Source organism: Bos indicus, chromosome 4 (genome assembly GCF_029378745.1).
Source record: "Bos indicus isolate NIAB-ARS_2022 breed Sahiwal x Tharparkar chromosome 4, NIAB-ARS_B.indTharparkar_mat_pri_1.0, whole genome shotgun sequence".
NCBI lineage: Eukaryota > Metazoa > Chordata > Mammalia > Artiodactyla > Bovidae > Bos > Bos indicus.
Window position 1 is genome coordinate 63,257,712 of NC_091763.1, and position 1,153,433 is coordinate 64,411,144.

Sequence of the window (1,153,433 nt, forward strand, 5' to 3'; positions counted from 1 at the left end):
CTCCACCACCGCGGCTCGTTCCCTGATGCCCCAGCTTTGGGAAGGAGTGATAAACCCAGCGCCTGGGACGGGGTGGGGGTGCGGGCAACTTTTCACTCTGCTTTGCCTTCCTTTGGCTGGGGCACGACGGCCGACCGTCCCTGAGAGGACAGAGGGGCGAGGGGCCTTCGAGATCACTGCTCAGTGCTGCTGTGTCTGTGCGTCGTGACTCTGGGGAAGACGGAATTTGAAACGACACGCAAGGTCGATTAATACACGCACAGAGGCGAACTCTTTTCGCCGTTAAAAAAGAGGAACAGTGGTTCCATGACTCCTCCCATCCAACCTCGGGCGAACCGGGGCAGGGAGGTGCTGTTTAACTAATCATTCATTCACCCGAAAAAGAGGGAGGGACCCGCGCGGCGGCTAATCTCTGGCAGGGACCGCCGCGGCGTTCTCGGGAGCTTGGAGTTGTCGCTTCAGCAGCCCTGGGTGTCAAAGAGTCCGACCCTACCTACCGCCCAGGGATGATCCCGGCCAGATCACGGCCTCCCTCTCGAGCCGTGGCCCACTCTGCCCAAAGGAGGATACGCAATGGAGGAGAGAGTTTTTGTAACCAAATGGGAATTAGGGGACGCTTGGCAAGTATTGGGACCTGATGATCAGCTGTCTTCCGCGCTCACGTGGGTCCCCGGCTTCCTCTCCCTAAGAATGGAAATGGGGGCCCCTCACGCGGGTCCTCCTGGTGTGTCGGCCGGGGCGGATCCGAAAGGCAATCACGGACTAGCCAAGCACGTTTCTCAGCAGGACGCATCTAACAATTTCTGGGCAACGTGGGGATTGTCTGTAGTCACAGAAACTATACCTTTGCAAATATATTCGTCTGTTTGCCGACACATTTTGTACAGTTTCCTCTTAAGCTCTACCCCCTTTGGAGCGGGGGGAATGGGGCTGTTTATTTGTTTTTATTTTTTCGAGTCGTTGGAGGCTTCACTTAAGGCTGCAGTGCCCACATCCAGGCACGCCGGGGAGCCTATAGGAGCGTTGCTGTTAAACGGAAAAAATAAGAGAGGGTAAAGCTGTCATTAGCCTAACACGCTCCATTTCCCTCTCAAAACAGATTTTTAGTGTAAAACTCAAATTAAAAGAGAAGAAAGATGACGTGTGGTTGCTTTTTTCCCCAAAAATAACCACCATGGCCAGGCAGCTCCTTGAAAATCAGCGTTTAGTGTATTTACTAACGATAAAGAGAACATGCAAAAAAAAAAGAAAAGAAAAAAGAAATCTCTAAACCTAGTCTGATCTCCTATATACTTTTTGATCTATAGTGACCAATCAAAAAATAAAAGAAAAACTTTTATGACTACAGATAAGTACAGTCAGTTGAAACTCTACCCTATAAAGATTCTCTTTGCACGGGGCTTTTATATAAACTTGTTAAGCATAACTTAATGAAGGAATAATGGGTAGGCTGAGAGACCTTTCATTGCCCTAGATTTCAGCAGTAGACCTGGATAAATTCACCTTAGAGGATTGCAGAACTTTTGAAGAGTGCCTTCCCTGACATCCTCAAGGGTTTGCAGAACAAAAGTCTTTATGGTGGAATCTGTGGCATTTCTCAAACTAGGTGCTTTGGGGTATACTGGAACTTCCCCTATAGGTTCAAATGCAAAAACCACCTGGAAAGCATTTTCATCTGCCTGGAAGTTTACCAATGGGAAAGATGTACAGAAGCCTGTCCCTTCTTCCTGTTTGTTTATCAGCTGCCACCAGTGATTTCCCTGATGCCTTCTGGATAAGTGGGCTCTACTTCTAGAAGAGCATCCTTCTCCCCAAAGGGCTTATCAGTCCTCCACTGCTGCTGCCACCATCCCTTCAACTGACAGTCTGTCAGCTGCCAGTGGCCTCTGTCTACACAAACACGAGATATTCTGGGGTCAAAAAAAAAAAAAGAAACAAGTATGCAAGAAAAAGCATATGGATCTGCCTTTACCTTTAAAGTTAAGGGCCCCCCACCTTGTGTTCAGTCAGGTCCGACTCTTTTTGACCCTGTGGACTATAAGCCACCAGGCTCCTCTGTCCCTGGGGTTTTCCAGGCAAGAACACAGGATCAGGTTGCCATTTCCTTTTCTAGGGGATCTTCCTGATCCAGGGATTGAATCGGCATCTCTTGCAACTTCTGCCTTAGCAGGCAGATGCCATACCGTTGGGTCACCTGGGAAGCCAATAATGTTAAGGGTGATACCATCCAAACCCCCAAAAGCTCTTGACTGAAATCAAATGGAGAGCAAATCTGTCTTTGGCTCTGTTGGTGACATTTTTCAGTGTAAGAGGGGTAATGGATCCCAAAGATCATTCATTACCTATGGATAATAAGGACCTGTTCCACTATCAGCCAGAAAAGGCTCTATCTCATCTTCTTTAAAATAAAAAATATAACCTAATCAGACTAAAAGGGAACCAGGCCTGTGGTAGGAGAAATTCTCTTCATCTCCCGGTAAAACAATGATGTTGAATCTGCACTGAAAAACCCAACTAAATATACCAGTTAATAACAGTATATTCAAAGTTACTTCAAGAGAAATTACAGCAACCCAGTTTCCTAAAAATAAATAGACCTTTCAAAAGCAGCAGGGTAAAGGAATTGTGATATTATCCACTAGGGAGGGCCGAAAGTATTCCATAACGGTGTGAGTTTTGTTCTGTGATAGGCACCAGGCATGGCATTTTAGACTTGAGGATAAGGGATGATGTTGCCTTGGAGCTTATAGTGTAGGAGGTGAGATAAAGCATGTTTATGAATGAATGCAGCAATGGGAGAAAATTATTGCAAATGAAGCAACTGACAAAGGATTAATCTCCAAAATATACAAACAGCTCCTGCAGCTGAATATTAGGAAAACAAACAATCCTATCAGAAAGAAGGCAGAAGACCTAAACAGACATTTCTCCAAAGAAGATATACAGATGACCAATAAACGCATGAAAAGATGCTCAATGTCCCTCATTATTAGAGAAATGTGAATCAAAACTGCAATGAGGTATCACCACACACTGGTCAGAATGGCCATCATCAAAAAGTCTACCAACAATAAATGCTGGAGAGGATATGGAGAAAAGGGAACCCTCTTGCACTGTTGTGGGAATGTAAATTGATACAGCCACTAAAGAACAGTACAGAGATTCCTTAAAAGCCTAGGAATAAAACTACCATAATGACCTGGCAATCCTACTACTGGGAAAATACCCTAAAAAAACCATAATTCAAAAGGACACGTGTATCCCAATGTTCATTGCAGCACTATTTACAATTACCAGGGGCATGAACGTTTAAAGAAAGAAGAGACTTAGCTTCATGGAGGAGGTGGCACAGGAGCTGAGACTTGAAAAGCAGAAGCTTCAGTAGATAGAAAGACCATCCAGGAGCTGCAGAGTAACAGCAGGGAGACAGGAGATTCATAAAGAGAATGGGGAACAGTCATAATTGGCTCTGTCAGCTGAGCAGAGCTCTGGGAAAGCTTGATCATGAGAGATGTATGAGCAGCGCTTGGATCCATCTGAGATGAGCAACAGGATGTTCACCATGGAGTAAGTGCCTACCTCTTAGAAACAATCAGACTACATTTCTTTAGAATGCAAAGTATTTCTGCAGATGTATTCATCAATCTGCACATGTATTCATTATTAATCTCATACTGGAGAGCACCATTTCCACCTCCATCTGTTCGAAAGGGTTTGGGTGATGGAATAAGTAATACATCATGAATCAGTTTCTTAATATCAATGGCTATATGATTCTTCTTGGGATGAAAGTAGAAATGATGCTTTTGACATTTTTTTTAAGCACTAGATATCTTAGAGATCATATTAACCAACTTCCTGCCTTTTCCCTTTGAGAATGAGAATTCTGAAGACTAAGAGGAAAATGGCTTGCCCTAAGTCACACAGCTAGTTAATGGCATAGTCCATTTAAACAGAGTTCCTCTGGCTTCCTGATCATGATGCTTCCCATTACAAGTGTTCTGCCTTCTTGAGTCAGAAGAAAATAGGAAAGGACCACTGGATTAAATGTGATACAAATTAAGTTATAGAGTTGGCACAGTTGGTACTCATACGTCTATTGAACTGAACTGCTACCACTGATACAAGTTGGAAGACCAAGTGAAACAGACCAAAGCTTCACTCACTGGTTGAAAGATGATTTTATTCTTAGGTCACCAGGCTAAAATGTTAAACTGTGCTGTCTTCTGGGCTTTGCTGCTGGTTTTCTGTTTCTGGTCCTTCAGACAGGAGAGGGTACCATTGACCCTGATGAGAAATCCTCTAGATTCTGCCAGATAGGTCTAAATAATGTCATTCCAAAGTCAGAGGCTCTGAAGTTGCTTTTTTGTGGAGGTGAGGGAAGTGGGGGCAATGACAAAAGCATCATTCTAGTGATATAGGCCTATTTTATTCAAATGATTTTTATTAAAATTGAATCAAGTCACTAACCTGATCTTTTCCTTACTAATCATTTTCTCTACTGTTTTCCTTGGTGGAGCAGACAGTAAAGAATTGGCCTGCAATTCAGGAGACCTGGGTTCGATCCCTAGGTCAGGAAGAAGGGAATAGCTATCCACTTCAGTATTCTTAGCTGGAGAATCCCATGGTTGGAGGAGCCTAGCAGGAAGTATAGTTCATGAGGTTATAAAGAGTTGGACAAAACTGATCAACAAATACACACACACACACATGCAATCATTTTCTCTTTTGTTTGTAACCTCAAGGCTCTTTTCATAAGACTGTACTCACTGAAGAGTTTATTCATTTTTAAAGCAGGGCATTTTAATAAAGATGGTGGGACCAGACATTTTTAGACACAGTTGCATTGGAATAATAAATTTTTTTTTTCATTTTTATTTAATATTGTAATAAATCCCCTTCACGTCCCTGACCCTCACCCACCTTGATCTCACTCCAATTCCTGCCTCAAGGATGATGGTACATCACGAGAGATGGGGTGAGTTTTGCCTGTTTCACATAGTGCTTGTTCATTTAAATACCCATGAGCCAAAACAGCCACAGCGGAGTGCCATAAATTCTCCAGTTCTACAATTAAAAGCAATGATTTTTCAAAGATGCTTTTTAATTTTCATCAGCATCTAAATTACTTAATAAAGAAATTATTTTTATATTGGAAGCTATAAAAATCAGATACCAATTTCACCCCACTGCTGCTGCTGCTGCTAAGTCGCATCAGTCGTGTCCGACTCTGTGCGACCCCATAGACGGCAGCCCGCCAGGCTCCGCCATCCCTGGGATTCTTCACGCAAGAACACTGGAGTGGGTTGCCATTTCCTTCTCCAATGCATGAAAGTGAAAAGTGAAAGTGAAGTCGCTCATTCTTGTCTGACTCTTCGAGACCCCATGGACTGCAGCCCACCAGGCTCCTCTGTCCATGGGATTTTCCAGGCAAGAGTACTGGAGTGGGGTGCCATTGCCTTCTCCATTTCACCCCACTAGGTAGGCACAAATGTTTGCTCATTAACAGAGAATGCTCCTTGAGAATGGATTCTCATCTCTATATTTCATCTGGGAAGTAACTCCCCAAACCAAATTAACCTCATCACCATCTTCATTGGCACTAAAGCTGTAGCCTTATAGGTCTATCTGAAGTAGGGGATAGTTGAAGGAATCTCACACAAGCCCAAGGCACCAGAATATTAAGCTAACGCCTTAAGCCTATTGCTCTAGGTTTTACCATCTCTACTACAAGACTTTAAATGGATCTCGTTTGAAGTAGATAAAAATAAAGCCATGAAACTCACCACTATCTCTGAATTATTATTCAAGATTATTTACAGACTCAGAGAGAAACTGTTCAACATTACCTAACTAAGGATGTATATCCCAAGGTGCTAGTTAACATGTGTGGAGACTCCGGGCAGAGAATCCTGGCTGTCCCCCAATGTCCCCGTTCTTTCTCAGTACTGAGCCCCTAATTTGTGTAGTGTGTATGACTTATCAGCAATAAACACCATTTTCCCAGCTTCTCTGAGATAGGAGTGATCCCATGACTAACTGGCAGGCAAAGGAATGGAAATGGAAAATATCTTTAAAGTAGAGATGTATACCTCCTTCTTCCCTTTCCCCTTCTGATGGCTGGAATAGAAACAGAAATAATGCTGCTGGAGCAGCAACCACATTGTTCCAGGAAAAGACCTTAGGAGGAAACCTTTAGGGACATGGTAGAGCTAGAAGAGAGAAGGTTAGACTCTGATACCATGAAATGCAGTACGAACCCTGAGCTGACTACCTCTGACTTTCAGTGCCTGTCTTGTTTCAGCCCTTGGTGTTTTTTTTCCCCTTGTTATTTTCAACTAAATATAAAATCTTCTGAAATAATTAGGCTCAAAGACAAAATGTCCAACAAAAAACTAAATATGTTAATTAATTAGTTAATACTTGTGTTGAATCACTTTCAGAAAAATGAGTAAATTTAGGATTTCAATCACCTGTGTAGTCCCTGTTTATACTTGCCTTATCAGTTTTAGGAAATTTGGGGAAACTTATACTATTTTTTCTTTGAAAAAGCAATCTTAAAGTATTTGTACACTCATGTTCATAGCTGTGTTAGTCACAATAGCCAAAAGGCAGAAGTATCTCAATTGTTCATTAATTGATACATGGATAAGCAAAATGTGGTGTTACATACAGTGGAATATTACTTACACTTAGAAAGGAAGGAAATGCTGACACAGGCTACAACATAGTTAAATCTTGAGGACATTATGCTAAGTGAAATAAGTCAGTTGCGAAAGATAGATACCATACAGTCTACTTTATATGAGGTTCCTAGAGTAGTAAAATTTATAAAGACAGAAAGAGTGGCAGTTGTCAGGTGGCTGGGGGATGGGGGGAATGGAGAGTTATTGTTTAATGGTATAGTTTTAGTTTTGCAAGATGAAGAGAATTTTGGAGATAGGTTGCACACCAATGTGAATGTACTTAACACTAATGAACTGTATCCTTAAAGATGATCAAGATGATAAATGTTATACATATATTATGACAATTTTTAATGATTAAAAAAAAAAACTTTTACATTTTCTTCATCATTACCAAATTAACATAACTTTGGCCCCCAAAGTAGGAAATACAGATTAGCAAAGAAAGAAAAAATTATGCTGTTTGATAACCTTATTACAGTGCCTGGCTCCGCACTAAGCAGTTTACATAGATTACCTCATTCATTTCACCCAACAAGTTTCTGAGCCCAGTGCTGTCTTTATTAGCCTCATTTCATATCTGAGTAAAATTAAGTACAAAAGATTAAGTAAATTGTTCACAATAGGGGGTTGGTTGAACTAGAATCAAGGTCCAGGTTGTCTGACTCTGGAAATTATGTTTCTGTGGGTTATGCTGTTGTGAATATTTTTGTCTCTAATTATTCTTTGGCAGCATCATTTTAAATGATTATATAATATTCTATTTTATGAAAGTGTCACAATTTTCTTCAACAGTCTCTCATCTAAATTGTTCCCTGATTTTACTACTCTAAGAGATGCTTTAGTGAACATACTTTTACTATTCATTTTCATTTCCTGGAGGATAAATTTATTAATTGGCAGACCAAAGATATATGCATTAAAGCTTATGAATCATAATTTTATACATTTTAATCAAAGATTATTTTCCATTTTAGCCTTAAAATTTTTATACACCAGTCTGAAATACTTGCTCAAAAAGAAAGCCAGCTGTTAGGAGCTCTAAGCTAGTTCTGAGAATGATCTTAATAAAGTTTTGTAGATGCAGGAGATATACAATTAATTTAAGGCTTGTTAGAAATGAAGCACATTCCACTGACTTTCTAGACTTCTTTGATTATGAGGTGTAAATATTTATTTAGGGAAATCTTAAAGCAAACAATAGTGACTTATTTGACTGCTATGAGCCTCACGCATAATATCAACTGCCTGTGAGCCGGAAGATAATAATCAGTTCCCTCCAGGCTTTCCCGGAATCTCTTCCTATATTCAGTTTCTTTCAACTTGAATTCTCAGTGGCTTTTCTTTCCCTAAGCCATAGTTTCTAGTACCTCCCATCGGAAAGATAGTAATCATATTAATGAACAACCTCAGTGTCTCCCAGAAGGCAGCAAAATTAAAGATTCAAGTGCCCAAGATTTAACTCATCAAAACTTTCCCTTCAACTCTAGCTTAATTTATAGTAGTTTGCTACCAGTGAGATTAGTTATTGGTCATTGCAGAATGAACAAAGCTAATTTCACTAATGTGGGTAGCATTCAAAGGGAATTCTTTGAAACTAATCCAATCACCTAATATGTAGTCCTAGTTCTGCCACTCGACATTCTAATCATTGAGGCCAATTAATTAACTTTGTGAGGCTTGGTTTCCCCCATCTAATAAGAGAGTGAAATAGCATCACCTCTGCCTGCTTATCAGGGTTGGATATGAAATCATTTCATAAAGTGCTGCATAGAAAGGTAACTGAAAACTAGAGATTTTAGATATGGAAAGGCTGTCAGAAAACATCTAATTCTACTCTCTCAAACAAATATACGAATTCTTCATCTGGAGTTCAAATAAAGTAACTTGTCCAAAGTTGTGATGGGTGGAATTTTTTTCCTGAAAAGCAAGCACCTTCTTTGGGAAATATTCCTCAAAATATATGGTTTAACTAAACTTTAAAATAATGATAACCCCCTCCCCCACAAATCCCACCCACCCACAAACACACATACTTCCAGCAAACAGGAAGATCGTGTGGTCAAGACTGGACCAATTGTAATCTCTATCTCTCTGACCACATTTTTTTTGGTCCAGGGTTGAAAAAAATGACCCCAGCTCTTCTCTTGGATTTTTCAAACTTAAATTGCAGGAACAGTACCTTTTCCTCTCTGCCCGAAGCCTGCAACACGGTTGCCCTGAGCAGAAGCTGGTCACCACAGATATTATTGGCAATAATTAGAGTACATAGTTAATTCACCAATACCTAGGTAATACAGCATCTTCTATAAGCAATGTCTCAACCTAAAGAACTAAAACTAAAAGAAAATTTGGGGCATTAGAGTGGGAACTGCAAAGGAGGAAAGAACTAGCTTTGCTGAAGCCCTGAGTTCACGGGAAGTAGATAGCAGCAGCCTGTTTCCCTACCCTGGAGCCCACTCTTATCTTCACAATCCCGTGTCAGTCTTTGCTATGTTAGCCTAGCAATCAATCTTAAGGCCTACATGTCAGTAAATGCACATTTTTGACAAATTCCAATGTACCTACTTTGTTCCCATCAAAGTTTCCATACTTTCTTTCATTTTCTTCTTATTAAAGTTGCCATAATTTCTACTACTCTAATATGAGACATTCTATTCTTTCAGGCATATAAGGCAATCATTTACATTTAACTATCTAAGTATATATATTTTATTTGTGTAAATAGGAAGGCATGGGGGGAGAACTCAATGCCTTTCTTGCATATTTTAATTGATGTCGGGGAAAAAAATCAATTTCAAACAGAAGATCTCATTTCATTGCATTTCTCATCCCCAATGAGGTGTATGATTGAAATGATTGCTGGACATTAGCTATTGCAATACTAACAGATGCCGTTCGATGCACCCTAGACAAAACAAAGAAGTAAATGACACTCTATTTATGGGTCACTTTATTCTTTACTGCTATAAATAGCTTGTCCTTTGAGCATTATCATAGGTGTTTACTCTGTATCACATGTGAGTGTGTTACTTTTTGCCCTTCAACATCTGGAAATTCTGATAAGCATAAGCATAAATGGACCTCCAGATTTGAGAGACAGGAGGAGGTGCTCCTTGGTTTTTCAGTGGGTCTCTGGGCCCACTCCCTGCTCTATACATCCATACAGTCAATTCCGTAGATGGCAAAAGAGTCACACTGGAAAACCTAAGTAAGTGGAAAGCTTAATTTTAACAAGTTTAACAAGTTTTTTTCTTATGTTAGTATCATCATTACTCTCCCTTAGAGTTTGGAAAATAATTCCTGTAGTGCTTAAATTTCTCTTTGGTTGAAGATGAAATCTCTTTAAGTCAGAGAGTTTCTAAAGATAAATACCTTATAATCCAGCCTGGGTAAAGGAATAGAACATTCTGGTAAGTTCATTGTTCTAGTTGAGAAAGTATTTTATTTTATTTTTGATAAAGCATTTTAGATGAAACAGTTTACTGATTCTCAAAGCACTAAGAAACAATAAAATATAAGCAATGCGCAAGTAAGTAAAATTTCATTTGGTTAGTCAAAAAGCTCGTTGGCCAACCTAACATTTTGATGATTCAAAAGAAGATCTTTAAGATCTTCAAATTCCTTTGAAACTCAAAGTGTGCTTGCTGAACCAGCAGCCTCCACATCACCTAGGAGCTTGTTAGAGATGCACAACCTGAGACCCCCATTCCAGGTCCACTGAGTCAGAATCTGCATTTCAACAAGGTCCCCAGGGGACTGGCATGCACAATACAGTCTGAGAAACACTGTAATGCCACTGGATAGTCAATTTAAACATGACTTTGGTAGTGTACAAAGAGCATAAATGTGCTCAAATGTCGGTTCATTACTAGAAAAATTGAGTTGGTAAGACAAGGCAGGACACTTTGTTCTGTAGTTTAGTCCACATTATAAATTCATTCAGGTTGGCTCAGATAAATAGACATAATTTACAAATGGACAAAGATTTAAGTTGTGGTGATAAAGTCCTTACTTACGCGAGAATTTCTGCTCTAGCATCTTCATTTGAAGAGTTCTGGTTTTCAAATCTCAAGGTGAGCACCATTTGCCATGTGCAAACAGAAACTTTTGTGACTGTTGATCCTGTTTGTTCAACTCAGTTGTGTGCGCTTTTATACTTGGGAAAGATGCAAAAATAATTTGTCAGCTAGCGTGGTTATAACACATATGGACTTTGGAATGGGAGTGGCACAGGTCATAATCAATTTTGTATGGGATTCCTTAACCTGCCTTGAAAGTGGCATAATACTAGTGATGCCATCTTTTGTTTGGATCAAGTGCAATTTCACGTGCCAAGCCACTAACCAGTGCCTGACACGTGGTGCTACATCAAAGTGACATTTCTACATTTCCATGTGGGAAGCTCTCTCTGATTTTATCTTTTATATCCCCCCCTTGGGGAAATAGTATTTAGAAATATCTCCTAGAATTTTTATGTCTAGGGCTAAAATCATTTAAAACCTGTAGGAGAGAGGAGCTAATGAAGGCTAATGAGGTTACCCTTCCGGCGCACAATCAGCTCCCTGCCGCCCAGGAGCCTTCGGGGCTGCGCGCCCTGCCTCTCAGGCCCTGTAGGTGGCAGCACTGAGGCTACCGGCGAGCGCACCCCTGGATGCTGCATTTACGGTGGCCGCCGCGACCCTGAGTGAGGTTAAGCCCCCGTCATCTGTTCGAAAGGACAAGGAGTTTGCTCCCACGCATGTAGAAACTGTTCCTCCCAGTACCTGTCAGAGTTTCCTTTTCCCTTCCAGCCTAACTTCTCTGCATGCATTTACATTTGTAAGGTTTCTCTTTTACGGGGGAGTCTGAACTTAAACTCAGAAAACTGGCCTTTCAGGACCTTGCTGTCTGACCAATTCCTTTTGATTCACACCTAAATGTTTTCCAATGGCTTTTTGAGACTTGCTTCTTCCTCTTCCTGGCCACTCCTGTCCCATCTCCGCCTAGGTTTTGCAAATAATAATGCTTGTAAAACACATATAGGAAATGCTTTGCACAGCCTGTTAAGTACCTTTCCTCACTGAGTCCTTAAAACTAGTCGGTGCCTGACGCACACCCCAAGTCAGGCTGTAAACCAGCATTCAGACCCAGGCAGCCTGGTTCTCAAATGGGTGCTTGTAACACCACACTGAGCTGCCTCTTAAGAGAAGACCCTAAAAGAAATTTTCAAAGCCATTAGATAATTGCCTGCAAATTGAAAAGATCTCAGGAAAGAAATGTCTGTACTCTTGGAGAGCTCCCCAAATACAGATAATAACTCTTCTGGCCCACAAATAGGCAAGTTAATGGGCTCAGTAATGGCCTAATTTAGGCTTTCACCAAGGCAGTAGGAAGATGAGAGGGGTCAGACCTGGCAGCAAAACAGGGAGTCCCATTTAGAAATGCACGTGGAAAGAAGAGTTTCCTCTCTCCGGTCTTGAGAAAAGCCACACCCAGTTCATTTAATGTCAGGTCCTCACCTTTAGGGTTGGCTTTATGTCACCTCTCATTATTCTGTTTTCCCAAGGGAGAGCTAAAGCAGAGGTGGTATGTGCTCAGTCGTGTCTGATCTTTGCGACCCCATGGATCGTAACCCACCAGGCTTCCCTCTGCCCATGGGAGTGTCAGGCGAGTGTATGCTCCTCGGTTCTGTCTCTTCACAACAAAGGTCTGGAGTGATGGACATTAAAGCCCTCGGCGAATCACAGCTCTCGGGTCTTGGACAGATCGTGTTATAGCGCTCAGGTCTCGAACGGACCATGTTATAGCTCTCAGACAAATCAGTGTTACAACTCCGTATTACAGCTCTATTTTATTTATATAATAACAGGAAAATCCATCCTCGAGGCGTGAGGGCACGTCCACCGAAAGACGCGAAGAGAAGAGCGCCCCCGCGAGTGGGGGTTGGGGGGAGAGCGAAAGACCCCCAGCCCTTTGGCTCCTCTTTTTATATGTTGTCTTTTTCCCCCGCTGTGCCCGCCCTACGTAAATTGGGCTAGCCAGGAGTGCTGTTTGTTCTACCTGAGGTCCTCACGCGGCGCTCGGACCTTCCTTTGTTCTATTTTCACGGGCTTTTCTCTTCCTTATCTTTTAGCCACCGACATTCTGGACTCCTTTTCCCTATTCTAACTACCTAACAGTAGGATCCTCCAGGCAAGAATACTGGAGTGGGTTGCCATTTCCTCTTCCAGGGGATCTTCCTGACCCAGGGATTGCACCGGCATCTCCTGTGTCTCCTCTATTGGCAGGCATAACTTTACCACTATGCCACCAGGGAAGACCCAGAGACAGTGGAGTTAAATACTTTCTTTTGTGTCTTTGGAATCCAACAGACCTGAGTTAAAATTTTTCTTTCTATACTTACTTTAGGACTTTAACTTAGCCAATGATAAACCTCACTTCCTTGTCTGTAAGATGGATCTCTTGATAGCACCTGCCTCAGAGTGACACAAAACATTCCAGGCAGAGCTGTTTGCACTTACTAAGTACCTGGCACTCAGGAAGGGCTTCACCTGAGTTTTTGCAGTAACACTCCCAAATTGCTTCCATTTCCATCTTCTATCTGGTCTAGTCAGAGAGATACACTCCCTCAACGCCTGCTAGATTCATTGCCCTGAACTGAGCAACAGGATGTCATTCCTCTTCTCACCAACCCTCACCAGCTTCCACAGCTCAGCAAAGAGCATTGGAAATTTCCCCAGACCTCTGGCTAGTACTGCTGGTGTCCTCCTTACACCCAGGGCTTCAGCTGTGCTCAAATGCGGGCTGCACCCCATGCCCACTCCCATCATTTTCTGCTTCTCACACTTGCTGTTTCCTCTGGCTAGTCCTGAGCTGTCTAGTACTGTAGCCACTGGCCATATGTGCCTACTTAATATTCATTAAAGTTAAATTTAAAATTCTCTCCTCAATCTCACCAGTCACACTCCAAGTGCTCAGGAGCCCATCTCAGACAGCACAGATTAGAGTACATTTCCATCATTGCAGTGGGTTTAATGAGGCCCGCCGGCCTAGAGGGCGTCTCTAAATCCTAACCATCCTTAGGGACTAGCCCAAATGTCACTGACGCCACAAAGCCACTTCTGAGCCTCCCCAGCTGCAAGTTATCTCTCCCAAAGCAGCAGAGACCCTGCTAGCCATGACTCACCGGGCCGCCTGGTTCCCACTGAGACATCCAGTGTCCCTGGCCACATGTCACTTCAAGCGGCTCTTTGGTTTCTGAGCCACGTGTGGTAGACAGCGAGGCACGGAGGCTGGAAGCTCCAGGGAACTGGAAATATTATCTTATTGGTCTTACAAGAGTTTGGCTCCCAGTTTGGGGTACATTACAAACATTATCTTACTTGACGCCCTTCAACTTTAATGAGTAGATATGATTGTCCCTATGTTACAGATGAGAAAACTGAAATACACTCTGCTTAGGTAACTCGTCCAAGGTCACCTATCAGGAATTAATCAAACCACATGCAGAATCCAGAGCTTGTGACTCAGTGTTGGAGCTTGTTCCATACATAAACTGCCTGCCCTCAAGCCTTCATTGCTTTCAAGCTGAATTGAATGATTTCAGGCAGAACTGGGGGAGGGAGATGAGAGGGATGAATGTCCCTGAACAAAGGGCAAGAGTATTATGAGTAGACCTGCCTTTCATTCCTATAAACCTGTTATCTCATTGTCTTCTGGTTTTCTTACCTCTCTAAGGTCCCAGAAAAGAAAGATTAAGTCATATTGTGAGTGCGAGCGTGTGTGTGTGTGTGTGTGTGTGTGTGTGTGTGTGTAGTCTTAGGAGGAAACAGGGTACAGGAAAAGAAGTTAGGTGTAGAATATAGTGAAAAGACAAAATGAAAACCTTTCAATATCTCTTCATTGATGTCTGAAACCATTTTGCAGTGTTAGATCAAACCATAAGGAATTGCTACATTGATAAGCAAAAAATGGTTGAATATTGGCAATTTCTTATATTCAGCTGAATAAATTTTATAATTATTGATTATTTTATCAATCTTGCTATCAATTATTTTATCAATTTTCATCAATTAGAAACAATGGCTATTTAGGGGCCCAGCCTTGAATTTAGCACAATCCAAGGATGAATGCTTTCACATGCCCATCAGACACCTGGGACCCAGAAATGATACCCTCTGCCTGAAACCCTCATCGAACTTGTAAACAGGGAAGCCAGGCCACACACTCAAGCCAACTCCATGGAGGCTGTAAATGATCTGAGTAGAGATATAAAATCCCCTCCTAAGAGGCTGCCCCCAGGTAGCTCCCTGGAGAGGACATTAACATATCTAAGGAAAGAATGTGAAGACCTAAAGAGAAGGAGTGGGGCTTAGAAAAGGAGAATCTCACCACTAGCCAGAAATGTGGGGACACAGCTTTGTTGGGGCTGACTGCCTTGCAGAGATATCTCCCCTGGTTGAGATAAAGAAACCAGGCTAACTGCCATGAAGATAGCACAACTCAGCTTCCTTGCAACTTTCCTTGTTGATTTTTCTGCAGAAGGAATGCCTTGCACTCTGCTAGCCATCCCTGGAAATGCAACAGTTTCATTAGGTTTACACAGAAATAAGGTGATTCACGCTCCAGGCTCCCATTTCTGGAGCAAGCTGCATCCTTCTCTAGACAATATCTGAATCAGAATCCTCAAAGTCAAAGTCGGTTGTACTTGCGCAAGAACCTGGTGTAGAACCAGAAAGTTAAATTATGAGAATATTCACTTAAAGGGGGAGAAACCTATAATTCCAAATGTGTTTGGCTGAATTCTTTAGTCTGTTCCAGAGTCAAGTACGGAGAAGGCAATGGCACCCCACTCCAGTACTCTTGCCTGGAAAATCCCATGGACGGAGGAGCCTGGTAGGCTGCAGTCCATGGGGTCGCTAGGAGTCCGACACAACTGAGCGACTTCACTTTCACTTTTCACTTTCATGCATTGGAGAAGGAAATGGCAACCCACTCCAGTGTTCTTGCCTAGAGAATCCCAGGGACTGCGGAGCCTGGTGGGCTGCCATCTATGGGGTTGCACAGAGTCGGACACGACTGAAGCGACTTAGCAGTAGCAGTAGCAGTAGAGTCAAGTACCTCGGGACATTTCACTTCCTGTGAAACTGAAGTCCACAGTTGAATGGACACATTTAAACAATCACACCACAAGCCAAACTACTTTGAAATGTTAACAGCCCTATCAAACACAAAAATGGAAGTGAAGAAAATTTACCCTTATAAATATGAGTGGTCACGTGTCCTCCTATACAAATGGGTTACTTCTGACCCACAAAAAAAAGTTCACTTTAAGATTTAAATGTACACAGAAATTTTTAAATAGTGTATGATATTTATTTTAGTTATCTTTAAGAAAAGACTTTGAAGTCTTGTAAGAAAGATCTCCATAAATTCAAATGCATTTGTTTAGTGATAAATTGTCCTTGAAATGGTGAACTAATGTTTCTGCTCATTTCATTTAATATTTTTTAATCCTTTGTGGCCAAATCATCTCATCTTTAGAACTATCTAAAAATCTAGAGATAGCCTTAGGTCCATTTTAAAATTTAAGATGTCAAGATGGACCTGTAATGAAAATATGCAAAAGATTTCATTCTTCCCCCCCAGAAAATGTTTAAATAAAACAGCTGAGTGGCTTGCATTTCTTACAATTCCTGATTCCAAAAAACAAAACGAACAAACAAACAAAAAAACCCTGAAAATGCAATATTTAAAGTCTGGTTAATATTCAAAAATATCGTTTGAATAACACAATCCTCCTTTGAATAACACAGTCCTCCTTTGAAAGATGGAGAAAATAAAACCAAGGACAGGAGCTGACCGGCCAGCAATGCCTCAGTGGATTCTAGCAGGGATCACTGTCATTAGCTAAAATTACCTGATGGCATCTGGAGTCCTGGGGCCTGGCCTCCACCCCCGACTGTGTCTTAATTCCATTTTCACTCTCTCTCAGGTGTCTCTCAGGCTGGACCACATCTGCAAACCATTAAGCCAGAGATTGGTGCTGCTGGTCAGGCAGTGGATAAGAGTGATGATGGACCAGAAATGACCTTATCTCTTTTAGAAGCAGCAATCCCTCTTTACCTGGCTCCAGGATGTTCCCAGTCTCACCATCCAGCGCTGTCTTCAGATTTTATAATCTATTTTAACCTATTCAAAGGATAAGGAGAGTATTTTGGGTATCTTTTAATCTTACTGCTCTAAAACTGAGGCTGTCATATAGTTAGTTTAGTCGCTCAGTCGTGACTAATTCTTCACAACCCCATGCACTGCTGCATGCCAGGCTTCCCTGTCCATCACCCATCCCCGAAGCATGCTCAAACTCATGTCCATCGAGTCAGTGATGCCATCCAACCATCTTATCCTCTGTCGCCCCCTTCTCCTCCTGCCTTCAATCTTTCCCAGCATCAGGATCTCTTCCAATGAGTCAGTTCTTCATAACAGGTGGCCAAAGTATTGGAGCTTCCGCATCAGTCCTTCCAATTAATATTCAGGACTGATTTCCTTTAGGATTGACTGGATGGATCTCTTTGCAGTCCAAGGGACTCTCAAGAGCCTTCTCCAACACCACAGTTCAAAAGCGTCAGTTCTTCAGTGCTCAGCTTTCTTTATAGTCCAACTCTCACATCCATACATGGCCACTGGAAAAACCATAGCTTTGACTAAACGGACTTTTGTGGGCAAAGTAATGTCTCTGTTTTTCAGTACGCTGTCTGGGTTGGTCATAGCTTTTCTTTCAAGGAGCAAGCGGCTTTTAATTTCATTGCTGCAGTCACCATATGCTGTGATTTTGGAGCCCAGGAAAATATAAGTCTGTCACTGTTTCCATTGTTTCCCCACCTATTTCCAATGAAGTGATGGGACCAGATGCCATGATCTTAGTTTTCTGAATGTTGAGTTTTAAGCCAACTTTGTCACCCTCCTCTTTCACTTTCATCAAGAGGCTTTTTAGTTCTTCACTTTCTGCCTTAAGGGTGGTGTCATCTGCATATATGAAGTTATTGCTATTTCTCCCAGAAATCTTGATTCCAGCTTGTGCTTCATCCAGCCTGGCATTTTGCATGATATACTTTGCATATAAGTTAAATAAGCAGGGTGACAATATATAACCTTTGTGTACTCCTTTCCTGATTTGGAACCAGTCTGTTGTTCCATGTCCAATTCTAACTGTTGCTTCTTGAACTGCATACAGATTTCTCAGGAGGCAGGTCACGTGGTCTGGTATTCCCATCTCTTGAAGAATTTTCCAGTTTGTTGTGATCTACACAGTCAAAGGCTTTGGCACAGTCAATAAAGTAGAAGTAGATGTTTTTCTGGAACTCTCTTGCTTTTTCGATCATCCAGTGGATGTTGGCAATTTGATCTCTGGTTCCTCTCCCTTTTCTAAGTCCAACTTGACCATCTGGAAGTTCAGTTCATGTACTTGAAGCCTGGCTTGGAGAATTTTGAGCATTACTTTGCTAGTGTGCGAGATGAGTGCAATTTATGCGGTAGTTTGAGCATTCTTTGGCATTGCCTTTCTTTGGGATTGGGATGAAAACTGACCTTTTCCAGTCCCGTGGCCACTACTGAGTTTTCCAAATTTGCTGGCATATTGAGTGCAGCACTTTCACAGCATCTTCTAGGATTTGAAATAACTCCACTGGAATTCCATCACCTCCATTAGCTTTGTTCGTAGTGATGCTTCCTAAGGCCATTTGACTTCGCATTCCAGGATGTCTGGCTTTAGGTGAGTGATCACACCATCGTGGTTATCTGGGTCATGAAGGCTGTCACATAATCCAATACAAAACAAAAGTGGATTATTCTGAAGCCTGAATATCAGTGGACTTCAGGCAGAATGGATACTCTTAACTATTCCAGCTTCATGGCTATTTAAAGAGATATTAGGTGACTAAAGTTCACTAAGTAAACAAACTTTCTAAGGGTCTGTTTTCATTGGATGCAAAAAAACATATACAGATGTAAAAAAATGAGTAGGACCAGCATTACATGGGTGCAATCCATGCAGTGACACAGATCCCTGAGCTCAGAAGGGCCCACTCTCAGTTCAGTGCTTTGCTATCTCAGTCTTGAAATTCTTAATCATTTTGAATAAGAGGCCACTCTGTATGTTCATTTTGCACCAGGCTCTGAAAATTATATATCTGTTGCTGAAAATGAGAGTCCATACTTGATTCTTGGGGGCCATTTGAATCAACAATCAGAACAATGTCTAGGTCCTATTATTCTGGCATTCTCTAACTTCAGCTGGATTCTAACTTCAGTCTTTCATCAAACCCAAACACAGTGCACAGTGACAATGTTCTCAAACAAAATTATTAATGCTGTAGTAGATGCACATAGTCATCCTCATTAAAATAAAATATTAACCAGCACCAAGTAAGTTGTTTCTGTGGTCCATGGTCAATTCAGCCTCATACTTGAGGGTCTACTATGTAACAGCTGCTGTTTGGGGCACTGGAGATAGCAGTCAACCAAAGAGCAATCTCTCCTTTCAGCTGGCGGAGATCCTAGTTAGGAGAAATAGACCATAAGTATACATAAATAAGCCAATTATCGGAACTCCCCTGGTGGTTCAATGATTAAGACTCTGCTCCCATTGCAGGGGGCCCAGGTTCCATCCCTGCTCAGGGAACTAACTAGATCCTGCAAATTAAAAAAAAAAAAATCAATTGTATGTTAGAAGGTCATCAACTGTAATAAAAAACAAGTCAGAAAGGAGGCACTGGGGATGTTTTAAATAGGATGGTTAGGGAAGACCTCAATGAGAAGAGGACATTTGAATCGAGGTTGGAAGGAGATAAAGGCACAAGTCACGCATTCTCTGGCCCAGAAACAAAATGCAGAGGTTCTAGGGTAGATGTGTGCTGTTTGAGGAATAGCAAAAAAGAAAAGAAAAAGGAGAGAGGGGGAGAAAGAAGAGGAAAAGATGAAGGCAAAGAGGTAATAGGAGTCCGGTCTTGCACGGACTCGCAGGTCACTGTAAAAGACTTTACTCTGAGTAAGAAAGGAAGCTATTGAAGCTTTTGGAGCCTGGGAGTAACACAAGATTGAACAGGATTGTTCTGGCTGCTGTGTGGAGGGGGAAAAGGCATCAATCTGGGATGAAACCAGGAGACCAGATAGGAGTGTGTTGCAATCATGCAAATGGAGGAGATCATAGCTTGGACCAAGTGATAAGCAGTGGAGGTGATGAGAAGTGGCTAGATTTTGGCTTTAGTAGGAAAACAGAGTTGGTAGGATTTGCTGAAGAGGAACCACAAACAATAACTACAAGAAAAATAACGATATCTTAGACCTTAGAATTTTTCAACTAGCCTAACTAGCCAACTTGACAATCAATATTATCTCAATCCAGCTTCACGGCAACCTTGGGTGAGAATTAGTATCTCTATCCTCCAGATAAGGAAACTGGAACTCAGAGGATTTAGATAACTTGATAAGGTCACTAGCCAGTAAGTAGAGAAGACATCGATCTATTTAGCTCTAAAAATTTCCCATTATGCCATGCTGGATGTATGCTAGATTCCACAGTCAACTAAGAAAATAAATAAATAAATAAAAGAGAGCATGAAAAATCTTATTTGGACTCTGAACTTTATTCTCTGTTTCCTGGTTGAAAGGGTAGCTAATTGTGAGTTGTAGTGGGGGTACCATAATGAACTTTATTCTGGGAAAATGAGAGCTCTCCTACCAAGCATTAATTTAAGAGAAATGAGCTCATCTTGTTCTTTGAAGAATTTTAACAACCACGGAATTATGCCAGTGGGGTAGAACCTCAGCTTCATAGATACCTGCTAAGGCAACTCCATACCAACCACTTTCACAAAAGTCCATAGCTGCTCCCAGGGTGTGGTGAATGGAGTAATGGCAGAAATGGCTGAGTTGATGGGAAGCTTTTGCCCTGGGGGCTCAGTGGACTGAAAAGTATCTGCTATCCAAATGGAGATGCACAGAGGAGGGAGTAAAGAGCTGTCAGCTAGAAGTGAAGGATGGAGAGGGGCTGAGAGCAAGGCCTGAGAGCCTGGCTAGGAGAGGCAGTTGCAAAGCAGCTGGCTCATGTTCGCCCTTCTAATCACCCTCATCAAAGGATGAGATCAGCCTGTGCAATCTTCAGAGGACAGCCACTACTAGTATCCACAGAATTCAATGAAAAGTAAGAGGTTGGCATGGGAGGCAAGGAAAGGAACATGGGCTTCCCCTAAAAATAAATGAAGTGACTTGATGTTCTGGTTACTATTGCTGGGCAACAATTCACTCCATGACTTTGGGTCATAAACGACTTGATTGTGCTCTTGGAGTCCACCTGTATTGTGATGGGGTGCAGTCATAGTTTATCTTTGCCCCATGATAACTGGAGCCTGGACTGGGAAGATAAAAAGATGGGGTGGGCATGGGGGCTGGAGGTGACTTTATGGCTGTTGTTGGGACCTCACTTGGGGCTTTTGACCAGAACACACGATCTAGGGTCCCTCAGCCTGTGGGAACCAAAGTTCTCACATTTCTCAGGGTTCCAAAGATGAGCGTCCCAACAACAACAAAAAAAGGTGGCAGCTGTGTCGCCTTTCTGAGCTGGCCTCAAAACTCTTGCAGTCACTTTTACTGCATTTTATTAGCTATTAGCAAATCAGAAGCCCATGTAGGCTCAAAGGATGGGTATGTAGACATTCCCCTCCTGATGGGATGAGTATCAAAGAATTTGTGTGCTTGTTTAAAACCACCTCAAAGGAGCTTAAAATATCCCAGTTTGGGGGGAGCCTGCACTTATCTCAAGATCTGGGGGTGGGGGGGAATGAGAGGTCACTATGACCTCTAGGCGGCTCCAACCTCCAACAGGAAGTGCTTTCATCTGTTCTCTGCTCCTTTTCCTCTTGTTGCTGTTCAGCCACTACGTGAACGTGAACGTGAAGTCGCTCAGTTGTGTCCGACTCTTTGCGACCCCATGGACTGTAGCCTACCAGGCTCCTCTGTCCATGGGATTTTCCAGGCAATAGTACTAGAGTGGATTGCCATTTCCTTCTCCAAGGGATCTTCCCAACCCAGGGATCGAACCCGGGTCTCCCGCATCGTAGACAGACGCTTTACTGTCTGAGCCACCAGGGAAGTCTTTGCAACCTCATGGACTGCAGCATGCCAGCCTGCTCTGTCCTTTACTATCTCCCAGAGTTTACTCAAACTCATGTCCATTGATTTGGTGATACTATCCAACCATCTTATCCTCTGTCGCCCCGTTCTTCTCTTTCCCTCAATCTTTCCCAGCATCATGGTCTTTTCTAGTGAGTCAGCTCTTTGCTTCAGGTGGTCAAAGTACTGGAGCTTCAGCTTCAACATCAGTCTTTCCAATGAATATTCAGGATTGATTTCCTTTAGGGTTAGACTGGTTTGATATCCTTGCTTTCCAACAGACTCTCAAGAGTCTTCTCCTTTTTCTACTCATCCTCAATCAAGTGGATTCTACCCTATCTCACTCAGCATCTTGGGGAAGACATTTTCCTAATGGTTCATCAGAGTCTAGAAGTTCATTCTCATTGTCACTTGCTCCTTTATGCAGATATGTGTTCCTCCTTCCTTATTGATTAAATTAATCTAGTGAACTAATAATTCAATATGTAGGATTCCAGATGGCCTGAGTTCTGACTCCACAAGTCCTTTGTCATCTTACTTTGGTCAGGTGGCGTGACCACTCTGAGTCTGTTTCCTCATCTACAAAATGGAAGCTTTATAAGGATTAAAAATATTGACACCTGTTAGAGAAAAGCCATTCAAGAAATGCAAAAATCAGGTCCTGATTTTAAACTGTTCAGGGGTAACTCTTTTTTATTTTTTAAAAATAAATTTCCTACTGCTTATGCTTAGTTCATGGCTGGGCCCCAGATGAATCATATTCCCATCCGAACCATGGATCTATTACCCTCAGTTTTGCCGTATGTGTACAGTGGATAACAGATAGATGGATAGTTAGATAATATGGTTCTCAAGGGTACTTGGGCGTTTTAAATCAAATAACACATATTAAACAGCACCACCTTGATGGTGCTTAAGACTAGGCCCCTAATGAAGGCTAATTCCCTCTTATCCCCCTCTTTTCTTCTTTAGTACCAGGGTTCCTCAATTAAGGGGACAGAGTTCACTCTGCAGAACTTTCTCTCCAACTCCATCTCTGGGCTTTTCCCATCAATACCCACTGCCAATTTCCCAGTCTCCCACCCTGAAAATTCAAATACCTGAACCTGTTGTGAGAAGATGTGGCTTAGAGATAGCACAATCTATGGAGCCTTGACAGGAAAGGCTGTGGGATTGCCCAGGTTAGGCTGAGGGCAGTCCTGGATCACAGTGGGCTGCCTTGCCTCGGGGCCTGGGTAAATGCTTGAGCCAGGCCTGACTCCAGCCCCCTGGTGGGGAGGCTGACACCTGCCGGCTGGAGGGAAAACCCCTCTCACCATAGTAGGTCTGTTACTCAGTTCCCAGCCTTTGTACTGAAGGAGCTAGAGGGGTGATTTGCTAAAACCCTGGGTTTTCTCATTCAGGACTAAACTGAGCGTAGCGTGACAGTGGCTGCCGGGTGTGACTTCCTCCCAAGAGAAGAAAAAGCTTAAAAAAAAAAAAAGTCTTCCCACAAATGGGGCAGGCCTTAAGTGATCCCAGCCTTGCCTGTAGTATCATTGCCCAAATACCCATCACAGCCACAAACATGTTCCCTGGCAACCTAGCAGAAACTATTCCCCCAAGTAACTGTCAGTTTTCCTTCCTTTTTTTTAATGGAAGAAGTTATTTATCAGTGAAAGGAATCTGAGTGTTTACATTCCATAGACCAAGAGAGGAGACGAAGCCCCTGGGAAAAGGCTAGCCAGAAAGCTGAATGAGCTGCATCATTCCTGTTTCATCCTCTGACTTCTTTGAAGGGTTGAGGGTGTCATCTTTTTGCTCACATTACCCCGTGTCTACATTGTTTCATTGACTTATGCCTTCAACTAGCATTTAATGGGCATCGGTTCTATGTGGCCTGTCCTGGAAACATAAAGATAAACAGGATCGAGTCTTTGAGATGCTTCATATATGTTATGGTGGGAGGTGGTGGGATGGCCAGACACATGAGAGCACGTAAATGTCATCGAGTAGCCAGGTGTTGCAGTAGGGCCCAACAGTGCAGCCACACAGGTGGACTAGCAGCTTCGGGTGATGAGTGAGTGATGGGTGAGTGGGCGCTGGCTGTGCGGGAAGAAGCAGGAAAGGACTCGAGAAGGGGCAGCATGCATAAAGGCATGACGCAACAGGACTCCCTGCAAGAGGTCATTGGGTGCAAGAAGGACTCAGCCGGAAATGTAGCGAGCTTGCTGGCTAGGCTGGGACTTGCCATGCTACAGAATCTGGGCTTTTCTCCAGCTCTCTGGAGAGCTGCTCTTCCAGAATAGAACAGCTGGCAGGCAACTTTCTGAAGGTCACGCTCCGGGAATCAGACCTGTTACTGTCTCAGTTTCCCCCATTTGCAAAACACAAAATGACTGAGTCTCTAAGCCCTTGCGTAGCCTGGATGAGCTACACAACGAGCGTCATGTGGCTTCCAACTTTCATCTGCTTTATTGGTTCAAAAGTGAAAACACTCATTTATTTTTATGGGACACATGGGCTTGGTGATTTTTTTTATTATTAAAAATGAAATTCTTGAAAAAAATTCAGAAGTTTGGTTTCACAGCTTCCTACAATATTGAGTTTGGACTGTGTTTCTCAGGCAAAGCCAAAGACTGATCTATGCTGAATAACAGTGAACCACATGGGTTTCTTTGGAGACAAAAATGAATGTGTGCATTATTCTCCCCACTCCTTCTCTACATGTTCCCGCAAAAGACTTGTGATCGTTTTGTTTCTCTATGGTTCAAGGAGTTGACATCCAAGTAATAAGCTGGCTAGCTGGCTGACTAAGTAAGGCTTAGAGCTGGTTGTTTCAATTTGTGACCACCAGGATGTCCAGTTGACAAGTGAAAAAAATACTGCTTAGGAAGAGAGGAAACTGTCTCACTCCTCCTGCCTAATTCTTCTCACTTTTCAGCCTCCAATCCCAAAGAATTGGGACCTGATGTTTTTTGCGAAGCTAGACTCATGGCTGAAATTATTCTCATGTTGCGGGTGATGGATAGGAGGGGAGGTGTGGATGCTATAGTGAGGTCAGCCCAAAGTGGTAGGACGAAGAGTGGGCTTTGGAAAGAAATGAACTTGGTTGAGGAGTTGGAAAACATAGGCAATGAGTCTTAAAAGGGGATCCAAGAAGCCCTTGCCCCAGCACTGTTGCAGGAAGGGGGACCCCTTCCAAGGCCCGAAACTGGGCTCTTGTCTAACACTCGGAAATGAATTGTCCAAGGAGACACATCTGCTGACAAAGCAAGAGATTTTATTGGGAAAGGGCACCCGGGTGGAGAGCAGTAGGGTAAGAGAACCCAGGAGAACAGCTCTGCCACATGGCTCACAGTCTCCAGTTTTATGATGATGGGATTAGTTTCCAGGTGGTCTTTGGCCAATCATTCTAATTCAGAGTCTTTCCTGGTGGTGCATGCATCGCTCAGCCAAGATGGATGCTAGTGAGAGAGATTCTGGGAAGTGGATGGACACGCAGTGTCTCCTTTCGACCTTTCCCGAACTCTTCCGGTTGGTGGTGGCTTATTAGTTCCATATTCCTTATTAGGATCTCCTGTCATAAAACAATTCATGCAAATAGTTACTATGGTGCCTGGCCAGGGTGGGGAGTTTCAATCAGTGTGCTTCCCCTAACAGAACCACCTGTACAGCTGGCTTTATGGAGTTTCCTACTACCTGACCTCAGAGTTACTGAAAGGACTCTTGGTTTGAAGCAGAGCAATCTGCATTTTTGACAAGGATCTCAGCTGAAATTAGAGAATTACTATGAGGGGGAGTAAGTGTTCTGAGTCTGGAGTCAAAAAGAAAATGATTCCAGCCCAAGCAGTGCTACTCACTAATGTGTCACCCTGGGAAGCCTCAACTGTCCCTACCTACATGACAGAAACAATAACAGGACCTATCTGTATCAGTAGGGTATGGTCAGCTGCAATGAACAGAATTCCCAGTAGTGTCTTGAATAATGAAAGTATTTGATTCTCTCACATAACCAGAAATCTGGAGAGGAGTCCCAGAGGGTCTGTTTCTGTACCTTTGCCTCCAAGCTCCAATATGGCAAGATGGTGGCAAAAACGCCACCAATGGAGCTTCCACGCTAAGGTCACAAGAAGAAGGAAAGAGCAACTCTAATGGCTCTCCCCAGAGGAGATTCTGTCCCGTCATCTTGGGAGACTTCCCCTTACAAGTCATTGATCTGAACAGACCACCTCCTCTGCAAAGGGGGCTGAGGTTAGCATCCCCAAGCAAATGGAAACTGAAATCCATGACAGGCTTTCTGAAGGGTTACCTGGAAAAGGGTGACTTTCCCTGACACCTGGACATCTTTACTGCCTGCATAAACTTGGCTGTGTGAGCAGGAACAAAAAAGGCATACATAGCTGAGAACAGGTGTGTGTTTCCTCTTCACCAAGAACCTGTAGGGAATCCTTTTAGAGTTTTGGTGTGTTTTTGTTTTTGTTTTTTTCCCCTACATATCCTTTTGTGCCACTCAGTTATAGCCACTAAATGGTCCTACATGTCCTGGCCCAGGACCTTGACTTCCTCTCCCATTTATATTAGATTGTTAGACTGCCTAATACTTTTGTGCTTGGATAAAAGAGGTGAAGACAAACACACAATCAGGAGAACTCAGGAGTGAAAGAATACGTCTGTTCTGCTGTAACTGCACAGAGCAACCTCCCTCAACCTGAGTCAGTGATTGGCTACCCTCGTTCTAAAGAGTTTCCTGGTTGGAGTTAACAAGAATGAAAATCAAAACAGTCCGCATTCGGGGCCTCACCCCATCCCGTCTCCACCCAGGGAAGGGCTGGGAGCCAGGGTGTTCAGTAGGAGATCAAGGTAATGGTCTACTGGATAAGTAGGGAGGGGACCGTGGGCAGCTCTCTTGGGAGCCCTGAGGCTGGCACTCGGAGATAACCAGTCTAGACTGCCTGCCAGTGCCTGGGAGACAGCCACTCCCCAAGGGCAGCCCTGCAAAGTCACCAGCCCCTTCCCTGTGGCTTCCCAGCTGCTGCCACCATGGAGTTGTCAGGAAATTGTGATAATTCTTTTTATTGATTGTCTCTATTGATTTTGTCTATGGTGAAAATATACTGCAGACACATTAAGTAGCTATTATAGGTGAATTGTCTTTTAATGAATTGTACCAACAGACAGGATTTTACATTTAGCCCTAATTGGGACTTGGACTTCTTCTCAGGCCCTGAATGATGACAGAGGGGGTAGAGTCTATTACAGAAACCAGGCTGGCATTTGACTGTGGAGACTTTCCTGGATCCTGCTAGGGAGTACCAAAACCTGCCCAGAGGGAAGGGCTGAAAAAAGTCTTGTTAAGAGATGAACCAGATCATCAACAAAATCACTCAAGAATCAGTCCTGTGACTCAAAAGCACGCAATTTTAGCCGTTTATCCAAACTTTAAATATTAGTCTCTGAATTTCAAAACTCCAACAAAAAAAAAGACGGGGGCATCACTTTGGATGGACTCCCTGTTCTTATCCCACATCTTCAAACAAGATTGTTGCTTTTAAGAGGCAAGAAGAAAGCAAGACTTCATGCTTTGTCAGAGTGTGCTTCTTCCTCCTTTATGTGGTTTTTTGAGGCTTGTTCTCTAAAAAAAAAAAGTGTCTGTGTATGTGTATTCATGGGTGCATGCCTGCATTTTGGCAAAACTGTATTCACAGGAATGCTTGGAAGCTTAAATCTAATATGCTAAGCATTAGCCAGCAGCAAAAATTTCCATCTCTGTTATCACAGCCCCCAAAGAGGGCTTGAATTGGAAGAGTCACCTTGCAGTGGTGCTAGCAGATACTTAAATGATACTCTATGACCAGAAGCACAATTTTGACTGTTGTTATTGTACAATATCATGGGCAAAATTCACAGTACAAATACTATTTCTGTTTGAGAAAATACTTCTTTAGGCCAGACTCTTCAAGATTGTAATTTCCACAATTTGGCAGAAAAGGCAGTATTTTTGATAGAAATGAATTATGACTACAGGCAGTGATTACAGAGGCCAATGTCCCAGTTGTACTTGAGTTTTGGTTTTAAGGAGAACAATCACTTAAGGCTGATCACATGATAAAACTGCACTTTCCTTACTCAATATACGGGAAATAGAGTAGCCCTTCCAATCCTCACTGGCCAATGCCCTAGAGTCCTTTTGGTGCGGATTCAAATGAGGGTTCCTCTCCAACTCAGCAGAACCCAGGCTGTTGCTCAGTTAACACACACTAAGCACTGATGATCAGTCAGGCTCTAAGCTCTGGCCCTCAGCTATTCTGACTTTCAGCAGAGGTTCTGTCCCACAGCTGTTTTGCCTTTTGGTTATAAGATGGCAAGAAGGAAATGGCAACCCACTTCCAATATTCTTGCCTGGAGAATTTCATGGACACAGCAGCCTGGAGAATTATAACCCATGGAGTTGTAAAGAGTCTTGGACATGACTCAGTGACTAACACTTATGTACAAGATGGCTGCCTATAGCAGTGAGTGTTCATACAATTCCTAATTCACAATCAGCAGGAGAAAGAAAAAATGCCATTTTTTCCCCCAACATGGGATGCAAATCATTCCTGCCTATATGACTAGGTCAACTCATTCTTGTGCCCTCTCTTAAACAAATGCAGATGCCAAGGAGGAGCCATGGTCTCATTGGTTTACACTGCTCAGGACACTTCTCTTGAACTGGAGACAATGTGGGTGTCAAATGTGTACCCACAGGCTTTTAATTTAGGGTGGTGACTGAGTGATGACACAAAGAGGATAACACCATTGAAAGATTTTCGTTACTTCACGTTTCCCAAGAGAAGGGGGCACACCATGCCTTCTGCAGTGGAAGCTCAGAGTCCTAATCACTGGACCACCGGGGAATTCCCTAGAGTCTTTCAAATGGTTATCGAGCACTCTCTTCAATCAGGAACTAGCCCTATTTAGGGTATAGAACAAAATTAATACAAATATTTATCACCTTGAAGCCCATGTTGAAATCTTTAAGTCCCATATGATCACAACATTTTTGTTTAACTTATCAGATAGGACTTAAATTTGTTTGGAGGGAAGGCAGAACAGATTAAGGTAGAAATAAATAGATCTAAACTTTAGAAGGTTTCCCTGGTGGCTCAGAGATAAAGAATCTGCCAGCAATTCAGGAGACCCGGGTTCAGTTCCTGGGTCAGGAAGATCCTCTGCAGAAGGCAATGGCTACTCACTGCAGTATTCTCGCCTGGAGAATCCCACAGACAGAGAAGCCTGGAGGGCTACAGTCCGTGGGGTTGCAAAGAGCAACTAAGCTACTAACACTTTCACTTTCAAGCTTTAGAAAGTTGGGATGTTTTGGGATTATAAAATGTTTAAACCAACAACTAGATTCAACACAAAGATACCATGTATCTATTGAGGTTGCTAAAGATGTATCTGGAACAAGACAGTTGATATTGAGGTCATTCTTTCTAAGAAAATAGCAAAAATATTTTTGTCTATCTTGAGTCGAGGGAAAAGGAAAAACTGCAGAATTACTTCTGATGAAAATAATCTACTTTCTCCCTCTCTTTGGTATTGAAAAACATAAACTGTATATTTTGATAAAAAAGAAAATATACGTATTTGTGATGTAATTTTTTAAGCCTGACATGAAATAGACAACTCGTGCTGTGAGACTTAGTTAATGCAATGACATTTTTTTCATGTAGACAAGCTTTCAAACAAACTTTCTACCAGCCTGTTTTGTAAAGAATGGTGGAAGAAAAGATTATAGACTCTCCACTGCTGGACCAGATTAGGTTTCTTGGAAACATAGGATATGCTTTTATCCATTGCTCTATTCAAATATGCTTTGGATAGAAAATCATTCTTGGGGTACACAAACCACAGAAGGCTTTTGGATAGAACACAACCTCCAAAAATTAAGTGATTCCAATCTTGCAGAGTTTCGATTGGATTCATGTCCCTATAAAAGCCATTTTTCTTCTGTTTGGTAATTGCAAGGTCAAAAAGAAATTGGACAGATTATAAAGTTTTAAACAGTATCTTCAGGCAACCAAACCTACAAAATGTCAGCTGATGAAGGCAATGTACAGCTCACTCAGTGTTATTGGTAAAATCATTTTATTTCAACAGCAACAACAAACTTGTAAAATGGTTCCAATGAAAAGCAAAAAACAAACAAACAACATTCAATTCCATCAGTTTTTGGAAGGAGAACATTACTGCCACATATCCAGCCATAAGATGAAGATTTCTATTTGTTTTTGATATAATTGATAGCATCTTGGTCAATGTCAGATTGACTATTGAATAAAATCCATGTCAGTCTATCTCACAAAAAGACATTTTCTTCTGATAACCTTATGAAGTCAAGGCATTCCCTGGCCTTGAAGCTTGTTCCAGTGAGAAACAATAAGATCCTTATGCAGCTATTCATTCTGAGGTATAAATAACCAGAATCCCAGATAAGAAATTTATATTTACAGCCTAACTTTATTATTTTTCAATTGTTGTTTTTCTCCTTAAACAGGTCAGCTGACTGTGGATTGCTGGAAATCCCTGCACATTTTATCACGCCTGGGTCAGCAATATATTCTTGGCTTCAGGAACATTGATGTTGAAAATTGAACATCTGGTCTTCCCTTTCCATTCCCCCCCACCCCACCCCTCCCACCATTTCTCTCCCAAGTAATCAGCATTTCCTTCTTTGTCTCTCTGGCTTGAATAGCATTTAAAGCTTGAATTTGGTGTATGTTATATTTGTTTGTTTCTGGAGCCAATTTTATTCTGTTTCCAGTTCTGAAAAGTTCCTAGCAATGCCATTTCCTGTGGTTCTTGTTTATAAACCACTTAAAAGTGAGGGCAAATGTTATTCTGATGAGTTGGATTAATTGGTCACTAGTTAAAGGAATTATATCTCTGCCCAAAGTTAGAATCCTATTTCTTTCCTCCTGTCTATCTGATATTTTTAAAACAAAAACTCTCCCATAATGATGTTCTAGACCTGGAGTTTTGAGAACCCTGGAGCAGAAAGTGATGTGTATATGATAGGTGTGTACCTTTTTACTTGTCTTGAATCAATTTTTCAAAATGATCTCTAAACCTAATACAGATGACCTTTGAAAATCATAGTGGACCTACATGGGTCCACTTATACAAGGATTTTTTTCCATGAGTAATTTCTTCAGCACTACACAATCTACAGCTGGTTGAATCCATGGATGTGAAACCACATATCTGGATAGAGGAATCATGTATATGTTGACTGCTGGCTATAAATTATACTAACATTTTCGATTAGGCATAGAGTCAGTTCCCTTAGCCCCTACTTTGTTCCAAAGGTCAAATGTATTTTACAAGCTTCATTTCTAAAATGAGAAAGTTTGTCAAATAAGCACCCAAATTTCCTCCCAAGACCACTGCTGGTTTTCAGATGGGGTGAAGGATACTGCTGAACAGGAACTTGTTAGATGGACACATCCGGGTGACCCTGTAACTTTCCCCAACACTTATGAAACGTGAGGCATGTGCTGACTGCAGAGCACACCATGATTACTTGAATTCCATCTGGATCCCTCCTCTGCCAAATCTGTTCTTTGAAAAAACAGGTCATTCTTCTTATTATTATTATAATGTAAGATTCTTTAATAATTCTTGCCTCTCCAGTTGAAGACACCTTTGGAAAAAAAAAAAAAAGTGTATATTTTTTTTCCTGATTCTCTAGCAATTTTTGCTGTAGTTGTTGAAAAATACCACACACTATCTGGAGTCTTTGAGGTACAAGGCAACTAAATGTATGATTGAAGAGTACACTTCCTGCAGACTTTTCTAGGGTCACTGAGATGTGAGCAGACCCCAACAGAATTCATTACTGCTGTTCCATTTTAAAGCAGGGCAGGGAATAGAAATAATCCCTTTTAAGAGATGTTGTAGATTTTTGAGGGCACAAGGGCATGTATCTGGGACCCAGCATCCCCATGTGGTTTTCAGCTTCTAAAATTTTTCTCATGTGTTTTAAGTGTTTAGGATAAATTTGAGGGACTCCACATCTCCACCCAAGGTGTTAACACTCAGATTAAGATCACACTTATACACCTTTTTAAAATTCATGAGCAATTAAATGATGCACTAACAAGAAAAGTGACTTTATAGTACCAATGGGGGAAAAAAGTCAATGTGATAATGCAATATAAAAATGTGACTTCTTTTTATACATTTCTAAGCTAACTTTTAGAACAAAATATGTCTTTTTTCAAGGCAAGGCCCTTGGAACCTCTTGGTGAATATATATTGAATGCTTTCTTTTTCCTGTGATACAGCAAGAAGTTCATCCAAATAGAACCATGCCTCTACTACATAAATCATTGAGAAGATCTGGTAACTTTCCATGTGATTCAGTTAAATCCTTTAAATCCCACAGGAGAATTTACTTGCTTTTGGCATATTTCACCATATTAGGAGGAAAACTAGTCTCTAGGGACATGGTGGTTAATGAGAATGGGCCAAAAGCAGATGTCCTAAACTCAGTTTTGTTAGCTGAGGCATTTTCAGATGGTGTTTCTCTTGGTTCCTGGAGAAGTTTCTTTTCTAAGTCCTCAGTGTCTCCCAGGTTCCCCACAATGTCTTTAAGAGGGCAGAACCTTTCCTTCTCTAATTAAAAATAAGACAAATACAGGAAAAATTAACATGTTGAACTAAATCCATTGACACTGAGCTGCAAATCCAACCATACCTAATACCAGAATCAATGGTTTTGCAGGCAGCAGGAAGAAATGAAGGGAAATGAAGAGCAGGACACTTGCTGGGAAGTGGAGGGGCTGTGGGAGGCAAACTAAGTTTTTCCACTTCTGGATTTTGCTCAGTCTCTATATGTGTGTATAGTCTCTGAGCTGAGGTGGAAATCCACCTTCTGGAGGCAGTTGGTATTATATGGGTAATGCAAACCTCCAAGTGAATTTTTTTTTTTTTAATTTTGTTTTATTTTTATTTTTTTTTAATTTTATTTTATTTTTAAACTTTACATAATTGTATTAGTTTTGCCAAATATCGAAATGAATCCGCCACAGGTATACATGTGTTCCCCATCCTGAACCCTCCTCCCTCCTCCCTCCCCATACCATCCCTCTGGGTCGTGCCAGTGCACTAGCCCCAAGCATCCAGTATCATGCATCGAACCTGGACTGGCAACTCGTTTCTTACATGATATTTTACATGTTTCAATGTCATTCTCCCAAATCTTCCCACCCTCTCCCTCTCCCACAGAGTCCAAAAGACTGTTCTATACATCAGTGTCTCTTTTGCTGTCTCATACACAGGGTTATTGTTACCATCTTTCTAAATTCCATATATATGCGTTAGTATACTGTATTTATGTTTTTCCTTCTGGCTTACTTCACTCTGTATAATAGGCTCCAGTTTCATCCACCTCATTAGAACTGATTCAAATGTATTCTTTTTAATGGCTGAGTAATACTCCATTGTGTATATGTACCACTGCTTTCTTATCCATTCATCTACTGATGGACATCTAGGTTGCTTCCATGTCCTGGCTATTATAAACAGTGCTGCGATGAACATTGGGGTACATGTGTCTCTTTCCCTTCTGGTTTCCTCAATGTGTATGCCCAGCAGTGGGATTGCTGGCTCATAAGGCAGTTCTATTTCCAGTTTTTTAAGGAATCTCCACACTGTTCTCCATAGTGGCTGTACTAGTTTGCATTCCCACCAACAGTGTAAGAGGGTTCCCTTTTCTCCACACCCTCTCCAGCATTTATTATTTGTAGACTTTTGGATCGCAGCCATTCTGACTGGTGTGAGATGGTACCTCATAGTGGTTTTGATTTGCATTTCTCTGATAATGAGTGATGTTGAGCATCTTTTCATGTTTGTTAGCCATCTGTATGTCTTCTTTGGAGAAATGTCTATTTAGTTCTTTGGCCCATTTTTCGATTGGGTCGTTTATTTTTCTGGAGTTGAGCTGGAGGAGTTGCTGTATATTTTTGAGATTAGTTGTTTGTCAGTTGCTTCATTTGCTATTATTTTCTCCCATTCTGAAGGCTGTCTTTTCACCTTGCTGATAGTTTCCTTTGATGTGCAGAAGCTTTTAAGGTTAATTAGGTCCCATTTGTTTATTTTTGCTTTTATTTCCAATATTCTGGGAGGTGGGTCATAGAGGATCCTGCTGTGATGTATGTCGGAGAGTGTTTTGCCTATGTTCTCCTCTAGGAGTTTTATAGTTTCTGGTCTTACGTTTAGATCTTTAATCCATTTTGAGTTTATTTTTGTGTATGGTGTTAGAAAGTGTTCTAGTTTCATTCTTTTACAAGTGGTTGACCAGATTTCCCAGCACCACTTGTTAAAGAGATTGTCTCTAATCCATTGTGTATTCTTGCCTCCTTTGTCAAAGATAAGGTGTCCATATGTGCGTGGATTTATCTCTGGGCTTTCTATTTTGTTCCATTGATCAATATTTCTGTCTTTGTGCCAGTACCATACTGTCTTGATAACTGTGGCTTTGTAGTAGAGCCTGAAGTCAGGTAGGTTGATTCCTCCAGTTCCATTCTTCTTTCTCAAGATCGCTTTGGCTATTCGAGGTTTTTTGTATTTCCATACAAATTGTGAAATGATTTGTTCTAGCTCTGTGAAGAATACTGTTGGTAGCTTGATAGGGATTGCGTTGAATCTATAAATTGCTTTGGGTAGTATACTCATTTTCACTATATTGATTCTTCCAATCCATGAACATGGTATATTTCTCCATCTATTAGTGTCCTCTTTGATTTCTTTCACCAGTGTTTTATAGTTTTCTATATATAGGTCTTTAGTTTCTTTAGGTAGATATATTCCTAAGTATTTTATTCTTTTCATTGCAATGGTGAATGGAATTGTTTCCTTAATTTCTCTTTCTGTTTTCTCATTAGTAGTGTATAGGAATGCAAGGGATTTCTGTGTGTTGATTTTATATCCTGCAACTTTGCTATAATCATTGATTATTTCTAGTAATTTTCTGGTGGAATCTTTAGGGTTTTCTATGTAGAGGATCATGTCATCTGCAAATAGTGAGAGTTTTACTTCTTCTTTTCCAATTTGGATTCCTTTGATTTCTTTTTCTGCTCTGATTGCTGTGGCCAAAACTTCCAAAACTATGTTGAATAGTAATGGTGAAAGTGGGCACCCTTGTCTTGTTCCTGACTTTAGAGGAAATGCTTTCAATTTTTCACCATTGAGGATAATGTTTGCTGTGGGTTTGTCATATATAGCTTTTATTATGTTGAGGTATGTTCCTTCTATTCCTGCTTTCTGGAGAGTTTTTATCATAAATGGATGTTGAATTTTGTCAAAGGCTTTCTCTGCATCTATTGAGATAATCATATGGTTTTTGTTTTTCAATTTGTTAATGTGTTGTATAACATTGATTGATTTGCAGATATTGAAGAATCCTTGCCTCCCTGGGATAAAGCCCACTTGATCATGGTGTATGATCTTTTTAATGTGTTGTTGGATTCTGATTGCTAGAATTTTGTTAAGGATTTTTGCATCTATGTTCATCAGTGATATTGGCCTGTAGTTTTCTTTTTGTGTGGGATCTTTGTCAGGTTTTGGTATTAGGGTGATGGTGGCCTCATAGAATGAGTTTGGAAGTTTACCTTCCTCTGCAATTTTCTGTAAGAGTTTGAGCAGGATAGGTGTTAGCTCTTCTCTAAATTTTTGGTAGAATTCAGCTGTGAAGCCGTCTGGACCGGGGCTTTTGTTTGCTGGAAGATTTTTGATTACAGTTTCAATTTCCATGCTTGTGATGGGTCTGTTAAGATTTTCTATTTCTTCCTGGTCGAGTTTTGGAAAGTTGTACTTTTCTAAGAATTTGTCCCTTTCTTCCACGTTGTCCATTTTATTAGCATATAATTGTTGATAATAGTCTCTTATGATCCTTTGTATTTCTGTGTTGTCTGTTGTGATCTCTCCATTTTCGTTTCTAATTTTGTCGATTTGATTTTTCTCCCTTTGTTTCTTGATGAGTCTGGCTAATGGTTTGTCAATTTTATTTATCCTTTCAAAGAACCAGCTTTTGGTTTTGTTGATTTTTGCTATGGTCTCTTTTGTTTCTTTTGCATTTATTTCTGCTCTAATTTTTAAGATTTCTTTCCTTCTACTAACCCTGGGCTTCTTCATTTCTTCCTTTTCTAGTTGCTTTAGGTGTAGAGTTAGGTTATTTATTTGACTTTTTTCTTGTTTCTTGAGGTGTGCCTGTATTGCTATGAACTTTCCCCTTAGGACTGCTTTTACCGTGTCCCACAGGTTTTGGGTTGTTTGTTTTCATTTTCATTCGTTTCTATGCAAATTTTGATTTCTTCTGTGATTTGTTGGTTATTCAGCAGCGTGTTGTTCAGTCTCCATATGTTGGAATTTTTAATAGTTTTTCTCCTGTAATTGAGATCTAATCTTACTGCATTGTGGTCAGAAAAAATGCTTGGAATGATTTCTATTTTTTTGAATTTACCAAGGCTAGCTTTATGGCCCAGGATGTGATCTATCCTGGAGAAGGTTCCATGTGCGCTTGAGAAAAAGGTGAAATTCATTGTTTTGGGATGAAATGTCCTATAGATATCAATTAGGTCTAACTGGTCTATTGTATCATTTAAAGTTTGTGTTTCCTTGTTAATTTTCTGTTTAGTTGATCTATCCATAGGTGTGAGTGGGGTATTAAAGTCTCCCACTATTATTGTGTTATTGTTAATGTCTCCTTTCATACTTGTTAGCATTTGTCTTACGTACTGTGGTGCTCCCGTGTTGGGTGCATATATATTTATAATTGTTATATCTTCTTCTTGGATTGATCCTTTGATCATTATGTAGTGACCTTCTTTGTCTCTTTTCACATCCTTTGTTTTAAAGTCTATTTTATCTGATATGAGTATTGCTACTCCTGCTTTCTTTTGGTCCCTATTTGCATGGAAAATCTTTTTCCAGCCCTTCACTTTCAGTCTGTATGTGTCCCCTGTTTTGAGGTGGGTCTCTTGTAGACAACATATGTAGGGGTCTTGTTTTTGTATCCATTCAGCCAGCTTTGTCTTTTGGTTGGGGCATTCAACCCATTTACGTTTAAGGTAATTACTGATAAGTATGATCCCGTTGCCATTTACTTTATTGTTTTGGGTTCAAGTTTATACACTGTTTTTGTGTTTCCTGTCTGGAGAATATCCTTTAGTATTTGTTGGAGAGCTGGTTTGGTGGTGCTGAATTCTCTCAGCTTTTGCTTGTCTGAAAAGCTTTTGATTTCTCCTTCATACTTGAATGAGATCCTTGCTGGGTACAATAATCTGGGCTGTAGGTTATTTTCTTTCATCATTTTAAGTATGTCTTGGCATTCCCTCCTGGCTTGAAGAGTTTCTCTTGAAAGATCAGCTGTTATCCTTATGGGAATTCCCTTGTGTGTTATTTGTTGTTTTTCCCTTGCTGCTTTTAATATTTGTTCTTTGTGTTTGATCTTTGTTAATTTGATTAATATGTGTCTTGGGGTGTTTCGCCTTGGGTTTATCCTGTTTGGGACTCTCTGGGTTTCTTGGACTTGGGTGATTATTTCCTTCCCCATTTTAGGGAAGTTTTCAACTATTATCTCCTCAAGTATTTTCTCATGGTCTTTCTTTTTGTCTTCTTCTTCTGGAACCCCTATGATTCGAATGTTGTAGTATTTAATATTGTCCTGGAGGTCTCTGAGATTGTCCTCATTTCTTTTAATTCGTTTTTCTTTTCTCCTCTCTGATTCATTTATTTCTACCATTCTATCTTCTAATTCACTAATCCTATCTTCTGCCTCTGTTATTCTACTATTTGTTGCCTCCAGAGTGTTTTTAATTTCATTTATTGCATTATTCATTATATATTGACTCTTTTTTATTTCTTCTAGGTCCTTGTTAAACCTTTCTTGCATCTTCTCAATCCTTGTCTCCAGGCTATTTATCTGTGATTCCATTTTAGTTTCAAGATTTTGGATCAATTTCACTATCATTATTCGGAATTCTTTATCAGGTAGATTCCCTATCTCTTCCTCTTTTGTTTGGTTTGGTGGGCATTTATCCTGTTCCTTTATCTGCTGAGTATTCCTCTGTCTCTTCATCTTGTTTAAATTGCTGAGTTTGGGGTGTCCTTTCTGTATTCTGGCAGTTTGTGGAGTTCTCTTTATTGTGGCGTTTCCTCACTGTGTGTGGGTTTGTACAGGTGGCTTGTCAAGGTTTCCTGGTTAGGGAAGCTTGTGTCGGTGTTCTGGTGAGTGGAGCTGTATTTCTTCTCTCTCCTTTCGAAGAGTTGGGTTGCTTTTCTGGGTGCCTGATGTCCTCTGCCGGCATTCAGAAGTTGTTTTGTGGAATTTACTTGATGTTTAAATGCTCTTTTGATGAATTTGTGGGGGAGAAAGTGTTCTCCCCATCCTATTCCTCCGCCATCTTGGCTCCTGCCCTCCAAGTGAATTTTAAGCCAGAAGACTTTCCCATTCTCTATTTTTTTTTTTTCATCTACCATGCCCAGGAGAGAGGTGTCCTGGGCCCTAAAAAGACTGCAGTGTGTTCAGAGGTGATAAGATCATAACACACGTTCTGTTTAAGAGATTCTTCTCTCCAGTAGATGGAAATAAAATGCAAGGGGGAAGAGGAGACAAAATCAGACCTGAATACCATCTATTACAGAGCACAGTGATGCCACAATGAAAGGAAGCTTCTCTTCTGAAAGACTTCACTACTCCAATCAATCATTCAAGAGATGGTGTAAATATTTCTCAGTTCCATAAATTAGAGGGTAACTTTTAGAAATCTTACTGGGGTTCTCTGCTGAAATATATAGCAAAGTCTAGTTTCTCCCAAGATCAGACTGGTCATTAATCATCCCCACCTCAGGGGAGTTTGATGAATCTGTATCTTCAGACTGGAGAAGGGAGGACATGGAGTGAGGAAGGGAACAAAAAGGGAAGTTGTCAGTGTGGCCTCTAACTCTAGAGTCATTAGTGTTCTTAGTAGTTCCTGGTGAGTTCCTCCCCACTTTTGTGCCAATATCTGCTATAGAAAACTTTGCAGAGCAGAGGTACCAGATTTGTAGCATTTCTACAAATACGCTTGCTTTGAAATGCAATAGACTGCTCTGCTATCCATGAGGAGGAAAAGAACTACATTCAGTCTAACCTAAAAGGAGCATGGATCAGTGAGGTGTTTTCTGTACCTAACCTAGCCCCCAATAAGGTTCTCACCGGGGCTTTGTTGTTTGTTGTTGTTATTTTAGTTGTTAAGTCATATCTTACTCTTTGTGGCCCCATGCACTGTAGCCCAGGAGAAGGCAATGGCACCCCACTCCAGTGTGCTTGCCTGGAGAATCCCATGGATGGAGGAGCCTGGTAGGCTGCAGTCCATGGGGTTGCTAAGAGTTGGACACAACTGAGCAACTTCACTTTGACTTTCCACTTTCATGCATTGGAGAAGGAAATGGAAACCCACTCCAGTGTTCTTGCCTGGAGAATCCCATGGATGGAGAAGCCTGGTAGGCTGCAGTCTATGTGGTCGCAGAGTCGGACACAACTGAAGCAACTTAGCAGCAGCAACAGCAGCAGCACTGTAGCCCACCAGGCTCCTCTGTCCATGGAATTTCCCAGGTAAGAGTACAGCAGTGGGTTGCCATTTCCTTCTTCAGGGGATCTTCCCAACCCAGGGACTGAATTCACATCTCCTGCATTGCAGGTGAATTCATTACCACTGAGTCACTGAGGAAGACCTCACTGGGGCTTATTCTTCCTTGTAATGAAAAATAGACTGTGCCTTAAAGTCTGTATGTGAAGTTTCAAGTAAAATACAAGATGCTGTTTGTTGAGGAGGAGAGAAGGAAAGGTATAACAGAGGGATGAGAGTATGTATCAAGTAACGTCAATAGATGGACTGTCAACTTTTCAATTGAGTGTAGCTTGGTGAAATACTTCAAGCCTGCAGCTGTGACCTGAGCTCCAGGCTCCAAACTTCAACAGAAGGGCTTTCCAAAGTCAGCACTTAAACTAGCCGCTCCCACCCCCACGCCAGCCCCAGATGTCACAAGAACTGGATTAATCTAAGGTCTTTCAAGCCTCTCGCTTAGCATATGTATTTAAATGCTGGAACTCCAAGCCAAAATTCCCTAGTGGACCACCTTATCCCTCATTAATTAGAAAAATAAACAGTTTTGTAGTAATGGTGAAGGGCCCCTTTCACAGAAATGTCTTTGATATTAAGGCTGCTTTGAGGGTACATGTCCCTATGCCTCCTGTGAATTTTAACACCAGACAAACTCAAGGACCCCACAATAGAGAAGGGCAACCAACAGTCAAGCCCAGAGGATTTTTGTAAAGGCAATGCATGGGTAGTTGTAGTCACCCTGACTCGAGTTTCAGGGACTGGACTAAGGGGTGGCAAGGGCCTTGAGGAGTAACAGCTCGTGCATTCAACACCAGAAGGCAGAACTCAGCACAATGACGATGGTGTGACTCACACACACATACACACACACCCCCACACACTCACACACACCAGGCTGCTGATGCTTCTCGAGAGGGGTCATTACAGCTTATGACACTCTTAACTGTTGCTGATCCTCTGGACGGAGCCCATGGAACGTTATTTCTCCATTTACTTACCTGTTTCCATCATGGTAGTTGGAAAGAAGAGTTTGTCACTATTTCCTTTATTTTTATTTAGGTTGGGGAGGAGAGGAAGCAAGGAAATGTCTATATATTCTTGTTTTCAGTTGTCTGGTTTTAAATAAGCTTGACACCCTGTCTTACTGTGACTTTCTTCTCTGTGCAGAATTTCTATCAAGGGAGTCAAGAACACATATCCTCAGGATGAAAAGAAACAGCCTTGTGTGTGGTAGAATAAGAAATGCGATTATATAGCCTTAACATCTGGGTAGGCTAACTTGCCAACAAGCCCACACCAGTAAACTGGGAACACGTGCTAGTTAAAATTGCATGTGCTTGAGTCAGTTGGCCTTGGGTTCAGATCCTGACTTCTGCCACTTAGGCAGATAACTGGCTTTAGTCAGCATCTCCCAGAAGCAGTGAGCCAAAAATTCAAGTTCAAGTGACTTATCAACAAAGAACTCTCAGGTTCTTTTTTTCAAGGTCACTCTGTATGTGGGATCTTAGTTCCCCAACTAGGAATCAGAACCACGCCCCCTGCATTGGGAGCTCAGAGTCTTAACCACTGGACTACCAGGGACATCTCCAAAAAATGGTAAATTTTGAGAATCAGAGTAGGGAAGAAGAAGCTAAGCAAGGGTCTAATTTCAGTTGAAGACCAGCCTCTGCCTGATCCCTGGAAATCTCTGAAGTATGAATTGTACCCTAGAGTTTATCCAGAGTTAAAAGAAGCTAGGCTTTTGTACCTGAACCTCAGTTAGTCATCAGCTCATGGGTGGAGGTTCGGGAGTAAACTCCTGAGCATTTGGGGAGGGCTTGCACCTATGGTGGCCCATAGATGATCCTCTGAAGAATTCTGTAGCTACAAGTTATTAACACTCCAACACACCAAACTTAGGGATGGATGCACAGCACTGGTGAAGACCAGAAAGGATCTTAGTGAGGATGCCAAGATCAAGTAAGGGTATGGTAATTGTGAGCACATTTCTTAATTTCTTAACCTGTTTCCTTCTATGTAAAGTGGAGAGACTAGTACTAGCCTCAGAGAATTGTGATAATAAAACAGAAATATCACATGTAAAATGCACAGAACCTGATACAGAGTAAATGATCAATTAAATACACTCAGTCTTCCATATCTGCGGGTTCTATATCCATGGATTCAACCAATCACACATGGAAACTATCCAGGAAAAAAGAACTCCAGAAAGTCCCAAAAAGCAAAACTGGAATTTGCCCCATGCTGACAACTATTTACATAGCATTTGCATTGTATTAGGTATTATACATAATCTAGTGAGTAAAAGTCTATGGGAGGATGTGCGTGAACTATAAGGAAATATTAAACCTTTTATATAAAGGATTTGAGCATTCACAAATTTTGGTATCCATGGCGTTTCCTGGAACTGATTCCCTGGATACCAAAGGATGACTATACGACACATTATATTTTCTGACTGAACTACCAACTCCAAGAACAGGATAGCATCTCCTTCATTATTCTGTCTCCCTATCTCCCTAGACAAGCACCTTGCATATAATGAAAGTGGAAGTCATTCAGTCGTGTCTGACTCTTTTCGACCCCATGGACTGTAGAGTCCATGGAATTCTCCAGGCCAAAACACTGGAGTGGTTAGCCTTTCCCCTCCTCCAGGGAATCTTCCCAACCCAGGGATCGAACCCAAGTCTCCAACATTGCAGGCAGATTCTTTACCAGCTGAGCCACAAGGAAGGCCCAAGAATACTGGAGAGGATAGCGTTTCCCTTCTCTAGCGGATCTTCTCAACCCAGAAACTGAACCAGGGTCTCCTGTATTGCAGGCGATTTCTCTACCAACTGAGCTATCAGGGAAACCCTTGCACATAGGAGACACTCCATAAATATTTGTACAGCTTCACGGTAAGAACAGCATCACAGGGATGCATGAGACTTTGAAAAGAGAGAAAACAATGTTCAATTGGGATTGGACAATGACATGAGAATTCAAAATTCAATATCTGACAATAGAAGCAGAGACCCCATGGGAAGAGGGATAAGTCCATGAAAGTGATAAATGAGACTTACTAAAAATACTTTTACTGGCAAAAATCAAAATCACTGTTCTCCAAATTTAGAGATAGATTCAGAGTCGAGAGGGGAGTTGCTTTCAGTAACCTGCAGGTCTCAAACCAGTAATTTGACTTCTTGGGAGCTTAAAAGAGGATTGTCTAGGCCAGCAATTCTCAAATTATTTGGTTGCAGGACCTCTCTACATTCTTAAAAATTATTGAGGACACCAAGAGCTTTAGTGTGTAATAAAATTATGTCTCTGGGTTGGTCTACACTGGAGAGAAGTTCTTACCTTCCTCAAATATTCTTCTGTATTTTTTGACTATCTCTGTCTACCAGAATGTAACCTCCACAAAGGCAGGAATTTTTGTCTGTTTTGTTCACCATTCAGTCTCTGAATTTGATGTCCTAAAGCTAGAACATTGTCTATAACAATGCTTGGTGCATAGTAGGCACTCAAGAAATGTTTCTTGAATGAATGATTAAATGAATCGAGAAAGATAGGATATTCACTTTTTACTCGAACATTGTGGAGTGTTTCATATTTCTCACTCCTCCACCCTCCAACCCTTAGGTCCCAGCATGCTAGGCAGGCTCCAAAATTATATTTTGATCCTTCAGGACTTCCCGACTCAAGCCCTCGACACAGCTTTGGTGTTTGGTATCCTGGAGATGAAACAGCAGTAGCAGTAGCCTTTGTGTTTCCAGGGCTCTGTCACTCAGAGACATCACACAACTGCCCACAAAAATGCCATCTTGCGAAACTGTTAAGGAGAATGGGGAAAATATTATTTTCATCACTGTACAAATGAAAATGATCAGACATAAACAGAGAGATGCTGCTCTGGGAAATAGCCGTCAACCATCAAGAGAAAGTGACGTTGTTTACTTAATATTCCCCATATACTCCATCTTTAGCAGGATTTGCTAATTTTTTCTTATAAATAACTTCTGAATGAACATTTTAGGATATAACTCTTTTATATTTTGTTTATGTCTTTATGGAACATACTTAAAAGTGTAAGTACTGAATCACTCCGTAAATTTTATTCTTGATCATTTTCATCTAGTTCCATTTCCTGAGCTCAATTATTCAGATTTAAATTTCGAAAGATGTTTTCATTCTTCCATCAATAGTTCAACTTCAGACTATTTTATTTGAATATTTATACTGTATTAATTACTTTTGGTGAATTTTTGTAGCTTTCAATGTTATGAACAAGGGTGACTTTTTAGGCAGTTAATTGTTTAACACTTTATATTTTATATATTATCTTTAGTAACATATATAATGAACTGAGTAACAGTTTGACAGTTTGAATTTATTTCTTAGCTAAACTATAATAAAATTGTAAGCAATTCTCAGGTATTGGAAGCTTGCTCTATTATGAAAATACTCTCATTGTGCTCAAAATCTTCTTTTCAACTTTGATGAATTTCAATAGGCTCTGTGGTGTGGTCAGCACATCCTTGGGTCAAAATGGTAGGGGTGAAAGCACTGAGGACAACATGTCCTTCTTTGGATCAAAAAAAAAATCCTAATGCAAAATGTTAAATTTCAGTTAGGCATTGAAGGATAATTAAGATTTACTGCCAGAAGGAAAAAAATGCAGATTTTTCCCACGCAGCTGCTTTGCTCTGTCTTTCTGACTCCACCATCTAACCAGGTGGACAGTATGAGCTCACCCTTCCAGCTTATTTTAACTCATGTTTATGAATTTCTTATCCAAATTCTGCCAACACTGATGAATCATCTTCTCATGAAATCTTTCTCAGTTGAAAATCATTCTTTGGCTCACATGTCATTAAATCACTTTACTTCTTTGGTCAAATTCTATACCACACATTCAGACTTTTAAAAATATTTTTTCCATTTTCATTTTTGTTCTACTGAATTTTTTTGAATCAGATTGTATTCCTGTACATTTTAAGATTTTTGTGCAACACATTTTTAACTGAGATACCATTATATACTGGGCTATGCTGCATACGCTGGAATATATAGTAAATAAGACAGATCCTAATTCCTGCACAGGGAACTTAATATTGAATCATTAATCAGGATTTCTTGTTGTCTAGAAATAGACAACAAGGAAGAGGAGTTTGGAGGAGTAACCTCTGCATTTGTGAGCTTTCTTTTTGAGGCCACTCTTTCTACCAAGTTCAACTTTCTGGGACCAACTTTGCAGGTTTCATTTTTAAGAAGACTTGGTTCTTCTTTCTTTCTTTTTTTTTTTTTTTAAATCTGTATCTTGCCATGTGTAATTTTAGCTGTTGACAGTTTTATTTCATGTTGATTATTTCAACCAAGTCTAGTTTTTGTCTTGAGCCAATTCTTGCAGTATCCAACGTGACTGATAGGGGATGACCCATTAGGCGGGTTTTCATTTTTAAGAAGTTTTACCACTCGCATCTTTAGCCATTGTCAGTTTTATTTTGTGTAGATTATTTCAGCCAAGCCAAAAATTTGCTCAGCAACCTAGTAAAAATGCCCTTTGGGTGAAATTTGTGTGATCAAAACTGCAGAGTATTAAAAAATAATCCTTGACTGAAATGGATCACGTGATTCAAGACTTTCTATTTTGAAAGAAACAGCATGAGAAAAATCTGAGAAGTCCTGGTTGTTTGGAATAGCACTACTTACTTCTTTCATGTGTATTCAAATTACCTGGGACCTTGAGAAAATGAAGATTCTGATTCAATAGAGTCTAGGGCACAACCTGAGGCTTGACTTGTCTAACAAGCTTCCAGAGTGATGCTGATACTACTAACCGTGGGCTGAGTTTGTTGTTGTTTAGTCGCCCAGTTGTGTCCGACTCTTTTGTGACTCCATGGACTGGAATTTTCCAGGCAGGAATACTGGAGTGGGTTGCCATTTCCTTCTTCAGGGGATCTTCCTGACCCAGGAAAATCCAACCCAGGTCTCCTGCATTGCAGGTGGATTCTTTACCACTGAGCCACCAAGGAGTGGTTTGTGGCAGGGAACTGGGTTCAAGCCTCTTGCTGTCCTCTAAACATGATCAAGTTACTTAACCTTTGAGTCTGGTTTTATTCACTTGTAAAATGGCATGACAACACAGTTATCTATCTAAGAGGTTTTTGGTTAGAATTAAATAAGATGATTTATGTAAAATGCTTAGCACAGGGGGTCACACTTAGTAAATAATAAATGGCAATCATTATTAACTAACGAGTAAAAGCACACTGCAGTTTCTGAGAACTTAATGGTAAGTGGCCTGGCTGATCAAAATGTGGTCCATGGACTGGCAACATCTGGGAGCTTGATAGACATGGGGAATCTCAAACCTGCTAAATAAGAATCTGCATTTTAATAAGAACCCTGGAGATTCATGTATCTTTTTTAGTTGGAGAAGCACTGGCACTGAATCGAAAGAAAAGAGATGAGTCTAGGAAGGCATCCTAAGAACTGTCCAGTGCCTTAAGTTCCCACTGGGAACTTTGAAACTTTTTTGGAGAGCTGTGGGGTGGCAAATATCCACCCATCCCATCCCACTTCCTTGCCACAGACCTGCTCTGGGGACAGGCATAATTAATCAATCAGGCACCTTCCAGCTGAGCCCTGGTTCATGTCAGGATCCCTATCTACACAATGCCCTGGGCAAGGCCCTGTTGATGGATCTGATGTGACAGAAATGAGAAATTGCCACCACTACAAAAGACCATTTGAAGCCATCAAAGAATTTTAAAAGGGGGAGGGGGGAATGAGATAGCACATGTCAGGACTTAAAAGAATGCCTAGGATACCTGGAAAACACTCAACGAAAACAGGTCAATATTTTTTACCTAGCCGAGCAATCTGCCAACATTTTCTCCAGACAGTGAGTAAATTAGAAAACTTCGAAGAACATTCACATGTTTAGGTGTTACTTTTATTGTAACATGATAGGGAAAGTAGATATAATTTTTTTTCATATGACAAAATGAAAGCAACCCCTGTTTTCTGTCTATTTTTTGTTTATTTCCATAAAGAATGATACCATAAACACTTGGAGGGGATTGTGGTCTGTATTTCCGGGCCTCTGGGCACTCAGGTCACTCCAGCTGGCTGAAAAGGCCCAAGCAGAGTAGAATCGCCTTTCAAGGTCTGCCTTTGAACAAGTGAGGATGAGAACATTCTCTTCTGTGAATGGCATGAGTTGTACCTTTTACCACATCACACTAGAGTTGACTGCATTTATAGAAATACTGTCAACAGGAGTAGGAGCCCGTGGCAAGTCCAGGGGTGGTGGCAGGAAGCCATCATGGACCAGTAAATGCCAACTGTCCCCATGAAGCACAGTCCACTCTACATATCAGCAATCCTCAGACAGGCTAAAATTGGGTAGGATTAGCACAGAATCCAAGGCCCAGATTTGAAGAGGGTTGCTTTGCACTAGATGACCCGAGAGAACTTTTCCAGCTCTAGAATCAACCCTTTGGACACAACTGAACTCTTGGCTACATTTTCTGGACACTGCGCTGCTCCAGGATACCCTGAGCTCCTGGAGCCAGCCCTGGCTTTGAAACTCATGTGCTGGTTCTTCCAAGAGCTCAGCTCTCCCTGAGAGCTCACTCAGTGATTCAGAGACCAAGCTGTTCTCACAAGCCCAAGAACCAAAGTCTGTTGAGATTTAAAGCTCTCTCTTTTTAAAAATATGTTATATTTACTGCTTTTTATTTTTGGTCAAACCCAGGACTCCATGTGTGGTAGAAAAACACTCACGCCTTCATACCCTCCCTGGTGTCATGTATGCAGTTGCACTGCCATCTGATTCTAGAAAATTAATATTCAAATGGTAGTAACAATAGTGCTATATAGTGAAATACAGTATGATGTGTATGTTTTTGACTGGCTTCTTCTTGGCAGGGCAACCCAAAAGAGAGAGAAAGAAGGGGAATCAGAGTTCATGTGGGGTTGCGACAGGAAGACCCTTTATACCACAGTGTAAGCTGTTTCCAGTGGGGAGCTCTCCTGACATCTTTTTGAATACCCAGCTTACCCAGGCTCATCATTAATTCGCTTTCAAAGTGTGATATCAACAGACTCTGCATAAAAACATCTCTCAAAGAATGAACGCTTTGGTTCTACTAGATTGCTTTGAAACAGCAGCTTTTAAAAACATGATTAAAAGTTTCCATTGAAGTTTATTATCAATGAATAAGGTTTTGTACTTATGAATATGAGGCCTTCTACAGAAGAAGATTTCAAAATCCTTTCCAAGTGAGGCCTGGGACAAATATAACCACTTCCCTTTAGGAGTAGATACACGAGGGCTGGTCTATGTGGTGAAATAGGGGCCATAACTTAAAATGTAAAGTGTTTTAACCTTTATGAAAGGTTTTAAAAGAAAAAGAAAAAATGGTGCTCACCACCTTCCAGTTGGCTTGTGGTATTAACCATGTCTTTTATTTTCTTTATGTGGATGCTCTGAGCTCTGGGGCCTTGCTGACTGTGGAAAGACTGCCCTTCCCAGAGTCAGCTAATTCCTAAAGATGAACGACTCACTCGGGAACACACTTCTCAAGATACACACCAACAACTCTAGAGCTCATATCCCAGCCACCTCCTTTATCAGACTCTCACACTCCAGGCCATTGACCACCTGTACCAATCACCCCAGGACAGGGTCCAGACAGTAAGGGAGAGTCCTGTGCCCTTGAGTCCACTGAAACCATTCAAACTGGCCAATCTCAAGCCCGCTTACTCTGCCTTGCCTGTACCTCCCTGCGGAAACCAGTTTTCTCTCTCTCCTTCTGTCTTCTAACCAAACCTGGTGCCTTTTCACGTGCTACCCCCCACACACCTGCCCTTGGTGTGCATACCCTCCTCTTGGGAACTTGTAAGTAACAAGCCATGTTTTCTTTTTCAGCACCACCCAGGATATGGGATCTTACTTCCCCAACCAGGGATTGAACCCAAGGCCCCTGCATTGCAAGCACAAAGTCTCAACCACTAGACTGCCAGGGAAGACCATAAACCATCTTTTAATGACAATCATCTCTGGACCTGTTGACCTTAGTTCAGTTCAGTTGCTCAGTCATGTCCGACTCTTTGTGACCCCATGGACTGCAGCATGCCAGGCTTCCCTGACCATCACTAACTCCCAGAGCGTACTCAAACTCATGTCCATTGAGTCGGTGATGCCATCCAATCATCTCATCCTCTGTCATCCCCTTCTCCTCCCACCTTCAATCTTTCCCAGCATCAGAATCTTTTCTAGTGAGTCAGTTCTTTGCATCAGGTGGCCAAAGTATTGGAGTTTCAGCTTCAGCATCAGTTCTTCCAGTGAATATTCAGGACTGATTTCCTTTAGGATGGGATGGTTGGATCTCCTTGCAGTCCAAGGGACTCTCAAGAGTTCAAAAGCATCAATTCAAAAGCACAGTTCAAAAGCATCAGTTCTTCGATGCTCAGCTTTCTTTTTAGTCCAACTCTCACTTCTGTACATGACTACTGAAAAAATAATAGCTTTCACTAGACTGACCTTTGTCAGCAAGATAATGTCTCTGCTTTTTAATATGCTGTCTAGGTGTCATAACTTTTCTTCCAAAGAGCAAGCGTCTTTTAATTTAATGGCTGCAGTCACCATCTGCCGTGATTTTGGAGCTCCCCAAAAATGAAGTCTGTCACTATTTCCATTGTTTCCCCATCTATTTGCCATGAAGTGATGGGACCAGATGCCATGATCTTCGTTTTCTGAATTTTGAGTTTTAAGCCAACATTTCACTCTCCTCTTGCACTCTCAAGAGGCTCTTTAGTTCTTCTTCACTTTCTGCCATAAGGGTGGTGTCATCTGCATATCTGAGGTTATTGATATTTCTCCCGACAATCTTGATTCCAGCTTGTGCTTCTTCCAGTCCAGCATTTCTCATGATGTACTCTGCATATGAGTTAAATAAGCAGGGTGACAATATACAGCCTTGACGTACTCCTTTCCCTATTTGGAACCAGTCTGTTATTCCATGTCCAGTTCTAACTGTTGCTTCTTGACCCGCATACAGATTTCTCAAGAGGCAGGTCAAGTGGTCTGGTATTCCCATCTCTTGAAGAATTTTCCACAGTTTGTTGTGATTCACACAGTCAAAGGCTTTGGCACAGTCGATAAAGCAGAAGCAGATGTTTTTCTGGAACTTTCTTGCTTTTACGATGATCCAACGGATGTTGGCAATTTGATCTCTGGTTCCTCTGCCTTTTCTAAAACCAGCTTGAACATCTGTAAGTTCACGGTTCATGTATTGCTGAAGCCTGGCTTGGAGAATTTCAAGCATTACTGTACTAGTGTGTGAGATGAGTGCAATTGTGCGGTGGTTTGAGCATTCTTTGGCATTGCCTTTCTTTGGGATTGGAATGAAAACTGACCTTTTTTAGTCCTGTGGCCACTGTTGGGTTTTCCAGATTTGCTGGCATATTAAGTGTAGCAGTTTCACAGCATCATCTTTTAGGATCTGAAATAGCTCAACTGGAATTTCATCACCTCCACTAGCTTTGTTCGTAGTGATGCTTTCTAAGGCCCACTTGACTTCACAGTCCAGGATGTCTGGCTCTAGGTGAGGGATCACACCATCTTGATTATGTGGGTTGTGAAGATCTTTTTTGTGTGTAGTTCTTTTGTGTATTCTTGCCACCTCTGTTGACCTTGCTATACTTCAAATTTCCTATGAATATACTTTATACCAATTTTGAAACACTCGTTTACATAGCCTTGACAGTCTCGGGCATCATCTCTGCCACCAGGTGAGAACTGCATAGCTCCAGTTTCTTTGCTCCCTGATTCTTCCAGACGGCTCCTCTAATCTTCCAGGCTCCTCCACAACTGCACTGATGCCCCATCTGCCACCCTTACTCCCCTGCAATGACAGATGGTCTCAGAGCTGCTGCCATCACTAGGCAGCACTTGGAAGTTCCAACAACTTCACCTTCAACTCTTCCCAGGGCTCCCCTTCCCTGATTTGAGGACCAACCTCTGAGACTGCTCACTTCTGTTACTACTTCCAAAAATGTGGAGTTCTTTCATTTTATCCTTAGAGGGTATCACAAAGATGTTTTTATGTCTCTTCTTCCAGAAATTCCTCTGTGGCCTCTGAAATGATATCCTTTCTACAGATATTGAGGGTTCTTGGCTTGGTAAAGAAAAGATTTCCATCCCTGCTGCCCCAAACAACTCATTTCAGTGGGGCTTTATTTCCTGGAGCAAGAGACCTCTGCCCCCACTGCCTCCCCCCTACCCCTAGTGGGAGAACAGAGAGATCTATTCCCTCCCTGGACCTGCCACATGCATGTCCTCCCTCAGGAGGATTTGGTAATGATTTTCCACAGTTTTTCATGCTCAGTTATGAAGTGAGAGTGTTAGTCGCTCAGTTGTGCCAAACTCTTTGTGAGCCCACGAACTGTAGCCTGCCAGGCTCCCCTATCCATGGAATTCTCCAGGCAAGAATACTGGAGTGGGTTGCCATTTCCTCCCTCAGGAGATCTTCCCAACCCAGGGATCGAACCCAGGTCTCCTGCATTACATGTGGATTCTTTACCATCTGAGCCCCCAAGGAAGGCCAAGGTAAATGTTTTCAAAAGATCCACAGGGCCCAAAATTCTTCTCCCACTGGACTTGAGATATGCAGAGAGATGCTGGGCTTCAAACCACACCCTCCCGCAGCTGCCTGCACCTGCCCCCCACAAAACGAAGGAAAAAATGTTTTCTAATTTTCTAGTGCCAGTTCTGTCTGAGATGACTTCCACATTTAGATTCTCCTTTTTCTATTTTCCCAACCATACTCACAATGAGTGAGTGATAGTCACTCAGTCATGTCCAACTCTTTGTGACCCCATGGACTGTACCCTGCCAGGCTCCTTTGTCCATGGAATTCTCCAGGCAAGAATACTAGAGTGGGTTGCCATATCCTTCTCCAATATACCCAATATGGTTTCCTATTTCTCTAGAATACTCTACCTGAAATAGAAGCACTGTTCAAATCATGATAAACAATCGTATTTGATCATGTGGAAAGGAGAAATCAAAGAGAGGAATAATTACTCATTGTTTCACTCATTGCTGTGGGGTTTTGGACTGAACTGGGGTTTAAGTTGGGAGAACAATGTATCTAGTTTGGGGATTTGGCATTTCTGGGAAATAATGCCCCACCTCTTTCTCCACATGCACCCTCAGGACCAGTAACCTTAGAAAATGGATGCTTTCAATCCCCTGAGGCAGATGTTCTCAGTGCTCTCCCCATGGCCCAAATAACTGCCTCCCAGGGAAACACACCTGTGTTTCTCTGTTGGAAGGCCTATGCTGGTGCTTGGTTGGCCAAAAGTGCAAGGAAATCCTGTCCCCTGTGAAGAGACCTAAACAAAACACTAATGGCTATTGGTGTGTAAATAGCCCAGCTCTCTTATCTCTCAGTGGAGATAATTTCCACCCCAGGATGTGCCCCCGTGCTGGCTCCCAGGGACCCATAGCAGGACTAATCTTCAGCTACCCACAGTGTGAGCTTGCTTGATAATCAACTCTTCCCTGGGCTGCCTTCTTTTCCCTGTCTCACTTTCCCAACTCTCTTACCTGTGTTTTTTCTGGGATCATCTCTGTTAGAGTCTTGGTCTTAGCATCTGCTTCTGCAGAATCCCAGACTAATAGCATTTGTTGAAGACATCAATCCCTTTGCTCTAGTTCTCCTTTTTCAGACTAAGCTGTGAACTTGCACGGAATCCTTCATGTAAGGTGTAGCTACTGTACATATCACAGTGCACTAAGCCCTTGCCTGCTGCCTCTGCCTACAAAGCCAGGCTCAGTCATACTGCCAGTCTTTCCATATACTAAACAGCAATGAGGTATAATGGCGAAAAGCCGAGGCTCCTGAGTCAGAGTGCCTGGGAAACTAACACACACTTATAATATATATTATATGTACAAGTGTGCATTAGTGCACAGGCAGACAAAACAATGCCTGATCTCATGGAACAATAGAACATAATTGTTAATCAAAGAAGACAGGCATTAAACACATATTTGAAATAAGGAGTAGTGAGGATTATGATCGGTGAAGAACAGAGAATATGTGAGAACATATAAGCTATTAACTCCACTGGAGATATAAATAACTCAAAATTGCATACCTAGTAAGTGTTAGGGCTTCCTTTGTGGCTCAGCTGGTAAAGAATCCACCTGCAATGCAGGAGACCTTAGTTCCATCCCTAGGTTGGGAAGATCCCCTGGAGAAGGGAAAGGCTAACCACTCCAGTATTCTGGCCTGGAGAATTCCATGGATTGTATGTCCATGGGATCACAAAGAGTCAGACACAACTGAGTGACTTTTACTTCATTTTAGGGGCTTCCCTAGTGGCTCAGTGGTAAAAGAATCTGCCTGCAATGCAGGAGACCCGGGTTCAATCCCTGGATTGGGAAGATCCCCTGGAGAAGGAAATGGCAACCCACTCTAGTATTCTTGCCTGGAGAAGCCCATGGATGAGGAGTCTGGCAGGCTACAACCAGGGGTCTGTACCCATGGGGTCGCAAAGAGTCAGACATGACTGAGCGGCTAACACACACACACAACATGTGTTAAGATGTGGACCTATCTTTTTGGTGAGCACCACTCACTCTACTGCCATATACAGACATAAAATATATAATGAATGCATGTATAATGTATTCATTATACACACACACACACACACACACACACATATATACATGTATATCCCCTCCATGTGTAGCACAGAGCTGTTCACATAACAGATGCTCAATAATAGTTGCTGAAGAAGCAAACAGATAAACAGAACAGGATCTCTGCTTTCTAAGAGTTACTGAAACTAGAGGCAAAGATAGAGTTACAAAAAGGCAAAGAGTTACATAAAGGCTTTTAGGACAAATGTAAATCCTTCTAGAAGTTCTACCCTGTTCAGGTCACTGCCCCCTGGGGAAAATACAATAGCGCTTTCACTTTCTAATCAGCCAGATCACCTCCAGAATATTATAGCATTTGTAAGAATCTCTCATTCACCAACATTTTCTCTCAAGAAATCCTAGCTCTCTACTGTTTATAACTTTTCATTATGAAACAGAGAAAGAAAGAGTTGCGGGGGCGGGGGGGGGGGTGGGAACCCTACTGTTTCCTTTTCCTCAATATCTACTATTTCTCCGGGGCTCTTTTGCCAAAAATGGCACTTCAGAAGATATAAGAGGGAACAAGAGCTGATTATTGCCAAGATAACCACAGAGAATACCACCCATCTAGGCCACACACTCTCTAGAACGCAGGCAGAAAATTTGCTTTTCATTTCTCTCTATTTGATAAAGATAGATCTACAAAGATATGATCCAGTGTCTGTGGATCAGTTCATTATTTGGAAATGTCACTTGGATGGTGGCCACCCTGTCAGAGTGGCTGGGTCATCCGAGGGTCACAGAGAGGTGTAGCTCTTTCTCCTGCGTCACAGTTCGGAGGAAGGGCAGGGGCACAGAGAGGGGATGCCTGTGCTGGAGCCCTGCGGCAGGCCACCTCCCCCCCTCACCTCCCGTCACAGGCAACTCCAGATGGTAACCATTTCACCTTTTCCCAGTTAGGTTTGGAACTGAACCCGTGTCAGCATCTCTTCCCCGCCCCCACTGCTCTGTAATGGGATTGCCCAGGGTCAGCTCCTGCCACTGACTTTTCTCTATGGTCCTCCCAAGCCCTAACTGTGATGCCCAAGCTTTTAGTCAAGGAGCCGTGGACACCCTGTGCTGGTACAGAGCAATCGGATGCCACAGGAAGAAGACGGTGTAGCCTGCTTTTTGTCCTTCAAAATTGTTTTTCTGACTACAAGAATTGAGAATGTAAAATAAAAGTGTCCAAAAAAATATAAAAGCAAAATAAAGTCACTCATTATCCTACTATTCAGAAAAACAACAACAACAACAAAGATACTCTTACTATCTGATGTCACTTTTCCAGTCTTCTCTTCCCCAGGCTTTTAAAAATTGCAAGATATACGGTATGTGTTTTCTTTTGTTCTATCTTTACCCCTGCAAAATTGGGATCATATAACCACTAGATCACAGTAAATGCTCTAAAAAACCTTCCCCAGTTTATGAAGGGGTTTTAATTGCTGCAGCAAAAGTGATATGTTAGACAAGGAAGGTGAAAACTCAGTCTAATGTGGGCTAGGACAGTGCAGATGGCAGAGAAAACAGGTACATCCTGGCTTCTGAGCCCAGCAAACCTGGCATATCCCACGGGGGCCCTCAGCTTACTAGCCCTGTGACATACCAAGTTGCACAAGCCCTCTAACCCACAGCTTCCTACCTAGTGTATTTGCAATGATTAGTTCCTGTCTAACAAATATGTAAAAGCACAAATAATGTTAGTACCCTCCTCTTTCTAAGTGACAATGTGGTTCCCAAAGAGACTTCTATCCCTTCCTCTGGGTAAACATTTTATTCTTAAGAAATTAAGGTCAGTTCATAGGATAATAACTAATGATAGTCTACTCAGGTTGTCATCACAAAATACCACATACCGGTGGCTTAAACAACAGAAATTAATTTCTTTCACTTCTAGAGGCTGGGAGCCCAAGACCAAGTGGCCAGTTGGTTTGGTTTTTGGTGAGGGCTCTCATCCTGGCCACATTCTCTCTGTATCTTCACATGGCAGGGAGAGAGAGAAAGAGTGAACTCTCTGATGTCTCTTCTTGTAATGACACTGGCCCTATCACATCTGGGCCCCACCTTTATGGCCTCATTTAACCAAAGTTGCTTACTTATTGGGCTTTCCCTGCAATACAGGAGACCCCGGTTTGATTTCTGGAACAGGAAGATCCACTGGAGAAGAGAAAGGCTACCCTCTCCAGTATTCTTGGGCTTCCCTTGTGGCTCAGCTGGTAAAGAATCTGCCTGCAATGTGGGAGACCTGGTTAGATCCCTAGGTTGGGAAGATCCCCTGGAGAAGAGAAAGGCTACCCACTCCAGTGTTCTGCCCTGGAGAATTCCGTGGACTGTATGATCCAGGGGGTCATAAAGAGTTGGACACAGCTGAGCTGACTGTGGCTCAGATCATGAACTCCTTATTGCCAAATTCAGAATTAAATTGAAGAAAGTAGGGAAAACCACTAGACCATTCAGGTATAACCTAAATCAAATCCCTTATGATTGTACAGTAGAAGTGACAAATAGATTCAAATGGTTAGATCTGATAGACAAAGTGTCTGAAGAACTACGGACAGAGGTTCTTGACATTGTACAGGAGGCAGTGATCAAGACCATCCCCAAAAAAAGAAATGCAAAAAGGCAAAATGGTTGTCTGAGGAGGCCTTAAAAGTAGCTGAGAAAAGAAGAGAAGCAAAAGGCAAAGAAGAAAAGGAAACATATACCCATTTGAATGCAGAGTTCCAAAGAATAGCAAAGAGATAAGAAAGCCTTCCTCAGTCATGGGTGCAAAGAAATAGAGGAAAACAATAGAATGGGAAAGACTAGAGATATCTTTAAGAACTTTAGAGATACCAAGGGAACTTTTCATGCAAAGATGGGCTTGATAAAGGACAGAAATGGTGTGGACCTACCAGAAGCAGAAGATATTAAGAAGAGGGGTGGCAAGAATACACAGAAGAACTGTACAAAAAAGGTCTTCACACCCCAGATAATCACAATGATGTGATCACTCACCTAAAGCCAGACATCCTGAAATGTGAATTCAAGTGGGCCTTAGGAAGCATCACTATGAACAAAGCTAGTGGAGGTGATGAAATTCCAGTTGAGCTATTTCAGATCCTAAAAGATGATGCTGTGAAAGTGCTACACTCAATATGCCAGCAAATTTGGAAAACTCAGCAGTGGCTACAGGATGGGAAAAGGTCAGTTTTCATCCCAATCCCAAAGAAAGGCAATACCAAAGAATGCTCAAACTACTGCACAATTGCACTCATCTCACATTCTAGCAAAGTAATACTCAAAATTCTCCAAGCCAGGCTTCAACAGTACGTGAACCATGAACTTCCAGATGTTCAAGCTGGATTTAGAAAAGGCAGAGGAACCAGAGATCAAATTGCCAACATCCGCTGGATCATTAAAAAAGCAAGAGAGTTCCAGAAAAACATCTATTTCTGCTTTACTGACTATGTCAAAGCCTTGACTGTGTGGATCACAACAAACTGGAAAATTCTTCAAGAGATGGGAATACCAGACCACCTGATCTGCCTCCTGAGAAATCTGTATGCAGGTCAGGAAGCAACAGTTAGAACTGGACATGGAACAACAGACTGGTTCCAAATAGGGAAAGGAGTATGTCAAGGCTGTATATTGTCACCCTGCTTATTTAACTCATATGCAGAGTACATCATGAGAAATGCTGGACTGAATGAAGCACAAGCTGGAATCAAGATTGCTGGGAGAAATATCAATAACTTCAGATATGCAGATGGCATCACACTTACGGCAGAAAGTGAAAAAGAACTAAAGAGCCTCTTGATGAGAGTGAAAGAGGAGAGTGAAAAAGATGGCTTAAAACTCACCATTCAGAAAACTAAGATCACGGCATCTGGTTCCATCACTTCATGGCAAATAGATGGAGAAACAGTGGAAACAGTGAGAGACTTTATTTTGGGGGGCTCCAAAATCATGGCAGGTGGTGACTGAAGCCATGAAATTAAAAGACACTTGCTCTTTGGAAGAAAAGTTATGACCAACCTAGACAGCATATTAAAAATCAGAGACATTACTTTGCTGACAAAGGTCCATCTAGTGAAAGCTATGGTTTTTTCAGTATCATGTACAGAAGTGAGAGTTGGACTATAAAGAAAGCTGAGCACCGAAGAACTGAAGCTTTTGAACTGTGGTGTTGGAGACGACTCTTGAGAGTCCCTTGGACTGCAAGGAGAACCAAACACTCCATCCTAAAGGAAATCAGTCCTGAATATTCATTGGAAGATCTGATACTGAAGCTGAAACTTCAATACTTTGGCTCCCTAATGCGAAGAACTGACTCACTGGAAAAGACCCTGATGCTGGGAAAGATTGAAGGTGGGAGGAGAAGGGGCCAACAGAGGATGAGATGGTTAGATGGCATCACCAACTCAATGGACATGAGTTTGAGTAAACTCAGGGAATTGATGATGTACAGGGACGCCTGGAGTGCTTTAGTTCATGGGGTTACAAAGTGTTGGATATGACTGAGCAACTGAACGGAACTGAACTGAACTGAGCGACTTTCACTGCCACTTCCACTGGTGGCTCAAATGGTAGAGAATCTGCCTGCAATGCAGGAGACCTAAGGTTCGATCCCTAAGTTGGGAAGATCCCCTGGAGATAGGAATGGCTACCCAGTATTCTTGCCTGGAAACTTCCATGGACAGAGGAGTCTGGTGGACTACAGTCTATGGGGTTATAAAGAGTCTGATGGGACTGAGTAACTAACACACACACTTATTTATAGGGCTTATTTCCAAATACATTTATTTTGGGGTTTAGACCTTCAACATTTGAATTTAGTGGGTAGGGGAGGTAGAGTGAGGTTTATAACACTGATTAATAATAATAACAAAACGATAGTTCACTTTGGTTGAGAAAAGCCATAGGATGCTTTTGGCCTGCAGTTAAGTTGAACAAATAAGAAAAAAAAGAAAACAGGGCAAGATGAGGCCTTTTCACTGTGATGAGAGAAGCTCAGTGAATCTACTCCCTCGGGAAGACCAGCATTTTCTTCAGGCATTTATCAATGCCTAAGGAAAGCATAGTTGCTTTCTATAGGCTCCAAGAGGAAGTCTTCGGTATAAGCTCAGTGTTTTGGAGCCTTGTAGTATAAGCAGAGGTGCTTTCCCGGTGACTCAGTGGTAATGAATCCACCTGCCAAGGAGGGAGACTCAGGTTTAATCTCTGGATTGGGAATATCCCCTGGAGAAGGAAATGGCAACTCTCTGCAGTATTTTTGCCTGGGAAATCCCATGGACAGAGGAGCCTGGAGGGCTACAGTCCATGGGATTGTACAAAAGTATTCGGATATGACATAGTGACTAAATAACAGTAACAACATTATAAGGAGAGGCTCCTAGTTTCAGGATTCTTCCTTTAGATGAAGAAGAGATAAAAAGCCTATTGACTTCTTTTTAGAAAGTTAAGGAAACTTTTCTCTCCACCTCCACTCCCTGTTTTGAAGTAATTTCCTCATTTTTTCTGTAGCTGGCTGGTCAGCGATGCTGCTGAGGACAGGAATTCATTCTAACTCCAGAATGATACATCTTGACTCATCCATTCCTTCCTCCCACTCTTCCCTACAGCCATGTAAACACTGGTTTGACCCCTTGCCCTCAGTCTCCAGAAATTCAAACCGATGGTTGACCAAATGTAATCGTACCTACGGACTGTGAGGGAAGCTTTGCTTCCAGAATCCCATCACCATTTCCTCTTCATTTTCTGCACAAAGAACCCAGGTTTGTTTAATTCATGAGAAATGCCTATCTTTTGAAGTGCAGAAGCGCCTCCAGTGGTGGGAACTGCGCTGTGATTTCCCAGTGGTTCCCGACTTCCAGTTTTTGCACACAAGTGTAATGCATTCTGGGGACTTCTCAGAGAGCTGCCAACTGAGTACACACTGTCATAAAAGAGAGGGCATTTTAAATTATGGAGAAGACAGTGCTAAGATAAATGAGAGTCTTTCTCATGAAAAACCTTTGGCAGCCTTAAATTGGCATACAGTAAAGTACCACACTGGTCTCTCTATCATTTTGCTATAGGTTATAAAATATTACCAAGATGGCGCCAGTCCATAGACTAGGCTTCTTGAAATCTTAGGCCTTTTACTCTGCTCTTCCTATTTTCACATTGCAGAGCTGGTTGTACTCTTTTTTTGTTTATTTTGGCCCCATGGCATGTGGGATCTTAGTTCCCTGATCAGAGATTGAACCTGTATTGGAAGCACGGAGTCTTAACCACTGGAATGAATGAATTCCAGCCACACAAGCTGGCTCTATTCTGCTCTGCAGTTATCTTCTCATTTTGCCTTTTTGTCTCTTTTGCCCCAAAATTTTGTTGGCTAACCCCATGGAATCAATAGGTGGTCAACTCCAGACAGACTGAAGTTGAAGGGCTGTTAGGTCTGGTGTGGGACACCTATTCCTGCTTCTTTGTAATCCAACCTCCAGCCCTGCAAGCCTCTGGTCTGAAATGACGTACATAGAATACATTGATTCACCCACATTTCCAAGTGACCAGAGACACTAAGCTCTTTGAGGACAAGAACTAGTCATCTTTTATCTTTATATCCTCTGGCTTAGCACTGTCTGGCCCAGTGTAGGACCTCAATACTTTCCTGTTGAATTTCTATATATTGCATGATTATTCATTCTTCTCCTTGATTATTACTGTCTTTTCTTGCTGAATTCCTGGACCTAGTTCAGCCAAGGAGACTTGAAATGAATTGTGATTGAGACCCATCTCATCACCATTATACATTGCCATATTTTATTCTCAGAAACAATATAATCCAAAGGTGACAGATGGAATAAGAGGCAGTCAAGCACAGTTAAAAGCCCAAATGCTATGACCACTGTTTCTCCCTTTGCTGAGAACTTTCCCTCCTACTCTCTTCTGCAATGGACCAAATCATGTGACACGAATACATCCTCATGGTAACCTCCATCTGTGGACGGACTTGTACCATACAAGTAGTGGTCATTTTGTAAACTTAAATATCTTGGCACTTTATACTAATTTTTCAGTCTTAACTAGGCTCTATTTAGAGCTTAATCAGCAAAATGAAAATGAAATCATTAAAAGGTCAGTAGGGTCAGTGCAGTTTCACACTAATTGCCGAAAACTTTTGTCTCTTTCAAGGTGGAGAATTTTAGAAAAGAGAGAAAATATAGGAGCCTCTGGATTCCAGGGGTCTTTCTAACTAACATTCCCACTGACTCACATCCTGAAACAAGATCAACCTCTTCACCTCCTTCAACCAAATCACTGAGTTGATACAGTCCAGGAGGGTTTATGAATTGTTGTTTTAAGAGAGAGCTGAAAGAAAAAAAGATTAACCACTTCATCTAATTCCACTATCAACAATGTAATTCCTAAATAGTAATGCCAGAAGTCCAACTCTCACTAACTAAAGCAGAAATTAGAGATTTTTGGAAGGAAATAAGGAGAATTCTTAAGGCCAAAGGGGTGCTGAAGGACAAGATTTGGGCAATGGCAGGACGCGAGGGAACATAGCTGAGACATGCTACTTCCAGACTTTGGACACAGTGGGGCTGCCCCTGCCTCTGACACTAGGTAAAAGCCTGTAGCCTCCCCAACCAGAGCAATCACCCCAATGTCTCCCTCATCTCACCTTAACACTGACAGTGTGCATAGTGCCTTGTGTGTGTGAGTGTAAAGGAGAAAGAATAAGAACAAACACATCCATTCAAGTGGAATTTTACAGCAAATATATAAGCAGACCATTATCATGTGCTGTCATTCTGCCCCAAGCAAGCTTTACCTCTCAGATTTCACACTGTTTTTTGTCATTGTTCAAGACAGAGAGATAGGGCTCAGATTTCATTTAAACACCAGCAGTGGGACATCATCTCTAAGCACACCAATAGAGTAATGAGACCATGGCCCTCTTGGCCACCACTGAGCTCTTCTCAAACCTGTACTAAGCAGATCCAAGAGAGAACCTGAGCCCTTTTCCCAGATGGGCCCCTCTGTTACGATCCTTAATAATCAGATATTGGGACAAGGCTGGCTGGAATCAGTGACTGGGCACCTCACTGGGCCCATCACAGCAGCAATGTTTCCCAACCAGTGTTGATATGCCCTTTCCTGGACATAGATGGCATCCTTGCAGCAGCAGGCATGAGAGAATCACTCAGGTAATCTGAATGAGAATGTGTAAAAACAAGTTCAAACATGAACAAGGTTCCAGGCCTTCAAGGTCAATGATGGACCCCAAATGGAGAGTTATAAAGGCGAAAGAATGGCTGCTATGACAGTGAACAATTGCTAACTTAGGTCCTACTCTTTGAGACCCCATGGATCGTAGCCGCCAGGCTCCTCTGTCTATGGGATCTCCCAGGCAGGAATACTGGACTGGGTTGTCATTTCCTCCCCCAAGGCATCTTCCTGACCCAGGGAATAGAACACACATCTTCTACATCTCCTGCACTGGCAAGCAGATTCTTTACCACTGAGTCACCTGGAAGCCCTGGGACAGTGGATAGAGAAGAGGGAGTAAATTCAGGTGAATACAGCATAGCAGAGAAGCACTGGGTGCAGAAAAGTAAAAGATTTGGAATCAGAACTTTTCTCCTTGCCTTGCGGCTCAGGCTGAGACCTCTGTGTTTCAAAATGAGAGAGGGTGATGCTTGTTCCTACTTGGCTGCCCTTGTCTAGCATGACCTTGGCAGTAGTCTCGCCTGACGCTTATGTCTGGACAACCTAATGTCACTGACAAATTGGATCTCAGTGACACAGACCTGCTTGGCAAAGAGACCATCCGCGCTTCTAAACTTTATCCATTGGGAGGTTGTGTAGGAAAACAAAAGCGAGTCTTTTGGCGTGCTAAAACCATCTGACACATTTCCCAGATTTTGAAGGTCAATTCAGCTGAAATCTGAGTATCTAAGATTTGAGGTGTTGAGTTAAAACAGCCTGGATATATACAAGATGACTCATATGCCAGCCGAATCAACTATCAACCCTGTGATTTTTCGACTAGATAATCCAAATGGTTTCTGAAAACTTGTAAAGGAATGGCTTCTGTTTTAAAACCTTTGGGCTGCCGAGTAATGTTACATTGGAAAAGAGCCTCTTAGGTTGCCAAACACCAAGTTCATCTCAAGACTCAATTTCTTAACAGTTTTTCCTCCTTCAGAAGGTGAACAGTCCTAAATGATTTTGTTTTAAATGTCACTTTATTTTATTTGAGGGTTATCCTAATTTATTAGCCTTGCATAATTCCTTTTATAAAGGGCAAAGTGCTGTGACTACACAAAGGAAGCATTAGAGCCCCTTTGACTATCAGGCCATAACTTGAGATGCAATTAGAAAACTGCAAGCAAAAGAAATGAAAGAGACACAGATGAAAAGTACTGGCCAGAGAAAGGCTCCCTATTTGTGTTTTGTTTTGTTTGTTTGTTTCTTCTTTTTTTGGCCATACCACTTGGCTGTAGAATCTTAGTTCTTGACCAGGGATAGAATCTGTGCCCCCTGCAGTGGAAGCATGGAGTCTTAACCACTGGACCACCAGGGAAGTCCCAAGGCTCCCTAGAATTGATTTTGGAGTGTTTTCCGCTGTGCTATCTGCAATTGCTCAGGAAATGGGATTTCCATCCTTCCTTTGAAATGCTTAGCCGCCCAATGGATCCAATGTTTAAATTCTTCACTGCTGGAATTTTCCTGAGCAAGTTTTATCCACATTCATCTAGGAATCTATGCTAGATTAATGCAAATTTTTACCTCCTTATTATCTGCTTGTTCTTGATATCTGAGTGTGTAGATATCACACTCAGTGAGCTAAGTTGGGTTCTTATGTGTTCGTAGGGCCTTTTTTCCTTTTTTAAGAACATGTCTTTCAGTTTTTAATTACATATTTCATCATTTGTTTAACATATATCTCTGCCCTTGGACTGAAAGCTCTCTGACTGCAGGAAACCTATCCATTTTGTTCACCACTTACATAAGTTCTCTAGCACTCCTGTAACAAAGTGCCACAGACTGGGTGGCTTAAGCAACAAGAATTTATTGTCTCAGAGTTCTGAGGCTGCTGCTGCTGTTAAGTCGCTTCACTCGTGTCCGACTCTGTGCGACCCCATAGATGGCAGCCCAGCAGGCTCTCCCATCCCTGGGATTCTCCAGGCAAGAACACTGGAGTGGGTTGCCATTTCCTTCTCCAATGCATGAAAGTGAAAAGTGAAAGTGAAGTCGCTCAGTCGTGTCCGACTTCTAGCGACCCCATGGACTGCAGCCTACCAGGCTCCTCCATCCATGGGATTTTCCAGGCAAGAGTACTGGAGTGGGGTGCCATTGCCTTCTCCGAGTTCTGAGGCTAGAAATCCCAAATCAAGGTGTTGGCAAGTTTGGTTCCTTCAGAGGGCTGAGAGGGAAACATCTGTCCTAGGCCTCTTGCCTGGGCTGATCAGTGACCATTTTTATGTTCACATGAGGTTCTCCCTGCTTCTTTATGTCATCTTCCCTCTGTGTGTCTCCCTGTGTCCAAATTTTCCCTTATAAAGACCAGTTACACTGGGTTAGAATCCATTCTAATAACCTCCCCTTCAGTTCATTACCTCTAGAAGGATGGCTGCGTTCTAAGGTACTGGAGGTTATTTCCGATGTGGGGTCGTGAAAGACAGTGACTTGCATCTTGTGTGCCCTCTTTTGCTTTCTCACTTGTTGCTCTGGTGAAATTCAGTGGCCATGACGTGCATGGCCCTTTGGAGACACCTGCATGGCCAGGATTAGGAGTGGCCCTTGTTCAAAAGCCATTGAGGAGTTGAGGCCCTCAGTTCATCAGCCACACCAGTGAGCTTGGAAGTGGGTCATGCTCCAGTCAAACCTTAGAAGCAGGGCAGCCATGGCTGCCACCTTGATTGCAACTTTGTGAGAGATCCTGAGCTAAGAGGATCCAGCTAAGAGGTGCCTGGATTCCTGACTTACAGAAATTGTAAGATAATAATGTCATTATGGGTAAATATAAAATGAGATAATTAATATACCTGGCACATGTATTTTGCTATTAGGTAGATTGGCAGAAAGTGAAGAGGAACTAAAAAGTCTCTTGATGAAAGTGAAAGAGGAGAATGAAAAAGTTGGCTTAAAGCTCAACATTCAGAAAATGAAGATCATAGCATCTGGTCCCGTCACTTCATGGGAAATAGATGGGGAGACAGTGGAAACAGCATCAGACTTTATTTTTGGGGGCTCCAAAATCACTGCAGATGGTGACTGTAGCCATGAAATTAAAAGACGCTTACTCCTTGGAAGGAAAGTTATGACCAACCTAGACAGCATATTAAAAAGCAGAGATATTACTTTGCCAAAAAAGGTCTGTCTAGTCAAGGCTATGTATGGATGTGAGAGTTGGACTGTGAAGAAAGCCGAGCGCCAAAGAATTGATGCTTTTGAACTGTGGTGTTGGAGAAGATTCTTGAGAGTCCCTTGGACTTCAAGGAGATCCAACCAGTCCATCCTAAAGGAGATCAGTCCTGGGTGTTCATTGGAAGGACTGATGCTAAAGCTGAAACTCCAATATTTTGGCCACCTGATGCGAAGAGTTGACTCATTGGAAAAGACCCTGCTGCTGGGAGGGATTGGGGGCAGGAGGAGAGGGGGATGACAGAGGATGAGATGGCTGGATTGTATCACCAACTAGATGGATATGAGTTTGAATAGACTCTGAGAATTGGTGATGGACAGTGAGGCCTGGCGTGCTGTGATTCATGGGATCACAAAGAGTCAGACACGACTGAGCGACTGAACTGAACTGATTACTTGAATTGAAATTTCACAGGATAATTTCTTTCACAATTTATTTTCACAGCAACTAACTTACAGAAGTGTGGTGTTGAAAAAGAAAATCTGTTCCTCTGAATTTAGCAGTCTAAAACCTTATCCTCATTTACTCCCACCTCTGTTAGTATACCAATCATTCTGTTTGCTTACAATGTAATGTCTTCTTGGGTTTATCTGCTCAAAGGATAACCTACTGTTTGCTAAGAATTCAGTAATCTTTGTCATTTTTCCAAGCCTTAGAATTAAAGGTCAAGACAATGTCAGATCCACTAATTATTCCACCTTATGTTCTGATAGCATAATCTCTGATAGGTCGAATCATATGACATTGTCCATATTCAATTTTTTCTGACATACAAAGATGGTCATTTTATGTGGTTCAACTTAACACTTCTCTGATACTGCTTACTGCTCTGTGTTGTCTTTCTTTTTCATATGCCAGTCACCTTTAGATGCTAGCAGCTGTATATAGGTAACAGTGATTTTGTTCATGCTTGAGCCCTGACATGTTGTCCAGTGGCTGACATATGACAGACATCAATAAATATCATCAGAAGTGAATTGTTGGTTGATTTACATTGTCTTACAAAGTAATAATTTATCAGTTCAATATATACATTTTCAAAGAATCTATGTATCAGGACTGAGTGAGGTACCAGAGTTATAGAAATAAATCTGTATTCATGACCCTGAACTGTGTAGTGTCTAACAGATAAATAAACAGAAAATTACAATTTAATATGGAAAGAGCTTAAATATAAGTATTAATAATAATAAAAATCACAAACAGAGCTAATTATACTTATAGTAGAAAAATTTCCTAATGAAGGTATATTCAGAGCTAGCAGAGAAGTGAACAATAGCATATGTTCTGGACTCAGCCAGGCATGGATTTCTAAGACCCAGGATCTTAAGAATATGACTGTATTTAGTTACCTTTGTTGCATAACAAACTATCAAAACCTTAGTGCCTTAAAACAACAAATATTTATTATCTCACTGTTTCTGTGGATCAAGAATCTGAACATAACTTAGAAGGGTCTTTTGTTTCAGGGTCTCTCACAAAGCTGCAGTTCAGTTATTAGGCAGGGCAGTGGTTTCATCTGAAAGATCATCTGGGAAAGAATTTGCTTCCAAGCTCAGTTACATAGTTGCTGAGGATTCAGTTCCTTTTGAATTACTGGACTGAGTGTCAATTTCTAGTTGGATTTTTTGGTTGGAGGTTCTGCCAGTCCCTGGCCAACTGAACATTCCCAACATGGCAACTTAATTTATCAAAACCTGTGAGGAAGAGAATCTGCTAACAAGACAGAAGTTAAACATCTTTATAATAGCAGAATTGACATCTCATTATTTGTGCCATATTCTATTGGTTAGAAGTATGTCACTAGACCAGGCCATATTCAAGTGGTATGAATATCAGGAAGTGGAGACCATTGTGGGCCATTTGGGAATCAACCCACTATAGTGACTTAACCTCTCTAAGCCTCAGTCTATAATGTGAGAATTAAGAGTAGTTCTAATTTCATCAAGGGCTTGCCTGGTGGCTCAGATGGTAAAGAATATTCTACAATGCAGGAGATCCAGGTTTGATCCCTGGGCTGGGGAGATCCCCTGGAGAAGGGAATGGCTACCTACTGCAGTATTCTTGCCTGGAGAATTTCAAGGACAGAGGAGCCTGGGAGGCTACAGTCCATGGGATCACAGAGTTGGACACAACTGAGTAACTAATACTCATACATACACTAACTTCATACAGTTGTTCTGGGAATTATGCAAGATGATGTATATAAAGTGCTTGGGCTAGGTAAGTATCTAACAAATGTGACCTTTATTATGATCAGTTTTATTCTGAAGGCTTAACAGTCTTCCATCCAGAAAAGGGGACAAGGATATTCCTGGCAGAGGGAAGAACACGGATAAAGACATAGGAGGGGGGTTGGGACTTAGTGTATTCAAAGAAAAAAGAGAAGTTCATATGTTGGAGGGTAGGCTGTATAGGGGCTGAGGAGAGCAGGAAAGGAGGCAGGGTGCCCTGGAATATACTGGAGATATTGCTTGGTCATTAGAGATGTCAGGAGGCTGAAACTTGCATCATTTAAAAAATATCACTTAGAGCTTACTTACAAAACAGAAACATACTCACAGACTAAGAGAATAAACTTATGGTTGCACGGACACAGGCAGGCAGAGAGTGTCAAGGATAGTGGGAAGGTGTAGTTAGGGAGTTTGGGATTGACTTGTACACACTGCTTTATTTAAAATGGATAACCAACAAGGACCTACTAGATAGCACAGTGAACTCTGCTCACTGTTACATGGCAGCCTGGTGGGAGATTTTGGGGGAGAATGGATGCATGTGTGTGTGTGGCTGAGTCCCTTCACTGTTCACCTGAAACTATTACAACATTGTTCATTGGCTGTAGCCCAATACAAGATAAAAAGTTTTTATAATATAAACCAGATATAAACCAAAATGTATCAGTGATTATGTACATCTAATATTTTTCCTATACATCTATTATTTACCAAAATTATTTCATTAATTCACTTCATTTCCTGCCTTTTAAACTTAATATTATACTTGAAAAATATTATTCTCTATGTCTCTAAAAAGTTTTCAAAAATGATTTTTATGTCTGCAGACCATATATGTCATAATTTATTTAACCATTTTCTTCTTTTGGAAATTTTGTTATCTTCAAAGCTTTCATTCTTAGAATGATGTGATGAAAACCCTTGTATATATACCGTTATATATGTTACTGTTTATGTCCTTTTTTAGGATAAATTATTAAAAGAAGCATTACTGAACCACAGTATACAAATAATTTTATTTAAAAATCCGTTACCATTTATATTCTTGCTGGCAATGTAGGAGTATGTCCATTTCTCAACCTCTCACCAACACTGGGTTCTATCTTTTTAAAAAATGTCTACTCGATAATATACTGCTCAAGGTTAAACAGCCAACTAAACAGAGTGGACACAGCTGCAAGTCACATTGTTTCTCTTAAAGCAATACCTCCCTGTAAAATCTTCAACTTCTATTCAAAAGCAAAAATATTCTATCGAATAAATATGTATTGACCATCTCCTTGTGTAAACAAAGTCTTTAATTTTCAGTTCTTTCAGTCAATATCAGCTTAATGAAGTTTCTTGACTCACATACATAAGAAGTAAGACTTTGCCATGTGCCTGGGAGGTTCAACATTATAACCGCAAACAGCAAAAAGAAAAGTCACAGCTACATGTTTTGGTGCAAAGCTACCGTTTGTCAGACACTGCTATCAATTAGTGTTTCTGAGAGTTCTAGAAGTGTGCACTGTCCCCAGGAGGAGGGACATATGGAAAGTTCCTCTGGAGTGTCAATTTTGAAATGAATTCCAATTCCAAGGTCACCACTCCAGCTAGATTCTTCTCCCAGGATGGTAATTCCACAGAAATTCCCATAGTCTGTATACAACTGCCACTCATGGAGTGTGAGAAATTGAGATGAAAATAAATCTCCGTCTTTGAGGTCTAGTAACTTCGAAAAAAATGAACTTTAGCAGGTGGTTTTGACATCTTCAAGATCCTGGCTTTAAGGTGACCCACAAAAGGAAAAATTCACTTGAATTAAATTGTTTCAGAAATAAGAAATCCCCTTACTCCCACCCCCAACTGGGGCAGTTAAGTGACTCTCTGGCAAGGTTTCCTTTGGAAACCCAGAGCACATTCTGTGCTAATTGTTCCTGGCCAAGAGGTAAGAGATGATTGGGAGGGGTTGGCCTTTAGGCTGAATCTCATTGCCTTCTTCTCAGAGATCCATCATTTCATTTTTCTTATATGCTCCAAACTTTGGATTCTCCCTTAAGAAGAAAAGATGGAGATCGGGTCAGATTTCCTGCCTAGAAGCTCAGAGGCAAGGGTTTTTCCTCTTACACAGGCCATCCGATACACTGGCAGATATGAAATCTATTCCTGCCCCAGTATCCGAAATCCCAGAATCCTCTCTCCTTACACTTGCACTCCCGGAACAGTCAGATTTCCCACACATCTCACCCCACTGCATGAGAGTTCATGTGTGTGTGTGAGAGAGAGAGTGTGCACACAGACACATAAAGACATGTGCATATATACAGACACGCAGAACTGCTCAGCAGTTCCTTTTTCCATGCCTTTTGCATAGGAACTTCTTGTTTAGTTTTCCTGAAATTTGGTTCATTTTTCATTCTTATTTCTTCTAGTTTTTTAGCATCATTTTAATGGGGCAACTAAGGCAATTCAACAGATGCCTCACCGTCCCTTTGGTTTGTGTATTGTACCCTTCAAAAATGAAGAAAATTCACATTACTCAATGTCCACCCATGATATAAATAAATGTTTTATATGTAGCAAAGGCAAGCTCCAAGTTAAATTAGCCCATTTAAAAACTTTACAGAAGATATTTTGATTTTCTTATATTCCTGAGAGAGAGATTAAGGAAATAAAAATCTCCACCCTTCTACCAAGTAGAAAAAAAATAGCACTTTTGGGCACAATTTGGGTTCAGAGAAAGGGTGAAAAAATGTAAGTAAACAAACATGTCGCCATATATTTTCATATCCCCCCTTGTTGCTAGAAGGATTTATCACAGAGGAGAAGAAAACACACCAAAACTGTGGCAATTTTCACCTCAATTCACTGGAGGCAAAAGGAAAAACCTAAGCCTTCATATGGGTTTGGGTTATTGGGACTTTATCTCAACCATTCCCCAAGATTATGAGTAGAAGTTTAAGGAAATTTAAGAAAGAAAGCAACCAAGTTAAGACTATGTATGCTAAAGCTAATTTATTTTTGGCTTGGGATTCACTATAGCACAAAACAACTTCCTCTTGAGTCCCCCAAGGTTTGCCCGTGAGGGAGCCCATGTTCCACTCTGGGAAAGAAGGAACATGTACTCTTCAGCATGTTTTTCACATCATGAAACAGGCAGACTTTAGAGCAGGAACCTCAAACAGCCAGCAAAACTAAGTGAGGCTGTGAGTCAAGCAGAGTCCTGAGTCAATAGCAGAGAGGCTGGTCCTGCCAGTAGGTGTTACTTTAGCCATTAATCCGGGGCTCTCCATGGATGGAGGATGGTCCCCTCCTGCCAAGAAACACACAACAAAACTCCAAACCAAACTGAAATCTGCCAGTCTGCAAGTCTCCTCTGAAGGCAGAGTTGGGCCCCTAAGACAGGATGCAGAGCTTGCCTGAGAGGGCTGACAGCAGCCCTGCCCAACCGGGATAGAACAGAGAGCCTTCTGGTCGCCATTGCAGGCCACTTCACTTCATCATTCAAAGTGGCTTTTGGCATTGGGATTAGTATGATTTAATGCAATCACAACAATAACCATCCTCACCTACTGTCTGAGGCCATGAGAGCCCATCCAGCACTGTTGATTAGCTTTGGCTTCATTCACCATGATTAAGTTCTTTCAAGCAAGCTTTTCCTGTCCTCTCCTGGTTTTACTTCTCTCCAAAGGAGCTTTACACTCTAGCTTGAGGATCCAAATTCCCCTAGTTTCCCTACATGAAGCATGTGCTTTATGAATTCAAAGGCATCAGGAGCAAGCGGAAACTTCCTTACTGACTGGCAGAGATTTCCGTGTTGAAAATGGGTCTGAGGGTCTGATTCCAGGACAGATTTGTTACTTTCTTATAGTTCTTGGGCCTACCGTTACAGCAAAAGGACCTCCTGGCCAGCAGGGGGCGATGCAATTTGTCCCTGTTAGGACAACTGCCTTGTGGATTGTTGGTAAGTTGCTTTCTGGTTTTTGGACTCAGATTTATAACTCTGACTTCATCTTCCCTGACTCTCTTTATCTTTTTTTCTTGTGGTTAGAGACAAAAAGTGAAAGTGTCCTCAGAAATCATTTAATTCAAGATTAGACAAGATTTTTCTATAAAGGGTCAAAACAGTGAGTATTTTATGCTTTGCAGTCTTATAGTCTTTTTTGTAACTATTCAGTTCTGGTATTGTAGCTGAAAAACCAGAACGTGTAAACAACGGGTGTGGCTGTGTTCTAAGAAAGCTGTATTTACAAAAACTAGCAGTAATCAGGACCCCCTGGAGACTTGGACTCCTTATCAATTAATGTCTTCATTTTCTTTTTTTTTTCTTTTTTCTTACTCCTAAAAAACAGAATCCCAGCAAGATCTACTGATTTGCACAAGCTCACGTGTGCTTAGTCACTCGGTCATGTCCAACTCTTTGCGACCCCATGGACTTGAGCCTGCCAGGCTCCTCTGTCCATGGGGATTCTCCCGGCAAGAATACTGGAGTGGGTTGCCATGCCTTTGTACAGGGGATCTTCCCAACTCAGGGATTGAACCCAGGTCTCCCACATTGCAGGTGGATTCTTTGCCAACTAAACCACCAGGAAAGCCAGTACAAGCTCATATGGATAGTTAACTACAAGGTGGAGGAAGACTCAAGGTTTCTGGATCCCCTTTTCAGAACTCTTTGTTCTCTGCACTACTTCCTGTAGTGAGAGCTTATTCAAAAGGTCCAAAACTATCTCTTAGCTGTGACTGGTTAAGATCAATCAAACATGCAGTGGCTAAAAGGCACTTTATTACTTATCAACACAAAAGTGTGAAAATATAATGCTATAAATACTCACTTCCTGGATTCGGGCCTCTGGAATTTGGGTTTGTTCAGCCTCTGACTTCACATTTGAAAAACCAAGATCATGGCATCCAGTCCCATCATTTCATGGCAAATAGATGGGGAAACAATGGAAACAGTGACACATTATTTTTTTAGGCTCCAAAATGACTGCAGATGGTGACTGAAGCCATGAAATTAAAAGATGCTTGCTCCTTGAAAGAAAAGCTATGACCAACATAGACAGCATATTAACAAGCAGAGATATTACTTTGCCAACAAAGGTCCATCTCGTCAAAGCTATGGTTTTTCCAGTAGTCATGTATGGATGTGAGAGTTGAATTATAAAGAAAGCTGAGTGCCAAAGAATTTATGCCTTTGAACTGTGGTGTTGGAGAAGACTCTTGAGAGTCCCTTGGACTGAAAGGAGATCCAACCAGTCCATCCTAAAGGAGATCAGTGCTGAGTGTTCATTGAAAGGACTGATGTTGAAGCTGAAACTCCAACAATTTGGCCACCTGATGCAAAGAACTGACTCATTGGAAAAGATCCTGATGCTGGGAAATATTGAAGGCGGGAGGAGAAGGGGACGACAGAAGATGAGATGGCTGGATGGCATCACTGACTCGATGGACATGAGTTTGAATAAACTTAGGGAGTTGGTGATGGACAGGGAAGCCTGGCATGATGCAGTCCATGGGGTCGCAAAGAGTCAGACACGACTGAGCAACTGAACTGGATTGAGCAACTGAACTGAACTGAACTGTCTTCACAGTTGGAGAAAAAGCTGTTCTGGGTCTAATTCCTGTACAGATCTGTTCCCTTTCTTGTAGTCCATGAACCCACAGTCCATTTAACTGTGATCATCAGTTCCTCATTTATTCCTTCAAATTTTATCCCTGGTCTCAAGAGGACAATGTAAGAGAGGATGGGATAAATCCAACTCCCCGTCACTGGAAAACAATAGAAAGAACATGCTGCCCTTTCAAATAGCTTTGAAAATAAATTAATTTGCCCCATTGGTGGATGAGTACCATTGTTTGGCATTGATAAAATGCTGTTTGGGAGGTACCATGATGAAGCAGAAAGAATTTCTTGTCAAATTTCCATGTTAAGTTGCATGTGTTGAACTACTTAACCTCTCAGTGACTCAGTTTCCAGAGGTGGACAGCAGGAAGAATGAGATTTTTCCCTAAAAAGGGCTCTTGTTCAGATTATGCATAGGACAATGAGGTGATTTATTGTCTGAACCAGGACGCCTCTGAAAGTGAGACGTTTTCCAGTTCAAAACAGCAACCCACTCCAGTACTCTTGCCTAGAAAATCCCATGGACGGAAGAGCTTGGTGCAGGCTACTGACCCTGTCGCAAAGGGTCGGGCACGACTGAGTGACTTCACTTTCACTTTTCACTTTCACCCTAAACCGGTAGGTAAAATCTCAGATTTGGTATATGGCCACCTGAGCTATACAATATAGTGAAAGGTGAAAGTGTTAGTCCCTCAGTCAGGTCCCACTCTTTGCGACCCCGAGGACTATAACCCACCAGGCTCCTCTGTCCATGGGATTCTCCAGCCAAGAATACTGGAGTGGGTAGTCATGCCCTCCTCCAGGGGATCTTCCCAACCCAGGGATCAAACCCAGGTCTCCTCCATAGGTGCCTGACAAATCTTCGTTTTCTTTCTCTTCCTTTTTCTTAAGGATTCAAGCAAATCTGCATTAATATCCTTCTCTTCCAGTGGTCATGTATGGATGTGAGAGTTGGACTATAAAGAAAGCTGAGTGCAGAAGAATCGATCCTTTTGAACTGTGGTGTTGGAGAAGACTCTTGAGAGTTCCCTTGGACTGCAAGGCGATCCAACCAGTCCATCCTAAAGGAGATCAGTTCTGGGTGTTCATTGGAAGGACTGATGTTGAAGCTGAAACTCCAATACTTTGGCCGCCTGATGTGAAGAGTTGACTCATTTGAAAAGACTCTGATGCTGGGAAAGATTGAGGGCAGGAGGAGAAGGGGATGACAGAGGATGAGATGATTGGAAGGCATCACCAACTCAATGGACATGGGTTTGGGTGGACTCCAGGAGTTGGTGATGGACAGGGAGCCCTGGCGTGCTGCAGTTCATGGGGTCATAAAGAGTCAGACACGACTGAGCGACTGAACTGAACTGAACTGAACTTCCATTTGTAAATGTGATGTAAAACACTCTGAATGGGTAAGGAAGCCCCCATTTAGCAGCTCTATAGAGCACTTCCCCTCTGCCACCCCTTTCATAAGACTGTAGAAAACCCCTCTGAGTGTAGAAAAAACACTCTGCCTTGTGTGTTCCACTGCCCTTCCAACCTCCCTGTGACACCAACAGGGCCCGAAGAGGGCAAAAGGAGATGGCATTCACTATTCTGCCAAAAGCACAGATGGTCATTTAAAACAACAGCATTCCTATTTGGGAAGAAGGAACCCTGTGCCATGAATACGACACTTATGAAAGCACGAGAACTGAATGCTTGGATGTGGCAGAGGGCCGTGTGGGGGTTTCTGATCGGTTCCACCCATGTACACTGCATGAACTCACTTAGAAATAATAAAGCCTCTGTGCTCTCTCAGTCTCGTATTTGTCTTAAACTCAGGCCCACCAAATTGTGCCAAATTATGTGTTGTTCAACTTGCGCTGCCCGGAGAACACTAAGCTCATTTTGTGAGTTAACTGTGCTGTATTTATAAGATTTCAGCATTACAACCAGGAGTTATCGACAGAGAAAGGGAAATAAACAGATAATTTTTTAAAAGTTGAAACTACAGCCATTTTCTCCTTCAAGCTTGAACCAAGGTTAAATTCGTTTGGGTCCCCGGGTGACATTTACACACATGTGTACTCATGGGCAGCCTCACAGTGTACAGGGCTCTGTGTATGAGAACATGTAAATAAAGAGGATTAAGATAAACAGCATGCATTGCGTTTCTGAATTTTGCATCTATTTTAAGACAGGATATTTTGGATGAACTTCTCTTTCACTTTATAGAGTATCTTTTTTTTAATATGAAAATTTGATTTATTCATTTCTATTTCAAGCTAGCTATTTTTCCAGGCTAATAATAATATGATTATACTAATAAAATTCTTTTGAAATGTTACATTTCCAATATTTTTTAAACGTTTTTTTCCCCTTCTCCCTCTGCTCTCCATCCCTTCCACAGTCAGGCATTATGATTAGGAGTTTGGAGGGCAGGTTCAAATTTTGGCTCTCCTCTTCCTACAATATGACATTAATCAAGTTATTTGACCCCTCTAAGCCTCGATTTTCTCATCCAAAAATGGGACTAATGAGAATTCTTACATAACAGAATTTCTGTAAAGATTAAATACATGCAAATTACTTAGCAGTTTGGCCAGCACACAGGCATTGGCTCGGGTAATTTCCTGGCAGTCCAGGAAGCAGAGGGCACAGGTTCAATCCCTGGTCAGGGAACTAAGATTCCACATGGGGCCCTCCAAAAAAAGGTTGGCTCTTACTCCAACTTCCAATAATTCAGTATAGGTACTTCCTCCTCTGAGAATCGCCTCCCACTCGCTTCTGTGGTAACTGGGGATCTGGGCCTCCTGGCTGTACCCCTTGATTCCTGCATTCTGGTCACCTGTCTGGTTTCCTTAGCACTTCTCTCATCCTACCTGCCAACAATCTGTCCTAAGAACACCTATCAAACATCATCCTCATTCACATCAGAAGCTCCCTATTTCTAGGGGGATAAGCTCCAAACTCCCAAAATGTGACAATTTGGGTCCAACACAGTCTGCTCCAATCTCCTTTTCCAGTCTTATCCGAACTCCAAATATGAACCACTAATTACGTTCCTACCCCCACAGGGACCACACCCTTCTCTCCTGCACGCCTTTCCTTTTCTGAGGGCCATCTTATCCCCTGCTCTGTAAAGTCTTGTCTGCCTTCTGCATCCTCACTGACTCACCCTGACGGTAAGTCTGCTCCACTCCTTGTTGCCAGAGCTCATTGGCACATAGTCATAAACTGTCCTTGACAGCTCAGCAGACTTTCAGGGAGCAAAGAATACATATTTTAGATTGTTATAGATTTCTGCCTCTTCCACATAGGAGGTGCTCAGTAAAACAAACAAACAAACAATGAATGAATAAATAAATTAAAAGAAAAGAAAATATAGAATATAAGAGGTCAGCATTTTACAATCTAAAAATCGCACAGTATGATAAAGACCAAAGGCCCTAGTTTATAATGACTTTAATAGACTTTCCTACCCTAGAAATGTGTAACATGCTATCACTTGTAAAATTGATGTTGAGAGATACGGTGGACATTCCTTTGGGCCACTTTTATGAATGACTATTCCAGAGAATTGGCCAAATCAAAAATAAATGCAAAAGAAATTATATATAACAGTTATATTAATCCTGGGCTTCCCTGGTAGCTCAGACAGTAAAGCATCTGCCTACAATGCAGGAAACCTGGGTTCGATCCCTGGGTCAGGAAGATCCCCTGGAGAAGGAAAGGGCAACCCACTCCAGTATTCATGCCTGGAAAATCCCACGGGCTGAGGAGCCTGGTGGGCTACAGTCTGTGGGGTCACAAAGAGTCGGACAAGACTGAGCAACTTCACTTCACTTCACTTATATCAATCCCACCTCAGGGGCAAAATCCCATGAGATTGTTTATCCCTAACTTTTACTAAAGTTTCAGGGAACAAATTCCTTTAAATGATTATCTATATACACCAACCCATCAAATGCAATGTCAGAGATTCAAACAGATCTTTATTTTCTAAATACATGTAATGTACCTCACAGTTCCCTTTAAGCCTATATTTGCCACAAAGGCAGAGAATTTGCTCAGTACACGGAGAAACTTGATAATGTCTCAACATTGCCCAAATATCCAAGACATATGCTACCCATCAGACCTGAAAAATATATAAATGCATCTGTTTTTACTCAGAGCCCGCTTTTACATCTTTATGAAGTGAGCAAAACCGAAAAGTCACAAGGAATAAAAAGATGGTTGTAACATACACAGTACTAATCGCTTAATCCTCTCTCTAGTGCCCAGGCTGTCAGGGCCAAGGACGATAATGCTGACGCTAATACGTGCTGTCTGCAGGAGCTGTCACTGCCGCCTGCGTCCCTGCGTTCTATTTGTCAATACCAGAGGGATTACAGAGAGACAAACTACATAACTGAGCAAAGCTCATGTCCAACATGGATCCAGTTTCCTTGTTTGTCAGTGAGTGCTGATGGATCCAGGAGGACGGTGATGACACCAGCTGAGCTCTCAGCAAGCAGATGCCGTGGAATTTCTGTTCCAACACAAAGTAACAGGCAGAAGAGGCCAGGGAGAGCAATTCAGTGAGCCGATCTCTGAAACAGCGGGGCTCACTTAACTCACACTTCACCAGAAAAGTGCCAGTTCAGCTGAAATTCCGTAGGAGAAAGTGTTGGCTTTTAAATTACCTGGGTGCTTGAGAACCAAAAATCAAAGACCACCTCCATGGCTATGTGAACAGAGCAATCACATCCCTTGTGTAGACTCCCTCAGCTCTGCAAGAAAAGCAGTAGGAAGACCAACTGCTCAGGGATATGGTGAAACTAAGAGAAGAAAAAGAACTGAGTGCCCTGTGTGAGTCCTGCAGCTCCCAGAGATGTCTTGCAAGGTGAGGAAGCAGAAGCACATATGGGGGCCCTGAACTGTTTGAAGAATCACACAACTCTTTTTCTGCGTTGGCTGGGGGATGTCCAGCTTAGGTGTGTGGCCAAGCTCATGCTGCAGTGTTAAGTCACTTCAGTCGTGTCCAACTCTTTGAGACCCTATGGACTGTAGCCTGCCAGGTTCCTCTGTCCATGGGATTCTCCAGGCAAGAATACTGGAGTGGGTTGCCATTTCTTCCTCCAGTGGCCAAGCTTAGTTCATCTTATTTAAAGACCATCGTCTAAAACAAAGTTCTGCTCCACTACACCTTTCCCCAAACCTCAATTCCAATCCAGCTGGCATTTGAAGAGAAAGTGGATTAGGTCAAGGAGCCACCCTTCATTAGAGCAAAGGTTGATCATGTTTAGAAGAAAAACAAGGAGGCAACAAAAGGGAAAATTCCCCTCACTTATTCGCGTTATGACTGTAGCTGCTTCACCTGCACCTCCCTGGCCTCACCTGGAAAGTGGGCTCATCACGTCCACCACCCCAGTCTAGCACCGGGGCTGAAGGACACGATTTGTGTAAAATGCACCTGGCGCTGTTTCTAGAATTTTACAGCCACTCAAAAATGTGTCATTAGTATCTTCTTTCTGAACACAAAAAGTTCCAAAACACGGAACGGTTAGGGACAGTTTCTAATTCAATGGGGCCAGAGTGGCTAGTCTCAGACTCCACTAGACCTTGGAGTATAAGAAGGAGGTGGTCAATAACACGAGAAGAAATATTCTATCAATATCTTCACAGCCGGCTCTGACCAATAGTGGCTTGAGATTGCAAGGACCCGGGAAGCCATAGCCATAGTTCTTTGTGCCTTGATAGATAAGGTTGAATTGGGGGTTCTCAGCTTATCGCAGCAAGTGCCCAGTCAGATTTTCTAGGCTCTTTATTTTTCCCTTACATAATGGAAAAACGGGTGCTGGGAGGGATAGGCTGAGGGCAAATTCAGCTGTGGAAAGGGACAGATAGACTGGGGAGATTTCGTGAACACATGAACAAGATTGAGGCTTCCATTTCCTCAAGATTTGCTTTCTATCACTCTGCCCCATTTTCAATGGGATGGAAAACACCAGCTTCTTACTAAACGCAGTGCATGTGTTCCACATCTCTGAGGACCATTCCAGGCAGGGAGATGGTAAAAGGTAGAGCCTGGGGCAAGCCCTCATGCCTGAGAGTACCAGGAATAACAAGCCAGACACTCAGACTTCAGTGCCTCTGTGTCCCTGCCTAATGGTCTCTGAAAACTGTGTGCCTTAGCCCTGGATGAGGTTAAAGACACAGCATCATGTAAAGAGAGACTGTGAGAGGCCAGCACCCAGAAATTAGATAAGTCTTAGATGGTCTATGCTCCCCTCTAGGGTTCCCGTGAAAACCTGTGCCGGACACAGATGCTGAACCGATGGTGTGTTATTCTTATTACCTTTCATAATTCTGTGCTTCATCTCTTACTACTCTTTTCTGGCTCCACACAATCCAGAGCCACACTGGTCTCCTTTGATATTTCTTCCAAATGAGCACATGGTCCAACCTCAGGACGTTTGTACTGACTGTTTTCTCTGTTCAGAACACTCTTCCACAGAAAACCACCTGGCTTGTTCCTCACTCATGCAGGTCTCTGCTCACATGTCAGCTTACTGGAGAGAGGCTTTCCTGACCACTGCCTCTCAAGTAGCACCACGGGGCACTCCCACATCCCACCATCACCGTCATTCCTTACATTTCATCCCATTTAATTTCCCTTCCCAGCACTTACTGCCCCTGATATGCTACACATTCATTTGTGTTTCATTTATTGCCTGTCTCTCTCTCTGATATATAAGTTCTATGAGAACAGAGGCTTTGCTGTTTTGTTTATCGCTGTAGCCCTAATTACTACATTGCACTTGGTACTTAGTAAGTGCTCAATAAATATCTGCTGAATAAATAAAAGAACAGTATTCCTCATACTACAGGATACAGAGCTGTAGGGGACCTCATAAATTATCTGGTTTCCTTCTTTTCTTTTATAGATAAGGAGATTGAGTCTACAAATAACTAGCCTGGGATCCCATAGCTAGTAAACAGAACAACATAGGAGGCTGGAGCAGTGATCAGCATGGTAAAGCAAATTAATCTAGTGTAGAGAAAAAGTGGATCGGGCCAAAAAGCAAAAGGGAGACATAGAAAGCTTGAAAGAGCAAGGGGAGGAGGGAGATGGCAGGGGGGAGGGAGAGAGGAAGGAAGGAGGGAAATCACATGTTTTACTGGCTGAAAAAGTGAGTCTAGAATCCAAGGATGTTTTAGATGGCACTAAATTAATACTGAATATCCTTAAAGCACTTCGCAAATCACATCTTTTGCAATCAGACAGACAACATTTAGGAATGACCCCTGAGATGTTCAGCTCTCCATTCATCGCTGTGGTGTGGTGGGGATATTCTAACTGCTGAGGTTTATCTGAAGAACAATTATTGTTTTGGTTCAAATCTCCCACCTGCAGACTGAACACTAGACTGAGAAGAGGGGGAAGAAAGAGATATGCATTGAACTAGGCACTCTGCCAGGGGCTTTCAAGTATCTCAGTCAATTTTCATAGCATCCCTATGGCCACTTTACAAATGAGGAAACTACATTTCCAAGGGTTGAGTGAACAGCTCAAAACCTCACACCTGATCAGTGGCAAAGCAGGACACTAACTAAGGTCACTCCATTTGGCTCTTTTCTCTAGTTTCTACAGAATTTCAGGAAAGAAAACTTCCCCATGTGTGCTCTCACCTAGCATTTTTAAAGTCACCCTAAGGCAAGGCGCAATGGGTGTTTAGTCCCCAGAGTATCTCTGGGCTCATCAGTTTTCACAGACGGATCTGATTCCACCACCCAAGCACTGGACTGCTAAATCATTCCGATTTGGCAATGCAGAACATGTGTGTTGGCTTTGGGGAGAAATCCATCAGTATCCCCCAGAGCCACCCCTAAATAAACATGCAGTCTAAGTAAAAATAGTGTGCTTGTTATGTCAGTGCGGCTTTGGAACTCCCAGCCTGGCACTGGGGTGATCCACTGCTCCAATGGCTGAGGCCTGAGGAGCATCTAGGGGTGTGGGATTTTTAGTCCCCAAAATGAGGACATTCTTGCCAAGCTGGACACGTTCTCTACCCAGCACCCCCAGTTCCAACCAGTCTTTCTCCCTTAACCCTTCACCCCATGAAGAAATTCTGAGGCCACTGTTGTCTTTATATAACCTCAAACTGTCTTCTGCCCACTGCCCAATTTTTGATCGAAACTCCCTTGAGAAAAATGTGCCTTATAGAAGATACATGAAAATATATGCATCTTTTCCATTTTTATTTTAGATTTTAAAATCCTGGATTTGTTGGCACTCCAGAAATACATACCAATGAATCACATTCATTCTTTTTTTTTTTTTCTCCCTTGGCCATGCCATGTGGCAAGTGGGATTTTAGGTCCCTGACCAGGGATCAAACCCATGCCCCCTGCATTGGAAGCACAGAGTCTTAACTACTGGACTGACAGAGAAGCCTCATGAACTACATTCTTTTAACCTCTTTGCAGAATTCCTTTCAGAGGACTGTGCTTTGGCATTTTGCCTCTATTGTAATATTGAATTTAAGAATTCTTTTCCTGGGTCCAAAATCACTGTGGATGATGAGTGCAGCCATGAAATTAAAAGATGCTTGCTCCTTGGAAGAAAAGCTATGACAAACCTAGACAGCGTATTAAAAGGCAGACATTACTTTGCCAACAAAGGTCCATCTAGTCAAAGCTATTTTTCCAGTAGTCAGGCACAGATATGAGAGTTGGACCCTAAAGAAGGCTGAGAGCTGAAGAATTGATGCTTTTGAACTGTGGTGCTGGAGAAGACTCTTGAGAACCCCTTGGACAGCAAGGAGATCAAACCAGTGAGTCCTAAAGGAAATCAGTCCTGAATATTAATTGAAAGGACTGATGCTGAAGCTGAAGCTCCAATACTTTGGCCACCTGATATGAAGAGCCAACTCATTTGAAAAGACCCTGGTGCTGGGAAAGATTGAGGGCAGGAGGAGAAGGGGGCAACAGAGGATAAGATGGTTGAATGGCATCACTAACTCAATGGACATGAGTTGAGCAAACTCTGGGAGATAGTGATGGACAGGGAAGCCTGGTGTGCTGCAGTCCATGGGGTCACAAAGAGTCAGACACAACTGAGCAACTGAACGACAGCAATTGAATGTAATGGAGGGAGGGGAGTGTTGAGGACTATAGTCACTTTATCATCCAGTGCCATCCTCAGTCTTCTAGAGAAATTTATTACCTCTCTAAGTGCCAGGGAAATCTCTCTGCCCCGAGAAACTATATTTTCCATAGTTTTTCTTTATGAGAATTAATATTAAATACTCGATCTTATTTCTCTTTTTCCTTTGACCAGCAGGAAATTCAGAGCCAAATTTTTCTGCTCAGTATTAAAAATTGTGTAGGACTCTTGTCTGTATATTCATATTTTAACTTCCTGTATTTTCCAGCACTTAATTTTTTGTATAAAGCAATGAAGTGATAAATGAGAATGTGATCATTCACAGTTTCTTTTTACAATAACCCAGCAAAGTGAATATTATTGGGGGAATTTAAAGTTCATGTTGGAATCTTTCAGACAAAGGAAAACTTTGGTTCAGCATTGGAATGAGAATTTAAGACAAGAGACAGCTGAACAAACACAGCAAGGATTGGTTGAAAAATTTCTAATTTATTCCAACATTTGTCAACACCTTCTAAATGCTACCTAGGAAGACAGAGAATGCCTAGCTGAAAATTTCATTGTTCTTGTCCCTAATTCACTTTCTTTGCATGATCTCAGGTGGAGTGGGAAAGAGCTTGGTTCCTCCTAACCCATGGGTGACAAATAACCAGCCTTAGGCCACCTGAAAGAAAGAAAGTGAAGTTGCTCAGTCGTGTCCATCTCTTTGTGACCCTGTGGACTGTAGCCCACCAGGCTCCTCTGTCCATGGGATTCTCCAGGCAAAAATACTGGAGTGAGTTGCCATTTCCTTCTCCAGGGGACCTTCCCAAAACCCAGGGATCAAACCCAGGTCTCCCACATTGCAGGCAGATGCTTTAACCTCTGCACCACTAGGGAAGCCCTAGGCCATCTGGCTCTATGTTCTTAAGTCATCTTAGGGGCAGCCTGGTGCATAGCAACTAATAGGTTTGGAGTGGAATCTCAGCCCCAGTGTGATCTCGAGTTTGTCATCTAAACAATTTGCATCCCCATTTTACCATGATAAAGTAGGAATAATAATATCCACATAAGAAAGATATTATGAAGACTAATATTAATATCCACATTAGAAAAATATTATGAAGACTCCAATACTTGGGCCATCTGATGCAAAGAGCTGACTGATTGGAAAAGACCCTAATGCTGGGAAAGATTGAAAGCAAAAGGAGAAAGGAGTGGCAGAGGATGAGATGGTTAGATAGCATCACCGACTCGATGGACATGAATTTAAGCAATCTCCAGGAGTGAGTGGAGAACAGAGAAGCCTAGAGTGCTCCAGTCCATGTTGTTGCAGAGAGCTGGACTCAACTTAGCAGCTGAACAACAACCACATAAGACTAACTGAAATCATGCATATAAAAGCATCACCCCCCATCCCCACTCCCACCAGCAGCACAGTGACTGGTATGTAGTGAGAGCCTCCCCCACAACCTCCCAATAAAGGTCTGAGCTGTTACTACAGAAAAGTTAAGCCTCAGACTGACAGAGATCACACTGTCCCTGGCAGTGACTGGAGATTTTATCATAAACCTCTGGCAGCGTTGCCTAATATAACTTTGGCCACTTCTGCTCATTTGTTAAAGGATACTCCACAGGCCCAAAGCAGAGGCCCCACATTAAAGCAGTGGTTATAGTGGGTCACTGGGGTTCTTTCTCCCCAGGCAACAATGAAGCTGAATTAACAAGCATTCACCAGGGCAAACCATAGGCGAGGAACATTAGAACTCTGCAAAAATAGTAAATTTTTAAAGAGACGCACTACTACACAGGCCAAAATTTAGGGCGTCTTGCTTGCTTCTTGCACATACTGAGCTGGCTGGAGCCAATACAGGAAAGCAAAAGTGTGCCGAGAAACCCTGGAGTGCCCACCCCTGGGATCCCTGAGGGTTAACCTTTGAGAAGTCGCAGATCCCTCTCCAGTTTTTGTTAGCCAAGGACACATTGCCTCACCTCTGCTCAATTCCTCCCTGTCTCCACTCAGTATCTCAGCCTGACTAAATTAGATATTCTGTGAGCTTCCCCCTCCTCACTGTCTCCAAATTCAAGGGCTACAATGGTCCAAATAAACATAACTGATTACAAATTTGACCCCAGTCTTTGGGTCAAAAGTTCAACCACCAGAAACAGAGAGACCAGTGGGGTCGAGACTCCCAAATCTCCACCAGAGATGCTTTTGAAATGCTCCATGGACTGAAGGTTCCCAGAGGGCAGGGACAGTGACAGTGAACAGAAAGACAGAGCACCTCCTGATAAGTTCTGCTCCAGGTGTGACTTGAATATGTGGAGTATTCAAAGCACAAATTCTCAGAGCTGACTCTTAGAGGTCATCTGGGTCAACCTCTGTCTGATGTAGGAATCCCCTGTAGATGTATGAATCTCTATTCATCAACAAACATGAACCCACCCGAGGCAGCCCATACCCCAGTCCCCCACCCCAAGAACAATTAGAGTATATAAACTGGTCTTCATTCTTACCCAATTTCTCTTTCATCTTGAAACTTCTTATGTATTAATGAGCACCAGCTGTGATGTCAGGCATTGGGCAAAGGGGTGCAGTGGAGCGCTGAGTAGCTAGAGACGTGTCCCTGTCATCGAGGAGCTTATAGTCTGATTGTGGAGACATGCGTGAATCACACATAACTGATGAGTGTGGTCAAAGCACTCAGAAGAAAGAGAAAGGATAGTTCTATGACATGGTACGAGGAGAAGGGGTACAGACAAGGGGGCAGGGAGAGGGTAGCTGGAAATCCTCCTCAGAAATCATGGAAAGCTGAGACCTCATGGATGAATAGGAGTTAACTCTTGAATGGGGGTAGGGACATTCCACAAAGATCCTTTGTGGCAGGAAGGATCATGGTATACTCAAGAAACCAAAAGAAAGCCAACATGACTCCAACACAAGGCAAGTGGGCAGGAGCCAGTAGGCCATGCAAAGGATTTTGTCTTTATTCTCAAAGCAGTGGGAGCAGCTGAAGGAGTGTGTGTGTATGTTAGACCCAATACACACACATTCTCCTCAGATTCCTGCCTCAACCCCTTCCCAGACCTCTGACTGCTTACTCATGGAGAGCCTTGGATGACAACCATGGGAGCTGCCGCTCTCCCCCACTGCACCCCCATCACCACTCAGATGCTATTCAGACTAAAGGACTATAGGCTGCCTGGAGTGTGTTCTTCATATGCAGACCAGAGTAGTGAAAGAAGCCGCACCCATTGCCCCAAACGCCAACAAACTGCTCCCATAAAAGTAAGAGAGAGAAAAGGAAAAGATACAGAGAAACACAGAAGAGTAGAGTAGAGAAGGCTGAGCGAAGACTCCTGTGAAGATGGCAGGGATTGAAGTGATGCATCTGCAAGTCAAGGATCACCTGGAACCACCAGAAGTTGAAAGAGACAAGGAAGGCTCCTCTCTGGGAGCCTATAGAGGGAGGACAATGTGCTGAAACCTAGAGTTTGGACTTCTGGCTTCCAGATCTGTGAGAGAATAAATCTCTGCTGTTTCAGGCTACCACATTTGGAATAATGTGTTTTGGCAGCTCTAGGAAACTAATACAGATTTTGCTGCCTGGAAAGGAGATGGTGGCTGTAACAAGTACCTAAAAGTGTGGAGAATGACTATGTTGCCTTGAAGAGATGGTAGAACCATGGACTTTAAAGGTGATTCTGTTGAGAGCTCAAAAAAAAGGTGAAGGGCATGGAAGAGAAAGCTTCTATCATCTTAGAGAAAACATATATCATCTTAAATAGAATCTTGTAAGAAATGTGAATGTTCAAGGTACTTCTGGTGAGAAACATGCTTTTAAAACCTGGAGAAAAAGCAATCCATGTTGTAAAGTGTGGAAAAAACTTGGCTGAACTGAGCTCTTCCATTGGATAGAAGGCAGAACTTGTAAGCCATGAGGTTGGATATTTAGCTGAGGGACTTTTCAAGGGAAATGTGGAAGATGCAGCCTGGTCTCTTCTTGATGCTCTTATAAAATGTGAGAAGAAAGATAAACTGCTGAAGGAACTGCTAGGATAAAAGGAGCCAGTGCTTAGTAATTTGAGAGGTTCTTGGCCCACCCAGATTGCAAAGGATGCTAAAATTAAAAAACTAATACAAGTGTGCTCACTTACTGACAATACATCAAACTGATACTTACAAATTATATGTTTTTATGTATGTCTGTTGTACTTAAAAGTTTGTTTATAGCAATGTAAGCTTACTGCTGAAAAATTAGAAAATAAATAGGCAAAAATAAGAAAATAAAAATGCTATCCATATTTCCAATACCTGAAAACAACCTATCAACATTCTCTTTTATAGGCATCTAAATTTTCTTCTACATATTTTTATATTTCTACATACATTTTCACCGAAACAGGACCTTATCACCTATTCTAATCCTTTGGTTATTTTTATCTCTTAGGTATTTATTGATGGATAACTTGCCAATAAATATACCGCTAGAAGATCATTCTCAAGGATTAAGAATTTGGTAAGGGCTTTACGGGTTTGCAAAAGTTCCACAGTAGCATATTTTATCTTTCAATTAAATTTGAATTTTTTTTTAGAAAATTGCTTAGGAATACAAAAGTTAATAAAGTAAAACAGGAAATGTCCTAGTCCTCAGAGGTAACATTTAAATCTTCATTTCTTTGATTACAAGCAAGATTAAAGATGTTTTCACATGTACTGAGCATTTTTGTTTCTTCACTGTGAATTGCCTCTGTATAGCCTTTGCCCCTTTGCTTCTATTCATGTTTATTTTTTTCTGAGAGACTTGTAATGATGCCTTACATATTGAAGATATTAATCTCCTGTTTGTCTTATACGTTACAAATATTTTTCTCAGTCTTACCATTTGCTTTTCATTTTGTTTATAACTTTTATGCATAATTTCACATTTATATAGTTACATATCTAAATTTTTTATGGCTTCTGCCCTAGGGTTGTGCCTGAAAAGACCTCCCACATATCCAGATTATAGAACTAGTTAACTAAGATTTCTTCTGTTGATTTTATGGTATGTTTTACTTTTTGACTTTTTTATCTTCCCAAAATTTATTTCAGCCTATGGTGAGAAGGAAAGGATTAACTTAATTTTTTAAATAAAAATTATTCTCACATCACTCCTTGGATAATCCATCACTTCACATTATTTTCGAGTGCTGGAGATTTGTCTTCATGTACTAAAAATAGATGTATCATTGCATTTGGGGCTGTCTATTCTAGTCCATTGTTTTCTCTATTTGTTACAGGCTCTGCATGTTTATTTAAATGTAATTTTATATTACAATTTATTATCAGTGTAAGGTTCCCCTCCAATTTCTTCTTTTAAATTTATTTTTGCTATTTATGTGTCTCTCTTCCTTCAGATAAACTTAACACAAATAAACATACTTGCATTTCAACCGCAACTCTATTAAATGTGTAGACCAATTTGGGTAAGAACTGCCATCTTTTCCTTAATAGACAATATTCAGGAAAGAAAGGCAGGACATATGGGGAAACAGTAAGAAATATAACTGTGTTCTTGAAGAAAAGTATTCATGTAGAATCTTTCTGTAGAAGCAGAAAGACAGAAACGCTGGTTGTGGTCAGACTGTATTTAGATTTTTCTTAGAAGCAGCAGAAAGCACTTTTAAGGAAAAGTAAATCTCACAAACAGGTATCCCTTAAAGAAACTGGAGAGACACAGGATGCCAGAGGCTGAATGGGGGCTCCTGCAATGGTTTGAAGGTGAAAGGAATAGAAAGATTACAGAATCAGAACCTGATACTGCTTCCAAAGTGCACAAGAGAAGAGCTTCTTATGATGCTGCTGAGGTATCAGTCTCCTCTGAAAGAAAGAAGCTGCTGCCAGCAACAGAAACCAGGAGGTCAGGAGTAGCTCCCAAAAGGTAAAGGAGATGCTCGGTTCCAATTTAAACAGGCTGAGATGAAGAGATGGCTTGACTTCTAGCTGGAAATGTTCTGAAGGAGGCTATAGATCTGGAACTTTCTGAAAAAGGATTGCAGAAAACATCCAGCCTGGTGCACAGTGGACCCTCGTAAACGTGTGACTCGCACTAAGGGATAGGGGCGACAGACTGAGAGCTGAAAATCATGTTATGAAAGAGTAAAGATTCAAAAGTGTCCCTAAACTTTGTTGAATACTATACATACAGGACAGAGAGAAAACTAGAGTCAGAAAAGTCAGCAGTTAAAAACAACCAACCTATCAACCAATCAGTGGGCAGAATGGCTGGGATTTTGAGTAAACATTGCTGAGTATCACAGATCTATAAATGACAATTCAAAGTGAACACAAAGGCACACCCCCAAGATAATGCACGGGAATCTTTAGAGACCCTTAACACATTTTAAAATCACCTTCTTATTTGATCCTTACAACGATCCTGATGTGAGGAAATGTCAGAATGCTCACACCAGCAAGGAGTGGTTCTAATTCAAATAAAATTTGCCTAGTCCAATTGGGACATATCACTTGTATTTACAGATTCAATCCTATACAGTCAGCAAGAAAAAAAGATTAATTTAAGTAGTGTTGTCACATGGAGGAAAAGGCTAGTCATTGGATATGTGAAGAGCTTACTGGCGTTTGTAAAGAATCCATTGCCTCATGGTTTAACATTGTTGTAGCAGGTTGTATGCATACAGTTATATACACAGAACATAGTGAGCAATTTAAAAGATTTTCAAGGATAGTTTTGACTCCATGTGATTTTCATGGTTGGCAATGACTTTCAGATTTTAATCTTCTCATGACGTGCGACTTTAACTTGGTCCTTTCACATATTTTTATCATGTTACATTATTATACTCACGTTGCTATGAGCCTATTATCTGAGCTAAACCCTGCAAGATATCAGGTGGAAACCTCACACAGATCACTTTGATAGAAACAGTGTTCAGTGCTGCTGAGACTCACACTCAGGTCTGTTGCTCACAGACCTTTTTCATCACTACTAGAGGGAGAATCGGAGAAGGCAGTGGCACCCCACTCCAGTACCCTTGCCTGGAAAATCCCATGGGTGGAGGAGCCTGATAGGCTGCAGTCCATGGGGTCGCTAAGAGTTGGACACGACTGAGCGACTTCACGTTCACTTTTCACTTTCATGCATTGGAGAAGGAAACGGCAACCCACTCCAGTGTTCTTGCCTGGAGAATCCCAGGGACGGGGGAGCCTGGTGGGCTGCCATCTATGGGGTTGCACAGAGTCGGACATGACTGAAGTGACTTAGCAGCAGCAGCAGCAGAGGAGAATAATATAGTGGCTAAAATAATAAACTCTGGAGTCAAACTCTCTGTGCTCATGTTTTAGCTACATCACTTTCCATCTGGGTGACCTTGGGCAAAATACTTGATCTCTGTGAGCCTTAATGGTCCCATCAGTAAAAAGAGGTGAAGAACAATATATCCCATGAGACTATATTTAGGTAATTGTCATTGAGTTTGATGTATGTGAAAAGTTGAGAACATTGCCTGCTCTCTTATAGGTCCTTATTAAATAAATACTAGCTGTGAACTTTAATTAGTATGCCACAGACTTTTCCAGCTTGTTAAATGGTTAGATAATTAATAAACATATGCTGTTAGTAAGACTCAGAGTTCTTTTGATTAATTCAATATTTTTCTTCTACTATTTTACACTTGCTCAAACAGGTATACTCAAAGGAACAAGCTGTGTCCAGTTTGGATAATAATATTATTTGGCAAAGAACAACGACTGCCAATTCAATTTATTTTACTTTCATTCTGTGGGGCTTGTTAGTTATATTTATATACAACTTATCTTGCATATGACTGATATGTTGACATGTTACGATCATAACATGTCAACATAAAAGATTTTCACACCACTAAAGATTTTTCTAGAGTCCCTCAGAAGAGTGAAGATCCTCTGCAACCAGTCAGTGACACAGGTCTTCTTACTCTAAGGAATCCTGTCACCACAACTTCCAAGTCTGAAGAATGAAACCCCTAATGAGAACCATTCATTGGGAGCCTATGGTGTGTTGTACCATGCCAACCTCCTTATAGATATCATGTCTAGAATAAATCTTCTCATTCCTGCTTTCCAGAGCAGAAAACTGGGGCTTAGGGAGGCCGCATAACTTAGCGAAGACCAACTTACTAGTATGGCATAAAATAAGATTTCAAGTCTTGGTCTAACACTAAAGCTCTTATTCTCCCCTACTTCAATCATGCTGCTCCAGCTGATGATAATAGGAATTAAAGGAGAAATTAAGTGGTTGAGATTTATAGATGATGAACCACTGTAAAAGCCACTGTTGTGAACTTTTAAAGAGGGAAATCAGCCAGTTGAACATTGGTTAAGGAAATGCTTTTACAATGAAGACTTTTCCCCCTTATTTTTCATGTTGTCCCACAACAAGAGAACAAAGGGTCAGTCCAAGTTCATGGCAGGTACAGTTAGAGAAAAAAAGAAAGGAAAAATATGTTCTGCCCACCCCCACCCCCACCCCCCACCCCCACCTCCAGCATGGAGCCTCTCTATGGAATTCCGTATCTGCTGAGTCAAATTTCAGAGTTGTGGTGTTTAAAGACGTTTGTGTTGATTTAATGCTCCAAAACAATACTGGCTGTTGACTAGGCGAAGATGAGAGTAACGAAATCACATACTTCAGGACTTCGACTGATTTCTACAGAGGCCAAAAGGTAGTTTTCTTCTCTTTTACTTTGCCATCTGCTGCAGACCCAAGGATCCAGAGGCCCTCCCACTGTCTTCTGGAGCTGCAGGGTTCCAGCCTGACCAGAATGTGTCTGAAACCCCATCTAACTGAGGCAAAAAGTCTCAGTCCCCACAGAGGTAGCTAATCCAGTCATTGAAGGGTTACCCAGTCCAAATCCCCAGCCACAAAATGAAAACAGAGCAGGGTCTTTGTTTATTGATCTGCCTAGGACCCTCTGACTGGCAAAGGAAGAAAAAAAATAACCCGGCACAAAATAAATGTTCGATTTCTCTTATGTAAACAAGATGGAAACCAACTTGGCTGTCCAAAGCAATTCTTTGCATGTAAAGCAAAAAATAGCTCCCTTGAGGAGGAAGGAACTCAAGCCCCATTCAATTGCCCCTCCCCTCTACTCTTTCCCTGGCCATTTTCAGTAACCACTGCCTTTCTGCCAGTGAACGTCTATTCAGGGTCCCTGTGCAGGGGTCACTGCAGGCAATGAGCTCACCCCCACTCCATCACCCCATCCAAAATGTTTTCTGATCTCAATAAAGGCTATGGACTCTATGCTGAAAGTCAGTATTATTGAAAATTATCTCCATAAAAACGAAATACTTTTATCCAAAAATCTCAGTCTTCTATTTGTTTCTGCAGGGCTCTGAACAGTCCCAAACTGCTCTTATGTGGGTTTAGAAGTGGACTAAAGGGAGACCTTTTAAAAAATCCAAATTCTTCTTTGTCAAATACCCAGATGGTAGATGACAATTTGGATGCAAATCCCTTAAAGAAGGGTCTCAAAAACTTAGTTCACCTTTTGGGACCAAGAAAGTTAATCCTAAATCCTTGTTCGATCTTTATTCATGCCAAACTTTTAGTGACTTAAGCAAAACATTTACCACGTTGGATCACATGGCTCAGCTTCATTAGCCAGTATATCTATGGATAGCAGTGTTTTACAGAAAATAAGAATCTGGCTGAACCTTCACTCAAAACTCAACACCAACACAAATGAAGACATTCAGATTTCAGAAGACCCAGTTTCCTGTGGGGAAAAAAAGGGCTTCTCTCATTTTCATACAGGTCCCATTTTCTTAGTGCACTCAAAATGAAGCCTGGATACATCTCTGAAAAACCTAGTCCCCTTACAACCCAGAGATACCAAGCCAATCGGCATCAGGCATTTGGGGGAGAGAGTATTTGTAATGTTTCCAAAGCTCCAAGTGTTAGGGAGGTATTTGGATTCAAAGTTCCCATAATGATTGGAATACTCAGTAAATGTGAAGAAGATAGAAAAATGGATCTCACACCTGACTTGCTGATACTTCTCCATCTGGGAACCCAGATCTTAGGAGGGAGGTCCTGAGAACATAAGGATGCCCAGTGATGAATGATACTGGTATAAGAATGGTTTTCCTGGATTTACTCAACAAACCTATGGAACATCCTCCCACTAGAACACTTGGAGTAGTCATGAGAACTATGGTGGTTTGATACCATTCTTCTTCCCTCCTGATCACTTGGTAAAGAATGTTCCAGGAACTGAGTGGCCTGCTTATAAAAGATGACAGGGGACAGAGGCATTCCTCTCCTACCTAATTCTGCCCTTTCCCAGACATCCTGGTGATCAGGGAAATCTCTTGAGTGTGGAAAGAGGCAGATATAAGGAAGAAATAAGCAAATCTTATAGATTCACATGAAAATTCCTGGTACTCCACCCCTACAGCTCTCCCAGGCATGAGTGAACTTGTGGTAACTCAAGGTTTCTATCCAGCAATGAGATTAACCTCATAAAATAAGCAAGAAGAGCTATCATCGGAAACGTGTGCTGCTTACTTACTTGTTCACCCAGGGATCTATTTATAACCTGCCTTGCTCCACAAAGAATTTGAGGTAGAATGACTTCATTCTCAAAGGCCCAGATAAAACTCTTTATAGTGGCTATTATCATGACTCAAAAAGAGGATTCAAAAAACACAGGACAAAATTGAGAAAGCAATCACCACCAACATGTCAACAGGCCCCACCTAGCTGCCCACTCTCTGGGTAGAAAACACTCTGATGGTTAAGACTATTCTGTTTGGGGATTTTTGGCCTGGTACAAACTGTATCAGACTGATACTCCTTTTCATTCACTGTAATGTCTTCTTTAACCCCTGGTAGCAAACTACCCACAAGGCAAATTCATTCAAAGTTTACCCAAGCTATGGTACTAAAAGCATAAGAGAATGGAATTATTATTAAGGGACATAGGGCATCCACCTATTTTCTTTTGGAAAAAAATGTAATTTCTAAGGCAATTCTTAAGAGAGGTCAATTTAGATTAGAAATCTAAATTTTAGACTTTTTTAAAAAATAGACTTTATTATTTAGAGCAGTTTCCGGTTCACAGCGAAACTGAGCAGAAATACAGACATTTCCCATGTACTCCCTGCCTCCACACAAACAAACCTATTCTATTACCAATGTCGCCACCAGAGTGGTACATTTGTTCAGTTGATGAACACCCATTGACACACTATAATCACCCAAAGTCCATAGCTTACCTTGGGGTAAGCTTACCTTACTCTTGGTATACATTGTATGGGTTTTGGCAAATGTATAATGACACATATTCACCATTAAAGTAAGTATTAGGCAGAATAATTTCACTGCCTGAAGAATTCTCTGTGTTCCAACTATTCATTCCTCTCTCCTCACTGACCCCTGGCAACCACTGATCTTTTCACTGTCTTCACAATTTTGCCTTTTCGAGAATGTCATATATTTGGGACCATACAGTATGCATATAGCCTTTTTATAACTGGCTTTTTTCACTTAATAATATGTATTTAAGATTCTTCCTTATCTTTTCATAGCTTGCTAGCTCATTTCTTTTTAGCAATGAATAATATTCTATTATATGGATGTACCTCTTTTTATTATAAATTCGCCCACTAAAAGACATCTTGGTTGTTTTCAAGTTTGGGTGATTATGAATAAACCTGTTATAAACATCCATATGCAAGTTTTTGTGTGGGCATAAAATGTCAGTTCATTTGGGTAGATGCCAAGGCAGGCAATTGCTAGATTGTGTGGTTAAGAGTGTGTTCTGTTTTGTAAAAAATGTCAAACTGTCTTCCAAAGTGCCTGTACCATTTGTATTCCCGTCAGCAGTGAATGAGAGTTCCTGTTGCTCCCCGTTCTCACCACCATGGGGTGTTGTCAGTGTTTTGGGTTTTGTCCATTCTGATCGGTGTATGGTGGTATCTCACTGTTTCAGACTGTTTTTCAGTATACAATACATTTTTTCACTTCAAAGGCATCCACTGATGCGAACTCAATTAACCAAGGAAAACTGATCTTTAGTGAAAGTGGATACCCTCTAGGCTGAGGAACAGCACTAGACATTCCTTATTCCTATTTCACAGACAAGAAAACAGAAGTTCAGAGATGCTGGTTAATTTCCCAGGTCACAGGAAAAGAGGCAAGGCCAGAATTTGTATCTACATCTAGCTTTCTCCAAAGCCTTTCTTACTGTGTACCCATACCCATCAAAGCAGAAGGGAAAGTGAACTCATTTATGGAGCGCGCACATGGGGAATGCCAAGCCTTATGCATTCACAACTTTAAATACATTCTTTAATTTAATCCTCACAAAACTAAAAATGGCATTCCTGTCCTGTACAGCAGAGAAAGAAGGTGAGACTCAGAAGATTCTCCCTGTGCTAGGCATTAATCATTTGATTGTTAGATTCCACGAGAGGATAAAAGGTGAGGTTCCATGGAAGGGGCTGGGGTGCTGAGACTGTGGGATGGGGGCCCTCAGTGGGGGACTCTTAAAAGAGATAATTTATCAATTAGTCTGGAAAGATTTCGATATATCAATCTGTATAACCACGACAGTCAATGCCAACTCTGAGAGGGCCTAGGAGAGCTTTTTGATGGATTGGACATGGAGAGGGTGGTGGGAAGAAAAGAGAGGGATATGAATCATAGGTGCTTGCTTTGGCACTTGGGTAGTGATGCCATTTCTTGAGACAGGAAAGATGGCAGAAGAAGCAATTTGAGGGAGGAAATCAGAGTTCCGGGAGGATGGACTCAGTTAAGGGAAGGGTACCAGTTATCCTCAGAACTAAGCAGGGATGCCACGATGCCAAGAAGAATAAAACATCCTTCCTGGTCTCATAGCTCCAACACTGTAGTCACGCATACCTCCCTAGGAGCTACAGTACAAGACAACATGAGCAGTGGCTGAGAGGTAGAATTTGAAATGTAAATCTTAGTTTTCTATATTATTGATCAAACCAATGCTGTATCACAAACCTTAAAACTGAAATCCAACCTCAAGTCTAGTCTCCAGTTACAGAAGGAGAAAGAGTACAGAGAAAGTCCCAGAGAGGCCAAGCAAAAACAGCCTTCCACACACGAGCATCTTGTTTGCTTGGTATGGCCTCAAATTGCAGGAGAGTCATTCGTCATTAGCCATCTCTTCCGGGAGCTTTTCTTAGTTTGTGGTAGAAGGGAGGCAACATAGTGTAGTGTTTTGTGTCCTAGGTTTCTGGCTCTGTTGCAAACTTGATGAGTGGCTGTGGAATGTCACTAAGATATGGAATGTCACTAAAATGTGAATCTATGAATATCTGCAGTTTTAAAGGAATATAAAGAAAAAGGGCTTCCCTGGTTGCTCAGATGGTAAAGAATTTGCCTGCAATGTGGGAGACCTGGGTTTGATCCCTAGATTGGGAAGATCCCCTGGAGGAGGGCATGGCAACCCACTCCAGTATTCTTGCCTGGAGAATCCCCATGGTCAGAGGAGTCTGGCAGGTTACAGCCCATGGGATTGCAAAGATTCGGACATGACTGAGCAAGCAACTAAGCACAAAGAATAAGAACATGCCACTCCATGCTACAAGATTACAACATCCCCAAACTGCAGTATAGGGGGTCATACTGAACCTGGATGTCACACAGAAAGGGGTCATCCCCCCATTTAGGAATAGTCTAAAAATTCCCTAGGGCATGTTCTAAAGAATCACTGAGGCACCCTATAGAAGGCTATGCACTCAGTCCCTAAATGAGCCCAGAAAGTTTGTCTGCAAATCCATATGCATTCATGGATTGGCAAATAGCTATTGGCCAAAAGCTCTGCCAACTATTGACTGTGTAGGAAACATGGGTTTTGCAGAGAATTTAGAGTTAGTGACTTATTCGGGGGCAAAGAATAGCTATGGAGGTGCTGAGGAGAGAGTGAATTTTAATGATAACAGAACTCTCCTGGATGGCTGTCAGCAGGGAAAGACATACTCTCCTCTAATTCTCTTTCCAACCCCCAGGCAGGGAGAGGCTGGACCCCTACTTAGTACACAAGGAGAATGGAGTTCAGAAACTTGCCAGAGGTCAAACACAAGCAGAAGAGCCAAAATGAAGGCCAAGCTGTCCAACCCCCGGGTCCCGGCGCATTCTTCCTGCCCCACATTGCCCAAGGCGAGTCATGTTCGCCAAAATGACTTTTCCTCAAGGATCAAATTCACTTGTCCTCAGAGAACTTTGCCGTAAAGGGGAGGCTGTCTTAGGTGATCTCCAAGGACCCTGTGAGCTCTAGCACTGCCAGAGGCTTTCTTGTGATATTTTTAAGCCAAGATGAGACTGGTTTCGCAAAACAGCTTAGAGGAGAAAACTGCCTTTATAAGCGCCACCTCGGATATAACTCTAATTTAACTGCCTTGACTTTCCCATTTTGAAAAATGGATCTGTACCAAGCTCACCACTTGCTCTCCAAATACACTGCACGTTCCTGAGAGACACATTTATAGCTGAGCAAAAAATGAAGGTTGATGACAGTGCCGTGAGAAAAAGCAGGGAATAAAACTCCTTTGCCAAATTTAACAAGGTTATCACTCTTCTTTGAAAATACTCTTTTAAAAATGCTGATCACCATGTACTCAGAGAAATGCAATCCACTGTGAGGATAAGGAATGGGTTGGGTAACTCACAATCTGTCTTTTTCCCTCCTTTGAAGTGTGAGAGCTAAAGTCTCACCAGCTCCCCACCGTCTTGCACACCCCACCCCCAGGCAGGGTGGTGCCAGGAGTATTCATGGTAAAAATCTAAATTCAGTGTTGAGGCACCAGGCAACACACTCAATTTGAAGAAGAATGATGGCTAAGATACAGTCCTCGCCCAAAGAGTTCCCATTCTTTTCTCTTCTTGCCTGAAGATCTTTGCCTCTGTGTCCACCAAAACACACATGACTGATGACATTCCTATCACTGGCACATTAAGATAAAGGATCACAATGCTCAGTTATAACCTACTCAAATTCTGGAGATGGATCTTCATGACTTTCCTTCTCATATCTAACACTGAAATATTATAAAGAAAGCAAAGCCAGCATATTTAAGTCACAGTAAGTGATCAAGCAATGATGATCTTGGCTTTCTTTAACTCATGATAAAGAATGAACAAGTTTGCAAATGTTTGTACTTTACTATGAGATACAAGTGATTTGCAACCACCTGCTAAGGTATTGACGCAGCAGTACCTTGAACACAACATAAGGCTGAGAGCCCATGTCATGTGGGAACTGAAGCTCAAGTTCAAGTTGCTGCCTCCTGCCTTGCACAGGTTCTACACCATATGACTCCAGCGGGCACCAGTCACATAGCAGGTGATATGAAAGATGCCCACCCTCCTCCCCACAGCCCCACCCCAGAGTTGTGTAATGAGATGAGACTGCTCAGATTGGACTTTGGAACCAGGATGGAAGTTCCTAGAAACCCGCTTTGACCAGGTTAAACTTCCACCCCATGACCTTCCCTCTAGCCAAACTAGGTAGATTGTTTTCTACAAGAAAGTCCCTTAGCCTGACTTCTGACTTTGTAGTGAAGGAGAGAAAAGCAGGAATCCTGGTTTGCAGTCTAATCAGCCTTTAGGAAGACTTGGTTTCTTATGATCCTGGGCGCTTTCATATAGAGGATAATCCATCCCTAAGAAAAGGAGAACTAAACATAAGAAGGCATGTCTCTATCCTCTTGCTTTCTGTTGCCAAAGGAAAACAGTTCTCAAAACCTAGGACCAATCACATGAAAACGACCCAATAGCAGCATGCTTGCAGAATGCCTGGCAGGTGTGGAACCATGGGAGCTACTCTAAGGTGGGTCAGTGCCAGAGGCCCATCTTAGGGACAGGAAGCAGTGCCACATCTGCTCCAGTGACAGTGGTTGATGTGGGCAATAGTAGCTCTGATAGGTAGAGAGGGGTACAGGATGTCCTGACTTTGTCAGGGGCTCTCCTGTTCGTTAAACCTCCTTTAAAGTTATTGTGTTAAAAGAGTTTATGAGTGGGCTAAATTGGACTATCTGATGAGAGGGCTTCCCTCTTCCCCCAGTAAATGAACAGATGTTCTGGGCCTCCTCCCTAATATATCCTCATCAAAGTTTCCATTAGATAGGCCGTTAGAAATAAGTGCTTTTCATACACCAAGAAAACTTCCCAGTCGTCATGGCAGCTTCCATATCCTCCAACAAGCTGCTCCGAAGTTATTTCAAGATGGCAGTAGCAGAAAGATGGATTGGCTCTGTCAACAGGGAGTCCTAAAGTCCTGCCATTCACTGAGCAGAGAAACGTGTGCCTGCCATGGGCGGCTGATAAGGGAAGTGGACACAGGATAAACTTCAGCCCAGACAGCTGACAAAGCTCAAATGCAGCCTTTGGAAAAACAGTAACTACTGGGCCTCTGCTTCGGGAAGCAAAGACTGTGGGCTTTGTTCGATTCTCGGGCTATTAGCATCAGCAGGAGGCTTACAGTTCTGAATGGTTGCCGCCTGCTGCAGAGACAACGGAACCCATAAGTATATCTTATAAAACAGTTTCCTGTAGGAAATCTAAATGCTAAAATGTTCTTTCACCTCCAACACCCCAACTCTCTGCCCCTCGTTCCTACCACCTAAACCTCTCCATTCTGATTCATTTTCAGGAACAGAACATCGTTTGTAAGTGATGGACTTCCCAGTGTGTATTTCCAAGCTGGAAAACCACTAAACTTATTGGAGGGCTTAGTATGTGCTTCATGAGAATAGTGAGAGTTTTACACGCATGATGTTGTTGAATCTTCAGAACACTCCAGTGTGATAAGCACACCATTTTATAGATGACAAAATTGAGGTTCAATGAGGTGAAAAGCATACAGTAGTAGGTGGCGGCTTTGGGATCTGACCTCCAGTCAGACAGGTCTGGTTCTCAGGCAGAGCCCTCTTTTAATCAGTGCACTACTTTTCTCTATCCCTTCTTAGTTTATGGAAAGAGGTCACATTGAGAGAAGTTTCAGGGCTGGCAAAGGCTTGGGAATCCCTCACCCAGATTACAGGTTTGGAGAAGCACAAGTTGATCATGCTCCAATGTGATAAAATAATAAGAATGACTCCTTCTCAGAATCCCTGATGTCTGAGCTTGTCCCCCTCCAAACACTGTCCACTTTGCTCATTGTTATCTTTTTGTGGTTAATCAAGCCATATCTTACTTATCTCTGGCTCCTGTAAAGATTCCCTGAAGCCCTCCCTGACTAGACAGGCCTCCCAGGGTTCTTTCTCTTCACCATTAGTCAATATTTCCTAATGTTGAGCCTCTTCCAGGAAGACGGGGGAAGCAGTTCCAAATGCAAGTTATTAGTTCATGTATGGAGCTTTGACACAGTGTTCTGGTCACTTACAAAGTCAAACACACAGCTGGTTCAAGGGCAGCTTCTCATCATTTTCCATCACTGAAAAAAGTTAAGTCTCAGTAACTAATTGCTCTCAAACAGCTAGTCCCTTAACATCTGTGGGGATAACTAGGCAGACCCTTGCTAGGTCTCTGCACCTAGGAGCTTTTTTGCCTTTTTTTAATGCAGTTCATGGGGTTCTTACAGCAAGTATACTGGAGTGGTTTGCCATTCTCTCCTCAAGTGGATCACGTTTTGTCAGAACTCTCCACTCTGACCTGTCAGTCTTGGGTGGCCTTGCATGGCATGACTCATAGCTTCACTGAGTTATGCAATCCCCTACATTCAATGTACATGAACTCAGGCAAACTCTGGGAGATGGTGAGGGACCCGGAAGCCTGGAATTCTGCGTCCATGCGGTCAAGGAGAGTCGGACACGATTTGGCGACTGAACAACAACAGGAGCTCACCTAATCAAGGCAATGTGCACATTGCTGAGTGCTGTTTTCTAAAAAGCTCTGACGGTCTGTTAGGACCAATCATCCAACTACACAGAGATGTACAAATTAAACACGTATGCCTGCACCATTTCTTTAACAAACATTCCCCTCATTGCAATACAAGGTCCAGAGCCAGAATACAAAACTGCACTGAAAACTTAATGAAAACAGCTGTGAATTGGTTTTAAGTACATTTCTCAAGTGGCCTTTTTTTTTTTCCCAAGGGGCATAAAAACACTGTATTTTTATTAATGGTTTTCTATTGATATCCCTGGGATTTAAATGCTTTACTTCTGTTTGCATTCATTCAACAAATGTTACATTGAACACCCAGCTACCATGCATTTGCAAGATAATAGGGATGCCAGACTGAACTGGCTGAAGATTGTTGAGGAGTTCACTGCCCCATGGGGATGACACATATTGTATCATGAAGAATTAGCTAGGTGATGCTGCAGGAACATACATCTCCAACATCTTGCTGCCCCAAATTAGCAAAGGTTCTTCCTCATGTTATATGTGTATTGTGGGTCAGGAGTCTGGGTTGATGGAGTAGTTACTATCTCTAACATTGCCAGTCACCACACTAGAAGAAAAGAGATGTCTGAAGATTCTTGCACTGGTAATTAAATGTTTCAGTCTAGAAATAACACTCATCCCTTCCACTCCCAATTCATTATCCAGAACTAGTCGTTTATCTTACCCAATCACAAAAAAAATCAGAAAGGTTTTCTATATATAGGTCTTTGGTTTCTTTAGGTAGACATATTCCTAAGTATTTTATTCTTTCCGTTGCAATGGTGAATGGAATTGTTTCCTTAATTTCTCTTTCAGTTTTCTCATTATTAGTGTATAGGAATGCAAGGGATTTCTGTGTGTTGATTTTATATCCTGCAACTTTACTATAATCATTGATTAGTTCTAGTAATTTTCTGGTGGAGTCTTTAGGGTTTTCTATGTAAAGGATCATGTCATCTGCAAACAGTGAGAGTTTTACTTCTTCTTTTCCATTTTGGATTCCTTTTATTTCTTTTTCTGCTCTGATTGCTGTGGCCAAAACTTCCAAAACTATGTTGAATAGTAATGGTGAATGTGGGCACCCTTGTCTTGTTCCTGACTTTAGAGGAAATGCTTTCAATTTTTCACCATTGAGGATAATGTTTGCTGTGGGTTTGTCATATATAGCTTTTATTATGTTGAGGTATGTTCCTTCTATTCCTGCTTTCTGGAGAGTTTTTATCATCAATGGATGTTGAATTTTGTCTAAGGCTTTCTCTGCATCTATTGAGATAATCATATGGTTTTTATTTTTCAATTTGTTAATGTGGTGTATAACATTGATTGATTTGCAGATATTGAAGAATCCTTGCATCCCTGGGATAAAGCCCACTTGGTCATGGTGTATGATCTTTTTAATGTGTTGTTGGATTCTGATTGCTAGAATTTTGTTAAGGATTTTTGCATCTATGTTCATCAGTGATATTGGCCTGTAGTTTTCTTTTTTTGTGGGATCTTTGTCAGGTTTTGGTATTAGGGTGATGGTGGCCTCATAGAATGAGTTTGGAAGTTTAAGAGGACACTAATAGATGGAGAAATATACCATGTTCATGGATTGGAAGAATCAATATAGTGAAAATGAGTATACTACCCAAAGCAATTTATAGATTCAATGCAATCCCTATCAAGCTACCAACGGTATTCTTCACAGAGCTAGAACAAATAATTTCACAATTTGTATGGAAATACAAAAAACCTCGAATAGCCAAAGCTATCTTGAGAAAGAAGAATGGAACTGGAGGAATCAACCTGCCTGACTTCAGGCTCTATTACAAAGCCACAGTTATCAAGACAGTATGGTACTGGCACAAAGACAGAAATATTGATCAATGGAACAAAATAGAAAGCCCAGAGATAAATCCACGCACATATGGACACCTTATCTTTGACAAAGGAGGCAAGAATATACAATGGATTAAAGACAACCTCTTTAACAAGTGGTGCTGGGAAAACTGGTCAACCACTTGTAAAAGAATGAAACTAGAACACTTTCTAACATCATACACAAAAATAAACTCAAAATGGATTAAAGATCTCAATGTAAGACCAGAAACTATAAAACTCCTAGAGGAGAACATAGGCAAAACACTCTCTGACATACATCACAGCAGGATCCTCTATGACCCACCTCCCAGAATATTGGAAATAAAAGCAAAAATAAACAAATGGGACCTAATTAAACTTAAAAGCTTCTGCACAACAAAGGAAACTATTAGCAAGGTGAAAAGGCAGCCTTCAGAATGGGAGAAAATAATAGCAAATGAAGCAACTGACAAACAACTAATCTCAAAAATATACAAGCAACTCCTACAGCTCAACTCCAGAAAAATAAATGACCCAATCAAAAAATGGGCCAAAGAACTAAATAGACATTTCTCCAAAGAAGACATACAGAGGGCTAACAAACACATGAAAAGATGCTCAACATCACTCATTATCAGAGAAATGCAAATCAAAACCACTATGAGGTACCATTTCACGCCAGTCAGAATGGCTGCAATCCATAAGTCTACAAGCAATAAATGCTGGAGAGGGTGTGGAGAGAAGGGAACTCTCTTGCACTGATGGTGGGAATGCAAACTAGTACAGCCACTATGGAGAACAGTGTGGAGATTCCTTAAAAAACTGGAAATAGAACTGCCTTATGAGCCAGCAATCCCACTGCTGGGCATACACACTGAGTAAACCAGAAGGGAAAGAGACACGTGTACCCCAATGTTCATCGCAGCACTGTTTATAATAGCCAGGACATGGAAACAACCTAGATGCCCATCAGCAGATGAATGGATAAGAAAGCTGTGGTACATATACACAATGGAGTATTACTCAGCCATTAAAAAGAATACATTTGAATCAGTTCTAATGAGATGGATGAAACTGGAACCTATTATACAGAGTGAAGTAAGCCAGAAGGAAAAACACCAATACAGTATACTAATGCATATATATGGAATTTAGAAAGATGGAAACAATAACCCTGTGTACGAGACAGCACAAGAGACACCGATGTATGGATCAGTCTTATGGACTCTGTGGGAGAGGGAGAGGGTGGGGAGATTTGGGAAAATAGCATTGAAACATGTATAATATCATGTATGAAACGAGTCGCCAGTCCAGGTTCGATGCACGGTACTGGATGCTTGGGGCTGGTGCACTGGGACGACCCAGAGGGAGAGGAGGGGAGGGAGGAGGGTGGAGGGTTCAGGATGGGGAACACGGGTATACCTGTGGTGGATTCATTTCGATATTTGGCAAAACTAATACAATATTGTAAAGTTTAAAAATAAAATAAAATTTGAAATTGTTAAAAAAAAAAAAATCAGAAAGGGCCATTCCCTCTTACAACTAGATTGGGAAAGATCCAGCAACACATGATAGATAGCCCTAAGAAATCCCACGCACATTTTGGTAAGTAATCGTGATACAATGTGAAAAGTGCTATAATAGAGAAATGAAACAAAAAAGAGGGATTAATTGCTAACATACTTCATGGTGTAATTACAAAAGATACCCATAGGAGGGGGTATTTGAGTTTAGTCTTAGAGGATAAAAAGGCTTCGTTGTGGGGGCAAAGGTATGACCATTCTAGGAGAAAGAGCACTGCAAAGGCAGGGATGAGAAAATACCTTCCATTTGAAGGAAGTGGAAGGAAATTCAGTGTGTCTGAAGCACCAAATTCAGGAGGGGTAGAAAGAAGAGGGGCCAACTGTGGGACACATTTGCCTTTCTTGAGTGTTTGGCTTCATCCTGCCAACAATAGGAGATAACAGGGATTGTTGGGCTTCCTAGATGGTGCTAGTGGTAAAGAACCCTCCTCCCAATGCAGCAGACATGAGAGAGATGGGTTCGAGCCCTGGGTCAGGAAGATCCCCTGGAGGAGGGCATGGCAACCCACTCCAGTATTCTTGCCTGGGGAATTGCCATGGACGGAGGAGCCTGGTGGGTTATAGTCCATGGGTTCAGAAGGAGTCAGACAAAACTGAAGTGACTTAGCACACACATCCTACAGAGGAGAGTTAGACAGTGGATTGTGGGAAATGTTTGCTTGTTTTTAGGAAGATAACACAGAGGAAGCATGGATGAAGACCTGAAATGCAGAGGAAAGCTGATTAGGGAGTTGGCACTGTCTTCCAGGTGAGATAGTGAGCCAAGCCACAGGCACTGCCAGTGGAGTCTGAAATGTGAGGCATTTCTGAGGAAGAGCTGATAAATCCTATTGTTGTTATCATTAATAAACATTAATGGTCTTAGTTAACAGGGGGCTGATGACAAGGGAATCCTTCAAGACCACATCAGGGCTGTCAGTTTAGGATATGGGGAAACACTACACTGTTCACCAAGCTGCAGCATTGCAGCTGGAGGACGAAGCAGTTGAGGCAGCAAGATTTGAACATGTTGGATTTGAGATGCCCGTGGAGATGCAGGTGGGGATGTCCCTGGGAATACAGCGCCCAGGAGTCTGAATTTTTTTAGAACTTGGGATAAATGTAATTTATGATTAGTGCATGGAGCTGGCAGCTGAGCCATGTTAATACTTGCAGTGCCTCACAGAGAAAACTGAAGGAATAAATGCAAATATACAGGAACATTCTGAAGTAAACTTTGTTAGCCACCACATTAAAACTGGGGTTCAATCCCTGGGTCACCCTTGGAGAAGGGAATGGCAACCCACTATAGTATTCTTGCCAGGGAATCCCACGGACAGAGGAGCCTGGTGAGCTATACAGTCCATGGACATGACTGAGAGCCTAACACTTTCACATATATATAATACAGATATGCAGATATATAATATATATATATATATCTTTATATATCCGTATAATGAAAACTCATGGGAAAAGAATTTGGAAATATCTCATCCACCCAAATGCTCAGAGAAAACTACTTCCAAAATTTCAGTTAATATCTGCCCTCATTGAAGCACAAAGTTGTTGCCTATGGAAATGTTGATAATTTAGAACAAACATGTATATATTTCAGTCAGAACTGATTGGATGTTTAACCTGAGGAAAGAATTTTGAAACTGAACTATTAATGACAATTATGAGTAATCAATGCTGTTTTTCAAAGTGACTAATCAAGTTTTCAGGGTTTCTGCAAATTTGCATGGCCATCCATAGAACTTTCTCTTATGCTGGGGTTTTTCCTTTAATTTTTAATTAAATTGGCCAAAATCAGCAATCAAGGTTTCCATATTACTATGTAATGTATAGGGTAGCAGAGTACACTGGGCTCCCACCAGCTCCAAAAAAAGATCACTTAGAAGACTGGAGGGAGAAATCTGAACTCTCACTGTCAACGTTCCAAGAGATAAACAGAGCATTATAAGTCGTTTTGAGGCAACATGATCAGGGTTTTTAAATAAATCATATTAATATGTGGATAAAACAAGCATTATTCTCTTCCCTCAAAATTTACTAGAGCATTTGTTTTTGCCAAGTAGGAAGGTGACTGTTGGGCTGTGTGCCTGGGGACACATGGAAGACTTTCTGGTCTTGCCTGTCACATGCACGCAGGGGTCACACCATTTTCTAAGTAGCTAATTTTGGCTCCTGGGATCAATCCACTTTTGACAGGCAAGCTCAGGTGGTTTCTGGTAACAAGCTATAACAAAGAAAAGAACATTTCTTCTGGGATGAAGACCACTCAAGAATTGGTAAAAATCCACACATTTCTAGGAAGTGAAAGTGAAGAACATACAGCTTAGGGCTTCCCTGGTGGCTCAGTGGTAAAAATCTGCCTGCCAATGCAGGAGTCACAGGTTCAATGCCTGGTCCTGGAAGATCCCACAAGCCACAGAGCAACTAGGCTTCTGTGTCACAACTATTGAGTCTGTGCTCTAGAACCAGTTCAGTTCAGTCAGTCAATCGTGTCCGACGCTTTGTGACCCCATGGACTGCAGCACGCCAGGCTTCACTGTCTCTTGTCAGCAGTCAAGTGCTGACCCATACCTCCACAGGAGAGACTCAAACACAGTTCTGGCTCAGTCTCTGTAGGGTCTCTGGGCTCTAGAGCCAGGGAGCTGCAATATCTGAAGCCCATTGGACCTAGGGCCAGTGCTCTGCAATGAGAGTGTACTCTACTCACCACAACTAGAGAAAAGCCCATGCAGCAACAAAGACCCAGCACAGTCATAAATTTAAAAAAAAAATTTTTTTTTTTTTTAAAGAACAAACAGGTTAGATTCTCGAGGCTTGTTTTAACTTTGATTTTTTTCTAAGGCCACGTGACACTTGTGCTTGTCTTTTTCACATGCAGCCCTACACAGTCGAGTCTGTCTTTTTGCATTTCAAAAACTAAACATATTTTCTCCTTCTGTGCTAATCTATGTTCTGAAACAGTGGATTTTAAATGTTTGTGCCTGACTCACATTAAGAAGGGCTTCCCTTGTGGCTCAGCTGGTAAAGAATCAGTCTGCAATACAGGAGACCTGGGTTCAATCCCTGGGCTGGGAAGATCCCCTGAAGAAGGGAAAGGCTACCCACTCCAGTATTCTGGCCTGGAGAATTCCATGGACCGTATAGTCCATGGAATCACAGAGTCAACATGACTTTCACTTTCACTTCACATTAAGAAACGCGGGCAAATATCACTGAAAGCAAAGATTCACAAAACAACATTTGTCCTTAAATGTGTGACCCAGGCTGATTTTTTCCAAGTCTGTTCTGTTTCTATTCTAAATCATTCATGACCCACTAAGTGAATTTGACCCACATTTTGGGAAATACTGTTGTGGAACATCCCTCCCCAAAAGATACATTTAAATGTACATTGAAAAAAAGCAAATAGCTTCAGTAATGAATGATGCTCTCAGCAGGCACATAGAAATACTGAGTTTGTGAGGAATCTGTTCAGAGCTGACTGTCTCCAGTCTCACATGGAAGTTGATCAGATTCTACTGGGCCTCAACTCTGTGGAACTGTCCGCAAAGTTTGACTCAATTTTCATCACCAGCATGTTAACCAAGTTTGGTCTTTACCAGGTGGCGCTAGTGGTAAACTATCTGCCTGCCAATGCAGGAGACATAAGAGACCCGGATTTGATACTTGGATCAGGAAGATCCCCTGGAAGAGGAAATGGCAACTCACTCCAGTGTTCTTGCCTGGAGAATCCCACGGACAGAGGAGCCTGGCAGGATACAGTCTGTGGGGTTTCAAAGAGTTGGACATGACTGAAGCGACTAAACACACAGCGCATTCTCAAACAAAGTCCCATCCTTTTCTGACTTAACTTTCAGCTAACAGATACTTGACTTCACTGATTCTAGACCAGTGCTACTCACCTGAACTTTTTATGTCTATGGAAAAGTTTTATACCTGTCCTGCCCAAATTGGTGGCTACTTGCAACAGATGGCTAGCGGGCACTCAGGACGTGACTAATGCAACTGAGGAACTGAATTTTAAATTTTAATTTCAATTATTTAAATGTAAATAACCAAGTATATTGATAGTAACAACCATATTAAATAGTGCTCACTCTAGCTAAACTCTCAAAATATGTTTCCATTTCTTCATTATACAGTTTCCCCTCTTACCGCATGCTTCCCAGGGGGCTAGTGGTAAAGAATCTGCTGGTACAGGAGACACAGGTGTCACAGTTTTGATCCCTGGGTTGGAAAGATACCCTGGAGTGGGAAATGGCAACCCACTCCAGTATTCTAGCTTGAAAAATTCTACAGGCAGAGAAGCCTGGCGGGCTACTGTCCTGGGTCAAAAAGATCCCCTGGAGTAGGAAATGGAAACTCACTCCAGTATTTTTGCCTAAAAAATTCCACAGACAGAGGAGCCTGGTGGGCTACAGTCCATGGGGTCACAAAGAGTCTGACACGACCGTGGGCACATGCACACTCTGCACCTCATTGCTTATGGTTCATCGCCTTGCATCACATTGATAACGTACTCTTTACGTTACACTGTCTGGCTCATTCTTGGTCCTTTAAAGTCATATTTGTAGACAAAAGATTCGATCCACACACAACATTTTCCTGCCAGTTTCCATTTAAAAAATGAATTTCTCTTTTATTTTTGTCATAGCTTCATTTTCCCACAACCTTCAACATCCTATCCATTTTCAAAAGCTTAAAAGAGAAAACGCAAACCTAAAAACTAAACACAGACTCCGTAGGCATGCTATGGACTGATGAACAAGATGTGATTGAGGCTGAATAAGCAATCCCAAACGTCATTTGGTGGTGGTGGGTGGAGTGAACTTGCTTAGTTCTGGACTGTACCTTTTTCTTTTTTTTTTGCATCTATTCTTGAGAAATGTGTGTATTTTGTATTTGAAATTGCAGACTGTGTTAGTAGAGATTACTATTTAAATGGGGTAATATGTTGGGGAATAAAATAATATTTTTTTCAAAAGACACTTTTTGCTTCCCAGGGAGCTTTGGACTGAGGTAGATCAACATAGGTAGATGTCACTTCGCCATGAGGCACACTCATAATGAGATGACACTGTGAGGCAGGAGCAATATTATTTAAGAGAGTATTAGAGAAGAAAGAGTTCAGAGTTGGGAAGGGAGGTATGGAGGGCTTCATAGCAAAGATACCTTGTAGGCTATGTCATAAATTGACACTTAAAAAGATTTGGGGACAGGGAAGAACATTCCAGGCTGGAAAACAGTAAAGGGAGAATTATAGAGCTTGAGGGTATGGCATGTTTGAAGAAAGCTAACTTACATAGAGTGTCAAAGTCTGATGTATCTAATCAGTCTGTATTTTAAGAAGATGCATTCATCAATAAATATTTACTTTGGACAGCAAGATAAAAATGGTTAGAGGAAAATAATACTGGAGAGGGAGATAAGCTTCTGGTGTGTGTGTTAAGTTGCTTCAGTCATGTCCAACTCTTTGTGACCCCATGGACTGTAGCCTGCCAGATTCCTCTGTTCATGGGTTTTCCAGGCAAGAATACTCGAGTGGGTTGCCATGCTCTCTTCCAGAGGATCTTCCAGACCCAGGGACTGAACCCACGTCTCTTATGTCTCCTGCATTGGTAGGCAGGTTATTTACCAGTAGCGCCACCTGGGAAGATGAGATAATCCAAGTAAAAGACAACCACCCTCTAAACAAGGAGGTGGCAAGCTATGTCCCTTGGGCTAAATCAGATCAGAAATCTGTTTTTGTAAATAAAGTTTTACTGAAACACAGTCATGCCTACCTTCTCATTCACCTATTATCCATGGCTGTGTTCATGCTATAAGAGCAGAGTTGAATAGTTACAACAAAGACAGTGACTCAGAAAGCCTAAAATATTTACTATCTGCTCCTTTCAAGACAAAGCTTGCCAGTCTGTGATCTAAACGTGGGTGGAGAGGGTGGCATTCTCATCAAGGAAATGATGGCAGTGACATTCACAGGATGCAGAGACACATGACATACTGGGATTGATTTACAAGGAAACCTTGACTCAAGGTGTCTTTAGGGTCTCTACCCTGGGAGACATGAAAGAAAGCAATTTCATTAACTGAGATAGAGATGAGAAAAAGTTGGGTTAGGAAAAGAGAAAAGGAGTTCCAAGTTAGGTGTGTTGTATTTGAAGCCCCTGTGGCTACCCCCACCACTGGGAAGGTGAATGTACCCATCTTTGGAGCCAAGGAAAGAGGCCGTGCATGGCTGAAGATGCAGAGTTGGAAGCTACGCACCTAAAGTCAAGAGGTGATAAGAAGACAGCCCAGAGAGAAAGGAAAGGAAAGAAACAGGAGCAAGACGAAATCCCTGGGGAAATACTTCTATTTAAGCAGCAGACAGAGAAAAAGGAACCAGTAAAGAATTCAACAGAAGGGTAGGAAAAATACCCCAGCATTACAGAACTAACGAGAGGCAAAAACATATAGGAGAGAGGCTGGTCAGCAAAGTTGTCCAAAGTTGTCCTAAGGATGAGACAGAACAAGAATGTTACAGAGGAGGTGACTGAACACATCAGAACAGTATTGTTGGTATTTAGGGACAGAATCCAAGGAATGAACAGAAGGAGAACAAATTGTGACAGCAAAAGAAGACTAATCCTTTGAGAGCCTTAGCTATTGAGGAAAGATGAAGACCGGCTGGATGCTGGAAGGAGAAACAGGTCTAAGGAGGGTTTTCTTGAGGAGAGGAGAGTTTTGGGTAAGCTTATTTTACACAAATGTCAATAGATTCTGGCATGAGGACATTTCCCAGACTTTGGACAGTTTACATCTTGCTGAGATGCATTTGTTTGCTTCCTTTGGAACTTACATCATTGCTATGGTCTGAAGAGTTGATGCTTCTGGAACCCAAGCATAAGCTAAATGAAATCTTCCTTCTAACTCAGGCTAAAATCTACTTAAGTTGTCTAAAATGAACCAAAATGTTTTTAAGATCTTCATATATAGATCTTCAGGTCAAGAACTTCACATCATTTGAATTTCAAAGATGGAAAAAGCCACAGTAGAATCTGCTAAGTTGAGAGATGGTATCTAGAAACTTTGGCCTCCCCAGTTGGAACATTCCTTTCTCCTGAGCCCAGAAGATTTGCCTCCAGACTCATTTTTCTGGGGCCCAGGGTTCCAGCCCTCAGGAATGTACCTCTTCTCTGGCATTGCTTTGAGCCATCAATTTAACATTTGATTACAGATAAGCAGTAACTTAGAGGGAGGAGAACAGAAGCTAAAATCTTCCAGCTTTGGAACCCTAAGTCCTGGGTTGAAACCAGTAGTTGATGAGCAAAACAGACCCCAGAAGATATCTGGCAATGTCTGGAGAAGTTTTTGTAGTCATAATTGGAAATGGGGTGCTACTAGCATCTAGCGGGTAGAGGTCAGGGATGCTGCTAGACTTCCTATGACGTACAGGGCACTCCTCCCGCAACAAGGAATTATCCTGCCCAAACTGTTAAAAGTTCTATCCAGTGTGCCCTGAGTCAGCTGTTCTATTTCAAAAATTGTCATATATTAATTCATACTAAAACAAAAAGGCAACTTCCCAGGGACACTAACGGTAAAGAAAATGGTTGCCAATGGAGGAGACAGAAGAGACTTGTGTTCGATCCCTGGGTCGGGAAGATCCCTTGGAAGAGGGCACAGCAACCCACCCCAGTATTCTTGCCTGGAGAATTCCATAGACAGAGGAGTCTGGCGGGCCGCAGTCCATAAGGTCACAAAGAGTCAGACATGACTAGAGCGATAGCACGCACGATTCACAAAATAAAAAGACTGATATTGTATTAACGTGTCGTTTATGCTGGTGGGGGTAGGTGACCTTTACAGGTGTAGGTAGTTTTGTCTGTTTAGCCAAAATTCACCCCGTTTCCTTTTTCCCAACAAACTACCCATTCCCAGCAACAAAGAGTAGTCAATATAAGGCATTCCAGGTTTTAAGAGTGGGCATGTAAACTAGATTGGCTCAATCAAACTAAAGGAATGAGGGATTGGTGCTAATTAATGCATAAAAATGACTGTCTAGGAAAAAATACAGTCTACATACAGCTGTCTGAGGAGGCCTTACAAATAGCTGTGAAAAGAAGGGAAGCAAAAAGCAAAGGAGAAAAGGAAAGATATACCCATTTGAATTCAGAGTTCCAAAGAATAGCAAGGAGAGATAAGAAAGTCTTCCTCAGTGATCAATGCAAAGAAATAGAGGAAAACAATAGAATGGGAAAGACTAGAGATCTCGTCAAGATAATTAGAGATACAAGGGAACATTTCATGCAAAGATGGGCTCAATAAAGGACAGAAATTGTAGGGACCTAACAGAAGCAGAAGATATTAAGAAGAGGTGGCAAGAATACACAGAAGAACTGTACAAAAAAGAGCTTCATGACCCAGATAATCACGATGGTGTGATCACTGACCTAGAGCCAGACATCCTGGAATGTGAAGTCAAGTGGGCCTTAGGAAGCATCACTATGAACAAAGCTAGTAGAGGTGATGGAATTCCAGTTGAGCTATTTCAAATCCTGGAAGATGATGCTGTGAAAGTGCTGCACTCAATATGCCAGCAAATTTGGAAAACTCAGCAGTGGCCACGGGACTGGAAAAGGTCAGTTTTCATTCCAATCCCAAAGAAAGGCAATGCCAAAGAATGCTCAAACTACCCCACAATCGCACTCATCTCAGTTCAGTTCAGTTCAGTTCAGTCACTCAGTCGTGTCCGATTCTTTGCAACCCCATGAATCACAGCATGCCAGGCCTCCCTGTCCATCACCAACTCCCAGAGTTTACCCACACTCATGTCCATCAAGTCAGTGATGCCACCCATCCATCTCATCCTCTGTCATCCCCTTCTCCTCCTGCTCACCGTCCCTCCCAGTATCAGGGTCTTTTCCAATGAGTCAACTCTTCGCATGAGGTGGCCAAAGTATTGGAGTTTCAGCTTCAGCATCAGTCTTTCCAATGAACACCCAGGACTCATCTCCTTTAGGATGGACTGGTTGGATCTCCTTGCAGTCCAAGGGACTCTCAAGAGTCTTTTCCAACACCACAGTTCAAAAGCATCAATTCTTTGGCACTCAGCTTTCTTCACAGTTCAAGTCTCACATCCATACATGACCACTGAAAAAACCATAGCCTTGACCAGATGGACCTTTGTTGGCAAAGAATTGTCTCTGGTTTTAAATATGCTATCTAGGTTGTTCATAACTTTCTGTCCAAGGAGTAAGTGTCTTTTAATTTCATGGCTGCAATCACTATCTGCAGTGATTTGGGAGCCCCCCCCCCCAAAAAAAAGTCAGACTTTATTTCACACCTATTTGAAATAGGTCACTGTTTCCTGATCTATTTCCCATGAAGTGATGGGACCAGATGCCATGATCATAGTTTTCTGAATGTTGAGCTTTAAGCCAACTTTTTCACTCTCCACTCTCACTTTCATCAAGAGGCTTTTTAGTTCCTCTTCACTTTCTGCCATAAGGGTGGTGTCATCTGTATATCTGAGGTTATTGATATTTCTCCCAGCAATCTTGATTCTAGCTTGTGCTTCTTCCAGCCCAGTGTTTCTCATGATGTACTCTGCATATAAGTTGAATAAGCAGGGTGACAATACACAGCCTTGAAGTACTCCTTTTCCTATTTGGAACCAGTCTGTTTTTCCATGTCCAGTTCTAACTGTTGTTTCCTGACCTTCATACAGGTTTCTCCAGAGGCAGGTCAGGTGGTCTGGTATTCCCATCTCTTGAAGAATTTTCCACAGTTTATTGTGATCCACACAGTCAAAGGCTTTTGCATTGACAAGAAAGCAGAAATAGATGTTTTTCTGGAACTCTCTTGCTTTTTCGATGATCCAGCAGATGTTGCCAATTTGACCTCTGGTTCCTCTGCCTTTTCTAAAACCAGCTTGAACATCTGGAAGTTCACGGTTCATGTATTGCTAAAACCTGGCTTGGAGAATTTTGAGGATTACTTTACTAGAGTGTGAGATGAGTGCAATTGGGCAGTAGTTTGAGCATTCTTTGGCATTGCCTTTCTTTGGGATTGGAATGAAAACTGACCTTTTCCAGTCCCGTGGCCACTGCTGAGTTTTACAAATTTGCTGGCATATTGAGTGCAGCACTTTCACAGCATCATCTTCCAGGATTTGAAATAGCTCAACTGGAATTCCATCACCTCCCCTAGCTTTGTTCGTAGTGATGCTTTCTAAGGCCCACTTGACTTCACATTCCAGGATGTCAGGCTCTAGGTGAGTGATCACACCATCATAATTATCTGGGTCATGAAGATCTTTTTTGTACAGTTCTTCTGCTTCTGTTAGGTCCCTACCATTTCTGTCCTTTATTGAGCCCATCTTTGCATGAAATGTTCCCTTGGTATCTCTAATTTTCTTGAAGAGATCTCTAGTCTTTCCCATTCTATTGTTTTCCTCTATTTCTTTGCATTGGTCATTGAGGAAGACTTTCTTATCTCTCCTTGCTATTCTTTGGAACTCTGAATTCAGATGCTCATATCTTTCCTTTTCTCCTTTGCTTTTCGCTTCTCTTCTTTTCACAGCTATTTGTAAGGCCTCCCCAGACAGCCATTTTGCTTTTTTGCATTTCTTTTCCATGGGGATGGTCTTGATCCCTGTCTCCTGTACAATGTCACGAACCTCCGTCCATAGTTCATCAGGCACTCTACCTATCAGATCTAGTCCCTTAAATTTATTTCTCACTTCCACTGTATAATCATAAAGAATTTGATTTAGGTCATACCTGAATAGTCTAGTGGTTTTCCCTATTTTCTTCAATTTAAGTCTGAATTTGGCAATAAGGAGTTCATGATCTGAGCCACAGTCAGCTCCCGGTCTTATTTTTGCTGACTGTATAGAGCTTCTCCATCTTTGGCTGCAAAGAATATAATCAATCTGATTTCAGTGTTGACCCTCAGGTGATGTCCAGTATAGAGTCTTCTCTTGTGTTGTTGGAAGAGGGTGTTTGCTATGACCAGTGTGTTGTCTTGGCAAAACTCTATTAGCCTTTGCCCTGCTTCATTCTGTATTCCAAGGCCAAATTTGCCTGTTACTCCAGGTGTTTCCTGACTTCCTACTTTTGCATTACAGTCCCCTATAATGAAAAGGACATCTTTTTTGGGTGTTAGTTCTAAAAGGTCTTGTAGGTTTTCATAAAACCGTTCAACTTCAGCTTCTTCAGCGTTACTGGTTGGGGCATAGTCTTGGATTACTATGGTATTGAATGGTTTGCCTTGGAAACTAACAGAGATGATTCTGTCATTTTTGAGATTGCATCCAAGTACTGCATTTTGGACTCTCTTGTTGACCATGATGGCTACTCCATTTCTCCTAAGGGATTCCTGCCCGCAGTAGTAGATGTAATGGTCATCTGAGTTAAATTCACCCATTCCAGTCCATTTTAGTTCGCGGATTCCTAGAATGTCGACATTCACTCTTGCCATCTCCTGTTTCTCTACTTCCAATTTGCCTTGATTCATGGACCTGACAATCCAGGTTCCTGTGCAATATTGCTCTTTACAGCATCGGACCTTGCTTCTATCATCAGTCACATTCACAACTGGGTATTGTTTTTGCTTTGGCTCCATCCCTTCATTCTTTCTGGAGTTATTTCTCCACTGATCTCCAGCAGCATATTGGGCACCTACCGACCTGGGGAGTTCCTCTTTCAGTATCCTATCATTTTGCCTTTTCATACTGTTCATGGGGTTCTCAATGCAAGAATACTGAAGTGGTTTGCCATTCCCTTCTCCAGTGGACCACATTCTGTCAGACCTCTCCACCATGACCCACCCGTCTTGGGTGGCCCGACACGGCATGGCTTAGTTTCATTGAGTTAGACAAGGCTTTGGTCCGTGTGATTAGATTGACTAGTTTTCTGTGATTATGGTTTGTGTGTCTGCCCTCTGATGCCTATGTAGGCATACATTTATTATAAATCTTTACTAATCTAATGGATGTTTAGAACCCAAAATACAAATACAATAACACAAAAAAATGTTCTTCATTGTAAATTCCACACTATAAATTGATTTTCACAGAATTTTCTTACTCGCTTTTGCCATTCTTACATCTCTAACCAATCAATGGTTGTAATTGACAGATAAGTTTTAATGCTGGCATGAATGCTGGCTGCTTTTGCTTCCGTTACAAGTAAAACAATGAAAGCACATGATCAGAATTTCAGTCATCTTTCAATGATGTGACTTCTTTGCTGAATCAGATATAACTGGAAAAATATCTCCTCAAATTTCTGCACTATTCACAACCCAAGTGGTTTAGAATAACACTTTAAAAAATTTAATCTGCATTATTCGCATTTCTCCATCACTTTCTGTAGTCTGTGTGTGTGTGTGTGTGTGTGTGTGTTTGTGCTTAGTCACCTAGTCTTGTCTGACTCTTTGCAACCCTATGGATTGTAGCTTGCCAGGCTCCTCTGTCCATGGAATGCTCCAGGCAGGAATACTGGAGTGGGTTACCATTTCCTCCTCCAGGGGCTCTTCCCGAGCCAGGGATCACACCTGTGTCTCCTGCATTGGCAGGCAGATTCTTTACCACTGAGCCACCAGGGAAGCCCTAGACAAACAAAAAATAGTATCTCATAACCTGTTTATTGCACCTGCCCATTTCTAGGCTGTGAATACTGTCATCATGGCCGATTTCAGGTCACCAGCACAGAGCTGGGGAGGGCAGTGCAGTAGCTCTCACTGTAGAGTATACCATCATCCACATGTGATGGATGTAAATCATGCCAGGGGCACAGATGAGAGTAAAATTAGTAAAATAAGAGGGAGTGATGAATTTTGAATATTTACTATCTTTGTTTTTAATCAAGTCTATTTTGTTTTAGGTTTGTATAATTTAATTTTTAACAACAGTTATGTTTAACAACCAGTTGCAAAATTTCTGAAAATTTGACAATCAGATCTCAGGAGCCAGGAGAAGCCAATTCTAGCACACCAAAGATTGGAGAAGAGGTTTTCACTTTCTCTCCTGAAGTGTGTGAGTAAGTAAGCATGTCGGTAGGGTTTCCGCTGATGACTATTGTAGCCAGGAGAAGAAGATCCAGCCTTTGTCTGAGGCCACTGTAAAACAGACAAAATGGAGAGACAAAAAAAACCTGAGTCATCAATGTGATCACTCAGTGCTCAAACCGTGCCCAGAACCCACTCTACCACTGATCTGCTCACGGAAAATACTCTTGCCCCTACTGTGCAGGCCAGCTTGTAGAAGAGTTTTATGATGTGTGTAGCCAAAAGCATTCCAAGCCAATATTGTTTTTTGTTTTTTCTTAGGAAACAATGGCTTAATGAAAGAAGTCATCTCTGATCATAGAAGCTTGGCCTTTAAAATGGGAAGAGTATTTTAGAACCTTTCAGAAGTCAAGAAAGAGACTTGGCTTATTTTGTCTGTACTCTTTATTTCTTTTCCTGCCATCCTGCCTATGCCAGACTTCCTTCAAATCTCAATTCACTCAGCTCTGTGTCTTTGAAGACTTCTCTAAATTTTTTCCCTTTCATTTCCCAAAATAAAGTGGATTCTTTCCCTCAATGCCTTTGGTGTAGATAAATTGCATATCATACTGCATTTTTTTAACATTTGTCAGACCCCCAGCTTCTCAGAGGTCAGGTTATTATACTGTTTTGTTTTTGTTTTGTTTTTTGTTTCCCTGTATTTCCAGTCCCAAAACATAGCAAGTCCTCAATAAAGTTGTTAAGGACTGAATTGTGTTCCCTCAAAGTTCATATGGATCTTCCCTTGTAACTCAGTTGGTACAGAATCTGCCTGCAATGCAGGAGACCCAGGTTCGATTCTTTGGTGGGGAAGATCCCCTGGAGAAGGAAATGGCAACCCACTCCAGTATTCTTGCCTGGAGAATCCCATGAACAGAGGAGCCTGGCAGGCTATAGGCCATGGTGTTGCAAGAGTTGGACACAACTTAGTGACTAAACCACCAAAGTTCATATGCTGAAGCCTTAGGTTCCCATGTGACTATATTTGGAGATAAAGTCTTTGCAGAGTTAATTAAGGTTAAATGAGGTGGTAAGGGTGGGGTCATAATCCAATTGAACTGATGGTCTTACAGGAAGAGGAAGAGACATCAGGGACATATGCACAGAGAAAAAGCCCAAGGACCCAGAGAGAAGGTGGCCATCTGCAAGCCAAAGGGAGAGACTTCAGGAGAAATCAAAGTAGCTGGTACCTTCATCTTGAACTTCCAGCCTCCAGAACTGCAAGTAAATACATTTTTCTTGCTCAAAGCTTCCAGTCTACAATTTTTTGTTATGGCAGCAATACAAAATGTGGGTTGACAATGTATATGTCCTTTAATAAAGATGGTTCACACAGATCCGTGAATCTACTGCTGTTAAGCACTTATCTGCTTTCACTACCCCAAGAATATGGACTTCCCAGTAGCTCAGTAGTAAACAATCTGCCTACCAGCAGAGGGAGGTGAAGGAGTTCAATCCCTGGGCCAGGAAGATCTCCTGGAGGAGGAAAGGGCAACCTAATCTAGTATTCTTGCCTGGAAAATCCCATGGACAGAGGAGATTGGCAGGCTGTAGTCCGTGGGGCCATAAAGAGCACTCAAGCACCCCAAGAATATGATTTCATCAAAACTATGGCAGAGTAATTTAATTTTATTTTGGTTAAGAAAAGAGAGAGAAATACAGCATATCTCTCTGCCACAGAAATTATAAAAAAGATATTTTCTCCATTAAGTCCTTCCATATCCCTAATTTCTGATTTGTTCTCTTGCAGGTTTGTTTTGATTGGAGAATGATGAACCCAGTGAAGACCTGGGAAATACATACAAAAGGGAAATAGGACCAAATAAAGGGGTTGCTTTCATCTCCATGAAAGCAAAGCTGTTTTTGTTGATACATATGGAAAAAATCAGGCCCGATTATAGATTGTGATTTGGCACCAAGGTTGCAGCCTCACCACAGGCCTTTTCTTTCTTTCCACAGATATACCATTACAGTCCACTGAGCCCCAAGCCCTCCATCACTGGCAGGACTATTCCTCGGAGAAATGGACCTCGCCAGAGGTATCTCCATCATTGCTGTGATGGGTTTCAGTGAAAAAGGGTTTCCTGTCTGTTGACTCTAAGCAAGAAGATGCCTGCTTGGTCAGGGCAACACCCAGTTAGGCTCCTAGTGGAAAGAGTCAGACAATGCATCGCACGAATGGGTGTGGACATTCCTTATTGCCCCCTCTAGCCTCAGCCCCTCTTCAAAACCAGACCTTTCCTGGTATTTCATATGGATTTTAGGCTGATGATGATCAATCTTCTTTTCTAATCTACTTATAGGGATATTCCGAATGCTTAAAGTAGAGAATATCAGGGTGCTTGAAGACCTGATTCTAACCTGCTCTCTACTAACTTACCAAATGACCTTGGGCAGGCTCCTACCCCACTAAGAACCTCAGTCTTATCATCTGTGAAACAGAGGTTGGACTCAAGGATCTCCAAAGCCTTTCCCAGATGAAACCATCTCCTGTGCTTTCACCATGGTAGCAAACAGCCACACACATTCTGTTCAAATTAATGAAATGAAATTTAAAATGTAGTTTCTCAATATCACTAGTCACATTTCAAGGGTTTTTATAGCCATATGGGGCCAGTGGCTACCATATTGAACAGCATCCATAAAAAGTATTTCCATTATTCAGAAAGACCATTGGACAGCCTGGCTTTAACACTTTCATTTTACCAAAACTGTAGATAATTTCACAAAACAGTCTGATAGTTCAATAGCACTTTTGTGTGTCTATTGTATATTTCAATACACCATGACATTTAACCGCACAACATGGGTAAGAAAGGTGTTGTTATGTCTACTCTATCAGACAAGGACACTACTCAAAGATGAAATGCCTTGCTCTAGGGTCATGCTGCTAATGACCAAATGTATTTTCCAAATTTGAAACTCTCTCTACACATGGCACTAAGTCACAAGGAAAAGACATGCATGGCCTCACCAAGCCCATTCCAACCCATGGCAGCAAAGAACTAAGGCCCACTTATTAAGAGCTGATCTAGAAACCCTGTGCCTTAGTTTAGATTTTAACTCAGCATGTGTTCGCTGTGTGACCATGGACACGTTACTTAATGTCTCTGGGCTCCTTTCCCCTCATCTGTCAAATGGGAATGACAAGAGTCACTGCTTATAAGAATCACACCAGCAGATGCAAATAAAGTGCTGAGCTCACAGAGTCAGCCAGTTGCTCTCTAGAAGTTAACTACTGTTAATTTTATCCTTCCTCCAGACCTTTGCATTTCCTCTGTCCCAGCAGTCCCACTGACAATCCTTGCAGACTTACTGCCCTTGTCTAAGGAAGATGCTACTTTTTCCACCTGGACAACAACTTCTTTTTGGAAACCTACTGAGTAATTTGGCCTCATAACCTCCTGAGGCCATGAGCTCTCCGGATTAATTACAAGTGTTCAGGAAGAACTCTCTCCTCGGAGGGATTGGATTAACCTGCCTGGGCAGTGTGCCACAAGCAAATAGCTTTCCCCTCTATAATTTTTCCAAGCCTTTTCAGTGCCAGGAGCCCACTGTGCGCCTGCCTTGGAGAAAGGCCTGGCCACAGTAGGTGCCGCTAGTTCATGGGGGGGCAGTGGGGGGTCCTTCAGATTTGTGCAGGGTTTTCTTCCCTGCCTCAGGGTCCAGCAGTCTGACCACACAGCTGGTTCTGCCCAGACTGTTATCCCCTGGAAGAGGTACTGCAGACATATGTGTACCCCATGATGGCTTTTCCTTCCCCATCCCCCCACAGTGGAGAGTCTCAACAATATTTACATCGATGGAGCTGCAGAGCATGGGGGGCCAGTTTACAGAGCCCAGTTCCACCAGACAGGGGGTGGAGGTGAACAGGGCACAGGCCCGGCTGCAAAGGTGTTTCCCCATCCTGCCCACCCTCTCCTGGGGCCACCCCAGGACTGAGGAAGCGAGGAAGGATCTTATAGTCATGCTTCATTTCTCCAGGAGCCGGGAATGGAGTTGTGGGGAGTCTCTAGATGTCTCTTGGGGCAGAAAAATGAAGTGCTTTGGCTCCTAGCTTTGGCCATGGGGCACATCGGCACACAGGCGTGGTGTGAACATTAACAGAGTCCAGTGGTAGAACCAGTCTGCTGGCTGCCCTGGGGTACCAGAGCCATAGGCGCCCCATGGAGAAGGGGCATTTGTCACGCACACATTCATTTGTTCATTCATTCAACAATACTCCTGAGAACTTAGTCTTGGGATGATTCTGAGGTAAGTGAAAGCCAGTTCCTCTTGCAGAACCTCGGAGATCAAAGTGGGCATGGAGAAGATAAGAGAGAAATTGGGTGTCAGTATAACAACTGAGACACAAGCAAAGGGTGGCACAGGGGCCCAAGGGTTCTTCAGGAGGTGGTGGCGTGTAAGCTGGGTCTCAGCGGCTCAGTGAGAATTCAGAGGTGCTGGAGTGGGAAATAGGGTGTTGGGGGGAGATCTTGGCCATTCACATGTGACTATTGTACAGACTTATTCCGAGAGATGCTGAAAGCCTCTGGAGGGTGACAGGACCTGAACATGCATTTTCCTGGAATCACTCTGGCTGTTCTGTTGATAAGATTGTTAGGGGTGAGGAATGGATGAAAGCAAGGAGACCAGTCTGGGGGGCTCTTACAACATTCAAATGACAGCTGTTAACCCAAGATCCTAGCAGTGCCTGGTGTATGTGGTACATGTCTTATGCATGAAGGAAGGATACAAACAGTCATTATAACATCCACTCGTGGTATTTTTTAGCCGCCTGGCCAAACCAAACCTTCTCTCTTCTTCAGCAGCAGCCAGGGTTCTGAAGACTGCTTTCCAATGATAGTTACCATCTCTACCTCTTATTCCTTCCTCTAATTTTCCTCCTGTTGTTTTTGTTGTTTAGTGGCTCAGTCGTGTCCGACTCTTTAACCACTATGCTCATTAGGTTTCCCTTCATAGTATCCTCTCTGGATCTAAGTGCTTTGCAGAGTGCCTGCTCTATCTTTAGGGTAGTAGAAATCCCCTTCTCATGGAATCAAGGGGATCCTGCTTTTGACAATAATACTGGCTCAAGCTAAACCTGCTCCTATGGCTCAGCAATAAAGAATCTGCCTTCAATGTAGGAGATGCAGATTTGGTCCCTGGGTCAGGAAAATCCTCTGGAGAAAGAAATGGCAACCCACTCCTGTATTCTTGCCTGGAGAATCCCATAGACAGAAGAGCCTGGAGAGCTACAGTCCACAGGGTCGCAGAAGAGTCAGACGCAACTTAGGGACAAAACAACAACGAAGCAAAACTTGAGCACAGGGAACCCTAAAATTCCTATCGGCCCAGACGTTGCTTGGAGGATTCATTCCAAGTGATCTGGGATGACAGATATCTAAACGCCACGTGAGTACAATAGATGCTATTCTTCCCAGAGTTCTTAGGAGAGACCCTGGCTGTCTTACAGAAGACTCTCTCTTGTTTCGTTTCTTTCCCTTCCACAGTGAGCAGAGTCCTTCAAAGGAAGCATTTAGAGGAAAATGTCTCCACAGGAATGATCCCTTTCTTTGAAAACATAATCACGCTCAAGAATGACAGCAATGTAAATCGCCAGCATCATTAGGCAGAATCTCAATGAATTAAAATTGCTTACATCAGGGTAAGATTAGGTCAGTTGTCTTGACGGGAGCCTGAGTGCTGCTGGGGTTTGGACTTCCAGCCTTTCAAAAGCAAATATTGTTAGAGCTCCACGGATGCCTCAGCAGCACCGATAGTCACCCCCTAATAAGACCATCCTTGTCTGGGATGGAACAAATTACTCTGTTATTCAGTCTCTGAAACCCCTTCATTATGCATCCCACAAAGACAAATAAATCTGGACACGTTGATAGGATCGATCCTCCCAAAAGTCTAGGTTTGTCACATAAGCAGGGGCTACCTCTGCTTATAAAACACATGGAGGTAAACGGGATGCCCCCAAAGTCCAAGTTGAGAAAAGTTGCAGTCAAATCACCAAGCAAACCCCGGAAGGTCTGAATGTCCAAGGGGGTGAAAGAGGGTTATGAAAAGCAAAATAGAGCCTTTATGTCTCAAGCCTAGGGGCAGCCTGAGATATTCTGATGCCTGAAACAAATAACAGGAAAAATATGTCAGATGTGTGGTCGCAGCATAAATCATGAACAAAAACATAATCTAAAGGCTCCAGAGGGGCAGGAGGAGCAATCGCTTGAGTACAAACTTTGATAACTATGAATACGATTTTTGCTGCCCAGAGGCAGGCAGTGTAACCAAGTTTATTTTAGGATGTCAAGAGTGACTTGCCCTGGGAAGCTATGATGTGTTCCTTGCCCCGCCCCCGCAACCCCCCACATAAAAATAGCAAGTAAAACTTCTCTTAAAGAAATTGGAAGTTGATTTTTTTCTGGGAGTAGAACTCACTCCAGACCTCAGCTGACTATGAGAGTAAGAAGAGCACTGGCTTTGAGGACTAAACGTTAGTGCGAGTCCCCCAGGTGTGTGTGAACCTTGCATCCCATTTCCTGTTCCACCTTCACCATTCATACATGAGCCTTTGGATTTATCTGATTTATGTTTCATGATCTGGGCCCTCATTTGTGCAATCTATTCTAATGCACTGAAGGAACACCTGGTGGATAAAGGCATAATCCCTAAAGCTCAGGTTCTAAGGTCAGACTGCCTGGGTTCAAATCCCATCCCCATCATTTATTTGTTGGATAATCTCAGACAGGGTGAAGATTAAATTAGGTCATCCAAGTAAGTCACTTAGCTATCATGAAATATTTGCAGAATTGAATGAAGCATGGACTAGAGATGAGACAGCAAGGGAAGAGCAAGGGTCTGTATCAGGCAAGGAGAGTAAGCCTTAAACCCCTCGTCTATGCACAATCAAGAGCTGACCGAATAAAAACAACAGCAACTGTCCTATAGTAATCCATTTTCATTTGGGGAAGAATATTTTAATATTTTAAAAAGTAACAAGAGAAAACAGTTTAAGGTTACACCCAGTGATCCAGGGGGGCTTCCAAAGAACCTGGCTGCCAATGCAGGAGACGTAAGAGACTTGGGTTCGATCCTTGGGTCAGAAAGAGCCCCTGGAAGAGAGCTGGCAACACACTCCAGTATTCTTTCCTGGAGAATCCCATGAACAGAGGAGCCTGGTGAGCTACAGTTCAGGGGACCGCAAAGAGTTAGACACGACTGAGCGCCTTAGCACAGCACAACACACAGCACCAGTGATCCAGAGGGCCAGTTATCACAGCCGCCAAGATAGAGACAGATGACCCAAAGTGGCCTGGTGAGAATACAGAAAAGTCTAGGAAAGGTGTATGCACAGCCACTGAATGTGGTCATTCTCTGCTATGTAGCAAGGAGCCCTCGAGGTCCATCATGAGGGCTTTAAAATAAAGAACACAGGAGCCCACCTTCTTAGGAAATAAGAGGCTCAGAATGGAAAGGAAAAAGCCAGTGATTCACTTTCACATGTGACATGACACTCAAATATTGTTTGATCATAACAGCACAAAGAAATACCCCATTTTACAGTTAAGGAGATTGAAGCAGAGAGAGGTGCCCAAAGTCATGCCACCAGCCAAGTGGAAAAGCTGGAACTACACCCAAGTTTGTCTAGTGCACCCAAAGATCAGGGGTCACTAGCTGCACACATTTGGAGAACGATATCAATTAATCCTCTAGGCCTATTAACAAGCCAGTCTTTCATTAGTGACAGATGGCAGCCATGGTGAAGTGATCTTTATTCCGTCACCAGGTCCTCCCTCTACCCCCACAACGCAGTTATCCTCAGGCATGTTTCTGCAAGGCAATTTAAGGTTTCAGTGTCCCATAATGTCAGGCTGCCAAGCAGGAAAGGAAAGCCAGTTTTAACAATGCATCTCATTTTTCACCTAATTAGTACCAACACACTTAGGGATGTTAAGGGTAAAGTCTGACTTGTCAGCTGCTGGCAAATACAGACCCATCAGTGTAAATCTCATCCCAGATGGGGGCCCGGGTATTTCCCCAGTTGAAGGTTGTTGTTCTTGGCTGGGTGATTGATAAAACACGGTCCCTTCTCTTCGGTGCCTCTGGTTCTGGGGGAAGTCTGGCGCTGCCTGGAGCAAGGCTGACCTCCCTTCCAGAGTAAGGGTTTCTTGTGATTCTTTACACCTAGGAATCGTGGCTCTGAGCGAGTGAGGCGACAGGGCCACCCTTTCTTTTGCCTGGGAATAGAAACTGCACTATGTCAACTGTCCCCCACTATGGATTCTCCCTCCTCTCTATTTACAAAATGAAAACAGATGAATTCAATCAAATGTAAGCCCCCCGAATTATGGCTTCCTTTATACCTTGTGGTAAAGGAGTTTATACATAATTGGCACATGATTTTCTCCAGTGGTTTCAAGTTGTTCCCAGTTGTAAAAAGGAACCTTTCAGTTTGGGAACGAGATGGTTTTGTTTCAAACCAATCCATCATGCACTCCAAAGTCAGAGGGTGGGTTGGCTAAGTGAAACCAGGAAAGCAGCAGGCAGGTCATGCCCTGCACTACTTTAATTGGGTAAATGGAGGCAGGCAGTGGGTCAGGGAGAAGAGAAGCACAAGCCTCCTTTGAGCAGTTGTGGCCCCACTCCCCAGGAGACCCTCTGTCACAGTGGGGTTAGAAAGCCACTGGCTCCCATGGATTTACCACTGAGGTCTCTGTTATTAGACCCTGAGATATAAAGGTAAGTCCTCTCCTTGTTCAGGTCAAGGTCAGCCAACACTCCCGCCTTCACCTTTTACAAACTGCAGATCAAAAACACCTTCGGCCTGCAAAAATCAATTCATATAATTGGCTGGCACCAAAAAGCAAGAGTCACCATTCAGTTATGTTTATGCAAATCTTTAATGAAAGTCAACATAGAAAACAAGGAAAGACCACTTCACCATTGGCTTTAAAAACCTGGGCTTGGAGCCTGAGAGATTTTCCCTAATTATTGCGAACAAAGTTGACAGGTTAATATGCTTTCAAGGCTTCATCCAAATGGGGCACCCAGATAATGATCCTATTACATTAAGGTAAACAAGAGTGCAATTGTGCTCACCCCAAGATCAGGAGCCATCTTAAAGGCTCTTTCATATTCCTTTTCCAGTTTAGCAAGCCCGAAAGGGAAACATCCACCATCATTAGAGAGGATTGCTTACATGTTGTGGAAATCCAAATCTGATCCCATCACTTGCTCCCTTTGAACCTCACAATGTCTTCCCATAGATTCCAGAGTGGCTCTCATTTCTTAAATAGCAGATGAGATCTTCTGCAGATGGCCTGACCACCACGCATCTCAGCAGCCCCAGCTCTTACCCATTCACCATCTGTCTCCCAGTTTGTTCCAGCTACTGCTGAAAGGAGCAACTGGTCCTTACACAGATCACGGTCCTCATGCTCTAGACTGCTGGTGCCGTTCCCTCCACATGAACTGCCCTTTACGTTGTAGACACTAGACTAAATCCCACTCCATCTTTAAGACCCAGGCTCTCCGTCATGCTCTCCCCCTCCTTGCCCCTCCTTCCCTTCTCCAATACAGTCCCTCATTCCTCTGTGTTCCCGTTACATTTGGCAGCTCCCTGCCATCACTTGATGTCATATTACAGCATCATTATGTATGCGTGTGCCTGCCTCCTATGCCAACTTGGGATGAGATGAGAGTGAAGTACACAAGAGTACAGAAGCCTGAGAGCGAGCCTCTTATCTATGCACTGAGGCCAGAGAGAGCGCCCACACCGAAGGTGAAAAGCAAGGCAAATGGAAAAATGACAAGCAAAGAGCTTGTCAAAGATTCGCATGGTCGCCTGCTGTGGATACAGATTCAGGCTTGCTTGTTAACTCTCTTTTCAGAGCAAAAAGGTCATACAACCATACCTCGGTGGCCAAATAAAAGAAATCCTCTTTCTGGATTCAAATGAAGCACATGTGCTGAGGGAGTTTCAGGCAGATATGGGAGAATATCAGGCTAGCAGAGGCAGGGATATGGGTGTTCCCCAGAACAATTAATGCCACCAAGTGCTCCCTCAAAAAGCATTTGAGGGGCAGATGATGTCATGTGGTTCTTAATATTATGATCCCTTTTTGGGAAAAAAAGGCAGGTCACAAATCCTGCATCAGATCAGATCAGATCAGTCGCTCAGTCGTGTCTGACTCTTTGCGACCCCCTGAATCGCAGCATGCCAGGCCTCCCTGTCCATCACCAGCTCCCAGAGTTCACTCAAACTCACGTCCATCAAGTCAATAATGCCATCCAGCCATCTCATCCTCTGTCATCCCCTTCTCCTCCTGCCCCCAATCCCTCCCAGCATCAGAGTCTTTTCCAATGAGTCAACTCTTCACATGAGGTGGCCAAAGTACTGGAGTTTCAGCTTTAGCATCAGTCCTTCCAAAGAAATCCCAGGGCTGATCTCCTTCAGAATGGACTGGTTGGATCTCCTTGCAGTCCAAGGGACTCTCAAGAGTCTTCTCCAACACCACAGTTCAAAAGCATCAATTCTTCGGCACTCAGCCTTCTTCACAGCCCAACTCTCACATCCATACATGACCACAGGAAAAACCATAGCCTTGACTAGACGAACCTGTGTTGGCAAAGTAATGTCTCTGCTTTTGAATATGCTATCTAGGTTGGTCATAACTTTCCTTCCAAGGAATAAGCGTCTTTTAATTTCATAGCTGCAGTCACCATCTGTAGTGATTTTGGAGCCCAGGAAAATAAAGTCTGGCACTTTTCCCAATGTTTCCCCATCTATTTCCCATGAAGTGATGGGACCTGATGCCATGATCTTCGTTTTCTGAATGTTGAGCTTTAAACCAACTTTCTCACTCTCCACTTTCACTTTCATCAAGAGGCTTTTTAGTTCCTCTTCACTTTCTGCCATAAGGGTGGTGTCATCTGCATATCTGAGGTTATTGATATTTCTCCCGGCAATCTTGATTCCAGCTTGTGTTTCTTCCAGTCCAGCATTTCTCATGATGTACTCTGCATAGAAGTTAAATAAACAGGGTGACAATATACAGCCTTGACGTACTCCTTTTCCTATTTGGAACCAGCCTGTTGTTCCATGTCCAGTTCTAACTGTTGCTTCCTGACCTGCATACAAATTTCTCAAGAGGCAGATCAGGTGGTCTGGTATTCATATCTCTTTCAGAATTTCCCACAGTTTATTGTGATCCACATAGTCAAAGGCTTTGGCATAGTCAATAAAGCAGAAATAGATGTTTTTCTGGAACTCTCTTGCTTTTTCTATGATCCAGCAGATGTTGGCAATTTGATCTCTGGTTCCTCTGCCTTTTCTAAAACCAGCTTGAACATCTGGAAGTTCATGGTTCACATATTGCTGAAGCCTGGCTTGGAGAATTTTGAGCATTACTTTACTAGTGTGTGAGATGAGTGCGATTGTGCGATAGTTTGAGCATTCTTTGGCATTGCCTTTCTTTGGGGTTGGAATGAAAACTGACCTTTTCCAGTCCTGTGGCCACTGCTTAGTGGTATATTATAAAGCTCTGAAAAGTCCTGCAGTTTTAAAAACATAAATGTCTTTGATCTAACACTCTCCAAATGCATTTGGTCATGGCCCACCCCTGCACATATCTGTTTCAACACATTACCCATGGTATTCCCATTTGAAGTACACCTTCAGTTCAGTCCAGTCATTCAGTCATCTCCGACTCATTGCAACCCCATGGACTGCAGCATGCCAGGCTTCCCTGTCCATCACAAACTCCCAGAGCCTACTCAAACTAATGTCCATTGCGCCGGTGATGCCATCCAACCATCTCATCCACTGTCATCCTCTACTCCTCCTGTTTTCAATCTTTCCCAGAATTAGGGTCTTTTAAAATGAGTCGGTTCTTCACAGAAGGTGGCCAAAGTATTGGAGTTTCAGCTTCAGCATCAGTGCTTCCAATGAATATTCAGGACTGATTCCCTTTAGGTTGGACTGGTTGGATCTCCTTGCTGTCCAAGGGACTCTGAAGAGTCTTCTCCAGCACCACAGTTCAAAAGCATCAATTCTTCAGCGCTCAGCTTTCTTTATAGTCCAACTCTCACATTCATACATGACTGCTGGAAAAACCATAGCTTTGACTAGATGGACATTTCTTGGCAAAGTAATGTCTCTGCTTTTTATTATGCTGTCTAGGTTGGTCATAACTTTTCTTTCAAGGAGCAAGCGTCTTTTAATTTCATGGCTGCAGTCACCATCTGCCGTGATTTTGGAGCCCCTCCAAATAAAGTCTGTCACTGTTTCCACTGTTTCCAAATGGATTTGCCATGAAGTGATGGGACCGGATGCCATGATCTTAGTTTTCTGAATGTTGAGTGTTAAGCCAACTTTTTCACTCTTCTCTTTCACTTTCATCAAGAGACTCTTTAGTTCCTCTTCGCTTTCTGCCTTAAGGGTGGTGTCATCTGCACATCTGAGGTTATTGATATTTCCCCCAGCAATCTTGATTCCAGCTTGTGCTTCATCCAGTCCAACATTTCTCATTATATACTCTGCATAAAAAGTTAAATAAATAGGGTAACAATATACAGCCTTGACGTACTCCTTTCCCAATTTGGAACCAGTCTGTTGTTCCATGTCACACAGTTCTAACCTGCATACAGATTTCTCAGGAGGCAGGTCAGGTGGTCTGGTATTCTCATCTCTTTCAGAATTTTCCACAGTTTGTTGTGATCCACACAGTCAAAGGTTTTGGCATAATCAATAAAGCAGAAGTAGGTGTTTTTCTGGAACTCTCTTTTCTGATGATCCAGTGGATGTTGGTAATCTGATCTCTGGTTCCTCTGCGTTTTCTAAATCTAGCTTGAACATCTGGAAGTTCACAATTCATGTACTATTGAAGCCTGGCTTGGAGAATTTTGAGCATTGTTTTACTAGTATATGAGATGAGTGAAACTGTGTGATAGTTTGAATATTCTTTGGCATTGCCTTTCTTGGGATTGGAATGAAAACCGACCTTTTCCAATCCTGTGGCCACTGCCGAGTTTTCCAAATTTGCTGACATACTGAATGCAGCATTTTCACAGCATCATCTTTCAGGATTTGAAATAGCTCAACTGGAATTCCATCACCTCCACTAATTTTTTTTGTAGTGATGCTTCCTAAGGCCTGCTTGATTTCTCATTCCAGAATGTCTGGCTCTAGGTGAGTGATCACACCATCATGATTATCTGGGTCATGAAGATCTTTTTTGTGTACTTCTTCTGTGTATTATTGTACATAGAAATATACCTTTAGGAAATGTTAGTTTAATGGAAGTGTGTACAAGCTATAGAATCAAGCAAATTCAGGTTGAATATGTGCTCCATCATGTTCTAATTGGAAAAGACCTTGATGCTGGAAAAGATTGAGAGCAAGAGGAGAAGGGGGCAACAGAGGATGAGATTGTTGAATGGCATCACCTACTCAATGGACATGTGTTTGAGCAATCTTCCGGAGATATGAAGGGCAGGGAAGCCTGACATGCTGACCACATGCTTCATGTGGTCACAAAGAGTAAGACATGACTGAGTGTCAGAACAACAACTATCTCCTAGCAATGTGGGAAACTCATTTGAATTCTCAGAGCCTGAGTTTCCTCACCTCTGCAAAGATGGACATACTATCAACCTTATAGGTTGTTGTGAGAATTAAAATCTACCTGAAGTAAACCACCTGGCAAAGTACTTAACAGTCACTAACTCACTTTCTTCCCCAGAACTGACTAATTTTTATCCTAGGACTCTGTCAATATGGTCTTAAAATCTTTAGCAACAAATAAAATGCCAGTTGCATGGTTACTTGATTTCTGAAACATCAAACTAACACACACCAAGCTTTACTGATTTTTTTTTTCACTAAGTCAACCTAAAACAACACCTCCTGTAGGCACACCAGCAGACCCTCCTGTTCGAACTGACTAATCACCATTTCCAAATAATGACTCCTTTTGTGCCATGGATATCAGAAGACCATGACACAGACAATAAAGCTGAATGTTCTGGCGCCTGGGAGACACTCAGTTATAAATTAGCCCCCCAACTAGAGGACCAGGGCCACCAGGGTACCATTCAGAACACACAGCAGACACAACCTTCTTTTTGTTTCTCTTCCTTTGAATAAAAATGTGTCTGATGCTTCACCTACAATGAAAATATTCTACAAGTTGTAAAAAACAAAAGTAATAACACACTTCATAGGCATGCATATCCGTGAGATAATTGTGCTTCTCAGTTCGTTGCTGTCACCCGCCTCCTAACCCGGGTGTTATAATGTATGCCTTGTTGTGTGGTAGCTCCCCAAAATATTATTCGTAGGAGGTTTATAATAACAAAGCATTACCATAATAAATACTGGCTACAAGAGTCTTCTATCAAAAAGAAGCCTGCTAATCTTGCTCACATTTCCCTCCCCTTGATTCAAGATTAAATTTCACTTTTTTAATCAAAGATTCTAAATCCCAAGAACTCTAAACCTTGAAATTGATACTCTTTTTTGAAGGAAAAATTAAATCAGAACTGTCAGTAGGAGCAATCAAAATGGCATGAAGTAAATCAGATGACGTGTGTGTAAGAGGTTTTCTTTAGTTCAGCTGTCAAGAAAACACTGAAGTGTCTTATCTCCCCAAAAGCCCCAAAGCCAGTGTCCCAGGCCAGGCAAGCAAAAATTGTTTTAAGAAAAAATAAAAGCACAAAAGACTTCTTAAGAAATTCACATTTAAAATGTTACTTAAACACACGGTTTGGACCAGTAAGAAACAAGGAATCCAGGATGGTGGTAGGCAAATTAAAGAAGAAATTATTTACACTAAAGATCAAATCCTGTTTAAACTCTAAAGAGACAGAGATTGTTTAATTATTCTACTATATTACCCAATCAAATATTCCTCCAAGTAAGTAGATGAGGATTTAGACCTTAGAAATTTAATTATAATTTATAATTTTGTTGGAGGAGCCTTTGTTACAATACGATTTGACCTTCAGCTTTCTTTGATTGAAAAGAGAGACTTCTTTTAAAACATCCCCTTATAATGAAGTATTGATAACTGCTCTTGAAGGGTCATTGTTGGGATGTCTCCTAGATCATTTAAAATGGATATGAGATAGAGTTAAATCTGTAGTTAAGCCATCTAGGAGATACTGATTATTAAAGTTGCCACGATCTGGAAGTTAACTGGAGCCCCATTTGCCTTAAACCTTACAAAAAAAATATTCAGAAGAAGTTTGCAGGCACATTCGTCTTTGCAAGTACTATATTGTGACCAACATAGAATGAATGGCCTCGATTCTTCGCCATCTCTTGCCTGGCCATGTCATGGACAAGGTGCAGTTCCGCACCTGCATCAGGAAAGGTTCAGTCAGAAAAGCAAAATCATGAGGCAAATACTGGACTTATTTTAGAATTAGAATAAGGGATCCGTAGGGATCTTGGGAGTGGGTGAAGCAGTCCATGGAAGGATGATGTGCTTGCATCAGGTGCTAGGCCTGAGGTCTAGCAGGCCCAGTTCTTGAGCTGTGTGCAAAGTGGGAAAGACCAGTGGCCAGGTGGAGCCTACAAGGATGAGCTAGTGTTCACATGGGTGTCTCATTGCCTCCAAGACCCCAGTGTTCATGCAGACCTGCAGAAGGCTGGAACATTTCTCGCTCCATGGAGCTGCCTACAAACCCAACCCATGAGTCAGAGAGGCTGAAGGTGATCTGGAGGGAGTTAAAGGAGCATGGGCTGGCATATTTCTTTACAAGGTGAGCCAGCAGGTCCACAGCAGTGATCTGCCACTGTCATAGACACACCATGGCTTCAATTCTACCTTCTAAATCTTCTGAATATTTTTCTTGTGGCCAAGCCTCCTCTAGGACCTTCCAGGGAAGGGCATTCTCAGAAGCACAACCCCAACTTAACGAAGCCACCACATGCCCACTGTCTCTGACTTCAGCTATATAACTTGTCTTGGCCAGTGCACATGCCTCAAAGGGACAGCAAACCAGTTCAATGTCCAGAATTTAAGAGACCTTAAATGGAATCTGACTGCTTGTACCATCTTGGGCTGAACTGAAGAGACAGCAGAGTGAGCTCAGTGTTTCCCTAGTAGTCACAGCCCAAAGCAAAGGCCCCACCCAGCCAGTGAGATGAGCTGAACCAAAGCCAAACTGCAGATGTGTGAGCAACAGCAAATGGCTGTTGAGGCCCCTGCTTCCCCAAAGGCCCCTACTTCCCCAAAGGGGAAGTAATTGATACAGACCTACCTTCACTTGAATGATTAAGGACCTCTTCTCCTACCCATCACTCTCATGATCCTGAACTCCTGCAATGTACCCGTCCCCTGCAGCCCACAAGCATGAGGTGTATCACCCATGAGGTGATAGAGTCTGAACCACTCTAATAGGTATCTAATCCACTCACTTAATTTCAAGACACTTCCCTTTTCAGAACAGCTGGAGTGTGTGTGCATAAATTCAACATTAAGTCCCAACAATGGCCACAACAGTACAAAACTTTGAGGAATACAGTTAAAGAAATGCACACATCCTGTGTGGAGACAAACCTAAAATCAGATCAAGGGACGTGAATAAACACAGAGAGACATGATGTTCCTACATGGGAAGAATAAGTATTGTCAAGAGGTCAGTGCACCACATTTAATTATGAATGTCACGCAATTGCATTTAAAATCCCAGTGTGGTTTTTGGATGAGGGAAGCTTGGTAACATCATAAAGGGAAAGAGATGCATGGGAATAGATGAGAAATAGTTTTCTGAGGTAACTGAAGCACACTTAGAGCCTGGAGGTGAAGGCGTTCCTGTTGCAGTTCAGTTCAGTTCCTCAGTCGTGTCTGACTCTTTGTGATCCCATGGAAGCACACCAAGCTTTCCTATCCATCACCAGCTCCAGAAGCTTATTCAAACTCAGGTCCATCAAACTGGTGACGCCCTCCAACCTTCTCATCCTCTGTCGTCCCCTTCTTCTCCTGCCTTCAGTCTTTCCCAGCATTAGGATCTTTTCCAATGAGTCAGTTCTTCACATCAGGTGGATGTGAACCTGATGTGCTGGAGTTTCAGCTTCAGCATCAGTCCTTCCAATGAATATTCAGGACTGATTTCCTTTAGGATGGACTGGTTGGATCTCCTTGCAGTCCAAGGGATTCTCAAGAGTCTTCTCCAACACCACAGTTCAAAAGAATCAATTCTCTGGTGCTCAGCTTTCTTTAGTTCAACTCTCACATCCATACATGACTACTGGAAAAACCATAATTTTGACTAGATGGACTTTTGTTGGCAAAGTAATATCTCTGCTTTTTAATATGCTGTCTGGGCTGGTCATGGCTTTTCCTCCATGGAGCAAGTGTCTTTTAATTTCATGGCAGCAGTGATAATCTGCAGTGATTTTGGAGCCCCCCAAAATAAAGTCTGTCACTGTTTCCGCTGTTTTCAAATCTATTTGCCATGAAGTGATGGGACCAGATGCCATGATCTTAGTTTTCTGAATGTTGAGTTTTTTTTTTTTTTTTTTCTTGATGAAACTTTAATGAACATTTTATGATGAAAATATGGTGTTTTTTTCCCATTCTTTTATGATATTTGTGCCAAAATTTACTTGATAGAGTTTGTAAGTGGGCAAGCACTGAAATTATGTGAATGTACAAACAGAATACATTGGATAGCTCATAATTTTGTTGTATAGAGCATGCCATCTTTGTTCCATAATTGTAAAATATTTTAATTTATAGATTTATAAGTAGTACTTAAGTGACATAATCATTTAATTATTTCATTTTAAAATTATTTTCTGATTTTCTGAATGTTGAGTTTTAAGCCAACTTTTTCACTCTGCTCTTTCACTTTCATCAGGAGGCTCTTTAGTTCTTCTTCACTTTCTGCCATAAGGGTGGTGTCATCTGCATATCTGAGGTTATTGATATTTCTCCCAGCAATCTTGATTCCAGCTTGTGCTTCATCCAGCCCAGCATTTTGCACGATGTGCTCTGCATATAAGTTAAATAAATAGGGTGACAATACACAGCCTTGATGTGCTCCTTTCCCAGTTTGGAACCAGGCTGTTGTTCCATGTCCAGTTCTAACTGTTGCTTCTTCACCCGCATACAGATTTCTCAGGAGGCAGGTCAGGTGGTTTTGTATTCCCATCTCTTGAAGAATTTTCCACAATTTGTTGTGATCCACACAGTCAAAGGCTTTGGCACAGTCAATAAAGCAGAAGTAGATGTTTTTCTGGAACTCTCTTTCTTTTTTGATGATCCAGTGGGTTTTGGCAATCTGATCTCTGGTTCCTCTGCCTTTTCTAAATCCAGCTTGAACATCTGGAAGTTCACGCTTCACGTACTGTTGAAGCCTGGCTTGGAGAATTTTGAGCACTACTTTGCTAGCGTGTGAGATGAGTACAATTGTGAGATAGTTTGAGCATTCTTTGGCATTGTCTTTCTTTGGAATTGGAATGAAAACTGACCTTTTCCAGTCCTGTGGTTACTGCTGAACTTTCCAAATGTGCTGGCATATTGAGTGCAGCATTTTCACAGCATCATCTTTTAGGATTTGAAATAGTTCAACTGGAATTCCATCACCTCCACTAGTTTTGTTTGTAGTGATGTTTCCTAAAGCCCACATAACTTCATGTTCCAGGATGTCTGGCTGTAGGTGAGTGGTCATAGCATACTGATTATCTGGGTCATGAGATCTTTTTTGTACAGTTCTTCTGTGTATTCTTGCCGCCTCTTCTTAATATCTTCTGCTTCTCTTAGGTCCATACCATTTCTGTCCTTTATTGTGCCCATCTTTGCATGAAATGTTCCCTTGGTAGCTCTAATTTTCTTGAAGCTCTAATTTTCTAATTTTTCCCATTCTATTGCTTTCCTCTTATTTGTTTGTATTGATCACTAAGGAAGGCTTTCTTATCTCTCTTTGCTATTCTTTGGAACTCTGCATTCAGATGTGTATATCTTTCCTTTTCTCCTTTGCCTTTAGCTTGTCTTCTTTTCTCAGCTATTTGTAAGTCCTCCTCAGACAACCATTTTGTCTTTTTGCATTTCTTCTCTGGGGATGGTGTTGATCACTGACTCCTGTAACATGTCACAAAACTCTGTCCATAGTTCTTCAGGCACTGATGCCACAAATCTTTACCTGGAAGATCTGCACTTCTGCTGCAAGAACAGGCCGAGGAACTCAATATAGAGAATCAATAGAAGCTGATGAGATAAACATGTACCTACCCACATACACATAAAAGTCTTTGTGTGTTTGTATGTGAGTGAATTTGTTTTAATTTATTTTTTAAGGGTATCTTTCCATTCTTTGAGCCACTTCAAATGTCTGGAAGTTGGGAGTTGTCTCTGGGAAAGAGAGAGCAAAAAGGAGGCAACCTGAGGCTTTTGAAGACACCCCCAGCCCCTGGCAGCACAGAAGCTGTCAGCTGCTTGGTCGTGACTTAGACTCAAAACACACTGCTGCCCAGGACAAGGCTGTGAGAGTGATGTGAAAAGTCTCCAGTCTTGTAGAGGATCTGAGAAGGACAGCACAAAGGTTGGTTACTTTGGTCTTGAAGAAACAGGCTTCACTGGCACTCAAGGCCTTCTGGTTTTAACCACAAAAGCTTTGAGTATCAAGGAAATCACTTGCCAGCCGTCAGGATTCAACTGTGGGTTTTCCTGACTGCTGGGCTATTTCTTACACAAGAAACATCAGCTACAGCCTTTTGAGTCAGATGCTTTACCAAGACTTGGGGAGAGAGCTCATGCAAGAAGTAACTTTTAGCCAACAAACAGTCCTGGCCGCTTCAGTGAGCCAGGGCACTGGGGATGCCAGAGAGCCATCTAACAGGAATTCTGCTCCCAAGAGGGTTGCCGCTGAGGATGTGGGCTGGAGACGGAGTTAGGTCCGGGGATAACCAGCACAGAGTTGAATGTGGTGAATCAAGGGGTTTAACCAAGAAACACAGAGAACTCAAGAATAGAAAGTCCTGGGTTTAAATCCCTCTTCTACAGACCGTACCACTCTGAGAAAGTCACGAGGTGACTCAGAAGCTCTACTCGTCTATAGAAGGAGGGTAATCATGGTTCCTACTTGACCGATCCTGGTGGGATGAAATAAGACAATTATACAGAGCCCTTAACAGAGAGCCTTGTAGAACTTCATTCATGCTTTGTGTATAAACGAATGATGAAAGCAGTGTTACAAGTGTGGACTGTGGACACATTCAATAGGCAGCAGAGGGTGGGGCCAGGGAAATTTACTGAGGCTGAGGCATTGGGTTAAGCTTCTCATAGGAAGTAATGTTTGGGCTGGAGTTTCAAGAATGAATGATTTCAACAGCTAAGGAGGAAGGGGGTGTTTTCCAGGATGAAGAAAGAGCTCTTGCAAAAGGGTGGAGATACAAACAGGGGATGGGAGAAACTATGGATGTGGAAGAGGCAGGTGAGGCCACAGGGTCAGGTGGGCACAGATTTGGGGGTGCCCTGAGTGCCTTGGTGAAGCTGAGGGGCTTCATCACATAGACAGTGATGCAAAGTTGTGAACTAGGGGCAATGCCTTGTCAAATAACAATCCATTTCTTATGCCACCTTTCCCTTCTAAACTTAAAACCTTCTAAAATGAAACAAAAACAATTGAGGAACGACTGAGAAGCAGATGGCCCCAGAATCCCATCACCCATTTCCCTGAAGATCCTGTGCAGTGTATTACAATGTACCCCATGGAACTTAATCTTCCCACCATACCCTGGCCAGGCAAGCCTGGTTGCCAGGCTGTTCCATTTTCCCAAAGCCCCTTCAGGTATAAGAAAATATTTTTCCACTGGGAGTCTACTAAATGTCATGTCTAATTTAATCTTAAATACATTTCCACAGAAAAAAGAGTCAAATGAGGAAACCTCTCCTAACATTCCTGATTTCTTGTTTCTCTAGCCCTTCACCCACATCTCCGTTCCATCTTTTTTTTTGCAAGGGAAGTAGAAGTGAACAGGGCATTTGAGGAGGGGGGACTCTGCCACTTACTAATTTGTTTTCCATCCTCAGCCCTAAATTTCTTTTTCTCTGACTTGCACTGAGACAGGACAGGTGGAATGATGACAAAGGGAGACTAACTTACTTATCTTAAAAGCACAAATTGCCCCCAGTCATCTGAATGCCACTTACACCCGAGCAAGCACCTCTGCTTCTCCTTAAACATTTTGGTTTTCTTGGGTACTCATTTAAGTTTTAATGGGGTAACAGGAGGTGAGAAAGTCAGGGAGAAATTTAACTTTGCTGTCAATCTAAATTCCTTCTGACCTCTACCTCTGTTTTCTTCCCTGGTCTTCCTTATGGAGGAAACTGAAATGATTCCAGTCAGAGTCAGATAGTGGGAAGAACCCTGGTTCTTCCCAGAAACCCAGGCTCCCCATCAGTTTACCACCACATTCCCTTGTGGAGCTGAACACCTGACACTCACGTTCCTAATCTGTAGGGTAAGGAAATTGAAAGGATTCTCACCAAGATCCCTTTCCATTTTCACTGCAATGGTTTCATGGTTCCAACTCAAATTCACCTTTTATTTCTCAATCATACTCAGTTTGATTTCAAATTACTTACTGCAACCTCCTGTGTTGTATGTGCTAGCATGATGCTACTCAAAATGTGGTTGTGGACCCAGGCCAATCTGCAGACATTTACTGATCTGGGGTGAGATAAGCAGGCGAGTTGAGAATAGGTATTAGAAATTTTCTGGCACTTGCCATGGCCACACCATCCAAACATGTGACCAGTGGCCTTATTTGGTTGTGCTTGCCTACAGCTGGATGAGTTGTGAACTGTGTCCTAAGCTGTGTGCAATAGAACCAGGTGTAAAATGGAATGGAAAGAAGAAAGAAACGAATGCTCCAATGGTGATCAAGACCAGCATCACCCTTCATAAATCATATTGATGGTTTGCATCCTGGATATGATGTGATGAGAGTGGTACTTTACCTCTGTGGGCTTCCTCTCAGTAGCCCACAACCCCAGTCTTATCATGAGAGAAATATCAGATAAATTCCAATACTGGGACATTTTATGAAGTATTTGACCAATATTTCCCAAAACTGTCAAGGTAATCAAAAGCAAGGCAAGTCTGAAAACTGCCATAACCAAGTAGAGCTAAGGAGACACTATCTGGTGTCCTAAAAGGTATGTGGGAACAGATAAAGGAGATTCAGTAAAATACAAGAAAACCTAAATAACTATGGACTTTAGTTAGCATGTTTTTTTTTTTAAAGAAAAAAGAACAAATTGGTCCTTACAGCTGATCACTTAGAAGAATTGTTTTTACCATATATAGTCTGTTTAATCCTCACAAAAGCCGTGGAAATGTCAGAGAGTAGAAAGTACAGTTGCCACTTTGTGGATTTTTATGGATGAGAAAATCCACTTAGTGACACATAGTAAATTATGAAAGAGTAACATTTGAGTCCACTTCCTTTGACTTCTCTTCTCTTTTACTTTTACCTACTTGCTTTTCTAAGTGAAAGTGTTAGTCACTCAGTCATGTCCGACTCTTTGCAACCCCATGAACTGTAGCCTGCCAGTTCTCTGCCCATGGGATTCTCCAGTCAAGAATGCTGGAGTGGGTAGCCATTTCCATCTTCAGGGGATCTTTCCAATCCAGGCAATCCAACCCAGTTTTCCTGCATTGCAGGCAGATTCTTTACCATCTGAGCCACTAGGTAGATAAGTAGAACGTTTCCTAAGTAGATAGACATTCATCCAAATTTAAGCTGCTTTCCTAATTAAAACTACGCTTAATGTAAAAAAAAAAAAATTGTAAAGTACATAGAAGAATAAACAGATTCCTTTTTAAAAAGCACCATTAATTTCCTAATCAGAGCAAATATTTGTTAATCTTCAGATTTCCATTCTTTTCCCCTGAGCACTTACTCCTTCTAAGGGAGGAGAGTGAGTACTGAATCCAGAGAGGGAGAGAGTGCATGTGAAGAGCCCCAACAAGAGATCAGGAGGTGGGACCTCCAGCAGAGGATGCAGCCAACCTGCTAGAAAAGGGCGGAGGAGAAAAGGAGACGCCTACACGAGCGGCAGAACAGAGCGAGCTTGATCTGGACCAGAGTAGCCATGACTGTTACTACACAGGTAAGAGGCACTTGCTGAGTGAGATGAAGGAACTGAAAATGTAGGGGAGAGACGGCTTGACAGACACGCAAGCTCTGGAGGGGTGTGAGAAATGGGCCAAGGGCCATAGGACGATTCCAGTGCTGGAGCCAAGAAACAACTAGATTCCTCATAATCAAAATGAAACAAAGAGGGGGAATGAAAAATGCAGTGCTCTTGGAGGCATGAAGGACACAACTTGTATCAAATGACCTCATGTTTTTGTTTTGTTTTGTTTGTAGCAAACTAGGATTGAGGTCTCCTTCTATGGAGGAGGGGACAGAAAAGTAGTTAGAATTTGGGGTTAGATACACTAAGCTTGAAACATCTGCTGTAGGGATTAAGCCAGAGAATTCATAAGACATTAAATAAGAGCAGTTTCTAGCACAATTTAGGCCAGGGATGTGTCATTTCTCAGCTGCATCTGTGGAACAATGGCCGTACTTGAGCAAATTGTGTAAACTTGGCATTGGTGCACCTTCGACCTCATGACAGCAAACCTGAAAGGAAGCCCCACAGTCACTAGTGAGTTCTCCCAAGCCTGTCACCAGCTGCTTCATCTGCAAAGGATTGGACTCGACATTCCCCACACACAGCGCCGTGACTCAGCTCAAGCCGCACTAGCAACCATCATTAGCCAGGAATGTGACGTGCCTGCCACCTAAGCATGCTGTGATATTCCAATAAGCAATCTGAGGTCATGAAGAAAAGCAGAACCCAAAACACAAAGAAAAGCTATTGTGAGAATGAAGTAGAGTCGAATCCACAGGTTCCACACCCGCAGTTTCAACCAATCATAGATCAAAAATTTGGGGTGAAAAAATTCCAGAAAGTCCCTTAAAAGCAAAGCTTGAATTTTCTGCATGCCTGCAGCTATGTACATAGCATTTACATTGTATGATATTATAAGTAATCTAGGAATGATTTAAAGTATAGACAGGTCTGTTTGTTATATACAAATACTCTGCCATTTCATACGGGGAACTTGAGCAATTGCAGATTCTGGTACCCACTGGAATCCTGGAATCAATCCCATGTGAATATCCAGATAGAGCAGGCCCTGGGGTGCTGTGGATGTATCCTGAGGAGTTAGGAGGAAGGAATCTTCTGCTAATTGTTAGAATGGTATACCTTCTCCCTTCTTTGGAAATGAGCCCCAGCTTTCTTGGGGACCACAACACTCCTAGCTAAAAGAATTGTATTTGCAAGACTCCTTTGCAGATGAAATGGCATGTGACATAGTTTCCAGTTAAATTATATAAGCTAAAGTTGTCGAATAGAGTTTCCAGAAAATCTCCTTAAAATGTGGGCATGGGAATAGAAGAAGGAAGAGCTCAGACTCAGAAGCCTCCTGCCCACTCACTCTTTGTCTGCCCTCTTCATTCTGCCTGGAACTTGGAAAACGTGCCAGGGAAGATGGGAGCCACTGCGGTCTGTGGGGCAGAGAGCCAAGAGATCACTGAAGACCTGGATCCTGGCATCCCTGAGCTGCCTGCAGACTTACTGCTATCTAAGAAACATGGGGGCCTTTGTTCCTCTCAGTCAAATACAATCCCTAATCCGTACAATAGGCAACATTTCATTTTAATCAATAATCGAGAAGGTGTGTCAGAAACTTGCTTGTACTAGAGTTTCATGTAGCAAATGCCTCTTAAAAGAACCAGGCCATCCTTCAGGGGCTGGGAAATCCTTTCATAGAACTGAGCATTTTGTTTTGGGGGTGTCTGTCTTGGCTGTAAAGCGAGCTGACCTACATGCACAACATACAATAAGCATGAAGCAGCCCAACTGGTTTTATTAGTTTTCCTTGGTCTTTGGTCTAAAAAGGTTTCTTGCTGAGTTGATTTCACCCCCGATAACTTCCTTCGCACTCCAGTTCCTAATCGAAAAAGGCCCACATCAGGGGTAGAGAAACAGAGACCGATCCTTTCCCACCCCTCTCCTGGGACTCCTTAGCTCTTTACTGCACCGCTGGGCTGGCTTAGCAAAAGCAATTTGATGTCCAGAATTTCCTGGCAGCCTTCCACGAGTCTGTCTGCCTCATCAGAAAACTCCAATCAGTAAGTCTGTGGGCTAAAAGGAGTCTGATCTCACTGGTGGTGTTGCCACACTTTGTTCTTTTTATGATATGTTTTGTATTCACAATGGTTTTGTTCTTTTTTAGTCCTGAAAGCTGACATGAGTTTGGAAAGTGAAACGTGTTTCCCTGAATTCTGGCCCATGCTCCCTCAGGTGAATCTCTCCAAGTCAGTAACCTTAAGGTAAATCTCAGAGGAAGGCTTTTTGTATTCAATTCCAAGAGCTACCATTCCTAAAGCCTTGATTTTCAAATTGCTAGTTGCGATGTAACTTTTCTAAACTAAACCAAATGGGGAGGACCAGTACATAAAACCGATAAAAGCAAAGTTGCTCTGATGGAAGGGAAGGTGGGGTGAGGGGAAGGAAGAGGCGTATGAGGGGGAGGCAGCTGAGAGCCCCTCCATATTAACCATAACCTTTCCCCTACGGGAACCCCTGGGGGATCCTCCAAAGAACCCTAGAATCGCAAAGAACACAGTTTGAAAACCATTTTGCAAATGAATCTAAAGTGTCAGGAAGATGTCCCATCGTTGTCTTTAAGCTAAAGACAACTGGAATCCAGGATATTGGGGATTTGTGATGAAAAGAGTATTTAAAACCTGCCCTCAATCTTCAAATTCTATCGATCATTTTCAAGGCTCTTGCGTTTTGTTTGGGTTTGTTTTCAACAGGCTTGTAAAGGTTGTTGATGTGCCAAACCTGAACAGCCTTGGATCATTACTACAGCTCCCCAGCATTTTCCAAGTAGTAAAGAAATAAGCCTGCTAGGTAGGAAAATGACCATATTACATGACCAACAAGGAATGATTCAGAATTAGGGGCTGAATTAGGGCACACATTCTTTGGGGTGTGGTGCTGAGGCATAAAAAGTAGGTATTCCCTCTTCTGCAATGCCAGATTATATTTCTTTTATTGTTCTGGGGTTTTGCTTTGCTTTTCTCCAATATCTGCCTTCAATCTCAAAATGGAAACTTTCCCCCCATCTCTTTAAAGTTTTGTGGTTGTTTAGTCACTAAGTCATGTCTGACTCGGGACTCCATGGACAGTAGACCACCAGACTCCTCTGGCCATGGGATTTTCCAGGTATGAATACTGGAGTGGGTTGCTTCTTCAGGGGATCTTCTCAACCCAGGACTTGAACTTGAATCTCCTCCATTGCAGACAGGTTCTTGCCACCTGGGAAGCCCATCTTGTGTGTTTAACTTTCCTCAATATACTATAAACATTCACAAGCAGATACACCTAAAAAGGGCAAAAGCCCATTTCCAATAGGAACTCAGTTTCCTTACCAGCAAAATGGGAAGATTAAATCTCCGTATTACCTACCAGATGAAGTAAGGCCACAGGCAAGCATTTATCACAGTGCCCAACACATCCTAGAAATTCAATTTAAGATGTCATTTTTCTTTTGTCCTTCCTTCTAATTGCCTTCCATGGCAACATGAGAGGGTATGGGTGAAAATGTTCTGAATAATTTAGAAAACTCAGAGTCAGTGAGTGATTAGCACTCACAGGCTCAAAACTGCTGCTAAAGCTCTGTGTTGAATCACTGTGGAGCCTCTGAGCCCAGAAAGCTGAAGCTCCTTCCGTCTTCACCCTCACCAGCACTTGCTTGCTCTTTCTTTGGTTTGTGTGTCTTTGACTCACCCCTTGGGCCTGTGAGAGGGGAACTTCAACACCTGCAGTGACAAATCTGGGTTCTGCTCTAACAATAAAGTCTTCCATTTCATTCTGGAAAATATGGTTTCTTTATAAGGGTGTCCTTTGACCAACAACAGAGTTAAATGTTAGAATGAGGAAAACATCTCCCATTTCCTGCTCTGATTTGGACCCATTTTTGACAGAGCAGTGGAGACCATGACTCCAAGTGACATCACATTCAGAGTATGGTGAAGAAGTCATTTCTACTCGGGAACTCATCCTGCCATCATGAAATTTCACCACAGAGCTGTCTTTAAATTACCCTGATGGTTAGAAACTATATTGCATTCAGATTTCAGTTTTAAAAGACGTGTGGGTGTGGGTATGAGTGTATGCGTGCATGCTAAGTCACTCTCTGATGTCCAGCTCTCTGAGACCCCATTGACTATAGCCTGTTCAAGGGATTCTCCAGGCAAGAATACTGGAGCAGGTTGCCATGCCCTCCTTGACAGGATCTTCCCGTCCCAGGATGGACCCCGCATCTCTTACAACTCCTGCACTAGCAGGTGGGCTCTTTACCACTAGCACCACCTGGGAAGCCCATGAAGGCACACATGTGTGTATGTACTTATGTGAATTCACCAAGATTTTGATGGCATTTGGTGGAAGAAAGCGCCAGCTGCTGTCTGCCTTCCAACTCTTATCTCATCTTTCAATGTTTCTGACAAAGTTTCTCATGTGCCTGTTGCCCAAAACTAGAGGTAGCAGTGGGAATAGAATTCATGTATTTTGATTCTAGACACTTGACACTACTTTAATTCATGAAATAGCCCTTCAGGTCAAGTACCATTATGTCCATTTTAAGGTGAAGACACAGGTCAAATACTGCAAAATTCAACATTCGGATTAAGCTCCCAAAGAGTACAACTGTGTTTTGCTTATTTTTCTATTCAGACCTCAGTTTCTGACATGTCATGGGGACTCTCTCAGAAAGGTTGAGCTCACTATGGAGGCAAGGATGATGACTAAGAAGAGAAACTCAGGCCAAGTGTGAGATGTTGGTGAAAGAACCCAGGCTAAAGAGGGGGAGAAGTCTTTTCTATGGGCATTGTCTGGATTTCCTCAATAATAGATTATGGGGTTGCAATGAAAAGTCAGTTTCAGAGTAGGAGAGAAACACACATTCTGCCAGTTGCAAGCTATATCATTTTGCCATTTCTTGAATAATCTCTTTGAGTTTTCATGTTCCATCTGAAACAGAGGTGTCAGTATTTATCTCAGACAGTCATGAGTACTGGATGAGAGTATTACATGAGACAAGTGTGGTTCTTCCTGTATGCCCAGATCTTGGCAAACAGTGAATGCTTCATAAATATTTGTTTCTTCCCTCCATTTCCTCCTACTCCAAAGCAGTCCTAGACTCTCTTTAGAAGGTGACAGGTTGTATTAGGTATCACCACAACTTCCAACATTCACAATCTCAGCATCTTTATGAATTAGAACAGTGTCTAAAAATGATGATATTTTAAAAATTCAAAATAATGAAACAAGAATATGATACAGTAGAATTACTGTCTTCATTTCATGTTTTCCCCACCCCCATAATTGAAACCATTTTCAAGTTTTATTTAGTATAAAATTAATTTCACATTTCATCAAGGAACTCATGTGGATCCCAGGGTGATTCAGATTTTCCGATGCAGAAATTCATAGCATTCATTACTGGTATTTTTCAAGACAAAAGAGTATATGCCAGAGGAAACCATTTCAGTCCTGCTGTACGAGAGAAATTTAAAAACCTTTAACGTGTTACTTCCAAATTCAAGCCTAACATGAATGTTTTGTAAGAAAGCTATTTTTTAAAAAAAGTCTACGTGAGTTACTAAGGCCCAACTTTCTCATTTCCCAAATAAAAAATACAACTTGATTTACTTTAGAAATAAACTGGTTCCCTCTTGAACTGAACTCATAATGACACTCGGCTCACTTGTTAGGGGAAAATGTACGTCGTGTAAACATGTGTGGGTGAAGCTCTGGCCACAGGAATCCAGGCAAGCTGGCCTCCTGCACCTTCCTGCTGTCACAGGCTCCCTGGGCAATCCCAGGGATGTTGTCCAGAGGTCCTCGTGATACACATGGCATCAGCTCTAGGACCCCTCTAGGCTGGATTCTGTCCCAGGCAAAGAATAGTGGAGGCTGGGCTCTGGGACACCAGACCTATGTGTGTTAGGAAGAATTTCCTGCTTTTAGGGCTTCCCAGGTGGCACAGTGGTCAAGACTCTGCCTGCCAATGCAGGAGACACAAGAGTCCCGAGTTGGATCCCTGGGTGGGAAAGATCCCCTCGAGAAGAAAATTGAAACCTGCTCCAGTATTCGTGCCTGGGAAATCCCGTGGACAGAGGAGCCTGGAGGGCTACACTTCACAGAGTCACAGAAGAGTGACTAAGCACTCACACACGTCCTGCTTTTAGTCACCAGAACATAATCCAGGATCAGAATAAACAGCCAAATAGGGGCAGTGGCCAGGGAAAGGTGAGTCGGTACTTTCTGGATGCCTCCTGGACTCCCCAGTCCGGACCCCGAGATCCCTCACCTGCCGGTCCTGGAATCCACCCGTCTTCTTCCCAGGCCCTGTTCCTGGAACTCCCCTTGGCACTCGCCAGGGCGCAATCAGCCCTCTGTTCCCCAGCACTGGGGAGATCTAACTTTTTGTTCCACAGCTTAACACTCTTAGTTCCTGGTCCCTATTTTATTTTTTTTTCAATTGAGGTAAAATTCATTTAACATAAAACCTACCATTTTTTTTAAATTTTATTTTATTTTTAAACTTTACATAATTGTATTAGTTTTGCCAAATATCAAAATGAATCCGCCACAGGTACAATCCAGAGGCTTTTAGTAAATTTGCAGTGTTGTACAATCATCACTACTGATTAATTCCAGAACATGTTTATTAACCCCCAAAGAAATCCTGAACCCATGAAACAGTCATTCCACATTCTCTCCTGCCCCAGCCTCTGGCAACCACTAACCTGTGCTGTCCCTGTGGATCCAGATAAGTTCAGTTCAGTTCAATCACTCAGTCATGTCCAACTTTTTGCGATCCCATGGACTGCAGCACGCCAGGCTTCCCTGTCCATCACCAACTCCCGGGGCTTGCTCAAACTCATGTCCATCGAGTTGGTGATGCCATCAACCATCTCATTCTCTGTCATCCCCTTCTCCTCCTGCCTCCAATCTTTCCCAGCATCAGGGTCTTTTCCAATAAGTCAGTTCTTTGCATCAGGTGGCCAAAGTATTGGAGCTTCAGCTTCAGCATCAGTCCTTGCAAAGAACACCCAGGACTGATCTCCTTTAGAATGGACTGGTTGGATCTCCTTGTAGTCCAAAGGACCCTCAAGAGTCTTCTCCAACACCACAGTTCCCCCCATAAGTAGCACTCTGCCATTGGCCAAAACCATGAGAAATGAAGATTAAAATATGACCCAAGCCTTTAAAAGATATCTGAGTGTCTTCAGCAAAATGGTAAATTGCTCTCAGAATAGATTTAATATATGCTGTTATTAATATTTGATTCCCTAAACTCTGGGACACTGCAGTGAACCTGGGCTCCTGATCAATAGATCAGATGTATGCATGGACAACTACATGTGTTTTCTAAGTATGTCCCTGTGTATGTACATGTATGTTACTGCACATGTATATTCTGTTTAGACAGAAAGGCAACCTCCCATGGTCTCTGTACTAAAAGGCTTTGCTACTATCAAATGAAGGGAAACACATGATGCTAGCTTCCAGGGAGAAAGAAGGGCTCTTGATTATAGCCAGGCTTGGTAGGAAAAATAGCACCACCTGATTCTGGCCAAGTCACCCTTGCCCATGAGTCTCATAGAATCTGTCCTCCTCTGGATGTTATGGAAGTTCAGGAGGGGAGTTGTCATGCATTGATCTGTCCAATATCTCCAAGTCCTATAAGTCTTGTCGAATTACTTTCAAAGGTCAGCTCTACTTGTTAAGATTCTTAAGGTGTCTGTTTCATTTAAATCAAGTTTTGTTTTTGTACATGTGTGTTTTTTAAGGGAGAATGGAATCTCCTGAGAGAATAATTCCATGTAAATTTGAAACATGTGCAGGCATTCAGTAGGTCAGCTCAGTAAAGATGTGTTATTGTATCTCACGTTTATAGGAATTTTATTCACAGATAAGGCCACATATGCATTGTATGATTCTCTGGTGCCTAGGTTAACAGGTTCAAGAATCTGCCTGCCATGCAGGAGACCCGGATTCAATCCCTGGTTTGGGAAGATCCTCTGGAGATGGGAATGGCTACCCGCTCCAGTATTCTCGCCTGGAGAATTCCACAGACAGAAGAGCAGGGCAGGCTCTCTAGAGTGGGTTGGTCAAGAATCGGACATGACTGAGTGACTAACACTTCACTTCCCATACTGATATTGTTTAGATACAAAAAACAAAACAAAGTAAAACATTTTGGTGGTCCTTCAGAGAGGGATATGGAAGAAAATTATATTATAGCTCAAAGAGCTAGAGCTCTTTAAGTGGGTACACTTATGAAATATCTCAATGTGGCAACATATTTGTTATCAAAAAAGTGGAAGAGATACAAAGTCTGTGTGGACCACACTGCTTTTCAGTACCTTGACCTGTTTTGCTTTATCTAAGAATGAGAGGTTTAGAGACAAGGTTCACACAGCTAATATGATTTTCTGCATTTAAAGTTAAACATATGAACTGTATTTTAGAGTTTTCCCTGATGGTCCAGTGGTTAAGAATCCTCCTGCCAATGCAGGAGACATGCGTTCAATCCCTGGTCCAGGAAGATCTCACAGGCCACTGAGCAACTAAGCCCATGTGTCACAACCACTCAAGCCTGCATGCCCAAGAGCCCATGCTCTGCGACAAGAGAAACCACTGCAATGAGAACCCCTTGCACTGCAAAGAAGAGCCCCCACTCGCCACAGCTACAGAAAACCCGAGCACAGCAGTGAAGATCCAAAAATAAGTAAACAAAAAATATTAAAAATCAACTCTATTTTTATTTATATTAAATAAATTTTATTCATATTTAAATAAATTAATGTTTAAATAAATATATTCATATTTAAATAAATTGTTTACATTTAAATATATTATCTAATTTATTTTAATTAGATAAAGTATGATCTAATTTATTTTAAATTAATTTTAATTAATTAATAAAATTAATTAAATTAAAATTTTAATTAATAAATAAAATTAATTAATTTTAATTAGATAAATTATTATCTAATTTATTTTTCTGGGCTCCAAAATCACTACAGATGGTGACTGCAGCCATGAAATTAAAAGACGCTTACTCCTTGGAAGGAAAGTTATGACCAACCTAGATAGCATATTCAAAAGCAGAGACATTATTTTGCCAACAAAGGTTCATCTAGTCAAGGCTATGGTTTCTCCTGTGGTCATGTACGGATGTGAGAGTTGGACTGTGAAGAAGGCTGAGCGCCGAAGAATTGATGATTTTGAACTGTGGTGTTAGAGAAGACTCTTGAGAGTCCCTTGGACTGCAAGGAGATCCAACCTGTCCATTCTGAAGGAGATCAGCCCTGGGATTTCTTTGGAAGGACTGATGCTAAAGCTGAAACTCCAGTCCTTTGGCCACCTCATGAGAAGAGTTGACTCATTGGAAAAGACTCTGATGCTGGGAGGGATTGGGGGCAAGAGGAGAAGGGGACCACAGAGGATGAGATGGCTGGATGGCATCACTGACTCGATGGACGTGAGTCTGAGTGAACTCCGGGAGTTGGTGATGGACAGGGAGGCCTGGAGTGCTGCGATTCATGGGGTCGCAAAGAGTTGGACACGACTGAGCGACTGATCTGATCTGATGTTATCTAATATATTTATATTAAATAAACTTATTTTATTTATATTTTAGAAAACTGTATTTTATATGCTGTTTATAATTACTGCTTCCTCTTCTGTTTCCAAAAATTGCTAAATCACCTATGTCAGTATAATGAGAGAAAGAAGTGGGAATAAGAAGGAAAAGAAAACTAACCTTTATTGACTCTCTTGTCCTCCCTATAAGTTTTAAACTATTTGGTCTTGTTTTTTCCTTACAACTACCACGTGGAGCAGGTAAGATTATCTCCATTTTACAGATGAGAAAACTGAGATTTGGAGAGATTGGGTGACCCATTTGAGCACACAGAGCAACTAAGCACTAGAGCTAGAATTTGAAGTCAGGCTGACCTGACTTGAAGAATCACATGAGGCTGTTGGTATTAGGCTGTGCTGTGTTTGGTTGCTCAGTCATGTCTGACTCTTCGCAACCCCATGGTCTGTAGCCTGCCAGGCTCCTTTGTCCATGGGGATTCTCCAGGCAAGAATATAGGCAAAAATACCTGGGAAGCCCTGGTATTAGCCTAAAAGTTCCCAAACACAGAGTGAGAAACCCATTGGAAGGATTGGACCTTCTTGCTTCTACTCCAAACTCGGCCACATTCTTGGTAATGTTATGAGAGAACCAAGAATTCTCTGGGCTTCACTTTCCCCACTGGTGATTTGGAAAAACACTGCCTGCCCATTCTGCCACTTAGGGATGTCATGAACATCAAATAGTTGAGACTATTTGACTAACATCAAATAGGTAAGACTTTGAAATATAAGTGTTTTCTAATATGATTTAGTGATCTATGTATCTCCCCAAAGTGGGATAAACAGGACAATCCTTTGGAGTGTGAGGAGAAATCAATCATTCAAACTTTCATTTATATTTAATTTTACTTTAAAAGAAGAAAAAATAGACATATTAATAATAGTAGCTGTAGACAGTTTATCAATAAATTCTCAGATATTAGGAATGAATGTTCAAAAGATGTTTACTGATTAGGTGCATGATCAAAATGTTTGAAGACCACAAATCTTTACAACAAAAATAATTTCGTTTGATCACATATACATATATACTTAAATAATATATTTAGATTACTTGCTTTTGAACTTTATAAGAAGAGTATAATATTATAAAAAGTCATTTGGGACTAGTTTTCATTTAACACTATATTGAATGAAATCCATATTGCTGGGGTGGTTGTAAGTCACTCCGCTTCACTGATGGGTAATATTCCATTGTGTGATTATATCATACTTTCTCTATCTATTTCCTTAGGGATAGGGATTTGGATTATTCATAGTTCTTTGCTACTAAGAACAACACTTCTTTGAACACTCTTATACGTGTCTCTTGGGGCTCTCATATACAAATTTCCTTTAGGAATATAACAAAAAGTAAAAATCTGGGCTTGCCAGTGAAAGTTCAATTTAACAGAATAAAACTAAATTATTTGCCAAAATAGTTGCACCAATGGGTCACTTTCTTAACCAATTGACTCATCTTTCTTATATGGGAAATCTGACTAAAATGACTGTCTTTCAGGGACCTATGCTGCTGCTGCTGCTAAGTCACTTCAGTCATGTCTGACTCTGTGCGACCCCATAGACGGCAGCCCGCCAGGCTCCCCCATCCCTGGGATTCTCCAGGCAAGAACACTGGAGTGGGTTGCCATTTCCTTCTCTAATGCATGAAAGTGGAAAGTGAAAGTGAAGTCGCTCAGTCATGTCTGACTCTTAGCGACCCCATGGACTGCAGCCCACCAGGCTTCTCCATCCATGGGATTTTCCAGGCAAGAGTACTGGAGTGGGGTGCCACTGCCTTCTCCGAGGTTGCTAAAGAAGAAAGTACTGAACACCCTTCCTAGAAAACAAAAGACTGTCAATAAATTAGCACTTAAATCTCTCCCAGTTACCTTAAGTGCATGCCTCAGGCAGACCTTTTGCATCTATAAAATGAAGCAACAGGATGGGAGGAGCTCCAAGGCCTTGGCAGCTCTGACGCATTGTGCGGTAGTGAAATAAATGCTGGGCTAGTAGCCTCTCACTGCAGGTTCCAGAGGCTTAAGTTCACAACAGGATACACTTTCTCACCACCCTAGTATTTCTCCTCTAATCTTTGGAGCACATGCTCCTTGGAATTCCTGCAAAATTGGATGACAGTTGGCAGGTTCTTGATGCTATATAATGGTTGAAATTACAATGGGAAGGGAATAACACAAATGATGAAATCGTACTTAAAGTGTGTTAGTCGCTCAGTTGTGTCCTCTCTTTGCAACCCCATGGACTGTGTCCCACCAGATTCCTCTGTCCATGGGGTTTTCCAGGCAAGAATATGGGAGTGGCTTGCCATTCCCTTTTCAAGGGATCTTCCTGACCTAGGGATTGAACCTGGTTCTCCTGCATTGAGGATGGATTCTTTGCTGTCTGAGCCACCAGGGAAGCCCAAATCGTACTTAGAATGAAACCTAGACTCTCTACCAAGGCCATGCCTGACCCATCCTTGCTGACTCCTACCTTGTTCCTCCAAAGCAGTTCACCTCTTTGTTCTCCAGGCCATGTCCCGTTGGTCTTGTTCAGTTCCCAGAACAGTAATGCCTGCCTCAGGTGATGTTGCTGCACAGGCCATTCTTTCTGCTTAAAAGGCTGACCCCTTACTCTTCCATGGCTGGCTCTTTCACATGCTTTAGCTCTCTGTTCAAGTTGCCTGTTCAAAAAGCATTCTCTGTCCTACCTGGGACACAGTTTCACTCTTACTCCAAATATCAGTCTCTGCATTTGGAATCTTTTTAACATTTGACTAAATTTATGGTGATTATATATACTTATCTGTCTACTTTTATTTTGAGTCTGTCTTTCCCACTAAAATGTTAGCTCTGTCAGGGCAGAGACCGTCTGCCATTCTTGTGTTGTGCAGCCTCTAACAGTGTGCAAAATGTTTGTTGAATGAATGGATATATCGAGGGCCCACTAGGCATCAGGTTTTATGTAAGCCTCTCTACACAAGCAACTATGTTCATCCTCTCAACAGCCCTGTGACACAGCTATTGCTAACCCTTTCTAGAGAGTAAAGGAACAGGCTTATAAAGGCCAAGTAACGTCTCCAAAGGCTCACATCTACAGAGTAACAGAGCTGGGATTTGAACACAGATCTGACTTCAAAGTCTGTGCACATTCTACTAAATCATGAAAACCATAGGCAAAGGTATTTAAGGAATCCAGCTGATGCTGGATGCCCTTTTCTAATGACCAGCCTAGAGTTTCCCTGGGGATTTCTCACTTTCTATGCTAAATCTCAGAGCTGTTGTTTTATAGTATTGCACAACACACTGGTGGAAAGTATCACCTGACTTCTTTATCTGTTAACCAAATATAAGAATAGCTATTTGGCCAAACTTATGCTATTGTTCCTCATCTATCACACTACAGCATTACTTATCAATGGAAAAGCATGTTCCCGAAATGTCACAGCAGGACTTTTAAAGCTAAGTAGACCCATAAATCATTCTTCTAAAATCAACAAAGCTGACCTCTTCCTTAACACTCAGTTTTTTAATCTGTAAATTATTTAGGTTGCACGATTTCTTTTTACCAAAGCTCAAATAATAATAAAAAAACATATTTTTGTTTCTTTGTATATTTCCATAAATGCTTAGAAAATAGCACTCTTCAGAAACATAGGTCACATTTATATTTTCAATAAATGGATTAAAAGAATAGGTTTCCTAGGACCACTAGATGTACTATGCTCCCACTCAAGGGACCCAAATGCCAAAGGAAAATTGTTAGAATATAAGTAACTTCCAAATTTTCAGGTAATAGTGACACAGTTGGAAAAGACTAAAGAACCATACAACTCTCTGCCAACCACAGGCCTCATTTCTCTTAAAATTTAATTAAAGATTGTGTTGCCCAGAAACTCTTGTCTTTACTAGTCCCAATTTGTGCTGTCCAATCCCATTCTCAACACTTACACACGACACACGTTATCATATTAGTAACTCCTGATTTAGTTGCTTCATTGTGTTTTTGTTCCAAAAATTTGCTGCATGAATAAAAGTTAGTCTTGTAATCTTTAGATGGCAGCCATTTCAAAGACAGAGACAATACCTTCTAAGTCTTTCGTACACCTGTGTGTGCATGCATTCATAATTCTATCCCTCCATCCACACAGCAGATCCCTCAGAGCAATTTTTAGGCTTTAGAAATAGTGCTAGGCCATAGAAAGGAATGCATCTGAGTCATTTCTAGTGAGGTGGATGAACCTAGAGCCTATTATACAGACTGAAATGAGTCAGAAAGAGAAAAACGAACATTGTATACGAACGTATATATACACGGAGTCTAGAAAGATGGAACCAATGAACCTATTTGCAGGGCAGCAATGGAGACGTAGACATAGAGAACAGACTTATGGACATGGGACGGGGAGTGGGCAGGAAGGAGAGGACGGGGCAAACGGAGAGCGTTGCATGGTAACCTATACACTACCATATGTAGTAGACAGCCAATGGGGATTTGCTGTATGACTCAGGGAAATCAAACCAGGGCTCTGTAACAACCTAGGGACATGGGGAGGGGTGAGAGGTGGGAGGGAGGTTCAAGAAGGAGAGGACATACGTGTACCTATGACTGGTTCATATTGAGGTATGGGAGAAACTAACGCAATATTGTAAAACAATTATCCTTCAATTAAAAATAATTTTTTAAAAAAGAAAAACAAATCTTGCTAGGGCCACCTGGGGAGAGAAAATGGAAGCACGTACATGCAATCTGACCTCAGTCAAAATGAAGAGGTGCTGACTCAATATGTACAGAAAAAAATACAGCAAAATGTTGACACCGGTTGTATAATTAAGGTGAAGAGTTCCTTCACCGATTTTTCTATATTTTCAATAAGAATATGTGTTTATTTTGTATCAGGGAAAAGCTATTTTAAACAAATCTAATCAGCAGTCAACCTTACAAAACAAAGAGGCAGATAGAAATGTAGTGAACAAGCCTAAGTCAGATAGGACTCAGGTTTAAATTTGAGTTGGGACTTTGCCCCTTACCAACTGTGCGAACTTTTCAAAGCTTGGTGTCTTTGTCTATAAACTGAAAATTAAAATATCTTCTTCAGTGAGTGGTTCTGAGGATTATATGAGATAATGTGACTGAAAATGCTTTACAGGGCTGTAAAAGGCATTAAGTAATGAAAGGTATTATTAATTATGTTGTGAATTGGGTCTAATTTCAATTGGCCAGTGCTGGAAGTCAGGCCTATTGCAGACACCACTAAGCATATTATGGGATTAGGAGGCTCAAGGCCAATTATTCACAACAGTGGTTTAAATGTTTGGTTCTGCCTGTCCTATGGCTATCACAATTTGCTCCAGATGAGTGAATGTAAAAAAGTCTTACCAATCCAAATGCCCTTCCTACTTGCAATGAAGACCCATGCACTGGGGACCACAGAGAGAGTGGGTTAACAGATCACTTGGGTTCATGCTTCTTTCATCTTCTTCTTGGATGGGATAACATTGCAAAGACCTATTCTGACTTTTTTTTCACAAGTCAGGGAAACTATAGGAAACAAGTTGATTTCTTTCTCCTATTCAAGAAAGAAAAAGAGCAGTGGAGTTCTGTCTAGATCTAAGACGGCAAATTTTGGTTGAAAGGAGAACAAGTTGCATTTCTACTCTAAACAAGTCTCAGCTCCTTAATATCTTGTATTCTCCCTCTTCCAAAACTCTATTAGTAGTTCTGAAATTTACTGTGTCTTCTACAAAGCTCTGAGGGGAATATTCACTTCACAAGTCACTTACCTAAGGATGGAAATCAAATCCCTTACAGCATCACTAATGCATTTCCCCTCATTCTAATTTCTCAGCACCACACAATAGAGAAAGTGATTTTCTGAAGTAATCTGACAAAGGCTTGATAAAGTCATGACTGGCCTAAGAACTACAAAGTAAATCACTAGACATAAGGCACTCCCATCTCCTTTGAACCTCAAGTTTTCAAGCGTTTTCTCTGTCTCTCTCTCTCTCTGTCATTAACTGGAAAGATTACAGCTGTTGGAGTCAAATTTACCTTGGGTTCAAGTCCTGGTGACCCCACTTACAAGGTTCATGGGCTTCGGTAAGTCAGTTGATCTCTTCATGCCGTAAGAATACCTAACTTGCAAAACTATTATGAGGATTAACAAAATGAGATGATTGTAAAGCATCAAGCACAATGCCTTGCACACAATCAAGCTCAATAAATACTAATTTCTGGGAAGCCTGGAGTGCTGCAGTCCATGGGGTTGCAAAGAGTTGGCTACAACCTAGCAACTGAACAATAACAACAACAACAAATACTAATTTCTATCTCTCCCTCTTTTGCCTACTTCGTGCTGGTTTGAGTGCAGCATATGTCTTGATTGTACATTCATCACAAATTCCTGGACCTCAAGCACATCAGATGTTCCAAGTATTCAGAGGTAATAAACTGGAGGAAACCCCCAGGGCTGTGAGAAGCCTGACTTCCCAACTCCTGAAGCAGACCACCTACTGCTGCCTGAAGCAGCCACCCCGTGAGGGGAACAGCTGCCAGACACAGGGACAGGGGACAGAGGCCTCCATCTGCACCTCCACCCTCTTGCCTCTGTGCACAGAGGGCAGCCGCAGTCCTGCAGGAGACGTCAGGAGGAGATTTCAGTGTTTCAGATGACAGATCAGTCTGTGCTCTCTGACCCAGATTAGACCAGACTCAGAACCAGCCCATCCGCCTATGTCACCAGCAAATGATTTTAATTCACTCCCGGGAGACTGCAGGGACTGCTTGGACCAATAGTGCATGTAATCTGGCTGAGCTCTGCAGTGAGCACTCATAAGGCTGTGGGTTTCACATGTTCCACTAATATTTCACAGGCCTGTCAGCCTCAGCTTGTCCACGGGAGCCAGGCTATGCATTCAGCACGCTGTGTCCCCGGACAGTTGTGAGAGAGAGAGGCAAGGGGGGGATAGGACATGACCCTCCCCCTCCCCCCCAGACAAGAAGAAGAAAAGAAAACACACTTAGGACCTAACACAGCGGTTCTCAGAGCATGGTCCCCAGGCCAGCAGCGGCGGCGGCAGCAGCACAGAGAGCCTGTTACAAAGGCAAATTCTCAAGTCCTGCCCTGGTCCCGCTGAATCAGAACCTCTGGGGGTAGGGTCCAGCAATTCATGTTTTCACCAAACCTCCTGTAAACCTGGAGCAGGTTATAGTTTGATAACCACTTACCCAGCTAACCAATGTACAGGTAGACTAAAAGTCTAAATTCACAGAGAAAAGCAAGAATCCAGGAGGGTGCAATTATGATAAAGGAGAAAACCTCTGGGTTTGATCAGGAGGCTTTCATTTGAATTTCACCTCCCATGATTGCTCATTGTGTGATCTTGGGCAAGTTGCTTAACTTTTCTGAACTTCAGTTTCCCTGTGTGCGAAATGAAGGTAATTAGATCTCACCTGCAGAGCTGAGGGATAAGATACTCCCTGTGGCTGGCCTAGGAGCTGTAAGCTTGTTCTTTTCTCTACTACACCATACAGCTTCCCTTGCTGCCTTCAGAACAGGATTTCTCAACCTTGGTACCATTAATATTTGAGTATGATTGTTCTTTGTTGTGGAGGGCTCTCCTGTGCATTGTAGAATCTTCAGTAGCATCCCTGGTCTCCATCTACTAGTTGCTGGTAGCTGCCCCCAATTTTGACCAAAAAAAAATGTCTCCAGGCACTTCCAAGTGTTGTCTGCAGGGCCAAATTGCCACTGGTTGAGGACCATTGCATTAGAGTGTTGGGATACAGCATAAGTGAAAAGCAAGAGTATTGTGTTCAGTTAGACCTAAGATCTATATGCCAGTTTGCCTGCCAACTAGCTATCTGACTTCAGGTAAGTTTAGTAATCTGTCTGAGCTTTGGTTTCCTCACCTGCAGAATGGCAGTTAGAACATCCACTTCATACGGGGTGGGGAGGGGGGTGGTGGTGGACAAGATTGAAAAGTTATCAAATACAAGATTCTCAACAAATTTGCAACTCACAGGGAGAATCTGCCTGTGCTTTTGACTTGACTACTATAGGGCAGAGATGAACTTTTAATGACTCTTCCTAAATTACAAGGGAAGAGCAGCCAGGGTCATGAAATAAAATGAAGGCAAGATAAGTTCAAAAAGAAGGGCCAAGTCTTCACCCTGTTGAGCTTGGTATGACAAGATACCTCTCTTCCAGAAAAGAAAGAACAGGCAAGTCTTTGACAGGTCACATGACAGCCCATTTCCCCAAGTTCTCATTCTGAAGTTCAGCCCCAAGTCAGTATTGGAGCATCATATGCTTGCCATTCCCATCAGCATAGCACAATGAGAGGTAGTGAAGAAAAGGAGTGATAAGAACCTGGGGTCTGATTCACACAGACCTGAGTTCAAATCCTAGGTCTGCACATACTGGTTCTATAAGCTTGGCCAAGCTCTATACAGGCAGCAAAAACAAGAACAGGAGCTGACTGTGGCTCAGATCATGAACTCCTTCTTGCAAAATTCAGACTTAAATTGAAGAAAGTAGGGAAAACCACTAGACCATTTAGGTATGACCTAAATCAAATCCCTTTTGATTATACAGTGGAAGTGACAAATAGATTCAAGGGATTAGATCTGATAGACAGAGTACTTGAAGAACTATGAATGGAAGTTTGTGACATTGTACAGGAGGCAGTGATTAAGACCGACCCCAAGAAAAAGAAATGAAGAAAGGCAAAATGGTTGTCTGAGGAGGCCTTACAAATAGCTGAGAAAAGAAGAGAAAGACAAAGGAGTAAAGGAAAGATACACCATTTGAATGAGTTCCAGTGAATAGCAAGGAGAGATAAGAAAGCCTTCCTCGGTGATCTATGCAAAGAAATAGAGGAAAACAATAGAATGGGAAAGGCTAGAGAACTCATCAAGAAAATTAGATACCAAGGGAAATTTTCATGCAAAAATGGGCACAATAAAGGACAGAAATGGTATGGACCTAACAGAAGCAGAAGATATTAAGAAGAGGGGGCAAGAATACATAGAAGAACTATATTAAAAAAAGATCTTCATGACCCAGATAATCATAATGGTGTGATCACTCATCTAGAGCCAGACATCCCGGAATGTGAAGTCAAGTGGGCCTTAGAAAGCATCACGATGAACAAAGCTAGGGGAGGTGATGGAATTCCAGTTGAGCTATTTCAAATCCTAAAAGATAATGCTGTGAAAGTGGTGCACTCAATATGCCAGCAAATTTGGAAAACTCAGCAGTGGCCACAGGACTGGAAAAGGTCAATTTTCATCCCAATCCCAAAGAAAGGCAATACCAAAGAATGCTCAAACTATTGCACAATTGTACTCAACTCACACACTAGCAAAGTAATGCTCGAAATTCTCCAAGCCAGGCTTCAACATTATATGAACCATGATGTTTAAGCTGGATTTAGAAAAGGCAGAGGCACCAGAGATCAAATTGCCAACATCTGTTGGATCATTGAAAAAGCAAGAGAATTCCAGAAAAATATCCACTTCTGCTTTATTGATTGTGCCAAAGCCTTTGACTGTGTGGATCACAACAAACCGTGAAAAATTCTAAAAGAGATGGGAATACCAGACCACCTTACCTGCCTCCTGAGAAATCTGTATGCAGGTCAAGAAGCCACAGTTATAATTGGACATGGAAGAACAGCCTGGTTCCAAATTGGGAAAGGAGTACATCAAGGTTTTACATTGTTACCCTGCTTATTTAACTTATATGCAGAGTCTATCACACAAAATGCTGGGCTGGATGAAGCACGAGTTGGAATCAAGATTGCTGGGAGAAATATCAATAACTTCAGATACGCAGGTGACACCACCCTTATGGCAGATAGTGAAGAAGAACTAAAGAACCTCTTGATGAAAGTGAAAGAGGAGAGTGAAAAAGTTGGCTTAAAACTCAGCATTCAGAAAACTAAGATCATGGCATCCAGTCTCATCACTTCATGGCAAATAGATGGGGAAACAATGGAAACAGTGAGAGACTTTATTTTTGGGGGGTTCCAAAATCACTGCAGATGGTGACTGCAGCCATGAAATTAAGACACTTGCTTCTTGGAAGAAAAGCCATGACCAACCTAGACAGCATATTAAAAAGCAGACATTACTTTGCCAACAAAGGTTCATCTAGTCAAAGCTATGATTTTTCCAGGAGTCATGTATGGATGTGAGAGGTGGACTACAAAGAAGGCTGAGTGCCGAAGAATTGATGCTTTTGAACTGTGGTGTTGGAGAAGACTCTTGAGAGTCCCTTGGACTGCTAGGAGATCCAACCAGTCAATATTAAATGAAATCAGTCATGAATACTCATTGGAAGGACTGATGCTAAAGCTGAAACTCCAATACTTTGACCACCTCATGCGAAGAATTGACTCCTTGGAAAAGATCGTGATACTGAGAGAGATTGAAGGCAGGAGGAGAAGGGGATGACAGAGGATGAGACGGTTGGATGGCATCACCAACTCTATGGACACGAGTCAGCAAGCTCCAGGAGTTGGTGATGGACAGGAAAGCCTGGCGTGCTGCAGTCTACGGGATTGCAAAGAGTTGGACACGAATGAGTGACTGAACTGAACGGAACCTCAATTTCCTTATCATTAAAGTGAGGAGACAAAAAGTAACCATCAGCTGGGGGCTTAGCCAAAAGGTATATGAGTTCTTGTGTGTGTAACATTTAGTACAGTGCTTGAAAATTATCATAGCATTATTGTATCAGAAGCACAGGAACCATGAACTTTGCAATGTCATTTCACTGGCTAGGCTCAGGACAAGCATGCATGATAAAGCTGAAAACAATGATCACAACAATGATACATTTTAGAACCTTGAAAACCTGGTTCTGCATTTCAATTTCCATCATTCAGTCCTTTAAAATCATTCTGAATCTAGTAGCTGTCCATACAGAAGGGTTGTAGCTTTCACCTAGCTCTGAAAGTTTAAGTACCACAGCTTTAAAGGAACACTTTCCTTAATACCTGTAGACTTGCATGTTTGTGTGTGTGTGTGTGTACAGAGTGAACAAGAACATGAGAAAAAGAGTCTTCGCAAACTCGATATCCATCAGTTGGAATCTCTCACTTCTAAGATAGGGAACCTGTCTCCATAGTTCATCATTTGGGGACCACTGACAGCAGTGTAGCTGGGGCATTACCTACATGACCCATTTTATCCTCGCAACCACCTATTAAGGTAACTATTACTATCTCCTCATTTTAAAGATGCAGAGGGAATTCGCTGGTGGTTCAGTGGCTAGAACTTGGAGCTTTCATTGCCAGGGACTGAGGTTCAATCCCTGGTTGGGGAACTAAGATCCTGCAAACCAAGTAATATAACCAAATCAAAAAAAAGTAAAATTGAGGCTTATGGGACTGATCATATCTCTATTATAATCAGCAGACACACAACTGGTCTAAATCTTTCTTCCTAATCCTTAGAGAGATTTTACAACCAGGCTTTGTCATCTAATCTTTGTCATCATCTAACGCTTTCCACAGGCAGAAGAATTATCTTCCCCTGCATTAAGCTCAAGTTGCTCTGAGACCTAATTTAGGGAGGTGAGTGAAACTGGACTGAAGCCAGGGTCATGGGCTAGATTTATGGTCTCCTCCAAACATCTTTACATCCAGGCCAGATACAGCCCCAGGGAAAGAAAGTCAGAGAGGTACAATGCAGTGTTCTTAATTTCTGCAGCAGGATGGAACTTCCAAGCTAGATTATGCCTGAACAGCAGCTGGTAAACACCTGTCTGAATCTCAGTCATATCTGGTACCATTCTGAGGAGTTGATGTCCTCCTTTTCTTTACGAGGTTACAAAATTTCACTGGTTCACACACTCTTCATTTTCTGAATCCCAGTTGATCACAAATTTGATGCCTCTGAAATCTGTCCGTTTATTTTGGGTCTGCAGTGACTGAGCCATCAACAGCCTCTGGACTTCTTAGGTGGTTCTTCAGACATAGTTGCACTTCGCTGTCCTCCTAAACTCTTTAAAGTTTAGACACTGAGGACAGTAAACCAGGTTCTGAAAAAAAAATCCCACTGTGGGCTCCTTCCTCTGCGGCTTCTTGCAACCCTCTTAGTAGTCTTGTTGAACGACTCTTACTAGGTTGGTAATCTCATTGTCCTGATTAAATAATGGCAAGTGATAATTTTTAAAGGTCTCTTCTAATTTATTTTGATGATGTTTACACTTAAGTCCCTTCCAGTTCCTTTTTTTTCACAAAGATTTTTTCAAAAAATCTCCTCTCCAATCTGCTCTGGTGTCAGTCCATCTGAAACCACTTGGAACATGTTGTTAGGAAGATGCTTAGTCGAGAACACCATTGGGGGAGGAGGGTCATGTGCTTAGGAGACTGTTAGGATCAGCTTGATCAGCTTATAAAGCAAAAACAGTCTGGGAATCACTTTTACCATAGAACTTTCACTTCTTTTAGGTTTAGTCCAAAAGGAAGATCCTTCCTTCTGTCATTGGAAGAATCCAAATAATAAGCGTGGTTTGTAACTAAATTCGTGAAGTTTGATTCCTAAGACATGTGTGACATTGGCTCTTGAGTCCCAGTGCTCACTCAGTGAAGTCGCTCACTCGTGTCCGACTCTTTGCGACCTTGTGGACTGAAGCCTACCAGGCTCCTCCGTCCATGAGATTTTCCAGGCAAGAGTACTGGAGTGGGTTGCCATTTCCTTCTCCAGGGGATCTTCCTGACCCAGGGATTGAACCTGGGTCCCCTGCATTATAGGCAGACTCTTTTATACCATCTGAGGCATCAGGGAAGCCCAGTGCTCACTAGGCAGTGGGAAATAATGCAGAGGGATTGAGGGAAGCGGCTTATATTAATCCCAAATCTAGTAAAACTCCATTTCATGCTGGAACAAATTTGTCTCCAAGGTTTTGAGCAACATTTGGTCTTACCATCTTCCCCTCTTTCTGAAGCATCTAGACGGCTGGATTCCAGGCTAACTGGGAATGAAACAAAAGCTGAAATCTTACTGCCAGAAAACCTGTTTATTTTTATTTGAAGGACTTAAAAATCATATCTGAGAGGAAGTGTGGTCTAACTGTTAAAATTGTAGGGGATCCCTATTGTCCTGAGTTCTAGTCTCTTTTACTACTAGCAACTAATCCTATAAGAACTTTGGTGATTTAATTTAAACTAAAGGTATCCTTGTTTTCCTGGACCCTAGAATCAAAGATGTTAATTGTGTACAATAAGCATCTGAAATAGAGAATTTTATCCTGAGCAAGAGCTAGAATTTATGATCAAATTTGGCCAACAAAGAGAATCAACAGGTATTACTTTTAGGGAGCCAGCACCACCATTGTGTATTTGCAAAATTTCTACCTGGCACCCAGGAATTAATGATAAAAGTCTTCAAAGGCAATAATGAGAATTAGCGCACAATGTCCATCACTTCGAAAAGCCCATTAGAATTTGTATGTTTGTGCTGGTTAAGACCACAAAGGGGCTTCTCCAATGGCTCAGCAGGAAAGAATCTGCCTGCAATGCAGAAGCCACAGGAGACACAGGTTTAATCCCTGGGTTGGGAAAATCTCCTGGAGGAGGAAATGACAACCCACCCCAGTATTCTTGCCTGGGGAATCCCATGGACAGAAGAGCCTTGCGGGTTATAGTCCGTAGGTTTGCAGAGTCAGACACAACTGAGCGTGCGCACAGGAAGACCATATAAGCACACTATCTAAAACACTAACTCTCTTTGAATTTAGCTAGAGAAACATAACACACCTGGTAACTCTTGGCATATTCTGAGCAGAAGCTCTGATAGGCAGTCTTTAATGAATGAAAATCCAAAAATGAATTTCTATTATTAATTGAAGTTTGTTTGCTAGACCAAAGTGTTTAAAATATGGGGTCTATGAATTTAAAAAAGGATAAAAAAAAAGGGTACTTGGTGGAGATGCTTGTTCATTGGACCACTGAGTGGTTGGTTTGTCTTGAGGAGGATTGGCAAAGTAGGCCAAGAACTAAGTGAGTGTATAAAGGAAACAGAGTAGCCAGCAAGCAATCCACAATAAATTAAGGGTAATAGATTATAGCACTAGCTAATGTTTGGAGGAGTTTTTGTTGTAATATTAATTATTTGGGCAAACTCGGGGAGATGGTAAGGGACAGGGAGGCCTGGTGTGTTGCAGTCTATGGGGTTGCAAAGAGTCGGACCTGACTTGGTGACTGAACAACAACAAAGGCTTCCTTCACTTACCACTTTTTCTACAACTCAACTACAGGGTGGGAAATAATTTTTCTCTAAATAGTATTTCAGGGTGTGATACACTAGGTATTTCCTGCGCATCTTTAGGTGTGTTCTACTTCCAAGAATATGAGCCTCTGAAATGCTGATTGCTTACAACTTCATAGTTTCCATAGTAGCATTTGGAAGGCATTCTTTTTATGTAAATTTCTTCCCAATAAGACATGAACAATACCTTGCTACCAAGTTATGAGCATTAGTCTATTTGATGCAGGATGTATGTACAGGACATACATTACGACTCAACACAAATTTCACACAGGCACAATTTTACCAAAAGATACACTACATCCCCTAGTAGCCCAGGGAGTTCAGTTCAGTTCAGTCCCTCAGTTGTGTCCAACTCTTTGCGACCCCATGGACTGCAGCATGCTAGGCTTCCCATCTTTCACCAACTCCCGGAGCTTGCTCAGACTCAAGTCCATTGAGTCAGTGATGCCATCCAACCATCTCATCCTCTATCATCCCCTTCTCCTGCCTTCAGTCTCTCCCAGCCTCAGGGTCTTTTCCAAGGAGTCAGTTCTTCGCATAAGGTGGTCAAAGTATTGGAGCTTCAGCTTTAGCATCAGTCCTTCCAATGAATATTCAGGACTGATTTCCTTTAGGATTGAGTTCTTGGATCTCCCTGCAGTCCCAGGGACTCTCAAGAGTCTTCTCCAACACCACAGTTCAAAAGCATCAATTCTTCAGCACTCAGCCTTCTTTATAGTCCAACTCTTACATCCATACATGACTACTGGAAAAACCATAGCTTTGACTAGACAGACCTTTGTTGGCAAAGTAATGTCTCTGCTTCTGAATATGCTGTCTAGGTTGGTCATAGCTTTTCTTCCAAGAAGCAACCGTCTTTTAATTTCATGGCTGCAGTCACCATCTGCAGTGATTTTTGAGCCCCCCCAAAATAGTCTCTCACTGTTTCCATTGTTTCCCCATCTATTTGCCATGAATTGATGGGGCCAGATGCCATGATTGTAGTTTTCTGAATGTTGAGTTTTAAGCCAACTTTTTCACTTTCCTCTTTCACTTTCATCAAAAAGCTCTTTAGTTCTTCTTCACTTTCTGCCATAAGGGTGGTGTCATCTGAATATCTGAGGTTATTGGTATTTCTCCTGGCAATCTTGATTCCAGCTTGTGCTTCATCTAGCGTGGCATTTCGCATGATGCACTCTGCATATAAGTTAAAACTAAGCAGGGTGACAATACACAGCCTTGACGTACTCTTTTCCTGATTTGGAACCGGTCCATTGTTCCATGTCCAGTTCTAACTGTTGCTTCTTGACCTGATTTCTCATACAGATTTCTCAGGAGGCAGGTAAGGAGGTCTGGTATTCCCATCTCTTGAAGCCCAAGGAGAAGGCCAGCATATGCTCAGCTCAGTCTGTGGATGACTGTTCTCTCTGCAGCATACATGACAGACAGAGGTAATCAATCATAGATACTTTCTCAGTAAGCATCTTTCTCAACTCAGCATTCCAGGCACTACTGCTGCTGCTACTAAGTCGCTTCAGTCCTGTCCAACTCTGTGCGACCCCATAGACTGGCAGCCCACCAGACTCCTCCGTCCCTGGGATTCTCCAGGCAAGAACACTGGAGTGGATTGCCATTTCCTTCTCCAATGCATGAAAGTGAAAAGTGAAAACGAAGTCACTCAGTTGTGTCCGACTTGTAGCGATCCCATGGACTGCAGCCTACCAGGCTCCTCCACCCATGGGATTTTCCAGGCAAGAGTACTGGAGTGGGTGCCATTGCCTTCTCTGCCAGGCACTACTACTAATTGACCAAATCTGGCATAAATTCTATTGGCCTATCCATCCTTAGAACAAAGAGGACACATGAATTTAAGCTATCACTCTTGGGAGATAACTTAAATTTATCTCCCAAGGTAAGGCATAGGAGGAAGAGCATTTCAAATCCCAGCTCTGTCCCTCAATGGGTTCTCTGTGTTTGGGCAAGTTACTTTGCCTCTCTGGGTCTTGGTTTTGTTCTTTCTTCATCGTGAAGTTACTCAGTCGTGTCCGACTCTTCATGACCCCATGGACTGTAGCCCACCAGGCTCCTCCATCCATGGAATTTTCTAGGCAAGAGTACTGGAGTGGGTTGCCATTTTCTTCTCCAGAGGATCTTCCCAACCCAGGGATTGAACCTGGGTCTCCCCCCAGCAAGGGTAGGTTGTTCTTTCTTAAACAAGGATTATATCATCCACCAACAGGATTACCATAAGGATTAAATGAGAGAACATTCCCAAGCTTGGCAGCACAGCACTTGAAATTTTATGTTTGTTTAACAAATGCAAATTCCTTCTCCTGTGAGTATAATCAGAGAAGGATTCTGCATATTCCCTAGAACTCCAAATCCTCCCTTAGTAGCCCCTGTTGGTCTGCATAGCTTTGGTCCTTGAGTCCTTGAGTGTGAAGCTCATGAGAAGAGGCATACATTGTGAATTTGGGGGTAGGTTAAACACTTCCCAGGTGGTGCTAGTGGTAACAAACCTGCCTGCCAATGCAAGAGATGTAAGAGACGTGGGTTCAAACCCTGGGTTGGGAAGATCCCTGGAGGAGGGCCTTGCGATCCACTCTATTATTCTCGCCTGGAGAATCCCATGGACAGAGGAGCCTGGTGGGCCACATTCACAAAGAGTCAGATCTGACTGAAGTGGCTTAGCATGCATGCATGCACAAAGAACTAAATACAGACAGAAAGCCCAAACATTAAGCTTCATAGATCAGCTTTGACCTTATACAATCAACAAGTGTTAACTGTCCTACTGTACCCAACTCAGGCATGAAACAGACAGTTAAACCTATGAACCCAGGGACATATGCTGCTAAAGCAAAGGGAAGAAAGGCCATCAGGAGGCAGAACTGAGCAGATTTGTCATCCTCCAGGCCATTTCTGGCCCCAACTTTTGTTCCAGGTCCTGTGACAGAGAATTCTTTGCCTCAGCAATTTCATTTTACTATGTAATCTTTTTCTGTTTCCTTCCTCTGCAACAGAGCTTGTCCCCAGGTCTCCGTGACCTGATTCTCAGTGTAGATACTAACTTTTGCTGAATCCGTGAGTGTAGAAGGAAAAACCAAAGAATCAACAAAGAGAGACAGCTACTACCTTGAACTATTTCCAAAGAGCAACCCTGCTGTTTTTGACAGGCAGACAGGAGCTGTGAATGTAATTACAACCAATGCTGAGATTAAACTCATGAATGATTTGGCTTGAACTCTTGAAAGAGATCAAAATTGTGTAGCATAGCAGTGTTTACAGGTTTATAGATCTGCCTGGGCCATCTGACGCCCTTGACCATGATTTATTATTACAGGACAGAGATTATCTCAGACTGGGCTGGAAATGGATCTTGGCTGAGTTATTTACTCACCGGATGCAATGTGTGAGAGTTGATGGCCTTGTTTCTCAATTTGTCAGTTGTAAAGGGAGTCCCCAAGGCTCAATTTCAGGCCCGGTATTGTTTACATAGCCCAGCAATAATACATCACATGTGGCAAAATATTACAAATTCATTTTTATGCTGATGATATGGCTCATGCATAAAAGCGGCTAATGTGCTTCTCTTTTTCGTTGAAATTGCAGCTAAGTTTCTAAAGGCACAAAGGGCCTTTTGTGTTTTGAACCATAAAGAAGAGAAAGTATATGACAGTTTTTAGAAGGACTAATGAAGGGTTTGATCTGCCTCGGCTGCCATCTGTGAGTCCCATTATAGCAGTTACGGTCATTATAATACCATACCCTCTGAAGGCATCTGTCAGGATTTTTAACACTACTATTATTATTATTATCATCATGATTATTATCATTATTATTATTATTATTTTGGAAGCTATGGAAAATGGCTTTCCATTTTGCTGTTTGCATTTAGGTGATGGGAAAAAAATTGTATGAACGATGATTTCCATCTGGTACTTTATTCAAATGGCCTGTACCAACCATATGGAGATGACACATTAGCATGTATACTACGTAACAAGGGATACACTGCATTTAAAACAGTCTCCATGTAAATCAACTCATTACGAGTCACAGTAAGTTGCCTGCACTTTGTCTCTGAAGAATCTTCAGCAGGAAAAACATGAGCATATTTTAAGGAACACACAGATGTGCCCCAAAGAGCCAAAAGCTGTATTTAGTTTTTGGACTTAGAGTCTGAGAATGCAAACCTTGGGTATCTTTCTCAAGAAAAGAACAGTGCCTTGTAAACAAGATTTCATGCTATGTAATACTAACAAATCAGAAAAGCAAACAAATAAAATGGCAACCTCCTCAGGAATTTGGCATGTTTTAAATGAATATTTACAGAAAGGAAAAGGAGAAAGCCATTTCATACCTCTTCTTTAGATACATTCTAGCTCTAAAGCCTGACTTTTTCTGACACCAAAAGACAGCAAGTAGCTGCCTGGCCATGGGTAATTTGGATTTAATTGTGTTTGCTTAAACCATGCATTCCACTCCCAAACCATAAAAATGATTCCTAGAAATCTCAGACTCAAAAACTCAAGAGTCCACGTCCTGTTTGCCTTCCAAAGAAAATTCTCAGGAATTTATTGCAACTTGCGTGTTTACCTTTGGCATCTTTCTAACGTGCTCCCCGTATTCAGCAGCACCTTATTTTGAAGATGCAAGCACAAGCACCACCAAGTAGTGTTATCACAGCCAAGTGTAAGAGGAGGTGAATCAAGAAAGCAGAAATGGGGACTTCCCTGGTGGTCCAGTGGTTAAGACTGTGCTCCCGTGCAGAGGGCCCAGGGTCCAATCCCTGCTCAAAGGATCCTACAGGCACTAAGATGAAGCACGGCCAATAAATAAATATTTCTTTAAAAACCATGGATAACTTATGAAGTAAAGATTATATTTTTTAAAAGCAGAAATGGATTCACAAGGGCTTTACTCTCATTTGCATACTACATGAGGAGTTTGCATCCATCCATTTTTTTGTTTATTAGCAAGCATTTAGTGAGCACCTACTCTGTGCTAAGAAGAAAAAAACAAAGCAGTGAAAGCATAGACTTGGAATATAAGGGGCCTGAGTTCAATAAATGGCTCCTGCAGCTTTTAAAATGGGTGACCTTGGGCAAACTATTTAGCCCCTGTAAGTCTGGCACAAAGCAGGAAGTCAATAAAGGTTTGTCAAAAAAAGTAAACAACTAAATGTTGCTTCTTAGTCTGTAAAATGTGGCTATCAGCCACTTACCTAGCAAGGCTGTGGATTATCTGATGAGAAAATGGTTGGATATTGCGTTATTAGAGTATTTATTTCATAATAGTCAGTGGTCCCCACCATTGGCTCCATCGGGAAGGCAGACAAGCAAATCTACAATTATTCTGCAGTGGTGTTGAAGACCAAACCAAACTGGAGATGGGAGGGAGCATAATGGTGAGATTCAGAAAAGGCTTCTCAGGGGAAATAACTCTTGAACTATTTCATAAAACAGGAAAAACCTACCCAGGCAACAGAAGGGAAGAATGGCATTCCAAGCAAAGGGATTGGAAAGCATGGAGGCAAAGAGGTGTGAGGACATCACACACCGAGATTGGGTGGTTCAACTTCCAGGCCTGAAGACCTGGACTGTGAGGACTCCTGCTGGGTCTCAAAGGCTAAACTGAGGAGCCTGAAATGTGCCCTGAGGGCTGGGAGCTATAAGGAACATGCAAGAGCACTGTAGGGTCTTAAATTCAAACTGAATATCAATGATGGAGGCTGCAATATTGTGATTTATAACAAGGAATATATATATGTGGCTTCCTCCTCATTTCTGATACAGAACTTCTAAAACCATTGAAATTTCCTAAGTGATGAGAGCATTAAAGGTGGCTTTTGGTATGTTAATTAGGTGACTTTTAGACCACACAAAGGATGAGAGCTGGTTGTCAGGAGAACCAATTGAGTGATTGTACATTTAGTCATGTTCGACTCTTTATAATCCCATGAACTGTGGCCCAACAAGCTCCTCTGTCCCTGAGACAGATTTCCCAGGCAGGAATAATAGAGTGGGCTCCCATTTCCTACTCCAGGGGATCTTCCTGACCCAGTGATCAAACCTGCATCTCTTGCATCTCCTGCAATGGCAGGTGGATTCTTTACCACTGCACCACCTGAAAAGCCCAATCAAGTGATTAGAGGGTTGGAACTTTCAGTCCCACCCCCACTTACCTTCAGAGAGGGAAGAGGGGCTGGAAGTTGAATGGACAATCACCAATGGTCACTATTTAATCAATCATGCCTATGTAATGGAGCCTTCGGGCGGGGGGGGGGAATGACCTAGAGCAGAGGGTTCAGTGTCGGTGCACACGTGGAAATGTAAGGATAGTGGTGCTCTCAGAGAGGGAGTGGACGTTCCATCAGCTCAGCTCAGTTCAGTTGCTCAGTCATGTCCGACTCTTTGCAACCTCATGAATCTCAGCTCGCCAGGCCTCCCTGTCCATCACCAACTCCCAGAGTCCACCAAAACCCATGTCCATTGTGTCGGTGATGCCATCCAACCATCTCATCCTCTGTTGTCCCCTTCTCCTCCTGCCCTCAATCCTTCCCAGTATCAGGGTCTTTTCAAATGAGTCAGCACTCTGCATCAGGTGGCCAAAGTATTGGAGTTTCAGCTTCAACATCAGTCCCTCCAATGAACACCCAGGACTGATCTCCTTTAGGATGGACTGGTTGGATCTCCTTGCAGTCTAAGGGACTCTCAAGAGTCTTCTCCAATACCACAGTTCAAAAGCATCAATTCTTCAGCGCTCAGCTTTCTTTCTAGTCCAACTCTCATATCCATACATGACCACTGGAAAAACCATAGCCTTGACTAGATGGACCTATCTGGACAAAGTAATGTCTTTGCTTTTTAATACACTATCTAGGTTGGTCATAACTTTCCTTCCAAGGAGTAAGCATCTTTTAATTTCATGGCTGCAATCACAATCCGCAGTGATTTTGGAGCCCAGAAAAATAAAATCAGCCACTGTTTCCACTGTTTCCCCATCTGTTTGCCATGAAGTGATGAGACCGGATGGCATGATCTTAGTTTTCTGAATGTTGAGCTGTAAGCCAACTTTTTCACTCTCCTCTTTCACTTTCATCAAGAGGCTCTTTAGTTCTTTTCTTTCTGCCATAAGGGTGGTGTTATTTGCATATCTGAGGTTATTGATATTTCTCTCGCAAATCTTGATTCCAGCTTGTGCTTCCTCCAGCCCAGCATTTCTCATGATGTACTACTCTGCATATAAGTTAAATAAGCAAGGTGACAATATACAGCCTTGATGTACTCCTTTTCCTATTTGGAACTAGTCTGTTGTCCCATGTCCAGTTCTAATTGTTGCTTCCTGACCTGCATACAGGTTTCTCAAGAGGCCGGTCAGGCGGTCTGGTATTCCCATCTCTTTCAGAATTTCCCACAGTTTATTGTGATCTACACAGTCAAAGGCTTTGGCATAGTCAATAAAGCAGAAATAGATGTTTTTCTGGAACTCTCTTTGCTTTTTCAATGATCCAGTGGAGGGTTGGCAATTTGATCTCTGGTTTCTCTGCCTTTTCTAAATCCAGCTTGAACATCTGGAAGTTCACAGTTCACATATTGCTGAAGCCTGGCTTGGATAATTTTGAGCAATACTTTACTAGCGTATGAGATGAGTGCAATTGTGAGGTAGTTTGAGCATTTTTGGCATTGCCTTTCTTTGGGTTTGGAATGAAAACTGACTTTTTCCAGTCCTGTGGCCACTGCTGAGTTTTCCAAATGTGCTGGCATATTGAGTGCAGCACTTTCACAACATCATCTTTTAGGATTTGAAATAGCTCAACTGGGATTCCATCACCTCCACTAGCTTTGTTTGTAGTGATGCTTCCTCAGGCCCACCTGACTTCAAGCTCCATACCCTTTCCCATATGCCTTGCCCTGTGCATCTCTTCCATTTGGCTGTTCCTAAGTCATATCCTTTTATAATAAGCTAGTAATCTAGTGACTAAAATGTTACTCTGAGTTCTGTGAGCCACTGTAGCAAACTGATTAAACCGAAGGTAGCTGATCATTGGAAGCTTTATCTATAGCCTGTTGGTCGGAAGTACAGATGACAACCTGGACTTGCTATTGTCATTTGAATGGGAAGGTAAGGATGGTGGGGGCGGTCTCTGTGGATTGAAGTCCAGTCTCTGGAATCCGATACTATCTCTAGGTATAGATACTATCAGAATCAAGGTGAATTGTAGGACACCCAGCTGTTGTTGAAGATTTGTTTGCTTGGATGTCTGGGAACCCTGCCCCCACCATGTTAGAACTGAGTACAGAATCTTCAGAAGCAGAGAAACCACCTATGTCATTCCACTGGGCAGTGAGAGGTTCTGGTGGCTCACACAGAAGCCACTGGAAAACTTAGAGGAGCCACCAGCAAACCCATTACCCCCAAGCACTCAACTCTGAAGAACTGCTGAAGTCTTAAGAGTTTTCATATTTTTAGCCTAGTCTTTTTATTTATTTACTTATTTTCAGCCATGCCATAGAGCAAGTGGTATCCTAGTTCCCCAACCAGGAACTTAACCCAAGCTCCTTACAATGGAAGTGTAGTCTTAACCACTGGACCACCAGGCAAGTTCCAGCCTAGTCTTTTCAGTCCTGAATTCTTGCACTTAATTCCTAATCCCATCTACTTTTTATACTTCAAGCTTTTCATCTCATGAGCCTTTTATCTTAGCATCTTCTTCTCTTCTGTTTTTAACCTTTTACCTCATTAGCTTCAAGCCTTTTAACCTTAAATATTACCCATTTTATCTCATGTTCCTTATCTTACAAATATTTAAATTGATTTTAACTAATACTCTATTTCTTTTCCTTTACTTTTTTCCTTCTCATCTTGCTGGAAATGTTTTAGTTTTATTCTCCTTGTAACTTTTTAGTTTCCTCTTATTTTAAAATAGTTACTTCATCCCTTTCTTTCTTATTTTCCTCTTCCTCCTCCTCTTTTTTACCTTTCTCTTTTTCTTTTTGATTTTATTCGGTTTGTGTTTTTAATGTCCAGGAAGACAAATGCTGATAGAAAAGGAAACGTGGCAAGAGGCTGCCCCAGACTCTCCACTATGAGGCTGAAGTTGAGGAAGGGTTAGAATGGAACCAAGGCTTAAAGAGAATTTAGAAAGAATGGAGTCACCATGATGAGGGAAGGGAGTACGTGCTCTCCAGGGAAATGAAGGAGGTTTGCTGCACTCCATTCAGATCCCAATAAGCATAGTTATCCCAAAATATATGATGTTATAAAGTTACCCAGTTGTGCAAATTTCCTCTGGTGATTTTTCAGATGCCAGGAGAAGGTGGATGTTATGTTAATCCAGGGTTGGAACTGCATGAATTCCATTCTGGAAAAAGACAGATGCATAAGAACTTACTGCATGTGCAAGAGAGTTGTTTTATGAAATCTGGACTGAACAACAAGGACATAAAAGTAAGAGGCAGATAATGGATGATGACAAATTATGTGTATGGGTCAAAAGACTGGAGGTCTCAATTCTAAGGACAAATGATCAGAAGGGAATGTTGAATGAAGAACTGGACAGAACAGAGGATAAACTAGAGAGTGAGATGGTTGATTTCTGTGGAGAAGCTCCTGGAGATGGCCACAACCCAGGTGTGACCATGGGAGGAAGCAGCTGCAGTTGGATTGAAGAGAAAAAGATGCTACTGTCACAGGACCGGAAGAACACTGGATGGGCTACCGCCTTGTTAGCCATCTGTTAGGTGACCATATATATTAACCTAGGTAGAACATTCTACCACAATTTACTGTAACGAGTGTGGCATTGAATAACACTGGGAGAGGCACTTTGGGAGAGACTGTGCACATCTCTTACCCAAAAGGCATAGTGTGATATATATAATTTGCCCTTCTGCTCTCTACCGTCATTCAAAAGAAGGATCTGAATGAGTAAAAAAGATTGTCTCCCACCTCCATTTTAAAAAGGGAGTTTCATTTCCTGGTGTAGGAAATTTAGAAAATAAAGACAACAAAAAAGAAACAGAGAAAATGGGAAAAAATGTGTATACTCAAAAGGAGTATCACTCTAAATATCACCCTAAGAAGAAAGTGAAATCGCTCAGTCGTATCCGACTCTTTGCGACCCCATGGACTGTAGCCCACCAGGCTCCTCCCTCCATGGGATTCTCCAGGCAAGAGTACTGGAGTGGGGTGCCATTTCTTTTTCCAGGGGATCTTCCCAACCCAGGGATTGAACCCGGGTCTCCTGCATTGCAGGCAGACACTTTAACCTCTGAGCCACCAGGGAAGCCTAAGAAGAAAATCCCTATTTATACTTTGGGGTGTGTGTGAGTACATGTGTGAGTGGTTGTTTTTTTCTTTTCTTTTAAGAAAATGAGATTATACTGTACATTCTATAAGGTAATATACTTATCTCATTTACTTAATTACAAATATGTTTCCATGTTAAGAAAAATCATCTGACAAGATTTGTTTTAAAATATTTTTCTTCTATATGATTTTTTTTTTTCTTTTTGGCTGTGTTAGGTCTTTGTTGCTGCATGGGTTTTCTCTAGTTGCAGTGAACTACTCTCCAGTTACAATGCTCGGACTTATTGCTGTGGCTCCTCTCGTCGCAGAGCTCATGCTTGAGGCACACAGGCTCTAGTAGTTGCAGTGAGTGGGCGCCATAGTTGTGGCTCGAGGGCTTAGTTGCCCCGAGGACCAGGAATTGAACCTGTGTCCTCTGCATTGGGAAGTGATTTCTTAACCACTAGACCAGCAGGGAAGTCCTTCAATATGATTTTTAATGCCCTTCCTGGTGGCTCAGACAGTAAAGCATCTGCCTACAATGCGGGAGACCTGGGCTCAACCCCTGGGTCAGGAGAAGGAAATGGCAATTCACTCCAGTATTCTTGCCTGGAATATTCAATGGAACCTGGTAGGCTACAGTCCATGGGGTCGCAAAGGGTCAGACATGACTGAGCAATTTCCCTTTCTTTCACTTCATCTTATAAGTGAGCTCCAATTTATTTAATCTTCTAGTCCATCATATTTAGAAATTCGAAACAATACAGCGACAAACATCTTTGTAGTGACATCTTTGGGCACACCCATGATTATTTCCTTCAGTGAATTTCTTAGAAAGAGCCTTCCTCGAGGCTACTAGTAATATAAAAAGTACCAGTTTCTACATAGTCTCACAGGCATGAGGCATTATTGTTCTTTTGAGTTCTTTATGACCTTTGCCAATGTGATAGCTGGAAAGTGGCTTTGCATTGTGCATTTTCTGGTTTCCCAGTGATGTAGAACATCTTCTCAGACTATGCATTTCTGGCCCCCCTTCATCCTTTCCTTCCCAAGCCGCTTTTCCCAGCCTAAAACTTGGAATATTGCTCTGAACATACATGGAAGTACACCATAAAAAAAAAGTTCCATAACACATGTGTTTGTACTCATGCTAAGAATGTTGTGAAGGGTTTGGATCATTATGAAACAATGTCTTTTTTAGGACCCATTTTAGTACCAGGAATAGCTATGCTTCCTCTTGAATATACAATTTATTTTTATCTTACTGATACTGGAGAATGTGCAATCAATTTGGTTGTCTTTTTTTTTTTTCTTTTTTGCATTGGAAGCTGGAAAGTTCTGAGATATTTCCTTCCATGCAATGCCTATTTGTCTACCAATTTCACTCTTGGTTCCATCTTATCTTTCCAACTTTCCTTTTCCCTTTGTCATATTTTCTTCAAATATTTCACAATGGACTGTATCTTGCTTAGCAGGTATTTATGCCATGCTACAGGAGATCAGTTGAGAAATAACTCCAGAAAGAATGAAGGGATGGAGCCAAAGCAAAAACAATACCCAGCTGTGGATGTGACTGGTAATAGAAGCAAGGTCCGATGCTGTAAAGAGCAATATTGCACAGGAACCTGGAATGTCAGGTCCATGAATCAAGGCAAATTGGAAGTGGTCAAACAAGAGATGGCAAGAGTGAATGTCGACATTCTAGGAATCTGCGAACTGAAATGGACTGGAATGGGTGAATTTAACTCAGGTGACCATTATATCTACTACTGCGGGCAGGAATCCCTCAGAAGAAATGGAGTAGCCATCATGGTCAACAAAAGAGTCCAAAATGCAGTACTTGGATGCAATCTCAAAAACGACAGAATGATCTCTGTTCGTTTCCAAGGCAAACCATTCAATACCACAGTAATCCAAGTCTATGCTCCAACCAGTAACGCTGAAGAAGCTGAAGTTGAACGGTTCTATGAAGACCTACAAGATCTTTTAGAACTAACACCCAAAAAAGATGTCCTTTTCATTATAGAGTACTGGAATGCAAAAGTAGGAAGTCAAGAAACACCTGGAGTAACAGGCAAAGTTGGCCTTGGAATACGGAATGAAGCAGGGCAAAGACTAATAGAGTTTTGCCAAGAAATGCACTGGTCATAGCAAACACCCTCTTCCAACAACACAAGAGAAGACTCTACACATGGACATCACCAGATGGTCAGCACTGAAATCAGATTGATTATATTCTTTGCAGCCAAAGATGGAGAAGCATCTTTGAATTGTCACCCTGCTTATTTAACTTATATGCAGAGTACAGTCAACAGAAACAAGACCAGGAGCTGACTGTGGCTCAGATCATGAACTCCTTATTACCAAATTCAGACTTAAATTGAAGAAACTAGGGAAAACCACTAGACCATTCAGGTGTGACCTAAATCAAATCCCTTATGACTATACAGTGGAAGTGAGAAATAGATTTAAGGGACTAGATCTGATAGAGTGCCTGATGAACTATGGACTGAGGCTCATGACATTGTACAGGAGACAGGGATCAAGACCATCCCCATGGAAAAGAAATGCAAAAAAGCAAAATGGCTGTCTGGGGAGGCCTTACAAATAGCTGTGAAAAGAAGAGAAGCAAAAAGCAAAGGAAAAAAGGAAAGATATAAGCATCTGAATTCAGAGTTCCAAAGAATAGCAAGGAGAGATAAGAAAGCCTTCCTCAGCGATCAATGCAAAGAAATAGAGGAAAACAACAGAATGGGAAAGACTAGAGATCTCTTCAAGAAAATTAGAAATACCAAAGGAACACTTCATGCAAAGATGAGCTTGATAAAGGACAGAAATGGTATGGACCTAACAGAAGTAGAAGATATTAAGAAGAGGTGGCAAGAATACACAAAAAAACTGTACAAAAAAGATATTCATGACCCAGATAATCATGATGGTGTGATCACTCACCTAGAGCCAGACATCCCAGAATGTGAAGTCAAGTGGGCCTTAGAAAGCATCTCTACGAACAAAGCTAATGGAGGTGATGGAATTCCTGTTGAGCTATTTCAAATCCTGGAAGATGATGCTGTGAAAGTGCTGCACTCAATATGCCAGCAAATTCGGAAAACTCAGCAGTGGCCACAGGACTGAAAAAGGTCAGTTTTCATTCCAACCCCAAAGAAAGGCAATGCCAAAGAATGCTCAAACTACCGCACAATTGCACTCATCTCACACCCTAGTAAAGTAATGCTCAAAATTCTCCAAGCCAGGCTTCAGCAATATGTGAATGGTGAACTTCCTGATGTTCAAGCTGCTTTTAGAAAAGGCAGAGGAACCAGAGATCAAATTGCCAACATCTGCTGGATCATGGAAAAAGCAAGAGAGTTCCAGAAAAACATCTATTTCTGCTTTATTGACTATGCAAAAGACTTTGACTGTGTGGATCACAATAGACTGTGGAAAATTATAAAAGAGATGGGAATACCAGACCACCTGACCTACCTTTTGAGAAATCTGTATGCAGGTCAGGAAGCAACAGTTAGAACTGGACATGGAACAACAGACTGGTTCCAAATAGGAAAAGGAGTACGTCAAGGCTGTATATTGTCACCCTGCTTATTTAACTTATATGCAGAGTACATCATGAGAAACACTGGGCTGGATGAAGTACAAGCTGGAATCAAGATTGCTGGGAGAAATATCAATAACCTCAGATATGCAGATGACACCACCCTTGTGGCAGAGAGTGAAGAACTACAAAGCCTCTTGATGAAAGTGAAAGTGGAGAGTGAAAAAGTTGGCTTAAAGCTCAACATTCAGAAAATGAAGATCATGGCATCCGGTCCCATCACTTCGTGGGAAATAGATGGGGAAACAGTGGAAACAGCGTCAGACTTTATTTTGGGGGCTCCAAAATCACTGCAGATGGTGACTGCAGCCGTGAAATTAAAAGACGCTTACTCCTTGGAAGGAAAGTTATGACCAACCTAGACAGCATATTCAAAAGCAGAGACTATTTTGCCCACAAAGATCCGTCTAGTCAAGGCTATGGTTTTTCCTGTGGTCGTGTATGGATGTGAGAGTTGGACTGTGAAGAAGGCTGAGGGCCAAAGAATTGATGCTTTTGAACTGTGGTGTTGGAGAAGACTCTCGAGAGTCCCTTGGACTGCAAGGAGATCCAACCAGTCCATTCTGAAGGAGATCAACCCTGGGATTTCTTTGGAAGGAATGATGCTAAAGCTGAAACTCCAGTACTTTGGCCACCTCATGCGAAGAGTTGACTCATTGGAAAAGACTCTGATGCTGGGAGGGATTAGGGGCAGGAGAAGAAGGGACGACAGAGGATGAGATGGCTGGATGGCATCACTGACTCAATGGACGTGAGTCTGAGTGAACTCTGGGAGTTGGTGATGGACCGGGGGGCCTGGTGTGCTGCAATTCATGGGGTCTCAGAGTCGGACACGAGTAAGCGACTGAACTGAACTTAACTGATGCCATGCAGGGTATAGATAAATAAAAAATATTGCAACCTATGTGTTGATTGTGGCTCACCCCAGTTGGTGCCAACCAGTGCCTTAGCAGTCACCGATACTAAGCTAGCAGTCTATACTTCCCAGGACTTTTCACATCAAAGTGGACATTGAAAATAACACTCTTGCCATGATTCACTGCAGTGAGTGGAGGAGATGCTCAGAGGCCAAGGATGTACTGAGGATTCTATCCCCAGTCTGTCCCATTCCTCAAGGTGTGAGAAGATCATTGTCTCAGGATACTTGCAGTCCATTGGCACACAGGTTGAGAGTCACTGGGCTAGAGGGGGAAAATACCTTACAAAAGTAAAGCTAAGAAAAGTAAGATAAAAGTCTTCTCAGGCTATTAACTACTTCAGAACAAATGCTTTCATTTCCCTTCCAAGAAATGTCTTTTTTAAAGATATTCTACAAATAAAATAAGCAATTTCCCGGTACAGAAGCGGCATGCATAACTACTACTCTGACATTCTTCCTGGAATTTGTGCTTGTCTGTGCCCTTCTTCCTTCTTCCCCAACTCCCCCGCACTGCTTCTTTAACAGCATTCAGTTCCTTTCTCAGAGCCCCAAGGTGGTATTCTTTATTCATGGAGATCATGGATTCTTTGGTTCTTCATCCCATAGGTAGCTCTTGAATATTTCTTTCTCTTTGTGTCAGGCTTCACAAAATCTTGCCTCCCTTGATTTATTCTCAATAGCATCCACTACCTTCTCCATCTCTTGGGTCTCTTCCTTCTGCTCTCCTACCAAGATTAGCATCAGAATAGGATTCAGATACACAAACTGAAAATCCCATGGATGGAGAAGCTGGAGGGCTGCAGTTCATGGGGTCGCAAAGAGCTGGACATGACTGGGCAACTAACACTTTCGCTTTCACCCAAACTGAAGATTTTTTTTTTCTCTCACAGAGACAGAGATGAATTAGATGTTCACCAGGTATGTGTCATTTTTCTAGGCCCACATCTAAGCTGCCTTTCATAGCACATGTGTATCTAGGTGGGGCACAGGACTGACCTCAGCCATGGAACATGAGCAGAATTGACCCAGCAAGTCAGGAGCATGTCTTCTTTTCTTTCTCTCTTCTCTCACTTACAGCTGGATCACATCAGAGGACCTCAGAGTTCCATTCTGAAGATGGCAAAGCCACAGAGCGAGAGGAGTATGGATCCCCGAATGACTGCATGGAGTAGAGCCCCCATTAACTGCTTTAGACTGTATAATTTAAGATCACTGAGATTTAAGGAGTTGCTTTGTTTCGTTTTTAGCAGTTAGCATATGTTAATTAATGCATCCATTTTTCTTGCTATTTATAAAGAAAAAAATAACCTTTCCTAAGTTTGTCAAAACATTATTAATCACTGGGGGATTACATATATTTTTTAAGGAAGGAAAGGTTTTGAAATTATAAAATTCTTAGAACAATGCTTCCCAAAGAGTATTTTGTAGAACAATAGTTTTACAGGAAGCATATAGTAATGTACTTGAAAAGTAAAGTACGGGAAAAAGAGAATCCTATGACTTAATAAAATTAGGAAGTGCAGAATGAAAAGCTGGCCTCCTTGTTGCAGAACTTCTCAGAGCCTTTAATACAAAGCTGTGTATATGATTCTCCACAAGGGGGCTCTGTTGAACAGGTTTGTCTCATCCTCAGAGATTGAAGATCAAATCGGAACAAAACAAGAGCTTGCTTCTTTCAAATGTGAGATTTGTACTTCTGAGTTCATTTTGATGCAGAAATTCTATTCCACTGGAACTCTGTTGTAGTCTAGCGTTCCTTCCCAAACAGACATTCTAATGACCTTTTCCTCTTCAAGAAGAGGAGTCAATCCAGGGTTAACCGTTCCATCATCTACCTCATTCAGTTCAGTTCCGTCACTCAGTCTTGTGAGTCGTCACTCTTTGCGACCCCATGGACTGCACCACACCAGGCCTCCCTGTCCATCACCAACTCACGGCGTCCACCCAGACCCATGTCCATTGAGTCAGTGATGCCATCCAACCATCTCATCCTCTGTCGTCCCCTTCTCCTCCTGCCCTCAATCTTTCCCAGCACCAGGGTCTTTTCCAATGAGTCAGTTCTTCGCATCAGGTGGCCAAAGTATTGGAGTTTCAGCTTCAGCATCAGTCCTTCCAATGAATATTGAGGAATGATTTCCTCAGTTTACTTCATTACAGTGCATCGATCCCACCAGAGTTTTTGGCAGTGCCACCTCCCCCCGTCCAGCCCCTTCCCAAAGTAACAGGCGCTTCCTGCTTCTGAGTTCCTGCTACTTGGAAGAATGATGGCCTCTTTCTTTGAAGATGAGAGAAAAGACAGTCTGTGATTGTTCAACAGCTACTGCAGTTGAATAGTTGTTCCAGTACAACTACAAAGAAGGATGCTGAGAGGCATACCATGTGTGGCATGAGGAGAAAGAGTGAGAAAGGACAATGGGATGGAGAAAACTAAACCAGCAAGGCAAACATTTGGAGTGTGTGTTAATGATAGCCCAGAGAAGGCAAGATAGATTGTTGTCCAGATTCCATGTGAGCACCTTGACAGCCAATTGCCTACAAGCCTCTTGGCAAATAGAGCTCAGATTTGCCTAGATTTCTGAAGGAGAGACGGTCTGCACTTGCTTTGAATCCCATCCAACTGAATGCTGTAATGCTATAGTCTTCAAGCCTCAACACCAACTCCAAACTGTATCATCTGCCTCTGCCTAGAATCGTTAGATTCCAATCACAGAGCACAGATTTCAGCAAACAGGACTGCTTGTGAGACACTTTCAGGACCCCACTAAATATGCATTCCGGGTTTTAGTCTTATTTGGGAGACCACTAACACCAACACCAGGAGAGCTCCAGACCAGAAGGATCCAATGTCAACCTCAGAAAGGAAGAAAAATAAGGCCTGGCCACAAGCCTGCAATGACCCTCATATCTGTGGCACGCTGATGGAGTGACAAACACCAGCTGACAGGGTAGAAGTCATCTGGCACCCAGGACCCTGGGCTGCTCCTTCCCAAGTACTCAAGTCCTTGTCTCTCCTCCTAGCTCAGATCTCTTGGCTCTGACAACCAGACTTTATACCTACCCAGAGCCCAGACACAGCATCAGAGTTAAATGTCCAGGCTGAAACTACCTCTTGCTTCTCTTGGAGGCCTAAGCCCTTGCGTTAATCTCATTAGAGTCAGATCAGTTCTTGGTATCAGCACCAAGGCATAAGCCCAGCAAACTGAGCTGGAGCTGCTCCCAGGGTTCTGCATACAGATGCGGGAGCCATGTCTTCTTCACTTGAGTTTCCCACAGCATCAGACATACTGGAGCTCAATAAATACTGTCAAATGGAAGAAATATACACAATAATGCACTTATCTACCCAAGTTGCTGACGGTTTCTCCTGTTAGTCTTTTGTTTCCCCATGGTATCTCTTAGATGAGATAATTGTTTGCCAGCATCCTGATCTCAGGGTGTTTTTAAAAGAGTAATTGCCAGGTCCCTCATTAGAGTCAGAGGGAAGAGCCCATGAATCTGCATTCTGAAAACTTTGCCTGAGAAATGCTTCTGCACATAGTCTGAAGAATGTTGCTCCAGGGTGTGTGTTGGGGGAGGGGGGTCTATTTCCAACAGTCTCCCCTCCCATCAAGAAGACCTGCCTCCACAGACTCACTTCTTATTCTCCATCAGCCCTCTCCTCCCCACTTCTGCCAGGCCATCAGGGCTTCTTGTGCATTCTTCCCCATAATCCTCCCTCCACTGCCTAATCCAGGACAGGCCTCCACCACACAGACTCTAAGCACATGTCCTGCTCTTCTGTCTGTGCTTCACCACCAGCTCTGTTAAACCCACTGCCTGAGCATGTCCTCCTTCTCCACATCCCACTTACTCTTTAACCCCCCACCATCAGACTTCTGCCTACGCCACTCAACTGAATCAACTCTGCAGCGTTTGTCATGAAAATGATGATATATTACACCCAAAGGGTACTTTGCAGCTAATAAAATACTTTCACACATACTTTGTCATTTGGATTTCATGACCCTGTGAGAAAAGCATGTAATATTTCAGAGATTCCCAAACCGCAGTCTAGATTAACATATCACCTTCCCAATTTTTGCCATATCTATTTTTCCCTGTGTTTTTATGTGCTTACTCTTTTTCTGAAAATAACTCACATAGTTTAACTTACATTCATTTGAAAGGAAAATGTATGTAATTTTCATATATGGAGAATCTATATCATTTGTCTTACATAAGAGAAACTGGTGTAAAGAAATCTAGTGAAGAAAAAATAATATTATCACATTTAAAGTGAAAGGATGATACCACTGATATATAGAATCTAAAAAACAGGTACAAATGAACTTATTTACAAAACAGAAGTAGAGTCACAAATGTAGAAAACAAACTTATGGTTACCAGGGGATAAGGAGCAGGGAAGGATAAATTGGGAGGCTGGGATTAACACGTACGCACTACTATATATAAAATAGGTAACTGATAAGAACCTACTCTATAGCACAAGAAACCCTACTCAATACTCTGTAATGGCCTATATGGAAAAAATCTTTAAAAGAAGAGTGGATATATGTATAATTGATTCATTTTCCTATATGGCTGAAACTAACACAACAAGGTAAATCAACTGCACTCCAATAAAAGGAATTTTTTAGTTAAAAAAAAATAAAAAAGACTTTTGAGAAAGACTTTTGGCCTGTGGGCTTTATAGTTGAGGGGAGACTCTGAGCCCCTGGAGAAAATCAGTTCTCTGGTTTTTCCACTGTTCTTCCCAGACAGTGGGAAGGTTCAGCCCTACTGAGCTTCCTCTCCATCTTTCTGGGTTCACAGAGGCCTGGCTTATTCACAAGCAGTCAATATCAACCTCTTCCACTCCCCACATGCCAGACCTTTCCCAAGACCTAAGCCCAGACAGTGGTCCCTAACCAGCGTCCAGCACGTGGGGCGGAGGTGCCACAGCTGTCCTCCCATAAGGATCTCAGCAGAGCCCAGGGTCTCATTCAGCCAATTGCCCACATATTTCTGCCACAGGACATAGAAGAGGCAAAGAACTGGTGTGGAGCCCTTCCTCAGGTGGCCATGTTTCCAGCATTCCCTCTGTTATTCCAGCTAGAATCTATTGCCTGCTAAAGCTTAGTTAGAGGCCAAAGTCCATTCACACTTCGTTTAAAAATGGAACCATCACATCCGTTAGTATGGTTATTTATCAAAAAAGAAGAAGAAAAAAGAAAAGAGCAAGTGTTGGGGTGGAGGTGGGGATACTGAAACTCTTATGCACTGCTGTTGAGAACTGGGATACCCACTGGGGAAAGCAGTATGTTGGTTCCACAGAAAATTAAATACAGAATTTCCATTTGATCCAGGAATGTCATTACTGGGTATACATACAAAAGAATTGAAAGTAGGGTCTTAAAGAGATATTTGTAGGCCATGTTCATAGCAGCATTACCCACAACAAACCAAAAGTCCATCAACAGATGATTGGAGCATTATTTAGCCTTAATAAGGAATGCAAGTCAGACACATGCTACAACGTTATGAATAGTAAAATAAGCTAGTCACAAAAAGAAAAATATTGTATGATTCCACTTGTTTAAGATACCTAGAGTAGACAAATTCATAAAGACAGAATGTACAGGGTGATGACCAGGGCCAAGGTGGAGGGACAAGCAGGGAGTTACTATTTAATGAATATAGAGTTTCAGCAAAGATGATGGAAAAGTTCTGGAGATGGGTGATGGCCTTGGTTGCATAAAAATGTGAATGTATTTAATGTCACTTGCACTTTACACTAAAAAATGGTTAAAATGTGAATTTTATGTTATACATATTTTAACCACAATTTCTAAAAATGAAACCAGCAATTACTTATTTGAAATGTGTTAAAGAGTTTCCCAGGTAGCACAGTGGTTAAAAAAAAAAAAAAATCCTCCTGTCAGTGCAGGAGATGCAAGAGATAAGGGCTCAATCCCTGGGTCAGAAAGATCCCCTAGAGTAGGAAAGAGCAGCCCACTCCACCATAGGTTGCTACTCCACCATCGGTTTCCCTGGTAGCTCAGCTGACAAAGAATATGCCTGCAATGCAGGAGACCCTGGTTCAATTGCTGGGTCAGGAAGATCCCCTGGAGAAGGGATAGGCTACCCACTCTAGTATTCTTGGGCTATCCTGGTGGCCCAGCTGGTAAAGAATCCGCCTACAATGTGGGAGACCTGGGTTTAATCCCTAGGTTGGGAAGATTCCCTGGAGAAGGGAATGGCTACCAACTCCAGTTTTCTGGCCTGGAGAATGCCATGGATTGTATAGTCCATGAGGTCGCAAAGAGTCAGACACAACTGAGTGATTTTCACGCTCTTTCTTTCCACCATTCTTGCCTGGGAAACCCCATGGACAGAGGAGCCTGGTGGGCTACAGTTAATCCATGGGGTCACAAAGAGTTGGACATGACTGAGCATGCACACACACACACACACACACACAAATACACACCCACACACAGTCCTCCAAGCACCAAACTGAGACTTTCACTTGACCAGGTTAGGAATGAAATTGAACTGGACAACAAAAATGGGTAGGAGGAGAACAAAAAGAGTTAGTGTCTTGGATACCAAAGAGGAAAAGGGAGTGGGCTGCAAAGAAGTTTGGGTTAATGAGACTGACACTAAATCAGAATCAGAATAGCTCATATGAAGCCATTTACTGTGTGATTTCACACAGATAACTTTCTCACCATGTGATTCAATATCATTGAAGATGACATTCTAGCATCTCCAAATCCACCAGTAATATGTTTACCAAGAATTGAGAAAACACTCTAACATCTTACATACCCATTACACGGATGAGGACACTGAGTCTCAGACTCAATGGAGATAACAAGTGAATCTTCCAAAGTCGCACAGTTGTTGGTATTGTTTAGTCGCTAAGTCATGTCGACTCTTGGTGACGCCATGGACTGCAGCACCAGTCTTCCAGGTCCTTCACTGTCTCCTGGAGTTTGCTCAACTCATGTCCATGGAGTTGGTGATGCCACTCATGCCACTGAGTCGGTGAAATCACACAGTAAATGGCTTCCTGTGCGCTGTTCTGATTCTGATTTAGTGTCAATCTCATTAACCCAAACTTCTCTGCAGCCCACTCCCTTTTCCTCTTCTTTGGTATCCAAGACACTAACTCTTTTTGTTCTCCTCCTACCCATTTTTCTTTTATATTTTTTGTGATTAAAAAATACAGAGACTTTATTTTTCAGAGCAGTTCTGGGTTTATAGAAAAATTAAGCAGGAAGTACAGAAAATTTCCCTATACCTCCCTTCCTCCTCAGTTTCCCCTAAGATTAAGATTTTGAATTAGCGTGGTATTTTTGGTATCATCTGTGAGCTAATTTTGATATAATATTATTAACTAAAGTCCATAGTTTACATTGAGTTCACTCTTTGTCTCCTACATTCTGTTGGTTTTGAAAACTGCATCCACTATTACAGAATCAAACAGAATAATTTTGCTGTCCTAAATGCCCCTGTTTTTTCTCTTTTCTTGACCCAAGTTGGGAGATTCCCTGCAGTTCCAATCCTGATCTGTTTCTCTTCTTGCTCTATTCTCCCCTTTAGGGAGTCATTTCCATCCTCACATCTTCAGGGACCACTTCAAGCATTCTTACAACTCTCCAAGTTAAATTCCTGCTGGCCCGTTGCACACCTCCACTTGGATGTTGAAAGCCCGTCTGCTGTGTGCTCTGCACGCCAGCCCCTGACCACCCATTTCTCTTAATGACACACCATCCCCCTAGTCACCTCATCACCCTGGAATCAACTTTGACTCTTCCCTCATTATCCTTTGAGGAAGATGCACTTAAAGGAGTGGGGAGGGCACCCAGTGACAGGTTGGAGTCACGTTCACGATGAGCTTAGACTCTCTGGCTGCAGGAATCTGTCTTCGAGTCCTCTGACCCATGCAAGGTGAATGGCAAAAATAATGACCTGGCAAGCCAGCAGCCATTTCCACAGAAGTGCTTCTTTGTAGTCAACTTAGCAAAGACCTCTCCCTCTTTTTTCACATCAAACAGGTCTTCCCCTCTCCACCCCAGCTGCCTTTGATGTCTGTCTTCTCTGACCCAGATCTTGGCTCTAGTGAGAAAGAAAGTCAGGATGAGACCAGACTTACTGATCACCAATAGAATGATTGAACTTATTCTTTGAGGTCAAAAGCTCAAAGAATTCATTAAAGGTTTCTTTTAAATATAAGCCCAGTGGTTTAATAAAAATGTACCACACAAAGTTAGGTATAATCTGATGTTTTCCTTTATTAAGTTCAGTGAAAAGTTGAGGAGAAGCCCATGTCAGTAAGGAAAATTCAGTGTGATGTTTATAGTAATAGTAGTCCTAGAAGTTTAGAAGAAGACAAAGGAATGTGTTAGGATTGTGTCCAGGTGCATGAAACAAGAAACTGACAACAGGGATGTAACCAAACTGGGTCATTTTTCTTAAGTATAAGAAGTGAAGAGTTAAGCACTCTAGTCAGGAATAGAAGCTCCATGAAGCTGTCAGGGTCTAAGCGCCTTTCATCATTGCCCCCTGCCATTCCTCATATGTGATGTTCATCATGGTGCTTGCACATCCAGACATCGCATGTGAGTTTCAGGCAGGAAAAACAGGTAAAGGTAAAAGCGTGTGCCAAGTGAGACTCTCCCTTAACCAGGAAAATAAGAGCTTTCTCTTACATCTTATTGGCTAGAATGGTATCACAGGGCCACCATAGGCCCAGTGAGCTTGGGAATTCATGTTTATAAAGGTGGGCACACTGCTGCACTGAACAAAATTTGACATCAACAAGCAAGGAAGATTTGGGAAAAGCCAGTCACCAAGTCTGTTGGGGGACATCAGCTCAATGAGGAGGTCCAGGTGTTGAGGAACGGAGGCATCCTGCTGACAAGCAGCACTTACGTGTCTGCCATGTGAGTGAGCCATCCTCCAGCCCCAGTCCAACCTTCAGATAACTACAGCCCAGCTGTAAACTGACTGCCTCCTCACAAGAGACCTGAAGCCAGAATCACCCAGCTCAGCCATTCCTAATCCCTAACCCTCGTAAATGGCATGAAATCATAAATAATCATTATTGTTTTACATGAGTTTTGGGGCAATTTGTTATGCTGCAATGTGTAATTGATATGGAAAATAAGTAAGAAGAGATGGAATATGGATTAGGCAACTAGCTATGCCTCTCACAAAGAGGGAATAATTAACTTTGTTTCAAATTTGGAGGGCAGATAAATCTTTACAGAGGAAGTAATACCTTGTAAATTGTATAGAAATAAATAGTTTACCAGGCAGGGAAGGAAGGCAGAGGAGAACCCCTTTCAGGTAGAGAGGATACATGTACTGCTCCCTGATCCAACTCCTTCCTGTTTAAATGTGGAAATGGGAGCTGGAGGGGATACAACCACTTCCCCCTTGCTTCCATCTATTGCTGCAATGGAGGTAGAGGAGGGGGTCAGGGAGATAACCATGAAAAAAGTAGGAGGTACACGCAAGAGCTGGATCACAAGTAGTCTTGAAATTTCTCTTAGAAATCTTGTTTATTTTCTCATTGGCAATGGGGAGCCATTGAAGGTTTTTAGGAGGGAAATACTCATGATCAGATTATATCTGAAAAAGATGGCCCTGGCAATGATGGGGAACACAAACTAGACATGGCCTTCCTAGAACATCTAAAGAAGATTAAGTTTGACAGTTAGATGCACAATATTTGGCAACCATATGGCTTTTGGTACTTCAAATTTTGCAGATTGTTGACTATTTCCATGAGGTTTAAAAACAACAGAAAATTTCTTATATCCAAAATACAAGTGGTAGACAATGCATGGACTCTTGAGTTTAGGCCTGGGCCTGAATTATATCCTGCTACTTAGTGGGATGTACTTAATACTCTTCTGTTGATAATCCCATTTTACCTGTAAAACTGATGAGTGAGACACATTGGTCTGAGTCATTCTTCTCACAGGTGGGAAAACTGAAACAAAGATGATTTATGGTTTATGGCAGAGTTAGGGTTTGGATCTGGGCATCTGGGTTGTCAGTCCAATGGTATTCCACTCTGCAACAACACACAACTGAGCGATTACACTGTCACTTCTTTTTGGTGGGGAAATATCAGTGAAAGACCAAATGAATAATCAGAATAAAAGCAAAGGATTATTCCCACAAAAATGACCTTCAGTCTTCTCTCCTCTGCTTCCAATTTACAAATCTCCATTCCATCTTATTTTTATTCCTTGCTCATATTCATCACGTGCCATAAGGTAGCTGATAGAAGACCATACTTTTCCGTGAATGATTTCATTTCCCCTTATAACTGTTCAGTGAGTAAGAAGAAAACAGCGCTTGGTTTTGCCACATATGTTACAGGTACAGTATTTTAATTCAGAAGAAATTGAGGATCTACCAATTTGTGCTGGTTTGGGGGTATTTAAAGACGAGTAAGCCTTAATAAAAGCCTAGTACTTACTGGGGAAATCAAACTTTGAACAAATAATATCAAGTCCAGAGGGTAAGCCCTGCACTAGAGGAATAAACAACTTGCCCTGAGCACAAGGAAACTTTCAGTCTATTTCAGAGTTACAGTAAGGAAGGTGAATGGATTGCAGATTTATGAGGGCACTCAAGTTAGGTTTTGAAGGATAAGTAGAAGCTCACCAGAAACATGGGATTTGAGCCAAGAAGAGGTGGTGTGAGTCATGCCAAGAAGCATTTAAAGTATCTTGGTGCTGCAAGAGGGGAGGGCACAGAGGCAGGGAGTGGCAAGAGATGAGGCTGGGGAAAAAAATAAAAGACAGAGAGATAGATCTTGATACCTCACTGGGAAGTTTAGGCTTGATTTTGAAGAGAACCTGGGGTGTCTATAAACATTATGTTCAGCTATAGACTTTTTTTTCCCCCTTTAGCTATAAACTTTTGGAAGAGGCACCTACCATGGGCTCCTCTTTTGGCCCCTTGGCTTGTCTTACAGTACCATGGCTGGCTCGCATGGGGAATATAAGGTATCCGTTTTATTGGGACTGAGTCTGTCCCTTCTGTGAGCCCACTGGAGTCACAAATGAGAATTACTATGAGTAATTACAGGCTTGAGAGACACTTCATCTGAGCCAAATGCATTTGGTCACAAGGGTGATTTATCAGGATAGTAAACCCACTGCCAAGATAAGGGAGAAGTCTCCTGATTTACTCTCACCAGCAGAATAGGAACGTCACTGCAACTTACACCATAGCTGTCCCCACTCCCTGACCACTTTATTGCCTCCCCACCATCACGCAGGACTACTGGGAAGCAGAACTTCACTCTTCAGACCGCAGTACCAGGAACACAGCACCAACCGTCAGAAAGGCTTTGGGGTCCATGGAAGTTGTCCTGAGTTCCCACCCCATCCAGTCCCCCAATCCCCACCCCAGCTCCAGTAATGTGATTTCCAGCTCTCACGGTGGCCTCATCAAGGGGCCAACCCGGACACTCCATAGACACCGGGCGCCACTGGGACTAGACATTATTTATCACCTGCAGCTTACAGGGTAGCAGGGGCCAGAGGGAGACTCAGACAACTCCACACCTCCCATGGTTCACAGAACACTGTGCCCAAGTATTATTCTGCACCAGGCATTTACTGCCCTTCTCAGCAGCCCCCTGGATTCCAGCTTTGGGGCATTGACACGCCCTGGGGGAAGAAGCCTTTGCCACCCTGTCACCCTATCTAGTTCTCTCAAGTGACACCGGACCCAGCCGTGGAGCGCACCAATCCAACTGGCAACAGTCACCTCGCTACCTGCCAGACACATAAGGATCTCGGGGCCAGGACCTCAGGCTGTTTTGTAACATAAGCGCTTTCCACCCAGGATACATAAGTCAAGGAGGGTCTGATTGTGGACTCCAAATAGTGCCTATCTCAGTGTTATTGTAGCCTCCCATTCTTCCTCCTGATTGCTCCACTCAACATAATCTACTGCATTCAGCGATAAACCTGCTGGCACTCAATTTATAGGCAAACAATTCCCGTCTCTTTTCAGCCACTTATCTTTTCCAGCAGTCAAAGAAAAACTATATATAGTGTCTCTCTGGCGTCTAATCTTCTTCTTCTTTTTTTTTTTTTTTGACACAAGGGAGACATCAAGGTTTTATGTTGGGTAAAAGAGCAGAGTCTAGCTTCTCCCTGGAACACAACAAATAGCTGTGTAGCAGGGCCAGGCGGGCTGGTGAGGCATGACCGGTGTGGAAAGGAAAGGCCAGAGAAGATGATCAAGCCTGGAAACATGGCCCTGGTGTGGCCTGTCAGCAAAGAGCCTCCACGCAGACTCAGATGTGGTAAAAGCAGAATCAGTGTTAGAAAATATAATAGCAACGGTGCCAGTTAACAAGACTAGCCTTTTACAAAAACACTCGCTTCTACACAGAGTGTGGTGTCATGGAAATGCCATGGAAAGTCTAGGCAGTATTTTATTTATCAAGTACTTTCTAAACATCTGACTCTATCCCCATAACAACTCTGTAAGGCTGGTAGAAATGAGAATTAGTCTTATTTTTAGATGAGAAAATAGATATAGTAAATTTACTTGCTAAAGGTCCTAGCACAGTAAGCAGTAAAGAGAGGGATAAATGCAGAGATTTCTGATGTCTAACCCACTGCTTTTCTCATTCATTCCACTGGAGATTTAACCCCCCTCAGGCTAACTCACTTACATCCACACTCAGTTACACACACACACACACACACACGCCTACTCAAGCAGGAAGAAACCTGCAAATGTGGTCAAAACCTCTCTCTACGGCAACATTTATAATATTCTCGATTACTGCTAAGAAAATATTCTTAGCACTTCAGAAGGAAAGAGAAAACTAATCAGAATTCAGCAAAAAGAAACTTTCATTTAATTGACTATTTTTACCCTCTGCTTTTGGAGAAAAACAAAATTCTCTGAAAGCAAGCAGATAAATGGGGATTTACGAAGGCTCTGCTCCAGATCCCTTGCTCGATTCCCAAACCGGTGTCTCTAGTCCTCAATCCTAGCAGTACAAAATGCATATCCCATTTGCCACCTTTCACCTACTGACGCAAAAGAGAGATGTGGTTCAGGCAAAATAGCACCAAGAATTACAACTGAAAGGGGTTTGACTTATAACAAATAAGAACCAGGTCTCCAATTTCCCAAATGTTCCTGGTAATCAAGACTTTTTTTTTTCCTACAGAACTTTAAGAGGCTTTTAAAACACTTCTCAGTCAAAAATGCAAACTCATTCACTACAAAAAAAAAAAAAAAAAAATCACCTGCGCCTTGTTGTTCAGTTGCTAAATTGTGTCCAACTCTCTACAGCCCCATGGACTGCAGCACACCAGGCTTTCCTGTCCTTCACCATCTCCCAGAGCTTGCTCAAACTCATGTCCATTGAGTTGGTCATGCCATCCAACCATCTCATCCTCTGTTTCCCCCTTCTCCTGCCCCTAATGTTTCTCAGCATCAAACACCTACCTATTAGTTTTATGAGTTTTTAGAGACTAGACTCAGTCTTTATCCCAAATTCCAGATCAAATTCTTCTACCAGAAACCCTATGATAATACAAAGTTTCTTCCCCTCCTCTAGTCCCAGCCCTACATGTTTCTAATCTGACTTCTTCAATAGCAGCACTTCTTGAGCAAGGATTGTGCTGGGAAGCCTGTGTGATTAGGTTCAGGGTGAGGGGGGTTCAGGCAAACCCCTGGGGTTAGGGTCCAGACATGTGAGGTGGTCAGATGGTGGGCAGAGCTACACAGGAATAAAGAAAGCTATTTTTATCTAAAAACAGGAAAAGAGAACTGAAAAATAAAACAGACAAAAGGTCTTCATGGAAAAGAGAAGCTGAGAGGCGAATCTGGCCCTTGAAGCAGAGGACACAGGCCCTGCTCTGTCCTTGAGGAGTTCATGGTCCAATGGACCAGACTATGGAGGCAGCAAATGCTGCACACACGAACAAAGAACTGTATACAGGCCCAAGGGGGTTGTGAGTGAGTCTATCTGATAATGCAGTTCAGGCAAGGTTTCATACTGAAGGTGATACCAGAGAGGGACTTGAAGGATTTTTCTAGATAGAGAAGGGTTGGGGAAATACAGCTTCAGCAAAAAGAGATTATAGCGGGTTGAATGGTGCCTTCCCCAAAGTACCCCCACAGCCTAGCACCTGTGAATGTGGCCAGATTTGGAAAAGATGTAAGTGAGTTAAGGATCTCCAGGTGAGATCATCCTGGGTAATCTGGTGGTGATTTAGTCACTACTGCTGCTGCTGCTGCTAAGTCACTTCAGTCGTGTCCGACTCTTGCCTGGGATTCTCCAGGCAAGAACACTGAAGTGGGTTGCCATTTCCTTCTCCAATGCATGAAAGTGAAAAGTGAAAGTGAAGTCACTCAGTCATGTCCGACTCTTCTCGACCCCATGGACTGCAGCCCACCAGGCTCCTCCATCCATGGGATTTTCCAGGCAGGAGTACTGGAGTGGGGTGTCATTGCCTTCTCCGATTTAGTCACTAAGTTGTGTCCAATTCTTGTGACTTACAGACTGTAGTCCACTAGGCTTCTCTGTCCATAGGATTCTCCAGGAAAGAATACTGGAATGGGTTGCCATTTCTTTCTCCAGGAGATCTTTTCCACCCAGGAATCAAACCCGGGTCTCCTGCATCGAAGGCAGATTATTTACCAGCTGAGCTATGAAAGATAGTGGTAATCTGGGTCGGTCCTAAATCCCATGACAAGTGCCACACAGAGGAGAGACTCGTAGAGGAAAGAGGAGAAGACTGGTTGAAGACAGAGGAGAGATGGAGTCATATAGCCACAACCAAAGAACACCTAGGAACCCCAGAACCTGGAAGAGGCAAGGGAGGACTCTCCCTGACAGTCTCTGGGCAGTAGAGGCTTGCTGATGCTTTGATTTTGAACTTCTGGCTTCTAGAACCATCAGAGAATAAATTTCTGCTATTTTTTAGGGCACCTAAAGTTGTACCAAGTTGGGGTACAGTTCCTTAGTATCCGTGGAGAATTGGTTCTTGGACCCCTCGTGGTTACCAAAATCTATGAATGCTCAAGTTCCTTATATAAACTGGTGTAGTATTTGCATATGGCCCATTCACATCCTCTCACAGATTTTAAATCATCCCTAGATTACTTGTAATACCGAATACATTGTAAATGCTATGTAAATGGTTATAAATACAAAGTAAAGGCTATGTGAATAGTTGCCCGTGCCCAGCAAATTCAACTTTTACTCTCTTCTTGAGTATTTTTTTTTTCTGAATATATTCAATCCAGGGTCGGTTGAATCCATAGCTGTGGAACCCCTTGGATAGCAGATACAGTGCTGCTGCTGCTGCTACTAAGTTGCTTCAGTAGTGTCTGACTCTGTGCGACCCCATAGACGGCAGCCCATCAGGCTCCCCTGTCCCTGGGATTCTCCAGGCAAGAGCACTGGAGTGGGTTGCCATCTCCCTCTCCAATGCATGAAAGTGAAAAATGAAAGTGAAGTCGCTCAGTCGTGCCCGACTCTTAGCGACCTCATGGACTGCAGCCTACCAGGCTCCTCCGCCCATGGGATTTTCCAGGCAAGAGTACTGGAGTGGGGTACCGCTGTATCTGCCTTCTCCTACAGATACAGTGGGAGGACTGTAATTCATAGCAGCGGCCCCAGGAAACAAACACCGGGGGTGAGAGGAAGGCCTGCTTGCCCCAAGGTTCATTCTCCTCCCTTAACCTGCTCTCTACAGCTGGGGGCTGCCCCCACAGGCTGTTTCCCCGACCCCTGTGGTTTCCTGCGGGGCTCAACTCATGGGATGAACATGGCAGAGACCAAGTGTGGGAGGAAAGGTGGGTGCAGCCTGGACTTTTCTTCCCTCCTTTCTCAGCCTTGAGAGCATCCTCAGCAGCAACCCCAGTATCCTCCATGGCTCCCATGCCCACCAAATAGAGTCACTGTAATTCCACGTTCCTCTGAGTGATCCCAGCCCCTATTTGAACCAAAAGTCACAATAATTTCTAGAAAAAATAACTCTGGTACAACGAGAGCACAGACCATTTTGGGGGGAGGGGGATAAGAATCTGGAGCAGTTGGCTGATGCCAGGTTGGGAGGCTTTAAAAAGTGAAAGTCGCTCAGTCATGTCCGACTCTTTGTGGCCCCAAGGACTATACAGTCCATGGAATTCTCCAGGCCCGAATACTGGAGTGCGTAGCCATTCCCTTCTCCAGGGGATCTTCCCAGCCCAGGGATCAAACCCAGGTCTCCCACACTGTGGGCGGATTCTTTATCAGCTGAGCCATCAGGGAAGGCTTTTGGTCTCCCGCAGGGAACCAAAACCTCAACGGAAGTCAGAAGCTCTCATCTCTCACCTGACACCCACTAGCACCTGGCTTGGTCACCAAGAAAGCTCCAGACATTTCTTGTCAGGGGACTGTATTGGTTAGCTAGGGTTGCCATAACAAAGCACCACAGACTGGGTGGCTTAAACAACAGATATTTATCTTCTCACAGTTCTGGAGGCTGGATATTCAAGATCAAGGTACTGGCAGGGTTGTTTCTTCTAAGGCCTCTGTCCTTAGCTTGCGGATAGCTGTCAACTCCCAGTATCTTCATGTGGTCTTCCCTCTGTGCTTTTCTATGTCTGAATTATCTCTTATCATAAGGATACTAGTTATATTGAATTAGCGACTACCCTGATGATCTCATTTTAATTTAATTACTTCTTTAAAAACCTTATCTGTTCGATGCACGATACTGGATGCTTGGGGCTGGTGCCCTGGGACGACCCAGAGGGAGGGTATGGGGAGGAGGGAGGAGGGTTCAGGATGGGGAACACAGGTATACCTGTGGCAGATTCATTTCGATATTTGGCAAAACTAATACAATATTGTAAAGTTTAAAAATAAAATAAAATTAAAAACAAAACAAAACAAAAAACCTTATCTTTAAATTCTGAGGTACTGAGGATTCAGAGTTCAATATATGAATTTGTGGGGAGCACAAGTCAACCCATGAAGGGACTGAAGAATACAGGGCAGTCTGAAAGGTAGTGAGAATTAGGGCATGCCCGCAGGGAATCTGATGTGACCAGCAGAGGTTCACGATGAAACAAAGTTGCAGGTGGACTCAGGGGTACAGTGGTAGAAATCATACAGTGATGATGGGTGGGAGACCTGTCCAGCAGAAGAGGCCAAAGCAAGGAAAAAAGGAAGAAAATAGAAAACGCTGTGTGGGAGTTGACCAGATGGACAACTAGACTAGCTTCTGAGAATATGTGAGAAATTTACCAAAGACTTGCAGAAGGCTCAAATGGAGGATCTTGTGGCTAATAAGGGCAAAAGCTGGCAAAGGAAAAGTTTACCCTATTTTTTCTTCTTCTGCCATTTTTTTTTCCCTATGATGTTGATGTCTTTTTAAAAATTTATTTATTTGTTATTTATTTGGTTGTGTTGGGTCTTAGTTGCAGCAGGCAGGCTCTCTAGTTGTAGTTTGCTACCTCTGGAGTGCACAGGCTCAGTAGTTTTGGAACATGGGCTAAGTTGCTCCTCGACACGTGGGCTCTCAGTTCCCTGACATGAGTCCATGTCCCCTGCATTGCAAGGTGGGTTCTTAACCACTGGACCACCAGGGAAGTCCCAAAGAGTTTACATTATTAATGTGACTCTGCTTGTACCCACTGCTTGATGAAAGTTATACAGTAGAAGTTTACATTTTAGAAAGCATTAAGTTCTTCCTTCAGCCCCACTGTACCACCACAACACAAGCACCCACAGATGGTGTCTGATCTCCTTTATGCAGCATCCCTGTAGAGATTAAAAACAAGAGACCAGGGCCTGCAAACGGGGATGGCAAGGAAAAGCAAAAAGCAGACAGAGGCCGCGGGACCTTGACTGCAGCTCGGTTCCACCCACACAGCTCAGGCCGTGTGCTGGCCACATGCAGACATGCTGCGGCTCTAGGACCGTAAGCCTATGTCCAAGGGAGCCGTATACACGTGCTTTTGCAGATGAGATGCAATTTATTAATATGAGACTCTGCGGGGTGCAGGGCAATAAATTGTAATTCGTGAAATTTATAAACTGAGATAGCAGTAGTGAGGGTCCTGTGAATTGTAATTCTCCCCACCTGACAAATGAACTGCTTTGGGCAGCGACAGCTTCTGCAGGGTGAGAGAAATAAATCAACTGAACTGTGGTAAGAAAGCAAACAGTTTTATTGGTCTACGGATCTTGAGAAATGTTGATTAAGTCAGATCTGGAAGCCCCCACGGTTGTTTTACAAGCTGCTTTATCCTGGAGACCCCCCAGGCCTCCCCATATTACCACAATCTCCCAGGAAAAATGGGAAGTGAGTTATGCTGTGTTTGGGGTGGAAACAAAAATATATATCTTTACGGTCCTGGGAAAAAAGGTAAGCCTGACCATTCAAGGAGGCTTCTGTGTTCCCAAGGTCTATATTAGAGAAAAACCTTATGAGAGGTTTTCCACAACATTGATAACCTCACAGTCTCCAGAGAGCAGAGGACTGAAAATACCTTCAGGAACTCATGGTTTGAGAATATATTTAGAATAAGTAGGATTCATCAGAGGTTAGCTTTTGAATTCATAAAGTATGGGTTTACTCGGCAAGAGTAGAAAAAAAGAACACTGAGCAATGTTTAAACCGCAGACACTAGAGCAAACTGCTTTTAATTATATTTGTGTCCTAGGAGAACCCACTTGCTCTCAAATAACTAACACGCTAATGAGCCTCTGGTCTGTTCATGAAGGAGGACCCTACGGATTTCATTCTAGAAGATGGTTTCATTTCAGTAAATGAGCATATTTATTCTACACGGTAGCCTCCAGATTCAAAATGTCATGTATTCACGACTTGTCTTCTCTTTAGTTGATCTGAATTGCCAGATGGGAATTATTTTAATTCAGAAGTTTATTTGCAAGAAACAGCAAGAAGGAGGTAGCGACTCTGGAGAAGGGGAAAGAGGGAAAACTAACATTGGTTAGCCGTCCACATGCCAGGCAGTATGCCCAGAGCCTCACCACCTTTGAAAACTGATATCATCTCCTTCTAGAGAGAAGGCTGAGGGATTCCCTGGCGGTCCAGTGGTTGGGACCCTGCCCTTCCACTGCCGAGGGCTCAGGTTCAATCCCGGGTTGGGGAACTAAGATCCTGCAGGCTGAAGGAAAAAAAAAAAAACAAACGAGAAAGAGAGAAGGCTGAGACTCAGAGAGGTCTGTTTGAAGGAGGAAACAGACAGAACAGGCTCCATCCTGAAAGCAGGACTCCATCTTGGGCCGGACTGTGGACTTTGAGCTATATGCCCAGTATCTATGGAAACGACATACCAACTGGAAAACCAGCCCCCCCCCCGCCCCCCCGCAGATGTAAGAGCCCCAGGGCTTGTACCTAGACTCTCTGTTGCCTAAAAGAATACCCTAATTATCTGTGTAACCGAATAGAATCATAAATTCTATTATGCTTATTGGGATATGACCACAGGCCTATTGATAATTGTCCACTGTTAACTACCTAGGCTTAAGGCATATGAATCACGGGTTAACTTTGTATCTTTCTTTTCCTTTGTTCAGTCTAGTTTCAGGGAATTTGGGGAGGTGGGTTTGGGCATGTACACTTAGGGTATATAAGGTTTTCAGAAAACCTGGTCAGGGTCCTTGGCTAAGAGGAGACTCTGCCTTGGGCCAGCCGGTGTAATAAACTGCACTCCACTATCTGCATTGTCCTTCTGAGTGAGTTTGTTTCCCAGAACGTGTGGCTACAACATGTTAACTGGCCAAAGTCACAAAGCAACAATTTTAAAAGGCAGGAACAAACTGACAACTAAGTCCATGCCCTTTCCTTTCAAAACTGAGAGGCTTGGAATCTTCCAGTTGAGCTCTCTCCATGTCACCCAGCCTCTCTTTCTGCCTGCAGATGCAGGCCTAACTGGGTCCCACACCCACATCACTGCCTCGCTTATTCTCAGCCATCTCTATGGAAGCAATAATCACCTCCCCCCTGGGATCGGAGGCACAGGAAACCCAGTCTGTCCAGCCCATTGGGCAGGGCTGGCATGCTTGGACAGAGAGGGGAGGTGTTACAGGCAGTCCTCCTCACCCCCCGGGGAAGCAGAAACCAAGGGGCTCTGGGAATCTCCAGTTTCAGGAGCTGGCTGCCCTGAAATTGAGGTAAGCAGGTCACAGCGGTGTTGTGGGGCAGACCCCAACAATTTGTTGCAGCCACAGGAAACTTCCGAAATGGCTTTCACAGCAGCTCTGGCTCCACCAGCTTCGTGTTTGTGTGGCTGCAGGGCACCAGCCAGCTCCCTGGGGTTGGGCATATGATCAGCCACGGCGATGAAATCTGACTTCAAAAGCACAGATCCGGGGGATGGCCACTTCTGGAGCACACATCTCCTACCTAACGTTGTACAATGTCTGGGCTGCCCACCACGTGATGGATAGATCAGGCGATGGAGGTCTGTCTCGGGGGTGTTGTTTTTCTGGTCAAAACACCCATCTTGGACTCTTCTCCTTGTTTCTGTCCTCTCTGCCACAACTGAATTACGGCCACGGACTCCTTGGTGGGTGTTCTTTAACCATTTCCGCAGGCTGACAACTAAAAAAGATGCACAACGTGAGAGTTGTGAATTAAGCTTTATTTGGGGGAAACGAGGACTGCAACCTGGGAGACAGCATCTCAGGTAACTCAGAAACTGCTGCAAAGAGGCAGGGGGCAGGTTTGGGTCTATGTGATTTCGGTAAATCAGGGGATACATGCAATCAAGCACATATTTTTCCAAAAGTTTTCTTCTAGCCTTGTGACCTCTGCTAGTCACGAGGAATAGCCGTCACCATGAAGGTGAGCTCCTTCAGGGAGTGTTGAAGGTCAGCAGCTGCAGCAGCACGTGATCTAATCTGTGTAGAGGTAGACGGCAAGTGCTCATGGAAAGTGTCAACATGTGGTTGACAGGCTTATTCCAAAACACATTTTCCATCCTAAGCTGCAAAATCTTCCTTGCTTCTTCTTAGCCTAAAACAAAGATATAAATTTGTATTGAAGGAGGAAACAGAACAGGCTCCATCTTGAAAGCAGGACTCCATCTTGGGCCGGACTGTGGACTTTGAGCTATATGCCCAGTATCTATGGAAACGACATACCAACTGGAAAACCAGGGCCCCTGGATGGAAGAGCCCCAGGGCTCGTACCTAGACTTTCTGTTGCCTAAAAGAATACCCTAATTATCTGTGTAACCGAATAGAATCATAAATTCTATTATGCTTATTGGGATATGACCACAGGCCTATTGATAATTGTCCACTGTTAACTACCTAGGCTTAAGGCATATGAATCACGGGTTAACTTTGTATCTTTCTTTTCCTTTGTTCAGTCTAGTTTCAGGGAATTTGGGGAGGTGGGTTTGGGCATGTACACTTAGGGTATATAAGGTTTTCAGAAAACCTGGTCAGGGTCCTTGGCTAAGAGGAGACTCTGCCTTGGGCCCCGCGGTGTAATAAGCTGCACTCCACTATCTGCATTGTCCTCCTGAGTGAGTTTCCCGGAATGCGTGGCTACAACAGTATCTTCTAGCCTTGAATAAAGATACAAATTTGGCCTTTCCTGGAGGTGCAGTGGGTAGGAATCCACCTGCCAGTGCAGGGATTCGATCCCTGGTCTGGGAGGATTCCACATGCCATGGAGCAGCTAAGCCCACAAGCCACAACTACTGAGCCCACGTACTGCAACTGCTGAGCCTGTGTGCCTGGAGCCTGTGCTTCGTAATAAAAGAAGCCATCACAATGAGAAGCCCATGCACTGCAAGGAAAAGCAGCCGCTGCTCGCTGCATTTAGAGAAAGCCTGCACGTAGCAATGAAGACCAAGTGCAACCAAAAATAGATAAATTTTTTAAAAAGATACAAATCTTTTGGGGTTCATGTTCAAATGTAGATTATGATGCATAGGTTTGAGGTGGGCCCTGGGATTCTGCATTTCTAACAAGTCTCAGATGGGTGTTGCTGATCCTAGGACCACACTCTGAATGGCAAAGATCAGTAGGCTATGTCCCGGATTTCTAAAGCTGGGCTGCCCCTCACCCCCAGACTACCTTTCTAACCTCCTCAGTCCACCTCCTCCCCTCCCTATTCTGCTTCAGGCAGACATTATTCAGCCCTCAAGGACACCCACTCCCACCTGCACCCCTACCAGGATTATCTGCCTGTCTTTCCCTTACCAGCAGTGCCTGCCTCCTCTTTGCTGCTCAAATCTTTCTTCCTTGCAAGTCCTAGCCTTCCCATAAAGATCATTGTCTTCCTAACAGGAAGAGCTGCATTCCAAAGTTGTGGCACACAAGGGAGCCAATTTGGCACTCTCAAGAAGTGTCAAACCCAGGGACTGTTGGAGAGAGAAGGATCTGGATCACCTCCCCCCAGATGGAGCACACCCAGAAAGCTGCATGGGCTGGCCCATCACTCTCCAACTTAAAGCCTGCTCCAAGGTGGTCAATATCTATTCTTGACTATTTAGAGACCAGAGTGCCTTGAACACTGAATACCTGTGTTTCAAAGAGCCTGGCTGACACAGCTAGCATCGAAATTTCCTACTTCCCATAGGTGAGGCCAAATACTTCAAGAAACAAATGAAAGCGGGTTAGATACTTTCTATAAAAAATACTTTGTACAGTCTGATGTTAACTTGGGAAAGGACTAAAGAGTACAAACTCTTGGCCATTCTTTGTTTCAATTTCAATATTCAAAAGCCCCTATCCTAACAAAGCCCCCCAAGAAAAGCTATCTCAGGCTCTCCTTAATTTTCCTTTTTTGCTTCCAAACACTGAAACTCCAGCCAAGATTTTCTGGTTATGGAACCTCTTCCGATCCTGATATCTCACTGGCTGCAGAAATCATTGGGAACTGGAATGAAATTTTCCATCTTATCTGCCCTCTGTTGTTTTGCAGGAGGGTGTGGCGTTATCAGTTTGTAGTGGGTGTGGGGGAGGTTTAGCCTTGAGACTGGTGGGCCCTCTCTTCCCCAGATTTGCTGTCAGTTGTTTTGAGGGAAGTGGGTAAGCGGATCTTAGAATCCCTGGATGTGACGAGATAACATTGACTATAGGCAATTCTATGTACTGATAAAAATAATATATAGTTTTCAAATAGTCCCATAGTGAGTCACTTCTAAATAGTCAGAAATACATTTCCTGCCATTCTTCTTTGAAATTTGAATTAATAGTTTTATAAAATTACTCCCCTCACGAAGGGAGTCCTATTGAATGCTCATAGAATTAGCATCATGCTCTTAAACTTGCCATAACCTAAGGCTTTGGGAACCACCAGATATGAATCAAAGTCCAAAGTGTATTCTCTCATAAGAAATGTATTCTACTCCTAGCCTGACTTCCTGAAAGTAGCAAAGAATAGCGTAAGGGCAAGAGTTAGACAAAAATCTGTCGGCAGGTTTCCAGAATGCCAGACCACTGGCAAAAGGCAAACTTCCCAAGTCATGGATGGATGGTGCAGCTGAAGTCTAATAAACACCATGAGCTAAAGAACCTGGGGGATCTTGAAGAAACTGCCAAGATAAGTTGTTCTGTTGAGCCACTCAGCTCTGTAAACTTGGACAAGTCTTTTAAACCATCTAAATTTCAGTTTTCTTATCTGGAAAGTGGGACTAATGACTGCCCTGTGTACCTTGCAAAGTGGTTGCAACAGCCAAATCAGATCATCCCCCAGCAAGCACCTTCTCAGTGTACAAAGAGATCGATGCCCTATCATCAGCAGACAGTACCTCCTGTTGCTTCTGGAGCTTCACAAAGCAGCTCTCTTCTGTTGCTGCCCTTCCAGGCCTCCTCCCTACACTGGTTACTCTGCACGGGGAGAAGTGGGAGGAAGGGAAGCAACAGGTATTTCAGAAGAACCAGAATCTTATCCAGTTTCACATGTGATTCTCTAAATCTCTCTCCTGCATTTTCCTCATTAAGTCCCTCAATTCTCCAATCCTATCTCCTTCCCCAACTCAGTAACACAGTTGGTTAATTCTAGTTAACCTAATAAGCTACCTTCTCCTTAGCCCCAGAAAGCAGAAGCCATCATTGAGTTCCTAAAGGCTCTCTGCAGGGAGCTTACTGGTTGTCTTCTCTAGAAGATGGAAAGGGAGGCAGTGCTATTAGTGAAGGAAATCTGGAAAGAATCCTGATGCCTCCTCCAGGGACTGGAGTGGGAAGCCTCAGGGAGAAAACAGAGCCATGGCAAAGTTCTCCCAAGAGATGGTGAAGCCTCCAGCCTCCAAGGTTGATAAGGGCCTGACAAATGAACACAAGAGTGGTCATCCATATGGACAGGAGACCAGGAGGCTCCACCTGAATGCTCTGGGTGGATGTTCACAGAAACTGGGAGGAAGAGGGTGTTCCAGGAAGGCCTGAGTCTGACTTTCCCCCATCCTGGCAGGATGGCTACAATAGCATATCAAATTTAATTTAAAGTAATAAAAGAAATGTGACATTTCTTATGCCTGCTCATGTGGCATAGAATTCACACGCCTGTTGTTCTTTCTGGGACATTCTGGCAGGTAACTCTGCTTTCTTTGGATGCTCCAGAGTTTCGGGGAAATGGTTCTAAAGATCAACACAAGCTCTTTCTGAAGTTACCTTCCGCTCCCACCCCCGGTGAGAATTTACCCAGGGAAATACCAACCCAGCAAGTATTTCCTTCACAACCGGCAACTCCAACCCTGAGTGGCCTACGCTCCCTTCACTCACGAATGCTTCTAAACCAATCTTTAGTGGAAAAGAACATCTTCTCTTTCTTACATCCCAAAGTTACAAATAATCAACACATCAAAAAGTGAATACAAAACATCATGACCAGCAAGCAGTGTCCACGATTCCCAGGTGAGAATGATTGTTGAACTGCAGTACTGACTGTGCTCACAACCTTGGAAAATAGAGATGTCATTGACTTATTTCACCCCGAGGAAACCGAGGCCAAGAGATGTTAACTAACTGGCTAAAAGTTTCAAGCTATTAAGTGTCAGAGCTAGGGTTAGAACCCAGCTCTGTATTCTACTATTCCTCTGGACTACTTATCCCAATTATCTGGGGGTTCTTTAGCAACATGCTTCTTCTTCTCAGTAAGTGTGTGTGTGTGTGTGTGTATGTGTGATGAAGGGCTCAGCTGCTGAATGTAGAATAGAGAGCACAGATTTTTAAATAGAACCATTGCCATATTTGTTTAAGTCTGGAAGGAGAAACTCAGTTCCAGTAGGCGTCTGTTGAGCTTGGGTTGAAATGTGCCCATTGCTGATTTAATGTGATAATCAGGGGCGGGGGCCCTGCTGACAGACTATGATGTATTGGCTGTTGTTCTGCACTTTGATGTTCTTTGGAATTTGTCAAAACTTCACTTCAGCACTTTAAAAAGTGCCATGGCGTCATCTGTCCCACTCTCTGACTGCAGAAGCAAATGGCAGGGGAGTGGTGGCCGCTGGAGTGAAGGTCAGCGCCAGGTCAGAAAGTGACAGACCTCTCCTGCTGCTCCCCCACTTCACACCCAGGGGACTCCTAACTCTGGGGGATAAACATCTTTGCTGTCTCTGACTGAAGGGGGCCCACAGATCCTTCCCAACTCAGCTCAGTCACGGGGCATCTGGAGACAGAAATTGCTTTCCACACCCTAAGTCCTGGGGGATCAAGCTGCAGGCAAGCAAGGAGGGCGGGGAATGCAGGGGGCATGGCAGCTGAGCTCTCTACCTCCAGGTGGCTCCGTCTCAGGGCTGGGTGGCTGGCAGTGCCCAGGGTCACAGCCTCCGCCGTGGTCATGGCAAAGACAGCGGCCAGCAGCAGGGCGTGCTGATGCTCAGGCCCCCATGGCCAGATGAGTCACCCCCTCGGCTTGCCAGCTGGACAGTGCCGTCTCTTTCCCAAGGCTGGTCTGGGCAGCAGAGAGATTTTGGATCACCGCTGGCAGCCAGCACCGGGGCTCTGCAGAGCCATCTTGAGAGCAGCTGATCTGAAGGGTCACCTTGTCCTAGAGGGAAGGAATGGCCGGGTTTGGTTGCACCAGCTTTCCTGTTGGAAAAGGAGAGATTGGTTTGCCTATAAAATCCCTGTTGGGTTTTTCTGTTGGGGTGCTTCATCAACCTGAAGGGATGGGATCTATCAAATGGAGTCCCAGGGAGTCCTGGTGCTGTGACACTGGGGTCATTGTTTTCATATTCCTGTACAAGATGACATCACCTCTATTGAGAAGCCAGCCTCTGAGAGAATCAAGAAAAAGCCATAGAGTCCTTCATTTTATTTTAGCTCTCCAAACCTTAGTTTCCAGATCTGTAACATCTGTAATGTGCTAGCCTGGGGAGTTCTTTGAGAGCTAAATGTGATTATGTACATTAAAATATTTAAGCAGAGTGCCTGGCGCAGAGTAGGGGTTCAGTAAATGTTCATTTGTTTCTTCCTTCCTTGCCCCCTTGGTTTCCTGGATCCATTGTCATATCCTCCCCAATGGCCAGATGAAAAGACCATTTTGTAATCACTAAAGCTTAGGAAAGATGAAGTGACACTGTCAACCGTAACAAAGTTAGGGACTCAGCCTGAGAGCAGGGTTCCGCTCAGCCTGTTGTTGGAAGCCACGTTCTAATCCTCCAAGCTGGGGTAGAAAAGAGTGCTGAGTGCCTGTGGATGGCATCTAGCTGGCGAGGGTGACAGTTGTTACAACTTGTGGAGGCAAAGATTTAAAATATGAGGCGTGGACCGCCCAGACATGGGTCTGCGGGGGAGAGGGCCTCCAGCCCAGAGAAGCCGTTAATTTCCCTTCCATTTCAGATGGAAGGGAAAGTGTCCTTGCCAACCTCAGGGACCCTGAGAGAGCCACTTCTCACTGCAGACCAGCAATTTCTGACAGGTGAGTGGCCTTAAGGGTCACTTGGGATTAACAACTGGGAAGCAGTTCCAGAAAGGAGCCACAGACATTGAGACAGTTTGGCTCCTTGTGCTGAGAAGGTGACGTCAGCCATGCAGATAAATTCCGAAGACTCTATCACCACCACCACCCTCCTCAACAATGTTTCACCAGCTTGTAAAATGTTCCCAAGCTCTTTCCATACTGACAACTTCTGGGGGCTATCCAGGGCATCCTGGAAAATTACAGCAAGAGGGTATCTTTCCAGTTCTTTACCCAGATCCCGATTTTTTTTTTTTTTTTAGATTTAGTCTCCTTTCTGTTCTATCAATTATTGTTAAATGGGAAAGCTTGTTTCAGTACTAAATGTTGAAGGCTGTGCAGAACAGATTGGAAAAATCACCATACTTTAGGTTCTGATCAGAAAATATGCCAGAATTGGATGATGACCACAGCATTGAAATCATTACAGTTTTCCTCTCTGAGCTCTCACTAAGTCATTTCTCAGGACCTGCTTATGGGTACTTGTGTATCCATTCTATAGATCAAGAAACTGAGGTAAAGACAGACTAGATATAATCTGCTGAAGGACATTCAGCAAAAACCTGTCAGATCAATCAAAAGTATGATGCCTTGCTCTCAGACCTCTTCACTTTCATTCTTCTGGAAAACAAAGTGAGTTTCAGGAGATCAAACAATGGTGGGCACAGAAGGGCCTAAATAGAGCAGGAGTTCCCAAGCTCCCTGTGTCCTTCCAGAGGCTCTATGAGAGAAAAGAGATTTCCATGGGCTAGAGAAAGGGGGTCATATGGGAGCCAATGAAGTCCAAGCAAACATTTGCCACCAGCCCACATCACTGAATGAAGAAGGCAATATACTCTTACAAAGAGCACTCTAAAGCTACATAAAACATCTTCCCATTTGTCACTGACAACAGAACTATGAGTACAGTCTTTTTCTTGCCATTTTCCAGTCAAGGAAACAGAAGTCTGGAGAAGTGTACCTTGCCCAATGTCATACAGCTAATGAGGAGTGAAATCAGACCACCCAGCAACCCAACTTTTCTGAAGCCAAGTCCAATGCTGTACTTGGACTTGTCCAGTGACTGCTGTACAAGCCAAGTCTGTACCCTATATTTCCAAAGCTCTTACACAGAAGAGTTAACCAGAGTTCGTATCACTGGTCACCAAAGAAAACACTTATCAGAAAAGATGTTATGACTGGAACTACTGACACGAGACTCAAATGGCAGAGGGGTTTTAGGGCAGGCATCACAAGTCCCAAAAGCCTTTCTTTGCCCAGAGAAGCTCTTAGGCTAGGTGTCTTTCAATAGTAGGGTATCATGGTCACTCAGCATAGGCCAGGGTGACCACTAAGACCTTAGACCATGGAGCCTTGTGGGGAAGCCCCGGAATGTCCCAGGCCTCCTGAAATCCTAGGATCTGATCCAAGGACTGGAGAGTGTCAGATCTGGGCCTTGTGCTCCCCCAGGACCATGTCAGAGACCCAGCCCCCTGCTCTCTGTTCTGCCCTGTGTGCACAGAGCCGGGCCTCAGGAGGTGAAGTGGAGACAAGACAACATCCCCAGGTGTCAACTCCAGCCTAGGCACAGACCCGGGGAGCCCAGTCCACAGTGAAATGGCTTGCCCTGGCCAACACAGTCATAAGCAGAGACGATCACAGTCCAGGCTAAAAAGGCGGAAAACCAGTAGGCAAGGAAAGAGTTTTGTCATCCAAGGACAATAAAGTTTATGTATTCCCAGATGTGGGTCCTCCCACTTAATCAAAGCAGAGGCCCATTCCAGTGAAAAGAGCTTTTCTCCAGCAAAATGGGAAGGCAGTTTCTTTGGGGCTAAATTTAGACTTCACCCACAGGGGAAGAGCTCCAGTTCTTCAGGGCTGCTGACAGAACAGGCCAACGGTTCAGTGTCCCAGCTGGCCACAGCCAGCTCCAGAGCCAAGCCAACATGGGTCTAAAGTGTTCCTGGGCTTGGAGTGTGGGCTGTGCTGTCCCCAGGGCTGGGCTCTGCCCCAGGCTCAATCACAGCTTGGAGGATGTATGCTCTGGGCGCTCTGAGCTGGGGGGGTTGGGGTGGGGGTGTCAGGTCTCTTCATTTGCTCTGCCAGGGGTAGCTGCTCAGTGCTCACTACTCCAAAGACCGGGGCTCAGAGGTCCAGAAGTGCTGCAGGGCCAGGCTTACGCCCTCTGACTTCTCTTAAAGGTGTCTTGGAGATCCAACTTTGAGAGGGAAAGGTTTAGCAAAATGACCAAATTAGTATACACAGTGGTGTGGTTCCCAAGAAGGAAGACTAAATCACGCATGTCGCATAAGGCTTCATGGGGAAGTGGTTGGGATTTTTCTCCTACAACAGGACCTCTTCCCTGCCTCTTAAGCCCGCACTGTCCTCTCCCTGACTTGGCACTTTTCCTCAGTGACCCATAAGAAAGTTGTAGCAGAATACTGAGAGGCATGCCTTATCTTAGGGAAAAGTTAGTGTGGCCCCAACCAAAGGAAATCAAACAAGCTCCATTCACTTCTCTCCTCAGCCAATAACAGGCAAGAGGGAAGAAGACTCAAGATCTGGCTTCCCATCCTGAACTCTTAGGACATGTATGCCAGCTCATCCCACTGTGCTCACCAATTCACAACTGTCAAATCCAATCACAGCTTATACCAGGCAGGGCTGGGACACCGAGAGGGAGGGTGACAACAATTAAAATTGATTGCGTCTTTCTCATCCAGCATCCTTGTAGACACAAACCAAGCTTTGCTTAAGAAGTGAAACAAGATGAGAAATTCTGAAATGTATCCCATAGCACATAGACACAGCTTCAACACCACCTCCCTAGAGGGCTCCCACAGACAGAGCCAATCACCATTTCCTAGGGTGTGCTCATGACCATGCACTCTTAGCTCAGTTACACCACTTGCTCCTCTGTGGGTCTTTAATGGTTTGCATCGGATTCCCCCAGAGACTGGGAAGTTTCTTGATCCTACTTCATTTTGAATCTCTGAAAGTCAAAGTCGCTCACTCTTGTCTGACTCTTTCGACCCCATGGACTATTCTCCAGGCCAGAATAATAGAGTGAGTAGCCTTTCACTTCTCCAGGGGATCTTCCCAATCCAGGGATCAAACCCAGGTCTTCCACATTGCAGGCAGATTCTTTACCAGCTGAGCCACAAGGGAAGCCCAAGAATACTGGAGTGGGTAGCCTAACCCTTCTCCAGAGGATCTTCCCAACCATGGAATCGAACTGGGGTCTCCTACATTGCAAGTGGATTCTTTACCAACTGAGCTACTAAGGAAGCCCTTTGAATCTCTAGTTCCTGGCAAATAGTAGGCCTTCCTCTGGTATTTGATGAATGAATGGATGAATGATACTCAAATTTATAAACCATCTTGTTTAAATATCTTGGTGCCTTCCTCAATAAAAGGGGCTGGTATGATATGAAAGTTAATAGATGTCCAATAAAAAGAAGAGGCATCCCAGGATTGCCTGTAATTCCACTCAATGATGGGAAAAGCATGTTCCTCCCCAGAGTGAACAAGCAAGCATCTGCTAATGTTTGATTATCCTCTCTGCTCTCATTAACTGGAAGCAACTGGGCTGCCTTGTGTATCTTTCTCTCTCTCCCTCTCTGCTTAGCTGGAGGTGATTGCAGTGGCTTGTTCTAGTGTGGTTCCCCCAGCTGCAGGCTAAAACAGAATATCAAAGACCCCACCGTGCTCATTATGTGCAGTGAAGCCCCCAGTGACTTCCCAGCCTCTCTGTCCCTGACCCACTGACATGATAGCTGATCAACATCATAGGAAGGAGTTCCTAGACCCTACCAGGTAGACTCAGGAGATCAGTTCTTTGGTGGAGAACCGTCTCTACCAATCTTAGTATGAAATACATATAGTGACAGCCCAGCACACAGAAAGTGTAGGTGGGAGAATTCCCACCTGAGGAGTGGGAGAATTCTCAGATAACCTGTAGCAATTATCCTATCATATAAGAGGAATGCCAAGGATATAAATACTCAAAAGAGAAGCATGCTTATGTCATCAGTCCTAAACCACTATTTGTTTTGCATTTTAGTCAGCCAATCAGAAAAGAAGGGAGAGAATGCAAATCCTGTTTTTTTTTAAAATAAGTTTCAAGGCCATCAGACATTTTCAGAAGTTTAGGTTAGAAGGCAATATACCAAACAAGAATATCTGAAAATTTTTGAATGTAAAGATTACTAGGTGAGACACATGTGTTTCTGTTAAATAAGTATTAATGATCATAAATTGCCATGATTGTACTTCAACTTCATATTTAAAGACATTGGACTTGGCTGGTAGGAACTGTTGCCCTCTACTGGATGGAATGTCACAAGAACACCATGATTTCATATTTGCAGTTGCCTGGATGTTTTCATCCCCTCAAGGATGCAGAGGGTCCTGATGGTGGTGATGGTGAAATGAAGATGGAGGAGGGGGAGTGGGAGAGAAGGAGGACTATGTCATAATAACTATGAGAAGAGGAAGAACCCCTTAGATTCACATAGCACTTTAGTGTCTTACAACGTGCACAAAATTGTCTTACTTGAACTTCACAATTATCCTGTGAAGACGATATATAGTGTTGCAAATGACAAGACTTTGGCAGAGAAGTTACATTATTTATCTACAGATTTAGAGCCAGAAACGGAGAAGGCAATGGCATGGATGGAGGAGCCTGGTAGGCTGCAGTCCATGGGGTTGCTAAGAGTCGGACATGACTGAGCGACTTCACTTTCACTTTTTACTTTCATGCATTGGAGAAGGAAATGGCAACCCACTCCAGTGTTCTTGCCTGGAGAATCCCAGGGACGGGGGAGCCTGGTGGGCTGCCATCTATGGGGTCACACAGAGTCGGACACGATTGAAGCGACTTAGCGGCAGCAGAGCCAGAAAGGGGCAGAATTGAAATTCCTACCCAGGCTTTCTAAATTCAAGCTCTGGAATGGTTTTCCTTTATTTTCTGTATTTGGTGGACTTTACTTAAATTTGCTTAAGTCCAGTCTCAGGATTTTTTCAAAAGTCTCTTTTCTGTATTAAAGACACAATTCATTCACACATTTATTCAAAACCATTTATTGTACACCTGCTCTACACCTGGCCCCCAAGCTGTAAACTGGGGGATAGCAGAAAACAAAGCAAGGTCTAGCTCTCACAGACAGAGAAGGCAATGGCAACCCACTCCAGTGCTCTTGCCTGGAAAATCCCACGGACGGAGGAGCCTGGTAGGCTGCAGTCCATGGGGTTGCAAAGAGTCAGACACGACTGAGCGCCTTCACTTTCACCTTTCACTTTCATGCTTTGGAGAAGGAAATGGCAACCCACTCCAGTGTTCTTGCCTGAAGAATCCCAGGGACGGGGGAACCAGGTGGGCTGCCGTCTATGGGGTTGCACAGAGTCGGACACGACTGAAGTGACTTAGCAGCAGCAGCAGCAGCAGCAGCTCTCAAAGAAGGGGTAGTCAGCAGACAGGGGAACAAATCAATAAAGATCATAATGTCAGAGAGATAAATGGTTAGAAGGCTGTGAAACAAGTTGAAAATGTACAAAGTCCCCATGATGGGAATCCATATAGCAGATGGCAGTTTTTGGTAGCTGCAGAGGACCAACTTGGTTTCCCAAACAAAAGTCTGAAAATCACTGGTAGATATCAGAAGGATGGCCTGGGAATAGTCATTTGCCTAGACAACTCCTTTAAGAAACTCATCAAGAATGCAGATGGGAAAGAAGTCCCCTAGAAATATGTGTTTTTTTAATTAAAAAAGATGAAGACAGCTCATTTGTAAAATATCCATATGACTGTTACATATTTAGCTTATTCCACAGTTACATCACTTAAACACTTTGATTTATACTATCCAGAACCTGGAACCAGTCTAATGTCCCACAACAGACAAATAATAATACAAACTGTGGTACATCCATACCACGGAATACTATTCAGCAATAAAGAGGAACTGGTTATTGATCCAGGCAACAACTTGAATAGATCTCAAGAGCACTATGTGAAGTGGAAAAAAATCCAGTCTTAAAAGGTTATACTCATTCTGTGAGTCCACTGATGCAATTTTTGAATCATTTCTTTTTTTTTTTTAATAAACATATTTGGTTTTTTTTAATTTTATTTTATTTTTAAACTTTACATAATTGTATTAGTTTTGCCAAATATCAAAATGAATCCATCACAGGTATACATGTGCTCCTATCCCGTGGATAAAAAAGAGGAGAGGGTGGCTACAAAGGGGATACTTTATGGGACAGAACAGTTCTGGAACTCGATATGGTGATGGCTATATAAATCTGTACGCATGATACGATGTCACAAAATTGTACAGAAACATACCAAGAATGAGTGCATGTTAAAACTGGTGAAATATGATAAGATCTGTAATTTAGTTGATGGTTTTGAGTCAGTCAGTTTCCTTGCTTCAGGGAATGCCCTAGTGGTCTAGTGGTTAGGACTCCACGTTTCCACTGCAGGGAACATGGTTTTAATCCCTGGCTGGGGAACTAAGAGCCACATGCTGCATAGTGTGTCCAAAAAAGAAAAAAAAATCTCCTTGCTTCATAATATTTGTTATATAAGAAGGCATCATTGGGGAAACCTGAGTGATGATACATGGGTCTACTCTCTCTTTTATTACAATTTATTGAGTCTATAACTAATTCAAAATAAAAAGTGTAAAAAGGAAAAAAGATGAAGACGGCATCCTTGGAATTGCTAAGTTGTCTCACCATTTAATGAGGCTCTGCTATTAACCTTAAAGAGAGGTATCCTGGGGTCCCTGAGCTTTGGAGTGTGGGTAAACAATTGTATGAGGTACAAATAATCTGACAATGGCAAGTATCATATGAGAAGAAAGAAATCAGGACCCACAATGAATACTGAGTTTTCAGATCAAAGAGAACATTCTGCAAGGAAGACTCCATTAACACAAGACTAGTCAGCCCTGTGCAGTAGAGAAAGGGGACTGAGGGCAGGGGAAGCACTGGGCTGGGTTACATCCTCCACCCTCGGTCTACTGCTTCAATACTGATCCTCTGTGGTGCCTGAGCCAGAGCTGAGGCGGCAGCCAGAGCGCCAGAGCCCCCACTCACAGTAGTGAGGACTCTGGTGCTGGCATCTGTGCCACATAAGGGGCTGTGGTGGCTCATGTGGCATCTGTTCTCAGGACTGGCCTCACAGCACAAAGAGCCTGGAGAGGGCATGGTCTTGGGCACTTTGCAGTCACTTAGGAGAACACTTGGTGGAGGGGGCTGGCACAGCTTCCTGGTCTGCTGGCAGGACATTTTGGTGGGAATTTAGTCAATGCTGAAAGATATATATTTTTATTTTAAATGGAAGGGTTGGGTTAGATGGCTTTTAGGACTATTCCAGCCCTAATATTCTGCATTTCCATGAGTCACCGAGGCTAATCTACTCACTGTGATTCAGCATTTACTTGTGCTCTTTGCTCTCAGCTTCCTGGCAGCCAAATTGAAATCACCTAATTTTTGTGCCAAGTACTTGACACTCATCATGGACAGCTTGTATTATTGCCAATAGTTTTAAGTATCTTGTCTCAACTAAATTACAAGTTCTCCCTGAAATGATAACTGACTATTATTTGTAACCATTGGTGTCTTTCACACAGCAGATAGAATTGTGGTGTTTAATTAAATATAATTCAATAACTAAAAAAGAATTCAGTTGAAAATGTTGATAGATTTGACCACTTGACTATATAAAAAGTTTAAAGTTTACAGAGTAAAAATTACTACAAATCGAAAGATTATTAGCAAATTGGGCAACATATTTGTAAAATATACAGAAGATAAAGATCAGGTAACTCACAGGACAAAAACCATAAATGGCTAATAAGTATAAGGAAAGATGCTATCTCACTACTCATCAAAGACATGAAAATTAAAAGTATGAGATGATGACTTTTTGTTGTGATTAGCAAAAATTTAAATGCATCAGAACATAAAATGTTAGTGATGATCTGGGGAGACAGACATTCTCATACCCTGCTGCTGAAACTATAAATGATGCTGGTGGAGATGGAACAAAATTTGTTAGGAGATAATGAAGGTCCTAAAAATGTGCCAAATAGTTTGTCCATTAGGAATTTGTCTTAAAAAATAATAATTTGGAAACAAGGAGACATACACAAGGATAGTCATTGCAGAACTGCTTGTAAATTTGAAAACAAACTAATTGTCCATTGAAGAATGTTTGGATAAATAGTAGTGTTTTTATTCTATATACTATTATACTAGTTAAAATTAATGGACTAGAGCTACATGGATCTATTTCTAAAGTACATGGTTGATTCCAAGGAAATGTACATTATAATACCATTTGGTAAATTTTTAAAACAGAAAGCAGCACTATTTTTTCTGTTACACATTAGCCATTGAAATATAGCAAAAGTATTTTAAAAACCCAGAAAAGATCCTCATCAACTTTAAACTTGTATTTGAGAGACAGGGGTGAGACTGGAAAGAAATACAAATGAGGCTTCAATTGTTTCTATGATTTTTTAAAAGAAAAAGATAGATTAAATGCAAAAATGCGCCTAAGGCAAGTATCACTGTATCTGGCTTAATAAGGAGAAATATCAACTACCTTAATTACTAAACCATACTGTGGCTAAGTATAAGCAGGACTTAGAAGAATTTGATTTAATGGAAGAAAATACAGAGTGAAAAACAAGGCTCAAGTTTGAGCACAAGTATAAAGGGGACCAGGTGTCGAGATGCTGCTGGTCAGGAGTGGTGTTGGGTGTACAACATCCATTGTCTCACCTGGTCTTCACAGCAACCTTTGACATGATTTCACTGGGCTCAGTTCAGCTCAGTTCAGTCACTCAGTCACGTCTGAATCTTTGTGACCCTGTGGACTGCAGCACGCCAGGCTTCCCTGTCCATCACCAACTCCTGGAGCTTACTCAAATTCACGTCCATTGAGTTGGTGATGCCATCCAACCACCTCATCCTCTGTTGTCCCCTTCTCCTCCTGCCTTCAATCTTTCCCAGCATCAGGGCCCATTCACTGACTGGGAAACTGAAGCTAAACCAGACCACACAATTAGGACAAACCATATTTCTGCCAGTGGAAGACTCAGGCTATGAATCCCTGCTGGTTTGATGCAAATCCCTTCTTCTGTACTTTGGAGTACACGGAATCCAGAAATGAATAAAGTTTCTACACAGATGCTGGAAGGGTTTGTAAAGAAAGGCAGGGCATCATGAGGGGCCTTACCACATCTGGCAATGGGTTTGCCATCAAATTTCCTGCTTGCTTTTTCTCAGAAGCTGTCCCAGGGCTGGGCACTGGGTCATAAACCGACATAAAAAGAACTCAAAAAGAGTTCTTCGCTGACAAATCTGAAGGCTGCCAAGATGGGACACTAAGTGGGTAGGATACTGACTAGCAGATTCCAGCACCCACAACATGATCAGCAGGATTTCCAGCAAAGTGCTCAGGCCTAGAGGACAAAGGGTTCCCTGGGTTTTGGCCCTTTGCTGAGTCCATAGAAGAGCACAAATAATATGGAGATAAGAATCACTTGGCAGAAAGAAACAAAGTCAGGGACTTGGGACTTTTTCAGGGACACATGATTTGCAAAAAGTTTTTATTTTTCCTTTCTGTTAAAACTGCTAAGACTTGAAATGTGAGTTTTGGGAAAGCGAGAGATGGTGGTGTTGTTATTGCAGATAATAGAGTTTCTTAGCCAGAAACTGCCAGAGAAACATGTGAAGGACCACTGGAATGGAGCAAGGTGGTGATTATAACAGGAATAGCTGCATACCTGAGCTATGAAGTAAAAAACCTGAGAGGAAAAGTTGGCTAACACCAAAAAGAAATCCCCTTAGGAAGAGATAACCAGACTTTAGGATGAGGCCTTGGAAAAACTGACCTCAGGACAAGAAAGGATGACCTAGGAATAGGACTGAGGAGGCCTTTAGCTGACCAACATCCCAGATAAGCAGGACTTGGGGAGGCTTGGGACAATGATGTTGGAAAGAGGGAGAAGAAGAATGAAGAAGTAAGAAGGAGCCTGGTAATTTGGCAAAAGCTAGAATCTGCCTAGAAATTAACGCTGCTAAGAATTTCTCCAGAGCTAGGACAATCTACAAATTTCCAAGAACATGGATAGCTGCGCATGCCTACTCCCCCCAGCTTAGTCCCTCAACCCCATCCTGCCAAAACTGCAAGTTCTAATCCTTGGAACCAGTGAATGTTACCTCAAACGGTGGCTGGGGAGGAGTTGGGGGAGGACTTTGCAGTTGTGATTAAGGATCTTCAGACTGGGAGACTATCCTGGATTATCCAGATGGTTCCTAAATATCATTGCATGTACTTTTATAAGAAGGGAGCAGAGAAAGATCTGACCATAGAAGAGAAGGCCACATAACTACAGAAGTAGAGACTGGAATGGTGTGTGGCCACAATCCAAGGAATGCCAGCAGACACTAGAAGAGGAAAGGAAAAAGCTAGAGCTCCCCTATGATACCTTGATATCAGGCCCGTGATACTGATTTTGGAACTCTGGCCTCCAGACCAGTGAAAGAATAAATTTCTGTTGTTTTGAGTCACTGAATTTGTGGTAATTTGTTACAGCAGCCATAGGAAATGAACATAATAACTGACATTCAATTTTGAGAAATTTGTTTTGCTGTTTTTGATAAATAATTCCCTCTACATTGTTAAATGGCCATTTCAGCTTCGCTTATAACAGTAAAAAGTTGGAAAGAGCCTAGAATGTCCATAAACAAAGTATGATAGTTTGTTGAGTAGAGTACTACAAAACTATTAAAAATGAAATGGCAGAAGTATATTAACTGACACAGCTTTATGTTTGTAATACCCTTACCATTAGGATTTTTTTTAAGTTATATACTAATCTTTTTAGACTTAAATTTTGATACATTGGGAATTTATCCTGATATTTGGCATGAGGTTCAGATATAAATTTATCTCTTTCCACTTGGCTATGATTTTATGATTTGTTCCAGTACCACTTATTATAGTACAGGCTTCCTCCACTGATTTCCCACATATTAAACTTCCATGTACTAAGGTTTATGTTTGGATTTCTTGGTCTGTTCCATTGATCTGTCTGCTTACTCATGAACAATACCACATTGTTGCTATTACTGAGCAGTTATAGTATCATTTAATATCTAATATGACAATCTTCTCTGATGCTCTGGTTTTTCCAGAATTTTTCTGCTTTTCTTTCTTGATTAAGAATTATTTCAACTTTTTAAAAGTCCCATGGGTTACTTTTTGTTGTGACCATGTTAAATTTATAATTAGTGAAAAGTGACATCTTTATAATATTGTCTTCCTATCCAAGAATTGATGCCTCAATTTGTTCAAGCGTGTTTATGTGTGTGTGTGTGTGGTGTCCATGTGCACACATGTATGGTAAATGCTTTTTAGAAATGATTTTAAAATTTTCTTCATAGAGTTTTCATTATCCTTATGAAGTTTGTTCCTAAAAATTAAAAATGAGGATATACAACTGTATCTATTTGCAGAAGATATTGTAAATCTGTAGAACTCAAGAGCAGCACTTGAAAGTTTGCTGAAAATGAGAAAATTCAGTAAAATATCAGGGCACAAAGTTAGTAAACGGGAATAAAATATTTTCATAAAAAACAATAATTAGTTAGAAAGCATAATGGGAAAATATTCCATGTTTAATGGTAACAAAATTAGAAACCTCTACATAGCAAAAAGTACTGATAGAAAAGTCAAAAGTAACAAACTGGAAAAATATTGCACCTTACATAATAAAGCAAGGGTTAATAGCCTCATAAATGTATGAGGCATTTGAAAAGAGCTTTTGTAAATACATAGGAAAAAGATCAACATGCCAATGAAGTTACCAAATGATTCAATCTTACAGTTCAGGAAAAACATTAGGTATGGCTCTTGAACATACGACCAGACACTCTCATTCACATTAAAAGACAACCAACTTATATGTGGAATCTAAAAATGGGTACAAATGAACTTATTTACAAAACAGATGTAAAAAGCAAATAAGTGATTATGAGGGGGTTGGGGGGAGGGATAAATTGGGATATTGAGATTGACATACACACTGTTATATATAAAATAGACAACTAATAAGAACCTGCTATATAGCACAGGGAACTCTACTCAATACTCTGTAATGGCCTATATGGGAAAAGACCCTAAAAAAAAAGTGGATGGGGAATTCCCTGGAGGTCAAGTGGTTAAGACTTAGCTCTTTCTCTGCCATAGGCCCTGGTTCAATCCCTGGTCAGGGGAACTAAGATTCCACAAGCTGTATGGCTAAAAAAAGGGAATGCTGGAACACCTTTACTTTCCTGGTGGCTCAGAGAGCAAAGAATCTGCTTGCAATGCAGGAGACCCAGGTTCTATTCCTGTGTGGGAAGATCCCATGGAGAAGGGCATGGCAATACACTCCAGTATTCCATGGACAGAGAAGCCTGGCAGGCTACAGTCCGTGGGATCACAAAGAGTCAGACGTGACTGAGCAACTATATGTATATGCAAAATCAATTCACTTTGCTATACACCTGAAACTAACGTCACACTGTAAATCAATGATATTTCAATAAAAATTTTTAAAGCCAAAATACCATGGCTTAAACATATATTGGTGCAAAGTAAAAGTTTGATTACATGCTCTTTGTAGGGTGGCCTGGGGGGAGCAGTAGTCTCATATATTGCTGGTGGACGTAACAGTTTATACAATATCTAAGAGAAATCTGAGACTCTTGCATCAAACAGGAAAATGCTCTGACACTCCACCTGCAGAAACATAAGCTACATTTCCGGGACTGACAGCCAAATGCAGCCTCTGACACCATCTCTGCTTACAGCAAGTTCCACAAAGTCTCACCGGATGGACAGTTTTCACACAACGAAGGACAGAAGCTACAACACGCCCAACAAAATTACAGTTGCTGACATTGGCCAGAATGTTCCTCACAGCAGCTTCTCTTTCCTTGGGATCTCACGCCTCTCAACACACTCAGCTATCTGATTTCACAATACACCCCCAAGTCTTCCAACAGTGAGAAACCAGTAATGAGATGGGTACTCCCATCACAGATGGCTCTAAGATGGGATATGAATTAAAGTCACTCTTCCCTTTATCTAATTCAGACCCTTCTATTAATCTTACTTGGCTTCCCTGGTGGCTCAGTGGCCAAGAACTCGTCTGCCAATGCAGGAAACTCGGGTTTGATCCCTGAGTGGGGAAGATCCCCTGGAGGAGGGAAAAGCAACCCATTCCAGTATTCTTGTTTGAGAAATCCCATGGACAGAGGAGATTTGGCGGGCTACATTCCATGGGGTCACAAAAGAGTCAGACAGACATGATTTAGCAACTAAACAACAGCAACAAATTAATCTTATGCAGAAATGACTGTCTAAATTATTCAACATTTCATTTAACAACCTGCCCTTCACTTCAAATGTCTGTCACATTTCTAGAGAAGGCCTTGGTTCAAAATTGCCCTTCTTCCTTATATTTACTAAGTTGTGTACACCCTCTTCCTTGCCTTTTCATAGCTCTGTATTCTGAGGGACACATGAAAAGTGACATAAACTTTCTTTGCCCCAAATGGTCATGATCCTAACACAACATATTCCATTTCTATCTCATTCTTCATTTGCCCCTGCATCAGTGCAGCGCTTCCTCTCCTCTTGCTCTGCTATTGGAATAAGACAGAACCAGATGTCGGGTCCTGAGCTGGCAGGAAAGACAGCACTCAAAGGGTTAACTCCTTTCTCCCACAGAGTGAAGCGTTTTTGCTGATCCAGTGTGAGATGAGTTGGACCAAATTCAATTTAGCTGCAGTCAACAGGAAAGTAGGAAGGAAAATAGGATTTAACAAACAAAGCATTAAAAAAAAAAAAAAAAAGATTCCACAGCAGGAAATAATTATTTGGGCAATTGTTCACTTTGTGAAGAGGCTGGCCTGTATGAATATCCATCAGGATGCAGCGCTGTGTCCGGGGGTTTCTCCGCAGCACCCTGTCTGGTCTAATTAGTTACAAAAGGGGTTCTATGGGCTGAAGAAATTTGCAATTGTGTTGTGTTTCAGGGGAACGAACACATATGTCATTGAAGTGGAGTCTGGCACCGGCTTATACTGGTGAAGCCTCGAGTGGTTGGCCAGAATGGAATCAATACGAAAGGAAGCTCTAAATGCCAACAGAAGTGGTTTACAAAAATAATTCACTGACCGTTCCATCTGCCTCGGATTAAGCACGTTAAACGGTTCAGTTCAAGTTAACGTTGCTAACATATAGATACATATAAATAAACAAAACCACATATTTTTATCAAATATTTGCATTTGAAAACCTTCACTAATGCACACAGAACCCGGATTGAGGGTTCATCTAACCCTACACTTTTCCCCTTAGAACATTTACATTAAAAATATTTAATCTGAAGGAAAACTCAGATTGTCCCCACAGAGAAGAGTAAACTCCCTTTGGAAAGGAAAGTGAAAATATTATTTTCAGAATAAAAACCTTTCAATCTGTAAAAGGAGTTTTACAGCTTAGCCTCAGGAGAGTCAGCCAAAGGTTCAGTTGACAGGGAAACAGAGCGGGTCTTGGGGAACCGAGGCCTAGAGGATTGGTTTATTCACTGTCCCAACAATGGGTGCTAGAATGAAATCAATACTTTCTTGGTATTGATTTGCATTAATTTGCATGTAAAATCCATTGACTGTATATTAAAATTACATCGATTAGAAGTCTAAGATGGTGACAAATCATAGTTAAATAGCAAACATATCAACATGTATTGAATACTTACTAAATCATTTTCATGTAATTGCTACAACCACCCTGTCAGGTAGGTATTAAATGACTAACCCTGTTTAACAGATGTAGAAACTGAAGCACAGAGTGGTTAAGAAACTTTCCCAAGGTCACAAAGCCAGTAGGCACAGGAAGCCTGCACTGGGATCCAGACAGTCTGACTCTGGATCATCCTCTACTCTCCCATATACATAAAAAAGTCAGGAGAGGGGCCAGACAGAAACCTGGAGCAGGTCCCCAGAGCAAGATGCTAGGAACAAAAGATTGGATTCAGCTACTCCCCTGCAGGCCTTCACGTCCCCCTGACACTCCACACCCCACCCATCACAGGGCTGTGGCCCTTGTTCCTTGTTTTCCACTGCCCGACCTGCCTAGACTGGGATCCCCTGTCCTTCACCTGTGCTAAGGAGGGTATGACGGGATAACCTGAACATTCCATCAAGAGATGGAAGCTGGCTCCTCCTGGGGAACAAATTCCTGGGCCCTGCTAACAGATGGCTCTGCAGACTGTCAAACTCAAGTCCTGCAAATGTGTGTGTCCTCCTGGGTCAATCGGCTTTAGTGCTTTGGTGTCCCTGTAGGGTCACATGACCCATGGTTTCCAGGCAATCTGGTAGGAGCAGAAAGTGGACCAGCAGGGCAAAGTCCTGGTGACTTGTGAGCTCATGAAGTTCTGACCGTGATCACCGTTTTCCCAGCTCACGTCATTTCAATCTAGCATAACATCCATGATTACGGATGATGAAACTAAACCTCAGGCTGTGTAAGTGGCTTCACTCAACTTTGCACAGGCAGGAAATGGCAAAGCGAGGATTTGAGCTGGACCCTAATTCCAGAGTCCTTTTTTTTTGTCCCTCAGTGTCAGTTGGCAGCTCTGCCACCAGCCTCAAAGCCCGCTTTGTGTGAACTGGTCAAAGGTGTCCTTGCTCAAGACACGTTGCAGCCAAATGCCAGAAAATTGTCTTAATCATTGTAAAAATCTATGTGATGAAAGGCATCGTCGTTGGGGGTAGTCCTGACCCCGAGGACAGGAACCCCTGCTCCCCAGCATGCTCTCTGATGGGCTGACAGCATCCTCCTTCACCCTCCCTGTAAGCTGTCACCTCCCTACATGGGCACGGACATGTCCTCCTTCAAGGTCGAGCAGGCGGGGCACTCAGGCAGCTCCTGTTCAGGCTGAGCGAGACCATGGAGAGTTTCCAGCACTCAAGGTAACGGGAAATGTTAAGCAAAGTAGGTGAAAAGCCTGGTCTAACATTTCCATTTACCTCCTTTGTCTGTCTGAATAAGTGTCATTAATTCAAACCATTTAAAAATGAGGCTTGATGATGTGTGAGAGCGGAAGCCCTGGAGCACCGGGCCACTGCTCACCACATCCTCGCTGACGCTATCTCTGGCCTGGAGCGATCAATTGAACTCCCGCAAATGTGCTGTGAATATTGCAATTCAGCCGACCACTAATGACCCTGTGTCTGAGGCTGCTCTTCCCACACACACTCCCCTGGCCTGACTTCCCACCCTCCCCCAGTACCCCTCCTTTTCAAAGCCCCCCCCCACTCCTACTTCGAGACCACGCAAGGCCCACTTCAAAGGAGGAAAAGATGGATAAGCATGGTTTTCTCTCTAGGAAATACCCCGCACATCTAATGCTTTTTGTATAGATGGAGGCATTCTGACAGCCTCAATAATACTGTAAAAGTGCTGCAGCTAGGAGGAAAACCCAGCCCTTTCCAAAAGCAAGGGAAAAGTCTGAATACTTAGTAACATACAATTTTCATATTTTGGTTGATAACATGCCATGGAATCAGAGTATTTTCCATTTCCTCTTTGCTCTTTTTCCAGTGATTTCAAAAGCCTTTATCAAATCTATCAAAACCTAAATATGGTAAAATTAGGTGACTTTTTCTAAAAAATACGAAAGAATAGTATATGTATCCAAATAAGTCTCACTGTCTTCAAAGCAGATTCCTACATGAGACTTGGACTTATTTCAGTGATCGCCTTCTTCCCCAGCATACACACACACACACACACACAATCAGTTATCTGTCTGTGTGAGAAATTCTTTCACAATTGAGTTTAGAGCTTAGCACATCATTTTGAATATCCTTTATAGTATGCATAGCATGATTTGTGGGAAAAGTCCAAGATGTTGAGTGCAATGTCTGAGGTCTTTAAAAAATAATCAAGCTGCAAATCAGGTGCTCTGAGAAGACCTAGAGGGGTAAGATGGGGTGGGAGGTGGAAGGGAGGTTCAAGAGAGAGGAGTTGTATGTATGCCTATGGCTGATTCATGATGATGTATGGCAGAAACCAGCATAATATTGTAAGCAATTATCCTCTCATTAAAATTTTTTAAAAAAGAAATTTAAAAAAAAAATGAATCAAGCTGGACCATAGTGTTTCAGGGTTAAACTGAGATTCTACCAGAACAAAAAAAAGTTGATTTTTATCACATAGCTTATAAGTGGGCTCTGCAGGCCACTTCAGGGCAGCCACAGCCAACCTGTTCTGCACAGAGTGAAGCATCACCAGCTAAACGGACTCTGGGAACGTCATGGAACCTCAGGCAACCTGTTTCCTAGCCAGCAGGACAGGGAAATTAAAAGCTGTCCCATCTGCCTCACAGGGCATCCCGAAGACCATTTGATGAAGAAATATTTCTTCAGAAATCATCTGTATTCTAGTCCAATATCCTAAACACATCAAAGCAAAGCTGTTCCAGTTTGAGGGCAGAGGAGGGGACCACAGCCCTGCCTGTTGAACCTCTAGTACTCAAATCCTCCCCACCCTTCAGCAATCCAATTCTCGACGAGTCTTTGTAAACTATAAAGCCCAGGATAAACATGAGTCTCTTCTCCCCAGTTTGCTCTAACACCCTCAAGGACTGTCTGTCATCTGCAGATATTTACGGTCATGGCTAAAATAATAATCATGTCAAAACATTCATCTACAGGTTCATGATCCTGGCCCTGACCTCTAGTAACTTCCTGTCCACAAAGAGGTTTCCTGTTCTCTTTAATAATCGCTACTGTGATCGGCAGAATTCTAAGACATCCTCCAAGATTCTCACCCATGGGCATTTAATCCAACTTTAACCTAAGATAGGTTAGTGTTGGATTAAATCTTGTGAAAGGATTCTGCAGAAGAAATTAGGTTACTAATCTGCCAACTTTAAATAAGGGACAGTGTCCTGGATTCTCCAAGTGAAACTGATATAAACACAGGGGCCCCAAAGAGCAGAAGATGAAGGTGGAAGAGTGAGTCAGATAGATGCGGAGGAAAAGGGAGACAGAGGAAACGGAAGGAAAGACCAGAGAGCTCTGACACTTGAGAAGGACTCCAACTACCACTGCTGGCTTTGAAGACAGAGGAAGGGAGCCATGAGCCAAGGAATACAGGTGGCCTCTAGAAGCTGAGAATAACCATGGCCAATAGCCAGAAATGAAACCAGGACCTCAGTCCTACAAACCAATGGAAGTGATATCTGCCATAAATCATAATGAACCTGGAAGCAGATTCTCCCCCAGAGCCTCAGGTAAGGAGCATCGCCCTGCCATTCCTTGATTCTAACTTGATGAGACCCTTGTCAGACTTCCACAGAACTACTACCTGCAGAAATGCAAGATAATAAAAGGGTTGCTGGAAATACCCTTGGATTGAAAGTAAATAAATTTTAAGCTGGTTAAATTGGTGGTAATTCATTATGGCAGAAATAGAAGCCTAATAAAACTACCCACAATGTTTTTTGTTGTTTTTCTGAAAACTGCAGCCTTCTAGAGAAACAGAATTATTCTTGGTATCTGAAGACCTTGTTTCAGTCAAGTTCATTTGGGAAACATACAAAGACTCATGTGCTGGGCAGAAGAGAGGGGCATGGGGCCAACAAGGACGGAGAAGACATCCCCAGCAGCTGGACCAGTTATGGTCTGTTATTTGGAAACAGCCATGGGGAAATGGGGGAAGAAAATGGCAAACCACTCCAGTAGTCTTGCCTGGGAAATCCCATGGACAGAGGAGCCTGGTGAGCTATAGTCCCTGGGGTTGTTAAAGGCAGGACAAGACTTAGTGACTGAACAGCAACAACAATGGGGAAATAATGTGACTCTAGCAATGGTGTTCAATTTTGGCTGCTCAGCAGAATTGCTTAGGGTGCACCTCAGAACAATTATATTAAAAGCTCAGGAAAGGGAAGGTCAGTGTATTTTACCCACACCCCCTGCCTTCCCCCTACCTTCCCCAACCCCACCCACGCCCACCCCCACCCCCACCCCCCACCCCCTGCAGCCCCAGATGATTCCATTGAAAGCCAAGTTTAGGAACCACTGTGGTCTGTAGACTGGCTAGATGTGAGGGCAGAAGAAACTCTGACCAGCTAGGGAAAGATTTCTCCTGCTGGTAGAATTCATAGGAAATACTCAAGAACATAAACTCATATTCAGGTGTTGGTAGGCTGTCCTGTTGGAGTTTATCTTCATCGTCAACATGGGCTGCTCAACAGAGGAAAGTGCAGAAGAAGGTGTCTTGAAAATTTTCATATCCCCCAGAATTTAGCAATATACATAGTTGGTGCTCAAATTGTTTATCCATGATCCTATCTTTTCAGTGTTTCTCAGTTCCACCTAGAGGAAAATGGACACATTGCAAAGCTTCCTAATGTAATTGTTAAGTACATTCATTAAGGAACCAGGCCTTCTGCTCACTTTTGCCAGAAGCAGCCTTTAGAAGGATATAGAAGGTTACATGGTTGTTCTCAGAAGAGAGAGGAAGGTAGAGGCAGGAAAAACTGCCTGTCACAAGGCTTTTCTTTAAGTCCAAGGAATAGACACCAATGTGGGTGTGATCCTTGTAGAAAGTTTCTTTGCCATGAATAACAAGTCTGAAGCCATGATGGAATTGACATCTACAACTCGGGTCGATGGCTGATTTTCCTGAGTTTGTAAATTTCCAGAGAGGGCTTTAGATTTTTCCAATTATTTTGTGCATTCTCAGTACTTGGTCATCAGGACAAGGTGAAAGGGAGGGAGGTTGATCTTTTTGTTAACACACTCTGTTGAATAAGGCCTGTAGGATGAATTTGCTGCCTAAAGTGTGATTCGCTGAGACACTAGATGGGATCAGTGTGATCACCTTACAGAATGTTTCCCACAAGAATTACATCCTTTGGCTGTCTCTCCTACACCTGAGTTGGTACAAAGAGCTGGCATTCGGCATTTCCTGCCTGAGATTTTCCCACACCACAAACATGCAAGGTTTCTCTCATGTATGGATTCATTTGAGGTCAGTTTATGGCTGAAGCTTTGCCCTCCAGTGGCCCTGAGGATCTCCCAGTCTCCTGAGCTCGTGTGCTAATCACATTTTGAGACAATCTGGAAACGAAAGTTATTATTTCAAGTGTCCTTCTACTTTGTATGTGTGAATTTGTTTTCATTTGGCCAATGGCCTAGACAAATACCATTAGCATCTTGAGCACGGGTTGGCACAACAAACTTTTCCGTAAGATGTTTTTTGAACACACAAATATTACTTTGTCAGAGACTATAAATGCCACTCCTCTCTGGCCTGGGGACTGAGAGCTAAAGTTTCTCAGCTGTTGCTACTGCTGCTGCTGTGAGCTGCTCCTTCACAGCCCCGCAAGCAATCACTTCTAATCGCCAGTAAGCTTGAAGGGAAATACTGAGCTGGGGGACGAACGTCTGGGGAGGGGATTCTGAATAAAAAATTGTGCAACTAAAAGTTTTTTATAGTTAATGCAGCTCTTTCCCACTGCAAAAGGCTACCTTTAAAAGCTGCTATTTCCTTTGCATTAACTAAAAATGGACACATCTGTTGAAAGAAAGGCAGGGGGCTGAGAAGACAATAGCTATTATGATAGGCAAAGTGTGTGTGTGTGTGCATGTGTATGTGTGTGTGTGGACGTGTGTATGCATAAGCACACGAGCCACTAAAGAAAGTGCAGAGAGGCGAGATTGTTGGAAAGATCGCCATGGAACTGCTGTCGGTTATTATTTATACGGCATCATAAATGTACGGCCGTCAAAGCCAACAAGCCATCTCACTTAACTGCTACCTAAGTGCTGGCGGAGCGAGACCTCAGAAGAATGACTCTCCTATTTAATATTTAACCAGATGCTTCCATTTTTGAAAATATAGTTTGCTCCTTGTGGAGGAAGGAGGGGAGCTGACTTACAACTTCTGTGATGTATGAGCTATTGTTGGGAGTAATAGAAAGCCAGTTTTTTTCTTTCCTAACTTCACTGTCCATATTTCCATGAAGTTGGCAAAAAGCATTTTCTACAAGTTTGAATGACTACCTGTATTATTATATTCATTAACATCCTGGCAAAATAAGCCAAGGCTTAGTTACTCTGATCCTGTAATGAAGATGTGAGAAACCAAGGCAGAAGGGAGTGATGCAGTTGGCCCCAAGTTGTGCCAGCCAAGGGAAGGGATGAACCTGAGCCTGACTTCGTTCAGGGTTTGAATTCTGTGGTCTAATGGAAAGGCCATGTTACCTGGACTGCTGAAGTTCCTGAAAAATTACCCAGACTACCAAATGGATGCAGGACGGCCAGTTCTACTCAGCACACAGCAATGTGCCAGATGAGGGCGTCCTTTTAGCTCCTGCAACTACCCGCAGACTTTCCACCTTTCTTCTTTGAGTCTCCCTCTCTTTGGGGGAATATCCCTCAAGGATGTCCTTCTCAGGTACATCTCTTGCTTATCCATCATCTCCTATCTTTGTCCTTCATCTCTGGGCCTCCCCTGAATCCCTGGAATGTCTCTCAGATATCAGAGCCACTACTACCCGTGAAAGGGACTGAATGCTTGAGTATCCCATGGACTCATCCAGAAATGGACTCAGATAGCTGTCATTTCATCAGCAAAACAGCCAGTTGGCATATACTCTATAGGTGCCCGGAGCCTCTGGAGTCCACCTGCGGACACACCCTTCCCCCTCTTCAGCCTCATGAAGAATTTACTCTCTCCTTGCTTCTGACCAAGCGCCTGCTGAGTCTCTGAATTGCTCTGAGCTCCTGTCCACAATGAGAGGATGCATGGAAGTGGCCAGCCCCAGGAAAAGCCCACTGTTATTCCAGCACTGTTATTGTAACAGCTCAACTGTCAAGCTTTTTCTCTCATGTCTCTCACACATCATTTCCTCCTGTGCCCATACATTTTAAATGGAAAATGTTAAGAACAATAAGACAGGCTAAGAACAAGAGAGCAGTATCCCCAAGAAGGAAGACTGCCTGCTCATGCTGCTCTTGGTTTACTTTAATCTCACCTTTGGGCCCCTTTAATACATCCCACACCCCTGAAGGGAGAATAAGAGCAACAGATGAGGCTTGAACAATGAAGCATTTCTCTGCTCTGTTTCCCACCTCCCCCACCACACTGCTCCAGACCCCCTAGACTCAAGAAGGACTCCCACACCTCATGAAATTTCAGGTAATGTTGAGGGGGTTGTCAGAATGACTTCACTGGCCCATACAGACAGCATCTACATGGGCTTCTGAGGAGAACAGAATGGGACACAGAGCAGCCCCGTGTGCTGGGGACAGTATCAGAGGGTCCCATTATCTGCCAGAGGGATGTGAAATTGGAACAACTCCAGCCGAGAAGGCAGCAAGCCACACCATTTACATGAAATACACGGTGTTGGGCCCGCCACAGAGCTGACTGGCTTTGATCTTGGTGAACTTTTGAATCATGTGTGACTAAAGAATTCTTTACAAAGAATTATTTCAGCTTTCTGAGTTAATGAAAAGCCAGCCCGTACAATTTATGGAAGCAAAAGACCAAGCATTAGAGGAAGGGAAAAAAAAGTCATAAAAAAAATCCCCAGGAGCCTTTAATGTGACAGTCCTCATGGTCTGTGCGGATCTCTAACTCCACATTTTTCTGTCAGATTTATTGGGTTTTATTGGAATTCATTCTTCTCAGTCCTGGGGTTTGTGGAGGTAATCTTCAGGAGAAAAATGTGTCTGAGGCAAAATGAACCAGATTGATGAGACAAAATCAAGGGAGTAAAACCCCTAATTACTGGGCAAGATCAACTCTATGTAGGCTACATTGCAAAACCAGCATCGCATACACACCACCCTGGTCCCAAGAGGAAGTTACAGGAGTCTCCGCTACCCAGGATCGATGGATAGCAAGTAGCAAAATGCCACAAAATCAACCTGCCTCTTACACTGTGTGAAACGGTTCTGCTTCCTAACCTACTTCACGGTCAACAAAGTATTCTCAGGGGAAGAGAAATCTGGGAAGCGGGGAGTGGGGGGGGGGAAGCGGGGGGTGGGGGGGGGGAAGTGACCACTTACAAGCAGAGTGCATGTCTCTTCTGAAATGGATAGCGTCTGTGAGCATTGGCTGGGAACTGGCGGCAGAGCCATCGTCCAGAGAGTAAATCACAGGATATGTACAAAGAGAGAAATTAGAGCAAAAAGGGTAAGATGTGAGTCATCTCAGATGTGGGAAACCACTTCTCTCCCAAGGCTGGGCATCGTTCACTTTCATTTATCCTTCTCCCAAGATTTTTCTTTCAAGAAGAGATTAAAGACAGCCGTGATCTCTGAGAGGTTTTCATTATTTATGCTGCGATAATAATAAATCTAATCCCTTTTGCTAGTTATCTCTCCCAATAAAAAAAGTTTTCTCTGTAAGCCATCATCTGGATGGCGAGAGGGTAGTGCTTGGGGTAATTTCTCTACTACAGGGAGGCAGCCTAGTGCAGAGGTTAAAAGCTTGGTCCCAGCCTTATGTTTCTTCCCAGCCAAACTCTCTCCCTTCTTAGCTGAGACTTTGCACTTATTCTGTAAGCCTCAGTTTCCTCATGGGAGTAATGATGCTGTCTGTCTCCTTGGGGTTTTATAAAGACCAGATGAGACAATCATAATAAACACTTTCTGGTACACAGCAAACCCTCAGTAAATATTAAATGACATCCTAAAACTAGGTGCCTTGAAAAATAGGTTATAGGTTAAGTCTTTTGTGCTTAATTTTAAGAAACTTTCAAATTTGAGAAGAAATATCTACTTAAAAAACAGAGCTGGAATATAAATAACATCCATTTATTATTCTAGTTCAGCATTCAATTTAACAAATTCCCAATAACTATTTTTTGTATGCGGGCATCATGCCAGATGATTTGATGTATATTGAGTGAAAAAAAGTGAAAATCTGTCGCTAAGTCATGTCTGACTCTTTTGAGACCCTATGGACTGTACCCTGCTAGGCTCCTCTGTCCATGGGTTTTTCCAGGCAAGAATACTGGAGTGGCTTATCATTGCCTCCTCCAGTGATGTATATTATCTAATTTTAATTCTCAGAATAAACATATGGTGGAGATCACTATTTTATAATTTTGAACATTATGCAGTGAGGTTATACAATCAGTTCACAATTTCAGAGGTAGGAAGTAAGAGCTTGAATTTAAACTCAGATTTTCTTATTCCAAGTCCAGTACTCTTTTTAGACACCATATTTCTTCCCTACTTGCTTCCTACTAGGTCATTTTCAAAATTCAAATGATTATTTCATGCATAGACTTTATTAATGCTAATAGCTTGCCACATTGTAAAATTAAAAGTGTGATCATATTATAATCTGTCACTTAGACAAACACCCATGCCTTTTGCAAATCAGGGAAAGTAAATTATGTACCTCTTGGGCAACTAGTAATAACTAGGCATGGAGTTAAAGAATACTGATCATTAAGTGTTGAAATTTAGAGGAAAACAAATTAGAAATTTGAACTGAAGTGTACAGAATACTACAAATCTTAAAGAAAATAAAGTAAAGAAAGAGTTTGGATTTGGGTTTTTTTTTTTTTTTTTTTTGGTCATTTGACAAGGAAGAAAATCCACAAAAATACCTTCTCTCTTTAAAAATATTCCATCAATAACTTGTGAATTCTTTCACTGCTGGTTAAAAGTAAATATTATTAAAGTGCCCTGAGGGCTGTTACTTTCTCTTTTTCTTCCCTGTCCAACATTCCACAAAATAAAAGAAAGATAATCTGTGAGTTCTTACCCTCCTCCAATACCATTTTTAAAATACAAAAGTCCTCTTGCTGGGCCATATTTAATTCACAACCCACGCTTGGCATCTCTGAGAGAAAGACTTAAGTTCCCTTCTCGCAGCACATGGGAAAGTGTGCTGACAGGCAAAGGCAACGTGACCCATATAGGGTCAATAGACCCATATTCCCTCTACTTGAAGCCATGATGCCAGAGTTTGGTGGGTTTCTTGGTTGACTAGGGCTGCCATAACAGTACCACAGACTGGGTGGCTTAACCAACAGAAGTGTATTGTCTCACAGTTTGGAAGTCTAAAAGTCCAGGATTGTGACAAGGTTGATTTATTCTGATGGCTGTGAGGGAAGGGTGTATTCCAGACCTCTCTCCTTGGCTTGTTGATGGCTATCTCCTCCCTGTATCTTTTCATATCACCTTTCCCCATGAGTGTTTATGTCCAAGTTCCCCTTTTCATAAGGCTAGCAGTTATATTGGATCAGGAACACACCCTACTCCAGGACCACCTCATCTTAATTATATCTGCTGTGAATTTTTGCATGGGAACAACTGACTCTAGTCACTGAAAGGATGAGTTGAGTATTAGCCAAGTAACATCATGCCCAAATAAAATAAAATGTGAGAATGTCAAAATGCAATAAAAAAAAAATAAATTGCACCTATTTCCTGGAAAAAAAAAAAAGAGTCATTCTACAAATGCAGGTGGTACTGTCTCCATAATCTCCTTACAAATTATTTCTCCTGGGCAAATAGACTCTCAACCAGTGTAGTCATGAGCTCTAAAATGACACCTGACACTTGAAATACCTAACTTGATTTCAGTTCAGTTCAGTCACTCAGACATGTCCAACTCTGCAACCCTGTGGACTGCAGCACACCAGGCTTCCCTGTCCATCACCAACTCCCAGAGCCTACTCAAACTCATGTCCATTGAGTCAGTATTGCCATCCAACCATCTCATCCTCTGTTGTCCCCTTTTCCTCCTGCCTTCAATCTTTCCCGGTATCAGGGTTTTTACCAATGAGTCGGTACTTTGCATCAGGTGGCCGAAGTATTGGAGCTTCAGCTTCAGCATCAGTCCTTCCAATGAATATTCAGGACTGATTCCCTTTAGGATTGACTGGTTTGATCTCCTTGCAGTCCAAGGGACTCTCAAGAGTCTTCTCCCACACCACAGTTCAAAAGCATCAATTCTTCTCACTCAGCTTTCTTTATAGTCCAACTCTCACATCCATACATGACTACTGGAAAAACAGACAGATCTTTGTTGGTAAAGTAATGTCTCTGTTTTTTAATATGCTGTCTAGGTTGGTCATAGCTTTTCTTCCAAGGAGCAAGTGTCTTTTAATTTCGTGGCTGTAGTCACCATCTGTAATGATTTTGGAACCCCCCAAAATAAAGTCTCTGTTTCCATTGTTTCCCCATCTATTTGCCATAAAGTGATGGGACCAGATGCCATGATCTTAGTTTTCTGAATGTTGAATTTTAAGCCAACATTTTTCACTCTCCTCTTTCACTCTCATCAAGAGGCTCTTTAGTTCTTCTTCATTTTCTGCCATGAGAGTGGTGTCATCTGAATATCTGAGGTTATTGGTATTTCTCCCAGCAATCTTGATTCCAGCTTGTGCTTCATCCAGCCCAGTGTTTTGAGTGATGCACTCAGCATATAAGTTAAATAAGCAGGGTGACAATATACAGCCTTGATGTACTCCTTTCCCGATTTGGAACCAATCTGTTGTTCCATGTCCAGTTTTAATTGTTGCCTCTTGATCTGCATACAGATTTCTCAGGAGGCAACTAACTTGATTTAGTTTGTATCTAACACCTTGAACTAGGACTGGGAATGGGAAACCAGTAAATTAATATTCAGACCCATTATTAAGTCTCAGTCACAATCCATTACTTAGAAAGACAGACAAATGTTTCTCACTGGGAAGTATGTTTTGGGGCTTATTCTATGTAATTCCTTCACATTTCAGAGTATCAGAGTCAGTTCCAGTGTGGTCTTCTCTGGATACTTTTCTTGGAAACCTCCCTCTGTGCTTCACTATCAAGATGAATTATCTTCTCTCCCCTGGTCTCCCCAGCACCCTGTGTTACTCCAGCATGGTTATTGCTGGATTACTGATGTGTCTCCTTCAAGAGACTGTGAAATCCTTGAGGAAAGAGACCATGATTAATCCCTATGGTCACAACACAGAGTATGGTAAACATTTGCTAAATGAAAGGAGTTCAGTAAGTGTTTGCTGAATTATGATTGGATAAACATGGACCATCAAGGATCTCTGAACACCTGACTGTCCATACTGACTAGAGAAGGATGGCCTTTCCTCACTGTTTCTGAAGACAGCACAGAGGGAACAATCAGAAAAAGGGTCTGGAGCTGCCCTGAGAATGCCGCTCACCCTGGGACTGGTGCTGGTTGTTCACACCAGCCCCTTGCTGGGACATGCATATGTAACATCAGAGACACAAACCACAGCTGACTCCTTTGTGAAGATGGAAAGATTATTTTAAATAATTTTGAATTTATTTTAATTGAATGTATTAAGATTTAATCTTTGTCTTCCTTTATCTTGAGCTATCTTTGCTGAATCTCTGGCCAAAGCTGATATGTAATTTATGTATATGTATTTAATATGTATTATTACATATTGTTTTATTTACATAGTATTTACATATTTAATATGTATTAAATATAAATAATAATTTAATGTGTATTAAATATGTAATATACAAAGTAATAAGTGTGTATATATATCTTTTTTTGCACTAGTTTACTTTTATGAGAATTTCTCTGGCACTTGACCCCTGTTTCATTTGGACACATTTGGTCTCTCCCCAAAGGACTGTATCTGCTGGCATCTGAAAACCTTAGAAATGTGTTTACACTAAAACACTCTTGAAATTGAATCTTCAATATGACCCAAGTCTAAAGGGACTGTTATTTTTTTTTTAATGCAACTCTATTTCTCTAAATTTGCTTTTGTGAAACAAAATTCTCTCGCAAGCTGGAGGCAACGAGCAAACTTGAGTTAACTCCTTATCAACAAAAAACGGTGCCAAAAGGGGAAAAGTTAACTTCATGTGGGTTACTATCTCTGAACTGGCTCAGCATGTGACCAAACTTCTGGCAGCCCCAAGTTAACTGTATTCCAAAATGCTATCTTCAAATGTCTTCTCAAGCTACCTTTGCATTCAAATTCAAGCACTCAATGGATGGAAGTCCAGAGAGGGCTTCCCGGACCCCAGGATGATGTCCTCTGCTTGAGTCCACATTAGTATTAGTTTGACAACATTCTTTAGTATGAGAAAGAAAACACATTGACTTTCTTGTTCAGTGGCATTTTCATTAGAACTCCAAGAACTTGTATGTATGCATGGCTGAATCCCTTTGCTACACACCTGAAACTATCACAACGTTGTTAATCAGTTATACTCCAACAGAACATAAATTTTTTTTTTAAAGAGTAGGGGGACTGTCTGGCTTAAGATCTTAATTACCTGTGTTTGCTGGTGGAGAGATAAATAAAACTTATCTATAGTAATGGAATTCATTTGATAAATATGCATGCCACCAATTTCCCAGCCTCCATCTAAAACAAGCCATGTCCTTTGTTGTCAACTGCAGGAATACACACTTATAAGTAGTTGGTTCAAAAAAAGAAGAACTCCAAGCACTTAAGAAAAAAAGGATTCCCTTCACCTTTCATCTTCCTGGTTCTATATGTGCAGTGTTCTGGGCTATGCTATCTAGTCTTGTCCTTTTCATTATAGGGGACTGGAATGCCAAAGTAGGAAGTCAAGAAACACGTGGAGTAACAGACAAATTTGGCCTTGGAATACGCAATGAAGTAGGGCAAAGACTAATAGAGTTTTGCCAAGAAAATACACTGGTCATGACAAACACCCTCTTTCAACAACACAAGAGAAGACTCTATACATGAACATCACCAGATGGTCAACACCGAAATCAGATCGATTATATTCTTTGCAGCCAAAGATGGAGAAGCTCTATACAGTCAGCAAAAACAAGACCAGGAGCTGACTGTGGCTCAGACCATGAACTCCTTATTGCCAAATTCAGACTGAAATTGAAGAAAGTAGGGAAAACCACTAGACCATTCAGGTATGACCTAAATCAAATGCCTTATGATTATACAGCAGAAGTGAGAAATAGATTTAAGGGCCTAGATCTGATAGATAGAGTGCCTGATGAGCTATGGAATGAGGTTCGTGACATTGTACAGGAGACAGGGATCAAGACCATCCCCATGGAAAAGAAAATGCAAAAAAGCAAAATGGCTGTCTGGGGAGGCCTTACAAATAGCTGTGAAAAGAAGAGAAGTGAAAAGCAAAGGAGAAAAGGAAAGATATAAGCATCTGAATGCAGAGTTCCAAAGAATAGCAAGAAGAGATAAGAAAGCCTTCCTCAGCGATCAATGCAAAGAAATAGAGGAAAACAACAGAATGGGAAAGATTAGAGATCTCTTCAAGAAAATCAGAGATACCAAAGGAACATTTCATGCAAAGATGGGCTCAATAAAAGACAGAAATGGTATGGACCTAACAGAAGCAGAGGATATTAAGAAGAGATGGCAAGAATACACAGAAGAACTGTACAAAAAAGATCTTCACAACCCAGATAATCACAATGGTGTGATCACTCACCTAGAGCCAGACATCCTGGAATGTGAAGTCAAGTGGGCCTTAGAAACCATCACTACGAACAAAGCTAGTGGAGGTGATGGAATTCCAGTTGAGCTATTCCAAATCCTGAAAGATGATGCTGTGAAAGTGCTGCACTCAATATGCCAGCAAATTTGGAAAACTCAGCAGTGGCCACAGGACTGGAAAAGGTCAGTTTTCATTCCAATCCCAAAGAAAGGCAATCCTAGAATGCTCAAACTACCACACAATTGCACTCATCTCACACGCTAGTAAAGTAATGCTCAAAATTCTCCAAGCCAGGCTTCAGCAATATGTGAATGGTGAACTTCCTGATGTTCAAGCTGGTTTTAGAAAAGGCAGAGGAACCAGAGATCAAATTGCCAACATCTGCTGGATCATCGAGAAAGCAAGAGAGTTCCAGAAAAACATCTATTTCTGCTTTATTGACTATGCCAAAGCCTTTGACTGTGTGGATCACAATAAACTGTGGGAAATTCTGAAAGAGATGGGAATACCAGACCACCTGACCTGCCTCTTGAGAAATTTGTATGCAGGTCAGGAAGCAACAGTTAGAACTGGACATGGAACAACAGACTGGTTCCAAATAGGAAAAGGAGTACGTCAAGGCTGTACTTAAATAACCCTGCTTATTTAACTTATATGCAGAATACATCATGAGAAACGCTGGACTGGAAGAAACACAAGCTGGAATCAAGATTGCCAGGAGAAATATCAATAACCTCAGATATGCAGATGACACCACCCTTATGGCAGAAAGTGTAGAGGAACTAAAAAGCCTCTTGATGAAAGTGAAAGTGGAGAGTGAAAAGTTGGCTTAAAGCTCAACATTCAGAAAACGAAGATCACGGCATCTGGTCCCATCACTTCATGGGAAATAGATGGGGAAACAGTGGAAACAGTGTCAGACTTTATTTTTCTGGGCTCCAAAATCACTGAAGATGGTGACTGCAGCCATGAAATTAAAAGACGCTTACTCCTTGGAAGGAAAGTTATGACCAACCTAGATAGCATATTCAAAAGCAGAGACATTACTTTGCCAACAAAGGTCCGTCTAGTCAAGGCTATAGTTTTTCCTGTGGTCATGTATGGATGTGAGAGTTGGACTGTGAAGAAGGCTGAGCACTGAAGAACTGATGCTTTTGAACAGTGGTGTTGGAGAAGACTCTTGAGAGTCCCTTGGACTGCAAGGAGATCCAACCAGTCCATTCTGAAGGAGACCAGCCCTGGGCTTTCTTTGGAAGGAATGATGCTAAAGCTGAAACTCCAGTCCTTTGGCCACCTCATGCGAAGAGTTGACTCATTGGAAAAGACTCTGATGCTGGGAGGGATTGGGGGCAGGAGGAGAAGGGGACGACAGAGGATGAGATGGCTGGATGGCATCACTGACTCGATGGACGTGAGTCTGAGTGAACTCTGGGAGTTGGTGATGGACAGGGAGGCCTGGCGTGCTGCAGTTCATGGGGTCGCAAAGAGTCGGACACGACTGAGCGACTGATCTGATCTGATCTAGTCTTCACCATGAAGAAAAAAAGAGAGCTCTTTTATATATAAGATATTTTACAACACACTAGTCCACTGAAGTACATATAAACCCTTCTCTTGCTCCATGGAAAACAGTGTCAAGAGGAGATGTGCAACCAGAAGTTGGGGATCTGAACCCCTTTATACCACCCACTCCTCCCCATCCTTCTGCTGAACCCTGATCACCTATCCTAAGTCTTACTCACACTGTTATGAACTCTACAGACCATCTTACTGAACCAGGCTCTGTCCATGGAGGAGATGACCTATTCTTTTATTTCCACTTTCTAAAGAAAATAGTTTATATGTGAGAGGGAGCTATTTAGTGGTGAGAACATAACATAAAACATGCTTCCTCTATAGGTCATGTGGAAGATGACTCATGTTTCTTTATACATTGAAATCTGGAGATGGATGACTGTCGGAGGAACTTTCTCATGACTGAATAGCTAGAACATGTAATGAAGTTATGGGCTTCCCCAGTGGCTCAGCGGTAAAGAATCCGCCTGCAGTACGGGAGACACAGATTTGATTCCTGGGTGGGGAAGATCCCCTGGAGGAGGGCATGGCAACTGACTCCATTATTGTTGCCTGGAGAACCTCATGGACAGAGGAGCCTGGAGAGCTATAGTCCACTGGGTCACAAAGAGTTGGACACGACTGTAGCGATTGAGCACACACGCACGTGATAAAGTTATGGCTGCATGAAGCCAACACCACATAATGGATGGAAACTGCAAAATCTTTCAGGGACTTTCCTTACCTGCTGGATATTTAAACCTCATCCTATCTTTCAGCATTCTGCAGTCCTATCCATCACAACCAAATCCTTTGCTCCTCTACTGCTCCATTCCACTAAGCTTCGTGCTGTGGGTTTCCTCTTCTTCACGCGGTTGCTCCAATTCCCAACTCCTGCTTCCCCTCAGTTTGCCGTTAATCATTGCAGTTTGTCCTCTCCTTTGAACATTTGGTGAATTATGTGTCACAGTCTTGTCAGAGCCACCTCCTCAGACTCTGTTTTATTCCCACCCCCCGTTCTCTCTCTCAAACTTCTCTCATACTGGAAAGATCGACTTACATTCCTTTTCCCTTTTTTAACACTTTCTGTTGGACCCAGAGACCTTATCACCATCACTCTTAATTCCTTTGATACATTACATCTGAAGCCAGTTGTGTTGAATGTACTCATAGGTTTCCTCCTCTAACTTTTTCCCCTTCCAATTCCCAGCTTTAAATTTCTCCCAAGTAAGTACTTTCTTGGTGGGCTCTTTTTTTTTTTTTTTAATCTGTCCAGACCTTTCATAGTTAGGTAAACTGCTGAAAATGTATTGGGTCTAATGAAACTGTGTTGAATGTCAGTAAGCGGCATTATCAGCTCTACTTGGCCTCCTGGACTGTGGGCAGTGATCAGAGAGCTGGTCAGAGTCCAGAAGTGAGAGGCTTTTTGGGGAACCACCATCCTCATTCTCAGCTCTGAACTTGGTGTGGGCCAGCCTCCAAAGGGGGCTGGAAATCACAGGGGGCAAAAAGACAAGCTATCTTCAGAAAATTAGCTGATGTCAGTTTAGAACCTTCTAAATCCAGAGGTTTAAAAGTGACCCAATTCTTATAATGAATTAATTAATAAGTACTGATGCCTTCACCTATCACGCAAGACAAAACCATCCAAAGCCATCCTAGCCCTTGAGAGGACAGGGAACAGGTCTTATCCATCTTTGCATCCCTAGAAGAGACTAGACATATGTGCACAAAAAGAAAGTGGCTGAATGAAGATATGCATCTGTGGTTGCAAATAATAAGGCCTTTAATTCTTGGTTTCTGGATAGACTCGATTTTTATCAATTTTCTATTAATTTCAAGAACCAGGGCAGAACTCCAGGTATAAGTTTTCTACTGCCACTGTAACAAATTACTAGAAACTAAGTGGCTTCAAACAATTCAGTGTACTATCTTACAGCTCTAGAGATCAGAAATACAAAATCTGATAGAAGGGCTAAAATCAAGGTGTCAGTCTGGCTACATTCCTTCTGGAGGTTCTAGGGGAGAATCTATTTCCCTGCCTTTTCTAGCCCAGTGAAATGGATTTTTTACTTCTGATCTCCAGAACTGTAAGAGGCTGTTCACATCCCTTAGTTCATTACCCTGTCCTCCTTCTCCAAAGCACATCATTCCAACCTCAGTTCCCCACCTTCTATCTCTCTCTTTTAAGAATTCTTGTTACTACATTTAGTCCACCATTCAGAACACAGAAAGTACATAAGAAAGCTCTGTTGAATGAAAGACAAATATATACATGCCTTACTTTACTCAGTAGAAATGTTCCTAAGAAATTAAATGTACACCAAAGTGCTTAGGAATTTCTCATATTCATAATCCTCTACTAAACCCACTGGGTAGGAATGCTACTTAAATTGACTCTGTGGAAAGTCTTTTTTTTTTTTTTTTTTAATACAGCACAGAATTCTGCTTTACTACCAAAAAAAAAAAAATCACCTCCAGATCAGCTGCTACTTCTGATGAAATGAATTTGAGGAGATATTTTCATGGCCTATGTTTAAATTTTTATTTGGATGGGATGTTTGGGGTAAAATAAAATCTAAAAACAACTACCAGAATATTTATAAATAAATTTCCCCTCTTTTAAAATGGGGAACTGGGACTAACACATTGTTTAATGTCTCCTATGGATATAAACTATCAAATGAAGAATAGTTAAAATTGTACATAGGCACTTAACGAGAATTAAAACATTATGCTTAAGTCTTCGCATTCAAAAAATAGTAATAAATAAAGAACCTCTTAGGGATTTTTTTTATCACATGAGGAAAGCTCTCTCTCAACTTTAAGAAGTTCTGTAATCTTATTAAAGGAAACATAAACGCTGACCCCTCAGTCATGTTTAGAAAAAGTAATTCCATATGTTGATTAAATTAGAAAGGGTAATTATGTCAGAGGCCAAACATGCAGAAAATAAAGACAAACTTTAAGGTAAAGCAACCTCGTGATCACCCTCTTTCACCTTGAGATTAATCTTTGACCATGAGAGGAGATTCTGGAGCAAGCAAAGTAGGTGACTTAGGTGGCTATGAAGGGATTCAGATTTTGGATCTGCTGCTTAAAGAAAATTAAAACAACAGTGGGGAACTGCAACAAAATCCTTTTAATCATTGTCCTGGCATTGCACTAGCGCTGGCTATTAAACCTCCAGTTTTCCTGGGCTATTTGGCTGATGTCTCTGTTTCCACTTTTCTACCTTTAACTTCTGAGGAGTACTTTAGCAAGAGAAAAGCAATTTAATTTAGGGTCCTTCGTCTAGATTTGCTATAAGAAGAGTTCAGTTGCAGGCTGACATTGGGAGTATTCTGGATGTCTTTTGGCCTCTTGAGATTTACCAAGCATCTTTCAGTGAGGAATCAGTAGGCTGAGTCCAAAGCATGTCGCAAGAGTATTACGTTACTATCTCATTGCTTACTGAGTGAGATTCAGCATAATCTTTCTCAATATAGAGCTTGTCTTTCTGACAGACTGTGTAAGGAGGAGATTTAACAGGAACAAAAGAAAGAACACCTTGAAGATCAGCCTCACCAATCCCCTGACTCCAGAACACCTCACGCAGGCTGGCAGCCACGTGCACCACACAGCAGCCATGATACCTAATTAGGCTGCCGCTACAGGAGCTATTTGTACGTGTCTGTCAGAGGACTACGCTGGCGAAAACCACTGCAGGCCACCATATTCACAAGTATGCCTTCTCCTGGCCAAAAACATGCACTGTGATATAATCTTCTTAGAGTGTCTATTGTTTGAGACGAGCAAAGAATGTTAGGTTTTGTGTGTGGTGGCTTTGTGGCAAGACTAGCTTACAGAACTAGAAACACATCTGAGGAGATTTTTTTCTTTAATGTTGAAGACCAGCCTGGTTAACCCTTTACTATCCATTAAAATCTCTCACTGATTTCAAGCCCCAGGTCTCTCTGTCATTTTTAGCATTAACATCTTTTAGTAGATTTTCTTATCAAGTATACATTTTTTCTATACAGTATATGTATAAATAATGTCCAAAATATAAAGCAGTCAGGAAAACACATGTGAAAACATGCAGTTATTATAAACACTCACTTCTTAGGCCAGAATCCAGGCCCTCAAATTCAATAGCAACTCGGACCTCAGAGCTGTGGTCACACACTTTCCTGACATGTAAACTAGCAGTCCCATCCTGGGAGATTTTCAGATTCAAAACAGCAGCATGATGAACTGGGCCTAGCTTTTGAAGTTCAGCATCATTATACTATTATACTTACTTTCCTCTGTACCACTTGCTCCCAGAAATCACCCTTTTCTAAAACTGAATTTTATTGTATATTGTCTCATCAACAAGAAGCATAAACCATGCCTAACACAAGTATCCCTTCAAGGTACTAGTACATTCACTCCATGAGGGCAAGAATCATATCTTTGTGGAAACACTCAACACTAAACTCAGTGCCTGACAGATGTCAGGTCTGCACTAGTAGTTAATAAATGAGTACATCCTACCAACTTAAGTCAACCTTGAAATGTTTCTCGGCGTTTCAATATCTAGAGTTTATGCATGAGAGAGTCACAGGTCCCACAAGATTTGACTGTGAATCTGGCAGCAATATCACTTCTTGCAACTCCAGCTTGATTTCCCTTTTCTTAAGGAAGGACCTAGGCTTTGTGTGTCTTTGTTAATGCCTCTGGGGCTTAGTACTAGCTGCAACCAATTCTTGTGTTGGCTGGAAGGCACTATTTCACTTCCAAAGGTTATGACCAATGAATAAATTATGAATTTTGTTACATTTATCTTAGGTTGAGACATTTATCTCTGCACAGAATGTTGGGTAGAAAGAAATGTTGAAAACAAGATCAATAAGTGCAAATATTTAGAATTGTTTTTAACTCTTTTCACTTCACAAATGGGCTGTTGCTTCTCTGTTTTACTCCAAAGTAATAAATAACATTTCTCTAAAATATGCAGTAAAATAGTCTTTGGGGCCATTTCCATTGCTGCTTCTTTCCTTTACTCTCAACTGGTAAATTCTTTGCTACAAGAAAAAAAAAGGACCTCTGTTAGTCATTTTGATAACCTTGTGTTTGAGGGCTGATTTAAAATTTTCATGGTTACAGGTAGAAATGAAGACAATTGCAACTCTTATTTGGACAGTCTGAAAAGATTTTCATGTTCATTGTTGTCTTAGAAAAAAGAACCATAGACTTTACTATTTCTCAAAGAAATAGAGTATATGACTTTCTTTTATAATTCATCCAGAAATCTTTCCTACTATAGACTTAACACTTGAACTTCAAATAACTGATACAATTCTGTCACTATTTACACTTTTACACTGTGATGATACTGTCTTTTAAAAGAAGGCAGAGCTTAGATCTTCCCAACAATGTTCTATTTTCCAGGGTAGTCAGCTCTTCCCTGGAGTTGGTCCTATTCCTGGGTCACAACCCAGGAATTAGTCACTATTGAATAATAAAAAAAATAAATAAGACACAAGAATACATCTATACTACAGCTTTATCATAGTGTATTTTGTGTATTTCTTCCATGATTAACCCGTTCCCACCACCCAAAGTGGATTGAGCACTCATCAAAGAACAGGTTAAGTCCCACTCATAGTTTTTATTCCCAAAATCTAATAGACAATCAGAACAATAATAAGAGGCCCCTGAAAGGTATCTAATGAAAAATGAGCAAATGAATAAACTAAAAATTGATTCAATTAATGCTAAAGTTTTTTCTGAAACTCTTTTAAACTACCTTCAGAACCATTTTTGCAAGGCATCCAAGAAAACGATTTTTACTACTTTATAGTGATACCATACCTCACATATAAATTAAAATGATATTTCACGCTCTATTCACACAACATGGTTGTGAGGTTTACACAATGGAAGTCATTCTTAAAAGGATGAAATTAATTGAGAATATCCAACAGATCAGTCTTCAGGGTCTGAACGTAGCACTGGCACCAGAGCCCACTTTCCCAAGAGACTGACCATGATGGAGGCCACATTTTTCTCTATTATTTTGATCATTATTTAACAGATACACTTCATGGGAGAAAATGTTTACTGCTATTCTGAAATAAACTAAGCTCAGCAGTGACCTGAATGGTCTAGTGGTTTTCCCTACTTTCTTCAATTTCAGTCTGAATTTGGCAATAAGGAGTTCATGATCTGGGCCACAGTCAGCTCCTGGTCTTGTTTTTGCTGACTGTATAGAGCTTCTCCATCTTTGGCTGCAAAGAATATAATCAATCTGATTTCCGTGTTGACCATCTGGTGATGTCCATGTGTAGAGTCTTCTCTTTTGTTGTTGGAATATCCTCAGATATGCAGATGACACCACCCTTTATGGCAGAAAGTGAAGAGGAACTTAAAAGCCTCTTGATGAAAGTGAAAGTGGAGAGTGAAAAAGTTGGCTTAAAGCTCAACATTCAGAAAACGAAGATCATGGCATCTGGTCCCATCTCTTCATGGGAAATAGTTGGGGAAACAGTGGAAACAATGTTAGACTTTATTTTTCTGGGCTCCAAAATCACTGTAGATGGTGACTGCAGCCATGAAATTAAAACACGCTTACTCCTTGGAAGGAAAGTTATGACCAACCTAGATAGCATATTCAAAAGCAGAGACATTACTTTGCCAACAAAGGTCCGTCTAGTCAAGGCTATAGTTTTTCCTGTGGTCATGTATGGATGTGAGAGTTGGACTGTGAAGAAGGCTGAGCACCGAAGAATTGATGCTTTTGAACTGTGGTGTTGGAGAAGACTCTTGAGAGTCCCTTGGACTGCAAGGAGATCCAACCAGTCCATTCTGAAGGAGATCAGCCCTGGGATTTCTTTGGAAGGAATGATGCTAAAGCTGAAACTCCAGTCCTTTGGCCACCTCATGCAAAGAGTTGACTCACTGGAAAAGACTCTGATGCTGGGAGGGATTGGGGGCAGGAGGAGAAGGGGACGACAGAGGATGAGATGGCTGGATGGCATCACTGACTCGATGGACGTGAGTCTGAGTGAACTCTGGGAGTTGGTGATGGACAGGGAGGCCTGGCGTGCTGCAGTTCATGGGGTTGCAAAGAGTCGGACACGACTGAGGGACTGAACTGAACTGAACAGCAGTGACCAAGCCACACTGTGCTTCCCATGGAAAACATAAGCAAATCCAGAAGCACTAATAAAGCAACTTATATATTGTCCATGTCAACTTATCTCTGATTCTAAGAAAGAAGATTGAGAACTTATGGGTGATCTATCCATCCCCTTTTGTGAATGATCTAATTAGAAAAACCCATGTTAACCTCAACAACAGAGTTTTAATATTGAACTAGAATTCTGGATATGCCTTAGATGTGGGAGTTATGTCTCAATTCCATCACAGCCCTTGGCAGAAATAGCTTTACAGGGAATTCAGGAACAGGTTAACCTAGCTCACTGTTAAGAAAAGTCTCCTTTGTGGTACCATTGTGACCACAAGAATTTTCATAGAACATGACAGCTGTTTTGTTAGAGAGTTATACAGAGAGTTCATAGAGAAGTACAGCACAGTGTAACCTAATAGACCACATTAGTGTATATTTTATGTGCATAATATATACACGCATATTAGATTATAGTCTAATCTAATATACTAATGGCAAAGGTCAAACTGAACTCCTAAAAGGGAGAAATGGCTTCCTAACAAAATCTATATAAAATTAGCCGTAGATGACAAAGTACGAGCTCACTAACACACACACACACACGCACACACATCCATTCTATAGTCATTATACCTGACATAGATATCTCTACATCTTGACTTCAAGATTTGAGAACCCCTTAAATTTTAATAAGGCCACATTCAGGAGCTAAAGAGAGGGAGATGACTAATATTTCTGGAGGGTCAGAGTCTTTGTAAAGCAATTCAACACTGAATCATTTTCCCTTTTCCATACAATATTGATTCTCATCTCTATAATCCTTGCTTACACTGTCTCCATAACACTGAATATTTCTTTACTTCATCTTCACCTTGTTAACTCTTACTCTTCTCTTAAGATCTGCCTCTCAAGTCTCAGATACCACCCTGTCAGGAATGACAAACCCCTGACATGCTCCCAACGCCCAGGACAGGGTGAGTTGCTCGTCATCTGTCCTTCCACAATGCATCCCTGTACCCCAGCACCTCCATTCTCTACCCTAATAAGCATTCTTGTGTAACCTCCCCTGCTAAACTGTTATCAAGGATTTTTGGATTAGGTGTCTTTGCATCACCAAGCATAATGCTTGGCACATAAAAGGAGTTTCAGAAATATTTGTTAAAAAATGAATGAACCAACTTCTAAATTCAATTAATATTAGCAATAATGCTGGTATTAATTTCCCCAGCTTATGGGAGAATACACTGAATTTGTAAAATTGCTTAACTTGTTCAAGTTCACATAGTTCACAAAGAACAGTCAAGATTCACATTTTGAAATAATGAGAAAGACAATTATTTTTGCCTTGCACCAGATTAAGAGATTGGAAACAAAGATAAAGAGTGTTAAACTTTTAAAAAATTTTATCATAAGCATCAAGGGGAACTAATCTTTTTGCTTGTTGGTTTTGTTTTGTTTTGGGTTTTTTTTCATGCTTTTTATTTTGTATTGGGGTATAGCAAATTAACGATCAAAGCTGTGAGAGTTTCAGGTGAACAGTGAAGGGACTCAGCCATACACACACATGCATCCATTCTCCCACAAAATCTCCCATCCAGGCTGCCTTGTAACATTGAGCAGAGTTCCCTGTGCTGCAGAGTAGGTCCTTGTTGGTTATCCATTTTAAATATGGCCATGTATACATGTCATGAGACACTAATCTTAGAGAGACCCACACGGGGAAGGGCCCATTGACAAGGAGGCCCTTGTTTACCACATCACCAGTTTTCCTTCCAGAAATACCTGATGTCTTTGGCAAACTAGATGTTGATCATCTAATGCAACTAAGTTCAGTTCAGTTCAGTCGCTCAGTCGTGTCCAACTATTTGTGACCCCCAGGACTGCAGCACACCAGGCTTCCCTGTCCATCACCAGCTCCCAGAGCTTACCCAGACTTATGTCCATAGTCAGTGATGCCGTCCAACCATCTCACCCTCTGTCGTCCCCTTCTCATCCTACCTTCAATCTTTCCCAACATCAGGGTCTTTTCTAATGAGTCACTTCTTCACATCAGGTGGCCAAAGTATTGGAGCTTCAGCTTCAACATCAGTCCTTCCAATGACTATTCAGGACTGATTTCCTTTAGGATTGACTGGTTCGATCTCCTTGCAGTCCAAGGGACTCTCAAGAGTCTTCTCCCACACCACAGTTCAAAAGCATGAATACTTTGACACTCAGCCTTCTGTATAGTCCAACTCTCACATCCATATATGACTACTGGAAAAACTATAGCTTTGACTAGATGGAAATTTCTTGGCTAAGTAATGTCTCTGCTTTTTAATATGCTGTCTAGGTTGGCCATAACTTTTCTTCCAAAGCTGCAGTCACCATCTGCAGTGATTTTGGAGCCCCCCCAAAAAGTCTTTAACTATTTGCATTGTTTCCCCATCTATTTGCCATGAAGTGATGGGACCAGATGCCATGATCTTAGTTTTCTGAATATTGAGTTTTAATCCAATTTTTTCACTCTCCTCTTTCACTTTCATCTAGTGACTCTTTAGCTCTTCTTCCCTTTCTGCCCTAAGGGTGGTGTCATCTGCATATCTGAGGTTATTGGTATTTCTCCTGGCAATCTTGATTCCAGCTTCTGCTTCATCCAGCCCAATGTTTCGCTCAACTGGAATTCCATCACCTCCACTAGCTTTGTTCATAGTGATGCTTCCTAAGGCCCACTTGACTTCTCATTCCAGGATGTCTGGTTCTAGGTGAGTGATCACACCATCGTGGTTATCTGGGTCACGAAGCTCTTTCTTGTATAGTTCTTCTGTGTATTCTTGCCACCTCTTCTTAATATCTTCTGCTTCTGTCAGGTCCCTACCATTTCTGTCCTTTATCAAGCCCATCTTTGCATGAAATGTTCCCTTGGTATCTCTAATTTTCTTGAAGAGATCTCTATTCATTCCCATTCTGTTGTTTTCCTCTATTTCTTTGCACTGATCACTGAGGAAGACTTTCGTTCTCTCCTTGCTATTCTTTGGAACTCTGCATTCAAACGGGTATATCTTTCCTTTTTCTCTTTTGCCTTCCCTGTACCTTCTTTTCTCAGCTATTTGTAGGTCCTCCTCAGACAACCATTTTGCCTTTTTGCATTTCTTTTTCTTGGAGATGGTCTTGATCACTGCCTCCTGTACAATGTCATGAACCTCCATCCATAGCTCTTCAGGCACTCTATGAGATCTAATCCCTTGAATCTATTTGTCACTTCCACTGTATAATCATAAGGGTTTGATTTAGGTCATACTTGAATGGTCTAGCAGTTTTCCCCACTTTCTTCAATTTATGTCTGAATTTAGCAATAAAGAGTTCATGACCTGAGCATAGTCAGCTCCCAGTCTTGTTTTTGTTGACTGTATGGAGCTTCTCCTTTTTTGGCTTTAAAAAATATAATCAATCTGATTTTGGTATTGACTATCTGGTGATGTCCATGTGTAGAGTCTTCTCTTGTGTTGTTGGAAGAGGGTGTTTGCTATGACCAGTGTGTTCTCTTGGCAAAACTCTGTTGGCTTTTGACCTGCTTCATTTTGTACTCTAAGGCCAAATTTGCCTGTTACTCCAGGTATCTCTTGACTTCCTACTTTTACAATCCAGTCCCCTATGATGAAAAGGATGTCTTTTTTGGGTGTCAGTTCTAGAAGGTCTTGTAAGTCCTCATAGAACTGTTCAACTTCAGCTTCTTCAGCATTCCTGGTAGGATTATTGTGATATTGAATGGTTTGCCCTGAAACAGGCAGAGATCATTCTGTCATTTTTGAGCTTGCATCCAAGCACTGCATTTCAGACTCTTTTGTTGACTACGATGGATACTCCATTTCTTCCAAAGGATTCTTGCCCACAGTTGTAGATATAATGGTCATCTGACTTAAATTCACCCATTCTAGTCCATTTTAGTTCACTGATTCCTAGAATGTCAATATTCACTCTTGCCATCTCATTTGACCACTTCCAATTTGCCTTGATTCATGGACCTAACATTCCAGGTTCCTATGCAATATTGCTCTTTACAGCATCGGACTTCCATCACCAGTCACATTCACAACTGGGTGTTGTTTTTGCTTTGGCTCCATCCCTTCATTCTTTCTGGAGTTATTTCTCCACAGATCTCCAGTAGCATATTGGGCACCTACCAACCTGGGGAGTTCCTCTTTCAGTGTCCTATCTTTTTGCCTTTTCTTACTGTTCATGGAGTTCTCGAGGCAAGAATACTGAAGTGGTTTGCCAGAATCAAAAGTTGGAAATTCCATATAAACCAAACTTAATTATTGTAAAAGAAAGAAAGAGGATTTGTTTGGCTTCTTTATCATCCACTTACTAATTTGTACTTGGAGCAACAGAGAGCAGTGTTCCATTTCTACTATATTCTGATGTAAAAGTTAACACCAGAGTCATCACATTTTAAGATGATACAGTAAAAGAACATCCCTATCTCCTTATCCTCGCAAAAATTATCCCTGAACAGTAAACAGAATGAGAAACAGAAACAGAAATTCTGTCTTCAGTAGTATTAGGAGACATCTATCAACTTATACTGCAATGCATAAACAGAGAAAGAAGACGGACCCAATAGGGTGCCAGAGGATCAGAATAAGTGCCTTGGAATGGTGCTCTTGATGAGAAGCAAGCCAAGTCACATTGAAGCCTTTGAAATGCTTAGACATTCAAAACACCATGAAGACAGCAGAGGGATTGCTGAAAACAGGGGGTTATTTAAAGTTTATTTTAGAGTCTTTCCAGGTTCCATCCTTATCTGCTGAAACCCTTTTCCCAAGCAGAAATAAGATGGTATGATCTCTAGAGAAATTGTATTAGAGGAGCTCCTGAAACAAGGAATCAAACTAAAAAGAATGATTAAGTGAAAGTCTGAACGCTGAATAATGATATCCCCAGGCTCCCTTTCCCACCCACCTCTGAATGCCAGCAGCCAAGTTTAAAATATTTACAAAAGAAATTGAAAGATTCTTCTGAGTTACTATTCCACTGAAAAGATCTATAGATATTGACATTTGAATTTGAGGTTGGCTAGCCACTAGACTGCACTCAAATAGGCATCACACATAGACACTTCCAATCAGCTTTTTAATAATCCATATTTTACCCATGAAATGACATCCAAGTTAATTTTTTAAATTCACATTTTTAGTAATTTATTTTTATTTCATCTCTTATTTCTAGGGTCATGCACTTTCATGAATGACTAAATAAATTTGAAATATAAGGAATTTCAGAAGCATAGGAAATATTAGAATACATTAAAAGTTGTTAAACCATCCTAGAAGTCACAAGACAAGGATTTATAAACAAATGTTCTCTTTACAATGCCTTTAAAGTGCATTAAAAGTTGCACATAACCAATATTTGAACAACCAGAGGCAGAAAATATCAATATTCAATCAGATAGTTATTTTGACATATTAGTTGGCAAGGGAATAATCTGTTTCTGTTGCCTTTATTATTGTCAGGTTACCGATGAGGAGGCTGAGAATGGGAGAAGCTATGTAACTTATCAAATGTCACACAGCTAGTAAGGGCAGAACTGATATAAAGCCAAGCCTGTTGACTTGCTGTTCCTTGAATGGGCTTTCTTTCCTGGTCCTGTGTTTTTTCCTGCTTAATACTCTTAACATCTGATTCCAAAGCACTTGTAAAGTGAAAGTTAAAGGGAAAAATCTCATGTTTAGGTATTTCACTTAAAACTTTAAGTTTTAAAAGTAGCTTGATGTGAGAGGAAATTGAAATCAGTGGTTAAAATGAGACTGAGATTCAAGATGAATTTCACATATATTTCATATACTCATCAAGAAAGGACTATTCTGGGAAATACAAACCCCCAAAGACAGTGGATCCTGAACACTGCCTTTCTCCACAGCAAAGACCAGGCACAAAGAGAGGAGGTGGCATCTGGGGCAAATGTCTTTTTGCTCATACAAAGCTTCCAGTGGGAAGAGGGGTTTCTTTGCCAAAAACCCCCAGGCTGCAACCATGTTTCTTAGACCCTCTTCTTGATTTGTCAACTCAGGAAGATGTTTGAAAGCAGGCGATGCATTTTAATGGGAACCAGTACATTTCCCTAATCTTCTAGCCATCTAAAGGATGCATATACTAAATACAGTACATATTGAGGGTAATGACACACGTTGCCAGAGAGGAAGCCTCTGCCTAAAATAGCTAAGCTGGCTATAAACAGAGAAATAAAAACCGAAATGTTTATAAACAAAACAAGTTAGATTCATGGCTTAATTTCTTTACATCTTTTAAAACACTTTTTAAAAATATTAAATATATAAGTCTGCTTATAATGTTAGTAAACAAAGCTTACTTGAAAATTCACTACTATTTGGTTAGTCAAAACTTTTTTTTTCTTTTTTTTTTTCTGGATTCATCATTTGGAAACATTTGAAAGTAGAAGAGGGTGTAAGAGAGTGACTGAGTGCCACTCTCATCATATAAACTATCTCCTTCAATCTTCACAACAATCTCATGAACAGGAAGGGTATTATTCTAGCCATCTGATGGGGGTAGACAAGGCTCAGAGAAATTAAGTAATTTGCTTGTACTCACACAGATAGTAAGTGTCTGCACAAAGTTTGAGGCTGGGCCTGCTATTCCAAAGCCCCCATTCTACCCTGTGTGTGCCTGGTGCTGACTTTCAAGGAGGGAGAGATTCTTAAACACTTTATTAAGATTTCTGAAAAATTATTAACTCCAGGGGAAACTCATGTTGAAAGCAATGAATGAAGAGTAAAGGTCACTTCTCTCTGTGAATGCCGCAATCTCACCAAACACATCAGTCTTCCCTTGAGCTGACCCCACTAAGTAGAAGGAAACCTAGGAACCAAGCCGACCTCCCCAACTGGAAATCCATCTCAAGAATATTGATTGGAAACTGTATTACCCTTTGGGCAGCTTCTTAAATGTTAAACAAACATGGTCATGTCCCACAAATCACCCTTCCTGTCCACTGCACAGAAGATAATACTCTGAGTGTAGACTTTCTTGTAGCTTCACTTTGCCTGATTCTGGAAGCTTCTCTCTCCCAGTCCTAATTCTCAGCAGTAAAATGGAGGGCCATGAGGAGAGGGGTCATAGCTGGAGTTTAGGAATTGCCTGATGGTTTCCCTTTCCTCATTTGCTGTGCATTTCAAAACAGGCAGACTTGGGGCACACATTGATTCAGATATCTGTGTCAAAGAATAGGTTTGGAGAAAAAGCAGTTTCTTGTTTAATCTGTGGGCAATTTGTGGGAGCCATTCTTAAAGAGCACAAAGCAACCTGAAAGGGACACATTCTAACAACACAGAAAGAGTAAAAGATAGACAGAAAGGCCAAGGGACAGGAATGATTATGGCATCTCATGAGATAGCACTGTTCTTACCTGTCAAGTCACAGACCTATAATGAAAAGTGGCAGAAATTGTCACGGGGATGTTGTGAGCTTGAGAGCAGAGAGCTAGCTTGTCCCTTTTCTCCTGTTTTTGAATGGAGGGAGTACTTCTTGTCCTGCTGTTTTCAGTTGGCCAGAACCTATAGAAGATGTTCCCTACCACTGATAATTCCCATCCTCACTGGTGTGATACTCTTACTGTTTAGTTGCTAAGTTGTGTTCGACTCTTTTGTGGCCTCATGGACTCTAGCCCCCCTGGCCCCTCTTTCCTTGGGATTTCCCGGCCAAGAGTACTGGAGTGGGTTGCCATTTCCTTCTCCAGGGGTCTTCCTGTCCCCGGGATCAAACCCACATCTCCTGCTGGGCAAGTGGATTCTTTTTACCACTGAGCCACCAGGGAAGCCCTTTGGTACTCTTGGGAGAGCCCCCTTTTAGAACTTGAGGGTATTAACTGGATCAGTCCTTCAAGCCCTCCTAACCTTGGGGAATATCTTAGTCATTTGGCTAGACAGTAGTTCTATTACATTTTAGAGAGAAAAGAGTCTCGTGTATTAAAAGTGCACATTTATGTGCTGGTCCACTTTGTGAAATCAATCAGATTTAGTTCTGAAACATTACTCAAAGACAGTTAACTTCGACAAGAAGAACATACTGAATATGATATTCCAGGATCAAGAAAGAATGCTTATTTTTTCCTCAAATGAATTATATATTAACATGATTATGCAAATGTTTGTATGCAGCATCTTTTTTGCTTTATCATTTTTGTCTTCCAGAAAACCATATATCACTGTTACTTACAAAATCAATATGTCCTGATATTGTAACACAAATTCATAAATAATTTTAAAATTTACACATTTGTCAAAGATAAAGAGATTCTTACTAAATTCCTTAGAGACTCTTGATTTAAAGTACTGTCTTGTAAAGTACTCTTACAAGAGACTAGTTTAAGGTGCTATACTTTAAGAGAGTACTCTACGTATTGTAAGGTGATAGTGCACAAGCCATAATTCAAATTTTTGATTCAGAAAATTATATAAAAATGCCAGTCAGCTCACTCTCAGCAGCTATGGGACCGTGAGTTGCCAAAAAGGCAAAATGCTAAGATTACCCTGGTGTGAACCAAGAGGTTCTCCAGAAGGCCAACCCCAGAGACCAAAGACTGGACTGCAGTCCTTGACTTGAGTCCATCTTGCCTGGCATGGATTTCCATATTGAAGGTCAGGCATGAGGCTTAGTTCAGAGGCAACAGATACATGAAAGAGACCATGCTTTGCTCTGTCAATCCTTCAGAGTGGGGTTCACAGGAAGCCACTTCCAGGCAAAAAAAGGTCATAGTTGGAAAGAGCTTATTCACATAAAGATGTTGATTCTTGCAAAGCCATGAATCTATAGGAAAACAGCCAGCCCCTTACTTGTGTGTATCACATAGCCTTTCATTCAGCTGACCTGGGGCTCCCAGCCAAGAAATAGACACCCTGTTTATATGTTTATTAATGATTATTTATGTAATGAAGAAAACTTTATTACACTGGAAGACTATCTCCTCTTCCTCTTTGTCTTAGTCTATTTGGCCTGCCATAACAAGATACCATGGGCTTCTCAGATGGCTCAGTGGGTAAAGAACACACCTGCCAAAGCAGGAGTTGTAAGAGATTCGGTTTCAATCTCTGGGTCAGGGAAGTCCCCTAGAGGAGGGCCTGGCAACCCACTCCAGAATTCCTGCCCGGAGAATCTCATGGACAGAGGAGACTCACAGGCTATAGTCCATAGAGTTGCAAAGAGTCGGATACAAATGAAGCAACTTAACACAAGCAAACAGCAAAATACTACATACTAGATGACTTAGAAACAACAGAAATTTATGTCTCACAGTTCTGGAGGTTGGAAGTCCAAGATCACAGCACTGGCAGATTCAGTGCTTGGTGAGGGCTTCCTGGTTTATGGATGACACCCTCCAGTCTTGACCTTACATGGTGGAAAGGGCCAGGGGGCTTTCTTGGGCCTCTTTTATAAGACACAATTCTGGAACTCTCATGACATAATCACTTCCCTTCCACCACCTTGAAGGTTAGATTTTAACAAATGAATTGGGAGAGGAAGGGGAGTAAAAATATCCAAACCATAGTACTCTTCTCTTCTCTAACTAACAATCCATAGAAAGAGGACCAAAGAGAATGTATCAGTCAAGTGATACCCAACAGGCTGGCCTTGTTTCCCTTCACACACTGTTTTTGTCAGAGTTAATATCTGTATACATTATAAAATATACCAAGAAAATAAATAACTAAACATAATTATAGTTAATCCAAAATAGGTTAAATGAAGGTAGGGGAATGAAACACACCTTTTGAATTTTGTCTCTGGATCAAACAAGGATTCATAAAGGAAGAGATTTCTAAATGCTTGCTTCTTTTGCCACATCTTGGGGTATAAAGAGATATCTCTCAGGCTTCTAAGGCTCAGGAAGCCACAGATATTCTCGTCTCCCTTGCTCTCAGGAACAACCACTTGCTCCTGGAAAACCTCAGAGACATTTTTTTCTAGACTCTGAGGTGTCCTTGGAAATCAAAAGTTTGGGATAGTTACAGCAGTGAGGCATCCCTACAGTAAAGAGATTTCCCAGGGAGACCCACTGAGGAAGAGCATGGGAGGAGATTTTCTTGATGTCTTGGGAATGATGAGGCCAAATGAAGGCATTTGGCCTGAGTAGGATTTGAGTGCTCCAGCAAAGGATCACCACCACCAAAAGTTCCTTTTGCCCTAGGCTCCTACAGGGGCTCTGCATGGCACAGGCCAACTTATTTGATGGTTATTTAAATTTTTGATATTTTGTTCCTCATGGAATTTTGTATTCATTTTTTAAAAATGCTGCAGCCAAATATCATTTATCCAAAAGAAACACTTATCTTGATGACTGAGTTTTATGACACCTCCTTCTATTTTGTACTAAGGCAAGTGCCTCATTCATCTGGTCCTGCTCCTGTAATCCATCACAGAAAGTTTGCTGACTCCTGGCTAGAACGTAGAGGAGACAAACTGGATTCTTTCTATTAAGAAATACAATCAGCAGCCATTAAGAATAACTTGAAGGAAAGGCAAAGAAAAATGAAAGAATAGTGTGTGTGTGTGGAGGGGGGGGCTTGTCATCAGCACAATATCATGATTAAGCCTGTCAGCTGAGCCAAATGGAAGGTGCAACTAACAAGTCCCCTCCCCCTCTGTGCTGCTGCCATAGCTTGCTTCTCATCAGCCTTCACTGGCAAAGCAACAGGTGAAGTGCTGCACATGAATAGGCACTCATGGGAGCTTGAAGAGCTGCGGTGTAGTCGGGTGTGGCGCTATTGGATACAACCACAGTTAGCTCATTCTCAAGCAAGCCCAGTGTGCTGACCGTACCAGAACACCAGAAGGCCTGTCCCATTCTGTTGGACACCATGAGCCTCTGCAACGCTAGATGCAGAGACCTGCCTCTTCCATCTGCTTGCCACATGGTTGTTGTTTAGCAGTTAAGTTGTGTCTGACTCTTTTCTGACCCCAGGGTCTGTGGCCTGCCAGGCTTCTCTATCCATGTAATTTTCCAGGCAAGAATACTGGAGTGGATTGCCATTTCCTTCTCCAGGGGATCTTCCCGGCCCAGGTATCAAACCCACATCTCCTGCTTGGCAGGTGGATTCTTTTACTGCTGAACAACTTGGGAAGTCCCATTACTGGCAATAAATCATTGTGAATGAATGAACCGATTGAGTGGATGGGTGAATGAATAAAAGATTAAATAGCACACACTCTGTAGAAAGAGACCCTGGGCACAAATCCCACCACATATGACCTTCGAGAATTTTCTGAAGTTCAGTTTCCTCATCTGTAAAATGGAGATGAGCATGATAACTATTTCACAGGGTTTAAGGGAGGATCAAATGATAAAATGTTCCTAAAAGTGTTTCATAAACTCTAAGAATGTAATTTAACAAAAGATTGTATCGGTTTAAGTGATACTGAGAAAAATGTTGAATGTTCTGGAGGGTATTTTTGGAGAAGGAGAAACTCTTTGGAGCCAAAATAAAAACAGTGAGGGAAGGTCATGAATGATTAAGGGAGGTGAGTGTCTGCTACTGTCTATGGAAAATAGAAATCAAAACATAATTCCCTGAAAACAGAAAAATGAAGCTTTCAAGTATTGAAAAAACTCATGGCAACAGACCACAGTCATCATTCCTGCATAATGTGAATATGTTTCAGATTATAGATCTAGTTTACTCAGGGCATAGTCAGAATCCCCCAAAGCCATCATTTTCTATTTTGAATGCTTTTCCAAATATGTAATATTCAAAATAAATGGTTAGATGCCACACACACAAGAAAAGGAGAGTGCTCATGTTTTTAATAGCTTGTGAAATGCAGCCATGAGCCTGCTGGTTGGGGTTGAAAGGAAGTAGCCCATAAACAACTCCACCAAGCGTGTCAGAGCATGTTTGAGCTAAGTTTCACACAAAGGAAATTCCTCCACAGTTCCAAGTGCCCGGGTCCCTCAGACAAGATCACATGCTGCTGCAAGAGACACGGGCCCTTCAAGAAAGCCACAGTGACACCTCACAGGCCTAGTCTCAGGACCGAGAAATGTGAGGTTTAGGATCTGTAAGAAATGCGGGACGTATTTATTGCTCATCTCTAAAATCACTTGATAAAATCTTTTCTAACAATCTTATAAAATTAGAGTTTGAAAGAAAGCTTACTGGGAAGGGGGATAATTTCAATTTAATTTTACCCTGGGCCAATTAAATGTGTAAAGGAAAAGAGAAAAAGATAATCTTTGGGGGAGAGGCAGGGGTATAATTCTTTTAGATTCTATCTTCTAGTACATAGAATTACTTCTCAAAACAGTTAGAGTCTACTCAAATAAGCTATTAGTCAGATTGAATGAAATATATTCAAATAGGGAGAGAACCAAAACCTGAGATTTGGGTTCCGCTTTAATCCACTCAGTCATTTGCCATCTGAGTCCCTCTATATCTCTTCATCTGAGCCACTGCCTCAGATAATCGGGAACCGTGCTTTCATCTTCTAGAATGACTCAACTGGCTTAATATTAACTTATGGCTCTTCTCTACCCTCATAGGTGAGTGGGAACTCCTTGACCCACCATCTGGCTGCAGTTTATTGACCCAGAGGGACCCAAGCAAGGGGAAGTCAGTCCCTGTAAAATCTGGATCAGATCTAAGAGATAGTCCTTTTCTGCCACCTGCACACTTGAACAGCAAAGACTACTCTGTAAGAAAGAGATGAGAACCCAGGAGAAGCCAGGAATGCAGGCACTCGGGTTCCCAGGGTTCTCCTTGCAGAACCCCTTCCCGAAGCCCAGCTGCTTCCCAGTTTGGGAGGTTCATGATGGACCCCCATCATATTTGTAAAATGCCTGGTTCACCACCACATACTGCTGTTATTACTTCTGTTAAAGAGCAATTCATCCAAGCAGACAGAAAAATATGGGCCACTCATAGACGTTTCAGGCTCACTGTTTTACCTATCAACAATAGCTCTGCTGAGTCTGAGAGAAGCAACAAGCTGCTCCAGTTGTGAGAGAAGAAAGCAGACTCAGTAGAGATTAGGGAGAGCTTAAAAAGCCACCTGGCAGGGCATTCACAACCCTACCAACTACTCCAAACAGACAGGTGTTAAAATGTTTTGTACTTTTTCACAGTTCTCTTTCCTGATTTCTACCTCCAGGTAACTAGGAAGCTCATTCATATCCTGAAGCCAAATACTTTCACGTAAATGTTCAGAAATACTCCACTTACTTCACGGTGCTGAAATTTTAACTATCTGAAAAATGTATTTTTCAATTTGCCCATCCCTACTCCTCACACCTTCATTTCTAACACCAAACAAAAGCTCCCAGGCACTCCTTTTTCTCACTGACACTGACAGAGAAAGTCATTTAGCAAAGTGAATATTTATTTAAGTGACGGCGTTGATTTAAAGCTAGTGATAAATTTGTGGATCTTGCTCTAAAGACTGTTATTCTTGGTAATGTAATTGTCATGGATCGTAACTACAAGACAAAGGACAGCTTCAGTCATCCTGCTTGTTGCAAGAGGATGGAATGTCAAGTGATGTTTTGACTAGGGAGCATTTCCTGGAGAACAGAGAACAATAGACCCTTCTCAATACGGGATTAAATACATATGAAAACATGTCTTGAAATTTGGTGGAAGCATGGAACTAGTAAGGAATCACAGGACTTTTTCTTCCTTCCTTCTTTCCTTCCTTCTTCCCTTCCTTCCTTTCTCTCTCTCTTTCTTTCTTTCATAGCAGAAAACTGCATTCAGTTACTAATTAACAATCAGTGTCACCCCACAGCTGCCTGGTGTAGCTCTGCTCTTCTGTTTGATCCATAACCCTACCACACTTTCCTCCCTCTGTGTTTTTGCATGTGCTCTTTCCCCTCTCTGAAATCTTTTTTCATTTACTTTACCAAACCTGCAATGAGGGAGACTTGGGTTCGATCCCTTGCTGGTAGAGAGTCCCTGGAGAAAGGAATGGCTTTCACTCCAGAACTCTAGCCTGGAGAATTCCACAGATTGTATAGTCCATGGGGTTGAAAAGAGTCAGACAGGACTGAGTGACTTCCAGTTTCACTTTACCAAAACTTAGCTAATTATTCTTCATTCCTTAAGAGTCAGCTCAGTTCTCACTTTTTAGAAAGTTTACCCCAGAGTTCTAAATGGAGTGGAGATCCATGCTCAGTGTTTGCAAGCCTGCACCTCACAATTCCCAGGCTGGTCAGAGTAAACATTGTCCTAGAAGCATGAACTCCTTAATGCAGGGTCCATGACACATTCACCTTGAGCACAACGGGTGCTCAAGTAGGTATTATTGAATGAATGATTGAATCCGTTCACAAATCAGTGGATAGCCTTTATGCCCCAAAGAAATTAAGACAGTATTTCTTGTAACTTGCACAAACTGCGAAATTTCTGCCACTCCAGCCCAGTGGAAAATACCCAGTGGATTTATGCAGGCCAGAGCAATTACAGTGAAATTTCAGTTTTACTTTTGGAAAGCAGTTTGTTTTAGAAACAATCTGAGATAACAGATCATATTTTGTGCCTTCTCCTATTGTTTAATTCCCAAACCATTTTCAGAAAAATAGGATGTTACTTGTTTCAGATCACTTATTTCTGATCACAAGTCCCCACCCCATCAGAATGCCTAGTCCTTAATTGCTAGGCACTAAAGACAATTACAATACAATATCCCTTGGCTCTCATAGAAACATGATGTCAGATGGATACTAAGCCATAAGAACAAAGAGGAAAAATTGTAAACCATCATCATGCAGGTTTTATTTCTATCTTGTGTCAGACACAATGGGGAAAGGGAAAAGAATCCCACTATTCATAGGATACCTTTGTGTTCACTGGCTTATTTTGCAAGAACCCACCCTAAAGCTTCTTGCCTAAGAAGCTCGGATCACACAGACTGATAAAATACAGAGAGATGGCATGCTATCAAAACAGAGATAGATTTGAAAGTATTTAAACATTGTGAAAATCACCCAGACTAGCCCAAAGTGGCAATTCTGTAGTCCTTTGGCAATATGGCAGGAAGGAACTTTAGAAATTAGACTGCTGCTGCTGCTGCTAAGTTGCTTCAGTCGTGTCCGACTCTGTGCAACCCCATAGACGGCAGCCCACGAGGCTCCCCCGTCCCTGGGATTCTCCAGGCAAGAACACTGGAGTGGGTTGCCATTTCCTTCTCCAATGCATGAAAGTTAAAAGGGAAAATGAAGTCGCTCAGTCACGTCCGACTCTTTGCGACCCCATGGACTGCAGCCTACCAGGCTCCTCCGTCCATGGGATTTCCCAGGCAAGAGTACTGGAGTGGGGTGCCATTGCCTTCTCCAAGAAATTAGACTACTGGTTCTTTTTAGCAACAGTCCTACTGATGAATCTTGGAGTTCAGGCTCGTGAGAAAGGCATCCTCTCTCCACAGTGCAGGAGACCATCCAGGTAGGTGTCTGAGCCTCCACAGTAGGAAGGAACTCCTCCGAACCATTCCTCACTAACACAACCTCCTGAACAGACCAAATGCTTTCTCAAAGGCAGGTTTTTCAGAGTCTTTCTATAGGCCATTCCTTAACATTCTAATCACATCTGAAAGAGCCAGCCTTGTATTTAAACACAAAAGCTAGTTATCAAACTGTGTGCTCAGCACTGCACAAAGTACAGTGCAATTTCACAAAACCCTTCAAGTATCCTAGTGCTGTTATTTCCATTTTACAGACGGGGAAACTGAGCCTCAGAGAGATTGGTTAATTTGATTATTTGTGAAGTTAGGATGTAGTTGACCCATATTGGACTCAGGCTGTCTAACTTCCAGGCACATTTTCTTATTCACTACAATCAGATGATTGGTTTCCATGGTCTCCACACTCAATCTATCAGAACACAGAAAAAGCCAGTTCAATCCCTGCATGAAAACTGTTTGAAGACTGTTTCTTTGGCACTTCTTTCAAGGCTGAATAATCATAGTCCTTTAATGTTTCTTAATTCAGTTGATTTTCAAGTTCTCATCATCATCATCTCTAGTGTCATCAGAACTACCATTTACTAAACCTATACTAAGTGCCAGGTCATACATATATATATTTTATTACAAAAAGCCTGAGCTGCAAGATTATCTACATTCTGTGAACGCACAAAGGAAATGCTCAGTGAACTCACTTGCCCAAAATGTGTTTCCAGTAAGCTGCAAAGCCAGGATTCTAATGTGATTGCGCAACCCAATAGACCTGCTCTCCCTGCAGTCCCTTGCTCTAGCCCCACTGCTGGGGTTTTTCACTTCTCCAAGCTCTTCCCAGCCCTTCTCTAGTCACAGTAACTGGCACTGGACCCTCAGAGCATGATGGAAAGGGAGTTTCCATCATCGGGAAAGTTTATGTGCCATCATCGGGCCTCAAATACTAGCCCTCATTGCCGACACAATGCTGAGTCTTCTTTGCCTACTGCACCTTTTCTCTCCTTTCTACATCTGAAACACTGGGGGACAGTGTGGAAGGGGAATTACTTGATCTAACACAGCTGGTCAAAGTCTTTCTGTTTGATAGTAAAAGTGAGAAAAAAAATGGAAGTTATATGGCTGCCATTCAGTATGGTACCAGAACCTAAACATGACAAAATTAGAATATGTGAATTCTACATAATGCTAGGAATAGTGGCTTTAAAATACAAAAGTTATTATGTAGGTATTTTATCCATTATGAAGAATTTTGGGGACTATGAAACAAGATAAAATGAAGTACTTGGTCTTTAAAGGATTCAAAGATAAAATTTTACTGAGTATCATAATGGAGAAATCCGGCATTTTACATCTTAGTAAAAACTGGTACCAAGATTCTTTTTCCAAATTCAAGGTAAACCAAGAAAGAAAGAAATTTTTTATTTTCAAACTTAAAATATCTCCAATATTATAAACATTTATGTCATAGTAAAGGTGTATACCATCATACATTAAAAAGTTTGATTAAATAAATAAAATTTTAAAAAGAAAGGAACTGGACAGGAAGTGACTGTAGAATAGCCAGTCTTTTATAATGCTGTAGGAAATTTCCAAAACCCTTCCTGATTTAAAGTGTTTGAAAGGCTACTTAAGAGAACACTTTCTCCCCCAGAAATTCAACAAAAGAACATTCAAACGCCGAGTAAATTCCACAAAACAACTTCTGGATGCCAGCAGAGGACATCAGGCACCCAGAAAAGCAACCCAAGTCTTCGAAAGGAGAGAGAAGAAATACAGCTCCACTCACCAGAACACCGACACAAGCTTCCCTAACCAAGAAACCTTGACAAGCCACCTGTACAAACCGACACAGAGCGAGGAAACGCCACAATAAAGAGAACTCCACAAACTGCCAGAATACAGAAAGGACATCCCAAACTCAGCAATTTAAACAAGATGAAGAGACAGAGGAATACCCAGCAGACAAAGGAACAAGATAAAAGCCCACCAAACCAAACAAAAGAGGAAGAGATAGGGAATCTACCTGATAAAGAATTCCAAATAATGATAGTGAAATTGATCCAAAATCTTGAAATCAAAATGGAATCACAGATAAATAGCTTGGAGACAAAGATTGAGAAGATGCAAGAAAGGTTTAACAAGGACCTAGAAGACATAAAAGAGAGTCAATATAAAATGAATAATGCAATAAATGAAATTAAAAACACTCTGGAGGCAACAAATAGTAGAATAACAGAGGCAGAAGATAGGATTAGTGAATTAGAAGATAGAATGGTAGAAATAAATGAATCAGAGAGGAGAAAAGAAAAACGAATTAAAAGAAATGAGGACAATCTCAGAGACCTCCAGGACAATATTAAACACTACAACATTCGAATCATAGGGGTCCCAGAAGAAGAAGACAAAAAGAAAGACCATGAGAAAATACTTGAGGAGATAATAGTTGAAAACTTCCCTAAAATGGGGAAGGAAATAATCATCCAAGTCCAAGAAACCCAGAGAGTCCCAAACAGGATAAACCCAAGGCGAAACACCCCAAGACACATATTAATCAAATTAACAAAGATCAAACACAAAGAACAAATATTAAAAGCAGCAAGGGAAAAACAACAAATAACACACAAGGGAATTCCCATTAGGATAACAGCTGATCTTTCAATAGAAACTCTTCAAGCCAGGAGGGAATGGCAAGACATACTTAAAGCAATGAAAGAAAATAACCTACAGCCCAGATTATTGTACCCAGCAAGGATCTCATTCAAATATGAAGGAGAAATCAAAAGCTTCTCAGACAAGCAAAAGCTGAGAGAATTCAGCACCACCAAACCAGCTCTCCAACAAATACTAAAGGATATTCTCTAGACAGGAAACACAAAAACAGTGTATAAACTCGAACCCAAAACAATAAAGTAAATGGCAACGGGATCATACTTATCAGTAATTACCTTAAATGTAAATGGGTTGAATGCTCCAACCAAAAGACAAAGACTGGCTGAATGGATACAAAAACAAGACCCCTACATATGTTGTCTACAAGAGACCCACCTCAAAACAGGGGACACATACAGACTGAAAGTGAAGGGCTGGAAAAAGATTTTCCATGCAAATAGGGACCAAAAGAAAGCAGGAGTAGCAATACTTATATCAGATAAAATAGACTTTAAAACAAAGGCTGTGAAAAGAGACAAAGATGTTCACTACCTAATGATCAAAGGATCAATCCAAGAAGAAGATATAACAATTATAAATATATATGCACCCAACACGGGAGTGCCGCAATATGTAAGACAAATGCTAACAAGTATGAAAGGAGAAATTAACAGTAACACAATAATAGTGGGAGACTTTAATACCCCACTCACACTTATGGATAGATCAACTAAACAGAAAATTAACAAGGAAACACAAACGTTAAACGATACAATAGATCAGTTAGACCTAATTGATATCTATAGGACATTTCATCCCAAAACAATGAATTTCACCTTTTTCTCAAGTGCACATGGAACCTTCTCCAGGATAGATCACATCCTGGGCCATAAATCTAGCCTTGATAAATTCAAAAAAATAGAAATCATTCCAAGCATCTTTTCTGACCACAATGCAGTAAGATTAGATCTCAATTACAGGAGAAAAACTATTAAAAATTCCAACATATGGAGTCTGAACAACACGCTGCTGAATAACCAACAAATCACAGAAGAAATCAAAAAAGAAATCAAAATTTGCATAGAAACGAATGAAAATGAAAACACAACAACTCAAAACCTGTGGGACACTTTAAAAGCAGTCCTAAGGGGAAAGTTCATAGCAATACAGGCATAACTAAAGAAACAAGAAAAAAGTCAAATAAATAACCTAACCCTACACCTAAATCAACTAGAAAAGGAAGAAATGAAGAACCCCAGGGTTAGTAGAAGGAAAGAAATCTTAAAAATTAGGGCAGAAATAAATGCAAAAGAAACAAAAGAGACCATAGCAAAAATCAACAAAGCCAAAAGCTGGTTCTTTGAAAGGATAAATAAAATTGACAAACCATTAGCCAGACTCATCAAGAAACAAAGGGAGAAAAATCAAATCAATAAAATTAGAAATGAAAATGGAGAGATCACAACAGACAACACAGAAATACAAAGGATCATAAGAAACTACTATCAACAATTATATGCCAATAAAATGGACAACGTGGAAGAAAGGGACAAATTCTTAGAAAAGTACAACTTTCCAAAACTGGACCAGGAAGAAATAGAAAATCTTAACAGACCCATCACAAGCACGGAAATTGAAACTGTAATCAAAAATCTTCCAGCAAACAAAAGCCCCGGTCCAGACGGCTTCACAGCTGAATTCTACCAAAAATTTAGAGAAGAGCTAACACCTATCCTGCTCAAACTCTTCCAGAAAATTGCAGACGAAGGTAAACTTCCAAACTCATTCATGAGGCCACCATCACCCTAATACCAAAACCTGACAAAGATCCCACAAAAAAAGAAAACTACAGGCTAATATCACTGATGAACATAGATGCAAAAATCCTTAACAAAATTCTAGCAATCAGAATCCAACAACACATTAAAAAGATCATACACCATGACCAAGTGCGCTTTATCCCAGGGATGCAAGGATTCTTCAATATCCACAAATCAATCAATGTTATACACCACATTAACAAATTGAAAAACAAAAACCATATGATTATCTCAATAGATGCAGAGAAAGCCTTAGACAAAATTCAACATCCATTTATGATAAGAACTCTCCAGAAAGCAGGAATAGAAGGAACATACCTCAACATAATAAAAGCTATATATGACAAACCCACAGCAAACATTATCCTCAATGGTGAAAATTGAAAGCATTTCCTCTAAAGTCAGGAACAAGACAAGGGTGCCCACTTTCACCATTACTATTCAACATAGTTTTGGAAGTTCTGGCCACAGCAATCAGAGCAGAAAAAGAAATAAAAGGAATCCAAATTGGAAAAGAAGAAGTAAAACTCTCACTGTTTGCAGATGACATGATCCTTTACATAGAAAACCCTAAAGACTCCACCAGAAAATTACTAGAACTAATCAATGATTATAGTAAAGTTGCAGGATATAAAATCAACACACAGAAATCCCTTGCATTCCTATACACTAATAATGAGAAAACTGAAAGAGAAATTAAGGAAACAATTCCATTCACCATTGCAACGGAAAGAATAAAATACTTAGGAATATATCTACCTAAAGAAACTAAAGACCTATATATAGAAAACTATAAAACACTGGTGAAAGAAATAAAAGAGGACATTAATAGATGGAGAAATATACCATGTTCATGGATTGGAAGAATCAATATAGTGAAAATGAGTATACTACCCAAAGCAGTTTATAGATTCAATGCAATCCCTATCAAGCTACCAACGGTATTCTTCACAGAGATAGAACAAATAATTTCACAATTTGTATGGAAATACAAAAAACCTCGAATAGCCAAAGCTATCTTGAGAAAGAAGAATGGAACTGGAGGAATCAACCAGCTGACTTCAGGCTCTATTACAAAGCCACAGTTATCAAGACAGTATGGTACTGGCACAAAGACAGAAATATTGATCAATGGAACAAAATAGAAAGCCCAGAGATAAATCCAAGCACATATGGACACCTTATCTTTGACAAAGGAGGCAAGAATATACAATGGATTAAAGACAATCTCTTTAACAAGTGGTGCTGGGAAAACTGGTCAACCACTTGTAAAGGAATGAAACTAGAACACTTTCTAACACCTTACACAAAAATAAACTCAAAATGGATTAAAGATCTAAACGTAAGACCAGAAACTATAAAACTCCTAGAGGAGAACATAGGCAAAACACTCTCCGACATACATCACAGCAGGATCCTCTATGACCCACCTCCCAGAATATTGGAAATAAAAGCAAAAATAAACAAATGGGACCTAATTAAACTTAAAAGCTTCTGCACAACAAAGGAAACTATTAGCAAGGTGAAAAGACAGCCTTCAGAATGGGAGAAAATAATAGTAAATGAAGCAACGGACAAACAACTAATCTCAAAAATATACAAGCAACTCCTACAGCTCAACTCCAGAAAAATAAATGACCCAATCAAAAAATGGGCCAAAGAACTAAATAGACATTTCTCCAAAGAAGACATACAGATGGCTAACAAACACATGAAAAGATGCTCAACATCACTCATTATCAGAGACATGCAAATCAAAACCACTATGAGGTACCATTTCACGCCAGTCAGAATGGCTGCAATCCAAAAGTCTACAAGCAATAAATGCTGGAGAGGGTGTGGAGAAAAGGGAACCCTCTTACACTGTTGGTGGGAATGCAAACTAGTACAGCCACTATGGAGAACAGTGTGGAGATTCCTTAAAAAACTGGAAATAGAACTGCCTTATGATCCAGCAATCCCACTGCTGGGCATACACACTGAGGAAACCAGAAGGGAAAGAGACACGTGTACCCCAATGTTCATCGCAGCACTGTTTATAATAGCCAGGACATGGAAGCAACCTAGATGCCCATCAGCAGATGAATGGATAAGAAAGCTGTGGTACATATACACAATGGAGTATTACTCAGCCATTAAAAAGAATACATTTGAATCAGTTCTAATGAGATGGATGAAACTGGAACCTATTATACAGAGTGAAGTAAGCCAGAAAGAAAAACACCAATACAGTATACTAATGCATATATATGGAATTTAGAAAGATGGTAACAATAACCCTGTGTACGAGACGGCAAAAGAGACACCGATGTATAGATCAGTCTTATGGACTCTGTGGGAGAGGGAGAGGGTGGGGAGATTTGGGAGAATAGCATTGAAAGATGTATAATATCATGTATGAAACGAGTCGCCAGTCCAGGTTCGATGCACGGTACTGGATGCTTGGGGTTGGTGCACTGGGACGACCCAGAGGGAGGGTAGGGGAGGGGGGAGGGAGGAGGGAGGAGGGTTCAGGATGGGGAACGCGGGTATACCTGTGGCGGATTCATTTCGGTATTTGGCAAAACTAATACAATATTGTAAAGTTTAAAAATAAAATAAAATTAAAAAAAAAAGAAAAGAAAGGCTACTTAAAACTTTTTCTTCCTTAGTTTCCAGGAGACCCTCTGGGACAATGTGGTGGAGTTAAGTGGTCTTGGGCTCAGTGTCACTTTCAAAGTTCCACTTGGAAGGGCAGTAGGGACAATGAGCTAGCTGGAAGGGGTGGCAGTGTGAGAAGAGGCTATCTTAAATTGGATTTATTTAGCATGCTCAATTTTATTCATTACATGCAATTTCTCCAAAATTATCAACATATTATTATTCAGTTAATTTTTAGTGGTGGCTTGTTGACAGTGATTAGAAGTTAATGAAGCCCTTGAAGCCACTGCTTGGCACCACCTTCTTTATTCAAGAAAAATAACATTTCTGAGGGTCTATTCCTAAATCTATAAAATAGAAGTTAAAACAGCCACCATGTAGAATTTGGGAACCCAGTAATATACAGAGTTGATATACAATACATATTCAACTAATGGTAGCTGCACATTAAAATTGAATTGAATTAAAACTACTAACCACGTCTCTTTCTCCTTCACAGAGCTGCTACAAAAAAATATCCTCTCTAATACATAAGAAAGTGCTTGGACTTCTCCAACAGGAAAGTTCTATGCTGGTTTGGAAGACAGATGACACTTTACACTTACCAAATAGTTATACCCCAGTGAGGGCCAAAAGGGATCTGAAGTGGCTCACAATTAAAAACCAAATTATGAGAGATCTAAGGAGCCATTAAAGGTGAAAACAAGATGCTAGTAAAAGAAAGGAGCCATAACACAAAGACTAGAGCAGGGCTTTTCATGCTGTATAGGACCTGCCTGGGGATTTTCTCACAATGCGAGTTCTGCCTCACTAGGTCCTCAGGAGTAGAGCCCAAGATACTGCATTTTTAACAAATTCCCCAAGAACCATGCAGCTAGCCCATGGACCACACTTTAGTTAGCAGGGTTGAAGGGAGCTAACAAAAGAGCAAAAAACTATCACCCAGGTAAACGGTAAAAGTTTAAAGTAAAAGAGCAAAAAACTATCATCCAGGTAAAAGGCAGCGTAGGTTCTAATACAGAGATGCATTCTAATAACTTTTTAATTAGCAGAAACTTCTGAGGATATTAGTGTGTGTCAGACAGCTTTCCCCTCTGAAGAAATGTTTCTACTTCGTTGCCTCCCCCTCCCCACCTCCTTCAAGGCTTTCTAGACCTGACACTGTGAGCAGGAAATCTGATGTACCCGATGAGCCTCTTTCTAAATGATTTCAAGGAAGGAGAAGCAGGCTGCACAGATACTGGAAATGCATGATGTAACCTCTTACATTCAGAGAAAGGGCTGTCCCTAATTCAAGCCATATTTCGCCTAGTGAAGCAGACATATTTGAAATTGGAAGACATCCAAAGAAAATATGGAATTCAATATATTTCTGCAAGCCCTGGCCTTTGCCTTCTTGTGGCCCAATTACCTACCTGTGCCTGGCATGCCCCTTCCTCTTTTCTCATGCTGGATACCTCCCAACTCTAATTCCAACTTGAGCTCTCAAGTGAGGCATCTGTGGGTGAGAAATCTATAAAGCACTTAAAGGTTGCTGAGAGCTTCCCAGGAGTCAGGCCATGTGCTAAAAGCTGTAATAGATTATCTTATTTAACCCACGATGAGGACTTTACAGATGAGGATATTCATAAAGATGGAGTGTGTTACAAGGTCACACATCTATTAGATACATAAGAGGGATTCAAATTGACATCTCCGAATCTCAGGATTTCTCAGCCTTCACACTATTGACATTTTGGAGCAGGTTAATTCTTTGGCATTGGAGGGTTATCCCATGCTTGTCTGATATTTACCCATCCCTGGTCTCTGCCCATTAGATGCCATTCTCACTCTAGTTATGACAATCAAAAATGTCTCCAGACGTTACCAAATGTCCCCTGAGAGGCAAAATTGCCCCTGGTTGAGACAGTTTCATGTCAAAGCCTGAGCACCTGATAAACAAGATAGGTATTATTTTCAACACTTTGCGAAGATCAGCCCTGTTAGGGGCTGAGTTGTGTCTCCCCAAAATGTATACGTTAAAACCCTGACCCTGGTACCTCTGAATGTAACTCTCTTTGGAGATAGGGCCTTTAAAGAGGTGATTAAGTTATACTAAGGCTGTTAGGGTAAGCCCTAATCCAGTCTGACTGATGTCACCATAAGGAGAGGACATTTGCACATACAAAGAGACGCCAAGATTCCATGCACAGAGGAAAGGCCATGTGAAGACCTAGAAAAAAGGCGGCAATCCACAAGGCAAGAAGAGAGGCCTCAGGGACACCAATCCTACCAACATCTCGACCTGGGGTTCAGAACTGTGAGACAATAAATGTCTATGGTGTAAGCCTCCCAGGCTGTGGTACTTTGGTACAGCAGTCCTAGCAAACTAACACAAGCACCAAAGAGCCACACTGAGCTTTCTTCCTTTCCTTTCCCATTTTGTTTAGAATACATCTTGGAAGGTTTCAAAATCAATCCCAAGCTTAGCAAAATGAAAGGTTAACTCATGGCTACACTGTTTATAATCCATGGTTCTTTCACAGGCATAGGGACAGCACTGCTGGAAAAATATTTTTGAATACTTAAATTGTCACAGCAATTTTCTTTAGATGTTTTATGACTGCTTGCCTTTCACACCCTAGCACTCCCTCTTGTTGTGCCCTTATCTTTATAGACCTTTAATGAGAATATATTTTCTAGAAACTATGAGTGGAATGGTACTATGGTAGAGTTCCAGGATAGCCAGGATACTTGTGATGTCAATCCCCAGTCCCAGCTCACGTAGACATTACAATGATGCATAGTTTCTTGTTAAGACAAGCATGCCTCAGAATCCTTCTTAACACTAGGCTCCAGATAAGACAAATGGAAGATCAGAAGTGGCAGGAAAGATGAAACCTTATGCTATCCTAGATGTAGAACAGTGTTATCAACTCTGGTAACACACTGGACTCTTCTGGAAAGATTTAAAAATATATATGTGATCAGTCTCTAACCCCCAATTCTGAGAAATTGGTCTGAGATAGAGTTCTGTGACTGTAATGTATCACCAACATTAAGGCCACTGGCTCTCGGCATAGAACAGAGTATGCAAACTTGATCATACTGGCTATAGGGCTATGCACAAAGTCCTCAATTTCTTGGGGCTTTAGTTTTCTCACCTGTAAAATGCTCATCACAAGTATCGCCTTGCCTATCTTATAGGTCACTATGATCTAACTAGATACATTGAAAATCACATAGAAAGTATGGTATTATAAATTTTAAGTGTTGACATCAGCCCTGCTGGTTCTGATCACCTCTCCACACCCACCAATCAACTGTGCATCCTCAGGTGAGTCACTTTATCTCTGTAGTCAGATCCACATGAAATGAAGCAGTGTCTACTGTTACCTTCGGGCCCAACATTCCATGTTCTTGGCAGGACAGTTTAATGCAATTGAGATCTGATTTTCTCATTAAACTAGAATGTTGAGGGCTTAGATCCTTCCTCTTAACCATCAAGAGGGCCTTAGGAATAAAATTTAAATTACACTGTGGCCTGGAAAGTAACTTGATAATTTGGACTCAAGAACCTTAAATACCCATTTTTAGACCAGTTATTCTAAGCCTGGGAATACATTTTAAAGAAAGAATAGAAATATAGTCAAAGATTATATGAAAGGATGTTTGCTACAGCATTATTTATAGAAATGGGAACACTGGGGTGTGTCTGTATGGATATAATATCTAACAAGAAAAAATGCTTCTGAACACCATGATAGTCATAGGATAGAATATCATATAGTCAGGAAAAAAACATTAATTTTTGAAAAAATACTTAGCAATAGGGAAAGTATGATAAGTAAAATAAATAAAAATAAACCAATGAAGCCAGAGAAAGAGAAAGATAGAAAACTTTATAATATACCAATTAAATACACACACACACACACAAACACATACACACCAGGGAATGATTAGAAGGAAGAACACCAAACATTAATCAGTCATAACAATTGTGGTGGTTTCCAGAATATTTTTCTTTGTATTTTCTAAATTTTCTCCCGTGTACATTGGTTGCTTTTATCATCAGAAAAGGAAAACCATTCTTTCAACACGCTACTGTGGGTTCAGATACAATAAAAACATTACCTACGGGAAAACATTTGGTGAAGAAACGTATAAAAAGCATCAACATCTCCCCAGCCAAGAAACCTACATTGTCCACTAGAAGCAGGTTCTATGAAAATCGATGGGACATCAGTCAGGACATCAGGTGAAAATTAAAGCTGCTGTTAGCTTCTGTCTCCAGTCGATCATTATTCAAGCAGAAAAGTGGCAATGTCTCACACCTCATGCTTATGGGGCTTTTCCCATCTGCAAAACTAACATTCTATCTTTGGAGGACACAGTGTCAATAGTAAGTTGTGATGTTAAAGTACTTTTAAACTATCAATAGCCAAACTAACAGAGTTAATTCGATCAATCGTGCCAGAGGAAAGACAAAATTGTCTTTCTGTTCTCTCTGTAGAAAAGTATAACAAAATATGTCATACAAAGAGATGGCCAAAGAATACACAGATCAAAGACAAAGAAAAAAGTGTTTCAAGGTCAGAGATCCAGAGTCAATTAATTTTTTAAATTATGTTATTATTCTAGATGTTGTAATACTTTTGACAATTACCAACTTTTTAATTTTTAATTTGAGATTTTCTCCTTCTAATATATATATATATATTTTAATATTTTAATCAAATATACATATATTACAGTCAGACTATATTCCATGAGGGAATATTTATTACCATGCTGCATTTACAGTAGATGAATTAATTTGAAAAGCATCCTGTTTCATTTTCTCTTTCTTAATAAATAAATTAATGAAATAAATTAGTTTTCAAGTTGATCAATGTTTGAGCCCCCTGTTTTCTAATTTTATTATATTTTTAACTCATAATTCTGTATTTTTTCTTCTAGGGTTCCCAAATCGCAAGCTTCAGGCCTGACCACCAGCATACTAGCCAGGCCCTGGGTATACATCCTTTCAGGTCATACTACACCCACTGATGAAATGGACCCTGCTATTATCCCTTTTACAATTAATCTAATCAATTGGCTCACATACCTTTCTCTAAAACATATTAAAGACTTGGGACTTAATTTAGAAATTCTCATAAGTCCACATCACAGAAGAAATCTCTGCCATCTTTTATTACTGGAGTCCTTTATTACTGGCCCAAATTACACTAGCTAGAGTCCAAGTGGACTGAAGTTAAATTGAAGTTAACATGAATTCAAATTGCTGCATGTTGTTTCTAGGGTGACAGAGAGCAGCCACCTGCAGTAGGCAGAGGAACTCCAGAGACAGCAGCTAACAAGACTGAGCATCTACCCAAGTGGCTATGAACTAATCAACTCCATTAAAGTGTCTTCTGTATTTCACACGTGAAAGATATGTAAATTATATAGTGAATAGGGAAAAATAAATATTCAATACATTTTGTTTACTATCCACAAATTGCACAGAATAAAGATCAATGGGCGTTATTTGTAACATTGGGTCATTTACACTGATAATACGTGTTTTGGTGTTCTGAGGAGGAATATTTTTAGTCGTATAGGCTATGTGGAAGATTTGGAGATCTTTACATTTCCCAGAAAGTTCCATGAAGACTGTGTGACAGTGTTTTACACAGTGCCTGAAGCATATAGGTGCTCAACAAATATTTGTTGAATGAACGAGAATCTATGAACTCTTCCCTGTTTCCTGGAAGTGAGAGAGGGAAGGATATGAATAAATCTAAAAAGTCATTTTCTTTGTGCAGTGGCTCCTGCTTAACAGAGGAAACTCATTCTTAAGACTACAGAAATGAGTGGATTCTTCAAAATGAAACAGGGATGAATCCTAGGGAATTAATTCAGACACATCTTAGTAGCACCAACAGAGTCCAAGATGAAACTTATCAGAACCAAAGGCAGATAAAAGCTAGAAATCTCCCACAGGGGGCTATTTATTTATCTTAAAGACTAAATTTAGCACAAATCTCTCTCATATCAAAGACCAGGCAACCCAAAGTTCTAGCCTCCAGAGGATGTAATTGACTATAAAATATTTTCAGATTCCATGCCTGCATTTCTACATATCTGACTGTTCAGACTATTAGCCATAAAAGTATAGTATGTATCCTAAAACATGTGACTTACAAAAGTTGCTTCAATCTCAACACTGATTTTTATTACATACTGGGACCACTTCCTTTTTTCTCTTTTGAAAATGTACACATCTAACAGCATATTCCACAGGAAAAAGTTTTCTACATCATCTTTATAGAAACACATGTTAAAATGAGTTCTAAGAACCATTCCAAAATTCTTTCCTCACCAATGACAGGTTATGTATGTATTAAACCTGAATCAATATACAACATTGTTATATTCTCTTCCTTTTGCCTTTTATAGATTTTTATTTAGATGTTCATCCTCATCTGTTTGTAAACAATCATGCATAGGACTGAAAGCTTGGTATTTGATCTCACTCTTTGGCATTCACTGGACTTTATGGTCTAACTTCACGCCTCTGATCCTTTATATTTCTTCCTGTCTATTTACCAATGGACAACCAGAGTAAGTTAACTGTCACATAAAGTGTAATGATTTTTCTATTAGTCAAATTCCCCATTTTATGGTCTAGTTGTAACAGATGTATAGAATATTATTTCTTTCAAAAATAATTTTCAAGATCACATAGGTGATAGCAACCTAGTTTTCCAAGCTAATTCAACTGGAAACCACACCACTCGGAGGAAGATGCAAAAAATTCAAATGATTCAAAATAGCAGTAGGCTTCAGTTATATCTTAACAACTTTCACAACAAACCCCAGTGTCTGTTTTGGCAAAGGATATCTCATAACTTTATTGAGAAAAATAAGTTTCAGATGCCAAAACATGTTTTAGCAAACATGTTTGCTTAGACTTGTGGTTTATTGCTTTGCGATTTAAAATAATAGCAATAATAATAATAATAAATCTGGAATAAAACTGTTAAAATTCAAACTCAAATTCTTCTATCTAGCTGCATATGGATGTTTACAGCAGCTTTCTTCATAACTGCCAAAACTTGGAGGCAGCCAACATGCCCTTTAGTGGATGAACAGATAAGTAAACTACGGTATATCCAGATATTGGAATACTATTCAGCAATAAAAAGAAATGAACTGCAAAGTCATGAACATACTTGGAGGAAACTTAACTGCAAATTACTGCATGAAAGAAGCCAATCTGAAAGGCTACATACAGTAGTAAGATTTTAATTAAATGATATTCTGGAAATGGCAAAACCATCGACAATAAAAAAAAAAAAAAAAGATGAGTGGTTGCCAAGGGCAAATGAGTATGGAGGAATGAATGGATTGAGCACAAAGGATTTTTAGGGCAATGAAAACACTCTGTATGATACTGTAACAGTGGATATAACTCATTATACATTTGTCCAAACCCACTGAATGTAAACATCAAGAGTTAAGCCTAAGGTAAGCTATGGACTTGAGGTGATTATCATGTGTTGGATGTAGGTTCATCATTTGTAACAAATACTCCCCTCTGGTGGGTGATTCTGATAATGAGGGAGGCTAAGCATTTGTGGGGGCAGGGTATACAGGAAATCTCTCTATCTTTCATTCAGTCTTGTTCTGATACTAAAACTACTCTAAAAAATATCTTTTAAAAAATATATTGCACCTTCTGAGGAGTGAGCCTGTTCCCCTCATTGGAGGTTTTCAAGCAGGACGGAGGATCTCACTGTCAGAAGTGTGAACAGGACCCAGACAGGGATTGGATGTTTAGACTAGATCATTTCCAAGGATCTTAAAAACATCAAGGAATATTATATACAGCCAAAATAATTTAAGTCAAAACACCACCAATAAAACAAAATGGAGGAAACCCTAAAGGCAAACATTTTTAAAATATAATTAGGAAATTTAACAGCTAGTCTGGCTAATAACCCCTGGAGAAGGAAATGGCAGCCCACTCCAGTACTCTTGCCTGGAAATTCCCATGGATGGAGAAGCCTGGTAGGCTACTGTCCATGGTGGGGTTGCAAAGAGTGGGACACGACTGAGTGACTTCACTTTCACTGGCTAGGAAAGTCATATTAAGGTAGGCAATCAAAGGATGCCAGTCCCAGTCCCACATCAATACTCTGTCATGCTACCCCTCACAAGAGGAAATGATGCCTGCTGATAGTTACACTGCTTCATGCTGTTTCTAGGGAGTTGAGCAAACTGGACTTTATATTGCAGAGTCCCCCAGTGAAATGTAACAGGCCCAAAGGACTGGAAGTACAAGTTAGGAGAGGGACCAGTACCTGACTGGCCCACGACAAATGAGCGCATGACTTTGACCCCAAGTGCCAATGGAACTAACACTTAACACATAGGACTCCCTTGATGTTCTCTGGAGTGAGATAAAATTGGGGAGGAAATAAAACCTGAGGCTAAGTTCATCACACTCTCTCATCACAGACCACATCTAACGCTAATACAGCCTTCCTGAGTAAGCATCAGATAACAAATGACCACACCTATCTTCTGAGACCTAGAGAGGGGAAACGACCAGCCATGTCAATCTGCAGCAGAGCTGGAAGGGGGATATAAGGCTCTACACTTGCAACAGAATCTTCCAGAGAGCCTTCCCATCTCCTCCCACCTTGAAATAACTAATTCTACTTCTTACACCGTCAAGCGATTGTGATTTACACTTTTCACTAAAACTCTGCTTGCCTTCAACAGCAGCTCTCCACTAGCACCAAGTTCTGTTTTATCCAGCCAATCCCCAACCTCATCACACTTTAAAGCAAGTGCCGAATGAAGAAGATAATGATGTTAATTGAGTCTTCTCATTTCTTCCCATAAAAGTTATGAAGTTGCTTGATGAAGTTAATTTATTATAGAGTAACTGTGGGGTGGGGTGGGTGGCCTGCTGCTCCATTTCAGTTCCTGGGTCTTCTGCTGATGAGGCCTTTGAACTCCTGCCCACACCGAGCCCATGAATCAGTGTCATTTACCATGTGCATTTAGATAATTGAAATAATAAAGATGAAATGAATACAAAGGATCTCCTATATCATGGATAGTAGCTCCTTTTTGTCAGTGCACCAAGAGTGAAGCAAATTAGACCACCTATGTTCTTGCTTCATGAGAAAGATCTAATCATTTTGCCCCATCTTTCCATATTACCTAGTCTCATTTTCTTTCTCAAAAAGTGCTAATATATGCATAAAACTACATATATGAGCTTCTAATCAAAAGTATAATTTTGAACAGAAAAGATATGGGAATTTATACTAATGCCAACACATAGGAAGAAAGCTGAACACAAATATTTATATTTTTGTTCTTTATCATGGTTATAAAAAGCTTAAGCATACCAAAATTTGAAGTTTAAAAACTCAGCTTACTATAAACTTTGAAATACTATGCTGAAAAAGAATAAAAGTGATCATATTTAAAGCCACTTAACCTACTATAATGTCAGGGGAAAATGTCATTCTTAAAAATTAAATACCCCTAAAGTAAACAGAGTCAGGAAGACAGTGTCATCATGAGAGGACTTCATTAATCTTGAATATTATTTTGGATGTCCAAGCCTGGTATGAAATCCCAGTTATTATGATAAATCATGCTTCATCTCCCTTACTAGAAACTAACACAAATTTAAAAGTGACAAAATACATACAACTCAAAAGGATTCTTCTAGATTCATTTCCAATTTCAATGTTGGTTTTTTTTATCTAGGATTGAACTTCAAAATGCTAACCAAATCATCCATGACCTCAAGTCAGAAAGAAAGTGATGTATAAAAAGAGCACATACTCTTGACAAAAAAATGCCAAAAAGAAAATTGAAGGAAATCTCTATACAAATAAACTCTTAACTAATAAATGCATGGTGTTTTCAATTCACTTTGTCTCTCGCTTTATATGTCATGAGATGATACCTTGACAGTGGTCTAAGCTCCAAGTGTGAATCTCTTGGCAAATATCTAGGCACTGTTTCCATTCTTTCTTATGACAGCCCTCTTTGTTATCCTGTGCCACCTCATCCTTCAAAAGCTCATGCTCCCTAAAGATAATTCTTCCTCGGAACCCAAAACAGTAGCAGGTATACACGTGACACATGACAAATATTTGTGAATTAATTAGCCAACACTCCCATATCTCCGGGTGTCTCCTCCACCTAGCCTTATAACCCAGTGGAGAAAGTAAATTTCCCCAGAGCCCCTGGATCTTTCTGCTCAAACCATCTATTGATGGATATTTCCTTGGCTTGGCTTTCAAATGGGTATTTCTCCACCTAGGAGTGCTCTCTGGAACCTTTTCTGTAAGTGACCAGGTTAAATCCACAATCAAGGAGAAGAAATAAGCAAGTACACAAATCCTAAGCTTTCATTTCTCTCTCCCACCAAATACATTCAAACAAAATCAAAACCCTCCAGCACCCACTGGAATACTTTTTATTTCTTTTTTTTTTTTTTTTTGCACTCCTTAAAATGTAGGTATTTGTACTTCATGAAGGCGTGAATTCCAGCCTTTTATATTAGGGAGTTTTATTAGAAAATCTGAGGTGTTAGAGAGTTAAAACATACCAGAGCCAAGCTTCAGGGATCAGAAGACCCCTCTGTCTCTGGGACATCAATAATGAACGTTATACAGTTTTGAGAAAGTAATGGTTATTGATACCTATTTGCCAACCCAAGCATGGACCACTCAGCAAAAGGAATTCACAATTGAATTCAGTTCCAAAATATTGAGCATCTATGCAGTGCCAGACACTATGCCAGACACCGGGGAGTCAGATATGATAGAGACATTGTCCAGAGGAGAGATATAAACAGATAGTTGTAATGGGACAGAGAGGTTTACCTTTTGTGATACTCAGTTCTTCATTCATCAGACTCCATTACCAAGAGTGACTGCCCTTTTCTTCCAAATGTGTTTAAAAGATTAATTATAAATAGTGACCAAGCTCTGAAATTCCTAGAGGAAGTCACTTTACTTTAAACACTGTCCAGATAAGAATTTGTGGGAGGCACTGCCAGGTAATCTCTGGGAAACACCAAAAGCAGAAAGGGCCCTTGCCTTCCTCCCTGTTTGAGAATCAGGGGCAAAATGTGATGCAGGGTCCCAGAAACTGGGGACAAACCAGCAGAGAGAAGAGGGAAGAGCATGGAGTCAGGTGGAGAGGGCTGGTGTCTACTCCACAGGTTCCATCAGGACCAAGGGAGTCAGACACTGCTGAGAACCAGCGGGGCTGCCCCCAGACCTCACAGGCACAAAATCACCTCCTGGCACGGCTTAAGCAGAGCAGCTGAGTCAGGAAGCAGGTGCAGGACCAAGGGGAGGCCTTGTCAACAGAGAGGGCCCACTCATCACTGACCAATCTGGGAAAGATTTGGTGACATCTTTATCTGCTGCAGACATCAGGGAAAGAAGTCAGCAAAACACACAGAGACATGGCCATCTGCCGATGTCAGCAGCCACAGTGCAACTGGGGCCAGGGAGGGATGGGGTCCCTCAAGTAGATCCAGGCACCATTTTGATGTAAACCAGGGACCAGACCATGGGGGAACCAGCCCATGAGAGCAAATGAGGCCTCCAGTTGACACACCCAACCACTCTAAAGACAGCAGGAGCTGGGGGATGGAAATTAGAGAGGAAATTAGAGCAATCATCCCCAAAGACAGATTTTAGAGACATTCTTTAAATTATTGATTGGGTCTAAGGACTTCCCTGGTGGCTCAGATGGTAAAGAATTCCCCTGCAATGCAGGAGACCAGGGTTCAATCCCTGGGTCAGGAAGATCCCTTGGAGAAGGTGATTCTTCTCCCCTTGCCTGGAGAATTCCATAGACAGTGGAGCCTGGCGGGCTACAGTCCATGCGCTTGCAAAGAATCAGACACAACTGAGCGACTAACACTTTCACTTTCAAGGATGTCCCTTAGAAGGGTGGAAGGTCTTACAGAGTACAAATAGTTCTAGAAAAAGAAGTTGTATTCTCTTTCGTGTATCTGAGTTGTAATGGACATCCCCACTGACATACAGTGGTGGTGAGAGTAGGCCAGGATCAGAGAATAAATGAAACAAAGGTACAGAGTTGGAAATATGAACAATACATTTAGGATTAAAAAGATTTTCAACTTGACGGCAGAAGAGGGTTCTAAAAGAACCTGAAATGTTATGGCAGTGTGGAGTCTTACAATTCCCTGGATATGGAATTTAACTTTATTTTGCTGACTTCAAGTCTGATTTCACTAAGCTGCAGCTTTTTTGCTGAAAAAAAAAAATCTAAATTTCAAATATGTCAGCATTTACCTTCAATGTTCTAGTCTGAAGATCTTTTTCTTTTATCAAGGAATGCGCTAATAATTTTATTCCCAATGGAGGGAAGAGACATCCTCAGGGTAAAATAAATCTTGTAGGCAAGAGGAGCTGAATTCATTATATGCATGTTCACATAAAGAATGAGCAAAATGAGCAAAATAATAAAAAGAGACACACAGTAAAATTGTACCACACCAAGGGATTGCATGGTTTTACTTTCCACCAGTCTGTAAACTGTCTGAAAGAAACAAAAAAACAAAAAAGGCATGTCTGGGTTGAATTTCAGCACATTGCATGATGAATTAATTACCTCCAATTTCAAAACTAGCCTTTTTGGAGTTTGCTTTCAGTTTGGGAGATTTATGACTGAATTATTTTTACACTGAATTAGCAGAGTTTTTCCTTTTTTATTATCTTTGATACAAAAACAGCCACATCCTTCCCCATCATGCAGCACAGAGGTCCTCATGACTTCATCAGGAAACATGGCCATCATCAGAAAGTCTCTTCTGTCCATCTACCCCCTACAAGGGTCCATAAGAATGTTCCCTTCCTCCCTACTTGGAAGTCTTCAGCAAAGAAGGGTGAGGCTGGACAGCAACCCACTTCAGCTTTGGGTGGTATAACCTGATGAACCAGAAAAATCTGCCACAGGCACCAAACGACTGAGGAATAGACTCATTGTCAAGGTCTCTCCCTCCATGATAGCCTACATGCCTGTGCTCAGAGGGGAAGTGAATTCTGACCTCCTGGACCACAGGCATCTGTGACTCGCATGCTACCTTATCCCAAATTTCACTAATTGAAGTTGGAATTTTGTTTGGCCTTTGGATTGGCTTTTATTTGTACAGTGCTTCCACCACCCAATTCCATGGGCCTCAAGATACTGAAGGGTTTGGACATGCGGGATTATACGCAGCTCCTCAACCATGCCCCATAGTTTCATGTCTTTTTCCTCTGAAATATCCTCATCCACTTATTCCCTGGTGAACTCCTACACATTCTTCAAGACCCAACTCAAACATCACTGCTAAAGTCTTCTCTTAACTCCCCCAGGGAGGGGTGACTGTACCCAGCCCGATTGCAGTTTAAATCACTCTTCATTGCAGCCATCTGTTAAGAAACTGGTCATTATCTCCATCACTTCTAGGGACTCTACGAACCTTGAGGATAAACAGCAGATTATAAGACAATGCATGGCAACTAGTAGGTGTTCAATAAAGCTTAATCAACCAAGATGGATCCTCATAATGGGCTGAGACCACTGATTTAAACTCTGTTTCAAAAGACTGAAGTTGTTTCAAAGGATTTGCTTCGCAATGAGCTTTGTTGCGTTTAAGATTGAGGTGAGTGGCAAGGGAGTTGGTGGAATGCCCATGTGAAATTCAAATTGATGCTTATTAAATGATAGTTACTAGTGAATGACTAATGAAAGGAGAGAATATTAATCAAATAAAACATTACAGTCAGTAGAATAAATAGAATTTCCAAAAATTGGCTTGTTAACAGTGTCTTTTCTGCCACAGAAATCTATAGGAGGAACAAATGCAGCCACATCTTTCCCTATCAGATAGCAGTAAGGTCCTCGTGACTTCTTCAGGAAAGGTGGCTGTCATCAGAAGTCCCTGTCCATCCACCCCCTATGAAGGTCACTATACGCAGAAAAATGAGGCAGAGAGGCAGAGTCTAATTAGCTCAGAGTGGTCTGAGTGAAACAGCAGTCCTCAGAGTGTGGGTCAGATCCCCAGGCCTGAGAATCATCCACAGGGAATGAGAATCTCTGGGAATGTGGCCTAGGAATCTGTTTTATACACATTTCATGGTGGTTCCTCTGCACAACAGTCTGAAAACCTATGCATGAGGAGAGAGTGATCCCTTTATTGGGAATTTCAACCTTGAACTCTTTTCAAATGTAATTTTTGGTGGAGAAAGTATGAACTTTAAAAAAAAATGATGTTGGAAAATTGCAGCTCTGCATAGGAAAAAACAAAACAAAACATGTATTTTGATCTCCACCTTCAATAACAAATCAAAATGTTTTTAGATCCACATATAAAATGTAAAACAATAATTCTTCTGGAAGAAGATATAGGAGAACAGCTCCACAGGAAAAAATTTCCTAACAAGTCAACAGAAGTATTCATTTTCCTTTAAGAAAAAATACACAAACTGAAATACATTAAAATTAAGAACTGATGTTATCAAAAGATACTAGTAAAAAAGTAGAACCCAAGCTACAGAATGGATGAAGATACTTGCAATACAGATATTTAAAAAACTGACCAAGCCAATGTTGGTAAGGGTGTGGAGCAATCAGTGCCCTTACACACCACTTAAGGGAGTGAAAATTGGTACAATCACTTTGGAAAATTCTTTGCTAATATCTACCAAAGCCAATCAAATGCTTCCCAGGTGACTTAAGTTACAAAGAATCCGCCTGCCGACCCAGGAGATGTGGATTTGATACCTAGGCTGGGAAGATCCCCTGGAGGAGAAAATGGCACCCACTCCAGTATTCTTGCCTGGAAAATCCCATGGACAGTGGAGCCTGGTGGGCTAAGTCCATGGGGTTGCAAAGAGTCGGACACAACTTAGTAACTGAGCACACACACATACACACACACCAAAGCGAAGAATGTGGTCACATACTTTACGAGCCAAGAATTCTTCTAAGTACAAATCTAAGATAGGTACACACGTACATTCATCCAAAGACATCTGAAAGAATGTTAAGTGGCATTGCATTCAAATAAAAGGAAGCTATTCAACGCTGTCCAATAGTAGAATGGGTAAATAGTGGTATATTTCTATAATAAAAGCCACAGAATAAAATTTTACAGTAAAAAAGAACTGAAGAATCATTGCATAGATGAATCCTGCTAATACTATGCTGAGAACAAGAAGCCAAACCTACAGAGTACATTTTGTGTGACGTGATCTATGTGAAGTTCAATATCAAGCAAAACAAATCTATGATGATGGCTAAAAAGAGAGAGAGATGACCAGTAAAAACAGAGAGATGACCAGTAAAAACAGAGAGATGACCAGCAGGGCTGGAGGGAATGAAAGGGGCATGAGAGACAGTTAATGTTCTAGCTCTCAGTTTGGATGACAATTACACAGGTGTAAGGCAATGGCACCCCACTCCAGTACTCTTGCCTGGAAAATCCCATGGATGGAGGAACCTGGATGGCTGCAGTCCATGGGGTCGCTAAGAATCGACACGACTGAGCGACTTCACTTTCACTTTTCACTTTCATGCATTGGAGAAGGACATGGCAACCCACTTCAGTGTTCTTGCCTGGAGAATCCCAGGGACGGGGGAGCCTGGTGGGCTGCCGTCTAGGGGTCACACAGAGTCGGACACGACTGAAGTGACTTAGCAATTCACCATGTTGAATTCGTCAACTTAAACACTTATGATTTGTAGACTTTTTTTGCTTTGTATGTTTACCTCCCTAAAAAGCATACTTAAAAAATAAAATTTCTCCAACAAGCCCCTCTACCTGAATATATACTTTGGCCTTGGCATTTCACAGCCTTGTTCACTCTTCCCTCCAGCAGCATCACTAAGCTGGACGTCACCCATAAAGCCACTCTTCGGTATAATGGATTTCTGCATTTTTATATGGCGCCTTTCCTCTGCAGAGATCAAAGGGCTTCTGCATAATAAAAGATAGCATATCAAATGCAGCATATCAGGCACAGTTAGGTCTGAGAGCATAAAGGGGAAATATTGAACTCAGGGACACATAATCTAGGAACCTTGTAGACGTAACATAAGTCATAAAAACTGTATGTAAAAACAATCATAAACATTGACTATTAAGAATTCAGTTGTGTGAAATAAAAGGCCTGTTGCTCTTGAGGCTCTTGACATGGGGAGGACAGAATGCAGCCCAGGCATTCAATTTAAGATTTAGACTCCTAGGCACCACACTGCAAGACTTCTCTGGAGTCAACTTGGCACCTCACTGCAGTAAAGCAGAACAACTAAATAAGCTCTCTGCACTGCTGGTTCAAAGAGCTTTCAAAAGCACTTTAAGACATAAAGCCACTAGCCCTGACAACTAATTAAATGGGCCTTTTTCATGTTTGCGAAATAAATATTCTATTGATGTATCTCTCTGAGGCATATAGAATTATATACACTGCTTCTGTGTTTTACAATGACATTCATCAAATGTGTTTTCCTCAAACTTCAATTCTTAAAATCTCCAAGGGAAAAGGTTCACAGCAAGGAATTTCTGACTGACCTGAGGCTACTCTCTAAACCTGGATGGGCTTATACTCAGCCTAGGCCAGTGACCTCAGGACATATTTCCACTAGCCTAACGAATGACATCTTTGGCTTTATGAATTGTGGAACAGCTACTCAGACTTCTCTCTGTAATCTCTCCACATGCAGAGACAGGAAAAGGAAAGTAGATGGCCTTCAATAATTTAGGTCATCGTGATAACACACATGGATAACTCCAATACAGGGAGTCAGATAAACGAAAGCAGTGTTTTAACTTCATGTATATATCCCTTGAGAGGGATGACAATAGTCAAAGATAATGAAGAGGAGGAGGAGGAAACTGGCCATAGTTGTCAAGCACTCTAAATGGATAACCTCACTAAATTATCACAACAATCCTATAATTTAATAGGTAGTGTATTATCTCCATTTTACAGATACAAAAATGGGGATGAAAAAAAAAAAGGTTAAGTAACTTGCCTAAGGTCACACTATACAATAAGTGATGAAACCAAGACTTAAATCCAAGAGGATGTGATTCCAAAGTCTGTTCTCTCTAGCACTAGAGTTTATGGAATTAGGCAGAAAGGGTAATAAGGCATTCGCTGGTAAGATTTTGTGTTGAAAGAGTGCTTTGTCATCTATAGGGGCTTGTGTTTTCTAGGCACTGCTCTGGAAGAAGTTGCTCCTGTAACCAGTGATGAGCTCCAAAGAGAGAAGGACCTGTTCCCTTAAGTAGAAATGGATCACAAGTCTCATGTTGTTGCAGGGACTGTTAAGATGTGTGCCAGGAACCAGGCACCCCTTGGAAACATACTTTGACACAATTCACACAAGTTTAAAATGTTACAACTACCCGCCCATCATTAGATTTTGCAGATTTCTGACTTGTCCTCATTTTCAGGCTTTTAGCCTAACAACATTCACAAAGGACTCCTGGAGGGTGAATTCATGTTCCTTGGAAGCCCTATGGAATAATTCAGATTTCCTCTATAGGCAGTAGCAATGATTCATTCATAATGAGACTGTTGCTAACTTGTTCAATAGGAGATCAGTCTTTGGGGAAAAAAACAACAGCTAGGAGATTTTCATCTGAATAGGAGGTCACTTTAAAATTCAATTTAGTGACACCCTTGTGGGTTTTCCCTGGCACCTAGAATATATGGACTAATAATTGGGAACAGCTGCTTGTCTTGACTGGAACCACTCTACTTTAATAGCTCCAAGATTACACCCTTGGCCTCTGCTTCTTTATATACTTTGGAAATAAACTACTGTGGATGCCCAAATGTATTCAGACAATGGAAGAAATGATTTATGGAGACTGACCACATCTAGAGCTGCAAGCCTCATTCATTTCTCTGGTTTAATCATCACCACCCATGCAAAGAAGAGGGAGCAAAATAACAAGGTCACATGGTTACTTAGCCCCAGGAGTCACCCTGAATAAAAGTTACCCTCATATTAAAGCACTTTTTCATGACCTTCACTCTAAGACACAGTTGTTGCATTTGACTCTTCCAAAACCCTAACTTAATTATCAAGTTTCTTCAACCTGACATTCTCAGAGCATTTATTTCTGGTGTGCCCCTCAAGTGAAGTCCTAAACAGTTAATGAAATTCCTGTAGAATATGAGATTTATATATTTTAACTGGACATTTTAAAGGACACCAATTTTCTTCCCATTTGGGTAGATTTTATCCAGTTTTATTTTTCTTCTGAATCTTTGATTCCACAAAGATTTATTACATGCTTATTCTGGGCCAAGTGCTCATCCCTCAAAATGGCCTGAGCTAAAATTTATTCATGCCAAGCACACTTGTAACCTTCCTTTTCCAATGTAAACATCCAACAATAGAAAAGTAATAAAATACAGCATGACATATCCACTTGGCAAAATATGATGGGCTTATTCACAAACAAGATAGCATCTATAAGATTATAACAGAAATTGGAGAAATTAAAATGATATTGTTAAGTTAAAAAGAAGCAAAATTGAATGATGACATTCCATGATAACAACTACGTAAAATTATGCACAGACAAAAGATGGAGAGGGGAAAATCCAAAGGAAATAAACATTCTATATTCTGAATCTCTCCATAAATATTCCAGAAAATCATACACATTAACAAAATGAGTAGGTCAAATCAACCAGAACCCATGCTTATAGCATATCTATGAGACACAGAATACTACAAACTTCAAATTTTGTCTGAATAGGTAAATAAATGACCGAATTCAGAAGAGACCGTTTAGAAAACAGGAAAGGAAAGCAGACCTAGGTGTGGAAAAATGGATACAATAACTCACAGAGTGTGTCTTCCACTAAATAGGAATGAGATGTAGTAGGTGTAAGAAGTGGTAGATTAGAGCATTGATTATTGACAAATCAAAAGGAAGGAGCTTGAAAGTCTTCAAGAACACAGGTAGAAATCTTGGGAAAGTACCAGTTCTGGAAAAGGGGTAACTTGGAAAGGATAGCTTTAAGATACATGGTGGTGAAGAAAAACAATCAAGAACTGGAAATTACAAGTACTTCAAAAACTAGAGGATCACAAAATTAAAAGATGTACCACCACCACCACCAATGCCTCTGAAAAGGGGGCAGTTATTGCTTTTTTTTTTTTTTTAAGAAACTGTACTCCACAAACAAAAGAGGAAGCTCTTGAAGTAAGAAATCTCATATATGAACCAAACTTTCACCTCTTCATCTCCCTATCTCCACACTTTTATCTACAGGTGGCAGTTATTCTGGTCCAAGAAAATAAAGCATCTCAAAATGAAGAGTAAACAGCATAATATCCATATAAAGTGATTGTAAGAAGAAAACAGAATATAAAAATCAAAACCTTTCAGCTCATGAATATTCTTCCTCCCAAAACAATAACAAAGCAGAACAACAACCTAACCTGAGTTAAATATACTTCAACAAGTGTTTGAAGCCTGATTCAGAAAATTTTAAACTCAAACCATAAGTGGACAAAAATCTAACAAGACTGACCCAAAATGGTTAACTTCAAGACATATCTTAGTAAAAGTTCTTTTTTTCTTAGTAAGACTTTTAAAGAAGAAGAAAACGAAAATCATCTGGGCCTCCAAGCGAAATGACCAAGTCACTCACAAAGGAAATAAATCAGTTTGGCATCAAATTTCTCAATAGTAATAGTACAAAATAAGACAACAGTGGGTCAGCAGCTTTATGAGATTTGAGGAAAGAAGAAACAAACCAAGGTGAAATGCATAAAACATAAGGATGTAAAAGACAAACAAAACAGTAATATATGTAGATGTAATGTATATTTTTGATCTCTATACATGGAACATTTACAAAAATTGATTAGTGTCAGTTCACAAAGAAAGCTTCAATAAATTCAACAAAAGAGAAATAACAGAAACATATATTACAGTGCCATAAAATATAAACTAATAACAAATTTGTTAAAACAAAATGGCCTTTAATTTGGAAATTTAAAATCTTTTATTGTTTGTTTTTAATTTTTTCATTTATTTTAATTGAGATTATTTAACATACAACACTGTAAGTGTAAGGTATACAATATATTGATTTTTTGCTGTTGATTTTCTGTCTGGATGAACTATGCATTGTTGACAGTCCCCTTTGTTGTTCAGTCTCTCAGTCATGTCCAACTCTTTGTGACCCCATGGACTGCAGCATACAGACTTCCCTGTCCTTCACTGTCTCCCACAGTCTGCTCTAACTCACGTCCATGGAGTCGGTGATGCCATCCAACCATCTCATCCTGTCACCCCCTTCTCCTCCTGCCCTCATCTTTCCCAGCATTGGGGTCCTTTCCAATGAGTCGCCTCTTCATATCAGGTAGCCAAAGTGTTGGAGTGCCCTACAATTATTGTATTGCTGTCTATTTCACCCTTCATATCGTTAGTATTTGCATAATATATTTAGGTGCACTAATGTTGAGTATTTATTTATGAGTTTTACACATTCTTGACCAATTGATCCCTTTATCACTATACAATGATCTTTTTTTTTCTCTTGCTACTATTTTTGGCTCAAATTCTACTTCATCTGATTTAAGTATAGCTCACTTCAGTTCAGTCACTCAGTCATGTCTGACCTTTTGCGACCCCATGGACTGAAGCATGCCAGCCTTCCCTGTCCATCATCAACTCCCGGAGCTTGCTCAAACTCATATCCATCAAGTCGGTGATGCCATCCAACCATCTCATCCTCTCTCGTCCCCTTCTCCTCCCACCTTCAATCTTTCTCAGCATCAGGGTCTTTTCCAATGAGTCAGTTCTTTGCATCAGGGGGCCAAAGTTTTGGAGTTTCAGCTTCAGCATCAGTCCTTCCAATGAATATTCAGGATTGATTTCCTTTAGGACTGACAAGTTTGATCTCCTTGTAGTCCAAGTGACTCTCAAAAGTATAGCTCAGGAGTTGGTGATAGATTAAGTATAGCTACTACAGTTTATTTTGGTTTCCATTTGCATGGGATATCTTTTTCCATCCTTTACTTTGAGCATATGTGTCCTTAAATATGAAATAGGATATATGTTAATATAATTGACCATATTACTAGAGCTAAGCATAAATTTTATAAGCTCTTTTTAGAAGCAGAAAAAGTATTTGAAAAAATTCAAAGAGCTCCCATTCCTGATGAAAATATCCTATTTAATAAGATTTGATCTTCTAACCTAATTATGTATATATGTATATATATATATATATACACATACAAACATATATACACACTCAAATCACATATATATGTGTATTGTGCATACCAATTTATAATACATACATACACATACTTGGGTTTAGAAGACAATATCTCATGGGAAACATTAGAGGCATACCCACCAATGTGAAGAACAACTATCATCATACTGGAGGTATTCACTAATGCAATGAAAAATAGAAGACAATTATACAAGAGAAAACAATGAGATGAGAAAATCAGCACTCAAGAATTAGAAAAGATGTAAAACTATTTTCAGATGATAGCGAGATGTATCTTCAATGGCTAACTTAACCACTCAGATCAGATCAGATCAGATCAGTCGCTCAGTCGTGTCCGACTCTTTGCAACCCCATGAATCGCAGCATGCCAGGCCTCCCTGTCCATCACCAACTCCCGGAGTTCACACAGACTCACGTCCATCAAGTCAGTGATGCCATCCAGCCATCTCATCCTCTGTCGTCCCCTTTCCTCTTCCTTTTCTAAAACCAGCTTGAACATCAGGAAGTTCACGCTTCACATATTGCTGAAGCCTGGCTTGGAGAATTTTGAGAGTCCATAAAAGACCACTAGAGAGTCAATAAAATAATATGCCATTAAATTAATATATAAAAATTGATAGTATACATTGCTCCCCCCCACAAGACATAATAGAGTAGAAAAACCTCATGCATGACATTAACAACAAAAAATAATATACCTTGGAATAAACTTTTTTAAAATATGCAAAAGCTATATGAAAAAAATTTTTAAACACTCAAAATTATTCTTGAGAAAATGGTACAACATCGCATGCCAGAAAGAAGTGTTTAAAACCTGCAGGGACATGGATAGGACTCATGGGCTCATTAAAGGGACTATAACTGGCTAAATTTGAGGGCATTGAAACAACTAGCAATGATAATGTTAAAATATTCAGTAAAAGAACTCAAACAATCCATGGTGAAATTAAGGAAGGAGGCGGGCGGGGGTGGGGAGAAGGGGGCAGCGATGAGAAGGGAATGGAAAAATTCTTTACAGAGGAATGCTTGGCTAATCAATGTAGAAGGGATAATAGAACCTTTAAAATCATAATTTTTCAACCATTATCATAACAATTCAGGCAAATATCATGGATGATAAAATCATTGAGGAAATCTTTAGGAGGGGAACAGAACATCCACACGACATCAAAATATTACCCCAAAGAATATTTATTAATCACAAAGGGAAAGAATATTTTATAATGAAGGAATCTGGCAAACAACTTCCTCACCAAGTTATCCAATTTAGCATCATCAGTAATGTGATCAACTGACATTTGACTTCTAGCTGATACGGTGAAGAGGAAGTCACTTCACTCAGATGATATTTTTGCCTAAAATGTTTAATCTGAATTGAATCATTAGGAAACAATCAGACAGAAACAATCAGACAAATTGAAATTGAGGATCATTTTATAAAATGACCAACCTAGACAATTGAAACAATGCCAATAGAATTTTTTTTTTTTTAAATGGAGCAGAAAGACTATTCCAGATTAAAGGAGATTGGATGATGCAAAACAAAATATAGTACATGGTTTTTAATCCTGTCATGTATTAAAATACCTCTATAAAGTTATTAGAATGATTTGGAAAATTTGGATATAATTATATATTAGATTATATATAATTATTTAAATTGAAGAAAGTAGGGAAAACCACTAGACCATTCAGGTATGACCTAAATCAAATCTCTTATAATTATACAGTGGAGGTGAGAAATAGATTTAAGGGACTAGATCGGATATAGAGTACCTGATGAACTATGGATGGAGGTTCATGACATTGTACAGGAGACAGGGATCAAGACCATCCCCATGGAAAAGAAATGAAAAAAAGCAAAATGGCTGTCTGGGGAGGCCTTACAAATAGCTGTGAATAGAAGAGAAGCGAAAAGCAAAGGAGCAAAGGAAAGATATAAGCATCTGAATGCAGAGTTCCAAAAATAGCAAGAAGAGATAAGAAAGCCTTCCTCAGCGATCAATGCAAAGAAATAGAGGAAAACAACAGAATGGGAAAGACTAGAGATCTCTTCAAGAAAATTAGAGATACCAAGGGAACATTTCATGCAAAGATGGGCTTGATAAAGGACAGAAATGGTATGGACCTAACAGAAGCAGAAGATGTTAAGAAGAGGTGGCAAGAATATACAGAACAACTGTACAAAAAAGGTCTTCACGACTCAGATAATCACAATGGTGTGATCACTCACCTAGAGCCAGACATCCTGGAATGTGAAGTCAAGTGGGCCTTAGAAAGCATCACTACAAACAAAGCTAGTGGAGGTGATGGAATTCCAGTTGAGCTATTTCAAATTCTAAAAGATGATGCTGAGAAAGTGCTGTGCTCAATATGCCAGCAAATCTGGAAAACTCAGCAGTGGCCACAGGACTGGTCAGTTTTCATTCCAATCCCAAAGAAAGGCAATGCCCAAAAATGCTCAAACTACCACACAATTGCACTCATCTCACACGCTAGTAAAGTAATGTTCAAAATTCTCCAAGCCAGGCTTCAGCAATACATTAACTGTGAACTTCCTGATGTTCAAGTTGTTTTTAGAAAAGGCAGAGGAACCAGAGATCAAATTGCCAACATCCGCTGGATCACGGGAAAAGCAAGAGAGTTCCAGAAAAACATCTATTTCTGCTTTATTGACTATGCCAAAGCCTTTGACTGTGTGGATCACAATAAACTGTGGGAAATTCTGAAAGAGATGGGAATACCAGCCCACCCGACCGGCCTCTTGAGAAACCTATATGCAGGTCAGGAAGCAACAGTTAGAACTGGACATGGAACGACAGACTGATTCCAAATAGGAAAAGGAGTATGTCAAGGCTGTATATTGTCACCCTGCTTCTTTAACTTCTATGCAGAGTACATCATGAGAAATGCTGGGCTAGAGGAAGCACAAGCTGGAATCAAGATTGCCGGAAGAAATATCAATAACCTCAGATATGCAGATGACACCACCCTTATGGCAGAAAGTGAAGAGGAACTAAAAACCTCTTGATGAAAGTGAAAGAGGAGAGTGAAAAAGTTGACTTAAAGCTCAACATTCAGAAAATGAAGATCATGGCATCCAGTCCCATCACTTCATGGCAAAGAGATGGGGAAACAGTGGAAACAGTGTCAGACTTTATTTTTGGGGGCTCCAAAATCACTGTAGATGCTGACTGCAGCCATGAAATTAAAAGACACTTACTCCTTGGAAGGAAAGTTATGACCAACCTAGACAGCATATTGAAAAGCAGAGACATTACTTTGCCAACAAAGTTCCGTCTAGTCAAGGCTATGATTTTTCCAGTGGTCATGCATGGATGTGAGAGTTGGACTGTGAAGAAGACTGAGCACCGAAGAATTGATGCTTTTGAACTGTGGTGTTGGAGAAGACTCTTGAGAGTCCCTTGGACTGCAAGCAGATCCAACCAGTCCATTCTAAAGGAGATCAGTTCTGCGTGTTCTTTGGAAGGACTGATGCTAAAGCTGAAATTCCAATACTTTGGCCACCTCATGCAAAGAGTTTACTCTTTGGAAAAGACTCTGATGCTGGGAGGAATTGGGGGCAGGAGGAGAAGGGGATGACAGAGGATGAGATGGCTGGATGGCATCACCAACTCGATGGACATTTGTTTGAGTGAACTCCAGGAGTTGGTGATGGACAGGGAGGCCTGGCGTGCTGCAATTCGTGCGGTCGCAAAGAGTCGGACATGACTGAGTAACTGAACTGAACTGATATATTAGATATTACTTATCAATATTTAATTTTATAAGTGTGGAAATGGTATTGGACATTAGGATGAAGAATGTCTTTATTTTTCAGTGATCTGATAAAGTATTTAGGGGTGAATATGATGCTTAACAACTTTGGAATAGTCCAGAGAAATAAAAAAAAACAGTGTCAAAATGTTAACAATAAGTGAATCTGGGAAAAGGAAATAAAAATGTTCAGTGTAGTACTCTTTCAGCTTTCTTGTAGGTTTGAAATCTTTAAAAATTATAAAAAGACATTTATAAAAGAAAAAAACAGACAAAATTATTCAGTGGGATCAGAAGATAAACCAGGCTAGCAATTTCTTGAGTGGGAGGGATGGAGTAGTGAATGTTAAAGGGCACTTTCAGGGGAGATTTCTGTGAGAATGACAATGTTTTCTTTCTCGACATGGACCATGGTCACACAAGGATGTTCACCTTTTGAAACTCTCAGAGCTGTGTGTGTGGGCTAAGTCACTTCAGTCATATCCAAATCTTTGTGACCCCCAAGGACTGTAGCCTGCCAGGCTCCTCTGTCCATGGGATTCTCCAGGCAAGAATACTGGAGTGGGTTGCCAGGCCCTCCTTCAGGGGATCTTCCCAACCCTGTGTCTCTTATGTCTCCAGCATTGGCAGGCAGGTTTTTTACCACTAACCCCACCTGGGAAGCCCCTTAGAGCTATAAATATACAATTTAATTTTTCTGTGAGTCACACTTTAATAAAAAGTGTTTTTTCCTCTAGAGCAAGTCACTAGGCTAAAGAGATTTAGTTACCTTAGTTGCTTTCTTTTCTATATTTTTTTCAAAATTTCAGTTAAATAATTTTTATCATTCAAATGGTTATAGTTGATAGAAATACTCAGTAAACAGTTTATTATAGGAATAAAAAACAGTTTTGTTTGAGCTAAACTGAGGGCAATAGCCCATAAGACATAGATTTGGGAAGCTCTTGAATTGTATTCCTCTGGATTACAAAAGTGGCTGCGTGGGCGCAGGAGGGCCTACAGGAGCTATCCCACGTTGAAGGTCAGGAAGGGCGGCAGTGAGGAGATACCCCTCGTCCAAGGTAAGGAGCAGCGGCTGCGCTTTGCTGGAGCAGCCGTGAAGAGATACCCCACGTCCAAGGTAAGAGAAACCCAAGTAAGACGATAGGTGTTGCAAGAGGGCGTCAGAGGGCAGACACACTGAAACTATACTCACAGAAAACTAGTCAATCTAATCACACTAGGACCCCAGCCTTGTCTAACTCAATGAAACCAAGCCATGCCCATGGGGCAACCCAAGATGGGCGGGTCATGGTGGAGAGATCTGACAGAATGTGGTCCACTGGAGAAGGGAATGGCAAACCACTTCAGTATTCTTGCCTTGAGAACCCCAAAAACAGTATGAAAAGGCAAAATGATAGGATACTGAGAGAGGAACTCCCCAGGTCAGTAGATGCCCAATATGCTACCGGAGATCAGTGGAGAAATAACTCCAGAAAGAATGAAGGGATGGAACCAAAGCAAAAAGAATACCCAGCTGTGGATGTGACTGGTGATAGAAGCAAGGTCTGATGCTGTAAAGAGCAATATTGCATAGGAACCTGGAATGTCAGGTCCATGAATCAAGGCAAATTGGAAGTGGTCAAACAAGAGATGGCAAGAGTGAATGTCGACATTCTAGGAAACAGCGAACTGAAATGGACTGGAATGGGTGAATTTAACTCAGATGACCACTATATCTACTACTGCAGGCAGGAATCCTCAGAAGAAATGAAGTAGCCATCATGGTCAACAAGAGTCCAAAATGCAGTACTTGGATGCAATCTCAAAAACGACAGAATGATCTCTGTTCGTTTCCAAGCAAACCATTCAATATCACAGTAATCCAAGTCTATGCCCCAACCAGTAACACTGGATAAGCTGAAGTTGAATGGTTCTATGAAGACCTACAAGACCTTTTACAACTAACACCCAAAAAAGATGTCCTTTTCATTATAGGGGACTGGAATGCCAAAGTAGGAAGTCAGGAAACACCTGGAGTAACAGGCAAATTTGGCCTTGGAATACGCAATGAAGCAGGGCAAAGACTAATAGAGTTTTGCCAAGAAAATGCACTGGTCATAACAAACACCCTCTTCCAACAACACAAGAGAAGACTCTATACATGGACATCACCAGATGGTCAACACCGAAATCAGATTGATTCTATTCTTTGCAGCCAAAGATGGAGAAGCTCTATACAGTCAGCAAAAACAAGACCAGGAGCTGACTGTAGCTCAGACCATGAACTCCTTATTGCCAAATTCAGACTTAAATTGAAGAAAGTAGGGAAAACCACTAGACCATTCAGGTATGACCTAAATCAAATCCCTTACGATTATGCAGTGGAAGTGAGAAATAGATTTAAGGGCCTAGATCTGATAAATAGAGTGGCTGATGAACTATGGACTGAGGTTCATGACATTGTACAGGAGACAGGGATCAAGACCATCCCCATGGAAAAGAAATGAAAAAAAGCAAAATGGCTGTCTGAGGAGGCCTTACAAATAGCTGTGAAAAGAAGAGAAGCGAAAAGCAAAGGAGCAAAGGAAAGATATAAGCATCTGAATGCAGAGTTCCAAAAATAGCAAGAAGAGATAAGAAAGCCTTCTTCAGCAATCAATGCAAAGAAATAGAGGAAAACAACAGAATGGGAAAGACTAGAGATCTCTTCAAGGAAATTAGAGATACCAAGGGAACATTTTATGCAAAGATGGGCTTGATAACGGACAGAAATGGTAGGGACCTAACAGAAGCAGAAGATATTAAGAAGAGATGGCAAGAATACACAGAAGAACTGTACAAAAAAGATCTTTACGACCCAGATAATCGCGATGGTGTGATCACTGACCTAGAGCCAGACATCCTGGAATGTGAAGTCAAGTGGGCCTTAGAAAGCATCACTACGAACAAAGCTAGTGGAGGTGATGGAATTCCAGTTGAGCTATTCCAAATCCTGAAAGATGATGCTGTGAAAGTGCTGCGCTCAATATGCCAGCAAATTTGGAAAATTCAGCAGTGGCCACAGGACTGGAAAAGGTCTGTTATCATTCCAATCCCAAAGAAAGGCAATGCCCCAAAATGCTCAAACTACCGCACAATTGCACTCATCTCACATGCTAGTAAAGTAATGCTCAAAATTCTCCAAGCCAGGCTTCAGCAATATGTGAACTGTGAACTTCCTGATGTTCAAGTTGCTTTTAGAAAAGGCAGAGGAACAAGAGATCAAATTGCCAACATCCACTGGATCATGGAAAAAGCAAGAGAGTTCCAGAAAAACATCTATTTCTGCCTTATTGACTATGCCAAAGCCTTTGACTGTGTGAATCACAATAACCTGTGGAAAATTCTGAAAGAGATGGGAATACCAGACCACCTGACCGGCCTCTTGAGAAACCTATATGCAGGTCAGGAAGCAACAGTTAGAACTGGACATAGAACAACAGACTGGTTCCAAATAGGAAAAGGAGTACGTCAAGGCTGTATATTGTCACCCTGCTTATTTAACTTATACGCAGAGTACATCATGAGAAACGCTGGGCTGGAAGAAGCACAAGCTGGAGTCAAGATTTCCAGGAGAAATATCAATAACCTCAGATATGCAGATGACACCACCCTTATGGCAGAAAGTGAAGAGGAACTAAAAACCTCTTGATGAAAGTGAAAGAGGAGAGTGAAAAAGTTGGCTTAAAGCTCAACATTCCGAAAACGAAGATCATGGCATCCGGTCCCATCACTTCATGGCAAAGAGATGGGGAAACAGTGGAAACAGTGTCAGACTTTATTTTTCTGGGCTCCAAAATCACTGTAGATGCTGACTGCAGCCATAAAATTAAAAGATGCTTACTCCTTGGAAGGAAAGTTATGACCAACCTAGACAGCATATTCAAAAGCAGAGACATTACTTTGCCAACAAAGGTTCATCTAGTCAAGGCTATGGTTTTTCCTGTGGTCATGTATGGATGTGAGAGTTGGACAGTGAAGAAGGCTGAGCGCCGAAGAATTGATGCTTTTGAACTGTGGTGTTGGAGAAGACTCTTGAGAGTCCCTTGGACTGCAAGGAGATCCAACCAGTCCATTCTGAAGGAGATCAGTTCTGGGTGTTCTTTGGAAGGAATGATGCTAAAGCTGAAACTCCAGTACTTTGGCCACCTCATGCGAAGAGTTGACTCATTGGAAACAACTCTGATGCTGGGAGGGATGGGGGCAAGAGGAGAAGGGGACGACAGAGGATGAGATGGCTGGATGACATCACTGACTTGATGGATGTGAGTCTGGGTGAACTCCCGGAGTTGGTGATGGACAGGGAGGCCTGGTGTGCTGCAATTCATGGGGTCACAAAGTGTCGGACATGACTGAGCAACTGAACTGAACTGGACTACAAAATGGGAGAGGCTTGTATAGGTAAAATCCACAAAGTTACATTAGTTGTCAAGAATTAGGTTTGGAGCTGGCAAGAAGAAAGGATTTGTTGAGGTTCAAACTGGTTGCATAGTTACCATAAGTTTGTAGTCGGTAGCTGCTAGCAGATAGTGTTTTGAGAACAAGTTGGTGGTATTCTTGAGTTTGGTATAGCTCAGAAAATTCAAGTTCTTTAAACATATGAACACCAAGTGAGGAAATGGGGGGTTGGCGGTGGGAAGAATTGGGAGATTGGGATTGATACATATATATATGACTATAGATACATACAGTCAGTCAGTCAGTCAGTGAAAGTCGCTCAGTCGTGTCTGACTCTCTGCCACCCCATGGACTATATAGTCCTTGGAATTCTCTAGGCCAGAATACTGGAATGGGTAGCCTTTCCCTTCTCCAAGTGATTTTCATGACCCAGGAATCCAATTGGGGTCTCCTGCATTGCAGGCAGATTCTTTACCAACTGAGCTATCAGGGAAACCCTGATATATACACTACTGTGTATAAAATAGATAACTAATAGGAACCTACTGTAACTCTACCCAATGCTCTGTGGTGACATAAATGGGAAAGAAATCCCCAAAAGAGGGCTTCCCAGGTGGCGCTTGTGGTAAAGTGCCTGCCAATGCAAGAGATGCTGGAGACACTGATTTGACCCCTGGTTCAGGAAGATACCCTGAAATAGGGCATGGCAACCCATGCCAGTATTCTCGCCTGGAGAATCCTATGGGCAAAGGAGCCTGGCGGGCTATGGTCCATAGGGTGGCAAAGAGTCAGACATGACTGAAGCAACTTCCACACATATACATGTACACATACAGCTGATTCACTTTGCTGCATAGTAGAAACTAACACAACATTGTAAAGCAACCATACTCCAAATTAATATTTTTTTTTTTAAAAAAGGAAGAGAATTCAAGTTCTTAGTGATGCAGGAACATGTCTGAAACCACATTCGCAATGGCCACCAGCTCCATCTTGGATGCTTGAATCACTGTTACTCCATTTTTAGTTTTAAATGCTTTTCTTTAATTGTTAGAGCAGATGCATGTTTGACAGGCCATATGACAGGTTGTTCTAGTTTAGCATAAAGCTCCATCCAAATCATGCATAAGCCAGAATGACTTCCCCACACCTCAATATGAAAACATTTCTTCCATCATTATAAATATTTTTTTAAGTTTAAGTCTTCCTCTTCCTTTTTAGGGATACATAAATGTGAATAATCTAAGGTATAATATCCAAGTACTCTCATTCAGGAATGGGTTGACCCATACACTTTTTAAATGGAAATCCACCACATTTGTATGTATACCTTGTGTCTCAGACCATTAGGGTTGCTATATAACAGAATACCAAAGATTGGGTAGTTTATAAACAATAAACATTTTTTTTCCTCTGGAGCCCAAGATCAAAGGGCTAGTAGATTCAGTGACTGATGAACCCCATTTGTGATGAATAGAGGACATTATCTAGCTATAACCTCACAGAATGGAAGGAGCAAGAGAACTTTCTCAGCCTTCTTTTATAAGGGCATTAATCACATTTATGAAGCTCCACCTTGTCCCCTCCCAAATGCCCCATCTCCTAATACCATAACATTGGGGGTTAGGTTTTCAACATACGAATTTAGGAGGACACACATATTCAATCTAGAGCCCTTGTGACCAGTAGAAGAAGCTTGGCTTTTAAACATTTCCCTTTGGAGATAAATGACCATTATTTCAAGGTGGTTAAACAATGGCTTCTTGAAAGATTATTTAGAACATCTGACTGAAGTGATTATTACATGTGAACATTTTCTTTTTTACAAGTTCTCTGTTATGTTTTCAGATTGCTGCTGCTGCTGCTAAGTTGCTTCAGTCGTGTCCGACTCTGTGAGACCCCATAGACGGCAGCCCACCAGGCTCCGCCGTCCCTGGGATTCTCCAGGCAAGAACACTGGAGTGGGTTGCCATTTCCTTCTCCAATGCATGAAAGTGAAAAGTGAAAGTGAAGTTGCTCAGTCGTGTCTGACTATTCGCGACCCCATGGACTGCAGCCTACCAGGCCCCTCCTCCGTCCATGGGATTTTCCAGGCAAGAGTACTGGAGTGGGGTGCCATTGCCTTCTCCGATGTTTTCAGGTTAGTGGCGAGCCATACTTTTTGGAATCTACAAAGAACAATTAGGCTAACACTGGCATCCAGACCTACAATGCTCTGTTCTAAACTTGGGTAAAATTAGTTACAATATTTATATGTAACTAAATAAGCATAGCGAATATATTCTTATCCTTATGTTCATCCATTTCAGAACAAACGTTTTAATACTACACTGCAAATTTTGTGATCCACATTTTTAGGTATCTGTAGGATAAAGGTGAAAAAGTGAATAAAAGCAGTATTTCTTTCTAAGCAGGTACTTGTCTAGAGAAGTGTCAGTTTTTTAAGGGGAAGAAATATCAGCTATTTTTTCTTTTAAGGTTGTGACCTACACTCTGACTTAACTAATTTGATAGGGGAAAGAAAATAGTCCAAATGCTTCTAAAACAGATTGGAGAGCCAAAAGTGGTCAGCGTCTTTGTATCTAAGAAAGATGAACAAGACCTAAATAGGTCATTTTTAATGTCCTCTAGGGGTCCCTGTACATTTTTACTTCTCTGCATGCATTTTTGTACAATTATAAACTTACCTATTTTTCAAAAGCTTATTAAATTAAAAGCATTTTAATCTTTGGAGAATGAAACAAAACAAAACAAAACAAAAAACTATTAAGAGGATAATTCGTTTCTTAATGGATGCAATTTAAAACCTTGGCAGTCTCTCTTCATGTAAACATTCCTCTTCTCTGAGCTCAGCCGGTCTGGGGGTGAAGCAGAGGGATACACACAGATTCCAAAGAGAAAGCAGGTCTTTTCTAATGGAGGCCACATCAACATAGCCCTTGCTAAACAAAGTCTCAAAGGATTCCATTTCAGGACAGCACTAACCCTGGGAGCAGTCTTAGTCTAAATTCTTTCATGTGCAGGAGCCCCAAACCATTTCAAACAAGTCACTGTTACCCGTTGGCTTCCGATTCTCATAATGGTGGAGAAAAGTGAGAGAACAGTGGTGAGAACATGAGCGTGGAACCTTCCAAAATTCACCTGATGAAGGATACCAGCTGGAACAATTGCTGTCAGTCTTTGGCTCTGCCTATCTGAAGGAGACGCAGCACACACACAAGCTAAGACTTCATCTCTGGGATACTCTTACCTCCAAGAGAGCAAGGCAGAGGAATATTAAGCACCACCTCCCTATTTCAGTAAAACATTGTTTCCCTTAAAAGAACACAGTGTTTGTCTTCCTGTGGAAACTGGTAGAAATTATCAACCAAACATGAGGAGGGAAAGAAAACTTGAAAAGTGACTGTGCATTCCATGCTGCTGGTTAACATGGAACCAAAGACATCTCAGAGTTAGCACTTACAACCTAAAATTTAAAATATCCATAGAAGGAAACAAATTTCTTCTTGTCCATAAAGTTCTAAGATTGAAAAAAAAAAGTCTTTTTCTGTGTAAGGTGAGTTTTTGACAGTTCTTGATAGAAATGGGGAAACCTTCTTATAATGTTCCAGGCATTTGTCCTTCAGATATTGGAGCTATTAAGTCCCAACGCATGTGAACCTTCTACAGGTCGAATCATCTCACTCCTCTGTCATTTCCTCACATGTATTGCATTTCATCATGAAAAGATGTATTCCTCAATGTATCAAGCACATGTACATAATGCATCCATAAATTTCAAGGTCCTTGTTCACATGCCGTACAAAACTAATTCAAATAAATGGACAACCTATTTAGGAGTCAGAATGACAGTTACCCTTGGGGGTGGGTGACTTGGAACAGAGCATAGAAGTGTTGATACTGTTTTGTTTTTTGATCTGGGAACTGGTTACATGAGTGCATTCTCTTTGATAATTTATTGAGCCATGCTGTTAAGATTTTCTGCATTCTTCTGTAAATGTGTTACTACAGTAATGAACTGTTAATAAAATGTTTGCAAAAACCCAACAAAACAAGCCATGTCACCTACTGTCTAGTAGCTTACCAGCCACAGATGCCTCATGTATCTGATGGAACTCTTCTCACCTGTCTTTCAGGGTTGTTGTGAAAAGAATTAAGATAATGTTAGGAGAAAGTTTTGTAAATTATGAGATAAAATATAAATGTGAGACTTGGTGCTGTTCTTGTTGATGATGAGATTCTCAAACAAAGGGCTATATTCACAGTTTTGCAGGAGCAGCGTATGCCCATGTAATATATTTACTGTATATGTCAACAAAAACAGAAGGAATACATGATTTACACATTGTTACACCACAGTTGGAACTCCTATTACTCAACCCTCTAGCCCACAGTCCCAAGATAGATTATTTTGCAACTAATTACTTGCAGATGTGAAATCATTTCAAGTGTTATGAAAATAGCAGAATAGATCCAGGAAAGGACAGCACTGGAGATGGAGAGGACAACAGAACAAAATCATTGTTATTCTCGGCTCGTGGCCTTATTTTGTGGTGCTCAGTTCTGTCTCCTTCTGGTATTCTACCAGGGAGGAAGTCAAAAAGGTATCTATCTCATTAAAAACAAATCCAGATTGTGTTTTCTTTTTTAATTATTCACATTCTCGATACCAGAAACTGAAAATATGACTTTCACCTTTCCATTGTTTTCAAATACTTTTTAGTGTCAGCCAGTTGCAAAGACAACAAATTCTTCAAGAAAAGTGAGACAGAAGGGGCATTAAGTTACTTCAAACTGGCAAGAATCAGAAAGAAGAAAAATGCAGCTGTACATGGGTAGAGAGGAACTCAGATGGAAGGAGCTAGTGACGTGGAGTTTTGTCTCTTTCCATCTCTCTTTCCACAAAATATTTAGCCAGTGTTAGCTACCACCAGAACTGGATGGTTTCATTCTAGCTTTATGCAATCGTTAAAAAAGAAATTTCTTCTAAATTTTGAGTGAAGGACACATTCCTCTTAAATGGGAGAAGAATAAAGATAGGAGGAAAATGTTTGCTTGAGACGCAACAGGACCAAGCTCTCCCTGCAGAAGCAAATTGATCTGACAACAGAAACCCATGTAGAGGCCTAATGGGGGTAGGGGGGTTAAAACTTAGTGAGGAGAGAAATCCATGGGTCTCGAATCTCCTTAATTCATGTATTAGTTGGCTGATACACATCTTCAAGTAAACATTTAAAATTGCATGGCTGGATGCTATAAATTTCTGAGCTACCTGAGCACATCTATCTGTTGCTTTAATATATTCCAAAAAACTTCACTTATAAATAAATTATTAGATATTTCAAAAATAGAAAAGAATAGCCATTTACCTATAATGGATGAAGTAAGTAACCCCAGATGCAAGAAGATAAAACCAGTAACTACAAAGTTCAGAAGGAAAAATTATTTTGAACTGGAATTCTATTGAAATATTATTCACATTGAGAATTTATCAATCAAGAATCCTTTCTGTTAGGATCATTAGAAAATACAAATCATTAATACAAATCCAAGACACAAATCCAAGAAAAGAGGAAAATATGGGATGCGAGGAAAAGCAATAAATAAAGAAATTAGAAAAACTCGTAAGTAAACCTAAAAATGTACTAATAAGACTTCAGGCATTTGTCAGGAAATTATGCCTAAATATTAATGGAGGCATAATGTTAAAAACACTTTTTTCTTTCTCCTGGGTCATTCCCATTTGCAATAAAAATCTCTACTGTCAGTTCTTCCAAATCTAAAAGAAAATCTTGCTTTAGAACAATCCACATTGGTGAAAGTGATTGTTTTTAGAATCAGAGTGATACTCATAGTTCTTCTCTTTTGTATTTGCTTAAAATTTTCCATAATAGAAAAATTATAAATTTCCTCCTATTGAGAGAGACACAGACTGGACATTTTTTTTTTTTAATCTATGTCAATGTTTAAAAGAGATGCATTTTAAACAAAATTATCCAGAAGCATTAAAAATAAAGAGGTGGACACAGACATCACTAATAATAATCATGGCCAACCCACTGAGCCTATATTCCACCTCACACTCTTTCTGAACACAGTTCTCCAAGTAGTCTTCATTATCTGTCAAGGATCTTCATTTAAGATGAAACCTATTTTTCTACCCTGCTCCAAATCAATGGAAGCATATGCAAACTCCTGTCCCTGATACACACTCTACACGAACACTGCCCTTGACCAGAGCTCTAGCACGGATGTCACCCTTGGCCTGGCTTCTCTGTAGCTGACTATCTTCCCCAGGGTCCCTCCCCATTGCAAAGTTTTCCCCTCCCCCAACCCAATAAATACAGAGCACAGAGGTAAAGACAACATTTTGGGCGTCTGTAAAATAATCTTGCAGCCCTTTTGGATACCCACGGTGACCCTAATTTGGGTCATAACCCAAAGTTGAGACCCAATAATCAGCATTTAATTTCTGACAAATTTCCAATTGTCTGCATGTTGACTCGAACTCAGTCTGGAATGATCTAAAATTAGATTACATTGTCTTTGCTCTTTCAAAAATAAAGTGACTTTATCATAGCTGCCACTACTTTGAGAATTTTTAGACCAAAAGAAGTATACACAGACCAATAATCTTTACAATGAATTTAATTTCCTATTTAATTCCTCAATGTCACTCAGTGCAGTGGATACTTCAAAAAAAAAAAAAAAAAAAACCCCTCACAGACTCTCCTGTGTTTGGATACTTAACTGTGACTTTAAGAAATTCACCTCAGGGAGGAACACCTTGGAGTCAGTCAAAGCACACAGAATTTTTCTAAAGAGAAGCTACAGATTAAATGCAAACTGATTAAAACACAAGGAAGGTTATTAGAAGGGCACTGGGGATAGCTCACAGATAGCAAGAACCTAAGAAAAGCTGAAGCTATATGGACCAAGCTAGTTCTGGGTGCTTGGGGAGCCACAGCCAGGGCCTGGTTCTGTCTTGTGTTGCTCCAGCCCTTATTTTGGGTTGGCTCAGCCCTGGTCTTCTCTTTGGCGGACAGGCTTTCTCCACATAGCTGGACAAAGCCCTGGTGCTTCTAACTTCACTAACAGAAGACAGAAGGCCCTTCCCTAGACACAATTATCTTGGGGAGGGACTCTGATTGGCTTAGCTTGACTTCAGGACCCCAACATCCACCATCAGCTGGAGACACTGGCCAAGCACGGGTAAGGTGCTCTGAGAGTCCAGGTGGGTCCTCTGCCCACCCCTTGTGTCCAGACACTGGGTCTGTGACCAGAGAGGGATGGAAGGGGAGTAAAGGCAATCAGGAGCATTGAAAAGTCATAGCCACCACAAGCCAGTACAACATCCCTCACATGTATTGCGGCATCTAATTCTGAGCACAGGATTCAGTGGAGGGAAAGAGAAGGACACTGGGTATCTGATGCCTTAGAGGAATCAAAAAAGTGGGGAGGGACAAACGATGAGGCCAAAGACACCAAAGGAGAATGTCGCCCACTCACACACTTCCCCAGAGTCAGCTCTGCCCCCTAGATCTGTCAGTGGAGAAGCGTGGCCATCGCATACACCTGTGCCTCTGTTCTAGTGTGACCTGGGAGCGTGTGAGGAGTCCACCATGCCACATCCAACGTGACACTCAGGACTGCAGAACCCTTTCTTGGTCGTCACTTAGACACACTATGGAGCCAGATCATCCTGCCTTTACCTGACAGATTTTGAATCCTGACCATGACCTGCCTCACCTTTTATTTGCAACCTACACTCTGAGCACACAGACCATGAGCTTATGCATTATTAATCAGTGTCTCTCAAATCAAGCCTAGTAGGGTTTCTTGAGCTATTTCTTACAAACACGCACTCAACCTGTTCTGCTTGACACACCCAGGGCTAGATAGACACTCCTAGGGTAACAGCACCAAGAGAAGATACTGCCCATGGAGGGAGCATCTGACAGGTGTCAGGGGGAAAGTCTGGAATCACTCTTTCATGATTCCTAATATGTCAGGAAGTATGCAGTGTTTTATACCAATGATTCAATTTAATCCTCATGACAACCACGTAAGCAGGTATTATCATTTCTGTTTCACAGATAAATAAGTGAGATATTATCTTCCTTTCACAGATAAAGAAAGAGGCTCAGAGAGGTAAACAGTGCGATTGCTGACTGTGATCCAAATGCCAAGCTGCTCCTTGGTGGACTCCAGGCAAAGCCTCTCTAAACTCAGCCATTGCCTCCCCTTCCTCACACATTATATGACAAAAGTTTGTTGGGTCTTGTCCTCCTTTTCAGCAGAGCACTTTAGCCCAGACCAAGCCCTGCATGCACTCATCTCCTGACAGAAACTCAGGCACTTCTGGGCAAGGCAGGGGCTGGAGTGCAGGGAGTCTGCAGGCTTTAACTCCTGAGCCTCCACAGGGGAGGGGCCTGGTGAAGGAGGTGTTTGTGCCACTTCTAAGGTGGGGTGGCCGATGCCTGGGACCAGGGGAAGGCTGTGAGGTGCCTGTCTGTGTTGATTCCCAAAACAGACCTTTGGACTCAACTCTGAATCATGAAGAGAAGTGGCACCAGGGGAAGCAGCTGTTTTCCCAAGTTCAGGAAGGACTCTGAGAGATGAGGTTGGCAGAGGGTGGAGGGGGTGGATAGGAATACAGCTCTGATGCCCAAGTGACAAACTCCAGATCACATGGTGGAAAGGTAGTCTACCGGCAAGAAGTCTCTTTTTTACTGACCTCAAAACCACATTTCCCAAGGTAATTATTTGAACATACTTTTTACTAGAGGAAAAGAAATCATTTTTCCTCAGAACAACACTGCAGTTAAACTTGTAAATTGTATACAAGTCTTCCTTATTACTCCATGAGGAAGCTATTCCAAAGATCTTGGGAAAACCCATAAAAATAACACAATAAGTATATTTTGGCAATTACCTGGTGAAGAGCTCCTCTCTTATCCTTATCACAGTATTTTTTGAAACTGATTTTTTCAAAACCTTAACTTTACCAGCTTTGTAAGGCAAAACAATTGTTCAGATTGCTCATGAGTTCCCAGCTTTCAAAATCTGTCAACTGAGTAATAGAATTTTTCCTGACACACATTTGCAAACTGTGTCCCCCAAAATATATCTGTCACTTTCCCTAGAAAAAAAAAGATAATCGAGTGATTTTTTTTGTTGTTTGCTTTTCACAAGATTTTTAAGTCTTTTTAAAAACAAACTTAAAGTACACAAAACTGTTTTCTAGTAAAATCAGTGATTACATTTGCATTCTGCCTTAATGGGAGGACAAAAAAAAAGGTCAATCAAATCAGAGGTAACAGGTGAAGAGAAAGGAATTTCATGTTAGGACAATGCTTCAATAAACAGCATGCAAGTTGTTCTTTCAGGGTTTAAGTATTAGGACAAGTGGCTTCCCCCATGCAAAACATCTTAATTCACAGGCCTTGTTTGGTTTGCTTAATCCAACTTTGAGCCACCTGATTGGGTCACACAATGCTTTAGAAGGGGTTAGGCTGCCCACTGACCACTCACCCAATTGAAAGTTTTCAATGATCCCTGTAACAAACCAAAGGAATTCTTTCTTAATGCTAAAATGAAAACATTGCCTCAATAGCCTCCAGGCATCCTTCTCTTTCAAAGTCACCCCAAAAGACCACGGATCAGTTCAATGCTTTTATTGACATCGTCTTTGCACTGTGGTTTTGTCTTTTTTTGAGCAAGAATACTTGAGTGTATATGTTAAAGCCAATGCACAAAAGAGCCTAAGTAATTATTTTTTTTTATTGTCCTGGTCCATGAGGAATGGGAGAGGCAGTGCTGTGGCCTAGCCTTAAGGATTTGTTGTTGCTGTTTAGTCGCCAAGTCGTGTCCAACTCTTTGCAACCCCATGAACTGCAGCATGCCAGGAAGCCCTGTCCTTCACCATCTTCCTGAGTTTGCTCAAACTCATGTCCGTTGAGTTAGTCATGCCATCCAACCACCTCATCGTCTGTTGCTCTGCTCCATTCTCCTCTTGCCCCCAATCTTTCCCAGCATCAGTCTTTTCCAATGAGTCAGCTTTTCGCATCGTGGTAAAAGTATGGGAGCTTCAGCTTCAGCATCAGTCATTCCAATGAATATTCAGGGTTGACTTCCTTTCGGATTGACTGGTTTGATCTCCTTGCTGTCCAAGGGACTCTCAACAGTCTTCTCCAGCACCACAATTCAAAAGCATCAATTCTTCAGTGTTCCGCCTTATTTATAGTCCAACTCTTACATTCATAATGACTACTGCAAAAATCATAGCTTTAACTATATGGACCTTTGTCGGCAAAGTGATGTCTGTGCTTTTTAATATGCTATCTAGGTTTGTCACAACTTTTCTTCCAAGAAGCAAGCGTCTTTTAATTTTGTGGCTGTAGTCACTATCTGCAGTCACTATCTGCAGTGATTTAGGGGGCCAAGAAAATAAAGTCTCTCACTGTTTCCATTGTTTCCCTATTTGCCATGAAGTGATGGGACGAGATGCCATGGCCTTAGTTTTTAAGTTTTAAGCCAGCCTTTTCACCTCTTTCACCTTCAAGAGGCTTTTTAGTTCCTCTTCACTTTCTGCCATTAAAGTGGTATCATCTGCATATTATATCTGCATATAATGGCCTTAAGAATGGGCAGTAGTAATTCTGAAGCCCAATGCCTAGGCCAAAGGGGGTCATTCTGAGACAGGAAAACAAAGGCACAAGCAGATCCAGAGGAAGAACAGGGCTGAGAGACACACAGAGCCAGAATAAATGAGTAAGCCCTGGGGAGCAGGGTAGGGAGCAGTCACTCCAGAGGAAGGATTCACTCACTCACAGGATGGAAAGGATGGAGGGTGCAAGGGAGGGAGGGCTCACTGGGAGGAATTCTGCATCTGTGGGCACAGTACCAGAGGCTCTGGGGTTGATATCTAACTCCAACATTTACAATGAGAAAAGAATGTCCAAAGAAGCTTTCCATTCACATTATGATTCTGAAACAAATGGAAATCAGCTTTCATTCTCTTCTCCAGGGCAGAACCATGAATAGTGAATATTCCTGAGTTGCTTCTCGGAGCAGCTGCTGAACAACAGGGTTAAAAATCACCCAGAAGAGGACAATTTGGTGAGTGCCGAGGAACACCGGCAACAGGACAGACTCAACCCTTCAAAAGGACAGTAACAGAAATACTAAAAAAAAAAAAAAATTTAAAAATCCAGTTTCTTATTTGAACATGTACCCCACCCCCCTTCTCTTTCTGTCTTGTTTCATTACAATCCTGGCATACCAATCTGGCCAGCAAACAATTTCTTCTCTACAGTTTCCAGCCTAATTTGTAGGCAAATCTCTCCTTTCCCTCAACGTGAAACACAATACCTTTCAGTGATGAGAGGGAATTTGTTCCATTTATGCCCCAATTAACGGCTGTGATTCCCCATCCAGGTTTCCCTGTTGCTCACTGGAATACTCCCAAGAGGCAACAGTCTCTCCCTCCGGGATCCCTTTAATAAGACCCATCACTGGAACTCGAGGCTGGGAAACCTGATGAGAACTGGGGTGGCACCCCTAGTTGTGGAGTAAGTCATGGTTGAGTTCCTCTGTACAAACCACATGCTTCCACATTGTATCCAGTGTTTCCTTACCATCTGAAATTACATCAAGCTGGGATTTGGTTTGAATTAAAAAGAAGGGATCTTATTGAGGGAAGAGGCCCTTGAACTGGTGCTGGAAGAATTGGGGCCACCCGCCGGGAAAGCCTCTGAAAATTGCACTCATACAGCCAAGTTGCCTCTCTCCATGCTCAGCAAGCAAAGACTCCCAGTCATGCTCACACTCTCCAACTCTACCCACCCCTCCATGACAGATGCCTAATTTGTGTCGGAGCCTGTGAGAGGAGCCGAGGATGCAAAGGTCAGCAGGCCATGGTTCCAGAGGGAGGACAGGTCCCTCCTCAGAGAGGGCAGGGTCATCAGAGGCTTCCCAGAGGAGGGGATGCTTGAGCTGAGCCCAAGAGATACAGGTGATGGGAGAAGAGTATCTGTCTGCCTCTAATGAGTCCAGCCTCACTGTGTTTTCTCCCTCTCTGTGCACCAGCCACATCCAGCTTCTCTTTCTTCCAGCCCACAGCTCCTGCTATACTCGCTCCTCCTCCGGTGCTCGGCCTTCACCCAGGTAAATTTCCGCTCTTCTCTGTCAGAGCCACAGTCACTTCCTCAGAGAAGCATTCCTGACTTTCCAACCAGATGAAGACCCAGTATCTTACAAGGGTCGCAGCACCACATCCTTCACCTCTGCCTCTCCCATCAGAGTGGTCATTTAATTGCTGCCTGTAAGATTCTTTGATTGGTCTGTTTCCTCTACTTGATTGTAACTCCATAAGGACAAGGACAGGGTTTCTGTCTGGCTTCATATTGGACCCCCACAACTAAGCAGCATGCCTATTAACATCTGTGGGGTGAATGACTGAATGATGGAAAGGATGAATAAATCAGTGAGCACAGAAGACGTGGAACCCAACAGCCAGGAAGCGAGTCCTGTGTGGACAGAGGAAAGGGATTGTGTGGTGGGAAGGGGAGGTCAAAGGGAACACTGTGAAGAAAGCAGGGTCCTCCAAAAATGTGAACTTCAATCTGATACTGAAAGCTGTAAGGATCCCCTGAAAAAGGGGAGGGGAGTGGCAGCCTGAAAAACCCAACACACAAAGATCCAAAGCTTAAGCTTTGGGGGCCTTAGAGAACTAGAGAGGAGAGAGAGTTTGGTCTCGAACTGACACAGGGGTGGGAAAGACTGTGGTTTAGTAATCCAATTGAGTTTGCTCAACAGGCAGCAAATGCAATTTGCTGTCAACCATAATTACATACAAATTTTATTTTTTACCCCACAAACTTCCCCAGAAGAATCAATTATACTTTGATTTAAAAAAAAAAAAAACAAAAACAGTATTTCAATGCTTCAAAGTTCTCTTACCTACCTTCTCACCTTATTTATCCTTTGTTCTATTTCAATTTGAATGAGATCCTCCACATATGCACAAATTAAATGGATTAGCTGTTGTTACACTGCTTGAAGCAGTTTTCACATAGATCTGTTTTGCTTTGCTTATGTCTCAACCATACCATCGCTGTGTGTTTTAATCATTATTTGGCAAGGAGTTTTCAGATGTAATTAAAAGCAGCTAATCACACCAAAAATTTAAATGGAAAGGTTTATAAACCTGCAGCACATTACCAAAAAAATGTAAATAATATCAATGTGAGAACTGCGCTAGGTTTCACAAAAGAGAACACGAACTTGGGTGAAAGCTCTTGAAATATAAACTGTTGACCAGAGAAAGCCCAAATCTGAAATTAGCTTTTTAAAGTCTTCTAAATATTTACTCAGCAATAAAATACAGAGGAGTTTTAGAGGAACTCAGAGGTAACCACAGTAGCAAGTTTAATTGTTGAAGTTTAATTTGCTGCTAATGTAAGAAAGATTGTATTTATGTAAGGGAGACTCAACTGAATATGTGGTTTCATAGAAATGCAATTTTAACATTGAATAAGTATATGTCAGTGTGATGGCTTACCCTGTGAGGTTTAAGTATAATACCTTGTTTCTGATAAAGCTGAATGACTGTGTTTTAAAATATGTGAAAAGGAAAGAAGCAAAGCAGTATTGTTTGAGCTCCTACTGTGTGGCAAGCATCATACCAAAAGCTTCATGTATTTTCACCCAGCCTACTTAGCAAGCACTGCAATGGGCTGAGCAAGGGGTTTTTCATTCTTTTTAAGTTTGCTAAGAATTGAAGTTCAGGAAGAGCACCAAACTGCCTGAGGTCACACAGCAAGTAAGAGGCAGAGCCAGGAAAAACTAACAAAGGAAACAAAGATGAATTCTGAAATCATCTCCTAAATGAGAGCTGACACATGAGCATTTTAGCAAAAACCAACAAGGACCCGTACACAGGATTTAAGAGTCATCATGTAAATGACATTCTATGGCACGAGAGACTATCCCTAATTAACACAACATACACATTCTCTTTGTTGTGTCTTTGAGGTCAACACTGAATTTGCTCCTTGTGCACAGACTCCATTCAACAGGTTGCAGGAAAGAAATAACTCAGTTCAACTGGAGTCCACCCCCTCCCCTCTTGTGGACCCCTGCTCCACCTCCACCACTGACAGAGCTGGGAGGCCTCTCCTGCTTGCTCCTGGCACTCTGGGCCCACCAATGCCAGCACCTATCATTGCAGGGCAAGAAAGAACAGTTTCTTTTAATTTCATTTTCCAAGTGTTTGTCGCTAGCATATAGAAATAGTAGTGATTTTTATATTTATATTCCTGTATTGTAACTGCGAATTCATTTATTCTAAGCAGCTTTTAAAAAAGATTATATTGTCTGTGAATAAAACACTTTTATTTATTCCTTTCCAATTTCTATGCCCATCACCACCTTTTTTTTTTTTTTTTGCCTTACTGCATGATAGGACCTTCAGTAAGATGTCAAATAGAAACGATGAAAACAGACACATTTTCACCTAATTTCCAGTCTTAAAAAGAAACTAGTTCAGTCTTTCACCATTCAGTATGATGTTAACATAAATGCTTTTTACCATCTTAAGGAAATTCCTTTCTACTCTTAGTTTGACATTTTTTACCAATAATCAGTTCAGTTCAGTTCAGTTCAGTCACTCAGTTGTGTCTGACTCTTTGCGACCTCATGAACTGCAGCACACCAGGCCTCCCTGTCCATCACCAACTCCCGGAGTCCACCCAAACCCATGTCCATTGAGTTGGTGATGCCATCCAACCATCTCGTCCTCTGTCATCCCCTTCTCCTCCTGCCCTCAATCTTTCCCAGCACTAGGGTATTTTCCAATGAGTCAGCTCTCTGCATCAGGTGGCCAAGTATTGGAGTTTCAGCTTCAACATCAGTCCTTTCAATGAACACCCTGGACTGATCTCCTTTAGGATGGACTGGTTGGATCTCCTTGCAGTCCAAGGGACTCTCAAGAGTCTTCTCCAACACCACAGTTCAAAAGCATCAAGTCCTCTGCACTCAGCTTTCTTTATAGTCCAACTCTCACATCCATACATGACCACAGGAAAAACCATAGCCTTGACTAGACGGACCTTTGTGGGCAAAGTAATGTCTCTGCTTTTGAATATGCTATCTAGGTTGATCATAACTTTCCTTCCAAGGAGTAAGCGTCTTTTAATTTCATGGCTGCAATCACCATGTGCAGTGATTTTGGAGCCCAGAAAAATAAAGTCAGCCACTGTTTCCACTGTTTCCCCATCTATTTGCCATGAAGTGATGGGACCAGATGCCATAATCTTAGTTTTCTGAATGTTGAGCTTTAAGCCAACTTTTTCACTCTCCTCTTTCACTTTCATCAAGAGGCTCTTTAGTTCTTCACTTTCTGCCATAAGGGTGGTGTCATCTGCATATCTGAGGTTATTGATATTTCTCCCGGCAATCTTGATACCAGCTTGTGCTTCTTTCAGCCCAGTGTTTCTCAGGATGTACTCAGCATATAAGTTAAATAAGCAGGGTGACAATACACAGCCTTGATGTACTCCTTTTCCTATTTGGAACTAGTCTGTTGTTCCATGTCCAGTTCTAATTGTTGCTTCCTGATCTGCATACAGATTTCTCAAGAGGCCGGTCAGGTGGTCTGGTATTTCCGTCTCTTTCAGAATTTTCCACAGTTTATTGTTGTGATCCACACAGTCAACGGCTTTGGCATAGTCAATAAAGCAGAAATAGATGTTTTTCTGGAACTCTCTTGCTTTTTCCATGATCCAGCGGATGTTGGCAATTTGATCCTTGGTTCCTCTGCCTTTGCTAAATCCAGCTTGAACATCTGGAAGTTCACGGTTCATGTATTGCTGAAGCCTGGCTTGGAGAATTTTAAGCATCACTTTACTAGCGTGTGAGATGAGTGCAATTGTGCAACAGTTTGAGCATTTTTTGGCATTGCCCTTCCTTGGGATTGGAATGAAAACTGAACTTTTCCAGTCCTGTGGCCACTGCTGAGTTTTCCAAATTTGCTGGCATATTGAGTGCAACACTTTCACAGCATCATCTTTCAGGATTTGAAATAGCTCAACAGGAATTCCATCACCTCCACTAGCTTTGTTTGTAGTGATGCTTTCTAAGGCCCACTTGACTTCACATTCCAGGATGTCTGGCTCTAGGTGAGTGATCACACCATCATGATTATCTTGGTTGTGAAGATCTTTTTTGTATAGTTCTTCTGTGTATTCTTGCCACCTCTTCTTAATATCTTCTGCTTCTGTTTGGTCCCTACCATTTCTGTCCTTTATCAAGCCCATCTTTGCATGAAATATTCCCTGGTATCGCTAATTTTCTTGAAGAGATCTCTAGTCTTTCCCATTCTGTTGTTTTCCTCTATTTCTTTGCATTGATCGCTGAGGAAGGCTTTCTTATCTCTTCTTGCTATTCTTTGGAACTCTGCATTCAGATGCTTTTATCTTTCCTTTTCTCCTTTGCTTTTTGCTTCCCTTCTTTTCACAGCTATTTGTAAGGCCTCCTCTGACAGCCATTTTGCTTTTTTGCATTTTTTTTTCTTCGGGATGGTCTTGATTCCTGTCTCCTGTATAATATCATGATCCTCTGTCCATAGTTCATCAGGCATTCTGTCTATCAGATCTAGTCCCTTAAATCCATTTCTCACTTCCACTGTATAGTCATAAGGGATTTGATTTAGGTCATACCAGAATGGTCTAGTGGTTTTCTCCACTTTCTTCAAATTCAGTCTGAATTTGGCAATAAGGTGTTCATGATCTGAGCCTCAGTCAGCTCCCAGTCTTGTTTTTGCTGACTGTATAGAGCTTCTCCATCTTTGGCTGCAAAGAATATAATCAATCTGATTTCAGTGCCGACCATCTGGTGATGTCCATTTGTAGGATCTTCTCTTTTGCTGTTGGAAGAGGGTGTTTGCTATGACCAGTGTGTTCTCTTGGCAGAACTGTATTAGCCTTTGCCCTGCTTCATTCTGTACTCCAAGGCCAAATTTGCCTGTTACTCCAGGTGTTTCTTGACTTCCTACTTTTGCATTCCAGGTCGCTATAATAAAAAGGACATATTTTTTGGGTATTAGTTCTAGAAGGTTTTGTAGATCTTCACAGAACTGTTCAACCTCAGCCTCTTTCGCGTTACTGATCGGGGCTTAGACTTGGATTACCGTGATATTGAATAGCTTGCCTTGGAAACAGAGATCATTTGCCATTTTTGAGACTGCATCCAAGTACTGCATTTCAGACCCTTTTGTTGACTATGATGGATACTCCATTTCTTCTAAGGGATTCCTGCCCACAGTAGTAGATATAATGGTCATCTGAGTTAAATTCACCCATTCCAGTCCATCTTAGTTCACTGATTCCTAGAATGTCGATGTTCACTCTTGTCATCTCCTGTTTGACCACTTCTAATTTGCCTTGATTCATGGACCTAACATTCCAGGTTCCTATGCAATATTGTCTTTACAACATTGAACCTTGCTTCCATCACCAGTCCAATCCACAACTGGGTGTTGTTTTTTCTTTGGCTCCATTCCTTCCTTCTTTCTGGAGTTATTTCTCCACTGATCTCCAGTAACATATTGGGCACCCACCGACCTGGGGAGTTCCTCTTTCAGTGACCTATCTTTTTGACTTTTCATACTGTTCATGGGGTTGTCAACGCAAGAATATTTAAGTGGTTTGCCATTCCCTTCTCCAGTGGACCACATTCTGTCAGACCTCTCCACCATGACCTGTCTGTCTTGGGTGGCCCCACACGGCATGGCTTAGTTTCACTGAGTTAGACAAGGCTGTGGTCCATGTAATCAGTACCAATAATAGGTACTGAATTTTATCAAATGCTACTGCTGCATTATTGAGATAATCATATTGTTCTCATGTATCTGCTAATATGGTGAATTGCCTTGATTTATTTTAAAATGTTAAAATTTTGTATTTTGCATAAGCCCACTTGCTTATGTATATTCTATTTTTTATATATTATTGGTTTCTATTTGGTGATATCTTGGTTAAGATTTTGCATCTATATTCTTGAGGGATGTTGCTCTCTAGGGATACTGAACTTTTTTCTTTCCTGTTCCTTTTTTTTCTCTTTAATTAATGTTTTTGTCCAGTTTAGCATAAGGATAATGCTGGCTTCAAAAACAGTAAGTTGGAAATGATTCTCTCTCCACCTGTGTTTTCTTAAAGTGTTTGTGTAAGATTAATATTATCTCTCCATTAAATGTTTAATAGAATTCACCAGTGAATTCACCATCCAAGAAGGTTTTTCTTTTTTCCTCAGGTTTTGTTGAGGTATAATTAAAATACAACTCTGTAAAATTTAATGTGTGTAGACTAATGGTTTGACTTACATCCATCATGAAATGATGACTACAAGGAGTTTGGTGTACATCCATTATCTCATATAGACACAAAATAAAAAATACCTTTTCTTGTAGTGAGAACTCAGGATTTACTCTCTAACAACTTTCATATATAACAGCAATGTTAATTATATCAACCACATTGTACATTACATATATAGTACTTATTTCTCTTGTAACTGGAAGTTTGTAACTTTGACCTTCTTCATCACCACACAAAGACATTAGATTGCTGTTGACTATATTCACCACACTAGACATTTTACCACTTGATTCATTTATTTTGTAACTGCAAGTTTGCACCCCTTAATTTCCCTCAGTCATTTCACTCATCCCCTTAACCCCTCTCCCCTCTGGCAAACACTTATTGGTTCCCTATATCTGTGACTCTGCTTCTGTTTCGTTATGTTTGTTCATTTGCTTTGCTTTTGTTCATCTGGTTTTTTCTTTTAAGTACCACATATAAGTAAAATCACATGGTATTTGTCATTCTCTGTCTGACTTATTTCACTTAGCGTAACACCCTCTATGTTTTTACAAGTGAAAATATTTCATTCTTTTTTATGGCTTAGTAATATTTCATCATACCCCCCTACCCCAGCTTTATCCATTCATCATGGGCACTTAGGTTGCTTCTATATCTTGGCTATTGAAAATAAGGCTGCAATGAACATAGGGATGCACATATCTTTTTGAATTAATGTATTTGTTTTCCTTGGAAAAATACTTGTAAGTGGAATTGCTGGATATGGTACTTTTATTTTTAATTTTTTGAAGAATGTCAATAGTTCTGAAGAATTTCAAGTGTAAACCATTTTACATTCCCACCATGTGAGCATGAGGATTCATTCCCATTTCTTCAAATCCTTGCCAGCACTTATTTGTTGTCATTTGATAACAGCCATTCTGACATGAGTGATATCTCATTTTTGTTTTGATCTGCATTTCTTTGATGATTAGTGATACTGAGCATCTTTTCATGTGTCTGTTGACCAACAGTGTGTCTTCTATGGAAAAATGTCTATGCAGGTGCTGTCCATTTTTCATTCAAGTTGTTTGCTGGTTTTTCTTTTTTTGGATGCTGAGTTGTATATTTGTATATTTTGTATATTGTATATTTCAGATACTAATTCCTTATCAGATATATAGTTTGCAAACATCTTCTCTTTCAGTAGGCAGCCTTTTTGTTTTGTGAAAAACCTTTTTAGCATGGTATAGTTCTACTTGTTTACTTTTGCTTTTGCTGCTCTTGCCTGAGGAACCATATCCAAAAAAGTACTGCTAAGACAAATGTCAAAGGGTACTGCCTATGTTTTCTTCCAGGAGTTTTATCATTTTGGGTTTTACATTTAAGTCTTTAATTCATTTTGATTTTATTTTTTAATATGGTTCAAGACAATTGTACAGTTTAATTCTTTTGCATATAGCTGTCTAGTTTTCTCAATACCATTTATTGAAGAGGCCGTCTTAACCCATTGTATACTCATCTCCTCTGCTATAGGCCAATTGACCATATAAGTGTGAGATCATTTCTGGGTTCTCTGCTGCTGCTGCTGCTGCTGCTAAGTTGCTTCAGTCGTGTCCGACTCTGTGTGACCCCATAGACGGCAGCCCACCAGGCTCCCCTGTCCCTGGGATTCTCCAGGCAAGAACACTGGCATGGGTTGCCATTTCCTTCTCCAACGCGTGAAAGTGAAAAGTGAAAGTGAAGTCGCTTAGTCGTGTCCGACTCTTAGCGACCCCATGGACTGCAGCCTACTAGGCTCCTCCGTCCATGGGATTTTCCAGGCAAGAGTGCTGGTCTGGGTTCTCTATTCTGTTCCAATTATCTGTGTTTTTATTTTTGTGCCATAAACCATAAATCAAAACCATACTGTTTTGATTACTGTAGCTCTGTAGTATAGTTTGAAACCAGGGCATGTGATTTCTTCACCTTTGTTCTTCTTTCTCAAGATTGCTTTGCCTATTTGGAGTCTTTTGCATTTCCACACAAATTTTAGAATTCTTTATTCTAATTTTGTGAAAAATGTCATTGGTATTCTAATAGGGATTGCATGGAATATGTAGATTACTGTGTATAGAATGGTCATTTTAATAATATTAATTCTTCCAATCCATGGGCATGTTATAACTATTTGTGTCATCTTAAATTTTTTCCATCAGTACCTCACAGTTTTCTGAGTAGATTTTGGGAAGGTTTTTAATTATGAGTTCAATTTTTTAAGATATTAGGCCATCTGGATTTTATAATTTTTCTTGTATCATTTTTGGCAATTTGTAATTTTTAATGAATTTATTAATTCATTTGTTTTACATTAATTGACATAGGTTGTTCATCACATATCCTTATTATCCCTTTAGTGTCTGTAGGAGTTGTAGTCACATCCTCTCTTTCATTCCTGATATTTACATTGGCTGCTTTTAAGATTTCTTCTTTATCACTGGTTTTCAGCAAAGTAATTAAGATATGCCTTGATAGGATCTTCTAAATCTTTTGCTTGGCATTCTTTGAGCTTCTTGGATTTGTAGGCTTATAGTTTTCATCAAAATTGGTAAATTTTCACCTATTATTTCTTCAAATATTGTTTTCTCATTCCCCATCCTCCAACCAGAACTTCTTTGACAGGCTCAAATTTACATATTTCTAAAGTTTCTGATATTCTCACATAGGTCATGGAGGCTCTGTTTATTTAATTTTCAGACTTTTTTCTCTCTGAGATTTGGTCTGGATGGTATCTACTGCTAGGTTTTCAAGTTGTTTAATTTACAGTTTATTTACAGTCAATTTACAGTTAACCCTACCCATTGTATTTTCTATCTTATATATTGTGTTTTTATCTAGAAGTTCCATTTGATTTTTTAAAAATATCTTCTCTTTCTCTCATTTTATTTGTTAAGGGTTAGTGGTATAAAAGATATATTCACAATCCCAATCATGGGAAGATGGTTTCTAAACTCAACATAGTAATTTGAATAGTAGCTGTGTAGCGGAAATTGTCCATATATAGCAGAAAGTGAACAGGAACAAAAGAGCCTCTTGAAAGTGAAAGAGGAGAGTGAAAAAGCTGGCTTAAAACTCAACATTCAAAACACTAATGCCATGGCATCCAGTTCCATCACTTCATGGCAAATAGATGGGGAAACAGTGGAAACAATGAGAGCCTTTATTTTCTTGGGCTCTAAAATCACTGCAGATGGTGACTGAAGCCATGAAGTTAAAAGATGCTTGTACCTTGGAAGAAAAGTTATGACCAACCTAGACAGCATATTAAAAAACAGAGACACTACTTTGCCAACAGAGGTCCATCTAGTCAAAGCTATGGTTTTTTTCCAATAGCCATGTATGGATGTGAGAGTTGGACCATAAAGAAAGCTGAGTGCCAAAGAATCGATGCTTTCAAATTGTGGTGTTGGAGAAGACTCTTGAGAGTCCCTTGGACTGCAAGGAGATCAAACCAGTCAATCCTAACGGAAATCAGTCCTGAATATTCATTGGAAGGACTGATGCTGAAACTCCAATACTTTGGCCACCTGATGGGAAGAACTGACTCATTGAAAAACACCCTGATGCTGGGCAAGATTGAAGGCAGAAGGAAAGGGGGACGACAGAGGATGAGATGGTTGGATGGCATCACCAACTTGATGGACATGAGTTTGAGCAAGCTCTGGGAGTTGGTGATGGGCAGGGAAGCCTGGCATGTCGTAGTCTATGAGGTTGCAGAGAGTTGGACACCACTGAGTGACTGAACTGGAGTGGAAATTGAGGAGCCACCTTATGTATGTTTGAAAGGAGCCTGATCTCTGTATCAGTAAAGGCACAGTGCCAATGCAAATAATAAAATGAAAAAAAATCCAGAAAGTCACTAGGTATAACAGATAAAAGATAGACTTTAGAGTCAGATAGACCTAGACTTATACTATTAATTCTGCCATTTGTAATCCTTAACAGTTTCCTTATCTGAATAATAGAAATAATCACTTCTTAATATGGTTGTTAAGATTAAATGCTATAATACGTAACAAATTCAGTGCCTGTCATATATCAGGAACTCAATAAAAGCTCATTCTTATTGTTTTATTATTATTCATAAACCCATACAAATAATTTTCATCACAAGAAAAATTTTATTCTTCTTGTTTTACATTTAAACCATTTGTCTACATTTTGAACTCATAGAATAGGACCCTGTTACTATACTTTGTGCTGCTTCAGGTGATAATCAAACTTTAAAAACTGACCAAAAAACCCAAAACATCTCTCAGAGAGTATTTGGACACTTGTCACTTGCATGGATTGCTGGGAAAACCCCCTTTCAAAAAGCAGGCACTTCAACACATACGTCAAGAGTGCTGGCTAAGGACTACAATTAGAACACTGCACATTTCTTAAACCAAGATGGTTTCTATTTCCAATGTTTTAATTATTGACATAGGATCTGTACCAGACCAGATGTGTCTTCTGCTGGGTAATCTTGGAGCGAGATTTCTCTATAATCAGGGTGACCAGACATCTCAGTTTGCCTAGAACTGTTCCTATTTATACCTGTGACTCAGAATAATTATTAATAATGCTCCCTTTCATTCCCAAAAGTGTTTGGATAGTTAATTACACAGTCACTCTATCTATAATTATCTTTTAACAACAATATTCAGCAACTCATTTGTTAGATGCCATAAGTACTACTGTGCTCCTGTTACTCTTAAAGCTGACCATGTGTTAATACCTATATTAACAACTGGGATGTGAGAAATACCACCTGGTAAAGCAAATTATTTTACTCCAAGCTCATTGTGAATTTAGAGAAAACACATTGCAAATCCATTTGAAAATGAAAGAGGAGAAATAGATCTTAGCAGTACTGCCAAAGAGAATGTTTATAGGATAAGGAAATACAGAAGGGTTTCTTAGATTGGAAAGTTAATATTTCCAAAACTTTTGCCCACTATTAATCCCCAACTGCTAATGTGGCTATTGTAAGGTACTTCTAAAGGGTTGAAGGTGGATGAGTGGCAGTTTATGGGTGGGGAAGTAATCAAAATGTAAATGGAGATAGACAGATATATATAATTAGAAAACAATTATTCAATATAGTATTATATATAATTTTACATTCTAAGAATAAAAATACCCACTGTTTTCTTAAATCAAAGCAAGTAAGGTTTAACTAAAACCTCTACTGGCAAGGCAAAGAGATTTGCAAATTGGGCTGAATTTTATCAGATTCTTGAGGGAGGGGATACATGGTTTTTTTTGTTTTCAATTTTTTATAGTGAAATAAATAACCAAGAGTCTATAAAAACTATAAATTAAAATTTTTAAATAATAAAATGAATAAAAGATGTGCCCACTATCTAGTTTAGGAAAACAGACCTTCTGATGTCCCTTCCCAGTTGTATCTTCTCCCTCTTCCACCTCCAAAAGGTAACTTCAATTTTAAAACTTTGTGAATCTCTTTTGCCACCTAGATCTATGTGAGTGAGTGAGTGAAGTTGCTCAGTCATGTCCAGCTCTTTGCAATCCCATGGACTGTAGCTTACCAGGCTCCTCCATCCATGAAATTTTCCAGGCAAGAGTATTGGAGTGGGTTGCCGTTTCCTTCTCCAGGGCATCTTCCTCACCCAAGGATTGAACCCAGGTCTCCCGCACTGCAGGCAAAGCTTTACCATCTGAGCCACCAGGGAAGCCAACCTAAATCTATAGTTCCATGCCAGGGTCCAGCCCCGGCTGATCCAGGGTATTTGAAGCGGGGACGGCGTCAGCAAGGATCAGGATACAATAGTTTCAATTAGATATTAATTAGAGATGTAAAGAGTAATAGAATGAGGATAGTTCAGTAGGAAAATTCAGTGGAGAAAAGAGGCTGGGTAGCTTGGTTTACGCGGGAGACCAATAAAACTTCAAGACAAGAAGTTTGCACCACTTACGCAGGCCGCAAGCGTCCTTCCGTTCTCCCGAAGGAGGGGAGACACTGAGGCCTCCCTGGTCGGATCTTAGAAGCCCAGGCATAATTAGTAAGCATGGCGGGTTCCGCGCTCCAGATGGAGACTCAGCCAGAGTGAGAGAGAGAGCGACATGGGGAGACCAGTATTTCGAGAAACTGATCCCAATTCTTTATTTTCCATGGTCTACTTTTATACACTGAGATGTTATGCAAAAGTCACGTGGAGTCAGCAGTCCTGACTTTTATCAAAGTCAGGTGCTTCATACAAATGTATACAGAGGTCTTAGGGGTGTTACATCATCTTCTGGCCAGGGGGCCTGCTGATAATTTATGACTCTCTCCTTGTGACAGCGGTCAGTCAACCAGGACACTTATTTCTCCAGGGGTGATTATTCTTAAAACAGACGCCACCCAAATAAAGTTACATTCCTATAGGGTGAGGGTATAGTGGGTTTTAGTTAAGGAAAGAATTTACTTAGCCTAAGGTCTAACATGATTAGTATCAAAGGTTAATACTTATTTCTTCTATATATTCATTAATGTGTGTAAGGGCAGGGGATATGGAGACTTAGCAACAAACATTGGCTCAACAAATGAAAAACCCTTCACCAATACAATTTCTAATCAGCCCACTATACTTATAGTTTTCTAAGGAACCTGTTTTTAGAAGGTTTAAAGCATCTCGTGCCTCTCATGGTTGGGAGGCTGTGAGGAATCACCTGTGGCTGGACGAGCCTGTCAGGCAGGCCAGAGAACTTTCAGAGGAGTTTGTAGGTTAAAACACTCTTGTCACGCCCAGGAGTTTTTATTAACTGGAGCTCTAGGTTAACTCCTTCTCCGAAAGAGGTGGTGGGGGACAGCCCCCCATAAAGTCAGAGGTGTAGGTGGGAGCACAAAGTAGTAAAGCAGGCAGGCTCTGGTTATGGGGGTAGATGCCCCCAGGATTTCCAGGGGGACTCCTGAGGCTCGATCCCGCCTTTGCGTATGTCAGCCTCCTTCCTCATGACCTTTGCCACGGGCGGAGTACCTCACTCTGGCCCCCAACAGTTCCGCAAATAATACGTTGCTAGGTGTTGCCTGATGTTTGAACATCAACAGAATCATAATGCATACATTCTATGGTTTGCTTCTGTTGCTCAAAAAATAATTGCTTTTGAGATTCATCCTTGTCAATCCTGTTAGCTTTAATTAGCTTCTTATTGCTATATCATAATTCATCATAAGATTATATTAAAATTGGTCAAAGCAATTGTTGGTGAATATTTGGATAGATTGGGAATTTTTGCTTAGGAATAATACTCTGTGTGCATTCTTATAAATTTCTTTTGGGCATGAGTGTAAGAATTTCTCTAGAGTACACATCTTAGAATGTAATTCCTGGTTACAGGTCATATGTAACTTTGTTAAGAAATGTCAAATTTGACTAAAATCACTGAGCCAACTAAATGATACCCTCCCTCCAATAGATGTGGATGCTTGTTGTTCTGTATCTTTTCCAATAATTATTCTTCATAGATTTTTTTCATTTTTTCCAATCTGGTAGATGCAAAATCATGTTATGGTGGTGTTCAGTTGTTCAGTTGTGTCCAACTCTTTGCGACACCATGGACTATAGCATGCCAGGCTTCCGTGTCCTTCACCATCACCTGGAGCTTGCTCAAACTTGCATGCATTGAGTAGGTGATGCCATCCAACCATCTTGCCCTCTGCTGTCCCCATCTCCTCCTGCCCTCAATCTTTCCCAGCATCAGGGTCTTTTCAAATGAGTCAGCTTTTCGCATCAACTGGCCAAAGTATTGGAGTTTCAGCTTCAGCATCAGTCCTTCCAATGAACACCCAGGACTGATCTCCTTTAGGATGGACTGGTTGGATCTCCTTGCAGTCCAAGGGACTCAAGAGTCTTGTCCAACACCACAGTTCAAAAGCATGAATTCTTCAGTGCTCAGCCTTCTTTGTGGTCCAACTGTTATATCCGTACATGACTACTAGAAAAACCATAGCTTTGAGTATATGGACCTTTTTCAGCAAAGTAATGTCTCTGCTTTAGGTTAGGGTTGGGTTAGCATTAAAGCTATATTTCATTTTTAATTTGCATTTCCTCGATTACTAATGAAACTGTGATTTTAAAATTTCATTTTTAGCATATTATTTACCGTATATGAGATGTCCATTCATGTTTTTGCTTGTATTTGTATTAAGATGTCTCCTATTTATTGATTTGTAAGAGGGGCCTTGTATGTTTTGGACACTAACATTTCACTGGTTATATGCATTGGAAATATTTTCTCCTATTTTGTGATGATTTTTCACTTTCTTTATGATGTCCTTTGATGACCATAAATCCTTAATTTTAAGGCAGTGAAAGTTAACAATAGCTTTCTTTATGACTATGACTTTTTAAATTAAGAAATCTGGGATCATAAAGACATTTTTCTACATGTTTTTCCAACATGTTAATAGTTTTTTCCTTTCACATTTAAGTATTCAATCCAACTGAAATTGATTTTTCTGTATGTTGATATATAAGTTATACTTCAATACATTCATTTTTTCCCCTAATACAGTTATATAATTGCTTCAACAGCGTTTATTGAAAAGCCCATTCTTTACTGTTATGCAATACTTTCTCTGTCATATTTGGATCTTTCTATTTTGGGGCACACTATATTTTGTTACATTGGCCTATTAGTATATCTCTGCATTAACTACATACTGCCTTAAAACTTTATGATTAGATTTGACATAGTAGAACAAGTTCTTCACTATTGACTGTTTTGAGGTCTTTACTCTTCCATGAAAATTTCAGAATTAGATTGTCACAGTCCATGAAAAGCTCTGTTGGGAATATTTTATTGGAATAGCATTAAAATATATGATTTTTAAAATTAATTTGAGTTTTATTACTAAAGAACATATTCTCTTCCTCCACTAAGTTTTATGAATTTCTACAAAAGAGGCTTATGTATATTTTATGAGATTTTTTCCCCCTCAGTATTTTATATTTTTATTGTTATTTAATTACTATCTTTATTGTTAAATTTTAATTTCTTAACTTCCAATTGCCATTGCAGAGACACAGAATTCACTTATTCACGTTTGCAATTTGGTCTGATGCCAAGCAAACTAGTTAATTCTTAACAATTAAAATAGTATACTTGTAATTTATATGTAATTTAGGTGGAGCCCTTTCTATACAATCATCATAGTTGCAAATAATAACAGTGTTGTATCATTCTTTCCACACTCCATATACCTTTTAAATCTTTTTCTACTGCTGCCTGGTACCTCCTGTAAGAAAATGGGAGTGGTTTCTCTTGAGGGTGAGGTCCGAGGAGGTCCCAACTTTCATTCCCTCATAGAAACAACATTTTAATAACTACTCATGAATGAAAATAGCTCTGAGAGAGCTCCAGAATGTGATTAAGAACAACTCAGTGTAGCACAATCACTGAGGACGGTTGCAAAGAAAACTGTAAGAAGCAATTTATCTGCATCAACCATTCCCCTGAGGGATCCTGTGGACCACGATTCCTCTTCTTGGGATAAAAAGAAAGGAGGAGGATCCCAGCAGCTTTGCCACTGAGGACACAGCAGCTCTTGTCATGGCCACAGACACCCATAGCTTTTGCCAGTCAGGATCCCTGCAGTCTTTTCATGGCTCGATAGCTCATTTCTTTTTAGTGATGAATACCATTCTGTTTTACTAGATGTATCACAGTATATTCATCCATTAACTAACTGAAGGACACATTACTTCTATGTTTTGGCAATTATGAATAAAGCTGCTATAAACATTCATATGCAGGTTTTTTATGTGGACACAGTTTTCGACTCATTTGGGTAAACACTAAGGAGAATGATCACTGAGTTGTATGGTAAGAATATGTTTAAATTTATTTAAAAACTTCTAAATTGTCTTCCAAGCTGGCTGTACCATTTTTCATTCCCATCGGCAATGAATGACTATTCCTGTTGTTCCAACACCCTCATCAGTGTTTGTTGTTGTCAGTATTGTAGATTTTGGCCATTCTAAGAGGAGCGTTGGGGTATCTTTTTGTTGTTTTAATTTTCAATTCCCTAATGACATATGTTGAGCAGATTTTCACATGCTTTACTTACCATTTATATAGTAATATTTTCTTTGGTCAAGTTATTTGTTATTTTGTCCATTTTTCAAAATCCAGTTGTTTTTTTTTTCTTGCTGTTGAGTTTTAACATTTCTTGGTACATTTTGGGTAACAGTTCTTCAACCTTGAAGACAAGTCTGTGGCTTGCTTTCTCATTCTCTTGATAGTGTCTTTCACACAGCAGAAGCTTCTAATTCTAATATGGTTCTGCTTATTAATTACTCCTTTCATGAATAATATTTCTGGTTTTATATTTAAAAAGTCATTGCTATTCATAAGGTTACCTAGATTTTCTCCTATGTTATCTTCTAGGAACTTCATAATTTTGTATTTCACTTTTATATCCATGGGCCTCTCTGAGTTAATTTTGTGAGGTATAAGGTTGGTTTCTAGATTGATTGATTTATTTTTTGCATATGTATGCCCAGTGGATCTAGCACCATAGATTGCTCAACCAAAGATAAGGGAGAGATGACCTGAACCAAAGCCACTGGAGGAATCAATTATAGACACAAATGAAGAGAGGGACTAAAATCAAGGACAAAGGCAACCAAATCACGAGAGGTGATGAAACTGGAGGACAGTCTGAGGAAAAGTACATCAATTTATGAGGATGGAAAAGGAAGCACAGATCCAGATGGAATTGGCTTCAGAAGTAGAGAATGTGAAGTATGTGTGTGGTGCATATGTATATCTGTATGTGTGCATGTGTATGCACACATGCCAGCTCATTTTAAGGAAAATTGAAAGACTTCTCAACTCTCATCCTTGTCCCTCTCATGTGTTGTTTAATGTTTTCTTTCAGAATTGTTAATAGTTTTATTTTTTCCCCATTTTCATGAACTGCTGAGTGTGAAAGATGAGGTTTACACACCCTCATTTTCTCCAAGGAGTGAGTAACTACTAAATTTTATCCCCAAAGAAATAGTAAAATATAAACTTTATTTCCTTACTTATGACTAGAGACCTACAGAGATTTCCTAATTTTCATTCTCAAATAATAAGACGACAGTTCACCTAAATGTAGGCAGATAACATTAAAGTATTCAATGACTACTATAGTCCTGCTGCTGCTGCTGCTGCTGTCGCTTCAGTCGTGTCTGACTCTGTGCGACCCCATAGACGGCAGCCCAACAGGCTCCCCCATTCCTGGGATTCTCCAGGCAAGAACACTGGAGTGGGTTGCCATTTCCTTCTCAATGCGTGAAAGTGAAAAGTGAAAGTGAAGTCGCTGTCATGTCCGACTCAGCGACCCCATGGACTGCAGCCCACCAGGCTCCTCCATCCACGGGATTTTCCAGGCAAGAGTACTGGAGTGGGGTGCCATTGCCTTCTACTATAGCCCTAAACTTTACTAAATGGCAAGTGACGGGAGTCTGGGCTTAATCAGTACTCTGTCCTAAGTGAGAAGATAAAGTTTCTAGATTTTTTTGTTTACATAAAAGGATTTGGTACCAACTGTTCCCTGTATTCAAATGATCTTAATGTTCTAGAGATGTCTGGCACATAGGAATGAGAGTTTACAGGTGAAACCATGAACTTGTCTCTCTGGAACAGGTAGCAGGTAGAACAAATATTGATTGCTATGGCCAGTTAAACAGAATATAAATTAGTAGCACTTTAGATCTCACACTAACTAATCTGATGATCCTGGGGCCAATGAATGGGCTATCGCCTTCTTAAATTTGATAGTGAGTTGGGGATGTATTTATGTGGCTTGCAGTTAACTCTGAGTATGGCTAAAATCTCTCTAAGTGTTCTGCTGAGGAGATTCCAGGAATTTCGCTACCACCCACTGTTTCTCCCCACCCAGTGTCATGAGAGGAAGGTACAGAACAAAAGCTTTAGCACTAGACAAGTATATTCTGTGGTGCCTTGTACAGAAAGTGTAAGTGTGGTGGAGACAAAATACAGTTTGAAACATACAAAATCTGATGTTCTGAATATCAGACATCTAAAGGATAAAGATTCCAGTTTGACACCAAGTTGAAACGGAAGTTCTTGCCTGTCACAAATATTTGATAATTCAAAGTATACAATTACAAACCCATCATACAATAATATTCTTTGTCATATAACTCCTATATAAAATCAAAAAAACTTCTGCTATCAATAGGAAAATCATAACAGAAACACTAAAGTCATACCAAGATTAGTTCATTAAGATGAGATGATAAATTTTGAATAGAAGTAATAAATAGGCTCTTGGAGTGCTTAATAATATAGCTAGTCAAGAAGAGTGGATTATATGAAGACATTTGAAAAATATTTAGATATCTTCCTATCATCACATAAAATACTGATGGTGGTGAAGATAACTTCAGGGAGGACACTGATGACAAACCAGCTAATGAGAGTTGTCAACTTCATGGCTATTTAAAATTTATCACTGAACAATAAAAAGTGAAATGCTCTGAAATATTACACTGCAGATATTAAGGACGATTGATGAAGGTTTCCCTAAACATGATAATAATCTAAACACCTACTTATTACTACTAATAAGTTGTAAAGCAGAAAGAAATACTAGCAAATTATTACTAACTTTTTAAAAACATTTAATCTTTTCATGTGTTTGTTAGCTATCTGTATGTATTCTTTGGAGAAATGTCTGTTTAGTTCTTTGGCCCATTTTTTGATTCAGTTCAGTTCAGTCACTCAGTCATGTCTGACTCTTTGCGACCCCATGAGCTGCGGCATTCCAGGCCTCCTTGTCCAACACCAACTCCCAGAGCCCACCCAAACTCATGTCCATTGAGTCAGTGATGCCATCCAACTCTCTCATCCTCTGTCGTCCCCTTCTCCTCCTGCCCTCAATCTTACCCAGCATCAGGGTCTTTTCCAATGAGTCAGCTCTTCACATCAGGTGGCCAAAGTATTAGAGTTTCAGCTTCTATATCAAACATTCCAATGAACACCCAGGACTGATATCCTTTAGGATGGACTGGTTGGATGTCCTTGCAGTCCAAGGGACTCTCAAGAGTCTTCTCCAACACCACAGTTCAAAAGCATCAATTCTTCAGCACTCAGCTTTATTTTTTGATTGGGTCAATTATTTTTTTGGAATTTAGCTGCAGGAGCTGCTTGTATATTTTTTAGATTAACGCTTTGTCAGTTGCTTCATTTGCTATTATTTTCTCCCATTCTGAAGGCTGTCTTCCACCTTGCTTACAGTTTCCTTCATTGTGCAAAAGCTTTTAAGTTTAATTAGGTCCCATTTGTTTATTTTTGCTTTTATTTCCTTTACTCTGGGAGGTGGGTCATAGAGGCTCCTGCTGTGATTTATGTCAGAGAGTGTTTTGCCTATGTTTTCCTCTAGGAGTTTTATAGTTTCTGGTCTTACCTTTAGATCTTTAATCCATTTTGAGTTTATTTTTGTGTATGGTGTTAGAAAGTGTTCTAGTTTCATTCTTTTACAAGTGGTTGACCAGTTTTCCCAGCACCACTTGTTAAAGAGATTGTCTTTTCTCCATTGTATATTCTTGACTCCTTTGTCAAAGATAAGGTATCCATAGGTGTGTGGATTTATCTCTGGACTTTCTATTTTGTCCATTGATTTATATTTCTGTCTTTGTGCTAGTACCATAATGTCTTAATGACTGTAGCTTTGTAGTATAGTCTGAAGTAAAATAGCTTGATTCCTCCAGTTCGATCCTTCTTCATCAAGATTGTCTTGGCTATTTGAGGTTTTTTCTATTTCCATAAAAACTGTGAAATTATTTGTTCTAGTTCTCTGAAAAATACCATTGGTAGGTTGATAGGGATTGCACCGAATCTATAGATTGCTTTGGGTAGTATACTCATTTTCACTATATTGGTTCTTCCGATCCATGAACATGGTATATTTCTCCATCTATTTGTGTCATCTTTGATTTCTTTCACCAGTGTTTTATAGTTTTCTATATAAAGGTCTTTTGTTTCTTTAGGTAGATTTATTCCTAAGTATTTTATTCTTTTCATCTCAACAGTGAATGGAATTGTTTCCTTATTTTCTCTTTCTTTCTATTTTCTCATTGTTAGGGTATAGGAATACAAGGGATTTTTCTGTGTTAATTTTATATCCTGTAACTTTACTATATTCATTGATTAGCTCTAGTAATTTTCCGGATGCAGTCTTTAGGGCTTTCTGTGTAGAGGATCATTTCTTCTGCAAACATTGAGTTTTACTTCTTCTCCAATCTGGATTCCTTTTATTTCTTTTTCTTTTCTGATTGCTGTGGCTAAAACTTCCAAAACTATGTTGAATAGTCGTGGTGTGAGTGGGCACCCTTGTCTTATTCCTGACTTTCAGGAAATGCTTTCAACTTTTTACCATTGAGGATAATGTTTGCTGTAGGTTTATCAAAATGGGCCAAAGAACTGAACAGATATTTCTCCAAAGAAGACATACAGATGGCTAACAAACACATGAAAAGATGCTCAACATCACTTATTATCAGAGAAATGCAGATTAAAACTGCAATGAGGTACCATTTCACAGCAGTCAGAATGGCTGCTATCAAATGTCTACAAACAATAAATGCTGGAAGGGGTGTGGAGAAAAGGGAAACCTCTTATACTGTTAGAGGGACTGCAAACTAGTATAGCCACTATGGAGAACAGTGTGGTGATTCCTTAAAATACTGGAAATAGAACTCCCATATGACCCAGCAATCCCACTGCTGGGCATACACACTGAGGAAACCAGAATTGAAAGAGACATGTGTACCCCAATGTTCATCACAGCACAGTTTACAATAGATAGGACATGGAAGCAACCTAGATGTGCATCAGCAGACGAATGGATAAGAAAGCTGTGGTACATATACACAATGGAATATTACTCAGCCATTAAAAAGAATGCACTTGAATCAGTTCTAATGAGGTGGATGAAACTGGAACCTAAACACAGAGTGAAGTAAGTCAGAAAGAGAAATACCAATACAGTATACTAACGCATACATAAGGAATTTAGAAAGATGGTAATGATGACCCTATATGAAAGACAGCAAAAGAGACACAGATGTAAAGAACAGAATTTTGGACTCTGTGGGAGAGGGAGGGGGGATGATTTGAGAGAATATCATTGAAACATATATATTAGCACATGTGAAATAGATCGCCAGTCCAGGTCCGATGCATGAGACAGGGTGCTCAGGGCCAGTGCACTGGCATGACCCAGGGGGATAGGATGGGGAGGGAGGAGGGAGGGGTTTCAGGATGGGGGACACATGTACACCCATGGCTGATTCATGTCAATGTATGGCAAAAACCACTACAATATTGTAAAGTAATTAGCCTCCAATTAAATTTTAAAAATTTGATCAATAATGCCAGAGGAAAACTGAATTATCTTTCAATTAATTCTATAGAAAATGAAATTATAAAATTGTTGATAATGGAAGAGATGAGTAAAGAATATGTGGCAAAAAATATGCAGAAATATTAAAAAGCACTATCAAGCAATTAATACAGAAATACGTTATTTTTATGGATTTTGTGATATTTGTGGCAATGACTGGCTTTTTACAAACACGTAATACATTGCTATTCTTTTCTGACTCTAACTAAATATACACTTTTGCACCAAATGTTGTACTAAAATTTTTTATTCTTTTTCTTTAAAGGTGCTCTAAAAGTGTTGAAGCTTCAAATGCTCACACAACCTGAACTCTATTCAAATCAATGTCACATAACCACTCATGGGGAAAAAAAAATGAGCTATTAAATTCTCCAGAATCATACCTCTGTTTAAAGCCAAATTTAAGTAGATACAGTGGGAAAGTCATATTGGCCTCTTCTTAACACAATCTGTAAAAATAAATTAGGAAGGTAAGATTATAGCCAGTATTCTAAATCATTGATTTCTCCATTTCTCTCTGACTGGTTGACTTCTTTTAAGTTCACTGGATTTATTGATACAACAAATATTTACCAAATAGCCAAAAGAGTCCAAGAACTTTTGTGCCCAAGGAGTGTGCACACCAATTCTAGCAGGAAAGGAAAATCCGACTTGTGAAATACAGTCAGCAAGTCATCATTAGAGAGGCACAGAGTTTAGGACTTCTCGTGAGGGAAATGTGACCACCAGCAATGGTGATTAGGAAAGTCTTGAGAGGTGCCAATATGATTTATTCATCTCCCACCCCATTGCAGAAGTAATTTAAAGAACTTATAAGGTCCTATCAGTACAACAAAACAGAAAACATTTAAAAGTGGAGTGAAATAAAAAGACAAAAAAGGAGAATGTAATAAGGAGGCAAGAGACGGGATGAAAGGCTGCAGTTCACAGTGCCCTCTCCACATGTCCCAAGAGGGCCTCAAATGTGGCTCCTGGCTTCCAGGTAAGAGGGTAACTTATTTAGACTAAGCCATGAATGAAGGGTTGGGATCTAGGTTGAATATAATTAAAATGAAATGATGGCAAACCTGAGAATTAAGGGTGTTGCAACTTTTTTTCCACATCAGCTCAAACAGAGATCCTCTCTCTAGCCCAGAGATTAAGTCCTGGGGGACCTGATCATTCTAACAGGCATCTTACTCTAATTAGGCCTTGGCAGTTGTGCTGTACTATAAGTTATACCTTTTGAAGTCTAAATCAACAAAACTCTAAACACATGTGATGTCCGCATAGCTTCCATAATTTAGCTACAAAAATAGAAAAATAACCCCAGCTAATTCAATGCTGTATACACGGAAAGGCTATAGAAAGGGCAGCATCTTATACAATCTAAATAGTCTTGTGCTGCTCTTTCAGAACCCTCTTAATATTGCTTTCATATTTAACTGACACATTCACTTTTTTGTATCAGAACATGTTAAGGACATAAAGAGAAACCGTAATTTTTAATACAATTCTATGTTCATACCACTGTTATAAATTGTAATAATCACACTATTTTGATGAAAATACATTACACTTTGGGCTTTTCAGAACTACTAGAGCTCCCTATTCAAGTAGATTATTCTGTAAAACTCATGCTATTAATATACCAAATGCTAATTAGCAAGAGTGAATGAATGAAGCAGGGCATTAACAGAATGAAGAAGGGAAAGGCTAATAGAGTTTTGCCCAGAGAACGCACTGGTCATAGCAAACACCCTCTTCCAACAACACAAGAGAAGACTCTACACATGGACATCACCAGATGGTCAACATCAAAATCAGACTGATTATATTCTTTGCAGCCAAAGATGAAGAAGCTCTATACAGTCAGCAAAAATAAAACCGAGAGCTGACTGTGGCCCAGATCATGAACCACTTATTGCCAGATTCAGACTTAAATTAAAGAGAGTAGGGAAAACCACTAGACCATTCAGGTATAACCTAAATCAAATCCCTTATGATTATACAGTGGAAGTGAGAAATAGATTTAAGGGACTAGATCTGATAGACAGTGCCTGATGAACTATGGCTGAAAGTTCGTGACATTGTACAGGAGACGGGGAGCAAGATCATCCCCAAGAAAAAGAAATGCAAAAAAGCAAAATGGCTGTCTGAGGAGGCCTTACAAATAGCTGTGAAAAGAAGAGAAGTGAAAAGCAAAGGAGAAAAGGAAAGATATACCCATTTGAATGCAGAGTTCCAAAGAATAGCAAGGAGAGATAAGAAAGCCTTCCTCAGCAATCAATGCAAAGAAATAGAGGAAAACAACAGAATGGGAAAGACTAGAGATCTCTTCAAGAAAACTAGAGATACCAAGGGAACATTTCATGCAAAGATGGGCTCAATAAAGGACAGAAATGGTAGGGACCTAACAGAAGCAGAAGATATTAAGAAGAGGTGGCAAGAATACACAGAAGAACTGTACAAAAAAGATCTTCATGACCCAGGTAATCACAATGGTGTGATCACTCACCTAGAGCCAGACATCCTGGAATGTGAAGTCAAGTGGGCCTTAGGAACCATCACTACAAACAAAGCTAGTGGGGGTGATGGAATTCCAGTTGAGCTATTTCAAATTCTAAAAGATGATGCTGTAAAAGTGTTGCACTCAATATGCCAGCAAATTTGGAAAACTCAGCAGTGGCCACAGGACTGGAAAGGTCAGTTTTCATTCCAATCCCAAAGAAAGGCAATGCCAAAGAATGCTCAAACTACTGCACAATTGCACTCATCTCACTCATTTACTCATTGAGTAAAGTAATGCTCAAAATTTTCCAAGCCAGGCGTCAACAATTCGTGAGCTGGGAACTTCCAGATGTTCAAGCTGGTTTTAGAAAAGGCAGAGGAACTAGAGATCAAATTGCCAACATCCGCTGGATCATCGAAAAAGCAAAAGAGTTCCAGAAAAACATCCTTTTCTGCTCTCAGAAGCAACAGTTAGAACTGGACATGGAACAACAGACTGGTTCCAAATAGGTAAAGGAGTACGTCAAGGCTGTATATTGTCACCCTGCTTATTTAACTTACATGCAGAGTACATCATGAGAAATGCTGGCCTGGAAGAAGCACAAGCTGGGATCAAGACTGCCATATCAATAACCTCAGATACGCAGATGACACCACCCTTATGGCAGAAAGTGAAGAAGAACTAAAGAGCCTCTTGATGAAAGTGAAAGAGGAGAGTGAAAAAGTTGGCTTAAAGCTCAACATTCAGAAAACAAAGATCATGGCATCTGGTTCCATCACTTCATGGCAAATAGATGGGGAAACAGTAGCTGACTTTATATTTGGGGGCTCCAAAATCACTGCAGATGGTGATTGCAGCCGTGAAATTAAAAGACGCTTGTTCCTTGGAAGAAAAGTTATGACCAAGCTAGAGAGCATATTAAAAAGCAGAGACATTACTTTGCAACAAAGGCCCATCTAGTCAAGGCTATGGTTTTCCCAATAGTCATGTATGAATGTGAAAATTGGACTATAAACAAAGTTGAGCACTGAAGAATTGATGCTTTGAACTGTGGTGTTGGAGAAGACTCTTGAGAGTCCCTTGGACAGAAAGGAGATCCAACCAGTCCATCCTAAAGGAAATCAGTCCTGAATATTCATTGGAAGGACTTCTGTTGAAGCTGAAACTCCAATACTTTGGCCACCCGATGGGAAGAACTGACTCATTTGAAAAGACCCTGACATTGGGCAAGATTGAAGGCGGGAGGAGAAGGGGACGACAGAGGATGAGATGGTTGGATGGCATCACCGACTACTCAATGGACAAGAGTTTGAGTAAACTCCGGGAGTTGGTGATGCACAGGGGGGCCTGGCGTGCTGCAGTCCATGGTGTCACAAAGAGTTGGACATGACTGAGTGACTGAACTGAACTGAATTAGCAAGAGTACACAGCTAATTTTTATTTACACCACTAAAACCTATTTATTCCTCGTGGCTCAGATGGTAAAGCATCTGTCTACAGTGCGGGAGACCTGTGTTCAGTCCCTGGGTTGGGAAGATCCCCTGGAGAAGGAAACGGCAATCCACTCCAGTACTATTGCCTGGAAAATCCCATGGACAGAGGAGCCTGGTAGGCTACAGTCCATAGAGTCGCAAAGAGTCGGACACGACTGAGTGACTTCACTTTCATTTTCATTTATTTATATCAATAAAACAGGTGGGATCTGCTCTACTACAAGAGCAATACATATTCATCAAAAAACACTCTGAAAATACAGATCAGTGAAAGGAAGAAAATAAAAGATCCTCATGTGTAACCAAGGCTGAAAGCCACCAGTTTGGGTCTCTCTCCCAGCAACCTTGCTTTCACAGGCTCCGTGACGATTGTAGATACACTTTCAATCTCTGAACAGAAGGCCATGGACAGTTGGCACACAGAGGACACTGCTGCTGTGGCAGATTACTACTGGCAATCCTGTGTTTATACAATGCTTTTTATGGGGCTAAATACTCTTCACATGCATTTTGTTTTGATTCTTTGCTCATCTTGACCTACATTTTTATGTGATAAGCTGTGTACCTTGTGACACAGACTACCAACCAGTCAGAGACAGATATTTTAAAAAACACAGCAGTCTCTTGGCTTAGCCACTTGTAGGCTAAAGAATTTTTTTGTTAATTAATGGAATTACAGGAAAACCATTCATAATACATTCTGATGTCCTTCAATTGGAGGGAACTCCTGCATTCCAGGTGTACCTGACCTGTGAAAATACCACGCCAGTCCAATGAGATGCTGGGGAAATAAAAAGCTTAGAGAATTTGAGGACTGAAGTACAGACTTTATCACTGATTCACATCTCTTGCCTCTGTACACAGAGATGTAAGTGGGCCCTGTGTGCCCAATCTGAGCCCAATCTGTGTTCACATGGGATGGAGACAGTTTGACCACGTCTAGAGGGCATGGTATGGCCAAGGCTATTTACAAAGTGCTGCAGAAAGTTTCAGAATGTCACTCATCTTAAAGGGGAGCCCATGGCAGAGGAGGGGAAGGATCAGAGGGGAGTGGGCTTTTGAAAGCTGTGGGGTATCTACCACGTGAGTCATTCTCCACAGGGTGAAGGAAGGAACTGTGTAAAACTTAGGAGGTACTTCATGTAAAACCCTTTGAGATATGAGAGCAGAAGAGAACATAGGTTTGTGGCTCATACAACCCAGTGCACCAGTGTGGAGGACATGATTGAAGCTTGTCATAGCATAGAACATAACAGCCTGAGCATGACCTCAGACTGGTACAGAGAAGAAGCAAGAAAGGGCATTAGACAGACTACCCAGGCTGGACACCAAAGGCAGAAACTACAAAGGAAGGAAGGGGTTAATAGATTTGGTTACTTAAAATTTAGAAAATTTCTATGTAAAAAACCATGTAGAAACAAAATTAAAAGACAAGTGAAAAAATTGAGAACAATGCTTATATCATAATTAGCCAAGATTTCCCTGGTGGCTCAGATAGTAAGGAATCTGCCTGCAATGCAGGAGACCCAGGTTCAATCCCTGGGTCAGGAAGATCCCCTGGAGAAGGGAATGGCAACCCACTCCAGTATTCTCACCTGGAGAATTCCATGGACAGAGGAGCCTGACAGGCCACAGTCCATGGGCTTGCAAAGAGTCAGATACAACTGAGCAACTAACACTTTCTTTTCACTTCAATCAACCAAATATTAACATCATTTTCACATAAAGACTATGATAAATCAATAAGGCAATAATTATCACCACCACCAAAAAAGGAAAAGATGAATAGGAACAGGGAATTCACCAATGGAGGAATACAAATGGCAAATATGTAAGAACACTAGAAATGTGCAAGAACGCTAGAAATCAAAGAAATGCATCTGTCTTGGACTAAAAGCTTTCAGTTTTAAAACATACATCTCACCAACAAGCTATACATCTGGGTGTGTATTTAGGTTTTTGGAAGCAGTCTGGATTCAAATCCTAGTTCTGCTACATACTAACTGTGGGATACTGGATAAATTATTTAGCTTCTATAAACCTCAGTACTCTCATTTGTAAAACAGAGATAGCAGCATTCCCTACATCACAGTAATGTGAAGAGTGAATGAAATTGTACATATAAATTACCTAGTACATGGTAAGAATTTAATAAATGTTTGCTATTTTATTAATGCATGCATGCATGCTAACTCACGTCAGTCATATCCAACTCTTTGCAGTCCTATGGACTGCAGCCCGCCAGTCTCCTCTGTCCATATGATTCACCAGGCAAGAATACCGCAGTACGTTGCCATGACCTCCTCCAGGGGATTTTCCCAACCCAGGGATCGAACGAACCTGTGTCTCTTACGTCTCCTGCATTGGCAGTGGGTTCTTTACCACTAGCACCATCTGGGAAGCCCAATTTATTAGTACTTATCCTCATAAATTGGGTAATAATGAAAGCATTGGGCTAAGAAACCTATTATCATCTTCCTTCTTCCAGCTTTTTTAGCTATTCCTAGATTATACACACACACACACACACACATAAGAAATACATAATGGACAATTGTTATTAATGACTGAAGTACTGGTATCAAAATAATGGGAATAGTTAAGAATTATTTGGGTCTTGATTTTCTAAAAGCCACTCTAAAAGAAAACACAATTTGTGGCTCCATTATTTTTCTGCGAGCAGAAACATTTTATGTGTGTTTTAAATCATGAGGCTAAAATCAGGGGTAAAAGGTAGATAGATAGATATACACACACACACACACACACACACATAACTTAAATTCAGGAAATTCTTTAATAAAAGATACTTTTAAGTCAATAATTAAATTATTTTTATCATTTTAGAACTTATATTTTAAATTTGATAATGTTTAAAAGGTTAATTAAGGATGGACATCTTAGAATATAATGCTCAGTGAAATACGTCAGAGGAAGACAAATACTAATATCATTTACATGTGGAATCTAAAAAAATAATACAAATGTATCTATATATAAAGCAGAAACATACTCACAGGCATAGAAGACAAACTTATGGTTACCAAAGGGGAAGGGGAACAAATGAGGAATATGGAATTAACAGATATAAACTATTAAACATAAAATAGATAAGCAACAAGGATTTATAGCACAGGGGAATATATACCCAATATCTTGTAAGAACCTAAAATGGAATTAATCCGCAAAACTCCCAAATCACTATGCTATATACCTGAAACTAACAAGTATTGTAAGCTAACTATGCTTTAATGTTTTGAAGTTTAATTAGTAACTTCTTTCCTTTCTGCAGCTAGTAAAATGCAAATAGTAATAAATTAGATATTTTTAAAATATTTATATAATGTATTGCTTATAGAGTTCTGTATTAAAGTGATCTAAATAAAAAAATAAAATTATTTGGTCAAGTTATTTTGTTAATAGGCTTAAGATACTGATAACAATTTCTAGGAAAATATCTTACAAATTTACTTCTGAACATAAAAACTCCCAGTATAATATGTAATTGTAGCAACAAAAGTCACCTTAAATTCCCCAAACACAGATAGGGAGTCTTTTGAATTTACATTGGTAGTCACTTCCTCATGGCATAGAGCAACAGCGGCAGCCATAAATAAAAGGAAAACAATGGAGGAGAAACATGAAAGAGAAATCATTGCATTCACGTATATTTAAAGTAACCTTTACAAATCAAACAATGCTTCAGTTTTAAAATATCACAGGAAATAAAGGGAGAGATTCAAATGTGAATGGAAGAACTGGGGGGCACAGAGGAAGGGGAAGACTGATTAAGGCTGATGAACAAGGAAACAAGAGAAAAAGTGAGTTAAAGAAAGGCAGATAGGACACTACAAACGGGACATGACTCACAAAAAAGGAAAGAAAAACAGAGATGAGCTAATGGACACACGCACTTCATGGGAAAAATGTCCATGGGAATCGAATATCAAAAAAAAAAAAAAAAAACATAACTCAGAAACACTCTTTAAAGAAGTAATACACTTCTTGTCTAACCTTTCTTCAACGAAGCTGTTAAAGATGATTGGAAGAGCTGTGGTTTTCCATCTTTAGGCTTACACAGAGCCGAGGACACCTTTTATTGGTCCCCACAGGCTGAATTACATTAACCGAATGGTTGATTCTGGCCCAAAGGCTAGAAGTTGCCCACTGACACACTTCACAATGAAAACTATTTAATCTTCTGCTGCATCTCCTAAAAAATAGAATGCTATAAATAATAAATAATATATCCTTTGCAATTTTTTGACATTTCATATATAGAAAAACCATGAGCCAATTTTTCCCTTGTACTGACTGAGGTATTCCAAAACTGGCACAGACATTTATTTGTTTAAATAAATTAGTCTTGCAACTGTAATTTTAACTTGAGATTGACAAACTCTTTTATTTCTTGCATATGAAAACCTTACATTTTAATTATAATAGAGTGTGAATCCTTTTATAACCTGGATTTTTTAAAAGGTATTACCCATTTGGGTAATGAAAAGACGATGTTAATGTACTAGCTTCCTTGAGGAGCCTTGTGGGCTACAGCCCATGGGGTTGCGAAGAGTTGGACACAACTGAGTGACTAACACTTTTCCTTGAAAATATTTTAAACATTTTCATACAATACTATAAAACACATCTCTTCCTACTTTTAGCCTAGTTGTAGTTCCTTTCATTTATAAAACAACCATATTCAAGTCTTACTGTGGAGTAGTAACTTTTTTTTGCGTGCATGGTCAGTCACTCAGTTGTGTCTGACTCTTTGTGACCCCACTGACTGTAGCCCACCAGTCTCCTCTGTCCATGGGATTTTCCAGGCAAGAATACTAGAGTGGGTTGCCATTTCCTCCTCCAGAGGATCTTCCCCACCCAGGGATTGAACCCACATGTCCTGTGTCTCCTGCATTGGCAGGTGGATTCTTTACCACTGAGCCACCTGGGAAGCCCAGCAACATTTTTAGGTCCATTCAACTTCTTCCCGTTAAATAAAGATATCAACTATGTAACCCTCTGATTATAAATAAAATCCAAGATATTGTCTGACAATGAGATGTTTATTAAACTCGATACATTTACTATACAAGAATTCTGTGGAAAAACCTGCGGTATCAAATAGGATCTAGGTCTCTGCATTATAAAGTCTGTCCCCAGAAGATATCCTCTCACTATATCCTGCGGCTGAAATCATACAGATGACCAAAAAACAGCAACATCCTTTCCTGGTAAGACAACTTCAGCTGCCTTGCCCATATCAGTACAAGTCCTCCTAGAAAAGTGAGAAGTCCTGATCCCCATCTCTACACATCGTTATCTCCTGGCAGGTAAGCTGGATGAAGCACTGGGCCAGGCCTTCCTCTGTGCTTGGCATGAGGTCCACACAGGATCAACCTTCGCAAGGCCATCTTCCCCTCAACCAGACAACTCTACTTCAACTATTCTGTGACTCCTTGGAGGGGTGAAACTTCTGGGGAAATGAAAGAGAGAAAGAGAGAGAAAAGATCTGAATATTGAAAGGAATATTCAAATTCAGCTGCACCAATGTCAAGGGGAAGGATAAAAAGTTAGAAAACAAGGAATTTTGCAAAATGCTTTTCGGTATGACAAAACAAAACCTGACCAGAGTATCACTGTTCTGACATATTTGTGAGGGCCACCCATTCTCTTACCAGGTACAGGAGTCTCCACCATGAGGTGTTTGTGGTTGGTAAACAGTTCAGAGGAGTCTTGATCTATTGATCTTCCCTCTAGGTCTGATTCTGGGATTGTAGCACAGCCACCTAGTTGAAAAATACAAATAATATTTTAAAGAACAGAAAAATCAATCTTTCCAGACATCAACAACAGCTGAAGAACGTACCAGTGGTGAAGATAATAAATGATGAGACAACAATCTTCAGGAGCGGAGCAAAAAAATAATAATAATCTTCAATATATTTCTTTTGGAGAAAATGCTGGAAATGAGTTATTGCCCTCAAAGACACACTGTTGATCACTCAGCAACAACAGCAATGGTGTTGTCTTCAAATTTATCCTTTTTAAATTCAGAATGGACAAAATCTATAGTATATGTGATACTCATACTATAATGGTAATTATATTAATAGCATGAAATTCCCTTTGGAATCAGAGCATCAGAAACTATAAAAGAAACAAACCACATCAACCATGAGGAAAAGAAACCTTCCTTGAACAAAGAGAATGGACGCTAGTGTTCTGAGATGGTGACCATGGTGGTATTTCTCTGGTGTTTGATTCTATTCCTGAATCCCAACACCTTCTAGCACAGACACACTTTATTATTCAACAGCAGAACCATGAATTGCATTTAGAAGCTTTCAATTCCAAGTCAATTCCAAGGTGACTTGAGGATGAACTGGCATGGCTGCACTTTTAAAATATTAAGTATAAGTTATTTGATTTTATCCACCAAAATCTTGTATGGAAAACTCATGTGAGAACTTCCTGACTATATCTGCAACTTGATTTGACTAATTTGCCATCATTTTTCTGGAAATGTACTGACATGCTATATACTGTACATGTTTTTTCCCAAAGCCATTCTTCTTGTAAATGAAGTGTGATTTTTATTTCTTTTTCTGAGGCTTCTCATACACTGAGTCCAAAGCCTCCATATTCAAGTTTTGCTTCATGCATGAGGGGGTTTATAAAGCGAGGCTACCAGCAGCACTGATGTGTAAACCACATCATTCAAGTGAGAGGGAAGTGGCCAGACCCCAGGTCTGAAGAAAAATACACCTTATCATCTATCCCTCTGTATCAGCTCTGAAAAAAGAAATCGATGTTGAGGGAAACTTGAGAGACAAGGATTTCCACACTCATAAAATAAGAATTAGAGGTCGCCTCAGAGCCTCCCCAAACAGGAAATGTTAGAATTATCCATCAATGCAATGGAACTCACCCAGCTATATCTGAAAATAGCTAGGGCCCTATCCAGGAGGAGGACCAGGTTTATTTTTAATCTCTTTCCAAAACTTATAGATCATAGTGACAATAACTATCATTACTACATGCTTTCTCAGTGATAACTCTGCCTGTATTATCTTGTTTAGTTCCTACAAACCACACCACGAAACAGATAATATTATTCTCCTTTTACAGATAGGAAAACGGAGGTCTCATGAGATGAGTACATCATTTCCTGGAAATGTTCTAACATGTTGTACACTGTACTTATTTTTCTTCCCAAAGCTATTCTTGATAAGTCTTTGCCAAGGTCACACAGCTCCTAAGGAGTAAGACAGAGCTCACACCCAAGCCTGACAACTCCCAAAGCCTGTGTTATCTAAGCATTACTATATGGCTCCCAGTTGCAGCATCAGTCAGAGATACCTGGTGGGAAGGTCTTGGGTGGCAGCAGGTTTTATCTCGCCTGCTGCGAGGAGTACTGCTTAGAGTATTGTGAGGACAGGGACAGGCTCCGAGCCACTATGGGACTATGGAGAAGCCCAAGAGATAGCACCCTTCTTCTCATGGACCCTCATCTAACTGAGAAAAAAGGAACAGGGTATTTGGCGCTGGGGAAGGGGCACCTCTGTAAGATTAATGACAGGAAGAACAGAGAAAAGGGAGTAGCGGTGGGGATTTGGTCATTAAGCATATCCAACTCTTGCGACCCCATGGACTATAGCCTGCCAGGCTCCTTTGTCCATGGGATTTTCCAGGCAAGAATACTGGAGTGGGTTGCCATCTCCTTCTCCAAAAAAGGAGGGAGTGCTCCCTGCAAAACAGAACACCAACCCTCCAAAATAGGCCAAAGAATGGCTTTCTAGACTCATAAATCAGATTAAGTCATTTCTCCATCCCCAAGGCAGAGGGAAGAAGCAGGATGATGACAAGAACGTTGTACTGATGCAGCTAACCTTTGCATACAAGAAAACTCTGAGAGTGGAGAAGTGTCTCCTGCCAACAGATGGGGGAGAGTGCCGTGATCAGAGAGCAGTGCTGCATGTGTGCAGAGGCGATCTCCACTGATTAATCGGTGTCTACCATTTATTCCAGCTGACTCAATATTGGAGCAAGTGAGAAGGCACAAGGGAAAAGTCAGTTGCTTTAGACTATCCTGTAGATTCTACATTACATGAATTACAACACATGTAATCTCTTGTCCTTGGCACAAAAGTTTTGCCTTGTCCACAGTACAGAGAGATGACGAATCTTTCAAATCCCACTGCAGGGCTGACTAGTCACATGCCCTAGAAATGCCACCCTCTTTTCTTCAGATATCTCCGTGTGGCCAGACTGACCAACTATGTGCCTGAGTTTCTGCCACTTCAAGCTTGGAAGGAACAGTAGCATGGGAGCTCTGGCATTCTGACCAATGGGAAATGGGGAAAGGGAGGGAGCCTGGTGGAGAACTCCCCTACTACTTCTCCCAGGGTTGACTCTGAATTCTTATTCCTTTTTTGCCAACCTCCAGAAAAATGCTGTGTGCTGAGTGGCATCTTCCTGGCTCTTTGAGAAAAGTGGTCAGGCAGGCAGGAGGCACCACAAAGTGGTGTACATTGTTCCTTGACCAACTTCCCTTTCTCCTCATCCTCCCTTCCCTGAATTGGCCAAATAAAATGCTACTTTAATTTCTGTCTCAGGTCTGTTTTCTTGCAAAAATCACTGGCATGGGAAGTAGTATTAAAAAGCAGGCCTTCAAGATGAAAATTTGAAGTTAGATCACCCATCTATCTGTATGAAATAGGGGCTCCATGGCTGGGGGTAAACAGACTGGGAATAACAAGCAGTTTGCCAGTCTGTGGTCTAATCCAAGGATCACAGAAAGCTACTCTTCATACAACATCCTAAATTGTGTTATGCAATTACTTAAGCTTTCATCCATGTTTAACTGGGATGATGTACCTTTAGAGGTCAAGATTAGGAGATCAAGTAGCTGTAGCATGGCAATATTTATAAGGGTTACAGAGTAGGGTGGCTGCTTCTGATAACTACATACCTTGCAAAAAGAAAATGGCTAGTTCAGTTAGCAGGCAGCAGAAGGCAGATCCAGCAAGTCAGAAGGCCTCTTTAGCCTTACTGGTTTAAGCCAGATCACTGGGCCAGCAGCACCAGATATGCTGGGGAGCTTATCATAAATGCAACCTCAGGCCCCATCCACACCTACTGAACTAGAATCTGCTAAGAAGGGCAGATGGGTATATCTGATGAGATTTTTGTTAGGAAAAAGTATTTGTTAAAAATTCCAGAGTAGCCAGTAAAAAGAGAGAAATAAAATATGAAATCTCCAAACTAACGGAGACCTTCTGAAGCCCATCTTGGAAGTGGAGACTGGGTTCCACTGATGTTAGATAAAGGACCCTCGGCTTAGATGCCATCACATCAGAGGAGAAGGGGAAGAAAAACCACAGCCGAATGAAATTATCCAAACACACATTGTGTGGTGTGCGTCACAGAGGACCCACGGGCAAAAGCAGGGAAATGCAGGGACTTCCAGATCTGGAAATCATAGTGCTGGGACTTACTGTGTGCTGGGCACTTGGCCGTGAATTCTCAACGCATTAGCTCCCTCAATCCTCAAACAACTCTGTAAGGAAGGGGTCCATGTGGCCACCTCTGAAGTTGACTACTCTATTTACTCATGCTACTTGATCTGCTGAGTTCTATTTGACAGATACTTGATTCTAACCCAGATGAATCCTGGTGGCCCAGCTTACCTGCCTCACTACCCTGTAACTCAAGTAGCCTGAACAGGAGGTTTGCTGAATAGCACATATTTTTAGGCTCTGTGGGCCATCTGGTCTCTGGTCTTAGTTTTGCCATTGTAGGGCAAAAGCATCCAAGGACAAAATGAAAACATGAATGAGCATTAGCTATGTTGGGAGGGATTGGGGGCAGGAGGAGAAGGGGACGACAGAGGATGAGATGGCTGGATGGCATCACTGACTCGATGGACATGAGCCTGAGTGAACTCCGGGAGTTGGTGATGGACAGGGAGGCCTGGCGTGCTGCGATTCATGGGGTTGCAAAGAGTCGGACACGACTGAGCGACTGATCTGATCTGATCTGATGTTCCAATAAAACTTCATTGATTAAAGCAGGCAATAGGGCAGATCTGGCCCACTGGCTGTAAGTAGTTTGCCAATCCCTGGCCTAATTCAAGCTACTCTTCATACAGCATCCTATTCTAAATGTTCCTAGAGGCATTTAACACAGTCAGATCATCTGACAATATTGCTATAACAATAGTAACAAGGAGGAGGAGGAGTAATAGTAGCAGTTTTTTAAAAGAATACTGCTTTCCCTACTGTTAAAATGCTCTTTTTGTTTGGGCAGGGATAAGTTTATCTTTAATGAACTTTATTTTTAGAACAGTTTTCAGTTCAGTTCAGTTGCTCAGTCGTGTCCGACTCTTTGCGACCCCATGAACTGCAGCACGCCAGGCCTCCCTGTCCATCACCAACTCCCGGAGTTCACTCAGACTCACGTCCATCGGTCAGTGATGTCATCCAGCCATCTCATCCTCTGTTGTCCCCTTCTCCTCCTGCCCCCAATCCCTCCCAGCATCAGGGTCTTTTCCAATGAGTCAACTCTTCACATGAGGAAGCCACAGTATTGGAGTTTCAGCTTTAGCATCAGTCCTTTCAATGAACACCCAGGACTGATCTACTTTAGGATGGACTGGTTGGATCTCCTTGTAGTCCAAGCGACTCTCAAGAGTCTTCTCCAACACCACAGTTTAAAAGCATCAGTTCTTCGGCGCTCAGCTTTCTTCACAGTCCAACTCTCACATCCATACATGACCACAGGAAAAACCATAGCCTTGACTAGACGGACCTTTGTTGGCAAAATAATGTCTCTGCATTTCAATATACTGTCTAGGTTGGTCATAACTTTCCTTCCAAGGGCTAAGCGTCTTTGAATTTCATGACTGCAGTCACCATCTGCAGTGATTTTGGAGCCCAAAAAAATAAAGTCTGCACTGTTTCCACTGTTTCCCCATCTATTTCCCATGAAGTGATGAGACCAGATGCCATGATCTTAGTTTTCTGAATGTTGAGCTTTAAGCCAACTTTTTCACTCTCCACTTTCACTTTCATCAAGAGGCTTTTTAGTTCCTCTTCCCTTTCTGCCATAAGGGTGGTGTCAACTGCATATCTGGTTATTGATATTTCTCCCAGCAATCTTGATTCCAGCTTGTGCTTCCTCCAGCCCAGCATTTCTCATGATGTATTCTGCATAGAAGTTAAATAAGCAGGGTGACAATATACAGCCTTGACGTACTCCTTTTCCTATTTGGAACCAGTCTGTTGTTCCATGTCCAGTTCTAACTATTGCTTCCTGACCTGCATATAGGTTTCTCAAGAGGCAGGTCAGGTGGTCTGGTGTTCCCATCTCTTTCAGAATTTTCCACAGTTTACTGTGATCCACAGAGTCAAAGGCTTTGGCATAGTCAACAAAGCAGAAATAGATGTTTTTCTGGAACTCTCTTGCTTTTTCGATGATCCAGTGGATGTTGGCAATTTGATCTTTGGTTCCTCTGCCTTTGCTAAATCCAGCTTGAACATCTGGAAGTTCGCAGTTCACGAATTGTTGACGGCTGGCTTGGAAAATTTTGAGCATTACTTTACTAGCGTGTGAGATGAGTGCAATTGTGCAATAGTTTGAATATTCTTTGGCACTGCCTTTCTTTGGGATTGGAATGAAAACTGACCTTTTCCAGTCCTGTGGCCACTGCTGAGTTTTCCAAATTTGCTGGCATATTGAGTGCAGCACTTTCACAGCATCATCTTTCAGGATTTGGAATAGCTCAACTGGAATTCCATCACCTCCACTAGCTTTGTTTGTAGTGATGCTTTCTAAGGCCCACTTGACTTCACATTCCAGGATGTCTGGCTCTAGGTCAGTGATCACACCATCCTGATTATCTGGGTTGTGAAGATCTTTTTTTGTACAGTTCTTCTGTGTATTCTTGCCACCTCTTCTTAATATCTTCTGCTTCTGTTAGGCCCATACCATTTCTGTCCTTTATCGAGCCCATCTTTGCATGAAATGTTCCCTTGGTATCTCTAATTGTCTTGAAGAGATCTCTAGTCTTTCCCATTCTGTTGTTTTCCTCTATTTCTTTGCATTGATCGCTGAGGAAGGCTTTCTTATCTCTTCTTGCTATTCTTCGGAACTCTGCATTCAGATGCTTTTATCTTTCCTTTTCTCCTTTGCTTTTCGCTTCTCTTCTTTTCACAGCTGTTTGTAAGGCCTCCTCAAACAGCCATTTTGCTTTTTTGCATTTCTTTTCCATGGGGATGGTCTTGATCCCTGTCTCCTGTACAATGTCACAAACCTCCGTCCATAGTTCATCAGGTCCTCTATCAGATCTAGGCCCTTAAATCTATTTCTCACTTCCACTGTATGATCATAAGGGATTTTATTTAGGTCATACCTGAATGGTCTAGTGGTTTTTCCTAGTTTCTTCAATTTCAGTCTGAATTTGGCAATAAGGAGTTCATGGTCTGAGCCCGGTCTTGTTTTGCTGACTGTATAGAGCTTCTCCATCTTTGGCTGCAAAGAATATAATCAATCTGATTTCGGTGTTGACCATCTGGTAATGTCCATGTGTAGAGTCTTCTCTTGTGTTGTTGGAAGAGAGTGTTTGTTATGACCAGTTTGTTCTCTTGGCAAAACTCTATTATCCTTTGCCCTCCTTCATTCTGTATTCCAAGGCCAAATTTGCCTGTTACTCCAGGTGTTTCTTGACTTCCTACTTTGGCATTCCAGTCCCCTATAATGAAAAGGACATCTTTTTTGGGTGTTAGTTCTAAAAGATCTTGTAGGTCTTCATAGAACCGTTCAACTTCAACTTCTTCAGCATTACTGGTTGGGGCATAGGCTTGGATTACCATGATATTGAATGGTTTGCCTTGGAAATGAACAGAGATCATTCTGTCGTTTTTGAGATTGCATCCAAGTACTGCATTTCGGACTCTTTCGTTTTAGAACAGTTTTAGATGTATTAAAAAAAATGGCAAATAATACAAAGAATTCCTGTATATTCTCTACACAGTTTCTCCTGTTGTTAACATCCTGCATCAGTATGGTACATTTGTTATGATCAATGAACCAATATGGGTACATTTAGTTAAAATATATAGTCTATTCAGATTTCCTTCATTTTTATTTAACATCTTTTCTGTCTCGGGATCTCATCTAGGAAACCCCATGGCATTAGTTTTCCTCTCTCCTTTGACTCTTCTTCATGGTGACAGCTTCTCAGACTTTCCTTACTTTTGATGGCCTTGAAGTTTTGACAAGTATCGGGTCAGGTATATTGCAGAATGCCCTTCTATTGGAAACTTTTTAATGTTTTTCTCATGATTAGATTGGGGAGAAGAAAAGACAGTTTCTTTTCCTAAATTCTTAGAGTTCCCCATATTTGGGGATTGTTTCCAGTTGTTCATCTTTTCCTCTATTAAAACACCAGGTGGCCAGTTGAATGGTGGGGACAGTGAAGGGGATGGGCGGCCAACAGCGAGTCTTGACTTAGACTGTAAAGTTCCCAGGAGTGGGTCAGGCTGGGGCTGGCTGTCAGACCCAGGCAGGTTACCAGTTGTCCCATCTGCAAGGAGAGGGTCTTAATGAGGCCTTTTGTGTGGATTACGTGATACTGTATACACTGAACACAGTGCTCAGCACAACGTACCTTTTACCATTTCTGTCATCTATGAATTTTTTTGGCATAGATGCACTTTCCACACCATTTCTGAGGAATGAAAGAACTTCAACTTTTAATGCAACCACCTTCATTTAAAAACAGAGGCTCAGAGAGGGTAGTGGATGCCCCTTATATTCTAGGGCTTGTGCCTGGTTCTCCTGCTTGCTAAACCATTACTGCTTTCTCAAAACCACTTTTTTTTTCCCCCCAGAAAGATCTCAGTGGATTTGCCTGTAAGTTGGCTGTCCTGACCAGTACTTCCTTTTAATGATACAGAAACCCCAGAAAGTTGGCAAGCTGTTCTTTGGGTGTATTTTAGGACTTTGTAGATTTATATTCTTGCGACAGAGATCTCTGCAATCAACTGAGTATATGGGTGCAAATATTCTATTCCTTCAGGGAGGAAAAACATTTTTCTTCTTTTATCTTCCCATGTTTAAAAGGAATCAAACAAGCAGACACTTTGAGAATCACAAATGACCACAGACACCCTGCTCTGATTTGCCAGCCAAAGAATCTTCTGTTCATATGCCTGAAATGCCACTAAAACTTAAAACAGCAAAAACCTCAAAAATATATACCAATGACATTTTTCTTTTAATCAAGATTTACTTGATGGATAAAGTGTTTTTGAGGTTAACATTCAGATTCCATTTCAAAGGATTTTAATTCCTGTGAAGTGTGGGGAATAGATACTTTGAAAAGAATATTTCACTATCTTAAACATGAAAAGCTTCCCTAAGAAACTATTTTAATTAATTTTTTAATAAAAAATTTTTTAAAATTAATTTAATTGGGGATAATTACTTAACAATATTGTGGTGGTTTTTGCCACACATCGACATGAATCAGCCACAGGTACACATATGTCCCCCATCTTGAGCCCCCCGCCACCTCTGGGTTGTCCCAGAGCACTGGCTTTGAGTGCTCTGCTTCATGCATCGAACTTGCACTGGTCATCTATTTTACATGTGGTAATATACATGTTTCAATGCTATTCTCTCAAATCAGAAACTATGAGTATTAAAAAACTCTCTGAAAATGTGTCCATTTGAAAAAGTTTTACTCTTTATCCTTCCTCAATCTCTGTCTCTCTGTGTAAATGTGCACACACATCCACATGTAGGGCATATAGACAAGCATAAGAGTTTTCCTGATAATTCTCTTTTACTTTGTTCATTTTTATATTTTCTTAAAATATAGTTTTTGCGAGGGGTTCTCGTGTGGCTCAGTAATAAGGAATCTGCCTGCCAATGCAGGAGACAGGGATCCAGTCCCTGATTCAGGAAGACACCACATGCTGCAGAGTAGCCAAGCCCCTGCACCACAACTGCTGATCCTGTGCGCTAGAGCCTGGGAGCCACAGCTGCTGAGCCCAGGTCCGCAACTGCCAAAGCCCACCTAGAGTCCATGCTCTACAACAAGAGAAGCCACTGCAACGAGAAGCCCACACAGCATAACTGTAGAATAGTCCTCACGCTCCACAACTAGAGAAAAGCCTGTGCAGCAACAAAGATGCAGCACAATCAAAAATAACAAAAATGAATAAATAGATAAAATTATATATTAAATATAAATGCATATATATATATATATAAGCTATAGGAAGTCAAAAATCCTATAGCATGTTTGTGAACCAATTTTAACTGAGTATTTACAAATTTTTTGACAAAATGGAACAATGGAAGGAAGAGGAGTGGGTAAAAGAGGGAAGGAGATAGAGGATGAAAAGGAAAAGTGGGGAGGGGAGGATGAATTAGCAACATAGTCCATATTTCTGTGTGTACACTTCTACAGAAGATATTTGGGGTGACTTACTGAAGGTATAGATAATAAAATATTAAAGAATAAAAAACATAATAGCAGAAAAATGTGATGCAGAGTAGGAGGTATATGGCTAGGAAGAATTGTATATAAAATACAGATAAAGACTTATACAAGGGCTGGCATGCAGATAAAAAGCCAAAAGCTCTGGAGTAGAAGTGGGGCTGCACTTCGCCTGATTAATTCTCCACTGACCTCCCTTCCTCCACACTGGACTTCAAATCAAAGGGCCCAATCTATCTCGTACTTGGACTTAACATTTCCTTAAAAGCACACTATAATTGGTAAAGCTATGCTTGCTGGAATTTTTTTGACTGATGGTATGGGTGTGTGTAGGGGGTGTGTGTGTGTGTGCACATGCGCCTATTCTGTGCTTAAGGGCCACTTTATTTTTAAACTCTTGTCTGTTTATATCTTTTCTTTTCTTTAGGATTTTCAGTCTTTTCTCTTTCTCTCAATTTTTTTTTTTAATTTTTGGCTACACCCCACAGCATGCGGGACCATAGTTCCCCAACCAGGGATCAAACCTGTGCCCCCTGCAATGGAAGGTAGTTAAGGGCCATTTTAGACAGCCAAGATTTCTGTGAAATTGGGTTTACAGAGGTACTTACTAAGCAAATACTACAGAAAAACACACTTATAGGAGATTGTTAAAAACACAACAGCCAGAGACCTTGTCCAAGTCCATCTTGGAAATAAAGCCCTCAAGAATCTAATACAGCTGAATGAATATAGCGTGACAAGTCAGACTGATATAATACGATGCTGCTGCTTCCCTGAAGGAGGAACTGGAGAGTATTAGTTGATATCTTTCTCATCTTCATTTCCATGAGATCCATTTTTTGGTTGTAACGCGGAGACACCCCACCCTTAATCTGGTGCAATTTTACAAGTTCAAAACTCAGAAAAACAGAAGAAAAAAAATATCTTTCAATAAAGTCTTAGGTTTCCGGTTCTAATATATGATATTTGTTTTTCTGTGTTTCTTTTTGTATCACAAATCTATTTTGTAACTTTTCTTTCTCTATATGTTTCCAGATGACATGCTGACTGCATAGATGGTAGCTTATCTACTACTTAACACAGATAATAATGGTAACCACAGAGAGGCAGGTGAAGGTCATTGTAATATGTGTCCAACATGATCTCTATAGAATGCTTGAGAGTTCAGTTCCTGAGAGTTCAGTTCCACCGCCTAATAATAAACTTTGATCTCCCCACACCCAGTAAGAACTTCAAATGTGTTCAAGAGTATGCACACACCTATGTTTTAAAATAGTTCCATTTCACATCTCACAAGACCAGGTTTATTTTAAGGGGTCTAGCACGTGTCTCAGCAAGTTCTAAAATTGCCATAATGGCTGAATATTAAGTCCCTTGGGGTATAAGGGCTTCAGTCAGAGAATCTAGATTTAACAGAGTAGGGTCCTCCTGGCATTAAGATGTTTCCACAACTTGAATAATAATAGGTGTCCAGGTATGTTTTTAGCTGGACCACCACTTAGAATGTAGGTCCACTCAGTACAAAGGATTAAGAAAGACAGGAACATAGCAATTTTCATCCACTGATAATTATGTAAATAGAATGTACCAAGCAGAGAAAAGTCCTATTTACAAAAAAATCAAGCACAGTCCATAAATCCTACAGACTGGAATGGATCCAGGTTAAGAATTTCTCCAGATGTCACTCTGTAAACAGGGCTTCATAAAGTGAATTCCCCAATTAATGGTTGGTAAAAGTAAGCTCTATAGTGTGTTAGTGCATTATGAACCTCTATAATATGTAGGTGAATTGTCTGGCCCTATAGATCATTAGTCAGATATGATACAATAGAATTCAGGAGAAAGAAGTGGAATAAGCACAGTTTCTTCTGATATAGAGAGAAGGTCCCCTAAAATTACTGCTCAGGAACTCAGAGCTTTGTTCACTGAAGGAAATGAGAACTCTCCGATTTATTTGCATTACATCTGTTTTTCTAACACATTTAGTTCTTAACCTGGAGTACTTGGAAAGACACACACCCAGTAAGAACATAAACATGGAACTTAAAAAAAAAAGGACTACTCACTATTTTGTTAAAGTCTCCAATCACAATGTTTTCCCACATGTTAACAAGGCCATTAAATCCTCCAAACAGGAACACAAAAGTATTACCCAGCCATTGTGAGAAGGTGGGGAAGAAGAGAAAGTTAATAATTGCTTTCCCTTGCCAGTTGATCAATGTCTAGAGCACTCTGCAAGGAAATGCAAGAGCCATTGTCTTTCAGCTAGATCTTTTCTGTACTGATAAGTATAGCACTTTTTTGTTCTAAAAGAAGGTGATTGTGGTTTTTAATTTCCATTTTGTTTCTAAATCCTAAAGCAATCCAATGTACAACTGGAAAGAGACATAATTTTAAGACATTTCCATTTCAAATACTTTCCTCTCCTAACTCCCTCTTCAGAGACCAACTCTTTCTCAGAAGTACACAGGCACAAATAAAACATTATAGCTACAGTTGAGAAAGAAAGGAAGCCAATAGATCTGCAATAATAATTTCTTTTAAAAAAAATGAAACAGTAAGAGTATAACTCTACTTTGCCTGGACACTACATAATAAGAGAGCCAGTGTTCTTCACAGCTTTCCTCTTGCATCAAGTGGCTATTAATTCCCCAGTGATCCTGGCAACGTTTCTTCAACTTGAATTTCTTTCCACAACCCAATTAAAAGCCATAATCTTGACTAAACTGTGTTGTTTTTAAAAATGACAGAGACTAGATGGATGGAGATTTTGAAACCAAGAGTTCAGCTGGGTCACTTAAGTTATAAACAGGTTTAGGGAAAAGGGTGACGAATACAGTGGCTCTGGAGAGTGCCTGTTTCATCATACTCTCTCACAAATGAGGACCCTGAACAAGTATTCATGCCTGGAGAATCCCATGGACAGAGGAGCCTAGCAGGCTACAGTCCATAGGGTCACAAAGAGTTGGACACCACTAAAGCGACTTAGCACGCAGGCACAAACAAGTACTCAGGGTTCATTCCAAAACAACTCTTTTATCTAATGATAAATGTCTACAATAGCCCATTAAACAAGGTCATATTTTGTAGAGAAGGAAAATGTACACAAGATGATAAACCATCCCTTTGATCATGGGAAGGGATATCCGAGACGGGACATGGCAAGTATCATCAAATCTTAAGAAAAGTCACATAAGTCTGGACCTCAGTTTCCTTTTTTTCTAAAATGCAGAAAATAACAGCATTCACTTTATGAGAGATGAAGATTAATTTGGTCGATGCGTGTAATACAGTTATCACAGAGCCTGGCACAGAATAAGCCCCAAGTAAATGCTGGGCTATTATTTTCAGTACTAACCTCCAACATACGTTAGTCATTACGTTACAGCCAATTACACATGAAACTACAAGCCATGAGCATGGTATGAATTTATATCTGATGCTCGCAAACATGCTCAGGTGAAAACAGAAATGGGGAACGGAGACCAGCAGTGGAATGTTTCTATTAGTAGCTGGATCCAATGGTCAAAGCTGAAATTGTCAAAGAGGCACTAAAATAACTCACTTGAAAAACAGTGCACACATTCTTTTTAAGATGAAATCACCAATAATCTACTATCCTAGATAACCACTCTTCTGAGATTACAATAGGAATTTTAAAAGGGCTCAAATGGTGATGATGATCAGGGGTGGACAATCACATTCATTGTTTTCTATTTACCAGCAGGGCCATTACTACTGAGAAACGCAAACCCACAAGATAACATGACATAAATGGATGAAACATTAAGATAAAAGGGTAAAACAGTGGTAGGTTTGCTTTCTCATGGGAAATTGAAATGGCCAGCAGATGAACCTTAAAATAGGAAGTCTGCTGACCTAGTGTTACTAAACATAGGAGACAGCCAAGGAACAGAGGAATAAAGCAATGTATTTAAATGTATGCCTTGAAGGAAGCAAACACCAATTACTTTTATATGATTTTAATTCTCCCGTGAATACTTTACGGGTGTTGGCAAGTCCTTCTGGAAAAGGAAGGGATTATTAATGAGGATTCAGTGGCAGTGCTCACCAGGTTCTAAGAAATAATACTTAATAAAGAGTCATTTACTTCATACTTCATCTCTAGAGCTAAAGAATTTTTAAGAATCCATTAAAAACTAGTATAGTATTATGCTCACATACATGGTCCTTTCTACTTTAATTTCAAGATGGTTCTATAGTCTGTGTGATAAACAAATAAGCTTCCCACAGGAAAATAAACACAGAGGAAAATAGCTGATTTTTTTTTCTTTTGTAAAGAGTGTATGTTTAATATATATTTGTGATTTGGAAAGTTATTCATGAAGCTTGAAGAAATATATGGGAAATATGGTCTTTAAAAAAGTTATTTTTGAAGAATGCTCTCTACATCATTTGAAGATTATGCACTGCTAACAGTTCACTAATGTCTAGTAAATCTGGGAAATGCCCAATCAACTCCTATATTCTATCTTGTTTCTCAGAAAAACTTAGTCCAGCAACTCTAAAAAACTGTCATATTGTGTAAAATGGAATCTCTGTAGCTAATATCTTTCTCTTAAAATTCTCCAATTGCCTTAAGAGCATGGACTTTGGGGCTAGACTGTCAGAATTTTAATCCCAGCTTCACCATTATTTATTTTCTTTTAACTGTTTACCTAATCTTTCTATGCCTCAATTTCCTTATTTGCAAAATGCAGATGATAACTGTACCTAGCTCATAGGGTAATTGGAAAGATTAAATGAGTTATGGAGGGGATAGCTGTTCCCTTCTCCAGGGGATCTTCCCAACCCAGGGATCAAACCCATGTATCCCACATTGCAGGCAGATTCTTTATCAGCTGAGCCACAAGGGAAGCCCGTTAATTTAATGTGAAGCATGTCAAATAGCACCTGGTTCATAGTAAGTGATACATAAGTGTTGTAATAGTAAATATTACAATTATTCTGATCATCTTTGCCTTATATTGTCAAAATTCCCTCACCTAAAAGCCTGAGGTTCTCATGTAAGCTGAAGGGAAGGAAGGTGGTGAATTTTCAGAAGCAGAGAGAAGCAGTTACATATGCTTGAACTCCAGGAATGCAAACTGTCCTGTTAACTAGTCAAGGAAAACCTTAACTGTTGTCTTAGCTGGCAAAAATCAGTATCCATTAGGAATTAACAGCTTGTTAAAGAAAGTACAAAGACTGGGGTCTAGATAAATTATAAAAGATGACAATAAACATCAAATCAGGAATAATGTACTGCATCGTGACCCCCACTTCCTGCATCTTCTTCCATTTCTTTGCTCCTCTTGACAGCAAAACTTCTCCAAAGAATTGCCTGTATTTGATGTTTTAAATTCTTTTCCTTTCTCTTATACATCCATCTCAGTCTAGACCTGGCCTCTATCACTCCACAAAAGGTGCTTTTTTCAAGATCGCTAATGTGGTCATGTATGGATGTGAGACTTGGACTGTGAAGAAGGCTGAGCGCTGAACAACTGATGCTTTTGAACTGTGGTGTTGGAGAAGACTCTTGAGAGTCCCTTGGACTGCAAGGAGATCCAACCAGTCCATTCTGAAGGAGATCAGCCCTGGGATTTCTTTGGAAGGAATGATGCTAAAGCTGAAACTCCAAACTTTGGCCACCTCATGGGAAGAGTTGACTCATTGGAAAAGACCCTGATGCTGGGAGGGATTGGGGGCAGGAGGAGAAGGGGACGACAGAGGATGAGATGGCTGGATGGCATCACTGACTTGATGGACGTGAGTCTGAGTGAACTCCGGGAGTTGGTGATGGACAGGGAGGCCTGACGTGCTGCAATTCATGGGGTCACAAACAGTCGGACACAACTGAGCAACTGAACTGAACTGAACTGAATGACCTTCACACTGCTAAATCTACAATTTTCAGCCCTTAGCTTAGTTGACCTATTAGCATTTGACACAGCCTATGGTTCTACCATCTTTTAAAACTCCTTTCATCTGGCTTCCAGGATGCCACATTCTACTGATTTTTCTCTGTCCTCACTCTATGCTCCTTCTCAGCATCCTTTGCTGGGTCCTCCTCTTCTCCCAAACTCCTAAAAGTCCCAACACTTCTAGCACTCAGTCTTTGACTCTCCTCTCTTTTCTAAAATCACTCCCTTGGTGACCTTACCCAGTCTCATGGCTTTAAAGAACATTTGCAGGCTGACAACTCCTAATTTTATAACTCCAGCCCAGATTTCTCTCCTGAACTTCAGACTTGTATATCCAATTACTTAGTCAATATCTCCACTTGAACATCTTATAGCATATCAAACTCAACATGTACCAAACAGTATTCCTGATCTTCCCCCACAAACCTGTTCCACCCCATAGCCTTTCTCATTTCAACTTTATCCTTCCAGTTGGTGCTGCATGCATGCTTAGTCATGTCTGACTCTTTGCAACCCTACGGACTGCAGTCCATCAGCCTCCTCTATCCATGGGATTTCCCAGGCAAGAATACTGGAGTGGGTTGTCATTTCCTACTCCAGGGGATCTTCTTGACCCAGGGATCAAACCCAGGTCTCCCGTGTCTCCTGCACTGGCAGGCAGATTTTTTACCATTGTACCACCCAGGAAGCCCAAAGTTCAAGCCAAAACTCTTAGGGTCATTCTGGATTCTCTTCTTCCTTTCACACACCATGGCCACTCTGTTAGAAATTCTGTTGTCTTTACATTTAAAATATATCAAGAATCAGATCACTTTTCACCACCTTCACCACTACGATCACTGTGGAGCAATCCACCATCACCTCTTACTTGAACCATTGCTGAATTACTGACCTGTGTAAACTTCAAGCTGATTGCCCATTTCTACCTTTGACCACCCCTGTCCCACAATCTATTCACAATACAGCAGGCAGGCATTCTTTTAAAACAGAAGATTATATTATTCCCTGGTAGCTCAATGGTTAAGAATCCAGCTGCAATGCAGGAGACCCCTGTTTGATTTCTGGATCAGGAAGATCCACTGGAGAAGGGACAGGCTACTCACTCCAGTATTCTTGGGCTTCTCTGGTAGCTCAAACAATAAAGAATCCGCCTGCAATGTGAGAGACATGGATTCAATCCCTGGGTTGGGAAGATCCCCTAGAGAAGGGAATGGCCACCCACTCCAGTATTCTGGCCTGGAGAATTCCACGGACAGAGAAATCTGGCAGCCTACAGCCCCGTGGTCGCAAAGAGTCAGACACAACTGAGTGAATTTCACTTCACTTTCTTAAAAATGGTCCTCCTCACTTTAAAAAACAAAAGTTTTTTAAAGGTTGTGCATGATCTGACCCCTCTAACTGCATCTCTTACCACCTAGTCTCACTACTGGCTTTCTTGTTGTCCTGGGAACATGCTAGGCTTGCTCCCCTTACCTGGAACAGCTCTTTCTCTCTGATCTGTGCATGGATAAATCCCTCACCTCTTTAAATCTCTGTTCAAAAGTTGCCTTTTTAACAAAGCCTACCCTGACAACCCAATTTAAAATTATAACCTTGTAACCGCCACCTTTCTGACATTTCTTTTTCCATAGTACTTATCACCTTTAAACACTAACGCTTGTTATTTTCTAACATACTCCATAGTTCACATCTTTATCATATTTATTGTTTATCATCTCCCCTGCTAGAATAAGAGCTCCAAAATTGTGGGGATCTTTATTTTGTTTGCTGCTGTATCCCCAGCCCTAGAATAGTTCCTGGCACACAGGAAGCACACAATAATTACTGGTTGCCTTGAGTGAATGAATGTGGGCTAAGGGATTAGGAAGAAGCAATGGAAACCAAAATTCATTCAATTTTTTTTTTTTAACATATTACTCTCTACCTTTTCCACTGGGAGACTGGAAAATAATTACAGCAGAGCAAAATATAGTATCTCTTATGCCTATTCCCCAGCACACCTGGTTGCTCTGTGGATCAAAAAAGGTTCTCAAAAAGTTCCTTGTGTTAGGTAATACACATCTTTAAGAAATGAATCTTCCTGGATGATAACACATGGAGAATCTATGAGACTGAGTAGGTGCAACAATAAAATGTTCAGCCCAGAAAAGAAATAAGATCCCAATAGTAATTTCTGTAGAAGCTAAAGTTAAAAACAAGTAACAGAGCACTTGTAATTCTAGTTCTTGATAATAGTCATTTGTGGATGAAGGAACTGCAAAGGAAGGTACAAAGACATCTGTCTGCTTGGAAAATTTCTCAAAAATGAATGAAAAAGGATCTATCTTATTTCCACTGGGGCATCAAGTTATGGCCTGGAACAGTTTATTTTTCCCAGGCTACTTCAAATCAAAACGTGTTTTTAAAAGCAAGCCCAATGAAGGATTAGATAAACAACTGGACAATGTTTTCTACACTCTGGTAACATAAACATTTCGAATTCCTCCCTAACTCTTGACTAGCATAAATCTCTAATTCCAGAGAAAGTGAAATATCCTCAAAGTTAAACATTATTTTGAATTATTCACATTTACCTCCATTTCCATCTTATACTTTCTTGGCAATAAAAAGCCAGGTTATGTCCAAACTATGGTAGAACGACTCTCTTCCAATAGTAAAACAACTTGGACTAACCCCAGCTCTGCTTTCTTTGAAGATGGAATACAGCAGCCCCTCCCAACAGTTTCTCTTCTTTCTTACCTCTACACATCCTGCACTGCCTTACCCTTTTCCAAACCAAATCTTTAAAAAAAAAGGGGGGGGGCACAGAGGGACGATGTGAAGCTGTCTATAACTGAGCTATGAAAATCATTTTAAAATGGATGTCAAACACAAAACAGGCAAGCTGAAAGAGCTGGTAAGGCAAGCTGTCTCTGGCTGAGGAAGGGAGACACGGAGGAAGAGAGAAGTTCTCTGGAAATGCCATGGAGGACAAAAGGAAAGGGAGAGAACAGAGGAAAGCAAAGGTGCAAAAACGAAGACGCAGAGGGAATGAGGATAACCAACCCGTGGTATAATCCACGTGTCAGAAGACAGGAATAGAAGGGGGTGGCGAGGGGAGAAGAGAAAATACTAGCCTGATAGAACTGTTCTGTCTGCAACGTGTTCCAGTCTATGAAACAATCTCACTTGACCTTGGTTGGCCCTAACAACTCTGAGTTGTAAGTAGGTAAAAATCCGCATCCTCAGAGTCCAGGAAAACTGCCCATTCAGCTTCTGGGCTTAATATTAAAATTATTACTTAATACTTTAGCAATTACTAAAGTAAATACTTAAGTAATTACTAATAATTACTTAAAATTATTACTTAATAATTTTAAATCTCTATTTCCTCGTTGGCAAAATGGAAATAACACCTTCCAAACAAATGATTGTGAGGAGTAAATGAGATATTATATAAAGCATCAGAGACAAAGCCATGCTTGATAATTGATAGTAACAAAAATAAATGATAAGAAGATTGACTACCTAAGGTCAAATAATCAGCCAAATATCCTGTTAGGAGTAGAACCTGGGGCTTCCATGCTGTAAGCATTTTCCGCCAAAACACACGGTGGTAAAGAACAAGACAGAAAGCAAAACTTGAGGGGGCTTTTTAAGAAATACAGATGTACAAGGTGGAAATGTGCAGTACAAGCAATGCAGACGATGGAAGATCCAGCCTATGGATTCTGAGGGGTGAGAACTGGACGCAATTTTTATAAAAGAATAGGAAAGGACGATCATAGTACATGAAGGGACAGGATAAGGAACTGACTTATGATAGTTGAATAATTACATTAGTACCATTTAAAAGTACTTTTTATGTGCTAACCATAGTACTTTACATGTTTGCTTATTACACAGCTGCCTAAAATGGTAGTTAGCAGTGTCTCATTTCACAGGTGATAAACTAGACTCTAAAAAGTTCAAGTGATTTGCTCCAAGTCACGCACACAGTGAATGAAAGAATCTTCTTCGTGCTGACTCCAGAATCTAGTCTTAAGCCATTCCAGAAGCTTATTTCTCACCTATAGAAATAAAAGACACATAGCAATGGAATTGTGAATTACTGCTTAAAGAATAAGAGTTTTAGATCATCCTATTTAGTAAAAAAAAAAACAGGATCATTGTGTGTACCTCATACTCTCAACATCTGATCCTTCCTAATCTCATGCTTAAAAGAAAAATGAAAGGGTTTGGGGAAATGACTGAGGTTTTATCTCAGTAAAAAAGAAATCAGCCTAGAAGTAATTAAAAGAACCACCAGTAAAGACAGATGTCTAAAAAGATCCTTAGACTGTTTAAAAACAATTCAAAATTGATTAATGTGTTTCTATAGAATATCATTACTAAGGAGAGGAAGTGACTCAATAAAGTAGATGGATTTACAACTAGAAAGAAGTAACATAGTAAAGCAGAAGATAATGCCTTTTCCAACAACATTCAGGAAAGACATAGCAGTCTTCTAAAAGTTCGGAAATTTCAAATGAGTTCATAGAGGAAATGTTTAAAGTAGAAGGATCCTGGACAGTGGTAGAACATTTAACATTAACACAAAGATCACTTTTCCAAAGTTAGCAAGACTGTGCTCAGAAAACCTCACAAAGTCCTGAGTGCAAATTCACACAGCAAAAACCTCAAAGGAAAACTCATGCATGTAAATATATGCGAAAATTCAAATGAAGACATTCGCAAATCAGTACTATATATTTTAAAGCAATAATAAAGAAAAACTTACACCAGGAATGCAAAAGAATTCAATTAATGTTAATTCCTCAAAACATACTATCAAAAAGAAATCTCAACAGAGAGTAATAATATTTATCATTCACTTCTGATCCCCAAAATCCCAGAGTCAGGCTCTAGCTCTCAACCCTATTACAGGTCCCCTCTATATTCTCTATGAGAGCATATCACACATGGTTTGACATATTTATTTGTGTATCTCCTACGCCAGACTCATGATTTTATCTTACTCTGGTTTGTATCTCCCACGATTAAACATGATCACTAGAACACTTGCTTTCTGTACATGTGTATTCAATAAGTACAAAATACAGTTACATAGCATCACTGACTCAATGGACATGAATATGAGCAAACTCTGGGAGAGGCTGAAAGATAGGGAAGCCTGGCATGCTGGAGTCCCTGGGACTGCAGAGTCAGACACAACTTAGTGACTGAACAACATGCATAAGAAAATTAGAGAAACTGAATATCAAGGATTAAAGGAAAGAAACCTATATAGAGAGGGAACCAAGGACCAAAGATACATAAATGGAAAAATGGATGGATAGAGATTATCTATCTATATGTCTATGTATTCAACTATCAAGTGTGGGCTGATGCCACACTACCAACCTGAAGACCAAACCAAAAACAAAAAGAGGGAGAGGAGGCAGAGGAACAAAAAGTCAACACTGAGCATCTGTTACTTGTCAGACACTGTGCCGGATGTTTTTGCATCCATATATGTCACTTAAATAGCCAAAATGGATATTTCCTTAATGGAGGGTCTAAACAAATAATCAGAATGTTCTGCAAAGGGTGGGAAGAAAAAATGTCCGGAGAATAACAAAAAAGAGAGAAATATAAAATGAAAAAAATAAGAGTATATCAAAGTAGTAAAAAATTGATGGACTGTATAGTCCATGGGGGTTGCAAAGAGTCAGACATGACTGAGCAACTTTCACTCACTCACTCACTCAAAAAATTGATAGTAAATATTACTGGATATTGTGTGTGTCTTTAAATTCATGTGAGCAAAAACCAAACTGAAACAGTATATGCTACGTATATTATGTGCTTTTATTTTCTAAAAACACTGTAAGGATAAAATGGGATCATATAAATGATTTTGGAAAGGTTAGAATATCACTTAAACATTAGTGACTGTCATCATTCTGGAGCCAGTAAAGGTTTTTGCCCCCAGAGTCCAAGATAAACCCTCCTGGCAGGTGATACTTCTCCTAACTTTCATGAAAACAAAACCAGTCATTTATCAGCTGGGTCCTCTTTGTTACTACTGAGGTCTGTTCAGGTAAGGAGATCTAGCAAAAGTCTCTGAGTAAGGTACAACAATTGGTTCTTTATTTGATGTCTATTTGTCAGGCAAAGATACAGTTAGACAGACCATAAAACAATCTTCTGTTTTTACAGGAACAAGGCAAAGCTAAGGTAAAGTGGCTTTTTATGTACAAGAAAATGGCCTTAATGTGCCCAGGCCATAATGTTTATAAAAATAAATATTTGAGACATACAGTGAACTTCCATTCTGACAATGAGAAGAAATTCTCTTACAATCATTTAATTCTACCAGCAAAATTAGTTATTTTTGAAACTATTGTGCTTTACAGTCTTTCCCCTCAAATACAAGTATAAAATATCTTGACCCAAAATGGTCATTTTAGAATTAAAGAAATGGTCCTTCTCATAGACACAGCTTTCAATAAATGGTAGATAAACATTTTCTTTGAAGGCCATGGTCCATGACTAGCTGTTGCTATAAAACCAGTTGGAATGGCTATTTGTCAATACTAAAAAAAAAAAAAAAAAAAACCAATAAAAACCTTTACTTTTCCCAAAGATTCTATCCTGAAAGATATGGGTAATAATGTGCAGGGTGTGTGTGTGTGTGTGTGAAACCTCTAACCTTCCAAGTTACTGAATCATGGGTCTCAGTTATATTCATGGAAAACCTCAGCCTATAAAACTGAAAAAGTCCAAAATTATCTTAGCATCCTGGTTGAATCCATTTCCCTATATGTTTGAATTGGAATGATTTCTGTTGTACCCCCCTTTCAGCTATTTCTAGAAGAGATAAATTAATAACCCTCATCTGCCAATTTTATGTAAAAAATTTCCCCTCAATGAAATTATCCTTTAACAATGTTCCAGGACACTCTCTGTTTCAGTTCTTATGGGATTTGTCTATGTTTTCTCTGGTCTCTTATGAGCAGCATATGGGTATCCATCACTTATAAAAGAAAAACAAAGTCTCATCCGGAAACAGAATGAATAGCAATCACTTTAAATTAAAAAAAAAAAGCAGTCTTATGTCTAGATTACTATCCAACTGCAGTTCCACCTACTTCTATGAGCTTACTTCTGAAGTGCCTTACAATTGTGTTATGTGGGTGCTAAATACACACATTAAAAATTTTTCAATTTCGCAAATACCATATGATATCCTTATATGTGGGATCTGAAAAATACAACAAACTAGTAAATATAATAAATAAGAAGCAGACTCACAGATACAGAGAACAAACTAGTGGTTACCAGTGAGGAGAGGGGAGAAGGAAGGGCCATCTAGGGGTAAGGGATTAAGAGGTACAAACTCTTATGCACAAAATAAGCTACAAGGATATACTGTACAGCACAGTGAAGACAGCCAATATTTTAAAATAACTGTAAATGGTTGTTGTTCAGTTGCCTAGTCATGTCTGACTCTTTGTGACCCCATGGACTGTAGCCCTCCAGGCTCCTCTGTCCATGGGATTCTCCAGGCAAGAATACTGGAGTGGGTTTCCATTTCCTTCCCCAGGGGATCTTCCCAACCCAGAGATCAAAGTGATCTTCTGCATTGCAGGCGTATTCTTTACTGACTGAGCCACCAGGGAAGGTAAATGGAGTATAACCCTTAAAAACTTGATTCACTATATTGTATATCTGTAACTCATGTAATATTGTACATCAACAATCTTTCAATTTTAAAAATTGACAATTTTTTCCACTGTCTCTGCTAGGCAATGCCATGTAATTGGCTTTCTGTTCTCAAGTGATCATCCAGTAGACCTGTCATTAACTGACCACATTATCTGGATGAACTGAGCTTCATAAAGAAAACCATCGGCCGCGCTAATAAGAGCTCAGTGCTGCAGCCTAGAATCATGGGGCTTCAATTCCTGCTCCACAGTTGTATGATCTTAGACAAGGAACCTAATCAATGGAAGCCTCTGTTTGTCATCTAAAAAGTGGGGGAATAACAGCCTATAAAACCTTGGGATTTTTGAAAAGATTAAATGAGACAATCCACATAACAATATGCCAGGCATACAGCTATAGGCAGTAAACTTTACTGATTCCTATTTATCATTAGTTTCAGATAGATGATAACTAAATAAAACCATTTTACTTAATTGTTGCATTTTTGGTGTCCCAATTTTGAGTACTGACACACAAAGGAATGTTCTTCATTAAGAATACACCAGCTATGAGACAGAACACTACAGACTAACCTTTTTGGTTGTTGTTCTGTCCCTAAAGAATACAATTCATCCAGTTGAACACAAACTGCTTGGTTTTCAAATTTTAAACAAACATTTGCTTTAGACTTAGAGTGAAGAGGTTGAGGGAATTGGGTAATTCTCTAATCTGTCTCAAAAAAGCTTGGCTGACATTTTATTATATTTTTTTAAACCACCATCCAGAGTACTGGGCAGCTCACTAACACTCTATTGAGAAAGGATTCTGAAGTCTGTTTGTTGTCCAGGTCATCTCGTAATTTAACTTCTCTTCACCCAATCATTAAAATGTCAGGTAATATCCCAGCCACCGTTGAAACTCTTTTATGTTTGAGGCTCAAATTGATGGAAAACAAATCTCAACGCCTCAGGACAAGGCTGGGGCCAAACCTTCCAAAGAGTGTAATAAATACATTCAAGCTCTTAACAATTTAGAAAATAAATTTCTCTTGCATGACACAAATAAATAAGACCAGTTTGAGACGGTGAATAGCTTGGTGATTTGGCCATGGTAGGAGCAAGACAAACACACTGTCCTGTGTTCCATCTCCGAGAGAACAGGGTCTTTTGTGCTGGCTCCTTTTCAGCTCATAATGAAGTGTTTCAGAGGATGAAGTAGTTAGTCTTTGGAGGCCCCTGAAGGACAGGATGAGTTCCAAGCTAAATACTGAAAAGGATGGTCCCTCGCAAATTTCCCACTTTTATTTTAGGGATTTTAAATACGAATACCCAACCATAAGGTTTTCAAGCTGTTAGAACTTAGGGCCAAAGAGTGAGCTTGAGCCTTCTCAACACGGAGAATCAGCTCTGCACACTGGTGGGAAAGTAAGAGCCTGCGAAACGCGACAGCCTAAAGCCAGGCTGAACTCGCTCCTTTGAACACGGAGGATTTTCATGTTCTGGTACTTTTAATGCATTCATCCTTCAGGCTTTACTCCAATGCTTCATACTAGATCTTGCATATGCTTCTTCTTTGCTAAGTATATTCTGAATCCAGATGGTAGACTATACCATTTCCCTTTGTCCCAGCTGTAGGAAATATGAAAGCTTATATTCTGATATGGAAGAGATTTTTAACAGCTCATGAATCTCAGAACACGGCTGTGATGAGTTCTTCCTAAAAGGTAATGCAACATAAAAACAGAAATTCCTACCCGAAACCCCTGTAATATTTTGTTGCAGGCTGCAGCACAAGAGACTGTACACGGTAAGTAGTAATACACTCTACTTCCTACGTGATTTCTGGTTTGTCTTCTAGTACTTGCCAAAACCAGGCTACAATTTTTTAACAGAGTTTGCCACACACAAATAAATAAACACTCAGAGAAGTGTAAAACTGGTCTTAAAGGGCCAGCACAAGCAGATGAGTGACTTCTTGTGAAAGAAGGAAGCAATCCCTGACGTTGTCTTGCTCCACACCAGGCCACAACTGAACAACTATTGTTATTGCTGGGATCTGGACGACATCTTGTTTGGAAGCTTTCTGAAATTTACTTGATGAGAGGTTGAGATGACTTTATGGACATGAGTTTGAGCAAACTCTGGGAGATGGTGAAGGACGAGGAAGCCTGGTGTGCTGCAGTCCGTGGGGTTGCAAAGAGTTGGACACCGACTGGGCATCTGAACAACAATCTTTCTTACTTAGGTTTTAAAAAAAATTTTACTCTAAATTTCACCAAAATTTTCCACTAATTTGAAACATACTTGTAAAATATATCAATACCAAGTGTTTTTATATAAATGCGACAATACCTAGTATTTCTGTGCTATTTGAGGGGTAGGGCCTGGTAGGGAAGAATGAGCACCAAAGCCAGGAGGCCATCTCCGCCCAACTCTGCAATCTTGGGAAGACTGCTGGAAATCTCCAAGCCTTAGTTTTCTCTGTGGAACGGTGGTAATAGCTTCCCTTCGTATTTCAGGGCTGATGTGAAAATCAAACATGGTAACTTATGTGAAAGCATCATAATGATACAAAATTACTACAAATAATGCCAATTAAAAAGTGATAGGGGAAAGATAGGTCAGAATCAAGCTTTTAGCCTTCTTAGAAAGGGGACATTTCTCTAAGGCTTTCAACATACTGAGGAACTGTTTCTTGTAAGATGATGGAATCCAGGCATGATTCCTTCCTTCTAAAAAGTTGAAAGGAACTCTGAGCCAACAGAGAGCATGTAGCATCAATTCTTCTCTGTCCTCCTCTACTTGGGAGAGGTTGGAATATCTATTTTTTTAATCATTTCATTTTTATAAAAAAGACAAATATTTACCAGCCTGAAGTCCTGGAGTTCAGAGTGGTTAATCATCCTAAAGCCAGCCCTGTTCAAGTCAGATAAGGTTACACAACAGGAGAAGCCAGATAAGCACCCTGCTTTTGAACAGAGATCGTTTCTTGTTAACGAAGAGTAGGAAACAAATGTTAAGCTGCAGCTTCAAGAAATGGGGTTTAAAGCCTGCACATTTTAAATTTGAAAATATCAATTAACTTACCATATGAAAAGAAAAACAATGGCTTTAAAATGCCCTTTCAAATTTTCTTTTTAAATAGTCTTTCCCGTACAAAACAAGCATATGACCCAAAGGGGTAAGAGGAGTGCGATGAATAAGGAGATTGGGATTGACAGACATACACTGCTATGAATAAAACAGATAACTAATGAGAACCTACTGTATAGCACAAGGAATACTACTCAAACTCTGTGATGACCTAAATGGAAGAGAAAATCCAAAAAAAAGAGGGAGTATATGTATACATGGGCTTCCCACGGGACACTGTTGTAAAGAACCTGCCTGCCATTGCAGTAGACTTAAAAGACATGGGTTCAATCCCTAGGTCAGAAAGAAACCCTGGGAATGGTAACCCACTCCCAGTATTCTTGCTTGGAGAATTCCATGGACAGAGGAGCCTGGTAAGCTACAGTCCATAGGATCTCAAAGAGTTGGACACGACTGAAGTGAGTTAGCACGCAGGCCCACATAGGTATACATATCGCTGATTCACTTTGATGTACAGCAGAAACTAACACAGCAATGTAAAGCAACTATACTCCTATAAAAATTAATTTCAAAAATTAATAATCTTTCTACCTCCTCCAAAATATAACCTCTCCTAAAACTATGTATTTTCTATGACTCTCAGTCCAGTAGATACACTTATTTTTCCTATACCAGAAATTACTAGGATTATCTGTGTGGTCCCAGAGGATCCCTGGTTCTGTCACTAAAGATGATAGGAAAAGAATAAAAGATACCAGGCAAATATTTTCCTGCCTCAGCTGCCAGGATCTTATCATACAATTAGTAGAGTGGACTTCTGGACAGGTATGAGAACTTGAATGAGTTCTTTCAGTTCCCTGGTTCTTGTTTTCTTCTCTGAAATATTCATTTGGTGACTAAAGGAATAAATGCTTTAATATTTGTAATGTGCTTACAAAAGTGTCTGGCACACAGTAAGCCCTACAAAGGTATGTGCTGCATACCACAGTCACAGGGCTGATAAGAAGCAAGAGGCAAAGACTGCAGCAAAAACTGGAACTTAAGGTTAAAGTCAAAGTAAGCTCTTTAGCTTCTTATAATCACTGTTTGAGTTTTAAAATAATAAAACTATGTAACTGTAGAAGAAAATATAAAATATAATAACTTCCTCTATAACCTGAGATTGGAGGAAATTTTCCTAATTATGACTGAAATTCCAAAAGCAATATGCCAAAAAATAATAAAAATTAAATGATCATTTCAAAGATATATAAAGGTACATTTAACACTAAACATCTATTCATAATTTAAAAAAACTTTTACGGCTTCCCTGGTGGCTCAGTGGTATAGAATCTGCCTGCCAATACAGGAGACATGGGTTCAATCCCTGAGACAGGAAGATCCCACATGCCATTGAGAAACTAAACCCAAGTACCATAACTTCTAAGCCTGTGCTCCAGAGCCCTGGAGCCGCAACTGCTGAGCCCACATGCCACAAGTACTGAAGCCCACACTCCCTAGCTCCATGACAAGAGGAGCCACCTCAGTGAGAAGCCCACGCACCACAAGTAGAGAGTAGGCTCTGCTCTCTACAACTAGAGAAAAGCCCACACAGCAGTGAGGACCCAGCACAGTCAAAAATAAATAAATGAATAAAAATCTAAAAATTAGTTACCCTCAATTAGATTTTTAAAAAGAAAACATATAAGCATAAAAACAACTTTTAGCAAACTAGAAATAGAAGGAACTTTCCTTAATCTGATCAGAAGAATATTTTCTCTTCTCTTTCTATATTTTTTCCTATTCTTTTAGTTTTCCTAAAAATTATAGTATATTATTTTTGCTGTTTAGTTGCTATGTCTGACTCTTTGTAACCCCAAGGACTGCAGCATACCAGGCTTCCCTGTCCTTCACTATCTCCCAGAGTATGCTCAAATTCATGTGATAGAGTCAAATTTGTAAAAGTCAAAAATTAAATGTATTTGTTTTTTTTAAAGTGTATTTGTTTATAAGTGGAGATGCTAGCCCTTATTTAGAAAATTTTTCTTTTAATAATTTTACACTTACAAAAAAGGTTGAAAAAATAGTACAAGTTCCCATATACCCTTTACCTATACAACATCTTACAGAATCAGACTTCAGTTCAGTTCAGTTGCTCAGTCATGTCTGACTCTTTGCAACCCCATGGACCACGCATGCCAGGCCTCCCTGTCCATCACCAACTCCCGGAATTTACTCAAATTCATCTCAATTAAGTCGGTGATACCATCCAACTATCTTATCCTCTGTTGTCCCCTTCTCCTCCTGCCTTCAATCTTTCCCAGCATCAGGGTCTTTTCCAATGAGTCGGTTCTTCGCATTAGATGGCCAAAGTACTGGAGTTTCAGTTTTAGCATCAGTCCAATGAACACTCAGGACTGATCTCCTTTAGAAAGGACTGGTTGGATCTCCTTGCAGTCCAAGGGATTCTCAAGAGTCTTCTCCAACACCACAGTTCAAAAGCATCAATTCTTCGGTGCTCAGCTTTCTTTATAGTCCAACTCTCACATCCATACATGACTACTGGAAAAACCATACCTTTGACTAGATGGACATTTCTTGGCAAAGTAATGTCTCTGCTTTTTAACATGCTATCTAGGTTGGCCATAACTTTCCTTCCAAGGAGTAAGCGTCTTTTAATTTCATGGCTGCAGTCACCATCTGTAGTGATTTTGGAGTCCCCCAAAATAAAATCAGCCACTGTTTCCACTGTTTCCCCATATATTTCCCATGAAGTGATGGGACCAGATGCCATGATCTTAGTTTTCTGAATGTTGAGCTTTAAGCCAACTTTTTCACTCTCCTCTTTCACTTTCATCAAGAGGCTCTTTAGTTCTTCTTCACTCTCTGCCATAAGAGTGGTATCATCTGCATATCTGGGGTTTCTGGTATTTCTCCCAGCAATCTTGATTCCAGCTTGTGCTTCCTCCAGCCCAGTATTTCTCATGATGTACTCTGCATATAAGATAAATAAGCAGAGTGACAATATATAGCCTTGACCTACTCCTTTTCCTACTTGGAACCAGTCTATCGTTCCATGTCCAGTTCTAACTGTTGCTTCCTGACCTGCATATGGATTTCTCAAGAGGCAGGTCAGGTGGTCTGGTATTCACATCTCTTTCAGAATTTTCCACATTTGTTGTGATCCACACAGCCAAAGGCTTTGGCATAGTTAATAAAGCAGAAATAGATGTTTTTCTGGAACTCTCTTGCTTTTTCAATGATCTAGCAGATGTTGGCAATTTGATCTATGGTTTCTCTGCCTTTTCTAAATCCAACTTGAACATCTGGAAGTTCACTGTTCATGTATTGCTGAAGCCTGGCTTCGAGAATTTTGAGCATTACTTTACTAGCGTGTGAGATGAGTGCAATTGTGTGGTAGATGGAGCATTCTTTGGCATTGCCTTTCTTTGGGGTTGGAATGAAAACTGACCTTTTCCAGTCCTGTGGCCACTGCTGAGTTTTCCAAATTTGCTGACATATTGAGTGCACCACTTTCACAGCATCATCTCTTGGGATTTGAAATAGCTCAACTGAAATTTAATCACCTCCACTAGATTTGTTTGTAGTGATGCTTCCTAAGGCCCACTTGACTTCACATTCCAGGATGTCTGGCTCTAAGTGAGTGATCACACCATCATGATTATCTGGGTACAGTTCTTCTGTGTATTCTTGCCACCTCTTCTTAATATCCTCTGCTTCTGTTAGGTCCATACCATTTCTGTCCTTTATTGAGCCCATCTTTGCATAAAATCTTGGTATCTCTAATTGTCTCGAAGAGCTCTCTAGTCTTTCCCATCCTGTTGTCTTCCTCTGTTCCTTTGCACTGATCCCTGAGGAAGGCTTACCAGAAAATTGACATTGTTATACTACTACTAGCTAGTTAACGTACAGATGTTATTCAAATTTCAGCAGTTTTTCCGCCAATGGCCCTTTTCTGTCTCAAAATTCAATCTGGAATTCCAGATTACACTAAATCTCCTCAGTCTCCCATAATCTGGGAGAGTTCCCCAGTCTTTCACAACCTTGACACTTAAGCCATATTGATGAGTTATCTTCTGGAAAGGTTTTCAATTTGGGTCTGTCTGATGTTTTCTCATGCTTATATTGAGAATATGTGTTTTTGTTCAGAATAACAGAGATGCAATCCTTTTGCCTTTTTCAGTGCCTCCTATTGGGGGTACATGATGTTACAGGTCTTACTGTAAGTGACGTGAACTGTGAGCATTTGGTTAAGGTGGTGTCTACCAGCTTTTGCTGCTGTAAGTAGTATTTTCCTCTCTCTATTTAATAAACACATTGGGTGAGACTATGCAAATATCCTGTTTCTCCTCAAACTTTCTCCCACTGATGTTAGCATCCACTGGTGGATCTCACCTGAGATAACTGTTATATTGGTGTCTGTCGAATGATGTTTTGTTCTTCCTTCACTCCTTCTACATTTATTAAATGGAAGTGTACTATAAGGAAGAGTCGTCACTCCTTCTCCTCTTACTGATTCAATTATTTTATATCAATGAGTTCATGGTCATTTAGTTTATTCTGTGGGTTATAATCCAATACTATCATTGTTGCTCAAAATTATCATTTTGTTGCTCAAAATTATTCCAGCTTTGGCTGTTGGGATCTGCTTAAGGCTGGCTTCTCTGCCTTTTGACTTGATTTCGGGTTTTCTGGCATAATAAGATGCTTCAGGCTCATCTCGTGTTTTCTCGCCTCTGGTCTGAAATCAAGTACTTCCCCAAGGAGCATTGGTTCCTTTTTTGGTTGTTGATCAAGTTTTAACATTTCCAATTTTTTTGTCTAGTAGATGAAAGAGCTATTACTGTTTATTTTTAATGTAAAAATCCCTTGCATTTTTATGTCCTCTGAATCTTGAGTAAAGCTTTTCCACACTGAGTGCAATGTTTATGATAAAGTAAGACAAGTGGAAAAAAAAAAGAAAAAGGTGTTAGTCACTCAGTCGTGTCTAACTCTTTGCGACTCCATGGACTATAGCCCACCAGGTTCCTCTGTCCATAGGATTCTCCAGGCAAGAATACTGGAGTGGGTAGCCATTTATTTGGTGGTGCAATGGGAAAGAATTCTCCTGCCAGTGCAGGAGAGGCAAGAGATGCAGGTTCAATCCCTTCATTGGGAAGATCCCCTAGAGTAGGAAATGGCAACCCACTCCAGTATTCTTGCCTGGAAAATTCCTCAGACAGAGGAGCCTGGTGGGCTACCGCCCATGGGGTCACAAAGAGTTGGACACAATTGGGCGCTTGAGCATGCAAACACATGCACTACCTATATAATCAGCCTTGTTCCTTTTACTAAAGATGGTAACCAAAACTTGGGCACTAGGAATGCTTACTGCTGCTAGCATCTCTTTGTTTCTAGGCCTTATCAGCAGACAGAGCAAGGGAACACTATGCATACTCACCAAGTGCAACACACGCACATCTATTTTACTTTTGCATCCATGCCTCTGTATATACATCTAGACAGATATATAGTAAAAACTGTGAGTTCATACAACCACCTGTGCTTTCAGTCCAATACTACAGGGCTCCCCTCCTATAATTCTAAACATAAAGCAGCTTCAGAACTGACAACCCCCATCTGTATAAGAAACACTAACTTGATAACTGTATTTGCCGTTAGCTTCACAATATCCAGTCAAAATACTGTTTTCCAGCATTACCCAGGTTAGCGCTTTTCTTTAACACCCTCTTCAGTGTGGATATGTTACTAATTCACTACAGAGTTAGAATCACCTGCTATATTTTGTATTACATTTCGGGTTCCCCCTACATCCTGGTTTTATTTATCTGTTTTCAGAGAGGAAGTACGCAAAACATTACTGTGGTTCCAAACAGTCAAGGCAATATACAAAGGTGATCTTAGAAAAAAAACTGTTCCCTCCTCACCTCTGCTATCATGTTCCTAGGTCCCCACTTCTTTCCACCATTTACTCCCTCCAGGTAACTAATCTCTCTAGCTCCTGGCTCACCATTCCTCTATTTGTTTCATACAAATGAACAGACATGTATATTATCTTATATATCTTTCTTCTTACCTTAAGGAATGATTTACAATGATACTATTCTGTATTTTACTTTTTTACTTAACAGTATATAATGTTCTATATGTTTTGAAGTTCTCATTTGAAATTAGAAGACATTCTGAAACTGAGGGAAATATGCGACACATGATGACACTGGCAAAACCACCATGAAAACAGTAAGGAGAAGTCACAATAATTCATTTACACAATCAAGAAATACTTTTCAAGCATACACTATATTCCAAGAACCATAAGTTTCAACATCTTTAACCTTAAGGAATTTACAGCCTAGAGGGGAAAGCTGAGAGTAAAACAACAATTCTAACACACTGGAGTAAGTGCTATGATAGGGATATGTTATAAGGGCATGTAGGAAAAACACAAAGTGTTTATTTGGTGAATGGGAGGAAGGAAGTGGATATGTCAGAGCTTCTGGAGGAAATATTATGCAAACCAAAATGCGAAGGTAAATGGGGAACTGGCTGGGCAAAAGTACTAAGGTAGGAAGAGGCAGGAACTGCAAACATGAAGGCTTGTCCAAATGTTTAGAGTAAAAAAACTCAGCTTGTTCAGGTCATGGAATGGGAGACAAGGCTAGAAAAGCAGGCAGTGCTGAGCGCATGAGGTGAGGAAGAGCCTGTTACCATGGTGAGGAATCTGGACTTAATCCTAGAAACAATGGGAGCCACAGAAGTTAAGATCTAAGCCAAGGGGTTTCCGTATACATAGAGTGAAATGCAGACAATGTATTGAAGAAGACAGAGTAGGGGAAATGAGAACAGGCTGCTGCAACAATACAAAGGTAGCTACAGTAGTGACCTGGTGGCAGTGGAAATAGAATTGGTTTGAGATGAAATTTTATGAGTTAAATGGAGTCTCGCTGGGGCAACTAAATTGGTGGCAGTATTAATGCTGAGACATGAAATATTGGGTTGGCCAAAAAGGTCATTCAGATTTTTCTGTAATGTCTTTTGGAAAAATCTGAACGACCTTTTGGGCCTACTTGATACAAAGAGAAGGCTAGAGTAGGGTGAGATATGGCATATGATGACTTTACTTTCTGAAAATGTTGAGTTTACAGTGCATATGTCACACTTAAGTGAAGAAGGCCAATGAATGTTTGGATGTATGGACCTAGAGCTTGGGAGAATGTGGCCAGGACACAAATCTGGAAGTCATCAGCATATGGAAAGTAACTAATGACAGAAATTAAAATCAGCCAGGCAGTAATAAGAGAGCCAAGCACAGAACCTGAAGGAATATCAACTTTTCAGGTTAAATAGAAGAAGAGGGGGCCACAAAAGAGGCTGAGAAGGAACAGTCACTGAGATGAGACAACCAGCAGAGAGTAGTAGTGCCTCATGTAGTTATTTTTCTTGTGTTCTTAAATCGTAGCTGTTTATACTCTTAACATGAAGGATCTAATATTTGTTCTTGCAATTTTCTTTGGAAAAATGTATCTCTAATTTGTCAAGTGCACATTCTTCTTCAGTGAAATTTTAAGCCAATTTAGAATCTTTCATTTGAAAGTTTTGTCTTCATATTAAAAACATATGTATTTTATAACCTTTGGCAAAAAATACACTGTATACACACAGTAACGACTCACTAATTCACTTTGTTTTAAAAAAATGACTGATAATAACCAGAGCTATCAAAACAGCAAACAAGTATTTAAATTTGAAAGACACTAATTCTTTTCTCTCTACCTTCCAAATCATAGATACTATTTCAAAACAAAACAACAGAGTACCTCTTCTTAAATTTTTAGGTGAGGAAGTCCTTATTAGAAATTCTTGGCCCTCTTTATTACATGGGAACTTTAAGGCTCATGTTACTCTCAAAATTTACTCTCTAGCAGGAAAGAACTTACAATTCTGACCGTAAGTTATTTCCTGAAAGACCTTTATATATTAAGGATGTGTAATACATACACAGAGATACACATACATATATATTGCAATATAAGCTCTCTCAAAATTAGCAAAAGTACAGATATCTTTTTCAAGAAACATTCCTGACATTACTGCTTAGCATTTTGTCATCACCAACCTAATATTATTTATTGCTATTTAGTCACTAAGTCATGTTGGACTCTTTTGCAACTCCATGGAGTGTATACCAATATCTAAACAATAATGAGAACCAATCTTTCTCATCAGTATATATCAATATTGTGTCTATATAGACATACATGAATGGGTAAAGGATATAGTAAAGTCTGTGACCCATAGGCAGAAATCAACAGAATCCACATCTAAAGGAAACAGACATTTGGAGATAAAACTGGCCCAGATGTTATCAGCAGACCATACTCCCTATGCTTATTTCCAATAATACATAAAGTGATACAAATAAGATCTTGGGACATAGTCCCTTCCACTTACCACCTTGTGCCTGTATAAACAAACACTTTGTAGCTGCTGTCTAAGAAGTGTTCTGATTTATTTATAGCTATATTTTAGAGTCATACTTACAACAGATACTTCATCTGGAGACCTGATAGCCTTAATGCTTTGTATTGATCTGGGCTCTGCTTTCGACCCTAACTGGATACGTGTTGCTATGCAAGTCTCCAAGTCAGCCCCAAGGATGGGCTGTTAAAAGTTCAATAATTACACGCATGTCTTTCTCCTTCACTGGCAAGAGAATATCCAGAATATTCAATATTTAGTCCAGCTGGACTAAATATAGAAATTCAAAACAGTCTCTTCTCTCTTCATGTATCATGGAAAAAACAAACAAAAAAGAAAGGGGATCAAGAGAAAGAACAGAAGAAAATAAACTGTTGAATAGCATCATTTTGTTGACTGTGATGGACTGAGGACAGAGGAAGTCATTAAGTGGTACTTATGCACTTTTAGACAGCTTACCAAGGTCTTAGTCAATAAATAGGTACTAGCTTATTTCTCTTTAAACCATATTTTCCTGAAACTCTACTAAGCAACTTATATGACAAGACCAGGCTTCCTCTTACCAAGTAGGCAAACGTGTGCATGTGTACTCAGTCACTTCAGTTGTGTCCAACTCTTTATGACCCTACGGACTGTAGCCCACTGGGCTCCTTTGTCCTTGGGATTCTCTAGGCAAGAAGACTGGAGTGGGTTGCCATGCCCTCCTCAAGAGGATCTTCCCAACCCAGGGATCCAACCCACATCTCCTGCATCTCCTGCATTGCACACAGATTGTTTACTGCTGTGCCACTGGGAAAGCCCATAGGCAAACACAGTGGGTCAGAAATGACTCAAAGTTAGAGACCCCAGAAAGCAGGATAAGTGGTAAAAATAGGTAGTTCTACATCAAACTATCTCAAATACTATAGGGAGGGCAGACGGCAAGAGGAATTACTGAGCATCTATTCTGAATGAGATACTAGGTTAAGGTACTTTATGCATGTTATCTTTGTTGATATTTCAGTATGTTTGTAAATTAAGCATTATAGTCATTATAGTCTAGTATCAAAATGATACTAGAAATGGTACTGGAATGGATACATGTATATGTACATGTATCCAGCTGAGTCCCTTCCTGTTCACCTGAAAGTACCACAACATTGTTAACTGGCTATACCACAATACAAAATAAAAAGTTTAAAGTTACAAAAAAAAGGAAAGAAATGACACTAGAGCAAATGATATACAGTTACTAGGTAGAATCTGCGGAGAAGGCAATGGCACCCCACTCCAGTACTCTTGCCTGGAAAATCCCATGGATGGAGGAGCCTGGTAGGCCGTAGTCCATGGGGTCGCGAAGAGTCGGACAGGACTGAGCGACTTCCCTTTCACTTTTCACTTTCCTGCATTGGAGAAGGAAATGGCAACCCGCTCCAGTGTTCTTGCCTGGAGAATCCCAGGGACGGGGCAGCCTTGTGGGCTGCTGTCTATGGGGTCGCACAACTGAAGTGACTTAGCAGCAGCAGCAGCAGCAGGTAGAATCTGGATTTGAAAGAGTTCTTCTCATACCAGCCCTTAAGCTGTTTTCACTTTCCCATGTAGCCTCACCCATCACTCGATGCAAATATTTCCTTCTGATGTTATAGCTACACTGTAGTCTGCAGCCAGAGATTCTTAAGCATGAGTTCCAAAAAATCAATACAAATCATTCTTTACCTCAAAAAGAGAGATTATCTCCCAGCAATGAGTTCAGTTTTTGGAGAAACAGGCTGGATCTGCTTTCAATCTCAAATGCCTGGTAAGGCAACATAGAAATATTTGTGAGATTGTTATTCTCATCATATTATGAGCACACATTACATTTTTACCTCTTTTCCAGAATAAATTGATCAGGGCTTTAAAGTCACAGCCAAGAATTTCTTTATGTAATCTTCCATGGAAGTTTTTAGCACATCTGACGCAAAAAGGAATAAATCATTTTCCATCATCATCATCATAATAAAAGAAAAAATCACCATGAGCAGAGCATTTCCCATGGGCCAGGTCCCATGCTATCTTACATGCATTATGTAATCAGTCCTCACAATGCTACCATTGTATCACTTAAGGAGACAAAGTCTCAGAAGGATTAATTACTTGTTCAAAGTCACATGGCAAGTAAGTGGTTGACTAGAACACAAATTCTTGTCAGCCTGTCTCCACCTTGATTGTCCAAAAACATATCCCCTCCAACTAATTATATGTTGCCTACCTTATATTAAAATGCCTTCCAATATTAAAATGTAAGAGGTATTATAAGTGAGAGTTACAAATATGATGATACACGAGCAGAAAGTAGATAGTGTAAGAACAGAACCATAGTTGGTAAATTACATTATAGTAATGTTGTTTTAGTCGCTGAGTCACGTCGGATTCTTTTGTGACTCCATGGACAAGTCAGCAAGGCTCCTCTGACAATGGGATTTTCCAGGCAAGAATGCTGGAGTGGATTACCATGCCTTCCTCCAGGGGATCTTCCTGACCCAGGGATCGAACCCATGTCTCCTACCCTGGCAGGTGAATTCTTTTTCACTGAGTCACCTGGGAAGCCCCATAGTAATTTTAATAAAAATGCAAGTAAAAGAAATCTCTCCCCTCCACTCTATCCCTCCCTCCTTTCTTTCCCTCCCCTCCTCATTTCCCAATAAAACAGAGAGGAGACAACAGAATACTTTCCTGATCTTTAAAGTAAAACAGTAATATAATGAAATGCATTCTTAAATTAATGAATTCCAGGCAAGATTCTTTTAATCTTTCAAAGCTAAAATGAATAAAGCATAAGTTCCAGGAAGAATTTGGCCTTACTGGTAACAGCATACTGAGGTCTGAAGTTGTAGGCTAGTTTCTTTCTCAGACACTCAATCATGCAAAAGGACCCACCATAAACAGCGCTTCTTCGAAGCACTTACTTTGCAACTCATGACTTCACTTTACCAATGATGCAGGTTGGCACAGATATCATGTAGCACTCCTACTCAGGCATTCCTTCCCTTCACCATCCTTTACAGTATGCACTGTGGCTAAACTGACCCGTACGTGCAACTCAATAGGCATGGAAGATTGAGTTATTCACATGAGAATCAATTTTACATTAAAATAAAAAGTTTCTTTTAAAGAGTCGGGTAAGAGGCCAAAAATACACACCATTTCTTTGAAGCAAAAGCACCTTTCTAAGACAGAGGGTTGTTGTAAAATAGGCCCTAAAAATGTTATCAAAATTCAATTTTCTAATTACTGTCTTGATTTCAAATCAGAATAATGTCAGAACTGGCTCAAACAGAATGATTTTTTGTTTTCCACGTAGACTTTACTTCCTGTGTTTGTGGGAACTGTAAATTCTTTTAAAAGCAGTCTCTTAGGATGACAGTCATAGGATGACAATAAATTAAAAGCAAACAACTACTACTAATCCTAACAATAAATCTATTTTTAGATTTTAGGTTCCAGTGGTCTTTACCTGGGTTTAAAATTGAAGTAAAATATATAGATGCCATAAATCTGGGAGCTTAAATCTAAGTATCAATATATATCCTTGCAAATGATTTTATTATTGACCTGAACTTGTCATTTTGACCCTAGAGATGACATAACACACCTGAAGTACTGTTTTGACAGTGTTTCTGATTTACACATCGAAGGCCCATTGCAGTTGCCTCAGTTCAGTTCAGTTCAGTTGCTCAGTCGTGTCCAACTCTTTGCGACCCCATGAATCACAGCACGCCAGGCCTCCCTGTCTATCACCAACTCCCAGAGTTCACTCAGACTCACGTCCATCAAGTCAGTAATGTCATCCAGCCATCTCATCCTCTGGCGTCCCCTTCTCCTCCTGCCCCCAATCCCTCCCAGCATCAGAGTCTTTTCCAATGAGTCAACTCTTCACATGAGGAGGCCAAAGTATTGGAGTTTCAGCTTTAGCATCAGTCCTTCCAAAGAACACCCAGGGCTGATCTCCTTTAGAATGGACTGGTTGGATCTCCTTGCAGTCCAAGGGATTCTCAAGAGTCTTCTCCAACACCACAGTTCAAAAGCATCAATTCTTCAGTGCTCAGCTTTCTTCACAGTCCAACTCTCATATCCATACATGACCACTGGAAAAACCATAGCCTTGACTAGACGGACCTTTGTTGGTAAAGTAATGTCTCTGCTTTTCAATATGCTATCTAGGTTGGTCATAACTTTCCTTCCAAGGAGTAAGCGTCTTTTAATTTCATGGCTGCAGTCACCATCTGCAGTGATTTTGGAGCCCCCAAAAATAAAGTCTGACACTGTTTCCACTATTTCCCCATCTATTTCCCATCTATTTTCTCCTTTCTCATTTCCATTGCTCCTATCACTAAGTTTTCAAGACATAAGGCTTTTTAAGTTTGTGTGGTGAGCCGTTTCAAGTTTAGTTTAGAATACAGGACTGTGACTTATAAAAGGGACACACTTGCTTTAATGGAAGCCAATTAACTTAATTTGAGGGGAAGATGGCATTCTCTCCTGTCTGTAGACTGAAACTTTGGTCAACTGGTATCTTTTCAGAGAAGCAGGAGAAAGGAACATTTCATTTCCTTCTGGGTAGTTGCAGTTAATTCTAAATAGTCCTAGGTAACAGACATGTACATTGAAAAAGAACTCTGTCCTTAATGAAGCTTCCAGAAGTGATTACTAATAACGTTTAAAATCCTCTACTGAGTACTACAGAGACTTAATATTCAGTCCACCTGCCATGAATACCAATTTCTCCCTTTGATTTTTAGGATAAATTTAAGGGCCAATTAGATTCTCATTGAAATACCCTGTATGGCACTGCTACATAGAAGACAGAGTATTATTAATATAATCTTCAATTAATAGAAGGAAACATAATACTGCTTATATGCCTATTTTGAGTTTGAAGTTACTTTGAAGTTACAGTAATTTCAATGACATTTTTTATTTATAGTGAAGGACTATTCCTGAAGGATCAGACTATGTAGAATTGCAAAGTTGTCAAATTAATAATACCCATGTCTCCTCAAATCATAGGCAGTGGATAGTAACATGTCATGAGGAATCACTGAATTAACAGCATAGACATCAACAGAAATTCTTATCATGTTTATATTACAAATTTGAGTCACTTCTTATTCTGGAATTTTATAGTTGTTTATTTTTTACTAAGAGATCTTAACTATGATATTTCCCTGTTGAAGGATCACAAATTAAAGCATTTTTTTTTCTTTTTTTATATTTATTTATTTTTTTAATTTAATTTTATTTTTAAACTTTACATAATTGTATTAGTTTTGCCAAATATCAAAATGAATCTGCCTTCACTTGATCACATCACTTGTTTTCTTCTTGCTCCGCTTCCTCTTCTCTCTTGTATTGTTGTTTAACTTCATCTTCAGCCACACCTATTATTATCTCCTTTCTAATTTTCATGGAGAAGTTCCTATTTTTAGGAGGAAGACAGTTGTATTTTTAATTTTTCAGCTAATCTTCCTTTTCATATTACTTCCAAGTTCTTATCTCAGATTCCAAAAAAAGATTAATGTTCCATGAACACTGGAAATTTGTAGCTTCTGTCAATGCTACTGCCTCTAGGATCTGAGAAAGGCAAAAGAAAATGAGAATACTGTCCCCTTCCCTCCATCCCTGAGCTATCCTGGCACAGCAGTGAGTAGATCTGGGACTCTAAAACACTGTAGTTGTGGCCACATGAAATGTATACATGAAGAAGCAAGAAATAAGACAAGAAAATCATTTCACTCTTAAATATGTAAATTGGTGTCTTGCTGTAGCTCACTGTTTGCTGAACTCAGGATAGGCAAACCGAGAGCAGGGAAGCTAGAAGAAAACTCAGAAGAGCCGTAGGAACTACAGATGTGTTTATTCTCTACAGGCTGGTACAGCAGCTACAGCAGCAACAGATATGCTGTATTTTCTCCTCGCGTGGTTGACCCAGTGAACGCAGCCATAATGCAGCCGCAAGGGCTTTTCAGGTGGTGCTCATATATGCGCACCGCACAAAGCAGTCTAAGCGAGTACCTTGTGACACACATCCACAGTGCTTTAAGTGATCTCAGCTGTTACATAACCATGTATTTACGAAACGTGGGCCAAGAGAGCCTGACCATGCCATTGTGGCTAATTTGCTCTTTCCCTACAATTGGGGAGGGAGGGTACTGGTCAGCTGTAGCAGATCGCTTGCAGAGATGAAGAATCCCATAACTGTGAGGCTCTTTACAAGTGTGTCCATTGATTCTTTTTCAATGTGTTAAGTGGCTTACTAAGGTTATACAGATTGGTAGACTGAAAAAATAAGCTGCAGGATTAAAATGACAGAACTGAAATGTATGGTCCCTGATACTTGCTGCAATAAGAACAATGAAAGTTTTCAAAGGAAGAGTCTCCAAGAAAGGCAAGAGAAGAAAAAGGCAAGACTGGGTCCATTTAGCATTAGAAAGAGCTGCCTGGAGGAAGTCAGACATCTTCAATTACAAATAGGGGGGGTGGGTGCTGGTGAGTTATTTTTTATTTCCACTGAAGTCAGGACAAAAGGAAATGAGTTTAAATTACAACAGGCGGGATTAAAGTTAGACATTAAGGAAAAAAACCTTCCTGATGAGAAGACTGGTGAGATAATGGAACACATAATTGAGAGGGCTGTGGAAGCCTATCCCTGGAGATGCTTAAGAATAAACATCTATCTTTTTAGGGAGATTTTAGAAACACAATGGCCTGGAGTATTAGAACGGAGACTTTTAGATTTATCTCTCAGCCCTACAATATTATTGCTTTATTTAATGAGACAGACTGTTCAGTGGTACATGCCCTGAAACTACAATGAATGGGAGGAGGGGAGGGAAGCAGGGAGCAGCGCTCTTATTTTGACTTTGCTTGGATAAAAGCAGTCTCAGAGCACCTGAATCAAAGCCTATACCCAGGTGTGGCTAATCTCATAATAGTTAATGAATGAGTCTCATAAGGATTTCCAGAGTTACAGCAAGTTTGGACCATGCTCCTTCATTAAGTAATGGGACTGTAAAAATGTCTTCTTTTAGAAAAGGAAGCAGTCAAATCATTTGTAATGTGATAAGGAGATTGAAGTAAGTCTGGTTATCTTGTTACTATCAAGAATAATCCCACATGATACCTAGACCAGTTTGGAGAACAGCCAGTTGTTCTACATTTCAGGGTCAGGAAAGAGATATAACCTATACAGAAATTCATCCAGTGCCAAGAGCCTACCATATGCAAACTCTATGCTAACAAATAGGGGTACCAAGGGCACAATACACATCCTCTACACTCAAGGAGCCCACAGCAGGGTTGCATTGCTATGCTATGCTATGCTAAGTCACTTCAGTCGTGTCCAACTCTGTGCGACCCCATAGACGGCAGCCTACCAGGCTCCCCAATCCCTGGGATTCTCCAGGCAAGAGCACTGGAGTGGGCTGCCATTTCCTTCTCCAATGCATGAAAGTGAAAAGTGAAAGCGAGCTGCTCAGTTGTGTCCAACACTTAGCGACCCCATGGACTGCAGCCTAACAGGCTCCTTCGTTCATGGGATTTTCCAAGGAAGAGTACTGGAGTGGGGTGCCATTGCCTTCTCCGTGGTTGCATTAGGGTATACCAATCTCTATAATACAATGCAATCCCATATAGGGTGCAATGGTCAAACGGGGATAGAACTATGACTCAGGGAGAGAGTGTATTCGGAGTGGGGGAAAGGCAGGAATGGTCTCAGACAATATCCGAACCGTAAAAGTTCACATGAGTCAGCCAGCTGGAATATACAAGATGGGAATCCTAGGCAGAGGACTTGTGTGCCTGAGGACAAGGGAAAAATATGCTTCCTTCTAGGAGTCTGTGGATAGCTCAGAATGGTAGCTGCCTAATTGGCAAGTACAAGCAAAAGGGCTGGAGACACAGAAGCCAGATCACAGTGGGACTCAGGAGTCATGGCAGATAACCGGCAGTTTACTGTGAAGGCAATCAGGACTTCAACTCAGGAGGGACATCATCACATCATATGCATCTGCATGGGTTGAACAAGATATGTAAATTCAACTAGCAGCATATTGGGCTGAGATTTTTCAGGACCTAGATAACGGTTGGTCAGGTGAGCATTCAACTGCCAGGCTGGTTAATCGCCTATGTCCAAGACACAGTATTATTTTTATTGGGTAAGCTGCCATCTAAAGTATCAGTCAGGCAAGCCTGCTGGTTCATCCTTCCTCTATGCCCAACAGCTAAATGATGATGTCGTAACACTATGGGCAATTCTTGGCATTTACTTCTTAAAAAAAAAAAAAAACAAAAACTAAAAACGCATAGTTGGCTAACTCCATTCTTAAAGAGCAGCTTATATCACTTGTACTCTCCTGACACCAGAAATTCAAAAAGAAAATGTCAAGAGTTACGGAGTTCTATTTTATCATCATCAAATATCCTGCGGCTTTAGAGCAATTATCATTGCGCTTTACCCATCAGCTACGCAATGTTTATTCCTGGTTTTCTACGGACACAAACATGTTTAGGAAATCAACTACAAAGATAAGTGTGGCCATTGGGGACAATTCTCGTGCTAACGATCATTTTCACCAAAAGCAGGGAGCAGGGTTATGAATCATCTGTGACCACTTATGCTTAAGCTGAATACATTAAAATTTAATGGTTTCGACACAAGAAGCCAGTCATAAGTCTGCACATCAAGGCACTAATGTGTCGGGCCTAATTGTACTTAGATGAAGTGAGTCAGGAATGCATGGCAGCCAACCATATTTTGCTGTAAAATGAAAATTATGAATCTCTAATCACAAGTGAGGATTCCTTTTATAATTCATTATTCATGGTTTAATTCACTTTAAATTATTCATTTTCTCAAATGTTATTGCTATGGCCTTTTAAACTTTTCTACTCCTCCACTTTCAAGTGATAAATGCCTGAGAACTGAGTGGTCTCAGGCCTTTGAATATAATAAAGTACTGCTTCAACATGCTGCTGGCTGTGCTCAAAACCACTCCAGACCGTGAATGCACATTGACTATTCAAGTTTAGGACTGCCACCTTTCATCTGGTCTAAGAGATAACAGGTTCATAAAAAATGTCCTATTTCAAGATTTGTCATTTCTAGTAAACCCTAAGCTTTGAAACAAGGCCTCCTCTATGATCTGGCCCCTACTCAGTTTACCAACCCCGTCCACTGTCATCCTCCCCAGTCACCTTGGCCTTCTTTCCTACTTGCTTTGCATTTCCTATTCCCTCTCTCTGGGACATCGACTGCTTCTCCCACTCTCACTCCCAAGCCCACCAAAGGCATCTTCATACAGATGGCTCCTTCCCATCTCACTGCAGATAACCTCTCTTTAGGAAGGGCTCCCCAATCCCTCCTCCCCCTGCTGGTTACTCTTTACCACACTACTTGCCTTCATATTATTCGTTATAGCTTGTAATTATCTTTTTATGTGTTTGTGTATTGCCTTCCTTCCCCACTGGGATGGTTGGTTTATTAGGGCAGAGCCTTCATCTATTTTGCTCACTTCTGTACACCTAGACTTCTGTATGATAATAAGCACATAATAAGTACTCAATAATGGTTTATATAATAAACACAATTTTAATTCCAAGAGATGATGATTAAAGTATATTTTAACCTGAAACCACCTCTTCAATTAAAGAGGTACAATTTATCCCCAATTCTCTTCACATCCTTCTATGAGCTGACCATGAGGCATCAAAGGCTCTGCCCAAGCAATCAGCAGAGTCACAGGAAGTAGAACTTGGGACAGTTTCTGGTGAAGCATTGTATCACAGACACACAGAGAAGGATACTGAGATCCTAACAGTTAGAGGTCAAGAAAAAGAAACTGAGGTTCAGAGAGGTTGAGAGAAAAACCATCTGTCTGTATTTCAGCATCCTGTATTCCGTGGAGAATTCCAAGCATCCGAGTCAACAGGAAGATCTTCAAAAAGAAAAAAGCCTGGAAGCAACTTGGAGCACTATCAACTTGGATCAACTCCTTAGAAATGCTACAAAACCATGTGTAGCTTAGTTTCAGATTGAAACCTTCTCATGGATAGAGAAAGAAGACAGACACTCTTTGCCCAGGATCACCCCTCATCAGCTGTCATGGTCCACCATAACACCGCTTTCCTTGTTAAGAGTCTCCTCTGGAAAAAATAACAACCATTAACCAGATCATTTTATGCACAGGAGTTAAATACAAAAGGAAAGGAACTAAATAGGTCAGGTTAATCAACAGTAAGTCTGTGAGTTACTGAAATATATTTTCACAATAAAAATCAAAGTCTGACTGGCACCTTTGTGCATTTTATGCTTTCTCAAATTAAGTGATGTTTCTGGCTAGCACACAATGTGTTACTACAATAAGGAAACCTTAGATTCAGACATTAAATATGAATTCATGATGATGGCCTTTTAAGTAATTCAAAAACCTATTCAAATGGAAACTGAGTGTATAATTATTAATACTAGACATTCTTGGCAAAGACAAGTAGAAAAAGTAAAAGATCTTCAGATAAGCAGTCCACTTAAGAATCTTGGGATTATTGAGAGATGACTTTATAAGCATTGAAGACAAGGTTATCAAGGTTTTTCCTTAGTAATAATAAGTTTTTTCATGACACTTTTTTGAAATATTTTTACTGGCATTTGTAGGAGACCTGAAGCCAGGAAGAAGAAAGGTAACTGGTCTTGTTATGAAATCCATGCCTAAAATGATAAAGGCTCAGAAAAGGGGATTAAGTAAATATTTGCTAAATAACTGATGAGCCAAATAAATAGAGAAATATTAAAGATTAACTTTCAACTCCCAGTCGCACATATAACCCTTTAGATTAGGCTGATTTTCTTTCAGACAGTCTTGTACTTCTCATGGCTTGCCCTTCTCATTACTTATTAAAACAAGATTTTGAAATGTCTACTGAAGTCATTCAAAAATTGCTCTTTTGGACCTTAGGTGGCTAATGTAACAATATAATTTACAGAGGATACATTATGTTGGACCTTACACCGATTCTGGGATGTTCCCAGATGCCCACCAAGAACTCCAGCAAACTGACACCTCTAAAGTCACTTTCCTGGCATCCTGAGACAAGCTTAGTGCCAGGTCTTCCAATATGAGTAGCTCATATGTCATCCCATTATGCCACCTAGCCCCAGACAGCACACCTTTAAAATAGATTTATTTAGGCTATAAACTTACCGGACAGTGCCTCTGTCTTCAAATATATTACACTGAAACAGCTGGGAAAATAAAATCCCAACTTTCCAATGCTGAAATCACTGAGGCCAATTTGAAGTATGAAGGGGCTATCAAATTCTATAACCGATGCAAATTTAGATGATGTTTTGTAATGTATTAAAGAAATAATGCACAAAAAGCAAAATATAAGACTGGCAAAACTCAAGGGTTCACTATCTTTGTGTTTTAGTCACAGTTCAGTAATACTACTCAACACAGTAAGCAGTAGAGGTTTCACAAATTTAATTCAAAAATAGTTCCAGATAGGGAACATATTCCACTAAACATCAGAGTATATCATTCACTTAATGTCAGTAAACTCACTCATTCCTGCTGCCCTGGAAGACATTCTTTATCTAATGAACCTTTGAGATTATTAAATAACCCATAAGAAATTAGTCTATATCTCAAGAAAATCCCCTAGTGACATTGGGAATAAAAATAAACAATACTACATAATGTTATAGCCTGCCGAGTGTTATCAGCTTGTATAAACAAAAATAGTAACCATGTATTTTGTGTCCACATTGAGTTTATGCTCTAGGTAAGAATGATATACAGCACATAGAGAACCAGAGAGTATAACAAAAAGTGCCAATGTGAAGTACTGACAGTAAGTACAGGGTTGAAACATACGCAATTGCAAACATTATTTTATCTATAGGAATTAGAATAATTAACTAAGGATAGAATATTCTGGGAAGGCTTCCTACAGAAAAAGTGGACATGAGATAAGCACTCAAATTAACTTGGATATAACTGAACTCATGACCTGTTTCTATCAAGCTTCATCCTCTTCCAAAGATGCCTTCTCAATGAATGGAGCACCAGCCAACTGCAACGAGCAATACAGGACCCCTCCCCAACATTTCTCTTTTCCAATTAACCCTTCTGTTCAGTTCAGTTCAGTAGATCAGTCGTGTCTGACTCCTTGCGACCCGATGGACTGCAGCATGCCAGGCCTCCCTGTCCATCACCAACTCCCAGAGTTTACCCAAACTCATGTCCACTGAGTTGATGATGCCATCCAACCATCTTATCCTCTGTCATCCCTTCTCCTGCTCTCAATCTTTCCCAGTGTCAGGGTCTTTTCAAACGAGTCAGCTCTTCGCATCAAGTGGCTAAAGTATTGGAGTTTCAGCTTCAACATCAGTCCTTCCAACACCCAGGACTGATCTCCTTTAGGATGGACTGGTTGGATCTCCTAGCAGTCCAAGGGATTCTCAAGAGTCTTCTCCAATACCACAGTTCAAAAGCATCAATTCTTTGGTGCTCAGCTTTCTTTATAGTCCAACTCTCACATCCATACATGACCACTGGAAAAACCATAACCTTGACCAGACAGACCTTTGTTGGCAAAGTAATGTCTCTGCTTTTCAATATGCTATCTAGGTTGGCCATAACTTTCCTTCCAAGGAGTAAATGTCTTTTAATTTCATGGCTGCAATCACCATCTGCAGTGATTGTGGAGCCCCCAAAAATAAAGTCTGGCACTGTTTCTATTGTTTCGCCATCTATTTGCCATGAAGTGATGGGACCAGATGCCGTGATCTTAGTTTTCTGAATGTTGAGCTTTAAGCCAACTTTTTTACTCTCCTCTTTCACTTTCACTCAACTTTCACTCAACTGGAATTCCATTACCTCCACTAGCTTTGTTCATATTGATGCCTCCTAAGGCCAACTTGACTTCACATTCCAAGATGTCTGGCTCTAGGTAGTGATCACACCATCATGATTATCTGGGTCATGAAGACTTATGTCCTATCAGTTAACAAATCTGCTCATTTTCTCTTCTGAATAAGTTCTAATGGCTATCTCTCTTCATGATTTCACTGCTACTGTCAAGTCTGAGCCTCTATAATCTCTTGCCTCATAGTATTTATCTCACTTTGTAACTGGATATCTGTATGACTGGGCTTTTCCAGCCTTTTCCAGAGGCTCTTTAGTTCTTCTTCACTTTGTGCCATAAGAGTGGTGTCATCTGCATATCTAGGGTTACTGGTATTTCTCCCAGCAATCTTGATTCCAGCTTGTGCTTCATCTAGTCCAGCGTTGCTCATGACGTACTCTGCATATAAGTTAAATAAACAGGGTGGCAATATACAGACTTGACGTACTCCTTTTCCTATTTGGAACTAGTCTGTTGTTCCATGTCCAGTTCTAACTGTTGCTTCCTGATCTGCATACAGGTTTCTCAAGAAGCAGGTCAGGTGGTCTGGTATTCCCATCTCTTGAAGAATTTTCCACAGTTTATCGTAATCCACACGGTCAGAGGCTTTGGCATAGTCAATAAAGCAGAAGTAGATGTTTTTCTGGAACTCCCTTGCCTTTTTGATGATCCAGCGGATGTTGGCAATTTGATTTCTGGTTCCTCTGCCTTGTCTAAATCTAGCTTGAACATCTGAAAGTTCACAGTTCATGTATTGCTGAAGCCTGGCTTGGAGAATGTTGAGCATTACTTTCTTTACTAGAGTGTGAGCTAAGTGCGATTGTGTGGTAGTTTGAGCATTCTTTGGCATTGCCTTTCTTTGGGATTGGAATGAAAACTGACCTTTTCCAGTCCTGTGGCCACTGCTGAGTTTTCCAAATTTGCTGGCATGTTGAGTGCACCACTTTCACAGCATCATCTTTTAGGATTTGAAATAACTCAACTAGAATTCCATCACCTCCACTAGCTTTGTTCATATCGATCCTTCTAAGGCCCACTTGAGTTCACATTCCAGGATGTCTGCCTCTAGGTGAGTGATCACACCATCGTGATTATCTGGGTCACGAAGACTTATGTCCAATCAATGAACAAATCTGTTCTTTTTCTCTTCTGAAGAAGTTCTCATGGCTATCTCTCTTCATGATTTCACTGCTACTTTCCAACTCTGAGCCTCTATAATCTCTTGCCTCATAGTATTTATCTCACTTTGTAACTGGATATCTGTATGACTGGGTTTCCTTGATGGCTAGATGGTAAAGAATCTTCCTGCAACGCAGGAGACCTGGATTCAGTCCCTGGGTTGGGTAGATCCCCTAGAGAAGGAAATGGCAACCCACTCCAGTATTCTTGCCTGGAGAATTCCAGGGACAGAGGAGCCTGGTGGGCTACAGCCCATGGGGTCTCAAAGAGTTGGACATGACTGAGTGACTAACACTCACTTTCACATCTGTATGATTATTTCATTAATTAACAAAATAGACTACATGATATACAAAATGTACTAGAACCTCAGGTAGAAATCAGTCAGCTCCCACCTCTGCCCTCATCTTGCTCCATCTTAGCAGCATGTGACAATGCTGACTTTGGAAATTCTCCCTTCTTGGCTTCCATGTGGCTCCTTTCTCACAGTTTTCCTTTTACTCATTCCTTGGCTACTTCTCTTCAATTTCCAGTGTTGGTTCCTGCCCTTCTTCCTGACCTCCAGATGCTGGAAGGCCTCAGGGTTTAGATGAGGCCTCCCTTCTCTTTTCTCTCCCCATATGAGTGAGCCGGTCCAGCTTCAAAGACTGTGACACAGGGGCTGCCATCTCCCGACAGTCTCCCTTGAGCACCAGCCCACTCAGTATTTACAGCTGGGTGCCCACTAGGCTTCACAAATGGAATAGGTCCAAGACTGAGTCTTTTACTCTGTCCTTCCTATCATCCACGTTCACACACACACACTGTTCTTCCTCCAGATTCCCTCATTTCACCAACAATACTACTTTCTAACTTGTTAGTAAAGCAGACGTTCCAGAAGTCATCTCTGCTTCCTTGTCTGACCCCTTACATGCAATCCATCACCATGTTCTACATATTCCAGACTCTGAAATAGGTCATTGTGACAACCCCCGTCATTATCACCTCTCGCCTACGTGTCTACAACAGTCTCTCTAGCTCTCCCTCTGTTTCCATTCCACCTGTTTTCCAAATCATTCTGGACACAGTAGCCATAGTAATTCTTGAAAACATAGATCAGATCACATAATTTCCCTGCTTAAAACCATTTGATGGCTTCCCACTACTCACATGTGTGTATGTGTGTGTGTGCACATGCCTGCATGCTCAGTAGCATTTGAGTCTTTGGGACCCTATGGACTATAGCCCACCAGGTTCCTCTGTCCATAGAATTTTCCAAGCAAGAATACTGGAATGGGTTGCCATTTCCTTCTCCAATGGATCTTCCTGACGCAGGGATCAAACCTGCGTCTCTTGCATCTCCTGCACTGGCAGGTGGGTTCTTTAACAATAGTGCCACTTGGGAAGCCCACTATGCATAAGGTAACACATAAATTCCTGACCATGGAATGTAAGGAAGTTCAGCAAGGAAGACAGAACATGATGTGGCTCTCCCTTCCTCATTAAGATCAAGCCATCAACTATATTTTGAATACACCAAGACCCTTCTAGCCTCCAGCCCTTTAAATTCTTTTTTCTTCAGTTTTATTAGGTATAATTAACAAAGATGTAAGAGATTTAAAGTTTACATGTGATTATTTGATATATGATATGGTGGGAGAGTATTCCCCTTGATGATTTAATTAACACATTCATTAGCTCAGATACTTACATATGTGCCTGTCTGTGTATGAATATGAACTACTCTCAGCAAATCCAGGCTTTTGAATCCTATTCTTTGAGCTTGGAATGCTACTCCCCTAGATCCTCATTTCTCATCTTCCACATCACAGAAGCCTCCCCCAATCACCCTGTATAAAGTAGCCCCCACCTGCGCAACTCTTTCAACTCCCTATTTGTTATACTGTACATAATTCAACCTGCAGTTCTCCTATTTAGCCTTACAAACTGTTTATTATCTGACTCCTATGCCAGAAGTAAGCTCCCATGAAGGTGGAAACCTCTCTTCTTGATCAGCATATTCCAATGCCCAGTACAGTGCCTGGAACATGACAAAGTATTTTTTTTAATTTTTGTTAAAAGACAAAAAAACAGTCCTATCTTCATGAAGAAAACTCCTTTCCCCCCTTGAAAAATTTTACACATGCTCATTATGCTGCTAATATTGTTCCCTACACCAAAGATGAATTATTTACAGATACTGCTATTAGCTTTATCCCAAATTTATATATAAGTGACCACAGTATCGGAGAAGGCAATGGCAACCCACTCCAGTACTCCTGCCTGGCAAATCCCATGAACGGAGGAGCCTAGTAGGCTGCAGTCCATGGGGTCGCTAGGAGTCGGACACAACTGAGCGACTTCACTTTCACTTTTCACTTTCATGCACTGGAGAAGGAAATGGCAACCCACTCCAGTGTTCTTGCCTGGAGAATCCCAGGGATGGGGGAGCCTGGTGGGCTGCTGTCTACGGGGTCGCACAGAGTCGGACATGACTGAAGCGACTTAGCAGCAGCAGCAGCAGACCACAGTATAATTGGTATAATTTGTAAGTCTGGAGGGGAAGAAAAAGAATAGAGTCGATGTAATATAGCAGAGGAAAACTGGGCAAAGTTTAGAAATGAGAAAGTAACACCAGAAAGTAAAGGTGGACTGTTTACCACGGCGCCTGTAGCAACTAGAACAGTGCCTCAAACATACTACACACTCAACAGAAATTTCACTTTGGGGTCTCAATCTGGCTTTATCCATGACATGTTTTTAAAATGGAAATGGTGTATGAAGTTTATAATTTATAAATTTATAAAGTGTAAAAATTATCAATGATTTTCCATGAGATAACATGTCAAGTTTTAAAATTTAGCAGCCTTATATTTTATCTAATTTTGAAAGGAAAGATTTTTTTATCTCTTAAAAAAATAAAAACAGGTAACAATATTAGGTAACTTGTCTCCTATATATGACTAAATGTCCCATTGACAAAGTATGCTGTATCAAACTTTATTTTTTCATTAGTTCAGTTCAGTTCAGTTCGGTCACTCAGTCATGTCCAACTCTTTGCAACCCCATGGGCTGCAGCACACCAGGCTTCCCTGTCCATCACCAACTCCCAGAGCTGACTCAAACTCATGTCCATTGAGTCAGTGATGCCATCCAACCATTTCATCCTGTCCTCCCCTTCTCCTCCCACCTTCAATCTTTCCCAGCATTAGGGTCTTTACCAATGAGTCAGTTCTTCCCATTAGATGGCCAAAGTATTGGAGTTTCAGTTCAGCATCAGTCCTTCCAATGAATATTCAGGACTGATTTCTTTTAGGACGGACTGGTTGGATCTCCTTGCAGTCCAAGGGATTCTCAAGAGTCTTTCTCCAACACCACAGTGCAAAAGTATCAATTCTTCGGTGCTCAGCTTTCTTTATAGTCCAACTCTCATATCCATACATAACTACGGGAAAAACCATAGCTTTGACTAGATGGACCTTTGTTGGTAAAGTAATGTCTCTGCTTTTCAATATGCCGTCTAGCTTGGTTATAACTTTTCTTCCAGGGAGCAAGTGTCTTTTAATTTCATGGCTGCAATCACCATCTGCAGTGATTTTGGAGCCCAGAAAAATAAAATGTGACACTGTTTCCACTGTTTCCCCATCTATTTGCCATGAAGTGATGGGACCAGATGCCATGACCTTAGTTTTCGGAATGTTGAGCTTTAAGCCAACTTTTTCACTCTCCTCTTTCACTTTCATCAAGAGGCTCTTTAGTTCTTCTTCACTTTCTGCCATAAGGGTGGTGTCATCTGCATATCTGAGGTTATTGATATTTCTCCCAGCAATCTTGATTCCAGCTTGTGCTTCCTCCAGCCCAGTGTTTCTCATGATGTACTCTGCATATAAGTTAAATAAGCAGGGTGACAATACACAGCCTTGATGTACTCCTTTCCCTATTTGGAACCAGTCTGTTGTTCCATGTCCAGTTCTAACGGTAGCTTCCTGACTTACATACAGATTTCTCAAGAGGCAGCTCAGGTGGTCTGGTATTCCCATCTCTTGAAGAATTTTCCACAGTTTATTGTGATCCACACAGACAAAGCCTTTAGCGTAGTCAATAAAACAGAAGTAGGTGGTTTTCTGGAATGCTCTTGCTGTTTTGATGACCCAACTGATGTTGGCAATTTGATCTCTGGTTCCTCTGCCTTTTCTAAATCCAGCTTGAACATCTGGAAGTTCACGGTTCATGTAATGATGAAGACTGACTTGGAGAATTTTGAGCATTACTTTGCTAGCATGTGAGATGAGTGCAATTGTGCAATAGTTTGGGCATTCTTGGCATTGACTTTCTTTGGGATTGGAATGAAAACTGACCTTTTCCAGTCCTGTGGTCACTGCTGAGTTTTCCAAATTTGCTCGCATACTGAGTGAAACCCACCAAACTTCACACATGAACCCTTGGTATCTGCCATTCCATTGGCTTATAACTAGTAAGCTGGAGCCCTGCATGCCTTGCCATACTACTCACTGCTGCTACTGCTACTGCTAAGTCACTTCAGTCGTCTCTGACTCTGTGCAACTCTATAGGCAGCAGCCCACCAGGCTCCGCCGTCCCTGGGATTCTCCAGGCAAGAAAACTGGAGTAAGGTGCCATTGCCTTCTCTGTTACTACTCACTAGTACAATGTATGTATTTACTTCTTGTTTTATGGGGTTTAAACTTGATTCTTGTTTTATGGGCTTTAAAGCCATAAATATCTTAGAACAAAAGCCAAAAATATCTTAAAACAACCAATATGCAAATACTTATACTAAATAAAAATCTTCCTATCAGTATTAGAATAATTCACAGCTTCTGAAGCTGGAGATTGATATCATATTTTTCAGGAACATTTTACACATGACATGGAGTATTGCTCAGAAAGCAGATTTGAGAGAAATACAAAAATTCTAACCAAAATATATTTATTTTTAAATAAAAAATAAAATTTTTTAATAAAAAAATTTTAAATAAAAATTTTAATAAAATAAATAAATAAAATTTTAAAATAAAAATCAAACATTTTAAAAACAAAAAGCTACCTTTTAAAAAGCATAGAGTTGTGCTCGCTTCGGCAGCACATATACTAAAATTGGAACAATACAGAGAAGATTAGCATGGCCCCTGCACAAGGATGACATGCAAATTCGTGAAGCATTCCATATTTTTTTCACAGCAGGGTCCTCTATAACCCACCTCCCAGAATATTGGAAATAAAAGCAAAAATAAACAAATGGGACCTAATTAAAATTAAAAGCTTCTGCACAACAAAGGAAACTATAAGCAAGGTGAAAAGGCAGCCTTCAGAACGGGAGAAAATAATAGCAAATGAAGCAACTGACAAACAACTAATCTCAAAAATATACAAGCAACTCCTGCAGCTCAATTCCAGAAAAATAAACGACCCAATCAAAAAATGGGCCAAAGACCTAAATAGACATTTCTCCAAAGAAGACATACAGATGGCTAACAAACACATGAAAAGATGTTCAACATCACTCATCATCAGAGAAATGCAAATCAAAACCATAATGAGGTACCATTTCACGCCAGTCAGAATGGCTGCGATCCAAAAGTCTACAAGCAATAAAAGCTGGAGACGGTGTGGAGAAAAGGGAACCCTCTTACACTGTTGGTGGGAATGAAAACTAGTACAGCCACTATGGAGAACAGTGTGGAGATTCCTTAAAAAACTGGAAATAGAACTGCCTTATGATCCAGCAATCCCACTGCTGGGCATACACACTGAGGAAACCAGAATTGAAAGAGACACCTGTACCCCAATGTTCATCGCAGCACTGTTTATAATAGCCAGGACATGGAAGCAACCTAGATGTCCATCCGCAGATGAATGGATAAGAAAGCTGTGGTACATATACACAATGGAGTATTACTCAGCCATTAAAAAGAATACATTTTAAATAGTTCTAATCAGGTGGATGAAACTGGAGCCTATTATACAGAGTGAAGTAAGCCAGAAAGAAAAACACCAATACAGTGTACTAACGCATATATATGGAATTTAGAAAGATGGTAACGATAACCCTGTATGAGAGACAGCAAAAGAGACACAGATGTATAGAACAGTCTTTTGGACTCTGTGGGAGAGGGAGAGGATGGGATGATTTGGGAGAATGGCATTGAAACATGTATAATATCATATGTGAAACGAATCGCCAGTCCAGGTTTGATGCATGATACAGGATGCTTGGGGCTGGTGCACTGGGATGACCCAGAGGGATGGTATGGGGAGGGAGGTGGGAGGGGGGTTCAGGATGGGGAACACGTGTACACCCGTGGTGGATTCATGTTGATGTATGGCAAAACCAATACAATATTGTAAAGTAATTAGTCTCCAATTGAGGTGGATGAAACTGGAACCTATTATACAGAGTGAAGTAAGCCAGAAAGAAAAACACCAATACAGTATACTAACACATATATATGGAATTTAGAAAGATGGTAACAATAACCCTGTGTATGAGACAGCAAAAGAGACACTGATGTATAGATCAGTCTTGTGGACTCTGTCGGAGAGGGAGAGGGTGGGGAGATTTGGGAGAATGGCATTGAAACATGTGTGATGTCATGTATGAGACAAGTCGCCAGTCCAGGTTTGATGCACGATGCTGGATGCTTGGGGCTGGTGCACTGGGACGGCCCAGAGGGAGGGTATGGGGAGGGAGGAGGGAGGAGGGTTCAGGATGGGGAGCACAGGTATACCTGTGGTGGATTCATTTCGATGTTGGGCAAAACTAATACAATATTGTAAAATTTAAAAATAAAATAAAATTTAAAAAAAATCCCTCTTCCTTGGAAACATAAACAATTGCTATTTTTGCAATTGGAGAGGATATTACACTGGATCCTCTCAAGGAGAAGATACTACACTGTCTAAACATGATTATTAAGGGGCTTTAAAAAAATAAATAAAATAATAATAATAAAAAGCATAGAGTTGAGACATATTGTACAGAGAAATACAACTAAAGGTGTTTTACTTTCAGAATCAGGTGATATACTCTAAGAGCCACTAAGATATAAGAGAATAGTGTTTCATTTTCATTTTTAATTGTTTAGGAAATATCACACTACACATAAATCAGAAGGGTCTAATTATTCCAATAATTTATTTGAATAAACAAACACACTAAAAATGTTTTTCTTTCAAAGTTTAATGTGAAAAGTGTGTTTTAAAGGCTGGGAACACATAACCTGACTTCATTCAACAGTTCTAACTGCAAGAACATCATCGTTCCTTGTAAGGGCTGAGTAGTGTCAGAAGCAGAATGTCATTCTCAGTTTAGGCCAAGTATTTTGGCCAGAAATATAAATGGGAATGGGCCACCTTGCTGGATCTGCCCCACCTATCTGTGGGTATTCTCATTATTTTAAATGAAAAAAATGTGATATAAAATAAGTTTCAGTGACTGCCTCACACAAGTAACTGATTGACGAGTTGATTCTAAGCATTGAAATACTTTATCCAGGTACCCTAAAATCTAAAGGAGAATTTAAAAAAATACATGCAATTTTAATAATCCTGAATTTCTACTGAAAGCAGAGAAGTTATTGTTGAAGAGCAAATTCCTCAGAGAGAGAACAGGTCCTGGGAGTAACAGTTGAAGGAAAGACAATAGGATATGTGTTTACTCCAATTTGGAGGTGAACTAGTAAAATCTTACTATTGAAGACAGACTCACTGAGGTAGCAGAAGTTCAGGTAGGGGTAAAAGTTGAGAGGAAGAAAACTAGAAAAGATTTTTTACAAGTTGAATCAGTAGAAATCCCTTCAAATCATCAGCTGCTGGAACAAATACAAATTTTTTATCCTCACATTTGAATATAAAATAGTCCCATATGTCAATTAAATATGGGAGAAAAGTTTTATTTTTTTATATCAATACAAAGCCTCAGAGATAAGTACCTTCCAAGGGATGCTCCAGTGTTACGGAAATACTCCTTCTTTTGGTCAACCTACATAATTTTTAATGATACTGAAAATTACACAGTTAGGGTTTCCATTATAATATCTCATATGAGATTACTCCAAATAAAAGACAGCTCACATTTACAGCTGGATGAGGATAAAAATGTACATATTAAAGATCTGTTCATATGACATGACTGAAGAAATAAAATAGTGATGTACTTTAAGAGTTATTTAATTCAACCCCCTACTTTTAGGCAGAGTTTTTCCCAAATTGTCTTCAGACTGTTGACTATCTGTATTAGTTTAAACATCTGCAGGGAAGGAAATTCCTCAAACTCCCCTGGTATTCTACTCCTGTTTTAACAGCCCTACTTCCAAGAAACTGGGCTTTGGTCATCACATTGTAATTAGTTACCAGCCGGCTTATCTATCAGCAAGTATTTGTTAAGTACACACAGGGAGAACGTTATTCTATTAGGTCTTTGATGGTAGACCTTCCCCTATAGTTGCTCCTAATTGCTTCTCCTGTCAAATACAGCTCTAATCCTGGATTCAAATATTCTTCCATTAACCCTTCTTCATTCCATTATGGACTCCCTATTACAATGGATGACCCAGGAATTGAACCCAGGTCTCCTGCATTGCAGGCAGATCCTTTACCATCTGGGTCACCAGGGAAGCCTCATAATTATTAATAGGAGCAACCCTATTAAAAACTGCATGCTTTCTTTACTTCTAACAATACAGTTTGATTTTCAAAACAATTTTGAAGCAAAATGCTGTTTCAAAACAAGGTGGTGCTATCTCAGTATTTCAATGAGAAAATCTAGAGGAAGAAGTAGCTGCACAGTTGCTAAATGGCTGAACTTGTCCCTCCCACAGCAGCCACTGCAAATCAACCTTAATTTACTGCCTCAGCATTCACCCCCTTCTTGCTCTTTTGCAGGTTACTATAAAACTTTACTTCTCCAAAGCTCATGTGGCTGGACTTCATGAAATGTTCTTTTTTAAAAATCTCCCTATAATTTCCAATTTATATCTGGCTTCTCATTTGTTTCCCTTCTCAAATACTCTTTTCAGTTTAGCTGTATTTTAGATTGTTCCTCTGCTTCCTCAAACCTCCCCATTGAACGTGAATGTTGGATTTTTAGCCCTTTCATCTTACCACCACTCCCCAACCTTCAAACATCTTAAAATATATTTTCTAAAGAGAAGAAAAGGAAAAGAAATAAAAACCTTGATAATAGCCTACTTCTTGCATTTGCCTTCTTATACTGTTTCTTCCAGTTACAGACGGATGTTTCCTTGACCTTCTGTCCTAAATAGTACTGATACCATTTCTGCTGGAAATTCTTTGAAATTCACCTCCTCCATGTAGAATGCACTTCTTATCTGGCTCTGCAAATAAATCCCAAATCCAGTGTTCCCTGCCTCTGCCTTCACTACCATAGAGTTTCTCCAATGACAGAGTTTCAGTGATGTCTTCTAAGCTGAGGATACTAAAATCTACTTTTAAGCTTTAAGCTTTCCCTTCAACTCAAATCCCTCAGATCCAGCTATTAACATATCTCTTTTCTTGGATGCATCTTAGTCATCTCAAGCTCACTGTATTTGAAATGAAGCATATTATTCATAACAAAATCACAAACTTAATGATTTCCATCAATGCAATTAAAAAACTTGATGAAACTTCTATATTCTTCCCTATTTTTCATATTCCTCTCTCTCCTGTATACAACTATCAGATTAGTATGTCTAAAACACAGGGAGTTATTTTTGCTTTGTTTTTTAAACCACTTTTCAAAATGGAATAGAACACCGTCCTTTATAAATCACTTATATCTTAATCTATAACAGTTTCCTTCACCATTTGCTCAACCTCTTTTATCTAGCTTTTCAAGTTCTATATCAATTGATGCTTACTGATCTATCAAACTAAATTTCCAACCTGAAATTTAAGCAGTTTACTTAAAGACCCATATCTCCTTGCTTAAATTAACAACTCTATCTATAGTTTCTGCAACTGTCCTTTCTAAATATCTAAAATTCACACCTACTTTAAGATTTAGCTTCTTTATAAACAGCTCCACTGATTCATTCTAAAAACATAAGGTAGACCAAAGTTAGTTTCCTATTTTTGATACTAGACTACAGTCTGTGAAATGTCACCACTGGGGAAAGCTGGATGAAGAGTACCTGGGATTCTATGGAGAATTTTTGCATCTTCCTATGCTATGCTATGTTAAGTCACTTCAGTTGTGTCCGACTCTGTGCGACCCCATAGACGGCAGCCCACCAGACTCCCCCGTCCCTGGGATTCTCCAGGCAAGAACACTGGAGTGGGTTGCCATTGCATCTTCCTATGAGTCTGTAATTATTTCAAAATAAGAAGTTTAAAAAATAAATGATGGGCATCAACTATATATATACTAGGCATAAGTAGGATACTATATTCACACACACAAAAAAGAATAAAATATAAGTCCTTCATGCACTTAGCTATTATCTGGAGGCATTATGGACTGACTTGTGTCCTCCCCAAAATTCATAGGTTGAAGCCCTAGCCAGCCCCCCAATGTGGCTGTACTTGGAAATAGGGTCTTTAAAGAGGTAATTAAGGTTAAATGAGGTCATGAGAGTAAGGCTACTAGCGTCCTTGTAAGAGGAAGAAGACACACCAGGAGTGTGCACACAGAGAAGAAGGCCACGTGCAGGCACAGATGCACAAAGCAGACTGGAAAAGACAAGCCCAGGCGGGTCAGGAACAGTTTCTGATAGCAAAAGAGAAGTTAAGAAATGAGAATGTTCTAAGAAGGGAATGGTCTTATTGAAAAAGCCTTCAGAGCAGACTGAGGCTTATAGGCAAAGTGTTCACCTAATTTAGTAATTATGAAGTCACTTGTGAAAAGGGTAGAAAATTGCTCAGAGATCAATAATTTGCAGGATTTGGCTTATTTTCAGAGATGAGATGTAGAGGTAGGAAGGAAGCAGAATCCACAAACAAGCTGCACAAAGTCCTGAAGAACCTGTATCTGTTTATCACAACTGAAATATAAACAAGCCCCATAAACACAGGTCATCGCCCTTGAATACTGTAAAAGTCGTTAATTTTCCTGATTTACGAAATTGACCATTTTTTCCTTACTACCATTTCTGATACTACAGTCATTTTACTGTTGGCATTTTTACCACAGTCTCTTTTTATAAAAGTTATATATGTTATTTGTAGGAAAATGTACACCTTATATGGAAGAGAACTAGTAGGAGGATGCTCAGACACCACCCGTGACTGCACCATCCAGGGTAGTTATCCTTAACACACACCTCAGTTCACATGCTTCTGGACCAGATCTTAAGAAGTAGATAGCTGAAACTCTGTCTTTTGCTATCTGCCTTTGCTGACTTCACTTAGAAAGGCCTATCTTGCCTCCATATCTATGTATCTACCTCTATTTTGTTCTGTTCGGGCAGTTTCATTTTTTTTACATTTAAATCTCCTACCCATCTGAAATGTATTGTGGCACATGTTATGGCCTAGGGAATCTACTTTTCCTCCAAATGGTCGGTCTGCTCCCAGCGACATTTTTCAATTAATTCACCGAGTCCTTTCTGCATTGCTTTGAAATGCCACATCAGCACATGAGATCAGAATTTAGGCTAGCACATTCTAAATTCTTACATAGTTGGGGGGAGGGGGATTCTCCTATGTTCTAATTATCTTAATTGTAGTAATAAAAAACAAAAGCATAATACAAAGATAGTCACTCAAAAACTGGCCACTTATAAAACTAGTCTCTACTCAAGTTTCTTTCCACATTCAACACTATATGAATCCCCACCTGCCATCAACTTCTTATATTGGTTCATCTTTCAGTGACTGTTGGAAATTGTTACAAATACAGCATAAATGGGTTGCAGAGGGAAATTACAAATCTTGCAGATGATGCAAAATGCAATGCAAATTAGGTGTTATTAGAGAACCACTTGTACCACATGCATGGACAGTACCCAGGGAAAATCTGGCAATTGGTCCAGTTAACAATGAAGTGAAGAAAACTGGTTAGAATAATGACGAGATAAATATTTCTGAAGAAAATCGTTTGCATAAAAATGATAGGCCCCTAGGAAAATGGATAACTCGTTGGAATGTGTTTTCTTAAAAATGGCCTTCTTTGTAAAGGTGCTGCTGCTGCAAAGTCACTTCAGTTGTGTCCGACTCTGTGCGACCCCATAGACGGCAGCCCACCAGGCTCCCCTGTCCCTGGGATTCTCCAGGCAAGAACACTGGAGTGGGTTGCCATTTCCTTCTCCAATGTGTGAAAGTGAAAAATGAAAGTGAAGTCGCTCAGTCGTGTCCGACTCTTAGCGACCCCATGGACTGCAGCCCACCAGGCGCCTCCGTCCATGGGATTTTCCAGGCAAGAGTACTAGAGTGGGGTGCTATTGCCTTCTCCTGTAAAGGTGCTAGTTAGGTCAAATTTGAGTGTCCGTCATCATACCAGAAACAGAACAAAACAAACACCTCACGAAATTCCTTCATAGCTGTCTCTGCTGCTGCTGCTGCTAAGTCGCTTCAGTCGTGTCCAACTCTGTGCGACCCCAGAGACGACAGCCCACCAGGCTCCCCCGTCCCTGGGATTCTCCAGGCAAGAACACTGGAGTGGGTTGCCATTTCCTCCTCCAGTGCATGAAAGTGAAAAGTGAAAGTGAAGTGGCTCAGTCGTGTCTGACTATTCTCGACCCCATGGACTGCAGCCCACCAGGCTCCTCCGTCCATGGGATTTTCCAGGCAAGAGTACTGGAGTGGGGTGCCATTGCCTTCTCCAATAGCTGTCTCTAAGAACTGCTATAACATAACAGACATCACATAAATTTTGGCAAATATATGATAAACTTACTGTTGATTTTAATTTTACTATTTTTCAAACAAATCTTTTGTTTTCCCAATGACAACAATGAAATGGCTCCAGTTTCAGGTGGTCTTTTCCTGATTCCAATTAGTCTCGAACCTTCCATAATCAATCTAGCAATGTAAGGTAAACCTCAGCCCTAAGCACCTGCAAGGATGAAGCAAACATGCATGAGAAAGTCAGCTAGACCACTAAAGGCATTCACATCCAGATTTTTGTAAAAACACTACCCTGGTGGCCACATGGAACTCTTGTTCTAAGGGTAGAATTCATATCACTGAGATTAAGAAAAATACATGTAATTAAAGTGCAATATTCCCCAGCATAAAGATGTGAGTAGTAGAGGTAAGAAGAGAAATATAAGTTTGAAGGTTCTGTAATAAAAAGAATATCCAGTAAAGGTTAGGTTATATGCTGATGGAGAATCTGAAGGTTGATAAAGGCAAGCAGGAGAAATGTGAGGCAACAAAGTCCTTAAGGTAATCCCCAGTGTGGAAGATTTTCAAATTCTGGGCGCCAGGGAGGATGTTGTCATCATGGCCTTTACTGCACCAAAGAAAGGGCACATACAAGGTGCCAGGCTCATAAAGTCAGGAGGCTAGAAAAGACCAAGGGTTTTTTATTCTGAGATGTTTATTCATCTGCCATTTAATAGGGAACATGGTAAAATTACACACACTCCTGCCTTTTAACACCAACCACTAAGTCACTTCATCTTTCTAGGGCCTTCGTTACCCCAGCTGTTAGGTGAAAGAGGCAAACCAGATGATTTCTGAGTTCCCGCCCAACCATTCAAAAGAAGATAGTGTCTGTGAAAAATGTGTGTGTGTCCATGTGTTCGGTCATCCACTCTTTTCTAGTATGCCACTTAACCTTCATATATTCTGAGACAACTACGACAGCCAAACGAATATCATAAATTGCGTAATTACTGGTTTGAAGCAGAAATAACTCACAGTACTTCTTATTATGTCTGTAATAATGGTACCAAGTCACCTACCAAGATAATAAAAATTAAGAACATAGCAAATACAAGGTAAACCTTTATTATATCCCTCATAGCAAAGAAAAGAGATTGTGTCAAACAGTTTCTGCCCTTTTCTTCCTACAGTGCGACACCAATTTAAGTGAAAAGAGGGCCAGATTGAGAACAGTTTACCCAGAAGGAGGCTCTGGCTAGAAATCTATTTGTACTGTTGTGGTTTGTGTGGTCTAGTGGGAAGCACAATGGGCTAGAAGATTTCGAATCTAGACTAACCCTTCCGGTAACCATGTGACTCTGGGCAAGATATTTAGCTTTCCCGAACTCCATTGCTATTTGTAAAACAGCAATAATTGCACATGTTTCTTCTACCTCAAAAACATACCAAGTGCAGAAATTAGTGTGTGAAAAATTTGAGCTCCAAGGAGGAAAAGTATTATAGTCAATAATGAAGCATGGTAATCACAAAGAGAACTGATTTAACAATTTTTTAAAAGTCACTATCATGATTGGATCACAGCAGGTGGGAGGGAGAGTCACTCAACTAAAGCCAAACACTATTAAGTGAAAGCAAGCAATTGTGAGCACGACAAACATGCACAGCTTCAGTCACCCCAACGGGATGAGCTCAGTTAGACTGCGGTGACAGGCACACACCTGGCTTACAGACTCCTGGTTTGCAAACAAACACATTTTCTACTTTCCTTCATTCTGTTCCTACCTTCCCTCTCTTCCTCCTTTCCTCACCGTCTTCCTTCCAACAGTTAGAAATTTTACATCAAGGGTTTCTATGGACACAGCCCTGAAGTCGCCTCCAAATCTAGTTATTTAAACAAATGACTATAGTTCTATATTCAATAAATGTGGCATCCTAACAGTGGACAGCAATGGGTGAATAGAGGCCAAAGGACTAGTTAGGTGGATGTTAACAAGGGCAAGATGAAGAAGACCTAAATTCAGATAAACTATTTTATCTGAAGGCAATATAGAAGGCAATTCTATTCTGAAACACCATATTAGAAATATGGTTTTGGAATAAAAGGTTCTGTCTGTGTATAATTAAGGTAAAATATTTCAAATCATAGACTATAGAATGCTATGGTCCCATGCCAGTCATTCTCTTCACCCAAATTTAGAAGATGAATTATACATACATCTACACAATGGCAGTAATTATAGTTTGAGTTTCTGAGTGTATCTCTGTTCCGAGAATTGTGCTAGGTACTTTATAAACATATAAGGCCCTGGAAACAAGGAAGGCACTGTTATACCCACTTCGAAAGGAGAGACTAGACTCTGAAAAGTTAAGTAACATATTCAAGTCATATGAGCAGTAAGGCATAAAGACAGGACCCAAACACTGGTCTGTCTGCCTCCAGAGCCTGTGCTTATTAGATTATGCTATGCTGTCTCCATGTTTATCTTTTTAAAGTTTTCACTTGCATTCCTTTTTACTTCTAGGAATGCTGGTTGAGGGGGAAAGGAAACAAGAGGAAGAGCATCAGCATAGGGAGGTAGGTGTACAAAAGGCATATAAAGAAGAAGATGAAAAAAATCCACGTCGCTTCCCATACTATGGTCCCTGCTTGAGGAGGAAATAGTTGCTATAGCTGCTTCATTTAATAAATTCATTTACTCTGTGCTCCTTGCTGCTGCCATAAAGAGAGACACTAAGAAGATGGAAGCAGGACTTGGGAGCTGCTGCCTCCTAAGGACCAAAATGCAGAGTCCTTGACAGCTCAGCCCCTCTGACGGTGGGAATACTGACCTGGATGCCCATGGCCATTACTGACTGCCCAGGTAGGGGCAACCTGGATCTCTCAACCTGGCACACAGTGGCCTCAGCCCTGAAGCCTGCTCATATTGCCTGATCTCCAGTTTTTTCTTTGTCTCTTCCCCCCTATTCTGGTGACCACAATCCAAACAAACGGCAGCAGGGATGGGACTCATCTGGATTATATTAGCCGCTTGTATTATGCTATTTACATTTATGAAATATGGTATCGCGAGATCACATTTAGTAAAATTTTCCTTAAAAATGGTTTTATTCTCTAATCCACTTTTTATTGGTTAGTAGCAAAACAAAGTGGATCATATATTTAAAAGCAGGGGGAAGAAAAAAGACATACCATTCTAGAAATGTTTAACAAGCAAATACCCCAAGATTATTTATCCAAGTGATTACCCTGGGATATCTGAAGGGAAACGTGCAAGCAATTTTCTTGGCTATCATCACTTTGCTATGAAATGTAACCCCCTAAAACAGCCACAATAAAAGGCGCACCCCTTTAATTTGGCCAAAGTCTTAATACAATTGTGTTTGGGGAGCATGAATGGAGTTCTTACCTGGCATGACCATGGTCTGCGGAGCTGCTGCATCAGTACTTAGGCAGAGACGTCCACCTTTGGCTAATCGATCACAAAGCAAGGTGATGTGCTTCTTCAGTTGGCTTGTGTCTTTGGGTATGCCCAGCTGGCTGTTGAGGTTCAAAGCCTGTTCCTTGGAACTCTTCGATAGGCAGGTCTTTAAGAGGTGAGAAAGAGCAGCATCCACCGTTTCTTCCCAGCCCTGGATGCAAAAGCCAATTTGGAATTTATGCAAAGATGACAAATGAGCAAAGTAAGCACTTTACCATTAACCAGGTTATAAGATTATGAGTGTTTAGGTCCCAGTGCTGGGAACTTGTTAAGAGCTTGGTGTCTGGTAGTCTAGACCAGTCTGGTTTTAAATTCTAGCTCTGTCTGCTGTTTGAGCATGTTACTAAATTCCCCTTAGCCTCATCCTTATGTACAAATGAGGCTACTAATAATCTGTACCTCCAAGGGTTCAGTTCAGTTCAGTTCAGTTCATTCACTCAGTCACGTCCAACTCTTTGCAACCCCATGAATCACAGCACGCCAGGCTTCCCTGTCCATCACCAACTCCCAGAGTTCACTCAGACTCACATCCATCGAGTCAGTGATGCCATCCATCCATCTCATCCTCTGTCGTCCCCTTCTCCTCCGGCCCCCAATCCCTCCCAGCATCAGAGTCTTTTCCAATCAGTCAACTCTTCGCATCAGGTGGCCAAAGTACTGGAGTTTCAGCTTTAGCATCATTCCTTCCAAGGAACACCCAGGGCTGATCTCCTTTAGAATGGACTGGTTGGATCTCCTTGCAGTCCAAGGGACTCTCAAGAGTCTTCTCCAACACCACAGTTCAAAAGCATCTATTCTTGGGAGTGATTAAATGAGATGGTACACGAGTAGCTTTTAGCCCCGCACCACACATGGTAATCATCATTATCTCAGGTATTGCTATGTTTGATGATCCAGAGGCAAAGCCTAGGATTATAATTCATTTTGCTGCTGAAGGAGAACCAGCCAAGACAGGAAGAGACTGGGGGAAACTGGAAGGGAGAGAAAACCCTGGTGTGTCTCTCAGGATTGGTTCCATAGTCTTGAAGCTGCAGGCAGAAACTAGAGGAGCTTTGTCAAGAGGGACTTTGGGAGGTACAAGCCTATCCAGTCCCACTTCCCTGTTAAGGTGACAAAAAGTGACACAGAATGAGGCAGTGAGCCGTTTATCCATTTTGGCTGGTGACAGTGTGGCTGTGATACAGTGAAGACTGTGAGGAGGGCAGGGCCACCTCAGTACCCTACAGGCTGGAATTCTAGGGCTATCAATGGCAGACAGGGACTGCGGTGCCATCACGAAGGACTGGCACAAGGAGGCACCACAGTCAGGTGGGTTCAGATAACGACAAGTGAGGAGCCTTGAACAGATAACAACAGGTAAGGAGGCTTGAAGGAGAAAAGCAGCTTATGCTCTCCCATTGGACATGCCCAGAGATAACTGGGTGTGATTTTCAGGGGTTCCAGAGGTCCTAAGCATCAAAAATGAGTGAAATCTGGGTATTACTACCAATGATTGCATTTGTATCCAGTGGCCAGTGAGACCTAGGGCACCACAGACTTGACAAAGTGAAATTACAAAGGATGACAGTGAATGACTACCCTCATAGAATTCTGCAGAATAGTCCAAGGCCTCACCTAAGGGATGGGAAACCTGAGACTCAGAGAGGAGTCCCTGGATGAATTGACTGTTGGTAAATCACTGCAGATGGTGACTGCAGCCATGAAATTAAAAGACGCTTACTCCTTGGAAGGAAAGTTATGACCAACCTAGATAGCATATTGAAAAGCAGAGACATTACTTTACCAACAAAGGTCCGTCTAGTCAAGGCTATGGTTTTTCCAGTGGTCATGTATGGATGTGAGAGTTGGACTGTGAAGAAGGCTGAGCGCTGAAGAATTGATGCTTTTGAACTGTGGTGCTGGAGAAGACTCTTGAGAGCCCCTTGAGTTGCAAGAAGACCCAACCAGTCCATTCTAAAGGAGATCAGTCCTGGGTGTTCTTTGGAAGGAATGATGCTAAAGCTGTAACTTTCAAGTAGACAACCTCTCTGTTAGGCAGATAGTTGGCAAATCTCATTTGTTTTTTCCTCATATGTGTTTGGTATTGATTTTTGGGCTCCATAGACTCTAGGAGACGCAGTCTGGGCTCTGTTAAGTTTAAATTGAAGGGGGAGGGAAACCCCCTCATCTCCCTGTGGCTGAATAAGGTAGACATAACGTAACACTTTAGCAACTCTCCAAAGGAATCTCCTTTGACCACAACCCTCTCATAACACTGAGGTACAAAACCAATTTTGTAAATCCTTGCATGGAAAAAACTAACTGAATCACATTATCACTATCACATCCTTAAGAGAGTCACAACATTATTTGTATATAATGTATGTTTGTTGGAGAGAAAGAGTAAGAGATTAAAATTTCATGTGAAATCTTAAATTCTGACTTTGAGGGGATATGATCTTGCAGATCTTTCAGGGTGGAACTATTCTGATGTGAACTCCTGCTGTTATAATGGGATGAAAAAACATCAGTGGTCTGATAGTTGTTACAAATTTCAAAGTGTATGTAAAAACTCTGTGAGGATTAAAATATATCTTTGCACACCTGAAAAAAAAAAAAAAAAGGCTGAAACTCCAATACTTTGACCACCTGATGCGAAGAGTTGACTCATTGGAAAAGACTCTGATGCTGGGAGGGATTGAGGGCAGGAGGAGAAGGGGACGACAGAGGATGAGATGGCTGGATGGCATCACCGACTCGATGGACAAGAGTTTGGGTGAACTCTGGGAGTTGGTGATGGACAGGGTGGTCTGGCGTGCTGCAATTCATGGGGTCGCAAAGAGTTGGACACAGCTGAGTGACTGAACTGAACTGCTCCATCCTCAACTTTATCAGCTAAGCCACCTTTCAAACATGCAAATTGGAATACATGATTCCTAAACTTCAACTCCTAAAGCCAAATGCTCAGTTTAGCACACAAAGCACTTTCTGCTCCACCTCCTGCTCCATTTTATTCTCTCCCTGTCCACCTGCACCCACACTCTCACCTTGGCCTCTCCAAAAGCTTGATCCTCCTGTTGCAATGCCTAATCACCATTCTTTCTTGCCAACTCCTACTTACAACTCAGCTCAGGCACTGCCATCTAAACATCACATGTGTGGGCCCTCTCTGGGACTCTGAGACCAGACTCACCCAGTTCATCACCCTGGGAGCACTCCTCACCCTATGCCGTGGCCACTGTCAGCATTCTGGTTTCTCCAGTGCCTGGAGATGTCCGCACCCCTAGCACTATGCTTGGTCAAGAAATGTGTCTGCTGGACAGAGACAGAGAGAGATAGTGAGAGATGGTGAACTAGGATCGCAGATTTGGGAGGACTCTGGAGATCTTTAGTCCAGTCTCATGGGATGCTTCCTGCTGAATAAAACAGAAACCATGTGCCTAGGTATGGCTGTCCCCAAGATACAAAATTATCACTTTTTGAGACAGTTTACTCCTTTAAGGGACACGTGAAACCAGCAGAAAGTTATTGCTAAAGCTGAGCTAAAATCTGCCCCATTGGCCCTTATTCTACCCTCCAGAGCCATGCAGGATAAATCTAACCTCTCTTCTACATGACAACCCTTTATATCTAAGAAGACAGCAATTCACTACCCTCTCTTCCAGAATAAACATCCCCAGTTCCTCCAGCTCTTCCTTATATAAACATGGTTTCAAGTTTTCTCTCCATCCTGACCACTTGTCTTTGAATGAGCTCCAATTTTAAACACTTAAACATTTATACAGCTAACTAGGGAACCCCAAACTGACCCTAAGACAGCAGGCAGGGGATGGGGATTCAGGGTTGGTAGAGTCACGCCCCACCCCACTGTTTACTGGGAATTCTCCCTGCCAACCAGGCCTCCGGTTGCCTCTGCTTTCTTGGCAGCCACACCACACTCTTGATTCATACAAGCAAACACAATTAAGCCCCAGGCCTTTCTCACACTCACCACATATCTTCCTTTTAGGCTTAAGCAGTTCGTTCTTTAGACCAAAGTGCAGAATCTCTATATATCCACTAAAGAACTTCCCATTGATTGCCAACATAAGGATTTTTCACTCTATTGATCCATTATAGATGCCACCAGGCAAATAAGGAAACACATTAATTATTTTTAAATGAGATGTCAAAGGCTATAACAAAAACTTCCTACTCCAAACCACTAAAGAATAATAAAACACCAGTTGCTACAAAGAAATCTCTATACAACTATCAAAATCTAAATCAGATCAATATTTAAAATTGAATTTGTATTCCAATAATAATGGGGATGAAAATTAAGACAAAATAGTAACCCAAATGTCATTGTAGAGGACACATTTCCAAGTTGTTTTTGATACCATCAATGATGACCTCTGGAGTATAAGAAGGAAAGATCCTTTGTATATAATTTGGCATTTATGTACTCTGTGGTCATTTCAGCATTAAAACAGTTCCTACTATTTTATAGACTATTCATCTAAGCTAACTATTATTTTCATAAGTAGGTTATAGTAGCATATTAGATAATTTAAGTAGATATAGCATTTAGTTAATACAGAAGTACTACAGAATTTCCTTTTCTACTGCCAACTTGCAGATCAAGTCAAAAACCATGTCATGGTTAGGTATTTGGCATGGATATTTCTTTAATATAATGAGGCATGATGCCAAAACTTCAAAAAGATTGCTACTGAAATACAGGGTTATTATTTGGAGAGCTCAAATTGCTACATAAACTCAAATATAATAATAAAAAGGAATGTTTATGAGACAAAAGAAGAGCTTTAAAAATGCAATGTGATAATATACTGATCAAACACATAGCCTACTTACCTGATAAAACGTGAAACAAAACCATGTGGAAATCTAGAATCTCAAGGACAAAAAGTTTAAAGGTAAGCTGTTTTAACCACCTTTTTGGTGTTTGAGTCCATCACCTTTATTTAGATCCTTTAAATTGATAAGTCCAATATTCAGTTTTAATGTCTAAACACACACACAAACATACACACACACAACCCACATGCACACACCTGATCTTTATCCTCTAACGTTGAGCATCAGTTGTACTAATAACTGAACACCAATTGATGTTCACCAATTGCTCTCTCCTAATTGTGAGAGTGAAGGAAAATCTTAATTTTAGTGCTTAAAATAGCACTAAAAATGTCTGGAAGGGATGAAACTACTAAGCAAGCGCTCTTCAGTAATAAGTGATATGATTTTAGTTCTCAAATCCACAGCCTAACTCTTAAATCCCAGTTTACCTATGTGCGGCTTTTGGGAAACAATAGTAGGTGGGAAGTTAAATAAAGATATAAATGTGTGAATAAATCAATCAATAAATGTAAATGTACATGCTATTCTGTTTTATCTTCTCCACAGCCCTTGTCAGCATTACAAATTAATTTATTTACTGGGCTTTTTTGTGTTTACTGTATCTGGTCTACAAGTGATCACTGGTGTTTTCCTTTGCTCCCAAGCTCTAGACTCTATCCCATGTGGTAACTTGACTTTTGTCTGAGTCCTTCTACCTGAGCCCCTATGTTGGGAGCCTGCTTGAAAGGCCCCTCCTTAATGGACTGGGCTGCCTTGCTCCTGCCAAATCCCTCCCAAGGAACGAAACCTATGGCTGTAGCCCTGCTGCTTGAGTGCAGTGCCAAGTTGCCTGCTGCACGCATCCCCCAGACTGAGAGGCTGCTCACTCAGCCTTCTGCTTTTGTGTTCCACCTGCCTGTGTGGAGGCTCCTGTATGCCATGCTGGCCCAACATGCCTCTCGGTACCAGTGGGATGTCTCATGTCTATGGTCTCTGCTATCCTCTTCCTGACTGAAGACAACTGAGCTCTGACTTTTATGATCCAGAGACCAGACAGCCATGGCTGAGTTTCTGACGTCTCTGCCCTACCTGTCCTGCTAGTCTCCACTGGTCATGGTGCCTAAATACCAGTGTAAGCAAGTGGCTTTTCAGAAAGAATAAGAAGCAGAAAGTTTGACCAAGTTTGTAAAGTGTATTTCCCAGGGTATCAACAAAAGTAAGCAAAAAAGAGAAAAACCTAAAAGATTTTCTCATGCCACCTACAAATTAAAACAACTAAGTTGAAGATAACTGCCCCTCAGCTTCTGGGTTTTGACTTAACTCATTCACTTCAACTGCCTCTTCACTTTGATAAATCACTTAATCTCTGTAGGCTGTGTGTGTGTGTGTGTGTGTGTGTGTGTGTGTGTGTGTGTGTACGCATGCGCATGTGCTCAATCACTCCATCGGGTCTGACTCTCTGTGACTCCATGGACTGTAGCCCGCCAGGATCCTCTGACCATGGGACTTTACAGGCAAAAATACTGGAGCTGCCATTCCTATTTTAGGGGATCTTTCTGACCCAGGGATCGAACCCACATCTTCTATGTCTCCTGCATTGGCCGGGGGATTCTTTACCACTAGCACCACCTGGGAAGCCCAGGGTATATCCAAAGTCTCCATAAAACAGGAATAACACTATTTGCCACGCCAATCTTACATGAATGATAAGGCACTCAAAAATCTTACGCAGAAGATACTGTGGAATAAGCATATATATGCAATCCTACTTTTCTAAAAAATCAGAAAATACAAACACACCATTGGAACCCAACGTACAAAGTAACATCTTTAAACTTTTATTCAAACAAATTATAAACTTCTGCAAAAGTATGTTTATAATAGAAACACTACCACATCCGCAACTATAGTAGTATAGGGAAAAACCACAAAATGCCATGGTAGCATTTATTACCAAATGTGCACATAGTTAACTCTAAGTGAGAGAGGAAAGATTTAAAAAAGAGAGAGAGATCTGTGTAAATGAACAAATGGAGATTGTGTAGCCACAGCTAGGGTTCAGTTGAGAAGAGAACATTCTTAGAAACAGCCTGTCTTACACATTACACATTTGAAGGTAAAATGATGATTACATCATATTTATTTATCTGAAAAAAAAAACTGTATCAAAGAGAAATAGATTTCATCTTGAATAGATGTAAAGAATTCACAGTAAGTCTTTGGTATTTATGACTGATCTACAGAGCTTTACGGTTACTATTACTTTGTATTGTATTCTATCATGTTATATTTAGCCAAGGTAAGCTAAAAACAATGATGTGAAATGTTATTGTAAAGCTAGGTACAAATTTAGTTCTTTAGTTGTAAATTATATATTTGTAAGATATAAGAATTTTTCAGGATTGATCTCGGTTCAGATTATTTCTAAAGAATAGATTTTATTCAGCAAATCTCTCTTCATGCAAAGGAGGGCTTGAAATATTGAGCTATATACCTCTGAGAAGTAAAACAGCTCTTTGAAATTGAAACAAAATAAAATTAAATTAAAAAAAATGAAACCAAGCTGGATGGCCTATGTAGCAGTTTAAGCTTTTTAAACCCATCACTAATAAAATGAAACCCGATGGCGACTGCAGCCATGAAATTAAAAGACACTTACTCCTTGGAAGAAAAGTTATGACCAACCTAGATAGCATATTGAAAAACAGAGACATTACTTTGCCAACAAAGGTCCGACTAGTCAAGGCTGTGGTTTTTCCAGTAGTCATGTATGGATGCAAGAGTTGGACTGTGAAGAAAGCTGAGTGCTGAAGAATTGATGCTTCTGAACTGTGGTGTTGGAGAAGACTCTTGAGAGTCCCTTGGACTGCAAGGAGATCCAACCAGTCCATTCTAAAGGAGATCAGCCCTGGGTGTTCTTTGGAAGGACTGATGTTGAAGCTGAAACTCCAGTCCTTTGGCCACCTCATGCGAAGAGTTGACTCAATGGAAAAGACTCTGATGCTGGGAGGGATTGGGGGCAGGAGGAAAAGGGGACGACAGAGGATGAGATGGCTGGATGGCATCACTGACTCGATGGACGTGAGTTTGAATGAACTCCAGGAGATGGTGATGGACAGGGAGGCCTGGTGTGCTGCGATTCATGGGGTCGCAAAGAGTCAGACATGACTGAGCAACTGAACTGAAGTGAACTGAACCGAACTCTCCAACATCATCCTTTCTTACCGAACTCTCCAACATCATCCTTTCTTATCTTAAACTGCAATGACTTATTGGACTTAATGGAGTTCTCCAGTTCTTTGTGATGCTTCAAAAGCTGTAGAAATCTACTTCAGATTTTAACCAAAAGTAGAACAAGCTGCCAGGCTTATCAACATAATATTATGAAAAATAAAACACACTGCTTCCTATCAGGTGAAAATCTAAAACCTTTTTGACAAACAGAAGCTTAGCAAACTTCATGCAGTTTAGCAGCAATACAGGCAGAAAGCACAAGGTTGCTTCAAATCAACCTACTCTGATCCTTTTTTTTTTTAAGTTACATTTTGCTAAGAAATCTGCATTTGACCTATACTCTCATGCTGATCCTGAAGCTTTAGACAGGAAAAGGAACACAAAGTAGATTACCTGAATTATCATGAAACTTGATCCTGGATAGCCATATTCAATTTTAAAACAAAACATTAATGATGCTTCACCTAGACAAACATCTTGACTAAGGATTCAAGTTTGCTTCAGGCAAAAGTTTCCAGTCACAGGTACTATTCAGAAATAACTTACAAAAATATTAAGACTGAAAAATAAAATTGATAATGAATATTCAGGGGGAACCTGCTTCTCATGATGGTAAATTAGATCATGTTGGCCAATTATCCCACTGAGAATAACTAGAAAAAAATATATACAAAAAATCACCTCTTTGAAGGTATAGGAAAGCTAACAAGATAGTAGTTACCAGGTCAAGATCAAGGGGAAAAGGGAGGCCCAGGAAAGTGACTCATGAATTTGTGGCTGCTTTTCCCTCTGACATTAGTTACCTGGCCTAACATGTAGCACTGGGTCCTTCAATTATTCACTGCTTTAGGCGAGGACTTATGCTTGCTTATGTATTTCCTTGTAGGAGGCAGCAAGGGTCATGAAAGTTAGAAGTCTGAAGACCTAGGCTAAATTTTGACACCTTTCCTTATAAGCTGTATGTCTCTGGCAAAGTTATTTTAGGCCTCAGCATCTCAGTTTTGTCATCGGTTAAAAAAATCAGAAAAGTAATTTCCTTTGCCAGGTACATTTAGACTTAATGAGACGTGTTTATTAATCATGGGGAGGCTTCCCAAGTGGTGCTAGTGGTAAAGAACCCATGTGCCAAAGAAGGAGACACAAGAGATGTGGTTCAATTCCTGGGTTGGGAAAATCCCCTTAAGTAGGAAATAGCAACCCACTCCAGTATTCTTGCCTGAAAAATTCCAAGGACAGAGGAGCTATAGTTCATGGGGCCACAGAGAATCAGACACGATTGAGTGAATAAGCACTGGCACCATTTATCAATTGTAGTTACTTAATTATTTAATTCCATATTATTATTCTTACTTCTGGAAATACTCTCTGAAAGTTGATCTTTGGAGGGTTGGTTCTTGTGAATAATAATGACACTAGAAATAATAACAACAAAAGTAACAACTGTTTAGGATCTCTTATGTACTAGAAAGTATGCTAAGAAATTTATAAACATTATTTGTACTAATAAATATTTATCCCATGAAGTTGGTGCTGTAACTTCCAACTAAGGTGCTAGATGTAAAGTAGTTTAAAGTAAAAAAGTTTATCATAAATAACACAGTTACTGAAAGTAAGAGCTGTAATGGGATCCAACTGCATGGCTCTAAATCCCATGCTCTTGGCCACTCGGCAAGAACTTTTTTCCCATTTCATCATGTGTGTCTCTCAGTCTATTGTCATCAAGTTACTTTAGGCAGAAAATATATGAGGTCTTCACCTAGAAAATTTATGGTCACAAAATTTATATCAGCTTCTTTATTCAAATAAATAATCTGTGTATAATTAAATGAGATTTTACTGCATAATCAAAAAGCACTATGATTTGTGTCAGTTTCTATGAGTTAAACTTTTAGAAGAGTCTACCAAAGTCTACCTCTTAGCTGCCTGGACTACTATAACTGACATGAAGGAACTGCCCTGGGACACCACATCCCCTGAAAACATAACAATGGTCAAACTTGACTTCAATGAGTCTGAGTTATCGATGCTCAATTCAGGGACTCATTATCGAGAATACTTGGAGAAGACATTTCTATTTTGGAATCAAAAGACACATGAGGTCATAGACTCCCCAAATATCCCTATATCTGACAAAGTCCAAGAAGAATCTTATTTAAGTTAGGACAAGAGAAGAACCATGTGAATAAACTGAAGGGGTCAACTTCTCCCTAATACACTATATTCTTAAAAATCTCAACGAATAAGAAATAACCAAACTCGAAAAAAGTCCCAAAATACATGAAACCACTGATTTAAGTGTAAAGCATTTTTCTCTAGAATTCTTTTCTTTTTGTTTTTCTTTCTTCCCTTTAATTAGTTTGATTTTTAGGACCACCCCACCCAGAAGCTTCACTATTTTAAGATTTGCTTACCTACTTCTTTCTTGGTCAAAGCCACCGGTGGATCTGAGATAGCTATAGGAAAGTCCACCTACTAGGATTCTATTTCTATTTTCTTTCAAATAGAATTCAAATTTGAAGAAAAAAGTGTGGACAATGGGATCTGAAGTGATTGACTGTATACCATTCAATGTTTGTGTCATTTTTCACAGCAATCAAGCTAAAGTAACAGTAACATAGGGGGCTTCCCAGGTGGCTCAGTGGTGAAAGTATTCACCTGCCAATGCAGGGGATGCAGGTTCCATCCCTGGGTTGGAAAGATCTCCTGGAGGAGGAAACTGTAACCCACTCCAGTATTCTTGCCTGGAGAATCCCAGGGACGGTGGGCTGGTTGCAAAGAGTCAGACATGACTGAGCTTGAGCGACTGATGACACAAAATAGTAACATAGCAGCACAGACCTCAAATAGCAATTATTTATGAGATGGTATGCTTATCCCTAATTCAGTTCAGTTCAGTTCAGTTGCTCAGTCGTGTCCGACTCTTTGCGACCCCATGAATCGCAGCACGCCAGACCTCCCTGTCCATCACCAACTCCGGAGTTCACTCAGACTCACGTCCATCGAGTCAGTGATGCCATCCAGCCATCTCATCCTCTGTCGTCCCCTTCTCCTCCTGCCCTAATCGTCCCAGCATCAGAGTCTTTTCCAATCAGTCAACTCTTCGCATGAGGTGGCCAAAGGACTGGAGTTTCAGCTTTAGCATCATTCCTTCCAAGAAAGCCCAGGGCTGATCTCCTTCAGAATGGACTGGTTGGATCTCCTTGCAGTCCAAGGGACTCTCAAGAGTTTTCTCCAACACCACAGTTCAAAAGCATCAATTCTTTGGCGCTCAGCCTTCTTCACAGTCCAACCTAATTTCAAATGTTTCGTCCATTTAATACAGCACTAGTTTAATCCATATAACCATTTATCTATTTTAAAATATTTATTTACAGCCCACTGATACATAAGACATTATACCAAACATTATGAAGTTTAAAAAAAAGGCAAATCAGATATGGATCCTACCCTCAAGTGACAATTAAGAATGTATAAAAAAATATAATGATGCAGAAAATGAAATGTATTTAGAGAGAGGTATAGATAATGTGCTTTAGGAATGCTTTTGTTTTAGCCCCCTTCCTAGAATGATATCAAGAATTATCTGTCAGCAATAAAATTTAAGACAGGAAGATCTCTGTCTACATCATGAGATACCGTCCTGTCAGTTTTGTGCAAAAATCAATATCGTTGAGTTCATATTAGTGCTATGTGAAGCAAACAAGTAGACTAAATTTGTCAGCATTTTCTAGTATAAAATGCAGAGTGGGTACACATAATGCAAAATAAAAATTACTATTATCCTTGTTAAAGTAGTCATATTGAAGAATAAAACTTCAGTATGATCACCTGGTCAAAAGCTCCCCCCACTGAACCAGGTTTCACTTTTGTGAGGCTCCTTAGTTTGGGTTCAAATCTCGCCTCTGCTTTTTTCCAGCTATATGACCTTGGGCATATTTCCTCATCTATAAATTGAAAGTAATAGTCATGAAGCAAGGATGTGGGTGCCAGTAGGATATCGGACAGCTGATCCAAAAGGTGTCAGTGGGAAGTGAGAGGGAGAAGGTGGAGAAGGCAATAAACTGCTGGCTGTGAACAGGTACAGCCTTAGGTAGCTAGTGCAGTCCTCCTGGACTACTCTGGGAGGTGGTGTGGAGCATACCTCGGACTTTCCCAGCTGGAGGGATGAGGGAGCTGGGGTATTAATCTACCAACCCTATTAGTCACTGACCAAGCACGGTGGCTCCACAGGCTCTGCCAAACAGGGAGATTCCTCAGTCAGAAAAACTGCAGGTGCCCAGCAGGTAGAAGCTTTCAGGAACAGCAGAAGGTAAAGAGATATGGATGGAGTATGAACCGCATCTGTTACAGCCCCCTACTTCAAAGGGACGGAGTGAGGATTAAATGTGGTAATGTAGGTAGAGTCCTTGGCCAATGCATAGAACATAATAATGCTCAATAAAAGTTCACTTTCTTACATTTTTTTTTAAGTTGAGGAGGCAGGCCTATCTCTCTTCTGTGTGTGTATGATTGTATACGTGTTATGTATTTAATTCCTCTCCTTTTTTCCTCTACAAAACAGGGATGTCTTAATTAGGGAAGTTTATTGGATTTATTTCTAAAGTTGTTAAAAATTATATAAAGATGTTTATGACTTTGAATTTAGAGCCAATGGGTTAGAAAACAACTAACCACTGCAGCTGACCACTGTCATTAAACCACAGAAATTAGATTACATAGGAAAGTGGAAAGTTTCACCATTTTAAATGCAGAAAGTGAAGCATATTCCTGCTAACAACATCAGTGATTTCATCCACATAGTCTCATTCACTGTGATGGGAGAGACCAGTGTTTCTGCAGTCGTCATAAATGACAGATCACTGAAATAAAAACTTACCTCATAATCATTCTGCCAGAATAAGAAGGAGAGCAACCTTGATTAGTCAACCCTCATTACTTCTCAGTTTCTTTGTGGCTTTCTTTTCAGAAAGCAACAACTGGTAAGATTTTTCCTATTTATATGGAATGCACTGCTGGTCAAGGGTATCAGCTCCAAGACGGAACACCAGGGCATTGCCCTTTTCTATAACTTCCTGTCCCCAGTTCAAACCATTCACAAATTCCCAGTTAGCAAAAAATAACTCTAAATCTTTTACTCTGTGCTTACAATTATGTTCTATCAATTCTAGGGCATTGTTTTCATATTTGAATATCTCCGAAACAGACTGTGTCAAACTCAGTGGCATCTGACAACTGCTGGCTTCCAGGCACCAGTCCAGGTATTGCTGCTGGTGCCTGGGCATGCACATTCTTTGTCTTAGTAACTTTTCCTACCATGTCACTTCAATTGATGGATGTTTAATGGTCATACTTCCCTGCCAAACTGATTACCTTTTAAAATATCAAGATTATACCACGATTCATCATTAAACAAAAAAGCTGTGTGCACATAAAGGCATGGAAACAGAATAGTTGGAAGTATAAATTTGAAATTAGTGAAGTGAATATTCATGACAGAAGAATGACAGCAATTCCAGATGTTCTTGCAAAGCAAAAGCTACTCGCCTTTCAGGATATAAAATAAGAAGATAAAGAAGCTAGAGCCTATTATACAGAGTGAAGTCAGAAAGAGAAGAACAAATATTGTCTATTAACACATACATATAGCTAGAAAAATGGTACTGATAAACCTATTTGCAAGGAAGTAACAGAGACACAGGTATAGAGAACAGAATTCTGGACACAGAAGAAGAAGGAAAGAGTGGGACGAATTGAGAGAGTAGCATTGACAATATGTGCACCACCATGTATAAAATAGACAGTTAGTGGGAAGATTCTGTATAACACAGAGAGCTCAGCTCAGTGCTCCGTGACAACCTAGAGGGGTGGGATGGGAGACGGGCTGGGAAGGAGGTTCAAGAGGGAGGGGATATATGTATACTTATAGCTGATTCACGTTGCTGTACGGCAGAAACCAACACCACATTGTAAAGCAATTATCCTCCAATTAAAAATGAATTTAAAAGAAACCAAGAAGATACAGACAGGAGAAATGTATTATGTACTATCCTATGCCAAACAATACAACTAAAGTAAGAGAAATTGCCAAATCCCTGGGATAGATGTGGTCTGCTTAATGAATGTGTCACACAAGACTCTTGCTGGAGCAGTAAACATCAATTTGCCTAAAATTTATTGGTAACTATGGATAGAAGCTGCTTCAGTTCAGTTCAGTCGCTCAGTTGTTTCCGACTCTTTGCAACCCCATGAATCACAGCACTCCAGGCCTCCCTGTCCATTACCAACTCTCAGAGTTCACTCAGACTCACGTCCATTGAGTCAGTGATGCCATCCAGCCATCTCATCCTCTGTCGTCCCCTTCTCCTCCTGCCCCCAATCCCTCCCAGCATCAGTCTTTTCCAATGAGTCAACTCTTTGCATGAGGTGGCCAAAGTATTGGAGTTTCAGCTTTAGCATCGGTCCTTGCAAAGAACACCCAGGGCTGGTCTCCTTTAGAATGGACAGGTTGGATCTCCTTGCAGTCCAAGGGACTCTCAAGAGTCTTCTCCAACACCACAGTTCAAAAGCATCAATTCTTCAGTGCTCAGCTTTCTTCACAGTCCAACTCTCACATCCATACATGACTACTGGAAAAACCATAGCCTTGACTAGATGGAGCTTTGTTGGCAAAGTAATGTCTCTGCTTTTGAATATGCTATCTAGGTTGGTCATAACTTTCCTTCCAAGGAGTAAGCGTCTTTTAATTTCATGGCTGCAGTCACCATCTGCAGTGATTTTGGAGCCCAAAAAAATAAAGTCTGACACTGTTTCCACTGTTTCCCCATCTATTTCCCATGAAGTGATGGGACCAGATGCCTTAATTTGCACCAAAACGTGATTCAACTGAAGGAAAAAAAAAATGAAGCTTTGAGCTTAGTCCAAAAAGAAAATTTTTAGAATGAATATCAAAGGCTCAGAAAAAAATCAGGAAGGTAAGAGTGGCATACTCTTAAAGATACACAAAATGCTGTTCATGCACACAGGACAGTGCTATGTGCAAAAACACAGAGAGCATGACCTGTTGTTGAAAGGTGACTTAAGCGTATCAATCTTTGAATGTGAAGAAGTTTCAGGAATACCTTAACTAATTTATATTGCTTTCCTCTTATTCAGGCTCAAGAGTAAGATGTGGTAGAACATATGTCTGCATGTGTGCATGCTAACTCGCTTCAGTCATGTCCGACTCTGTACGACCCTATGGACTGGAGTCCTCCAGGCTCCTCTGTCCACGGGATTCTCCAGACATGAGTGGGTGGCCATGCCCTCCTCCAGGGGATCTTCCTGACTGAGGAATTGAACCCATGTCTCCTAAGTCTCCTGCATTGGCAGGTGGGTTCTTTACCACTAACGCCACCTGGGAAGCCCAAAACATATGTCTAAGTAAGTCTAAAAGCTCTTTCAATAATTACCTAAAAAACTAAGTGATAAAAAATACTATGTCATAGTTTATTTGGCTTTGTTTTTTTCTAAGTGACCCATAAAATAATACTGTCACTAACAATGGATGGCATCCTATTGTTGAAATAGTAGTAACAAGAGCTACTAATTCCTGGAGATTGTACATGCCCAGAACTACATTTGGCACTTTATATACATTTCCTCAATTAGTCCTCCTATGAATCTTAAGAGGTTTATAAAGGGTGTCCTAACGGCACCCCACTCCAGTACTCTTGCCTGGAAAATCCCATGGATGGAGGAGCCTGGTGGGCTGCAGTCCATGGGGTTGCGAAGAGTCCGACACGACTGAGCGAATTCACTTTCACTTTTCACCTTCAAGCATTGGAGAAGGAAATGGCAACCCACTCCAGTGTTCTTGCCTGGAGAATCCCAGGGACAGGGGAGCCTACTGGGCTGCTGTCTATGGGGTCACAGAGTCGGACACGACTGAAGTGACGCAGCAGCAGCAGCAGCAGCAGCAGCAACACCTGTTCACCTTTGACAAGTAATTTGCAAATGAGTTCATATGCATAATATTTTTTAAAATATGGTTTAGCACCTTCTGTGGTAGCATTAATCATAGCAGTAATAGTAGTAGCAGTAATGGTGCTGCTGATGGTGGTGGTAGTATTAATAGCAATATTCTGGTCTTCCAGTTGACATAGATAACTAAACATCAAAACCCTGAATCTAAAAATCATAGTGAAGACACCCAAAGGAGGCTCAGTATATGGTCTAGCTCATTGAGAAAAACAAGCAATGCAACTTGCTTACTCTGTGTAAGAAACATTATTTTGAGAGGTATTATTGAAGAAGAAATTCTTATTATATACATATTTTTATTCAATGTGTTTTTGAATTTTTACTGTGTTTCAGTAATGCATGAATAGTAAGGCCATAGCCAACCCTAATAAAGGCCAGATTATGCAGTAAAGAAAATACACAGTAGAAAAAAGGACATACCTAAAACACAGAAAAGAAATTTCACGTGTTAACAGCTCTTCAGATACTGGCACGGCCCTTCTCCCAACCTAACTGTGTGAAAGGCAGTGAGTCTCTGGTTCCAAGCACCTCAAAACTGGCAGATTCCTCACTCATCACAAACTGGGTTTTCCATCAAACTCTGGGCACACCTTCATGAGAAAGGCATTGGAGAGCCAAGTTCACTCACTTTCTTAATGTCATGTTCTCTGTACCATTTGCTTACTGGTTCAGTATGTTATTCTTTGGTTGCTAAATCACGTCCAACTCTTTTGTGACCCCATAGACTGTAGTCCACTAGGCTCCTCTGTCTGTAGGGTTTTCCAGGCATGAATACTGGAGTGGGTTGCCATTTCCTTCTCCAGGAGATCTTCCTGACCCAGGGATTGAACCCATGGCTCCTGTTGCATCTCCTGCATTTGAAGGAGGATTCTTTACTGCTGAGCTACCAAGGAAGCCCTGTTCAGCGGGAACATAAAGTAAAAAGTAAGGTGAAATCAAATCTAGATAGCCACTCTCATCTCCCTTCCAAGCAGAATCAGTCTTTGAGATCTGGTCCATTCACCAATGTACAAATAAGGAAATCAGTGCTTAGAGAGCTCCATAATTTATTTAATACCTAGGGATACCCAGTTAATTAAGTATTTGCTCTAAAAGGGATGTGAACCTCAGTATGACATAATATTCTATTCAATTGATATACCACAGTTTTTATTTTCTAACTATTAGCATTTAGGTTGTTTTGGTATTTCACAATTATAAATGCAAACATTATGTCAGCAAATAGATTTTCCCTTACTACTTTCAGTGCATTAACTTAGATTACTGGTGCCCAAATGTTGGATTAGTTTTATGCCCCACATTTTCCTAGAGGACTCTCTGGAAAGAAATATCAGAAATAGCTGGGTGTGTCTATTCCACTATATGTCTGTTAGTAGTATTTATTACCAAATTTGGCTAAATTAATACATGTGAAGTATATTTATCTAACAGTTGTTTATACCTAGATATATTCAACACTGGTGAAATTGAAAAATTTTATGTTCCTTCAATTAAAAAAGAAAAATTTTATGTTAACTGATTTGAATTAAAGGATATGTCAATAAATATATGTGTAAATATTTATGTGTGGTGGTCTCGTTCAATCTACCCATATCTTTTACCATCTTTACAGGAAAGCTGTTTTTTCTTACAGAACCCCCCCAAATTTGAGGTTGCTTGCAAAGAAAGGGGGTAGTACAAAATGGAAATAGATTGCTTCCTTAAAAAAAAAAAAAAACTTTTAAAAAGCTACACAGTTGTTGGAGGACAACACGTAATTGTGTAAAACATTATGAAAGTAAATGAGGTATCAATCCCCGGATACTTATATCCAACTATATGATTAATTTAAGCTTTAATTCTGTGAGGAAACAAAAGAATCTGTCCTTATATTCATTAGAATACAAGACAAGCATACAGACAGTTTTAGAGCATATAGTGAGAGCTAAACTATGTCATACCCCCAAGGGAAATTCACAAGAGAATGAAAGCCAGAATAAATAGGGAGGAAACAAAAATTGATCTGCCTCTTAAAGAGAGTGGATAGAAGGGTAAAGAAAGGACAGTATTTTAGGTGAAGAAAGAAAGCTCTATTAGCCCTGGCTTGATGGAAAGAAGTTGTGTAGCCATGGAAAGTCAGTGTTCCCAGAACGAAGTGGGGAAGCTGAGGAGTTGCAGAAAAAGAGTTTTAGAAAGAAGATAAAGTGGAGCCAAGTGACGGAAAATCCTGAATATCTGGCACTGGAATCCAAACACAACCAGGGGCAAAGAGAGCCATGGAAAGTATGTAAGCAGATGTGTGACAGAAGAGCACGGGGCTGAGTCTTGCAGAGATGTGTAGGGCACACCAACGCAGAAACAGGGAAGAAAGGCTACTTCAAATGCCACTGCAGAAAGCCAGGTAGAATGACAAGGATGCAAGCCAAGGGGCGGTCCTCAGAAACATTTCCAAAAGAACAACAACAGTCACAACAGGGTGACTGACTAAACCCAGAGGTGCAGCTCTACGTGTGGTCACAGCACAGTGGGAACACCCGTTTTAGAGGAAAGAGTCACCAGTTTTCATGGGTACATTTCTAAAAGAATGCAATGTCCCAGAAATGGCAAAATCATCTCTTTGTAATTAGTACACTCAAGTTGGGTAGAGTAAAGGTTTTTTCTGTTTGTTTGTTTGTTTGTTTTGAGTATTTTAAGGGCTTCCCAGGTGGCACAGTGGTAAAGAATCTGCCTGCCAATGCAGGAGATGCAAGAGACGCAGGTTCGATCCCCAGGTTGGGAAGATCCTCTGGAGTAGGAAATGGCAACCCACTCCAGTATTCTCACCTGGAAAATTTCATGGACAGAGGAGCCTGGTGGGCTACAGTCCATGGGTCACGAAGAGTCAGACATGACTGAGCACACACACACACACACACACACACATGTATTTAAAGTAAATTAAACTAATGTGACTACACTTCCAGCAGGAATCAAATTGGTAAGCATTGTGAGGATGGTGATGATCATTACTGTCCTCATTGTGGCAGCAGGATTTTTACTTAAGTATTTATATTTAAATATTGTATTTAAAATGAGGGCTTCCCTCATAGTTCAGTTAGTAAAGAATATGACTGCAATGCAGAAGACCCTGGTTCAGTTCCTGGGTCAGGAAAATCCACTGGAGAAGGAATAGGCTACCCATTCCAGTATTCTGGGGCTTCCCTTGTGGCTCAGTTGGTTAAAAATCCACCTGCAATGCAGGAGAACTGGGTTGGGAAGATCTCCTGGAGAAGGAAAAGGCTACCCACTCCAGTATTCTGGCCTGGAGAATTCCATGGACTATATAGTCCATGGGGTTGCAAAGAGTCAGACACGACTGAGCCACTTTCACTTTCATATTTAATTCACACCTTATTTCACAAAGGATTTGAGGTGGCATACAGTGAAAGTAAAGCTTCAAATAATTTTTTGTTCACTTGCTTGGTCTCCTTATTCTTAAATGCGTGAATAATGTTAAATGTGTCCATGAAAGCATTGTTTCATATTTGATATACACAAGGAAAGATTAAAAAATTATACATCATCATTTGTAAATGTATTCTCCTTGGCTCCTAATCTGATGTATTTCAACTATTTCAATTTTTAAAACAGCAAGCAGGTCATCAGAAAAGCTCTAAGATACATTATATTCAACTCTAGGGATGTCAAATATTCCATTACATAACATCAGTTGCATCTAACTAGTAACAAGGCAGAGTATGCAGCCATTATGAACACAAAACTAATACTTTCATGTTTATCTTGCTGGCTAAGATCATGGGAATTAGCAAAATATTTACTTTCTGCACTATGTTCCCATAGACAGTTACACTTGTGATGATACTTGAGCAGTCATAAAGGCCGGCTTGATACTGACACCAGACTTCCTCATTTTGTTTGCCTTTTAAGAAGGGGTCATTAATAATAGTAATGATTAGCCATCACAGTCATCACTCAATCCAGACAGGAGGCACAATGGCCCTTACATCAAATCTGACCTGTGACGTAGAAGTCTTCAGGCCTTGTAAGTAAGTCTTGATAAGTCCCTCTGCACAATAGGATTTCCTATTATAAACATCTGTTTTCTCACACGAACCATGTTGAAAATGTTAAAAATAAGTTTCTCTTTCCATATCAGTTTGTACCAGGAATAATCAATCAAAAAGTAAGGCTGAAGGTCCAAATCTCCTTCCTTGACTGATGTAAATTTCCATCTTAACTTTTCCCAGGGGATTTCAAACATCAGTACTAGGGAAGGTAACTATTAAGCCCTAAAGAACACAATAAAGCTTTTCTTTTTCAAATAGTAGATAACTACTACAGATATTAAAAGCACTTGGAAAGAAAAGAAAAAGTCAGGAAAGATGCTATGCAACATGCCAATATTTCCTCCACTTTTAGGTGTGTGCACAATCAGGTCCCCAAACCAGTGCTCTGTTGCTCTTTTCATTAGAGCTTCTTCTGGAATCAGGTGGAACACAGGAACATTTAGAGTAGAAGTATGAGACAGCCATCTGGAAATGTGCTGCTCCTTGTTTTCCTGCCATCTGCTCGACTTCATCTTACAAAATCTTAGTCATCTAAGCTGTTTACTAGGAAAATGAGAAGCAGATTTATACAGAGATTAGGAAGGGCAAAAAGGATTCATCCACATACCAACTCCAAGTGATAGTAACTACCTGTGTGTATATTCAGTTACTCAGTCGTGTCTGACACTTTGCAACCCTTAGGACTGTAGCCTGCCAGGTTCCTCTGTCTATAGGGTTTTTCAGGCAAGAATACTGGAATGAATTGCCGTGTTCTCCTCCACAGGATCTTCCAGACTCAGGGATCGAACCTGTGTCTCCTGCATTACAGGCAGATTTTCTGCTGGCTGCACCATTGGGAAAGATCATTACCTAGAATGCTGTGTTTAAAAAATTCTGAATCCAGGTGTCAACTCAACAGGAAAGAGTTCATGATGATTATAACATCCACCAAGGCCATATGAAGGGGGTGTAGCAGCCCTTGTAGCAGATGCTTGCCTCTTCATTGTGCAAATGCACACATCTCCTCAGATGAGTTTCTTGTTCCTAGGAGAATATCTGGAGAATGTAATGGCACCCCACTCCAGTACTCTTGCCTGGAAAATCCCATGGGCGGAGGAGCCTAGTAGGCTGCAGTCCATGGGGTCGCTAGGAGTTGAACACAACTGAGCGACTTCACTTTCACTTTTCACTTTCATGCACTGGAGAAGGAAATGGCAACCCACTCCAGTGTTCTTGCCTGGAGAATCCCAGGGACAGGGGAGCCTGGTGAGCTGTGGTCTATGGGGTCGCACAGAGTCGGACACGACTGAAGCGCCTTAGCAGCAGCAGGAGACTATCTGGTTATTGTGCATATGATCAGGCTGATCCCATAACACCAGAAATAAGGGCTGCTAATGCAAACACCATGGCATAACTATATGTCAGTGGTCTACCCTGCTTTCACCAATTTTTTAAAATGTGCTGAAGTTCTTAACTCAACCGACCCTTTCTCTCTTAATTTCTCTCTTAATGACTGATAGTGCCAAGCAACAGAAACCTCTGCCATGATGGAGATGTTCTATATCTACACTCTCCAGTGCGATAGCCACTCACCACATGTGGCTACTGAGCAACTGAAATACAGCTAGTGTGACCGAGAAACTGAAGTTTTAATTTTATTTCATTATAATTTACTCAAGTTTCAACTTATTTTTTTAATTTTTTACTTTTAACTTTACCATATTGTATTGGTTTTGCCATATATCAACATGAATCTGCCAAAGGTATACACGTGTTCCCCATCTGAACCCTCCTCCCTCCTCCCTCCCCGTACAATCCCTCTGGGTTGTCCCAGTGCACCAGCCCCAAGCATCCAGTATCGTGAATCGAACCTGGACTGGTGACTCGTTTCATATATGATATTATACATGTTTCAATGCCATTCTCCCAAATCATCCCATCCTCTCCCTCTCCCACAGAGTCCAAAAGACTGTTCTATACATCAGTGTCTCTTTTGCTGTCTCGTATACAGGGTTATTGTCACCATCTTTCTAAATTCCATATATATGCGTTAGTATACTGTATTGGTGTTTTTCTTTCTGGCTTACTTCACTCTGTATAATAGGCTCCAGTTTCATCCACCTCATTAGGACTGATTCAAATGTATTCTTTTTAATGGCTGAGTAATACTCCATTGTATATATGTACCACAGCTTTCTTATCCATTTGTCTGCTGATGGACATCTAGGTTGCTTCCATGTCCTGGCTACTATAAACAGTGCTGTGATGAACACTGGGGTACACGTGTCTCTTTCAATTCTGGTTTCCTCAGTGTGTATGCCCAGCAGTGGGATTGCTGGATCATATGGCAGTTCTATTTCCAGTTTTTTAAGGAATCTCCACACTGTTCTCCATAGTGGCTATACTAGTTTGCATTCCCACCAACAGTGTAAGAGGTTTCTCTTTTCTTCACACCCTCTCCAGCATTTATTGCTTGTAGACTTTTGGATCGCAGCCATTCTGACTGGCGTGAAATGGTACCTCATAGTGGTTTGATTTGCATTTCTCTGATAATGAGTGATGTTGAGTATCTTTTCATGTGTTTGTTAGCCATCTGTATGTCTTCTTTGGAGAAATGTCTATTTAGTTCTTTGGCCCGTTTTTTGATTGGGTCATTTATTTTTCTGGAATTGAGCTGCAGGAGTTGCTTGTATATTTTTGAGATTAGTTGTTTGTCTGTTGCTTCATTTGCTATTATTTTCTCCCATTCTGAAGGCTGTCTTTTCACCTTGCTTATAGTTTCCTTTGTTGTGCAGAAGCTTTTAATTAGGTCCCATTTGTTTATTTTTGCTTTTATTTCCAATATTCTGGGAGGTGGGTCATAAAGGATCCTGCTGTGATGTATGTCTGAGAGTGTTTTGCCTATGTTCTCCTCTAGGAGTTTTATAGTTTCTGGTCTTACGTTTAGATCTTTAATCCATTTTGAGTTTATTTTTGTGTATAGTGTTAGAAAGTGTTCTAGTTTCATTCTTTTACAAGTGGTTGGCCAGTTTTCCCAGCACCACTTGTTAAAGAGATTGTCTTTAATCCATTGTATGTTCTTGCCTCCTTTGTCAAAGATAAGGTGTCCAAAGATAAGGCGTGGATTTATCTCTGGGCTTTCTATTTTGTTCCATTGATCTATATTTCTGTCTTTGTGCCAGTACCATACTGTCTTGATGACTGTAGCTTTGTAGTAGAGCCTGAAGTCAGGCAGGTTGATTCCTCCAGTTCCATTCTTCTTTCTCAAGATTGCTTTGGTTATTCAAGGTTTTTTGTATTTCCATACAAATTGTGAAATTATTTGTTCTAGCTCTGTGAAGAATACCGTTGGTAGCTTGATAGGGATTGCATTGAATCTATAAATTGCTTTGGGTAGTATACTCATTTTCACTATATTGATTCTTCCAACCCATGAACATGGTATATTTCTCCATCTATTAGTGTCCTCTTTGATTTCTTTCACCAGTGTTTTATAGTTTTCTATATATAGGTCGTTAGTTTCTTTAGGTAGATATATTCCTAAGTATTTTATTCTTTTCGTTGCAATGGTGAATGGAATTGTTTCCTTAATTTCTCTATTTTCTCATTATTAGTGTATAGGAATGCAAAGGATCTCTGTGTGTTGATTTAATATCCTGCAACTTTTCTATATTCATTGATTAGTTCTAGTAATTTTCTGGTGGAGTCTTTAGGGTTTTCTATGTAGAGGATCATGTCATCTGCAAACAGTGAGAGTTTTACTTCTTCTTTTCCAATTTGGATTCCTTTTATTTCTTTTTCTGCTCTGATTGCTGTGGCCAAAACTTCCAAAACTATGTTGAATAGTAATGGTGAAAGTGGGCACCCTTGTCTTGTTCCTGACTTTAGGGGAAATTAAATTTCAATTTAAATAGCTACGTATGATAGGTGGCTATCATGTTAGATAGCCGATGGCTGCACAGGGCTAGAATATGCTTCCTTGTAATGCTGAAGTAAATCCACAAAGGATGGGTACTAAGTCTATTTGGTTTCTTGAGGCAAGCTCAGGCCTAGGACAGCACCTGAAACACAGCAGGTCTCAGTAACTATTCACTGAATGAATAAATGGATAATAAGTGGACTGGATATAAGATTGGTTTAATCCTGAGGTATGTGCAGTTTTTCAGCTTTTGGCTTTTAAGCAGCATCATGGGAGGGAAATGTGTATTATATCACAATTAAACACTCTCTTAGACTCAAAGCAATAACACATTGACCTAAATAGAGATTGTATTTTCCATAGAGTTTCAAGTAGATAGAGGGTCAGTAGATGATTTAAATTTAATTTGAGAATTCAAATATTCTGAAATATCTTCAGAAAAGTAAGAAAATAAATCATGTTAGAATTTCCCTAATAGGTATTCTGATAGAACATTATTTTAGGCAAAACTTCTCCACCATCACAGGATGGCAGAAGGGATAATACCATGTTATCCAATTCACAGATGGAACTGAGTTTAAGAGCTCTTTTTGGAGATACCAAATAGAACATTTACTGTTTTGGTTTTTTTTTTTTTTTTTAAGAGGGAGTATCCCTACAAAAACACATTTGGCATATATAACTTTCAGCACCTTAAAAAATCATGTATAATAGTCTGCAACACCAGCATTTATTTGCCCCCCCAAAAGTATTGAGAAGTGGAAAAAATGGAAAAGTATTCAAAAAGAGACAGATCAGAGAAAACAAAGATTAATTCTTTTCCAAAAGGGATGGCATTTTTTAATACTGATAATATAGTGCAAAGAACATTATTTTTCATTAGAAGGAATGATTCTAAATATTTTTGCTTTGTGAATCTGAGGCTATTAAGATGAAAATATTCCAGAGTTGACTATGGAATATAGCCTGCCTTGTGACACATGCCATCTAAATGACAATACAACAAACCAATATGCAGTGCTATCTGAACTGTAAATAAAACATCTTCTGAGCACTTTCTCCTACCTGTCACATACTGTGGGGACATCTGACCTTGAACTGAGAGGCTCTTCTGAAAATGTTGCCCACATGTCTAAAGTTCTCCCCCTCATACATGTACCCTGCCCTCCAACCTCAACCAAACCGTCTAAATTGCATTCAGATTTTTGTGGTATCATAATAACTTCAATATGGGATATATTTTCAACATTCTGGTCAGAGACTCCTTTCTTCCCCACCTCACCCTCCTTCCAAGTTATTTCAGGTTTGCATATTTCATTTTCACATCTCAGCGGGATACCCATCACATAACATTTATTTGTGAGGTCTAAAGGCATAACATGGAGGATTGTGAACTAGCATGTCAAAACCACATACGGCATGCGTACATCTTAAAGAATGAAAAAGGATTCCTTTTTTTCTCATGATATGTAAGCTGTCTCAACAGTATAAGTCCAAAGTGAATACCACAACCTAATTAAAGATGAAGAACATAACAAGCAGTACTAAAGTGTCTTTTTTCATTTATTCTTCTCCAAGTTATGTTTTTATCAAATGTCTTGTCTCATTAATGACTTCAACAGACATAACAAGTATACACACTTAATCTCACCAAATTCAGAAGAAAGTTGAAGTAATGTTTTGGGAGGTATGACAGTAGAAAATAAGAGACAGGGTAGAAAGTGGCTTTGAGAAGTCCATTCACCTGCCTATGAGCATACTTACATACTCCAAATAAATGCTGTGTTTTAAAATCTCTAGAGTCAGAAATACTACAGTCTCTCTCAAGACTCAAGTCCTACATTTGAGAATGTTTATTTCTCAGGAATTCTTCCTGGCCTAAGAGCCAGCTTCAGGAACATGCAAGCTGTATAACTGCATAGGGCCTCACATTCAGTTTAATGTTTTGTTGCCACCATCTTGAAATTCTTAATAGTTTTATCTTTGAATTTGTGTTTTGTAAGTGAAGTCTGATGCGACAATGAAGTGCGTGTGAGAAGGGAGGATGTGTGTAATATGCATGCCTCCTTCCTCCTTTGCTCACTTCACATGCAGCCCTGTAGCTCAAAATCCCCATGGCCCCAGCATGAGTGGGAGTTCACGGAGACTCGAGCTAAGCAGGAGGAAGGCCTGTTCCATCTAGGCTGATTAAATGAAGGAACTGACGGCCCTGAGAGGCTTTTCATTTGAACCAGAACTTGCATGGAATGAAAAAAGAGGCAATAGATGCAAAGAAACAGGAAGGACTAAGGAAACCCACTAGACTCCTGTTACTTCCCTATATTATTGAATCACTTACACTGAAACTGATAACACAGAAGGAAAGGGCAGTAGAGTGACAAAGAGCTCCTTTTCCTTCAGTCCTGCCTTACTCAACAGGAAGCTGAAGGTAGGGAACCTTGGAAGATGTGCATAGGTTAAGGAGGGAAATAAAGAAGCTTAAGTTTTATGCAGTGATTCTATGGTTCTATAAAAGTGAAATACACATGCATGCAAAAGCCACAAAATACAAATTGTATAATTATGGTGATTCTTTAAATTTTTCTTTGTTTAGGACAACATAAGTAATTAACAAGCAAAAAATACCATGAGGAGAGAATACAGAAACTAAAAAAAAAAAAAAACACGTTTTTAGTAACTGTTTAAACAGCACTTTAGCTTTTTCCCCTACTTTCTTGAACAATGGATCTGCATTTTCATTTTACACTTAGCCCTGTACATTATGCAGCTGGCCCTGCCCTGCTTCAGATTCAGTCTACTGCATCTGTTCTGCCAAGTCACTCTTGTTAGTTTCACCCTCATCTCCATTCATTCACCTAACAAATATCGACTGCACTATGGTCCAGCATTGTGCCAGGCACTAAGAACAGAAAAAATAAGTAAGATATAATTCCTTCCCTCAAGTGTAGTTGAGGAGACAAATTACCATGAAAGGGTAGTAATATCTACCTTGCCTGGCTTTAGTGAGTACTATAAATAATACACTTAAAGTAGACAAACCACTTCCAATGATAATGAGCACTCTATCCAACTATCTCATTTAATTCTTATCACAACTTACTGGGTCAGGTAACATAGTTGTTTCTATCTTAAAGCTATAGAAGCAGAGATTTAGATCAGTTAAGAAACTTGACCAGAAGGACTGTGCTGTTAAGTGGTAGAACCAGGATCTGAAGTCACTCAAGTCTTTTTGACGACTATATCTGAGTTTGTAAGTGACAGTGAGGGCTTTTCTGGTGGCTAAGTGGTAAAGAATCCACCTGCCAACGTAGGAAATACAGATTTAATCCCTGGTCCAGGAAGATCCCATATGCCGAGGAACAACTAAGCCTGTACGCTCCAACTACTGAGCCTGTGTTCTAGGAACCATAACATGAGCCCACACTGTGCAACTACTGATTCATATAGGCTGTAGAGCCTGTGCTTTGCAACAAGAGAAGCCACCACATTGAGAAGCCCGCACGCTGCAACCAGAGAGTAGCCCCTGCTCCCCACAACTGGAGAAAGGGCCATGCAGCAACAGAGACCCAGCACAGCCAAAAATTAATAAATAAATATTTTTAAAGTGATAGCTATTATTTTATTAATATAATGCTAACCATTCTATTTTTAACTTTCTATTACTACAGTGTCTATTTCTAGCTCCTCAAAGGCGTATATTAGATGTAATTTTATCAACCTAAAAAAATGGGAACGCTAATTTTTTTCTAATTTATTTTTACTACTTTGTTTAGAATATAAAATGTAACTTGATTTTTTTTTTTTCACGCTGACAATCTTTTGACCCAACTGGAGAAAATCAGACTCAACTGACAAAGCTTGAGATTTTCAAAATCATATTCATGACTTTGCTACAATACAGTACATAAGTTAAAAACATGTCTTTGGAAGCAGAGAGACTTCAATACAAACTCTACTATCCTCTAGCATCAGAAAGCCTAAATTTTCTAAAAATTTAGAGAGCCTAAATTTTCCTGTATGTAAAAGGGCAATGAAAACAATACCTTAACTATATTGTAGGTCCATGTTTAAGATTAAATGAGATAATCCTTGTAAAATACTTAAAAGAAAATGTGCGACCAAAATTTTAGTGTTAGTACTATTATCTTTAGTACCATGTTTTCACATGAGTTTAAAAATGGATATGAAATGACTTTTTTCTTGAAATGGTTTCCTCCATTTCAAAATACAAAAAAATAAGTTCATGGGTCTCTAATTTCCAAGAAGTATGTTATTTCATTGTAAATAAAAGCATGAAATAATGGCATCTGGCGGTCATGTACCTCAATGGTTCAAGGCAACTAAGATATTCTATTTATATTATCCTTCACCAAAAACTCCAAATACATGTGCCAATTTTTCCCCTTTTTGTTCTAAACTGCCTATTCACAGGCTCAAGAATAAGAGAGTTTATAAATTACATATAAAGAACTAGGTATTTAAGAAAAGAACTTTATAAATGTAACAAAGTATCCCTGTCATTCAGCAAGGCTATCTCAGTTCTCTCTAACCCTTAAAGTGACACTCACATTTAAGAACATTGAGCAAATTAAAATGGCTGAGCTGTTTTCTCTGGCGGAAAAGGAAAGGATTAGCTAATCTGAAGGTTTACTGCCATCACTCTGGCGGTCAAATGACTATTTCCCTGGCTCCTAAGTGACTGAAGAACATTAAAAAAAAAAAAAAAAAATAGACTGGATACCACATAAAAATGGACCATATACCTATTTTTTAAACAGCTCTAGAAAAAAAAAGGCCTTTATTTGACATTTTTATTATGGTTTGAGGAAAAGGAAAACAGGATTTGGATAAAAAGAAAACAAAACAAAACCAAGCTTTCCTTTGATACCTTAAAAAACACGATAGGCATGTGATCTCCTTCTAAAAACCACAATCTTTCCAATAGTGCTGGCTGTTACCACTGCAGGCCTGTGGGTCCTTACCAGTTCCTGAGTGTCCTGCTGCAGTGGCAGAAATGCCGCTTCCAGAATAGCAATCTGGTCTGCACTGAGCTTCTGCCACAGCCCGATCAGCAGAATCACCAAATGGGTGGCACTTTTCAGCCTGGTGAATGACTGGAACAGATTGTCTTGGTTTTCCTCTACTGCATCTGCTAGAGCGATTACCTGCAGAAATTACAAACTTCAGTTAGGGATAATTTCACAATTCTTGAGCCCTCAACAAATTACCTTTGGCACACTCTTATTTTTCTTTAAAACAACTTGATGAACTTTGTCTTCCACAAACACAAGGATGTTGAGTAATAAAAGTTATCATTCATGTTTCGCTTCCTTCTTTAAAAAAAGTACCCAAAGTAATTCCAAATCCATATGGCCAAGAGATGAAAATATCCATGAAATCATCTTAATGGGGACATTGTTCAGTGTCTACCTCAACATCAATTCACTTTCTACAGTGTATGATAATAGTACATGATAATATAAGAAGCCTCTAATACAGTTATTACTGTGTTTATTACTAGTGACTGAGACTGATCAATTTAAAAAATTCTTATCAGAGTAGCTGCATTTACCTTGGGATTTAAAATAATAACTTCATTTTACCCTTTTCAGAAAGTAACTGTCTTCCTCTATTACTTTTTATATGTTACATGGTGTTAGAATAGCCAATATTTCTTGATTATATTTAAAAAGTAGACAATTTTCAAACATTTGACCAGTCAAGCAATGTCATTTTTAACACAAATGTCAGGTACCAGCCCACAGGGACCTGAAAGAAAAAAAAAAATAGTGTTCGGGGTGTGTTAGCTTTACAATGCCAAATCTACTTAGGATAAAATTGGCAGGAGTGGATAGAATTGGCTTTTTTTTTCTTCTTCATCCTCTTGAATAATCCTGTGGAAAAAAGAACTAAAGTAACAATTGGATAGAACACTGAAGACTGCCCATTGGTGTTTTATTTTATTTTAATGTCTTGGTGAATTTTGTGCTCATTAAAAGAAATGAACTGACTGGCCCAGAGGCTCAAGTTGTCTGACAGCCCCCATAACAGGAATAGCAAAAGCCAAGGTAATTGTAAGCTCCTTTCTACAAGTCCCCATCAGCTCAAGGGACTAGAGCTCAGATGAGTTTCAGAAGTCTAATGTAGATGACCCATTTGGTGATATTTCATGGCTTACTGACACTGGCCCAAAGGGCCTATTTAAAAAAAAAAAAAAAAATCATCATTCAGACAAACACAGTCTGCAGCTGTGTGGTCTCCCAAATTCCATGTAGGAGAAAGGCTAGAGGGGGACAGTCCTTAGAGCATCTGTGAGGCACTGGAAAAGAGATGTAGGTTAGAGAAAGACAAAGCACCCCGAAGGCCCTTGCTTGACAAAGCCAGACAAACCAGGATTCTTTGCTACTTGGCTGAGGGCTTGTAGGAGTTAGGAAAGGCAGTCACACATCACATTCAGCTCTCTAGAGAGCCCTGGGAGTTTGGACCAAGGTCAGCACTAACAATAAAGCACACTGCTTACTGGGTGCCTACTACTGTGCTACTTTTCATTGCCTTTTGAAAGTACATGATATTCTATAACCCATGAGGATCTTATAATTTGTTGGACAGAAAACATACATACACAACCAATTAGTGGAAAGCATTCCAGCAATAACGTCCTAATTGTGCAGAACAGAAAGTAAGTGCGAAAAAAGCTAGCTAAGGGACAGATTACTGTGGGCTAGAGTTAATATCCCTGGGGCCTCTTTAATTCAAACGAGGCTTGGAACTCATCCCTTCCCCATTACTTCAAGAAGTCCCTGCAAAGAGATGCAGAGGCCACTTTCCTTAAACCAAAACACCTGGAGTCATCTGCTTCCCCCACCTTCACCAGGATTACAATGAACTTTTGTCAGAGTCTAATTTCTTTTTCTTCTTGTGAATGGCACTAATGAAGCTTCATTGTGGGCACCATCATATCAATATTAGGATACAGATGCTTTCTGTCAATAAGTCCAAATCACACAAAGATCAAGGTGATAAACACCTCCTGAGTGCCAGGCATATGCAAGAATCTGCAGGAAGTGCTGCAGGGAATTCAATGGCAACATATAGAACTCCATCTTCAAAGAGTTTATAATGGAGAAAGGAAATTAAAACAGGTCAAGGAGGCAAACATTGACAACATAGGGAAGGCCCAGTAGACTATTAAGGAGGAGAATGCCACTAATGTTATGATTATTACATTAACAACAATCCCTCCAATTAATTTAACATGAGCTGTATGCCAAGCAACCTGCTCTGTGCCACACAGGTATCAGTGCCTTCAATCCTCACGTCTCCACTGAGACTTAGTTGGCAAGATCTCCATTTTATGGATGAGGCCCCTGAAGCTCGGCAGATGTAAGGAATGTGCCCAATACTGTACAAAGGATGTGCCTACTGCGCCTGTGCTTAGAAGGGCTCCATGCTTGGTTTAAGTCCCTGCTGTCTCTGTCTTAAAATTCTTAAACATTTTATTTTTGAATTTGTGCTTTGTAAGTGAAGTCCATAGGATAATGGAGCATGCACATGATCAGAGGAGATATGCTCATTGACTCAGAGAGTTAAATGCTGTTATATTTGCATTTTAAACTGCCATCGCACAATATAATGATTCCTCGTAAAATTCATGCTAACAATTTAAAATTTTAATTTTTTCTTACTTGGAATGACATTAAATAGAAACTCAAAACACCACCAGAAGGTGTGAGAGACCACTGAAGAAAGGAAAGATCTTTATATCTTAGTAGCTATTTTAACAGCACTTTCTTCTGCCATTTAACAAGGGCCCTGCATTTTCATTTTGCACTGAGAAGTGCAATTTAAGTAGTCAGTTTGACCATCATGTAGTAATGAGAGACTTGCATTCAAAGTTGGAGACTCTCAAGTCTGCATGAGATCTGAAGCACCTTATAGGTTCAGAGAAGTGCCTAACTACCAGCGAATGTGGAGGGCCTTGGGAAGCAAAAGACAGGAGAAGAATTAGGCACCAACTGGACTGGGCTCAGCCAGCCCTATAGGTTCGGGAGAAAGGACTGATTATTCAATTTTCAGGAATTTTGTGAGCCAGGTGTTAAACATGGCCATTACTAAAAATTAAATTATAGAAACTTTAGTAAGTTACAGGAAAACAAAAGTAATAGTCAAAATGCATTACTTTCTAATTATTTTACTATTATCTAGGCCCTTGAGATTATTTATGTCGACTGCATTTGTATGTTGGATACACTCAGCAATGGCAGGGGGTGGGGATTAATGCCCATTTCTTTCCCACTCCATATTCAGTGACCTCACTCTAGAAGCTTGAAATCAGCCTTGGTGGAAGTATTTACAACATGCAAATCAACAAATGTTATAAAGTTAGGCTTCCCACCCACCCTGCTCCTCGCAGACAGCCAGTTGTTAAATAGTTACTGGCATACCACTGAGAAGACGTGCCTGAAATTTGTCCTCAAGAACAGATATTGGATAAAAGTAAAGGAAACAAACTGAGCAAATGCATTAAAACACAAATGTAGAGGCTGCTTGTTTAGCAAGGAACAAATATTCCAGTTTGGGAAGAGCATTTGATGAGATAAAAAAGATCATCTGGGCAACCGTCGCAGAGGAAGCAAAATATCAAGGAGAAGAGTGTGCAGGTACTGGGAAGCCACACAGTATTCTGAGTATGGGCATTATCTCATGAGACAGTGCACCAAGTAGCCACTGGATCGCAGCACACATTTAGGGCATTTGCTGGGACTTAAGTGAGGCTTTTATGCACGTTCCTTACTATCAAGGGAAATTCTTACTAAGTGTAACAGCATGTCAGTTCGTGGACCCACCCAACTTGCTAAACACAGCTGTGGTGGAAGAATGACTTCTCAGTGAGACAGCAGCCCAAGCCACAGGATCTTTCCTGAGCAAGACCCAAAATACATCAATCCCAGAGAAGCATCGTTTCTCTACATTTCAGTCTCACTGGATATATTTCTGTGCCATTGTGGAAAGAGTCTGCTATCCCCAAATGGTCACAGAAATTGGAAAGAGATGGGATAAACAATTCCTTATGTAAATTACCCCCAAGGAAAATCTTCCTGACCTGCTGGCCAGCATGAAATACTAAACAGATCTCCATGTTCTCAATTTAGTCTTACACGTAACAGCCAAGTTTACTTTGTGCTCCACAAGAGCCAAATGAATTTAGCAGAATTAACGTAGTAAAAGGGGATGGAAAAACTAGACCTACCAAGATTTAGATCTGTCTGACCAGGGCCTAGAGGATCTTGCAGCTCACCTGGAACTGAGAAATGAGGCCAACCAGCTGCTGGGGCTTACATTTGAGGGAGAGTGATTTTTCAGGACCCATCACTGGCTGTACAAGATGTGTGCTCCCTGGTGTTCAACAGAACTACAGAAAGGAAGGGGTTTAGGAAACAATGAACGCTAATGATTTCAAGCACAATGTGTTGATGGCCTTTGTTTTGCTTTTTCAAATTGACGGATTCCAAATAAAATGGAGACCCCAAAGGACATCTCTGTCCAACTGCCATATCAGTTGATGCCAAAGTAATGAGGCAGAGGTCCAGGGAGCTGCTTGCAGGAAAACGCTCAACTCATAAAGTGAGTGTGAAATTAATCCCAAATACTTTTAGCTGCCAAGATAGGCTCTAAAATTGGTTACAGGAAAGCAGCAGCAGCAACAGCAGAGTAGACATGAATCATACTATGTGAACACAGACTTGTCCAATTTCTTCACCTAAACTTACCATCAAATCTGCCTCCAAATCTCATGTGTGGCATATAGAACCCCGTTACACTGCTATTTAGCTGTCATTTACTGAACCTCAACTGTGGGTCAGGCACCAGGCTAGTGCTGTTATACTCAGGTTATCATTTGGTCCTCATAACTACCCTCTGAGATCATAATCACTGATCCCATCCCAGATGAGGAAACAGAAGCTTAGAGCTCTGATGAACTTAATATTGAGAGGAGCACACTGCCTGTGGTCATGAACCAGGGCAGGAAAGGCAGGGATATTAATCCTATCTTTGGATTCCCCATTGGATGACCTTTTTTCTGCACTGGTATGCAAATGTATACAGTTGGCTCCACAAAATAATCCAGTGGGTTCTTATTCCGATAATCAAATAAAGACATGAGGAAACACACTACTAATCCATCGCAGCAGTAACAGTATATGTGGGATCCCCAGGTAGCACTAGTGGTAAAGAATTCACTTGCCAATGCAGGAGACACAGGTTCAATCCCTGGGTCAGGAAGATGCCCTGGAGAAGGGCATGGCAATGCACTCCAGTATTCTTGCCTGGAGAATCCCATGGACAGAGGAGCCTGGCAGGCTATAGTTCATAGGGTTGCAAAGAATCAGACACAACTGAAGTGATTTAGCATACACACATGTACTTTAGTTAGGATTTCCCATTATTGGGGCTTTTAACATAGGTTGCAATTTCCAGGTTGCCTTCTGCCCAAAGTTATAGTATAAAGGAAATCAGTTCACACAGTGTAAAGGATGGGAAGTTAACACGGTACGTTTTTTTCTCTTAACAAAGGGAATTTAATCATATTCCATATAACTCAAAAATTATGAAGACTTTAGAAAACAGCTATTTTCTAGGCCTGTTCCTTTAGGGAAGTTATTTTTAAAGAGGAATGATGGATTGATTTTCTATAAATCATATAGTACAATGTTTTCAGTAGTCTGAGCAAGTCGATGGTATGTAATAATAATTGTCAACATTGAGTGAGGGTCTTCAGGAGCCAGGCACTGTGCTAAATCTCTTTCCAGGGACTCTCTCATTTCACTCTCAGAACAATTCTGTAAGGTAGATACCAGTACTGCATGTGTGTGTGCTAAGTTTCTGCAGTCATGTCTGACTGTGTGACCCTATGGACTTGTAGCATGCCAGTCTCCTCTGTCCATGGGATTCTCCAGTCAAGAATACTGGAATGGGTTGCCATGCCCTCCTGCAGGGAATCTTCCTGACTCAGGGATCGAACTTGTCCCTCTTAAGTCTGCTGGATTGGCAGGCAGGTGGTTTTTTTTTTTTTTTTTTACCACTAGCACTACCTATCCTCATTTAAAAAACTAAGGAGACAGAATTACAAAAAAGGTCAAGCAGTTATTAAGTGAGGGAGCCAGAATTCACACCCAAGCAATCTGACCCAACAAACGTCACCAAGTAACACTGCCTACGTTCACTTTCTGCCTGCACGTCAGTTGCATCATAGGCAATATGTGGAAGAAATTCTATCAGAAGTTTCCCAATGGGAGGTTTCAGCTTCGCTGGCCCTTCAATAACCTCTATGAATTAAGATAGGCTTATTTTAATAAGAGGTCGGCATGGATGAACGAGTTAGGAAAATGGAGTTCCTATGATATGGATGAGTTTATACATCCCCCAGGGCAGAATGCAATAGGTTGTGCTGGAATAGGCAATGGCCTGGGAGCCAAGAAGACAGAGCTTCTAGTCCTGGCTTCCCTACTAAACAGCTTAGGTCAGTGTTCAACGTACTTCCCTTTCTGGGGCTCTAGTTTCATCACTTTTAAAACGGAGGGGTGGGAAATATGATCTCTCACACCCATCATAGCTGTGTAAGATGCAAAAACTTTTAAATTACTTTTGGATAATTTATTTTGAACTATCCATGCTTCTGCCCCATTTATCGATTCACTTCTTCCCCTCTATTTGTACACATTCTGAGCTTCTCATTGAATAGTTATTGATTTGCAGCTTTTATCTATAAAATTGAGTAGGAAATGGCAACCCACTCCAGGATTCTTGACTGGAAAACTATATGGACAGAGGAGCCTGGCCATGGGATTGCAAAAGTTGGACATGACTGAGCAAAGTACACACACATCTATAAAATATCAGCAAGAATATTTTTCTTCGACTAATTCATAGGATTATGAGAATTAAATGAGAGAAGTAAAAAGATGAGCAATACTGAGCATTGGCAAGGATGTGGAGAAACAGGAACCCTCATATCTTACTAGTGGCAATATGATACAGTCACCCTGGAAAGCAATTGGCAGTTCCTCAAAAATTAAACACTGAGTTACTCTATGACCTAGCAATGCCACTTTTAGGTTTATGCCCAAGAGAGCTGAAAATATATGTCCACTAAAAAAACTTGTTCACAAATATTTGTAGAAGCATTATTTATAAGAGCCCAAAGAAAGAAGCAAACCAAATGTCCATCAACTGATAAGTAAATACATTAAATGTGGCATATCAGTATAATGGACTATTATTCAGGCATAAAAAGAAAAGGAGTATTTACACATGCTACTATATGGATAGGAAATGGCAACCCACTCCAGTACTCTTGCCTAGAAAATCCCATGGACAGAGGAGCGTGGTAGGCTACAGTCCATGGGGGTCGCAAAAAGTTGGACAGGACTGAGTGACTTCACTTCACTTCACTATATGGATAAATCTTAAAAATATGCTGAGTTTAAAAAGCCAGTCTTTTTTGTGTGTGACGATCTTACACTATTTATGTTGTATTATTCCACTTATATGAAATGTCCAGAATGAGCAAATCTATAAACATAGTCAGCAGGTTGTTCATTGCTTAGGGCTGGAGGGTGGGAGGTGGACAGGAGGAAATGGCAAGTAACTGCTAATTGGTGAGGAGTTTCTTTTAGGGAGGATGAAAATGTTCTAAATAGACTGTGGTGACAGCTGTATAATCCCTTGAATATGCTAAAAATCATTAAGTTACCCACTTTAACTGGGCAAAGTGTATATATGTAAACTATATCTCAATAAACCTATTAAAAATGAGTTAAAAGTACTGTAAAGGCATAATTCATAAAAGGTATAAATTAACAAAAATAAAGGCATTTATTTAAGAAACAATTTTAATACATTAATGGATATAGTTTAATATATAAAGGATATATATTAATATATTTGATATATTAATGTTATATTAACATAACAATTTTGATGTATTAATGCAACTAGGGCTTAACAATATTCTAGATGACAGATGATCATATGAATTTGGAGTCTATTAGAATTAAGCCTGAATGCTGGTAATGCTTCAGTCAGTTCAGTTCAGTCGCTCAGTCGTGTCCAACTCTTTGCGACCCCATGAATCACAGCACGCCAGGCCTCCCTGTCCATCACCAACTCCCAGAGTTCACTCAGACTCACTTCCATCGAGTCAGTGATGTCATCCAGCCATCTCATCCTCTGTCGTCTCCTTCTCCTCCTGCCCTAATCGTCCCAGCATCAGAGTCTTTTCCAATGAGTCAACTCTTCGCATGAGGTGGCCAAAGGACTGGAGTTTCAGCTTTAGCATCATTCCTTCCAAAGAAAGCCCAGGGCTGATCTCCTTCAGAATGGACTGGTTGGATCTCCTTGCAGTCCAAGGGACTCTCAAAAGTCTTCTCCAACACCACAGTTCAAAAGCATCAATTGTTCAGCACTCAGCTTTCTTCACAGTCCAACTTTCACATCCATACATGACCACTGGAAAAACCATAGCCTTGACTAGATGGACCTTTGTTGGCAAAGTAATGTCTCTGCTTTTCAATATGCTGTCTAGCTTGGTCATAACTTTTCTTCCAAGGAGTAAGCGTCTTTTAATTTCATGGCTGCAGTCACCATCTGCAGTGATTTTGGAGCCTAAAAAAAAATAAAGTCTGACACTGTTTCCACTGTTTCCCCATCTATTTCCCATGAAGTGATGGGACCAGATGCAATGATCTTCGTTCTCTGAAAGCTGAGTTTTAAGCCAACTTTTTCACTCTCCACTTTCACTTTAATCAAGAGGCTTTTTAGTTCCCCTTCCCTTTCTGCCCTAAGTGTGGTGTCATCTGCATATCTGAGGTTACTGATATTTCTCCCAGCAATCTTGATTCTAGGTTATGCTTCTTCCAGCCCAGCAGTTTCTCATGATGCATATAAGTTAAATAAGCAGGGTGACAATATACAGCCTTGACGTACTCCTTTTCCTATTTGGAACCAGTCTGTTGTTCCATGTCCAGTTCTAACTGTTGCTTCCTGACCTGCATACAGATTTCTCAAGAGCCAGGTCAGGTGGTCTGGTATTCCCATCTCTTTCAGAATTTTCCGCAGTTTATTGTGATCCATACAGTCAAAGGCTTTGGCATAGTCAATAAAGCAGAAATAGATGTTTTTCTGGAACTCTCTTGCTTTTTCCATGATCCAGCGGATGTTGGCAATTTGATCTCTGGTTCCTCTGCCTTTTCTAAAACCAGCTTGAACAACTGGAAGCTCATGGTTCACATATTGCTGAAGCCTGGCTTGGAGAATTTTGAGAATTACTTTACTAGCATGTGAGATGAGAGCAATTGTGTGGTAGTTTGAGCATTCTTTGGCATTGCCTTTCTTTGGGATTGGAATGAAAACTGACCTTTTCCAGTCCTGTGGCCACTGCTGAGTTTTCCAAATTGGCTGGCATATTGAGTGCAGCACTTTCACAGCATCATCTTTTAGGATTTGAAATATCTCAACTGGAATTCCATCATCTCCACTAGCTTTGTTTGTAGTGATGCTTTCTAAGACCCACTTGACTTCACATTCCAGGATGTCCGGCTCTAGATGAGTAATCACACCATCGTGATTATCTGGGTCGTGAAGATCTTTTTTGTATAGTTCTTCTGTGTATTCTTGCCACCTCTTCTTAATATCTTCTGCTTCTGTTAGGTCCATACCATTTCTGTCCTTTATCAAGCCCATCTTTGTATGAAATGTTCCTTTGGTATCTCTGATTTTCTTGAAAAGATCTCTAGTCTTTCCCATTCTTTTGTTTTCCTCTATTTCTTTACATTGATCACTGAGGAAGGCTTTCTTATCTCTTCTTGCTATTTTTGGAACTCTGCATTCAGATGCTTATATCTTTCCTTTTCTCCTTTACTTTTCACTTCTCTTCTTTTCACAGCTATTTGTAAGGCCTCCTCAGACAGCCATTTTGCTTTTTTGCATTTCTTTTCCATGGGGATGGTCTTGATCCCTGTCTCCTGTACAATGTCACGAATCTCAGTCCATAGTTCATCAGGCACTCTATCTATCAGATCTAGGCCCTTAAATCTATTTCTCACTTCCACTGTATAATCATAAGGGATTTGATTTAGGTCATACCTAAATGGTCTAGTGGTTTTCCCTACTTTCTTCAATTTCAGTCTGAATTTGGCAATAAGGAGTTCATGATCTGAGCCACAGTCAGCTCCTGGTCTTGTTTTTGTTGACTGCATACAGCTTCTCCATCTTTGGCTGCAAAGAATATAATCAATCTGATTTTGTGTTGACCATCTGGTGATGTCCATTTGGTAATGCTTAATGGTAAGCATTTGGTAATGCTTACTTACTAGCTATACAACCTCAGGCTAGTTACTGTAACTCTCTCAGACTTAGTTTGCTCACCTATAAAATAACACTCCTGGTTACTATTTCTTAACATTTCATACCGTTAAGGGCTTCTCTCAGTTTAATAACACCTGGTAAATTCTACTTTTACTGTTAGATTAACAATGACATTGAGAAAGGAAGAACTTTCTCCTGGTACTTGAGGCCCACTCCCAACTACCGCCACCTAAAGTGATGGGCGATAGTTGGTCACTCTGCAGTGTTCCCTTGGCCCGCTCTGTGTGGTCACTCAACGGGACAGTGCTCATTCTGTGGCCAAGTTTAATCAAGTTTCAAAATAAAACGTCATAAGACCCTGTTTCAATACATTACTACTAGCTATGTAAGTTACATGTATTAGATTCCCTTTTTGATTTCCAGAGCAATTCTATTAAAATACACACACACAGACACTCAACTTTGCCTGATATGACTTGTTCTCTAGAAATCCTCTGAGGCTTGTTAATCAGAGAGCTAAACATTGCTTGATTTTCCTTTGTATCTTACTGAAAATGCTAGAAATTTGGTGATTTGAATAAAATGTTTATTTAGTTACACTATGAGAAGGCAAAGAGAAAACAAAACTTAGATTTGGCCCAGAAAATTCCAGTATAAAAAAGAGCAAATGATAAATCTCCAACTTGCCTTCAATTTTCCAATACTCAGTACACAGTGGGTGTCCTGTAAATGCTGGTTGAACTTATGAACCTCAAAATCAGTCCACCTAAAAATCCAGCACAACTAGGAGCCATACTAAACTACCTCTTAAATCCTAGACACACTCAATCAGACACTGTCAGGCTCCCAATTTGAACAGAACTCAAGTGACATCACATGGAAACAACAGACCTACCTTAATATATCTGTCATCTACTTAAAAAAAAAATCTCTCCAGTTCACCTTAGCCACAGCTGCCTAACACCAAGCTACAGACAGCTCTAATGACTGGTGAAATGAATTTATTCCTCACATGGCTGCCCTTTGGTTAGAAAGACATTCTAAATCTAGGAGAGACTTGGAAGCAGGCAAGAAATAGGGCATGCTTCCTACTCAACTGTTACTCATGGTGGCATTTGCTGTGGACTCCAACATGGCAGAGGCAATAAGGAAGAAGAAAAAGTTTACCAGGTCTAAACTTATACTTTGGCTGAAAAGATCCAATTTGTATCCAAAAAGAATTATCCTTTTACCAAAAACAATGAAATAAGGTTCAAACTGAAGAGACGATCTAAGCGCACTACAGTAGTGTATGTGCTAAACCTTGAACTAGATAAAAGAGAACTCTGGGTTTTTACTTTAGAGGCATAGCAAGAATCTAATGCTTAGCTACTTTTGCTACTATGTTATTTTGTATAAATAGGATGGGGGACTGGATTACATTCTATTGTACCTCACATGAAATAAAAACCTAAGTTTTCCCTATAACATGCATTTAGCTGAAACTTCTAAACCACGTCCAGGATTAGAATACATTTATAACCATGCTACCATTTTGGATAGCTATTAAAACAACGGAGAAAGTGTATCCATTCAGTACAAAAACTTCAGTTGCACAAGTTATTTATCTTAATAAAAAGAGGCCTGTTAATTGCCTACATCACCTATGCTTTGGAACAGCAAGCTACGATCTTTGTGACTCTTTGAAGCCATGATGGTTTTTCTGGTTTAGGATTATAATGTTCCTTGACACCAATCTACACTTGCAAATGCCTTGAGAATTCATATAAAACTGGTTTTAGAAAAGCAAATTATTCCTGAGAAATTTCTTTATACTACGTACTGTAGAACCACTCCTCCCCCACCCCTCTTTTTTTCTTTTTTAATGATCTGCCCAGAAGAATATAAAAGGTAGACCGTGCTAGAATATAGACTTTGGCTGGGACTTTTAAAATACATACCATTGATACATAAAAATGTTAAATAAAAGAGACAATAAATCATTTATAAGTGACATAGAGACAAATTTTGCTATTTCTGCAAAGCTTTTTTAGCGAATAGACATGTAACTTAATCAGCTGAAGGGAAACTAATTCTAATGCTTGGCTAATATAATGCTAAAACTAGAACTGATCTCAAACTTGATTACCATTTGTACCACCCCCCTCCACACCAGCTGACCAAATTTTTACCCCTTTCCATAAAATTATCTACTTATAGCCAAGTGAAACCTCAATTTTAAAAATAATAATTAATGAACTCAAGTTGTAAAAAGAATGAATGCTCTCCAGACCACTCATTGAACAGATCCCTGTTAAAGCTGGAATCTATGGCTGGCAATGTCAGAGCTCATTTTAGAAACTCTGAAGAATGCCACAGCTATCACTGTCCAAAAACAACATCCATGAGGTCTGATCTGAATAGTTCCTAAGTTTAGCATGTTTCAGGCCACATTCTTACATGCGGACATGTCAGTAATTATGTAGCCACCCACACAGCCTTGAGTACTATCTCCCATGAGGGGAAATGATGGATAGATGAACAGTTGGCAGGTGTTGTAAGAGCATTCCTTAGGAAATGCTAGGACACATTAGTAAGTGTGATCGATTAAGACATGCTGATGATCCACCCAAAGGCAAAAAGAAAGACTGGAGACCCCAACAGTGCCAATGATGCTATTGATCATTTCCTTGGTTCCAGAATTTGAGAAGTGAACACAACATGTTCACAATACAGTGAAACTATTGAGTTTTTTCTATGAATCTTCTTTTAAAACATCTGCTTTTTCAAAGAGTCTATCTCTTTGGAATACTTGTGGATTTAAATTATTTTTGCTTTTTTTGAGATAAAATACACAGTTTTACCACTACTATCTGGTAGTACTTTAACAAGACTCACAGATGTCTAGATGGCTCAAACAACATGGAAATAAGACCAAAGGCAATGAAAGGAGCTGCCTGGTTTCATAAGAAGTGAAACGAAGGTAAACTGCGGGCATGACTACAATCATAGGCTATGGGGACATTAGAATTGCAAGTGGCCTTGCTGAAGATAACGTTGTCCCTGACATCTACTGTTCTGTAAACTCCTTCAGATCAGAGACTAGTTTATGGTTTGCTGTACCCTTCCCAAAAGTGTGTCTCTGGTTCACAGCAGGCACTCAATGCACGTTGGTTGTACTGGAGTCAATTAAATGTCCAATATCTCAGTCACACAAGAGTGTCCATTAAGATGGCAATCTACAGGAATACTATCTTGGCAATGAAAGTCCATCCCTATGTAGGGGAAAAACAAAACAAAACTTACCATTTAAAAAAAGTTTTTACAGGCTTTGTTATTTACTGGGTCTGCCACAGGTAATAAATAACTAGGCTCTGACTTCATACCTTCTACACATTAGTATTAATGTTATATTACAATAAATTACTAAATTCGTTCAAGTCTTTACTGCTCAATTTATGTGGTAAGTGTTATAAAGTCTGTAATTTAACTTTAAAATACAGCATCATAGACAAGGTCATGGGATGTGAGCATGTGAATCAGCTTAAGCTACACTCTAGAGCAGAGTTTCTCAACCTCCTCATTAATGATATTTGGGCCAGATGATTCTTTGATACAGGGAGAGTAGCATCCATGGACTCTACACATTAGATGTCAATAGCACGCTTCCTCTAGCTGTAACAAGCAAATATGTCTCCAGACATTGCCAAATGTCTCTTTGGTAGCAAAATCACCCTGACTGAGAACTGTGGCTCAAGAGTCTGGATTTGGGCTCAAAATAATCATCTCAATCAGAAGCAAAGCCCACAAGTCAGAGGGGTCTACCATAAACACTTGGGTTACTGGTGTCTCTAGAAACACTGCAGACTTTTTAATTACCATAAATGAATGTCAGAAATGAGTTTTGATTAGTGCAATCAAAGGTTTGATAATCAGTATTATGGATGCTAAATTAGATACATTGACAAAATGAATAGTATTTAAGATTAGTAAATTAGCTGAATATTTTTACACTCATACTCTTCTTTCAGATAAGGCAATGGCAACCCACTCCAGTCCTCTTGCCTGGAAAATCCCATGGATGGAGGAGCCTGGTAGGCTGCAGTCATCGAGGTTGCTACGAGTCGGACACGACTGAGCGACTTCACTTTCACTTTTCACTTTCATGCACTGGAGAAGGAAATGGCAACACACTCCAGTGTTCTTGCCTGGAGAATCCCAAGGACTGGGGAGCCTGGTGGGCTGCCGTCTATGGGGTCGTACAGAGTCGGACACGACTGAAGCAACTTAGCAGCAGCAGCAGCAGCATACTCTTCTTTGCATGAACAGAATATAGGAATCCAGGAAGACCCTGAAGGGATATGGTCCAAAGTCTTGAGCCTAAACGATCCTGTGTCTTGCCTTTGAAGCAGAAGATTTCTAGCTGTCTGATGCCCATTGTGAGGATAAATGGATAAACGGATCCTGCTTTGGATTACTGTCTTATCTGCCTCAAGTGAACCTTTCCAGGAAGGTGATATTCTACTATCTAAAAGATACAAAGATGAGCCTTCCCCACGCCTGCAGAATGAATGAGTTATTCCATGCATTTAAAAGTTTATTTAATAAATATATTCATATGTGGTAAAATTGTATATGAGCTTACTTTCACTATAACGAGGAAGAAAGATTGTAGGGAAATAGCTCATTCTTGTTCATCTCAAGTATTTTGATGGCGATAATTACTACTGAAAAGAATTTAAGAGTTGTGCATGACCAAATTGGCAAAGGTAGTGTGCAGTGTCAAGTCTGTGCTAAGTGATGGGGATATATAGTATATGACTTAAGAGCTGCCTGCAAAGAACTAACAGTCCAGCAATAAAAATAAATATATTAATAAAAACAATAGCTGCTGCTTACTGTGTGTTCAGTATGTTCCAGGCACAATCCTGAGAACTCTATGTATATTATTACTTTATTAAACCTTTCAATAACTCCTCTAGGAAATTATTATCTTTGACTGATGAAGGAAACAAGGTTCAGAGAAGTTAAATAATTTGTTCAAAGTCACAGAGCAGTTCCTATATTCAAACCAGGACTGTTTAAAACTTCCAAAGCCCAAGTATTTCTCAGCATATCACATCCTTAGACATGCACACGTGCACACACACACACCATTCTATGCTAGATGTGTATGAGTTGCTCAGTCGTTTTCAACTCTGTGATGTCATGGACTGTAGCCTGCCACCAGGGATGATTATCAGGTTAATAAGAGAAAAATCTATAAATGAGCTCCCCTCACCAAGAGAGATGACTTTCTGAGGGTGAAGAGCCCACAGAGTCCTTTGTCCTTCTTTTAAACGAATCCACATTTGAATGTTTGAATGTCTTTGGCTCAGAAAAGCACTCATGATTCCTGAACATCACTCCTTACTGTCTTCCATCTACATCTGTTACCTGCCTAGCCCTGTACTCATTTGAGTTTGTGATCCCTGCAATAATCATGAACTTTAAAAAACACATAAACACTACAACAGGAATGGCAAAGTAGAAGTCAGCTGCACTACAAATGACCGAATGGAGGCTCTGGTCCTGGCCCATCCCTCACCATACTTTGACCCTAAGAGCGCCCCTTAGTCTCTTTACACTTCAGTTCTCTCCTCTGTGAAAAAGGGGCACTTGCTGTAGAGAACAAATGAGACATAACATAAATGTGTTTGTCCTGACACCTAGCACACAGTAAGCACTCAACAGAGCTGAAGTAGCAATATTAGTATTATTCGGTGTTCCCTGACTAAACATCTGAACAACATTATTTTTTTTATTAAAACAAAACAAATAGATGTACCTCTAAGTCCAACACATACTTTTTGTTTCTTCTAAGTAGCTGAAATAGACTATACAAGGAAGATATTATCTGCCAAGACAGGTATGGGTTACAAGCTGGTTTTAAAACATAACTCACTTTCTAGTTTATTTAACTAAACCAAACAAGTGTCAGAGTTTAAGTCAGAGTCCCTCAAGTAGAATCCATTTACCGGTAATTTGAACCCATTTTCAGAGAATAACAAAAGAAAAAGATTATCATCACACCAGTAACTGATTCACACAGACACTTTTTGTCTAAATTTTTGGAATTAATATCCAAAAATGTGAAAATGAGATGATTATAGGTTAAATAACAGATACCACACCAAGTCATCCAGCCAAGAAACTTTTAATCTGGGGATAGAATGCCATCTTGGCACTTTAGAGGCATGCATGAGTGATGGGAGAGGGAGAGATTACAGTTTCGCTTGGGAACCCTAGGGAAATAGCTCTTTGTTTCAGTTCTCTATTGTTCTATCCAACAGCCATCATTTTAAGTCTACTAAGGACACCAAAGAAAAGTTAGGTTTAGCAATCTTTAGAAAAATTATGATTTGATGATTAAAAATAATTTTATAAAAGATTATATACATTATTGGGAAACTTCTCACCATCAAACTTCTAGGATGATAGAAATCCATTCTGGGAGGAATCTGAGAATGAGAAGTTGACCAGTCACATTTTATTTTACCTATATGCAGATAGTTAGATTATTTATCTGGTTTTATGACAGTTTTTGCTTGAACAGAGATAGGAACAGTAGCAAGGTCTTGGTCATCAACACTACTTTGATCAGGTAGTAAATAATCAAGTTTTCCTTCTACTTACTGAAAAAGCAAATCTCAAAGTCAATTTCAGCAACGAAGAGTTAGAGTCAGATTCTTTTTAAAAAAAGAGGGGTGTGGGTTGGGGCCAAAGCGCTAAACTGGTCTTACACTAGCTGACTCTTCTCTCAGTCAAATTTAATTCCTTTCAAGAAGGGAAATCTTATCTAGGAATATCCACAAGGTCTTCCATGATGTTCTAGACCAAAGGTTTTTCAATAGTTTATTGTTATGGGAATTTTGGTTGTATTGATTGTATTGATCTAAAGATGTTTATCCTGAATGTTATAAGGTATCTCAGATACACTTAGCACTCACATATATTATCAATCAGTAGTAATGTTCTGTGAAAAACCAAGCAAACTCCATTCCAAAATATGAAACTACTTATCTAGAGGTCCGATAAATTCCTTTCCTTTAACGAGAAATAAACCCTAAAATTAATAAGACCTATAGTAGAAGAATTTAGCAATTATAGAATCAAAATTGTGGCCTAGATCATAAGACCACAAAGTTCATCTTTTTGGCCAGCCAACAGTGATTTATTTACATGTCTCCATATCCTAGATTATATGTTCTTCAAGAACAAAGACTACATTCTTATTTAAAGTTCATGACGCTGTAAATATTCAATATATTCATCTGAATTCAACTGAATCGAATCTGAAAAGGCCTTCAAAATCATCTAGTTTAAGCCCCTTATTTTATATATTATATATAAAGTGTTAAGGCCAGAGAGGTTCAGTGAGTTGACTAAAACCACACAGAAGGTCAGGATTACAACCAGGGCACATTCATATCTTGCTTTTAAGGATTTTATCTACACTGTCTCATTAACTATTCACAACAGTCTCCCAAGTAAAGCAGAGCAAGCACCTACAAAAATGCAAAATGCCAAGGTCACATGGCAGGTTTAAAAGTGTATTAAACTCAGAACTCTAAGCCTTAGCTTTTATTCTGAAGGCATAGAGGATTTAAAACATGCCACTATTAACCTGCAAGGAACAAGTTAGGAAGGGGAAGTGAATTTGGTCCAAGCACTCAAGAATATGGGATGGCACAAAAGGGAGAAATATAGATGCTGCATAACCAGAAATTGATTCAAAGGCCACAGGTGGAGGAAGGAGGAAATGTTGAAGTTGGTAGTGGTAGGTCTCGCCATAAAACAGAATTATAGTCTGGCTTTGTTTGGATTTTCTATTTTCTCAGAAATTTAGTCATTTTCCTCATAGTCACAATTTCATAATTTGTACTGTTGATTTCATGTATAGTTTACAATCTATCACATCTCTGATATTAATGATTATTTTCCCTGTGATCACCAGCAGTGATATTGGGACATCAAGGGGAGATGTTATCCTTATAGGAGAACCTGAGCTTCAACCCTAACCCTTTCTCAGGTTGGGCATAAGGTGTCTCCTAATATGAATTGAGAACAAACCAATTCATAAAAGGCAGACACCAAGACACAACATCTGGCTATTCTGGCCAGAGTTACTGGGATGAAGGGGATAAAACTGTGGGCATGGGATAAAAAAGAAAAGGAAATGGCCCAGACCACTTCTTTTAGCAGCAAAAATCTGTCTAAAGATTGCTTGATGTGGAAGAAAGAAGACAGGCCTTTGACTTAACAGTTTGGATCCCAGTTTTGCTGTTTAGTTCAAGGAAGTCATTCTATTTTTCTCGGCAATTCTCATTTTCCTAATGTAAAAGTAGCAAAGTAATAGTAACTTTCCTCACAGAGTTATTATAGGGGCCAATTAAAATAATGTATGTACAAGTTTTTAGTAAACAATGAGATGAAATATAAATATTACCCATCATTATACTAGAAGAATAAGGAACTTAACATCTCAAAATGTAGTTAATTAATATTCTCCAAACTAAGGCCTACTATTCAACTAATTTACAAGGAATGAATATAAAATCAGTAGCTTATCTGCGGAAAAAATAGCATCTGGAACAGATTACTGTTTAAGAAATGCAGATACCAATGAATTACAGTGAATCCTTGGCATCTGGCCTTAAAGAATATTATTTAAGAGTAAAGATTTGCCAGATTATACAGGAGTAGAGAAGACATTCAGTAGTCACAAGGTGAGGATCAAAGGATTTTCAATACCAAAAAATTGTATAAAAGGTATATTTTCTTTCTATAACACTGGTATTAAATTTTAATATCTAAAATAAAATATAGTCATTCATTTGGGACATTCAAATGATGGAGACACAGGCTAAGAAACTACCCAACAAATCACAAACTCAATTTGTATTCAAAAAAGACATTACTGGCTAAGATAATGAATCATGTTTCCTTGGTTGGTGAGAGTCCCTGTGAGTATCAGCCCCAACCTCAAGAAGCTGGAGAAAAGTAGAGAGAAAAAAAAGGCTTTTCCTGAGAATTCCTTTTTGCATAAATGGCTACCACAGCTACCTCTGAAGAGGCAATGAGCTTGCTGTACAATGAGGGAAATTACTGGGGGGAAAAAACTAGAATATTTTTCAGTATCTATCCAAACAACAATAACAATAAGAAGAAGTTGGTTTCTAAATTGGGTGAGGGAAGAATGGAATCTTTGTTTCACAAACTTCATAATTCTGGAACAAACCTATGCCTTAAAATCTACTCATTCAAAAGTTAGGCAAGGATCCTTAAATATATAAAAACATGAAATCACGCAACATTGGAGGAGTTTATTCACTTTAAAGAAATGATTCTTAACAGAATCCTTTTTATGTTCAGCAACTCTCTAAGTGCACTAAAAACAGAATCTGACTTAAACAAGTTTCATTTCTTCACAGGTTTTTCTCAGGAGCACCTCATGACGCAGCTGACTGGGAGATTTTCTGATGGCGGCTCTCTCAATTCAGCACTTCCTTTCCCAGGTGCCCTCTCTGAGGCTGCCCCGACACATCTATTCAAGAGGAGATCATTTATAGCCCACTTGAACATTATGAATTTGAGGAGCTGTGACAGTACCTTTAAGGTTGCTCCTGATTGTAAGCTAAAAAATGATTTAGCCTAGATGATTTAGACTGAGAGAAAAAAATATTCTGTCCCAGACTCAACTTTGGCAGAGAGTCTTGAACTGCAAGGTTAAATTATGTCCCTAAATCTTGGAAAAGACAGAGATCACTTTGGTTGTTCCCCTGCCATACCCATACCCCTCCCCAAAAGAGCATAAAAAAGATTAATTTCTAAAGTTAGGAAACCAGGCTTCAACCCACCGTTGTGTGGTCATAAGAATTACATGAGTCATCAGGCACTGGATTCAGTCAATGAATGAATCCATCTTTTTTCCAATGGCTATCTCCACTGCAGCAAAGAACTGGCAAAACTCAACAGTTTGGGTAAAATGAGTCAATGGCCTTCTTAAGGTTCAGACCTGATCAACTATTTAATTTTGGATAGGAATGTATTCAACTACTTTGACTAAATCTTCCCCCTCGTATCAAGGTTGCTCTCCCCTATATTGCATCATATCCACTTTATAAAGACTAAGGAGAAAAATTCCTCTCAGATCTCAGTATTAGGAAAGTCAAACTGCTATTGAAAAATCAACCAGTAACAAAACTAAATAAGCAATCAACAAACAAGAAAAAGGTGTCCTATGTTTCTTTAAGACATTAAGAATCTTTTAAATGGTTGTGATCCCAACTTTCTATTATTTAGAAATAAATCAACTCTGTGATCCATGTATAGCAATGAAAGAATATTTTTTATATATCTCAATGCAAACTCTTTGAGACTTGCTGAGAAATCTAATTTGATGTAACTTACTCCTCTATATATTTTTCTGAGTACTAACTGGGCTGATTCAACTGATTAACAATAACTTCTCACTAAATTTAAGTGATTTGTGCCAGGCAATAAAAATAGTCTCAATTCAGTTAAATCAACCCTAGCAAATATTTAAGTCTCAGTCCAACAAGTCTTATTTCAGAGTTTTTTCCTCCATCTTAATATTAATGCCAGTAATATTGATCATTTACTATGTGTCTGACACTTTGCCGCAAAAAGAAGGTTCTTCTCTTAGAAAATCTGAAGGTGACACTCAGCAAAAAGCTTACGCTGAGATCAAATTAGCATCTATTAAATTAAAGGAAATAATCACACAGTACTGAATTCAGTGGTAAACTTCAAAGTGTTTCCTAGGAATGATGTTGATGGGCTTAATAAATGAAGACTGGAGTTCTTAGTAAAGACTCACTAAAGGGTTGTGAAAAAAAGCAGTGAAAGTCTTAGTCAGTCAGTCAGTCATGTCCAACTCTTTGTGACCCCATGGACTGTAGCCTGCCAGGCTCCTCTGTCCATGGAATTCTCCAGGCAGGAACCAGGAACCTTCTCCAGAAGGTTCCCTTCTCCAGGGAACCTTCCCAACCCAAGGATCAAACCCAAGTCTCCCACACTGCAGGTAGATTCTTTACCATCTGAGCCACCGGGGAAGCCCAGGCAAGAATATTGGAGTGGATAGTCGTTCCCTTCTCCAGGGGATCTTCCCAACCCAGGGATGAAACCAGGGTCCCCTGAATTGCAGGCAAATTCTTTACCATTTGAGCCACCAGGGAAGCCCACACTAAAGGTTGGAGAACCTAAATTAATCCTGTCAAAGAAAACTGGAGGTTACTCCAGGTAAGATATATGTGCCAATGAAGGCATAGAGGTGACTCTTTTCATAGGCCAATGACACCATGTTTTCATAGACTAATGAAGACAGCCATGTTAAAAAAGCAAAAGGTAAAAGAAAGAAATTTCTAGAAAATTCAATTAATTCAATTATAGAAGGACATAATGAATCAAATCAGATTTGCGTTTGCTGACTCCAAAGGTCAAAATGGGTGCCCAGTTTTTCTATCTTGGGCCAGATCAACAGAGAATGCAACTACTTCTCTTTATAGAATGTAAGGATTTTTCTGCTCAAGGTCAAAGACCAAATTATTTTAAGACAAGTTATCAAACATTTCAGTCTATGTTTAAGCTACTCCTCAGATGAAAATATAGGTGTTTATTCTGTATTTAGAATTCATGACTAACTCAAGCTACAAGATTAAAATGTGTAACTTCCCCTTTCCTTGATTTCAATACAGAATCTGGCTTACTAAATCCACCTTTGATCAAATGACCAAATTGTGTCCATGCTTAGTCCTGTCTGACTCTTTGCGACCCTTTGGACTTTGGACTGTAGCACACCAGGATCCTCTGTCCATGGGATTACCTGGGCAAGATACTGGAGTGGATTGCTATTTCCTTCTCCAGGGGATCTTCCTGACCCAGGGATCAAACCCACATCTCTTGTGTTTCCTGCATTACAGGGGGATTCTTTACCAATTGAGCCATCAGGGAAGTTCCAATCCACATTTAAATAGGGATAAATAGCATGCTTTTATCCAAAGGAAATGAATAAATGCCATTTCCATTCCAGAACAATCTAGAAACGAAATGGTAAAGTGTGTATGGCCCAAACAACAAGAGGGTCTTAACCTCTGAAAGCCACAGAAGCACTAATGCTTTAAATCCCAACATTTCTGCCAAAGTCTATAGAATCTGGAAAGATACAGGTTTAATACCATGTAATTTCAACTGAACTGGAAATAGTGTGGTTTCTAGCATAGTTTCAGTAGACAAATTTAAGACTGACTAAGTCTTAAATTGAAAGAAACATTTTCTAAAATTAGTAATTAGAGGAGGGAAAAGACCAGTATAATTAGAAGCTCTAAAACTTACAGCTAAACATAATATTATTTCCAGGATATCCCTTTTTGTCTCAATTATACAATTATATTTGCTATTTTGAGTCATCCTTCATGGCATCTCATCTATGTTATCAGTTACACTTTAAAAATAGGCCACCATGGCTTTGGGAAACAGAGCCCCTTTTTATCTGGATTTTTAAAAAAAAGAAGAAAGCTACAACCCAAAGACCAGTCATAATGGGGTACATAAGCATCACTAATAGACTTTTTCTACCATCCAAGGCAACACAGAAGTCAACAGACAGGAAGAAGAACCCCCATCCCCACCCCACTGGCCACTCAGTAAGTATTGGAAGTTTCTCCGTTTCCCTAACTCTTAATTTTTCAGTCTTTAAAATGAGGACAAATGATACATGTTCATTCTCTACAAGAAAATATGAGAATTGAGAAGACATTTGTTTTTTCAAGAATGCTGAATTCTGTGATAGAAAAATCACAGCCTACTGCCAGCCTCTGCTTACTCCAACCTTTTCACCTGATCCAATTCACTATTAGCTACTACTCCAGATGCTGCTTCACATATTTACATAATAATTCAAGGTATTGATATTAATAAGTCAAAATTCCAATGAACAGTGTCCCAACCTGCAGGGTACATATCCCTCCCAACTTTGCTATTAACAATGCCAAAAGGCTCAAAACCTCAACATCATATTTAACTCACATCTCCTCCTTGATCTACTTTATTAAGACCCCCAAGTACTTTAAATTTTCCCTTCAAAACATCTCCCCATATTTATTTTCTCCTTCTATTCCAATCATCAATATCCTCCTCAAATCACCTCTAGATTACTGAAACAGACCTCCACTAGATTGAAAAGGGGGGGTGGTTCACTCAGATTATGCTACCTTGAGAGAGCCATTACTAATATTTTGAGAAATATCTTTTTAGACAATTCTTTCTGAGACTAGCTACACATGTATAGATATGTACACAAGTTTACAAGAATGGGTTAATATTTTAGATGTTTGCTTAATTAAATCAACATTATATAACAAATATCATACTATATAATTTAATTTTTAAATATCAATTTCTGTACTTGTATTTGCTAACTGATCTATTCCTACCTCATTTTATAGAAAAAGTAATACATGTTGAAATTATAAGTCTTGCCCTGGCTATGGAGTAATTTAATATTAACAATATTCAAATTCTTCCCAATCTTGCCAGTGTTTATCTTACTTAACCCCAGCTTTGTTACTCTCCTATATTAGCCTCTCCATCACAAATAATTTGGCCCATTTATCATCTTCCAGATTCCTTGAGGATCTCCACTACCATACATAAACTTCTACCCATCCTTCTTATGTCCCCTCAAACATGTGTACTTCCCTCACAACTAAACACAAGTCTCACCTTCATTTATACATTCACTATCCATTCATTCAACATATATTTACTCTGCATCTATTATGTCCCAGTACTAAAGATAAGAGTTGAACCATGCACACATCAGTCCTGTCCCTAAGCAACAGCCAGGAAAGACAACTAACCACATAATAACACAAAATGTGATAAACATTAGGCCAACATACATGACAGAGAACTTTGTGGTACCCATCAGAAAACCCTCCTCTGTGAAGCTTTGACAAGACATCCCAGTCCATGATGTCTCCTTCCAGATCAGAATTCCTCAGCCACTTATTTATTCCCTATGCTATTTTGCTTTGAAACTTAGTTTATGCTCTTTTATACTGTAATTTAGCTCTGGGGTACAAAGGTCTTTCTCCATGTAAACAGTTAAGTTCCTTACAATTAAAGAACTTGCTTACCCTTCTTTTGTGTTCCTAGAAATTAGTACAGAGCCTTGAACAAAATAAGTAATAATGTATTGCTATTATTATTGTTTTTATTATTATGTTACTGCTGCTAACACTGAGAGATAAGTCTTGGCTGCGACTAGTAACTGCCTGCTTCCAATAAGAATTTAGAAGAATTTTTATCATTTACAGCTATTCCTCGTATTTCTGAGTTATGATAGAGTTTATAGTTTAGACACTTTCCTCTCTACTGAGCAAAACAGTGCTCTGACTCCCGCTGAGTTGAGCCATGTAGGGCTAAACATCAACAGACTTGGCACCCAATATGTGATATGTGTAACTGAATCATATTGCTGTATACCCGAAACTAACATGACATTGATAATCAACTATGCTTCAATAAAAACAATTTTTTTAAGATATAAATGTTGCTATATTGTACAACCATATCCTGAACCTAGTCTGACTGGTTTGCTTGATAATATTGATTTCGGAAATGTCAATTATTAGTAAATGGACAGTAAAGTATTATTATTGACCAAGAATAAATTATGTTTGGGGAAACCATATTTAAATAGCTCCCAAAAAACACCAACATCAACTTTGCTTCTTTTGCCTGTTTTGAAGAACAATCTACTTTTGACTGTTTTACAGACTTGTCAAGATTGTCTAAGTGAAAGTTTACAAATAGTTACAAAAGCAAAATATGTACTTCTAATGAATCATGCTCTAATTTATGTAGAATAAAAAGAAAATAAACAATAATCCTGGAATCATCTCCCAAGTAAAAAAATTACAAATAAATTGGTAACAAATCTTTCTGATTGTTCTGACTAAATAAAAGCTCCCAAGAAGAATACTTTTTATTCAAAGCAAAATTATACTTCATATGCTTTTTGTGTTTCCCTTGGTAAACATTTGAAATTCATACTTTCTCAGTTAAACACACAGTTCTAACGCTACTGCATCTTGCATCAGTTTCTATATTTTATGTACTGCTGCTGCTACTGCTAAGTTGCTTCAGTCGTGTCCGACTCTGTGCAACCCCATAGACGGCAGCCCACCAGGCTCCCCTGTCCCTGGGATTCTCCAGGCAAGAACACTGGAGTGGGTTGCCATTTCCTTCTCCAATGCATGAAAGTGAAAAGTGAAAGTGAAGTTGCTCGGTCGTGTCCAACTCTTAGATATTTCTATAAGAAATATTTATAAGAAGATATTTCTATAAGAAGTGTAAATATAGATATTTCTATAAGAAGCATAAGAGTTATTATGACCATGCCAATCTGACCATCAGAAAACTGCAGTGGCTTCCAACGGCTTCCCAAATGAATAATAAAACTATAAAAGCTGACATTTTCCTAAAAACTTTTCATTTAGCCTAGAGGTTTGTAACTTGGTCCCAAGAATGGGTTTCATGGGTTGGTAAATATCCTGAAACTGAAAGTAACATTTTAGATGTTTTTATGTACTTTTCTGGAGGAAAAAGTTCAAAGCTTTCAGAGTCCCATTGGAGTCTCTGACCTCAAAAAAGGTTCACAAGTATCGTAATGTTAATATTCCACTTTCATCACCTCCATCATATTTAATGGCCCACATCCATTATTATTTCACAGATCTGGAATTTCTAGCAGAGTCAAGTAAACCTACCTGCTGCCTCAAAGCAAGAGACATATGATTTCCTTCACTTAAAGTGCGCTAACACTCACAAAGCTCTCTTTGAGATTCTCTCCTCTACCATTCCTCAACCAGGTCTCACGGACAAAATTCACCCTGATGGATCTGCTACCAATCTTCAGCTGTTGACAGATGGCTCAGCTAACTAACTGGTTAAGGACAACAAGCCAGTCTGCTTGAACTAACATGGGCAAATGTGTTCAGAGGAATTTTTCTATGCTATACTCTCCAGGCAAACATGTTATACAGAATTTCCATATAAGTGTTAAAATAAAACAAATAACTTGAATGATAAAAACTGCAAGCATCTAAAGCTAGACTAACAGAGTATTTTAAGGCAGATTGGGTCTTAAAGAGATGGGAATACCAGACCACCTGACCTGCCTCCTGAGAAATATGTATGCAGGTCAAGAAGCAACAGTTAGAACTGGACATGGAACAACAGACTGGTTCCAAATAGGAAAAGGAGTACATCAAGGCTGTATATTGTCACCCTGCTGCCCATTTAACTTATATGCAGAGTACATCATGAGAAATGCTCGGCTGCATAAAGCACAATCTGCAATCAAAATTGCCGGGAGAAATATCAATAACCTCAGATATGCAGATGACACCACCCTTATGGCAGAAAGCGAAAAAGAATTAAAGAGCCTGTTGATGAAAGTGAAAGAGGAGAGTGAAAAAGTTGGCTTAAAGCTCAACATTCAGAAAACTGAGGTCATGGCATCTGGTCCCATCACTTCATGGCAAATAGAGGGGAAACAATGGAAACGGAGACAGACTTTATTTTGGGGGGCTCCATAATCACTGTAGATGGTGACTGCAACCATGACATTAAAAGACGCTGGCTCCTTGAAAGAAAAGCTATGACCAACCTAGACAGCATATTAAAAAAGCAGAGACATTACTTTGCCAACAAAGGTCCATCTAGTCAAAGCTATGGTTTTTCCAGTGGTCATGTATGGATGTGAGAGTTGGACTATAAAGAAAGCTGAGTGCCAAAGAATTGATGCTTTTGAACTGTGGTGTTGGAGAAGACTCTTGAGAGTCCCTTGGACAGCAAGGAGATCCAACCAGTCCATCCTAAGAGAAATCAGTCCTGATTATTCATTGGAAGGACTGATGCTGAAGCTAAAACTCCAATACTTAGGCCACCTGATGGGAAGAACTGACTCATTTGAAAAGATCCTGATGCTGGGAAAGATTGAAGATGGAAGGAAAAGGGGATGACAGAGGATGAGATGGTTGGATGGCATCACCGACTCAATGGACATGAGTTTGAGTAAGCTCTGGGAGTCGGTGATGGACAGGGAAGCCTGGGTGCTTCAGTCCATGGGGTTGCAAAGAGTCAGACGTGACTGAGCGACTAAACTGAACTAAACTGGGTCCTACATCATACTTTATGTCACATCTGCATTTAGTTTCCAGTTCTTACGGGATAATCTTTAGTTACAGAATGAGTCCCAATAATAATTTCCTTAAATTTTCACAATAGCAATTAACGTTAAAATTCATAAATAAGATGTGCAATTGTGAATGAAGGAGGGAAGTCCTCCTTTTCTGTTATCATGCACTTCAGTTTAACTTTGGGGCAAGTAACTTGACAAATCTAACAGGCAACTCAACTGTTTAAAGGAACTAAGCAGAATGTAAGTGACAAATAAAACAAATTTTCACAAACACCACATTTCTAGCTTCTTGTATCTCTTATGAGAAATTCAGGGCTAATGAACAAATAAATAGTAGTGTAACATACAGAAAAGTCAAACCAGTGAATTAGAAGAACTTTTTAACAAGTGTTCTAATAAGTCATGCTTTATATATCCTGGATTTTTCTTTTTCACATCTCTCAGAAGACTTGAGCTTCCCTGGTAGCTCAACTGGTAAACAATCCACCTGCAATGCAGAAGACCCCGGTTCAATTCCTGGGTCAGGAAGATCCCCTGAAGAAGGGATAGGCTAACCACTCCAGTATTCTTGGGCTTCCCTGGTGGCTCAAATCTGCCTGAAATGGGGAAAAGACCTGGGTTCGATCCCTGGGTTGGGAAGATCCCCTGGAGGAGGATATGGCAATCCACTCCAGTATTCTTGCCTGGAGAAACCCATGGACAGAGAAGACTGGCAGGCTGCAGTCCATGGGGTCACAAAGAGTTGGACATGACCGAGCAACTAAGCACAGCAAAGCACATAAGATTTCTCGCTTCTTCCAGAAAACAAATAAAAACAAAACACAACACATTCTGTAAGTTTTAATTGATACTCTCTCTTCATCCCTGACATTAGCTCTTATGTTTGCACAACTTGTGATGACCATACAAACTTTAATGAATTAGCTAAGGGTCTTCTAGAAGCCCACTGCTTGCATTCCATGATTAAAATGCTCATGGTCAATGACATATCTATGGCGAACAAACTAATGTTGTATTTGCTTATTCACAAAGCTTTAGGACATTGTGTGAATAATAGACTGCCATGGGCTGATTAAACCCATGCAATCAGGAGAATCTTTCTTATCTTATTCTTCTTAAAATTGAAGTCCTGACATTCATAAAAGCTTTTTAAAGTAGTAATCTCTATTATGGACCTAGTGATTAACATACTGAGTGAAGTAAGACAGAGAAATACAAATATCATATGATATTGCTAATATGTGTAATCTTAAAAAATGGTACAAATGAACTTATTTATGAAACAAAAATAGAGTCACAATGCAGAAAACAAACTTATGGTTATCAGGGGAAATTGGGGGGGTATAGGGATAAATTGGGAGATTGGGATTGCTATATACATATTACTTTATATAAAACAGATAATTAATCAAAGACCTACTGTATAGCACAGGGAACTCTACTCAGTACTTTGTAATGACCTATATGGAAAAAGAATCTCAAAAAAGAGTGGATATATGTATATTTCCAACTGATTCACTTTGCTATACACCTGAAACTAACACAATAATGTACTTCAATTCTATGCCAACATAATATATTTTTAAAAATTGAACTTCTGACATTAACAAAAGCTTTTTTAAGTAATAATGTTTATTATGAGATATTAAGGTGTGGGTATGTATATTAACTTATATATGCTTTAAAACAGTCAGGCTTATGGTAGGCAAATTAGGAGGAAAAAGGAAGTATTTCAGGGAGCAAACATTTAAATGGACTTTTCTCTTTGATACACACTTTCATCCTTATTCCATGTAGAAACTTATTTTTAAAGCTGAAGTTTTTCTCCACAGGGACAGGCTGACTCAATCAGTTATGGTTAGAGTAAGTATAACAACAATAGTGATGAAGATGGCTAATATTTATTGGGTGTTTATTATATGCCAAGTACTTCTCAAAGTGTTTTTGGTGTATTACTCAATCCTCTCAATAGTCCCTTTGAGACTTAATATGTCCCATTATCATCACCAATTCATGGTCAGGAAAACTGATGTCCTAAGAAGTTAGATCATCTACTTAAAGACACAACGATAGGGGTGTGGGCTACTTGAACCTGGGTAGTTCACCTTCGGAAGTAGTGTTCTTTGTCTCTAGGCTATAATGGGCCCCCAAGTGAGCTTAACTTCCTTCTCTGTTTTATTTAAGGATCTGACACTAACAGCTATCAAGATTATACATTAGCATATGGGTTATTATTGACAATTCTAATAGATACTTTATTTGTATGAAAATCTTATGTAGAGATGCAAACTTCTTAGGTTTGTTTGATAAGATAGTTGGGGCTGGGCTTTGTATCAGAATGAGTTTAATGAGGAAAACAGAAATCACATATTCAAGGATTTTGATATAGGGTTTAATAGGTATGGAACAACTTAGAACAAGGCAAGCGTGGGTGGTGAGTTAACCTAGAGAAGAGCAGCAATAGGAATTTCCTACCATCTACTTCACAGGTTGGAGGGATAATGGAAAGAAACAGAAATATCAGAGCCCAGGGATTCAGGATCACCAATGGCAGGTTTGTTCAGCAAGAGCTGGAGCCTTGGAGGAAATGCAATCCACAAATGAGATGCTGCTCAAAGCAGATGCTGCTGCTACTAAGTGGCTTCCGTCGTGTCCAACTCTGTGCGACCCCAGAGATGGCAGCCCACCAGGCTCCTCTGTTCTGGGATTCTCCAGGCAAGAATACTGGAGTGGGTTGCCATTTCCTTCTCCAATGAATGAAAGTGAAAAGTGAAAGTGAAGTCGCTCAGTTGTGTCCGACTCTTCAAGACCCCATGGACTGTAGCCTACCAGGCTCCTCCGTCCATGGGATTTTTCAGGCAAGAATACTGGACTGGGTTGCCACTGCCTTCTCCCAAAGCAGATGAGGCAGGAGAAAAACACTGACCTTGAAATTCATGCTTTCTTTAAGTCTCTTACCAATGCAATGCCTCCCAGCTGAGGTGGATCCTGACAGATGTAATCCACAACCGACTATGATACAGAGCAGAGCTAGAAAAGGGTGGCTCAGTAACCACACAGGTTTCTACTGTGTTTGTTACATACACAAATAGTCAAAGTTCTAGCCCAAACACTACCCAACAATAAAGACTTCCTAAGCAAAAGTCCCATAAGTTCACCAAAAACAGATATTTCACATTCTAACTATTAAAAATATCAATAGAAAATTATCTGTTAATGACCTTTTGGGACTTCCCAGGTGGCTCAAGTGGTAAAGAATCCACCTGCCAAGGCAGGAGCCGCAGGACATGTGGTTCAATCCCTAGATTGGGAAGACCCCCTGGAGGAGGAAATGGCTACCTACTCCAATATTCCTACCTAGAAAATTCCACGGACAGAGGAGCCCCGAGGTCTATAGTCCATGGGGTCGCAGAGTCAGACACGACTGAGCGTGCACGCATGACCTTTCAAAAAGGGGAACAACATTTTAGAAGTATGATATTAGCTCTTTCATGAACTTTGCATGAGAAAATCCTGTAAGAACCAGATTTAGATGTCACCTTTAACTAAGGCTTTACTTCATGGAATGTTTTACTCATTATTTGTCCATCCCTCTGTATTCACTGCCAGATTTTCTGTAAAATTCCTTTAATTCAGCAAACAGATACAATGCTCAAGATAAAAAATCTTAGAAAATGGGTATTCTTGTTCCATTTTCTGGTCTATTTTGGTCAGTGAGGCTGTTTCCTCAGGAGCTCTGATATGATCAACAGTAGAGACTATTGGCTCCCTATCCAACAGAATCATTTTTCTCCTTTCTTCCTCACAGAATAGTGACACTCTTCAGAATGCTACAAGAAAAAGGGAATCTACTCCCAGAGCCAGGCTAGAGATCTGAATAGTCTAAGTCTAAGAGGAAGGGAGAATCAGAGATTTTGCCCCCTAGGGAACATCTGGCCGTGTTTCAGACACTTTAGACCATTGTACTAGAGGAGGAGCAGGGAGGCTATTGGCATCTAGTGAGTAGAGGCCAGGGGTGGTGTGCACTACAATGGACAAGACAGTTCCCACACACAGGACAAAATAGAAACCCAGGGCTATTATTGAAACAGCTTCAACTTGATCTTGAACAAGTATCACCTGGGAACTTGTCAGAAATGCACAGTCTCTGGCTCTAAGCCACATCTGCTAAATCAGAAACTCTGGGTGTGGGACCTTGTAGTTTCACAAGTTCCCAGTTGATTCTGATACATATTAATGTTTTGGAGCCACTGCTTTCAGGCTCCAGGAAATGGCCATCTACCTGCCACCACTTTCGTATATTAAGTTTTATTGAAACATAGCCACACCCACTCATTTACTTTTTTGCCTATTGTTGCTACAATAACAGAGTAGAATAATTGTGACAGAGACCAGATGAGCTAGCTGCAAAACTCTTTACAAAAAAAGTTTCCCAACCCCTGAAGCCAGTTGTGGTAATTTCATTGTTCTCCCTAGTTACTGGCCTAGGAATGGGCTGCTCAGGAAGGCATAAGATCATTAGGATGCGAGAAGAAGATTGCTAAAATAACAGCAGGAACATTAGGGAAAGCGTACTTTATCTCTGAGGAGGAGAGACAGAAAGGGATGTCCTCTTATTTCCTCTGGATATGATACTGTCTGGATGTAATAGCTAGAACTACAGCTATGACATCGAGACAATATAGCCATCTTGCAAACAAGAAGAAAGCCAGGCTTGGGCAAGAACAATACTCCAAAGATAGGGGAAATAAGAGAAGGGAAGAACCTAATTTCTGTATGTGAAAATTTTTTTCCATGATGAGGATGTAGTTCATGAGTAATGGCAATAAAACTGGTGAGGAGGAAAAAAAAGATTGAACCCAAATAACCACAGGAGTTTTAATTACCTCAAGTCTATATTTTAGCATATGTATGCTTGGGTCCATGATAATTATAAATTCTAAAGTAAAACACTCTGATTTGAAGCAAATTGAATTTTTACCCCAACAATAGGGAAACGTATTTCCTTTTTCCACTGCAACCAAAGCAATTTAAACTAGCAGGCCACATTTGCAGAAATATAATCTAAGGTTTACCACAGGCAGCACACAGCACAAACTCATTCCACTTGCAATCATTTTCTTTAAAAAATCAACAGCAACTAAAGAGACCAAACTTGGATTTTAGTCAACTCGAATTTGTGATGCACCAAATCCAAATGGAGATTTATAATCTTCAAAGAGTAAGGAATCTCATTTTCCACAGAATATACTGTAGCCCAGCACAAATTTACATGATAAATAATGCACCTGGCATCGTGTTAGGTTCTAGAGACACAAAAGCAAGTAAGATGTGATCCCTGCCTTCCAGTAGCTTTCCATTGGTGGGGAAAATGATAAATATACACAGAGAATTATAAGACAAGGAATCATAGAACAGAAGTTTGAAGTCTCATGGAAACACAGAGGAGGAGGAATTACTCTAATCAGAATCAAAGTCATGAGTGAGAAAATATCATGGAAACTCGAATTTAGCACACACAAAGATTTTAGAAGCTGCTATTTGGAAAACCAGTATTTTTAAATGTTGCAAGCAGAACAACATAAAGCTTGTATCATAAATTAATTTGAATATAATTATTTAAGACACATTACTGGTGGCTCAGATGGTAAAGCATCTGCCTACAATGCAGGAGACCAGGGTTCAATCCCTGGGTTGGGAAGATCTCCTGGAAAAGGAAATGGCAACCCAATCCAGTATTCTTGCCTAGAAAATCCTATGGATGGAGGAGCCCAGTAGGCTACAGTCCAGGGGGTCTCAAAGAGTCGGACAGGACTGAGCGAGTTCGCTTTCACTTTCAGTGTGCAAGCAATATTTTTATTTCAAAACACTTATTTTTCCTAAAAGGCCAACATAAACCTGGTACGGGAGGACATCCTCTTTCAAGAGCTGGAGCTCAACAGGACCAACCAGGTTCACATGAGGGCAGGAGGAGAAGAGGGTGATGGAGGATGAGATGGCTGGATGCCATCACTGACTCAGTGGACATGCATTTGCGCAAACTCCAGGAGACAGTGAAGAACAGGGAAGCTTGGTGTGCTGTAGTCCAGGGGTTGCAAAAAGTTGGACATAGAGACTGAAAAACTACTGGAGCCTGGGGTTAGGAAGAGTCCAAAACACTGTGGAACCAGGAAGTAGATCAATGCCCAATCAAGTCACATGAAGAAGAGATCTGGGATGAATCATTTCATTACAAATCTGCCCAAGTGAAAAGGCAATTTGTTATGTGGCTATGATCACTGACACTATTGACAATGTTTATCATGTGATAAAGTGTCAGTCTCTTAGTCATGTCTGCTGACTCTTTTTGACCCCATGGCCTGTAGCCTGCCAGGTTCCTCTGACCATGGGATTCTTTAGGCAAGAATACTGGAGTAGGTTGCTGTAAGTTCCACAAAAAAATAAAGTTTGTATGTCAACCTGAAGAGAAAAACTATGGTGATTAAGAAGATGGGGCTACATGGCTGATTCATGTGAATGTATGGCAAAAACCATCACAATATTGTAAAGTAATTAGCCTCCAATTAAAATAAATAATTTTTTTTAAAAAGAAGAGGATGGGGCTAATGCTACTGTATGCTAGGACCCAAGGAGTCATAGAATAAAAAGAGGCCATTTGGCCCAAATAGCTCACACAATTAACTATGCCTTTAACTTCAACTATAAACTCTGCTGGTCAATGCATCCTGCAATTATCTCTTTGCTAAGGAACTTCTTAAGCAGTTAACTCATGCCAGACCTCCTAGGGACAGTCTGCCCATAAATACTAGCCAGCCTCCATGCTATTTAACATAATGCTCTCATCTTATTAGATCTGAGAGGTCACCCAGCTTCAAGCTTACTTAATACATTTGGCCCACTTACTAGAATTAGATCCAGAATCTTCTCTGAGGGTTATTTTCTCAAGTATTGCATAAGAAATCAGTGCTACATTTTTTTCTGGAAAGTGATCCTCTTTATGAATTTTGCTTTGCTGTTATCCACTCTAAATATCAAAAAATAAATAAAATCCTCCATGATCAAGGTCTAGGCCTTCATCCAAGATTCTCATCTGCTCCTCATCTATTTCTTTTCTTTCAAAATTTAATAAGCTCACCTGGACATCTTCACAGTGTTTTATTAATAGCTATGCCTATTGCCTCTGAAGGAATAAAAATACCATACTCTGTACGAGTCATTATTTATCACTGAGAAATCACTCCTACACCTCTTGCTTACTTCACTAATTCTCAGCCGGTGCCTACAGAGATGAGATGAATAAGTGTCTCTCTGGAAGTTCCTCCACGAGCCAAAAGGCCATAGAGAGAAAACGGGGTTTTGTCCTAAGAAATGACGAGAACAATCCCTGGGCATAGATGATTTTAGGAACTTGTGGTCGGGGCAATTCAGCAAGATGGAAGTCCTCCGCCTGAGCCACCATTACCAGTCTGCTCTACCAGCTGTGCAAAACCCTGGGTTCCCATAAAACCAACCTCGCTGACCCAGGGGCAGCTACTGGTTTTGAAAATTCCACTTTAACTGGAAATTTTCTAAAACAGTTCTGTAGCTCTGGTTTGCTGAAAACCAACACTTATAAATTTGGTGAGAAAGCCCTCTTGCCCCAGCTGCCTCCAATTTCCTGTCCCTGGGCACAGTCTTCAGCTTGGCTGTTGGGCTCTACAGGGATAGCACTCCCACTGCCTCTGGCAGTGTGGTGTAGTGGAAAGCAGAGTGGATGCACATAAGAAGACTTGGGTTCAGTGTGGTTTCTGTTACTAATAAGAATGCCCTTAAATTTCTTGGACATTGATTTCTGCATCACTAAGCTCCCTTTTAGCTCCAGTCAGAGCAGTCAATAAGCACCTATTACAGGCAAGATGTGCAACAAGGGATATAAGTCACAAACTCCATCCTCTTAGAGTTCATACAGAACAATTCTTTAATTCTATATACAGCCAACTTGCCATCTTTTATGCTAAAAAAGAATACTGCTGATAAATCCAAAAATCAATTCCAACATCTCATTTTGGCCAACTCTTTTGCAACTTCTTCTTCTTCAACTTCTGTACAAGCAAATAGGTGACAGTTTTAGATTAAGTGAAAGGTTATCACTTCATCTTTCTTCCCTTGTCTCACTGTCCATTTAAAAATCAAATACGAGGAGAATGAAACAGGAGAAACAGGAAGCTTGGGTAAGTCAACAATTAGATAATTAGCCACTGGAACAACAAAAAGTTGCCTGTATTGATGCTGAAGGGAGACATACTTCTTTAGTGATAGCAGCTAACAGTCTCAGATTCTTCCACATGTGAGGATGTCATATTGAAAACTGATGGTTAATGATTAATGCTAAGGATGACAACCGATACCATATGTGGCATGATGACACTATAGAATCTTCTAAGAACCACCATCATCTATTTCTCAGCTATTCCTGTCCATCTCCTCTTTTGAAAAGCTGACTCAAAATTCAACATCTCCTGAGCCCAGAGTATCCCCCCTCAAAGAAAAGTTTCATTCTGTATGTCCATTTAGCTGCCTAGATATTCAGAGGAACACAGTGGTCCAAGGATTTTCTTGCATTCTTCAAATGTTGCTTGTTAATTTGTATGTGATCTCTCTTCCACAATAGCATGGTTAATGCTTCAGCAGTAGTATCTTATCATAGCCCGGTATGAGTATGCACTCACTGCTATTTTCTTCCTCCTTTGTCTTTCCATCTTCCAAGGCCTGTTATGCTAAGATAGAGATCCAGTACCACTTTGAAAAGAGGTTCTTCATCACTGATCATTGGCATCATACATATCCACAGAGGGGAAAGCTCGTTATTTCCATGGAAAACTAGAAATGATCTACAGGAGCATAATAAATAAATAACAAAGGGGAAGAAATGGAATTTATATTAGGAGTTCAGGGAGAGAGCCTGAACATCACTAGGAAAGGAGTATCTTTTAGAAGGTTTGGATATTATTTTTTTTAAGAGGTTCTAATTTTTCACTGTAAAAATAATTCATTGAGTGACCTGTAGCAAATCATTTATCTGAGAAAAATTATGCTGGTATTCACTGTTTACAAAAATTTAATAAGGTAATGCTAAAATAAATATGAAATTCTTGGATAGAAATCTTGTAATTCTATATTGTTACAAAAGGGCAACATAATACCACAGTTAATATCACAGTTCAGTTTAGCAAAATAAGCATTTCCTGAGGGTGCTATGGCTCCTGGCATTGTGCTAGGTAGACCCTCAATTCCAATAATGAATAAGATGTGGCCTCTACCCTCAAGAAGCTTACATTCTAGTTCCAAGCTCAACAAAGTCTCTCTCAAAACTAATCCAATGTAACACAGGGACATTTGCTAGTTATAGCAACTAAAACAAAGGTTCCCTAAAAGTGCTCACAAATATATACTCCTGAGAAAATGAAGATATTATTCTAAGAAAATCAAGGCAACATAGGCAGTTGGTTAGTTCAAGGGCACAAAATGAGGAAAACTGGAAGCACAGTCAAACCCTACGGTGCTTTGGGTAATAAACCAGGGTTCCATGTTTTCTGGAACCACAAAGGTCTAAGCAGCCTGTCTTTATTCCTGTTTAACAGCTGGGAAAGTTGTGGGGTAAGGTATCTGATCCAAAAAAGTTATTCTTTTGGCTTTTCTTAGTTATATAAAAATAAAAGTGGTTTCAAACAGACTTTTCATTTTTTCTTAGTTCATTTAACCCTCCAGATATTTTCCTATTTTGTCCATTACTTCATTTTGCATCTTAGCTGAGAAAACATCTTCCCTCTCTTACTAATTTCTTTACTATTTCCCATTTAATTTAGTAATGATATTCCTCCTGTCTATAAAGAGATAGGTTTGCGATACACTACATATCAAAGTTATTTAGCCAAATAAGGTTGATGTTGGTTGGAATGCAGCTTTAAAATACAGTCCAAGATCTTGTTATCCAAAAACATGCAGGGATGTCGGCACACACTGACTCCATTGACCACTCCACAGCTCTGTACCAAATATAAGATAGACTGCCTTTGTCTAAAAATCCATAAACTGTAACTCAGATTGTTTTTTCTTCCCTAGCCAAGAAGAGAAATCTGTACTCAGATAGTTTTGAAAACAGTGCATTTACCAATCCCTCTGTTTTGTCTCAGATTCCACCAATGAATCACTAGAAGGGTTGGTGATCAGTCTGATACTACTTACCAGCGCACAGTTAGTTTACTCCTTTGGTTATTAGTACAACCTCCAAAAGAATGGTTTCTAAATTTAGATCAGAATTTAAGAATTCAAGCATTTATCACTATATGGTGGGGGCAGCCTTCTTAGTGAATAGTTTTCAAAAAGTACTGAAAGATATCTAGGCTTGAAACAACTTGAGTCAACTCACTATGTCCATACTGTCCCTATTAATGCTGAGAGTCTTTTTTCCCCTGCTCTATCTAGCTATTTGTGTCCATTCCTTGACCTCCCTCTTTTTGTCTTCTTCTTCCCAATATATTCTATAACATCAGAGTGAAAAAACACACTTATCTTTCTGTAGCTACATTTTCCCCTAAAAATGAATAATCACTTGAACATTTGGATAACAGACTATTATGTCTGAAGTCTGATCAATTATCAGCAAAGTAATGGACAAAATCTTTTCCAAGGTGACCATGTATTCTTTAGTGGGATTTAGACATCTCAATGACGTAATTACACATTTAGATTTCAGCCTCAGGACTGATTTGCTTCCTCCCTCCCATTAACAGAAGCTGTCACATTTTCTCTTTTCAACCCTGTTATACCTAGGTACACTGACGATGCAGAATCTATTACAATTTCTGCACATTAAAAGATCCATAACATTTATTATCTTTGAGCACAAAAAGTATCTATTTATTCATTGCTGATTCTGGTTTCCAATGTAATTTCGATCACCTAAGGATGACACGATGTTATATGCAATGTGTGTTTGTTCTTTGTTTGCATATTTCCAAAAGAACTCCCAAAATCACAGTTCAGCTTAAGCAGATTAAACTCAACATCTCCTGGACTTCATTCTGTTGATTGAATTACCCTCCATTGCTAAAATAATGGAATATAGAGCAGATTTCCTGTTAGCTGGGCCTAAATTTAGGATCTATAAGAGATGAGTAGATTTGGAAAGAGTATAGCTTTGGGGATTAAACATGGTGAGTCTAGTCTAGGACAGAATTTTCAATGTGATCCAAAAATTTAGAGAACTATAACAGTGGTTCAGAATGGCAGAAAGGGCTATAGCGTCATTATGTCACAGCTATTGCTCTGCATCAATATAAGTCAGAAACCTCAAAATGGCTAAAAGTTATATTAAATTCCTACAGACATAACATTGGAATAATTTGATGCAAATTAGATGCAAAAGGCTGATAATGGATTCTTTCACCCATGTGGCCTATAATAAGTTCAAAGAAACGAGTAAGATGTTTTCAGCCAGTATAATAAATGATCAATATATTAACAAAAATGAAGACAAAAGATATGAATTCTGAATGAAGAATTTGGCATTTGAATCACTACTCCAACAAGATGCTTTTATTTATGTAGGAAAATTCCATTATAAACCTTAAGTTAAGACAGAAGATTAACACATTATATCGAGTATAAGTAGGTATAAGTCTCTAACTGTTTCCATTGTTTCCCCATTTCTTTGCCATGAAGTGATGGGACCAGATGCCATGATCTCAGTTTTCTGAATGTTGAGCTTTAAGCCAACTTTTTCACTCTCCTCTTTCACTTTCATCAAGAGGCTCTTTAGTTCTTTGCTTTCTGCCATAAGGGTGGTGCCATCTGCATATCTGAGGTTATTGATATTTCTCCCACAAATCTTGATTCCAGCTTGTGCTTCTTCCAGCCCAGCATTTCTCATGATGTACTCTGCATGTAAGTTAAATAAGCAGGGTGACAATACACAGCCTTGATGTACTCCTTTCCTGATTTGGAACCAGTCTGTTGTTCCATGACCAGTTCTAACTGTTGCTTCCTGACCTGCATACAGATTTCTCAGGAGGCCTGGTCAGGTGGTCTGCTATTTCCATCTCTTTAAGAATTTTCCACAGTTTGTTGTGATCCAGTCAAAGGCTTTGGAATAGTCAATAAAGCAGAAGTAGATGTTTTTCTGGAATTCTCTTGCTTTTTCAGTGATCTTGATCTCTAGTTCCTCTGCCAATTCTAAATCCAGCTTAAAATCTGGAAGTTCACAGTTCATATACCATTGAAGCCTAGCTTGGAGAATTTTGAGCATTACTTTGCTAGCATGTGAGATGAGTACAATTGTGTGATAGTTTGAGCTTTCTTCGGCATTGCCTTTCTTTGGGATTGGAATGAAAACTAACCTTTTCCAGTCCTGTGGCCACTGCTGAGTTTTCCAAATTTGCTGGCATATTGAGTGTAGCATTTTCCCAGCATCATCTCTTAGGATTTGAAATAGCTCAACTGGAATTCCATCACCTCCATTAGCTTTGTTCGTAGTGATGCTTCCTAAGGCTCACTTGACTTCACATTCCAGGATGTCTGGCTCTAGGTGAGTGATCACACCATTGTGGTTATCTGGGTTGTAAAGATCTTTTTTGTACAGTTCTGTGTATTCTTGCCACCTCTTCTTAATATCTTCTGCTTCTGTTAGGTCCATACCATTTCTGTCCTTTATTGAGCCCATCTTTCCATGAATGTTCCCTTGGTATCTCTAATTTTCATGAAGAGATCTCTAGTCTTTCCCATTCTATTGTTTTCCTCTATTTCTTTGCATTGATCACTGAGGAAGGCTTTCTTATCTCTCTTTGCTATTATTTGGAACTCTGCATTCAAATGGGTATATCTTTCCTATTCTCCTTTGCCTTTCGTGTCTCTTCTTTTCACAGCTATTTGTAAGCCCTCCTCAGATAACCATTTTGCCTTTTTTGCATTTCTTTTTCTTAGGGTCTTGATCACTGCCTCCTGTAAAATGTCATGAACATCTGACCATAGCTCTTCAGGCTCTCTCTTTATCAGATCTAATCCCTTGAATCTATTTGTCCCCTCTACTGTATAATCATAAGGGATTTGATTTAGGTCATACCTGAATGGTCTACTGATTTTCCCTACTTTCTTCAATTTAAGTCTAAATTTGGCAATAAGGAGTTCATAATCTGAGCCATAGTCAGCTCCCTGTCTTGTTTTTGCTGACTCTATAGAGCTTCTCCATCTTTGGCTGCAAAGAATATAATCAATCTGATTTCAGTATTGACCATCTGGTGATGTCCATGTGTAGAGTCTTCTCTTGTGTTGTTGGAAGAGGGTGTTTGCTATGACCAGTGCATTATCTTGGCAAAAATCTATTAGCCTTTGCCCTGCTTCATTCTGTACTCCAAGGCCAAATTTGCCTGTTACTGTATGTATGTCTTGACTCCCTACTTTTGCATTCCAGTATCCTATAATGAAAAGGACATCTTTTGGGGGTGTTAGTTCTAGAAGGTCTTGTAGATCTTCATAGAACCGTTCAATTTCAGCTTCTTCAGCATTACGGGTTGGTGCATAAAGTTGGATTACTTGGATTACATAGACTTGGTTTGCCTTGGAAACAAACAGAGCTCTCTGTCGTTTTTAAGACTGCATCCAAGTACTGCATTTCAGACTCTTTTGTTGACTATGAGGGCTACTCCATTTCTTCTAAGGGATTCCTGCCCACAGTAGTAGATATAATGGTCATCTTAGTTAAATTCACCCATTCCAGTCCATTTTAGTTCACTGATTCCTAAAATGTAGAAGTTCACTCTTGCCATTTCCTGTTTGACCACTTCCAATTTGCCTTGATTCATGGACTTAACATTTCAGGTTCCCATGCAATATTGCTCTTTACAGCATCAGACTTTACTTCTATCACCAGTCACATCCACAACTGGGGGTTGTTTTTTCTTTGGCTCCGTCTCTTCATTCTTTCTGGAGTTACTTCTCCACTGATCTCCAGTAGCATACTGGAGGCCAACTTGGAGACTAGGGGAGAAGGGTCAGCTTGGAGAGCACAGGAGTCCTGCACATTTACCCCAGACCTTGCCATGCACATCACTTCCCTTTGACTGTTCTCTTTATTACAAAGATAAGAGCAATTCCAGGGGCTAAGCCTTGTAACACAAAGTCAGAAAGCTGTTAAAGTCTCTGATGTCAAGGAGAGGTGGTACCCTTTAGTCCATGAGCCATGAAATTGGAGTCAGATATCCTAAAGTCAAATCCCAGCTCAGCTGCCCCAGCAAGACACTAGGCGCTGGGGCAGCAGCTGTGCGGCACTAGAGCAACTTTTAGGAGATATCCCTCATCCAAGGGCAAAGGAGAAGCCCCAGCCAGATGGTAGGAGGGGCGTAATCACATTTAGAATCAAACCCCATACCTGCCAGAGATGCTCAGAGGGCTCAAACAAACCTTGGGCACACTAGGACCCAGAGACCCCACAGAGACTGAGCCAGAAATGTGTTTGAGTATCTCCTGCAGGGTACAGGTCAGCAGTGGACTGCTGCAGGGGCAGGGGCTCTGGGTGCAGTAGACTTGGGTGCGGCATAAGCCCTCTTGGACAAGGTTGCCATTAACCCCACCATAGAGCCACCAGAACTTACACAGGACTGGGGAAACAGACTCATGGAGGGCACAAACAAAACCTTGTGCACACCAGGACCCAGGAGAAAGGAGAGGTGATCCCACAAGAGACTGACCTAGATTTGCCCATGAGTGTCCAGGAGTCTCTGAAAGAGGCATGGGGCAGTGGTGGCCTGCTGTAGGGTTGGGGGCACTGAGTACAGCAGTGTGTGCATGGGACCTTTTGAAGGAGGTTCCCATTATCTTCATTACCTCCAACATAGTTTGGCCTCAGGTCAAGTAACAGGAAGGGAACACAGCCCTGCCCATCAACAGAAAACTGGATTATTAAGATCTACTGAGCATGGCCCTGCCCATCAGAACAAAACCCAGCTTCCCCATCAGTCAGTCTCTCCCATCAGGAAGCTTCTATAAGCCTCTTATCCTCCTCCATCAGAGGGCAGACAGACTGAAAACCACAATCACAGAAAACTAACCAATCTGATCACATGGACCACAGCCTTCTCTAACTCAATGAAACTATGAGCAATGCCATGGAGGGCCACCTAAGACAGGTAGGTCATGGTGAAGAGTTCTGACAAAGGTTGGCCCACTGGAGAGGGAATGGCAAACCCCTTCAGTATTCTTGCCTTGAGAACCCCATGAACAGTATGAAAAGGAAAAAGACAGGACACTGAAAGATAAACTCCCTAGGCTGACAGGTGCCCAATACGCTACTGGAGATCAGTGGAGAAATAACTCCAGAAAGAATGAAGAGACAGAGCCAAAGCAAAGTTGAAGAGAGCAGAACTATTCATACTTGTTTTTGCCACACAGATTTAGCCTTTCTAGTACCAAAAGTATTATCTCTGAAGCAAAATTACAGGCAATATTCACAGATCTCCATCTCTCCATAGAGATGCCACCAAATAACTAAGAAACCAAAGCTCTAGCTATTATGGAAGAGCCATCTTTTGTCAGTTCTAAGGGAACAACATAATTAAAAACTATAAATTCTGACCAACTGACACATACCATCAGTAGCAGCTGGGATTGGCAAGGAAAGCAATAGTCTGAATAAATTTCCTAGCCTCAGTTTCTTCACTTGTAAAATACATTCATAATAGCTATGTAACAGGCTCATTATAAGAACTAAATAAAATTAAATAAGAACTGGTGAATATGCTTTATAATATTAACTATTATTAAATATATAAAAAGTGAGAATGAAAACACCAGCACTCCACGTTCAAAATCTATCAGAACAATCTGAAAGATATTAATATATCTTTATTTCAATGTGGAAAAAAATGATAAAACAGATGTATTATACTGTTTTATTATACTGATTATTATACTTTTATAATCAGATCATCTAAATGGAGACCTTTAAAATTTCTGGGGGAAAAATGAACTTCAAGGAAACTATTCCTCCCTATCCTGACCCCCTCCCCCACCAAAAAAAAAAAAACAAAACCCACCACCTCTATAGAATTATAAAGAAGTTTTTTTGAAATAAAGAAATATGTATTACATATTTATTATTCCCATTCCATCTGTGATTAAAGAAACATATTCCCATTTTACAGAAGAGGAAACTGAGTCAAAGAATAAGTGAAAAGCAGCAAATAAAGCTCAGTCTTCCAAATTTATTCCTCTTTTCTTTTTACATTACCCTAGGCTATCTAAGGAGATCCAACCAGTCCATTCTAAAGGAGATCAGCCCTGGGTGTTCTTTGGAAGGAATGATGCTAAAGCTGAAACTCCAGTACTTTGGCCACCTCATGCGAAGAGTTGACTCATTGGAAAAGACTCTGATGCTGGGAGGGATTGGGGGCAGGAGGAAAAGGGGACGACAGAGGATGAGATGGCTGGATGGCATCACCGACTCAATGGACATGAGTTTGAGTGAACTCTGGGAGATGGTGATGGACAGGGAGGCCTGGTGTGCTGCGATTCATGGGGTCGAAAAGAGTCGGACATGACTGAGCGACTGAACTGAACTGAACTGAGGCTATCTAAAGAATAGTCCCCTCATTTTCATGAGGCTCATTTTTTTATCTTGACCTAGTTTTTCTGATAATGATGTCTGTGGTTCAGTGAACAATGCTGAAGTCATGTTTTCAATTATTTTAGGTTTATAAGCAATTCTATCAGCCAAAGCAGATAACCCCATTTATAGACTGAGTCCCATAAGACATTATACAAGTTTGGATGTATCATATATAGAATATAATTTTTATTTAAAAAACATAGAACTGTCATTTAAAAGCATGAAGCATATTTATTTTTTTTCATGAAGCATATTTAAACATCAGCACATGTAAAAATACTTGAGAATATTATACCAGAAGATTTGTCAACATATTGAACAACAAGCAATTTAAAAATAAAGGTTTTCACATACCCACATTAAATAAAAATGTCAACTCATAGAATTTCAGAGAGGGCTGGGTCTATAGGGTGGTATAATTTTTAAGTTTGATCTCTCCAAAAGTGAACTGAACATCTTTGTATTTATATAATATTTGATGGGTCTCATTCTATAATTTAGGCTCTTCTGGTTTAGCTAACAGAATAGCTTAAAAAAATACTTGAAAACCATTATTTTATTTTTGTTTATATCTGGTTGCAATAGCCCCATTTTACCAGCTGAAGCTTGTTCCAGCATCAAAGAATTTGATTAACTTTACTTCAAATAAAAATAAAAGATTAAGAGCAATGGTGAGAGCACATCCCAGAAACACTTTGTAAACTCGGTCTAGAGTCGCAGAATTTTTAGAACTGGAAAGGATCATTATAACAAGCAAATACTTTGGAACCCATTTTGCCCACTGCTCTGAACAACACAACCATTTTTTTCTTTCACAAGTTCCCTAACTGAAACTGGATCTACTACAAGCATAGACAGTTAATCTAGAAATTCCCTTTGCTATTTCACTTCTAAATATACAATGTCAGCACTACTGGTCGAAAATTGAAAATCTAAGCCTTTGCACATCTGTGTTTTGGTCTATATGACTCTAAGCAACCAGTTTAGTTTGGTTTTGTTAATTAATTGATAGACTGTTGGGTCAAAAAACATAGTCTCAGTCCTCACAAGGGAAGCACTGGGCACACCAGTCCCTTTATGAAATCTTGGCAAACTACAAATCCAGCAAACTACAAATCCATTACTCCTTATGCAGGTCTTCAAGATCTCCAGGCCTGGGGTTGGCCCAGGCCTTCTATTTTGTTCATCACACATAAGCATACACCCTTCTATCTCCCATTTGTGCTTGTCTTGTCCTTGTAGCTCTAAATCCCCAAAAGGTTTAAATGCAAGATGGGTTTGTAGTTGATCTAGTCAATCAGACTTTAAGTGTTCCTAATTTTAAAACTATTTTTTAGAAAGTGGACAGAGCATGGGCTTCACGGGTGCTTTGTGAACCCAATCCAGAGAGTAATTCCATTGTGCAAGAAGAGCTGCCATTTCAGGCATGTCCTTTCACTTTTCCCCTGGGTAACCTCATTCTGACTTGTTCCAAGTAATATCTTCATTTGTGTGGAAAAGGTTTTAAAGAACTCACTCAGAATTTTAAAATGTTTTTCCATAAGTATATGCTTAAGCACAGATTTTCTTCTGATGTTTAGTTAAAGACAAGAAGAACTCAGCATCACTTTCCTGTCACTGCCAGAAATAATGTAAACAGTATTCTAAGCTTTCACAATTTCAAATTGAACTACTCCAATTTTCCAAGTCAATATACTGTAATAACTTTTACTGTCATCCCACAGTGTTTTCAGATAAGGGTAGCCATAGGAGATATTTCTGTTACCCAATAATTGCAGCAACCTGGAATTAAATTTACTATGTGCCATCTCCCAGTGCCCTATGAGAAACTACATATATTATTTCATTTCCTACAATGACATTCTCTTTCTTGTCAAAAAACTTTACATATTTCCATAATCAAGGAAATGACTGCAAGAAAAGATTTGATTGACTTCAAATGTAAATGTAAAATACCTCTTGGATATAAAAGCCACAATTATGGATATAAATTTGAAATATTTTATTTATTTAATAGAATAAAAGCATTTCTCAATAAGAGAAGCAAACAAATAACCAAGTATTAATCCCAATAAAATGCTCCTGTGTAATCAAACTAGAGTTAACATTTTAAACTTAGATTGACTTTTATTAGCTAACAATTAACCCAGTGTATGTACCCCGAGGAACAACCTCATGTTTGAATACCACAAAAACACCAAATAGAGAAATAAAATTAAAATGACCTTTGATATAGGAAGAATTAACTTCAGAAAACTTCCCTTCATCAGCATGTAGAAAACATTTATGTTATACATTAGAGTCCATTTGCTCATTCATTCAATAAATATTTATTATGTGGAAGAGACAGTGTTAGGTGCTGGCAGTATTCCCATGAACCAGACAGACACACTTCCTGCATTCCTGAAGTCTCTTGTCTGGAGAATTTACCATCAGCTCAATTCAGCAAGTATTTATCAAGCATCTGTAATAAACCAGTATTGTTCTGACTCATTTAAGGATATGAGAGAGCTAACATAGGATCTGTGGCTCCCTTTCTGTGTCTTTGAAAATAAAAAGCTCTTACAAATGAAGTGCTTAGAAAACAATATAAACTATTAGTTGCCAATTATAAAGACGATGGAATGCAAACACTATTTCTGAATCCACTTGGTAAAAAGCATGTACTATATGAGGTTATAAGAGTCCAAAGCAAAAGAATATCTTTTTAGCAAATCTTTAAAATTCTAGCATACATTGCAACAAAGAAAAACCTTAGTATTTTATTTCATGGATATATCTTAAAATGCTAATCTTTTTTTTTCCCTATTCAGAGTAAACAAAACATTTACTGTCTTCTTAAATATATAAAAGGTCATTGAACACCCAGTATAATTCTTGCTTGTTTTTGTTTTTATCAAGTCATATGGAAAGCAGATTCTGTGTCTGAACAATTAAATTGGCTTACACTAAGCTCAGGGGAGAACAACCTAATTGTCTTAGAACAGAAGACAAGAAATTAAAAGTCTTGAATCTTTTTCTGAGAGTCTTACAAACTCTCCTGAGAGGAACATGGGAATTATCCAAAGATTTTTTTAAGTAGCTTTGGAAAAAGCAGTGGATATGTTAAAGAATAATTTACTTTTTAATAACAAAATCAAAGCACTGAAGAGAGTATGCTTCCAAATAGTGTATTTTGATTTAGATAACAGACAAAAAGTTAAAAATATTTTTAAAAAAATCATTCCACTGCTGTGGAAAACAGTCTGATGGTTCCTCAAAAGTTAAACATAGAATTACCATATGACCCCATAATCCCACTCCTAGATAAATGCACCAAAGAACTGAAAAGAGGTACTGAAACAAGTACATATACATATATGTTCACAGGAACACTATTCAGAATAGCTAAAAGGTTAAAACAACCTTAGTGCTCATTAACAAATGAATGCATAAACAAACTGACATATCTATACAATAGAATATTACTCATAAAAAGGTACAAAGTACTAGCACACGCTACAATGTGGATGAACACCCAAAATATTATGCTAAGTGAAAGAAGCCAGACACAAAATGTCACATATTGTACGATCACTTTTATATGAAATATCCAGAGTAGATAAATCCATAGAGACAGAACTCAGATTAGCAGTTACCAGGAGCGATGAGGAAGGTAAAGTAGGAGAAATGCCTTAATGGGTATGGAGTGACAGAAATCCGGAGGCATTAGACAGCAATGATGGTTAAACCACTCTGAACATACTAAAATTCCAATGAATTGTTCACCTTAAAATGGTTAATTTTATATTATGTGAATTTCATTTCAAATCATTCTTTAATAATACGACATCAACAAAGCTTCTGATAACACTGAGGAAAATATTATTTGAAAAAATACAGATACTGACAACTCAAGGTTTAAAAGTGATCCCAAACAAACTCTGAATGTAAAACAATTTTTCAAATACCTTGAACAATTTATGTGGTTTTTCTTTATATGCATACTTAAGTGTGATAAGTTATAAAACTTGTGTTTAAATAAATCTCTCTAAATGAATTGCCTGGTGGTTCAGACGGTAAAGAATCTCTTTCAATACAGAAGATCCAGGTTCAATCCCTGGGTTGGGAAGAACCCCTGGAGGAGGGAATGGCTACCCACTCCAATATTTTTGCCTGGAGAATCCCACAGACAGAGGAGCCCAATCTTGAAAATTCACTGGAAGGACTGATGCTGAAACTGAAATTCCAATAGTTTGGCCACCTAATGTGAAGAGCCAACTCATTGGAAAAGACCCTGATGCTGAGAAAGATTGAAGACAAAAGGAGAAGAGGGCAGCAAAGGATGAGATGGTTGGGTGGCATCACTGACTCAATGGACATGAGTTTGAGCAAACTCTGGGAGATAGTGAAGGACAGGGAAGCCTGGTGTGCTGCATTCCATGGGATTGTGAAGAGTAGGACACGGCTTGGCAACTGAACAACAACAAAAATCTCAGAGTTCTCTCAATACATATGAAATAAACATTTAAGTAATAATAATTTTTTTTAAATTCCATTGCTCTGTTTTACCTGTATGTGAAATGTTTTCAAAGTCAGTGATGACATGTAAAGAGAAAACTTTGACAAGTTATGTAGATCAATATGAGTATAGAAAACAGCTTTTTTAAATAAGCAAAGCAGTTAAAGGTAAAGCCAGGAAATTTTGGAAACCATCTTCAGTTCAGTTCAGTTCAGTCCGTCATGTCCAACTCTTTGCAATCCCATGAATTGCAGCACACCAGGCCTCCCTGTCCATCACCAACTCCCGGAGTTCCCTCAAACTCATGTCCATCAAGTCGGTGATGCCATCCAGCCATCTCATCCTCTGTTGTCCCCTTCTCCTCCTGCCCCCAATCCCTCCCAGCATCAGAGTCTTTTCCAATGAGTCAACTCTTCGCATGAGGTGGCCAAAGTACTGGAGTTTCAGCTTTAGCATCATTCCTTCCAAAGAAATCCTAGGACTGATCTCCTTTAGTATGCACTAGTTGGATCTCCTTGTAGTCCAAGGGACTCTCAAGAGTCTTCTCCAACACCACAGTTCAAAAGCATCATTCTTCGGCGCTCAGCTTTCCTCACAGTCCAACTCTCACATCCATACGTGACTACTGGAAAAACCATAGCCTTGACTAGACTGACCTTTGTTGGCAAAGTAATGTCTCTGCTTTTGAATATGATATCTAGGTTGGTCATAACTCTCTGGCAAGTTATATAGATCAATAAGAGTATAGAAAACAGCTTTTTTAAATAAGCAAAGCAGTTAAAAGTAAAGCCAGAAAATTTTGGAAATCATCTTAGGAGTATTTGAACCTTAAATTTCTACAAAGATATGAACACTGACTAATGAAAGAATAAAGACTATCAAATAAATTTAACTTAATCATAATAGAACTCTTCTACCAAGGTTTACCATTAGGCATATTATCACACACTTCAGAACAAATTGTATGTAGACAGGGCAGGACCAAACACCTTCTAGCTGTAAGAGCCTATGAAATAAAACTATATGTGGGAAGCGTTCAATAACAAAGTTGACTTAAAGCAAGAGTAGTCTCAAATGTCATCATTATGTTATAAAAGGAGAGACACATTTTACAAATCACATTATTAGAGGTTTTTATAAAAATGTCATTTCAAATTTCAATATTTTCTGAGTAATCTGAATGTTCTACATAAGTTCAAACATCAAAAGTTTTTTTTTTAGAAAAGTATTTTTTAAAGTACACTCATGTATATGGTCGAGACCAAGGCTGAAAAATTGACTCCATGAATAAAACAAGTTTATAGAGTTTAAAACCCCAGAACCAGTGAGCACACTTAACACTTAGACTTGATTTTCTAATACTACTATTAATACTCTCCAACAAAAGAACATGGGCTCCTTGGAGGGAAAACTGATTCTAGGTTAGGGTAGGAAATATACAAGATGAGCTTAGAACATCTTGCAGTGTCAGGAAGGAATGCAGTGCTGGGAAAAGAAAAAAAAACAAACAGCTCAATGCCTTCACTACCTGGACTGAGATATTTTTTAATATTTGCTTGCAAAAACTGGCTATGAATTTACAGAGATAGGCCAGTTCTTTCATCTAGAGCAGCGCTTCTCATCGTCAGCTCTATTGACATCGTTGGTCCGTGCTTCTATGGTGGATGGTCCTGCACACTGAAGGAAGCTTAGCAGCATCCCTGGCCTCTATGCACCAGATGACGACAGCACTTTCTCCCCATGTGACAATAAAAAATGTGCCCAATGTCTTGGGGGTGAGGATGGGAAAAGAATCAAAATTCCCTCCCTTCATTGAGAACCATGCTGTAGAGAAACTTTCAAAATGATGAACTAAACAACACTTGATGATTAAACAAACTGATCAAATAATGCTGTGAGATTCTGGCTAGTTTTTAAGAGCCAATATAGTAAGAGGAAGAGGGATCTTGCAAGGAAAAGAGTTTGTTTTTTCTTCTTTAACATTTCTCCTCTTCTTTCCCCCTCAGCAATCAGCAATAAGGCCTTTTTAACGACTATTATCCTTATCCCCTAACTTCATTTCCACTGCTGCTAAAAAGCTCATGGTAAAAAAGAAAAAAAGCCCCAAATGCTTGACACACTTCACAAAAGCTGTCTTTCAAAGACACTGGGTTGAAGAGCATTTTAATTAAGAACAGGGACAACAGCCTTTCAGTGCAACGCAGAAACACCAAATAAGGAGGGTGCTACAGTTTCTGGAATCCCATCTCTTCGGCTGCCAGAGAAAGTGCACCGAACTCACAGCACTAAGAGAATTCCCATAATATATTCAGGGTGTGAAATTGAGAAATGTTCACCTATTCCAGTGAACCACTCTTCCATAACATTTGCAAAGAAGTGCAAGTATACTCCCCTTGGGCAAACACCTGTTTATGAACAAGAACATGTCATTAACAGAGGCCAGTTTCTTTTACACCCTGTGCCAAATTCAGTGTAACTCATTTGGCTTCTGTCAGAATTGGATTTCTAATCCTGTGTTCTAGACAATTAGCTACAAGCCTCAGCTTCTTGTTACTTAGTCTAGCCTACAAGAACAGAAGGATTTTTCACAAAGATAAATGGGTGCAGGATAGTTAATTTGAATACTTTCTCCAAAATGGTAAGCTAATTCTAGAAATTCTTAAGCTGAACTAGAACCTTAAGGGCAAATCTAAGTATACACTGATGTGAGGTATTCCCAAGGAAGAAACTTATGAATCAAATGAATAAACAGGTGCACTGACATAATGTTCTGAAAGCTAAGTTTTCAAAAGGCAAAAGAAATTTATCTTTCATTTTTTCTCTCATTCAGAAAATCAACTTTACAGATGTGTCCCGTTCACCCATTCTTCAGCTGAGTTTTACATTCCTTCTTAGATAAAGAGTGACATAAACAGTTTAGCCAAAACCGGAAATTTTCTATAACAAATACGATTCAGAAAAATAAAAAGCACAGATCCATCCAGGCCAGACAACTGCCCCTTTTACAGAGTGCACCTGGAAGCCCATTTAAATTATTTTGCGCTGAGCTCAGGGGAGACCTAGCTAACTGTCTTAGAGCAAAAGACAAGAAATTAAAAGCTTTGAATTTTCTGATTCTGTGACTTGTATGTTATTTTTGACAACTTACTTAACCTCTTTGGACTTTTATTGATCTATAAATGGCAACTATTTGGCAAAATGATTGGGTAATTTATGGAAGGGATACTTTAAGAGCATTGGCTAAAAGTTGTCAAATAAAACAAACTGTATTTTTAAACTCTAAATCGAGATATTAGGGTCTTCAAATAATACTCTTTTCAGAGGTATTTTCACCTGGGTTTTTCCACAGATAAATCTTCCACATTTCCAGACAAACTGATTTTGAGCTTGAAATTATCAGCTTGCTAAAAAAAAAAATGTAAAAGATTTTCCTAAGACACATATTTTCTGTATATTCCATGAAACATTTTAAGTATAAAATTACATCTTATTCCATCAAGAACTAAGTTTCAGAAAACATCCGATCTCATAATATATGGAAATGAGTATCACAGCATCTTTCATTGATTAACTATAGTAGAAGGGCTTATTAAAATAGTAACATTAGCCAAGATTCATGAATTCTTAGTCTTTGGTCAAGAGAAAGCCTTAAAATCTTATCCTCAGGGCAAGCCAGAAAAAAGCCCTGAAATCTGCCTTTCCACCCATTTCTCAAAGTGCATCAATAAGACTAGTTTTATGGAGATAAAAACTCCTCTGAGCAAGCATGGCTAATTTATTTCATTTCTGACTTTCTTCTTGTACCTTAGGAAAATATGTGACCTCTTGCCAATGACTCTCAGAATTACAAAGCTAATTGCTTTTGTGACTCATTAATCAGTGTGTTCCATGGGTTTTCCAGAAAGATGACCCTCTGTGTAAACAACTTCTGAAGAGGCCCACAGAAGCCAGAGAAGAAAAGGATAAATCCTAATCTGTCTCCCAAAAGACTAGCTTTAAAATAGTTCTGGAGTGTACGTAGGGCTCCCTCTTAGGAGCTAACACGCACACATTCTCCCACCATGCACCATGGAAACCAAGTCTCAGTCCTACTTATGTCTCCCTGCTAATTAACAGTGTGACTTGTCTGTACAGCTCAATGTCATAAAAACAAACCCAATCAAAAGGTGGGCAGAAGACCTAAACAGACATTTCTCCAAAGAAGACATACAGATGGCTAATAAACACATGAAAAGACTCTCAACATTACTCACTATTAGAGAAATGCAAATCAAAACTAGAATGAGGTATTATCTCACACCAGTCAGAATGGCCATCATCAAAAAGCCAACAATAAATGCTGGAGAGGGTGTGGAGAAAAGGATACCCTGTTACACTGTTGGTGGGAATGCAAATTGATACAATCACTAAGGAGAACAGTATGAAAGTGAAAGTGATAGTCACTTAGTTGTGTCTGACTCTGCAACCCCATGGACTGAGCCTTTCAGGCTCCTCTGTCCGGGGAATTTCCCAAGCAAGAATACTAGAGTGGGTAGCCATTTCCTTCTCCAGGGGATCTTCCAAACCCAGGGATTGAATCCAGGTCTCCTGCATTGCAGGCAGATTCTTCACCATCTGAGCCACCAGGAACAGTATGGAAATTCCTTTAAAAACTAGGAATAAAACTACCATACAACCTAGCAATCCCATTACTGGGCATACACCAAATTAAGCAACTGCTTATCACTAATGGCTCTGCTAAAACAGAATAAAAGATTTTTCTTACAGTCCCTTGTGAATCTCGCCTGATGTTAACCGGAGCCCCATTCAGATACTGCCTTTTTTTGAAAATGTCAACATCCAGTTACTACACCACACGGAGGGGTTTTTTCACCACTGAAAGTTTTCTATCGTTTTTTAATTTGAACGTCATGGGAATCTATTAATTATCATTACAGGGATGATTCTGCTGAAATAAAGTCTCGGAAAATCAAGAGTAACTTTATCAGACTGCCTTGGGTAGAAGTGGGACAAGAAGGAAATACTTTGAAGTAGAAAAAAAGAAGGGGGCTAATTTATCAAAAATTTCTTTCTGCTTCAGTAAATTGACTTTCTTTGAGTTTGAACAAATCATCGGGTCAGCAGTAGATTTTACCTGGAAAATTTTACCTAAAAAATTACGGAGGGCAGTAGCAGTCTTGAACCTCTACCTTATTTCATCAGGAACAGAAGTTTCCTGGCGGTCGAGGCTGTGCTGCTGTGTATTTTTATGTTCCTTCCCATTATACCCATCAACAGCGTTCTACCCAAAGGCGCCACATCCTTATACCTTCCCATGATACCCATCAACAGCGTTCTACCCAAAGGCACCACATCCTTAGACCTTCCCATTATACCCATCAACAGCGTTCTACCCAAAGGCGCCACATCCTTAGACCTTCCCATTATACCCATCAACAGCGTTCTACCCAAAGGCGCCACATCCTTAGACCTTCCCATTATACCCATCAACAGCATTATACCCAAAGGCACCACATCCTTAGACCAGGAAGATGAGCCTTTACCCTGGGTCCTGAGTTTTGAAAGGTCAGGACGGGGCTTTCTTTTCTATGCGTGTGCCTGCGTGCTAAGTTGCTTCAGTCACGTCCGACTCTGGGAGTCTGTGAACTGGAGCCCTCCCCGTTTCTCTGTCCATGGGATTCTCTAGGCAACAATACTGGAGCGGGTTGTCATGCCCTCCTCCAGAGGATCTTCCTGACCCAGGGATCAAACCCTCATCTCTTACGTCTCCTGCATTGGCAGGTGGGTTCTTTACCACTAGTGCCACCTGGGAAGCCCTTCCTTCCTATACTTCTCTCCAAAGGTACAACAAGACCAAGGGTATGTATCAACCAAGAGTCATGCGTTCCTTCTTCTGGACATTTTCTGATTAGCTCAGAATTCTCTGTGCACACTTCCCTAAGCTCACCTCTAAGGCTTCTTTCCCAAATCCTTCCCCAGGACTGACTCTATAGCAGGGGACACATGCCCACACACCTAGGCCCAAAAAGACAAGGGGTGGCCCTCGGCATGGGAAAGAAACAGCATTGACTGTGGGCTGGCATGTCAACACTCTTCAGTGCAGGAGAGAAGCAGGGAGGCTATGGACACAGCACGCCTAGGGCCTACTCTCCTTATGTAACCATGTTCTAGGGCAGAACTCTGAAGTATCCAAGAATTCAAATTCAAGCATGACTTCCCAGGTCATTATAAAAGGAAATTTGTCAAGGTAGAAGAAACTGGCTTGATTTGTAACTTGTAAAAAGTTTTGACATAGGATATGTGAGCCTTCATTTGTATTCTTCCCTCAGGCCCTACAAATGTTAGCCTGGGGCCTACAGCTAGTAACTGATAGAGCTGAAACTTGGGAACAAGTCCTGTGTGAATCTAGAAAGAACACTGTGTTATCCTCAATACCTCTTACTCAAGAGTGTAGCAACTGTTGTGATTTCGGTGGTCCAACTCCAGTTCTAGAGGTAAATGATTTGTCTAAACCAATCATGATAATTCCATCCCTCTTGGCAACGACAGATTCAGGCACCTGGACTAAGCCATTCAATATTTAACATTCCTCCAGCATCAGAGATTGCTTCCAAAATGAGTAGATGCTCCCATGTGGGCCAGAGAGACATAAGGAAAAGTCTGCTGGATGCTTCCTGAGTAACTCAAGCCTCCAGATGCCACGTGTCCAGCACTACTGTGGACATCTCACCATTACCAGCCTGGAGATGAGACTGAAACACAGAGGAAGGCAAAACCACTGAGTCACACCGAGCAACAGAATGGACGCCACTGGACAGACAACCCTGAATCCTCTGGACTTTCAGTTATATGGGCCCATACATTGCCCTGTTGGCTAAGCCAGTCTGCGCTGGGTTGCAATTACAGCCAAAAGCGTCCCTAAACCCCTAACTGGTAGACCTCAAAGCTCATGCTCTTAACCACTATACAATACTGCCTCCAAGGCAGAACAAGGACGAAGGGGTCACAGGCAACCCTGACTGTCAGTGAAGAGCCAAAAGGCTCTGAAGTCCTGCTTAAGTCCAGAGTAACGTGCTTTTCGGTCCAGGCTGGTACTGTCAGCCTAGCAAGGGTCACTTCACCCTTCTTCCCTCTGGCTTAGCTGTTCTGTGAGTGGTGTCAAGGGTATAAATCCTCCAGAATACTACACCATCTGAAAAGCATGTCCTGCTAATGGCACCTCCATTCTTACTCCAGAAATACTGAGATCTAGCTGGATTTCCAGTACTTTCCATGTTCATATGGAACATCAGGGATTTTTACATAGACTAAGGGCTGCAGAGCCATCAGTAAAAAAAAAAAAAGAAGAAGAAGAAAGACACTATTTTGAACAAAAACCTTTCTAAATTGTGTTCCAACCCCACTGCCTTCTTAAATGGAATGCACTTCATATAATTTAATCTTTTCCTGATGACTCAAAGAAATCCCTATTATGAATATCAACTGCTATATTCAGCTGTACATTTATTCAGCTGGAACAAATTATGGAGAGGTGGAAAGCTCTTTTGATCCTATACTACATGACTATAACTACTGCACAATTGTTTCTCTCATATCTAATTTTATAGTGTCTGTCTTCTTTCTTCAAACCACACAATCAGTTGTTACTTCCCAAGCTGCTGGAGTATCTTCCTACAATAACCCTCTCACCTGCATAATTTACTCTGTCTACATGAAACAGTAAACCTGTATTGTTTTAAATAATATTTAGCATAAATATCATCTGTTGAGTGCGTAGTATGTTCCATGAATTATATTCAGCGTTTGTGCCCTTTATCTTATTGAATACACAATCAACCTTATAAGGAAGATACTACCCCCACTAGACAAATCAGAACACTGAGGCACCAGTGAGCTGGATAAATTTTCTAAGGTTAGACATTGATGAAGGGCAAAGTTTGAAATGAGGATGAACAGGGCTTTGCTATAAGTAAAGGACAGGGACTTTGTGAACATTATTTTGATTATTCAAAGGACTATGCTTCTTGGTGAGGGAAAATGAAGCTAAATTTCAGAAAGACAGACTGTTATTGTAGAAGGAGAAAACTGGGAAATAAACTCAATTCTAATAACCCACTCCAGTATTCTTGCATGGAGAATCCCATGGTCTGAGGAACCTGGTGGGCTACAGTCTACGGGGTCACAAAGAGTTGGGCACGACTGAGTGACTAAAGAACGACGAGAAAGAGGTGCTGGCCAAATACAACATAATTTCTTTGCTTAATTCCTATGATACAAAGGAGCAGGCATAACAAATACAGTTGAATGGGTTTGCTCAATTCATCTTAAATATATTTTATCTCAGACCATATAGAGAGAAATATGTCCTGAAAAATGTCTGCACTCTAACACAGACACTTGCTATGCCCTCCAGTGATATAAAATCTTTCTAATTAAACCATAGGGATTTTTCAAAAATAGTAAACTTCTTAAAAACAGTAAAACTTGCAGCCATTCTAACTCCTCACTATTGGCTTCCTGTCATTGAGGCCTTTCTCCACCCAGCCCCCAGTGCCTCTCCAGGCTCTAGACCCTATAACTGTTACAGCCAGTCTACTGTGTAACTTAGCTATTTACTGATGAAGCGTGCTGAGTTTCAAAAAGTAAAATTATACATTCTGGAAAACCAATCTGCCCATAAGCTTTAAACGGTCTAAAACCAGCACTATTCTGTTAGTGATCTATTTGCTGTGGGTGGGGATTCACGTACCCCTCCATTACTGCTACCTTCCAGAAACTCCAGGCAATATTATGGTCCTCCTCAATCAGTCATTCAGGACTGATACCCTTTGCTAAAGTAGTGGCAGAACCCAGTTGTACAGCATACTCAACCAACTTCAAATACAAAGAGTTAAGATACAGGATTCCTTCCTTTTCTCCTTCCCTTCCTTCTCTCAGGCACCCAATGAATAGTTATTGAAAAGCAGTAGAAATCTGGTACCAGACTACTAGAATTCTGCTTGGCCAGTTGAAATGTGTAACCTTGAGTTGGACAGTTAAATTCTTTGGATGTTAGTTAATCTATAAATGGGGATAATAATAAAGCCTAACCCATTCTTCTTTGAAAGAAAAGGAGTTAATACATGTAAAACACTTCAAATAGACTGATACAAACTAAACGTTCTGAATGTACACTACTTTTCTTCTTCTGGAGCAGGCCCTATGCTACCAGATACTAGAGAGAGAGCACTGAGTGAGACTGGTATGTGTTCCACCCCACAGGGCTTTTGGACTTGCTCATTTGGCATCAGTTCTGATACGACATGATCAAACTTCGATTCCTACATTTTAGAAGGAAGAAAATAACTCTGTGCAATATCTGTTTTGGCTTAGCATAACAATCAGCACCATCATATAAAATCATTTCAACTATACTGAGTGCTTGCCATATGCCAGGCGGCACTAGTGGTAAAGACCCTGCCTGCTAATGCAGGAGACACAAGAGGCACAGGTTCGATCCCCGTGTCGGGCAGGCTACAGTCCATGGGGGTGCAAAGAGTCAGACATGACTGAGTGACTGATCGACTGATCATGATCACGATGAGGCCAATTACCTTACAAGTTTACCTCATTTAATCCCTACAACAATATCACAAGATAGAAACTATCATTCTCATTTTGCAGCTCAAAAATCAAGGAACAAGGAGATTAAATAGCTCCCCAAATACAAAACCAGGTCAGTCTGACTCTAGAGTCATGGTTCTGAGCCCTGACCCTTTGTTGCCCTCATAAGAGCAAAGCAGAGACTGTATACCAGAGCCCTTAAAGTGGAAAACTGCCAAGACGAAAAGAAGGCAGTCAGATTGCATCTCACTATGAAAAGTCAACCCCTGTCCAAGAAAACGTGTATCAGAACCAGAAAATCTAGGAAACAAAGAAGAGAGAGAGGCCTGAGCTGGGGAAGAATCTGCAGGTCTGAGCAGAGCTGAAGTCAGGACATTTGGGGGCCAAAGAAACAGTCTGGCACTGGCACACACACCAATCAGAGCAAGGCCTTGCTTTCCCATATGGCAGGCAACGTTGCAGCTATCATGGCCAACAGGGCAGAAATCTGGCAGCCAGGAATCCGCATGATGGAACATCAAAGAAAGCAGGAGGCCTTCCACTTCCATCTCACTGGTCAGATCTGTGGAACATGTCACTCTGAACTGAAAGAGAGCCTAGAAACTGGAGAGTTTTTTAACTAGGTACCAATAAAACTTTGCCAACCCACTTCTTTCCTCAACCCCCACATAAAGAACTTACAAGTTCCACTAGTAAGAAAAGGGTGCTAGACACCATGCAGACAACCTAAGGTCCCTGAATAACATATACCCATCTTTCCTTCATTAAAATCAGCTATGATTTTCTCATTTTTTTGAAATTTCCAAAAAGAATGTATCTACCGTATCTAGGGCAAAAGTTACTGTATCTAGAGAAATATCAGTAACCTTAGATATGCAGATGATACCATCCTTATGGCCGAAAGCAAAGAGAAACTAAAGAGCCTTTTGACTAAAGTGAAAGAGGAGAGTGAAAAAGCTTGCTTAAAACTCAACATCCGAAAAACAAAGATCATGGCATCTGGTCCTATCACTTCATGGCAAATAGATGGGGAAACAATGAAAACAGTGAGAGACCTTTTTTTTCTGGGCTCCAAAATCACTGCAGATACTGACTGCAGCCATAAAATTAAAAAGACACTTGCTCCTTGAAAGAAAAGCTATGACCAACCTAGACAGAATATTAACAAGCAGAGACATTACTTTGCCAACAAAGGTCCGCCTAGTCAAAGCTATAGTTTTACCAGTATTCATATATGGATGTGAGGGGTGGACTACAAAGAAAGCTGAATGCCAAAGAATCCATGCCTTTGAACTGTGGTGTGGAAGAAGACTCTTGAGTTCCTTGAACTGCAAGGAGATCCAACCAGTCCATCCTAAAGGAAATCAGTCCTGAATATTCATTAGAAGGACTGATGCTGAAGCTAATACTTTGGCCACCTGATGCAAAGAACTGACTCATTAGAAAAGACCTTGATGCTGGGCAAGATTGAAGGCAGGAGGACAAGGAGATAAAAAGGGATGAGATGGTTGGATGGCATCACCGACTCAATGGACATAAGTTTGAGCAAGCTCTGGGAGTTGGTCATGGACTGGGAAGCCTGGTGTGCTGCAGTCCATGGGGTTGCAAAGAGTCAGACACAACTCAGAAACTGAACTGAACTGAGGACAAAAGTTATCCAAAGTCAGCAGTGGTTTAAAACTCATAGAAATTCTCTAATAGACACATGACTCACAGTAACCATTTCAGACTGGCTGCTAAACATTCCACCAGCATCAACAAAAATATTGTCAGATCAAGGGTACAATTATGTAAAACAGCACTAAATATTTGTTGCTGTTTAGTTGCTAGGTCATGTCCAACTCTTTTGTGACCCTCCTCCCTGCCCCTGGATTATAGCCCACCAGGATCCTCTGTCTATGGGATTTCCCAGGCAAGAATACAAGATTGGGTTGCCATTTCCTTCTCCAGGGGATCTTTTCAGCCCAGGTATCGAACCTGTGTCTCCTGCATTGGTAGTCAGTTTCTCTACTACAGAGCCACCAAGAAGGCCCCAAACCTTAAATATATCTGGTAGCAAGTTCAGGAAAATACTTATAGGGAAGTCTTTTGGGAAACAATTAGATGACTAACCTAATGAGCATTTAAATCAGATCTAAATTTTCTAGAGGCAAATTTTAGAAAATGCAGGATAATACTCAAAGACAACTCAAGCCATGACTACTAGAAATTTAGTTTATTTGTAATTATTATTTACTAAGCATTGAATATGCTAATTGTAATGAGGTTGAAACACCATGCCTGACTTGACTACCTTCCCTTTGTGAAGGTCCACTATGACTGCTTCCCTGCAGCTTTAGTAACTAATTGTGGATCTCAGGCCTCTCTCATCATATCAGCCTGTGACCATCTGGCCTAGAAGTGAAGGGAGAAAAGTGCCAACTAGGAATAAAGTGGAATGTCCTGGTTTGTCTCTTTTTGCACATCTTTAGCAATCTTTGTTTTGCCTTTTCTTTCTCCATGATAATGTGTAAGAAACACAATCCTAAAAATACTTGCATGGTTTGGGGATGGATGCTTCTAAGGTGTGATCCTGGTCTTTGATAATCTGCCATGCTTCTTTACTTATCTTATAAATTCATTGGATTCTTCACTGCTTATGCTTGGCTTTCTTTCTTTCTTTTTCCCAAACTAGTAAGCAATCTTCCCCTGAGAGCAGGGTTTGCCACCTTTGGCCTAATGTAGGGTGAAATGAGTCTCAAAGTCTACTCAGACTAAATCTGTTCTCCACATGTTTGGGCCTTGTCTGGATGCCAGCTGGAAGACTTCTGCTGTGCTCAACACCAGATCCTATCTGGGGATCGCTGGGCTTCACACCAGGGGAATGGAAAGGCAAGCAGTCCAAGTCGTCTCACTGGTATTCCTCACCACTCACTCCAATAGCAGGGAGGAAATGGCTGATCCTGGAAAATGTGGGATCATCTCTTTGATGGGATAAGAGAAATACAAGAAAGGAGAGGGCAGGGATTAAGCCACTTTCTCATTTAAACATTTTCTGCCTTTTCTTGGCCAGACACCTCATTTCTACATCAAATAAATGAAGACCTTAATATTCCTTTAGATAGGGTGTTTATCAAAGATGGTGCTACTGAACAGGTACTTGGTACGTGACATTTGCCTGGTTTTAGATCTGATATCTTCCCCCAGCAGTAAACAATCCACCTGGAATGCAGGAGACGTAGGAGAAACAAGTTTGGCCCTCAGGTTGTGAAGATCCCCTGGAGGAGGGCATGGCAACCTACTCCAGTATTCTTGCGGGAACATTCCACAGACAGAGGAGTCTGGTGGGCTACAGTCCATAGAGTTGCAAAGAGCTGGACACAACTGAAGCAACTGAGAACAAGCATGTGATCTGATATAATCATAGTTACGACACCCAACACTGTAAGAGAATTTTGAGCCCTTTCAAGAAGACAGCTTTAATACTTAATTTCATTATTGATTATTAAAACAAGTTAATGAAATATTAATAGTTTAGTTCAGTCATTCACTCATGTCTCACTACTTGTGACCCCATGGACTACAGCATGCCAGGCTTCCCCGTCCATCACCAACTCCTGGAGCTTGCTCAAATTCATGTCCACCGAGTCAGTGATGCCATCCAACCATCTCATCCTCTGTCATGCCCTTCTCCTGCTGCCTTCAATCTTCCCCAGCATCACGGTCTTTTCTAATGAGTCAGTTCTTTGCATCAGGTGGCACATGTTAATATAATATTCAATATCAAGATATTAACCAACTGGCAATACTGTGGATTCAGAATTGTACCCTAATGGCAGACATAGGAAGACAGGAACTTTTGGTTCACATAAATTTTTTTTCTTGTTCACAAGGATTCAATTTTTAGGGCCTCCAGTATTCCCCTATAAAGTACTGTGATTCGTCTCTATCATATGATGAATTGCTGTTATTGTTGTTGCTGCTGTCAAGCAACTACATCCTAGGGACTTTCCAGGTGGCTCAGTGGTAAAGAATCCGCCTGCCAATCAATGCAGGAGGTGCAAGTTTGATCCATGGGTCAAGAAGATCCCTTGGAGAAGGAAATGGCAACCCACTTCTGTTTTTTTGCCCAGAAAACCCCATGGACAGAGGAGCCTGGCAGGCTACAGTTCATGGGGTTGCAAAATAGTCAGACTTGACTTAGCAACTAAACAACAGTAATGACAAACTATCCTAAAAGACCCACTCTCACACTGAATACATTTAACTTTGAGGTGGTAGGTCCTAGGTATTGTTTGAAAGAATAATGATACAGTTAAACATTATCTGATTCAAAATATATTAACACCCCTTATATGGGTAAAAATAGATTCACCAAATGATGAGCAATTTGGTAAACAGGGAGCATTCATTATATGATAACAACTTATGTTTTTGATGCCTTAGCTTCTCAACCTGGTCAGTTCAGTTCAGTTCAGTTGCTCAATCGTGTCTGACTCTTTGTGACCCCATGGATGCAGAATGCCACACTTCCTTGTCCATCACCAACTCCCAGAGTTTACTCAAACTCCTGTACATTGAGTCGGTTGGTGATGCCATCCAACCATCTCATCCTCTGTCGTCCCCTTCTCCTCCTGTCTTCAATCTTTCCCAGCATCAGGGTCATTTCAGATGAGTCAGCTCTTCACATTAGGTGGCCAAAGTATTGGAGCTTCAGCTTCAACATCAGTCCTTCCAATGAATATTCAGGATTGATTTCCTTTAAGATGGACTTATTGGATCTCCTTGCAGTCCAAGGGACTCTCAGCAGTCTTCTCCAAAACCACAGTTCAAAAGCATCAATTCTTCGGCGCTCAGCTTTCTTTATAGTTCAACTCTCACATCCATACATGACCACTGGAAAAACCATAGCCTTAACTAGGCAGACCTTTGTTGGCAAAGTAATGTCACTGCTAGTAATATGCTCTCTAGCTTGGTCATAACTTTTCTTCCAAGGAGCAAGCATCTTTTAATTTCATGGCTGCAGTCACCAACTGCAGTGATTTTGGAGCCCCAGAAAATAAAGTCTGACACTAATTCCACTCTTTCCCCATCTATTTGCCATGAAGTGATGGGACCAGATGCCATGACCTTAGTTTTCTGAATGTTGAGCTTTAAACCAACTTTCTCACTCTCCTCTTATACTTTCATTAAGAGGCTCTTCAGTTCTTATTCACTTTCTGCCATAAGGGTGGTGTCATCTGCATATCTGAGGTTATTGACATTTCTCCCGCAAATCTTGATTCCAGCTTGTGCTTCATCCAGCCCAGCATTTCTCATGATGCATTCTACATATAAGTTAAATAAAGCAGGGTGACAATACACAGCCTTGACGTACTCCTTTCCCGATTAGGAACCACTCTGCTGTTCCATTACCAATTCTAACTGTTGCTTCCTGACCTGCATACAGGTTTCTCAGGAGGCACGTCAGGTGGTCTGATATTCCCATCTTTTTCAGAATTTTCCACAGTTTATTGTGATCCACACAGTCAAAGGCTTTGGCATAGTCAATAAAGCAGAAATAGATGTTTTTTTTTGAACTCTCTTGCTTTTTTGAGGATCCAGCAGATGTTGGCAATTTGATCTCTTGTCCTCTGCCTTTTCTAAAACCAGCTTGAACATCTGGAAGTTCATGGTTCATGTATTGCTGAAGCCTGGCTTGGAGAATTTTAAGCATTTCTTTACTAGCGTGTGAGATGAGTGCAATTGTGCGGTAGTTTGAGCATTCTCTGGTATTGCCTTTCTTTGAGATTGGAATGAAAATGGATCATTTTCAGTCCTGTGGCCACTGCTGAGTTTTCCAAATTTGTTGGCATATTGAGTGTAGCACTTTCACAGCATCATCTCTTGGGATCTGAAATAGCTCAACTGGAATTCCGTCACCTCCACTAGCTTTGTTCGTAGTGATGCTTCCTAAGGCGCACTTGACTTCTCATTCCCGGATGTTTAGCTCTAGGTGAGTGATCACACTATCGTGATTCTTTAGGTCATGAAAATCATTTTTGCATAGTTCTGTGTATTCTTGCCACCTCTTCTTAATATCTTCTGCTTCTGTTAGGGCCATACCATTTCTGTCCTTTATTGAGTCCATCTTCAATGAAATGTTCCCTTGGTATCTTTAATTTTCTTGAAGAGATCTCTAGTCTTTCCATTCTATTGTTTTCCTCTATATCTTCGCATTGATCACTGAGGAAGGCTTTCTTATCTCTCCCTGCTATTCTTTGGAACTCTGCATTCAAATAAGTATATCTTTCCTTTTCTCCTTTGTTTTTTGCTTCGCTTCTTTTCACAGCTATTTGTAAGGCCTCCTTAACCTGGTCACAGAGGCCTTATTACAAAACTTAACTATGTATCAACATGTAAGTAGTTTACTAATTAAACACTTACATTGGTCCATAAGCATTTCTGATGTAAATGCAATACTTGTGTTTCTGCAAAACTTCCCACCCCGCAAAACTGCTTACTGAAAATAACAAGACTGTGGTGGGCAGGGGGAGGTGGGTGGGCAGAAGTGGAGGATTATGGGCACACCACTCAAAAGAGTGACAGAAAAACATCTATTTCTGCTTTATTGACTATGCCAAAGCCTTTGACTGTGTCAATTACCACAAACTGTGGAAAATTCTGAAAAAGATGGGTATATCAGACCACCTGATCTGCCTCTTGAGAAATCTGTATGCAGGTCAGGAAATGCTCAAACTACTGCACAACTGCACTCATCTCACATGCTAGTAAAGTAATGCTCAAAATTCTCCAAGCCAGGCTTCAGCAATACATGAACCATGAACTTCCAGATGTTCAAGCTGGTTTTAGAAAAGGCAGAGGAACCAGAGATCAAATTGCCAACATCTGCTGGATCATGGAAAAAGGAAGAGAGTTCACAGAAAAACATCTATTTCTGCTTTATTGACTATGCCAAAGCTTTTGACTGTGAAGATCACAATAAACTGTGGAAAATTCTTCAAGAGATGGGAAAACCAGACCACCTGACCTGCCTCTTGAGAAACTTATATGCAGGTCAGGAAGCAACAGTTAGAACTGGACGTGGAACAACAGACTGGTTCCAAATAGGAAAATCAGTATGTCAAGGCTGTATATTGTCACCCTGCTTATTTGACTTATATGCAGAGTTCATCATGAGAAACGCTGGGCTGGAAGAAGCACAAGCTGGAATCAAGATTGCCAGGAGAAATATCAATAACCTCAGATATGCAGATGACACCACCCTTATGGCAGAAAGTGAAGAGGAACTCAAAAGCCTCTTGATGAAAGTGAAAGAGGAGAGTGAAAAAGTTGGCTTAAAGCTTCAGAAAACGAAGATCATGGCATCTGGTCCCATCACTTCATGGCAAATAGATGGGGAAAGAGTGGAAACAGTGTCAGACTTTATTTTTTTTTAGGCTCCAAAATCACTGCAGATGGTGACTGCAGCCATGAAATTAAAAGATGCTTACTCCTTGGAAGAAAAGTTATGACCAAGCTGGACAGCATATTATAAAGCAGAGACATTACTTTGCCAACTATGGTCCATCTCATCAAGGCTATGGTTTTTCCAGTAGTCATGCATGGATGTGAGAGTTGGTATATAAGGAAAGCTGAGCACCAAAGCATTGATGGTTTTGAACTATGGTGTTGGAGAAGACTCTTGAGAGTCCCTTGGACTGCAAGGAGATCCAACCAGTCCATCCTAAAGAATATCAGTCCTGAATAAGCTTTGGAAGGACTGATGTTGAAGCTGAAACTCCAATAATTTGGCCACCTAATGTGAAGAGCTGACTCATTTGAAAAGACCCTGATGCTGGGAAAGACTGAAGGTGGGAGTTAAGGGGACAAGAGAGGATGAGATGGTTGGATGGCATCACCAACTCAATGGACATGAGTTTGAGTAAACTCGTGAGTTGGTGATGGACAGGGAGGTTCTGGCATGCTGCACTCCATGAGGTCGCAAAGAGTCAGACACGACTGAGTGACTAAACTGAACTGATGGTGGGTGGGGGATTGGGGGGTGGGTGGGAGGAGGTGGACAATTATGGGCAGACCACTCAACAGTTATACAAGTTCTATAATCAGAATACTATCTAAAATAATAATAGTGTTAATAGTAATAGCATATTCAATCTCTACTGGTATTTGCATTCAGCAATTGGTTAGTCAATGCTTTACAGCCTTAAAACCCAGGCTCATGCTTCCTCCTACAGAATGTAGATCTTTACATGATTCATTTCCAATAGAGAGCAGATTCACCAAAATTCAAAATGACCTAGGGGACCTGCCCTAGCATACAGCCTTGCTCCTCTTCTTCCCTTCCTTCTTTCCACTCACTTACCCCCAACGCATACACAATTTATTTAAACACAGGAAAAGATGCACTCTATACTCTCAGCTTCCCCACATAACTAAAAACTGTGGGAAATGCAGCAGTTCTTAAAGCAACTAAGCCAGCCACTATCTTCCCTAAAGCAAGAGTCTTCTACAAGATTTTCAACTTATATCTTAAAAGTCTTCATGTACGGAAAAGGCTTTCTCTTTAGTTGTTAGGAGATTTTAAAATATGTGTAGTCTTTAGTTGAATGTTGTAGGAGAATAGATTGATCTGGGCATCTACTCTTCACAAGTTACAGACTCCACGCACAGAGTAGAATTCTTTTAAAAAAAAAGGCAGTTAGCTTGACCTCCCATCATGGGATGTTCTGGGCTCTTACTTAAGATCACTAAGCCGCGACCCTGGCATAAATCCAAGCCAGCACTCATTTAATACACGTGTTCTTGGAGCCAAGACATCTGTGTGTTATAATGACATGCAAGTTACAAAGGAGTGTTTATATTTCACTTTAGTATAATGCGAACACTTAGCTGTCACAAATCAGCTTTCTATAATGACTAGTCCTTACCTAAAGGATTTATTATATTTCCAATTAAAGTCCTTAGCAGTATACAACAAATTTATGAGACCTGATTAAGCTGTTTATTACTGCAACTCCAGAAGTGCTATGAAGATAAGACAGCAGCTAAACATGTTGAAAAATTTGATAAACTTTTAAAAATCTTCATCATATAAAATAACTATCATATATTAATCAAACCACTTTCAAACAATTTATTTCACTTTTATCCCCTTGAATAATAGAGTCATTGTAGTCTAAAACTGACAATGAAAAAAAAATTAGGGGCAGAAAAAAATGATCCTCCTGCTATCAGAAGCTATCGAGGGGCAGACTGGTTTGGATTTGGGGAGGCACCTCCCCAAGCCCCCATCCAAAGGCAGCAACAGCAGTGGCCATCTCTATTTCAGTGGTCCCAGTGAAATGCAGATACGCAAGGTTACATCCTGATCCAATGCATTGCACCATGATATTACCCTTCAAAAGGACCAGCTGAAATTCTGGCCAGGGTTGCCTTAGGGGGAAAGAAGAGGAGAGTTAATTATCTTTCAAACCGGAGGAGGTAATGCAAAAGGTCACTTCAGAGGTCAGAAGACCAACACAAACAGCTCATCAATTTAAACACCTTCTCTAATTTTTTAACTGCTTCTACTTTTGGTGAGCACAGTTTGAACTCTTTGTTTTGGTAACTCATAAACCTCTGCTGATGACTTCTTTTCTCAGGCATTTACTTTGTTGCCCTAACCTAGCCTCTAGTGAAATCACTTTTAAAAAGTTAAAATGCATGTTCCTATAGAAGAAGTCTGATGTTTTCTGTACCCCATTATGGCTTGATTAAGAGGTCAGTGCTTGCTAACAGGACTATAAGAAAATGTCTCCAAAGTGAACTCCTTAAAGGTCAAAATGAAGAATCAACAGCTATTTTCAACATTTTTAAAATGATATAACATGCACATTTATGTATAATATGGGCTTCCAAAGTTGAGTAAAATATTGTCTCTTTGTAGCAATAAAGATTATTTCATACTGACCAAAAAATGTTTATATGTCATTCTATGTAGTACTAATAAAAATATATAAAAATGACTTAATATTCTTAAGAGATATTATGTAAAGCATGGAGCCCAAAGGTAAGGATAATATGTATGTATGCACACGTACTCAGTCATGTCCAACTCTCTGCAACCCATGCACTGAAGCCAGCCAGGCTCCTCTCCCCATGGAATTTTCCAGGCAATAATACTGGAATGGGTTGCCATTTCCTTCTCCAGGATAATCCATGGGATCCCAGAATGGAAGTGAGGGGCATGGAAGACAGGATGTCTGGATTTAAGAGAAATCAGTGACAAAACTAGTCCTCCACTAGCTGAGACTCAAAATATGCAGAGATGAAATTTTCCACTTTTCTTTTTATGAACCAGCAGATAAAATGGCAAGGAACTCTCATTTCCCATCTCCATCTTTTTATGAAACCAAAATCAAATAATTCTGGTGAACAGTTAGAGACTGAAAGGTTTGGTTATTAAGGCATTTGGCTGAAGACAAAGTCCAGTATTACCAAAACCATACTCCAATTCATAAATTCTTGATAATACTGCCAGTTCTTCCACAAAGTGGTCATAATGTTTCACAGAAATGAGTATACGATCTACCCATTTACCCATATACAAGGTGTGACAATATAATAACGAGACCCATTTCATAAGCCAGTCATGAAAACCAATTCCATTAATTTTTCATACATGACATATAAGATGCCAAAAACACTTTATGTTTCCAACAGACTTCCTTAGTTTTCAAAGCTATTTCTTAGGAAAATTTTCTTTTTATTTCTGCCTATATTTACATAGTGTGAAAACTGGACAAGGACCAATTCAGGTGAAAGCAATTTATAACTCTAACCAGACCTAGGTTAACTATAGAAATCTGATAAACATCAAGCTAACCAGACAAATAGAAGTGATCACACCATCTTTAATGCCTACCTTCTTTGGGGGACAATAACCCTCAAATTTGGTGTATATACACTGGAGCTTCCCATCATTGCTGCTGATTTGTGCAGTGCTGATTACCTTTTCCTTCCCACCCAAGAGAAAGCAATAATTGTTGAGATAAAAGTGGACTCATTTTGCTTTGAATCAACTGTAAATCTTTAGCTTGTAATTTTAAAAAAGTTTTCTATAATTATTAACTTTCACCCCTTCTAAATCCACCACAAATTTACTAATTTGGCAAAATGTTTCCAAATTACATCAAATACATGCCACTGATACTTTCTGAAAAATACATTTCAGTTTTTAAAAATTTGTATTTGTATTCTATGTACATACAGCTTACACAACACAAACCACACTGTTCTTTTTCCAAGTTTTATATTACAGCCTGAATTATGCAGACTGCTGTCATCTTGATCTCCTTCTTGTTCTTTGACAAATATAATACAATAATTAGTATCAAGGGCTTTTAGAACAACAGTTCATGGATTCAATTGTCAAACTGACTGAAAGTGAAATATTCTTAGAGGCATATGCCAGGGATGGTTGAAAACATTCCTATAATTAATGGGCAATTTTAATGGGCTAAGGTGAGATAACAATTAAAGGAATGCCTTTAGCAGATCTTAAACTTTCTAAGCTCTGCAAAAAATGAGTTGAAGTCCTCATAATGGATTCTTAGGAAACAAAACAAAACAAAATGTAATGAAATTAAACAAAATTCACTAAAGCGCACATTCAATTCAGTTCAGTTCGGTTCAGTCGCTCAGTCGTGTCCAACTTTTTATGACCCCATGAACTGCAGCACGCCAGGCCTCCTTGTCTATCACCAACTCCCGGAGTCTACCCAAACCCATGTCCCCATTGAGTCAGTGATGTCATCCAATGATCTCATCCTCTGTCATCCCCTTCTCCTCCTGCCCTCAATCCCTCCCAGCATCAGGGTCCTTTCAAATAAGTCAGCTCTTTGCATCAGGTGGCCAAAGTATTGGAGTTTCAGCAGGACTGATCTCCTTTAGGATGGACTGGTTGGATCTTCTTGCAGTCCAAGGGACTCTCAAGAGTCTTCTCCAACACCACAGTTCAAAAGCATCAATTCTTTGGAGCTCAGCTTTCTTTACAGTCTAACTCTCACATCCATACAGGACCAATGGAAAAACCATAGTCTTGACTAGACGGACCTTTGTTGGCAAAGTAATGTCTCTGCTTTTGAATATGCTGTCTAGGTTAGTCATAACTTTCCTTCCAAGGAGTAAGCATCTTTTAATTTCATGGCTGCAGTCACCATCTGCAGTGATTTTGTAGCCCCCCAAAATAAAGTCTGACACTGTTTCCACTGTTTCCCTATCTATGTGCCATGAAGTGATGGGACCAGATGCCATGATCTTCGTTTTCTGAATGTTGAGCTTTAAGCCAACATTTTCACTCTCCTCTTTCACTTTCATCAAGACGTTCTTTAGTTCTTCTTCACTTTCTGCCGTAAGTGGTGTCATCTGCATATCTGAGGTTATTGATATTTCTCCCGGCAATCTTGATTCCAGCTTGTGCTTCTTCCATCCCAGCGTTTCTCATGATGTACTCTGCATATAAGTTAAATAAACAGGGTGACAATATACAGCCTTGACATACTCCTTTTCCTATTTGGAACCAGTCTGTTGTTCCATGTCCAGTTCTAACTGTTGCTTCCTGACCTGCATATAGGGTTCTCAAGAGGCAGATCAGGTGGTCTGGTATTCCCATCTCTCGAAGAATTTTCCACAGGTTATTGTGATCCACACAGTCAAAGGCTTTGGCATAGTCAATAAAGCAGAAATAGATGTTTTTCTGGAACGCTCTTCCTTTTTCCATGATCCAGCAGATGTTGGCAATTTGATCTCTGGTTCCTCTGCCTTTTCTAAAACCAGCTTGAACATCTGGAAGTTCATGGTTCATGTATTGCTGAAGCCTGGCTTGGAGAATTTTGAGCATTACTTTACTAGCGTGTGAGATGAGTGCAATTGTGTGGTAGTTTGAGCATTCTTTAGAATTGCCTTTCTTTGGGATTGCAATGAAAACTGACCTTTTGCAGTCTTGTGGCCACTGCTGAGTTTTCCAAATTTGCTGGCATTACTGAGTGCAACACTTTGACAGCATCATCTTTTAGGATTTGAAATAGTCAACAGGAATTCCATCACCTCCACTAGCTTTGTTCGTAGTGATGCTTTCTAAGGCCCACTTGACTTCACATTACAGGATGTCTGGCTCTAGGTGAGTGATCACACCATTGTGATTATCTGGGTCGTGAAGATCTTTTTTGTACAGTTTTTCTGTAAATTCTTGCTGACTCTTCTTAGTATCTTCTGCTTCTGTTGCTGCTGCTGCTGCTGCTAAGTCACTTCAGTCATGTCCAACTCTTCGCAACCCCATGGACTGCAGCCTACCAGGCTCCTCTGCCCATGGGATTTTCCAGTCAAGAGTATTGGAGTGGGTTGCCATTGCCTTCTCCTTCTGCTTCTGTTAGATCTCTACCATTTCTGTCCTTTATTGAGCCCATCTTTGCATGAAATGTTCCCTTGGTATATCTAATCTTCTTGAAGAGATCTCTAGTCTTTCCCATTCTATTGTTTTCCTCTATTTCTTTGCATTGATCACTGAAGAAGACTTTCTTATCTCTCCTTGCTATTCTTTGGAACTCTGTATTCAAATGAGTATATCTTTCCTTTTCTCAGTTGCTTTTCACTTTCCTTCTTTTCACAGCTATTCATAAGGCCTCCTCAGACAGCCATTTTGCTTTTTTGCATTTCTTTTTCTTGGGGATTGTCTTGATTCCTGAATCCTGTACAATGTCATGTACCTCCATCCATAGTTCATCAGGCACTCTGTCTATCAGATCTAGTCCCTTAAATCTATTTCTCACTTCTACTGTATAGTCATAAGGGATTTGATTTAGGTCATACATTAGTTCCAATTCAAAGGGAGAATAACCATGTGAATACTAACCTCCTGGGATAATAGTGCTCTTAGATATATATATAAATGCAAAAAAATGTGGATGTTCAAGCATCAGGCTTTACTAACAAGAATACTCAAGATCTCAAAAAAATTGAAAGAAATATATATAATATTTTATGTAGTAATAATCCAAAATATTAAATGAATAATTATTGTTTCCACAGCTGCTGCTGCTGCTGAGTCACTTCAGTCATGTCCAACTCTGTGTGACTCCATAGACAGCAGCTCACCAGGCTCCTCCGTCCCTGGGATTCTCCAGGCAAGAACACTGGAGTGGGTTGCCATTTCCTTCTCCAATGCATGAAAGTGAAAAGTGAAAGTGAAGTCGCTCAGTCGTGTCCGACTTCTAGCGACCCCATGGACTGTAGCCTACCAGGCTCCTCCATTCATAGGATTTTCCAGGCAAGAGTACTGGAGTGGGGTGCCATTGCCTTCACTATGCCAAAGACTTTGACTGTGTGGATCACAACAAACTGGAAAATTCTGAAAGAGATGGGAATAGCAGACCACTTTACCTGCCTCCTGAGAAATTTGTATGCAGGTCAAGAAGCAATAGTTTGAACTGGGCATGGAACAACAGACTGGTTCCAAATCAGGAAAGGAGTACATCAAGGCTGTGTATTGTCACCCTGCTTATTTAACTTACATGCAGAGTATAATCATGTAAAATGCCAGGCTAGATGTAGCACAAGCTGGAACCAAGATTTCCAGAAGAAATATCAATAACCTCAGATATGCAGATGATGCCACACTTATGGCAGAAAGCGAAGAAAAACTAAAGAGGCTCTTGATGAAAGTTAAACAGGAGAATTTAAAAGTTGGCTTAAAACTCAACATTCAGAAAAGTAAGATCATGGCATCTGGTCCCATTACTTCATGACAAGTAGATGGGGAAACAATGGAAACAGTGAGAGACTTTATTTTGGGGGGCACCAAAATCACTGCAGATGGCAACTGCAGCCATGAAATTAAAAGACGCTTACTCCTTGGAAGAAAAGCTATGACCAACCTAGACAATGTATTAAAAAGCAGAGGCATTACTTTGCCAACAAAGGTCCATCTAGTCAAAGCTATGGTTTTTCCAGTAGTCACATATGGATGTGAGAGCTGGACTATAAAGAAAGGTGAGTGCCGAAGAACTGATGCTTTTGAACTGTGGTGTTGGAGAAGACTCTTGAGAGTCCCTTGAACTGCAAGAAGATCCAACCAGTCCATCCTAAAGGAAATCAGTCCTGAATAGTCATTGGAAGGACTGATGCTGAAGCTGAAACTCCAGTACTTTGGCCACTTGATGCAAAGAACTGACTCATTGGAAAAGACCCTGATGCTGGGAAAGATTGAAGGCAGAGGAGAAGGGGATGACCAAGGATGAGACTGCTGAATGGCATCACTGACTCAATGGACACGAGTCTGAGTAAGCTCTGGGAGTTGGTGATGGTAGGGACCTGGCATGCTGCAGTCCATGAGGTCACAAAGAGTTGGACATGACTCAGCAACTGAAGGACTGACTGATTATTTCCACAAGCTGTTACTGGGATTGTCATTTTATGAAAAGAAACATTAAAGCATTGCTACTCCATCCTAAATTCCTTGAAAATCAATCTGCTATCCTACCTCAGTTTGTACCCTGCTCCATCTGAGCCCTTGTGCATATGAGTTTCCAGGACCTGAAAAGCCTTTCCCTTCTTTCTGGCCATCTACATCTCATCCTTTCCTCAAAACAAAGCTCAAGAATCCACCAGTTAGGGGCATTCCTGGATTAACTTCAACCCCAACACTCCTTGGTGGTTCTTTAATTTCGTTTTCTATTAAAATTAGATGTTTTATATACCTATATTATGATTATAGGTACAACATCTGATTTTAATCTGTATCCACTTGATTATTGCTTTCATATCTTGTAATTTTTCCATTTAAACACTTTTCTGTTTTTATTATTGTTACAGCATAATTATATTCAAAAATACACAAATTTTAAGTGTTGAGTTCAATGAGTTTTAACAAATGTTTACATCTGTATAACCAACACACTACTCAAGATATAGAACATTTCCATCACCCTAGAACTAAAAAGTTCCCTCATCCCCTTTTCCAGTTAATCCCGTTCCCTCCATAAAACCAACCATTCTGATTTCTGTTCCTATGGATCACATCCATTTACTGAATTATAAGTTATGTCACTGTCATACTGGTATATGGCATTTCATAGTTCCTTTGATGCTGCATATATATTTTTACTGTTCAAATTTCATGTATGTCTCTGGCTCCCAAATTTTCATCCTTTAGAGTCAAGACTGTCTATTGATCTCCTGGTCTATCACACTGCTTATTTGAATAAAAGAGAAACTAACACAGAAGGTCACACTTCTTAATTAGGTAGCACAGGGAGCCTGGTCTTTGAGAACTATTCTAAACTACATAAAAATTAAGTCCTCAAATCTTAATCCTATATTTCCATGGCAAGTAATACTGTCTCAGTCATGGCAAGTAATACTGTCTCAGTCAATCTTCAACAGTCTTTCAAAGTAGGTAGGGGTCAGTGGAATTCTCAATTTATAGATAAGGAGAAGATTAAAATAGTAATTGATTTGCTCAAAATCATCCTACAGATTAACTGGTGGCACCACCATTAGAACCTTTTTCTCATCCCACTAACTCAGGCAGTATATATACAAAGAAAGGGCCAACTTAAGTTCAAAATTCAATCACCTTGTTTATTCTTTGAAAATTCATATGTTGCTCACTTTTCTCAATCTCCAGCATAGTATTGAGTACTAGTAAATCCCAAAGATATTGACATTATTAACACAGCCCCAAAAAAGGCCAAAAGACTGTTAAGCATCATTAAGAAGAACATTGATGGCATTAATATCTTCTATTTGTAAGGTACTATACAATTTGCAATACAGTTTAAAATCAATCAGACTACAAAACTATGTAAGTTTAATTATTTGTATCCCTCAATGATAGAAATTGTGGCTTAGAGATTCTAAGAGTCTTTTCCAAGATTTGGTTCAGTCAGTTCAGCTGCTCAGTCATGTCCTACTCTTTGTAACCCCATGGACTGCAGCACGCCAGGCTTCCTTATCCATCACCAACTCCCGGAGCCTACTCAAACTCATGTCCATCGAGTTGGTGATGCCATCTAACCATCTCATCCTCTCTTGTCCCCTTCTCCTCCCGCCTTCAATCTTTCCCAGCATCAGGGTCTTTTCCAATGAGTCAGCTCTTCACATCAGGTGGCCAAAGTATTGGAGTTTCAGCTTCATCATCAGTCCTTTCAGTGACTATTCAGGACTGATTTCCTTTAGGATGGACTGGTTGGATCTCCTTGCAGTCCAAAGGACTCTCAAGAGTCTTCTCCCACACCACAGTTCAAAAGCATCAATTCTTCAGCGCTCAGCTTTCTTTATAGTCCAGCTCTCACATCCATACATGACTACTGGAAAAACCATAGCTTTGACTAGATGGACCTTTTTAGGCAAAATCTCTGCTTTTTAATATGCTGTCTAGGTTGGTCATAGCCTTTCTTCCAAGGAGCAAGCATCTTTTAATTTCATGGTTGCAGTCACCATCTGCAGTGATTTTGGAGGCCCCAAAATAAAGTCTCGCACTGTTTCCATTGTTTCCCCATCTATTTGCCATGAAGTGATGGGACCAGATGCCACGATCTTAGTTTTCTGAATGTTGAGCTTTAAGCCAACTTTTTCACTCTCCTTTTTCACTTTCATCAAGAGGCTCTTTAGTTCTTCTTTGCTTTCTGTCATTTCTAAGTTTATGTGGCTAGAAAACTGCCATTTTAAAATTCTAATTCTTTTGCATCATACTACCAAAAACATTTTCTGATTTCATATTAAATTTCCCTGGTAAACCATGTAGTGTACTAGACAAGCATCTCCTGCAAAACTCTGACTGCTAAGGTTGACCTAATCTGTTTTGCCCACCTTGCAGCCAGTTCCCTGTGTCCTATTTTAGATATCAGAGATGACTAGAGAGGGAGGTGTTCCCTTAAGAATCAATAAGAAGGAAGGAAAATGGTGTGGGTACTGCCTCACAGAGACAGAAATGTTTCAGTCTGGAATAATGAAGGCTGGGAAGGAGAATTAGAAATCAATGAAATCATGGTCAGCACAGGAAAAATAATAGTATTTTTCCCCAATAATATTGTAAAGGGCATTCTTTGAAACTCAGATAAGTTTGATATAAGCAAAACAGTAAGAGCTCACACAGTCACTCAAAAACCAAAACACTCCACTCCAGAGCACTCCAAGACAATGTTTTTACAAGAAATGAATGTATTTTTAATGAAACAAAAACATGTATGGCAGAGCAATATAGTGGTGGTAAGAAAAGGTGAAACTGATCTTTACAGCTAGCCCAGGGAAGACAACTAGGACCATGCCTAGCATGTCTCTCAAACCTGGCTGGCCCCAGGCTTTGTGAAAATGAAAGTGTTAGTTGCTCAGTCATTCTGACTTTTAAGTCCCATGGGCTGTAGCCAACCAGGTTCCTCTGGCCATGGAATTCTCCAGGCAAGAATACTGCAGTGGCTAGCCATTCTCTTCTTCAAGGGATCTTCGCAATCCAGGGATCAAACCCGGGTCTCCTGCATTGCAGGCATATTCTTTACTGTCTGAGCCACCAGGGATGACCCATGAAGTTTGCTCAACAATGTAGGGATTTTGGCTATTTGTAAATCAGCTCAAAGCTTGAAAGCTCTGTATTCATTCTTGGTAGCCTATCTACCAAAGCACCAGCAGAGCACTCCAAACTCTATAAGCACCCACCACATTTACAAATTAAGGTCAAAAGGGTCTTATTCACAAGCTTTAATCATCATAATTCAATGAACTGAATTACCCAACTAAAGTAGAGAATAGTAGTCAATTAGAAAATTTACTTCCTTTGGGAATGAATATCCTGTAATAATATCTGATTCCTAACTCATTCTCTAGGTTCATCTATAATAACCTTCCTGTTTTCTCATTCCATCCACACCTCTGTCTTAGACCCGCAGAAATAACAAATTGTTTATAGGTCTCTAACTACAAAAATGCTATTTCATAACCCCACACCTTTCCTATACTAGACCACTTTTCAAAAACCAGCTTGAAAAGAGAAAGTGAAGTCACTCAGTCATGTCCGACTCTTTGTGACCCATGGACTGTAGCCTACCAGGCTCCTCCATCCATGGGATTTTCCAGGCAAGAGTACTGGAGTGGGTTGCCATTTCCTTCCCCAGGAGATCTTCCCGACCAAGGGATTGAACCCAGGTCTCCCACATTGTAGGCAGATGCTTTACCATCTGAGCCACCAGGGAAGTCCAGCTTAAAGGGCACCTATTCCAAACAGCCCCTCCTTGATCTTCCCTCAGAAAATTAATTCTCTACTGTTCTCTTTCTCCCTTTCCTTTTAGTATGAAACAGCTAAAATATACACAGTGGTATAGGAAATAATATAGTAAACACTCAGCATTTAAAAGTCTTATATGACCCTATACTGTCATTGATTTTAAGAAATTAAACATTTTAGACACAAAATCCTTCTAGGCCTTGTTCCCATCATATTACCCTCTCTCTTCCATTAGAAGTAACCAGTACCCTGAATACAATGTTTGTATACTTCTACTATATCAGTTCAGTTCAGTTCAGTCGCTCAGCTGTGTCCGACTCTTTGCGACCCCATGGAACGCAGCACAACAGGCCTCCTTGTCCATCACCAACTCTCAGAGTTTACCCAAACTCATGTCTTCTACTATATATATGTATACCTAAACAATATATTCTGAATGTTTTTAAACTCTGACATCACACCACAGGCATTCCTCTATGTTAATTTCTCTCACCACTGTACTTTTGAAATTGTTTTAAATGCTGACATATGCAGTTAATTCATTTTAAGTGCTCTCCAAATGTTGTACCAATTTGTACTCCTACTACCAGTAGCATATGGTAAGTTCTCATGGCTCCATGTACTTGCCAATACTTCATCCGAACAGACATTTTAATTTTGTTTTCAGTTTGAAATGTGTGAAATGGAATTGCACTGTGGTTTTAGTTTACATTTCTTTGATTACTACCAAGGCCAAGCAATCCTTTTAGATACTTTTTGGCTGTTTACATTTCCTCTTTGGGAATGTTCCTCACATATCCACTGCCCATTTTCCAGAGGGCTTCTTTTTCTTATTTATATGTAGTCTTCTGGAGAAAGAAATGGCAACCCACTCCAGTATTCTTGCCTGGAGAATCCCATGGACAGAGGAGCCTGGCAAACTATGGTCCATGGGGTCACAAGAGTCTGACATGACTGAGCGATTACATAGTCTTTGTTGGTAGAATGAACTAAAACATTTTGTCTCAGTTTCATTTATCGTTTCTTTTGTTGTACAAAAGTTTTCTATTTTAACATTGTCAAATTTATCCATCTTCTAAGGATAGTTGTGCTTTTTATAGCTTCTTTAGGAAATTCTTACCTGTCCTGAGGTTATAAAGATATGCTTCTCTATTCTCTTGTAAAAGACATATCGTTCACATTTAGGTATTTAATTCACTTAGAATTTATTTTTGTTATTGGTATGAGTATGAGGTGAGGATCCAATTATATTATTTATATATATAATATAATAATATATAATTATATTAATTATATATAATAATATATAATATATAATATAATATATATAATATATAAATTATATTAAATTTAAAATATATAAATCTACAAATTATATAATATATAATATATATTTTATATATTATATAATATATATATATATGGTATTTTAAAGACCAAACCACATAAAACTTTTACTGTGGCCCTTATCACAAGGTATTACAAAGTACTTTTCGTAATTTTGGTTTTTTGCCAGTGGATTCAAATTGCTAAAGGAGAGAGCCCATGTCTTTTTCATTTCTGTATTTTAGAACTTAATATCATTCCTAACAAAAATGAAGAATATATTATTTGTTAAAGTGCAAAAGCTGTTTCCAAAGATATACTAAAAATACATGAACACCATTATCTAAGAAGCTCTTACTTCTTGTGCTTAGTGATAGTCCTCAATATAATTCAATGTTTCTAACTAAGGAATTAATGTGAAATTTAAAAGAATTTTCCTAAAGAAACTGAAGTAAGTCTTACTGATATCACTCTAATGTTTTTCTGAAATTCAGTGATGAAAACTATAGTTTGACAAACATTCATGAATATCCATTAAAAATGCCCTGGAGCCCTGATCCAGTTCTTGGCTTTGTTCAATGAATACTTTAAAACCTCTGTTTGGAAGAAGAGTAGTATAGGAGCTGAGAGGTCAACCGCATGGCCTTTCCCAACAGGGCAATCCTTGCTCTGACTTTAAAGAACGCATTGCCAAGCCAAGTTTCAATTTACCCTAACTCAATTTATAACAGAGAGGACAGTGAATTGGGTGGTTTCTAATTATCCTTCTAGAAGAATTAAATATCTCAGATGGGCCTGAAGCTGACAAAACTGTGATAGAAAGAGAGATGGATTGCAGAAGGCTGATCCAACTGGCATTTTAAAGCAATGGGATGTTTCATTTATTTAATTTCTGATATTTTGTTGTTATTGGTGTTGGTGGCTGTTTACAAAGACTGTATGCTTTCACTCTTATTTGGACTCTAGAAAACAAAACAAATGAACAAATATAGCAAAAAGAAATAAATTCACAGATACAGAGAACAAACTAGTGGTTGCCAGAACTGAGGAGGATAAGGGAAGGGGCAAAATAGGTGAAGGGGATTAACAGGTACAACTATCAGTTTCATAAAGTAAATAAGTCATAGGGATGTACCCAGCACAGGGAATATAATCAATAGTTTTATATAACTTTGAATGATATGTAATCTATAAAAATATTGTAGCACTATGTTGTATATCTAAAACTAATATTATGAACCAATTATACTTCAAATTTTTAAATAATAATTCCTGGCATTTTGAATCATCTATCAAAATTTCCTCATTCATGTACAAATATCACCATTGAAATTCATGTTTAATAAATCACATCACAGTTCTAAGTCAAGTAACACAAAAATAATCTTGGACTGCTAATGCTTTATAACTTGAGCGTTTTATGTAATATTTCATGTTTAAGTCATTTCAAGATCATTTGACCTCTAGGACATTTTTTCAGTAGTCATGTATGGATGTGAGAGTTGGACCATAAAGAAAGCCAATGCTTTTCAACTGTGGTGTGGGAGAAGACTCTTAAGAGTCCCTTGGACTGCAAGGAAATCCAACAAGTCCATCCTAAAGGAAATCAGTCCTGAATAGTCATTGGAAGGACTGCTACTAAAGCTGAAGCTCCAGTACTCTGGCCACCCGATGTGAAGAACTGACTCATTGGAAAAGACCCTGATGCTGTAAAAGATAGAAGGCAGGAGGAGAAAGGGATGACAGAGGATGAGATGGTTGGTTGGCATCACTGACTTGATGGACATGAATTTGAGCAAGATCCAGGAGTTGGTGATAGACAGGGAAGCCTGGCATGCTGCAGTCCATGGGATCACAGATCAGACACAATAATGGATGATTTCCATTATCCATGGAAAATGGATATTTTACATTATCATTTGGAAAATATTTATCTAGCACTTATTTACAATGGGGACAATTTTAATGGGGACACTTAGGGATACCACTGAAGAAAAAGGCCCCCTCCCCTCAAACATCACAATACTGTTAACAAAACAGATATGTTATCAAGTGATTGCAATACAATGTCACAAATGCTATAGTCAAGGTAGATCTAAAAAGCTATAATGGCCAATAGTAGTTAACAGTGGATTGGAATATTAAATGAATAGACCTTAAATAAGCCCTTTGGTTTGGGCTTAAAAAAAAAACAGTATTTTTACTCATTATTTCCAGTATTGGAAGTGTGAGATTATAAATTATGTGATTACAAGTGTCGATTATACAAGCTTTAAGAAAATAACTTTCTGAGTAATGATCATCTGAACAATCAGTAATAATAACAAAGAAAAAAATTTAACCAGTGAGCATATTCCTTCAAATACACTATAACATCCTTATTTCATAAATGCAAAAATATGATCTAAGTGCACATCCAGTCAGAGCAGTGGCCACACATTTTTATTATAGGGTTCCCACATCTCTAAGACTCAGGAAAGAGTTAAATAGCAAAAAGACAGTAGATGATGGCAAACCAATGATTCTTGCTTAAATCAAACAGTCCCAAATTGTAGTTGCTCTAGCCTCTGTGTAGCAACTGCTTGGAACTTAGGGGGCTGACTAGTCTTGAAACTCAATTTGCATGGCACTTTCCATAAAAAACTGTAAATGTTTTATTTCTCCATAACAAAGAATTGGAGAAGGCTACTGGAGGTCATGGGAGGGCTACACCACCTGTCAAGTGAACGCATTGGCCTCCACCTCTGGCCCCTAAAAATGCCCTGATAACTTGGCACAGAACCCTCGCTTCCATGTGATGAGCGGCCAAATCATACTAATAATTGAACACTTAGGTTTCTATATATCAGAACACAAGGGACCAAACACTCAGCATCACAAGAGAACACACTAAATCCTCTTGGAACCAATTTAATGATTTTCATGGAAAATATATCTCCATGATGATATGCACTGCTATTTTGTGAATAACATATTCATAATTATGATTCCCACAAACTGGACATATTAGTACCAACAGAGTGGCAAACACAGAAAGTTGTCAACCCACACACTAAGTTTGGCATTTAATTCAATATCTATTGATGAATCTCTATTGAATAAAAAGGGAAAAAAAGATTTTTGAAAGTATTATTCTTCCGAGTGTTACTTGCTGAATGCTTAATGGCTTAGTGTCTTTTTTTTTCCTTTTAATTTTATCAGGGTATAGTTGACTTACAATGTTGTGTTAGAGCAAAGTGAGTCTATTAAACATATACATATATCCACTCTTTTTTAGATTCTTTTCCCATAGAAGTTTCTGTGCTATACAGTAGGTCCTTATTGGTTATCTATTTTATATATAGTAGGTGTGTATGTGTTAATGCCAATCTTCCAATTTTACCCTTCCCCCTCCCTTACTTCCTGGTAACCATAAGTTTGTTTTCTACATACGTAATTCTATTTCTGTTTTGTAGGTAGGTTCATTTGTAGCCTTTTTTTGGATTCCACATGTAAGTGACACTGTACAGTATTTGTCTTTCTCTGTCTGATGTATTTGTTCAGTATGACAATCTCTAGGTCTATCCATGGTTTAATACCTTTCAACAGAGTCCTTAGTCTAGACTTAACCGTCCACATATGTTACATAAAAGGACATGAAAAGCAAAAACTTCTATTAAAGATCTCCTATAAATGGGGCATTTCACTCATTATTCCCTTAAATATTCGAGGTAATGCCATCCCTCATTAATAGATGAGAAAAACTGGGGCTTAGAAAGTATCTAGAACTTGACAAGCATCATACAGCTAGTAAATGTTACAGAAAAAAAATTTAAGTTATTCCAAGTATCTTGATAATTCTAGTGCTTTCTTCCCTTCACCATCCGTAAGAAGTCTACTAATATAGGACCTAAAGAGAGATATTCAAGCAGAAAGAGAAGTAAAAATGACCTTCCCAAAATGCAGTATTTGAATTATGCCCATGCATTGCAATTACTTTTTATCAGAAACAGTGTTCCCACCAGCTTGGGCAGAGGAATGCAAATCATTATTCATTTCACATAGTCTTTACAGAGGATGTGAGATTTCCTAATATTCTTCAAAATGTCCTGTGCTAGAAGTCTGAAAGTAGTAACAGAGTTACAACATTCTCATTAAAATATTTCCTTTGAACTTAGCGTTTTCTAGATACTTTATATGGTCAAAGCCACTTTTAATTTTAAATTCATACTGAATTATGTCATGACCATCACTGTACATTCTAAATTCCCATTACTTAAGACTGAATAAATTAATGAGCAGATACATTACTTCAAATGTAACCTGTTTTGATAGATTACCTAGACTTTCTACCAATTTAGACATATTTATAAATAAAAGACTAGATCACTAAATGGTTCTAGGAACTAGGTAAAAGCATGGGTAAAACACAATAAAAATTCAGTTATTATTCATGAAGCAACAGACAGTAGCTCTCACTTTTCCACAGCAGAACTACTGTTACCTATCTGAATGCTCTGACCCATGCCTTAATTCTGTTCATACATTTAACTACAGAATCTAACAACTTAAGTCATCAAAAATTACATGCTAAGGAAAGGCAGTCCACCAGGCAGCTTATAGCATTAGGAAGCTATCCGTTGAGTTGTTTTGATTATTTTAGCAATATACTGATATAATAATAATGTCCTAAGGTGTCTACTAAAGTGAATATGTTACTGAAAAGACAAAGCTATAAAATATTACACCAAAAATGATTTTAGCAATATAAATTAAAATAGAAAGATTATATTTTTTGATCAGAAGATAATGGTTCAGTGTTTGGGGAAGTTGTTTGGCAATATGTAACAAGAGCTCTTTAAATGTTTATATTCTTTGACCCAATAATTTCACATCTAGAAATCTATTCTAAGGAAATAATCAGAGATATGACCAAAGATTTATGAGCAATGATGTGCAGTACTACTTATAAAAAAAAATGTGGAAAACTATGAATGCTTGAAAATTAATAATATTTGAAAATAATATGATTATAAATGCATCAAAAATTAAGTATTCCTGAATATTTATTACATATAATACTAAAGGAAAAGTCAGTATTCAAAACTTTATATACAACATAAACCTAACTTTTATTTGTGTGTTTTCTGCTTTTGATTTTTTGTTTGTCTCCTTTTGGCTGTACCATGTAGCATGTGAGATCTTAGTTCTCCGACCAGGAATCGAACCCATGCCCCTACAATGGAAGTGCAGAGTCTTAGCCACAGGACCACCAAAGAAGTCCAATATGAACTTAAAAAAAAAAAGAAAAGTAGAAGGCAAGGCACTTGATCAAGGTGCCTAGTCACCTTAAGGTGACTAGGGTGATCAAATTATAGATGACTATTTTCCTTCTTAATGTTCCCAAATCTTCCACATTTGGTACAATAATTACTTGTAAGCTAAAAAATTATTTTAGAAGGCACATTTACAACAGCCTCATCTTAGCTTCTTATATCACTCTAATTGGCACCAACAAAATAAAATGGTCTACTATATAAAAGAAGTCTCTTCTATGAATATGAAGCAAATGCAAAATTGGACAAGCTGATCCAGAGAGCTCTTGACATAATTGTATCTCTTTAGACTGAATACTAATGCTGATAGCACTAATGGAATGAAACCAGATGGCATGAATAATACATTACTACAATCAATGCTACAGTGTTACAAGATAATGGAAAATAAATACTCAGTAAAAACAGAAGAAATTTCAAATGCAAGTACTGTATAACAATCCATCTAATATCTCTGCTGGATTAGGTTATAAGAGAATTGATGCGACTCTGCCAAAGGAATGCAAAATCGATAACAACTGTTGCTATCTCACTGCCAAATTGTGTTCTACCAATGATGTATCAGAAGAAAGACATTACACAGATGACTGTCACTGAAGGTAAATTATTGATTAACATACATGTGTTTTCATGTAACTATTACTACCCATCAATAAAAAACTTGTCTTGATGCTAGGAAATGCAAAATTTTAATTGTCTATCTCTGTAATTAGTGTAATATTATATGCTATGTGTTGTTTTTTTTTTAAAAGAACAGGAATAAAACAGAAAAGTATTAACTGTAGCACACATTATCCACATTCCTAAGACAAGGATCTTCTAACATGTAGCACTGCAAGAAATGATCCCCAGTTTTCAGTCTCCTTGCTTAAGTGGCTAGGTGATTGATGAAACAAGCTTCAAGGAATCCATAAACCCTCTCTTATTCACATGCATGTCAGTTCCTCTTCAGCTGAATTATAGTATGGGTCAGTGCCTTAAGAGAGTGAAGGAAAGAGGATACTAGCAGCTAAATGGCTCCTTAAGTCTAAAATCCTATAGGGAAACTCGTAGAGCATAATATTCCACATGTCATACAAATGGGGGGAAATCTCTTGGAAAAAAATGATTTTTAGGTTTATCATAAAAATTTGCTTAGATATTAACTCTCCTACAGACCTAATTTTTGAATTATATCATTTTTACTTCAAGTCATCCTCTATTCTGAATAATAAACAAATTTTATTTTCCAAGAGCACTTTTCTGCTAAAACAAGACAGAAATAAAACAAAGCTAACTTAGTTTAATACTTTAGCATAATGGCCATAAAGAACGCCTTGAATCTGAGGATATCAGCTATTTTTTCATGGAAGCTTCTAGGTTTATCATAAAAGAAACTAAGATTTATAAAAACACAATCATAATGGAATTACACAGCAAAATAAAGGATTTTTAGAATAAGAAAAAAATCCTGACACAACTGTTGGACAAACTGGAATGAGTTTCTTGGGAATATTATAAAATATTTTTCTTTGGTTATCTTTACAAGAACAAATATAAGGAGCTTCCTGATTGACACACTAACCAGCACACAGTACTTGCTTGCTCTTTTCTCTATTTCCACATTAATTCTCTTGAGAGCACACAAAAATGCCCAGTTACATACCAGTGCAAAGCAAAAATATCTGTCAACAATCGACCAGCAGCAGGAGTAATTTCTACTAACCACGTGATTGGCTCTGAACAGGAAAACCAGGTTAGGCAGAGAGAGTTGGATCTTCAAAAACTATTTCCACCAAAATTCAGATCTCTCTCTTGCCTATGTGGGTTTAGCTATGCAAAACTCTAAAGACCACCATGGTCTGACCAGCTTATAAATAACAACTAAATATTAGGAAAACTGTATGCTGTTAAATGTTGTTATTTGGCAAGTAAAATTACTCTCCGAGACAGCTACTGGACAACTGTGTCAAAAAAAAAAAATTTAAATTATAGAGTATTTGTAAAAATATAAAAATAATAATGGCAAGCACCCATTGGTCAACAGTCTACCATCCAGGTACTATGCTATGAACTCTAGATAAAACTTAACTACTCTACTCTTTTTAGTAAACCTGAAAGTAAGTATTAATAGTCTCATTTTACAGTAGCATAACATGAGTCTCAAGATTATTAAATAAGTGGCAGGGTCCTAATAAAGGTCTAGCTGCCTCCTAAGTCTTTGATATTTTCACCAAGCCACATGGCATCAGCACTACACTGAAACGTGTGTGTTGGCAAAGCTGTACTCAACGACAAATTCATAGCCTTAAATGCTTTCAGTTTTCTAAACAAATTAAAATAAACAATGCAAGCTTTCAAGTAAGAAGTTTGAAAAAGGAACAAAGAAGTTTGAAAAGGAACAGAGTAGGCAGGAGAAGGGGGATTAAGATATTCAAAGCACAATGAAATTAGAATAAGTTCGATAAATAAATAATAGAAACTGTTCTGGTTGAATTTTTTAAAATCCCAAGGCAAAACTACTCAAAAAAAAGTGGAGAGGTGATGATAACACAAAATTAAGAGAGAAAAAAAATAGAGATACAATGACAAATAAGGGTAGCATTTTAGGAAAAAAGAGGAGGAATACACACATACCAATGGAGTCCAAAAGATTCCCTGGTGGCTCAGATGGAAGATCCACCCTTAATGCAGGAAACCCAGGTTCAGTACCTGGATCAGGAAGATTCCCCTGGAGAAGGGAATGGCTACCCACTCCAGCATTCTTGCCTAGGAAATTCCATGGACAGATGGAGCCTGGCGGGCTATAGTCCACGGGGTCACATAGAGTCAGACACAACTGATTGACCCTTTCACTTTCTCTTTCAATGGATTCCAAAATACACTTCTAATGTTCTAAGGAAAGTTAATAGATGCTCCACCAAAAATGAAAAGGCATTTGGCATCTAAATGTAGGAAATGCGAGGCTAAACAACGTGATCAAGTTATTTCTAGTATTTCTCTTAGTCTTTAACATGCTAAAGTATATACGGTTAATCTCCAAAAGATTTGATAGTGGGATCATTCCACACAATACTCTTTCAAAAAATACTCCAGTATAGACACACAAAATGTAAATATTTACAAAGCTAATCTAACACTGATATAAAAAAATCGAACGAGTAGTGCCATAGAGAAAAGTCAATTGAAAACCACTGTAATACCCTGTAGAGGGTAATTAAACAATTGTGTATAAGCCACCATAAGAAAATTACCGCAATTATTATAGATCTGTATAAATACTATTCTCCCTTTGTTTTAACTCCCACTGCAAATGATGTCAAGAAAAGCAAAGTTGAAGTGTTTTATCCTTTGTGAGTTGACACTGGGAGGACAAGATAGTGTTGCAATTTTCCATGCTCAGCTGGGTTTCATTTAGATGAGGAATGTGGACCCTATAAAGCCAAGTCAATCACGTTCCTCAGTTTGTGGGGGTGGAGGAAAAAAGAGGAACATACTTCTCTCCTGTTTTGTTTTAAAAATGTCATAAATATTCCTCCTACTAATTTCTGGAGACCCATAAAACACTGAGGTGTGAGAAAAGGATGTGCAGTAATCCATTTTATCTATACTGGAACTGTCAATAAGGGTGGGTCTACCTTGGCAATAAAACTCTTTTAAAAGCACACTAAAATACTTAAAACTATTTGAATTCAACATATTGACTCAATGGGAGTTAATGCCATAGAATCACAACTGTCAAAAATCAGTAGTTCAAATATGACCGTCTATCCTGGAACTTAGCTTGAGTGTTTTATTTGCACATGACTGAGTGACTGCACACCTGCTTTTCCATGACAGTATGAGCTTATTCCTATTGTCCTGGTGCAATTATTAATATTGCCCCTCTTTCCTCTCCAAAATGTCTAGTTTGGATTTTAACTATTCACCTTAAGCTCAAGTCATACAGTGCAGTTGTTTTCATAAAACCTTTAATCAAGGATTGAGGGGATGACCTGATATTGAAGTCATAAATGCATATCTGCATTCAGATCACTGCTCTGCTAATCACATGACCTAGGATATTTTCCTCTCTGGTCTTTCATTCCTTAGAATAAAATATGATAATAATAGTAACTATTTCAGGGTCATTCTGAGAATTAAGTAAGAAAATATCCTATACTATATGCTATTATATAGTATAATATACTATTAGCATAGTAGCTAGAGTTTAAGAAGGTTTCTATAAATGCTAGCTATGAATATTACAACAACCACCTCAGAGCCCTAAGTTTTTTCTTGAATATAATAATAGCAAAATTCTTAGTAACATGGACTATTGCATTAAAAATAAACACATGGAAAGTGCCTAGCAGAGTGCCAAGTATACAATACCTAGTCAATAAATGTGTATTTCTTAGATCTAAAAGATTTTCTCAAATCTAAAAGCTGCATTACTAGTGATCCACCACCACTTTGTATTTTATTTTATAAATAGAGATTCTACACCTGGAAAAATAAAGCACAAAAAAGAACAGTAGCAAAATATAATTTATGTCTAGAAAATACAACCTAAAATGAAAACAATAGGAACTGAGATTGTCTCAGAGGAGCAAAATTGCAAGGAGATTCAATATTCCAGAATGTTTGGAAGGTCCTTGCACTTCGGAGACATATGTTGCTGAATCTTTCCTTTTTTTTCCATTCTTTATAGCTTTCCCCCAGCATTCCATCCCATCCCACCCTAGTGTACTCAGCCAGAAGTAGACTCATTTGCCTCCAAGGACATATGTCAGCATTTCCTAACTGTCAAGAATTGTGAAGGGTCTAAGATTTTACCCTACTTGCAAGCTAACAAGTTAATCAGTCATAGTTTTATGGATGCTTGCAGAAGATTCAAAAAGCAAAGAATTTTATTACTTATAGCAATCACAAGAGCCAGAATTCAGCATTTGTCCTAGTTCCCGGAGCCCTAATTCCCATCATGCAAAAAGATCGAAGGCAACATCTACATAAGTTGTGGGTTGGGTTACAGAAAAAGAACCAAGCGCTTAGGGAAACCAAATATTTTATAATGGGCAGCAATTTTGCCTGGAAGAGATGACGATCTTTACTACACTAGACAAAACACACACAAGCACACACACCTGTGCTTCACTCTAGATGGAGATATTATCTCTATCTTCCAAGACTATTCCCTGTAAAGATGTAAAAATATATTCTTAAAAAGGCAGTGCAGAGCAAAGACAGCCAATGCCCCAGTGCACCATAAGACGTGCACAAGTACAATGCAGCATACAGAACTGTCTCCGACACCAAGCAGGCCCTCGTGGAATGCGTCCCCCTTCTCCCACACACACTGTTCTGTGCTTACCTAAATTAGGAAAATATTCAACACTTTTTTTTTAAAGTTTCTTTAGAGCAGAACTTCTCAGAGCCTTTAATAACCCAGTGTGGCTTAGTGAACTCCCAACAGGAGGATACAGAATGCAGTGTTTTAAAACCCATTTTTCACAAAACACCTATTAATATCTCCCAAAGGAATATTCTTTGGATCACAGTTTGGGAAATCTGGGGAGAGTTTATACCACGTGCCCAATATCATCATTCTCTCTTATACAAGGTTAGCTAATATTTTCCCTTTTATTTCCGAAAATCCCAAATCCACAGGGAAGTGTTTACATAAAGAAATGCCTTTCAAAAGAATTAAATGATTGAAAGCAAAAAAAGTTGCAGAGGCCCTCTGTGCAAAAGAATTCTTAAAAATAATTAGGACAATGTAGGCAAAGTACTTAACACTAGCTGGCACACAGTAAGTGCTCAAAAAATAGCAGCTATTAGAAGTATTGGCCATCTCTATCATGGTACATTTACAGAACCCTCTTTGTTATAACACACTGAATTCCTATTATAAGTAAGCTGGTGTGGCTGTAGTAACATCGGGTCATGACTAGCGATTTTTCCCTTCTAATTCTACCGTACACTTTCCTACATGCAATGTTTCCATTCTCCTCATGCCAATATTTTACTCCACAAACTGGACCTTATAATCCTCTAGGTTTATTTAAGTCTAAATTTGATAAATGTTACTCAAAGCCAGTCTTCCTTTTTGCTTTCTTTTAAGGTTAAAAAAAAAAAAATAGATCCTCGTTTGTTGAGAACTGATTCAAAGTTTCTGTGTTTGTACTTTCTTTAGTTTTTTTCTCTCTTAACAGGGCTTCCACCAAAAGGCCAAGCTGGATCTTATGAACAAGTGGCAAAAGACACTGCTTTAGTTTATGAAGCTCAGCACCAAAATAGAACACGGAGAGGCCTGCTTGGTTTTTCAAAGCAAAGGCGATGTCAAAGTTAGCTTGACTAGGTCCCAAAGGAGGTTTTTTAACTCCCTGCTTCTTCTATCAATAGTTCCTCTCATGACAGAATCTCCTTTTTTTTCTGAGCCTTTTGAGGAGAGAAGACCATTTCCCCAAGACACCCATCACCTGACCAAACCATCTTTCAAAAATGTGCATGGTTGAATTGTCATCATGCTTTGGATTAATTAATGATAAACCACTAGATAAAGGTCTAGGAAGACTTAACAGCTGGATCTAAAACCAGTCTCTAAGTTTAGACATGGGGTAAGGAAGGGAGGAGAACTTCTCCAATTATACCAAAATGGTAGATAACAAAATGACATGCAAATCAAAATAATCCAGGGCTCTCCTCTGCATTCACAGTATGTTAGAATGTCCTTACATAGGTGCTCTTTCTCCTTGTTGCTCAAGCTCTCGTCTGTAAACTACACATAATTTTCACAGCTTAGACAGTAATGAACACATACTATATTAATTGTATACCAAATAAATTATAAGCAATTTTTAAAAATTTTATCCTAACATTCTGATGAATATCCACTTGTACATCTGTTACTCTCGGAGTGAGCAAATCTCCAAGTCAAGTCATTAAAAGGAACTCCAATTACTCTGGCTTCATAATCTTTCTTGAATAGCTGCTAAGCAGGAAAGTACATTTCCATTTCCAAAATTCAAAAAACAAATCTTGTACTTCGATAGTGTGAAGAAGAAACTCCCAAGTAACAAACTTCATGAAAATGGTAGTCTACATATTAAAATTTCTTACAAAGTTGTATTAAAATCTCTGCTTAAATCTTACTACATGTACTATTTGTAGATATTTTAAATACCTGTTTCCAACAATTCAAACTTTTAAAAAGGTTAATTCTGAAGAATTCTCTTACTAGTGTAGTTCTCACAAGTTACAAGGGAGAAAAGTTGCCAGGCATTTTCCTGGACTTTGCATCAGAATCACCAGGGAACCTTAAAAAAAAAAAAAATCCTTCTCCCGTGAAATTCAGTGAATCTAGGGTGGGGAATCTGTACTATTAAATGTTCCCCTTTAGATTCAACCTAAGGCAAATTTTATAACTACTAAAGGATAGAGGTTGTACATTTCAAGCAACATCTGGCTGGCAGCAGAAAACTGCTTTGGAAAAGGGGTGGGTTCTCTCTTTTATAAGAATAGAGAGCAGACTTTTCCCTATTCTTTTGAAATGATAAGCCAAGAAGTTTTCTTCTGCTCCTCCGTAAATCACCTTGCTATATAACCACTTGTTCTTCAAGCACGGAGTCAAAAGATAGAATTTTAAAAATAATATATAAACATGGTGTATGTTCATATGTGTATTTCTTTAACTACAAGGTGATAAGACAATATCATCAGGTAAAGTCAAGCACTTCCCAGGTGGTGCTGGTGATAAAGAACCCACCTGCCAATGCAGGAGACAAAAGAGATGCAGTTCCATCCCTGGGTCAGAAAGATGCCCTGGAGGAGGAAATGGCAACCCACTCCAGTATTCTTGGCTGAAGAAGCCCTGTGGACAGAGGAGCCTGGTGGTCTACAGTCCCTGGGATTGCAAAGAGTCAGACACGAAAGAAGCGACTTAACACAAAGTCAAGTCAGAGAAAGACTGTGCAGTTGTAAGCAAAAAATGCTACTTGGTAACTGAAAAGTCAAAGAATGTATTCTAAGTTTTGTAAATTTTACTTAACTTTCTATTTTATTTGCTCTCATTCAAAAAGGAATAAAGAAAATGAAAGAAAGTGAAGTTGCTCAGTCATGTCCGACTCTTTGAGACTCCATGGACTGTAGCCTACCAGGCTCCTCCATCCATGGAATTTTCCAGGCAAGAATACTGGACTGGGTTGCCTTTTCCTTCTCTAGGAGATCTTCCCGACCCAGGGTTTGAACCTGGGTCTCCCACATTGTAGGTAGACGCTTTACCGTCTGAGCCACCAGAGAAGCAGTCCTTTGAGGTTTTCCAACAGAGAAAACACGTTATTGTTCAGACATGTAGTTTAAACCAAGCTGTGACTGCCCTCTGGTGGCCGCTTACCCCCATCACAGATTTTTAGGGAGGCTTACAGAGGTTTGTTGTTATTGTTTTTAATTTTTACTGGAGTATAGAATCCACCTGTAATGCAGGAGACACAGGAGATATGAGTTCGATTCCTGGGTTGGGAAGATTCCCTAGAGGATGGTAGAGTAACCCACTCCGGTATTCTCGCCTGTAGAATCGCATGGACAGAGGAGGCTGCTGGGCTACACTCCATGGCGTTGTAAAGAGTAGGACACAGCTGAAGCGACCGAGCATGCACATTTACAATGTCGTGTTAGCTTCTGCTGTACAGCAAAAGTGAATCTGGCATACATATACATATATAAACTCTTTCTCCAGACTCTTTTCCCATATAGGCCATTCCAGAGAATTAAACTTTGTTCCCTGTGCTATACAATAGGTCTTTATTAGTTATCTATTTTATATATAGTAGTGTGTGTATGAGTGTGTATATGTCATTCCCAAGCTTCCACTCTATGCCTTCCTCCTCCCTTACTCCCTGATAACATGTTTGTTTTCTAATCTGTAACTCTACCTCTGTTTTGTAGATAAGTTCATTTTGTACCTTTGTTTAGATTCCACATATAAGTGACATCACAGTATTTGTCCTTCTCTCTCTGACTTACTTTACTCAGTATGAGAATCTCTAGGTCCATCCATGTTGCTGCAAATCGCATGATTTCATTCTTTTTAGGGGCTGAGTAATATTTCATTGTATAAATATACCACACCTTCTTTATCCATTCCTCTGTTGATGGACATTTAGACTGCTTCCATGTGCTGGCTACTGTAAGTAATGCTGCAATGAATACAGAGGTGATGTATCTTCAAATTATGGTTATCTGCAGATATATGCCCAGGAGTAGAATTGCTGGATCACATGGTAGCTCTATTTTTAGTTTTTTAAGGGCTTTTCATACTGTTCTCCATAGTGGCTTACATTTAGCGAGGCTTACATCTTAAAAGACAACTTCAAGTTTCACCATTAAAGTAAAATAGAAACTAAAGTTAGTTTCTAAATGTCCTGATATACTCATTCTTATAAATATCTCTATCCCTTTAATTTATCTCCTGGGACATCTACAATTTTTGAAGTTTACTTTGAACTTTGATGCTAAAACAATACAAGATATTTTTATGTTTTATTATCTATGATTGTATATCCTTTACATACCATAAAAAAGACCCCCTCAATCTTAGCTCCTATTAACTTCCAGAGGCAAGGTGTGCCCAACCAAGGGCCCTGACTCTTCATGCCTGCTGCAATGGGTCCCTACAGGCCCGGGACTGCTCCTGCCCCCAGCAGCAGAGACAGGCGTTCTCCGCTAAGTCCTTGGCCTCTCAGCAAGTGGTCTGGCTATAGTTGCCTACTTTGTTGATCTTCTTGCTTCTGAATCAACAAGTGTCCAGATCCCAGGCACTCATGACGACCACTGCCCCAGCCTGTTGAGGAAGTGGTACTCATTTCAGATGGGAGGGTCCTTGACCTGAATCACTTCAAGTCCTCTGAGTCAGCATTCCTTCAGGAACATTTATATGCCAGACACAATTCCAATGGGTGTGTTCATATGCCAACTAAATAGTATTTATCATTTACAGTAAAAAAAAAACTTGGTACCTCTTTTTCTTTGTGGAAAGCCAAGTATAATTTTTTATTCTTCTTTTTTTATTATCGTGTTGTGAACACAAGGTATTATTATTGTTGTTATTAAGTAGGACAATCAAAATTAACAGAATTTTTGGTAGACAGAAAGCAAGAAAAGTTGACCTTCTATTTTCCTACGTAAGCAATATTTTTTAAATTATCAAATTTAAAGTATTATCACTAAGTAATCACATTCTGGTAAAAAATATCACTCTGTCTAAAAGTGGGTTAGAAGTTAAATAGAGAAGTTTCTTAAAGTAAATCACCAACAGAAAGAAAAATCAGCTAATCTGCGATGGTAAATATTTATTCCTTGTGGCACACATCAAATATACAGTGGTTTGCAGCAGAATAATATTTATTCACAAAGTGAAATGAATGACTTACATGTTGCTGTGAAACAGTGTGCCACATTTTTTCAAAAGGTGAAAACATACCATACAACTGTTATTGAAACTAGCTGCTAGAGTAACTTGTTAAAATGCTGTAATAGCTATAATTACATACATTGACATGGAACATATGAATGATTTATTTTTACATGGAAAAAAGCACTTTCCAAACAGTATGTACCTTATGATCCCATCTTAAAATATTTCTATCTTTTTCTTTATGTTTATTCACAATAGAAAGCATTCACAAAGCTGGAAGGATATGTACTAAATTAAATTTAAAATATTTTTTTCTTTCTGGGCAATGGGATTAGGGTACTTTTTATTTTTATTTCCTTCTTTTTAGTTATCTATATTTTCTGACAAAGAACTCTCGTATGTAGTACTTGTGGCTTTTTTAAAAGTTATATTTAAAAGACAAGAAAGTAAAAAATAGACCACACTAACTTTTGTGTTATCCTGGGCTATCACCATGTCCCTTCCTCAAGAAAGATCAGCACTGCTGAGTAAATTAAAGAAAATTTTACTTGCTTGAGGCCTACTCCAAAGGATGGGGGACAGGAACACTATTCTAGGATCTCTACAATTTCTTTTCATCATTTTTTGAATTTTAAATTCCTCTATGTCTCCACATTCCAGACTGACTAAGGAAAGACAAGAGTATATTTTGCAACAACTGGCTTTTGCTGCACTCTGCTGGAACATTCTCTGATGTTCTGCACAAAGTGATCAATAAAGAATGCTTCAGTCTTTGCCACATCTGGTTAAAATGTTCTCAGGAAGATTTACACATTTTTATGGATAAATGAGCATATTCTTTAACTAATAAAAGAGAGGGATATAGTTTACAAACATACACACCATGGATCACCATGTTCACATATTAATAAATGACTATACATAGTTATTATGGATGTTAGAGGTAATATTTTTAAATGTTTATTTTGTACCCCCCTGAGAGACAGATCTGTTCTTACCTCTTCTAAGCAAATTCAGAGATCTATCTTCAATCTTTTAAATTCCCTGGATGTACCTAACAGGACTCACATTTTATAGAATCATTACATTAAAAAAAAAAAAAAGACCAAATTAAGCAGTTTTGCAGATTGTTGGAAAATAGTCAAATGACTTACACCTGCTTTAAGTACCAACCCCTCAGTCTTTACTCTTTTACCCCTTCCCCCAAAGCACACCTGCAGTCAACATATAGACTCTTTCAGTCAACATGAAGCTCTTTCGGTGAAGAGTAAATCAATTTGTGTTGGCCCAAGACTCCACAAAAGAGTGTCTAGAGAGGCCCTCGGTAACACAGATGCAATGGAAAAGAATTGTGGCCGGCTTGTTTCAACAATCTTCCAAGGGCAGGGAGGAAAAACTTTCACCTTAGCCCTATCTTGGGAGTTGCAAACACAGATGTTGGCAAGAATCCCAGCATACACAAAATACTTCTCAATTTTTACTAATACCTGCTAAAATTATGTTTTGGCCTCTTTGCCTGGAAAGAAAAGTCTGGAATAACCCCATCTTTTGACTTCATAATCTGTATAAATCTCTTGAAGAGAGTTCACAGAGAAAGTTTGTATGGAACATTTCTTCTGGAAAAAAAAAAAAAGCAGTGGCCTCCACAGGGTCACCTTCCTCTCTGTGGACTCCTCTACTGCACTACCAAATTAGAGTGAGGAAATTCAGGAGTCCATGGCCACAGAACAAAGTGTGGAGTGCCTCAGCTTGGACCCCTGCTTAACCTCCCAACAGTATCCTCAGAAGCCGAGCGTGTACTAGTGTCCCTGTGTGTGCAGTAGTAGGCTCAGACCTCAAGGCCAAAACAGCCAGTCTCATTTTGCAAAATGACCTGCTATGTAACAACTGTATTGCACAGCAAACACCACCAGCCTGGCCAAGGGAAAGGAGCCCACATTGACTAGGTACTTAGAAGAGCCAGGCCCTAAATCAGCCCTTCCAATCCATTACCTCAGGAAATTCACTCAATGTTCCTGAAATGCCCCCATTTTACAGAAGAGGAAACCGAGGCTCAGAGAGCAAGCTTCAACAATCTGCCTGTAGTCACACAGGAGGTTAATAATGAAGTCAGGGTTGAAACCTGTATCTGTCTCTGACCCCAAAATCTATTTTAAGTCCAGTGAACTATCTCAGAGACCTCAGTTCTTTCCCCATCTTAGTTGGAGGATTCTGGGCAAGTCAATGAATCTTTGGGGCTTCTTTTTATTCTTTTGTGAAATGAGGTAACTGAACCCAATTTCTAAAATTCTATGATACTCCAAAAATCCATTATTCTTCAGACTAGCTCATATCTTTCTCTGCTAGTCCACCACCACACCTCACCTTTTTTTTTTTTTTCTTTTTGTTTTCTGATGTGACATAAAGATATAAATTCTCACGGCTAAAAAAATCCAAGGTAGTCTTAAGAGCTTCATAAGTCAGACACTCTCTACTGCTGAGTATAGTTGGCAATTGTCACTAACGTTCTCTCTAAATCTGGTTGTGTTTAACGGCGAATGTGTGTGCTCAGCTGCTCAGTCATGTCCAACTCTTTGTAAATCCATGGACTGTAACTGGCGAGGCTCCTCTGTCTGTGGAATTCTCCATGCAAGAATACTGGAGTGGGTTGCCATTCCCTTCTCCAGGGGATCTTCTGGACCTAGGGATTGAATCCAGGCCTCCTGCATTGCAGGTGGATTCTTTACCATCGGAGCCACCAGGGAAGACCAAGCCCATGTATACTGGCTATCAAATAAAAGTAGGCCAAATAAAGAGTCAAGAGCTATTAAAATATTTAGCATGGTTTCAGGAAATTTCAATCCTTAAAATTATTTTTCACTTATTCACTATAAGTTAGAAAGAAAATTACCTAACACCTTTGAGTCAAATAATTAAGTTTATTTTTGCCATACCACCATTAGGATCTGGTTTCACTTTTTTGCTACATTGTAACCTCTAAGCATATTTATACAAGGGGACAATGAATTAAAATGGAAAGTTATTACATTTTAAAAGTAAATGCTTTAATATTTTAAATGGAAATAGGTTCTCCATTTCCATCAATTGTTTAATCAATTGGCCTTACCCAAGCATAGTTATCTCAAAAAGAACGCAAGTAATGCTTTTTAAAGTCTATCTTCCTCAATAAAATGTACATTTTATTTCCTTACTGATGTGCAATTTTAATTAAAACTCCAAGTCCACATTTTGCTTTTTAAATGATAGATATTTTCATTAACTAACAAAATAGTTAACCCATTGCCACAATCCTCCTGAAATGTGTGTGATGAAGAAGAATTAAGGTAGCAAGGGCAAAAGGTTACCTAAGACTTTACTATGGTGTGAGCTTAAATTATAGGCTTTAAACAAGATGTAAGGACCAATGCACATGAAAAAAAAAAGTGCAATTTTAATGGAATGCAGAACAAATTAACTTTTTAACATGTAATAATACCCAATTGCATAATGGGATTTTGTTAAGTGCTCAGGGAGCAGAAAATAAAAGTAACACTGCAAGGTATGCTTGTTAACCACTTTAAGCTAAAGCCATCATTGGCCTACTAAATGCTGTAGTAAATGGACACATTGTGACATGAAAGACTGGATACTGCCATCTGACTGGCATGTTTTGTGTGTCGTTTCTTTTTAAAGGCAGGAGAACGATCAAAACCCTTTAAGGAATTTTGTTAGCAATTTCTCAGAATCTCTTAACCACACTTCCCTAGGCTGGGACAGGCTTCTTTGCAAAGTTACCTTCTCTCCTATTAAGTCAACCAGGAAGGTGGCTACAAGATGCTCTAAACCCAGCTCTCTCCACAGGGGCAGAGCCACCACAACATTCCAGTCCGGACCAAGGGAGCTTGCAGTTCAATCTGAGCCTCTTGCTTGTAAAGCAAAAACTACAGGGCACAGGGCCAGCTTTTGTTTTCATCCAATTAACTGACCAAAAATGGTTTATACTGTGAAGAGACCCTCATGACCTAGCCCCAGAGCTTGACAACAGAGAAATGAATACACACCCAAGTTTAAGAATTACACTGCAAGAAATCATCATGCCACACTGACCACACAGTCTATCTCTCCAGGGAGAGGGTCAATGACGGGATCAGTTTTTACTCCTCATTATTAGGGCTGAAAATATATTCATCGTCCTTCTGCTGGTCACATTTGTAATCAAAACCTGCTTAAGCATACAGAGAGCCAATAGCATGTAACTCTCAAGAAGACTAAGAGCTAATCATAAATTTCCTCCAAAGATGTCAGGGGCTATATTCATTAATTCACTCTATATACTCTGAGGCACCTATCATATGCCAGGCAATATACTTGATAGTGAACAAGATAGATATGGTCCCTGTCCATATCTGTAGTCCCTGTCCTATGCCCACAGGACCTAAAACCTAGTAGCTGCACACACTGCCACAGATAGTCTCAAATCAGGCTTCAGCTTTGGTAAATAGCAAAGTGCCCAAACTCAGAATGTGAACAAGACAGGTCAGTAGAAAAACCTTTTCCATCTCTCATTATATGCTCTCTTTTTTTGTGCTGAAATGCTTTGGTGAAGTTTCTAAAAACCTGGCTGAATGAAAGACTGGCCGGCCACTGGAAAGAGAAAATGGTACCAAGATACCAAGATTTCATTATCTAAAGGCTGAAAGTCAAATATCACTCTGATAAGCCAAAAAAAATCTCCTTCATATATTCAGGCATATATTAAAACATTCTTAACTTCATGTCTCTAACAAACTCTGCTAAACAGTTATGGAAACTTTTGCCTTAGAGCCCAAATAAAACCTCAGAATCCTTATCAATTCAGCATTTTAGGCAGCTATCACCATGGAATTGGCATAGGAGATGAAAATTATTTGCTAGTGCAATCTTAGATTAAAAGAATTTCAACACCCAATGGAAAGGTGGACTAGATGACTAAGGTCTGTTGCAATGCCATGAATCTAAGAATATGAAATTCTAAAACTGGGATGTATCCAACTAAAATTAATTACAACATTCCTAAAATGTGTTTATTAGTAGGGAATTTAAACCCACAGAAGGAATTTCCCCAGTGAGATAATACTATAAATTGTGTTTATTTCACAAACCAGTCCTCAAAAGATTCTTCTAGCCCATCACGTGCCAAAATGGAACTGAACCAGTATACACTTGAAATTAAAAATGAGTACAAAATAACAGACCTATGGGTGGCAGGGAGGGGAGGGGGAGGTTAGTATACTATTCTCAATAAAGTTTAAAAGTTTTGTGGACTGGACCCAGGATCTAACAACTACAGAAACTGTCAAAACGTGGTGTCTGTTACAGCTGTTGGGGTGCATGTCTCACCTCCCACACTAGACTAGAAACTCAAGGACAGCAACCATTTCTAACATTTTTTGAGTCCCTCCCCAACTCCCCTGCCCAGTGTCCCTAATAAATATTAAGCAACTGTAGACAAATGACAGATTTGCTTCAAAGGAAACCTAGAAGCACCAAGGAAGCAAACGCCCCTGCTCTTTTCTATTCAGATAAAAGGAAAAGGGATAATGGGGTGTCGGTGTGGTTTTTTTGTTTGGGGAGTATTTTTTGTTTGTTTTTTCTCACTAAAAGGATATAATTGGCCACCTCCTCCACTGTCTCTGACTGATTTGAAATGGCCATTTACACCTATTAAATGCTAATAAGGTATGAGTTTGGGTACACAGAAAACCCCACCAGACTGTAAGCTCCATGACAGTGGAAAACATGACTATCTTGTGAACTCCTGAGGTCTTGATGACTAGAAAGGTGACTTTGTACACATCAAGCATTCAAGTGACATTCGCTGAGTAAAGGAATGACTATAATGTTCAGGCAATATCTTTTAACAGGCACCTGGGATCTGTACTAATCTGTATAGTGTTTTCAACCCTAAAGTATATATAATTTCTCAGTCTACCATCCATTTTTCCAATTTTTACAAATGTAGGCAAAAAAAAAAAAATTCCTTTTCAAGTTTATAACATGAAAAAAAAAGTCAGCACAAACTTGATGATAAATGGTAACAGACCCTCTGTTTCAGTGTCAGGAAACTGTAACACCACTGGCGAAGGTTACCAAGCATGAAGAGAACAGCCAGACGGGCATCACGGGCAAGCGCAAGCCAGTGTGGCTAGGACTTCTGATTTTTCAAGAGAAATCAAAAGTCAATTTTTTATATGTAAAGTTTCATGGCTTTTAATTTTGGCAACTAATAAATATGTCAATGAAAAACACTATGTGAGCCAATTTTAATGTCTGATCAAGGAGACAAGTATGATTTATTCCTAAGTTGTTCCTTCCGAAACGCAACAGAGAGAGAGGAAAGTGAGAGCGAGCACTCTGCTTCCTTGGGAGTTTTCAAGCAAAACTACAAAGGCTGTAAATCAGGGATGCAATGAGCAGGAGGCTAAACAGGCAGCTCCAAATGCCCCCTCTAACTTGGAAAAACCTGAATAACTAGGGCAATGCTTTCAACCTTTCAAAAAATTGAAACCCTAAGTGAAGCCCAATACCTAGAAAATAAAAGATAAAACTGAGGTAATCTGGAATGAAGGCTGACCTCTCACCCTTTATCTTGATTGCCCACTGAGATGTTAGGGTCCCACGGAAACCATTTCGGAAAACAAGTGACTGTGGTGGTGGGCTTCTTGGGGTAAGAGGAAGGGAGACAAAGTTTAAGGCTAAATCTGGGACCGGGAAAGACTTAGAGTTAGAATTTGAAGTAAAAATATGTTCTGTAAAATGTTCCATTAAAAAGTGCTATGGGTAAGCGCCAAGAGCAGGAGGAAATCTAGTCGTAATACAAACTGAGAACCATAGTTACTCCCATATTCTCTGAGTTCAGAAAGCACATGTAATAGAAGATATCACCATGAGGCCCAGACACAAGCTAGATGAAACCACTGAGAAACTGAGAATTGGCTGGGAGTTCTGTACTTTAATCTCCACATCCAACATCAGACATGAAAGAAGAATCAGCACATTCTAAATGTTAACAGAGATCAGGACCAAGCCCTCACAATACCACAAACTCAAACTAAAATTAAAAGACACCATTTTCATCTATAAAATTGGCAAAAATTCTTTTTGTTTTTTTTTCATGTTATTTCCCAATGTTGACAGAGATGCTGAGAAGTAAATTTTCTTATGTGCTGCTGAACAGAGAGTAAACTGATAACAGCATTTCTGAAAGAAAGTGTATATTAGAAGCTTTTACAAATACACATGAACCTTGGCCCAGCAATTCCACAGGCAGAAATTTATCCTCAGGAAATGACCATGAATACATCAAATTTTACCCTCAAAGGTATTCACTGCAGCATTATTTATAGAAAAAAGGTCATCAAAGCAACCAAATAATCCAACACTAGAAAACTGGTTAAATGAAATTCTGACATATCCACATTATGTAGCATCGAATAAGATGTTATAATAATATTTATAATGACAAGAAAAATAAATGGCCACCTGATGCCAAAAGCCGACTCATTAGAAAAGACCCTGATGCTGGGAAAGACTGAAAGCAGGTGAAGAAGGGGATGACAGAGGACGAGATGATTGGACGGCATCACTGACTCAATAGACACGGGTTTGAGCAAGTTTTGGTAGATGGTGAAGGACAGACAGAGAAGCCTGGTGTGCTGCAGTCCAAGGGGTTGCAAAGATTCGTACACGACTAAGAGACTGAACAACAACAACAAATGACATGAAAAATAATCCAAAGATGAAATTGAGGTGAAAAAAATAGGACTACAAACATATCTTGTATATAATGACCCCAATTTTTTAAATTATACACACACATATACATACAAAGAGAAAGAAGAATACAGAGAATTACGAGCATTTTTCATTTTCATTTTTGTATGTTGCATTTGCTTGAATTTTATGAATTTTCTATATTGATAATATTAAATGTATTTTTTTTAAAAATTTTTAAGCACACAAAATGAAAGTATTTGATTGTTCTGAAAGAATCTTTTGTAAAAATTTTCTTTTTCCATATAATTTGAACTCATTTCACTATATAATCCACTCAGAAGTCAATCATTGTTTACCACCTTTTATAGTCATTTCCCCTTTTTTCTCCTGTATATTTGTAGGTCTGAAGCAGTCAAAGAAATTGCTACTAATTTATCTAAATCCCCAAATAAAATAAGACTGCAGAGGCACTCACATGCTGCCTCCTTCTCAGTCTACACTTTTTTGGAAGCTGAGTTTTTGTTTGGTTTGGTTTTTTAATTCATCATAAGCAAGGGGTCAATGGCTGACCCCTACCTTTAGCTATTCATGCTAAAGTATTCCACAGTTGCTTCCATATACAACTCTTTCCATATACAGCTGGGCTGGGTGGTCTTCTAAGACAGGACAACATGGACACATTCTTTTGGCAATTCCCTGTAAGGCACTCTGCAAACAATGATGTTAATATACAGTCCAGTGAAGGTGTTGTCAGGGAATGATTTAAAAATCACCCCTGTACTTTCTCGGAGCAGGCAATGGCACCCCACTCCAGTACTCTTGCCTGGAGAATCCCATGGATGGAGGAGCCTGGTAGGCTGCAGCCCATGGGGTCGCGAAGAGTCGGACACAACTGAGCGACTTCACTTTCACTTTTCACTTTCATGCACTGGAGAAGGAAATGGCAACCCATGCCAGCGTTCTTGCCTGGAGAATCCCAGGGACAGGGGGAGCCTGGTGGGCTGCCGTCTATGGGGTCGCACAGAGTCGGACACGACTGAAGCGACTTAGCAGCTTGTACTTTCTCTGCTTCTGGTGGCACTGTCAACTCATAAAATTAACAATGATCTGGTCATTTCACTAAAAGTCCTTAAAAGTTCCTATTCTTGACCTGGTAATTACTATTGTGGACATCTATCTTAAAAAAAGAAACTTTTATTAAGAAACAAAGTGATGTTCAATACAAAATATTAAACTCAACCAAAGTCTTAATAAGATCATGGTTAAGTAAATCATCATTCATGGTTCCATACAGTTTCCACTTTGACAAACCTGAAAGTTATAATGGCTGAGAACAGAAGCGAGCCTATAAGGTTTCTCAGGGATTCAAGAATTGTAAGAATACCTGGTTTTTCACACACTTACTATTGAAACATATTTTAGCTGGACCAGTACTTGATTGGACCATTTAACTCATAACCTAATGTTGATTGTAAGGAGTCAGAAAAACTAACTCAGCAAAAAATGAATTGATTCTTTTTCTAGGTCCCAATAATTACCTAACATTCCACATTCAGTGTAGTTCAGTTCAGTTCAGTCTCGAAGTCATGTCCGACTCTTTGAGACCCCATGAATCGCACACGCCAGGCCTCCCTGTCCATCACCATCTCCCGGAGTTCACTCAGACTCACGTCCATCAAGTAGGTGATGCCATCCAGCCATCTCATCCTCTATCATCCCCTTCTCCTCCTGCCCCCAATCCCTCCCAGAATCACAGTTTTTTCCAACGAGTCAACTCTTCGCATGAGGTGGCCAAAGTATTGGAGTTTCAGCTTTAGCATCATTCCTTCCAAAGAACACCCAGGGCTGATCTCCTTTAGGATGGACTGGATCTCCTTACAGTCCAAGGGACTCGCAAGTCTTCTCCAACACCACAGTTCAAAAGCATCAATTCTTCAGCGCTCAGCTTTCTTCCCAATCCAACTCTCACATCCATACATGCTCACTGGAAAAACCATAGCCTTGACTAGATGGACCTTTGTTGGCAAAGTAATGTCTCTGCTTTTGAATATGCTATCTAGGTTGGTCATAACTTCCCTTCCAAGGAGTAAGCATCTTTTAATTTCATGGCTGCAGTCACCATCTGCAGTGATTTTGTAGCCCCCCAAAATAAAGTCTGACACTGTTTCCACTCTTTCCCCATCTATTTGCCATGAAGTGATGGGACCAGATGCCATGATCTTCGTTTTCTGAATGTTGAGCTTTAAGCCAACTTTTTCACTCTCCTCTTTCACTTTCATCAAGAGGCTTTTTAGTACCTCTTCACTTTCTGCCATCAGGGTGGTGTCATCTGCATATCTGAGGTTATTGATATTTCTCCCAGCAATCTTGATTCCAGCTTGTGCTTCTTCCAGCCCAGCGTTTCTCATGATATTGCACAGAAGTTAAATAAGCAGGGTGACGATATACAGCCTTGACATACTCCTTTTCCTATTTGGAACCAGTCTGTTGTTCCATGTCCAATTCTAACTGTTGCTTCCTGACCTGCATATAGGGTTCTCAAGAGGCAGGTCAGGTGGTCTGGTATTCCCATCTCTCGAAGAATTTTCCACAGTTTATTGTGATCCACACATTCCACATTGAATAATATCAAAGATTTCAGTCACCAGCTTTCAGAATTTTATGGAAGAAAAATTTTTTTTAAAAAAAGAAAAACAAAATTCAAGGAGAGTATTATCAAACAAGAAACCAAATTTTGGACAGATAAAGTACCTCATCTGAACCTATGATGCAGGCTCATGAAAAAATATGTTTAAAAGAGAACTGTAAACCTAACTGGGATATAAATATAATTTACCTCAAATGATATACAGCATAAATCTTTCAGACACTTGCAAGTTAACACTAGAAAGATGATGGAACCTGTTCTTATTTCAAGATGATAATTGCTTCTTAAGCACAAAGGGATCATAAAAATGCCATAGTGACAAAACAGAGAGTCCCGAAACAACTCAATAGTTAACACAATCATAGCAAAGGAGGATTAATAGCATTGCCTGTAGTACCTGCAATGCTGTTCAACTCCAGGAGTGGGAATGATAAACGTAGGTCTAAAATATACAAGTTATAAAGTGCATATGTGTGCTCAGTCACTCAGGCGTGTCTGACTCTTTTTGTGAGTCCATGGACTGTAACCTACCAGACTCCTCTGCCTATGGGGATTCTCCAGGCAAGAACACTAGAGTGGGTTGCCATGCCTTTCTCCAGGGGATCTGCTCAACCCCAGGATCAATCCCAGGTCTCCCACATTGCAGGCAGATTCTGTACCAATGGAGCCACCAGGGAAACCCTAAGTGCATATCTTTTTAGCTAAATAATATTCTGGACCGAGAAAAATTATTGGCAGAGACAGAGGCATGTCTTCAGAAGCTCTGTGAAGAAAGGCAAACTGCCCTGGAGGCAGGACCATTAAATTCACCACATATGTACTGAGTACCTACTACATGCCATCCTAGGGTCTGTGTTAGGTAATGGGGTATAGTATTGAACAATGTTCGGTCTGGCCATTCATTCTACTCTGAAGACAAACTAAAAACAGACAGAAAATTTCCTTCAGCTGAAAGGTACAGTAATCATCTGCTAGAATAAAAACTACAGGGAAGCATGGCTTTAAATTTATTCTAAATAAGATGGGTCACAGAACAAAAAACACATTAGAATAATGTTAGAATAGAATATTGTTGAGCTGTATAGCTCCTATTAATCTTAATATCTATTAAGATAATTTCATCATTTTCATAATATACTTTAATTAAAAGCTATGTATAATGCATCTGCTCATATTTTACTTGAGGCACCATTTAACTTTTCAAATATTAAAGTGAATTAATCATCTTCAATGGCAAAAGACTAGACCAAGAGGCAATATTAGTCTATCTCTATAATTATCATCAATATAAATATATCATGCCCCTCATGGTTATATGATGTTGATGTGATTAGGCACTCAGTCGTGCCCACTCTTGCAACTCCATGGACTTTAGCTTGCCAAACTCCTCTGTCCATGGGATTTCTCAGGCAAGAATACTGAAGTGGGTTGCCATTTCCTTCTCCAGGGGATCTTCCCAACTCAGGGATCGAACCCAGGTCACCTGAATTGCAGGTGGATTCTTTACCAGCTAAGTCACTGGGGAAGCCCAAAACTGAGCAGAAATACACACACAGAGACAGAAGCATGCTCAGTTGTGACTGACTCTTTGCAACCCTATGGACTGTAGCCTGCCAGGCTCCTCTGTCTGTGGGATTCTCCAGGCAAGATTACTAGAGTGGGTTGCTATGCCCTCCTCGAGGGGATCTTCCCGACCCAAGGATCAAACTCCTGTCTCCTGTGTCTCCTGCATTGTAGGCAGATTCCTTACCTGTTGAGCCACCAAGGAAGCCCTCATAATAAACCATATCATAAACACCTTTATACAACTCTTTCAATCACAAACAAACCTGTAAATAGTAGTTGTTCAATAACTATTGACACAATAATCCCTTAAACTGAATCTCTTAATCTCTGAATTTTAATGGTCAAATAGGCTACACTTTCTAAGAAATTTTTAACTACTTATAAATACTTTGACACAACACAGTAAACATTTATATATCGAATAATGCTTCTGAGAATCAAGAATCACCAGAAAACACATTTCCTAGGCTGAATCTAAAGGAGCTAACTTGAGCACACATCTAAGAAGAGCACACATGAAAAGCAGTAAGAAACACACCACTTTGTGTTATTTCTTGACATCTGATCAAAATCTAAGTTTAATTTTAAATGTATAGTGAAAAAGAATAAATTGTTTTATTTCAAGAAGACAGTTTCACTAAGTTGAAAAACTAGTTTCCATGGAACACAAGATTTCATGTCATTAGTGAACCGAACAATAAGATTTGTGGACAAGCAGCAGTGTTGAAACCTTGTCAAGAAATATATTAAATATTAAAAAACTATGTCAACCCTGTTCTGTTCATGACTAAACTTGATGACTAAACTTGATACAATCAAGAAAAATTAGTTTCGGATGTGGGATACTTCAGGGATTTAAAGCAGTTTGTTAAATAGGAAGCTAAATCCAATTACTTCTCTGAAGATTTGGCATCTTCAACCAAAAACCAATATTCCAATTAACATTAGACAAATATCCAAGCTTATCCACATGTTCCAGGCATCCTTTCTGGCTAACAAGTAGGCTGCATTTCTGTATTTAATTATTCCCTTATGTATACATAGGGCCTTCATTATACTAGAGGTATATAAAGCAGATTTTTTTAAAAAAAGGAAAAATTTAAATTCTTCTGTGGTCTGCTGATACATGTGCACAATCTAAATTTAACTTCTTATATAATTTTATCTTCTTTCCTAAATTAAAAACATGCCAACACAAGTCTTTTTTAAAATATGTGATGTTTCAAACTACCTAAATGATACTGTCAGAGGCAATCTCTAAATCACTTCACTCTACCCAAAAGTTACAAACAAAAAACAGTTTCATCACCAAACAAAAAACAGTTTCATCACCAAATATTGCCTTTAGCTTGCCTGGAGTTTAAAAGCAATTCAGATATTCTAAGCCAGATTATTTATCTACATGGATCCATTAACTTCAAGGGAAATATTCTAAGCATGGGTGGCTTCAAAAAGAAAAGATTTAATTAATTTCAAATCAGTAGAAGCTCTTCATAAGTGGAAGAAGAAATTCCCAAAAGTGAGAAACTTGGTTAGCACGGCATATATATCAATCACTCTAGGATGTTTTAACTTAATCTATCTTGTATCAAATAAATAAATGTCAAGTTTTATATTAACGATACGTTACTCAACATGGCATCTTTTTATATGGCTAGGACTATTTAGGGCAATTGATATGTATTTATCCAGAAACACAACATCATTCTGGAAATAGAGGTGCATCACATGGTGTCTAACTTTAGAAATTGCTTTCATTTTATTTTTGAAGCGGGAAAATCTTTGTAACAAACTAAAAGAATGTATGTATGCATATAGAAACACGGGAAGGCATGTACATTCAGTACAGTATAAGCTACCTAGATGTCAATTCTCCAGTAATGTCATCCATCCAAAGCAGTAAGAATTATAAGCAGGTGGAGAAAGTATGGGGAGAACACACCTGAACTCTTAAAATGGATTCATAAATAAAGCTCATGCCCTAAAACAAATTCACGTAAACCATGGACAAGAACTTTAGGCCCTGTTTAGTACTCATTACTACTACTACTACTACTACTACTACTACTACGTCCCTTCAGTCGTGTCTGACTCTGTGCGACCCCATAGATGGCAGCCCACCAGGCTCCCCCATCCCTGGGATTCTCCAGGCAAGAACACTGGAGTGAGTTGCCATTTCCTTCTCCAATGCAGGAAAGTGAAAAGTGAAAGTACAGTTGCTCAGTCGTGTCCAACTCTTAGCGACCCCATGGACTGCAGCCTACCAGGCTCCTCCATCCATGGGATTTTCCAGACAAGAGTACTGGAGTGGGTTGCCATTGCCTTCTCTGATTAGTACTCACTAGTCTTAACTATGTGTCAAACAAACAAACTTGGTGATCTGTTTGCCAAATTCCAATCCCAAAAAAGAAAATGCCAAAGAATGCTCAAACTACTGCACAATTGCACTCATCTCACACGCTAGTAAAGTAATGCTCAATATTCTCCAAGCCAGGCTTCTGCAATATGTGAACCATGAATTTCCAGATGTTCAAGCTGGTTGTAGAAAAGGCAGAGGAACCAGAGATCAAATTGCCAACATCCACTGGATCATCAAAAAAGCAAGAGAGTTCCAGAAAAACATCTATTTCTGCTTTATTGACTATGCCAAAGCCTTTGACTGTGTGGATCACAATAAACTGTGGAAAATTCTGAAAGAGATGGGAATACCAGACCTGCCTCTTGAGAAACCTATATTCAGGTCAGGAAGCAACTCCAGGCAAGAACGCTTGAGTGGGTTGCCATTTCCTTCTCCAATGCACGAAAGTGAAAAGTGAAAGGGAAGTCACTCAGTCGTGTCTGACTCTTCGAGACCCCATAGACCGCAGCCTACCAGGCTCCTCCATCCATGGGATTTGCCAGGCAAGAGTACTGGAGTGGGTTGCCATTGCCTTCTCGAACAATGGACCAGTTTTTCGTAAAGGCATTAACCCAAGAAACGCAAAGAGAAAAAAAAAATGTTCTGAGAAAAAAAAAATCTGAACTTAAAAAAGCAACTCAATTTCAGTTTGCAAATCCAAAATTAAGACAGACAAAATATTTTCATCATTATGAGAAAAATGAGTTTCTGTGAAATGACATAAATGCTAATGCTCAACTTGAACATGCTTTTAGACTCATAATTAACAATTTGACCAACATCAGCACAAAACCAAAGGAAATTTTTCTACAAGTGTAAGCTTAATCATGAAACAAAGATCAAGACTGTCAGATAAAGCAATTAACGTTTTCTGAGTTTTAAATTCTTATTTTAACAAAGATAACTTTTAAATATTAAATTTTGTGACTTGAAAAAAAAAAAGAACTGGACATGGAACAACAGACTGGTTCCAAATAGGAAAAGGAGTACATCAAGGCTGTATATTGTCACCCTGCTTATTTAACCTCTATGCAGAGTACATCATGAGAAATGCTGGGCTGGAAGAAGCACAGGCTGGAATCAAGATTGCCGGGAGAAATATCAATAACCCGAGATATGCAGATGACACCACCCTTATGGCAGAAAGTGAAGAGGAACTAAAAAGCCTCTTGATGAAAGTGAAAGTGGAGAGTGAAAAAGTTGGCTTAAAGCTCAACATTCAGAAAACGAAGATCATGGCATCTGGTTCCATCACTTCATGGCAAAGAGATGGGGAAACAGTGGCAGACTTTATTTTGGGGGGCTACAAAATCACTGCAGATGGTGATTGCAGCCATGAAATTAAAAGACACTTACTCCTTGGAAGGAGAGTTATGACCAACCTAGATAGAGTATTCAAAAGCAAAGACATTACTTTGCCAACAAAGGTCCATCTAGTCAAGGCTATGGTTTTTCCAGTGGTCACGTATGGATGTGAGAGTTGGACTGTGAAGAAAGCTGAGTGCCGAAGAATTGATGCTTTTGAACTGTGGTGTTGGAGAAGACTCTTGAGAGTCCTTTGGACTGAAAGGAGATCCAACCAGTCCATCCTAAAGGAGATCAGCCCTGGGTGTTCTTTGGAAGGAATGATGCTACAGCTGAAACTCCAATACTTTGGCCACCTCATGCTAAGAGTTGACTCATTGGAAAAGACCCTGATGCTGGGAGGGGTTGGGGCAGAAGGAGAAGGGGACGACAGAGGATGAGATGGCTGGATGGCATCACCAACTCGATGGACATGAGTTTGGGTGAACTCCAGGAGTTGGTGATGGACAGGGAGGCCTGGCGTGCTACAATTCACAGGGTCAAAAAGAGTCAGACATGACTGAGCGACTTAACTGAACTGAACTGAAACCTCTAGAGTCAGTAAATTAGGAGTCAACAGGGCTATTACAATCAGGAAAACAAAGAAACAGAAAATGGTACCTGAAAATCTGATAGAAAGCAAGTCAAATTATATGTATTTTAAAAGTAGACAAAAGAATTTTAAATAGCACTTTTGTCTAGACTGTTCACTGGAGGAACAAACAGTACTTAATAGAACTTAAGTGTTGGAGGACCACCAGGCTCGGTCCTCAGATCTGTTTTCTGCTCTATCCTCAGGGCTCAAACAACAAACAAGTGGTGTGTGCAATCAATACATCAACAAGTAGAAACTACCTCCGGTTAATTTTTATCAGTCCTTTCCTCACAGTTCTAACATATAGTTTTATACATAAGTAAACATCAGAAAGTTCCATAAGAGAAATCATATAGACCATGAGTAGTCAGCTCAAGGAGATTGCTAAGAGAAATGAGAGAGGTGACTGACCAGGGTGAGACAGGATTTTATGCAAATAAGCTTTGAGCCATGAATCTCAAGTGACAGCATGAACAGAGACAATGTTCTGATGTTGGTTTCCCGAAGAAAAGGAATGACTGTAACCAGGGACTTGTAGGCATAGGAGATAAATCAGTTGAGATGATCAGTACTGGAATTCATGCCCTAAAGAGCCCAAGGAACATGAAAATAAATTGAAGATTAATCCTTGCAAAGTGAGAGGAAGCATTCTGTCTGTAGCTAATGCAGACTGAAATAGAGCCCACTTAGACTATCTGCCTTTATAACTAAGTAAAGAAGCCTCTCTTCTTTAACATCTACAAGTCTATCTGGCAAACATTCATGCAGTACTCGTCCCAGTAGGTCACTGTTTTGTGCACTGGTAGGTAAGTAAAAAAACTATACCAGTCATCCAAGAGCTCATAGATCATCAGGAGAAAAGAAGCAAAAACTCAAGCAATTATGGTGTCAGGCAGAAAAATGTAAGTAGATGTTACATCAGAGGATTAATCGTAGTGTTCCTGAAGTTTAAAGGAAGGAGAGACCACAGATAACTGGAAGTGGCAGGAAGAAATAAAGGAATGCTTTAAAAAAGAAGATATACTTTGTAGGAAGCTTCCAAGAAAGAAAATGGATCAAAAAAAGGTAAGGTTCAGGTAGTGAGAATAGGATAAGCACAGGCAAAATGGAAGAAATGCATAGGGTAAGTCTGATCAAAAGAGAATAGCCTAATAAGCAAATGAAAAAATGCCCAAATCACAAGTCATTAGGAAGAATGCAAATTAAAATCATAATGAGATACCCACTGGATGCCTGTAGTTTAAAAAAAGAATAAAAAGTGTTGGTGACCATGTGGAAAAAGTTGAACCCTCATACACTGCTGGTAGGAATATAAAATGATACAACACAATCCTGAGGAAAACGGTTTGTGAATCTCATCGAAAGAAACATAAATTTACCATATGACCCTGCAATTCTACTCCTAATAATCTACCAAAAGAAAACATGTGTTCACATAAAGACATATACATGAATGTTCACAGTAGCATTATTTACATTGTTGGTCAAACTGAAAACAATCCAAATATCTATCAACTGATAAAAAACAAATTGTGCTATATCCAAATAATGGAATACTATTCAGCAATAAAAAGGAACAAGCTCCAACAACATACTACTATATGGATGAACCTCAAAAGCAGATGTTGTTAAAACAAAACAAAACAAAATTTTATATATATATATATATATATATCCAAAAGACTATGTTATTCTGTTTATGTGAAATATCCAGAAAAGGTCAACTTAAACAGACAGTAATTTCCTGGCATTAAGGTTGGGAAAGGGGATTAAGTGTTAATGGGCACAAGGGAGCTTTTAGTTATAGGGATAATGTTCTAAAATTGGGTTGTGGTAAGGGAGAGCTGCACAACTGTATACATTTACTAAAAATTATCAAATGGTATACATACGACCGGTGAATTTTATATTATGCAAACTATACATCAATAGAGCTTTTGTTTAAAAGGTTATGCTAGCTTGACTGGCATGTAGGTTTTGCAGAAGTAGGAGTTAAGACAGGAAGGCCTTGAGTTCCACTCTTCAGAGACCTTTGAGTGTCAGAGTAAGAAGTCTCAACTTGATTGGATAGACAACAGTGATGCCCTAAAGGTCTTAGAATGAGATAGGACAAAAACAAAAAAAGAAAAACTATAGATAATTACATTTAGAAGATCAGTCTTGTCTAATGTGTCAGACAGGTAATCAACATATTAGACTATAAGTACCAGGACCTTGTGGTTTCCTTGAGTGTCCTTGAGTCCATGGCCTCAACTTAGCAAGAGCCAATTCTCTTACACATCTTTACCTTGAATCATGACAGTAAGATAAAAGACGGAGGAAGATGGCCCTGTGAAAATCTGTCACTTCCATGGGAAAAACATCTCCAAGAATATGCCTTCTGAGCCTGTCTTTCCAACTGGAAAACCAATTGAACAAGAATATTAACTACTGTCAAGAAGCCAGTCTTAGATGGGGATAAACGGAGGCAGAGAACTAATACTTGGGTGGGAAAAGTGGTTTGATTCTCCTGAAATCTATTATCCTGCTATAAGAGATTTGGAAATCATATAAAAGGAAATTTAAAAACAACAATATGAGTTGATCCATCAGGTAAAATAATGATGATAAAAGCCGGCCGATTTTACTGTACAATATTTTATTAATGATTCCCAGGTAAAGTGATAATAAATTTAAATCCATTTAAAGTCCAATGTTCAAAATTCATCCCTTTTAATTAGCTGAAACTGCTTTTACCTATTCCTGGTGGGCTGCCGTCTATGGGGTCGCACAGAGTCGGACATGACTGAAGTGACTTAGCAGCAGCAGCTTTTACCTATTATTACCTTGCTCCTAGACATACAGTTATGTCTCTATCTTTTATATTTTGGCTGTGCTGGGTCTTGGTTGCTCTGCAGGCTTTCCTCTAGTTGCGGCAAGCAGGGGCTACTCTCTAGCTGTGGTGAGCAGGCTTCTCTTGTTGCAGAGCACAGGCTCTAGGGCACACAGGTTTCAGTAGCTGTGGCACGTGGGCTCTAGCACAGGCTCAATAGCTGTGGCACACAGGCTTAGTTGCTCCATGGCATGTGTGAGCTTCCCAAATCAGGAATGGAACCTAAGTCTCCTGCATTAGCAGGCAGATACTTTACCACTGAACCATTAGGGAAGCCCAGTCTCTTAGCTTTTTAAAAATATAACACCTCAGTTTATCCTTGGTTACATTTCAGATTTTCAGAGAATTATTAGACCTCTAATTATTAATATACAGAGAAATATATCATTCTGATATCATTCTGATTAATATATCAGAAATTTATTTAATTAAAAATGATTTAATTATTCAGAATGATTTAATTATTCAGTTGTTCATAGACATTCTTACAAAGGCCATACATGATCTTCCTTTTGCTAAGTGCATAAAATAATCTCTCCAGGAAACTGTATTTGTTTTCCTTTATTTAAAGAGAAAGGCAAGGAAGAGAAGAAGGTGGAGAGGAGGAGGGGTTGTAAAGATTGTGATCATTGTCAATTCACAATTCAAACCATTCAGAACTCCATTTAGAGAAAACTAATACAAAAGGAATAATTGTGCTAAATGGGATTAAACAGGAAGAGAGAGAACATAAATGAAAGAAAACCTCATACAATTACAGATAATTGGAGGGCACTTATATATTTTTCTCTCATCACTGACACAAAAAGATAAGATTTTCATTTCCTTATAATGGAGCCATTAATTGTTTTATTGTAATATTAGAAACATCTTGTTTCTAAGTGTATGTCAAAGGACTAATTTTTTTTTCAAAAGATCAAACCACAAATAGAATGAAATTTCAGCACGAGAGAGTACCCCTGATAACTTTTAGTTTGAAATGCAGATGAATATCACATTTCTGAATCTGGTAAGTTTGCCAAAATAAAACCCTAATACTGAATTTATAATCTAGGGAGATGTTTAAACCAACACTAGCAGGCAGAAAACTCCAATACTGATTGAATAACATGAAGATAAAGAAGTATGCATTCAATTTATTTTTAAAAAATGCATATGCCCCAGGGAAGTAAAGCATACCAGACTGATACTAGAAGCAGAATGTTTTTTATACGCTAATAGGTCTGTTCTCCCCTTGGTTTATGTACAATCCCCATTAATGTCAATTAGCATTATATACCTAAATCCAGGGAAGCGTAGCTCTAATTTATAATAATACTTTGCACTTACGTATTTTTTTGAAAACTAATTCAGTCTCACAAAGCCCTGCAGCTTAAATCACTAGCATTAGCATCCACCAAACGACTGGCTAACAACCACATCCCAGTCTAAGGGTTGGCACTAGATGACCCAAAAAGGTCCCGTTTGCTTCTGAAAGTCTGTACTGATAGAAACGTAAAGATTCGAAGTCCCTTGTCCTAATCATTATACAGCACAATAAATATTTATTGAGAATTTTACTAGAAGATAAGCCCCATGCTGGATGCTGCTCAAAAAGGTCCTAAGGAAGTCCAAAGATGAAAGTGAAGAAGCGAAGGCTTAGAGAGGTTGTGACACACCCAAAGTCAAAGAGTCAGAGAGAGCTGGAACTGGGACCCAAATCTATTGACACAAAATTTGACACTTTTTTTTTTAAAAACAATACCTGAAGTCATGGTTTATGTAAACAAAGTGTCCTGGCAGTTCCTGGTAGTCTTAGTGTTTCCCACTACCTAATATTCACATCGTGTGAGTGAAAATCAATGGTCAACAATAGTCTTATCAAGAACAAGAATTTAGAGGGACTAAAGGAAGAAAAAAATCAAGAAAAGAGACATTATAAGAAACAATATAAAACTGAGTTGACAATTATCTGTAGCTAGAACTGCAATTTTCACTAAGGTAGTCATTAGCCACATGCGGATATTCAGCACTTGAAATGTGCTGCAAGGGTAAAATAACCATGTTTTAAAGACTTACTGTGAAAAAATATTAAATATCATTAATAATTTTTATTTGCTTATGATGAAATTATAGTATTTTAGATTGTTGCTGTTTGCTGTTCAGTCACTCAGTCATGTCCAACTCTTTCTGACCCTATGGACGGCAGCACACCAGGCTTCCCTGCCCTTTACCATCTCCAAGAACTTGCTCAAACTCATACTTTAGGTTCAGTTCAGTTCAGTCGCTCAGTCGTGTCCGACTCTTTGCGAGCCCATGAATCGCAGCACGCCAGGCCTCCCTGTCCATCACCAACTCCCGGAGTTCACTCAGACTCACGTCCATCGAGTCAGTGATGCCATCCAGCCATCTCATCCTCTGCCGTCCCCTTCTCCTCCTGCCCCCAATCCCTCCCAGCATCAGGGTCAACTCTTCGCATGAGGAGGCCAAAGTATTGGAGTTTCAGCTTCAGCATCAGTCCTTCCAATGAACACCCAGGGCTGGTGTTCAGAAATGAACTGGTTGGATCTCCTTGCAGTCCAAGGGACTCTCAAGAGTCTTCTCCAACACCACAGTTCAAAAGCATCAATTCTTCGGTGCTCAGCCTTCTTCACAGTCCAACTTTCACATCCATACTTTAGGTATGCAGGGTTAAATAAAACACATTATCAAAATTAAGTTTACTTGTTTCATTTTGCTTTTTTAATGTAGCTACTGCTGTTGTTGTTTAGTCACTCAGTCATGTCTGACTCTTTGTGACCCCATAGACTGCAACACAACAGGCTTCCTTGTCCTTCACTATCTCCCGGAGATTGCTCAAACTCATGTCCATTGAGTCAGTGATGCCATCCAACCATCTCATCCTCTGTCGCCCCTTTCTTCTCCTGCCCTCAATCTTTCCCAGCATCAAGGTCTTTTCCAATCAGGTAACTTAAAGTTTTGGAGCTTCAGCTTCAGCATCAGTCCTTCCAATGAATATAGCCACGCACATATATTGAATACATCAGTGATGTACTTAAAAGAAACACACTTTGGAGAGTACATTCCAGATTGCACTCTGACCTGAATGAGGAAAAATTGGCATCATTTTTGAAAGAGCTCTGTAAGGTTCTCCAGTTTAGCTGAGGAACTGGTGAGGTTACAGTCAGAGCAAGATAATGCCCATCCTTACTCATATATTCACTCAAGTATACCATCCAAGTATCTAATTGTTTTCTTTTAAGTGAATAGGAATAAACTAACTCATATATGTCAAGATAACTCAAAAGTTCTACACATGAGGAGACTAGAGAAATAAACTTATAAGGTATATACAGGAGAGAGAAAATACTTTCCTCAGAAAACCAATGAAGACCAGGAGTTTCTCACATCTAATTTTTCAAAAAGTTATTATTTTATGAATTGTGGTAAAACAGAACATAAAATTTACCATCTTAACTATTTTAAGTGTACAGTTCAGTAGTATTAAGTACATTCACATATGGTGAAAAACAATTGTGCTTGTCAAATTATGATTATAATAATATTTTAAATATCTTAAATGTTATTTAAGAATTTAAAGTCATATATAACAAATGTATATCATTTTCAATTTTTTATCCTCCTTCCAAATCTTTCAATACTCATCTATCATAGCTACATCTATTTGTAAGTTATTACATATCAATCTTCCCAGGTGGCTCAGCAGTAAAAAAACAATCCACCTGCCAATTCAAGAGATACAGGAGACACAGATTCAATCCCTGGGTCAGGAAGAGCCCCTGGAGAAAGAAATGGCAACCCACTCCAGTATTCTTGCCTGGAGAATCTCATGCGCAGAGAAGCCTGGTGGGCTATATATATAGTCCATGGGGTCATAAAGAGTCAGACACAACTGAGCAGCAGCAGCATAAACTAGTCTGCTTTTTTCAATTTTTTAAAATGTTTCACATTATTGCAGTTCTTAAAATAATGAGACAAAATAATGATAAGAAAAAGAAAGTGAAAGTGAAGTCACTCAGTCGTGTCCGACTCTTTGCAACCCCGTGGACGGTAGGTAGCCCACCAGGCTCCTCCGTCCATGGGATTCTCCAGGCAAGAATACTGGAGTGGGTTGCCATTTCCTTCTCCAGGGGATCTTCCCGACCCAGGGATCAAACCCAGGTCTCCCACATTGCCGGCAGACGCTTTAACCTCTGAGCCACCCGGGAAGCCCATGACACATCAAATGAGAGTACTACAATTATCTGATCATTTTCCAACTACAGAAAGCTGATTTACCATTTCTTACAAAAAATGATTAATACCATAAATGAGCAACTTGATGAATGTCTTTTTTCTTTGCAAACTACTTTCTTAAACATCCAAGGATAGAACTATGAAGTGAAAATATGCAAACTCTCTCTTTTTACTAACATCTCATCCTTTTAATTTTTTTTCAAACTTACCTCTCCCAATCATCCCAAATATATGGTTACATGTTTCTCTGCTCCCTTTATCATCTGTTTATTCTATCTCCTTGGAAAGAGAAAGAACTTCTTAGCTTCTAAGTAGTTATAAGGAAAAAAATGCAGCCACATCATCAAATCCCTGATACTTTCTTCTCAGTCTATCAGTGTACTGTTTTTTACTTGCCAATGCAAAGAGGCAAATAGGCCTCTGAATGGTTTCATCACATATTCCTTTGTGTTATCAGCCAAAATCATGCTCATTTAAAATCACAGACCAAAGTGCTCTTAGATTTCTGCGTGACTTTAAATGATTTTTTATATATCTATACCACACAAATAAACAGAATGGAAGGAAGTTTTAAGCATAGAAAAAGTAACAAATAGCAAATTAGAAACCACAGGATCTCTGTTTAAAATTGTGTCTAATACAGCCTCAGTTTTGCAGAACAGAAAAATCAGCCAAGTACCTTTCTAGAACGTTAATGGCTATCAGTCATTACATTACATATATGTCATGTGACACAAGTAAACTTTTAGATTAGTAAACACTTTTCCTCTGTTACAACAGAGGGTTAGTGTTCAAGTGGAGGAAAAAAAATTCTTAGTACAGATAAAAGCATTAAAACACAAGTTAAACTATAGGGTAAGTCTAAATTTCCCCTATTTCAATTCAACCATTCAGTCCTGCTTTGACAAACAAATACACATGAAAATTTTACAACATCAAAGAGAACTTATTTTCCAAAGCTCTTCTGCCAAATGCAATAAGTACTGGTATTTGATGGCAAAGAAACTGAACTTCAGCATTAGTTACATTAACAAACTCACCTCTTCCTCTGATACACAAGTGTCAGATGTAATACACACTTTGGGGAGCTCTCCAGAAGATTTTGTGACTTTCTGATCGGTACATATAAAATGAATATTGAATGATCATGAATATATACATATACACACCATGAATATGTACAAATATGCACAAATATGCACAAATCTCCTTTTTCGTCAGCCTGACTATAGATTTGCTAAAGAAAACCTATGATGTCTATGTCTCACCTGGAAATAATAGAAGCAAGGACTTTGGAATAGACGATTTAATATCTGTGTAACACTGAGCAAGTGGTTTAACCCTGCTTTAAGTCTCAAATTCTTCAACCATAAAATGGAAATAAGAATGCCACCCACATAAGATGATTATGTTACATGAAATAATAAGCGAAATGTACCTCAGACTCAATAGATCCTCATTAAACACGAATTTCCCATCTTTCCCATACTTTCTTTCTTAGGTCCTCCAAAAATATATTCAGGTGATTGAGAAAGCAGTATTATAATTATCCAAATGAGGAAATACAGGTTTCTGACTGTTGAAAAAAAGAAACTCTTGACATAGTTACTTTCTTTCAACATTATGAAAGTTGAAATAAAGGTGAAAGTTCTTTGACAAAGTCAAGACTTTTCTTCCAAAATTCTAGAATAAGGTATAGAAATTGTGGTGAGCAACTGGAAAAGCCTCATTCATTGGAAACCAGATCCTTCCCATGTAAGAATCACAAGATGCTTTTCCAGAGTGAACATGCTAGTCCTCTCTCCTTGCCTCAGCAGTAGGATGACCTCAGGAAAGAGGTCGGTAGATGCCCCAGTGAAGTCTGATGTGATGGTAGGTAGACACTATACAGGACAGGCATGCTACTAAAATTATAATGTGGTGATGTGGTTTGGGGGTTCCTATTCAATCAAAGATACAAGATATAAGAAATAACTTGCAGTTAAAAATGGGAGAAGAGTTGTTGGCTAAACTCTTTGTACATCAAAATTCATAACTATTCGTGGTGCATCTTGAAGCCAGTGACCCACAGGCTGCCACCCACAACATGCTTAGACACAACTAATTGCAAGATGATAACCTTAAATGCAATAACCCTTGTCACTTCACTGTCAGCTAACCAAGAGGCCAGTCCCAGAAGAAAACCTTTGAGCTATTCAGAGGAGCCCACTACATCCCTTCCTGTTCGTCTTTAAGGAAACTTACAAGTGATTTTGGGGTAGTGGTAATAAAAACAGTATGTCTTTGAATTACACTCTACATTTGAACTCCCAATTGTCTCATTCTCATTAGAAATCCCAACAGGGCTACAACAACCTGCACTATTTGAGGGACCCAGAGCAAAATCAAAATATGGGGCCTCATGTTCAAAAAGTCTTAAGAATTTCAAGATGGCTACCACAGAGCATTCAAACCAAACACAGGGTTCTGTGACTGCACAGATAAAGCCCACCTTGGACAGGACTATGGCGGTGACTGACAGGAGACTAAATAACAGATTCCATCCCCAAAACAGCTGACTATAACTTAGCACATAGGCAAGTATTTGGGCACTAGCCTGAAAATAGCACAGATGTTCTGTTTTCTTAAATCTAACTAATTGCAGGAGAAATTATCTTTAGAATCCATAGACCACACTGATGATGAATTAATGAAATTTTAGTAACCAAAAAAAATATAGGTTTCAAAGTACAAAATATAGAAAAACCTAAGTTCAAAGGCTAGGAAAGTTGCAAAAATTAGCTTTTAAAACATTTTGCTAATTTGTGCTGTGCTTAGTCATTCAGTCATGTCCGACTCTTTGCAACACCCTGGACTGCAGCCCATCGGTTCCTCTGTCCATGCAGATTCTCTAGGCAAGAATACTGGAGTGGGTTGCCATGCCCGCCTCCAGGGGATCTTCCCAACCCAGGGACTGAACCCAGGTCTCCCACATTGCAGGCGGATTCTTTACCGTCTGAGCCACCATTACTATATGCTAATTTGGGGTAGATTGTGAAAATGCCCACAATCCTTTACTCCTTCAATAAAGAAGAAGAGTTTATTTTCCCAGCCCTTTGATCTGGGTTGGTCAAAACCAATGGGAATTAGAGACATAGCACAGGCAGAGACTTGAAGTGTATTTGTATATTGGGACCTGTAGCCACCAGGTGAACAAGCACAGGCCAGCCTGCCACACAGGAGATACATGTGGCACAATCACTCCATGTAACTGTGAGCCAAATGCCAAATATGTAAGTACATCTAGTCTCCAGCTGACCAACTAGCTAACCAGAGACACATGAGTGAATTCAAACAAGAACAGCTAACCATGGCCCAGGTCAGCAGAACTGCTCAGCTGATTTGAAGACTCATGAGCAATAATGAATTGTTGTTGTTTGAAACCACTAAGGTTTGGAATAGTTCGCTATACAGTAAAATTGTTAAATGTTACAAATAGTATTTCAGCTCAGTAAGAAAAAAAAAAGGATTATACAATAAGCAGGGGCCGAGACAACTAGTTCACCATTTTGATGAGAAGATCAGATTCCCAGTAAATTGCATAATACATTCCAGATGGATTAAAAAAGTATAAATAACGAATGATAGCATAAAAATGTTAAAATAAATTCTTAGTTGATATTTATGTACTCTTGGCACAGGAAGACTTTCCTAGACAGTGATGTCTGAAGGAAAAAGAGGAATAGATTTTACTATGCAAAGATTTTGTAAATTTTACTTGTCTAAAAAATAAAAGGCAAATGCCAAATTGGTAAAATTTTACATGTGAAGAGAGATTACATTTCTTACATACACAAAGTATTTTTTACGCATAACAAAAAGCTGCACTAGTTGATAAACTATTGACCAAAAGGGTTTACACATGTAAATCACAATAGAAGAAAGGTAAATGGCTGGTTAACATTTTTTAAATGTTCAACCTCACTGATAAGCAAAGAAAGATTAAGATAACAGTAAAATTATCTTACCAGGTTAAGAACTGTAATTATCAAAAACAATAATACCTAGAAAACAGACATTATTTTATAAACTGCCAGCAGAATTATAATTCAGTACATTTTTGCTAAGCAATATGTATGTGCACGTGTGTGTGTGTGTGTGTGTGTGTGATGTGTGTTTGTTTGTGAGTGAGAAATATTTTTTGACTGAGAAATTTTCCTTCTAAGAATACATCCAGATGAAACAACCTGGGATGCGGAGAAGACAGTCGCTTGACCTCATGATCCTACACCCCAAGTCATTAGAAGACTAGAGACTGTCTTCAGTTCAGTCTTCACTGTGTAGGCTAGTAATACCAAGAGTTTCTTCCCAAGTGGCGCTAATGGTAAAGAACCTGCCTGCCAATGCAGGAGACCTAAGAGACGTGGGTTTGAATCCTTGGTCAGGAAGATCCCCCGGAGGAAGAAATGCAACCCACTTCAGTATTCTTGCCTGGAGAATCCCACGGACAGAGGAACCTGGCAGGCTACAGCCCACAGGGTTGCAGAGTCAGGCATGACTGAAGCGACTGAGCATGCACACACCCAAGAGCTTCTGCTAAACACCAAGGGCACAGAAGTCATACTGCCTGCCCGCCCTGGCCTTACCCACTCTATACCTGGCAAACTGACATTTGGTTCCTAAATAACAAGAGCTACCATTACTGAATGAAGAGATAGTAAGCCAAACTTTGACCTCAGAACCTGTACAACTATACCATCACTGACTCTATTACATGAATAAATATATTAATACCATATCAATTATTTCACACTACAGCCAACTCAGCAACATACAATCATTCATTTATGAAGGGATTTGGGCTTCACCCTCAGTTTGTCTTAAAAAATTTATTGGAATTCATAGCAGCTCCTGGACATCTAGCACTCTTAAGACCTAAGCAGAAAAAAATAAATCCCAGAACTTAGAATGTAGAAAAGACAAAGAAAGTCTTGCTATATATAAAATATGGAAAGCATTAAATCAAGGATCTTCATCAAACCCCTTTAAAGATCCCTCTGCCATTGTGTCCACAAAATGATACAGCACCATTAAAGACAACATTCTTCAGCTCCAAGTGCAGATGTGGCAGGAAGCCTAAGAATGAGATAGATCATCAAAGATATATGAAGAAGAAGAAGGAGGGGAAAAAAGAAGGAAAATGAAGAACAAACCAAAACAAAAAGTATACCTAAGAGAGAAAAACAAGTCTGGAACAGAAACAGCATTAGTGCTTACTGACCTGAGTCACGTAATTGCTTCAGCACAGAAGAAATTTGCAATCTGTATTTGTAGAACAATTTACCAAGCATTTCTACATCCACTATGGAATAGAATCTTTGTAATAAGACAGTGAGTATGTGTTCCTTTTTATGGAAAGAAACTGAAGTTCTGGGAAGGTAAGGAAATTGCCAAAAGCCACACAGCTAATAAGTGACAGAACTGGGGTCTTTGGTCTTGAAGCCCCATGTTCTTGCCAAAAATCTACTATTGCTGCAGACTGTCCCTCCAATTGCTACTGATTTTCAAATAACCATGAAAATTTCAAGAAGCAAATATATTATCAATACATTTAGTGATGTTCACATAATAAGCTATTTTTCTTCTTTTTGTTGTTGCTGTTGCTGTTATTGTTTAGTCACTAAGTCATGTTTGACTCTTTGTGACCCTATGGACTGTAGCCCACCAGGCTCCTCTGTCCATGGGATTTCTCAGGCAAGAATACTGGAGTGCAATGCCATTTCCTTCTCCATGGTTCTTCCCTTTAGAAAAGCTAACTATGAAAACAATATCTGATTCATTCTTCCAAAAACAGCAGAATGTGGTAGAGAAGCAGTGTTGGGGAGGGTGTTTTGTCAATAAAATGCAACATGAAGAAGTCTTGTGCGATAGAGCTGCTTGGTATCTTGAATACACAAGACGGTGGATACACAGACCTACATAAAACTGTATAGAACTTAACACATCCACAAATAAGTACAGGTAAAATTGTGGAAATTTGAATAAAAATCTACAGATTTTATCAATGTCAATAATCTGGTTCTAATATTATACTATAGTTTTACAAAATGATACCACTGGAAGAAAGTGGGTAAACGATACATGAAATTTAGCTGTATTTTTTTATAGTTTCTTTTTAAATTATTTATTTATTGACTGTGCTGGGTCTTCAGTGCTGCTTGCAGGTTACCTCTAATTGCCGCCAGCAGGAGTTACTCTTTGTTGTGGTGCGGAGGCTTTACATTGCAGTGGCTTCTCTTAACTGCGGAGCATGGACTCTAGAGCATGCAGGCTTCCGTAATCACAGCAATCAGGCTCAGTGGTTGTGGCTCATGGGCTTAGCTGCTCTGAGGCATGTGGGATCTTCCCGGACCAGGGATCGAACCTGTGTCCCCTGCACTGGCAGGCAGATTCTTATCCACTAGCGAAGTCCCTAGCTGTACTTTTTGTTATAACTGCATGGGAATATACAACTATCTCAACAAAAAATTCAATCAAAAAAATCAACAGACTATGTATATCATCAACACTGATTTTGAAATGGATCACTGATATTGTATAGAAGATATAATGTAAGAAGACATAATGTAGTTAATCAAAGCTGACTTCTTTATAGTAGAACTGGAAGAGACCTTATCCATGAAATTTCAATTTTAAAAATTATTATTTCAAGCCTGAGATGATAATTTTGAATAGTTTTTAAAGATGTAATACCTTAAGAGTAAGACTCAGATAACCCTAGTTATGCAAATGATAAACCATTGGTAGAAGAAAGACTCAAAGAGGAAGAAAAAAGACTTTTTGAGCTCGAACAAAGGGCCATTAAAGAATTCCATCTCATGGCCAACTGGCACGTGAAAAGATGCTCAACATTGCTAATTAATAGAGAATGCAAATCAAAACTACAATAAGGCACCATCTCACACCATCAGAATGGCAGTACTAAAGAAGTCTACAAACGACAAATGCTATAGAGGGTATAAAGAAAAAGGAACCCTCCTACACTGTTGGTGGTAATGTAAGTTGGTGCAGCAACTATGAAAAACAGTTAAGGAGGTTTCTCAACAGCTAAAAATAGAGTTCCCATGTGATCCAGAAATCCTATTCCTAGGCATATATCCAGGCAAAACTATAATTCAAAAAGATACACATACCCCTATATTCACAGTATGATTCACAATAGCCAAGACATGAAAACAATCTAAATGGTCAAACAGATGAATAAAGATATGGTACACATACACAATGGAATATTACGCAGCCATAAAAAAGAATGAAATAATGTTATACAGCACCATGGATGGACCTGGAGATGATCATACTAAGTAAGACAAAAGAGAAAGATAAATATCATGTGATATCACTTATATGTGGAATCTAAAATATGACACAAGTGAATTTATCTACAAAATAGACTCACAGACATAAAGAACAGACTTGTGATTGATAAGGGGGAGGATAACTGGGGAAGGAAGGGATTGGGAGTTTGAGACTAGCAGACACAAACTACTGCATGCTGCTGCTGCTGCTGCTAAGTCGCGTCAGTCGTGTCCGACTCTGTGCGACCCCACAGACGGCAGCCCACCAGGCTCCTCTGTCCCTGGGATTCTCCAGGCAAGAACACTGGAGTGGGTTGCCACTTCCTTCTCCAATGCATGAAAGTGAAAAGTGAAAGTGAAGTCGCTCAGTCGTGTCCGACTCTTAGCGGCCCCATTGACTATAGCCTACCAGGCTCCTCCGTCCATGGGATTTCCCAGGCAAGAGTACTGGAGTGGAGTGCCATTGCCTTCTCCGAAACTATTGTATATAGAATGGATAAACAAGGTCCTACTATACAGCACAGGGAAGTGGCCTGTGATAAACCATAATGGAGAACAATATGAAAAAGAATGTGTGTGTGTGTGTGTATCTGAATCACTTTATTGTACAGCATAAACTAGAACAACATTGTAAATCAACTCTACATCAATTTTAAAAACAGAATTCTATCTTAAAACATCAGCTGACAAAAACTGGATGTATGATCCAATTACTCTGTAAGACAATTTGAGAATTATGACAATTATGGGATATACCAAGAATTGTCCAAAAAACATACTAACCATAATAGCTACTATCTATGAAGCATATACTATATGCCTGGCATTATGCTGGCTGCTTCAAAGAAATGACAGAAAATCCTCACAAAAACTCTGAAAAGTAAAATATGGATGGACCTATTCTAATTTACTCAAAGTCACATAAGTAGACAGTGACAGAGCTTGACTAAATTCTGACTCTAAAGCTTGTATGCTGTTCACTGTTTCATAATATACAGGAAAGAAACACCTAACCTTGGTAGTCTGGTATGTGACTCTAGGGTGAGGGAAAAAATTATATCTAGTAGTAGAAAACTACCACTGATATTATACTTACCTGCTTGTAAGTTCCATCCAGCAAGGTGTCCAGGTGTTGGAGGGGCGCAGGTGTTTTATCTTTGAACCTTGTTAACAGCCGACGTTGAATGGCCCGAAATTGTACAGCTCTTTCAGACAAGAGTTCTTCTAATTTTTCACCATTTATCCGCAACTACAATGAAGAATTTCTTTAATTCAGGCTAAATGTGCACAACAAAAATGTTTCTAAAGTAGGGATACTGGCGACTCCAATAAAAATTTGAAAAGGGTAAAGAGGAAGAGTTTAGAGAATTAAAACAGTATGATATTTGATTCATGAATACATAAATGATACAGTGAAATAGGCTGGATAGAAATTTAGTAAAAATGGCCCACTTACCAAGGGATAAAGACAGATTATTTAATAAACATTTTGTGAAAACTGATTAAATATACAAGGGAAAAAAAGAATAATAATTTCTAATCTCTCCCCTAGCATTTATAGCAAAACCAACTGCAGAGGAATCAAAAGTTTAAATAAAACAAAAGTACTAGAAAATTGTATTTTTAAAATAATTTTGGCATGAGACAGATCTTTATAAGTCAAAAGCCAAAAGTCACACATATACAAACACACACACACACCTGATAAATTACTAACTTAAAAAAAAAAAAAAAAGTTCTATGTGATTGCCATAATATCTAGAAAGCATCTATAAACCGATAAAAAAAAAAAAGTGACCACAACCCAAACGAATAAGTAAGAAAAAGAGCACCAATCCATTAGAAAAGTAGGCAAGATCACAGAGAAGTTAATACAAATAGTTCTCAAACATAACAGCCTTTGACCTAGCAATCACACTTCCAGGAATTTTTCCAAGAGGTGTGCTTGCAAAAAGTAATGTACATGCAAAGATATTCATTACAGAATTTGTTCTGTTCCAATTACAGTAAGATAATGTTAATAATCAAACTGCTATCAATAGAGGAAAAAGGTATGTAGGTACAGATAAGCAATGCTAGCCAAAGATGCATTCAAAGAAGCAAAGTAAAAAAATACAGAATGTCATGCCTGTATTTTTTTCTAAAAATTTGTACAGTAACATAGTTGTGACTACATAGAACAATTCTAGAAAGATCACAAGAAACTGGACACCAAAAGTTGCATCCAAAGAGACTGAATAATGGGAGGATGAGAATCAGAAATGACTCTTTTCCATATAACTCTTTAATAATTTTTGAATTTAATATTATTAAAATAAAGAAAACTGATCAAAGTCATAGGGAACACTCCATGAAACCAGAACATGTGAACTGCTACTTTAACTTTACAACAGTCATAATACTTCTGAAGTATCATATTTAGTATGTTCAGAAATCAAACATAGTTTACATTTCTGATATCAAACCAAACTCCCCTCTTTTTCAATGCATGTGTGGAGAAAACACACACAACTGGGGAAAAAACTTGGAATTTTTAAAAATTTATTTATTTTAATTGGAGGCTAATTACTTTACAATATTGTAGTGGGTTTTGCCATACATTGACATAAATCAGCCATGGGTGTACATGTGTTCCCCATCCTGAACCCCCCTCCCACCTCCCTCCCCATCCCATCCCTCTGGGTCATCCCAGTGCACCAGCCCTGAGCACCCTGTCTCATGCACTGAACCTTGACAGGTGATCTGTTTCACATATGATAATATACATGTTTCAATGCTATTCTCTCAAATCATCCCACCCTCGCCTTCTCCCACAGAGTCCAGAAAACTGTTCTACACATCTGTGTCTCTTTTGCTGTCTCGCATATAAGGTCATCATTAACATCTTTCTAAATTCCATATATATGCATTAGTATACTGTATTGGTGTTTTTCTTTCTGACTTACTTCACTCTGTATAATAGGTTCCAGTTTCATCCACCTCATTAGAACTGATTCAAATGTATTCTTTTTAATGGCTGAGTAATACTCCACTGTGTGTATGTACCACTGCTTTCTTATCCATTCATCTGCTGATGGACATCTAGGTTGCTTCCATGTCCTGGCTATTATAAACAGTGCTGCGATGAACATTGGGGTACATGTGTCTCTTTCACTCCTGGTTTCCTCAGTGTGTATGCCCAGCAGTGGGATTGCTTGGTCATAAGGCAGTTCTATTTCTAGTTTTTTAAGGAATCTCCACACTGTTCTCCATAGTGGCTGTACTAGTTTGCATTCTCACCAACAATGTAAGAGGGGTTCCCTTTTCTCCACATCCTCTCCAGCATTTATTGTTTTTAGACTTTTGGATCACAGCCATTCTGATTGGCATGAGATGGTACCTCATTGTGGTTTTGATTTGCATTTCTCTGATAATGAGTGATGGTGAGCATCTTTTCATGTGTTTGTTAGCCATCTGTATGTCTTCTTTGGAGAAATTTCTGTTTAGTTCTTTGGCCCATTTTTTGATTGGGTCATTTATTTTTCTGGAATTGAGCTTCAGGAGCTACTTGTATATTTTTGAGATTAGTTGTTTGTCAGTTGCTTCATTTGCTATTATTTTCTCCCATTCTGAAGGCTGTCTTTTCACCTTGCTTATAGTTTCCTTCATTGTGCAAAAGGTTTTAAGTTTAATTAGGTCCCATTTGTTTATTTTTGCTTTTATTGCCATTACTCTGGGAGGTGGGTCATAGAGGATCCTGCTGTGATTTATGTTGGAGAGTGTTTTGCCTATGTTCTTCTCTAGGAGTTTTACGTTTAGATCTTTAATCTGGTCTTACGTTTAGATCTTTAATCCATTTGAGTTTATTTTTGTGTATGGTGTTAGAAAGTGTTCTAGTTTCATTCTTTTATGAGTGATTGACCAGTTTTCCCAGCACCACTTGTTAAAAAGATTGTCTGTTCTCCACTGTATATTCTTGCTTCCTTTGTCAAACATAAGGTGTCCGCAGGTGCGTGGATTTATCTCTGGGCCTTCTATTTTGTTCCATTGATCTATATTTCTGTCTTTGTGCCAGTACCATACTGTCTTGATGACAGCAGCTTTGTAGTAGAGCCTGAAGTCAGGCAGGTTGATTCCTCCAGTTCCATTCTTCTTTCTCAAGACTGCTTTGGCTATTCAAGGTTTTTTGTATTTCCATACAAGTTGTGAAATTATTTGTTCTAGTTCTGTGAAAAATACCGTTGGTAGCTTGATAGGGATTGCATTGAATCTATAGATTGCTTTGGGTAGTATACTCATTTTTACTATATTGATTCTTCCGATCCATGAACATGGTATATTTCTCCATCTATTTTGTCATCTTTGATTTCTTTCACCAGTGTTTTATAGTTTTATATATATAGGTCTTTTGTTTCTTTAGGTAGATTTATTCTTAAGTATTTTATTCTTTTCATTGCAATGGTGAATGGAATTGTTTCCTTAATTTCTGTTTCTGTTTTCTCATTGTTAGTGTATAAAAATGCAAGGGATTTCTGTGTGTTAATTTTATATCCTGCAACTTTACTATAATCATTGATTAGCTCTAGTAATTTTCTGATGGAGTCTATAGGATTTTCTATGTAGAGGATCATGTCATCTGCAAACAGTGAGAGAAAATCTTGGAATTTTATTACCCTCCTTTAACCCGAGTTTCAGCACTTAAGAAGCACTTAAGTAGCAACATCAAAGAATATTCTTTTGAAGGGAAAAAAAATTCATTACCAAAATTTAAAGTGATATAACAACTAATTTTTTAAGAAGAATATTGCAAAAGTTATCAATAGTTCAGTTCAGTTCAGTTCAATCGCTCAGTTGTGTCCAACTCTTTGCGACCCCATGAACTGCAGCATGCCAGACTTCCCTGTCCATGACCAACTCCCAGAGTTTATCCAAACTCATGTCCATCAAGTCAGTGATGCCATCCAGCCATCTCATCCTCTGTTTTCCCCTTCTCCTCCTGCCCCCAATCCCTCCCAGCATCAGAGTCTTTTCCAGTGAGTCAACTCTTCGCATGAGGAGGCCAAAGTATTGGAGTTTCAGCTTCAGAATCAGTCCTTCCAATGAACACCCTGGACTGATCTCCTTTAGGATGGACCGGTTGGATCTTCTTGCAGTCCAAGGGACTCTCAAGAGTCTTCTCCAACACCAAAGTTCAAAAGCATCAATTCTTCGGCACTCAGCTTTCTTCACAGTCCAACTCTCACATCCATACATGACCACTGGAAAAACCATAGCCTTGACTAGATGGACTTTTGTTGGCAAAGTAATGTCTCTGCTTTTGAATATGCTATCTAGGTTGGTCATAACTTTCCTTCCAAGGAGTAAGCGTCTTTTAATTTCATGGCTGCAGTCACCATCTGCAGTGATTTTGCAGCCCAAAAAAAGAAAGTCAGCCACTGTTTCCACTGTTTCCCCATCTATTTCCCATGAAGTGATAGGACAAGATGCCATGATCTTAGTTTTCTGAATGTTGAGCTTTAAGCCAACTTTTTCACTCTCTACTTTCACTTTCATCAAGAGGCTTTTTAGTTCCTCTTCACTTTCTGCCATAAGGGTGGTGTCATCTGCATATCTGAGGTTATTGATATTTCTCCCGGCAATCTTGATTCCAGCTTGTGTTTCTTCCAGCCCAGCATTTCTCATGATATACTCTGCACAGAGGTTAAATAAGCAGGGTGACAATATACAGCCTTGACGTACTCCTTTTCTTATTTGGAACCAGTCTGTTGTTCCATGTCCAGTTCTAACTGTTGCTTCCTGACCTGCATATAGGTCTCTCAAGAGGCAGGTCAGGTGGTCTGGTATTCCCGTCTCTTTCAGAGTTTTCCACAGTTTATTATGATCCACACAGTCAAAGGCTTTGGCATAGTCAATAAAGCAGAAATAGATGTTTTCCTGGAACTCTCTTGCTTTTTCAATGATCCAGCAGAAAGAAAGACAATGCCAAAGCAATGCCAAAGAATGCTCAAACTACCACACAATTGCACTCATCTCACATGCTAGTAAAGTAATGCTCAAAATTCTCCAAGCCAGGCTTCAGCAATATATGAACCGTGAACTTCCAGATGTTCAAGCTGGTTTTAGAAAAGGCAGAGGAATCAGAGATCAAAGTTATCAATACTTCACTTTTAATTGTATGACTTCCTGCTATAATATTTTATTTCCTCAATTCATGAAATAAAAAATATATCTTCAGTATTGAGACATCAGCCAGGTGTCTGCATGTGTAACAAAATAGCAGTGATTGAAATGTTTTCACATATCAGAATTTCGACACTTAACAATTATGTATGTATCTTAGTGCCAAGTAATGTTCTAGGCACTAGGAATTACAACAATGAATAAAACAGACAAAAATTCTGTTTTCATGGAGCTTATGCTAAAGGACACTTGGAGTCCAAAAGCCACCTTTATTTAAAGTTGAAAGTTGTATTTAAAAAAAAAAAAAAAAGGTAGAGAGTGGGGCCAGAGAGTAAAGGAAGTATAAGCATGCACTTTTTAACTTGTTTAACAAGTAAAAGTGTATATAGTTGAACATATTCCCTAAGTCCCTCCCCAGAAATGTCCGTGATGTAGAAACTGCAAGGATTAACTAGCCAGCAAATATACAGACAGGAGGGATGTGGACTATATGTCAAATATAGTCAATTAGAAACTAATGTTTTTGATTTTAAATGTTACAAATATTTAATCAGTATAGTCTTTCTACGAACTCTCTTCTGTAAGTCACTGAACCTCAGTTTCGCATAGTTAGGCAGGAATTTCTTCAGATATATCCTAGAGAATTGCAAAGGTTCTCAATACTTAGAGTATCTAAATATTATTTCCCAAACTATTGACTTTTGGTGCCACAATTTGGTCAAAGTATACTATCCTATACAATATTATCAGCATAGGTGACAGAAAACCCAAATTAATTTATTTGATAATGTTGTATTATCTGCAATTGGACTGTATTCACTGAAAATTTCCCTTTATGTTGACACTGTATTCAAAGAAGTCTTTATTTATAGGTTAAAGTCAACTGTCTTAGAATGTTCAAGGAACTGAATATTAAGTAGAATGTTCAAGTGACTGACAATTTACATATTCTCTCTCTCTTCCTCTCTCTCTACAATACACACATACACGCTTGCACACACACACGTTTACAGAGATGCAAAAACCTATGGATTCCTTAAAAAGTAGCCACTCTAGGAAACCAATGCTTCCTAAATAATTTTCAATATCTTTCTGAAATTCCTCTGGGTAATTCCCTACAGGATCTACTTACAGGCAAATAAGTAAGTAAAGCTTGGTGAATTCTTTTTTTAAACACATGGGACTTAAAACAATGACTGTCATTGTTTAACTGTTTTCACAAAAACATTAATCTTGACTATTTCCAAATATCAAATCAGTTTTCAAAGGATAAAGATTTGACACTCTGAAGATACTCAAGAAAATCTAACACAGGCTCTGAAGATAATTCCAAAGAAGAAGTGCAAACATATCCAGGCAACAAGGTCACTGGCAAATCTCACTGATCTAGACATTTAATCCTTCAGCATTTACCAAGCACCCATTCTGCCAGATACTCGAGAATATTTTATGTGATTAACCCTTATTCAGATGCAGAAGTTCTGGTGTGCTTGTTAAAAATGAAAAGGAAAAATCACTTTACTTTATAATCACACCTCATTTATGGCCTGCTAGAATTAGTTAGCCAAATGGCTGCCGATAAGCTCAAATAGTTTTAGCACTGGGTTATTGGGGTCAAAGGTTAAACCCCCATGTGGGAGACTTAAACCAGCTCTGTTCTGAGGCCAGACCACATGCTTAGCTCCAGGCAGCCACTCTGTAAAAGTCTGCAATTGATCACAAATTGGGCAAGAGGGCAGGAAAAGATTCACAACCCCACCACCCACATAAGAATAACAACTTGGCGTACTGCCTAATGGCATGTATACTAGAATTCTTACCTCTACAGGATCCCCTTCTCTTTCATACACTGAAAAACTACAGATGATATGGGTTATGATCATACACACCTCAAAATGATGATCAATCAACTCAAAATATTCTTCAAGGGGCACCGATCCAGAAAAAGAACATGTGAAATCCTTGATTCCCTGTTTTTCAAAATATTCTTGAAGGCGGATGATAAGCTCATTTGTTATAAGCCAAAGATCCTCAAATTGTTCACTCTGAATGCGGTATCGTTCTAAAGAGAAAAGCAATTAAGCAAAAGGCTTATTAACACAATTACTAGCTGAAATAATGTATTGCTGTTGTTCAGTCGCTGAGTTGTGTCTGACTCTGTGCGATCCCGTGGACTGCAGCACACCAAACTCCCCAGTCCTTCGCTACTTCCCAGAGTTTGCTCAAATTCATGCCATCAAGTCAGTGATGCCATGAATTATCACTAAATCCGACATGAACACCAAAATGAAAAGGACAAAGATTTCATTTTGGGAATATAGATATAATTTCTACTGGCTTAATAAAAATAATTTTATGACCTTATTGTGATTTTCTGCATCAATAACTTAACATTTTCAAATTTCACTCCGAAGGTATGTGATCACAGTGCCAAGCTGCAGAGTATGGTCCTTTCAACTATTTATCTTATGATAGGTTTCAGTATAGTAAAAACACACAATTTGGATCCTTCCAAAAAAAAACTTTACTCAAAAAGTAAGAAAACAAAGAAAGAAAACAAAAAAGGTAAGAAAACAGCCATTGCAAAAGTATACCTGGTATCATTATATGTTTCAGAAAATTGATATGAAATAAAATTTATTCTACAGCAAGCCCCACATCCTGGCCACAGCAGCCAGTTTAAACCCCTGTTATCATAATCAAAGCTTTCTATTTTTCTAGTAGTTCTTTCATTTGAAGAAAGATTTTGCAGTAAGACCCTTCCCCAAATATAAATCTTGGTTCCCTCCATTCCGAGAAACCACAGCTCATAGCCAAATTCTTGCCTCCTACCCTGATGATGCTGATGATGACAACAAAGATGACAGTGATGATGACAGCAGTGACAATAACTACATCTATGATAAGAGCAACTATTATATGTTGAGTACCAACTATGCATCGAGCACTAAAATTGTAACAACTCATTCTACAAAAAAAGAAAACCAGGCACAGAGAATCTCAGAGACTTGCCAAAGGTCACAAAGTAAATTAAATGTCAGAGCTAGAATTTATGATAAATATCATTCTTTCCAATTGTCTAAACTCTACCTATCCTTTAGGATTTGGCTTCAATCTCAACTACCCCAAGAAAACTTTATTTCTCTACCATCGATAGTAGCCTTGGGCTGCCCTGGTGACTCAGATGGTAAAGAATCTGCCTGCAATGCAGGAGACCAGGGTTCAACCTTTGAGACAGGAAGATTGCCTGGAAAAAGGAATGGCTACCCATTCTAGTATTCTTACCTAGAGAATTCCATGGACAGAGGAGCCTGGTGGGCTACAGTTGCAATGAGTTGGACATGACTGACTGACTAACATGTAGCAGCCTTATATGTACCAGGCACTATCTAAAGCACTTCACATTCACTCTCTTGCTTAAATCTCAATCACCCAATAGGGAAAATACTGTTATCCCCATTTTACAGAAGAATAAATCTATTAATCTATTAATCCAAAGATTATCTATCAGTCTTAACCACTTCACAATATTGCCTGTCTCTGAATTTATACAGAGAATGTCTACAGTTTACTGTTTACTTAACTGTGTACAACCATGTATTCTTATTTAACTTTCCATATAATCATATTTGGTCTCTTCAAAGAGACCATACACTTTTTGAGATCAAAGTCACCTATTCTATTGAACATCTATTATGTTTCATAAAGAAATAAATCTTGGGAGTATAAAAATTAACTCAGTCTTTTTGCTTAAAGAACCTAAGGTACTATGATACACGCATGTAAAATAGTTATTTATACTTCCCATGGTACTATAAATATATTACAACTTTAAATTGGTTTTTAACTTTGTCATCCTCAACCAGAATCCAAGAACATATCTGCTCTCATTCCCCAAGTCGACTCTTTTTAATTACATAAGGAATAAAATAAACTGAGTATTCCTGCCACAGAACATGCAGTCTATTCTCTGCTGTCATATCATTTGACATGATATGACATGAACCTTCATGTCATGAACCTTCCCCACACTCCCTTCACTCTAGTCTTATTCTGGATGTTGGCTTCTGCCCATGGTGCTGATCAGATGTCTTCTCATTTCTCCCCATCAAAGACAGTAGGGCCAAGGTCAGATATGACAACCTTTACCTTTCTTGGTAATTTTCACTGAAGGTTTAATGTTTTAGAAGAAAACTAGAGTACAATTATGGAGGGGTGTGAGTAGACACGTAGAAGGGAGAATGCTAATGACAAAGTATGCTAGTATTAGAATCCTCTAAATCTGGGGTCTTACCTAAGTCAAGCTTGGCATCCAACACAGAAAACCCAGACTGATATTTATTCATTCTTCTATTCATTTGTAGAAGTCAGTTCAAGATGCTGGAGATAAAATCATGAATAAAGCAAGAGCCTCTGCCTTCAAGAAGTTCACTATAGATCTTGAAAGACGGAGTGATGGGGGAAGAATGAACAAGGTTTCCACCATCACTGACTCAGGGGACTCAGGGATACCTTGCCACAGAAATATCAGAGCTTTCCCCAAGGGATATACAACTATTTTCAAGTATATGAAGGACTATTAAATAGCAGAAGAATTAGGCAATAACAAGGGAGCAGCAGCAAAGGGAAGAAGGCACAATAAGAACTGTTTAATAATTATAGGTATTAATAGACTTGGCTGCCCTGGGAAGTGTTTAAGGCTCTGAGCTCCTTGGTGATTGGTGCTTTCTTAAAAGTCTCCTTGGGAGTTGTAGAACTCAGTGAGGAAGAAGATAGGCCTCTGAAGTTACAGACCAATCTGTCCCTCCCTGCATCCTAAGACACATATTGGGCAGCTCAGTGCTGCCTCCAGGTCTCAGCCATTTGTCCCTCTTAGGTAGAAAGGTAGCTTCTGGCTCAGGGCCGGCTCAGGACCTTGTCTTTCTCTATGTCTTCCCATCTTGGGTCAAGTGTCTGCTCCAGCCCAGAGCCCCCATCCAGGCCTGGGGAATTCCCTTGGCCTTCTAGAAGACAACACTGAGCTGAGCCAGTTACATCTCCTTTTACAGCTTTGTGATCTCCACAAACACAAACTTTATATTCTGCTGCACACTCTTTGCTGGACGTAGCAGATGTAGGTGATGAAGTTCCATGCTGCAGGGATGCAGGCCTGAGAGAAGAGACGGTGAAATGTAGTCATGACTATTGGAGCAACAGAGGTGAATATGATAGCAGGAGTGGGCGCATACGCTGGCACTGCCACACTTGACTGTGGCTACCCTCCCTGTGAGCAGCATCTGCAAAGCCACAGACTGGATGGTGAGTGAGTTGTCCTCCAGAGTGGCCTGTGCCAACACCAGGAGAGGTGTGTCCATTCGACTGTAATTTTTTGATACAAATGTGTCACAACTTAAAAATCTTAAAAGAAATGCACTAAACATTTCTATCAAAGGTTAGTTTTATTAGTTAAATTATATTTAAAAGTAAAACATTTTATTAGCATTTACAGCTGGAGGAAATGTGGAGAGGACTCTTAGCTAAATGCCAACAAGTACCTCCAAGTTCAGCTGTCCTGGGGCTGAAATGATGATGGGGAAAGACAGATCCAATTGACACCTATCCTGATGCCTCCTAGGAACTGCTGGATTCAGTTCCCATTCACAGCTTACAGTGGGCATGGGTGTTTCATTAAGGAGAGCAGGGGATGTTGTGAGCAAGCCAAGAAAGGCAGTGGGCCCAAAAGCTTCCCCAGGAGAGACAAAGTATCTTATTTCTGCTGCCCACAGCTGGAGCTCCTTCCTCACTCTTGGAAGACAACAAACCCCTAATCTGACAAAATGAAATGCAGGCAAGTCTAAACATTTCTCTTTATCTTTCATCAAGATTTGAATTATCTGAACAGAGGCTGATGAACTCTCTAGGAGACACAGCTCAATCCCCCATACTGGGCAAAGACTTCCACTTTCTAAAGTAACAGAGAAAAGTCTTGGACAGTAGATTCAAAAGGCAAGGGACAAATGAAAGAAATGAAACACAATTCCCTTTACAAAGTAGCCATAAAGCAAGACAATCTTTATCTTGATAGTCTTAAAAAGATTCTAAGTAACTCTGCACCTACTCATTCAATTCAAAAGGTATTAAGCAGTGAGTACTGGGGAAACAATGGGGAACAACACATACTGGTCCTGGCCTTCATCCTAGTGAGAAGGGTAGAAAATAAGCAAATAAATAACAAATAATTACAAGTTATGAAAGGACTATGATGCGGATAAAAAGGGTGCTATGATAAAGACTAATGGTAAAACAGTCTTTTTATTATTTCATAAAACACAGCAGCTAAATAATACTAGCCGCTAAAATTTACCTAGCACTTACAGTGTACCAGGAAATTGCTTCATGCTTTTTAGGAATTATCTCATTTGATTCTTATATAGTATAATTGCACTATTTTACTTCCATTTCTGTAGATGGGAAAAACAGGCACAGCAATTTTTTCAAAGTCATTCAAATGAAAGCTAAACCAGAGCAGGGATTTAAATTATTAATCTAATTCTAGACTTCATACTCCTAATCATTTTGTGCATAAAGCTTGGAGCTTAAGATGGAAAGAACAGCCCAGGTAGAGGGAATGGCAAGTTCAAAGACTTTATGGGAGAAAAAGTCAGAGATGTACCAAGAACTGAGAGAAGGTCATAGTAAGGAAAAGTGCCCAAAGATGAAGTTCAGGCCAGGCCAGAACATACAGGGAGACCTATAAGGGTTAGTAAAAGTTTTGATATTATTATCAACACAAAAGATTTTAAGCTGGAGAGAGGCATGATAAAATTTGTAATTGTTTGTTTCTTTGTTTTTATTATAAAAGCTGCCAGGTAGAAAAGGAATTGAAAAGGGATAAAAATAGACTCATAGTTAAGGACATTATAACCATGATCCAACATAGTGGTGCCATATATAAGCAATTAAGGGTATCACATTATGAAGGAAATCTCCAGTTGCTCAGCTCTTATCCCTAAGCAAAACTTAAAATGTAGTAAATTTTTAAATCTATGACTTTAGTACAAATAAATCATCCAACCATCAATTTCTTCATCCACACAAAGGGGAAAATAAAGCATAGCTCACAAGGCCAGTATGAAGATCAACTATAACGTTATATGGAAAAGATTTACACAAGTGTAATTTATCTTTGTATTATTATTTTTTTGGCCGCAATACACGTAAGATCTTAGTTTCCCACCAGGGATAAAACCCACACCCCTTGCACTGGAAGTGCAGAGTCTTAACCATTGAATCACCAGAAAAGTACCTATATTTTAAAATTTAGATCAAGAAAAATTAGATATTCAAAATATACTGGTTGAAAAAATTAAAATTTTGATACAAAAAGTATAGAATAAAACAAGTTAAAAAATCTACAGCTCACTGGAAAACTTAAATATAAATAAAATTCTCTATTTCATTTGCTAGCAATGGCAACCCACTCCAGTGTTCTTGCCAGGAGAATCCCAGGGACGGGGAAGCCTGGTGGGCTGCCATCTATGGGGTCGCACAGAGTCGGACACGACTGAAGCGACTTAGCAGCAGCAGCAGCAGAACACCTGTGTAACCCCAAAATGCATATGTTTAGTCCTGATATCCACTGTGATGATATCTGGAGATGGGGCCTTGGGGAGGAGATTATGTCATGGGGAAGGAGTCCTCATGAATGGGATTAGCACTGTTATAAAAAAGAGACCTCAGCATCACTCTTACCCCTTCTGCCACACGACACACTGCAAAGCCAGACATCTGTGAACCAGGAAGCAGGTCCTCACCAGAAACCAAACCTACGAGTGCCCTGATCTTGGACTTCCTAGCCTCCAAAACTATTAGAAATAAAATTCTGTTATGTAAAAGCCACCCAGTCTATGGACTAAGATAGTACCCAAATGGACTAAGATAGTACTCTGCTGTGAATACATGAATATCATTAAACAAGAAAAATGTAAAATTCATAATAATAAACATTTAAATAGGTCTGATATTTTCTGTAACTTTCAAATTCGGGCTTTAATTATTTTCTTATTCATCAGCATATACAGGGGGAAAAAATGTGTCAAAATGTTAAAAATTACCATGAGGCTGGGGGATTTAAAAATATAAACATGGTATCTGCAAGTTGAATTTTTTCAGATTACCAAAAATCAACAAGAATCAAAGAGTCAAAGATTTATAAGGCATTATTTTGACTATTAAGCATTTTCTTGGTACTAGTACTCCAAGATATTTAACATTGCCCAGGAGATTTTTCCAGAGTATACATTTCATGGAAAGGAGAAATGAAAATTTCTATTTACAATATAGCATGAAAGAAAAGAGTTGTATTCTAAAATACATCCTTACAATATTGGTAATTAAATAGCTTCCAAAATGAACATTCAATTAATTTTTTTATCTCTTTTCCTTTGCATCTTGCAACAGCAGCTCAGTGGAAATAACTATTTCAGCTTCCAAATGAAATAAATTTAAAGGATTGGAATCCAGTCAATTGCCATTTCACCCTACTACAAATGGAGAAAATAATATATTTAACTAAGCAGGGCACAAAAATGCATAACGTCAGTCTCAATTCATGTCAGAACATCTGAAGTTCATCAATATAAATAATGTTTGCATTCACATCATAAACAAAGCATCAATATAGTTTATGCTATCCTGGAAATTTTAAAATGTGAAATGGAAAAGCAGATGAATGCTTTTTAAATCAAAAGTTGGAAGAAATAATATAAATAATATCAGTAGATATTAGTGTAATATTCTAAATATACAACCTCTTCAATATTAATACAAACTGTGGATGGTTTCTCTAAATTTAATTTTCAAAAGGCTTTTTTCTAAGTGTATTTATATAATATTCCCATTGTCCCTCAATAATACTGCTAAGAAATTCTAAGATAAATAGTAATACAATATTATACTGATGAATCACTGTACACATTAAAGCAATGACAGCAGCAGGAGGTGCATATCAGGTGAGTTTAGATTTTCTCATGACCTGCGTGTGTGCTAAGTTGCTTCAGTCATGTCTGACTCTCTGAGACCTTATGACCTTTATCCCTCCAGGCTTCTCTGTCCATGGGATTCTCCAGGCAAGAATACTGTAGTGGGTTGCCATGCCCACCTCCAGGGAATCTTCCTGACACAGGGATCGAACCTTGTCTCAGGCATCTCCTGCATTGGCAGGAAGGCTCTTTAGCACTAGTGCCATCTGGGGAGGCTTTATCATAACACTTGTCCTTAAATTTGGAGGCTTCATTAAAGGACTATCACAGAGTACCTACTCCGTGAAGTTTCAGATGCTTTTGAACTGTAGTATTGGAGAAGACTCTTGAGAGTCCCTTGGACTGCAAGGAGATCAAACCAGTCAACCCTAAAGGAAATCAATCCTGAATATTCATTAGAAGCACTGATGCTGAAGCTGAAGCTCCAACACTTTGGCCACCTAACGCAAAGAGCCAACTCATTGGAAAAGACTCTGATGCTGCGAAAGATTGATGGCAGGAGGAGAAGGGGATGACAGAGGACGGGATGGTTAGCTGGCATCACCGACTCAACAGACATGAGTTTGAGCAAGCCCCGGGAGATGGTGAAGGATAGGGAAGCCTGGGGTGCTGCAACCCATGGGGTCACAAAGAGTCGGACACGACTAAGCAACCGAACAATGCCAACAATAAAAATCCCACACTTTATCAAACATCTGAAGATAATTTCTCTTCTTTCTGGAATGCCCTCCACCTAAAAATCTCCTATTCATTCCAAAAGATCCTTCACAAATAAAATCACTTATGGAACCTCATTCTTTTGGAATCCAGCAGCAGCTAAAGTGTGCTTCTATAAGCACATCAGGTGTTGTATAATCAATTCACTACCTGTTTGTTTCTCCAATTAGTCCAGGAGCGCCACAAGAGTCATGAGATGTATTAGATATAAAGACCTCTGCTGAGTGAAAAATGAGCAAAGGTGCACAGTCCAGCCAGATGGAGTAGAGCAAAACTCTCACTTTCTTTCTTCTGAAGATATTTTGTTTAACACAGTTCAACATTATATATGCTTTCTTTTGACAGATGCAAAAAGAAAGCCTTTTTCAAGGCTCAACCCTTATTCACATACATGACTACAATCCTTTCATTATATCTGAAAGCAAAATAATCAAAATGGAAAAGCAAAGGACTTTTAAACTTGACCTGATTCAATTCAGTAACTCTTTCTAGCATGTTACACTCTTTCAGGATATTGAAATATTTAGCATTATTAGTTATCCTTTCCATATTCCAAAGGCCTACCTGAGGCAACATAAATTTGCTATTTGCAATTGCTTAGTGCTACTCATGACACTAAGAAGATATATTTACTCAGCTTTCATTGCTAATTACCAGTTTAACAGGGTATAGAAGTCTAAGTTGAAAATCATTTCTCTCAGATCTTAAGGAAAAATTTTCCATCATCCTCTAGGTTTCAAATTGGGAAAGGAGTACATGAAGGCTGTATATTGTCACCCTGTCAGACGCTTATTTAACTTACATGCAAAGTATATCATGCGAAAAGACAGGCTAGATGAGCCAAAGGCTGGAATCAAGATTGCCGGGATAAATATCAATAACCTCAGATACGCAGATGACACCACCCTTGCGGCAGAAAGTGAAGAGAAACTAAAGAGCCTCTTGATGAAAGTGAAAGAGGAGAGTAAAAAAGTTGGCTTGAAACTCAACATTCAAAAAAACTAAGGTCATGGCATCCTATCCCAGCACTTTATGGCAAATAGATGGGGATACAATGGAAAAAGTGAGAGACTTTATTTTCTTGGGCTCTAAAATCACTGCAGATTGTGACAGCAGCCATGAAATTAAAAGACACTTGTTCCTTGGAAGAAAAGCTATGACCAACCTAGACAGACAGCATATTAAAAAGCAGACACATTACTTTTCTAACAAAGGTCCATCTAGTCAAAGCTATGGTTGTTCCAGTAGTCATGTATGGATGTGAGAACTGGACCATAAAGAAAGCTGAGCACCAAAAAATTGATGTTTTTGAACTGCTGTGTTGGAGAAGACTCTTGAGAGTCCCTTGGACTGCAAGGAGATCAAACCAGTCAATCTTAAAGGAAATCAGTCTTGAATATTCATCAAAAGGACTGATGCTGAAGCTGAAGCTCCAATACTTTGTCCACCTGATGCAAAGAACTGACTTATTGGAAAAGACCCTGATGCTGAGAAAAACTGAAGGTGGGAGGAGGAGGAGACGAGAGAGGATGAGATGGTTGGATGGCATCACCGACTCGATGGACATGAGTTTGAGCAAGCTCTTGGAGTTGGTGATGGACAGGGAAGCCTGGTGTGCTGCAGCCCACGGGGTCGCAAAGAGTCAAACAAGACTAAGTGACTGAATTGAACTAAAATAGTATCTAATAATTTTGATGAAAAGTTAAATGGCTTCTTGATTAATTTACCTTGAGTTTTTATTTTTTCCTTTCTAATCTTTGGAGATATGCCCCTGATCCTTAGTGCTCTAAAATTTCACAATAATATGTTTATATGTATTTCTTTTTCTCATTCATTGTGCTAACATCAAACAGGCTCCTCCAATATCCACAACTGAGACATTTCATTTCCTAGAAATCTTTGTCTCCATTGGTTGTCTCTCCATCTTTACAACCCACTCCCCAAACATCACACCTTGTTTGATGAGCCTGTCATCAGAATCTGCAGTCTCTCTGAACTCTGACATCAACACCTCACTCGTTCTCTAACCACCAGCGTTTGTGCTTCTGGTTTACTTGCTCTATAATTTCCACTACTTCTTGAACCTAATCAAGATATGTGGTCTATTGAACTTGTTAATTTTTCACCATGTATCACTTTTCTCTGCTCTTTATTTCTCTCAGCTTAGATTTGGTAGTTCATTATTATAACCATTCTCATAAAAATATTTTATCTGCAATTCTGTTTCAAAATCCAAACCCTGACTTTAGTTGCTTGGATAACAAGAAACAAATCACTGCTGGGCAAAATTGTCTAAGGATGACTGGATTCACTTTAAAATTCAGGATCTCAGACTCTAATGGGAACTCATCATTGCTTATATTTCACAAGTTTGCTTTCTTATTCTCCCAGACACCAATGTCACACTTTTTTTTTTTTCAAATTTAGAGATCAGCAAAGCTCCCCTATCTTTTCATCAACAAATCTATAAAGTCTTCCTAGACCTACATCCTGTCACAGTAAACTTTCAACTCTCCTCACCCTCCAAGTTCTGTATCCCATCCCCTCTCTCCTTCTAAAGGACTTCATTGCTTTCTGATGCCCTTCTACTTCCTGATCATCAGCCTCTCCCACTAACTCATTTCAATTGATATTTAAACATGTTCTGAAAGTGAAAAGTCAAAGTGTTAGTTACTCAGTCGTGTCTGACTCTTTGTGACTCCATGGACGGTAGCCCACCAGGTTCTTCTTTCCATGGAGTTATCCAGGCAAGAATACTAACATGCTCTAATATTGCTTATTTCAAAACAAAACCCCACAACTCCTTTCAGCTATGTTTTACTTCGGAATTACTGAGTTTAATTGTCCAATTCTTACTGAAAATGCTAGTTACTAAAAACGTGTAGTGCTACTAATAGATACTCTAAATTTAACCTTGGACTAAGCTGCAGCTTAGACTGCACTGCTTTGGACTCAATATAGAATTACATTTAGTAAGCTGAGTTTTATCATTATTTTTAAAGCTCTATGAAATTTGTTATTCAAAGTAAATTACATAACAATTATAACTACAAAAATAAGCTATAGAGACATTATTGAAGAAGCTATTTTTGTGATATTCAGAAGAGAAATTTCATCCTGGACTCAGTATCAGGCTATGCATCTCCTAAACAACTGATTCGATTTGATCTTTAGAGCATTCTGAAAATTGGAACTAAAATGCTTTCCTTTTATTTCTAAGCTGCTAGTATCATATCAATTGTATGTTAGTCTTATTCTTCAATCTTCAGTAATTTTAAAACATATTTTAAACACTTTAAGAAACAAGTGGAACAAGGCAACGTACAAATAGATATAGTAAAGAAAAAGATAAAAGTAGATACATAAGAAAGATCAAGAAAAGCATCGAGACAAAAGGAACAGGAAGGAAGAGAGAGAGTAAGGTGGTAGTGTTTGCTGTGGGAAGTAATAAATAACAGTGTGCATCTTGATCTTAAGAAAGTGGCATGGCAGGAATATATAATTATAGACAACAGCATATTTCTTCTGAAATATCACTGTACTGAATCAGTCTAAATAACTGACTTCCATGTGGAAATATTTTATAATTCTGATTATAAAAATATTTCTCATAAAATGTGACCCATTTGTTATTTTTAACAACTTTATAGAAGTATCATTGATATATAAAAAATACACATGTTTGATATTTACAATTTGATGAATTTGGCCTCATGCATACGTGTAAAGCTATTACTATCTTCAAGGTAATGTACATATCCATTACCAGTGTTATTTTCAATTTAGGTCTGTGGAAATCATTTTCAGTTTCGCTACTGTATTCTTCCTAAATATTTTTATCTTTAAAGCTTTGCAGTTTATTTTTCAGAATTCATACAATAAACTCTAATTACATTGAATCTTTACTCTACTTTCTGAAGTAAAAACCCTATTCAGCTCCACAGAGAATGCGGCTGCATACCTGAGACAATGAGTTGCATGCGCTTGTCTGCTCTGGCTGATCTATGCCAAATTAAACTAAAATTACCACAGAGTACACTTCAAGATCAGCTGATTATCAAGCAGGTTTTAAAATGCACATAAAATACTATCCAAGATCTAGTGACAACTATATATGATACATGTAGCATTTGACTGATTGATAGAGAAAAAATACTAAGTTCTCTCCATTTGTTGAGTTTTTCTATCCATCCAGATTTTGAGATGAAAGACTGCATGCCTTTCATAAAAAAGAAAAATGTCAAACACATATTGGATACAAATTACTTCATTCCTTCTTTGGGGATGAACACTCTTACAGAGCAGTACGGAGCACCAACATCTGCCTCAACCCCAGAAAATTGTACTTTCTTCATATCTTTCGCCTTTCATCTCCCAAGGGCTTTCTCTAGGTAGAATTCTGGGCATCACTGAAGCCAAAAAAACCATCAGAGAATTGTAATGGCTACTTTTCAGGTTTCAGTTTGCAGTTCATTTGGTTCTTTATTTAAATAGTCCAATTCCATTATGTAGTCTGTCTGCCCACACTGTGGCTTTGTCAAGGCATTCATAGTCATATATTAAGAAAACATGAATAAATCAATTATAGACATGGACATTTGGTGAAATTTAGGTAATGATAAAGTAATTATAAGCAAAAACAATGTTCTAAGAGTTATTTCATCTGAAAAGGAATAAATACAATGCATTAGGATATAAATATCCCCATTTGCACAAAGAATATGCCTTTTTAAAATAGTCTCAGTTGCAGATTCATCATACAGCATCATCAACTGGAATCAAACAGATGTGTACAATTTCCCAAAGAAATGTTGGCAACAGCTTTTTTAGTTTAACCAAAGAGAACAGTTTAATCAAAAGAAATGTAAGAAAATGATTCCATTATCTAACTGAAGACTAAAACTAATCAAAACAAATTGATGCCAATGTAAAGAAGACGACAATCATAACCAATCACAAAAAAGACCATGAAAAGTATAGCATTCTCTCATTCTTCTCAGAACTGTCTTTGATTTGTGTGTCTTATTCTTTCATTTTTAGTTGTTTCCAAGTCTATTTCACTAGTCACCAACCTACACATTCCAGAAGGTGCTATGACAGAGACATCATTATAGTTTCTAAAATAAGAATGTGTATATGTTCCTGCTGTTGACATCTTTATTTTTCAAAAACAGTATATCCTCATTTTACTATATTTTCTAATTATAAAAAAAAAAATTAAAACTGCAAATGCATAAAGTAGAAAGTGAAAATTCATTGTACAAATGGCAGACAAACTGGAGTGTACTCAGCCAGACTTTATATATATATGAATGAATGAATACATATATATATATATATATGTATTCATTTCCCCTGATATCCTTAGTGTACCTAAAATTTGTTTAAAACTTCCTCTCTTAATAATTTATTTCCAAGAAAAGGTATAAAACCCAGTGAGCTTAGTAGCTTCCTTATCTACATACACAGAAATCAGTTGTACATTGAGTAGTTTCAACAATTATTCTCATATGAAGCAAACAAATCAATAAAGCAAATATTTATCTGAAATTCAAACTTGATTGTACAATTAGCACTTTTCATTCTATTGAGATTAATCTCAACAAAAGTTATTCACTTTCATCTTTGCCAATGTCCAAAAGGAGGCTATAAGAATATGTACACACAAAAAATTTAACTCCAATTTCTAGTAACTCCTACAATCTAGTTTACCATACACCTATCTCAGAAACATTTTTCAGTTCTTTAAATTCCTCTCTCAAACCCTCCTCATCCCCCAAACCAAAGTTATGTATCTCTAATAAAACAGGACCCTATCTTCATGACTAATATAATGGCTCTTAGTTTTCAATATCTAACATCACCTTTATAGAAATCCTTGATGTGGCAATGATCTGTAATGTAGTGTTCTTAATAGAAGTTTTCAAAAGCAATAATATCATGGCTTTACTTACGAGAGGTTTTGGAAGCAAGAAGCGTAACTTGGGACCCTCCTAAGAAGCGAAAACCCATTACATTCACCTGATCGTCTTCTGACTGCTTGGCAAAGCCTACAAAGAAAAGAAAAAACATCACCTTACAAAGACACAAGGCAAACACTTAATATTTAAAATAGGAAGCTTAGTTGATGATGAGTACTTTTTACGGCACTAGTGAAGTCTGAAGTCCGTGTGTGGACTATATTAACTTCCACAGTTGCTTCCAATTGTTAAAATTTCTACCTCATAAGAACATGCTAAAATCATTTCATTTCCTTTCTTCTACTAGTTCATTCTAGGTCTGAGGCAGGAAATGCACAAGACGAACCTAGAATATCTGTCACACCAGAAAAAAGCTATCAGGGACTAGAGAGCTATATGAAAAGGACGTAAGAGCCATCTTAAAGAGACTACCACTGGCCAGAGATGAAAATATTTGAGTATCAAAAAAGATAATAATTGCAATGGAGTAAAACACATCAAATATATTTAAAAGCATGTGTTGATATTTACACTAAAAACAAAAGAGAAAAGCCAAATGCTCACTACTGAAGAATTCTAGAGAATCAACTGAGCATTTTAAAAATCACTAACAAAAAAAAAAAATAAAAATCACTAACAAAGGCAAGGAATCAAGTACTTACCCTAATGACCCTACTGAACTGTACCACATAAGCAATGGTAAATAAGGCAAACATTCTTTGTACGTAAATACACCAGCTAAAAAATTGAAGAAAGCCTGAAAGCCATCATTTTTCAACTTCCAATGAATGAATGGATCTGAGTATTGACTATCAGTAGCTATTACAATCACACAAAAAAGAGACAAACATATTATTTACCCACTGCTGAAAGTATATACCACCATTCATGAAGTACTGTGGCCAAAATGATCAGTCCTGGAAAACAGGGGCCAAATTTACCCTCCCATCACAAACAATTGAAAAATGGGTATAAAATAACCAAACCATTTTTCAAGACATTAGAAATTAGCAAATGAACAACAGTCATCTCTGACAAACAAGAAACAAAACGAGTCCTATGTTTGCCCCGGTTTACCACCTAGAGAAAATTTCCAAGCCGCAACACGTGGAAGGGGAGCCCAAGAGCAACACAGCGTTCTTTCTGAGTTGAGGTGATAAGAGTTGAAAACCTGGAAAGGCCAAAGTGGCAGAAGTTCTCAAGACAGAGAGAGGATTAGCACTACAGCGAAAAAACTCCAGAAATCTGCAGAGTCCTCTTTGAGTATGCAACAGAATACTAATCCATTTAAAACCAATGATCTCAATAATCACATTAAAAATAAATGGTCTAAACACCCCAATTAAAAGACAGATAATATTGGATTGCATTAAAAAAAGCCAAGACTCAATTATATGCTACCTATAAGAAGTCCACTTTAAACATAAAGATGTAAACAACTTAAAGGTGAAAGAGGGAACATATATATACCATTGTAACCCTAGGCAAAAGAAAGTTGGAATAGCTATATTCACATTATAAAAGTAGATTTTAGAGCAAAGAATATTAACAAAGACAGAGGTTATTTCATAATAATCAAGACAACATTATAATCCTAAACTTTTATGTGTCTAAAACAGAACTTTAAAATATATGAAGCAAAAATTTCAGATATGCAAAAAAAGAGAGAGAGAGAGAGAAATAAACAAATTGTAATTGAAGACTTCAATACTCTACTCTAAATAATTGACACATGTAAACCGAAAATCAGTAAGGATATAGAAGATTAAAAACACTATCAGAAAACTTGTCTTAACTGACATTTCATAAGATCCCACCCTACAATAGCAGAAAACCATTATTTTCAAATGCTCGTAGAATATTCACAAAAACTGTCCTAGTTTGGAGGCGCTAAATAAGTCTCAATGAATTTAAAAGAATTCAAGTCATACAAAGTATGTTCTCCTACCACAGTGAAGTTGAATTCCAAATGAATAACAAAAGTTCTATGGAAAATCCCCAAAAGTTTCAAAACTATAGACCATACTTCTAAATAACCCCAGGGTCAAAAAAAGAAACAAAAGGAGAAATTTTAAAGTATTTTATATAGAATGAAAATTAAAAATATAATATTTGATAATTGTAGGATGCAGCTAAAGCAATAGTTAGAAGAAATTTTATAGCATTAACCAACTACATTAAAAAGAATGGTCTCTGCTTTCACCTTAAAGAACTAGAAAAAAGGAAATTAAACCCAAAGCAAGCAGAAGAAAATCAGAGAAATTAAAAAGAACAGAAAACAAAAAATAAAAGTATGAAATAAATGAAACCAAAAGCTGGTTTTTCAGAAAGAGATAAAATCGATACACCTCTAGTCAACAGATCAGGAGAAAAAAAAGAGAAAAAACACAAATTACCAGTATGAGTAATGAGTGAGTTGTCTTCACTCCAGATTCTACAAATGTTAAAAGGATAAGAAAATATTATCAACAACCTTATGCCAATAAATTCAACAACTCAGATGAAATGCACATATTTTCTGAAAGAAAGAAACCAGCAAAGTATACTCAATAAAAAATAAGTAACATGAACAGTCCTATATCTTTTGAAGAAACTGAATTTGTAATTTAAAAGCTTTCCCATACACAAAACTCTAGGTCTGGAAAACTTCCCTGGTGAATTCTTCCAAATATTTAAGCAATAAATAAAACCAATTCAGCACACTTTTCAAAAAAAAATTGAAGAGAGGTAAATATTTCCCAATTCATTCCATTAACTCCACATTAATAACTCATAAGGAAGCAAAATTACATATCAATATCCTTTATAAATACAAATGTAAAAATTATAAACTAAAGTTTAACAAATTAATCCAACAGCCTATTGAAAGAAAACTACATCATGATCAAATGTGGCTTATCTCAAGAATGCACAGTTGGGCTACTATTCAAAAATTAATCAATGTAATCCACCTATTAACAGACTAAAGAAAAAAATGACATAAAATATTTCAAATGATATCAAAAAAGCATTGAAAAACTTAAATATCTACTCCTGATGAAACTCACAGCAACCCTGGTATAAAAGAGAACTTCCTCAAGCTGGTAAAAAGTGAAAGTGTAGTCGCTCAGTCATGTCCAACTCTTTGCGACCCCATGGACTGTACCTGCCAGGCTCCTCTATCCATGGGATTTTCCAGGCAAGATTACTGGAGTGGATTGCCATTTCCTTCTCCAGGGGATCTTCCCAACCCAGGGATCGAACCCGGGTCTCCTGCATTGCAGGCAGACTCTTTACCGTCTGAGCCACAAGGGGGCTTAAGCTGGTAAAGGAGAACTACAAAATATTTACAGCTATTAATAGAACATATTTAATGCTTAAAGACCAAATGTTTGCTCTCACAATTTCTACTCAACATCATCCCAGAGGTTCTAGCCCAGGTTAAAAAAAAAAAAAAAAGGCAAGCAAACAGTAAACTGAATCTCCAGATTGGAAAGCAAGAATAAAAGTGTTTTCACTTGCAGATGACATGATCCTCTATAGAGAAAATCTGATTGAATCTTTGTTTTAAAAAAAAGGTTTAACAAAACAATACATGGTTTAACAGTGTAGCATGATACAAGATCAATATACAAAAACCAACTGTATTTCTATGTACTAGGAAGGAACAATTTGAAATTGAAATAAAATACAATTTGCAAATGCATAAAAATATATTAAATACTTAAGGATAAATCTGCTTAAGATTTGTAAGATAGGTACATTGAAAACAAAAACTCTTAGTGAGAAATATAAAATAAGCCCTAAATAACTGAAGGTCTCTATTTTCATCTTAAGAAACTAGGATAACTGGACCAAATTTTACCATGTTCAATATTGTTCAGATATTGTTTCTCTCCAAACTGATCTAAAGAATTAAGGCAATTCCAATTCTAAGCAAAATCCCAAGGCATTTTTTTAATTGATAAGCTGATTCTAAGATTCATGTGAAAATGTAACTGATCAAAGTTTCAAAGACAACTTTGGAAAAAAAATTAAGTTGGATAAATTATATTACCTGATTTCTAGACTTATAAATAGTAATTAAGACACTATTTTATGTGTGCTAAGTTGCTTCAGTTGTGTCCAACTTTTTGTGGCCCTATGGACTGTAGCCTACCAGGATCCTCCATCCATGAGATTCTCCAGGCAAGAATATTGGAGTGGGTTGCCCTGCCCTCTTCCAGGGGATCTTCCTGACCCAGGGATTGAACTAGGCCTCGTCTCTTACATCTCCTACATAGCGCCACCTACGAAGCCCCGAGACACTATTTGGTATATAGAAATAATGATGGACAAAGATAGATAAATGGAACAAAATGAGCAGAAATATATATATACATTCCAATTATTTATATAGTCTTATGATGTATAGTCAGAGGATTTTCAACAACTTTTCAAAGACTATTCAGTGCAAGACGATAGGCTTTTCAAAAGTAGTACTGGCACATTAGATATTTACATGCAAAAACAGGAATTTTATCCCTATCTCACACCATACACACATATCAACTCAAAATAAATAATATCCCTAAATGCAAAACATGAAACTAGAAAACTTGTAGAAAAAACATATGAGAAAAAATTTGTAACCTTGAGTTGGGCAAAAATTTTTTAGATATAACATTAAAATCATGATCCATAAAAGAAAAAAAACTGATAGGTTGGGCTTTAGCAAAATTAAGAATTTCTGCTCTTCCAAAGACATTGTTAAAAGAATGAAAATATACACCACAGACTGGGAGGAAATATTTGCAAATCACATAATCTGATAAGGGAGACCAAAAAAGAGTACATACTGAGTATTTCCATTTTACAAAATTTTAGAAAATACAAACTTATCTATAGTGACAGAAAGAAAACAAGTGTTGCCTGGGGGTGGAGGGGAAAGGCTAACAAAGCAGAACAAAGAAACTCTTTGGGGTGATGGATACTTTCAGCATCATGATTGTAGGGATGGTTTCAAAGGTATACGTAAACACCAAAACTTACCGATGTGTACATGTACATAAGTTATACTCTAATAAAGTTGTTTTTTATAAAAGAAAAAAAATACACTGAAACTGTTTGTGAATTAAAGAAGGTATTAAAATGTACCAGAAGAAAGATAAGCAAATATTTTATAATCTTAAAATAAAGATCATTTTAAGCACAACATGAAAATTTGAAACTAAAAAAAAAAAATGAAATGAAACTTTAAAATAAATTTTACAACCTAAAAAACTTTATATGTTAAAAGAGTACAAGTAATTAATAAAAATTACAAAATTTCTATGCTAACAAATAATTTAGAAATGCAAATTTTAAAAAGAGATGCCACTTTTCACATACCCATGTCAAAAATTTTAAGATTTAAATCCAGCTGCTACTCAGTACAAACCCCGATGTTGAGTGTGTGACTTCATATAATTATTCTGGAAGTAACTTTGGTATTTGAATACAGTTTTCAAAAGTGCATATCCTTTAACTCAGCCATTTATCCTCAAAAAATTCCTCCAAAGAAAAACATAGAAGTACAAAAAAGCTATGTACATGGTACCTCCAAACAACAGAAAGTGAAAGATGCTCAGTCGTTTCTGACTCTATGTGACCCTATAGACTGTAGCCCACCAGGCTCCTCTGTCCATGGAATTCTCCAGGCAAGAATCCTGGAGTAGTTTGCCCTGCCCTTCTCCAGGGGATCTTCTCAACTCAGGGATTGAACCCACGTCACCTGCATTGCAGGCAGATTCTTTACCATCTGAACCACCAGGGAAACAATAGAATATTACGTTGATATTAAAATACAAATTTATTCACAAAGATAGCCATATATTTGAGTACCATAAAAGACTGCTACAATAGCATGCTATTTGGTATAACATTTAAGTAAAATTTTTCTGTAAAATTTCTGGTATCATGACGTACACTGAATGTCAGCTAACTTAACATCTATTCCCAACTCCTTTTTCTTAGCCCATCTACATTAGTTCTCAGCTCCCTTTACTGTAGAAGAGACCATGTGACAATATTATGGCTACTAAGCCATAAGTAGAAATCTCCTATGAACTTTATGGAAACATGCCTTTCTGATAAAAGTTATTACCATAGTCATCTCTTTCCTCTACTTCCTGCCTTGTAGTTAGATGACTTAAGCTAAAGCACTCTAATGGCAGAAAGTGAGGAGGGAAAACAGAGCCTCTTGATGAGAGTGAAAAGAGAGTGAAAAAGCTGACTTAAAACTCAGCATTCAAAAAACTAAGATCATGGCATCCAGTCCCATCGCTTCATGGCAGATAGAAGGGGAAAAAGTGGAAGCAGTGACAGATTTGATTTTCTTGGGCTCCAAAATCACTGTGGAAAGTTACTGCAGCCATGAAATTAAAAGACACTTGCTCCCTGGAAGGAAAGTTATGACAAACCTAGACAGCATATTAAAAAGGAAAGACATCACTTTGCCAACAAAGGTTGGTATAGTCAAAGCTATGGTTTTCCCAGTAGGCATGTACGGATGTGAGTGAAAGTGGAAGTGAAGTCACTCAGTCATGTCTGACTCTTTGTAGCCCCATGGACTGTAGCCTACCACACTCCTCCATCCGTGGGATTTTCCAGCAAGAGTACTGGAGTGAGTTGCCACTTTGAGAGATGGACCATAAAGAAAGGTTGAGCGCCTAAAAATTGATGCTTTTGAATTGTGATGCTAGAGAGGACTCTTGAGAGTCCCCTGGACAGCAAAGAGATCAAACCAGTCAATCCTAAAGGAAATCAACCTTGAATATTCATTGGAAAGACTGATGCTGAAGCTAAGCTCCAACACTTTGCCCACCTGATCCGAAGAGCCAACTCATTGGAAAAGACCCTGATGCTGGGAAAGATTGAAGACAAGAGCAGCAGAGGTTGAGACAGTTAGATAGCATCACTGACTCAATGGGCATGAATTTGAAAAACTCCAGGAGATAATGAAGGACAGGGAAGCCTGACTTGCTGCAATCCATGAGGTTGCAAAGAATTGGACGTGACTTAGCAACTGAACAACAAATCCAAAGCAGCTATCTTATTGCCATGGAAGAAGCCAACATACTAGAGAATGCACATTTCAAAGAGAAAACAAAACTGGGTCTTTGACAATATTCACAAACCATCAGACCAGCTTTCATACCCACTTCTGGACCTCTTTAATCGAGATCAAGAAATTTATATTATCTTGCTTAAATCACACTTAGCCAAAATCACCCAATTATTTATATATATGTATGTATGTAAATATTTTCTGTATAGCCATTAAGCATATTAAAGGTTTTTTTATAATTAGAATATTCTCTACTAGCCAGGATTTGGGGCCCTAGATACCTCCATTCAAACACTGTTGATAAAGTTAACTAGTATGGCCCTTCAGAAAGTCAATTTCACATTATGTTTCAAAAGCTTTAAAAATATCACCCTTTGTTGGACTCTGTAATTCTGCTTTTAGATATTCATCAAAGAAATAATAATAAATTAAGAGAATCACTGATGTAATATATTTATAGTATTAATAAACTGAAAACAACATAAATGTTGAAAACTATAATGCTGGGCAAATGATTTTACAGACAGATTTATGATAGACTAGCATATAATTATTAAAAATCATAAAATAAAAATCTAATTACATAGAAAGGTGTTTCATAACAATATGCAAAGTAATATTCTTTGGTGGGATGAAATGCTTAGAGAAAATATTTTTTAAAAGAGTAGGGAAATGTAATGAAATATAAGTAGAAACTGCTCGGTTGTAGAATTATCAGTAACTTTTGTTTTTTTCTTCTTGGTTATCCATTGCTAAATTTCAGAAATCTTGTGTAACCAGAAAAATTAAAGCTATTTTAAATATACAAAAAAGTGCTGAAATAAACAAATAGGAAGAGATGTAGACTAAAAGTTGTTTTATTCCTTCTCTATGAAGAGCATTCATTTATTTCCATTAGAAAATAAATTTGCAATAGCAACTTTAATATTAACATATAAAAGTCACATATAGCAAGAATGAATATATTATAGAAAGTAAAAAAGTAGCAAGAGTATTTATGTTAAATAATTACAGGATTCCAGTATGTTTAATATGAATACAAATCTGGAAATTCAAAAGAGAACACACTGTATTCATAAACTGAATCTTAGGGGAAATTTTTAAAAATTTGTCATTGAGTCCCATTGTTAAAATGAATAAAATGCAAATATATGCTGATGAACCTACGATACATCAAAACAACTAAGTCCAGAATCAGGACAGAAATGAATGAGTTATTTAAGCTTTCCTTAGTACTTCTACCCAACCAGAGCTTACACAGATTCCTTCTCTGGTCAAAAGCATGCATTCTTATTTAATCTCTATTGGTTTCAGCCATCTACAGTAAAGATTGACCACTCAGAAGCCAGACTTAAACATTTTTCAAAGATATTAATAAATTTAGCATGCAGCATATACAACTTATATTGTCAGGATAGGAGACCAAGGAACTAGTATGTTTGTATAAGATGCTACAAAAGCAGTGACTCTTCCCTTTTTATAATCCAAATTTGTTACAAGAAAATTGACTAGGAGAGAGAGAAGGGAAGGGAATAAGAAACCAAAAGGCACAAAACTACTTGTTAACTACAGACACACAAGCACACACACACATGCTCATTCACTCAAATTCATTTAAACTAAAGAATAGATTAAGTGTAATAAAGAGCATCTTGGAGATTTTCATAGAGTTATATATAAATAAAGCTTTTTAAAAAGACTTCAAATTAATGAAAAGTAAATGTTAATCACTTTAAGTAGTTAATAACACAAAAGTTGACTTACCATAAATTTCTAAACCTTGTGGGAAATACTTTGTATTCTAAATCCTATCCACTAATGCAAGGGTGAAGATGCATCTTACAGTCAACAGTGCTGAATTTTAATGATGGATTTAAAAGGGTTGATTTAATTCCCAGGTATTTTTTTAATTCCACCTCATCACCGAGAAAGTTAATAGATATGACACATTAGAAACCCTGGCAACTACAGATGTTTGATCCAATCAGTGTTTCTCTCTTTTCTAACTTACTCAAAAAAGAAAAACCAACACCTGGAGAAAGTCACAGATTCCCAATTACCCCAAATGTTCACTGTGATATTCAAGCTTTATACATGAAACCCCTTCTAAAACATCAGAGGCAGAGAATGAACACTGTCCCTTTCAACTGCTGAAGACAGCGGAATCACAAACACCTACTTAAGAGATTACTTTTCAGAGGCATAAGAATATACTTTTAAAAGGTACATCTCTAAAAACCTACAATGAAGATGAATAATAAATATTTATATGCTTAGAAAAGGATATATTCAAAAACCTACAGTAAAGATGAATAATAAATATTTACATTCCAAGCCAAAAAATCCCACGGTCTAAAAAGAAACATTTGATGTTTTCATTTCTGTATTCTGAAGCAAAATAATGATTATAATAATTCCAATCAAACTTAAAAGGTACACTTTATTACCTTGTTGATATAAGCCATTCGCCTTTGAACAGGCAAACAAGAGGAAAAAACCCTTGAGGTATTTTTATATTCTGACTTAACAATTATCTGATAATTACCCTATCATTACCTGTTGATGAAGGATTCCATTCTAAATTCTTAACATTTCTGATGTTACAGGCATGTTACTTCAAAAGTCCTACCTGGAAAGAGACTGAGAAGGCTGACTGGAGATTTGTTGGTATCAATAGTTAGTTTGTGGCTTGCAGTTTTTGAAGGCTGGCCTGGTAAGCAGACTAATTTCAGGGGAAGTCTAAACTTACATTGGCTAACTCGAGGAATGCCTGAAATTAAAAAGAGAGAAATATATACTCATAAATTTGACAAATAAGAAAAAAACTGTATTACTTCCCTAATTGTACTACATGGTAGCAACATATCTTAGTTTAAATGTTTGCTACCTGACCATTTCATCTAGCACAACTGAAATAACTGGAAAGCATTATCATAATTTATGTATTTACATTATTATCCAAAGGTACAAGGCAAAAATAAAATCTTAAAAAGGAGCATAAGTATAAGCTCTGCCTTTAATAATAATATCATTTTTAAAAATTCACAGTTGAATGTTATATAAAACATTATATGCAGTTATATTCAATTACTAAACTGTCTTTAAGACTGTCAAAGCTCTAGTCCTAATCCAAGACTATCAGCTAAAATGAGCAAAGAATATGAAGTTTATATCAGGAATACTCTGTATGACCATATCTAATCATTTCTCTATCTCCCCAATCTTTTAATCTTTAGCTTTTTTATTTACTAAATATTCAAAGTACAATTAACAATTTGCAATAAATTATGAGCATGAAAGCAGAATTTGTCCTACTGAAGTTCTAATAAACTTCATGTCATTTTACATATCAAATTAAGAATATTACTTTCATACAAATAAAATTTTCCCAATTCATTTAACTTCACATATCACTTTTAAACAGTATTCTGAAAGGTTTACACAGTCACTCAATTCTCAAATTTTTTCAGAAAGTATAGAGGCATATTGAAATAGGCAATTTCATGAATAAATAACAATGAAGATTTTTATATAAGAATTTAAAGTTTTAAAAGCCATTCCTTTTAATATTTTTATAAAAAATGAAACTGAAACCAAAGCAAACTAGGCTCAGCTTAAAAATAGGAAAGCAGAAGAAGGAAATTTTGGAGACATGATCCCAAGGTAGGATTCCTAGAATTAGCAATACATTCTGTTAATGCCAATTGGAGTTGTGTGGTTTATTCTACAACCAAGCTGGGAGTATGCTTTTCAGTACTACTTATTCACAAGGACAGTGAGATATCATCAAAAATGGCAAACATACTGATATATGAGGTCAATTAAATACTTTTTCAGAGCATGTGGAGCATATTTGTCATTCTCTTCAATATAATCTATTATCCATCAAATTTTACATAGCTCATTTTTTGCTCATAATGAACAGATGTTAAATTCACTTCTCCTGGAATCCTAGATGCAAATTATAACTGGTGTCTCTTCAGAAAAGTCCCAGGGTATTATTTCCTGACATTTTGTGAGGTTTTAGAGGCATATGTATTTGTACTTAACAGTGATGAAATGTTTTGACTCAAAATATTATGGTAACATGATCTAAGCTACTGCTCAAACCACAACTATCAATATCACCATAAAAAAATATCACAAAGTATTATTCTTTCCAACTTCATATATTCCATACATCCCCAAATTATGAAAATATACCTACTAATATGCTTCCTCTACAATATATAAATTACAGCCTCAATTAATAGATGCAATCTGGAAAGAACCAGGAAACTGAAGCCTATTTCCATTTCCTTCATTTTAAATGAATAGAATAACGGGGGAAAAATACACTTCATCTCTGACAATTCTGTACATGCACAAAGAGAAGCTATCATCTATGTACTTTCAACCAAGTCTGAGCTAATTGTTCAAATAAAATTTAGCTGTAAACACTCTTTTAAAATTATACTGCTAAAACTGTGGCTCAGCTTCACTTGGACCAGGTACTGACTGAATTTGTGGTAAAACAAAATTAATCATGATCAACGCTAGCTTTACATTACTTATATATATTTGAAGATTATTGCCCTAAATCTCCAAGAACCCAGAGCTAAAAAAACTAGTGGTATATACATGTTTTCAGAAATTGAAACAAATGGATTGCAAGCACTAATAAACCCAAAAAGGGTAATACATTGTAACTCAATTCACAGTTCAGTTAAGTCAGTTAATGACAATATCACACACTAGGGCAATGGTCAGCAGTTGCTAAGATTTGTAGAACCTCTCCAGAATTTCTTTTCTCTCCAAGAATTGTAAACCTGTTTCATAGGACATTTGGAAAACATTATTTTGAAAAATGATGACACATACTTAATAAAATGATTATGGCTATTTTTTAAATGATGGCAGCTTGAGAAGTTTTACCATTAGGGAAGAAAAAAAGAATATGAAATCCTTTAGAAATAAGTTTAAGGAAACCAAATCTTTAAAAATAAAAATTACAAAGCCAGTATTTTAGAATACTTCCCATCAAATTAAAACCTAAACATTTCAAAATATAATGTCTAGTATTTAAACATGGGGTTTATCAGAGGCACATTTCTACTGAGGTTTACATTTTCTTAAGAAACTTGAAATGTAAAATAGCCTACCAATTAATCTTCAGGCTATAATTGTACCTAAACCTGAAGCCAGAGATGTGTAGAGGTATGTGTGAGGGTATGCATATGTGTATCTATAATAAGGAAAGAAAAAAATTATATGTATTTGAAGACTTTCCAAAGTTGCTAGTAGGGTAGCTTTCAGCTTAGTTGAAAGAGCCTCAGTTCAGTTCAGTCGCTCAGTCGTGTCTGACTCTTTGCGACCCCATGAATCGCAGCACGCCAGGCTTCCCTGTCCATCACCCACTCCCGGAGTTCACTCAGACTCACGTCCATCAAGTCAGTGATGCCATCCAGCCATCTCATCCTCTGTCGTCCCCTTCTCCTCCTGCCCCCAATCCCTCCCAGCATCAGAGTCTTTTCCAATGAGTCAACTCTTCGCATGAGGTGGCCAAAGTACTGAAAGAGCCTAACTTGCCCTAATTGTCTACCATCAGCAATATTTTGTTGGCAAAATAGGCTATTTGGCTTATTCAACTCTCTGAGTATAATGCTGAGAGAGAAGAAAATTTGGTCATTTGTAATACGCAAATATTGGCCTACTCAGTCATCAGACTGACTTTGTTCTACAGTTTTTTAACAAATATAATCACCTCTCCTTCAAACACTTCCCCTGCTAGCTTACTAGAGGAAATGGACAGTCACAATTACTATGGTGCGATTAATCACAAAATTATTTAACACTTACAGACAAAATTCACATCAAAATCACTCCTGACAGAACAGTTTTTCCAGAAAGAGAATTCTAATTACCCCTGGCACACCCAAGAGACCAGTATCACTGTCAAGAGGGAAGCCAAAATGTGCCTTAAAAAAAAAGGAAAAAGAACTATATACCAGAGTAGAATAACTATATATTACACATCTATATAATGCCTTTAGAACTCTTTCCAGGGGCCTGCTAGAGTCATTTCGTATTGAAAACAAGGGGCCCGAAGCAGTAGCAAAGTCTGGTAGCCAGAACTTCCTTGATCCCTTCCTGTTATGTCTGGCTACGTACTGTGCTCCATCTGCAGTCATGTTTTACACTGCCCATGTCATGTAACTCTAATGCAGAAATAATGGAGACTAACTCTTATGGGACAACATAAAACCTCATTTGCTTCTCTTTTTCCACATGTAAAAGCAGGACTGCTTATCTGCAATACAGTCTGAACAGATCAGGTCAATAAAATGGAACAGTCTTTGAAATGTGAAGCTTTGTGTATAAGTAAGATCTAAGTGGCAACATATTATTTTTTTGCATACTAGGTGAAGCTGAATATTTCAACTCTACTCCTGAAGCTTAATTAAAATTTTTAAATATAGCATAAGAGATTATTCAAACTGCCTTTAGCTTTGCACTGAAATACTAAAATTTCCATATATTGTGATTTTTTTCTCATAGTTTGATCTGAATTTATAGCAAAAGGGAATAAATTACTTTCAATAATAACCTTTACAGATTTTTTTTTAACTCAAAACAAATAATTTAAATAATAATACAGAATTTTCTAAAAGTTATTGCAAAATCTTATCAGTTACATGCAATCTTGCAAAGTAAAATGTAAATATTCATTATTAATATTTTTAATAACCCAAACTCTAATTTGACAAGTACACTTTATGTAAGCTAAAAGCTTATTTCTGTTAAAATATTTCTCATATAAATATATTTTCATCTTCCAGACACTATGCAATTCAGGTCGTTGGTACCACCACAACTACATGAGTAATTAAGGCCATGGCAGCCCACTCCAGTACTCCTGCCTGGAAAGTCCTATGGACAGAGGAGCCTAGTAGGCTGCAGTCCATGGGGTCACGAAGGTCGGACACGACTGCGCGACTTCACTTTCACTTTTCACTTTCATGCATTGGAGAAGGAAATGGCACCCCACTCCAGTATTCTTGCCTGGAGAATCCCATGGACAGAGGAGCCTGCTGGGCTGCTGTCTATGGGGTCACACCGAGTCGGACACGACTGAAGCGACTTAGCAGCAGCAGCAGCAGCAAGGCCATTAAGTATTTTATTTATCTAATATTACCAATTAATATTATCAAATATTAATCTTAAAATGACTAATAAACTAAGACATACCATCCCATTAAGTCTGTGTCTAGAAAGAAAAATAATCAAAGTAGAAGATACTTTTAGAGTGCCTCCCATATAATCAGAATACTGCACAATTCAGGGACTTGAACCCTGCTCTCAAAGAGCTCAGAAATCTACTAGGGAGACCTAAGGAACAAAGAAATTCATATTATGATAAGTATTATAGCAAAGTCGTAAACAAAGGATTTGGAGAAGACAAAAAGTGACAACACTGACCCAGGCAAGTTCAAGGGGTCAGATTCTTGATAATATTTCCCTACAAATTCTAAACAAAACAAGGAATAGGCCCACAGACTGAGTACACATGGCATTCTGATCAGAGAAAGAGGTGAATCTTTGGGGGTATACAGAATCAGACAATTTAGAATTCAGAATTGTTTTCCTTACTCTTTTTAAGTAAACTAAGATAACAGAGCATACAGGCAAATCACGAGTAACTTACAGACATAAGTAGTCAATGACAGCTTAGGTTTTGTTCAAAAAGTCATGAAGTTTCATTGTTTCTCATGACTCTGAAACAACTAATAATGAATGACAAGTATCTATTACGGAAATATCTATTGTCTTCTCCATAGCCAAATTAAGGCACTGAATCACCCTAAAGAGGTTGCTAGAGTCAAAACAGCAGTCCATAAAAAGAATTCATTCAAAGGATAATACCACAATTCAATTACTAATCAAATTTCACTTCTGAAATTCATTTTGTTCTAAATTATCTTTTCACTTACCATCAGGATTTCGCTCTATCCATCAGAGGCAATGCAAAAAGGGATAGGGGAGAAAGAATACAACAAATTATGTCATAAAATTACAGCACAAATTTAATGCTCATCTGCTTAAAATATAAATTAAAACTTTAAAGATTCATACAAACGACATAAATGGCCCTCCAATAAATATAAGCCAATTCACAGTTGAAGAATATAATATGAATAGCTGGAATCTAATAATATATTTGTTCTTCCACTCTCACAAGTCCATGAGAGGGTGTTATTCTAGTATAAATGTGGCAAAAAGAGGTAAAGATATATGATCTAACCAAAAACAAACCATATTCAATATGTAAATAACATCAAGAGCATTACATGAATTTTGGGGGAAGAAAATGAGCTAAAGGCAAATACATATAATTAATATTTCCAGTTAGCCTTGCTTATATTATGACTTTAATTAGTAGATATTATTATGGAACAATGTCTTTTTTTCCAGCTTGTCTTGGTATTCTTTTACTTTTATAGACTTGTTTTTACTTTAATTTCTAATTAGCTTTCAGCCAATTATTATCTATGCTCTTTGTTTTAGTAATAATTTATAATCTTTCAAAATCCATCTATACAAAAGCATAATAGCTAAAAATGGTATGTGCAACCATAAGCTCACCAAATGATCTAATAACTTTATAGCGTAGTTTTAAGCTTTTGTCTACTTGCTAGGTATTCCATTTATTTATTTTAAATTTATTTTCAACTACTTTTCCTTAAAGATAAATGAAATAATTAGTTGAATTAAGGCATCAACAATTTCTACAACTATATTTTCAAGGAGTAACAAAGATAAAAAGTATAATAAGCTTTACAGTATTATAAAGATAATAAGTATAATGGAGATGTCCAATTAATGATAAATTATCTAGAGATTTTAGCCAACATGTCCTATTTTTTATTTCACAACTCACTGAACATTTCAATGTTCTTTTCAGAAATATCCAACTAAAATGTCCATCATTTCTTGATCCCTTACCGAAGTCTTGTATTTCTTTCTGAAGCCAGCTTTCTCAAAGCTGCTTAAACATAAAATATTTACACTACCTCATATTTTGAAAATATAGGTAAAAGGTTAAAGTGGTCACTTTTGGCTAAAAATGATTTTTTATAATTTAAAATAAAATTATTTACAAAGATGAAACAGATTTTGAAAACATGTACTAAAGTTATTAAAAAAAAAAAACACCTCCAAGTATAGAGTTGTCAATGCAAAAACCAGAAAATTCACTGAGACAAAATAAGAACTACAATTTTAAAAACATTGCCAAGGTGCCTCATTAGCACAGTAGGTAGGGTGACAATTACATAAAAATATTGCTAAGTAACCAAAGTGGATATCAACAGAAAAAATATGAATATGGCATCTCTAAGGCTTTTTACACTAAGACAACTGTACAGAAATGCTTAAAAGCACAAATGCAACATTGCTGAATGTTATACTACATTTAAACTTTTTTTAAAAAAGCAATGACTATAATTTATCAACCAACTAATTGTCAAACTGTTACTATGAAAAAATACATTTAAACTTTTTTTTAAAAAGCAATGACTATAATTTATCAACCAACTAATTGTCAAACTGTTACTATGAAAAATTCACTATACAAAAACACAAATAAACTGTAAAATTGAATCCAACTTGAAATTTACAACAACTGGATCTCTACTGGTCTAAAGAGAACTTTTTGATCTATTAGTTTCTTGAAATAATACAGATCCTGTTCTTAAGTATTTTAACATGTAAGATACTAAAGAGTTTTATTTAATCACTAAAGCAGTGTCTGAAACTCTAAAGACTGCCTTAATATTAGAGTAACCTATATGGCGATTTTTACTAATTCAGACTAGGCTTTTCTGTTTAGCTCAAATATGTGAAGTCTGACTAGATAAATTCTTCTAGTGAGAATAAAAAACATAATATTCACTATTAATTGAAAGATATAATCAAACATTACATATAGAAATCAGCTGAATAGACATCACTAATTATTCATAACACATGAAAGTAACTTGGACAGATATTTTTTATTTAACACTATGTAATAATATTTTTTCTTTTAATAATATTTACAATGTGTTTTCCCACCTTAAACACTTAAACATTTAACCCACAACTCCAATAATTTAAAAGAAGTGATTATTAGGCTTATAAATATGTGAACTATATGTTTACCTGTTGGTCTGGAATAAGAAACAACAGCATTTCCTTCCAATTCAGGTGGTGAATAACTTCCTTTGAGATAAACGGAAAAGCCTACAGTTCTAGTCATCTCTGGTGCTATAAGTAATGTAAAAATAATATGTTACATAATTTTAGGCAATTATTATTAACAACAACTGAAATTAGATATACACTGCATGCCAGCTACTGTCTTAAGCATTTTACATAACACTTACATAGATTAATTCATTTAATCCTCACAACAACCCTACATGGTGGTCACTATTATTATCCCCATTTTTGGTGCATGAGGAAAATGGTGACAGAGACTAAAAAGCTTGCCCAAGGTCATATAGTTAAGACAGAGGTAGGAATTGACTCCAGAACAAGGGCATCCACCATTCCACACCACTGCCTCTCTTTACTCAGACAAACAGGCAGGATGAACAAAAAAAAAGGTACACAAAGGGAAAGAGAATTTGGGAGTGGGAAATAGTGCTTTATCATGGCTAGAACACAGACTGCAGGAGAAAATGAAAGGGGGAACTGGATATGCATGTAACTAAAACTGTAGCAACTTAGCAGATTGTACATAGCCTTCCATATTCATGTACTTGACCTCCAACATGTATTAGAGAGGTATAAAAAGTTTTCAACTGGAAAACATTAATTATCCAGAATGTTTTAGAAAGACAACTTGGAAGTACTGTGAAAATTTTGCAGATAAAGATGCCACCTACAAGTTTACCTCAACCACTAACCACTCATTCACTGATTCAATGAGTACTTATTGAGTTTCCACTATCTGCCAGGCACTCAGGTAAAGGTTAGTTATATAAAGAAAAAAAAAGAGATGGTCCTGATTTTTATGGGTAAAACATAGGGTTCCCATCTAAACAGTGGCATAAAGAAAAACAGAAAAAGAGTTGAAAGACAATTCAGAAGTCATTTTATCAGAACTAATGACAACTTGGATGTAAGTGGTAAGACAGACTCTATACAAATAAATCTTACAGAGTTGTCATTTATTACCTGTCTACTATTTTAAGCATTATTACAAATATCATACATAGATTCATTTTCTAATTAAATCTAATCAATTTTCTGATTAAATTCAAATTAAAATAGTTCTGCAAGACAGATACCATTATCCCCTTTCTGAAGATTAAAAAAAAACTGAGGTTCCATCTAATTACCAAAGCAGTTTGCCCACGGTTACACTGAGTGAGTGTTAGAAAGTGAAAGTGAAAGTCACTCAGTCGTGTCCGACTGTTCACAACCCTATGGACTATATAGTTCATGGAATTCTCTAGACCAGAATATTGGAGTGGGTAGCCTTTCCCTTCTCCAGGGGATCTTGTGCATCCAGGGATCAAACCCAGGTCTCCCACATTGCAGACAGGATTCTTTACCAGCTGAGCAACAAGGGAAGCCCTTGAGTGTCAGAGCCAAAATTCAAATTCAGGCCACACTCCAAAGCCAATAAATATTCTTTCTAGTGACTCAACAAATAGCTCACTAGAGAAGCACCATTAAAAAATTCTTCCAAAATATAGTAATTAAGTACAATTGCAGGTCCATTTAGTTAAGAAAATTGCTTGAAAATCTGTAATTACTATGGTTCAACAGCCATTCATTGAATGTCCCTGACTGATGTTCAGAGAGGAAATACAAGCAAAACAACACATTGATTTCAGGAAAATACCTGATATATTCAGATAAGAAATATAGCCATGAAATACATCTACTAATAAAAAAATTAATTAAAAAAACCTCACACCATGATAGACTTTCAGCCAAAAGAAAACACTTACCCATAAATTCAAAGGTGAACTGATCACCAGTTAGTACTAAAGGTGGTTGCACATAGATTGATAATTTGATCTTCTGCAATGCCACTCGATTCTTCAGTGTGACCTGAGAAAACAAAAATTGCTATTAACAGAAAATTACATTTTTTCCAAATTGATAGAATACTACAACTACTTTAAAAATAACAAATAATTAGAGAAATGCCATCTAAGAAAAAAATGAGCTATCACAAAACATAATGTGTAACATAAGTAGTAGATTAAAAAGTTCTACCCAGTTAGAAACTGGGCAAAGGAATCGAACAGACTTTTTCTCAAGAAGATATACAAATAGCCAACAAGCATATGAAAGAATGCTCAAAATCGCTGTATGAAATACAAAGTAAAACCACACTGGAATACTACTGTACATCCACTAAAATGCTATAATCAAAAAGGTAAAAACAGGTGTTACCAAGAATGTGGAGAAACAAGAACCTGCATAAATTGCTGATGGAAATGTAAAATGGTATAGCTAATCAAGAAAAAAGTCTGATAGTTTCTTTTAAAATTAAACATAAATTTATCACTTAACCTCATAATTCCTTATTAAGAGAAATAAAACAAATGTCCACCCAAAATCTTGTACACATGTATTCGCAGTATTATTCACAACAACCAAAATTAGAAACAACCCAAGTGTCCATAAACTGATGAAGTGACAAACAAAATATGGAATATCCATGCAATGAAATATTATTCAGTAATAAAACTAATACAGTACTGATACATGCTACAACATGGGTATATTACATTATTAATATGTTAAATGAAAGAAGCCAGTCACAAAAAGACCACATTATTATTTGATGCAATTTATACGAAATATCCAGAGAGGGCAAATCTACAGAGACAGAAAACAGATTAGCAGTTCCTTGGGGATGGTAGTAGGATTGAAGGTGGGGGTGTGGAGAGAAAAGAAAGCAACAGCTAAGGAATACGGGGTTTATACTGGGGGGGACAAAAATGTTCAAAAATTAAATTGTGGTGATGATTCTGTGCATGCATGCATGCTAAGTCACTTCAGTCGTGTATGACTCGTTGCGACCCTATGGACCTATAATTGCATAGCATGTGAATTATAACTGAATAAAACTATTAAAAATGTTCTATCAATAGCAGACCCAAAAAATCTTCCCTCATATCTGGTGAATAATTACATCATAAAATATTGTATGTGTTAATTCTTCTTTACAGATGTGGCATCATGAATTATTAATTTTATCTAGTATCAGTGTATCACCTTTTTCAGAAGTTAATTGCTCTCTAAAGATTTCCTTACTAGGTAGCTATTTACTAGTTTAAATACATATGTAGTTTAAATACTACATTTTCTTCGATGGCTTAGCAGCAAAAATAGCTGACATAACTACTCTAGAAAACATCAAAGAATGACAATATTGACTAATTGACTACATTTCTAAGCTGGCTGTATTTCCAAACTGGTGCTCTTGGTTGATGATGCTAAGAAAACCCTCCCATTCCAATTAGAATTAATAGATAAGAATTCTGGGGTAATAGACTGCCTCAGAAATAGGGTGAGTATGGGTTGAGAAGGCCAGAACTTCTCTTACTCCTCCTTAAGAGAAACATTAGCAGAATTCATCAGGACCAAAGATCTTTGCTGGGCCACAGTGCTAACGGAATCAAAGAAAAAGCTTAAAGATCTGGCTTCCATTGGGAACATTCTATCTTTGGATTTGTATCCTAAAAATCCCAGCCTCTTTGAATCATCTCCTTTGGATAAGTTTATCCACATGGTAAGCCAGATTTATTACAGTCACTAGCCGGGTAGCGTTGCTAGACCAATTAAGTCACAATCTCAGGGGGCAGACCTGGGCATTGGTATTTTTCTTAACAGTTCCCCAGGTAAGACCTATGTACAACCAGGATTGAGAAGCTCTCTCCTACACGGCTTTTTTGCCTTGGAACAATTCAGTCTTGCCTCTATAGTATACAAGACAGATTCATTTCACTACTAATTAGCATAATGCAAGGGCATGGCTTCCCTGGTGGCTCAGTGATAAAGATTTGCCTACCAATCCAGGCGACCTGGGTTCGATCACTAGGTTGGAAGGATCCCCTGGAGAAGAAAATGGCAACCCACTCCAGTATTCTTGCCTAGGAAATCCCATGGACAGAGGATCCTGGCAGGCACAGTCCAGGGGGTCACAAAACAGCTGGACATGATTTAGTGACTGGGCACAAGCAAGGGCATACTTAATTTTTAAGAAAAGACATTTTTAATTTTCTCTTAGGTAAAAGGCATGTATCAACTATACCTTAATTATATACATATACACACACACATATATATACAAATTACAGATACAAAAATAATATACAAGTATAACTGGCCTACAAACACTATACATATACAATTAGATTCAAGTAAATGTATTAATTTTATCTGATGTGTATATTCTGTACCATTTAAAAATAAACATAAAATTTTTGACTTGCAAAGTAAAAATTTTAAAGGACAATAATTGATGAAAATAAATACAATAAATACACCAAATGAACGATGAACCCTCAGATTTTCACTTTATGAGCCCTGGGTATGGGGGGAAATCTGCGTAACAGTACACAGTAACAGCGTAGATCACAAGTCCCTTGAAAGTCTATGATCCAACAGATTAGGTTAGTACCTCTAATTCCCATGAAGTTATGAAATGGTCAAAGAGACCAGAAAATTTGACTGAGAAAGGAGAGTTCGGTCCACACATTTTGCCCATTTCTGGTCAGTCCCCGAAGGAGACGTTGGGTGCCTCTTGGCATTGCCAGGTCGGTATAAACACCTGACAGGTTTCTGTCATAAGCTGTTTATGAGGTCACCCTGGAACCGCAGAGCAGGGCTCCACACTTGGTCCGCACAGGGCATGTCATTCATTCACACAAGCACACTATAGAGTTAGTAAAGTACAGCAGAAAACATGTTTACTAGGAGAACAAATTTATTATAAAATTCATAATACCTTTTTAGTAAAACCCTAATGGTAATTACAGGAAGAACTATGCAAGTACTGCAGACAACATTCTTTCTAATGGCTATTCCTTTAAATAAATAGAATATAATTTAAATATTTTATTAATAATAATCCTTCCCTAGTGGCTCAGATAGTAAACAATCTGACTGCAATGCAGGAGACCCAGGTACCATCCCTGCATCAGGAAGATCCCTTGGAGAAGGGAATGGCTACCCACTCCAGTATTCTTGCCTAGAGAACTCCATGGACAGAGGAGCCTGGAAGGCTACAGTTAATGGTATCGCAAAAAGGCTACAGTCTAAGGTATCATGACTGAGCAACTAAAACCTACATACTGGACTGTCAGTTCAGTTCCGTCACTCAGTCGTGTTTGACTCTGTGACCCCATGGACTGCAGCACGCCAGGCCCCCCTGTCTATCACCAACTCCTAGAGTTTACTCAAACTCTTGTCCATTGACTCAATGATGCCATCCAACCATCTCATCCTCTGTCGTCCCCTTCTCCTCCCACCTTCAATCTTTTCCAGCATCAGGGTCTTTTCAAATGAGTCAGTTCTTCGCATCAGGTGGCCAAATACTGGAGTTTCATTCAGCTTCAGCATCAGACCTTCCAGTGAATATTCAGGACTGATTTCCTTTAAGATGGACTTTAAGATGGTTGTATCTCTTTGCAGTACAAGGGACTCTCAAAAGTCTTCTCCAACACCACAGTTCAAAAGCATCAGTTCTTCGGTGCTCAGCTTTCTTTATGGTCCAACTCTCACATCCATACATGACTACTGGAAAAACCATAGCTTTGACTAGACGGACCTTTGTTGGCAAAGTAATGTCTCTGCTTTTTAATAAGCTGTCTAGGTTGGTCATAGCTTTTCTTCCAAAAAGCAAGTGTCTTTTAATTTCATGGCTGCAGTCACCAACTGCAGTGATTTTGGAGCCCCCAAAAATAAAGTCTGACATTGTTTCCACTATTTCCTCATCTATTTGCCCTGAAGTGATGGGACCAGGTGCCATGATCTTAGTTTTCTGAATGTTGAGCTTTAAGCCAACTTTTTCACTCTCCTCTTTCACTTTCATCAAGAGGCTCTTTAGCTCTTCTTCACTTTGTGCCATAAGGGTGGTGTCATCTGCATATCTGAAGTTACTGATATTTCTCCTGGCAATCTTGATTCCAGATTGTGCTTCATCCAGCCCAGTGTTTCTCATGATGTACTCTGCATCTAAGTTAAATAAGTAGGGTGACAATATACAGCCTCAACGTACTCCTTTTCCTATTTGGAACCAGTCTGTTGTTCCATATCCAGTTCTAACTGTTGCTTCTTGACCTGCATACAGATTTCTCAGGAGGCAGGTCAGGTGGTCTGGTATTCCTATCTCTAAGAATTTTCCACTGTTTGTTGTGATCCCCTTAGGCAAAGGCTTTCGCATAGTCAATAAAGCAGATGTTTTTCTAGAACTCTCTTGCTTTTCTAATGATCCAACGGATGTTGGCAATTTGATCTCTGGTTCCTCTGCCTTTTCTAAATCCAGCTTGAACATCTAGAAATTCACGGTTCATATACCGTTGAAGCCTGGCTTGGAGAATTTTGAGCATTACTTTGCTAGAATGTGAGATTATTGCAATTGTGCAGTAGTTTCAGCATTCTTTGGCATTCCCTTTCTTTGGGATTGGAATGAAAACTGAACTTTTCTAGTCCTGTGGCCACTGCTGAGTTTTCCAAATTTGCTGGCATATTGAGTGCAGCACTTTCATAGCATCATCTTTTACGATTTGAAATAGCTCACTGGAATTCCATTACCTCCACTAGCTTCGTTCTTAGTGATGCTTCCTAAGGCCCACTTGACTTTGCATTCCAGGATGTCTGGCTCTAGGTGACTGATCACACCATCGTGATTATCTGGGTCATGAAGATCTTTTTTTGTATACTTCTTTTGTGTATTCTTGCCACCTCTTCTTAGTATCTTCTGCTTCTGTTAGGTCCATACCATTTCTGTCCTTTATTGAGCCCATCTTTGCATGAAAAGTTCCCTTGGTATCTCTAATTATCTTGAAGAGAGCTCTAGTCTTTCCCATTCTATGGCTTTCCTCTATTTCTTTGCAATGATCACTGAGGAAGGCTTTCTTATCTCTCCTTGCTATTCTTTGGAACTGTGCAATCATATGGGGGTATATCTTTCCTTTTCTCCTTTACCTTTTGCTTCTCTTCTTTTCACAGCTGTTTGTAAGGCCTCCTCAGACAACCATTTTGCCATATTTGTCTGTACATATATCTTAAATAAAATTAATGATAATAACCATTAGCAGCTTTCTATATGCATGTAAACATCCTAATAAATTATTTGTGTGTATTATCTCATTTACCCATTAAAACATTGGAAACAGGTACTATCTATCACTATATCCCATTTTACATAAGAGAAAGATGTGGCTTAGAGAAGCTAGATAATTTGACCACGGCAACTCTGATTATAAGTGGAAGAACACCATTTAACTTCTGTCTGTCAGAGTCCAGAGCCCATGCTCTTAATTAGCTGTGCTTAAGAATCAAAATAACTGCAAATGAAAAAGTTCCCCATTTTACATTTTAAAAATAGAGGTTCAGAGAAACTCAAAAACACGTCTAAGACCATCGAGCCAGTATATACAAGTGAGCAGAAAAGAATGACCAAGAATGACCAAGAAGGTCTCACGAGAGCTTAGTTTTAAAAATGAAAATGAAAAATCCTTAAAGTAGTAATAAGCCACTTTTAAAGCAGCAGACATTCTGACTCTGCTAGGCATAACAATGCATACTTAGACAACAATCATACAATTTACATTGTTACAAGTGTTTGCATTTAGTTTAGATGGAAGATGGATGGTGATAACTCTTATACACAGATTTATTGAATCCCAACAATGGACTAGGCACTTTCAAATATGAATCAAGATGATGTGTGACAAAAATAACCACAGTAACAAAGAAGAGTTGTGTTTGAGCCAAAATAAAAAAAGTTAAAGACTTGGCTAGATCATAAACCTCACATTTTAAGAGAAAAATAATTATAGAATATTAAGGGGAAAATATGAAACATGAATATGAACGTTTTCCATGCTATTTTCCATTTCTAACAAAATAAAATATGATCCTTAGGAAATATAATACCAAATTTTTATCCTAGATATATAAACATGACTCCAAAGGCCAGGTATTAACAACCACTCTGCCTTGGTTGCCTGGAACAGATGGTCACGCATCATGCACACATACTCAAGGTAGCCACATCTTCATTCACTTGGAACGGATGGAAAAATTTTCTCAATTAACAGGATTTATTATGACGGAAACTTGTATGGTTATATATTTTGGCTGCTGTTGTAATTTAAGGCTATAAGGAGAGATTTATAACAGAAATTTGTATAGGAACTGTCAGGCAGAAACAGGAAGTCACGGTGTCCGCCGTGAAAGTCAAGCTGATTTTGTGTAACTCTAGAGTATCGCATTCTTTCTTATTCTTTTATCATGGCAGTAAGGAAGAGAGTGTAACTTAGTCATTCTCAAATGCAGTTAAATTCCCATAATGAAGGAGAAATTTCCAGTAGTGTCACACCATCATTTGAAGGTAGCTGTTATACAGGAAAGCCTAAGAACTGCATGGGAGGGAAAGATGTATTTATTTATAGCAATTATAGTAGGTGGGGGGAAAATTACCATGAGCAATGTTATCTGGTTTAGGTACAAGATTTCTTTTTGAAATTTACAACATGCTCCTGAATTATTATATGTATGTGTCAGAATAATATCAGTAGATAGATATAAAAGGGATTTCCCTACACAAAAGTCTACAGATCATTCCTGGAACACTGCAGGATTGTTGTTTTTTATCTTAAATGTTTGATTTCTTGCCACCAAAGCTTTTCCAGACTCAGAAGTATTAATGAGATAGAGCCTTTGATTGGATAGGGGGAAGGGAGACTGGGAAAAGACCACCCTTGTTTCCAGTGGCAAGAATCCAAAAAAATTAGCTTAGGAAACAGTTATAAGATTGGGCTCCCTTCAGCTTCTACCAAAGATCCCCACACTTGGGCCACCCGCTGGGTCCAGTGTAAGCGAACACAATTGGTAAAGCCTGGTGCCCTGTCAAGCTCCTCCAAGGACAGCAACCCATAATCTAAGAAAATATAAAGTCCCGTCCAAGTTTTGACTTAGCGAGTCGCCAAGATCCACAACTTTCCCTGGCTCCAACGTCTGGGCAGTGATAAATATTTTCAGCTTAATAATGTGCTGACTGATTACCACACTGTAATCTAAATGCCTTAAGAGGGTTCTACATTTGAGTCCTAGTTCTAAAATTCTACAATGGCAGGACTAAAAATCTTAACCAAAACCACATCGTTCACATTGTATTTTGGGGGCACTATCAATTTGTCACTACTCTGTGGCTTCTTCGTTTAGTATTTTCCTACTATAAATACATCCATTTAAAGCTAATATTATGGCAGAGAGATGGCTGGGAATTCTTTGCAAACACACACATAGAAGAAAGATATTATTAATATTCATATGATTCCCCTATATATATATAATACTGAAATGAACTGCTCAGTCTACTATGAATGTGATGACACAATTCCTTTAGTATATTTAAATATTGTTTCTAAAAAATAACCCCAAATCATACTACACATTTAAGGTAGGAATAAGTCATAACAATGTTTTATTATATACATACTGCTATAAATACTAATTTTATATTTGTAGGAAATGATAAAGGTTATCTATTTACTTCCCAAAGCTAAGGAAAACTTAAAAATATCAAGTGTTTGGGTTTTCCTTTTTTTTACTTTTTTAACCAAGAAATCTTTTTTTTTAATTTAATAAATTTAATGTGTCATATTGTGCGTATTTAAGGTGTACAGCACATTGTGTGCTATGCTGTGCTAAGTCACTCCAGTCATGTCCGACAATTTGTGACCCTATGGATCATAGCTGTTATTCTGATACATTTATACACTTGCCAGTATGATTGCCAATCCAGTGAAATTTGTCATATTACATAACTATAGTACAATATTATTATCTATATTCATTACACTGTGCATCAGATATTTATAGTTTATTTACTACTCATTACAAGTGTACTCCTGTATTCCCTTCAAATCATCACTCTTAACCCTACCCAAACTCCTGATAAGCAACCCCATGGACTGCAGTCCACGGGATTACCCCAGCAAGAATACTAGAATGGGTTGCCATTTCTGCCTCCAGGGGATCTTCCAAGGCCAAGGATCGAACCCACATCTCCTGCAGCTTCTGCATTGGCAGGCAGATTCTTTACCACTGAGCCACCTGGGAAGCCTCAAGCCCATTTCACCCTGTGTTTTTACAGGCTTAACTTTTTCAGAGGCCCACATATAAGTGATATTGTATAGTACTTGTCTTTGTCTGTGCATTTTATCTTATGTGGCACCATGTGCTCAAGATCCACCCATGTTGTTGCAAATGGAAGGATAGTCTCCCTTCTCATATGTGAATAATATTCTAGGGTGTAAATGTACCATATCTTTTTTTTATCCATTCAACCATTGATGGGCATTTGGGTTGTTTCCATATCTTGGCTATTTTGTGAATAAAACTGCCATAAGCATGAGAGTGTATATATCGCATGGGAAATACTGTTTACATTTCCTTTGATTTATACCCAAAAGTGGAGTTGCTAGATCATACAGAAGATTTTTTTTTTAATTTTTTAAGGAAACTCCAAATGATCTCCATACTGGTTGGATCGATTTATGTTCCCACCAACAAAATTTAAGGGCTCCCTTCTCACCACATCCTCATCCTCCTGTTGTCTCTTGTCTTCTTGATGATAGCCATTCTAAGTTGTGAAGTGACATCTCTTGTGATTTTGATGTGCATTTCCCTGATAATCAGTGATGCTAAGCATCTTTTCATGTGTCTCTGTTGGCCATTTTGATGTCCTCTTTGGAAAAATGTGCATTAGCTCTTCTGCCCACCAGTGTTTCTTTTGTATTTCCATATGCTACTTCTAGGGTGACAACAGTGACGGATGTGATGAAATGCATGACACTGCTCGCACATTAGAGCCTAGAATTATGGCACAAACCTTCACTGTGACTGAAGGGACAAGGTCAGCTCCCACTTCAACATCAGTAGCTTGCTGCAAACACAGAATTGAAAATTAAAGGGAGGAAAGGATTGCTTAAGTACTATACATCAGTAAGTAAACACAGTGGGTTTGATATATACTTCCCACCACCAAAAAAAAAAGGCAAAAAGGATTTATCACTCTGATGACAGACTAAAAGAATCACTGTGGCTTTTTTGGATGGCTTCATTTGGAAAGTCATGAACTAATATTAAAAAACACACCCATCAAAAAAGGGAAGAAAAGTTCACGTACTTTATTATCAAACTACTGCCAAATTTCCTTAAAAATGGAAACTAATCCTATTAATTCATTCTTTATATTATATAAAACAAGACCTCTATATATTTTCTATATAAACAGTGTGCCATTCTTTTAGGTCCTTGAGTTTTTAACTTGCCAAAGGGATGCTTTATTCTAATTAATAATATGTATCTAAGGCATGTAATTAATGATATAAAGATTGAGTGGCCTTACATCTAGAAAATAAAACAAAAGTAGCAGTTTTTTTGTTTTTTTTTTTTACTAGTACATATCATAAATTCTTTCACTCTTTGAGAATCAGCCTGGGTTACCTGGTCCTCTCTCTTAAAGAATTCAGAATATAATAGAGCAAATATTTCCTTAGAATTTATAACTATTTTTTAGAGCAGTAGATTGAGAGGAAAATACGGTCACTATATGACAGAATAAGATCAAAGGGTAACATATTTTCTAATAATACCCACATGGATTCCTAAGGGAACAGTTATGATCATAAAGTCTCTGTCCAACCAATGAATAAATCCATTGTACTTTAAATTAGCCTACTTGGTATTATTTTACTGAGAAAAATTAAGCCTCTTCTTAGCAGTGGGGATCGGTATGATGTCATGCTCATCAGCATAATTAAGAGTAAGGATATTCATATCCTATATATGATTCTATAGGAAACTGTATATGAACTCTGATTCAACTTCTCAATCAAGAAGAGAGGATAGCGATATTTGTCTCTTCTATAAAAGACACGAGTCTAGCACAAATTACATTATGTTTTGGATGTGTGCTTTCACAGTAATGACTGAAAATAAAATATTAAGCCAGGGTTTTTGCTCTAGTATTACCTAAAATCCAGGAAATGTTTTACATTTAGCTGTCGGCAAATCTAGAAAAGAAACCAATATCTCCCGTTTCTTGCTCTTTTCCATCCATGCCTAAACACCTTGATATTTCAAGGACAAAAGTCCTTTGGAAACATGAAATTATAGCCAGAGAGAAATAGCTATATGAAGACAATATGGCACCAAAGCCGCATAAATCACTGGACTGATGTTTTCCAATGAAATGAATATGATACTCTCAAGAATCCTTTCCTTTCTTAAAAAGGAAAAAATTGTGAGATGGGGGAAATGGAGCTGGAAAGAGATACCTAATTAGGAGGAAAAAGCACTTCAGGTTACCAGTAGGGAAATACATATTAAAATACAGTGCTATTACATAAAGCCTTTACTCACAAAGATCAAAAGTTGCTAAAGAACAGAAAGGGAATTCCTCATTTCAAATAGCCTATGTCTAAGAGAAAAACCTAGAAAAAAATTATATAAGTTGCCCAAAGGAAAAAAAAGAATCATTTCCAAGGCAAGAAAATGTGTGTACATTTGTCAGCTAACTAAGCAGAAATGTTCCACTCAGACTACACCCTTCAGGTAGAGTGAGAAATGGTGTGCTGAATATCCAATGTTTAGAACAGTACCTCTACTATGTGACTCAACTGGGTGAATGTTTCTTTCATATATAGTCCTACTTTTTTTTTTTTAAGAATATCCAACTTACTATACTAAGGCAATGTTAATGCAATTTTTATCACAACTTGGGTTGGCTGTTTGTACTAAGATTATTCTTCAAAAAGCCATGGAATTACTTACTATATTGTGTTCTGATACCTAAACATCAAAGTCATTTCCTAAGCAAAGTTATATGACATAGATCTCATATACTGTAAAACGAGTGAATTTGATCACTTGCCTAAATTGATCGACTTTGGTACAGACATAGATAAACTAGATAGATTTTTGGCCCGACTTCAGGCAGTGAGAGAAAACCAACCATAATCTAATAAGTACTTAAAGAAGACTAAACAAAGAGTTAGAGTAATGTAAACCAAGGACAGTCCCCCTTTCTGGTTTTTCAGCTTTGTTATTCTCTGATGCTTTTGAACTGTGGTGTTGGAGAACTCTTGAGAGTCCCTTGGACTGCAAGGAGATCCAACCAGTCCATCCTAAAGGAGATCAGTCCTAGGTGTTCACTGGAAGAACTGATGCTAAAGCTGAAACTCCAATACTTTGGCCACCTTATACGAAGAGTTGACTCATTGGAAAAGCCTCTGATGCTGGAAGGGATTGGGGACAGGAAGAGAAGGGGACGACAGAGGATGAGATGGCTGGATGGCATCACCGACTCGACGGACATGAGTTTGAGCGAACTCCAGGAGTTGGTGATGGACAGGGAGGCCTGGCAAGCTGTGATTCATGGGGTGGCAAAGAGTCGGACATGACTGAGTGACTGAACTGATTCATTTATAGAGCAAATATATATTGAACACCCATTATGTGACTGGCATTAAGGAAATGGCAGTCAATTTTCCTAGGTGGTGCAGTCGTAAAGAATCTGCCTGCCAATGCAGGAGAAACAAGAGATATTGGTTTGAACCCTGGTTAGGAAAATCCCCTGGAGAAGGAAATGGCAACCCACTCCAGTATTCTTGCCTGGAAAATTCCCTGGACAGAGGTGCCTAGCAGTCTACAGTCCATAGGATTACAAAGAGTCAGACTCAGCAATTGAGCACACATGAGACAACTGGAACAGTGATGGCTGTGGTAGGGCTGATGATCATGATTATTATAATGATTTGTTAGTTAATTATTATAATTCAACGAAGTGGATTCTACTACTATTACCATTTTACAGATAAGAAAATTGAGACAAAAAATTAAATACCTTGCTCTGGGTCACACAAATAGAAATGAGAGAAAAAATAATTCCTGGCCCAACTCTTTATTCTTAAACTACTCTCCCGCCACAGCCACTATAATAAAGACTATAAATTATCAAACTCTGAGTCATGCCTCTCATAAACATTATCTCATTGAACTTTCAACGAAAATGTAGTGGGCTCAGTATTATTCATCTGGAGTAGGATTATCTCAATACTCCAGTACTGAAAAAGTTTGAAAAAAAAAGTAATGGTGAGAACCTCTTTGACAAACCCCCTTCCTTTCCCCTTTTTTAAGATAGAAATCTGCCTAAGAAACTTGTTATCACACTGAGATGCTAGAAATGTTTTTTTCTAGAAAGTAACAAGGCCTAAAACTTGCTATCTTCCCTGAAGTTTCTATCTGGAGGCTCAGATTTTAAACCAATACAATCTGATTCCAATATATCAGAGTCCACCACTATCACAAACCCTCTTAAAGTCTGCAAATATACCTACAGATACTGAATCAAAGTTAGGAGAAACCATTGCAGAGACTTTCAGGTCATCTTCTCTCTCAGTCAGGGGCCAAACATCTGTAATTTTAAGAGAGGAAAAAAAAAGATATTTAATCAAAAAGTAAAAATTGGTATATAAAGTTGTTTTAAGATTTATCTATACCTTATATCAAAAGACAATCCCATAAATGTATTCACAAGTTGAAAAAAAATGATGCAATACAGAATGAAAAGCTTTCCCCTCTATGTTACTATAAAGAAAAACTATCTTTTTTCCCAAAGATATGAGCTAAGATGTTACCCAGCATCCCCTGATGCTGGAAGGGATTGGGGGCAGGAGGAGAAGGGGACAACAGAGGATGAGATGGCTGGATGGCATCACCAACTCGATGGACATGAGTTTGAGTGAACTCCGGGAGTTGGTGATGGACAGGGAGGCCTGGCATGCTGTGATTCATGGGGTCACAAAGAGTCTGACTGACCTATGTTAGGAATTTCAATTCCCTCTCCTTAGCTACTGTTAGAAGCCCAAAAGAGTATAACCCATGAGGGTAAATTGGCTATAACTGCCGAGAGAAATATCAACAACCTCAGATAGGCAGATGATACCTCCCTAATGGCAGAATGCGAAGAGGAACTAAAGAGCCTCTTGATGAAGGTGAAAGAGGAAGAGTGGAAAAACTGGCTTAAAACTCAACATTCAAAAAATTAAGATCGTGACATCTTAAGATCGTTTGCCATCACTTTGTGAGGAAATGGCAACCCACTCCAGTATTCTTGCCTGGAGAATTCCATGGACAGAGGAGCCTGGCAGGCTACAGTCTATGCAGTCGCAAAGAGTCGGACCCAACTAAGCAACTAACACGCACACACACATACATGGCAAACAGATGATGAAACAATGGAAACAAGGGCAGATTTTATTTTCTTGGGCTCCAAAATCACTGTGGATAGTGACCACAGCCATGAAATTAAAAGATGCTTGTTCCTTGGAAGAAAAGCTATGACAAACCTAGACAGCATATTAAAAAGCAGAGACATCACTTTGCCAACAAAGGTCCATAAACTCAAAGTTACGGTTTTTCCAATAGTCATATATGGATGTGATAGTTGGACCATGTTTTTGAATTATGGTGCTGGAGAAGACTCTTGAGGGTCCCTTGGACAGAAAGGAGATCAAACCAGTCAATCCTAAAGGAAATCAACCCTGAATATTCATTGGAAGGACTGACGTCAAAACTGAAGCTCCAATACTTTGGCCACTGGATACAAAGAGACGACTCATTGGAAAAGACCCTGATGCTGGGAAAGATTGAAGGCAGGAGGAAAAGTGGGTGAATGAGATGGTTGGATGGCACCATCAACTCAATGAACATGAGTTTCAGCAAACTCTGCAAGATAGTGAAGGACAGGGAAGTCTGGCCTGCTGCAGTCTGTGGGGTTGCAAAGAGTTGGACACAATTTAGCAACTAAACAACAACAACAGCAACAAATCAAAATGTAAAACTCACATACCCTGTGACCTAACAATTCTACTTTCAAACATTTACCCAATACTCATGTCCAAGGGGTTTCTCTGTTGCTGATAATTATCAAAAACAAAACAGCCTAAATCTTAGTTATAGTTCTATTAATAGGGAAATAGTTAACTAAGTTATGGTATTATCAATACTGTGCAATGGTCCAAAACCCAAAACTGTTAAGTAAGAGTGCTATCCATCTTTATATACCGACAAGGAAAGAACTCCAAGATATGCTATTGATCTAAAAAAGCAAGATGTAGTACAGTGTCTCTAATACACACATATTTGTGTAAAAACAATTATATAAACAGAAAACTTTCTTACAGAATACACAAAACTATCAATAAAGGTTACATTGAAACACTCTAGTAGAAGTAAGACCTGGGTTTTATGCTTTCAGTACTGTTTGAATTGTTTTTACCATGTTCATTTTATTTTCAACTTAAAATTTCACAATTTCACAATTTCACAATTTATAGTACATAATGAGATATTATTAACAAGCCATAGAGACCCTAAGTAAACAAGAAACATAAATAATACATATGCACAAACATACGTGTATATATACATACATAGGGCTTCCCTGGTGGCTTAGCTGGTAAAGAGTCCACCTGGAATGCGGGAGACCTGAGTTTGATCCCTGGGTTGGGAAGATCTCCCGGAGAAGGGAACAGCTGCCCACTCCAGTATTTTAGTATCCTGGGCTTGAAGAATGCCATGGACTGTGTAGTCCATGGGGTCGCAGCGTCAGACACAACTGAGTGACTTTCACTTAATACATAATAATAGTGTGCAGATTATTGGCTGCCCCCCTAACGTCCATTCTTCCCTTCTCCTCCTCCTTTGTGGTAGACCCCTAGTTCTGCTGATTCACTTCCATCTAATTCACTTCCATCGAATTTCCCTAATTCACTTCCATCTTAATCACTGGATTGGTCAAATCCAAGCATGGTGATTTCATTCCCCTGACCTTTTGTTATTTCAGGCCTGAGCATGGAACCTAATCCTGGCAGATGTGAGGTGAGAACTGGTGGGAGTTGGGGTGCTGGTATGTGGTTCTGGGAAAGTTATTCCTCCCTAATAAATGGGGAGACTTCGGAGAAATATCTGTCTCCTTCCCTGGAAATCATATTTGTACCTGTTGCCTGAAACTGCTGAAATAACCTTGTGACCCTGAGAGGGAACATCCCCCAAACCCTGAGGATGGCTGACTGAAAATATAGAAAGCATTTGGATGATGTCACATGAATCCGCTGTCTCACAAAGAGAAGAACTGCCTACAACCGCCACCAGAAATTCTCACCAAAATGGCAAGATTTGGAATAGGAATTTCCACAACTTAGAGCACAAAAGGTTGCTCATTGCCCACCCAGTAATGAATCTTTGGTTCTTCTTTACTAAAAAAAGAGTCCAATTTTATCCTAAGCTTGGAGCCTAATCCTCCGCTCAACCAAATTGTTCAACCAAAACGCTAAATTTCCCAGCTTGGAGTGGCCAGTGAGATATAAGCAGAAGTTGTTCAGGGTGTGGCTTCCAGGAAAGATCCTTAGTGGGCTGACTCAGCTGCAGATGTGAGGCAAGAGTTCCAGAAGCCATCCTGAACCAACAGAAGGCCCGGGTGAGAAGGACTCAAAAGTCCCTCACGGCAGTGGAACTGCCAAGCCAACCCTGGACTGCTCATTACTGGACTTCTTTTCCATGAGAAAGAAGTAAACCTCTGCCTTGTTTAAGCCACTTTATTTGAGTATTCTGTTATAGACAGCCAGACATAAGTCTGAACAGCACAATTTCCAACAAGGTTACCAAGCACGAATGTTTCTACCATTCAATGGTAGAAGCAACTTAAGTTATCCTAGACATACTTCAAATAGGTGCAGACTTTCAGTTATATGCCTATATCTCACTGCTCTCTTTTCCTTCCTGAAGACATGCTGTGTGGGAGTCTATGTCAATACTGTACTCATTCCTTCATACTTATCCCAAAGAAAGAACATATCAACTATCTAAATAAATCATAAGGAAACTCTATTTTTGAAAGTGTCTACTAACAGATGTTGTTGACTACTGGTAACAGAAATGCAATGCAGGATTCTAACTAATGAGTTGAATATGAAAAGCTTCAAAATCCATGAGCCATACAGAAATTATTACTATTGATATTATTTCATGCTTATAACATACACTCCTCATATAACTTACACACATAAAATCAGCTTCAAAAACACTTTTATTATGGTAGATAATATACACCATGTGTACAACAAAAGGTATTCTTTAAATTGGCTTTATATTTTGCTGCAATTCTTGCTTTGAAGAAAAAAAAAAAACAACTTTAAGTGCTGAACATAACCCACAAGACTGAAAAGAACATTTTTTTTGCAAGTTAAAGTCACTCTACTATAATGAGGTCATCAAAAAGTTCAGAGTCTTAACTTCTCATAATCTGCTATAGTGAAATGATTTGGTGCTTTTATATAATTATAGGTATTTTAATGAACAAATATACCACAATTTTATAAGTGCAAAAAACAGTAAATTCTTTCCATATTCTAGGAATAAACTATGTTAAAAGTCTCTCCTTTTTTTTTTTTTTAAAGAGTCTCTATTTCATTTTTATGAATAAAATCAAATGATGGTGGCAAAGAAGGGGCAGAGAACTTCAAATATTAACTTTGAGGTTATGTAAATAACAAACTTTGCACTCAAGTCTGTGGGTTCATCCCTAGCTTAATTAGCAGTTATTTCAATATACAAAGAAGAATGAGGGTAATGACAAGTAAAATAGCCTATCCCTGGGTGAAAAGACTGGAGTACTCAAGGGCATCATTTTGGCCACCAAAAAGTAACTAAGCTAGAAGGGACTTTTCTCAGAAATGTTTTACATAATCAAGTGTTAATCAAAATGTCATTAGCACATTGTTTATAGAAATGCCACAATCTCAAGACATAAAACTTGGAGTGAAAAGTTACATTAAATTTAATGAACTCTGCAAATTTCATGTTTCATACACACACGACACACACACACACATATATATATGTGACTCTTCCCAAATTATATTTTTAAATGACAAGATGAGACTTATATTTCATTAATCCCAAAACACTAGTATCAAAAATGGGAAACGTGTATATTGCAATATGACACACCCAATATAAACTATTCTCTATTTGACCAGAGAGTGCCAACAACAAATGGGTTTTTAAATACTTGGAGATACTTAAAAGACCCAAGTTTCATTTGTTTACTTTCAAAACTTTCTAAGAGAAAGTGTAAAACCAAAACAAAACAATTTTATTTTAATATTCACGTTTTGAAATATATTATCTAAATTCCTCTGAATCTCTCTTGGTAATATAGACTCAAAAATACATAACTCTAGGAAAGTGATTGGACCAGGATTAAGATTGGCTCTGTTGTTTTGGTTGGCTTTTTATGCTCTGCTTCTTTTATTATTCCTACTTGTTTTAACATTTCTTTTATGTGAAAATAGTCCATATTTTTTCTCATTAAAAAAAATACTTTTACCTGACCCTGAGAAGAGAACTTAAAGTAATGCTTTTCACATGTCCAACTCAAACTGCAGGATTGGTGTTTTGTTTCTCCTTTTAATTTATAATAAAATTATACCCTTGTGAAGCCCAAAGTAAGATAATATTGAGTTATACAAAACTCAGGAACTGAAAATATCATCAGCCTCTGAGTCACTAGAAATCAGCATACCACAGGCTATACTCCATTTGGATGGCTAATTAACTACAAACATAAATTATCTCACTGGGCTGCAAATGACTACATTTTTAGTAATAAAGTGGTAACTCATGTACTGCTCTGGTTTCCTTTAAAAGAAGCAACTAAAAATTTTTCAGGGATATTAGAAGTTAATAAATGATCACTCTAAACTTCAATGTTCTTCTAAAGGCCTAAGATCACTACCTGAAGAAATATATGATCCTTTCTTAGAGTTTAAAGAAAAAAACTAGATAGCACTGTCTGTGAAACACACTAACAAAAGTATTACCTTAAACAGGACATATTTTTCAGAAGCTGTAATGTACAAATTAAGCACAAAGACTAGTATGTTAAAGAGCAATGCTGTTTTTACAGAAATGACTTTAATTAAGCCTGGGGGATAAAATCAACAGGTACAAAATACTATCTATATACAAAATAATATAAATTTTACAATGAATACTATAATAGAAAGCTGAAAATGAGATACCTTGTGATTTGTTAACATTTTTGATGACTTTCTGAAGTTCTTTCAACTCCATATCAAGTTCATCATAGTTTAGTTCTCTAGATTCAACTTTTGGAGCTTGGAACAAAGAAGGATCTGTCCCCAGGTATGAACACTGCAAATGACCATCATCACTCAGAGTGACTATCACTCCCTTTAAATCACTTTAAAAAAAAAAAAGGAAGAGAAAAGGAGACATAATTAAAAATGTTTAATGGATTTAGACGTGACCAACTACATTTTCATTCAATTCAGCTTCAACATACCATTAAGAAAATGGAGGAGGCCGTGAAAAGAAATGTGGGCCCTTCTCTTTTCCTTTTGTTTCTCTCTACCCTTGGGACGTATGCTCCCCCTCCCTCCCCAGGTCACTCACCATGGCTTCCTTCACGTGCTCTCCTCAAGGAGCTCTCTGGTCTGTTCTCTCTCCCTTCACTTTTAGATAGAAGTCTCCCTTTCTCTCACTTACTAGCTCTTTCCCCATCACTCTTATCATCCTGATTATCTCTTTTCCTCCCCACCCTTTCACTCTTTCTTTCTCTCTTAAAGTCTCCCTTATCTCTGTTATTCTCTAGAAACAGCCATAATATATAAATTATCGATAACTTAAGCATAAATGTTTAATAATAAAAGTTGTATGTTTTCCTGAACTTACTATAGAAGTAGATGAAATGATACTATTTGCTTCCTCCCCATCCTGGGCAGAGGGAAAGAAACTCAATATTGTCATGAGCCATTTTGAACTGATATATAATGACTTTGTTTGTTGTGTTTTCTGGCTTTTGATTTTTACAAAAGTTTTCCAACCCTGTTATAAAACTTATTAATCAAAAACAACAGAAAACTTGAGAGACACAATAACTTGAAAAAAAAATGTGGTTATTCATCTGAAGAAAAGGAGTTAGGATACATATAAGGGTCTAGGACTCATTCAGAACAAATAAGAATTTTTTAATTCTTTTGGTCATGAAAAAATGTAGCTCATTAAACTAAAAGTTCAGCTTGACTAAGAGTAAACACTGTCATTGCTCAATCCATCCCATAAGGTGGCCACCAGCAACTTTACCATCTGCTTTAAACGCAATATTCCTACAAAATCTTTCTCCAGGACTTATACATAATTCTGTACTGTGACCTCATAATAATAAGAATAATAAATAGATTGGTATTTATAATAATAATAATAAATAGATTGGTAATAGTAATAAAAAAATAGATTGGTATCTCTGATTCAACAGATTAAAAAACTAGCTAAAAACTAAAAGGATACTTAGGTTCTAGCTCTACCTCTGCCCAGTGTAGTTGTGCCAACTTGGTCAAGTCTTCCTAAATGCTCTTATTTCTGAAATGAGAAGGTGAAAGTAGGTGATCCTCAAAGGTCTTTAAGTCGAACAAACTTGTTCTGCCAATCTAGCTCAGAAAATAAATACTCCCAAATAAAATTATTTTCCTAAAATAAAATGTTTTCACCCCTACAGAACCTCTGGACCTGACCTTTTCTTTTCAGGCAACTGAAGCCACCTAGTGGCCACAGAAATCTCAACTTCCAGCTCAGACAAACTCATTTCAAGAGGGCAAACCTCTGTCCCTATTGAGTTCGTCTGTCCCCAATCTACTCAGACCTACTAAAGTTTGGAAACGCAATAAGTCCTAAGGAAACACTAGGAAACTAAAAGGCAGAGGTTCTCAGACAATGTGGTAATCATCAACTCTTTGAGTCCAGAAGGGTTATATCCATTTCATCTTCACCCTTTGAGTGGTCCATTATAAAGGAACCCTAGCATGAGCCAATGTAAGTATACCTTACTATCCAAATTTACTTGGTCTTTGAACTGGATAGCTTATTAGAGAATCAGTTACATCCCACTGTTTTAGATGGCAAAAAGCAATAATTTAAACCCAGGGATTTATCTAAAAATTTATCTGAACCTATTAAGTTTCTGAGTTCAGACACAGTTTGATACTGGTATATACACATATTTTCTTCAGTGTCTCAAAAAGAAAAAATTCCTTACTGATGTTTTGAGGTGTTCAAAAGGAAAAGAGAGGAGCCAGGATCTTTCCTTACTGGAAGAGCTTACCAAGGGTCTCCAGAATGCCTTCACACTAAATTATAAAACTTAAGCAATTTACTTTTTTCTTATCAATGGCATTAGAGCCATTACATACAATTTGGATCAAATAACAAAAATTTAGAAAAGCTGAATTCATTTAATATTGCATGTTTTATTCCATAGGAATACTAATACAAGCTCTAAAAACTTTAGAATAAATGAGTGAAATTTCTGTCTATGATGGGACAGACAGTTTGACACAGGCCTATAGTACTACTTAATATATAAGTAATGTCATCACTCGTTATGTTAAACACAAATGAAAATTTTTAGTATACATATATATCATTTCTAAAGTTAAGCCAAACTTAAGTATAAAGCCCAAATTAAATAGAAAAACAAGATTTTTTTTAATATCTTGATTTTTTTACATAAAAAAATCAAGATTTTTAAAAAATCTTTCTACTTAAAAAATATCTTCTTACACAATATTTATTGTCCATGTGACAATGTGTAAAGTGTTTTGAGTGATACAATTTTATGCTGGAAGATATCATCAAGTAAACCAAGTATTGTGTACCCCATTACTTACACATTTAAAGTAGAGTTAACACTGCCAAATTAAGTCTCAGGATTATTACTGGTCCTTGAAATACATCAGCTAAACCAAGGAACCAGAATAATGTATTTTATGAGGACTCAAGGTCAGAGATGTTATATTACTAGGACATAATAATTTTGTGATTTTAGCAATGGAGCATGAAATTAAACAATAGAGCTAGCTCAGGAATCTGAAAGTAATTGTTTCATCATTCAGTAAACAGATCCTGGCCCTAACAATACATTCAAACAAAATTCCAGATGGATTTTAAAAGTTAAATTTAAAAATATGAAACTACAAAAATATTTATCTGCCCTTGAGATGGAAAGAACTTTGCTGTGAAAAAGCAATAGAGGAAACTACAAAGCAAAGGATCTCTAAATTAAACCACAAAAAAGTTTTAAACTTGTTATATGCTTTAAAAATAACATCATGGTAAAAAGAACAAAAGACAAACAAACTGGGGGAAACCTTGGCAACCAACGTAAAATATATGATTTAAGTTGAACTGTATGAAGTTGTGGATATTCACTGTTTTTGACCTATAAAATTTTTTTTATATATTTCATCTAACATGTAAAGAACTCTTACAAATCAATGAAAATATGAGTACATCCCCAAAGAAAAAGATCAAAGGGAATATACAATTCACTTGAATCAGCTACTTAAAAGTTGAGTAATCTATGGAATTAAAACCTTCATCTAGTTCTTTTTCTGACAAGGCCAAGCTATAAAATTAAAAATCTGAAAGTACTTGAAATACTCAAAAAAATAAAAATGAACACTTTCTTTTACTAATATGATAAAAACAAATGAATAATAGCTTTAAAAACAAATGAAGAGAACATGCATTGAATCAAATGGTTTCTTGTCCAGCTGCACCTTGTGCAAAATAGAAATATTTCAAGCTTTCAAATCTTCAGCGTGGTTTTTATTATGAGATATAGATATCACAGAAATCTTTAAAACCTAAATACTACTTATTGTACTCAATTTTTACTCTGCCTCAATACAGAGCACGTGATTTAAAGGCAGTTCCCTTACCCATAGCAGGCAGACTCAGTGGAGGCAGTGCTTCCTTAGCCCCAACAGGCTAGACTTGATCACTTGATCATATTTTGAGTCACTTTGTAATCATTTGTTTAAGATACATTTATTAAGCATCTGCTATACCAGAGTTACAAAGGCAAATAAGATATGGTGCTGACTCCATAAAAAAAAAAATTCTGGTCTAATTGCAAAGGAAAAACCTATTTAAAAAAATAGCAATTGCAACAGAACATGTCAGATGCTATATGAAGAGTGCAGTATAATGACCATACATGTAACAGCAGAGCAAGTCTTCACTGGGCAAAGGATGCAGAATCTAGATCCTGAGTTATAAGTAGATTCTCAGAGATTCAAAAAGGAAAAAGTGAACAGACTAAAGGCAGAGGACTCTGGCCTTGGTGAACTCTTTCTATCCCATGACTTTAAATACCCTTTTTGTGCCAGCTCCATTTATATCTCCAAACAGACATCTCACCCGAAGTCGAACTGTGTACATCCAGTGGCGTACTTGGTATCTCCACTTGGAAGGCGAATAGACATCTAAAGCTGGACATGGCTACAACTGAGTTCCTGATTTTGGCTGCTTCCCTCCAATTTAAATGTTATTCCTTAAGCCTTTCATCTTTCCAAGAAAAGGAAATGTATTACACAAGCAGTGAAACTAAGAAGCTCAAAGTGGTTAGATTGAAGAAAATTAAGAGGGATATAGAAATTACATGGGCTTCCTAGGTAGCTCAGTGATAATCTGCCTGCCAAACCAGGAGACACAGGTCCCATCACTGGGTCGGGAAGATCCCCTAGAGAAGGGAGTGGCAATCCACTCCAGTATTCTTGCCTGGGAAATCCCATAGACAGAGGAGCCTGGCAGGCTACAGTCCATCCTGTCACAAAGACTCAGACACGACTTAGTGACTAAACAATAACAACAGAATTACATAGAGTAAAATCTTACAGGCTCTTATAAACTCTGTTTAAAATTGTGAATTTTATACTTAAAAAATAAGAAATTACAAAAGGTTTTAAAGTAGAAGAGAGAGAAGCAGCAAGATCTGATTTATCTTTGACAAAGATCTATTCTAATTGCTTGTGGAGAGACCGCGGGGGTGGGAGGCGGGGGCTGAGGTGGGGGGTTAATACAGGAAGGACAGGCAAGGACAATGAGAATGAAGAAAGGGAAAGATAAAAACATATTTAGAAATCACATTATCTCACTTAATCACCCCAGTAACCTTATGAAGAGAGGTTTCATATGCCTTCACTTTACAAAAAAAAAGAAGAAGAATGAAACCCTGGAAAAACAGAAAATAATAGAGACTGGTTACCAGGAGATAATAAGCACAGCTGCAAAAAGCTGCAGAATTTCTGGCATCAGATATGAAATTTCCATTTCTATATAGCTGCCCTCAGAAGGCAACAAATGACACTTCATACAAAATGATTTTTTAGAGTGGATTATATATTCAGCAAATATTAAATGCTAAGAAACAAAATGATTTGACATTTAACTGAGCTGTACTTTAAATGAAATACAGAAGAGCTTTTATTCAAACAAAATGCCTAAGTATTCAAGAATCAAATATGGCAAATAAAAAACTAAAAGAGACAAATTCTCCAAGGTCATGTGAATGATATTTGTTTTAATCTACAAAATTAAATACAAAATGATTACAGTTAGATCCTCACATTGAGATTGGTGCAAAAGTAATTGCTATTTCAGACCGTGAATTTTAAATCATTATAACTAGGCTCAAATATATCTTTATTAATCAAAATAGGAATCATTATCATCACACATTTTTGCCAATGAGAAATGTTTGTTTATTCCTGTAGCATACAAATCTATGCTTTGGTAAAAATAGAAATATAAACCAATGGAACAAGATAGAAAGCCCTGAAATAAACCCATGCACCTATGGATACCTTATTTTTGACAAAGGAGACAAGAATACGCAATGGGGCAAAGACAGCCTCTTTGACAAGTGGTGATGGGAAAACTGGACAGCTACATGTAAAAGAATGAAATCAGAACAATTCATAACCATACACAAAGATAAACTCAAAATGGATTGAAGACCTAAATGTAAGACCAGAAACTATAAAACTCTTAGAGGAAAGCATAGACAGAACAGCCTATGACATAAATCAAACTGATATCCTCTATGACCCACCTCCTAGAGTAATAGAAATAAACACAAAAGTAAACAAGTGGGACCTGATTAAACTTAAAACTTGTGCACAGCAAGGGAAACTATAAGCAAGGTAAAAAGACAACCCTCAGAATGGGAGAAAATAATAGCAAAGAAACAACTGACAAAGGATTAATTTCCAAAGCAGCTCATACAAGTCAATGCCAGAAAAACAACCAACCCAATCAAAAAGTGGGATAAAGACCTAAACAGACATTTCTCCAAAGAAGACATACATGGCTAACAAACACATGAAAAGATGCTCAACATCGCTTGTTATTAGAGAACTGCAAATCAAAACTACAATGAGATATATCCTCAAACCAGTCAGAACAGCCATCATCAAAAAGTCTACAACAATAAATGCTGGGGAGGGTGTGGAGAAAAAGGAACACTCTTGCACTGTTGGTGAGAATGTAAATTGATACAGCCACTATGGAAGACAGTATGGAGATTCCTTAAAAAAAAAAAATAGGGATAAAACCACCATGTGACCCAACAATCCCACTCCTAGGCAAATACCCTAAGGAAACCAAAATTGAAGAAAAACACATGTACCCCAACGTTCACTGCAGCACTATTTACAATAGCTAGAACACAGAAGCAACCTAGATGTCCATCAACAGATGAATAAAGAAGCTGTGGTATATATACAATGGAATAATACTCAGCTATAAAAAGGAATGACTTTGAATCAATTCTAATGAGACGGATGAACCTAGAACCTATTATACAGAGTGAAGTAAGTCAGAAAGAGAAAGATAAATGTAATATCCTAACACATATATATGGAATCTAGAAAGATGGTACCAAAGAATTTATTTGTATGACCACATTACTTTGCCAACAGAGGTCCATCTACTCAAGGCTATGGTTTTTCCAGTAGTCATGTATGGATGTGAGAGTTGGACTATAAAGAACGCTGAGCACCAAAGAACTGATGCTTTTGAACTGTGGTGTTGGAGAAGACTCTTGAGAGTCCCTTGGACTGCAAGGAGATCCAACCAGTCCATCCTAAAGGAGATCAGTCCTGGATGTTCTTTGGAAGGATTGATGTTGAAGCTGAAACTCCAATACTTTGGCCACCTGATGTGGAGAGCTGACTCATTTGAAAAGACCCTGATGCTGGGAAAGATTGAGGGCAGGAGGAGAAGGGGACGACGGAGGATGAGATGGTTGGATGGCATCACCGACACAATGGACATGGGTTTGGGTGGACTCCGGGAGTTGGTGATGGACAGGGAGGCCTAGCCTGCTGCGGTTCATGGGGTCGCAAAGAGGCGGACATGACTGAGCGACTGAACTGAACTGAACTAAACTGACTAGATGGACCTTTGTTGGCAAAGTAATGTCTCTGCTTTTTAATATGCTGTCTAGCCTGGTGGGCTGCTGTCTATGGGGTCACACAGAGTCGGACACAACTGAAGCAACTTAGCAGCAGCAGCAGCTTGGCCATAACTTTCCTTCCAAGGAGTAAGCGTCTTTTAATTCATGCCTGCAGTCACCATCTACAGTGATTTTGGAACTCAGAAAAATAAAGTCAGCCACTTTTTCCACTGTTTCCCCATATATTTGCCATGAAGTGATGGGACCGGATGCCGTGATCTTAGTTTTCTGAATGTTGAGCTTGAAGCCAACTTTTTCACTCTCCTCTTTCACTTTCATCAAGAGGCTCTTTAGTTCTTCTTCACTTTCTGCCATAAGGGTGGTATCTTCTGCATATCTGAGGTTACTGATATTTCTCCCGGCAGTCTTGATTCCAGCTTGCGCTTCCTCCAGCCTAGCATTTTTCATGATGTACTCTGCATCTAAGTTAAATAAGTAGGGTGACAATATACAGCCTTGACGTACTCCTTTTCCTATTTGGAACCAGTCTGTTCTTCCATGTCCAGTTCTAACTGTTGCTTCCTGACCTGCATATAGGTTTCTCAAGAGGCAGGTCAGGTAGTCTGGTATTCCCATCTCTTTCAGAATTTTCCACAGTTTATTGTGATCCACACAGTCAAAGGCTTTGGCATAGTCAATAAAGCAGAAACAGATGTTTTTCTGGAACTCTTTTGCTTTTTCGATGATCCAGCGGATGTTGGCAATTTGATCTCTAGTTCCTCTGCCTTTTCTAAAACCAGCTTACATTATCATACGTAAAATAGATATCCAGTGGGAATTTGCTGTATGTCTCAGGGAACTCAAACAGAGGCTCTATATCAACTTAGAGGGCTGGGATGGGGAGGGAGATGGGAGGGAGGTTCTAGGTGGGCTGGACATAGGTATACCTATGGCTGATTCATGCTGAGGTTTGACAGAAAACAACAAAATTCTGTAAAGCAATTATCCTTCAATTAAAAATAAATTAATTTTTTTTAAATCTATTCTTCAGGATTCAAAAAACAGTTGGAAAGCAGTTTTTGCTGGTTGTGGAAGTGTTATTCCTGCAAAAAGTTGTCAAGGTGCTTGAAGAAGTGGTACTCAGTTGGTGAGAGATCAGGTGAATATGGCAGATGAGGAAAAACTTCATAGCCTAATTCATTCAACTTTTGAAGCACTGGTTGTGGGATGTGCAGTCAGTATAGACACAGATGTTTAGGCACTCCACGATGTGTCATGGAGAACAATTGAGCCCTTCTCTGTTGATCAATGACAGCTGCAAGCACTGCAGTTTTCACTGAATCTTGATTGGCTGAGCATACTTCTCAGCTGTAATGGTTTTGCCAGGATTCAGAAAGTTATAGTGAATCAGACACCCCCAAACAGTGACCACAACTATTTTTCCTACAACTTTGGCTTTGGGAACTGCTTTGGAGCTTCTTCTTTGTCCAATCACTGAGCTGGTCATATCTGGTTATCATATAAAATCCACTTTTCATTGCATGTCACAATCTAATTGAGAAATAGTTTGCTGTTGCATAGAATAAGACAACACTTCAAAACGATGATTTTTTTGATTTGCAGTCAGCACAAGAGGTACCAATTTACTGAGCTCTTCACCTTCCCAATTTGCTTCAAATGCCAAATGACCAGAGAATGGTCAACACTGAGTTCTTCGGCAACTTCTCCTATAGTTATAAAAGGATGAGTTTCGGTGATCCTCAGTTGACCATTGTCAACTTCCAATGGTCAGCCAATGAACTCATCATCTTCAAGGCTCTTGTCTCTTTTGAAAAACTTATTGAACCACCACTGCACTGTATGTTCATTAGCAATTCCTGGGCCAAATATGTTGTTGATGTTGCAAGTTGTCTTTGCTACTTTATGATCCATTTTAAACTTGAATAAGAAAATCGTTTGAATTTGCTTTTTGTCTAACACCATTTCCATAGTCGAAATTACATATAAAATAAAACAGCATGCAGTAGTTCACTAGCAAGAAACATAAAGGAAGAAAAGTGCATTAAAATGATGTATAACAAAACCACATTTATTTAAGAATGTATTCCAATATCAAATGGCAAATTTTGACAATGCAAAACCGCAATTACTTTTGCACCAACCTAACAGCTGACAAAACCATTTGAAATTTAATAGTAAAAGCATATTTGATAGCCATTTAGGAGCTGGTATTGTCAGCAGGTTCCAACTCTGAAGAATAAGATGAAATTTTAAATATCTTTGGATGAGAATTATCAACTGTAAACTATCTAAGTTATAAAGTAGATTCATAGGTATCTACAGAATCTAACAGGGATGTGGCTTTCTGGTTAGTTCTTATGAAGACATTATGCCTTAAACAAAAGAGAAATAATTTTTATGCTAGAAATACTTCATATTATAATTGCTCTTATGGTTAAGCCAATTTTGGATTCTTTCATACCTTTGCCAAAATACTACTAAAACAGAAAACAAGAAGTAAGAAGGAGCATGCTATTCTTCTAGTCTTTTTACTATTTACCTCTCATTTCCAGAATTAATTCACATGTGATGTGTAAGCAAGGAAATGATGTCAGCAGAACTGTGAAGTTGATTCATACTGTTTTTCCTATCACCTGAATGTTTGAACTTCCAAGCAGTAGCAAAGAAATAAAGTACATGGCTATACACAATGCAGCATCATTCCACTATTCTTCGTGGCTCGGTCTGCAAATATGTCCTGGATTGAAAGTGCTTCTTACATGGTTCTCATGATCAGTGTGTATTTTGCTCTTGTTTTGTCTCAACCCTTTCTTCAGATTATCATCATCTTTCTATTTTAAAGTAAAGTCCTATTTTAATATGATTGTTATTTGGGTTTGGTTTTTTTTTATTTGGTAGGTTTGATTAGATTTTGTTACTTTCTGGTGCTCTAATTACAGCTGTATAAATTTTAAATGATCTGCCCCATGACAATTTATTTTTTATTTGTTTTTTAATGACATATAGTTGATTTACAATGTTGTGCCAATCCCTGAGGTACACCAAAGTAATTCAGTTTTTCACATATATACATTATGTTTTAATATTATTTTTCATTATGGCTTATCCCAGGAGATTGGATATACTTCCCTATGCTATACAGTAAGACCTGACTGCTTATCCATTCTAAATGTGGAAATTTATTTTTATAGCCTCCTTATTGTTAACTTGTAATTTATTACATTATAACATACATAATTGTAATATTGGAGCCTTTGGGATTTGGAGAACAGGTGTGAAGAAATTCTAGTAAGAAGAAAATGAGAGAAGAAGAGGGAGAAAATTTAGACTATGTATGAGAAAGAACAAGCAGCCTGGATACAACATTCAGTGGATTAAATAAAGAGGAAAGAAACTCTTGCGAATAAAGCCATCTAAAGATCTTAAACTTTAATCCATATAATTACAGAACCAGTGAAGGCTTTTCAGCTAGTGAGTGACATCAGCAAAAATATGGTTTTAAAAGATGTATTCTAAAAGATGTTTAAAATAATTCTTACCAAAATGATCCATAAAGTAATGTAATCCAAATGAAAATCCCAGAAAGTTTTTTATTTCTTTTTTTTTGTAGAAACTGACAAGCTGATTTCCACATTTCTATAAAAATGCCAAAAAGACTAGAATGGCAAAACAATAATGAAAAAAGAACAGAGATGGAAGGTTTTCATAATTTGACTTCAAGACACACTATAAATCTAGAGTAATCAAGACGATGCAGTACTGACATGAGGATAAATAGATCAATGGAACAAAAAGGAGACTCCAGAAACAAACCTACACTCATGCAGTCAACTGATTTTCAACAAAGATGCCAAAGGCATTTAATGGGGAAAGGAAAGTCTTTTTAATAAATGGTGTTTGAAGAACTGACTATCCATATGGAAACAATAAAACTCACAGTATACAGAGAAATTAATTTGAGATGGATCACTGAACCAAACATAAGAGTTAAACCTATAAGCTTTAAAAAAAAAAAAAAGTATACGCTTTTTAAAGAAAATATAGAACAATATCTTCATGACCTGGAATAGACAAAAGATTTCTTAGGATGTAGATAGTAAAAATCATAAAAGAAAAATGACAAGTTAGATTTCATATTCAAAGCTTCTTATCAAAAACACATAAAGAACTATTAAAATAAATGAAAACACACACATACAACAAACTCAACTGGGAAAAACCTCCACAGCCACTTTACAAAGTATAAAACTTGTCAACAAACTAAGAAAAATGCTCAATATTATTAGTCATTAGAGAAATGAAAATTAAAATCACTATTAGAAGACTTCCCAGGAGCCAACTCATTGGAAAACACCCTGATACTGAGAAAGACTGAGGACAAGAAGAGAAGGGAGCAACAGAGGACGAGACGGTTGGGTGGCATCATCGACTCAATGGACATGAGTTTGAGCAAACTCCAGGAGACAGTGTAGGACAGGGACGCATGGCATGCTGCAGTCCATGGGGTCGCAAAGAGTCGGACACGACTGAGAGACTGAGCAACAACAAATGCCACATTAACACTGATAACTGCTGAAGCTGGGCACTGGATACAAGGCAGTTCACAATACCGTCCACTTACTTTGTATATATTTAAGCATTTCCATAACAGAAAAGTTGGAGGGTTTAAAAAGAAGCAAATAAAATGCATACATAGATACACAAATATGTATAAAATGATACCAGCAACACTAAATACTTGTAGTGATAATGAATGCAATCTACCTTGACATGACCTGGGACCTGCCTCATACTTTAGCACCCATTCCCACCCTTATTCAACTTTCTCTTCCATCCTGCCCATTTCTCTTATCAGTGTGGTAGATTGCAAATAGGGCCCAAATTTTCTCTGCTATATATCCACAGCTCTTGCAATGTGACTGTATAGCTTCTTTCATCAAGGATTGCAGTCTAGTCCCTCACCTCTTCAATCTGGACTAGACCTGTCTCTTGCTTAGGCTAAGAGAATAATGAGAGCCTCTTGGATTGATGGGCTAGAAACCCAATTATGTGTGTCCTTAAAAAAGACAAAAAAAAGAAAAGTGACAGAGAAACAAAGAAAGAGATCAGGAAAAGACAGACGTGGAGAGACATTGGCATAATGTATCTACAAACCAGGGAACAGCAAGAATTGCCAGACAGAGCTGGGAGAGAAGCATAGAATACATTCTCCCTCAGGGCCTTTAAAAGGAAATATTCACTCACACCTTGATTTGGACTTCTGTCCATGGAAACTGTTAAATAATACATTTATATTTTTTTCTATTGTATATTGTCACCCTGCTTATTTAACTTACATACAGAGAACATCATGCAAAATGTTAGGCTGGATGAATCATAAACTAGAATCAAGATTGGCAGAAGAAATATCAATGACCTCAGATATGCAGATGATACCACTTTAATGGCAGAAAGTGAACAGGATCTAAAGAGCCTTTTGACGAAGGTCAAAGAGGAGAGTGAAAAAGTTGGCTTAAAGCTCAACGTTCAAAAAACTAAGATCATGGCATCCTATCACTTCATGGCAAATAGATGGGGAAAATGTAGAAACAATGTCAGATTTCATTTTCCTGGGCTCCAAAATCACTGCAGATGGTGACTGCAGCCATGAAATTAAAAGACGCTTACTCCATTGGTAGCTTGATAGGGACTGCATTGAATCTATAGATTGCTTTGGGTAGTATACTCATTTTCATTATATTGATTCTTCCGATCCATGAACATGGTATATTTCTCCATCTATTTGTGTCATCTTTGATTTCTTTTACCAGTGTTTTATACTTTTCTATATATAGGTCTTTTGGTTTTTAAGGTAGATTTATTCCCAAGTATTTTATTCTTTTTGTTGCAATGGTGAATGGAATTGTTTCCTTAATTTCTCTTTCTGTTTTCTCATTGTTAGTGTATAGGAATGCAAGGGATTTCTATGTGTTAATTTTATATCCTGCAACTTTACAGGATATAAAATTAACACATAGAAATCCCTTGCATTCCTATACACTAACAATGAGAAAACAGAAAGAGAAATTAAGGAAACAATTCCATTCACCATTGCAACAAAAAGAATAAAATACTTTACAATATTCATTGATTAGCTCTAGTAATTTTTCAGAGAACTAGAATAATTTCACAATTTGTATGGAAATACAAAAAAAAAAAAAAAAAAAAAAACCTCAAATGCCAAAGCAATCTTGAGAAAGAAGAATGGAACTGGAGGAATCAACCTATCTGGCTTCAAACTATACTACAAAGCTACAGTCATCAAGACAGGAAGGTACTGGCACAAAGACAGAAATATAGATTAATGGAACAAAATAGAAAGCCCAGAGACAAATCCACGCACCTATGGACACCTTATCTTTGACAAAGGAGGCAAGAATATACAATGCAAAACAGACAATCTCTTTAACAAGTGGTGCTGGGAAAATTTGTCAACCACTTGTAAAACAAGGAAACTAGAACACTTTCTAACACCATACACAAAAATAAACTCAAAATGGATTAAAGATCTAAATGTAAGACCAGAAACTATAAAACTCCTAAAAGAAAAGCACAGGCAAAACACTCTCTGACATAAATCATAGCAGGATACTCTATGACCCACCTCCCAGAGTAATGGAAATAAAAGCAAAAATAAACAAATGGGACCTAATTAAACATAAAAGCTTTTGCACAACAAAAGAAACTATAAGCCGGGTGAAAAGACAGTCTTCAGAATGGGAGAAAATAATAGCAAATGAAGCAACTGACAAAGAATTAATCTCAAAAATATACAAGCAGCTCCTGCAGCTCAATTCCAGAACAATAGACGACCCAATCAAAAAATGGGCCAAAGAACTAAACAAACATTTCTCCAAAGACATCCAGATGGCTAACAAACACATGAAAAGATACTCACCATCACTCATTATCAGAGAAATGCAAATCAAAACCACAATGAGGTACCATTTCACAATGGTCAGAATGGCTGCTATCAAAAAGTCTACAAAAAATAAATGCTGGAGTGGGTGTAGAGAAAAGAGAACCCTCTTACACTATTGGTGGGAATGCAAACTAGTGCAGCCACTATGGAGAACAGTCTAGAGATTCCTTTAAAAACTGGAAAAAGAACTGCCATATGACCTAGCAATCCCACTGCTGGGCATATACACCAAGGAAACCAGAATTGAAAGAGACATATGTACCCCGATGTTCATCACAGCACTGTTTACAACAGCTAGGACATGGAAGCAACCTAGATGTCCATCGGCAGATGAATGGATAAGAAAGCTGTGCTACATATACACAATGGAATATTACTCAGCTATTAAAAAATGTATTTGAATCAGTTCTAATGAGGTGAATGAAACTGGAGCCTATTATATAGAGTGAAGTAAGTCAGAAAAAAAAACACCAATACAGTATATTAACACATATATATGGAATTTAGAAAGATGGTAATGATGCAAGACAGCAAATGAGACACAGATGTAAAGAACAGGCTTTTGGACTCCTGTGGGGAAAGGCAAGGGTGGGATGATTTGAGAGAACAGCACTGAAACATGTATATTACCATATGTGAAATAGATCGCTAGTCCAGGTTTGCTGCATGAGACAGGGTGCTCAGGGCCAGTGCACTGGGATAATCCTGAGGGAGGGGATGGGGAGGGAGGTGGGAGGGGGGTTCAGGATGGGGAACACATGTATACCCATGGCTGACTCATGTCAATGTGTGGCAAAAACCACTACAATGTTGTACAGTAATTAGCCTCCAATTAAAATAAATTGATTTTTTTAAGAAAAAAAATATTAAAAACAATAAAATAAATAACAACAAAACAAAAAACAAAAAAAGACACACCTGCTCCTTGGACAAATAGCTATGACAAACCTAGACAGTGTATTTAAAAGCAGATACATTACTTTGCTGACAAAAGTCCGCATAGTCAATGCTACAGTTTTTCCAGTAGTCATGTATAGATGTAACTACTACTACTACTACTAAGTCGCTTCAGTCGTGTCCGACTCTGTGCGACACCACAGACCGGCAGCCCAACAGGCTCCCCCGTCCCTGGGACTCTCCAGGCAAGAACACTGGAGTGGGTTGCCATTTCCTTCTCCAATGCATGAAAGTGAAAAGTGAAAGTGAAGTCGCTCAGTCGTGTCCGACACTCAGCAACCCAATGGACATAGCCGACTAGGCTCCTCCATCCATGGGATTTTCCAGGCAAGAGTACTGGAGTGGGGTGCCATTGCCTTCTCCAATAGATATGACAGTTGGACTGTAAAGAAGGCTGAGTGCCAAAGAATTCATGCTTTCAAACTGTGGTGTTGGAGAAGACTCTTGAGAGTCCCTGAGACAGCAGGAGATCAAACCAGTCAATCCTAAAGGAAATCAACCCTGAATATTCATTGGAAGAACTGGTGCTGAAGCTGAAGCTCCAATACTTTGGCCACCTGATGCAAACAGCTGAATCATTTGAAAAGACCTTGATGCTGGGAAAGATTGAAGGCAGGAGAAGGGGAAGACAGAGGATGAGATGGTCGGGTGGCGTCACTGACTCAATAGACATGTTCAGTTCATTTCAGTCGCTCAGTAACATCAGACTCTTTGCAACCCCATGAACCACAGCACGACAGGCCTCCCTGTCCATCACCAACTCCCAGAGTTCACCCAAACTCATGTCCATTGAGTCTGTGATGCCATCCAACAATCTCATCCTCTGTTGTCCGCTTCTCCTCCTGCCCTCCATATTTCTCAGAATCAGGGTCTTTTTAAATGAGTCAGCTCTTCACATCAGGTGGCCAAAGTATTGGAGTTTCAGCTTCAACATCAGTCCTTCCAATGAACACCCAGGATTGACCTCCTTTAGAATGGACTGGTTGGATCTCCTTGCAGTCCAAGGGACTCTCAGAGTCTTCTCCAATATACCACAGTTCAAAAGCATCAATTCTTCAGCACTCAGCTTTCTTTATAGTCCAACTGTCACATCCATACATGACTACTGGAAAAACCACAGCCTTGATAAGATGGATCTTTGCTGACAAAGTAATGTCTCTGCTTTTTAATATGCTATCTAGGTTGGTCATAACTTTCCTTACAAGGAGTATGCATCTTTTAATTTCATGGCTGCAATCACCATCTGCAGTGATTTTGGAGCCCAAAAAAATAGTCAGCCACTGTTTCCCCATCTGTTTGCCACAAAGTGATGGGATCGGATGCCATGATCTTACTTTTCTGAATGTTGAGCTTTAAGCCAACTTTTTCACTTTCATCAAGAGGCTCTTTAGTTCTTCTTCACTTTCTGCCATAAGTTTGAGCAAATTCTGAGAGGTGGTAAAAGACAGGGAAGCCTGGTGTGCTGCAGTTCATTGAGTTGCAGAGTCAGACACAACTTAGCAACTGAATAACAACAAAATTGTATTTAAATACCAAGTTTGTTGGAATTTGTTACAGTATCCCCAGCTAAGCAATACACAAGTACCAAGCAGAAAAATCATCCAGCTAAATCCAGCTCAAAACTGAAAATGTTGTTGTTCAGTCAGTCATATTCAACTCTGTGACCCCATGCACTGCAGCACACCAGGCTCCCCTGGTGTGCTTCGCTATCTTCCAGAGTTTGTTCAAACTCATGCCCATTGAGTCAGTGATGCCATCCAACCATCTCATCCTCTGTCGTCCCCTTCTCCTCCTGCCTTCAATCTTCTCCAGCACCAGAGTCTTTCCCAAGGAGTTAGTTCTTCACATCAGGTGGCCAAAGTACTGAAGCTTCTGCTTCAGTATCAATCCTTCCAATGAACATTTAGGATTGATTTCCTTTAAGATTGACTGGTTTGATCTCCTTGCAGTCCAAGGGACTCTCAAGAGTCTCTCTCTCTCCAGAAACACAGAAAGCATCAATTCTTTGGCACTTAGTCTTCTTTATGATCCAACTCTCACATCCCATACATGTCTACTGGAAAAACCATGGCTTTGACTATACAGGCCTTTGTCAGCATAGTGATGTTTCTACTTTTTAATATGCTGTCTAGGTTCATCATAGTTTTTCTTCCAAGGAGCAAGCGTCTTTTAATTTTGTGGCTCCAGTCACCATCTGCAGTGATTTTGGAGCCCAAGAAAATAAAGTTTGTCACTGTTTCCATTGTTTCCCCATCTATTTTCCATGAAGTGATGGAATCAGATGCCATGATCTTTGTTTTTTGAATGTTGAATTTCAGGCCAGCTTTTTTACTCTCCTCTTTCACTTTCATCAAGAGGCTCTTTAGTTCCTCTTCACTCTCTGCCATTAGGTTGGTGTCATCTGCATATCTGAAGCTACTGATATTTCTCCCAGCAATCTTGATTCCAGCTTGTGCTTCATCCAATCTGGCATTTCTCATGATGTACTCTTCATGTAAGGTAAATAAGCAGGGTGACAATATACAGTCTTGATGTACTCCTTTTTGAATTTTGAAGCAGTCCATTGTTTCATGTCCAGTTCCAACTGTTGCTTCTTGACCTGCATTCAGGTTTCTCAGGAGGCAGTTAAAGTGGTCTGGTATTTCCATGTCTTTAAGCTACTAAATTGTGAGAGGATTTGCTACATAGCAAAGCTAATTGACACAATCAACCTTGGAAATACTCATTCTTTTTTTTAAAAGTATCTCTTCCAAAGCCAATCTTATCACCTTCATAAAAACTGACTACCTTATTATACCTGATAAATGATATTTCTATAAAAGCACTACAAGATGTTATAGCATTACTTTAAATTTTTTCCTGATTGTCACCTTTGACCACATTGTTAACTCCCTAATGGCAAGCATTATATAACATTGAATTTGTAACCCTCAATGCCAGACACAATGACTTCATCTATATGAAATTTTCAAAAAGAATTCAAAATTCACCTATACTACTACTACTACGTCACTTCAGTGGTGTCCGACTCTGTGCGACCCCATAGACAGCAGCCCACCAGGCTCCCCCATCCCTGGGATTCTCCAGGCAAGAACACTGGAGTGGGTTGCCATTTCCTTCTCCAATGAATGAAAGTGCAAAGTAAAAGTAAAATCGCTCAGTTGTGTCTGACTCCTAGCGACCCCATGGACTGCAGCACACCGGGCTCCTCCATCCATGGGATTTTCCAGGCAAGAGTATTGGAGTGGGGTGCCATTGCCTTTTCCTTCACTTATAGTACTCAGTTATAAGCAAATACAAAAACATTACAACATTTCAATGTACCAATCAATAATTATAGATTAACAAGTAAATGTAGAAGACCTCTGTAATGTCCATAATACTTTAAATGGAACCCTTGAGATCAATATAAGACAAAACCAACTTTATCTATAATTATCTAATATCCCTTCATTATTCCTTCTAATCATCAAAAAATAAGGCAATGCCAAAAGGGGTGTGAAGATAGAGTACGCATGTGGTAGCTCTAACCTGGCACTGAGTCTTGAACATATGAATGCCAAGAAAACTAGTATGCAAATATATTCTTTCCCAAGGAAAAGAAGGTTTTCTAAAGTAAAAGTTCAAGGCGATGAATCTTTCCATAAATAAAACTAGATGTTGGAGTCTTTCCCTGATGTATGAAAGAAGACATGATCTGGTGCCATAATTTTCTAATGTACTAAGCCTTTACTGGAATTAAGTCAGGCCTTAAGGAAACCACCTGTGTATTTTTAGCTCTTATGTGTTGAGGAGTTACTTTTGCAAGTTTTAAAAATAATTAGGCCTTGTTTGTCCCTCTCTGTATGACCATCTCTCAGGCAAAGCTTCATATCAATACATTTGACATACACAGTTCATACTGAATACAAAATCTGGGAGCTAAAGGAATCAACCCTAGAACCTAAGTTTCCTCGTTCACATACAGGATTTTTTCTTTTTTTTTTTTTTTTTTTTTGCCGATCTTTCCATACTGACGTCCCACAAATGGAACATTTAAAACAATTTTGTGTAACTTGAGGTTTGTGTAAATGGTTTTCAGTTATTATTGCTATCCATAATTAGCCTCAATAATCAAGAGCTAGATTATTTAATAGAAGAGACATGGTAATTAGAATACCCAAGAAAGGACAAGTAAAATGGGGGAGCCAAGGCCAGAGTCCACAGACATCATAATAGAAATAACTCTGCAAAGAGAAGTTGTCACATCAAACTGCAGAAATTACAAAGGTTGTAGTTGGGTAGAATGAACAAAATACCTTTTTGCAGTAAAGAAATTTCTAAGCATCAAAAACTCAGACATGAGCCTGTTCTTTCAAACCTAACTCTTACTAGACTTGCTAGAAAGTCAACACAAGACTGCTAAATCTGGTTAATTATGTTCACAAGACTAAAAAGGTAAATTACTAACCAGGAAAAAAAAAGACTTGACTTCTAGAAGGGCCTATTTTGCACTGGGGAAGCAAAATATGTTTATAAGGACACGACTCAACTCTAACTCCTTCATTATTGAAAAATAAGTATGTATTTAGAACTTGCTGTATCTATACATCATTCTAGATGTTATAGACAGATGGTCAGGTTACACTGGTCATTATCCTCAAAGAATGTAAAGTACTGTGGCAATTACAGATATGCAAATCAAACAAGAATGTATGAAATGTACGAGGCATGCACTAATGGGTGATGGACAAAGTGAAAGAACATCAAAATCAGACCGTGACCAGAGAGAGTGCTTTCTAAAAGAGAAAATACAAGCAGAAATTGGATAAGAAAAGAAACAGGGCAATCCAATAAAATTCTCCTTAAAGAGCATGCACACATGTGTGCATATATGCACATACACACACACATGCCCTGCACAGGGTACAGGACATTCAGTAAGTGTTTTAACTAAAGCCAGCACCAAACAGATATTCAACAAATATCTATTTCAGTCTCAATGTAGCAGTGATGGTTCTCAAGGTGAAAATACCAGTGAAGAAATGACAAAGAAATCTCTGTTCTCTAGGAGCTCACATGCTGGTAAAGAGAGGAAAAGTAATGAACAAAAGAAATGACTATATAATAAGTTCAAAGATGACAGGTGCCGCAGAGAAAAAATAAGAAGGTAAAGTAAGACTCAAATTGGACCTAGGGAAAGGCATGATTTGTATAGGCTAGGGAGGGCATTCCAGAACAGTGGAACAGCATAAGTTGTCACCTGTCTCTATCAGTCAGAAAGTGTATTTCTCCCCAAGAGTATTCATGTGGAAAAGTGGTTCATGATAAAAATTAAAGATGATAAAAATTCAATAACTTTGAAAGAAATGCAAGAAGGCAAAGTGGTTATCTGAGGAGGCCTTACAAATAGCTGAGAAAAGAAGAGAAGCAAAAGGTAAAGGAGAAAGCGAAAAATATACCCAATTGAATGCAGACTTCCAGAACAGCAAGGAGAGATAAGAAAGCCTTCTTAAGTGAACAATGCAAACAAATAGAGGAAAAGAATAGAATAGGAAAGACTGGAGATGTCTTCAAGAAAATTGGAGATACCAAGGGAACATTTCATGCAAAGATGGGCACCATAAAGGAAAGAAACAGCAAGGAACTAACTGATGAAAGCAGAAGAGATTAAGAAGAGGTGACAAGAATGCACAGAACTGTACAAAAAGGTCTTAATGACCCACCTAACCATGATGATGTGGTCACTCACCTAGAGCCAGACATCCTGGAGTGTGAAGTCAAGTGGGCCTTAGGAAGCATTACTATGAAAAAAAGTAGCAGAGATGATAGAATTCCAACTGAGCTATTTCAACTTCCAAAATATGATGCTGTAAAAGTGCTGCACTCAATATGCCAGCAAATTTGGAAAACTCAGCAGTGGCCACAGGATTAGAAAAGGTCAGTTTTCATTCCAATCCCAAAGGCAATGCCAAAGAATGTTCAAACTATGTACAACTGTACTCATTTCACATACTAGCAAGGTAGTGCTCAAAATCCTTCAAGCTAAGCCTTAGCAGTATGTGAACTGAGAACTTCCAGATATACAAGCTGGATTTAGAAAAGGCAAAGGCACCAGATATCAAATTGCAAACATTCGTTGGGTCATGGAGAAAGCAAGGGGATTCCAGGAAAACATCTATTTCTGCTTCATTGACTATGCTAAAGCCTTTGTCTGTGTGGATCACAACAAACTCTGAAAAATTCTCAAAGAGATGAGAATACCAGACATTTTCTGCCTCCTGAGAAACCTGTATGCAGATCAAGAAGCAACAGTTAGAACCGAACACGAAACAATGAACTGGCTCAAATTGAGAAAGGAGTACGTCAAGGCTGTATATTGTCACTCTGCTTATTTAACTTATATGCAGAGTACATCACACAAAATGACAGGCTGGATGAATCACAAGCTGGAATCAAGATCGCCAGGAGAAATATCAGTAACCTCAGATATGCAGATGATACCACTCTAATGGCAGAAAATGAAGAGGAACTAAAGAGGAAGGTGAAAGAGGAGAGTGAAAAAGCTGACCTAGAACTCAACATTCAAAAAACTAAGATCAGGCATATGGTCCTGTCACTTCATGGCAAACAGAGGGAGAAAAAATGGAAACAGTGAACAATTTCATTTTCTTGGGCTTCAAAATTAGTATAGATGGTGACTGCAGCCATGAAATTAAAACACTTGCTCCTTGGAAGAAAAGCTATGACAAACCTAGACAGCGTATTAAAAACCAAGAGACATCAGGTTGCCAACAAAGTAGACAAAGCTATAGTTTTTCCAGTAGTCATGTAAAGATGTGAGAGATGAACCATAAAGAAGGTTGAGCACCAAAGAATTGATGCTTTCAAATTATGGTGCTTGAGAGTCCTGTGGACAGCAAGGAGATCAAACCAGTTAATCCTAAAGGAAATCAACCTTGAATATTCACTGGAAGAACTGATGCTGAAGCTGAGGCTCCAATACTGTGGCCACCTGATGGGAAGAGATGACTCACTGGAAAAGACCCTGATGCTGTCAAAGATTGAGGGCAGGAAGAGAAAGTGACAACAGAGGATGAGATAGTTGGATGGCATCACAGACTCAATGAACATGAGTTTGAGCAAACTCTGGGAGATAATGAAGGACAAGGAAGCCTGGTGTGCTACAGTGCATGGGGTTGCAGTGTCAGACACAACTTAGCGACTGAATAACAACTAACACTACTCACATCTCTCTTCTTCCCACTCTCCATTAACTCTGAATTTGTTCAATTAGCTATTATCTCTGTGCTCACAACTGCCAATCTCACTCCTAGCCTGTAATCTCAAATATATGTGGCCAAATCACTTCTGAGTATTTTCACTTCAATTACATTAACTTGAACATGTATCAGTCTTTTAAGTTTAAAAAGAACTTTTGCACACATTTATTTCCACCTACGAACATCAACACCTTAACTTTAATACACTGATAACTAAACTTTTCTTTCTCATAAACCTGGTCCCTTTCCAACCTCTCCATCTCTTTCAATATCACTACAATCAGACCTTTGCTGCTGCTGTTGCTGCTAAGTCGCTTCAGTCGTGTCCGACTCTGTGCGACCCCATAGACCGGCAGCCCAACAGGCTCCACCGTCCCTGGGATTCTCCAGGCAAGAATACTGGAGTGGGTTGCCATTTCCTTCTCCAATGCATGAAAGTGAAAAGTGAAAGTGAAGTCGCTCAGTTGTGTCCGACTCTTAGCGACCCCATGGACTGCAGCCCACCAGGCTCCTCCATCCATGAGATTTTCCAGGCAAGAGTACTGGAGTGGGGTGCCACTGCCTTCTCAGAATCAGACCTTTAGTGAACAACAAAATCTTATGGTTAGACACCTTAGCAGAAGCATCCAGTTAAAGCAAAGAATTCTGAAAACTCACTGATGTGTATTTTCTAACCTACTTTACTCCTGCCTGAAAGTTTAGACTAATCTTGACAAATCAACTTCTAAATTTCCTTTTAGAATTCCCTTTAGGCAATTTAACCTTAATTCTGGCCTCACTTTCTTCTCAAGGGAGAATGGAGCATTCTGTGATGAGCTGCATCCTCCAACTCCAGTCCTTCCTAACTTGATTCCATGTTTCCCCACAGATGCTACATGTGGTCCTTGTGGTCTTTGTGAAGCATACAGTTAGCTAGTTGCCTAAGCTGCTGAGAACACCCAACCAACAGCATTCTGTCACTTTATCTTTTACCAGTCAGAAGACATTCATTCACTTGTACATCTTCAGTTCCCACCCTGCTAGACATATTATATACTCCAATGAACACATGTACTTCATTACCACCTGGCTTCTGACTTTTCTTTTCCTTCAGTGATTAAGGCCATTCTGCAGATCTGTTAACAATATCTAGCAATTGGTTTGTTTTACAACTTCATTTTGGTAGAATATAAAGTGATGTTATTCCAACAAAATGTAATTTGAATAGTATCAAATGTTTCATTACAACACAAATCTGTCTCCTTTTTATAGGCCTACAGAACTAATTTATTTGCAATGATACTTAACTATAAACAAATTATCTAAGTCTATTAGAACTTAGTCCAACCTAGTAACATCTTTAACTTATCAAAGTAAAATACTCTTCAATGACAATCAGGCCTTACAATCAAGGAATCACTAGTAACAAATATAGCAAAACTGGAGTATGTAAGGCAAAGACTATACTTCTAAACTGATAGCCAAATTTTAAGCACATTTAGTACTAGTAAGAAATTTTAAAATTCTAGATGGCCCATAATAAGCCATCAATTGTAACAGATCACACAAGTTATATGCCCTCTAAGTGGGAAATGAGAATTTTTTTTTTTTTTATGGTTACTAATTCTTCTGCCACTACTATTACGATTACACACTATAAATTCCATTAGGGTTCAAATGACTTCAGAGTTTTGCCATCACTTTAAAATCCAATAAATACAGACTGCAAGAAGAAAAATCCTAATTTTTTTACTGCCTCTGCACAGCTAAATGATACTTTAAAAGTAAATATAGGTTACAAGTTAAAAGTTGAAAAATGTACTATTTTGTGGTCACCATTGAATTGCTTTATCATTCTTTGCTTTGTCAATTGTTTTATATTCTTCCTCTTTTTAATTATATGGTTTATGGACATTTCTTAAATTTAGTAGCTTTAGGAGAAGTCTTCTTACAGATACTACACTCTAACAATGTCCCTGTAAATATCATTATTTCATTGAACTATGCACAGAATTTGTTATTTCAATTACTTGCCAAAATATTTTATTCTGTGCTATTTCTATTATATATCATGCTGGGGTCATGGGAATACTGAACTTAAAGGGGTATTTCAATGCTTAAAATATGAAACAAATTATTCTGGTATCTAAAATAACCTAACTGTGAAAATAACTCCTACACACATGTTAATAATTTGCAAAAGCTATCTCTTATTGGATTCTAGGTAATAACAACAACATATGCTTTTCATACATCTACTCTTACAAAACAAATTTTTCATAACATAACCTTTCAAGAAATCAGAATGCTTCAGATACTTCCCATTTTGCAATATCAATCCAATAACTCAAATATCCGCTTCACAGGACTTAGTACACAAATTTTTTAAGATTACTATCCCCCAAAAAAGGATTTTATCATTTTCACTCCAATACAGTTTAATGATTATAAAAAGACTCTTACATTTTAGATCATAAAGTTTCATGTTTTCCTTTTTATACATTTTATTGTCCTGAGTAACAAGATTGACAATGGGAGATTTTGCTGATGCTAGTATGATATGATGGAGAAGGCAATGGCACCCCACTCCAGTACTCTTGCCTGGAAAATCCCATGGATGGAGGAGCCTGGTAGGCTACAGTCCATGGGGTCGCTAAGAGTCGGACACGACTGAGCGACTTCACTTTCACTTTTCACTTTCATGCATTGGAGAAGGAAATGGCAACCCACTCCAGTGTTCTTGCCTGGAGAATCCCAGGGACGGGGGAGCCTGGTGGGCTGCCGTCTATGGGGTCGCATAGAGTCGGACACGACTGAAGTGACTTAGTGTAGCGTAGTAAGATATGAATTTAGTGTATGGAAAGAAAAATGCTTCAGTAGCATGATGGCCTTCACTATAGACTGACAATTCATCGGATAAAATAATTTTTCTTTTACAATAAAAACTTTCTACTATTTTCAAAACCCTTCACTTTGTATAATACTTCTGAATTGACATAAGTCTATTCTTTCCTTCTCTTCTACATTCCTGGCATTAGATAAGGGAAAGAGCGAACCTTGTTAGAGTCTCTTTGACCTTTTCTGACTTCCTGCCCTATCATCATTCTTCTGTTAAGAAGCAAGGTTAACACACATACACACACACACACACACACTCACAAATGGTACCCTGGGTGAGATAATGGATGTGTTAATTAGCTTGTGGTAAACATTTCACAATGCAAACATGCATCAAACCATTACATTGTACACTTTAAATACATATAATTTTATTTGTCAATTATACCTCAGTAAAGCTGAAAAAAGAAGGAATGTTAAGAAGAAATATGTAAATGTACTTAAAAGAGAACCTGTTAACTTATCCACATCAGCCTGCATTAGCTACTGGGTTTTTACTTATTTATTTAAAAATAACAATTAATTAACACTCCAACCTTTTGGGTCCTCTTGAAATAAGTGCTTTGGAAAGAAGCATGTTGTGAATAAATCAATAACCTTAAGCCAATCATAGTAAAATTTCTGAAAATCAAAGTGAAAAAAATCTTAAAAACAACTAAAAAGGGACAGACTACCTTCAAAGAAGTAATAGAACAACATACCTAGTGTCTCAATAGCAACTGTATAAGTCAGATGACTATATATTTTAATATATTTTTAATTTTTTATGTATAATATTTTAATATATAATAGATAATCAGATGACTGATATTTTTAAATATTAGAAAGAAAATAACTGTTAATCTAGAATTTTTTTTTAATTTTATTTTATTTTTAAACTTTACAATATTGTATTGGTTTTGCCAAATATTGAAATGAATCTGCCACAGGTATACATGTGTTCCCCATCCTGAACCCTCCTCCCTCCTCCATCCCCAATCTAGAATTCTATACCCAGCAAAAATACCCTTCAAAATAAACATAAAGAAATCATTTCAATTCAGACAAAACAAGTCAAAAAACTTCCCAGCAGACCCATATTAAAAGAAATAGTAAAGGAAGTTCTTTAGGCAGAAGGAAGATGATCTCAGATAAACGCTTAAAGATTTAGGGGGAAAAAAAAAAAAAGAAGACCAGTAAAAAAGGTAAAAATCATCTAAGAAACGAGTTGCCAGTCCAGGTTCGATGCACGATACTGGATGCTTGGGGCTAGTGCACTGGGACAACCCAGAGGGATGGTATGGGGAGGGAGGAGGGAAGAGGGTTCAGGATGGGGAACACATGTATACCTGTGGCAGATTCATTTTGATATTTGGCAAAACTAATACAATTATGTAAAGTTTAAAAATAAAATAAAATTTAAAAAAAGAAAGAAAGAAAAAAAAAAAAGGTAAAATATACATATGTGTGTGTACAGTAAGTCACTTCAGTCGTGTTCAACTCTTTGTGACCCCTTCACCTACCCTCAACAGCACTGGCTGGTTTTGGCAACTCCAGTAGACCAAGCATTCTAGGCCTATTTCAGATGTAAGGGATTCTTCAGAATCAGACAATTTTTAAAAATATGTGACCCCATGGACTATAAGCCAGCCAGGCTCCTTCTGTCCATGGGTTTCTCCAGGCATGAGGACTGGAGGGGGTTGCCATATCCTCCTCCAAGGGATCTTCCCAACCCAGGGATCAAACCCACATCTCTTGCAGCTCCTGCATTGGCAGGCAGGTTCATTTACCACTAGCACCAACTGTTTGAAGCCCCAAAACTAATACACATACACACACACATATATATATACACACAAATATATGCAATTAAATGTCCAAAATTTATTACTATTTCATGAACCCTTATTGTATCTACCTAGAACAGTTGTTGTTCAGTTGCTAAGTCATGTCTCTTTGCAACCCCAACAGGTTCCTCTTGCCCATAGGGTCACAAAGAGTTGTAACACCTAGAACAGTATTGATATTGCTATTCATATTTTAAAGAAGAAGAAAATAGCTAAGACATATCCAAAGTTAATTTGTTTAAAATCCTAAAGGTAACTTTGGCAAGGAAAGAATCTTTGTCTAGATTCCCCATAACAAAGCAAGCTGTTTCAGAAATCTATAATTAAGAAGACAAAATAATACATTAAAATTGAGAATAAGTAGGTCTAATAATTAGAGCTAAGTAGAAAATGTTGGCCTCACTAATGCTTTGACATTGAGAAACTATGTTCTTGGTAGTGCACCTGTGAACAACTAGATATTTTCTCTTTGTGCTGGAAGATTTTCGTCTGTTTCTAATCTCCTGTAAGCCAGAAGAAGCTAACTACTGCATCAAAGGGTCCCTTTTCCTGTGGCTTCCAGTTGAGTTTGGCCAATGAAGATCACTGGCAAGAAAGTGGAGAGAGGAGGAAAATGTGATCAAGGTATTTATTTCCTCAGCTCTGTCCTTGCTAGGTCACCAAAGTTGGTTGTGTCCCTCAACCTAAGACCACTGGGGCTGTCAGATGACCTTCTCCTACAACTAAAGCCACACCCTTCAAGATCCAGTAACCAATTCCTTGGGGTTTCCCTTGTGGCTCAGCTGGTAAAGAATCCACCTGCAATTCAGGAGACCTGGCTTCAATCCCTGGGTTCTCTTGTTACTTCATATATAGAGAGGATAATAGTTCCCACTGTTGCTAGCCTCACTATCCCTTCATCATCCCTTATTATTATCTCTTACTCTTGTTTGTAACTCCTCTCTCAAATGCCCCATTTGATTGTGCATTTATTTGCTTCTGGGCTTCCCTCACAGCTCAGCTGGTAAAGAATCCGCCTGCAATACAGGAGACCCTGGTTCGATTCCTGGATCAGGAAGATCCGCTGGAGAAGAGATAGCTACCCACCCCAGTATTCTTGGGCTTCCCCGGTGGCTCAGCTGTTAAAGAATCTGCCTGCAATGCGGGAGACCTGGGTTCTATCTCTGGGTTGGGAAGATCCCCTGAAGAACAGAAAGGCTACCCACTCCAGTATTCTGGCCTGGAGAATGCCATGGACTATAGTCCATGGGGTCGCAAAAGAGTCAGACATGACTGAGTGACTTTCACTTCACTTTAGTTGCTTCCAAGACCCTGATCTATATAACTGCAGGTCAATATATTACATGGAAAGTAGACAAAAGAGAACAAATACTAAGAGCTCAGGCTCTTTACAGTCAGAAACAATGAAAATTGGATCCCTGCTCCAAAACTGTGTGGTTTTGGATAGTATGCTAACATCTCTAATCCTCTCTTACCTCATCTGTGAAATTAAAAAGTAATCCTAGTACTTGCTTCAAAAATAGTTGTTTGGTGTGAATTATTTAACGTAAAGAGCTTAACCCAAGTGCCTGGTACAAAGTAAGGGCTTAATACATGTTAAAAGAATATATGCTAAAAGAGCATTATTATTATTGATTATTACTGCTTAACATGTATGGTAGAAAATTGACCATATGACTACAAATTCTAGAATAAATTATTCATCTCAATCCAGCTTATTTTGGTTACTTTTTAATACATCAAGTTTCATACCAGAAAGCCATGTCAAAGAGGCAAACTGTACCTTTTACAACATTCCAGTTTGCCTACTCCAAGATTAAAATGCAACTAGTATGTATATGTTTTCTGTCTATGTAAATAAGCATCTGTATATTTTAGAAGTGAGCATTAACACAATAAGTGGTTCTGCTCCAGTTCAACATTACTGGGGAAAAAATAGTGGGATAAATCAGCTTAGTCTTACTTTAGCTGGCTCAAAACTTAAAGTAAATTCTAACTGGGTCAAGTGAAAGCAAATCATTTAAGTACATCATAACTTACATAACAAGGGATATATTAGATAGAAATTGAATGCTTGCTTCTGATCAGAAATGCCAAAGAATAATAGCAATAATTAGGAACTAAAACCAAGAACAGATCAAAGGGAAGATAAAGACCATCAAAATATAGCAATATAGCATCCGTCAATTTTAACAGATTGGCAAGTGTCCGTATGCATGCATCTGTGAGTAAAAAGACCAAATGCAGCCAGTAATACTAAAGCTGGGTGCATGATAGCTAGATTGATTGCATGTCTTCTGGAAAACAACTGCAGCTGGTGCCTGCAGGGTCTGCATAATAACAATATATTTGGCAGCACTAAAGAGATAACCATCTTCCAAATTTTCTCTAAGGATCAACAACAATAAAAGACCGATGACTGCTATTTAAACCACAAAATGAAATTTTTTTTCCAAGTTGATTATGGTACAGGTTCAATAGGTTAAAAGAAAAAGAAAAGTATGACTTCTTCCTTTGTACTGTGTCAAGGTACAAGTTCAAGGTGGATTCCATGTACATTCCAGTTCAAGTTCTTGATCTTGGAAACCATAGTGAGTTGCCTTCCTGAATTAAATTCCTCTAAGAAACACAATTTCCAAATCCCTCCAATTTGAACTGTTTGAACTTGATGCAACCCAGCAAATGGAGGAGGCTAAAAAAGCTCTGTACACATGTGGACACTAAATGATGTTGCTGACTAAGTGACCTGTTACATAATATGTACCAGGAAATATCTAACTGTTTTGCCTAACTTTCCTATCTTGGATCCAATCTTTTAAGAGAGATATAATTCAGAGACAATGGATATATTTCTGCAAGGAATTTAATTCAATAACTAGAGAGTTATGTGTGCTTTCCCGATGGCTCAGCAGGTAAAGAATCTGCCTGCAATGCTGGAGATACAGGAGATGTGGGTTGATTCCCTGGGTCAGGAAGATGCCCTGGAGAAGAAAAAGGGCAACCCAGTTCAGTATTCTTGCCTGAAAAATCCCATGGACAGAGGAGCCTGGCCGGCTACAGTCCAAAGGGTCACAAAGAGTTAGACATGACTGAGCGACTAAGCACAGCGCCCGCACACACACAGAGTTATAGGCTCTCTAATGAAAATAATCGTCAAGTGAGAAAATTGGCAAGTGCACCAAGTCTAATAACAGTGTTGGCTAAAACATATATAGTAGTGCTATTAGTACTTGTATTAACTTATCCATTTCTCGTAACAACTCCATGTGGTAGGTATTTAAATTCTCTGTGCCCCATTCTACAGAAAGGGGATCTGAGGCACAAAGAATTTAGATATCTTGCTCAAGGTCTCAGGGTTAGTGAGTAAGTGAGTAAACTTCCTCCACTTTAACCATCGTGATATCTTAACAGTAAAAATACAGCTTTTAAAAATATTCCTGAACCATGATATTACTGAACTGATTAAGGTTCTTCTAAATCTCTATTCAGGAGAAGGCAATGGCACCCCACTCCAGTACTTTTGCCTAGAAAATCCCATGGACGGAGGAGCCTGGTAGGCTGCAGCCCATGGGGTCGCTACAGTCGGACACAACTGAGAGACTTCACTTTCACTTTTCACTTTCATACATTGGAGAAGGAAATGGCAACCCACTCCAGTGTTCTTGCCTGGAGAATCCCAGGGACGGGAAGTCTGGTGGGCTGCCATCTATGGGGTCGCACAGAGTCGGACACGACTGAAGCAACGCAGCAGCAAATCTCTATTCTCTCCTCTCTCTTCTATTTATTCTCAAATTAACTATTCAAAGCTAAATTTTCAAACAAATAAGAGAACTGAACATATCTCTCCTAAAAAAGAAAAAGCCATCTTAAGATTTCTAAACAATCAAATTTCAGAAGACTCGCTATGGTAAAAATGTAGAGGACTGAAAAACTGAATTTGATAACTATTTATAAGGTATCCAATTATTCAACAAGTTTTCAATAACATGATGGTGCTTGGATCTAACAAAATTGATTCTTCCCTATGATTGATGTTTAAAGAGAAGCATCCTAGAGATAGAGAACAAGAGTATGGATACCAAGCAGAGAAGGGAATGAACTTGGAGATTGGGATTGACACATAGACACTACTATGTATAAAATACATAACTAATGAGAACCTACTATATGTCGTAGGGAACTCTACTCAATACTCTCTACATGGGATACTACCTACATGCGAAGGAAATCCAAAAAGATGGGATATATGAATACATATATTTGATTCACTTTGCTGTGCAGCAGAAACTAACAAACATTGTAAAGCAACTACACTCCAATAAAACTATTTAAAAACATTTTAAATACAGAAATAATAATAGCATCCTCTCACAGTTTTGAATGCACCATTCTAACACCTCAACTCAGAACTTACCAAATATATTATCAAATGTATGTTTTTAACTGGTTCTACTTTTAACACAACATAATCAACAGAACTCCAGGAGTCAGCTGCACTGACTGCACTGCACCACAGTATGGTGAAACACCTTTTGTTAAACGCTTTATTTTTTTAAAAAGGTAGAAAGCATGTGCCTAAGAAAGGATCTATTCCTTCTTGCTCCTCTGCTTCTTAGTTCCTCTATCATTTACAGACTGCTATATCTGATGCCAGAATCACCTAAGTGTAATTGGCAAAATGCATCTACTAGCTTTAGATTCTGAAATTCCTAAGCCAAGTCACCTACAGCTAAAGACAAATCAACAGTTACAATCACTTAGAGAAACACTTCTTTATATTCTTTATTCATATAGATACATTTTGTTCTTTGCAAGTACAGAGTTTACCTTATGTTCTAAAGCAGTTTTTATGTTTTCAGAACAGTGATATTCTTTATAGTGATCATTTCACTCTAAAACAAAGTTGATACCTACTCAGTACATTCATAAGAGCAAGGATTCATAGGAGAAAAATCAATCATCTGAGATATCCACTGAATTCTGAAATAATTCACAACAGGTCATCTCTGGAGCCATAAGTTTTTCATTTCTACATGTTCTTTTACTCTGGCTTGTTTTCTAAGGCTTACATCCCAGAAAATCAGAATGTTTTCCCTTTCATGTCAACAATGACTCTTTTTAAAGGTCTTTTCTATATCAGGGCTGAAATATACTTCCACTGAAATGTTCTTTTTACTCTGCAACTCTTGAAGATAACCAGGCACAGAAAGACACAAACTTTCCTTTGAAGAGTAAATGTTACTGGCACTTGGTCTTTTTTTCTTCCCTGTTGTTTGTAACAGGAGTATTAAGTTCTAAGATTCAAGATACACTATTGAATTCTATCTGGTTTCCTATCCTAAACAAACCACAATTGGAGGTACCAAATTAATTCTGAGCAAATTTGCTTCAGGGCACCTGCAGGGTCCATGGACCTTTAATCTTCAAATACCAAGAGTGTTTATTCACCCCTGTTGGAAAGAAATACAGGTTTGGGAAGTCAAAGGTTAGTCAATGGAGGAGAAAAATGGGGTAGACTCTCTCAAGACGACGGAAGAAAATAGTGAACCTGGCAAGTGTTTTCCCTGGCAAGCTGAGAGAACTGCCAAGTTTGGGTCAGAGGTCTAATTTAAGTAGGAGTTCCATCTTGCTCTTTTTAGATTACCACAATCTCAACAAAGCAAGTGATCATTCCAACTTAAAGATTTACCAAATTACAAACCCAAAATGAAAGCACACTAAATAATTTAATTTATGAATAATACTTGCTTTAAATTAACTGGGTGTCAAGCTTGTTTATAATATTTAATAAAACCTTATCAAATGTCATCCATTCACAAATTAAAATCTGATGATACAGCATTTTATATGATATGTAATGGTTTCCATAATTCTATAACTTAAAGTACCAATCAATTCCAAGCCACATTCAGAAAGGTATCATCAACAGTCACTATTTATAATATCTTCTGGGCTATTTGGTCAACAGTATGGTTTAAACACTTATAGGTGTGGTGATTAAATCACACTGCAAAGTATTTTCAGAAATTTTTTTTCTTGATTTCCCTGCCAACTACATGTTTTAAATACTCATATATTTTCTTCAAAGTCAGTGTTTTCTGAAATAAAAAGTCTAGACTGCCTTTTTTAATTTGGAGGTGGTAGAGAAAAATAAAGACATTCAAAAAGATAAGGAAAAAATAGAAATGGACTTAAGAATTAAAAGCAGAACTGAAGTTTAAAATTTAGCTATCACATACAATGTTGACTCTTATAAAATATATATATATATATCTTAATTTTGCTCACATTATTGCATCAATTAAAAATTTAACTATATAGCCTGTAATCTTTAAGTTACTACTATAGAAATGCTTTTTGATCATTTTCCATTTCAAACCTAAAATTAACAAAAAGTTCGTATGAATAACAACTGTTAAAAATCAATGGCAATTCACCTCTCTCTCTCTTTCTCTAGTTTTATTAATTAGGGAAAAACCTCTCTGAATTTCTGCCTCTTTGATTTCATTTTATATCCAACATCACCTAAGTACAAATCCCAACACTACTTGCTTTAAAAATAGATTATATAATATCTCTATATATCCTTTAATCTACAATCATATTTCAAAAATTCAATATGCTCACTCAGGAGGTTATAAAAATTTTTTAATCTACTAAATAAAAGACTAAGTAAAAGGTTATATTGGCCTCATTCTAACAATAGACATATTAAATTATTTCTAACTCCACCAAGCTCTACTTAGGAAAGGAGCATCTATTTGAAAAAGTCTTAGATGAAATAAATGTATCAAGAAAAATCATTTTAAATGAATCACAGGGTATCACAGAATAGCTTTCCTTTTTTATTGTGTCATTTACATGGATGAACACTAAAAGCAACCATTTGAACTTCTAGATGAATTGGTAATTACCTCGAAAATCACATTTTGCTTCATGAATATAAATTCATTTTTAATGTTTATCATGTTCAGACTTCTTAAAATACAAGCATGACTAAGATAACATAAAAGCTTCTAAATGTGATTTATTTAGTAAGGACATAACTCTAAGGTATCACATTAAAGTTGCCACTTAAAGCTCGGGTATCCAGCAGCTAAAAGGGTCAGCTGCATTACTGAAAGTGAGAGGGCAGATGCTGCCTATTAATAATGCCACTGCCTTAAATCAACAGCAGCCTACAGCCAAGGCCTCCTTCACCCTCCCCTCTTCAGAAAGCCACCCACAACCTGCCAACTGTGAAGGGGAGGAAAGATAAATACATAAATACGTACATACATACACACACGCATACGTACATACACATAAGAAAGTGTTTTGTGTGTGGGAGGAGAGGGCGTTGCTGCTGATGACAACAGTAAACATCTCCAAATGGAAAGATATTTAGAATTAGTCTTATTGCTACTAGCTGGTCAGATCAAAGTTAAACAGCATCGTATAATACAGAACAAATCATTCATCTGTAGAAGCTTCTTAGGAAATATACATGAAACTAAGATTCACAGTCTGATGTTTCTGTGCTTTTAGTTCAGAGATTCCAGGTCATTGGAGAGAAAGGGAGAAAACAGCCTTAAGATCTCTCCCCCAACAAACATTTAGGCAACGTAATACGTGCTCCACTGAGAAATGAAGTAGCGTTAAAATGTTGATATTTTAAACGGGCACATTAAAGCAACACATAAGATTGTGTTCAATCTCTTCATATAGGAAAAAGCTTAAGTCCCCCAGAAGCAGACGGTGATGAAATAAACAGGTATACAACAAAGACTAAAAGAAGATATTGGGTGAATTAACTATATTACTCATTCAGTAATTACAGAAATTAAAAGTATATGAATCACAAAGACCCAGTGGTCTACAGACATAGGTTTTTAATCTGCTGGTTAAACAAAATACAATATTATTTAAACACACAGAAAAGAGAAAATGGAAAACAAACCATAGATAATACGCTGCACTTAGTCTCATCTATTCTACAAGGCAGTTAATTTTATTATAAATTTTCTTAACACTGATTCTAGATGATATTATGTGACCTCAAGAAACAATATTTCAATAGAAACAATAGAAGTCTGCATTATAAGGTACGAATTGTTCATTGTCTAAGTAGAAATATACTCTGACCTACATTGATTTCTTTCTCCTGTGAGTCCTTTGCTTATCTATTTCATCACTGTATGAAAAACGTCAAAAGGTGCAAATTTCCTGTTTTTAGATAAATATTACAGATGCAATGTACAACATGACAAATATAATTAACACTGCTGTATGTTTTATATGAAAGTTGTTAAGATGGTAAATCCTAAGAGTTCTCATAACAAGCAAAAAAATTTTCTACTTCTTTCATTTTGAATGCATATAAGATGATGAATGTTCACTAAACTTATTGTGATAATCAATTCATGACAGATATAAGTCAAATCATTATGCTATACGCCTTAAACTTATATAGTGCTCTACGTCAATTATAGCTCTATAAAACTGGAAAAGTTAAAAACTCCACAAATATTTATAATGAGTGAATTTAATTGCATGTAAATTATACCTCAATAGAGTTGATTTTTATAAAGAAAAAAAAAACCTGAGGTTTCTCACAAAGAGCATCAGAATAATTTCTAATTATCAAAAAATTGTTGCTGCTATAACCCACTGTATTTTCACTCATATTATTTCAAGTGGCATTCCTGATACATATGTATAAGTTTGATAAGAATATAAAATACTTCCATACAAATTATGTAAGTCAAAGAAATTCTGACATAATCCATTAGAAGATAATTAAATATACTTTCTATGAAGTGGTATGAGACATCTTGTACATAACATACTTGAATTCATGACTGCTGACATAAAGTCAGTGCCAATAGAAACATAATTCTTTTAAAATTTCTTTTCTAAAACCTAAAACAACAGTACAGGCATACTCATTAGCATAATAAATAACTGTGCATATAAAGGAGTCAAACTGTAATCATGCTCTTCATGAAATAAGGATCTAAGACTCTTCATGAGGTTTTCATCTATGTTTGACCTGAATAAACAAATAAATATTCCATAAACAAATTCCCATCGTCCATAAAAGAGAAGACAGGATTACTGAGACTACATTAAATTTCCACAAAATTGAAAATGCTTTTTTCAGGCCATTAGTAGGTTACAACTAATTGGTCAAAAATAATTTTTTAAGTAGCCAAACTAAATTCCCACAGGCAAAGTGTTCAGGCTGTGAAGCAGTGTAACTTTGACCCTTCTAACTGAGTCACTTGTTTTCAATTTCTTCATTTATCCCCTCAGTCAGTCAGTCAGTCAGTCATTAAACCAAAATTCATTGAATACCAATTCACTTCCAGGCTTGAAGAAATTGAATAGGGTGGTCCCTATGTGAAAAGACAAAATGCTCATTCTTTTTTTTTTCAGCTTTGCTGCTGCTGCTGCTATGTTGCTTCAGTCGTGTCCGACTCTGTGCAACCCCATAGACGGCAACCCACCAGGCTCCTGTCCCTGGAATTCTCCAGGCAAGAACACTGGAGTGGGCTGCCATTTCCTTCTCCAATGCATGAAAGTGAAAAGTGAAAGTGAACTCCCTTAGTCGTGTCCTACTCTTCGCGATCCCTTATTGAGGTACAATTGGCAAGTAAAATTGTATATGTTTAAAGACGCTGGGCTGGAAGAAGCACAAGCTGGAATCAAGATTGCCAGGAGAGATGTCAATAACCTCAGATATGCAGATGACACCACCCTTATGGCAGAAAGTGAAGAGAAACTGAAGAGCCTCTTGATGAAAATGATAGAGGAGAGTGAGAGAGTTGGCTTAAAGCTCAACATTCAGAAAACTAAGATCATGGCATCCGGTCCCATCACTTCATGGGAAATAGATCGGAAAACAGTGGAAACAGTGTCAGACTATTTTTGGGGCTCCAAAATCACTGCAGATGGAGATTCCAGCCATGAAATTAAAAGACGCTTACTCCTTGGAAGGAAAGTTATGACCAACCTAGACAGCATATTCAAAAGCAGAGACATTATTTTGCCAACAAAGGTCCATCTAGTCAAGGCTATGGTTTTTCCAGTGGTCATGTATGGATGTGAGAGTTGGACTGTGAAGAAAGCTGAGTGCTGAAGAATTGATGCTTTTGAACTGTGGTGTTGGAGAAGACTCTTGAGAGTCCCTTGGACTGCAAGGAGATCCAACCAGTCCATTCTAAAGGAGATCAGCCCTGGGTGTTCTTTGGAAGGAATGATGCTAAAGCTGAAACTCCAGTACTTTGGCCACCTCATGCGAAGAGCTGACTCATTGGAAGAGACCCTGATGCTGGGAGGGATTGGGGGCAGGAGGGGAGAGGACTACAGAGGATGAGATGGCTGGATGGCATCACCGACTTGATGGACATGAGTTTGAGTGAACTCCGGGAGTTGGTGATGGACAGGGAGGCCTGGTGTGCTGCGATTCATGGGATCGCAAATAGTAGGACACGACTGAGCGACTGAACTGAACTGAAAGTATACAATGTGATGATTTGATTGAAATACATACACTTTGTGACATGATTATCATAATCAGACTAACACATACATCACCTTACATGGTTGCCAGTTTGTGTGTGTGTTCGTGTGTGTGTGTGTGTGTTAAGAATGCTTAAGGTTTACTGTCTCAGCAAATTTCAAGTATACAACATAGTATTATTAACTACGGTCATCATGCTGTATATCAGATCCCTAGAGCTTATTAATCTTTTAACTGAAGCCTTGTACTGTTTGACCAGAATCTCTTAATCCCCTCACCCCTAACAACCAGTCACAATCTGAGGTGCTCATTCTATAAGCTAACTTCCTGGAGAAAAATCTCAGCTGGAGAAGGTAGTATCCCCAGACTTGAAACTAAAATGTCTTCAAAGACTACATATAATAGGACCACAGTCCTGACCCCAAAAAGAGCCTAGATTGGGGAACTAAGATCTAGTACAATTCACACCTGAACACGAATGACTTGTTTCTGTGATACATGGCATTCTGAATGAATTTCACCTAATACTGCTGTTCAGTTTAGCTTGTTTTTAAAAGACCAAACATTGTAGACACTGGGCTTCTAGAAAGTAGTGAATTTCACTATATATTTGAGTACTAGCTGGGAGATTCAAACTGCTTAAAGATGAGATTTGCCAAAACTCAAAGTACTATATTAATTCATTTTCATATTGCTAATGGTAAAGAATACAAAAGCTGGATTCCCTGAGCTCAAATGTAACATAATCTTGGAAGACTTTTTCAAATAAACACGAATTTTTTAAAAATATATACAAGCTGGAAGAAAGATACATACTGGTGGGGAATAATGCAAGAGAGAGAACAGAGTCTCCCTAAAAGCAATACATAAGAAAAAGTTAAAAAAATAAAAAGCAACACATAACTATTGCTTGACTTTCTAAAGTATTTTTAAATTATAGCACATAAAAATGGGCAAAAGTAACCAAGACAAGAATTATATTCTAGCAAACACAAATTGTTTGATAAAAGTGCCAAAAAAACAACAATAAAATTTATGAGATCTGCCTCTAGGCAGACACCAATAAATAAAAATAATTTTATAATATTTTATGTTATTTAAAGAGAAATTTATTTTGCTTAGCTATTTTAAATTTGTTAAACTACAAAAATTATATATTTGCTGAACTGAAACTGGCACAAATAACTATTACTATAACTGTTAATATTTTCTTTAAAGTAATTTTTGTGTAGAAAATAGTAATATACATTTTCATTCCTGGCAAAGACATAATAGTCTGGGGGAAAAAGAAATAAATACATAGGTTTAGTGAATCATGTACACTATATCCCTTACTCACAAAGTAACTTATTTCAATTATATATAATGAAATCCCTATACTTAATTCTAAGTCATGAAATGGTAAAGAATCCGCCTTCCAATGCAAGGAGACACAGGAGACGCAGGTTCAATCCCTGGGTCAGGAAGATCCCCTGGAGCAGGAAATGGCAAACCCATTTCAGTATTCTTGCCTGGGAAACCCATGGACAGAGAAGACTGGAGGGCTACAATCCATAAGGTCACAAACAGCTGGACACGACTGAGCATGCACAGACACACGCATCCCAAATAAGGGAAATCTATTCTGGCACCCCACTCCAGGATTCTTGCCTGGAAAACTGTCAAACAGAGGAGCCCGGCGGGCTACAGTCCACAGGGTCACAAAGAGGCAGACACGACAGAATGCCTGAGCACACGTGCACACACACACACACGCTCTAATCTTAGAGTACATCATTTCTGGGCATTACTTCTATTAATAGCATACAGCTATGCCACACACACCAAAAACTAAAAAAATAAAACAGCATATCTTTCAACAAACTGTAACTTTGATTATTGTAATCTTCTTTCCACAAAACTACACAATAAGTTCTAATTTTTGCCATTTTTATATGGTGATGCTTTAATGGTTGCGGTAGCTGCAGTGATGTCAGTTATACTAAAGAACAACGGATGGGCTGGATGGAAGAACAAAGCTCTTCCTACCATCTGGAAGCCTGAAAACATTGAAAAAGCAGCAAGATAACTTTTTTATCTCCATCCATCCATTACTCCCAAAGTGATTATGTTTTAGTTTTTCATATATTTCTGCTAAACTTTGAATACTGTTACCACAGAAACTGTTCCTACTGCTTGATCACTCACACATCAGTTCCATGCTGCATTCACACAATATGGGCATTGCTGACACTTTGCAAAGTAGATAATTTTTTTTTAACTACAGATCTTGACAGATGTTATATATGTTTTTTTCTATCATTAACAAAGTTTTTTAAAAAGGAAGGAAATGTAGATCCTTTATACTCCTAAAAGTTAAAAGTTAACAGAAAATTCATTGCTAAAGGTGAACTATTGTATGGTCCAAATCAGAATAACTTTCTTTTCAATATAAATTTTTAAATATTCAATTAATATGAACGGTATCCACTTATTTGAAATATGAAAGTAACAAGATGGGATACAAAGAGGAGAGAAATTTGCTGTTGGAAATAAATATAAATGAGAAATAGAAGGTAGAATTTTTTTCATGGTATCTTGACCATTGAAAGCTAGTAATTTCTAATTTACAAACCATAACTTTTAAATAAAAAGAAAAAAAGGCCAATTTTCTACAATACTGTTCTTCTTAATTAAAACACTTAATAATTTACCTTTCATTTTTTATTCATTCAAAAATATTATGTTTATATCCAAACTATTCTGGTTTAAATGAAAGAGCCTTGGGAGCAACATTATTTTTCCAAAGAACTGAAGTTGATTTTTAGAATACCTGAGGCTTTCTAAAAGCTGTTTAAAAAACATATCCCGATTCTTCCACCCCTCAGTCCCACAGTTCAAAAGTAATCACTTTTATTTTAGGCTTCTACCTTCTGGTTTTTCAAATGTTTACCATTTTAATTTCAAACAATATACTTTCAGTACATTGAATACTGGATAGCAGTAATCTGAAAGGGAAACAATTGTTTTGGAGAAAAGAAAGGCATGAGAGATTTTAGTAGAAACAAAAAGAGTTGGGACTTCTAGTAGCATGATAGACTACATACTCTAAAGGACCCTAGCACTTTCTGCTTTTCTATTAATGTTAGAACATTAACCCATATTGGAGAAGGAAATGGCAACCCACTCCAGTATCCTTGCCTGGAGAATCCCAGCAACAGAGGAGCCTGGTGGGCTGCCATCTATGGGGTCACACAGAGTCAGACACGACTGAAGTGACTTAGCTGCATTAACCCAAACATGCTATAATTAGTGGTTTATATGTTTGATTATGAACTCGGCATAGATTGATCTTTCGTGCTTCAGTTTTATCACTTATAAAATAGAAATAGTAATAATATTAGTAACAATGACAATCCTTAGAAGAATTAAATAAATTACTATGTATAAGACATTTAGAACACCGCCTGGTGCACGGTGAGTGAAATGCAAGTGCAAGTTACTCACTCCGTCGTGTCCGACTCTTTGTGACCCCATGGACTGTAACCCACCAGGCTTCTTGGTCCATGGAATTCTCCAGGCAAGAATACTGGAGTGGTTTGCCATTTCCTCCTCCAAAGTGAAATAAATATCAGCTATTATTGTCATATAGACTATTGGAACAGTGTTACGGTAAAAGAACACATTAACAATTGGACAATCAACGTATGCTCTAAAACATCTTATAATACATCATATATACTTTCTACAAATATTAAAATATTCTCACTCTAAAAACCCGGTGTACGAGACAGCAAAAGAGACACTGATGTATAGAACAGTCTTATGGACTCTGTGGGAGAGGGAGAGGGTGGGGAGATTTGGGAGAATGACATTGAAACATGTAAAATATCATGTAAGAAATGAGTTGCCAGTCCAGGTTCGATGCACGATACTGGATGCTTGGGGCTAGTGCACTGGGATGACCCAGAGGGATGGTATGGGGAGGGAGGAGGGAGGACGGTTCAGGATGGGGAACACATGTATACCTGTGGTGGATTCATTTTGATATTTGGCAAAACTAATACAATTATGTAAAGTTTAAAAAAAAATTTAAAAAATAAAATAAAAAATAAAAACATTTGAAAATTTAAGATGACTTTTTGATAAACTACAAGGGGAAAACTGTACAATAAATCTTTCTTTCTGCACTAAGCAAAGTTTCCACATAGCCAAGGCTTATCAAGATTTAAACATAAGTTCTAATTAGAACATAGGTGCTCCATTAATGAATTAGTATTCAATAACGGCACCTGTCATCTTCTACTTAATTAAAGCAAAACACTTTAACATTTAATTAGTACAGTTTTCTTTACGGTTTTAAATCTTACACACTCAAAATAAATTACATCAACACCTGAATCTTTCTTTTGCAGTATATCAATAAAGCAGGTAGTAACTGTTTCTATTTTACACCTATTTTAAATAGTAAACTGCATTTCAGTGAACAAAAGGTAGTAGACTTTATCTACAGGCAGGAAAACCAGTGAATACAGATCACCAATTGTAGAATATGTGGTAACACTCTATCTATTCAGCGACAGATTCCATGGGTCATGAAAGCCAGATAATTGAGAGTTAAAGTCCTATTTTTGCAGGTGAGATTTCACTCACTTACCAGTTCCAACTTAAAATTATATACAGGACTTAAATGATAACATGATTACTTGACTATATTATTTTTTCAGCCCCATTTTTTTTTGTAATTTCTAGTATCTTGAGATGAAATAATGCAACATCACTCTTCCCAATCTGTATTTTAAAGATGTAGGGAGTTAGTGAAGACTTGTAAACGATTAAGCATTTTATAACTTTCAAATGAGTTACTAATGTAGTTCTCTTTAGAATTTAAGATCCTAATGATGCTATGATGCCAGCACACAACAGGCAATAAATATGCATTGATGTATTCTCCTTTCAGATAACAAGTGATTCTAATCTTAAGGCATCCGGTTTTAGCTTATACAGTTAAGATTTATATATTTACAAATACTGTTTTTCATCTTGGCAATATCCTAGATATGCACTCCAATGCTAGTTCAGAAATACAGACCATGTACTGGTTAACAAGTTAAAAGAACGAAGTCCTAAAAGTTCCAAAGTTCTTAGCAGCAGCATATAATCTAATATACCCCCCAAAATCACTTTCTTTCCCTTTAATATTCCCCAGGAAGTAACTTATTTTCCTCTGGGACTATATTCCTCTAGGAAATACAAATAATTTTTAATAATTTAGAAACAAATTTAAAACCTCATTTTATCTTTGAAACAAGAGTATGTGAAGTGAGGAGAGAAAACATAAAATTATGTATTTTCCAGAAAGATGAAAGCAAAGTCACCAACTGATACAAATGATCTCCAAGACCAAAGGGTCACGAAGCTATGCGTTTAATGAAAGATAAAACTTACCCTAACGAGTGAAAAGCATAACACTTTCCTGCTGCTACCACTCTACTGCACAACTGACCCCTCTGCCAGCCCCCTCATCCACTATGAAACTAACTCTCATATCAGTATAGGATAGAAATCAGAAACTAAACACAAAGCTCTTCCACATAGATCATTTTCTTTGAGCGCTTCCTTTTAAGACAAGTTCACAGCCTCTATGACAGTAAGTCCAAAAAACTTTTCAGTGGAAATACATAATAATAAGAGGAATTCTACCATTAAAACATTTAATTTATAAAACAGAAAAGAATAAACCTAACTGGCATTCTGAGTGCAAATCCTTACCTTGGCTGTACAGTGTTTCTAAAGCCTCTGGAAGGCAAATTAGACAGACACTATGGAATGTACCAAAGTCAAATAATCTGCAACTGTAATTCCTATTAAACTTTTCATGAGAAAGGAAGATGCTGTGTTTTACATTACTACATACAAAAACCAAATGATAATGAAAACATGAGACCACAAATGGAAGATTTCTAACTTTCATAAGAAAAGTTTTTCTTAGGATTATAGCCCCAACTGATAAATAACAATAAATATATGACTTTTTAATTTACTTATATGATTACTGCAAGTCGTTTCAATGTGAATAAAATACTTATCGAAGGAGCAACACTACAGTTATAAAGCAACATAAAAAATGACAGGTCATAGGTCAACCATGGCTTAGCTACATGACTATAAGGACTTCACAAGCACAATTCTTATTCAATTGACATAAAATCCAATCAATATAAAACCTAGAAATCACCTCATTAAAGACCTTGACCATACACAATGGAAATACTGTATATGCATACAAGTAATGATGACCATCGAAAGTAATGCAATTCACTTTACCCCCAAAATGCTTCAATAGAATTGACATAATTTGTCCACATCGTGGTTACTGAGGTATCAACCATAAGCAGTAGAAAAAAAATACCAAATATGATAAATTCTGATCTCCCTTCTCTTCTTTCCCCCATATCTCCTTATATTAAGTTATAGTCAATTGTGTTACACTTGGGCTTCCCAGGTAGCTCAGTGATAAAGAATTCGCCCTACAATGCAGGAAACGCAGGTTCCATCCCTGGGTGAGGAAGATCCCCTAGAGAAGGAAATGGCAACCCACTCCAGTATTCTTGCCTGGGAAATCTCATGAACAGAGGAGGCTGGTGGGCTCATGGGTTACAGCCCACGGAGTCGCAAAGAGTAGGACACGACTGAGCAACTCACAGCACAGCAGGTCCATGCATGCTCAGTCACTAAGTCATGTCTACTCTTTGCGACTCCATGGGCTGTAGCCCACCAGGCTCCTCTGTTCACAGGACTTCCCAGGCAAGAATACTGAAGTGGGTTGCCATTTCCTTCTCCAGGGGATCTTCCCCACCTAGGGATGAAACCTGCGTCTCCTGCATTGTATGATGAATTCTTTACCACTGAGCTACCTGGGAAGACAGCTGGCAGGTCCATCAGGTCCCATATTGAAACTTCTCTTTTCAGATAGGGGTTCTCTTGCTCTATTTATAACATAATATGCTATATAATATTAATATTTCTGGATAGCAACCAAATGATAAGCTTATGCCACTCAAGTCACAACAAGTTTCTTTAACACTGATTTATCACTATTAACACAGAAAAGATATTTTTTACTTCTCAAATAAAGTGAAAAGACAAAACAAAACAAAAATTAAACAAGCAAATAAAAAAACAGAGGAAGGAACTAGACTTTCCAGGATAAAATAATAATGAAAACACTGAAAATCAGTAAGCTTCATCACAGTAAAATGAGCTAAGTCAAGCTTAATTTAATTACAGTAACAAAAACACCAGTTTTAATCAAATAAAAAAATTTTTCAGTCACCAAAAGAATATACATTCTGACTTATAGTGAGGAAAATGGAAGGTTAGGAAAACAATCAAATTAATGACAAAACCCACTATGTTAAACTTTAAAAGGGTATTCAAATTCCCTTTAGTTGATCTAGAATTTAGCTATAATGAACACTGCAGGAAATAAAACCAAATATGAACCAGTCAGAAAGGACAGTGAGATAACTAATTACTAAAGACAGTGATATATTCTGTGTAAAATTAAGAGCTCAGCCACCTTTCAAGGACTATATCTTTCTTAAAAGGTTCCCATTTTATTTTTTTTAATTTTATTTTATTTTTAAACTTTACAATATTGTATTAGTTTTGCCAAATATCAAAATGAATCCGCCACAGGTATACCTGTGTTCCCCATCCTGAACCCTCCTCCCTCCTCCCTCCCCATACCCTCCCTCTGGGTCATCCCATTTTATTTTAAAATTTTTTCCCAAAAATCTCACTATACTGCTCAATCTCTAGATTGAACAGAAATTATTTTTAAAAAGTAAATGGTAGTCAGAACTGAAAAAAAAGCCAATTTCTCCAAAAAAAAAAAAAAAAACCCACCTAAATTCAGTACTATTCAAATCTAATTTCCAATTAGATTTTTTCCTGCAATTTAATAATATGACTCTAAGGCTCCTCTGAAATGTTCAATTCAATATCGCAACAGTCCTCAAGCAACTGCTCCAATAGCTAACTAAAGAGCCATACAAGAACTGAAAGAAACACACAGACACAAAATCATTGGGAAAATGAAGAAAGGGAGAAGAAAGTATAGAAAACAATCCTGAAAATTGTAAATTTAGAACCTAAAAGAAATTTAAACTAATTATCAAGTAGATAAAGCCAAAAGTACAGCTTTAGCTTATGCCACACCCCAGCTTCATTTCATAGAGATCAGCTGAACAAAGGTAGGAGGATGTTTTATCCTTCTTCCTTTAGCTCAATAGCTACCTTAATCTAGTTCAGAAACCCAGGTTCCATAAAACTTGGCTGACATCTTTTACTACTCAAACTTGACCCATTATGGAAGCAAGGTATTTTATCCCATCAGAACCTTTCCCACTTCTGCCACTGCCCTTGGCCTCTCTACACTACATCTAGACAGAGGTAACAATTTCTATAAAACAAGTAAGGGATAGAAATTGATAGTAGCATATTATATGCTCAGCAAGAGAACCCCAAAATAAACACTAACATGTTTCAAAGTAAGACATACCTGGTACAAGTGTGTGCATACTTGTTACTCTGTCATGTCTAACTCTTTGAGACCCCAAAGACTGTAGCCCACCAGGCTGCCCTGTCCATGGTATTTCCCAGGCAAGAATACTGGAATGGGTTGCTATTTTTCCAGGGGATTGCATCTCCTGCACTGACAGGGGGATTCTTTGTATTGAGCCACCTGGGAAGCCCTCCCAGTACAAGTCCATCATGGGAGTTGTAGCCTGCCAGGCACTACACTGGTTTATAACATCAATGATGCAGGAGGTGGGAGGCATGTCAGAAGGGAAGAAGACAGCACTTCAGCAGACTTAAAAAATCTTCAATAGTAGACATTAAAAAGAGTAAAACCAGTGCTGTGGAAGCATTGATACACAGCACAAAATTCAGACAATCTCCCAGAAAACAGGAAGAAAAATGACAAAATAAAAATTATGAGGAAGAACATAGCTGATATAAGGAACAGAAAATAAATAGTCAAACAAAAGACATTCATTTCCCTGAAGTATGGACTATATCAAATAAAACTGAATGAATAATCAGAACGCACAATAGAAGGAAGCTTTCTTCAGCAATCAAAGAAATAGTCTAAACTGATTAAATCCACCACATTCCCAACTAAATCAAAGAAAATGGTATAACACAAGTATATAGTGACAAATGTGGCACTTGCTGAAAAAAAAACGAAAAACATTCTTCAAGCAAGCAGACACAAAGAATTAGCTACTTACAATAGAACAAAAATCAAGTTTTCCATAATTCTCCCCCCAGAAACTATAAACATCAACTGATTTTTTTAAAAATGCTGCTACTGTTAATGCTAAGTCACTTCAGTCGTGTCTGACTCTGTGTGACCCCATAGACAGCAGCCCACCAGGCTCTGCTGTCCCTGGGATTCTCCAGGCAAGAACACTGGAGTGGGTTGCCATTTCCTTCTCCAATGCATGAACGTGAAAAGTGAAAGTGAAGTTGCTCAGTCATGTCCGACTCTGAGCGACCCCATGGACTGCAGCCTACCAGGCTCCTCCGTCCATGGGATTTTCCAGGCAAAAGTACTGGAGTGGGGTGCCATTGCCAGCCAAAGACAGATAGCAAAACTCCTCAAAACTTACCAAAAACAGTAGAAAGTATGACAATAACAAGAAATGACCCCATTTAAAAAAGGGGGTGAGGGGAAATTGAGCAAGGAATTCACTACAATCATAATCAACAAATGTTGAGGACAAATATCTTATTTAATTTTTATTGAAGTATAGTTGACATAATGTCTAGGTATATAGCAAAGTGATCTAGTAATACATATGCTGCTGCTAAGTCGCTTCAGTTGTGTCCAACTCTGTGCGACCCCATAGACGGCAGCCCACCAGGCTCCCACATCCCTGGGATTCTCCAGGCAAGAACACTGGAGTGGGTTGCCATTTCCTTTTCCAGTGCATGAAAGTGAAAACTGAAAGTGAAGTCACTCAGTTCTGTCTGACCCTCAGTGACCCCATGGACTGCAGCCCACCAGGCTCCTCCATCCATTTGATTTTCCAGGCAAGAGTACTGGAGTGGGGTGCCATGCCTTCTCCATGATGTTTAATAGGTGCTAACAAATGTTAGTTCCCGATGGTAAGTTTGGAACAACTTTGGTGGAACAGCTGTTAGTTTTATTTTTGGTTTTCTTACTGGTACCTTTCAATACCTTTCAATAATGCTTAAGTTTTATCTCTCTCTTTCTGTTGTTTGTTTGCTTGTTTGGGGTTTTTTTTTGGGGGGGGGAGCGGGTCACATTGCATGCCTTGCAGGATCTCAGTTCCCAGATCAAATCCAGGCCCACAACAGTGAAAGTGCTAAGTCCTAACCACTGGAATGCCAGGGAATTCCAGATAATGTTTGAGTCTTAAATAGTGTACACAGTTTTATACTTTTTACAAAAATCATAGGTTTTTTTTTTTTTTTTTTTCACAAAAGTTATTTTTAAAAAATTAAAAGAGTAACATCAATAAAGTATGAGGGGAAATGTGATGAAAATTTTTTACCATACAATATAACACCTTCTACCATTTTGGGGAACATTAAATCATCCTGTTGAGAGATGAAGCAAAATTAATAAGTCAAAAAAACTATAATTCATGAAATAAAAAGATTCACAATCTTTAACATAGAAAAAATATATTAAAGTCATTATATTGTCTAAATAAAAAGTGAAAACAACTTCAAAACATTCTTGAAAAAACTGTTAGAATAATTTAACAATAATAATTTATAGCTGATAAAAATAAAGAGATATGTATGTGTATGTAATATCTAATATATGGAAGAATCCAAGTGCAAAGAAACCACAACTCACATACAAGAAATGGAAACCAAAGAAAACAGAGAATATCACAGATGAAAAATGACAAAATACATCAAATGTAGGAATTTTATTTTTTTTTAATTTTATTTTATTTTTAAACTTTACATAATTGTATTAGTTTTGCCAAATATCAAAATGAATCCACCACAGGTATACATGTGTTCCCCATCCTGAACCCTCCTCCCTCCTCCCTCCCCATACCATCCCTCTGGGTCGTCCCAGTGCACTAGCCCCAAGCATCCAGTATCGTGCATCGAACCTGGACTGGCAACTCGTTTCTTACATGATATTTTACATGTTTCAATGTCATTCTCCCAAATCTTCCCACCCTCTCCCTCTCCCACAGAGTCCATAAGACTGTTCTATACATCAGTGTCTCTTTTGTTGTCTCGTATACAGGGTTATCGTTACCATCTTTCTAAATTCCATATATATGCGTTAGTATACTGTATTTATGTTTTTCCTTCCGGCTTACTTCACTCTGTATAATAGGCTCCAGTTTCATCCATCTCATTAGAACTGATTCAAATGTATTCTTTTTAATGGCTGAGTAATACTCCATTGTGTATATGTACCACAGCTTTCTTATCCATTCATCTGCTGATGGACATCTAGGTTGCTTCCATGTCCTGGCTATTATAAACAGTGCTGCGATGAACATTGGGGTACACGTGTTTCTTTCCCTTCTGGTTTCCTCAGTGTGTATGCCCAGCAGTGGGAATGCTGGATCATAAGGCAGTTCTATTTCCAGTTTTTTAAGGAATCTCCACACTGTTCTCCATAGTGGCTGTACTAGTTTGCATTCCCACCAACAGTGTAAAAGGGTTCCCTTTTCTCCACACCCTCTCCAGCATTTATTATTTGTAGACTTTTGGATCGCAGCCATTCTGACTGGTGTGAAATGGTACCTCATAGTGGTTTTGATTTGCATTTCTCTGATAATGAGTGATGTTGACCCAAAGCAATTTATAGATTCAACGCAATCCCTATCAAGCTACCAACAGTATTCTTCACAGAGCTAGAACAAATAATTTCACAATTTGTATGGAAATACAAAAAACCTTGAATAGCCAAAGCGATCTTGAGAAAGAAGAATGGAACTGGAGGAATCAACCTACCTGACTTCAGGCTCTACTACAAAGCCACAGTTATCAAGACAGTATGGTACTGGCACAAAGACAGAAATATTGATCAATGGAACAAAATAGAAAGCCCAGAGATAAATCCACGCACATATGGACACCTTATCTTTGACAAAGGAGGCAAGAATATACAATGGATTAAAGACAATCTCTTTAACAAGTGGTGCTGAGAAATCTGGTCAACCACTTGTAAAAGAATGAAACTAGAACACTTTCTAACACCATACACAAAAATAAACTCAAAATGGATTAAAGATCTAAATGTAAGACCAGAAACTATAAAACTCCTAGAGGAGAACATAGGCAAAACACTCTCTGACATACATCACAGCAGGATCCTCTATGACCCACCTCCCAGAATATTGGAAATAAAAGCAAAAATAAATGGGACCTAATTAACCTTAAAAGCTTCTGCACATCAAAGGAAACTATTAGCAAGGTGAAAAGACAGCCTTCAGAATGGGAGAAAATAATAGCAAATGAAGCAACGGACAAACAACTAATCTCAAAAATATACAAGCAACTCCTACAGCTCAACTCCAGAAAAATAAACGACCCAATCAAAAAATGGGCCAAAGAACTAAATAGACATTTCTCCAAAGAAGACATACAGAGGGCTAACAAACACATGAAAAAATGTAGGAATTTTAAATGGATTAAAAGACAACAGCCTTCAGAATGGCTTGAAAAATCCAATCAAATTCTGTTTATAAGAATTACACCTGAAATAAAGTTACAGGTTAAAAAACCATAGACAATAGCATGCCAGTAATTAATAACAAAGTGAACTTAAAGCAAACAAAACAAAACAAATTTTCTTTTAGTGAAAGCACATACACCAAAAAAGATCACTTTATATGGGCAAAATGTTTTAAACTAACCAAAAAATAAAATAAATATCACAAACATAAGCTGAATACATAAAACTACAATATATAAGTCAAAAATATTTAGATAGTCAACAAAAATTGACAGAAAAATATAGTAATGTAAGGCAAACATTCCACTCCTGAGCTAAAACAGATTAATAGAGGAAAATATCAATAAGATTGCACAGGCTCTGAAAGTCACAATATATGCTCCATCCTACTTCCATGAATATTTACAAATATTATGTGGAATATTAAGCCACAAAGGAAATCGTTAAAAATATAACATAGCAAAAAGTGTATATATAAGCCAACATTCTTTCTACAAACCACAAAGGGGGGAAAAAAAGACAAATTAACTGCAAATGTTGGACTAAAAATTGAAAGAAAAAGTCTCTTTGAAATTTAAAATCTCTAATAAATGTCTTCAAAGAAAACAATATCCTATCTATGAGTCTCAATTTTTTTCATATTTAAAAGGGGTTTTAAACGAAAAACCCTTATAAGGTCTTTCTAGCCAGCCCTTACCCTGACATACACAAACCACAATGACTTTTATGTATCTACCAAGCATATACCATATGTTCAGCTTTCTGACTGATTATTCAATGTGATATGCAAAAGCAGAACAAGTCCCTACATTAAAACAGTGTATGATCAAATTAAGGAGTAAGGAAAAGGAAAGAGGAGTCACCAACATACTATGAATATTCCAGAAATTCAAAGAAGGAGATCAGAGTAGGAAGAAAAGGCTTATTTATGTGACTTGTTAGGAATCAAAGAAGAAATGTGAAAATCCAGAAAAGAAATGGGAAAAACATTCTGGTTAATAAATCTATATCAATGAAGGCTAAAGAATAAAACGTTAAATACTGATAGTTATAAAAAGTTACTATAATGAAATACAGTCTAAGAAGAAAAACACAGTACTAGACCAAATTGTTTATACTACAAAATGAGTTGTAACAAGATTTTAAAGCACAATGGCTGTGGCTGCCAGCTAAAGTCTGGAAAGACTCCCATCACTTTGAATGTCCATTCAAATAGACTTCCACTTTTAGATACATTTCATATCTCTGGAGAGAATAACATTACCGATAAACAATGATCTTTATTTGCCATTTGGGAAACTGACCATAGCAGAGGTAAGATACTTGGCCAGGCTTCCACAGCTACTTCATGCAATGAGAGGAAAATAGTAACAGCTAAGAATTTAAAGAAGATAATTTTAGTTATCACATTCGGGCTCTTCTGATTCTGTACACTATATTTATTTCACATTCCTAGAGTATAACACACAAAAATTAAAAGAATTAGACTAAAAAATTCTAATCAAGAGTGCCATTTATCCTGAAAAGTAGGAAACCCAGACAGATTTAAAGTTGGTTTATAATAAACAAGGTAGAGAGGACTAAGACTGCCAAGTAGGAGGGAGTGGGAGGAAATAAAGAATCGTAGTTTCTGAAGAAAATGCTGTTATTACATATAATTGCACCAACTTGATCCAAATCCAATATTTCTTATTCATTGAAAAGAAACATATTAAAATAGCAGCAATTTCCTTTACAAATAAACACATTCAGCCAAGGAAGCTTCTCCTAAAAAAGTTTAACCCTCAAGGTAATAAAAAGCAGAAACAAAGTTATTTAAGTGTTCTAGCTTCAAATAATAACTTCTAAATACAGATATGCTATAGTTAAGTCAGTAACAATTTTTTTTAACTCTGCTAAAAATTACAATGAAATTCTTTCAAACAGTCTAACCCTATACTTTTACATTAAAGTCCATAAAAGTAAGAAAAATCTTCCAATGAATAATTAGAAATTATTACTGTGTATTAACTGGAAATCATGAATGGTAATAGTTGCACTTAATTATTTATAATTATGATCTTTAAAAAGCTATGAGAAACAGGAAGTTTCACTTACAAACACCTAAATTTAGGTCTGACAGACAAATTTTGAATATAAGCATCTTGCAGCACACAGTATATAAAAATTTGATTCCTCCCTCAAGATATTTTCGGTTATTATATGACCCTTGACTTGTAAGTTGCAACAGGACCAGAAACTATAAATTAACCATAAATATCCATGGAGAAACCATATCTCTGAGTTTCTGTGTGAGTATGGTAACTCTTAAAATAGGCACATCCCTTGTAAATACAAGTTACAAGTAAAATGTAAGTATTTCAGCTAAAGATGTTATCTCTATAAGGTCTTTCTACCCATTACTCTCCCATGGCCCACATACACACAAAAACCACAAGGAGTCTGTAGTATTTAAAGATACTGGCTCCTAGGGGCGTTGAGACTCTAAGCCAGGAAGGGTCACACACCCACCAGTGTGAATCTGTGTTCTTGCACCTGAGCCGTCACTTGGGGGCCAAACAGAACAGCTCTTGAGTGGATACATGAACTGCTGCAAGAATTATCTCCCAGGAGAGAAATACTTGATACTGCCCTGCTGGCAAGATATTTTTCCTGCTCTAAATCCTTGTAAGTAAAACTGATATAAAATGTCTGGTGAATCTGAGTGTTTGGTTGAACTTAAAAGACCATCTGGTAGACTTTGAAAAATCTAACCTCAAGATTTTAAATTTTTCTTCAGACACAAAAGAACTGTAATTTGGGTTAAGTGCACAGTATTTTCTCATAAAATATGAGAAGCAATTTCTTTTTAAAATATTCAATGTTTTCAAAACATTGTTTTCATTTTTCCAATATGTAAGCTTCAGATTAACCATTAATATAAATATAAAGGCCTTTCATAGAGCCTCCACAGTAATATTCTACATTCAGCCTCTTAAATTGGGGGGGATTAGTCACACTGATCAAATACTATGAGCATCACTGACAAATTCTCCATATGGTTTTTAAACATTCAATAAAATTACCTAAATAAGCAGAACTGAATAGATCTGGGAATCCATGAAGCTTTATAGAGAGTTGGTTTTTATACATTTATCGAGATTTTTAATTCTAAACATAATCTGAGATGCTAAAGAGTTTGTCAAGATCTTGCCTCATATACTGACAAACTATTGCTATTTTTCATAGATTTTGTAGAGTTCATATTAAGACACGAATTTTGTCTTTTATTTTAAATGCAAAAAAGTGAAAGTAAAAGTGAAGTCGTTCAGTCGTGTCCAACTCTTTGCAACCCCATGGACTGTAGCCCACCAGCTTCCTCTGTCCATGAGATTTCCCAGGCAAAAATACTATAGTGGGTTGCCATTTCCTTCTCCAGAGGATCTTCCCGAACCAGGGATCGAACCCAGGTCTCCCGTGTTGTAGGCAGACACTTTACCATCTGGGCCACCAGGGAAGCCTAAGGCCCCCATTTAAAACTTAAGCTGTCTGGCTTCCTCCTGGCACCATCAGGAGAAACTGCTGCCCTAACATCTAACCCTGCCCCCTACATGCAGCAGGACTGTACCCAGATTTCCATCCCATTACTAAAGTTCATCCCTTTATGTCTCAGTGGCTTTTTCTTTTAAAGGATCTTTACTAAAAAATAAACTTAACTCAGCACTCTGTTATGACCTAGAGGGCTGGGATGGGGTGGGGGTTGGGGGACGGAGGTTCTGGGGGGAGGGGATATATATGTAGACATACAGCTGGTTCACTTCGTTGTACAACAGAAACTAACACAACGCTGTAAAGCAATTATACTCCAATTTAAAAAAGTGAAAAAAAATCGACACTGTCTTAAACACATAATCATTAGCAATTCCGCACCATTTGACACAGTAAGTTCTGAAACAAGCCTTGAAGTGCAACATCCTCACAGTCTAATAATAAGTGATCTCTAAATGGGATTCATTAAATGCTTAAAGAAATCCTCTTCTATTTTAAAGAAATTATCTATCAGGTAAACTATTTTCTTGAAATCTTAAATTTATAAAAAATACCTTGCTAGAGATGATTAAAGGTGCTAATTAAAGCTTTTTTATATTCTCCTTTTCTAATAAAGACTTTCCTGGTGGCTCAGACAGTAAAGCGTCTGCCTACAATGCAGGAGACCTGGGTTCGATCCCTGGGTTGGGAAGATCCTCTGGAGAAGGAAATGGCAACCCACTCCAGTACTCTTACCTGGAAAATCCCATGGATGGAGGAGCATGGTAGGCTACAGTCCAAGGGGTCTCAAAGAGTCAGACATGACTGATTGAATTCACTTTCACTTTCTTTCTAATAAAATTTATATTTTAAATTATCTTCATTGTTGACATTCAACATCACTTGCCATTTTTTAGTAAAATCATTTGCCATTGTTTCATAAAACTTCTAGTGAATTCCTTGATTAAGATACTCTTTAAATTAAACCACTTACTGTAAACAGCCCACTCTTACTGCTACAGGAACATGGGGAAGTTGAGTGGCCCATTTCAGTGTCACATCTTGATAAATATGCAACATATTATTATGGTTTCCAATCAAAGTATTTATTGTTCCTTCAGAAACTATGGATGGAAGATAGAAAAAGAACAGTAAGAAAAAAATCATTTTCAACAGTTTTTACATTCCTTTTAGAGGATTTATGATACAAATTAATTGTAATATCTTGACTTAATGCATAAAGATTTTAAATAATAAAACATTGTTTTTCAATTTCAAGGTACCAGTACCAAAAAAAATTTTAATCATTTATAAATATATAAAAACTATATATATAACTAGAGAAACTATAACTAGAGTGGCCAACATTTTTGCACTTTATCTAAAAAGGATGAACTTGATTAAAATATTTAACATATTTAAGCTATTGATTTACTAGACATTCACTACAGACAAGTTATTCTATGAGTCATTACTATGCTCGTTTCTCCTTGTAAAAGAGTCTGATGTTCTCTTGGAAGCATTTGAATAGCCACATCTTGGAAAGCATTATTATATACCTGAGGCCAATTCTACAAGTCATTTTGTACAAAGTAAAATGACTGACAAAACCAAATGTGTGCTTTATATCAAACCTCTATTCAAACTTTAAAAGCTAAAATTTCCATTACATGTTCAGTATAAAACTATTTTCCTAGTTCTTTAAAATATATGTTAGTGACTTGGGCTTTTTCTGGTGTATATAACACAGTAATGACATATGGAAAAGATAAAAGAAAATCTTTCTACACACCTGAGCAATATGGGAGAAAACAACTTGGGCTATAATCAAGTTTCTTCATAAATTGGATTTGTCCATTATCCTTAAGGCAAAAAAAGTTTCTCTCACCAAGAACAAAAACAGAAGATGCTGACTGAATGAAAGACACAATACATATATCAATGGCTTGCTCTCCAATATTTAGAGTCCAATCTACCTGCAAAGGAAAACTTATGATCAACTGGGTTGCTAAAAGTATAACATTTCATTCATTTTGATATTAATACAATTAAGAAATGCTTTACAAAAAAGCAGGCATAAAGATTAATCCTCATTCATTTTTTTCTATTTCCATATTTCTGATATTTTGTAGACTCTAGTATTTTGCCCCTTTCACCATGTGATATAACAAACTGTGGAAAGTTCTTAAAGATATGGGAATACCAGACCACTTGACCTGCCTCCCGAGAAATCTGTATGCAGATCAAGAAGCAACAGTTAGAAGCGGACACAGAACAATAGACTGGTTCCAAATCAGGAAAAGAGTACATCAAGGCTGTATATTGTCACTCTGCTTATTTAACTTATATGCAGAGTACATCATACGAAATGCCAGGCTGGATGAAGCACAACATGGAATCAGGATTGCCACGAGAAATATCAATATATGCAGATGACACCATCCTTATGGCAGAAAGCAAAGAACTAAAGAGCCTGTTGATGAAAGTGAAAGAGGAGAGTGAAAAAGTTGGCTTAAAACTCAACATTCAGAAAACTAAGATCATGGCATCCGGTCCTATCACTTCATGGCAAATAGATGGGAAAACAATGGAAACAGTGATAGACATTATTTTGGGGGGCTCCAGAATCACTGCAGATGGTGACTGCAGCCATGAAATTAAAAGATGCTTGCTACTTGGAAGAAAAGCTATGACCACCATAGATAGCATATTAAGAAGCAGAGACATTACTTTGCCCACCAAGGTCCATCTGGTCAAGGCTATAGTTTTTCCAGTGGTCAAGTATGGATGTGAGAGTTGGACTATAAAGAAAACTGAGCACCGAAGAATTGATGCTTTTGAACAGTGGCACCACAGTTCAAGACTGTGATGACTGTGAAGACTCTTGAGAGTACCTTGGACTGCAAGGAGATCTAACCAGTCCATCCTAAAGGAAATCAGTCCTTAATATTCATTGGAAGGACCGATGCTGAAGCTGAAACTCCAATACTTTGACCACCTGACACTAAGAGCCGACTCATTGGAAAAAACGCTGATGCTGGGAAAGATTGAAGGCAGGAGGAGAAGGGGATGACAGAAGATAAGATGGTTGGATGGCATCACTGACTCTATGGACATGAGTTTGAGTAAGCTCTGAGAGTTGATGATGGACAGGAAAGCCTGGTGTGCTGCAGTCCATGGGATCACAAATAGTTCGATACGACTGAGCAACTTAACTGAGCTGAACTAAACCATGTGGTATTAACTATTCAGCAATTCAAACACTCATATAAGTATAATCAAGGAAGTGAAGATCTGTATGTTGAAAACTATAAAACATTGACAAAATAAATTGAAGAGTAAAAATAAAAAGATATGCCATATTCATGGATTAGAAGAATATCCTTAAAATGTCCATACTACTCAAAGTGATCTACAAATGCAAATCCCTATCAAAATTACAAAGGCATTTTTCACAGAAACAGAAAAAATGTGCAAAATCCATGTGAACTTACAAGACACAAAATAGCCAAAACAATCTTGAGCAAAAAGAACAAAGCTGGAAGCATCATATTACCTGACTTCAAAATACACTACAAAACTATTCTAATCAAAACAGCATGGAACTGTCATTAAAAAAAAAAAAAAAAAAAACATCTAGACCAATGGAACAGAACAGGGAGCTGAGAAATAAAACTCTGCGTTTATAGTCAACTCGTTCAACAATGGTACCAAGAACATACAATGCAGAATAGGGCAGTATCTTCAAAAAATGGTGTTGGTAAACTTGATATCCACATGCAGAGGAATGGAAATGAACCCGTATCTCACACTATATACAAAAACCAATTCAAAATAGATTAAAGACTTAAATATAAGAACTAAAGCTGTAAAATCATTAGAAGAAACACAGGGAAAAGCTCAATGACTTTTCAGATATGACCTCAAAAGTAGAGGTCATATCTGATAGATAAAATAGACAAAGGGGATTTCACCAAACTAAAAAGCTTCTACAGGGGGAAAAAAAAAAAGAGAGAGAAAGCTTATTATGGGATTATATGAAATCATATATGTGAACATTACATCTACTATGGAAAACAATATGGAGATTCCTCAAAAAATTAAAAACAGAACTACCATGATCCAGCAATCCCACTTCTGGGTATGTATCCAAAGGAAGTGAAAACAGAATATTGAGGAGATATCTGCCATCCCATGTTCATTGTAGCATGATTTGCAATAGCCAAAACATGAAATCAACCTAACTTCCAATGATGGATGAATGGTTAAAGAAAACTTGATACAGGAAGGGCTGATGCTGAGGCTGAAACTCCAACACTTTGGCCACCTGGCACGAAGAGCTGACTCATTTGAAAAGACCCTGATGCTAGGAAAGATTGAAGGCAGGAGGAGAGGGGGTGACGGAGATGACTGGATGGCATCACTGACTCAATGGACATGAGTTTGAGCAAGTTCCAGGAGTTGGTGATGGACAGGGAAGCCTGGCGTGCTGCAGCCCATGGGATCACGAAGAGTCAGACACAACTGAGTGACTGAACTGAATTGAAAATGAAAAAAGTCCTGCCATTTACAATAACATGGATGAACCTGGAGGACATTAGGCTAAGTGAAATAAGTCAAGCTCAGAAAAATGAATACTGCATGGCCTCGCTTGTCTGTGGAATCTAAAAAAGTCCAAATAATAGAAGCAGAGAGTAGAATTTGGGGCTTCCATGGCCTGGGGTATGGGAAACATGAGGATATACTGGTCAAGGGGTACAAAGTTTCAGTTATGCAGGATGAATTAGTTCTGAAGATCTAACGTACATGTAGTTATAATACTGTATTGTATACTCCAAATTTGTTGAGAGATCTTAATGATCCTACCACAAATACACAAACACACACACATATATATATGTATATACACATGAGGAGACAAATAAGTTAATTTGCTTAGTTCTGGCAATCATTTTGCAATTTATACCTATTTCAAAACATCTCACAGTACACAGTAGGTTTACATAATTTTATTTGTCAATTATACTTCAATAACGCTACAGAGAAAAAAGGCAGGTAGAGAAGAGGGTGAAAGAATATTGTATGTAAAATGAGCTGCTTGTATAAAGGTCCTGTCAGGAAGCGGAGGGTCCATGGCTTATTGAAAAAAAATACACATAAAGAATATATGTGCTCCACTGAAATTTTTCCATAAGAAAGCTGTTGCATTTATTTTTCAAATCAAATTTAAAAACCAGCAAAACCTATAGTCAAACTGCTATAAGTATGTTTTTATATAGAAACAATTTTGAAAATATCAATATGCATATATAGAGCAGTTGTCAAGCTACTCTAGTAGTATAGACAGGATCCTCTATACATAAGAGCTCCTCCAGGGTATCTTCATCTCTCAGAACATGGTCAATGTTTAATGTTTCTTAAAATAATGAAGGAATGAATGTAAAATGGACATATAAAGAAAAAATCAGTCCCCAATCAATTATTGTTTCTAAATAAAAGAAAACATACAGGAGCAAAGACATACTATTTTGAAAAGCTTTGGATGATAGGCATATATTGTAAACAGCAGTGACAGTGAGATGAATGTACAAAAGCATCTGGACAAAGAGGAGGTAAGATTACCCTCAAAGTTAGGCTTTGAAGCAAGAATCAAGAATCAACAAATGAAAGGGTGGAAAGTCACATTAAAGATACATATAAATTTCATGCCATCCAAAAAATGATTTAGGTATTAATCAATCTACTTTAGGATTAAAGTATCTGAAAGAAGGTATGAAATCTAAATGGGACTAGTCAAAGAGGCAAATATCATCAGCGTGTATATAAGAAGAATCTGGAATAGAGGGATATCACAGGGCATATCGGCATTTATGCACATTTATGCATCAGATTATCTTCATCTAAACTAGGATTCAACACCAAATCATTTGACAACAACAAAAAAAATTTTTTTTAGACAAATCATTCAGGCTTTCCTGGTAGTTCAGTGATAAAAGAATCCACCTATCAATGAAGGAGACACAGGTTTGATCCCTGGACCAGGAAGATCCCACATACTAAGGAGCAACTAAGTTTGTGCGCCACAACTATTGAGCCTGTGTTCTAGAGCCCCAGAACTCTAACTACTGCGCCTACGTGATGCACTGAAGCCCATGCATCCTAGAGCCCAGGCTCCACAGCAAGAGAAGCCACCGCAATGAGAAGCCCTCCCACCGCAACTAAACAGTAGCCCCCACTCGCTGCAACTAGAGGAAAGCCTGCACAGCAAGGAAGACCCAGCACAGCCAAAAATAAAAACGTATTTTTTTAAAAACATAAATTATTCAATTATCACTTAGTTCAAGTGTAGTTCACCTATGCAGAGATTCCTCTGAAAAAAGGACATGACATCAAGTCCTAAGGTAGTTACATTTCTCATTACAATTTAATAGACTTGCATTCTAGCATTATTTGTCAGCACTTGTAACTCAGGCTGATGTGTCCCTGACTCTGAGAGATGACAATTCATTCAGAATGGATAAGCAGAGTTTCTGAGGCCACAGGCTGCGATCCAGCCACTAAACACTTTCAGTTCACTAGGTACGGAGTGCCACTCTTTGCAAACTTCCCTTAAGAAATATACCACATTCTAAATTAATGAGTCTCAAAATGCACAGTAGTTTACTAAGAACAATTATTTTAAAATCCTTCCACTTCCAGCCATGATACAGTAACAGGAAAAAAATTCTACTGTCCCGCCTGAAACAACCACAACATGGACAAAATGTTTGAAACAACCATTTGTGAGGCATCGGATATCAGAAAAAAAGGGACAGCAATCCCTTGAAAACAGAAAACAAATGAGGTGAGTGGAATAACTGCCCCAGCCATGAGAGAGTTTTTAGGCCATGGGACAGGGAGAAGAAACCCAGGCAAAGCCCACAAGGCCCCCTGGGTTGAGGAGATGAGTGCTAACAGTTGAGAGAAACCAAGGCAGCTGGAGTTCCCAAGACAGCATGCTCAAAAAGAGAGAGCAACACAAGGACAGGACTCTGAGACCTCTTAAGAATTCTCTCAGATATTCAGTTGAGTACTTATCAGCACATTTATGTAGAAAATTACTCAAAGCCAGGGAAAGAACCACCCAAAAGGATTAGCGGTAACAGCGCCCAGCATTTACACAGGGCCTGGAATACTGCCTGTGCTCACAAGCCAGACTGGAACACCTCATAATTCACAGGGCGTTGGAAAGAACATTCAGAAGGGCAGTACCTCAGGAGGGGGTACAAGTAGCTCCAGAATGAGCACTGCTCTGGTCCCAACTAACAAGACTTAAAAGCAAGACCAAAAAGGATCAGACTGTTTCCAAGTAACTTAACTGTCTTCCAGGCCGAAGCTCAAAAAGATTTATAGAAATACAAAAGTATGTAGCTTGGAACAAAGTAAAACTGACTATATCCTGCTGCTGCTGCTAAGTCACTTCAGTCGTGCCCGACTCTGTGCAACCCCATAGACGGCAGCCCACCAGGCTCCCCCATCCCTGGGATACTCCAGGCAAGAACACTGGAGTGGGTTGCCATTTCCTTCTCCAATGCATGAAAGTGAAAAGTGAAAGTGAAGTCACTCAGTCGTGTCCAACTCTTCGCGACCCCATGGACTGCAGCCTACCAGGCTCCTCCATCCAATATCCTGGCATCTAATAAAAACTTAGACAGCAGCATAGAGACAGAACTCAAATCTGTTAAGAATCTTCTCAAATAAGCTGAGTACATATCAGCACATTCATGCAGAAAATTACTCAAAGCCAGGGAAAGAACCACCCAAAATGTGGTTTTTAGTAGTTTTAGTTTTTCTTTTTAATTATCAAGCATGTAAAGAAACAGGAAAATGTGATCCATAATGTAGAGATAAATAAACTGTATTACATACAGTTTATAATAATATACAGTTTATAATACTTATGTTAAATAAATTGTATCTATTTAATTTTAAAAGTATACAAGGAAGATATTTTTTAAAACACCTAAATTGAACTTGTAGAGATAGAAACTATACTAGACAGGAATTAATACCAGATTAGACATTACAGAAAAAATATTAGTGACCTTGAAAACACAGTAGTAGAGGTTATCCAAAATGAAATAGAAAAGAGAATTTTTTAACACAAAGAGCAAATCTGTGACCTGTAGGGTAACTTCAAGTAGCCTAAATGTATGTGTAACTGAGTGAGGAGGAGAAAAGATGGAGAACAGAAAAATATCTTTGAAGAATAGCTAACAATTTTTCTAAATTTCATGAAAACTATAAATTTACAAGTACACTAAGTTCACAAATCTATAAGCATCAAAAAAAGGAATGAAAGAAAACTATACAAAACACATTATAATCTAACTGCTCAAAAGAAGTGATACGAAAAAAAATCTGAAAAACACATGGAGGAAAAAGATATTGTGTACCAAGGAACCAAGATAAGATGAAAGATTTCTTATGGGAACAATGCAAGCTAGAAGATGGACGAGATCTCTGCTCCTAGAGGAGGAAGTCAAGATGGCAGAGTTGGAAGATGTAGAACCCACTTGCTGCATCAAACACAACAGACATACTTCCATATGTGGAACAATTCTCAGCAAAAAATAACTGGACACTGGCAGAGAGACTCCTGTACAAGCAAGGCTGAGAGAGAGATCCACATGTAATGAGGCAGCAAGGGAAGAGAAACCATCACCTGTACCCAAGGGAGAGGACTCAGAGGAGAAGAGAGATTTCACAGGCACAGATCCTCCCTGGGGAGTGAGCAGTTGGAGCTACATATTAGGCACCCCAGTCCTGGGGTCCTCCACAAAGAAGACGAGCCTCTTGGCTGGTTGGAGGGCTGGTAGGACTAACAGGAAGGCTGGGGAAAGCCTTCTGTTCCCGAAGGAGTGTGCACATGCTTGTTCACTCCTGAAACAGGGCAGAAAGTGCAGATCAGAACTTTGTGAGTAGTTGACTGGCTTTTCTCAACTGCCCATGAACAAACTGAATGTTCCAGCCCCACTTACGTCATACTGCAGCTCCACACTGGAGTGAGAGCCAACATGACCAAGGAAAGAACCCAGCCATGAGACACAAAGGCAGCTAAGACCCAAAGCAACGTCTAAGCAGGGAGGGGACAGTCATTATTGGTGCATATGCACAGGCAGCAGCACATCAGTCTCTTCAATAAGCAGTTCTGGGAATACTGGGCAGCTATATGTGAAAGAATGAGATTACAACATTTCATCACACCTTACACAAAAATAAACTCAGAATGGATTAAATATCTAAATACAAGTCCAAAAACCATAAAACTCAAACATTTTTTCTTCAAACTACTTTTCAAAGTTACCAAATTTTACTTGTGCACAAACTTAATCTTTGCAGGCTGTGAAAAATTTTCATCTTTTACTCATATTTCATCATGCATCTATACGAGTAGCAACTTTTTTGTCTATTAAAGGAATTTTTTAATTTTTGTTAGTTTTTAATCAATTCAGTTCAAAGTGACCCCATCTGGACATTTATAATCCTAGTGGCACAATTCTATAATCTGGTACATTGTGACCATGACTAGGCATGTGTCTCCATTGCTCAATAACAGCCAACTAAATTCTCTGATCACTGACATAACCTTAACACAGAAAATGGTTGAAATATACTTTTTTAATTTTTCTTCCCAGGAATTATTATTCTGAACTAACATCTGTGATCAGATATAACATTTCTAAAATTTTTATATATTTTAAAAGGCCTTACAACTAGTCTTTTTCCAGACCCATGTTTTTGTTGTTCAGTCTCTTGTCTTTTATCTGCATCCGTTGCAAAAGCAAGTACTTGGTATCTGTTTAAAAGATATGGAATAACTGTAAGTGACTTTATAGTTAAAATGTGTAAATTATTTTAAAAGCACATGATCTCAATATAATTAAATTTTTAAATATACATAATCTACAAATCTTATGTATCACATTCTCCTTGATTTTAAACATTGTAAAATTTAGTGAATTAACTTAGAAATGAATTCTACTGAATGACGACGAATTTGTACTGTGGCATAAGACTACGTAAAACTGTAATGACAAAGAAATTGTAAGCATATGTCCCAAAATTCAATATTGGGGAAAAGGCTCTGCCAAATGTCAAAGTATCTCCCATTAGAATTTTATGTGATAAATAACAATACTCAATAAAGATCCAGTACCAAAACCCAAAATAGAAAAAAATACAAATAATGCAAAACAACCAGATGAGTTATTGCAACCATACCCAAAAAAGTGGCAGTAGAAATTATTAATATCTGTAGACACCAGAGGGTCTGAGTTTAATTCCCAGCTGAACCATTAACTAGTTGAGAAAATTTTTGAAAATTAATCACTCTATGCCTTAATCTTTCTTATCTATAAAATGGGAATAATAATAATCTTAAGCATTATTAGAAGAATTTAAAAAATAATTTAAATGTCTGGTACTGTATCTGATATGGTTTCCCTGGTAGCTCAGCTGGTAAAGAATCCACTTGCAATGCAGGAGACCCCAGTTTGATTCCTGGGTCAGGAAGTTCCCTGGAGAAGGGATAGGCTACCACTCCAGGATTCTTGGGCTTCCCTGGTAGCTCAGACGGCAAAGAAGCTGACTGCATTTGGGAGACCTGGGTTCGACCCCTGGGTTGGGAAGATTCCCTAGAGAAGGACATAGCAACCCACTCCAGTATTCTTGCCTGGAGAATCCCCATGGACAGAGGAGCCTGGTGGGCTACAGTTCATGGGGTCACAAAGACTTGGACATGACTGAGCAACTAAGCACGGCACAATTTCTGATATACACTAGATACCCAGTTTTTGACTGACAGGTTGACAAATAGACAGATACAGATTTCTATGTACACAGAGATAAATCACCTAGTAATTTATCTTGTATGTAATAAGTTCTCAATAATGGATATTATGGACATTAGGACTTTCTATCAGTATTTTATTTCAACAGCAACATTTAATACAACATTGTAAATCAATTATAATAAAATAAAATAAATTTTTAAAAAATTGTAACATTTAGCTCAGAGCATCCTTCAAATCAACTGATAAATATCATTCAATTTACAAATTATTAATTTGGACAATAAAGTTTAAATTCCCTAATTTCCATTAATTTATGGTGTACTTTTAGAGTAATAATCCTACTCAAAATGAAGAAATTTTAGGCTCATAGATCCCTTTCCACTTTCTATAGTTAAGAGGAAAATTAGTAAAGAGATATATTCTGATAGCTCCTATTGTCTAAGAGGAAGATGTCTGATAGTGTAAACATCAGGGACCTTAATGAAGAAAGGCAATGTAGAATATCTAAATAAGCACTAAAATGTACACTAGTATTTCGATGTTATATACCAACTCGTATTCTATTTCAGTCAGCAATATTTCATTTGTAAAAAGCCTCCAATTTTCAGTGAATGAAGAATGACTATGAATTATGATAGATTTTACAGTACATTCATGAAAACCGGTCTTCCAGTTAATAAGAAAGCTTAATGCATATAAAGTTCATTCATTCAATAAACATATAGTAGGGATCTCACACAAGCCTTAACAAGAGGGAAAACTACTACATGACCTATATTCACCAGGACCTTCCAAAGTAGTTGAGGAGATTCATATATAATACAAACAAATAAGTGTAACTCAGAGTACACTGTGCTGACTGGTATGTACATAAGTACCAAAGGAATATGATGGCAGAAACAGGTAACATGGTTCTGTTAGGGGAAGCACACTGACTGAAACCGCCCACCCTGGCCAGGCACCATAGTAACCATTTGCATGAGTTGTTTTATGACAGGACGTCCTGATAAGGACCATGGAACTAATAAGCCACTACCAACCAGAAGAGTTCAGGAATGGTCAAAAGGAGACACCACATGTCCAACCACCTCCCAGAATCCCTCTCTCTGGCATGCATTTTGGTTGAACAAGGCGTGCACCACTTAGGAAGGACTCTGAGTCAGAAAGATTGGCTAGGAAGCTAATCCCATCACCATAAAACCCAAGACTTCGAGACATGTGGCAGAGCTGTTCTCCTGGGTTCCCTTACCCTACTGCTCTCCACTTGGGTGCCCTTTCCCAATAAAATCTCATGCTTTGTCAGCACATGTGTCTCCCCGGACAATTCATTTCCAAGTGTTAGACAAGAGCCCAGTTTCGGGGCCTGGAAGGGGTGCCCCCTCCTGCAACAGGTGGAGGAAATATGTATGTTCTTGGTATCAGTTAAGGAGGAGAAAGCTAGGTTTTGAAGAACGAGTGAAAACTCACCATGCTGTTAAAGACTAAGAAACATTATGGCAAAGCAAACAACACATGCAAAGGCATGCAGCAGTAAAAGAGACATCAAAGGCCATGGCAGGAGCTTAGGAGAGACGCCTGGCAGAGAGGAATAAGTCATAGGAAATGAGACCAAAAAAAAACGGTAGCAGGCTAAAGATCTCAACCTTGTAAAACCATGCTAAAAAATTCCATAGGCAGTTGCAGCAAATACCATCTGAGAATGACCTTCAATATCCCTAGGTCTTCAAAACTGCCAAATAATTACACCTCACGCTCTGACCAAATAGGATTCCTTTAGTCTTCCTGGTTCATGATAACAGAAATAGTGTGCACTGGTGAGGAAAACATCAGTCCAGAGCTGGTCCTAATGGACCAGCTCTAATGGACCAGTCCTAATGGATCTAACCTCAGGCAATAATTAACATAGGCAGTTCATTTCCTGCAGACACCAACCTACCAGAGGATATTATGGATATTAATGAGGGTGTTGCAAAAACCCAAAGCTTTTGAGCTGTTTGAAGCTTCTTATATAACTGTAGAGAGTTATTATTTCATCTGAGGCATAAGTGAACCCCTAAAGTGGTCTCATTAACATCAAAACAACATGCAGAGGCACAGCAGAATTCACTTCTGATTTCTAAATCCAGAACAGTTCTCTTCCTGTAAGACAGCTCAGAAGAGGATTTTATTACTAAACATAACTGGCAATAAATTTAGATGATGACAAACTTCCAATAGCATTTATTTTACAATTCTTTCTTAAGTTTGCTTAACTGGGATCAATAATGTACATGGAAATCTATTTCCAAAACTGAACAATTCCAAGCAGACTTGGAAATTCTGAAATAAAACACTTGGATATTTTTTCTTATCACTCAAGTGTTCAGTGCTATAAGCTAAAGAATAAAATTCCCTTATTAAAAGTGCTGAAAGAACAATCAGGTCCAATGTAAAAAAAATTTCATGAAAGACTGTCATACATATTTTTCAGAACAGAAAGGCACTAATCACAGATCCAGCAAGTCCAGGTGAACCATGGTATTTTTTGAACCAATAGTCACAAATGCTTAACAGGTCCCATAGAGCACCAATGACAAACTCAACCATATAATTTAGTGCTCTTCTGTATCACATCATAAAAACAGCAGCAAGTAACTAAAAGATGGATTGAGGTGTCACAGAAATACAAAAGTAAACCCTCCAAAATCATTTATTTTCAAATGAAAAATAGCTGTCACCTGAAAGCGTGCCAGGAGATTTGGGAACTTTGATAATTTTACCTGTAGAATTCTACCAGAATTGGAAGCTCTGGATACAAAGCATTACTATGTTCATTCCAACTATAGCTAAAACATTCTAGACTGTGCTAGTGAGAATCATTTTCACTGAAAGATTCCAGTAACAAAATAGAAGGTTTTCTCATAAACTTTTCATTCCTTCATTCATTAACATTTCATTAACATAATGTTAACATAACATTAACATTTCATTCCTTCATTCATTAACAAGTAGATCTTGTTAAACATCTACTTTAAAAGAATAGACATCAGAAAGGCCCATCAAAGTCTAGATTAGAGATAACAAAAACAGAAATCCAACTGGAAAGATAAAGACCTGAATGTCAATCAGAATGCGAAGCAAGAGCTGAGTAAGAGGGGAAAAAAGTAGATAGATCATGATTTATTGCCTAAATCTGACAAGGAAAGAAAGAGAAAAATAAAAGACGGTCCAAGTTGGCAAAAACATGGCCAAGGGAATGGCCATAGGCCCCTTCTCTACCAAAAAAAAAAAAAAAAAAGCAGGTCTCTCACTTTCAAAGAAAAACAACATTCAAAGTATGTCCCTGAATTAGAAGCACCTGGAGCATGTATTTGTAATGATTTCTGGATCTTTTTCCCAAACCTACTAAATCAAGATCTACAGGGTTGGGGCTTGAGAATCAGCAAACATACATTTTATAAAAGGAGGCCCAGATGATTCTTATGTACACTAAAGTTTGAGACTCATAGCCTTCTCCAGTTCCTCTCTGAACATAACTGATCTGTATTCAAATTAATTATCAATATCAAAAATGAAGATGAGTTATGTCTTAAAAGCCTTTTATATTGACTGATTATATTTTTAACTGATTATAGATTTAACGAAGCCTCCAAAGACCAAAACTACAGTTTTCATGCTTTCTCCCATCCTAAATTACACCTGTGATTATCATTTAAAACTGTGATTATCATTTAACCTATTATACTTGAAAGTGTATATAAATACAATATACCACTTAATATTATAAACCCTCTTGATTGTCATTTCATAATAATCACAAATCCCATGCATTTTACCATTATAAAAGATTCACATAATAAATAAAGTGTGCACTTTTTAGTTCTATATGAAGATCAATTTAATAGATCAGTATGCTGGAGAATCACTACAGTTAAAACAGAATGAGTTTTTGTGAGATTAAACCTTCACATTAAAGAAACCTACACATTGCTTCCTCAACTAATCATTCCTGGAGCTATTACCAAATTAATTCCTATTCACATATTTCAAAGAGTAAGTCATGGGACATTCAAATCTTTATATCGTGATCCCAGTGTAACACCCCAGTATCACACTATTTGGCAAGAACTAGGGTAGAAAGCTGAAAACCAGATCTCCTCAATATTGCTTAAGTTTTGGTAGGATTGAATGAATTATACAGATTTTTTTTCAGTGTCTCAAAACAATTATAATATTTTATTTATTACCAGTAGAAATGCCACAACTTATTCATCTCCTTTGGACAAGAGCCATAGGCATTGTAGAAGGAATATGACATAATGATACACTACCTCCACCAGTTAACTTCTGCTTAGTCACAAATATTTGCTTATTTTCAGCGTTTTAAATCCTTGTTGCCTTAACAATAATTCTCAAAGCGTAGATGGTCACTTATCAAGGGAAAACTATGTTAACTTGCAATATACACAATAATAAAACTTGAAGCAAAAATTTACAGCTGTTGCCTGATGAATTTATATCCTTCCTTCCTGCCTTGGGAAAAATCATGTGGCCAAAAACAATACTGAAAGGCTATAATGAAGTGCTGCCTAGATGTTTAAAGTTCTAAATGCTGCCATCAGTAAGATAACAACAATAAAGTTAGTGAAGATATTATAATTCTCCAAGACTATTTCTTTTCCCAGAACGGATATCTACATTTTTTTCCTATTCTCTCTTCCAACAAAAAGCATAGCCTCCAAAACTCAAAGCCATAATTCTTATTGAAATTTAGCTGGTAGAAAAAAAAGCGTCTCAAACACAATTCACCAAAATCGATAAAAATTTCTAGAGAAAAGGGTCATTTTCATACTTCACTTCTGTGAACTGTTCTTTTAAAAACACTCATAATAACACTTGTATTTCTTCCCAGTATTCTTCTCATGTCACATACATTCTTTTTTTTGTTATAAAATCATTCTATATATGTATTTGTATCTGGGTTTTTTTTCATTCACACTGTGTTTATTATTTATAATTCAGGGAACAATCGCAATAATTATTGAGCATTTTCTATGGGGTGGCACTAGTGGTAAAGAATCCATTTCCCAATGCAGGAGACGGAAGAGATGCAGGTTCCATCTCTGGGTTAGGAAGAACCCCTAGGGAAGAAAATGGCAACCCGCTCCAGTAACCTTGCCTGGAAAATTCCATGGACAGAAAAGCCTGGTGGGCAACAGTCCATAGGGTTGCACAGAGTGGGACACCGCTGAGTGCGCATGCACGCGCGTGCACACACACAGCATATACACACACCCCATGGTAACGTAACATACACTTAATCCTTCTTAATCCATTGAAATAGATGTTGCTATCTCCTTTACATTCAGGATAAGGCCACTGTCTTACACAGCTGTGAGTCGCAAAATCAGGACTTCAATCCACGTGTGCCTCTCTCCAAATCCTTCCTCTCAATCTCTGCACCATACTGCCTTGCAAATATTTTATATGTAAATTATATCCACTAACTCACCACAATTACATTATACCAACAAAATCACTCTCCTTTTTACTTGCAATACTCAAGCTCTTTGTGGAAAAGAATTTATCAGCAGCATCAGTTCAGTTCAGTTCAGTTGCTCAGTCATGTCTGACTCTTTGTGACCCCATGAATCGCAGCACGCCAGGCCTCCCTGTCCTCACCAACTCCCGGAGTTCACTCAAACTCATGTCCATTGAGTCAGTGATGCCATCTAACCATCTCATCCTCTGTTGTCAGCAGCATACGCACACACACAAAAAATCATGATTCCAAAGATTCAGGATCCATACTCACTTGTAACTTTCCACTTGATGGCAGGAAGAAACAGTAATGAAGGAATCTGTACGGGAACTGTAAGCAAGAGGGCCAGGTAGAAGAGAACCAGGGAGAAACCTCCCAAAAGCATAGCTTTCCTGCTCAAACACCATCAGCATCCCATCCACAGACTGGATACAAATTAAATCACGACCTAAAGAAAAATTAAAGGAAATTAAATGACATATTTGTTTTATAAATACAATGATTTTATCGCTGTTCAACACAAATTTAATTTTTCCCCCCAGGGGCAAAATGAGCAGCTTAAATCTTAGAATGCAAACCAATGAAGCTATAAGATTATTGTATTTCACTGTATACACATTTCCCAGTTTCTTCACTATTCATGTCTATAGTTTTAAATATATTTGTTTTCATTTACATGAGCTAAAATTTCTAGCTCAAGATAATCCCTGAGAACAGTCATTACTCTGCAAGATATTATTTTTTCCAAAATCAGAACTATAAACTTTTCTGCACCAGTCTATTTCTCATCTTCATAGTATGTCAGCCCATATTTTCACAAGACTTAAACATCAGTCAAACACAGCACACCAAATCCACAGACATGTATTAAGCACCAATTTTATACAAATCAGCGTTGAGCACTGTTGGGAGAGAAAACAATTAATACTTAATAATACTAATCATCGATTGTCATAAACTATCAACTGATTTTGAAGTGTTTTCTACTATTAATCAGTAAGTATTAGTCTATAGTGGAGAAGGAAATGGCAACCCACTCCAGTACTCTTGCCTGGAGAATCCCATGGGCAGAGGAGCTTGGTGGGTTGCTGTCCATAGGGTTGCACAGAGTCAGACACGACTGAAGCGACTTAGCATGTATGCATGCCTTGGAGAAGGAAATGGCAACCCACTCCAGTATTCTGGCCTGGAGAATCCCAGGGACGGGGGAGCCTGGTGGGCTGCCATCTACGGGGTCACACAGAGTCAGACATGACTGAAGTGACTTAGCAGCAGCAGCAGCATTAGTCTATAACTTCCTCAGTTATGTTCAACTCTTTGCAACCCCATGGACTAAACAATGTAGTCCATGGAATTCTCCAGGCCAGAATACTGGAGTGGGTAGCCATTCCCTTCTCCAGGTGATCTTCACAACCCAGGGAAGGAATTTAGGTCTTCCAACTCACAGGCCGATTCTTTACCAGCTGATCCACCAGGGAAGCCCCCAAACTATAAACAGATTATGAAGTGTTTTCTACCATTAGTCTGTAAAAATATTAACTACAAGGTTCACCATTCTTCAAATACACTGAGAAGATGACAGTGACGATGATTTCTACAGTACAGTCTCTATCCAGTCAGGAAAAACAAGACCAGGAGCTGACTGGATCAGATCATGAACTCCTCATTGTCAAATTCAGACTTAAACTGAAGAAAGTAGGGAAACCCACTAGACTACTCAGGCAAGACCTAAATCAAATCCCTTACGATTATACAATGGAATTGACAAATGGATTCAAGGGATTAGATCCGATAGACAGAGTGCCTGAAGAACTATGGACGGAGGTTCGTGACATTGTACAGGAGGCAGGAATCAAGACCATCTCCAAGAAAAAGACACGCAAAAAAGCAAAATGGCTGTCTGGGGAGGCCTTACCAATAGCTGTGAAAAGAAGAGAAGCAAAAAGCAAAGGAGCAAAGGAAAGATATAAACATCTGAATACAGAGCTCCAAAGAATAGCAAGAAGAGATAAGAAAGCCTTCCTAGGTGATCAATGCAGAAATAGAGGGAAACAACAGAATGGGAAAGACTAGAGATCTCTTCAAGAAAATTAGAGCTACCAAGGGGACATTTCATGCAAAGATCAGCTCGATAAAGGACAGAAATGGTATGGATCTAACAGAAGCAGAAGATATTAAGAAAAGGTGGCAAGAAAACACAGAAGAACTGTACAAAAAAGATCTTCACAACCCAGATAATCACAATGGTGTGATCACTGACCTAGAGCCAGACATTCTGGAATGTGAAGTCAAGTGGGCCTTAGAAAGCATCACTACGAACAAAGTTAGTGGAGGTGATGGAATTCCAGTTGAGCTATTTCAAATCCTAAAAGATAATGCTGTGAAAGTGCTGCACTCAATATGCCGGCAAATTTGGAAAACTCAGCAGTGGCCACAGGACTGGAAAAGGTCAGTTTTCATTCCAATCCCAAAGAAAGGCAATGCCAAAGAATGCTCAAACTACCACACAATTGCACTCATCTCGCATACCAGTAAAGTAATGCTCAAAATTCTCCAAGCCAGGCTTCAGCAATACGTGAACCGTGAACTTCCTGATGTTCAAGCTGGTTTTAGAAAAGGCAGAGGAACCAGAGATCAAATTGCCAACATCCGCTGGATCGTGGAAAAAGCAAGAGAGTTCCAGAAAAACATCTATTTCTGCTTTATTGACTATACCAAAGCCTTTGACTGTGTGGATCACAATAAACTGTGGAAAACTCTGAAAGAGATGGGAATACCAGACCACCTGACCTGCCTCTTGAGAAACCGGTATGCAAGTCAGAAAGCAACAGTTAGAACTGGACATGGAACAACAGACTGGTTCCAAATAGGAAAAGGAGTACGTCAAGGCTGTATATTGTCACCCTGCTTATTTAACTTCTATGCAGAGTACATCATGAGAAATGCTGGGCTGGAAGAAGCACACAAGCTAGAATCAAGATTGCCGGGAAAAATATCAATAACCTCAGATATGCAGATGATACCACCCTTATGGCAGAAAGTGAAGAGGAACTCAAAAGCCTCTTGATGAAAGTGAAAGTGGAGATTGAAAAAGTTGGCTTAAAGCTCAACATTCAGAAAACAAAGATCATGGCGTCCGGTCCCATCACTTCATGGGAAATAGATGCGGAAACAATGTCAGACTTTATTTTTCTGGGCTCCAAAATCACTGCAGATGGTGACTGCAGTCATGAAATTAAAAGATGCTTACTCCTTGGAAGGAAAGTTATGACCAACCTAGATAGCATATTCAAAAGCAGAGACATTACTCTGCCAACAAAGGTCCGTCTAGTCAAAGCTATGGTTTTTCCTGTGGTCATGTATGGATGTGAGACTTGGACTGTGAAGAAGGCTGAGTGCTGAAGAATTGATGCTTTTGAACTGTGGTGTTGGAGAAGACTCTTGAGAGTCCCTTGGACTGCAAGGAGATCCAACCAGTCCATTCTGAAGGAGATCAGCCCTGGGATTTCTTTGGAAGGAATGATGCTGAAGCTGAAACTCCAATATTTTGGCCACCTCATGCGAAGAGTTGACTCACTGGAAAAGAGACTCTGATGTTGTTAGGGATTGGGGGCAGGAGGAGAAGGGGACGACAGAGGATGAGATGACTGGATGGTGAGTCTGAGTGAACTCCGAGATTTGGTGATGGACAGGGAGGCCTGGCGTGCTGCGATTCATGGGGTCGCGAAGAGTCGGACACGACTGAGCGACTGAACTGAACTGAACTGAACTGAAGGAAACATCTCATACAAAGATGGGCACAATAAAGGACAGAAATAGTATGTCTAACATATGTATAGAAACCTAACAGAAGCAGAATATATTAAGAAGAGGTGGCAAGAATACACAGAAGAGCTATACAATAAAGATCTTCACAACCCAGATAACCATGATCCCTTACCTCAGGCCAGACATGCTGGAATGTGAAATCAAGTGGGCCTCAGGAAGCATCACTATGAACAAAGCTAGTGGAGGTGATGGAATTCCAGTTGAGATATTTCAAATCCTAAAAGATGATGCTGTCAAAGTGCTGCACTCAATATGCCAGCAAATTTGGAAAACTCAACAGTGGCCACAGAATTGGAAAACGTCAGTTTTCATTCCAATCCCAAAGAAAGGCAATGCCAAAGAATGCTCAAACTACCTCACAATTTTACTCATCTCACACACTAGCAAAGTAATGTTCAAAATTCTCCAAGCCAGGCTTCAACAATACATGAACCATGAAATTCCAGATGTTCAAGCTGGATTTAGAAAAGGCAGAGGATTCAGAGATTAAATTGCCAACATCTGTTGAATCATGGAAAAAGCAAGAGAGTTCCAGAAGAACATCTACTTCTGCTTTATTGACTACGCCAAAGCCTTTGACAGTGTGGATCAGAATAAACTATAGAAAATTCTGAAAGAGATGGGAATATCAGACCACCTGACCTGCCTCCTGAGAAATCTGTATGAAGGTCAAGAAGCAACATTTAAACCCATACATGGAACAACAGATTGGTTCCAAATTGGGACAGGAGTATGTCAAGGCTGTATATTGTCACCCTGCTTATTTAACTTATATGCAGAGTACATCATACAAAATGCCGAGCTGGATGAAGCACAAGCTGGAATCAAGATTGCCAGGAGAAATATCAGTAACCTCAGATATGCAGATGACACCACCTTTACAGGAGAAAGCAAAGAAGAATTAAACAGTCTCTTAACGAAAGCAAAAAAGGAGAGTGAAAAAGTTGGCTTAAAACTCAACATTCAGAAAACTAAGATCATGGCATCTGGTCCCATCACTTCATGGCAAATAGATGGGGAAACAATGGAAAAAGTGACAGACTTTATTTTCTTAGGCTCCAAAATCACTGCAGATGGTGACTGCAGCCATGAAATTAAAAGACACTTGCTCCTTGGAAGAAAAGCTATGACCGACCTAGACAGCACATTAAAAAGCAGAGACATTACTTTGCCAACAAAGGTCCGTCTGGTCAAGGCTATGTTTTTTCCAGTAGTCATGTATGGATGTGACAGTTGGACTATAAAGAAAGCTGAGCACCGAAGAATTGATGCTTTGGAACTGTGGTGTTGGAGAAGACTCTTGAGAATCCCTTGGACTGCAAGGAGTCCAAGGACTCTTTTCCATCCTAAAGGAGATCAGTCCTGAATATTCATTGGAAGGACTGATGCTGAAGCTGAAACTCCAATACTTTGGCCACCTGTTGCGAAGAACTGACTCATTGGAAAAGACCCTGATGCTGGGAAAGATTGAAGGCAGGGGGCAAAGGGAACAACAGAGGATAATATGGTTGGATGGCATCACTGACTCGATGAACATGAGTTTGAGCAAGTTCTTGGAGCTGGTGATGGACAGGGAAGCCTGGCATGCTGCAGTTCATGGGGTCACAAAGAATCGAACACAACTGAGAGACTGAATTGATAGTATCTCTAATCTGAGAAAGATCCAGTGACTCTAACTTCTCACCTGCTAGTGTGATTACTATATACTCTTGTCTCAATATCACAAAGGGAAGAATTCTGTCAAAGGAAAATCAAGTTGCACTAATGGAATAAACAAAAGGTCAGTTTTCTAATTAATTAGTCATCTCGAACTCATACTTACTGTGTACAGTAAGTCCTATAGTAACTATTTCATATTACCTTGATATCAGGGTCAATACTGGAGAAGGGCATGGCAACCCATTGCACTATTCTTGCCTGAAGAATTCCATGGACAGAGCAGCCTGGCGGGCTACAGTCCATAGGGTTGCAAAGAGTCGGACACGACTGAGCGACTAAACAGGGTCAATATAGTATATATACCTAAATGTTGAAGTTTAAAGAACACTTTACTCAAAAACAAATGAAATTGTATAGAAATTGATGGCGATCTTATTACTGTATCTGATTATGGAAACAAGGGCAATTTTTAAAAAGAAAAACGTGTTGCCAAAGGAGTGTTTTTAAAAGAAAACACACCGTGATTTTGGGTGCTTATTACTGCAACATACTCCACCCTCTCTTGATTGATTCAATAAATTTAACCATTTTTAAATAATCTGAGAAACGTTTCAGGTTGAATATTGTCTTAGCATATGTTCACTAAACACACATCTGATTCACTCTGGCATCTCTAAAGAAAAAGAGATTGTTCCTGTTAATGCTGTTTTGAAGAGTATTCCCTCAATGCTCAAATTCTTTTATAATGCATAGTAGGTTTTTTAGTCACTGTTTTAAGTTTTTTTATCTATTCTTTATCTACTAATTATATTAAAGCTTTCAAACCATAAGGTATGAGATTGTATGGGTGCTCTGTGTACTTGAATTACCTCTAGACACACAGCCATCCAGACAGAATCAAAGCCTATATCTCCAGGCCTGTATAACAGATATATCATATGATTACTTTCTTGCCAGTGAGACAGGAGCAAGTTGATATGTGCACCATCCAGACATATCCTTAAAAGGAATGAGTATACACTCTTTTCCTCTCTTCCCAGCATGATGATAGGGCTGGAACAGCTATCCTGGCCTCAGAGATAGACGCCACATATTGAAAGCAAAAGAGCTGCCTATCAGTCCTGGACCACTTTATCTCCAAGTGATCAAATTTGACAGAAATCTTCCTTGATTAAGCTGGGTCTTTATTAAAGCAACCAAATTTGTATTTTAAATAACATAGAACTTATCTGAGCATAAAGACCCACCCAGCTTTGCTGACTCTTAAAATTTAATTTCACTTGATTAGACCCTGGTACCAAAACACAACCAGATATAGAAGACATTGGGACAAGTGGGGAAATTGGAATGTGAATGCATGTTAGGTAATAGTAGGAATTACTGTTAATTTTCTTAAGTGTGATCATGGTATGATTACATGAGAGAATGTTCTCATTAAATATGTGTTTCAACAGTTATGAGTGAAGTGGCACAAGATCTGTAATTTGACTTCAAATCATTCACAAAAAAATTGTGTATACATGTATATGTTAAACATTTACAACTGTTGACTCTAAATGGTGTTAATACGGAGACTCATGTTATTCTGATATTTAAATTTTTCACAATAAAAATGTAAATAAAGTGTTCAAATATATATCTTTTGTATACAAATGTACTTTTTTTAACCATCAAGGAGAATAGTGAGCACTGGCAAGTTGAGCAGGACCTAGGAGGAGGGCAATACATTTAATCTTAGGAAGTCAAGAATCAGAGACAGAAGAAATCCAATCAATGAAAAACATTGTTGCATTGATCTATGGGGGAGGATACTACTGTAACCAAATATAGTCTCTGTATTATTAAAGAATGTGAGGTCAAGATATGTATACTTCCAGGTAAAAGTACCAGTAAAATTTAAGTTCATTTCAATATGTTGAATGTCACTGAACCAAAGCCTCCCAAAGACCTCAAAGAAGTGCTCCTCAAATTGTGGCCCCCAGACCACCAGCATCAGGATTGTCTATGGAAATTCTTAGAAATGCAAATCCTAGAGTCCCACTCTAAATCTATGGAATCAGAAACTCTGGTCTAAGGGCCCAAGAAGTCTAGGTTTTAATAAGCCCCTAGAGGTTGTTTCAGTATTCCCTAGTAGCTTAGTAGTAAAGAATCCACCTGTCAATGCAGGAGACATGGGTTCAATCCCTGGGTCAGGAAGATGCCCAGGAGAAGGAAACAGCAACCCATTCCAGTATTCTTGCCTGGACAATCCCAATGACAGAAGAGCCTGGCAGGCTACAGTCCATGGGGTCCAAAAAGTGTCGGACACAACTTAGTGACTAAGCAACGACAACAAGAGGTTATTTGATGCATGATCAAGTTTGAGAACCACTGTTTTCACAGGTTACAACAGACCTAGAGCTTGAAGAAAACTTGAGCCCCAGACAAAACTTGGCTCTTTAGCATGATATATGAAGTCTTTTTTGCAGAAACTCTAGCAATACAGAGGAAAGTACTATACTGTCATGTCCCCGTGGGCTGCCTCTATAGTCAGATAATCTGAGTTTAGTCCAGCTCAGCCAATTATTAGCTGTTACTTTGGGCTCAAATTCCTTATCTACAAGTTGATGCACCTACCTAGTACCCAGTATTTATCTACAAGATGATTAACCTACCTAGTTAGGTGTTATGAGAATTAAATTAAGCAATGTATGAAAATCAGAAGATCCAGGAGGGGTTAAATACTGCATCACATTATTATTTTTATAATTTTTCTCTAAGTTTCACACTACATGCTGTATTAATATTTAAATACTTGCTGTCTCCCACGCACATCATGTTGGTGCACACTTCCTTGCTTTTGCTTATATTATTACCTTTCCAAAAAAAAAAAAACTCTCACAATTGTCTTCCGCTGGAATAGTGAATATATACTGGACGCATCCTGGTCATCCATTCCCCTCTCCTCCCATCTTTAGCCACAAAGCTTGAATGAGACTGACTTCATTCTAAACTTGAGGATAGGTAGGCTCTGACTTATGTAAACTAATTAGGATCCCACTAGTTACAGTGATTGGTTAAAGGATGGTTATAATTTACAGCCAATGCAAGAAACTAAATCCCTAAACTGAGATGAAACTAAAGAAAACCCTACTCTTCCCCCCAGGGAGTCACATGTGAGGCGAATAAGGTCTGGAATCACAGGAGCCATTTGACTTTTACAAGGGTGCGGTTAAGAGATCAGCTCTTAACTGTTTGAGCTAGCGCATCAAGTCTCACTTGGAGCCAAACCTTTTCATGAACTTTACAGGTAATACATTCTCATGAATATTGAAGCTGAGTTGGGTCTCTGTCCCTGAGCCAAGTGGATCAAACCATTTGTCCTCTGAGAGACATCACAGGCTGAAGCTCGTGTCTTCCCAGAAACCTTCTCTTTCCCTTCAATTACCCTCCAACTGTGATCCCAGAGAGTCCCACCCTTACCTTCATCTCACAACTAGTGACTGACCGAAATGATCTATTTTTGTGTCTCTCATTAACTCTAGGTTAAACTCAAAGGCAGGAAGGTAAACCTTACTCATCTTTGTAAACCCAACAATTAGAAAATGCCTGCCACATAGGAGATACATTAATAAACATCTGTTGAGCTGAAGTAAGCTAGGCAGAATAATTTATTCATCTGCAGCTCAGATTGGCTGAGACTCTATTCTATGTGCTTCACATACTGCATTTTAAGTACATGAAAAATGCTTTATTTATTACAATCCTGGCCACTGGCGTTCAGAAAAATGTAGGGATCAATCCAAAACATTACTCAAAAATAAATAAATAATTCCTTCAAATCACTGTTTTGGAAGTCACTTCAGAAAACATACCAAAGGCTCCCCTTACAGATAATGGGAAAAGAAAGAACGGCCTATAGAAGCCATGAAAGTTCTGTAGTTCTAATACAGCAGCCAACAGGAAGCCTTCATAAAAGTGATGGGATTTCAGGACCTATTTAAATGACCTAGCCATGAACCATACAGCCTTTACCACATGCTCAGTGCTATATTAGGAGCTGTAAGAAACATGGAACAGCAAATTACTCCTGCCATTTATTGAGCACCTGTTATGTTCCTGCCTTTGTGCTAAACATTTACCCAGCACACAGCTACATGCTTTACTAACAACAGTCTCATTTTACACGTGAGAAGACTGAAAACCACAGAGCTTAAATAATTCGTCTAATGCCAAAGAATTAAAAAATGACAATATTCAAACCAGAATCTGACTCCATTATAGCACACTAGATCCATTTTTTAAAATAATGTATGCTGCTGCTAAGTTGCTTCAGTCGTGTCCGACTCTGTGCGACCCCATAGACGGCAGCCCACCAGGCTCCCCCGTCCCTGGGATTCTCCAGGCAAGAACACTGGAGTAGGTTGCCATTTCCTTCTCCAAATGTATGCTAACAAATACAGTCTAAATGATGTGAAACAGAGTAAGTACTATAGAAAACCAAAGCACTTCATTATGGTGAGTTTCCTGTGAAAGGTTTTGTGATAGAGGCTGGATGTAGCATACCTCTGGACTGAGAATGCCTAGACTGAGAAGGACAGGCAGAATGAAAAGGAATCAAAGGGAAAAGCAGAGGAAATTTCTGCAAGAGAAAAGAGAACATATTAGGAAAAGATACAGAGGCAGCTAGATTTGATATAATGAAATGGATCAAGTTTTACCAATAGGGCACGAAATGTAAAAGCAACAGATTGAAAAGATGACAATATCTAAGTGATGCTTCCTCAAAAAGCACCATTAAACAATACGGGGGAAATATCTTTTAAAGTTGAAATAACTAGGAAGGTTTGGAGATTTCATCAGAATTTAAAATCTGATGTTTATCTCATTAATCTTAACCATGATGAGAGAAAAATAAGCATTGTGATTTGAAATGCTAATTGCAAGATCTAGGGACAAACTGACAAAAAGACCAAGCAAAATCATTGTGAAAGAATTTTGGAAATCAGTTATTTTTCATTTCCAAAGACAAAGAAAAAATTCTGTGACTGTGGGGATGGGTGAGTGAAAGCAAGAAAGTTCCATTATGGCAACTTCATGAAATGAATATTTATTAAAAAGTGTATCCCATTTCCTGGTGATAAAATATCATCCAGTCAAAGCTTTAACATGATGCATAAACTGGTAATCAATTATATGTTGATTGCCTGCTAGTTTAACTGTTATAATTTTACTAAATTATAGCCCATTCACTAAAATGGTCTGTAGCCCTGTGTGTGTGCATGTGTGTGTACGTGTGTGTGTGTGTGTGTGTGTGTCTATGTGTGCGTGCACCTATCTCAGTTCCTTCCACCATGCATGACCCAGAGCATTTTCCATCATTCATTATTATAGCAACAAGGGGCCCATAGAGGGTAGTTCTGAATACCATTTCCTCCCTTTTTCTGCTGTCTTTTTCTTCCTGTGGAATCTATGTAGCAGAGTAAGGGCAGAGGCATACATGAAGGGAGACTACCATTACTCAGCATGCTACATGCTTTCTGAATCTCTCTATGCTCATATTTCTTTTACACACTGAGGAAAAATACAAGTGAAGAAATGCAAACGTGACCTGTGGCCAAGCGTATATTGCAGTTCAGCATGCAGCTGTCAAAAAGACTTGGTCCTTCTCCAAGTCTGAAAAACACATGAAAAACAGCTGTATAGGTAGTCCAAAAGGCAGACAGGAAACATCAAGAGACTGATGCATACGAACAGAAGAGTCCAAGAGTCTGTGGAACTTCCGCTTGCTTGCCTTATGCATGCATGGAAAAAGGTTTTGTTGTTGTTACAGAAAAACTGAAACGCTAACTTATTAATCTTTATGCAAACTTAACTCAAAAATGATACAGCATGTTTGCTGTGAGCAAGGATGGAAAAATGTTCAAAGTAGGATTTCAACAGATACTGACTTAAAAACAAATGGTAGGTGGATTGCTACAGCCTGCAAGATTGTAAACTTTCCATTAAATATCATTTCTTAAAGCCCTAAGAAAAGAGGGGAAATCAAATAGGATACATGTGTTGAGCTAAATGGCTAACATTTTTTAAGTATGTACCAGGGAAAAATTATACAAATTCTCAACTATTATTCAAGTGTTACCCCAATAAATAACTTCATGAGAGTAATTACTTTAGGACTCAAAAAAATAAAAATTGGGACTACATACTAACTCTTTCTACGAACTTGCCTTTTGACATTTTAATGCGTCTCTTTTTAATAGGAACTTTAATACGCTTACAAAGACCACTAGTGTGTGTTCCACCAAGTTATTTATCACAATTTCCACCCCCCCAACTGTGAACAAGGTTAATAACATATTATAAAGAAATTACAACCATTCATTAAATTAGCATTACATGTGACAGATTCAATATGAATGCAATGTCAGAGTTTAAAAGGAGGTCCTAAACATTATATTATCACTTGCATCCACAAAATATTGGGTGAATTACATTGTCAGATGCAATGATCATGAAAGGTTTGATAATACTCTCCAGAATTCACATTCATTCAACAAATTCCACAAACATTCACTGAACCTAGCATGTGCTAGGAGAGACAGTTGCTACTCTCAGAACATGGGAGTTATAACAATGTGAGAACAGAGGTATACTAAAATAATTTAAAAGATGATGTACGGAAGTATGATTAACAGTATCTGGAAAAATTAAGAAAAGCTTCAGAACAGAAATAACACTTGGGTTTTGCAGGCTAAGAAAGAGTTTGCCAGACATTCAGGAAAGCAAAAGCAGAGAGCACACCATTCAAAGTCTTGGATTACAGGATTAAAAGAGAGCCATGTTTAAAGAGGAATAAGATCAGTAAACACTGAGGAAGGGTGTTGAGTGGTGGGAGACACTGCTGATGAAGATGGCAGGCATTCTCATCAGAACTGATGGCAAAGCCACAGCTGAAGCCCAGATTTGCTGCAAACTTATTTCAGCCCTGAAAGCTCTAGCAGGTTTCCTCGTCTGCAAAGCAGGTGTATAGGAGAAGATTGTATGATGCCATAGTCAGGACAAAATACAAAAAAAACATACTGGCTGGTACCTGGTAAGCTCTCAGTAAATGGTAAGTAATTAATGTTACTGGATTACTAGTCTCTTTCAGGCCAAATTATGTGAATAATTTAAAATTATAAGGAAAAAAATCCTTCAGACCAAAAAGGATAAAATTTAATGTGGGAAGAAGCATACACCAAATCAGAACTTCACCCTTTCTGCCAAAGCAAAGGGTTTTTTAAGACTTCAAGAACTATGGAAAATCTCTCAAAACCTAGGTCTGTGTGCGTTTCTGTCTATCCAACATGGTTTTCTATTTTAAGCTTACTTTCCTCAAAACGGCAATTTCTCTAATATGGTCACTACTGAAATCTCTAAAGAAGTACATTATGAGTGTGTCTGAAAGCCCTCTCTGTCAATGAGCTGCCCCTGCCTCTGTTCCCTCCCCCAACACACACATACCCAGATTCTTCCCCAAACCCCACCCTGCCTCTCTTTTATTGATGTTTTTTGCAGGATGACATAAGAAAGACAAGATAGATGATATCATACAGCAGAGCCCATTATTTATTAGCATTCCTTTCTTCTCTCTCATCCAAAAGGAAAATTCTTAAACAGTGAGGGTTGGGGATCTATTTTTTTTAATAACTGGTTTGAAAGTGAGATAAATTTCTCAAGGTAATAACTAGCCATGATAAGAAATCCAGAAAACTCTTGCCCCAAAAATATTCTAAAAAGAAAACAATTTAAGTATTTTGTATAAATACTTCTTTATTTGCAAATATTATCAGTCCCATAAAGAAATAACTCCAAAAGCTAAATATTTGCTTTTTGTATATTATTAACTCTCAATCCTAAAATCATCAGTGTATTAAAAGTCTACATCCCTGAATTCATTATAGCCAATTAAATTAGGTTGTGAAAAAAATAATGCCAGGAGATTCTTAGCTGAGGTTCAACTTCATCTAAACTCATACAATTTAAAAGGCAAATCAAAATGAATTGGGGATACTGACAACAAGGACTTTAAATTTCCTGAACTGTCAATTCTTATCACAAGGTTCGATGTGTTTGGTCTATTAAATGTCCTTGGACTCTCCTAAAAGAAGCAGTTAAAATACCATTTCCTGAATTAAAGGCATAAAAACAAATACACCAAAGTAATCATCTTAATATACAGATGCAATCATGTTGTCAACCAACTCAAAAAATTCAAAAGTACACCAGCATCTTCAGAAATAAGTAGAAATTAATAAGTAGGATATCCAAAGAACTCTTCAATGTATCTGCTCAATGAACTCTAACTACTCCCTCTCATCCAATCCCGACCACCAAAGACTTCAGGTAACATGGGGTTCTCAGGTAACATAAGCTTGTCCAAAGGTCCTTATGTGTTTGTTACTGTAAGTCCAATGCACCTCAGGCACCATTCCCCCATCTTAACCTCACAAAATCCTTCTAGATGTCCTCCATCCCCAGGATCCAACTCCACCACTTTGAAGCTTTCTCCAATCCCCTTCAGGCATAAATAATCCATTCTCCCTCTTTTCTTTCTGAGTACATTCTGCATCACTGCCTGTTAGTACTGACAAAATTTTTCCTGGTGATACAGCTAAATTTGGCATATCTCTCTCCCCTCTTCAACTTCCATAAGTGAATAATAAAAGCCTTGAAGGTAAGTCAATTTTGTTTTCACTGTCTAGCTCACAGTATTGAGTATAGGCCCTTATAAGTTGGTACTCCAAAAACACCTGTTCACGTCTAGTGAATCCTCGTGAAAGTAGAAAACCATGTCAAACTGCAGAACTAGATACAGGATGCTAATGATCATCAAGTAGCCCAAGATATTTGACAATATTATCATAGTCACATGAAAGCCCCATGAAATCTGGCATTATGCTTTATTCCCCACCCTTTCTACCCCAAATAGTCCCCAGGACATGCTGCTAAGTCGCTTCAGTCGTGTCCGACTCTGTGCAACCCCACAGATGGCAGCCCACCAGGCTCCCCCGGCCCTGAGATCCTCCAGGCAAGAATACTGGAGTGGGTTGCCATTTCCTTCTCCAATGCATGAAAGTGAAAAAATAAAGTGAAGTCCCTCAGTCATGTCCGACTCCTAGCGACCCCATGGACTGCAGCCCACCAGGCCCCTCCGTCCATGGGATTTTCCAGGCAAGAGTACTGGAGTGGGTTGCCATTGCCTTCTCCGCACCAGGACATAGCAGAACTCAATAAACATTTGTTGAATGAATGAATAGCAGCAAAGTAAATGTGGTATGAAAAAGGCCCTGAAATTATTAGTTTTAACACATGACACTTAAGAAACTAAATTCTGAATTATTTCAAGGCTTAATATTATGTCAAAAGACAAAGTACTTACTATATGCACATTAAAGACACTAGGAAATACTAAGCAGAGGGGGAAAAGATTAAGGATAACACTGCTTTTAAGAAAGATAAAAGCCTAATGGAAAGACATAGGAGATACAGGTCGGGTTGGGGAGGACAGCAAAAGGAAAATATATGCATGGGAAGGGAAATCACTTAACCATAAAGAATAAACTGTGGCAGCCCAAAGAGGATACAAAAGAAAAAGAATGATCTTTAAATCTATCAGTATTTTATAAAACTCTAACTTCAAAACCATACACAGATTAAGCCTAAAAGCTTTAGTAATTATTAGAGCACTGAATAAAGTCTTTCTCTGGGTAATATGAAACAAACAATTATCACCATAGGAAAAGTACCCCAAAAAAGGGTACTAAACAGGATGCATGCTTGCTCAGTCATTCAGTTATGGCTGACTCTTTGTGACCTTGTGGACTGTAGCCCACCAGTCTCCTCTGTCCATAGGATTTCCCAGGCAAAAATATTAGAGCAGGTTGCCATTTCCTTTTTCAAGGAATCTTTCCAACCCAAGGATCAAACTCACATCTCCTGCATTACAAGCAGATTCTTTACCACTGAGCCACCTGGGCTGCTGCTGCTGCTTAGTCACTCAGTCATATCCAACATTTTGCAACCCATGGACTGTAGCCTACCAGGCTCCTCTGTCCATGGGGATTCTCCAGGCAAGAATACTGGAGTGGGTTGCCATGCCCTCCTCCAGGGGATCTTCCTGACCCAGAGATCGAACCCAGGTCTCCTGAGTTGCAGGTAGATTCTTTACCATCTGAGCTACCTGGGAAGCCCCATTAAATAGGATACTCTCAAGTATTTCTTGTTCTTAGATCAAGATGGTATATCATAAAAGAACAAATTGAGTAAACATGGGAAAAGTAACAAATAGAGTACAAAGTAGAGGAAAATACATAGTGGAAAGAGCAATGATTTTGAATCAAAAAGACCACATGGTCATGTTCTAAACCCTGCTCTGACACATTCTAGATATGTAACTTTGGCTACTTTAATTTCTGTTTCTTCACATGCAAAATAAACCTTATCACAGTCTCTATACCCCACTGGGTTGCTGTAAAGACTAAAGAAGGGAACTTACGCAAACTACCCAGTTTAGGACCTGGAACATGGTAGGAATGTAAGCCAGTCTTAATTCCAAATTTAGCACACTTAAAAAAAAATAAACCAACTATCCCTAGTACCTACACTTATATCTTGAACATCAGATACAGTAGTTTAGTCATTAAGTCTCTCTCCTTAAGTGTAAAAGGGAAGTAAACATCTCAGGGAAAAGTTAGAACCAAAAGTAACCAGGATGTTGGAAATGGTTCAGGTCAGAAGTTCCAATCTTTATTTGTTAAAGTCCTTGCTAAAGCAGTGATCCCAGGCTCTTGAACCTCACTAATGTATAATAGAAACTACTGGGGAAGATCATAGGTTGTAAACTGCCTGATAAGGAGATTTTTTTTTTTTAAATAAAGACTATCATCACCAGCATTATCTATATAGACAATGTAAAATAAATAAGTACGAAGTAGAAAATGTCATTACTAAGCACAGCCCTTTAATTGAACAAATTTTAGATTTATGAAAAATTTACTGTATTATTTAATTTTTCTTCATTACCCTAAGACCATTTAAAACTTTAATGGGGCATAGCATTTGAGAGCCATTACCTTATCCCAGCAGGAACCACTTTTAAAGAACTCCCCATATTAGCACTTATATACCACTAGTAATTAAAAAAAAAAACTCGGAAAACAAGCACAAAAAGTTTTTGCTTTATAAGAAGAAAGGAAAAACTGGTTTAAAACCTATTGAGACCTAGGTTAGATAAGGAAACAAGCATTTTTCATAATATGTTGGTTCTTTACAAACTTACCACTATCGGGTTTCTGGAATCAAAAAGTGAGGCAAAGGCTCCCTCTGCTGACAAATAGACAAAGAATCTAATCCTATCAAACAGCAATCAACTTTTCAAAAATTTTGCCACTAACTGGATATCACATGATAGATAAAACTAGTCTATCAAAGACTAGTTTTACTTTATATCCTAAAACACTGAAATATATCTCCATCTGACACAAATGTGAAAGACATGTATAACTAGGCAACACTCCATATGTATTTCAAAAGATCTTTCTACACTGGCTTTCAATTTTCTTGCTGTCTACTCTATGCTCTAAGGGTTATCTGAGCTTGAATGTCATACAAAGAGGAAATTAAAGAAGCTAAAGAACTGAGGTGGGTTTCAAGAGATTGCATTGAACAAAAGTAACAATTTCTGAATGCAGTGACAACCTTCTCTCATAGAAATTTCATGAGATTAAGTAAATCAAAGAATTCAAAATTAACAATAGCAGGTTACAAGCACTGGCCCATATACTATTAACATACCCATCTCTAGCAACTATTCTGTAACTTGGGAAGATCAAGAACTATCATTCTTATTCGACTGCAGAGAGACCTAAGGCTCAGGAAGGTTCAATGGTTTGTTAAGGACACACAACCAGTAAGCAGCCAAGCCAGATTTAAGCCTAATTCTTAGTCTGCTTCTCTGACTGAAAACTACGCATAAAATAGATACTCTAATGACAATCTCCAAATTCTTTTCTGATTTCAAATTTAACACAGCTGTACATCACAAATACATTCAGGGTGCTTATAAATGGGGCTTCCCAGGTGGCGCAGAGGTAAAGAATCTGCCTGCCAATGCAGGAGACTCGGGTTCAATCCCTGAGTCAGGAAGATCCCCTGGAGTAAGAAATGGCAACCCGCTAGAGTATTCTTGCCTGGAAAATTCCATGGACAGAGGAGCCTGGCAGGCTACAGTCCACGAGGTCACAAAGAGTCAGACACAACTGAGCACACACACATGCACATGCTGATAAATAACATCAGATTTAAATACAGATTTCACTTGTTAAAGATTTCACTTTGAAAAAAAAAAAAAAAGATTTCACTTTGGCAGACAAAACTTAATATAGCCTCTTGGTGAATTCCTCACTGTAATTCATTTACTCTTGTCTTATTTCTAAAAGGATTGCTTGAAGAGGCAAATAAAACTAAAGAAATTATAAAAGTAGATGAGAACAGTAGATAAAACCCTCATTCTCCCAATAAAATTACAGAGTAAAATGTTTATTAAAAGCAGTATTTTTGAGTATATCAATATGCTGCCTCCCCTTAAAAATGGTAAATAAAATTCAGGAGCCAAACACTAAGTGAAAGTGAGAACTACAAAGGTAAACAGAGCCCCTGGGGCATTCTCCTAAACCATATACCCTCAGCATCAGTTTTCATAGTCTCAAAATGTCAGATGGTAAAGAAGAAAAACAGCGGGGCCCACTCTATGTAGGAAATCCAGTTGAGCCTGTGTATTATCTTTCTCCCCCTAGTATAAAGCTAAGACCACAAAGGGCTTTACTCTTACAGTAAGGAGAACTTAGAAATAGCATCACCCCACCCACCTGACCCCCGCCCCCCCCCCCCCCACACACACAACATACATGCCCAAGAGAAAGCAAAATGCATGTCTCAAAACTTGGAACAAGATGAAGGAGAACATTCTCTCCTAAGAATTCACAAACCCCAAGCTGATCTTAATGTGGGTTTTCAGACCAAATTCACTCTATTGATTTGCCCAAGAAGCCTCAATCTGTGGTCAGTATAAAGTGATCCTGGGTGAGAAGTACCACCAAGCCGCTGACAAAAGAAAACTCAAATCTTTGAAGGAACACACCAATCATTCCCATGGATAGAGTTCCAAGAATATGACTTCACAGGCAAAAATCCCAACGCACAAGGAACAGGAGGCAATATGAGCAAGAGACAGCAAAATACTAGAAAGCAGCATCGGAACTGCAAAGACTTCATCCACTGAAATTATCAATAAAGAATAAAATTACTGCACTCAGCACAGCGAAAAATAATAAAATTATCAAAAAAACAAAAAGAGAGAGAGAGAGACATGAACAATAACCTAAGATGGTCTAATGTATCTAACTGGATTTTCATTATGAGACAATGAAGAGAATTTGAAAGAGGCAATATTCAAAGAAATAACAGCTGAAGATTTTCCAGAATTGTTGAAAAGCATCAATCCTAAGATCTAGGTTTAAGCCAAATAAATTGAAAATAGGATAAGTGAAATAAATCTTCCCTTAGATGCCTGACAGAGAAACTGCAGAACACCAAAGAGAAAAGAAATGTCTTAAAAGCAATAGAGAAAAGACTGATAAACTAGCAAAAGAATAACAGCTAGACTAAGAGATGACTTTTTAACATCAATGTTTCCCAGAACAGAGCAGAATATTATCTTTTGTGGAGCAGGAAAAATAACTGTCAACAAAACATTGAATTCCCAGACTTCCTCCCATCTCCTCCAAAAATAATAATAATAATGTTATTACAAAGATTCCATTCACAATAACCAAGGCAATTAAATTCCTAACACACTAAGTCAACTTTCAGATCTTAACTTCCTTAGGAAGGCCAAATTAAGTAAGGCCGAACTAAACAATATATGCCTGAAATATACCCTCATCATCATGGCATCTTTTCCTTCAAAGCACTTGTGCTTCTATACCTACTTCTATGATTATCAACTTAATGTATGTCTCCCTCTCCAAACTTAACAAGGTCACAGACCTCTACTGTTGTTGTTGTTCAGTTGCTAAGTTGTGTTCAGCTCTTTGTGACCCCCCATAGACTGTAGCCCACTAGGCTCCTCTGTCCATGGGGTTTTCCAGGCAAGAATACTGGGGTGGGTTGCCAATTCCTTCTCCAGGGGACCTTTTCAGACCAGGAAACAAACCCACACCTCCTGCATTGGCAGGAAAATTCTTTACCACTGCTGCTGCTGCTAAGTCGCTTCAGTCGTGTCCGACTCTGTGCGACCCCATAGACGGCAGCCCACCAGGCTCCTCTGTCCCTGGGATTCTCCAGGCAAGAACACTGGAGTGGGTTGCCTCTTCCTTCTCCAATGCATGAAAGGGAAAAGTGAAAGTGAAGTCATTCAGTCGTGTCCGACTCTTCGTGACCCCACGGACTGCAGCCTACCAGGCTCCTCCGTCCATGGGATCTTCCAGTGGGTTGCCATTGCCTTCTCCCTTTACCACTGAGCCAGCAGTGAAGCCCACACAGACCTCTATATTTATCACCATATTGCTGCTGCAGTGCTTGGCACATAAGTGAAAGGAAAGGAAGTGAAAGAAGGATGGAGGGAGGGAAGAAAAGAGGCAGGGAAGATATAACCAACAAGTAAACAATCAACATAGATAAAACTAAAATTTTTACTAAAAAGCATAAAAGGACAGCTAAATGAATAATAAGACAAATTATATTCCTGGATGGAAAGAATCAATATATAAACATGTCAGTTATGTATTAAAATAATCTATAGATGTGATGCAATGCCAGACAAAATTCCAGCATGATTTTTTTCATGCAACTCAAACTCTTTTTCAAGCCTGAAAGGAAAGTGAAAAAAAACAAGAATAACATAAATATTTAAGAACAAGACCAATAAAGAATGATTACTCATCCCACATATCAAAACATACTACACATTAATTTTTAAGACAATATTTGTATTTTATAGATACACTATTTATGGACAAATAAATCATTGGCATTCTTTATAGACACGCTATTTATGGACATAAATCAAGGGAAAGGAATAGAGTCTAAGAGCAAATAAATGACTAAATGGGTAATGTGCATTTTTATAAGAAAGTCAGCATTTCAAATGATATTCATAAATGGCACTTGGACAACAAGATATACATTTGGGGAAAAAATTAAATTAGAGCCCTGCTGCTGCTGCTGCTAAGTCGCTTCAGTCGTGTCTGACTCTGTGCGACCCCAAAGACGGCAGTTCATCAGGCTCCCCTGTCCCTGGGATTCTCCAGGCAAGAACACTGGAGTGGGTTGCCATTTCTTTCTCCAATGCGTGAAAGTGAAGTCGCTCAGTCGTGTCCAACTCCTAGCGACCTCATGGACTGCAGCCTACCAGGCTCCTCTGCCCATGGGATTTTCCAGGTAAGAGTACTGAAGTGGGGTGCCATCGCCTTCTCCAAATTAGAGCCCTGCTACATGTAATTAGAGCCCTACTACATGTAATTAGAGCCCTACTACATATAATATCTAAAAACAAATTCCAGAAAGTTAAGAAAACATGTGAGAATATTTTAGAATCACAGTGTAAGAAAGATCTTCATTAGAAAGATACAAAGATCAGAAGCCATTACAAAAAAGATCAAAACATTTAACATCAGAAAAAAACTAAAGTATTTGTATCATTAAGTAAATGAACAAAGTTAAAAATCCATCATTCACAAGACACAACCTTGGGCAAACTGCTTAATCTTATCAAGCCTAAATTTTCTTGTGCCTGAAATGAAAATAATGACCTAATTTACAAGGTTGCTTTGAGAATTAAATGAGAAAGTTAAGGTTAAATCCTTACCATAGTCTAAGGTGGGAGCACGTAGCAACTGCCCAATGAATATTTTTTTGCTACTATTTTTAAATTAAGAAAATATCACACATCACTTTTGCCCATTACATGGAGATTTGGAACTTTTAAAAAATGACAATATCTGACCTTGGCACACATATTACACATAGCAGAGAAAATGGTACATTTGGGCCATCTCTCAACATAAAACAATTTACAATGTGTATCAAAAGCTTTTGGTCTCAAGTGTCTAGCCTTAGGTTTTTTTTCATTTGTTTTTATTTTTATTGGGCTATAGGGGATGGATTAGGAAATACCTCTGCAGTTCACGTCCCACTGGGGAAATGTCCGTTCTGATTTTCCTGGGCTGGCTTTTGGAACTTTCTTTTTCTTAGAGCCACTGCTCTTGCTGGCAGCTGTCTCTTCAGGTCCACTGCTGAGTGGCTTCTACTTGGAAGAGAATTTCCTCTCTTTCTTGGGGACACTCTTGTTCCCTTACTCTTAAGGGTCACTAACCAGTTCGCTCATCTTTGAGCAAAGGTTTTCTAATCATGAGAAGACTTCCACTGCCAGCTCTCTCTTCAAGATCACTTCTTCAAGATCTCTTCAAGATCACCAGTTCCTCCTTGGGAAAAAGATTTCTTTTTCTATGGTTTGGAGAAGGAGACAGCTGGGTCTTCTATTTCATTCTCCTGAGGAGTTTCCTGGGGCTTTTGCCTCTTCTTCTTCATGGGTCTTCCACTTGTTTCCTCACATCCCTTTGAAAAACTACTGCTGTTTTCTGAAGATATCAGGGAAATTGCAGCCAGGTGTTTCTCTTCCTTCTTCAAGCGTTTCTTCTCCTGTTTCTCCAGCTTCCTACTAATCCCAGCAACTGCTTCCTGTGAACCACTGCCTCCTTCATGACATCCAAATTCTTTCATGAAATCTCTCCAATCTCATGGAAAGGCAGCTGCCCCTCAACTTATTCTAGAAGCTTCTTCCCAAATACAAATTGCCTCAGAGAAACAATTCATGAGGCAATACTGCATTTGTCTGCCAGGTATCGGGAGATACCGCCTTTGTTCTTGGCAGCTGCTGGGCCAATGAAGGTAGAGTAAAAACAAAATGAGTCCACATTTTGGGGTGTTAGTCCTTGTCTTCAGAGCTTGGGAAATGTGGTCCCTTTGCTGGGCCCAAGTAATCTCTCAGCACCAGGGTGCCATAACATCACCCCCATAACAGAGGCCTGTAGAACTCAGGGAGCCCTGGTCAACCATCAATATTAAACCCATAGTCTTAGGGTTTTAGTAGAAAAGTAGCTGCCAGGGACTGGGGCTAGAGGACACAGAGAAAGGTTGATAAAAGGGTACAAATTTTCAACTATGAAATGAATAAGGCCTGAGGATCTAATGTAAAACATGCAGATGATAGCACTGTATAGCATAATACTGTATAATTAAAATTTGTTAAGAGACTAGAATTTAGATATTCTCACCAAAAAAAACAACAACAAAAAAGTGAGTTGATGGATGTGTTTTAAATGAAGGGAATCCTTAAACTATGTGTACTATATAAAATCTCCATGATGTACACTTTAAATATCTTACAATTTTATATGTCAATTATACCTTTAAGGGGTTCCCTGGTAGCTCAGATGGTAAAAAATCTGCTTGCAATACAGGAGATCTGGGTTTGATCCCTGGGTCAGAAAGATTCCCTGGAGAAGGGAATGGCAATCCACTCCAGTATTCTTACCTGGAGAATTCCATGGACAGAGGAGCCTAGTGGGCTATAGTCCATGGGATCGCAGAGTCGGACATGACTGAGTGATTCACACACACACACACACACACACACACACACACACACACACCCCTCAATAAAGTAAAATAAGATAATTTTAAAAACACAATGATCATAATTACCAGTATTTGAACCTCTGTGATTGTCAGAATTTCTACTGTTTCCATAACCTTAACCTTTTTTTTTTTTTAGATTCCACATAAGTGAATGCAGCATTTTGTCTTTGGCTTATTTCACTTAGCATAATGCCCTCAACATCCATCCATGGTGTCACAAATGGCAGGATTTCCCTCCATCCCCTGGAGTGGGAAATGGCAACTCCAGGGGATGGCAATCATTTAAAAATGGCAATCATTTTAAAATTAGATTGTTTGATTTTTTCTATTAAGTTGCATGAGTCTTTACATATTTTGGATATTAATTCTTTATCAGATATATGATTCACAAATACTTCCTCCCATTTCGTAGTTTGCCTTTTCATTTGGTTAATGGTTTCCCTTGCTGAACAGAAGCTTTTTAGTTTTATGTAATCCCACTTTGGGGGGGATTGAGGCTTTTTCCACCAGGGATTATATATTTTAAAATTTGGAAGTAATCACATGAATACATTTTTGTTATAATTATAATGCTACAGTCAAAGAAAAGGTCCCCCTTTGTCCTCACTCACTTTTCTTTCCAAAGAATTTATCCAAAAATATAATAGAAATACAGAGAAGGCGATGGCACCCCACTCCAGTACTCTTGACTGGAAAATCCCATGGATGGAGGAGCCTGGTAGGCTGCAGTCAGAAGAGTCAGACACAACAGAGCGACTTCACTTTCACTTTTCATTTTCATGCACTGGAGAAAGAAATGGCAACCCACTCCAGTGTTCTTGCCTGGAGAATCCCAGGGACGGGGGAGACTGGTGGGCTGCCATCTATGGGGCCACACAGAGTCGGACACAACTAAAGCAACTTAGCAGCAGCAGCGACTTCCTGCTACTCAATTTTGATCATCAGGTACCTCAGCTGATAAAGAATTCGCTTGCAATGCAGGAGACCCTGGTTCAATTCCTGGGTCAGGAAGATCCCCTGAAGAAGGGACAGACTACCCACTCAAGTATTCATGGGCTTTCCTGGTGGCTCAGATGGTAAAGAATCCACCTGCAATGCGGGAGACCTAGGTTTGATCCCTGGGTTGGGAAGATCTACTGGAGGAGGGTATGGCAACCCACTCTAGTATTCTTGCCTGGAGAATACCATGGACAGAGGTGCCTGGCAGGCTACAGTCCATAGGGGTCACAAAGAGTCGGACACGACTGAGCGACCAAGCACAGCACCACTTTTCTGTAACTATAAAACTTTTAGTATTTCTATTTCTCTTTAACTTTTTGTGGTGCTAAAAAATGTTCTCTTTTCATTCTCTTCAGTTTTATTGACATAATAGTAGAAAGTTTGTCCAGAGAGCAGATTCTCAGAATTCTCATCACAAAGAAAAAAAAATTTTTCCTTCTTTTTTTGTATCATATGATGGGGTGTTAACTAAACTTGCTGTGCTAATCATTTCACAATATATGTAAGTCAATGAGAATACTGACACTGTAAACCTTAAACTTATCCACTGCTATAGCCATGTGTTTATTTTCCCTTTGTTGCCTTTGCTTTTGAGGTCAAATCCAAAAAAAAAAAAATCATTGCTATGATCAATGTCAAGAAGCTTACTCTCCACATTTTCTTCCAGGGGTTTTATGGTTTCAGGTCTTACGTTTAAGTCTTTCATCCATTTGGAGGTGATCTGTGTATAGTGTAAGGGGTTCAGCTTCATTCTTTTCTATGTGTCAATCCACTTTCTCCAGCACTATTACTGAAGAGATTATCCTTTCCCCCGCTGCATATACTTGATTCTTTTGTCATAAATCAATTCATGAATTAATTTCTCAGCTCTCTATTCTGTTCCATTGATCTAGGAATACCATATTGTTTTGATTACTATAGGTTTTTTAATATAATTTAAAATCAGGAAGTATAATTCCTCCAGCTTTTTTCATTTTTTCTCAAGATTGCTTTGACTACTTGGAGTCTTCTGTGGTTTCATACAAGTTTTACAATGACCATAGTATTCTTCAAAGCAAAATATTAGCAATAATTCCACTAACAGTGATAAAGCATAGAATTCTCTATAATCATTTAGAATTATATTGCAGTAGAATATTTGTTGATTTGATAAATGTTTGTGATATCATTAAGTAAGAAAAAAGACTTTAAAAGAGTAAATACAATATGAATCTGACTTTACAGCATTAAAATGCAAAATAAAAAGACACCAAAGAGGGAGGAGCCAAGATGGTGGAGGAGTAGGACGGGGAGGACACTTTCTCCCCCACAAATTCATCAAAAGAGCATTTAAACGTCGAGTAAATTCCACAAAACAACTTCTGAATGCCGGCAGAGGACATCAGGCACCCAGAAAAGCAATCCAACTCTTCGAAAGGAGGTAGGAAAAAATATAAAAGACAAAAAAAGAGACAAAAGAGGGAGGGACGGAGTTCCGTCCCGGGAAGGGAGTCTTAAAAAGAGAGAAGTTTCCAAACACCAGGAAACCTTCTCACTGTCGAATCTGTGCCGAGCTTTGGAAGCACAGAGGGCAACATAACAGGAAGAAAAAATAAATAAACAATTAAAACTCGAAGATTGCGAGTCCTACGGTAACTCCCCCAGCGGAGAAGCAGCGCAGACGCCTGCATGCGCCATTAGCAAGCGGGGGCTGGGCAGGGAGGCGCAGCGCGGGCTGCATCGCTTAGACTAAGAATCTGGCCTGAATACCCTGAGCACTATCTGAGCGAAATAATTTGGGCTAGCAAACCAGACTGTGGGATATCTACCACGTGAAAAGCCAGCCCTAGCCTAAGACCGCCAGGCCCGCGCACGGAACAAAGGACTGAACAGAGATAGCCGGCTACAGACCTTCCCCCTCCGGTGACAGGCAGCCAGAGCCGGAAGGGGGCAATCGCAGCCCCAGAGAGACATTATCTATAAAACTGTAAGCAGGCTTCTTTGCTAACTAAAGCTTCTTGGGCGTCTGGATGGTTAACATCTGCCTGAGAAGGTGCGCCGGTTTTACACCCAGATATCCGAGTGGCAGGGAGGCGATAAGTCGCAGCATTGGCGCTCGCCAAACACCTCATCACTTGAGCTGCTCGGACCTGGGAAGAGCACAAAACTCAGGCCCAACTGAGTCTGCGCCTCTGAGGACTACCCGAGTGCCTGAACCTGAGCGGCTTGGACCTGGGAGGTACATGCAACCCAGGGCCAGCCTCGAATTGTTCCCGGCGGAACAACCTAGAGCCCGAGCAGTGTGGGCAGGGAGGCTACACGCGCCGTGAGCGGGGGCAGACCCAGTGTGGCTGAGGCACTGCGAGCCACGCCAGTGTTATTTGTTTGCAACATCCCTCCCTCCCTCCCCACAGCGCGACTGAACAAAGAGAAGAAATACAGCTCCACCCATCAGAACACCGACACAAGCTTCCCTAACCAGGAAACCTTGACAAGCCACCTGTACAAACCCACACACAGCGAGGAAAAGCCACAATAAAGAGAACTCCACAAACTGCCAGAATACAGAAAGGACACCCTAAACTCAGCAATTTAAACAAGATGAAGAGACAGAGGAATAGCCAGCAGATAAAGGAACAGGATAAATGCCCACCAAACCAAACAAAAGAGGAAGAGATAGGGAATCTACCTGATAAAGAATTCCGAATAATGATAGTGAAATTGATCCAAAATCTTGAAATTAAAATGGAATCACAGATAAATAGCCTGGAGACAAGGATTGAGAAGATGCAAGAAAGGGTTAACAAGGACCTACAAGAAATAAAAAAGAGTCAATATATAATGAATAATGTAATAAATGAAATTAAAAACACTCTGGAGGCAACAAATAGTAGAATAACAGAGGCAGAAGATAGGATTAGTGAATTAGAAGATAGAATGGTAGAAATAAATGAATCAGAGAAAATAAAAGAAAAACGAATTAAAAGAAATGAGGACAATCTCAGAGACCTCCAGGACAATATTAAACGCTACAACATTCGAATCATAGGGGTTCCAGAAGAAGAAGACAAAAAGAAAGACCATGAGAAAATACTTGAGGAGATAATAGTTGAAAACTTCCCTAAACTGGGGAAGGAAATAATCACCAAAGTCCAAGAAACCCAGAGAATCCCAAACAGGATAAACCCAAGGCGAAACACCCCAAGACACATATTAATCAAATTAACAAAGATCAAACACAAAGAATAAATATTAAAAGCAGCAAGGGAAAAACAACAAATAACACACAAGGGAATTCCCATAAGGATAACAGCTGATCTTTCAAGAGAAACTCTTCAAGCCAGGAGGGAATGGCAAGACATACTTAAAATGATGAAAGAAAATAACCTACAGCCCAGATTATTGTACCCAGCAAGGATTTCATTCAAGTATGAAGGAGAAATCAAAAGCTTCTCAGACAAGCAAAAGCTGAGAGAATTCTGCACCACCAAACCAGCTCTCCAACAAATACTAAAGGATATTCTCTAGACAGGAAACACAAAAATGGTGTATAAATTCGAACCCCAAACAATAAAGTAAATGGCAACGGGATCATACTTATCAGTAATTACCTTAAACGTAAATGGGTTGAATGCCCCAACCAAAAGACAAAGACTGGCTGAATGGATACAAAAACAAGACCCCTACATATGTTGTCTACAGGAGACCCACCTCAAAACAGGGGACACATACAGACTGAAAGTGAAGGGCTGGAAAAAGATTTTCCATGCAAATAGGGACCAAAAGAAAGCAGGAGTAGCAATACTCATATCAGATAAAATAGACTTTAAAACAAAGGCTGTGAAAAGAGACAAAGAAGGTCACTACATAATGATCAAAGGATCAGTCCAAGAAGAAGATATAACAATTATAAATATATATGCACCCAACACGGGAGCACCGCAGTATGTAAGACAAATGCTAACAAGTATGAAAGGAGAAATTAACAATAACACAATAATAGTGGGAGACTTTAATACCCCACTCACACCTATGGATAGATCAACCAAACAGAAAATTAACAAGGAAACACAAACGTTAAACGATACAATAGACCAGTTAGACCTAATTGATATCTATAGGACATTTCATCCCAAAACAATGAATTTCACCTTTTTCTCAAGCGCACATGTAACCTTCTCCAGGATAGATCACATCCTGGGCCATAAAGCTAGCCTTGGTAAATTCAAAAAAATAGAAATCATTCCAAGCATCTTTTCTGACCACAGTGCAGTAAGATTAGATCTCAATTACAGGAGAAAAACTATTAAAAATTCCAACATATGGAGGCTGAACAACACGCTGCTGAATAACCAACAAATCACAGAAGAAATCAAAAAAGAAATCAAAATTTGCATAGAAACGAATGAAAATGAAAACACAACAACCCAAAACCTGTGGGACACAGTAAAAGCAGTCCTAAAGGGAAAGTTCATAGCAATACAGGCACACCTCAAGAAACAAGAAAAGAGTCAAATAAATAACCTAACTCTACACCTAAAGCAACTAGAAAAGGAAGAAATGAAGAACCCCAGGGTTAGTAGAAGGAAAGAAATCTTAAAAATTAGAGCAGAAATAAATGCAAAAGAAACAAAAGAGACCATAGCAAAAGTCAACAAAGCCAAAAGCTGGTTCTTTGAAAGGATAAATAAAATTGACAAACCACTAGCCAGACTCGTCAAGAAACAAAGGGAGAAAAATCAAATCAATAAAATTAGAAACGAAAATGAAGAGATCACAACAGACAACACAGAAATACAAAGGATCATAAGAGACTATTATCAACAATTATATGCCAATAAAATGGACAACGAGGAAGAAATGGACAAATTCTTAGAAAAGTACAACTTTCCAAAACTCGACCAGGAAGAAATAGAAAACCTTAACAGACCCATCACAAGCACGGAAATTGAAACTGTAATCAAAAATCGTCCAGCAAACAAAAGCCCAGGTCCAGACGGCTTCACAGCTGAATTCTACCAAAAATTTAGAGAAGAGCTAACACCTATCCTGCTCAAACTCTTCCAGAAAATTGCAGAGGAAGGTAAACTTCCAAACTCATTCTATGAGGCCACCATCACCCTAATACCAAAACCCGACAAAGATCCCACAAAAAAAGAAAACTATAGGCCAATATCACTGATGAACATAGATGCAAAAATCCTAAACAAAATTCTAGCAATCAGAATCCAACAACACATTAAAAAGATCATACACCATGACCAAGTGGGCTTTATCCCAGGGATGCAAGGATTCTTCAATATACGCAAATCAATCAATGTAATATACCACATTAACAAACTGAAAAACAAAAACCATATGATTATCTCAATAGATGCAGAGAAAGCCTTTGACAAAATTCAACACCCATTTATGATAAGAACTCTCCAGAAAGCAGGAATAGAAGGAACATACCTCAACATAATAAAAGCTGTATATGACAAACCCACAGCAAACATTATCCTCAATGGTGAAAAATTGAAAGCATTTCCTCTAAAGTCAGGAACAAGACAAGGGTGCCCACTTTCACCATTACTATTCAACATAGTTTTGGAAGTTTTGGCCACAGCAATCAGAGCAGAAAAAGAAATAAAAGGAATCCAAATTGGAAAAGAAGAAGTAAAACTCTCACTATTTGCAGATGACATGATCCTCTACATAGAAAACCCTAAAGACTCCACCAGAAAATTACTAGAACTAATCAATGATTATAGTAAAGTTGCAGGATATAAAATCAACACACAGAAATCCCTTGCATTCCTATACACTAATAATGAGAAAACAGAAAGAGAAATTAAGGAAACAATTCCATTCACCATTGCAACGGAAAGAATAAAATACTTAGGAATATATCTACCTAAAGAAACTAAAGACCTATATATAGAAAACTATAAAACACTGGTGAAAGAAATCAAAGAGGACACTAACAGATGGACAAATATACCATGTTCATGGATCGGAAGAATCAATATAGTGAAAATGAGTATACTACCCAAAGCAATTTATAGATTCAATGCAATCCCTATCAAGCTACCAACAGTATTCTTCACAGAGCTAGAACAAATAATTTCACAATTTGTATGGAAATACAAAAAACCTCGAATAGCCAAAGCGATCTTGAGAAAGAAAAATGGAACTGGAGGAATCAACCTACCTGACTTCAGGTTCTACTACAAAGGCACAGTTATCAAGACAGTATGGTACTGGCACAAAGACAGAAATATAGATCAATGGAACAAAATAGAAAGCCCAGAGATAAATCCACGCACATATGGACACCTTATCTTTGACAAAGGAGGCAAGAATATACAATGGATTAAAGACAATCTCTTTAACAAGTGGTGCTGGGAAATCTGGTCAACCACTTGTAAAAGAATGAAACTAGAACACTTTCTAACACCATATACAAAAATAAACTCAAAATGGATTAAAGATCTCAACGTAAGACCAGAAACTATAAAACTCCTAGAGGAGAACATAGGCAAAACACTCTCTGACATACATCACAGCAGGATCCTCTATGATCCACCTCCCAGAATACTGGAAATAAAAGTAAAAATAAACAAATGGGACCTAATTAAACTTAAAAGCTTCTGCACAACAAAGGAAACTATTAGCAAGGTGAAAAGACAGCCTTCAGAATGGGAGAAAATAATAGCAAATGAAGCAACCGACAAACAACTAATCTCAAAAATATACAAGCAACTCCTACAGCTCAACTCCAGAAAAATAAATGACCCAATCAAAAAATGGGCCAAAGATCTAAATAGACATTTCTCCAAAGAAGACATACAGATGGCTAACAAACACATGAAAAGATGCTCAACATCACTCATTATCAGAGAAATGCAAATCAAAACCACTATGAGGTACCATTTCACACCAGTCAGAATGGCTGCGATCCAAAAGTCTACAAATAATAAATGCTGGAGAGGGTGTGGAGAAAAGGGAACCCTCTTACACTGTTGGTGGGAATGCAAACTAGTACAGCCACTATGGAGAACAGTGTGGAGATTCCTTAAAAAACTGGAAATAGAACTGCCTTATGATCCAGCAATCCCACTGCTGGGCATACACACTGAGGAAACCAGAAGGGAAAGAGACACGTGTACCCCAATGTTCATCACAGCACTGTTTATAATAGCCAGGACATGGAAGCAACCTAGATGTCCATCAGCAGATGAATGGATAAGAAAGCTGTGGTACATATACACAATGGAGTATTACTCAGCCATTAAAAAGAATACATTTGAATCAGTTCTAACAAGGTGGATGAAACTGGAGCCTATTATACAGAGTGAAGTAAGCCAGAAGGAAAAACACCAATACAGTATACTAACGCATATATATGGAATTTAGAAAGATGGTAACGATAACCCTGTATACGAGACAGCAAAAGAGACACTGATGTATAGAACAGTCTTATGGACTCTGTGGGAGAAGGAGAGGGTGGGAAGATTTGGGAGAATGGCATTGAAACATGTGAAACATCATGTATGAAACGAGATGCCAGTCCAGGTTCAATGCACGATGCTGGATGCTTGGGGCTGGTGCACTGGGACGACCCAGAGGGATGGTGTGGAGAGGGAGGAGGGAGGAGGCTTCAGGATGGGGAACACATGATTTTTAAAGTTATAAAAAATTAAAAAAAAAAAAAAAACTTGTAAAATAACTCTTAACTCATTCAAAAACAGGTAATGAGTTGGGTTTGGTTAACAGCTATAGGTTGACAACTCCTCATTTATGCTATATGAATGAATAGATTAATAAATTAAAATAGAGAAGGGAAATTTGGCTTCCCTGGTGGCTCAGAGGTTAAAGCGTCTGCCTGCAATGCGGGAGACCAGGGTTCAATCCCTGGGTCAGGAAGATCCCCTGGAGAAGGAAATAGCAACCCACTCCAGTATTCTTGCCTGGAGAATCCCATGGACAGAGGAGCCTGGGAGGCTACAGTCCACGGGGTCAGAAAGAGTCGGGACACGACTGAGCAACTTCACTTTCACTTTCATGGTACTAAGTAATACATATAGAATAAATAATGGGGAAATTATTTATTATGTTTTAAAAATGTGTAAAAACTTTAAGTCAGTGCTGTATATATTCTCAAAATAAATCCTCACAAGTTCTTAATTTGTTAATAACAAAAGCAAATAAATTCACAACGCAAAAAAAAAAAAAAAAAGACACCAAAAATACACTACAATAGTCATAATGATTAGCTAGTTCTTAGTGTCAACTAGAGATTATTTAATTTTCATCTCATAAAACCTCATCCCAAGTTTCCAAAATGAACATGTTACTTAAAACAAAAAAATTCTTTTAACGGAAGGGACAGGTATCCATCAAACTTCCCACCATTCCTGAAGCTCAGGCCCCACCAATGAGTGGCTCTGCCATGGGGTTTAAAGATAAAACCTCAAGCAAAGTGATTTTAAAAAATTACATTACCAAATATATAAATTGAACTTTGGCAAGAAAGCAAATGTGTTAGAAAACTTTCAGTAAAATAATGACCTAAATTTTAAAGTTGCTGATTTATGTTCTTCTTTCTAGAAGCAGACAAAAAGCATCTACTCCTAAATAGGCTATTCTTATTTCATGAAAGAAAAGAATGCCCTCTACACATGAAATATTTCTCTACCCTTAAAAACAACAGAGAGGGAAAAAAAAGTGAGGAGAGAACAGAGGGAACATGCATTCATGTCCTCATAAAGTAATTAATACAACTTCTAGAGAAGCTCTGGTTTTACCAACTATAAAATGAGCAAACTCTGCAAATTTTCTAGAATTTTTAGCCAACTGCCTCTATTCTCCATTATAAGATCAACAATACTCCTAAGTGTAATAAAATATAAATAATAAAATACATGCCATAGTCAGTCCAATGGAATAGTCACCTGTGAGCTTTACTCTGAGCCAATATATCAAAGCAGAGTGAGCCAATGCAAAAGAGATTGTCCATGATAGTATATTTTGGAAGCAATCTCCACAGCTAAATAAATTATGAAATACCCATAGACAGAATTCAAGGAAGCCCATACAAGAACAAGGTAAGTCTATATGTTTGGACATGAAAAGATATCCATGTAAATGTAAGAAACAAGTTATAGATGAATATACGGTAATTCATTGACATAAAACAGAAGATGTTTATAAAAGCATTGAATAATGTATGCAAGTGCAAGGTTGTTCATCAAGCTATTTACCTAGAGAAGAATGAAATTTCATAGGCAGCAAGGAAATTTTTAAAAGAGGGGCTTTCCATTTTTATCCTTTTTAAAAAAATAAAGATGTGTTTGTTTTATGTTTTTAGCAAACATATAAAGAATCACAAATACATTCAATAATTTATAAAAGAAAAGTATTAAAAGCATTAATGAGTGTATATGATAACAGAAATTAATTATGATGTAAAGTTGACCCTTGGACATAACAGGAGTTGGGGCACTGACCCTCCACATAGTCTAAACTCTGAATATAACTTTACAATCAATCTTCAGGACCCATGGTTCTACATGAATAGATTTAACCAATCAAGAATCATGTGATACTAGAGTATGTATTCATTGAAAAAAAAAATCTAAGTATAAGTGGACCCACATAGTTCAAACTCATGTTGTTCAACAGTCAACTTATATGTATGCATAGAACACAAATTCTATGCCATTAAAAATGATGAAGTAGATTTACATTCATTGACACGTAAAGACATGTCAATGAATATGACGTCATATGCACTGACATGTAGCCACAATTTATAGGGCAAAATGGTCAGGAATGAACTGGGTTACCCATTTTGTTTAAAGTACATGTGTGCATATGTGCTAAGTTGCTTCGGTTGTGTCCAACTCTGTGTTGACCCTATGGTTTGCAGCCTGCCAGGTCCTCTGTCCATGAGATTCCCCAGGCAAGAATACTGGAGTGGGTTGCCATGCCCTTCTCCAGGTGTTTAAAGTACACATGTGTATATAATAGAATATACAAAGGTCAATAGTTACAATTAGTCATCAAATTTAATAATAACCCACTGTATAATTGTATTTTCTTCATTTAATTTTTTAATGTATAAACAATTAAATAGCAGTAGAGTAATACAGAAAAATATTCCTTTAAGCTGTTTCATTACTCACAAAAAAGAGCTATATACCCAAAGTTCAAGAATAAATAATTGTTCATACAGTTTCTAGTCACACAAAGTACAGCGAAAAGTAAAAGAAACTGTTTATATAAAATGAGAAAATAGCCAAGTATTTCCAATAAAGTTGGTTAGGAATCTGAATTACCCAGGTAACCACCTCCACTTTTCTATTTCACTTCCTGTATATACACACACAGTCTGAGTTACTTTGTATATATATGCCAACGCACAAATATTTCCATCTTCAGTTATGTGTATAACTTTAAAAGTCCAATCAATTGTGTAAAGGACAAAAAAGTTGCCAGTGAAACCAAGAACTTGATTTAATATCATTCTAACAGAAGCGGCTGCATTTTAATGCACCTTTATAAAACCCATAAAATAAGCATTATAATGAAAGAATGCCACAAAATTAACTGTTAAAATGATGACTTTTAACCTTTTTAATGCACAGTGGCAATCAACAGCTTTTTTAAATCCTCAGGCCCAAATGCACTCCAAGGTTTATAAGAGAAAACTCCACTTCCAAGTTCAAAATACTCATTGCTTAAAAGTAATAATAAATCCCCTAGTGAAACACTGGGTTCTGGCTTTAATTAGAAGTAAATGTGCTAAGATTGCCACCTCCTGCTGAATAAAAAGTCAAGTCCTTCATGACCAACCTCAAGTGGATTTTCAAAAGACCTCAAATCTGAATCCTTCTTAAAGAAAGAAGAAAGGAGAATAGGAAAAAATATATATTCTCACGCAGAAGAGTTTAAGTGGGGCCACTTGAACTATCCACTGCTGCCAAATGCAAAACTCTCTTTCCCAAAAAAGTCAAACATACTCTTCTTTGGATCCATGTTCTGAGACAGCAGATTAAACTCCATACTTGAAGGTACTCCTCTAACAAGATATTAAAATACACTTGTTACGTGTCAAATTCAAGACCAAAACATAGCAACAGTGACAAAGTCAAGGAGGGAAAAAATGAGATTCCATAATAAAACTATGGCTTCTATTATTGTCCATTCAAAAAAAATTCATCTGGTACAAAGAATGTTGAAAAACATAAGTATTTCCCCAAAACTACTTTTCTCTATTCCCTTGAAACCACCATTATGATATTTAAACCTTGAAATTTTCAAATCTTTTTATATATGTATATATATACATATATATATATATGTGTGTATATATATATAAGTATGGGCTTCCCAGGTGGCGCTAGTGGTAAAGAACCCACCTCCCAAAACAGGAGATGTAAGAGACGCAGGATCGATCCCTAGGTCAGGACGATCCCCTGGAGAAGGACAGGGCAACCCACTCCAGTATTCTTGCCTACAGAATCCCATGGACAGAGGAGCAGGGCAGGCTGCAGTCCATGGGACATGACTGCAAGCGACTTAGCACGCATGTATATAAGTGTATATAACACACACACACACACACATATATACCTATATATAATATTTAAACAAATATACATAACTACAGAATTCTGACTCTGTCAATTTCCTTATTTAGAAAGAAATACTTTCATTAGAAAGGAAATAATGTTTACTGATATTTTGCAGGTTGTCTCAAGAATTAAATGGAAACATGTGAAGGAAACTGGCATAGTACCAGTCAAAAAAATGTTTTTCTTAGCCTTTGGAAAGACAATAGAGATTTCAAAGTTAATAGCCCTTATTAGAAGATTTCTTTAACACAAGAAAAAGAAACAACATCTGCAGTTGTCTTATTTTTTCCCTCTTAAATCAAACGCATTCTCCATTTAAGATATTTTAATAGCTTTTTACTGGCTTCATATTTTGGGATGCAGTACAGTAGCTTTCATTTAAAAAAAAAAAGATTTGGTTTAAAAAAAAACATAAATTAATGTATGAAACACAATGCTGTTCCTTTCTTTGGATGAAATAAATTTAATTGAAAAATCTGTTTACTTAGCTCCTCGTTCTTGAAGTACACAATTTAAAACAAATAAGACTTAAAAATCTGTCTGCTGATGCAGGAGACGCAAGAGATGCAGGTTCGATACCTGGATCAGAAAGATCCCGTGGAGAAGGAAATAGCAACCCACTCCAGGATTCTTGGGGCCCATGGGGTCACAAAGAGTCGGACACAACTGACCACACACAGACACCAATATGTCATATTGCCAGCACAAGAAGTGTAGGATCATAACATGTGAAACTTTAACAGAGGAAGCAGTAGTTCATTATATCAGCGGTTCCCAAACTAAGGTCAACAGATTGGCCCTGGATAATTATATCATCATCATCACAGGTAATGTTTGTTAAGTTGTTAAGTTTATAGCAACCTTATATGAGATAGTATTACCAACCCTTCTTAGAAGAAGGCACAGAGAAGTTAAATAACCTGTTTAAAGTTACTCAGATAATAAGTAGTAAAGCTAGGATATAAACTTTGTCAGTTTCAAATTTCCTCCCTGCCCCTTTCTGCCCATTTAGACTTAACAGGTCTGGAATAGGCCCTGCAATCAGTATTCAAATCTCCAGGTGATTCTTTTTTTTAATTTATTTATTTTTTCAGTTGGGAAATAACTGTCTTACAATGTTGTATTCATTTCTGCTGTACAACAACATGAATCAGCTATAGGAAGTTCAATATCATGTAAAATAAACCACTAGTCAATAAATCTCTAATGACCTCAAAATGAGAAAGCAAAAAGTTAAGAATGAAAACTTCCCCTCTTCTAGATAAAATAAATTAAGATCCTGAACAGGTTATTTGTAATTTATAAAAATGTATTTGCAACTTGGTAACACTTTATTAACTACTTGAAATCAGTCAAAATAGCTATGTGTGAAAGTTGCTGAGTTGTGTCTGACTCTTTGCACTCCGACTGTAGCCCACCAGGCTCCTCTGTCCATAGGGATTCTCCAGGCAAGAATATTGGAGTGGGTTGCCATGCCCTTCTCCAGGGCATCTTTTGAACCCAGGTCTCCTGCCTTGCAGGCAGATTCTTTACCATCTGAACCACCAGGGAATCCCAAAATTGCTATGGCATTATTTTAAAGAAAATAATGCAAACAAAAGTAAATTCAGTTCAGCATCAAAATAGCCAGCTAAACGATCAATGCCAAGACTCAGAGTTCACCTATAAGATTATTTCAGTTTTCCAAACAATATCTCATTTCTCCACCTCCTCTATCTCTCCAATACACACAGTATGCATCATTCTGGAAAAATTCTAATTGTTAAATTCTGTTAAAAGTTTAAGTCAATGAACAAATGCTTCTCATTACAAAATCCAATAACTGTAATAGAATTATGAATTTAACATGTAAAGTTCTGAAAGCATTTTCTAAACAGATGAATTGTTTGAGAGTTACTATTTTCTGTAGGTGTGCCTATATGGAAACACACGTTTTTTCAATTATATAGCGAAGACTATGGCTTCTGTTCAAACCTAAATTTTATTGTTTATGAAATTAGAAACAGATACAAATATATAGAGATATATACACACATTTATAAACATATACACCTAGGCGATATATTATATCCGAACAGTTGAAAGGTTTATAGTGTTCTATAAGAAGGTACTTTACACACATATGAGAAAATTACTGTTAATCTCTCAAATGGATCATTTGTTCATAAATAAACCTTCTGTAATCTCACAGACAGCATCATACATGCTACCACAGTTATTTGTACAACAGTCAAAATTAAGCCAAGTGAACATATTGGTGAGCTCTAGCGCCCTTATTTCTTTAAAAAAATCAAGAATTGCTTATAGTCATTGTTTGACATTTTTAACCCAAAAAGAGAGGATTCTATTTTAATCTAGTGTCTCCAAATGTTCACCAAAATCACGCTACATTTTCATCAATACTTGATTTAGAAGCTCATGTATTTCTGCATATATATAAATTTTAAGATTAAAGGTAATTTAAATTTTCTTCATAATAATTTTCTGTATTTTTCCAAGTTTTGTGGAATTATATATGGCCTTTATAATTTAAAACAGGAGTAATTTTAAAGCAATAATTAAAATATTTGAGTATGAAGTATAAATCAGAAAGCTTGGCATTGGTAATTCCCTCCAAAAATAACGTAGGCTAATTTATGAATTTATGGAACATATATTAAAGGAACATATTAAATTCTGATTCAGACCTAATAGTTATAATAGGAGAAAAAAAAAAGAGTTGGATAAGTTATACCTAAAATACAGTCCTTAATCTTTGTTAATATTAATACTATAATGAGAGCAGCAGGGGTTATTTTGTCTTGCAACTGCCTGTCACACTGGGGAAGGGGATTGTGCTACTGGCACCTAAGGGGATTATTGCTAAACATCCTACAATAGCACAAGCAGTTTCTACAATGAAGGATTATCCAGACCAAAATGTCAACAGTGCCAAGGGTAAGAAACTCTGATGTGGAGAAAATAATCTTTTTATGTTTAAATTACAAGTCAAAATCCTAAAGGCAAATAATTTTAATTCAAAAAAGTTTATTCCTGTTTATTTTGAAGGACACACTAATTCCAATTTTCCAAGCATCTAAACTACTTACATATTTAAAATAGTTTAAAAAATAAAGCCTAACTTACCTTTCATTCACAATTTTAATTCTCTGTTCTCACTGCCCTCAAATACCCCTGACCCAAAACCAAGTACAAACTCAAAATAAGACTTAAAAATACACTAAAGTTGTCCCTCTTCCTTTGTGAGTATTTCATCTAGAATAAATGAAAAGTTTTTTTAATTCAGATAATCAAATCCAGCTAATAACATTTTTATTTCAAACTAATATTTTACTTTTAATTGCTTCAACTAAATTAAGATTGAAGGCTTTAAGGACTCTAAACAAACTACATACTGTATTATTACTCTTGAAACTTATTTCATCGCACTTTTTTTATGCTGTAAGTACTTTTTAATTGTGGTAAAATAGACATAAATGAGGGCTTCCAATGCTACACAGTGGCAAGGCATCCACCGGCCAATACAGGAGACACAAGACACACAGGTTCGATCCCTGGGTCAGGGAGATCCCCTGGAGTAGGACATGGCAACCCTCTCCAGTACTGTTGCCTGGAAAATTCCATGTATCGAGGAGCCTGGCAGGCTACAGTGTATGGGGTCACAAAGAGTTGGACACAACTGAGCACACATACATACATAAATGTAAAATGTACCATTTTAACTGTTTCTGAAGGCACGGTTTTGTGGTATCCACAGTGTTATATAGTCATCACCACAATCTATCTGTAGAACTTTTTCATCTTACCCAATGAAACCCTGTATGCATTAAACATTAACTACCCATTCCCTTCCAGTTCAGCAGTACACCAACTGAGAAATTCCAGATGTACAAGCTGGGTTTAGAAAAAGCAGAGGAACCAGAGATAAAATTGCCAACATTCACTGGATCATGAGAAAGTAAGGGAATTCCAGAAGAATATCTACTTCTGCTTCACTAACTACACTAAAGCCTTTGACCTGTGGATCACAACAAACCATGGAAAATTCTTAAAGAAATGGGAATACCAGACCACCTTACCTGTTCCTGAAAAACCCGTAGGCAGGACAAGAAGCAACAGTTAGAACCAGATATGGAACAAATGACTGCTTCAAAATCGGGAAAGGAGTTAAGACAAGGCCATATACTGTCACCCTGCTTATTTAATTTATATGCAGAGTACAACAGGTGAAATATAGGGTTGGATGAATTACAGGCTGGAATCAATTTGCAAGGAGAAATATTAACAACCTCAGGTATGCAGATGATACCACTCTAATGGCAGAAAGTGAAGAGGAGCCTCCTGATGAGGGCAGAAGAGGAGAGTAAGAAAGCTGGTTTAAAACTCAACATTCAAAAAACTAAGTTCATGGCATCCGGTCCCATCACTGCATGGCAAATAGAAGGGGGAAAAGTGGAAGCAGTGACAGTGACAGACTTCATTTTCTTGAGCTCCAAAATCACGCAGATGGTGACTGCAGCCACGAAATTAAAAAACACTTGCTCCTTGGAAGGAAAGCTGTGACAAGCCTAGGCAGCATGTTAAAAAGCAGAGATATCACTTCATCGACAAAGTTCTGCGTAGTCAAAGAATGATTTTTCTAGTAGTCATGTACAGATGAGAGAGTTGCACCATAATGAAGACTGAGCACTGAAGAATTGATGCTTTTGCACTGTAGTGCTGGAGAAGACTCTTGAGAGTTCCTTGGACAGCAAGAAGATCAAACCAGTCAGTCCTAAAGGAAATCTACCCTGAATATTCATGGGAAAGACTGATGCTGGGAAAGATTGAAGGCAAAAAGAGAAGAGGGTGGCAGAGAAAGAGACGGTTAGATAGCATCACTGACTCAATGGACATGAATCTGAGAAAATTCCAGCAGATAGTGAAGCACAGGAAAGCCTGGCATGCCGGAGTCCATGCTCTCCCAGCTCCTGGCAATCACCATTCTCTTTTCTGTTCCTACGACTCTCACTACTCTAGGACCTCATATAAGAGGAATCACAGAATATTTGACCTTTTGTGATTAGTTTATTTCACTCAGCATAATGTCTCCAAATTCAGCCATGTTGTAGCATACATCAGTACTTCACTCTTTTTTGTGACTGAATAATACTCTGTTATATGTATACAACGTATTTTGTTTATCCATTCAACTGTCATTGGCCACTTGGATTGCTTCCACCTTCTGGAGCCTACTGTAAATAATGTTACTATGAACAGTTCAGTTCACTCAGTCGTGTCTGACTCTTTGCAACCCATGGACTGCAGCATGCCAGGCCTCCCTGTCCATCACCAACTCCTGGAGTTTACTCAAACTCACATCCATTGAGTCGATGATGCCATCCAACCATCTCATCCTCTGTAGTCCCCTTCTCTTCCCGCCTTCAATCTTTCCCAGCATCAGGGTCTTTTCAAATGAGTCAGTTCTTCGCCTCAGGTGGCCAAAGTATTGGAGTTTCAGCTTTAACATCAGTCCTTCCAATGAATATTCAGGACTGATTTCCTTCTAAATGGACTGTTTGGATCTCCTTGCAGTCCGAGGGACTCTCAAGAGTCTTCTCCAACACCACAGTTTAAAAGCATAAATTCTTTGGTGCTCAGCTTTCATTATAGTCCAACTCTCACATCCATACATGAATACTGGAAAAACCACAGTCTTGACCAGATGGACCTCTGCTGGCAAAGTAATGTCTCTGCTTTTTAATATACTGTCTAGGGTGGTCATAACTTTTCTCCCAAGGAGTAAGCGTCTTTTAATTTCATGGCTACAGTCACCATCTGCAGTGATTTTGGAGCCCAAAAAAATAAAGTCTGACACTGTTTCCACTGTTTCCCCATCTATTTGCCATGAAGTGATGGGACCAGATGCCATGATCCTAGTTTTCTGAACACTGAGTTTTAAGCCAGCTTTTTCACTCTCCTCTTTCACTTTCATCAAGAGGCTCTTTAGTTCTTCTTCACTTTCTGCCATAAGGGTGATGTCTTCTGCATATCTGAGGTTATTGATATTTCTCCCAGCAATCTTGATTTCAGCTTGAGCTTCATGCAGCCTAGCATTTCTCATGATGTACTCTGCATATAAATTAAATAAGCAGGGTGACAATAGACAGCCTTGACATACTCCTTTCCTGATTTGGAATCAGTCTGTTGTTCCATGTCTAGTTCTAACTGTTGCTTTCTGACCTGCATACAGATTTTTCAGGAAGCAGGTCAGGTGGTCTGGTATTCCCATCTGTTTAAGAATTTTCCAGTTTGTGGTGATCCACACAGTCAAAGGCTTTGGCATAGTCAATAAATAGATGTTTTTCTGGAACTCTCTTGCTTTTTCAATGGCAATTTGATCTCTGGTTCCTCTGCCTTTTCTAAAACCAGCTTGAACATCTGGAAGTTCACGGTTCATGAACTGTTGAAACTATGAACATGAGTGTACAAATATCTGCTTGAGTTCCTGCTTTCACTTCTTTGGGTATACACCCAGAAGTGGACTTGCTGGATCATATATTAAGTCTATGTTTAATTGTTTAACTCTTTGAGTACTCAATCACTTGATAACTTTTGTATGGCTCTTACACCCTCTTCTTTGTTCTGCATAGTATTGGAAATGAGAGAAGAGATTTCTCTAATCTTGCAGTACTTATCAACAGAAGACTTACAAGATATACCTACAATGTACAAGAATGTCTAACAAAGCAGATCTGTGTATTTGTTTACACCCTAAAGCTGGTATCATCTAACAGTTAAAAATTCATTAAAAATGATTTTCCGTGGACTTCCCTGGTGGCCCAGTGGTTGAGAATCTGCCTGCCAATGTAGGAGAGGTTGGTCTGATCCCTGGTCTGGGAAGATTCACATCCGGCAGAGCAACTAAGCCCTTGTGCCACAAGTACTGAAGCCCACATGCCCTAGAGTTCGCATGTGCCACAACCTGAGGTTTCCCCACTCACTGCAACTAGAGAAAGCCCAGCAGCACTGACAACCTAGCACAGCCCCCCAAAAAGGTGATCTCCCATGAACTGATGTGTACACAAAACTATATATAAAACAGGTAGCTAATAGGATCTACTATATAGCACAGGGAACTCTACTCAATACTCTGTAATGACCCATATGGGAAAAGAATCTAAAAAAGAGTGAATATAAGTATGTGTAGAAGTGATTCACTCTGCTGCACATCTGAAACTAAAACAACATTGTAAATAAACCATATTTCAATTTTTAAAATTTTAACACAAGAAAACAACGCTCTCCCATGCTAATATCCAGAATCCTCCTAGGGAAAAAGTTTCCTTTTTTTGTTTTCTGCTTGTAGGATTATTAATTATTGGTTAAATTCTTTAAATTTTTATTTTATATTGGAGTATAATTGATGAACAATGTTGTTTTAGCTTCAGGTGTACTGTAAAGGGATTCAGTTATACATATATATTTATCTATTCTTTTTTAAGTTCTTTTTCCATTTAGGTTATTACAAAATACTGAGAAGCATTACCAGGACAAATTATCCTCTTCTAGGGTACCAATCCTCAAAGGACTGAAGGTAAGGATGGTTTTTCAAACTGTACTGACACTCACTCACCAATGAGAACATATAAGTTCTCCATCTCTTTTTTCCCTTGAGAATGAAAACCCCTGCCACAAAGTCAAAGAGGAGTGTGTTGTAGCTCGTGGTTGGGTGTTGTAGCTTTGGTTATCTTGGGAAAGAAGAAAAGTCTGAGAACCAATGAGTACGGCAGTGTTCCCACAAGTGTTCCAGAACACACACACAAGATGAATGAGGATAAGTAAACCCTGTAATTCTGAATATGAATTGAAAATTTCAGTATGAATCTACAATATACTTTTAAAATACATATGCATTTATAAATATTTCCTATGTAAATATAAATATTTTCTATATAAATATCAATAAGTATATAAATAATTTTTAAAGAATATTATAGGTTCGTTTTGAAATCTTTAGTTCAGCTCTAACCACCTAAACAAACTGGAAGCAATAACCAACTAGGAGCAATGAGCACTGCTGCTGCTGCTAAGTCGCTTCAGTCATGTCTGACTCTGTGCGACCCCATAGACGGCAGCCCACCAGGCTCCCCCGTCCCTGGGATGCTCCAGGCAAGAACACTGGAGTGGGTTGCCACTTGCTTCTCCTAGCACCCAAATTATGATCTTTAAATGCCATTTCCCACAAAAAAAAAAAAAAAAAGAAATGTGTTCCTTTTAAAAAATGACTTATTCAAGTTCTGGAAGGGGAAATATACAAGATGTGGCTGAAATATCTGATAACAGAAAGCAAGAAAGCTGACAAGCACTACTGAAGCTTTGTTAAAAGAGCTCAGGGGCACCAACTTGAAAGTGTTCCCTTGACCAAAAATGGTATGGTATGATTTTTAGTATTAACTAAAAATAACTTCAATAAATTAAAATGCATCAAATATATAAATCCATGAGTTCATAATAATATGCAAATACCAAAAACAACGACTAATTCGTCATCTTCGGAGGATTCTAGGGAACCAGCTCCATATTAAACAAAGAGAGAACCAAGCATTCATCCTGCCTTTCCTATATGAAATGTATCTCTGGGTAACCAAATAGTTTATAACTTACTAAAGATCTATTCTTTTGGATGTATTTCGATTAATATATAATAAAGAAATGACAAAATCAGAATATAACCATTTTGAAACTCTAATAAAAAATGATCGAGACAATGATCATCAATGTCTACTGATAACACAAAGACCAACAACCTGGCATCAGGTACCTCCTTACAGAAGAAGTACACAACAGCAGCTGTGAGGCTGCCAAAAAATCCAACCTGAATTTAATAAAGTTTCTAGATCTAAGTATAAATTTACAAATTTGAAGGACAGAGGAACACTTCAGTAAGATACCATGGGAATGGAGCAAAATCTAGACTATGGGAATTAATAGGACAAACAATTCCATTTATTCAACAAATAAGTTACAGAGGAGAGGGGGTGACCAGAGAAAAGAGGAGCAAAAGAGGGGAATCTAATTCTAACCTGCTGATATATTTTAATGGAATAAAAAGCCAGTGAAACTTGGCACTATAACATTATTTTGTCACTGTACTCTCAAGTTAAGCCTAACTGAAATGTGTACTGTAAGGTTTTAAAAACTTGAAATGAGCTTATGGCTTTCAAAGTATTATTTCTATCACAGTCATAAATGCAACAGAGAGATAGAATAGTTAAGAACTTGGTCTACAAGTCAGATTCACCCAGGTCCAAACCTCAGCTCTTAATAGCTTAGCACTTAACAGCTGTGTAAACTAAGGCAAGAAATTTTATTTTATAAGCATTAGTTTCCTCATCTGTATGATGAGGTTTAATCACACTGGCTTGACAAGATTGTTTCGACAATTAAATGAGATATTGTATACAAAGAATTTAGCACAGTTACTCATAAAATATGCCCAATAAATACAGTCATTATCATAAATAATTCCTGCTTCTGTGGTAGCTCAGATGGCAAATAATAAGTGTACCATATTAGAATTTTTTAAATACAAATCTGAATGATCACAAAACTCCTATTAAAAAGTAAATACCACACTCATCACATTTATATACATGAAGACCCATTTAAGAAAACATCAAGAAAGGAGGAAAAAGTTAATTTTTGGGAGAATGACATTGTAACATGTAAAATATCATGTAAGAAACGAGTTGCCAGTCCAGGTTCGATCCACGATACTGGATGCTTGGGGCTAGTGCACTGGGACGACCCAGAGGGATGGTATGGGGAGGGAGGAGGGAGGAGGGTTCAGGATGGGGAACACATGTATACCTGTGGTGGATTCATTTTGATATTTGTCAAAACTAATACAATTATGTAAAGTTTAAAAATAAAATAAAATTTAAAAAAAAATAAATAAATAAATAAATATGCTTCAGTCTACCTTAAATCTATGTTAACAGATAAAGGCAAACATTTACCAACAAAAAGTGGTTAGAAAATCAAATTGACAATTGTTACTATTTGGTTTACTACAGTGTGGCACTAAGCCTTTGGACCAGTAGCTATCTGCAAAATGGGCTGAAATAAATAAATACTAAACATCCTTCTTAGGATTCTAAATAAACAGAAGTTACATCAGGCATCACAGATGAAAAGAGAAAAGAAGTTCTTATCTCAAGGAGTTCATAGTCTAGTGAAAGAAACAGACAAATAAAAATTTTTAAGACGGTGTAATAAGTGTCATGATAGAAGAACACAAAGGGTCTTATCATTTCACATGAAAAGCATATCAAGGACTAGGGAATGAGATGGGAGGCAGGTGTAATTGGTTTCAAAGTCCTCCCACTAAAAACATGAGCCTGAAATAAATTTTGAAAGAGTAGGAGTTGGCTAAATGAAAAACTGAGGGAAAGTATATTTTATTGTATGGGCAGAAGCATGAGAAAATATCATTTCAAGTTGGGGTCTGAAATAAGATCAGATCACAGTTAGCAGTTCAAGACTTATATAATAAGCCTTGTTATTCTTCTTGTAAGTGAAGGGAGCCATGAGAAATTTTAAGCAGATCAAAGACATGATTAGATTGGTGCTTTGAAAGAATACTCTAAAGCAGCAAAATGAAGAAAGGAAGGAAGAAGGAAACAGGGAGACTAGGGAGTAAGAGGCATACAGACCCCTAGGGAGGCTCTTTCAGCAAAGTAGGAGAAAAAGAGAAAGCTCAATTAAGGCAATGATGGTAGAGATGATAACGAAGCATCTTATTCCTCCATTTTCAGTGTCATTAGAATACCCTGTTAGGGGACCTACAAAACAGCATAGAAATCAAGGCCAATGACCTTGATCCTCCAGTTCATGGGATAATAAAGATGTCACCCAAATTCACCATTATGGTAGCCTAGAAGTTATCCCCCAAACTTTTTCTTAAACTCAACCACAAATCAATTTGATGCCTTGGTTATAAGAGAAAGAAAAAAAATTTAAGGCAGAACTCTATATAATTTCTATCATTCCTATCAACAGTCATGTGCATAAGTCTTCGACTTCTAACATGGAAATGCACACACACATGCACGCACAATACAAAATAAGAAAAAGTTTCAGTTTTCAATAAAGTTCATGCTACACATATTAAGAGGCTAAAATTATATTCAAATGCATCATAGTGTCTGCTATCACTAATTACACACTGGCTTCCTTTCATTTCCAAAGACTGCCCAATTTCCTTCTATGTATATTGCAATATTTTCCTCTTAGGGTTAAAATTCCTATAGCATATTTAATCTTTAACCAAGAATACTTCTTTTAAATACACATATATAAATTGGAATACATAGATGATATAGACATAGTTATTTTTATTTTCATCATCTCTTCAAGTTCCTCAAATGTAAACATGATTCCCTTTTCAAAATAATTTCCTTTTTTAAAATTTAAACACAAACACATTTCCAAATTCAAACTTGCCACATACCTCAGTGAAGTATAGCAACTCTGGCAAGGTTTGTAAGGTTGTTTAAAAATGTTAAGAGGTTAAAAGCAATTAAAAATTACTTTAGTATATGAACAGTACAAAACTTTTATCTTCAGCTATACGAATTGCCTAAAGTACTCTAGATTTATTCCAAAATTACAGTGCTCCAAAATTTTTCTGTAACAATAAAGTGGGTAATTTAAAAGCAAGGGAATTATTTAATCAAATACATAACATCCCATAGTAGAAAGCAGTTTCCCCTAATTTTTTTTCTTCTTGTTAAAATAACAAAAGAACATATTTTAATTCTAAACTGAACTATTTTAAAATAAATACTTCTGCATAGAGTTCACTGTACTTGGTGATTTCAACCTTATACATATTTTTTAAATCAAAATAGAATAATCATATTCATTCAGTCCAGACATTAATTACTTGCTGTATGGCCAGGACTGGGCTATGTACTAGAGATTAAAAATATAAATAAAATAGAGTCCCAATTTCAAGGAACAAATACTACAGTCAAGAAATACTAAAACAAATCAATATACCCTAACTTAATACATGCAATAATGAAAGGCAAGGTATAAACAAATTCTGTAGAAATAGAAAAGGAGAAATAATCAAATCAGCAGGCCAAACCAGGAAAGTTTAACAAAGAAAGTGACACAGGAAAGGGTGGGGCTCCTAGGAGACTGGGCTGATGTTGAAGACCATCAGTTGTAACTGCCATCAGGACAAGTGGCACTGGTGGTAAAGAATCCACCTGACAATGCAGAGACATAAGAGATGCAGGTTCTATCCCTGGGCTGGGAAGATCCCCTGCAGGAAGACATGGAAACCCACTCCAGTATTCTTGCCTGGAGAATCCCATGGACAGAGGAGCCTGGCAGGCTACAATCCATGGGGCTGCAAAGAGTCAGACACGACTGAGGTGTGCTAAGTAGCTTCAGTATTGCATGTGCAAAAAGCGCTGCTAAATTTATAAAAGAGGCTTTAGATTTTTCTCTTACATTTTAGAAAATGTACATGGCTTTAATCTTGTAAAACAAACTTCTTAGTCTAAATCAAAACCATAAAACATGATTTCTCTCCCCCGATCTTTAGCCAAGTGAAATTTTATAATTTGCAGTTTAAAGGTGAAATTAAGAGTATTTTGTTTTATTGTTTTTATTCCATGCTAATTTCAGAATGAAGAAGGGCACTGGCATTTTTTTTAGTACTAGTCAGTATAAGATTAAATGTAAATTAGTACACACATGAATGGGATAACTTATGACTGCAAATAATATATGTATTAAAGAAAGCTGGAGAAGGAAATGGCAACCCACTCCAGTATTCTTGCCTGGAGAATCCCATGGACAGAGGAGCCTGGCGGGCTACTGTCTATGGGGTTGCGAGAATTGGACATGACTTAGCAACTAAACCACCGCATAAAAGAAAGTTTCACATAGAACTCACCTCTTTACTATTAAACCACAGTGTGCATGTCGGAGAATCAATTATCTTCACATTTCAAAAACATGATGGTGCTCAAACCTCCTTAAATCTCATCTTTATGTTGTGGACACAACTGTGTACCAAGTAGCTTTATATTTAATAAGAATCACTGTGATGGTGAAGACTCAGTCTAACAATAACAGGACCCGAGCGAACAGCAAAGCAAACTCCAAGTGTAGGTCAATAAGGAATAGCCCCAACATCCCATCACCAGAGAGCTTCTCACATTTGGCAAAAGAAGGTCAGTCAAAAAGTATCAGTGGTGTCCACTCTGATCATCCCTCAACATGGAAATATGACCTTTTTTTCACCTATGTCATGATAACTAACCCTCAAGATCTTTTCATTTGAAGATATGTTGCCCCCAACTGTGAAGCAACACAGGCGTGAGATGTGCAAACTGCCACTTATCATGACATGCTCTTACGGAAATTCTTTAAGTGAGTGTCCTTCTCTGTAAAATACACTATAGTTATGAAACTCCAGCAAAATGTCTGGCACATAAGCAAGCACTCAGTAAAAGCTGCTGTGAGGCCTTCAACTGATATAGGTGATTACAAAAGGTCTGTCAATAACCAGCAAAGTACCTGGCACAATTCAGCATGTAATTCACATTGGTTTCTTACACTGGTTTCTTTGGCTAAGACACTACCATTTATTTATCTTATAACTTACAGTACCTAGCAAACAGCTTCACAAAAGAAGCCTATGGTAAATCCCAGGTGAATAAATAGATCTGAACAACTATTCTGAATACTCATCAATCTCTCAGTGCCACATGTGGCTCATAAGCTCTGGCTACACCAGTTCAGGTCTCATATGCTGTAAAAATTAATACCCTGCATTTACAAAACTGGCTTTCTTACCAGGAGCTTAAGCCACTTCTAAGTAGCAGTTTATTACTGACAATGACAGGATCAGGTAAACATATAACCATATTTTGAAAGAAACCCAAAGCTAAAAGAGTATGTTTTATACCAACAAAGTCAATCAATGGCAAAACAAGGACTTGAACTCAAAAATTTTTGCTTCAGAAGTTTTTTTTTTTTCCATCCCAGACTGCATTTGCTCAAAGCACAAAAGCACACTGATTCATTATCAATTATGCAAATCTCACTCAATAAGTATGAAATCTAAATACAGTTGCAAATAAACATTTATGAAGTGTGCCAAAATCTTTTCTTTATTAACATATTCAGTATATTCTTTCCTGTAAGATGAGGTTGATTCTAAATCTTTTTGCTTAAGTGAAGTAGGCTTATTATATTACCGGTAATTATTTTTAAACCTACAACAAGTAGAATAAATTAAAATTGTACACAGAATTGAATGTTTTCATCCCATGAGCTTTTTATAGTTCATCTTGTTTGCTCCGGCCATTTGCTTTTAATGTGCAACCAGTGAATAGTGGGTTTTTTATGTTTCACATTAAAAAACGCAGTCTTCCAAAAGCTCAGCCAGAAATGTCCATTTCAAAAATCTTACTCCAGCCAGTTGGCTTTGTCAGTGACATATGTGCAAAGTGAAAATGTAACCACAGTGATTTTCTGCAGGTCAGATGGAATCACTTAGCGTACTCAACATGGTTTCCAGTTAATGCCTCAAGAGGAATGTCCTTCAGCTAGCAAGTATTTCTTTTAAACATCAGACCAGCTACTGTTGTTTGAACATAAGTGTTATCTTGGCATGGTTGGAACATATGTGCATTCTGAGAATTGTAAATGTTATTCTTATCAAAATATGAAAATTTGGAATATATTTGCATTATAAACATTGTATAAATTCAGTACAAAATTTAAATAACCAGTGGGTGGTGTTTGACAAGCTAAATTTTTTTAAATTTTACTCCTTGCCTCTGTTTTCAAAGTTTCTTTAAGACAAAAACACTTCACAGATATAGTGGTTCACGTAAGCAGAAAGGCTAAATGTCAAAAAAGCTGTCTTTAGTGTTAAAAAACTGAGCGACTTCACTTTCCCTTTTCACTTTCATGCATTGGAGAAGGAAATGGCAACCCACTCCAGGGTTCTTGCCTGGAGAATCCCAGGGACGCGGGAGCCTGGTGGGCTGCCGTCTATGGGGTTGCACGGGGTTGGACACAACTGAAGCGACGCAGCAGCAGCAGCGCTAAAAAAAACTTAGGAACTGCAAATACTGCTGCTGCTGCTAAGTCGCTTCAGTCGTGTCCGACTCTCTGCGACCCCATGGACAGCAGCCCACCAGGCTCCTCTATCCACAGGATTCTCCAGGCAAGAACACTGGAGTGGGTTGCCATTTCCTTCTCCAACGCATGCATGCATGCTAAGTTGCTCAGTCATGTCCAGCTCTGTGTGACCCTATGGACAGCAGCCCACCGGGCTCCTCTGTCCACCGGATTCTCCAGGCCCGAATACTTGAGTGGGTTGCCATTTCCTTCTCCCGCAAATAATACTTGGTATGCTCTTTTCTGGCACATAACAAATGACCATTAGCACAGAGCCTTTTTAGCAAAAACTAACATAACTACATCAATGTATGAAAAACTTTGAGTTACTAAAAATGAAAGGTCAAATTTCACCAAACATAATCCCTGTTTTTCCATGGGCTTCATTTTTTAGTCTATGTTAAAAAGAAAGGACTTCCCTAGTGGTCCAGGACTTCCCTAGTGGTCCAGCAACTGGGGTTCTATGCTCCTAATGCAGGGGGTTCAATCCCTGATTGGGGAGCTGGAATACCACATGTTGTATGTCATGGTCTTAACTTTTAAAAAAGGCAATCCCAATTTTACAAAATTATCAATAAAACAAAAAGCAATTTGGTTCATCCAAGAGACCCTTTCCTTCATATGATATCAATAAGCTAGATAAACACATGCATCAAATAAGGTCAAAATTCTCCCACAAACTAAGATCATGTGAAGAAGCCAAGCACAGCAAATCTCTTCCTGATAGTAAAACTGATATTCAATAGTTTATTACCTGGTTGCTTTTATATTCCCCACTGATACCTTTTTTGTGAAAGATTATGGACTGTTTTCATTATTAAAAGGCAATTCTTTTTCACCCCAATGGCTTATTAACCTTTAATAGAAAACAGGACCTATACTTTTCTTATAGCTAATAATTACTTTTCTTCAGAGAAAGTAAAGGGAGATACTAATCTCTTTGTTTGATAAACAAAAGACAAAGTTCAACTTGGTTTTTTGCAAGAATAGGACTAAGACCTAGGCTTTGGAAAAAAAAAAAAAAAGGATGTCAACCATCAGTAAGAACTATTCCATTTTTAAATTTTTTTATTGAAGGTTAATTGCTTTACAGAATTTTGTTGTCTTCTGTCAAACTTCAATATGAATCAGCCATAGGTATACAAATATCCCCTCCATTTTGAACCTCCCTCTCAAATCCCTCCCCATTCCACCCCTCTAGGTTGATACAGAACCCCTGTTTGAGTTTCCTGAGCCATACAGCAAATTCCCATTGGCTATCTATTTCACATATGGTAATGTAAGTTTCCATGTTACTCTTTCCATACATCACAACTTCTCCTCCCCTCTCTCCATGTTCATAAGTCTATTCTCCATGTCAGTTTCTCCACTGCTGCCCTGTAAATAAGTGCTTCAGTACCATTCTTCTAGATTCTGTATATTTGTCTTAGAATACGATGTTTATCTTTCTCTTTCTGACTCACTTCATTCTGTATAATAGGTTCCAGGTTCATGAAACTCATCAGAACTGACTCAAATGCAGTCCTTTTTATGGCTGAGTAATATTCCATTGTGTATATATACCACAACTTCTTTATCCATTCATATGTCAATGGACAGCTAGGTTGCTTCCATGTTCTAGCTATTGTAAATAGTGCTGCAGTGAACAATGGGGTACATGTGTCTTTTTCAATTTTGATCTCAGAGTATATACCTAGGAGTGGGGTTGGCAGGTCATATGGTGGTTTTATCCCTAGTTTTTAAAGGAATCTCCATACTGTCTTCCATAGTGGCTGTATCAATTTACATTCCCACCAACAGTGCAACAGCATTCCCTTTTCTCCACAACCTCTCCAGCATTTGTTGTTGTAGACTTTTTGATGATGGCCATTCTGACTGGTATGAGGTGATATCTCATTATAGTTTTGATTTGCATTTCTCTAATAACGAGCAATGTTGAGCATCTTTTAATGTATTTGTTAGCCATCTGTATGTCTTCTTTGGAGATATGTCTGTTTTGGTCTTTTTCCCAATTTTTGATTGGGTTGTTTGTTTTTCTGGTACTGAGTTGTATGAGCTGCTTGTATATTTTGGAAATTAATCCTTTGTCAGTTGTTTATTTGCTATTATTTTCTCCCAGTCTGAGAGTTGTCTTTTCACCTTGCTTATAGTTTCCCTTGCTGTGCAAAAGTTTTTAAGTTTAATCAGGTCCCACTTGTTTACTTCTGTTTTTGTTTCTGTTACTCTAGGAGGTGGGTCATAGAGGATATCATTTTGATTTATGTCATTGAGTGTTCTGCCTATGTTCTCCTCTAAGAGTTTTATAGTTTCTGGTCTTACATTTAGGTCTTTAATCCATTTTGAGTTTATCTTTGTGTATGGTGTTAGGAAGTGTTCTAATTTCATTTTTTTACATGCAGATCTCCAGTTTTCCCAGCACCATTTATTGAAGAGGCTGTCGTTGCCCCATGGTATATTCTTGCCTCCTTTGTCAAAAATAAGGTACCCACAGGTGCATGGCTTTATTTCTGGGCTTTCTATCTTGTTCCATTGGTCTATATTTGTTTTTGTGTCAGTACCATACTGTCTTGATGACTATAGCTTTGTAGTCAGGAAATTAATCCTTTGCAGTCAGGAAGGTTGATTCCTCCAATTCCATTCTTCTTTCTCAAGACAGCTTTGGCTATTCAGGGTCTTTTGTGTTTCCATATGAATTGTGAAAACTTTTGTTCCAGTTCTGTGAAAAATGCCGTTGGTAATTTGATAGGGATTGCACTGTATCTGTCAGAGAAGGCAATGGCACCCCACTCCAGTACTCTTGCCTGGAAAATCCCATGGACAGAGGAGCCTGGCGGGCTGCAGTCCATGGGGTCATGAAGAGTCAGACACAACTGAGCGACTTCACTTTCACTTTTCACTTTCATGCATTGGAGAAGGAAATGGCAACCCTCTCCAATGTTCTTGCCTGGAGAACCCCAGGGATGGGAGAGCCTGGTGGGCTGCCATCTATGGGGTCGCACAGAGTCGGACACGACTGAAGCGACTTAGCAGCAGCAGCAGCAGCAGGAGCACTGTATCTGTAGATTGCATTTGGTAGTATAGTCATTTTCACAATATTGATTCTTCCTACCCAGGAACATGGAATATCTCTCCATCTGTTTATGTCATCTTTGATTTCTTTCATTAGTGTCTTATAATTTTCTGTGTACAGTTCTTTTGTTTCTTTAGGTAAGTTTATTCCTAGATATTTCATTCTTTTTGTTGCAGTGGTGAATGGCATTGATTCCTTAATTTCTCTTTTTGATTTTTCATTGTTAATATATAGAAATGCAAGTGATTTCTGTGTATTTATTTTGTATCTTGTAACTTTGTTATACTCACTGATTAGCTCTATGAATTTTCCAATACTATTTTTAGGGTTTGTGCCTTTTTTCCCCCTTGGGCCTACCTAACTGAATCTTCAGTGAAAGACAAAAGACTCAGTTCAAGCAGGAGCAATAAAAAGAAGTAAGAAGAACTACGCCATTTAACTATTCTATTTTTAATGGCAGTATTTAGACAGGGATCTTATTAAAAGCAGAAGTGTGGATGTCATTTACTAGTCAAAAGAACAGTGTGTACATTATGACATTATATATTTAATAAGAACACAGAAAGACTGGATGCTAAGTGTCAGAAGTATGTGCTGCCTTGTAAGGGATCAGAGTTCCATGACATTAAACAAAGCCTTTGATACTCAAATGGGCAAGAATGAAGAAACTAATAAAAATGAATTACAGATGGTAATAACAACCCTTTCCTTGTCTAATGTAGAATCAACATTCAGATTTTCTCCTTAATGCTAGTTTCCTAAAATATGAGCTTTTTCCAAGAAGAAAATTCAAGAAAATAGGGATATATATATTTATATATGTGTTTATGTATAAAGCAAAAAGGCAAAATGGTTGTCTGAGGAGGCCTTACAAATAGCTGTGAAAAGAAGAGAAGCAAAAGGCAAAGGAGAAAAGGAAAGATACATCCATTTGAATGCAGAGTTCCAAAGAGTAGCAAGGAGAGATAAGAAAGCCTTCCTCCATGATCAGTGCAAAGAAATAGAGGAAAACAATAGAATGGGAAAGACTAGAGATCTCTTCAAGAAAATTAGAGATACCAAGGGAACATTTCACAAAGATGGGCACAATAAAGGACAGAAAAGATATGGACCTAACAGAAGCAGAAGATATTACGAAGAGGTGGCAAGAATACACAGAAGAACAATACAAAAAAGATCTTCATGATCCAGATAATCACTCACCTAGAGCCAGACATCCAGGAATGCAAAGTAAAGTGGGCCTTAGAAAGCATCACTATGAACAAAGGTAGTGGAGGTGATGGAATTCCAGTTGAGCTATTTCAAATCCTAAAAGATGATGCTGTGAAAGTGCTGCACTCAATATGCCAGCATTTTGGAAAACACAGCAGTGGCCACAGGACTGGAAAAGGTCAATTTTCATTCCAATCCCAAAGAAAGGAAATGCCAAAGAATGTTCAAACTACTGCACAACTGCACTCATCTCACACGCTAGTAAAGTAATGCTCAAAATTCTCCAAGCCAGGCTTCAACAGTACGTAATCGATGAACTTCCAGATGTTCAAGCTGGATTTAGAAAAGGCAGAAGAACCAGGGATCAAATTGCCAACATCTGCTGGATCATCAAGAAAGCAAGAGAGTTCCAGAAAAACGTCTACTTCTGCTTTACCGACTATGCCAAAGCCTTTAACTGTGTGGATCACCACAAACTGTGGAAAATACTGAAAGAGATGGGAATACCAGACCACCTGACCTGCCTCCTGAAAAATCTGTATGCAGGTCAGAAAGCAACAGTTAGAACTGGACATGGAATAACAAACTGGTTCCAAATCAGGAAAGGGGTATGTCAAGGCTGTCTATTGTCACCCTGCTTATTTAAATTATATGCAGAGTACATCATGAGAAATGCTAGGCTGCATGAAGCTCAAGCTGAAATCAAGATTGCTGGGAGAAATATCAATAACCTCAGATATGCAGATGACACCACCCTTATGGCAGAAAGCGAAGAAGAACTAAAGAGCCTCTTGATGAAAGTGAAAGAGGAGAGTGAAAAAGTTGCCTTAAAGCTCAACATTCAGAAAACTAAGTTCATGGCATCTGGTCCCATCACTTCATGGCATATAGATGGAGAAACAGTGGAAACAGTGAGAGACTTTATTTTTTTAGGCTCCAAAATCACTGCACATGATTGACTGCAGCCATGAAATTAACAGATGTTTACTCCTTGGAAGAAAAGTTATGACCAACCTCGACAGCATATTAAAAAGCAGAGACATTACTTTCCTAACAGAGGTCCACGTGGTCAAGACTATGGTTTTTCCAGTATTCATGTATGGATGTGAGAGTTGGACTATAAGGAAAGCTGAGTGCCAAAGAATTTATGCTTTCAAACCAGGGTGTTGGAGAAGACTCTTGAGAGTCCCTTGGACTGCAAGGAGATCCAACTAGTCCATCCTAAAGGAGATCAGTCCTGAATATTCATTGGAAGGACTGATGCTGAAACTCCAGTACTTTGGCCACCTGATGTGAAGAACTGACTCATTTTAAAAAGACCCTGATGCTGGGAAAGACTGAAGGTAGGAGGAGAAGGGGACGACAGAGGATGAGATTGTTGGATGGCATCACCGACACTATGGACATGAGTTTGAGTAAACTCCGGAAGTTGATGATAGACAGGGAGGTCTGGCATGCTGCAGTCCATGGGATCACAAAGAGTCAGACATGACTGAGCAACTGAACTGAAACTGAAACTTATGTGTATGTATATATATAAATAGATAGATAGATTATTATAATAAAAATAATCCTAGAGCTTCTCTTCTTATCCAGCTTCTATTGGAACTATTGGTTCATCATACTAGCCCAACAAATACAAGAAAAACATACAAAGTTAATCCCTCTTACCAAATAGAGGACTGGGAAGGTGAAGCAAATAGGAGTACTTTGGGCCACTTATTTGAGAAGATGTACCTCCATTCATATATAAATATAAGACTATGGATTCAGTCAGTAATAAATGCATTCTGAACTGTTTCCTAATCATAAGAACAAGTTTCTAGGAACCAAGCATAGATTTTAAATCCCAAAGGCTAAAATGGATGCAGAAGTCAAACAGGTACAGTTAATTTCAGTCAGTGATGGGCTCAAACCTACAGGTGTAGTTTTGTTAGTATTCCTGATTTGGGTACAGCAAACCCTTAAAGTAATTTTACTCACCCCTACAAAGCACCCCTGGTGGAGAAGAGCATGGCAACCCACTCCAGTATTCTTGCCTGGAGAATCCCATGGACAAAGGAGCCTGGTGGGCTATAGTCCATGGGGTTGCAAAGATTCAGACCAATTGTGGCAACTTAACACACATGCATGCACAAAGCACCCCTACCATTCTGTCATCCCTTAGAATTTGCACAAACATAAACAAATGAAACGTTAGAGGGAAACAATACATCTAAGAGAAACGAAAGGCTAAGGGAAGTCAAGGAATTAGGAAAATAAGGCAAAAAAATGAATCAACAAATACATAATTTTAAGATGTGTGTTAAACTGTCTATCATTAATGCAACTTCCAAAGAAAACTATCTAAATGTATACACAATTACTTGGAAAGGAATGTGATTCATCAAATTGATCAAAGAACAGAAATTTTATTTTGTAATTTTGAATTTTCTTAGATGAAAAATTGAGGTAAAGTATCACCCATTTCATATAGTTACTTATTTCTTAGTGGAACCGCTTTGTCATCCAGTGGTTAGGACTCTGCACTTCCACTGCAGGGATCCTAGGTTCTATTCCTGGTCAGGGAACTAAGATCCCTCAAGCCATGTGCTGAAACAAAAACAAAACAAAACCAAACAAAACAAAAATATATATATATGCATATATATATGCAGTATTTTAAAGCACCTAGCACAGTATCTGAAACAGTATTCAATAAATGATTGCTAGTTTTAATCATATTAAAGTTAAATGATGAAAGATGTTTATGATGCCTGTAAAGTCTAATATTCTTATTGCATATTCTTAGTCAGTACATCATGATTTCCATTTTATTACACAAGTATGTTACTTCTTAAAAGGAAATTATCTGAGGAAGACAATCCAAGCCTCAGAATAACAAAAGATTTCAAATTATTATCTCTTGTCATTGCCAAAGCTAAGTAAAACTTATAAACATGATATCTGTGCTTATCAAAGGGCTGGCTAAAAACCACCTTTGAAGTCACAGAAGCTTAATATATGACATCTGAAGGTACAGGGAGCTATACTGAAAAAGGCATTTACTCGTCTTCTTAAACTGAACCATTCAAAATTATGAAATTAATAGAATTGCTGATTTTTGCTTTATGTATCTTTCTTTGTTGTTACATGTCTAATGGTTTATGATGTCTATCTTCTTTGTGAATTGTACCTTTTATCATTAAAAATACTTATCTTTGTTTCGTTTAAAAATAAATTCTATTTTTTAAAAGTGAATAGAATTGAAGAGTAGCAAATAGAAACGGAAAGTCAGAACTTCCCTGGTGGTTCACTGGTTAAGACTCTGCACTTCCACTGCAGGGGGCATGGTTTGACCTCTTATAGTGGGAGAAGTTCCACATGCTTCAAGCTGAGGCCAAAAAAAAGGAGGGAGGGGGTTAAAGTCTCCTTCCTTCCTGAACTCAGCAGACTACAACCAGGAAACAATTTTTTTCCCATCATTGTTGCTGTAAAGCTGTTCTGTGGAATCAGTCTTCACTGCTCCTGGATGAAGTTTAAGGTAAATCTTACAGTTTTTCTATTCTCTCTTTAGGAAATCATGAATAATCTCATTTTCCAAGTATTAAGAAGTCTAGACTCTCTTGGAGTATTTCAACTTCCAACTAAGACGGAGTAACTAGCCCTCCTGCTGTAAGCTACCATAAACTGGACAAAACATATTAGGTTTCTGTCTGAGGGCATTTAACAACAGACATCACAGCCTATGGCACCAAGACAAGCAAAACTCATGAGGTGAGCTCCCCCATCCGCCCGAGCTTTGTCAGAAGACAATTTCCAACTGTAGCACAGCAAGCTGGAATTCAGGCAGAGCACAGGAGCCCCACTGAGCTAAGAAGGCAGATATGAGAGTTGGGGGCAGCTGTGAAACCTGAAATATGAATCAGGGCACCAGGAAGAAGGGAGTCTTGCAGAAACAGAGGTTGTGAGACAGTTCCCTGAGAGTTCCTAAATGAGCACTGAGCTAAGCATGCACATGGAGAGACTATGCAGAATTTATCAGAGGATGACTGCTACAGGGCTGAGAATGGAACAGATACCAGAAGTCAAGCAGTGCTGGAGGATGTTAAAGATCTGGTGCAGCTGACATGGAGAGACCTCATTAATACCTTATAAGTACTGACAAAGGCTGCTGTTAAGAGTAAGGACCAGGCCCCACAGTAAGGCCTGCTCTATACCCAACTAACGACCTTCCCCAGTGGCTCAGTGGTAAAGAATCTGCCTGCAATGCAGGAGACGCAGAAGATGTGGGTTTGAACCTTGGGTTGGGAAGATCCCCTGGAGGAGGGCATGGCAACTCACTCCAGTATTCTCACCTGGAAAATCCCATGGACAGAGGAGGCTGGCAGACTACCGAGCACACACGCACACACACCCACCTAACAAAGTCTAAACCAAGCCGTTACAAGCTTCACAGGGAAGACGGAGTTTGGGAGTTGAGCTATCCCAAGTCAAAAGAGTTTAGAAAATACCTTAAGACTTTCCACAGATCTGCCCTATGAGAACATAAAATCGAGCTGTCACAAGTTCAAGGTGTTGTTGCTGTTGTTTAGTTAAGTCGTGTCTGACTCTTTTGCAATCCACAGGCTCCTCTGTCCATAGAATTTTCCAGGCAAGAATACTGGAGTGGGTTGCCATTTCCTTCTCCAGGGGATCTTCCCCACCCAGGGATCAAACCCAAGTCTCCTGCATGCAGGCAGGGAGATTCTTGATCGCTGAGCCACCAGGGAAGCCTCAATTGAACTTGATATTTTCAGTCATTTTTACTTCAACTTTTCTGCTGGATATGTAGAAGCATCTCATGGTGATTTTAATTTGAATTTCTCTGAAGCCTAATGATGCTGAGCAACTTTTCACACCCTTATTGGGCCAGTTGCAAATGTTTGTGACATGTCTCTTCAAATATTTGTCCTTTTTTTTTAACTGGGCTGTTTACCTTCTTATTGATTTATAAGATTTCATTATATATTCTGGATACAACTAATTTTTCAGCTACATAGTGAATATTTTCTCTCAGTCCAAGAATTGTCTTTTCATTTGCTTAATAGTTGTCTTTTGAAGATCAGGAGATTTTAATTTGGGTGCGTTGTAATTTATCATTTTCTTTCTTTTATGATTAGTGCTTTACATGCCCTAAGAAATTTTTGCTTACTCCAAGGTCATAAAGATTTTCTCTTAATTTTTTCTTCTACTAGTTTTATAGTTTTAGGTTTTAAATTTCAGTCTATGATCCATTTCATGTTAAATGTTATGGCTTTTCTCCTTGTTTTTTTATTGACTTATTTTAAATTGTTGAACCAATCTTATTTTTCTGGAATAAATTCCAATTGGTCATGAGAGATTATCTATTTTGTATATTGCTAGATTTTATTTGCCTTTTTAGGACAGGGCAGGGAGGCCTGGCATGCTGAAGTCATGAGGTCACAGAGGGCCAAACACGACTTGGTGACTGAACAACAACAACAAGAAGATTCTATTTGCTAATCATTTTAGCATTACTGCATCCATGTTAATAAGGGATACTGACTGTAACTCTTCCTTTTTATAATATCTGTATCAGTTTCAGAATCAAAGCTATCAAAAATGGGTTGGAAAGCATTCTCTCCTCATCTACTTTTGGAAACAGTTTGTATAATACTGGTATTATTTTTTCCTTTAACGTTTAATATATTTCACCTGTGAAACTATACATGGACATTTTATGAAAAGGTTTTTATTATTAATTCAAAAATTTTAGTAGAGACAGGCTATTCAGACTTTCTATTTCTTGTTGTGGCAGCTTTTGGTAAGTTTTTTTCCTCAAGTCATTTATTTATTTCATCTAAGTTATTAAATTATTAGTATAAAGTTGTTCATAATATTCCTTTATATTCTTTTTAATATTGCTGGGATCTGAAAGTGTCTTTTAAAAAGTTTCTGGATTGAGGGAATAATGATGGTCACCTCATTCCAAAACCCTTCCTCTTTTACTCTCCTAAAAAAAAAAAAAAGAAAACACATAAAACCACACTGCACCCATACCTTATTCATTACTATGCAATGGAGAACACTGCAACCTCCACCATACATAAGGGGATGGGGAGAAAATTCCAACAGTACTTCCACCATCAGCCCACTGCTACTACTAAAAACCTGAGGGCATGGAGAATGGGGAAGCGAAGGCTTTCCTAAGATTCTATGAAAGGGAACAGAGAGAAGCACAGATTTTAGAGAATCTAAAATCTGACACAGACAAAATCAGAGGAATATGTGAAACAATAAATGCAAAAATACTTAACATGGGATGAGACCAAGGAATTCATAATCATATAGGGCTATAGGAAAGAAACTTGAAAGTGTGCAGGACTGGAAGTGGCAGCCTTAGAGAAGCACTTGATTTTGGGAGTGAGTTAGCTAGGAAGAAGACAGAAACAGAGGTTTGTCTATGTGATAAGTGATATGGTCAGAAGCAATAAGGAAACTACTTTAATCCTGGCAGTATTCTGACCAAGAATGTACATTGTCAATATAATCAGAGGAAAGTGGCTGACAAACAAAATGAGGAAATGAGGAATATTTTCTTTCTTTAAAAGGTGGGGGAGACCATATTCTTCAGAACTGTCAATGTCATAAAAGATAAAGAAAGGGGGTGAAAATTCCCCAGCTTAAAAGAGGCTAAAAATACATGCAACTGAATGCACTGCCTGCCTATAGACTAGATCCTGTTAACAATGGGATGTGATGGGGGGGCAGGAATCTTATAAAGCACTTTATTATAGTATTAGATCAACTGAAAAAAAAATAGAATTTGGATATTAGAATAGATAAAAGTATTATATCAAAGTAATTTTATGAAAATAGCAACTGTACTATGTAATAACATTTCTATCCTTAGGAAATATACACTAAAGTGCTTAGGAATAAAGGGCCATGATGCATATAATATACTCTCAAATGGCTCAGAAAAAACAATTGTGCATACATGAGCGAGTGTGTAAATGGTAAAGCAAATAAGATAAAAGTATTCATAATAGGAAAACATGGGTAAAGGGCATAAAGATTATTTCTTGTATTACTTTTAACTTCAAAAAAAAAAACCAAGAAAAGAAATGTTATCAAATCTCAGTTGTCCATAGTGTCTACACAGCCATAATAAAGTAAATTCTTGTATTAGTTAGGGAAAAGGCCAAGCTACAACAACAAAGATACCCCAAAATATAATGACTTAAATTAGCTAGTTTATTTTGCTAAGTATAGGGACAATGTCTTCTCTTAACCCTTTCTACCTCTATCAGTAATCCTCTTTTTCATTCGACTTCATTAGAGTCATCTGCCACAAACTGTCTCCTACTGGGACCTTAACTGATACAGTATAAGAGATATGGGGACTAGCTTGTTCACATACCTGATGAATGCACAGATGACTTCCCTTTGTGGAAAGAAAGAAAACAGAAATACATGGCATGCAGTGGAATCACAATTATTCAAATTAACATTGGTGCAGTGTGTGACAGAGTACCAGTAGAAGACAAGGCTTTGAGAAATAAATGGCTATCGAACTGGGCTATTCAATGACAGTGGTAATTACAAATGCTGAATGAGCTACCTGCTCTGCTCTGCTTCAGCACTTACAAAATGTAAAAGCTTGGGATGTTAAGCCCTCAAATCAAGGTACAAGTGGAAAACCCAAAAGCTTCTATGATGACCACGTAACAGGATTGACACTGCACGAAGGAAAAGGAAATACAGACCTTCCAGGGGTCGTTAGTGCCCCAGAATGCCAAACACCACATTATGCACTAGTCAAAATGGGGCTTACAGAATTCCAGTCATATATGAAGTCTTGAAATAGGAAATTGGAACTGGGGACTGTTCGCATCTCTAAAAAACATTGGGTTAAGATGTACTTATAGTAGATTATGGATTAACACAGTGTTCACCTCATCCCCCCTCCAGAAACTGTACTAGGATAATCCCAAACAGCTACCAAAATTAAGAATGCGCTTAATCTCTGAGCAAAACCAACCCTATCAGCAGCCATGAAATCAAATTGTAGGAAACTAACAGACAGACCCATCAAAGGTTTACACTCCCTCTATATTCCCCATTCATTATTATGCCAAGTACTCAGATATTATTTGCCCTGCTGCCAACCATGTGTGTGAAGGTAGGATTACTCAACTGTCTGAACATTCACAGGGTCCCAGAGGTGAAATAACTCATTCAACCATGGGGGCAGACAATAAAGCTTTTTGCCCATGACTTACAGCCAAGATTCTGCAATCACGACCTGGCAACCATTCTCACCCTCTTTATTATTATTTCACTCAAGGAAGAAATTAAAAGCCTGTGGAGACAAGCACTCAAATTTTCTTTTAACTGACTAGTGACTCTAAAGACAAGTTTCTCCCCAATATTTTATAGAAGCATTATGATAGCAAGTATGATTCCCATTCAAGATAGTCAGCTAAAGACTCTTATGTCTCCTTCTCTAAAAACAACAAGAACAACAAACCACACCAAACAACAATCACAGGCTTTTAAAATAAACAGACATTAACTCCTTCAAAGAAATCAGAACAGTAAGCCTAACCATAATCTGTGAAGATAGAAAGTGAACAAAGAAAAGGTAAACAATACTGCAGAGAAGAGGAAGGTCAGATCTAAACTCCTAGAGAATACATTCACTCATCCCCTAAAATCCTGAAAAGCACCAGCTACCAAAGAAAGTGGGGTGAGGTGGGATCTAAAGATAAGAGTAATATTTTAAAGCCTGTGTAAGCAATAGTTAGGTACCCAGACCCCCACAGAATACAGAAAGTATAATCTCTGGAGAAGTTGAATTAAGCAAGTGACTCCAGATTAGAGGCACATCAGGTATAAAATAGTGATAGCATGGGAATAGGCAAGCACTGGAAAAATATGTAGATGGGGAAAAAAAATGTCTACATTCTGGATAATCAACCCTCTAAACCTCCTCCCCACTGAGGTCCAGAATACATGGGACTAGCTCATTCTCTCCCATACAGAGGTTAAAGAAACCTTTAAAGAAAGAAAACCACCTCAGAAGAAAAGATGTACATCTACAGATAACTGAGTCCCCAGTGAAATAGTGAAGTAGTCCCTAACTGTCCTAAGATGAAGCCCACCAGCTGACAAGCTCTGGCTCCTGACCCCAAGGACACATAGTCTGCAGTCAGTCTTTATTGCTTGACTGTTTAATATACATGAGTAGCCAACAGGCACATCGAAAGATGCTCAAAATCACTAGCCATCAGAAAAATGCAGATCAAAACCAAAATGAGATACTACCATACACCCACTACAGTTGCTAAAATCAAAAAGATAAATAACAACATGTAGGCAAGGATATGGAGAATCTCATCTCATTATTGAGAGATAAGGAGTTAGCCCTAAGAAAAAATAAAGGTAGAAATGAAGCATATTGGAGAGTAGGGGGAAGTGGGGAACTGATGGCTTCATAAGTTTTTACTATTTAACATTTTATCTTTATCAAATTAATTGCACACAGTTAAAAGTTATTTTGAACGTTTCTGTCATCTTGCAAGGTTTAAAGTAAATGATCTACAAAGATGTGAAAGACATATGATGAGAACTATAAAACACTGATAAAGGAAATTGAGATGATTCAAAGACAAGGAAAGATATCCCATACTCTTGGATTGGAAGAATTCATATCGTTAAAATGGCCATACTACCCAAAGCAATCTTCAGATTTAATGCAATCCCTATCAAGGTGGTGCTAGTGGTAAAGAACCTGTCTGCCAATGCAGGAGACCTAAGAGGCACGGGTTCAATCCCTGGGTCAGGAAGATCCCCTGGAAGAGGGCATGTCAACCCACACCAGTATTCTTGCTTGGAGAATCCCATGGACAGAGGAACCTCATGGGCTACAGTCCACGGGGTGGCAAAGGGTCCAACATGACTGAAGCGACTTAGCACGCATGCACTATCAATTTACCCACGACATTTTTCACAGAATTAGGACAAATAACCGTAAAATTTACACGGAACCATAAAAGACCTAGAACTGCCAAAGTAAAGCTGGAGACATAACCCTCCAGACTTTAGACAATACTATAAAGTGTGGTGTTGGCACAAAAATAGATACATGGATCAATGGAACAGAATAGAGAACCCAGAAATAAACCCACACATCTATGGTCACAATCTTTGACAAAGGAAGCAAGAATATACAATGAAGAAAAAGCAATCTCTTAAGCAAGTGGTGTTGGGAAAACTAAGAGGCACATATAAATCAATGAAGTTTGAACACACCCTCACATCATACACAAAAATAAGCTCAAAATGGCTTAAAGATTTAAATATAAGACAGGACACCATAAAACTCCTAAAAGAGAACATAGGCAAAACATTCTCTACATAAATGGTACCAATGTTTTCTTAGGTCTCTCTCCCAAGGCAATAGAAATAAAAGAAAAAGTAAACAAATGGACCTAATCAAACTTAAAAGCTTTTGCACAACAAAGGAAACCATAAACAAAACAAAAAGACAACGAATGGGAGAAAATATTTGCAAACGATGCAACCAACAAGGGCTTAACTTATAAGATACACAAACAACTCATACTACTCAGTAACAACAACAACAACAAATCCAGTCAAAAACTGGGCAGAAGACCTAAACAGACATTTCTCCAAAGACATACAGATGGCCAATACACACTAAACCTCTTTATTGCAGCCCTGAAAATAAGACATTGTAAATCAACTATACTTCAATTTTTTTAAAACATTAAAAAGAATTGCTTTTGGTTGGAAACTAAAAAAGTAAAACATGATACAAATGAACTTATTTACAAAACAGAAACAGGCTCACAGACATAGAAAACAGACCCATGGTTACCAAAGAGAAAAGAGGGTCGGGAGGTGGGGGGGACAAACAGCAGTTTGGGATTAGCAGATACACACTACTATATACAAAATAAACAACAGGTCCTATAGTATCGTAACAGGAAACTATATTCAATATTCTATAATAAATCATAATGGAAAAGACAATGTATACATATGTATAACTGAATCACTTTGCTGTATACCAGAAATTAGGACAACATTGTAAATCAACTATACTTCAATTTTTAAAATTGTTAAATGATCTATTTTTAAAGATGTAATAAAGTATTTTGCTAGCACACTTCTAACACCTCTCTCCTAAGCCTAGGAGCTTCATCTCTAGTTTTCTAACAGCCCTGCAGTGGATCATGCCATATTAAAAGGTATCATTGAATTTCCCCACCTCAATTTAAGATAGTACACAAATGTACACAGTGTACAATTTATAAGTGGGAGAGGTGAATGGATATAATATTTTTTTAAAACAGATTGAAAAGCCAAAAAAAAAGTAGAAGACTGACTTCTACACTTCTTCTAGCTCACTCCAGTAACTGTGTGATAAATACAAAAACTCAACTATTCTGTAAGAAGCACTATATACATCCTAAAATTCCACCATAATATATTAGCCTTTAAAAGCCAGAAAAACACAGCTATTGCCAGTTAATCTCAAAACTGAGGAAAATTTACAATAAATATGGTTCAAGCATATTAGAGGTCCCTAATATTAGTGTCCTCATTAATTGAAAAAACTATTAGGCCCAGTGCCTACTAACTGTACCATTTGTTACACTTACATTTATTCCAATATAATTAATACACACTGATTCCCCAACAGATAATCTATTCTACATACTGACATCAAAACAATATGGTTTTCAGGAAGTTGGGCAAGAAAAGCAAAGTGTAAGGGATGAATGATGGAGCCAATTTCCCAGGTTTCAATAGAATTTGTCACCATCTTTCAAAAAGAAAAGAACCATTGATTGTGTTCCCAAATTATATTATGTGTTGATCAATTCAAGAACAGCCTACTACTGCTGAGGAAACCACAGAATAACAGGATTCTGAATAATTTTTCATTGAAAGGCAAAAGTTAAACATCATATTCCTTAAGAGAACTAGCAACAGTAGACATATTAATAGTGCTAGGCACTGTTCCTAATATATCAGGACCCACAATAAAACCACTGCTAAAGTCTAGAAATGGTCATAAGAAATCTTTCAACCTTACAGCATAAAAGTCAGTTGATAATTTCTTTGTCTAACACCTAATAAAACTCATTCTTCCAAAATTGTGGAAAAGCTAAGCACAGTCCTTCCTTATTATAAAGTTTCCTGTTACAAAGTTGCATGGTTTACACATATGCTACACTTTATTATTTAAAAAAAAGTCCTCCTTATAACACCCTCTTTGTTGTAATACTCAACATACTTTACCTCCAGGCTAGATATATAATGAAAGCAAAATGAATTCAGACAGATTGCTGAGGCAAAAAAAGCCAGTTTCTTTTTAGTAGTCTTTCTAAAGTCTTTTTTCTTTCCCTGTAGCTTTTCATCATCTCAACATTTTGTTTTTGCTGAACATTTTCCTTTTCTTTTTACATATTTCCTTTAGTAAATGAGAGATGATAGATTGTTAAAACCAGTTTGTACTACCTTGGAAACAAGCACTTTTAATATATAACTCCTGCCTTCCAAAGTCTTGTACAGATTTCATCTTTAGGACAATGAACTGTGTAAGACTTAATCAACTAGCTGCAAAAAGCCATATGAAATCTTAATTTTTTCCACTCACACATTTTTATGTTCACAGTCCTCTACAATCATGAATATTACTTTCCAAAATATATTTAGGAATATTTCTCAGTTTTAGCAAAGATCTAGAAATGCTGCTTTAAAAGGTTCTTATTCACAGATTTCAGTGTAAAGAAATTTGGTTTAAAAACCCTGATTAGAGACTTCCCTGGTGGGCCAGTGGTTAAGAGTCTGCCTGCCAACGCAGGGTACGTGGTTTTGATCCCTGGTCTGAGAAGATCCCACGTGCTGTGGGGCAACTAAGCCCGTGCCCTGCAACTACGGAAGCCCCTGAGCCTAGAGCCCATGCTCTGCAACATGAGAACCCCAGCAGCAAGAAGCCGGTGCCCTGCACCTAGAGAACAGTGCCCGCTCGCCGAAACTAGAGAAAGCCCGTGCCCAGCAAAGACCCAGAGCAGCCTAAAATACATAATTCTAAAAAGCAAAAACCCTGATTATTTTTAACTTAGGCAGCAATATAGTCCAAATATTAATACAAGTTGAAGGACTTATTCTGATATGATCATCTTAATGATTTCTGATACTCTAAATTAGTCAGAAGGGACTTAAATTATGTACTACATGAAATACTGAAGGTACATATTTCATATTCTTTAATGTTTGAGAAGTAAACACATACAATGCTACTCTTGCACATAAAGCAAGCTTACTAATATTATAATTCAATCTTGAATGTCTTTTTAAAATTTAATCACAAAAAGATTGGAGAAAATTGTAGTAGTATAATTGTAAAAATCATCGTACATTTGTCTGACACTTATTTTTGTACTGTCCACATAAAGAATTATAAAAGAATGTTCATGGCAGCTTTATTCATTTCAGTCAAAAACTGGAAACCACCCAAATGTCCATCAAAAAGATAATCTACTTAAAATTTATTTTATATGTATAACCTCTACACAGAGTACTACTAATGCACTTTGAAAATACTTTTAACATAGTCATAGTCAACTATTTGTTTTTCATATGAAGCATTAACATATATCTCTACCTTGTGCTTTAGAATTTAAATCTATAAGCAAGAGTTTCCATGTAGAATGGAAAAGGCTTAATGAATCAACTTAATTCAAGAGAGACTAGGGGGTAAGGAACATTGTTCATTTCCCATGGCAATGTGTTTTGTAGACGAATGTTGTAAACTGTTGGAAACCTTTATATCACTGTGACATCTGAATAAAGTAGTTTTTTGGTAATCATTTTCCTTCCAATCAGGTAAAACAATTTAATAGCTTAGTTACTTCACTCTTAAGAAGGGGACCATGATGAACCATATATAGAATCAAAAATGGCTGTCAAATCCTATCAAGATTACCATATTTAATCATTCTCTCGTCAAAGGCAGTCCTGACCACAGACATTCCCATAACACTTTTCCAGCCTTGGCATTCGGCCACCATGAAAGAAAGCTTTTTTTTCAAACAACACCAAAAAACTTCAAATACTCTTTTCAACCTTTCCCCCCTTAGTCATAGTAGGCAAGGACGTATTTAACCACTAAATTTCTATAGCGTATGTATGGAGGGAATCAGAATTCACCTTTCAGGGAAAGTAACAACTTTATAAATAATCGTGTAAAAAATGAAATTGCAGACTACAGGGAACTCTCTTTATAAATTCCCCCAGGAACTAAAGGTTTTATAAAACATTATACACAGGAAAACGCTATTTGAAAGCGACATTGTTTTATGGGTCTTGGACCAGGGATTTTATAAATGAATACTATATATATGAGAAAAGTCAGCACAGGATGAAAATCAATCCTATCATCCCCTTGATCTTCCGACTTCACTTAGGATCCATAAAGGATCTTAAGAACAAATAAGGGAAATACTCCAACATTATAAAACACCTATACTTTAATGCTTAAGCAAGGAGTAGAAGTCAGCAGCGGAGAAGGCAATGGCACCCCACTCCAGTACTCTTGCCTGGAAAATCCCATGGATGGAGGAGCCTAGTAGGCTGCAGTCCATGGGGTCACTAAGAGTCGGATACGACTGAGCGACTTCACTTTCACTTTTCACTTTCATGCATTGGAGAAAGAAATGGCAACCCACTCCAGTGTTCTTGCCTGGAGAATCCCAGGGACAGGGGAGCCTGGTGGGCTGCCATCTATGGGGTCGCACAGAGTCGGACATGACTGAAGTGACTTAGCAGCAGCAGGAGTCAGCAGAGCACAGGGATTCTTCCACAGCACGATGCTCCAACATTTCAACCAAATCTACTAGAAAATAGAAGCCATGTGGTTTGCTAGTGAGACAAGAGTTATCAAAACATTATCCTTTGATTTCTTTCTTATAAGGAAAATGGCATTAATCTTCTATTAGCACTAACATCCCCACACACAAAAAAAAGCAAGATTGTGTTCTGGATGCTCATTCACCCCACTGGAGCATATCGGTTCACTCTCTGGATGGCAATCAAAGAATTCAGATGGCTTCAGGAAGCACAGCCTCTCAGCAACCGCATGTGGTCACTAATACGTTTCCTTGGCAGACAAGAAAAAGGCTCCAGTTTAGACAATTAGAAGTTATTATTTGAAGGCTGAGGATCTGATTATTGTGGGTTGCCTCAAAATGAGGCAAAGGTGACTTGACTTATTCTTCAATTCACTATTTTCTTTGGCAGGCTTTTTATTCCAAAGAATTCATGAATTTTTATTTATGTGACAATATAATCCCATACAAGCTTACAGAAGTCATTTTGCGATTTAAAAAATATTCCACCATACTCATATATATTATTAGTAAAATCTGTTCGCCTCCTTAACTGACAACTATATTCCCAAACATATTGAGCCTTTTATATATGCAGTATTTTCTTTCCATCTCAGTCACAAATGCGGGACTGCTGTGTTGTCAGACATTTATAACCCATACCCTACCCATATTATATCTACACTCTGACATTAACCTTTCATTGATCAGAATTCTATTTTTTTTGAAGTTCCATTTGACTGAAAAAATCAAAGCAAAATTTTAAAACTGGAAGAATTAAAGGCAAATGAGCTTTTACAAGACACAAAAAGAGATAAAAGGAGTAAAGACAAGAAATGTCTTTTATACTAAATATTAAGAAATTTAGATAATTTGAAAAATAAAACCTTTTTGATCATGAACACTATCACAAATACTCAAATAATTTTGAATATCACATTTTATGCTGGAAAACATTAGTAACAAAAGGATGACTTAAGGACAGAAAAACAACTCCAAGATGATGAAAAAAAACTGGTTATTCCTCCTGGGAAGCTTGTGTTGTATAAGTGTTGCCTCACTGGCATATTGAGAAATAAATTTAGCAAAGGTGAACCCAGGAAGTCTAAGTAATCACCTCCAGTTTTACCACTGTGGTGGTGAACAGTAACTACCATGACCCATGCATTGCAGTAGATATTCAACACGTGTTTGTTAAAGAAGAAAACAAAACTCAGAAGTTGGCTAGAATGAGGACACCAGGCTAACATTTGTTTCTGAAAAATAAACTTGAAAGCCTGCTGTGCGTGACATTGGCCCTGCTCAGTTACATGGCTATTTAGGTTTATTCATCCAAAAAATACTTATTTAGATGTGCCAAGGACTGTGCAGGACATGAGATACACAATGATGAACAAAAGACATGGTCTCTGCCTTCATTAGGCTTACAGAAGAGCTTCCCTCTCCTATCTCCCTCACAGTTCACATAAATCCTCTCTCTAAATACGAAGGTAATTAAATAAGAGGTAATGTATTAGAAATAACCAGGCTTTAGAATCCGATAGCTCTAGATTCAAAGGCCTCCTATGATTTGCAGCAAGACACTTATGGTGTGTGAGCTTGTTTCCCAATCTGGGAAGTGGTAATTAAGTTACCTATTTTACAGGGTTATATGCAATAACACAACATAGAGAAGATAATAATAGTAACTTTCTCCATACAGTCTTCTCTATAGATAAATAAAACATCAAAACTCTGCAAGGGAGAGATCTAAGTGTAAAACAAACAGAATAAATTGACAGGAAAGGAATGATTTGACCACAATGAAACACATACATACACACACAATTGAAAAGCCAAGAACAACCTGGAATAAAGACGTTCATATCAAGTACAAAGAAATTAATCCATACTAAATAAATAGCTCAAATAATAGAAATAGAAGATCATCTATCCAGGAGTCTACCAGAATCATCCAAACAACTCAACCGTTGAATCCACAAGAATTTTTATGATAAACATCTATTCTTCAAATCTAGCAGTCTGGGGACTACTTTCAAAAAATCCTTTCATAAATGTAGCATTGTGGACAAAAAAAAATATAAATAACTAAATGATTAAAAAAAAGAATAGTAAACATACACCAGCAGCAGTGGCACAAAAAAAAATGTAAAATGGTGCCCATCAAGAAATGCAGATGTTTCTGCGAATCTTTGGGGCTAGACTTCCGTGCATTTTGTGAAGGTGCTAAATCCAAACTCCGCCTAAGAAGGAGGGGTGGTGAGGCTGCAAACAAACAAAATTCTGAAAACCTTACTAAGGCTCCCAAATTTAGGGAAAGACAGATGCAGAAGGGGTGTAGACAGCCCAGAGAAATGGAAATGCCCAGAATAACAAAAGCTCTACCTTTACCACATCCCCTTTCTACCAGACAAGAAAAACAAATTTTACCGTGTTGGTGTTTTTCTGCCAAAAGAAAAACAGCAGTAAAGGCCATAGACCATAAAAATAGCAGTCACACTAAATATCTCCAACAATGATGAGTACAGGGAGGGGAAGACGGGCTAGAGAGGCCTCACACATACCCACAAGGGGCCAGAAGAAAGATGGGGGATGGGAGAAAGAGGGGGAGTGAGGGAGGAAGTCAGCACAGGGAAGATGCAAAGCCTGAGGATACCCAGCTTCGAAGATAACAAGTTACAGACCATCCAGGTGGAGTAAACAGTGATTCAAGATAATTAACAAAACCATGAAAGACAGGCCTGAGGCCAGATGGTCCAGTGTCGCTGCCACAGCCACAGATACCCACTGAGCCACATCCAGCCCTCAAAACAGTGTGTCCAAAAGGAAAACAAATTCATCTCTGGTTGGGGGGGAGTACAGGCAAGGAAAATTCACCAGCACCATAGAAAAGCAAACTGACCCAGAGTTAACTCAGCCATACTTGAGCAAGAGCCTATTATACAGAGTGAAGTAAGCCAGAAAGAAAAACACCAATACAGTATACTAACGCATATATATGGAATTTAGAAAGATGGTAACAATAACCCTGTGTATGAGACAGCAAAAGAGACACTGATGTATAAAACAGTCTTATGGACTCTGTGGGAGAGGGAGAGGGTGGGAAGATTTGGGAGAATGGCATTGAAACATGTAAAATATCATGTATGAAAAAAAAGAAGAAGAAGAAGAAGACTGCCCTGGCAATTCCACAAATGCACTACCAAAAAAGGCAGGGAGAGAGGAAAAGGGGAAGGTAACATATGAAAGACAGATGTAGACAACAGAACTGAGAGGGCAGAGGGCACCAGTGACTATCAGAAGTGCTGTCACGCATGCTCCCCATCAGTCCCAGAGTAGTGATACAGGATAGTCCTCATCCACCTGCAGACTCTGCTACTAAAGATTCTGAGCTGTGATTGGACACACCCTCTGCACACCTCAAGAGGGCTTTCCCAGAATATAAAGTGTGCATAGGTTTAAATCAATGTGGGAAACTTATCTGCATTGGAAAAGACCCTGACGCTGGGAAAGATTGAAGGCAGGAGGAGAAGGGGACAACAGAGGACGAGATGGTTGGATGGCATAACCAACTCCATGGACATGAGTTTCAGCAAGCTCCGAGAGATGGTGAAGGACAAGAAAGCCTGGCATGCTGCAGTCCACTGGACACAGCTGAGCGACTGAACAACAATAACAAAAAGGGAAGGCACACTACCCTACGCTGTTTATGTCCTCACAGCAGGCTGACAGCGAACTCAAAGCCCATTTGTAAAAGGAAAACTGACCATAAGTAACAAGTAACTCTGACCCTAGTGTAATCACACGCCTTTGGTGACAATGACAATTCCAAGATGCCCAACCCCAGCCACAGAATTGGAAAGAGAGCTGTGCTGAGCTTTCTGGAGGAAAGCAGGCACTTTCTCACATGGACTAGAATCTGAGAAGTAAGATTTAGAGCTGCTATAGCCATCTTGTTACGGGGGGAAATAGGCTGTCCAAGGGAACAAAAGCAAGAGATGAGAAGAGTGAAACCAGATCTGATCACATTGAAGGCCCAGATGATGAGAGCCAGTAAATTTCTTACTCCTGCTTAAGCCAACTGTCAACTGCAATCAAAAGAACTCTCAGTTGTACCAAAGGCAAGATTGGAAAGAAAAAAGAAGCACACCCAATGGAAAAGCAGAATTGTGGCCTATCCAGAAATTCGGAAATTGTGGGTTTTGATAGTAATATTTATTTAAATCTTGAGTTTTCTGTTACAAGGTGAACTCCAAATATACATAGCCCCTGCAAAACAAAAATTTATGATCAAGAAAATTAATTTTAAAAAGTAGAGCAGACTACCGTATTATATGTTTTTAAATCTAAGAGATACAAATATCAGATCATTTCTGCTGTACACATGAGGCTAATATAATGTATGTCAATTATCTCAAATTTTTAAAAATTTATTTAAAAAGTAGATTTCATGTTCATTGTTCTTACAATAATAAAATTATAGATAGATACAAAGAGTAAATAAATAGAAGATAAATACCAAAAAAACTGAGAGCAAAGAAGTAAAAATGTTGGAGAAGATTAAAAATTGAAGAAACAACCAGATGGTGGTTATAATCACTATTGAAGTATTAAAAAGCCTTTTTTAAAATAAACTACAAACCATCATGAAGAGATGGCAATAATTCAAAATGACTAAAAAGCACAAGTTTATACGATGGGGAAAAGTTTTAAGGAACAAAGCTGACCCATCAATATCCAGGGTAATTTTTCAAACAAAAATGTGTTCAAGTTAAATCTTTCAACAAAATATCATAGAAGTCATTTTGTTCATCAGATCATGATTTCATTTTGTATCCTCAGATATCATAATCTTTCTATTCTGAGAAACTTGCATGAATGGATGGACAAACACCCAGAGAGACAGATGATGCAGTTAACACCACACTTGCTCTAGTGCCTGAATTTCCCACACGTCTCTAACAAATCAACTATTTCTTCCCATTGTCCTTGTCGCACATTTGAAAGATCCCTATACATTACAAAGTTCATCAACTTGTCTCAGCCCTACAGGAAAAATTTTCGGTAACTGAGGATATAACTATAGGGTCTCTAAGTCACATTATGAGTAAAGGAAATTCTTGCTCAAACTTATCTTGATAGTAGCAAGATACATTACACAGACTATACAAAGTATACTATTTTACCAAGCTAAGTACACACAGTTGTTGACTTTAAAACAATAATGTTCTTTCATCACTCCACTACTGACTTTTTGTCAGTAAACATTAATGTTATCCTTTTCCAAATGCTATTCTGAAATGGCAAGTTTATCTTAATCAGGTAAAGTACCATGTCAACAACCATTGGAAGTTGTAGTGACACAATGAAACAAAAGCAAAAAAAAAAACCAAAAAACAAAAGCAAAGGGAAACCTGGCAGAAATAGCACTTGTTCCTTTTTTCAAAAACAGTAGAGTTCAAATTACCAAACAAAATAAATAACACCAATTTTAGTAACATATTTTTAAATCAACTCAAATCTAGCTTTTTAAAATTGATTTGATTTCCAAACTATATAATTTGATTGTTCATGCTTACGCCACTCACTACATTTTGCAAGCATTAATTTGTGTGTAAAAAGTAAAGATTACCATTTTTTAATCAAATAAAATTTTTAATTAATTTATTTTTTATTGAACGATAATTGCTTTACAGAATTTTGCTCTTTTCTGTCAAACCTCAACATGAATCAACCATAGGTATACATATATCCTCTCCCTTTTGAATCTCCCTCCCATCTCCCTCCCCAGCTCACCCCTCTAGGCTGATACAGAGCCCCTGTTTGAGTTTCCTGAAAAGATTACCATTTTTACCTTTTCATGCTGAAGCTGAAGATCCAATATTCTGGCCACCTGATGCAAAGAGCTGACTCATTAGAAAAGACCCTGATGCTGGGAAAGACTGAAGGCCGGAGGAGAAGGGGATAACAGAGGAGGAGATGGTTGGATGGCATCACCGACTCGATGGACATGGGTTTGGGTAGACTCTGGAAGTTAGTGATGGACAGGGAGGCCTGGCATGCTGCGGTTCATGGGGTCGCAAAGAGTCAGACACGACTGAGCAACTGAACTGAACTGAACTGATAAAGGGTATTTTTGAAAGATTTTCTTAACAAGCCAGCAAACAAAACAAACAAACAAAAAACATTAGAGAAAAACAATACTCTGAAAAAGTGAAAGTGTTAGTTGTTCAGTCATGTCCAACTCTTTGCCATCCCATGGACTATAGTCTGCCAGCCTCCTCTGTCCATGGAATTCTCTAGGTAAGAATACTGGAGTGGGTAGCCATTCCCTTCTCCAGGGGATCTTCCCCACCCAGGGACTCAACTCCGGTCTCCTGTATTGCAGGCAGATTCTTTACTGTCTGAGCCACCTGGGAAGCCCAATTACTCTTTTGCTAATTTCAAATAATATACTACCCTCTCCCCCATATATAACTGCTCTGATAAAAATTTTAAGAGGTATTTTTCTTATAAACCAAAGCATCATCCAAAAAAAGGCAACTGAGAAAGCAAATATCTGACCCAGAAATTAACCAACATGTTTTTCCATAATCTATAAAGAATCAAAGTTATGCACCAACTTTAGTCAAACCAAATACACATCTTTCTGATAGCAAAGATTTTTCCCAAATTAGGAAGTAGGCAAAATTACTCACAGCCTAGATATCCCAGTTTAGTATGGTTAAAACCACAAGTTTCTAGAAGCAGAAAGCCTGGGTTGGAATCCCTGCTTTACCATTTACTAAGTATATCTTAAGTTACTCAACCTGTAAAGCACTTAGGACACTGCCTGGCAGGGAATAAACACTTGGTAGATGCAGGGTGACAGAAAACCTCTAGATCTCTGCAATTTGGGATTGGTTGGGACACTATCAGAAATTCAAACTCTGAGTTCCAATTTCAGACTTACAGAGTTAAGACCTACAATTTCATCAAGATTCCATTATGATTCAGAAGCATATTAAAATTTGAGCACAGCTAGAAGGGGTTTTTTCATTGTATCCTGAAGATATTATCTATAATTTTTTAAGAACCACTCCATTGCTCTTTTGCAGCCTGAAGAAGGCAAAGTATGATCTGGGATAACAATTCCTCCCTGAATGATTTCTTACCATACCGTTGTATTCAGAGCCAACTAAAGCCTGTGGTTGTAGAGGACTGCCATCTAGCGGTAGTTCATTCTGCTACACAACCAAATAAATTTCCCTCTGTTGTCTTCCAGTATTTTCAACACATTTGTTTAAAATGCTGCTAGGAATCCAAATTGGAAAAGAAGAAGTAAAACTCTCACTGTTTGCAGATGACATGATCCTTTACATAGAAAATCCTAAAGACTCCACCAGAAAATTACTAGAACTAATCAATGATTATAGTAAAGTTGCAGGATATAAAATCAACACACAGAAATCCCTTGCATTCCTATACACTAATAATGAGAAAACTGAAAGAGAAATTAAGGATACAATTCCATTCACCATTGCAACGGAAAGAATAAAATACTTAGGAATATATCTACCTAAAGAAACTAAAGACCTATATATAGAAAACTATAAAACACTGGTGAAAGAAATCAAAGAGGACACTAATAGATGGAGAAATATACCATGTTGATGGATTGGAAGAATCAATGTAGTGAAAATGAGTATACTACCCAAAGCAATTTATAGATTCAATGCAATCCCTATCAAGCTACCAACGGCATTCTTCACAGAGCTAGAACAAATAATTTCACAATTTGTATGGAAATACAAAAAACCTCGAATAGCCAAAGCTATCTTGAGAAAGAAGAATGGAACTGGAGGAGTCAACCTACCTGACTTCAGACTCTATTACAAAGCCACAGTTATCAAGACAGTATGGTACTGGCACAAAGACAGAAATATTGATCAATGGAACAAAATAGAAAGCCCAGAGATAAATCCACGCACATATGGACACCTTATCTTTGACAAAGGAGGCAAGAATATACAATGGATTAAAGACAATCTCTTTAACAAGTGGTGCTGGGAAAACTGGTCAACCACTTGTAAAAGAATGAAACTAGAACACTTTCTAACACCATACACAAAAATAAACTCAAAATGGATTAAAGATCTCAACGTAAAACCAGAAACTATAAAACTCCTAGAGGAGAACATAGGCAAAACACTCTCCGACATACATCACAGCAGGATCCTCTATGACCCACCTCCCAGAATATTGGAAATAAAAGCAAAAATAAACAAATGGGACCTAAATAAACTTAAAAGCTTCTGCACAACAAAGGAAACTATTAGCAAGGTGAAAAGGCAGCCTTCAGAATGGGAGAAAATAATAGCAAATGAAGCAACGGACAAACAACTAATCTCAAAAATATACAAGCAACTCCTACAGCTCAACTCCAGAAAAATAAATGACCCAATCAAAAAATGGGCCAAAGAACTAAACAGACATTTCTCCAAAGAAGACATACAGATGGCTAACAAACACATGAAAAGATGCTCAACATCACTCATTATCAGAGAAATGCAAATCAAAACCACTATGAGGTACCATTTCACGCCAGTCAGAATGGCTGCGATCCAAAAGTCTACAAGCAATGAATGCTGGAGAGGGTGTAGAGAAAAGGGAACTCTCTTACACTGTTGGTGGGAATGCAAACTAGTACAGCCACTATGGAGAACAGTGTGGAGATTCCTTAAAAAACTGGAAATAGAACTGCCTTATGATCCAGCAATCCCATTGCTGGGCATACACACTGAGGAAACCAGAAGGGAAAGAGACACGTGTACCCCAATGTTCATCGCAGCACTGTTTATAATAGCCAGGACATGGAAGCAACCTAGATGCCCATCAGCAGATGAATGGATAAGAAAGCTATGGTACATATACACAATGGAGTATTACTCAGCCATTAAAAAGAATACATTTAAATCAGTTCTAATGAGATGGATAAAACTGGAACCTATTATACAGAGTGAAGTAAGCCAGAAAGAAAAACACCAATACAGTATACTAACACATATATATGGAATTTAGAAAGATGATAACAATAACCCTGTGTACGAGACAGCAAAAGAGACACCGATGTATAGATCAGTCTTATGGACTCTGTGGGAGAGGGAGAGGGTGGGGAGATTTGGGAGAATAGCATTGAAACATGTATAATATCATGTATGAAACGAGTCGCCAGTCCAGGTTCGATGCACGATACTGGATGCTTGGGGCTGGTGCACTGGGACGACCCAGAGGGAGGGTTGGGGGGGGAGGAGGGAGGAGGGTTCAGGATGGGGAACGCAGGTATACCTGTGGCAGATTCATTTCGATATTTGGCAAAACTAATACAATATTGTAAAGTTTAAAAATAAAATAAAATTTAAAAAAAAAATGCTGCTAGGTTTTCTTTTTGCTTAACTCCTTTCTTGACTACTAACACAATTACCTAACTTAATAATTCCACAAGAAGACATCTTAAACACAGAGTAAGATAAAAGACAATAATTTTTAATTTCCTTTTTTAAACTTAGATCAAAAAAAGAAAAAGAACGAGTCTAGGAAAGTCTTCAGATTAAAACACTGACCCACTCTGTCCTGTAAAGGTGCACATTAGACACATACAGGCGACATCAGGTTCAGAAAATAGGCTTTCTTTTCTATTGAAGTGACAGTGACTTTTACTTTCTTCTTCCTAAGTTCTATACTTTTTACAATTTATTTATATAGTTCGCAGGGGTGCTTTTTTGAGAAAAAAGTATTTTCTTAACCTTCTAACTCAGTAACTCCACTTCTACACTCAGTCTTAGGGAAAAAATTAGAAACATGGACAAAGATTTATGTTCAAAGATGTTCACTACAGCAAACCAAACTTAATTTTACCAGCTTCACAATAATCTACTGAATCTATGAATCAAAACTTAATCATTCTCATCTATTACTCATTTCAGTTCAGTTCAGTTCAGTCGCTCAGTCGTGTCTTTGCAACCCCATGAATGCAGCACGCCAGGCCTCCCTGTCCATCACCAACTCCCGGAGTTCACCCAGACTCACATCCATCGAGTCAGTGATGCCATCCAGCCATCTCATCCTCTGTCGACCCCTTCTCCTCCTGCCCCCAATCCCTCCCAGCATCAGAGTCTTTTCCAATGAGTCAACTCTTCACATGAGGTGGCCAAAGTACTGGAGTTTCAGCTTTAGCATCATTTCTTCCAAAGAAATCCCAGGGCTGATCTCCTTCAGAATGGACTGGTTGGATCTCCTTGCAGTCCAAGGGACTCTCAAGAGTCTTCTCCAACACCACAGTTCAAAAGCATCAATTCTTCGGTGCTCAGCTTTCTTCACAATCCAACTCTCACATTCATACATGACCACTGGAAAAACCATAGCCTTGACTAGACGGACCTTTGTTGGCAAAGTAACGTCTCTGCTTTTGAATATGCTATCTAGGTTGGTCATAAATTTTCTTCCAAGGAGTGTCTTTTAATTTCATGGCTGCAGTCACCATCTGCAGTGACTTTGGAGCCCAAAAAAATAAAGTCTGACACTGTTTCCACTGTTTCCCCATCTATTTCCCATGAAGTGATGGGACCAGATGCCATGATCTTCGTTTTCTGAATGTTGAGCTTTAAGCCAACTTTTTCACTCTCCTCTTTCACTTTCATCAAGAGGCTTTTGAGTTCCTCTTCACTTTCTGCCATAAGGGTGAGGTCATCTGCATATCTGAGGTTATTGATATTTCTCCCGGCAATCTTGACTCCAGCTTGTGCTTCTTCCAGTCCAGCATTTCTCATGATATTGCACAGAAGTTAAATAAGCAGGGTGACAATATACAGCCTTAACATACTCCTTTTCCTATTTGGAACCAGTCTGTTGTTCCATGTCCAGTTCTAACTGTTGCTTCCTGACCTGCATATAGGTTTATCAAGAGGCAGGTCAGGTGGTCTGGTTAAAGCAGAAATAGATGATTTTCTGGAACTCTCTCACTTTTTCGATGATCTAGTGGATGCTGGCAATTTTATCTCTGGTTCCTCTGCCTTTTCTAAAACCAGCATGAATATCTGGAAGTTCACAGTTCACGTATTGCTGAAGCCTGGCTTGGAGAATTTTGAGCATTACTTTACTAGCATGTGAGATGAGTGCAATTGTGTGGTAGTTTGAGCATTCTTTGGCATTGCTTTTCTTTGGGATTGGAATGAAAACTGACCTTTTCCAGTGCTGTGGCCACTGCTGAGTTTTCCAAATTTGCTGGCATAGTGAGTGCAGCACTTTCACAGCATCATCTTTTAGGATTTGAAATAGCTCAACTGGAATTCCATCACCTCCACTAGCTTTGTTTGTAGTGATGCTTCCTAAGGCCCACTTGACTTCACATTCCAGGATGTCTGGCTCTAGGTGAGTGATCACACCATCGTGATTATCTGGGTCGTGAAGATCTTTTTTGTATAGTTCTTCTGTGTATTCTTGCCACCTCTTCTTAATATCTTCTGCTTTTGTTAGGTCCATACCATTTCTGTCTTTTATTGAGCCCAATGTTCCCTTGGTATCTCTAATTTCCTTGAAGAGATCTCTAGTCTTTCCCATTCTTTTGTTTTCCTCTATTTCTTTACATTGATCACTGAGGAAGGCTTTCTTATCTCTTCTTGCTATTGTTTGGAACTCTGCATTCAGATGCTTATATCTTTCCTTTTCTCCTTTGCTTTTCGCTACTCATTTAGATCACTTCTAATTTTTCTATATTATAAATAAATACATTTATAAATAAAAAGAAGGGAGGACAGAAAGAAGAAGGAAATAATTATATAGAAGCTTGATCAGACTTTTTCACATTTTGGATCATTTCCTAATACACATTCCCATAAACCACCTATCAGCATTCAAAAGCATTTTCACAGTTCTGAAGCCACAACTTCTGTACATCAGTAGATGCACAGACTGTGCTATCACCTCTCTTGCAGCAAGTTTTATCCCACGGATAATTTTTTTTTAACAGTTTTACAATTAAGATACAATTTACTTACCACCTCTTAAAATTACACAACTCAATAGTTTTCAGTGTATTTATAGAGCTGTGCAGCCATCACTGTAATTTAATTTGAGATCATTTTCCTCATCCCCAAAGAAGAAACCTTGTAGCCATTAGCCATAACTCCCCATCCCCCCTGCCACTCACCCCAAATGGCTCATTTTTACTGATTTACCACTCCATTACTTTTATAAAGATATCTCAAAGATATTATGTGTTCCAAACCCATGAAACAGAATAATTGCTTCTGCTACTAAGATATCTCTGTTTCAAATGGGGAAATATTCTGCTTAACCATAGGAAAGTAAGAAATGTCATAACTGTCTCTTATTTTTTCAAAAGGGACTTTTTAAATATAAGGCAGAATTTCAGAACTAAGAGAAGATATATAAGTACAAACTTAACTATTCTTTTCAAAACTAATAACTCTAATTACTTTGAAAGTGCATCACTGAATCTAGCAAAAATGTCACACAGAAGCAAGGAATTTATTTAAATTTTTTTACTTTAATTAGGTTAACTTGGTCTGGCAATAAAACTAAAAGGACAGTCCAATCAATGAAGGACAACAATTGACATTGATCCAAAGAACTGTCTTTTTAAAAATAAGTAATTTTCTTATGGGTAAACCTATGGCTGATTCATGCTGATGTTTGGTAGAAATCAACACTATACTGTAAAGCAATTATCCTTCAATTAAGAGTTTTGAAAATTAAATAAATAATTGTCTTCATGCTACCAAAAAATAAAAACTTACTTTCATTTACTCAAAGCACTCTTTTCTCATATAATATCTTTTGACTGCAGCTGTACAGAATTTAGTAATTTTTCTTTGCAGGGTTTCGTAGCAGAAAGAATATTGAAAATAGTTCATTAAACAAGGGAGACTTGGTCCCCTGATCATGTCAGACACTTTTTTTAAAGAACAGTGGAAAGCTGAAGTTGGGAAGGGGATGCCTAACAGAAGTTAGCTTCTCATCAAATTTTCACTTTTTCTGGTCTCTTTTCACCTAACTCTAGACATCTCCCATATTCTTCAAACATTCCTGTTACTAAAGTTTAGCAAATAAATCACTTTAATTACACAAAACGCTTATTTATACATTGAAAGTGTGAAAGTGAAAGTGTCAGTAGCTTAGTGGTGTCTGACTCTTTATGACCCCATAGACAGTAGCATGTCAGGCTCCTCTATCCATGGGATTGCCCAGGCAAGAATACTGCAGTGAGTTGCCATTCCCTTCTGTAGGGATCTTCCCAACCCAGGGATTGAACCGGGGTCTCCTGCATTGTAGGCAGATTCTTTTACCATCTGAGCCACCAGGGAAGCCCATTACCCAAAATATTCTTGCCTTTACCTTTGTATATAAAACAAAGTGAGTTCACATGAATGAAGGATACTTCCAAAATAAAGATATTTTGTCATGTCACTAAAGAAAAATCTAACATAGGTAACCTATTTTTTATTAACACAATGAAAGTGAAAGTCTCTCAGAATGTCTGACTCTTTGCAACCCTATGGACTGTAGCCCACCAGGCTACTCTGTCCATGGAATTCTCCAGGCCAGAATACTGGAGTGGGTAACCATTTCCTTCTTCAGGGGATCTTCCCAACCCAGAGATCGAAGCCAGGTCCACTGAATTGCAGGCAAATTTTTTACCACCTGAGCCACCAAGGAAGCCCATTAACACAATAGTTAAACAATAAACTCATAAAAATTTGAGCCTAAAGAGAGCTATATTATAAAATCCCTAGTTACATGTTCAGCAGGAGCCCCCTCCACACACAAACACAAACTCACACAGGCAAGTGTCACCAGCTGGCTTCCTACACTTACTTCAGCACCAGCAGCTCCTCTCTCACCCTGTCACGGTGAAGTGAGAGAAACTTAATTGTAAACAATCCTCCCATGCCAACAATCACAGTGTAGAGAAGCAAGCATCAAGCCCTGGTAACTCAAGAAGCCAGGGTGGAACTAGGGTGGTAGCCCTTGTGTTAATTAGAAAAAGATACTCCCAGGGTGGAAGGAACACAGCATCACTGAGCCCAGACTTGATAAAGGTAATGTCTCTATGAAAGTTAGGAAAGGCTCCCTTTCTCTAGGGATATTTATTCCAGGCCAGTGCACATGGCCAGATGAGCAGGATCAGGTCTGCATTCCAGTCTCCACTAGCCCCTTATGCCCTGGTTTAAAAACAATTTACACAACCTGCACAGTGGCCCTGGGGGTGGGTGAGGTGGGGACAGGGGTCTACAGCTTCATCCTGCCTCTACCAAATAGAGCAGGGACATCCATCAATGAAGAAATCAACCCCTTCTTCCACTGAGAGAGGCAGGCACACAGTTCACCACAGAAAAGTTCAACTTCAGTCAACTCATGTATAAAAGACAAAATTTAAAGAAAAGGCAGTTTCAGAAATATTTCTGTAGACCACATAAAAGTGCAGGCCATATGAAAATCATATATATCCAACGCTTAGAGTTTTCTTTTTTTATTACTTTGCCCAAGTATTTTAATACAAAGGTTTCAATAAAATATGTTTAACTCTGAGATTCAAACCACATAATCCTCCATTTTTATATGGCCAAATATTCTGGTCCTTACAACAGCACGCTCATGATTAAATACAAATTACCTTTCACACCACCAAATGATCCATAAGTCATATTGCAGGCTGTTCTCTGAAGATTATGTTCATACATCAATTTGATCTGATACTGGTTCCCATGTTCCACATTACCCAAGGTTCCTAAAAAGAAAAAATAAAACAACTGCTTTGTATTTGTTTATATTAAAAAATATTAATATCTCATCACCTGTACCAATTCCAAGTAATTCAATTTCAGTGAAATTTAAAATGACAAAGCACTAAAGCATTATGTATCATGAACACTTAGCATACTGATAACAAAGAATGCCAGCACAGTTAGAACCATTTAAGTCTCAGCTAGATTATACCATTAGATGAAATACTACCCTGGGTGACATTTTATTATCTATTTCCATTATGTCTAAGTATAGTATAACTATTTAAATAACACCAAAATCTTCCAGTTTCAGTTCTGAAATAAATTAGGTTAAGTTCCCTTCACTTATAACAATGAAACAGAAAAGACATGACTCAAAGTATCTAAGAAAAAAATTCCCCACACTATCAAGCAATTCAATTTTCTGTGCCAACTCTCAAAATATTCAAGCCCCTAACACATTATGTTCTAATTTACTAGAGAGATCTAAAACATCCCTCAGCAAGTAACTAGGATAATGTTTTCTTTGAAGTCTACAACTGACTAGTTCAAAATTGGGAAAGGAGTACGACAAGGCTGTATATTGTCATTCTGCTTATTTGACATATATACAGAGTACATCATGCGAAATGCCATGCTGGATGAATCACAAGCTGGAATCAAGACTGCTGGGAGAAATATCAACCTCAGATATGCAGATGATACCACTCTAAAGGCAGAAAGTGAAGAACTGAAAGCATCTAGATGAGGGTGAAAGAGGAGAGTGAAAATGTTGGCTTAAAACAACACTCAAAAAACTAAAATCAAGGTATCCAGTCCCATCACTTCATGGACATAGGAGGAGAAAAAGTGGAAGCAGTGACATTTCATTTTCTTGGGCTCCAAAGTCACTGTGGACAGAGACTGCAACTATGAAATTAAAAGATGCTTGCTCCTTGGAAGAAAAACTATGACAAACCTAGACAGATATCACTGTGCCAACAAAGGTCCCTATAGTCAAAGCTATGGTTTTTCAGTAGTCACGTATGGATGTGAGAGTTGGACCATAAAGAAGACTGAGCGTGGAAGAATAGATTCTGCAAACTGTGGTGCTGGAGAAGACTCTTGAGAGTCCCTTGGACTGCAAGGAGATCAAACCAGTCTATCCTGCTGCTGCTGCTGCTGCTGCTAAGTCGCTTCAGTCGTATCCAACTCTGTGCGACCCCAGATACGGCAGCCCACCAGGCTCCCCCGTCCCTGGGATTCTCCAGGCAAGAGCAGCCATTTCCTTCTCCAATGCATGAAAGTGAAAAGTGAAAGTGAAGTCTCTCAGTCGTGACTCCCTGCAACCCCACTGACTGCAGCCCACCAGGCTCCTCCATCCATGGGATTCTCTAGGAAATCAATCCCGAATACTGATTGGAAAGACTGACATTGAAGCTGAAACTCCAATACTTTGGCCACCTGATGCAAAGAGCCAACTTACTGGAAAAGACACCGATGCTAGGAAAGGTTTAAAGCAAAAGGAGAAAGGGGTGCCAGAGGATGAGATGGTTAGACAGCACCACAGATTCAATGGACATGAATTTGAGCAAACTCCTGGAGACAGTGGAGACAGAGGAGCCTGGTATTCTGCAGTCCACGGGGCCGCAAAGAGTTGGATGCAACTTACTGACTAAACAACAACAAACAAGAAAAATATCCTTCAAAATTAAAAAAAAAAAACTTTCATTGCATTTAATAGATCATATATGCTATAATTACTTCCTGGTTCATTCCAAATGGGAAAAGATACTTTATCTGCATTTTACTCTCTAGTTGTCAGGCTTCCTAGAGTATATACAGTTAGAGCTATATCCTAGTGATCAGGCAAGAACATTATGATTAGAAACTGTATTGAAAAGAAAAATTATTCTAAATGCAACATATTCCATTAAGAAGCATCTTTGTCATTCAGTCAAAAACGCAAAAGTTAAAGAAAAAATTTTAAATATCACAAAGAAAATGAAATAGTTCCAAACTGAATAACATTAGATAATTAAAACAATCTAAATATATATGTCAGTCTGTATGTATGTGTATACAGATTTATATGTGAGCATTTGTGGGGGGGGTTTTGTTTTGTTTTTGTCCAGAAGGATGTACCAATGTTCACTGAAGTTGCAAGAACACAGGTATTTCTACTTCCATTTTAGAACTGAGGCACCTTAAGTTTAAAAAAAAATTAATAAATTTCCACCAAAATCACATAGCTGATAAGGACACAGTACTCAAATCAGGTCTTCTGAGACAGCACTCTATATCCTGGCACCTAGTTGTCCCCCATTTAACAACTTTCAGGGAACCTGGTAAGCCAATGACAACTTCAAAAAAAAAAATTTCCTGAGGAGGAACAGACTGGGAGTTTAGGGTTAGCAAATGCAAACTATTAAATATAGAATGAATAAACAACAAGATCCTACTGTATAGCACAGGGAACTCTATTCAATATCCTCTGATAAACCATATGGACAAAAAAAAAATGTGTGTGTATATATATAAATGAATCACTTTGCTGTACAGTAGACATTAACATAATATTATAAATCAACTATACATACACACACACACACACACACACATATACATAGGGCTTCCCTAATGGCTGAGACAGTAAAGAATTCACCTGCAATGTAGGAGACCTGGGTTCAATCCCCCGGCCAGGAAGATTTCCTGGAGAAGGAAATGGCAACCCACTCCAGTATTCTTGCCTGGAGAATTCCATGGACAGAGGAGCCTGGTGGGCCACAGTCCATGGGGTCACAAAGTGTCAGACAAGACTGAGTGACTAATGCTGAATTTCACTTTTTCACTTTCATGTGTGTGTGTATATATATATATGTATACACACACACACACACACATAATTTCAAGCCCCAACCTTTCTCTCCCTGGACTGTTCTTCCTCATTTGGAAAGTAAAGGGTTGAAAGAGAAAAAACTAACAGGCAAGGATTTCTTGGAGGAAAACATTTTCTACACAGATCTATGCCCCTGAAAATGCTAAGAACAGAACACACATCAGTAGAATTAAAAAAAAAAAAAAAAAAAGACAAATTTGCCAGCTAAACCTGATAGATGAAAGCTTTCTGGAACCTAAATGGCAATAAAGTCAGTAAAGTCCACAGAAACTGGTGGTAATCACTACCATACCAGCCACAAGGGCAAAAACCAAAAACTCTAAAAACATAACTCATAGCATTGACCTAAGGACAGTTCTAGCCTCTAAGAAACCATAAAAACATTCCAAGAAACTTCTGGTTCGTCCTTACAGAAATTCCGAATTTCATTCTGCACCTAAAATGAGAGGGACCCCTCCAAGAAAGGAATGTATCACGCATACCTGCTAGCCGAAACATCAGTGAACACAAGGGGCAGCAGTCAATATTTAAACAAACTTGCATGAAATCACACTAGGATTTATGTACTGGAAAAGCTCCAAATGCATTGCTAAGTTTTTAAATTTCAGGTAACTGCACTTGAAAATATGATAGTGCAACTAGGGAGAACAGAACAATTTATCTTCCTTCAATACTAACTTGGAATAAAGGTAGTACCTGAAAATCTAAAAATTCTGATCATTTTTCCCAGAGAAGCATCAGTGACATAAGATTAAAATTACTTACATAAGTTTTATCCTTGGATATACAGATTGAATACAATAAATGTATATCAGCCCGGGTCTCCCACATTGCAGGCAGACGCTTTACCATCTGAGCCACCAGGGAAGCCCATAATAATAGTCTACATATAACTAAAGTTCATATAAAGTTTCATCGATTAGAAAGTAAATGGATATTAGAACATTTTTGCCGCTGGCCTTATTTAAACAAGAGCTAATTAAAAAATAAAAACTCTCTGGACAATCAAAGGTCACCTTGAAAACAGGTTTTGGCCCAATTTTACATACATAACTGCTGAGAAATCTAACAATGTTAAATGAAATATTAATAAAAGCCATTACAGAGTAAAAGGTTCATTGTATTAAATAATCAAATTAGATTATGTAACCCTATCAAAAGTAAAGAGACATTTTTGCCCTCTCATGGCAAATGTTAAAATTCTAGAAATATGTCAAATGCTTAGGAAATACACAATTTTTAGAAGAGAATATTTAAAAGAACATAATCAGTATAGCTTAAGCTCACACATCTGTAACCATTTACTCAGAAACTGAGGACCATCAGGAAAGAATCAGATGCCATGTGATGTTTTTCCTTTACCAGAGTATGATAAGATGGGCTAAGGTCAGGTCAGCAAGACCCTGCTGTTTCTCTATATTAAACCAGCATTTAATGACCAAAGAAAGAAAGAAAGTCAGCACAGTAGCCTCTGATTATTAAGAGTCGTTTGCTGTATCCAGGATTTCTCCTCTAATTTGCCTCACATATCTTCTAGGAGCACATAGCACACAAAAAGTGAAAAAGTGAAAGTGTCTGAATCTTTGTGATCCTATGGACTGTAGCCCCCCAGGCTCCTCTGTCCATGGAATTCTCCAGGCAGGAATACTGGAGTGGGTTGCCATTCCCTTCTTGAGGGGATCTTCCAGACCCAGGGATCGAACCCGGGTCTCCTGCATTGCAGGCAGATTCTTCACCAACTTGGCGACTGAACAACAACAAGCACACAAAGGAAAACAAAAAACATTTGGGGAGAGGGCAGTTGGGGTTAAGGACGTCAAGTTCAGCTAACACGTTCATCTGCTGACACCGGTGATTTCACTTAAACTAGAAAGTGTTTATGCTTCCCCTGTTATAGTAAAAGCTAGGTAAAAGTTCGGTCTGATACCTCAAGAAACCTATTCAAGAGAACAAAAACATTAACTTCCCTGCTTCTCAATTTAAGCCAAGCCAGAAAAAATATACAAATTGTCAGCCTACGAGTATCACAGGAGGCTGAAGAAATGAGAGACTGAGAAAGGAAATGAGGTGGAGTGTAAGAGAATGTAGTTTGGACAACTCCTCATCCCCAGAGAATACAAGGCTTGTAAATGAGTACAAAGAATAAAAAGAGCAATAAAATTGCCATTCCCATGACAAGTAACTTTCATTTTCAACACAAATTTGAAGGAATATGTTTATGAATAGGTGAAACTCGTTCAGTCATGTCCGACTCTTTTCAACCCCAGGGACTGTATACAGTCCATGGAATTCTCAAAGCAAGAATACTAGAGCGGGTAGCCTTTTCCTTCTCCAGGGGATCTTCCCAAGCCAGGGATGGAACTGAGGTCTCCCACACTGCAGATGGATTCTTTACCAGCTGAGCCCAAAGGAAGCCCAAGAATACTGTAGTGGATTGCCTATCCCTTCTCTAGAGGATCTTCCCGACCTAGGAATCGAACTGGGATCTCCTGCATTACAGGTGGATTCTTTATCAACTGAGCTATCAGGGAAGCCCTTATGGATACCAATGTCCTATTAAAAAGCTGTGATCAAACATGCCAGTTTCTTTCACTAGGCTTTTTTGATAAACACACATTTCATCCTTAGTCTATGTCATACACCCCAGTAAAGTCTAGAGACTTCTGGCTTTCTGAGCCATTATTCAAATAGGCCAAGGCAAGGTCAAGAATCTAACCTTGTTTCTAATTTTTAGGATCTGTCCTTCTACTGCCCTCTTAGAGCCCCCACAGAGCCTCTAGAAAGGACCAGTACCCCAAGCAGTATTCAAGAGTGACTGTGGGCAAGTTATCCTCCTCCATACCTGTTAATAAAATGTCACTCAAAGTTAATAGGCTTATGATGGGACAGGAACAGCTAGATTCCCACAATAAAGTAGCCTCTATCATGCGTGCTCAGCTGTATCCAACACTTTGCCATCCCCTGGACTGTGGCCTGCCAGGCTCCTCTGTCCATGGGATTCTCCAGGAAAGAATACCGAAGTCAGTTGGCATTTCCTCCTCCAGAGGATCTTCCCAATCAAACCCTAGTCTCCTACATCTCCTGCATTGGCTGCAGATTCTTTACCACTCTGCCACATGGAAAGCCCAGCCTATATCTTACCTTCTCCATTTATTCTGGAACACTAAATATTTGTCCTACCACTAGAAGGAGCAATATTAGTTCAGTTCAGTCCCTCAGTCGTGTCCAACTCTTTGTGACCCCATGGACTGCAGCACGCCAGGCTTCCCTGTCCATCACCAACTACCGGAGCCTACTCAAACTCATGTCCATAGAGTTGGTGATGCCATCCAACGTCTCATCCTCTGTCATCCCCTTCTCTTCCTGCCTTCAATCTTTCCCAGCATCAGGGTCTTTTTAAATGAGTCAGTTCTTCACACCAGGTGGCCAAAGTACTGGAGTTTCAGCTTCACCATCAGTCCTTCCAATGAATATTCAGGACTGATCTCCTTTAGGATGGACTAGTTGGATCTCCTTGCAGTCCAAGGGACTCTCAAGAGTCTTCTCCAACACCACAGTTCAAAAGCATCAATTCTTCAGTGCTCAGCTTTCTTTATAGTCCAACTCTCACATCCATACATGACTACTGGAAAAACCATAGCCTTGACTAGACGGACCTTTGTGGGCAAAGTAATGTCTCTGCTTTTTAATATGCTGTCTAGGGTGGTCATAGTTCTTCTTCCAAGGAGCAAGCATCTTTTAATTTCATGGCTGCAGTCACTATCTGCAGTGATTTTCAAGCCCAAAAAAATAAAGTCTCTCACTGTTTCCACTGCTTCCCAATCTATTTCCCATGAAGTGATGGGACCAGATGCCATGATCTTAGTTTTCTGAATGTTGAGTTTTAAGCCAGCTTTTTCACTCTCCTCTTTCACTTTGATCAAGAGGCTCTTTAGTTCTTCTTCGCTTTCTGCCATAAGGGTGGTGGTGTCATCAGCGAGGTTATTGATATTTCTCCCGGCAATCTTGATTCCAGCTTGCGCTTCATCCAGCCCAGCATTTCTCATGATGTACTCTGCATATAAGTTAAATAAGGTTGACAATATACAGCCTTGATGTATTCCTTTCCCAATTTAGAACCAGTCTGTTGTTCCATGTCCATTTCTAATTGTTGCTTCTTGACCTGCATACAGATTTCTCAGGAGGCAGGTCAGGTGGTCTGGTATTCCCATCTCTCTAAGAATTTTCCAGTTTGTTGTGATCCACACAGTCAAAGGCTTTGGTGTAGTCAATAAAGCTGAAGTAGATGTTTTTCTGGAACTCTCTTGCTTTTTCCATGATCCAACGGATGTTGGCAATTTGATCTCTGGTTCCTCTGCCTTTTCTAAATCCAGCTTGAACATCTGGAAGTTCACAGTTCATGTACTGTTGAAGCCTGGCTTGGAGAATGTTGAGCATTACTTTGCTAGCATGTGAGATGAGTGCAATTGTGCAGTAGTTTGAGCATTCCTTGGCATTGCCTTTCTTTGGGATTGGAATGAAAACAGACCTTTTCCAGTCCTGTGGCCACTGCTGAGTTTTCTAAATTTGCTGGTATATTGAGTGCAGCACTTTAACAGCATAAGAGGAGCAACATATTTTACCACCAAACAATGAGAGTGTTTAACAATGACAGTAAGATTACTTTACTGGGTCTCTGATACAAAAAAGAATGGAAAAGAAAATGATAGTGGCAACAGAGAAGGAAAATAAGAAGAAAGTAACACATAGAGAGTAATAGCTACTACCAATTGCCTCAGCACTACTTAGAAATATAAGTTCATTCATTCATTCAACAAGTATGCCTACCACACAGCACACACCAAGCCTGCCTTCAAAATCTAACAGATCTTCAAACCAAAAAAGAATATCCAGCTTGGTGATAGTAAATAAGAATCATTACTCCAATTAAAAGCAAAATACAAAGAAAGCCTAAATCAAGAGACTGAGTGTGAGAAATCGAGACCTAGAAGCTAATATTTACAGCAAATTCCAAAGGAGTGTATCTTTTGAATAAGCAATAGGTCCACAGATAGTTAGCTTTACTATATCCATTGAAAAAAATCCGTCAATGTTGACATCATAAAAATAACTCTCTAAACTTGAACTAAAACTTGTCTAATAACTGAAACAAAATTCATAAGTTACATTTTTAATAAGGGCCAAAATGCTGAAACCAGACTACAATTAACTTTCATACTTGTACCCACAGGACCATGTCAGGGAATGAAACCTGCGAGGTCTGGTTAAATGAAGACAACCAAAAACCAAGAAATTGGAACTATAAAGAAAAAATACTTGAGGTTCACCAAAGAAACGCACTTTAAGCCACCATGACTCAGCATTTAATGAATTCTGTTGTTGCTATTGAACATTTCTTAAGACTCAAGTGCCCTAAGTACCCAGAATTGGCCTCTCTTAATCATAGGCAATCCTGGACACAATTCCTCAGATAGAGGAGATTTCAAGGAACCCTCTACAGTGATAGAAATTTAAGTATGCATGGAAATATTAGACCAAGAAAACGTAATAGTCTTTGCAACGGAAAGAGTAAGTGAACAATAGGAAAACGCTAACCAAGATAAGAAAACTTTTAACCAAGTCAATATAACTATTCTTACATAATATTAAGAAGTCCATATTTTAGTAAAAAGTCTACATTTAAAAAAGAAAATGTTTCTTACCTGAGACAGAGTAGACACACAGTTTTCTCGAATGCAACACAGCCAAATGAAGCATCTCAGTACCTCTGAAAAACGGTGCAAGTTTTAAAAGTTTAAATACTAGCTTCAGATGTAACCCCAAAAAATGACAAAATGATTTTAAAAAGAGATTATAATCATAACGTATCATGAGTGAACTAAATAATTCACTGGATAACACTCAAAACTGAAAAATAAATTTAACAACAAAACAGCCAGTTTGACAATCCCAGAGGCCCAAGAACTCTGCCTCAAGGAGTTGCCTTCAGGTTGAAGCCAAAGAAGTCTCCCAGAAAGAGCCATATCAGAGGCCCCTTAATGAGTGCTCTCCCACAATAAAGCCATGGGACTTCCCTGGCAGTCCAGTGGTTAAGACGCCACACTTGCACTGTGGACGGCCCAGGTTGGATCCCTGGTTGCAAAAAAAAAAAGAGAGAGAAAGAGAGAGACCCAAGCTTTGGTCCTGGCTTGCAGGCTAATTAACCTATGACCTTGGGCAAGAAACTTACACTCTCTAAGCCTGTTTCCCCTTTTGGAAAATAAGAGCTTTCAATTAAATGAAATAAAAATCATGTGAAAGTAAAGTATAAAGCACCAGAGAAAGCTAATCATCACTGGGAAATGGCATATATCACATCCATATCTGAAATTTTACTAAAGGTATTGAAAATGTTTTGGTTTGGTCTTATCTTCCTGTTATCTCCTTGTTCACTGAACTCAGGATAGGCAAGACGCCAGCGGAGAAGCTGGAAGAAGATGCAAGGAGCTGTAGAAACTACAGATATTCTTTATTTACTGGGGCAAGGCAGACATGCTTTAATCTCTGACACAGCAAAATCATGATAACTACAAAACTCAACTCCATGGGACTGGACTCAACTTGACAGCTCTAAGAGCGTTTCAGGTGGTGCTTATACAGACCACACCACGATGCGCATGCTTAGCGCCACAAATGATCTCAGCTGTCCTGAGTGAGGAGTGGGCGAGAGAGCCTGACCATCGTCACCTGGCCAATTGCTCTTCCCCTACAGGTCTCAAGTGTCAGCACTACACTTCCCAGCCCCTATCAAGTGGTTTCCAGAGACATGGCATAGTCGGTCTAGAAATCCTAAATTCAAAGTCTTCAAGAGTCAAGTCAGAGGATGTAAGTGAATAAAGGGAGTAAATGGCTGTGATCAACTGGAGACTAGGGCCAGTCTAAAGGCGACAGCAAGCAGCTACTCAGTTCTGGGCTTGTGGCCAGATCTCCACATTTTTTTCAGGAAAAGCCAAAGGCAGGGATTTTATGTGAAAATTCCTCATTCTTAAACATTGGCAATTCTTTTAAACATAAAACTAATCTGCAAGCAGGCCTCTGATGTCTGACCTCTGAAACAGACTCTGTTCTAAACTTAAAGGACTATAATTGAAGTCTGAAGACTTGGATTGGGGTCTTGACTCTGCACTTCGGTATTTCCGTGATCATTTAATCTTTTAGAGTGTGAGTTTCTCATTCATAAAGTAAGAATTATATTAGATAATACCTGTAAATATACACAGCTATCATATAATCAAGATTGTCTTCAAAAATCTTTATATGTACCCTGAACACTCAACTTTTCCTCATGCACAGGAAAAGAACATGTTGTCATGGAAAAACAGTAAAGAACAGAGTCAGACAGACTTGGGTCGGAATCCTGGCTGTGTGACTGAAAGCTCTGAGCTCTAACTAGCTACCTTATCTCTAAATGCAGGTCACATCTTATAGATCAGATTAATGAGACAGTACTAGTCAGTAAATAGTAGGACAGTATCCACTCATCAATGTTACCCTCCTCCCTTCTAAAAAATGATCACACAGATGTAAACCATATTACTATATAGAATGATTTCTGACAGCATTCCACTTTTTTAAAACATGCAAAGGTAAAAATGCTTTTTAGAGACAAGAACTTCTTTGTCTCCTTACTTTATAAATCCATCATGCTTGTATGTGCTAGGTTCACAAGGGGCACCTAATCATTATCTGCTTTTAGATGGAGTAGATATTTACCAGCCATGTCAGTAATAAACTCCTGACTCAGTCTGTCACAGTGCATAAAGGTCCCATCTCATCTCCCAGCCTAGAGCATCCATGAAGCAGCTTCCCATTAGAATGAAACATATTACTAAAAAAGTTAATAATGCTCAGGAGCAGTTGTTCAGGTTTTTCTAGTAGGAATCAGGACCCTGAACAAGTACAACCTGGGGCCAATAAATGATGATGACCAATTGGGAGTGAGCCAAAGTCCAGAGCTCAGGGCACTCCCTGACTTAAGAAGGCAAAGACAGCTCAAAAAGAGAAGGGAAAATAAGACCACCTCTGTCTACATAAAATTTCATAGTAGATACTTTTATAAATGATTAAGAAATACAGGTTTAATTTTAAGAAAATTCATGTATGAAAATAAGATAAAATCACCAATATCATCAGTAAATAAAAAACAGACATATTACACAAAATGCAAAATAATTAATAGTCTTCTAAAATAGGTTTAAAAATAAAGTACTTTGAATCAAAGACTTCCTTTGTGGGTTAAGCTGACTTCTTTTAAAAAACTAAGGATCTCTCTACACCAAATAAGTAATACATTTTAAAGACTCAAAGTTATGCACCAAATCACATAGCTACTATGATGTCTAATTTTTTTAAACAAATTTATATAACCTAGAAAATTGGTGCTTTAAGTAAGTACATACTTTCTGTTTCTTTATTTGATTATTTTCCAAAGGCTTATCTCCTTTCCTTTAAGCTTCTGACACATCAGGCATCTTAGGTCTGTTACACTTAAAAAAAAGACTCCTAAATTTTCCTGTCCTAAATGTACAGGTTTCCATATTAAACAATGTTCAGTACATGACAATATACAGGAAATATATTTAATGCATAGTCTTTTTTTTTAAGAATGCACAAAAATGATACATAAGGGACTGACATACTCCAAGTAGTAAGACAAAACACTCAAATTAGTGGACTGTACTTACGAAACAAACTTTCCTACTTCCACTTGCAATATTGGATCTCGTAGATGCACTTCTAGAAGCAAATCCTCAGCTTGAGCTCCATCTCCTGTTTTTACAGGATGAGGATTAAAGATTCTTAGGTAGCCCATAAAGCTGCCCACAATAATTTTATCTGTAAAAAGGTGTTTTTAAAGATATAGGAAAAAACATTAGTCACAAAAATTTTTGAAAATAGAATTTCTAATGTCTAAAAGAAGAATCTAAAAATTATGCTCAACATCACTCATTATCAGAGAAATGCAAATCAAAACCATAATGAGGTACCGTCTCACACCAGTCAGAATGGCTGCTATCCAAAAATCAACAAACAATAAATGCTGGAGAGGGTGTGGAGAAAAGGGAACACTCTTACACTGTTGGTGGGAATGCAAACTAGTACAGCCACTATGGAGAACAGTGTGGAGATTCCTTAAAAAACTGGAAATAGAACTGCCTCATGACCCAGCAATCCCACTGCTGGGCATACACACTGAGGAAACCAGAATTGAAAGAGACACGTGTACCCCAATTTTCATCGCAGCACTGTTTATAATAGCCAGGACATGGAAGCAACCTACATGTCCATCAGCAGACGAATGGATAAGAAAGCTATGGTACATATACACACGGAATACTACTCAGCCATTAAAAAGAATACATTTGAATCAGTTCTAATGAGGTGGATGAAACTGGAGCCTATTATACAGAGTGAAGTAAGTCAGAAAGAAAAACATCAATACAGTATACTAACGCACATATATATGGAATTTAGAAAGATGGTAACGATAACCCTATATACGAGACAGCAAAAGAGACACAGATGTATAGAACAGTCCATTGGACTCTGTGGGAGAAGGCGAGTGTGGGATAATCTGAGAGAATAGCATTGAAACGTGTATATTATCATATATGAAACAGATCACCAGTCCAGGTTCGATGCATGAGGCAGGGTGCTCAGGGCTGGTGCACTGGGATGACCCTGAGGGATGGGATGGGGAGAGATGTGGGAGGGGGGTTCAGGATAGGGGACACATGTACATCCATGGCTGATTCATGTCAATGTATGGCAAAAACCATTACAATATTATAAAGTAATTAACCTCCAATTAAAATAAATAAATTGTTTAAAAGAAATAAGACAATAAAAAAAGTCTAAAAATTAAAAGAATCCAGCTTTGTTTCATATACAAAGACCAATCTGCCAACAGAATATATAATTAAAGTGAACTAAATAGCTTTACATCACCAATATTCAAATATACTAATGTACTACACTTTTCTTAAGCCTTGATTTGTTTTCAGTAGCCATAATTCAGCACAAAGTAAGCCCTTTTAATAAAGGACTAGTATCAGGTTGTAAACTGATTTCATCATAGAGTGTCAACTCTACACCTGATTTTGGCTGTCAAAACACTGCATTAAAAATTATTCCAAGGCCTCACTAGACAGAGTGCTCTGATTTATAATATCTAGTCTCGGGTACAAAAGGGGAGAATGATAAGATAAGTATTATGGGTTGAACTATGTCCCTCAAAAAGATATGTTGAAGTCCTAACCCCTAGTAACTGATTTTATTTGGAAATAAGATCTTTACAGATGAACCCAAGTTACAATGAGGTCACACTTGAGTAAGTATGTGGTAGGACTCAATTGGAGAAGGAAATGGCAACCCACTCCAGTGTTCTTGCCTGGAGAATCCCAGGGACAGCACAGCCTGATGGGCTGCTGTCTATGGGGTTGCACAGAGTCAGACACGACTGAAGCGACTTAGCAGTAGCAGCAGCAGGACTCAATTAGTATCCTTATAAGAAGAGAAAACAAGGAAAGGATGGGGAGGAGAATGTCACATGAAGATACAAGGACAAGCAAGAAGATGATCATGTGACCACAGAGGCATGGATTGGAGTGATAATTCACAAGCCAAAGAATTATCGGAAACTGAAAGAGGCAAAGAAGGATCCTAGAGGCTTCAGAGATAGCATGGTCCTGCAGACACCTTGATTTTGGACTTCTAGACTCCAGACTGTGACAGAATAAATTTCTGTTGTTTTATGCCAGTCAATTTGTGGTACTTTGTTACGGCAATCCTAGGAAACTAATATTTTGGGTTGTTTTAAATCCCCAGATTAGTAGGGTACATTGACTTTTTTTCTATATACTGAAAAGAAGGAATTCTACACACTTTATTATTGAGAGCTTATTATGTGCCAGGCAATGGTCTAAGTAGCTTACATATATTAATACTAGCTCATTACCCTCATAATAATCCTCTGAGAGAGGTACTATCCTAGTAATTTCAATCGTGAATAGAGATACATATGTCATTAAGAACCTGGTGCTACTATTTCACAATAGCTAAGATATGGAAGCAACCTAAATATCCATCGACAGATGAATGGATAAAGAAGATGGGGTAAATATACATAGTGGAATGCTGTGCTGTGCTGTGCCAAGTTGCTTCAGTCATGTCTGACTCTTTGCGACCCTATGGACTGTGGGGCACCAGGCTCTTCTGTCCATGTGATTCTCCAGGCAAGAATACTGAAGTGGGTTGTCATGCCCTTCTCCAGGGGATCTTCCCGACCGAGGGATCGAATCCATGTCTCTTATGTCTCCTGCCAGTGCAGGAGACATTGGCAGGTTCTTTATGCCTAGTGCCAGCCACCTAGGAAGCCCAGTGGAATACTACTCAGCCATAAAAAAGAATGAAATAATGCCATTTGCAGCAATATGAATGGACCTAGATATCACCATCCTAAGTGAAGTAAGTCGAAAGAGAAAGACAAATATCATATGATTATCATTTATATGGAATCTAAAATACAACAGAAATGAACTTATTTATAAAACAAACAGACCCATATGCATAGAGAACAGATTTGTGGTTGCCAAGGGGGAAGAGGGATGGGGAAGGGATGAATTGGGAGTTTAGGACTAGCAGATGCAAATGATTATATACAAAATGGATAAACAAGAAGGTCCTACTCTACAGCATAGAGAACTATATTCAATATCCTGTGATAACCACAATGGAAAAGAATATGAAGAAATATATATACACACATATATATAACTGAATCAGAGTGTCACACAGCACAAATTAACACAATACTGTAAATCAACTATAGTTCAATTAAAAAAAAAAAAGAATCTGGTTCTACGTGATCTGATGGCAGCCTCAGAGGTTTACAAACTCTCTTGAGACATACTGGTTCCTGACTCTGACTAAGGCTTGGCCAAATGAACTCTCTACATTCGAGAGAGCTATGTCACTCTCCTTCCAATCTCTCTTTTGTTTGCATTTATCATAATCGTTTCCTGTCACTTGTAGAAAAAAAAAATGTTAACTGATATACAAAATTAGCACCAAGGAATAAACAACAGACACCAATTCCTTCAGGGATATTTAGAAATTCATTCTTGAGGTGAGTTGGGGCACAAAGCATTAAAACTCCTGTTCATAATTTATATGGAGTTAAACAGCATCATACACAGTGACAGAACAGCTAATCAAGTTAACACCTCCAAGCATCTGGAACACTGTGCCCACTGCAGGTAACACTCTAGTGAACTGAACAGCTGCTGCCAAATGAACAGGAAGGAGCAATGCCAAACCATATGTAAGATGGCATTTTCTAAGGGCACTGGATAATTTAAAGTAAGAGAATGATAGGTTTTGACCAAAATTCTCATCTCAGGGTAAAACTAAGGGTCTTTGGGAGTCTGAGGAAACAATTTCTTACCTCATTTCACAGGGGGCTTAACCCCTAAGAATCTAGTTCAGGGATTAACACTAGAGGTTTTAAATTACAGTAACAAATGAGTTCACAGTCTCTCCAGGTTTCTTACATAAAAGTAAAGACAGTGATCAGAAAGAGTGGGGTTCACCTTCAACTGCCCCACCCTCAGGGGTAAGAGGAAGTCAGGATGGCCAAGCCCAGATGGTGACAACTTTAACCCCTAGAATTACAACGTGTATGTATAATTATTAAAATAGTGGGATTATCATAGTAACCAGATCTCAGGTAACAGTCTAACTATCACAGATTTCAAGCTATAATTAACACAAGATCCCCAGGAATGGAACAAACAGGCAACTCACTAAGGCCTTTATTTCCCCAATGATTTCTCTCTTTTTATTACTGAGTATTATTTAATTGTAACAATGCATTAAGTGTGTTTATCAAATTAAGGCCTTTTTTGAAGTCTATAACCAAAAATATTCCAGGTCTATGAAAAAAAGGACTAATTCAAGCCACAATATCAGACAGTCATGGCATTGCACCAAACCCCATTGTTGCTGTTCATTCACTTAGTCGGTCTGACTCTTTGCAACCCCATGGACTACAATATGCCAGGCTTCCCTGTCCTTCACTATCTCCCGGAGTTCACTCAAACTCATGTCCATTGAGTTGATAATTCCATACTTAAGTCAATTTACAGCCTTGGAGTCACTTGAACCCCATACTTAAGTCAATTTACAGCCTTGGAGTCACCTGAACAAAGACAGGGCTGTGTATAGACTGCCGTAGCAGAGTCTGTCTGCAATGCAGGAGATCCAGGTTCAATCCCTGAGTCAGAAATATCCCCTGGAGAAGGGAATGGCAACCCACTCCAGTATTCTTGCCTGGATTCTCCATGGACAGAAGAGCCTGGCAGGCTACAGTCCAAGAGGTCACAAAGAGTCAGATACAACTGTGTGACTAACACAATTACAACACCACACATGCCTAATATAAAGTTTCCTCAGATTCTTCCCTGTTGAACCAGTAGTCATTCATTCAAATGTACTTAACAAAGGTAAATACCCAACCTTTATGAGAACACTGAATATTGGCTCTAAATTACTACTAATTCTGGAAGCCCAGGAAGATATTGTTGCTGCCAATCATGGAGATTCATAATTATGATAAATTAACTTTCTAACTTATTTTACCCCAGTGGGGAAGCAAAGCCAATCTATGATTTCTCACTCAGTAACTGAGAGCCTAAAGGGAATATATTTCTGTAGAAAACTATGGAATAACCATTTGGTTCCCTAAGGTGTACAGTAAGGGATATTATAATAAAAGGGCTATATAGAAGCCAGTGGAACTCCATCTCTCCAACAGGGAGAAAATCAAAATCAATACCATTTCTAAGCCTGATTTGAGATGGTCTCCTAAAATTTGATTCCAAAAAACTTAACTGTATATATGTGATAATTCCTATCAAAGAATTTTGGTTTAATAACTAAATTTGCTGATAAAAAAAATCTAATTAATGGGTTTGAAAGAGTTAAGGGACTTCCCAGATGGCACTAGTGGTAAAGAACCCATATGACAATGCAGGAGACATAAAAGACGCAGGTTTGATCCCTGGGTTGGGAAGATCCCCTGGAGGAGGGCATGGCAACCCACTCCAGTATTCTTGCCTGGAGAATCCCATGGACAGGGGAGCTGGCAGGCTACAGTCCATAGGGTCTCAAAGAGTCAGATACAACTGAAGTGACTTAGCACTGAAGCACTGAAGCATAGAATTAAGGTTGATCAGTACAACTTAAAGGGCAACTCTAGATTCTTCTGTTATTCACAAACTGTTTTTTCTTGGAGCCAACTAATACATCCCAATCTTAGTAATGCCTTTTCTCCTTTACAATACACGGAGACCAACAGGAACAGCTTGCTTTCACTTAATAGGAGCAAGAGTATACATTTACAAGTATGACCACAATCCAATCCGCAGGACCCAGGACTGCCACATCCTCTCATAAGGGCTGCTGCTGCTAAGTCGCTTCGGTTGTGTCCGATTCTGTGAAACCCCATAGACGGCAGCCCACCAGGCTCCCCTGTCCCTGGGACTCTCCAGGCAAGAACACTGGAATGGGTAGCCATTTCCTTCTCCAATGCATGAAAATGAAAAGTGAAAGCGAAACCACTCAATCGTGTCTGACTTGCAGCAACCCCAGGGCTTCAGCCTACCAGACTCCTCCATCCATGGGATTTTCCAGGCAAGAGTACTGGAGTGGGTTGCCATTGCCTCTACTCAAAAGGGCTGAATGGGGCTGAAAGAAATATGAGTGAAAGCCAGGGACCCCATGGGCCCTTCCCTGTACTGTCTGGATCAGTCATAAATGAAGCTACTATAATCCTCTTCAGGCAAGCACCAGTGTTCTAGATCCTTCAGGAATGAAGACCTAGGCCACAAAACAATTTCAAGACGCTAATACTATTCTTTCACTCTCTGATCACCTCCAAGAAAGTAGGGATCAACTGGCACTACTGTCTCAATTCCCAACCTAACCTGCAACAGGTGACCAGTTGCAAAACAGAAGGATGTAGCTCCCAACATGACTTCTTCAAGTTGCCATACAATTTTTCCTGCTCCTTCATCTTAATTTTTAAGTTTTTCTTTCTCTTCTTTTCCTCGACTATTAGTATTATGTATATATTAAACTGTGAACACAAATTGTATGTACCAATTATTCTAGAGGCAGTAGAATATCAGAACATAAATACTGGAATGACAAATGAAAGGGATAACACCCAGAGAGCCTAGTCTTGAAGAGCCAGGGCTCTCTGAAAGTGCCTCTGAAGCAGTAGGTGCACAGTTATCTTTCATTGCAGATGGGTAAGAATATGTGTGTGTGCAGTTGTACAAGGGACAGTTGCCCCACGTTAGGTATAAATGCTGAGAAGCTAAAAGTGATAAATATAAGAACTATTTTTTAGTCTGCCTTATGTTTGTGTTTAACTCTGATTCTTGTAATAAACACACCCTCCAGGCCATAGGTTAGCATGTAATCTAAGCTGAACCATTCAGATTCTCTCAGGATGAAGGGATCCTTAATTTTCTCTCAATCTCCTCTCAGGACTGAAGAATCCTTCTTCTGTGAATCAAGTCAACTTCATCCAAAGCAATTTCAAGGTGCTAGCTAATACTATTCATTCACTCTCTGATCACCTCTAAGAAAGTAGGGATCGACTGGCACTACTGTCTCAATTCCCAACCTAACCTGCAAACTTCTCTTCATCTATGTCCATTCTTACCTTCTTGCCTTCTGTCACAGAGGAAAAAAGTTTCACACAAGCTTAAAGATAGCCCTTCCATCTGCACACCTCATCCCATCTCCTACTGTCTACTCTAGATCCCTTCTCTAGGAGAACGAATCTCATTCCTCTATGCTACACGTTCAGTTTTTCCCATTTCTCTTTTACCCTACATGGTCACCAATGATCATTCTCCCTCTTCCTTTCACAGCTGTTTCTTTAAAGGGCCATAAACACTCAGCCTTTCCCACCTCTCACTCCTTAACTCTCTGAAAATCTAGGTTTTGTTACCACTATGCCCATTTAGAAAACAAAGATCATGGCATCTGGTCCCATCACCTCATTGGAAATAGATGGGGAAACAGTGGAAACAGTGTCAGACTTTATTTTTTTGGGCTCCAAAATCACTGCAGATGGTGACTGCAGCCATGAAATTAAGACGCTTACTCCTTGGAAGGAAAGTTATGACCAACCTAGATAGCATATTCAAAAGCAGAGACATTACTTTGCCAACAAAGGTTCGTCTAGTCAAGGCTATGGTTTTTCCTGTGGTTATGTATGGATGTGAGAGTTGGACTGTGAAGAAGGCTGAGTGCCGAAGAATTGATGCTTTTGAACTGCGGTGTTGGAGAAGACTCTTGAGAGTCCCTTGGACTGCAAGGAGATCCAACCAGTCCATTCTGAAGGAGATCAGCCCTGGGATTTCTTTGGAAGGAATGATGCTAAAGCTCAAACTCCAGTACTTTGGCCACCTCGTGCGAAGAGTTGACTCATTAGAAAAGACTCTGATGCTGGGAGGGATTGGGGGCAGGAGGAGAAGGGGACCACAGAGGATGAGATGGCTGGATGGCATCACTGACTCAATGGACGTGAGTCTGAGTGAACTCTGGGAGTTGGTGATGGACAGGGAGGCTTGGCGTGCTGTGATTCATGGGGTCGCGAAGAGTCGGACACGACTGAGCGACTGAACTGAACTGAACTGATGCCCATTCATCCACCCTTACCAAGGACACTAATGAACCACTAGCTGCAAAACAATGGGGAAACGTATCAGTCTTTATGTCACTAAATCTCGCCTTCCAGGTGCCAGCCCAGCTGGCTCTCCTGCCTCTCTGACTGCCCAGGCAGAATCTATTATTGACTACCTTTCCCAAAGCTCCTCCCTGATTGTTCATTTTCTCCAAGTCATGGTCCTAAGGTTCCGTCCCTCTTGTTCCATCTTATCTCTGCATTTTTACCCTTCCCAGGGCTTCAAATACAATCATTCTGCTCATTCACTTCAAATACATACATTCTGCTCACTCCCAAATCTCTACTTCAGTTCTGCCAACCAGACGCTTCTATTTCAAACAGAACATGCTCAAAACTGCTCTCACTAAACTTCCACGTAAGGTCAACAGTAATAATTGTTAAACTTTAGTGTGCCACCATTCAACTTTGGAGCTTGTCAAAATGTAGATACCTAAGCCACTATCCAATCCATCTACCCTCCAGAGAATATGATCTTTGAGGATCCTGTACACGTGGGACAGAAAATCTTCATACACAATAATCCCTTCAGAATATTATGATGTAGGTGGTCCAGGCTTTGAGAAATAATGATCAGTGTTTTTTTTGTTTGTTTGTTTTTTTCCTGTATGGAACACACAGAGAGAGAATGATTTCTCTATAGCATGCTCGGGAAAACAGAGGAAGCTGCTCATAGCTGGATGCAAATTAGGGGGACGCAGCATTTCAGCATACTGGTAACCCACTAGTGGCATCCCACCGGGAAGCTCTAATAAAAATAAGAAGTGAGCACCATGTTATTCAGATAACCAGTAAGTACAGTTTACAACCAAGTTGAGCTTTAAATAGTTTAGGCAGAGGTGGGTATGAAACTGTTTCTCTCTGGTAGGTATTTTTGTGGTATGACTCTTCTAGGCTGCCAAATTATAGGGGAATTACACATTTAAACAAACACTTGAGCAAAAGGCAGGGTTGATAATCATTAAAGAACCACTCAGGACATCCTCCAAATAGAAGACATTCACAGCTCCTAAAAGTAGGAAGGCAGGGCCCAGATCTTCCTTAGATACAATGAAGTAGGCACTCAGAACAGCTTAGTGACTTCCACTCTTCATTGCTTATATCGTTTTCCCCTTTCACCGTACAACCCAAATTCTACTATTTTCATTGTAGGCAAGAGAAAGAAAATAAAGAGAAATGTAAAGGGGCAATATTTATATAAAATAAACAGAAGAAAAGTATTATAAGTTTTCTTTTTAAGAGGTCAGTGACTATATAGTCAGTAACTATCTTAATTACAAAAAAAAAAAAAAAAGCTCATGGCTATAAATCATTTAAACCAAATATAAATTTCAAATAGCAATAATACAGACCTTAAATGTTTTAAAGACCACTTGATATATGGACATGCTGCTGCTGCTACTACTGCTGCTGCCAAGTCAATTCAGTCGTGTCCGACTCTATGCGACCCCATAGACGGTAGCCCACCAGGCTCCCCCATCCCTGGGATTCTCCGGGCAAGAACACTGGAGTGGGTTGCCGTTTCCTTCTCCAATGCAGGAAAGTGAAAAGTGAAAGTGAAGTCGCTCAGTCATGTCTGACTCTTAGCGACCCCATGGACTGCAGCCTACCAGGCTCCTCTGTCCATGGGATTTTCCAGGCAAGAGTACTAGAGTGGGGTGCCATTGCCTTCTCCAATGAACATGCAAAGAGGAGCAAATAATATAAGAATAAAATATAATATTGTTTCTAGTATCAAAATATAAAAATGAAAGCAATGATTTAAGAATTGTTTTCTACAAAGAGAGAGATTAACATAATTTGTCCATTCTGGTTAACAGCTTTTAGATTCAATTTTAAATCATTTTTCTTGCAAATAATTTCTACAAAAGAAAAATTTTCAAAACTAAAAATGTTTTGCCAGTTCTACCCTACAACACCTGATTTTGCAACAAATAAAAATAAAGTAAATGATAGTCTATAATATTTTTCTGAGTTCCAGCAAATATGACAGAATCAACACAGACCAAAAAAATACAAACAACAAAACACAAGTAATAACTACATTTATCAGCCTGTTACCTAAATATTACTTATAAGGCAAATGATCTTAAAAACTGGGTCACTTTGTTTCAAAAAAAAAAAACTGGGACATAATCATGACAGTTCACCTAAGTTCTGTAAAGTATACATTTTTTTTAAAAGTCATTTTTATTTCATCCCTATAATATGCTTTGTTCCAACATGCTTGGTCATAAGTTTTTACCTTGTCCATTTCCAGTATTGTCAACATCAGCCAAACACAAACAGCCTTGATCAAATTCTTCTTTATCTCCCAGAACAGTAGACCACCAATCACGGGCTTTAAATAAAGACATTTTCGTTCACTCTAAAAAGAAAGCATTTGTTTATAATCAAAATCCACTTCACAAAGTGCAAGTCACAACAGGATGTAGCATACAGAACAAACTAAACTTAGACCACTTTGAGAAAAAATAATGTTTAACTCTAATTTTTTGATATTTTGTGGACACACGCGAAACCACAACTCCAAATGAGTGGAAACATTAGTCAAATATTTTGCCATGCCACTGGAAAGTGAAGCTGAGAAATTATACATTTATGTTTCGTCAATTCTCTCCTCTGGGACATTTAGCAGACAACTGCACAAAGTAACATATTCTTTGAAGGATCAAGATCCAAATTCTACCAGTACTAGTCAGCACATAATTCAGCACTAGTCAGCACATAATTCCTAATTATGTGCTAATTAAAACACCTAATTTCCCTTCAGTTTGGTCATCAGAAAGACTGTAGCATCTCCTGTCACAATGAGTTGCTAAGAAGAGCAAATGAGATCAAATGCATCAATGACTAATACCAGAAGGGGTACATTCAGATCAGATCAGATCGGTCGCTCAGTTGTGTTCAACTCTTTGCGACCCCATGAATCACAGCACGCCAGGAAGCTTTCACTCTCTTTCCCCTAACTGTAGAAAGGAAGATGGAAGAGGAAATTCACACCAAAAAAACAACTAGGAAATGTGGGCTGTAGGTCTACTTATAGCACTAATTACCTGTGTGTCCTCAGGCAACTCACGTAACCCCTTTGCACTTTGATTCTTCATCTAAAATGAGGATACACCAGCCATACCACTGGGCTGTGGATGTGGTGGATGTGAAAGCACACTGGACCTTTTAAATTACAGTACAAACCACATAGGGGGTTTCCCAGGTGGATCAGACGGTAAACAATCTGCCTGCAATGCAAGAGATCCAGGTTCAATCCCTGGGTATGGAAGATCCCCTGGAAAAGGGAATGGCAACCCACTGCAGTATTCTTGCCTAGAGAATTCCATGGTCAGAGAAGCCTGACAGGCTATATAGTCCATGGGGTCACAAAGAGTCAGACATGACTGAGTGACTAACACTTTTTAGGGCTTCCCTGGTGGCTCAGACAGTAATAAATCCACTTGCAGTGTGGGAGACCTGGGTTCAATTCCTGGGTTGGGAAGATCTCCTAGAGGAGGGCATGGCAACCCACTCCAGTATTCTTGCCTGGAGAATCACCATGGACAGAGGAGCCTGGCAGGCTACAGTCTACGGGGTCACAAAGAGTCAGACATGACTGAGCAACTAAGCACACACATCACATACCCACCCCGGGATTCTATGAGAATTTATTTAGCTTCCTTCAAGATACACTGATTTAAATGATAGTTAGGATAAGCAGTCAACTCTTTTCATTCAAAGAAGCTCTGTTCTATAAGGTGGCAGCAACCATTGAATTTGCAAACACTGAACCATTGCTTCCAGAGGAAATAGAGGGTTAGAGTCATACAAGCTTCTATTCACAGCATTTTCAGCAACCAATCAATACATAATTTTGTTTCTGTGTGTTTCTGTTTAAAGATAGTTTTTTTATATACTGCTGGTTCATTAACATTGATCTCAATGACCAACCACGCTACAACTCATATTTGAAGACAACTTATCTACTATATGTATTTTCTCCATAGAGTCCATCACAGCCTTCTTGCACTTAGAAACATTAGAGAGTACGTTAGCACTACTCTGGGGGACAATTTTAAATAGCAATATCACACACACACATACACAAAACTCAAACCACAGAGTTGGAATAAGTAGACTACGTAGGCACTAAGTAGACTACAAAAAAAAATGGAGAGCAGAGACAACACAAGAAGGCAGAGAGTTGCTGTGTTGGACATCAGCTGGGAATATCCATATCAAGTGACTCAGATTTTTTCCCACTCTGCCCACAGCCATGAATGACACCAAAAGCACTATGAATATTGCTTTGGGATTACAAAAAATTTTGGTGAGCAGAAAAACTCACAAATACAGAATATGCAAATAATGAGGATCGCCATACTTTTTTTAAAAGGTAGATCAATCTGCTTCTTTCAGTAAGCCTTCCACACAGGTTAAACACAGAAATCAAGATTACTTGTATTCATAGAGTTGGCTAAGAAATTAGCTGACCATAATATGGTGGTAAAAAGTACAGCCTCCGGAGGCAGTTGATGTGAGTTTGAATCCCTGCTCTACCATATACTAACCAGGCAACCAGATGCAGGTTACTAAAAGTTACTGAATCTCTCTATACTTTGGCTTCCTCATTTGTTAATACAAAATAAAGGTAAGAACGGTATGTGAAGACTGAATAAAAGCACAGTAGAGTCAGCCTACAAAATAGGAGCAAGTATCTGCAAATCATGTATCTGAAAAGAGCCACAATACACAATACATAAAGAACTGGTAAAGTTCAACAACAACAACAAAATTTAAATGGGCAAAGGAGTTAAGGAGACATTTATCTAAATAAGATAGACAAATGGACAACAAGTACATGAAACAACGCTCAACATCACTAATCATTAGAGATATGCAAGTTAAAACCACAATGAGATACTACCTCACATCCATTAGGATGGCTATTAACAAAAATAATAAGTGTTAGCAATGATGTAATCAAACCCTTGTGCACTGCTGGTAATAATATAAAATGATGCTGCCACTGTGGAAACAGTCCGGTGTTTTCTCAAAAAATTAAAAATTTAAATTACCATTTGATCCAGCAGTTCCACTTATGGGAATTCATTTGGCTGTATTAGCCAAATGAACTGAAAGCAGTTTCTCGAAGAGATATTTGTACAACCATGTTCATGGCTCAGTGGTAAAGAATCCACCTGCAATGCAGGAGACCTAAGAGATGCAGGTTCAATCCCTGGATAGGGAAGATCCCCTGGAGGAGGGCATGGCAACCCACTCCAGTATTCTTGTCTGGAGAATCCCATGGACAGAGGAGCCTGGTGGGCTACAGTCCATAGGGTCACAAGAGTTGGATATGACTGAAGCATCTAAGCACGTACACATACATATGTTTATAGCAGCATTATTCACAAGAGCCAAAGGTAGAAACAAACCACCTGTCCATTGGCAAATAAGCGGATAATCAAAATTTAGTATATACATACAATGGAATCTGTTTGGTGGAGCAGTACTCTATTTTGTTGAAGTATAGTTGATTTACAATGTTGTGTCAGTTTCTGGTGTATAGCAAAGTGATTCAGTTGTGTGTGTGCATATATATATACATACTTACATATATATAGTTTCCATTATGGTTTAGTACAGGATAATGAATATAGTTCCCTGTGCGATACAGTAGGACCTTGTTGTTTATCTATCTTATATATAGTAGTATGTATCTGCTAATCTCAGCTTCCTAGTTTATCTTTACCCCCACCTCCCCTTTCCCTTTAGTAACCATAAGTTTGTTTTCTACGTCTGTGAGTCTGTTTCTGTTTCATAAGTAAGTTTATTGTGTCATATTTTAGACTCCATATATAAGTGCTATCATATTTGCCTTTCTCTGACATTTCATTTAGTATGATAATCTCTAGGTTCATACATGTTGCTTCAGATGGCATTATTTCATTCTTTTTATGACTGAGTAGTATTCCACTGTGAGAGAGACAGAGAGTGAGTGTGTGTGTGTGTGTGTGTGTGTGTGTGTGTATGTGTGTACCCTACATCTTCTGTATTCATTCATCTATTGATGGACATTTAGGTTCCTTCCGTATCTTTTGTGTGTGTCTGTGCTCAGTCTCGTCCTACTCTTTGTGACCTCTTCTTTGAGACGTCATAGACTGTACCCCTCAAGGCTCCTCTTTCCATGGAATTCTCCAGGCAAGTATATTGGGGTGGGTTGCCATTCTCTTCTCCAGGGGATCTTCCGGACCCAGGGATTGAACCCAGGTCCCCAGGATTGCAGGAGGATTCTTAACCATCTGAGGGAAGCCCAGAAGTCCTAAGAGGTTGCTTTTTCCTTTACTTCATTATTTTTTTATTGAAGTATATGTGAGTTCCAATATTAAATAAGTTTCAGGTGTATAGCACAGTGATCCAGTGTTTTTATAGATTATATTCCACTAAGAGTTATTACAAAGGGATTTCCCTGGTGGTCCAATGGTTAAGACTCTATGCTTCCCAGTGCAGAAGGCATGAGTTTGATCCCTGTTATGGAACTAAGATTCCACATGCTATGAGCACAACCAAAAAAAAAATGTTTTTACAATATAATGACTATAATTCCCTGTGCTGTACAACTTATCCCTGTTGCTTATCTACCTTTTTAACTTTTTATTGGATTATAGTTGATTTACAAAAAGGTTGCATTTTAAATAATTTCATTTCTGCAACATTTTCAAAATTACAAAATTAAGCTGATGGAGAACAGATCAGTGGTTACCAAGGTTAAGAGAGGGTATGACTTTAAAGGATTAATGCAAAGGAATTTCTTTGAGGTGATGAAAAAGTTCTAGAACCAGACTTTGGTGGTGGTTCCATGGCATAAATTTTATTTCTTAGAGCAGTATTCCTACAAAAAAAAAAGTGTATGTAATATAAAACACGGTGAGATTGAAATAAGATCTGTAATTTAGCTGTAGTACTAAATAGAGTATAGCTGCTGTTGTTCAGTCGCCCAGTCATGTCTGACTCTTTGCGACCCCATGGACTGCAGCACACCAGGCGTCCCTGTCCCTCCCCATCTCCCAAAGTTTGCCCCTTGCATTGGTGATGCCAGCCAACCATCTCATCTTCTGATGTCCTCTTCTCCTTCTGTCCTCAATCTTTCCCAGCATCAAGGACTTTCCAGTGAGTCAGCCATTTGCATCAGATGACCAAAATACTGGAGTTTCAGCTTCAGTATCAGTCCTTCAAATAAGCATTCAGGGTTGATCTCCCTTAAGATTGACTGGTTTGATGGGTTCCTTGGACAAAGGTGTCAATTCTTCAGCACCCTGCCTTCTTTACGGTCCAGCTCTCACAACCATACGTGACCACTGGGAAAATCATAGCCTTGACTATACGGACGTTTGCTGGCAGAGTAATGTTTCTGCTTTTCAACACACTGTCTAGGTTTTTCATAGCTTTCCTCCCAAAAAGCAAACGTCTTCTGATTTCATGGTTGCAGTCACCATCCACAGTGATTTGAGAGCCCAAGAAGAGGAAATCTGTCACTACTTCCACCTTTTCCCCTTCTATTTGCCATGAAGTAATGGAGCCAGATGCCATTATCTTAGTTTTTTTTAATATTTAGTTTTAAGCTGGCTCTTTCACTCTCCTCCTTCACCCTCATCGAGAGGCTCTTTACTTCCTCTTCACTTTCTGCCATTAGAGTGATATCATTTACCTATCTGAGGTTGTTGCTGTTTCTCCCACCTATCTTGATTCTAGCTTGTAACTCATCCAGCCGGGTATTTCTCATGATGTGCTCAGCGTATAGGTTAAACAAACAGGGTGACAGCAGACGGCCCTGTCGTGCTCCTTTTTCAATCTTGAATCAATTAGTTGTTCCATGCAGGGTTCTAATTGTTGACTCTTGACCCGCATACAGGTTTATCAGGAGACAGGTAAGATGCTCTGGTATTCTCATCTCTTTAAGAGCTTTCTTCAGTTTATTATGATCCACACAGTTGAAGGCTTTGGCATAGTCAATTAAACAGAGGTAGGTGTTTTTCTGGACTTTCCTAGCTTTCTCTATGATCCACTGAATGTTGGCAATTTGATCTCTGGTTCCACTTCCTTTTCTAAACCCAGCTTGGATATCTGGAAGTTCTTGGTTCACATAATACTGAAGCATAGCATGCAAGATTTTAAGCATGACCTTACTAGCATGGGAAATGAGTGCAACTGTCCAATTATTAGCACATTCTTTAGTACTACTCTTCTTGGGAATTGAGATGAGGATTGACCTTTTCCAGTCCTGTGGCCACTGCTGGGTCTTCCAGATTTGCTGACATATTGAATGCAACACCTTGATGGCATCATCCTTTAGGGTTTTGAATAGTTCTACTAGAATTCCATCGCATCCACTAGCTTTATTAACAGCAATGCTTCCTAAGGTCCACTTGACTTTGCTCTCCAGAATGTCTGGCTCTGGGTGAGTGACCACACCATCATAGTAATCCAGTTCATTAACATCTTTTTTGTACAGTTCTTCTATGTATTCTTTCCATCTCTTCTTGATCTCTTCAATAATCAGGGGAAAGACTAGAGAGTTCTTCAGGAAAATTGGAGCTATCAAGGGAACATTTTGCTCAAAGATGGGCACAATAAAAGGACAGAAACAATGGGGACCTAGTAGACACTGGAGAGATCTAGAAGAGATGGAAAGAATACACAGAAGAACTGTACAAAAAAGATCTTAATGAACAGGATTACTGTGATGGTCGTGGGTGGCTCTACATGGCATGGCTCAATGTTTATTGTACTAATGTCAATTTAATGGCTTTGATAATTGTACTTTATCACTGGGAAACCACTATTTTTGCAGCTTCTATGTGATCGTAAAATCCTTTTAAAGTGACAACTTTAAAGAAACAACGGGGTAGGGGAGAAAGAAAATTCCATGTAAGGCCCTCTCTTTATGTTAAAAAAGAAAGCAGTCAGGTAAAGGCAAGGTGTTGATGAAAATTAAGGAAAAATACCTAGCAGGTAAGTAAACTGAAGTTTTAACATGTGGGAGAGTTTCTGAAAAACCATCTGTATCACCTGTTATTAATAATGGCACTATGTAAAACCATACAGATTTCCAGATGACTAAACTTCAAATCTCGTAGCAAATATTCAAAACCATAATAAACACTTCTATTATACTTTTATTGAATTTTTTAATTTGAGAGGGATGTAACAGTATTTAATAAATGCCATATATTCCCATTACATACTTGAGATACATTGGAAAATTGTAACTCATCATACCATTGGACTGCCACAATAAAGACACATCATTCTCTTGCAGCCCAGGGCAGAATATGACCCCAATTCAACACCATTCAATGATTCACTAGGAGGTCTCACAACACTCAGCATATAGTCATCATCATGGCTATGATATATTACTTAAAAGGACAAAAAGCATAATCAGGAAGGGTGAAAAGTATATGTACCTGTAGTTTTAATACAAACACACATGACTTCATCAGATGAAAATACCTATTATGTGAACATGGCCTTAAAAACCTTTGTTAGTGAACAAATTTTTTCAGCTTGCTAGAATAAAGGTGAGTGGGGGGAGGAATCTCCAATATGAAAAACTAACTCTCCAACACTGTGTGTAAACGGAACTGTTCTAAATCAAGCAGTAATTTCTCATGGACTTCTATCATAAAATTGAATATCTATACTTATTAACAAAATACAACTGGCAACATTTAGTTCCTTCCTGTTTCTCCTGCTCTATCAATTTCTCCTTAGACATCTACCACTTCATTAGCTTCTGAAAGTCCTCCTTTTCTAGATTATTTAGCTTTGCTACCCCAAGTGTAGTCCCTGGACTAGCAGGTCAGCATCACCCAGGAGCTTGTGAAAATTGAGAATCCCAACTCCACCCCAAACAACATCCCCAAGCGATTCGCATGCACCTTAAAGTTTGAAAACCACTAGTTGAACTGATACCTGATACCCTATGCGGATGTTTTCTTATAGCAATGCTCTACTTCTCTTCATTTTTCCTGTGTCCCCTGCCTCTAGTCATCTTTCCAAAGTTCAGGACAAAAGACTCACTTTTAAAATCAAGAGCCTCCACAGCTAGAAGGTACTTATCAATCAGCTAGTCTTCTCATTCTATAGGTATATGACTCCCCTAAGTTCAGTTCAGTTCAGTCACTCAGTCGTGTCCAACTCTTTGCAACCTCATGGACCAGAGCACACCAGGTCTCCCTGTCCATCACCAACTCCCAGAGTTTACCCAACTCATGTCCACTGAGTCAGTGATGCCATGAGACTATCTAATCCTCTGTCGTCCCCTTCTCCTTCAGCGTTCACTCTTTCCCAGCATCACAGTCTTTTCAAATGAGTCAGCTCTTCGTATCAGGTGGCCAAAATATTGGAGTTTCAGCTTCAACATCAGTCCTTCCAATGAACACCCAGGACTGATCTCCTTTAGGATGGACTGGTTGGATCTCCTTGCAGTCCAAGGGACTCTCAAGAGTCTTCTCCAACACCACAGTTCAAAAGCATCAATTCTTCGGTGCTCAGCTTTCTTTATAGTTCAACTCTCATATCCATACATGACCACTGGAAAAACCATAGCCTTGACTAGACGGACCTTTGTTGGCAAAGTAATGTCTCTGCTTTTGAATATTCTGTCTAGGTTGGTTATAACTTTCCTTCCAAGGATTAAGCGTCTTTTAATTTTATGGCTGCAGTCACCATGTGCAGTGATTTTGGAGTCCTCAAAAATAAAGTCTGACACTGTTTCCATTGTTTCCCCATCTATTTGCCACGAAGTGATAAGAATGGATGACATGATCTTCGTTTTCTGAATGTTGAGCTTTAAGCTAACTTCTTCACTCTCCTCTTTCACTTTCATCAAGAGGCTCTTTAGTTCTTCTTCACTTTCTGCCATAAAAGTGGTATCATCTGCATATCTAAGATTATTGATATTTCTCCTGGCAATCTTGATTCCAGCTTGTGCTTCATCCAGCCCAGTCTTTCACATGATGCACTCTGCATATATGGAGAAGGCAATGGCACCCCGCTCCAGTATTCTTGCCTGGAAAATCCCATGGACGGAGGAGCCCGGTAGGCTGCAGTCCATGGGGTCGCTAAAAGTCGGACACGACTGAGTGACTTCACTTTCACTTTTCACTTTCATGCATTGGAGAAGGAAATGGCGGCCCACTCCAGTATTCTTGCCTGGAGAATCCCAGGGACAGGGGAGCCTGGTGGGCTGCCATCTATGGGGTCCCATAGAGTCGGACACGACTGAAGCAACTTAGCAGCAGTAGCAGCACTCTGCATATAAGTTAAATAAGCAGGGTGACAATATACAACCTTGACTTACTCCTTTTCTATTTGGAACCAGTCTGTTGTTCCATGTCCAGTTCTAACTGTTGCTTCCTGACCTGCATACAGGTTTCTCAAGAGGCAGGTCAGGTGGTCTGGTATTCCCATCTCTTTCAGAATTTTCCACGGTTTGTTGTGATCCACATAGTCAAAGGCTTTGGCATAGTCAATAAAGCAGAAATATATGTTTTTCTGGAACTCTCTTGCTTTTTCCATGATCCAGTGAATGTTGGCAGTTTGATCTCTGGTTCCTCTGCCTTTTCTAAAACCAGCTTGAATATCTGGAAGTTCATGGTTCATGTATTGCTGAAACCTGGCTTTGAGAATTTTGAGCATTACTTTACTAGCATGTGAGATGAGTGCAATTTGTGTGGTAGTGTGAGCATTCTTTGGCATTGCCTTTCTTTGGGATTGCAATGAAAACTGACCTTTTCCAGTCCTTTGGCCACTGCTGAGTTTTCCAAATTTGCTGGCATATTGAGTGCAGCACTTTCACAGAATCATCTTCTAGGATTTGAAATAGCTCAACTGGAATTCCATCACCTCCACTAGCTTTGTTTGTAGTGATGCTTCCTAAGGCCCACCTGACTTCACATTCCAGGATGTCTGGCTCTAGGTGAGTGATCACACCATCGTGATTATCTGCGTCATGAAGATCTTTTTTGTACAGTTCTTCTGTGTAGTCTTGCCACCTCTTCTTAATATCTTCTGCTTCTGTTAGGTCCATACCTTTTCTGTCCTTTATTGAGCTCATCTTTGCATGAAATGTTCCCTTGGTATCTCTACTTTTCCTGAAGAGATCTCTAGTCTTCCCCATTCTGTTGTTTTCCTCTATTTCTTTGCACTGATCACTGAGGAAGGCTTTCTTATCTCCCCTTGCTATTCTTTGGAACTCTGAATTCAAATGGGTATATCTTTCCTTTTCTCCTTTGCTTTTCGCTTCTCTTCTTTTCACAGCTACTTGTAAGGCCTCCTCAGACAGCCGTTTTGCTTTTTTGCATTTCTTTTCCATGGGGATGGTCTTGATCCCTGTCTAAATTACAGACCTAATGGCAGAAGCATTTCTGCATACCCTCTCCAGGTCTCTAGACTTGTTAGGCTGTCACTGCCTTCAATTTAATATCTGAAATACTGAAAAAGCATGGGTCAGTAGAGAGGTTTTTTGTTGTTGTTGTTTTGCTTTGTTGTAATTTAAAAAAGGAGGGGGGGGGATGCTATTTTAAACCTAGGTCCAACAAATAGCTCTTCTTCACAAGACCACAGCTACTTCATTTCAGACCAACTTACCTTCATAACAGGGCAAAACATAAGTTAATACAAAGCTAGCATGCAGTCTGTCGTGTCTGACTCTCTGTGACCCCATGGACTGTAGCCCACCAGGCTCCTCTGTCCATGGAATTTTCCAGGCAAGAATACTGGAGTGGGTTGTCATTTCCTTCTCCAGGGGATCTCCCCCACCCATGGATCAAACCCACGTCTCCTGCTTTCCAGTCGTATTCTTTAACACTGTGCCACCTGGGAAGCCCTAATATATAGCAGAACTGCATGAATTACATTACATCACAATTCGCACACTGGTTTGCCCATGACCCAGGTGTTATCATTTACCATTGTGGACAATCAACTGCTGAATAAGGTCTAACATCTTTAAAAATTAATGAACAATAGGAAAACTAACAATTTAAACTGATGGCCAGTAGCGTGTCTCCCAGTGCCTCTCTTTTCAATTTCAAAGGCAGAAGCAGAGAACAGTGCACTACCCACTCCCAAAAAATTAAGAAAACACAAACCCTCATTTGTGCTAAATTTGTACATCGTCAGTTTCCTTTTCTCAAAAACTGGTGTTTTACTTAGGCTGCAGGATAAAAGATTTCAAAGGGGAGTTCCTTTCCACTTTGGCTTCATAGATTGGACAGCAAGTCTGAACAACCTAAGGTTGCTAGATATCCTGCTTATCTGCAACAACAACAACAAAAAAGCTTAATCTCTTGGCTTGAAAAATAAAACACACCTACAAAAAAAGTCTCTTTGCACATATCAGCTGTGTTCTAATAACCTTATACATAATCATTTTTATTGCTCGCTCACTCAGTCATTTCAGTTGTGTCTGACTCTGGAACCTTATGGACTGTAACCTGCCAGGCTCCTCTGTCCATGGGGATTCTCTAGGCAAGAATACTGGAGTGGGTTGCCATGACCTCCTCCAGGCAATCTTTCTGACTCAGGGATCAAACCCATGTCTCTTTGCATCTCCTCCATTGGCAGGGAGGTTCTTTACCACTAGCACCACCTACTTGCTTTTAAATATAAGTCTTACAGACTCCAGAGCACATTGATATCTAATGGAACTCTGATGAAATCTTGGGATAATATAGGTATTTTTCCCATAACCAGATGTTATACAACTTAAAGTTTCAGAGAATTCCACTTTCAGCATGACATGTAAGAAGTTCCATGGGCCCACTTCCCAGTGAAACTCTGAAAATAATTTTTTAAAACAATCATTTAACGTCTCTGGAAGTTGTCCTAGGAGCATACAGCAAATAAAGAAACGCTAAAAATCTAAAACTCTGTAAGAACAGTAAGAGCCTGTAATATTTAAACTAACACTCCCTACTCCATACTCCTAGTTCAGCAAGACAGTACTGCACTGCAGACTGGTACAGCCAAGAACCCTCTCCCCACAGCTCCCAATCAGAAAACCATTTTCCCAGGAGGGGCAGGACATTAGCATTATTTGTCTTGCTGCCACCTATCTGTTGCTGACTACAGAAGAAATTGAAAATCTAAACAGACTTATAAAAAGTAGAAAGACTGAAGTAGTAATCAAAAAACTACCTACAAAAAAAGACAAGGCTCAAAGAAAGAAAGGGAGGAAAGACTAAGCTCAGATGGTAAATTTCACCAAATTGTTTTTAAAAAATTAACACCAATTGTTCACTAATCTCTCCAAAAAATAAAAGAGGAGAGGTCACTTCCCAACTCATTCTATGAAGCTAGTGTTACACTGATAACAAAACTAGACAAATACAAGAAAAGAAAACTATGGACCAGTGTCTCTTACAAATGTGTATGTAAAAATCTTCAACACAACACCAGCAATGTGAATCAAGCAACATATGATTAGAATTAAACACCATGGCCAAGTGTAATTTACCCCCAGGAAAACAATGTTAGTTTAACACCCAAAATTATTTAAGAAAATATACCAAACCAATAAAGTAAAAAACACCTGATCTTATAAACAGAGTCAGAAAAAGCATTTGACAAAATCCAAAACTCTTAAATTGTAAAAACTCTTGATGGAAGAAATTTTCACATATGAGATATGGGGAAGTCATTCTGGCTTAAAATATAATTAAATTTAAACTTCACATGAACTAGAGCACCCTGTCGAATAGCCTGTCTTATAACCTGTCAAATATGCATGGTACATCTGCTTTAACCATTAAAGAAAAGAGTGTATTTAAAAATCAAAATGGAGTAACTGTGATTCAAACATCCAAAATGGAGCCAGATGGCCATGGTGGATGTATTTTATTCATGTTACTGCATCACTGAGAACTTAGATTATCTGAACTGTATCAAACTCAACAGCACATGCAGAACTTTTCGAAACAATATCTGCTAACAGCTACCAGCTGCAACCTTATAATCTCAAAGTCTTTCCTCATACTATGCAACCATTTCAAACCCCAATAAATCCTTAACAAGCATCCTTCCAAGCTCCAATCCTAATTCTTCACAAACAACTTACATAACTTTTTGGTTATAAAGTTGTAACTTCTTGAATCTGTGTTTCCCAGGCTGTAGCCCTCAGTCTGGCTCAAATAAAGCTCTTCTATTTTTATTATTATTAAGAAATGATGCTAAAGCTGAAACTCCAGTACTTTGGCCACCTCATGTGAAGAGTTGACTCATTGGAAAAGACTCTGATGCTGGGAGGGATTGGGGGCAGGAGGAGAAGGGGATGAGGGGATGAGAAGATGAGACGGCTGGATGGCATCACTGACTCGATGGACGTGAGTCTGAGTGAACTCTGGGAGTTGGTGATGGACAGGGAGGCCTGGCGTGCTGCGATTCATGGGGTCACAAAGAGTCGGACACGACTGAGTGACTAAACTGAACTGAACTGAATTGATTCTTATTATAGATCGTTTATTGATTATTAGCACCTATGTTTTCAACATACTAGGATAGAAAGGAACTTCCTCAAACAGAAAGAGAACACTTACATGCAAAACTCATAGCTTATACCATACTTAATGGTGAATGACTGGATGCTTTCTCCCTAATATCAGACACAAGTCTAGGATGTCCTTCTTAACCACTTCATTTGACTGGAGGCTGTAAATTAGCCAATTAAGTAGAAAAAATTAAAGGCTTACAGATTGGAAAGAAAAAAGTAAAATTATCTTTACTTACAGATGACATGATCTTGTATATAGAAAATCCTCAAGAATTCAGTAAAAACAAACAAACAGAAACTATTAGAGCTGATAAACAAGTCAGTAAGGTTGAAGGATACAAGATCAACATACAGAAATCAACTGTATTTCTATGTACTGGCAATGAACAATCCAAAAATAAGAAACAACTGCATTTACAATATAAAGAATAAAACACTTGGGAATAAAAGTAACAAAAGACACATAAAATATATACTCTGAAAACTACAAAATATAGTCAAAACAAAAAAAGATCTAAACAGGAAAACACACCATGTTCATGGTTCTGAAGCCTTAACATTATTAAGATGGCAATACTTCCCTAATTGATCTCCACATTCAATGCAATCCCTACCAGATCTCCACGTCTTCTTTGTACAAATTGACAGGCTTCTGATGAAATTCTTATAGAATTACCAGGGACTCAGATGGTCAAAATAATCTTTTAAAATAAGAACAAAATTGGAGAACTCATATTTCCCCCATTTCAAAAATTACTACCAAGCAACAGGAATTAGGACAGTATGGTACTGGCATATGAGTTCAGTTCAGTTCAGTTCAGTCGCTCAGTCGTGTCTGACTCTTTGCGACCCCATGAATTGCAGCATGCCAGGCCTCCCTGTCCATCACCAACTCCTAGAGTTCATTCAAACTCATGTCCATAGAGTCGGTGATGTCATCCAGCCATCTCATCCTCTGTCGTCCCCTTCTCCTCCTGCCCCCAATCCCTCCCAGCATCAGAGTCTTTTCCAGTGAGTGAACTCTTTGCATGAGGTGGCCAAAGTACTGGAGTTTCAGCTTTATCATCAGTCCTTCCAATGAACACCCAGGACCAATCTCCTTTAGGACGGACTGGTTGGATCTCCTTGCAGTCCAAGGGACTCTCAAGAGTCTTCTCCAACACCACAGTTCAAAAGCATCAATTCTTTGGCACTCAGCTTTCTTCACAGTCCAACTCTCACATCCATACATGACCACTGGAAAAACCATAGCCTTGACTAGACAGACGTTTGTTGGCAAAGTAATGTCTCTGCTTTTCAATACGCTATCTAGCTTGGTCATAACTTTCCTTCCAACGAGTAAGCGTCATTTAATTTCATGGCTGCAATCACCATCTGCAGTGATTTTGGAGTCCAAAAAAATAAAGTCTGACACTGTTTCCACTGTTTCCCCATCTATTTCCCATGAAGTGATGGGACCAGATGCCATGATCTTCGTTTTCTGAATGTTGAGCTTGAAGCCAACTTTTTCACTCTCCTCTTTCACTTTCATCAAGAGGCTTTTTAGTTCCTCTTCACTTTCTGCCATAAGGGTGGGGTCATCTGCATATCTGAGGTTATTGATATTTCTCCCGGCAATCTTGATTCCAGCTTGTGCTTCTTCCAGCCCAGCGTTTCTCATGATGTACTCAGCATATAAGTTAAATAAGCAGGGTGACAATATACAGCCTTGACTTACTCCTTTTCTATTTGGAACCAGTCTGTTGTTCCATGTCCAGTTCTAACTGTTGCTTCCTGACCTGCATATAGGTTTCTCAAGAAGCAGATCAGGTGGTCTGGTATTCCCATCTCTTTCAGAATTTTCCACAGTTTATTGTGATCCACACAGTCAAAGGCTTTGGCATACTCAATAAAGCTGAAGTAGATGTTTTTCTGGAACTCTCTTGCTTTTTCTATGATCCAGCGGATGTTGGCAATTTGATCTCTGGTTCCTCTGCCTTTTCTAAAACCAGCTTGAATATCTGGAAGTTCATGGCTCACGTATTGCTGAAGCCTGGCTTGGAGAATTTTGAGCATTACTTTACTAGCATGTGAGATGAGTGCAATTGTGTGGTAGTTTGAGCATTCTTTGGCATTGTCTTTCTTTGGGATTGCAATGAAAACTGACCTTTTCCAGTGCTGTGGCCACTGCTGAGTTTTCCAAATTTGAGGGCATATTGAGTGCAGCACTTTCACAGCATCATCTTTTAGGATTTGAAATAGCTCAACTGGAATTCCATCACCTCCACTAGCTTTGTTCGTAGTGATGCTTTCTAAGGCCCACTTGACTTCACATTCCAGGATGTCTGGCTCTAGGTGAGTGATCACACCATCATGATTACCTTGGTAGTGAAGATCTTTTTTGTACAGTTCTTCTGTGTATTCTTGCCACCTCTTCTTAATATCTTCTGCTTCTGTTAGGTCCATACAATTTCTGTCCTTTAGCGAGCCCATCTTTGCATGGAATGTTCCTTTGGTATCTCTAATTTTCCTGAAGAGATCTCTAGTCTTTCCCATTCTGTTGTTTTCCTCTATTTCTTTGCATTGATTCCTGAGGAAGGCTTTCTTATCTCTCCCTGCGATTCTTTGGAACTCTGCATTCAGATGCTTGTATCTTTCCTTTTCTCCTTTGCTTTTCGCTTCTCTTCTTTTCACAGCTATTTGTAAGACGCCCCCAGACAGCCATTTTACTTTTTTGCATTTCTTTTCCATGGGGATGGTCTTGATCCCTGTCTCCTGTACAACGTCACAAACCTCCGTCCATAATTCATCAGGCACTCTATCAGATCGAGTCCCTTAAATCTATTTCTGATTTCCACTGTATAATCATAAGAGATTTGATTTAGGTCATACTTGAATGGTCTAGTGGTTTTCCCTACTTTCTTCAATTTAAGCCTGAATTTGGCAATAACGAGTTCATGATCTGAGCCACAGTCAGCTCCCAGTCTTGTTTTTGCTGACTGTATAGAGCTTCTCCATCTTTGGCTACAAAGAATATAATCAATCTGATTTCGGTGTTGACCATCTGGTGACATCCATGTGTAGAGTCTTCTCTTGTGTTGTCGGAAGAGGGTGTTTGCTATGACCAGTGTGTTCTCTTGGCAAAACTCTATTAGCCTTTGCCCTGCTTCATTCCGTATTCCAAGGCCAAATTTGCCTGTTAATCCAGGTGTTTCTTGACTTCCTACTTTTGCATTCCATTCCCCTATAATGAAAAGGACATCTTTTCGGGGTGTTAGTTCTAAAAGGTCTTGTAGGTCTTCATAGAACCATTCAACTTTAGCTTCTTCAGCGTTACTGAAGCGTTACTGGTTGGGGCACAGACTTGGATTACTGTGATATTGAATGGTTTGCCTTGGAAACGAACAGAGATCATTCTGTCATTTTTAAGATCGCATCCAAGTACTGTATTTCGGACTCTTTTGTTGACCATGATGGCTACTCCATTTCTTCTAAGGGATTCCTGCCCACAGTAGTATATATAATGGTCATCTGAGTTAATTTCACCCATTCCAGTCCATTTCAGTTTGCTGATTCCTAGAATGTTGACATTCACTCTTGCCATCTCTTGTTTGACCACTTCCAATTTGCCTTGATTCATGGACCTGACATTCCAGGTTCCTATGCAATATTGCTCTTTACAGCATCGGACCTTGCTTCTATCACCAGTCACATCCACAACTGGGTATTGTTTTTGCTTTGGCTCCATCCCTTCATTCTTTCTGGAGTTATTTCTCCACTGATCTCCAGCAGCAATTTGGGCACCTACCAACCTGGGGAGTTCCTGTTTCAGTATTCTATCATTTTGCCTTTTCATACTGTTCATGGGGTCTCAAGGCAAGAATACTGAAGTGGTTTGCCATTCCCTTCTCCAGTGGACCATATTCTGTCTATAGCATATGAGTAGACATAGATAAATGAAAAAGAACTGAGAGTTCAGAAATAAACTCATGCTTATAGGAGCCTTACTCATAATACCCAAAAGGTGGAAATGACCCAATTGCCTACCAATTAATGAATATATAAATGCAAAGTAGCATAGCCATTCAGTAGAATATTCATGATGAAAGGAATGGAGTAACTAATATATGCTGCAACATGGATGAAACTTGAAAACATTACTTCAAGAGAAAGAAGCCAATCACAAAAGACCACATATTATGTGATTCCATTTATATAAAATGTACAGAATACACAAATCCATAGAGACAAAGTAAACTGGTGGTTTCTTAGGTTTGAAGGAGAGGAGAAGACAGGAAAGTTATAAGCACAGGGTACAAGGTTTCTTTCTGAGGTGATAAAAATATTCTAAGATTTACTGTCATGCAACTGATGGCTGCACATACCTGTGAATAGATTTACAAAATTGAATTGTATAAACGGTTTAATTGTATGGCATGTGAATTATATTTCAATAAAGCTGATATTTTTTAAAGAGTATATAGTGATGAACACATGGGGGATTGCTTTACTATTATTTGTGTTTTTGTTTATGTTTAAAATCTCCCATAATAAAAAATAATAAAATAATATTTTACTCTTTTTAATAATTGAGTGCCTTTATTTTTATTTTTCATTTTCTAAAATCAGTTCAATTCAGTTCAGTCGCTCAGTGTTTTATTTTTTGTTTGGCCGCACTGGGTCTTACTTGTGGCACGTAGGATCTTCAAACTTCATTGCAGCATGTGGGATCTTTACTTGCATCGTGTGAGATCCAGTTCCCTAACCAGGTATCGAACCCAGGCCCCCTGCATTAGGAGCATGGAGTCCTGGTCACTGGATCAAAAGGAAGTCCCAAAGTTTCACCTTTTTTAAATTAGGATACTCCTGTATTTTGGCCACATTTACCACTCTTTCAGAAGAACAATAGGTTGGCAAATTAAATTCAGAAGATTAGCAAAATAAATTCTACCCTTTCTCCTAGAAGGACATCCTACCCCATTGACAGAGAAAAAAATTAACCATAAATTAAAACTCATATAAAATCCTAATTCATTTTCCAAGTTCAAAAACATACAGGTCTTGACTTTAACATATTAAGGTAAGCAGTTGGATGGCAGAGGTCTATTACTGGCAGGAAAGGAAGAAAGGAACAATGGTAATAAGGCATTTTCAGCCATGAAATCTGGCTTTTTTGTTGCAAAAACAAATTTAAAATATTCCAAATAACAAAAGTTTAATATGCATAAGTTGATTTTAATTTTATTTGTCTTCAATAAAAGTAAGAAATAAGAATTTGCATTTTACCCCCTATTCATTCAGTGTTGATTTCCAGCTCCTTAATGATTTTCTGTTTTTTGCCTGTTGTGCTTAGTCACTTAGTTGTGTTCGACTCTTTGCCACCCTTTAGACTGTAGCCCACCAGGCTCCTCTGTCCATGAGATTTTTCAGCCTAGAATTTTTGAATGGGCTGCCATTTTCCTCCTCCAGGGAATATTCCTGACCCAGAGATAGAACCTGCATCTCCTTTGTATCCTGCATTGTAGCCGGATTCTTTACCCATTGAGTTATCAGGGAAGCCCTTTTCTGTTTTTAAATAAATGTAAAATAAAAACCAAATATCAGGTTTTTCATCCTTTCATCCCTTCACTAGAAAAGAAAATAATAGCTAACACTTACTAAGCCTTTACCAAGGCCCCAGGTACCATTCTAAGTGCTTTGCAAGTATTCTAATCTTCATAACAAAGCTACTACAAAGTAAACCATAGATACTATTTTATAGGTATTCTTGAACAAAGAGAGGCTAAGAAACCTGCCCAAGCGATCACAACTATCAATAGCAAGAAGTTGGAAGTAACACCCAAAGCCAGACTATCTACTTACAGATAAGTGCAGCCACCTCACAACAATTAAAAAGCTATAACTCTGTTAGCATTAATTCTAATCACTGTGAGTTCAGACTTCAGGAAAGTATCTCCCATATTTAATTAAAATTTTAAAGGATGATTAGAAAACAATAATTAGAAGGTTTTAACAGATGCATATTATAAATAGCCACAAAAGACTGATTTCTTAGACCTTATTAGAATATTAAATAAGAACTCATCTCTTTATCCCTTAACCTCCAGAAATTCTCTTCCACACTTCTCACTTTTTTTTTGTTTTTAATACTTTTTTTTTGTTTTTAATACTTATATATATGTTATCTCCCACACCTAGTTTATTCAGATTTAGTTTTCATTTAAGACGTGGGTGTTTTAATACCTCATTTGCTTAGTCCTAAAATATGGAAGGATGGCTAGATGAACAGCTGTGGCAATAATAACCCCAAGAATCTTCTGGAAGGAACACGTGGGTGAGATGGCAGAGGCTGAAATTAGGAGGCTAAGACACTGACACTACTGCTTTCCATTTCAGCAGCTTTATTTTCTCCATGTCATGCTAGTGCTGCCTCGAATTTTGGAAAACATTGGTCAGGTCTTCCAGTCCAGGCAAGATAACAAATGCACAGAGTTAGAAGAATGTTGCTTTTGAAGACAATATTATAGACTCAATGCGAGAATTTTAATAAAAGCCACAAAAGATGAAAGATCACAGGAGAAGGAGTTTGACAGACCTCAACTGTATGGCTTTAGACAAGTCCCTCTTCCTCTAGATTCCCAGTTGTTCTGGGAAGATGGGAGAATAAAATAGCCTAACACATGTAACTACTTACACCAATGTCCAATCCATAGGAAGCATTCAATAAATGTCAGAGAAGTGTCAGTAGTAACCTCGAAGTAGTAATAGCAGTAGTGGTGGTGGTGGTTATGGTATGTTCCGAGCAAGACAAAAAAAATTACAAATGTGAATGTGAATGATGGTCCCTCTGGAACGAAGATTTAAACTGAAGTTGAAAAGAATGATAGTAACTTTTCATTAATCAGCAAGAATGCTTTGTGTTTCAATAATTTTTCAGAAATTCCTTATCCTGAGGGATAATATCTGCTACAAACTTCAAAAGTTGCAAAGCTTTAAAAATTACTATGCCCTATTGATACTGGATTTTTTTTGTCCCTTCAAAGAAGGTTTCCATCCAGAAGTCTCACCAAAAACATAAATGTGTGGTTGTAATTTAAGAACAACAATTACTCATAATTATAAAAAATAAAAAATTCCTTAAAATTATAACTTGTAAATCATTTGCAGAATTTACAAAGTTTCTTTTATATATTATTCTAAATAATAGTTCAATCTATTCACCAAAAAATCTTCAACAAGTAATCTCTTTACGTATTTGCAGCAAATACGTAAAGAGGTTAGAAACATCTCTCCCTCTCTGAATACTCAGACTTTAGCTAAGACTTATCCTTTTCCCTCCAGCATCCTCAAATTGTGGATGTCTGTGATATGGTTTCATTTTTAAAGTAAAAGTGAGATGGATGCGGGAGGGCGGGCAGGCAGGAAAGATCCTCAAAATTGGAGTCAATTGCACGGCACTGAACTGGGGAAGAGAGAGAGATCACTTCAGTTCATCTAAACTGCTGTGGTCTGCAGTGTAAAGAGAGAAGGAGAAGGAATAATCCTATTGCAAGAAGGAATTAAGGGCTATTAGTACATGCATCCTACTTCAGTCACAGGCTGGGAACTGCTTTGACCATTTGTTCAGAAGACCTGTTGAAGTGTCACAGGAGAATGCTTGTGCACCATGTGACACTCCTGAATGGAATCTTTAAAAATTCGTATCACCCTTTTTCGACATTCACAGGATCACACACACACACACACTGTTCTGGTTGTTTTCTTTTGAATGCATATTCCATAAGAAACCTGTTATCCTCTATCTCCCCAAACCATTACATGGCATCAGAGAATCAATCTGATCAAAAAATATATATAAAGCAAAATAAAACATGGAAAGGGCATTCATGAATCCGATGTTTAATTCTAGACATACTTCCTTACCTGATGCTGAATCAGGTGGGTCCTGCCCCACCGTCCTTCGCAGTCTCTACAGATTTCCCTTTAAGAATGTCTGCCAGGGTCCCAGGGCTGGAACGACGAGCAAGATCGGACGTCGCAGAGAAAAGCAATCCTTACTACTCCTTCTCGTTCTCCTGATCCAACTTATTCCACGACCCAGGCAAAGACAGCGTCTCACCAGGTAGCACCACCAGCTCCACGGAGTTGGAGTGATCCCATCAAGTAGCTCTCCCGCATCCTCTCTCTGTCACCCTCAGAGACGAGCAGGAAAAACGGTATCAGTCCGTGGCAGAGATCAGGCAGGAGAGAACAGAGGGAAGTAATGCTGCTCACAAAGAAGAGGAAATGATGAAGGAGGCAGTGAGTGGGATGTAGCAGAAAAAGGACAGCAGCGGCGGAAGGGACACCTCCCGATTCCAGCCTAACTCCAAGCCATCTTCGCCCTGTTGTCATAGCACTTTACAACGAACGCTACTGCGCAAGTCAGATATCAGAGTCCCAATGCCTTCTGGGGGTTGTAGTCCTGAGTGTCTCCGGAGCGCGGAAGACGGAGAATTTTTCCTGATTGTTGGAATCAGATTTCTACTGGGCGGAGCTGGAGCGAACCATTGCCTTCTCCTCATTAGCGGTGAAACAGAATTAATTTGATTCCCGTTTTCTGTCCTCAGACTTGGACGCGGGCTCTAAGGAAACCCGCCTCCCGCCTCTGGCGCGGACGAAGCCACGCCCCCAATCCAGGCTCAGTCCCCGTCGCCCGTGGGTGGGGCTTTCCACGGAGGCGTGGCTAGGGTGGGGCGGGGCTCGGGCGCGGCGGGGCGCGGCGGGGCGCGGCGGGGCGCGGCGGGGCGCGGCGGGGCGCGGCAGGGCAGGGCGAGGCGGGGTTAGGCGGGGCTGGGCGGGGCTGGGCGGGGCGGAGGGCGGGGACCCAGTAGGTTTCCGGGCCAGAGCATCCCACCCAGCGACCGAGAGGCGCAGAAGGTCAGGTCCATGGAAGAAGCAACCTTGGCGAGGGTGAGCTCAAGTGTGTGCGCCCTAATGACTGGGGTGCTGCTGGCCCAGTACATGTTCACCTCAAAAAGGAAGGAATACGTACTGTGCATATTCTGGAACTCCCCAGAATTTCCTGCTCAATAACAACAACCCTGGAAAAACACTACCTGATTTCTTTCCTTGGTTCTCCTCTTCTTGATTCTGTAGACCAACTTCTTCCTGCAACGCGATTACATTTCCTTTGTTTGTAAATCACAGCTCCCAAAGCCTATGTCATTTTTCTTGACTGTATTTGAATGTCTTAAAAGGCATCATCATATACGTCACTCATTGGCCCAGATAACTTCCATTGTTGCGGAATGCAAGTGTGTGTGCCTTTAGCACAGTGAAACTGAAACTGTTAGTCTTTCAGCCGTATCCAACTCTTTGTGACCCCATGAGCTGTAGCCTGCCAGGATCCTCTGTCCATGGGATTTCCCAGACAAGAATATTGGAATGGGTTGCCATTTCCTTCTCCAGAGGATCTTTCGGACCCAAGGATTGAACCCGGGTCTCCTGCAGTGCAGGCAGATAGGCCAGACCCAAATGTCAGAGCTCAGAGCAGAGAAAGTTTTATTACAATACCATTCAAGGAGAATGGGTCAAAGGTGCTCAAAAAAAGATAAAATTAAAAACCCTGAACTCCTCGAAATGTTTCAGCAAAAGGCAATTTTAAAGGCAAAGTTGGGGGGAGGTGTCCCAAGGTATGTGATTAGCTCCTACGAAATGGGGACTTGGGCTCATGATAATCAAGTAGTTAATTTCTTCCATTTTGTGGCAGTTTTTAGCATCTGAAAAACTCAGGAAATATCCATGAGATACTATTTTCTGAGTCCTTCAAACAGGAGCTTTGGCAGAGGATACGGGGAGAGATCTATCCTGGGAAGGCCCCATAAGGTCATGATCAGTTACACATGAATGGCTAAATCTACGTTCATTCAACAATTCTTATTGGCTTCATTGTTAGAGGAAAAGATCATTTCCAAGTTCCAGGGCATATGTCAGTATCATTTCAGATGTCTATGCATAGCTTCTGTGTGTTTGTATTTTCCTGGATAAATTTGAAGAAGTTCTTCATATTTTGTGGCATTAACGGTTTGAATATTTCCGCAAGTATTTCCCTTATGCTGTTATTTTTACTTCCTCTGCAGTTTCTTCCATTATTTCAAGGCTGAAAAAATTATATATCACATACAGTTTCAAAGCACAACCTAGCTAAGCACCTAACACTTTTGCATCCTGGTTCTGGAGAAGAAAATGGCAACCCACTCCAGTACTCTTGCCCGGAAAATCCCATGGACAGAGGAGCCTGGTAGGTTACAGTCCATTAGGTCAAAAAGAATGGGACACAACTGAGCGACTTCACTTTCACTTTCCATGACCTACTAGTTGTTTTCTTGTGCAAATCACTGAGCTCTCTGGGCCTCTTTATCACTAAATAAAGATAATACACATGGGTGGTAACAGCACTTGTTATAGTTTTTTAATTAAATGAACTATTATACTATTAAGAGCTTGGTTCAATGACATAAAGAGTGCACAGTATATACTGGCTTTTCATTTCCAGAACCCAAATCTTACCTGAATTCAATATATTACACTGACTATATGACGCATGGATCATCGAAAAAGCAAGAGAGTTCCAGAAAAATATCTACTTCTGCTTAATTGACTACACCAAAGCCTTTGACTGTGTGGATCACAACAAACTGTGGAAAATTCTTAGAGAGATGGGACTACCAGACCACCTTACCTGCATCCTGAAAAATCTGTATGGCACTCAAGAAGCAACAGTTAGAACTGGACATGGAACAACAGACTGGTTCCAAATTGGGAAAGGAGTACATCAAGGCTGTATAGAGTCACCCTGATTATTTAACTTATATGTAGAGTACATCATGAGAAATGCCAGACTGCACAAGCTGGAATCAAGATTGCCAGGAGAAATATCAATAACCTCAGATGTGCAGATGACACCACCCTTATGGCAGAAAGCGAAGAAGAACTAAAGAGCCTCTTGATGAAAGGAGAGTGAAAAAGTTGGCTTAAAACTCAACATTCAGAAAACTAAGATCATGGCATCCGTTCCCATCGCTTCATGGTAAATAGATGGATAAGCAGCGGAAACAGTGGCTGACTATTTTTTTGGGCTCCAGAATCATTGCAGATGGTGATTGCAGCCATGAAATTAAAAGATTCTTGCCCCTTGGAAGAAAAGCTATGACCAATCTAGACAGCATATTGAAAAGCAGAGACATTACTTTGCCAACAAAGGTCCATCTAGTCAAAGCTATGGTTTTTCCCATAGTCATGTATGGATGTGAGAGTTGGACCATGAAGAAGGCTGAGTGCAGAATAATTGATACTTTTGAACTGTGGTGTTGGAGAAGACTCTTGAGAGTCCCTTAGACTGCAAAGAGATCCAACCGGTCTATCCTAATGGAAATCAGTCCTGAATATTCATTGGAAGGACTGATGCTGAAGCTGAAACTCCAATACTTTGGCTATCTGATGCGAAGAACTGACTCATTGGAAAAGACCCTGATGCTGGGAAATATTGAGGGCAAGAGGAGAAGGGGACGACAGAGAATGAGATGAGTGGATGGCATCACTGACTGGATGGACATGAATTTGAGCAAGCTCTGGGAGTTGGTGAAGGACAGAGAAGCCTGGCGTGTGCTGCAGTCCATGGGGTCGCACAGAGCCGGACACGACTGAGCAACTGAACTGAACTGATACATCGCATGGCTCACAAGTTTTGGAAAACTGAAAAATTTCCATGGAAGCCTCGCTTTCTTCAAAAACTGAGTGCATCCTACTAATGGGTAACGAGCAGCTCCTGTGTGCCTAGCCACGGGGAGATACAAAATGGACTTGCACAGGTTTCCTGGCCTCCCGGGTTGGAGATGGCGAAGAAGTTGCCCGACTCCATGAGGGGCCCAGCCACTCCAGAACTGGCCCAACTCCACACGCCGCCGCCAGGGGGCGAGCTCTGGCCTCCGGCACCAGCCAACCTGAAGACAGGGCTCCGATCAACGACTCAAGACCGCGCCGGCCATTCCGCGGTGCAGGGTGCAGCCGGCCGCGGAGAGGGCACCCGGCCGGGCCCGGCGGGACGCGGAGCCGCAGCGGGAGGGGGCGCTGCTGGGCCAGGAGAGCGCGGCGCAGAGGAAGTACCGTCTTCGCCGCGCGGCCGGGCAGCCTCAGCCGCGCCGCGCGGGGCTGCGATGTCGTCCCGGGCCAGGCGCGACGATGCGGGCGCCGGGGGCGCGCGGCGGCCCCGGGAGCCCCCGGAGCAGGAGCTGCAGCGGCGCCGGGAGCTGAAGCGGCGGCGGCAGGACGCGCAGCAGCTGCAGCAGCTCAAGCACCTAGAGTCCTTGTGAGTCCGTCACGCCCGTCTCCGTCTCCGACTAATGCTAGGAATGGATCGGGGCCCGGGTCGCGCGGCAGGGTCCGCTCGGGGTCGGCGCTTTAGACGGGATCCTTGGACACCTGGGGGTGGGCCGGTGAGCCCCTCAGACCCCGGCGAGCCGAGAGCCGGTTTTGATCCCGGGCGGCGGGACCCTAGACTCCCAGCGGCTGGCGGGAGGGAGGAAGGCTCCTCCCCCGAGCCTCGTCCGGGACGCGAGCGGTGGCGGCGGGCGCTTCCTCCGCAGGAAGCGGCGGTTTTAGTCCTCGTGAGGCGGCAGCGGTGCTCGGTCAGTATTCGGGGACTAAACCTGGAAGTGCGACTGAGCGCCCTGGTCCTTCCCGCTCTCAGGTCAGGGGGCGCACTGTGAACTGGTTAAAATCCCCGTCCTTTTCATCTTTTGCTATTAATAAGGAAAGAGAAAGCCCAGTCCCGTAATGTTCGTGCGGTGACGAAGAGAAGTAAAGTGGGGTGAGGGCCTGGCTCCTAACTACTCGGGAGGAGCTGTCAGGTAGAAGAGAGCCTAGACTTGTTCTCTCTGGTCCTTAGGATTTTTCACCAGGGATAAGGATGAAAGCTACTAGGAGGCCAGTTCCAGCTCAAAAAGAATTAGGACCTGAGTCAGCGTGGCCTGACTTGGAAGGCAGTGTGCTTCCCAAGCTCCCAAGGGTTGGAGGAGAGTCCAGATGACCACTGACAGAAGGGTGGGTTGTAAAGGAGATTTAAATATAAGGTGGAAAGTTGGATTAATGACCCTTTCGATTCCCTTCTGTTTTTTCCTTCTATAATCAGCTTTAGAGGTCAAACTTAGATTCTAAGTTTGATGTTCAATAAGTTATTTGACTTATTTGTTACAGGCACTTCTCACTGCCTACCTTCTCATGATTGCTGAGACAATGATGTAAGAAAAGGCCCCCAAAGGGTTAATCCTTCATTACTAACCTCTGGGAGCTTTGACACAAAATGCATGCTTTCTTGGAGCCTGGCCTCCTGTGGCTCTTAAGCTGAATGTCACTTCATTTGAACAACTGGGTATAAACAGAATTAGCCTTTTAGGTATGGTTCAAAGCTTTTTAGATATGGTATCTCCAAAGCAAATTGCTGAAATATTTTCCAGTGGAAAGCTGTGGCATGTCGCAGGTATGGCCTCTTTTAATAAGAATAATGGAGAGAGAGTGAAATTCGCTGTCGTGTCCAACTGTTTGCGACCCCATGGACTGTTCATGGACTTCTCCAGGCCAGAACACTGGAGTGGGTACCTTTTCCCTTCTCCAGGGGATTTTCTCAACCCAGGGTTCAAACCCAGGTCTCCTGCATTACAGGCGGATTCTTTACCATCTGAGCCACCAGGGAATCCCATAATGGAGGAATAATAGAAATGTGTATAAATTGGGCAGGTGATACAGTCCGTCAGCAGCCATTCATTAGTAACATTAATGCTATGTCTTTAGGGTTTTCTACTTCAAAAACTAAAACATCTCTTTTATCAGGACAGTCCTGCTGCTGCTCAAAAGACAAAACTGCCACACTTTGCTGTTTGATGTCCTTTGTTCAAGGGAAAAACAATCCATAGATTGAGGAAGTGCAGTGTTTCATCCGCAGTGGAACACTCTTCCCAGTTATTTTGGACAGGAGCAAGTTTTACAGGGCGTTTCAAGAGGCGACTTGAAAATAGGGCATGATTGGCTAGGGAGTCAGGGATTTCTTTACAAAGCTTGCACATCCTCTTATCTAGGGTAAGCTAAACTAAGCTAGGTACCCTGGGCTGAAGGATTGTGATTGGTATATACTAGGTTTCCTTGACGCGAAGCATTTCCCATTAGGGCAGGCTGACTTAGGTTTAGATTTGAACTGGCCACTCCATTTTGGGGGTCCCAAGCTATGGAGGACCTCTGTCCAGAGTTACATGGAAGTTTTTTAAGAGCAGTTTCAACCTTTATGGCTTTCTAGATTTCTTTAGGAGTACCCTGAGAGGCTCAGTTCTTCCGTCTGGTACTGAGCATTGTGGGTGTGGTGATTGTTGAGTGGTTACTTCTGCAGGGAGTAAGTTTCTAAACTGAACTTTCAGTATCACCTAAAAGTTTAGTTTCATCCTCCTGTTCTTTTCTTTGGTAGGAGGAAATAGCAAGTTGGTTAGAGTAGGAGTGAGGATATGATTCCTGAAACAAACAAGTGACATTGAAATGTTTAAAACAAAAATGCTTCCTATGTAACTCTATAATAGAAATGAGCTAACAGCCTATTAGTGGCCTTTTTTTGCCCCTAAGTCCTTTGGTTTCTCTCTCAGAAATTTATTAGCCTGGACTTATAGCAACATAGGTGTGAGGAAGATAATGTTAATTTCATTTTTCTTTTGTAATTAAAAAAAAACATTGTTTGAGGCAGTGTATTTGCATGTAAATAAATGTAAGTGAAAAAAAAAGCTCCCTCCCTCAGGTGATATCTTATGTATATGTATAATATCCCTTTTCCCATACACACAAATAGAACCATACCAAACACTCTGTCCTCTACACTACTGCTTTCTTGCTTTAACTTAAACTATTTTGGTCTAGTTTTAGGATAATCCGTATCTATTTGACTATTAGGTGATTAGCCATTTTAGAATTTATTGTTTTCCTGATGACATTTTCAGTGTATAAAATTCAGAAAATTAATCATCTCTAAATTCACCTTCTGTGTGCAGCAACTTTGGGGCTCCCCAATTTCCAAGTTGTTGGAGTCAAGATAGCATTTTAAACCAGTCATAGCACCTCGATGCCCTCTCTCAGTAAAATTCCACTAGAGAGGCATTGAAAAGACCTGAGCTGTTCAGTTATCCTACCTCTTTTTCCAACTACATTCTTTTTTAAGAAGGGGGTTATATCCGTTAGGCAGTCACCTTTAAAAGCCAGACACCCACGCTCTGCATTGCATAGTCTAAAATGTGTCAGTGCTTGAAACTGAACATAATTACACCTGAAAGTAATACAGTGTTATATGTTAATTCCATTTCAAGTTTTAAAATTAGTTTGTTGGTTTTTTTTTAAAGGACAGGAGCGGTGGGTGCTGCTTTTGTAGATTTGGCACCAGAAGCCTTTTCCCCAAGTTCCAGCAAAATAATGAAAAGTGGAAATGAGTTGGGAGCATAGGCATGATTTGCGTCCTCAGAACCTGAGGGTCTGAGAGCTATATTGGTGGAAGGGAAAGTACTTTTGCACACAGTCATCTGCTTCTCTAGCAGTAGTTGAGGGCCACCGATTGCCCTACATCCTTGAGTCCAGAGGGGTCAGTAGGGGCATAAAGGGCAGTCAGAGAGCTGCGGAGCAAGTGGCAGTGTGCTCTGCGAACCACAGGCCAGTGGAGAGGATCTTGAATCCAGAGCTGGGGCAAGGGGGAGCCTCTGGGATGGATCACCCCCACCTGCTTCCACTCTGGCAGACCCTTCCCTCTGGCTTAGCTCCCTCCCCGTTGTGCAGTCCCCATCCTTCTTAGAGCACTCACACTGCCACCCCCATGAGCCTCACAGTGTTACGGAAGTTGGAAGTTATGGTAGGTAAATCACCCACAAGTGCAATGACAGATTGGAACCATAATTAGCTCAAGTCTCTTCTTCCCTCACATTTTCCTTGCAGTCTCTTGATTTCCCTTCCTCTAAATATAAAATCATTGTCCTTAGACACCAAGTTAGTTATTATTTGGTCAATTTAAGTGCTGCATCCCAGCAGGATGTGATACAGCATCAGTTTATTCATATTAACATAACATCTCTGACTGCTGGGCCTATTTTATTAACTGTTTTTAAAAGTTATACTGTAGTTTTAGTTTTTACTAAAAATAACCTTTTTTATTTTGGCCTGTAGTTGCTTTTTGGTGATTGAAATGTGTTATGTTCCTATGAACAATGGTTGATGACCAGTTTTTTGTTTTTTGTTTTTTTTCCTTCTAGTTATGAAAAACCTCCTCCTGGGTTTATCAAGGTCAGTGTAAAGTTTGTATTTTGGGTTTTTCTCTGAGACAGATTTGACCAGAACTCAGACTCAGTCACTTGTTATGAAAAACAGCTGCTTAAGGTTTGAAGCTCCTTTATGGTAGTCCTGTCTCTTCTCTGCAGATGGCAGTCAGTTCGTGCACTTTGGGCTTTGTCATAGTCCGTGCTTTGCAGAAGTTTAATCTGCCTAAAACAGATTTTTTATGTCTGTTCTTAGAGACATTAAGAACATGTCCCTAAGACACCACTGCAGGCCCCCTGGGTGTCCTCAGCGCTCGCTCCCCTTCTGTCTGTCTCCCTTGCGACTGCATCTTCTCAAAGCTCTGCTGCCCCATGTTCCTTCTCTGACGCTCCATTGCTGCTTTCTTGAATGTCATCAGTTCAGAGAACAGTGGAGTCTAAGGACATGTGAATCCGTCCAGTCCCGCCCCGCCTGGTGCAGAGTCCCTCCTCCAGCACCCCGGCCACAGTGTCAGCATGTTTCTCTGGGAGTGAGACTTAGAGGACTTAAGACCAAAGTAACCTTTCCTGTTTGGTAGCTTTTAACTTTAAAAAAAATTTTTTTAGGAAACATTCTTCCATTATAAATGTAATATTCCTGGAAACGTGAAAAAATCATAATGTAAAAAACCAGCACCTTAATTATACAGTGCAGTTATTTGGTGGTGAAAATGCATCTCACAAATACAGTATGTATGAGATTATAGAATGTGACAGTGGCCTTCAAGGTCTAATAATCTATTTTACCCTGACACATTGTTTTTATTGTTTCAGGAAACCTTGTTTAATTCTATCTTCTGCCTCATTCCACAAAGCTTCTAAGTTAGCAGAAAATTTTTTGTGATCTTAGAATCTAATTTTTATGCTCTAGAATTAGAACTTGGAGCTCACAGATCATCCCTGTGTAAACACTAGTGACTTTTCTCTAAGAACAGCTACTTTGTTTTTGTAGTAGGCTAGCTCTTCCAGAATAGTTACTTATATTTTCTTTCTCAGTTACAATTTGTCTTTCCAGCTCTTCAGAGGATAACATGATGACATAGGGATCTCCAGCCCATGAGCAAGCCAGGCAGTGCTGTGTTCTCAAGCAGGTGGGAGAGGGCTCTGGTGCTTTTCTTGCCATAGAGCTTACACACTCTTTCCTTTTTCAGGAAGATGAGACTAAGCCAGAAGACTGTATACCAGATGTCCCAGGCAATGAACATGCCAGGGAGTTTCTGGCCCACGCACCAACCAAAGGACTTTGGATGCCACTTGGGAAAGAAGTCAAAGTCATGCAGTGTGAGCATGGAAAGGTTTCAAGTAACACCCTCAATTCACGCAAGTTATAGACCACTGTTTACAAACGAGTTCACTCCTTTTAATTCATTCTCACACCATGCTGTTGAAGTCAGGGCATGATCTCTAGGCAACAGATGAGGAAGCCCCCTTGGTGTGTTAGTCAGTGTCTGGGGTAAGCGGCAGAGCAGCGCCTTGGGTCCAGGGCTTCTGGCTGCAAGGGCGGTGGTCTTCCACAGGACTGTAGCTGCTTGCAGAGTCTATGCTTCAGTAATGTTCCTGTAACAGAAAGGATATTCCATGTAGCAATGCCATGGGGGACGAAGGATGCCTTGGGGGTCACCTTGGGTGACCTTGGGTCCCCTGGGGTCTCCTGGGGTCTCACCTCAGCGTGTCCTCATTAGTGGTGTTAAGGTTTCCCCAGGTGACCTGAGAGGAGCTGTGGGCCACACAGGGTGGGTCTGGACCAGGTGGAGCTGTGTGCACACTATCCACTGCATCAGCATAAGATGGCATTTGAAGAAGGGGTACTGCTGCCTTTGAAGGTATTTGTTTGTACAAAGATCCTTCATGCACACAATTAAAATAGCAGTTCTTCTCCCTTTCCTGCATTCCTCTCACCTCAACCTCTTTTAAAAAGGTTATTTTTAAGTTTATCCCCATGTATCTTGATAACAGGATTACATTCCTGACCCTTGATTTTTCCGATTTCCTTATTATCTGCTCATTTCTAACTGTAGGAGACCAGAACTCAGCTCCTTTTTTCTTCCTCCATCCCATCTCATACACATGCCCTACCTATCTCATTTCCCCAGTAATAGTTATATCATAAATTTAACTAAATAAATCCATTGTGTTTATTATTTTTAGAGTTGAATCATGTATTAAACTGATTATATTTCCTTTTTTAAAAATTAAGTTTAAAAATCACTCCTCTCCTTAATGGGGTAGTTAGTTGTGCTTCACTTTCCATTTTATTGTTCTTTTCATTGACATGCAAATTAAAAGTGTTTAGTCTGGACCAGAACCAGTTTTACATGAAGTTAATAAGCTTAAGCTTTAGGACCCCTTCCTTGCACCTTCGAAAGGCCTTTGGAGTCCCAATAGTGGTCCTGTCTTTCTGTAAAATTTACCAAGTCAAGATTCTCCGTGACCCCAAAAAAGCCCTTCTTCTCCTTAATTTATGTTAGCTTAAGACTTCACAAAACTTTTATCCATCCCAGATGGAAAAATACATGTACACATAACCCTATTGGCAGTGATTTCCATGATCCTAGTGTTATCTAAAGCAGAGCTTCTCAAACTTGGGGTGGGCCTGATACTCTCTATTTCCGATAAGCTCCCAGGTGATGCCAGTCTTGCTGGTCCACTGACCACACTTTGAGTAACAAGTATCACCTCTCCTTTAGTAGAGGTTTTGATCACAGATCATATGGGTCCTTCTTGATACCGCATATCAATTTATGGCATATAAAATTTCTCCTTTTGTCATAAAGACAGACATTTGTTTGAAGGGGACTGCATTTGTATTGAATGCATTTCTTCTTCCCCAGGTGGAACTAACTCAAAATAGTGGGGAGATGCAGAAGGGGCAGGTCAGAGAATCCCTAAACTTCATTCGTTTCCCAGTGGTTTCCTACTACCAACTCTCAGATTGAAATGTGAAGAAGGAAATATTTCCCTGTCGCTACATATTTTCATTAGCTACCAGCATGGAGCAAAATTGGCTAATCCTACCTATAATTCCTGTTCCTGCTTCCTGACCTCCTTAGTTGGAGTTGCTGAATGCCTGTTTAGTTTGCTAGTTCTGCTGTAACAAAGTCCCACAGACTGCATGACTTAAATAAGAAGTTTCTTGTCTCACAGTTCTGGAGGTTCATGATCCAAGGTCAAGGTGTTCTTCTGAGGGCTGGTGTGGAAAGGATATATTCCAGGCCTCTGTAAAAATCCTGTCTCCCAGTAAGGTCATTCTGAGGTACTAGTGGTTAGGACTTTACAGTGGGAAAGCAAAGGGGATGACACAGTTCAACCTATAGCCCAGTTGAAAAAAAAATCACACTTTGTTTTTTGCATGGAATTATTTAGTAAGTACTTGGTTCACTTCTAAAACTCTGCAATTAAAGGATACTTGAGGAAGTAGTTAGTTTCTCTCTTTTCATTAATTATATTTGCTTTTTATCTTTAATATGATCTGATGCTTTATCTTAATTAAGTAAAGATATATTATCTTAAAGAAATATATCCCTTTGTCTTTATTTTAGGTTGGCGCTGTAAACGGTATGGTCACCGAACGGGCGACAAAGAATGCCCTTTCTTTATCAAAGGCAACCAAAAGTTAGAACAGTTCAGAGTAGTAAGTAAAACCCCAGAGTGTCAATTTATATTTACTGGATATGATGAATGTCAGTGAATGAGGCAGTCACCAGTGAACTGGAGTTTCACACAAAATATGTTCCCAAAGCCTTTAAGCCAAAGTATCTGGTGTTAACCGCATCTCTATTAAATTAAATTTGTGTGACAGATTAGTTATTAACAATAAAAAAATGCTTGTTAAAATGATATTTGCCCCTGGAGGAGGAAATGGCAACCCACTCCAGTATTCTTGCCTGGGAAACGCCATGGACAGAGGACCCTGTCCGGCTACAGTCCATGGTGTCACAAAGAGTCAGACATGACTGAGCGACTGAACAACAATAGCAACAACATAGAGAATAAAATCAGTATTTTATAAGTTGAAAAGGAGTATAATTATAAAAATTTTGAATCATTGTCATGTACCTGAAACTAATAGAATATTGTAAGCCATCATCCTTCAATAAAGGTGAACAAAAATTGTTTTTTAATTAATAAAACAAAACGGGGCAATGACCAGACAGCTCCCCAGGTTCCGAGTTGGGTGCAGGGGCTTGAACTGATGACCCTCTTTTTGCCCCTCTAAAATAAAATAAAAAAAAATTTTTTTTAAATGATATTTGCTATGCCTTGGGAACACTGCCTTTTCCAAAGAGGAATTTTTATCAATTCAGTGAGTCTTTTTGTACTTATGTAAATAATCATATTTCATAAATAAAATAGGATTCTAGTTTCTCAGCCTTTGTCTAAAGACTACATATTTTTGTATCATAAACTGGAAGTATGTATAAATGATATACTCTCTTTGGATGACAATAAAGTCAGTCTGTCATTTCACTTTTTTTTTTTTTGGCTGAGCCATGTGATGTGTAGAATCTGAGTTTCCCAACAAGGGATCAAACCCGTCTCCCCCGCATTGAAAACTCAAGAGTCTTAACCACTGGGCCACCACGGAAGTCCCTTGTCACTTTTCTTAACAAAGTCACCTCCCAGGTGTTAATTCACCATTCAGTAACTATTTTGGTCAATTTAACTATGCTGTTGCTGGATATACTTGGGATTATCAGCATGTCAAACTGGGGTATATAAATATTCTACAAGGATTTTAAGATATTTAAAATATTGGGTTTTCATTTTACTAATTTACAGAAAATATTGTGAATAAATCACTCCTACCCAGAATGTCAGCTTTTACAGTACCTTTAACAGATAATTTGATGATAAATCTCAAAAACTTAAATATATTCATATTTTTAAAATTTCAAAATCTCAATTGATCTAAGGATAAAACAGAACATCAGTATACACAAATAAGAATAACTTTCAGAATTATTTATATGATTAAAAAATAGAAATCGAAGAAAAATAGGAAACAACTGTGGTGTCTAATATGCAACATAATTCACTGCAACATATAAATCATACAGCTTTTAAGAATTATGTTTGAAGAACTTCCCTGGTAATCCAGTGATTAAACCACAGTATCTGGTGTTAACTACAGTGATTAAGAATCCGCCTTACAACGCAGGGGATATGGGTTCAATCCCTGGTCGGGAAACCAAGATCCCACCCACTGCACAGCACTCAAGCCCATACCACAGCTACAGAGACCACGCACTCTGGCGCCTGTGCATAAGCAGAGAGAAGCCCACACGCTGCAACGACGACTCCAAGTGCCCAACTAAGATCCAACGCAGCCAAATAAATGAACATTATTTTTTAAAAAAAGAATTACGTTTTAAAAGAATATGTAATGTCATAGGACAATATTCATGAAAACATAAGGGAAAAAGAATAGAGTTGTATTGATATACATAACATGATTCTATTTTTTGGAAATATGAATAATGACTAGAAGAAGCACACTAAAATATTAACAGTGGATATCCCTAGGTGGTAAGATATCAGATATTTTTAACTTTATGTTTTCTTTGATACGGAGAAGGCAATGGCACCCCACTCCAGTACTCTTGCTTGGAAAATCCCATGGATGGAGGAGGCTGTTAGGCTGCAATCCATGGGGTTGCTAAGAGTCGGACACGACTGAGCAACTTCACTTTCACTTTTCACTTTCATGCATTGGAGAAGGAAATGGCAACCCACTCCAGTGTTCTTGCCTGGAGTGCTCCCCCCCTGGTGGGCTGCCGTCTATGGGGTCGCACAGAGTCGGACACGACTGAAGTGACTTAGCATAGCATAGCATTTCTTTGATATGTAAAAAATTTTATAATATTTTTAAAGATAGTTCACATGCCATGAAATTTTATGTGTATTCATATTTTAAGTAATTTAAGTAGTTTTAAATTATACAAATATAAGAATAAATGCATCTTATTTTAACAGAATGGAAACATTACAGAAAGGTTTTTCACAATTGATTTTTCAAGTCCAATCTTGCCTCTCTCCTCAGAGGGAATTTGTAGTAAGTAGTTTGATGAGTATACTTCTAGATTTCTCTTTGGTCATATACAGTATGTTTTTGTGAACCTATAAATGAGTCATGTATCATTTCCAACTCACTTGTTTGCTTAATAGTATCACTTGATCATCTTTCCATATAGAACAAATAGAATTAATCTCAACATTTCTAACCTTGAGTAGTACTTAATAATGATTTTGCCATGCTTTATCTCCTTATGAAGGCTATGTAAATTATATCCTGTATTTGTATAACTGGGAAATCTTTTTTATAGCCTCTAGGAGTTTTAAATGATGGCAACCCTTAAGAAGGATCAGAACATGGTGAATATAAAATTACCACCAAACAGGAGGAAAAAACTGTTTCCATGAAAGAGGGATTTAATTTTAACAGTCTATGAAGCCAAACCTAACCTTAACCTTCTCTAACCTTCAAGGCACATGAAGATCCCATGTATGACATCATTCGTGAGAATAAAAGACATGAAAAGGATATAAGGTGAGATTGTCCTGATGATAACAATATCCTCTTAAACTTCGAAATTAAAGCTAGAAACTTTATAAATTTAAAAATCCCAGTATTAGAGAAGTGGTTTAGTAAACTGTGAAATATTTGGAAGACTGGGGAAGTCACTGAAAAAAGCCAATGTGTAGGGAATGATCAGGCCAGCCTGTTCTCCTTGGGTTAACTTAAAGCATTGTGTTTGACCCAGCCTTGACTTGCTCGTGTCACTGAAAGTTGGTATTGGCAACTACCATTTATCTTCTCTAGTGTCTTTAAAGATCTGAGCTTTTTTTAAAATTCCTAGACAGGGTGAAAAAACAAGAGGAACTTTGTTGTTGTTGTTAATATAGTTTTGTTTTCAAATTGGTGGTATTGCATCATAATCGTTTGAATTTTTTTTTAGTGAAGTATAGTTGGTTTGCGATATCATGTTAGTACAGCACAGCAATTCAGAAATATATCAACATATAAATATATACACACACATATATTCTTCAGATTCTCTTCCCTTACAGGTTATTACAGAATATTGAATATAATTCCTTGTGCTGAATTATAATTGTTGAGGAGGTAGATTACCTAGCATGGACTTGAGCAGTGGGAGAATGATTTAGGAAAGTATGCATCTGTTAGAAATTATGAAAGTAAGGACTATGGAAACATGCCAGAATACTTAGGACAATGGAAAGAATACAAAATGGCTTGTACACTGGTTACAGTCATATAAAACAGGCATGGATGTAGACAAGAATGGGGGAAAGATATAAAAATAAATACTGTCTTTAATGAGGTGATTAATTTTGTGATTTTTTCACCCTCATTACTGTTCTTCTTTTTTATCTAAAAAAATTTTTTCAAGTTAAGTTGAATATGGTTCTTTGATCAATCTTATGTGTTTAGGATACAACAGTTAAAACAGTTACTGGAGGATTCAACGTCAGATGACGATGGGAGCAGCTCCAGTTCTTCAGAAGATAAAGAGAAACACAAGAAAAAGAAGAAGAAAGAAAAGCATAAGAAGAAGAAGAAGGAAAAGAAAAAGAAGAAAAAACGAAAGCATAAGTCTTCCAAGTCAAATGAGAGTTCGGACTCAGAATGACGAGAGCCTGGCTTGTTCAACATTCTCTTCTCACAAACCAGACACTGTGGCCAAAGATGAGAGGACCGTGGAGGAAGGCGGGGTCGGAGACGAACTGGAGAGACGCCCGGAGGGCGGGGGTGTGGGGTCCCAGGCGCGGGTTCTCACCTGCCTTCCAGGGAGGATGCGAGTTGCCAGGTGCTAGCTCTGGACACGCCTGACTTCAGGCTGGAGAGCTTTTCCCCTTGTGCTCCTCCCTGCTGATCCCTGTGGGTCCCAACTCCTTAGAAATGCCTCGGGCAGGGCGGCCAGATGAAGGGAGTCTCTGAGGAGCTCCTCCCGGTTCTGCCGTAGGTTCCACCTCCAGGGTGGAGCTACTTGTGTAGAGCTCAGGCCTGATTTCCCTCTGCTGCTGAGGATAATAAAAGCTCACTATTTATTTTTCAAATGCATTTACTTTTTTCTTAATGCATGCACATGCTCCAAATTTAAAAGGTACCTAAGGTTTAATTATGAAACTTCTATTTCCTTCCTCCCCCAGCTTCCCAGTTCCCTTTCCCAGTGGCTACCAGTTTTACCAGTTTCTTGTGACATCTTCCAGGAATACTGTCTACATCACAAGCAAGCATAGGGCTTTATTTTTAAGTATAAATACTATACACATTCATCTCCATGTTATGTTTTAACAGTATAATGTTGATTTTAATCGCAAATATATCCTGCACTGCAGCAGCATACGTACAGTGTCTTCATACGGCACATACCACAAGCTCTAAATGGCCACACAATTCCTTGAAGGTACTACAATCATGTAACCATTCCTCTATTGCAATTCAGTTGTTTCCTGTTTGTCATTCTTCAATATCGTGACTTATAATATATATTTGATCACTCACATGACCAGAATATATTTCTCAGATATATTTGGTCATTGTCCAGTTTCTGGACACAACTCCGAAAACCCTTGGAATATCATGTGTGATAAGAGCAATGGGAACATCTTTTGTTGTGTTTGGTCTCTTGTCCTCCACTCATGACAGAGCCAGAAAAGTGAAATGAGTGTCTTGTTTATTCATAACTAACTCCTTTCCACAACATCTGGGTTTATGTTCATGAGATGACTTTTGGAAGGCACCTAAGGATGTGGGGAGAGGCTGGTTGCCAGGAAAACCAAACTGAACAGAACTGGAACTTGCAGTCCCACACCCTCCCGTGGGGAAAGATTAGAGGGACTGGAGGTTGAGTCAGTCACCAATGGCCAGTGATTTAATCAATCATGCCTATGTGATGGAGCCTCCATAGAAGCCCAAGGAGGGACTCAGAGAACATCCGGGTTGGTGAACACAGAGGTGCTGGGAGAATGCCACGAAAGCAGAAGGTATGGAGGCTCTGTGCCGCTTCCCATCCCATCTATTTTGCCCTGTGCATCTCTTCCATCAGGCCGCTCCTGAATTACAGCCTTTTACAATAAATCAGAAATGTAGCAAATTAATTGAATCCAAAGCAGCGAGTAGAAGGCAGAAGCACAGGCAAAAACCTGACTTTTGAGTAGAACCTGAAGTGGAGGAGGCGTGTGGCATAGTCCTACACAGCTGAGCTCTTGCCATGTGAAATCGTGCATTTCCAGGCATGCAGTGTCAGAAATGAGTTAAACTGTAAGACACTGCTGGAGTCAGGATCTGCAAACTGAGCTTACTGTACCCTTCCTACCCAATCCTTCATTACTCCCACCAGTGCATTCCTATCTCCTGGATTCCTATCTCAAACTACCTCTGTAGTTCAGTTGTGTTCTGATGGGCTTGGAATGCTAGTGGAGACAGGGACCACAGGGCAAAATGGGTTATCTTAAGTTAAAACTAAGTTATCCATTAAATACAGATAATGCCAGTCTCCATACAACTGTGCTGTGCTCAGCCACTCAGCTGTGTCTGACTCTTTGCAACTCCATGGGTTGTAGCCAGCTAGGCCCCTCTGTCCATGGGGATTCTCCAGGCAAGAATACTACCTAATAAGAATATTGAGTACAGCAATAGTCAATACCATTCAGAAAGGTAGAGTATGGCCAGGAGAGTGATAGCTACTGTATTTGTCTTGTGAAAGTGCGCTGATGACACATGAGGATCACCTTATGCAACCATGGGTTGGGGATACAGGCCAGAACTCTTCTTGATGTTACTTAAGCAGGTGTGAAGCAGAAGTTAATCAGGCCATCACAGACCTTCTAATAAAAAACCAGCTTTACAAACACGACCCTTTATTTGTCTCATTGCCCTCACTGCTATCACTTTTTACATGCTCATTACACCAGCTAGCAGTTCTGGGTTAGTATAAGGGAGTTCCGTTCAGTTCAGTCACTCAGTCGTGTCCAACTCTTTGCAACCCCTTGACCCGCAGCACGCCAGACCTCCCTGTCCATCACCAACTTCCGGAGTTTACCCAAACTCATGTCCACTGAGTCGGTGATGCCATCCAGCCATCTCATCCCGTCGTCCCGTTTTCTTCCTGCCCCCAATCCCAGCATCAGGGTCTTTTCAAATGAGTCAGCTCTTCATATCAAGTGGCTAAAGTATTGGAGTTTCAGCTTCAGCATCAGCCCTTCCAATGAACACCCAGGACTGATCTCCTCTAGGATGGACTGGTTGGATCTCCTTGCAGTCCAAGGGACTCTCAAGAGTCTTCTCCAACACCACAATTCAAAAGCATCAATTCTTCGGTGCTCAGTTTTCTTTACAGTCCAACTCTCACATCCATACATGACCACTGGAAAAACCATAGTCTTGACTAGACGGACCTTTGTTGACAAAGTAATGTCTCTGCTTTTTAATATGCTGTCTAGGTTGGTCATAACTTTCCTTCCAAGGAGTAAGCGTCTTAATTTCATGGCTACAATCACCATCTGCATTGATTTTGGAGCCCCAAAAAATAAAGTCAGCCACTGTTTCCCCATCTATTTGCCATGAAATGATGGGACCGGATGCCATGATCTTAATTTTCTGAATGTTGAGCTTTAAGCCAACATTTTCACTCTCTTTCACTTTCATCAAGAGGCTCTTTAGTTCGTCACTTTCTGCCACAAGGGTGGTGTCATCTGCATATCTGAGGTTATTGAAGTTATAAACACAGCAAAGATATGTTCAAACAGCTTAGCTCACAGGGAACATTGGCCAGTCCATCCATGTATCCCTACCGTGACCACAAACATTCCTGGTGGCACTCCCACTGCCTGCCATACCTGGAACACCATGAATTCTGCCATGCCACCTTCCTTCAAAAAAACCCAGGCACACAAACCTTTTGAGTACCTAGTCGTATTTAACCTACACCATTTATTGGGAGATTGCATTCACTTCTTGACTATCTAGCCCCTAGGGTCTGAGTATAAAGCAGTCTTACATGAAGCTTCCTTTGTTTCAGGAGACACTAGATGCAAGTAAAGAATGCATGACCACCTATCCTCCACACATCTATCAGTGTCCTATCGGACCCTATATGCCTGGCCTGCATTATATAGACAATGAGTCAGCATCCTCTCTATTCCCAGGATAGAGCCTCTTTGCTCCTGCTGCTGCTAAGTCGCGTCAGTCGTGTCCGACTCTGTGACCCTATAGACGGCAGCCCACCAGGCTCCCCCGTCCCTGGGATTCTCCAGGCAAGAACACTGGAGTGGGTTGCCATTTCCTTCTCCAATGCACGAAAGTGAAAAGTGAAAGTGAAGTTGCTCAGTCGTGTCCGACCCTTAGCGACCTCACGGACCACAGCCCACCAGGCTCCTCTGTCCATGGGATTTTCCAGGCAAGAGTACTGGAGTGGGGTGCCATTGCCTTCTCCCAGAGCCTCTTTATGGAATGCTTAAGTCTTTTTTATTCTGTCCTCAACTCCACCATCCTTTTCTCTTTATCCCAAGGTTCCTGGTGAGGACAAGACAAAGCTATTCATGGGTGACCCAGTTCTACTAGTGTTGTCATGAGTGATGTGGCCATTTTGAGAGAAGAAAATGCTTAAGAATCACACTTTTGAAATCCAATGTATTTGCTATTTTACAACTTTTAATTCACAACTTTACAATGTCATATTTTCTTGTTTGCTGGTATAACTTTAGTAGTTCAAGAAAGAGATCTCATGTTCTAATCCATCATGATAATGCAATATTTCACTTTTTCTTGTAGCTGGAACTCAGCAATTTGTTTCCTAAGAAGTAACAATGGAATAATACAGTTCTTTAAGTCAGGTAACTGATGTGATATACAGAATCATTACCAATATCTTTAGTTTCCATTTTTAGGGGAAAGCCAAGGGTGTTAACATTTTGCCTAAGCTTAGTTCTTCCCTTTCTTCCCTTTATTACCTCTGCAGGGCAGAAATGACCTTTAAAAGGTCATCAATCCACTGGACCAAGACTAGGGGTTTAGGTGAGGAAGGCTTACCCTGTGCCAAGACTCATTGTGAAGAGAAGCCTGTCAAGCTGCTGGCCCCTGAAGGGAGATGCTAAGCTTCCATTTACCTAGCTCTAAATTAGAACACTAATGGTGAAGCCACCAGGAAACTTACAGAATTCCATATAATCCACAATATGCTGTTGGTAACAGCAGCAGGAATTAAACGTGAAGACTAGGATAAAAACAACATTCCACAGGGCTCAAGGATGTATTGTACAACATGAGGATGCCAATATTTTGTAATAACTGTAAATGGAAAGTAATCTTTAAAACTGTATAAAAATAAAGTACAAATTAAATAATCATAACATTCCACACAATTGAAAAACTTTGGCTCCAAACTTCTTGTAAGCTAGGGTCTTACAAGGTATGTCTGTTACCCAGTTAGAACACTGCTATGTTGATGCTTGGGCCTATGCTCCAAAGTATTAGCTTTGGAGGATAGACCCAAGCATCAAGTAGGAAAACTCAAAGTCCAAAAAACAAATTGTAAGACAAACTAGACACAGGATAAATACCAACCTCTAGAGCTGCTGGGTACTTCCTAAATTCTATGGCATCTGCCTCAAATCTCTGGTACTTTGTAAGGGACCTTGGTTTTAGCTCTCTCACAGTTACCTGAGGGAAGAAGTGATTCATACTTTAAATAATCCAAGAGGCTTCAAAACCAAAAGAAAAAAACAATTCAAAAACACATCTTTCAAGAAAGTGACCTATTTTTCAAGATAAAATTCTATGCCGTTCTGTTGTTCGTGGTGGTAGAAATGATCACTTGGCAAAAACAGACAGTCCAGAAGAGAGCCTTCATTAGGAAAATAAAAATCTTGACTGTGTAACCTGGGGTAAACTGAGGTTCCCATTAACTTTTTCACAGGAGGACTCAGTGAGACCTTCTTTCAGATATGGCCAAAGGAGAAAGTGCCGAAAACTACTAAACTATAGTATTGAGTCACTGCTGCTGCTGCTGCTGCTGCTGCTAAGTCACTTCAGTCGTGTCCGACTCTGTGCGACCCCATAGACGGCAGCCCACCAGGCTCCCCCGTCCCTGGGATTCTCCAGGCAAGAACACTGGAGTGGATTGCCATTTCCTTCTCCAATGCGTGAAGTGAAAAGTGAAAGTGAAGTCGCTCAGTTATGTCCGACTCTTAGCGACCCCATGGACTGCAGGCTACCAGGCTCCTCCGTCCATGGGATTTTCCAGGCAAGAGTACTGGAGTGGGGTGCCATTGCCTTCTCCAGTATTGAGTCACAGTGAGGAGTAAATTTATAACCAATGCTATTTCCCAAGACAGAAAAAGATTCATACACACTCTGATGGGCAATGACATGACGTGGGAATACAAAGGCAAATAAGACTGGGAAGACCAATGTACCATAGTTGGTGTTTTAATGTAACTATAATTTCAGTGTTACACATCATGAACAGGAGCTCACATTCTGGAGTTCACAAGATGCTGTCAGATGCGCATGAGGGGTCCCTAAGCACACTGGCCCAGGTCATTTCCTGCCACTTTATAAGCAAGGACTAACATCAAAGCCAGAAAACCCTGCACATGTTGTAAAGGAACCCTGTTTTCAAAAAATTTCCTCCAAATTATTGAGCATGAATCAAGTCAAGACAATAGCCAAGAATTTAAAACCTAACAATATACCCTGATTTTTATGTGGAAGTGGTAGGCTTAAATATTTCTTCAATCTAAAGGTTTGGGATTAAGCCTGGGATTTATTTAAACTTCCCTGGGGCCCTTATGCATCCCATTCTTCACTCACCTGCTTTGCGTCATTCTTTGCACGCCAGATGTAATCATCTCCCAAAGTGGTCCTTAGGGTGCTCCCCCTGTCCCTACTCCTGTCCGCTGTGCCCCTGCCAGTCCTAGGATGGTTCATACTCAAGCTTCAACCAGGTGTGGATGGGCTGCTGGTCCAGTTCCTCAATCTCACCTTTTTACACTCCTTCCACCCACAACACACACAGCAAAGCAAAACAACTTCTCTTCCCAAGATAACTTTTCCATGGATTACCATTTTCCCCCCTATGTACTCATGTTCAAACTCCAACCTTTTAAAATTCAACTGTTAGTCCTCTCACCCGTCTCTAATTACTCCCATGTGAGTTAGGACCCTCACCACTTTGATTTTTTGAATTACAATACTTTTTATTGAGTAAAACTGATTTTATACAAGGCTTTCATCCATATAGGTGCTCTCCACTCTAATTCCTACTATAAAATACTACTGGTTGAAGACAAAGATTTGTCTCATTTCTCTACTCAATCCGAATTAGCCACTTATTGCCTACAGGATAAAAATTTGTAAGTGAAGAGAAACACTCGTACTTTACCACATTCCCAGCCTCTTTCCCAATTCCTCACAATTCTCCATTCTGGCACGAAGGTCTCAAGCAGAATCCTGCCCTGACTGCCTGTTTGACTGCCACCCTGCTGTCTCCATTTCCACTCCAAACTTTGTCCTCTTTTGTCTCCAAACCACAGAACCTCAATTGGTGTGAAATCCTCTGCGTCCACGTGGACTGCCTGTTCTCAGCCATCCATCTAGACCGTGTCCTGACTGTCTCAGCCCACCACCACCCAGCTCTCTATCATCTTCTACCAGAGCACTTTGTTTCACATTACACTGAAATTTCCTAGAGTGCAGGAACTCTAACTTGGGATTCTCTTTCAACATGAATATGGGCACCTATACCTGAAGCAAAAACATATTTTCAAAACAGAGAAATACTGATTTATGGCTGCCTTTGTATCCTGGACCCAGTAGGGAACCAGCACAAACAACCCAACAGTGTATGAGTCCACTAGTCACTTACATTCCAGTGGTCTGTGAGAGGCTCTCCTGGACTGCAGTCCCTCCTTATTGGCCATGGTGGGTCTGCTGCGAAGCCTAACACCAGTGCTTTCACAGCCATCCTGTCGTTTCCAATAAACCGCAGGGACACACTCACATTCACCATAAGCTTGTAATAACTTGCACTTATTTCTGGTGGGCCATACCATAAGTTGGGGAGGGAGAGAGCTCTCGGGTGGCATCCTGATTATCCTTCCAGCTTCATGATAAGACCTTCCTTTGGAAGATGTCACAGGACTCTGTGGACTCACTTCTTCAAGGAGGCATCCTACCTCATCCATGTCACCCTCCTCTTCCAACTCAGAGTCTTCTGAATCCTCAGGAAGCACAATGGTCAAGACGGCACTTTTCTTCAACAGATAGGCTGTCTTAGCATTTGAGAAACTGCTCAGCTCTTTCAGCTTCCTGCCTTTCACGGTCTTTTTAATCTTTGCACATGTTTTCAAGTTCTCATTATACACCTCCCCAGTCTCATCGTTCATGATCATTTCCTCTTTATCTGCACTTAATTTCCTATTGGTGATTGGTTGTTCCCAAGATCCCCTGGTTTTGCTGTCTGATACTGTCTCTTCACCCCTGGGGGGCATTTGCTGGGGGGATTTCTCTACCTGAGCTTCAGAGTAACCCATGTCGCACTGGATGCCCTCATCCACTTTGTTGACCTGGGCCAACCAGGTAGGGGAGGGAACTTCCCCCTCACAGCCATTGTTCTCCACTTCATCAACTTCATCCTGGTTTTGGCTCCCCACTGACATCTGCTCTGCTCCCTTCCTACTACTTCCTGGTGAAGACTCAGGGGAATTCCCAGGCTGTACCTCAGTCCACCAAGTCAAGTCGCACTGGATGCCCTTATCTTCTTTGCTGACCTGAGCCAAGGAGGGAGGGGACGGGATAGCCATCACAGGGTAGCTGTTGCTCTCTACCTCTTCACCCACAGTCTCAGGGGAGCCATGGCTCCTGCTACTGTTCTCTGGCATACTTTCCCCTGCAGTAAAGGGCTTCTGAGATGATTCTGAACATAGGCTCAGGTCTTTAACTGCTTCCATGCTGGTGCAGAGTGCCCGTTCCTGATGAAGCTTGTTCATATCTCCAGCAGACTGGTACAATTTTGAGTTCCGGGTATTCTGGATATCATCTCTGCCATTCGGAGGTGGCGGGTTTTGGGAAAGAGCTGAATATCTCTTCTTTTTTTCATCCAAGTTCATGCGGTCTCTACCCTCATAAGAGTTATAAAGCATTCCTCCACTCTCACAGAAACTTTGTGAAATCCCATTTTGCGGCACCTCCTTCTGTGGCATATCTTTACCATAAACCACATCGTACGATGGCATCATTTCGTTTGATGTACTCGCAGGAATACTAGTCACCTTTCCTACCTCAGGGCTGTCGCCTTCTGAGTGTATGTCTTGTTTTTCATTCAAGTTTTCAGCCTGTTGAGGTTCAGCTTCTGTTTGCGTGTCCTTTGTTTTCATTTTTTCCCAATAGCCACCATACTGTCGGAACTGTGCCGTGTTATAAAACATAGGGACTATGGATCTTCGGTTAACAGTAGTGGGCAATGGGGATTGAGGGACGAGGAAGGCAGGATACTCACTGAGCACCACTGGAAAATACAGACTTCCATTTGTGAAACCTAGAAAGAGAAGGGGATAGTTAGCCATCCTGTCTCCTGCTGCCAGTCACAACATTCAGCCAGTACACACTGCACAGCCCCAGCTGCTCACACCCACCAGGGGCCTCCCGCCTAGTCTTCTGCTACCAAAGCAAAGGACATAAAGTCCTCCCCCAGTTTTTACAGGAGTAACTCCTAACAACTTTCTTAACCCATTTCCCACACTTCTCACAAGTCTGTAATCCGTTTTGCTTCCAGAATAATCTGTGATCCTCACTCTAGTTACAGTATTTGAATGGCTCATCATGGCTTATCAGGTATGAGGGATAGTGACCACTTTCCCTAGGATGGCATAAAACACTTCGTTATCTAGTTTCTCACTATATCATCTCATTGAGTCCTTCAAGATACAGAGGCTCTAGCCATAGGTGCATTCCTTCGCCAAGACAGCTTTGAAAACTTCTCTCTTCCTTTTCTGAAACACCTTTCTTCCCCTAATCATTTTAAAATGTTTTCAGCAACTACTGGAACTTGAGGCATTTTGCCAAGAGAAATCAGTTGGACAGAGAAAGGCAAATACTATTCCATCACTTTTATGTAAAATCTTAAAAAAAAAAATGGTATTAGATACAGTGGTTGCCATGTGGTTGCTGAATGATGGGGAGATGGAGAGATGCTGGCCAGTGGCAAAAAGAAACCTCTAATTCAGCTTATTATACACAAGACAAAATGGAGAAGAGAAACATTTACTCAAAATTAGCCTATTTATAAGAACATAAATCAGCTATTTTAATTCTACAGCACTGCATGTCCAATTAATATTTAAAAGACGATAGACTACATGATTACGGATATTCCATAGGCTTGGGAGCCACTCAATCCTACCCAAGTGAAAAAGGTGAACAAGAATTGAGAATCCTCAGGTCATTCACAGCAATGTTTGGTTACTGGGAAAAGTGCTACCACCAACACTGGAAAGCCATGTGAATACAATCACAACTTACAGGAGCACAGACCCAGGAGATCAAAACTCGATGGCAACTCACAGTGGGGTAGGAAAACCTAAACTGCTATTTACAGACTGCAAGATTAGGATGGAGACGGCCGAGTTCAAATCCTCAGAGAAAACTCATCCATAAGGGAACCATCCCACACACTTTTTTAAGTTTTCCATGCAGTAGCTCAACCAGTTTCTCACAGTAAATTTAAGAGAAAAATCTCCTGAGCTTCCCGCAGGGAAAGAGGAAAAGGAATCACACATACTAGAAGCACTGTTCTTAACAAGGTTCATTCTCAGAAGACACTAAACAGAGCTTAACTGATGGGCAGGAATGGAAATACTTTTCTCCAGTCCACTCTAGCCACCCTTCCCAACCCAATGGGAGGGGGAGGGGGAAGCATGTATACTTTGTTGTCCAAAGGCAAAATCACACTAAGACTAAGAACTAATCATACTCCTTTCACAAACAGAACTGTGATCCCTTCTCTACCTCTACAAGGTAACACTCCATTACTAAGTGCCTATTCAGATCAGTTCCTTTTATCCAGTACAAAATGGTTGACAAAAAAAAAATTACAAGGCGTAATAAAAAGTAAAAACTACTGTCTACAAAAAAAAAAAAAAAACCTCAGTTTAAATACAAAAACAGGGATTAAATGCAAACAGAAGGAGAAAGACATACCATGCTCATTAGCTAATGCTAATAATCAAAAGAAAGTGGGAGAAGCTCTATTTCAGACAGATTTCAGAGAAAGGAAAGTAATCAGGGACATAAAGTGGGGCATCACAAGAAAAAGTCACTTCTTCACTGAGACATAACAATCCCTAATGTGTATGCCCTTAACAGCGGGTGAAGCTACATGAAGCAAAAGTCATAGAACTGCAAGGAAAAATAGATGAATCCATTGTCGGAAACTTTAACATGTCTACAGCAGACATGGATAGATGCAGTCAATATTAAAAAATCAATAAGAACGAATGAACTCCACAGCACCAACCAAATGTACATAACTAACCTCTACAGACCCCCTCAACCAACAGAATATTTTTCTCACACTCATATAAAACATTCACAAAGATAGACCACGTTGTGCCATAAAACACACTTACAAATTAAAAGGTATACTAATTATAAAATGTCTGCTTAGACCATAACTGAATGAATGTAGAAAACAAAAAGATAAATTCCTAATATCAGAAATGAAAGAGGGTACATTACTACAGATCCCATGGGCATAAAAATATAAATGATTAATATGAATCCTATTTCCACAATATGTATTACATAGATAAAAAAGGACAAATTCCTTGAGACAATTTCCCAAAACTCAAGTAGAAACTGACAATCTGAATGGACCTCCATCTATTAGGTCCAAGATGTCTACCTTCCAAATGTTTTCAAATCTTGCTTGTCACCTTTCTCCAACATACTTTTCTGATGTCCCCATTATAGCATTTAGAATCTTTAGACTCTGTAGAGAAATTACAAGGACTAGAAGCTCTAAGGTACCTCGTCCAACAAGACTGGTCTCACAACATGAGACTTTGGTTGGATTACGTTGTGAGTCTGAGCCAGTCACTGACTGGGAGCCTCAGTTCCCTCATTTGGGAAACAAGGACAGCAACAACTTGGTCAAATGAATCAAGAATCCATTTCTAGTATTTGGGCTTTCCTGGTGGCTCAGATGGTAAAGAATCCGCCTGCAATGCAGGAGACCTAAGTTCGAACCCTGGGTTGGGAAGATGCCCTGGAGGAGGGCATGGCAACCCATTTCAATATTCTTGCTTGGAGAATTCCCATGGACAGAGGAGCCTGGTGGGCTACAGTCCATGGAGTCACAAAGAATTGGACACGACTGAGTGACTAAACACAGCACACAGCACACAACTGATATATAGCTAGAATTTGAATATTTTCTATTAACCTGAACCACAAACACTGCCCAATCTGTCTAGTGTGAGCACAGGGTGAGGAGAAGGAAATCATGGACAAAGGAATTAAGAAAACCTTCAGGCTTTGATTTACAGGGAGGGTCCCTAATCCCACTGAACCTCCTTCGGTATTCAGATTCCTCACCTGCCTCAGGAATGGAGAGTGGATTACAGACAGGATTCTGGTACCAGGGACCCAGGTAAGGCTGCTGGGCCATGGGGTGCACATAGAAGAAAGATCTGGAGTTACTGCCCTCAAAATTTTCGTTGTTTCCTGAAGAGTTCATTTTCCACTGAAAAACAGGTGTTTGTAGTTAAGAAAGGACAGCTGTGCCTCACCCTGTAAAGTGCTGTAAAGGTAGAAAACCATCCTTGTCCCCCATCATGACTGGGATCCTGGGTGGCAGGTCCTTTACCTTGTCTTCCCACTTGCCTGGGATGCAGACATGGGGTACTGCCCTGCATGCATTAGGACCAGCGGAGCAGCACCCAGAGGCCCAGGCCCACCTCATACTGAGTGAGTCCGGCTCCGCAGGCAGCAGCACCTTGGGGAGATGAGGCCTTGGAGGCACCAGGGCACCCAGCAGCTGCACTGGAAAAGGGGGCTTAGGCCTAGATGCACCACCCTTAGTCTGCAGCCCCTCCACCATGCTCCCTAGCCTATGCCCCAGACTGAATACCTGCCCAGCCCCGGACTCCAGGCCCTGGGCTCCGTCTCCTAACACCCCGCTTCCCGTAGGCCAGTCTGTCTGCCCACGACCCCCAAACCCTGTGCCCTCACGCCCTGCTCAACCCACGTTCCCATTAGGGACACTGACCTGCTCTAGCTCGACATCTGCGACTGGGAATTTCTGTAGCCGCGCACACAACCCACACAGGACCGACCTCGCCGTCAAGAGCCCCTACAGTGCCGGCTGCACTGGCTCCTTTTTATGCTTGACTGGGCAGCACGTGCAGCTCTTCAGCAGGCCACGCCCCCTGCGCTTGCGCCCTGTCGGAGCTCCCGGGCCAGACTGCCCAGACAGAAGGCTCTGGAAGAAGCCGGTGCTGAGACTTGATGGAGGAAAGTGACCATCTCCACCCACTCCCGCATGAACCCCAGTCCTCCCTTCTTCACATTCTTTTGTGTGTGGGCATCCTAGCCTTGGTTTTTTTAGAGGATAGAGCCCTCCTCTCCCGCTCAGTCTCCCCGACTGTCCCCTTTCTGAGTGTGTTGAGTTAGGACGGGTCACAGCCGCCTCTCTGAGCTCCTGGTCTCCTTCCTTCCTTGGGCGCAAAGCCGCTGACACTTAAGGAAGAGGAGCCTACCAAAAAGAAGCAGAGACGAAGGAGGCCAACGTGCACGGAGGACAGAGCTGAGAGGGGAAAGATTCCCACAGGTAAGGTGAGCAAGAGTGCTTCATGCTGCTGAGACCAACATCTCGGGGGAAGGGGCTCCGGCTAAGAGGACCGCAGCGATCGCTGTAAGTGATGGGACAGGGAGGTGTGGGCAGTCGTCTCTGGGGTGATGGGGGGGCAGTGAGAAGGGGAAGCTGGCACCTACAGTATTCTTTGTACATGAGAGAAAGGAAAGGCATAGGATAGTAGTGAAGGCGGCAGGAATAGTACTTCTAAGGCGCATCGACAGTTTGGAATGACTGTGGTACTGCGTAGAAATTGGGTTTTTCCAGAAATTGCAGAGTTATAAAAAGTTATAATAGAAAACACGTGCAGCTTCAGGTTCTATCTCCTTGGTTGCCCCAATGAAAGGATGTGTGTGAACTCTTGTCTTTGAGCTGGACATATTGCCACTTGGAAGAAACTGGGTTCCTGTGACTAAGAGTAGAGAATAGATATTAATTGGGCAGGTAACAGTTTCTCTTATAAGGGTTCAGGGTCATGAAAGAAACATTATTCTCCCACTTCCCATTGCTCTGTATTGTCCCCAATCATCATTCTCCTTTGCTCCCTTCGCAGCTATTTCCCTATAGAGGATCATAAACACTCAGCCTTCTCCACCTGCTATTCCTTCACTCACTGCAAATCCAGATTTTGTTACCATTATGCCCACTCATCCACCCTCACCAAGGACACTAATGAACCACTTGCTGCTCAATGGCATGGAAACTTTTCAGTTCATATCACTAAATCTCATCCCCCAGGTACCAGCCTAACTGGTTGCATCTCTACTGGCCTTTCTTAAACTCTTTTACTGTCTCCCAAATTTCTCTCTTCAATGTTCATATTCTCGAGGTTAGATTTTCTTCATCTTATTTCACTCTTTCCCTCTGCATTTTTCACACATTCTCAGGACTTCCAGTATAACCAGCATACTGCTCACACCCAAATTTCTATGTCCAATCTCTCAACTGGATATTTATATCTCAGCAGAAGAATTGTGCTGTTGTTAGGACATGCTCAAATGATGTCATCTGTTATTCATAACAAGCCTCTTTCTACCTCTGCAGAATTTGTGCTAATAAGGTGACTAAGGTGAGTTCCCTGGATAATTCAAGGAAGGAAGCTAATCACCAGAAAAACCAAATTTGTGCTTGAAGGGTGGGAATTTTCAGTCCCACACCTGATCCTGGGGGGTTGGGGAGACGGGGTGGGAGCTGGAGATTGAGTTCAATAAAACTCTTGAACCTGGCACTGTTTATTAAGTTTCCAAGAAATGTTAGTCGTTGATGCTGTTTCCTTTTCATGGTTTTTCAAAAAGCAACATTCAAGGAAAAAAACAAATGTTCTTCAGTGTGTAATTGTAAAATGGTTAAACAAACTGTTATATCCATATCATGGGAAACAATTCAGCAGGAGAAAAAATGAGGTATTGATGCACAAAACAACTTAGATGAATCTCAAGGACATTATGTTGACTAGATCAGTGGTTTCCAGTGGTTAGGTTTGGGTGATATTGTGACCATAAAGTGATCACAGAAGGGAATTCTCTGGCAGTCTGGTGCTTAGAACTCTGCGCTTTCACTGCCAAAAGGATAGGTTCGATCTCTGGTCAAGGAACTAAGATCTCACAAGTGGGATGGTCAGAGTGTGTGTGTGTGTGTGTGTGTGTGTGTGTGTGTGTGTGTGTGTGTGTTTATGTGTGTTTAAGGGCTTCCTTGGTGGCTCAGTAGGTAAAGAATCTACCTGCAATGCAGGAGACCCGAGTTCTATCCCTGGGTTGTGAAGATCCCCTGGAGAAGGAAATGGTAACCCACTCCAGTTTTCTTGCCTGGAAAATTCCATGGATTGAAGAGCCTGGTGGGCTACAGTCCATAGGGTCACAAGAGTCAGACACGATTTAGCGACTGAACCACTAGTGTGTATATAATATCATTGTGACCTATAAGTGTATCTAGAAAGAGTGAATAACCTGCTATATCAAATGCTACTGACCCATCATAAAGAATGAAGACTTACTGGCACAAGCTCATTTGGAGATACAGCCAAGGACAGAAATCAGTAGGCTAACAACAAGTAAGTGATCCTTTGCACACAGTGTACATAACCAAAAAGAGTTCATAAAGAGTCTCAAGGAGAGAAAAAGAAAGGGAAGATTTGCCCAACATCTGAAGAGGTCTTATTGTCCCCTCAAGTAGACAGAAGAGAAAACCTCATGGGCCCTGCCTAGAGAACATATTAGACACCCAAGCAATGGTGAAAGAGAATTTTTCTTCTTTAATCACTGCTATTGAATGATACATACAAAATCAAAATGCTTAGATAGGAGATATGGCATCTGTTTGAATTTAAATAACTTCAAACAAGAAGTAATTGAATCAGGTTAAAAATAGATGTAATGTGACAAAGGCCTTAAATACCTTTGTTAGTGAAAAAATTCTGTCAGATTGCTAAAATGAAGAGAAAAATATCACCAGTAAGCAAAACTAATTTTCTAAAATTATCTATAAATGTTCTATACCAAACAATAATTTCCATGGACTTCAAATATAAAATTGAAGATCTACTTCTGTTGACAAAATAACATTGGCAAACTTTAATTCCTTCTTGTTTCTCCTGTTCTATCAATTCTATTTATCCACCCCTCCCTCCAGTTGTTAACTCCTTAAAGAACTTCCCAGATGGCTCATTGGGTAAAGAATCTGCCTGCAGTGCAGGAAACACAGGAGATGTGGGTTCAATCCCTGGGTTGGGAAGATCCCCTAGAAAAGGAAATGGCAGCTCCAGTATTTCTTGCCTGAAAAATCCCATGGACAGAGGAGCCTGATGAGCTATAGTCCGTGGTCACAAAGAGTCAGGCACGTCTGAGTGACTAAGCACAATAAAGTCCCTTAAAGCCCCTCATTCACCATTTAGTTCCTTTCTATTCAAAGTATAGTGTCCAGACCAGGAGCATCAGCAACACCCAAGTTTGTTAGAAATATGAACTCTTGGGACTTCCCTGATGGTCCAGTGGTTAAGGGGCTTGGGGAACTAGATCCCATAAACTGCAACAAAGATCAAAGATCCCGAGTGCCACAACGAAGACCTGGTGCAACCAAATAAATAGATAAAAATAAATAAATACCTTTCAAAAAGAAATGTGGAATCTTGGCCTCTCCCCAGACAACATCCCCAGGTGGTTCGCATTCACCCGAACGTTTGAGAAGCACTGGTTGAACTAACACTTGATTTCCTCAGTGGATGTTTCTTTATAGCAGGACTTCCTCTTCTTTTTCCTAGACCTCTGCCAAGTTATCTTCCAGGGCATGAAAAAGACCATTACTCTCTAATCAAAGACTTTAATAGCTAAAAGGCGTCCAAAATCATTTGGTTTTTTCCTTTTGCAGGATAAGAAAGCAAAGCCCAGAGATATCGCATGACTCCCCTAAGTCACAGCTAATGACAGAACCTTTCTTCTGCATACTTTCGTCCTGCTCTTTAGATTCCTGCTTACTGTCGCTATCCCACGACTTAATATGCAAAGAAATGAGAGAGCAAGTCTCAGCAGTGTGTTTTTAGTTTTTCTTTGCATTGTTTTAATTTTTAACAGTGTTAGTGGGGGAAGATTTTAAACCTACATCCACCAAATAGTTCTTCCTCACAAGAATACTACTTAACTACTTCAAGCCAAGACTATGCCAGTTATCCTATCAGAGCAGAGTGAAACGTTGTGCACAGCAAAAATTCATAAATTTACATTAAATTCCTTCATGTATTCTTACCATCCCAAGTAACATCATACATCATTATGGACAATAATTTATAGAAAAACAGATTTGCATACTTAAAGAGTTAAAAACAACAACAGAGAAATCAAACATATGAACTGATAGTAGCCAACATCTGTTTCCCAGTTCTACAAAAGGCATTCACGCACCCACTGGTTAATTCCAGATTTGTTTTCTCACCAGATGGCTGCTCAGATAAGCTCTATCCCACCTTTCTAAGAACTCTCTTTCCACAATTTTCCCTTCAAGCAGAACAACTGCCAGGGTCCCAGGGCTGGAGCAAGAGTGGAGGGTGCAGAGAAAAGCAACCCTTACTGCTCCCTCTTGTTCTCCTGTTCCAACTTTTTCCAAGCCCTGGGCAAAGAGACAGCCTCACCGAGTAGCACCACCAGCTCCACAGAGTTGGTGTGATTCCCCCAAGTAGCTCCCCTGCATCCCCTTCCTGTCATCCCCAGAGACAAGCAGGGAAACTGCAGAAAGAGTCCTTGAAAGAGACCAGGCAGGTGAAAACAAGTCATGCTACCAGAAAGGAAAATGATGGAAGAGGCGATGATTGATTGGAATGCAGCAGAAAAGGAAAAAACACCTACTTGCTCCAGCCTAACTTCAAGCCCTCTCTGCTCTGTTGCCGTAGCAACTTTTTTATGTGCGTGGTATGAAACATATAACATAAAATTTACCAACGTAATTTTTAAAGGCATAGTACAGTAGTGTTAACTGGAGACACACAGTTCTGCAACAGATCTCTGGAATTTCTCATCTTGCAAAACTGAAACAACTCAATACTCAGTTGAACAACCCCATCATTTCCTCTTCCTCAAACCCCACAACCACTATTATACTTTCTGTTTCTTAGAGTCTGACTATTCATATAAGTAGAATAATTCAGCACTTGTCTTTTTTATGACTGGCTTATTTCACGTATATGAGGTCTTCAAGATTCATTCGTGTTCTCAAATACTGCAGAATTCGCCTCTGTTTAAAGGTTGAATAGTATTCAGTTCAGTTCAGTTCAGTCACTCAGTCGTGTCCGATTCTTTGCGACCCCATAAATAGCAACATGCCAGGCCTCCCTGTCTGTCACCAACTCCTGGAGTTCACTCAAACTCACGTACATCGAGTCAATGATGCCATCCAGCCATCTCATCCTCTGTCGTCCCCTTCTCCTCCTGCCCCCAATCCCTCCCATCATCAGAGTCTTTTCCAATGAGTCAACTCTTCACGTGAGGTGGCCAAAGTACTGGAGTTTCAGCTTTAGCATCATTCTTTCCAAAGAACACCCAGGGCTGATCTCCTTTAGGATGGACTGGTTGAATCTCCTTGCAGTCCAAGGGACTCTCAGGAGTCTTCTCCAACACCAAAGTTCAAAAGCATCAATTCTTTGGCACTCAGCTTTCTTCACAGTCCAACTCTCACATTCATACATGACCACTGGAAAAACCATAGCCTTGACTAGATGGACCTTTGTTGGCAAAGTAATGTCTCTGCTTTTGAATATGCTATCTAGGTTGGTCATAACTTTTCTTCGGAGGAGTAAGTGTCTTTTACTTTCATGGCTGCAGTAACCATCTGCGGTGATTTTGGAGCCCCAAAAAATAAAGTCTGACACTGTTTCCAATATTTCCCCATCGACTTCCCATGAAGCAATGGGATCAGATGCCACGATCTTAGTTTTCTGAATGTTGAGCTTTAAGCCAACTTCTTCACTCTCCTCTTTCACTTTCATCAAGAGGCTTTTTAGTTCCTCTTCACTTTCTGCCATAAGGGTGGTGTCATCTGCATATCTGAGGTTATTAATATTTCTCCTGGCAATCTTGATTCCAGCTTGTGCTTCTTCCAGCCCAGCGTTTCTCATGATGTACTCTGCATATAAGTTAAATAAGCAGGGTGACAATATACAGCCTTCAGTTCAGTTCAGTTCAGTTCAGTCGCTCAGTCGTTTCCAACTCTTTGCAACCCCATGAATCGCAGCATGCCAGGCCTCCCTGTCCATCACCAACTCCCAGAGTTCACTCAGACCCACGTCCATTGAGTCAGTGATGCCATCCAGCCATCTCATCCTCTGTTGTCCCCTTCTCCTCCTGCCCCCAATTTCTCCCAGCATCAGAGTCTTTTCCAATGAGTCAACTCTTCACATGAGGTGGCCAAAGTACTGGAGTTTCAGCTTTAGCATCATTCCTTCCAAAGAAATCCCAGGGCTGATCTCCTTCAGAATGGACTGGTTGGATCTCCTTGCAGTCCAAGGGACTCTCAAGAGTCTTCTCCAACACCACAGTTCAAAAGCATCAATGCTTTAGCGCTCAGACTTCTTCACAGTCCAACTCTCACATCCATACACGACCACAGGAAAAACCATAGCCTTGACCAGACGGACCTTTGTTGGCAAAGTGATGTCTCTGCTTTTGAATATGCTATCTAGGTTGGTCATAACTTTCCTTCCAAGGAATAAGCGTATTTTAATTTCAAGGCTGCAGACAGCCTTGACGTACTCCTTTTCTATTTGGAACCAGTCTGTTGTTCCATGTCCAGTTCTAACTGTTGCTTCCTGACCTGCATACAGGTTTCTCAAGAGGCAGATCAGGTGGTCTGGTATTCCCATCTCTTTCAGAATTTTCCACAGTTTATTGTGATCCACACAGTCAAAGGCTTTGGCATAGTCAATAAAGCAGAAATAGATGTTTTTCTGGAACTCTCTTGGTTTTTCCATGATCCAGCAGATGTTGGCAATTTGATCTCTGGTTCCTCTGCCTTTTCTAAAACCAGCTTGAACATCTGGAAGTTCACGGCTCATGTATTGCTGAAGCCTGGCTTGGAGAATTTTGAGCATTACTTTACTAGCATGTAAGATGAGTGCAATTGTGTGGTAGTTTGAGCAGTCTTTGGCATTGCCTTTCTTTGGGACTGGAATGAAAACTGACCTTTTCCAGTCCTTGTGGCCACTGCTGAGTTTTCCAAATTTTCTGGCATGTTGAGTGCACCACTTTCACAGCATCATCTTTCAGGATATGAAATAGCTCAACTGGAATTCCATCACCTCCACTAGCTTTGTTCATAGTGATGCTTTCTAAGGCCCACTTGACTTCACATTCCAGGATGTCTGGCTCTAAGTGAGTGATCACACCATTGTGATTATCTTGGTAGTGAAGATCTTTTTTGTACAGTTCTTCTGTGTATTCTTGCCACCTCTTCTTAATATCTTCTGCTTCTGTTAGGTCCATACCATTTCTGTCTTTTACCGACCCCATCTTTGCATAAAATGTTCCCTTGGTATCTCTAATTTTCTTGAAGAGATCTCTAGTCTTCCCCATTCTGTTGTTTTCCTCTATTTCTTTGCATTGATTCCTGAGGAAGTCTTTCTTGTCTCTTCTTGCTATTCTTTGGAACTCTGCATTCAGATGCTTGTATCTTTCCTTTTGTCCTTTGCTTTTTGCTTCTCTCATTTTCACAGCTATTTGTAAGGCCTCCCCAGACAGCCATTTTACTCTTTTGCATTTCTTTTCCATGGGGATGGTCTTGATCCCTGTTTCCTGTACAATGTCACGAATCTCAGTCCATAGTTCATCAGGCACTCTATCTATCAGATCTATTCCCTTAAATATATTTCTCATTTCCACTGTATAATCATAAGGGATTTGATTTAGGTCATACCTGAATGGTCTAGTGGCTTTCCCTACTTTCTTCAGTCTAAGTCTGAATTTGGCAATAAGGATCTCATGATCTGAGCCACAGTCAGCTACCTGTCTTGTTTTTGCTGACTGAATAGAGCTTCTCCATCTTTGGCTGCAAAGAATATAATCAGTCTGATTTCGGTGTTGACCATCTGGTGATGTCCATGTGTAGAGTCTTCTCTTGTGTTGTCGGAAGAGGCTGTTTGCTATGACCAATGCGTTCTCTTGGCAAAACTCTATTAGCCTTTGCCCTGCTTCATTCCGTATTCCAAGGCCAAATTTGCCTGTTAATCCAGGTGTTTCTTGACTTCCTACTTTTGCATTCCATTCCCCTATAATGAAAAGGACATGTTTTTGGGGTGTTAGTTCTAAAAGGTCTTGTAGGTCTTCATAGAACCGTTCAACTTCAGCTTCTTCAGCGTTACTGGTTGGGGCACAGACTTGGATTACTGTGATATTGAATGGTTTGCCTTGGAAATGAACAGAGATCATTCTGTCGTTTTTGAGATCGCATCCAAGTACTGCATTTCGGACTCTTTTGTCGACTGTGATGGCTACTCCATTTCTTCTAAGGGATTCCTGCCCACAGTAGTAGATACAATGGTCATCTGAGTTAAATTCACCCATTCCAGACCATTTTAGTCCGCTGATTCCTAGAATGTCAACGTTCATTCTTGCCATCTCCTGTTTGACCACTTCCAATTTGCCTTGATTCATGGACCTAACATTCCAGGTTCCTATGCAATATTGCTCTTTAGAGCATTGGACCTTGCTTCTATCACCAGTCACATCCACAACTGGGTATTGTTTTTGCTTTGGCTCCATCCCTTCATTCTTTCTGGAGTTATTTCACCACTGATCTCCAGTAGCATATTGGGCACCTACTGACCTGAATAGTATTACATTTGATGTATCCCACATTTTCTTATCAGTTCATCTTTTGATGGGCATTTCGGTTGCTTCCACATCTTGGCTATTGTGAATAGTGCTGCAATGAACACGGGAGGGCTAAAATTTCTGTGAGAGTCTACTTCCGATTCTTTTGGATATATACCCTGACATAGGATTGCTGGATCATATGGTAATTCTATTTTTAATTTCTTGAGGAACTTCCACACTTTTCCCACAGTGGCTGCACAAATTTACATTTCCACCAACAGTGCACAAGGGTTCCAATTCTTCACATCCTCACCAACATTTTTAATTTTCTGGTCTTTTTGACAGTGATTGTCCTAACTTGGGTGAAGTGATACTTCATTGTGGTTTTGATTTTCATTTTCCTGATGATTAATGATATTGATAAGCTTCATAAGCTTCTTTACCAAAAATTGTCTATTCAAGTCTTTTGCCTATTTTTTAATGGGTTTTGTTGTTGTTGACATTTTTAACATAAACTGGATATTAACCCCTTGTCAATTAAACAGTTTGCAAGTATTTTCTCATATTCTGCAGATTGCTTTTTACTTACTCCCTTGTTACCTTTGCTGCACCCTGCAGCTTGTCGTAGCACTTTACAGCCAAGCTACTGCGCAAGTCAGATAGCAACGCCCCAGAAGCCTTCTGGGGGTTGTAGTCCTGAGTATGAGAGGAGGGTGGAAGGCCGAGAATTATTTTTGAGTGTGGTTGGCATCAGATTTCTTGTGGCGGGGCTGGAATGAACCACTGCCTGGTCCTCATTAGCAGAGGGAGAGATTTCGATCAGTTCCCCTTTTCTGTCCTTGAGCAGTTCCTCGGACCCGGGTTCTGAGAAGACCCTCTTCCCCACCTTGGCTTCCGGTGCAGGCGAGTTCCTCCTGCTCCCTCCAGCTTCCCGCCCCTGGGCCCTCGTGGGTTGGGCCTCCCTGGGGGCGGGGCTCGTGCAGGAGGGGCGGGGCGTCCAGGCTTGTCCACCGGCCGGCGTTTCTGAGGCCGGTGGCCACCCAGCGACCTCTTCTCGAACCGCGAGGCAAAAGAGGCCAGGTCCATGGATCGAGCGGCGGTGGCGAGGGTGGGCGCGGTAGCGAGCGCCAGCGTGTGCGCCCTGGTGGCGGGGGTGGTGCTGGCCCAGTACATATTCACCTTGAAGAGAAAGACAGGCCGGAAGACCAAGATCATCGAAATGGTGAGTGTGGGGGCTTGTCGTGCCGGGGCGCGTGAGGGGTCGGGGTGGTCCGTCCGGCCTCGCCTTCCCGCGCCGACCTCTGCTGGAATGCTGGGGGCCCACTGGGGACCCGTTCGTCCCGCCTGGGACGACCCCGCGGGCCCGATGACCTGGTCTGGACCCTTGACGGCAGCGCTCGGCTTCCCGTGGGCTTAGTTATGTCTATTTGAAACAAAAAGGCAGCAAATAGGTAATTCGGGAAAAAACTACCTCCCGCAGCAACACCCGCTTTTTCAAGAAATGGAACTTCCTGGGGATGTTTCGCCGTCCTCCTGGCATCCCGGGTCAAACCGTTGCAACAATCCCATTCTGACGGTGGTTTTTGCATCATGGCCAGGATGAGCTCGGTTATGACAAGATGTAACTTGTCCGTGGTTAAAGAAATGACAGTTAACCCAGTTGGAGCTCAGAATAGTTTATTTTGTATTTGAAATGTTACTCCTTCCTGTCTCAAACTGCTGGGAAGTATCTTTGTGTTCATTCCCCCCCCCCCCCCCCCCCCCCACCAAACCTCTTACATAACGTTTTAGAAATTTATTTCCAATTTTATTGTAAGACAGTATTTGAAGAATTCCATTTGAGGTGCATTATAGGCAATATTTGCTCCAAAGTTAGGGATGTTTTGTGTTTTAGTTAGAGCCCACTCATCAAGACAATTTTTCTCAGTGAGTTGCATTCTTTGGTACTTACTGGAGTGAATAGTCCTGTGTATACTCCCAATAATATACTACACACATGAACTTCTAGGATCTAGTATTGACAGATCAGAGGACAGTTTACCACTGTACTAAATAATGTAATTTTAGGTTCATGTCTGAGAATACGTAGCTTCAACTTTATGTTCTAATTGAGCACAGAAACTATTTGTCCCAATCTTTGCTCTTGGCCCTGGGCTGAATACAAAAATATTCTTTCATAAATAAAAGTTTAAAAAATGTTAATTCCCCACATGTTTCTTATGCCAATAGTTTTGCTTATTGCTAGGATTAAATTAGTCTTAGATTATTATTGCAGTCTTTTCTCCATTTCTGTACTCATAAGAGCAAATGTTGTTAATCTCAAATTTTTCATTTTGTTTATGTTGCTATCCTGCATAGAAAACATTGGTGGCTTCCTTTTGTTCCAAACCAAAAATGTATAATATATGTGTGGGGGAAAAAACCCCACATTGCCATACCTTCTTGTATGTACTTGGACTGTGCATTGGTCTATCACTTCTCTTCTAAACCAAGTAGAGGTAAAAAAAAGTCAGTGCTTTCACAAAATCCACAATGAAGCCATAATCTTTAAATATACATAATGTGTAATATTAATTCAGGCATAAGGACAAGTAGTATTGTGGCTGCAGCATAATATACAGATGTGTGTTTGGAAGGAAGAGATAGGGAATGTGGACAAGGAGACAAAGTGTAAAGGAATGTTGTAAAGCCATTCCAAACAGTTTGCCCTTTATTTTTTAGGCAGTGGGGAGCCATGAAAGGTAGTTGGACAGGATAATTGCATGTTCAAAAATTTATTTTATAAAGATCACTTAGGATAAGGTGAAAGGGGAGTGCCTGGAAAAAAGGAAATAATTTAGGAGGATGTTGGCAGTATTCCTTGTGAAAGATGATTAGAGCCTAGACTAGAAAATGAGAGCTCAGAGGATGAACATTTCAGAGATAAAATCAACAGGACTTGGCAGTACAAACTCTGGACTCATACAAACCTAGCGCGGAATCTAGGCTTTCTCATCTATCAAGCTATGTGATCTTGAGCCGGCTTTTTAACTTCTCTGACCCTGCTCACCTATTAATTGGAAGATCATAATACTGCCTACTTCATGGGGTAGTTATGAAGTTACATGAAATAACACAGTGGGCATAATTGCTATCATTTGGGAGCTTATCATTATTTAGGATCATTAAAGAGATTAATCACATTGTGGGGATTGCAAACTAAATGGTAATAACGGCTACATTATTAGCCAAGATCAAAAGGGGGAGAGAGAGAGCAGACAGGGACAAAGTGGAGCAAATTCACTTTGTCCTGTTTAGCCAAGTAGAAATGTCCATAAATTAGTTACATTAAGTAAAGAGCTTTGAAAAGCAATTATTGCCATATAGTGGCCCATAGTAATATACAGTATGTACTTTACCTGTTGCTATTATTAGCAACAGCAACTGAAAGTGTAGTGCTGGAATTGAGAAGCTAGATTGGGATTAGCACCAGTACTTTCTGAAATGTCTAACTTCTTGGCAGTAATAGTGAAAATGGTTATGATTTCTCATCCAAAACTTTGCAGCAGGATGAAAAGAGAAACCTTGAGAATACTGACAAATAACGGGTGTTCAGTGAAGAAAACAGAGATCTCAGATGTGGGAAAAGAGAACGCATTACCAAAAAGAAGGGTCAGAGTCAGCAGTGTCAGTCTGCACAGGTCACATGTTGAACTCAAAGCTATGTGCGTTAGACAGCCACTAAAAGAACAACAAAGTGAAGAAGACCAGAAAGTGACTATTAAATGCAAAAATACTCATGCCTTCAGCGTATGTTGTTTTTTGCTTAGGTTTTGAGCGGTTGGCAACGTGACCATTTTGGCAGGCAGGACAGTGAGAATGCTTAATGAAATGAGAGGAGGAAAGGGAATAATCAATCAAGCTGAGTACTAGAGAAGATAGGAAGGCTGGGGATAGAGAACACAGGTGGACAGGTAACCTTTTAAAGAAATAAGGAACAGTCCTCTCTCTTTAAGAATGTGCAATAGTCACTCACTATCCTTGGGCGGCTGGTTCCCACTCCCTTGAATACCAAACTCCAAGGATGCTCAAGGCCCTTTTATAAAATGGTAAATAGTTTAATTATAACCTATGCACTATCTCCCATATATTTTAAATAGTCTCTGCTGCTGCTACTGCTAAGTCGCTTCAGTCGTGTCCGACTCTATGCGACCCCATAGACGGCAGCCCACCAGGCTCCCCCGTCCCTGGGATTCTCCAGGCAAGAACACTGGAGTGGGTTGCCATTTCCTTCTCCAATGCATGAAAGTGAAAAGTGAAAGGGAAGTTGCTCAGTCATGTCCGACTCTTCACGACCCCATGGACTGTAGCCTACCAGGCTCCTCCATCCATGGGATTTTCCAGGCAAGAGTACTGGAGTGGGGTGCCACTGCCTTAGCCCAAGTCAAAAAAAAAACTTATATATGTATCTGTATAATCCCTTAGCCAGATTCAGTTTCATTGCTCAGAGTTAAGTGCGGTCTGAAAAAATTTTATTAACTTGCCTCAAACATAGTATAAAAAAGGTATACTTCTAATATCTAATACAGTGTAAATATTATGTAAACAGTTGTAAATACAATGTAAGTGGTGTGTAAATTGTTGCCAGGGAGAAGCAAATTCAAGTTTTGCTTTTTGAAACTGTCTGGACTTTTTTTCCCACGTATTTTCAGTCCTTGGTTGATGGTATCACTGATGTGGAACATACAGGTATGGACGGCTGACTGTACCACTCACTGGTGGTACACTGGTTTAGAGGTGTTTATTCCAGCATATTTTAATTTACATTATGTCTTATTTTCAGCCTTACACCAACTGCGTCTACTTACTTCATTCTTTGTTTCTGTCCAGTTGACTTAATTTCTCCTACTAAATGGCACCTCTTTCCAATTTTTATATATCAACTCTTTTCCTTTTTTCTTCATTAGCAGAGTATATTCTAGTTATACTTTTTACCAACAGATTAACACTTATTTTTCTCCAATAGGAAACTAATTCCAAAAAAGGAAATGAGATGGTTTAATGTCATTCAGGTTTTCTCATATCCTTTATTGAATTCTCCCAAAGTAATTGGAAGGGGGCAGTCAAAGGTACAAACTTACAGTTATAAGATAAATAAGCACTAGAGTTGTAATGTACAACCCTAGCTAACACTATGACTGTGGCTAACACTGCTGTAGGATATATAGGAAGGTTAGAGATTAAATCCTAAAAATCCTTTTTTATCACAAAAAGGATTTATAAATCCTTTTTATCACAAAGAGAAACTTTTTTTTCTTTTGCTTTCTTACTGTATAAGATGAATGCTGAGTAAACTGATTACGGTATTCATTTCACAATGTACATATGTCAAACCATTATGCTGTATACCTTAAATTTATAATGATGTATGTTACTTATATCTATATAAATCTGGAGTGGGGAGATTCTCCCGAAGTAGGCGTATCTAACAAATGAAATAAAATGGGAACACAAAACCAGAATAAATGTATAGTCTTAACACTATTCCCTAAAGAGCAACAGAGAAGGTGGAAATTATTTGGACAGCAGGAATAAGGGAGATGGAACTGCCACTTGAAGCTCCCCAACCAGTTTAAACTGTCATTTCTAATTTAAACACGTCTCAAGTATTTATGGCTTCCTCGTGAACATCAGCAATTATTCCTTAAATAGCTGGTGCTGTTTTTGAAACCTTAGTGTGTTTCCTTCCTAGAGATAAACTTCTAACAAAATCTTCCTTTCTTCTATCTTAAGATAATATCAGATGTTTTCTGAGTGCTAGTCTGTAAGTGGAAAGCCCACTATTGAATCTAAATTTAGATATATTTAGAATATATATATATATTTAGAATATGTATATATATTTAGAATGTATATATATTTAGAATGTATATATATAGAATATATATATAATTTAGATATATTTAGAAAAAGGGCAGGGAAAAACCAAGATTTAAACAACTGCTTCAGGGGGTTAACACTATCACATAGGCTTTTAAAATATTTTGATAACTCAACTTTAATTTTTATCAGTACAGAAATTTATGACTTCTTAGCACATGTTTTAAATTCTTGATTTGTTCTGTGAAGCGTGTTCCCTGAATTCCTGTGGCATTTCCTGATGATTTCTCATAATTTAGCAATTTATGCACTCTCTTATATTGTTTACTATAATGTATGTTCTGGTATGTCTGGATTGGTGCCTGGTTTTTTTGTCATCCTTTTTTATTAGTTGCACTTGACTAAGAGAAACAGAGACCCCAAATCAATGGCTTTATTAAACAATACAGATTTTATTTTTCTAGTGTAACAAGAAATCCAAAAGATAGCAGTTACTGGTGTTAACTAAGGGGTATAAGGTATGAAGAGGCCTTTGAAATGTCCTTGGCTTTTCTCACGATCACAAGCTGTAGTAGTCCTGGCCAACATCTCCATCTTCCAGACAGCAGAAGTGAGGGAGCAAGGAGGAGAATACTTGCTCCATAAGCAAAACTTTTTCCTTACATGTGCTTGGAGGGAATAGTGTCATATGGTCACCATAACTGTAAGTAAAGCTGAGGAATTTTGTCTGTTTGAGCAACTTAACCACCCTCTGACAAAATGGAGATTCTGTTAGTAAGAAAGGAGAGGGCATGTATGAAGGTAATCAGCAGTCTACCAGGCTACCCTGTAGTACCTGTTCTTTTTTCATATCACTGACCATTCAGTAAGTATTCAATATTTGATCAAATGAAAGTACATATAATATCACAGGTGGTCAGTCAGCTGATAGAAAAATAGAGCATTCCAAGTACTTGGTAATAATAGCAATAGAGGATATAAATTCTGAATAGCTTTGATCTTCTGTCTACCCAAAGAGTAAAGATTTATTCATCCACACCTAAAGTAGCTAGATCTTAGTATTAATAGTTCCTGAGATATGGCCACTGCCTTCATAACATGCTGAGATTTAGAAGCTAACCAGCTAAATAGGTGTCACTGCTAAGTCGCTTAAGTCATGTCCGACTCCATAGATGACAGCCCACCAGGCTCCCCGTCCCTGGGATTCTCCAAGCAAGAACACTGGAGTGGGTTGCCATTTCCTTTTCCAATGCATGAAAGTGAAAAGTGAAAGTGAAGTCGCTCAGTCGTGTCTGACCCTCAGTGACCCCATGGACTGCAGCCTACCAGGCTCCTCTGTCCATGGGATTTTCCAGGCAAGAGTAGTGGAGTGGGTTGCCATTGCCTTCTCCGAAATAGGTGTCACTACTAGCTTAAAAGCTAAAGTCCTAACAGTATTTCTAGAATGAAAGAATATAAATGTTATGAGAGAGAGATCAACAGAAAGCTTTGTGGCGTTCAAAGGAATAGGAGGCGACATTGGGTAATGTTTGATAGACATGGTGATATTTGAGGGGTAGAAATCATGATGTGTCCAGTTTGAGTAAAATATATCTTCAAATAAGGAAAATACATTAAACTCTTAACTTTGTCAGAGAAAATATCCAAGGTCATCTTGAATCTCCAGATTTGCAAGTATGGAAATGTTTGTGCCAGGCATATGATTTTTGTCTTCTCAAAGCACATTTGTCATGTTTCCTGAGTGTTATCCTCATGTAGCAAGTTAACCACATTTTCAACTGCAGTGACAAGTTTGATATCTTATCTAGTGAGCTATTTTCATGTTAGCTAGAATAGTTCCTGAAAAAAGTTTTAGCTTTACAAACTGGGTGTTTTTGCTTATTCTTTTTGTTGTGAACTCATTTACATGACAGATGAAGCCATCCTTGGACCAGATATTAGGTTGACCAAAAACTTTGATCAGGTTTTCCATAAGGTCTTATATACTAATATTTTTAATTTATCCAATAATTTTGTTTTCTGGCTAAAAGGTATCATATCCTTAAATCCTTTTACTGTCTTCATTTAACAAGTCCCCCCCTCTTCACATGATTCTGAGGCTTACAAAAATTTGAGAACCATTGAAGTAAACAGTTCAAATTCCTGCCACCAGCATAATTACAAATTTTACAAGTCACAAAACTTCCAGGTTAATTGCTCACAAAGAGTGAAAATTGAGGCTGCCAGAATTTACTTACTGTATGAAGAAGAGAAAGCAGAGTGATGAGAACATAGGAAAATGAGCACTTTCATTTACTCAGGAGGTGGTATACATTGGTTAAGTAAGTAATAGTGCATGGTTAAATTATGGTACACATATATAATAAAATATTGTGCAGCTTTGAAAAAGAAAAAAGTAAATCTGTATGAGTTAACGTTTTAAAAAGCTCAAAAGATAGTAATTAGGGGGAAAAAGCAAGGTGTAGGACAGTTGTAGTTCCAGAAAAGATATACATGTATGTGCTTGTTATTGGAACTTCTTGAGAAACTATACCAGAAGCTGTTGATGGTTGTTGCTGGTGACAGTCGAACTTGGGAGGGTGAGACTATGGAGGAAACCTTCAACTTTATCATCCTTTAATGTTTCATAATGTTTGAAGTAACATGAGCATTTATTTTATTTATTTTTTTAAAACTGGTTAATGAATAGCAATAACATTTTAAAAGGTGTGTGTTGGACCACATTGTAGAAACATCTCCATTATCAGGTATTTGTAAATAATTTGCTAAAGATCCCTTGAGCTTGTTTTTTTTTTTAATTTTTTAATAAATAACATCTGGAATGTGTTTTAATATGAATAATCTGGTAGCTGAGATACACTAAATTAGCATTGCTAGATCAGAAGGAGAAGAGTGTAGGAGAAGAGAGAATAATTTTCCCTCCACCTTTCTAAATTCTCCACTGGGGACCCCATAGCAAGACAAACTAACAAGAGAGAAACTAACAAGCTCACTAACATGTACAATACCAAGGGAAAGTGAGTAACTCCTGGATGGCTTAGAATTATACCATCTGAAGCTAAAGGCAAAAAGAAGAGTGTAGAAGAGGTGTGGAGGAAGTGAAGTTGATAAACCTGACCTAGGTTGATACTCAGATTGAAGTGCATTCTCCATTGATAGATTTCTTGTGCTTTAATCATCTTCTCTTCCTCGTACAAAGGGCGATGCAGATGGAGATTTCTTTTATTAAAAAATACAAATTTCCCTTGGTGGTTTAGTCGCTAAGTTGTGTCCGACTCTTGCAACCCCTTGGACTGTAGCCTGCCAGGCTCCTCTGTTCCTTGGTATCTCTAGGCAAGAATGCTGGATTGGGTTGCCATTTCCTTCTCCAGGGAATCTTCCCGACTCAGGAATTGAACCCAGGCCTCCTGCATTGCGGGCAGATTCTCTACCAACTGACCTACAAGGGTAATGTCTACTCTGTTTTCTAAGCTTCTCTGTGTCTGCTGTTTCTCTGAAATAATCAGCTCAAAATAATCCTTATGCAAAAAAGGTACACCTTGGGGTGGCAAATCTGCCACCCAGGAGGAGCAGGAATTAAAATAAGCCTGGAGTAAAGAGAATGACTGCTCTCTAAACGGCCATCGGAGCAGCAGAAAGAGGAGGGCTGAAAGTTGACACGTTGCAGAAGTGAAATATATAGGATCTGAAAGGGAGCAGAGTTTGTAACCCCAAAATACGCCTCTGTGGTATCTGGGTTATTTTAGGCTGTTTCTCTGTTTTTTGTTTTTTTTTTAAAGGAAAAAAAACAGCTGACGCGAGAGAAACTCTGAGAAATAAGCAGAAGTTACCCTTTGATAAGAGCAATTTACACTTCTAAGGAAAATTTCCATTTATAGGGTTGTCTCCCTTTCTGTACCAGGAAGAGGGCAATGACTGAGTCTGTTGAAACTCTTGGGCTTCCCAGGTGGCTCAGTAATTTTAAAAAAAATCCACCTGTTGATGTAGGAGAGGCAAGAGATGCGGGTTCGTTCCCTGGAAGATCCCGGGAGGAGGAAATGGCAACCCACTCCTGTATTCTTGCCTGAAAATTCCATGGACAAAGGAGCCTGGCAGGCTGCAGTCCGTGAAGTTGAAAAGAGATGGACACAACTGAGCACATAAACACATAAAAACTCTTAAAAATCTCAACTCCACATAACCATACCTTGTTTATTGAGCTTTGCCTGAAAACCTGGCTTTTCCTTCCCCCGCATCTTTTGTCTTTAGCTAAAGATGGTATGTAGGTGATGTGCTGTGCTTAGCTACTCAGTCGTGTCCGACTGTTTGTGACCCCATGGACTGTAAGCCCCCAGGCTCCTCTGTCCATGGGGATTCACCAGGCAAGAATACTGGAGTGGGTGCCATGCCCTCCTCCAGGGGATCTTCCCAAGCCAGGGATCAAACCCAGATCTCCTGCATTGCAGGTGGAGTCTTTGCCATCTGAGCCACTGATGGCTTGGGTCATTTTGGAAGTTAACTCAGTTTTCTTGGGTATCTCTGATGTATACAGGAAGTATACTGTATATGTTACTAAACTTGTTTTTCTCCTGCTAATCTGTCTTTCATTACAGTGGAGTCTCAGCCAGTAACCTAGAAGGGTAGAGGGAAAATTGTTTTCCCTCCCCCACAGATTTAATAATTTTGCAAAGTGTTTTGGATTATCCTAAATTTTCATAGCTGTTTAAATGTTCCCTATAATTTATTTAAACCATTTCCATGTATTCCTCTTTTACTTGTTTTTAAAATAATTATTGAATTAAGCATACAGAGAATCTGAAATCCTACTTCAATCTTTATTCTCCTTTTATAGGTTGTAATTTATGTCTTCACATAATAACTTATTTGAAATCTAATGTCATGAACCTTACCTGATAGATAGTGCAGTTGCTCACATGGACTGCAGTACACCAGGTCTCCCTGTCCATCACCAGCTCCTGGAGTTTACCCAAACTCATGTCCATTGCGTCGGTGATGTTGTCCCACCATCTCATCCTCTGTTGTCCCCTTCTCCTCCCGCCTTCAATCTTTCCCAGCATCAGGGTCTTTTCAAATAAGTCAGTTCTTCACATCAGGTGGCCAAAGTATTGGTGTTTCAGCTTCAACATCAGTCCTTCCAGTGAACACTCAGGACTGATCTCCTTCAGGATGAACTGGTTGGATCTCCTTGCAGTCCAAGGGACTCTCAAGGGTCTTCTCCAATACCACAGTTCAAAAGCATTAACTCTTTGGCGCTCAGCTTTCTTTATAGTCCAACTCTCACATCCATACATGACTACTGGAAAAACCATAGCCTTGACTAGACAGACCTTTGTTGGCAAAGTAATGTCTCTGCTTTTTAATATGCTGTCTAGATGGTCCCCCCTTAAAAATAACAGCGATCAGGGAACTCATGCAATTCTGCTTTTCTGACAGCAGGTGGCAGACTTCCCCTCTCATGGCACAGTGCTTCATTTCTAAATTACCTTTCTTGTTAATGCACTTTTATGTTTACTCTTTGTTGCTTTAACCTGAAGTGAAACAGAAGGTACCACCCCCACAACGTGCCATTTTGGTGTGTGAAATATTTGGCGTTGAAGGCAGTCAAGACGCAGCCGACTCAAGAAAAGCTTTTTACCTACTCCTTACCTGCGTAAAAATTGAGAAAGGGGTCCTCCACCGTGAGAGAGCTAAAGATCACAGTTTTCATCTGGGACATTTCCCTACAGAGAGGGACAAATGTCTGCTTACCAAACGTTTGATCTTCCCCTCTTCCTGGGAATTGCCTTCCTCCCCTTTGAAGCCCCAGACCCCTGCCTGTTTCTCAGCTCAGCATTGTATAATATATAAGCCTTGATCAATTGCCTGGCTGTCTTTGGGGCTCATATCTTTGTGGAGGCTCTTGTAGCTACGAAATTAATTTTTTCTGTTAATCTTTCTTTCTGGTACGGGGGATCTCGCAGGAACCTAGAAGGGTAGAGAGAAAATTATTTTTCCTCTCCTAAAAACTATTAAGCTTTGAAATTTAAGCCAAGTAAGACAGTATTTTGCTATTACAGATGTAAATACCATTTGTCTCCCTTTTTCCAATATGTGTTCTTCGTTTTCAAGGTGCTAATAGGTTAGAGTTGTTTAGCAGTTGAGGAGAGTTGCTCAATGTGTTTGGCAAGTTCCTGCTTGTAATTAGGTGGAAGTAGATGATCACAGGTTTAACATGATGTGGGTTCCTGCAAGATACTTCCTGCCTCTGTTGTATTTCCTTTGAAGACTTGTCATGGTACAGCCTTCTCATTTACCTTACCTCAGATGTCCTACTCGGAGTCTGGGTTCAAAGTAACACCATCAACAAAAATAATAATAGTTGTGTTATTATACAGTCTTCCCCCATGAACAGTTTGTCAGTTCATCTCAATTTCTTCAGTCACACTTTTAGCGTTCAGAGGGAATGAAACACGTGATCAATTTTAATATAGGGAGATAGGAAAAACTTGAGAACCTAGCCTAGCTTTATAGCATAGTGAAATGTTACAAAGAAGAAACCCACCAAAGTTCTCTAAGATAAAAAGGGACTACACCAGCATTAGAACTAGGAATTAATTAGAGACTGAGTTGCATTTGGCTTAGTTTGGCACTGTCTTATGATCTTGTATGTCCAGATAGTGCCAAACTATTTTTGCCACATGCTAGTTATTCAGTAAATGTTAATTCTTCTATCTTCTTCCTTCTATAAATAAAGCTATTCTTTTCCCATCTTGATTTTAGACATGATGTTTTCATGTAGTATGTTCATACTAAGTAATGCATTTAAAAATTATCTCTAATTTTATTTGATAACAGTATTTTATTTGAGACCTCAGATTTGGAGATTAAAAACTGAATGGTTTTATTATATCATACATCTTTCTCAGAGTTAAAAATATTAAAAAGAATGAGAGATGTACAGCATTATGCCAAATTTTGAGCAACATTTTTTAATCTGCATTCCTGCTGTCATCTTTGTAGATGGTTCAGCTGGCCTGGGAAGCACACGTGGAGGATTGGCACATACCATCACGTCATTTTCAGTTAATTTCACTATAATTGTACAAGAAGTATGAGTTACTATAAAGGATAAAGCTACATGCGTTTGACTCACTTTTGAGTCCCCTCTAGTATACTTACAGTAAGCACAGGTCTTGATCATTATAGATTTAATTAACTCATGGGGTCTATACCATGTGTGGATTTCCAGTCATTTGATTCAGCTTTAGGGGAGTTTTGATGATTGACTCATGAATGCCTGAATTACAATTAAGCTTTTTATAAGGAATTTCTCCATTTTTAAATTATTTGCCTATTTTATACTTAATCTCCCATTGATTCTTCCTCTTTTTATTTCTGAGATACTTTATGCTGATATAAAATTAGTATATCTAGATGAGGGGGGGAAAAAAGTAATCTGCAATTTTCACCAACCAAAAAAAACCCATATTTTAGTAAATGTACTCCTTTCTCTTTCCATGCATATAACTGTTAAGTATCATTTTTCCCATGGGGTCATAGTTGATAACATTGTTTTTAAAAAGATGATTCACTTGTTAATTTATTTCTTAATAACAAACACCCTTATTTTAATATTATGTTACTTCAGTATTATATATGAATATCATCAATTATTTAGCAAGTTCTTCATTGTTGAGCGTTTAGCTTGTTTTTCGTTTTCTGTTATGATAAATAATGGATCAGTGAACATTCTTGTAGCATCTATGCCTGTCCGTGACTGTTTAAATGGAATTGCTGGAGCAAAGCCTTTTGAGTATGCTGCCAGGTTACCCTCTGGAAAGGTTGTACCAAGTTATATTTTCACCAACAGTATATCCAAGTACCTAGCTCCATGTTTTCCTGGAAGTAGGTATCTTTTTTTTCCTCATCTTTGCCAAATGATAGCTTTTTAAAAACAATGTTTCTATTACTTTTGAAATTAAACTTTTAAAATACTTGACCATTTATTTTCTTCTTTGCTGAATCATCAGTTCTTTGTCTTAATTTGCAAGAATTTTTATAAAATGCTTTTGGCCACGAGAGTATGTTAGAAATACATTTTTCAAGTTTTTTTCTTTTAATTTCACTTCCATTTTTGAGTTGCTAAATATAACCCTGCTTTTCATACCTTTGTGCTAATTCTTTATAGAATGTTTTGCTGACCTTAATTTGCACATAAGTCCTCATTTACACATTATGACTTCATTTTATAGCCAGGGTAGGAAAATATAGCATGTTGTTTAGTTTGTATAGCTTACTCACTAATTTATTCTCCCACTCATGGAATGAGGAAGGCTACTGAAGAAAAAATAGTAAAATATTATGATTTTGTCCCAGTAGATAATTTTCATTTCACTTCATAAATATGACTTAACATATACTGCCCATTGGTTCTAAGAGGTATATAGTAACATTATATACACTTTAACTTTCTTTTATTTTGGACCATATAAGTTTTAAAAAATAGTCTTTATTTTCTTCTAAGTATATTATTCATTACAGAAAATTTAGAAAATACCAAGAATATGAAGAAGAAAATATAGTCATTTGTGACCCTGTCATTTCTCTTTGATAACTATTAATTGATTTTTGGAATATATTTGATTCAGTCACATTAAATGGTTATTATATTAAATTTAGTTTGTTACTGGTTTATTATTTAAACTTTTATATGTTTATTCAAAGTGAAATTAGGTATGTTTTCTCTATTTGTCTCTTTCTGAGAGACTTTTGTCTTAGAGTTTTATACTAGTTAGTTCAGAAAAGAAATTGGATTGTCATTTCATGTGTTATAGTTTATCTGGCATGGAGCTATCTGTTAAAGTTTGAAAGAGCTCACAAATACAAAACTGACCACAAAGCTTTTTAAAGGCCACTTTCTACCAAACTTATTTTTATAAGTTCTAATAAGCAACTGTTCCACTGTTGGTTTTGTTTTGGTTTGATTTGGTTAGTTAAAGTATAGCTGTGTTAGTTTCTGGTGTACAGCAAGGTGATTCAGATGTATTTTTATAGATATTCTTTTTCAGATTCTTTTCTATTATAGTTAATTACAAGATACTGAATGTAGTTCCCTGTACTATACAGTAGGACCTTGTTTATTTTATACGTAGTATAAAATTAGCTTTTCTGCTAATCTCAAACTTCTGATTTATCCCTTCTCCCACCCCTTTCCCTTTTGACAACCACAAGCTTGGTTTCTGTGTCACACATTTCATACTGAATGTAATATATGCTATCAAGAGGCTTCCCAGGTGGTGCAGGGGTTAAGAATCTGCGTGCCAACGCAGGAGATGCAGGTTTGATCCCTGGGCTGGGAAGATCCCCTGGAGAAGGAAAAAGCAACGCACTCCAGTATTCTTGCCTGGAAAATTCCATGGACAGAGGAGCCTGTGGCACTACAGTCCATGGCATGCAAAAGTCAGGCATGACTGAGCGACTGAGCACACATACGTTATCAAAACTTTTCTAAGTTACTTGGTTTCCTGGGTTATTACTATTCAAAGAAGTTTTCAGGGGGTTCTAGTTTATGTTTTCTTCTACTTGAAGAGAAGTTGCTCAGTCATGTCCAACTCTTTGCAACCCCATGGACTGTAGCCTACCAGGTTCCACCGTCCATGGGATTTTCCAGGCAAGAATACTGGAGTGGGTTGCCATTTTCTTCTGCTTATGAACTTTTAAAAACTAAAGTTATCAACCACTGATATCATCCATTTAATTTTAAATAATTCTTTGTTATAAGTTATTAGTTTATAAACTTGAATCTCTTTCAATAATTTTCTTCATTGTTTTCTTACCTTATTATTTTTTGAGTTTGTTTAGCATAGCTGAAAGAAGGGATAGTAAGTTCATTCTTTGTACTCTCCTTTTAGGTGTGCTGGATATAATACACCAATAATAAAAGCCATTAGTAGCATAACTGTTTCTTACCATTTTTAATAGAACCCACACCAAACTAGTAATCCCAAGCAATACTGTTTCCTTTCAACATATAGAATACCAACTGTGTGATGTGGAAAGAGTCCAAAATTAAAACAAAAGTTTTTCTTGCTGTTACATTTCAGGCGCAGAAATTTAGACATAATAAAACGGGAACATCAATTTCAGTGCTGAGCATCTTGAATGTTTACTACTATTAATAGCACGTTTGAGAGGAGAGGAAGGAAGAACGACTTCCTTCATTATGGTATTGTCTTACACACAGTTTTCTTGAACTTGACCTACTTATTACAACATAATGTCATTTCCTCTAAAGGAGTTTACAGAATTTATTACTTTTTAAGTGAAAAAATAAAAAGATATAGACTATGTTCAAAAACTTCATTTGAGTTTCTGAATATTAAGTTCCTCAGTCCTAGATTGTTGCATAGAGTTTTTAAGAAATGCATTGAGACCAGACCCATGGGTTTTCTGCAGTTGGTGTATATGTGTGTGAATTCATAAATGCAGCAATAAGCTGTGCTAACAGTCACCAAATAGGATATGTTTTTGAAATTACTTTAAACAAGAATAAAACTTATAGGAAAATCTTTATTTACTGTTCATTTTCCCAGCATGTAGCAGTTATTTTCAGCTCTGTTTTTGCTCATTAAATATTTTAAGCCATATTCATATAAACATTTATATCATTTATTTCAGTTACCCTGTTGAAGTTAGTTGACTCGTTTTTTTCAGAGAAGTTTTGATAGAAGTCAGATACCTAGACAGGTGTTTTGCATGTTTAAAAAAATGGTCTTGCTGTTTACATCATGCAACAATTATCAGGAACAAGTTTTGCAAGAGTCCTTATAGAGAGGATTACATCTCATCTATGAATTGTCTTCCTTATATGACTTTATTGCTTGGTTTGGAATAACTTCCTAGGGTGTCAGTCAAGTTCAGGGTGAAGTTTAAAAATACATTACATAGAGGAATGATAATTGGATTATGATAAACTTTAGTTAAGTCATAGGCTGGATTATTGAGAAATAACTGTATACCACAGGTTTTATGTGGGATTATGAAGTGTTTTTTTTCATATACAACTGTTAATTAATGCAATACCTTTATTCTCTTTAGTCCCTGACCAAAGAATAAAAATAAAATCAATTAATAAGTTATTAAGATTTAAATGGATAGATTTTCTCTGGACTTTGTTTTTTTCTTATTTCACAACTTTTGATGGCAAAGTATGCAGTGATCATTTTTAGCTTTTCAAGTTAATTGAAAATTGACAACATCTAAACATTGTAACCAGTTATTCAGAAGTACAAATGAATACCCCTTTCTATAGTGATAAAGACAGCCAGTTGGCAGTGTTATAAGGGGAGAAAAATCTGCCAAATATTTGACTCCTGCATGATTCTTTGCTCTTTGGTATATCAGTTTCAGGTTTAGAGTTTCATTAGGAGTGGTATGAGTAATTACTGTTTCTACGACAGTGAATAAAGAAACTCCCAGGCAACAAGGCCCAGTCATTGTGTCCAGAGATGAAAGTCCACTGTGTGCTGTTAAAAGAGTCTGCCTTTATGACTTTATGACTTTTTCCTGGATCTGTTAAATCTCCTCTCAAAAAAAAAAAAGATCCTAGAGCTATTTGAAACAAAATTCATTTTCTTTCATTCAGTATTTTTCGTCTATTCTTCTTCCTTTTTTCTGGCAAGTTTCAAAACATTGTTCTTATTGATACACATCTTTAGTCCTCTCATGTAAGTGTTATGCTGATATTATTTCCTAGAAACAGTGCTGATGTAGTAAGAAAAAAAAGTCTCCCAGGTCATCTATGTAAGTAATAAGTGACTTCTCCCAGATCTTAGATTCCTAGTCTATAATGAAAAGGAAAGTATTATCTTTCTGTTAGGGTTTTAATGATTAAATTATGCAGGCATACCTCGTTTTACATATTGCATTTTTTACAAATTCAAGGTTTGTGGCAATTCTACATCAAGCAAGTCTGTTGGCACCATTTTCCCAACAGCATTTACTCACTTTGTGTCTCACATTTTGGTAATTCTTGCAGTGTTTCAAACTTTTTCACTGTTACTGTATCTGTTATGGTAGTCTGTAATCAGTGAACTTTGATGTTACTGTTGCAAAAAAATTCTGACTTGCTGGAGGCTCAGGTGATTAGCACTTTTTAGCAGTAAATTATTTTTAAATTAAGGTATATAAATTGTTTTTTTAGACATAGAGGGACACCTCACCAGACATACAATCCCATCCCCATGGCATATACTCACCTACTGGATGGAATTCAAAGGCAGACATTGTCTTCTACATACAGTCAGGAAACAATACTCATGTTTTGTCTCTTCTCTACTCTCCTTAGAGTAACGGGACAGAACACCAAAAGAGCCAAAGCCATCTATCCCTTAGAGACCAGAATACCCCTCTTGATAAGAAACTAGCCATCTTGGTTCTCATGCTGTATTTTGTTTTGTTTTAGGGTCAACTGGCTGAATTCTCTGCTTTAGAAATATTCTTCAAAATAATCCATCCATGTGATGTTGACTGGTTCTGATTTTTTTTTTAAACTTTCTTTTCTGATTATGGACATGATTGGGTCAACTACTATAACATTTTAATAAGCCATTTTTCCCCCAAGGAACTCATTTATTTTATAAAGCTCAGAAAATAAAAATGGCCCTTTACTTCCATTACTGATACTATCTTTTGTGTTCTACTTTAGATTTTCCTGTGCTTATTTAAAGATTTTCCCCCCAAAATTGGACTCTGGCTATCGATACTCTCACAACTCCTTTCACTCAATAATAGATCATGTATATCACAGTTTATCTGTAAATATTGATCTCACAGAGCAGTACTGTGTATTGATTTACAGGCATGGATTCTGAAGTCACAGAAACCTGAGTTTGAATCCATTTCTGCCATTTGCCAGCTATGAGGATAATAGTAGCCCACACCTTCTCAGGTTATAAGATGAGATGAGATGAGGTATGTCAAGTGCTTAAAAGTGTCTGGCACTCAGTAAACATACAGTAGGTTGTAACTATTTATAGTAATCATCTTTGAGAACTGTATAATTTTTACGTGTATGCCACAATTTATTCACCTCCCTTGTATCAATAAACATTTAGATACTGGGCATTTAAGGTGTTTACAGTTTCTCAGTATTATAAAGCAACTCTGCCATATACATCCTTACAACTAGATCTTCATACACTGCCCTATGTCCTTAGGGTAAAGTCCTTAGGACATAAAGTTGGTCTGTACAAAGGGAATGTGTATTTCTAAAGCTTTTAATAGTATTTCTAAATTCCCCTCCTAAAAGGTTGTGGAACTCCAACTCCATCATTTTTTGTTGTTTTCCTTGGAGATGAAGAAGGAAATGGCAACCCACTCCAGTATACTTGCCTAGAAAATCCCATGGATGGAGGAGCCTGGTGGGCTACAGTCCATGGGGTCGCAAAGAGTCGGACACGACTGAGTGACTTCACTTTCACTTTGGAGATGATGCGTTTGGAGTGATCTTTTAAAAAGGTATCTTTAAAATTCTTGTCAGTGCTAAGCATTTTAATATATTAGAGGACAGTTTAGTCAACACATTCATACATAGAACAGAGGTGTTTTCAGCATGGATCACCTAGCTGCCCTTAGGCCTCCATTGTTGTTGTTGAGCCGCTTAAGTGTCTGACTCCTGCAACCACTTGGACTGTAGCCCCCCAGGCTTCCCTGTCCATGGGATTTCCCAGACAAGAATACTGGCGTGGGTTGCCATTTCCTTCTCCAGGGGATCTTCCCAACCCAGGGATCAAACCTGTGTCTCCTGCATTGACAGGTGGGTTCTCTACCACTGAGCCACCAGGGAAGTCCTGAGCCTCCATTACTAGAATATAAGATTATCCTCTAAGAGGAATATTATGTTGTCAATCTTCTCATCTTATTAAAATAAGATAGTAATGCCAAATTTTTAACATTTGGTAGATATCAAGTTTGGGTAATTTGTTAGTGGCCTTTTTTAAAAAACAACTTTTAAAATTTTTTGTATCATTTGTAGTACAGAGTGCTGCTTCACAAAGTTTGATTACTGAAATGTTATGTTGGTTCAGGTTCCTTTGAGTATAGATGAGAAAAGGCTAGTATACAAACTTATTTACATGAGTGTAGCATAGCCCTGTTCCTAATGATAAAGCTTCCCAGAGCCAGTAACATAACTTATCTATCAGGCCCTGCCACATGGTATTAGCATATTTAATCCTACGACTCAGGTTAAAAACAAGACTGATTTCTCTTTAAAGGTTAAAAATATTTATCTTCACAACGGTTTGCTTTCATTTCCAGCAGGAAAGGAGCTTTTTCAATTTCTTAACCATAAAAATTAATTTTCATTCTGTTCAGATTTTTTAGTAGATCCGTGCATGGTCTTGTTGAAATTTACAGTGTAGGAAAATATGGAGAAAAACATAAAAATCACTTTAAATCCCACTACCCTGCAATGAAGATTGTTAACAACTTAGCACACTTTAATGCAAATATTCTTTTTCACATGTCTTACACGAGCTAATCGTTTTAAAACTGTAAAATACACATGACAGAGTTTACCCTTTTAACTGTTTTTAAGTGTACAGTTCAGCAGCATTAAGTGTATTGACATTGTTATGAAACCACCACCACTGCTGCCGTCCATCTCCAGAACACTTTCCGTCTTCCAAATTGAAACTCTGTACCTGTTGAGCAATAGCTCCCTGCTCTCCCCTCCCCCAGCCCTGGCAAACAGGACCTGATCTTTTTCACTTTGTATTAAAATATAATATTCGTACAGAGAAGTACACATACTACAAGTGTGCTGACAATTGAATCACACGATGAGGAAGAGGGTGTTTTCAAGTCTTAAAACTATTGAGGTTCCTCTTTTCTTTGCAGAGCAAGTTGGCGGTGCTCTAATAGTACAAATTTACCTTCTCTTTCTTAACTGCCGCATTATTTTATTTGATCCTGTTCTGTAGACTGGTGACTAGTGCAGAGCTAGCAAGCCTGTCACCCAGAGCATAATAAAGCACTGTGTAGTAATGCGTCACAAGACTGATTTTGCATAGAGCATATTAGCCAAGGCTTCTGGGACCGCCCTCAGCTGCACCTTGTGCTATATTAGTACTCCTCAGACAGGAAGAATTTTCTTTTGCTGCTGTAGCTTGTCCGGTTACTTTACAGGGTAAGTGTCTACAGTTCATATAAACAGTGAGTTTCTCTTGTTGAACTTCATCTGATTCTTAACTTGATTCTGTATCTTGTTGAAATTTTAGGCATTTAAAAATCCAAATTAAATTAAAATAGAACGATCCTGTGTAACACAAAACTTCTTTATAGTTTGCAAAGATGTGAATATGGAGAACTTTGCAGTGTCTTGGGTCTCAGAAATTCTAATTTGTAGGATCTAATTTTAAGAACATCTTGTTTCACGCATTGATATTAAGAAAAAGCCATGTACCCTCAGAAATCTCTTCAGGGGGAAGAAAAAATCTAATTTTGTTGTTCATTTAGTTGTTGTGTGACTCAGTTTTGCTGATAGCCACGTGATTTGTGTACCTAGGATTAGGAATTTTTTATTATTGCTAATAATAAAGATAATTAATTTTTATTTTGTGCCTATAAGCTTTATCCAGGATATCATGGAATGGCTTTATATTAGTTATGTTTTATAAATTGATAAAAGCTGGATTACTGTCTGTAAGGATTAAAACATACTGTATGATGAAAATTAAGATTCAAACATGTACATTACCATCGATTCAAACATATGTATTACTATAAGAGCCTAGAATGTTGTGGTTAACTGAGATTTAAATAATTGAATAGCCTTATCTTTTATAGTTAGCTAATGCAGCAGACCACTTCTTAAAGGCGGTTTACTCGGTTTTTATTGGCAGTCTGTGTCCAAGCCCTGCATCCCCGGATATTGTTTACTACCTATGCCTTTGTTGTAGGACAAACTCAAGGACAGAGTAACTCAAGAGTTTTCTGAGGGTAATCAGCATAAATTATCTATTTTCCCTGTGCCTTGGTTTTCTTATCTTGAAAAACACGATTAGGTAGTAGGGCAGAGGAGGTGTGGAGGATAGATGAATAAACTCTAAGCTCTGAAATTGGGTATTTTCATAAGTATCTATAATATTCTGAGAAGCCACGTTTTGCTATTTAAGAAAATTGGTATAAATTTCCAATTTTTAAATAGCTAAGCTTTGAAATCTGTTTTCTTCTACCTTCTTTTACTCTCCCACCTTTTGCTATTCAGTTTCATTTTTGTTTTATGTTTGTATCAAGAGACAGTTTCACTTTCCAGTTGGTACTTTTTGTTGTTGCTATTTTTTTACTGCTGCCTTGAAAATCTAATTAGGGAGAATTCTTTAAATGCCCCCCAAGAAACTGATTTTATAATGTTTTATAAATAATGAATTTATAGTTCGATTTTCCATGTGCTGATCACCCTAAGTGTCATTATTAAAAACCCACGCTTAGGACAAGTGATGTATGTTGCCAGAGATATGCAGTAAGATTTTTAGGACTATTACTGATACCCTGTCATATTGTAGTAATACATACCTTTTCTTATATAAGTAGTATACAGTTTATCATTCAAAATTTCATTACTTTATTGTATAGTTTAAATGTTTCTGAAAGTAGCAAACTTAAAGCAGAAATCACAGCTTTTTAAGCTAATAATATCAATAAATTTTAATATTTTTTCACTTTCCTATAAGACAGTCAAGAGGGGCTTTAAAAGTATTTAATTTACATTCAGATACTTTAAAACTGTATAAAGGCAAGTCAGATTTTTCACTTGATATAGACATTTTCACTCATTGATTTATAAATAACTTCAAAGGGTAAAGATAATCATCTCAGAATGAAATACCACAATACCTAAAACTTGTCAGTTCTCAAGTTTATGCTATTCAAGTGAAGTTCTTACCTCTCGCTTCAGTCTTTAGCCTTGTCCTACATATTCCTTGTAACGAACACTGTTACAGTAGAGACTTTAAACTCATAGCAAAAGAACACAAAGTAATTATTTTTCCAGTTTCCACATTTTCCAGTCCACATTTAAAGATTCCAAATACTTTGAAACTTCAAAACTTTCTTTGGAGTTCATAGTTCAAGGGTAATATTTTCTATTTTTGAACAAGTCTTCTGCGCTCGATTTGTTTTTTTTCAGCAACTCTTCTCTTGAAGCATCTGCAACAGATGACTGCTGGCAAAGTAAGCCAGAACTTTATATACCAAGTATAGGTTTACAAGCCTATTGGTTTAAAAATACTCTGCCCTCATTTTCAGTGTCATCCTTAGAATACTGCCAGAATGCTGACATTTATACCTTAGTCTGTACACTTCTGTAATGATAGTGATTTTTCTATTAGGACTGTAGTATCACTTGTGTGAGATTATCTGTGAATAAGGATAAATTCTGGTCAGATTGCCATTGAGGACTAGGAAGAATGAAATATTGTCACTTGAAATTTTTGTAGTATCTAGTAAGCTTTTGAGGTTTGCTTAGTCCTAAAGTTGGCCTTTATTTATTATCAGATCAAATTTCTGATCACTCTTTGTTTACATTTGTATTTTGTTTAAATAAAATTAATGAAGAGATCATGAGAAAGATGATTAACTCTTTTACCTACTAACACTGGCTTTTTTTTTTCCCCCTTTCCTTTTCTACTGAACGTGAATGAAAGCTCCAAAACGAGCCATAGTTGAGGATGGAGAGTGGAGAGAAACTGGGTCTGCTGGGCTACACATAACAAAAGATTTTAGATGCCCAGATAGTAAAATGTATTCTTCACTGCTTGAATTGTTTTCTTTTAGGTTTTTCAAATGTGTCAGAATACATGATTTTTTTAATATAAGCTTCACTTTGACTTTTTCACATTCTCCTTCCTCTTTTTCAAGCTAATAAAATGGTTTTATTTAAATAGTGCCTTCTGAGAAATCTAGAAACCCTTTTCAGATATTAAATATTGAAGAAAAGCCATAAGCATTTCATAGTTTATATTTTGGATTCCATAAATGAAGAAACAGACTTGCCAGGTAATTTCAATGACAATATTTTTCACATGTGAAAAAATGGAGGTATCCTACTATTTAAATATTGTTTATCAATATTTAAGATATTTAAAATATCATCAATTATAAGATCATTTAAGATGCCATCAATTATAAGATCATCAACTTACTAGCAGCCCTTCTGAGAGGTGTGGGAAATACTTTTTCAGGAAAGATATTTCCCAGTTTTATGTACTTTAAATGAAATAGGAGGTGGGTTTTAGAATTTGAGAATTTTTTTTATATCTGCTACACATGTTTTAATTATAAAGAACATTCATCTAATGTTCAACTTCTGTTACCAGAGTCTAAGAAGAAGTCAGTTTTTCCTCTCAGCTAACTTACCCTTTTTAAGTAGTGCTTTCATTATAAAATTTTGCTTATCTGGAATAAAGTGAAAGTAGAGTCATTGAAGAGCAAAAATAAATAATCTTCCTTAAGATTTATACTGCAAAAATGAAACTTAGTATAATAAGATGTCTTATCCAAAACCCTTAAATGATCATTCAGTTCAACACTATCACTTACCTGTTTTGTGCCAGACACTATGCTAGATTCAAACACAAGTCAAATCTTAGTCACAGCATTTTACAAAATTAAAGAAAGTTGAATAAATTTGACTTCCGTGGATTATGTTTCTCCTTACATTCTGTTTGTATATTTCTTCACTGATTCAGGATTAATAATGCATAATTTTCCCACAAACTTCGTCCTTACATGTAGAGAAGATGTTGATAAAGTACTCATGCAATACAACATTTTTTTCCAAATATATACTTCACTTTAACTCTTTATTCAAATCTTATTAAACCATATAAGTTCTTATAGGAGAGCTGCAAGTTCTCCATACAAAATTTTTAGCCCCAAAGTTTGTCAGATAGAGTAAAATCTTTGCTGAGCTTCTTAGGAAAGAAAAAAGCTGCCTTCAATAACTTAGTATTGCTGTCAAACCAAAAGTGTATTAACGTACAGGAAGAGCCTGAAATGTATGTGTGTCACGTGTACCTTTTTTCTCTCTCTTTTACTGTGACATCACCTGGGAAAATCCAGAAGATTGGATAATCAAGAAATGCTTAATCAAGATTCTGCTGTACATGTGAAAATGGTGGGTATTTGAATATTTCCAGTTCCATTTATTAATGGTGAATCTGCACCACTTTTACCTCTGTCTTTAACCAGATAATTAATTATGGGACTGTAACTTTACACAGATCTTTCTTCACAATGTTAGACACACAACAGAATTTCAAATACTTGTTGAATTGAATTTCCTTGGAATTTTTTTTTGCTTGAAATATAATGTGCACTAAAATGTTTTTCAGCAGATAAAATGATTACCCCATTTCTTTTTGTGCTAAATTTTCCTTGCTCAGTAACAGCACAGTTATACAACATGAGATCTTTCATCTTAGGCCTCTGAGTTAAAATTTTAACTAATTTAACTAAGCATTTAACTAATTTTTTAAAACTTTTTGAACAGCAGTAGCTTTCATTGCATTATAGACATTAGGATGAGGTAGGGAAAATACAGGCTTTGGCTTCAGAACTGGCTTCAAATCTTAACTCAGTCCTTATTAGCTGTGACACCCTTGAATGCAGGCAACCATCTCACCTTTAAGAAATACACATGAAACCACCAGCCTCCTGTTGTCCTTGTTCATATCTTTTCCCAGCTTTATTAAGATGTAATTAACAAATAAAATTATAAGATATTTAAAGTGTCCAATGTGAATATTTGATATGCGTGTACATTGTGAAAGTTTACCCCCTTTAGTTACCATATCCATGACTTCACAAACCTACCTTTTTTTTTTTTAAGAATATTTGAGTTATACTTTGGGGTAAATTTCAATTATATAATAATAATCACCATGTTATACATTATATCCTCAGACCTTATTTATCTTATAATTGACGTGTCCTTATACATATTTAATGAAAAAGTATATATAAAGTACTTTAAAAGCACATGGTAAGCACTCAGTGAATGTTAATCTCCTATATCATGTTAGTGTTTTATGAAAGTAGGATTTATTTGTAAATGTGGGGGAAATTATGTCTATCCTTATTCAGTCACAAAATTTTAAAAATCACTATTTCTTTCTCTCTTTTAAAGAGGACAGCTGCCCCATGATCTCTTTCTTATCTTCTCTTTCTGTTCTTTTTGTTCTTCCTTTTCTCTATTTTTTCATGCTTTTTCTTTCTAATTTTCTTTTTCTGGTCTGAACCTATAAACCAGAATTTAGCATGCAAGCAGCTTTGTGTCAACATTAGTAAATCTCTTGTTTCATTTAACTTTCCTCATCCACTGTGTGATGGGAGGTTAAAATTTATTCAGAGTGCTGATTAAGCTTGTCAGCAGTATACTTAGAGCTCTTAGGATGAAGCATATGAAATTGCTGATTCTTTAATACATGAAATAACAGTCCAATGTTGGCAGTTTTATATAGTTCAGTCTAATACTTGAACATGATCTTTGCATCTATTGCATGATTGGCATTTGATTTATTGATACTGAGCATAAGTATCTCTGAATTAAGTCAGACTAAACTCATTTTTTTGCTTGAGTTGATTTTTTTTTTTTATGAAAATGAATACAAGTGATATAAAAAATCCTACCATATAATTTGTTGTTACCAGGATCCTAGGACCTTCTACCATGTGTCTCCTTTAGAAGCAAGTTGCAGTGTAGTTGGGGCTTCCTTGGTAGCTCAGCTGGTAAAGAATCCACCTGCAATGCAGGAGACCCCAGTTCGATTCCTGGGTCAGGAAGATCCCCTGGAGGAGGGCATGGCAACCCACTCCAGTATTCTTGCCTGGAGAGTCCCCATGGACAGAGGAGCTTGGCGGGCTACAGTCCATGGGGTCGCAGAGTGGAACACAACTGAGAGGCTAAGCACAGCAGAGCAATGTAGGTAACTTACAAAAGCACTGTGGAAGGAAAACAAGCCTTTTGAGATGATAGATGTTTAAATAATTTTCATTATAGTCTGGATTTATATAATTTTTACCTTTGGTGTGCTCTTCTAAAAAATTGATAACATCTTTTTAAGTTGCCAGCTGTACCCTCAAGTTCTAGGAAAACAGAGCTATTTATCCTTTTCCCACATGAGACCCTGTACACCTCCCCAGTCTCAGCACACCCAAATCCTGCTTCTCTCCAGAAGCCCAGCTCCATGGGTCTCCCTCCTTTGACCCCAGCAGAAGTAACCTTAGTTTCTTCTTTTTCTCTTGTATTGTATGTGGACATCTTGACAGTGTTTTTATTATTTGGATTATTTGTATTACAATCCATGTTAGAGAAGATGAATCTGAGTATAAGATGTATATCTTACTCAAATTTCTGTATCTCTTACAGGGTTGCTTAACAGACTGCCTTACACTTAATGACTATATGGTAAATGAAGGAAAGAATTTGGCCTACACTACTTTAATGTGGAGACAGGCCAGATATGTGGTAGGCAGGAGAGACGGCTATCAGTCAAATTTTGCAGTGCTTAATCTTCAAAATAAAGCAAGAATCATCTAGGTGCATGAGTGAATAAATGTACCAGTCTGCATAGGTGGCTTTAAAAATCTATACTTTTTATGTCATCACACAAAAATTGTATTGCCCACTCCTTGGTACCCGTAATAAAGACTTCTGTTTGTACCATATTTGACCATTGGAAAACAAAGGAAAAATATTTTCATTGAGAGCTTCAGACAGAGATTAAGTAATTCAAACTCATTTTTATGTGAGCTATGTTTAGAAATACACAGGTTGACATCATTAGGACAGTTTTGTGACTACCGGGCCGTATATTATCTCAGTGTAGCCACGAGATAGTATCAAATAATCACATTATTTGTTCACAAATACTATGAACAAAACTGTATAACTTTGATATCAATTTCTTTAGAAATCATACCTTCTGAATATGGAAGTAGACTAATAATTAGGAGTTCATTTCATCTGTACAAGTACAGTATATTTAAGATTAGCCAGAATAAATGTATTTTAGGTTTTCCTTAGTTATCTTTAGCATTGATTCAGCTTAGGCTCTCATCAGCCAGAATACCCTGATTCTTGTCAGGAAAGCTTTGCTCCTTCCCCAGCATTTTACATTATGACCTTATAAAATGAATTTGTTTTCTTTTGCTCATAAATGATGGAAATTTTTAGTCCCTTATTTATTTTTCATAGCATTGTATTATAATCAAACTGGGAAGTTTTCAAACAATTTAAAATAACTTGCCCTTCAAATTTCAAGTATCATTATTTTATGTACCACGAAACAGGTGGGTGTATTGTGTCCAAGAGGACTATGAGGGAGGGATTTGAGGGGGTAGCAGAAGTATGTGACATGTGATGAAGTGCATACTCCTGTATTCTGCTTCATAGTGTTCTGATATTCTGATATTCATTGATACATTTCATAGAGTAAATTCTATTTCTTAGGCTGTATTCTAAAATATTTGAGTAAAATGTCTAAATGTCTAACATCTCAAGTTTTTGAGAAGTATTCATCATATATTTCAGTAATATTATATGTGTACTGTGAAAAGGGGAGATATGGTGTTTTACTGTATAATCCAAGGCAAATATAATTTTTATATTTCTTATACCTGTGTCCTCCGCCCTCTTGTGTTCTCTGGAAACAGTAGCTGCCCTTTCATCTGTCTTCACCACTCTTATTTCACTGTGGTACTGTTTGGGTATTCACTACTCATTTATCTGAAAATGAATGGTTTTATGTTGTGCAGAAGCAGGAATATGAACTCCTCTAGCCACTAGTTCTCTTTATTTTCACTGTAAAATAAACCAATCTAATAGTTGATAGCCTAGCAGAAACCAGCCTAATTAGAAGTCCTGTTTAAATATGGCTGTTTAAAATCAAATGTATTGTAGGATGTGATTGCTTGAGGCAGGACATCTTCCTTAGTATGGACACACTGAAACAAAATTTCTCATTTTTTTGGTGAAAATAGAGTAAGTAACATATGCCCTCTGTTGCTTTCAGTAATGGGTTAGTTATTAAATAAAGCATATGCTGTTTATTATGCATCTTCCAGTTAAGGCAGATGTAAGAGCAGAATTTGATTAGGGGATCAATTTACTCGCTAAGGTATTTGTAAGGGAGCATCAGAAGTGACAGCACTAATTCCTAAAATTCAACAGAAAAAGAGTATGAGTATCATATCTCTAGTTTCTTATGTCTGATACAATGTAGACACATGGTAAGTATTTATAAAATGAATGGGTGTTAATGAATGAAAAAACAGGAATATAGGAGCAAGTGCCTATTGATTTTTCTCATGTTTAAAAAAATCACAATAAAGTAAATAGTGATTTATTTCAGTTCAGTTCAGTCGCTCAGTCATGTCCAACTCTTTGCAACCCCCTGGACTGCAGCACACCAGGCTTCCCTGTCCATCACCAACTCCGGGGGCTTGCTCAGACTCATGTCCATCTAGTCGGTGATGCCATCTAACCATTTCATCCTCTGTCATCCCCTTCTCCTCCTGCCTTCAATCTTTCCCAGGATCAGGGTCTTTTCCAAGGAGTCAGTTTTTCACATCAGGTGGCCAAATTTTGGAGTTTCAGCTTCAGCATCAGTCCTTCCAATGAATATTCAGGACAGATTTCCTTTAGGATTGACTGGTTTGATCTCCTTGCATTTATTTAGATGATTTAAATAACCTCTATTCTTTTGAAACACTTTAAAGTCCATTTAAGTTAAAAGGATCACTGTATGAAGGTTAATTGTATTGCAGGTTACCCTCCCACCCTATTTAAGTATGGCTTTTTGAAATTAAGTATATTATAAATTCAGGTCTTTCATTCATGAAGAAAAATTTAATGTTCCTACTTCTGTTTCCTGTCCACTTCTGTATTCATCCTCCAATCTCAGGAAGACATGTTAACTTTTTTCTGATTTTCTGATTTTGTCCAAGGGACAGCTTGGAACCTAACAGATTTACCTGGTCAGATTCTCTTATAGCCGAGATACAAGGCCTGGGGAATTTTTCATAACTGTGTCAATAACACACATGAAATATGTTAATATTGGAGATAGCACACATATAATAATAGAATATAAAATAAAGTTTACTGGATACAAGCCACTGTAGAATCTTAATTTGAGGTTCAGTTATTGTCTTTTTGTACTTGGAGCTGACTATTAAATGACTCGTAGTTTCCTCCCCCAAGTCTTCTTTGTGCTAATTTTACTCTGATCAGTTTCATTCTCTCTGTGACATGGTAGAAAAAATAAGCTGTTTACATAATGTTAAACTGTTGAGCAAAACTAAAGCCTGCATAAACCAGCCTAAGTAGCAGCCTCAGCCCAGGTGGTCTAATATTTAGTAGTAATCTTAATTTGGAATAAATCCATTATAAAATTTATGTCAATAACAATGAAGTTTGGGGGGGTAGAGTACAATAAAGGAGTAAAGATCTTGAAGCAGCCTTTCAAATTAAATACATTGATATTAATTTCAGAAAGCCAGATGCAAAAGTATATAATGTGAATGAGATAAACTATGTGCATATACATGCATGTTGCAATCATAGAAATGAAATTAATGGAAAACATTAAAATGCTTACTTGTTCAGCTTTGGGCAGTATAATTACAAGCAATTTTTCTTTTTTATACTTCTGTTTTTTTCTGTTGTGAACATGCATGACTTTTATAATTAGAAAAATTGCATTTTCTGATAGTGTATTTCAAATGTAGTTTTGTCTTAATCTTCTAGATAGAAATAACTGATGTGCTTTAAAATGTTTTGGCTAGATAAATGGCAATTTGTTATGGTGGTTTGCTTTTTTTAAAATAATGCCTCAACAGTTTTACATCTTTAAATAATATAAGCTTTTTTATATTACTTTGCTTGGTATCAAAGAAACCTGGGGGAAAATAAATTAAAAATAGTTAATTCATTTATTTGATTCTTAGATGCCAGAAATCCAGAAAAATTCAGTTCACATCAAGAACCCTACAAGAGTAGAAGAAATCATCTGTGGTCTTATCAAAGGAGGAGCTGCTAAACTTCAGGTGAATCATTATCAAGAAGCCTTTAGCATTAAACCTCTATCTTTCATTTTCAAGCAGACTCATTGATTTTATGTCTTGCTACAATCTGAATAAAGAAAGCTTAGATAGACAAGCTTTCCCTGTCCTTTTGGAATGTAAAATCTAAGAGATGTATCTGGAATTGGTCTAAAATACGCAGAATACCCCACTGGAAACAACAAAAGTTAATAACCTTGAAATAATTTTAGCTTTTCTTTAATATTAAGTGCTCAGCTAACTAGTACTATGCATTAAGTATTAAACCATCTTAAGTAAATTGATTAACTATGATTAATAATCTTTAAAATGTGGACAGTTTCAAGGTGTTCTTTTAATATAATAAATCACAGTAGTCAAAGTAATGTGTAACTATTAGAAGATAGCTAATTTTTCTAATTCTTTTTTTAAAGGAATGTTTTACATGTAAGTTAAATAATCTGGATATTCACTAAAAACGTATTCCCTTTTTTAAACATTTCTGAAAAAACTATTTAGCCCAGTCTCCTAAGTTTCAAGAGCTGGTAAACTATTGCTGTGTCTCATTCCTTCATTCATTGGTTTAGTTTATTTAAACAGACAAATCAAGAACGCACAGTTTCAATAACTAGAAGCATGGCATAGTTTATTTCCACTGCACTTCTGTACACTGACCAAGGAGGTTGAAATTGTGCAATGTTTTATTGCTATCGGAAATAGTAACCGTATTGCCTGCAGTTTCAAATTCCTATACTGATTAGTCAGATTTTATTTGGGACTGTGCTGGGGTACTTAAGGTTCACCCTGTAGTTAAGGAAATTCTCAAGACTTGACATATGAACTCCTTTAGGAAACTCAGTGTAGACAGAATAGCCTCCAGTGGAGGGCAGGGCCAGACACTCTAGAGGAGTCTCATTCTTCTAGAAAATGTGCAGTAAGTGTCTGGCCTTGGTGGCTGTGATTTCATAATGCCTTTTCCCCTTTTCTTATAGATAATAACAGACTTTGATATGACACTGAGTCGATTTTCCTACAAAGGAAAAAGATGCCCATCATGTCATAGTAAGTGTGGCATTCATAAATAGATTCACAAAAGTAATCATTAAGTTCCTTTTTTAACCTGTGTTATCTGAGATTTCTTGTGATTTTTTCTTCTTTATGGACATTGAAAGTGAGAGGGGGTCTTCTTTTTTTATTATATTTTGAGGATTTGTTTTCCCCATGTTACATAAATGGCTATTTTCCTGTACAGTTTTGGTTGCAAGAGGAATGAAGACTTCTGAAATTTTCTCTCCAAATGTGGTCTATTTATTCAGGAAATATTTAAATGAATTTAAACTTTGAAATAGCCTAAAGAAACAGATTTATCAAATACTTTGTGTTTTCTAGGAATGTTATTAAATTTTTGTGTCATTGATAAGTAAAAGAGTGAGTTACTAAATAAACAGCAACTTAAAATGTGTTGCTGGAATAATATACCTTTTTTGTTTTCCAAACTTGGAAGTGAATTTTTAAAATAATACTCCTCAACCTGACAACCAGAGATATTAGCCTTCTCTTACTTACTGTTGGAACATGTGTAATTTGAGAAATCATTGATAAATTTATTTTAAAAACCACTAAAAATTACACCCTTTGGCCCAATAATTTTTCTCTGGGAAATTTCTAAGTAATCCCAAATGTCAGGAAAAAGCTTTAGATCTAAGCTTTAGCTTTTAAAATCATTAGATTTTCTGGGAATGCCATGTGGATTATAACACTAAGACCAGAAGTTGTAATGATCATGCTTCTTGACCGGGCATTTAACAATAGTAAGTTATTTATATTACTGGTAGCATCAGTCAGAGTATTTCTTTTCTTTTTTTATCTTTTAATTGAAGTACAGTTGATTTACAGTGTTATGTTAATTTCTCCTCCACAGCAAAGTACTCAGTTATACACATATATATATTCTTTTTAGTATTATTTTCCATTATGGTTTATCCCTGGATATTGCATATAGTTCAGAGTATTTTTTTAATGCCTAGTTTGCTTTCTTTCTTTAGATGTCATTGACAACTGTAAGCTAATCACAGATGAATGTCGAGAAAAGGTAAAGACTAACTGTAATCCAGGGTTACTCAAAGACGTCATTACCTTTTTGCTGAGAATTTTTTCAGGTTCATTGACACAAACAAGAATAGATGCAAAAGTTCTTATAGCCATATCTGGCACAGAGTAAACACTCAATAGATCTTAGGCTTATTGTATGGATTATATGCTCCCAACTTATTTTAACAAAAAAAAGTAATAACTTTTTAATAATAAAACTTTCATGAGAAACTTTTAAACTGATTACCAAAATAGTCTGATGTCCTTACATTACTGCAGAATTAAAACAAAAATATTGTGATGGAAACTCCCTGGTGATCCAATGGTTAGGATTCTGTGTTTCCAATGGAAGGAGCAGAGGTTTAGTCCCTGGTCAGGGAACTAAGATCCACAAGCCTTGCAAGCAAAAAAAGAAAAAAGTACTGTGGTTTTATGTATTTTGTTCCCTTAAATTGATAGGAAACTGCCTCAGTTCTCTGTTTTCCTTGAGTAGGTTTCTGCCTATGTCTATTTTAACAAGACTCCAAATATGAATCAAATTTAATACCTTCATAAGAGAACAAAAGATTTTTTTGTAGTGATAATTTGATTATTTCAGGTCACTGAATTACTGACCTGAAAGTAAGGTAACTTCTTGTAGATATGTTTGAAAGCGAAAGTGAAGTTGCTCAGTTGTGTCTGACTCTTTGCGACCCCATGGACTGCAGCGTACCACGCTCCTCTGTCCATGGGATTTTCCAGGCAAGAGTACTGGAGTAGGGTGCCATTTAGTTACATGTAAACTAAGATCAACAGAGATCACTTCAGCGGACATATGCATTGGCTAGGCATGATCTTCACCATATAAAGCAGCGTGTGGAAAACATTTGTTTACATTGCTTTGTTTTCTATTAGACTAAGCAGCTTAATGACAACTCTGTAATCTTAATGATTAAATTATTTACTTATTTCTAGTTACTGCAACTAAAGGAAAAATATTATGCTATTGAAGTTGATCCTCTTCTTACTATAGAAGAGAAGTACCCTTATATAGTAGAATGGTAAGTGTGCATTGGGTGATGGGAGGGTTAAAAATATAAAATAACATTACAGTTACAACTAATGGTTTATTTTTCCCCTGTACTGTACATAAATAGATTCATAAATTAGCCAGTGAGTTAGAGCAGTGATTAAATATGACAGCATGAACTCTGATTCTCTAATCACTGCAGCAATCTAGAATTTGTTTTAAGATGAAGATCAGTGAGAATAAATTTAAAGTCATACCCTCAAGCCTTAAATTAAAAACAATTTTTTTTAAGTATATGTGGCTGAATGTGCAAAGAAAAAGAATTAGGATTTAAGTTAACTCTGAACTCAGTTGAAGCCAGCAGATGACATAGTTACTGAGAAATGTGCTTCTGATGTTGGTCACATTAATTGAAATTGCAGCATTCCAAGCAAATTACAGCGAAAGCAGTGTGTTGAGTCCAGGGAGAATGCTATTTAAAGAAATGTTGACAAACTTAGTCTGTGTCATAGGAGTCCACTAAGACAATCACAGGAATTTGAGGAAGATTTCAAGGAATAGAGATGATGCTTTGATTTCAGAGGCAACAACTTATGGTTTTGGAGTCTTAAGAGAACAGGAATGATGTTACTGGTCTTCATAATCCCGTTACCTAACCTGAATACCTTGCACACTTAATCAGTGTCTATGGTATGAAGCACTGAAAAGAGATTAGATTTACTTTACTTACCTGTCCATAAAAGGAATTGAATCTAGACTTGGAAGGCTTATACCAACTTATTTCAACATGATAAAAGAAAGGACTGTTCCGCAATTAGACTTTTCTAGCAATGGTATAAGCTTCCTTGGGAGAATGAGCTCACTAAAAAGATGGGAGCTGATGCAGGGAAGAAGGTCACCTAGGAATATTATAGATGGATTTTTAGATATCAGCTATAGAGCTTCTGAAGGCTTATTATACTGAGATGCTGTAATTATAGGTGGTTTTATGTAATTACAGAGCACCCATATATAAAACTTTCCATAGCAAGAATTTTCTCTTTCTCACTAGGCAATTTAGGCTACTCATGAAAATTTAGATTACAAACAGGTGGGAAAAAATGGCTTTGCTATTCATTCTTACTGCTGTCAGAGAAGTGATTATGCCTTCCTAGCTTCAATTCAGTTCTTCTCTGTAGACTAAAGAAAGATTTACAACTAGTATCCTTTCATTATCTAATTAACATTAAAACTAAACCAGAGTTTGAGAACTGGGAAATATGATAAGAACATGCGTATCACATTTTGAGACACATGGGGTATACATTCAGTGATGAACTTAAATCTCTAAAATTTAACTTCAAAATTACAATGAATGAAGTACTTATTTTCTCATGCAGAAGAACATTTTTAATAAAGATAATAGTGTTCAGTTCAGTTCAGTCGCTCAGTCGTGTCCCACTCTTTGCAACCCCATGAACCGTAGCATGCCAGGCCTCCCTGTCCATCACCAACTCCTGGAGTTTACCCAAACTCATGTCCGTTGAGTTGGTGATGCCATTCAGCCATCTTATCCTCTGTCGTCCCCTTTTTCTCCTGCCCTCAACCCTTCCCAGCATCAGGGTATTTTCAGATGAATCAGCTCTTCGCATCAGGTGGCCAAAGTAATGGAGTTTCATCTTCAACATCAGTCCTTCCAATGAACACCCAGGACTGATCTCCTTTAGGATGGACTGGTTGTATCTCCTTGCAGTCCAAGGAACTCTCAGGAGTCTTCTCCAACACCACAGTTCAAAAGCATCAATTCTTCGGTGCTCAGCTTTCCTTATAGTCCAACTCTCACATCCATACATGACCACTGGGAAAACCATAGCCTTGACTAGATGGACCTTTGTTGACAAAGTAATATCTCTGCTTTTTAATATGCTGTCTAGGTTGGTCATAACTTTCCTTCCAAGGAGTAAGTGTCTTTTAATTTCCTGGCTGCAATCACCATCTGCAGTGATTTTGGAGCCCCCAAAAATAAAGTCAGCCACTGTTTCCCCATCTATTTGCCATGAAGTGATGGGACCGGATGCCATGATCTTAGTTTTCTGAATGTTGAGCTTTAAGCCAACTTTTTCACTCTCCTTTTTCACTTTCATCAAGAGGCTTTTTAGTTCTTCACTTTCTGCTATAAGGGTGGTATCATCTGCATATCTGTGGTTACTGATATTTCTCCTGGCAATCTTGATTCCAACTTGTGCTTCTTCTAGCCCAGTGTTTCTCATGATGTACTCTGCATATAAGTTAAATAAGCAGGGTGACAATATACAGCCTTGACGTACTCCTTTTCCTATTAGGAACCAGTCTGTTGTTCCATGTCCAGTTCTAACTGTTGCTTCCTGACCTGCATAGGTTTCTCAAGAGGCAGGTCAGGTGGTCTGGTATTCCCATCTCTTTCAGAATTTTCCACAGTTTATTGTGATCCACACAGTCCAAGGCTTTGGCATAGTCAATAAAGCAGAAATAGATGTTTTTCTGGAACTCTCTTGCTTTTTCCATGATCCAATAATAGTCTTACTTTGCCTTAATTGATATTCTCCTTTTCTTTGATAATTTGACATTCTCTTTATACTTTCCAGGTATACTAAATCACATAGTTTGCTTGTTGAACAGGCTTTACCAAAAGCCAAACTTAAAGAAATTGTGGAAGAATCTGACATTATGCTCAAGTAAGTTTCTTAGATGTTTTGTTGTTAATTGTCTACAGACTTGAACTACTGTCATATATTTATTCACATGTGTTTTTTAATTAAGGCAATCTATAACAATGTTATGTATAAAAACATATCCAAAATATGCCACTTGGTGAGATAAAGAATTTAGAATAACAGATCATTTCAAGGCTAAAAATTTATGAAACCATGATCCTTTTGAAATGTTTTATCAAAATACTTTTGAAAGACATGATTATGAAAGGAAGGTTTATAAATCAACTTGAAAAGGATTTTAAACTTATAATTGTTGCTGTTACATGATCTGTTTTCTGAATTCTCAGACTCCCTTGAAAACTACTATTTCCAGGAAGGGTGAATATGTTTTAGCAGATAATAAAAACATTTGTAATCATGAATTATATAAACATTTTTAAGTTAATTTCAGTACTCTTGACCACCTCTTAAATTTTTCAACTTGATAGGCAAATATGATGATGCTTTTTTTTTTTTTTATGATACTACATTTTAAGGTGATCTGCTTCTAAGGAGGAAAGCATTAAATTGTCATAAAGAGTGTGAGGACAGCTAGTAAGTATTCCTTTGTAGGCAACTTAATTCTATAGTCCATTAAGAGTGAAATAAGTTTTGATTTTAAGATCAAGACATTACCTGTAGCTGCCAGATCTTAGGTAAGAGAGATGCCAGATGTAAAGAGAATACAGCTGAGTTCCTGCCGCTCTGCTTTTCCTATGATAGAGAATAGATGAACAAGATGGCAAGCAGGAGCTCTTCTAGCTCACCATTTGTGGGTTTTTCAAGGTGTGGTTCATCTATTTGCTGTTAAATGGTATACATAGTGAACTGTAGATTTATGTCCATATTCCAAGTAAGTCTAAAATCATCTAATTTGTACTTAGAATTTACTGAAAGTAGGATAAAAAGTTAACCAGATTGAAAAACTTGTATTAGTATCATCATAGACATCAATAACAGCCCTCTTGGGTAGTATTTTGAAATGAGAATATAAATGAGCCATAGAACCAAGTAGAACTATTTCACTTTTTTAACATCTAGGTGAAAAGGAGATATATCTTGCTTTTTAACACTCAGTTCCCACCTCCATCTTACAGGGAAGGATATGAGAATTTCTTTGATAAGCTGCAACAATACGGTATTCCTGTGTTCATATTTTCGGCTGGTATTGGTGATGTGCTAGAGGAAGTTATCCGTCAAGCTGGTGTATATTACCCAAATGTCAAAGTGGTGTCCAACTTCATGGATTTTGATGACAATGTAAGAATATCAAATCATTCTTATAATTTTAATATCAGAAAATATTTTAATCATGTAAATATATTTTAATTTACTCTTTAGTGTATTATATATTTGTTAAATTAGGCCAACTTGGTGGGCCTTCTATGGGACTTATCTCTCCACGGGTATGTCTGTGTCCATGTTTTAAAGTAATATACCCTTCTTAAACTTTGTTCCTGAAGCTGCAATCTAAGAAGTAGTAAAACTTCTTTAAATTTAATGCAGCAATTCTGAACATTTAACATCTATAGATAGATAAAAAGTGAATTAGAACTGATGTTATTGAATGAGTTCTAAGAAAGACAATATATTATGATAAACTTAAGATGAAACTGTTTAGGTTGGAAACAAATGAAAAGTAAAAACTGGGTTTTCAGCACATTGTGTTTAACATGTGAAGTGGTCTCTAGAAAGTCACTAACTTCTCAGAGCCCTTTTTACCTATCATGAATGTGAAAATACAAAAAGTAGAATTTGCAGAACCTATTAAAAGGATTTATATTTTTCACAGGGGCTGCTCAAAGGATTTAAAGGAGAACTAATTCATGTGTTTAACAAACATGATGGTTCCTTGAAGAATACAGAATATTTCAATCAACTAAAAAACAATAGCAACATAATTCTCCTGGGAGACTCCCAAGGGGACTTAAAAATGGCAGATGGAGTAGCCAATGTGGAACACATCCTGAAAATTGGGTATCTAAATGATAGAGTAAGTATACAGATCTGTCATTTAATTTTAAGAAAAAAAAATTTAGGATGAAACTTGTAGAAAGTTGTTACCACAGGTACCTGAGAAAGTAGTTATTTTAAAGACATTTCAGTTGCTCTTTATCCCTTCACTTTGATGATGATTAAAGGACTTGACGTGCACATACGCATGCTGTAGGTTTTGGTGGGGAGGGAGAGTATACCTTCTCAGTGAGGCATCTCTGGCCTTTCCCCACTGGAAACTGGTATCATTCCCTAATCAGAAGAATCAAAAATGTCTCTAGATATTGCCAAATATTCCTTGGGCACTGTCTTCCCAGTTGAGAACCATTGGGCTAGAGAGAAATTATTTTGGAAGAAAAACCAAAGTTTAGAAACTTTCTGTGTCAATGAATTAAAAAAAACTTTTAAAGTATTCATATCAAAGCTTTTACGAAAACAAATTAAGTTACTACATTTTACCCAAAAGATGTAATGTAAATAGTGAGATTTATACTGAGATTATTTACTTCTCCTCCCTGCATGTTAATTTTTGTGACTTTTTTTTTGATTGTTGATTAGGTGGATGAGCTTTTAGAAAAGTACATGGACTCTTATGATATTGTTCTAGTAAAAGATGAATCACTGGATGTAGCCAACTCTATCTTACAGAAGATTCTATAAACAACCATTCTTCAAGAAGACCTCTCGCCCGTGGGTGCAATTGATGAAAGAGCTGCTCATCTGTTCATCTGGCTAAAAGACTTTTTTTATTTATAATATATTCTTGCTCCTGAAGTTTTTCCTCTGTATTACTGAAGTATTTTCAGATTTGTTGAATCCATCAACTGGAAGTTCCTATTTCTCCACCTCTCTCAACACACTCCTCACTATATATTTTTTAACAGATTTTAAAAAATTCTTAGAGCTAAAATTGGAAAAATAACTCCCTAAATTTCCAGAATGACTTTTGTAGCTTAATGTTATTATGACATTTTCGAGGAATCTTTTTATATTGGGAAAGTTTGTAGAAGTTTTAAAAGTTTTATGAAATGATGAAATAATGTGCATGATTTTAAGTGTTGTCATTTTTATAATTTGGGTGAATTACGCTGATGGTATTAATCATCTCCTAAAACTTATGTTTAGTTCTTTTGTTTGGTAAAAATCAGTATTTACCAAAAAATATTGGTACTTGATGTTTGAAAAATATCCATTGGTATCGACATGTCACTAATTATTACAGAATGTTCTATATCAAAGCACTGACGATAAACATGAAATGAAAAACCTTTGTAATTCTGTCAAGACTATTATTATTCATTAGCAAAGCCTGCCATGATTTTCTTGCATATATGTGTGATATATGAATCCTGATATCTTTGTCATAGTGCCTACTTATTTCAGATTTATACACTATAAGAATAAAAAAGATTTTTACAGAGAAAATTTAATTTGCCCTTCAGAAAATAGTGGGGCCTGGGAAAATTGTTTTCCCCCTGTGAAAATATTAGTAAAAGAGGTACTTTATTGTACGTCTCAGTGTTTCACAAACAGCCATAGGCAGAAAAAATGTCGCTGGGTCTCATGGTGACTAAAATAGCGTACTTCAGCATTAGGAACCAGTATGCTTCTCTGCAGCCTGACTTTCCATTCCAAATTTTGGCTGCCCTGTAATTGGTTTACACAAGGCTAAGTCTTGCCATTGTGATAAATTTGATCCTGACCCTAGCCCTTGAACTGCAGTCTGTGAGCAACTAGTTGGTGTTCTTAGCATCTGAGCCATGATACAGACAAAGCATGTCCAGCTGGTTCTGATATCCAGTATGGGCAGTAATGTCTAGTCCAGTCATACATGGTAGAGAGGCAAGGTCTTGTGATGCAAACCTTTTTCCTGCATCCCATCTGTATTCTCCATCACTGCTTCTCTTTTTTATAATAAACAATGAAACAAAGCACACAGTGGCAGAAAGTAGACGGTCCCCACTTAGGTATTTCCAGAATGTAACTCAACACCAAGCTTCTTGCTTTAAAGCAGATAGCATGGCATGTGTGTACATGCTAAATCGCTTCAGTCGTGTCCTACTCCATGACTCCATGGACAGTAGCCCACCAGGTTCCTTTGTCCATGAGATTCTCCACGCAAGAATACTGCAGTGGGTTACCATGCCCTCCTCCAGGGGATCTTCCCCGCCCAGGGATTGAATCCCAGTCTCTTTGTCTCCTGCATTGGCAGGCAGGTTCTTTACCACTAGTGCCATCTGGGAAGCCCATGGCATGGAGGCAGGGTGGGGTGTCAATTACCTGGAGGACTTTTTCACATAGAAAAAATTGGGACTCCCTTATCAAATGATAGCTCCTTACTCCTGTGTTTGCTATTAGAGCTTGCCATATTGGCTATTTTCCAAAGGAGTTTATAATATGCGTCCACAAACAAGCACACTGTGGTGTAAGTGTAAGGAATACTAAAGTTCTGACCTGCTTTCTTGTCACTGCTCAGTCAGTCACCTCCCTTTAAAATAAAAGCCACAAGAACAGTCTCTACAGCTTCTTCTAGCCACTACCAATTTAGAAATGTCAAGACTTGCTGTGGGATTAAATGTGTAGGGTGAGAGAGGAGCACTGGCTTGGATGGACGGTGCTGGGAAGGGAGTGGGAATATACACTCTATTTTGGACACACTGAGTTTGGGATGCCTATGAAATGTACAGATGATACCGTAAGTGGACTAGAACTCAGAGAAGAAAATTTGAGTACTGTAAATCTTATCTGCATTTAAATGATATTTAAATAGGGCCACTGTAAGCTGCAAGGAACTCCCCTGCTGCTGCTAAGTCGCTTCAGTCCTGTCCGACTCTGTGCGACCCCAGAGACGGCAGCCCACTAGGCTCCTCCATCCCTGGGAATTCTCCAGGCAAGAACACTGGAGTGGGTTGCCATTTCCTTCTCCAATGCATGAAAATGAAAAGTGAAAGTGAAGTCGCTCAGTCGTGTCCGACCCTCAGCGACCCCATGGACTGCAGCCTACCAGGCTCCTCCGTCCATGGGATTTTCCAGGCAAGAGTACTGGAGTGGGGTGCCATTGCCTTCTCCAGAAACTCCCCTAAACTACTGAAATTCCAACATGAAGGATGACCACACAGTATCAAACACTATTTTGATAATATCCAAAAACAGGAGTAAATAATTGGGAGTAGCATTCTTATTTTATAAAAAAGACTTCAGAGATCCAAGAGAAGAGAAGAAGGCTTCAAAGAAAGCCACTCTGTTCCTAGAAACCTGATATTAAAGTGCTTACATATAATTTTGCAGTCAGGCCAACTTCCCTGACAAAATGACGTATGTTCCGTTAGCAATGGAAAGAATGGAAGTGCCAGGCGGCACTCAATAAGCTAGATTTAGAAAGCTAAATACTGCATGGTATCATTTATATATGTAGATACAAAAAAATAAAAAAGTTGAAGTCAGAGGGGAGAAAAGGTGATTACCAGGGCCTAGGGGGTGGGGGAAATAAAAGGATACAAACTTTCAACTGTAAGATAAATAAGGTCTGTGAATCCAGTGTATATCATGGTGACTATAGTTGATAGCACTATCATATAGTTGAAATTTGCTGACAGTAGAAGTTAAATGTTCTCTAAAAAAATGTGATGTATATGTTAATTTAAGTTGATGGGAATCCTTTCACAATGTATATTTATGTCAAATCATCACAAACCGTTGAAATGTCTTAAACAGTTTTTTAAATTACACCTCAATAAAGCTAAAAAGTAAAAGCCAATAAGACAAAGACCCAAGAAGAGCCAGTATTTCAGTCTGAATCTAAAGGCCAGAAAAGACCAGTGTTTCAGGTCAGCAGTCAGGCAGGCAGTTTAAACACAAAAACAAATACCAGCTAAAGTTTCCTTCCATTCTTGAAGCTCTAAGGCTCACAGTCCTTAAATTCCCCAGAGAAACTTATTTTTTATTCAGCCAACCTGCTACTGTAGAAAATAGCCAGTGAAGAAATTCAAACAGGACCAGCTAGAGATCTAGGGTAGAGAATAAGCACAAGATATTCATCTCCATGAACATGTGAGTATAAAGATGTTACAAATCAAATGCATTCCAAAGGGCAATTCAACAGATCATTAACCTATCTAGTGCACTCAAGGAATTCTGTTAAATGAAAAAGCTGCGTGACTGTGTGCTCCACAGAGGAGGGTTAAGGAACATTAGTGACGATGGCGGCGGTGGCCGGGAAGGCCATGGGCACCTCTTTCCCCTCCCAAAAGCACACAGAATCCCTGAAGCTGCCTCTGCAAAGAGTAAACCAGGGCCTTCCCTGGTGGTCCAGTAGTTGCAAGTCTACCATGCAATGCAGGGGACACAGGTTTGATCCCTAGTCGGGGAACTAAGACCCCACATGCCACAGAGCAACTGAATTGTGTGCCATAACTAGAGAGGCCGTGGGCTGCCACTAAGACCTGATGCAGCCAAATATTTTTTTTTTAAGAGTAAATCAGAACACCAGCCCCGGAGCTCCTTGCCCTCTGGCTTCAGATTGGCTTCAGCTGATGGGAGCAGGACGGAGAAGATGAGTGTTTCCTCTCTCACCACTCTGCCCACTGCCAGCCACAGTTCTGGGGGGTGGCTGTGTCCCTCCACCCACTCCTACCAGGCAGCCCCGCCCAGGCTCCCCCTGACCCTTCAGTCCCAGCATTAGATCGGCTTCCCACTCTTGACACCCAACAGCAGTCATGGGTACCTTGGCATCCTGACTGCACCGCCCCGCCCCAACCCCACCACACTCGTGTAAAGAGTCTTTTCATTCACTTCTCTTCAGACGTCCCACTTGAGTGTATGTTTCCAGCCAAGACCCTGACAGATACACCCCCTTTCTACTGTACAGCGATCTTCCACTTCTTTCAACTCACTCCTGCTGGGTTTTTAACCAAGGGGATTCTGGGGGCATGGCGTATTCTTATGGGAGAAATGGACCTTCAAATAAAACACAAAACCTGATAATTCAATATTTTATATATGAAAAATTCATTTTCCAACATTTGTTCCACTGAATGAGTGCACAGCATTTTCAGGAACTATCTCAGGGCTACATCAGTACAAAATAGTTTAAATTAGTCAAACAAAGTCGCTTCAAAAGGAAAATCATTGGTTACTTCAGGGTGAGTGCCACCACCATGAGGGGACATAGGCAGCAAGGTGGTTACTGCATAACATGACAGGTCAGCAGGCACAGTGTCCCACACAGAGCGGCCCCAGGCCTTAGGGCACTTCCTTCTCCGGGACAGAGGGGTGACAGAAACACATCACTTCGTTTATGCTCACCTGTTGGGATGACATTTCTGTCTTGGCTACAGTGAGATAACTCGAGTGTGGCTGAGCCATCAGCCCTACTTGTATCTATCTGATCGAAGGATTCAGGGCGGGAAGAGAGGGTGCTATGGGATAGAGTGATGAGAATAAGAAAGAGTAAAGCAGACAATCTTACGTGACAAATGCAGAATCAATTTCTCTGCTCATGGCACAACATGCCTTATGTCTGGTCCACTGATTTTCTTTGTAACCTCCAAGTTACCTGGCCAATAGAAGGACAAGGTGGGATGTGATTAACCAGAAAAGTGTGTGTGTGTGTGTGTGTGTGTGTGTGTGTGTGTGTGTGTGTGTGTGTGTGTGTGTGTGTGTGTGTGTGTGTGTAGGCATGGTGGAGACAGGGCATTACCAGCTGTGTGTGTGTGTAGGCATCGTGGAGACTGGGAATTACCAGGTGTGTGTGTGTGTGTTTAGGCGTGGTGGAGACTGGGAATTACCAAGTGTGTGTGTGTGTGTGTGTAGGCGTGGTGGAGACTGGGCATTACCAGGTCTTGTATAGGCTGCTAAGAAGTTTCCTGGGGCTGTCTGGGAATGCTGCTGGGACCTGCCCTCTCTTTTCTAGCCACCTGGAGAACACTTTGAAAACACCAGCAAGTTAACATTTTTAATCCTCTTTATGTAGATATCCCAGACACATTTTCCTCTGTTCCCTCCAAGATGATTACAACTTCTGTATGATGCTGTTTTCCTTTAATAACAAAGCCACCCACCCAGAAGGCTCACAAAACAATAGCTGACAATGCAGCACTTTGACTATTCTACACCACCCATGCGAAGGCCCCCGCACTGATTCTATGTAGTGTCACTGGCATCAGCCTAAAATTCTCACCATGAATATCAACCCACCCCGATGTATGTCCCAGGAGCTATGTGATCCGTCGACTACTTGCTGACCATCCCCTTCTGAGAGACCCGCGCACCCTCAGTGCACATTCTGCCACAACAGGGGCTTGGTATCACGCGAGTGGCTCATGGCAGGTTTAGAGTTCATCGTGTTTTGTCTCCTGGTCTTTGAGTTTAAATTCCTCAGCCGTGACCTTCCCATCTCCATTTCGGTCCTGGTTGGTGAACATATTCTTCACGATCATCTCAGCATCGAATCCAGGAGCGAGTTTCCCTTTTCCAGATGCCACCTGGGCATGAATGTACTCTGAGAACTGGAGAGAAAGAGGCAGTACAGACCATGAGACAGGGTAGCCGAAGACACCAAGCTGGAGCCTGAACAAGGCGGTCCTGGGACAGTGGGGTTGGAATTTGAGTCTGAGCCAGCACAACAGACAAAATCTTCTGAGCTATACGATCTAGATTTTTTTCCTCCAGCACTCGTGCTCAGTCGCTTCAGTTGTGTCCAATTCTGTGACCCCATGGACTGTAGCCCACCAGGCTCCTCTGTCCATGGGATTCTCTAGGCAAGAATACTGGAGTGGGTTGCCATGCCCTCCTCCAGGGGATCTTCCTGACCCAGAGGTAGAACCCGTATCTCCTGCATCACCTGCACTGCAAGCAGATTCTTCACCTCTGAGCCACCGGGGATGGCTTTAACCTCTGGATGCAGGTTAAAAACCTTGGACAAAATGACTATAGGAGTGCTTAGGTTCCAGGCAGCCAGTACCTAGCAGTCACTGGAACTATCCTGTTTCCCTAAATCAACACTTAGTTTTCCACCTATGACTGATCCCCTAATCATCCTTGCCTCTGAAAATTCATTCATTCATACAATAAAACCTTACTGTCTACTGTATGCTGAGCAGCATTCTAGAGCCTAAAGATTCATCAATAAACAAAACATCCTGCTCTTGTAATTCTAGCATACACTAGTGGAAAAGATACACTATTAAAAAGGAACATTTAGAATATTTTGCAAACACTAAAAAAGGAACATTTAAAAGGTAAGTAAACTACATATTAAGTTAGAAAATAAAATGCTCCAGAGAAAGGAAAGAGTCAGCCAAGTCAGGAAGATCAAGAGTACAGCCAGGGGAATTGGTTTAAGTATCAATTCGGTGGTCAGGGTAAATGCACAGTGCTAAAGAGAAGTGTGTATCGAGGCTTAAAGGAAGTGAGGGAACAAGCCTAGCAGTTACCTAGGGGAAATGTCTGCTGAGCAGAGAACAGCCGGTGCAAAGGCCCCGGGTGGACACATGCCCAGTGTGTTTACAGCACAGCAAAGGGAGAGTCGATGGAAGGAGGGCACAGCGAGCAGGTGGTAGAGGGCTTTGTGGGGCCCTTGGGGGCCACTGCAAAGACTTTGAATATAAAGGCATGTATGATTAGGCCAACAAATACAGCTGTTCTCTTACTGCTCGGCCAGCCCTTGCTTCACCTACACCCTACTCACAAGAAACCCTGCCCCAGCTAGTGATTGCTCTCCTCTTTATGCCAAAACAGCTCCACCTGCTAGTTTATTAAAGGGAAATATCTGCCCTCATGATGGTCTTAACCTGAGGGCCTGTGAGGGTTGTGTCCTAGCTGCTGGTTTCCTTGGTAACTGATGAGCCAACCTGACATTAATTCCCCTATTAATGGTAGCCTCCTTCACCTCCCGGAGAAGGCAATGACACCCCACTCCAGTACTCTTGCCTGGAAAATCCCATGGACAGAGGAGCCTGGTAGGCTGCAGTCCATGGGGTCGCTGAGCGTCAGACATGACTGAGCGACTTCCCTTTCACTTTTCACTTTCATGCATTGGAGAAGGAAATGGCAACCCACCCCAGTGTTCTTGCCTGGAGAATCCCAGGGACGAGGAGCCTGGTGGGCTGCTGTCTCTGGGGTCGCACAGAGTCGGACACGACTGCAGCGACTTAGCAGCAGCAGCAGCCTTCTCCCCCGGGTAGTAAAGGTTCCTGCTATGTCCTATCTGCCATATACTGTGGGGGTGACACTCCAGGACCTTTGCTGCAGACATGGAAGATCCCTGTTCAATAAGTTGTTGATGTCTCTGTCACCATCTCCAGGCTCTTTCTGCAGTCTCCAGGCTGGACAACTACAAGGGTTTGGGGCCTGCGGGATGCTGCCTGATGGGAGGCTTCTGCAGAGTTCTGAGATGAAGCGGGCCCTGTTCCAACTTACATTTTAGAAGGACCACTCTGGCTGCTGTGAGGGGCAAGGGTGTGAGCAGGAAGACCTCTGCAGAGGTCCAAGTGGGAGGTGATGGACACTGGATTGAGGTGCTGTGGAGCGGAGGTGGTGAGAAGTGGTCAAGTTCTGGGTATATTTTCAAGAAAGAGCTAGAATAATTTCCTGATGGATTTAATCTAGCCTGTGAGAGGAAGAGGAGAGATGACTGGGTGCTCTCACCTGAGCAACTGGAAGGGAAGTGCTGTCATCGAATGAGATGGGAAAGGCTTTGGGTGAAGCAAGTTTTTGTGGGGATATTGGGGGTTCAGTGAATGACGATGTCAAGTGGGCAGCTGATACCTTAGTGTGAAGAGGACAGAAGACAGGCCCGGAGCTGCCAATCTAGAAGCCATCAGAATGAAGACGATAAAGCCTTAGGATGGGAGGGGGTCACCAAGGGATGATGTCAAGGGGGAGGAGAGCAAAGTTCAGGACTTAGCCTGGGGCCCTCCACTCTGAAAAGCCCTGGGAGAAGCAGCTACCAGTGAGGCAGAAGGAACCTGGGGAAACTGTGAGGTGGAAGCCAGGAAAAGAAGGTGTCTCAAAAAGCAAACAGCTGTGCTAAAGCAAGCTTGCGAACTGACCATTGGGTTCAGTGCCTGAGCAAGAAACCAAGTTCAGTGGCGTGGAGGATAAAAACCCAACAGGACTGGGTGTAAAAGAGATTAGGAGGAAAGGAACTGGAGGCAGGAAGGACAGACAACTCTTGAGGCTTCTGCTGTAAAGAAAGCAAAAAAAATAAAAGAAATGGGAAGATGCATTAATAAGGAAAAACAGCAGCATGCTCTTAAGCTAATGGGAATAGTCCAGAAGTTGGGAAAATGTGGATGATAAAAGAGAGAAGGGGAGAAGGCTGGAGCCACATCCTTGAACAAGGAGATGGGAACAGGCAGAGACCTGAAACTCCCCAGAGCTGCGACAAGACAAAGACTCTCTTGCCCAGCTCCACAAAGGGTGTCTCATTCAGGAGAAACAACACAGGATCTAGACGATCAAGACATCTACAAACCACTGGATGGCTGTACAAACTTGGGCAAGCCATTTACCTTCTCTGTGCACAGCTGTTTTCTTCTGAAAAATAGGGGTGATTACCTGGCTGTCATGAGGGCTAAGCAAGATAATATATGTGAAAAACACTTAGAACCATGCAGGCCGCAGTGAGCACCCAGGAACGAAGAACTGAGTCCAGATCCGTGAGCCGTGGAATCAACCCCTGAACCTCTCAGGGCCTCAGTTTCTTCAAAGAGGAACTGTGAGCTTCGACTTAGAGGACTTAGTGTGTGTGTGTGCAAGCGCCTGACACACGAGCATGCAGTTTACAGATCACAAGGAGCAAGCATCGGTATCCTCACTCTGAGTGGGTTCACATTCAGGATAGGTGCCCCAGCCCAGGGAGCTTCCCTGAGCTCCTTGGGCCCCACTTGTATTCAACAAGGTCAGTTACCTCTTCCAGGAGGACTTCTCCATCACCATCCTTGTCGATCTCTTCAAAGAGGTTGGCTGACACCTCACCGTTCCATACGAACATGTACCCCTCTGGCAGGCCAGCCACGAGCTCCAGCAGCTCGATGTCAAACACCAGCACGGCACTGCCGGGCACTTCTCCATCTGCCACAGGACAGGGGTGGAGGTGGCATTAACAACAAGGCAGCGAGCATGCCCCTCTGCCCCCCGCCCCAACACCCAGGCTCTGGCTGCCTCATGGATGGAGGAATCTCTTGGGACAGCAAAAAGTTCAGCCTCAGCAAGTGGTTTTTCCAAACTGTCGGTAGTGAGTCTCAAATCAATTTAAAGAATGAGACCAACTTTTTTTAAATTAGTGAGAGAATAAAATCAGAGTACATTATACATAAAAAGGATAGATACTATTTTATGGAACTTAGTTTTAATCATATAAAACTAAATCTATACGTATTATTGTTGTTGCTCAGTCACTAAGTCATGTCCAACTCTTTGTGACCCCATGGACTGTAGCCCACCAGACTCTTGTATCCGTGGGGTTCTCTAGGAAAGAATACTGGAGTGGTTTGCCTTTCCTTTCTCCAGAGGATCTTCCCGGAGCAGGGATGAAACCCTCAGCTGCTGCATTGGCTGGCAGGTTCTTTACCACTGAGCCACCAGGGAAGCCCATATGTATACATATACGAGGTATAAATTGTATGCTTATGCATAACACTAATTGGGAGATAAAATGTAATTCTTACTGTGTCTTGGTGAAAAGAAGTTTAAAAGCAACCAGCAGAGACTACAATGGTACAACTTTTGAATAACTTTAACCACAGAACTTTAAGAATAATACATTATGCCTTAAAATCATGAGCCATAATGTGATTTGTAAACACAAATTCTAGAACAGTATATATAGTATGGGCCCAAAATAACTTAGAAGTATGTGACTATAATAAATGTAATGTGTATTATTTTAAATTATATATTGTAATTAATTATATGTCATGGGAGTATAATCTTACAGGATACATTTTTTTTAAGTGTTTTTTCTCAGATTGGGGAAAATAGCATAGAGTATATCTTCTCCAATTATTTAAAAATTTTGAAAAAAATCAATCCAAAGTGCCTATCACTTCTGTAAATTAGCACTTCCCATCTACTCCATCTCCAAACAGCAAAAGTACAAGAACTGAAAAAGAAGGGGTTCCCGCCAAACCCCATGAGGAGGGTTCATTTTGGCCAAAATCATGAATCAAACCATAACAGCTGTGAGGGCAAATACCACCAGTATTTCCAGAACTTGACACCAATCTTTTCCACAAGGAAATCTTCTTAGATAGCTTCTTAGATAGCAGTCCACTGTCCCAGGAAACAGTTTCCCAAGGAAGCGCCGAGCTCATCTGGGAAGCCCTTTCAGTGACATTTCCCACACGTGAGTTTGAAGAGTCAAGGGTTTTTTGTTTTTTTTTCTCCCACAGAAACCCCTGCTTAATCCCATTAACATGGCACTCACACCAAATTCATGGGGTTTTGAAATTAAAGTGCTAAAGACTTGAATAAAAACCACAGCTTTTCTGGGTTGGGGTTTTAAATGGAAGAAGCATATTGTGTTAGAACATCAAAAAGCACAAAATACAAACAATGACCATGTCCCAGATGCCTTTTCTACTACAGACTCACCCACGCCAGCCTCGCCGTAGCCCAGGTGGGGCGGAATGATCACAGTCCGCTTCTCTCCAACGCACATCTCTCTGAGACCCATATCCATTCCCAACACGACCTGTCCAAATCCTAAAACGATGTTATACGTTTTGCCTAAATTCCACCTGAAAATGAAACAGAAGAATCTCTGGTTAGGCCATCAACCCACTGGTACTTGAGCATGTCTTCCTGAGAACATGTCACTTCTGTGATCTTTCTGCCAAAGATACAGAACTCCTGTGGAATCATAAGGACACAAACCCACACTGAGGGACAGTCTGCAAAACAACCAGCCTGTAATCACCAAGTTTCAAGGTGAAAATCAAGGGACGACTAAGGAACTGGTTGAGAGTTTTGGGCATATTGCAATGAATCCTCTTGTTATAAAAGACCTTACAGAACATTTGGCAAAACAAGTGGGATATGCGTAAATACCTGCTAAGTCACTCAGTTTTAGTCAGTGTTCTGAAATTTTAGTCAGAAATTTTCATGAAAATTTTAAAAATATGTAATGTAGTTAAGACCCAGATTTGCATTCAGCAAGACCTGAGTCTGAATCCTGGTTCTGCCGCTTAATTTGACAGAAATATAGTTTTACAGTTTCCTCATCTATAAAATAGAGATAATAACAGCTATTGCACAGGATATTCTAAATAGCAAATAATATGCTTGGCACGGAGGACAGCAAGCATCAGGAGCTCAATAAATGGACAGCCTTGAGAGTGCGACATGCTTGTGCCTGTAACACTCTATGACTCCAGAATAATAACAGTTAACTTGGGCCATGCTTTTAATGAGCCTTGATGCCCAAAATCCCAAGAGAATCCAAATAAAAGTCACCTCAATCAGTACCGAAAGTAAATCTATTTTCAAATTGATGCATTCCTATCACTTCCTAAAAGCAAACAATGGGAATATTCTTCAAATCCAAAGAAACATCTCCTGGCTATCTTGGTGCCCCCTTGATATCCATCACCAGGTGGTGACAAGGAAGGTACCACCCCTTTGGTCACCTCCCCTTCTCACGCTTCCTAGCCTCCTGCAGGCGAAGGGCCAAAACAGCATTGGCATCTGTCCCACCTGGGGTGAAAGGGAAACAAAGCCAGTTCCAGAACACTGGACGCCTTGGCCCCAGGCCTGAGGGAGGGCTCGTCCTCTGCCCTACCCCAACACAACCCTCCTTTGTCAGCAGCACAGAGGCGCTCACACTGCCTCTCTCCAGGGACCCTGGACAACTTCCCATGGGACAGTTGGGTTTCAAAATCTTACAGAATATCCAAGAACTCATTGAGTTATCAAATAACAAGTGTTTATTCTTTTCTGAGGCCAGTTTCAACACACATGAAGAAAACCCTCTAAATAAGAAACTTGTTTTTACATGTCATCTCTGAAAACCCAGCTCATTCTTTTCCCTCAAGTCATCCTTTTATTTTTGATTTGCCAGTTTCTGTCTCAGACATTCTCCTCATTCCTTCTGTGTATTCCCGGCTTCCCATTCGCCGCAAGCTTCCTGCTTCCTGCCTACAGGCAGCCCTCTCTGGCTCTCCACCCACGTTCCCCTCTCTCCCTTCCATCACAGACTCTCCCAGTCGCGATCAATGAGCAACAACAGCCGCACCTGCCAAGCTGTTAATAGAGCCCACATGGGCTTGGGGTGAGGCCAGACCCCATCCTCCAGAAGAAGCTCCTCACACACACAGGTAAGCCTTCTCCTGCCGCACTTCCCATGACCCTGGTACTCTGAAACTTCCACCCAGGAGAGAACCCGCAGGGCCGCCCAGACACTGCTCTTTCGTGTCAATGTACACGTGACACAAATGACTCTCGTGGTTCAGGATGGAGTCTCTGGGAAGAGGAAGGAGTGTCACGTGGCTCCTGCATGCTCTGTAAGAATATTGTGCATCCGCCAAACAGGCCTCAGAAGCAGGAAATCGGATTCCCCCACCCCACAAGAGATGCATATCCTGATCCACCAAAGAAATTCCTTTGTTCATTTCCCACCCCCACTTCCCCTTTCCAAAGCTGTAGGAGGACCAACAAGAATAGGAATGTCAGCCCCAGCAATGACAGCTGGCCATCAGCCTTACAGGCTGTCCTAACCTTGTTTTCCCATGCACAAGCTCACTGAGCCCAGAACAAATGCAAGCCATGCTTCTTCCCCACTGTCCTCCACAAGTTTCTAATCATTAGTGCAGTGAAGTTTGTTGTAAGCTAGATTCTCCTGTAAATCTGGGCACCAGGAGCTAGAGCATATTTCATTGATTCTGTAATGCACATTTTTTCACATTTTAATTTCTTCTTGATTTGGGATACATCTTACAACAGACATCATGTTGTTATTTTTTGACAGCGTTCTTAGTTTCTTGAGATACATAAAATGATGCTTCTAACAACCAACACATTTTAGATCTGATGAAATACATTAAATGCTTTAGGTCTCAAAGCACCAGAGAGAATGCTCTGAGCAGTATGTCCCTCAAGCTATCCACACCTGGCCACACTCTGTCACCTGAGGCTAGAAGACAAAGGGATGGGTAAGAAGGAGATAAGACCCTCTCCATCTAGAATAAATGCAGTAGCACATATTTATATGAAGCTGTTCTTTCTCCTTAAGACTAAACTTAGGATTCTAAGCCAGGCTCAGTACAAAAATGGATGTACTTATATGGAGACACAAAGAAAGGCTGAAAATGTTTCCTTCCCAAAGAGAATAACATATTACCTTGGCTCAGATGGTAAAGAATCCGCCTGTAATGCAGGAGACCTGGGTTCAATCCCTGGGTTGGGAAGATCCCCTGGAGAAGGGAACAGCTACCTCCTCCAGTATTCTAGCCTGGAGAATTCCATGGACAGAGGAGTCTGGCAGGCTACAGTCCATGGGGTCGCAGAGTTGGACATGACTGAGCGACTTTCACTTCCAAAGACAATCTAAAGATTCAGATACATAAGGAGCAAAGCTCCTTTTACCTGCATGATACTAGTATACACTGTTGATTCCTAGTAATATGGTTTTAGATTCATCTCAATTAACATTTATAAAATACTTCCTTTGCGTTCTGTTCTGGGCTAAGTGTAAGGAGTAAAAAGATGAATAAACATGTTGAGTATCTAAGGTGTTCAGACCAGCAACAGTGATAGAAACAAAAACAGCTACAAGGTGTGTGTGCAGCTCAATCTCTCAGTCGTGTCCGACTCTAGTGACTCCATGGACTGTAGCCCACCAGGCTCCTCTGTCCATGGGATTTCCCAGGTGAGAATACTGGAGTGCATTGCCATTTCCTCCTCCAGGGGATCTTCCTGACCCAGGGATCAAAGCCACGTCTCCTGTGTCTCATGCATTGGCAGGCGAATTCTTTACCACTGAGCCACCTGGGAAGCCCCCAACTAAAAGGCAGGTAATACATAAAACATTATGAGACTACAGAAGTGAGAACAGTTGATTCTTCCTAGGAACTAGGCAAAGACCTTGCGAAAAGGGAAGGCACTGAGACCAGGGCAGAGGTTCGCCAGAAGGAAGGATGAACGCGGTGCACATCCTGCACCACGGCACACGGCACCCCTGGGCGGCGGAAGACGGACCTCAGCAGAAGATGAGACTGCTGAGGCAGAATGGAGCGACAAGAGAGCCTCACGTGCCTCCAGAGAGACTCTGGAGCTTGGATTTTATCTGTGGGTTAATTTTTAAAGACAGTAGTTACGAGACCTTTTCAGACAGTTTCAAGGGGACAAGATGAGACCGTTCAGAGGGAACTCTTAGAACAAGGTACCGGAGTAGTGACGTACACTTAAGATACACAGTGCAAAGGCATGGAAGCAAAAGCCCTCGATGAGTATCGGGACAAGAAAAGGGGGGCCACGGGAATACCGACTGTTATCTGCCAGGCTCACACCCCCCCAATCCCTGCTGCCCTTACGTGGAATCCAGCAGGGTCCCGTCCAGAAGTGAGGCATTGTAGTGATACTTGAGGTAATCCCCTTTCTTACTCAGCACTGAGCAATCAGGGGGCTTGTAGTGGGAGGTGATGCTGATGGAGTCTGACGGGTTGTGAAAGTCAATCACGTGGATGTCAAACACCAGCACGGCCGAGCCAGGGATGTTCCCTAGAGGACAGACACAGGCAATTAGAATAGTAGCAGCACACCTGACCCCCGTGTCACCAGGTACGCGTCACAGACCTCAGTGAGAAACGCAGGGACCCAGCTATGTAATCCTAGGGATGCTGGAAGAACAAAGCTAGAAGGGCTGTTAAAATGTAAACTAACTCAGTTTTATAGATGGGGAAACTGAGGCACAGATTTGTCCAGGGTCCACAGTCAGGAGCACAGTTTGGACTAAAAGTCAAGACAGTACACTACTGCCCCATGGAATGGTTAAGCCTGAAAGACTTACAGCTAAGTTCATCAGAGATGAGAAAACTAAAGCTCAGCCAATTAACACTTGCCCCGCTCCTGCTAGAAGAGGTGAGATAAGAAAATCAGTTAGAAAAATAAAATCACTTTAGTGCCCTACCACTGCTCAAGAGAAGCAAAACAACAGTAACTTCATGGGGGGAAGTTCAGTTCAGTCGCTGAGCTGTGTCCAACTCTTTGCGACCCCACAGACTGCAGCACGCCAGGCTTCCCTGTCCATCACCAACTCCCGGAACTTGCTCACACTCATGTCCATTGAGTCAGTGATGCTATCCAACAATCTCATCCTCTGTCATCCCCTTCTCCTCCTGCCTTCAATCTTTCTCAGCATCAGGGTCTTTCCCAGCATCAGCATCATGGGGGAAAATACCTAGCTAAAACTGGCCCATATACACTCCTTAAGATATACACCTAACAGTTCACAAAGTGCTTTATGACACGTCCTGTTCTATACAAAGTTATTACACTTCCACTTTTGAGAACATTATCTCACATCTGTGAATAATGTTTTACACCGTGTGTGTGTGTGTGTGTGTGTGTGTGTGTGCGCGCGCGCTAAGTCACTTCAGTTGTGTCTGACTCTTTGTGACCCAGTGAACCATAGCCTGCCAGGCTGCTCTGTCCATGGGATACTCCAGGCATGAATACTGGAGTGGGTAGCCATGCTCTTCTCCGGGGGATCTTCTGACCCTGGGATTGAACCCACATCTCTTACATCTCCTGCAATGGCAGGCAGGTCCTTTACCACTAGAGCCACCTGGGAAGCCCATTTTACACGTTACAAAGCATTTTTCACATACATTCTCTTATTAAATCTCTGCAGCAACCTTGTTGGGTAAATATTATCATAAATTCAGGAACAGCAATTCCTGCATGAATTTAATGACCGCTTCTAGGGAGGCATCAGTTGTTAACCACATTTGCCAAATCATTTCAGAATTTAAATGTAAAAGATTTGTAAACAACAATACTTAGAATCAAGAATGTATAATATTTTCATTAGCATTTTGCAGACAAGGAAACCAACTCATATATAACTAGTTCAAGAAAATAACACAGCTATCAACAGAATTCAGTAGAGATACGTGAACATCAACAGCCCCTCCTCACCCCGATCTCCCAACTCCCACCATGTACTTTTCTGTTTTTTGTCTGCTTTCTCTCTAACACATACTTAATGGATAGGTGCTTATTAAGTACCAGGCACTCTTGTAAGTGCTTTAGATGTATTAGTTTATTTAATCTCATTATAATCATATTCCCAACCTACAGATGAGGAAACCGAGGCACAGGTTTAGACACCTGCCCGAAGTTACCAAGGTGTAATTAGAGAAGCTTGTGCGTCCACAGCAGAACACAGGTGCCTGATATTCACTAGTGATGGGGAGTTGCTAACGTGAGCAGTAACAAGATACAGGATCTTTTCCATAGGAACCAGGTACTGCAAACTGCCATAGGAAGGTGCTCAGAAACCAGAGTCAAGGGCTGCTCTCTGCAGGAAACAGGACATGCTAACAGGGGTGAGTGGCTGTGGAGCCATCTCAGTGGTTTCTCAATCTTGGTTATCCCTTACAATCGACTGGGAATGAACCTTGAAAACATTATGCTCTGACACAGAAAGACAAATATTGTATGTTTTCAATTATGTGAGACACTTGGAATAGGCAAACTCGTGGAGACAGAAAGTAGAATGACGGTTCACGTGGGCTGGAGGGAGAGAGGGTAATGGAGAGTTTGGGATGATGGAAAAGTTCTGGGTATGTTGATGGTTATACCACATTGTGAATAAATTCAATGGCACAGAACTGTAAACTTTAAAAAGTGTTTAAATGGTAAATATGTACATTTTACCACAATAAAAATTAATTCACCACATTCACAGAATAAAAGAAAAAATCATGATGACCTGAAAAAAAAATCACCTGGGTGCCCTCTAAGATTCAGATTTAGCTTATCTAGTGCAGTGGTCTGTCTCGGTCTTGGGTGCTATCAGGATGTCCTGCAGAACTGGGTGAAAATACAAAGGGCCAGGGCTTTTCCCAGGCAGCCCCTTTGGTTCTGTAATCTTTTAGCTCTCAGGTGATTCTCTTCTGTGACAGCACCAGCATTTGAGAACAGCTGAACTAGAGTGCCGCCAGGCATAGTATGTTCAGTTTTGTTTCCCAGGGCTTTTGTGTTGCTTTGTTTTGCCCCTCTAAGGGGCAGCCAAGTTTAAGGAACACTGTGCTAAATGGTCTGTAAGTGAGCAGCGGATGCTATTTAGGAAGCCCTTGAATCGTGGTGCTGGAGAAGACTCTTGAGAGTCCCTTGGACATCAAGGAGATCAAACCAGTCCATCCTAAAGGAAATCAACCCTGAATATTCATTGGAAGGGCTGATGCTGAAGCTCCAGTACTTTGACGACCTGATGCAGAGAGTCAACCAGGGAACAGAACCTGATGCTGGGAAAGATTGAAGGCAAAAGGAGAAGAGGGCAGCAGAGGATGAAATGGTTAGATAGCATCACTGACTCAAGAGACATGAATTTGAGCAAACTCCAAGAGATACTGAAGGACAGGGAAGCCTGGCATGCTGCAGTTCATGGGGTCGCAAAGAGTTGGACACGACTGAGCGACTGAACATCTCCATGAAGAGGACCAGGCTGCAGGCCATGGTTGGTATAGGAGATTGGTGAGAAAGAAAGCTGCATCTTGAGCAGTTCCATTAACTTCTCTGAAGAAAGTATGTGGATGAAGCCCAGAAAGGGACAAGGACCTGATGGCACTGGGCCAATGCAAATTTAACCTCCCTGTGCCAACTGTATGACTGAACTACATTCAAGATGGCTGTTCTCTTGCTCTCTCTACTGCCCCTGCTTGACCAATTCCTGCTTCACTCACATCACTGTCCAATTATCTTAATCACAGTGCTTAATCAGTAACTGCCTACATGTGTGGCCTGTGCCAGATGCTAGTTTCCCTAGTAACTGATGATGAGCCAACCTGATGACAGTTCCCCCTATAAATGGTGGCCCATTCTCCCCAGTGTAGGGGAGCAAAATTTACCACCCCAAAACATCTCTTTGACATGTGCATTATTTCAAGTTGAGAGCAAGACCCAAAAGACTCAAACAAAAACCCTCTTTTATCTCCTACTTAACTGCCTAAAGAATGTAGATAGAGGACCTGTTCAGGGGTAGGGGAGGTGGGGAGCTATACCATAGATTACTACAGTATGAATTAGGTGTGTAGACAGGGAGGAAACTAGCAGTCTGTTAGTTAAAATTTCTCTCAGGTCCCAGTGTCTGTGTGGCCTAACAAATATCTGTATACCTAACATTTGCTTTACCTTCTCCAAGTCAATCACCTTCCTCCCTTTTGAAGTCTGAAAACACTACACCCAACATCCTCTTCTGTCTTAAGCTAACGGTGATGTTAAGGCGAGGGCTTCAAACATTTTGGTGAGTTACTCAGTTTCCTTAGATTCCTCCCATATATACATGTCCTTAAACTTTGATTTTCTCCTGTTATTCTGTCTCATATCAATTTAATTCCTAGACCAGCCAGAAGAACCTAGAAGCATAGAGGAAATGATTTTCCTCCCCATTACCAGCAAACTTGAAATCTAGCTTTTCATCATGGCACCAGCCTCCTCTTTGAATAAACCCATAACCAATGCAGAAAAGTAGTCGTCAATTTTCTCCACTAGATAAGCTTCCTCAAGAAGAGACACAGATGACAAAAAAATAAAGCCGACTGGCACTTTGGACCAGAAGGAAGCTCGGTGACTCCTTGGAAGCATGGGTTTCCTCTGAGAGCTCTGGGACTTCCGGTTGGAGTCCTCAGTTCTCCATATATGGGTATCAACAAGTCACAGCCTAATGGAAAGGCATTCTTCCCCTCCACTTGTGACACAGGCAGTAAGAGCCCTGGGTCCAATTCAGCTCCATACTAATTAGCTATTGTGGACTCAACCTCTTTGGGGCTCATGTTCTTAACTGAGAACTGTTTTGAAGTTTGAACGAGCTTATATATGAGAAGTCTTTGAGAGTATGGGTCAAACATTAGCTTCTCTTTCAACTTTTGAAAAAGAGTGCTTAAAAGAAAATGTGCTCAAGAGAGGGGGGAGATATATGTATACTAATAGCTGATTCATGCTGTTGTACAGCAGAAACTAACATTATAAAACAACTATCCTCCAATTTAAAAAAAAGGTAATGTGGAAGTTGGGGGGCAGAAAACCATTGAGGAAGTGATGCTTCCACAACCCTGCAGTAGAATTTATTCTCCACTTCACGGTCGGGAACATATCCAGGTGCTCTAAAGTTAGGGCTGAACCCCATGGAACAAAGCAGACAGTAAAAAGGCCCAGAGCCTTTACAGAAGGACTGTCCCCTCCCCTCCATCAACCCTGTAAGAGAACATAACTGCAACAAAATGAAATTCTGATCAATTGGAGAACCCAAGAAGAGCCCAGCATTTCTTCCTTCTGCAAATATTCCCGATCCTGTGGTATTTGGTAAGGAAGCTACAGATTTCCTCTGGGTCCTGACACCCTTCTAAGGTCAGTCCCTCCATGATTAAAGTTAGGTCCTGTGCAAATCCTGAAGAAGGCTAAAGGTACTTGTTAACCAACAGGTCAGAGACAGATCCTGTGCAAGAGCACCTGGGTGTTACTTGCCAGGGTGCCCCTCCCTCCATGGCAACACATGATTCAGGGTGAAGCAGCCTTGTGCCCAGAAAATGTATGAGACTTCAAATGCTTCCCAGAACTTTATATAATTCTTTGCAAACTATCTCATACTTGAGAGAAAGCCAAAAGTAGAAAAATAATTTAACCAAATGTTTTCCATCAGCAATATTCTTCTTAGGGAAGGGAAGAATTAGTTCTAAGGGCATAACAAAACAGGGTACTCTGAAAGTATTTGTTTATTCCTGTATGTATTTGTCTAGAAGTAGATATTTGCATAGGGCTTCCCTGGTGGCTCAGCAGTAAAGAATCTACCTGCAGTGCAGGAGGTGTAGGAGCTGCGGGTTCAATCCCTAGGTTGGAAAGATCCCAGAGGAGGGCATGGCAACCCACTCAAGTATTCTTGCCTGAAGAGTCCCACAAACAGAGAAGCCTGGATGGCTTCAGTCCACAGGGTTGCACAGATTTGAACACGACTGAAGTGACTTAGTACAGCACAGACATTTACATAATACAAAAAAAAAAGACCATCAAGACACTAGACAAACAGGACAGGAAGTGAGGCCTGCTGAATGATCTTAAGATCGTAAGCTGTGACTTCTTGTGGCTTTATAACAGAAATTTAAGTCAGAGAAAAAAATACAACCAACCTGGGGCTTCTTAGACCTTTCAAACAAATCCTACTGGGAAAATTCTGAAATCCATATGATAGATGCAGTAGTAGAAGTCAGAAGAGGGTTAACGAAATGAATGTGTACAGCCAGCCAGGCCAGCCAGCAAAAAGAACACAAAAGCAAAACAATACTGCATCAACTATTCCTAAGTTAGCAAAGTTCCTGATATATTAGAAAAAAAGAAAGGAAATATGGTTTGGAATAGATATGCATATTTGCACAAATATGGTTTATGCAACCATTAAAATTCTATGCAACCTGTTGGCATAAAACACTGTTCACAACAAATTAGGTAAAGAGAAATTACAAAGTAATATGTGTAGATGATCACAATTTTTGTCAGTATTTATTAGTGTAAATGGATATGTATTTCCTTTTATCAATACAGATTCACATATACTCAAGATACAGAAGTATACAACCACTTTATAGTTGTATTAGTTTCCTAATGCTGCTGTAACAAATTACCACAAACTTGGTGGCTTAAAACAACAGAAATGTATTCTTATAACTCAGGGGTCAAAGTCTAAAGTTATTGGCAGGGATGCGTTTCTTTTGGAGGTTTCAGAGGAGAATCTGTTTTCTCATCTTTCAAGCTTCTCAAGGTCACCCTTCTTCCTCGGCTTGTGGCCCCTTCCTCCAGTTTCTCAGTCAGCAGCCTAGCATTTTCTCCTCTCTCTGGTCTCTTATAAAGATCCTGCTGCTGCTGCTGCTGCTAAGTCGCTTCAGTCATATCTAACTCTGTGCGACCCCATAGACGGCAGCCCACCAGGCTCCCCCGTCTCTGGGATTCTCCAGGCAAGAACACTGGAGTGGGTTGCCATTTCCTTCTCCAATGCAGGAAAGTGAAAAGTGAAAGTGAAGTTGCTCAGTCGTGTCCGACTTTTAGCGACTCCATGGACTGCAGCCTACCAGGCTCCTCTGTACATGGGATTTTCCAGGCAAGAGTACTGGAGTGGGGTGCCATTGCCTTCTCCATACAAAGATCCTAAGAAGTACATTAAGGCCATCTGGATGATCCAGGATAACCTCCTTATCTCAAGACCCTCACCTTAATTATATCTGCAAAGTCTCTTTTGCCATGTAAAATAGCATATTCACATGTTCTGCAGATTAGAACATGGACATCTTTGTGGCCAGTATTCCATCTACCATATTAATAATGCTTATTCCTGGCTGGTGAGATTATGGGAAATTTTTATTGTTGATGAGCTCTGTTTTCTTTTTCTAAAGTCAACATATATGATGTGATTTTTTAAAAAAGTTTGCTCTTTGGGTGACAAATATTCTAAAACTGGATTAATATGATAACTGTACATCTCAATACATTTACTAAAAGTCATTGAGTTGTATACCTAAAATAGGTGAATTTTATGGCATATTTCAATAAAGTTGTTAAAAACAAAAACCAAAATACAATGCACAGTATAGCAAATACAGACAACAATATTATAATCATCAAACTTGCTCATTATCAATTATCCCAACCCCCTCAAAAAAATGGTAATTATGTACCATGACAGAAGGGCTTCCCAGATGGCTCAGTGGTAAAGAATCTCCCTGCTAATACAGGAGACTCAGGTTTGATCCCTGTGTCAGGTTCAATCCCTAGGTCAGGAACATCCCCTGGAGTAGGAAATGGGAACCCATTCCAGTATTCTTGCCTGGGAAATCCCATGGCCAGAGGAACCTGGCAGGGTATACAGTCCATGGGGTCGCAAAGAGTCGGACACAACTGAGCGACTGAACACACACCATGATAGAGGTGCTAATTATCACTACAATGGCAATCACATTACAATATATAAACATATCAAAATAGCATGTACACTTTAAATGCACACAATGTTATATGTCAAATATACTTCAACAAAAGAAGCGGGAGTTGGCATTTACTTTCAAATAGCTCAACAAAGAGAAAATAGTTTTACACATACAGAAAAAATAAATACATAGCAAGATGTTAACAACTGGTGAATCTAAGTGGAGTTCATTGCACAGTTCTTTCAACTCTGATGTAGTTTTAAATTTTTCAAAAGGAAGACGGGCAGGGGTAACAGGGAGAAACGGCAGAGCACCTCTAGAAACTAGAGTTATATTTGAGCATTCAAGTCTGAGGCTAGACTTTCGCTTCTATGCTTTGGCTCTCAAGAGGCCCTATTCCAAGCATTGTGGAAGCAGCAATTAGTGCTCTCAGTTTATCCTAGAAGCACCCAGAGCTCACCTCTTCCTTCCTCACCATACCCCAGGTGAGGGGGGACCACGATCCTCCGCTTCTCTCCGATGCAGACGCCAAGTAAACCTTCATCAATCCCAGGAATCACGTAGCCCTGCCCAATGTACGTGTCAAAAGTGCGGTTCCTCGAGTAGCTGGGAAAGAGGAAAAGAGCTTGGTCACAAGGGACGCCGCAGCTGCTGTGGAACAGGTTCCATGAAGCAGCCAGAGCGCGGAGGCCTCCAGACCAGAGATGCGGTGCACCCTAGAGCCGGAGGACGAGCCAGGAAACATGCTTCCCTGAAATGGCGAACAAGGGTCCACACACGGCGTGGGAGCTGCTTCCAGCAGAAATGCTCACATAAAGAAGCCCTCCAGCACTTGGCTTTAGTCAGGTTATGAACTGGATGCAGGTTACAAGAAGCAACCATGCAGGAATGTAGCTAATGGAAACGACTGTACTCTTGGGGACCATGTTTAGTCAATGAAAAAAGCATCAAGGGGTCCTTAACAGAAACTAAGAATTTATCTGTGAGCTCCTGTAAACAGTTTTATTTAGAAGTTTTAAAGTCTTCTATTACTCTAATATAAAGTTTCAAAGGAAAGCCAAAAAAGGGAAAAAATTTAAAAAGAAATTAAGAATTTCTCTAAAGAGGAGAACACCTGTTTACGTGAGACATGAATATTTGGACTGCCAGAAAAGTAGTATATGTACTGAGAGCAGTTTAACTCTCCAGTCTCCACCAGGGCCTGGATGAACCCTCCCTGCTGTAATTGCTGCTCATCAAGCCACCTCCGGGTGAGTACCTGCCTTTCTCAATGTCTCTGGCAGGAGACCCAAGCATTCCGCTCAGTGGAGAGATCCAACCTCTCTGGTTCTGATTACACTATGAGTTTGGAGAGAATTGGGATAAATTTCCCAAAGCCTGGTGATTCCAGAATAAAATAATAAAACTTCAAACGTCAGGTCTGCTACCAAACTGAACTGCAATGATCTGCGCCCATTACCCACCCTTACATGGCGCAGATGTGACAAAAAGCTTGTCCTGAAAGAGCCAGTTCACTATCAGTGTCTCTTCAAACACAGCCCAAGGATGATGGCCTCAGAGAGAATGGCCAGCAATGGGGGCAGGGAGATGAAAAGGCAGAGCTATGAGGCGCTCTTCCTTCTCAGCACCCCTCAGGGACCACAGAGCCACAGAGCATGAAGAAATGACAGTATCAAGTGACTCTCCTCAGCCAGGAAGCAGATTATTTACATAATTATCTGCATTTCATTGTATATGAATGGAAGACCTATTAAATCATCACACTAGTTCCCTGTGAAGAGGGGAACTAGGAGATTGATGGTCAAGGACAGGGGGAAAATTCTTCCTTGTTTATCCTTTTATACTTCTAGAATTTTAAATCATGTCAATGTATCACTTAATAGGAAAAAAAAATGTTTAAAGAGAAAAAGAAAAAAAAAATAAAGAGAAAAAGAATATTCTCTATCATACAAATTAAAAAGTTACCATAGCTAAAGGTGTGATAGTGGCCCAGGAATAATAGCTAGATCACTGGAAAGGGATAAAAATTCTAGACCAAGACTCGAAGTGTATGTAAGAATTTAGTACATAATAAATGTCAGATTTTGGATGAGTGAGGAAAAGACAAGTTATTCAATAGTGCTGGAAAAACTAGCTAACCATCTGGGAAAAAAACATTTAGATCCTTATGGTCATACTGAACACCACAATAAATTCCAGATGGATTACAGATTTAAACATGAAAGAGTTTACAAGCATGGAGAGAGTCTGTGGAAGGTTTTTAATATTTGCCTCAAGTGGTGAAAATGGAAGGGGTTGATGTGAAATTATTACATTTTACTAAATATCTTTGCATTGTTTCACTTATACAATAAGAACATAATAGTTTCTCAAATAAAAATTCTAATAGAGAATATTTTAAAGGATAAAAAAAAACAATGAGAAAGGCATGAGGAAAATACAGGTAGATATTTATATACCCTAGGCGAGGGGAGAACTTTTAGCAAGTTATCCAAAACAGAATATATATGTGTAAGAATTTACATAAGAATAAAGGAAGCCATAAAGTAGATGTGGAATGCATTTAACAACATAAAAGGTTATATTTAAAACAGAACAAAAATCACAATAACCAAAATTAAAATGCAAATAAATAAGCAATATGCCTTCAACAATATGCAACCATAAGAGTTAATATCTTTAATGTATCAAAATCCAAATTAATAAGAAAAGGACAAATGCCAATATCCTCAATATAAAAACAGGCAAAAGACACAACCAGGTAAATCACAAAAGAAAACATCCAAATAGTCAATAAACATTTTAAAGAATTTCAACCTTAATAGCAATCAAATAAATTCCGATTAAAATTATAAAATTCTATTTTTCTCCTATAAATTAGCAAAAATAATTTATAAATGATACCTAATGTTGCTGAGTTTGCAGGGAATGGGGTACTCTTAGTGATGTAAAACCTTCCTTAAGGATAGCTTAGTAGTTATATCAAAAGCTGTAAAAATACACATAACTTTAGATCTAGAGATTCTTCTAGACATTTATCCTAAGGAAACAATTATATTATTTAAGATTTTACTACAAAAGTAAGTACTGCAGCTCTACTTAGAACGTCAAAAGGTAGAAAATAATGAGGACTGATTACTAAATTAAAGCAAATCTTTATAATGGAATATTACTTAGCTCTTAAGATGAGTTAGATCCCAGTATACTAAAATGGAAATCTGTTTGAAACCTAAGAAAACTGTGGTTCCATTAATAAGGGAAGAAATCTGGTATCTACTTGGAAAATGGCCTTTCAACTAGAAATATAATTCCAGGGAATAAAAGACAGAACCAAGCTCATATGTGACTCAATCACACACATGTGCACAAACACACATACAGACACACTGAGTTTTTTTGATAGAAAAAGAATAAAAACAACTCCATGTCATCAGTGGGGAATGGTTAAATAAATATGGTATGGTCACCCAATTCACTACACAGACAAAAAAATGAGTTCTCTCAATGCATTAATATGGAAAAAGTCCCAAAGTGAAAAAAAGCAAGGGGCAGAATAGTGCATATAGTACATAGCATTATGTTCCGTATGGATATATAATACATAATGTTATATATGTGTGCATATAGTATTCTATATGCTATATTCTATAAAGGGAGAAGGTATTAATAATATAACAGTTGTATTTGATTATATCTGCATTAGAAAAAAATCCACACGCTTGAAGAATAAGAAAAGAAACTTATTAATAAAAGTGGTTAACTCTAAGTGGCTTGTGGAGAGGGGGATGTAAGGTTGGCAGGGGTGATTAATACAACATATCTTAATGCATATTTTGTTTTAATTTTGAACAATGTAACTATTGCCTTTTTCCAAAAAATCAAATGAAAAATTTAAAAGAAGGGATCCTAGGAGCAGGAAATGACTTATGCAAATAAAAGTATACCATATAAAAATTCTTCTGTAATGTTTCCAGATGACTAATTAAACAGGAAGCCTCTTACCTCAGAGAGACAAGAAGACTGCTGTCACTACATGTTTGCTCTATAGGAAGCTAAAGGAATGTCTCCCAAACAACACAAACCAAATGCCTGTTGCCTGATCAAGACTGCAAGCTAAGCATGATAAACAATACAAAACTGAGTAATGACAGGCTCAGTAATTAGCCTCCTAATTAGTATCAGGATGGGAGGAGCATAATGCAGTCAAACAGTTCCTGCAGCAGATAAGTCATCAAAGTTTGCAAAGCGCTTCCACCCACCTTCTCTCTTTAATCTAACCATCTCTTTGAGAGCTAACAACAGGCAAAAAACTGATGCTCAGAGAGGTTAAATGCCTCAGTGCACCACATACAGGGCCTGGAATCCAGGTCTCCTGATACTAGGTCTGTTCTCTTTCCATCCTACGGCCTGGACTTCACTTCCAGTCACTTCCCGTCTCAGACTCAAGAGCTGGGTTTGTACTTGGATCATTGAGCACGGTCTACAGGGGTGGTGGGAGTTAGCATGAGCCCTCCTGCTTTCCTACAGAGCCCAGGAAGACTGTTCTAACAGCCTCTGAAGGAATTCAGTATCAAATAATACAAACCTATATGGAAGATGAAAATACTAACTCCAGATCAGCACTGACAAGCATACAGATCATGGTCCCACCAGCTGTAAACTGCAGTTAATAGATGTTCTGGTCAGTGAAGGACCCTGTTTGCTCACCTGGAATCAAAGAATGTGCCGTCCAGGAGCGTGCCGTTGTAATGATACCTGAGAAAGTCCCCGCTTTGACTTCGCCGCTCACAGTTTTCAGGCACTACTTTATTCTCAATGGAAATGCCATCCTTAGGGTTATGGAGGTCCAATAACGCAACATCAAACACCAGAGATGCCTGACCAGGAATGTCTTTCCCTAGAGTGGAATGAAGTAAGATGATGAAATCAGGACACAAGATTTAGGAAGTACTGTAACTACAATTCAACACCCACAGCATTGGTGTTACACATTCCTTGAAGTTTTCAAGCCAAGGAAATAAATGTTCTTTCATGTCTTGGGTGGTTCCCCATGGAACCTTCTGTCTCACTATGGTGTCCAATCGTGGGCTGACAGGTATAATTTGAAGCCTGGCTTCCTCAGAAACAGGAGCAAACCAATATTAATGACATGGAGACCACTGTGACCACATTTTCTATGCTTGTGCTTGCAAATCAAGGCCTTGTGTGGGAGGTTATGCACCCACATGCAAACCCAAATACATACCTCTGTGGGCTTCTATTTGTGTACAGATGCAAATCGCAGACATTCCAAAGCTCGGACATGGTTCTGGAGAACACAACCTAGACTTGTTCTTTGGAATTCGTAGTCAATTTTCAAAAAATTTATTTTATTGAAGTATAGTTGCTTTATAATGTGTTAATTTTTGCTGTATAGAAAAGTGATTCAGTCATATATATTTTTTTTCATATTCTTTTCCATTATGGTTTACTGCAGGACACTGATTGTAGTTCCCTGTTCTATACAGTAGAAGCATGTTGCCCCTTCATTCCATACACAATAGCTTCCATCTGCTAATTCCAAACTCCCCATCCATTCCTTTCCCACCGCCCTCCCCCTTGGCAACCACAAGTCTGTTCTCTGTCTGGGAACTCGCAGCTAATTTTTTAAAGAGGCAAAAATTCACTCCTTTAAATGCATCCAAAAAACATATAAACAAAACTAAAGTTAGCTAAGAGGGGGGAAAAATGCCACCCACAATCCAAAATAGAAATAGTCCTCAAATCATGTCTATCTCATTTCAGGGTGGTACTGCTTCTCTTGGATATTCCTGGCAGTGAGGATTTATTGAATATGTGCAATGGGATAATCCACATGAAGAGAGTACTGGGCACTAACTCTTCTTGCAGAGGTCAACATCCACCAATACCTGACTCTAAACCCAGGACTCTGGGATAAAAGGAAGTTAGTGACCTGACAAACACCTCTGTCAACACTCTTACTTGCCATTTGTTATGCCGTAAAAGGAGAAGGCCTGGGCAAGCGAACCACTGGGCATCCCGAGCCTGTGCTCCTTCAGCTGTCTCTGTTGCAGAACCATTCCCCCATCTCCTTTCCTTCAGAGGAATGGTGAAGTCTGCTGAAAGTGGGCTGCCAAGCTGGCCTCTGGAATGCCAGGTGTGATCAATGCCTCAATTGCAGGTGTGGGTATGGGAGGGTGTGTGTACAATGTTAATCTTTTGTACTTTTCTCTATCTTTTAATTTAATAGAAAATAGAACACCTTAAAGTTTCACTTAACCCTGAAAGTGAAGTGAAAATGTTTGTCGTTCAGTCTTGTTCGACTCTTTGTGACCCCATGGACTGTAGCCCGTCAGGCTCCTCTGTCCATGGAATTTTCCAGGCAAGAATACTGGAGTGGGTTGCCATTTCCTTCTCCAGGGGATTTTCCTACCCAGGGATCAAACCCACATTGCAGGCAGATTCTTTACTGTCTGAGCCACCAGGAAAGCTCTAGTGTTTAAATTTTTCTAGCATTATTAGGTACTACCTGAATGTTTGCTTTTTTATAACAACTTTCAGTTCAGTTCAGTGGCTCAGTCATGTCCAACTCTTTGCAACCCCATGGACTGCAGCAGCCCAGGTCTCCCTGTCCATCATCAGCTCCCGGAGTTTACTCAAACTCAGGTCCATTGAATTGATGATGCCATCCAACCATCTCATCTTCTATCATCCCCTTCTCCTCCAGCCTTCAGTCTTTTCCAGCATCAGGGTCTTTTCCAACAAGTCAGTTCTTCAAATCAGGTGGCCAAAGTACTGGAGTTTCAGCTTCAGTATCACTCCTTCCAATGAATATTCAGGACTGATTTCCTTTAGGATGGACTGGTTGGATCTCCACTCCCTGGTTGCTGTCCAAGGGACTCTCAAGAGTCTTCTCCAACACCACAGTTCAAAAGCATCAATTCGTTGGTGCTCAGCTTTCTTTATAGTCCAACTCTCACATCCATACATGACTACTGGAAAAACCATAACTTTGACTAGATGGACCTTTGTTGGTAAAGTAAGGTCTCTGCTTTTTAATATGCTGTCTAGGTCAGAAACAATTGAAGCGACTTAGCAGCAGCAGCAGGAGAAGGCAATGGCAACCCACTCCAGTACTCTTGCCTGGAAAATCCCATGGACGGAGGAACCTGGTAGGCTGCAGTCCATGGGGTCGCGAAGAGTCGGACATGACTGAGTGACTTCACTTTCACTTTTCACTTTATGCATTGGAGGAGGAAATGGCAACCCACTCCAGTGTTCTAGCCTGGAGAATACTAGGGACGGCGGGGCCTGGTGGGCTGCCATCTATGGGGTCGCACAGAGTCGGACACAACTGAAGTGATTTAGCGGCAACAGCAGCAGCAGCTAGGTTGATCATAACTTTTCTTCCAAGGAGCAAGTGTCTTTTAATTTCATGGCTGGAGTCACCATCTGCAGTGATTTTAGAGCCCAAAAAATAAAGTTGGTCACTGTTTCCATTGTTTCCCCATCTAGTTGCCATGAAGTGATGGGACCAGATGCCATGATCTTCGTTTTCTGAATGTTAAATTTTAAGCCAACTTTTTCACTCTCCTCTTTCACTTTCATCAAGAGGCTCTTTAATTATTCTTCACTTTCTGCCATAAGGGTGGTGTCATCTGCTTATCTGAGGTTATTGATATTTCTCCTGGCAATCCTGATTCCAACTTGTGCTTCATCCATTCCAACATTTCTCATGATGTACTCTCCATATAAGTTAAGTAAGCAGGGTGACAATATACAGTCTTGACATACTCCTTTCCCAATTTGGAACAAGTCTGTTGTTTCATGTCCAATTCTAACTGTTGCTTCCTGACCTGCATACAGATTTCTCAAGGGGAAGGTCAGGTGGTCTGGTATTCCCATCTCCTTCAGAATTTTCCAGTTTGTTGTGATCCACATAGTCAAAGGCTTTGGCATAGTCAATAAAGCAGAAATAAATGTTTTTCTGGAACTCTCTTGCTTTTTTGATGATCCAGTGAATGTTGGCAATTTGATCTCTGTTGCCTCTGCGTTTTCTAAATCCAGCTTGAACATGGGAAGTTAATGGTTCATGTACTGTTGAAGCCTGACTTGGAGAGTTTTGAGCATTACTTTGCTAGCATGAGAGATAAGTACAATTGTGCGGTAGTTTGAGCATTCTTTGGCATTGCCTTTCTTTGGGATTGGAATGAAAACTGACCTTTACAACTTTATTGAGATTTAATTCCCATACAATTCACCTACTTAAATTTATGCCTGGATAGCTGAGCAGAATGTCAAAGTATAAAGCATTTAAAAATAACTATTTTAAATAAACTATTCTAAATATTTAAATTAGCAATTATTTGTTTAAAATAAATGAATAACAGTCCTCACATCAGGCTAGGCATCTCTTTTTATCTGGTTCATTGTATGCATGTGGATGAAGACAAAAGGATTTGAGAGTCAAAGGGAATGAACTTCTACTAGCCAAGGATGATAAAATTTGAGTATCAATAAGATAATAACATATCTTGAGGAGGGGAGAATTAAGATATATTTACAGTAGCTGTTTTCAAGCTGCTTTGTCCTTCTTTTAGAAGGTTTTTAAAGAAACTTCCTGCAGATCCTAAGTACCAAAAGTGGAAGTCAACAGGAGAGAAGGCTCCCCTCTCCTGCTCTGTATACAGACCTAGAGCCAGGAAACATAGCTTGGAAAACATTATATTAGGGGGTTATTAGAAGTTGGGTACCACTATCAGTAAACTTCTTAAATAGCATCACATTTTCGTTTCTTTCTTTTTTTTTTTTCTTGGCCACACTGCTCGGAGGCTTGTGGAATCTTAGTTCCCTGATGAGGGATGGAACCTATGCCTCCTACAGTGGAGGCTTGAAGCCCTAACCATTGGAATGCCTCCAGGAATGCCTCATTTCTATTCTTAACTACATATATCAGTTTGTTTAAATGCCTGAAGGTCTCATTGTTGTGTCAGCTTGTCAGTGTGATTAAATGTGCCTGAAATTCAAACATGAGTAAGAAATTCTATCAGCTAGTAAATAGTTTACCACTTGCCTCCATAGTGAAACTACAAACTGGACACGAATTCAAATTAATGTATCCTCTAAAATTATATCAGTACTTTGCACTTATTCACATGGAGCTAATGCCACAGGTAAAACCCATTAAGGAGGTACAAATCAGTGGGAAAAAACGACAATTTTGGCAACATAAGCTGAATTTCTACCTTGATGGCTACAACCTTTAGACTATCTAATTCAAATCTCATTTCACAGAAGGGAAAACATAGGTTGGAGAGGTTGGTGCCAAGGTTACAGCTTCTGAGGCAATGGTAGACGGCTTACTTAAGAACAAAAATGACCGTGAATAGATGGAGATTTCTGCATCTTAACCATCAGTCAGCAGATGACCTAGACTAGCACTGTCCACCAGAACTTCCTGCAGTGATTGGAGTGCCTGTCCAGTACAGTAGCTCTCAGCAACAAGTAGCTTTTAAGTACCTGAACTGTGGCAGTGTGACCAAGGTACAGAATTTAAATTTTTATTTAACTTAATTTAAATGTAAATAGCTAAATATAGCTGGTGACTACCCTATTGGACACTGCAAGTCTAGACCACAAGTTCTGGTGGGTTTCACACAGTAAGTTAAACCAACCACTGCAAAAGAAATAGACAGATGAGAGTAGCTTGAAGAATGGGAAGGACTTACCATCTCCATCTTCTCCATAGGCCAGAAAAGGAGGAATGGTGATGATGCGTTTTTCTCCCACACACATCCCCAACAGCCCTTTATCCATTCCAGGGATCAGCCAGCCAATTCCCACATAGGTGTCATATGTTTTCATGCGATTGTGACTGAAAACCAATGAGAAAAGGGAGACGTTCCATACCACGAGGGCACCTCTAACTCATCCTTCAAAAGATTTTTGTTAAAATTTGAGCTGATTTTTGGTCGGCTCAAACTCAGCTGACCAATGGATTCATACCCATCCCTGGAGAAAAGGCAGGTATACACCTTTGTTCCCAATCACAGAGCAGCTGGGAACGAGTCCCTTTCCTGGTTTTTCCAAGGCCATAAAAAGTGGATGCGACAGAAGGAATTAAGGGGCATTTCAATGGTACTAGTACAAATGGCAGGGCTTACCTCGAATCAAACAGTGTCCCGTCCAGGAATGTCCCGTTGTAGTGGTATCTTACAAAATCAGATACCTGGATGGTCCGAGGGCAACTGGGAGGCTTGAAGTAAGTGTGAATCTGAACCTGATCTTCCGAATTCCAAATATCCATCAGAAGTACATCAAAATGAAGCACTGAATCTGGGGGGATCACACCAGCTAGAAAATAAAGAGAGCTCACACTGAGAAGCTGCCACCTTTCAAAGAAACACCAAGGATGCTGTCAAGGTGAATGGAAGTCAGAAGGGCTCAAGAGGTCACATACAATTCCAAAATGAGTGATGTTCCCTCCAAATGAAAAAAAAAAAAAAAAAAACAATTTTTTTTGGCCACACCCTGCAGCTTGTAGGATCTCAGTCCCCCAACCAGGGATTTAACCCGGACCACAGTAGTCAAAGTCCATTATTCCAACCACTAGGCCAGCAGAGAACTCCCTCCCAGTGAAACTTAAAGAAAAAACAAAAATTTCCTCTCAACAAGAATAACATTCAGTATACCTGTGTTAATAACACTTCTTTCATATCTAGAATAAATAAACTGCAGATGAAATTTCAGCCGTGTGTGAGTGTTTACTGCTTCTCATTTTCCGCTACCTGAAGCTTCCAAAGACTCTCTATTCTGCCTGACTGAAGAGCCAGCAAATGTTCTGGTTGTGCCAGCAAATGTTCTGGTTGTTTCAGCAAATGTTTTCACAAGTACAGAAGAAACACTTACAAACACCGTCACTTCCATAAGCCAGCTTTGGAGGGATCTTCACAAACCGTCTCTCATTTACACACATCCCAACCAGAGCTTGATCCATCCCTGCTATCAGCTGTCCTTTTCCCACGAACACGTTGAAAGTGGAGTCTCTGTCGTAGCTGGAGACCCAAACGGAAAGGAGAGAGAAGAGTATAAATAAGCCAACCTTAGTGAAGCCAACCTGTAAAAAAGTACCCATGGACACAGTGAGGTCCCTGACAAGCAACAAACCTACAGATCTATTACTGATGCAGGCAATGTCTTCACTGGACAGTACTTGCAGGGTTGGGATTTTAAAATTACCTTGAATATTGCCAGCAAATCTAGTCAGTTAAGCATCGGCATAACTCTCTCTAGAAAAAAAGAGAGTAGGAAACGGCAACCCACTCCAGTATTCTTGCCTGAAAAATTACATGGATGGAGGAGCCTGATGAACTACAATCCAGGGGGGTCACAAAAGAGTTGGACATGACTTAGTGACTGAACTTGCACACACACAATGTATATCATTTTTACTGCTGTGTAAAGCAAATAAAGATCGTTCTCAAAATGTTATGGCTTAAATAATATATGTGTCAAGTTTGTGGCACAATAGCTTACCAATTCTTCCATTAAAAAAAGAATCACTTACTGCATTTCTATGCGATTGGTACCTAAGAGCAACATCACAGATACTAATGTGCAAATTAATACTAACTTTTTCAAATTTATTTTTTATTGAAGCAGAGTTGAATTACAATGCTGTGTTAATTTAATTAACAAAGTGATTAGCAAAGTGACTTAGTTATCCACACATGTGTGCATGCTCAGTCGCTCAGTCATGTCCGACTCTTTGCAACCCCATGGACTGGACCCTGTCAGGCTCCTGGAATTTTGCCTATGGAATTTTCCAGGCAAGAATACTGGAGCAGGTTGCCATTTCCTACTCCAGAGGATCTTCCCAACGGAGGGATCGAATCCACGTCTTCTGTGTCTCCTACACTGGCAGGGAGATTCTTTACCACTGAGCTACCTGGCAAGCCCATATATCTGTTATGTGGATATATATTCTTTTTCATATTTCTTTTCCATTATGGTTTATCACAGGATACTGAATCTAGTTCCCTGTACTACACAGTAGGACCTTGTTGTTTATCCATCCTATATATACACAGTTTACATCTGTTAATTCCAAACTCCCACTCCTATCCTGTCCCACCCCCTTCCCCTTAGCAACTACCAGTCTATTTTCTAGGTCCCTGATTTTGTTTCTGTTACTAATTTTCCTTTATTTTCTTTTAAGTCACTAAATTAAACAAAGATGCAGTGTAGTGTAGCATGAAGGGCACTTGAACGCTCTCAATCTCAGTTTCTTCCACTGCAAAATGTGAGTGACAATAACAGCCATCAGAAGATCCGTATAAGAATGTGAAAAGGGCTCTGAAAACCTCAGGATTATGCCAGTATTACTATACATAATTATTCCAGGTAATTGAAAGTCTGAAGTAATCTTTAAATCACTAATAAATGTGTTTTAAAGGCCAACCGGTGATGACCTGAAGTAGGAAAATAAATAATGGAATCATGGCTACAATCCAAGTTCTCATCCTCTTCAATGCCAAACTTAGCAGCAACAAGGGGGTGCCAATTAGGAGACTTTACTAGGGGCTTTGGGGAATATAAAAAATTCCAAGGCATGAATTTTGCTTATAGGGAGGTCTGGCGTGCTGCAATTCATAGGGTCGCAAAGAGTAGGACATGACTGAGCGACTGAACTGAACTGAACTGAGCCTTATAAACTGGCAGAAACACCCACAGGGTTTTAGACACTGTGTTTAAGAAAATAACTACAGAGCTTGGTTTATAATAATGAAATGCTGGAAATAACTTAGAAGTCCAAGAGTATGGCACTGGTTGGATAAAAGACAAAGACATATAATAAATTCTCTATGGTCATTTAAAAATAAAAGATTTCTGCTATAATTATGTAATGTATAGCATTACAATACATGACTACAGTTAATAAAATACTGTATAGTGAATATAGTTAATGGTGACTATAGCTAATAATACTGTATTGCATTATTCAAAGCTGCTAAGAAAGTAAAATCCTAAAAGTTATCATAAGAAAAAAATTTTTATAACTATGCATGGTGATGGATGTTAACTACACTTAGTGTGGTTTTTTGCAATACATACGAATATAAAATCATTATGTTGTTTACCTAAAACTAACATAATGCTACATGTTAATTATACATCAATGAAAAATTTTTTAAGATTTTATTCATTGGCACAGAAAGGCATACACGTGAAAAGAGCAGGTTACAGAGCCACATATAAAATAATCCAATTTTGAATTTACATATATAGATGCATATGAAAAATCCACAAGGTGAAACATGAAAATATTATCTATATTAATCTATGAGTACGAGATTTCAAGTGGCTTAATGTGTCTTCTCTTTAATTCTCTCAATTTCAAAATGATCATGGAATACAGTCAGCCCTCTGTATCCTCAATTTTCACTTCATGGATTCAACCAACTGGAAATAGAAAAAAATTTTTTTTCATTTCTGAAAGTTCCAAAAAGCAAACACTTGAATTTGTTGAACACTGGCAACCATTTACATAGCATTTACATTGCATTAGGTATTAGAAGATGGAGAAGGCAATGGCACCCCACTCCAGTACTCTTGCCTGGAAAATCCCATGGACAGAGCAGCCTGATAGGCTGCAGTCCATGGGGTCGCTAAGAGTCAGACACGAGTGAGCGACTTAGCAGCAGCAGCAGCAGGTATTAGAAGTAATCTAGAAATGATTTAAAGTACACAGGAGGACGTGCCTTGGTTACATGCAAATACTACACCATTTTATATAAGGGACTTAAGCACCTGAGGCTTTTGGTATCCAAAGGGGTCCTGGAACCTGACCCCCGCGGATACCGAGGGATAACTGTGCTTGTATAATAAATCTTAAGAGCTGTTGGAATTCACCTCATTAGGACGTGCTGCTCTTCTTTGCAAATTACTTCTACATTTTTCTTATTTTCCCCAATGATCAGCTTGGGAGAGCAGCATGGTCCACCTCACCACCCATCAGAGCAGCTTTGTCAGATCTGTCCCCTCCTTCCCTTTCTCCTCCTAGCTTTATAGTCCATTTTACCACCTTCTTTTCTCCAAGGTCAGTGAACAGAAAGCAAACGTCCAAGTTGTGGCTAACAAGCCAGAGGACAAAAGCGCATGATCAGCTTTGTGACCAAGTGGCTCTACATCTCCACCCTCTATTTCCAGGAGAAATAAACAACCACCCTCGGAATGCCAGCTCTCCAATTTCACTTGGCTGGGATCTTGCCACACCCTGAACCGTCATCAAACTGGAGGGTTTAGGTTAACAATGGACCAGAATTTAGGCTTCAAAAGCTTCCCAGGCACAGAACATGTGCAAACAGCAACAATGCACAAGCTGGAAACTTTATATTTTTCATTCACAGAACCCAAAAGTAATGAGAGTTTTTAACAATAACTACTATTTAGAGAGTATTTATTGTGTGTCTGGCACAGGGGCAACTAAGCTTTTCTATATGTGCTAAGTCGCTTCAGCTATGTGCAACTGTTTGTGACCCCATGGACTGTAACCCACTAGGCTCCTCTGTCCATGGGATTCTCCAGGCAAGAACACTGGAGTGGGTTGCCATTCCCTTCTCCAGGGGATCTTCCCAACCCAGGGATTGAACTGGCATCTCTTATGTCTTCTGCATTGGCAGGGCAATTCTTTATCACTAGTGCCACCTGAGAAGCCCAAGCTTTTCTATACACTACCTCATTTAATCCTCATACAACACTTTAAGTATCAGGAAGTACTGATACTCAGGTCCCCTGAAGTTAAAAAAATTTCTCAAGCTCACAAAATTAGCCAAATGAGAAAAAAAAGTTAGAACCCAGGACTGTCCAAGTTTCACCTTCCAGGCACAGAGCCTCCCTAGATGGTGTATAAAAACTAGTGTGGCCTTATGGCATTAATTTACTCATTTGATAACAGTCAAGAAGATCCCTGGAGAAGGAAATGGCAACCCACTCCAGTATTCTTACTTGGAGAATCCCATGGACAGAGGAGCCTGCCAGGCTACAGTCCATGGGGTCCAAAAAAGTCAGACACGACTTAGCGACTAAACAATAACAGCCTAGCAAGGTGCCCAAAACAAAAAACACCTTTCCAAAAGAAAATATATAACTTACATACGTTAGAAAGTAACAAACAATGCAAGGCCAGTTTTGTCTACTGCTGAAAACTCTGACCATCTGGAAAAATAAATCGTTCTGAGCAAGTCTGTGCTGATTACTCCGACTAACACAAATTCATGTGCAGGGTCCTGCCAGGAGTTGGTCATGACAATTATTTCTGCAACCACTGGAATTAGCACTTATTCAGCCTGTCCCAGTATCTGGCTGTTTTGCAGATGCCCCAGTCAAGGTCCTGCAGAAAACAGATGATATATAAAAAAAAAAAAAAAGAAAACATGATATGCCCAAAGTAGACAGCTCCAGGGCGCTGTGTGCAGGATGCAGAGAAACATTAAGGGCCAGTGCAGTAGCTCTGGGGACAAGTAGGGAGTGCAGTTGTCACACCCAGGCCTGAAGGATCCAGGGACAGACAGGGAGCTCAGAGCACCTGACAGAAGCTAAGCTAGGACCTTTGGTTTAGGAACACAGCCTATGTGATGACTGTACAGGCAGGAAGTCAGAGGAATAAATATCTCCACCTCACCCTCCCTACTCCCTCTGATCTGCTGATGTCCCGTTGGCTGAACCCAACTAGAAGCCAGACTACAAGGGGGTCACTGATATAACCCATATTATGCACACGTGGTCCATACAGGTCAACCTCCCAGAGCAAAAAGAAGTGGAACTGGGGGAACGGGGACCTAGAAAGGCAAATGGAAATTATCCAGAATGGGACTTCCCTGATGGTTAAGACTCCACCTTCCAATGCAGGAGACATGTACTTGATCCCTGATATGGGAACTAAGACCCCACATGCTACAGGATGTGGCCCCCAAAAAAGTTATTTTAAAATGGAAATTATCCAGCACATCCAATACCCCCCTTTCCTCTCCACCAGCTTATTTTTTCTCCCCTGATCATTCACTCCTGTAGACCCTTTGATTGCTGACACTTCTATCTTCCTCTGCCCCCAGTGGGGATTGGGGTGGCTGCAGCACCCTCCAGTGATGCTCTTCAAGATGATTAGCCCAAGGACCACTAAGACAGAAGCCATCACCTAACACCCATCATCTTCAACTCACTCAGCTGCTGCACACAAGCACATATCGTCCTGTGCTTATTCCTCAGGACAGGTAACTAACTACCCCTGTGGCTGCGTTCTTAAAGCTCTCACACTGGAGCTCAATTTCTGAATGTAGGTTTCAATCTGTAGTGAGGATGAACTTTAAAAAGAACACACAGCAAACTGAACACCCTCCTCAGCTTCTCTTTTTTAAAAAGAACTTAGAAAACCAGTGCAGGGACCCTTGTTGTCAAAAGGTGGCAACATTTTGGAATATGGAAAGGGAACGAAAGAGCAGAAACTGATGTAGAAGGGAAGAAACAGAATCTAGGTGTATACAAAAGGGGATATGGCCAAAGGTAGATGCCGTGTGCTGCCCAGAGGTTGCAGAGTGAAAGACGAGCAAGAGGGCAGAAGGAAACTTGAAGTTTGAAAGTCGGAATTCAGAACAGCTACACCTCACTGCAAGCCCCTTCCCAACTCCTGTAGCTTAGCAATCATAATTTTTAGCTTTACGGAAATTATGTAACTGCTTTTAAAACTCAGTATATGTGCATTTATTTTAAAATTAATTTTAAAACTTTTTGCCAAAAATTGACATACACATACACTACCTGTGGTTGAGATTATTCTGATCTCAGATGCAGAAGCAAAGTTAAAATGGCCATTACAAAAGGGAAGAGAATATGGCCCTACGGTTAGCAGAGCTGAAGCCCTGATTAATGATAAAAGGAAAAGACAGCTTGCTCTAAATGCCAATTTTAGATTTAGTTTAGACAAATGACAACTGGATACATTACTCCTCTCACATCTTTACTGAGGTATAATTGACAAAAAGTGTACATATTTAAGTTGTGTACACTGAAATCATTGCCACAATTAAACTAATTAACATATCCATCATCTCACATAGTTACCATTTTCTTTTTTAAAATTTTATTTCTTTGACTGTGCCAGGTCTTAGTTTTGGCATGCAGGATCTAGTTCCCCAACCAGGGATTGAACACAGGCCCCCTGCATCAGGAACTCAAAGTATTATCCACTGTACCACCAGGGAAGTCCCTTCTTTCTCTTTTTGTGGTAAGGACATTTAGTTTTACCTTTTTAGTAAAAGGTATACTTACGTCAAGTATACAATACAGTGTTATTAACTATATTCACATTGCTTCACATTAGACTGAATAAATTTGTCTTGAACATTAAAGAGACTGCCATATTTTGAGAATTCAAAACAGGAGGGAAACAAGTTAATAAAGAGCCAGTCCACTGGGCACAGGAACCACCTGCTGGTATTTCAGAATCTCTCAGATGGGTGGTCACCTGGGATACAAGGACTGTGGTCCTTGCCCAAGCCCTTGGTGAGTAAGACCCATGAAATGCTCAAAAGCAGAAACTCATCTCCTAGCTGGATGCCTAATCCTGGGATGACGCAGGTGAGATTCAACACCCTCCCCAGGCTGAATTCCACCACTGAGCTTGGGCCCAACTCAGAAGTGAGGAGGCCAAATCTGATGTTTCTGCCTCCCACCCCTGCTCCCCACACTTCTTACTCCTAAAGGTGACTCTGGGCTTCCTAGACGCTCCAACAAGAGTATCTCCCTCAAACAACCATCTCTACCAGCAGCTAATGAGCCCTGGCAGAGGAGAAAGGCCAGCTATTAATGATCTACCCAGATGGAAAAATGAGAGGAAGACAAAGAAGATGAGAGAGAAAAGAGGAGCGAGTAGGAACAGAAATAGTGCACCTATTCACACCTCCATGGAGGGTCAGACCTTGACCTGTGAGCAGTTGGCTTTGACAGTCTTTGGTGTATTAAAATATCATTAAAAGAAAAACTTCGCAAAGGAAAGTAAAATCATTATACTGCTATTGTAGATTTTTGTTTTTAAGCAACTGCACAAGTTAAAATGTCAGATCTCTAGAAATAATTCTTATTTCACACAAGTTCTCAGCCCAGTAAAATGTGGTAGTAGTTGGTGGTTTAGTCATTAAGTCACGTCCAACTCTTATGACCCCATGGACTGGGGCCCACCAGGCTCCTCTGTCTAGTCCACAGGATTTCCCCGGCAAGAATACTGGAGTGGGTTGCCATTTGCTTCTCCAGGGGAATTTCCCAGCTCAGCGATGGAACCCATGTCTCTTGTATTGGCAGGCAGATTCTTTACCATTGAGCCACCTGGGAAGCCCTTCAGTAAAATATAGCAAACTTCAGTAATCAATACGAATGTATCACTGCTTGCAATGATGCCCAAATGAAATTAAAAGCAATGCCATTAAGTCTTAAAAAAAACACATTTATTTATTTATCTGGCTGCACCAGGTCTTAGTTGTGGCGCTTGGGATCTTCGATCTTAGTTGTACACAGAATATTTAGTTGCAGCATGTGGGAGCTAGTTCTCTGACCAGGGATCAAACCCAGGTCGAGCAGAGTCTTAGCCACTGGACCACCAGGGAAGTCCTAATGCCACAGAGGACATTAAGTCAGGCTACCAATGACTGCATAAGACTCTAGTTAAGAAGAATGAAAAAGAAGAGCTTTACCTCAAGTTATTAAAACTGCACTGGGCAGCTTCTCTTTCTTTATGTGGCTTTTCCATAGGAAGGTTTCCCATATAGATCCACGCTTTATTTTTTTTTATGATTTTATTTGTTTATTTATTTTTGACCGTGCTGGCTCTTCATTGCTGCCTAGGTTTTTCTCTAGTCGCAGAGAGCGGGGGCGACTCTTCATTGCAGTTTGAGGGTTTCTCATTGCAGTGGTTTCTCTGTTCCAGAGCACGGGCTCTACAGGCTGCGGGTTTCAGGAACTGCGGGACATGGGCTCAGTAGTTGTGCCTCCCAGGCTCTAGAACACAAACTCAGTAGTTGTGGTGCTCGGGCTTAGTTGTTCCGAGGCATGTGAGATCTTCCCAGATTCAGGATCAAACCCGTGTCTCCTGCATTCGCAGGCAGATTCTTTACCACTAGGTCAACCAGAGAAGCCCCAGATCCACACTTTAAATGCTTCCCACCTAAGAGAGGGTGCCCTGACCTGACCAGTCTCCCTGCCACCACTTAGCCCCTTAGATCCACCCTGACACCATCCAAGGTACTGCCCAGCCCTCTGGCTCCTCTCTGAGATCCCATCCTGCCTAAAGAATAAGATAACACTCTTTCACTTAACACCGGACTTTATACACACAGCCAGGGTGAGGGAGTTGAGGGTGAGAACTGGTTCCCAATGGGACCAATGAAATGGGAGAAATCCTGGGAATGTGGAATTGAGACAGATTCCAGTTAGTCAGCATAACTGGACCCAAGAGGCCATGTATGTGGCACAGAAAGCCTGCTGGAGCTCTCTCGGGGAGGAGGGGGCGTGGAATCAGCCTCTCTGCAGTCCATCAGAGAGATACAGAAAGTCACCTCTGCTCACAATTCTGGATCCTCAGGAGGAATGGATGATCCTTCCAATAAATTCCCTCCTTTTCTCCTTATGCCAGCTAGAATGGGTTTCTGGGCCCTCCCCACTCCTTGACTTGAGGGTAGGGATTTTTAATAGATTTTGTTCTTTTAGGGCAGTTTTCCATTTTTGTTTTGCTTTAGAGCAGTTTTGAGTTCACAGAAAAATTGAGTGGAAGATACAGAGATTTCCCATTTACCCCCTGCCTGCACCCAGTGCCACATACACATACATAGCCTCCTCCATTATCAGCAGAGTGTATCACCAGAGTGGTACATTTGTTATAATCGATGACCTGCACTGACATGTCATTATCACTGGAAGTCCATAGCTTTTACTTCAGGGTTCACTCTTGGTGATATATATTCTATGCGTTTGGATAAATGTAAAATAACATGTATCCACCATCAGAAGCAGGGACTTTTGTCTGTTTTCTCTCTCCTACATCTTAGCAACTAGAATAGTAGGTATTCAATAAATATTTGTTGAATAATGAATATATAAAATGAAGCTGACCTCCATTATGAGTTTATGATTCTTTTAGAGCAATGGTTCTCAAAATGTGGTCCTAGACCACACCATCAGCATCATCTAGGGACTTGTTAGACATACAGATTCTCAGGCCCCATCCCGGACCTACCTAATCAGAAACTGTGTATAATAAGCTCTCCAGGTGATTCTGATGCATGTACAGTTTGAACACCACTGGGTCCAAGCATCTACAACTCTATAATACCCAACAGGGCATGTAGTGGGCACACGGTAATACGTATTATTACTTTTTAAAAAATATTTATTTATTTATCTGCACCAGGTCTTAGTTGCAGCACTCGGGATCTTGAATCTGCATTGCAGCATGCACAATCTTTAGTTGTGGCATGTGAACTCTCAGCTGCAGACTGCGGTATCTAGCTCCCCACACAGGGATCGAACCCAGGCCCCCTGCATTGGGAGCATGGAGTCTTAACCACTGGACCACCAGGAAGTTCCTACAGTAACCTTTACTGAATGTATAGACTTTAGGGGCCTGTAGACAGGCCTGAAGGCTGTGACCAGGATGCTGGTTTTGCCTGCTAAAGATAACAGGAACATGTTAAACTTCAGTCCCTTACTACTTGGAATGCTATGGAACTCTTCCAAAGCTGACTCAAGAGTGGTGGACAAGGAGCTCCCAAGGACTGAAGGGTGAGAGCAGGAGCCCTCCCCAGAAACCTGCTGCCGGGAAACTGCCGTCTTCTCCTTCAATCTAGAGCAGTAGCCATAGAGCAAGCTAACAAGCCCGAGGAGGCTCCAAAATAAAATGAAACCATGCCCAAGCCAGCGACCAAGGGCTGATGGGCTGGGCCTCCTGGCAACTGCAAATGCCCATAAGCTGAAAAGACACCAACTGCCCCCAAGTGCCAGGCACAGATGGAGGAAGAATGCTCTGTGGAAAGAAAGGCCCTTTGTGTTTTATGACTCTGGTCAGACTGACAGCCATCATTTTCTTCTGGGCCAAACCTCCAAATTAACAGCCAAAGCCCAAAGCTCCTAGACTTCTCCTTCCCTAAGCTCTTTGTGATGGACAGGGAAGCCTGTCCATCTTCCCTGGTGATGCACCGGGAGGCACAGGGTGATGGACAGGGAAGGTACCGCATCTGCCCTTGGTGACGGACAGGGAAGCCTGTCCATCTTCCCTGGTGATGCACCGGGAGGCACAGGGTGATGGACAGGGAAGGTACCGCATCTGCCCTCGGTGACGGACAGGGAAGCCTGGCGTGCTGCAGTCCATGGGGCTGCAGAGAGTCAGACACGACTGAGCAACTGAACTCAACTGAAGCTCTTTGTGAAGGAATAGCAAAGGAATGCTCTAATATACTTCATAAATTCCCAAAGGAATGGAGGCTCTAGAAGGAAACACAATAATCAGTCACCTACAGTGTACCCTGCTTCCACCATTCCATTGTCTGCACTGCAACCACGGGGACTTTTGTATAATAAAATGCAGTTCTGGTCTCTCACGCCCGTGATTAACTCTTCAATGGCTTCCCATTGTCCCTAGACAAAGACCAAACTCCACAGCCAGGCAGAGGAGAGCTCTCAAAAGTTGACCCTGTCTCTCTGACCTCCTTTCACCTTCTCTTTTTCCCTTCCTGTCGCCCCTCTACGCCCACTCCAAGCTCGGGCCATACTAAGCAGCTTTCACATGCCCCCTCTTCCAGGCCTCTGCATATGCTCTTCCCTCCACCACTCACGCCTTTTCTTCTCCACCCCCACCCCCAGCCCTCATCCCTCAGTTCCTCCTGGTAAATTTTAATCCTCCTCAGATTTTATTCCTGCTGTCCCAGAACTTCATCTTGACCAGCCCCCAACCAGGCACACATACAGACACACACACCAACTTCCCAGGTGGCACTAGAGGTAAGGAACCCACCTGCTAATACAGGAGATGCAGGAGACACAGGTTGATCCCTGGCTCTGAAAGATCCCCTGGAGAAAGGAATGGCATCCCACTCCAATATTCTTTCCTGGGAAATCCCAAAGACAGAGGAGCCTGGTGGGCTATAATCCATGGGGTCGCAAGGAGTCGGACACAACTGAAGTGACTTTACACATCCTAGAACTCCATCCTGACCAGTCCCACAACCAGACACAAACACACCAATACACACAACATATAGTTAAACTTTCTGGGTGGTTCCAAAGCTCCTTGCCATTCTTCCATCATACACGAGTGGACTACAGACTATAAACATGAGACTCTGGCACTAAACTGCCTAGATTCGAGGCCCTACTACACCACTTAGTAATTATCATCTTGGGTAAATTACTTGAACTTTCTGAGCCCCGATTTCTTCATGTGTAATGAGATGGTGTTGTATTGTGAGGTTAAAAGAATTCAGTGTAGTTCATATATGTAAAGGCACAAGGTAAGAACTATCTGTGAATTCTATGTGAGAGACAGAAGTGTGTGCTATTATTCTTTCTGTACTTAACACAGTGTACAATTGTCTGGACAATAGCCAGAGTGCAGGGAGGGAACACCATCTTCAGAGGCAGACACTGCATACACATTTGCAGAATGGATGACAGCTCATCTGTATTTCCACTGTCCGTGGGTCAGGAAGATCCCCTGGAGAAGGGAATGGCAACCCATTCTAGCATTCTTGCCTGGGGAACTCCACGGACAGTGGAGTTTGGCAGGCTACAATCCATGGGGTTGCGAAGAGTCGAACATGACTGAGCAACTCTTTCTCTTTTCACTTTTACATTGCCTCACAGTGGCTGCCATTCTAGCAGGTAGAAAGTATTAGATGATTTGTTCCAGTGGGAATTATTAATTAACATCAGCATAAGAAGGAAAGCCTTAACTATTTTCTAACTAGTGAAGCAAAAGAAGATATACAAATGGCCAATAAACTCATGAAAAGATGTGCAGCATCATTGACCATTGGAGATTCATGAATCAAAACCATAATGACCTACTATTTCATATCCACTAGGATGGCTATAATCAAAAAGGCATACAATTACAAGTGTTGGTGAGAACATGGCGAACCAGGAACTCTCATATACTGCTGTGGGATTGTAAAATGGTGCAGCCACGTTTGAAAACAAGTTTGGCAGTTCCTAAAAAAGTTAAACATAGTTACCATAGGACCCAGCAGTTCCACTTCTAGGTATATATCCATAAAAGATGAAAACATACGTCCACACAAAACCTAGTATGTGAATGTTCATAACATTATTATTCATAATAACCAAAAAGTGTAAATAACTCAAAAGCCCATCAGCTAATTAATAGATAAAATATGATATGGAATATTATACAGCCATAAATAGCAATAAAGAGCTGATACATGCTACAGCATAAATGAACCGACCTTATGTGAAAGAAACCAAACCCAAAGGCTGCAAATGGCAAGATTCCATAAAAAGAAAGAAGATTAGTGGTTACCTAGACCTGGAGGGGAAGAGAGTGATTGCTGATGGCTTTCTTTTTTTGGAGTGTGGAAAATATTCTAGAATTAGAGAGTTGTGACGATTTTCACAACTCTGTGAATATACTAAAAAAAAAAATTGAATCATACACTTTAAATGGGTGAATTGTATGGAAAGTAAATTATATCTCAATAAACCTGTATTAAAAAGAAGCAACTGAAACAATATGAGAATGAATATTTCTCAGTGCTTGCTATGTGCTACATCAAATACTAACCAGCTTTTGTATATACACTCACTGGAATTTTTTAAAAGGCAAGACTAAGAGTACCTTTTAAAAGATAACCTCACGAATGAGCTTAGCCCCGCCTCAAGCACAAAGCAGATACTAACAAATTGTTCTCTTTACTTAGCCTGGTGATTCACGAAGAGAAGTGTGGACACAGACCTAGGACCGTAACAAAGTCTGGGGAAGGAGAGCAGCTTGGAGCTGGAGAAGGGGCCTGTTAACCCTAATGCTAAACTGGGGAAGCTGGGAGAGGTGCTGTGATCTCGCTGCAGATTCAAGGGCAGGAACTGTGGACACCAGCCATGGGGCAAAGCTGAGTGACTTGCTCTGGACGACCTCCTGCCTAGTAAGTTTTTCTTAAGGCCATAAGGGGAGGGCGGTAGTTAATGGGCACAAATCCTGGACTTGGATTATTCGGGTTTCAAAACGATCTCGCTTAAACAAGTTTCTCAGCCTCCATGGACTCAAGTTATCTCACTGGCAAAATAAGGGTAATGATAATACCTACACAGAAAACTGTAGTTAAGAATTAAATAAATTCGTTATATGGAAACCACTGAGAACTACCCTGTAACAACTGTAACAATCCATAAATGTTAGCGGCTGTCGCCACCTCCATCGTCATCATCATCGAGAGGCATGAATGACTTGACACTCAAGGGCCTTGCCGGAAGGAACAGTCAAGGAAGACAGACAGGCGGACACTAACATTTACTCTCGGGGGTCGGCTAGGGGGCTAGCTCTTTACGAAGATTTCGCGCGTGTTACTGCGCAGGGTGGAGGAGTGGGTGGTCTGCACCAACCCCGCTGCGCAAGTTCCCAGGAGGATTCCAGCCCACCAGGCGAGCAAAAGGGCCGGCAGGCTCCAGGGCCCCCGCAGCCCCCAGGCTGAAGGGATGAAGGGTCGGGGAAGCTTTGGGGTGAGAATAGGGAAAGGGAGGAGCGGGGGTTCGAGGGGCGGAGCTGGGGGAGGTCCGTCGGGAGGGAAAGGCCTGTCCGGAGACCGGGAAGCGGGAAAACGGGCGCTGCAGCCTCAGAGGTCCGGCTGGCGCGCGGGGCGCGGTACCTGGAGTCGAACTTTTGGCCGTCGGGGAACGTCCCCACGTAGTGGTAGCGCACGAAGTCGCCGCTGCGCACGGTGCGCGGACACTCCTCGGGCACGAAGCGCCGCTCGATCTGCAGCTCCGAGTCCGAACCCAGTCCCAGGCCCGCCACAGGGGCCGCCTGCCCGGTCACCCAGAGAAGCAGCAGGAGCAGCGGCGGCGGCGGGGGCCGCCAACTCCGGGCCCTGATAGCCATCGGGGGCGAGGAGAGGAGGGGGCGCGGCGGGGAGCCGCGAGGGCGCACGGAGCTCGGGCGGCGCGGTTCGGGCCTGGATGTGCGGCGGCCTTTGCAAACGTGGAAAAGACTCCCGGCTCTCCCCGGGCGGCAACAGCCACCCCTCTCTCCCGCCCCCCGGCCCCCGGCCCCCGCCCCCCGGCCACATCCGAGGGAGGGGAGGAGCCGCGGCCGCGCGCCAGGCCAGCCCTGGTGCGCCCTGCGCCGCCCGAGCGGGTCCGGTCCAGTGAGCTGGCCAGCCCGGGGAAGAGGCGGGCCTTCTGGAAGTTCAAAGGGACCAGTCCCCGAGAGAGAAATCAAGAACTCTTTGGGATTGGGCTGCGATCTACAGTTAGAAGAGACTTTTCTGGCCCAGGCAAACCCGCGGATCTCTGCCTACCCCTAGAGACTCCGGATTTAGGGCCCCTAGAGGCTCCTACGTGGCCGCGGATCCAGTTACCCTTTGCTGATTTGGGAAGGGAGGAAAACTGTTTTTTAAAGAAACTTACTTTCAGGGCTGGATTCTACGTTGAAACAGACTGAAGCCATCTTCGAGATTTCTTTCCCCAGGATTTTCTTTTAATACTTAGAGAAAGGGGAGACTCCATGACAGTTGCTCAGACAAACGTTTTAAGATGTTGTGAGTGATAATTATTAGCAAACATCCCACATGGTCCCACCCCTGTGACTAAGCTAGTTAAGACTTCACATTACAGACCCAGATTCTGTGGGAAAATTTACTAGAGTAGTTAAATGCATTCTTAGTTTTGAATTGTTTGTTCTTATTTATTGAAACTTGGACTAATGAAAGCAAGTCACCAAAGGTTTGTCAACTTGTTTGGGAAGCAAACAATCCCAATACCAAAACCTGGCAAAGATAGCAAGGGGGAGAAAAGCTGGTTACCCACCTAATCTCTAACTAGAAATGCAAAAATGCTAACAAATGGTGAGTAGATTGAATCCACCTTATTAAAGGGGAAAAAAAAAATGTGGACTATCTAGGTGACCTGCAAATTAAGTCAGTGTCCTCTGTAAGATGAAGATAAAATGTGATAATTTTTTAAAATTATAATTATTAGAGCATTATAGATTTTATTAGATCCAGGATCTAATGAGAAGCTACATGTAGCACTAAAGAAACGTCCATTATTCCTAATAGAGCTTATTTTATTGAAATAGAAAACCTGCTAATACAATTCAACCACTGGTAAGTTGAATTTGTGGTGATGACTTGCTTATTTCTATGTACTTTTCATTAGTTCTTTATGCTTTTTAATCACTCTGCCAGGTTTTACACAGAAACAAACCAAAAAGTCAGCCTGGTTCCAGTCAGGAATCTTGCACTCCCTTGTGACTGTGGGCAACACATGGCACCTAGCTGGGCCTCAGTTTCTTCATCTGCAAAATGAAGGGGTTGATTTCTAAGATTTCCAATCCTAAAATTCTGTGATCCTGTAAGAGAGGAGACACTCCAGCATGGAAAAGAAGACAGACACAGTCAGGCAGTGATTGCCACTTCCACTTTGCCTTGTAGTGCTTCCCAGTGGCTTGATTTCTAGTCATTCCTTTTATTTTATTTATTTATTTATTGGCCATGTTGCACAGCCAGGGATTGACCTTGGGCCCACAGCAGTGAAAGCAGTGTCCCCAACCACTGAACCACCAGGGAATTCCCTTGCTTTTCCTTTTTAAATGTTAATTATCGATCAAACAGTATGTGTGCTCTACAATGTCTCTTTAAATCCTAACCAACATTCTTTGAATTGGATTTCTGTAGCAATCTACCAAAGAGAAAATTTACCTCTTGGCATTACTGATAACATCAACCTAAGAACTGATAAAGTCAAGCTGAAATTTAAAAAAAGAAAAAAGATTTCCATTAAACTTCTGGGGGTGACATTGTGAGAACTGGCCAAGTTTAAAAACTGAATCCAGTCAAGAAGAGTCAACAGTAGACTAAAAGCTCAGAAAGGTAAAGATAGGGGGAAGAGGTAGGTTGGTGAGAGACAGGAACCAGAAAGAAGGGAAAGGTACTGGAACTTTTTAAAAGGGTGGGGGGAGAACTCTTTCCCGTTACTGCTGGCTCTCCCAGATGCAGGGCCCTCTTTATGCTCCCAGACAGCTCACCGTCTTGAGATTTGCCATGCTATCGAAGTCAAGGACACCTCAGAAACGGAAACGAAAGCCTGTGTATGGCCGGAGGACCAAAGCGTCAAACGGCCCCCAATTGCTGAGACAGCTCTCCCCTAACACCCCCAGCACCAGCTTAGCCTGCAGGTGGTTCCCGGAAGCCCGGAGGAACACAAGACAAGGTATGCTCTTTGCAATGACGTTTTCCAACTCAATTCCTGGTTCATAAGAAAGATGTTGATTTCATAGAGGTAAATCTTGCCATGGGCCACCTTACAGAAATCTTAACTTTGCCTTCCAGAGCTGGTTTGTTTCTTCTCCAGGGAGGATGTAGGTCTGCATGCAAATATATCTTTTCCTTTGCAGTTGAGCCTCTGTCTCTCCTTCTCTTGCATTTGGTGGTTTCTCTTTGGAAGCTGAATTGACCAAATTGAGGTTGGGTCTTTGAGCAGCTAGTGGAAAGAGAGGAGTGGGCACAGAGGTTAGTGGATGGGTGAAGAGGAAAGGCCGGTGGGTGCTTTATCAGTTGAACCAGGATCATGGCTAAAAGCACTCCTCCACAGCACCAGGCTCCAACATGGGATGGGCACAGATGCCCAAGAGCAGTCATAATCACCCTTGAAAATCCCTTAAGTCACTTTTGTTACCTTTTTAAAATCCAGTTATCTTCCAAGGTAAGAACAAGATTACCTAATTGAGTACAGTTGAATTGACTGTTGTGTTTAGAAATGTCATTACTTTTCCCTCCTTCAAAAAAAAAAAAAACAAACTTCAAATCTGGAATCACCCCAGTCCAGAGCTGACGTTGTGTAAGTTAACATGAAAATACTGAGCATTTGTTCTATCTCTGTAAAACTTGTAAGATCTTTTTCCTCCCTTGGTTTAATCTGAGGCTCATGGCCCTTACTCCCATCCCTTTGAAACTGACATTCTGGGCCTCACGTAAACACCATCTTCAGCTTCCTTCTGCATATTTTTTTTGTAGTCCCACATTCCTTGGATGGGCTTCCCAGGCGGCACAGTGTTTAAAAAATACCCACCTGCGAATGCAGGGGACACAGGACACTCAGTTCGATCTCCAGGCCAGGAAGACCCCCTGGAGGAGGAAATGGCAACCTACTCCTGCATTTCTTTCCTGGGGAATTGCATGGACAGAGGAGCCTCATGGGCTACCGTCCATGGGGTCACAAGAAAAAAAATAAATAAATAAAAAAAATAAAAGGGTGGGGGGAGAAGCAAGAAATATAGCAAGAAGGGAAAAATAGAAGATGAGAATCAGTGAGAGAACAGAGCCAAGGAACAAGAGGATGTGTGACACAATCAGAGGCAAGGACACAATAGGAGAAATATACAAAAGGTCTGAGGCCGGGATGGAGGTGTGGAGCATCCTGGAGGAAGAACTGAAGGGGGATTTGAAACAGGATCCGTCTGAATGAGTATCAGAAAACTAGGTTCTTTCTCAGTTCAGTTCAGTCACTCAGTCATATCTGAGTTTTTGCAACCCCATGGACTGACCGCAGCACGCCAGGCTTCCCTGTCCATCACCAACTCCCAGAGCTTGCTCAAACTCATGTCCATAGAGTCAGTGATGTTACCCAACCATCTCATCCTCTGTCGTCCCTTTCTCCTCCTGTCCTCAATCTTTCCCAGCATCAGGGTCTTTTCCAATGAGTCAGCTCTTCACATCAGGGGGCCAGAGTGTTGGAGCTTCAAAGGTTCTTTCGATCCAGCTCCATACAAGAAGTTAGTGGGAAAATTACAAACATAATCTGGCAAGTAAAGCGGGGCACTAAAGAAAGAATTCCACTTTTCATTGAGCCTGAAATAAAGAAGGATTCATGCATGAATCAGAACTTCCAAAAGCAGTAAACCCTGGAGGCTAAGCTATGTAAGCTATTAACTTTAGCTTGGTACACACTGAGCTGGGGATAAAAGAGAAGGCCAGTATTCATCTGAACTGACCTGAGGCAAATGTGAAGTAGCAGTGTCTTCTCTCCCTTCCCAGGATTTTCCAAAAAATTCTCCCACCTTCAGTATTGGACAACACACCTGGAGTTGCCATGTGATTTGATGGAAAATCCTGGACTAGAAATCAGACCGACCTGCTTGTAGGGCCAGCCATCCCCCTATTCTCTGAGCATCACACTCCTTATTTGTAAGATGTCTTGCCTATCTCCATAGAGTTTCTGTGGATCAAGTGAAGCAGCTTAGGAGGGGTGGGAATCTGCAAAGTAATATGGAAATGTAAGGAATAACATTTATCTATGAGTAATAGAAAACTCAGCTCAAAAATTACTTAACCCATATGTACTATCTCTTAGAAGAGGAGGTCTGGATGGGAAGCAACTGTAGGAGTGGTTAATGAAGTGTCTCTAGAACAACCTCAGGTGCTCTGATGCCTTCTTGCCGGGGACCAGCCCCGGCTGATCCAGGGTATTCGAAGCGGGGACGGCGTCGGCGACCTATTTATTTAAATATTTTATCAAAGATATAAAGAGTGATAGGATGAGGATAGCTCAGTAGGAAAATTCAGTGGAGAAAAGAGGCTGAGTAGCTTGGTGTACGCGGGAGACCAATAAAACTTCAAGACAAGAAGTTTGCACCACTTACGTAGGCCGCAGGCGTCCTTCCGTTCTCCCGAAGGAGAGGAGACACTGAGGCCTCCCCGGTCGGATCTTAGAAGCCCAGGCATAATTAGCAAGCATGGCGGGTTCCGCGCTCCAGATGGAGACTCAGCCAGAATTTGGGAGAGAGAGCGACATGGGGAGACCAAGTTTCAGTGAACAAGGCCCGCACTTTATTTTCCAAAGTAGTTTTTATACCTTAAGTTGTGCGTAGAGGATAATGGGGGAAGGGGTAGAGTCATGCAAGGACAGCAGTTCCTGGTCCTAATCGAAGCCAGGCTTTCAAACTAATCATATGCAAAAGTTCAGGTGAATTACATCATCTTCTGGCCAGGAGGCCTGTTAACATTTTAAGAAACTTATCTTTCTCTAAAGGTGATTATTCCAAAGTCAGGCACCAGCCTCCAAAAAAGCACTGGACAAAGCTGCATTCCTATAGGGCAAAGGTGAGGTGGGCTCAATCAAGAAAAGAATTAACTCAAGGGTCCAAGGTTACAAACATTGAGGCTACTACTTACATTTCTATACACCCATTATATCAATCAATACACTGCCAAGGACACAGTAGGTAATGGGTATGGAGACTTAGCAGCAAACATTGGCTCAATAAGTGAAAAACCCTTCACCAATACAATTTCTAATCAATCTTTTAACTATTCAAAAGAATCTGTGTTTAGACAGTTTAGAACATCTCCTGCCTCTCACAGTTGGGAGGCTCTGAACAATCACATGTGGCCGGAAAAACCTATTCAGGCAGGCTAGAGGATTTCCAAAGGAGTTTGTAGGTTAAACACTGTCACACCCAGGAATTATTAACTGGAGCTATAAGCTAACTCTCTTTTTTCAGAGAAAGGTAGTGGGGGACAGGCCCCCGTAAAGTCAGAGGTGTAGGTGAAAGCACAAAGCATAAAGTAGGCAGACTCTGGTTTTGGAGGTAGATGCTCTAGAATTTCCAGGGAGACTCCTGAGGCTTGATCCTGCCTTTGCGTATGCCAAGCCTCCTTCCTCATGACCTTTGCCACGCACGGAGCTTGCTCCCCGCACCTTCTTTTCCTTTCCTCCTCAGGGGTTTGCTGCTGCCCCTTGTGATTACAAGATGCCTGCCCTAGATCCAACTACCACCTACAGAGAACACCATCCTGAGGCAGAAAGGGGACCTTTTATCTTTCCAAGTATCATTTATTAAGAGCAAGGACAGCATTTCCAGAAACCCTCCCTCCTACAGCCCTCCCATCATGCCTCATTGACTGAAATTGCATCCCATGCCCATTGCTAATCTATCAGTGGAAGAGAAACTGCATTACTATGATTGGTTTAAGACTAATTAAGATTCATTTCCAGAGAGGAGGGAAAGGGCCTCCACTGAAGTAGATGGCCACCTAAGCTTCTTGTACAAACCAGAGTGGTGTGAGCAAGGAAATGAAGGGGGAATGGCAATTGGTTTGTCAACTAGTTTTTTTGCCACAGATTGCTAATTATGTTAGCTGTCTCCCTTTACTCTTCCAAGCACCAAAGAAAACACATTGTCTGCAATTTTTCCTCCAATCCTATTGGTGACTAAATAGAATGCCAGTTGAAATGATTAGAAATAGGAGTTGCCTGGGGGTTCAGTGGTTAAAAATATGCCTGTCAGTGTAGGGGGACGCAGGTTCCATCCCTGGTCTGGGAAGATTCCATATGCAGTGGGGCATCTAAAGCCCATGCACTATAACTACTGAACCCGCGTGCTGCAACTAGAGCCCGTACTCTGCAAGAGGAGCCACCACAGTGAGAAGCTCGTGCACCACAAGCGAGGATCCCTCACTCACCGCAACTAGAGAAAAGTCCAAGCACCATCAAAGACCCAGCACAGTCAGAAATAAACAAACATTTAGGGGGGGAAAAAAGGCTTCAAATCTATCCAGTAACACAGTCAGGACTAGATACAGACACCCCTCTACAATTAAACCAACACCAAGACCCTCTTGTTAGATTTGAGGGTGAATCTGCTATCTTAAGATGAAGCAGAGGGGTAGAAAAGACTGAAGCTGAAGCTAGAATAGGGAGGGACAACAAAGAAAGCGTCTCTCACTCACTGGGCTAGGTGCCCTGGTACAAACTGAAGGGTGACTCCATGTATATTCACGGTTGGGTAATAATCACTTGACTGTCTATTTCTGGAAACGAACTGTACCTGCACGCCCCTCTAGATGTTATAAGCATAAACAAAGGATGATAGGTAACAATGATTCAGAATCATAACCACCAGGGTAAGAATTCCCGTTTGTCTCATTGCTTAGTAGACATGATTATACTGAGTTTATCACAATCAGAAAATGGGGCTAAATGTGAGAGATGGCCCTGGGTAACAAAGAATTGCTAAGGCAATGAGTATAATACATGGAATTCTTACTGAAACTGAGAAAGGGAAAGTTTCTTCCATCTAGGACTGCTAATTTGTTGGCCATCTTTGGCTTCCAGTGGCCATCTTTTTCCCCACCTGGGAGAAACTGCAAAGAATGAAGCAATACAAAGGAAAGTAAAGCGGAGAGAGAACTTGCCAACTATAACATTTTAGCACCCAAATCTAGCCATTCCTGAAGTTTTATCCTATGACATTTCACATATGTAAGTCAATAAATTCCTAAATTTTATTTTCTTAAAACAGTTTCATTTGGGGACTTCCCTGGCAGTCCAAGAAGGCAATGGCACCCCACTCCAGTACTCTTGCCTGGAAAATCCCATGGATGGAGGAGCCTGGTAGGCTGCAGTCCATGGGGTCGTGAAGAGTCAGACACGACTGAGAGATTTCACTTTCACTTTTCATGCATGGAAGGAGGAAATGGCAACCCATTCCAGTATTCTTGCCTGGAGAATCCCAGGGACGGTGGAGCCTGGTGGGCTGCCGTCCATGAGGTCGCACAGAGTCGGACACGACTGAAGTGATTTAGCAGCAGCAGCTGCAGCTGGCAGTCCAATGGTCAAGGCTCAGAGTTTCCAGTGCAGGGGGCACAGTTTCCATCCCTGGTCAGGGAATTAAGATCCCACATGTGGGGAGGTACTGCAGAAAAAAAAAAAAAAAAAGAACAATTTGATTTGGATTTTGGCCCACTGTTGTCTTCAAAAGAATTTTTACTGATATTTGCTAAAATGTAATTATCAATCCCCGGGTCTTCTTGCTGAGAGATCAAATCACTGTGTTAGGTAAACTGACTTTAAATTGACTTTTATCAATTGCAAGTGGGAAAAATCCAAAACAATTGCAAAGTTTTCAGATTATTTGCTTGCATATTATAAGGTCACCTGTTGTGTTTAAATATTGTTTGTTGTCTTTTCTTTTTCTTTTTTCCTTCTTCCATTTTCTTTTCTTTTACTTTAGGCACATAACTGGCCAGGCACAAAGCCTCCCCAAGATGGGGAGAACAGTTCTGTTCTAGCTTAGTTGCTGTGAGCCACTAAAAATTTATCTCTGGCATGCACCAAGGAGTCCTCTCACTAGGGGTAGGGTGTGGTTAGGCAGTGGGGTCTGACCTGACATCTCATTTTTTATTGAGTCTTAGGGCCTCTTTACGTGATCTCTCCCCACTTGTTCAGTTCAGTTCAGTCACTCAGTCGTATCCGACGTTTTGCGACCCCATGGACTACAGCACGCCAGGCTTCCCTGGCCATCACCAACTCCTGGAGCCTACTAAAACTCATGTCCATCGCGTCGGTGATGCCATCCAACCATCTGATCCTCTGTCGTCCCCTTCTTCTGCCTTCAATCTTTCCCGCTTGTTAGTTTGGGCTTCTTAGCATGGTGGCTTCAATGTAACTGACAGCTTACATCCCTGAAGGCTTCAGGAGAAATACTTCCAGAGAACCAAGTGGGAGTTCAAGCTCCCCCCCGCAGCACCCTGGCTCCGAGGCTCCCGGCCGTCGGCAGGGGGCGCGCTCCGGCCTGCGGCACCCGCTGACCCCACCGCAGGGTTTTGGCGCTCCGAGTGTGGACTTAAGGCTGCTCCGCCCAGAGGCAGTCTGTCCAGCTGGGCTGCCGGAGGAGGCGGGGGACCGGTGGCCTCGGCGATGAAATCGGGCGTGGGGCGGCGGGAGGAGGGGGCGCTGCGAGGCCCGCCGGCAGCGGCAAGGAGGAAGTACCGTCTTCGCGACTCCGCGAAGCCGGTTTTGATCCCGGGCGGCGGGACCCTAAGACTCCCAGCGGCTGGCTGGAGGGAGGGAGGCTCCTCCCCCGAGCCTCGTCCGGGGACGCGAGCTGCGGCGGCGGGCTCTTCCCCGGTAGAAAGCGGCGGTGCTTGGTCAGGACTGAATCCCGAAGTGCGGCTGAGCACCCTGGTCCTTCCCGCTCTCAGGTCAGGGGGCGCACTGTGAACGGGTTAAAATCCCCATCCTTTTCATCTTCTGCTGTTAATAAAGGAAGAGAAAGCCCAGTTCCGTTACGTTCGTGCGGTGACGAAGAGAAGTAAAGTGGGGTGAGGGCCTGGCTCCTAACTACTCGGGAGGAGCTGTCAGGTAGAAGAGAGCCTAGACTTGTTCTCTCTGGTCCTTAGGATTTTTTACCAGGGATAAGGATGAAAGCTTCTAGGAGGCCAGTTCCAGCTCAAGAAGAATTAGGACCCGTGTCAGCCTGACAAGAGGCAGTGTGCTCCCCCAGCTCCCGTGGATTGGAGGAGAGTCCAGATGACCACTGAGAGAAGGGTGGGTTGTAAAGGAGATTTAAATAAACATCAGGTGGAAAGTTGGATTAACGATCCTTTCGGTTCTTTTCTGTGTTTCTGTCATCCTGTAATCAGCTTTAGAAGTCGAACTTTCCTAGGTTTGATTTTCAGTTAGTTATTTGAATTGTTTCAGGCCCTTCTCATTGCCTGCTTTCTCATGATTGCTGAGACAGACATGTCAGGAAAGGTCCCCAAAGGGTTAATCCTTCTCCTTCACCTCTGGGAACTTTGGCACAAAATGCATGGCTCCTTGAAGCCTGACCTGTACTTTTCATTGTGGCTCTTGAGCTGAATTTCGCCTCAGTGAACAATGGTTGCAGATACAGGAGCTGCACTGCTAGCAGCCACAGTCCTGGCTCCTTCTAGACACCCTGGACTCAGGCAGGACTGAGCCCACTCGGCGCTCAGTATCTTTAACTATAGGATGCCAGATGGTGGTTAATACTCTATATGTTTATTTTGAAGCTCACAGAACTTTTTCACAGACAGGAGAAAGATGATAACATTTTATAGGTGAGAAAATGGAGGCTCAGTGATTAAGTCATTGACCTGTTTAGCCAACAAAGCTACAGCAGAATTGAGGTGTCCTCAATTCTCAGACCAATGGGATTTTTCCAGTTTCACACGTTTAAAACTGGCTAGGCTATGAACATGTTTGCTTTTTCTAGTTCAGAGTTGTGTTTGATTGTCATAAAGTTTAATTTATATCAGAGTAATACTTGTATATAGCTTAAAAACTCAAATATTAATAGTATTTACTAAAAATCATACAAAAAAATAGTGGTGAGTTGCCAGGCTCCTCATTCGCCCCCATAGTTCCCCGCACAACCCTCTACCCCCAGTTCTCTCCTAACAGGGCCAAGACTTCCATATGCAACTCTTTTAGGTTTCACTTCTTGGATTTAACTGCACATTTCTAAATTGTATGCTTATACTGCTTTTGTTGATTCAACACTTTTAGACATTATCTATTAACTTCTTATAAAGATTTAGTTCTCCTATTTGCCCTTTTTGTTTCCATCCTTCCAATTGAGCTCCGTTATGATATAATAACTTCCCTAATCAATGTGAGTACTAACATTGTTATAATTATGCAGTGTTGCTTGCTTTTGAGTCAAACGGTATGATTTTTTTGTTTTCTAGTATAACTGTTGTCTTTTGAATAGTAATAGCCTCAATTTTTCATTTGCTTCATATACTATTCAGTTCAGTTCAGTTCAGTCGCTCAGTTGTTTCCAACTCTTTGCAACCCCATGGACTGCAACACGCTAGGCCTCCCTGTCCATCACCAACTCCCGGAGTTTACTCAAACTCATATCCATTGAGTCGGTGATGCCATCCAACCATTGTCATCCCTTCTCCTCCTGCCTTCAATCTTTCCCAGCATCAGGGTCTTTTCAAATGAGTCAGTTCTTTGCATCAGGTGGCCAAAGTATTGGAGTTTCAGCTTCAACATCAGTCCTTCCAATGAAGTCCTTCCAATGAATATTCCAATGAATATTCAGGACTGATTTCCTTTAGGATGGACTGGTTGGATCTCCTTGCAGTCCAAGTGACTCTCAAGAGTCTTCTCCAACACCACAGTTCAAAAGCATCAATTTTTCAGCACTCAGCTTTCTTTATATTGTCCAACTCTCACATCCATACACGACTATTGGAAAAACCATAGCTTTGACTAGACGGACCTTTGTTGGCGAAGTAATGTCTCTGCTTTTTATATGCTGTCTAGATTGGTCATAAGGAGTAAGCGTCTCTTAATTTCATGGCTGCAGTCACCATCTGCAGTGATTTTGGAGCCCCCTAAAATAAAGTCTGCCACTATTTCCACTGTTTCTCCATCTATTTGCCATGAAGTGATGGGACCGGATGCCATGATCTTAGTTTTCTGAATGTTGAGCTTTAAGCCAACTTTTTCACTCTCCTCTTTCACTTTTATCAAGAGGCTCTTTGGTTCTTCTTCACTTTCTGCCATAAGGGTGGTGCCATATTTCTCCCAGCAATCTTGACTCCAGCTTGTGCCCAGCATTTCTCATGATGTACTCTGTACATAAGTTAAATAAGCACAGTGACAATATACAGCCTTGACATACTCCTTTTCCTATCTGGAACCAGTCTGTTGTTCCATGTCCAATTCTAACTATTGCTTCCTGACCTGCATACAGATTTCTCAAGAGGCAGGTCAGGTGGTCTGGTATTCCCATCTCTTTCAGAATTTTCCAGAGTTTATTGTGATCCACACAGTCAAAGGCTTTGGCATAGTCAGTAAAGCAGAAATAGATGTTTTTCTGGAATTCTCTTGCTTTTTCAGTGATCCAGCGGATGTTGGCAATTTGATCTCTGATTCCTCTGCCTTTTTAAAAACCAGCTTGAATATCTGGAAGTTAACAGTTCACATATTGTTGAAGCCTGGCCTGGAGAATTTTGAGCATTCCTTTACTAGCATGTGAGATGAGTGCAATTGTGTGGCAATGGCACCCCACTCCAGTACTCTTGCCTGGAAAATCCCAGGGACGGAGGAGCCTGGTAGGCTGCAGTCCATGGGGTTGCGAAGAGTCCAACACGACTGAGCGACTTCACTGTCACTTTTCACTTTCATGCATTGGAGAAGGAAATGGCAACCCACTCCAGTGTTCTTGCCTGGAGAATCCCAGGGACGGGGGAGCCTGGTGGGCTGCCGTCTATGGGGTCACACAGAGTCGGACACGACTGAAGTGACTTAGCAGCAGCATGAGCATTCTTTGGCATTGCCTTTCTTTGGGATTGGAATGAAAACTGACCTTTTCCAGTCCTGTGGCCACTGCTGAGTTTTCTAAATTTGCTGGCATATTGAGTGCAGCACTTTCACAGCATCATCTTTCAGGATTTGGAATAGCTCAACTGGAATTCCATCACCTTCATTAGCTTTGTTCGTAGTGATGCTTTAAGGCCCACTTGACTTCACATTCCAGGATGTCTGGCTCTAGGTGAGTGATCACACCATCGTGATTATCTTGGTCGTGAAGATCTTTTTTGTACAATTCTTCTGTGTATTCTTGCCACTTCTTCTTAATATCTTCTGCTTCTGTTAGGTCCATACCATTTCTGTCCTTTATTGAGCCCATCTTTGCATGAAATGTTCCCTTGGTATCTCTAATTTTCTTGACGAGATCTCTAGTCTTTCCCATTGTACTGTTTTCCTCTATTTCTTTGCATTGATCACTGAGGAAGACTTTCTTATCTCTTCTTGCTATTCTTTGGAACTCTGCATTCAAATGGGTATATCTTTCCTTTTCTCCTTTGCTTTTTGCTTCTCTTTTCACACCAGGGACTTCCCTTGTGGCTCAGATGGTAAAAGCGTCTGCCTACAATGCGGAAGACCAGGGTTCGATTTCTGGGTTGGGAAGATCCCCCTGGAGAAGGAAATGGCCACTCACTCCAAGTACTCTTGTCTGGAAAATCCCATGGACAGACAAGGAGCCTGGTAGACTACAATCCATGGGGTCACAAAGAGTCAGACACGACTGATCGACTTCATATACTATTATCAAGTGCTGTTTTTTCCCCCTGAGGCTTCAAAAGCTGAAAATACTTTCCCCATGTATTCCTATCTAGATAATCAATCATTTTATTTTTCACTTGGATCTTCCATCTTTTATCCTCCAGTAATCCTTCGTTAGTTTCTAGACCTGGAGTACAACCATTATCCTGGAATTTCTTTCACTAATATCCTGTCTTATATCCCATTCCTGGATTACATCTGTTCCTCCTTCTGTCTTTACTCCCATATTTTGCTGAAGCACATTCTGTAACTTCCCATGAAAGAGTGTATCGGAGGTAAATTTTTCAATGCCTTGCATATCTGAAAATGTCTTTATTCTGTCTTTAAACTTCATAATTTGGTGAGGTATAGAATTCTAGGTCAAAAATTATTTTCACTCAGCTTTGAAGGTGGCATGTCATTTCCAGAATTGCTAAGGAGTCTGATGGTACTATGAGTCCTTTCTTTTATAGGTTACCTGCTCAGCCTTAACTCTACTCTTAAAGCTTTGGCAACCTTACTTCCATTTATTTTTGCCATTCTGAAGCTTATGATGATGTGTGTCTTTTTTACAACAGTTTCTTTTCATTTTTTGACATTTCATGGGTACATTAAATAAATGTACTGTGTTTTGATTTTTTTCTCCTTTTCTTTTTATTTCTGTTGGATTTCTGTCGATCCTATAATTATCTTTTCTCTCCAGTTGTTTATCCCTTCGACTTTTCAATCTATTTTGTAGATTTATCTTCTGTTTCTTCTACTGCACATATTTTAAAAATTCTGTTCTTGTATTTCTCAATTCAAGAACTTTTTCTTATTCTGAGCATTATTTTTCCATAGCATCCTTTCTTGTTTCTTCTTCGAGGATACTCATTAATTTTTCTTTTTTTTTCCGCTCCCTCCATTGCCTTTGTATTTGCCTTTTCTTTTGATCTGTCTTCCATTTAGTTTTCCCCCTCTAATGCCTGGATATCTGGGTGTCTACTCATATTTAAGAGTGAGGCCCTGTAACACCCTTTGACAAGCATCCATGTATGAGACAGAGAGAGAAGGTGCTTGTTCATTGACTGCACAGCCTCACTAGAGGAAGATCAGGCTGTGGGTAGAGATTTTTTTTTAGGGCTCTTCAGCTTCTCTAGAGAAGACCCTTCAGTCTGGGGATCTATGCTTGGATGCAAGCATTCTGGGTGGGTTGGAAACGAGAAGGCTGAGTGTCTTGAGTTCATACAAACTTCCATTCAGCATCGATTTTCAGCCCGTGCTCACTATCACCCCCATCCTCAGCTATGCTCGGAGGGCACTAATCTGCAGTCACCTTCACAGGTTGGGTGGGCAGTTTCCTGGATATAAGGAAGGAGGAAAAAACTGGTGGCTTCAGCCACTCCATGTCCACATTCCCTAACCCCATCTCCTGAAGACTAACTGCCTACACAGACAGAAATCAGTTCTTTCTTCCTTCCACTTGCCCAGATTTGTTGAAATCTTCCTCTGATGTTGTCTCTGCTCAAGATTCCTTTGTAGCTTTCTACCTTTTAAATTTGTTTATTGTTGTTATAACAAAAAACAAAAAATAAAGCATGTTGTTCAGTCTGCCATATTAAATGGCAAGCCCCACAGTTTGTTTGTTTTTTCAGAAATTGAATTGAAATCCTTTGTCCCTGACGTACCCACGTCAATCTCCACTGGCCATTTTCTTACACTTTACCTTGCTTCTCTCTTTGCCCATACCTGCCAGGCCCTCAAAGACATCTGAGTCTCCCACCTAGGCTCCAGTCCATGTTCCCACTCCGTCACATAAAAGCTCCTGGGCTACTAGGCATAGCAGAATGGACATTCTGAGTCTATGTGCCAATTTTGCCTCTGTTTTCCAGTCCCAGATAAGACAAGCTGTTGCAGGAACAATTGTTTGGGGTGGAATATGCTTACATGAAGGATCTTTTTGAAAGAAAGCCCACGCAAGTACTCAGAATCACAAGGAGTAATTTGAAATACTTGGCTGAATAAAGATTTTTTTCCTCAGACCTAGTTGGGAAGAAATTCCTTCTTAATTTAGTCTTATTACACAGAATAAATTATTATCATCTGAATGATTTAATGGTAAGCTTCTTAGATGGGACAGAATAATGGGCCTTGATGAACTTTTTTAAATATTAAGAATTAACTACAGGGACTCCCCTGGCAGTCCAGTGGTTTTAGACTCCAATGCAGGGGGCACGGGTTTGATCCCTGGTTAGGGAACTAAGATCCCATGGGCCATGCAGAAAATAAAAAAGAATTTAACTACAAAGATAAATGTAGACTCCTTGATTGTTATGGCATAGAAGCTAAACTTAACATAAACATACTACCATTTCTAAATTATTCTCTGTGTACTTGTTATATATTACTTCAGACATTGAGAACTATCTTTTTTTTTTTTTTTTTTTTAGAACTATCTTTTTTTAATATGTTAAATTAATGAATTGTTTAGCCTGAGGAAAAACCATCAACCACCTTCCTTTAAACTTATGAAAACAGTTGTAAAATGGACTTTTTAGGGAAGCCATTGCTAATAATAGATTTCAAAATGTCTAGTCCCTTCACACTCCTTTTCATTTTGGCATCAGTAGTTACATATTTTTTCAGTAATTTGGATTTCAGTTTGTTGGCCATATGTTGTTGTTTGTATAACTCTTGTGGCTCAAAGGATGTATTCTTGGATCAGTTGATTTATGATGGTACCAGCAGTCTCCTTTTGGTCTCTATGCATAAGGCATAGCATTAATGTTCCTAATGAATGGATGCCAATGAACTGATATCATTTCCCCACTTTCTGTTAGAAAATATTTTAAGCATTTACTTTGGAAAAGCAGTGTCCCACACATAAAAAGCTAAGTCTCTTCATGCCTGCTTGTTTACTGTGTAGTCTTCAGGGGCAGAGCTTCCTCTATTTGAGGCTCCATTTTTCTTAGTTCCTGTTACCTTCAGTTTTCTTTCAGAAGTATATTAACCTGGGCTTACACCAACATAGCTGTAATGAAGATTCCACTTCATTACAAATTCCACTTCATTACAAATCCACAGATTTGCTTTTCTGTTGTAATTAGAAAACATTTTGCAAGTTAATACATGTGCATGCAAATGCAAATAGAATGAATAATAAAGTCTCTCCCATTTATATGATCCTTAGTTCCCCTCCTTAGAGACAAGCCAGTTTTTTAGATATCCTTCCAGAGACAGTCTATATGTATAATAACAAAGGTGGGTGTGTTATGGCCATACGATGACTTCTTTTACCCATATACACAAATACCAATGGAATTCCCTGGCAGTCCAGTAGTTACGACTCAGGGATCTTATTGCCAGGACCCTGGGTTTGATCACTGGTTGGAGAACTAAGATCCCACAAGCTGCCTAGTGTGGCCCAAAAAAAAAAAAAAAAAAAAACACACACCAAATATAATGGTTTGCTCTTCACTCCCCTTTTTTAAAAATTTAAACTTATGGAGATTGTCCCATATGGATATCTAGTTCACATTTTAAACATTTTCCCCCTGGTCATAAAGTAACACATCTTCATTATAGAAAATGTGGAAAATTAGTCATCCTGGCTCTCACCATCTGGGTGCAGCAATGGTGAAGCTCCCATGTGTGTTTCCAAGTTTCTGGAGTCAAGACACAATTTTAAACCAGCTACAGTGTCCAGATGTCCTCAGCTGGATATGTCTTACAGAAGCGCTGAACAGACCTGGCATGTTCCGTTGTCCTGTTTCTCTGTTTTCATTCTCATTTTTGTTTTTGGTCCCTTGGGCATTCACAATTAAACCCAAACACCCACACAGTGTGTTTAATAGCGAGTAGGTAGTGTGTCAGTACTTAAAAATGAACATGAGCATGTGGTGCTACTTTTCTAGATTTGGCATCCAGAAGCCTTTTCTGGAAGTTTCAGCAGAGCAATGACAAGTGGAAATGAGCTGGGAGCACAGGCATGATTTTCGTTCTCAGGACCCTGGGGTCTGAGAGCGGTGTTGGTGGAAGGGAAAATACATTTGCACACAGTCGTCTGCTTCTCTAGCAGTAGTTCTTCACTGAGTGTCACCTATTATCCAGGCACTGAGTAGGAGGCCTGCATCTTTGAGTCCCAAGAGGTCAGAGGGCAGTCAGGGTGCTGAGCAGCAGACAGTATCCCCATAGCCCACTCAGCCCACTGGAAGGCCAGCCAGGCCTTTCAGGGAGGGTCTTGAATCCGAAGCTGGTGGGTGGGGAGTGGGAGGAGGAGCCTCTGGGACAGGTCAACCCCACCTCCTTGTGCTACAACAGGTCCTTCCCTCTGGCTTCACTCCCTCCCCCCTGCACAGTCCCCATCCCCATGACCCTCTCAGTGTCAGGGAAGTTGAAAATTATGATAGGTAAATCACCCACAAGTGTAATGACAGATTGGAACCATAATTAACTCAAGGCTCTTTTTACATCACATTTTCCCTGCAATCTCTTGATTCTTCCAAAAATAAAATCATGCCAAGACACCAGGTTATTACTTCAGTGAATTTAAGTTCTACAACCCAGTAGGATGTGGTATAGCATCAGTTTATTTATCTGGGACTTCTGACTGCTGGGCATATTTTATTAACTGTTTTAGTTATAATGTTTTGTTTTTACTGAAAAAACAACACCTTTTTATTTTGGCCTATAGTTGCTTTTTGCTGATTGAAATGTGTTATGTTCCTATGAACATGGTTGATGACCAGTGTTTTTTTTTTTTTTTTTTTTTCCTTCTAGTTATGAAGAACCTCCTCCTGGGTTTATCAAAGTCAGTGTAAAGTTTGTATTTTTGGTTTTTCTCTGAGACAGATTTGACACAGTGCTCAGGCTCAGTTGCTATGAAAAACAGCTGCTTAAGGTTTGAAGCTTCTTTATGGTAGTCCTGTCTCTTCTCTGCAGATGGCAGTCAGTTCGTGCACTTTGGGCTTTGTCATAGTCCGTGCTTTGCAGAAGTTTAATCTGCCTCATGTCTGTCCCTAAGACACCACTGCAGGCCCCCTGGGTGTCCTCAGCGCTCGCTCCCCTTCTGTCTGTCTCCCTTGCGACTGCATCTTCTCAAAGCTCTGCTGCCCCATGTTCCTTCTCTGACGCTCCATTGCTGCTTTCTTGAATGTCATCAGTTCAGAGAACAGTGGAGTCTGAGGACATGTGAATCCGTCCAGTCCAGCCCCGCCTGGTGCAGAGTCCCTCCTCCAGCACCCCGGCCACAGTGTCAGCATGTTTCTCTGGGAGTGAGACTTAGAGGACTTAAGACCAAAGTAACCTTTCCTGTTTGGTAGCTTTTAACTTAAAGAGAAATTTTTTAGAAAACATTCTTCCATTATAAATTTAATATTCATGGAAACATGAAAAAAATCATAATGTAAAAAAACAGCACCTTAATTATACAGTGCAGTTATTTGGTGGTGAAAATGCATCTCACAAATACAGTATATATGAGATTATAGAATGTGACAGTGGCCTTCAAGGTCTAATAATCTATTTTACTCTGACACATTGTTTTTATTGTTTCAGGAAACCTTGTTTAATTCTATCTTCTGCCTCATTCCACAAAGCTTCTAAGTTAGCAGAAAATTTTTTGTGATCTTAGAATCTAATTTTTATGCTCTAGAACTAGAATTTGGAGCTCACAGATCATCCCTGTGTAAACACTAGTGACTTTTCTCTAAGAACAGCTACTTTGTTTTTGTGGTAGGCTAGCTCTTCTGGAATAGTTACTTATATTTTCTTTCTCAGTTATAATTTGTCTTTCCAGCTCTTCAGAGGATAACATGATGACATAGGGATCTCCAGCCCATGAGCAAGCCAGGCAGTGCTGTGTTCTCAAGCAGGTGGGAGAAGGCTCTGGTGCTTTTTTTGCCATAGAGCTTACACACTCTTTCCTTTTTCAGGAAGATGAGACTAAGCCAGAAGACTGTATTCCAGATGTCCCAGGCAATGAACATGCCAGGGAGTTTCTGGCCCATGCACCAACCAAAGGACTTTGGATGCCACTCGGGAAAGAAGTCAAAGTCATGCAGTGTGAGCATGGAAAGGTTTCAAGTAACACCCTCAATTCACGCAAGTTATGGATCACTGTTTACAAATGAGTTCACTCCTTTTAATTCATTCTCACACCATGTTGTTGAAGTCAGGGCATGATCTCTAGGCGATAGATGAGGAAGCCCCCTTGGTGTGTTAGTCAGTGTCTGGGGTAAGCGGCAGAGCAGTGTCTTGACTCCAGGGCTTCTGGCTGCAAGGGCAGTGATCTTCCACAGGACTGTAGCTGCTTGCAGAGTCTATGCTTCAGTAATGTTCCTGTAACAGAAAGGATATTCCATGTAGCAAAGCCATGGGGAACAAGAGATGCATTGGGGAGTGGTCCCTTGGGTCCTGCTTCAGCCAATCCTCCTCATCAATGGTATCAAGGTTTTCTCCAGGTGACCTGAGAGGAGCTATGGGCCACACAGGGTGGGTCTGGACCAGGTGGAGCTGTGTGCACACTATCCACTGCACCAGCATAAGATGGCATTTGAAGGGGTACTGCTGCCTTTAAAGACATTTGTTTGTACAGAGATTCTTCATGCATACAATTAAAATAGCAGTTCATGTTTTTTTGCCTCCATTCACACACCATCCTTTCCCAGTACCTAGGTTACAACAATTAGCTTTATTCAGCATTGCAGGGAATACCTGAGGGCATGTTTTTTAGGGATTTTGGCGTCCATCTTGAAGACTGGCAATTACAGCGATTCTTGCTCATCACTGGGAGATAAAAAGTTGATTGGAAGCTCTAAGTGTGTGAGTAGGGCTTGTTGAGTTTCACTGGAGGGTGATCTTTCTAGTCTGTCCAACTGAGAACTTATGAGGTCAGTACCTGTAGGTTTTTCTTCTAGGGCTGGGTTGTATTTTCCCAGAGAAGGCGGCTCCTCCATGGAGGGTGAAGGCCAAGCTGCTAGTGTTGTGGAATCTAACTGGAACAAAAAGGCTGGGAAATCTTGCCGTCTGCTTTTTTTAATGTGTTTCCGTAACCTTCTGTATTTACTGTCACACCTTGTCTTCACGTATCTGTTGTCCTTTTGCCAGAGATCCTATGATTTACCTTTTTCAGACAATAACTTCTACCAGGGCTAGTAAGAGTTGCCCTTGGACTTTTAATCAGTCCTCATTATTTCAGCTCCTCCTTTACCCTTACATGCAACAGTATCTGGTGCTCAGAGCTCAATTCCTGAGCTCTTTGGAGGTTCTGCAAAGAAAAATTGAGTTGATTCTCAGTTCTCCCCTCTGGTGCCTTAGAATTGAATTTTCTGGTGTCTGTTCATTTTAGTGTTTATTGCATTTTGCATTATGGTATACAAAATTTTTTTGCATTTGACTTACAGTTTTTCTCTGTATGTTTGGGTCTGTGGCCTTTTGAAAATGCTTTATTGCAGTTTAATATAGATATAATGAAGTTCACCCATTTTAGTGATTTTTTTTAGTTAATTACTGAGTATATTTATTTATTGCCATAAATAAGTTTTAGAAAATTTTATCCTCCCATTAAGATCCCTCAGGACTCTTTGCAGTTAATCCCCACTTCAGCCCCAGATAGCCATTAATCTACTGTTTTTATCAATTTGGCTTTTTTGTGCATCTCCGGGAGATGGTGATGGACAAGGAGGCCTGGCGTGCTGCAATTCATGGGGTTGCAAAGAGTGGACTGAGCGACTGAACTGAACTGATTATATGTAAATGAATTCATACATCCATTTATAAGTTACATGAGAAATTCAACACTTTATTATAAAATAGGCTTTTTATTCAATAAAATAGGCTTTGTGTTAGATTGCCATTGCTAAGTCGCTTTGGTCGTGTCCAACTCTTTTTGACCCCATGGACTGTAGCCCACCAGGCTCCTCTGTCTGTGGGATTCTCCAGGCAAGAATACTGGAGTGGGTTGTCATGCCTTTCTCCAGGGGATCTTCCTGACCCAGGGACTGAACTTGTGTCTCTTGTAGCTCCTGCGTTGCAGGCAGATTCTTTACTGCTGAGCCACTGGGGAAGCCCTTGTGTTAGATGATTTTGCCCAATTGTAGGCTAATGTATCAATAGGTGTTATGAGTGCATTTAAGCTAGGCTAAGCTATCCTGATTATTTAACTTTATGCAGAGTACATCATGAGAAACGCTGGGCTGGAAGAAGCACAAGCTGGAATCAAGATTGCTGGGAGAAATATCAATAACCTCAGATATGCAGATGACCCCACCCTTATGGCAGAAAGTGAAGAGGAACTAAAAAGCCTCTTGATGAAAGTGAAAGAGGAGAGTGAAAAGGTTGGCTTAAAGCTCAATATTCAGAAAATGAAGATCATGGCATCTGGTCCCATCACTTCATGGGAAATAGATGGGGAAACAGTGGAAACAGTGTCAGACTTTATCTTTTTGGGCTCCAAAATCACTGTAGATGGTGACTGCAGCCATGAAATTAAAAGATGCTTACTCCTTGGAAGAAAAGTTATGACCAAACTAGATAGCATATTCAAAAGCAGAGACATTACTTTGCCAACAAAGGTCTGGCTAGTCAAGGCTATGTTTTTTCCAGTGGTCATGTATGGATGTGAGAGTTGGACTGTGAAGAAAGCTGAGTGCCAAAGAATTGATGCTTTTGAACTGTGGTGTTGGAGAAGACTCTTGAGAGTCCCTTGGACTGCAAGGAGATCCAACCAGTCCATTCTGAAGGAGATCAGCCCTGGGTGTTCTTTGGAAGGAATGATGCTAAAGCTGAAACTCCAATACTTTGGCCACCTCACTCAAAGAGTTGACTCACTGGAAAGGACTCTGATGCTGGGAGGGATTGGGGGCAGGAGGAGAAGGGGACGACAGAGGATGAGATGGCTGGATGGCATCACCGACTTGATGGACGTGAGTTTGAGTGAACTCCGGCAGGTGGTGATGGACAGGGAGGCCTGGCGTGCTGCGATTCATGGGGTCGCAAAGAGTTGGACATGACTGAGTGACTGATCTGAACTGAAGCTATGATATTCAGTAGGTTAGGTGCATTAAAGTGCATTTTCGACCTACGATATTTTCAGCGTACAATGGGTTTATTGGGACATAACCCAATCACAAGTTTTCCTTTATTTTTTAGGATCTTACATGGTTCATTCATTGATTGCATTTGTTTTTAGAACTAGAGTTTAATGAAGAAAAACTTTGATATGATCTACCAATTCTTTGTCTTCTTTAAAGGAAACTGTGTTATCTTACAGAAATATTTCCTTTTTTTGTTTTTTTGCTTTCAGGTTGGTGCTGTAAATGATATAGTCACTGAATAGGGGACAAAGAATGACCCTTTTTTTTTTATCAAAGGCAATCTAAAAGTTAGAACAGTTCAGAGTAGTAATCAATTTACACCATATCAATTTACATATATCAGAGACAGTGAATATCAGTGAGTTAGGCTGTAATCAATAAACTAGAAATTCACACAAAATACATTCCCGGAGCCATTCAGCCAAAGTGTCTGGTGTTAACCACATTTGTGTTAAGTCACAGGCATACCTCGGAGATAAGGCAGGTTTAGTTCTAGCAATATCTAGAAGTGAATATCACAATATAGTGAATGACACAAATTTTTTTATTTCTCAATACATATAAAAGTCATGTTTACACTATACTGTAGTTGGTTAAGTATGCAACAGCATTCTGTCTAAAAAAAAAAGTACGTAACAATTTCAAATACTTTCTTGCTAAAAACTACTAACCATCATCTGTGCCTTCAGAAGCCTATAGTCCTAACTTCAAAGATCACTGATTACAGATCACCCTAACAAACGTAACGATGATGAAAAAGTTTGCAATATTATGAGAATTACCAAAATGTGACACTGTGACATGCAGTAAGCAAATACCGTTGGAAACACAATGCTGACAGACTCACTCGACACAGAGTTGCCACAAACGCAGTATCTGCCAAGTGCAATAAAGAATGAGGTATTATGCCTGTATATTTGTGAGATAGATTCATTCTTTAACAAAAAATTAACTTCTCATTAAAGTGTTATTTGTTTATACCTTGGGAATAGTCATTCTTTTTCTGAAGCAGACATTGTTATTTATTCAATCACTTTTTTAAACTTAGTGTATTTAAAAAAACATGTTTCATAGCTAAAATAGGGTTTTAGTTTTCCAGGCTTTACCTAAAGATTATATCTTTAAACTATAAGCTAGAAATGTATATATAAATTGTATATACTCTTGACAGTAAAATAAATCTATCATTTCCTCACATTATTTTAATAGTCACTTCCCAGGGGTGTAAATTCAGTAACTGCTTCTATCAAGTAAAATATGCAGATGTCTGGCTGTACTGAGGTTGTCAGTGTAAAACAGACTGGAGTTAGCAGACATTCTCTGGTTTTTATGATATTTAAGATGCTGTGTTTTCATTTTAATAATCTGATATAACTTATTTTGACATCAATCATTCCACTTCTAGTGGAGTGACAATTTTTACAGATACCATAGAACATAGTTTGGCGATAAATCCCAGAAACTTGAAGGATACTCATTTTGACTCAGAAATCCTACTTATAAGAATTTACCTTAAGAGTATAAGAGAACATTAGTATATACACAACTATTTATGTATGTATAGGATAGTTTTCATTATTATTTATATGTTTAGAAAAATGAAAACTAAAGAAAAATGGAAAACAACTTAATAGTCTAACATATCAACAAAGGTCCGTCTAGTCAAGGCTATGGTTTTTCCAGTAGTCATGTATGGATGCGAGAGTTGGACTGTGAAGAAAGCTGAGCCCCGAAGAATTGATACTTTTGAACCGTGGTGTTGGAGAAGACTCTTGAGAGTCCCATGGACTGCAAGGAGATCCAACCAGTCCATCCTAAAGGAGTTCAGTCCTGGGTGTTCTTTGGAAGGACTGATGCTGAAGCTGAAACTCCCATTCTTTGGCCACCTCATGCGAAGAGTTGACTCACTGGAAAAGACCCTGATTCTGGGAGGGGTTGGGTCAGGAGGAGAAGGGGACGACAGAGGACGAGATGGCTGGATGGCATCATTGACTCGATGGACGTGAGTCTGAGTGAACTCCGGGAGTTGGTGATGGACAGGGAGGCCTGGCGTGCTACGATTATGGGGTCGCAAAGAGTCACACATGACTGAGCAACTGAACTGACTGAAAGAAAAATGTAAAACAACTTAATAGTCTAACATATCAAGATAAATTAAATATCGACATAAATTACTGTAACAGATTATTTAGCCATTAGAATTGTGGCTTAGAAGAATGTGTTATATCATGGGGAAATGTTCATGAAAATGTAAATGAAAAGTAATAGAGTTTTATATGGTATGATTATGATTTTTCATAAATTATGAATAATCATTGAAAAAGAGAGACCAGGGAGTTCCCTGGTGGTCATGGTTAGGACTTGGTGCTTTCACTGATATGGGCACAAGTTAAATCCCTGGTTGGGATACTAAGATCCCACAGACTGCATAGGATGGCAAAAAAGAAACCCCCCAGAACAAGAGAAAAAAGCAAGAAAAAGACACCACATGTTAATGTTACTGTTATCTCTGGGTAGTGAAGTAATCAACGTTTTTAAAACTTAATTTCCTGACAGTATCTAAAATTTCTATTATAAATGTTTATTCTTTTTTAAAACAAGATAATTCACATACCATAACATTTCCCATACATGTGTTCTTATTTTTAAGTAATTCAAATCATTTTAGATTATCTATACCTCCAGTATGGGAGAAGGCAATGGCACCCCACTCCAGTACTCTTGCCTGGAAAATCCCATGGACAGAGGAGCCTGATGGGCTGCAGTCCATGGGGTCGCTAAGAGTCGGACATGACTGAGCGACTTCACTTTCACTTTTCACTTCCATGCATTGGAGAAGGAAATGGCAACCCACTCATGTTCTTGCCTGGAGAATCCCAGGGATGGGGGAGCCTGGTGGGCTGCTGTCTATAGGGTCGCACAGAGTCGGACACGACTGAAATGACTGCAGCAGCAGCAGCATACCTCCAGTATATTTCCAGACTTTGGGAGACTTATATATTTTTGTATATCTATAAATGTTTCATTCTAATATATGATTTTATTTTTATTTTTTTGTATTTATTATTTAGCTGCACCAGTTGCGGCATGTGGGATCTAGTTCCCTGACCAGGGTTTGAACCCATGCCCCCTGCAATGGGAGAGCGGAGTCTTAGCCACTGAACCACCAGGGAAGTCCCCCTATATGTGATTTTATAATTCATTTGTTTTTCTTAATACTATTAATATTTCATGGTCATGTATCCACATAGAACAAAGAGAATTGCTTCAATATTTCTTCCATGAATAATATTTCATGATTCTGCTATGGTTTATTTCTTTATAAAGGGTTCTTAAATTATATCCTGTATTTTTTTCTCTTGGCTGCGTTGTGTGCCTTGCGGGATCCTGTTCCTTGATCAGGGGTTGACCCTAGGGCCTCCACAGTGAAAAGTGCGAGTCCTAACCACTGGACCACCAGGTTAACCCTCCTGTTTCTTCCTATTTGGGAAATTCTTTTCACAGCTTCAGTGAGTTGGCAGTGCTGGTGTCCCTTAGGAAGGATTAGAACATTCGAACAACCAAACTGAAACAGAATAACTGCCTTTTAGTAACCTAGGGGTTTAATGTTTAATTAACTAACAACCTAGCAAGCCTAACCCAACTTTAACCCTTTTTTCATCCAACCCTTTTTCACCCTTAAGGCACATGAAGATCCCATGTATGACATCATACGAGAGAATAAAACACACAAAAAGGATATAAGGTGAGACTGTTCTAGTGATAATAATATCTTCTTGAAGTCTGAAATCATACAAAGTTAGAAACAGCCATTCCATTATTAGAGAAATGGTTTAATAAAGATGGTATTTTAGTTGTGAAATGTTTGGAGAACAGGAGTAATCCCTGAAAAGACCAGCATGTGGGGAATGAGCAGGCAGCCTGTTCCACTTGGGTTAACTTAAAGGTTGGCCAAGCCCACTCACATCACAGATAGTTGATGTTGGCAGCTGACATTGTGATATCTAGTTCTATTATGTGATTGAGTCTCTTTCTTATGTTTTATCTTCTCCAATGTCTTTAAGGGTCTGAGCTATTGTTAAAAATTAGACATGAATAAAGATAGGGTGAAAAAACAAGAGGGTTTTCTTTTTTTTCAAATTGGTGATATTGAACTGTAATTGTTGAGGAAGGAGATTACCTAGTATTCACTTGAGAATACAAAATGGCTTGTACACTGGTTACAGTCATGTAAAATAGGCATGGATATAGATAAGAATGGGGAAATATGCAAAAATAAACATCAGTACTATCTTTAATGAGGTGACTATTTGTGACAGTTTTCATCCTCACTACTGCTCTTATCTTTTTATCTAAAAAAATTTTTTTTAGGTTGAATTGAATATGGTTATTTGGTCAATCTTATGTGTTTAGTATACAACAATCAAAACGATTACTGGAGGATTCAATGTCAGATGACGATGGGAGAAGCTCCAGTTCCTCAGAATATAAACACAAGAAAAAGAAGAAAGAAAAGAATAGGAAAAAGAAGAAAGAAGAAAAAACAAAAGCATAAGTCTTCCAAGTCAAATGAGAGTTCGGACTCAGAATGACGAGAGCCTGGCTTGTTCAACATTCTCTTCTCACAAACCAGACACTGTGGCCAAAGATGAGAGGACCGTGGAGGAAGGCGGGGTCGGAGACGAACTGGAGAGACGCCCGGAGGGCGGGGGTGTGGGGTCCCAGGCGCGGGTTCTCACCTGCCTTCCAGGGAGGATGCGAGTTGCCAGGTGCTAGCTCTGGACACGCCTGACTTCAGGCTGGAGAGCTTTTCCCCTTGTGCTCCTCCCTGCTGATCCCTGTGGGTCCCAACTCCTTAGAAATGCCTCGGGCAGGGCGGCCAGATAAAGGGAGTCTCTGCTGCTGTAGGTTCCACCTCCAGGGTGGAGCTACTTGTGTAGAGCTCAGACCTGATTTCCCTCTGCTGCTGAGGATAATAAAAGCTCACTATTTATTTTAAAAATACTCATTTATTTTTTGGAGAAGGAAATGGCAACCCACTCCAGTGTTCTTGCCTGGAGAATCCCAGGGACGGAGGAGCCCGGTGGGCTGCCGTCTACGGGGATGCACAGATTCAGACACAACTGAAGTGACTTAGCAGCAGCAGCATTTTTAAATCATCATAATATTCTTATGTTGTCCAAATTTAGAAGGTATATAAGGGGAATGCCCTAGCAGTCCAGTGGTTAGGACTCTGTGCTTTCACCACCACGGCCCGGGTTCAAATCACTGACTGGCAGACTGAGATCCTGCAAGCTGAGAGGTGTAATCAGAAAAATACATATATAAAAGGTATATATGGTTTTAATCATGAAAAAGTTTCCTCTTTTCTTCCCCAGCTATTCAGTTCCCTTTCCCAATGGCTACCAATTTTACTAATTTTTCTTGATTTTTTTTTTAACTAGTTTTTCATCAAGTCATCCAGAAATATCTTACGTATCACAAATGTTTTTTTCCCTTTTTTAATACAAATGCTAGCATACCATACCCATTTGCCTGCTTGTTTTTTTTATTTTTTAACTCAACAGTGTAAAACATGTTGGTCTTTGCTATACACAGAAGTCTCGAGTTCATGAAAGAAAGAAACAAAGTGAAAGTCGCTCAGTTGTGTCCGATTCTTTGCAACCCCATGGACTCTGTGGTCCATGAAATTCTCCAGGGCAGAATACTGGAGTGGGTAGCCTTTTCCTTCTTCAGGGGATATTCCCAACCCAGGGATCGAAACCAGGTCTCCCACATTGCAGGTAGATTCTTTACCAGCTGAGCCACAAGGGAAGCCCATAAACCTCTTTCATGTTTGGTTGAGTTTTCAGGGGAAGGGATGAGTTCAGTTTAGTTACTTAGTCGTATCCGACTCTGCGACGCCGTGGACTATAGCACACAAGGCCTCCCTGTCCATCACCAACTCCCGGGGTTTACTCAGACTCACATCCATTGAGTCGGTGATGTCATCCAACCATCTCATCCTCTGTCATCTCCTTTTCCTCTCGCCTTCAATCTTTCCCAGCATCAGGGTGAAGTGAAGTGAAGTCGCTCAGTTGTGTCCGATTCTTTGCAACCCCATGGACTCTGTGGTCCATGAAATTCTCTAGGGCAGAATACTGGAGTGGGTAGCCTTTTCCTTCTTCAGGGGATATTCCCAACCCAGGGATCGAAACCAGGTCTCCCACATCTCTCCAGGTCTCTCTCTAAAAAAATTAGAGTTGTGTCCAACTCTTTGCAACCCCGTGGACTGTAGCCCACCACGCTCCTCTGTCCATGGGATTTTCCAGGCAAGAGTACTGGAGTGGGTTTCCATTTCCTTCTCCAGAGGATCTTCCCAACCTAGGGATCGAACCTAGGTCTCCTGCATTGTAAGCAAGACACTTTACTGTCTGAGCCACCAGGGAAGGGTCTTGCTCAGTAAATCTTTAATCCAATTTTCTATTGATGGGTGGAGCTGTGTTCCCTCCCTCCTATTTACCTGGGGCCAAACTATGGTGGAGGTAATGAAGATAATGGTGATCTCCATCAAAAGACCCCATGCATGTACTGCTACAGTCCGTGCCCCCAACCCTGCAGCAGGCCATCACCGACCCACGCCTTCACCAGAGACTCCCAGACACCCACAGGCAAGTCCAGGACAGACTCCTGTGGGGTCACTGTTCCCTTCTCCTGGGTCCTGGTGCACAAGGTTCTGTTGTGCCCTCCAAGAGTCTATTTTCCAGTCCTGTGTAAGTTCTGGCAGCTCTATGGTGGGTTTAATGACGACCTCCTCCAAGAGGGCTTATGCCATACCCACACGCAGAGCCTCTGTCCCTGCAGTAGACCACTGCCGACCCATACCTCCACAGGAGATGCTCAAACACAGTTCTGTCTCAGTCTCTGTGGGGTTCCTGGGTCCTGGTGTGCACAAAGTTCGTTTGAGCCCTCTGAGCATCTCTGGTGGGAATGGGGTTTGATTTTAAACGTGAATTCGCCCCTCCTACCGTCTTGCTGGGATAGCCTATAATAACAATGAACAACCATGTCTTTAGCACTTATTGCCATTGTACCATGATTATTATTATTCCCAGAATAATTGATTCATAAAAATTATAAGGACATAGGAATCAGTGTACTGGGTCAGCTACCCACATCCCCAAATATATCCTCCTCCTGTTGGCTAAGGACAGCTGACATTAGAACTTGTGGCTTTGACTGCTGCAGCTGAGGCAGGAGGGCCAGATGCTGCCTGCAGCCAGGAGAGGGCATCTGTTCTTACTGAGCTGAAGTGGAGCCAGATCTTGCTCACAAGCAAGTGTCCTTCCCTCTCCACCAGAGTCTCTTGCTGCTTTCATCACTCAGGGTCCCAGGAACTCACTGTTCCCACTTCCTGCTTTTTCCCCTAGGGGTTGGATTTCCCCCTCCTTCAAGAATAACCAACGCAGGCCAGGCTGACTCCTTCCCTACTCCCCTCAGTAAACTGCTCCTCAGTTCAGTTCAGTTGCTCAGTCATGTCCGACTCTTTGCGACCCCATGGACTGTAGCACGCCAGGCCTCCCTGTCCATCACCAACTACCGGAGTGCACTCAAACTCATGTCCATTGAGTTGGTGATGCCATCCAACTATCTCATTCTCTTCTCCTCCCCTTCTCCTCCCGCCTTCAATCTTTCCCATCATCAGGATCTTTTCCAATGAGTCAGTTCTTCACATCAAGTGGCCAAAGTATTGGAGTTTCAGCTTCAGCATCAGTCCTTCCAATGAACACCCAAGGACTGATCTCCTTTAGGGTGGACTGGTTGGATCTCCTTGCAGTCCATGCGACTCTCAAGAGTCTTCTCCAACACCACAGTTCAAAAGCATCAATTCTTCGGCACTCAGCTTTCTTTATAGTCCGATTCTCACATCCTACATGACTACTGGAAAAACCATAGCTTTGAGTTAGACAGACCTTTGTTGGCATAGTAATGTCTCTGCTTTTTAATATGCTGTCTAGGCTGGTCATAACTTTTCTTCCAACTGCTCCTAGTCTTGGCCTTGAAAAGTGTGTCTCAATAACACAACTGGCTGGAATGGCTCTGAACTTCTTTCTGAAAACCCTAAGGCCAGTTAAGTCAAGCAATGTCTTAAACTTATCTTTGGCATTTACAGCTCACCATGCAGCAGAAAATTTTGCTTCCAGAAATTTCCTTTCTCCTGCTGGAGTCCCATTCATGATAAACATATTCTATTACAATATAGAAGATTTGTATATTGATGATCAATGATTCTCAAGCTTATGGGGCATCAAAATCACCTGGAATGCTTGTTGAAACAGATTCTCGTGCCTCACTCCTACTTTTAGAATTTCCAATTTACTAATTCTAGAATGGACTGGGGAATCTGCATTGCTAACAAGTTCCCAAACGATGCTGATGCTGTTGGTTTGGGGACCAGGTTTGAAGAACTACTGATCTAAATGTTTAACCTCTTTTTAAAGCCTTTCTCCACTTTCTGCTTTAACTGGAATCTCTCCACTCACTGCAGCCCCTGCAAGTTAATTCCTGTGCCTTGTCCCTCACTCCAGGTTGCTCTGTCTTCTATTTCTGGCCTACATTCTGTGGCTGTCAATTAAGCCTGTTATCTCCCTTGACCTCTGGTTTTTCTGCCCAGATTACCCAAAAGAATCTCAAACCAAATTCCTCCTCCTTTGGGAATTAGAATTGCCAGACTGCCGAGCCCACAAAACTGACCAATCAAATTTCTTCATCCTAAAATCTCTCCCTCAAACCCACCACCATCCCCACCCCACTCACTAATCCTATTAAGGAAGTCAAAAGAAGCCACCAGACCTCTCTTTACTAAGGTATCTTAGCCTGTCATCATGGCTGTGGTTGACACAATTGTAAAATGGCCCCCAGATTTCCTGCCTAAACCTGTAGAACCATTACTTGAAGGGATTTTACTCCCATGATTAGCTTACATTTCTGGACAGTTTGGTTTTTTCAAAGGGCGACTGTTTGGGTGATCAGAACCAACTCACAAGAATTCTAAAACCAGAGGTGGGTTTTTTTTTTTTTTTGGCATATAGCAAAGTATCCTACCCTGGCTCCCACAAAGGCTTCTGCTTCAGTCAGTTTTGACTCTTTATTAATCCATCTCTCTGATTTTTGGGTCAGTGGTTTGCCCTGAGACCATGATTCTCTAACAGATTTAAGAAAATTTGATCATTAGTTTTACTTGTTAGGAAAGAGTGAAGACTTCTAACCTCTTTATACACCAGACCAGAGACCAGAAGTTGATGGATACTGTTTTGAGCCACCATATTTGTCGTAATTAATGCTTGCTCACATGTCTGGAAGATTCTTGAAGGCAGAGACCATCTTGTTTCCTGTTATAGTCTCACCTTGTCCCAACTGCTAGTCAACAGCTGACTTTATTTAACAGTTGCAAATGACTTGCCCTTTCCAGGGACTGTTCTTTCTTGAAGACAGCTATCCTATCCAAGGCCGTACCTCATTTCCAGGGGCATCCTGCATCACAATGACTGTTCTCTGCAGCAGTGTAAGATGCAGCCTCTTGCCCTAACTGGGACAATTCTGGATCATTACAGCTCATGAGCTCTCAATGGGATTGGCCAAGGCCTTTGTTGTACCTACAACATATCCAAACTCTTCTCTCCACTTAATCATGCCTTCTTTGTCCCCTCAGAGATGTTATTCCCTATAACACGTCCCATTAAATTTCCTGCACCCAAATCTCCACCCCAGAGTCTGGTCCTAAGGAACTCAACATGCCACAGAGGTACGATGGCCACTTGGGTGGGTGAAAGGTGGGTGTGGTCAGGAGTTATCCTTCATCTTAGACTCTCATTTTCCAAATTCATCCTTGACTTTTCATCTCTCCTCTAGGATAAAGGCAAGACTTTGGAAAGAATTACAAAGCAGGAAAATGTTCATTAGTACTGTCCTCTGTCTTTGTGCTTCCCTTTCCATATACTGGTATCACTGTCTTCCCCACTTTCTAGGGTCCAACCCACAAGGTCTGACTTAATCTCATAAAATTAACACTAAGCCATTCATTCACAAATACCTGCATATGTATGATGTTCCAGGCTCTACACTCTCAGGGATACTGCATTGGCTACATTAATTCACAACCCTAAGGAATATATGGTCTCCTTTGATGAAGTTAAGAATGTTACAGGTCTCATCTGTCATGTCATTAAATGGGCTATGAAAGTGAAGATATAGGTGATGCCAGAACACACAGGAGTATCACATAATCTAGCCTTGGGTGGGATGTATCTAAACAAAATCTTTAAGGAGTTAGACAAAATTATAGGCCTTATAAGACCAGCCCTGGACACACTATCATCCTTTGCTTCTCACATGAAAAAAATGTAGTGCTTAATCACTTTGAGGGATTAATCCATCTTAAGGGATAATTGGTTAATATAGGGAATAAAGTGGCCTCCCCAGTGGCTCAAGGATAAAGAATCCACCTGCAATGCAGGAGCCACAGGAAACATGGGTTCTATCCCTGAGTTGGGAAGATCCCCAGAGAAAAGCATGGCAACCCACTCCAGTATTCTTACCTAGAGAATCCATGGACACAGGAGCCTAGCGGTCTACAGTCCATGGAGCTGCAAAGAGTCACACATAACTGAAGAGTCAGACACAACTGAAGCAACTTAGCACGCACACATAGGGAATTAAAGGACATTTTTCTCTAGGACATTTTCATCATAGGGTAACTTGGAAGTAACACTGAAGGAACCCATTCTTGGAGGCACCCCCATCCCCTCACATCTGCTCTGTTCTTTTAAATAACCTTGGGAGAGCCTCCGATCACTTAAAAATCTTTTTAGCATGTAGTCCAAAACCTAACCTGCACCATTTGTTGGGAGATCGGTTCCACCAATTGACCACATAAGTCCTAGATTCTGAGTATAAAGCTCTTTTGTTTGCCTAAAGCTTCCTTTATCCCTAAGCACTTACACTGGTTGAAAGTAAAGCACATAATTCCACAGGCCACCCCTGGAAATATCCATCCATGGACCTCCTATGTGCCTGGCCTCCATTTATAAATAAATTGTCAGTATGCTATCTTCACGATAGTTCTTTGTAGGGAATGCTTAATCCTTTATGCCCTCCACTCCATCATCCTTTTTTCCTTATCTAGAGGTTTGTGGAGATCACAACACTATTCGTGACAACTGGTGATGTCGCCATTTTGAGAGGAGAAGAAAATGCTTAAAAATCATACACCTGCAATTCATTTGCTCTTTTACAACTTATAATTCCAAAGGCTTTACAATGTCACATTTTCTTAACTTGCTTTTCTGATACAATGCTTTAATAGTTCAATCAAGAAAGAACACGTATGATTTAGCTCTTCCTTGAAGCTGGAACTCAGCAATTTGTTTCCTATGAAAGAACAATGGAATACATTTCCTTAAACTAGTTGTATCACAGACTCAAGATGTTATACAGAAAATCTTTACCAATATCTATAGTTTTCATTTTTAGGATAAAGCTAAAGATCTTGACAGTTTGCCTGAGCTTAGTTATCATTCTTCCCTTTGTGACCACTGCAGGGAAGAAATGGCCTTTAAGGGGCTATCAAGCCACCGCTCCAGGACTAGGGCTTGACTGTGAGGAAGGGTTACCTGTGTGAAGGGAACCCTGGCATGCTACCACCCTTAAGGGAGTTGCTAAGCTTCCAGTACTGAACGTAAGATCTGCCAGGATCACCTACAAAATTCCCTGTAACCCACAATATACATTCATGTAACTCACTATACCATCAACATGTAACCCACAATACCATCAACAGCATTAGGAGTTAAGTATGAAAACTGGTATAAAAATAACATTCCACAGTATTGAAAGGCTTTGCCTCTAATCTTGAAAGGTAAGGCCTTCCTTACAAGGTATGTCTGTTACCTGGGTGGAACCCTGCTGTTTGTTGTTGCTCATAAGCAGTGTTAGTTTGGAGGGCAGAACAGGCACCAAGTAGGAAACCCCAAAGTCCAAAGAGCAAATCGTAAGACAAACTGAACACAGGATAGATACCAACCGCTAGAGCTGCTGGATATTTCCTGCACTTTATAACATCTGCCTCTGATCTCTGTTAATTTGTAAGGGACCTTGGTTTTTTATCTTCCACAGTTACCCGAGAGAAGGGATTTATACATTAAATAATCCAAGATGCTTAAAAAACAAAAGGGGGGAAAAAAAACACATCTTTCAAGAAAATGACCAATCTTCAAGACACTATTGCATACGATTCTATAGTTTGCGGCAGCAAAAAATATCACTGGCCAAAAATAACAGACAATTTATAGAAGAGAGCCTTCAGCCTGGAAATTAAAATGTTGACCGTGTAACCAGGAGTAAACTGAGTTTCCATTATCTTCCTCACGGAACAAGTCAATCAGGTGTTTGTTGTGTATTTTTTTTTTTCCGGCCGCACCACGTAGCTTGTGAGATCTTAGTTTCCCGATCAGGATAAGGATTGAACCCCAGCAACTTGGTTGTGAAAGCTATGAGTCCTAGCCACTGGACCACCAGGAAATTTTCCAGACTTTCTTTCAGACTTGGCCAAAGGAGAAAGTGCTGAAAACTACAATTTTGTGAAGGGGGAGGGTAAATTTATAACTGATGTGATTTCCCCAAATAGAGAGATTCACTTGCACTCTGATGGGAAACCACATGCGGAATGTAGAAGACGACTAAAGCTAAGTGGCTGGTGTTTTAGTTTATTCATTTTACAATTTAGACATTGCAGTCTAGGGCTCACACATCTGGAATGGTCTCATTCGTTATGGAGCTTACACCATGCTTCCATTTCTTGTGCTTAAGTGGTCTCTAAACACAGTGGCTGAGAACAGTCTCTGTTGCCATCTTTTATAAGCAGGGACTAAACACACCAAAGCCAAAAAAGTGCTCATGTAAAGTGACCCTGTTTTTAAAAATCCCTTCCAAATTACTGAGCATGAACTGAATTTATTATTACAGCCAAGTTAAGAGGTGACAATATCCCAACTTCTAAATGGACATAGTAGGCTTAAACCCCAAAGGTTTGGGGACTAAGACTAGAACCAAACTTCCCTGGGGCCCTTATGTGTCCCATTCTTCATTTACCTGCTTTGCTTCATTCTTTGCACCCCCAGACATAATCATCTCCCAAAGCTCTCCTTGGGGTCCTCCCTCCCTCCCCACTCCTGTCACCTGTACCCCACCAGTCCTAGGATGGTCCAGGTGTGGATGGGCTGCTAGTCCAGTCCCTCTATCTCACCATTTTACACTTGTCCCAACCACAACCCACACAGCGAAGCAAAGCAACTTCTCTTCCCAAGTTAACTCTTTTCCATGGAAGTTACCATTTTTCTCTATGTACTCAAGTGCAAACTCCACCTTTTAAAGATATAATTGTATTAGGCCTGTCATGTGTCTATGTTATGCTAGTCAGGATCCTCATCACTTTGTTCTGTTGAATTGCAACACTTTTTGTTGAATAAAACTGGTTTTCAGCCATATAGTCACGCTCCATTCTAATTTCTCCTACAAAATACTTTATATGCTGGTTGAAATTCCTACAGCCCCTTCATTTCATTTCTCTACTCAGTCTGGATTAGCCACTTATTGCCTACAGGATAAAAGTCTGTAAGGGAAGAGAAACACTCTTAATTTACCCCATTCTCAGCCTCCTTCCCAATTCCTCATAATTCTTCCCTCCAGCAGGATGATCTCGAACAGAATCCTGCCCTGGCTGTCCATCTGAGATCATGCTGCTGTCTCTATTCCCTCTCCAAACTTTGTCCTTTTATTCCCAAAAGTGAAGTCGCTCAGTTGTGTCGGACTCTTTGAGACCTCATGGACTGTAGCCTACCAGGCTCCTCCATCCATGGGATTTTCCAGGCAAGAATACTGGAGTGGGTTGCCATTTCCTTCTCTAGAAGATCTTCCTGACCCAGGGACTGAACCCAGGTCTCCCACATTGTAGGCAGATGCTTTACCGTCTGCGCCACCAGGGAAGTCCATTTATTTCCCAACAGATCCTAAATTTGTGTGGGAAGTCTCTGCCTGCATGTGGACTTCCCATTCTCAGTCATCCAACTAGACTGATGTCCTCCTGACTACCTCAGCCCACCACCACCCAGCTCTCTATCATCTTTTCCTGGAGCACTTCACTTCCCATTACACTGCAATTTCCCAGAATGCAGAAATTTCAACAGAGTCTCTTTGCAAATCCTTTGAATGTGGACAGTACAGTTTAAGTGACAACACACTTTCAAAATGAAGAAATGCTATTGAGTCACCTGGTAGGGAACCAGCACAGACAACCAATTAGTATATGAACACATTAGTCACTTACATTCCAGGGATTTGTGAGAGGCTCTCCTGGACTGCAGTCCCTCCTTGTTGGCCATGGTGGGTTTGCTTCAGAGCCTGACACCACTGCTTTCACAGCCATCCTGTCGTTTCCACTAGTAAACTGCAGGGACACACTCATATTCACCACGAACTTGTAATAACTTGCACTAATTTCTGGTGGGCCATACCATAAGTTGGAGAGGGAGTTCTCAGGTGGCATCCTGATTATCCTTCCAGCTTCATGATAAGACCTTCCTTTGAAAGATGTCAGAGGACCCCGTGGACTCACTTCTTCAAGGAGGCATCCTACCTCATCCATGTCACCCTCCTCTTCCAACTCAGAGTCTTCTGAATCCTCAGGAAGCACAATGGTCAAAGCAACTCTTTTCTTCAGCAAATAGGCTGTCTTAACATTTGAGAAACTGCTCAGCTCTTTCAGCTTCCTGCCTTTCAAGGTCTTTTTAATCTTCGCACACCTTTTCAAGTTCTCATTATACACCTCCCCAGTCTCATCATTCATGATCATTTCCTCTTTATCTGCACTTAATTTCCTATTGGTGATTGGTTGTTTCCAAGATCCCCTGGTTTTGCTGTCTGATACTGTCTCTTCACCCCTTGGGGGGCATTTACTGGGGGATTTCTCTACCTGGGCTTCAAAGCAACTCATGTCGTACTGGATGCCCTCATCCACTTTGTTGACCTGGGCCAACCAGGTAGGGGAGGGAACTTCCCCCTCGCAGCCATTGTTCTCCACCTCATAGACTTCATCCTGGTTCCTGCTCCCCACTGACATCTGCTCTGCTCCCTTCCTACTACTTCCTGGTGAAGACTCAGGGGAATTCCCAGACTATATCTCAATCTACCAGCTCATATTGCACTGGATGCCCTCATCTTCTTTGCTGACCTGAGCCAAGCAGGGAGGGGACGGGACAGGCATCTCAGGGTAGCTGTTGCTCTCTTCCTCTCCACCCACAGTCTCAAGGGAGCCATGACTCCTGCTACTGTTCTTTGGCATACTTTCCCCTGCAGTAAAGGGCTTCTGAGATGATTCTGAATGTAGGCTCAGGTCTTTAACTGCTTCCATGCTGGAGCAGACTAGTACAGTTTTGAATTCTGGGTATTCTGGATCTCATCTCTGTCATTCAGAGGTGGTGGGTTTGGGAAAGAGTTGCATATCTCTTATTTTCCTCATCGAAGTTCATCTCTATGATAAATTCTTACTTTAACATCTCATCATGTCTTACAACATCAAAATACTGCTCTGACTGAACAACTCTGTGTTCATCTTTATATGCAATGTGGTCTCCACCCTCATGAGGTTATAAAGCACACCTCTACTTTTACAGGAACTCTGTGAAATTCCATTGTGCTGCAGTACGTTCTCTGGCATAGTTTTACCATAAGCCACATCATACAAACCCACAGTTTGTTTCAGTGATTTCCAGAATTTTATCATAGAGGATCCTTTGCCCTGTTCTAGCCTCCTTAGCTCTTTCTTGGATGCATAGCTTCCTTGAGGTGCGTTTCTATACAGTGTAATTAGAAGGGCTCTTGCCATTTAGCTCCCTCTTCTGGACAACGAAAATCAAAGCCCCATATGTTTCTTGATGAATGTTGTCAGTTTCAATGTCAAAATTAGGGATACTAGTCACCCTTCCTATGTCATGGGTTTTGCCTTCTGAGTGCACATCTTGTTTTTATTCATGTTTTCAGCCTGTTGAGGTTCAGTGTGTGTGTGTTTCATTTTCATTTCTTCCCCATAGCCACCATACTGTTGGAATTGTGCCACATTATAAGATATAGGGACTACGGGTCTTCAATTAAGGATAGTGGGCAATGAGGACTGAGGAACAAGGAAGGCAGGATACTCACTGAGCACCATAGAACACGGAAAATACAGACTTCCATTTCTGAAACCTAGAAAGAGAAGGGGATAGTCATTTTGTCTCCTGAAGCCAGTCACAACATTCAGCCAGTGCACACCTGTACATCCATACCAATTGTGGTTTTTTGTTTTTTGTTTTTTACCAATTGTTAAAATACTGAGTTTACTCTATGCCAGTTGGTTAACAGCCCCTAGTTCCTCCCTGGACATTCGCAGAAGTCAACCAATGAGGGAGGAATGACTATATCAGTGGGGCCTCCAGAACCCCTCTTCACACTAGAACAGCTCTAGGGCAGGCATCTATTCCACCTGGTGATTCCCAGGCCACCAGTTGGGCAGCATATTAAGAACAGCACTCCCAACTTTGTAGCCTTTTAAAAGAGACGAAGCGCATACTCAGGCTTGTCATGGTTACAAGAAGAATAATACCAGACCTTACAGAGTAAAAGGGAACAAAAGTTCTTTGGATTTAAAATCCTTCCTAAGCCTATGTATTCAGCACTATTCATTCCCCACCCCCCTACACACACACACACACGTTTCCCACCCCCCCATTTCCGCTCTTTAGGGATAACCACTGCAGTGGTGTCAATAACACCAGACACATTTCTCTCATACAAATACATTTTGGGGAAAAGCATCTGACATTGCCAGACAGATTTGTACAACTGACAAGTGAAGCTAAGATGAAACTTCTAACTATATAAAAGAAGTGGTAGTTACATTCAAACATTCAAATCAGTGTTGTGCAGCTATCTCATGAACTCAGTTTCACTGTCAAGGAATGCATCAGTGTGCCTCTCATACCTGACCTAAAATTTTGCATAAGCATATGCATATGGGTATTTTCCTTTACTGAAGGAAAAGGAAGTCTCAGCTTGGATTTCAACATTGTCTTAAGAGGTTTGTTGTTGTTGTTTAGCTGCTAAGTTGTGTCCAACTCTTTTGGGACCCTATGGACTAGGGCCTGCCAGGCTCCTCTGTCCATGGGATTTCCCAGGCAAGAATACTAGAGTGGGTTGCCATTTGCTCCTCCAGGGTATCTTCCTGACCCAGGGAGTGAACCCATGTCTCCTACTTGGCAGGAGGATTCTTTACCACTGAGCCACCTGGGAAGCCCTCTTAAGAGGTTAGAAGTTACAAAAGGTAGTTCATGTAACCATAGAGACAGATAACTTCAAAGCTAGTCCGTGGAGGGTCAAATCTGGAATTCTTGTTGAAACTATTAGAAGAGTATGCTCTTCTCCTGGATGACTAGCCACAGAATCATTATAGGCCTGGAAATGTGAGCATCTTTGCCACTCTGAAATAGTGGCTAACAGTGAGGCCAACACAGAGAAAATCAAAACCTAGAATAAGAGGGAAATAGACTAAAAAATGGATTATGTCTTTGGAGTCCCCATCTAGCTAACCAGAAGTTGACTAGATGGCTTTACTCATGTAATTTTATACATTTCTTTTTTTTTCACTAAAGTCTGAATCATGTTGGAATAAAAAAAATTAGAAATTTTATTCCTACTCCCAGCACTCACCACTTTAATTCTCCTAAACCACAACTCTCAGGGATAAATAATTTAAACCTGAGGGAGAATGGTGTGGAAAAAATCACAGAGGCATCTCAACCTGTTAATTCAAGGAATATTTAAGATACACTATGAATTGTTTTCTGTTAGAACCCCCTACCCTCTGTACTCAACACTTTTCCCCCTCAAAATTCTTGTCTCTGTACCATTTCAAAACAACATTTCAACATCTGTACTAATTAGGGAATCTTCAGAGAAACAGACCCAATGGTTTATGTACAGTAAGGTTTCTTGAAGGAAGTGGCTCATGGTGGAGGTGCTAGTCCAACATCTGCTGGGTAGAGACACAGTGAGGAACTGTAGGTCACCGGCCATAAACTGGCTCAAGGTTCTCTTTCTCAGACTGACTACTATTCATCTGGGAATGGTGACTGACGAATTCAAAAGCTCTCCTCATCACACTTGGTTTTCTACTTGGAAAAGTTACACTATATACACAACAGGCTTTATCCACAGCAGGATACTTGGGAGAATCACCCCATGGATCCTCCTGCCTGCCCACAGCCCTTCCCCCCATGCACTGAATGAAATCCTAGATGTTTGCCTTCCAGACATTTTCAAGTCTTATTTGTCTGCTTCTTCCAAACTACTTTTCTGACATCACCATAACAGCTTTTAGAACCTTTAGGCCTTGTTAAAAATATTACAGGGGACTAGAAACCTCTAGGGTACCTCTCTCAGCCAGACTAGTCTCACAACATGCGAAGACTTCGATTGGATTATGCTGTGAGCCTGGGCCAGTCACTGACTGGGAGCCTTGGCTCCCTAGTTTGGGAAACAAGCGCAGTAACAATACCGAGCTCATGGGTTGTTGAGGTCAAATCAGAGAACCTACTTTTAGTATTTAGCACAGTAGCTGGCATATAGCTAGAATTAGAATGTTTCCTATTAACCTGAACGACAAACACTGCCCCGTGGGCTGCCACAATCTCTTAGTGTGAACCCAGGGTGAGGAAAGGGAAGTAATGGACAAAGGTGTTAGAAAACCTTCAGGCTTCGGTTTACAGGGATGGCCGGTAATCCCACTGAACCTCCTTGGGGATTCAGATTCCTCACCTGCCCCAGAAATGGAGAGGGGATTACAGGCAGGATTCTGGTACCAGGGACCCAGGCGAGGCTGCTGGGCCTTGGGCGGCACATAGAAGAAAGATCTGGAGTTATTGCTCTCAAATTTTTCGTTGTTTTCTGGCCAGTTTATTTTCGCTGAAAAAAATAGCGTGTTCGTAGTCAGAAAAGGACAGCTGCACTCCACCCTGTAAAATGTTGTGAAGTAAGGGAATCATCTTCGTGACCCGTCAGGACTGGGAGCCTGGGTGGCAGGTCCCTTACCTTGTCTTCCCGCTGGCCTGGATGCGTTGCCCTGCATGCGTTACGACCAGGGAAGCAGTGCCTAGAGGCCTGGGCCCACATCGTGCTGAGCGAGTCTGGCTCCCCAAGCAGCCCCATCTTGGGAGGATGAGGCCTTGGAGGCGTGGGGACACTCAGCGTCGGGTGCCAAAGCCAGGGGCTGTGCCCAGCGGCTGCAGTGGAAGAGGGGGCTTAGGCCCGGCTGCACTGTCCTTGTTCGCAGCCTCTCCAGCAGCCCCTCAGCTTCCGCCACAGTCTGAATCCCTCCCCAAACCCGGAGTCCTGGCCTCCTCTCTGCGTCTCCTAACACCCTCCTCCCTGTAGGCCAGTCTGTCCCTAAGACCTCCAAACCCTGCGCCCCTGTGCCCTGTACGACGCCATGTTGCCATTAGTGACACCAACCTGCTCTAGTCTGCGACTGCAAGCCTCTAGGCAATTGGAAGTCGTGGAGCACACAACCCGGGCTACTCAGACCTGACTGCCCATGTTCAAGGCCCCAGCCTTTATTCGGGCGTCCGGACCTGCACGTGCAGCTTCTTCCGCAGGCCCCGCCCCCTGCACTGGCGCCCTGTCGGAGCTCCGTGGCCAGACTTCCCAGACAGAAAGCGCTGGAAGAAGCCGGTGCTGAGACTTATTGGGGTAAATGGTCCTCTCCACCCACTCCGGGGTGAACCCCAGTTCTCCCTTCTGCATATCCATGTGAGCGTGGGGGCCCTGACCTCGGCTCTTCTAGAGGACAGAGCCCTTCTGCCCCGCCCCTCCGACTGTCCCCTCCTCAGAGTGTGTTGAGTTAGGACGGGTCACAGCCGCTTCTCTGAGCTCCTGGCCTCCTTCCTTACTTGGGCACAGAGCCGCTGACACTTAAGGAAGAGGAGCCTACCGAGGAGAAGAGACGAAGGAGGCCAACCTAGATGAAGGACAGACCTGAGAGGAGGAAGATTTCTACAGGTGGGGTAAGCAAGCGTGCTTCATGCTGCTGAGAGCAGCATCTCGGGGGATGCTAGTGATGAAGATGCTAGTGGTCGGGGGCAGTGGTGATACAGGGAGGTGTGGGCATCATCTCTGGGGTGATGGGTGGGCAGTGAGAAGGGGAAGCTGGTGAGTAGAGTACTCTGTGTGTGAATGGAAGATAAGCTATAGGACAGTAATGGAGGGGAGTCATGGAGTTGTAAGGAGGATTTGGGGGGCTTTCAGATTTTTCTTTTTTGAAAGAGAGGAATTGAGGTGTATTTATCTCGGGCAAGGAGAGACAAGGAGACGTTACTGACAGTGGAGAGAGAGGGATGTTAAGACAAGGTTCTGAGAATGGGAGAGTAGTCCAGTCTGGTTGCAGTGCTTGGCCTTGGACAGGAGAAAGTCTCTGAGGTTGGAGAGAAATGAAATCCTGAAAGCAGGAATTTAATTCTATTACCTTGTTATTACTATATTTTCAGTCAAGAAGGGTAGGAATAGTACTAACAATGCCTGCCATATTGCCCCACGGAATGGAAGGAGCAGTAATTTATAGACGGAAAAGAGCTGCTGGTAGAACTAGGGGCTGACCTGGGGATGGGATTCAGAAATTTGTATTGGCCCTCATCTGCAGTGGTATGTCACTTGCCTCGTCATTTTCAGTCACTTGGGAGAGACAGAATGGTTGGGTGGATCAAGGACTGTGGTTTTGCAGGGCTTATAGGAAGAGAAATCAAGGGCTCAAGAAAGTTCAGTGTAATGGTGAGATGTTAAAGTAATACATAACACATATGCATACCCTGCACTTGTGTGACCCTGAGTGTGAGCGCCTCCATAAACCGTGCTCCCTAGGTGCCTTACCTCCCTTAGTGACTTAGCATGTAGTCAGGGAGAGAAAGTAATGTCAGAGAGGAGCTGATCAAGTTCAGAAAAAGTAATGGAAGTCTTATACATGAGAATGAAAGAGCTAAAGGAGGGCGTTTGTGGTGTGAGAATGGATATCTGAGGTTTAGGATTTCAGAGTTGGAGTAGCTGTAAGTTATAACAAGGTCCACAGGGTGACCATTGGTTTGCTGGGGTCCGGTGGGCATGAAGGTCATTGGCTCTGAAAAAGGAAAAGATCTGGGAATCTGGAGTTTTGTGAGTCACCCCCTTTGAACCCAAGTTTGTGTGCCTGATGCACAGTGAGGCCAAACAAACTGAAACATTGGAGTTTGGAGCAAAGAAAGATTTACTTGCTGAAGACACACCAACCCAAAAGATGGATTAATAGATTGATAGATTCATCTCAAATCCATCCTGGGAGCTGGTGGGCTGGGGTGCAAGGTTTTTAAAGGCAACAGAGGTACAGGTTCTTTGTGATTTTCTGATAAGACCTCAACTGCAGTCTTCCTGGCTTCCTGTCACTGGATGTTTCATTGGTGACTGTGATTGATCTGTGTGTTCCTGCAAAGAAAACTAGTAAGTGATGGTCTGCTGCTGCTAAGTCACTTGAGTAGTGTCCGACTCTGTGCGACCCCAGAGACGGCAGCCCACCAGGCTCCCCTGTCCCTGGGATTCTCCAGGCAAGAACACTGGAGTGGGTTGCCATTTCCTTCTCCAATGAGTGAAAGTGAAAAGTGAAAGTGAAGTCGCTCAGTCGTGTCTGACTCTTCGAGACCCCATGGACAGCAGCCTACCAGGCACCTCCGCCCATGGGATTTTCCAGGCAAGAGTACTGGAGTGGGGTGCCATTGCCTTCTCCGAAGTGGTGGTCTAGTGATCCCTTAACTTCTTTCTAGGACAGAGCAAAAGCAGTTGTTGAGGCATTTTATTCTGTACTTAGAGCCTTCCTGATGGTTCAGGAGCCTCAATTCTTAATTGACCCTCCAGGTGTCATCAGTTTTAAGTCTGTTGGAGCCAGCTGGTTGAAGCCAAAAAGGACATTATCTCAGATGTTTGGGGTCATAAATCAAGGGATTAGTTTAAGCTAACAACCATGGAAAAGGTTATGTTGGTCTTGCTTTTCCTTTGTTACTGCCTTCCCTCACTTCCTTAGTTAGTAACTGAGGGTGCTCTTTGAAACTCAGAGATCTAGGAGACGAAAACCTTTTTCAACAAACAATAAATGGCCGACACAGAAAGGCTTTTGACCCTGGGAGGGCCCTGCTGTGTCCTGCTTCCTTTAGCTTCTTTCATATTATAGTCATTTAGAGGTTCTTCTGTCCTCAATGAATGTGGCAGAGTGACCAGCAAGGTGAGAGATGGAAACATCACAAGATGCTTGTATTCATAACTTGATGCTTTTCTTAAATGGAGTCCCTGAGTTTTATAATCTTAAGTACCCAGAAAGCTTGGATCTGCCACCTGCTAGTGTTCATGTCTCAGCCCTGGAGTGCACGGAGACTGGGAGCATGAAGAACCTTCTCATGAGGGCAGCTCAGAACAGGAGTGTCCTTAGGAGGGAATAAGCTTCAAATAGGTGAGGGATATGGTGGCTTGTGCTTAGCTAAACAGGTCTTCCAGGTTGCGTAGTTGAGCAAGTTGGTAGGTAGGTCAGCAGGGAGAAGGACTGAAATGAAAGTTCCCAGAAATGCCAGCTAACTGGGAACTTTGAATCTGAGGCAATGCTGGAAGATGTCAAGAATGAAATAGAGAGTGGTACTACCTGGTCCATAGATTCCAACTAGACCATTGATGTAAGGATGTTTTTGTGCCAACTGAGGCATTTTGTGTTAGGTAGGATGTCTGAGGTTAGATGGTGGTTGCTATTTTTGCATTAATGTCCAGCTAGTGAACTGTGTGTTCTCTGCTCAAGATTCCAAATAGGTGTTATTATTATCATCTCTATTTTAAGATGAGGACTCCTAAGATTCAGGGAGGTTAAGTAATCTGTCCACATACGTTAAGTTGCAGTTCTACTAGTTGGAAGGGGAGTAGGATGAGGTCTTTCTTTGGATTTCCAGACCCAGTGCCTTTTCTAGTGTTTGTGTGGTCAGTGTCACTCTCATTTTAACAGTCTTCATCTCTTATTAAAGCGAAGTGATTTCTACTTTCCTTTCAATTGACATGCTGATTTCAGATAGAAATTTTAAACACAAATGTAATGATGGTCTTGCTTTCCACACCTAAAGAGCCTCACTAGTTATCCTTTATTCATTCATTCCATTCACAAAATTTAAATCCCTATAATGGTACCAGCACAATTCTAGCCCTAAGGAAATAGCCCGAAGGAAAACAGAATTATAATTCCTAAGGAGCCTTCATTCTTGTCGTATTTGCAATGAGATGCCATTCATAACTATCATATTGGGGAGGAAAGTGAGTCTGAAAACACCAAGGGTTAAGGAAGAAGTGGAGTGACAGTTACTCATGAGAGTATAAATTGGTAAAAATCACTCTGGAGGGCAGGTTGACAGTATCTGAAAAAGCTGAAAATGTGTCATGAAGTCATAAAGCAGCAATTCTGCCTCTTAAAATATCCTTGGGAAAAACCTTGCATATACATACAAGGAGCTATTTATTTAAAGTGTTTGTTATTATAGCATTACTTATAATATAAAAAAAATCAAAAGCCACTTAATTGTCCATAAAAGAATAGATAAATAAATTGGAGTATAGATAAAGTACACTACACAGAAATTAAATGAAATAACTAGAATCACATCTGTCTCTATGGATAAATCTTAAATACAAAGTTCTAATTTATAATTTCTTTTATAAATACCTTTTAGAGTTACAGCTTTTCTTGCTACTGAAAAATGATTTATTTAAATTACATTTTTAACTGTGTTGGTGGGATATAGGAATACTATTGGTGTTTACATACTGATTTTATATTCCAGCAACTTTACTGAACTCTTAGTTTCGATTTTTTGTGGATTTGACTAGATGTTCTATGTGAACACTCAAATGAGCTATTACAAATAATGGATTTTGTTTCTTCCTTTTCAATGAATATCTTATTTATCTTATGTTAATTTTGAAAACTTTCAGCACAATATTCAATTAAAAATAGATAGCAGATAGCATTGTCTTGTACTTAATTTCTTTTTTTTAATTAAGCTTTTTGTGTGTGTGTGTGGTTCGAGGGCTTCTCATTAGTGACTTCTTTTGTTGCCAAGCACAGGCTATAGGCACACAGGCTTTGGAAGTTGTGGCACACAAGCTCAGGAGTTGTGCTCCGAGGCAGGTGGAATCTTCCCAGGCCAGAGATCGAACCCCTATCCCCTGCATTGGCAGGTAGATTCTTATTATCTGTGCCACCAGGGAATTCCTGTATTTAATTTCTAATGATACACTATAAAGTATTATTGTAGGTTATTTTTGAGACATCCTTTAGCAAATTAGTAGGATCTCTTATTCCAGTTGGCTAAGTTTTAAAATATTGAATGAATGTTGAACTTTAACAAATGGTTTCCTGCATCTTTGAAATAATCATATTTTTCCCTCTTCATCTTGCTAATAAAGCAGATTCTTTAAAGAATTTTTCTCTTGTTAAACAATCCTTGTATCCCTAGGGTGTACCCAACTTGGTCTTTTTTTGATTTTTCTTTTCTTTTTAGCTGTGCTGCACAGCTTGTGAAATCTTAGTTCCCTGTCCAGGGATCGAACCCAGGCCCCCAGCAATGGAAGCAGGGAGTCCTCACCACTGGACTGTCAGGGAATTTCCCCACCTTGGTCTTGATATATTTTAATATGCATTGTAGGATCCCATTTGCTGGTATTTTATTTGGAATTTTGGAAACTAAGACTATAAGTGGAATTGTTTTATAATTTTTAATTCTTATATTGTCTTTTCTTGGTTTCAAGATATCTTAGCCTCATACTGTAACATAAACTAGATAACTTGCCATCTTTTTCTGTTCTCTAGAGCAATTTGCATAAGACAAGGATTATCTATTTATTCCTTGAAAGTCTATTAGAACTTCGCTGTAAGAGTACACTGTGTATTTTGTTTTGTAAGTAGAGTTGGCTACTGATGCATTTTATCTAATGTTTATAAGTCTGTTTTTTTAATTTCTTGATTTTGTTTTAACAACTTGGAATTTTTCTAGGAATTTGTCCTTTTTGTCTGAGTTTCCCAATTTGTAGCTATAAAAGTTTTCATGATTTTTTATTTTTTAAAAGTGGTTGTGATATCTATAAATATGTTCTCATTTTGAGTCTTAATGTTCTTTGTCCTTTGTATTTTTTCATGATCAATGTGCTCAAAACTATATCCATTTCATTAGTCTTATCAAAGTACAAACTGTTTTGTTGCTGGTCCTCTCCTTTATTTCCGATGTAGTAATTACTGTTCTTTTATTTGTATTTTTAAAGGTCTTTGGATTTCCTCTTGTTTACTTCTCTAGCTTATGAGTTGGACATCTAGCTAATTATTTTTATTTCATATATACATGTTTAAAGTTATACATTTCCTTCTAAATACCTCTTCGATTGCATTTTACAAGTTGTTATGAAGAATTCTCATAGTAATTTATTTCCAAATAGTTTCTAATTTCCATTCTTTGCTCCTTTTTCTAATTGCAATATGCTTCTTTTCATGATCCTTTGAATTATTAAGAACAAAGTTTTTCAATTTACAAACATCAGATTATTTTGGCTAATATTTTATTATTGATTTCTAATTATAGTGCATTTTGTTCAAAGTCGCCAATAATTTGGCATTAGTTTGGATTTGTTTTATATAGCCTTGTAAGTATTCAAATTTTGTAAATGGTTGCGTAAATTTAACAAAAAGTTTTATCCACTAATTATTAGATGTTCTTTATTTATAAATATCCTTTTAATTCACATTTTTTGTTTAAATTTTCTGTTGTTGTTGTTTAGTCACTAAGTCATATTTGACTTTTGCAATCTCATGTTTGTAGTCTGGCAGGCTCCTTAATTTTTGGTCTACATGTATGTACAAACATGCATACATGCGTATGCATAAGCTTACATCTGTTTTCTGGTTCTGTTTGCTGAGAGGGCCTAAAGCAATAATATCTTTGGAAACAAGGACACCTAGCCCTCAAATCTTGGTTTCTAAATGTCATTCTCCACTTGGAGGAATCAGAACTTGAAGAAATGGCTGATTCTAGGACAGACAGAGAATCACAATTTACTGGTGAAGCCCAAAAGAAGCAACCTCTATGGGAACTAGCCCTGAGTGGGGAAACCTGAACTTTAATTGACAAATTTCTGGAAGCTCAGTGTTGACAAGTCTAAGAAATAAAAACTCCAGGGAGACCAAGTCATTGATGGAGCCCCCACATTTCCATGAGTTTCACCTCCTGGAGCTCTGCAGTTTTCTCATGGTGCGTATAAGTGTTAGTCGCTCAGTCGTGTCCAACTCTTTGTAACCCCATGGTCTGTAGCCTGCCAGGCTCCTCTGTCCATGGGATTCTCCAGGCAAGAATACTGGAGTGTGTTGCCATTTCCTACTCCAGGGGATCTTTCTGACCCGAAATGTGTGAAGTTCACAATGAGCAATATAAGCTCACTAAAAGACAGACATAATTGTAGGAATACAAAATACTTGCCTTGCCCCATACCATACCACTATATTGCTGAAGGCCTGTTTACACAACTTCTTCGGCCAGTATCCATGATGTACGTGTTATAGGGAAGCACGATAAAAAGGGTATACGGTTGACCCTTGAACAACATGGAGTTTAAGGGCACTGACCCTTCTTTAAGTCCATATAACTTTATAGTGGGCCCTCCCTATCTGCAGTGCTGTATCTGCAGATTCAACCAACTGTGGATTGTGCACTGTCCCCCTCACAGATGGCCTGGTAATTTCCTCCCCCAAATCCAAGGTTTTTAAATAGGTTAAAATTAACATTAAGAATATTTTAGATTATCTTAATATCTTAAATGATTATGATTTATAACATCAGAAATGGTTAAGCAAAAATTCAACTTTAGAAAATGTGTAGTTACATCTTTATATTCCCGGTTACATTTTTATTTATTTTTATAATCATTTCTGCCTTCTTTTCTAGAATCATGACGATGTTTAAAATGTAGTCTTAAGAATTCTGTTTCATGGCATTTGGCACTTAATTAAAATAAAATGCCTTATTAACTCAAAAGGAATGCTTGAAACAATGTCATGTGCCTAGTTTTAGATACAGATCACATGGGAGCTACTTTACATTGCAAAAAAAAAAAATTAGTATAAAAGCTAGAAAATACTGATTTATGATCTCCCTAAAATGGGCAAACTAGCTGTGATTGTTCTGCTTCTGAGCTAAGACGTGAAATTGTAAAGAAGGCAAGGTGGTGTTGAGGTTTGTAGTGACAAACACTTTACAGTTGTTGCACCACAGTAGCTGCAAGGAGTCAGCCTCCTCTGACATCAGCAGCCTCCTCTTCCTAATGGCTGCAGTCTTCTTTAAGGATTTTTAAGGAGACTACAACTTTGAGGAGGGAAGGAACAGCAAACAAGTACAAGTATTTGAGAATAAATGTTCAACGTGTTCTTTTTCCAGTTAAGATAAAACACCAAAAAGATTGGTTTGGAAACTCTAGAAACTTCAATCCAGCCTGCCATCCCACAGTCTTTTAAATGTTATAAAGTAATGCTGTAAGTATTAACTAAGTAGCAGATTGCTACTTGTCTGACCCAAATAGGCTTTTGCTAGACCTTGGAAAATCTAAGTCTTCACAGCTATAGTTGGCTGAATTACAGTTCTAGAAAGTGAGATGTATGTGAAAGTCTGCTGAGTTGGGGTATGGAGTATTATCCTGGGAAAGCTTTTACTTTCTTGGGAAAAAAAGAAAAAGATGGCTGAAGCCATTCCTTTCCCTATATTCCTGCCTCTGACAACTAACTATGTAAAGGCTAAAACTGTTGCAGCCATCTTGCAATTGTGAGAGAAATGTTAAAAGAATCATAGACATTTGGCTCTACTTTTCTAGAGCTGTTGAATCAAGGATAACCAACTACCTTCAGGCTTATGTGACTAAACAGACCCTTCTTTAAGCCACTGCAGAATTTTTTTATTCGCAGCCATATGCATTCCTAACTGTACAGCTATTAAAATGATACCTTTTAGAACTCTCTTACCCTGACAATTAGCTACTTTTCCTATACTGATATTACTATCTAGTCACCCTAACCAGAAAACTCAGTCATCCTTCACTTCTTATTTCCCCTCATCCTCTTAGTACCTGAATCTTATATATTGTATCTAGCTAGTTTTAAGTCCAACTCTGTTTCACTATCCTCACATTAGTTCAGACTCTCTCCACCTCCTGTCTGGATTATTTTTACAGCCTCCTAACTAGTAACCTCAGATTCAATCCAATATGCACCATGCTTCAGAATTATTTTTCTAAAGTCTTATCAAGATATTCTCTTCCTGGGGACTTCCCTTCTGGTCCAGTGGTGAAGACTCCTTGCTACCAATGCGGGGTTGGGGTAGGGGGATTCCATCCCTTGTCAGGAACTAGGATCCCACATGCCAGCGCGGTGAGGCCAAAATAAATAAATAAAAATAAACAGATATTCGCCTTAAAAAAATTTTAAATGATTCTGTCTTCTAGAGGAGGAAACACAAACCCTTTTTTTGTTTCTGCCTTCTTGTTTAGGCTTTGCATCTCCAGGATCCAGCCTGGCACAGAGTAGGAACACAACTACCTGTTAAATGATTTGAATCTTAAGTATCAAAAACAGACACTTAGTCAGACTAAGCAGAGTGAGAGCATACTGAACAGTTAATAAAAGATGCTTTGAATTAGTTTCTAGATTCTGCCGTAATCCCAGACATACATATCTTGGTGTGTATTCAGTTGATTTAATCTGGCCTAAAGAAGCTCTTCAGTAACATGTGTGCATTTAGTTTATAATTGGTCACGTACATTCTCCAGATTGGGCTTGTGCCAAGAATGGAAGTTATGCAGGTAGGTGAAGTCTATGTGGGCATTTCTGACAGTTTTGTGATCTGTGAATAACTTCTATCAAACTAGAGAATAGATCTGTGACTTTCTGCTTGCTAGCAAGCCGTACCAAGTTAACCACACCGGAGTGGGCCACAGCCTACGGCTGTTATAAAAGCCTCGTTTACTGAAGCTGAAGGCTGTCCTTTGGAGTTACTGGGGGGAGCTGGAAGCCGAGGCATTGCAGTACAAACTAGCTGAAGAGCCTTCCCTCCACACGCCAACGGTTCACTCCGCAGAACTGCAAGCTCTTTCAGGTGCTGCTTTGAGTTTTCCCTTGGCCTTGAGACCAGGACATGAAGTCTCTCTTGATGAGTACTGGAAAACCGAACGTGCTCTGGTAAGTGGAGATCGTGTTTTGGAGAGAAGGGGCCGAGGAGACAAAGCCCACTCAGCCTCCCAGCACCTCTCTTTCTTCCCTGGTCTGGTGTTGTCTAGTCCACCTTGTTCCCACTCCCGGACTCAGCCTGCAAATTTCTGTATTTCGAGAGGTGGAAAAAAATCAGTCTACGGCATAGAACTTGGTGCTTGGCTGTCCGCATTTCCCAGGACTGAGTTTCTCCGTGCTGTCTTTTCACCAGGCTAGGCCTGAAGCCTCCCTTCTCCGCACCCCCTGGCGCCCCACACCCGCGCTCCTTGGAGGGCTACCCCTCCGCCGCGCACGCGCCCTCCACGGACTCTCCGCTGACCTTCCCAGGGAAACCCCTTCAAAAGCGTTTCCCCGTCACCTCGCGCCTTCCCCGCCCTTCCTGCTCTTTCCGCTTCCTCCACGCGCCTGCGCGGACCCAATTGTTTTGGCTTTCCGGTGGGATCTAGCAAAGGAAAAGGGCGGGGAAAGAGAGGGTAAGGGCGGGCGGGGTTCGGGGGGTGGTCCCAAGAACCCGGGAAACTGCGAAACTGACGTTTGTGCTGTTAGGCGGGAAAAGAAACCTGGAGAAGGCTGGGCTACGGTCCGCTGCCCGCGCGTCCCCGGGTTTCGAAAGGGGCCCGCCAAGAGGGCGAGAGCGCGCCGCAGGGGCGGGGTGGGAGCGGCAAGCCAGGCGTCTCGCGGCCCCGGGGCTGACGAGGCGGCGAGGGCGGGCTGTGCGGCTCCCGGGGGAGGAGTCTGGCGGTGGTCGGGCCCAGAGGAGCGTGCGGCGGCGCCCAAAGAGGACGCAGTTTTCCGCTCAGGACTGAGCGGCCGAGGGAGGGCGCGAGGGGAAACCGGAAGGAAGGGGAGGCGGCGGCGCCAGCCTTCCTCTTAGGGAGGCGGAGGCGAGACCCCGGCCCTAGCTGCCGCGGGAGGGCCACGCCCCCGCCGCCGCGCTCCTGGGGCCCAGCGTCTTCGGCGCCGCCGGCCGCACTGGATCGCAACCCTCAGGACTGAGGGACTCGGGTGAGCAGGCGTCGCCAGCCCCGGGCGGGGGACCCGGGGGCGACCTGTGGAGAGCTAGGGAAGAAGGGCTGCGGCTGGAGGGGGTTCGGCCCTTTGTGGCTCGGCGGGCAGGGGGCGGCTGCGGCGGCATCTTTCAAACCGGAGACGTTTCCGCCGCGGGCGGGGGATGGGCGCGGGCGGCCGGCTCCTCTGTCCACACCCGGCGGCGGCCCCGCTGCGGCCCGGCGTCCGGCCGGTGCTTGGGGCAGGGGCGGCTGAGCGAGTCGCTCGCGGGGGCGTTTCCGGCCGCGGGTCTCCCGGGCGGCGCCCTGGCCCCGGCTGGAGCCCGCGTTGCCAAAATCAGGCTGTTTCCCTTGACTACTCGCGACGTGTTCGCGAGACGGTAGGCAGAAGGAGGGCAAGCCCTGCGTTTTTTCCTTGTCCGGTACTTCTTAAGTAACCAAGAGATGTCTAGATTAACAGAGGTCCCATTGTGGGTCTACTGATGATTTTAAAAAGAAAGCAGAAGCTGCCCTTTGAAACGGAGAATTGTGTACGTATTTACTTTAGACTGAAATCTCTTTAAGTTATTTGAACTCGACCATCTTTCTCTCCCTGTGAATTAAGAAGCCGTGGAGTAGAATATCCCGATGTGGAGCGGTTATTTTGAGTTAACGGCTCTTTTATCCCCCCTGGTTTATTAATCAAAGCTCACTTTCTACCATCTCAAAGGGAGGATAATAGGTAACTCACAAATCTCTAGAGTTGTCCGATGCTACGGATGACCCCGTTAAGATGAAAATGGAAAAAGAATCGAAAATGTAAAATTACCTGTGAAAGCTTATGTTTGTGTGAAATATCTAGCTAAAGTATCAGCGTTATAAAAACGTAGGGTACAGGACGTCACGTGTTGTTGATAACATGAATCTGTACGTCTGGCTCACTTAGCATTCAGGCATTTAGAAACACCCCTATCAGCAGTGTACTCTGACTGCAGTTATTTTTTATCTTTTCTATTGAGACCACTAATCAACAAAGTGTAATTAACAGTGGTTCTCTTTTAAAGTAAGGTGGGTGGGTTGGTTGGTTTTGCTTCCCGCTGTGTTGTGTGAATTTTTGCTTTAGTTTGAGTCATATGAACTTCAAATCTCGAAATTGTGAGTGGCTTTAGTTAACCTTAGGTTAGGATTTTTTTTCCTTTTTTTTTTTTTCCTAAGAAGGACTTTTTCGGACCGAAAGTAAACTGAAAAGTCTAACCAGTCAATTGTTTTCCAGCCTTGATGATGTGGAATTTTGCTAATATTAAGTTTACTTCTTTACTTTGATCTTTTGTTGGTCTAGTGCTTATTGAAGCCCCTTTAGATTGGGCCCTGAAATTCTCAAGAGGTTGTTGTCCTCAGTAAACAGTACCAGGGCTATGGCATTCCTGTTGAGCTTGGTTTATAGTTCATGCTTTTCTACATGGTTCTTTTTTCTCTACAGACAGCTCTTTGTAGGAAGAGTTTTAAGTGCTATAACTCTTCTCTCCTATTTGCTCTCCTAAGCAGTACCGTAGAATCTGCTAGCTTTGGTTATTCACAGGAGGTGGTTGGGAATAGAGGTGTCAGTACTTCAGTCCACACTCCTCCACAGATTTTCTTTGTCCTAGTTAATGGAAATAATTAGCTATTTCATAACATCCAAACATTGAACACTGAATGTGTTTAAAGTGAATGGTAAATTTATAGAAATTTGAATGCAGTCTTTAAAAGGCAAAAGATTATTTGGTTTTCCCAAAGATTTTACTCATTTACTTATAAAAGAGTTGTTTTTCTTCTTGCTCATATTCCTAAGAGCAGGAAAAAGGATTGGTCCTGATGTCATAAAAAATATGAGTGAAAATACCGAAGTCCTTCATTATATCTTAGTCTTAATCATTTTCAGTTTTGTAGAGTTTGAATAGAGCAGGTTATGTTCAAATTACTCAGGGTATTAGAAATGATAGGTTGTTTTCAAGTAACTTTTTAAATATGTGAAGCTTACTCCCTATTCGCTTGCCAGGATTTTTCAGCACTTAGATTCTTCTGTGTGGGAAGGAGGGATTATAGTAGGAGACTCGAGAAAATGTAATCATTTAATGAGAGATACTTTTTCAATTCTTCCCCCCCCCCCCCTTTTTTTTTTCTTCAGCTCCACTCCCTCCTGTACTTCTGACAAGTGGTAACATGTAAATAGGTTCCATGGTTGGCAGGGGATTCTAGGTATTCCTCAGTTTACCCTTCTATTTTTTTAAGAAACTGAGAAACTTAAGTAGCCATAATTGTAAGTGAGTGTGCTCTTAATGACCTCATGAATATATTTAATATCTGGGAAATAGTTTTGTTATTGTGATTGAAAGAGATCACTGATTTGGTGAAAATTGAAATCTATTGAAAAAGTTAAGGTCAGTTTTACTTTAGTCTATATTTCTTCAGCTTTCTTAAGTCTGTGCAGAGCTGAGAGGAAAAAAGAAAAGTGATAACCAAAATAAAAGGGCATACTACAAGTCATAATTATTCTGTCACAAATGGTGTTTCCTTTATGTTCTTGTTTAATTTTTTAAAAGTGAAATAACTTACTGATCATAATGTAGAACAGAAGCCTATTCTTGTGACCTGAATTTACTTAGGATATTGAGCATAATTAACTTGATGGAGTCAGGTAGTCTTTTCACACTCGTTGGAAAAGGGGTCAAGAAGGAGTAGACCTAGGTTCTGAACTTGATCAGAGTAGAGGAAGCTGTACTGACATTTCTCAAACTCATACTTTCTTTAAAAGTCAGGGTGTTTGTTTTTTAATTGATGTTTGTCACAATTCCAGAAAATTCTGTATGTGTAATGGTTGACAATCAATCTGAAGATGAAGTGGTTTTCCAAACATTCCCAACTGTCAGAGTTGTGTTGATAACTTGAAAGCAAACTACTTCTAGCACCAATAGTCCTCCCTGAAGGAGAAACCTATCTTTTCACTGAAATGAAGAAAGGCTTGTTCTATGGCTGGTGCCTTCCTGGCTATCACTTAGTTTTTTTGCACAGGCATCAACCTTCTCAAGGTTAGTCTTTGTTGTACTAGTTTGTTTCATGATTTGTACCATCAAAAATACTCCCTAAAATCTTTGAATAAATTTCTCTTATCTAAAATGCTACTCACCAAGGCAAAAAGAGAACTGAGTTTGAGTGTTGAAACCTGGTAATTGGGACTCAGACCTGTGTAGGTATGAAGGTTCAGAAGGTGCGAAGGTACTACAAAAAGCTTGACCAGTAAGTGAGTGTTAAGTAAAATAATTACAAATTATTCTTTTTTGCACAGAGTAGTATTTCTGTGTGTCAGGCACTGCTCCAGACTCTCCATAGAGCTCATTTAATCCTTAATCCAGTTGAGAAGAATTCTATTTTTATCCCGCATTTTACAGATGAGCATACTACAGCACAAAAAAGAAATAACTTACGAAAGGTCACACAACTAGTAAGTTGCAGAGTTGGGATTTCAACCCAAGTAATTTGGCTCCACAGTCCATGCTCTAATTTTTTGGCAATACTTGACATTTAGAATAGCCTTGGATTTTTTCTGACAAGTTTAGATCTGCTATATTGACATTTGTAGCACTGGAAGTTAGAGCATCACCTAAGTTAATAATACACAACTTGAAAGTCTGCGTACAGGTGGTGACCTGTAGTCCACCGCTCTTCCTCTTTATCACTGTTTCATCATTACTGTGTAGTTTTTGTGCAGTCGTTGTTTGCAACCTCCTCCCGTTTTTCACCTGGAAAAGGAAGTGGCAGCCCAGTCCGGTATTCTTGCCTGGAAAATCCCATGGACAAGAGCCTGGCTGGCTACAATCTATAGGGTCTCAAAAGAGGAGGACACAACCTAGCTACTGAACAACGACCCTATCTTTTTATCCTTCCTGGTTTCACATGTACAGCTCGATTAATTGCTGATCAGTCTCATTTTCACATTCAGTAGTTTTTCAATCCTTTATTCTTTATCTTCCAGATCTTGTCTGTATAACATTGGAAAACTTCTTTTGTATCTGTTTATGTTTCTGTAGCTATTCTGTGGAAAGGTACTATAAATGACACACTTGGGGGAATGAAAACTAGATTTCAAAGTGAAGTTAGATATATTTGCTTCCCCTACAAAATTTATAGTCACATTGATTAAAGGGAGGAAAACAAGTATTGAAACAACTTTCTGTAAGAGGTATTTCAGATTTTTAAGTAGAATTGTGTGTATTGCTGTGGATTGTTGACTGATTTAATCCTGATGACCATTTAATAACAATGCTCTGAAACTCTTGTGTGGCAAAATTCACTCAGTAGAACCCTGGAGACTTGGGTAGCCTAGAGAAAATGTTAGAATCCAAGTTTTTGCTTTTTTTTCTCTCAGTTGTAATTCTACTCTTATAGGAAGCATTTAGATTAAAACATAAGTTGGTCTTTGTTCTCTACTTAACTTGCAGAAAGTTGGTAAAAAGAAGAAAGGATATCATCCTGTATATAGCATTCTAACCTTATTCATTGCTATTATCCACTGGTATCAAATAGATCAATCAAAAATACTGAATATAGCCAAGAACTTAGAAAAAGAAATAAGAATATGCATACTTTTAATGCCAGAGTACATTTTACTTTGTTAGATTCTGAATGTCGTTACACTGTGTTTGTATGACTCCCATTTAATGCTTTTTCTAGTTGGCTTTTCTCACTGTGAAATATGTCCTGACAACTACCTTTAAATTACAGGCCCTTTCTATTCATCTTAAGGTACCTGATGCCTGGAAATGTGGCAACTAATAGTGGTTTCCTAGTCTTTGGCCATCAGTTCATCTGCTGAATCCACGTGTTCATTGAATGTCTTTACACACAATTGTTTTGTACACATCTTCTGTTTTTCAAATATATATAAATAAGTTGTGCCTACTAAGTCCCTTCACTCGTGTCCAACTCTTTGCTACCTTTGGTACTATAACCTGCCAGACTCCTCTGTCCATGGGATTCTCCAGGCAGGAATACTGGAGTGGGTTGCCATTTCCTTCTCCAGAAATGATGTAGTTGATTTTTTTTAAAAAGAAAGAAATTCAAGTGCTTTTGACTCTAAAATAGTTTTTTTTCCTCATTGTGGGTTTCTTTCAGCAGATTATCTTTAGAAAAGTCCTTTTTTCTAACCTAAATAAAGGATACTCACTGGATTTTTTAAAAGTGTTTGAAAAGTTGACTGAGCCCGTAGTAAATAGGGAAAGTGGTTGTGTGACTAGGTAAGAGACGTTAAAATATTTCAGTTGAAAGGTGGACTATAGACAGCTTAGATTAAGAATTATATTTAACTCAACTTTCAAGTGTTTAAGGTTTGTGCTTTTTCCTTGTTTTTATGACTTGAAGGGGAAACATTCTTCTGGGAAAAATATCTTGAAGTGTGTATTTTTGTTACCACCTTTTAAAAAAATTCTTAATATTTGATCAAGAAGCAGCCTAAAACAGAGATTGGTACATGTAGCCTGTAGTCCTTTTTTGTAGAGAACATTTTGTTGAAACAATCATGTCCGTTCCTTTATATGTTGACTTTCGCTGTTTTCAGACTGCGACAGCTTTAGCATTTGGGACAAAGACTGTGCTTACAAATCCTAAAATATTTTGTTTTTATGATGAGAAAAGAGAGTATCATACCTTTGCAAGTTTGAGTTTTTTAATTAAATAATCATTGCATATATTAACAAAATGTAGAAGGTTTAAATAAGTCTTCAATAAATGTTTCTTTCCTCTGCAGTGTGAACCACTGTTAACAGTGGGACAAATCCCAGCTGCCTCCTCTGCTCATTGCACTTGTGCTACAGTTGTTCTTATGGTAAAGAATAAAATTTCTTGTATTACTTCTCTATCAAAAGTTTAGAAATGAAAGATCATGACGGCTAGATTTTATTCTTTTGCCTGCCTGTAGATTTGAATTTGTCTAGAATAAAGACACTCTTTTTAAATGATAGACATGTTTTGGCTGTAGTAAGAGTAAATGCACTTGGTGTCCTGGAGCTCTCGTGGTTGGCAACTCTCAGTCTGAGTACTTACAGTACAATGACCAGCACTTAGTAAATACTCAAAAAACATTTGTGGAGTTAAATTTAAGTAGCCATTAATTTATGATCAAAAATTAAGTAAACAGTTTCATTGATAGCTGGGAATTAAGGGCAAATTTGTAAATGTGTCCAATCTTTGGTTATTAAGTAGTATAGTTCAGACTTTGTGAAATGTTTCAGAGCATGTAGTATATTGATTTTAGGGGCCTTTTGAAGGTTATTGGTTGGCCATCTTAAACTTTGCCATTTTTTACATTTTTAGTTAATACATTTTGAACTCTTTCGTTCCCAGAAAAGCAACACTTAATTTTATTTTGAATTGTACTAGATACTGATCTGGGTGAATTATTAAATTTATATGATGTCTGAATGACTTCTGCTGCCTATTTTAATGTTGAGATATCTTAAATAAAAATTGTTAGGAAGACAATGTACCCTAGATTTCAAAGGGATAGGTGGAAATAGGGGGCGTATAAAGCAGTGACAATAAGATTGTATAAAGTTGGCTCACTGCTTAATTTTCTAAAAGCAGACTAGTATTATTTTAATACAGTATCATGAATATGATAAAAAGAAATCAAATCTAATAAAATGGAGACATACATAAATGGGGCTCAGAAAAGGAACTGCAAAAAAATCAGGTTCAGAGAGTATGAAGTCTTAGAGAAATAACCAGAATGAACCTGTACAGCTACCCTGCAAGGAATTCTGGAGTGTAGAGTGTCGTCTAAATCCATCCTGGCTTTGGCCAGCAGCTCCTGTCACCTGGTTTAAACATGGATGGGGACAATTTGGGGTCCTGCAGCTGGGGTTAGGAATTTTAGCCTATCAATATATACATTTCTGTCAGATAAATTTTTAGAGGCGGAATTGAAAGATTGAGATAGTAAGCATTTACAGTGCCAAATATTACGTCTTCTGTAATACTTCCTTTGCAATTCTGAAATTCAAAAAGCTCTTAAAGTCAAGTTTTAAAAAATTTGGTTTTGTAAAACTTGATCTGAAGTAATGAGATTCTATATAGTATTATTTTTCATACTATTCATATTTCCCTCAGTGAAAATAGGATGTTCAGTTACAGAGTTCTGTCCTAGACTGCTTGTAGTACATGATATATGTACCACATTAGTTTTATAAGATTTGAGAAATCCTAAATTCCAGAACATAGCTGGCTCTTAAGAGTTTTGATTAAGGGCTTGGAGGTATGTATCAACTTAGACTCCTGTGTAAAAATGCTCATTTCTAACACCCTCACTAACACTGGGCCTTGCTGCATTATTGATATATGAAAATAGCCAGTGATTTTAGGTATTATTAGCCTTAGAGGTTATGCAATAAACTTAGATTTATAGGGTAACTTTCAGATCTGGAAGAGCAAAGTCATTACCTTAAATGACCCAAAGTCTCTGGCTTTGCACCTGTTTTAGTTACTCCCTTATACTTTACTTGGCTGGAAATTTGACAGTCTACATCAGGTTAGCAGTTTATGTAATAGTATAGCTTGGCCCGAAGTACAGTGTGACCTCTGAGAGATGGATGATATTTTTGTGAGAAAAAGTAGTAGTTCCAAATGATGGTCAAATAGTTTTCATGTCAACAGCACTTGACTTTCTGATTATGGAACTAAGAATCATCTAATTAGGAAACAGGTGATAGTTTTTTTTTTTTAAACTATTATTAGTACTCTATATTATACATTCTTTTTCCTTATTTGTAATTCATTTCCCATATGTTGCTGCTGCTGCTGCTAAGTCGCTTCAGTCGTATCCGACTCTGTGAGACCCCATAGACGGCAGCCCACCAGGCTCCCCTGTCCCTGGGATTCTCCAGGCGAGAACACTGGAGTGGGTTGCCATTTCCTTCTGCAAGGCATGGAAGTGAAAAGTGAAAGTGAAGTCACTCAGTCGTGTCCGACTCTTCACGACCCCATGCACTGCAGCCTACCAGGCTCCTCCGCCCATGGGATTTTCCAGGCAAGAGTACTGGAGTGGGGTGCCATTGCCTTCTCCTGCCATACGTTATAAATACTTATTTCCAAATAATATTTTAAAATTAAACTTCAATGCAGCTGGAATTTCTTTGATGAATGGTATTAGATTTTGTTTTTTCCCCCTGGGGGTGTCCAGTGTTATTTGTTGGAATAACCCAGTCTTCTAATTTGAAGACTTCTTTATCATACCTAATACCTTTTCTTATAACTTGAGTGTATTATATTTACTTATTTTTATTTACTTGCCTTTATTATAGAACTGTTAATATATTTTAATATTTGATAAGTCATGAGGAAGAACTTGCCTCCCTTTCACTCAGATATCTTGGCAGTTTGGGGGAATTCTTCCAGATTAATTGTCTAAAAATTGGACTTGAATCTTCTGAAAATTTTAAATTTACACATTTTGAGAACATTCATATTTGTATAATATGAAGTCTTCATGTAGTAATACATTTCTGTATTTTGTCATACTGTATGTTTTTGTTTTTAAAGAACTTTGTAAGTGTATGCATATTGATGTGTTCTTTACTTTCTGAAATGTTTAAATTTTTTATAGAAGTCAAAAATAAAACTACAAATGTAATAAACTTTTAAAGTATTCTTTTCCTCATGTTTTATTTTTATGGTAGTGTCTAAAGTTGAATTACAAAAAAATGTAATTCATATGTAAGTCTGTTTAAATATTGTATTCTAAAAATGTACTGGCCTAGATACTCTGACTGATGTTTTTGTTTTTTTTTTTTTTTTTAGTTACTCCAGAGGATCCACCAAACATAGGATGTTGCCACAAAATCTACCTCGTGTGTTACTCTCTTTTGAGATGAACAGCAGTTGCAAATTTGAGCAAGATGTGTGCAGACTGTGTTGAAAAACTCTGAAGAACCTAATTAACACAGGATGACCTAATAGTAATTCTAAGCCTATAGCAAGATACTCTTCATTAGTGAGTGTGTCAGTCTTGGTTCTGAATGCTGCAGATAACAGCAAGCAGAGTTTCTCCTTTCTTTATTTCTGAAGCATTCACTTGACCTTCCATCAGTAAGACTGACTTTATTCTAATCTGTTCCTGGAGATATTAATGGAATACAGTCATGTCCACTCAAGAGGAGAAGCAGATCAATACTGAATATGCTGTGTCCTTGTTGGAGCAGTTGAAATTGTTTTATGAACAGCAGTTGTTTACTGACATAGTGTTAATTGTTGAGGGCACTGAATTCCCTTGTCATAAGATGGTTCTTGCAACATGCAGCTCTTATTTTAGGTAAGTACTTTTAATCTTGGTTAGTTTGTAATTTCAAGTGCAGAATGTTAGCTTGTTTTAATCTTTTGATAGAAATTATTTTAAACACTATTTAGAATTAAAAAAATTAGATGTCTTAATGTTTTGCCTAAATTTTCTATTTGGGTGATAAAGTGTTTGCCAGTCACCTCCTTGTGTATGTAAATAAGGGACAGGCAAGGGAAGGTTTTACAAAGATTAAATACAAGAAATTTGAAATTAAGGTTAAGTTTAATGATGCGGAAGCAAAAAGGTTCACAATACAGTACTGTTTTTTTCATTGAAAGAGAAAGGAAAATGAATGGTGTAATTTTCACTTACTCATAAGATTTTAAAATGTTAAATTTAGAAAGTGGTCTTTGTTTATGAATTTAAGAGTTACCGTATACTTGATAATAACTTCTAGACGATAATTGGTAGTGTTTAGATGTGTTAAGAACTTTTATTTCCTTTGAAAAAATGAATTTTTTGCTCATTGTTGGTTACTTTTATCATTTGTGATATCTTTTTAGCCTTACCAGACTCCTTCCCAGATTGAAATAGTTAATAACTGATAATGTTGTTCTCTGTGCCTCAGAATTTAGAAGTTGATTTAATTGTTTGCTAATTATAAATAAAACTTTACATTTTTATGACCTTTTACAATTTTTAATCTTTTTAAGGTAGGTTTTCCTTTGTTATGTATTTCATGGGAGAAATAGAATTAAGGCATAGAAATTCCTGTTTGGTCACTGCCCTTAGGTTGAATTTTTACTTAATATTTGAAGAGGACAGAGTGAGTAAAGATGAATTAAATGTGGACTGGTATATTCGTACAGCAAATCTTAGCTGGCTTAAGTGGCTATCATCAATGAAACTACTTTATGCTGCTTTTTAGTGGCAGCTATGGACAGGACAGTATAATCTTAACTTTTCAAAGCTAACATAGAGGAAGGTGTAGAAACTTCACGTTCTCCAGTATAACACATCTCATGATGATTAAAGAAGCTTAGACCCAGACTGCCTTGTCAGTTGCTTTGCTCTTCCTGCCGTTTTTTCAGGTTTAACTGTGGATATTTCATAGTTTAAGACATTAAGAGGATCCCCTTGCTGGTTTCCTGGATAAGATGGCGGCCCCCGTGGGAGCGCAGGCCCGGAAACTTCTGAGAGACCTGGCGCTCCGGCCCCCAATAAAAAAAAAAAAAAAAAAAAAGACATTAAAACTATTTTTATCTTAGAAAACTTAGCATATTTGCAAACAGTGATTCTAGAAAACCTAATGGACCCAGAAAGGATCCTTAGAATCCTCTGGTGTTTCTACAGATAGAGATTCTTGGATTTCAAACCCAGAAGTTAACGATTCTTCTGGATCTAACTCAGTGGGTCCAAGTTAGAGTTTGAGGATTTGTATATTTTAAGAGCTTCCCAGATGATTGTGATTGTCAGGATTGTTTTTGTTTTTTCATTTCCATTGGCTTAGTAGATAGTGTCAGGAATTCAGAGTTACAGATTCAGTCAAACCTAGGTCCATTAGTTCTCCCTTTTTAATGGCTGTTAATTATGAATTGATTATTCTTTATTGGAAAGCTTTATGACTTGTGGATTTCCAGATTGGTATTTGTAATCATAGAATCTTTTGTGGTTATTACCCTAGTAGTTGTCTTGTTTAACTTTTAAACCTATGCAGAAATTCTATTTGCTTGTCATCTTTATCAGGAAGGTAACACATGCGATTACGGGTTAGGTGTCTTACCTTTTTTCCTCCCTTGTTAACTTTATTTTTTATTGTATAGATAACATGCTGTTCTCTAAATTCTCTAGCCATGAGGTTATTCTTTTATCTTTTAACTAATTGGGTTGGAATTGGCTTCCTGGAAGACGAAATAAAAAGTTTAAATATATCATTAGTATCAAAATTTTAAAAGCAACACAATCTCTTTAAGGCTGCTATTACTTTCACTAGTTAGTTCCCTTCTTTAGCTTTGGTGTTCTAAAAGAATATATTCTCCCTAAAGCAAATCAGATAATAGGGATTTGAAGTAACAGTAGAAAGAATAGTTCTGCCCATGTTTGGGATTAAATACATCCGTCTTTACAATACTGTGTCTGGGCCAGTTTCATAATCCACAAGACCAAACACGTGTATTAATTTTTCCTCCTATATATATCTTTTCTCTGGACTGGATAGATAATTATTATATATTCCCACAATAATAACTTGATCTTTTCCCAGGTTTCTTCAACTGGATTCTGTTTTCAACTTTGTAGATTTCAGTATCCTTACATATGTTGCCATCAATTTAACCATTAGAAATTTACTGTGAGAAATTTTGTCCTTTGAACTAGGTACATTCTTTTGCAGTTTACCAGTACCATTCCACCAAGAATTAAAAAAAACCTCTAAAATCCTAAGAACCTCTGAAGTAATAGTTTCTACTTCTTAGTAACATAGATAGTAGAACCCAAGTGAAAGGGATTACTTGAGAATTACTCAGCACCTCTCTCACCATGGTAATTCAGCCTGCTATAATATGCAATTCAGCATTTATTCTTTCTTTGAAAAGCCTGTTTCAGATTTTTATGATCAAGTTGGCTAAGCTTCCCCTAGTGTCTTTAGACTTTGGGAAGCATAAATCCTTCACAGAAGTCCACTATTCTGGTGTCTTAAACTATAGCCTGGAATAACCTGTCTCAGTGTCATCTGTATAGTCAGCTGTTCTCTTGCCCTACTTCCTCTTCCAAAGTTAACTACCTTCTATTGGAACAGAGAAAAAGCACATGACCCCTAAATCTTCCATTTTTACTCAGATCTCTTGTAATTTTTCAGGTTGCTTTTGGTCATCTCCCATGTGAGAGAAGAGACTTGTGAAATAAGTGACACCAGCTGTCTTAGGTGTTTTTATTAGGGTTTTCTTGTTAAATCTCGGATACTTTTCGAGAATAATTCCTGTTCTTTACTTTGATTAGGTTTATGGCCATTCTGTATTCTTTGGGAGGCAGTTTTCAAACACCCTGATTGATGTTTTTGCCACTTTTCCATTCCCTAACTGCTTCAAGTTAGTTGCTGTTCTTACTGCTCTTTGTGAGCTACACCAGAAATCACCAGTGCTTTCCTAATTGCGTTTGCTATGTTTGTTACCCTTGACGCTCCAGTTTTTGTCACCCTGCTTCTCTTGCCCAGAGTAGCATTATACTGACTGGCTTGTTCTTATTTCTCTGATGAATGTTTCTCAACCTTTGGTCATTCTTACTTTTTCTTCTAATAGAACTCTACCTCAGGTTGGTCATTGGGAATCTGGGTGGGTTTTTCTCTTAGTTTTTTAGTCTCTCTCATGTAACTTACTTGGCTTTAACACATGACATTTTGTAGATAATTCACAGTCTATTGCATTAATGCCTGACCTTCTTCATAGTTTCAGTAATATTAAATACTTAATTGGTTATTGTATTATTTCTATTTGACTCAGCTGCCCACACCTTCAATTAAACATATCTAAAATTTAACTCACCTTTTTTCCTCCATCTTACAATTTTCCTCTCAATGGTTAACAGTATTTTTTTTTCAGGCATTTACTTGAAAATAAAGAGCTAGCTTTGATTCTTTTCCTATCTAAGAAAGAAGCAGCAAAGAACAAGATGGTTAGCGTCACCCACTCAATAAACATGAATTGGAGCAAATTCTGATAGTTGAGGACAGAGGAGCCTGGCATGCGCAGTCCACAGGGTTGCAGAGTCAGACACAACTTAGCAACTAAAAAACAACAATCTACTTCCTATTCTTATTGCTAGTGTTCAGAAAATCACCTGATCTTGTTGGGTTTTTTTGTAAAAGCTTTTGTATCCATTTCTGCCATCCTCAGTCAGGTGGTTCTTATTTCTAACATAGATTATTGCAGTAGCCTAAAAAAAGCAGTTTTCTGGCCTCCAGCCTTTGGCACTTGAGGTCTGTCAGTACGGAGTATTCATTCTAGAATATGTTTTATTGTGCTAGTGAATCCATGCTCAGAACCCTTCAGCATTCTTCATTATGTACAAGGAAGTTCGGTAAAAAGTTTTGGCTCTGCTGTTGGGCTTGCAGATCTTACCCCCGATGCAGGATTGAACCCAGGCCCAGGCAGTGAAAGCACTGGGTCCTAACCACTAAACCGCCAGGAATCCCCTCTTGGGTCTCATTTTAAAAGCCTTCTGTGATCTAAATGCCTGAACCTCTTAGGTTCAGCAGTCTCCCCCCCCAAAAAAGTACTTATATTCTCCCCTGACTCACTACTTCATCCACTTTAAAGCGTTTATAATCTTGTCCTTGAGGTGCCCAGGCTAGTTGTTGTGGTACTACACTTGAGATCACTATAGGCTTTTCTATACATACAGTAATAATACTCTTTGCATTTTTTATCTCTCCCCTATATGTGGACATTTAGTTTGTATTCATAACATAATTGCCTTTACAGCATATTTTCCTGCGTGTAAAATATTTTTAGGAAACTGTCCTGCATATTTTTAGGAAATCATTTGAATAAATTGAAATTTTAACAGCTTTGTTGAAAGCTAATTTACATACAATTAAGTATTTAAGTATATTTAAAGAGCTATGCAACCATCTCTACAATCTAGTTTGAAATGTTTCCATCACTTTATGCCCACTTATAGTCTCAGTCACTCACCTTTCTTACCCATGGCCCGAGGTAACTACTAATCTCCCTTCTGCCTCTGTATATTTGCTTTTGGGGGATATTTCATATAAATGGAATCATATAGTATGTGGTCTTTTGTATCTGCCTTTCACTGACCATAATGATTTTAAGGTTTGTCTGTGTACGTATTAAAGAGTTTCTTTTATTGCTAAATTGCATTGTGTGAATATAAGGAATGAATTAATTTTGATATTATCATTCAGAATGGCATAGTGGAATAGTTTGGTATAGCTTTGGCACTGGATTATACTTTTCTGTTGCCTCCCTCAAAAGTTTTTCCCTGTAAGTTGTCCATCAGCAAATACCCTAAATAAAATTCTGTGTGGTCTAGTTTTGGTGTTTTTTTTTAGCTCTACTTTTGTCTCTCCCTCCCACCCTTCCTGTAGGGCCATGTTCATGAGTGGACTAAGTGAAAGCAAACAGACACACATACATCTGAGGAATGTGGACTCAGCCACCTTACAGATAATAATAACCTATACATACACGGGTAACTTGGCAATAAGTGACAGCACTGTAGAACAGCTTTATGAGACAGCGTGCTTCCTGCAGGTAAGCAGTTTTTTCTCTCAGTTGTATGTGTTAACTGTGGTTTATTTTTCTTAAGAAACATTGTTTCATCAGTGATGTATTATAGCTATGTAATTTTATTGCAGATTTTAGAATGTAAAGTTTTTCTTCTCTTTTTAAAATGTGTAAAAGAAAAACAATAGAATTTGATCATCTAGTAAACTTAGTTTTATGGTGGGAACCTTACTGAAAAGATAAGTGAAAATTTCATATTAGTTTCATATTCTGCCTAGTGTACCACAGAATTTAGATCTTAAGTAAAAAAGCTTTTAACAGTGTTACTAAATTTAAATGCTTTGGTGTTTTGGCTAAAAGCTTAGATATGCTAATTTTTGATGGTATTACTTTTCATGGAAAATGTCAAGATTCTTAACAGAAGTTATCAAACAAATATTTGTAATAGCATGAGAACACACTGAGCTATTAAGAATTAAACTAAAAGAAAAAGTGACGATATATTTACATATGATAAACTATTTCACTCTCTCACTCTTTGTTTCCCCTTCAACATTTTTATTTATTTTTGGCCATGCCATGTGGCTTGTGGAATCTTAGTTCCTGAACCAGGGTTGGAACCCGTGCTCCTTGCAGTGGAAGCAGAGTCTTAACCACTGGACCAGCAGGGACTTCCACCCTTCAACGTTTCTTTTAAATTTTAAGAGGCATATAAAAATATTTTCCAGGACTTCTGGTGGTCCATTGGTTAAGAATTCACACTTCCACTGCAGGGGACATAGGTTTGATCCCTGGCCGGGAAACTAAGATCCCACATGCTGGATGGTGTGGCTAAATAAATAAATACATTTTTCTCATTTCTTTTCCTATTTGGAATAATTCTTTGTATTTTCAGAAATAAGTTTCTCCAAAGGGAGAATCATCAAACTGAAGGTTAAATTTCGGTAGCATAGTTCATGATACCTAGAGGGTACTGGATAAATGCGTGCTGAATAAACATCAGTGACATTGGTTGAGCACCAGTTTAAGTAGCTTTCCTCCTTTTTAGTTTGTACTCTTCTCCCCGCCCCCCAGTTGTGCAGTGTCCTTGTGTACCTGTAATTCTGGGGAAACTGAAGCCCATGGTAGCTTCCTGGTGCTTTACAATGGAAGACATTGATATCCTGAATCCAAACCTAAAAGGGAGAAATGCCTACTGTAATGATTTAATTTATTTATTATTATTATATTATTTATTTAATCATTTAATTTAAATGATTTCATTACTTTTTTTAAAAGCCAGGAACTAAAAGCAGGTATTTTTACAATTGCTAAATAATTGAGGAATTTTAAGAAATTTGGATTTCAGAACACTGTTACTGTAAATAGTGACAGCTTTCCTTTTTTTTTTTTTAATCATGTTAATGAAACCCTTAGGCATATGCTTACCCAAATGCAAACCCAGACTCTGCCTCCTCCAGGACTAAGGTTGCCCTGGCAAGTCTGGGATGGGGCATTTTATTACTGCCAACATGGCTTTCACTATTAACTGCATGAAATGTTTTTATATGCCAGGTACTGTACTGATGCTATATATCAGTTCTCATTTAATCCTAAAATAATCATTTAAAGGATTTCCTCATTTTATGCAGGAGAAAGCTGAGGCTTAGAGAAGAAAGCTACTTGTCTGATATTATACAAGTGTTGACTGGCCTATCCAAGTTTTGAAGCCAAACAACCTGACTTCTTATCACAAACTGTTTCTAGTTAATCACTGTGATCTGGAATAAATATAGGAGGGTAGCACTTGTAACTCAACTGAGATCTGTTTTGTCTTGAGAAAAATCTAGGAAACTTTGAGTGGCTAAGATGGGTTGTTAAATTTAGATTATTTATAACTGCACTATTTTCTTTTGATTGGTTATCCTAGTGCTCCAGGTAAGAAAGGCAAATAACTATCGTTAGGCACTGTGTATATCTGCTTTTTTATGAATATCTTATACACGTTGACAAAACCAGATTCTCACTTCTCAACAATAATCATTTCCTGTACTGATTTATATTGTTCTTACTTGGTTTTCTCAGTTACATATTTTTTAAAGCCTAAAAGTATTTAACTTATGCATGAATTTCCTTACCTTTAGGCTGTTTAGGTTTTTAAGAGTCATTTATTGGGGGGTCTTGTTTTTGTGCAGCATGTGGGATATGGGATTTTAGTTCCCTGACCAGGGATCTAACCCGCACCCCCTGCAGTGGAAGCTCAGGGTCTTAAACACTAGGGAAGTCCCCAAGAGCCTATCTGATGTTATACTACTGACTCCTAAATAGGGCAGTTAAGTAGGCCACTAGACAGGAAGAAAAATGCAAAACAATACATTGTGAAAGTTGCTCAGTCGTATCTGACTCTTTGTGACCCCATGGACTGTAGCCTGCCAGGCTCCACTGTCCATGGAATTCTCCAGGCCAGAATACTGGAGTGGGTAGCCATTCCCTTCTCCAACCAAGAGATCGAACCCAGGTCTCCCGCATTGCAGACGAATTCTTTACCGTCTGAGCCACCAGGAAAGCCCCTGCACAGTCTTCTAGTTTTTTATTACAGGAAGACACTATCTCTTAGCCCACAAGTGTACCTAAAAATAAAACTACAGTATAAAGATTTGATTAATATACTTGTGTATTACATAGCAAATGTCTGGCTTGCCTTTATCAGCCTTGTTTTTCCCCCATTTTTAGGTAGAAGATGTGTTACAACGTTGTCGAGAATATTTAATTAAAAAAATAAATGCAGAGAATTGTGTGCGATTGTTGAGTTTTGCTGATCTGTTCAGCTGTGAGGAATTAAAACAAAGTGCTAAAAGGATGGTGGAGCACAAGTTCACGGCTGTGTATCATCAGGAAGCTTTCATGCAGCTGTCACATGATCTACTGATAGACATTCTCAGTAGTGACAATTTAAACGTAGAAAAGGAGGAGACAGTTCGTGAAGCTGCTATGCTATGGCTGGAGTACAACACAGAATCACGATCGCAGTATTTGTCTTCAGTTCTTAGCCAAATCAGAATTGATGCACTTTCAGAAGTAACACAGAGAGCTTGGTTTCAAGGTCTGCCACCCAATGATAAGTCAGTAGTTGTTCAAGGTCTGTATAAGTCCATGCCCAAGTTTTTCAAACCAAGACTTGGAATGACTAAAGAGGAGATGATGATTTTCATTGAAGCATCTTCAGAAAATCCTTGTAGTCTTTACTCTTCAGTCTGTTACAGCCCCCAAGCAGAAAAAGTTTACAAGCTATGCAGCCCACCAGCTGATTTACATAAGGTTGGGACCGTTGTAACACCTGATAATGACATCTATATAGCAGGTGGTCAAGTTCCTCTGAAAAACACAAAAACAAATCACAGTAAAACAAGCAAACTTCAAACTGCCTTTAGAACTGTGAATTGCTTTTATTGGTTTGATGCACAGCAAAATACCTGGTTTCCAAAGACCCCAATGCTTTTTGTCCGCGTAAAGCCATCTTTGGTTTGCTGTGAAGGCTATATCTATGCAATCGGAGGAGATAGTGTGGGTGGAGAACTTAATCGGAGGACTGTAGAAAGATACGACACTGAGAAGGATGAATGGACAATGGTAAGCCCTTTGCCTTGTGCTTGGCAGTGGAGTGCAGCAGTTGTAGTTCATGACTGCATTTATGTGATGACCCTGAACCTCATGTATTGTTATTTTCCAAGGTCTGATTCATGGGTAGAAATGGCCATGAGACAGACGAGCAGGTCTTTTGCTTCAGCTGCAGCTTTTGGTGATAAAATTTTCTATATCGGAGGGTTGCACATTGCTACTAATTCTGGCATAAGACTCCCCTCTGGCACTGTAGATGGGTCTTCAGTAACTGTGGAAGTCTATGATGTGAATAAAAATGAGTGGAAAATGGCAGCCAACATCCCTGCTAAGAGGTACTCAGATCCCTGTGTGAGAGCTGTTGTAATCTCAAATTCTCTGTGTGTGTTTATGCGAGAAACCCACTTAAATGAGAGAGCTAAATACGTCACTTACCAATACGATCTGGAACTTGACCGGTGGTCTCTGCGGCAACATATATCTGAACGTGTACTCTGGGACCTAGGGAGAGATTTTCGATGCACTGTGGGGAAACTGTATCCATCCTGCCTTGAAGAATCTCCATGGAAACCACCAACTTACCTTTTTTCACCGGATGGAACAGAGGAGTTTGAAATGGATGGAGAGATGGTTGCACTACCGCCTGTATAGTCAGGAGTTCAGGGAGTGCACGCTTCGTCTGTTTGCTTTTGTCATTTTCTTTGCTTAATGAGAGACTATGAAAGGACTGAATATGAGTACATAAAAAAATCTATCTTTGATAAATTTTATTTTTATGCCCTACTTAATATTTGCATCAGTATAATATATATCAGTGAGTCTTAAAGATATGCTTCCATAATATGAAATAGATTATCCAATAATTGAGAAACTTTTATGTGTATCATGAGAGCATAACAATCTGGATTATCTAACATTGTTAGCCCTGTGTATGTACAGTTCCAAAAGTTCACTTATTAAAGTAGTTTCCTGTTCCTAGTGTGGTATATCGCAAATTGTGCTGAGGTTATTTTGGTAAATGTATTTCATTCCCGTGCTTCTGTTTTGAAGTCCTGGAATGTAGTTTTTTTCAGTGTAGTTAACTGAGCTGCACTTAACACTAGTGTCCATGTTGGCATAGAAATGTTGTCTGAATCCTATAGTTGAGGAAGATCTTCCATTTTATGGTATTGCACAGGGAAAGTATGACTGCAGGATCAGTCTAACTATATACTATTAGGTGCATGTACTCTCTTCACTAACTTATACTTGTCTATCTAGAATACAGGTCTTCCAACCAGCTGGTCATTTACCAGGTGTGGACTTCAGTTGCTGGGCTTGCAATAAGAATTGCTAGTCCCTCATTGTGCGGGTCTGTGTGGAGCTTTAATCAGTAAATGCCTCCACTTTCTGTATTACATTAACATTGGCTCATGCATATAACTACCTGCTGCTGTTGTATTTCTCCATCTTAAAGATTTAGAGTGGGTTAACCAGGTCATTACATCTTAATTTAATAAGCATTACTGTAGAGTGATTGTGTATAGATATTTGTTAGCTGTCAGGGTGTGTTTTTTTTAACCTGTTGTGTGTGGGGGGTAGGATTAGAAAGGTGAACTGTTCAGGAATTCTCTGCACTAGCGGTGCAGAAGAGCAGATAACTAGTGCTGCTCTGGCATTAATCCCAGGAACCACTAGCAGTAGCGGGCCGCCGCCAATCTAACATGAGCACAGGTGCTTCATGACAAACATTACTAGCATGTTCAACTGCATAATGTTCTGGCACTGTATTTTGAATGACATTAATTTATTAAATAAATTGTATATATTCTAAATCTGTTTTTCTTTTGTGATGGGAATGGTGTGATTGTAGTTTTATGGGGTCAGCTTAGTTAACAGGTGATTTCTTCAGAATTTTGTTTGAGATTATATGTATATTTGTCCAATTTGAGCCTTACTGTAGCAACATAAATTACAGATCAATGACTGCCTTTCAACTGCAGTTGCCTATTAGAATCATCTCTGGGTACTTTTGAAAAAACTTGGGACAAAGGAAACCACAGTCTGACAGTCTTCAAAGCAGTAATCTTTTGGAACCCCATTGGTTTAGGCCTTAAAGGTTTGATTCTAGATTACCTAGATTTGATTCTGGTCTACCTAGAGTATATCGTTGATTATGTTTTGCCGCCCACCCCTTATTGAGTGAAGTCCAAATTAGGTCTGTTTCAAAATTATAGAAAATCAAAGAAAAAGAAAAAATCCTGAGAGAAGCCAGGTGAAAAAAAATACCTATACATAGTTATTACATCCAGCTTCTCTTCAGGCAAGAAAATGGAATAAAATATTTATAAAGTGTTTAGAGTAAAAGCAACATAGAATTCTGTGTCCTGCAAAATTATCCTTCTAAAGTGAAGGAAAAAAAAAAGATTTCTTGGCAATTCTCCATACTTCTTTGCCTTACTATCACTTTTATAACTTGTGGCAAGCTCTGAATCTTAGATGAGTTCAGCTCTGTCTGCCTTACCTAAATACAATTGGGTTAGCTGATAACTGCCACAGAAAATAGCATAATGGTATAGACTTGACACTATAAATTTGTGATTATCATCCTCAACTAAGTCCTCAACATTAGCAACCTATCCTTCATTCTTCAAAACAATCTGAAACCTGTAGTCTCCTTAAATCTTCACCTTCCCCAAGTCTGTTAGCAGATTACTTCTGAACTATCCATCACCAAATTTGTCTGTACCTGCATCCTCGATAGGTTCTTCCTCTCCTGTTTAGAAAGCATAAAAGCATGACGGATCTTACAGAGTTTGCTCTATGATTCTACTAGCTCAGAGTCGGACACAACTGAAGTGACTTAGCAGCAGCAGCAGCAGCAGCAGCAGCAGCAGCAGCAGCAGCAGCAGCAGCAGCAGCAGAAGCTCCCAAATTGTCTTGAGCATCAGAATCCCATCAGGAACTTAAATACAGATTCCTAAACTCTAACCAAACCTTAAACGTTGCAAGCCTCCCCAGCTGATTCTTATGTAGCCTTCTCATTCCTCCAGTACTTCAGTTTCTCTAATTGGGTCCTTGTATTTCTTTAAACATGACCAAGCCTTTTTTAAAATAAAAATCCTCCTCAACCTTTTCCCTCTTTCCCACTTATAAACCTGATTCCTTGCCTGATTTGTCTCTTGAAGAATCACAGCTCACAATTTACCACAAAACTCATATGAGACTAGTTTTTGCCACTGTTACTCCACTGAAACTTGAGTTTTTTTTAAGTCCAGAGGATACTTTGCTCATTTTACTTTGAAACATGATAGTATTTTACACTGTTGAACACTTTATGAGACTCTAAACTGCACTTGTCACATTATGCTCCTCTGGTTTTCTCCCTGCCTCAGAGCCTTTTCTCAGACTCCTGCTGATTTCACCTCTAACCATATCTTACATATGCCCTAAACAAAACTCTTCACCTCAGTGACTTCCACTGATTCTTTTCAGCCCAGATCTTCACCTGAGCCACGCTTGGATACTGTTTTAACTGGAGCTGCTATAACAAAGTACCATAGATTAGGTTGCTTATAAGCAGAAATTTCTTACAGTTAGGGTGCCAGCATGGTTAGATTCTGACAAATTCCTCTTCTGACTTGCAGACTGCCAACTTTGTGTCCTCCTGTGGCAGAAAGATTCAGTAATCTCTTGGGCCACTTCTTATAAAGGCAGTAGCCAGATTCATGAGGGTTCCACCCTCCTTACGTAATTCTCAGTGGCCTTACCTCCCAACATCCAGTTGGGATTAGAGTTTCAACTTAACAAATTTTGGGAGGACACAAACAGTCCATAACTTTAGTGTTTTCAAAGTTATCTCAAATTCAACATTTTTATTTCTCCACCCACACCCTCATTTCTGGTTCTGGTGATGTCAGTAAATGGCACCATCATCCATCCTGTTGCTTAAGCCAAAATCTTGGAAGTTAACTGACTTTTCCCTCTCCCTCACCTCCATATCCTGTCAGTCACAAGGCCTTATGGGTTCTCTTAAATATCTCTTGAATTCATCCTTACTTCCAACATGTTAATCCAGAGCTGTTATCATCTCTCACCTGGAGGAAAAAAGCTTTATCAAGCTGTAAGGCACATAGCATGCAACTCAGTGTCTTTGTGTCACACAACTGTAGAATGCTTCGTGACCCCCAAAACCCATACCCACTCTCCACTCCCCTCCAAATGCACAGTGCAATAGTTTTCATTTAAGTTTGCTTAGAACACTCACTGTCCTTAGAATAAAGCTCAAGTTCCTTTCCAACTTATAAGACCTTTATATTTTGGTCTTTGCTTACTTTTCTGCTAATTTCTTTCCTCACAGTTTCAGTTGAGTTCAGTTGCTCAGTCGTGTCCGACTCTTTGTGACCCCATGAATCGCAGCACGCCAGGCCTCCCTGTCCATCACCAACTCCCAGAGTTCACTCAGACTCACATCCATGGAGTCGGTGATGCCATCCATCCTCTGTCGTCCCCTTCTCCTCCGGCCCCCAATCCCTCCCAGCATCAGAGTCTTTTCCAATGAGTCAACTCTTTGCATGAGGTGGCCAAAGTACTGGAGTTTCAGCTTTAGCATCATTCCTTCCAAAGAAATCCCAGGGCTGATCTCAGCTCACTAAATTAAGATTTTTAGTTACCTTAATGGGCCTTGTCCTCTTTCACATAGTTTTTTCTGCCTCAAACACTTCTCATTTGACTGGTTAGATTTAAGGTGATTATACATCCTAGTTTATGCTTGTTTTCACTTTGAAAATTGTCCCTGTTTGGATAGTAAATGATATGGTAACCGTGGTTGAATTCAATTTACCATTCAGGTAACTTCCTCCAAGGGACTTTTTTTTTTCCCTTCAGCCGTGCCATGGGACATGTGGAATCTTAGTTCTTGGACCAGGGATAAAACCCATGCCCCTTGCATTGCGTAGTCTTAACCCCTGGAGCTCCAGGGACATGTCCCCTCCAAGCAGCTTTAAAAAAAATTATAACATGGTTCCCTTTGTATAAATCTTAAATTTTACTCTCTATTGCCTAACACTTATTAAACTATCTTACTGTCTTCACCACAGTTGAGAGGGTAAGGGCTGTCTATCCTATTTATTTCTGTATCCTCAGTGCATAATAATGCCTGGTACATAGTAGGCACACAGTAAAATCTATATAAAGGCATGCGTAGGTCACATGGGGAGTCTGTGGGAGTAGATAATTCAGACCACCATTTCAGAATTGTAGTAATTAGTAATGGACTATCTCTGACACTATGGAAAAAGGATTTGTCAATAAATTAACATCAAATGAACCAACATTAAAAACACAAACTTTGCAAAAACAACAAACCACAAACTTTCCAACAATTTTGATTTGACCAAGTGGGATTTATCTTAAGAATGAATGGTTGGTTATTAAACATCTGAAAATCATACATGTGAACAGGATAAAGGAGAAAAATCATATAATCATTTCAATAGAAAAGTTATTCGAGAAAATCTAAGGACCATTTGTGATAAATTTTTTAAAAAGCTACTAGAACAATTTAGCAAGTTTACAGGATACAGGAACAATATATATAATTCAGCTTTGTTTTATGTATTATCAACCATCAAAATTCAAAGTAAGACATGGCAAAATATGAAAAAGGTTTATAAGTGCTAGTATCTCTAATATCTTTAAAGAGTTTTTAAAAATAAAAAGACCAAGTACCCTGTAAGAAATTGAGCTTTGAGATGAACAATAAACTTAATATATGCTGATTTTATTCATACTACGAGAAACACACAGACAATAAAACCAACACTGGGATACCATTTCTCATGTATTAGGTAAAAATCCAAAGTGGGACATACTGTTGGTCAAGAACCAGGTATGCTCACATATTCCTGATACTCATACAAATTATGGTAGTTGTGGGAGATTTGACAGTACTAGTAATCTTGATCACAATCCTAAATCTAGGGATCTCATTCAAAGAAAAAAGCATTTTTTAAAATATATGCACAAGACTTATCCTTTACAATAGCATTCATAACAGGAAAAAGACCAGAAACAACCCCAAATCCATCAGCAAATGGTTAAATCAGGAATGGTTAAATAATGTCAGATCCACCGTAGATCTCCAGAACATATTACTAAGCTAAAAAAGTGGGTGTATACAGTAAAATTACATTATTTACAAAATTTGTGTTTAAAAAAGATAAATATAAACATTTTAAATGGTTAACTAGAAGGAAAGGAAAGGAACAGGATGAGGGATCAAAATATATAAATATTTTACATAATTATAAAACAAAGATTTTAAGATGAAGCTAAAGAATCTAAATTAGTATACTGGGGTGGGAGAACCCCAAAAAGGAACTTTTAATCAACTTAAAACAGTAATTTGTACATCTCTAGTGGAATAAGATTTTTTTTCCACTTAAGAAAAAAGAAAAAAATCTTTTTAACTTGTTTTAGTCATATTATTAGTGGTAATGTTGGTGTTCGTTTTCTAATACTATTGTGTGTGTACTGTGGCTAAAGCAAATGAGTAATAATCTAATCTGTTATTACTAGAATCTTCTTAGAGCTGGAATTCTCTGCAGAGGAGAAAGGAAAAACAGAAGAGGATGAGTAAAACCCTATATAAATTTACACTACATTTTATCTTAACATATTTTCTTTCTATTGAATAGGCCGTTGCTCATTGCAATAAGCAATCAATAGATGCAGAAAAAGCTTTTGACTAAATTCAATACTGATTTATGACAAAAACTCTCCAGAAAGTGGTCATAGAGGGAAACTACCTCAACATAGTAAAGGCCATATATCACAAACCCACATGAAAAACTAAAAGGTTTTTCTCTTAAGATCAGGAACAAGATAAGGTTGTCACTCTCACCACTTTTATTCAAAATAATTTTGGAAGTCCAATCATGGCAATCAGAGAAGAAAAAAAAGGAATCCAAATTGGAAAAGAAGAAGTAAAACTTACTATTTGCAGATGATATGATACTGTACACAGAAAATCCTAAGATGCCACCAGAAAACTAGTTAGGGCCCTTCAATGAATTTGGTAAAGTTGCAAGTACAAAATTAATACACAGAAATCTGTTGTATTTCTAGACACTTAACAATGAAAGATCAGAAAGAGAAATTAAGGAAACAATCCCATTTACCATCACATCAAAAAAGAATAAAATTCTTAGGACTAAAGCTACCTAAGGAGGCAAAGGACTTTTCCTCTGAAAACCATAAAGACGCTGTTAAAAGAAGATGACACAGATGGAAAGATACCATGTTCTTGGATTGGAAAAATCAAATAGTGTACTACCCAAGGTTATCTAGATTCGATGCAATCCCAGTCAAATTACCAATGGTATTTTTCACAGAGCTAGAACAAAAACAATTTTAATTTGTATGGAATCACAAAAGATCCTTAACACGCAAAGCAATCTTAGGAAAGAAAAACTGAGCTGGAGGAATCAAGCTCCCTGACTTCAGACTATGCTACAATATAGTATAGCTACAATAATCAAAACAGTATGGTATTGGCACAAAAATAGTTTAATGTGACAGAATAGAAAGCCCAGAAATAAACTCACGCAGCTATGATCAATCTATGAAAAAGAGCAGGGGAAACAACAGTCTCTTCAACAAGTACTGGGAAAACTGGACAGCTCCATGTAAAAGAATGAAATTAGAGCATTCTATAACCCCATACACAAAAATAAACTCAAAATGGATTAAAGACCTACATGTAAGACTGAAAAATATTTAAAACTCTTAGGGAACATAGGCAGAACATGCTTCAACATAAATTGTAGCAGTATCTTTTTGGATCCACCTTCTGAAAAAGTGAAAATGAAAGGTGCTCAGTTGCGTCTGATTTTTTGCGACCCCATGGACTATACAGTCTATGGAATTCTCCAGGCCAGAATACTGGAGTGAGTAGCCTTTCCCTTCTCCAGGGGATTTTCCCAACCCAGGGATCAAACCCAGGTCTCCCACGTTGCAGGCGTATTCTTTACCAGCTGAGCCGCCACCCTTTCTAATGAAAATAAAAACAAAAATAAACAAATGGGACCTATTTGAACTTAAGTTTTTGCATAGCAAAGGAAACTATAAATGAAAAGACAACCCTCAGAATGGGAAAAAATATTTTGCAACCAATATGATTGACAAGGGATTAATCTCCAAATATAGAAACAGCTCATGCAGCTCAATATAAAACACACACACACACAAACAAAAAATGGGTAGAAGAGCTAAATAGACATTTCTCTAAAGAAGACATACAGATGGCTGAAGAGCACATGAAAAAATGCTCAGCATCACTAATTATTAGAGAAATACACATCAAAACTACAGCAAGCTATCACCTGCCATGGATCAGAATGGCTTTCTTCAAAGTCTACAAACAATAAATTCTGGAGAGAGTGCAGAAAAGGGAACCCTCCTACACTTGGTGTGAATGTAAATTGGTACAACCACTGTGGGGAACAATATGGCGGTTCCTAAAAAACAGGGGACTTCCGTCGTTGTCCAGTAGTTAAGACTCCATGCCTCCAATGCAGAGGGTGTGGGTTCAGTCACTTGTCAGGAAGCTAAAACCTTATGTGCCACATGGCACAGCCACAAAAAAAAACAGAACTACCATATGATCTAGCAATCCCACTTTTGGGCATATGTGTAGAGAAAACCATAATTCAAAAAGATAGTCACTTCAATGTTCATTGCAGTACTATTTACAATAGCCAAGACCTGGAAGCAACCTAAATGTCCATCAACACAGGAATGAATAAAGATTACATATCACAATAGAATATTACTCAGCCATAAAAAGAATGAAAAAAAAATAAAAAAAGAATGAAATAATGCCATTAGCAGCAATGTGAGTGGACCTAGAGATGATCAAACTAAGAAGAGAAAGACAAATATTGTATGATATCACTTATATGTGAAATCTAAAAAAAAATTTATACAAATGAATTTATTTACAAAATAGGAATAGACCTACAGACTTCAAAAACAAATTTACAGTTACCAAAGGGGACAGGAAACGGGGAGGGATAAATTAGGAGATTGGGATTATCATATGGACATTACTATATATAAACAGATGAATCAAAAGGACTTGCTGTATAGCACAGGGAATTCTACTCAATGTTCTATAATAACCTATATGGAAATAGAATCTGGAAAAGAATAGAAATATGTATATGTATAACTGAATCCCTTTGCTGTATACCTGAAACTAACACCACATTGTGAATATCCTCCAATATAAGATAAAAATTAAGTTAGAAGAAGAAGCACCTCAATTGCAAAAAAAAAAAAACAAATGTACAAAGGAGCTTAGAAGATCTTATTTTGCCAGATACAAAGAAAGCTATCAGGGACTTCCCTGGTGGTGCAGTGGATAACAATCTGCCTGGCATAGCAGGGGACATGGGTTGAATCCCTGCTGTGAGATTCCACATGCTGCAGGGTAACTAACCCAAGCGCCACAACTACAGAAAGCCATGAGTTCTAGAGCCCATGCTCCGCAACAAGAAAAGCAACTGCAGTGAGAAGCCTGAGCACAACTAGAGAAAGCATGTGTTCAGCAAGAGACCCAGCACATCCAAAAATAGATTTAAAAAAAGCTATCACAGACTATTAGAGCGTCACATCAAATGACTTTGGAACCCACTGGTCAACAAGAACCATTGACCAGACCTGACTACAGCTCCATGGGATGGGAGACACCTGGGATTCATAATTAACTAGACCCACAAGGACAGCAGGAACTGTAAACACCATTTGAACCCCCTCATCAGTTGCAGAGTGGGGACAAACTCCTGGCCCCAGGAATGTGGCCTAGTGGGGCAGAGGGGCCTGAGGCCCAAGGGCAAGTGGGCAAGAGCTAACTGCATGTGTGCGTTCCACGGTGATTCAGCATCAAGGCTCCCCAGAATCAGTTCCCAGGTCTGGCTGTGTAGGGACAGACAAGGCCACAAAAAATTAAAAGCAAACCAAAAAGCCACTGAGCAGAGAGAGGGCAGTATGAGCAACAGTAAGAATAAAAACTCCAACCGATCAAGAAGATATTTAGGCTAATGATTTGTTGAAAATTAGAGCTTCTGAATTATAACACCTTTCACTTTTATTGTGGTTAATTTTCCCTGTTATTTCTCATTGTACCAGTAACATTCTTTTTAGTGGAAAAACATTAAAATACAAACAGTAGATGTATTTGAAAATATTTTCCCAATACTAATCACATATTGTATCATATATTTCCCATTTTGAAAATATTCCTCTGTGGGACAGTGCCAGCTGTTTAATGATATACAAAAGAACTTATTTTTACCCTTAATCCATGGAACTTCCTAGGGGATACCACTATAAAATATATCAGTGTTTTTTTTCTTGGAAATGATCTACTAAATAATCTCTTTATTGTCTTCAGAAACAAAAACATTAGCCTGAAAATTTTAATTATTTTTATTTGGGAATATTGTACACATTCAAACATATGAAATATTAAACTCCAAATAAGAGGACTTTATATTAAAAGAAATAGCATTAATCACCTAATATAATGAATGTCAAAAATTCTATTTATGTGTTCCTGCCAAAATATGAAAGTTATTTTTAAATATTGAATTATTTCTGTGTGTCTGTAATTCAGATGTTATTCCGTACTATGTCATTCCATACCATTTTAAGTAAATAGACTTTGAGAAAATATACTGGGAGATTTTGTTTGTTTTTTTGGCCATGTGACTTGTAGGATCTCAGTACCATGACCAGGATTGAATCCAGGCCCCAGCAGTGAAGCACTGAGTCCCAACCACTGGACACCCAGGGAATTCCCTACTGGGAATATCAAACAGATGATGGCAATATTGATGAGAATGTTCAAGTATTTTACGTAAGGAAGTAAGAGGCACCGCTGCCACCATCACCCCCCAGAATCTCTATATTTCATATAAAAAGAGTTCATTGGCATTTAACTAACATTATTCTTTGTAATCTTTGAACCACAATATGCTTGAACAACAGTAAAATCTTCAGAGCAAACCAAACCAAAGCATTTTCTTCCACTAGTAGATGTAGCATTTTCAGTTTCTTTAGGAAAAAAAAAATTGATTTGACAGAAAACAAAATTTCTGTAAAGCAATTACCCTTCAATAAAAAATTTTTAAAAAAGCAAACTAATCAACACAACAAAAACTAAACACACTATCCCAAAACAGAACTTGGCATATTTCAGTGGTCCTAAATTTTGAAGTTTCTATAGTATAGAAACAAATAAAATAAAAAAATGTGATTCAACATTTAAAAATGAGGCTGAGCTTCTTTACCATAATTATACTTACTTTATAATTCAAACAATTTAATTGAAGCCATTGTTAACCCAGCCAAAACCATGAATACAACTCAAACTTCCCTTTCCCTAAGATAACTTCTTTAAAAGTTAAATATTCTTTAAAAACTCAAATCCAAGCTGTATAGGTGTAACTTGAGGAAGCAACGACTGACCTTCCAGAAACCACAGCTGTAGTTCTAAGTGATTTTGAAGCTGGGGAGCATATATGAAATCACTGTAAATTGCACATTCACATCAGTAACTTCTTGATAAAACTTTTTTCTCTGCTAATGACTAAAGAAAATAAGCAGGTACTACAGTTCAGCATTTTAAAGACTTCTATATATTTTTACAAAGATGCTTCAGACATATTATATATGTCTCACGTTCAAAATGAGACATACATTTGAGTACTTGAAAACAAACAAGGCTTGAAATGGAGTTTATGTGAAAGAACTTAGAACTCAGTTACCAAACAACTAAAAATACACAACAGATAAAAAGGAATTTATTAAACCCATTGTCTCTAACAATATAAAAATTAAATATTAAGGAATCTTTTGCTCCCATTTAGGTATATGCAGAAAAGAGTGTGTTTTAAATAGGAACCAGCATTTCTATTCAAATGCTTTCTAATGTATTTAGCAGATTTTTTCTCTTATTCCATATACCATTGGAAGCTCTCATGATCAAACATCATGTCCTAAACCAAGAGAAAAGTATAAACAGATACTGACTTATTAAAAACCAATTCACCCTTTAAAAATAAAAAGCAACTGCAAAGAATATTATGTATAAAGTTCAAATACTAGTATTTAAATTTCTCTGAGGTAATTTATGCTTCAGTGGTTAAGAGAATGAAGGGATGAAGACTTCAAGATGAGAAGTTTATTAATATGGCTATTTTTATTTGCCACGCCAAGAAACTTCTGGGATCTTAGTTCTCCCACCAGAGATGAAACCCTGCAGGGCAGTAAAAGCTCCACGTCCTAACCAATGGGCCTCCAGGGGATTTCATGAGTTAATTTTTAAAGCTCACAAACAGTTGGTCATTATTAGAGTATGATAATGAATCAATTCATTTTGAAAACTAGGAAATAAAGGGAAACATTCAAGCATTTTATCCTTCCTTTTATATATAAATTGAATGATACAGTAACAAAACAGTTAAGGGCAAATTTTTTCTTTATACCATATTCTAGCTAATAAAGAAATGACAGAATTAAAGTATTGCTACTTCTCATTCCATAGTGGATCTAGGCAATAATCATCAATGGCTGCTAATACAGAAAAAGAGAAAACCAGATATGATGTTTGTAGAACAGACATATAATGTAATCTTCCCAGCTTCCCTCCCCCATCAAGTCTGAATCTGATCAAGCCTCTACACTCAGCTACCAATCTATGAAACTATAGATATTAGAGTAACATGTTAAATTATTTATATCTAAAGGATCCAATCAGCAAAATCCTGATTTTGCAAAACTGTACAGGACAGATGACTCAGTTTCTTCAAGTTGGAAAAAAAATACAAAATTGTAGAGGAACCTCTAAAGACTTAAAAGATTTATCAGCTAACGGCATTATGTGGACTTTATTTTGGTACCAATTCAAAGAAACAAATTAAATAGGGCTCCACACAAACACTTGTACATGGGTAATGTTATTTGCAAATAGCCAAAAATGGATAAACAAAGTGTAGTATCTCCATACAATGGAATACTATCCAGCCGCAGCAAGGACTGAAGTACTTAGTCATGCTACCACATAAATCAACCTTAAAAACTTTATACTAAGTGAAGGTATTACCACCAGGTTTGTTTTGCCAGATGCGCAGGAAGTCAAAACAGTGAGAGGCAGAGGTTTGTAGCAAAAGGAGACAGGAAAACAAGTCTCCAATCTGCTTCCCTTAAGGCAAGAGTCTCAGGTATGGGATAAAGAACAAAGAAGCAGGGTGGTCTGAGGCCTGGGGAGAAAGGAAAGATGATTGGGAAAAGGTGTGATAATTGTTCTCTGCAGGCATAGCAAAGCCTCTGCACGTTCAATACAGCACAAGCAGATGCTCCTGCGTGCCCAGGTGAAGGCCTGGTGGTCCCATCCTGACCTAAACAGCTCAGTTCAGAGCAGACACAGCTGACTTTGGCTCAACTTGAAGCAGATGCAGCTGACTCCAAGTTCCTGAAAAACAACTTGGGCAAACACGTTGTTTAGGCTACGTGCTGCTTGGGAGGACCTGAAAGTCTTAAAACCTTCGTAAGTAAAGGCAGGTGACATGGATTACATCCATGGTTTCAAAAGAAATCAGGCATAAAATGTCACATACTGTAATTATTCCCTTTATATGACATATCCAGAAAAAGCATATCCATAGAAAGCATATTAGTGGTTGTCAGGGACTGATTTGGAAATGGGAAGTAACTGCTAATGATACAGGGTTTCTTCTTGAGGTGATAAAGTAGTGGTGATGATTGTACAACTCAAAATACTATAAACCACTGGATTGAACACTTTAAAAGAGTGAACTCTGAGGCTTGTGAATTGTATCTCAATAAAAAGTACAGCATTCACGGGACACATGGAAATTTAAATACTGACTGCCTAACTGCTCAGTCGCTCAGTTGTATCCACTCTTTGTGACCCCATGGACTGTAGCCTGCCAGGCTCCTCTGTCCATGGGATTATCCAGGCATGAATACTGGAGTGGGTTGCCATTTCCTCCTCCAGGGGATCTGCTATTTGATATTATAATATATAACATTATAAGTTTATAATATTAAAAATACTCATTTTAAAGAGATACATTCCCAAAAATTGATAGATGAAATATGATGCTATAATTTGCTTTTTAAATAATACAGGATAGATGGGAAATCATTATTTTGAGTAAGGATTAAGCCAGGCAAGAATCATCAAAGGATGCTGTAATGGCCCTAACCGATGTCCACCAATTCTTTGATATTCTCTGTTCAAAAATTGAAATTTTAGGGAATTCCCTGGAGGTCGAGTGGTTAGGACTCAGTGCTTTCACTGTGGAAGGCATGGGTTCAATCCCTGGTCAGGAAAGTAAGATCCCATAAACCAATCGATGAACCCACCAAAACATAAAGAGAGAGAGGGTTGGAACTTAAAGTTGGAGCTAAATTTCCCTTCTCTGGAACGTAAGCCGGACTTGGCTCCTCACTTCTAACGAGCTGACTGTAAGTGGAAGTGAGTGTGTGGCTTCTAAGTCTAGGTCACAAGGCTTTGTCCTCTCCTTTCCCTCTTAGGGATCACTTGCTCTAGAGGAACCGAGTGCCATGCAAAGAGGATACCTAAGTGACCCTTTGGAGAGGTCCATCTGGCAGGGAACCTGAAGCCTCCTCAGTTCCCCACTGACTTCCCAGGCATGTGAACGACCCATTCTGGAAGTGGATTCTCCAGCCACAGTCAAGCCTTCAGGTGCCAGCAGCTCCTGGCCAACAGCTGGAATGTAACCTCATAAGGGGACCCTGAGCCAGGAACCATCCAGCCAAGGCAGGGCCAACATGCTGACCCACAAAAACTGTGTGAGATCATAAATATTTATCGTTTTAATCTACTAAGTTTTGGCATAACCTATTATGCAGCAACAGGTAACTAAACACAAATACTGAATGTAGGGGAAATTTTGATAAGCAGAACATTTCTGTGATCTTACAGTGCCTCCCCACAGGCTGTTTATTATTTATAAGAGAGGGGAAAAAAACAGTAATTGTACAGTGATGAAGCTGGGCAACAGCCTTGACTGGTGAAGATTACCACCACCAGTAAGGAGAGATGGGTATCATATAGCTCCCATGTGATGCTCTGAGGTCACACAGCCTCATCTAGGTAATGTTCTGGCCAAGAATGCACTTCTTGAGTCTAATCGTAAGGAAACAGCAGACAAACATCAAATGAGAAATGTCTTGTTAAAAAAAGGAAAAGAGGGACTTCCCTGGAGGTCCAGTGGTTAAGATTACGCTTTCACCGCAGGAAACACGGGTTCAATTCCTGGCTGGGGAACTAAGATCCTGAACAGTGTACAGCATGGCTCAAAAAGAAAAAAAAAAGAAAGGGAAAGGGATTCATTTTCCCAAAATGTCAATGTCATGAAAGACAAAAGCTCTGGAAATGTTCCTGATCAAAAGAGACTAACAACTAAATGTAATACCTCACCCAAAACTGGATGCTATACTGAAGGGGAAAGACACGCTCTAAGGAACACAACTGACAAAATTGGAATAAGAATAGAGTAGATCAAGTAATGAGTCAGTGTTCATTTTACTGAAGTTGATTATACCATGGTCTATTAAAGAATACTCTTATTCTTAGGAAATACACATTCAGGGATAAAGCGTTGTGACATATGTAACTTACCCTCAAATGGTTTCCCCACAAATGTCTGGGAGATAGTGAAGGACAGGGAAGCCTGGTGTGCTGCAGTACATCCGGTCACAAAGAGTCGACTTAGCAACTGAACAGCAACCAAAAAGTGTAAGGGTAGGGTCGGGGGTGGTGAGAGAGAGAAAAAAAGTACTGATGGAGCAAATGAATAAATGTTAATAATAGAGGTAAAGGGTAATGGGTTTTAAAAATATTTTCATTTTAGCAACTTGTATGTAGGTTTGAAATTATTTCCAGATAAGGACTAAAAAGATAATAGGGCCAAAATATTCTATGAGATGGAGGAAAATAAGCGAGGGTAAAGATTAAATAAGACCGACCATAAATTGATGACTACTGAAGCCGAGTGGTTTATTATAAAGAGGTTTATTATACTTTTCAATGTATTTGAGTATTCCCATAATAAAGGAAGGTAAACAGTGAGGAGATTGAACTTGAAGACCCCCCATGTCTCTTACAGTTCAATGGTCTTTTTGAGTGTAGTGGATGATATATGATATAAATTTGAGTTTCCTTGGTTCAAGTTTTTCCTCCAAAAATTGGGGAAAATAATTTCTACTAGTAAGATTATTTGCTACTGTTTAGTCATTAAGTCATATGCGACTCCATGGACTGTATCCCGCCAGGCTCCTCTGTCCATGGGATTTCTCAGGCAAGAATACTGGACTGGGTTGGTTGCCATTTCCTTCTCCAGTGGAAATTCCTGGAGCTAATAATCCTATTGGGCTTCCCTTGTGGCTCCGTGGTAAAGAATCCCCGTCAATGCAGGAGACATGGGTTCAATCCCTGGCCCAGGAAGATCCACATGCTGAGGGGCAATTAAGCCCATGTGCCACAACTATTAAGCCTGTGGTCTAGAGCCCGGGAACCACAATTACTGAGCCCATGTGCCCTAGAGTCCATGCTCTGCAACTAGAGAAAAGCCCGAGCAGCAGTGAAGACCCAGCACAGCCAAAAATAGATAAAAGTTTAAAAACAGGATTATTAACGTTGTTTTACACGTTAAAGTTGTTAGCACGTTGTCTAGCACATCCAGTTGTTCAATATGTGTCAGTAATAACTATGACTACCGGATGAATAAGTAAAATATAAAGATTAATTTCCACTTGATGGTTAAAAGATGGAGTATCGTCTCCCGAAGTTTGTTGGTAAGGAAATAGACCTGCATAACCACGATCATTATCGGCATGAGATAGTACTGGAATAGGTTCATTTCGGGTGCTGCAGAAAGATAACGTCCTTATGATTAATTAGGTTGTTGTTGTTCAGTCGCTCAGTTGCGTCCGACTCTCTGCGACCCCATGGACTACAGCACGCCAGGCTTCCCTGTCCTTCACCATCTCCCGGAGTTTGCTGAAACTCATGTCCATTGAGTCAGTGATGCCATCCAACCATCTGTCTTCTGTCATCCCCTTCTCCTCCTTCCTTCAATCTTTCCCAGCAAGCAGGATCTTTAGTTGCACCATGTGGGATCTAGCTCCCTAACCAGGGATCTAACCCAGGCCCCCTGCACTGGGAGTGCAGAGTCTTAGCCACTGGACCACTAGGCAAGTCCCACTGGAGGGATCTGATAATAGAAATCTTGGTTTAGGCTTTGGATGCTGGGTGAGCATGGGCAAAACTGACATTGGTCAAGTTCACGGGAAGGGGCCTGGTTTTTCAGGAATAAAGTCTTCTTCTTAAGGTCCGAGAACTGTTACTTGCTCACGTTTGGTTTTTCCTGTGCACCCCTTTACAATGGTATTTATCCCCCCTTTGCTAGGGTTACATAATTATGCAGATCAGCATCGTGGGCCTTTTTCCCTGGACAGTACTTTCTGGAACTGCTAGACTTCCAGATGAGAACTGTTTATTCTGGATCAGACTTAATTTGGTCAGCTGAAGTCTCTTGGGTATGGAGAGTTTTTCTTACCCTTGGCCTACTTTTTGTGGTGCTAAATATCCTCTTACAGTTTCACCAAGTACTTTGTAACAGAAAATAGTTGAAAGCACTGCTTTCTTAGTTTCTCTGGCTGTATCACTGCATCAGTTACATGGTGCTTCTTGGTAAGTCACAACCACAGAGGAAGGAAAGGAGGGTTTTGTTCATGTCACAAGTGCCTACTATGTGCCATGCTCCTGTCCTCATGGTTCATCACAAAACTGGAACAGTAAGGACGGTGATGGAAATATATTCAGGTCCCAGCAGGGCAGAAAGGCACTGGAAGCCCGAGGCTCTAACTACCATTCAATGAGTTCTTTGGGGCTTCCCTCGTGGCTCAGTGGTAAAGAATCCACATGCCAATGTAGGGGACGCAGGTTTTATTCCTGGGTTGGGAAGTTCCTCTGGAGAAGGAAACGGCAACCCACTCCTGTACTCTTGCCTGAGAAATCCCACGGACATAGGAGCCAGGTGGGCTATAGTCCATGCAGTCGCAAAAGGGTCTGATGTGACTTAGCTACTAAACAATGAGTTATTTACCTCTCTTGGTGCTTGGGTTCTGTGGCCTCCTTCAAGACACAGTTCAGAAGCAGAAAATCACCACAGGGTTATTGACCTCATAAATCAACTCATTTTTCCATGTTTCAATAGCAACGTGGGAGAAACTGAGAAAAGACACAGGGAAGAGGGAGGAGAAATGCAGGGGAAGCAAACTGGACTCCCACCTCCTTTACATGCATCACTATTCTGAACTTTGCTCTTCTCCCCGTTATCCCGTTTCCACAGTGATTGTTCTCATAGCCGTCTGATGTGACAGTGAGCAGCGAACTTATTAGTACGACACTGAACACCGTAACTCGTCCTTCCTTCTGTTGGCTGTTTCTAGTTTTGCCTTTTTCATTATAATGAAAAATACAATGACAAAGAACTCATGCACATGGCTTTTTTTTTTTCCCTTCTGGATTATCTCCTTGATATTAACTGTTAGGAATGGAATGCCAATCAGGCTTAGCAGGGATTAAGTTGACATTGAGTTAGATGCTTTCCTGATGAAGGGACAGGGTCATAAAAAGGTTCACACTTGCGTTTTTGACCGTCCTCCTTAAAAGCCCATCTCTCTTAAAGCAATGAAATAAGTGTTAGCTTAACATTCTGACACGCTTAAAAAAAACTCTGCTGGAGTGTGGGAACTCAATACAGTACAGGAAGCACTGAGTCATGGAGACCTAAATGAGGAACGAATAAACAGTCAAGTGCTGGGGGAGGCGTCTTCTTCAGTCAGCACCCGGAGGACTTTGTCTGAGCAGTTTCCCACCTAAGAGAAGATTGAAAACCACTAATCCTCCTCCTTCATTTTATTCAGACACAGGCCTGGAGTTTTCTGGTTTTTTTGTGCCCACGGTCACATAACAATCCAGGACTGTACTGTCTTCAGCTTTTGGGGTTCTCAGAACAGAAATCCCCTCCCAATAAGGGAAACTCAGGTAGCGACTGGAACACAAGGCAGGAGGCCCTGAGGAAAGCAGCTTGTGTGCTTCCCTGGGCCTTTCCCCTCTTCCCATCTTTTCCCCAGCTTAGAGTGATGAGAGATACCATCTTAAATCAAGTGATGGAATGCTCATTTTATTTTTATCCTGTATACCCTGGTGGCTCAGACAGTAAAGAATCCACCTACAATGCAGGAGACCCAGGTTCCATACCTGGAGAAGGGAATGGCTACCCACTCCAGTATTCTTGCCTGGAGAATTCCATGGACAGAGCAGCCTGTTGGGCTACAGTCCATGGGGTGGCAATGAGTTGGAAATGATTGAGCGACTGAGCACACTCATATAACCACATAGATCAAGTGAAAATAGTCGATTTTAATCAACATTATGTTTGGACTTGAAATCTGTCACAGCTTGAAAGTGGGAAAAGCATCTTTTGGTCCCCATAGAAAACAACTTGATGTTTCTTTTCAAAATGCCTTGTTTTGTGACGTTGATATAAAGCTAACTGTACTTTCCAAACTTTACAGCTTACTTGATGGAGTATTTCATACTCCTGACTCTGGGAAGGTGACCACCTCATCCAACAGAGGTTCACAACATATAGATGAACCCTTCCTTACAGGTACTTCTTTTTCTTCCTGTATTGGCAGGGATTTCCCTCCTCCTCATTCTCTTTCCCTTAATCTTTGTCTTCTCACCAAGGCTAATCTCAGATGGTTTCTATACTTCTCAGGTTCCTTCTGGCTTTAGCACCTCCAGAGACTGTTCACTTCTTTCTCCTCTGTCATCACTCCGTATCTCTTCATAGGCCTATAGCCACTGATCCCTTCTTCTCCTGCATCACAGATCATAGGACCCCTGGTTAGACTAAAAATCTGCTCTGATCTTTACTGTCTCTACTCAAAATCTTAACATCTTCACTCAAGGAGCAGTGTGAATGTCACCTCATTCTCACTCCTGTGAATGTCACAGGAAGCCTTTTCTGATTGTTCCAGTCATGGCACTTTATTGGACCTCTCAAGATATTCATCACTCTTTTTAATATCAAAATTTTGAGCAGATCTCTTCTTGTCTCCTGGACCCTTGAACAGCACTTCACCCATAGTTAAGTGGTTTTGTGACTGAATCTTGACTTATTCCCACTGGAGCTGTGCAGAGGGTAGCTATGTTTTCAGCTGTCAAGTTGTAGGTTATCACATTTTTCTGTCTATTGTGTGGAGCATTTCAGTTCTCTAACACCTTGTACTTATTTGGTACATACTCTGGCTCTCTGACATATAGGCTTTTACGAGCTGAGGCCCAGCTCCCATAAACAACATTGTCCATTAGGAATCCCATTCCACATTCCCTGAGAATTGTATCAGAAACTTTGGAAATACAATCTGCTCTTACAGAATAGCCTGTAAGAACAGAATTCTGGGAGAACAGTCACTGAATTTAACCTGATAACCTAAAAGGAAACAGAAAACATGTTTTCCAACTAGAGAAGTAGCAACTAGCATCCTTCTTTTCCAAGGAGACCCAAGAGGAAAAATCCTAAGGATTCTTTAAGTCCAGATGCTCAAAGGAGTGGAATTAAATGGCACACAAAATAAAAATGTTTTAAACCTCGAGTCTCAAAATGCACAATCTATCACCAATGGAAAAACGCACTTTAAAATGATTGTTGTAAAATATAAGATTTAAAAATTTCAGTCCTGCTGGCCTTGGGCTTTTAAATAACCATAAAGTGGGTGACACACACAAAAAATACTCATTTATCTTCATCTGTTAAAACCTTACCTGAGAATTTCCATTTCTAAGGCATTTAGAGGGAGTGAATGATCTTTTGAGGGCACTGAGGCTTTGGTGTCTAAGAGACGATCTTGTACAAAGAACCAATTCAGGATCTCTGCAGCCGAGGCCGGTGCCCTGTAACTTCTGTCTCGGTGGTTTCCAGGAAGTGCTGCTGGGTGACTGTTTCCTAGGGCAGAGCCAAGGGGCAGGTGGAAAGGCTACTTCTCAGATTCTCTTCTGTCCTACTTTGGGCTAATCATTCCTCAGAGAACATGGTTCATCTGGTAACGTTGACCAGAATAAAAATTCCATGGATTAGACTGAGTATAAATCAAAGTCCAGATGTTAACCACAGATGGACTTTTTGAATACACGAAGTATATCCTTCCTGCTGGTAAACTAAAAAGAGTTGCACCCAGGTTTAAATATATCCACACAGCAGTGGTGGCAAGTGTCTCTTGGGTCTCTCTTTTGCCAAAAAGGAGTAACTTCAATGGGGACTTCTCTGGTGGTTCAGTGGTTAAGACTGAGCACTTCCACTACAGAGGGTGCGAGTTCCAACTCTGGTAAGGGAACTAAGATCCATGGCCAAAAAAGGTAACAACTGATGCTGAAGAGTCCTCTGTGCTCTCCTGGCACTGCCCACAATCACTTTGGAGTTGCTTTTCATTCACAAGCCCCTAGTCTAAATGCTGGGTGCCCAAGCCAGAATGAACTTTTTCAAATGCAGCATCCTGCCACTTGCTCTTAGGAAGCCCTTTAAGGTTTTCCACTGGCCTTTTAGAGCAAGTCCACCCCCCTTTGCCAGGCTGACAGGGATCTCTTTTTCCTGGTCTGGCCTTAGCCTCATCTCTTGCTCAGCTCTCCTTGCCATTTATGTTCTAGCCACACCAAAGTACATCTGCTGTCTCCCAGTCTTTGCCTATGCTGTTCTCCTAAGGCCCTGGAGCTCTCTGTATCTTACAGCTTCTTCCTCTAAACCCACCTCACTCCTAAAACCATCACAGTCTTCAGGGAAAGAGACGTCTACAAGTACGTGTGTGCTCAGTCGTATCTGACTCTTTGCAACCCCATGGACTGTAGCCCACCAGGCTCCTCTGTCCATGGGATTTCCTAGGCAAGAATAATGGAGGAGTTGCCATCTCCTCCTCCAGGGGATCTTCCCAACCTGGGGATTGAACCAGCGTCTTTTGTGTCTCCTGCATTAGTAGGCAAGTTCTTTACCAGCTGAGCCAACATCTACTCAATCTGTGAAAAAGCAGCTGGCCGCCATGCTGTGGTCAAGCTGGGCTGGGCTTTGACCCTTGACCCGGCCTTTACCATCCATGGTAACCATCCATGTTAACTGTCCATCTCCCCCTGCTATGTGTGGGGCATGTACTGTGTGTGTACACAATAGGCACTCAAATACTTGCTGGGAAGAAGGTGGTATTTAAAATGCAGTATGAGGGACTTGCGTTAGTTTTGAGAGTGATTTCCCAGGGCAAGTAGTCAAATATGTGTACATCTTGGATCTCTGGAGGCCAGTATGCATCTCTGCTACAGTGTTAGAAGTCCTTATTGCTAGTGGCTTCTCTGGACAGTTATGGACACACTGGACATTTATGTGGTTGTCAGAATTGGAGAACATCTGCCTTTCAAAATTAAAAAAAAAAAAGGATTCCTTCCTCCATCTTCATAAACTTATACTTAGGCGAAGTTCTGCAAAGGACCTGTAACAAAATGAGAAAACTATGGACAAATTAAACAAGTATAACACAAAGAGTTATTTGATTCAAAGGGTTCTCCTTTACTCTGACCTATGCTCTTCTCATGTTTTGGTGTCAAAATGTCTTGGTAAGAAGTGACAGTGATAAGAGAAAGACCAATATTATATGACATTGCTTATATATGACACTTAAAAAAAATGATACAAATAATTTATTTATAAAACAGAAGTATTCACAGAGACATAGAAAACAAAGCTATGGTAACCAAAGGGGAAGGGGAGGGGGGAAGGATAAATTAGGAGTTTGGGATTAAAATATACACACTACTGTATATAAAATAGATAACCAATAAGGATCTACTGTATAGCGCAAGGAGCTCTACTTCATATCTTATAATAACCTATAATGGCAAAAAGTATAAAAAATATAACTGAATCACTTTGCTGTATACCTGAAACTAACAAACACACTGTAAATCAATATATTTCAATAAAGATTTTTTAAAAAACCAAAAATAAATAAATAAAGAGTCTTACTCAGCAAAATAAGAAGTGCCAAGACTTTCTAGTCATACTGGGTAAGGAAGAGAGGGTGGGGATTGGGAAAGAAATTTCAGGTAGAGAAATTCTTTAAGTATGAAAAGGAAAACTGATACACTAGAAGATTACAGAGAATATCCTTATGACCTTGAGGTGGAAAAAAAATTTCTTAAATGAAACACAAAAAGATAGGATTTCCTCTAATCTTAAGAGGAAAGATAAAAGTTTGACTACATTAAGAACTTGATTCAGCAAAAGAGACCATAAAGAATGAAGGTAAGCCACAGAACAAGCAATATAGTGAAGAACAGTATCCAGCAATCCCTAACAATATATATCTATAGACAGACATATACACACATACACACTCAAGCAAATAAGAAACAGATAGACTAATAGAAAAACGGGTAAAAAACAAATAGGCATTTCCCCAAAGTGGAAATCTGAACAATCAATCAATAAATAAAAAAGTACTCAATTTTACAACAAGGAAATGCAAATTAAAACCCACAGTGAGATAACATTTTACACTCACCAAATCAGGAGAAATTTAAATTCCTGATGATACCCAAGCACTGGGGACGATGTGTTCTCATGCCCTGCTGGTGGGAGGGTAAATAGCATCATCTCTTTGAAAACAAGTTGACATTAACAAAAAAGTTTAGAGGGATACATATTTCCATGCCTCCAGTTTCATTCCCACATTTATCCCCTACAGAAAACGCGCATTAGGTGCACTGGAGGTGTATTCTAGAAGGGTCAGAGAAGCACTGATCCTCACGAAAACCTCAAACTGGAAATGGCCAACGCCTACCCACAGTAGAGGGGATAACTGTGCAGCTGTACAGTGAGACAGCTTAGGAAGCAGTGAAAGAGAATAATCTCCTAAAACCAAAATTAGGCAGAAAAAGACAATACCAATGAGGTGATTCCATTTATACATGTTCAAAGACCAAAACAATGCTTTGTGTATATATACATAGGAAGAAGGAGGTAGAACTATAAAGAAATAATTATCTCCAAAATCAGAGAACCAAATATCTCTGGAGGAAGAATTATGCTCTGGGAAAGACACAAAGGATGGGGCGTTTTAGGTGCTGGCAATACCCTATTTCCTCCCTGGGCATCGGTTGTATGACTGGTTAATCTTAATGTACACGTTTCTTTCCAGATGTATATCTCACACTTAATTTGCCATCCCTTTCTTAAAGTTTTGCTAGCTGAAAATCTCCAAAACTGGGAAGCATCTATTTGTGTGGTGCTCAATAAAGGCATCACGGACTCGATGGGCACAAATTTGGGCAAACTCTAGGAGATAGTGGAGGACAAAGGAGCCTGGCGTGCTGCAGTCCATGAGGTTGCAAAGAGCTGGACGTGACTTAGCAACTGAACATCAACAATAAAAGCTGAGTCCAAGTATTTTAGAAAGAACTTAGGTTAGCCCCAGGGGAGACTTTGAGGAACACAAGAGGGGTTGAAGCTGACGTTCAGTTAGTGTCTAGCTGACGTTCAGTTAGTGTCTACAGGGCTTTTCTCAATGCTCATCCAACGGCTAGAGGGAAGGAAAGTGTCATCACAGCAAAGGTGTCAGTTAGCCGGGGGCTTGTGGAGGCCAGGGGGTCACTGGAGAAGCTCAGGACATTACTGTGTGGCAGACACTGAGTGCCTGATTTAGGAATCTGGATTTAATTCTGTAGACAGTTAAGTAGACTTGAAGGATTATCATGTAGCAAGGGACAATTAAAAATACCCTAAAGTCTTAGGGAGATGAATCTGGGTGTGAGGGGTAGGGTGGACTGGAAGTAGGGAAACCAGTAAGGTGCAGGCATAATGGACCAGGAATGATGGAAGTGAGGGCTTCCCCAGTGGCTCAGCGGTAAAAAATCTGCCACAATTCAGAAGACATAGGACATAAATTCAATGCCTGGATTGGGAAGACCCCTTGGAGGAGGGCATGGTAACCCACTCCAGTGTTCTTGCCTGGAGAATCCCATGGACAGAGGAGCCTGCCGGGCTATACAGTCCACAGGGTCGCAGTTAGACACGACTGAAGTGACTGAGCACACATGCACAATGGAAGTGAAGTTAGAATGAGATGGAACACAGATGAGTTACTGAGGAACAGTGAGAACTCAGTGACTGAACAAACTTTCAAAAACTTATTTTCTGTCCTTCCCAGCCCTTCCATTCTAAAGTTAACGAGAGAGATTCTGCTTTACAAGGATGAGTGACCAGAACCACATAAGGTCAGAAGAGGACTAGCAGACACTGACTTGATGCTGAGAGCCTGACTGAAGGCTTCAGCATTCTCTGCAACTACTTGAGAGTATTACCAGGGAAGGGGTGGCAGCAGCGGAGCCTTTTCAGCAGCAGTAGAGTTGTTTGACTAGCAAGTTTTAAACTTTTCATTATGAAAATTCTCAAACATATACAACACCAGAATAGTCTAACAAACTCCTGTGTACTCATCACCTGGCTTCAACAATGATTAGTATCTTATCAAGTGACTTGCATCATTTTCCCCACAGTCCACAGCTCTGGGCCCCAGGAGTGAAGCTAGGTCCAGTGAAGGATAAAACCTACATTTAGAAATATATGACTTAGTTTTTGTATTCTGTGGGGATGTCAGTGGTTCCAAAAATAGGTATATACATGGGATCAAGAGCAACAAGTATGACCATTCAGTTCTCCTACCCCAGAGGCTCCCAGCCTGACTCCATAGTCATACAACGCATGTTACCTATGCTGATGACTAGACCTTAGCCATCTTGACTGGAGTGGATCAGTCATGTGACATGAAAGTCGAAGGCCAGTTGGCGGTTTGTCGATTGTAAACTTGGGACAGATCAGTTCTGTTACTGAGCAGTTCCCTGAGCCTGTGATTACTGCAGGAGGAGGGAAGCCCTTCACAATGGGTGAGTCCTTGGAAGAAACTGGCTCTATAATCATGCTCCTTCTAGATGTTGCCAGATTTGTTGATTATATCTCCCATCCTATGAGAATGAACGCCAGGCAACGCTGATCCAGGAGACGAAGGGGGACCATCCTCTCACCATGGCAGAGCCTGAAGTGTAGGTCCCTGGGAAGGCAGGTCCTAGGAAAAGGGGAGATGCCAGTAGTGTCGAGCTCTACTGCCTCAGTCACCTTGTCAGATCCAGGCAGCAATGGTCCACGTTGTAAGAACACTGGTACCTTAAACTTAATCCTGCACTCAAGGAAGTGCCCATTCCCGGGAGGGCAAAGAAACTTGTCTCCTTCTTTGAAGCTGTTTTGCAAAACAGCTGTAAGGAAAGAAACCATGGTACATGGAAATACATATGAAAATGTGTTAGGAGTCCTCAGTGGCAATGTCAAGGCTATTTTGAAGCTCACCAGTCCAGATGGAAAAATGAGTTGCTTGCGACAATGCCCCTGTCCCCTGGGGATTTCTGTCAGTGCGCATGTGACAAGATGTTCTTGCATGACCAAGCTCTGTTTGGCGGTATGCTGTGTAGCCCCAGGTTCTGAACATTCTTGCTGCAAGGGTAACCACCTCACAGACTCAAGTACCACCATAAGTAATTTCAAAACGACAGAGAAATGAGCAACGAGTCCTCTAGTTCTGCTAGTTTCCTAATAAACGAAGCTGGCCCTTCTGTGCATTGGTGAAACAGGCCAGAAACCACACAGAAACATGAAGGGTACTTCTAAGAAGACAGACCAAATACACTGTATGCAGGACAAACAGGATAATTTATTCTCATTTTTCCTTAAAAGAAGGATACAGTAGAAGTTTTATAATTCAGTATGATTAGACGTGATTTATAATTTTAACATAAAAAAAATGACAACAGAAACAAATAACTAGTACAAATTATAAAACTAACAGAGCAAAGAGAAACTACCTTTCTGATCGGAACATGTACCACAGCTATACTCCCTTAGAAAACTTTCTAAGTTTTCTAAGCTAAAACTTCTTAGAAAGGGATCGGAGGAAAGCCTTTAATCTCAAGTATTTAAACTATTCCTGTACCCACTAAATGTTTTCAACAACTTGTTAATCAAGTGCTTCCTAAATTTAGGAACCAGTGACCAAGTGGCCTGAAATAAGTCTTGATCTTATCTTTCCAGCTATAAATTATTACTATTTCAAGAAAACAAAATATTTTCTAAGCAACGTTAAGTTTTCTAAAAACTTCAATTACCTTTTCTGGCTCAGTACCTGACTGAAATGTTCAAATGTTCATATTGCACACAAAAAAATTTGAGCAGCATACTATATGAGTGTGAGAAGCTGATGAATATTAAGATTGAGGAAACTCCCTAATGAGTCACATTTACATGATTTAAATATATACTTTCTATATCTTTAATTAATATAAGTAAAAAGGTAATCTTTAGAACAGCACAGAAATACAAATGCATTAGTTTTATAAAATATATTCAACCCCTTATACGTGCAACAATCTTTTAATTTTGGAGCTGCCACATAAGGGAGCTAGTTTCTTCTCCTTCATATGAAAGCAGGAAGTCATGTGTACAAAGTTATTTATGTGAGAAGAATAAAGAAACACATTCCTTTTCTTTGTCCTTGACAAATATTTATGGAATGTTGGGAATTATGAAAAAACAATTCCAATGTTACGAAGCCCAAAGACTTGGAATGAAAAAACTCCTAGCAACACATTGCTCTACGTGGAATGAGACAATCTTCTAGAAACCAGGGCTGCGTTCTCTATCTTGTTTAGAGGGTACCACAGAACTGGGTGGGCAGACTGAATGCCGTGCCACTCTGAATACTCTGGCCACACAGTCAGAGCACGCCAGTGTCAATACCATCTCCAAAGTCCCAGCCAACTCCCCAATAGAATAACAGGCCACATTCATCGGCTACCATCCTAACAGGCTACTTTCCAAAACTGCTGAAGCAGGTAATAGTTCAAGGGTTCAGGATTAGTCCACTGGCCCCTCCCAGAGCTGGGTGTTCCTAAACTCATCACCACACCTCAGGGAAAATGGCCACTGGCTTGAACTTCCACTAAACCAAACCAAAATTTGCCTGCCAGGGAGACAAAGTTTCATTTTACAGCTTGTAACTAGCAGATGAAAAACCTAACTTCTTCATTAAAGAACTTGTGCATCCTTTAGCATATTAAATACTGCTCCCAAAATACTTTCATGCAGACTTTAAGAACCTGTCTCTCAGCTTTGCAACAATAAATGTCTCATCTCTCCCTTCAAAGTTTGTTTCCTCCTTGCCTTTCTAAGTAAATTATCCTTAAAAAAAATTCAATGTTTAATATAGGACTCAGAAAGCAAGATAAGATTGAGGAGATCAGGTTATATGCTCTGGTCTGCTGCCCAAGGATATTACTGCTGTGTTTCTTAAAGGAAAAAGTGGAAGAGAATTGTTTTAGGGTCGGAGGGCTGGCAAATCACTAACGGATTTGGGGATAGACTATTCATCCTGGTTACAAGAGCCAATGCAAATACAAAATAACCACAAGCCACACTTCGACAGGCAACTTCTTCTATTCATTAGCCTGGGACACTTGGGGCAGCTTTAGCCCTCTTTCCCTTACCTATGTCATCGTCATTACAGTGCCTAGTAGGAATTAAAGCCAGCCAGGGACTTTTTCCAAGCACTATCTTTAAGTCACCTGGATAGCAGAGAAGTGTCCACCAAGCTGTGGATGCAGTCTGTGTGCCTGGCGCACTCTGAAAAAGCCTGGCTGACCCTAGCTCCCTCAGGCCTACTTAAAACACTCAGTTCTCAGATGAAAGCACTGTGTGGCCAAGCAAAGCACTCATCTTTACCAGTGAGATGTCCACAGACGGCCACATCCGTGCTGGCTGCTACGGCTCACAGAGCCAGTGACTGGAGGAAGCTACTGTTTCCATGCTGCCGCTGGGCGGAGCCCAGAATCCAAACCTGAAGCGCAGGCCCCCAGGACCAGGGGCCAGGCCTCCTGCCTCTCCCTGTGCTGGCTGCCCTGGGGCCCCGCCAACAACGTGACAGCCTGCACTCCCTGAAGACCCCCATACCTCCTAGAACCTGAAAGAATAAATATAGTTATGGTCTTTTGACCGTCTCTATGACAGAAGTTCTATCTTCTGAAATATTCATTTTATGTTGAAAGCCAGTTTAATGACCACTGTAAGGGTGGAACTCTTAACTGGAAACGTGAAGAGAAAGTTCCATTAAGGTGTGCATTAAAATGGGGAGTGATAGCAAAGCAAAGTTAAATTTTATGTAACTATTTTTATTTCAATGGGATTCCAAAGTGGACTGGGCTGCTTTGAATGACAAGATATGAGAATTCACCCCAATCATACCAAATCAAACAAACTAAAGGATGAACCAGCAGCATGCTGGCTGACCCTCACAGCACTATGAACGCTATCTGATGCACTATCATACTCTAGCCAATGACGCGCCCTCATGAAACAACGAGATGTTCGTCTCAGTGCAACTTTAAAGTACCTTTTAAAACTTTTGTTCGGTACTACCTTCTTCTCTTCAAACAGTATTTTCCTGAGAAAGCTTTCCTAGAAGTAAAATTAATGTTTCCCACAATAAGCCCTTTATCATCAATGAATTCTTAAATTATTATACTCAAAGGGAAGTATGCTTTAGGTTTGTAGGACTTGTGTTAAAACACAAATTGGAAAATTCAGGGATATTTGGATTATGTCCCTATGCTTCATTTCACACACCCCAGTAGTGCTTCTTACACAAACATTTCTTAAAGGATAAATCAAATATAATCAAGAGTCCCCCTCCCTAATTAGGCCCCTGATTTTCTCAATACTTGTCACATCAAATGTAGATTATATTCACAATGTATTTCCCAAGTATCTTTTGTTACTGAAAAAGCAGTCTGTCGCCTGTAAGTACTCCCTGAGAACACCCAATCAGAGTCCCCTTGAAAAGCAAATGAGAGCTGAGCCTGGCAGCTACATGAGGTCTAGATGTGTAAAAATCTTCAGTTGTGAGCACACCTGTGTCTAACATGAACCCAGATGTCCTTCACAAAACATGACTAATGTCATGGCTGAAGTTTTTCTTCTCTCGCTTTTCTAAATGTGAGCCAAGATGAGAATTCTATTTAATATTTACAGATCATCTTTTCTTTTGTAAATGCTTTTGGAAGGGGGTAGACATTGATTACATGAGGATTTTCTATCAGGGAAGGAGGAAGGCCAAGTGCCTCGAAAAGCTTCATGAAGAGTAAGACTGAGAAAAAACCTGTTAAATCTGTAAACACCCAATGGAAAACCGTCCAAAAGAAGAAATAGAAGGCACAAACTTCGGGTTAAAAAACACATGTAAAGATTGCAACGTTACTACAGTCAACAGAACCCACCTAGGTCCTTAAAAGTCTTGCCCTAAATACACAGTTAAACTGTTTCAACTCTGCTGTAACCATCACCATGCTCATTCTTTGCACATCTACTTGAACAATTAGGAAGAGGAGGAAAGCACAGTGACACTCCTTGACACCTCAAAGCAAGTGTGTAGGGTGGGAAAAGGATACATTAAAATCACAAAACATTCCATCCTCAGAACTACCACCTCTGACTTCTATGTTCCAGGAGGAAGTGAATGACAAATTTGTTTTGTAGGTAAAGAACCCACAAACAAAAAAATCCTTATATAACTCAGCAAAATAACAGCAAAAGGTTGGATTGTATGGCCCCTCCACGCTATCAGAACATTTTAGGGCTCACTTTAGAGAAATTAAAATAGTAATATAAATTAATCTTAGCACATATAAATATCCATCTGGATATTCAAACAGCAACAACAGAACAAAACGTACATCAAGGAGAAACTTTTCTAAAGTAAACAAATGTATAATGTCAGAACTCAAAATTCATTAGAAGGTTCGCTGTGTGTTTTAATCAGGCTCAGACTGAAATAAACGTAGTCAATTTAAACCCCAACCTGGGAAGCCGTCCCAGCTGCGGTTGTGGTTTTCATCTTTTCAGTGTCCCATGACATTCATTTAGATAGAGGGCAACCGTCCATGTAAACAGTTCGACCTATTGGTCCCCTGCTGTGGACCTGCAGCCGATGAAGAGGAACAGTCTGGGAGCAGCAGACAGACAGGGGACGCTTAAAACTTAAGAAAGCGACAGCAGCTTCTGGGTGGCTTGCTCGGCTCAGGGTTTCCCGTCAGGCAGCTCAGTGAGACTCTGTGGAGTGGAACTGGTGAAAGTAGAAAGCCATGAAGACATAGCTGTCTTCGCACTGGAAAAAGCTCCTCCAACCGACTGGCCTGAGTGGAAAGGAGGGGAAAAACAGAAGGAAAATGGTCTTCACTTCTGTTAGGAGACACTGAAAAACCAATGCTACTTAACTGCAACACACTGATATGTTAATAGGTAGTGCAATAAAATTGACACTTCTGGTTTCAAAATAATCCCTTACCATGGGAATGTCTAAGAGGAACCTGACTGGGTATAAGATACTGCTCTCCTAAGTATTTTGAAAGTCTTTGGGAAACTTTTCCCAGGCTAGTGGTTCTTAAACGTCTTGGAGAGCTAAAAACAAACAAAAAAACACAACAAAACAAAACCAAACTTCTATGTGCTCTCTGTAACCCAAATCCAAGTTTATAACTGAAAACCACCTACAAGAAAGAGTTGTTAGGCTGCTTAGGGAAATTTGTTATTGTCATCTAAAATCATGTTGCATCACAGGACTTCCCTGGAGGTCCAGTGGTTGGAAATCTGCCTTACAAAGCAGGAGAAAACGGGTTTGATCCCCCATCGGGGAACTGGCATTCCACATGCCTCGGAGCAACTAAGCCTATGCGCCACAACCACAGAAAAGCCTGCAGCGCTGCAAGACAGGCCCGAAGCGCTCAAATAAATAAAATAAATAACCATGGTGCACCAAATTAAAACATACAGAGCTCTACCTGCCTGAGGTCTGTTTTGCTTTTAACAGCATTATCTCAAAAGCTGATGTTATAATGAAATTATTTAAGTTGAATCATACACACTCACTGTTCTTGGAGAGGGGAGTGTGCAAGAAGGGAACAGGCCATAGAATTTAAATATCAGCAGCATCACTAAAAATTAACTGACATCATATACCTTTGATGAAGTAGAATTTTTCTATCAAAAACAAAGAATTCAAAATAAGTCAAAGGTATAATATTGTATGGAAATAAATGCTTATATATTTAATTCTATTCCCTTGTACAGGGGTGACAGGACTGTGTACCCCGTGTTTGTCTTTAAGTCTGTAGAATAGTTCTCTTACCCATCTCCAGATGTACAGGACATTAGAGCTAGGAGGGCCCTGGCACAGAGATCACCTAGTTCTGGGGCTTTAGAGTTGTGTTCAGTAAGGGTTAGTCAGCTAACCTTTAGCTAACCCTTAGCTCTCAGGAGCTAAGGAATGAGATGGGCCCAATTTTTAATACTGATATTACAAAACAAATGTAGCCAAGTGTAAATAACCGGACACTTGAGATAACTGGGAGTTCCCTGTACACTGTTACATGATTTCTTTAAGTCTGAAATAGTATAAAAGTAAACAGTTAAAAATGTAGGAAAGAAGGAACAAGAAATTTCTTTAGAAAAAGAGATGGCTGCTACTGCTGCTGCTGCTAAGTCGCTTGAGTCGTGTCCGACTCTATGCGACCCCATGGACTGCAGCCTACCAGGCTTCTCCGTCCATGGGATTCTCCAGGCAAGAACACTGGAGTGGGTTGCCATTTCCTTCTCCAAGAAAAAGAGATGGAATAATCTTCAAAACAGCCAAAGTGAAAAAAGCTAGGTACAGAAGGATATACCTAACAACCGTTCGTCTGATTTTGGTATCAGGGTAATATACCCTCATAAAACAAGTTGGGAGGTATTACCTCAACCATTACTTTCTGAAAGAGTTTGTATAAAATTAGCATTATTCCTTAAGTGTTTGATAAAATTCGTAAGTAAAGCCACCTGGGCTTAGATTACATTTAAAAACTTGTAGCAAGCCTTTAAACTTTAACTCAATTATTTAATATATTTAGGGCTATTCAGATTTTCTATTTCTTTACTGCACTGGTTTTGGCAATTAGAGTCTTTCAAGGATTTTGCAGATTTCATCTAAGCAGTTGAATAACTGGCACAAGATTATTCATAGTATTACCTAATTATCCTTTTAATTTCTGTAAGATCTATAGTGGTATCCCCTCTTTCATGCCCAATACTGGTCATTTGTATCTTCTTTTTCTCTTTACTAGTCTGTAGAAGTATCATTAATGTGATCTTTTCATAAAAACAATTGTTGGTTTTCACTGATCTTCTTTACTATGTGATACTACCTTAAAAGACAGCTGCTCCTAATGCCTACTTTATTATTATATAAATAGTACTCTACTATTTATAAAGAACTGTGGGCAGCTCAGAGACAGAAAGAGAAATCCAGAGAAGTTTGATTCCTGATAACAGATATGACAACATTTGCTAAACTTGGTTTGGCATTATCTAGTGTCACAAGCATTGTTTTAATGAATAAGACCAAAATTAAAAAGAAAAACCACTGTATATTCAACCATCTTGCATTATTATGTGATACACACATCTCTGCAACTTTATGTTTTTATCAATGACATACTGAGGATAGAGAAGAGATGTTTTATGATTCCAATCTGTTCCTGCCTAAGACATCCTTACCAACAGCTTTTCCTGTTTGTACAACATTCCGACTTGTTGTAACCATGACGTTTCCAAGTTTTTTGCCACGCTCACTGTTTTGAACAGAACTGAGTAAAGGAGAGAAATGTTAAGTAAGTACAGTTAAAAAAAAAAAAATCACTCACATATACATTAACCACTCTATAATCATCCCCCAAATCAGAATTATTGAGAAAAGAAGATAAATAATTCATTATTTGTTATACATCAATTAATTTACTAATATTTTAAATACAGGAATTTTCAGAAAATTTTAAAAGAATATACAGATGAGCCAGAAAGTGGTGTAAGGACATAAGGATGTATGGTTATACATAATTTGTATGGTCATAATTTGCTGAAGTTACTTCACCAGAATAAAAATGGCAAATCCTGCTATTAGTTCACACCATTCTCCATGGAACAGCAGTGTTTTCATTTTGAAACATACACACTGCTGAGCTAGAGAACGTTATGCACATATTTGGTTACTATTTGAAGCACAAGTCTATGAAGTGGAGAAAAACAATTCCCAATTAGCGATGAAACACATGGCATGAATTCAGACAGAAGAACGTTCCTAGTATTTTCCCTAAATACTCACTGTGAGAATCTTAACTTCATGTCTGACACTGAGTACTGTCCTTGGAAAGGATGGCTGTAAAACAAAGTTTGAGTTTAGACTATGAGTGTCTCACCAGTGAAGCTGTAACACAGAGTTATCACAAGGAAGTGTCAGGAAACTGCACTGGGGTGACTCAGGCGGGCGGCGGTGCTCCAAACTCGACACCGGAAATAGGGCTCTGATCACAGCTCTCCACTCACAGTCACGCAGTCTCTCTCAGCTTATGTACTTTGCTTGTAAAATAGGTGTTTTTTTTCCTTGGGTGGGGTTGGTTTGTGTTAGTGCCGCCCTAATGTTCCTCTTTGGTCTGAGGTGGGGCCCAAGCACCAACATTTTAAAAAAGCTCCTGGGACAGTCAGGGTTAGAGTCGTTGACTTTGGACATGGCTTGATTCTGGCCATCTTATAAATGGGTGCTATTGGTCAAAGGAAGATTTAATCTGTGTTATCAGAAAAGCAACTCAAAGTGCAGATCTTAGGGAAACAGTATGTATAAAAATCAAGCAACCTGATCAACATTACACTATAAAACAAGGAATCAGTAAACATTCAGATTCTTATCTCATACACAGGGCAGGGGTCCTTCTGTCAATGTCTAACAAAGACAGTGACCAAAAAAAAAAAAAAAGTCACCCTGGTGAAATTTGCAGCCACTTATTAAAACATTAAAACGCTATTATGTGGCTAATTCACGTGAATGTATGGCAAAAACCACCACAATATTGTAAAGTAATTAGCTTCCAATTAAAATTTTAAAAATGCTATTATGGCTTTTCAAATGATAAATTTATTTACTGGTCACATTAGGCATACATAACAACCTCTCTTTTATCTGGATTTCTGAATCACCAGTTGAAAGCATTGAGAGGACTTAATTTTCTAATCTTTAGGAGTGGAAGAAAGGGTTTCAAAGATCTCAAACCTTACATTTAGTTTTGAATATTTCTAAATTATATCCCCTGATGACAGCTGAAGACTATCATCATTTCTGTTTTTAATTTGGTGAAAATACTGAAAATCTGCTGACTATCATATCTGCATAATTTCCGAATTGAATTTTCTGGTCTTTTGCTTCAGCTTTCTTTCTCCTCAACCTAAATAACCTCAGTTATTTACATAGTTTTAAAAGCACTATTTTCACAATCCTTTAAAACACATGCCAGCTAATCCTCATAAGGACCTGCATTAAAATCTGTAGCGCTGCTTCAAGTTAAAGGTACTACGGCAGATGGAGCAGCTGAGTAAAGATCTGTCCAGGCTAACAGAGCCCCAGGGGAGGAGACAGAGCTGTGAATGGCCACTCCCCCAGCACCACTACAACCAGCGCCACTGGGCAAACAAGCTCACATCCGTTTCTCTTCATTACTCTTTAGAACACAGACCTTGTGGTTAGTGAGGGAGAAGACTTTGAACTTAGACCTTTCATTTAATTCCATTAGTGTTTTTGCCTTTTAATTCTCTATGTTTTTACCACATCCAAATGGCAATCTAGGTTTCTGCCATAGCCCAGTATGAGGACAAAATTCACCAAAACTGGTCCTGAACCTAGTCATGGTTCTTGATGGATAAGTTTAGCAGACATGTTCTCCCAAGCCCTGCTTCCTTGCAGATGCTTCTGCAAGTTACAATGACGTAAATCCCTGGGTTTTGTGTGTGTAGCTCCACTAAAGCACATTCCCAAGTCAAGTTTACCCAAGTTCCTAAATAATATGGTAATCAGTACTAAGTTGATTTTTGTCATATTTTCATGAAGAAGTAAAGTTTAAAATACAATGATACACCAATAAAAAGTAATTAAAAAACACATACACCAAAAAAACACAAATGAAAACAAAAGTTCAATGTATACTTATATCATAAAGAAATTAAAATCCTTTAATTTAGAAGTTCCCAATATGTACACATTATATCAATTGATCTCCTTAGACTCCACTCTCCCATTTACATGGTATTTTTTTTCTTAATGGCCCAATTCTCTAGCACATTTAAATGCCTTTTACGTGGAATAAAGTCTTTGCCCAGTCAACAGTCAATATTATGACAGGTATTAAATTTTGTTGGATCTTAGAATCTGATATGGAAATGGCACCAGATTTTACTGATTATCTAGGAATTCAAATATTGACTTTAGTTGTTCACACTTCATATTTTACAATAACCTCTCAGTTTTAACCAGTGCTATTTCTCTCAAGGCTTCTATCTCGCTTGACCATTCTGCTGAGGCAAAAATCCAGAGAAAGGGAGGAAAGATCGATATGACATACGAGCATCCCCACAGGCTAAGACTTTCGTCTCCTAATTATACTGGAAGCTGGGAGAAATGTTAGTGCTTCCAAAATGCCTTGTGCTTTGTGAGTAAGAAGTGTGAATAGGGAAGCAGTTTTCAGCTGCTTCCCTGTACTTAGGAGCCTTTTTTATTAAAAAATCTATTTAAGGGATTCTTGAAGATATTCACAGTATCATCAGAGTTCAGACATGATTTTCTTTATTCAGAAACCCTTTATAAGTCAACCACCTCTATCACCCTGTAGAGGATGTGCTTACTTCGGATTTATTTCTGCAAGTGCTGGATGCTTGTTGCTGTTCCAGACCCTGTAGTTGTGAGTGTTCTTCCATGCTGTAACAAAGGTCGTCCCATAGTCCGATAAGATCTTTTCATTATCTGTCAAGTAAATATTTGAAAGTTGGGCTGGACTGTAGCCAGTCAGGGTTATAAAGATTAATAACCAATAACAGTAAAGAAATGGCTTTAGCCTCCCTGTCCCCTGCTGCTTTCTTGGGGACAAAGCCTACCAAATGTCAGGAATCTTGGGTCAAGTTCCAGAACCCTAGTAAGAAGCTATGTGGCTTTTGCTAAGTCACTTGATCACCTGGGATTTCATTTTTCTTACTAGAAAATAAGGGGGTTGAGCCAAATATTTTCTAAGGTTCCTAAAAACTCCAAAATATTTCCATGTTCTCCTCACCAAGGTAAGGAGGCATAGTACTATTTATTAAAAACTACAGACTAGAGTGGGTTAAACATACTGACATACATATATATATGGAGTAGGCAATTAGGGTATTTTAAAAAATCTTTTCACAAATACCATTTTCTAAGAAAGGAAATTAGAATAATTGGTTCTTTTTAGCCATTCTTTTTTCTTTATCTTACTATTCGGTGAAACTCATTCTTGAGCCTCCATGCATTTCACGGTCAAAATACTTAATAAGGGGATTTTCATATATTTAATGCATAAAACTTTTTGGCTTCATCACTATCAAGAGGAAGCTTCAATCCACAGTGCTTCTTCTACTTGGAAGAACAGACAAGGTTTGGAGAACTAATTCAAATGGCTATTGCTTCATATATTAATTCCAAGTTGCTTGCTTTGAAGGTGAAACATGTGACTTTCGTCGCTGGGAGAGGAAGAAAAGAACATTCATGGTTCTATATGTACCATAAGGAAGTGCTTTTAAGAACATATTCATCAATCAGCTCACTGGGCTAAATTTCCTTTAAAAGCTTGGGTGTGAACCAGACTACTTGGGTTGAAGTCCAGCTCAGTCTCCTACCAGGGGGAAGAGCAAGTTATTTAACCTCTCTGTGCCTCACTTTCTCAAATCTGTAAAATGAGGATGACATGGTATCTACCTCTAAGATTGCTGAGACGATGAAATGAGTTAGTAGATGTTAAGTGCTCTAAAAAAAATAAGGGTGGGTCTCCACACATGTTAAATGTTGCCTCTGAAAATACATAGCTACTGTGTACTCAGGAAAATATTTTTAAGAAGTAAATTAATTACTCAGGAACATACATGACTGGTGGAGACTTGGGTTTTCTTAATAGACAAACTGAGTGATTCTGGGTTAGAGGATTTAATTTGGGGATCTCAGTTGCTACAATTGTAGAAGAGGCAGACACTTAAAAAAAAAAATCCCATTAACAAATAAGGAGTCACTCCATAGATTTCTTAATGAATGAAGAACATGCCTGAAGCCTGGATTTAAAACTCTACAAATACTATCGGAAGAACTAATCTAGGAGGTGGCAGCAGTGGGGTTGATTTAAATATCTACGGACACCACAACACGAAGGTATTTAAACACTGTGGAATCATACACTTATAAATGGTTAAGACGGTAAATTGTATATGGATTTCACAATTTTTAAAAAAGCAACCTGGAAACAGTTGGAGAGATCTTTGAGAAGCAGGAAAAACAGAAGCTCCATATACTTTTAACAGCCTTACCACCATCACTACCAAATCTGCTGCTGCTGCTAAGTCGCTTCAGTCGTGTCCGACTCTGTGAGACCCCATAGACGGCAGCCCACCAGGCTCCCCCGTCCCTGGGATTCTCCAGGCAAGAACGCTGGACTGGGTTGCCATTTCCTTCTCCAATGCATGAAAGGGAAAAGGGAAAGTGATACGACTCTTAGCGACCCCATGGATTGCAGCCTACTAGACTCCTCCGTCCATGGGATTTTCCAGGCAAGAGTACTGGAGTGGGGTGCCAGTGCCTTCTCCGACTACCAAATCTACTGATTTGCTAATATGCAGGGTGGCAGGTATCCCAGGTGTGAAAGCTCACTGCAGAGCTTCATTTTCTCCTTGAATATATTCGTTTCTATGGGGAATGAGAATTTTAACACAGGAGTGATTCTATGTTTGCCTGATCCATTTTAAACATTTAATAGGGATACTGTTAGAATGGATAAATTTGAAGGTTTAATCATTCAGAATGTGATCTGCAATGATTTCTACTTTTTAAATTTTTTTTTCCATCCCTCATATATCTTAAAAACATGTAAGCAGTGTTTATAAACAGCACTCAACTACTGATATATCCTTCCATATGGTGGGATACTAAGTCATGTAAAAAGTGATGAAGATCTGCATTTACTCTCTTGATACATGTTTATATTATAAAGAAAAACTAAGCTATAAAAAACATGAAAAATGGGATCCATGTTTGCAAGAGGACTACCATGAACACTACAAAACTAAAATCCAAAACATATGCATAGAAAAAGGTCTAGAAGGATATGAATTACTCAAACTGTGAAGAGTAGTTAATTCTATATGTGTGGAGTGACAGGTAATTTTTCTGATTACTTTATTTCTTATGCAATTCAAAGCATCCAGAGTTACAAAATGAGAAAGTGACTGTGAGCTCCTTACCTAGCTGCAGTGTGGCGGCCAACAGCGCATGAATATAGACTGCAAACTGTGCTCGGATCCACTCGTCACCTCCCTCCCAGCCCGTGCCGTCCAGGAAGACGTCGTCCCGGTTCTCAGTCACATGCCTCACTAGGTAATCTGCGAACCTTAGGTCTGCAGTGGTTGGATTGAGCAGCTTCCTAAGTTCTGGATCATGGATCTGGATCAGAGCTTCTTCTACCTAGAGGGTACCCAGGTACAAGTCAGAGTCTGGGCATTCATGCAGACATCCATGCCACACTTTAACTACTGGGAAGTCGGAGTTGGAAATAAAAAATATGAATAATAGCATTCTCAAAAGATGAGCCTAAGAAAGAGAGGTTTTTTATTCTGAAGCTGTTTCTTATTTTTCACTATTTAAAAAAAATGCTCATTTTTTGTTCTTACATGCATAAATACTTAATTTTGAATTATAAAAGTGATTCATGTTGACAAACATTTTGGAAAATATAGAAATGTACAGTAAAAATCACCTTTATCATACAAATAGAAATGAATACAATTAATTAAATACAATTACTAAAAATTTTTGCTTTGACCACGCACAGATACTTTGGGGTATATTTATTATATAATACTTGACACAGAAAGAACTATATGTAACTTACAGGTTAGTTTTAAAGTATAATAATAAATAATCATCAGCTTGCCAACCAACTAGAATGTAACAATAATGTTTAAGAAAACTCTGTGGTCCTTTCATCTATATCCTCCTGTCTTGGAAGGTATGATATATGTATTTTTCTCCCTCAATATTGGGATCCATATAGCTTTGAATCCCAGATTTTTAATTTATTGTATTATAAACATTTCCCCAGGAAGCACATTCTGGTACTTTCTGTTAGGAACTACAGAAACCTTAGGGTGGCTGAAATCCCCTCCACCCATTTATAAAAATTATTTTAATTGTAAAAGTTAACAAATTATTTATACTTCTATATTAATAAGATATAAAATGTTTATCTCTAGCTCCTTCCACTTGATATTGGGGCATATTAAACAAGGTAGAGGTATTTAAACTATTTAAATGATAAACACACTTTTATTGTGAGACTACAGTAAGACTCGGAGAAGGCAATGGCACCCCACTCCAGTACTCTTGCCTGGAGAATCCCATGGACGGAGGAGCCTGGTAGGCTGCAGTCCATGGGGTTGCGAAGAGTCCGACATGACTGAGCAACTTCACTTTCCCTTTTCCCTTTCATGCATTGGAGAAGGAAATGGCAACCCACTCCAGTGTTCTTGCCTGGAGAATCCCAGGGACAGGGGAGCCTGGTGGGCTGCTGTCTATGGGGTCGCACAGAGTCGGACACGACTAAAGCGACTTAGCAGCAGCAAAGTAAGACTAGATTGCCTTGGTAGGAATCCTGGCTCATCCACTTAGCAGCTGTCTGATCCCCTCTGTTCCTTAGCTTCACAGGTGTGATATGGACAGTAACAATGCCTATCTCACAGGTTGTTATGAAAATTAGATAAGTTCATATACCTAAGGTGCTTAGGATGCCTGGCAAAGGAAGCAATTATGACCACTATTAGTGTTGTTACTATGCCCCAAATTCCATTTAAAAAAGAAAAACAGGCTCTTTCGTCTAGGCCGCCGACATGCCATCCAGACTAAGGAAGACCCGGAAACTTAGGGGCCACGTGAGCCACGGCCATGGCCGAGGCCGCACCGGCAAACACCGGCAACACCCGGGAGGCTGAGGTAATGCTGGTGGCATGCATCATCACAGGATCAACTTCGACAAATACCACCCAGGATACTTTGGGAAAGTTGGTATGAGGCATTACCACTTAAAGAGGAACCAGAGTTTCTGCCCGACTGTCAACTTGATAAATTGTGGACCTTGGTTAGTGAGCAGACACAAGTAAATGCTGCCAAGAACAAGACAGGAGCTGCTCCTATCATTGATGTGGTGCAATCAGGTTACTACAAAGTTCTGGGCAAAGGAAAGCTCCCAAAGCATCCTGTCATCGTGAAGGCCAAATTCTTCAGCAGAAGAACTGAGGAGAAGATTAAGGGTGTAGGTGGGGCTTGTGTCCTGGTGGCTTGAAGCCACATGCTGGGAAATTCATTAAATGTTAAGTGCTTTTCAAAAATAAAAAAAGAAAAAAGAAAAACAGGGACCAGCAGTCAAGTATCTGCACTCAGATGTCAACTTACTTCCACAATGGCATCACTGAGGTGTTTCTGTTGTCGAAAAAGGATGTTAGTAGCTCCAGCAACAAATCCTCGAATGGTGACATCAGAGAGAAGATGATGCTGCTGCAATGCCATATAAGGCAAACACAGATATCCCTATGAATTACAAGAGTAGAAAATGTTAGAAAAGTAATGGAACAGCCATGTCTCTCATAACAGCTGGTGTTTTGGTGGTTCCGTCACTAAGTTGTGTCCAACTCTTTGCGACCCCACGGACTGGGCCATGGTAGCCCACAAGGCTCCTCTGTCTATGGGATTTTCCAGGCTAGAATACTAGAATGGGTTGCCATTTGCTTTTCCAGGGGATTTCCCCCACTCAGGGATGGAATCTGGGTCTCCTGCATCACAGGTGGATTCTTTACCAACTGAACCACCAGGGAAGCCCCTCGTCAAGCCTAGACAGCTAATAGTAGGAAAGGAAAGTTCCAGTCTTCCTACAACCTCATGCTATTCCTAACACAGCTGATCTTTGAATCAACACAATAATATACCAATAATAACAACCACAGGTCCTGACTGTATTAAGGCCAGTTAATTGCTAACCTGCTCCATTAATGGTCAAATCTTGGCAAGGTGGTCTAACATGAAGGTTTGTCTTGTGTGACCTCTTGGCTTTCAGTTCAACTTAAAAGCTACTATATATATAAGCTAGGGTTTTTTTTTTTTTCATTTAGGAATGAAGTACTAATATTAAGCCCATTAAAAGTCTGCCGTTTATTAGAAAGCTGTTCCTTCTTCCAGTAAAATTTTAAAACACAGGCATTTGCACATAACCACCAAAGTACTCTTGTGAGAATAGCAAAGCACTGCATGGCAATTATTTTACTGTCCTATAATTTAAAATGATACAGTATTTCAAGATATTTGCTACTAAATGTTCAAAGCAAAAATGACCATGGCAGTAGTTGTGTATTTAAAATTTCCAGTTGAATTGCATTTGAAAATGCCATTGCCCTGAAATTTATATTTTAACTGCCAAACCACAGCAGGGAGTTAAGTGTACAAAAAATAGCCTATATCCTGAGAAAAAAGGAATGCTAACACTGGAATGATGCACTGAAGGAGTAAATGGAATTTCTGCTGAAAAATTCTAAATCAAGATAGGTCTCAACAAGTGGCATAATTTGTGTATAAAGTCAGGAGGGAGGACTCGCTGAACTCCTGAGTTTGTTTTCTATCAAGTTCGATGACAGCTTTATTTATTTGTTATCCTAATCATCTTTAAAAAAATAAAACAAAACACCGAACCACAGTTATCCAGATAATGTCTTGTTTCTACCATGAGAATTTCTCTGAGGGAAGGAGACACTATTTCTGCTACTTCATGTCCTTCGCTATGTCTAGGATGTACCATACCGCCAGCTATTAGGAGAAGACATGAGAGAAGACTTCCAGAAGTTGGAATACATGTCTGGTAAACTGGTTTCATTCTCCTTCTTGACAATGTTTTCCTCCCCTCTATAAAATGCGAAATAGCAGAAGCAGCAAAAATAAACCCATGTCTATGCCTTACACATATTCAGTATATTATAGTGCTTCTCAACCCACGCCCTCTTGTGACTAAAGGTGGAAAGGACCCATGCTCATGCCAAAGCACTCAAACGGCTGGCAGACTCATGGGTCATACTTTACCTTGTGTGCTGCGTATTAAAAACTTGTTACCTGTTTCTTTTTTTTGGTTACCTGTTTCTGAACATAAATACTACAATGCTGAATGCTCTTTAAAACTTTATATGGACTCCCCCGAATACTCCTACCTCCCCAGCCAGGACTGAGAATCCTTGATAAGGGCACTTTCAGAACTACCAATATTTACAAAGATTGATTCAGTTGCTCATAGTATTGCATTTCACAACTGATTCTGTTAAAGAAGAAAAGTCTGTTGTCAACAGTGGAATTCTTGGCTAAGTCGCATGAAAACTAAGAATGTAGTTTTTTTAAAAAGTCAATAGTTCAAAGTTCTTTTTTTTAAATGAAGAAATACAGTCCTTAAAATATTACACATATCCATATTCTTTGACCCAGGATTTTACTTCTTACAATTTATCCTACAGATACACCTGTTCATATGTGAGATTTGTAAAAAGTTACTTATTGCAGCATTACTTATCATTGCAAAAGACAGGAAACCTAACTATTCATGACTAGGGCAATGAATCGGAGAAGGCAATGACAACCCACTCCAGTACTCTTGCCTGGAAAATCCCATGGACGGAGGAGCCTGGTAGGCTGCAGTCAATGGGATCGCTAACAGTCGGACACGACTGAGCGACTTCACTTTCACTTTTCACTTTCATGCACTGGAGAAGGAAATGGCAACCCACTCCAGTGTTCTTGCCTGGAGAATCCCAAGGACGGGGGAGCCTGGTGGGCTGCCGTCTATGGGGTCGCACAGAGTCGGACACGACTGAAGTGACTTAGCAGCAGCAGCAGCAGGGCAATGAATAAATGTTTTTCTATATGATGGAGTACCCTGCAGTAAGTGATGAAGTTCATCTCCAGGGAATATTTTGTTTAAAAAAAAAAAAAAAAAAAAAGGACATAGATTAGGTAAGGTTGGTTACCAACAGAGAGGGGAATAAATTTCCTGCTATTCTCTGAGTAGCAGGGAATGGAATGAGAGAGATTTTTTATTATTATAGATGCTCTGGAACCTTCTTAATATTGAACCATGTAAAAGCATTGCAGATTTATAAAGTTATTTTAAATAGTAGTTCAAAATAACCTTAAAATTTTAGCATCATCACTTTTACCGATGGTCAATCCAGCCTAAATTTAAAGGTCTCCAACGTACAGAGGTATGGCTTCCCTGGTGGCTTAGACGGTAAAGCGTCTGCCTACAATGCAGGAGACCCGGGTTTGATCCCTGAGTCGGGAAGATCCCCTGGAGAAGGAAATGGCAATCCACTCCAGTACTATGGCCTGGAAAATGTACAGTGGCAGCAAGAGTCTGAGTACATTAAAATACAGCAGCCTCTACACCCAAACACACCACCACTTTCCACTTTTCTAGGGTGCTTTAACTTCTACATTCGGGCTGAGGTATATAATGGCCAAAAAAAAAAAAAAAGAAACTGAAGAGATATTTGCACACCTATGTTCACAGCAGCACTACTCACAATAGCCAAAATGCAGAAGCAACCCAAATGCCCATTGATGGATAAATGGATAAGGAAAATGTGGTATATACATACAATGGAATATGATTCAGCCTGAAGAAGGACAGGAATTCTGTCATTTGCTACAACATGGATGAACCTTGAGGATATTGTGTTAAGTGAAATAGGCCAGTCACAAAAAGATAAATGCTCTATGATTCTACTTATGTAAGTATTTAAAAATAGTTAAGTTCATAGAAACAGTGATGGGTGCCAAGGGCTGGGTGAGGGGAGAATGGGGAGTTGTGGTTTAAAGAATACAGACTTTCAGTTTTGCATGATGAGAAAGTTCTAGAGATCTGTAGTACAACCATGAGAATACACTTAATACCACATAATTATGCACTTAAAAATGATAGAGTGGATAAATCTTATATTTGTTTTTTGACCATGACTAAAATGAAGAAAAAGATAGCATCAAAAAACACACCTCAGCTTGGAAAATCTGGCAGACCTGTTGTGAGCTGATCTGTTACAGCACTTCAAAAGCATACTGCCTTCTCCGTTGTGACCTGGGAAGGGCTACAATGTCATCAGGACCAACTGCCACTTTCTTATCTCTTAGGTCTGAGATGATAAGCATGTTTGTGAACCGCAAGCCTCCATACTGTAGGGGTGTCAGTTCTCTCCAAACTTTATCTAGCACTTAAAGGTAACCCCTATCTAAATCTTAAGTATAAGAACTTAAGTTGATCCTGAAATTGATGTGGAAATGCAAAGGGCTAAGAAACTCCTGAAGAACAATAGCAAGAGGGGAAGCCTTTTCTCTGCCTGACACGTCATAATGGTAATTAATACAGTGCGTGACTGACCCAAGGATAGACAGATACATGGATGAAGCAGCAACAAAGCACAGAGACAGATGCCCTTCCTCAATATACACAAAAATGAATTCCAGGTAGACAAAACCCAAAATGTGGAAGTCAAAACTACAAAGCCTGAAGTCTCACAAATCATGACAATGAGGGAGACAGTCCAGAAGGTTTAAACAATTACTACACAAAAGGAAATTCAAAAGGTTACCAAGAATATGAAAAGATGGTCAGCCTCAACAGTGACTACTGAAAAAAAGACAAGAGCCACGAGATACCATCAGACTGGCTAAATATTAGTAGGTTTGACAATAACAACCATTGGTGAGAATGTGAAGCAAAGGGAACTCTTATCCACTGCTGTGGGAATAGAAATTGTCACAACCACTTTAGAAAACAGTTTGGAATTATTCTAGTAAAGCTAATCTACCCATTCCTTATAATCCAGTATTCCCACTTCTAAGCACTGACTCCTAAAGAAATGCTTGCACGTATACAGCCAAGATTACTGAATAAGAATTTAACAGAAGCGTTATTTGTAGTAACCAGAAACTAGAAACAATGTAGATATCCATCCACAGAATTTATATATTGCAGAATAGCCAAAACCAGAAAACTACAGAGGAATAATAAAACACAACTTCATGCAAAATTATGATGAAACTAAAAATCATGTTGAGAGAGGAGGGGGAAAAATTGTGGTGCCACTTAAATAAATAAAACTCAAAAACATGCATCTGTTACTTTTTAGCTAGTCGTCAAGTTATTTATAGGTTCCCTAAATTTGAATATGACACACTGTAAGCAAGCAAACCAAATATAAACTCAGAAGCAATATTTAAAGAAGTTTAATACATGAAACAGAAAAAATTTTGTTTTCCAACTACATTTACTATTAATTCTTTCTTAAGTTTATTGCTTTACTAAAACAGTTACAGACTGAAACAACAGAATTCTAAATTAAGTGATCTTCTGGTGGAGGCAATTATTACTAAATTTTTAAAAGTACCAGATACATGTAATTTAAAAAACTAAGAAGTAGGTGTTCACCTTTTTTTAAAAGTTAAAACTTTCACTTTGAAAAAATTTTTTTTTAGTGAATACCTAAAATCACCATAGATATCTATGAATACCTGGGTACATTTCCTAAATTTTCATCTTTCTCCTTTGGTTCCCTCATTGCCCTCCCCTCATCCCGCGGAATCCTGTCCTAAAGTTGCCACCAGTCCCATCTCCTCTCCCTCAGCAACCTAGTTTCTTCCTCACATCCCTAATTAAGCTCTCAGGAAAAGTTCAAGCATATTTTCGGGTCTGGTACCTATAGTGTTTATGTAATAAGCCTCATCTCTAAGACTGAGAAGAAATGCACCATCAGTTTCAAGCCCCAGAGAGAAGACTGGAAATTCGGAGCTTTGGAATCTCTCCAAGCATAACTTTCATATGTGAACACAGTCAGGGGACCAGTCAACTCATTATTCTCTTCAAAGCTTGCTATCTTACTTCAGCAATACTGTGTGGGCATCCAAGCTTCTCTCTGGCTATATTTGAAATGACTTTTCAGGATGTTTTGCTAATCCAGGTCTTCTCTACAAGTATTTTTAAGATCTTCAAGAGAAGGAAAGAAGAAAAGCCTAAAGGCAACTCATTTTTAAGTATATTTCATATTCCAAAGCTGCTGACATCAAAGAATCAGCAATTGTATTTGAAACTGTGATTAAACAAGTTAGATTTGAGTCATTACATAATAAAACAGAAAACCTAAAAGGAAAATGTTTAATTTACCATAATGATGGTGGTAAGCCCATCATATATTCAGTACTGGTGTACAAAGAGAATATTCTGTCAAACAGTTTATTAACAGCACATACAACACATTAACATTGCTTTGTTTAGTTCAGCGACCTCGCAGACAAAACCAAAATCCCCCACCCCAGTTAATCTCCCTCCTGGTATCTCCACAATGATAAAAATTAGAGTGGGTGGGTTAAGTTGCAAAAGTAAGGGCTCCAAAAAGTATAGGCAGTCATGACACCCACATGTGAGTTCAGAAAACCCACAATTTGTGGCTGTTGAGTACACTTAGTAGTCTGAGGGCCCAGAGTTTTCTCCCCAGGCTCCTAAACTCCAGTTTTAAGCAAATATGCATTAGTTCAATCAAGAAACCGATTAAGATAATTTCAACATCCCCTAACAGACCACAAAATGAACAAAGACAGCATTTTCTGCTAACTATTCAGCAATACTGACTTGGGGCAAGTACTTATTTGTAAAACTAGATAAACCCAGAAAGAATTTACCACATAGTGGAGAAGAACTGATGTCAAGTCAATGCTATCCATTTTCTTTTCCATATAAAGTTTTACTTCCAGCATAAAGGAAGGTATTTAGAGAAAAACATAAATTTTGTTCTAGTTACTGGACAGATGCATCTGTCTTTCATGGTTAAACTGAAAAGCCATGGATACAAGAATTTAGAACCTAGTATAGGGCCTGGCACGTAGGAAGGTAATAAATACTTCTTTGACTGAAAAATGAAATGGGACTTTTCATCTTCTTCATTACAAAAAATAATTCATGAATGAGAATAAAGTAGCTTCTCCTGTTAGGATTAAAAAAAAAAAACCAAACCTCAAATGTAGCTTCCAGAATCCTAATATAGTATTACTGACATAAAGAAATGATATCCTAGAAATAAGATACTAAATCAAAGATGCAATTTGTTTTACTATGGTGTGTTTAAATTATTTAAAAAAATTAGAAATACGTTTTGTATGTTTTTCCATAAAAAGATTAAAGATTAATTTTTAAGGCAAGTTAACCAAAAAGTGTATTATATCTATGAAGGGTACTAATATTTAAGTTAGCCATCTAAGCTTTTTATTCTTTCTTATAAAATTGAAGCTTTTGGAATTATGGTATTTTAATATAGATTCATTAAATGTAATCAAGGCTGTCTTGTTTTTTTTCCCCTGAAGGTAAACCTGACTAATGAAAAACACACCAAACACAGTGATTGCTGACCTCAGTTTCCAAACTCTAATCAAAATCCCCTGCAGTCTTACATCATGGTCACAGGTGTCATAGTACTACACATCTGCTATGTTATTTTACACTTTTCAATGAGAATTTGCACACTTAAATGTGTTCAACACTGAAAGTTAAATTCTGAAAGGAGTTTGTGCTATCCTTATGGGCTTTAATGAAGGACGTTAACTCTTACCTTTGTGAAGATGGCCAGGGGCATGCCATACTGGTCCTCCTCCAAGCCAGAAATCAGCCCTGGTATTAGGACCACCTGGCCGGTATTAGCTTGAGGTTGAACAGTAATCGGAGGACTATCTGAGGGCAAAGAGTCCTTTGGAAATGAGTTTGTCTGTTCTGACCCCACCTGTTCTCGTTCTTTCAAGGAGGAGTCCTCTAAGACAGTAGGATCCAAGGTCTCCCAGTCACTTTCTGAAGACTCTGGAGATGGGCGAGAAGGAGGTTTCAGATACTGATTGCTATCACTGGCTTCTTGTTCACTGCTATCATCTTCTACCTGGAACAAAGGTTCTTCAGTTTTGATGGCTGCATCTCCTCCATGGTTTCCCAGGATTTTCTTGACAGTTCCCAAGTTGGTATTTGAAATGTCAGAAGCAGGCACAGAAACAAATTCATCTGCAGGGGGATTACTTTCCTGAAGCCCAGCATCTTCAGACATACTTTTTCGGGGTCTATACTGAGAACTGTCACTGAGTCCATGTTCAATCATGCCTAAAACATACAATATTGGAGAACAGTTTGGCTTAGAAAAAGATATCAGAAGATAAGAGCTGTGTGTTCTGCTTTAAATAGTGGAACTCCTATAAAAATTTTTAAAGAGCTATGCTTACTCAAATTTTAATTGAAAAAAAGAAAATCTCAGACAAAAGAAAAATCTATTGTCAAAGTAAAAATATCCTATTAAAATAGACGGTGACCCTAACCACTTTGTCCTTGAAAATTTTTATCATTCAAAGGTCCAGAATAAGTAAGAGAATGGAAACTGCTACCCTCTTACCTGGAAAAAGGGATAACACAGTCATCAGGGCACCCACCAATTTATTCACTGGAGAAATATAAAAGAGAACCTGAAATGGAGTCAATCAAAATTAAATTAGAAAATCCACAAGTCCACAATGACACTTTTTAAAAAAGAAAAAAGCAAAGAAGGGAGAGAAGAAAACTCTTCTTTATGGAAGTATAACAGCTAATAAATACAGAATTTATGACAGAATCAGAAAACCATGGTTCAAGTAAAAATTACCAACGGATGCTGAAACTATTGTGCAAGGCTCTTGGGCAACAGGATATTTATTCATATTAGCTTCAAATTTATCATCCCACAGTTCACCTATTAATTGCAAAGGAAAATAACAAGTACTAATATGAAGAAACCTGGCGATCACCACCTTAGTCAAATGATCAAACTTCATATCACCAATAAGAGAACAAGCAGTTATGGGCCTCCAGTTATGATGCCCCAGGAGGACACATCACTACCTATACAATATTCTTGCCAAAAAAGTTTAGTCTGAAATGAGAAAAAGGAAAATAATCATACAAATCTAATATAAAAATGCAACTAATCTGGATTATTAAAAAAAAAAAAATCCATGTTATAAAAATAGAAACAAAACAAGAAGCGAGGTGGTAGAACTGTTTGAGATTAAAGAGAGCTAACAATGCAATACATGATCCATGGTCCCCAGATTAAGAAAAGCAAACAGTTTATAGCACATTATTATGATACCTAGGGAAATCTGAAAAGGCACTGTACATTAGATATCATTTATTATCTCAGTGTTAAATTTCTTGAATAGGAAAATACTTTTGTTATGTAGGAATATACCCTATTCTTTTTTAAAAGGTTTTATTTATTTACTTTTGGCTGTGCTGGGTCTTCATTGTTGTGTGGGCTTTTTCTTTAGTTGCAGAGAGCTGGAGCTCGGAGAAGGTGATGGCACCCCACTCCAGTACTCTTGCCTGGAAAATCCCATGGATGGAGGAGCCTGGTGGGCTGCAGCCCATGGGGTCGCACAGAGTCAGACACGACTGAAGTGACTTAGCAGCAGCAGGAGCTACTCTCCAGGTGTGGTGTGACAGCTTCTCATTGTGGTGGCGTCTCTTGTGGAGCATGGGCTCTAGGGCTCACAGGCTTAGCTGTCCCACAGCATGTGGGATATTCCTGGATCAGGGATTGAACCTGTGTCTTCTACATTGGCAGGTCAACTCTTTACCACTGAGCCACCAGGGAAGCCCCAGGAATATACCTTTATTCTTAAGAAATATATCTGAAAATGTTTAGGGATGAAGTACCGTGGTTCTACAAATTAGTTGAAAATTATTATGATTCAGGGAGAAGAATGAATGTATATAAAACAATGTAATGCAGAAGTGGCAAAATGCTACAACAGATGAAGGATGTAAAGTGTCCATTATAAAATTATTCCATCAACTTTCTTGTAGGGTTTTCAGAATAAAAATTGAGGGATAGGGTTCAGTTAGATACACAACTACAACTAACACTAGTGATAATTAAATGAGATGAAAAAACAAGCATATAGTTGCTGAGGTGAGTTTTTTTTCTTTGTTTTAACAATTAAATCATTTAGTAGCATGAAGTCATATCTAATAAAGCATGGTGCCCACAATCACCTGTGCTCTCCTTAAACATTGATGATTTAAGGAGTAGTATGCAAATACAGAGAAACCAAGACTTGCATTAAAGGATGTCTTTACCAAGTGAATATAATAAGGGTATACCTATGATTTGCCATGTTAAATAAAGTCTACTTGATCATAAATGTGGCTAGACTAAGTATTATTTTGCAAAATTTTTTTTTCAGATATATGTAACCATGTGTGCTGCATTGAAAAACATTTTTTTACAATTATAAGTTGCAATAAAAATTTGAAACTTACAACTAAACAACAAAAAACCAAATCTGATTAAAAATGGGTATAGGATTAGGGAAGACATTTCTCCAAGGAAGATATACAAGTGGCCAACAAAAACATGAAAAGGTGCTCACATAACTAATTATTAGGAAAATGCGAATCAAAACCAGGAGATACTACCTCACACCTATTAGGATGGCTACTATCAAAAAACAAGCAAATAACAAATGCTGGATAGAATGTGGAAAAATTGGAACCCTTGTGCACTGTTGGTAGGAATGTAAAATGGTGCGGCCACTATGGAAAACACATCAGTTCCTCAAAACATTAAAAACAGAACTACCATGTGATTCAGAGATGCCACTTCTAGGTATACACTCCAAAACACTGAAACCAAGGCCTTGAAGACATTTACACAGACCCATGTTCACAGCAGTATTATTCATGAGAGCCAAAAGGCGGAAGCAACCCAAGTGTCCATCAATGAATGAAGGGATAAAAAAATGCTCTATGTACATGCAATGGAATATTATTCATCCTTAAAAAGGAAGGAAATTCTGACATCTGTTGTACACGGATGAACCTTGAGGACACTGTGCTAAATGAAATAAGCCAAACACGTATGATTTCACTTGTGAGAAACCTAGAATAGTCCAGTTTATAGAGACAGAAAGTACAAGGGTGGTCGCCAGTGGTGGGAGAAGGGGTGAAAGTGGAGTTATTGTTTAATGGGTAGAGTTTCGGTTTTGCACAATGAAGAGAGTTCTGAGGACAGATGGTAATACCACAACAACGTGAACACACTTAATGCTATGAAACTGCACACTTGAAAATGGTTAAGATGGTTAATTATATGTTACATGTATTTTACAACTAAGAGCTTTTTTTAAAGGTTGAAATATTGCACTAGTACATGCTTCATTCTTTTTTTTAAATTTACTTTCCTGTTTGAAGAAAGAATACATATTCATTCAGAAAACCAGAATAAAGAAAAGTATTTCCTTGTTAAAAAATATGCATGGTCACCAAACTGTTGCTGTCTTTCCTTCCAATCTCATTTAAATGAATAAATACATTTATTTATAAAATCAGAATCCTGGGCTTGATATGTAGTTGGATCACCATTTTTCACTTAACATGCTATGAAACATCTTTCCAATAATAAAACCACTCAGAATCTTTTTTGTTGTTTGGAATTATATACAAGATAAATCAAAACTTAAGTTATCCATTGATAATTTATTATTAAAAATGATTCTGTGAAAGAATCTCTTGGAGCTCTGTGTCAACTCAGATAAATTCTGGAAAATAAATCTCTTAAGAGGACAATTACTGGGCCAAATGGATAAACATTTTTTATGATAATGAATTATACTGGACATTGTGAATGACTGACCTTCCAACATCCATTCCATCTCTATTGAGCACAGTAATAGTGACCACAGATCCAGGGATGGCTCCTGACTAGTCTAAACCAGAGGTCAGCAAACTTTCTATAGAAGGTGAGATAGTAAGCATTTTTCATTTGTGGGCCATTTGGTCTCTGTTCCAACTACTTAACTCTCCCACTGTAGTGCAAAGGCAGCCATAAACAATAAGTTGAAGAATGGCTGAAACTGTGTTCCAAGAAAACTTCATTTACAACAATAGCTGGTGGGCCAGATTTGGCCCTTGGGCTTAAGTGTGCAGACCTTGGTCTAAAATCCCTTATAATTTTTTATCTAAAATCATGGTAATCCCATCCCTTTGTACCAGAGAGTGCATCTGGAACCCAGACTTAAGCCAATCAATACAGGCATTTCTTTAGCAACAATTATTAGTTCTGAGTAGGCATATGGCCTCACAGGCCCAAATGAATTGAAGGGAAGAATTCTCATTAAATTAGGGAAAAGATATTATCTCTGCCACTAGCATATAGCTGAGGCAGCATATAGCTCAACCACTGTTGGCAGTAATCCTATACTACAAGGGAAATCAGGCTCAAGATAAAGCTAGCACTGTGGACTGTAGAGCAAAGAGATGAAAAAAATCTAGGTAATTAATTATATTATCAAACCATTCAGTCAACATACTCTCAAGTCTGAAGCAAGCCAATACATTTTTTAAGTCAATTTAGACTGAGTTTTGGGGACTTCCCTAGTGGTCCAGGGGAAGACTCTGGACTCCTACTGCAGAGGGTGCAGGTTCCATTCCTGGTCAGGTAACTAAGATTACGCATGCCAATGCAGCACGGCCACATATGCATACATACATAGAGTTCTCTATTACCTATATAGTCAAAACCACCTTGATAACTGAATACTATCAAACTGCCCCCAGAAAACACTGCACGAATTCACACTTCTATAGTAGTAAAAAAGAATACGTACTTTAAGCTCACCACAATTTGATAGCCAAAAAAGTCTTAATTTATACTTTAGTTTTATTTTAAGAAATGTCAATAAATGTTAAATATTCCATCCATTCAAATCTCACCTTTTTTTCAAGAAGAATTAGTTTAAATAGGATTAGAACCTGAAGAAAGAAAAATAATATTGTATTAAAATAAGAAATCCAAGCCTATTATTCATTTGCCTTTGTCCTTCCTCAAACATAACCATGTAACATTGAGTCAATAATATTAAATAATTCTAGTGCTTTAAAAATAATTGAAAATCATGAACTTATACTGAGAAATTAAGTATCTGAGTTCTCTAAAAAATGTGATGCTGCTGCTGCTGCTGCTAAGTCGCTTCAGTCGTGTCCAACTCTGTGCAACCCCATAAATCACTATCAAATTGGACTTTTGGGAGGAAGTTGTGCCATTTTTTGCTTGAAATATCTGCAAGCCCGTTAAAGGGAAGGTACTTTTCACTTACTTCTGTTTGTCCAGGGCACTCACAGAGCAGACACTCACTATATGTGTTAAGGGAACAATCAATGCGTGTATGCCCCAGTCAAAAGATGTTAAGTATAGATATTTTGCTGGAAAATGTTTCACTCTCAGGGCAGCATACAAAATAGTCTACAAGATTAATTAAAACGTATTTCTTTCACATGTTGTATACACACACACACACACACATACACATATACACACAATGGACTACTACTCAGGCATAAGAAACAATGCCATTTGGAGCAATACGGATGGACCTGGAGATTATCATACTAAATGAAGTAAGTCAGAGGGAGAAGACAAATGCCATAGGATATCACTTACATGTGGAATCTAAAATACAATGCAAATAAACTTATCCATGAAATAGACTCACAGGCTTACAGAACAGATTTGTGGTTGCCAAGTGTGTGTGGCGGGGGTTGTGAGGAGTGATTGGGAGTTTGAGATTGGTGGATGCAAACTATTACGTACAGAATGGATAAACAAGGTCCTGCTATATAACATAGGGAACTATTCTCAACATCCTGTAATAAACCATAGTGAAGAAGAATAGAATAAAATAAAACATGTTTCTTTCCACTCTAATTTCATAATATCCAAAATATCAACAACTGTATAAAAAAGTATCCTATCCTGCAATGAAATAAACAGACACCGTGTACTTTTAGAAATTTCTATTATATAAGCACTACCAACACTTTTAACTATCATTATGACAGCTGTCTCAGAAAAATTAAAACATGGTTATGCCATAATCTGCATTAGACCATGCAGCTCATGAAATCTGCCTAGTTAAATGAACATCTGCCTAGTTAAATGAACATAATTTGAGTACATCATAAATTTAAATAAGGTATCATACCTTATGTCGAAAATGAAGCACAAGATCCCGAGGAGATAAACCTATAATGTTAAAAAAAGAAAAGAAAAGCTAATCTGTGACTATAACCTACTGTTTTTGTCAAAGGAAGTTTTAATCTCCTCCAAAAAGTTGGGTAAAAGTAGGGCTATGCAAAATTTAAATATTTATATAATATCTGATTATGTACACATACAAACAGAACTTCAACACTGTCGGACAGAACGTCCTGAAATAATGGAAATATTCTAAATCTACATTGTCCAATAGAGTAGACGTAAGTGGCCACTGAGTACTTGAAATACAGCAACTGACAAACTGATTTTTAAATTTTATTTAACTTCTATTAATTCTAATCTAAATGTAAAGTTATTTGTGTCTAGAGGCTCATGTTGTGGCTGTGCAACTCTCACACCTTCTCCCCATTCTAAAGCCATCTCACAAATTACACAAGTTTAGAAATCATGAGGCTTTACTTCACAGTAGCAGTCAATCATTTAAACAAGGTTTTTGGGCACTATACCCCATAGGTATTATTTCTGAATCACAGGCTTCTCTTATCGCCTGTCATAAGACAAGATAAATTTATTCAGAGAAAAATATATCCTCCGAAAACGAGTTTTATAACTAGTTCACATTACACATAAGACTGCAAAAGTGAACCTAGCACAGTTTGGCTACTTTATGCTAAAATTCGAAGTGAGTGAGCACAAATCACTATGTGATCAAGATGTGATCATGATTCTTTTTAAAAAATAATTATGAAAATGACTTTTACTGAGTGCCTGACACACCAATGGATGTTCTTGGTTGTGAAAATAGCATAAAACTCCCACTTGAAAAATCTTGGAATAGAAAGACACTAATAAGCAGATCTCTCTCTCCCTCGCTCTCCCTCTGTGTTATGACAAGGAACTGACCTGATCAGCATTAACATAAGGAAAAGAAAAAACTTCCATTATTATTCTGAAAAGCTGAAATATGCTTTATACAATAATGCTTCTAAATTTTGGTTGGAGAATTTAGATACCATATAGAAATGTAACTCTGATCATGAAGTTTTACATGCAACCAACATGCCAAACAAAAAGAAAAGAGGGCATTTCTTCTGACTTGTAGAAAAAGTGACTTACCAAGATATACCTGGGATCCTTCTAACGAAGTTCCTCCCAGGGAACTATTCATATGTTCATAGAGCTCCTATAAAATAAGATTCAGTTTAGAACACTTTACCATCAGTTTAGACACTGAATCAGAAATAGAATGACCAGGAGAAAACTGGTTCTTTGAAGCAGTTTTGTCTCTGAAACTCTGCCAGTTTCCAGCACTCCTTCTTTCTGTACCTCTATATTTTAGAGCTTGATCCATTCCCATGGTGGTATGGATTCCTAGGATAAATTCCCTCTGTGTCCTTGCTAAATAACTGTCTCTCTCTCACTAGAATCCAGGGGAGATCCATGCTGTATACAATAATGGCAGCCTTGAGAAAAACATTATTCTTCAGTAAAATAGTCATGTAGTTTTTCTGTGCTTTTTGATATGGGAGTTAGGATCCAGAAGCCTGATATATAAACATACGATGCAGGGTATTAATGAGATAACAATTGTAGAGAAGCAATGCCATAGCAAAAGGGCTATTATCCACTAACAGAAATATTTGTTATAATCAACTGTAGTCATCATTTCCTAATAAAAGATAGTTTTGTTAAATTTACTAAGTAGAAATTGTACATTTTGGGCAGATCTTTGGCCCTTCAATGTTATTTTCAAAGAAGAATGTCTTTCTTAAGTTAATAAATCATCTCTCACAATATTAAAGATCTACTTGATTCATGAATCTGTCTTCAGACACATCCATGGAGGATAAAAAGTTACCTTTAGAATGGAAATTTGTGAAAAATCCTTCTCTTCAAAATATGCATGTGTAATGAGTTGAAGTTTTGCTTGGAGTAAGCCATAGAGAGGCTTAAAGAAAAAGAGAGATTACCATTAGTTTGATAATAGTAAAAACAAAACAAACACCCCACAATTTTTTAACTTGAAAAGACCAGAAAGGAAAAAGTTACTGATAAAGTTAGTATCTTATTATTGCCTGGAGAATCCCAGGGACAGAGGAGCCTGTTGGGCTGCCATCTATGGGGTTGCACAGAGTCGGACACAACTGATGCAACTTAGCAGCAGTAGGAGTAGCATTCACAGTTGAATGTTGTTAAGTCATGTGTTCTAGTTCCTGGGGTGCAGGTACAAAGTAACCACCACTCAGAGCACTGGGTTGAGACTGTGGGCACAGACCTCCGGCGTGTTGCTCTGGTCACTCAGTCACATAACTCTGGGCACTTAACCTTTCCACATCTGCTGCCTAATGTAAACACAGGTATATGGAAGGATAATCCCATGGAGAGAGGAGCCTGGCAGGCTACAGTCCAAGGGGTCACACAGGGCTGGACACGAGTGACTGACTAACACTTTCACATTGAAAAGCACTTACTAGACTATGTGGCTATAGAAAGCACTTAAATGTTAGCCATTAGTATCATACAATTTAAAACATCGTAATTCTGCACACTGTTCTGCTAGGCTGTGGTTACATTTAATCATCCTTGCAGCACTCAGTTCTTGTATCTAGTTGAACACTCATGATTAAGTTCATTTTGCCTTTTTTGGCCTTCAGTAGGGGCTTAAAATCTAAAAAAAACTACTAGTCTGTGTCCTTTATTATATTCTATATAATATTCTTTTGTGTATCTGAAAACAAAGTTACTCCTTAATTCTTACCTATTTAAAACCCTCTTCCTACCATTTCCATCCTTTTATGTTCTTTTCTTATGCTGGGAAAGATTGAAGGCAAAAGGAGAAGAGGGCGGCAGGGGATGAGATGGTTGGATGGCATCTCTGACTCAATGAATTTGGGCAAACTCCAGGAGATAGTGAAGGACAGGGAGGCCTGATGTGCTGCAGTCCATGGGGTCGCAAAGAGTCGGACACGATCTAGCGACTGAACAACAATAAAATGTTCTTTTCTAGATGTTTTCTGGTTTCTATGTCCTTTTCAGGATGCAGAAACTAATGCTGCATATATTCTCTAACTAGTTAAAACAAGTTAATAGTTTTATCCCCCAGTATCCCAGTTAATGAGCTTTCCTGGTGGCTCAGTGGTAAAGAACCCGCCTGCCAATGCAGGAGATGTGGGTTTAATCCTTGTCAGAGGACATGGCAACCCACTCCAGTATTCTTGCCTGGAAAATCCCATGGACAGAGGAGCTTGGCAGGCTACAGTCCCTGAGGCTGTACAACTTAGCGGCTAAAACAACAACAAAAGTCAATAAAAATCATTATGTTTCAATGTAAGATAGCAATCAGAAAAAAAAAAATATCTTGCACTTAATAAATTAAAGTACTGATTAAGAATCTCAGAAGATATTTATTGAATGAATAAACATCAACCAGAGCACTCTGTGCTAGACTCTGGCAGGCAACAACAAAAATCCTGGTTAATATATCATTATTACTATCTAAACCCACTCCAGTGTTCTTGCCTGGAGAATCCCAGGGACAGGGGAGCCTGGTGGGCTGCCGTCTATGGGGTCATACAGAGTCGGACACGACTGAAGTGACTTACCAGCAGCAGCAGTAGCAGCACCAAACATATTTTTAAACATAGGCTAAAAGGCAGTATGAACCATCAGATATTTCTGTGTGAGCCAGCTCTCTCCATCTCCCTGCCTGTTTTATCTGTCCAATAAAACTGGATTTTCACTGCAATTTTATCGTTAGCAGTTACATGTCTCTGAGAGACATTTTTTGTCTGAGATGTAACTTTATTTGTGAAACAAGAACAGTAAATACTTAGATCTCTCTTCTTATGAGGTTTAAAATGACAAGGCTATCTAAAAAGTGCCTGCTATAGAATATCTGACATACAGGCACTTGATAAATGGCACCATTATTATTGTTCTTTGAAGAATGATTGTTCAGGAAGCCTTTCAAAATGGTGTATTCGTCCAACATTCAGCACTCCTATACATTGGTCATCTGGTCCAGTATATAAAAAAAATTCACTGATATATATTTTTTCGGGCTACCCTTCGAGAAACTGTGTACAGGAATCGGATTAGCAATCTACCAATTTTCTGATATTAAAATCTTTTATAATCATTTCTTTTCTAGGAGACTATTCTTGCCCTATGTTTAAAATTACTATCTGGGAAGAAATACCCTGATCCTTCAGATCCTATTAGTAAGGTCCATATTATTAAATTATTTTTAAAAATATTTCTCTATTTAGCTGTGCCGGGTCATAGTTGTGGCCTATGGGATCTAGTTTGCAGACCAGGGACCAAACCCCCTGCAGTGGAAGCACAGCGTCTTTACCACTGAACGGCCAGGGAAGTCCCTCTCCTCATTCCAATAATGCTTTATTCTCAAATAAAAAGCTGCCATGAGTGTTTGATATTAACAGGTTATTTAGTCACTTACCAGCTTGCTTAGAACACAGACACTTTTTTGAACAGTCTCTCTGGTGATATCTGCTTGCCGTACTTTCAATGCCTATTATAAACAAATAGTCACTATTAGAAATTTTTCATGGAAATATTTAAAAATCATTGTTTCAATATAAGATAGCAATCAGAAAAAAAATACTTGCACTTAATAAATTTAAAAGTACTTACTGAGAATCTCAGAAGACATTTATTGAATGAATAAATGTCAACCAGAGTACTCTGTGTTAAGACTCTGGCAGGCAATGGGAATGTAAGAGTGAGAGACCGTCTCTGCTCTCAAGGAATTTATAGTCTGGTGGAGAATACTTTATGCGTAAATTGCCACAATCATAATGCAAACCAGTCATCCTTGGTTCCAGTTTTAAAATGGATACTCCTTTCAGAGACTTTTGTTTCTGGTGAGAAGGGGATAGTTTAAGAGCTTGTTTCTCCAGAGATGGAAGAATCGTCAGCAGTTTTGTTATGGTGGTTATTCTCCACTGTTGGGAGTCTGTCCTGGCACACCTGTATCGTACTGTAGTCCAGTTCTGAGCCAAAACTCAGGTCCTGGTGATTTTGAGGATGACCACATAAGATTTCTGCAGTTCTCTGCTAGGAAACAAGACTTGATCAACCCCAGGAAAGGCTGTGAGGGCAGTAAGAGCGACTCTTCCCCTTCTCATGTACTGCCTGACATCTCCTTGGCTCTGAGTCTTCAATTGCCTGAGAACTGATGATCTGTTGTTAAATTACATTGAGAGTAGAGCCTTTCTTCAATCTGCTTCTACCTCTTTACCTTTATTGGATTCATCCATCAGGTCTCACCTTTGTTCAAAGGGAATGAAAGGCTTTCTCCTAGGCTCTATGGCCTCTGATGTCTGGTTTATCTGTCTAGTTATCAGAAAAGGAGAGAACAGCTTGGAGAAATGGGCAACCCTAATAGACTAAAGTGGGTCAGACTCAGGAGGTAAGGGAGACAGGCAGTATGGAGTGCCACTTAAAGGATGTCTAGGCAGAGCATGAGAACTGCTGTTAATAACAACAGTACTGGAGAAATAATTTTACTAGTGATTATACAACTTATTGGAGAAAGGAATGGCTACCCATCCCAGTATTCTTGCTGGGAGAATTCCATGGATAGAGGAGCCTGGCAGGCTACAGTCCATGGGGTTTCAAAGAGTCAGATACAACTGAGCAACTAACACACACACATACAATTTACAGGGGTAAAAGGTGGTAAAAGGAACAGATTTCCAAGAAAAGGCAGCAGCTTGATTCATTCCATCTAGTAATATCAGTGTGCAAGGGTAACAGTATGTGAAGAAATCAAATTCTCAGATTTCTTTATCTCTAAATTCAGTTATTCATTTGAAGGGCTTCCCAGGTAGCTCAGCTGGTAAAGATTCTGTCTACAATGTAGGAGACCCTGGTTCGATTCCCGGGTCAGGAAGTTCCCCTGGAGAAGGGATAGGCTACCCACTCCAGGAGTTTTGGGCTTTCCTGGTAGCTCAGACAGCAATGTAGGAGACCAGGGTTCGATCCCTGGGTTGGGAAGATCCCCTGGAGGAGGGCATGGCAACCCACTCCAGTATTCTTGCCTGGATGATCCCCATGGACAGAGGAGCCTGGCGGGCTACGTCCATGGGGTTGCAAAGAGTCAGACACGACTGAGCGATTCAGCACAGCACAGAAGTCACCTGAACCACAAACATTTACAATGTGTGTCCTTGGTTCTAGGCCCTGTGCGTGGAGGGTTATTTCATGTAGTTAACTAGCTTGTTTATGCTGGAATTTACTTATTACTTTCTAATGGTTCAGGGAAACACACACAGACAAAGCAAATGTGGTAGAATATTAACAATGGCTGAATGTAGATGGTTGGTATACAGGTATTTATTGTACCATTCTTTTAATTTATCTGTGTTTGAAACGTTCATTATAAAAATTGAAAGAAAAATTTTTATGACTAAGTTAATTACCCACCTGAGGAAGCTTTTAAAACTTTGTGATCGCCTAGGATCAATTATTAGAGATTCTAATTCAGTTTGTAGAAGGAAAGGCCCAGCAATTATGCTTATAATTAAAAAGCTTCCAGGTAGTTCTGGTTAAAAACCAGTGTTTTAGAGCAGTGGTTCATCATCTGGCCTGCATATGAGAATCACCTGGGGAGCTTTTAATAGTCCTGATGCCAGAACATTAACTCAGAATCTCTGGAGTGGGGACCCAGTCATCCCTACTTATCTAAAACTCTCCAGGTGATTCCAATGTGCAGCTGAGAACTACTTTAGGCTTCCCAAGTGGCATGAGTGGTAAAGACTCTGCCTGCCAATGCAGGAGACCTGGGTTTGACCCCTGGGTTAGGAAGATGCCTTGGAGAAGGAAACGGCAACCTACTCCAGTATTCTTTTTTTTAAAAATAATTTATTTATTTTAATTGGAGGCTAATTACTTTATAATATTGGCCTACTCCAGTATTCTTGCCTGGAGAATTCCATGGACAGAAGAGCCTGGCGGGTTACAGTCTGTGCGGTCACAGTCGTACATGACTGACACATACCAGTACCACTACTTCAGAGTATTAATGATTTCATAAAAGGAAAGCGATCTACTCAGAAAAGGTATCCCCACTGCAAAAAGAATGGTGGTGCTCAGAAATACAGCAGGAAAGGTGAAGCTACCCATCTCGGTTTATTTGAATTTATTAATCAGAGCTATTATACTAAGTTAGACATTAAGAGGGCAGGTAAGTTTAAGAATGATCAAAATCTTATAGATAATTAAGATAACAAGTTTGTGAGTAGTTTGCAGCTACTGTCAGTACTTTCCACTATTTCTAGAAAGCTTCTAAAAAAAAGAAAAACACTCATTACCATTCCTTTTTTTAAGGTTTCATACCAAACATTAGAAATAGAAAACTCAAGGATACCATGAAATTGAAATACAGTATTCTGAAGATAAATGGATAGTTTAGGTATCACTATCTAAAAACAATGTACCAAACATTATGATACAAATATAGTCACTAATCTCAACTTAGAAAAACATTCATGTGAATTAACTGGTACAGTAGAGAAAACAGCTAAACAGTTTATAAAAATTTAAAACTATATTACAGGTACCACATAAAAGATAAAGGCTTATGTATTTCCCCAGATTCTACATCTTAAGTGGCCAGTACAAGGAGTTTTCAAGTGTTTTTTTGCTTTTCATTTTAACTGTCTTACCTTGGCTTCAATTTGTCGATAGCAAGAGATACCATATATAGTGGCTCCATTTCCATTTCTGGGTGGCAAGTGAAAAAACACAGTATCTAAGAGATATACAGAAAAATGTAAATACCAAAGTAGACTACTTATATTTAATAATCAACTCTGACATTAGTATAATGCAGTCATTGAAACAAAAATGATGAAGTAACAGGAACCCATGTCAGATTTATTTCTAGCATCAAACCACTAGTTTCTTAGAATTCCCCTCACTGCCTTTCAGTGTATACTCATCACACAAAAAGCTCTAGAGGCTGAATTGTAACAGGATGAATTGAGACTACAGCTGCCCTTCTCAGAAAATACTTTATTATACAGGATTATCCCAGATTAAAAGAAAGTAAAGAATCATACAAACCAAAGGCAACACAGAAATTTTGAACAGATCCAGGAAATTCTTAGGACAATTGAGGAAATCTGAATGTAGGCTGGATAGAAGGTGGTATTATGGAATTACTGTTAAATCTCTTAGCTGTGGTAAAGGTCAAATCCAAAGTCATCCCAGGAATGATCTTATTTTTAGAAAATGTCAGCTGAAGTATTTACAGATAAAGCGTCATGATGTTTACAACTGACTTTCAAATAGTATAGGCAAAACCGTGAAAGTGTTAGTTGCTCAGTCGTGTCTGACTCTTTGAAACCCCATGGACTACAGCCTGCCAGGCTGCTCTGTCCATGGGATTCTCCAGGCAAGAATACTGGAGTGGGCAGCCATTCCCTTCTCCAGGGCATCTTCCTGACTCAGGGATCGAACCTGGGTCTCCAGCATTGCAGGCCAATTCTTTACCATCTGAGCCACCAGGGAAGTATAATATAGGCAAAACCGTAGACATATATAAAGAAAATCTGTCAAATATTTACTATTCTTCCAACTTTTCTGTATGTTTAAAAGCTCTCATACTAAAAATATTTTTACAAAAAGATTTGTGAATTGGCTATTCCCGGATACAAAATAAAAAGTTAAAAAGGTTTGTGAGGTTAAAAATACAGCATTTAAATTTTATGTTAACCTGCATAGTAGGATTTGCCTCATTTCATACAAAAAGTAATAAATTTTAGAAAAACAAGCAACCAAACCAAGTTTAATCTGGTGTCTTGGAAGAGCCTATAAAACCATGATAAAGCATATTTCTTCATTAAGCCATTCAAAGCACTCATGTATAGGGTGATAGGCGATTCCGTACTAACTTCACAGCGCTGCTTTCTTTGAGGGTGTTAACACGCTCCTCATGCATGAAAACTTTTAAGCAGACTGTGACGGCAATGCTTCAGGAGGAGAAACAACCCCAGGTGTTTTCAGGTGGGCACTGGGAGATGAAGCTAGTCAACCTGTAGCTAGAGCTTCAGTCAGCCTGCAGCCGGTGCAGGTAACTTTCCTGAGTTTGCCTCTGAGAGGAGTCTGAGGTTTAAATACCCAAAGTGCTACCAATAGCAGATGTCCTAATATGGCTAATCACTTACCTTGGCCAGAGCTCTTGGCAAAAGAGTGGCCAATGTTCACCAACCATTGCCAATATAAGCCTGGCACTCCTCTGCAGATCCTCTAGTATAAATAACTAACTGGTCATCTTCAAACAAGCATTTAAATATTTTATGAACAATCACTAGGCCAAATGTCTTTCCTTACCAAAGTACTCAGACTCTAAGATGTCTGAGCAAATGTGAAAAAAACAAAAAAGGCACCTACTGATTGCTCCACTGTCTGTTTACATACCTTCTTGGTAGTTGTGTGCGCCGTCTGGTAGGGCAAGGAAGGGCAAATACTTCCACTCTTCAGGTAAGGTGTGACTATCATGTCCATCTCCTGGGATCAGGGGTGGGTAAGAGAACTCGACCTAAAATGGTAAGGAATGTTAGCCAACAGGGCGAAGATCAAAGGGAAAGTTATACCTCAACAGGCAAAAATGCTTTCAAACTCTCAATGACAGAAGTAAGGATAAGCCATGCTTGTTGACGCCATTTGACAATATCAATAAACCTATGGGTGTAGAAGAAGAAAAAGAAAAAAGGAGGAAAAGGAGAAGAAAAAAAAAAAAGTAAGCCTTTCCCCTTTGTTGATTTAAAGGAGTTTAATTTTGATGTGTTTAAGGGTAGGGTGTAGGTGGTGGTGGTGACTGAATTGGAGATGTTTGGGAGTTGTTGCCAAATAGATCAATACCCAGTTGTGGATATGACTGGTGATAGAAGCAAGGTCCGATGCTGTAAAGAGCAATATTGCATAGGAACCTGGAATATTAGGTTCAAGAATCAAGGCAAATTGGAAGTGGTCAAACAGGAGATGGCAAGAGTGAACGTCGATATTCTAGGAATCAGCAAACTAAAATGGACTGAAATGGGTGAATTTAACTCAGATGACCATTATATCTACTACTGTGGGCAGGAATCCCTTAGAAGAAATGGGGTAGCCATCATGGTCAACAAAAGAGTCCGAAATGCAGTACTTGGAGGCAATCTCAAAAACGACAGAATGATCTCTGTTCGTTTCCAAGGCAAACCATTCAATATCACAGTAATCCAAGTCTATGCCCCAACCAGGAACGCTGAAGAAGCTGAAGTTGAACGGTTCTATGAAGACCTACAAGACCTTTTAGAACTAACACCCAAAAAAGATGTCCTTTTCATTATAGGGGACTGGAATGCAAAAGTAGGAAGTCAAGAAACACCTGGAGTAACAGGCAAATTTGGCCTTGGAACACGGAATGAAGCAGGGCAAAGGCTAACAGAGTTTTGCCAAGAGAACGCACTGGTCATAGCAAACACCTTCTTCCAACAACACAAGAGAAGACTCTACACATGGACATCACCAGATGGTCAACACTGAAATCGGACTGATTATATTCTTTGCAGCCAAAGATGGAGAAGCTGTATACGGTCAGCAAAAACAAGACCGGGAGCTGACTGTGGCTCAGATCATGAACTCCTTATTGCCAAATTCAGACTTAAATTGAAGAAAGTATGGAAAACCAGTAGACCATTCAGGTATGACCTAAATCAAATCCCTTATGATTATACAGTGGAAGTGAGAAATAGATTTAAGGGACTAGATCTGATAGAGTGCCTAATGAACTATGGATGGAGGTTCATGACATTGTACATGAGAGGAGACAGGGATCAAGACCATCCCCATGGAAAAGAAATGCAAAAAAGCAAAATGGCTGCCTGGGGAGGCCTTACAAATAGCTGTGAAAAGGAGAGAAGCAAAAAGCAAAGGAGAAAAGGAAAGATATAAGCATCTGAATGAAGTGGTGTTGGAGAAGACTCTTGAGAGTCCCTTGGACTGCAAGGAGATCCAACCAGTCCATTCTAAAGGAAATCAGTCCTGGGTGTTCATTGGAAGGACTGATGCTAAAGCTGAAACTCCAATACTTTGGCCACCTCATGCGAAGAGTTGACTCATTGGAAAAGACTCTGAGGCCGGGAGGGATTGGGGGCAGGAGGAGAAGGGAACGACAGAGGATAAGATGGCCGGATGGCATCACTGACTCGATGGACATGAGTTTGAGTGAACTCCGGGAGTTGGTGATGGACAGGGAGGCCTGGCGGGCTGCGATTCATGGGGTTGCAAAGAGTCAGACATGACTGAGCGACTGAGCTGAACTGAACTGAACCAAATAGATAGTAACTGAAGACCGGGAGCCCTGAGAAAAACCAATATCCTCCTGAACTGAGTAGGAGAGAGCCAACAAAGGAGCCTGAGAAGTTGAGTCAAGATCTAGCTTTGCTTCCCATCAGTTGACTCCCTTGGTCCCAATACTGGAGCTTATGGTTTCAATGGGCTGTTAGTGGGGGTGAGTGGGCATTAACTACCACTTTAGGTTATTTTTTGCCCCCAGATTGAGAAATGATCAATGAAGTCTCTCTAATACTGTGTCTTATAGAAATAACAAAGTTTTTAGCATAAGCCCGCAGTTTCTGGCATTCCCCAGGTTTACCAGCATTTTTCCCTCTCCTTCTTTGTCTTTTGGTTGTCTCAATGAGAGCTGACAAAATTCAATACTGAAGACCTGGATTGTATCACACTGACTTACATTTAATTTTCTTTCAAAGTATACTTAAAAGGGATTTGCATTGCATCAGTAATAAATACACTAAAGTTGGAACAACATAGGGATGAGAATCACTTTTAGATCTCACCTTTAATGTGGAAGGACATGATGGCTGATTTCCCTACATTTAAGGTAATCAAGGTGCCACTAGTCATATGAGACTGATTATAAAAGGGCTTTAGAAATGATTATTTTTGACAGGTAATCTAGTGCCATACTGAAATGTTTAAATTTCCCTGCCCCCCACCTTCAAAAGCAATCAACATTTCAGTTTGAAAGCATTTTTCAAAGGTTTGGTTTATGGAGTCAAACTTTCTCTCCAAGATCAGGTATTTAATATCAGTTAACTGGAGGCATAAATAATCTCAAGTTTTATACTGGCAATTCTTCAAAGTGTGCTGCTGCAGCTAAGTTGCTTCAGTTGTGTCTGACTCTATGCAACCCCATAGACGGCAGCCCACCAGGCTCCCCCGTCCCTGGGATTCTCCAGGCAAGAACACTGGAGTGGGTTGCCATTTCCTTCTCCAATGCATGAAAGTAAAAAGTGAAAGTGAAGTTGCCCAGTCGTGTCTGACCCTCAGCAACCTCATGAACTGCAGCCTTCCAGGCTCCTCCGTCCATGGGATTTTCCAGGCAAGAGTACTGGAGTGGGGTACCATTGCCTTCTCTGTCTTGAAAGTGTAAGGGGAGGCAAAATGTGCCATAAAGAGAAGGATGTAAGTTCAAAGCTGAAGCTATGAATCAGGTAGTTACAAAGTTAAAAAAGAAAAAAAATTACCAACTCAGAATCCTTGGTTTAACAGGAAAAACAACAACCCCCCCCCCCCCCCCCCCGACACAAAACACCAAGGAAATAAATTATTGTATTTTATGTAAACACTAAAGTCCAATATATAACACTTAACATAAGAAGACTTGGTAATATTACAAAATAATTTCATTTGAAAACCACTAATTTTAATGTATAGTATTTACTTAAAAAACATTTAGTATGGAATAAACATGCTTTTAAATAAATATAAGCATCATGGATTCAAATGATCACAAGTATATCAAGAAGTATGTTGCTCTTTATGATCCAAAAAGTTTTTGCCAACTAAAAATTATCACTTGAAACCTGTCTATACAAGGATTAGGTCACTAACCCCTGCAGTCACGGACCTTCAACAAACTCTGCACGGAATTTAGGGCAGAGATTAGGAATGCGGAACTCTGTGCTCTCAGAAGAACTGGCAGAGCAGGCTGTCAGATTATTTTCAGAATATTTATGAGCCTAAATTCTTACATCTAAAATCTTAAAATTTAGATATAATTCTAAATTATATCTAGAAAAGCACTAAAATCATTGACAAGGATATCTGCTCCTTGTGACTAGCAGTAACCCTTTGCCAAATGTGCGCTTAACTCCATGTATCCCCCCTTCTCCAAAATCACACAGTATTGATATATATACTGACCTCCCCAGCTACCTCTTCAGAGCAGTTCCTCAGACGTTTCCTAGAGGCCGTCTCCAGGGCTATACTCCTCATTTTGCCCCCAAATAAAATTTAACTCACAACTCTTATGTTGCGCCTTTTTTTTTTCATTCGACAAGTTTAATCGTGAAAATTCCAAAAGAAAGTAGTACAACAGTGCTCAATCTCTTATTTAAACATATGAAAGTAATTTCAAAATTTTTACTTATTATTGAAAAACATGAAAAAAATTATTCACACTTTGTGTTGACAAGAGTATGGGGTTTGGCTGTGTAACTATAAATTGGTACAGCAGTTTTGGTGGCTATTTGGCAGAATTATCAAATCAATAATACATTTACTCTGACTTAAGTTCTATTTTGGAGAAGGCAATGGCACCCCACTCCAGTACTCTTGCCTGGAAAATCCCATGGACGGAGGAGCCTGGTGGGCTGCAGTCCATGGGGTCGAGAAGAGTCGGACACGACTGAGCGACTTCACTTTCACTTTTCACTTTCATGCATTGGAGAAGGAAATGGCAACCCACTCCAGTGTTCTTGCCTAGAGAATCCCAGGGACGGGGGAGCCTGGTGGGCTTCCGTCTATGGGGTTGCACAGAGTCGGACACGACTGAAGCGACTTAGCAGCAGCAGCAGCAGCAAGTTCTATTTTAGGAATTTATTCCATGAATACACACAGATATTCACATGGAGCAGTACAAAAATGTTCACAGTAATATGACTTACTGTAGCGTAAAAATTGGAAAACTAAATATTCATCAGAGGATTGGTCAAGTAGATTTTACATCAGTTTTCTGCAGCTGTTAAAAAGAATGGTAGATTTATATATATAGATAAAGCAAGACAGGTGTGATATACTATAAAGTAGGTAAAATAAAAGCCCTCCAGACATGTCCACCTCCTAATTCTCAGAATCTGTCCTTACTTTACTATGCAAAAGGGATGTTGCAGACAGGATTATCTCCAGATGGGGATTATCCAGGCGGTCCCAATGTAATCACAAGGGTCCTTATGAGAGGCAGAAGAGACAGAGTCAGAGACAGTGATGATGATTTGCTTCAAGATGCTTTGAAGATGGAGGAAGGCACTTGAGCCTTCAGAAGTCCCTTGAGTGAAGGAGTGCAGGTGATCTCTAGAAGCTGGAAGATACAAGAAAACTAATTCTCCCTCAGATTATCCTGAAGCAACGCAGAGCTGCCAACACCTTGATTTTAGCCTTACTGAAACCCATTTCAGATTTCTGACCTCCAGAACTCTTAATAAATTTGCACTGTTTTAAGTGTGTGGCTTGTGGTAACAGCAATAGAAAATTAATGCAACTATTAAATTTAATGAGGAAGCAGGGTATCAGTAAATATAGTATAATCCTACTTCTACTGTAATCCCATTTATGCAAATAGTTACATAGCACATCTTTGTAAATGAATTAAAAAACATCCTTGAAAAACATCTTTAATATAAAGATGTTTTATCTCTGGAGAGGTAAATAGAGTTGGAGATAAAGGAATATTCCTGCTTTTTTCTTTTCATCGTTTTTTAAAATTTCCAAGTTATAGAAAATTCGAACAATCTTTTAACTTTCATCTGTATTCACAAACTGCTAATTTTTGTCCACATGTGCTTTATTTGTGTTGCACGTGTATACGGATACATTTTCTAAACCACTTGACGGTAAGTTGAAAATATTATCGTTTACTTTTAGGTAAACTGGTATTTATTTTTAAATGACTGCTTTTAGCATTTAAAAAAAGCAAAAGATAACCACAAGGAGTTCCAAATTTCTGAAGGAAATCTTATTTACATCCTATCATTTTGGAAGCAAAGGGAGGTGAAAAGATCTATTTTTCTGATGATTTAGTTAACAAGTTACCAATGGCCAGAGTCTAATTAATATCTGAGGCTATGTTATGTTCAATATATTCTCCTGATTCTACTGAAGGAAAATCTGCTTTGAGTGACTCTAGTTGGAATATAAAATATAGTCAACTCATCAAACTGTTTTAAGTGTAGATACTATGCATGCTCTAAGAATTCCATGAGTAAATTAAAGCAGCTTTAGACTGATTTGCACCCAGAATATTTTTAACAACACTTCTTTGGGAATATGTATTCAGAATTTCAAACAGCCAACTTTGGTGATACAACTTTTTACAAATTGAACATTGCCTATATTGTGTTGGCAACTTTCTAGAATTCTACTGGTTTACCTGCCACCAACAAATCCTTGCATTTGGAGATGGCTAAACTTGCTAATCAAGTTTATAACACTTCCACACAAACTCCTTTGTGTCTACACATAAACAATAATTTCAATATAGTTTTGTTTCATTATTTAGTCAACTCTCTACTGTTGAATATTTTTATAGCTTTTTTTTTAAACATTATTATTAGCTATACAGGACAGTTAAGTGTAATGTAATAAAAAAATATATATATTTGACCTATGTCCCTGGTCCTAACCCTAAGCTCCTACAACCCTTTGGAATTTTCCAAGTGATAGGAACATCTTTTGTTATTCAAAAGAAGATGCTTGCAACCACGCCAGTGTCTGAAGGCTGGAGGAGAAGGGGAGCAAAGAGAACAAGATGATTGGACTGGCATCACCGACCCAATGCACGTTAGTTTGAACAAGTTCCAGGAGCTGATGAGGGACAGGGTGGCCTGGCGTACTGCAGTTCACGGGGTTGCAAAGAGTCAGATACGGCTGAGCAACTGAACAACAACAAGCTAAGGAGGTGGACTCTAGGTGGGGTTAAATGACTCTGGAACCGGGCCTGGTCACCAGAATGAGAAAGCCTTGATTCAAAGCTAGGAACTGTCAGCTCCACCTCTCAATCTCAGGGAGGGGAGAGGGAGTGGAGATTGAGTTCAATCACCAATGTCTACTGATTTAATCCATCATGCCTATGTAATGAAACCTCCATAAAATCCCCAAACAATCAGGTTCAGGAAGCTTCTCAGCTGATGAAGACATTGAGGTGCTGGGAGGATGCTGTTCCCAGAGAGGACTTGCAAGTTCCATGCTTCAGCTCACATACTTTATCCTATGCATCTCTCCCATTGGGCTATTCCAGAGAGGTATCCTTAAATAAATCAGTAAAAGTAAGCAGTGTTTTCCTGAGTTTTGTGAGTTGCTCTAGGAAATCTCAGAATCTAAATGGGGAACACGGGAACCCCTGAATTTGTAGCCAAGTTGGACAGAAATGCAGGTAGCCTGGGGACCTGGGACTGGTGTCTAAAGTAAGGGCATCTTGTGGGGCTGAGCCCTTAAACCTGTGGAGTATGAGGCTAACTCTGGGTAGCTAGTGTAGAATAGGACTAAATTGTTAGATACCCAGTTGATGTGTGGGGAAAAACAAAACAACAGTGAATCTGTTATTTGCACTTAATGGGATTTCTAAATCTTAAGGTGTAAATTCTACATGTTTTGAGTGCTGACTGAATACTCTGTATGCTCCCATTCAATATATCCAAAATAATCCACAGACATACAATTCACGGCACAAAGGCTTAAGAGGAATTCTCTTGGAGGTTACCTGAGACTCTTACATAATACTCTGTTGAATCAAAACACAATTTAAACAATAAAGCCAATAAAACTAAGCAGAAAGTAAAGGCAGGTATATAGGCAGTCTCACTGTATAGTCTAGGGGGACCCACCAACAATGGCAGTCTACTGGAAGGGCTCTCCCCTGCAGCCATGCTGTACAGGGTCTGCACACTGTATATGGCAGCCCTGAGTATATGTGAAAAATCACTGACAAAAAAACAAAGTATATCTCCAGAGACTAAGAAATATTTAGAATGATTATCATCCAGTAAGAGAACTATTATATAGTGAAAGTTCACAGCCCAAAATCTAAGTTAAATATGGGGATCAAACATGGTATCTGGTAAGGTATTAGCACAGACAGTGTGTAACAAATGTATCAATTGCTCCCCTAAAAATATTAAATTAGTAAATATTAATATATAATATGATATTAATATATATCCCCTAAAGGATAACATTGGAAGGACTGATGCTAAAGCTGAAACTCCAATACTTTGGCCATCTCATGTGAAGAGTTGACTCATTGGAAAAGACTCTGATGCTGGGAGGGATTGGGGGCAGGAGAAGCGGACGACAGAGGATGAGATGGCTGGATGGCATCACTGACTCGATGGATATGAGTTTGGGTAAACTCCGGGAGTTGGTGATGGACAGGGAGGCCTGGCGTGCTGCGATTCATGGGGTTGCAAAGAGTCGGACATGACTGAGCGACTGAACTGAACTGAACTGAACTGAAAGGATAACACTAAATATTAAATCACACATATTTCAAATATCTTTTTATGTCAACAAACACTCATGGCAAAATCTATTTTGATCTCAATTAGCAATAAAATTTTCACACTTAAATAACTTAAAAGAAGATAAGAGGAGGGAAAAAGAAGACAAAGGATGATTGTTAACAAGTGAAAACTGAATTGTTGTTTAGTCGCTAAAGTCAGAACTGGACATGGAATAACGCACTGGTTCAAAATTGGGAAAGGAGTACATCAAGGCTATATTATTACCCTGCTTATTTAACTTATATGCAGAGTACATAATGTGAAATGTCAGGCTGGATGAAGCACAAGCTGGAATCAAGATTGCCAAGAATAACAATAACTTCAGATGTGTAGTAGAGAAGGCACTGGCACCCCACTCCAATACTCTTGCCTGGAAAATCCCATGGACGGAGGAGCCTGGTGGGCTGCAGTCCATGGGGTCGCTAAGAGTCGGACACGACTGAGCGACTTCACTTTCACTTTTCACTTTCATGCATTGGAGAAAGAAATGGCAACCCACTCCAGTGTTCTTGCCTGGAGAATCCCAGGGATAGGGGGGCCTGGTGGGCTGCCGTCTATGGGGTCGCACAGAGTTGGACACGACTGACATGCCTTAGCAGCAGCAGTAGCAGATATGTAGATGACACCACGCTAACAGCAGAAAGCAAAGAAGAATTAAAGAGCCTCTTGATGAAGGTGAAAGAGGAGAGTGAAAAAGCTGGCTTAAAACTCAACATTCAAAAAACTAAGATCATGCATCCAGTCCCATCACTTCATGGCAAATACACAAGGAAACAATGGAAACAGTGACACACTTTATTTTGGGGGGCTCCAAAATCACTGCAGACAGTGACTGCAGCCATGAAATTAAAAGACGCTTGCTCCTTGGAAGAAAAGCTATGAAAAACCTAGACAGCATATTAAAAAGCAGAGAAATTACTTTGCTGACAAAGGTCCGTATAGTCAAAGCTGTGGTTTTCAAGTAGTTACGCACGGATGAGAGAGATGGACAATAAGAAAGGCTGAGCGCTGAAGAACTGATGTCTTTGAACTGTGATTCTGGAGAAGATTCTTGAGAGTCCCTTGGACTCCAAGGAGATCAAACCAGTCAATCCCAAAGAAAATCAACCCTGAATATTCGTTGGCAGGACTAATGCTGAAGCTCCTTACTTTGGTCACCTGATGTGAGGAGCTGACTCATTAGAAAAGACCCTGATGCTGGGAAAGACTGAAGGCAAGAGGAGAAGGGGATGACAGAGGACGAGATGATTGAATGGCATCACTGACTCAATGGACATGAGTTTGAGCAAACTTTGGGAGATGGTGAAGGATAGGGAAGCCTGGCGTGCTGCAGTCCATGGAGCTGCAGTCAGACACCACTGATTGATTGAACAAGTTACTAAGTTATATCCAACTCTTTTGCAACCCCATGGACTGTAGCCAGGTTCTTTTGTCCATGGGATTTCCCAGGCAAGAATACTGGAGTAGGTTGCCATTTCCTTCTCCAGGGGATCTTCCCCACCCAGAGATCAAACCCACATCTCCTGCATTGGCAGGCAGATTCTTTTACTACTGAGCCACCAGGGAAGCCCAAAAGCTGAATAATAATTTTCTAACCACAAGGAATAAAAAGACAATTTTTCAAAATGCTAAATGAACTATGTAAAAAATAGTGACATATGTTTACTCTCCAGGAATAATAAAAGTTACCACCCTTTCCCATAGTTTTCAAGTCAAATTGGGATCCCCTTCCCTGGTGGCTCAGAGGGTAAAGAGTCTGCCTGCAATGCAAAAGACCTGGGTTCGATCCCTGGGTCAGGAAGATCCCCTGGAGAAGGAAATGGCAACCCACTCCAGTACTCTTGCCTGGAAAATCCCATGGACAGAGAAGCCTGGCAGACTACAGTCCATGGGATTGCAAAGAGTCGGACACGAGTGAGTAATTTCACTTCAGTCAGAGTCCCTTTACTTTGTCTTCAGAAGCAAAAGGTTGGAAAAACACCAGTGAAAAACTACAAAACCAAAACAATAACATAGTGTCCTAATGTGAACTTTGAGTACTTCAAAAATACCCTTGTTTGCTATCTAACAATGCAACATCCACTCCACTGTCAGAGACCCATAGAAGCCACAGTGCCAAACAGCACATCAACTAAACACATCCGTGGACTCCACTGATAAGGATACAAGGCTTACTGAGGGAAGGAGAGGACTTCATGAGATTCTGAACCAGCTGCTCCACTTCTCTGCTTCCTTTGTAAGCATCTTAGGGATTTGTTTTTGTAACAGTCAAAACATTATAGGCACCAAGGCTCTGTCAGAATTTTTCACTTTAAATGAAATGCTGGACATAGAAAGTAGGTCTTCTCTAAGTTATACTTTCCTTTGCAAATTTCTGGAAGATTCAGTGCTAGAAAAGAACTGGCACTCTTCCTCACTATTCTCTAACAAAGTTGGCAGAGCTGAAATTACAAAGGGATATAAAGAATTCCATATACAAAGCCCCTAGAGAAGGAAATGGCAAGCCACTCCTGTACTCTTGCCTGGGAAATCTCCTGGACAGAGGAGCCTGGCAGGCTACAGTCTACAGGGTCGCAAAGAGTCGGACACGACCTAGCGACTAAACAGTAACAATGGGAAGACAGGAAGAGAAATTATTAAAAAAATATCTGGTGCAATGTTGAAGACTGACCTTCTGGAAAAGATGATATAAATGGAACATTAATCTCTAGGCTATTGCGAATATATACTAAGATGACAAAAAATTATTTTCTTACAGGAAAAAAATTAGAAAACTTCTTAATAAATGATTAAATCTATTTTAATAAACTCTGTCTTAGCAATCTGTTACACATAAATTTATTTTGAACATTTCAATACTGAACTTCTACACGGCAAAAAAGATTTCAATTTCTGGGTGTGCACCATACCCACCAAATACAACCTAACAAATTACTAATATCACCTGTGAAGGCTATGGGAGCAGGAACAGGTTTCATTAACAACTCTGCAGTGATTCCCTTAATACATAGGTAGCAAACCTTGTGACAACAAGTTGGATTAAGAAAATACAAGTGCAGAGGGCTGTTTTCAAATCTAACTGAACACCCAAACAGTTTACCCTGAACTTGGACTTCTGACGATTTAATTACCTAGAACACTGCCGACCAGGAACAAGTGAGAAAAGCATCTATCAGCTTAACTAGCTATCATGAACCCCTAGATAAAGAGAATTCTTTAGGTCTTCTTTCAAAATTCATGACTGTCATTGTATTTCATACACATTTAGTAGATATGCCCTTCCAGTCCACAAAAGAAAAGAAGCAACACATGAGAAAGAAGGGAGGGTAAGCTGAAAACTACAGCGTTGTTTCTGGTCGACACTGAGAAGTAACTGCTAACTGCTCCATCATCTCCCTCTCTCTGACTGGTTATCAAAAGCCCCGCTGAGTCAGAGGCATGTGCGAATCACCCTATGTTAAAATAAACCCAGAATGCCACAGTACAATGGGTGACATTTGTGATGAAGACAGAATCATCCAGAGTAATTTAAATTGTGTCCAGGATATTCTGCTTCAAAGTTTATTTTAACAAGCTCTCCATTAAAAAAAAAAAAAAGAAAAGAAAAATGGTGCAATGTCACAATGATGTTCTTTGCTGCACTATTTAAAACAGCAAAACACTGGAATGCCACCTAAGTGTCTAAAAAGGAGACCAGTTAAATAAAGATTTCAATAAAATACTTAGCTATTTTAAGATGCTAAAATTCAATACTTCTCAAAATGGAAGATATTAATGGTATAAAGTTACATTAAAAAGGCAGGTCAAAAAACTTGTTTATAGTTTAATACATTTCTGGAAAAAGCTATGTATATTAATTAAAAATGGAGAAATGGAGGAATATTTATCGAGGCAGACTTCTCTAGGATAAAGGATTTTAAGTGCCAGTCTTCTTTTTTCTCTATATTCTCACTTTTCTACCACAGTGAACACATATTACTTCTGAAAAGAAATGTCATTTCTTAAAACAGCTGAAATACTATTTTAAAACCTGTCCAAAAAATCAACTTAAATAACAGCCTCTAAAAATATCCTAGGAGAAAACGAGTTTTTAATCTGATGGCATCTTAACCAAAGAATATAATAGGACCAGTCTTTTAAAAAATTATTCAGTAGATAGGTCTTCATCTTCCTCTTATAGTGCCCATCCCTGCAAAATCTGTGCTCAGCAAAGGATCTGCAATCACACTGATAACAAGGAGAAGACTACCCATGATATTACTTAGGTAACTTATGGGTTACTGAGGATCAAAGACTTAAGGTAAAGAAAGAAATTTATATACTCTTAGGCTCTTAAGCACTGTCTAGCCATCTGCGGAGAATCTTAAGACAAAAGAATCTTCCTGATTTCTTGAAGGCTGCCCCCCTGCCCCCCTATCCTGCTTAGCTGTGATGCCAAGGCCTAAAAAAAAACCTATTCCACTGCTACTAAGTGTTAATGTTGCAGCCCTACAAAGTGAGAAAGTTTCATCATTTCAGCACAGAAAAAGCATGGCTAAAATCAGGTAGAAACCTCCACCCACATATAAAAATGCTACGGAGGGCCAGAAAACGCAATCTCATTTCAGGAGTTTTTCTGCATAGCTAAAAAAAGAACAAAAAACCCCCCAAACTTTAGATTTTATTCTTCCCTAACCTCTAATTCTCACAAAATTTGTTTTTACTGTCCCAAAGACCTATTTAATTACAACAAGAATTATAAATAAGATCTCCCCAATATTCCATCATTGTCACCACAGGATCCCATCAACAGCAGGTGCCTAAACTGTATATTTGTCAGCCAGCCTTCTGTCCCCAAAACCTGAAGTGGGTCAGAACTTGACACTATAACCCTAACGTAAACCAAATGTCCCTCCAGATCTCCTCAACCCACCCCTGAATTTACAATGCTTCATCCTGCCACTCACAGATACTTTCCTCTGATCAGCCCACTCAGTCCAACAGGAAAATACACTGTTCTCTTCACTGTATCTAGTTGCTTTATTCACTGCTGTAATTAGTGCAAACGTGAGTTCTAGTTCTTTCACGATTCTACCTTTTAGAGAAGTACAGGCTGGTAAAAGCAGTTTCTTCAAGAACTAAAACTGTTAGCTACGTATATAAAACCATGAACTCTACCAGAATAGTGGCCAAAATTAAAGCAATAATTCCAACTGTTTTTGGTTTGGATTTTTTTTTTTTTGGCTGTGCCATGCAGGATCTTAGTTCCAGGTCCAGGGATTGAACCTGTGCCCTCTGCATTAGGTGCACAGAGTATGAACACTGGACTGCCAGGGAAGTCCCTAATTTCAACTTTCTATGACATCATTTTTGGAAAATAACTATTTCCTACTAATTTGAGTGCTTAAAAAAGTTCCACTCTAAGAAATAACCAGATTTATTTGCTATACATTGATTATGTTATTTTGCCAAAATTATGGTGAATCTGACAAATTCAGTTTATATATTTACTTCCACAAAGCAAATAAAGAGCAAGCAAAACTCTGGGACACACAATCTAAGCAAACTGCTACACAGAAGTCTACAAATTACCTCATGTTAATGAGTCTAACCAGAGAAGGCAATGGCACCCCACTCCAGTACTTTTGCCTGGAGAATCCCATGGATGGAGGAGCCTGGTAGGCTGCAGTCCATGGGGTTGCTGGGAGTCGGACAGGACTGAGCGACTTTGCTTTCACTTTTCACTTTCATGCATTGGAGAAGGAAATGGCAACCCACTCCAGTGTTCTTGCCTGGAGAATCCCAGGGATGGGGGAGCCTGGTGGCTGCCATCTATGGGGTCGCACAGAGTCAGACATGACTGAAACGACTTAGCGTAGCATTAGCAATGAGTCTAACTGCAGGTGACTTTTTAAGGAAGAAGAGTTCTTTACTAAGTGCTAAATTTTAAACAATTTCAGGGGAAGAGTCGGAATGAGTAAATATTTCAAAACTATTTGAAATGTCATGGTAGTACCTTAGCTCACCTAAAATGTCCTAAATGTTAAGTATATCAATAAATGAGAACGACCACTAGAAACGAATGTGTACCTATAGAAGAATCCATCCCCATGAATTAACCAAATAAAAGTGAGAAAATAATCAAATGATAACGTTAATAGATGTTCATTCTAATTTAAGAGGCATTTTTCATTTAAAATACATCTGAAGGCCTCAAAGGTGGAAAAATGTCAGAAACAAGATGAAGGAATGAACATCTACATGCCTAGTTTGAGGACCTTCAACACAAATGGCTTTTCCTCTGGCCCATGTGAACGGACCTGACTTCTTTATCACAGCATTATAGAGCACCTTTACAGCAGAATATAGCAGAAGAGTCTACAAAAATTTAGTACATTCCTCTAGATAAAGTCACCATGTTCAACCCAGCACAGTGTTACACGGAGTTACTTTTTTAAACGAAAGTTTAACTTCGGCTCACTTGAATCTAAATATTATAAATTACAACCAAGTATGGAAATTTTTTCTATGAATGATCTCAGTGCATTGAATGAACTGATGCTCAACATGACCTGTAGCATTTTCAGTACTTGGAAGAGCAGTCTAACAAAGCACCCTCAAACCGCCTAAAACAATCCGAAGCCAGCCACAGTTCAATAAGCCATGTACTTTTAATCCTTTACACAAGAAGGTACCTGATTAATTCATCTTGAGGGAAACCTTATGTAATTAAAAAGTCTGAAACACCTGAAGCATTTAACTTTCAGTTCAGTTCAGTCGCTCAGTCGTGTCCAACTCTTTGCAACCCCATGAATCGCAGCACACCAGGCCTCCCTGTCCATCACCAACTCCTGGGGTTCACTCAGACTCACGTCCATCAAGTCAGTGATGCCATCCAGCCATCTCATCCTCTGTCGTCCCCTTCTCCTCCTGCCCCCAATCCCTCCCATCATCAGTCTTTTCCAATGAGTCAACTCTTCGAATGAGGTGGCTAAAGTACTGGAGTTTCAGCTTTAGTATCATTCCTTCCAAAGAAATCCCAGGGCGGATCTCCTTCGGAATGGACTGGTTGGATCTCCTTGCAAGAGTCCAAGGGACTCTCAAGAGTCTTCTCCAACACCACAGTTCAAAAGCATCAATTCTTCGGCGCTCAGCCTTCTTCACAGTCCAACTCTCACATCCATACATGACCACTGGAAGAACCATAGCCTTGACTAGATGGACTTTTGTTGGCAAAGTAATGTCTCTGCTTTTGAATATGCTATCTAGGTTGGTCATAACTTTTCTTCCAAGGAGTAACAGAATATCAAACATATTTGGATTTTTGACAGATTAAGAAAGCAGAGTTGGATACATGCACCCCAATGTTCATTGTAGCACTATTTACAGTAGCCAGGAGATGGAAGCAACCTGAATGTCCGTTGACAGAGGAAAAGATAAAGATGTGGTGCATATATAATGGAATATTATTCAACCATAAAAAAGAACTAAATAATGCCATTTGCAGCAACATGGATGGACCTAGAGATTGTCATACTGAGTGAAGTAACTCAGACTGAGAAAGATAGATATCATATGATATTGCTTGTATGTGGAATCTAAAAAAATGGTACAAATGAATTTATTTACAAAATAGAAAGAGAGTCATGGATGTAGAAAACAAACTTGTGGTTAGTAGGGGGAAAGGGAGGAAGGTTAAACTGGGAGACTGGGACTGACATATATATACTACTATATAAAAATAGATAATAAGGACCTATTTATAGCACAGGGAACTCTCCTCAACACTCTCTAATGATCTATATGGGAAAGAATCTAAAAAATAGTGGGATTTATGTGTAACTGATTCACTTGCTGTACATCAGAAACTAACACATTATAAATCAACTATACTCCAATAAAAATTTTTTTAAGAAAGCAATGTTGTAGGTCTTCTAGAATCATTTGCAAAAGTGAAGAACATCATTTAAGAACTAATACGACGTATGTTTTGCCTATGTGTTCAGTCATGTCTGACTCTTTGTGACCCCATGGCTGTAGCCCATCAGGCTCCTTTGTTTATGGAATTTCCCAGGCAAGAATACTGGAGTGGGCTGTCGTTTCCTACCAACCCAGGGATTGAACCCTCATCTCTTGTGTCTCCTGCATTGGCAGGCAGATTCTTTACCACTGAGACACCTGGAAAATCCAGTATGACTTATATTGGATTTTTAGTACACTTTCTTGATATTTTATAAAAACTAAGGCAAAAAAGGGAGGAAAGTAGGGCAACCAAAAATTAGAAATGTAGTTGAACAAACTATTTTCCCATCTTTTTCTATACTATTACACATCAACTGAACATCCTATGCCAGCTGGATGAACTTCCATTAATTTATACAAATTATGTCTTCAGCAAAAGTTTAATTATTTTTGACTGCATTGACCTGTCAGTTTTATGAACCAACTCAGTGTGAGAGCCTTTTCATTCATTTGCTCTGCTGTCTGAGTGGAGTGGCTATTTAGCAGTCCCTAGGCACCACCTGACTACCACCACAGAGGATTTTAGAAGTTTTTCAGATTATTAACTCACACAATTTTAACTCTCTTTAGAGTCTAGAAATCATAGTGTCATTTCTCCACCCAATTTCAATTTGAGGAGCAATAGAAAAAAAAAATCGATTATTAGTGAGTTAAAATTTTTGTGAGAAATAGTAATAGTTCTATTAAAATTATAAGTAAAAACTATAGAATATGCACTAGTTCAATCTAAAAATCACCTTTCTGCTCACTGCATTTTGACTTTGACAAATTATAACAAATTCTTGTTTGATTTGCAGAACCAGGTTCTTAGCTCTTCGATTTCTGCCATTCTATTTAAGTATACTTTTAAAAAAACTGTTTTCAGTCAGCAATAAGACAATAACAATGCATCTTTCACTGCATTGTGGTAGAACCTTTTGCATTCTCTTTAATTCTATCAGCACCCCAGGTGAGAAAACACTCAGTAAGTGTATGTATTAAAAAAATCATTGCTTTGGTCTCCATGAGGCATCATGCAGATTACAAAATATTTTTGTAATATACAAGGCATGTATTTTTCCTTTCTACTAAAAGCCTACAACCTAAAAGTGCTACTAAAAGAGTTGCAGTTATAAAGACTAGGGACATCTGGGCTTCAATGTCAGTGCTGACAATGAGGCTCGTCTTAACCAAACTAGTCAGGCTCCTCTGAACTCTCTTCTCAATGAGGCTCTGACTTTGGGCTTCCTGGTTCACCTCTGCCTTGCCTAATTTTATCAAGTATCCCATTAGGTGGCTTTAGCTAGAAACCCCTCTGACCCTTGATGTAGTAAGTTTCCAGCCATTGGCCCCCACTTTGCTCCTTGGCTATAAATTCTCATTTTATGGAATGCCCTGGTGGCCTAGTGGTTAGGACTTGGTGCTTTCACTGCTGGGGCCTAGGTTCCATCCCCGGTTGGAGAACTAAGATCCTGCAAGCCAAGCAGCATGGCCAAAAAAACCCAAAACACACAAAACAATCAGTCTCAGGGCTGAAAGCAAAAGCCATATAAATCCTGAGAAAGATCATGGCATCCAGGTTGCTGCTTCACCTCAGAGTTCTGCTTCATTTTAAAATCTGTTGTTTAGTGCTCTTTAATCCCTAATTGGAGAAGGCAATGGCAACCCACTCAAGTACTCTTGCCTGGAGAATCCCATGGACGGAGGAGCCTGGTAGGCTGCAGTCCATGGGGTCTCGAAGAGTCAGACACGACTGAGCGACTTCACTTTCACTTTTCACTTTCATGCATTGGAGAAGGAAATGGCAACCCACTCCAGTGTTCTTGCCTGGAGAATCCCAGGGACAGGGGAGCCTGGTGGGCTGCCCTCTATGGGGTCGCACAGAGTCGGACACGACTGAAGTGACTTAGCAGCAGCAGCAATCCCTAATTAGTATATATTTTTCATACAATAAATCATTTTTCCTTACTGGAAACATAAATTATATTACTTCTACCAATAAAACAGAGAGAACACATAATAATCTTGACTTTAGATGACAAAAATGATTAAAAGATTTTATTCTATTCCCTACGAATATTTTCTTCTTTTTTGTCATTAAAAATTTCGTTTGGTTGTGAACGGGACCCACTCCTTACTTTTTCATACAGACTCCTACATGCCATGTGGCTCAGCTGAATGAACACACGTGGTGCCAAGGCAATTCTAAGCCTGACTCCAGCATAACCGTGGCAAGATCAGTTACTTCCTCCAAGTTTCAGTTTCTTCACCCATATCTGAGGTAAGCGGTGTTCATCATCCTTAGATTTTTAATACTATAAAACTTCATCTCTTTGATGTTAGTTGTCATACAACTAGATGAAGTTTTAAAGTATTAAAAGTCTAAGGATGATGCATACTGTTTACAGGCTTCCTAGGTAGCCCAGTGGTAAAGAACTCACCTGCCATGCAGGAAACGTGGATTCTACCCCTGGCTCGGGAAGATCCCTTGGGTAGGAAATGGCAACCCACTCCAGTTATTCTTGCCTAGAGAATCCCATGGACAGAGAAGCCTGGCAGGGCTACAATCCATGGGGTTGAAAAGAGTCAGACACGACTGAGCATAAAGGCACTACTTACATGCCATAGTACAATTATCTCAAATATTTATTTTCTTACCTCCAAATATAAGGCCACATTTAAAAACCATATATATTCCACTGCTGTTGCTTGGAATTTTCTAATACTACCCTGAACAATGTCACTTCCTCCTTGGTAACTATGTCATTTTTACTTGAAGGATGAGGAATATATTTTTAAGTGAAGCTGTCTTTAAAACACATACATACACAACTACTTTCATTCCATCATTTTTCTGTCATTATCCTCTAATGAACTGAAATTTTGCCAATCAGTCTTTTAAAATATTACATTTTCTTTGAAATGCTACATTACCTAGCGGTAGCAATCAGCATTTTTATTACTTTAAGCATTTCAATTTACTGTTCACTAGCACATTATGACATCATTGCCTTCCAGTTCTGCGCTCATTAAATAATCCTCTACCTTTGTTCCCCTGCCTTCGATACATAGATTGCAGATGTCCTATTGTTCCCGTTCACCATTTCAGTGAAGAAGCTTAAAAATGACTTAATATTTGCACGTTTCTTTGCTCAGTAAATAACACTTCCCCTCACTGCAACTGAATTGGAGAGTCTACCTCTCATCAAAAGGGAAGATCTGGACAAGACTAAAAAGGAACTCGAAGGCCGAATGGGAAGGGGGGCGGAGTCAGTACATAAGCCCAACAGGGGTTCCAGGGCTTTCACAGATAAACAAAGGAAGTTGATTTTCCCACGGTGCCGCATGTGCTTCGACTATCCTAAGGTACTCGTGCGGAAGCCCAGAGCTCATTACCTTGAAAACGCAGCCCAAGTGCTGTTTTTTTTTTTTTCTAAGGGAATCCCACTAAAAGCAGACAACCAGAAAGTCAACGGAGACCGAGATGGATGAGGAAGAGAGTGGGCCGACCATCGATTCCTTCCTCTGACTCCACAGAAGAACCTAAATATCTACCAACCCCAACATACCGACACATAGCTCCTCCGCTGCTCAAGATACAATTTTCAGGGGGAGGGGAAAACAGGGAGCGTGCGGGGTGGACTTCAGGTAAGGTGAGTGCGAGGATCAGGAGAGAGGAGTCAAGTTCAGGGGCGGAGGGCCGAGGGCACTGGAAGATGGTCTGAGCCGAGCGGAACGGCGTGGGTGTCGGCGGCGCGCGAACGCCAGAACAGCCAGGGGCCGGCACAGGCCCCTTCCTCACCTGGCAGCCCTTCTTGTGATGAAAGCCGACCACTACGATGTGCAGGACTGGCCCCCGTGGGGGGCCATCGCCGCCCCGCCTGATCTCCATGGACGACCGCCGCGGGCCCGCACAACGATGACTTCAGCCGCCGAGGGCGGCAAGCTCGGCGACCCCGCGATCCCCAGGAGGACGGCGAGAGGTGGATTTCAGGTGTCAGCGAGGGAGCCGCATGAGAGCCGCGAAGGGGGCCGGGAAGAGGCCGAGGATCCTGCAGCTCTGCACCGCCCCCCCGGGCCGCGGCCGCGCTTCCCTCATCCGCTTCCGCTGTTTCCGGGCTGTCACCTGATGCCGGGGCCGCCGCGGGCGAGGCGGGACTGGGAAGGACCGGGAGGGACCTGAGAGGGCTGGGCCTGATGGCGGGGCGGGGCCTGGGGAGCGGGGCGGGGGCGCTAGGTGGGCGGGGCTGAGGGCGGGGCCTGGTGGGGCCTCTGGGCACACCTGTCCCCAGTTCACCCCCCCCCCGCTCTGTGCTACCTTCTCCCCCTTCCTCCTCTGTCCTTGCTTTTTCCTCCTTAACATCTCCGCCCCTACCCATCTCTTCCGTCAGTTTTTTCCTACCTTTTTCCCCCTTCATTTTCTGTGTATCCAATTCTTCCACCTCCTTCCCTTCGCCTCTCTGACCTGGAGCCTTTATCCTTAAATTTTGATAACATGGAGACATATCGGTGCACCTCTACATCTGTGTATTCAGCCTTTAAGTTACTTGCTTACCCACAGTTGCTCTTTTGCTTCGTTCTGTGTTTTTTCCTTATTTAAATATTATGTATAGGAGTTTGGAAGCGTTTTAAGGCCTCGTGCAGAATATCCTTGAAAATAAAGTAAATTTACAGGGAGACCTGTAAAAATGATTATTCTAGTCCTGATATTTTATTTTTTACTTTGTTGTGAAAGCGTTGGTTGCTCAGTCGTGTCAGACTCTTTGCGACACCATAGACTGTAGCCGGCCAGGCTCCTCTGTCCATGAAATTATCCAGGCAATACTGGAGTGGGTAGCCGTTCCCTTCTCCCGGTGATCTTCTCGACCCAGGGATTGAACCCAGGTCTCCTGCATTGTAGGCAGATTCTTAACTGTCTGAGCCACCAGGAAAGGCCAATTTAGTCCTGCTATTAAAAAAAAAATTTTTTTTTTCATTCTATCTTTCTGGGTTTAGTACTCTAATCAGCACAAAATACATGGAGTCAGTTATCATCAGAGGTTTTTACTTCCTTACTGATTGTACTAGTTGAATTAAAAAAGAAACTGAATCTCATTTTATGTCAATTTAAAGTGAATAGTGGAAATACTAGCAGATTTAACAAATCTTGTCCAGGGCAGTTTGAGGGTAGGTGCCTGCTTCAAATAGCATTCACAATCATTGCAATAACTAGTTGTGAAGTTTATCATTACAAGTTGCCCATCTCTTAGTTTAGACAACCTTAATAGTTGATGTTTTCCACTCTGGCCTTAAAATTTAAGGACCTACATTCTAATCTAAGTATGGCTGGGAAAAACTGTATAATGGCAGCTCAGATGGTAAAGAATCTGCCTGCAATGCAGAAGACCTGGGTTCAGTCCCTGGATAGGGACCATACACTGTAGAAGGGAATGGCTACCCCCTCCAATATTCTTGTCTGGAGAATTCCATGGATAGAGGAGCCTTGAAGACTATTAACATTGGTGAGGTCTCCAAAGAGTTGGACAGGACTGAGTGACTTTAACTTCCATTTTCTTCTTATTAATAGAACATAGTTTCTGTGATTCAGTAGAATTGTTTTAATGCTAATAATACTGTAGAAAAACTTCAAGTTGTTGCTACTATTTCTTTCTGTATTACAAAATTTTTGGCACTGACTCAGAACTGTGTGTGAAACTATAACATTCCCTGTATACAGAATATGTTACTCTTTTCTTCCATCTGCTTTGACATTTTCCACAATTAGCCTAGCTAAAATTGAAGTGAAATTGAACATTTTTTTAAAAAAGATGAAAGGTCAGGGCATCTTAGAACTCTATATCTATAATGAATGCCAACTGTTTACTTCATTGTGCAGGAGACCCCAGTGATAGCAGTATAAAATCTGTATCAGAACTTTCCTGGTGGTCCAGGGGCTCAATGCAGAGGGCCCGGGTTTGATCCTGGTCAGGGAACTAGATCCCACATGCCACAGCTAAGAGTTTGTATGGCACATCTAAAGATCTCAAATGCCACAGATAAGGCCCAGCACAGCCATACTCCCCCAAATCTGTTACATTTTGCATGCTAGGGTCTCCAACTAAGATGAAATCATTCATTCCTGACCATTATTTGCCTAAATGTTTAAAAAATATGTCATTTAAAATAATGGTGTAAACAAGATATGTCACAGGGAAAATTGGGAGAGAAAGTAAGCAAGGGAATTTCTAAAAATTTTTCCATCTCTAATTATACAGACTGGTCCATTTAACAATTTAACAACTTTTACATTAGTTTTTAATGAGTTCTATTAATATAAAATACATTCATTCATTAGTGACATTGTCTATAAGGACACATTGAGGGAAAATAGGAATTTCTCCTTTATTTTAAAAAGTGTTGGAAAGAACAAGATTGGAAATAGCAATTTGAGATAATGAAATACTTCCTTAATATTATTTTGAAAGGAAACATTTGCTTGTATTTTATGATGAAATTTATCTCCAGGGAAAAAAATAGAAATGTCTTTCTGAACATACAGTACATTGAAGAGCTTCTTGTAATTATGTGTTATGATAAATTATAAGTTCTAATTTATATCTACTCTGTAAGTAAGAACCAGGAGAAAAACCCTGAAGACAGAGCTATGATATGTTTTCAAATTCATTTGGAATTGGCCTGTTGTTTCTTTTAGTGTTTTGCCTCAGGAAAGAACTCAATAGAATAAAAACACCTCTTCCTGCAATCCCCATTAACTACTGTGTAAACAAATTGTATCTCCTTTTTCAGAGAATAAGACCTCCTTTATTCTTCATCAATAGTGCTGAATATTGCTAATGTTAATTTGGTTTCTGTAATGGAAAGCAAGATATTGACTTAAAGCTTATTTTCTTGAATTTTAAACTCTATCAGGTAGCAACAATGCCTTGAATTTGGTTCCTATTCACATTATGGTATAGTGAAAATGAAACAAGAATAGATAAAGGAAAAAAAAAATTTCGGGCATTACTTTGTCTTGCCAAAGAATGATGTGACAATTGACTACTTTAAGATCCCTGAAGTTAAAAGAGGACTTTTTGCTTTACATATTAAATTTCACGTGCCTTGTACATAATGCTTGCTAGCTGTCTTTCTCCCCCATTTATCCTTTAGCTCTTATAAAGGCAGAAGACGTTGTAGCTCTGTTCTTTACACTATTTTATACTGAGCAAAATGCCAATGTTCCAACTAAAGTATTTGTTCGATGAATGAATGATTGGTGCTTTACAGCCATTGTGTGAATGAATGATGTTCTTCCTGGCCTCTCCTGCTTAAACTCTTTAGCTTTAAGCTCCTCAGATATAAACATAAAATCAGATCAGATCAGATCAGTTGCTCAGTCGTGTCAGACTCTTTGCAACCCCATGAATCGCAGCATGCCAGGCCTCCCTGTCCATCACCAACTCCTGGAGTTCACTAAGACTCAACATCCATCGAGTCAGCGATGCCATCCAGCCATCTCATCCTCTGTCGTCCCCTTCTCCTCCTGCCCCCAATCCGTCCCAGCGTCAGAGTCTTTTCCAATGAGTCAACTCTTCACATGAGGTGGCTAAAGTACTGGAGTTTCAGCTTTAGCATCATTCTTTCCAAAGAAATCCCAGGGCTGATCTCCTTCAGAATGGACTGGTTGGATCTCCTTGCAGTCCAAGGGACTCTCAAGAGTCTTCTCCAACACCACAGTTCAAAAGCATCAATTCTTCGGCACTCAGCCTTCTTCACAGTCCAACTCTCACATCCATACATGACCACAGGAAAAACCATAGCCTTGACTAGACGAACCTTTGTTGGCAAAGTAATGTCTCTGCTTTTCAATATGCTATCTAGGTTGGTCATAACTTTCCTTTCAAGGAGTAAGCGTCTTTTAATTTCATGGCTGCAGTCACCATCTGTGGTGATTTTGGAGCCCAGAAAAATAAAGTCTGACACTGTTTCCACTGTTTCCCCATCTATTTCCCATAAAATAGACGAGTGCAAAAAATTTGTTCGCTTTTTCTTTTCAAAACAGATGCATAAAAGCACCAAGGTTTCCTAAATGTGCTGTTATTAACATAGAATGACATCTGGTGGTTGCCTGTTGGACTGTGGAAGAAATAGTGTATACAAAAAGTGTACAGCAGACTCCTAGATATTACAAGATTAAAAAGGACAGTTCAGTTCTGTCGCTCAGTCATGTCCGACTCTTTGCGACCCCATGGACTGCAGCACACCAGGCTTCCCTGTCCATCACCAACTCCTGATAGTAGAAGATAGAAAACAGTAGAAATGGAAAAAAATATAGAAAGTAGAATAGAAAAATAGAAAAATAAAACGGTAGTAGAAAATAGAAAACATACTTAAAATTTCCCCCTCGCCCAGAAGAGTTTTTAAAAAATGCTAGTTGTGGGTTTTCAAATCATCAAACTTTTAAAAGAAGCGGTAGATTTTTTTAACGAAAATTGCAACACAATCGGTGGCGGGAAAATCAAATTTATTGATACTGGTCGAAGAAAGATCCTGGGTTAATATGAGACACAGCTTGATAGGGGAAAATAAGACAGCACAAAGGCTTTCGTTTCGCAAAGTCTTCCGGATTAGAGAAATAACTTATTTATAATACCGGAGATCTCTAAAGTCTCTTGGAAGTTTGGAGAGGAGAGTTACCTGTGGAGAACCTAGAACGCTCAGTGAACTGAAACACTTTCTAGAATCTCACCGCAGGATAAAGTGGCTGGATCTCCTCAATCGCACTCTCGGCCTCAGATTGGTCGAGCCTGCCCGGGCAGGAAAAAAGCGGAAGCGCGCTCTTTCAAACTCGCCGTTCCGACGTCGCTAGAGGCAGGCCACTTCCGGCGTAGCCATGGCGGCTAACGCTACCACTAACCCGTCGCAGCTGCTTCCTCTAGGTAATCTTTGTCCTGTTGGGGAGCGGAGGCGAGGAGTTGAAAGTTAGGGTTGGGGCCGAAGAGCACCGCAGTCCCTGACCGAGTGTTAGAAAAGTGTAGCTTTCTCCGCCGCTCTCCTTTCGGCTCCAAGTCTCTGCGGCCTCAGGCCGCGCACGTCTCTTCGGCGTGGGGGGTCTTCTTAAGGCAGGGATTTTTGACTCCCCAAACCTTCACCGGACAGGTTCACTCTTGGTGAATGCGTAGTCGGCCGTCTTTGTTGTGCGCTCGCCTTTTTAATAGTGAGTAGCAGGCCCATTCCGCAACCGGGCTTTTAAACTACCCGGATTATATCCTGTCTGGCTGGTTTTTGAGTGAGGCACTTGGGTCTGGAATGAGCATTTAAAGAGGCCTCTGAAAACTAGCTCTTGTTACTCATTTATTCAGCAAACAATTACCGCGCATCTGTGCACTAGACACCGTGATTGGGCACTGTTCAACAAATTTAAATCACGGCCATTACCTTCAGATAGCATGCAAACCAGTGTAGGAGACAGGATACAGGGCAGACGCAGACTTAATGTCAAGGAGGAATCTCTGGTGAAGACAGTCTGCCTTTTTTTTTTTTTTAATATTTTATATTTGAAGGGTTATCGGGTTAGTGGATGTAGCAGTGATTGTAAAGTGTTTTTGCTTCCTGGAACAAATTCTTCTGAATAACCAGTACGTTTCAGGCACTGTCCATTGGGGATACACTGATGAGTAAAAACCACCTCTCAGCTCTCTTTTAGCTTAGAGTCAAGAGGGGCGTTCATATGTTAATCAGATAACTAAAATAATATTAAAGCACAACCATGATAAATTGCTACAAAGGAGGGTTCAATGAAGAACAGGGAAAACTTTCCTGTTAACGGAATGACTGAACAGAGATCCGTAACATAAGGTCCAAAGTTTTGGAGTGAATACTTTGCCTGGCTTATCTTTTCACCATATGCACGTAGTAAGTGTCAGTAGGCACTCAAATATTTGTTAGTGTTATGAATGGGCAAACTAATATTTTCTCTCTCTCGCCCCCCCCTCTTTTTTTTTCTTTTAAAAAATATATCCGTAGAGCTTGTGGACAAGTGTATAGGATCAAGAATTCACATTGTGATGAAGAGTGATAAGGAGATTGTTGGCACACTTCTGGGATTTGATGACTTTGTCAGTATCCTTTTAAAAGGTGGTTGTATGGGGTTTTCTTCAGATTTTTTAAAAAGAACTATAGACTATCAGTACTTACCGATTATTATAATAAAGTTTATTTTCTTGGAAATTGTGATAGTGTTTTAAGGGATGTGGTACTGAAAGATGAAGTTCCTTCCAGTTGCACGCAGCTTGCATTTGAGCCATTGTATTCAATGTTACAATTAAAACTGAACAAAGAAATAAGCCAGAGTAAATTTAATTTGGTATATTTATTTTCTTAACACCAAATTTCAGATATGGTATTGGAAGATGTCACTGAATTGTGAGTAGTGTTAAAAATTAAAGAATGCATAGGGGGAATCTCTGTGTTTGATTTAAGGCAGTTTTAGTGCTGTTGAGTCAGTAAAAGGATGTAGGAGAGCACACTGCCTGTTTGAATTATTCTAAAGAGAGAAAGTTTACCTACTGATGTTAGTAAAATTGGATTGGAGGATTATTACCGTAATGTATTTGTCACTAATTGCTAGGAAGTTAGTGGAGACAAAGGTTTAAGGTAAAAGATACTAAAAGCAGCCAGGGATATTAGGGCTCAGATCAAGTAAAGGAACTGATAATGAAAACATTTAATGTTTTAAATTAATTACAACTTATGTATATATATAGACATTTTGTTTCATATTTGATCTCCTTGGCAAGTTTCAGTTTTTTAGATGGAAGATTACACTAGTGGATGTGGGTCTTAGGCCAGTCAGTCCACTCTGTTGCCTTTGGAGAATTGACATCATTAGGGGGATAACCTTGTCTCTGGAAAGTGTTTGTACAGTTCATTTATATATAGTAACTAACCTTTTGGCAGATCAGAATGTTGGCTTTGACTATCACTCTTTATCCTGACTTTTTGAAAATCTTTTTGTTTAGTGAAATCACACCAGAAGGAAGAAGAATTACTAAATTAGATCAAATTTTGCTAAATGGAAATAATATAACGATGGTAAGACAGTGACGGTCTTTTATTTAGACGTTAAGCCATCTTTGTGGGGCAGAGATTACAGAACTAACTTGCTTGACTCAATGTTCTTGGCCCAGCGGTGCTTATGATGGGAAGGGAATGCTCGGTTGATCAGGTTCTATGGCCTAACTGTTGAAGATGACATTAGGCCTAAGATTAGTTTGTTTATGCCTTTTATCGTATGTCTTTTTAAAATATTTTTTATTTGGCTGCATTGCGTCTTAGTTGCATCACGAAAGATCTTTACTTAGTTGCACCGTGTGGGATTCAGTTCCCTGACCAAGGATCAAACCTGGGCCCGCTGCATTGGGAGCATGGAGTCTTAGTCACTGCACCACCAGTGAAGTCCCTGCTTGTGCTTTTTAATCATTTATTTTACCAAGAATTATTGTTGAAACATTAAATCACTAAGTATTAATTTGATACTGTTGGAATTGTAAACAGAGGTGACATGGGGAAAATGGGAATATGAGGGAGAGGCAAAGACTGATCAATGACCAGTCAGTGAGCTCTCAGTAGGGGTTTTTAGATCATGTAGTACTAAACTAAGTATTAAACTTTTTCCTCCTTTGCAGCTGGTTCCTGGAGGAGAAGGACCTGAAGTATGAATGGATTTCCTTGACGTATGCTAGGTTCTGTTTTGTTTCATAATGACAACAAAGTAGAATTTTTTTTTAACCTTTTAATATTTGTATTCTGTGAAGCCAAGTTTCCCGTTAAAGGGAAATGCTTTGAAGATGCATTGTAAATGCCCATTTTTGTAATTTAATCATGGTTATATTGGGAAAAGAACAGTTTGTTCTTTGAAGACAAAAATAAACATGTTTTTGTTAACTGTCATTTTATTTATTATACTGCACTAGCCAGTGAAACAAAGCTTGTAGTTAGTTTCACTCACTTTCCTGTCACTTTATGTTTATTTGTGTTCTCATCTACATGACATTCGATTCTCAAACAAAAAGATGAGCCTTGATTTTGAACAGGTACATTTAAAAAACTAGAAATAATTGTTTACAAAACTCATTGCAGACTCTGATGCTTTGAAATGATAATTTTTTTTTTTTTTTACTGAACTCAAATTCATTAACTCCTATTAAACAAGCAGCATACCCAGATAATATATGTACATTGTAGACATGTAAAGTGAAAAGGAAAATATTAATCACACTTTGTTGTATATCCTCTTAGACTTCAGTACACTCTGTACATTTTTTTAAAACTTCCTAAATGTACTGTTTTGTTGCCTCCATTTAAGACTTTTTTGAATTTAAATGGTGAGAAAATTTCTATGTCAGATATTTTGGCAACATTAATGTGGGCAAAGTATTAAATGGTTTTACCATAACTTATTTAGCCTATTCTTTATTACTGGTCACAGTAGTCCTAACTAAATCTTTATACAGTTTTAGTTTTCTTAGAATAAATTCAGAAATTTGTATGGTCAGTTTGGTATATATTTACCTTACATGGTAAGGTCAATGGTAGATATTGTCAATTGCCAGCAAAAGTTTATGCCAGCCTCACATTGTAGTTTTTCTTAGTGTGTGTGCTCAGTTGTGTCCGACTCTCTGTGACCCCATGTACTATAGCCCACCAGGTTCCTCCATCTATGGGATTTTCCAGGCAAGAATACTTCAGTGGGTTGTGCTTCCCTGCACCAGGGGATCTTCCCGACCCAGGGATCGAACTTGCATCTCTTGCACTGGCAGGCAGATTCTTTATCACTGAGCCACCTGGGAAGCCGTTTTTCATAGTACCCATCACATACTTATCAACACTGGCTGTGTTCCATTTTTTCCCCTCTTTGCCATTGTGATAGGCAAAATCTGGTATATTTAATTTTTTTAAATTAATGTTGAACTCATTTGTATTTTGTGAGTTATATGAGGTTTTTGCCATTGGGATACTGTTCTTACTAATCTGTAAGAATTCTTAATAGGTTACTCCTAATGCATTTTACAGTAACCTCCCCAGTTTGTAGTTTGCCTGTTGGTACTTTTTTTGAATAATTTTTGTGTTGGCCTTGTCCTTAATGGTTTTTATCTATGATTAGAACCATATGATTATATATATATATATATTTTTTTTTTTTTAGTGCTTTATTATATTTTGTTTCATTTCAATCTTGAATCCATCTTCAGTTTCAGTGTTTCCAAATGGTAAAAGGACCTAACTTTACTTTCCAAAAAACAAAGCACTGATTTGTGTGTTTTTTTCACTTTCATGGTGTAAACACTCCTGCTTGGCTGGTTTCAAGCTGCCGTGGGTTTAATAGCTGGCTTGCAAACTTTGCATAGATTTAACAGTAGGTTCTTAGGAGTCTGTTATTCCATTCCACTACTTGCGACCCTTGTTGGAAGGAGAGGAGGCAATAGTTTCCATCCTATTATTTTTCCCTTTGGAGGGAACATAAATGAAGTAATGCCATCCTCTTTCTACCCTTTTACTTGATATCCGGCAGGAGCTAGGTGGTTGGTCATGCTCATTTGTTTGCTCCTGGGAGTTAGTAGCCCGAAGGGAGCACATGTTCTTAATTCCAACATGCTACGAGTTCTAGAGAAATGTGACCTCACAAAGGGAGGCCTCCAGTTATCTAGTCTGTGGCAAGCAGATTGGTTTTACTTCTGGGTTTCAGTGACGGGAAGTCCACTTGCCTACAGATGAAGTATGTCTCTTAATCTAGTCTTTAGCTGTAATACCGATGGTCTGACTCCCATCTGCTTATACTTTTGTCTTACATTGCAATTCTTTTAGAATGGATACTGTTGTAAATAAGGGTTTCTTAACCTCAGTGCTACTGACATTTTGTCTGGATAATTCTTAGCAGCATGCGCGGTCCTGTGCATTGTAGGCTCCATTAGATGCCAGTAGTATCCTTCTCTGCTCCTCCCAGGGAAATGGCTCCAAATATCCCCTGAGGGCAAAACAATCAGTGGGTAAGAACCACTGTTATATATAATAAGAACTCTATTTATTTGGCTCTCTAAAATCCCTCAGAATTTAGTGCATGGGCAAGGAATATTGATTGGATCTAGAGGGGTAAAAATTGGGGAGAAAATGTGACTGAAGATTCTGGCAGAGTAAAAGAGGTGATTTTAAGCTGAAATGATGTGAAAGGATTTTCACTTTGGCACTCTGCTGGTGAATGGCTGTTTTTATACAGGTGTTTTCATTTCTGTGGTGGCCGGGCAGTATATGCTGGGCTCTGTAGTGAAGGTGGGGCCTTAGCAGAAAAGGCTGAAGCTATGCTGGCATTGGTGACTTAGGTCAGTTTGCCTCAGACTTCGGTTTCAAAACTGGTATGACAAGTCAGAATGACTTGGAGAGCTACTATAGGACACAGGCCCAGGCTTACTGAAATAGGACAGGGCCTTTGGCCTTTGCATTTTACCAAGTTCGTAAATTCTCCAGGTAGTTATGTTCCTCACCAAAGCCTGACTCACTGCCTTAGGTGTAGCTTTTTAAGGCAGATGCCACTGAAGAAGAGACTTAATTATAGAGATAAGACTGGGTATATAGATCTTTTACACATTAGTGGAGAGAATAGTATTTGCTGCATTTAAAGTGAAAGACAGGGACTTCCCTGGTGGTCCAGTGGTTAAGGATCCTCCTGCCAATGCCGGGGATATACATGAATTTAGTGCTTGGTCCAGGAAGATCCCACATGCAGCAGAGCAACTAAGCCCATGCCACAGCTACTGAAGCCTGCGTGCCCTACAACCCATGCTGCATGACCAGAGGAGTCACTGCAATGAGAGAGTAGTAACCCCTGCTTGCTGATAACTAGAGAAAACCCACCTGAGCAGTGGAGACCCAGTGCAGCCAGACAAATAATAATATTTTAGAAAAAGATCCTGTTTTTTAAAAAACTGCTCAAGGCAGCTAAGTTCTCTGTCATGCACAGTCCTGATGCGGAGAGCTGACTCATTTGGAAAAGACCCTGATGTTACGAAGGATTGAGGGCAGGAGGAGAAGGGGATGATAGGATGAGATGGCTGGGTGGCATCACCGACTCGATGGACATGAGTTTGGGTAAATTCTGGGAGTTGGTGATGACAGGGAGGCCTGGCGTGCTGCGGTCCATGGGGTCGAAAAGAGTCAGACAGGACTGAGTGACTGAACTGACTGAGGAGGTCAGGGATTTAAGGCTAGCAGGTCCTCTTATCTAGAGTAAGATAAACTAAAGCTAAGTTGGAGGATCGTGCCAGGGGTATTTATTCTTGGTTTCCTCGACAGCGAGGTATTTCTGGTTAGTGCAGGCTGACAGGTTTTGGTTTGTGACATGAGCTGGGTCACTGAGGAGGCCTCCATTTTGTGGATCCCAAGATGAAGTTACCTTTGTCAAGAGTTACATGGGGGTTTCTAAGAGCAGTTTTAACTGTAGCTTTTCTAGATTTCATTAAGAGTACCCTTATCCTCTCAGTTCTCCCTTCTGGTACTTACTTAGCACTGTGCCTGGCGTGATAATTGTTGACTGGTTACTTCTGCAGGGAGTAATGTTAAGTTGAACATTGAACATTCCATATCACCTGGAAATTTAATGTACTTGTTCTTTGGTAAGAGGAAATAGCAAGTTGGTTAGAGGTAGAGTAGAAATTTAATAACTCCTGAAACAGAGAAGTAACATTGAAATTTCAAAACAAAAATACAGCCTATATATATAACTCTATAGCAGAAATGAGCTCCTAATAGAAAAAAAAGTGTGTGGGGGGAGCAATATGCTAAGTACTAGGTTACCTTTGGCTTAGAGTTATATTAGCCTGGGACACAGATGTCAGGAAAGTGACATTAACTTCGTTTTGGTTCTTTTTTTCCTGTAATTAAAAAACACTGAACATTGTTTGAGGTAATGTATTTGCATATAAATAAATGTTAAGTGAAAATAAAACTCCCTCCCTCAGGTATTCTTCCAGAGATATGCAGTTCCCGTATATGCATGTCTGTTTATATAAATGTGTAAACACACACAATCTGTTTTTTCCTGTACACACAAATACAAGCATATGGAACACACTGTCCTGTACACTGCTTTTCGTTTTTTTTAAACTATTTTGGAGATCTTCCTGTATTCATTTTGGGATAATCAACATATTTGACTGCTAAATGATTTAACATTTTAATGTTTACTATGGCTTCCTAATGCCAGGAAAGACATTTTCACTGAACAAAATTCAGAAAATTAAGCTGGAATGAGGAAAAGATCAGAAAATTAATCATCTCTGAAATGACTGTGTACAGCAATTTGAGGACTTGCTCATTTCCAAGCTGTTGAAGTCAAGACAGAATTTTAAATTAGTTACAGTGCCCATGCCCTCTCAGTAAAATTTCTCTGTAGAGACATTGAAGACCTGAGATACTCAGTGGTCCTGCCTCCTTTTCCAACTACTATAAGAAGGGGGTTGCATCCTTATGTCTCAGGCTACATGTTGCATAGCCTGGAATGTGTCAGTACTTGAAACTAAACATTGTCACACCTAAAAGTAATACAATGTTACATGTCAATTACATCTCAATTTTTTAAATTTAGAAAATTTTTTTAAAAAATGAAAATGAGCAGTTGTTGGTGCTGCTTTTGTAGTTTGGCATCCAGAAGCCATTTCTGGATATCCCAGCAGAGCAATGAAAAGTAGAAATTGGGAGTACAGGCATGATCTGTATCCTTAAAACCCTGGGGTCTGAGAGCTCTGTTGGTAGAAGGAAAAGTTGGCTCACAATCAGTCTTCTGTTTCTCTAGCAGTTTTTAAAAAAATAGATGTGCTGGGTGTGAGTTGCAATGCTCAGGTTCTCTGTTGCAGTGCATGGGCATATTCACCGTGCAACATGTGGGGTCCTCCCAGGCCAGGGATCCAACCCACGTCCCCTGCATTGGCACGTGGGTTCTTAACCACTTGACCACCAGGGATGTCCTAGCAGTAGTTCTTTGCTGAGTGCTGCCTGTCTAGCAGGAGTCCCACATCCCAAGTCCCGAGAGGTCAGTAAAGGGCAGAGTGGGTGATCAGGGAGCTGAGCAGCCGACGGCAGCCCCACAGCCCCCTCAGAGGGCAGGACTGGCCCTTAGGGAGGATACTGAATCCAGAGCTGTGGGTCGTGCTGGTGGGGGGCCTCTGGGACAGATCACCCCCACCTCCTTCCTCTACAAAAGGCTCTTCCCTCTGGCTTTGCTTCCTCCCCCCTGCACACCCCCTTCCTCATTAGAATAGATTACTCACACCCTACCCCCATGAGCCTCTCAGTGTCATGGAAGTTAGGGTAGGTAAATCACACACAATTGTAATGACAGATTGGAACCATGATTAGGTTAAAACTTCTGCCCTCCAATTTTCCCTGCAACCTTTTGCTTTCTCCCAAAAATAAAAAATCAAGTTAGTTATTTTGGTGAATTTAAGTTCTACATCCCAGCATGATGTGGTATAGAAATATAGTATCAGTATATTTATATAGAATCTGACTACTGGGCATATTTTATTAACCTTTAGTTACAAAAAAAAAAAAAAAAAAGTTGCTCCTGTCGCATCCAACTCTTTGTGACCCTATCCTGTAGCCTGCCAGTCCGTGGGATTCTCCAGGAACACTGGAGTGGGTTGTCGTGCCCTCCTCCAGGGTCTGAGCCACCATGTGAATGTGAAAATCACTCAGTAGTTGTGTCCGACTCTACCAGCTGAGCCACAAGGGAAGCCCTGAGCCACCTAAAAACTAAAAAGACCCTTTTAATTTTGGTTTGTTGTAGTTTTCTGCAGATTGAAATGGCATGTATGAGATCATAAACATGATAGTGGCTATTTTAACTTAGAATGTTATATTTATTATATCAGGAAACTTGTTAGATTTTATGCTTTGTCTCTAGCAGAAAATTTTGTGATCTTAGGATCTGATTTTGTGACCTAGAATCAGAACTTGGAGCTCACAGATCATCTCTGTGTACACTAGTAACTGCTCTAAGAACAGCTACTTTGTTTTCATGTTCAGCTAGCTCTTCTAGGATAGTTATTTCTACTTTTTTCTGTTGTCTGTCTAGCTCTTCAGAAGGTCACTTATGATGACATTAGGATCTCCAGCCCATGAGAAAGCCAGACAATGCTGTGTTCTCAAACAGGTGAATTCCAGTGTTTGTTGGTTTGTTTTTTTTTGCTGTAGAGTTTACACACTCATCTCAGGAAGGTGAGACTAAGCCAGAAAACTGTATACCAGAAGTCCCAGGCAATGAACATGCCAGGGAACTTCTGGTCCACAGACCAACCAAAGATCTGGATGCCACTGGGGAAAGAAGTCAAAGTCATGCAGTGTGAGTGTGGAAGGGTTTCAAGTAACACCCTCAATACACACAAGTTACAGACCACCATTTACAAATGAGTTCACTTTTAATACATTCTCACACCATGCTGTTAAAGTCAGGCCATGATCTCTAGGTAATAGATGAGGACGCCACCTTGCAATTGTTTGTCAGTGTCTGGGGTAAGAGGCAGAGCAGTGCCTTGACTCCAGGGCTTCTGCCTGCAAGGGCATTGGTCTTCTGGACTGTAGCTGCTTACAGAGTCTATGCTTCAGTAATCCTGTAACAGAAAGGATATTCCATGTAGAAATGCCATGGGGGACAAAGGATGCATTGGGGGGTGGTCCCTTGGGTTTCACCTCATCCGGTCCTCATAATCAGTGGTGTTAAGGGCCACGCAGGGTGGGTCTGGACCAGGTGGAGCTGTGTGCACACTGTCCACTGCAGCAGCATAAGATGGTGTTTGTTAAGAAGGGGTGCTGCTGCCTTAAAGACATTGTACAAAGATCCTTCATGCACACAATTAATACAGTGGTTCCCAGCCTCTTTCCCTCATTCCCCATCACCTCAAAGGGACCACCTTCAGCCTCTTTTAAGATGGTTATTTTGAAGCTTATCTGGACTAAAAAAGGACTAAACATACCAAAAGCAAAAAATTTGCTGATAAACTCATCCTGTTTTTAAAAATCTCTTCCAAATCACTAAGCATGGATCAGAAAGTCATGTTAATGATCAGGAGTTAAGTTGTGACAATATCCCAACCTTTAGGTAGAAGGGGTAGGCTTACACATTTCTTCAGTCTAAAGGTTTTAGGACTAAGTCAGGAACTTAAAACTTCCCTGGGACCATTATGTATCCCATTCTTCACTTACCTGCTTTGGTCATTCTTTGCACCCCAGATGTAATCATCTCCCAAAGTTCCCCTTAGGGTGCTCCCTCCCCACTCCTGTCAGCTGTGCCCCTGCCAGTCCTAGGGTGCTCCAAACTCACGCCTCAACCAGGTGTGGGTGGTCTGCCAGTCCAGTCCCTCAGTCTCACCATTTTACACTCCTACCTACAACCCACACAGCAAAGCAAATCAACTCTTGCCAACTTCAAACTCTTGTCTTTTTTTAAAGGTTCAGTTTTGTTAGTCCTCGCACATATTTTTTACTCCTGTGTGAATCAGAACCCTCACCACTTGGTTCTGTTGAATAAAACTGCTTTTCAGCCATATAAGCACTCTCCATTCTAATTTCTCCTATAAAATACTTTATATGCTGGTTGAAATTCCTACAGCACATTCGCTTCATTTCTCTACTCAATCGAATTAGTCGCTTATTGCCTACAGGATAAAAATCTAAGTGAAAAAAAAACACACTCCTTTACCCTATTCTTAGCCTCTTGCCCAATTCCTCACAATTCTCCCCTCTGGGAGGATGATCTAAAACAGTTCTGCTCTGGCTGTCCATTTGAGCTCAGGCTGCTGTCTTCATCCCCACTCCAGACTTTCTCCTTTCACCTCCAAACCACAGATCCTGTCTGTTCCAATTCTCTGCCTCCATATGGACCACCCTTTCTCAGCAGTCCTGCTAGATCGATGTTCTCAACTATGCCAAACCCTCCTTACCACCACCACCCAGATCTTTATCATCTACTAATGTTTCAGATTACACTGCATTTCCCCTGAATGCAGGAATTCTAACTTAAGACCTCTTTTTGCAGATCCTTTGAATATGGGCAGTATAGTTAATAGGGCTTTCCAGGTGGCACGAGTGTTAAAGAATCTGCCTGTTAATGCAGGAGATGTAAGAGACGCAGCTTCGATCCCTGGGTTGGGAAGATCCCCTGCAGAATGGAATTTCAGCAACCCACTCCAGTATGCTTGCCTTGGAGAATCCTATGGACAGAGGAGCCTGGTGGGCTATAGTACATATGGTGGCAAAGAGTTAGACACGACTGAAGTGACTTAGCACCCAGCACACTATACTTTAAGTGACAACACACTTTCAAAGTGGAATGCTGTTGATTCACCTGGTAGGGAACCACCACAGACAACCAAATAGTATATGAATCCATTAGTCACTTACACTCCAGTGATTTGTGAGAGGCTCTCCTGGACTGCAGTCCCTCCGACTTGGCCATGGTGGGTTTGCTTTGGAGCCTGACACCAGTGCTTTCACAGTCATCCTGTCGTAATAACAGGGACACACTCACATTGACCACAGACTTGTAAAAACTTGCACTTATTTCTGGTGGGCCAGACTACAAGTCGGGAAGGGACAGGGCTCTTAGGTGGCATCCTGATTATCCTTCCAGCCTTGTGATAAGACCTTCCTGTGGAAGATGTCAGAGGGCCCTGTGGACTCACTTCTTCAAGGAGGCATCCTACCTCATCCATGTCACCCTCCTCTTCCAGCTCAGAGTCTTCTGAATCCTTGAGAAGCACAATGGTCAAGATAGTAGTTTTCTTCAACAGATAGGCTGTCTTAGCATTTGAGAAGCTGTTCATGTCTTTCAGCTTCCTGCCTTTCACAGTCTTTTTAACTTTTGCACACCTTTTCAAGTTGTCATGATATGCCTCCTCAATCTCATCATTTAAGATCACTTCATCTTTATCCACGCTCAGTTTCCTGTTTGTAACTGTTTTTTCCATGATCCCCTGGTTTTGCTGTCTGATGCCGTCTCTTCACCCCTGGAAGGCATCTGCTGGGGAGATTTCTCTACCTGGGCTTTGTAGCAGCTCATGTCGCACTGGATGCCCTCATCCACTTTGTTGACCTGGGCCAAGCAGGTAGGGGAGGAACCCTGTCCCTCATAGTTACTGTTCTCTTCCTCACCTTCATAACCCTGTTTATCCTGGTTCCTACACTCGGTCTGCTTTGCTGCATATCTCATGTCACACTGGATGCCTTCACCCACTTTGTTGGACTGGGTCAACCAGGCAGGGGAGGAACCGTGCCCCTCAGTTATTCTCTACTGCACTTTCATATTCATACTCGTCTTCATCCTGGTACCCACTCTCCACTGGCTCTGCTGCCTCTCATTTCCCATTGGATGCCCACATCCAGTCTATGCAGAGTAGGAGGAGGGGAGGAATACTGACACCCCTTATGGAGGATATGATCATCACTTCTGGATGGCATTTGCTGGGGGTCTCTCCAATTGTATGTCCTCACTTCCTTCGTTTTGCAGGGAGGCAGGGAACAGTATATGGGAATAAAAACACTCCTCGTAACTACCAGAAAAATCATCATCATCAAATTCAATGAGATCCCCATACTCCCACCATGGTCCTTCACTGCTTTCTGATGATGGCTCGTTCTGCTTATCACAACACTGAACCATGTGCCCCTGGATGGCCTCATCTACTCTGTTGACCAGGGTCAACCAGGTAGGGGAGGAACTGCACCGCTCACAGTCACTGGGTAATTCACCTACGTATTCATCCTCATGCTGGTACCCATTCTCCACCTGCTCTGCTCCTCTCATTTCCCCCTAGATACGCTTATCCTCTCTGTACAGGGTGGCATGAGGGGCGGTATGACACTCTTCACGGAGGATGTGAGTGTCACCTCTGGAGGATGTTTGCTGGGGATAGATATTCCCTAAGCTGTATGCCCTCACCTACTTCATTTGGCAGGGGGACAGGGGACATTGAGAGGTGGGGAGTGAACTCGTCATAACTCTCAGAATCAAAATCATCATCATCATCAGGTTCAATGAGGTCCCGATAATCCCAGCACGGTCCTGCACTGCTTTCTGATGATGACTCGGGCTGTGCATCATGGCACTGACCCACGTCACCCTGGTGCCCTCATCTACTTTGTTGACCTGAGCCAACCAGGTAGGTGAGAGAATACCTCCCTCAGGGTGGCCACTGCTCTCTACCTCTTCCTCTTCAGCCACATTCTCAGGGATACTGGTCACCACTCGCATGTCATGGCTGTTGCCTTCTGAGTTCACATCTTGCTTTTTATCCAAATTTTGAGCCTGCTGAGGTTCAGCTTCTGTTTGCGTGCCTTTTGTTTTCATTTCTTTCCAGCAGCCACCATATTGTTGGAACTGTGCCATGTTATAAAACATTGGGACCATGGATCTTTGGTCAAGAGTAGTGGGTAACAGGGACTGAGGGATGAGGAAGGTAGGATGCTCATTGAGCACCACTGGAAAATACAGACTTCCACTTGTGAAACCTAGAAAGAGAAGGGGATAGTTAGCCATCCTGTCTCCTGCCGCCAGTCACAACATTCAGCCAGTACACACTGCACAGCCACAGCTGCTCACACCCACCAGGGGCCTCCCGCCTAGTCTTCTACCAAAGCTACCAAAGCAAAGGACATAAAGTCCTCCCCTAGTTGTTACATGAGTAACTCCTAACGACTTTCTTAACCCATCTCCCATGCCTCTCACAGGTCTACAATCCATTTTGCTTCCAGAACAACCTCTGAACAATCTGTGATCCTCACTCCAGGTACAGTAGTTGAATGGCACATCATGGGCTATCAGATAATGAGGGACAGTGACCACATTCCCTAGGATGGCATAAAGCACCTCATCATCTAGTTTCTCACTGTATCACCTCATTAAGATGTCCGTGGTCCAATAAGGACCTAGGCATAGATGGGTCATTCCCCATAAGGTAACTTCCCTTTCCCTCCTTTCCCTGCTATCAAAACCTAATCATCTTTAAAAGGAAATCCCGCCAACACAAGGACCTAGAAAGCTTGAGACATTTTTCTAAGAAAAATCAGTTGGACAGAAAAAAGTAAATGTTGTATGATCACTTTTGTAAAGATACAGAAAAAGTGGAATTGCAGAAATAGAATGGTTGTTGACAGGTGGGAGTGTAGAGAAATGGGGAGATGGCCCATGTCAGAAATCCTAATTCAGCTTATTATACATAAGACAAAACTGAGGCAAAGAAGTTAAATATTTACTAAAATCAACCCATACAGAAGAACATAATTCAGGGAATTCCCTGGCAGTCCAGTGGTTAGGACTCCGCTCTTTCACTGCTGAGAGCACTGGTTCAATCCCTGGTTGGGAAACTAAGATTCCATGTTTCCTGATGTGGTGAAAACAAAACAACAACATATCCGATAAATCAGCCATCTCTTTCAATTCTGTAGGACTGTGTACTCCATGTCTTAATATTCAAAAGGTGTTAAGACATTCTGGATATGTAAAATGCATGGAAGTCACTTAATCCCAAAAGAGTTAAAAAAAAAACTAATACAATGCAAGCTTTTCTCAGATCATTCACAGTGAAGTTACAGGGAAAACTGATCCCCAATACTAGACAGCCATGTGATCAGAAAGCCAAAACATACAGGAACGGAAACCCTGTAGGGGATCTCATCTCTATCTGCCAACCACAAGTGGCTTCATCCCTGAATTCCAGGTTTCATAGGACCATCCATCCATCCTAAGTCACTTCATCGTGTCGGACTTTGCAGCCCCGTGGACTGCAGCTGGACAGGCTCCTCTATCCATGGGATTCTCCAGGCAAGAATACTATAGTGGGTTGCCACGCCCTTCTCCAGGGAATCTTCCCCACCCAGGGATGTAACCCACTGTCTCTTACGCCTCCTGCACTGGCAGGTGGCTTCTTTACCACTAGGGCCACCTGGGAAGCCCTCATAGGACAATAAATCCTATCAGTCTTTCCTCACTAAAATCTGAGCCATGTTACAATTAAGAAAAACTCATTATAAATCTTATTTCTATTTCCAGCACTTACACTTTTAATTCTCCCAAACCACAACTCTAAAGGACAAATAAAATAATGTAAATCTTAAGGGTATGGGAAAACCAGAGGTATACAGCAACTCAGTCTGTGAATTCTCAGAATGTTTAAGATACATTCTTCCTCTCACAAACTTCCCTCCACTCTGTATTCTGTACTCAAGAGACTTTTCCTCACACAATTCTTGTCTCTGCAGCATTTCAAAACAGCATTTCAACATCTGTAGTCATTAGAGAATCTCCAGAGAAACAAACCCAATGGTTTATGTACAGTAAGGTTTCTTGAAGGAAGTGGCTCATGGTGGAGGTGCTAGTCCAACATCTGCTGGGTAGAGACACAGTGAGGAACTGTAGGTCACCGGCCGTAAGCTGGCTCAAGGTTCTCTTTCTCAGACTGACTACTATTCATCTGGGAATGGTGACTGACGAATTCAAAAGCTCTCCTCATCACACTTGGTTTTCTACTTGGAAAAGCTACACTATATACACAACAGGCTTTATCCACAGCAGGATACTTGGGAGAATCACCCCATGGATCCTCCTGCCTGCCCACAGCCCCTTTCCCCCATGCACTGAATGAAATCCTAGATGTCTAACTTCCAGACATTTTCAAGTCTTGTTTGTCCTTCTTCCTTCAAAATACTTTTCTGACCTCACATAATAGCTTTTAGAGTGTTTGTTGTTGTTTAGTTGCTAAGTCATGTCTGCCTCTTGCAACCCCAGGACCTGTAGCCAGCCATGCTCCTCTGTCCATGGGATTTCCCAGGCAAGAATACTGGAGTGGGTTGCCATTTCCTTCTCCAGGGGATCTTCCCCACCCAGGGATGGAATCCAAGTATCCTGCATTGGCAGATTCTTTACCTCTGAGTCCCCTTAGAATGTTTAGGCCTCATCAAAACAAGTATAGAGACTAGGACCTGTAAGGTACCTCGTCCAACCAGACTGGTCTCACAACCCAAGGAGACTTTGGCTGGATTACTCTGTGAGCCTGAGCCAATCTCTGACTGAGAGCCTGCTGCTTCTGCTGCTGCTAAGTCACTTCAGTCATGTCCGACTCTGTGTGACCCCATAGACGGCAGCTCACCAGGCTCCCCCGTCCCTGGGATTCTCCAGGCAAGAACACTGGATTGGGTTGCCATTTCCTTCTCCGATGCATGAAAGTGAAAGTGAAGTCGCTCAGTCGTGTCTGACTCTTTGCGACCCCATGGACTGCAGCCTACCAGACTCCTCCATCCATGGGATTTTCCAGGCAAGAGTACTGGAGTGGGGTGCCATTGCCTTCTCCAGACTGAGAGCCTAGGTTCCCTCTTTTGGGGAGCAAGGGCAGCAACAATACCGAGCTCATGGGTTGATGTCAAATGAGAGAACCCATTTCTACTATTGAGCAGAATAACTGGCACAAAGCTAGAATTCGCATATTTTCTCTTAACCTGAACCACAAACACTGCTCCATGGGCTGCGAGTCTCTTTCGTGTGAACACAGGGTGAAGGGAAGTAATGGACAAAGGTGTTAGAAAACCTTCAGGCTTTGATTTACAGGGAGGGTCCCTAATCCCACTGAACCTCCTTGGGGATTCAGATTCCTCACCTGCCCCAGGAATGGAGAGTGGATTATAGGCAGGATTCTGGTACCAGGGACCCAGGTGAGGCTTCTGGGCCATGACCAGCACGTAGAAGAAAGGTCTGGAGGTACTGCCTCTATAAGCCTCCCTTCTTTAGCTCAGCGTCTGCCTCTATGAGCCTCTGTGGTGGCACACACGACTGGAACTGCTGTGAACTTGCCTTCAAGGCAGCCTATACTGCGGGTTCTGAGGGCTCCCACCTTTATATACCATGTGGGCCGCAAGTGCTAAGTCTGACGCAGGTCTCGCCCCTGCCCCGCCCGGCTAGGCCCCGCCCTCGGCTGTTCCACACCTGCGTCCTGCGCAAGGCCTCACGTGGGGCAGCTTCCACCCATGACGCTGGAAGAAGCCGGTGCTGAGACTTGGAGGAGGAAAGCGGTCCCCTGCACCCTGCTTCCTGGTGAATCCCAGTCCTCCCTTCTGCACATCCCTGTGCGTGTGGGCCTTGGCTCTTCTAGAGGACAGAGCCCTTTTGCCCCCCACGGTCTCCCCGACTTTCCCCTCTCTGAGTGTGTTGAGTTAGTTGGATCGTGGCTGCTGGTTTGAGCTCCTGGTCTCCTTCCTTCCTTGGGCCCAAAGCCGCTGACACTTAAGGAGGAGGAGCCTACCGAGAAGAAGCGGAAAGGAAGGAGGCCAACCTGGACCTAGGACAGACCTGAGGGGGGGAAGATTCCGACAGGTGGGGTGAGCAAGAGTGCTTCATGCTGCTGAGACCAACATCTCGGGGGAAGGGGCTCCGGGTATGAGGAGCCCAGTGGTCGGGGGAAGTAATGGGACAGGGAGGTGTGGGCAGTCGACTCTGGGGTGATGGGTGGGCAGTGAGAAGGGGAAGCTGGCACCTACAGTATTCTTTGTACATGAGAGAAAAGAAAGACAAAGAGTAGTGAAGAGGGCAGAAATAGTACTTCTAGGGAGCACTGAAAGTTTGGAATGACTGTGTTACTGCATAGAAATTGTGTTTGGCCAGAAATTGCAGTTAGTGAAAGAGTATTCTTCGTGAAAAACAAAAACAAAAACTCTAGAGGTGACCTGCCAGAGGGCTGGTCTGCTGGCTTCTTGGTTTCACAACTGACCTGATCTAGTTCACTCATTACCCTAACATCCTTAGCACTGGCTTCCTTCATCAACTTGCCCAGTTATCCAAATACCTGTTCCAAACAGAAGGCATGTGGAAAACAAGAGAAGTGGTACAGGGATCGGGAGCAGGGGAAGCCCAAAGCGTGCACAGCTGCTGTGCAGGCGTTAATGTGGTTTTCAAGGAACAACTAGAATATACAACCAACTTCAGATTATATCTCTTTGGTTACCCTCAGCTGAAAAGATGTCTGGGAGTGCTTGTCCTTGAGTTGGACATATTGCTACTTGGAATAAAGTGGGATGCTGTGATTAAGAAAGAGTGATGGCCCACCAGAAGTAAGTACAAGTTATTACAAGCTTGGGCTGAATGTGAGTGCCTCCCTGTGCTTTACTAGTTGAAAGGACAGGATGGCTGTGAAAGCACTGGTGTCAGACTCCAAAGCAAACACACCAATGTCAAACCGGAGAGGTGGGAGTCCATGGGGAGCCTCTCACAAATCACTGGCATGAATATTACTGTGTATACTCCTCAGGCAGCTACAGTTCTGTGGAAGATCATAGCCTTGGGCCAGAAGCCCTGAGGCAAAGCACTGCTCTGCTTTTTACCACTTGTTGCTCAAACTACCGCACAATTGCACTCATCTCACACTCTAGTAAAGTAATGCTCAAAATTCTCCAAGCCAGGCTTAAGCAATATGTGAACCGGGAACGTCCAGATGTTCAAGCTGGTTTTAGAAAAGGCAGAGGAACCAGAGATCAAATTGCCAACATCTGCTGGATCATGGAAAAAGCAAGAGAGTTCCAGAAAAACATCTATTTCTGCTTTATTGACTATGCCAAAACCTTTGACTGTGTGGATCACAATAAACTGTGGAAAATTCTGAAAGAGATGGGAATACCAGACCACTTGACCTGCCTCTTGAGAAACCTGTATGCAGGTCAGGAAGCAACAGTTAGAACTGGACATGGAACAACAGACTGGTTCCAAATAGGAAAAGGAGTACATCAAGGCTGTATATTGTCACCCTGCTTATTTAACTTATATACAGAATACATCATGAGAAACGCTGGGCTGGAAGAAGCACAAGCTGGAATCAAGATTGCAGGGAGAAATATCAATAACCTCAGATATGCAGATGACACCACCCTTATGGCAGAAAGTGAAGAGGAACTCAAAAGCCTCTTGATGAAAGTGAAAGTGGAGAGTTAAAAAGTTGGCTTAAAGCTCAGTATTCAGAAAACGAAGATCATGGCATCTGGTCCCACCACTTCATGCGAAATAGATGGGGAAACAGTGGAAACAGTGTCAGACTTTATTTTTCTGAGCTCCAAAATCACTACAGATGGTGATTGCAGCCATGAAATTAAAAGACGCTTACTCCTTGGAAGGAAAGTTATGATCAACCTAGATAGCATATTCAAAAGCAGAGACATTACTTTGCCAACAAAGGTCTGTCTAGTCAAGGCTATGGTTTTTCCAGTGGTCATGTATGGATGTGAAAGTTGGACTGTGAAGAAAGCTGAGCACTGAAGAATTGATGCTTTTGAACTGTGGTGTTGGAGAAGACTCTTGAGAGTCCCTTGGACTGCAAGGAGATCCAACCAGTCCATTCTGAAGGAGATCAGCCCTGGGATTTCTTTGGAAGGACTGATGCTAAAGCTGAAACTCCAGTACTTTGGCCACCTCATGTGAAGAGTTGACTCATTGGAAAAGACTCTGATGCTGGGACGGATTGGGGGCAGGAGGAGAAGGGACGACAGAGGATGAGATGGCTGGATGGCATCACTGACTCGATGGACGTGATTCTGAGTGAACTCCAGGAATTGGTGATGGACAGGGAGGCCTGGTGTGCTGCGATTCATGGGGTTGCAAAGAGTCGGATACGACTGAGTGACTGAACTGAACTGAAGCAAGTAGCTTCTTCATCTATGGAGTAGGGATCATACCCTGACTTCAACAGCACTGTTGTGAGAACAAATTAATGAAAAGAAAGTGTACCTTTTTTGTAAAAACAAACAAATCAAAATGTGGAGATAGATTTTAACTGAGCATGTAACTGTCTGTTGTAAGGGTTCAGGTCATGAAAGAAGCAGTATTCTCTCACTTCCCTTTGCTCAATATTGTCCCCAGTCATCGTACTCCCTTCTTCCCTTCACAGCTAAGTTCCTCTGTAGAGGATTATAAGCACTCAGCCTTCTCCACCTCCTATTCCTTCACTCACTGCAAATCCAGATTTTGTTACTATTATGCCCACGCATCCACCCTCACCAGGGACACTAATGAGCCACTTGCTGCTAAATGGCGTGGAAACTTTTCAGCTCATATCACTAAACTTCACCTCCCAGGTACCAGCCTAACTGGTTGTCTCTGCTGTCTCTTCTTAAAGGCTTTTACTGACTCTTTTCCCAAATTTCTCTCTTTCATGGTCCTGTTCTCCAGGTTATGGCCTTAAGGTTTGCTCCTTCTCTCTCTTATTGCACCTTCACTGTCTGCGTTTTCACCCTTTTTCAGGACTTCCAATATGCAACCAGCACACTGCTCCAGTCTCTCTACCAGATATTTATATCTCTGCAGAAGACTTTTGTTGTTGTTAGGAGAGGCATGAATGCTGATTTTTATATACATCCTTGTGGGGGAGGCAACATCGCAGCACACCTCCACAAGTGGTGTACCTGTTGGGCAGTTCTGTTACACATGCGTGAGTGGACAGTATGCTATTTAGACAGCGTGTGGTTTTTCACCCAGCCAAACAGGTTTGTAGGTTTGAAATTGTTCTCTCTGGCAGTATGTTTGAGTATAACAACTTTATGTTGGCGGATAGTTGGCAAACTATATGTAAGACTTATTAGGTCTGAGGGCAGGGCATACAATCCTTCAGAAACCCCCAAGAACACCCTCTGAATAGAAGGCCTTTCCAGTTCCCCTTGGTGGGAGGTCAGGGTCCAGTCTCCTTAGAAATAATGTGTGAGTGGTCCCATGCAGTTTAATATTTCTTACACTTCATCTTTTCCTATATAATTTTCCTCTTTCATTTTCCCCTCTATATTCTACTGTTTTTATTATGGGCAAGAGAAATGGATGAAGGAAAATGGACTATATGTATGCACTGAAACATAGAGTTGTTATAATGTTTGCTTTTTTAGAGGTCAAAGAACTATTTGGACTCATTCTAACCATTTTGAGCACTTTGCAAAAAAGAAAAAGCATATGCCTGTAAATTATTAAACAAAACATTTAAGTAGCAATGGTATAGAACTAAACTATTTTAAAGATCAATTAAAAAATACAAAGCTGCAAAGAGAGTGTTATGGTTGAATTGTGTCCTTTTAAAATCCTTTGTTAGAGACTTCCCTGGTGGTCCAATGGTTAAGATTCCATGTTTCCACTTCAGAGGGCATGGGTTCAGTCCGTGGTTGGGGAGCTAAGATCCTGCATGCCATGCAGCAGGCTGAAAAAAAAGGATTAAAAGAGAAAATCCTGTTAAATTCAAACCTCCAGAACTTCAGACTGTGTCTGAATTTGGAGTTAGGGCTTTTACTGAGGAAATTAAGGTAAAATGGGATCACATGGTTGGCCTAATCCAGTGTAACCTTCTAAGAAAATGAAATTAAGGACCCAGATATATGCAAGTACAAAAAGAAAGGTGGTCATAAGAAGAAACCAAACTTCTTGACTCCTTGATCCTGTGGACACCAGAACTATGAGAAATAAATTACTGTTGTTTAACCGACCCCATCTGTTTTATTCATACGGCAGCCCTAGCAAACTAATAGGGGCTTCCCTGGTGGCTCAGTGGTAAAGAATCCGCCCGCCAACACAGGATAATCAGGTTCCATCCCTGGAAGATCCCCTGGAGAAGGAAATGTAAACCCACTATTATTCTTGCTTGGAGAATCCGTTAGACAGAGGAGCCTGGTGGGCTACAGTCCATGGGGTGGCAAAGAGTCAGAAACAACTTAGCAACTAAACAAAAGCAGACTAATAAAGGTAATTAATAGATAGGATAGTGTGTTGTTTAAGGTGCCACAATGTGAAAAAGGAAACAACTTTTCTAACAACCAAATCAAGTCAGCATAATTTCTGCATTCTGGTATGATTGGCTTTTATTTCTAATAAAAAAAGAATATGATTGTTCTTGTATTATTTCAAAATATAAAATACCTTCATAATTCAAAATATACTTAAGTGCTACAGTCCACTAAACCTATGTTTTTCAACACATGAAATTATATCTCAAAATATTTTTCTATGAATTCCAGTGACTTACTGTATCAGAAATATCAAAATTTATGCTTTCTCTAGAGAACTGAGAACTATACAGTAGCTTGTTTCCTAAATATTTTTTGGTAAGCAAGATGACCTTAAAAGTTAGGGCATAATTATGGCAATCATTATAGTACACACTTTTTAAAAAGAAAGTCTTAAAAAATAAAAATAAGGAAGTCTTTTTTGTTTCACCTCTGAAAGCTTGGTCACAAGCTTTCACCTCTGAATGCATGGTCACAGATCACTTATATTATCTACTTCCATTATTGTTAACCTCAGACAAAGAGTGTCATTTCTTCTCAACCAACAATAGACCACCACTCATAGACTTTTAATAAAGACATTTTCTTTCCTTTTTAGAGGAAACATATCTTTAAAATGAACAGCCACACTATGAATTATCTCTTAAGGCATAACAAATTAAGTGAGGACACTTTCGAGAAGAAGCATTCTGTATTAACTTTGTTATGTTTTATGACCTTATGTGAAACTATAGGTCCAGATGATTGGAAACATGATTTTCCCTGACATTGGTAGATCAGATTGAGAAATTCTGAGGTTTAGGTTGGGCTACATTCTCTTTGCTGGAACATTTATTTGGATGACATTTATACAGTTAACCTCAACCCCCATAATATTTGGAACTCACCATGATTCATATTCTGCAAGCACTAGTTAGCACCTGTGTCCTTAGGAAACTATCTAAATCCTTCCGATTTTGTCTTTGGAAAGACTGTGTCAAATAGTCACTGTTGAGACGGCAGATGCGTCACGAGAACTCAGAAAGTGTCTGTTCTCTCTCCCATTTCAAAGTGAAGAAAGGCAAAACAGGAGAGGACAAGTCCAGCCGAAAAAGAATCAGAGAACTGGGTTTAGCTTCACTCGTGCCACTTCCTGCCTCTGTGTCCTCAGGCATGTCACCTCTGCTTTGATTCCTCACTTAGAAGAAAGATAATCTACCTACTAGGTTGTGGATGTGGAGGATGTCAGAACCCCTTGGTTTGTGTGTGTGTGTGTGTGTTAATTATGGTAGAAACATCATAAACCCATGGATTCCAAAAGAGCTTATTAAATACTGCAGCATGATAAACACATAGGTTTGATTTTGTCTCTTGTTCCTGGCACAGATAACCTAAAACACTTGGGCTTTCCTGAGTGATGGAAAAGAATCTTCTGTTTTCCTAACAAGCCCTTTTGGAGGAGTCCCTGCTGCTGCTGCTAAGTCGCTTCAGTCGTGTCCAACTCTGTGCAACCCCATAGACAGCAGCCCACCAGGCTCCCCCATCCCTGGGATTCTCCAGGCAAGAATACTGGAGTGGGTGCTAATAAGGGGCTCAAGGGGCTAACTACAGGGTGGAGGCCAATCACCAGAAAGATTAAACAAGATTAGAGGGTTTGCTGGAGATTCAGTTAAATAAAACCTTGAACAAGGAGATTAGGAGAGCTTTCAAGCTCTCCCTCCAGATTTTTGACTGTTTTCATAATAGGTGAGAGAAATGGTGTGGGAAAAAAATGGGTTACTTGTCTGTATACTGATGGGATGGGAAGAGGATGTGAGGGCATGGGAGTGCTGTGCCCTTCCCATACTCCCCAAACTTGACTTAGGCACTGTTGTGGAGGGGAAGGTCCGCCTTCTCCACCTCTGGAGGGCTGTGGCTGAACTAATAATATTGACACAGCCAGATTAATGGGAGAAGTAGAAACAAAATTTAATTCATGCGTAAGGAGGTCCTGTAAGAATAGGACCCAAGAGGTGTCCAAATCAGGCAGCTGTTACACTTTTTAGAGACAGATACAATAAATCTGTGAGGTGTACACAGAACAAAACTTAGATTTTAGGTGCTTAATTAGTGAAGAATCTAAAGAGAGATTAGGCCTAAGGTGGTAAATTTAAAGAAGGAATAAGGTGTTTCCAGAGGCATCTTGGCTCTGAATTCCCAACTCTGGGGATAAAGGGGTGTCCTTCTACCTCTAGGTGTGGGGAGGGCACCTTTCACAGGGGAGGTTGATTTCCTGGTTTTCAGGGAGACACAGGAGGTTCAGGATTTCCTATTTCCTGCCAATCCAAGAGACATAAGAGGTGCAGGTTTGATCCCTGGGTCGGCAAGATCCCCTGGAGGAGGGCATGGCAACCCGCTCCAGTATTCTTGCTTGAAGAATCCCATAGACAGAGGAGCCTGGTAGGCTACAGTCACAGGTTCGCACGGAGTCAGACACGACTGAAGTGATTTAGCACACATGCGCTGGAAAAGACAGAAAATACGCTGAGGCATTGCCTCTAAAGGCCATTTGGGGGAGGTCCTCATCGATACACATGCATTCAGGCCTGGCTGCAGCAATGATAAAGCAGCTGTTGGGAAGCCAGAGGAGCAGAGGCCAGAGCCTCTGTCCATCTTCACTCAGAAGTGGTGACTGAGGCTGATGTACAAGGGTAACAAAAAAAAAAAAAAAAAAAAAGACTTAAATTTTGGAAAACAGGGAAATTACCCTCCTATTTTTAACTCAGCTACCTGCTATTCTGCAAAAGACAATTTCTAGAACAGTTTTGAGTGGGTAATTTTTCCTCCAGATCCACAAACTGAAGCTAGTGTCTAGCTTACTAAAAGAAAAGGAAAAAAAAAACCAGAAGTGTACATAATATTTAAGACCCTGAGAATTTCATAGGAAAGCTGAATGCTGCTGTAAAGTGCTCTTTAAGTCTTTTTTTTTTTTTAATCTTCTAATGAATAAAATTACAGGAATTTCAGGGGACAGAGATGGGATTTGTTGTATGATAAATGTATATATGAGTAGTTCTAGTCTTTGTATATTGAGAAACAGTGATTGGGGCATTTTTAAAGATAGCTGGCTACACTTGTTTTCCTTCATTATAATAAATTTATCATAACTCAGTAAATATGGACTTGCCCTAGAGGTAGTTCTTAATAACTTTGAAATAGTAAGGTCTTGCCAAGGCTTCTGATGAGCCAAATTCATACTCCTGAATATTAAACACAGACTAAGCTTTCTGGTGTGAATATCTTTTTTTTTTCTTTTTAATGTATTTACTTATTTATTTTAAATTTATTCATTTTAATTGGAGGCTAATTACTTTACAATATTATAGTGGTTTTGCTGTACATCGCCATGAATCAGCCACGGGTGTACACGTGTTCCCCATCCTGAACCCCCCTCCGTGGTGTGACTGTCTTGAAGGAGCAGTTTCTAAATATACAGAGATAACTTGACTGTCTATGTTTCATCCTGTGTTACATCCCTCCATATTGACATTTGATGAAGATTTTAATTTATATGAAACTTCTAAAGCACAGTCAAAGTTCCTCCTGGGAAATGTCAACTCTTTAGGATAAGCAATCCTATATGAATAATACCAAAGCGTGACCATTTGGTAGAGAACAGACTATTTAAAATGTTAAGTTTCCTGAAAAATAAAATATGCAAGTCTTCAAAATGGCATACACATACAAAAACAAAGGTTAATGCTCCTTGGAGCACATTTCTTAAAGTGCTTGCAAGTGTGTAAATAATTTATGTTACATGACTAGTGACTTCATTGAAAATCTACATAATTTAGTTTTATCTCTGGATTACCTCAGTTGACCTTTGTGAAGGTTTTATCTGTGTAGAATGGTTGTTTGATTTGTTTTAACCTATTAGGATTTTAAAAAATATTCTATATTAATGTAAAATTCTACTAAAAAATACCTTGTTCTAGGGAGCTGAATAGTTCAGTCTATCATTTGCAAAGGGATTGTTGAGACCATATAACAACTTTTTTTTTTTTTTCAATTTAAGCCAAATTTAGCAAAACCAGATCCCCCCTCTGTCTCTGCCTTGGAAATGCACTGGGGCCCCTTAGAATTCCAAGTCTTAAGTAAAGAGCTCAAAAATATTTTTTTAGAGAAATTAATTAAAAACAGTGAGATCTAGGGACTTTGCTGGTGGTTCAGTGGTTAAGGCACCATGTTTCTATTGCAGGGGGCACAGGTTTGGTCCCTGGTCAGGGAATTAAGATCCTATATGCTGTGCAGTTTTTCTCAAGGGCTATTGATAATATTGTGAGCTGTATCCTCTAAGCTGTCTTAGAGATACCGAAACCCCTCATGGGGGAGAAGTTAACTGCATGATGAACAGACTGTAGCCATGACACAAGCTGTCAAAGCTGCCACAATTCCAAGAACTGGCCTCAAGAAATGAAAACAAACCAACCCTGGAACTGAAGAGTAACTGAACTTAATCAAGATCATGCTAGTCAGACCACCTGTGACCAATTTCAAGATGACTGTCAGAGCTGCCTCTGCTGTTTCTGCATGTAGCTCCCTCTCTCTGTCTGTAAAAGCTCTTTCCTCCTGATTGTCACTGGGTTGAGAGGGTAGTCGGCCTTTGGACAGGCGTCTGCCCTCCCAACTCCACCCTTGGTTGCTGGCATACAAAATAAAGCAAACTTTTCTATCAAGCTGGCCTCTTTATTGACTTTTGAGTGAGGAGCAGCCAGACCCCACTTTCAGTTACATTAGGGGTGTTCAAGAATATTGTTCTTGAGTTTCTGCAAATGATGTATTTATTATTATCAATGAATTAATTATTTGATACAAAAGTAGAAACGAATGAACGAAAGGGACCCAAATACAAACCAGTGGTGAAGACTGGTGGTGTAGCAGTTGTGGATGAGGAAATACATGCCTCCAAGTTGGAGCATAACAGCAACCAGAAAGACATTATGGAGTAGTCGGGACAGAAGCAATGCACTTCGGGTGTCACTGTCTCCCATCACACCAAGATGGGACTGCCTAGTTGAAGGAAAACAAGCTCAGGGCTCCCGCTGATTTGCACTGTGGTGAGTTGTATAATTATTTTGTTATATATCACAATGTAATAATAATAGAAATAAAGTGCATGATAAATGTAATGTGTTTGAATCATCCTGAAACCATCCCATCCTCCCAACCCTCACCACCTCTGTTGTGAAAAAATTGTCTTCCACAAAACCAATCCCTGATGCCAAAACAGTTGGGGATTGCTGATATACATGATATATTTATTAATTCATCTATGTTATATATTACATAATTGTTTCTGCAGGTTGGAAGTCTGGGCACAGAGTGGCTGGTTTTCTGCTTCAGTTCAGTCACTCAGTTGTGTCCAACTCTTTTGCAACCCCATGGACTGCAGCACACCAGGCTTCCCTGTCCATCACCAACTCCTGGAGCTTGCTCAAACTCATGTCCATTGAGTCAGTGATGCCATCCAATCAGCTCATCCTCTATTGTCCCCTTCTCCTCCTGCATTCAATCTTTCCCAGCATCAGGGTCTTTTCTAATGAGTCAGTTCTTCGCATCAAGTGGCCACAATATTGCAGCTTCAGCTTCAACATCAGTCCTTCCAATGAATATTCAGGACTGATTTTCTTTGGGATTGACTGGTTTGATCTCCTTGCAGTCCAAGACCTCACAAGAGTCTTCTCCAACACCACAGTTCAAAAGCATCAATTCTTCAGTGCTCAGCTTTCCTTATAATCCAACTCTCACATCCACACTACTGGAAAAACCATAGCTTTGACTAGACAGAAATTTGTTGGCAAAGTAACATCTCTGCTTTTTAATATGCTGTCTAGGGAGAAGGCAATGGCACCCTACTCCAGTACTGTTGCCCGGAAAATCCCATGGATGGAGGAGCCTGGTAGGCTGCAGTCCATGGGGTCGCTAAGAGTCAGACACGACTGAGTGACTTCACTTTCACTTTCCACTTTCATACATTGGAGAAGGAAATGGCAACCCACTCCAGTGTTCTTGCCTGGAGAATCCCATGGACGGAGAAGCCTGGTAGGCTGCAGTCCTTGGGGTCGCACAGAGTCGGACACGACTGAAGCGACTTAGCAGCAGCAGCAGCAGGTTGGTCACAGCTTTTCTTCCAAGGAGAAAGTGTCTTTTAATTTCATGGCTGCTGTCACCATCCGTAGTGATTTGGGAGCCCCAAAATATAAAGTCTTTTACTCTTTCCATTGTTTCCCCATTTATTTGGTTTTCTGCTTAGCGTCTCACTGGATTGAGATCAAGGTGTCTTCATGGCTGCCATCCTCATCTGGATGGAGTCTGGGGTGGTCTTCCAAGCTCCCTGCTTGTTGGCAAAATTCATTTATGAGGTCCCTACCCCTTGCTGGCTGTCAGCTGGGGGCTTTGAGTTCTGGGAGGCTTCCTACTTTTCCTTTCCAGGTGACTTCTCCATCTTCAAGCCAGAAAAACATGACAAATCCTTGTGTTTCAAATTTGCAACCAACCAGACTTTAAACTTTCTGAGTTTAAAAAGCTTGTCTGATTAAGTCATGCCACAGAGATAACCTCCGAGTCTTAAGGTCAACTGTGCCATTTAACATAACCTAATCATGGGCATATGGGGCCTCCCTGGTGGCTCAGATGGTAAAGAATCTACTTGTAATATGGGAGATCTGGGTTTGATCCCTGGGTCAAGAAGATCCTCTGGAGGAAGAAATTGCAACCCACTCCAATATTCTTTCCTGAGAAATTCCATAAACAGAGGAACCTGGCAGGCTACAGTCCATGGGGTCGCAAGAAGAGTCGGATACCACTTAGAGACTAACAATCTCTAATTGTTAGAGATCATGGGCATAAACCCATCACATTGACAGCGTCCAGGGCATGGGACTCAGAATAATTTCTACAGAGAAATATTCTCAGAATATTTCTACAGAGATGTTGTGTTGTCAAGATTGAGTTTTTCCTTTTGTGAAGATAAAAGTTACACATATTCTGAAAAAAAAAAATCCATACCTAAATAGTCAGTGAGATGTAGAAAGCAAGGATTAATGGTGATTAGGTGATTGACTATCTTAAGAGTTTGGCTGGATGTCTACTGACCCTTGGAGCAGTGATGAATTTAGGCTTTGGCTGGTAACAGGAAGAAACTTGGGGAGCCCCAGCATGGTCCCAGCACCCATGAGTACCATTCACTGCTAACTCTAAGTGATGAAGCTGGCACTTGATCTCCGGTCAGCCTGATGCTCAAATCCATGGTGTGCCTACTCCAGTCATAGGAGTGTGAGGTCATTTGGCAGGAGACTGGAACAAAGAATGGCTGGAAAATTCTGCGTCTGCTTTATCCAAGGTTGAACCTGTCTGAATCTTAGGTTGTTGAACATTTCATTCCTGAACCTTAGAAGAAAAATAATGACATGAGCTGGCCACCAGAGGACACTGTGGACCAGGCTACTAGTTGCTGAAGCCAAGGCAACTTCATTTCTTCCAGATTCTGCATTTCGAATCAAGTCTGGTCTTCCATTCTGCTATACTTACTTTGGGATCACACCACAAGGGCAGGTAAAGGGTTGAATCAATAGTATTTTACACTTATTTTTGAAAAGGAGGAATCTTTTCCTTCATCTTTTCTCCATGAGGTGGTGTAAAAAAAAAACTGTCTCTAAGTATGTAACATGGATAAAAACGCAGGCTCTAGAATCAGACTCACCCTGAGCTCTGGTTCCAATCAATCAGTTATTAGTTGTGTGAGTTTAGGTGTCTACTTAATGTCTCTGATTTCAATCCTCTCATTTCTTCACTGGGGAAAAAATAGCCACCTCTCAGAGTTGTAAAAACTAAAATAATATATACAATGCATCCAGTATAGTTTTCAATCAGATAGTAAATGCTCAATAAATGGCAGTAGTTATTACTACTATTTAAAGAGACTGTGGATCAACTTATTTTTATGTTTTCTGACACAGAAATTCCATTTCAACAATTCAAGCTGTCACTTAGTCCACAATATTGCCCCCAAGAATTGAGCCCTTTTCATCTTCATATTCTTCTACCACAAAGCTCAGTGCCTAGGCACAAGTGTTCATGTGATTTGTTGAATTAAGTGATGTCAATAGAGTAAGAAGCTATCTTTTAAGACAAGTTTGAGAAAATGGGCTTTACTACTGGGAAAATGGCTGAACTTACAGAGCAATTACCTTTAAGGTTAGCAGAGGAAGTAAAATAAAGAGACAAGGAGATTTCAAAATGTTCCTGTTTATCATGAACAATACAGTCATTTATTCAACACCTACTTCGTGCCTGCCCTCTGGAAGCTCACTGCCTGCCTGGGAGCCAGATCTCCCTAGCCATGATCCAGTGTGGTAAATAGATTAGCTTTTGCAGCACATGGAGAGGGAAGGATGGATTCTGCTTGTGGTGGGGATGGGAATCTGGAATACAGGTGCTGCTGAAAATCGAACCTGGCTCCGAATGGAGTCCTGGGTAGTGTTAAGGCATTCTGTTCTCTGAAGGATCTGTTTGTGTTCTCTAGTTTACAAGGAGGATGAGGGGTCTCTTGGAGGTTGTAGGTTAGACCCATTCAGGCTTATCTGATGGATTTGTAAGAGAAGTGCTACATACAAAGCCAGTTTGAAGGGAGGGATTTCAGAGGTCTCAGAAAGACTTCTTGGAGTCAAAAGTTGGGGGATAACTCCAGGCCACAATAAGTCTGGCTCCTCCCAGAAGCCATCACTTCAAGATCCATCTTGGCCGAGCGGTGTGTGTGTGCCCCAAGGGAGGGTCCCAGGGTAAGTCAGGTGTTGAAGAAGAAACCAGATAAATGGCTTGGAAGGAAGACAAAGACCCAGAAGAACTGACCTATATAAATGACTTAACTGCCTCTTCACTGTGCTCCTCCTCACTAGGGGGATGCCCACACCCTTTCTCTGGGTGTGCATCTCTGCCTTGCTTCTATCTCAGCTAAACAAACCGTTTCTCTGCGCTCTCCCACTTGTTGTTGTGGCATGTCTGTACTGATAAACTCTGTACCTGCATTTACAGTTTTCTGCTTCCGTGATAAGTGCATTTTTCACTGGGGACAAGGATCCAGGGAAAATTAGCTTCTAGCATCTAGCCCTTGCTGGTTTGGTGGTTAGGATTCCTGGTTTTCATCCAGGCTACCCAGGTTCAGTTCCTGGGCAGGGAATTAAGATCTAATTTCATGCCACTGCTCACTGCTGCCTTGCCAAGATCACCACCATTTGAGTAGGATTTTTCTCTCTTGAGGCTATACACACTGTCTACTAGCCTGCGAAAGGGTTCCACTCTCCCTTGAGCTGGTCTGCTGTTCTAACAGCATCTCACACTCTAATAAATTTTATTCTGCCTCATGTCTGGAAATTCTTTTCCAACCCGCATGTGTACCATAACAACATCTGCAAAGTCCAAGCATGCTCCTTTTCCCCCTCTAGCAAATGCCACCCCATCACCACCAACTGTGGTGTGTTTGGAATCTGTTGTGTGTTGGTAGCCATTGGAAGTTGGAGGCATGTTCCCACATCTGCGAATCTTCCCATGACTTCTTTAAAAAAATTTTTTTTGGAGGATAATTGCTTTACCATATTGTGTTGGTTTCTGCCATACATCAACATGAATCAGCCATGGGTATACATATATCCCCTCCCTCTTGAACCTCCGTCCCCTCGCCCACCCCATTCCACCCTCCCATGACTTGGGAATCTAGTGATTTTGGATACTGTGGTTACACTTTTAAAGCTATTGTGCTTCCTGTTCTCCTCACTGCCTCTTCTTTTTCTTTTGTTTCAATGACAGTGAACCTGACAACTGTCAGAGTAGAAACCACATGGAGAGGAATCGCAGTCAGGGGTAGGAGCTCTGTCATTTACTTGACTGAGTGAGCTCAGGCAAGCCATTTATCCACTTTGGCTCTTGGTTTCTTCGTCTTTAAGACTGGGGCATGACTTCTTGCCTTTCCCATCCTACACAGATATTCTGAAGATGCAGGGGGTTCACAGATGTGAAATGCTTTAACTTGGCCAACTTTCTGTATTGATATGAGGATCGATTCTGGATCCTTATTCATTGTCATTGGACACCAGCTGATAACATACTGGTTGACTTTTTTTGTTTTGAGCAGAGAAACTTTTATTGCAAGGCTGTGCAAGAAGATGGGTGGCTCATATCCTAAAAAGTCCTGAACTTTCAGCAAAGCATTTTTAAAAGTTTGGTGATGGGGTGAGTGTTGCAGGGTAGTGATCAGATCATACAAAATTCTCTGATTGGCTGAAGATGAGGGAATAGGGCAGTGTCACAGGAGTTAACTTTATTAGTCCTTAGGCTCCAGGAGGCCTGGGCTCATATGCTCATGGTCATCAAGTAGTTAACATATTCCATTTGGTGGGGGGTTTTCATATCTGCAAAACAATTCAGGAGATTTGAGTCAAATAATTCAGGGAAGAGCTAAAACAGGATCCTGGTTGATTTTTGAGTCTATACCCTACCACTTTCCAGGAAAAAACTGTGGCATCTTTCAGAATGCCTACAAAATAATTGATCATTATATTTTCTATAAAATAGAGAAATATACTCGAGTAGAAGATCATGACCATGGGGTGGGATAAATCACAGATACATGGGTCATGGGCTCACTCGCTTCCCCTGATCCCTAGGAAGGAATCTATTTACCCCTTTACAATTGTCTCCTAATTGCAACTTCTTGGGCCATGGGCCCCATTAACACTTCTTCATAGCAACCCTGTTATTTGTCATTGGTTTTAGCCAGCCTCACCATCACCATCTCCCAGGGGTAGTAAGAAATAGGAGGAACCTTATTTGTCCCTCGGCTCAAGTACCTGGAGAGCATCTCTTAGTGATTGTAGCTGGAAGTGTGACATTTAATTAGTGGAGAACATTGAGTCAGGGGAGAGGCTGGCTGTGCCTTCCAGAGGGTGAGAAGAGGCTGGGGAAGAAGTGAAATGCTCAGGGGGTACAATTTGGTCCAGGTTTCCTCCCACATCCAGATTGGGTGTGCACATCACTGCAGGTGGAGATTGAAGAAGCTTCAGGAATTTTCCATCATGATGGGAACCATAAATGAGCCCCCCACAGACACCCTGTTTCTTCTGTTCCACCCATGCTTTATCTGAGGAAGCAAATGATGACCTGTCAGGAGGTGAGGACCTCACCCAGTGGAGCCTGGCCTCCTGCTGGCCTAGAGGCTGGTGCTTGGAGATGACCCTCTCCTCCTTGGAGCAGTTCTCTCAGGGTTACTTGGGATGCTGTCTCCAGGGCTTGAAGTCCTAAAAATTCCAACTGAATAAAACATAACCCTTTCAACTTTTAGGTTGTGACTATTTTTTAAGTCACCATTAGTAATCCTGAAGCCCTTAGGGAAGAAAGGGATGCAGATTCTAGTTGGCTCTCCATCACTCCAGCAGGGGGACCCAGCCATTCTGTGAACTGACTGAGAGAGTGGGTGGCTAGGAATTAGGAAAATATACACTCACCTTCTCATTCGAGTGGTTCTTTGGGGCACTGGCAGAGCATACAGAGGGTGTGGTATAAACACCTCCTGCCCCTAGCTCACAGCCACAGTCAAGTGATCTCGAGTAGGTGAATTTGGTGTGTTTTTTTTTCTTTGTGTCAGGCATTGTTCTAAGCATGCTAATCCTTGCAATGGCACAATGAAAGGGGATGTATTATTGTCCCCTGAATCAGTCAGGGTTATCCAGAGAAACTAAGCCAGATGAGAGCTCTGCCTCTCTGTCTCTATCTTTACAGATCTATTATCTATCCATCATCTATCGATCTCAAGTAACTGGCTTACACAGCTGTGAGCACTGACCAATCTGAAGTCTGTAGGGCAGATCAATAGGCTTGGGCAGGAGCCTATGTTGTTAGAAGCAGAATTTCTTCCTCTGAGAAACCTCAGTTTTGGTTTATAAAGTTGTTCACCTAATTGGATGAGACGGACCATAAAGAAGACTGCTGCTGCTAAGTCGCTTCAGTTGTGTTCGACTCTGTGTGACCCCATAGATGGGAGCCCACCAGGCTTCCCCATCTGTGGGATTCTTCAGGCAAGAACACTGGAGTGGGTTGCCATTTCCTTCTTCAAAGCATGAAAGTGAAAAGTGAAAGTGAAGTCCCTCAGTCGTGTTGTTGCAGGAAGGCGGACCCCTTCCAGGGCCCAAAACTGGGCTCTTGTCTAACACTCAGAAATGAATTGTCTGAGGAGGCACATGTGCTGACAAAACAAGAGATTTTATTGGGAAAGGGCACCTGGGTGGAGAGCAGTAGGGTAAGGGAACCCAGGAGAACTGCTCTGCCACGTGGCTCGCAGTCTCGGGTTTTATGGTGATGGGATTAGATTCTGGGTGGTCTTTGGACAATCATTCTGACTCAGAGTCTTTCCTGGTGGTGCACACATCGCTCAGCCAAGATGGATGCTAACGAGAGGGATTCTGGGAAGTGGACAGACACGTGGTGTCTCCTTTCCACCTTTCCTAAACTCTTCTAATTCCGTATTCCTTATCAGGATCTCCTGTCATAAAACAACTCATGCAAATGGTTACTATGGTGCCTTGCCAGGGTGGGCGGTTTCAATCAGTGTGCTTCCCCTAACAACTCCCCCGGAGAGACTTCATACTCAAGATACTTCTTGGGAATTGGGGCGGGGGTCTCTTCCTTCTGTAACTTCTTCCTGCTGTGCATGGGCGTAGGCCTGCCTAGCAGAGCAGAAGTCTCTCTCTACCTGATCTAAGTTGGGGTGTTCCACATCTGAAACCAGCTTCCACCCTTGTAGTAACAGCAATTTAGTTTGAAACTGTTGGCCCCTCTCAGAGACGAAATAGACAAGGGCCAAACAGGAGATCTAACAGGATGGTCATCTCTGGTCCCCAGAAACAGAAGGCAACATTTGGGGTGAGGGCTGTAGGGTTTGTGACCCTTTTTGATTGGTTGGTGGTGAGGCAACAGAGCTGTGCTCCAGGAATCTTGTGTTCAGTCTGGAGTTCAATCCTCCACCTGGGTGGGGGCTCAAAGACATTGTTATGCATATTTATTTGAGTAGGAACCAGGGCTCTGTCTGGAGGCTGTACCAGCCTTTGATTGTTTCTCCTGTTTCTGTATCCCGCCCCTTCCCTGATTAGCATCGGTTTGAATCCACCCTTTGGAACTCAGGGAAGGTCAAGGAGGCTGAATGAAGCCTATATCCTACAGACAAGAATGAAGAACACAGAACAGATCTCTACTCCAGAGCCCCACAGAGTTCTACTCAGTTTTAATTTAGGGAACTAGGCAACTATGACTGTGATAACTTCCTGTCAAAATGGAGCACAGGACTGCCTCAGCTTGGAGTATAGACACTGAATTGGAAGTATTTCTGAGTTCCAAGTTCTAGATCTGAGTCTAAGTGAAGAGGAACTAAAAAGCCTCTTGATGAAGGTGAAAGTGGAGAGTGAAAAAGTTGGCTTAAAGCTCAACATTCAGAAAACGAAGATCATGGCATCCGGTCCCATCACTTCATGGGAAATAGATGGGGAAACAGTGGAAACAGTGTCAGACTTTATTTTTCTGGGCTCCAAAATCACTGCAGATGGTGATTGCAGCCATGAAATTAAAAGACGCTTACTCCTTGAAAGGAAAGTTATGACCAACCTAGATTGCATATTGAAAAGCAGAGACATTACTTTGCCAACAAAGGTTCGTCTAGTCAAGGCTATGGTTTTTCCTGTGGTCATGTATGGATGTGAGAGTTGGACTGTGAAGAAGGCTGAGTGCCGAAGAATTGATGCTTTTGAACTGTGGTGTTGGAGAAGACTCTTGAGAGTCCCTTGGACTGCAAGGAGATCCAACCAGTCCATTCTGAAGGAGATCAGCCCTGGGATTTCTTTGGAAGGAATGATGCTAAAGCTGAAACTCCAGTACTTTGGCCACCTCATACGAAGAGTTGACTCATTGGAAAAGACTCTGATGCTGGGAGGGATTGGGGGCAAGAGGAGAAGGGGACGACAGAGAATGAGATGGCTGGATGGCATCACTGACTTGATGGACGTGAGTCTGAGTGACCTCTGGGAGTTGGTGATGGACAGGGAGGCCTGGCGTGCTGCGATTTATGGGGTCGCAAAGAGTCAGACACGACTGAGCGACTGATCTGATCTGATCTGTTGACTACAAAATCTCAATCCCTTGGTCTGCCATTTTAGTGTAACAGACCCAATTAGAAGTAGTTGGAGGAGTGATAACTGGAATTTAGTAGACAAAATAAATCTCTTTTCTTTTTATAAGAATAGGCCTGAAACCCAGTCTGGACCTGGCACTTCAGGGAGACAGGTAGCCAGTTGCCTAGTTTTGTAAAAAGTAAGGTCGCAGTTACTAGCTTCCAGCAGACACTGTTTTGAGAATGGTGGCATCCAAGCCTGACACGATTCAGAAAACTCAAGTGTTTAGCAATTCAAGGTCTAATCTGAAAGTACACCCATAACATCACCTAGTTATTTCCTAGGATATTGGAACCATAGCTACTCTAATAGCCAAAGCGGATTTCACCATTAATGACGTCAGTTTTCTCTAGGTATGAGAAGATGCAAGAATTGGGACTCATAAAATCTTCTTCTGAAAAGATCTAACTATCTGAAGGCCTGTTCTGCCAGTTTTTCCCAGAGCACAGAGTGCCTCATTCCTGATTTTCACCCTGAACTCCTTTCAGGGGCATTGAAAGTCAGCAGTTGCAGCGGCCATGATTTAATCTTTGTAGATGTAGATGGTAAGTGTCAGTCTTCAGTTGGCAGAGCCCCTTTTTGCTCATAAACTTGACCATGATTTTGAGGGGGGCATTTCATGACCATTTTATCCCATGGTGCTGAGAATGTCCATTCTCAGGTTTGGCAAAGATTTTGTTGACAGGCCACTCAATGTGCTGTTACTGGACTAGACCATAAAACAGTATCCAAAATTCTCTGGACCACCTGTCTTGCTAGCCTCTTGGTCCAGGAAAATATTCCCTCTTTTTCTTCTTCCCATATCTAGAGTTACACTGTTACCATCATTGATCTCATATGGGACTATATATTATTCTATTAGAGGCCTCAGATACACATTTGATGATGTAAGAAACAGTAATTTTGTAGAACAGGTGAAATACAAATAACATAGCCAGCAGTATTAGTAAAGTCACAAATAAGAGCTTCCATTAGATGTAGCCCAGTATATCTCAGGTCATCTGACTTAGTCTGCTCTGTAGAATCGTTATCTTCCAGGGAAATTACATATTGGCACCGTCTGTAAGGCACATAGCCCCGTTTTCTAGTGTTACTAGACTGATTGTCCTTAGTATGATTTAATTGTTTCCAACACAGAGGAAACTTTAAACCTAAATTACCATAGCCTGGTGTTATCTATATAAATCCATCCCATAATTGTGGGAGATTTTTCCTCCTTTGCTGAAACTTTTCTTGTTGCTCTGATTAAGCTTGAGTAATAGAAAAAAGCTCAAATTTATGGCCAGAGTCAGAGCAGGCATTATTAATTGGCCTGGTGAGGGGATCCCATCTAGTAATATCACAGTAACCTGAATATGACTATAATTTTTTTTTTTTTTTTAGTAAATTTCTCAGGGCCAACCAGTTAGAGTCTTGTAGTAGAGAAATTTAACAAGGTAACCCAGAACTAGACACAGGTAATTGGCCACAAACCCAACAATTGAATTGATTTCTAAAACTAGCATAGAATCAGGCCTATGATAGAAAAGCATTTGGTTTATATGCAAAGGTCTAAGAAGTCAAGAAAACATAAATGATCATACGAATTAGGTCCAGCATCTTGGGCAAGCTGTCTACCTCTGATGTCATCGTCTTCTCATCCTGGTGTAATGTAGTTTCTCCTGCTTGAGCATCATTTTAAGATGAGATCAGGTCAGCTGTCTTCTCTATAGACCAATCCACTGTAGGGGCCTTTGGAAGTGGGAATTAATCGAAGAGTTAATTTCCCTTCAGTTTCATTGTGCATGAGCTAGTTAACAGTACCTGGTAAAAAAGTCCTTCCATCCAGGTTGGAGACAGTCCCTTAAATTATGTCTTTTTCCAGTCCTGGTTGCAGGTCATGAGGCATCTGATCTTCATCCAAAGATAGATTAGTGAGATTAACTTCAGAAACAAACTTAGGGTGTTCTTTAAGAATTTAATTAAATTTTACATTAATATCACATAACAGCAAATAACTATCTAAGAGATGAGTCTTACTAGATGCAGACCTCCATTAACAAACTGGGATTTAATATTTTTTGAAATATCTTTTTCTCCCTAGAGTTACCCTCATTTTTATCAAATATAACCAAATTAAGGCTAGTTTGTTTGCAAAATAGGTCTGTTCTCACTAATTTTGGTCTGATGATTTATATAACCATAATGGATTATAGACTTTTTATTTTGCTGAAACATTTATAGAGTCTCAGACTGAACTTTTAAAATAAAACAGGGCTGGGAAACACACACCAAAGGCTTATCACAGATTTTGCCTAACAAATCTAGGTGAATTCTTCCCTTTTAAGGTCTCAAAAATTTCTCGAGATTTTTGTACCCTTGAGATAAATTTCCTAACTCATTTGATACTGGAAACCTAAGAATTTTCAATTTTTGGAGGAGTCAGATAGAGAGAAAATATAATTGTTTTGTTTATAACGTTTAATTTTACCAAAGTATTGTCATAATTCGTTTGAGAGGAAGGTTTTCCCTACTCCCTGAAAACCCGTAATTTTTCAGATAGAAACCATAAAACTTATAACCACATTCGCTGGTTCATTCAGTCCTTCTGTTAACTTTTGTGAAGTCATCAGGTTTTCTATTAGAATACCAGGACATATCAGAATGTTAAGAACTCCATATAATTTCTAGGATATCTGTATTAGTAATTTTACCATACATTATAACATAAGCAGATTTATTACTCATTTGATAATCTTTTTCATATAATTTAACCACCCAAATAAACACAGTTTAATATTTCTCTTTGGGATGTTTCAGGGGCCCTCTGAAGCACCCCAAAGTTAGCTAGAGGTCAAAAGAACTTCAAAAGAATTCTATTTAGGAAGTTTCATCAAAAAGATCAATTAAAAGGGTTTAGAACATTTGGTCAGATTTAGTCAATGTTGATGGGTGTATCATTTAGCTTGTTGATATGGCACAATAGGCCTAAATACCAAGGCTCAAGGTCTAGTGAAAGTCAGCTCCGCCATCTTGGACCTAGTTGACTCTAACCAGTTTTCTTTTCTTTTTTTTTTTAAGAGAAATGTATTGGTTTATTGGTTCAATTCAGTTCAGTCGCTCAGTCTTGTCCGACTCTTTGTGACCCCATGAACCACAGCATGCCAGGCCACCCTGTCCATCACCAACTCCCAGAGTCTACCCAAACCCACATCCATTGAGTCAGTGATGCCATTCAACCATCTCATCCTCTGTCATCTCCTTCTCCTCCTGCCCTCAATCTTTCCCAGCATCAGGGTCTTTTCAAATGAGTCAGCTCTTCGCATCAGGTGGCCAAAGTATTGGAGTTTCAGCTTCAACATCAGTCCTTCCAATGAACACCCAGGATTGATCTCCTTTAGGATGGACTGGTTGGATCTCCTTGCAGTCCAAGGGACTCTCAAGAGTCTTCTCCAACACCACAGTTCAAAAGCATCAGTTCTTCTGTGCTCAGCTTTCTTTATAGACCAACTCTCACATCCATACATGACCACTGAGAAAACCATAGCCTTGACTAGACAGACCTTTGTTGGCAAAGTAATGTCTCTGCTTTTTAATATGCTGTCTAGGTTGGTCATAACTTTCCTTCCAAGAAGTAAGCATCTTTTATTGGTTCAGGTAACTGAAAAGCCTGGGAGTAGATCTGGCTTCAAGTGTGATCTGATTTAGTGACTGAAAGGATGTCATTGGGATCTTTGAGTCTTGGTTTTGCCTTTTCTCTGTTAGCTTCGGGCTCCAGACACACATAGTCGCTGATACAAGCTGAGAGGAAAACTCAGTTTTTCCTAGTGGGGCCCACCAAAATCCCCAAACTCATTTTTATTAAACCAATTTGCAGCAAATGCACATTTGTAAACCCACAGCTATAGTTAGGGAGAAGCAGTTTCCATTGATTAAACAATGCCTGAGTCACAAGTTCCAATCCTGGGGTTGGGAATAGAGATCATCTAATCACATCATGTCAAAGTAGAAGAGAGCTGGTTCCCCAAAGAAAGTTATGATACTCTTTGCAAGAAAGGGAGGTGAACACTGGGCAATGTTATCTTCTCAACTCTAGGCAAAGACACAAAATGTCCTAACCTGTTTCCAAGGTTCTAACCAGTTTTCTTATGGCTGTGTCATTTCTAACAAAATCCATTTATCTAACTAATTGTAATCCAACTTTAGAAAATCCTGATCATGCATAACTCTTTAGTATTTTTCACACCTTTTTCTTTCTTTCTTTTTTTATACTGAAAACACACTTCCTACTTTCATTTAGCAACCAAGAACTAACTTTTATATTAGCATTTTATAGATTGGTGAGCATAAATACCAGTGATAATTTCTAAAACCCTTGCTTTCTTAGAACATTTTAGGATGGCACCAAACATTATTCATTTATAGTCCCAAATCTCTTTAGTTTCTCTGTAAAAGGAAATTAGTGTTTAGTAGTAAATGTTTCAAAATCTTATTTTATTTGGAAATGACCTAACTATTCAATAGACTTCCAACACTTAGCACAACCCTTAGAAATTTAAGTTATGCCAATCTGGAGAGACTATTTTAGACAGATATTTCTAAAGAATAATTATTCTTAATAGAGTTTACATAAAAGCTCATTTACATTTTTTTAGAAGTTTCTTCACTCGAGGTAATTTCCTTGTGAACAAACTTGTAACAGATATAATATTTAACTTATATTAAACCTAGGTACAATGAAAATATTCTACTTAATGTTAATTACTCTAAGACATGTCTATATTTCTATATTAGATAGGTCAACAAACAAACATTAATATTAGGTATTTAATACTGAATATTTCCCAATTCACATGAACCTGGAATTTATTGTTTAATTTAGAATTATTTGATTTGTCAACACTTACCTTTTTTAAGCCAGTTAAATAGAGCTCATTTACAAATTAACCTCAAAAATATTACCCAGAGACAAAGACATACCAAGACATATTTAGACAGACACAGTGCCAGATCTAGCTTCATTTTCTAAGTTTAGTCATGAATTAGATATTACAATATAAAATTTACTAGTTTATTAAAAAACAGTTGAAATAAATAAAAATTTTAAAGTCTTTTTCCCCTTTTCCCTCAGTTTCAGGAGTTAGAGATGGTCTAGATAAGTGTTCCTGAGAGCCCTGGTCTCAAGACACAGGGAAAGAAAATCAAGTTCTAACAAAATGGCGGCAGGTCTAAACCAAATGGTGGCCAGAAAAGCAAAATGGCCATAAAAAATCACAACACAGAACACAGAGTTAAAACACACACATATAAACCTGGCAGTCCTCATCAGACACTCCCTTAAATACAAGAATACAGTCTCTCAGAAAACCTCCTATAGAAACACAGAACTTCAGATCCAAGTACTAACATATCTCAGGTCTTCAAAGATTTCAAGTGTGGAAAGGAAGCCCAGTTGAAAGAAGAAGGGGGAGGAGGCAGGAGAGGAGGGCGAAAGGGGTGGCCTTACAGACGTCTCCTGCCACCTACAGATACCCAGGCGTTATGGGGCTTTTCCCTGGGCTTACAGAGAAGGGAGGACTGGAACTTGGCCCTACCAGAAATCAGACCAGACCAGAACCAGAATTCGAGTTCTCTGCCAAGAGGAGGTGATCAGTCTCTAATCCTCAGCTCAGGCTGAGGGCCTCTTGACCAGATTCCTGCGTCCAGGACTGGGGGACTAGAAAAACGGGGAAGGATAGGAAGGGTTGAGGAGAGGAAAGAGAGAGGGAAAGGGAGAGAGGTCAATAAAGTCTCTTGTTCCTTACCCGGTTGGGGCACTCTGGCCAGTTGTTCACGTCAGGAGGAGACCAGGGACAAAAGGGTCCCAGTTGCGGCCGCTGGATCTGGTCCATTGGCAGGCAAGCTGGCCCCTGAGTACCTCGAGGGTTAGGATGTCAGTCTCAGCAAAGAAGAGTCCCCGCCAGAGTCACCATTTGTTGCAGGAAGGCGAACCCCTTCCAGGGCCCGAACCTGGGCTGTTGTCTAACACTCAGAAATGAATTGTCTGAGGAGACACATGTGCTGACAAAGCAAGAGATTTTATTGGGAAAGGGCACCTGGGTGGAGAGCAGTAGGGTAAGGGAGCCCAGGAGAACTGCTCTGCCACGTGGCTCGCAGTCTCGGGTTTTATGGTGATGGGATTAGTTTCCGGGTGGTCTTTGGCCAATTATTCTAATTCAGAGTCTTTCCTGGTGGTGCACGCATGGCTCAGCCAAGATGGATGCTAGTGAGAGAGATTCTGGGAAGTGGACAGACACGCGGTGTCTCCTTTCGACCTTTCCCAAACTCTTCCGGTTGGTCGTGGCTTATTAGTTCTGTATTCCTTATCAGGATCTCCTGTCATAAAACAACTCATGCAAATGGTTACTATGGTGCCTGGCCAGGGTGGGCGGTTTCAATCACTGTGCTTCCCCTAAAAGTGTCCGACTCTTCGCGACTACATGGACTGCAGCCCACCAGGCTCCTCCATCCATGGGATTTTCCAGGCAAGAGTACTGGAGTGGGGTGCCATCGCCTTCTCCGAAAGAAGACTGAGCACCAAAGAATTGATGCTTTTGAACTGTGGTGTTGGAGAAGATTCTTGAGAGTCCCTTGGACTGCAAGGAGATCCAACCAGTCAATCCTAAAGGAAATCAACCCTGAATATTCCTTGGAAGGACTGATGCTGAAGCTGAAGCTCCAATACTTTGGCCACCTGATCGAAGAGCCAACTCATTAGAAAAGATCCTAATGCTGGGAAAGATGGAGGGCAGGAGGAGAAGGGGAAGACAGAAGATGAGATGGTTAGATGGCATCACTGACTCAATGGACATGAGTTTGACCATGCTCCTGCAGATGGTGAAGGACTGGGAAGCCTGGTGTGCTGCAGTCCATGGGTCGCAAAGAGTTGGACACAACTGAGCAACTGAACAACACCACTCACAATATTGAGAGTAATCGCCCTCATTTAAAGTCAATGGATTGCAGCTGTTAAACATATCTACACAATATCATCACAGCAACACCTAGATTAGAGTTTGATTAAAGAGCTGAGTGATTTCCCTGGTGGTCCAGTGGCTGAGCCTCTGCCTTACTTCCAATGTAGGGGGCCTGGGTTGGAACCCTGGCCATGGAGCTGGATTCCCACATATGCAAGTTAAGAGTTTGCGTGCTGCAACTAAAGATCCTGCATGCTGCAACTGAGATCTGGTGCAGCCAAATAAATGAATACAAATAAATATTAACAAAATAGCCAGGCACTATAGTCTGGTCAAGCTGACACTCGAAACTAACCATCACACCCGCTTTTACACATGAGCAAACTGAGGCAGAGAGTTCATGCCCAAAGTCTGGGCTTTGATATGACAGGGTTAGAATTGCAACCTGGGCTCCTCAACTGTGCCCTTCCCCATTGTGCTGCTCCGTGGCCTCACTGGTTGTGATTTCCTCAAGTAAAGATGAGACTGATACTGCCTGCCCCTTTCTTTCTTTCTTTTTTTTTTTTTTTAAAACATTTTGACAGTGTGGCATGTGAGATCTTAGTTTCCTGACCAAGGATCTAATCCTCGCTCCCTGTGGTAGAAGCATGGAATCTTAACACTGGACCACCAGGGAAGCCCCTGCCTGCCTCTTTCTGCTCAGAAGATTCCTGTACTTATTTATGTGTTTTTATTCTGTCTCATTCCAAATTGGATTCAAGGAAGCTCTGAGAAATCAACAGCTCCATTCTCATAAAGATATTTGAAGACTGTGACGGGAAAACAAAAATCAACATTGACCATGCGCCTCCGTGTTTCAGAAACAATGCTAGCATCTCCGTTTGTTGTCTCATTTAATAGTCAGAAAAATGCAACTCCATCCCTGGAGGTTCTTTGAAGGCATCTAGACCTTGCCAGTTTCCTTGATGCATTTCTCAGGGCTGGGAGCAATGGAGACACATTACTATTAAATGCCTAAGAATTATCATTAAATGCCTAAGAATCAGTGGGATTGTTGCCCAGGGGTGAAACAGAAGAACAAGGCGATTGTTGCTAAGGGCTTCTTGAGTGGGGCGAAGGGTTTCATATGGGATCCAGTTTTCCAGGAGATGAAAGAAGAAGTCTAGATCATGTTGCCCTGAGAGGGAAGGAGTCTTCTCCAGAGACTCTTTGGGGAAATCATCTGCAGGTGTGCTTACTAAAATTATCCACTTATTTAGTGCAACACACTCCCCAGGCTGGAAAACACTGCCACATACATCACCTGGACTCTTTAAAGCTTGTTCCTCCTGTAGGCAAAGTCACTCCTCTTAATGGGTACTGAATACCTTTAATTCCAAGCCCTGGAAAGTGTTCCCCTGGAGGGAAGTAACAGGAGTAGGCTTCTGCTCTGGCTTGTTCTACATCAATCCCTCCTCGTATAAACCCAAAGCAGAAAAATAGCTGGCCCAGCAAACAGAAGGCTTTGTGTTAAGTGGATGTGTGTGAAGGAGTGGTTTACCTGTAGGCACGGTTTGGGTACTATGTTTGTATTAGTAGAAGATATCCTGGCAAATGGTCTGGTTTATTTCACCCTTGTCTCTGGGAAGACTGGGGCTTTCTGAAGTTCCCAAGAATGTCAACTTGAGTCTTGATCTAAGGGAAATATGCTGAGGTGAAGAGGCACTGGCCTCTTGTCATGTGTTAGGAGGAAAGGGTGTGAGGTTTTGGAATTAACCATGCTTGGTTTGAAGGGGCTTCCTTGGTGGCAGAACTTGTCTGCCAAGGCAGGAGATGAGGGTTTGGTCCCTGGGTTGGCAAGATCCCCTAGAGAAGGAAATGGCAACCCACTCCCATATTCTGGCTGGGGAAATCCCATGGACAGAGGAACCTGGTGGGCTACAGACCATGGGGTCACACAGAGAGTTGGACACCATTTAGCGACTAAACAACAACAATAGCAACAAATGCTTGGTTTGAGTCTTAGCTGTGTCAACTCCTAGTCATTTGAGATGGAGCAAGTTACTTTCCAGGTCTGTTTTCATCAGATCAGATCAGTCGCTCAGTCATGTCCGACTCTTTGTGACCCCATGAATCGCAGCATGCCAGGCCTCCCTGTCCATCACCAACTCCCAGAGTTCACTCAGACTCACGTCCATCGAGTCAGTGATGCTATCCAGCCATCTCATCCTCTGTCGTCCCCTTCTCCTCTTGACCCCAATCCCTCCCAGCATCAGAGTCTTTCCCAATGAGTCAACTCTTTGCATGAGGTGGTCAAAGTACTGGAGTTTCAGCTTTAGCATCATTCTTTCCAAAGAAATCCCAGGGCTGATCTCCTTCAGAATGGACTGGTTGGATCTCCTTGCAGTCCAAGGGACTCTCAAGAGTCTTCTCAACACCACAGTTCAAAAGCATCAATTCTTCGGCGCTCAGCCTTCTTCACAGTCCAACTCTCACATCTGTTTTCATATATATGTGTATATGTACATGTATTCAATACATGACATTGGGAGATACTGTGAAAAACATAGAGCTGTTTGGAGCATCACCATGAGACAATAATGTACAGGACTTGGCCTGTGGTAGGTGCTCAGGAGGTGTTGAGTCTTATCCTTTCCAGAATAAGGAAAGATTCAGGTTCCTGCTAGAAGCTTGAGGTCAAGAGATACCCAGATCTCCCCGGGTCCTCATGAGGGGCAGAGGCGCCAGACTTGAGCACCCTCCTGTCATCAATACCTGCCCCCTCTTCCTAGTCCTCCGAGGCTACAGAGGCTGCAGACAGGTGATGTGTTTGTTTGTGGGAGGGAGGGGCTGTGCATGGCAGTAAGAAGGCTGGGGTAACCCGGGAGCAAGGACATCAACTATTCCTTGAAACCACTCCCAGTCAAAACACACACACACATATACAAATACGTATGTGTGTGTGTATATATATATATGTATGTATATGTATATATGTATACATATACATGTATATACATATGTATACATACATATATATATATATATGTCAAATCTGAAAGCTGAGGGACAGTGTGGAGGATTCGAGGGCAAGAGAAGGGAGGCCTGACTAGTTTATTGTTGTTTTGCTGCTGGCAGGATGCTAATCAATTTAGATCTCTTGTCCAACAAACCACAGGAATAATCTTGCTCAAGTCAACTTTTCTGTATCCTGAATCTGTCACTGGTCTTCCATTTGTCCCATGTTTTTCTCATTCTGTTGGGGTTAATCCCAGTAGATGTTATCTTTAGATCAAGGCCTCTGACTCTACTTTTGCAGTCGTTTGCAAGAAGTTCGAGTTTCTTAACGATTTTCATCTGTTGACTTCTACTGAGGGCTGTTTTCTCCCATATGTTTTACAAAATGCTGAGGTCATTCTGACTTTGTTTCCTGGGAGGGGCTCCTCTTGCTTCTCTGAGAAGCACGCTCTCCATCTGATGCTTTGCCTGGTGCCTGTGCTCAACCTCCATAATCTTTCTTTGCTTTACTGCTGTACTCTCTGTGGAAAGAAGAGACACTTTCCTTCTTTTTTAAACAATCTAAGCCACTTTTTTTTTTAATACTTAAGAAAAATTAATTATTTGGCCGCACAAGGTCTTAGTTGCAGCATGGAGGACCTTTAGCTAAAACGTGAACTCTTAGCTGTGGCATGTGGGATCTAGTTCCCTGATCAGGATCAAACCTATGGCCTCTGGAAGCCTGGAGTCTTAGCCATTGCACCACCAGGGAACTCCCAAGAAGAGGTGTTTTCTGATGAGGGTCTTGACTGGGCACAAAATAACCTCCCTACAGGTCTTTTTTGTTGTAAAAGTTTTCCTGCTAATCAGCAGCTAAAGTAACACATATGGGGAAATTACAGGGGCTCAAGGCATCTCAAAAAGTTCCCATAGTAGTGGTTTTATGGTCTATACCGATATACTGGATATCATTTTCTTTTTATGTTGTAGTTCTTTTTTTGTTGTTACCATGTTATACTTTGAATTAAAATTTTCTTTGGATTTGGAACTCAGTTTTTAAAAAAAGGATGAATATTAAAGCATCAGATCTCTGTTTTAAACCTTGGAACAGGGAATTCCCTGGTAGTCCAGTGATTAGGACTCGGTGCTTTCACTGCTGTGACTCAGGTTCAATCCCTGGCTGGGGAACTAAGATCCCACAAACCATGTGGCAAGGCCAAAAAAAAAAAAAAAAAATTAAACCTTGGAACACTTCTTTATGGTTTTAGGATAGGGATAGAGGAATATTTGTTTTGTTTTTAATTTAATTGTCTTGAATGAGAAATGTCTGTATTATTTTGCCTTGTTGTGACAAGTAACCTTTACCTTTGTTCTTATGGTACTTTGAGACCACAGTCATATAATATAATTGTACATAATTATATAATTTCCTTATGTAACATAATCCTCTCATGATAATTCAGACTTTACATATATTTCTGAGATTGTTAAAGATAACTTCCTATTAAAACACATTATGTATTAGTTTCAATTCAGTTCAATCCAGTCGCTCAGTCATATCTGACTCTTTGCTACCCCATGGACTGCAGCTCACCAGGCCTCCCTGTCCGTCACCAACTCCTGGAGTTTACTGAAACTTATGTCCATTGAGTCGGTGATGCCATCCAACCAGCTCTTCTTCTGTCATCCCCTTCTCCTCTTGCCTTCAATCTTTCCCAGCATCAGGGTCTTTTCCAATGAGTCAGCTCTTCGTATCAGGTGGCCAAAGAATTGGAGTTTCAGCTTCAACATCAGTCCTTCCAATGAATATTCAGGACTGATTTCCTTTAGGATGGACTGGTTGGATCTCCTTGCAGTCCAAAGGACTCTCAAGAGTCTTCTCCAACATCACAGTTCAAAAGCATCAATTCTTTGGCGCTCAGCTTTCTTTATAGTCCAACTCTCACATCTACACATGACTACTGGAAAAACCATAGCCTTGACTAGATGGACCTTTGTTGGCAAAATAATGTCTTTGCTTTTGAATATGCTGTCTAGCTTGGTCATAGCTTTTCTTCCAAGGAGCAAGCATCTTTTAATTTCATGGCTGCAATCACCATCTGCAGTGATTTTGGAGCCCCACAAAATAAAATCTCTCACTGTTGCCACTGTTTCCCCATCTATTTGCCATGAAGTGATGGGACCAGATGCCATGATCTTAGTTTTCTGAATGTTGAGGTTTAAGCCAACTTTTTCACTCTCCTCTTTCACTTTCATCAAGAGGCTCTTTAGTTCTTCTTCACTTTCTGCCATAAGGGTGGTGTCATCTGCATATCTGAGGCTATTGATATTTCTCCCAGCAATCTTGATTCCAGTGTGTGCTTCCTCCAGCCCAGCATTTCTCATGATGTACTCTGTATATAAGTTAAATAAGCAGGGTGACAATATACAGCTTTGATGTCCTCCTTTTCCTATTTGGAAAAGGAATCCCCTCCCAGGAAACAAAGTCAGAATGACCTCAACATTTTGTAATCTGTTGTTGCATGTCCAGTTCTAACTGTTGCTTCCTGACCTGCATACAGGTTTCTCAAGAGGCATGTACATGTACTAGTTTACATGTAATAATAATATTATGAATATTTGAATAATTAGGGCTTTATTTTGAATGAACATTAGGGAATCATGAGATACCTTGAATGTTGACTTTCAGGGTCAAATAAACCAGTTTAACTGTTTTGCTTAATTTGAACTGAACTTTATTTAGCTAAAAATGGCCAAAGACCCATTTCTCTTCTCATATGAGTTAGAAAAATCAGTGGTGACATAATTATAAGTAAATGCAGTTTTCTGAATTGCCTTCAGTTCTACTGGGAAAACATCATAACTTTTAAACCACCACTTCTTAAAACATGTGATAACTACTCACACTTACTTGAAGTTCTAAATCTTAAAATTCCAAAGTTATGTACAGCAATAGAGCTACTTGCTGTAAACTTACCATCAAACTGATGAGCAAAGTCTGACTGTCTTAGTGAGCTGCAGATTGAAGTTGGAAGATGTACACAGTTGCCTAGTTCTTTGAGATGCATTTTAATATACTCTTCCATATTATTCTTTTACATTATATTTTTTAGTTTCTACCCTTCATTTTTCCCTCTTTAATTTTATTTTATGGATTTCCCCAAAATAAAGACTATCAAAATCCATTAGAATGTATCCAGTCTGACACATTAGTTTGCCTTTTCATATAGGAAATAGATGACTTTGTTATGAATATCTCCAAATGCATAAGCACTCTCCCTTTTCTTTGTTTCTTTCTGTCTGATTAATTCATTCATATTAAATATGCATTGCTTCTTGTATTCTGAAGTCTCTTGGGAAAATGATTTTTTAACTATCAGATTTTATCTGAAAAATAATTTCAACAATTGGAGAATGTCAAGAAAAAAGTACTGGTAAATAAACCTTAATTGTTTCATTAGGATATTATTGAAGAATTATCCAAAGTAAAAACAATGGTGGGGAAAAGCCCACTGAGGATTTTGTTATTCACAAACTGGCAGTTTACCACATTTTCCTAAGTGAGACCGCACACTGCCTACACAGCTGAAGAGAGGACTGAACACTTTCTACAGACTGAGTGTACATTCAACTTGAATAATTCAGGTCAGAAGGAGAGGAGGGGATTTGCTTACGTGGAGAAACCCTAGGAACCTTCATTCTGCCCAGTCTTTCAAAAGGGAGAAAATACATTCTGATCTGAATTCTGTGAGTTGAAAATCAAAACTATGGATCAAACAGATTTGAATCACATTTAGAGTTTTGGTTGAATCGTTAAGTCATATCCGACTCTTTTGCAACCCCATGAACTGTAGCCCACGGGATTTTCCAGGCAAGAATACCAGAGTGGGTTGCCATTTCCTTCTCCAGGGGATCTTCCCAACCCAGGGATCGAACCTGCGTCTCCTGTGTCTCCGGCATTGCAGGCGGATTCTTCACTCCTCCAGCCATCGGGCAAGAGTTTTAGATTCATATAATAAGAGGTTAAAATTGAAGCTAGCAAATTTCTTTAAGTTTGTGTGTGTGTGAGTGTGCAGAACTGGTATACTCTACAGTACCTTTAAAAAGTTTTCAAATGACAACTTTATTTTAGTCTGATAAGCTGTACAGCACAACTTATATCTAGAAAGAATTAACTTAGCATGATAAAAGGACCATTTGTTAAAGCTGTGTAATAGTAGTAACTATTTGAGAAATCTGTGAGTTCTGCATTTGGATTTCTTTCCTTGCACAAATGGAAATGTAGTTTTCGACCTGTTTATGAAGACATCTTGACATTCAGATACAGACATGTTGGTGTGGCTAAAACAAGTTCATTTAGAGGTAAACATTTTGTTTTGAGATATTTAGAGTTTAAGAATACACTGAACTAGCTTTAAAATGATCCTTGAGAGGGAGAGCTGCCTATGTTGAAGGATACAGCCTGTGGAATTTCCACCTTTTGCAAGGTTGAAATCACGGCAGGTCCAAAAACTGATGCCCAATTCCATTTCAAGGGTATTAAAAAAAATATTCCCTTGCTTTGATGGTCTTATCTTCCTTCAAGTTAAGGTTTAAAAAACCTCCAGCTATGAAAGCAGCATAAACAGGTTTAAATTGTACCTCATCTAAGTTCCAGTGCCGAGAGAAGCTAATGTTAACTCATCATGTGATACTCAATTTGTACTATAAATTATGAACTTGGGAAAAAAATGATCCTCAGACAGAATATATGACTTAACAATCTGTATTGTCTTTCCCTGGCTTAAATTGATTGCTCCTTCATTACTTAACATTACTTTTGTATTTTAAGGTATTTTATACACATTTGTGAATAATTAGGCTGGATTTGGCCATATTCAGGGGCCAAATTTTTAGGGAGATTTGAGGGTTATAATCCAACCCTGTTGATAAAGATTGTCTGTGAGCAGCGGGTCTCAGTGTTTCCCCATCTCTTGCTCCTTATTGATCCAGAATCTGTGAGACTAATCACATTTTCTGGTCACATCTGACTCCGTTGAATGCACAGAGACTTTACCTTTATCTAGTTAAACAAGGCAGTTAGGAAAATATGCAAAAATCATTGAACCCAAAGTTACATTATGTCAGCCAATTTACAGGTGTTCATATGATATTATATGCCAACAATATCCAGGAATAGTGGTACTATTGAGTCTGTTTGGAATATGATGTTCTTCTAATACCATGCTAAGCATTTTCTTTTTTTTTAATTTTATTTTTTAACTTTACAATATTGTATTGGTTTTGCCATACATCAAAATGAATCTGCCACAGGTATACATGTGTTCCCCATCCTGAACCCTCCACCCTCCTCCCTCGCCACACCATCTCCCCGGGTCATCGCAGTGCACCAGTCCCAAGCATCCAGTATCGTACATCGAACCTGGACTGGCGACTCGTTTCATATATGATATTATACGTATTTCAATGCCATTCTCCCAAATCATCCCACCCTCTCCCTCTCCCACAGAGTCCAAAAGACTGTTCTATAACATCATGTAGCAAGTGAAAATAAAATAACCAAAAGAACATCCCTTTCTTCTTAAGAATATCTTATTTCTTCTTGGTGGGGGTTTCTGGTAAAGTTGTTCTAGTCAGGTGATCTCAATGAGCTAAAGGAGCTAAGAGGCATATCAAAAACTGCTGGGATCCATAGAGATAAAACAAAAATGCTCAGAGCAACATTAGCCATGATAACCAAAAGGTGGAAACCCACATGTCCATCAATAGATGAACAGAAAATTATCTGTGCAATGGAATATTATTCAGCCATGAAAAGGAATGAAGTACTGATACCTGCTATAGCGTGGATGAACCTTGAAAACATGTGTTTTCAAAACATGAAACGATGCCAGGCATGTAAGGCATGATTTCTTTTATATGATATATCCAGAATAGACAAATCCATAGATTTGGGAAAACCTATAGAGACAGAAAGCAGATTAGAGGCTACCAGAGATGGAGGTAGGGGAGAATGGGGAGGGACTGCTTTATGGGTACAGGGTGTTTTTTTTTATGGGGTGATGAAACGTTTTGAAACTAGAGAGAATTGATGTTTGCACAATTTTGTAAATAAAATGCCACTGAACTGTATACTTTAAAATGGCTAATTGTAAGTTTTGTGAATGTTACTATCAGTAAAAGAAATACAGGACAGTTTTTTAAAAAAATCCAAGCCCCTAGTTTTCTCAGCCCCATATTTTGATTTGCCTCCCAGGGAGCATATTTTTTAAAATGTATTTATTTTTTGAATGAAGGATAATGGCGTTACAGAATTTTGTTGGTTTCTGCCAAACATCAACATGAATCAGCCATAGGTATACGTATGTCCGTGCCCCAGGGAGCGTATTGACCTGCAAGCCCACATTATAAGGGATGTGAGTGAGGTGA

The 1,153,433-nt window shown here is 39.8% G+C and overlaps 7 protein-coding genes, 2 non-coding genes and 1 pseudogene across 20 annotated transcripts; 6 read left to right on the forward strand and 4 right to left on the reverse strand.

Annotated features, from left to right (window-relative positions):
• Positions 1–337,784: 337,784 nt before the first annotated feature.
• Positions 337,785–816,462, reverse strand: BBS9 (Bardet-Biedl syndrome 9). 4 transcript variants are annotated; one of them, XM_070787856.1, is made up of 23 exons: positions 815,751–816,460; positions 794,544–794,666; positions 784,224–784,374; positions 781,203–781,267; positions 772,511–772,624; positions 687,917–688,091; positions 681,041–681,125; positions 673,080–673,200; positions 672,282–672,411; positions 617,408–617,589; positions 611,660–611,736; positions 608,149–608,202; positions 599,018–599,120; positions 597,216–597,320; positions 595,007–595,021; positions 589,666–589,806; positions 579,965–580,060; positions 566,163–566,335; positions 559,211–559,363; positions 432,758–432,940; positions 403,686–403,908; positions 338,416–338,526; positions 337,785–338,213 (listed from the first exon to the last, which is right to left on the reverse strand). In XM_070787856.1, the coding sequence occupies exons 2-23, from the start codon at positions 794,653–794,655 to the stop codon at positions 338,182–338,184; spliced, it is 2,601 nt and encodes an 866-aa protein (XP_070643957.1). In that variant the 5' UTR covers positions 794,656–794,666; positions 815,751–816,460; the 3' UTR covers positions 337,785–338,181. The 4 variants fall into 4 exon arrangements, 3 of the variants coding, with proteins under 3 accessions (XP_070643957.1, XP_019814343.2, XP_019814346.2); XM_019958784.2 differs by having other exon boundaries at positions 673,080–673,263; positions 815,751–816,459; XR_011566256.1 differs by lacking the exon at positions 337,785–338,213 and adding an exon at positions 375,106–375,184 and having other exon boundaries at positions 673,080–673,263; positions 815,751–816,462.
• LOC139182868 (U6 spliceosomal RNA) lies at positions 392,578–392,684 on the forward strand. Its single transcript, XR_011566429.1, has one exon. It is a non-coding gene; the product is annotated as a U6 spliceosomal RNA (small nuclear RNA).
• Positions 710,192–710,276, reverse strand: LOC139182847 (small nucleolar RNA SNORD86). Its single transcript, XR_011566416.1, has one exon. It is a non-coding gene; the product is annotated as a small nucleolar RNA SNORD86 (small nucleolar RNA).
• A 3,387-nt stretch (positions 816,463–819,849) lies between the features above and the next one.
• Positions 819,850–832,255, forward strand: RP9 (RP9 pre-mRNA splicing factor). 2 transcript variants are annotated; one of them, XM_070787857.1, is made up of 6 exons: positions 819,893–820,176; positions 824,135–824,165; positions 825,328–825,457; positions 827,716–827,807; positions 830,662–830,723; positions 831,630–832,255. In XM_070787857.1, exons 1-6 carry the CDS (start codon positions 820,025–820,027, stop codon positions 831,826–831,828), a joined length of 666 nt encoding a protein of 221 aa, XP_070643958.1. In that variant the 5' UTR covers positions 819,893–820,024; the 3' UTR covers positions 831,829–832,255. The 2 variants fall into 2 exon arrangements, with proteins under 2 accessions (XP_070643959.1, XP_070643958.1); XM_070787858.1 differs by lacking the exons at positions 824,135–824,165; positions 827,716–827,807 and having other exon boundaries at positions 819,850–820,176.
• Positions 832,256–854,320: 22,065 nt separating this feature from the next.
• Positions 854,321–893,369, forward strand: NT5C3A (5'-nucleotidase, cytosolic IIIA). Of its 5 annotated transcripts, none has more exons than XM_019958790.2 (10): positions 854,426–854,565; positions 878,307–878,361; positions 884,196–884,294; positions 885,281–885,350; positions 886,334–886,380; positions 887,334–887,419; positions 889,992–890,081; positions 891,197–891,359; positions 891,892–892,092; positions 892,653–893,369. In XM_019958790.2, the coding sequence occupies exons 2-10, from the start codon at positions 878,326–878,328 to the stop codon at positions 892,752–892,754; spliced, it is 894 nt and encodes a 297-aa protein (XP_019814349.1). In that variant the 5' UTR covers positions 854,426–854,565; positions 878,307–878,325; the 3' UTR covers positions 892,755–893,369. The 5 variants fall into 5 exon arrangements, with proteins under 5 accessions (XP_019814347.1, XP_019814349.1, XP_070643960.1 ...); XM_070787859.1 differs by having other exon boundaries at positions 854,451–854,565; positions 878,310–878,361; XM_070787860.1 differs by lacking the exon at positions 854,426–854,565 and adding an exon at positions 872,679–872,699.
• Positions 893,370–897,071: 3,702 nt separating this feature from the next.
• On the reverse strand, positions 897,072–940,518 carry FKBP9 (FKBP prolyl isomerase 9). The gene is made up of 10 exons (XM_019958791.2): positions 940,144–940,518; positions 926,135–926,280; positions 925,390–925,579; positions 924,955–925,100; positions 919,934–920,123; positions 915,687–915,832; positions 907,625–907,811; positions 903,690–903,835; positions 902,005–902,168; positions 897,072–898,600 (listed from the first exon to the last, which is right to left on the reverse strand). The coding sequence occupies exons 1-10, from the start codon at positions 940,374–940,376 to the stop codon at positions 898,424–898,426; spliced, it is 1,725 nt and encodes a 574-aa protein (XP_019814350.1). The 5' UTR covers positions 940,377–940,518; the 3' UTR covers positions 897,072–898,423.
• Positions 940,519–992,562: 52,044 nt separating this feature from the next.
• On the forward strand, positions 992,563–1,012,790 carry KBTBD2 (kelch repeat and BTB domain containing 2). 3 transcript variants are annotated; one of them, XM_070787863.1, is made up of 6 exons: positions 992,563–992,845; positions 998,609–998,686; positions 1,000,665–1,000,885; positions 1,001,656–1,002,166; positions 1,007,241–1,007,406; positions 1,010,092–1,012,790. In XM_070787863.1, the coding sequence occupies exons 4-6, from the start codon at positions 1,001,997–1,001,999 to the stop codon at positions 1,011,625–1,011,627; spliced, it is 1,872 nt and encodes a 623-aa protein (XP_070643964.1). In that variant the 5' UTR covers positions 992,563–992,845; positions 998,609–998,686; positions 1,000,665–1,000,885; positions 1,001,656–1,001,996; the 3' UTR covers positions 1,011,628–1,012,790. The 3 variants fall into 3 exon arrangements, with proteins under 3 accessions (XP_070643964.1, XP_070643963.1, XP_019814351.1); XM_070787862.1 differs by lacking the exon at positions 1,000,665–1,000,885; XM_019958792.2 differs by lacking the exons at positions 998,609–998,686; positions 1,000,665–1,000,885.
• A 25,076-nt stretch (positions 1,012,791–1,037,866) lies between these two features.
• On the reverse strand, positions 1,037,867–1,096,197 carry AVL9 (AVL9 cell migration associated). Of its 2 annotated transcripts, XM_019958795.2 has the most exons (16): positions 1,095,852–1,096,197; positions 1,075,929–1,076,049; positions 1,074,173–1,074,258; positions 1,070,944–1,071,015; positions 1,068,343–1,068,432; positions 1,067,601–1,067,667; positions 1,066,471–1,066,511; positions 1,065,203–1,065,241; positions 1,060,848–1,060,917; positions 1,060,029–1,060,561; positions 1,052,800–1,052,934; positions 1,050,597–1,050,816; positions 1,047,978–1,048,095; positions 1,045,414–1,045,467; positions 1,044,810–1,044,898; positions 1,037,867–1,042,414 (listed from the first exon to the last, which is right to left on the reverse strand). In XM_019958795.2, exons 1-16 carry the CDS (start codon positions 1,095,939–1,095,941, stop codon positions 1,042,299–1,042,301), a joined length of 1,941 nt encoding a protein of 646 aa, XP_019814354.2. In that variant the 5' UTR covers positions 1,095,942–1,096,197; the 3' UTR covers positions 1,037,867–1,042,298. The 2 variants fall into 2 exon arrangements, with proteins under 2 accessions (XP_019814354.2, XP_019814355.2); XM_019958796.2 differs by lacking the exon at positions 1,065,203–1,065,241.
• On the forward strand, positions 1,052,202–1,052,762 carry LOC109557466 (large ribosomal subunit protein uL15-like; annotated as a pseudogene).
• Positions 1,096,198–1,100,859: 4,662 nt separating the features above from the next.
• On the forward strand, positions 1,100,860–1,103,974 carry LSM5 (LSM5 homolog, U6 small nuclear RNA and mRNA degradation associated). Its single transcript, XM_019958798.2, has 5 exons — positions 1,100,860–1,100,967; positions 1,102,055–1,102,150; positions 1,102,426–1,102,453; positions 1,103,050–1,103,122; positions 1,103,716–1,103,974. Exons 1-5 carry the CDS (start codon positions 1,100,922–1,100,924, stop codon positions 1,103,746–1,103,748), a joined length of 276 nt encoding a protein of 91 aa, XP_019814357.1. The 5' UTR covers positions 1,100,860–1,100,921; the 3' UTR covers positions 1,103,749–1,103,974.
• Positions 1,103,975–1,153,433: the final 49,459 nt, after the last annotated feature.

Excerpts from the sequence above, each read along its gene's own strand:
- BBS9 (XM_019958784.2), bottom strand. The coding sequence starts at position 794,655 with ATGTCTTTATTTAAAGCCCGTGATTGGTGGTCTACTGTTCTGGGAGAT. Across the intron at positions 559,364-566,162 it reads TGATTGATCATCATTTTGAG|TTGCGGATAAATGGTGAAAA; the intron begins GTGTGTATGATC and ends TCTTCATTGTAG. Across the intron at positions 338,214-338,415 it reads GGTGGAGACTCCTGTACCTG|AAGTTTCACCCCTCCAAGGA; the intron begins GTAAGAGAATGG and ends TCATTTCCCCAG.
- RP9 (XM_070787857.1), top strand. The coding sequence starts at position 820,025 with ATGTCGTCCCGGGCCAGGCGCGACGATGCGGGCGCCGGGGGCGCGCGG. Across the intron at positions 827,808-830,661 it reads AGTTAGAACAGTTCAGAGTA|GCACATGAAGATCCCATGTA; the intron begins GTAAGTAAAACC and ends CTAACCTTCAAG. Across the intron at positions 830,724-831,629 it reads AGACATGAAAAGGATATAAG|GATACAACAGTTAAAACAGT; the intron begins GTGAGATTGTCC and ends TTATGTGTTTAG.
- NT5C3A (XM_019958788.2), top strand. The coding sequence starts at position 854,428 with ATGGATCGAGCGGCGGTGGCGAGGGTGGGCGCGGTAGCGAGCGCCAGC. Across the intron at positions 884,295-885,280 it reads GAGGAGCTGCTAAACTTCAG|ATAATAACAGACTTTGATAT; the intron begins GTGAATCATTAT and ends CTTTTCTTATAG. Across the intron at positions 891,360-891,891 it reads TCATGGATTTTGATGACAAT|GGGCTGCTCAAAGGATTTAA; the intron begins GTAAGAATATCA and ends TATTTTTCACAG.
- FKBP9 (XM_019958791.2), bottom strand. The coding sequence starts at position 940,376 with ATGGCTATCAGGGCCCGGAGTTGGCGGCCCCCGCCGCCGCCGCTGCTC. Across the intron at positions 907,812-915,686 it reads GTATGGTGAGGAAGGAAGAG|GGAACATCCCTGGCTCGGCC; the intron begins GTGAGCTCTGGG and ends TCTGTCCTCTAG. Across the intron at positions 903,836-907,624 it reads GGGACCCTGCTGGATTCCAC|GTGGAATTTAGGCAAAACGT; the intron begins GTAAGGGCAGCA and ends TTTCATTTTCAG.
- KBTBD2 (XM_070787863.1), top strand. The coding sequence starts at position 1,001,997 with ATGTCCACTCAAGAGGAGAAGCAGATCAATACTGAATATGCTGTGTCC. Across the intron at positions 1,002,167-1,007,240 it reads ACATGCAGCTCTTATTTTAG|GGCCATGTTCATGAGTGGAC; the intron begins GTAAGTACTTTT and ends CCCTTCCTGTAG. Across the intron at positions 1,007,407-1,010,091 it reads AGACAGCGTGCTTCCTGCAG|GTAGAAGATGTGTTACAACG; the intron begins GTAAGCAGTTTT and ends CCCCATTTTTAG.
- AVL9 (XM_019958795.2), bottom strand. The coding sequence starts at position 1,095,941 with ATGGAGATCAGGCGGGGCGGCGATGGCCCCCCACGGGGGCCAGTCCTG. Across the intron at positions 1,068,433-1,070,943 it reads TCTGTGTTCTAAGCAAGCTG|CCTCTCTATGGCTTACTCCA; the intron begins GTAAGTGACTAA and ends TTTTTCTTTAAG. Across the intron at positions 1,052,935-1,060,028 it reads CCCTGGCCATCTTCACAAAG|GGATATCTGTGTTTGCCTTA; the intron begins GTAAGAGTTAAC and ends TGTAATTCATAG.
- LSM5 (XM_019958798.2), top strand. The coding sequence starts at position 1,100,922 with ATGGCGGCTAACGCTACCACTAACCCGTCGCAGCTGCTTCCTCTAG. Across the intron at positions 1,100,968-1,102,054 it reads GTCGCAGCTGCTTCCTCTAG|AGCTTGTGGACAAGTGTATA; the intron begins GTAATCTTTGTC and ends ATATATCCGTAG. Across the intron at positions 1,103,123-1,103,715 it reads ATGGAAATAATATAACGATG|CTGGTTCCTGGAGGAGAAGG; the intron begins GTAAGACAGTGA and ends CCTCCTTTGCAG.